This window comes from Lissotriton vulgaris, chromosome 2_1, assembly GCF_964263255.1.
Source record: "Lissotriton vulgaris chromosome 2_1, aLisVul1.2, whole genome shotgun sequence".
NCBI classification, from domain to species: Eukaryota; Metazoa; Chordata; class Amphibia; order Caudata; family Salamandridae; genus Lissotriton; species Lissotriton vulgaris.
In genome coordinates, this window is record NC_141687.1 from 815,517,332 (window position 1) to 816,606,855 (window position 1,089,524).

A 1,089,524-nucleotide genomic window follows, 5' to 3' on the forward strand; every position below is an offset into this window, starting at 1 on the left:
TGTGTCTGTGGTGGCAGCATCCATTTTGTGGAGCTGAGGCTTCAGTTAACTTTAACCGGGGTTCACAGTTACGTACATGTCGTGCCCCTCTAGAAGGTTGGAATGCTAACCTCATCGCCAGAATTGGTGAGAGGGCAGCACCCCGATTCGTATGACACCTTACTCGACATGCCTTGATAACGCGACACCGGAGTTACCGTTATGGTACGCGTTATCATGGAACAGCTATTGGGTCTTGATTCCGCAAGCTGCAACCGGGCTCGGCTCGGGCCTGAACCTAGCTCACACGAGCCCACGCACTCTGCCTTCAGGATCGTTAAGGCCTGCCATAGGAGTGACTGATAGGAACTCGGGTGTCCATTGTATGGTTAGATATAGAGCTACTATACCTAAAGCGAAGGGTGGTTACACGTCTTCGCCCCAGCTGTCGTGCAGCCAGTTGTGTCAAATTTAGGAGGCCAGCCAGGGGTGGCATAATACATGCTTCAGCCCCTGGCGGCCCTGGGTACACCTATGCCCTGCGTTACGGGGTCTGATAAGATGGCCCAGTACCAATTGGTAAATGCACCTAGGGTACATATCGTAATTTAGAAAGAGAACAGCCAGGCTGTGGGTCTGATTAGCAGGCCCACAGCCAGAGAAAGTCGTAAACCAGTGAAACAAAAGCAAAAAATCTGGGTGATCATAGGATTGCAGACCCTACTCTCCTACATGACCCCCCCCCCCCAAACGTCGGAACAATAAGCTAACCTTGACCAGGTGAGTCTTCTTGTTCTAAGTGGAAATATCTGGAGAGCCCATCGGCATTGCCATGATCAGTACCAGGTCTATGTTCCACTGTAAAGTCCATCCCCTGTAGGGAAATGGACCACCTAAGCAGTTTGGGGTTTTCACCCTTCATCTGATTTAGCCACAAGAGGGGCTTATGGTCGGTCTGAATCTTGAAGTGAGTGCCAAACAAGTATGGCCTCAGCTTCTTCAGGGCCCAAACCACAGCAAAGGCCTCCCTCTCAATAGCTGACCAATTCTTTTCTCTAGGGGTCAGCCTTCTGCTTATAAAAGCAATGGGCTGGTCTTGACCATCAAAATTCAGTTGAGAAAGAACAGCTCCCACACCCAACTCAGAAGCATCTGTTTGGACAATGAATGGTTTGGAGTAGTCCGGACTCTTGAGGATAGGCGCCGTGCACATGGCCTGCTTTAGGTCATCGAATGCTTTTTGACAGCTCGCTGTCCACTGAACTTTTTTTGGCATTTTCTTACTTGTCAGTTCGTTTAATGGTGTCACAATTGAACCATAGTTCCTGACAAACTTCCTATAGTAACCAGTCAGGCCCAAGAAAGCTCGAACCTGAGTCTGGGTGGTTGGAGGAGCCCAGTCCCTGATTGACTGTATCTTGCTCTCCAGTGGCTGAACCTGACCTCCACCTACAAGGTGGCCCAGGTATACAACCTGTGTCTGCCCTATCTGGCACTTGGTGGCCTTGATAGTGAGACCTGCTGCTTGCAGTGCCTCTAACGTCTTCCGCAGGTGGACCAGGTGATCCTCCCAGGTGGAGCTAAAGACAGCAATATCGTCAAGATACGCCGCACAGAAGTCATCCAGCCCAGTAAGGACTTGATTCACCAACCGTTGGAAGGTGGCAGGTGCATTTTTCAGACCAAAGGGCATCACCACGAACTGATAATGCCCACCAGGGGTTGAAAATGCGGTTTTAGGCTTGGCGTCCTCAGCTAACCTGATTTGCCAATACCCAGCTGTCAGGTCAAACGTACTTAAGTAGTTGGCCGAAGCCAATCTATCGATAAGCTCGTCTGCCCTTGGTATTGGGTGGGCGTCAGTCTTAGTGACTGCATTGAGACCCCTGTAGTCTACGCAAAACCTCATCTCTCTCTTACCACCCTGGGTGTGAGGTTTCGGCACTAGAACTACGGGACTAGCCCAAGGGCTATCCGAGGGTTCAATGACTCCCAGCTCCAACATTTTCTGCACTTCACTCTTGATGCAGTCTCTAACGTGATCAGGCTGCCTGTAGATTTTACTCTTGACGGGCAAGCTGTCACCAGTGTCAACCTCATGGGTGCACCAATCGGTCTGACTGGGTGTTAGAGAAAACATATGTCTGAACGACTGAAGAACCTGTTTACAGTCGCTCTGTTGATGTTCGGAGAGGCTGCCACAAAAGACAACACCATCTACCGAGCCATCGTCAGGATTCTGAGTGAGCAGGTCGGGGAGAGGGTCACTCTCCTCTTCCTGTCCCTCATCTAGGGCCATGAGCAAACTCATGTCCTTCCTGTCGACATATGCTTTTAGCCTGTTGACATGAAGCACCCTGTGGGGGCTCCGGGGAGTTCCCAGGTCGACCAGGTAGGTGACCTCTCCCTTTTTCTCCAGGATGGTGTAGGGCCCGGACCATTTGTCCTTGAGTGCTGCTGGGGCCACTGGCTCCAACACCCACACCTTCTGTCCGGGCTGGTAAACAGTCAAGACAGCCTTTTGGTCATGCCAAGCTTTTTGGAGTTCTTGGCTGGCCTTAAGGTTTTCAGATGCCTTTTCCATGTATTCAGCCATCCGCGAACGGAGGCCAAGCACATAGTCCACTATGTTGGCTGCAGGCTTTTTGAGAGGTCTCTCCCATCCTTCCTTCACCAAACACAGGGGTCCCCTTACAGGCGTACAAAAGTTCAAAAGGGCTGTAGCCAACCCCCTTCTGCGGGACTTCTCTGTAGGCGAACAAGAGGCAGGGGATCAGGACGTCCCATCTACGCCGAAGCTTTTCCGGTAGTCCATGAATCATCCCTTTTAGGGTCCTGTTGAATCTCTCAACAAGCCCATTGCATTGTGGATGATAGGGTGTAGTGAACTTGTAGTTAACACCACATTCCTTCCACATAGCAGTTAAGTAGCTCGACATAAAGTTTGCACCTCTGTCGGAGACGACCTCCTTAGGGAAGCCCACTCTGGAGAACACTCCAACTAGGGCTCTTGCCACAACAGGTGCTGTAGTGGTCCTAAGGGGAATAGCTTCAGGATACCTGGTGGCATGATCCACTACCACCAGTATAAACTTGTGCCCTGATGCTGTAGGTGGTTCCATGGGACCGACGATGTCGATCCCCACCCGTTCAAAGGGCACCCCCACCACAGGCATTGGTATAAGGGGGGCCTTTGTCGTGCCACCTGACTTACCACTGGCTTGGCAAGTGACACAGGAGCGGCAAAACTCCTTGGTATCTTCGTTCATGTGAGGCCAGTGAAAGTGTGAGACAAGCCTGTCCCACGTTTTCGTCTGGCCTAAGTGACCTGCTAAGGGAATCTCGTGGGCCAAGGTAAGTAGGAAACCACGCTGAGACAAGGGTACAACCAGCCTCCTGGTCATGCCAGGCTTGGGGTCTCTTGACTCAGTGTACAGGAGTCCATCTTCCCAGTATACCTTGTGGGTACCTGTGGCGTTCCCAGCAGCCTCAGCAGCAGCCTGCTGTCTGAGGGGTTCAAGAGAAGGGCAGTCTAACTGGTCCTTCCCCAGGTCTTCCCTTGAGGGTCCCCCTGAACCCAAGAATTCAACTTGATCAAGTTCGAATTCCCTAGGCTCAGTTTCCCTCAATTCCTGTAGGTCAGCCTCCTCTGAGACTTGATCCTCGACCTGGGGCAAGGGGGAAGGCGCAGCCTTAACCCTACTGCTCTTTTTCTTGGGAGGTGTCTGGTCCGTTGTTCCAGGATCCAGCACCTGTTCAGTGGGGCATTTCCTGACCTGTGACCTAGTCACAGCGAACACATGTGCTGGCAAACCTAACATTTCCATGTGAGTCCGGTGCTCCACTTCTGACCATTGTGACGACTCCAAATCATTGCCCAACAAACAATCCACTGGGAGGTCTGGACTAACTACAACCTTCTTTTGGCCAGTTACCCCTCCCCAGGAGAAAGCTACAATTGCCATACTGTGATTGGTAGTGACATTGCTTGCATTGGTCACCAGGAATTCTGTACCTGGCATGATCTGTCCAGGGTCCACAAAGTTAGGCGTCACCATGGTGACGCTGGCACGTGTCCCTATAGGCCTGAGCCATCTTTCCATTTATGAAAGGCGTCTGTCGGTATTTGCCCAAAGTATTGGGGCTTACGTCAGGGGATACGTCCGCGTCCCCTGTACTGACATGGACAGCCTGAGTGAGTGTGCCAACTAAGTTGTCACGCCCCTCAGAACCCAGGGTTAACCCTACTAAACCCTTGGGAGGCGCACTACCACTGCTGACTGTACTAGGGGGCACAGGTGCCTTAGGGGCTGCAGTGGCAGGAGTCTGCCCTCCTCCTTTCTTGGTGCACTCACTAAACCAGTGAGATTTACTTTTACAGTACTGGCACCATCTTTTGGATTGGCCTTCTTTCTTCTTTTGGGGAGCCTGACCCCCACCCTCTTTGGGTTGTTGGGGACCTGTCGAAGACTTCTGGTCATTTTGTTCCCCTTTAGAATCTTTACCCTTCTGGTCTGCTTTCTTCTGACCACCTTGATTCTGGCCCTGGTTCTGTTTAACTCTTGTACGAACCCATCTGTCTGCCTTCTTTCCCAATTCTTGGGGAGAGGTCAGATCTGAGTCGACAAGATGCTGATGCAACAACTGGTTCTGACAATTGTTTAAAATTTGTTCTCTCATCATCAAATTATACAATCCTTGATAATCAGTAACCTTACTGCCCAGCAACCAGCCCTCAAAAGCCTTAGTGGCACAATCGACAAAATCAGACCAATCTTGAGACTGCGTTTTCTGGGTATCCCTGAACAGCACCCTGTACTGCTCAGTGGTTAGGCCGAACCCTTCAACGAGTGTATTTTTCAAGATTTGGTAATTGTTAGCATCCTCCACCCTTGTGGTGAGGAGCTTGTCTCTTCCTTTTCCTTCAAAGGAGAGCCACAAGATAGCTGCCCACTGACTCTGGGGAACACCCTGCACAGTGCAGGCCCTCTCCAAAGCAGTAATCCATTTGTGGATGTCGTCCCCTTGTTTAAAGGGGGGCACTATCTTACCAAGGTGTTTCGTATCGAAACTCTTTTCCCTATTACTAGGTACATTGCTGCCACCAGTGGGGACTGCCCCACTTAACTGTTGCTCTCTAGCAAAGGCAAGCCTTTCTTTGGCCAGGGCAAGTTCTTCCCTTTCGATCCTCAGATTAGCTGCCCTTTCCTTAGCTTCGTACACTCTCCTCTGAGGGGACGTCATCCCTCTTTGAGAAGAGTTGTGAGAGCCATTGGTTTGAAGGGATCTGCCAGAGTCTCTTGACAGAGATCGGGCTCGTCCATTCCCAATGTTAAGCTGACCTGATAGTGGCCCCAGGGGTCCCCCAGTACCGCTATCATGTTTGCTTAAGTTGGACCTGCTTAGTCTGACGACTTCTACCTGTCCCTTATCTGCCTCATCCCCAGAGAGATCCTCATCCTCATCCTCCTCCACATCTTCGTTCTCAGTTGCGAGGTGGATGAGGTCAGGATCGTCCCGGGTTCCCTCGAGGGGAGGCATGTCTCCTTCTGGATTAGAAGAGCTACGAAGTTTCTCAGCTCTTCTGGCATCATAAGTCTCCAAGAGACCAATCAGAAAGGACGTTGTGGGGTTAGACCCCTGCTGAATCTTCCTGGAGTGACACAGTCGTCTTAACTCCTTGAAGCTCAGCACAGTATATCCTGAAGGGATGACCTGTGGAGGGTCAACTGACACAAGGGGAGACCCAGAGTTTCCTCCTTTGTCCGACATACTGTTTCTAGTGTGGTGTAAGTGATGCACCTACCTACACTACGTGTTTACCTACTGTACCCTTGCTAAGAGTTGTAGCCAAGGTGTGCTAAGCCTTGAGGAGCTACAACAGCTGGTTCAGTAGAACTCAGAGTATTCTAAGCTTTTAGTTATATGTACTAACAGTACTTGTGCGATCTTTCAACAAGATATTCTTAGGATACGTGTGGTAAAACAACAGCAAGCTCAAATCCCAACCGCTGCTCACCAATGTGAGAAGTTGGCCCGATATGCAACGTTCGCTATTCTAGCGACCGCTATGTATCGTTCCAACGACCCTTATGGTGTTTGGTTGTAAGTCAACCTATAGACCAGCTATCCTAGTAGCGTGGATACGAGCAGTCTAAGGCTAAAGACTCGAGAGGGCGCGTTAAGCCAGCTGTTTACCACACATGTACCCCTTGAACACCCAGTGAAAGGACACCACACAAGTGTTATGAAAATAAACAGTATATTTATTAAGAATCACAACAGCCCTGTACTCTTTATGAGGACAGGGTACTAAGCACAAACCAAATCTCTTTAGCAAATACTTCAAGTGCACAGTTAAAACAAGTGTCCGAGGACACGGAAAGATTAAGGTCTCGGGCGGACCCGATAAGGCAAGTCGGAAGCGAGGGACTCAGGACCCTAGAGTAAGGAGGCTATGCAGGCACCGAAATGCCGAGTTACCTAGCCACGAGGGCTGCGGCTGCACAAGTCTTACAGGCGTCGGGGTCTTTGCTGACGAGCCAGGAGCCGGAAGAAAAGGAGTTGCTGGCCGGCGACCAGTGCTGAATAGTTCGTAGAGATCCAAGCCTGGATCGGAGATTGATGAAACCTGAAAGCAGAGGGGACCAAGTTCGTACTACTAGCCAGTAGTCAGAGGGTACCAGGAAGGCACCGGTTGGCCGTCACCTCGACCAGGTGAGTGGGCGACGCTAGGCTCTGCAGTCTCACGGACCAGGAGGCGTTGTCGGCGACCACGGTGGAGGTGCGAGCTGTCCCATGAAGGATGATGCTGTCGGCGTCGCTGGGCCCAGGATGGGGCAACAAGCCTTGGCAGATCTCAGGGCCACGTGGTGGGCCTAAGATGGCGTCTTGAGTGGACCAGGAGGGTCCGGGGTGCTTCTCGCAAAGATGGAAGCAAGGGCCAGTCTGGAGCAACCAGACCAGCAGTGATGATTCTCGGATGTCGTCACAGAAGGGCACAAGCCAGCGGCTAGTGACCAGACAACGTGCTGAGCAGCGAGCAGAAGGGCCCCACGCAGATCGTGGAGATGCTGGGAGACTGCACTTCGGTGCTGGAGCGGCTCAGGGTCTGGGCTTCTCGGACCCCAGAGCACTCACCAGAGAGTTACCTCGATGGTCGTGCTGGTTTTAAGAGCGTGCAGGTTCTGATGATGGCCGGTCCCTCGAGGTCTCGTCGCACCCACAGATCACAGCTGAGCTGATGACGTGGGTAGAGGTCAGAGGTGCCAGGGAAGCCGGTTCTCGTCGAGCTGGGCCGTCGGATTCCTTGAGGAAGGACTTACAGCAAACCGCAGAGTTCTTAGATGGTGCCCGCTGATGCAGGGTGACTACTCCTTAGCCACAAGGGAGAAATCTTGAGAAGAGTCTCGAAGTCCTTTCGTAGAAAGTATTCTTGATTCAAAGATGATCTAATTTGGAAGGGTCCCCGCTCCGGTCTTTATCCTAAAGAAAGGGGTGGGTACATGACTAGGTCCTGCCCTAAGGGTGGGACCAGGAAGGGGGGTAGTTACGCCCCTCTCCCCTGCCGGACTTTCCCCAGGCCAGGGCTGTCGCCCCTGGAACTGGTTCTAACCGGCAGATGCGTAGTGAGCACCGGGGTGCCACTCCGCAGTCACCTTCTCGCCAAAGCCCTACCTACCCAGAATACACAAACCCCGTCTGGGACGGTGCGAACACCGCCCTCGACAGGAAACCCTTTGTCCAAGTGCTCCTCGCTGGAAGGACTCCCAGCAGCAGGAGGTCAGACTTGTGTCTGTGGTGGCAGCATCCATTTTGTGGAGCTGAGGCTTCAGTTAACTTTAACCGGGGTTCACAGTTACGTACATGTCGTGCCCCTCTAGAAGGTTGGAATGCTAACCTCATCGCCAGAATTGGTGAGAGGGCAGCACCCCGATTCGTATGACACCTTACTCGACATGCCTTGATAACGCGACACCGGAGTTACCGTTATGGTACGCGTTATCATGGAACAGCTATTGGGTCTTGATTCCGCAAGCTGCAACCGGGCTCGGCTCGGGCCTGAACCTAGCTCACACGAGCCCACGCACTCTGCCTTCAGGATCGTTAAGGCCTGCCATAGGAGTGACTGATAGGAACTCGGGTGTCCATTGTATGGTTAGATATAGAGCTACTATACCTAAAGCGAAGGGTGGTTACACGTCTTCGCCCCAGCTGTCGTGCAGCCAGTTGTGTCAAATTTAGGAGGCCAGCCAGGGGTGGCATAATACATGCTTCAGCCCCTGGCGGCCCTGGGTACACCTATGCCCTGCGTTACGGGGTCTGATAAGATGGCCCAGTACCAATTGGTAAATGCACCTAGGGTACATATCGTAATTTAGAAAGAGAACAGCCAGGCTGTGGGTCTGATTAGCAGGCCCACAGCCAGAGAAAGTCGTAAACCAGTGAAACAAAAGCAAAAAATCTGGGTGATCATAGGATTGCAGACCCTACTCTCCTACACAGACTAAGAGCAGAATACTTCTGGATTAAAAAACGTAATTCCCTACAACCGATTGGGATGAACGATCGGATCTAACATGTTTGTTTTCTATAAATTTATGTACATTTCTGACATTGGCTGAATATATATCCTTGCTCCCTTTTTCCATGTTATTCCAATTGAGTTTTCATGTAATTTCATGGAGACATCAGTGAAAGATTGCTCTTTTACTTTTCATAAGCAATTTATGTATTTGTTTCTTAGGATGCTGTTTATACTTTTTCCTAACTCTATGCGTTCCATTAACACAGCGTCTTTCTATTGTGTCTTTCATGCGTTCACATTCCGTCTTCGCTTTTCACCTTTCCACACTTTACCCGTTCACTTACTTCCTTGAAGTTAAGATACTCACATCACGTGACTAGGGCCTCACGTACTAACGTTAAATCCCATTCGCCAACGCTTGTTGGACTTCCGTATCCCAGATCACTATTACGGATACCCAGACGTGAACTGCCCGGTCTCACTGTAAGTTTACCGTAACTAATTCTTGCATGTTGTCACGATTTTCCACACCCTCGTTTGTCTTTCCTGCACAGTCCAAACTTTAGTTTGAGAGCCTTTTCGTTTGAGATCACTGAATTTGAGTGTTCGGCACTATAACACGCTACGTTTATCGCAACACATTTGATACTTCGGGAACATTTGGGAACTTTTCTCTTTTCATTCTGGCCATTTTTGTGTTTACGGATCACTACACTCAATCACCAGCCTTGTGCACTAATCCACTTCATATTTCCGTTCATTTTGCACGTGCACTTGTTTTATTGATTAGAATGTGGAGTTTCTAATTTGGTCCTGTATTACTTACCTTACAGACCCCTGACGAAGGGTCTCTTGTGATAGACCCGAAATGCATTGGGTGTTTTGAAAGACCGTTAAAAAATGAAGATATGAGTCATAAGAATATCATTATGAACCATTGAACTTTTGCTGAATAAATGAATGGAAGTCATCTTTGAAAGATCGTTTTATTGACGTCATTTGAGTCTGTTGAAGATTGTGAAGAAATCATTGTGTTTCAATGAAAATTGAGCGCGCATCTTAGTGGGTAGGGGACCCTTTCCCACAATACGTTGCTGCATTTAAAGACACAGCCAGACTCCGTGCGTCAGATGTGGCGCCAACCACATTTCGCACTGGCCTAACGAAAAGTGAGGGGGGCCTCCCTGCACGGTACTTAGGGGGGCACACTTTGGGCTCAATTAGGAGCTCTTCTGGCCAGAGTTCAGTGCTGAGGGGGCCCCTTGGAGCTAGGGCCCCCCGCACCGCATGGGCTGCGGAGGCCTGTGTTACGCCCCTGACATTTCGTTTAAATATTTTCAACTCAACTTGTTTATTCAGAGTGCACAGGGATAACACAGCCTCAAAAAGATAGACCTACCATATTTAGACATGGCAGTCTAACCTCAGACAGTGCCTTCATCCTTCGTAGTATTAAGAAACTTAAAATGAGTTACAGTTACTTCCATGGTTATTACAGAACTTTTGTTTCACAGGCTTCTTTACATGAACTGTATTCTCACATTGCAGCAAGGGCGTTTTACCTTTTATCTAACAGAATGCCCGGCTTTACACTGAGGTAGGAGGAGGCCGCCACATGCTGTCACACCCCAGACTGCCCCATTGACATTCTGTATGTGGAAATCATCAGCCGCAGACAGAATGACAATGGGCGGGGAGGGGGTGTTCCAGGAGGAGTGCCAAGCGCCCCATCAAGGGAGGGGGGGGAGGGGGGAGGCTTCTCACAGGGGAGCAGTGCTGCTCCCTGGGATGGCCAAAATTACGGGCAAAAGGCGTCCATAAAAGGGATCCTCACGGACAACGGACGCGAGGTCCCAATTACGGTTGGTCACCCTAGGTTCGCTGTTTAAATCACATGTCCATAATATACACACAAATGTATTTGGTCTCGTCTAGGTGCGAGCCCCACAAAACAGCAGCAGTATAGTTCGCCCGGTCCATTGTATATTAGCGCTATAAAATAGACATTGCGGCATGGATTATGAATGTAAAGTAAGAACGTGTATTTTTGTACAGCTGCTTTCAGAGCATCGACCAATCTCCGGGCGCTGTGCCAGAGTATACCGGGCCATTCCGGACACAGACACCCACAACAACATAGCAAATTCAACTGCATCGAGGAAGACGCTGCCAAAGTGCTCAGAATTAACAAAGTTTGCCTTTCGCGTTGTTCTGACGTTTTCCCTTGAAGAAGAGGTCAAGGATGTGACTATTGAGGATGCTTCGAGTAGGTGCTCCATGTACAGAAAAGAGAAACCATCTTCTTCCTTCAAGCATTAGGTTTTGTTGAAAAGTAGCCTATTGTACCGAGGGAAGCACACACTTTATTTCGTCAACCTCATAAGAGTAACATAATTTACAAGATGTGGCCTTTCAGCGCCTCATCAACATGACATAACAGGAAGTGATACCCGTCACCTTTGACCTGTGTAGCATTGAAATCTACAGTGAAATCATATGTCCTTCATCCTTAGTGAGTCAAAGGGAGTGCGTAAAAATCCTAAACAACAATACAGCTAGAGGTAACTCTGAAACGTAAGTAAGTTAAAGGCAGGCATGGGACTTTCAATAGAAAGTATAGGGTTTACTATTCAAACCACAGGTAAACCATAAGGCATCCATTTGTTTTTTTCCTCTACCACGCAGTGCATGGCCATGGCGCCAGTCCCTTGCTTTCTCAAGCTCAAGAATGATTACATAAAACACTCACTTCTGTGCTTCCATGGGTGCTAGAGGCTAGGGATATTGCTGATCTAAGAGATCACGTTCTCAGGAGGAGAATACTTTCAGGGGGCTCAATGAGGTTGCATTGACCACCTCCAGAAGACCCTGAGAGACATTTGTGAAGTGAAGCTAGAATGAAAATGCTGTTTGGGGCCCACTTATAATGGCTCAAATTAATGAATGCAAAGAACAATTGATGGACAGAATGCAGAACAATGTCATACATTCACCCCAGTACAGAGATCTGGGCCTAAATCCATTGTTTTTTTGCTTGCCTTGTAATTCCAGTTTGGACCCAGCCATATGCAAATCAGTCTTGACCCTTCTCCCAATGGGAACAGTCCAGCCGAACTGCCAGGCCAGGTCCTCCCTGGACTGGAAACAAGCATCCTAGGACCTGTTTCAGGTGTTCACCCCTCTTCAGCAAGAATAGCATGACTCCAGTGGCATGGAGAGCATGGGACCCACATCTCGGCATACCCGTCCCACTCGGGGTGACAAATGCAAAAAAAAGAACACTTGATAGACAGAATGCAGAACAATGCCATACATACACCCCAATAAAGAGACCTGGGCCTGTATCCATTGTTTTTTTGCTCACAATGCAATTCCAGTTTGGACCCAGCCATATAGCAAATCAGTCCTGACCCTGCGCCCAATGAAAACAATCCAGCCGAACTGCCAGGCCAGGTCGTTCCTGGACTGGAAACAAGCCTGACTGATGAAGGGTGAGGCCCTGAAACTGGTCCCAGGATGCTTGTTGCTGGTCCTGGGAGGACCTGTCCTGGCAGTTCGGGCTGGACTGTTCCCACGAGGAACAGGGTCAAGACTGATTTGCATATGGCTGGGTCCAAACGGGAGTGGTGTGGTGAGCAAAAGTATGATGGATTAAACCCAGATCTTTGTGACTGAGTGTGAATCTTTGCATTGTCAGAATTCCGTCCATCAATTGTTTCTTTTGCATATGTCACCCTAAGTGGGAAGGTTATGCCCAGACATGGGTCCCGTGCTCAGTACACCACTAGATTCAAGCTAGCCTGGCTGATGAAGGGTGGAGCCCTGAAACCGTACCAAGGATGCTTGTTTCTGGTCCAAAGAAGACCTGGCTTGGCAGTTCGGGCTGGACTGTTCCCACGAGGAACAGGGTCAAGACTAATTTGCATATGGCTGGGTCCAAACTGGAGTGGTGTGGTGAGCAAAATAATGATGGATTAAACCCAGATCCTTATGACGGGGGGTGGGGGGAATGCTTGCATTGTTCAGCATTTCTTCCATCAATTGTTTCTTTTGCATATGTCAACCTAAGTGGGAAGGGTATGCCCCGACGTTGATCCCGTGCTCACTACACCACTGGATTCAAGCTAGCCTGGCTGATGAAAGGTGATGCCCTGAAACCGGTCCCAGGATGCTTGCTTCTGGTCCAGGGAGGACCTGGCTTGGCAGTTCGGGCTGGACTGTTCCCACAACGGACCAGGGTCAAGACTGTTTTTCATATGGCTGAGTCCAAACTGGAGTGGTGTGGTGTGCAAAAGAATGATGATGTATTAAACCCAGATCCTTGTGACTGGGGGTGAATGTTTGCATTGTCCAGCATTCTGTCCATAAATTGTTTCTTTTGCTCAAATCAATAAATGTCAGAAAGGCCTTGAAATATTGCAGACATACCACTCTCTCCTCTAGCTGTCAATAAAGTTACATGAGAACCTTTGAAGATGTGAGGCAGCCAAATCTGCCACATCACCCAGAACATGCACAAAATACAGAGATACATAAATAATCTACTATGGAGAATTGAGACAATAATCACCCCAACCTGACAGGTTCAATTGAGAATTGGTATTAGCACTGTTGGTATGTTTGGTGGTCACTTCTTATCAATCTCACTCTCCTTTCCCCTCACATTTACCCCAAACCCACTCCATCTGCCTCCCACATCCGAGCTACACTGTACCTCACAAGCTCTGCAAATCTTCAATAAAGTGAACCACTCAATCTTTTTATCACTCTTTCATCGCTTCTGATTGCTGGCATTATCCTTGATTAGTTTTATTGTTTCTTCCAAACATTTCCATCACTGCCTAATAGTATTTGGCAATTACCTTTCGCATTCCTCTTGCAGTGTGCTTCCTCAAGACTCAGTAGTGGTTCCTGTACCCTTCTCATTCTATACTTCTTGATTCTTTAGCAACATTATTTATTTGGATATTGCAGTGCAAGAAATCAGGTTGTTGGTTGACTGAGGTTTAAGTCCTGGTCAAGCAGAACCACAACCCTTGTCAGAATAAGGCACACACAAACCCCAAATTAACCTGTGCTCACCCCCTTGGTAGCTTGGCACAGAGCAGTCACGTTTAACTCAAAGGCAACGTGTAAAGTATTTGTTCAACACTCCAAACAGTAAACAGTGAAAACACACCACAAAAGGAGCCCACAACAGTTAGAAATATAGAGTTCATTTTAATATTGAATTTTAAAGGTTTTAGTGAAAATAGCACCAAAAAGCATGAAGCACCAACTGGGGATATCTAGTCTCATTGGACTGGGACAAAGTCACAAGTTAGGGCCTAGTTAAGGCCACTAAACAGTTAGGGCCTAGTTAGGGCCACTGAAAAGAGTACCATAAATCCTGATTGCGGAGGGCAACATTGATCCGTGTTGAAGATGTGCTGTGCAGCTTAAGTGATGCGCCAGTTCTGAGATTCAGCAAAGCTGTAAAACGAGGTCCTCTTACGTCATCATCGAGGATCCCATCAATGGGGCTTGTGATGCGAAGTCTGGTGTCGGGGATGTGGTGCACAGCTGGCGATGCAATGGTTTTGAGGAGCTTCAATTTTGCCATGCGGAGTTCGGCATCCTTGTCGATGCTGCCAACGGCGAGAGATATGAGGACCTGGGCTGTGGATGCACCATGCCATTGAGACGATTGCTTCGGTTCCACTGAATCCACAGAGGATGATAAGCACCTTAAGTCCACTTCCAAGGGTCCAGAACTGGGGTTGCACGACTTGACATGGTAGACACACAGATGGTAGAGTCCCGGTGTAGGTGCAAGATGGTTGGAACTCTGTTATGTCCCTGAGGCTTCAGATCAGGAGGCCAGCCAACTAGCCCTGGAGTCACTTTGGGTTCAAGACTTGCAGGTCCAGTTACTCTCATCCAGGCAAGATTGCAGCAGGCCAGCACAGCAGAGTAGGAGTCTGTTATGTTTCATATAGGTACTCTAATATAGCCCTGGGTAACATCATACCCCTTCACCTACATTTCCTCCTCTACACTACACTGTAAGGAGCAATATAAGGATTGAACCTTTTACCTGGTTCTAGTCCTGGGTGCAGAAGGAGGGTTTTACCTAAACAGTGTCATATAAACTCCTTCAGTAGACTCACACTGTATGAATGAATATTCATAAGAGTTCCTAAAAAATAGGCTGGGCTACACCACCTTCCTCCCCATATCTACGTAGACGGTTCATCCCATACGTTATCCTCAAATCCAACAATGGCTAATACAGGCAACAGGAGACAAATGAGCCCTAGATACTTTCTGTATAAATATAACACCTCTTGCTAATGTTAGAGAAAACCAAGACTTCCAGGCCGACACACTGACCAGATACGTTGAGGCACCTGCATGCAGACACTCCAGCTGACAGTGGTCGGAACATTCCTCCCGGGGTGTCCAACTCAAGACCAAAAAGGGCTCCTACATTCTCACACTTCAGGTAATGGGGTTCGATTAAACCTAGAGGGATTCCTGGCTTCACACCTACTCACATTCTAGGTACCCTTAGGTACATCTAGATAGGCATCGTAGGAGTACGAGCACTTTTATCATGCATTTTATACTCATGTATTTATTCATGCTAATTGCAAGATGGTAGAACTGTACTATCCTTTTAAATTCACTGTACTGCTAATCACATATCTCTGCTACTGTCTAATGGTTGTTGCAGCTCATATATTTTACACGAGAATAATAACTGTTCAATAAACGCTTATTGAAATGCCCAGACTATTTATTCTGTGTATCTCTGAGATAAACTAAATGAGCACGAGTGACTGAGCGAAAAGTAGTACATTGTTTCCACGATCATGAGGGATCAGGGTTGTCATGTTCTAAGGTTGCCAGAAACAAATCTCTCCCCGATAAGAGGAGACACTAGTGGCACTGTGAGCTAGCTGAAATGCAAATAGGCTAACATTTCTCGGTGGGGGTGTACAGAACCAATCTGCCACTATTCCTACAGTTTATGTTATCCAGACACAGAGGTCCTGCATGGGTACTATAGGAACTACACAGCAAGTCCAGCAGGGTGCAGTCCAGCAGAGTGGCATTTCGTCAGCAGCACAACAGTCTTCCTTCCTGGCAGAGTATCCACAGATCCAGAAGTGTTCTAAAGTGGTGGTTTCTGAGGATCAGTATTTGTTAGACCGGGCACCTTGGCGTGAGTTTCCCTTCCACTTTTTGCTGATGTGCCTCCGATGTTTTGCTGGTTTTCCGATACTCAGGGCACTGCGCCACGGCTGACCCGTGCCGCAGTGCAAGTGCTCCCTACTGTAAATTGTACATGCGATTGGTATCCATGATTGGTTCATTGGATTTACTGTTAGTCCCTAGTAAAGTGCACTAGGAGTGCCGGAGCTTGTAGATGCCAATACTGCTGGTGGGCCTGCAGCGCTGGTTGCGCCACCCACCGAAGCAGCCGTAAAGATGTGTCTGGGAACTGCGACCGCAGAACCCGCGTGCGGTCTCGTACTGTCACGCTAGCTGGGCAAGTGCACCCACTTGCCAGCCCCCGAACCTTCCCTTGACTACATATTAGTCACCCCTATGGTAGGCCTGCAGGCAGGGTGCGTTGTAGATGTAAGGTAGGACAAGCCCTGATGTGTGTGGCATGTCCTAGTAGTGACTTACAACCAAAACCGTATTTCACTATTGAAGGCTACCTGCTCCATTAGGCCAGACTGAGCTGCTGGAATTATTACACCCTATAATCCCAGCAGGCTCAAGGAGCATGGCAGCGCGTCGTGTTTAGTATGCCTGAACTCAGGATGATAAAATATTTCTTGTAGTCAAGTTTATTTTAGTATCCTGTGTTTGCAAACGCTACTTTTAGAAAGTTAGCGTTTGCTTGCCTAACCATTTCAGCCCGCCTCTGCTGGTATGTGTATCTGACTGTCTGGGATGTGTGAGTGACAGGGCTGGGGGATGACAGGTGGTGAATGCGCAGATTACACCTTAGTGGGAGGTAGGAGTGGCTCTTGACTCTGGGTCTTGCTGTGCTCTGCCACCACAATGCTGGCTCCACCCCCCTGGGGAGCGACTGATGACTCAGCCGACACCTGGCCCAGGAAGGGCGAAGCCCCATCAACAAGGTACTCTGGCGGCCCCTGTCCGCACAATGCTGGCTCCACCTCCTGTGGGGCGTCTGATGCGCCTGCCCCTCACACTGAAAGCAGAAGCCGGAGTACACCCACCAGGGTACTCAAGGACTGAAAGTGGCTATGCAAAGGCCCCCCTGGCCTGGGAGAACGAAAGAAATACCGTATAAAAGGAGGAGCCCTGCTCCTTGAAAATTAGATCCTGTTTGGGCTACAGAAGGAACTCTGCCCGACGAGAAGGACCGTGAAGGACAAGGAAGAGTGCTGTCTCTTGCCTGTGTCTGGTGCCTTGCTGCCGAAGGAGAGGAAAAAGGAAAGACTGCGAGAAGACTTTTACTTGACAAGACTTTGTGCCAAACTCTGCTGAAACGATCTCCAAGGGCTTGCTGTGAACTTGCCCCCTGACCAGCGCCCCAGGACCAGTGGGCGCTACATCCTGAAGAAAGCGACTGTGTGTGCTGCTTATCGCTGCAGTACCGACGGAGGAATCTCCTCCAAGGCAACGACATCCACCTGACCACCGTGACCGGGGCCCCAAGCAACAGCGAAAGCAAAGTGAGGTCCAGCCGCCGCTGGTCCGAACACCGTGACCGCAACTGCATCGGGAGCCCGAGAGCAAAGCGAAGGAGGACCCGTCCGGTCCGAGCTCTCGAGTTGACTGCGCCACGAGCAGCCAATCCACTTGCAAAGACGGACAGTTGTCCTGCGAGAATCCACTGGGTCAGTATTTGGCCCGACAGCTCAGCTGTGAGCGCACAGCTGCACCGGCACTTGGCTGGGTACGTCCTGCACTTGGGGACCGTACTGCCACTTGCCGCCACCACACAGCCGCCGCCTCCAGGGTCGGAGCGGACGACGAGGAAAGGACCCTGCCGCCACAGAGCACCGCTGCCCCGGATGACCCGTGAACTGCTCGGCTGAGAGCCGCAACGAACAGCGACCCCGGGAAGGCAACGCGACGTGGGACAGCTCCCCTGGAAGCCGCCCGCTCTACAAGAACTTTGTCGAACTGGCCGGAAGGCCCTAAAGAACTCGTATTGCTAGAAAGAACTGTGGCAACCTGAACTAAGTAACTTGGAACCGCTATTTGAAAGTTCGCTAACTGTATTCACAAGCCTGCTTAAAATCTATATAAAGATATATATTTTTACAGAATACAGTCTGGTCTCATTGTGTGGTGGGTTGGTTGTGACGGTGTAATATTGCAAGTGTTTAACCCTATGTGCCCCCAAAGATTAGCCTACGACTGCTTAAGCCACACTAACTAGAGGGTAAGCAGAGGTTGTCTGGAAGGTAACCCTCAGCCCTGACGAGGAAGAGAGAGCCCCTGCTTGTCGCTAGTGTTGCACTGCGCCAACTAGAGCCTCCCCCTTCCTACAGTATTTATATCCTGGTGCCCTGGCTCTGGAATGTGGGAGAAACTTCTAGACATGGGCTTTGAAGTGCAAGGAAGTCCCTACCTTCCCTTTTCTTGCTCCAAGCTGGCTGAATTGACAATACAGGGTATTTAGGACCTTTGTATGTGAACAGAAAACAGCCTATTCAGGTATAATTGTAGCTGTGTCCATCTCCTACCTCACATTGTGCCCGGGTTAGCCCATCAAATCACACCTAAGCACCCATTGTGTGTTACTGTCTAGAAGGAATACACAGAGATCAACTGCAAACTACACCCAGTCATTTGACCAGAGACAAGCTGAAGGCACCAAATGGTTAATGCAAGGAAATACTAAGCATAGCATGAAAGGGGGACTTATTCAAAGGTGGTGTTATGCCACTTTTAGTGGCTTAACCCTGCCGTGCGAATAAGGCTAACACCCTATCCCCATTCGCAACCACAGCGTCAGAAAAAGTGATGTGGTGGCAATAGGGGTTTGCAAATATGCTCCCAAGTATCTTAAATCATGGTTGCAGAGCGTTGCATAGATCAGCATCAAAGATGCTCCGTGCAGCCGAAGTGATATATCAGTTCTGAGATGAGCGAGGCTGCGCGGCGAGGTCCTGTTACGTTGTTGTCAAGGATCCCATTGATGGGGCTTGCGATGCAAAGTCAGGCAACAGGGAATTGGCGCACAGCTGGTGCTGCACCAGTTCCGAGGAGCCGCAAAGCAATGATACGGAGTCCAGTGCCATTGTCGAAGCTGCCATCAGCAAGAGATGTGTGGACCTGGGCTGCGGATACACAGTGCCATAGGGGCAATGTGTTGGTAGAGAGAACTGCGTTGGGCGATGCAGGTCTTTGTGAGAGGTACAATCCGCGTAGCAGCAGCGATACATAGGTTCTGCTAGGAGATGCATCGCTTAACAGAGAAGATGGATCGGTTCTGCTGGCAAGCAGCCTAGGCCCACTTACAAGGGTCCAGGAATAGGGTGGCACCACTTGACAGGGTAGACTCACATATGGCAGAGTCCGGGTACAGGTGCATGATGGTTGAAAGCCTGTTATGTCCTTGAGGCTTTAGATAGGGAGATCAGCCAACTAGCCCTTGGAGGCACTTTGGGTTCTGTGTTCAAGAGATGCAGGCGCAGTCCTTCTCACCCAGACAATAGGTCAGCAGGTTTGCATAGCGGAGCAGGAGTCCAACAGGGCACAGTCTACCAGTGTAGCAGTCCTTCAGCACAGCACAGCAGTCTTTCTTCCTGGCAGAGTATCTAGAGGTCCAACAGTGTACTGAAGCAATGGTGTCTAAGATCCAGTATTTATATAGTGGTACTCTGGTTCTGAAAGGTGGGAAACACATCTAGACAGCAGCTTTGAAGTGCAAGGAAATCCCTGCCTCCCATTCCATGGCTCCAAGCTGGCTGGAGTGACCATACAGGGTTGTTAGTCCCTTTATATGTGGACAGAACAATCATTTTCTGGTGTAAGTGAGGCTGTGTCCAGCTCCTTCCTCCCATCCTGCCCGGGATGATCCTTCAAGTCACACTTGAGTGCCCATTGTGTGTGGCTGTCTTGGAGGAATACACAAAGCCCAACTGCTAACTACATAGACTCATGTGACAAAATTCAGGCCACAGTTACCAAATGGCTAAGGCAAGGAAATGCAAACTTTCTAAAAGTTTTCACAAAGAGACAAGAGCAACCCCTATGTCCTTGCAAACTGGGTGTTGCTAATAAGCAAAGAACAATGTTCAAAAGGAACTCATTAATTGAATTATTATAATTTCTGCAAGAAATAGTATACCTTGCATGAATGAAGCAGAGATAGAAAAACATATTGGATGGAACCTTAATTCAATTAGGTCTATCATTATACTAGCAATTTTTATAGAAGCCCACAAGACAATTATTGCAACTGTACTCACTTCAGCCGAAGTGAGTGTAATTTATTTTGCATTACAATATTCAAAAGTACAGAAAATGTATAAAAAGAATACTCAGTTTTGTATTTACACTATATACATTTCATATACAGTCAAGGCTTTGACTGAGAGCCCCATGCAGTCAGAACTATAGAACCACTGACAGCGAGCAGTGATGTAAATAAATTACTCACTCACCACTTTTCTATCTGAGGAATTGATGAAGGGCTGATCTTTATTGATCCACTCACCACTACCACTTGGACCTATGGTAACCGATTGACTGCAGTGAACAACACCAGCAGCCTACTTGGGTAAGCTTGATAGGGACCTACCCTACCTGGACACCACCTGAAGTAGCCCTGATTTACTTAGGAAGATTCCTGCATTTCAGGCACTATTATGTGCTAATTGTCCCCAGAATTCCCGTCCTGAAGAGACCCCCGTATCACGAGAGGGTCGAAACGTCGTCGACTACTAGAAAGAGAGAGCATAAGAAAACTAAAAATGTCTTGCTATAAATTTATTGTACTAAATTTCCCGAAAGCTCCTCTTCTAAAATACCAATAACCACTGCTGAGTCGTCCTCTTTATTAGCACTACATATATCTCACTTTTTTGCTTATGGTCACACCACTGGGGGTCACTAAACCACTGTGAAATGTGAAACTGTTTAAAGTGTAAATACACAGCTGAGTATTCTTTTTATACTTTTTCTATACTTTTGAATGTTGTAACGCAAAAAAAATTATACTCACTTCGACTCAAGTGAGTACAGTTGCAATAATAGTCTTGTGGGCTTCTATAAAAATTGTTATAATAATAAATGACCTAATTGAATTAAGGTTTCATCCTATATGTTTTTCTGTCTCTGGTTCATTCACACAAGGTATACTATTTTTTGCAGAAATTGTAATAATTGAATTATTGAGTTCTTTGGGAACTCTATAAACGTGGCATTTTCAGAATTACAATTTAAAATTAGATTTCACAGAAAGTTAGGATTTTAAATTGTGATTCCAGAGACACCAAACTTGAAGGAGTTATCTCTTCCCATTCGGAAAGTACACTTATCAATTGTAATAAGCCAACTACAATGTTATTCTTTGGAAGAGATTGGTCTTGCAGTAGTGAAAAACAAATGTAAGAGTTTTTCACTATCAGAAGAAGTAATACTTAAAAGTACTAGTCCTACTTTTACAATACATTGCACCAGTCCCCTGGGGGTCCAGGGCCAACCCTAGGGGTGACTAATATATATTATAATGGAAGTTTGGGCCTTGCAAAAGGTTAATTCCCCCAGGTTAAAACTTCAGTTTAAAACTGCACACACAGGCTAGTGGGCCTTAAGCACTGATTGTGCCACCCACTTAAGTAGCCCTTAAGCATATCTATGCTTAAGGGCTATTTAAGTGGGTGGCACAATCAGTGCTTAAGGCCCACTAGTAGTATTTAATTTAAAGGCCCTGGGCACATGTAGTGCACTTTACTAGTGACTTATAAGTAAATACATATGCCAATTGGAGAAAAGCCACTATTAATACACTGAGAAGAGAGAGCACAGCACTGTTGCACTGGCTAGCACTTGTAAATACCAGCAAAAACAAGGACAGATAAAATGAAGGAGGAAGGCAAAACATTGGGAGAATGCCCACCCCAAGGCCGAAAGGTCTAGCATTCATCAACTTTGAACTGATGATTTTCAAATATTTTTCTTTTTCTTCTCTTTCTGACTTCAGCTCTAAACACAAATCTCTAACTATTTGACATTGATTGTGTTGGGATGGGAATGCCCCCCTGCATGGCATACTGTCAATTCCTCTGCCCTGAATACCCAGCTGTGAATATCTGGTTTTCTGGTGTTTGACCCAAGCCTCACACTAATCTAATATGTATGTGAACGTCTATGCCTTTCCTTTAATGTGAGTACAGTCCTGGACACCAAGCATGTTCTTCATAGTGACAGAGGTCTAAAGACTCTGTCACTGGTTTAAGCGTGCAGTGCAGTGGTGGTAGCGTGCAGTTTTTTTAGTGATCATAGTGTGAGCAGACCTTTTTAGAGGGCTGACGACAGCCACATGCCTGCCTCTACCTTCAGATACAGCTGTGCGGCCTGCATCTTGAAGATTGAAGCTGTCCACTAGGGCTTGGAAAGATTGAAAGCTTCAATATCTCTGAATTACCAATGCAATTAAAAAACGTGCCATTGGCTGATTAAGTTTCAATTCGCATTAATAATCATGTAGAAAGCGTTGGATCACATAATGTACATATTCTATTTATTAAATACATGCACAGTTATTAAAAACCATTGCATACAAAGAAGCTTTAAAAATAGTGCAATAGCTGGAGGAGCTTCGCGGGCAACCAAGATGGCCGCGTAAGCTCGGAGCTCCGCGGACCTCCCGATCCTCCGCAGATATCCTGTCTGAAATCCTGATCCACGAGGGTGGATTCTTGTTGCTGATGGTCTACTGAGGCGAGAACCGTTTTCAGATCACGAATCGGTGCTTCCTACCCTGAGCTACGTCGAGTGGGACTCCGTGCCAGCTCCGTGCCATTGTCTCTCCGGACTCCGTCGCTACGCACGACCGTCCTGCGGAGTGCCTGCTTGTCGTCTCCACCGGTGGGATACTGGTGGCCACAGTGCGTTCCTGAGACGGCCTCTTACTGTCCGGCCCGGACAAGCCCTCCTGCTCACTAGGCTCGGGTTAGCCTGGCATAACCCTTTGTTCTCTTCAGACCTAACATGGCGGGCAGAGGGGACCCCGACAAGACATCGAGCAAAGGTGTCCGCGGCAAAGCACAGTCGCAACAGAACAGGATTGAGCGCTATACCCAGCCGAAGACACCACCTGTTACCGGACCCTCTGCCAAGAACCTCCCGTCCTCGGGCTCGCCGGACGGCTCTGAGCCTACCCTGGGCGACATCATGGGAGCCATTACTAGTTTCCGGGCGGACATGCAGCAACAACACGAGGTCCTTACACATAAAGTGGACACTATGGCCGTTGACCTGACTCTCATTAGAGCCGACTTGGGCAAGACTAACGATCGAGTCAAAAATCTGGACATTAAGACCTCCAGTCTTACGGCCGATGTCTCGGACCTACAAACAGAGGTCCGGAACCTGCAGAGGACCGCGGAACAATTCTCAAGGCGGCTGGAGGACTTTGAGAGTCGTGCCAGGCGGCAGAACGTCCGCATTGTCGGTGTCCCGGAGGGTTCGGAGGAGGCGGCGACGGACCTCCTCGTTGAAGAACTGATAAAGACCCACCTGGCACCGCCTGGCCGTAGAAACTTTTTCTCGGTGGAGCGAGCTCACCGAGTACCGGGTGGCCCACCGAAGTTGGGCGTTGCGCCTAGACCCATCGTGGCTCGTTTGCTCAATTTCCGAGACAGGGACGCGGTCCTGCAGGCTTCCAGACGACATGGACCGCTTAAATTTCAGAACGCCAACATCCATTTCTATCCGGACTTTACCAGGACAGTACAGCGACAGCGCCAGAGCTACGCCGGGGTGAAACTGAGACTACGGGACTTGGGATACAAATACTCCATGATGTTCCCTGCCAAGCTCCGGATCGAACACGAGGGCCGTGCCCTCTTCTTTGACTTTGCCGAGAACGTAAGTGACTGGCTGAACACTTTGTCGCCGCGTCGAGACGCTCAGGATGAACATGATGGCGGTGCGGCCGGTGGCCCGGACCTATGAGACTTGGCTCTATAGTGGGAGAACCATCGCTTGGTATTTCTGCCTCATGTGACTTTCGGGTATTGTTTTAATTGACTCTGTTGACTTTCCTGTCAGTACATGGAGGGTGGCGGGGGGTGTTTGTGGAGATTCCTTACTCCTCTGGGTCTCTTCTTGTAGAGTAGTTATGGGGCGACAGGCACACTGCTGGTTGGGGGGGCTTTTTAGTCATATGCAGGGGTGCAGGGTGGGGGGTGCAACTATGCAAGTTTATTTGTTTGTTCGTTCTTTTTCTTCCTTTTTCTTGAGGCAATGGATTGTGTGTATTACTGTTTACTTGATGACTGAGTTGGCTGGGGTCGGGAGGGGCGGGTTACTGGACGATGGGGGGTAGGAATTTAAAAGTGATCAGTTGGAATGTTAATGGGTTGGGTGACCGAGTTAAGAGAGGGGTGGTGATCCAACTGATAAAGCGACATATGCCCGATATTGTGCTTCTGCAAGAGTCGCATTTGGTAGGGAACTCCTGCAAGGCCCTCAACCGTAAAGGCTACAAAATGGTTGCCCACTCTGGGTTCTCCTCAGGTTCCCGGGGGGCGGGCATCCTGGTACGTGCGTCCCTTCCCCTTGAAATAGACGTCACAGTGCTTGATGAAAGGGGACGCTACGCCGCAGTGGCGGGAAGATGGGAGGGGCGTTCCTTAGCGCTACTTTCGGTTTATGTTCCCCCGGGCCTCCAATCCAGCACCTTTCAGGACCTTGGTGGCGCCATCTTGTCCCTGCCTTCAGGTCTACTGATTCTGGGGGGTGATCTCAATTCAGTCTGCTCCGGCTCCCTGGACCGCCAACCGCCGAGGGACCTTCGTAGTTACCAAATGTGGCTGCCGGCCTTCCTCGACTCCATGGGGTTGGTGGACAGCTGGCGATTACTACATCCCGCGCTCCGCCGATTTTCCTTCCTCTCGAGTGCCCACGGGAGTCTGTCCCGTATAGATTACGTTCTTACCCTGGCGGCACATTCACCTGCCGTATCTGAGGCCCGTTTTCTGGCAAGGGGTATTTCTGACCACTCCCCGCTGTGGGTCTCGTTTGACTTTGGCATCGTCCTGTCTAGCCGACCGGTGGCGGTGAACCCTTGGTATTTTCGCAATCACAAGACGCGCGCACTCCTAGCCAAGGCCATCGACCTGTATTTTTCCGAAAATGTTGGCTCGGTTGGCTCGGCGGTCACACTGTGGGAGGCGTTCAAGACCGTGCTGCGGGGTGAGGCCCTAGCTCTCATTGCGGAGGCTAGGCGAGTTCGTGATGCCGACCTTGCGCATATTGAAGAAGAGGTCCTGGACCTCGAGTCCCGTTTGGGGCCTGAGCCCGATCCTTCTCTTTTACACGACCTCTCCCTTAAACAGTCGGAGTACCATGATCTCGCCACGAATGCTGCCCTACTGCTGGCTAAGGAACAGCAGGGCCGCATTTATGACGTTGGGGACAAGGCCGGGAAGTTGCTGGCCTGGTTGGACAGGCGTGAGATGGCTAGTCGGGTGGTGCCGGAAATCTTGGGGGAGGACGGAGTGACGGTCACGGATCCAAGTGCCATTGCCGAGTCTTTCGCTGACTACTTCCGGGGTGTCTATACTTCTAGCTCAGACCGCTCCGAGGCTGACTCGGCCGAGTTCCTCTCGACGATTGACCTCCCATGTCTTTCTGACGAGGAACGTGCCGACATGGATCGAGATATTACCGCGGACGAGATTGCCTTGGCGATCCGTGCCTTGCGGTCGGGTAAAGCGAACGGCCCCAATGGTTTACCGATCGAGTTATACAAGATTCGACCGGACGTGGTCTCTCCTCATCTGAGAACTATGTTCCTGCGAGCTCGGGAGGAGGGTATCCTAACCTTGGATCAACGACTGGCCACTATTGTGGTTATTCACAAGGAAGGAAAACCGAGAGACGTTTGTAGATCCTACCGTCCTATCTCACTCCTCAACGCGGAGCCCAAGATCCTAGCTAAATTGCTTGCAAATCGGTTGGTCGGAGTCATTAGTGACTTGGTGCACCCGGATCAATCGGGCTTTATTCCCCGCCGCAACACTGCCCTTAACCTGCGACGGCTGCATGGCGTCATGGCCAGGGCTCATACCCTGGAGGAACCGGCGGTGCTTGCTTCTCTTGATGCCACGATGGCCTTTGACTCCCTGGAGTGGAGTTACCTTTGGGCGGTGTTGGCAAAACTTGGGTTTGGACCGGGCTTCCTGAGCTGGGTGCAACTTCTTTATTCGTGCCCATTGGCTGCTGTCGCAGTCAACGGCCGCATGTCAGCGTCCTTCGCACTTCACCGAGGTACTAGACAGGGCTGCCCCCTGTCACCTCTCCTGTTTGCATTGGCCCTGGAGCCACTTTCGGCCATGCTACGCTCGCACCCTGACCTGCATGGTATCACCTGGGCCCCGGGCTTTGAAGACAGGGTCTCCTTGTACGCGGACGACATCCTGCTTTATCTTACCTCTCCCTGTAAGTCACTTATTGTAGCATGTGACGTGCTCCGGCTGTTTGGGCGCTACTCGGGCCTGGTCATTAACTGGGCCAAGTCCTCCCTTTACATCCTGAAGGGGGACACGCCGCGCCTCCCTAGGGGTTGCAATATACAACTGGCCGGGCAAGGTTTTACGTACCTGGGAATCTACATCTCGGGCAGCCCGAAGGCGAGATATGACCACAACCTCCTTCCACCTCTCCAGCGACTGCGGAGAGATGTGGATAGCTGGCGCAAGCTTCCGCTTTCTCTTCTGGGCCGGGCGGCATTGTTTAAAATGATGTCTCTGCCTAGGTTCCTGTATGCCTTACAAAACACCCAGGACTTGGTCCCGGCTCGCTACTTTAGAGAGGTTGAGAGCCTGCAACGTGCCCTGCTATGGGAGGGTCGTCCTCGTGTCGCCATCCAGAAGCTCACATTGCCATGGTACGACGGGGGTATCGCTTTGCCGGACGTGCGGCGGTATTACTGGTCCTCTCAACTCGCTGCCATCAACCATGGCCTTTACGGCCCCGCGGATAGTCCGGGCTACGCTATGGATAGATGGCTTCTACGTGGAGGCAATTATTACCGCGCCCTGTACTCCAGGTCCTTTGATCGGCGCCTCACGGGCCCGACCAAGGCAGCGGTTCACACGTGGCGGACGATTACTAAGATACAGGGCTGGCAGGGCAGACTGACGAGATTCACACCTTTGTATGATTCTGATATCCTGGGCAAGCTCTGGCACACCAAGGGTTTTGATAAATGGGACCTTATAGGCATCTCCAGGGTGGAAGACATGGTTGCTAAAGGAGAGGTCAAGACCTTCTCCCAACTACAGGCCGAGTATCACTTGGGCGGATCGGAGTTCTTCCGATATGCCCAACTGAGACACGCGTTAAATGCCGCTAGGCAGGAGGAGGGCGAAATCCCTGAAAGCTCCCCCTTGGAGGACAGGATTTTGGACGGCCATATGCCTGATAGTGCCATTTCTTTGTCCTACAGGAAATTGATCAATGTTAGAATTGACCTCCTCCTGCGTTTGCGAGAACAATGGGTAGCTGACGGCCTGGAACTGGACGACGAGGACTGGCAGAGTGCAGTGTCTTCCCCTAAGGAGGTCGCCATTTCCTCGCGTCTACGTCTAGTGCAATTCAAGATCCTACACCGGGTGTATGTCACCGGCCCCCGGCTTGTGCACATGGGCTTCTCGCCTGACGGCTTTTGTCGTCGTGGCTGTGGAGCCCTTGCTACCTTTATGCATATTCTGTGGGAGTGCCCTGTCATTGCCCCTTACTGGGAGAGAATACATCGTGTAATGAGGGAAGTGACTGGAGTTGAGTTGGCGGCAGAGGCGAGGAGGTGCCTCCTCAACATTTGGGAGCCGAATGATTATAACACGGCGCAGACTCGTTGGGCTACACTAGGCAACATGGTTGCTAAGCGAGATATTGCGCAGAAATGGGGTTCTACCACGGCCCCCCTGGTGGTGCAATGGAAAGCCAATATGGACTGGTGTATGCTACGGGAAAAGACGGTGTACACTGCCAGGGGGAGGCCTCAAATGTGGAACAAGGTGTGGGGGGCCTGGAATGCTTACAGGGGCGGATTGTGTTTACCACCGGAGCCTATTCCCCGCGACGAACACCTGTCACCATGACCGTTGACACCAGCTGCTTCATACTTATTGTAATTCTCCTGTTTTCCTCCCCCCCCCCCTACATCCTACTATCCGTTCTTTCTGTACTTCTACCTGACCTCCGATGCCCTCGACTGACTCATACACGTCTCTTTACTCCATTGCCTTTCTAATGCGCCCTTTGGCGTTTCTTTCCTGGTTTGGTTATCTTTATAAAATAATAAAAACAACCTGCAATGTCCTGCTGTAATTTGTTTCGCACTTTCGTCCTCCTGATACTATGCTGCCTTGCCTCCGGGATGTTAGGCTGAATAGCTGTGTGCTTTTATATAATAAAGGTTTTAAAAATTAAAAAAAAAAAAAAAAAAAATAGTGCAATAATTCATATCAATGCAGCTCATGGGGCTGCATAATTTACCAGAGAGATTTGTAAAACCAAGTCACTGTGCATTAAAACCTTTTGATAAAAAATACAAACAATGGAATACAACTGAATACTCTATTTATAGGGCCATTGCATACAAAGACGTAGAGAATATATTGATGGTACACGTGAGTGCTATACCTATAGAGCTACTTATGTTGCTACCAATTCATGAAATCAAGTTGCTAGGGAAAAAGTGCAGCAGTAGGATGCTAAAAGGCACATTATTGGTCAGAGAGCCAATGGTCAGATTGGTGTGATGGCCATCTTGTACTCAAAGTTTTCAGAAGAACACTGGCAGCCATTTCACTGTTGAAGAGAGACCGGTTGGGTCAGATTGGTGAGATGGCCATCTTGTGCTCAAAGTTTTCAGAAGAACACTGGCAGCCATTTCACTGTTGAAGAGAGGCCGGTTGCCAGATAGGGTTGGAGGTGCAGGGCCTTGCAGCTGTTTATGACCAGGTAAGCATATAATCACCTTGCCAGCATGTTCAGTAATGAAAGAGAGATACTGCGTGGCTTTGATGACTATGGGTTTGAAGGCTCGCCCTCGCCTCCGTCCCACGAATCTGCAAATCCACCGTCGGAGGAAGATCCTTCTCCTACCTGGCAGCCAAGACATGGAACTCCCTCCCCACCCACCTACGGCTGACCCTGGACCATCTCTCCTTCAGGAAACAACTCAAGACCTGGCTGTTCGAGCAGTAGCGACCCTCACCCCTCAGCGCCTTGAGACCATAACGGGTGAGTAGCGCGCTATATAAATTCTATTGATTGATTGATTGATTGATTGATTGAAGGCCGAGAAGGTAATTGGCTGGTTCCATAAAGCACCTTTTTGAGGATTTATGATTGCCTGACCAAGGTATTCAGTTAACCTAGAACCTGTGCAGGTGACTCCAGACTACCTTGTAAACGGTGGAATCCCTGGAACGACCACACCTTCCATCAATATGTCCATGTGTGTGGAAATCAAGCACACTGAACCCCCAGCCTTCCAAGACCCCTGATGAGGTGTTACCACGGTTCTACGGCTCTAAGCATCGTCTGTCCCCCTTAATCTATGGAGGGAACTTTTCTGGTGGTGTCAGTGCCTCAGTTAGCATTGCCACCCATGCCCTCATATCCTCAGTACCTCTTTCATCCCTTCGGGTTGACTTCATGTGGCAACACTCTGTATTAATCCACTCAGCAATGTCTTTCATCCAATCCTCTATCTTCAGACGTCTTGGGGCATCTTCATGTAGTTTTATGTTGCCCTGGCAACACGCAAGGTGGCGCAAGGGTAAAGCAAAATCTAAGTAGGATTTATCAAGCCACACAAGGCCGCCTTGCTTGGCCCTGAGTGGCTTGATAAATCCGGAGTAAAGCAACACAGAGCAAATTGCTGCACCGTGTTACTCTACACCAGGGAGGCATTCCATGGGTGAAGCGAGGGTGTTCCGATATACCCACCCATTGATTTTGGCGCAGTCCCACATTTACCATCAGTGGTAAACCTGGGAATGCTTCAAATTGCTATGCCTCCCCAGGGTGAGGCATAACGAGGAGAAATATCCTCATTTCTCCTTGTTATTTCTCCTTGTTACTTCCTTCTTTCTATGTGTAGAGCACCCATAGAAAGAGTACAATGCCTCTTAGGGTAGTTTTTGCACAGGAAGATGTCTCTTCCTGCACAAAAACAATCCTGCTTACAACGCAGGCACACCTGCACCATGGTGCAAGGTGCCTGCATTGGTGCTAGGCAGCACATTGTGCACCAACTCTGGGAAATGACAGGAGTGCACTGTATTATGTTAAACACTGTACATTCCTGCCCTTTCCCTAACACACAGTGCAGCAAGGTGACTTGCTGTGCTTTGTGAAAAAATCATAAATATGCCCCCTTGTTCATAAATGCCATGCCCATCTGGTCAAAAGCCTTTTCAGCATTCAGCCGAGGCTCTTTTTTTCATCTTTCAAACAGGTGACAGACCCATCAGAGAAGCCATATATTTGTCTGTCTCATATGTATCACAAATGATTCTGTTGCTCCAATTGTGCAGTGATAGACCCTAATGGATGCATAGCTGGAGTATGGCACTAGAGTCACTCACAAATCACCTTGTGAGCATATGTACAACCCTATGGGAGAAAAAAAGTTGAAGCTCAGGAACTGTGCAACTGAGTCCAAAGTCGGTCATTATGGATGCTAACAGTTGGAATAGTATCCCACTGTACGTTTCAGTTCCTAAATATCTAATCAGCCTTTCATGGCACACAATGATTATGAAAAACTCACTAGCTAGTACAAAATCGCCTATGCGAATTTTGCCAGCGTCTTCAGATCGGTGGATGAGCTGTGTACATAGCCGGTATTGTGATTTCCACTCCTCTTCACCATGTAGGTTGCCAATATGCACTGAACCTCTTTATCCCAAGGAGTTCTTTTAATGGAAATGTGAGAAGCTGGCCTGATATATGATGCTCACTAGTTCTAGTGATCACCTTGTATCAGTCCAAACAAGCCTTATGGTGATTGGTTGTAAGTCAACCTTATAGAACAGCTATCCTAACGGAAGCATGGACAGAGCAGTCTTAGGCTAAACTCTTTTGGCATGTGAAGCCAGCTGTTTTACCACATATAACCCCTCGAATACCAGATGAAAGGACACCACACAGGTTGTTATGAAAATAAACAATATATTTATTACTAACAAACACCTCTGAACTCTTTATGAGATCAGAGGGCTAAGCACATAACAATACTCTTCAGAAAAATACCGTAAGTCGCACAATTACAATGGGGCCCTAGGGGCACGACAAACCATATACTAAGTAAATGGGTTAAATAGAACGATAGAAGAAATGAGTATGCCCAGAGGCTGTAGAATCGCTGAGGCTACATTACCCTAGCCTTAGGTAAGGAGCAGGAGGCCCACGGGACGCGTGTGCAGTGGTAGGACACACACGCGGGTTTCAATGCAAAGTCAAGGAGCACGAATAATTTACAAAATAGGTAAGTAAGGACAGTTCCGACTGGTTGAGACCAAAACTACAGGATACCTGGACACTAGGAGAGTCAATCTACCTATGAGCACCAAAATGCTCTCGTTACCTCACCCAGGGGCTGCGGGTGCATAGGTGTCAAAGTGTGTCTGGTTTCCTCGTTGAAGTCAATGGAGCCTTGGAGAAAAGATGCTGCAGGCGACCAGGAGGAAGATGTCCAGAGTGATCCAAGGGTGGATCGAAGAAGATGGAGACCTGAAAGCAGAGGGGACAGTGTTCAAAGTCACTAGCCAGTGACCGGAGTGGAACCAGGAAGGAACCAGATGATGTTGTCGCGATCAGGTGAAGAGGTGACGCTTGACTCTGCAGCCACATGAACCAGGAGGCGTCGTTGATGACCAGGATGGAGGCACGAGCTGTCCCACGCAGGTTCTCGTTGTCGGCGGATTCGGTTCCAGGATCGGAGTCAACAGGCCTTGGCAAATGCACCCCACGCTGCAAGTAAAGATGGCGTCTGGTGCGGACCAGAAGGGTCCGGGGTACTTCTCCTTTGCAGGGAAGCAAGGGCCAGTCTGGAGCAACCAGACCAGTGGCGTAGTTTCAAGATTTCATCGTCTAAGAGGCCACTAGGCAGCCGGCAAGTGACCAGACAATGCGTTGAGTAGCAAACAAGCAGAAGGGCCCCACGCAGATCTTGTGGATGCTGGAGGGCTGGTCTTCGATGCAGGAGCTGCTCTGGGCTGGGGCTTCTCAATCCCCAAAGCACTTACTCAAGGGTGCCTCAGAGGTTGTGCTGGAAGCGAAGTGCAGTTTCTTCAAGATGGCCGGTCCCACGTGTCTCGTCGCACCCACGGATCTCAGCTGTGCTGCAGATGTGAGTTGAGGTCAGAGAGGTCTGGAAGTCCAGGTCTCGTCGGGTTCTGAAGTCTGGTTCCGCCAGGAAGGACGACAAAGTGAACCGCTAGGATGCTTGATGGTACCTGCGGATGCAGGGTGGTCACTCCTTGGCCACAAGGGAGATTTCTTCAGTCTTCTGTGGTGCAGAACGTCAAAGTCCAGAGTTTCTTCTTTGTAGAGCTGTTCAGGATAATCTAATTTGGAATGGGACCAGCTCCTACCTTTATCCTGCTAAAGGGGGCTGTACTAGCGACTAGGTCCCTCCCATGGGTGGTACCCAGAAGGGGGGTGGTTACACCCCCTATCCTTTGCCAGGTTTCGTGCCAGAGCTGGGGCTGGAGTGCCTCAGCAACTGGTTTGAACCGGGGTATGCACAGGGACATCTTGTGTGCCCCAGGCATGTCTCATTCCTTTCAGCCCTGCCTATCTGGATACACAAAGTCCTGTCTGGGGTGGTGCTGGCACCTCCCCAGGCAGCTTGTCCAGGCCTCCCTTGCTGGAAGGACTCCCAGCAGCAGGAGGCCAGACTTGTGTCTGTGGCAGCAGCATCCATTTTGTGATGCTGAAGCTCTGGTTAACTTTCACCGGGGTTCTAGTTCTGTACATGTCGTGTCCCTCTAAAAGGGTGGAATGCTACCCCCGTTGCCAGAACTGGCGAGTGGGTAGTATTCCAAATCGTATGACACCTTACTCGTCATGTTTTGATAATGCCAAACCAAAGTTAGCAATAACCGCGAGGTTCATAATGCATTTAAGAGTATATGGTATGACGCTATCAGGAAACAGCTGAAGGACATGGTTCCGAAAGCTGCAGACAGGCTCAGCTCATGCTAGACCTATTTTGTCCACCATAAGCGTGGAAGGGTATGCTCAGATGTGAGTCCCTTGCTCATTGCACCAGCAGGATTCAAGCAAGCCGGGCCGAAGACGGCTGAAATGCCAGAAACCGGTCCCCGGAAGCTTGTTTCCTTCCCATTATAAGAATTGGCTTGGTAGTTTGGTCTGCCCTGTTCCCATGATGCACTGGGCCAGGGTCAGACTAATTTGCATATAGCCAAGTTCTGAGCTGGGATGGTGCAGTGAGCTAAAAAACGGTGATGGATCAAGCCCTGATCTTTGGACTGGGTAAGAGTGGTCTGCTTAATTCAGACACTACACTCTGTTCATCACCACCCCCTTTTCTGAATCATTTTTGTCCACCATAAGCGTGGAAGGGTATGCTCAGATGTGAGTCCCTTGCTCATTGCACCATCAGGATTCAAGCAAGCCGGGCCGAAGAAGGCTGAAATGCCAGAAACCGGTCCCCGGAAGCTTGTTTCCTTCCCAGTATAAGAATTGGTTTGGTAGTTTGGTCTGCCCTGTTCCCATGATGCACTGGGCCAGGGTCAGACTAATTTGCATATAGCCAAGTTCTGAGCTGGGATGGTGCAGTGAGCTAAAAAACGGTGATGGATCAAGCCCTGATCTTTGGACTGGGTAAGAGTGGTCTGCTTAATTCAGACACTCTGTTCATCACCACCCCCTTTTCTGAATCATTTTTGTCCACCATAAGCGTGGAAGGGTATGCTCAGATGTGAGTCCCTTGCTCATTGCACCATCAGGATTCAAGCAAGCCGGGCCAAAGACGGCTGAAATGCCAGAAACCGGTCCCCGGAAGCTTGTTTCCTTCCCAGTATAAGAATTGGCTTGGTAGTTTGGTCTGCCCTGTTCCCATGATGCACTGGGCCAGGGTCAGACTAATTTGCATATAGCCAAGTTCTGAGCTGGGATGGTGCAGTGAGCTAAAAAACGGTGATGGATCAAGCCCTGATCTTTGGACTGGGTAAGAGTGGTCTGCTTAATTCAGACACTCTGTTCATCACCACCCCCTTTTCTGAATCATTTTTGTCCACCATAAGCGTGGAAGGGTATGCTCAGATGTGAGTCCCTTGCTCATTGCACCATCAGGATTCAAGCAAGCCGGGACGAAGACGGCTGAAATGCCAGAAACCGGTCCCCGGAAGCTTGTTTCCTTCCCAGTATAAGAATTGGCTTGGTAGTTTGGTCTGCCCTGTTCCCATGATGCACTGGGCCAGGGTCAGACTAATTTGCATATAGCCAAGTTCTGAGCTGGGATGGTGCAGTGAGCTAAAAAACGGTGATGGATCAAGCCCTGATCTTTGGACTGGGTAAGAGTGGTCTGCTTAATTCAGACACTCTGTTCATCACCATCCCCTTTTCTGAATCAGCTCATGCTAGAGCACCATCTCACACATAACCAAGCACTCTGCCTCCAGGATTGATAAGGCCTGCCATAGGAGTGACTTATAGGTTACTGTGTGTCCTTGTATGTGTTATATATAGAGATACTATATCTAAAGTAAAGGGTGATTACACCACCTTTCCCCAGCTGAGTGATCAGCCAGTTGTGTCAAATAGTAAGGCCAGGCCAGGGGTGCCACAATACGTGCTGCAGTCCTTGGTAGGCCTTGGATGCACCTATGCCCTGGGTATCTAGTGTACACTGTACAGGGGGTCACAAGGTGATCCATGTTCCAATTGGTATGTACCTAGAGTACGTGGAGTCCATTTTAACAGAGAGAGCAGAGGGCCTGGGGTCCTAGAGAGCAGAGGGCCTGGGGTCCTGAGTAGCAGGGTCCCAGGTCAACTAAGTCGAAAACCAGCTTAACACTAGGCAAAAAGTTGGGGGTAATCATAGTCAGATGTCCACCTTCCTACAGGAAACATATTGAAACTCCATTACGTCATGGGTGTGTAAATGTGCCCATAATTATGTGGATACACTTTTACTTTAGTTATCCCTGTATTAGCTCCCAACAGCCTTGTTTCCTGTAGATAGGATATCTGTATGGCATTGCCACACCTCTGTATACTTGGATTTTCGAGGACTTCTACTCCTCTGTGGTAAGTGATAGGATATTCATAATAATGCAAACATAACACACCGAACATCTTTGTGAATCTTCTGCTAGGTCCTTGCAAATGTGAAAGACCATACATTTTATATAGCATAATTCGGAGATCACTGTCATTACATGTACATTCCTGTCATATGTTACCACTCTCTCTGAATAGTTCCATCACCTAACCTTGCTTCAGCAACAATAAAAGTGATGCAGCTGAACATTTCAACAATTACTGTCGGAGACCAATGGCCTATTAAATCTATGACCACAGATCACTGGGCTCCAAAGGAGCACGTTGTCAACAGTACCACAGGTGGGGGTGATTCCTCAGTCCTCAATTCTTTACTTTTCACCGCATTATCTCCACCCCCTCAGCAGTATCTACATAAATGGGCTAATAGCAATATTTAAAGGAGAAAAGGCATATATGTACTCAGGAGTTGGTCCCTCCACCATCTACCCTTGAGTTAGAAGCCTAATATCCAATATTATGTCTAAGAAGAGTCCTCTTTGCCTGGGTACTTCTCTAGGCAGACCGCTTTGATCTATTTTATTTCCAGTCAGAGTGCTGTGCCCACAGTGCATGTGTAACTCTGCTCCATCATCAGTCACAGTGCTCAGAATTCCTGCCCTGCTGTTAAGTGTGCCTCAGAATACCTGCCTTTTAGGTATTGTGCGAAGACAGTGAACTTGAAATATGGGCCCTACTTCCACAGGTCTTACACTCTCACACTAAGATGCCTTTGGCCATATAATGCAGAAAGAACATTTGATGGACAGAATGCAGAACATAAGAAGCATTAAATTCCTGTCCAGAATACACCAATCTCTTAAAGGGCCAGAGAATGCTTGTCTTCCCTGTTTACTTCTCTTTCGCCCTCACTCTCTCTTTCTCAGTCTACTTGTTATGACTTCCAACTTCTCTCTCCTTTTGTCGATCACTTCAATATTCGTTTCCTTCCATCTACAGCTCCCAATGCATATTTATCTTCCCCCCACTCAAGCTCTGCTTCTCTCGTTCTCTCATTCTCTGTTTCTATCTTACTTATGCTCACTCTAATTTTACCTTAGTATCTTACTAGAACCCTTATACACATGCTAATCCAGCCACTATATGTCAGTCACTAACATGTTCACCCATGTTATTGTTCTAAATTGTTCTCACAAAATCTTTCTTTCTCTCTTGAAAAATGACTCTCTTGCTGAGAAACAGTCTATTATCTCCGCTCACACACCTTTGCTCTTTCTTCCTCTCTTTCTCTGTCACTTTCTATGAACGAAACAATGTAAACTTGGCAATAAATGATAGGTGTTAACCGCACATGAAGGAATGTGACATTCCTTTTTAAGTTTGCACAGTACTGAATGCAAAGATTTAACTTGTTTAACATCAAATGCCTTAGCTTGTCCTCCAGACGCCAAGTCAAAGTGAAATATAATTTGCAGATAAAAATACTTTGTAGGATGTTGGTTGGAAGCTGGTGGCAAGATTCTGTACCTGATCAGAGCTTCCACAGGAGCTGAATTACTGAAGTCCAACTTAGATGAAAATTTCCCAACTCCCCTACGCCTCTAAACCAGAACTCTCTGATCTCAGAAACGAAGGGAAACGGGGAATGGGAAAACAAGAGAGGCTGCCACACAGGTGTCTTCACAGGCCTTAATCAGGAGGACAACTGCACCTGAAACAACAAGCAAAGGATTACTAACGTTCTATACTTCAAATGAACCCAAGAAGTACCTTTACCTTTCTTTTTATGTAGTACATGACTAGTTTGTGGAATTTGCCTCTCTCTATAAGGTAGCTTGTTGTTGATAACTTTTATTTCGGTCAAAAGACCATAAATAGTGCATATAAAAATACATCAGCACAGACAATAAAACAATAAATAATCATAAAATGTTAAAAGGAGAATTAAACTAAGAGTTATCATGATACAAGACATTTAAGCAGAATTGTGTATACAACAATCAATTAAAAAAGGTAAATCTCCTGCGCCACATGTTATATAAATAACGGGAGACTACAAACACAATGGGTGGATGTGTATCATATGTCAGTATCCTACATGCCTGTGTAAAGTGCAAAAGTCCCAAGTTCTTGCAAATGGGTGTTAGCCAACGTTTTCTAATTGCAGAATAGGCAGGGCAGAAAAACAGTACATGGGTTACATTCTCAGTTTTGTAGCTGCAAGCTGGGCATGCTTCATTGTTAGGATTTGACCATTTAGATGTAAAAGACCTAACTGGAAGGGTGCCATGCCTTAACTGTAGATACAGCTTTCGGGCAACTGGGGGTTCGATTAAGTCCACAAATTCCTTGACTTTAGGTTCTGGTTTAACTAGGAGGAATTCAGATGTCAGCTTACCCAGTGATGTAGAGCTCATTAATGTTTGATAATTTGACGTACGTATCTGAGAAAGAAGTTAATTCTTGGATATCCCGAGGCAAAAAATCTCAGGACTTTCCCACAGTTCAGGAAGACCTAAACGGGTACTAACAGCGCTAATATGCTGGAGCCAAGGGATCTTTTTGTTCTTACGAAGAGGCAAAATCTCAGAAAATTCCGTTCTGTACGCATCCAGTTCAGGGACTGATCACATCCTCTTCCAGTACATTACTGGTCTAGCACTAGTGATCTCCTCTATTGGCAGCATGTCAAGGTCAAATCTGAGAGGGATCAATGGCGTGCTAGGTGGTAACTCAACTAAGAAAGACTGCTCTACCCTTTTAAGATTCGTAATCTGCTTGTGCCTCCAAAGTTCAGCCCCATAGGTCGCTGCCGGCCTAGCCTGCCGGCAGTATATCTCTAGGGCTGGGGACGCCGGCCTAAAAGTATATGCCCCGGAAACCTTACTTATGCCCCCCGCTAGCTGGGATAACTTGAGTGTGGATTTAGAGATCTGCATATTCCAACCAAAGTTCTCAGTTAACGTGACACCCAAATAAACAAATGTTTTAACCCTTTCAAGGGGAGTACCATGTAAAACAGGATTTGGGCGTACGCGCTTAGGAGGGTTAAAAATCATGAATTTAGTTTTACTTGAATTGATTTCCAGCCCCCAAAGGTCGCAGAACTCCACACTCCTTCTCTGAATGCCTGATGATGTTCTAGACAACAACAAGGTGTCGTCTGCGAAAATCAGAGCGGGCACTCTACCTGTGGCTAATTTAGGGTCATCATTGTTTTCCACACCATTCAAGTGTTCCACAAGGCCATTTATATAGAGGCTGAAGAGCGTTGGGGCCAATTCGCACCCTTGGCGAGCTCCTTTTTGAACAGGAAATTGATCTGTGAGTTCGCCGTGCGTGCCACACCTCACCTGGGCAAAATTATTATCATGAAGCCTAGAAAGAATGGCTAACAAGTAGGGCAGGAGGCCCAAGTCTGCTAGTACTCCCCACAGTCTTTTTCCGTGGAACTAGATCAAAAGCCACCCGCAGGTCGACAAACACAAGGTAGAGGCTGCTACCCTCCACCTTGGCAGTCTTCCAGTATAGGACCTGCAGGCGAAATATTTGGTCTAGAGTGGAGGTACCAGACCTAAAGCCTGCCTGGAGTATGGACAATATCCCATTATCCTCAATCCACCCTAAAATCCTATCAAGGATGACCCTCCCCATCAACTTTTGAGATGTATCAATTAGGCTGATCGGCCTATAATTAGAAGGGGTTAATGGACAACCCTTTTTTAAAATAGGCACTATTTCAGCCCCTAACCAGGTAGGTGGCAGGTCATCTCCTTGTAGGATACCATTAAACAAAACAACCAAATAAGGGGCCCAGATTTTCGGTTGCGTCCTAAACAAATCCCCTGGCAATTTGACCAAACCCGGAGCTTTATTAGGAATCAGTTTGCCTAAAGCTGTCTCTACCTCAGCCAGGGTGAAAGATTCATCTGGAGCGAGGCATAAAGGAACTGTGGTTAACCGTCCCCTCTCAGCCCCACTAATGCTTACAGGCTGCTGAGGTTCGAGGACAGTAACAAGCTTTTCATCAGGCTCAGGGATGCCATAAAGATCACAGAAATGGCTTTCCCAAATTGAGGGGGCAATATTCGGGGTAAGTGCAGGGGTATGCCCACTAAGTCTTGTTGCAACTATGGACCAGAATGATTTAAAATCGTTAGCATTAAGGGTGAATCCCAATTCCCCCCACATAGAGGCCTCCCATGCCTTCTTGGCATCACAGATTGCCTTTTTGTACACGATGCGATGGACCCTAATTTCCTCCCTGTTGTTGGTTTTTATTGCTATAAGAAGAGCCTTTTTGGCCTTCCTACAGGAGGCGTTATACCATCTAGATATTATTGTTCAAGGGTGTTTTGGCTTTCCCACCGGATACAGCATGTCTTTGAGTGCGGCTACCAGTTGAATGTGTATTTCAGATGCCCTACCTAGGTGGCCGGATTTCCCCATGTCTTCAATGAATGGAATAACAGACTCATATAATTCGGCAAGTTTACTAGTGGACATCTGAAAATCTGGCCATTTAACCCTGCGCCTACAGTTTGTTATTATTAAAGGCACAATGGTGAAATCTTCAGCCGGAGTTTGACATTTCAACCGAAAGCTCCCCGGTTTAAGTGACAGGACCAAAGCATTATGATCACTGTCAGATCTTTCAACAACCCTAAACTCGTGCAGCCTGTCCCAATGCCTGGCCTCGATGAAAATGTAATCGATTACTGAGGTACTAGTTTTTAATCGATTAAACGTGTTTTTCCCTGGTCTGTCAGGCTCCACCCTCCCATTACAGGCTCGCAGTGATGTCGCTAATGAGAATGACTGCAATTGTAAAACCAGAGGGGTCCATGCTTTCACCCGAGTAATCAGTGGGTCAGGAATAGCCCACAGCAATTAGTTATTGTGTTTGCTTCAGTTCAAAAAGGATAGAAAAAATATATATTGTCCAACAAATAATATGCAGTTTTTTAATGTTATTAACACCAAACTACATAGAAAGGAAACTGCGGGGACCTCGATCCTTCATGCAAGCAGTACCCACCCCAGGCTCCTTGTCAAGAGTATACCCTATGGGGAATTCTTGCGCATTAAGAGAATATGCAGCAATACAGAGGATTTGACCATTTGTCTTGATGAGGCGGTGCAGAGATTTCTATCTAGGGGATATAAAATGGCAGACTTGAAGACGGCCCTATCCAAATTAGACAGCTCTAGCAATACAGAAATTACAAATGACAACCATGCACATAGTTTGAAAGCACAGGGGGAGGTGACTGAGATTGATAAGGCACCTATCAGACTTATAACAACATATAATTGTCAACATAACAAGGTCAGACAAATTATTACTAAAAACTGGGCCATTTTAAAGTCTGACATAACAATAGCGCCGGAAATAGAGGACACCCCCAGTATTACTTTCAGGCGAGCGCCCTCTATGAGGGATGCTGTAGATAGATCATGCCCTGAAGTCCAAAAGAAAGCTGATTGGTTGTCAAATAGAACTGTTTTTTTCAAGTGTAGCTTCTGTAGAGCATGCAAATTTGGTGTAAATAAAAGGGAAACACAGGATGCATTCTCCCTAGAGCCATACAAACTTAAAGGCTTCTTTACGTGCAAAAAAGAGTTTGCCGTTTATATTCTGGAATGTACTTGCCAGTTAAAATATATAGGCAGTACGAAGTTACCAGTTTTTAATCGCATTTTACAACATTTACATGCAAATGTCAATTCTGACTCCAGCTACCCCGTGGCGCGACATTTTAAATTAGTTCATCAGAATAATCTTAATGATTTAACTTATTTTGTGGTTGATGCAGTGCCCAAGTCTATCAGAGGGGGAAATAGAGAAAAAAGACTACGTCAGCTGTAAAGTCAATCTATTGTACAGTTTGACACAAAAATGCCTAATGGTCTTAATACAGGAGATGACTTGTATAATTTTTTATGAGTAAGATTTCTTGATGCATAAGAACTTTTTTATGAATCTTTACCAATTGAATTTTGTATAGATTTCTCTGTGCTGCTATGTGTATTGTAACTTAACAATGAATTATTTTGTTGCTCTAAATGTAAAGGATGAATTTTTACTTGTTTGGAGAGTTTTATGCAGGTTTTTTTTACTTTATTTATACTAGATTTTAACTGGTTTTACTAGTTCTCTGGTTTTACTAGTTTTAATTTGGTGTCCATGAGTGGAAGAGCTGCATTTTGCTGTTTGCACAAGTTTATCAAATCTGGATATGTTTATGCTATATATTAATTTGTACCGACTAGAGTGGTGTTAATTGTTTACATGTTGCCTTGCACTTTATTGCACACATCACTTTCTGAGCATCTGGCACTTTAATGAATATATACAATAATGATCAAAATTATGGTCAGATAAACCCATTTACGATATAGTTGATGTATATCAATTCATTTGATGAGTGCGGGATGAGTTATATAATAAAAAGATGAACATTATGTCACTTTTTTTATACAGTCAACTTATTTGCACATTGGGTATAGCACTTTAACATTTTGAGTACATTTTATCTGTGATAACTTGCCGTTAAAAATGAATTGGGAGACAACAGTTGTATAATGAGTTCCAGCAATGAGTAGGCCAGTGATATAAGATGCAAGATTCATGATTAAGGGCACTTGCCCAGTATATCTAATCTGTACAGGTTAAAGGAAGGTGTTTATGCATAAACAGCATGGTTTCACTGGGACTCAATATGGATGTTTTTAGCTCGTTATCAGTCTGTTTTCCATATCTATGTTTAAATGGGAGGAGCATGTTACAAGATTAAATGTATTAAATCACATGAGGGGTCACGACATGTCATGTGATCAAGCCCGGGTTCCCCGGTCGAAACGCGTCATGTCTGCTAAAGGAGGAATAAAGCACTAAGATTTTCACTTGCCGTGTGTGGTCCGTTTCCTGATTGGTACCTGGCGGAGAGAGAGAGGTGCTGCGCGGTCAGGGATCGTGTTTTCATTTATATCTACAAATGTATTCACCAAAAAACAATTGATGCTGAAGCGTAAGTCACACAAAAATTCAACCTGCGCAAAGTAATGATTACTGACAGTGCGGAGGTAAGTCTTTGTTCTGTCTGGAGTAGTAGAATGAGATAGCAACTAGATAAAGCAGTAATGTCTCTTTCTTATGCTTACACTAGCGCTAATTTAGAATACAATCACCCAGTGGAGAAATTCTGTCAAGAAGCTAAACGAGAAAACCATAGTCCAGAACCTTTACACAGCGTCTCCCAGGAAATGGGTGAATGCATTGAAATCCTCGAGTATACTGGTACTACCTCAAGGAAACGGCTGCTGAGCGGTTCCGAAGACCGCTACTCTGGAAAACTTGATACGGAGTCTGAAGCAGAAGGTAAGCGAGAACACAAGTCCCCGCTGACCACAAAAACAAAGTTTCAACTGCAGAGCAACAGGAGACACATCTCCTCAGGGGAAGTTCACAGTTGAAGTGCGCAGCACCACAGGTGCGCGTGCACGATGTCACTGAACTGCCAATGAAGACAACTAGAATGCTGACCTACTGCGGATGTCCTTCCCGTGGAGTGTCATCAAAGAAAATGATGTCGGTGGTAGCTGAGCGATGGACAAATCTCTTAGCTACCAACTGACTCCAACCAATTGGGGAGTCTAAAAAGGAATAACCCTTCTTGATCTTAAAAATAGGGCCAGAAATATCGGCACAAGGGACAGTTTGCATAAACCTGACAGTACCCCCCCACTAAAGCCCCCTCTCTAGGCTTTTGTGGATGCGTCTTGTGGAATTCCTTCACCAATCTTGGGGCATGAACTTCTGACTGGATTTCCATGATCTCTCCTCAGGACCAAATCCCTTCCAATCAATCAAATAATACAGTCTACCTCTACTACACTTGGAATCAATAATTCTTTTAACTTCAAATTCCTCCTCAGATTGAGCCTGAATGGGAGCTGGAGGTAGAGCCTGCTTAAATTTGGAGGTTTTCACTTGATCAGGGAGACGTGGAAAGTTTGATGCATTTTTAGCTTACTAAGAAGCCTGACTCTAACACTTACTGGGTTAACCATTTTTACCACTGGATAAGGACCTACATATCTTAGTTGGAATTTCCTGTTTCCCTTCAACCGCATATGGCGAGTGGAAATCCAAACCTGATCTCCCGGCTCAAAGTTAGGATTCTCCTTTCGCATTTTATCCGCCTGTTTCTTGAAAGAAGCTTGTGCCTTAATCAGATTTGCTGAAGCCTTTTGGTATGCCCCTTGCAATTTCTGTAATACCCCCTCAGCTGCCGACACATCTACCTCTACTTTACCAAAAAGCATGTAAGGGTGTCTGCCTGAATTCAAATAGAAAGGTTAGTAACCTGTAGATGAATGGACTTGTAAGCAAACTCCGCTGTACTCAGCAAAGCGGGCCAATCTCTTTCTGATCCATTAAATACAGGCGCAAGTACTGCTCAAGGTCCTAATTCACTCGCTCTGCCTGTCCATTAGTTTTAGGATTGAAATTGGTGGACAAATGAGAATCTACTCCTAAACCTTTCAGGAAAGATCTCCAAATCCGAGACACAAACTACGGGTCTCTATCAGAAATCACAATCTTTGGAATTCCATGAAGTTTCACAATGTGTTGAATGAACAAGGTGGCTAATTGGAAAGCATTTGGTAGGACTTTTAGAGGAATAAAATGGCTCATTTTAGAGAAATGGTCCACTACCACCCAAATTACAGAAGAACCTTGACTAGAAGGTAACTCAACGATAAAATCTATGGAAACTGTATGCCATGGTATGGAGCTACTGGTAAAAGCATAAGAAGACCTCGGGGAGCCTGTCGTACAGCCTTTCCCTTAACACACTGCTCACACGAAGCTACATACTGTCTCACCTGAGTTTCCATTTTGGGCCAACAAAATGATTGTTTCAAAAGTTCCAATGTTTTCATAACACCCTTGTGACCTGCCAATGGATTATCATGAAACAATTGAATGATCTCCTTCCTCAAGTCCTTCTTAGGCACAAAGGGTTTTCCCTTTAAAATGGTTTTCCATCTTTGATCTCACGTTCTCGTCCTGCCGTCTTCCAAACTGCCAAATCCACTTTGGAGAGATTTTTTTTATCTTGTCTTCCAATTCCACATATACTGTGGAACCCACGATCTTTTCTTCAGGAATTATATGGCATTCTCGAGCCACATCTTTACTGTCACCAGTGTTCAAACGAGATAGAGCATCTGCCTTCCCATTCGCAGAGCCTGGCTTGTAAGTTAAGACAAAATTGTAATCCGCAAAAAAGAGTGACCATCTGAGCTGCTGAGGAGTGAGTGTTCTGGCGGACTTACAAAACTGCAAGTTAGGATGATCAGTAAAGACTGTTATTTCATGCTTGGCACCCAATAAATAATACCTTCATCTTGGAACGCATCTTTTACCGCTAATAACTCCTTGTCAGCAATGGAATAATTGACTTCCATGGAAGACAATTTTCGGGATCGGTAGGCAACCGGATGAAGCTGGCCAGTGTTCTTATGCCTCTGGGACAGAACTCCGCCATTTGCCAAATTTGAGGCATCCGCTTCAACATAAAAAGGTTCTTTCAAATTGGGATGCTGCAAAACCGGTGCGGTGATGAAGGTCTCTTTTAATAACTGAAAGGCCTCTTCAGTATGTTTAGTCCAGACACATTTTTCTTTCTTTCGGAGCAGATGTGTGATGGGGCTAACCTTCTCAGAAAAATTGTGAATAAATCGTCTGTAAAAATTGGCAAAACCGAGGAAACTTTGCATTTCTTTGACCGTTCGTGGAGCTGGCCTATCCTTGATAGCTCGCACCTTTGAATCATCCATGGACACACCTTCGGAAGATAGAATAAAGCCCAAAAATCCAACTCGCGAGGCATGGAACACACACTTCTCCAACTTGACATACAATTGGTTTTCCAGTAGTCGTTCCGAAATTGCACGTACGTGCCGAACATGTTCTTCCATATTTTCGGCGAAAATGAGAATGTGGTCAATATAAACGACGGCGAAGCGATCCAGAAATTATCGTAGAATATCGTTCACAAAATACTGGAAGGCTGCTGGGGCATTACACAAGCCAAATGACATGACTTGGTATTCAAACAGGCCAAAATGGGTTTGAAAAGCTGTCTTCTACTTCTCTCTTTCAGCCACTCAAACTAAATGGTGGGCCCCTCTCAAATCCAGTTTAGTGTAAACTTGGCGTCCTTGACTTGGTCCAGAAGTTCTGAAATTAAGGGTAAGGTAAATCGGTTCTACTTGGTTGAGTGCACGGTAATCCACATGTTCTCAAACTAACGTCCTTCTTGGGAATAAATAAAAGAGGAGAGGAAACTGGAGATTGTGAAGGTCGAATGAACCCACTGGCGAGATATTGATCTAGATATTCTTTCAAATGTTGGTTCTCAGATTCTGATAGCACATAAATGCGACTACACAGTAGGTATGCTCCCGGTTCAAGTACAATCTTGCAGTTGTACGCCCGATGAGGGGGTAACTTCAAGGCCTCTTTCTTATTAAAAATTAAATCCAGATCGTGGTATTCTTTGGGAATGCTTTTAACTTCCACGGTACAGATCATCCGTGTCTGTTTGGCCAAACAAGATGACGGAGATGTCCGAGATTCAATCATTACACAATGAAAACAGTGTTCCAAGCAATACTCGGAGTGTAATTCGATGGCTCTTTTCGCCCAATCAATTTTCGGATTGTGCTCCGTAAGCCAAGGTAATCCTAGCATCAACTGGAATTGAGGGGCATCAATGAGATTAAATCTCAAAACACTTTGATGTCTACCAGGAACAATCAAGGTAATCTCTTCGGTATCATAGGGAATGGAACCAGAGGAAAGATTTTGTGCCATCTACTGCTCGAACTGGTTCCGGCTTTTCCTTCTTGATAAAACGAATACCCAGAGATTTAGTGAATTTCAGATCGCAATAATTTCCAGTGCCCCCGAGTCTTTCATCACTGAAATTTCTTTAACCTATTCTTCCCAAAACATTATCGTACTGGAAATTATTAGGTGCGGGCGGATGCTTGCAGAATGTTCACTAGTAGCTGAGCTTTTGGAGTTGTCTCATCAGCATCTCCCACCAGGGTAACTCCTTCTACTGGTGGAGCCTATCTTTTACCAACGTGTTGTTCTTGGGTTTCTTTGGGCAATCTTTGACGAAGTGGCCTGAACCACCACAATACATACACAAATCGCTTAACTGCCTTTTCTCCCTTTCTTCCTTGGTGAGAGGACCTCACACGGTCCCAATTTGCATGGGTTTCTTGCTCATCCCAACCTCATTATTCCTTGTCACTTCGGTTCTGCTCCTATCAAATCATGGTGGAATCTGACGGGTTTCTTTCCGACGCTCACTTTTTCTTTCAGATTGACGTTGATGAATTTACAGAACCAAATCGATGAACTCATACACTTCTGTATGTCTCTTCGGAATTTGAGCCAATCCATCCTTCAAGTCGTCTCTTAAGCCTCTGTAGAAATTGCTGCTCTCTTCGTCTCGGGCCAATTTATTTCCACAATCAATTTAGCAAATATGCCACCAATTCTAGATTTCCCTGCCTCAGGTCTAATAGTTCATTGTCTGTTGTCTGCGAGATGGTTCTGCGGTCAAAAATTCGTAGGTAACCAGACTTAAACTCATCAAAATTATATAGAAATGAATAGTTGGTAGTCACAAGAGGCATAGACCAAGCCGCCGCATCTCCTCTCAGGTAAGACGGTATGAAAGCCACCTTTGACTGATCCTCCTTAAACATAATAGGGTAACAAAGGAAGTGTAAGGAACACTGTGTGAGAAAGATCTGGGCCTTATGGGGGTTTTCCTGAAATCTCTCAGGTGGAGCTAAAGGAATAGTTGGGGACATGGCATCGATTACTTGTGTGGTCAATTCTTAAGATGAAGAAGATGGAAGAATGCTTGAGTCTTTTGCTCCCTAAAGCTGGGGTTTGGGCTAGTAGTTAATTAATCTATTCTTTGACGCAGATAACTAGCTTCTTGATTGGATTTTCTCACCTCCTCCCTAGTCTCGCTTAATTGCATCTGAAACCCTTCTAGAATTGACGCCAACGCCTTGAGGTCAAAACCTTCAGCCATTCCGCTCAGGTAGAAGTCTTGATAGAGGGCACTTCAATCTATCAAGATTCTGTACCTGATCAGAGCTTCCACAGGAGCTGAATGACTGAAGTCCAACTTAGATGAAAATTTCTCAACTCCCCTACACCTCTAAACCAGAACTCTCTGATCTCAGAAACGAGGGGGAAAGGGGAATGAGAAAACAAAAGAGACTGCCAGACAGGTGTCTTCACAGGCCTCAATCAGGAGGACAACTGCACCTGAAACAACAAGCAAAGGATTACTAACGTTCTATACTTCAAATGAACCCAAGAATTACCTTTACCTTTCTTTTTATGTAGTACATGACTAGTTTGTGGAATTAGCCTCTCTCTATAAGGTAACAATTAGTTATTGTATTTGCTTCAGTTCAAAAAGGATAGAAAAAATATATATTGTTCAAAAAATAGTATGCAGCTTTTTCTTTTGTCTTTCAGAAGTTCCTGCTGGATTCCGACGATGAAGAACTACTGTTGGTAAGTACAAATATATATATATATATATATATATATATACGCTCCAAGATACGCCAAGACAGCGAGTCACTGCTACAGACGAGTGCTGCGTTCGCGGTGGCGTAAACCGCGATATTAAATGCCTGCTCCAACGTCTTCTCCTCCTTTCTCGAGAAAACAAACAGCACTCACAGGAATGTGTATTGAAAAGCAGGTTTATTTAACGTCAAGACAGACGCGTTTCGGGAGATACTCCCTTCCTCTGTGTCAAACTTTACTCATTGTGCGGCGCCATTTTTAAAACAACCAACAAATCGCTAAAAACAGATGAGGGACTTCGCGCTCACTGATGATTCATGCGCGCCATCTTATAAGTACAATCGATACATCATAAGCATACATAAAACCGCATTATTCAGCCAAAAAAGCGGATTTTTATTGCAATTTTACCATTGTGAAACATGCAGTTTCAGATTACATGATCTCGCCGTGGATCTGCATGGCAACCTACCTAGGTTGCCTCGTTCCTCATCCTACATTCATAGTTCCAATATAAGAACCCTATGATCTACGTCAATTTGCAGTTATCATAAATAATCTCTTTGTAAAACACAACTCACAATAGTTAATTTCATGTCTAGAGACAAAAATAGTGAATAACAAATCCCTGCTATCCTATCACCCAGTTCAAATTTCATATACATTTTGCTTTTTACAATTCAAAAAGTCCTTATGTTCTTCCATCACAACACCACAATTCATTATTTGGCATTTATCCATATTTGCTGTTTCTACAACTTTCTAGTTTCGTTTTCATTTTCACAAGTGTACAGCAAGGTCCTCCCCACTATTGAGTCCCCCCGGTGCTTTGGATTGCATGTCTACTATATATCGAGACTCTAGTCTTCTAAGCTTCTGTAACCTGTCCCCCCCTCTTTGAGTATCTGGTACATGGTCTAAGCAGAAATACTGTAGGAGATTTCTGTCGCTGTTGTGTTTTATTGCAAAGTGTCTGGCAAGTTAAGGTTCTCCTGGTGGCAAAAAAGGAGAACACTGCGGCATCCACTAAGGAAAAACACAAAATTAAGAACTGAAACAACCACAATGCCTAGAGTGCTTACGCCCACCAGGGCGGGAATACAAGATCCACCACGAAGGGCGATGGGAATCCTTGCTACCGGCTCTCCAAACATGCCAGAACCAGTGACAAAGGGCGAGAGGATGCCCCAAACGCGTTTGGGACTATTTGGCACACTTGAAGTTGGAATCCCTCATTGCTGTAAACCCGGCTGGTCCTACAATTAAAAGAATATAACATGACCGTGTGCGGCGCCTTTACTGTTGGGTGCTTTTCATATGGATATATTAGCGGCCTGCCCAGGTCGGGAGGGCGACCCGCTATGAACCATGCGGCTCCAGCGCCTTGATATATGCGGCGCATGAGGAACGGCGTGTTCATTTTGCAGGACTCTGATAATGCTGAGTTACGACATTGAGGCTACACAGCTACCCCCTGTGGGAATTAATACTGAAAAAAGGAGAACACTGCGGCATCCACTGAGGAACAACACAAAATTAAGAACTGAAACAACCACAATGCCTAGAGTGCTTACGCCCACCAGGGCGGGAATACAAGATCCACCACGAAGGGCGATGGGAATCCTTGCTACCGGCTCTCCAAACATGCCAGAACCAGTGACAAAGGGCGAGAGGATGCCCGAAACGCGTTTGGGACTATTTGGCACACTTTGAAGTTGGAATCCCTCATCGCTGTAAACCGGCTGGTCCTGCAATTAAAAGAATATAACATGACCGTGTGCTGCGCCTTCACTGTTGGGTGCTTTTCATATGGATACATTAGCGACCCGCTACGAACCATGCGGCTCCATCGCCTTGATATTTGCGGCGCATCAGGAACGGCGTGTTCATTTTGCAGGACTCTGATAATGCTGAGTTACGACATTGAGGCTGCACAGCTACCCACTGTGAAAATTAATACTGAAAAAAAGGAGAACACTGCGGCATCCAATAAGGAACAACACAAAATTATTAACTGAAACAACCACAATGCCTAGAGTGCTTACGCCCACCAGGGCGGGAATACAAGAACCACCGCGAAGGGCGATGGGAATCCTTGCTACCGGCTCTCCTAACATGCCAGAACCAGTGACAAAGGGCAAGAGGATGCCCGAAACACGTTTGGGACTATTTGGCACACTTTGAAGTTGGAATCCCTCATTGCTGTAAACCGGCTGGTCCTGCAATTAAAAGAATATAACATGACCGTGTGCTGCGCCTTCACTGTTGGGTGCTTTTATATGCGATACTGGGAGCGCATGACACCATTTCACCAAGAACTGGGTCACTGGCAATAAGCGCCCAATTGCGTTTCTCAATAGATCTAATAGTAAGATGTTGACTACTATAAGTGAAGATGAGCCGGGTTTCACTGTCATTTACATTGGCAAGGTTTTTCATTCTTGGTGATTTAATGGCCAAAAGCTGTTGTCTGTTCTGAGAGTTGGCTCTTCTCATCGCTCTATCTATGACTTCATTTTTATAGCCCCTTCTCAAGAACCTGGCCTTACATGCTTCCTGTGCCTCTCTGTAATCAGTCTCTGTGCTACATATTCTTCTGATACGGAGAATCTCTCCATAAGGAATGCTACGTATGAGATGAACCGGATGATGACTGGTAGCATGCAATACAGTATTTCCCGATGTAGGCTTACGAAAGAGTTTAGTCTCAAGCTTACCACTGTGGATGTAAATTTCAACATCCAAGAAACAGATAGAGGTAGCACTAATGTGACTAGTGAATGAAAGATTCAAGCTATTAGAATTCATATCTTCTATAAACTTTTCTGCCTCGTTTTGCGAACCGTCCCAAATTACAAAAAGGTCATCAATGTACCTCATCCATTTTTTCACTTTCGTGCTCATGATGTACGAAAAGTTGGGTGATGTCACTGACCATGTCATGAATGATGTAATATGTGACATCATCAGCAGTGAATTGCGGGTGCACGAAATATAGTTAGTACAACTAACTATATAGGAGCAATTTCAATGGTTTTTTAAATGCTAATTCCTAACTATATAAGGCATTAAACCTATGGCTGAACGTTGCTCTGAGTGCCTTGGTGAGGACCCGTTTGGATATATATATATATATATATATATATATATATATATATATATATATATATATATATATATATATATATATATATATATATATATATATATATATATATATATATTTTGTGTCACAAAGGGAGCGGCACACCAAATTTCTTTTGAGGCCTTTTAATCAGCGCTTCACCCCACCAACGCGTTTCAGCCTCACAGGGCTTTGCTCACGGTTAGTAAGTCCTTCTACTATTTTCGTTTTTATACTAGCCCATATTAGCCTTAGGTGGCATTATGGGAGTTGTAGTTTGAAAACAGTATATTTACATTTCAAAATTAAAAAACAGAAAGACTGGTGTGTCAGTAGTATCATACACTCGTCTTAACATGTTAAATCACATGAGCTAATTGAATTATTTGTAATTGGAATAGTTCCAGTAATTACAGTTAGTTCGTAGTTGGGTTTAGTACCCAATCAAATCAAGAGTCTCTTGAGCTGGTACTATCAAGGTCACTCCAAATGTATATGAAGGTCTTCCCACGTACAGTAAAGAAAGCGGTATTATCGCCAACAAAATGAAAAAGTACTGGTATCTCATATCGGGAGACCCGGACATTGGAGAACTTGTGGGTAAACAACCAGCAATTACCTACAAAAAAAATATCTCACTTCAGGATCTCCTGGTGAAAAGCTATTTTGAAAAAAAAACGAAAAAAAATTGGCTGCAAACTGAACGGAATGGCTTTAAACCATGTTCATCATGCAAGGCATGTAAAATAGGAACCAGTAAAAAAAGCTACGAGGAACCTGACGGAAAAATCATGCACATTGATCAACAAATAACATGCATGCCTAAAAATGTGGTTTATATCATCGAGTGCAAATGTGGCAGCAAATATGTGGGCAGTACCACATGCATGTTGAAAAAGAGGATGTTGGAACACATCAGGGCGGTCAAAAACAAGAACATGCTTTATGCAACCGCCAAGCACATCAATGCCTGTCAAGAAGGAGACTGGAGAACTATGAGATTCTATGGGGTGAAAATGCTCACTAAAATGGAAAGAGGAGGCGACACCATTCGAAAATTGCGACAAATGGAATCTCGCCTAATCATTCGATTACGGACAAAAACACCGAGAGGCATGAACTTTGGGGAAGACCTTCATATACATCTGGAGTGACCTTGATAGTACCAGCTCAAGAGACTCTTGATTTGATTGTGACACAAACTCTAAACTGGGTCTGGATCCGACCCCTGAGCCGAGCACACGTTGTTGAGCGCATCGACTGTCTGCTGGATCACTTTGTGGCAAAAAAAAAAAAAATATATATATATATATATATATATATATATATATATATATATACACTTAAAAAACCATAGGTTTTAGGCCTTATATAGTCTTATAGCCTTATAAATTTTTAAATGCTAGTTCCTAACTATATATGGCCTGAAACCTATGTTTTTTTCAGTAAATTTGCATGGTTTTTTAAGTGCTAATTCCTAACTATATCTGGCGTGAAACCTATTTTTTTTCAATAAACTTCAAATGTTTTGTAAATGCAAATTCTATTAACGAATAACGTTTTTATATGTTAGTATCCTTCTGGTACCACCTGAGCAGCCATCTCATTTCTCAGTAGAGCTGAGGCACAAGAGAGCACAAAACAAGAGTGGAAAACGCAAAAAGGGGGCAGGGTAGAAACCCCCTGACCCCCTAGCCCCAAGGGCAATTAAAAAAAAAAATGAAATCACGGGGTACGCGCACGGTACACGCACGGTACGCGTACGTACGCGGACCTGTACGCGTACCGTGCGCGCACACCGTGATTTTTTTTTTTTTGCCCTTGGGGGTCCTTCTGGGATCCCCTGAGAAGGGCTAGGGGGTTGGGGGGACTCTACCCTGCCCCCTTTTCGTGTTTTCCACTCTTGTTTTGGGCTCTCTTGTGCCTCAGTTCTCCTGAGAAACAAGATGGTGGCTATCTCTTCCTGGTTTGGACACTTTGGAATGTTGACAGTCGACTGCCAGCCAATCAGGATCGTAAAGGGTCTGCACACGTACACGTACGGTACGCGGACCCGTAAGCTCATATAGATATATATGTGTTTTTTAACCTAATTTTCATAAAAACCACTGGAGCAATTTTCACCAAACATAGCATAGGCACATCTGCGTACCAGTCCCAACAATTTTGCCAAGTTTGGCGTAATTCCGTACAGCGGTTCGGGCTGTAGACTTGTCAGACCGTCCTACGGAAATTAACATGGGGAAAACACGTTTTGAGACAACCACTTTTTTCTCAGCACCCACTTCACGAACCCCCCCAAAACTTTCAGGGAAGGAGCGGAGCGCAGCGAGACTATTTTAAGGAAAATTACTGGCAGATCCCTCAATTGGCGCCAAAGTTATTCCCAATAGAATGGTCGGAATTTCCTATGGTAGCCAATCCTATCTATATATACCTACTGGCTATCGCCAGTAGGATATATATATATATATATATATATATATATATATATATATATATATATATATATATATATATATATATCGCAACCTTGGTATTCGCCCCAATTACGCATACTTAAGCTTGCTTGTAAAAAATTGGAGCGGGTGTGGCGGGCGGCTTACTGCCCACAAGCCAAGGTGGCATACGGCACGGCACAGCGGGAGTATTATGCCAGTATTAAACTGGCTGAATCTGAATACTTTGTTAATAGAATTGAGAAGGCCAACAATAACAGTCGTGAATTTTTTTCTATTGTCAAGAGTTTTCTCTCCCCCTGTGCAGAACAAGTGTCGGTGAAGCCTTCTACTGAGCGGTGTGAGATTCTTTCTTTTTTTTTCTTAAAGAAAATTGCCATAATACAACAGAGTCTCAGATCTGTTAATGGTGGGAGTAGGATTTTTGATAATGTTCGATCTATAGTGCCTCCCACCCATACGATGGAGACATTTACCCCCCCTCAGTGGAAGACACTTTGCTAGCGATTAAGTCTTTGAGATCCTGCGCCCCCGGTGATACTTGCCCGGCCCGGGTGTTGGCTGTAGTGGCAGAATCAGTGGCAAGAGAGGTTTCGCAAATAATGGGCCTGTCCTTTAAGACATCTAAGGTTCCCGAGGAATGGAAACAGGCAAAGCTTCTTCCCTTGCTGAAAAAAACGGGAGCTGATCCTGCTATGCCGGGCAATAATCGACCAATTTCCTTGCTTCCAGCCATGGCGAAAATTGGAGAGAAACTTGCTTTTCGTCAGTTGAATGCCTTTGTTGAATCCTCTCCACCCTGCTCAGTCCGGTTTTCGTGTAGCACATAGCACGGAGTCAGCTCTGGTGGAGATCACAGAGGCTATTAGGGAGTGTTTGGACAGTGGCGGCAGAGCGGTTCTAATTTTCTTGGACCTCTCTGCCGCGTTTGACACTGTTCCGCACTCTCTCCTTCTGACTCGACTGGCTGAGATAGGTGTGGTGGGTTCAGCATTGGAATGGGTGAGATCTTTTTTGTCCGACAGGTCCCAGCAGGTTTAGCTCCCGACATTTTCCTCCTCGGCCAAGCCTCTTACTACCGGGGTACCCCAGGGGTCTACATTGAGCCCCCTGCTTTTTAATGTTTATCTTACCCCGCTTATAGTGATGGCTGAACAAATGGGAGCCAAAATTATAGTGTACGCCGATGATATGCAATTATTATTTACATGGCCTGGCACAGCATTAGGCACTGAGGTTATTCGTTCCTGTCTTTCTTCGGTTTTCAGCTGGTTAGCAGCGGTACAGCTGAAATGTAACGAAGATAAAACAGAAATTTTGTTGTTTGGCCAATTTTCGCCTAATTTTAGAGAACTCCTGTGGCCTCCGGATTTTCCCCAGCCAAGTTCAGTTACCATCCCTGCAAAGAACTTGGGAGTATGGTTTGGGGAGGAACTGAGGTTCGAGGCACACATAAAGAAACTTACAGGGTGTGCTTCGGGTCTCTTAAGGCTATGAGAAAGTTCTTTCCATATCTCCCTTCTTCGGCAAGAGAGTCTGTTGCGAGGGCTTTAATACTATCACGGCTCGACTATGCCAACTCTCTTCCTAGCGGAACCCCAGCCTTTCTAGTCGCCAGATTACAGATCATTCAAAACACTACGGCGAGACTCCTCTACAATGTGCCCAGTAGAGAGAGTGTACGAATCCATCTGAAAGAACTACATTGGCTGCCAGTATCACGAAGGATTCCTTTTAAAATCCTGACACTAGCATTTAAAGCAGTCAATGACCTTGGGCCTTCATATCTGAAGAAAAGATTTAGCCGCTATGCCCCCACTCGATCTCTACATTCAGCTGATCATAATTGTTTTTATTTTTTTTATTTTTTAAAACCTTTATTTTAGCCTTACATCCCGGAGGCTAGGCAGCAACTCAAAGAATACTGGATCATGGTGCAAGAGGCAAGGTACCAGAACGTGTCAAGGTTAAAATTGTTCATTTTTTACGTTTTTTATGAAAGAGAAAAAGGCACAGAAAGAGGCGCCAAAACTAGCGCTAAAAGAAAAAGGCAATTAAACTGTTATGCAGTGGGGCCCAATCTAGGAGCCGGTTAGGCACAGTGATCACAGTTAGGTTCAAAACAGTATGTAGGCATAGAACCACGGGGGGAGGGAAACTCAGGATAGTATCGATACGAAAACATCAATTGGAGTTATAGGCTATGGGGTCAAGTGTTCTTCCAGTGGGGCGGTTTCTGGTGGTATACAGATGTCACCCCTGTACTCATTCCAGGCCCCCCACAACTTCTGCCATTTTTTGGGTTTACCCCTGGATACATACACAGTCTTTTCCCGGAACATACACCAATCCATGTTGGCCTTCCACTGTACCACCTTAGGGGCTGTAGTCGCTCCCCACATCTGTGCAATGTCCCGTTTTGCGACCATATTCCCGAGGGTAACCCACTGGGTTTGTGCAGTGTTATAGTCCGTTGGACCCCAGATATTCAAGAGGCATCTCCGGGCCTCCGCGTGAACTTCCACCTCACTCATTTTTTTTTTTAACATCATTTTTATTGCATCACCAATATAAATGTACAGACAAGATATTCAGCAAAAATAAAATAGCATGACATGAACCGATTCGATTGAAGACATTCGATCTTCATCCGGAGGGATCACCCCGCTCTTGACGCGGGTGGCTTCATTTCCGTTCTGGTCCCGTACTTCTTACATTGTCTGACCGCTTTATTTTGCACATAACCCTGGAATGCTTTTGTGATTTACGCCCCTCCCCCTCCCCCAATTTCGGTACCCCAACATCCCTCCAAACCAGCTTCCCACCCGCCCTCCCCCGTGGTCGCGCTGCGCTTGAGTAACCATGTATTAGTGCCCGGTGTGTTGTAGGAGGAAGCAAACAATCGCTAAGGTGTGTTCTCCTGTATAGTGTTGGGGTCTGCTCCAGCTAGTTCGCTCTCGCCTTCCTGCCCCTCATCGTCCACTTCCCTGAGCGCCTGCACCATCACCTCCCATGCAGTCGCCCTTTCCAGTGCTTTCTCGTCATTCGACCTCCAAGCCATCTGGTACCGTAGGGTACTATCACACGCTGCCCATCTCAGACACTCCCCATACCATCTTTTATACGTGGGCCCTACTCTGGACTTCCAATTTCGTGTGATCTCCCGCTTGGCCAAGATAAGCCCTAAATCTATAAATTTACTTGACATCGTATTTCTAGGTGTATGTGGGAACCAGTGAAGGATGCCAACTGCTTTAGTATACTGGATATCCCTGTCCGTCGCGCCGTTAAGGGCCCGCCCAACTTCCTGCCAATAGTCGCCTAAAGAGGGGCAATCCCACAGCATATGACATAGATCCGTCCCCGCTGTATTACATCTGGGGCAAGCAGCGTCGGTCGCCCCAAAGTACTGTTGGATTTTCCCGGGCGTGAGGTATGCCCTGTGGATAACATAAAAGTGGATCAATTGGAACCTGGCATTCCTCGAGCTCTTCCGCGCCCTCCTCAGCAGTTGGCCCCAGGTCGTGTCTGGTATCTCCAACTGGAGGTCCAGCTCCCACTTGGTCTTCAGGGCTGCCAAAGGTTGCAAGGCCTCCCGCTGCATCCTCGAGTACATGCACGTGACGGCCTTAAAGGTTCCCGCCGCCATCATGGCGTACTGGCAAGCCATCGAGGTGCCTGGTTCCTGCAGCCCTTCCCCCCAGTGGGCTCGCATGGCGCCCGTGACTGCCGCGTGCAGCAGGTAGTCACCCCTCGGTAGGTCAAATCTCTCCTGCAGGTCCCGAAACGGCAGCAACACCCCATCTTCGTAGAGGTCACCCAGCACGTGCACTCCCGCCTCCTCCCACCCTAGCAAGCGTGACCAATCACCTCCATGTGGGAGGGCAGTGATCATTCCCAGCGGTATTTCGGGGGCATACATAAGGCGGACACCCGCCCGCTTACGGGCCCGGTCCCAACATAGCCGGAAAGTCTGTTCCTCGACCGTCAGGTCTCCCACTCGGAGTTTCTGGTGCAGCGTAATATAAGCCAGAACGTGTCGCGGGGTGCCTTCGGCTCTCGCGTCCTCGGGACCTCTATAAACTCTCGCCACCTCCTGAGTAAAAGTCTGCAGCTGCGCGGCGAGGTAATATCCTTCGAAGTCCGGCACTGCCATACCTCCCTCATCTTTGGGGCGTAACAGCGTGTCGAGCGCTATGCGTCTCCTACCCGTGCCCCACAGGAACGCTATAATCAGTGACCTCAGGCGTTTGAAAACCGAACTCGGGATCCATACCGGCAGTGTCCTAAAATAATACAAAAGCCTGGGCAGGGCTATCATTTTAAGCAGGGAAATTCTACCAGCCAGGGAGAGCGGTAGAGTCGCCCAGAAGTCCATAGATCCACGCAGGGCGTTAATACAGCGAATTATGTTGCCATCCAGCAGGTCGGACGGGGCGTGGTAAACATAAACCCCTAGATAATGTAGGCAGCGCGGCTCCCACCGGAGTTCCTGAGCGGTGAGTGGGCACGGCTCTCCCGGCCTCAGGGGAAACAGACAGGATTTAGGCCAGTTGACCCTCAGGCCCGATAACCTACCGAACTGCTCCAGTAGCCTCCGCGCCCCCTGAAGTTCGGCGCCGGCATCGGCCAAAAACATCAACAAGTCATCCGCATATAGGGAGATGAGGTGTGGCCTCCCCCTAAAAGGCAAGCCTGCGTAGTGGCGGCCCAGTCTGGCTACCGCAGCGAAGGGTTCCATTGCCAACGCAAACAGTAGCGGAGATAGGGAACAACCCTGTCTAGTGCCACGCCTAATCGGGTATTGTCTTGAGATCAGTGCGCCCACCCGGACCCTTGCTACCGCCTCAGTATAGAGGACCTTGGTCCACTGTATATATCCGTCTCCCAACCCGAAGCGACGCATCACCTCATACAGGTATCCCCATTCGAGGCTATCAAATGCCTTCTCAATGTCGATGGACAGGACAAATGGGGAGACGGTGTCTGGCCAGTCCGCACCCATCAGTCTCGTAAGTCTACGGATGTTATGAGTGGTATTGCGCGTCGGTATGAAACCGCACTGGTCACCATGAACCAGGCCCGTCATGTGCACTAGTAATCTGTTGGCCAGAATTTTACTGAGGATCTTGTAGTCCGTCGTCAACATAGACAACGGGCGATACGAGAACAGCGCCGCACCCTCCCTGCCCGGCTTCAAAAGTGGGATCATAAGGGCCTCGCACATAGAGCCCGGGAGTCGGCCCTTCTCCTGCGCCTCATTGTATACCTCGCGCAGCCGCGGAGCAAGATGTTCTAGGTATTTGCCATAAAATTCGATCGGTAGACCGTCAAGGCCCGGGGTCTTGTTTCTAGCCATCTGTTTTATAGCACAACCTATTTCTCCTAGGGAGATGGGCCGCCCTAACTCTTCTGCCTCCGAGTCCTCCACTCGCGGCAACTCTAGCCCGTCCAAGAACTCCTCAAGCTCCTCCGTCCCTCCCGTATCACCACTCAGATAGAGCCCTTCATAATAAGCTCGAAACTTGTTCAGGATCCCGGGTTGGGAGTGGCAAGGCTCCTCCCCTGGCTCCTGGATCCTCATGATCGGCCCTCCCCCCCGGATAGGGTTAGCAAGCCAAGCCAACATCGCCCCCGCCTTATCACCTTCCGCATGCGCCCTCGTCACGTACGCCTTGTGGTCGAAGCTACGCAGCCGCTCCAGCTCCACCGCCAGCCCCTCCCGCGCCCCGCTAAGCCCCTCCTGCAGTTCAGGGTGATTCGGGCGCCTCTTCTCAAGATCCCTCAGCCGTGTCTCAGCCTTGTCCAAGTCATCCAACAGTGTCTTCCGCGCCCCTGCCGTGTGCCCAATACAGTGTCCCCGCACCACCACCTTGAAAGCATCCCATTCAACCGCCCTCGTGGAAGCCGAGCCACTGTTCTCCTCAAAATACCTCTCAATACGTTCACTCAGGGCCTCCCTGAACAACAAGTCGTCCAGGGTGTCAGGTTGCAGGCGCCATGTTGGCACGCAGTTAACAGTCACCATCCATTCCAGAGACATCAACAAGGGGTTGTGGTCCGATATCGTCCTGGCCAAGTATTCCGCCCCTCCCACCGCGGGGAGCACACATTCCGAACAAAGAAACGCATCCAGCCTCACATGTAAATCATGCAGGTGCGAGTGAAAGGAGTAGTCCCTAGTGGTGGGGTGCAACGCCCTCCATGCATCCGTGAGGGCCCAGCTCTCCTGCCATTCTGATCTACGCTTGGCGATCCTATGTGCTGGGGACGCGCGCAGCGGGGGATGGGACCTATCTAGTAGCACATCCTCAACTGAGTTGAAGTCCCCTCCCAAGAGGACCGGCCCTGCCAAATAACCCGCCAATTTGCCCGAGATGTTAGACAAGAAAGCGGGCAGATCTACATTAGGAGCATACACATTACAGAGAGAAATCATCCTGCCTCTCAGCCTTCCTTCCACCGCCACATATCTGCCCTCTGGGTCTATCGTTGACTTCGAGACCTGGAAGGGGACCCCCGCCCGTATCCAAATCAATGTCCCCCTCGCAAATGCTGAAAATGTCGTATAGAATAATTGCCCCCTCCAGCGCCTTTGTAGAGCCGCCCCTTCCTGCTTATTGAGGTGCGTCTCCTGCAAAAACGCTATGTGAACCCCCCTACGCTTAAGGTACGCCTGAACCTTATGTCTGCGCGTCATGGATTGCATACCCCGCACGTTCCAGGTCACACATTTCAACGCTCCAGTACTAGCCATTCCCCCCTACACAACCGGACCCCACAGCAAAGAACAGTGTTCGTATAAGTCCCGCGACCACGGGCCCCCCCCCCACCCTCTCCAAACAGGAAGCCAAACCCCTCCAACGACTACAACCCCCTGAGCAACCCCAACTGCTCGCAACTCCCACCCCCCCAGGACAGGCCCCCCCGCAACTGGAAGTACCCCCATCCAAACCAACACTCCCGACCACCCCTCAAGGAAAGGTGGTAATATTCGCAGTCCCCACTGCGATGACCTTAGGGGCCAGGAAGGCGCGGCTCAATGCTATAAGACCTCCAACAAATCAGCCCCGCGCGCTCCACCCCACAATCCCCACATTACAGCTCCCCAAAACCTCAATCAATATCTTTCCACTGCTGCGGGTCCATCGCCCCGGTGTCCAACCAGCGAGTCCATTCCGCCAGACCAGTTCAACACGCCTCCAGTATCTCTCCCGAGGTCTGCGGCGTCACAATAGGGCCCCGGGCTCCACCAAATTCCGATTGTCCTGTCTCTGAGCCCGTGCCCGGGGCCTCCGAATCCGTACCCTTCCCAGACTGAGTCCTGGCGGCTCTAGATAAGTCCACCACCGCCTGTAGGGCCGCCTGCCTCTCCGCCTCCGTCTGCGACATCGAAGGTTTCCCGGTCCTCTTGCGGTTCCTTCTGATCCGTTGGGACTGCCTGATCGGCTTTTCCACCTTAGCTTCTTCCTCCCTGGCCTTAGCACCGTCCGTTCCTGCCTTATAAGTGTCCCACCAGTCCCATGCGTCCGCGGAAGTCGTGAAAAATAAAGACTTCTCATCCACCACCACTCTTAGCTTGGCAGGAAACAACAGGGAGTACTTGATGCCTTCCTGGCGGAGCTCCCGTTTGAGGGACAGGAAGTTTGCCCGGAGTCGCTGAGTCTCAAACGTGTAGTCCGGGAACATGGTGACTCTGTTGTTTTCCACTTGAAAGGGCCCTGCCTCTCTCGCCCTCTGCAAAAGCCAGTCTCTGTCCCGGTAATGGAGCAACTTGAACACCACCGGGGGAGGAGGAAGGCCCAAGGCTGGCGGACGCGCCGGAACTCTATGTGCCCGCTCCAGGGAGAAGAAGGGGGACAGACCTTCTGGTGCTACCTCCGTCCGCAGCCAGTTATCCAAATAGCCCACCATGTCGTCGCCTTCAATTTTCTCCGGCAGGCCCACTAGGCGTACGTTGTTGCGCCTGTTCCTGTTTTCTGCATCCTCGGCCCTCCTTTCCAGCACCTTCAGACGGTCCATCACGTCGGCCATCTGGGCCTTCACCGTTGCCTGGGCCGGGGCTAAGTCCTTAACCGTGGACTCCACGGATTTCACCCTGTCCTTGAGTTTGTCGTGGTCGGCCTTCAGGAGGCCCAAGCCCGTCGCCACCTGAGCTATATCTTGCTGCAGGGCATCCTTTGTGGTGGCGATGGCTTCCAGGATACGATCCTGCATCCGCTGTAACGCCGCTTGGTCTCTCTCCGCTCCTTCCGCCGCCTCAGTGTCGGTCGCGCCATCTCCCTTCCCCTTCGGCTTCCCCATCTGGGCCGGAGTGGGCGGTGGTCCTCAAGTGTGTACTTGGTCGCCCTCCGAGCGTCGCCGGGCACCGTCCTCCGGCCGGGTTCTCAGGCCCAGAAATGTCACCAAGAAGCAGGAAGCACCGAGCGGTCGTAGCCCGGCCAGCGCCAGTTGCGCCAGAGGTCTGGGGTCCTCGTCTCCGGGTCCCTGTCGCACCGTTGTTGCCCCAATCAGGAGACGGTCCTCAACCACCGCCCAAGGGCGCGCCAAAAGTCCATCCGGCACCTGGGGAGAGGCGCGACTCGGCCGCCAACACCTCTAGCGTGTCCGGGAGTGGTCTTCAGTGGGTCTCCGGGCAGATGTCTCCGTCACAAGCTATCCCATGCTCTCGCCGCCATTTTGGGGTCCGCGACTTCTCGGCCGAGTTCAGCTTTCAAAGTTGAGTTACTGCTGTGGGAAGGCTCGGTGTCGTCCTCCGCGGGTCCCGGACCCTCCGCAGTACCGTCCAGTACCGGATAGTGTCCTTTATCTCGGGGTTCAAATGAGTTTTCAGGATATTTTCCGGGATCGGGCACGGAGCTCCGAGCTCACGCTGCCTACCTCCTCGGCATCCAAGCCACGCCCCCAACTTCCACCTCACTCATGATCATGTGCACCCGCCTCCAGTAGAAGGCTATCGCCCTGCACTCCCAAATGATATGCATGAAGGTGGCCAGGGCGCCACACCCACGCCGACAGAGGCCATCAAACGAATGTCCCATGTGCATCAGTCTGGGGCCAGTAACATAAACTCTGTGCAAAATCTTCAATTGCACCAGTCGAAGCCGGGCGGGGATAGCGACTTCCTTGGGGGAGGACACCGCATATTGCCAGTCCTCATCGTCGATTTCTATCCCGTCCCGTACCCATTGGTCTCTCACTCCCAGAAGAAGGTCGGTGCGAACATTGATCAATTTTTTGTACGTCAGGGAAATTGTGCTGTCCGGCATGTGGCCGTCCAGTACCCGATCCTCCAGGGGAGAACATTCGGGGATCGCCTCGCCCTCCGGCATGGCTGACAGGAGGGCATGTCGCAGCTGGGCGTACCAAAAATATTCCGTTCCGCCCAGCTGGAATTCCGTCTGCAATAGGGCAAAAGATTTCACCTCCCCTCGTGCCATCATATCCTCCACCCTAGAGATGCCGATCATGTCCCACTTGTCAAACCCCTTAGTGTGCCACAATTTACCTAGAATCCCGGAGTCGTAAAGTGGGGTTGCCATTGTGAGCTTGTCTTTCCACCCCTGTGCCTTTGTGATCGTTCTCCAGATGTGCACAGCTGTTTTCGTTGGCCCAGACATCCGCCTGTCGAGAGATCTTGTGTACAGCGCCCAATGGTATTTCCCGCCATCCAGGAGCCACCGATCCATGGCGTAACCCGGATTGTCGGCCGGGCCGTAAAGACGGTGGTTAAGGGCTGCCAGCTGGGAGGCCCAATAGTACCTCCGCACGTCAGGCAGCGCTATACCTCCATCATACCATGGGAGCGTGAGCTTCGTGATAGCAATACGTGGCCGGCCATCCCAAAGCAGGGTGCGTTGCAAGTTCTCGATTTCACCAAAGTATCTGGCAGGGACTGGGTCTTGAGAATTTTGCAAGGCATACAGGAACCTGGGCAGAGACATAATTTTGAATAATGCCGCGCACCCAAGAAGGGAGAGAGGAAGTTTACGCCAACCCTCCACGTCACGTCGGAGACGAAGAAGAGGGGGAAGCAAATTGTTCTCGTAGCGTGCCTTGGGGTCAGTTGAAATATAGATTCCCAGGTATTTAAATCCCTGTCTCGCAACCTGTATGCCACAGTCCCTCAGGAGACGAGGTGTCCCCCCTCTCAGAACATATAAGTGTGACTTCGACCAGTTAATGACTAGGCCAGAGTGCCGGCCAAAGAGTCGAAGCACGTTGCATGCTATGATGAGAGATTTGCAGGGGGAGGTAAGTTACAGAAGGATGTCATCTGCATATAACGACACTCGGTCCTCAAATCCAGGGGACCAACGAATGCCATGCATGTCAGGGTGGTGCCGTATCCACGCCGCCAACGGTTCAAGCGCCAGGGTGAACAGGAGGGGCGACAGGGGACAGCCCTGCCTAGTGCCCCTATGAAGAGCGAAGGACGCGGATACTCGACCATTGACAGTCATGTTAGCCAGCGGGCTGGTATATAGAAGTTTAACCCAACCCACAAATTCCGGACCAAAGCCGAGCTTCGCCAACACTGCCCACAGGTAGTTCCATTCAAGGGAGTCAAACGCCATTGTGGCATCCAACGATGCCAAAACAGCTGGCTCCTTGAGCGTGTGAGCCCTAGCCAGGGCTCCATGGAGTCTCCGGAGGTTAAGGGCCGTGTTGTGGTGTGGAATAAAGCCCGACTGGTCCGGGTGCACTAAGTCGCCAATTGCGTCAATCAAACGGTTGGCTAGCAGTTTGGCAAGAATCTTAGGCTCGGCATTCAACAGAGAGATGGGACGATACGATCGGCACAAATCTCTGGGTTTCCCTTCCTTATGGATAACCACAATGGTGGCCAGCCTCTGGTCTTGGGGAAGCATGCCCGTCTCTCGCGCCTCCAAGAACATGTCCCGTAGGGGTGGAGATACGACATCGGGTTTGATTTTATACAGTTCCACCGGAATCCCATTGGGGCCGGGAGCCTTACCAGGTCTGAGGTAGCGAATTGCGAGGGCTATCTCGTCCGCAGTGATGTCCCTGTCCAGGTCTTCACGATCCGTCTCCGACAGACACAGGAGATCTATTTCCGCCAGAAGCGCACCAGAGTCGGTCTCAGACCGGTCCGAGACCGAAGTGTAAATAGTCTCAAAGTAGTCCGCGAACGACTCCACTATTGCCCTCGGATCGGTGACAAGCAGGCCGTCGTCCCCCAACACCTCCGGAACCACGCGACTGGCTCTCTCCTTCTTATCAAGCCAAGCTAAGAGCTTCCCCGACGTCATAAATTCTGCCCTGCTGTTCCCTACCCATGACTTTGGCAGCATCGGAAACAATATCACGATATTCTGATTGTTTAAGCGAGAGAGCATGGAGTAGATCAAGCGTCGGGCCCGCTTCCAATTGAGAGTCCAGCTCCATAATCTCTGCTTCGATGCGCACCATGTCAGCATCTCTGCGTCTCCGGACGTCCGCAATAAGGGAGAGAGCCTCACCTCTCAGAACTGTCTTGAACGCCTCCCATAGAGTAGCGGCTGATGCAACCTACCAGGCATTCTCAGTGAAATAGAGCTCGATAGCTCTAGCCAGGAGTCCGCGCGTCTTCGGGTTGCGAAAATACCACGGGTTAACTACTACAGGCCGCTCAGTGACCACAATGTCAAAGTCGAAAGACACCCAGACCGGGGAATGGTCCGAGATGCCCCTCGCCAGCATGGGCCGCCAGGGGCAAGACATAGTCTATTCTAGAGAGGCTACCGTGCGCCCCGGAGTGGAACGAATATTGACTTTGAGCGGGATGCATAAGTCTCCAGCAATCAATCAGTCCCATGGTGTCGAGGAAATCGGGCAACCAGGATTGTGAACTACGGAGATCTCTGGGCGGATGTCTGTCCAAGGTCCCCGAGCAGACCGCATTGAAATCGCCACCCACAATAAACAACCCCTCGGGTAGGCCCAAGATGGCACCTCTGAGGTCCTGAAAGGTGTTGTTTTGTAGCCCCCGAGGAACATAAACTGAAACCAGAGCCAGGGACTGCCCCACCCATCTCCCCGCAACGGCAACGTACCGCCCCCTCTCATCCACAACACTGGAATCGATCTCAAATGGGAGAGACGTGCGCATCATAATCCCTGCCCCCCGGGACCCCGAGGAAAACCCTGAATGTGCCACCATCTTGAAACCCTTCCTGTTAAGCGCTCGACATGTGTTTCCCACCAAGTGCGTCTCCTGCAGCAGAATAACATCGGGCATACATCTCTTAAACAGTTGCAAAACCACCCCTCTCTTGATACGATTACCCAAGCCCTTAACATTCCAACTGATCATAATTTGTTGAGCGTACCTCGCTTTCGGCGAGTGCGCTTGGAGGCCAGTCAATTGCTGTCCTTGCAACTTCTGCCTGGAACACTCTGCCATTGTTTTTAAGATCAATCCAGAATTTTGTACCTTTCAAGAAGGCACTGAAAACTCATCTTTTTAGATTTGCTTATTAGACTAATTTAAACTTTTTGTTTTTTCTGGCCACCTGCTTGTTTTCTCCTTTCGCGCCAGGATACTCTGGTAGTAACAGAGCGCGTTATAAAACAGCTAAATAAAATAAAACAGGTAAATAAAAAAAATATATATATATATATATATGTATTATATATATATATATATATATATATATATATATATATATATATATATATATATATATATATATATATATATATATATATATATATATATATATATATATATATATAACCTACTGGCGGGCGCCAGTAGGTATATATAGTTAGGACCTAGTTTCCATAAGAAATCCGCAACATTCTATTGGGAAGAACTTTGGCGCCGGTTGAGGAATTTGCGTGTAATTTTCCAAAATTTAGGCCAGCTCCGCTCCGCTCCTTCCCTGGAAGTTTCGGGGGGATTCGTCATGCGGGGGCCGAGAAAAAAGGGGGGTCCCAAAACGTGTTTTCCCCATGTTAAGTTCTATAGGACGTTCAGACACGGCTACAGCCCGAACCGCTGAACGGAATTACACCAAACTTCGCAAAATTGTAGGGACTGGTACGCAGAAGTGCCTTTTCTATATTTGGTGAAAATTGCTCCAGTGGTTTTTACGAAAATGAACTTAAAACAAATGATATATCTATATGCGTGCTTCGAGCGCTCAGGGTATGCGTACCGGTAAGTGCACCTGGCGCGCCATGGAAGTGCGCGAGTGGGAAAGCTGATTGGCTCTCGGGTGTCTGTCAACATTCCAAACAGTCCGGAGAGTCCGCCATCTTGTGTCTCGGTAGAATCGAGACACAAGAGGTGAAAAAAAGGGGGAAATGATTAAAAGGGGGCAGGGTAGGTTTTCTGAGGGGGGCCTAGAAGGACCCTGAAGAGCAAAAAAACTTTTTTTTTTTTTTTAAATTTTCGCGGGGTAAGCGTTGGGTGCGTTCCCATGTACGCTTCCGGGTACGCGTACCCTGAGCGTACCACAGGGAAAAACAGTGAAAGAAAATAATGTAAAATAAGAATTTTGAGTGCTATTGTCACGTGGATGATGTCATCAGTGATGTCATCATTGATGTCATTTGAGATGTCATTAGTGATGTCACTGACCATGTCATGAATGATGTAATATGTGACATCATCAGCAGTGGATTGTGGGTGCGCGAAATATAGTTAGTACAGCTAACTATATAGGAGCAATTTCAATGGTTTTGTATGAGTGAAATGGCCAGCTAACTATAACACCCCTAAAACGTATAGTTTTTTGAGTGAATTTTCAAAAGTTTTTTAAAAGCTAATTCCTAACTATATAAGGCCTGAAACCTATGGTTTTTTAAGTGAATTTGCAAGGTTTTTTAAATGCTAATTCCTAACTATATAAGGCCTGAAACCTATGGTTTTTCCAGTGTATATATATATATATATATATATATATATATATATATATATATATATATATATATATTCCAGGAACTTCGTTATCGCATCCGCTATAACCAGGACAAAGAACGAACCGGACCCATTCAGGTGAATTTGCAAATTTTAATCGTGCACTTCTCTCTCCGCCATATATTTATATATATATGAATGCTCCTTTGCCATACCCAAAATGAGTTGCACTCAAACGCTGGGCTTAAGGTGGCAAGCCTTTAAAGCAGTACAGGCAAGAAGATGCTGGTAGGTATAATTTGACAGCTGCAATCGCGATAAGCCTGATGCGTTTCGAAGGCAAAATCCTTCTTCTTCAGAGGCGGTCGCGGTCATAAATGCGTGCTTGGTTCTGCATCCATTAATGCTTACAGTACGCCCCCAGATGGGCGGGTCCAATGTCCCAAAGCATTATGGATATTGTAGTTCCAAAATTTAAACCGCTGATGGTGCACTCATTTCTGTCCTTTTCGAGCCCGCAAATGGGCCCCCACCAACAACGTGCCTTAATTCGCAGTCAGCATTCCACATGGGTGGCTTGGCATATATCCAGCCGCGTGGCTCCCTGGTTCACGGGGTGGTGCAACTCGACGGCGGGCTACCGCCAAAAATGAATGCTCCTTTGCCATACCCAAAATGAGTTGCACTCAAACGCTGGACTTAAGGTGGCAAGCCTTTAATAAGTACTACAGGCAAGAAGATGCTGGTAGGTATAATTTGACAGCTGCAATCGCGATAAGCCTGTCGCGTTTCGAAGGCAAAATCCTTCTTCTTCAGAGGCGGTCGCGGTCATAAATGCGTGCTTGGTTCTGCATCCATTAATGCTTACAGTACGCCCCCAGATGGGCGGGTCCAATGTCCCAAAGCATTATGAATATTGTAGTCTCAAAATTTAAACCGCTGATGGTGCACTAATTTCTGTCCTTTTCAAGCCCGCAAATGGGCCCCCACCAACAACGTGCCTTAATCCGCAGTCAGCATTCCACATGGGTGGCTTGGCATATATCCAGCCGCGTGGCTCCCTGGTTCACGGGGTGGTGCAACTCGACGGTGGGCTGCCGCCAAAAATGAATGCTCCTTTGCCATACCCAAAATGAGTTGCACTCAAACGCTGGACTTAAGGTGGCAAGGCTCGAAAAGGACAGAAATTAGTGCACCATCAGCGGTTTAAATTTTGGGACTACAATATCCATAATGCTTTGGGACATTGGACCCGCCCATCTGAGGGCGTACTGTAAGCATTAATGGATGCAGAACCAAGCACGCATTTATGACCGCGACCGCCTCTGAAGAAGAAGGATTTTGCCTTCGAAACGCGTCAGGCTTATCGCGATTGCAGCTGTCAAATTATACCTACCAGCATCTTCTTGCCTGTACTGCTTATTAAAGGCTTGCCACCTTAAGTCCAGCGTTTGAGTGCAACTCATTTTGGGTATGGCAAAGGAGCATTTATATATATATATATATATATATATATATATATATATATATATATATATATATATATATATATATATATATATATATATTCACCAAAAAACAATTGATGCTGAAGCGTAAGTCCCACAAAAACTCGACCTGCGCAAAGTAATGATTATTGACAGTGCAGAGGTAAGTCTTTGTTCTGTCTGGAGCAGTAGAATGAGATAGCAACTAGATTAAGCAGTAATGTCTCTTTCTGACGCTCACACTTAGTGCTAATTCAGAATCCAATCACCCAGTTGAGAAATTCTGGCAAGAAGCGAAACAAGAAGACCATAGTCCAGAACCTTTACACAGCGTCTCCCATGAAATGGGTGAACGCATTGAAATCCTCGAGAACACCTGAATTGTAGCGCTGAAACAGGAAACTGGTACTACCTCAAGGTAACGGCTGCTGAGCAGCTCCGAAGACCGCTACTCTGGAAAACTTTATACGGAATCTGAAGCAGAAGGTAAGCGAGAACACAAATCCCCGCTGACCACAAAAACAAAGTTTCAACTGCAGAGCAACAGGAGACACGTCTCCTCAGGGGAAGTCGACAGTCGAAGTGCGCCACTCCACAGGTGTGTACGCACGATTTCACTGAACTGCCAATGAAGACAACTAGAACGCCGACCTATGCAGAAGTCCTTTCCGTTGAGTGTCATCAAAGAAAATGGTGTCGGTGGTAGCCAAGCGTTGGACAAATCGCTTAGCTGCCAACTGAATCCAACCAATTGGAAGTCTAAAAAGGATCCCTTGTCGTAATGAACACGAAGTTTTACATTGAAAGGGTTAATGATCATCTTTCCGATGAAAATATTTATTTAGCTTTGGAATCTGATCCGACAAACGAATATCAATTGATCCTTCAAAAAATTGTAGATCACGCACTAGAAATGAATTGGATCAACTCAAAGACTCACAAATTTTTCACTATGAAATTTCCAAGAAGACCGCAACTATATATGTTGCCTAAAATGCACAAAGATCCCATCAATCCTCCTTTTAGACCCATAGTTTCGGCCTGCGGGTCCATCTCTGAACCCATAGGGAAGTTTGTTGATACGTTCCTACAACCGATTGTGCAGAAGAACAAAACATATAAAAGACACAACAACCTTTTTAAATTGACTGAACTCAGTGAATCTTGAAGATGATGTGACATACTGGTTATGTACGATTGACGTTACTGCGTTGTATACGTCGATTTCCCATAATGAGGGCATTGAAGACCTGGAATGGAGTCTTGCGAACAGTGATTTGGAAGAATCGCAGTGAATATTCATCATGGAATTTATGCAATTTGCATTATATTACTGTTATTTTGAGTGGCAGGGAAGAATTTTTTAATCAGTGCAATGGAACTCGGATGGGCTTTGGGGGGGGCGCCCTCTTATGCCAATACATATATGTGCACATTTTAAACAGATCACATTTTGGAGAACCCTATGTGGACTGAAGGCCTCATAGTCTTCAAAAGGTTTATTGATGACATTTTCCTTATCTGGAAAGGTTCACGACAAAAATTGGAAAAAAACATCATGACATTGAATACTGTGAATGAGCGCATAAAATTCACCAATAACATCGACAAAGAAACCATAGCATTTTTGGATATGCAAATATTGATGCAGAACAATAAGATCAGTACCAAAGTTCACATCAAGAAGACTGATAGGAACTCAAGTTTGCTATTTCGGAGTTTCCATCCAGAGCCGTGGAAAAAGCATTTACCCACTTCACAATATATAAGATTGAAAAAGTTCACAACAAACAAGGCAGACTTAGAAGATTCCTTGAGAGAACAAACGGAAAAATACCGTCAACGGGGTTATCCACAAGATATCCTTGAATCATCTTTGGTAAAAGTTTCCACATAATCCAGAGAAATGTTGTTGTAAGAAAAAATAAAAAGTCAAGATCAAAAAACTGTGTGTGTGTTGAAATATTCCACTGAATCAAGTAGGATAAAACGAATCATTAATAACCACTGGCCATTGATTCAATCAGAACCTGACCTTATCGGTTTGTATAATGACAAAGTCACATTTGCGTTTCAAAGATCACGAAACTTAAAAGAACTCCTTAATGCACCCAAATAAGAGGATGTGAAATGGCGAGGTATGTTGAGATGTCAAAACCGCACTCATTGCAGCAATGTTATAACTGGTAACAAGATAACACACCCAAATAAAGGTCACCAAATTGAACTATACCACACAAGCACTTGTGACACCACCAATTGCATCTACATGATCAAATGCCCCTGTGGCAAAACATATGTGGGTCAAACAGAATGCAAATTGAAAGTCCGTATCACGGAACATAAGAGCAATATAAGACTAGCCAATAAAAAATCCACAATAGCCAACTATTGGAATGAAGCAAGACATCAAATTTCTCTATTACGCTTCATGGTTTTGGAGACAGTACCGCAGTACCGTGACAGGGATCCTGTCAAACAAAGACTAAGAGTCGAATATTTTTGGATCAAAAAACTGAATTCTACCCTTCCCATGGGGTTAAATGATCGGATAGAATATTCGTGTTTTCTTTAATACAAGGTCATTTGAACCTCACATTGACTGTAGACTGATTCTGTGTTCCTCATTATCACACCATCAATATTTATGTCATGTTAACTGATCTCGAGCTGTTTTGATCGCATTATGTTTCTTGATGTATTTGGACTCACTTTTACTTTTATTGATGTCATTTGATTTATTATGATGAATACCGTGGTCATTGTGCTTCAACATAACTTTATTTGCGCACTATTGTTTACTTCCGCATGAATCCAACACACCCTTGTCACATGACTAGTGCATCCCGCGTTTTTCGCGTTCTCATTGGTAGTCTCTCCGATCAGGTGATCGCTAGCAGTCTGTCCTTTCATTTTTTAAACTTGCACGTAAACTAACTTCCTGAACGCCCCCATTGACAAGAAGAATAGAGACACAGCTTGTTCCAGTGCGATGTGAGTTATTGCAGCTAGTTTAAATGAATCGTCACACACGCTGTGTGTTTCAGCACATCGTAGTTATTATTTATATCTGACGTTCGCCTGTAATTTTGATAATCCCGCATGTCTCGTAGTTGATCATATCAGTTTGTGCATGATAGCCACCGCACTACGCCTCTTTTGAGCACATTAATTGTATTTTGCTAAGCGATTCGTTAAACCTACAGAGTAATTTACTGCCAGATTAGTTTGCACCCTTCCGTTCACTCGATTAGTTCCGACCAGGTTTTCACATTATGCACATTTGGTATGAATTGAGTATATATTGTCACTTACTGTTGAGTGGAGTACGTTATCAGGTCCTGTTTCATTTCTTTACAGACCCCTGACGAAGGGTCCTGCTTTGTCGACCCGAAATGCATTGGGTACTTATGAAAAACTGTGAACAGCATTAACTATTGCAACATAAGTTGATGATTATGCCTGCATATGACGCTTAATTTGAACGTGGAACTGAATCAAGTTCTTTGATTGGATTACAAATATTGAACTGAATAAAGTTGAACTTTGTGAAGAAACCTGAGCATTTCATGACATATCGTGCGCACATTCTGGTGGGCAGGTAACCCTCCCCACATTACGTTTTGATATTTAAAGCCACGGGCAGACGACGTGCGACAAATGAAGCACCAAATCTCAAAGACTTAACAATTTGAATAACTGAAGAAAAAACGAGTGCACGGGGATAACACTTATTGCCTTTGTTAGATAGATCATCACAATCTAAATATCGCCCACTTTTGTCTCAAACCCTCATAATTGTTATTCACTACTTGATTATCTATTAGTTTGCTGACAATTCATTCAGTAAATTTCGACTTCATTAATGCATAATATAGATATCCCTGACCATGCACTTATTTTAGCTGTTTTTCAAATCACCTCTAGTCTTTCTACTCAATCCAGATGGTGTATGAATACTCATACTGTTCTCAAGGAAATTAATAAACCAAAACATTTAACTGCACTTCAAGATTATTTTACGTTTACCCCTAAAGGTTCTGTGTCCTTGGTAACTCAATAGGATGCATTTTATGCATATATTAGAGGTGTAAGTAACCATTTCTATTATGGCTCATGAAAACAAATCTTTTAATGCTAAAATTAAAGATTTGGACAAATTGCAAAGTTAGAGAAACTATCTCATCTAATGATCTTAAATATAAACTGCAATTACAAAAACCTTGTTATGAATTCAACTCCATATTAAGTAGCCATGCTTTTATACAACTTTCCAATAATAAGGCCACATTTTCTTTTAATCCTAATAGATCAGGTAGATTCTTGGCAAATTACTTGTGTATTGAAAAAGATAAGACTTGTTTTACTGTGATCCATGGTGTCATATTGCCTTATCCCATAAATATGTTAATTCATTTTTACCTTTTGACAAAACCTTATATAATAAACCTCCCTCTGTGAATTCTTCTTTGATTGACAATTTTCTGCGCAATTGTGGTTTACAGAAAATATCATAACCAGCCAAAAATTATTTAGATTCACCGATTACTGTAAAAGAGATTGATTTAACTATTAAATTCTTTAAACGTAATAAATCTCCTGCACCTGATGGAATCCCAGCTGAGTTTTATTAGGTTTTTGCCCCTCATCCCCTACCTTACTTGCTTGCTTCAGGCTTTTTCCTCTTTAAGCTCATTAGGAACAACTTCTGGTTCATTTTCTGAAGCATTATTTGTTGTTCTTCCAAACCCTAACAAATACCCCACTATTGTTTCAACTCTTCAGCTGGTTTCCCTAATCAATCAAGATGGTTTCCCTTACAATCAAGATTGTAAACTTTATGCCAAAATATTTGCACCTAGATTGACTTTGTGCTTGATTCTATTGTACATCCTGATCAATCTGGTTTTGTGAACCTTAGATATTCTGCAAATAATGCAAGTGTTGCTTCATTCTATTGAGTAAGGACTTAAATTATCAGTACCTTCTAGAGTGTTGGCATTAGATGCTGAAAAAGCTTTTGATAAAGTTCATTGGCAATTTATATTTCATTCAGTAGCTGCGCTTAATTTTGATGATTCATTTATTCGCATGATATCTGCTCTTTATTCTAGGCCTTCTGCTCGACTTATTATAAATGGTCATATTTCTAATAAATGTTTTCTTTTTAGGGGTACATGACAAGGCTGTCCTTTGTCTCCTTTACTGTTTTCATCTAGTTATAGAATCTTTACTTACTGCTATTAGAAACTGTACAGAAATTATCAGTATTAATATTAATGATGTAATTATAAAAACATTAGCAGATGATATTCTTTTGTTTATTAGTAATCCTGATTCATCTATAGTGGAGTGGTCTGGCTCACTGGTTAGAGGCGGCAGACCCGGAAGCAGAAAACAGCCCGGGACCAGAGTTCAATTCCCGACGCGGCAGGGTCGTGGACCAGGGTCAGCGGACTCGATAATTCTCGCCTCGGTGCCTACTCTAACCAGGGGTCACACTCTGCAACTCTGGGAATTAGCTTGCCTCATCTCTACAACGGCCCCCCACATTTGCCAGGGATGCCTGGTTTCACCTTGGAGATACCCAGTAGGGACCATCTCACAGGGATAGCCAGGACGGGTTCCCCAGCGGTCTACAGCGCCACGATGCCTCAGGGCAGCAGTGCGCTTTACAAGAACACATACATATTCCTCCCTTATTTAATGTAACCTTGTTATATTCTCAAATTTCTGAATATAAGTTAAAGGCAAATAAAAACAGATTTTATTTCCATTAAATGTATATTGCACTCCTGATATGGTGCCCATTCAAGATATAATTTGGCAAAGGGAGAAACTATTTCTTGGTGTCTTTTTCCCCCATAATATTAAAAAATTAATCACATTAAATGTGGTGACATCATAAATTATATCAAACAAACATTGTTTAAATAGTCCTCTTTGCATCTCTCATGGTGGGGGAAAATAGATTCAATTAAAATGGTAATTGCTCCCAAATATTTTATTTTCTTGCTATGGTGCCGACTCAATTCTCTAGGTCATTTTTATAAAACTATTGATAAACTATTTTTAAAATTCATTTGGAACAATAAAACTCCTCGCATCAGTTATATTAAATTGAAAATTCCAAAATGTAATGGGGTTTAGAGTTACCTGATTTTTAAAATTGTCACAAAGCTTTTACATTAAAACAAAGTTCTCTTTGGTTTACTCATTCTCATCTTATAAGTCCTTCTATATGGCTTCTTATAGAGAAAGGGTTAATAGAACCATTTCTTTTGCCTGCTTTAATAACATGGTCTAATACAACAATATTATTTAATAAATCTGTTATTTTAAAACCCACTAATCTGATACTACACGATTTAGATTCGTTATTTCAATCTCCTGTCTCCCATACCTTGCAAATATCGTTATGTTATAATCTAAGTTACAACTTTCCAGAACCGTATAATTTTGGAAGGTTTGGACAATAAATTGTAATTTCTTTCTTAAAGACATATATCAAAATAATGCCTTTATCTCATTTGAGGAATTAGAACAAACATTTGGTTTACCTTCTTCTAATTACTCCAAATAGGAGCTCTTATGTAATTCTATTTTATGTTCCTTTTCTATTAATATTCCCTCAAATAATACTTCTGATTTAGAAGTTTATATTCAATCAGTGACTACCTCACCTCATGCTGTATCCTTAGTTTATAAGAAGATGTATAATTTTCAAGGACATAACATTGAAATGATTTATAACTTCTGGAAAGAATTATCAATATCATATATGTGGTAGAAACTCTGGTTAAATGGTGGGTGTTTCAGGATGGCTTCATGTGTCCTTATTTCAAACCAATTCTTATATTATTTTTAGCTGTTTATGGACTTTAAAGTTATTTAAAGCTAAGCTTTTCCTTTCTCCTATTTGTTGGCATTGTAAATTACATATGGGCTTCATTAAAACATATGCTTTATTAGTGTAATATTGTTTCATAATTGTAAGCGTGGGGTGGGAGCGGACCGGAATAACAAGCTTGGAGGCCGTATGTAGTGGGCTATCTCGTAGCCGGTGTTTATTACAGTACAGTTTTCCAAGTGTAGGGTACAAGGGAAAAGAGGGTTCTAAAGGATTGCAGGTTCCGGTTCCGAGGTGATGAGTCTTCCTGCGGTGAAAGTCCAGGGACAGATGTCGGTCTTGACTGGAGTCGTGACTGGTCCTTGAGGCAGCAGTCGGCTCAGCTCCCGGACGGTGGTTCCTCGGAGGGGGGGGAAAGGAGAGAGAGAATAGGGGCCGTTAGTTCTGTCGGTCAAACCGAGGGTAGGAGACTGTTTCCTTCACCGGAGTGTTGGGGCTAGAACGAAGGTGAGGAAAGGGAGGGGAAGGTAAGAGAGGAGAAGAGACAGCACGGTCAGGGCGGAGGGTGATTTTGTGCCAGGACGTGGGGTAGGTTTTATCTACAGTCGTGATTGTGCCACTCTCACACGAATATACACTCTATTCACAGTGCGCGGTGAAACGTGAGGGGGGGACTCTATTTTACAAGGGTTGTATTTACAGCCTACTATTTACAGACACTCTTACAGCCTACTATCTACACACACGCGGAACTGGTACTCACTTGGCCCGCCGCAACTCCGTCCTTGAGTTGCGGCCGCTCTCCAGCGTCCTCCTCTGGACTCCACCAGTCCTCCGTCCAGACCTCGTCTCCTGGTTCGGGTTCGCCTCTCTTCTCCGGGGGTTCTCCGCACGCCGTCTCCTGCCACGAGTCTTCCTGCTTGAACGCGGTGTTGTCGGTTCTTCCTGCTTTTCTGTGGTCTGCCTCCGGAAATGGGGAGGGACTTCCAGGGTCGCGGGGATGCACTTCCGGTGTGTTCCGTGTTGGGACTGGTTCCTGCAGGGAAAGAGAAAGGGGTGGAGTCCTGGTTGTGATGGTTGTCCGGGTAACAGGGAATGGTTGTTGTGACCGGGATGGGCGACGTGGTATCAGCGCTGACGGCGTCGTGGTCCCATCACAATAATTTTGGAAGGAGCTTTGGGATGTTTTCTGAACTAATTTCTAATACTACTTTGATTTGTAAATCTGTTGTTCTTTCTACGAATATGTCTGTTCCAGAATGTAAACTTTATGATTTTCTAATATTAGCATCCGTAAAGCACAAACTACTACTTGTGGAACAATATATCTGTAAGAGACATTAGTTAGTGATAGATTCCTTACCTTAGAATATCCCCAGGCGTCGGACTGGATCCGGAAAGTTTTTGCAAGCAGTACCTCTGCGCGTCAGTAGGTGGCGACTTGCAGCTCCGCGTCCGTCGCTGGCTTTGTAAGCGCCGAAATGACGTCACCGAGACTACTTAGGCGCCACCCATGCACGCACGCACAAACTGCTACTTGTGGAACAATATATCTGTAAGAGACATTAGTTAGTGATAGATTCCTTACCTTAGAATATCCCCAGGCGTCGGACTGGATCCGGAAAGTTATTGCAAGCAGTACCTCTGCGCGTCAGTAGGTGGCGACTTGCAGCTCCGCGTCCGTCGCTGGCTTTGTAAGCGCCGAGATGACGTCACCGAGACTACTTAGGCGCCACCCATGCGCGCTGACGTCAGCTCTGCACATGACTTTCCGCGCCAGGAATGCAGAGCCATGCAAGAAACTGACCACTGGTGCCAAGAAACTAGGGCCCTGAAAGGGATGTCCTTAACCCTAGAAATCAGTTCACAGAACGGGGAGGATGGGTGGGGCGGTAAGGAATCTATCACTAACTAATGTCTCTTACAGATATATCATTACACAAGTAGTAACTTGTGCATCTGAAAGAGACACGTTAGTGATAGATTCTTTACCTTAGAATAGATACCCCAGCAATACCAACCCCAGTGGTGGGTTTGCGAACAACATTGCACCAGAAAGTCACGGAGAACAGAACGGCCAAAGAAGCCTTTCCTCCGAACTTGAGTGTCAAGGCAGTAATGCTTGGTAAACGTGTGCAGCGAGGCCCACTTAGGTGCCTGAAAAATGTCTTGCAAGAGAATGCCGCGTCCCAAGGCAGTAGTGGTTACCGTTGCCCTGGTGGAGGCTCCTTAATAGCTAACGAGTAACAGGTCTTGATGCAGAGAACGACCCACCAAGAGATGGTCCGTTTGTGCACAGGCTGACCTTTTTTGGCACCCACGTAGCCGACAAAGAGCTGGTCATCCATCCGGAACTGTTCTGTGCGCTTCAGATAGAACAAAGCAAAATCAAAGGGGATGATGGACGGAGTGTTGAACATTGCAAGCACTCACCCCCAGTCAACTGATCTGGGTTTAATCCATCGTCATTCTTTAGCTCATTCCACCACCCCAGTTCAGACATGGCCATATGCAAATCAGTCTGACCCTGTGCCTCATGGGAAGAGTCCAGCCCGAACTGCCAAGCCATGTTTTCCCTGGACCGGAAACAAGCATCCTGGGACTGGTTTCTGGCTAATCTGCCATCATCAGCCAGGCTAGCTTGAATCCAGTGGCAAAGTAAGCAAGGGACCCACGTCTGGGCATGCCCTGCCAACTTAGGGCAAACAAAGCAAAACCAAAGGGGATGATGGACAGAGTGTTGAACATTGCAAGCACTCACCCCCAGTCAACTGGTCCAGGTTCACTCCATCATCATTCTTTAGCTCACTCCACCACCCCAGTTCAGACATGGTCAAACGCAAATCAGTGTGACCCTGTGCCTCATGGGAAGAGTCCAGCCCGAACTGCCAAGCCTTGTTTTCCCTGTACCAGAAATAGGCATCCTGGGACTGGTTTCTGCCTAATCAGCCTTCATCAGCCAGGCTAGCTTGAATCCAGTGGCAAAGTGAGCAAGGGACCCACGTCTGGGCATACCCTGCCAACTTAGGGTGAAGAAAGCAAAACCAAACGGGATGATTGACGGAGTGTTGAGCATTGCAAGCAGTCACCCCCAGTCAACTGATCTCGGTTTAATCCATCATCATTCTTTAGCTCAATCCGCCACCCCAGTTCAGACATGGCCATGTGCAAATCAGTCTGACCCTGTGCCTCATAGGAAGAATCCAGCTCAAATTGCCAATCCATGTCTTACCAAGACCGGAAACAAGCATCCTGGGACCGGTTTCTGGTTAATCAGCTGTCATCAGCCAGGCTAGCTTGAATCCTGTGACAAAGTGCGAAAGGGACCCATGTCTGGGCAAACCCTGCCAACTTAGGGCAAACAAAGCAAAACCAAAGGGGATGATGGACAGAGTGTTGAACTTTGTAAGCACTCACCCCCAGTCAACTGATCTTAGTTTAATCCATCATCATTCTTTAGCTCACTCTGCCACCCCAGTTCAGACATGGCCATATGCAAATCAGTCTGAACCTGTGCCTCATGGGAAGAGTCCAACCCGAACTGCCAATCCACGTCTTCCCTGGACCGGAAACAAGCATCCTGTGACCGGTTTCTGGCTAATCAGCGATCATCAGCCAGGCTAGCTTAAATCCAATGTTTGATTTGCTCAACTGCTCTGTCCATCATCCCCTGTTCAACCTGCAGGCGTACACCGTTTTAGTGGAGAGACACCTGGCTGCCAGAATGACATCACAGACTTCGGGAGGAAGATCAAAAGCTGTCAACTGTCATCGCTTAATGTCCACGCATTGAGATGGAGGCTGGACAGGTTCGGGTGGAGGACCGTCCCCTGCTGCTGTGAAAGAAGATCCTCCCGCAGAGGCAGTCGGATCGGGGTATCGATCGCCATGTTGAGTAGCACGGGATACCAGTATCTTCATGCCCAATCCGGAGCCACAAGAATGACTTGGGCCCGGTCGTGCCGAATCTTCTTCAGCACTCTGGGCAGAAAAGGTATAGGCGGAAAAGGCGTACAATCAACCGCAACTCCACTCGCCATGAAAAGCGTCGCCGAGCGAGTGCCGCCTTAGAAATTCCAAAGCGCAGAACTGATGACATTGCGCATTCTCTTCAGTTGTGAATAGATCTAACTAAGGCTCTCCCCACTGCTGAAAGAGACCTTGCACCACGTCTGAGTTCAGACGCCATTCACGATCCATCAAGCTCCGGCGGCTGAGTTCGTCTGCCCTGGCGTTCAGAGAACCTGCCAAAAGTTGAACCACCAAGGTAATGCCTTGATGTTCCAGCCATGTCCAGGACCCCACCCCGCCCTGTTTGGTGCAATACCACATGGCGGTGGTGTTGTCCGTGATCACCTGCATTACACTTCCCCAGAAAAGAGGGAAGGAATGCTTCCGTGTAAGTTGGATCGCCCAAGCTCCAAATGGTTGATATTGAGCCGGGACTCTGCCGGAGACCAAAGGCCTCTGATCTCCGCCTCTCCCAAGCGGCCTCCCCAACCTAGGAGGGACGCATCCGTCACCACTGTGTGCTCTGGTTGGGGAAGGGAGAGGGATCTGCCATTGACCTAATCGCAAGTGAGCCACCACTGCAATTGCCATGCAGTGCCCTCCGAGATCTGGACATGATCAGACAGGTTGCCCTGATGCTGTGCCCACTGGATCTTCAGGTCCCACTGCAGAGCCCGCATATGCCATCTTGCATGTTGCACTAGCAGGATGCAGGAGGCCATCAGGACCAGGAGCACGAGGGTCATACTGACTGAAACCCAGGATAGAGGCTAAAAGATCGGAATCATAGCCTGAATATCCCGGACTCGCTGCTCGAGAGGATAAACCTGAAACCGCGTCGAATTCAGAACCACTCCGATGAAGGGGAGCTTCTGAGAGGGACTCAGGTGTGACTTTGGCACGTTGATGGAGAACCCCAGCAAATGCAAGAGGTCGGCCATAGTCTGAAGGTGGGTGATAACTGCTTGGGGCGAGCCTGCCTTCAACAATCAGTCATCAAGGTAGGGGAAGACTGACACCCTGACCTGCGCAAGTGAGCTGCGACCACCGCCATCACTTTCGTGAACGCCCAAGGGGCGCTGGTAAGGCCAAAGGGGAGCACGGCAAACTGAAAATGCTGCTGGTCTACTGTGAACCGCAGGTAACGCCGGTGGGCCGACAGCACGGGGATGTGAAAGTATGTGTCCTGCAAGTCCAACACTACCATCCAGTCTCCAGGGTCGAGGGCAGACAGGACCTAAGCCAGACTCAACATCTTGAACTTCTCCTTCCGGGGGAAGCGATTGACATTCCTGAGGTCCAAGATGGGGCGCAAGCCCTCTTTGTCCTTCTTGGGGACAAGAAAGTAGTGGAAATAACAACCACATCCTACTTCTGGCCCAGGAACGCGCTCGATGGCCCCCTTGGCCACAAGGGCCATAACTGTCTGCTGGAGAAGCGTGAAATGATCCCCCGACATGCGGTGGAACTGAGGCAGCATGGCTGGGGGTAGACTCGAAGGGGAGGGAGTAGCCCCTCTGGACGAGTTGCAGCACCCACTTGTAAGAAGTGACAGAACACCAATGAGGAAGGTGATGCCGAATCCTGCCACCCACAGGCGTGCAATGCATCCCGAAGCTCAGACTAGGAAGGCTTCAAGGCGGCTGTGCGGGGGCGGGGGTGGACTGGCCCTCATGTCATCTCCCAGAGCCGTCACGGCAGCCTCCTCGCCCACAGCCACACTGAGTTTGGTTCTGCTCCGGCTTTTGACTGAACGAGCAGTCAAGGGCGCCCCTTCCATGGCCACGAAAGGAATGAAAAGTAGATATGGTTGGGCACGTGGCGGAAAGGCCTAAGGACTTGGCTTTAGCTCGAGACTCGTTAAAACGCTCCAGCGCTCTGTCTGCCTTACCACCAAACAGGCGAGTGCCATCAAAGAGCATGAGATCTCTTAACCAGGTGTGGTGAGGAAGCAGTCCGCAGTGTCTAAGCCACAACGAATGGCGAAATTAGCCGCGTCCTTACCCTCAGCCACAGCCTAAGCCAGCACTGCCTGGTCCTCTTCAGGGCACTGAGGTAACACCTGAGCAATGGTATCCCACAGCGCATGGGAATAGCGGCCCAACAGACATTCGGTATTCACCGACCGCAGCCCCAAGCTGGCCGAGGAGATCAACCGCTTGCCGAACTGCTCTCGCCTCTTAGAGTCTTTATCCAGCGGAGCAGTGGAAAAGGCACTCTGGGACGTCAAAGCATGAGTGACCAGACTCTCGGGCATAGGATGAGGGGTCAAAAAGGCAGGGTCACCCGGCGCTGGGCGATGGCGCCTGTCGGCATTATTATCCACAGGAGCCTCTGTGGCCGGCCGCGACCAAGTGCTCAGCAAGACGTCAGTGAGGGCATCATTAAAATGCAGCAGTGGCTCCGATGAAGTAGACACCGACTGGAGCACCTCTGTGAGGAGATTATCAAGGTTAAGGACCTCAGCCGCCTGACGGAACACCACCGTGTACGAGGCACCTTCCTCCATAGTGGGCGGGGAGAGACAAACCCTGGGTCAGACAAGGCGTCAAGGCCGCCGGTCTCCTCCAAGTCGTCCACACAATCCTGCTCAGAGTCACACTGACGAGCAAGAGGGTCCTCGGACCCCTCCCAGTCGTCCTCTACCTCCGCCGTATGTGGCGCAGACCACGGTGGCGGGGCAGGGACCAGGAAAGGACCAAACAGCCCCGGGAACGGCACCGGCTGGGGCTTAACCGGCGCTGTGTCCCAATTTGGATCCCAGGTGGGGACAAAACTGTCCAGGAATCGGGGCAGAGGCGTAACCAACGGCATCCAATGAGGCACCACAGGCAGAGCCGAGGGTGGCGCTGCGGCCGGAGCCGGTAGCATAGGACCTCTTGGTGCTGTGGCCGGAGCCAATGGCACAGGATCCTACGATGCCAGGGCAGGAGCTGCTGGCGGCGCGGGGGCCTGAGCCGCTGGTGGAGTAGATGGACCCGCAGGATCTTGACACGGGACCGCGGATCCCAAATGCGCACTGGCGGGAGCCCGAGCCCTAAACAGGCGGTCCATGGCAGCAAGAAACTCTTGCACCTGTGCGGGAGTCGCCGATGGACCCGGGTAAGGCAGGTAGGCTGTGGAACTCCCAGGCTCTGAACCACTGTCCCCCTCGTCCGCATCCGAGGACCGACGGGGGGATGTCTGAGAGCGACAACGCTTCTTCGACTTCTTATTGTGTCGTCTCTTACCCGAATCCGAGGGTAAAGCCTTGGAGCCCGAGGAGCGGTGATGGTGGCCCCTCGAGCGTTCCAGAGAATTGCCACTGGACCGCGAACGGCACTGGGACGACTGCCAAACTTCAAGTAACTTCCGGCGCCGCTACCTCAAGGCCTTCGGGCCATGGCCCAACAGTCCCGACAGGACCGGGAGTCGTGGTCATGCTGCAGGCAGTAGAGACAGACGTCGTGGGAGTCCGCCACCAACATATTGCGATGGAAGGCCCCACAGGACATAAAAACTGGCATCCCTACATGCACCGGAAGAGACCAACAAGAGACAAAAGTCCCAAAAATGATTGTCAAAAAGTGACTAAGGTATGTGCTCTAACCGGATCAGCGCTTACTGACGTGGAAAAAGAAAGAACTGACGTCAGTGCGCATGTGTGGCACCTAAGTAGTCTCTGTGACATCATCTCGGCGCTTACGACTCCAGCGACAAACGCGGAGCCGCAAGACACCACCTACTGACGTACAGAGGTACTACAAGCGAAAACTTCCTGGATTCAGTCTGACGCCTGGGGATATTCTAAGGTAAGAAATTGATCACTAACGTGTCTTTTTCAGATATCTATTATGGCTAGTTGGAAAGATTTTTCTTCATTATCAGTATACACATGGTGGTCATGGATAGTTTTTACTAGAAGAGATGCTAACCTATCTTTATCTGTTGATATTCATAATACTTCTGTTTCTCATATATTTTGGAAACCAATTGATCATTATATAGATATTGATTTTTAACTAATTCCTTTTTGCTGCTTTATTTATTCCTATTTATTCCTATATTTATAAGATTTTTTATGGTTATTAATAGCAGCTCTGTTCTCAGTTATTACATTGGTGATAATCTATTTTTCTCCCCTTTCCTTTTTTAATTACAATTTGATTCTTTTCTATATATTGTAGACATTTTTTCCTCTTTGTATGTAGGTACTGTTATTCCATTATAACTATTATTATTGATCTTGTAGAAGTGCCAGGTTCGGTGCTATTTCTTGTGTTGTCGCGCTCTATAACATTCAATAAAATATTTTGAACACAAAAAAGGAAAGTATGTATTGTGAATGAGGCTTCCATGATGTACCCAAAGTATAATTTTCAAAGACTTCCACTGTAAGTTTTGAAAAAGATGTGCGAGTTCTAGAAATGTTTAATTTGTGTTATGCATCTCTGGAGTGCAGTTGCTGAGGAAGCAATGGAAGATTTCTTTTCCCTTAGGAAATGGATTAGTGTTTTTTAATTGCGTAGTTTTAATTATTACGTTATTGTTATAAGAATATGTGTCTTTTCAATAAAACCTTATGACTTCTTGTATTTGAGTAGCTGATCATTATTTTGGCTGATATGCTTTCTGTGAGATTCAGTCTCTTTTTGCCATAAAAGGGGATACATTGCCATTTTAAGGTGTTCTATTGAGCTGTCAGTACTCTTCATGAGATAGTCATTTGGGGCCTGATTGGGAAGTGATCTTAGGTATAAACTCTGACTGCGGTATTACGAAGATGACAGTCAGAGTTTAAACTGGCTGGTTAATCCATCTCAGTTCTGACAGGATCAAGGAGTCCGTAAACCAGTTGGAAGGGCCTCATAATCCTGAACGAATGGCGTTTCTGATGTAGGGATTAATATGTCAGTTTTCGATAGCAGTTCCATGTCTGCCTTTTCGACATGGAACTGCTGTTGGAATCTGTCTTTGGGGACCCTAGTAGAGCCCCCTTTCCCTGGTCCTCCGATTGTGGCCCTCAAGGGCCTTCACATGCCTGCACCATAATGTCCTTTATTTTTCTGTAATAAAAGTTTCTTTCCCCTATTTTTCATCCAGACCTTTTTGTGTCTAATACTTTATTTAAAATCTATCTTTATGCTTCTGGCCTCAAGACTCATTTATAGGTTTTGAGGGGCTATTAAAACTGCATTAGATATGAGAAATTTGAGTGAGAAAAAATGAAAAGGCTGCAAAGAGAAACCATATTCGTATTCCACAAATATTCACCGAAGTTTTTTTCATCAATACAACCTTTGAGCGCCTTCCATGTTCTCGAAACCCATCAAGAATGTTGATTTCAACATGCATTCCTAGATTTGCACTATTGACAACAATAGATTTTCCATAACCAGCTAACCCCTGGTGATGTGGTTGACAAGGTAAGGGTTAGAATTAGATTATGGCATAGTCCTCCAAGCAGTCCCACAAATAACCAGATTAATGGCCCAAAAAGTCTCAAAATATTCACTTCTACTTGATTATGCAAAGGAAAGATAAGACCCAAACTCAGGGTTCAGCACACAGATCCACATGCTTCACATTCATACTTAAATTATGCAAAAAAGAAAATCACATGCCTAACTTACAAGTGCTTGGTCTGCACTCCTAGAGCAAATGCAAATCATGCATGTGCACTCTTTAACCAGGGATATGACACCACCTTCTTGATTCTTCTCAACCACTAACTGTAGAGGTTTGGATGAGGATCAATGCTGTTTCTGTCTTGTAGTCCCTTAAATATTGGAATCACTGCCAGTCCACGCCAAAATGCTTTGCTTGCTACCAGTGGAGTACCGCAAAATGACGGGGAACCTTGCAGAATGTGATGAGGGGCCCCTAAGTCTCCCATTTTGCACTGATTCATTTGCCTTGTGCTGAATGGGGCCCGCTGATGGGTTGGAGACCCCCAGAAGGACTTGGTGCTCCCCTGTACTAAATGGGCCGCACGAGCCTGTGTTATGGCAATCCTTGCTACTTTCTTTTGAGGATTACCAAACTCCTCCTACCCACTCACATGTCCGAACCAGTGATGGCCAGCATAGGTAAGAGTGGTGAGGCAGAGAGGGGGTGGGGCGAGGTTGGGAGAAGTCGACGGGGCAGACTAAATTTAATTTAACAAATAAATAAAACCATTTACCTTGCACTCACTGCATCGCCGACTCCTGACGTCTGTCGAACCCTCCCCCCCCCCCACCCTGCACCACCGCTCTTATCTCTGCTGGCCACCACCAGTCCAAACACAAACCCCTCACTGATTAATTGCACAATTTCTGATAGCCACGTCCTGACGGGTTACACCTAGAGATGACTGAGCCTGTGCTATCTGATTTATACTTTTCTTAAATATAATAAATGAAATCAATGCACATTGTATTAATTATACATTGAGAAAGGCGGATAATTCCTTGGAATGAGCAGGTGGATGGGTTACCTAGAAATTGTTGCTTTTTTTAACATGTTTTCTTAGTTATGATCTAAGGCACAGGTACTCATAGTACGGCCCTTCCGTGGCGGCCCGCGGACCATGAGACATCATCGTACCCGTGTTTTAAAATCACATTTTCAGATTGTCTGAAAACACTGCCGGTTGCAGAGACACTCGGAGAGACTCTGCTGCTCTGTGGGGGCCAGGCGATTCATTCCAGCGAGGCCAGAGTGGAGCTGCAGGGGCGCTAAGAGAAGGAGAAATACAGCAAAGCCCCATTAACATGCAAATGGTCTTTTTAAAGACCTGTGAAATACTCGGGTGGGGCTGTGTGTCTGTGCGCGCTGCGGAAGCTGTCTCAGCCCGGGTGACACACTGGCAGGGTGAGATGACAGAGGGAGGTAGAGGGACAGAGACAGAGGGAGGGAGGGAAAGGGAGGGAGACAAAGACAGAGGGAGAGGGAGGGAAAGGGAGACCGAGACATGGAGACAGAGAAAGGGAGACAGACAGAGGGAGGAGGGCGACAGAGGGAGGGGGACGCAGTGAGGGAAGGGAGTGAGGGAAGGGGAGTGAGGGAAGAGGAGTGGACGAAGGGGAGGGAGTGAGGGAAGGGGAGGGAGGGAAGGGGAGTGAGGGAGGGAGGGAGTGAGGGAAGGGGAGTGAGGGAGGGAGGGGAGGGAGGGAGTGAGGGAAGGGGAGTGAGGAAAGGGGAGTGAGGGAAGTGGAGTGAGGGCGGGAGAGGGGGAAGAGGGGGAAGGGGAGTGAGGGTGAGGGAGGGAAGGAGAGAGGGAGAGGGAGTGAGACAGTCAGAGTGAGTGAGACAGAGGGAGACAGGGTGGGAGAGAGGGAGATGGAGGGAGGGAGGCAGAGATATATATATATATATATATTATATATATATATATATGCCGAGTCTGGTAGCTCAGTGGACGAAGGGGTCCGCTGCAGGGACCTGTGTTCAACCTCATTGTCACAGTTTTTTTTGTTGCTCTAGCCCCAACCCCTCCTCCACTGACCCCGCCCCCACCGGTGCGGCCCTCGGACACAAACCACACTGTAAATTTGGCCCCTGAGAGAAAGTTTGTGAGTACCCAAGGCTATGAATAAACAAAGATTGCCGACATTTTGTTTTAAATGCCTGGTGTTTGCAACGTTTATTCCAATAGCTTTACATTTCTCCATATACAGAACAGTCAACAACATCAGCATAAACAAAGAGTGTTCATATATAATATACATATATATTTGAATAGCATGGGAATGCTTAGCAGTGTATGTGAGGGAGGAAGAAGCAGACAGATGCTTAAAAGAATGAGTATTAAAATATTAGCTCATTACTTTGTGATACTATTAAACCAAACGAAGAAAACAGGTAAAGACGTAGATCCATGCCATTTTAAAGAACAACGGAAGGAAATATAGAATGCATGTTTAAAAGGAAAATGAAGAGCTAGAGAAGGCTAGATGAAAGAAAGCTAAGGGTAAGCAGAGAGGAGAATGTTTCCTCAAACTAAGAAGTATTGCCTGGAGGGCCTTCCAAACTTCAGTGTGTGAGGCGATAGACTGACTACCCCAATATGACAATTTTCACTACAGTGAGGTATAAATAACAATGAGGAGAAAATAAGGAGCGTTCATGACTGTTCAAATATAAGGAGATTTAAATGCCCCATGATGGACCTCGCCCTTTTTGCAGGGTTATCCTCAAAAGTTTTGTCTTACTCCGCCAATTTTTCTGACCTTCTTTTTGTTAACTTTAGGACTCAGTGCACTTTACCACTGCTAATGTCTGCTAAAGTGTGTGTGCCCTCTCCTCTAAACCTGGTATGATTGGTTTACACCTGTTTGGTCTATTTAATTTACTTGTAAGTCCCTTGTAAATTGGTATATCATATACCCAGGGCCTGTAAATGAAATAGAACTAGTGGGCCTGAAGCACTGCTTGTGCCACCCACTGATATAGCCTTTCAAACGTGTCTTAGGCCTGCCACTGCAGAGACTATGTGCACAGTTTACTGCCACTTTGACTTGGCATTTAAAATGACATGCCAAGCCTTGACACTGCCGGACGTTAAGGTTGCGCGACTGCTACATGCGCTAACTCTTTTTAATCTCACAGGCGGCCTATTATAAATTGTATGTAAATTGTGCGCAGTTCTTTGCTGCTCAGAACAATTTAATACTGCTCACGCACTTACCTTCTGGTAATTGTTTTCTCCCCGTTCCACCGCAGCTTGTGCTATTTGAGTGTAGGGAGCTTGAACACGTCCTGGTACTCCTCACTTCCAGCGGCACATTTAATGTTGGCCATCTTAGCTAAGTGTAACTCTAGTCTTCCCCTGATTGGTTGCCAACTAACTACAAGGCAAGTCAGTCTGCGCCTGACCGGGACCAGGGCCCTGACCACTGGTCCAAACAGGGCACACAGACTCTGCTAGTCCACTAACCAACTAATGGCTTGCCATAATCCTCAGCTCCCCAATTGTACCTTATTACATCTCGAGGACGGGGGCAAGAACTGTTTATGCTGCGACTTCTCTTTTAACGTAACCCCAGGCTATAAATCTACTCCAATGGCCATTAAACAAAAAATTCTTCTCCGAAACTATGTCGCACTAGATAACAAAGAATTCTCTTTCCTTACCACTAACTGCTTCTCTCTTCCCAAGCATAAAGCAGATAGTTTCGATCTTTTGGTCAATGAACAACCAGATGCCATATTTTTTATGGAGACAAGGCTGCACAAGAGGTCTGGCCCAGACATTGGGGCTGCTCTGTCACCTAACTACGCCATAGTTAGGAAAGATAGGAGCTCCAAAATAGGTGGGGGCATTGCTATCATTTTTAAAAAAGATTACCAGTGCAGATTTGAAGATTTACCTTTTAGGAATCGTGAGGCAGCATTATTCTAGCTGACCCTGACCCTAAATTTACCTTCTCTGGGATACTTGTGTACCGCCCTCCTGGGCTGTCTGCTCCTTGGGCTTCATCACTCCCTGGTCTGATAACCCCTTTGCTTATGAATACTGCAAATGTCTCTATTTTGGCTGATCTTAACTTGCACTTGGAGGATCCTACGTGTAATATCAGTGCTATGTGCATCTCTGATTTGGCAGCTATGAACATTGAACTACATAATTTTGGCCCCACACGCCACTTATTAGATTCTATCTTTTCCAGTTTATCTAACACTAGCAGCCCGTCCCGACGTTGTCCGGGTATGAAATGTTATGTGTGTAATGTTTGTAATAGTAAATCTTAATTTATTGTATGATTTCATGGTTTACAACATTTTCGCAAATTGTGAGGTATGCAGCATTACGTATGACAAAATGCAAGACGAATGTTATGCGTATTTTAACCTTGATCTTCCACGTGGTGTTTTACATCTTCTTATAGGCTAAGGTCAGTTTGTAATGTTTTTGGAACATCTTTGTCCGGTTGTGCATGCACTGTTAGTAACAGCGTTCTTCATATGTGCCTCCTTAGCTGTCCCGTATTTGCATGTCCTTCGTTATGTGTGCACAGTGGCGGTTTCTCTATTAGGGCGTCGGGGCTCCTCCCCAGGTGTTTTTTACATTCAGCAAGGGATTAAGATAAACATTAATTTTATTACATAAGCATGTAAAAAGAACACTGGGCACTACCTGAGTCAGCAGAAATCAATCTACCGCACTCACCATTACCACCGCAGGTCTGCTGTGCGCTGTCACGTCACGTGACTAATTGCTCCTTTGCTCCCTGGCAGCCAGGCCCAAAAAAGCATGCTATGTGTTTGCCGGGCCGACAACATCACAGTCCTGAAGGTTGTGACGTCATCGGCTTGTCAAAGACATCGCTGGAAGGCCCAGTCTCCATCCCCTGATGGTGTGGAGGTTAAGTTAGCCCCGGGCATTTAAAATGCAAGCCTGGGATCACTAACCCTCCACGTCCATCAGAGAGTGGAGGAGAGCTCGTCACAGTGTCACCACACCTTTCCCACTCATCACAGGGCATGGTGGGAGAGGGAGGGACCCGCATGGTGGGAGAGGGAGGGACCCACCCTGTGACGAGGAGGAAAGGGTGTGTCAGCCATGGGCAGTCGAGTTGTGACCGTCTGCGCAGGCTCGATCTTAGTAGTACTGCTTACCGCGTGCGTGTGTCAGCGTTTTTGTTGTGGCAGTGGCAGCCATTTTACACTCAAGGCAGGGTCCAGGCAGACTGCATCGGTGAGCCGAGGAGGCAGGTGACTGACTGTCCCAAAGAAGCATGGGACCTGGCGTCATGTCATGATTACGAGCAGTGCCAGGTAGTCTATGTGGTTGCTGGCTAGAGTAGGGCAGTAGAAGGACTGGACTCATTGTGAAGTGTGAACTCGGTCAGTTCACTAGGTAAGGCCCAGGCGGGAACTTTAACATTAACAGTAACTTCGTTTATAGGCCCGATCATGATGAGAGTTGGCTATGGCTTTGGGATTTACTGTGCAAAATGTCATGAAAAAAGGCAAGCTCTCTGTTAGTGTCTGTTCCCCCGGGCCCCAGCCAAAGAATACAGTGTGCAGCTGCTCTAGGATCGGATGTGATAGCTAAGCTAAGGGGCACTGGGCTCAGGTCTAAGCATGATTGATGCGATTGTTTCCCTGTGTGAAAAAAAAACTTGGGCCCATCGGACAATTGTGTGCTGCGCTGGATGCCGCACGTGGCCACCTCTGCGCCCCTTCTGGCATTTCCACCGGGGCCTGACCTTGTCTCCAGCTCTAACATATTACTGTATCAGACATCTCAGATATCCGTTTGTAAACCATTAAAACCTGTAATAGTTGCAGGTTTTCAGGCAACTACTGAAAATCTTTTGTGAATTATGATAGTGAATTATTATTATTATTCCTCATGTACAGAAGCATTCGTGCATGCACAATTATACACAGAAGAGTGCTTTAGCATTAATTTTTTCCTACTTTCCTCAACAAGGATTATTTTTCTTTTGGAGGTGGAAATCATTTTACTAAACACAGTTCTCAAAGCTGTTTAAGTTTGTAAGACACTTATTTGCAAGGGGAAAATCGCTTTTAGAAAAACATATGATCTGTTCTAATGGTAATGGCGGCACTTGTGTATATTACATGGTATCGTCATTGAAGATCATTCTCTATGATGGTTTCATTTTCTGTCTTTTGGTTTAGTACTTAAGAATACCCCTTTTAAATATTTACCTGAGGATTGTTCCGTATCTATGTTTCGGAAATGCATACTACAAATGTATGTACTTGGCAGTAGAAAATATTAAACCCTGTTATCAAGCAGATAATATGTTCCTTCATTTTTTTGATGTTCTTTGTCCATTTAGCTGGGTTTGAGTAGAGTGGGTTGGGTTTGAAAGTTTGATATAGCGCAAATACATGACCGCTGAGGGTGCCATGTAAGAATTAACTGACAAGAAAAACAAGACACATCAATCCTTGGGCAAATATAAGGAAGTCTGGTATTCCTACTATCAAGATATTCACTGGAAGTCCTTCTGCCTCAATTAACTGTTTCTCTCTGTGAGTGAGAAAGAAAAGCAAAATCAAAATTCATCTATTTGTTCCAAATCCCATTAGTATATTATTACAAAACACTACTCACACAATCTTTCATGCAGAATTTACGCCTCTGCCTCTTCTATTTTTTCCCATGTTTAGATCTCTGCACCAAAGGGGAGTATTGCCACATGTATGTATAAGTGTCAATAGCATATGTGGGTGGGGCAGAGGGCAGTGGCTAGAAAATCGTAAATACTTTCTAATAAACTAGAGCGGAATAGGGAGTAGTAAGGAGGGGTTAAGAGAAGATAAGCGGGGAGTTTAGGGACAGATGTCTACCAAGCCACAAAAGAATAAGCCCATTTGTATTCACAATTGCTCTTGCTCCTCCCATGGGGATCGGAAAGGTTTCGAAGCAACTGAAGGTGGCTGGCACAGAGGCGAGCAGACCCAACACACCTGAAGGTACAGTTGCGTGGGGGGGGGGGTAATCTCCTGGTATCGTCGAGAGTCCCCCGCTCTGCAGCAGGTTTTGCAGGCAGCCACCTCTTCCCTTTCATGGGGTTAGGTGGTCCTCTCCCTCTCCCACACTGAGAGAAGGCCCCGGCATGCACATTGCCATTACTGCCTCCTCCCCGTGCATCTCTTGCAGGAGTGCTGTGCTACTACACAGTACTAAAAGTCACACCTTTCATCTCTTTCCCTCCGCCTGCCCATGACTGCTGCCTGTCACGCACAACTTCCCGAAAAGAGTTAACTTTTCTACCCTTTTATAAAACACGAGGTGGGTAGCATCATCGGTGAAGTGAGCATGTTTGTATACCCTTTCTCCCTCCCTTTCAAATTCTCCAGCTTGCCGAGGGCTAGCGGTCAGGAGAGGAAGCCTCCTGTGTCTTTTAGTGCATTTCTGCTGTAAAGGTTATGTGTCAATTGATTATATTTCCCGCGCTGGCTGAATTATGTTTGTCAGGCCGGACCACTGCTGTGTTTGTGGGGCTCTAGCGTTTCCTCTAACCTATTCAGAGGCCTTGGGATTGCAGAGGTGTTGATAGTAGAGCAATAGCTGGCTCTGCCTGTCTGCCATCGCAGCACATTCATTCAACACAATGCCATCAGGCTATAGATGGCTACCCCACTGTATTCAAACCATTACTAGCAGGGCACAAGCGGGGGTAGTGTTTTGAAAAGCCATTATCTATGTAACCCCCGGAGTAGCCCTATCTTCTATTTGCTCAGAGTCAATTCCAATGTTGTTCCGGCCACTGGGTGGGTGCATACTGCATAGCTTGAGAAGACACACCTGTGACCTGTTTGTTTCAAGTTGCGAGATGTTGTGACTCTTGAGCTGTTAGCTTCGTCCGTCCCACAGATGTGGAAACTAAATTGGGTCTATGCTGGTAATGGAAGAACTGTAAGGCACAGACCAGTACAATGACATTTGTAGCCAGTCAAAACCTAGTTAGCTGGAGCCTATATACTTATAAAAATGATTTAGACAGCATGGCAACCAAGACAGACATGGAGGAAAATGACATTATATAGAGTTTGGCAGAGTACTCTGCCACAAATGTGAACGTGTCCGCCAAAATCTAAGAAAGCCCAATAATAATATGTTTGGCAGATGTTGCATCAGGCAAGGAAATGTGCAAACCTTGATGGGATTGGTAGTCAAAGTTGATCCATTTTTTGTTGTATCTTCCAACAGCACTCCAGCTGTCACACCATTTCCCTTTGTGTGCAAATCTGAGAGTGGCAGTGAGCCCCCTATTTCCACGAAGTAACCAGTCAAGCTCGTGGCTCCTTGAGTGGTGTTTGCGACTGGAGGAGGCAAGTGTCTCACAAAGGTTTGCAGGGAGGTTGTAAGTGATACAGATTGTCTTGAAGATGACATGTGCCTTAGGTCGGAGCCACAGAACATTCTTCGATTTCAGGGAGATGTGGTTGAGACTTGAGAGATGTGAAAGGCAGGAGTTGATTGCACTAGTGACAAGACTGTTAGCTTCCTTAACCCTTTCGATGCTGATGACGAGCTCAGCTCGTCATCACCCACGGGTGTCGTGTGCTGATGACGAGCTTAGCTCGTCATGGTGCCACTAAAATGGCATTTTCCAGCACAAGGGGGGGGGGGGAAATGGCCAGCAGCCATGTGGTTAAAAACATGTTTGCCTCACTGCAAAATATGTTGCACTGGCTCTTGTTGTGGAGCAGCATGTTTTACTGATGCAGTGTCTGTTAGTGTGTTACTTTTATTTATTCTCTGATGTGGTGGATAACCCTGTGTGCTTCAAAGGCATAATTCACCTTGCAGTAAAATATTATTATTAGGGTCAATCAGCTTGTGAGGTTTGATGTGACACTCCAGAGCAAAGGTTAGAAGTTATTGTTCTGACAAATAAAGCATAATTTATTCATAGGATGCAAACGTTCTAAATTTGTTTTATATTGCTTCTGTTCTACTGCCTTCTTTTGAAAGATTCCATCACATTTGACTGTGTAGAACATGTGCACCTTTATTTATTTATTTATCTAGTTGTATCTTTTGTATAGTGCTACACGTTGCCTTATGAATACTTGGGAGCTGAGTTGCATTTAAAAGTTTATTTTCAAATCAAAATCTTGAAGAACTTGACAAACCAGTCCACGTTAAAGATGTAGAGACGTTGGCATGTAATAACATAGAAATGTGTTTTAAAATAGACTATCTTTTGAAATTAAGTGATGTTCCCTCCTACGCATGTTGAACTCCAGCGTGGGTTGGTTGGGTCCTCTGCTAAATGGCTGGCGGAAAAAATATTCTCTTATCTTCCTGCGCACACTGTGAGCGACACGTCAATCATAAATATAGAAGTGCTCACATTTGATTTGCAAACAAGAATAAGGGAATAGAGAAAAGGAATTTGATTTGGCCGTGCAATACAAGAGGGTGGTTAATAGTTACCCCATTCTCTGAGTGAAGTTTTATTTCAGGCACACCCTTCCTTTTGTCTGCAAAAACTCTTCCAATACCTCCACTTGTCAGTGGCATACCTCCTCCATCCAGTGCTTACTTCAAGTGTAATTCACACTTTGGAGCAGCTAAAAGGACAACAAGGAGTGGGGCAATGATCACTTCCCTTCATCTTTGGAAGTTATCTTGTATGGTGGAATGTTTGCCTTTTTACACATGGGACCTGTTGGCCTAATTATTTTTTTTTACTACCCAGTCATGCATGCAAAAATGTAATTAGGTAGGATCTACATTCTGGCCCAGACCTTTCCTTTAGCAGTGTAGTAGTAAAGCTCATAGCACTTAACAAAGTACCCGTCACCAAATATAAAACTCAACTTTAAATAATGGAAATAAACATTTATTTAAAAGCAAACAATCAGTCATATCTTGAGCTATCTAGTCTAGGGGATGAGTTACTTAAAACCTAATGTAACCTAAACAACACAAATGCACAAGCAACTCTAGCCTATTCTTCAGGGGCATGTAACACTAAAGCACAATTATAATGACATGGTTTTATTTATTTGGGACTATAAAACTAAACCATTGTTTACTTCATGCAATGGAGTTGGTGATGATGGCTCACACACTCGTACATGGTTTTAATTCTGCTTTGAGATTGTAGCTTATTAAATCATATCATGGAAAACCTGATTACAAAAAACAGCACTACGATTTTCCGAATTCAACATGGGATAACATCCTATTCTTCTATTAGGCGTATTTTAATAAATATTTATCGGATGTCCTACGCATGCTGTCTACATCTCACTCAGAGCACATTCGTTTTGGCTGTTCCATCAACCGTTTGGTATAGGTATAGGTATTTGAATTTATTTGTTAGAAACTTGGGAAAAACCCAAACTGTCACATTATATGCTGAGACAATTACAAATTAATCTACCTATTTTTAAAAGCAATTTCACTGCCCCATCTATGAAATGGAATTCACAGTACCTAGTACTTTTCTTGACTTCTCTTGAAGTTGTTTATTTTAAAAATTAGCAATGAGGTAGTGAGCAGATATTGATCCAGAGTTAAAGATGCATTTCTGCATAAGAAAGGGTTTTTATTAGTGGCATGTTTCTGTTAAGCACAGTGGCTGCCGAAAGTCTTGAAAATCCACCATTTGCCTACTAATTTTTCAAACATTTTTCGGGGGCCAACCCCCCCAAACCCTCCCTAGGTGGTTCGGGCTCGCACGGTGTGCTCCACCAATAATTTTACGCCTCAGCACTTTCAAATGTCACCAGCCGCCACTGTGTATGCGTCCTCAGATTTAAGTTTTGCAGCTTTTGTGTGTTGTGGAGTGTGTTGGTTATATAATTCCCAAGCGGGTTGTCTTTGACATTAATTTGTGTACGCTGACAGTGCCCGGTGGGATCCCGTGCTTGCAAGGGCTGGTTTGAGGCCCCTCCTGAGCCTCGGACTACATTTTAATTGTGAAGTGGCTTTGATCGTGTGGTACGCTGCCTGCCTTCAGTGTCCGCTGAAGCCGTTGGAGCGTGAATGGCGCGGATAGTGAATGGCGCGCTTGTGCGCCCCTTATTTTTTCTTCCGGCAGCCACTTCTGACAAATCTTACGTGCATAAAGGAGTAAAGTTTTGTTTTGTTAGTGAAATTTTGTAGGCAGTATGGCAAGGTCCGTCAATGCGGTGCCCGTTGGTGTTTTGAGACAGCCGTGTGAGAAGTAATCAGAACGCCAAGGCGGAGCAAGAATGGGCGCGCACATTGGTGGCGAAAGCCGCGCCCCTTTTTTTGCAGATTTTAGTGCAGCCCCCTCTGACAACGCTGACGCCCACAAAGTTTGCACCGCACTATATATCATTAATGTCGCGTCATCAGAACGCCAAGGTGGAGCGTGAATGTGTACGCACATTGCTGGCGAAAGGTGCGCCCCTTTTTATTTTCATTTTGGTGCAGCCCCCTCTGACAACGCTGACGCCCACAAAGGGTGCGCTGCACTATATATGATTAATGGCGCCTGAATGGCAATGGGCGTGAATGCGGCACAGCTTGGTGTTTGTAGACGGACGTGTGAGACGCGAAGGTGGAGCGTGAATGGGAGCGCACATTGGTTCTGAAAGGTGCGCTACTGAAGTACGCAGCCATTTTTTGTTTTATTTGTGGCACGCCCCTCTGACAACGCTGTTGTGCCACGCCCCTCTGACAACGCTGCACGCCCACAAAGGAATAATGTAGTGTAGTTTGACATGCCCACGCCAACGCCCAAGTGTACTTTGACACGCCCACACAAACGCCCACAAGGGACTACTTTACCCCTAAGGTTGTTTGACCTTTGTAATGTACATGGTTGCCAGCTGTATAGCCTATGTCCATCTGCTGCATCTCCCCTTTACAATGCTGTATTGGGTATTGTGATTGGTGCTGTACTTCTTGACTTTACCCGCCTCAAAGGTTTCAGCTCTCTCTTTATAATAGTAGTATAGATTCATTGCTCTTCAGCTCTTCCTTTATGCTGGTCAGATCACTTTGTTACAGGATTTCGTTTTGAATCTTCAGCAAGCTCTTTTCCGCTAATCCTACTTGTGTGAAACCGACAAGAAACTGGAAAAAATTGGATATGGCAACTTTAAATAAGATTTTGTACTCAAATACTCCCATCTCTAAACAAATGTTGGGTACTTTCTCGGGTACCATCCAAAAGTGGCTTTTTAATGCAATTGACACCTGTCTTCCTCTTTCCCTAAAAGGGTTACAATCATTGTCCTCCAGCGCCCAGGTTCACTGAAAAACTAAAAATAGAGAAGGCCAAATGTAAGGTGCTGGAAAGATGTTGGAGGAGGAATTATGCATTGAACTCCAAAATTGCTTATAACAGGGCAAAAAAAGAATACCATAATCTGTGCAAGTCCGCTTGTGCAGAATATGTATCAGCAACCATTTTTGGTGCTCTGAACTGCTCCAAAACATTATTTAGCATGATCAAGGAGCTTTCTAGCTCTGAATCCCAATCTAGGCCCCTTTGCTAAATAATCAGCAATGTAAAGATCTGGCTAATTTCTTTCTCCAGAAAGTAGAGAAAATATACTCTGAAATAGTGAGTTTGCAGTGTAACAGCTCCCCTCGATTGCAAATTGCGAATTCCCCCAATCAGCAGCCACACTGCTCTCAGTCGGCAGCTAGACCAGGATAGGGTGCCTTGTGCACCTATAAACAAACTGGCTAAATTGCCCCTATTAAACATGGACTCTTTTAAATGTCTTCTAGACAGTCTCAAATCAGGTTCACCCAGGGACCCTCTTCCTATTTCTGTGCTCAAGCAGCTTGAGCCGCCATCATTGCTGGTACTTATGGACCTCATGAATGCCTCCTTATAGGAAGCCATAGTTCCACCAGAGTGGAAGCATGCTATAGTGCTCCCACTTCTGAAAAAGGCCAATGTGGATTCCGATTTGCCCTCCAATTACCGGCCAATTTCTCTGTTACCGGCCTTCTTCAAGATTTTAAAGAAGCATATTTACTCACAGCTGTCTAATTTTGTAGAGTCACAAAAATCCCTTGATCCATCCCAATCGGGCTTTAGAGACGGGTTTTCAACTGAAACAACTCTTTTTGGGGTCACAGAAAGACTGCATTGCCACCTGGATTCTGGTGATTTGGTGACTCTTATACTGCTTGATTTAAGCGCAGCATTCGACACGGTGTCTCACATCGTGTTAGTGGAAACCTTAAGATCTTTGGGCATTTGTGGCTCAGCTCTCAATTGGCTTATTTCATTTCTTGCCAATCGGACCTTCCAAGTCTTTTCTCCAACAACCAGTTCGAATACCCATTTTTCACCCTATGGGGTACCTCAGGGCTCCGTTCTTCGCCCTCTACTATTCAATCTGTATGTCGGACCTTTGGCTGATATTGCTAAATAAGCTGGGTTGTCCTAGGTCTCTTACGTAGACGACACCCAGATTATCTTCTCTTTTTCAGTGGTGAGTACGGCTGACATTTCCCCCCTCCAGTTGGGCTTGGGTAAAATTGCCTCATGGATGCAGGCTAATTACCTTAAGCTCAACGGAGAGAAGACTGAGGTCTTGGTTTTGGAGATAAACAAGGATCTCTGGGGCCCCCAACACTAGCCTAGGGAGATGGGTGTTCTTCCTCAGCCCTACCGCCAAGTTTGTAACTTGGGTGTCATCATCGATGACTCACTAACTATGCAACATCAAGCTGTTAAAGTAGCGACCACATATTTTACCATCTTGAAATGGCTAAAAATGATTATTTGGATGCTGCCAGAGCTTACTTATAGAACAGTAGTCCAGGCGCTTGTGACCTCTAGACTGGACTACGGCAGCATTCTTTATCTGGTGACCAATAAGGAGGTGACTCGTAGGCTGCAGGTGGTTAAGAACTCTGCTGCAAGATTACTTTGCCGGGTTCCTAGAGCTATCTCTGTTTCCGGTCACCTGCGGTACCTGCCCTTGCTCATGGTGGAGAACCGAATTAAGTTCAAAGCCCTGAGCTATATGTTCAAAATCAAAATAGGTGTGGGCCCTCAGTATCTGCAGTCATTGGTCTGTCCCTATATGCCTCCTCATTGTCTTCCCTCATCTACCCAAGGGAAATTTTCTCTGCCTAGAGTCAAACTATCCTGGATGGGTGGTCGATCGTTTGCATATCTTGGTCCCTCCATACATCGATTCAGAATGAAACGGTGTATGTCCAATTCCGCAAATCCTTAAAAACCTGGCTAATCAAGCAATAATCATTAAGCTGTTATCTATTCCTTGGCCTGGTCGGCGCAGGGAAATACTTTTTGGGTAGCTGTTGAGCCTTATAAATGTAATTAATAATAATAACCTACCCTTTTACTACATATAGGTCATCCTTAGGTAGGCCCTACATAGCCCAATGGGCAGGGTGCTGTGTAAATAAAAGGTAGGACATGTGCCTTTATTGTGTGGCATGTCCTGATAGCGACAAACAGCCTATATGTTTCCTCACTACTGTGAGGCCTACTCCTCTACTAGACTAGCATTGGGAATTCCCTTAGGTGTGTTGCAGTGGTAATTCCTTTTTTTTTGTTAACTCTTTATTTGCGACTGCGTAAAATATCACATTATACAACAAACTTTCCAACAGTATACAATCTTTTATCTTTCCACCCACAACAGATTAACCAGATTTAGTTGATAACTGCTTCACAATACTACTTCTGTAATGTACCGGAGATCACTTAAATATTACCATCACATAGAAGATGCGAGAAACATTTATGAGGTGATCAGTCCATTGTACCACAGCTGGGTACGTCCAAGTTGTGTAGCATTGAGCTCAGAAAACCTAAATCTTAACATTTTCCCATCCCTCCCCACTCCCCCCATCCCGCTTTGTACTTCTCCTGGTTCCTCTGTTTAAAGGGCAACATTTCTTGGCGCGGAAAAAATCTCACCTGGGATATTATGCTCATATTTTACTGACTAACCTGTGTGTTCCTCGGGGTCTATTCTCTATCTGATACCCTCACAACCCTCCTCCACATGATCCGTATCTACAAGTTGTTTGCCTGTGATGTCAGCAGCTCCATTTCCTCCAGCGCAAGCAGCATCCATTCCCAGTCCTGCACAATTGGGTATTTTCGCAGTCCCTTCGTTTCCTCTCTATGCAAAACAGTACCCTCCGCTCTGCCCCACCTCAACAGATCTGACCGCCATACTTCCAGGTCCGGAGGCCTAGCGGACTTCCACCTCATGGTTAAATTTCTGGTTGCCAGCAGCAGTGATAGATCAAGGAACTTCAACTGGGCCTTATGGTGTTTGGGGCGTTTCCGCTGGCCTATCAAGCAATATAGAGCCTCTTCTGGCACCTGCCGGGCTGTGACTGTACGTAATATATGACAAACATCCCCCAATATCTACGTAATCGTGGGCATGCCCATAGCATGTGAAGGAGGCCGGCTTTGTCTGCCTTGCAGCGGGGACAGCAGTGGGGAGAGTCCGGGAACATTCTATGTAGCCTTTGAGGGGTGAGGTACGCCCTATGTAGTACCATAGCCTGTATAAATTTAAACTTAACATTCCTGGACACCTTCCTGGGATGTTCAAGGATAATCTTCCAGGCACTGTCTGCTATAGCCTCCTCCGTGTCCAGTCTCCAGGTGTCTCTGAGTGCATTAAGAGATATGGCTGCGTGCTCCCTGATCCCAGTGTAGAGCCATCTCACTAAGTGGCCTCCAGTCCCCATGTAATAGAGTAGGTGTACCAATTCGTGTTGCGTAGGTTTAATCTGCTGTGGGGCCCACATACATTGTATGTAGTGTGATACTGTGGCATGTATAATGTATAACCTCGGGGGAGCCCCAGTGAGTTGCAAAAAGGATTCGTGGTCTAACAGCGTATCATCTCCAAAAAGGCCACCCACCGTGTCTACCCCCACCTCCATCCAGGGTTGCAGTCTACGTTGTGTCAGTCGTCCTTGTGGTGTTGGGATACCCAAGAGAGGGACGTTGTCTGCGTAAGGCTTGGTCTCAGACGTGCACGCTAGTGCTTTCCGCCAGCACATCAGGGCTGTGTGCAGTAGAGGATGGCAATCCCGAGGGATCTTGGTCTTAGGTAAAAGTAGGGAATGTAGCTCACCACATGCCAGAAGGTCTGTTGTGAAGTCGATCTCGTGGAGATTCCTGCCTGCCACCCATCGCGCCAGCCACTGGAGCTGACTGGCGTAGTAGTAACCACGCAGGTCCGGCACTCCAAGGCCTCCCAATCTAGTGCCCAGTTGCAATTTTCAGAGACTGATTCTCCTCCGTCCAGAGCCCCAAATAAGGGTAATCAGTAACGTGTTTAGTGTATTAAAAATCTGTTGTGAGAGGAGGACCGGCAGGTTTACAAAATAGTATAACATGCGAGGGAGCAGGACCATCTTAGAGACGGCAATTCTACCCATGACAGTCAGGGGCAAGGACGTCCAAAAGCCCACACTGCTACAGAGACTATTAATGGCCCTGCGGACATTGCCCTCGATCTGGTCCTTGGGTAGTCTATAAACATTAGTGCCTAGATATTTGAATGTGGTCTGTGCTATTGGAATCTGGTACCCGCCAAATGGAATATGAGGAGGGTGTTGTAGTTCCCTAAAATAAAGGCCTATTGATTTTGCAGGGTTAACGGCTAGGCCAGACACAGCTTCAAAGCGATCAAAAATATTGACTGTGGTCGAGTGGTCTCCATCCAGGTCCCGCAAATATAATAAGATGTCGTCAGCATATATCGATATCAGGTTATGAGTCCCCCCGATGGAGATACCCACCCTATCCACCCGAGCTCGGAGGGCTATAGCCAGAGGTTCTAACGCAGGACAAATAAGAGGGGGGACAGCGGGCAGCCCTGTCGGGTGCCTCTGTTGACCGAGTAACTGTCCGAGATGTACCTACCAGTACGTGCCCTGGCCGTAGGGTCCGTATACAATAGCCGTATCCATTTTAGTAGTGCCTCTGGGAAGCCAAAACGGCATAACACCTCAAACATGAACGTCCACGAGAGGGAATCAAACGCCTGCCGGAGGTCCAGCCCGATACAGCCAGCCCGGGGGAGGTCTTGCGGTGTGGAAGACATGAGGGCATGGAGTCTCCGCGTGTTTTGGGAGGTACTCCTACCCGGGAGGAATCCGCACTGATCCAAGTGTATCAGCTGGGTCTGTGTCTGTATTCTCAGAGCAGTAGCCTTGCTGAGTATCTTGTACTCCGTGGATAGCATCGAGAGGGGTCTATAATTAGTCAGCTCAAGAGTATCCCTGCCAGGCTTGGGTATAGACGTGACTAGGGCCTGCATCGTTGAAACAGGTAAATGACCCGACTCATACGATGTCTTGTAGATTTTCTCCAAGATAGGCACCAGGGTTGCAGAGTAAGTCTGGTAAAACTCCACTGGTAGCCCGTCCATACCCGGTGTCTTACTGCGGTTGAGGGATTGGATAGCCATCCTGATTTCCAGTTGCGTGATAGGCCTGTCCATCCCTGCCTGCTCGTCACGAGTCAGAGTCGGGAAAGGTAAGTCCTGTAAGAAGTCCGGGATCTCGCTCGTATCATGCGTGGGGAAAGGAGCGAATAGTGCTCTCAGGTGATCACGGAATGCACTGTTAATTTCAGACTGCGTATGTACGACCCTCCCGGACCCATCTCTGATCTGTGTAATTACCGGGGGTTCAGGGCTATCCCGTACCAGCCGGGCCAGCAGGGCACCCGACCTGTCCTCCTCAGCTTGTTGACGGCGCAAATATTCTTTATGGTCTATCATTCGCAGCGTTTCCAACAGCTCCGTGTGTTCTATATTGCCAGTCTGCAGCTCCCCCTTCCGCCCGGGGTCCGCGCTCACTTCCCTCTCGAAGATTTTCAGATGGTCTTCGACCTCGCAAAGCTTCATGTGAATTTCCTGCCGTGCACCCACTAACTGTCCTATGGCAGCCCCCCGTATCACAGCCTTCATGGCGTCCCACACCATCAAATTGGACGTTGCTGTGTCCCAGTTCTCTCTGAAGTAGTTGTCTAGGGTATCCGACAGCGATGTGCGGAAGGGACCGTCGTCTAACAACAGTGGGTTAAGTCTCCAGGTGGACACCGGAGACAGCACTCTAACCCAATGCAGGTCGAGTGTCAGCGGTCGGTGGTCGGAGAAGGTTTTAGCTAAGTATTCCGATAGATTGCATCTGGACAATAGAGAACTAGAGCACAAGAACCTGTCAAGTCATGTGTGTAGGTTGTGCATTGGGGAGTAGTAAGAGTATTCTTTATGGGTCGGGTGTAACGCACGCCACACATCTACCATCCCCCATCCCGTAAGCCAAGTCCGGAATGATTCTGTCAGTCTATGCACCCCGGTCACCTGAAGGGGAGGGTGTGATCTATCCAGGTCGACATCTAAAACCATGTTCCAGTCCCCACCTAGGATCCAGGGAATATCTGCCCAGTCAGCCAAGGCCCGGCCTACCTTGGCCATAAATGCCTCCTGCTCAAAATTCGGGGCATAAATGCTGCCAAGAACAAGCAGTGTACCATCTAGAGTGCCCTTCACCAGGACATATCTCCCCTGGTCGTCGACCTTCTTCTCTAGTTCTACAAAGGGAGTGCCATGCCGCACCCAAATGGTAGCACCTCTGGAGAAGGCGGAGTAAGAAGTAGAGAATATGGTTCCCCTCCATCTTTTCCGCAAAGTGTGGGTTTCGGACACTGTTAAGTGAGATTCCTGTATGAACGTTATTTGGGCGTGATTGCGTAGGAGGAATGCGTGGATCCTGTGTCTTTTCTGTATGGCCCAAGCCCGCACACATTCTAGGTAGCCAGTCTATACTTTCCTATGGTGTCAGCCATAATCAGTCCCAAAGGAAGCGTAAAATAATGCCATGCCCTTCACGGCATTTAGTGTCATTAACAGCCAGAAGACGTACTTCTTCCCACCCAAAAACAGAACTATTTTGGCGCAGCTGAGAAACCTCACTGAGCCGAGCAAGAAAACCATAAATATAACAAACCAAGCATTGGTGCATGCGCCATTGGGGGGTGGCCTAGCACTGTTCTAAACATCTTAACCGTTCGTTCCTGCACTGCTGGCTCAACGGTGCCACCAGGGGTGTCAATATCAGGAGGTTAATTCTATTTAGCTTCTGGGGGGGCCCAACCAAGAGATGTCAGATCTTATATCCATAGTGGGTCTACCCTCTGAGGATACTTTTTATGAAAGTACATGTATTCCGGTCTTGGGGGCATCACATCAATACTATATAAAGATAGTCTCCCAACCAACTTATTGCCCTCCCACGCTGTATAGGTATTAGCATCAAACAAGTGACAGAAAAAGGATATCAGTGATCTTGTAGAATATGTAGGTCACACCTCCTCGGGAGGTCACTCCTGTCCATTGTCCAACTGTTCATCAGCTGCTCTGGGTGTTACAGTCGGGAATAAAACCATGCTGTGTTCCGAGTCCGAGTGGACCGTGCTGTCACCCGTGTCTGTATTAATCGTTTCCTGATCCTCTCTGAAGGTGCCCACCAAGGCGACGGCTCCTAGTTGGTCGTCCTTCTGTTGTTCTCGGGAAGGTCTAAGCCATCACGGTCCAGTCGCCGGGGCAAGAGATGCGCCATCGGTATGTTCAGGGCCTTTCCTGGAACCGCTGGCCGACTCACCCTGGGTAGTCTCTTGGCTACCGTCAATGCCCATCACCTCCATCCACTCCTCCACGTCCGTAGGGCTTTCAAAGAAGTGTGTTTTTTTGTCATACACTATCTTGAGGCAGGCCGGGAATAGTAAAGCATAGCGTAGCTTGGCCTTTTGGAGTTTCTTCTTGTCCTCAAAATAAGAGGATCATTGTTTTTGTACCACAGTCCGGGTACAGAGAGATGCGCCAGTTTTCATATTCTATGAGGGATTTTTCCCGGGCCTTCTGTATTAGGAAATCTTTATCCCGGTAGTTAAGTATCCGGACAATCAATGGGCTCGGCGGTTGGCCAGGTCTAGGTCGTCTAGTGGGGATGCGGTGTGCTCTTTCCACACAGAAGAGTGGTGACAGGCCTTCCGCGGTCACGTGGTCTCGGAACCAGTGTTCCATAAAGTCCGTCGCGTGGGTCCCCTCACTGCGTTCCGGAAGGCCAATGACGCGGATGTTATTGCGCCGGTTGTGGCCTTCCGCATCTTCCATGCGGTCCATCAGAGATGCCACCTGTTGTTGTAATTGTTGAACAGAGGTAGTATGATCCGCCACCGTTGGGGTCAAGTCCGCTAAAGTGATGCCTTGGTCCTTAACCTTGTCGGCTAGTTTATTATGGTCTGCTTTTAGTAAGGAGAGGTTGGTGGTGACTCCATTGCTGATCTGGAGTCCCTAATTTCTTGTAGAATCAGGTCCAATTTGTCCACATGTTGGTCCCCAAGAGGATTCAGTTCGGCCAACCCCGGCAGGGTCTCCCCTGGCGCAATCTCTCGAGTGGGCACCGCAACAGTCGGGCCGTCTCGCCGCTCCAGGGTTTTGGCCCCTTTCCGGACCATGGCTTGCACAATCCGGGTGTCCAGCACGTTGCAGGGAGGCACTGTTCAGAATATGTCCTATGGCCCTGGGTGGCCTGTGTAGACTGTATCCCCTACGTCGCGGAGCCAATCGTTTCAGGTTAGACCCCACCGAACTGTGTAGGGGTCGTCTGATTCGTCCCCGCAGCGTGGTAATGCAGTCTATGGCCTCATATCCTCGTCTTCTGGTATCCACAGGTCCCTGCCCGCGGGCCAGAGAAGATTATCCCGCCAGGCGCAGGCTAGCTGGGTGTGCCTCCCTAGGGTGTGGCGCACGGGAATGCCAGGTGTCTCCGATGTGGTTTGGGGAATCAGCGGTGGCACCTTATTGCCTCGGGCCCCGCTCCCGCTATGCAGAGGGCCAATAGTAGTGTTGGTGGCTGGTATCGCTGCTCCCCACCGGGTATGGCCGTCCAAGCAGGGGGGGAAGGAAGGGGGGGGCGAGGGAGAAGGCTTCCGAATAACTCCCAGGTGTCACCAGCCTTGCCCCCCTACCTTTTGATCTGCGTTCCTTGGTCCGCGCTCCGGTCCATGGGGTCACCAGATCACGCCATCCCCCAGGGCCTGCTGGCCGCGTCTCTCGCCGGTGTGAGGGTCCGTGTTTCCTGGGCTCCTTCTGCTTGTGGGCCAGTCAACTTGCAGGGCACAGTCACGTTCTTGACAGCCCTAGAAGGCGATCCGGTATCTGGGCCCCCAGTGCCCCTCGGCAACCAGGCTCCAGCACTTCCGGTGTCAGACGCTCCGGGCCTCACGGCCGCACTGTCAACTTTAATCCCTGGTTGCTGCCGAGGGGGAAGGCCTCACCGGCATCGGGTCCGTCCGCCGTCATCCGCGGCATACCAGGACTTCAAACTCGGTCAGAAGCTGCCGGGGAACCCAGCGACCCAGGATCCGGTCTTTGTGCGTGATGCAGGGCCCGACAGAAGCACTCGGCAGGGTTTTGAACCCCTGGTGGCTCCGGAGCTCTAGCAGTCTCCGTACGCCATCGTGGCTCGCTAGCCACGCCCCCTTGCAGTGGTAATTCCTGATCTGAAAGTTGTAACATTGCCATGTTTGGTATGTTTGGAATAGTAGTGATAAACCCTGCTTAATGGTCTGTTTGGATTTTACATTACTATTTTAGAAATGCCCCTTTTAGATAGGACTTGATGTAGAAAGTCTCTACACCAGTCTGCCCCAACAAAAAACACTAGATTCACTGGAAAATATCCTTTTCAGTGAAACCTAGGACCATAAGACACCAAGACATTTCATATTAGAATGCTGTAGGCTTACCCTCACCGAAAAAAAATTCGAGTACGAAGGCACCCTGTTGGGACAATGTCATGGCACTTTTATGGGCAACACATTTGCCCCAAGTGTAGCAGGTCTATATGTCAGTGTATTCGAACAAGAACACATACAGACCATCACCCATCCTTACTTTGAAGGAATTAAACTCTGGCGACGTTACATAGACGACGTGATAATGATCTGGAATGACACCCAAAAAAAGCTCCAAGAGTTTGTAACATGGATTAACACCTGAGACGAATGTCTTAAGTTTACCTACACAGCGGACAGTAAACAACTGGACTTTCTTGACATCACAATCTTCACAGCAGAAGGAACGCTACAATCAAAAACTTACAACAAACAGACAGCCCAAAAAAGCATACTCTCATACAATAGTTTTCATCCCCGGCCACTTAGGGAGAACCTACCATACAGCCAGTTTCTCCGTCTTAAACTCAATTGCAGCTACCTGGAGGACTATAAGACACAGGCGAAAGACTTGGAGAATAAACTCGTCAAGAGAAATTACCCAATCAGGACAATAAAAAGATGTCAGAAAAGAGCTTGCAATCAACCTAGAGAGAACCTATTACAAACAATGACACGTGAAGAACCGGAAGACCTACTAACCTGTGTCACTACATACAACACAGCGTCTAATGATGTCAAAAAGATCATCAATAAGAACTGGAAGATCCTCACCTCTATCTCAAATGTCCAAAACCCAGATTCGCCAACAAGAGAACCAGGAACATAAAAGACATCTTAGTACACACAAAACAGAGCATAGTCCCAAAAAAGAATACTATAATGTCTGCATGGAACATGGATCCAGTGACAGGACCCTACCCCTGAGGCTCCTGCTCTGTATGTAGCCTAACAAAAGCGACAAAGACACTCCAACTACTACCATCTTTCAAATGGGAATTATGTAACCAAACAAACTGTAATACTACACACGTGGTATACATGATAGTCTGTCCCTGTGAATTGAAGTACATAGGGATGACTTGCCCCAAAACCAAACAATGCATCATTGAACATAGGAGCAACATCACATGCAAAAGAGCCACGACAAAGATGAGCAGACACTTCATTGAGCACAACCACTGCCCTGAAGACATCAACTGGGTAATACTAGAGACCCTCCCTGTCAAAGGCCATAACGCAGAACGCATCCTATATGAAAAAGAATAACGCTGGGTCCACAGCTTCAGAACTGATAAAGAAGGACTAAATAACAATATACCCTGGCATTCTCTAGCCTAAAGGTGGAACCTGTGACGCTATTCATCATCAATCCTTAAACAGAGAAAAACATCAAATGTGACAAGACAGTAGGAATACAAATCAGCACTAATGTCGCCTCCATAGAAATTAAACCTATATGACTACAAGTGTAACATCCGCAACTAACTTTAACAAAACATCATAGCCATATGTCTAAAAACTGTAGTATGTACTCTACATCACTGAATATGGAGACAGCGCTTTGCAATTAAATATCTCACGCTGTCCCTACTGCGTCTTAATACCCCACAGCAGAATTTGCTAAATATCTTTGTATGAACCTTAGACATCCAACCTACAAATCCTCATTATTAATAAGTTTGCCTAATTATGGGGACGGAGTTTGATAGGTAACATACCACCATGAATATTTCCTCTTGACATACACTACTGCCAACCATTGATGCCAACCAGAGAACAGACCGTAGTCTTTTGTCCTTTTCAATTGCCGGTACCAAGGTAAAAGACGGCAAGCAACGTGAGCACGTCACCCGGGAACCACCAGAGTCAGAACAAGCCATTACGATAAACTGCCGGTAAACAAGGAACACATCTCTTCAAGAGCTGGTAAACCGTGAATAATATAGAGTCTAACCACCTCTCCATTTCCCCACATTAGCAACAGGCTATCCCGACTGAGTGGCAACCCGATGTTACCTTCTACTAAAAACCCGAAGGCATTTGTGTTTTGTGTTTTACATTTAAAGCAGCCGTAACTGAATCGAGTAACTCGCGATGCACGCATATACGCTCCCTGGTATTGTTGGCCTAATATAACGGCGATATCCAACTAGAGCCTTAAGGAGCACCTGAACTAGTCGGACTAGAGTCCTTGCATACTAACATCACAGCGCTTGCAATTTTTACATAAACAAAGCTAGTCTAGTAGCAATGGCGGCACCAACAACTAATCATTTCAAGCTCTTTTTAATCCCTCACGCTCTAAAGCCTTGCTATACTTAGTCAAGCGACTATCCCTAGAACTGCTGAAAGTAAACAACCAGAAATCTCTCACGACAATGCGCCATGTCCTTGCGGCATATAATTATATTGTAGCCGTTTGGAGCATGATTACTGGGATCTGGCGGGCATACACGAGGCAGCACCCATTAAGAATAACTACCACTAGACATCACAATTCCAACAAACAAAGAACGCCCACAAGAACCAAATAGAGAAGCACATTGGAATGAAAAACTAATCCCTGCCCACTTCTCTTTGCTATTCCTGCTGTGCAACAAGGTGTATAAACAACACCCTTTTCATCTATATATACCCCATTGCAATTTGGAAATTGAGGGAAAATACGTATATATAGTATCCCTACTACAGCTACCTTGAGAACTAAGACAACATGTGACAAAGCCAGTACATAATATGTGTCCATATGTGTTCTCTCCACTACTGTCTTTTCTCTCTTTATTCACAGGTTCAGATACTATAAATGCAATACCACCCTGGATTCTTACTATAAAAGCTACAACTAGGCTTTTAGTTCACTGGTCCTGAAGAAAGCCTCTAGAGATACCAAAAGACTGAAACAGGTTAACCTTTTTGACCATGATAAGCAGTGCGACAGACCGATAAACGATTCTAAACACGCACACCACTGTTTTTAGCTTCCTAGTTCATATGTCTCAAGAATAAAACACAGGAGTCTTGAATTAAGGCATTTTAATGTCACACTTTTTTTAATAAGAGCATGCACGTTCTTTTGATCTCTGACCACTACTGCAAAACCAGTCGGTCTTCCTCCAGGCGGAGGTCAGCATAACGCACGAAGAAAAGATCCGATGATAATGCTGTTATGGTACACAAAGGTAGAGAATCAACATATACCGTCCAACGCCTGTGTCCGTATACGAGGTTTTTTTTACAACAATGGTCTGCCACGTTAGTTGAGACCCTGGTGACACAGGACAAGTGGTCCACTCTCCCCCTACTTGATTTTTGCACTTTTAGATAGTAGGCATTTCTCTCTGCTAATAAATCTGTGTTTTTTTGTTTTCCTCCAATCCATGTCTGGGCCTTGTTTTTTTTTTTTACAAAATCATTTTTATTCGCATTTTCTTTGATAAGTACATCACATCAGTATCGGTGACATTAATACAAAAGAAAAAGATGTATTACATTAATTTTACACCTGAACATGAAGTTGGATAGCATTATGTCGTATGGCCCCCTGCACAGTCCCAACAATTGGTGATGTTGCTGTGGGACGAGTGGTGAGGCGATATCGGCATTCATGCAAAGTAGTCTGTGTTTTCTATTGAAATGTGATGGGGACTCTCATTTTTAGCCATATGTGTCAGGGGCTGTTATGCGTCAGTAATGAGAGAAACTGGAATGAACGGGGGAAGTAGAACTGGGATAAACTGTGTTGTAATTTGCTCTGCAGGGTGTTGGCCGCCTGGGTTTTGCATTATGGCACGGTGTCTAGCTAGGGATGCGCAGGTTGGGGGAGTTTGGAGGGGCGAGCCTTAAGTATAGTATCTATGGCCCACTCACGTTTGTCAGTCTTGACCCAACAAGCTCCTAACTCCATCTCTGGGCCTTGTTGACTGCTACACTTTGTGCAAACTTTCTAGACAGCTATCACACAGGAAGGGTTGGGTGTGACAGGGTTACATCTGCATTTGTCTGCATACTGACGGCCTTCCTGGGCTGGGAGAAAGAGAGAGAGAGAGGGGCGTTCTCACTTTACATTTGTATATGCTGTGTCCTGCCCTCACAGAAAGAGCTGATTAATGTCTGGTGCCACAGGTGGGGTTGAAAGAGAATGTTGTGCACTTCTAAGTTTTCCTTTGACGTCCCTCTTGAACAAAGACAATTTTGAATAAACGTACAGAGGTTCTGGCTACATGTTTTCAGAGCACTTTTAGGACTGGAACAAAACCTGTCAGAGGACTGCTCTTCTACTGTTGCCCTGCTGCCTGCTACTTGCTGGGTGGCCTAAAGGACTCACTGGGTTGCTTTTCTGTTATTTGTCTTGCTGCCAGATGCTCCCTGACTTTGTTTTGCCAAGAGGACTGTTGGACTGGAGGATTGTGGGACTGCTAGGAGGTACTGCCATTTGGGCTGTCTGCCTTATGTGCTGGCCTGCTTCCTGCCTCCCTGCTCTTGTGACACAAGTGCTCTCCAGGGACTGGGTGGTTTGCCCCCTCCCTGCTCTTTTGGGACATTTGAGGATTCCAAAGGTGTCTTAAACAGTGCGTGCTTAGCGCTTCATTCCCCCCATGAACATCAAGACGTGTTCCAGTGCATTGTGGTGCTTTGTTCTTTTTACCAGCGCATGGAATGAATTTATGATTCATGTTGTTTTGGTTTATGTTTTATGTACAATATACAATATATATTTTCATATAATCCTGTGTGGTGTCTCTTTTGTGGTGTATTCATTGTGTTACTGGTGTGTGTGTTACTTTAAAGCTTTACACATTGCCTCTGATGATAAGCCTACCTGCTCTGCGCCAAGTTACCAGAGGGTGAGCACAGGTTATCTTTCTTGTGTAACTTACTTGCCCTGACTAGAGTCGTGGGTTCTGCCTGGCTTTGGTGCATACCCTAGCCAACTAGAAACCCCATTTCTAACACCCCAGGAGGGGATGAAATCGCTTAGAAAGAAAGTACAAATGGTGGAATTTTGGGATTAAGAAATAAATACAATCATTACAAACCCTGAACAAGCTACAGTGTTTTAGCAACAGTTTAGAGGCGCACCAAAATCTTCACCTTCTCTAGTACATTATTTTTAAAAATCATCAATGTATTATCATCTATAAATCCCTTATGCATCGGCCAGGGCTCTCTGGGATCAATATCCTTTAAACATGGCTTCTGTAGGAGCATTCCCTTGCAACTGTAATTAACAGGTTCGCTTAGGGAGGGAGATGACTGAGATTCTGCCTCATTCACTCATTGAACGAAATATCATTACAAAGTGTAATCCCTATTTTTTGGTGAATTAATTTTGTAGCAGGGTATCCATTTCAAGTAGCAAGCGCACAGTGACCCTAAATCAAATTTATGAAAATAATACAAAAAATACAACTCCCACCACACTTCTGAGCATTGTCCGATCTTTAACCAATAATCTATACTCCTAACTATTCTCATCATTATACTTTAGCACACACCAGCTTCACCCCATAAGAACTGATGCGCCCTCATGCCCACTCACCAGTCTCGCCGCACTCAATGGTGCTTGTATTCGCTCTGTAAGTGTACATCTCCCTAAAATCTTTCCATTCTCCGTAATGCCTAGCACGTACCACAACTGTGCCCATCACTTACCTACCCACACACCTTTATTCAGTAATGCAGTTGCCTCCTTCCTAGATATGTGCATGGGCAAATTGCTTGCCTGTAGGTTTTTGTTAATGTCTTTACGTATATTATTGAGGCCCGGCCTGCATAATGTTGCTATACAAAACAGTGATGGGTGGAATGCTTGAATTAACCTCAGCCACCGGAAATCACTCAAGGCTGCATCCCATCCCAACCCATCGATATTTTACATACTTTGCCACCTCAGTTTGGACCCAACTATATGCAAAAATATATTGACCCTGCTCCAATGGGAACAGTCCAGTCCGAAATACCAAGCCAGGTCCTCCCTGAACCAGTGACACAGTGTGCACGGGACGCACGTCTGGGCATACCCGTTCCACTTAGGAGGATCAAGACTGATTTGTCTTTGTGACATAGTGTTCAAAATACCAATGAATTGGGATCCAACCCAAGTGTTTACCGATGGCTTAGATTAATTCAAGCATTCCAACCATCACTGTTTTGTGTACTTCTTGTGTCACCCTAAGTGGAATGGGCATGCCCGGATGTGGGTCCCGTGTACACTGCATCACTAGTTCCAAGTTGTACCCAGCTGCTAATCCCATATCTATGTCAAAACTGGTCCTGGGTTGCTTGTGTTCCAGTAAAGGGAGGTCCTGGCTTTTCAGTTTAGACAGGGCTGTTTCTATTGGAGCAGGGCCACAACTGATTTTTATATGACTAGGTCCAAACTGAGGTGGCATGGTGTGTACAATAATGATGGATTGGGATGCAGCCCCAAGTGATTACTAGTGGCTGAATTATTCAAGCATTCCAACCATTAATGTTTCGTTTACTTCTTGGCCTGTATAATTGGCCTCATAGTTGTCCTTGTACATTGTCCTTATTTGGTCAACCCCACAACCATGAATTATCTTTTCTTGTAAAACTTAACTGTAATCTGTGAACCCTTTCTTATGTTATGATTCATGTTTTAAATATATACCTGTAGTATGAACATTGCACCTGTACTACAATTTTCTGTCACCTCGTTTTCATGAGTCCTCCAATTAAAAGAATTTAGTTTTTTAGTTCACACAATTTATGTAAAATAAACAAGAACATATAACTCATGCCCTTCAAACCAAGCATCCATAAGGTCCTACTTAACTCAAACAAATAACTCAACCAGTGGTGTACGATGTAGTTTGTGGAGAGTTGTATCTATGCCAGATTTTTAGAATATCCTTGAATATATTTACATAGAATTAATCTAAATACAATGTATTTACATAATCAGCTGTTACCATGAAACATCTGCTATAGAATCGGACCTCCTGGGCCCTTGTTGGATAACCATTGACTAAGTTGAAACACATAGAACCATGGCACTGACGCGTGGGGGAATCCGATGAGTTAAAGAGCCTTCAACAAGATCCCTCCTCTGCAGCAATAGCAATTGAGGGAAAAACATGTCTTCATTGGTGGACAGAGCATGGGAAACCGATTTGGAATCCCATACTTACTTCTGTATTAATAATTCAAATACATTTTACACAACCATTACCTTTAAACAATTATAAAATATTTTTGTCAGTATCATTATTATATTCATAATTTCAATTTAGCAATGAGAGGACAATATCAAAGGCAACCTAAAGTAATGAGAAAATAAGAACATTTTTCTTTCTGTGGAATCCATGTGGGTGTATACATACTTTTCAGGGATGGAGCCTGCAAAAGTTCGCATTTGAAAACTGTAAAGCAGCGCAGCCCTGTCACTGAACACTGTGCATCTACCCACTGGGGCTGAACATTTGCATTTTTAATATGGTGAGTGAGCGTCGCTTCCACTTGGATTAAAACTACGAACACCATGAGGCATTGTGAATGCCACGCCTACACAAGCAGGTGTTCTTAATTGATAAAGCAACGTGAGGCTCACTTTACCTTTTGTGCCACTGATGAAAGGAATGTATTTCCAGAAACGCGTCTGGCAGAGCACTTTATTGAAGAAGCCGGTTGTACTGTGACTGGACTGCTGGCAAGAGTTCGAATGCACAATAAATGGACTTTTTATTAAGCTTCCTGTGGCCTTTCTCAATTGTGCTTTCTGACTGTGTTTGATATATATATATAGATGTCTAGAAATACATACATATATATACATATATATATATATATATATGGAAGAATATCACACGTTCTAACAACATTTTGGTGTTTGGTGTAAAGACATGCGTTGTAAAGCCCTGCTCAGTATTACAATGTGATGTAAAGGTCAGCACGTTGTAACGCCTGGGCTTGTGTTGTAAAGACTGATGTGGTTGATGGGCTACATTCTTAACTGAGGAGCCATGATTTCCAGGTCCTAATATTGGGTTGCTCCTTTGTGAACTTGTGTGGTCTTGAGAAACCACCAGTGCCCCAAACTGTTATCTGCAGACAGTGGCAGTTTTTACAAACAGGAAAACCCTTAACACTCACAGCCATATAAAAACAAAACTGGGAATTTAGCAGTTTGGAGGGTTAAAAACAGAGCAATTCACTGCCAGAGGAATTTAACTATGGGTTCCAGTAGGCTATTCCAAATATATCGAAAAACATGAACTTGCTTTGAAGAAGATCACAATGTGTTATCCTCGTCAGGTGTTGTACCTCCTAATGGAAATCAAAATATCGACCTACAGATACATCATGACCAGAGCATCAGTTCCCAAATACCTTCATGGTGTAGAAGTATGGCCACACTTACCTAGATGAAATCTTCTTGGTCGATATGGTCAAAATATATCTGCCGGTCTATACTTCGTCCATGATGTTATGAGAGACAACCATCATTGAACTGTAGATGAATGGCAAGAATCTAGTATGCAAGTGACGGCCAATTGTTGACAGTGCAGCAAAAAAATAATATTTGATTAGTGAAGTGTGATGGAAACCGACATAAGGCATAAGCTATATAGATGGTGCAGCGAAGGACACTGGCACTTAGACTGAACTTGTTCGTTTTGGCCCTTTCCAATTCCTTGTACCAACCGCACTTTAAAAGCCCACCTGCACACTGAAGTATTGAAGGCACAAAGAGTGAAGCGTTAGATGCAAAGGTGCTAGAAATGTGAACGCAGAACGGCAACAACAAAAGGTAATCAGGCTACTAAATACAATGCATAGAAGAGGAAATGCCTTCATGTTGTTGCTCCGGCAGGGTTGCTAGGTCCATTGCTGTCAGTCCCACCACCACTGTCTGACGAGCAGGTGTATCAGTAATACACTGATGACCAGGATAAGGAGGCTTATCCAGTCCACTTTCTTGATGGGTGGCCTGTTAACTGAGACCCTGAGGACTGCACCGGAAGTGACAGAACCATTCACATTGGTGGCACGAGCGATATAGAAGCCACCGTCTTCCACACGCGCCTTCTCAATGAAGATCGAGTGCTTGGTCTCTTTTTTTAAGACCTTTACATTTTCATCCGTAGGCAGTTTGTGGCCCTTCTTGTACCTGAAGCAAAGAGTCAAGGTTACAGTCAGGTTTGCATCATAATACATTGGTACAGATTATTTTGGGTTACAGGCAGTTTCTGAAAACCATGTTATAGTTGATAATGTGTTCATTTGTGTGTGTGTATTTGTATGAAGCAAAATGTTTATACCTTAAATAGGGTAATACCCTCATTATTGTTCAAACTTTCAGGGAATAACATTTGCATTCAACATGGCTCTTCTACTGAGGTATCAACTGGCAAGTGATTTGAAGTGACGTGCTTGCCCTAGGCATGCTACTGTAATGCTACACTAAGGGCCATATGTATCAACACATTTCCCCATAGACACAGAATGGACAAAACCCTTTGATACATCTGGCTCTAAGGCCCATATTTACTGCAAGTTCATGCGACGTAAAGCAATTTAGCACTAAGTCCATGGGACTTTTTTTATTTTTTATAAAAACATATTTTATTGCATTATCAGTTGGCATATGGTATAACATACACATATCAGACCGGTATTGCATTATACATTGGTACATTTATGCTCACAACATTGTATAAGATGCACACCATGTGTGTTGCAATATCATGGATATCATACCAGAAGAGGGTAGCAACAAATTAGACGTTCGACAATCACCAAACTCCCCAGCCCCTAAGAACAGTGGGTGGTCAGGTTGTAGGTAGTTATAATCAGTAGGATGTATGCAGAGTCTGGTGTGTCCTCGCAAGTATTTGATTAGATATGACCTACTCACCCTGTGAACACTTATAGAGGGGTGCTTGTAACCAGGGAAGAAAGAATAACCCTGCGAGGGCATTTGGAGTCCTTGGGCCTTTAAAATGGACAGACATTTTTTATTTCATTTTACTTCCTGTTGCGTCAGTTGATCATTTGCTCAAACCTTTACTAAGTAGGGGATTTTGTAACCTCTATGCTAATTGGAAGTTAAATTTGCTCAAAGACTGAAACACTGCTTGGAAGTGTTCGTATAAATCATACATCACACATGGTATGTACCAATGTCTGTGCAGGCGACATTGTAAGCTAAAAGCCTTTGCTAGCTTGTACATCCAAAGCTCCCCACAGCAAGGCATTGCATAGGTATCTGATGATTCTAGGATGTGTGCCTGGCACAAATTGCTAATAAAAAGATTGTCATTAGGTAAGAAAGACACAAAAGAAAATAGACGCCGGCAAAGCCCACAGCCTTCACTTGAGAAATGTTCTATGCATATGCATTGCATGTCCACTTCATAATCCCATACGCCCTCATTACCACTGGCTCATATAATTCAAGCGATGCTGCAGCTCCTGTTAGGGCACATATCAAAATTATGAGTCATGCATCATTTTTAACACTAGGTAAATAACAGGTGCCATAAAATCAGCATCTCCTGGATATATTTTGGCAGGTCAAACATGCCAATATTTACATTGAGGAAAATACCTGGATAATACTGTGACATGCAGATTCTGGTGCAGTAAGCACGACAATCTGCCCATAATGCCCATTTTGTGGATTGACCCCCAAACCAGGTCACACAGTGTATTTATATGCCTGCATTACCTGTTTTGTAATTGCTCTTTCACACCCATATTGTCAGTTTTCATAAATTCCTTGCATGCCTTAACCCCTTAAGTGCGGGGAACGTTCAGCGGTCGTCGCGTGCACTACCTCGCTAGTGCTGCGCACGTCCGCTGAACGTTCCATTCCCGTTAGCGCAATCGAACGTCCGCACTGGGGCGGAATTTTCGGCGCGCTAAACAGGTTAATTACAAATTTCTATAATGTCCCAAATAGTCAACGTCATCCCTTTGTATAATGCCTTGGTAAGCGCAAGTAGATTTTACAGCGCTCCCATCTGCTAACATTCTGTAGTGTCTTAATATGCCCACAAAATGCCACAGTATACTCAGTTTTGGATCTATAATTGTTCAACTTGCCTCCATTATTACTTTCCATACAGTTCCAATATCACCACACATCTGGTACCCAAAATGCCCATGTCTGTATATAAAACCACATTGTAGAATTCCACTTTGACCTCTCATTACCAGTCAACACAATGTTCCAATATGTCCATACCGTTTCTGCATTATATGCTGTGATTAATGTGTAATTCCCTTGTGCCTGGTAGTGACAGTCACATACGGTGTATCACTAACAACTGACAAGGAACGACTGGACAACAACGCACACAACTGCAAGGAACACTTCATCATCGTTAAAGAGCTCTCCAACCCCAACGCCGGAAACAACGACATCACCCCTTCGCAAGACCTCTGCAACTCCCTCGCCTCCTACTTCCACAACAAGATCGCGGACATACACAACAGCTTCAGCACTCAACCGATGCACGCCACGACTGAACCACCGCCCCCCACCACCACCCTCCGCGCCTGGACCCCGATCAGCACCGAAGACACCATCCGCACGATGAACTCCATCCACTCCGGATCTCCGACCGACCCCTGCCCTCACCACGTCTTCAACAAGGCCGACGCTGTCATCGCACCCCACCTGCGGGACATCATCAACACCTCCTTCGACACCGCTACCTTCCCGGAGAGCTGGAAGCACGCCAAACTCAGCGCTCTACTAAAGAAGCCATCAGCCGACCCCACCGACCTCAAGAATTACCGCCCCATCTCGCTGCTCCCGTTTCCTGCAAAAGTCATCGAGAAGACAGTCAACAAGCAGCTGGCCGCCTTCCTCGAGACGAACAGATCCCTCGACCTCTCGCAGACTGGCTTTCGGGCCAACCACAGCACCGAGACCGCCCTGATCGCAGCCACCGATGACATCCGAGCCCTGCTCGACAACGGAGAAACAGCGGCCCTCATCCTCCTAGACCTCTCCGCGGCCTTCGACACTGTCTGCCACCGTACCCTAGTGCGGCGCCTCAGCAACGTCGGAATCCAGGAGAAGGCACTGGAATGGATCATCTCGTTCCTCGCCGGAAGGACACAGAGAGTCCGCCTCCCCCCGTTCAGATCAGAAGCCACCGAAGTCATCTGCGGCGTTCCTCAAGGCTCCTCGCTCAGCCCAACCCTCTTCAACGTCTACATGAGCCCCCTCGCAGCCATCGCACGCCAACACAACCTCAACATCATCTCCTACGCCGATGACACCCAGCTGATCCTCTCCCTCACCAACGACCCCGCCACCGCCAGAGCCAACCTACATGAAGGGATGGCAGACGTAGCCAAGTGGATGATGAACAGCCGCCTGAAACTGAACTCGGACAAGACGGAAGTCCTCATCCTGGGATCTTCACCCTCCGCCTGGGACGACTCCTGGTGGCCCCCCGCCCTGGGCAGCGCACCCAAACCAACAGACCACGCACGCAACCTGGACTCCTCCCTCTCCATGACCAGACAAGTCAACGCCGTCTCCTTGTCGTGCTTCAACATCCTGCGCATGCTACGTAAGATCTTCCGGTGGATCCCCACCGAGACCAGGAAGACGGTCACCCAGGCCCTCGTCACCAGCCGTCTGGACTACGGCAACTCCCTCTACGCCGGAACCACAGCCAAACTCCAGAAGAGACTCCAGCGGATTCAGAACGCCTCAGCACGACTCATCCTGGACATCCCCCGTCGCAGCCACATCTCCGGACACCTGAGAGATCTGCACTGGCTCCCGGTCAACAAGAGAATCATCTTCGGTCTCCTCACCCACGCACACAAAGCCCTACACAACCAAGGCCCAGGATACCTCAACAGCTGCCTCAACTTCTACTCCCCCACACGCCAGCTTCGATCGACCGGCCACGCCCTCGCCACCGTCCCCCGCATCCGAAGAGCCACCACAGGAGGAAGGTCCTTCTCCTACCTGGCCGCCAAGTCTTGGAACTCCCTCCCGACCCACCTCCGCCTGACCCAGGACCACCTTGCCTTCAGGAAGCAGCTCAAGACTCGGCTGTTCGAGCAGTAGCGGACCCCCCCTCCCCTAGCGCCTTGAGACCCTCCGGGTGAGTAGTGCGCTATATAAATGCTTTGATTGATTGATTGATTGACCCCCTTTTGCTAACTTTCTTTCTCATGCACACACATCCTCATACCTACATTCAGACATGTCCTACTTCATCTCACTTGCTAATGAGTGAGTGTATGACCAATTAAGTTTTATTCTTTGGGTGACATTGTTTATGAATCACTTCACTTAGCTCACCTCACTGACTTTTCCACCCAGTCCACCTCATATCCATTCATCCCTCCTTTCTGCACCTTAGATTCTCACAGTCTGAGGGCCTGATTTATAATTAGGCAGATGGTCCAGTCACCAAATTATAAATGAGATGAAAATGTCGCCTACCAAAATAATGAAATGTCCTCTTGGCCAGCAAACAATTCAAGCATTGACAGGAAACGCAGCTGAAACTTTACCGGATGGCCTTGTCAAACATTACATGACAGAGCCGAACAACAAAGTTACATGTTGTTTTATTTTCAAAAAGAAAATCTGAAAATGGGATTTCCTTAAAAAAAAAAGATGTCCCCCTCGTCATGGTACTTTCCTTCCATAGCCAAGGTGGTAATTGAGCACTTTTCAGTACCCCTAACTTCTAGGTTTTTACTGGTGGTGACAGGCATTTAAAAACAGCTGTATATGTCTGTCCATCTAAATTAGGCAGGCGAGCATATAGGCAAACCTCACCATGTTTTTTAAAAAAGTAATTAAAGAAAAAAGAAGGTCATGAGGTTCCGTTTGGCCAGCAAATAAGAAAATAAAAGTGTAGCTACCATTATGCATGCTGTGCTGGATGAATGAAAACATAAGCATTTAGGGAGAGTATGTATTGCCAGCAACAGTAGGCAGGACAAAGCTATTTAGGAAAATAGTGCTCGGAAGCTGTAATTAAAGACTACTGATTAACAACACATGTAATAGGGACTGTCCTTATGAGAGTCTACAAAAAGAGAAAAGGTGGTACTAAGGAGGGACTACTAAGTCTATTGATCAATAAAAAACACTATTTGCAGAGGACAGCGACAGGAGGCAATTAAAACGATGGGTGGAAAGTTGGCAGGACTTCATGCCCTTATCCTGAATACTGTTAAAAAGAACAATGGTCATGGGTGGCCTAATAAGGTCCTAGTTGAAAAAATTATTTCTAGATGGCCTAAGAAGGTCCAGGTAAGAGAAATTATTTCTGGTAGATAAGTTAAACTTGGGAGACAGTTTTGTAAGGTTACAAACAAAGGACTTTATTAATGCTTACACAGTTATGTTTTCTCGGTTTTTTCAGGTGCTCACACATGTGACAAAATGCTTATAGTGACTGAGTGAAATATTAAAAAACTATATACAAGGTGTCACAAGCAAGGGTATTCCCCGAAAAAATATATACAGTAGGGAAGGGGAGTTTTCCTTGCAAGGGTCGACGGCGTTTCGATCTAACATGACTTTAGATCATCATCAGGACGTGAGCTTTCTTTGCACGTTGTGATAAATGTATTATCTGACTCAGCGGTCAAGTTGTTGGTACTTTGAGGTATACGGTCCAATTAGGTTTTATTTTGCCAAGAAATACTACCTCCGCTTCAATGCTACGGCGTATGAGAACGCCGTAGCATTGAAGCGGAGGTAGTAACGCCACGGACCGCGGCGATCAATTCCCGCCGGAACGTGGGACACCAAATGATACCGGATAAATAAACCCGCTCCCATTGAATATCCCTACCTCTGCAATACGAGTAATTGGACCATTATTGACTCTGAAGAAACCTTTTTGAGCTAGAACTATCCTAGAAATATGAATAATTAATATTTCTTGGCAAAATAAAACCTAATTGGACCGTATACCTCAAAGTACCAACAACTTGACCGCTGAGTCAGATAATACATTTATCACAACGTGCAAAGAAAGCTCACGTCCTGATGATGATCTAAAGTCATGTTAGATCGAAACGCCGTCGACCCTTGCAAGGAAAACTCCCCTTCCCTACTGTATATATTTTTTCGGGGAATACCCTTGCTTGTGACACCTTGTATATAGTTTTTTAATATTTCACTCAGTCACTATAAGCATTTTGTCACATGTGTGAGCACCTGAAAAAACCGAGAAAACATAACTGTGTAAGCATTAATAAAGTCCTTTGTTTGTAACCTTACAAAACTGTCTCCCTAGTTTAACTTATCTACCAGAAATAATTTCTCTTACCTGGACCTTCTTAGGCCATCTAGAAATAATTTTTTCAACTAGGACCTTATTAGGCCACCCATGACCATTGTTCTTTTTAACAATACTTTGACCCCAGGTTTTGACTAAAGGGGTACCCTTGTTTCCCATAACTTATCCTGAATACAGCATGTCTCGAAGAGACAGCGCAAGCGCTGCCTATGCGAGACCTAAAAAGCATTATGGATTGGGCGTTGTCTGTTTGCAGTGAAACTGCATTGCCATCTATACTGAGCTTTGTCAAGGAGCTATCTGTAATGCGCTAGACACATTCTATAAAGATTCAAATCATTATTTACTCTTAAGCGATAGGTGAGACTCTAACAGAAGTGAATTGATGCATGTATGGCCACAAACATTTCCAGCTGCTACATCACTTGTCCTATTCCCAATAGCAGGGTGCAGGTAATCCAAACACGATAGGCTTAGTAGGTTTTTTGTAAGAGTACTACAAGTTTGAAAGAGATCATGGAACACGTTGAAACCAACAGTTGAAATCTGCATTGCACACAAAACATGTTGTAAAAACTAAGTTTGATATTTTGTTGATGTGCTCATTATATACGGGCAGTGGTTGCTACATATAGTAAACGTAAATCGCAAATCTGAAAACGAAGTGTGTTCTAAACCACTTAACCTAGTTTATTAGATGTACACTAACTATAACACCAACAAAGCACCACCATTGCTCACGTAATTCTTATGAAGACTATTTCTTACCAGTTTGTTTTGCTTAAAGAGAGGAATCTACAAAATGTTCGGGCCCCACTCTCCCCATATCATCTGAAATATAAGGAACTGCCTTGTGATTTTAAAATCTTTAATAATAATAATAATAATAATAATAAAGCATTTATTGAGCGCCTGGCTGCACAGAACTGTGTGTCCCCGCGCTAACTGCAAAATGCAAACCCATCGAGAGGAACTTGATCCATGAGATGACAGAAGTTAGTGTTTAGGGAAGAGGTGGGTTTTTAATTTGGCTCTGAATCTCATTTCGGAGGGCTCCATCCGCAAGTGGATTGGCAGAGCATTCCAATACTTGGTGGCCAGATAGCGGAAGGACTTACCTCCCATTTTAGCTTTTGTGATGCGAGGGACTTTAAATAGCATCATGCCCGACGATCTCAGATCTCTCATCGGACGGTGAATGGTGATGAGACCTTTCAGATAGCTGGGACCTTTATTTTGGGCAATGCGATGAGCATAGCAGAGAGTCTTGAATATAATTCTCTCTTTAATAGGGAGCCAGTGGAGTTTAGCAAGCGCGTTTTTAGTAGATGTTTTCCGAGGGAGACCGAGAACCAGTCGTGCTGCTGAGTTCTGTATACATTGTAATTGGTGCAGTCCCTTCTGATTCAGGCCTAACAAGAGAACATTACCGTAGTCCAAGTGAGGGGATATTAAAGCATTAACTATGGTTTTTCTCGCTTCGGTCGGCAAGAGGTCAATTACTTTGCGAAGTATTTTTAAAGTGCCAAAGCATTTACTTGTCACCTTATTCACATGGGCTTTGCCTGAGAGGTCGGCGTCCAGCATGACGCCTAGATTTTTCACCTTCTCCACGGGCGTGGGTAATTCCCCTAGTTCGCTGGGCCACCATGCATGAGACCAAGCAGAGACAGCTTTTCCTACTATCAGTACCTCTGTCTTGTCTCCGTTTAGACGGAGGCAGTTAGTATCCAAGGCCATCGGCATTAAACATAAAGCTAGGGACCTAATTGCATCATTCTTGGCGGATCGTAGCCAAGCGGTCAAGTTGGGTACTTTTACCTCACCCACTTTCAGCCTTCCCTGTGGAGTCCCTCAGGGTTCCTCGCTAAGTCCGACCCTTTTTAATATCTATGTTTCGGACTTAGCGAGGGTAATAAAGGAGCATAACATCAATTTGACAACATACGCTGATGATACTCAGCTGGTGCTGTCTATTCACAAAGATGGACCCACGGTCGCAGCAAATTTCAAGAACGGTATGAGGGCCATTAGCAGTTGGATGGCTTCCAACTGTTTAAAACTCAACTCAGCTAAGACAGAAGTTATGCTCTTTGGAAACATTCAACCTGAGTGGTCCCCTTCGTGGTGGCCTGAGGAACTAGGAACCCCACCACAACCTGTCAGTAAAGTTAGAAATCTGGGAGTGATATTCGACAACAAGCTCCTTTTCCATCATCATGCGAATTCGGTAGTGTCATCTTCCTTTAACATCTTAAGGAAGATAAAGAAACTACTACCGTATCTTCCCATAGCTATGGGAAAAACACTCATATCCACACTGGTGTTTTCTCGCATCGATTACTGCAACTCCCTTTTCCTCAATGCTCAAAAAAAGGTTATCTCCAAATTGCAACTAATACAAAATGCCTCTGCCAGAATCCTACTGGGCATTCCCAAATACAGTTCTGTCTCTGGACATCTCGACCAACTGCACTGGCTCCCAGTCAGAAGTCGTACGAAGTTCAAGACCCTCTGTATTGTCTACAAGGCAATAAATAACGCGGGACCCAGATTTCTGAGAAGTTCCTTTAAACCTCTGGCAACCCCTAGAACGTTGCGCTCCAACACGGCTCACATGCTTCAGATTCCCAGAACAAGAAAAGTGACCTGGGGAGACAGACGTTTCACCATAGCAGCGGCGAAATTGTGGAACTCTCTTCCCCTTAATATAAAGATCAGTCCATCTTCGATTGTCTTCAGAAAGCAGCTAAAGACTTGGCTGTTTTCTCAATGACATCCCTGTAGATCACTTTATTCACTGTTTCACTGTTTATTATCTGGTTAGTTATCCTTTAGCTGCTAGCGCCGAGACACCTACGGGTATTTGTAGCGCTTTAAAAATTGCCTAAAATAAATAAATAAATAAATCCATCCAAGTCGCTATCGCTGACATACAGTTAGAGAAGTTGGTAGCTAAATCTCTGCTGTCTGGAGTTAGTTTGAACACCAACTGAGTGTCGTCAGCATAGCTGACAATGTCCACCCCAAATTCCTCCGCAATGTGTGCCAGGGGTTCCATATAGATGTTAAATAAGGTTGGGCTCAAACTAGAGCCCTGTGGAACCCCATGGCTAACACTGCGAGGCGATGATTTAAAGGGTGGGCAATGAAGTTGGAACGTTCTGTCAGTGAGGTAGGACTGGAACCAGGTGAGAGCTAGGCCTTTTACTCCCATGTCTGAGAGTCGAGACAGCAGCGTTGAGTGCAGCACGGTATCAAACGCTGCACTTAGGTCCAGTAGGACCAACGCTGCTGTCTCTCCCTCATCCACCAGCTTCCGGATCTGTTCGGTTGAATACAAAACTGCTCATTCGGTTGAATGGTCTGATCTAAACCCTGACTGAGAGGGGTGGAGGAGAGATTCTTTCTCCAGAAACTCCATGAGTTGTAGATTAGCCACCTTTTCTGTGATTTTGGCACAGAAAGGGAGAAGCGAGATCGGCCTTAAATTTTGGAGCTGAGAAATTGGGATATTTGGTTTCTTTTTTAAGGGTATTACTTGGGCAGATTTCCAATTTTTCAGGACGTGGCCTTCCTGGAACGATAAAGTGATCATGTTACTAATTTGATCTAGTAATATGTTTTCCATGACCGCTTTACATTGTTCCGGGGGGCAGGCATCCATAGGGGAGCCTGAGCAAATTCCATTGATAATTTTCATTAGGTCCTGTTTGTTAGGGGTCCTGAAATTGGTAAGGAGGGATTTATCAGAGAAGGAGCTTGGATTATCTACATTGTTTTTAACTATATTAGTGCTACTTGAGAAAGTAGCATGGATTTTTTCTACCTTCTCCACGAAGAAATCCGCTATCTGGTCGCATATCTCCGTGGAGTAGGTGTCTTTGGTATCCAGGCGTGAAGGGATGGTGATTTCTCTGTAGATGCAAAATAGTTCCTTCATAGGGTTCTTAGATTCCACAATTCTGCTTTTGTAATAATAGCTTTTTTCTAATCTTACCAATTTCTGATATTTTTTCAGTTCGCTTCTATAGTTTTCTTTGAGTTCCGGGGTATAGTTTTTCCTCCACTTACGTTCTATGGATTTACATAGGGCTTTAGCCTTTTTGAGTTTCTCTGAGAACCAGGGGGCGTTTTTGGATTGTCTGGCTGGTGGTTTGGTGGTCCATGGAGCAATTTTATCTAAAGCTTTGGTTAGCCAAGATTCAAAGTTGTCCCATACCTCTTGTAAGGAGTTCCCCGTTAAAGGGGGTTGCTCAGTTAGTTTATGTAAAAAAAGTTCAGGAGTATATTTTTTAAAATTCCGGCGTCTGTAAGGTGGCAATTTGGCATGGGTATTATTGATGTATTTTCTAGCTATCTCGAACGGCACCATACTGTGGTCAGACCAAATTAGTGGGATGGGTGGGGAGGTGTTAATGCCTTCCCAGTTAGCAAAGATAGGGTCTAATAAATGCCCTTGTTGATGGGTGGGCAGAGTGGAGAGAAGTTTGAGATCAACCGAGTTAAGAGCATTCAATAAGAGTTAAGCTTCCTTGGAGTAGCTATCCTCTAGATGTATGTTGAGGTCGCCAAGGATGATGACATTTTTATGTCTGATGGCGAGCTGAGTGGCCAATTCAATGAGTTGGCTGCAAAAGGACACCGCTGCTCCAGGGGGTCTATATATAAGTAAACCAGTGATAGTGGTGGTAGCATCTAGTTTAATGGTAAATCTACCACACTCACTATCAGTAATTTTTAATTCGGTTAATGTGCACTCTAATTCTTCTTTGCAGATCATTGCCAGTCCCCCCCCCGTTGTCTTTGACGATCGATTCTTAGGAGACTGTAGTTGTTGGGAATGGCCTCTAAGATATCCGGGGAGGAAGCTTCGTCTAGCCATGTTTCTGTAAGAAACATGGCATCAAGGTCTTTGTTAATCAAGAGGTCGTACATTTCTGTTTTATGTTTAGGCATAGATCTGCAATTGAGTAATAACAATTTGAGATTCATCGTTGTATTAGAAGTCAAGGTTAACTTCGGGAGCGGTTGATGGCATATATTGCAATGCACGGGTAGAGACTCCGGGTCTATAGAGTGCATACAGTTACGAGACATTGGCTTACCAAGTTTCAAGAGGTCAGATTTAGAATAGTGGCGGCGATGGCTCTTATTATTGAGTGTCTCTGTAGGTAATGAGGAGCAGGGTCTGTGGAGTCCCACCCCGCGCCCCGTTCGTTTGCGGACGGGCGCAGACGGGCTGGACTCTGGCTTGACTCCGGCACGCGATCGGCGCGCCCGCAATGCGCGTCCGCTGCGCAGAGCCATATACGTATGTTTTTATACCGTCGTCCGAGCGACGTTCCCAGCGAGCCCTCACTAAGATGGCCGCTATCCTAAATCAGCCAGTCCCCGCAGATGACGGCCCTTAGATCGGCCACACCCACAGAGAAGGTCTGAGCAAGTAGTCTGCTCGTTGTCTGGGGAACGGAAGGAATCGCTAAGGTACACACACCTTTCCTCCTAAATAGCTATGGGCATAGTTCAATGGCAGAGTCTAAGATATATAATGCCAGAGTGACGATATCGCGTTTTGCAGCTTCAGCGCGAAGGGAGGGGGGTAAGGGCACACGGGGAGAATTCAAACAATTTTAAAATCAGCAAGGATTAAAAGCATAACCTTCCGGCTCAAGCCTCAGGAGAGAAAGCAAGCAGTCTGAAAGATTGTGTCTTGGCCTGTTTTTATACCGTCGTCCGAGCGACCTTCCCAGCGAGCCCTCACTAAGATGGCCGCTATCCTAAACCACCCAGTCCCCGCAGATGACGGCCCTTAGATCGGCCACACCCACAGAGAAGGTCTGAGCAAGTAGTCTGCTCGTTGTCTGGGGAACGGAAGGAATCGCTAAGGTACACACACCTTTCCTCCTAAATAGCTATGGGCATAGTTCAATGGCAGAGTCTAAGATATATAATGCCAGAGTGACGATATCGCGTTTTGCAGCTTCAGCGCGAAGGGAGGGGGTAAGGACACACGGGGAGAATTCAAACAATTTTAAAATCAGCAAGGATTAAAAGCATAACCTCCCGGCTCAAGCCTCAGGAGAGAAAGCAAGCAGTCTTTTACATAAATACGTTGAACATCTGAAAAACTAAGTTGTTTCCATTGCACTGATGATATTGAGCTGCCAAAAACAGAGCAGAAAGGCCAGTGTATTCTTCAACAGTCACAAAGTGTTGGACAGGTTCAGTTAAAAGAAACTCAGGCAAAATGGAACGGACCTTCCAAATCTCCACTGTGGATAACCACACATTGGATATTTTAGAAGGAAAGAGCAGAAGCAAGGTTTATGACCTTAGATTGTAATTGTTGAGGAGGTATTGTGCAGTAAATGTTTGTTGGTGCTATTAAGTACGATGGCCCTTATAAACACTTTACAAATAAACCTCAAAGTAATTTTATGCTTTGGGATGTTATGCCCTGGTATGCTAATCTATGTGACATATTATGCCTTTGTTTGTTATGTAATATTTAAGAGTTGGTACCACCTCCTGCGGACAACAAAGTACCAAAGGCGAGGGGTATAAAAGGCAATTAGCTCCCTCCTTCATTTACCCAGTCAGCTAAAAAAAGTAGAAAGCCCTCCATAACGCTAGACCAGCATACCTGAACCACTGCCTCTCATTCCATATACCCACCAGACATCTCCGCTCCGCCCAACTGTCCCTTACCATCGTACCTCGGATCACAAGACCAGTATCATAGGAAGATTCTTCTCCTACCTCACCGCCAAAACCTGGAACACATTGCCTCTCCACCTCAGCTATCCCCATCGCTGACCCAATTCAGGAAGGATCTCACAACTTGGCTCTTTGACTGAACCTCAGTGCCCATTTGGACCTGCAGCACCCTCGCGCCTTGAATTCCTCAAGAGTGAGTAGTCGCGCTTAACAAGTACTGATTGATTGATTGAAACAAATAGTTTTTTTCACTTTTATTTGGCTGATTGGGCTTTCTTCCCAGCAAAAGCATAGGAAAGAGCTGGGACATCAGGTCGCAACTAGCTGCTGCAGAACAGACTAAAGGAGCACCATTGGATAATAGAACGGTTTTCTTCACCCTATCTTTCAGGTGAAAAACAACTCCTTTTCCCTCAGTGCTCTCTGCATTCACCAATGTTTGCCATTAGTGGTAGGACGGGGGCGAGACCCACAGCCAACCAGAGGATATGCGGATGGCAGCACAGAATTTTGCATTTGCGGGCCTTTAATACTAGCTATAGCCCCCAAAGGGTGCATTCCAATTGGTTGGCTAGCTCCCAACATTCTATTCAAATTTAAAACAAATGTATTATATAATTTTCCACTGCATAATGCCCGGTGCCGTAGTATAGAAAACAGTCTTTCTGAATCTTAAAATCGATCAACATTACATTTTCTTGCTCTTACAGATGTTGGTATGTGCGGCAGAACCTCTTTAAACTGTTATGCTTTGTATAAATGGAAATAAACATGAAGTGTGCTGCTCTATAAGAAAATGAAAATTTGGAGTTTACACAAGGAGTAAATGATCCCCTACAAATCTATTGGCGTCTGGCTGGATTTAAAGGACTCGGAAGAAACACACAACATAACACAAGTTTCAACTCAAAGCTACACTCTTTTTTCAAAATGAGTGTAAATGATTTTCACATTTTACAGTAACACACAAATACAGTAAAACAGAAACCGCAAAACGGTTAGTGGCTCTTTAACTAATTACAATGTTCTATGGACTAGAGGTAGTGGAAACTTCAGTAGAGGAGGCGTGAGTGGGTCCTGCGATGCTCAATAATTAAGGTGTGCTTAAAGAAAGTTAACTCACATTTCCCATGTAGAAAGAATACATTCTTGCACTAAAAAGATTGCTGCAGAGGGATAAAAAAAAGAAGCGGGACTCCTTATTTTGTTAATGCGGATGTTTTTCATGTGGAATGTTGTGTTAGAACATATAACCAAGTAATGGGAAAGGTGTTAAATCATAACTTATAATGGGTTATGTTAAAATATAGAATCTACACACTGAAATGAATTTTTTCAGCATGAAGTGATGCAGAATGGCAACAAAAGCAGAAAAGAAGGTTGTATAAATGAGTTAGTGCACAAACGTATAGACTGGTATCAGTTTATTTGTTGACCCTCATTGTAAGCTACCCACCATGTTAGTGTAGGCTCTGGAAATCCTGTTACTTCTACTTCCAGGGTGACTGGAGAGCCTTCCTTAACAGTAGCATTGGACAAGAGCTTGGAGAAGGTGGGTGACTGCCCAGAAAGGCTAGTCATGCTGGTCTTTTCTGATGCCCTTCTGATCTCCTCCTGGGTGACCATCAGCCTCGGAGAGCTTCTCTGAAGGTCTGATTGAAACACGAGATCTGAGAATGCATTAGGAGAGGTATGCTGTCGGTCAGTGCTGTTAGTACAGGGATTAGAGGCATGCAGCGGGCTCTGTGTTTCTCGCATGCTTTTCTGAATAGTATGATGTTGCAGATGGGTCTCATGCACTTCACTCTTCATGCTGTATGCAGAGTTTGCTTGTGGTGTCCCTGGGATAGCATGGGAAGCAGTGGTGGGCTCAGAAGCAGCAGGCGGGTGCAGAAGACAAGGAGATTCAATTCTAAACTTAGGTTGGAATCCAAGAGATGGGGAATAAAAACTCTCAAAATAACTTGAGTTTTTTTCCCTTTTGTTATCTGAAGTGTCAGCGAAAGCAACAGGTGTTAAGAGTTCAGACTGCTCCACCATTCGTTTACTGCGACTGTTTATCTGTATCTGCATGCTGTAGGAGCTGACATGCAGGCTCTGGGAGCTGCAGCATGGCTGCTCCTCTTGCTCGGTTTCTGATTGCAGCAGGTTGGATTCAGGAGTTTCAGAAAGCGGAGGCAAAGACATGTCGTCTGGTGACATGCACTCATATTCATCACCAGATGGTGTTTCCTCTGCTGATAGCTCAATTGGCAAATCCCCACCTTCAGTGATAACGTTCTCCTCTTTCAAGCAGGATGCAATGGATTGATCAATATCTTCTTTAACGGGATATGACACTCCTTGCAAGTTCTTTGGATCCTTAGAAGTAAAACATAACACATTGAATGGTGATAACATCCAGCCTAGCCAGATAGACATTCTTATTTCACAAGGTGCACTGAGAGTATATAACTATTTAAGCATTTCTTTATTTATTTAATCAACAGATTTATATTGCTTTCTGCATCATAATGCGACGGTGCACGTCACAGTACACTAAAAAGTACAGGATCCATAGATAACAATATTATTGAATGAATTAAAACATTTACTATGCAGAGTGTACTGAGCATTGGCATGGGAAACATGTTAACTCGGACATAAGTGGAAGAGGAATTTTTTTTGGGGCAATTTACTGAATGACAGAAATATGGATTCACCTCTTAGAACTACTGGATGGTAGTTCTAAAGGGTTGTCTCAGCAACTCAGATAATATTGTCCTATGCGTAGGAGTTCTTGAAGTTAGGCAATTCCTGGTATAAAAGAAAATTTCCTTGAGTGTCCTCTTTGAATGCCTTAAATGTTGAGTAGGTTTACGAGTTTATGGAGAGGCGGTCTAGGCGAATAACTTTACAAGTGATGGAAGTTAGTGAATTTAATGCTAGCTTTTATGGGAAGCCAATTAATTTCCTTCAGAATGGTGAGAAATGGTTGAATGTTCTGGTGGACGACATAAGTATGGCAGATTAATTTAGAACTACCTTAATAGTGACAAGTGAAGACCACATGAATGAAGCTGTCTACCTTAAGCAGCAGCTATTACTAGAAGGAACATTTTCACTCTAATCAAAATATAATTTGCCCTGTACATGGGAATGATTCAGATGTATTCCTCAGAAATTTGGAAAGGCTGTATTAATGAGCACACTAGCTGATCTATTTGCATACGTAATTGAAATAAAGCTAGAGTACTGACCATTTGCCTTTGATCACCAACATCTTCCATTGTTGCTTCCTCATGTGCATTATCCAAACTGTGATTGTGCTTCTCATTTTCCACATTGTCCATTTCTTGGTTAAAACAACCACCTTGTGGTGTGCAAGAGCTGTCTCTCTGTAAATTAGATGTAAGCCGGAACTTAGTAGCTAAACATAGGAGTCTATACATTTCTACTGTATTTGTTGCTTCCTTGAGAAAATCCAGGAGAAGGTCTATGTGTAAAGTGAAGACAAGTGGGTGATTCATGCAGAATTTACAAGATGCTTGTTGAAAGTTGAGGCATGCTAGAGAAAAGCAATGATTTTTGCGGAAAAAAGTAGTATGAATACACAAATCTTTTGAATAGTGTGCATGTATATTATGTGATACTTTGGGCTTCGGAAAATTGATGCAAGTAATCAATGTTCGTTAATATCATACTTTTAAGCACAGAATGTACACAATTGGCACAAATGTACATAGAAGTATGTGAACTACAAAGTTCCAATTGAAATTTAATTAAGGGGCTGATTACGATTTTGGCAGTTTTACAGCCAGCCTGCCATGGCGGCAATTCAGAAAACACCACCAAGCCGACTGCATTCCGCTCACCGTATTATGACTTTACCGTGGGGCAGGTGGTGTGTGAGCAGCAGAGTCATGGCAGTGGTGTGCTTCTGATCTGGTAATGAGCCTGAAGCCACTGCCAGCCATGCTACACTGCCTCCAGCCAGTCGGGTGCACTGCTTCCTTGCCTTATGTTGTGCAAGAGAAACAGTGTGCGCACCCAACCTGAACGCATTGGATGTAAAAACATGAGTACCAGTTACATTTCACAAGGTCACATTCACCTTGCAAGAAGTTTTTCCCCTCACTACCTACCCTGTGGCTGACTTCCCCATGGCAGTGTCCCCATTAGGAAAAGGTGGGCGGAAAGGCAGGTCAAAATTCGCACGGCGGGAAAAATGCCTGCACCGCCTCTATGGGTCACCTCTGCTAAACCCAGATAATAAAAATGGCTGTGGTAAAATCTCATTTTAAGTTCAAACGTATACTTAACTAACAATTTAGCTATCCTTGGTTTTGTTTTATGGGTGTTGGAATGTATTCTTATATAATGGCTCTCTCTGAGGTTTTGGTAATGGACTTGATCTCAGCCTTGATAGAAATACATAATCAACATTTATTTGAATTGATCAAGTTCTGAAGTTTGTGTATGTATGAGCAGGCAGCTTGCAGTAAATATTGATTTTGTGTACTTATTGTCTTCAACAAATTCTAAGTTTTGACTAAGTTAACCAAGGATATAGTTGCTACATTTATGGATAAGGCACTGCAGAATTTTAGGACTATTCCTCAAATTTAATAAAGGTCTGTATCTTAAAGAAGGCAACTTTATAAAAGGAAGATTTAATATAGGTGCTTGAAAACATTCTGACTCTTGCTTAAATTGCAAACGTAAAAAATAGATGGAGGAACCCATGTTTCTGATTCCAGTTTTAGAAGAAAGTGTAGGTCACAATTTCTCCTACACAGGGAATCTAGCACACCACAAAAATGTCTGCCCCAGTGAGTAGAAGGAGTGGTTGCTACATGCTTCTAAATATTTTTTTTAAGCTGGTCATATTTGTTAAAGAACATTCAGACTCAACTGTTATACACTTTACGCAAAAAAGACTATTTTATTTCTTTTTAAATAAATGTGTTTGCTTACTAACATTTTTTTAAACTAGACATCCTGGAAAATCCAGTGCTGTGTGGCTTGTGTGGATCCCCCAATGATCTCTTACCCAGAATCTCCTGTAAACCTCACATTTAGCTAAAAAGTAAAATTTTCCTCTCATTTCTGTGAGGGAAAGTTGTGAGATGACCACACTGGCAAAAATGTCCCACCCCCCAGCGTTTTCATCAGTCTCTAGATGAAAATGATACTTAACTCGTGAGGGTGCCCAAATCAGTGTCAACCTGAAAACGTATGAAAAAACTGCTCCTATGACCCAGTTTGGTTCCCCCTCAGTTTTTCATTTTATACGTTTTTAGGTTCTCTGCTTTGGGCACCCACACAAGTCAGGTATCATTTTGTTCAGGAGACCGAGGGAAACGCTGGGTGGTGGGAAATGTATGCTGGCGCAGTGATCCAACAAATTTCCCACACCGAAATGTGAGGAAAATGTGAATTGTTAGCTAAATGTGAGGTTTGCAGGGGATTCTGGGTTATAAAACGCTGGAGGATCCACGCAAGCCACACTGCCAGCCAAGCACCATCCATGCATGCCACCACCCAAGTGCCATCCATGCATGCAACCAGCCAAGCACCATCCATACATACCACCAGCCAAACACTATCCAAGCACACCGTCAGTCAAGCACCATCCAAGCAGATTGCCAACCGAGCGACAGTCCATGCACACCACCAGACATGTGAGATTCACACAGACCGCTAGCCAAGCAACAGTCCATGCGCAGTGCCTGCCAATCGCTACTCCACACACACTGCCAGCTAAAGGCAGGTTCACACACAGCCAGGCAAATGCCAGTAAACCGAGACCGTCAACCGAACTCCATTTCTCACACACAAACTTGGTGGTTTTCTGTCCCCTTTGGGAGCAGGTGCGCCTAAAAATATTGCTGATCTGTTCCTGGGAGGAGGCAGATACAGCCAACATGTGTTCACAAAAAAGAGTTCAGCGAGCCTTGCCTAAGGGCCGACTTCCTGACATGCCCAGAAACATATCTCTAGTGTTTCGTGGGCTTTCTGCCTCCGGAAGGGGGGGGGGGGGGAGGCAAATTGGGGCTATTGCACCCATTTGCCCCCCAGGGGGCAGACAGTCTGGGCTAATTTTTGGGAGGCGTGGGGCATTATAATGTCCATTTCTTGCAGACCCCACCCCTACATTGGGATGCCCATTGTGGTTGGGCAGCCACAACCCCTCTTCTATATAAAAAAAAAAGAAATCCCTTGTTCCTAGTTCGCTTTCTCCCCGAGGCAGTTTGGGGGCTTTTGCCCCTATCTGCCTCCGGGGGGGGAAGAGTAGGACTGGAATTTTGTGAGTGGGTTGGGAGGGCATTGGCATGCAAATCTCAGGCAGCCCCCACCCCAAAATGTGCACACAAAAAAGTCCCTGGTGCCTAGTGCGCTATCTACCCCCAAGCTCCCTCCCCGCCACTCCCCCCCACCCCCCCTTTGTCTAGAGGGTTGATCCCTGCTTGGGGATCACCCTCCGGGGAGATTCTCCCCTTTCCAATGATTGCTCGCCCATGTGCTTTGGTGCTCAGGGGGGCTGAGATAGCCCCACGAGCACCAAAGCACTGAAACGGAAATGAGCCGATTGGTTTTACACTTTTAAAGACAGGAAATATTGGTATCTTGCAAGGTATTGGAGACTGTATGCATGCGTGTTTACTGCAGGCAATGCTTGTGGTAATATCAGGGAAATTGGGAAATTGGCTGTAAAAACAGGCCCACCTGGCTATAAAACCAGCTCACACACTGATCTGTCAGACTATCCAAACGGGCACTGCCTGATTGCCCTAGAGGCCAAGCTGACAGAGGTGACTGATCTCCATGAAACTTTAAAGTAGTGATTATGGAAACCATTTCTTTCAAGCAGTCGAGGAGGGCAGTCCAGGATTCCTTAAGTTAAAGGCAATGAAATTTAGAGTCTTCTTGGGGAAGAAGATTCAGTTTATAGTGGAGAGCTTGCAAAGGGTCGTCAACAGAAACAGGCAGATGGGTGTGTTTATCATGACAGCAGAATTTTGCAAAAGGTCAGGTGTTCTCTGGTGGAGGTGAAGATTGAGGGTAGCATCTCAGTGAGAGGGGCGGCAGTAATAACAGACTTGTTTACAAAATCGAGTTTACGTTTCTGCGTCATATGTTGAAATCGGTGAATTATTTGAACAAATCTGCTACTATAAGCTTAACGTTTGTCATAAATCTCGATAGCACGAAATAATCAAATTTTTCAATATTATTTATGTAAACTTTTACCTCCAGTTTGTCCTCGAGCTCTTTTAGGTAACTACAAAGTTCATTGACAGAATCCAGCGCTTCTTTGTGTTTTAAAACTGTTTTCTCAACGTACTTTGCTCCTTCTTCAACACCTGCAGATAGGTAATAAAACAATTAATGTACTGTCAATGCAAGTCAAGGTAAAAGGTTAACAACGCATGCAACCATCACGTTAAATGTGTTTTAGTTACTGTTTTATGTGCAGGGAATACATCGTACCCTAAGTACAGCAGAGTAGTTGTTAAATGGAAATATTCATTTTGTATCTTTGCCTTTGGAATGGGCCAAACCATTTTATATTCTTAAGAGGGTTAAGATCGTCACGAGGAAGAAAGGCTATTGCTGTGGGGGCTTCCAGGAAGCCCAGCCAGTCCAAAGAGTAGAGACAATACATTGGAACGATTTGAAAAGAGCATCATACACCTAAAATGTCCTTTTGGTACATAATAATGTCTTTTACATATGTAATGTTCCTATCACATTGTTTTTTTAAATGTAGCAACATCATTTGTAAATCTTTATGTTTCCGTTACGCAAACTGCACCAGGCAAAAGTCCAACCTTGCCTAGCACAATCGTGTTCCAAGAGGGGCATTGCCTCATTTACACTGTGTACTATGGCACAAGTGTATACTCTCATAATTCACACAACTGGCCAGACTTACCTGGCACAACTATATAATCATAAAAATATTGGTCAGATCTGAGACCCTCTCCGTCTTTGGCAGAGGGTCATGATGAACTCGAAGGCACACAGTCACTGATTGCACCTCTCAATGCAAACGAGGGTGGAATATTTTTAAGAGCTTCTACCTATCCCTCTACCCAGGGCCCCTTCACCAGGGTGGCGAGCAGGGGAAGGTAAATGCCATGTTATGCCAATTCTTTAGTTATCAAAACACTAAGAGCTTAACAACGAGTTTGGGGGTCCACCTGTAGCACCGCCACTGCTGCCCTTGCAGGAGGACCGCCAAGCTTGTGGTGCACCTGCCTGCTGGATTCAGAGTGGAATCCAGGGAGGGCAGTGCCACAGCGGTCGCATTGCGATGGCTGAGTTAGGCTCATAAACGAGCCTTAACAGCAGACCGCCGCATGACAGCACCTGTAGGACATTTCTGCATGCTGTTGCATACACCATGTTGTACATGCCACACCGTGCAGGAACTGGATGCAATTCCAGGGGGCACAGCATGCACCTCCCGGCCCGGAAGCTGCAGGGGGTCCTGTTAGGGCCCCCAAAGTTGCATCTCTGTCCCCCTTTTCATGGTAGGCTCACCGATGATGAGCTACACTATGAGAGCAGGGAGTAGATAACTTGCCTGTAGAGCTTATTGGTATTCAACACACTGCATTCCTGTTCACAGCAAAGAAGCAGTGGTTATCAGACTTTGGCCAGGCAAGAGTCTTCCCTTGAAAGTGTAAAAACATTTATGCTCAGCTCCTCTCATTTCAGTATTGGCTTGATAGTAGCTCTCAGCACAGGAATGGATGCTGTAGCAATATGGCAGCCTGGCAGGACCCTTTGCGATAACCTGGGCGAAGACCTCTCTGAATAAATTGCCACTTTACGGTGTTTTTTTAGGGTTAACAAGTGACAGTTCGAGACATAACCAGTATGAACCAGTATGACATAAGTACATCAAATCAGCCTACGTGCTTTTTTTGCACATTGACAGAATGACCTTGAAATGTAGATATCACGGATCTTGTAGCAGACGTATGTCACCTTAAGTGTTAATCAAAGTCATTGTTTGGATAGTTTGACACTTTCACGAGTTCGGCAAAATGTAAGGACATGCAGTATATGGGACAACGTGAGACATGCTAACTTAATAACCACAAAATGGAGCCTGACGTTAGGATCTTTATCACATAATGACCTGGAGAATTAGTGGTCTATGCATGAGATACTGGATGAATGGAAGGTAAAGTAAGTTGATGAAGATTGATGAGGAGGTATCATGTATGCTGGGGCTAGAAATCACTGAAAAGAAAAGCAGATGTAAATGGAATGGTACCTGGGCAATGTTGTGAGATCGAAGGCTTGGATTTATATTTCATCGGGAATATTTTGACATCTTTTTCTATCACACAGTTACTTAGTATATGGTAGTTTTAGGCATTGTAAACATTGCACCTTCAATAATGATCGATGTGCCCTAAACTAGGTAAAGCTTTGACAAGGTTTTTCATTTAGACTACTTCCACAATTGAGCTTGACAAGAAGAGACTCATTTGAAGTTTGGCTGCCATCGGCTGCAGGTCTTCGGAACTGAAGACAATGCTCTAGATGTATGGAATCTTTCTTTACATGGTGCACCCAGAAAATACTTCTCTCTCCCTACACCTCACAATCCAAGCGCACCATCTGCAGTGTCCCATAAGGTTAATTCCTCAGTCCTACCTCTTCAACATCCACATGAAGCCGCTAGCAAACTTAGGGGCCGATTATGATAGCGGTTATCCCGCTTCCTCCGGGCTGGCGGAAGCCACCGCCGGCCCGGAGGATGTGGGAAAACCGCTGCGAAACCTCGAAAGACCCACCGCCATATTAGGATGGCGGTGGGTCTTGAAATCCGTCCGCAGCCTTTCCGCTGCGGTCGCCTTCCGACCGCGGTGGAAAAGCTTTAACATGGCTGGCGGTGTCTATCAGACACCGCCAGCCATATTAGGATGGTGTGAAATGTATGCTTTTCCGCGGCGGCTTTTCCGCCGTGGAAAAGCATACGGACCTTCACTTCGGGGGCCCGTTGCGGGCTCCCTGGGTGAAGGGGGGTGGGGGGTGCACATGGGGGGTACCTATGGTACCCCCCTGCATTTGCGTGAACAAAGCAGCAGACCCCACGCGGTGCCTGCCGCTTTGTGCATGTAAATGCGGTGCATGCATTTTTAACATTGCGGCGGGTGCAGCTTGAAGCTGCACCCGCCGCAATCTTAAAGATAGAGGATGTGGCCGCCACCCTGGCCGTCACATCCTAATCTGCACGGAGGGAACGCCGCAGCCCATGCGGACGTTCCCTCCTACACTGGAGTCGCGGACGGACTCAAGTCTGTCCGCAATCCTAATGACCCCCTTAATTAGAACCCACAACATCAACATCTTTTCTTACAGAGACAACACCCAGCTCATCCTCTCACTCTCAGCGGACCCCATCACAACAAAGTTCAACTTCCACAACTGCATGAGAAACATTTCCACCTGAATGAAGGACAACTGCCTGAAGCTCAACATGGAAAAAACCGAACTGCTAATTTCGGCAGCCGTACCTCCCACTTGAATGATACCTGGTGGCCATTGGAACTCAGACCAAACCCCACACTGGAAGACCAATCCCGCAACCTCTGCATCATCCTGGACAGCGAACTTTCCATAAAACAACAGGTCAATACTGTCTCCTTAGCATGCTTCCACACTCTCTACATGCTCTGCAGTACCTTCAAGCTCCCCATCAGCGTCAGGAAAACAGTAACACAAGCCCTCATCCCCAGCCGCCTAGCTACGGCAAAGCACTCTATGCAGGCATCACCAGCGCACTCATGAGAAGACCCCAGATGGTTCAGGATGAAGCCGTCAGACTGAGCCTCAAGCTGCCCAAAAAGACCCATATCACCCAGCACCTGCGAGATCTCCACTGGCTCCCCATCCAGAACAGATTATAGTTCAGATTACTGTGCCACGCCTACAATGTCCTCCACGACCAAGGACCAGCACACATGAATCACTGCCTGAACTTCCACAAACCATCCAGAAACGTCCGCTGCGCCCACCTCTCCCTCGCTCAGACATCACGCATCTGTCGCTGCTGCACTGGAGGACGGTCCTTGTTTACATCGCTGCCAAGTCCTGGAAGGCCCTCCCCCTCCCCTTCCACCTCCGAACACCACCCTTACAGACAGACTTCAGAAAGTAACTCAAGACCTGGCTCTTTGACTTGAAACCCATGCCCAGCACCTGTATACCCTCACAGGTGATAAGCCAAGCTTTTCATTTACCAGTGATTGATTGATTGACCGCAGCACTTGTTCCAGTATCAGGAATAAAAGATAGTTGGTGCAATTGACAAAATCAAGGAACATTAACTAGGTGAAGCAGGTTGCTCTTATCAATCTTAGGATGTGCCCCTCATCAGTGCAAGATGGTTGTGCTACGAACCAGCTATATATATTTACTAATTTCTCATTTTCTATAGTTCTAGTGACTTTACTCAGATTAGACATATCAAAACAGTTCTTTAGGTGTTACACGGGTGGATAGTTTGAGGGAAATAATTCAGAACTGACATGAGGAAGATGGGCTAGTTATTCTTAATCTGCTCTATTTCCACTGAATGCTGCACCTGCAAAATATGCCAATATGGTTTAAACACACATAGGTAAACCGAATAAAACAAACATTTTCCAAATCTGTAAATTAATAAATGTAGGCAGTAAATGCTCTCCTGAAGGAATGAGGTATATGCTAGACCCTTCAAACACTGTAGACTTTAACCGATGGACTGTAATAGATGGCGTTCCTTAAACTCACTTTAAGGGGTAAGATAAAAGTTATTAAAATAAATGTTTACACCAAGGATCATTTATCATAATTCTAGTTGCTTACCACATTTAATTAAGAAAAAAGATTTAAAGCCAGCATACACGTTGTCTGGGAGTTCTTATAGGGCCAAAAAAAAGAATCCATTTTCATTGGTAATACTGTAAAGGAATCGGCAAACTGTTTGTTTTGGATTCCTGATTTATAGAACTAAAACTTTCTTTCACCTAGTGACAGTTACCTGAATGGCTCTTTTGCAGGGAAGACAACACTTGTAATTGGAAGGAACTAATATCTAGTAATCTTGCTAGTAATCTTGATGACGTTTTATATTCAGGCTGGGGGCACACCAAAGTCAAATCGACCAAATCTACTGTTGCCTGTATTAAACATTATGAACATGTAGTTAAAGCAGGAAGTATGTCTTCAAGAGCTATCTACAATCTAGAGGCACCAAACCTTTAAACATAGCACACTCTCATTTGGAACTGTGGGATTCATGCTGGAGTAACTAAGTACAATCAAGCCTGTACTAAAGCATCCCTGTTGTATTTTAATTATTTTAATTTGAAATTCAAGCAACAATTTCGGGAAGACAAAAGATATATTTTGAAATTAAAAATTTAAACTAAAAACAACAAGCAGTGTTTTGCTTTGTCCTTAATTTTCCATATACTAATATAGAAAACATTGTTGTACTTTGGCTATTCGCATACTTCTAAAGTTCCTGAAGAGTTTAAATCTTTGAAACCGTTATACAATACATGAGAATTTGATCTTGAGAAACAAATAAAAGACATGTTGTGGTTTACGATGATGAATACTAATTTTAACTCACCAGTTAATATAGGTCTGACCTTTACACAGTAGAAAAAACCTCCTTAGAAAATACTGTATGCCATTGAAACATTTCACATTGGGGCTGTCAGATAATGACAAGTGTTGGGCATGTAAGTGTCTATGAGATATGATCTATTCATGCAAAAGAGTAAACAATGTTTGGGGTCCTTGTAACAATCTATAACACATTGATTATCCCTGGTCATGATGATCAAAGGGATTCACACAAGAGCCATTGCTTGAAAATGTAAAGATAAAAAAAATCACAAGAGTAAGTGCAGCCAGAACGTAAGGTACTATTCTTTTGAAAAAAGAGTTCTGATTAATAATTACAGATTGACTAAAACTATTATTTATATCTAGCTGAGCTTTAATACATTGATGAAATATAGGACACCCATTGTAGAAAAGAAAACATTAGATTATTTCACAGATTTTCCTACATATTTCTTTCTTCAGCACTACGCTGTTTTACAGTATGTGCAAAATATATGAAACCTGATTTGTTCATTGAGGACAGGCATAACAATCTTGATAAATATGTAGCCATCCTGGCCTGTGATAGTAAACAGGTATTTATTTCTGTAGTAGTTTTAAATGGCATATACAAGACCTATAAGTGACAGTATGTTTTACAAAGGTATTGTTAACAAATAGATTACAGTTGTTATAATATTAGTGAATACCAGTGGAATTATTCCCCAAATAAAGTTATGAATAAGAGAGGCAATAAAGTAAGCAGTAGGTTCTCTCGATGTTCAAATAAAACAACTTTTATAAACACATGGGCCATTCCAGAGATCAGTTCCCCCTATTTAAGATTACATTGGATGGTCCTGCAGACCTGAAGGTGTCAGGATCACATTTTGAAGGACTTTTTTCTACCAACGTCAGGACCACTGCCATGGCAATATAAGGGGTTGCTGGAGTTGTTAGTTTCAGAGACATGCAAGTTATAGACGGAAATGGTGTTTGGATAACATGTTTTCTATTCCTCTTTTACTATTTCACAAGACACACATTTCATGATATCAGATGGGATCGAATTCCAGATTCTGGGACCACTTCCTGAAAAGGACTGTTTCGATGTTGTAGTCTTCTTTATATTACTATGTACACGTTAGGCCTGTGCAGCCTGCAGTACTCTGTAAGCTATCTTCCAAATGAGCAGACAATAGTCGATGGATACACTTTTTCAATAACTACCTGCTTCAACCCATCCAGTTAGGTGGCTCTTCAATCCTACATTGCAGTAGAAAACATCGAATGTTGATGTGTGGTATAAATACACTCACAATGGGCAAGGTGCTGGGAAATAAATAATACAATTTGATTCAATGCTTAATGTAAATTAAACAGTTTAATAAGGTACATACAGCCACCTGAGCTGGAATTCTCCCTTCCTGAGTTATGGAGAGTCTTATTGAGAAATTTGTGCTTGGATTAACGCAGAAGAAAAATAATAATGGTTCAAATTTTGGGCTTTTGTGGAACTAGCTTTGTTGTTATTCGATTACCTTGTTGTATATCAGAAAAGAAAGACGGAATGTGTTTTAAAGGTCATCAGAATTGGGGGAATATGCTATCGTTCAAAGTCGAATTGATCAAGCATGAGAATGAATTAGAGTAGAGTGGAGCAATATATAGGGTTACACAACCAGTTTGTACAAGACAGCACTTAGATCTTTTTCCCTCCAACTGCACATAGGTTGTATTGTAAATTGTCTTACCATACACATTGGCGGCTAGGTCAGTTATCTGCTGTATTCTTTCTTCTTGCTGCTCCAAAGTAGGGTGAACAAATTTTTGAAACTGTCGGGAAAGGACCTGCACTGCTTCCTTTGTCTTGCACTCTGCAGAATATTTGCCAACTCTAACAACTGTGGCATTTGCTTCCTCACACCAGAAGTTACACTAAACGTATAAGAAGAGAAATATTTTAGAACACTTAGCAAGTACATACTAAATTGGAAATAAAAGCTGAACAGATTCAACAAATCATCTAAAAAATATTAATAAATACCATGATCATCAGCGAAAAGAAAGCAGCAAGAGACCATATTGGTCTCATTACTCACGGGACAAGGATAATTTGCTAGCTCAAATGCTTGGAAAGGAGATGTTTACTAGCCAAAAGATAGCATTTAGTGATTTCCCCTAGACAGGAGCATGTCCATGAACTGTGTCCCTTTAATCCTATAAAATTGCAAATTGTAATTTTAACCCTGAGAGAGTTCAAACCATTGCTGTGGGACTATAAACATCCTTCTGAGCACTTTTACCTATGATATACACTCGTAACATCTACTTTTGTAGCTGTAGTCAAAATTAGAACATATGTTTCTTCTGGTACAAAGTGTCTTACTCTCTCTCTATAAACATATATGCTGACACTAAGATGTTTCGAATTGTTTTTCAATTCACAAGGATAAAAGTCATGCTTACTCAAACAAAAGTAGCTTCAATACATTGTGAGCATGGAAAACTGTGTCAGAGAAAGAGCTGAAGCATCCTAATAAAAAAGTGAAATGTAAACGCTGAGATGCTTACCCATCTAAAGCAGGTGTCTCGAACCTTTTCAGTAGTGAGAGGCAGTTCTGATTAGTGAAAATCATTGTGAGCAACTGAAGGTCAAGGCACTCACGTAGTGTTACCAGACACCCCCACCCCCAACTTCGTTGACTTCCTAATGTTCCAGATACTATGGTTTGAACAAAATACTTTGACAAGAGGCAATTAGACAGTGCTACCATGTGTGTCAGTACGAGCGTGTCTTTGGAGAAGTATGAAGATGTGTCCGTATCAATGGGAGATATCTGAATGGGTGAATGAGAGCCTGTGTCGTATGTACTTGAGGCACAGGATATACCTTTAACCATATGTGTCACAGTTACATGTATAAAGCAAACATATAACCATTTTCTTAGATGAGAGAAATTTTAAGTGCAGAAACATGTTCTGCAAAAATGTTCATAATATGGAAAACATTTTGGCACTTTAAATTTCTCTCACTTATAAAAAAATGGCTATATTTTTCTGTTATAAATATGGCACCGTGAACACCAGCTACTGACAGCAAGATACCTACTGCATGTAAAGGCAACATTTTGAAGTTGGAGAAAATTAAATTGAAGAGTTAACTTTATGGAGTGGAGAAGTGTGGCTCTCGGGTTAGAGGCGGCAGACCCGGAAGCTGAGATCGGTCCTGGACCAGGGTTCAATTCCCTGCCTCGGCGGGTCTTGGGCTAAAAAAAATAAAAAAATTCCACGGACTCGATAATTCTCGTTCCGGTGCCTACTCGACTCACGGGTTCACACTCTGTGACTCTAGGCAATAGCTTGCTTAATCTCCACTACGGCCCCTCGTGGTGGGATGCCTGGCTTTCACCTTGTGGATACAATGCTGGGGTTATCTCACAGGGGAATACCAGGACGGGCTCCCTAGGCAAGCGCCTTGATGCCTTCGGGTGATACGTGCGCTATATAAATCGCAATACATTTACATTTACATTTATGTTTCTATGGATTCCATAAAAATCCCCATGTACATTTTCTCCCATTTCAATGTTGTATATACAAATAGCAGGTACCTTGCACCCAGTGGCTTGTAGACAAGGCGCCATATTTATAACAGAAAGCTATAGCCATTTAATTAAAAGGGAAGAATTTAAAGTGAAGAGACATACTTCATACAATATTCATACGTAATTGGCTTACATGATAGTTGAGAAAAATATTTGGACTTAATGTTTCATAGAAATAGATTTCTTCATTTTAAATCCCTCCCAGTTACAAAATAATCAGTCATAAATATGGCACAGTGTCTAGAGGCCATTGGAAGCAAGAGGCCTGCTGTTTGTAAATATGGCAACTTAATTATTAAGTTAACTTTTCATTGTATTTTCTCCCAGTTAAAAGCATTCAGATGCATTATTTTGTTCTCACATTGCCAATATTGAGTTGACAATGACTTTTATTTGAGTTGAAACCCCAGTGCTTCAGTTCTTCAGCTCTGTGTCTGACACTGGATCATAAATCTGACTCCAGCACAGCTCATTGTCAGGCCCTGCTATCTACAGCCTAAAGATAATAATGTTCTATGAACACATCATTCCCTTAACATTAGAAGGAAAATGTAACCCTATGCTTATTTAAAAATGAACTCAAGGCTGCGAACTATTTTGAAGGTGTCTGTGAGCTACTGGTAGCTTGCAATCGACTGATTGGAGACACCAGATCTAAAGTCAAAAAACTATTATGCAAATAAACTGGAAAGAGTAGACACCATTCCAGTCAAATGTTTTACGCTCAGGTGTCAGAAATATTTTGACATATTTTGGAGATAGAGTAAAGATATATGAACTTTGCTTTTAAAACAAACGCAAAGGCCAATAATTTGAATATTGTTAAATTTATCAGTAAGTTAGGTTAAAATTAGGGAATAGAACAGAGATGCAGTGGTTTACTGTTTTGAGTCATGCACAGCATTACCACCCCATTCTTCTCCCTTGTCTCCATGTTTACACAATGAAGGTGAGCCATTTCCAGAAAACATGCAGGTGTAATGTACTTTTACATTTTCCAATAATCACTCTAGATCGTTGTCTGTGTTTATGATATCGGCACAACACTAGACTGGATGCTGCTCCATCTCTAGCTAGGTTACCTTTATTCAGTATTTACTTTTTGTTCATATCTTCTTTGGTAGGATGGATACTAGCAAGCAGCTTGACCCCCAAAAGCTACAGAGGGTTTGGGGTTACTCTGCCTGTGGCATAGTGATCTAGAGGTTGTTTACCAGTTCCTTCCATTCATTGCTGCCATTGCATCCAGAGTCTTGTAGAATGCAGTGAAATAGAGTGAAATAGAGTGGAAAAGCATTTAGCAGAGTGGAGTGGCGTAGGGTGGAGTAAAGGAACATGGGTGGCGTAGAGGGAGTTGCGAAGAGTGGAGATGAATGTCAGAGTGGAGCATTGCACAGAAGATTGTTGTAGAGTGGAGTGGTATAGAGAGCCATGCCACAGAGTGTAGTGGAGTGGCCTTGAGTGTAGTGCTGTGGTGTAGAGTAGAGCAGATTGTTGTAGAATAGAGTGGAGAAAAGTGGTATGGGGTGGCAGGGAGAAAGCTGCATAGTGCATTTGATGAGTGGAGTAGAGTGTCGTAGAGTAGCATAGAGTGGTCTAAAGTGTTCTAGAGTGGAGTAGTGTTGTTGCATGGAGTAGGGTTTAGTGGAGAAGAGTCTCATAGAGTGGAGTACCATGGAGTGTAATGCCGTAGAGTGTAGTAGATTAGAGTGGCCTAGAGTGAAGTGGCATAAGTACAGTGGTGCAGAATAGATTGGCACAGAGTGCTGTGGCATGGAGTGCATTGGTTTTGAGTAAAGTGGTGTAGCGTGCATAGGCGTAGAGTGCAGTGACATAGAGTGCAGTGACATACAGTAGAGTGCTGGACTGCAGTGGCAGAGAGTGCAGTGGCGCAGAGAGGAGAGAAGTAGCATAGAGTCCAGTGGTGTAGAGTAGAGAGGGTGCAGGGTAGAGTATAGTGGTGCAGGGGAGAGTACAGTGGTGTAGAGTCATGTGGGTAGAGTGGTGTGAAGTGCAGTGGCACAGAGTGCAGTGGTGCAGAGTAGGATTGAATGACAGAGTGGATTGGCACAGAGTGCAGTTGTGTAGAATGCATTGGTGTAGAGTGTGGTGCAATAGCATAGGGTTGAATGGTGCAGAGTAGAGTATAGTGGAACAGACTGCAGTGGTACAGAGTGGAGTGGCGTGGCAGAGAGTGCAGTGTTGCCCAGTAGAGTGCCTTGGAGTGCAGTAGTGTACAGTAGAGTGGCATAGAGTGCAGTGGTGCAGAGTAGATTAGAATGGCATAGGGTGGATGGTGTAGAGTGCAGTAGCATAGAGTGCATTGGAGTGGCACAAAGTAGAGTGGTACAAAGCAGAATGCAGTTGCATAGAGTTCAGTAGTACAGGGTAGAGTGGCATAGAGTGCAGTGGCAGAGAGTGCAGAGTAGCAGACTAGAGGGTTGTAGAGTACAGTGGTGTAGAGAGCATTGGCACAGATTGCAGTGGCATAGAGTAGAGCAGAGTAAAATAACGTAGAGAGAAATAGCACAATGTGCAGTGTTGCACAGTAGAATAGAGTAGCATAGAGTGCAGTGGTGTAAAGTAGAGTGTTGCAGAGTACAGTACAATGTCGTACAGTGCAGTGGTGCAGAGTAGTTTGGTGTAGAGTGCATTGGTTTTGAGTAAAGCGGCTTAGAGTGCATTGGCCTAGAGTGCAATGGTGCAGAGTAAAGTAGAGTGTCTTAGAGTAGAGTGTCCCAGGGAAAATTTGAGTGGTGTAGTGGCATAGAGTGGTGCAGGGTGCAGTGGCATAGAGTAGGTTGTTCCAGAGTAGAATGGTGTGGCGTAAAGCAGAGTGTTCCAGGGTAGAGTGGTGCAGGGTAGAGTGCAGCAACATAGAGTAGAGTGGTTTAGAGTGTAATGGCGTACAGCACATTGGTGTAGAATGCAGTAGAGTGGTGTAGAGGAGAGTGCAGCGGGGTAGAGTACAGTGGAATAGAGTGCAGTGTTGCAAATAGAGCATCGTAGTGTGCAGCGGCGTATAGTAGAGCGGTGCAGAGTAGAGTGGCATAGAGTAATGGTGTGGAGTATAGTGATGCAAAGTAGAATAGAGTGCATTGATGCTGAGTAGCATAGCCTTGCGTAGAGTGCAGTGGTGCAGAGTAGACTGCATAGAATGAAGTGGCCTAAAGAGCATTGGTTTTGAGTAAATTGGTGTAGAGTGGATTGGCATAGAGTGCAGTGGTGTAAAGTGCAGTGGTTAGAGTAGAGTGAGGTTAAGTGCAGTGGTTAGAGTAGAGTGGGGTTAAGTGCAGTGGTGGAGTGTAGAGTGGTGGAGAGTAGAGTGGAGCGGTGTAGAGAAAACTGAAGTGACATAGAGTGCAGTAGCATAGAGTGCAGTGGTGTAGTGTAGATTGTTTCAGAGTAGACTGGAGTGGAGTGGCGCAGAGTAGAGTGTAGTGGCATACAAAATGTGGTGTAGAGTGAAGTAGTGCATAGTGCAGTGGTGGAGAGTAAATTAGAGTGGCATAGAGTACACTGGCGTATAGTGGTACAGAATAGAGTGCAGTGGCAAGGAGTGCAGTGTTGCAGAGTGAAGTGGCATAGGATGGAGTGGTACTTAGTAGAGTGGAAGGGCCAAGACAGGAGTAGTATAGAGTGGAGTGGTGTAGAGTGCAGTGGAGGAGAGTAAAGTGCAATGGTGTAGAGTGAAGTAGCGTAGAATAGAGTGCAGTGGCGTGGAGTGTTGCAGAGTACAGTGGAGTGGCATAAAGTGGATTATGTATGGTGTGGTCCTGCACTGCCATTACAAACAACATATCGTCAATTGAAATGGCCATTAAATCTACACAGACATATAGTTTTACTGATAAAAGTATACAATGCACAAACAATGTGAGGAAATGTCATCACCCAATTTATTCATTTATTTATTTAAGAGAAGTGTGGCTCACTGGTTAGAGCAGGCAGACCCTGAAGCAGAGGTCAGACCCGGGACCAGGGTTCAATTCCCGGCGCGGCAGGGTCTTGAGCTCAAATGTCCACGGACTCGATCATTCTCGCTTCGGTGCCTGAACTAATCATGGGTTCACACTCTGCAACTCTGGGCATTAAGCTTGCTTAATCTCCACAATGGCCCCCCGCGGCGGGATGCCTGGCTTTCACCTTGGGGATGCCCTGTAGGGACTATCTCACAGGGAAAAGCCAGGACGGGTTCCCAAGGCAAGCGCTTAGAGACCCCTGGGTGATAAGCGCTATATAAATCCAATATACAATACAATACAATTTAAATCGTATTTAAATATTTTTTTCCACCACACTACAGAATTACCAAAACATGTGTTTCATTTGTTCTTTCATAATCCTGATATATTATTAAATATCTCCACGGTTCATTTACAGACAATTACATTTTGTTGTAAGCTAGAAAAAAATAACATACTAAACCTTCCTGCAGCACACCCCCAGTAGTCAGCATGATTGTCACATAAATCGTCTCACTTTTAAATCAGAAAAAAGGTAAACACCAAGTTCCCTCGAAGACAGAAGCTGACATTTGACCTTTATCTTTGAATGGACAGCAAATGTGACATGATAAGAAAAAGCTTTAAAGGTCTGTTCACAGAAATCGAACACTGGTGGAAGGATGCAGTAAAACAGAGTATGCTCTACAGAAGGGAAGAATTCAAGCTGAACAGTCTAAAACAAATAAAGCCAGCAATTAGAAACCAAAGAAATGTGAGTTACAAACCACAAAGCCAACGGTAAGCAATAGCGGTCAGAATTCCCAGGGAGGCTTTCCGAATGTCCCCAAGATGTCTTCAGCAAACCAGACAGCTGTGCTGCCTGGTAGGCTTCGACCTAAAAAGGCCTTTACCACCAGACCATGGCCAAGACAGGGTGTGGGGACAATGTTGAAAACATACCTTCTTTTGCCAAATCACTGTGATGTAACAAATATTGAACCCAGTCCAGGCAATTGATTGTGGAAGATTTCCTTGACCCTGCCCACTTCTGAATCCCCCCTGAATTGCTTACGTGTGGGGGTTTGTTTCTCTTTCTTCCTGGTGTTGCCTCAGAGCCAGAGAGGGTTAACTTGTGCCTCCACCTTGTCCAAAGGGTGGGACTATATTCATTTTTCACCTGGATTGCTCCCACCACCTTGCACATAGGTGAGGATCACATGGTCTATCTATTTTATCTCTTCTGGATGCAGGACATGTTATGATTATAACTTCAATGTCAAACAAAAAATACAATTGCCATATTTTCTTACTTCACCAACTCAATGACTGTGTACCATCTTCATCTCCCATGTACTATGCTACCCACCTTTGACACACAATGCTAGGGGCAGTAGTTAAGGTTACTGTACTACCATAACTGTTCTGTGGTCTTTCTTTTGAGGCTTTGTGGTGTAGGCACTAATCCCCTGCCATCAAACCTGGCTAGAAATAAGCTAAAGCTTTTTCCAGGAATGTTTAGTTAAGGTTAATTCTAGTTAAATAGTGTTTAAAACACAAAACTTTTAAAGATCAGAAATAGAATAGTTAAGTAGTATGTTAACCGTAACTCAAAGTTCTGCTATGTATCCGCAAACCCTTTTTCATATATAAATCAGTACCTTACATCAATTATAAGCACAGTAAATTGATATCAGCAAACATTATGAATTCATTGAATCACACCTACTTATAAATACTAATGAATAAAAAGTGAAACATTGGCATATAATCCCTAAACTACAATCTCACAGTGTTTTTATTTTATATATATTTTTATTGAAAGAAGAAAAACAAGAGGAAATATTACACGTATCAGGTGTCATACAGTAAAATACATTGCAACGGTGAGGAGGCGAATAGACCAATATGATAAAATCAATGCACAGGAGAGTGGGACGTCAACACGAACATGTATGTGAAAAAGGAGCAACAATACGATCCACAACCCCATTAAGCTGACGTCAGCAAAGTCCGTCCACGCCACGATTCAGGATAATTGAGACCAGAGCAGACACCCAGATTTTGTGAAAAAGATCGACTCAGGATAAGCAACCCACCTCTCGTGAAAAGGGGAAAAGAAAAAAAAAAGGCCATAGAACTAAAACAAGGACAAAATAAAAAACCCTCCCCCGTTCCCCCCACTCTGCACCCCTGCAATGGCTACGGCCTAACCCCACTAGCAGGGTGCCTGTTGCCCCACAACTAAAGCCTAAAAGAAGGTAAAGAATGGAGGAGGAGATGTCACACAGGCTCCCGGCCCCTCTCCCACCCCCCCAGAAGCAAACCACCCTGAAATATAGTCAAGACACTGTGAAGCAGCAATTACAAAACAACCGGGGGGGGGTTTGTGTGGACCGCCCGAGTCCCGCATCATTGTAGGCTACAAGTCCCGTATCAAATAAAGCAGTGTTATCCAACCCATACAATCAAACTCAACCCTGGCCACTCCGATTTTTCGTGCGAGCTCTCTCCGCTCTCTCCGCCATCCCGACAGGAGAACCAAATTGTTCAGGAAAGTCAAAGTCAGTGCGGTACGATCGGATCCAAAGTGTTAGCACTCGAAGTCCACAAGTCAAATGGAGATACCAGTCTACCAACAGTAGGGTACTAGAACGTAATTGAGCCAACTGGGAGGAAAATAATAATAAATCAATCCGGTAGTCACTGGGGAAATTATCTTGGAATATAAAATCGGCTGTGTCCATCTTGGGCGATATCAGCATTAAGTATGATGAGTTATTGATAGTTACCGGCTCGCTGGCTGTTGTTCGGGAGCCGACAGAAAACACCAGATCTGGTTTCCACTCGGCGTCCTCTGTCTCAGGCATGCCCTGCTTCGCGGGTAACACAACGTGTTTCAAATCTATTGAAGGGTCATAGTCCGATCCCAGATGCATATTCTCGGCTGTTACAACCATTTTGTGGATGATGGCGGTGACCTGCGAGCGAAGCGCCCCAATGGCGGCCATTACGGTCTGCAACGACGGTGTACATTCCACCTGCTCCATATCCTCTCGCCAAGCGACAGATCAGATCTTTGACCCTGGCGGTCGACTGTTCAGGGGTAACAGGCACAAGCGGGTCCGACGTTAACGGAGGGCACCTGTCTTTCTCGCGGTCTAGACACCGTCGCCACCAGCGAGGATCCACGACCCTCGACCCCGGGGGCTCAGCAGGGTCTTCGGGCAACGGACTCCCATCCACAGCAACCGGTGCCTCTTACCGCCTTCTCCTTAAATCAACCTGGCCACCGTACCACCATCCAAACCGGTCAGGATATTCTCCACTTCGGGAGACCGGACGCCGCCCAAGTCCCGCGGACAATGTTGTTCAACTCCAACCAGGATGGGTTAGAAATCGAGGCCCCGGCTTCCATGCTGAATTAGGCCGAGAATGAAAACACAGCGTAGATTCATCATTCGAGAAGATGGAAATCTCGGGAGTACACCTTTAAGCTCAGCAACACTTCAGCCACATGGGAGTCTGGTGCGAATTCAGGATCAATATATCAGGATTCATGAGCTACTGGCAGAGGTCGGCGGAGCCGAGAGCTTACGCGGCCATCTTGGTTGCTAGCGTAGCTCCTCCCTCCAATCTCACAGTGTTCTATAAAGAATAAGTCATAACGTAGGAGGACACATGAACAAACCAGGAAACCTAAGTGTCATTTCAGTTAAATTACATACAGGTTGATTAGTAACATATGTGCCTAAAACAAACCTAAGATTGTGCAATTATGGTGACAAATTGACTTTTGGGTGTTGGTTGACTGGGGTGTGAGCCCTGGTCAATCAACAGCCACAATTCCTTGTAGGGTGAACCTCAAAAAGTGACCAAATTAACCTGCTCCTAACCCTGGGTAGCTTGACTCAAAAGGCAATCAGACTTAACTTAGAGGCAATGTGTAAAGTATTAATGCAGAACACAAACAGTAATAAAGTGAAAACACAATACGAGATAAATCCCAAACCAATTCACAAAACTACAGTAAATTTCAATAAATTATTTGACACCAAAACAACATAAATCCAATCAGTAGAACCAGAGTTATGAATTTTTAAACTTTGTAGTAAAAACTGGCTCCTAAAAGATCCAAATGCCAACCGCGAACATCTAGTTGCACAAGACTGGGTCAAAGTAAAAATAATATGGCTGACCGCGATGGAGCGCAGTGCAGATGCAAGAAGTAGATTAGTCCCGCTTGGAGCTTACCTTTGGACTTAGTAAAATCCTTGAGTAAAATGTTCTGCGAAGGTAAGGTTCAGTGAGGCAAGGCTGCAGGAGGTGTCTAAGGAGGGAGCATTGTTGTTGGATAGCCTAGGGTCGAGGCCACGGTGAAGATTCCTACGTTAGGAATTAGTCTCTAAAAAGGAAGTAAAAGATCTCCATTGGGACGAGGGAGAGAGCTGTAGCCGAAAACAGTTCCACGAGGTCGGAAACCCCTTTGGGGAAGGACAGCTGAAATGTATTAGCTGCTGTGGAAAATATAGCAGGAGTAGCAGCGAAGTCAAATCGACTGGCGATGCACCTCAACCGGATTGGCAAGCAGGTTGGTCCTGGTCCCCTCCTGGTTCTTAGCGCAGGTTTAGCCAAACTTTGTATTTTGAATGTCTGGGAACGTTTAGCACCAATTTCAAGGGTTCAGGACTGGAAGGGCACCACTTGGAGGTTCAGAACTCACTCAGGCTGGGTCCAGGTGCACGTTCAAGATGGAGGAGGCCTTTTGTGTCCATGTGGCTCTGAAGTGGAGGACATCAAACAAGCCCTTGTGAGTCACTCTGGAGGTCCTGGGACAGTTGAAGACCCAGTCCTTGTCCCCAGGTAGAAGGTAGCAGAGCAGCATTACAATCAGGTCAGTAATCCTTTAGAGCAGCAGTCCAGCACAGTGGCAGCCATTTCAGCAGCACAGCAGGCCTTCTTCCTGGCAGAGTATCCACAGGATCAGAAGTGGACTGAACAGTTGGTGTCTGAGGTCCCCTTTTTATTCCCTGGTGCCCTTCCTCTGGAAGAGGAGAGAAGCTTCTAGAAAGGTTCTTTGAAGTGTATAGAATTTCCTGACTCCCATTCCCCAGCTCCAAGCTGTCTGCAGTGACAATGTGAAGTTGTTAAGTCATTTGCGTAAGGGTTCAGTTCAGTTCAGTTCGTTTATTTGTTTCGAAGGTTAAAAACCATCATGAAAATACACAATAACAACAATACATAATCTCAAATACAAAACTTTCTTTACGACATGATATTGTTTAAAAAAGGCATCAAATTTAAAAAGGGATTTTTGTGAGTAATAGGACCAAAGTGCAAATGTGAATCAAGACCCCATATAACCAATTAGATACCTCCCAGACCCACCAATTTCATCAGCCCCTTGTATTTCTTAATTTAAAAGCAATTTTAAGAAAACTTATAATGGCACATAGAGTTCGCATTTCAGTGGCTCTTTGCAAAAACAGTAAGGAAGATTTGGCATGGATTATATTTGAGTCTTTCAAGACACCTACTAAGAATCTTTGACGTTTGTGTAAGGGAAGAGAACTCACTATTCAGTTGCGAGTGGGATGTGCCAAGCTCTGCACCCTCATCCTGCCAACAGATGGCCCATTAAGGTACATCTAATCCCTCTATTGTTTGACTGTCTGGGAGGAATTCACAAAGTCTAACTGTTAGTTACACCAAGTCATGTAACCCAAGACAGGCTATAGGCACCAAAGGGCTATGGGCAGAAAAATGGCAACCATCTAAAAGTAAGAATTTCTAGAACCGATGGTCTAGACATGGTGTGCACTACAATGTCCCAAATCAGGGTTACAGCATAGTATAACAGCAATAAACACAATGAAACAGAATAGACAGAAAGATTATGAAAAAAAGGTGCTCAGCAAGCAATGTAAGACACATTTGACTGTGTATATCAAATTTCTTTAATCAAGTAGATTATTCCAAAGACGAGATTTTTGTGCATGGTTCATCCATATGGGAGCTGGTCTTTACTTTCTTATAAGACTAACAATCCAATCCAACATCGATAAACAAAAATAAGAATACAAGATTTTTTCTAACGGGTCAATATCAAGTCTCTCGCTAAATTCAAATAGCCTCATACCGTGGCAATTTCTAATGGTTTTCTCACTCCACCATTAGAGACTGAATTATTCAAAAAGCCTCATACGATGAGAAACACATTCACTCAGTCTCTCAAAGGCTTGAGATTTGTTGCGCGTAATGTAGGAGTTAAACTTAACATTCTACTTTAACAGAGATATTTACAGTCTTTGGATGTTTTTGTTATAGTAGGTGCTATTCACCTCACATCAACCTTAACTAAATACTAACAAAAGTTTTTTTTGCCCACACACAGATAGACACACAAATATATTACTTTGCAGAAATCTGACCATACTAGTAGTACATAGATTGTTATGCTTTTATTTGCTATAGTATAATGCATTTTAAGTTTACAGTGGTTTGATTTCCCTTCCTTTTGGATAGTGCAACTCCATTTAATGGCTCAGTGCAAAAACTTTGCGTTTGTTGGTGGTGTACATAGAATTCAGAAGCGCACAGCATGTTCTGTGAGAAGAGTGTGGTCTTAAGCCATGCTCCATGCCAAATGTAGCTGCATCCACAGCCCCTATCCATGACACAATTCTGTGCATGGCCCTCATTGACACTTGATCATAAAACCCTTACTATCAGAGCACACTGTGTTCAGGTAAAGACTATGGGCCCCATGTGCAAAGGGTTTTTGTGTTCGGTAAGTCAGACGTTTGTGAACCCTAAAACCCTTTTTTAAATGTACTAAAACTACAGACCAATTAGAAAAAGGTTTTCCAAATCATTAAACGGGTTACAAATCACATTATGTAAGGGGCATGTTAAGGGCGTTCCTTACAAATATTGATTCCTTATGATGTGTATTAAAGATTTGCGACCGAAATCCAGTCACAAAACATTATTATTTTACCTCCAACTTTCCCCTTGTGAATGTTGGCAGAATCGTTTTTGAAAAGTACACAATGGTCCATAGGGCGACTGTCTACTCCTAAATAAGGTTTGTTTAACTTTTTATTTTTTAAAGACATCCTGTTTTCAATTAAGGAAAAAGGGCTGCTTTAAAAAAAAAATGCTTTATTTAAAAGCAACCACAGACATGGTGGTCTTCTGACCCCAGAGACCACCATCCCTGTGACTGTAGCTAATTGTACTGGGTAGCAATTTGCGACCTACCTCATGAATATTGATGAGGTAAGTCAAACTTTAACCCACAATGATTCTGTATGCTGTTAACCAACCTTTTAGTACATATGTTGGTTCTCAAACTACCAATACTTTGGTAGATGTCTATATGAAAATTGCAACAACTTTTATCAAGTCCATTTTAGTACAACCCAAATAAGAAACCACCAACTGTGAATCATTATGAATTACAATTTACAATTTCGTTTTTGGAATCTTTATGCATGTGATCCTATGTGCAGTAGTTTCTAAGAACAGCAAGTGAGAAAATATATATCTGAGGTTGAGGTGTTTAGAGCTGAAGTCTCGCTAAAACTTTTGAAGACCCCTTCTTTCTCTTTATTATTGTTAAGGGAGTTAGTAGTGCTGGCATATGCGTCCTTCCCAGGACATCAAGTTCATAGATTCTTTCAGCAATAATACCTTCAATGAATCATTCATTTTTCCGTGAGTAATAGCTTTCGATGCAAGAGCCTTAGGAGTCATGCAGATTGATGCACATTCAGTTTAAGTGTCTTTGTTCTTTTTTGCTTGCTTGTTGACGAGTCTACATTTTATTTGCATAATTAAAGACATTCATCAACAAATTGTGATTTAAAACATTAAATAATTGTTCATGTTAATGATATAAATTGCAGTAGGTGGCTGCATTTAGTCATTATGAGCAGCACCCATGTTGACATATTAAATAGATGTTAGTCGCCTTTTTCCTACTGTCAATTTGAATGACCACGTTTTAGGCTAAGAGGCTTGTGCACATATTCTTTGTGGTTGTTTTGCACGTTATGTTTTTTTTCTTTCCCCTGCAGATGCTGTGCTTTTTCAGAGGTCTTTTAATAATTAGTGAATAGGCATTTTGGTCTGTACAAGAAGACTGATAGTGAGTTTCTCCCTGGAAGGAGGAGTAGATCCCTGGATGGAAGACTCGTGGGAAGAGCTGACTGCTCCCGACGTCTGTTCAGTGTCACCACTCAAGGGCGCAGCCATGTTTTGCTATTGATTTTTCACGAAAAAGAAGGGAGTTTACCTGCTTCGAGCATTTTGAGAAGACGGATTGGCTTCTGAGAGTGGAAATGAGCTGATATGTTGCAATTAGTGATTTTGTTGAATTATAATAGCGGGTTCCTTAGACAAGAGAGAGGCCAGAACAGACCCACTTACTTTCTCATGCACACTCTTGTGTGCTAGATGTTTGCTGACCTCAATAGAGAAGGCCATTCTCACCTTTGCTGATCTCCACTCCCTGAGTGCAAAGGTTTCATGCCTCAGCATTCTAATTCTCTCATCGGAAAACTTTATTTGGTTTCCTGAAGCTGACATCTTAGCTTTTTTGCATAGCCAATATCCGTTTTTTCAATGTATACTTTCTTCATTAGATTAGGGATTTTCTTTATGGAATACACTTGTTGCATATTGTGTATTCTTTTTGGAATTCTTGTTAATATTCTATTTGCCATTATTTTGAAATATTAGCTTCTAGGTCACTAAGGGCCAGATATACGATTATAGCAGTTTGCGAGTTGCAAAATTCTATGTACAACAGTGTCTGAGACACTGTTTCCGATTCCCAATAGAGTCACAAATTGCTTGCCTCATGAATATTAATGAGGCTGTTGCAATTTGCTGTCCCATTGGGAATGGCTAGCACTCCCAGGGATGGTGGCTTGATGGGGTCAGCAGACCACCATGTCTGGGACTGCTTTGTCATTAAAGCAGTTTTTTTTAATGCAGCCCGTTTTCCTTAAAGGAAAATGGGATGCATATAAAAAACTAAAAATGGGGGGCGTGGCCAGGCAAGATGGCTGAAAAGATGTAGACTGTTTCGGCTCCCCGTCCACGCGCTGCTCCTGGGGTGATTTCGTGCTGCTTTGGCGACTTTGGGACTCTGCAAACGGAGTGCAGCTTTCCGGAGGATGACCTGAACAGGAGGGAGTGTGTCCTGCAGCTTCACATTGCAGGGAACAGCCGGTAGGGTCCTGCGGCCCCCGCGGAGTGCGCTGATAGGCGGAGCTAAAATGGCGGCGTGAGTCCCGGCGTTGCGGGACTCCGTTTAGTATCGTTCCTACCTGTCTGGAAGTGTGTGCTGCCTACATCCTGAGAACCCCATCGGAAGGTGAGCCGCGATGGGGGAGCCGCTGGTCCCTTTGGCCGCATAGCCACTGCCAGACTGAGCTTTGCGCATGCCTGACCCTAAAATGGTGGCCGCGGCGTGCTAGAAGGAGACACTGGTACTCACTCGCGATCGAGCCTGCGAGTCCACTCTTCTCCCCACCTTCACGGCCGGAAATGTCACTGCGTTTTGGGATCAGTCTATGGGCCTCTCTGGAGTGAGGCAGCCCATTGCTTCATGACTTTATCACCTGTGCCGCTAACTGCCATTGGCCCCTAACACCATAGGGAACACATCCCCCAGGTGCAGCACCTATCTATCTGCCTGACTGGAGGCTTCCAGGCCTACATCTGCCAAGAGAGTCGTCGCATGGGACACAGCGCCTTACTACCCTTCACCTTTTCTGGAGTTACATCTCCCCGGCCTCCACTTAATTCCTGAAGAACGGAATTTCACGTCTATGCTTCCCCGCCTGACTCCTGAGCAGCGACAATGCTGGGTCCCAGTTGCCAACTCTTTGACTCGTTTTCTCCCAGGAGCAGGGCCGTCGTGGCCTGTGCATGGGGAGGACCAGCAGTCCAGTTCTTACCGCTGACATGTAGGCGACTCCGGAGGGCCCTATGAACTGGCGCCAAGGTTCTGCCACAGCACACAGCTTCCCTGGTTCCCTGTGACAGCGATGCAATTTTAAGGCCCCAGGGCTTAACGACCTACGCTACTAGAGGTGGGTCCCCAGCGGACTGTTTGAAGCGACTTCCTTGATCGTGTGTTTCCCGACTTTTGCCATTTCACCGCCTTCCGGGGGTGACACCATATGCCGCCAAAAAAAACGACGGCCAAGACTCCAGTTAAGGTCTCGGATTTCTTTTCGACCATTGATAAGCGAGCGTCACTAAGGGGTGACGCAGGACCTGCGACGATGGCCCTCACAAAGTCGGAACTGCTATCCATGTTCAAAGATTTCAAAACTGACCTCCGAAAAGGACATTGGCCAGGATATCAAGTCCTCCATTGATCAGCTGCGTTCTGATCTGACAGATCGTCTACCCTCCTTACAACCAGATGTGGACTCTGTGGGAACTAGAGTCCTCGACCTCGAAGCGCACCACCAGGAACATGAGCATTTTTCTACCGAACTACGGGAGGATGTTCGGTCGCTTAAAGAGCAACTTCTTCAGTCGCAACTTAAGGCAGAGGATCTTGACAATAGGTCTCGGAGGGAGAATTTACGTATCCGGGATCTGGAGGAGGGCGCCGCAGGGCCAGATCTGGAGGCCTTCATGATAGGTCTCTTCTCTGAGATTCTGTCCCCACAATCTCTCAAGATAAAACTGGACAGAGTCCACCGAGTGGGGTCATTGCAGCAGGGAGAGAAGAAACGGGCGCGAGATGTCCTGGCTAAATTCCATTCCTACAAGACCAAGGAAGCGGTCTTACAGGCAGCACGGGCCAGGGACTCCATCACGTTTCAAAATTACTCCTGTAGTATCTACCAGGATGTTGCGCCCTCAATGCTGGTCCGGACGCAGTCTCTCAGGCGCTTCACCACTAAACTCAGAGACGAAAAAATCAGGTACAGATGGACCTATCCTTTTGAGCTGAGCTTTGATTTCCAGAATAAACGGCGCCATGTCACCGGCCTTCAGGAGGGACTGGATCTGCTAGGCATCTCCTCATCCGAAGAGGCTCCGGTACCAGGCAAACATGGAGGAGCTATCGGGGGAGCTTCTTTATCCTCTGCTTGGTTGCGGAGGGCGAGACGATGATTGCTTCCAGCTAACTGTCCAGGTGGTTCTCCCACCTCAATGCTGACCCGTGATGTTGATCGTGGTATTTGGTTCCGCCTGATGTTCTGCGGTGGGGGCCTGCATCTACCGGGTGAGTCGGGTCCCCGAGCACCGCTGCGGCCCCTGCCTTTGCAAGTGTGAAAACTCCTTGTCGCGGGGAGAAGACTCATATCCCCAACGGACCTTATATGTAAGACTGAGGCTGCTTTCTTTTGATTATGACTTTGCAGGGCTGCCTCCTGAAAACCTACTTGCATGGGTCACGAAATATGATCTGTAATTTAGATAATGATTCTGTTCACTGTTGTGCTCCATTTCCAGCTGTTTCCTTGGAAGTGGTCCGGGCCTAGCCTTTGGACCCCCTTCGTTCATTGTGGTCTTAACCACCACCATACACTGCTACTAGTTCGACTGCCCGATGGAGCGGGTGTGGACCGGGTCCTCAGACCCAAAGTCCCTCATGGTCTCAGAGGGGCCTTTCCGACCCCATGAAGAGACCGAGAATTGTGTTTGCTTTTGTTATTTGTATTTCTTTGTTCTTGTCTTATATGGGGTTTTTGGGTGGATTAAGGGTGGGTGGTGGTGGCGGCTTCACAACAACTGCATATGCGGGATATGTGCTGATGGGGAGGACACTGTCATCGGACTAGGTCCAAACGTCATTATGATGGGGTGGCTTGGGGAGGGCTACAATGGGTCACATCAGGCTTGGAGGGGGGGTGTTTACTCATCAGTGATATGATGCCGATCACGATTGCTACATGGAATGTCAAAGGCCTTAACTCCCAGCAGAAACGTCTCAAAGTGTGGAAATACATTGTAGATCACCACTTAGATGTTGTAGCTTTACAGGAGACATATTTAGCTAGAGCCGACGATTCGTGGCTTAAGCATAAACAATTCCTGCTAATCTATAGGTCCTCAGCTCCTACGAAACACCGGGGGGGGTGGCTATAATGTTGCGCACTGCTATCCAATTTCAAACCCTGGGGGTCCAAACTGATAAGGACGGTCGATGGCTCATGATTAAGGGTCATTTGAGGGAGAAGATTTGCACTTTTGCTGCTCTGTATGCTCCCAATGCTGGACAAATGTCTTTCCTACACACACTTATGGGGAAATTGATGGACTTTGCAGAAGGTCCACTGATTCTTATGGGTGACTTTAATTTAATCTGGCAGAAGGACTTAGACAGTACACATTTACAATGAGCAGATACGGGCGCCTTTTCTGGAGAGACACAACAAAGCAGAGGGGACCTGGGCCTCTTAGACACCTGGCGCCCGCTTTATCCACAGGCACGTGATTACACGTTCTATTCATATGTCCATCGTACATACTCCCAGCTGGATTACATTTTTATTAGTCAGTCAATGCAGGGCGAGTTACAGGACGCTAAAATCTTCCCCCTTTCAGTCTCCGACCATAGTTTGTATTCTATTTGCATTGACTGGCGGGGTAAGGCCCAGGCTATGCCCAAATGGTACTTCCCACCCTCCCTCACTCGTGACAAAGATTCCTGTACTAAAATGAGACTGCTATCACTGGCTTCTTTAAGGTTAACCGTCCGGAAGACACCTCTGAGTACACTACCTGGGACATTTTGAAGGCTGTTCTTCGGGGGGAATGCATCGCTCTCAATACTGCCCTGAACAAACAATGCGCTCGTGAGCGAGATTTACTCACAGCCGTCAGAGGCAAACTAAGAGCAATCTACACCAACAGGGCAGAGTTCACCCTCCTTACGTTGCGACACCTGTCTTACACTCAGAGTAACAAAATTGGTAAACACTTAGCCTGACAACTGAAGGACAAGCGAGAGAGGGAGTACATAGGCGGTATTGTGGACTCTGAAGGGGAAGTAACACACAAGGACGAGGATAAAGCTGCACTCTTTGGGACTTTTTATAGGGACCTTCATGCCGGGGAATCCTTAGATGGAGAAGCCCAACAGAACTACCTCCAGTCACTACCTCTGCCCCAGGTATCTGTTGAGTGGAATGACCTTCTCACTGCCCCTATTACCATAGAGAATGTTACCCTAGCTATCAAAGCAGTGAAGCCTAACAAAGCCCCTGGGCCCAATGGCTTCACAGCTCTTTTCTACAAGACCTATGTTCCTGACCTCTCTCCCTATCTTGTAAATATATTTAATATGATGGCAGAAAACGGAACAACCTCTGGTGCTATGGCGGAAGCCATGATCTCAGTGATTCCCAAACCAGGGAAGGATCCCCAGCACTGTGCCTCCTATAGGCCAATAGCCCTTCTGAACCTGGATGCTAAGCTTTACTCCTCAATTATTGCCAAGAGCTTAAATGACCTCATGCCCGTCCTTATCCACCCCAACCAGTCTGGCTTCATTAAGGGTCGCCAAACTCACGATAACACTCGCAGAATCATACACCTCATAGAGAAGGCGAATAGGTGCCAAATTCCAGCAGTCCTAGTGCGTCTGGACGCCGAGAAGGCCTTTGACAGGGTCGACTGGGCCTTTCTATTTCGTACACTTACGGTGTTTGGCTTTGGGCCCACATTTCTTAACATAAGAGCAAACTACAGCCTCCCTAGCTCCAGGGTCGTGGTCAATGGGGTGCATTTACCTACCTTTCCCACCTCGAGGGGCACTCGGCAGGGGTGTCCCCTTTCCCCCTTGCTTTTTGCCCTCGGTATTGAACCCCTAGCTCTAGCGATCCGGAATAGCCCTGACATCCAAGGATTACCGTTTACCGGGGAATCCAATAAAATATTCCTATTTGCAGATGATGTTCTTCTATCCTTACCAGAACCTGAAACTTCCTTACCGAGCCTACAGTCGAAGCTCGAACGCTATGAACTAGTGTAAGGTTTTAAAATGTATTTAGGTAAATTATATATACTTAATCTTACCCTCTGGCCTGGGGCAGCCCAAAGATTCAGATCCCTCACACCGTTGGCTTGGGCTTCCTCAGCCATTCAGTATCTGGGGGTCCAACTTACTCCAAGAATCCATGGGCTCTACACAGTCAACTTTCCTCCCATACTCGCGCGCATCCAGGCAGAACTTACAAAGTGGAAACCACTCTTCCTATCTTGGTTGGGTCGCACACACGCCGTGAAGATGACTCTCCTGCCTAAGCTTCTTTATCTATTTCAAGCCCTGCATATTGAAATAGAGCGTGATTTTTTTCGGAAACTTAAAGTCATGATCCTGCGCTTTATCTGGCACGGTGGGGGGGGGGTTTCTTACTCTCTGCTTCGTCGCTCCCGCTCCGACGGGGGAGTTGGCCTACCAGACATCCACCTATACTATAAGGCGGCCCAGTTGAGAGTTTTGGTTGAATGGTCTCAGCAGGAATCTGAGAAACACTGGTTACATATGGACCTCTGGTCCGACACTGCTCATTTTAATCACTCCACGGACCTCAGGGAAGCCCATTTCAAGACCATGATGGACTGGTATTTACATCCTTCCAAACTGCGACAGATCTTCCCCTCTTCTTCGGATAGGTGCTGGAGAGGGTGTGGGCTCCTGGGTGACTTTCACCACATATGGTGTGATTGCACGATCGCCCATTTTGGGAGGAAATTCTGGCCCACATAAAAGAGATGCTGGGATATCCCATCCCCACCACCGTGGCGGGGGTCCTCTTGGGACTTCGTGATCCGTCGCTTGAGCACCAGACCTGAGCTGACAAGATGATCATGTGGCTTCGCATTGGGGCGGCTAAAGTAACTCTGGCGGCCACGTTGAAAAGGAGGGAGGCTATTTCCCTTTAGCACTCTCAGCTTGGAGGGTATGGTCGATATCTTTAGAGAAGATTACAAGAATTTTGAATTCAAATGGGGACCCCTGGTTACCATTCTCTCTCGTGGCCTCCCACCTGCAGTTTGCCCCGCTACCATCAGAGCCCTCCATCTCTTTCAATTCTGATCGTTGTGCCAGTGTCACCCAATATCCTGGTTATGTGTAGGTTGCCGCCACCACAGGGGTGTGGGGGGTGGCCAACGGGAGGGTGGTTTTTTGTTTCTTTCTTTGTCACAAAGACACATGTTCCATGTTGGGACTAATTTTGCTATTTTATGTCTATTCTTCCTGCAGTACCCCAGAGGCACCTATTGGTGAAGAAGATGTCACAGAAGTTTGCTGAGTCTCATAATGTCCTGTCTAACTGCTCAGCAGTGTTACATGCTTTTACTGTCTTACTATGTTAGATAAGAAGGAAACGCTCTGCGACGTTAAGCAGCTGTAGCCCCTATTTGGCCTACTTAATGTGAGAGGAGCTGATTTATTTATATTACTGTACTTAGTATATTTGTAAAATTCCTGCTGAGTTTTTTTTTGTACCCTGTGTGGGATCATGTGACAATACATTTTTTGCCCTTTAGGATGTGTACACTAACATTTCTAATAAATAGATCTTTGACAAAAAAAACTAAAAATGAAACTTTTCCGTTTTATTTTTTAAGGGCAGGCAGTGGTCCCTGGGACCACTGCCTGCCCTCAAAAAATATGTGCTCATGCATTCACAGAGGGGAAACGTTCCCTTTTGGACACCTTACCATTTGCGAGTGTTTCTTGACTGCAATTGCAGTCGCAAAACATTCATACATTGGTTTTGGAGTCGCTATTAGGAAGGGGCGCCCTTAGAAGGCCCCTTCCCCAAATTGTTTGCGACTCTCAAAATAGGGTTGGCACATGTCCCACACGTTTTTTGCAGTCGTAAACGGGCCTAAACCCTTTACAACTGCAAAAAACGGTCATACATCTGGCCCATAAATCTTTAATAATCATACTATAATTTGAATAATTAGTGAACTAATGATCTGAGCTGAATCAATATGTAATAAATCCCCTTTAATCTCACTTTAACTCTTTTTGTCATTTCCTGTGAAGCTCCATTGGTCTTCACTGTTTATGGAAATGAGTGTTCTGTTGCAGTGATGCACCTTTTTTAAATTTTTTATTTGAGGTCTCGGATTGAGACTACAGTACAGTAATTCTCTGATTTCTTTGCTAAACTGGATGTTGAATTTGGCCAGGCGTGGAAGATAAATCAGTTGGGGATTTAATAGTGGTATGTACTGGCTGCCCCATGGTAAGTGTTCTTTCAGTGGTACAGAAACAAATGACACCTGGTCTTGATGGGCAGGTTGCATTGCAGGAGTGGTTTAAGTTGCTATAAGAATTGCATTCACAAGTGAGCAATTTCACACTAGAGTTACCTGGTTCTAGATAAATACCATGTCACTTAATTTGTTCTAGCATGCTACTCCAGTTGCTGTTTCTTCCCTGTTGAAATGGTTCTTTTTACAGCTTATTGGAGAAACAGCCCATATTGTAGCACATTGATATTTCAAATTCCTGAGGCATTAACCAAGGTGTAGTTAGCTCTGTCTTCCATCCCCACTTCCTCTGACTACTTCAGATGAATGACAAATTGCAAACCCTTCTTCCCCTCTCTGTATGTTTGGAAGGTTCTAGATCCTTCCTGTGTTCCTTTCTTTAAAGGTCTGGTTACGGAGAATATTATTTTTCATCTGTTGTGGGTTTTATCTCGGGCACTGTTGTGCTCACCAATACTATTGTGAGTGAGCACGTGGGTTGTGTGCTGACATTATGGCACGCTTGGTGCTTGGAATTAGCATGTTTTCCTGGGTGCATACTGGCATATGACTATGTCGAACTGTACATATATGCATCTGTTTTAGCTGGCGGACCTTTAATGTCCATTTCCTGCATACAAATTTTCAATCTTCTCACTCTTGTCCAGTATCATGGTCCATTGCTGAGCAGTGTGAGAAACTCAGATTTTCAGACTTTCTGTGTACACATATTTAAGATGAACTGCCTCTATGTTTTCACCCAAAGGGTTGAAACCCTGGATTTCAAGTGAGTGTTACTCCTTGCAATGTCTGGGTACACACGTGCAGTGCTTATGGCTTGGTATGAAGGTGGAGTCTGGACAGTATACAAGCCCTGAGCGTCACTAAACCATCGCCTATAGCAACACGTAGACTGCTGTCAGGTATGTATTGCTGTCTGCTTCTCACCTTTCTTCTCTGTTGGCCCATGGCTCACAAGGTGCCTCCATTCTGAGGCAAGATATGGTCACCCCAGCTGACATTTTTCAATTCTGTCCTGAGACTTGCTTTATCACCTGCTGCCCTCTCTGTTTATCCCTCTGTCAACCAGATGATTTTCAACGAAATCCCAAATTCTGTGCTTTAGTACAAAATATTTAGATAACTCAGCGCTACTCATACCCCTGTGTCATTAGTATTATAGGTAGCGGCTCAACAATGCAGGTAACAGCAATGTAGTTGACTCACCGGGCTAAAAGATGTGGGTTCAAACTGCTGGTTACCAGTTTGAATCATGGCAGATCACCTGAGCTATTCATGCTTCCAAACAAGGTCAAACAAATACTCCCAAGTTGGACAATAGCAACATCTGAAATTTGCTATTCTATCAAACTAGGACAGTATTTGCATATAGTGAATAAAAATGATTCATTATAATAATTTAACATGTCATAAATATACACAAAATAGGTTTTAGACACTCGTTCCGCTCGCTATTCAGTTTATCTCCATAAGCTCTAATATCCTTAGGCTCCAAAACTAGAAGTGATTAAAAAAATGGTTGAACATACGGATAAAGCGCTATACATTATGGAAAATAGTGATTTATGTGGGTAAACCCCAGTCGGAGTATGGTTTTACAGTACCTTTTTTCAGTAGTTTAAAAACAAATCATGATAAGTCTACAGATATTATCTTTTATGCACCTCTGATTGTTTCCTGTTGCGTGGGGCTCTATTATCACCATGGCAACTTTTACATTTCACATTTGCAAATAAGAAAGCAGCACTTCTGGGCAAGAGTTCTAATCATGGCTTCCCGATTTCAACAAATTGTGTGAGCTTCCTCAAGGGCAAACAAATCCTTTTATGGACAGGATGCGCCAAAATTGTGGACAAGATCATTTCTTTTTCATTGCAGCCTTTCATAACTTTCCAAAGTTTGCAAATATTTTTTACTTTACCACTTCTGCATGAAAGAATGACTATACCTGAAAATATTGTTACCCAGTTAATTTAACAATAATAAAATGGGGGAGTGGTCTGGCACCAGTGAAGATGGTGGTTGCTTGATGTCGCTCCATTACGAGCTGCGAGGATTCTTGAAGTGACGGGCGGCGACAGCCCTCTTTCACCATCAACTTACAAACGACTTTGTATGTGAATATCCAGCAATCTCGGATATATAACTCTGCAGTTGCGGTAAGCCCAATAACTCTGCTTTTTTTACCAAAATGTGCGGCGCGTCTCTGTGACTGGATTCGCAGCCGCCATTTTGTTTTTACATAATTATCGGCAATGCTGCTTTTCTTTCACACAAAGGCATGCTGTGACACAGGGAGTGTTCCAGTTTAGTTCAATGGCGATTCTACATCCACCTAAGATTCCTGGCAACTCCTAACCCTTCAAACAGATGTTTCTCACACAAGACTGCGCTTACTTAAAATTCCTTTTTACTGTGCAAGGATAAATTCAGATTTATTCACTTAAAGAACATCCCTTTATGTAAGCCTATGCAAACACTGCTTTTTCCATAATTATTGATATTTTTGCCACTTCTGTATCAATGTTACCTTCGATAGATGCTCCAATTATATCATTCAATGCCTATTATTAATATTTCTCTTCTGTCTCAAGGCGGCCAAGTTGTGCTACTCTCTCACAACGTTGCTAATGGTGTACTTATATCAAAGTGAAAAGCCCTTCAGGAACTTATCAATATATTTATCCTTCATTTTTGGCTATTTAAGTGCTACTGTTTCATTGACCTCTTGCCTATTTCACCTTGCAGTACTCACCCTTTTACTACTGTGATATTCATGTCTATGGGGAGGATTAAGTCAGGTAGAGGTGCTACTTCAACAACCACTCCATCTCAACGTACTAAATCCACTGCAGTTCTTACTTCAAATCCTTTCTCTGTACTACAGGGTGACAAGTAGGAATTAGACCAAGCTACATCTTCCCACTTCACAGAGACAATGTCCACTCTGCCTACATTTGCTTCTCCTCTTCCACATTCCTCCATTCCGAATAGGAAAAATTCTCCTAAAGTACCTACTTCGTCTTCGATTTTATCATCTACCAAAAGGATTGAAAAAGACCCTCCTTCACAGACTATATCTCCACCACCAACATCTTTAGAACTTCTCCTGGAGGAGATCCGAGCACTTAAACCATATATGGAAGAGACAAACATACGCCTACAGGGCCTAGAAGCTAAGTGGTCTACTCTTGATAATAAGATCAACTCAAAGGAACGTCAGATGGAATCTTTCCAAATCTCCTCTCAACAAATTCTTTCCATGAAAGCAGAAATCCTACAGCTACAAAAGCAAGTGGAAAATCTTGAAAACCAAAGCAGACGCAACAACCTGTGCATCTATAATCTGGATGAAGGATTGGAAGGATCCAATCCCATTTCTTTTTTTCAATATTTTATAGCACAGATTCTTGAATTTCCCGAAAGTCCAACTTTAAACATACAGCGAGCACATAGACTTTGCCGTACTCCTCACAACCCATCTGTCCAACGTAATTCGAGAAGTGTCATTCTCTGTGTTTTGGAATACACAGATTTGTTAAAAGTCTTACACACAGCAAAAGTTAAACAACGTATATTTTGGCAAGGATCCAAGTTATTCTTTTCACAAAACTATGCGATGACCACAGCAGATAAGCAGAAAAGTTTCTTATCTATGCGCCCAGAACTAGTAAATTTGAATGCCAAATTTGGTCTGCTTCGTCCGTGCTTCTTTAAAGTGACTTATAAGAACAAAGCAACTACCTACGATGATCCGGCCTTGCTCCAACAATTTCTTGATAGCTGTAGAGAGGACTCCATGGAATTTACAAGATCATCTTCCACTTAATCATTTTCTCTCCATACTAATTGTTGATTGTAAGTTAGCAAATTTGCCTCTATTTCATCTTTTGAGTGTCTAATTTTCCTTATGTTTCTTTCCACTAGGTTTCGTCTCCCTGACCCATCCACTCTTGTGTAGTCCATTTGAACTGATGCCTCCTCGTGGTCTCTCCCGGAGTCTCATCACTGGTTGTTTGTCTTCTCTTTGTGGCCTCAACACCCTCCACACATGTTTGAGTTTTGGTATTCTGTCTATCTTTTTCCCTCTCTTTTTCCTCAGTTTCTCTCTTTCCTTTCTCTCTCTTCTTTCTTTTTTATATGCCAAAATCTTTAACTTCATATTCTAGCTCCTTTCTCTTAGAGTGCTTCTTCTTCGCTTCTTTAAATGTTGCAACCTATTTATTACATCCATGTTATGCGGTAATAATTTGCAAATTCTTATTCTGTATAGTTGATTAATGACATTACGTGTTGTTTCATGGAATGTTAAAGGTTTGGTTACTCCTATTGAAAGGCAAAGGGTACTTACTCATTTATCTGCTCTTAAATCAGATATTGTGTTTTTACAAGAATCCCTAATTTTGTCAGAAGTCCTTAAACTCAAGCGACAATGGGTACTAGCAAACGGAATGGGACCAAGATTCTTTCTCACAAGAGACTTAAAGTCTCCCTTCTTTCCCAAGACTCAGATGATGATGGTCGTTGGTGAATTGTTCACCTTAAAGTCAATTATATTCCTATCACTTTGTTTAATGTGTATGCTCCTACTAAACTTGATGGTAACTTTTGGCTACATATTTCTACTCTCTTGATGTCTTCTTCTACTCCACATGTTATTTTTGGTGGGAATTGTAACCTTATTGTTGACCCATATATTGATCATGTTTCTGAGGCTCCTTTTGTTCCCTCTCCAATGCATCGACACTTTACCACTCTCATTTCCCACAGATCTCTTGTTGACTCTTGGAGATTCTGTCATCCACAACTCCATGAGTACACTTTTTTCTTGCCCACTCATCTTTCACAATCACGTATACTATTTATTTGTATCCAAAGCATTAACACAATCCTTATTACAGGCAGATATTTATTCTATATTGATTTCTGACCATGCCCTGTATTACTAAACCTAGAACTGCTTCCAATTAATGTCACTGGTAGAAGATGGCATTTCAATTCATCTTTGTTAGCCAATCAATCTTTCACTTTATCTTTTGAGTACTTTATTACTGATTCCTTTAAACACAACATATCTTCTGTTTGAACTTTCTCTACTGTTTGGGATTCTTTTAAAGCTACAGCCAGAGACTTTAATATTTCTTACCTTGCCAAAAAGAAACGTCATAATTCCTAAAAAGCAAATGAGATTCTTAAAACTATTAAGTTGCTAGAGTCACTTTATACAAAATCTAATTCTAAAGCTGATCTTGATAATCTATGTAAAGAAACGTTTACATATAATAAGTTATCCACAGATAATGCTTCTGCTTATCTTCTTCTGGGTAGTGCTAGTTACTATGGCAGCCAAAACAAAGCAGGCAAACTTCTTGCCTCATATCTAACAAACAAAACAGATCGTGCCAATATTGATTATATTTTAAACTCTTCTTCCTCTCTAGCAACAAAAAAGTTGTAGATTTTAGAGGAATTAAAAAAATATTATTCTTCTCTCTATACTCCTGAACTTATACCAGAGTCTTTGAACATACAAAATTATCTTGCCTCAATACAAAAACAATTCCCTGCAGATAAATTCTCAAAACAGGGAAGGCCCCTGGTCCTGATGGATTCCCTGTAGAGTTTTTTTCTACTTTGCTAAATCCCTTCTTTACCTTCTTTCTTTCTTCTCGCAGTTTATTTCCTCCAAGTCTTCCAGTGGTACTTCTGAAGATGCTCTTATTTGCCTTATCTCTAAAGAAGGACGAGACCCCCATTTGTGCAAAAACTATAGACCAATATCACTAGTTAATTCCGACTACAAACTATATGCCAAAATGCTTGCTTTTCACCTGGAACCTTTTTTAACAATCCATTATTTGCAAAGAACAACCTGGCTTCAGTAAAGGACAGAATATTATTGACAATACCAGGATTTTCTTTAATATTCTACGCAAATCTAATAAATATTCCCATTCTTATTGCAGCCATCTCTTTAGATGCGGAAAAAGCTTTTGACCGTATAGATTGGTTGTTTATTTTTCATACACTATCATGGTTTTGCTTTGGACGCAAATTTATTTCTTATATTTCTTCATTATATACTTCTCCCAAAGCTTCTATCTTTACCAATGGTTCCATTTCTAAACCATTCGCATTGCAAAGAGGTGTTCGCCAAGGATGTCCTTTATCCCCCCTTCTTTTTATTCTTACATTAGAACCTTTTATTGCAAAAATCAAACAAAATCCTAACATATATGTCTTTCAGCATGGTAATCTTCATATTAAAAGGAGTGTCTATACAGATGATATTCTTTTGTACTTATCTAAACCAGAAAAATCTGTTCCAGCTTTCAATGCTGAGGTTAATACCTTCTCTTTAATTTGTGGTTATAAATTGAATCATGATAAATGTGAAGTTTTACCTCTTACTATTTTATGCTTTAAACAAGACTTTGCTTCTGCTCATTTTTCACGGAATTCGCAAAAAAAAAAATATTCAGGTCTCTGGTTTGCCCCCTCTATTCAACAAAATATCTCTAAATATGACTCATATTCTTTCTACATTATCTACTTTTATTTCTAAATGGCACCCTCTATATTTATCTTGGTGGGGCAGACTTGACACAATTAAAATTATGCTTGCTCCTGTAATTTGTATATGATCTCAACTACCGCTCTCAACTTTCCTGCATATTTTTTCCAAAAAATTAACTCTATTCTATCAGTTTTTTTACAGAATAAAAAGAAATCACGTATATCTCTACTTATGCTTAAACGCCCTAAATTAACAACGTTCTAAAGCCTTAATCCAAACTGACTCCAACCTCTTTCCGTTGTGGAAAGATCTTGAGCATTCTTTCTTATCGCCCTTCTCCTTCAAAGAATAACTTACCTTCACTCACAAGACACTTATTGTCCTCACCTATTCATAACACTTCCTAAGCTATTTAATTCATTCCTGATTTCTTAATTCCTCCATTTTGGCACAACCACCTTCTTAAAATGAAAAACAAACCCATCTTCTGCAAGGCCCGGCGAGATAGGGGTCTACTCTGGATCCATCAACTATACTCAAATGATTCTTTTCTTTCTTTGCCTGATGCACAATCACTCTGTAAATTACCAAAATCATTCTCTACCAAATATAAGTCCCTGATCCAAAATATAGCCTCCTCCATATCTTATATATCTTCTACACCATCTTCCTCAATGCCTCATAGTAATATTCTCCCCATTCTAAGTGCCCAGTCTAGTGCTTCATGTATTTACACATTCCTTACTACACCTCCTGAACATAGAGCTAAAACTAATATAGAACTTCAATGGGAACATGAATTCCACGTTTCATGGTCCACTACTTTTGGGGTAAGTTACGGCTAAAACTCCATAAAAGTTCACAACTAGCATAACACAAACACTTTTCTTTATATACAACAGACTTATGTTTACTCCAATGCCCCTATACAAATTCAATCCCACACTTTCCTCATATTGTTGGTCATGTAACACTTCACACGCTGATTTACACCACATGCTTTTTACTTGTCCCCCCACACATCAATTTTGGTTGAAAGTATGGCCCCAAATTAATGCCATCTTTCATGCTAATTTTTCTTTTTCCACTATTGTTATTTTTCTGGGTATACTATCTGATCACTGGCAAACTCTCTCTTCTATTACTGATGTTGTGGATTTATTAATTACAATTGCTTTTCAACAGATGACAAAAAATTGAAAACAATCCGAACAACTTTCTTTTCAAGCTTGGTGGTATAGCGTTTGTTACAACCATCGACTAGATCGTGCTTATGTCTCTCCCATGTCTTTGCTCTTGAAAAGAGAACACATATGGTCCCCTGTGACTATTTTCCTGGATGCCTCTGCACAAAAGTTTACCCAACATTATCCTTCTTTGGAAGAAGTCCCCAAAACACCACAATTGGTTTTTATTGATATATTATTTATTCATCTACTTGTGTACTTATTTATTTAACTCCTTTATTTTTTCTGTTATATTTACATCTATTTTACAGCTGTTATTCATTAAGTAATGATATCCTTTATGTTGCATTAAGCCCTCATATTGTATATTTAGTCATATTATAAAAGTATTATCTCCCTTTTTCTTCCGCCTTCCTTTTTCACAATTATTGTAAACCCCTTATTATATATCCAACTACGTTGCTTTTTCTTATTTTCTCTTTCTATAACTATGACATTAGTTCATTTATTGTTAATTGACTTTTGGATACTTTATTTGATTGTTTGTACTTTGTTGCATCTTTTCTGAAATAAACTTCTTTGTTTAAACTAAAAAAAACAATAATAAAATGACTTTGCCTAACATGATAGACTTCGTAGAAAAACGCATCCTGCTGTACACTGTTAGTGCTCATAGGAAAGGTGTGTGAAAGGTAAACATGCAGATAAAAATACTTTTCACCCTAACTTGGTTTAATTAGAATAAAAATATTTCACGGAGTAGTGAAAAGTGTCTTGCATGGCGTAAACAACGGATCTTAGTTGAGGATAACCAAATAAAAACTTTGCAAATCAAGGATGGATGAAAATTATGAACTTTGCAAACCCTTGCCCGCAGAAAGAAGAAATATTCGACATCCATATTATAAATCAGCGTTATGGTATATGTGAATGAAGACGTTTCCTTGAAACTTTCTCCTGAATCAAATGCTATTTTATGTTGGTGATTTATGCATCGATTTACACTACCAGAAGGCAAAAGCGAGGTCCATCCTCACAAAAATATACTTATGCAGAATGGCTGAATCGTGTTGCTACTTTACTAAAATGTTTAATAGTGGTAATCTAACCAAACTCATGCTAGGCTATCATACAGGAGGAGGATTTGGCAGATGGCTTGTGCTTACTTGGAAACATACTTTGAGATGGTTTGTCTTATGCTTACCTTTGGTTCCTCAGTGGATCTGTTCTACTTGATGTTTGGGGGCATATTTATCATACTTTCAGGCAGCACAGTGCAGCATGTCAACCTTGTTGCACTGAATGAAAGGTAAAGGGCAGGAATGTGCTGTATCTAATATCATATGGCATATTACTGTCCTTTCCATGCAGTAGTGCACATTCGTCTGTCTACCACCAACGCAGTCACCCTTGCACCATGGTCAAATGGGGTGCTTGCTTTGAATGTAGGATTGTTTTTGTGCAGAAAGGGACACCTCGGAGAGGCATGTCCCTCTTTCTAGGTATGCTGCAAAAGGCAGCACAGCTATAAAAAGTAAAAACAGAGGAGGAATTTCTCCTCGTTACGCCCCCCCCGGAAGGTGTGGTCTTTTGAGGCATTCCCAGGTCTACCACTAGTAGTAAATCTGGGAATGCGCCAAAATCCATGGGTGGATGTTTGGGAACACCAACTGTTCACCTATGGAATGCTTCCCTGGGGCAGAGTAAAACAAGGCAGTGATTTGCGCTGCCTTGCATTACTTCAGCTTTATCAAGCAATTCAGGGCTAAGCAAGGTGGCCTTGCGTGGCTTGATTGATTCGACACAAGGATGACACAACACAATTATCAATATGGGCCTTCATTTTCAATCATTGTTCTGTTGAATCGTGAGTATACAATAAGATTATTTGCTGACATGGCTTGAACGTTATTTACCAGGTTTTATATGTTCGTGATTCACTGTGAGTCAGTGACCTCTCTGTGGTTGCTGATTTTGTCCCAGGCGTCTGAATAGGATTAAACTCCTGGATTCTCCTGGCAGAACTTATGTTCATCATGACCACTGGATATGTGAAAGGTCCCTCTGGTCACATGGGATGGGTAGTGTGAGGCACAATGTTCCTTTTCAAATCATGTGTGCCATCGGCATGTATGTGGAATTGCTAGTGTCATAGGCCATTGTTACCTATTTTACAACAAAATGTTCTTATAGGTGGAGTATGTTATTAGCCCACTGTGTGGGCTTTCTGTCACAAATGCAGGAGCGGCCCGTGCAGGTAAGAGCAGGGTGGGGTGGATTTGACAGACGATGCAGAGGGAAAATTAATTATTTATTAAAATTTTCTCTCTTCATTGTCTGTTGAATCCCCCCACCCTGCCCCACAGCTCTTACCTATAATGGCCGCACCTGCTCAAACGTAAGTGTGCATGACATTGCTGGTCGTCTAGCAGATGTTTTTTTTTTCTTTTATAAAGGTGTTTTGGAACGTATGTCCCAAACAGATCATTCCTGCAGATCATATCAGTCATTGTACAGTGAAAACTAGCCACTTGTTATTTCTTCAAAATACTACAACTGTGCTGAGGAAAAGGGGTTCGGTTGCAATGTTCTGATTGGTTACAGATCATAGTCATTAAACTAATTTCTTCTTGTTGGGAAGAAAAAGTCCCTCACAAAGAGATGGACAAGCACTCCTGCCCTGACTGATGTATGGGCCCCTAATGCTGATTTTTTGTTGTAATAGGGAACAACATAGCTCTGTAAACCATGAACAATGGTCTCCAGTGCTTCAGCTTAAAGAAAGAAATAGTGCTCACAAGCTCTAAGTAACAACACATGTAACCGGGACAGTGCTTGAAAATGGGAGGAGTTTTTAAAGCCCATATCCTAAATACAGCATGTCTCGTGGAGACAGCACAATACCTAAAAATGTTAATCTTCAGCACCAGAAAGCAGAGTACACATCACTGCTCTGCCCGGGTCGTCTCCTCAGCTACTAACAATTGCTGCTAATGCAACATTATGCCTGATGCCCCCAGTGCAGGTGGATGGCACTAGCCCTTGAGTTGCATCAGTTCCACATATACCGGTAAGGACTGCAGAAGTGCCTACATGCCCCTACCGGAAAAGCTTGAGCATCTCCTGGCTGCTGCCTACTAGATCTATGCCCAAATCCATGCCTCTTCCCACAGACCACAGGCAACACAGCTACCTCACTAGGGGGCATATTACCAAGCAATAGCGATAATTATCGCTATTGCTTGGTTAGCGGGAAAAAAATATCGCCGCACACCGAGGATTTTTACCGCTGAGATACCTTGATATTATCAAGGTTTATCTCAAAAGCGGTAAAAATCCTGCGAAATGCATGAATATCGCTGAAAAATCAGCGATATTCATGCATTATCGTGACAATGCTCTTAGCCATGTTATCCACCTTCCATTGGATAACATGGCTAAGAACTGCTTTTAGCAGGCGTTAGGTTTTGGAGATATTCGCGCTTAGCGTGAATATTTCCAAAAGTTGCTAATAGGAGTTAGAGATGTTAGCGACTGTTTTCAGTCGCTAACATCTTGGCACGCCCACTTTGCATGTCATTAGCGATAATTATCGCTGACATGCAAAGTGGGCCCCTAAATGCCCGCTATCGCCTACAAGCTGTCGCTAACTGGTGTTAGCGACAGCTTGGTAATAGGGCGATAAAATTATCGCCGCATTAGCGGGAAAAAGTCCTGCTAATGCGGCGATAATGCCCTTGGTAATATGCCCCTAGGTTATTTACTACAGCCAGCACAGAGAGTGCGGGTTGGAAAGGGCAGACACAATTTCCATTGAGCTCCAGGAATTATTCAGTGTTAGATACCACAAAGAAGTGTGTGTTTCTGCTTACTAACATGTTCTGAACATATGACAAACCAGTATCCCAAACAGCCTTCACAAGGAAAACACCCAAAGCCCCAGACTACTTTATCTAGAAAGTGTATAAAATATAAATGTTCATATGTACCTCTTCTGTTAGCCGCTGTAGATTCTCTGTCATATCCAAATTCTTCTTATATTCTTCCACACCTCTTACAAATTCATGGAGTTGAGTCTGTAAATCGGTCACTGACTGTTGAACAATGACATCCTTATCACTGGCCTCCTTTTGCTTGCTTGCAGATACGTTCGTTTTTATATTGTCCATCTTCTTTGTCAAACTCTAAATTAAAGAAAAAAACAAGTTTAACTTTCCATGCATTTTTGTCCTCGAACTGAGTGAGGATAATAGAAGATACCAGCAAAAATCGAACTTTGTTTATTCTTGTCATGTATAGTTATGAACGTAGGAACCACTGGTCAAAAACAGGTGAACAATAGGTTGGCCCTGCTGTCGAAAGTTCCAACTTCTGGTTCAAAGAATGATAAATTGGAGGCCTTTCCAACTGCACAGTGCACATAATTTGGAGAGAATCGGGAAGCATAGCAGATATTTTGAAGTTGCAACAGTAGACTTTGGGGTAAAGGACATGGGTATTGGTTGAGGGTCACCATTGGGAAGGTGGTTGATACCCACATTGTCATTCATAGCTCTTTCTGTAGTTACCAACATTCTCAAAAGTTAGTCACACCTAATTTACCTACCAATAATTAGTGACTGAAGCAAATGCAGAAACGGTTTCATTTAACTATGCGTCCCTCAGAATTAGGAACAAACTGATTTTAGTTCTCTGTATTCACAACGTATTTTCATCATAATTAGGAATAGCAAACGTATACGTTTATAAAGCTCAGACAACTGAATTACTTCTCCTTAAATCGTCCTCCATTTCCTAAGAAAGCCTCTCAATTATAAGTGTATCTTCTACATTCTGACTCTCTTCCAAGAATTCAGTTCAAAAGATTTTTTGTTTGAAATCATGGAAGCTGGACTGATTCTACTGAATGTTATGTGTACATTTATCAAGAAAGGACATTATCATAGGATCATTCAAAAACAGAACGAAAAACAGCTCAACTTGGAGGATTGTAGATTCTGCTACTTTTTCCAGTAATTCTGGTAACCACCACATAACATTTCTACTTAAATGTATGTATATGTATTATCCAGTATTAAGAATCGAAGGGAATAAAACTGTAAAATAAATTGGGATATTGACTAGAGAAGAGTGCATCGGTTGAGCTTACACAAAGTGATATAATACAGTGCCCAATAAGTAAAAAGCAGGGTTCAGTGAAGAATCCTAAGCCTCCCTATGGTACCTATGACTCAATGAGACAGGCTTCCCTTGGAGAAATTGTATGTGCAATAAGTTACTAGCCACATCACAACATCAAATTAAAGAAAATTAACAGACAATTCCAAAAACAACTTAGTAAAAATTGATACATAGGATCAGTAGCTAAGAATTATGGAGGGAAAAAACTAATAATCCAGAGAAAGCAATGGGGAAGACTAAAGTCAATGTCAGACTATGAGGCATTGGTGACTGGGTCCTAAGCAGCTAATCAAGCAGACATTTAAGGAAGGTGAGTCGGGTAGAGTTAAGCAGATTGTTCACAGAAGGCAAGGAAACATTTTGTGGCTTCTAAGGACCCCAGAAGGTTGGGAAATCAAATCTGGGGTCTCACAGAAGCTTTAAATGTTGTTGCCAAAAGCAATGGCAAGGACAAACAAAAAACTGCAGCAACCCAAGTCATCTCGCTGCTGGGGTTTACTTTGCTGTCTGTTTCCTCTCTTGTGCTATGTGGACAGACTTAGTCACTTTACAGGTGCCAAAATGTTTCAGCAAGGCACGGCCGAGAGGCATGGCATGGCAGGGCTCCAGATGTTTGGGTACCATGGTCCAACTGGAACGTTTCTTTTTGCTACGATAAGTGGCGAGTCAGACAAACCAAGAAATCTTGCCCAACAAGGTTGAACCTTTGTGGGGAAGACTTGGCACATAGCTCTGGGCAAAATGTTTCAAGTCCCAACACTGGAGGTCCAAGAAGTACTAAGCCCAACTTTTCTAAAAGTTGAATAAGTTCTTTATGAGTGCTTCTATTGTTCCCAAACTTTCAAGAGATTTTCTGTGGGAACCAAGGCACATATTCAATGTTTAAGTAGTACTCTTTACCCCTTCTTCAGGCCTATATTAAAAGTAATTTGCATCCAGGCCTGCTGATTCATTTGTCCAATGTGTCCGCCTCAATTCGTTTTTGTTGGCCTTGGGACTCTGTGCACCACTTTATCACTGCTAACCAGTGCTAAAGTGCTTCTGCTTTCTTCTCTAAGCATGGTAACACTGCTTATACCCCATTGTAATATTTAATTTACTTATAAATCCCTAGGAAAGTAGCACTACATATGCCCATGGCATGTACATTAAATTCTACTATAGGTCTGCAGCACTGATTGCCCCACCTACTAAAGTAGCCCTTAAAACATATTTCAGGCCTGCCATTGCGCCCTTTGTGTGTGCAGATTTAAACAGCCATTTTGGTCTGGCAAAATAAACCTCACACAAAAAAACTGTATAAATTTATTGAAAACCCAAAATTCGAGTGCTTGATTTAATAGTTTATGCATAAAATAAACCTGTCAGACCCAAACCTTCCTTTTTAATACATATATGTCACCCCTATGGTAAGCCCTGGACAGCCTAGCGGGCGGAGGGCATTGCATTTAAAAAGAAGTGTGTGTCCTGTTGTGAACACAATAGGGAAGTTAGGTGCGACTGGATGGGCCATCACTAGCAGGATGGGATGACGGAGCTGAGAACAGCCCCTTACATTTGAGTAGGCTGTGTCCTGCCTCCACACAAAGAGCGGCAATCCCCCTGTAGTTAGTCTGGAGCCATGACAGAGATGGCAGGAAGCCTTGGGGAGTTAGGGGGAAACTTCTAGAAGCTTTTTCCCACCCTTCAAATGCACATCTGGGTATAAATACTGGACTTAAGTACACTCCTGGACTTATGGATACTCTGCCAGGAAGAAGGATTGCTGTGCTGCTACAATGATGGCCACTCTGATGGATTGCTGCTCAAAATGAATTGCTGGCCTGCTCTGCTGGCCTGCTGCCTGTTGCCCTGTTCCCTGGGGAAGGAGAACTGGACCAGCAACTTCATCTTAAACCCAGGACCCCAAAGTGACTCCAAGGGTTAGTATTCTAGCCTCCTAATCTGAGCCTTAAGGACATAAAACGCTCCTCAACATCCTTAACCAGCCCCTGGACCCAGCTGCAGTGAATTCCTAACCCCCAACTGGTGTCTCTCAGGTGTTGGACCCTAAGTATGGCTCACAGGCACATTCGCACCGAAACCTCATTGCTCACACTGCAAAACATGGCAAAGCTTCATCAGCATGATTCATTGCATTGAAGCAAAGACTGATTGCAGAAACCGCCACCGCGAAGACCCTGCAATGTCCGGCTTCGATGCCAGCCGGTTCCATGTGCTTTGCCAACAGTATCCTGCGATGCTCTCCCTGCTGCTTGAGGCCCTCTGCACATGAACGGAAGGAACTCTTCGCACGAACTTGAGAAGGTAAACCTTCAGCAAGACTAACCTGGGACTGTATTCAACTTGTGCTCCATCGCAGTCAGTCTGAGCTTCTGACTTTGACCCAGTCCAGATACCCCAAGTTAGCACTTTGTGTTTTTTGTCACTACAGTCACTTTATTCTTTAAAGATTCATATCCCCAGTTCTACTGATTGATTTTTGTTGTTTTGATCTTGTTTAATCTATCAAATTCTGCTCTGTTTTTCTAAATTGGTGTGGGATCATTTTGTGTGGTGTTTTCACAGTTTTACTGTTTGAAATAATGCACACATATTTTACACATTGCCTTTAAGTTAAGCCTGACTGCTCTGTAGCAAGGTTAATTTGAGATTTGCTGGTGCCTCACCCTGACAAGGATTGTGGTTGCTGTTTGACCAGGGCCCACACCCCAGTCAACAGAAAACCCAATTTCTCACAACCCCCAATGGCAGGTACCTCAAAACTGGTCCTGTTTGCTTATTACCACAGCGTAAAAGTGACAGTGTCACTAATGGAAGGTCAGCTTTAAAGGCAGACTCACATCATGTCTTTGCTTTATTTTATTTTATTTTGAAAGTTTTATATAGCGCGAACAGGATCTTTGCAGATATCAGAGCGCTTTACACGGCTGGGAATGCCAGCAAGAGAGTGGGGTTACACATAAGTAGTACAGCACATCAATAATACAAATATAACAGTTAAATGTGTGCATAGATAGTCAGTAGCATCAATAATCCAGGTGGGATACATAGTCATAGAGTTCGAACAGCGAGTTAAATGTGTGCGTAGATAGTTAGTAGCGACAATAATTCAGGTGAAATACATAGTCCTAGAGTTCGAACAGAGTAATACAGGCCGGAGTAGGGTCTTTCCAAATCCACGCTAATAGGTCAAGTGTATTTGGCCATAAAAATAGCTTTTACTTCCTTCTTAAAAAGTGTGAAGGAGGAGATGAGTCTGGTTTCAGGAGGGAGTGAGTTCCAGATCCTGGGTGCCATTCCTGAGAAAGAGCGTTTATATGTTTTTGCCTTCCGGAATCTTCGAGGTTTTAGCAGAAGATTGTCTGTGCCTCTAGTGATTCTAGAGCCGCCAGAGATTGACAGCTTCTGAGTGAGATATCCGGGAGAGCTCAGATGTAGAGCCTTGTGTGTCATGCAGGCGATTTTCAAATGTATTCTAGCTTCAAAAGGCAGCCAGTCCAGTGTTTTCAAATCAGGGGTGATGTGCGAGTGTTTTTTTGATCCAGTGTTGAGTCTGGCTGCAGCGTTTAGAGAGGCTCTTAGTGGTGCAGTGCTGGTTAACGGGAGACCGCAGAGGGCGGTGCTGCCGTATTCAATTCGTGGGATTACTAGAGCTTGTACTGCAGTTTGGAAGTCTTTGGCTGGTAGGAAGGGTTTAAGTTTCCTCAGTGTATTGATTTGGAAGTTCGCTCCCTTAGTAGCCTTGCTGATATGATGCTGCATGTTAAGTTTGGAGTCGAGGGTTATGCCTAAAGATTTCGCTGAGTCCACTATGATGGGTTGGACATTGAGTGCCGTTAACTGTTTAAGCCAGGTTTGCGTGATGGGGATCTTCGCGGGAGGTGTGATCAGCAGGAATTCTGTTTTCAGAGCATTGAGTTTGAGGTGATTATCAGCAAGCCAGGATTGTGTGCTTCTAATCGTAGAGTTCAGTAGTAAAATGTCGTTGGGGGATTGTAATTTGAGATATAGTTGGGTGTCATCTGCGTACATGTGAAAAAGTACATTGGATGCTTGAAGCAAGGTGGTGAGAGGTTCCATAACTAGGTTGAACAGGGTTGGTGATAGGGAAGATCCTTGGGGGACGCCTAACGACACAGGTATTGGAGAGGACATCAGGTTGTTACTCTTGAATTTCTGCGACCTGTTGTGTAAAAAGGAGGTGAACCACTTGAGAACAGTCCCAGAAAGACCCATTCTTGTGCTCAGAAGATCGAGTAACTTCTCATGTTTGACGGTGTCGAATGCCGAAGAGAGATCAAGCAGGATGAGGAGGCAGGTATCACCTTGATCTAGGATTTGAAGGGCGTCGTCAATTATGTGAGTCATAGCAGTTTCAGTGCTGTGTCCTGCTCGGAAGCCTGATTGATGCGGGTTGAGGAGATCAAACAGTTCGATATGTTTAGTCAGTTGTAGTTGAACGCATTTTTCCAATAATTTGGCGAGAGTGGGAATATTGGTAATGGGACGGTAGTTGTTTAGGTCGGATGGGTCGGCAGTAGGTTTCTTTAGCAAAGGTGTGACTTGTCCAACTTTGAGGGAGTCAGGGATGGTTCCTTCTTGGAGCGAGCTGTTGATGATTTTAGTCCAGAGAGGAAGGAGCAGTGGCATGAAATCTTTGACAGCGTTAGCAGGGAGGGGATCCGTGAGGTGATTGGAAGGTTTCAAGGTGTTGAGCAGTTTGCCTATTTCTTCTTCGGAGTAGGTTTCAAAGGTTGACCATGTTGCATTGTTTTTAGGTTCGGTGGGTGTTATGCAGTTGAGTGTGTTGTGGAGTATTGCATCAGCGCGGAGATCATTCTTTATGTTGTCAGTTTTTTGGGTAAAGAAGGTGGCGAAGTCTTCACAGGAGGGTGCTTCGTGCAAGGTACTGAGAGGTTGGGGCTGTTCCTTGGCTTGTGTTCTGATTAACTCAAAGAGTTTTCTAGGGCGATTTTTTGCTTGGTCGAGCTGGAGGCTGAAGAAGTTTGCTTTTGAGCGCTTTATTTTCCTGAAGTAGGCGTTTCTCTTTTTCTTCAGGGTTTTCAGGTGTAGTGCAGAGGGAGCTGACCTCCAGGTGCGCTCTGCCAATCTCATGGCTCGTCTATCTTCATTGAGACTCCCGTCGTACCATGGGTTGGAGATTTTAGCGGAGACTCTTTTTAGCAGCATGGGAGCAGCCTCATTAATTATTGAGGTCACGGCGCTCAGATAGTGGTCAGTCAGGGATTGGACATCTGTAACGCCAGCAGGGGGGAGTAGGAGGCCGCGACTGTTCGGGGGTAAGGATAATGGGTTGAGTTTTTTCAGGTCTCTTTTCCAGACTTTAGGTCTGGTGGGTTGAACCGAGTTGAGTTTGACTTTTTCATTGATGTGAAATGTAACAATATGATGGTCTGACCAGTCACAGGGTTGAATAGTCTCAAGTTGAGTAGCGCCCTCTTTGGCGATGATAAGGTCGAGGATAGAGCCTTTCTCGTGGGTCGGGCTGTTGCATAATTGTGTGAGGTCCAGTGCGCTGAGGAAGCTTTTAAGACTATTTACCACCGCATCGTTAAGGTCGTTCCAATGGAGGTTGAAGTCACCCAGGTATATTTGGGTGAGCTGTCGTCCTGCGTTGGTTGAAATCAGGTCCATCATTTGTTGGGCGAAGATGAGGTGGTCTCTGGGAGGGTGGTAAATGCCATGGAGAGAGCATATCGGTTTGCCATCACTGATGATATCGAGGCAGATGTATTCGTAGGAAGTTGGGGAGGGTAGGGACGGCACGGAAACTGTCAGTACAGAAAGGCAGTTCCTGTATATGCATGCGATTCCGCCACCTATCTTGCCAGACCTGTCAAGCCTAATGATGTGGTAGTTAGGGGGGACCAGAATGTCCATTATAGGTGTAGAGGATTCGGTTAACCAGGTTTCAGTCAGGATGATTAGGTCAAGGTCCAATCTTAGGATGAGATCAGCGATGGCGGAGGAGTGTTTAGAAGCCGATCTGCAGTTTAGGAGAGTGCATTTGAGACGGGGTGTGTCTGGAGAGGAAGAGGGTACTAGAGAGAGGGGGACTTTTCTAAGGTTATTTGGGACGGATATTCTGTTGTTAAGAGTGGAGGATCTACGGGGATTTGAGTGTATTGTGGGGATGGGGAGCTGCGAGGCGGTTGTGATGTTTAGGGGAGCTTGGTCGTAGGAGCGGAGGAGGGAGAGGGTGTCGAGGTCCGAGAGAGGGTTGCATGTACGAAGGGGGCGGTTGTTGCGATTGTGGGCGGGGATCGCGGTCCAGTGAGTACGGCGGTTGTGCTTGTTGCGATTGTGGGCATGGATCGCGGTCCGGTGTGAGGGACGTGGCTTAGGAGCGTCGTCGGGACGGGAGGGTAGCAGGTTGAGAGGGGGGGTGGTGGTGAGTGAGGCGAGTCTAGGGGGTGTGGTGAGCAGCTCTTTGATGGTGTGCATGTCTTCCTTGATGGTGTGAATTTCTTCTTTGAGTTGTAGGAGGAAGGACATAATCTTGTCTAGCGTGGGGTGAGTATTAGTGTTGGGGGTGGACGTCATGGTTGGGTGGATGACCTGGGACTTAGCGTGCGGGTGGGAGGGAGGGTTAGTGTTCATGCAGGGCTCCGTGTTGTCGTCGTGCGGGTTGGTGTTAGGGAGAGAGGGTAAGGGGCGATGGGAGTGGATGAAGTATGGAGGAGGTTGGAGGCGTGGAGACGGGGATTCATGGCAGGGGGAGAGGGCGGGGTGGAAGTGGAGTGTATGATGGTGGTGAAAGGGGAGCCTGAAGGGAAGTGAGGGCTGAGAGTGGGGGGGGAGTTGAGGTTGGAGGTGGTCCTGTCGTGGGACTGGGGAGTTAAGATAGTAGATGTGGTGTGCTCTGCATGCTTAGTTAGCGTGTGGAAGTGGGGGCTGAGAGAGGGGGGGGACAGGGTGTGGGATTTGTCGCTATGTGTGTCGATCTGGTGCTGAACTAGGTTAGAGGGGTTGTGGGCGGGGTCTATGGTGTCAGGGGGGAGAGGATGGGTGGGGGTATTATGAGAGGGGGTCACCGGGGTGGGAGTGTGGGGTCGGTTGGTGTGTGATGGGAGGTTATTTATGTCTGTGATTGCGGAGTGTGGGGTGGTTGCAGCAGGTGGGTGAGTGACTGGTGTGTTGGGGGAGGAGGTGAGGTGCATGTCGTTCTGGTGCTGAGCCAGGTAAGAAGAGTTGTCGGTGGGGGCTGTGAGGTCTGGGGTGATAATACTGGAGGGGATGTGAGTGGAGGTCTGATGGTTGGAGAGGTTCTCTTTGAAAGTGGGGAACAGGTTGTCTAGTAGTTCCAGGTTCCTGTCTGTGGATTGAATTAGGACAATCCCGTTATTGTAGATAGTAATGGTGGTTCTGCCTAGGAAGAGTTGGGAAGGTGTGATGGAGAGAGTTAAGCAGTGAGCGGATTTCCTGGTGGTGGTGACAGTGAGTAGGGTGAGGAACGTTTCTCTCCATTGAGCTCTGCGAGAGGTGTGGAAGATGATATCGATGTTAAGGGATCCATTGACTGGTGAGAAGTAGGTGTCGACAAATGGGATTTCAGGGTGAGACCTCAGGAAGTTGTGTTTAAAGCGTTTAGCGGCTTTTTTGGTGAGTGCGGATGGGTAGTTGATTTTATATGTGTGCTTGCCGATGGGCTCCATGCTGGGATGGCGGTATATGTGTAGGTGAGTGTGGCGGTAAAGGTGTGGGAGGGTAGATGATAGTGTGACACGTGCGCAAAGAACAATGCAGACAGTAGGTTACATGGTACACAAGTGACCTTAGTGAGTAACAAAAATAGCCAACATATAGGGGTAGCAATCTGAGAAAAGCACTATGCCGACAGTAAATTACGTGGTACACGAATGCCACTAGTGAGTAACAAAATAGTCAAAATACTCAAGATAAGGAGGTAGCAATCTGTGCCAACCAAAAATAAACAGTGTGAATGGGTGTAGCTTACACAGTGTACACTAATGAAAGAAGAAATATGAGGTAGCAGTCGGTACAGCTTACACAATGTAACGAAATATACAAAAATATAAAAATATAAATGGCGTCAAACGGTGCATATCGAGCAATATCAATACAAGTTATTCGCCAGAACAATTTGAGGTAGCGCTCGGTACATTGACAGTGAAGAAAAGTGAGAAATGTGCAAGTTTACAAAAAACGAAAATATACACAATACATATAGAGGTATAATGTTGCACTACAATGCGGGCACTTGGTCACATGAGTGTTTAAATACACAAACTAATTGTAGGTAGCAAGGTACAAGATACAAGTAGAGGTAGAAGACTGCAAAAATAGGCAGGCACTTATGAGTTAGCAGTCCGTAAATTACATGAGAGAAAAGTGATAAGTGGGTGCAGGTTGCAGCATTGTGCAAAGTGGTGCAGAGTATACTTGGAGGAGAAGTTTTGACCTAAACATGAGATACATTGTTAGAGGTTCCTTCAACTTCCCTCTCCTCCCTTCACATTACTCAGATAGGTAGTGAACTTAGGTTTCCTGGGTGTGTGAGATTCTGGAATTATCTCGCACTTGTTCTGCTAACAGAATTCTCCTAAAAGGGCAGTAGCTTCAGAGGCCCCCTATGTTCTCTAGGCAGACATTGATGACAGTCATTCACGGTTTTCCAGGAAAACTCTTGGGTGTGGGACGTCTAATTATAGTAACTACCAGAGGAGGTAACATTGCAAAGCCAGGGTAGAGGGCTGTAGTGGTTAAGCAACGGCAAACATATTTCCTCATTGTAACATTTGCCCTACATATAAAAAAAATTAAAAACCTGGCTCTTTCCCTAAACTTCTTCCAGCACTGACCCCTTTTGGAATAAACTAGGTCCTCTTAGCGCTGGGATGCCCAAGGGTAGCTATGCGCTCTACAAATCCACTTCCAAATTCCAAATTCCAAATTCCAAAAATAGTCCACAAATTAATTATAATGTTATTTTCAAGCAAATTGCAGCAACACTTCTAGCTGATTCCTACAGCAAGAAAGGGTATTATGAATTGTATACATAATGCAGGCCTTTGCAGCTGGTTCTTTTGCCCTGTGCCATGAAATTGTGCTTCTGCACAGATATGGCCAGCATATACTTTATGTGCCACTTCCAAGCATTATACAGGTAGGCATTGTGAGCACCAAGCACAATTTACAGGTGATATATTTTATGATAGATGTAGTCTTAAATACTTGGAAAGGTTTCTTGTGATACATGATTGTACAACTTGGCCCAAAGCAATACTGAACTACTGGAGCAGCACACATGCCAAATTTTGTGTCCTTTCATGTAGGTGGTGTAAAACTAAACTGTGATCTACATGCCACCATGAACCTGTATGCCACCTGCACAGTTTTTGCCTATATTTACCATGATTTTACCTAAAGTAAATATATCACTCATGGTTAGCCAATTATTTTCCATGTTTTAGGCACAGGCACCTGCTGTGATGTTTAGCAGCCTCCTAGAAAACATGGAAATACCATGACGATACAAACCTAAAAGATTGCAGATTCTCAAGGAGCCGAATTCCTCACATGTAAATTACTTTAGGATCATGTAAAACGTTTTGGGTAATTTGGTTCATGTTTTGTGAGCTCCTACCCAAGTTTATACATGTAAGTGAAGGTACTTTTGTGTGTAGGTTCAACTTAAGTGCATAAATAATTGTGTTAATTTGGCTTACAATGCGTTATTTAGTGTTTGTCTTATTGCTAAATCATACTTAAATTTTTGAGCTATTTGACTTGATGATCCAAACAATTCGTGCATACTGTTTAACTTTCTTGTTAGTAAATCATTACTATTTCTTAGAATTAATGCAGGATGTAGTTTTTCCATTTCATTTAATTTTCTTTCATTTTTGTTTTAATTATTTAAGTTTTGTAAATTGAGGTTCAGATATTGAGTACATGTTAAATTGTGATTTTATTATTTTATAGATTGCAAACAGTATGATTCAATTTGATGTTATCTACATGGCATGGGACACTTAGAACAGTGTTCATGTGTAATTGGTCTAGGAAGTATATTGCTGTACACATATATTGAAAGTTTCACTGATCCATTCCCAAATAAACATTATGACCCTCCTGTACCAAGTCGAGCAATGACAATAATAAACTGAATATATAGTGAAATTTTAGGATTGCAATTATTTTAGAACGTTCATAAGAACAATATTTTCTGTATACTTAGTTAACAATTAATAAAATAATATAGAATTGAACATATAGGTAAATGCTCACAAGTAGAGGAAAAGGATAAAACATGGCAATGCTTAACACAGCAGGTTTATACACATATAAATTAAAAGAAAATATAAAAATAAAGTTAAACAAACACCTTAAATATTCTCTTGAACAAATAGAAATTACCTATAGATTGAAGGATCACAGAAAAACTACCTTTATAACATGTTACTTCTCAGACACTAACCATATTTACTCTGGAGATTTTTTTTATCTACACCTCATTCCTTATGTGCACTGACTATGCCGTTATAGTGGTAACCCTAAGGATACTAGCTCCCGAAATCCTCTTGACACTCTTTTGCATTATTTACCTGAATTTTTTCAGCATACATTTCAACTTGTTGAATATGATTTTTAAGAACTTTAGAATTTCTGGCTTTTTCAGTTTTCTTCATGTAGTTAAATTTCAAATTATTAAACTTTTTTTTCAGATCCTTAAATGATTCTTTGAGCTGCAAGAAATACAGACATACATTCATTAACAAAAACATACAGTTTCCCAATACACACATTTGTATAAACAATGCACATATAAAGTCATCTCACAAAATACACCAAAACTTATCAGAAGAGCAACATCTAAAATATTAAGAGTTATTGTCTTCATTTTAGCACAACAGGAACTAAATCAAGAAACTATGTGAAAAATTAGCATTGCTTCATACAGTTGAAATGTTCATAACAAAATATTAAAACCTATCTCTTTACACATTACCAAAGCTCCTACTTATTTACTTTTTGTAATATATCTTTACTGTTCTGCTAAAAGGGGGGCACCTTCCTACGGCTGTTCTTTGAACTACTCTGCATACAATGTACTTAGCCTTAACAAGCTGATTTAACGCCGCCTAGTCAAAAATGTCTGGAAAACCAGTATGCTGGAAAAAGTTAACTGCATCTGTTTAGTCTTTCAAAAAACTGCATGAAAAAAATGCATCCAAGCCTCCCAACTCTGGGCCATCATCGAGGCTGGTGGCCTCAGGGTTCCCCATCTTGCCGCTTACAGTCTGGCATTCATCTCTCTCAGGTCGCGGCCAAATTGCATTTTGATAGAGAGACTCTGTTTTCGGTGCCCCTGGAACGCAACCTCCTTTCACTGTAGACAGCACTCCTACCCCCATATATTTCATTCAGAGACCCAAGAGTGGCTTCCTACTTGATCTTAGCAGCAACTGTGTGGGCCTGGCAGGAAGCACACCGGCTCATGGGAGTATCTACTTACTTTCATTGAAAGGATCCTCTCTGGCATAACTTCGCCCCCTGTACTTCTGGGTGCCCGCTCTATTGGACAACCTGGATAAACTGTTATATCCATTGTCTTGATAACATCCTTGTGGCTGGCAAACTCAAATCCTTTCCCCAAACACAAACGGAATTTGGGCTTCAGCCAGAGGGCTTCTGGTGTTACCGCCAACTGTCTCACTGCTAGTGTGCAAAGCTCAGGCCCCACCCACTGGAACCCCCTCCATCTCTTGTACTCCCATATTTCCGGGCCTTTGGTCACTACAAATGTTTAGTGTCCGGCCTCTATGCAGTCCTTGTTAAATGACAACATTCCCTTCCTTCTCTTTCGGCTACTAGGTTTTGCTAGCCGCGTCTTCTCGGCAAGGTTGCATCCTTGGAAGACTAGGCGGTGCTCCTTTCAGATCACGCTGGGCTGTAAGAAAATCCTGGCTGAAATGTCTCTGTTTTAAAATCCTACAAGACTAGTACTTTACCCCCTGAAAACTCTCCAGGGCACACTTCCTGCTGCACAATAATTGCTTATAGTGCGATCCAGGCAACTGTGATCTATACCACATTTATTTTGACATGCCTGGCTATGGCCCCCTACTGGGCGCTTGTGTGGTATCGCCTACGAGGTCACAGAACCTTATGAATTTCTCCCTCACCTCATTTGGGCCTCCTTGGGATCTACCCGCCACACCTTCCTACAACCACAGATGACTCGTCATCTCACTGGCCACAGCTAAGCTCTGCATATTCGGCTAGCACATCCACCCACTCTTCCGTCCCGTCGAAATGGCTCCTTGAATTATATCAAATGCAGGTTACGAGAAACTCACCTATAAAATGAATGACTAATCCAACATATATGAAGCAATCAGGTACTCCTTTATGGCAGGAATGGTGAGACTATTAACCTAAGCTCCCTACCGGACGTGAGGTATACCATCTTAGACCTAGGACCCACCCCTAACGTTTTGCAGACCCTAGTGATGCTCCATTAAATGTTGTTAGCACTTGTCATTATTGTTGTTCCGGTTTGTCTATTTTCTACCTATATGCTTCAACTGCTCCCCTTCATAGACCACCCCTCTTCTCCCTCTACACATCCTCTGCTACCCCGCCCCTTCCAGTTCTGCCATCCTCGTTAATCAGGGTGGTAAATCTTATGGAGTAAATTCCCCATGTACAGAATGTCTGAGCATATTAGATCACGGTGATGTGATTACTGACCTATGGACACTGATATCAAGCGGGCAATGTCCATTGAACTTAAAGGGCTTCAGCCCCCTAAATCCCCCCCTCGTGAGTGGGCAGCCCGGGATGAGACTACTTCACGGGCACACACACAGCCGCACCTGAATACTTCACAGGTCTTTGAAAGACATTTTGCTTGTTAATGAGGTTGTTGTTTCAACCCTTCTAAGAGCGCCTTCAGCTCCACTCTGCCTATTGCTTAGAGATTCAGCCCCCCCCCTGAAATTTTTTCTTAGCCCTCCCGAAATGTGGCTCTAGTTGCGCCTCTGGCTGATATGCTATGTAGCCCTGATTCTTCCCCATTCCACCTGGATTTCTTGGACTCTGTTTACTCCTGTACCTATTTGTACCCTCTGTGTTGCAAGCCGGCAGTGGTGCAACTGTATAAAAGAGGCACTTTATTATTAAAGCTTCGATAAATAATTGCTGCAAAAAAAGAACATGTGGGCATATTACACTATATATCTCTTTTCTATGTTTAGTTAATACCACAATTTTTTCACTATGCTTTAAAAAAAATCTAAAACTTTTTTTCATTTTTCTCTACTTTGAAAAAATCTGAAAATGCCGCTTTCAGCAATGCCAATTTTTTGTTGATGTTTTTACTGACAAAACCCCCCACAGTTTCTGGGTATTTTAGTATTTCAGTGGAAAGAAAGCAAAATAAGTCCATACATTTTCGGTACTATTTTGATCTCCATCTTACAGTGAAAACAATTCAAAAATGTGCCCAGAGATAACAGAAGCGTTGATGAATGCAACATGTTAACAGAGGGGTGCAGTTCTAGGTATCAAAGTTTGACAAGCATTATATTTTAGAAACAGTCTTAGCATTCTGCAGAGGGCCAGATGGAAAGCAGAGACGTGCTAGTGGGGCCCGGTAAGAGTGCCTGTGAGACCAGCTCAATGAGCTGGGTGGGACGCTCGATCTCAAATCTGGGGAACCGGGTTCGAGTCTCAGCAATGACACCAAACATCCTTTGATTGTAGACAAATAACTTAATCCCCATGCCTAACAATAATGAATGTGTGCTTGTGTAACGTAACTGGTGCTTATGTAATGCGCTCTGATACTTGATACCTTCGAGTCAAGTTCACGCTATCTAAAACTCAGGGGGGGGGGGAATCTAATTAAGAACTAATGGGTGCAAACTATTTTCTTACCGTTTTTGTGCGTTTATTATTGTCGCTGGAGTCGCCGGAGTACAAAACCCAAACGAGTCTATTAGCACTAATGTGGCAGAAGTTCCTCGCAGAAAAAAAGTATGAAAATATCATTTGTTCTCGTTTTTTTTTACCCCAAATGCCGACCTCAAAATGGAGCCCTAAAAATATTCTGTGCATTCCTTTGAGGTCAGAGGTCAATTTGTTAGTCTTGGAAAGATTAATTCTGATGAAAAATCATCTTTTGGTGGTTTGTCATATGCTTAATTTTTCCTCTGTATGTTAAGCAGGCCTTGGTAAAGCACTTGCAAAACGCACCAGAACCGCACTTTCTTTTTATTACTACACGTGTTACAAAACCTACCAGGACCTGACTCTTTTTATTACTACGCATGTTACAAAACCCACCAGAACCGGACTTTCTTTTTATTACTACACGTGTTACAAAGCCTACCAGGACCTGACTCTTTTTATTACTACGCATGTTACAAAACCCACCAGGACCGGACTTTCTTTTTATTACTGCACGTGTCTATTTCTGTATTCCTCCTGCCAGCCACCCACAATCTAAGGTTACAGGGTTTCGAAAGGAGCATTTCAACATTTTAAAAAACAAGGCACGCCTACCCTTACCTTCTTGTGTAACCTCCATTCAGACAACTTATTTAACAATTTGCAACAAAATAGTAGCAGATGTTTGTTTACAATCTCTTGTATGATAAATACAGACATACTAAGCATCATTTGATTTTGAACGAGCTGTTCTATTGGTGCCTTGCCCTTAAACCCAAAGTGTACTTGTTTGCTCCTTCTTGGGCACTAATGACAGATTCCTATCTAAGGTTATGCTAAGCAAGCAAACTCCCAGGCCTCACTGTGCAAAGGAGGACATATGTACAGATAGCACAGACATTGAAGGTCAGCTATGAAATGCCAATAGTTTTTATTTTGCTTCCACGGGCCAGACAAAGAACGAACAAGGGCTAATTTTGCATTGCAAGTTGTTATTTTAATCAAAGTTCAAAGTTTGTGGAAAACCATTTCTGACATAACATATTGGATCAAAATTTTTGACATACAATTTTCATTTGCCTAATATCACAGAACATATTAGTGGGAATCCAGAACTTTCGACTGACAAACTATGGGTGGGAGACAGCACCTTACTCTGAAAAGTGCAGAGCAAGAAAATAGAATTAACACTTCGTTAAAGTATAGAGACATAATGAGCAATGTTCACTAATATAATTTCTGCAATACAATCATTATAAAGATTTGTGATGTACAAGCACTTATTTAGTAGCCAGGGATGCAACGAAGTGAACGAATATAAGGAATTGAGGTTATAAAAATTCAAAAATGAACACAATTTTACAATTCATTTTAGAAAGTAACAAATACACTAATAAGCAATTAGTAATAGGGAAGACTTATTTTATCTTTGTACATTTTTACCTACGAAAACATTAACTCAGAAACAACGTGTAGGCTACTGTCCAAAAAGTCTTTAAATGCACAAGAAAATTCACCAAAATGTTTGTGTGGCTGCACAAGATATATCACACCTGTGTTGAGGCAGCTGACTTGATGGGGCAGTACCTCCCCCTAAGTGCATCGTACTGTCTCCCAGCAACACCCCCTCCAGCTTTGATTAAACACTAAGCAACTCAACAGCCTCTTATCAGCTGCTGAGAGACTAGGGTGTTTACTACAGAAAGGGAATTAAGATGATGACTTTCTGTTCCTCCACAATCTTACTTACCCTGAGGCTTGGAGAACAAGACCACGGGCCTCAAAGGCCACTGTCAGCTATCCCTAATTGACGTCCACAGCACTGTACGTCTAAAGCCTGAATTGCTCCCACTGCATGCATACTTTGAGAACAAGTCTTCCGGGATGTATTTTTAATGTAAATGGAGTAGATTAACTGGCTTTTGCTAATTAGGAAAAGCACCTGGCCTATTATTAACTGAATTGCAACAATACATATTGGGGCTGGTCGGACCACAACTGAAGGACATCCGCTGCTGCGATCCGACTGACGCATTACAATTGTTGGAGGCAGCAGGCAGAGGGACTGTCCAACGCTTTTCAACAGGCTCAAGGACCTGGTCAATGTGTCGGAAACCCTTCATCAGTGGTGGCTGGTGACATTTGAAAGGGATAGGGCGTAAACGTGAGGGATCCGTCTTTAGTAGCGAACAACCACTGCATTTTCTTTTATTTTCACTTTGTCATAATTTTGACAACTATGTACCCCCTTGATGGCGGCCCCATTACACCCATTTGCACAGAATCACTATTACAACTCAAATACATGACCACTAACCCTAAGCACTCTGCAGAGAGGCCAATGATTGGATGGCCATGTATTCTAAACACCATTTTGAGACACTGGCAGACCCTGTGAGAAACCGGCAGTGCCTTCAACCACAGCTCCGGAGCTCTTAATCGTGCAAACAAGTGGTGTCCCTCAGTTCAAACTATGCACTGTACAATAGTGATGACAAGAAAAAGTACAGAATCTACATCCCGGATGTAGCTAGCAGTATTTTACATGATCTTGCATATTGAATTGACAAGTGTGCAAGACTGATAGCCTACCTGAATTGCAAAAATATCTAGAGACTGCTGAAGTCTAGCTGTGGTCCAAAGTCACCCCCAGATGCTCACACTGCGACCTGGAAGAAGATCGACACGGCCAAGTGAACACAGATAAATGCACCTGTCTGCCTTTCACTTCAAAATTGTTGTGCAGCATCTGTGATATGGGCTCTGCAATACAGAAGGTCGCAGAGCAGGGCATGCAGTAGGAGCATCCAGAGAGGAGGAGAGGACAGGTGTCCTGGGGGAACAGCAGTAGGAAGTGGCCTAGAAATGCCTCCAGTCCCATGAACGGAGGAGGCATTCAGCTGTGCCAGGAAAGCAGTGAATTCAAACCAGGCCCCACTTCTGCAAGAATAAATAGGGTTGAAGGCTCTGAAAATACAGGACGTACAGCCTACTCACATTGGCAGGCTACTGGCCGTCTCGTCCTGCTCCTTTATGTACAATGGCTGCGCTGACCCACCCACCTTCACATTAGGATCTTTACCTGGACTGGCGAATCTAGCATTTCTTTCATGGTGTGACCCCCACAGGTCATTGCCCTTAGGGAAACCCCCTCTGCCTCAATCATTTCACTCTTCCGATGAAGCTCTGCTCACCTATTGAGTAGTTTCGGTTTTACAAGCTCAGACATTGTGGGTTGTTGGTTCAAGAGGACGGGGGAAATTGGAACTGGCAGGCACATTAAAATGTCTTCATCCTCTAAACGTGGACATTTTTGAAGCACTTATACTCTGTGCTAGGGCCAGCAAATACGAGATGTCTTGGACGGCAGTGGCAGCAGCGGCCTTCACGTAGTCCTGTGTCTGTAATCAGTAAGGGAACGTGTTTACAATAACATTTTGTCAGATGCTGGGCTCCATTTTTTTCTAGCAGTTTCATACGGCACGTACTGGTGGACCTGAATTGTATGATTGCTTTACATAAGCACCAATTACATTACAAAAGGTCATATTCGTTTTTTTTACTAGCATAGAGAAGTTAAATGATTTGCAGAGAATTAAAGGATGCGGTACGGGTCCGCGCCACCTTTGCTACCCTTGGCGCCTTCACGTCACTGGACTGGCAGACACTTGGGGCACAGGTTATTCTACGCCCTCAGCACGCCCATTAGGAGCCCTAAGGGCTCCTAATGGGCATGCGCAAAAAAGCGCAAACACAAATGCGCATGAGTGGGCACGGGTAAAAAATTCTCGCTCCGTCCCCACTCATGCGCACTTGTGTTGCTGCCTCCCTGTTGCCCTGGTGTCTGGTGACAATCATGTCAATCAACATGACGCCAGACCGCCCTGGTCTGACGTCATGCTGACTGGCATGATTGTCCGTTCTCCCTCCTTGGCTCGCGTCTTTGAACTTAAGGAAACTCAGTTTACTTAAATTCAGATTAACGCTGAGGGAGCTGCGGGCGGGGGGACCACGCCTGTCCTTCATAATCCCTTAATGACGAGGACTCCGCTGTCGGGATTATGATGACAGTTTCTGATAGCCATTCCATGTCAGCCTTTCAGACATGGAAAGGCTGTTGTAAAGTGACATTTGGGGCCCCTAGCGGGCCCCCTTCCCTCCTGTCCCTCTGCTCTGGGGCGGCACCTATGGTGCCCCCTAAACATGCCTGCACCTGGTGTCAGGCACTACGAGGTACCTGCCACACGGTGATGGGATGTTTGAAAACATCAGTTTTTCAATGGAAGCTTGTGCTGCGGGCATTTTCTGCCCGCTGCACAAGCTTCCATTGAAAAACTGATGTTTCCGACTGCCCTAATGGTGGTTGAATCCAAATACTGCTGTCGGAACCGCCGACCAAAGGTCGGGTGGTTCTCAATTCGCAACGTTGTCGACATCGTAATAAGCCTCACTATGTTAATGTCATAGGATTCTATCTTCAAAATATTCTTTTGAATTTGGAGTTTTATGTTTTAGAGTTTCTGGTTTTATTTCAACAAGTTGCGTTCCATACAAAAAAAAAGTTCCTTTTTGCACTAAAGCAGTCTCACTTTGCAGTTGAGGACTAAAAGCAGCAGAAAACATTGTACATATACGACATAAATGTTTGTATTGACTGATCTGACTATGTACCATCAACAACATATTTTCTCATGCACCATTTGGGGCCCATCGGGAGACGGGGAGGGGAAAGACCGACCGGAGACAGATATAAGGTGTGATAAAGGCCGCTTTATTGGGAAACAGGTGCATCCTGAAAATATACCACATCCTTGGCCTTTGCCGTACAAAACTAGGCTTAACTAAATATACATATACCTGACCAAAACCCCCACCCCTAAAAAGTTCCCCGCCAACAACATAAACATAAGTACCAATTACCCAAACGCCTGCCTCAACTGTTTAAACACCTGCCATATGTACACTCCCTCCCCCTCTGCCAGGAAAACTAATTCCTCCTATCCTACCCCCCTTTTAACAAGGAAAAAGCGCCACCCTAATAACAACTTTCCAGCACCTGCTCCCAGCGACAACACATCCAGCCAACCCTAACCAAGAAAGCACCTGCTCCCAACAAAACCCTTTCAACCAACCCAGAAACCCTCAGGACCCATGACAGAAACCCCTAGGTACCCCCAGCCAAAAACATGTCTTAAAGGGAGGGAGGGCGGGCGGGACAACGATTAATCTGCCCCCCGGCTGCTGGGTAACTGTCCCACGAAATGGTGCACAGTGACCCAAAATGGCCGCTCTTAAAGTCCCTAGCCCAAAAGGAGCCCAAAGCAGCCCAATTCCCCCTGACCAGCCCAACCAGCCCAATCTCGCTTCCTGTCCCCTGGACTAATCCTTCCCCCCACCCTTCCTCCCGGGGCCCCAAAATCCCCGGGGGGGCGAGCCTCCCTCCGGTCGGCCACCCCCCGCAAAGCCCCATAGAAGACACTGTTAGAAGGGCTATCTATTCCAGTGGACACAAATACAAATTGATGACCATTGATCTAAGCTTTTCTCATTCACAGTTTACGCTCACATTACCAAATACATTATATCAGCTGACCCTTTTGCCGTTCTAGAAATATGCTGGGAAATTCGCAAAATAATTTTGCCTCATCTAACTCTGATCTGGTGGGGAAGTGGGTGGATTGGTGGGAGTGGAACATATTTTGCCCAGACACAGATTTAGAAAACACATTTGCGCATGTGAAAAATATGCGACATATGTGCAGTAACTCATCCATCTAACCCAGTTCAAAATCAGCACTAATGAGAGGGGCCAAAAGTGTGGATGGATACAAAACTCAGCGCATACTGAGGCCTGGGATAATGTAGGAGAAATTAGACATTAGGGGCCCGATGTAGGTAAATCTCATTTACCGACTCTAGAATACCGAATTTTACCGATTCGGTATTCTAGATTCGGTAAATGAGATGTAGGAAAAAAATCGGTAATTTTTACCGAATCGGTATGATTTGGTAATTACTGAATCGGTATTTACCGATTCGGTAATTGCCATTGATTCCTATTGGCCTTGAGGCCCATAGGAATCAATGTCAGACACCGAATCGGTAAAATTACCGAATTGTTAAGGGGGACAGGGTGTCACTTTGACACCCTGTGGCACCCCTGATTCTGGCTTGTGTGCCATGTGGCACACATACATGCCCTAAAGGCATGTATGTGTGTCACATGGCACAGGTGTACATGCACAGATGTGCATGTACACTGGAATTCGTTATTTACCACGAAATATTATTTCGTGGTAAATAACGAATTCTTAAGGCCCTTTGGCACTGTTTTCAGTGCCACCTACATCTAGATTTACAGAATCAGTAAATTTACCGATTCGGTATTTTACCGAATCGGTAAATTTACCGAATCGGTAAATTTACTGATTCTGTAAAATTTAAACCCCCTACATCTAAAACTTAAAATTCCGGTCGGTAATGGCCGAAATCGGCCGTTACCGACCGGTATTTGGCCACCTACATCTGGCCCTAGATCCTAATCTTCAGAAGACGAGTAAAAGAAGTTCTGCCACGGACAATATTCAAAGTGCCACATGGGTTCTGGGTCATTTATGAGGCAAATGTATAGTCTTTTTTTCATATATATTCTCTGGTTTGAACAGTCTCTGCCTGATAGTTATTCTATGTAATTTCTAAAGTTAGGTTGTAAGATTTTAATAACCTAAGGCTTTTGGTTGACGAGTAGATAAATGTAAATTATTATTATTATTGTATGTAAATGTTTAGAGTGAAACCTATAACTCGTTCAAATCTCTTAGTAAAATCAAGGAAACAACATACACAAACGGAGTGGCTGATTCAAAACGAATGGAAATGAGTAAGTCACTATGGCTAGAATATTCTATAGAATTATATATTTGAAAAATAATTGATCAAAGATAAAGAGTAAAATGCTCAAACTGTCCATTTGTAAATATACTAAACAACCAGGTCTTGAGCTTTTCACGAAATTTCAGATTAACTATTCATTTCATGGGTTATGTATGGCATGGTTCCATTGTCCTGTGAATTAATATCATACTCTACGACACCACATCTTTGTGTTCAGTGGTGTAACAAAAGTTTAAGGTCCCCCTGCAATGTACATGGAGGGGCCCCCGCTCCGGGTTTAATACAGAGCACTCAGGCCTAAGTACTGTGCTGAGCTCGCCCCGCCTCCCCCTCCGCACCGCGGGGGCCTGTGTTACACCCGTTTGTATTACAGACACAATATGGTTGTTTGTGGGTCAGGAGGATGTATTATAAACCTTACTGCTCCACTTTAATATAAATTATTGTACCATCTAAATTTGCTTTTTGTAGAGGCGAAAATATTAAGAAAGTTACTATCATCATGAATTTCCTGATTCATGTTGGACTGTTTAAATAAGTACATTTGATAGAAATGTACAAAACTCACCACATTTTAAATGTGGAACTCCATTGCCAGAGGAGGGTTTGTTTGCTCAGGGTACAACCTCAATATGTGCATTCGGGTGCTGGGAGTTTTTGAATAGTGTATTTATAGGTATAGTTTAGTATGCTAAAGTTGGGCCACAGAATCGTATTCTTTATTCAAGCAAATCAGTATGCAGACATTAATCTTGGTTTGCCGATGTGAAAAGATAATTTATTTTCTGTGGCATCTAGGATGTCAAGCCCACGTGGATGACAAAGAACTGGCAGCCCCTAGAAGCATACATGGAAAACTAGAATTTTAGTTTCTTTTTTTAATACATTATTCAACTATCAGCTCTCAAAACAACCCCTTTTGTAAAGACAAGAAACCGGGCTATTAAACTGACAATCCTACCCCCTGAGCTTGAATAACACCTTTATGTCACTCAAATATAACGGATTTATTTTCCTTTTTTTTTTACACACTGAGAGGGAAGAGGTAGGTCAGGAAACTCAGAGAATACTTTTCAACGCGTTCCAAAGACTTAGGTATGCACTGTTGAAGTAAATCTGTTTGTGCCTGTAAAGAAATAGGCCTTTTGCAGGTTCACCTCCAATGTTTGCCCAACTTTTTGACTATTAGGTACAGGTGTAATGACTCTCAGAATACACTAAAAACCTGTTAACCAGACCTCAGTGCCAGTACGCTTTCCCTTAAAAGTGTGATTGGCTATACCCAATTCGCATAACTTAACTTACTTATAAGTTACTAGTATGTAGTACTTGGGGGTACCCTTGGCCTGTAAATTAAGTTATCCGTCATGGCTGCAGCCATTATTGTGCCAGCCTGAGTGTGGCAATGTAAAACTTCTCTCCCAACCTGCCATTGCAGACCGATAGAGCAGGTTTAAACTGCCAACCAAATTTGTCATTTAAACTAATGGTAAACTGAAACCTCCACTTTTATATATACACGGGTAACCCTTACAGCAGAATGTAGAAATGTAATATTTGGTAAAGTGGGAGATTTATCACATTGTCATTTGCTTTCTGGAAGATATTAAAAGTGTTATATGACTTATAACTGCAAATAAAATTATTTAAACAAAAAAAAGTAAGTAACCCCTACAGCAGGCCTTTCGAGTCCTAAGGCAGGGAGCTAATGTGCATTAAGAAGAAGGACATATACTTGTATGTCTTTGACGTAAAAACACCACGTTGCCATTTTTACAGTGGAAGGGCTAGTAGCCCCATTGGTGAGTACAGGGTTACACGCAGACAACTCAGCTGTGCTAACCCCTGAATGGGACTACTAAAGTTGGTACTTCAAAGTAACAAAATAATAATTACATTAAACTCTACTTAATGCCCAAGTCGTATTTAATGTAACTTTTAAGTATAAGGCAACTTAAAAAACTTCCCACTCTGCTGCCCACATATTCCAGTGGCTATTCGCAGGTGCTAACAAGAAAGCCTTCTGCCCTGACTGCTGGACTGCACCTACTCCTCCTTCGGCTAGCATAGAGGACTGTGCCTGTGGTGCCTGGCTTGTCAAAAAGTCATCCCTGAGCCACAGGCAGAAGAGGTAATCTTCAAGAGTCAGTTTGCTGACTTCCTGTTACAGCTACAGGGCCAAAAAACCTGAAGTAGCTCACCCTAGCAAGTCAGTAGCCACAATCGCTTGACCTCCATGGACTGCTGATGTGCAGCTGTGGACACTGAGCCCTGACACTCAAAAATTGCACTGCAGCCTGCTGGACCCAGTACAGTTGTCAGAGTGCAGTTTGATGGCCCAAGAAGGGAACCTTTCGTTTTTGTTGTGACTGGAAACCAGTAGACCAGTGGCAACTGGACTTTTACTGGACCCACCAAGACCTCCAGGGACATCGACCCTTTAGCCAAAGTTGCCCCACCAAGACCATGGACCAAGGCGTCGCCCCAGGAAACTCCCTGTCGGCTTCAGCATCCTGTATCCCTTGCATTAGTACTGAGGTGAATTTGGAATTTCTCCTGCCTGGAGTTTCCCTGCTAAAAGTCAACAGCTTTGCCCAACTGTGGAACCCATCTCTGCCACAGCCTGCTGCCTTACCCTGTTGAAGATTTTCGACTTCCATTTTAGAGACAAAGTCAGAGGTTAAACTTTCCACCAGACTGAGCCTGGTCCCTGTATCCGAACCATGCTCCGTCGCAGTCAGCCTTAACTTTTGACACAGTCTAACAAACCAGATAAGAAAACAAGTTACTTACCTGTAACTTCAGTTATCCAGTATTGGTATCTTTCATAGATTCACATGCCTGAATCATTCCCCGTCGTCGAGGCGGGAGTCCCACGGTAAATAAAAAAGCAGTGCCAAAAGCACTTTGTAGTAGTAGGCCCTAGAAAAGGCCTGAGGCCTATATTATAGTAGCCTATCTACATCATTATGCTAAAAAGACCAAAGTCTTTGCTCCAACCAATCAGCTTACAGCACCCTCTAGAACCTTCCCTGCAGAGCCAGCTCTCCTCAGATTTTCGTAGCACAAGTGGGAACAAGTATCCCGAACTTAGAGAACTGACTCTCCGGGGAGGAGGGTGGGTGCATGTGAATCTATGAAAGATACCAATACTGGATAACTGAAGTTACAGGTAAGTAACTTGTTTTCTTATCCAGTATTGGGGTATCTTTCATAGATTCACATGCCTGAATCAGAATAGCAAGCAGTATACAGTCGGTTGCGGATGGTGGGAGACGTGTGCTGATAAACTCCCAGTTGCATCCATTATTTGTTACCAGAGGCTTGATAATGCAAACCTTCAAAGTTAAAACATGAGTTATAAGAACTAAAGAGACATGCATAATAAAGTCCAAACATGGATATGTAAATCTCATACACATCCAATATATCTACTAAAGCACAAATAAATATAACATGTTAAAATTGCATAACCTCATGCATATCATGAATAAAGGCAAGCATAGATAATATTTAAAAAGCCAAAGGGTAACAGAAACTGGTATTAACGAAAAAAGGTAGCGTAGGACCACCTGTCCAAGTGCCGAACCCTCTTGACATGTAGACTAAAGGCAGTAATGTCTCGTGAACGTGTGGACATTTTTCCATGTCACAGATCCACATATCTTCTGGAATTACTCCAGCCTACAAAGCTGTGAATGTTGATACTGTTCTAGTCAGAAAGAGCTTTGACTTTCCTCTGCAAAGGTTTGTTAGTCTTGTCATGGCAGAAAAGATGCTAATCATCTGGCTATTCTTGCCTTTGTTACAGCCGTTCTAAGAGTAGCTTGACCATAAGCCACGAACAGCTGGCTGGATCATCTGATATCTTTAGTTTTCTGTAGTTAGAATCTTAAACAGCGTTAAACCTCCAGCGAGTGTATTACTCTTTCAGCTGGAAGAGACGGATCCGGAAAGAATGTCTTTAATCTTACCGGTTCGTTAGAGTGAAATTGTGTTGGTACCCTAGGAATGGACCTGGGATTTGTCCAAAGGGTCACATAGTTCCGAGGAAAATGTAAAATTGAGGTGTTCCTTTATAGTGAAAGCTTGGATCTCACGAACCCTTTTTTCCAGAGGTAAGAGCCAGTAAAAGGGTAATTTTCCAGGTGAGGAATTTGAGATCTGGTTAATGGATCAGCTCCAATGTACACTGCATTAACTGCGCTAGCAATGCCGAGTTCCCACTCTGGGAGGGTGCTCGCACTGGAGAGAAGGCTCGGAAAAGCCCTTTCATAAACTGTTTGGCAAGTGCCGAAGAGCAGAAAAAGAAAACTTTAAACATTTCCTAAATCTGGAAGACGCATTTTGTTCGATGAAAAAACTAAGCCCACACTTGGCTCGAAGAGCAGATAATGGAGAACTTGTTCTGCAGTAACTAATTGAGTGAATGGCATTCACCTCACACCAACCGCAAAATCGCTTCCATTTGAGGCGATAAGCCCTGATTGTGCCTTGGGTACAAGATTTGGCCAAAGTTTCACAACAGTTCTTTAAAACGTTGATGCCCTTGAACTCTAACAAATGATAAGCTGTGCGTGAAAGTGTAGTGACTGTGTGTCCGGACGAACCACTTGGCCTCCGTCCCCTGACAACATCGTAGGCTCAGGCCGTAGCCGAATGGGCTTGCCTGTAAAAAATAGCAGAAGTTCCGAGAACCAATATTGGCCAACGGGGCGCAATCGGAATCAGATGGTAACCTTTCAGCTTCATCTTGCAGAACACCTTCGGAACCAATGGCATTGGGGAAAAAGGGTATGCACAAACTTCAGACCATTGCATGGACAGGGCATTCCTTCTTGATCCCTGTTAAGGGAACCTGCTGGCATAATATCGGCCTTCCTTGTTTTCTCTGAACGCAAATAGATCCCGTGCCGGCTTAACCCAAACTTGGAACACTGGGTTCACCTGTCCTTTCCCCAGCTTCCACTCGTGACAGTCCGACTGAGACATGCTCAGAGCATTGTGGAGAGCCCTGACGTGTTCAGCTCTCGAAATCTTGTGGAATGCGACACCTTCCCACAATTCCTGAACTTTTTGCGAGAGTGTAGCCGATTCAGTTCCTCCTTGTTTATTGATATAATACATGCTGATGATATTGTCGGTTTGGACTAGCACAGAGGAAACCTCAATCCTCAGGAGGAATGCTTGGGGGAACAGAACAGCGTTGTGGAGACCAAGCCTGTTGATCTGCTGTTGTCTTTGTCTTTGAGACCATTTTCCTTGAATTCTGCAAATCCTGCCGATGACCTCCCCATCCTTTCATGGAGGCATCAGTCGTTAAAACTAACCCTGGAATGGTTTGCAGGAACGTGCGACCCTGGGTTATATTCTCTGTCTGCGACCAGCAATATACCTAATTTATCATGCACAACGTAACCTTGATGGTATCGTCAAACGAACCCATTGTTTGTCTTCCTGAAAAGGTCTCATTTTGAGCCATGCTAAGGGTATGAGATGTATCGTTGAAGAGCACATCTTCAGGAACGAAGCAAACATTTGAACTGAGACTGCAATTTGCTGTCGTTGAGAATCCGCCCCAGAGACAAGACGAGATGGGTACATCTACTGTGGCAATCTTGGTTTCGTGTTCTGAAGGACCTCTGAGCAGTCATTCGTCTAGATAGGGGAATACTTGCATTCCTCAAGATCTCAATGCTGCTGCCACTGGTACCAAATACTTCGTGAAAGGCTCTTGGTGACGATCTCAGCCCAAACGGGAGCACTCCGCACCTATAATGGGCGCCAGCCACGTGAAAGCGAAAATATTCGTGCTGTTTGGGGTGGACAGGTATGTAGAAATTTGCATCCTCTCCATCCAGAGAGGCCATAAAATATTCGTTTAAATAACTTATTTGTTGTGAAAACGATGGGGACCCCTGGGCGGAGTAGTATATGGTTGTTTGATAAATTCTAGGGAGTGGCCATTGGTTACTAGGTATAGAACCCATTGGTCTGACATAGTTCCCTGTCACTTGTAAACAAAAACCTGAAATCTTCGGGCCCATGCGAGTAAAGGGTAAAATGATTGGAGCCCTGTGGGGATCATGGCTTCCTGTTAGCGTCTAAGCCTTGATACTTAAATCTCCTTCGACCACCCTGACGGGAGAAACTAGACAGACTATCTACAGCAAGATGCCTGGCTGCAAGGCTGTACCGAGATTGATACTGCTTCTCCTCTTGATGAAAACCTCTTCATCTCGCTCCTTAGAAAGATCCGCGCCCATATTGAAGGGTGCTTAATGATCGTGCAGTATCAGAGCCAGGTTTTATAACTAAAAGGGCTTCTTTAAAATGTTTACCCAACCAAAAACTCTTCATCATAGGCCATGCCAAGAATCTTTGCTCAGGGCTTAAGGTAGCGACTGTAAGCCATCCCTGGCGTCTAAGCCCTGCCTCCCCTGCTAAGTGACGGAGGTTGGTGTTGTCGATGTTCAAGGCGCAATCTAAAGTTTTGATGCGGCATGTTCACCTTCCAACAGAATCTTTCCTGCATCCCGCCTTCGGTCCTCAGTAATGAGGTCATTGAAACTCGTTATGTCCATCCATATTCGACGGTCATAACAACCGATCATGGATAAAGGATTGCCAGCTCTACTAGAGGCCGCTGCCAAAGTAGAGAATTTTTTCCCCATAAGGTCCAGACGACATCCTTCTTTGTCAGGCGGTGTGGTAATAGGCATTGCAGGATTTTAGATTGCTGTTGAGCGGGCTGTGAAATTACTGAATTTGGTCGAACAGTTGCCTATCAGACCGGATGGGCTGCTAGTAGGTACTCATCATTTCTGTTCTATGTGCAGAAACACTGGAATAGACTTAGTCTTATTATAGGTACTACTCTCGTAAACTTCCTGCATACCTTCTCAAAACCATGAAGGAGATATTCTGTTTGCTCGCCTGTAACTGGCAGTCAAAATCTAGCTGCTAACCACTACATTAAAAATATATATATAATGCTGTTACTGCTGAAGCCATCGCAGCCAATCGCATCATAGACTTTGTCGTAGACATGGTTATGTAGGCCAGGTTAATGCAGACTAGAACGACGTCATAGATAACCGTCATGAGCAACCATCCTAGACGAGGCTGTCATAAACGACAGCCATATACAATGCCATCGAGGATGAGGCAATCATAAGTGAGGGCATCCGTAGATGAGGGTAACACAAATGTGAGACCATTGGTAGAACAGGCCAACGGTAGATGAGGCCATTGGTAGACGAGGCCATTGAAAGACAAGGCCATTGATATACAATGCCATTGTTAGAGTAGGCCATTGATAGACAAAGCCATTGGTAGACTAGGCCATTGATAGACGAAGCCATTGGTAGACTAGGCCATTGGTAGACTAGGCCATTGGTAGACTAGGCCATTGGTAAACGAGGCCATTGGTAAACGAGGCCATTGGTAGACTAGGCCATTGGTAGACTAGGCCATTGGTAGACTAGGCCATTGGTAGACTAGGCCATTGGTAGACTAGGCCATTGTTAGAGTAGGCCATTGCTAGAGAGTGATGCTGTCATTGAAGACAGTCATAGCAATACCATCATAGATGAGGTTAACATAAGTGATATCATCCGTAGATGAGGCACTCATAGATGAGGTAATAGAATGATGGCTAGCCATAGATGATACTATTCATAGATGGTGCCATGTGTAGTATAGGCCATTCACAAATGAGGCCATATGTATATGAGGCTACCTTGATAAGGCAGTCATAGACGACCGTCGTAGCTAGGCATTGCCATTGTAGATGACACTATCAAAGATCAGGCATAGACGATCACCTTAGATGAGGCCCTCGTCAACGACCGTCCGTCGTAGACGAATTTTGTCATCGTCGACGACCGTCGTAGACGAGGCCCGTCGTCGACGACCGTCGTAGACGAGGCCCGTCGTCGACGACCCTCGTAGACGAGGCCCGTCGTCGACGACCGTCGTAGACGAGGCCCGTCGTAGACGAGGCCCGTCGTCGACGACCGTCATAGACGAGGCCCGTCATCGACGACCATCGTAGACGAGGCCGTCGTCGACGACCGTCGTAGACGAGGCCGCCGTCGACAACCACCGTAGATGAGGCGGTCGTCGACGACCATCGTAGATGAGGCCATCTCGTAGAAGAGGTCATCGTAGACGACCATCGAAGATAAGGCCGTCGTCGACGATCATAATAGATGAGGATTATAAAGGTAAGGCAGTAATAGTAGACATGGAGTTACGTTATATACTCCTAATGTCAGGTCAAGTGGACTTCCCTGATGCAGTGTCAGGGAAGAAAAGGGAGTTGAATCCTCTGCGAGAAGTGCCTATAAAGACTCAAGGCGAATCTTATGGCTTTTATGCGCGTCCTCAGTAGGCTCCTGGCGCGGCTTCTCCCTTTGACCTCTCATCATCCTCATCAGAAGTGGCAGGTTGAAGTCTCTGACCCATAATAGCCTCATCTCTCAGAACGTGAGTTATTGAGGAAAAGGTTAGACATAAAATATAGTCTATCACCTTGTTTACTGCCATTCTGCCATATTACTGCCTTAACAGGGTCAGAGAAATGAAGTATGATCTTGAACTCCAAAAAGAAGTAAAACTGAAGAAAAAACTGAGCAGAGCTCAGGGAGACTCCCTTCACCCACGACGTGCGGTGAAAATCTGAGGAGAGCTGGCTCTGCAGGGAAGGTTCTAGAGGGTGCTGTAAGCTGATTGGTTGGAGCAAAGACTTTGGTCTTTTTAGCATAATGATGTAGATAGGCTACTATAATATAGGCCTCAGGCCTTTTCTAGGGCCTACTACTACAAAGTGCTTTTGGCACTGCTTTTTTATTTACCGTGGGACTCCCGCCTCGACGACGGGGAATGATTCAGGCATGTGAATCTATGAAAGATACCCCAATACTGGATAACAGTGTGTGGTATCATCCAATAAATGAAGTCCAGGCAAGTAGAGATGAGAAAGAGGAAGTTTATTGTAGGATATAAACTAGGGACCTCATCCTCCAAAGACCAGCAGGCAACTGACCAGAGAAGGTGGAACACCTTGAATAAGGCACATTCCAAGATGGAACAGAGGTAGAATACATAAGGTAGAGGCAAGGACATGCAAGGGAAGTGGAGGATACCACACAGTGTTGTACACTTTTATGGCTATAAACATCCAAAAGTTATATCTACAGTTCGGTACATCAGATTGCTGTTGTTTCGGTGTCTATTTGAAGATGAAAATGCACACTATTTCTACACGTTGGAGTGGGATTTTTAAGGCATTGGGATTTCTACTTTTAAACCGTTTAGTACTTATAAATGCTTTACACATTCCTTCTTATGACTGTCTGCTCCAGGGTTAAGCTGAGGTTAAAATTATTGAGACCTAACTAGAATACTGCCATTATAAATGGAAGAGGACAACCATCCACCTCAACTAATAATCCACATTCTCACAGCTACCCCACTGTTTATTGTTTTCAGAGCATGACATGTCTTGGTATTTTCTCATTCAAGAATGAAGTTCACTTTCTTATCCCCTTTTAAACCATCAAAAGCAATAAAGTACCACACTTTAAGACTATCTTCAAGTTGAATGTACTCCTTCATATGTATCTCACATATTGTATTGCCAACTTTTTGAAAGCTTCAGGGAATTATGAACCATGGGATTACCTTGCCAATTCATGGACTCCCTACGACATCATTACCCACCACACACCCAACCATCTTAAACAATCTCACCCGAAAGAATAATTGCAATTCAAACTCATGACTTACAGCAACTGAGACAGCTTCACCCTGCTTCCCATACATGCGCTCAATAACGCACACAAAGGTGTGGGGGTCAGATGAAAAGGCACAACCTCGTTCAGTCTCTCCAATATGGGAAGCTGCATCGATGACAAGCTACAAGAGCTGCTTTCCACACACATATACACAGCCATGGCCACAGACCTGCGAACAACCGCCCATACTTACACAGTTGGTTAGATGGTAACAAGAGTGAAACCCCATAAGGGCCCCATCATATGGAAACCAACTACTAAAAAGCATGACCTTTTGTCTACAAAAACATGAGTGCAGAAGCAGTTCACAACACTCTCACCACAGGGAAACATACACCTGCAGATCACATGAGTCACCACCTCAAAACACACAGAAGCTGGAGAAGACCACATGACAAACTGCTCTCATGACAGGAACACATAACTATAAGGTTCATGATGCATAGTACCTGTGTACAAGGATGTTAATGAACGTCCCAAGATTCCCGCAACCCGCCACAACTGCGCTCTAACAACTACAACAATCTAAAAAAAAAGACAGCTGTCAGTGCTAAGAGACAGTTCATATGGTAGAGTGGCACTTAATGTGACATAACATTTTGTCAGAGTTTGTGGCACTTTGCGATGCTACTTGTGGTGGTATTTGGAACTTTAAGGCATGCTGTACTAGTTTTTGGTACTCGAAAGACACTTTACAATCCAAGTACAGTGTTAGTTATTGTGGTCACTAAAGCTGCTTAAAACAGATTTAAAGGCGTTGTGTTGATGGATGCAGTTTCTGGCAGAGAAACCCATGGGTTTAGAATAAATAAAGTTGTCCTGCCTGGCGAATATTATCCTGAAGACTGAACTGTCAGTCAGTCAGTCAAAAAATAACTTTATTTGGTTTTCAGGTGTTCAGGGTGAAGGGGCAGAAAGGTGCACACGAAACGAGCTTAAGGTGAATGCAATGGACCCCTGTGAGTGGGGAGACAGTTTTTCTGGGTTTAACAGTGTTATGCAAAGCATGGCATGAGGTTTGCATGGCAAGTCGGTTCTTAGAGGATTATCTAGATGTAACACGGTGGAGAAGCATGGGTTGAATATGTAAGGTATTCAGGAGTTCATTCTGAGTTTTGGGGACATCCTGGTTCATGGGGAACAACACTAACTAGCTAACTCCGGACTGAGATGTATGTTAAATCCATGAGAAGTTTTACTGCTCCCGCGGGGTTTCCAAAGAAATATTTTCAAATGTGTTCTCAGAAAAGGGCCCAGAATGTGGCGATTACAATCACTGTGGAGACTGGCCCCTCTATGAGATAACATTACCAGAGGTAACAGGAACAGCTGTGTTTATCATAATCGCTAAGATTGAGGAACGAGGTGTCTCATTTCTTTTGGACAATGTACCAGTTCTATAATCAATGCAATGAAATCCTAGTTGATCTATTTCAACGTTTATGACGGTGCTTCGCACTTTCGGGAACGCTCTCCTCGACATTATAGGCCTCTGACGTACCAGCATCTCGTCTCGCAAGAGAGGTCTCGTGTGTCAATAGACTGCAGCTGCACTACTTCCCAGCTCAAAATCTCTACAGAGAACAGAGAGGAAAAGGGTGCTAGAAAGGATGAGCTCGGGTCAGGCTCACATGGGCACATTGTGAAATTATATGTCAGAACAACCAAGGCTGTGGGAACTGATAAAATACATCTCTCTGTGCCTCAGTGACACTTTGTCTCTTGGGAGTTGGTCACAGGAAGGCACTAGAAGTTCCAAACACTCAGCTGTTTCTATCTTTAGGCAGTTTGTCACACATAGGGAATGGTGGGGCATTCCACACCAGCTGCTCAACTTTATTCCCTAAGCATCAGAAGCAATGTATATGCAAACGTTTTTTACTCCTATATATTTTGTGTACATTAAATAATTTCCCCTCTCTCCTGTATATTTTGTATACATAAAAGCACTATCGACTTCATGCAGAGCTCAGCGATACTGTAGTAAATGTGTTTATATTTTATAAAAATAATGTTTAATGCAGGAAATAACTACAATTAGCATGTTGTACTCTCAGATTGGTTGGCCTGTTTTTGCTGGCTGTAGAACATTGTGCACTTTACCTCTGCTACTGAGTAGTAAAATGCCTTTATTTTCCCTTTTATCATGGCTGAATTGGTACACTCCTAATTGGCATATTTACCTTGCTGAAAAACCTCCATTATATTGCACCCAGGGCCTGGAAGTTAAATGCCATTAGTGGAGTGCAGCCCTTATTGTTCCATCTACTAATGTGGCAGTGAAAACATGGCTTCAGTCCTACCATTGTAGCCTGTCTTCAGCAGCATAAAAACTGCAATTCAACCTATAAGAATAAACACTATTGACAGGTCTAAACCATCCTTTTACATATGAATAAGTCACCCCTAAGTAGGCCTTACAGCCCACAATGCAGGGTGCATGGTATTTAAAAGTATTACATGTAGAAATGTAATGTTAACTTATTCTTAAAATGACTAGCACCCAAAAGCTATTTTCACAGTAGGAAGGCTGGCTGTTCCATAGAGAAACACTGTGAGGAATTATCAAATATGAATTCTGCTATCTCAGGGTGGAGTCCAGTTAGAAGCATGATTCGACAACTCTTTTAATATTTATCAAAAGGCCACTTTAATGGTGAAGGTGGATTTTTTAGAGATATTAAGGGAACTACATTTTTAGAAAGTTACCTTTTTCAAAACTGAAACTCATAAAGCCTAATTCAGATGAGCCTTCTAACTGTCACCCATACAGTGAATGACCTGGAAAAAGGTGTAAACAATTCTCACAGAGTAGAGACTACCTCCTGGATGAGGGAATGTATTTTTGTTTCTCTGGCAGGATGACCATCTGGGTTGTTCCCAAGAACTTAAATAACTTAAAAGAGACCTCCCTTTAACACATAACTGACAGATGATACCTGGACATGCTCCATCTTTTGTACCCCTAGGGAGGAAGGCACCAATTCCAGTCGGAGAGAAGGTGCCACAGGACTGGTTTGGAGTGATTAGAGAGGAGGGGTGGTTATTACCAAGGCAATCCCTCTGGGTGGGCAGACAGGTTCTGGACAAGGGGAAAAGGGTTTCCCACTTTTGGATTTTAGGAGTGAAGGGCACTGTGGGATAGTTTGCAGTAGCGGAGACAGAAACTGCTGAAAAGTGGGTAGGGCTTTGGGAACTTTTATCCCATTGGTTGTGGAGGGGCCAGGAGTCACCCTCACCCACAAGCTAGTGCTAGGCATAAATATGACATCCGTGGCAACTCCCTGAGGCACTGTCTGGACCTGAGAAAGATCAGAAGAGGGCTGAACCTGGTTTCTGAGCCCTGCGAGGCGCCTGGAAGGATTGGACCTGCTCTCTTTCGTACACAGGACAAAGAAGTGGGCTCCAAGTGTCATAAGACTAGTCTCCTGCTCAAGCTAAAAGGACACACCAAACTACAAGAGGCCTTTTCTGCAAGTGCCAAGATAACCAGTTCCAACTGGACCCCGCTGCTTGCCTCTGCTGGAGTGAGTCCTGGTCCACGAGTGCTGGTCCTAAGCGATACCAAAGGGGATGATGGACGGAGTGCTTGAACAAATCAAACACTCATCCTCAGTCAACTGATCTGAGTTTAATCCATCATCATTCTTCAGCTCACTCCACCACCCCAGTTCAGACATGGCCATATGCAAATTAGTCTGACCCTGTGCCTCATGGGAACAGTTCAGCCCGAACTGCCAAGCCATGTCTTCCCTGGACCAGAAACAAGCATCCTGGGACCGGTTTCAGATTCATACTCCTCATCAGCCAGGCTATCTTTAATCCAGTGGTAGAGTGAGCAAGGGACTCACGTCTGGGCATACCCTGCCAACTCAGGGCGAGCAAAGCGATACCAAAGGGGATGATGGATGATGGACGGAGTGCTTGAGCAAATCAAACACTCACCCCCAGTCAACTGATCTGGGTTTAATCCATCATCATTCTTTAGCTCACTCCACCACCCCAGTTCAGACATGGCTATATGCAAATCAGTCTGACCCAGTGCCTCATGGGAACAGTACAGCCCGAACTGTCAAGCCGTTTCTTCCCTGGACCGGAAACAAGCATCCTGGTACCGATTTCGGATTCATAATCCTCATCAGCCGGGCTATCTTGAATCCAGTGGTAGAGTGAGCAAGGGACCCACGTCTGGGCATACTCTGCCAACTCAGGGCGAACAAAGTGCTACCAAAGGGGATGATGGACGGAGTGCTTGAGCAAATCAACACTCACCCCAGTCAACTGATCTGAGTTTAATCCATCATCATTATTTAGCTCACTCCACCACCCCAGTTCAGACATGGCCATATGCAAATCAGTCTGACCCTGTGCCTCATGGGAACAGTTCAGCCCGAACTTCCAAGCCAGGTCATCCCTGGACCAGAAACAAGCATTCTGGGACCGGTTTCGGATTCATACTCCTCATCAGCCAGGCTATCTTGAATCCAGTGGTAGAGTGAGCAAGGGACCCACGTCTGGGCATACCCTGCCAACTCAGGGCGAACAAAGCGATACCAAAGGGGATGATGGACGGAGTGCTTGAGCAAATCAAACACTCACCCCCAGTCAACTGATCTGGGTTTAATCCATCATCATTCTTTCGCTCACTCCACCAGCCCAGTTCAGACATGGCCATTAGCAAATCAGTCTGACCCTGTGCCTCATGGGAACAGTTCAGCCCGAACTGCCAAGCCATGTCTTCCCTGGACCGGAAACAAGAATCCTGGGACCGGTTTCGGATTCATAATCCTCATCAACCAGGCTATCTTCAATCCAGTGGTAGAGTGAGCAAGGGAATCCTTGGCTCTGTCTGGCTGGTCTTCCCCCACCAACACTCAAAATCTGAGAATTGGAAACTTTTGAAATCCAAAAACCTCTGAAAGATGGAGAAAAACCTGCTGAGATGATTTGTCCAAGGTATGTTGCCACTAAACTGAAGATTCACGTTTCTCCCACTCAAGGATTTTCTGCAGAGGCAAATGTGATGCAGATGGACATCACTGAGAAGATATTCAGCCTTGTTGAGCCCTCTTCAACTACAGCCTGCAGACTTGCTTTTCTGATGGATTCTGAGCTTTGAAACAATGACTAGGTCCAAATGCAGAAATCTTGACATGGCGAAGGCACTAAAACATCTGGCTGACGAGAGGACTACCCTGGACATGAAACTCAAATTTTTCCCGCTCAGAACTTTCCCACCAAAAATGAATGCCTGCACTGGGACGAAGTCCAATGGGTATCTGAATTTGTGGACCCCACTGTGGCTTAGGGCAAAGCCTGCAGCTTTGCCCGGCTGAAGATTTTCGACATTTTTTAGACTAAGTCCCAATGTAAGACCTCTGACTGGTTCAAACTTGGATTCTGTATCCAACCAAAACTCCCACGGTCAACCAGAAATCACACCTAGGTCCCGGGCTCCCTCGATCAGATGAATAAAGTTTGCGCGTGAATTCTTTTTGGTACTTTTTCTATTTAAAACTTTAAAAATTCCTATCTCCGGTTCTCCTGGTTTCATTTTTGAAAAAGGTGGTGTTGTTTTAGTTATTAAAATGTACATAATTTTTCTGATTCAGTTTGAGATTTTTATAGTGTTGTGTTTTGACATTACTACTGTTTTAGCAATGTATCAATACTTTCCACATTGTCCTAAGTTAAGCCTCTCTGCTCTGTGCCATAGCTACTTTGGGTTTAAGCGCAGGTTAAATTAGTGACTTTAAACATTCACTTTGATCAGAATTACTGTTATTACTCAAGGTTGTTCGCCATCCCACCTTTCAATAAGAACCCAAATTCTTACAGTAAATAGCACTCCAACTCAGGGCTAGATGGCAGAAAATAACAGAAAAATGATGAGAAATTGTAATTGGACTTGAGGGAATTTGAGTGCAACTGGGCGCATATTAAATCAAGTAGGTTTTGATGTTACTAATGCCTACTGCACGTACAGCAGCCACAGCATTTGTTTGTGGGTTTGACACATTGTCTTATCAACAGAATCTACCTGTTCAAACATTGTAGTTTTATATTCAAGTAAATATCCCTCTGGCTAATAATGCCTGTTACTAGCTGGGGGTAACATGGAGTTCATATGAGACACAATTTTGCACACTTTTACCATGGATGATGCTCCTTTTCGCCTCCCTTTGGTGCTGCAATGTATTTATCTGACATTGTTGGAATTTCCATTTCAGTCTCACTATGTTGTTCAAACACTTGTTATTGCATTTGCACTGGAGTCAAAAGATGAAGTCAACATGTTCAGATCTCTGTTTGATTGTGGACAGAATACATCACTGGGTATAATCACCACCAATCACATTCACCAATTTAAGCAGAACACTAACCTTTGACCCATTCCATATATATTTGGAGGAACAAACAAAACACTAAAGGTGCTGACCAGTCATGTATTTGCCCAGAGCTTGGCCATGTAAAAAGAATATTTCAACAATCAGGAGTCAAGAAGGTGAACTCGGGCGTAGCCATCATTGGTGTAGTTGGTGGTGGAATGGTACCAAAACAGCTGCATATTCATTCTTATCACTATGATCTAACAAATGACCCAATGGGTGTGTTTGTTACTACCAAACTAAAGGAAGGAATACTGACTTTCCGACCTTGTTTTAGGGTTCCAGGTAAGATTTCTACATCACTGCAGTTGAATAGACAGGGGACCCACATCATACATCCAGATACACGGGGCATTAGTTTCTCATTGATACATGGGCGAAGTAGTAAAGTGGTATGAACTGTTGAGTCCTTGTAACGCAGTGAGCACATCTGGGCTGTGTAATAACATAACGTGTATTTGCAAAGTGCACATTCACCGCAAAGGGTATCTTGCAGCTGAAAAACAGATGTTTATTGTTACCCAACTCAATGTTACTCATATATCGCCCTCAGAAAGATAAAAGCTCAGTGGACCCACTGGTATTTGAACCTATGACCATGAGGTCAAACACAGGCCTCTACAGTGGACGCATTAGTCAAGTGAGCCATCAGACCCAGCTGTGCTGCGTGGGCGCAATGGGCATGTGTGCCGGCTTTGTGCATTACAGGGGCATAATGATATTACAGAAGGGGGCCACAGACGCTTGTACATCCCCTTCTGTAATACTGATAGAAATAGCACACTTGTAGCACCAGTGCTTTCATGAGAGGGTGTGTCCTGATTTGCATGGGGGCATGCCCCCATACAAATAAGGAAAACATTTTGCCTCTGTGCCTGCCCCGGACGCAGAGGCAATCATGCCCTCAGGAGGTGCACGGAAAGTGCAGCACAAAAAGGTGACGCACCTTCAGTGCGTCTCCTGAAGGCAGCACTCTGGATGGGAGAAGAGGGTCTCATGGACCCCCCAGACATCCTCATATAGGCGGGCGTAGTCACTCACTGCACCCACTTGCAAAGGGATCCCTCTCCCCTCTTGAAAGTGCAAGAGGCATGCTGCCTGCACTATGAAACACGGAGCAGCCTTAAAGCAGCTGCTCCATATTTCACTGAATGCACTGCACTGCGGGCAGCACAAGTTTGCGCATGTCCTGAGGGCAGCGCATTCTATATAATATGGCACACTGTCCCTGTGTGTGTCCGGTGCACCATTTAAAAGATGCTCCATGGAGCAGACAAGGAAAGTGTGCTATATATGTATAATACTGCCCTAGTCGGCCATTCTTTAAACTAGTACAGCAGTGTGCCTTTGTCTCTGTGAGCACTAGTCCGGGGTGCAAGGAACAAAGGTGGACTCTGAGGCCAGCAAGTTCATGCAGACAGAAGCCAAACTATGTCTGTAAAGTAATTCCTGATCATGAAAGGCTTCATGAACACATTGACAGATTGTCATGACAGTTTCTTTCTGACGTTACTGTAAGTAAGATTGCTCAGTGGGTTAATGTGTCAGCACCCTAGATCTGTGTGCATAACACACAAATTAGAGGCTGTAATGGTTGACTCAGCCTCTGATCCTTGTGAAGCTCAGAAGAGAGGCACACTAGACTTCACACACAGCAGCATTTGATACCTTAAAGACCTTTTTTTGTTTTTTAAAGCTATAAATTATTGCTACTGTGGACATTGCAATGGTTCCTAATACTCAAGTCGAGTACATCTTGCAATCCACTGTAGAACGTGTTGAATAAATAAACACTAGTCATTAGCAGCATGTGCTCAGCAATAACTTGGACTGAAGCATTTATTCCATAGGCTAGAACGTGATCTACGTAAAGCGGTGATGGTTGCACGATTATGTCAGCCTTTGATGCCAGTATAAACGGTAGATGGGATTTAGTGCCCTAACCATATGTTAAATGTCAGCCTTAATGTCTCTGTATAGCATTGAAACCATTGTTTTAGGAAGTCTGTTGCAGAAGGAAGGGGACCAACCATTGCAAAGCAACAAACCAGAACCTCACTCTCAGTGCTAAATTTGTAAAAGATTCAAGGACCTATTCACACCCTGCATTTTGTTCAACATTTAGCAGTACCGCAATAGTACTACAAAGTGCTATTCACAAACTTCAGTGATAAGGTCTCAACCCGACTGCGGAGTCACCGCACACGTTTCATGGAAGTAAAAATGGGAAATCTTGTATGACTAAAGGGGAGGGGATTAGTGAGGCGTAAGAAGGGCTTTAGGGAGGGAGATAAGCTCATCTACAAAAGAGAAAGCCCATTACTATTCAAAAACTGCACTTCCAAAGTAATCCAGTTAAATAGGGACACAAAATGGTAGTAAATTACACCACCTAAGAGCTGAAGCGAGTTCAGCACCACACATGGAAAACCACTGGTACTACAACATACTCCCACAGAACATAAAGGATGACTGTAAAATATACTTCCACAGGGCATAATATTAAACAAATGTAATTATTTAAAAGTTTAAAATATCGATAAATATCCAGGAGTTTAGACTAAGTAAAGTAAAAATATTTGTATGTTACATATTATTATAAGTTTACAAATGTATTTTAAACGTAGAACAGAAGAAGAAAATGCTACAGCTACCGTTACCTTAATTTTGAGTTCAATATTTAATTTAAATATATTAAATTAAATTCAAATTATTTTCTGAAGTTTAAATTAAAATATTAACCTATGTTATTATGCATTCAGAATTATTAAAAGTGACATATGGAATTAGCTGAAAGTAATTAAATTATTTTGAATAAAAAGAAAATTACATTAAATGTACATTAATCTTTACATTCTAAAAAGGTTGTTAATTATTATATTATAAATAAAACACATGTTTTATTTATTTTTACATTAAGTTATATTTGTTTAAGTTTTTAAATATTTTAAATAAGTTAATTTATTTTAATAATATTACCTAAGTGGTTAATTCTCCCATTTGCACTATTTTCTATGGGGGGATTTTGCAGTATCAGGGTTTTGCAGTATCAGTAATTGGCCATGTATGGAGCTGGACATACTACTGTTTATTGTAGGCAGTAGTAACTTGCACTAGAAATGTTGCCCCTTTTCAGGGGGTGGAGACGTGCAAGTCTACTCTTTTGAGTAACTTTACTCTCAGGTTTTGTGAATAGCCACAAGTAGTAAAGTTACTCTGAAGTGTAAGAGTAAAGCTATATGTGTAACTTACTCCCAATTATACGTTACCTTTGTGAAAAGCCCCATAAGTCTAGGGGCCCAAAGTTTTGTTCAGAAGCCTTTGGCTGATGCTATCAAACGTCGGGGTGCCGAATAACAAGGCTAACTAGTTTTGATTCCACTTTATGCCTCTTTACTCCCCCACCAGACACTCCTTGCTTCTTTCTCTAACCCTTGCTTGTCCTTTTTATCCCTGATTTCTCCCATTGTTACTGTTTTCATGTCTTTCTCTTCCTCCTTCGTTCCTCTTTTTGTGTTTTTTCCTCTATTACTCTCAGTTAAAGTCTGTTGAGAAAAGTAAGTACAGGTCCCCAAAAATGAGTGTGAGTAGGCCCCACCCGCAACCACTAGCTCCAATTAATTACTGCTTACTCTCTTGAAACCAGCTATCCTTCGGCTACCTCAGCTGGACCGTCTAACTCTACAGTCAATAATGCAGCTGGTGCCATCCGACTGTCCGGGGATCCAGGCACCCTATGTCTTGTAATGCACCTTTGACTTCAATGTTTCCCACCAGCTCCAACTAGAACACAGCTGAAATACATGCTCACCGCCCACAACTAGTTTACAGAAAAAAAAATTCACTCTATAAATGTAATTGATTTCAGAATATATATAACAGCAAAAAAGGAGTCTTGGGGGGAGGCCACTATGGTGGTATTCCTGAAAAAGAATAAACCTCCAACTGATAGGCCTATAAGCCTGATGAACAGCGACACGAAGATTTATTCTAAAATCTTAGCCAATAGATTAAGCTCAGTCATAGGTAAAATTATATCCCCCAGACAACATGGGTTCATTCCGGGCAGGGGAACTGCAGACCACATCAGAAGAGTGTGCACGCTATTTGATGGGATGGCAGCCTCACGAGACCCTATGGCTCTAATATTGCTAGATGCTGAAAAAGCATTTGATAGGGTCTCGTGGGGTTTCCTCTGGGCGGCATTAGGAAAGGCAAATATCGGCGATGTCTGCATCAAGGCTATAAGTGCCTTATATAAGAACCCGACGATAAGACTCAGGATAATGGGAGAACAGAGCGGGACCATGAACATTGGACGCGGAACTAGGCAAGGGTGCCCCTGCTCCCCGCTGCTCTTCGCCTTTTACATAGATGACTTTATTAGAAAGATAGAGCTAAATGAGAACATTGTACCAATTGTGCTGAATGGATTCGAAACAAAAATCTTAGGCTATGCCGACGATCTAGCTGTAACATCTGCTGATCCGGCTGTTGCACTATCGGAAATAGAAAGAGAAGCAAACCTATACGGGGCGCTCTCGGGCTATAAATTAAACCAAAGCAAAACTCAAATTGTAATTAATAAAAAGATAACGATGGTAGATCAAAGAATAACAGATTCTGCAGTCTATCTAGGAATTACGATAACCTCAGATCTATCTAAGGTAGTTGAAATGAACTTGGGACCGATGATCAAAAAAGCCAAAAGAGACCTAGACAGATTAAACAATTTGCATTTAACAATAATTGGTCGTTGCAACTTAATAAAAGTGACATTTCTGCCTAAAATACTATATTTGTTTCGAACCATTCCGCTAAAATTTAATAATAATTGGTTTAGCGAAATAGAGGGAGTCATAAATCGCTTTATTTAGGCCAAGGGCAGAACACGGCGAGCATTAAAATTCCTGTCACTACCAAGGGAACGAGGAGGCCTTGCGGTTCCCGACTTCAAGGCCTATTATTGGGCGACTGTCCTGCAGTGTATCAGAGGGTTAGTGGGCGGGAGTATGGAGGACCAATGGAGAGGAGGGGAAAGTGTCCCTGACACATATGAGTTATTAATTAAGGGTTCTAACAAGTGGCTTCTCACATTTAACGAAGCTAGCTACTATAAAAAAGTTAAGTTCAAGACCCTCGGACCAGCAATATCAATTTGGTCCACCCTCAGGAAGAAAATAAAAATGGGGAGAATGAATTATTATACGCCTTTATTTAAGAATCAACTCCTACCGGCGATATTTCACGACCAAGTAATGAAGAGATGGGATACACTGGGAGTAAAAACCATTGGGGGCCTCATAGATACGACCGGCCTTATGACATTCGACCATCTACAGCAGCTATATAACTTAGATCGTAGAGACTTCTTTAAGTATCTACAAATAAGATCAGCATTGGTAAAAAAACAGGGAGCGGACATCAACTATAAGAGAGAGGAAATCATGGAATTTTTAAGAGATAAGAAAGGTTGCTCGATATCTGAGATCTACGGGGAATTGAGTCAGCTTAAGGAGGATGATTGTGGAAGGGCCGCACTAAAATGGAATACCAAGTTAAACTTATCTGGTAATGAGGTCGAAAAATCGTTCCAGCTGTTAAATTCAGTGTTAAGAGTAACCAATCTACAAGCTCAGCAATACAAGACCCTGTTCGAGCTTTATTATACACCACACAGAATCGCTCAATGGGGCGGAACAACGGGGGTTGTCTGCCCTAGATGCCAAGCAACGCAGGCAGACACTATACATATGTTTGCGGCATGTCCAGCCCTGGACTCATTTAAAAATTCAATAGAGAAATTTCTTGATAGAGAATTAGGGATTAAAATTAGTATAACAAATGAAGTTATGGTTCTAGGGGTAACCAGGGACGATGTAGAAATACCTCAATATGAATTTATATACTTAGCAATGACTCTAAGCCGGTTATGTATCGCAGCAATGTGGAAAGATCGAAATCCGCCAACATTCCAATAATGGCTATCACGGTTGCTAGCGATATATGTATTAGAAAAAGCGATGTATGATAAAAAGGGTCGGAAGATAAAGCAATTTGGGAAAAGGATATGGGCCCCTATAACTGATTGGAAACAAAGGCTCGAAAATGGTTAGAAGACTATATTCGTTCCTTGCTCTTCCTCTCTCTTATCTCCCTTTTACTCTCTTCTCTCTCTCTTCTTTTCTGTAGCCTAATTGCAAATGGATAATTTGCTTAGTTATTAAAGTATGTTGCTTTATCATGTAGAGATATATTGTATAATTTCCTCATATGTATTTTCTCTATTTATACAAGATTGTGATCTATAAATTGGCGGAAATAATTGAATAATGAAATGTCTTATGTTTAATGATGATGAATAAAAAAAAAATAAAAAAAATAACAGCAAAAAAGGAGCGATAACATGTTATGTTGATTTGTAGAAAAGGTGTAGGTGTGTGGTCCCACAGTAATTATTCTAAGAACCAGGTCTTCAACTTCTTGTGAAACTCGAGTATCGAGGAGGCGGCTCTGATGTGTTGTGGGAGGTCGTTCCATATTTTGGGTCCCATGTAAAAAAATGAGCGACCTCCTGCTCTGCCACATGTGAATGCGAGGTTGTGTGCGAGTGAGTGTGAGGCTAAATGTAGATGTCTCGATGGGTTGTGAAAGTTTGATGTCTGAGGTAAGCGTGTCCCTTGTTGTGTGGAGCAATGTAGGTGTGCATGAGGAGTTGGAATTGAATGTGTTTGTGGATGGGGCGCCGCTGGATCTCCCAGAGGTGTGGTGAGCTGTGGGTGGGCTGAGGGAGGCTGAGTATGAGTCTTGCTGCGGCGTTCTGGGAAGACTGAGGTCTGTTCAGGAGTTGCTTGGAAACCTGGGTGTACAGTGTGTTTCTGTAATCAAGTCAGGTTGTAATGAGTGCTTGCATGATAGTGTGCCTGGTGTTCTACGGGAGTCACTTGAAGAATTTTCTTAGCATTTGAAGGATATTGAACACAGCAGAACTTACTACGTTGACCTGTGATGTCATGTTGAGCTTGTCGTCCAGGATGAACTGCAGAGTTTTCGCATGGTTGGAGGGTGTCGGAGTGGGTTGCTGTACAGCTGGCCACCAGGTGGCATCTCAAAGGGAGTTCTTGTTTCCAAAGAACAGTACTTCAGTCTTAACAGAGTTCACTTTCAAGCTGTTTGCCCTCATACTTTCCACCATGAGGGTCATGCAGTTGGTGAAGTTGGTTATGGTGAGGGGCGTCTTGTCAGTCGAGGAGAGGGTGAGTTGGGTGTCCTCTGCATAGCAGATGATGGTGATGTCTTGGGATCTGATTATGTTGGCGAGTGGAGCCAGGTAGATGTTGAATAGGGTAGTACTTAGAGAAGAACCCTCGGGATGCTACATACCAGCTCCTTGGATTCGGTTGTAAAAGGTGCCAGTCTGACCCTTTGGGTTTTTGTTGTGAGGAAGGAGCAGATCAGTCGAGGGCTGGTCTTTGGATACTCTACTTGCGGAGTCCTCTGATGAGTGTGCTGTGGCACACTGTGCCTGTGGGGCAATCTGTCCCATTTTCCTTCCACTCCTTCCCGTCTTTCCACCACTAATCCCCACTGCAATAACTTCTTACAGGTGCTTACATGGTCATACACTCATACACACAATGCATCAGTGCTTTAATAAAAAAGATACATATCTGTAGACTTTAGACAGACATACCACACAGGTGAAATCAAGCCAGATGGAAACTGAATCGAATATAGGACTAGCATGTTTGTCTGCTGTCCTGGCTGTCATGGTGCTATATTAGGTAAATGAATGCACAGGATGTACTAGGGCTGTATTACATAAAGCACACAGGGGTCGCTACAGACCTGTGCTTCAGCTTTCCACACCTCAGGGCACTTTAATACACAAAAGGGACCTTTAACACTTGTGTGGCTGCCCCTCCTGTAAGACCCCATGCAAATGAGTGAATATTTACCTCTGCACTGTATTAGAGATATGAGCATATTGGCAAAGCAGCTGTTGAGAATAAGCCTGTTTGCCAAATTGAGGTGGTGCACAGTCAATGTGCCCTTGAGGGCAACCCTTGAAAGGGGATCCCATGGACCCCCCCAGACACCCCTCTGCCGGGTGCAATCACTCACTGCCCACCTGCCTGGAGATCTCTGACTCCATTTCAAAAGCAGGCTTGGTTCCCAAATATACAGCCAAAGGCTGACCGCTGCTCCAAGGAGGTGGCCTGCTTTTCTACAATGCGCTACCATCAGGTCAGGAGCAAGGATGCACTGTCCCAGTGTGTGCCCAGTTCTCCAATTTAAAGGTTTGGTACAGCACAAATGGACAGTTCGCTGTATATACAATGAGGGCCTTGGTCTGCATTGAGGCATATGTGCACAGCAGGCTCTCATTTATCAAAACATTTACTCATATCTGCACTGTGGACAGTGTCATAGTGAAAGACTGGATAACAGTTCAAACCACTGTGTCATCTTTCAGTGCAGTAGGACTGATCCAATTTTAAAGAAAAAGCCTGCATTTGCCCACACGTTTGTCAGTATGTGATTGTGGCCTCCTATGGGGTAGGGATTCTAGGGTGGGGTCGTGGAAACTTTCACAGATTCTTTTCAAAATGATTTGTCATTGGGCACATTCACTGTATACCACTGCCTAGGAACTACACAGTTGGTGTGCCTCTTGGCAGTCTATTTCTGCACCTGAAATGTATATGTGGTGCAAGCCCATTCCATCTTTCACATACGACCACCCCTGCATACAATTTAGGGAGCACCAATTTGATATTGCACAGGTACTACAAGGAACTAGCAAACATCTGCACATCTTTCTGTAATACGGAAGTATGCTGGGGCATAAAAAATGGATGTAAATGTCTATTGCTTCCATGGGACGTTTCCATAATCCAAACCCTGGGGTTCATATTCAGCCACACCCCATATATACAAGTCGCAATTCTCAAGGTTCAAAGAACTGGATATGTTGAAACTTGTAAAGGATTACTCTGATAGAGGAATACTCTTGATAGGTTTTAGTAAAACCAAACCCAGGGTAATACATTTTTGGACAGACAACCCCTTTTCCTCATGTGTATCTTGAGCACTGTACAGACAGTCACAGTGCAACTTCACCCTTGACTTTACGAGTTGGTCACACGCCTGCCTCCACATACAGTCTTACCACATTTGTGAATGTCGCCATAGGGGTGTTGAGAGTTAAGGAAATAAGAGGGTCAGTTAGAGATTGGTGGAATGGTACTTCCAACATAAAAAGTACATACACTTCTGTGCCAAACTTGTGCTTCCCCTATCCAGTTCAGATATGGAGAAATTGCTGGGTTTTCATCTTCAGCTGGCTGCACCATAATAAACTCTTGACCCAGCTTCCAACCACCAATGGAAGTCAGGTCATAGTAGTTTTCTCCCCACCCTATTTAGGAAGAGAAACCGTCACTTGTTTCCCGAGCTGGGGCCTGCCATCCGGGACACCACGGATTTAGTAGGTAAATTGCATTACGGCACCCATGCATAGAGAGAAAAATCCCTGCACATTGGGGTCATTGTTATTTTGTTCAGCATACACATACATGATCATGCTTCGGGGATTTACTCTTGAGCTTCAAATGTGGTGCCCACTCAGCAATGTATTAGTCCCTACAATGGAGTCCCTGGGATAGCAGCATCATTGAAGGCAATGTGATCTCTGCCAGGTAGGTGAATATGTTTGATGAACAGTCTTCTGCCAGGGTGGTGGAGACCTTATCCTCTGCTCACCTGGCTGGCATCCCACTGGACTTTAAATGAGACCCCAAGGGTCTCATTTATAGTTTGGTGAACAAGGTTAGCAAATTAAGAATGTGGTAGATGTCCCAATCAAGTGCATTATTGCCAATGGCAATATAAATAAGGTCTATGAGACAACTGCCATGTTTTAAATGAGTACCCTTTGTCACAGACGGGCAACTGGGCGAAAGGAAAGAGGAAGGGGCAAAGTCCAATAGAGGCACTACTTCGCACACGTCAGGCTGTGCACTGCACGTCACTAAGAATCAACCTATTCCCATTGATAATGACTTATGTAGGAGCTGCCTATACAAGCATCCTTCACAAGCTATTCCACAATGCACAGACAGGTACTGTGGCATTGCACCCCCAACAGGTGAGAACAGCATACTTTAACATGCGGCAGGCAACCGAGGGCTACGACTAAAGGGAAGAGCAACCCTGACAAAATTCACTTCAGTTTTCCCCTACTGTATATTTCCCCCACTGGGCCACTGTTTGAAAAGTCTCCCCCCAAATTATCTCAGGTAATAATTAGTGCTCTCTCTATCTTATGTACATTATATTTTTTCAGTATGCTTAGTGTTAGACTTGGCCCCATTGGCGTGGGTCTCCCTTCCATTTTTTCTGCTGTTGCCTCCTGTGTTTTTGCTGGTCAAGATACGTTGGGCACTTTGCCACTGCTGTTCAGTGCCAAAGTGCAAGTGCTCCCTTTGTAAAATGTTTTTATGGATTAGTGGTTCCATTATTGGCAATTTGATTTACTAGTCAGACCCCAGTACAGTGCACCAAGTGTGCCCAGGGCCTGTAAATCAAATGCTGCTGGTTGGCTTGAAGCACTGATTGCGCCACCCACAGAAGCAGCTTGTAAAATATGTATCGGGCCTGCCATTGCAGAGCCTTTGTGCAGTCTGGGACTGCCATGTCGACTTGGCAAGTACACACACTTGCCAGTGCCTACACCTTCCCTTTTCTACATATTATCCACCCTTAAGGTACGGTGCATTGTATGTGAAAGGTAGGACATGCCCTGATGTGTGTGGCATGTCCTGATAGTGAAATACTGCCAATTTTGTTTTTCACAATTGCAAGGCTGTCTGTTCCCATTGGCCAGAATGATGAGTTAGTTTATAACATTGTATAAACCTAACTGACCCTAGGAACAAGATAGGAAAATAAAGTTTAGTATGTCTGAACTCAGAATGTTAAGATGCATCTTTTAGTGAAGGTGATTTTTACATTCTGTGTTTGAAAATACCACTTTTAGAAAGTAGTTTTTTTTTTGCCAAACCATCCAGTGTGCCTCTGCTAGGTTTGTGTATTGCATGTCTGGCTTTTGGGTGACAGGGGGGCTGGAGAGAGCTGTGGCTCCAGAAGTCTGATGAGTCAGAGCTGGGCTGAATAGACCTGGGTTGCATTTGGAGTAGGGGGAGGAGATTTCCTTTTCACCAGAATGGGCCTGGTCTGTCTTCAACAATGCTGTCTCCCCCTCCTGCCAGGAAGCTGCACCAGTGAGGACAGAACTGGTTTTGGCTGGGTACAGACACTCTCTGCCTTCAGAGAACAAAGGATTTTGTGGTATAAATATTGGGGCCCAGAACTTTATATCACCTCTGGGAAATCAGGAGGAAACCGTTGCCAAGGAGTAGAGCCAGATAAGCTGAGAAGGAATAATGCCACTGTGCCTGTTTGCTGCCTGGGTTTGGCCTGCAGTGGCTGCTTGCTGCCAAGGAAAGGAGAAGAAGGACTTTGCTGTTTTGCATTGTCACCTGCTTGAAGAAAAGATCTCCAAGGGCTTGAAATTGAGCTTGCCTCCTGTTCTGAAGTGTCAGGAACCCAAAGACTTCACCCCTTCTGTCTGCCTGCATCTAGAAATGTTGTTTTTTCTACTACAGAAGGAAATTGCAACACCAACGCCGGCGAGCAACGCCATAATCTGCATCAAAGCTGTGAGTGCTGTTCTGACTTGCGAAGTAGACCCAACGATGGCCGCCATGCCACATAGATGCCAGCGAACGATGCCATAACCTGCCCGAAGCTGTAAGCGATGCTCCGACTTGCGACGTTGGCCTGACGCCTACTGCTGTGCCGCATGGACTTAGAAGCCGACTTCATCATCGCGGAGCCAATCCTCGACATGGGTGACTCCGAATCCATCGACATCGCAACATCGTAAGGAACAGTGGTTTTGGCGCCATCATGACGTCACCTCGTCGACGCAGTAAGAAATCGTCGCCTCACATCCCCTGCGTGCGCTGCAGTAAGGAACAGAGTCTACACCTTCCCTGGGGTCATAAGGAACCAAAGCTGTGCATTGCCAATGAAGCCGCACCTCCCTAATGCCGTGAGCCGTCTTTGTTTTTCATCGCTTTTCCAAGGTACTGTTCTTTGTGGGTCTGTTGACTCCGGGCCCGATGCCGCGCACCCCCAGTCGGCGCCGTACTTTGGGATTTCTTCTGACACGGCGTCGTAATAACTCCAAGTGGAGTTATTTGTTGCTATAGACTGTATTTGAGTGAATAACCGATTTTTAAGGATATTTTTGATACTATATTGTGGAGTTTTGTTGTTTGGTCTTATTTTACGATTAGATAAAGATTACTTATTTTTCTAAACTGGTGTAGTGTCCATTTGTAGTGTTTTCACTGTGTTACTGTTTGTGTTCACAAATGCTTTACACACTGCCTCTGAGATAAGCCTATCTGCTCATGCAAAGCTACCAAGGGGAGAGCAGGGGTTATTTTAGTAGTGTACCCCCCTTACCCTGACTAGAAGCAGGGGTCCCTATTTGGACAAATGTACCTAACTCTGCCAAATAGAGATCCCCGTTTCTAACACTGAGCATTAAAGCACTTCTTGTTTTTGTAACCTTAAGTACTGGTTGGACAGCAGTTTATTGGGTATTTGATGTTTATTCAGTGCAGCGTCTCTAACCCCACACCAACTCCCTAAGTATTCCTTGGGCTGCCTGCTTTTTCTACCCTGTGAGTCCAATGCTAAAAGGGTGCACTTGGTTAATAGTTTGGAATCCAATAGCATTGTTAAGCTGCTGGATAACAGTGTAAACTGCTCTGGATGACACAGTCTCAGCCCTGTGACCACTGATTGCCCGGGAAGAAACTGACACCTCACCTTATTATTGACTTCCATTCTTTTTTTGGCAAAAAGTCCTTTTTGAAGCCTAAGCTGTCAGCATTGATATATTTAGGGTTCCAAAAAAGTGATACAACATCAAAAATCCTAGTCATGACATTTTAATTCTTTCTCTTCACTTGCATTCCATTCACTTCCAGAGCCTTAGAAACGGATAGTGCTGCATGTGCAGTGGCATCAGGGGTATTTTGCACCCCAATTATCCCTGTTTTGTTGAACCAAACCAGGAGATGATGGCCCCTTTCTCTTTCTTGCATTTGGGACCATGGCGCCCGTGAACTGACCACGAGTAGCTAAAGCGGACTTCGAAAGCACACTATATGCACATTTGAGAACCAACGAAACCTCCGCCATCGGATCCCAGGCACTTCCAGGCCTATTCCAATGAGCTAACAGCTGTATGTAAACAAACCTCCGTTGTCAGCTCTGTCAGGGCTTCTAGATGACGAGCAGGGAGCAGCTGAACAAATCACACGTTACCAAACATTATCCAACCACACTGAAAATCTACCTAAAATATTCGCCAGGTGGATTGTAGGTTGTGGAAACTACAAAGTGGAAAGTTTAAGACAACTATAAGGTACATAGTTCTATAGTAAATAGAAAATAGAACGTAAATATTTCTATCTGACTATCACACACTGTGGGTAACCTCCTCTCTGCTTGATCGCCTTGAGAGACTGGCCGGTCTTTAGGATAGCATATTATGTTCACACAGGAGATGTTTAAATGATAGGGGCTGCCAGTCCATGAAATAAAATAGGTTGGGTGCAATATTACTGTAACGTTTGTAACAATTGTAAGGTAACTGGTGCTCATGTAAAGCGCTCTGATGCCTCTGGGTCTAGTTAGCGCTATATAAAACTCTGCACAAAAAAACAGTATGTATAGTTGAGGAGGGCTTAGTAAAAAATGGACAACATGGCCTCATTGGGAAAACAGCAAAACTCCCTCAGTAGAGCAGCTCCTCGAACATGTAATCTGCTATCATGTGAAAATGGAGGATTCTTGGATGTACTCACATATTTTAGACCATTTGCACCTTGAGTACCCTGGATGTGTGAAGTCAATTACAGATTGTCACTATGAGAAGGTGACTTTGTACGTGGTCAGAGATAGTTGCATTGACAGAAGCTTTCTTGGAGGCTTCTAATCTTATGAGTGTGTTACTAATGCAGGCAAAGAACACATCAGCTTTACCTGATGCCTACTTGAGGCTGCTCTATATGGCATTATGGCTCTACCAAAGGAAAGACCTCCGGCTCCCCCTCTCTCACCCATTGTTTGAGTTAGATTACATTTTCATTGTTCAGTGCTATAGCTGAAGGAAGGCGAGAGACCACTTCCTGTATACACTGCTGTACGAATATGCACATGCAATGTTACTGAACAGAGGTTATATTGTTACGCCCATGTACACATCACTGCTGCAAAACTAAACGCTTTGTCACATGCCATTGAATGAAGTTGCCTTTGGTTGTATTCAAGATGACAGGGAAGTAACCTGTCACAACCCTTCGCAGGTGCTGCCCACCCACTGACACACTTATTTTTCTGTCAGCAATTTTTTTGTAACACTTTATAACTTCTCAGTCTATGCTACAGGAAAAACAAATGATAAATAGCCATACATGTTGCATCTTTAAGCATATCTTGGCTCCTAATGACACATGAATCATATTTCGTTCTGAATCAAAAAGCTTTGTCTTCGTTACAAAATTGCATCCGGAGGATATCAGGAATACACATCATTGACCCTTTGCTTCCAAAGTGTTATCAGATGAAGAGAACTGTCAGCAAATGTCTTAATCAAATAACCTCTACTATGCACCTCCAGTACCTCCCTGCACATTCACACATGGAGCCATCACACAAACTGGCAACCTCTATATTCTTTGTTTATGGTCTTTGTTAGATCTGTCAGCCCTAGGGTGATCTCCCCCCAAACATTTTGCCTTATTCCTTCATTTTTGCTGATCTGGTTTTTGTTGCCCTTAGGAATCTGTGCACTTCCCGTTAACCAGTGCTAAAGTGCGTGTGCTTCCTCCTTAAAAACATGGTAATACATTGGCTTCTCCCCAATTTCCATATTTAATTTACCTATAAGTTTCTAAGTGTTACTGCATATACCATAGCCTTGTAAATTAAATGCTACTAGTGGGCCTGTAGCACTTCTTGTGCACCCACTTAAGTAGCCTTGCAAACCCGTCCTAGGCCTGCCATTGTAACCTGTGTGAGAAGTTTTAAACTGCCATTTCGACCTCCCGAAATAATCGTTTAGTCAGCCCCAAACCTTCCTTCAGTGGCGGCTCCTCCGCTATGGCGGAGGAGCGTTGCCCCACTACTTTTAAGCAGCACAAAGTAGAAACATAAAATGATAATAATTATTTTGTGCTTGTGTTGCACTGCGGGTGGCTGGGGCTGCTTTGCTCTTGAAGCAGGGCATGGGGGGAATTGTTTGCCCACTACTAAGTGCACATGACTGTTTGACTAGCACTCTCGGGCCGCCCAAAACAGTCATGCAGGCTGCATTACTGCCTGCATGTAGAACATACCCAGGCCCCCATTCCCTGCCTGAGCATCGAACCAGTACATTCAGACCAATCACAACACTGCATTGCAGAGTTGCGATTGGTATGGGGAGCCTGGGTGCATACCAATCACAATGCTGCATTGCAGCGTTGTGTTTGATCAGTGGGGCCTGCATGTGCTTCCTATTCCTCGAGTTCGACGAGGAGAACTGGAGCAGAGACGCAGGACTCGGCGGCAAGTTAAGTTTATATATTTATTTTGTATTGAATTTTTTATATTGCGCACTTTCTCGCGATCCCCCTATGAGCGTACCGCACCCACCATGCCAGCTGCCACTACCTTCCTTTTTAATACATAAAGTCACCACTAGGGTAGGCCCTAAGCAGCCCAAAGGGCATGGTGCAATGCCCTGAAAAAGTTAGACATGTAATTTTAATTTTGACATGTCCTGATAATGAAAAACTCAAATTCGTCCTTCACTATTGAAAGACCTACCTCTCTTATAGGATATCATTGGAGTTACCTTATTACATTTATTAAGTGGTAACTTCCAAATGGGAACAGGTAAACAGTTCATGTTTGGCGACATTGTAACTGTAATGAAAACCCTCTTTCATGGTGAGGATTTTTGGTTACAATTTTTAAATTGTCACATTTAGAAAGTTGGCATTTTCTTTCCTTAGCTGTTTAGTGCCTGCAGTCTGTTTATGAATCACATGACTGGATGCAACTGGCATTTGGTCTTTGTGCATTCCTCCTAGACAGCTATACACATAGAGAGCTTAGCTGTGCCTAGATGCGCCATCATTGGCAGGATGGAAGGGCATAGTTAAGCACAGCCCCTATTACACCTTAGTAGGCTGTGTCCTGCCTTCACATAAATGATTGCATACCCCCTATATTTAGTCTGGAGCTGAGGCAGGGGAGGTAGGAAACCTTTAAATTTCAAAGGGAACTCCCTTGAAGCGTTTCCCACTTCAAAGGAGGCACCAGGCATACATATGAGACACTAACTCTTTAGTACACTTCTAGATCTGTGGAAATGCTCTGCCACCAAGGACTGTTGTGCTGCTGAAAGGACTGCCACTCTGCTGGACTTCTGCCTTAAAGGATGGCTGCATGTTGTGCTGATCTTCTGTCTGCTGACCTTTTGTCTGGGTGTGAAGGATTGTACCTGAAACCTGTACCCAGGACCACCACACTCTCAACTAATAGCCGCTGCGAGGATTCTTCCAGCAGAAGGACTCCACATTGACCTTGCAGGCGGCATCAGAACTTCTGTTGCTGGAATCATCCCTGATGCCCTGGCAACACCCACGTCTTGTTGACGGCAGCCTTGACGATGATGGTCGACCTTGCATCGCAAGCCCCTGAGTCTCTTTGGAAACAGCCTGTTCACGACTCATCCTCAAAGCAGGACTTTGCATCGTAGGCTTCCTTTTTCGACGGCCTCCTCGAAGACGACATGTGTCCTCTCATCACACCCTCGCAGCTCACCGTAACCAATGCATCAACTCAGCTGTGTGACTCAACATCGACACAGGACCTCGCAACGCACTGCAACAAGGATTTATAGTACTCTGCTCAGGGGGGCTAACTGTGTTCCTGTAGCCGGCCCGGGTTCCACCACGGTCGGCCTGAACTTGTGACTTTGACCTCGTCCGGCACAACCAGATATCAACAGTTGGTGCTTTGTGCTTTTTGATGCTATTTTCACTTAAATCTTTAAAATGGCATATCTCTGGTACAACTGATTGAATTTTAGCAACTTTGGTTGTGTTATATTTTTAATAGAAATTACTCTATTTTTCTAATCTGGTGTGCGAACCCTTTTGTGGTGTGTTTTCACTGTGTTACTGTTTGAAGTGTTGCACAAACACTTTCCACATTGCCTTTGAGTTAAGCCTGACTGCTTTGTGCCAAGCTACCACAGGTTTGAGTCTGAGTTGCCTGTAACGTCACCCAGAGAAGAAATGAGGCTACTGCTTGAGTAGGGTTTCACCCCCTCAACCAGTAACCCAATTTCTTACTATCTTCTTTTGTGGTCGTTTTTTAATTTGAATTTCCAAGACATTCGGGTGGCCAACTCACGCTTACCTATTCCTGACACTGATCAGTCAAATGCAGAGCAATGCTGAACTATGACAAGAAATATTCAGTGTGCAAAATGTTTGGTGTTGCTAGAAGCTCGGCATTTTTTTCACTGGCTGCTACCAGGTGTTTCTCAAGCATGAAAACCTCCATTTACCACAATGAAAATATGTAGGCGCGGCTAGCACGGGTAAGAGCGTTGAGGCGGGATGGGGAGGGAAGTCGACAGACGACGGGATAGGTAAAATTTAATTAAAAAATTAATAAAACCACTTACCAAGCGCTTGCCGCTTCACTGAGGTGGTGATGCGCGAGCGAAAGGTAAGCGTTTTTATTTATTTTTTACAGTGAATTTTACCTATGCCATTGTCTGTTGACTTTATCCTCCCCCTCACCCTCCCACGCTACCCTGCCCCAGCCCTGCCTCACCACTCTAACCTGTGATGGCCGGGCCAGAAAATATGCTCTGCCTTTTGAAGCCTTTGTAACTTTCCTAATGCAGGAATATTCAGCAATGTAAAACTTGCACAAATTGGGAAAATTCGGGAGGTCCCTTCCATGATCAAACACTGGTTAAATCAGCATCCCTAAGGGGATATTCCCACATTTGCTCCTCAGTTTTTGGCTTGTTCAGCAAAGTTGTATGCCATTTTAAACCAGGACATGTATTTCTTGTCTGCAGGCGCATTTTTCACTGGGTTCAGTACAGTTTGCAAGGATTGCACGTTCTCAGATCTGTAAATTTGCACAGCGCGTGGCACAATTTCGACCACTGCATATTTTTAAATAAAATCATCACTAATAACTCATTCAAAGGTCAGGCGGCAGCGCACACAGTCTATTGATAAAAAAAACCGCTGGTAAGTACTAAAACAATAGATATTTTTTGCAGGTGAGATCATTTTACCCTCAAAGCTATCGGTGGAATCCCGGGCTGTCGCACTTAAGGCGCCTTGTATCAAGCTGCCCAGCAGCCTCCGACCTCGCAGCTGTTCTGCTGCCAAACTCAAAGCCGCCTGAAACCAGATCAATGTCAACAACCAGCAAGACTTGGATATCCGCGCGCACTCAGGCCAGCGAGACGCATGCCAGCGACATTTAACACCAGGACACAATGCCTACAGTGGCCTAAAGTGTCGCGCGACATGTAAAAGAAACATTTACCATTCAAATGAGCAGTATGTACTAGGGACTACAACTGTTGAGCCTTAGAAACATCCAAGGCATACCTCGTTTACTTCTTCCTTCACTGTGCAGAAGCGGAGGTTTCTCGACAGCTCCTCCTCGCACGTGGCTGCCTGGGACGTCCACTTATTGCAGTCGTGTTCCAGCACGTCCAGCTGCTGATGTAAGTCCTTCAAAGGCACACTGAAGTTTTTCTAGAAGACAAAAAGACATTTCGAGCAAACGCATCAGAGTTTAATACGCCAAAGTCAAATTTGAAACGCCTGAGCACAAAACTTTATTAAAAGATCTGCATTTGATGTAAGGCGTACAATGTGGTATGTTGTGTTTTACATAAATAGATACCTTACGCAGCATCCACGATAGAATACTTGCCGAGCATTAAACATAATATAGATAGTGCAACTCAGAAGGCTAGACAGGCTCTGGTGACACCCATGACCTTTGCGGAAACTATTCTGAGGTCATCAATTTTGGGAGAGGTCTGCATGCTGAGCCTGCTCGCAGCTGACGACTACCCTCGCCCCATTTTCATCCCTGACTCACACTTCACCCCAATCCCTTTACCACCTGCTATTCTATCCTCGTGTTTGCCTCCCCCCACGCCCTTACCCCTCCCACTCCCGAATCTGTTCTCTTAATCGGTCCTCTTCTCTAAGTGTTAAATTCCCTCACCTCTGTTCGTTGTACATGCCTTGCTTACTACAACTCATTGTTTGGTAAAACCTGATTTCTTGCTCTTTCTGTCCTCTCATGTTCTGTTCATCTGGTCTTTTCGGTTCTAACTGTGTGTCTACACAACTCCATTTCTCAACTTCCCTCCTGTCTCTGTCTTTCTGTTTCCCGTCTCATTTATCTGTGAATGTGTTCTAGTTCTCTAATTCTTCCCTTTGGAGTTTTTCCTATCCTTCTACCTCCATGTCAGCTTCACACGCTCTCTTAAAAGCTCTGCCTTTCTTTACATCTAACAATACCACCCTGATTAAATTGTTCCTTACATAAACAACCCTCTGGTTGTCTCATTCTCCATAAACTGGCAGTAGCAACCAAAAGATACAGGCCTATGCAGGATGCCACCAGCATAGCCACTCATTCTCACACACCAGCCTGGGATCTGGAGGCAGAAGGTCACTAGTGTATCTGCCACTCACCAGCACTTGCCTGGGTGGTATGGAAGAGCCGTGAGGCGGTAGAGGCTCCATTGGGGTGGTAATGCAATTATGGACTATTGTGTGGTACTGTGACGTGGAAGTGTCGTGGTACAAGATATAGCTTTGTTGCTGGGTGGTATCTCAGTGCAGGGGTGAATGTGTAGTGATGTGAGAGAGAAGAAAAGTCCTGGGGCAGGGTAAAGAAGTGCTTGGGTTTGATAGTGCTCTGTAGGGTTGTTGTGGAAGCTGGTAGTGCAGAAGAAGATGTCTGCAACTGTGAGGTAGCAGTGCTGTAATCGGATACTTAGGGAGTGATACATTGGTGGGGGGATATTGTAGAAGTGTGGGAAAGTAATCCAATGCTGGTGAATGGTAGCTTTGTGCTGTGAAGTTCTAGAACAACATGCCCATAAGCGCATTAGGGCGCCTTCGACCTAATTTTTTCGTCACTTTGAGGGTGTTTGGTGTTGACTCTGCTATATAGACAGGAAAAGAACACAAAGATAGAAAAAGATGGGACAGCGCTCCATGTTTGGCCAATCCCACATGCATAATTTGTATGGGTGGGAGCACTGATGAACAGTGCTTTGTTGAAGTGGTGCGGGCTAAAACCGCGGCTACTGTTCTTCAGTAGAGCGCTGTACGTCAGCACTCAAAAGCCAGTACCATGCCCTGCGTTACACCGACTGTGTGATAGACAGCAGATTGTTCAATCAGGCAAATCGCTTGCAACTGTGCTGCTAGCATCATGGAGGACCTTCTATATTGAGTTCTATTCCTCTGGTGTATCAGTGTCACCGGCTGGGTTGAATAAGGAAGTGTAGCAGACATTAAACTACAGATTTTAGTGCATAAGCAACTGTGTAACGCTCTTGCATGAAGGAGGATACAGTTGCCTATGAGGTCGTATGTAGGTAATTAATAGAATTTCTCAAACAAATATATACAGTCATACCCACTGATCCTCCTTATGCAATGCGACAAAACCATACGGAATCTTTGTCTACCCAGGTTAAAGATGCAATGCCATTGGTTCAAATACTGGCTGGAATGAAGAGGACTTGAAATGAGAGACATAAGTTGAGAAATATGTATCCTACAGCACTGCGAGAGAGAGTTGAATCCTGCTGCGGTGGTTGTATGCGTGTATGCATGTGTGTGCAAGTATGTACCCATTGGTTTATGAAGGAGAGCATGGTTAAATTTTGTATGATTTGATATTGCTAATCCAGATATAATGGTGGCGATTCTTGTGTGTAGAAGTGTGTGTATGCGAGTGCATGATTTTACTATGTATAATTGTATAATGTTAACGCACGTATAATGGTAGCAATTCTCGGCATATCAGAGGCGACCATGTCATGATGGTGCCCAACCTTGGGCAAAGACTGACACTGGCATAATGGTGGTAACTCTGTATATTATGGGCGTCCATGGCATAACAGCTTCTATCTATTGCTCTGCTGACCCTAGTACCATGGTGGTAATTCTTGGCATAAACAAACAAATTGATCTTTTGTGGACAACATTATTGCATTTCCAAATAGATATCCAAAGCAGATATTTGCATGATAACCACCTCTGCTTTCTGAAACTCTTGCCTGTTAGTAAGATTGAAATACTACATCTGCTGCCAAAACTTGTATGGTCTCTGTAACCTGAAGCAATAACACTACTGCATGAGCCTGTAAAAGATATATAGGTCTTCTATGCACCCCCTGAGACAACAAAAGTGTTATTTTTTTCTTTTTAATTTTCCATGCTACACCTTCCCAGGAGATTTTCGGTTATAACATACAATTGAGAAACGACTTGGAAGGGGCAGGAAAGAAAACGGAAAAGTAGAGACATGTAGGAGAGTTGATGATAAATACTATGAATAATGCTTGGCCACGTGAAATTGCATTTTTTAACTGCCTGTGTCACCTCGCCCTTAGGACCTCTTTAGGGAAATTGTACTGAAAAGTGCCCAATTTTGCCACCATTTTTCACACTCGTTTTGGGATGAGTGAGCCTTTAACGCCACTGGGGAGGGGATAGGCTTACTCGGCACACTGTGAAGTCCTGGAATGTGTCATTGGTGTCCTCTCAAAAACAATGACCTTTTTGCATATTTATTTGTAAATACGTCCTTAAAAATGTGACATTGGGACACAATATTAAACATGTTTGTGTGGAAGAGTCTCTGAGGCACCCTGGAAGAAACTGATCTACTTCCTCTCTGCATTTTGGAAACAGAATTTGTTTTACTGCTTTTAAAGTTCAGCACCGGCCACTGGTGAAGTGGCAGCACATTTGTGGTGCGGTGGGTGGAATTAGTGTGGTGATAGGTGTGGCTTGATGCTGATGGTTTTGCGGTACTATGGGATGGTAAACCTGTACTTGGGAACAAGTGATGCAAGGACTGAAAATGCAATGTTGCTGTGGTAACGTGATGATAGAGTGTTGGTGTAGTAGTGTGTTGTTGAGTTTCTCTACGCAATACAAAGATCTACTATATGGTGAGGATGGGAGTGTCGTGCCTAGGTAGCCGTGTGTGGGGTGGAAGTGGGTTAAGGAAGTGATACAATGGTGCAGTAAGGCGCTAGTGTAATGGTATGGGGTGGTAGTGCTAATGTGGTGGTTGGGGTGGTAATGCAGTTATGTTGGTTGATCATTCACTGCTGAGAGGTGACATTACTGTGAAATAGTGGTGATATTTCTGTGGTAGGGTGTTAATGTAGGGGTAGAGGTGGTGGTGTTTTTTACTTTGGTGTTGTGTGCTGGTAAGCATGGGATAGAGGTTTTTGAGTGGCCAGTCTGAGGTTGTTTGAGGTAGTGTTTGTGGCAGTGTGGGTTTTTAGGGAGTTTGTTTTGTAATGCAGAAGTAGTGCAGTGTAGTGGTGTAGGTAGGTAGTGCAGATGTATGGGATAATACAATCTCGCGGGAGTATGTGGTGATGTGGGTTTTAGAACAGCTCTGATTTGATAGTGTGATAGCTTGTGGCATGGTAGGGAGGGAGTACAGAACTCAGGACTGTACAATTAAGTGGAATAGCATGGGTGATGTTGCAGTGGGGACTCTGTGCTAACCTTTTGAAAAGTACTTTTCAGAAACCTACCTTGACAAACCCAAATTAACAACCTATCAAATTGACACCGAGCATTGACAAAGTCAACAGGTGTGGTCTTGGCATTCTGTGTGATTGTTTATTTTTTATTGCAAGCCTATACCCCTGAAAGGAAAAAATAAATAAAATAAAACTGCAACTTGAGGTGAAAGCGAGGTAAGCCTGTGACCTCCACGCAGAGGGCTATATTTTTTGTAATTCCAAGAGTTTTCGAGTTTTACGTGTTCATGGGTAACAGCTATCTATCATACGCTTCTCCAACACTAGCTAAGCAATGCCACACACTCTCACAATCGAAACACAGCCCCTAGAAACAACATATTGATGTTGCACTACAATTTTGCACCTACCAAAGATGCCATATATCTATGGTGGGAGGAATCTAAAGGTTGCTATAGAATAAAATCCGTGTGCCTTAATTTGCTCCGATTAAGGGAATCACCAAACTGTATTCTGTATTTTCAGCAATGAAGGACTCGGAGCATACAAATCCCAGTGTACAAGCAGTGCTTTATTTGTAAAAGATTAAGTGGTGGGATTCATATGTTTCTCAGAAGCCTGCCAGCACTGCTGTCAAATGTCGGGGCTGCCGAAACCCAAGGTTTTGTGGTCTTGATTTCACCTCATGCTTCTTTCACCCTCCAATATAGTATCACTACCCATGTCTCACTCTTATAGATTGCTTCTCATTCCTGCTTTCTCCCATTGACGCTGTTTTCCTGTTGCTCTCTTTCTTTCCTCCTTGCTGCCTTTATCTCTCTCCAGCTCTAGGTTAAAGGGTGCTGATTAAAAATAAGTTCCAAGCCCAAAAAATGAGTGCAGCGGATCACATCTGCAACAACTGGCTAAATTAAGGAGTGAGGGAGTTCTTAAGATATAATATTTTCATAAATAGTACAAGGATCCAGTTTATATTAAAAATACATACCTCAGGTATGATTAATACATGAATAAACAAATTACTGGATGGTCAGGGATACCATGGCCCCATTATGGGGAACAGCCATCACTACGCGGATTTTACTCCGCGTACCATTACGCAGAGTAAAATCCACGTAATTACCATCGCCAGCGTTACAACGCAGGCGATGTAACTATGCATAGCCATTCCTACGCGCACCATTACATCGCTTGCGCTTTTACAACGCATGCGATGTAATGGCTATCCACATCATTGTGAGGAAACTGAGGTTGTTTCCTCACAACGACGTGCACCGCCCCTGGAAGCAGGAAGCAGGAGCCGGGAGCAGAGACGACGACGCTGGAACCACGAGGAAAGAGGTAAGGCTGATTGTGGGTGGGGTAGTGGTTTATGGTAGTGTTGTAGTATTTTAGGGTAAGGGGTAGTGTTGTAGTGTCTTAGGTTTTAGGGTAGTGTAGGGGTGGGAGTAGTGGTTTAGGGTTAGGGGTAGTGTAGGGGTGGGAGTAGTGTGGGTAGGGGTTTAGGATAGGGTAGTGTTGTAGTGTTTTAGGATTAGGCGTAGTTAAGGGGTGGGAGTAGTGTGGGTAGTTTTGTAGGGTTTAGGGTAGTGTAGGGTTGGGAGTAATGTGGGTAGTGGTTTAGGGTAGGGTAGTGTTGTAGTGTTTTAGGGTTAGGGGTAGTGTAGGGGTGTGGGAGGTGTTGTAGTGTCTTAGGTTTTAGGGTAGTGTAGAGGTGGGAGTAGTGTGGACAGTGGTTTAGGGTAGGGTAGTGTTGTAGTGTTTTAGGGTTAGGGGTAGTGTAGGGGTGGGGGTAGTGTTGTAGTGTTGTACGGTTTAGGATAGTGTAGGGGGGGAGTAGTGTGGGTAGTGGTTTAGGGTAGGATAGTGTCATAGTGTTTTTGGGGTGGGGTAGTTTAGGGGTGGGAGTACTGTGGGTAGTGTTGTAGTGTCTTAGGTTTTAGGGTAGTGTAGGGGTGGGGGTAGTGTGGGTAGTGGTTTAGGGTAGGGTAGTGTTGTAGTGTTTTAGGAGTAGGGGTAGCATAGGGGTGGGAGTAGTGTGGTTAGTGTTGTAGTGTTGTAGGGTTTAGGGTGGTCTAGGGGTGGGAGTAGTGTGGGTAGTGTTGTAGTGTTTTAGGGTTTAGGGTAGAATATGGGTGGGAGTAGTGTGGGTAGTGGTTTAGGATAGGGTAGTGTCGTAGTGTTTTAGGGTGTAGGGTAGTGTAGGGGTGGGAGTAATGTTGCAGTGTTTGTGTTGCGTAGTGTTTTAGGGTTTAAGGTTTAGGGTAGTGTTGTAGTGTTTGTGTAGTGTAGTATTTTAGGGTAGTGTTGTAGTGTTTGTGTGGTGTAGTGTTTTAGGCTTTAGGGTAGTGTAGTAGTGTAGTGTTTTAGGGTTTAAGGTAGTGTTGCAGTGTTTGTGTAGTGTAGTGTTTTAGGCTTTAGGGTAGTGTAGTAGTGTAGTGTTTTGGGTTTAGGGTAGTGTTGTAGTGTTTGTGTAGTGTAGTGTTTTAGGGTAGTTTTGTACTGTTTGTATAGTGAAGGGGGTTAGGCTTTAGGTTAGTGTAGTAGTGTAGTGTAGTAGGGTTCAGGGTAGTGTTGTAGTGTTTGTGTAGTGTAGTGTTTAAGGGTTTAGGTTAGTGTTGTAGTGTTTGTGTAGTGTTTTAGGGTTTAGGGTAGTGTTGCAGTGTATGTGAGGTGTAGCATTTTAGGGTAGTGTAGTAGGGGAGTGTTTTAGGGTTTAGGGAAGTGTTGTAGTGTTTGTGTAGTGTAGTGTTTTAGGATTTAGGTTAGTGTTGTAGTGTTTGTGTAGTGTTCTAGGCTTTAGGGTAGTGTAGTTGTGTAGTGTTTTAGGGTTTAGGGTGGTGTTGTAGTGTTGTGTTTGAGGGTTTAGGGTACTGTTGTAGTGTTTGAGTAGTGTTTTAGGTTAGTGTTGTAGTGTTTGTGTAGTGTAGTGTTTTAGGGTAGTGTTGTAGTGTAGTGTTTTAGGGTAGTGTTGAGGGGTCGTGCAGGGTAGTGTAGTGCTGTTGTAGGGAGAGGACTGGGGGTCGGGGGAGGGTTGGGTGAGGGTAGGGTTGTCACTTACCTTGCAAAATTTAACCACGAGTATAGCTTTACCACGCATGCCTTTGCGTTGTAATGGTATGCGTGGTAAAGGCATACTCGTGGTAAAATTTTGCGATGTAATGGCATGTCGCTGTCATTGACATTGCGTAGTAATACCCGCGTTGTAATGGCATGCGTGGTATTAGTATGCAATGTAATGACATACAATCCCCCATTATCCTCTGAAAGTTCTGAAATGGGTCTGCTTGCTCTAAGAGCAAGACAACCAGTAGCGTAACACAGGCCCCCACAGCCCCCATGGTGTAGTATCCCCCAAGTTTCAGGGGGCCCCTTCAGCACAGTACTCTGTCCCGAGAGCTCCTGATTAAATTTGGAGCAGGGCCCCTTCATGTACCTTGCAGGGGTCCCCCTCGAGTTTCGTTCCACCACTGCAGACAACTGATCAGGGACATTTCTTAGGGCAAAAGGTATGTTTTGTGAGTGCATGTTAGTATATATATTAATATAGTGCAAAGACAGGAATTTCCTACCTCTCCTTATTTGAATTTCAAGACCGTATTTAGGGCTACTCATTACACCATGGCGTGGCAGGGGTGAGCCACATTATGTGGGTGAGACCACCTCATCCAAACTCTTTTTGTTACCCAGAAGGGGTCCAAAACATGGGGAAAAGGAGTTAGAAATTGGAATGACCTTCTTTGTCCATAGATTCACTGCACTCCTTGAGATTGATGATGTGTCTCAAGAGGAAGTGTGGTGTCTAAATCCTCCCTTTCTCTCAATGTAATATGATGATTAGTTTGAGTAATACCCATAAAGCTTTGCAAACTTGTTATATAGATCCTGGTTGTACTCGAGAGCCTCCAACTCACATTTTGGATGACACTGCTGTAGTCAGACCAGCAGGGAGGAAGAGTTGATTCACTTTCAGAAAGCACTTAAAGTCAGAGGTAAGCTAACCAGACCATAACACCATGCAAGTTGCAGATATAGCATGGTTATCTTGCTTTTTGACAATAAAGTACAACTTACCTAGGAGAGTACTTGATTTACTTTGAAGTAGGTGACTCCCCTCCCTTAAGGAAGGGTCAAGCTTGGCTATAGGCTGTCCGAGGAAGGTATGATTTTTTGATAATCAGTATACTGTACATGCGTGAGGGTGTGCAAGGACACCTGTGCCTAATCAGAGGTACACATGGGTTGTGAGGATCAGGGATATGTGCCATTTGTCCTCCTTGCCTAACACTCTTGCATGTGATGCTGTGCCTGCCACAACTTGAGCTATGCGCAGTAAACTAAAGTAATGCATGGTTAATTTTAGAATGGGAGAGAGTTAATTATTAGATGTAAATGTGTTTTTCTGGGAGCATTCTTTCATTGCACTAGAAGATACGTTAGGTTAAGGACATTTCTGACCTCTCTCAGGACATGACAACAACTCATGACATGGCCTTTCACACATCTCTGACTGCTCTCTGAAGGGCTTGCTGGTGTAACTGTAGGTTCTTTCCTCCAGCTGTCCTCTGAAGAGTTATGGAGTTCCTTTGACATTTACAGGTGGGCTTACAGTCCAGGGAAAGGTCTGGAGATAGAAGAGAGGCCTCTACCATTTTGTTTAGACAGTATACGACCAAAGATTTTCTTGATCATTTATCAAGCAATAATAGTTATTCATGCAATCATATTAGTCTAAAACGTAAAAATAGTTTAGAGTAAAAGCTAGTGTCAGAGATGATAGGCTTTATAGCCTGTCCATGCTGCTGTTCATCCAGTATTGGAGATATCCTGAGACTGCTGTGCCATTAGTGAGGTGGATTCAGGAGAACCATTATTTTTAAGCCCAGTAGTGCATCTCTGCTTTGTCACTGCAACCCTTGCCTTTCCTGATCATAGGACCTCTAATCTGGTGGGCCATATTGCCCCACCAAGCGCCTTCCCCTCACTAGCTAGAATATTATTAAAAAAAACGAAAAAGAAAGTTCTAAAAAAAAGAGCCAGGAGGCACACTAAGCAATGGCTTGTGGAGACCCATATCTGATCCAGGTAATGCCCAGGCACATGGATATTTGAATTTGACTCCAAAACAATGCCAGCTGACCAGCTTTGGGCCTTAACACTCACTTAGGCTGCTTTTAACAAAGTAATCAATTCAGCGGCCAAGAAGCTTTCTTTCCTCACGGATAAAACCACATTGACTATAGATCAGATGCCAGGATAACAATTGGCACATATGGGCTCCTGAAGCCACAAACATGCTTAGGAGAACTGTTTGGGTAGAGCTCAAGTTGTTATCGAGTGGCTAGTTTCAATAGTTTATGTACCACCTCTCCCTGCCCGGTTAAAGCAAACCACTGTGACCTCATGCCAGTTGTGCCATCCCACAAAGGAAGACCCCAGGCGCATTGTTTGCACATGCCCTGCATTGATGACAGAGGGAAAAGGGCTTTTAAAATCCCACTTTCTAAGGAAAGGGATCTGAACGTGCCTACAGACAGCAATAATCTGCCTTCAAGGAGAGGAACTAGTGCTCTGTGGGACATTTTTTAAATATATGTCGCTGGAAGAAAGAAAACTAGATAAGCAAAATATGCAGCGACAGGATACAATTTTTGCGGACTATGATCTGATTGCACTTAACCTAGCATCTTGTAACCTGCTATTGCACTTAGCGCTTTTACTTAGCGAGCCTCTAAAACTAGGGACACCATTCTCATCGACTACGCTCTCTGCTTGCACTTCGTCCACTTTAACCCAGTACTGTAACATGCTAATGAACTAAGCACTTATGCTTAGGGAGCCTTTAAGTTCATGGACGCAATTTGCATTGGCTATTCTCTTTGAGTGCACCGTGCTCACTTTAGCCTAGTACTGTAACTTGCTAATGCACCAAGTGAGCCCTTAATATCATGGACACAACTGTATTCGACAAAGCACTTTTATTGCACCTTGTACACTCTAGGCTGGGCCTGTAATACTCCTGCTAATTCAGTAAGCACTTATAATTAGTGAGCCTTTAAGATCACGGTTACAACTGTCATCAACTATGCTTCTGAACTGCACCATGTCCACTCCAACTTTTCAAACCGTAAACCTGCTAATGCACTAAGCACTTTAAGATCACGGTTACAACTGTCATCAACTATGCTTCTGAACTGCACCATGTCCACTCCAACTTTTCAAACCGTAAACCTGCTAATGCACTAAGCACTTTAAGATCACGGTTACAACTGTCATCAACTATGCTTCTGAACTGCACCATGTCCACTCCAACTTTTCAAACTGTAAACCTGCTAATACACTAAGCACTTTAAGATCATGGTTACAACTGTCACAAAACGAAATAACTCATAGGAACTGCTGTATATGGAGACAGTCACTGGGTTTGATGAGTTAAAACATAGGGACAGTTGGACTTGTATTGTAGTCTTAACTAACAAAGTGTTTTACTTTACCTATTTTTAATTGTAAGTTTTAAACAACTGAACAATACAATTATTTATTCATTCATTACTTTGTTTTAGAACCTTCCCGCTTGTGCTTTATCTGGTATGCTAACAATCATTATCAGATACTGTTCTGGTAAATCAGCTTGCCTGTACAGCATGTTTCCAGAACAAACCTCTGTCCAGGAAATGGATCATGTCACATTAAACCATAAGAGCTAGCAGACATCAACACAATTATTTTGCAGGGTACTTGGTTCCCACGGGTATTTAGGTGCTATCTGAGCAACAGCATAGGAAATCTAGGTTTAGACTGCAAAAAATTAGGTGATTGGTTGTTTCTGATAAGTCACATCACAATGCTGGGACTAGAATGAAAAAAGAAAAAAAAATGACATCACAGTAAAAAAAAAAAAGGTTGACATCATTCTGGATTGGACAACTCAGACAGCAAACCCTTGGAATGCAACCATGTTGAATAGGAATGGATTTAGGGCTAGCCAAGCCTTCTTCTGCAGGAGAATTGGAATTTCCTCGAGCTGGTGGGCATAAGAATAAGAACCACAATATTGTCCTGCAATAGTTCGATCTTTGCAATGGTGCGAGAGGTCGGATAGTTCGAGTAGTCCAATATAATAAATGACATTCCAGTTTTAACATTTAAAAAAAAAAAAAAAAAAAAAAAAGAATAAGAACCACATGTTTAACATCTCTTTTCTCTATGCTTTCATGCAGTACCAGTTGATTCCTCAGTATTGTGCTCCACACCTCACGCAGAAGAGCATGTTGCAATTAAGAAGATCCCTAGGCTATCACAGCTGCTGATGAAGCAATGCTGATTAGGTGTAGCAGGAGCAGAATCCTCCCCACATACTGAGCGCAAGGGCCAAAGATGCACTGCCTTCAACTCTACAGCAGTGGGTACGTCTAGTTTTCTGGTACCAGACTTTTGCTTCTGACCCACTTGACCAAGGCTATGGAGAGTAGAATGCCTGGCAACGATATCCTACCTTATGCCAGCAAATTCCATTATCATTGCCCAACTAAATGCAACCAATGTTACCAGGAATTGACAGAAAGGAGATTGAGAGTCAAGTGTTGTTTCTTATTTTGTGATTGTACTGACAAGAACGGAAATCACAGATTTGCGGGAACTTGTGGCACTGACTGAAGCATACTCTGTTGTGTGCTATGTTGGGCCAAGGCCGCTTTGCCTAAGAAAGAAGTGCCAATTCGGCAGTCCATAAAACTCATTACAATCCAATCCCAATCTGTTATTTGTAAAATGCGAACTACTCACCCCTAAGGGTCTCAGGAAGCTGGGGGCCATCCGGGAGATTAAGTGAGCTATTGCCCAGAGTCATATAGTGCTGAGCTGAGCTGGCGCCCGGGATCGAATTGTGAGACCTGCACTCTGGAATCAGCTGCTCTGGCCGCTGCGCCACACCTCTCCCACAAATGTAAATATTCCCATGCAGGGCACAAGTCCTAAAAAAAAAAATGGGGGACGCTGTCACCTGAAGTGACGTCACGACAGGAAGTGACGTTACAAAAGGTGGCTTGCACCATCGGGCTCATTGCCTCCCGTTACCCACACATCAGCATCAAACATGCCTTTTATTTACTGAACATGGAATATGCTTGTTGTATTCCCTCTACATCGAAAAAGCCTTGTGCGCTTCCTGCGCATAAGTTTCTAGGCAATTACCTGGATTCTGAGATCTCGGAGGATCCTTTTTGCCACCTCGGCGTAATTACATGCTCGCTGCGGTCTTGGGCGCACCCTTGTCTGGTGTTTATTCAGGCATGTACCAGGCGCCTCTCCTTACGGGATTTATGTTGTCCCAGATAGGCCAAACAGTGAAGTCCAAACAGTGAAGTCCAGCTGTTTGGCAGGGGGGACGGCGCCCACCCGGTAAAATAAGTGGGGGGGACGCCGTCCACCCACATGGTACCCCAACTCGAGCACTGTTCCCATGCCATACAGTGATGTAGTATTATTTATTTATTTATTTATGAATTTTGTAGAGCGCACGGCTACCCCCAACGGAGGTGTCCCGGTGCTGAGGACAGCAGCGGTAGAGATCATGGGCGCTAATAGCTGGAGAACAGCCATGTCTTCAATTTTCCCCTGAATTGAGATTCTGATTCGATCAGTCTGAGGTTTAATGAAAGGGCATTCCATAGCTTGGCAGAGATCACCACAAAAGCTCTGCCACCTTTTCTAGAACGATGGAAGCAGGGAAGGAGCAGTAGGCAGAGGTGGTTGGATCTGAGTGCTCGTGATGAGTGAACTAGTTTGAGCCTGTGTCTAAGATAGCCAGGTCCCTTCCCATTCAGGGCCTTGAAGGTCAAGACCAGGGCTTTGAACTAAGTGTGGTAGACTATCGGGAGCCAGTGCGAGTTCTTTAAGTGCAGCGAGATAGAGTGGCGATAGGGGGTGTTGCAAATCAATCTAGCCGTCGCGTACTGAACAATCTGTAACCGATGTAGAAGATACGCTGGGGCACCCACATATAGGCTATTGGCATAGTCCAGATGGGAGGTGATGAGTGCGTGCACGATAGTTCTCATAGCATCCATGGGCAAGTAGGGAGAGATCTTTTTTATCATGCGCAATTTGCCAAAGCATGCAGCGGTGACTTTTTGGATATGGGTCATTGTCTATTTGAAAACCCAGATTCCGGGCGGATGTAGTCGGGGTCAAAAGAAAGGCAGTCCAACTGATGGCAAGTCCTTGGTAGTCTTTGTGTGAGAATGCAGGCAGTAAGGAGAGGGAGTGCTTATCAGTGTGATGCCTGATTGATAGCGTTCCTCGGCATGACCCACTGCATGTAAACTGCCATTTGAGTGCCCTGGGGAAATTGGGCTCATTTTAGTGTGCCCTTCATCTGACTTGCATGCCCAATATTCAGGATTCAACACTGCTTTGTTCGACCAACAAATTAAAACTTTGAAATTAAAACTTTCTATCCCCAAACAGTACGGTGCAATTCCTGCCATAAGAGTTCAAATAACTGATTTTTAACAAAGATTGATAATAGAAAGGACAAAATAGCCAGGTCCCTGTGACGATCCTGCCCCGAAAATAAGTGGCACAACCAATTATGCTATATGTTTACTTATAATGCATAATGAGTGCCAGAGCTTCTTGGCTCCTTTGGAGTAGCTTTTTCTGGATGGCAGGAGATGTAGCCAGTCTTGGACCCATCCTTCCAGGTTGCATTTTGGCACAGAAGTTGAAGTGGAAATGAACTGCTCCACACTGTGCAAACGGCGAGAGATTCATCTTTCTATGTAGCTTGACTCTTGCATCTACTTACCGAATGCTGAACTGTGGAAGAGATGTCTGTTCCGAGGCGAAGAGCCAGTTTATATAAATGCCTGATATGAGTATGTCGCTCTCGAATATGACTGAGGAGAATTTTTGCTTGATGTGTCTCCTCTGCTACTTCCGGTGGCTCACCATTTTCCAAACCGTCTGATTTGACAAGGTTTTCTACCTGCGAAATGTTAGAGAGAATTTAGTTTCAAAATATATTGATTACGAGCTATAAGATCACAAAACAAATCTTCAGCCGGCTTCAAGTGGCCAAAACTAAAGCTCTTACATTCTCTGCTCCCCTCCCAAAAAGTTCATAGGTGAGAGAAAACAGGAACATGTACTTCACGCAATGTATCTTTGACACTTACCTCTTGTCTAACCTGGTGGAATGTAGACATTTTGCTCAGAATATCTTCATGTTCCTTGATTTTGTCTTTTACCCGCTGATGAAGCTGAACAAGTTCAGCAATTTTCTTACAACGTTCCCTCTCAAGAGTTCCTTTCAGGCTGAGAAGTTCCGACAGCTTAATAGCGTACTCCACTTCGGCATTAAGTTGCTGTTAGAAAGATAATGCTGTAAGTTCCTTGGATATGCTACAAAATGTCCATAGCGCGGCATATATAATACACATGTTGCACAATGATACAAGTAGTCGAAGACAGATGTTCTAATGGTTCAGATACTAGAAATTCCATTACTCTAATGGACGTCGGCAGTTGCATAGCCAAACTAAAGACTTCCATTATGCATACATGCCAACATTTGAGAACAGGTAAATGAAAGATTTTGAAAAAGTTTTCGGGAAAAAGGATTTTCCCCATTGTTTGGTATTGAAGCAGAGGCAATTTCAGGTGGGAGACAGCTAAAATAAATCCATTTTGGGTGTCAAAAATTGTGAGCCTTCCACCCGAATCGGGTCTATTAACATGTATGTTTATGGGTTAAGCCTACTGTAATAGGCCTGCTCTGGAGGAATTCTGTGGCTTGCAATTCCAGTCCCTCCAGTGCCACACCATTCTGCTTTCCTATGTTGTAGCCCCTGAGCACGACCCCATTGATTATCTCCTCCCCCCAGCCACCTTTTGCTTTTTCTATGCAGAAGAGACACATCCATCTCACAATGGCTCCACCTAGTCATTGCTGAGAAGAAACATAAGCTAACATCAACAGAACTTTTGAAAAAAGTAAACAAACCATTTAATTCATTTTTCGGTAGAGCCACGCATCAGCTGGACTGCCACTCCTCCACGGTGACAAGGGGGTGGAGTCGGGACACCATGTTTGTGGAACAATAGCACCTATCCAGTTTTGAGTAGGCATGAGAAACCGCGAGAGCTGCATTTTGCTTTTCAGAAGCTCTTTAAGTATGGAATGGAGTCCGGTGTGAGGTGGTATGTACTAATAGCTGGTTGCAAGTCAGAAAATCGTAGCACAGATGTCGTCTTATATAAATATGGTGGCCTAAAAATCATTTACCAAAATATCACTCTTATCTTGCCCAATTTCACTGGAACAAACTCCCTTTGCATATTCGTTCCTGTTCAGAGCCTCCCCAAATTAAAAAAAATATTAAAAACCTGGCTGTTTTAATTGCTCTTTCGTGCTGTAAAAGAGAAGATAACATAACCTTCGGTGTTGTTTTTCTATTATTAACTCAAATAGGGTCAGGGTGATACTTCGGTATGCAGTATTTGAACACAATTCTTTTGTCAAACAATATATGATGTTTTGCACCCTACCTCAATATCCTAATAGCCTTGTATAGTCCTTATGATATAGTCCTTATTGGCCTTACCAGCAGGGGTGTGCTTGCATAATATCACTTTCAGAACATTTTCTGACATAAGAAGTGTCCTAAATATCGTCTATAAAAATATTACCCCATCAGAGTTAATAATAAAAAGTCTATTGTTGTTTGACATTTCTGTGACAATGGTTTGCTTTAGCAACCTTTTTTGGGGGGTGGGGGGGGGGGGCAATGGGGGCTTTTAATGACTCTCGCCCACTTCTAAGTAATAAGCATGTATGTTTGGCTGGCCGAGACACACACGCCCACTTAGCTCTTCCAACCTGGCTGTCTTGGACATCCGGGCTGGAGAAACAGCACAGACTCCCTGTACTGAGCAGAGAGTGTTTTTAGCCAACTCAGGCCAATCCTCGCACTGTTCTCAAAGCATGAGAGCAGCGCGGGGATTGCAGAGGGAGTCTGATGCTGCCCTAGTGCCTGCTGGGAACAAGGCGTGACGCAGAGTTGGCCGTCAGCTCCAGATAAGTGTTTTGAAAAAAAAGGTTTGAACACCCCTGTGCTCCCACTCCCACGCTCTCCAGGCCCCTCCACCTGCCTCACCAACTCTTCATTGTGTCGGCTACAACTGTGAACATTGCCTTCATGTTTCACACTCTGTTGTTGATGACTTATGCACTGTCTAACTAGTTCACCACAGAGCTCCAAAGCCTTAAAAAGCATGGTCTGCTAAAAAAAATAGCGTACAAAATACATAAATGACAACACCCTTCACATAAGTTTGCATCAGTACACAGCACAAATTGACGCAGAAATAGTTTATTTTTGAGAAGGTCATGTGAGAAGTGTTTCAAAGCGGGCATTGGCATTTATTTGGAGGGGGAGATAGCACTTATTTCCCCGCATCAGATTTTTAGGAGGGCGATAGAAGGGAAACCACACAGATCGGAAAGACGGAGGAAAGCATAGAAAGCAAAACAGTCACAAATGGAGAAAGCAAGGACCTGCAAGAGCGAGAAAAAGTGGGAGGGAGTGTCTGCTAGTGGATTAAATACTACCAGCCTCTGTATTCGATGCACTGATGTTTAATTGCAGCGGCTGCGGACTAGGTGTGGGCGGAAAATCCGTTCCGCTCGCGGATTTTGCGGATTTTCGGGAAATCCGCAATCCGCGAGATTTGCGAATTTCCCGCAAAATCCGCAAATCCGCGAGCAGCGGATTTTGCTCGCACTGCTCGCACTGTTCGCGTGAGTTCGCGCCCCGCGAATAAGTGCAAAATTGCAGAAATACGATTTTAGCAAAACTGAAAGTAACTACTTACCAGGTTCAAAAGTTCAGGCACATCATTAGTAGCCATTTCCTGTAGTGCTTCCTGAGGGGCCCCTCCAGAGTTCAGTTGCCAGTTGAAACTATTATGTGACCCTGCTCTGAACCTCAGAATAGTTACACATATGCCACAAAGGTCCTGAATTACAGCTAAGGGAGACAAGCAGGAGCCAGGCTGGAAGTTAAAATCCATTAATCAGCCCCTAATTCATTATTGTCAGTTGGGGCAGGGCAGGTGTTGTAACTAATTTTGCAACAATGAAAGCACTTAGCAAGTGCAAAAGATCACTAATCAGGGCGCACTAAGGAAGCAGGTGCCAGCTAAAAAAATATTCTGTGACACATTAATCAGCCCCAAATTAATTCAGGTCACTTGAGGCAGGGAAGGTGTGCTTTGCTTTGCCGAAAATAATGTACACTGGACAACCAGAGGGTGTGATGATGAAACAGAGGGTGGCATGGGTGGGCCAGAGGGTGGCATGAGTAGTCAGAGAGTGGCAGTGGTGACAGAGAGTGGCAGTGATGAAGAAGAGTGTCCCAAACAGGCTGGACACGTAGAAACAACAAGTTCGCAAAACTTGCGACCCGACAGGTAAGTTCGCAAATTGCGAAATTGTAAAAACCCTCGCGAACTGGCAGAAACACGGGCGAACACAAAAAAAAAAATAATCCGCAAATTCGCGGGAATTCGCGGATTTTGCGGATTGCGAATCCGCAAATCCGCAAAATTCGCGAACGCGAGATCCGCAAAATTCGCTCATGCTTACTGCGGACTTCTTCTGAGTAGAGAATAGGGAACGGCCCTCTTTCTTTCACAAATTAAGACACTGGCAAGGATACGGTGTCTACTACCTTTCTTGTTTTGGCTGAACAGTGCTTTATGCCACTTTGCATCATTTTGAAACACCAGCCACCCCATATAGTCCATGGGTAAGGGCATCTGACCTTGAGATTCTAAGCTAGACATTTTATCGGCTGGACTTGCATCCACTTCATACTAGTGACTGTCTCACTTTTGAATCAATGGTGAACCTGGATTTGATCTGCTTATGTGCTCTGGTTTGGGGCGTGAGCTTCTTGTCATAATCTCTGCAATAAACTAGTCTGTATTTCTGTACAATGTTCCCGTTTATCTCCCAGGGCCCATGACCTCTGGACAAGCTCCTGTTCTAGAGCCTCTTTACAAGATGCCTGGAATTCACGGGGTAGTATTGGGATTATAATTAAGAATGCCAGCTGGTATCTCCACTCCCTAATTGGGGTATCACAAATTAACCCCTCCCCTGCTGATGACGGAACCGCTCCGTCATAAGCACAGCGCAACCGACACTGGTGGCGTAGCGGTTCCGTCACCAGCATGCGCCCGCCGCATTTCCGCCCCGTCCCCTTAGCACTGCGGCGGAATAGCCACTGCAGTGAAGGGGTTAAAGCCCCTGGAAGGAAAAATAAATAACACTCAGTACCCAAAATACTCAGAATTATGGGGTCATATACAGCATGCAGTTTGTGATTCTGTGACATTTACAATTAATATTTACTAGCTCCCCAGAGTCACCAAAAATGTCAGCAGGTCTGTATGAGTTTTCAAAAGGAGCATTTTTACTGTCACTAAACTCAGTCATGCTTCCTTTTGGCGTGGCCTGTAGCTTCAGGGTCATTTGTATGGGAGAGTGAGAGAGGCAGAAGCTGACACCAGACTGCAAAATGGTCCCTTCAACCAAGATGGCATCACTGCAGTGCCATCTGTGGGAGGTCAGAAGAGTGGAGCTGCCTTTGTTATGCAAGAGTAGCAACATAGAGGGTGCAAAGTGCCAATTTCGGCAACTCACCCAACGCGTAAAACATAGCAATCTCATAATAAAGAAACACACAAGATACAGTAATTGTTGGAGGAAAAATAGCTGCAGGTTTATTTCATACAAGAAATATGCCAACATGGTGGGTCAACTTACGGCGATTCAAGGGCAGGCTGCAGTGACTCTCCTTAGTTGCCCTGCCCACCTGATGAGCCAACTGCACCGTGACCAAACCAATCAGTGCTAACCATTTTGGGGAATCTTCCCCTAACATACTGTGGACCACCAGTCCACCCTTTTACTCATGCCCTTTTAGGGGTGGAGCGTGTCAAGGCAAGCCCCCAGTTGCTCAGGTTTAAAACCTCACAAAGGACAAACGGGGCAACGTCGTTCCTCCAGGGTCTTGCCTTAAAGACTTCGGTGGTTGTTTGGCATTTACATCCTTCTTGTGCTCCTGAAGAGGGTACCCCTATGTTCCATTCAGCCTCTGGATCACCCTGTAACTAAGCCTGCAACACAAAATAACAAGTCAACAATCTTCCTACCCTAGCTATCTATCCTAGCTGACACGCTGTGTATGTGGTAGGGAGGACAATGGTGTGGAGAAATCAGTGCAAAAGGAATGCCGGATGGGCGGGGGTAGTATATATACCTTGCCCCCCACCCACTTGGTGAGCTGGAAGTGATGCTAGAAACACGGCAGACCTCGGTGACCCCGGAGGTCTGACCTCTAGACCGGCTTGGCTGTGCCAAATGTGGCACTAAGGTGGCTGCCTTCGGAGATGGGCCCCCTGCGTGGGACGTGGGCAGCCTCATAGTGCCAATATCAGCAACTCTCCCAACCCGCAAAACATAGCAATCTCATGATAAAGAAACACACAGGACACAGTAATTGTTGGAGAAAACATTGCTGCAGGCTTATTTCCTACAAGAAATATGCCAACATGGTGTGTTAATTTATGGGCGATCCAAGGTCAGGCAGCAGTGACTCCCCTAAGCTGCCCTGCCCACCTGATGAGCCAAATGCACTGTGGCCAAATCAATCGGTGCTAACCATTTTGGGGAATCTCCCCCTTACATACTGTGCCCCCTTTTATCCTACCCTTTTAGGGGTGGAGAATGTCCAGGCAAGGACCCGGTTGCTCAGGTTTACAACCGCCCAAAGGACTAACGGTGCGCCGTCATTCCTCCAGGGTCCTGCCGTAAAGACTCCTGGGGTTGTTTGGCATTTGAATTCTTCTTCTGCGCTGGAAGAGGGTACCCCTATGTACCATTCAGCCTCTGGATAGCCCAGTAACTCTGCCATAGCTCTGGATGTGGCACCCGTCATACCCAGGGACCCCCCAACAAGGCAGGCAGCTTTCTTACTAACAACCTGCTGATTCTACAGCCTCGCCCAGGTCCAACAGGTACAGGTCTATGCCCACTTTAGGCAGGTGGACCCCATCCTCATCAAAACACCCAATGGTCTCGGCATGAAAGAGTCCATGTCTGATAAAGCCAAAACCCCTCTGATCCATGAATTTGCACATGGTGCTGTTTACTCTCCTACGAGACATTTCAACGGCCTCTCCTGATCTGGCCCCGTGCCAGACCATTCATGGAGAGATCTCGGAACACCAAAACTCCCATGGGCCCCTCAGACTACTTATCTCACTTATTATGGCTTTCATAGCTTGTAGAAGGGCCATTCTACCAATGAAAGACAGCTCATTGCCTCCCAGGTGGAAGGCCAAATTGTTGGGAGGGGGTCCTGCTAGTCTGTGCCGCAACTTCTTCAGCAAGCTGTGCCATTGCATGCCTGGGAACCCCAACCACACTATCTCAGTGAGGGAAAACCGATGCTTCACGCCTGTTTTCCGCCCATTGCGCCACCCTAGCATTGCCTGAATGGCCGATCACCCACAACTTTGATCCTGGCAAAATACAAACTGTTTGGGATGGCAAAATCACACTACCCCTTTCTAAAAATCCACTCTATTTGTGTGTTCCTGGCACTGTACCCTTCTGCCTGTGAATGGCCAAAATGATTCCTATACCATCGCCCCTGCCCCCCGTATTCTGCTTCATTACATGACCATATTGCATGCCAGTCCCTCACCTTCAGACAGTGCTATTTAGCTGCTGTGGCGCCAGGCTGATGTCCCCTCCCAGCACAAATAGGCACTTCCCAACGTCTGCTGATGCGTACCATGGGGCAGACAAGTAGGTGGGGATGTGGGGGGGGACAGTAAGTACAGATACCTGCCTTTTCTTGAATAATGGGCATGCCAAATGTTCATAATACAGTGTAGCCTTTTGTGCTTAACACCTTGTGTCTCCCAACATTTTGGACAGCAGCACACTTGTTAGATGACAGTTTCCACAGCCAGCCTAGCTACTAAGGCTATAGGGGGGAATTTTTTGCTTAACTGAAGTAAAATGTAACGTGCCCTCGGTTCCAGAGTGCACATACCTTGCTGAATTTGACAAGACAATTGCACAGAACTTTCTGATTGAAAAAGCATGGCGAACACATAATGGTGTCAAATCAAGTTTGAGGGGATGTTTGTATTGTGCCCACTATTGCAGTCACAGCACCCTTTTTGTAGTGACAACTTGTGCAGCCCACCCGGCTTGATTAACTCAAGTCCGATCACAGATCCACACTACCTGCTAACCACCTGTGACACTTGGCCCCCAGTTCACTTTGTTATCCCCGGGAATGATTGCCCTCCACAGCATCAGATCCAAGGTCGGCTTACCTTCTAGTCACCATGTAATCAGAATCTTGCGTAATTATAATCCAATGATAATGTCAGAATCTAGGATTCTCAGTTTCATGTTTTGCCGCAGCCCACCTATTATGGGTCCGCTCGGACCCCTCTGCCTTGCTGCAAGTAACCCCGTTACTTAGTACAGCTCCCTTAATGCACTTGCCTGTTACTAGAAGACACCTGGAAACAAAATGATGCACTGCTGCTTAGAGAAGAGGGATTTTTGAGCCAAACATATCACGTTCTCAGCATTTATCCTTTATAGCGACTCCAGTTTGTATGAAGTGTGTGTCCATGTCCTGGCTAGGCATACCCTATAGCCTGTTCACGTTGGTGATTAGCCTACTATGATGTGAAAAAGCCTCAACTATCTGACGCTTAAAAGATTTGACATTAAGCAAGGGGGTCCTCATGTACTTGCCATGTATCCCTCTTTTCTTACAGGAATTTTGCCTGCCTATCTACAATTCCTGTTGAAATGACTAACATTTGCACAAACAGTTTTCCGGATAAAACTATGATGCACAAATTCATAATGTATCGAAACCGGTTACAGTGAATGTATGTCATATGTGCATATGCAAGTACAATCGGCTTAGCAGTAGTGCAATACTTTTGCCCAAACAACTCCGGACAAGATGTTCCATTGCAGATAGAAGCGAGGGTTATATCCAGCCCACCTTAGTTCCTCTCTTCCCGTTATCTGTGCAGAGTGCTTGTCGGTGCATAACATAATTGTGTAATTGTGAAGTGCACGTGCTCCAGTAGGCATGTCGGCACTGGATGACAGATGCATGATACCCCTATCACTGAAAATTATGTACAGATTAGTTGCCCTTTCCTAATATGTCGGAATGCCTAATTATTCTAATAACTGTGGCCTTACTACTCTAACCTGGTGTTTCCCCAAAACTTTGGAACCACATCACACTTTTAGGATGACAAATTCAAGCAAACCACCTAGTTGCAAAAGCAGTAGGGCGGGCAATGTGTCAATCCGGTCTCAGTGAATGTTCCTCCTTTGTGCATCCGCCTAAAAGTACCTTGATTTGTTTGACTGTGTTTAAATTGTTGCTAGTGATTGAAAGGCCTAGAGCCTTATTATAGACTTCCTGCGGAGCTGCTTGTTCGATGAGGTACATCTTGTGCAATGTAAAACCATAATTCTGGGGTTAGTCATGGCTTCCCTGCTTAACCAAATTGTGTGATCCTAGGTTTCCCATACCATGCTACTGCAGGTCTTTCAATCACTGGGGGTGACCGATAGAGCACTCAAATGGCTTGCTGACTTCTTGACGAACCGCACGTTTCAGTTTTTTTCGCCAATAGCGTGCTCCGAGATTCACAATTCACTGTATGGGGTTCCTCAACTCTCTATTCTCAGCCCTCTACTATTTAACATCTATGTTAGGGCTATGGAGCTGATTGCAGAAGAAGCTGGGTTGTCTCGTTTTTCATACGTTGATGACACCCAGATTGCCTTCTCCCTTTCTGCTGATTGGGCATTTAAACCGATTCAAGCCGGTTTAAGGAAAATTGCAGGCTGGATGCATACCAACCTGTTAAAACTCAACGGCAAGAAAACAGAAGTGTTGGTTGTTGGCAATAATAAAGATTAGTGGGGTCCCCAACATTGGCCAACTGAAATGGGCTCAGTGCCTCAATCTAAACATCAAGTCCAAAATGTGGGTGTCTTAATTTACGACCAATTGTCTATGAAGCAGCAAGCAGTGAGAGTAGCCTCTACCTGCTTCACAATCCTTAGATGGCAAAAAAAAATCTCATGGATGTTATCTCCTTCTGCCCAATGTACAGTGGTCCAGGCGCTCATCACCTGTAGGCTTGACTACAGTAACATTTTGTATTTGGGTGCCTCTAAGCAAGTGTTATGCAAGCTGCAGTTAGTACAAAATGCTGCGGAGAAGCTGCTTTGCAAGATCCCCAAAACAGCTTCTATATCGGGATCGATAAGAGATCTCCAATGGCTCAGGATTTGGTGCCACATTGAGTTTAAGGCTTTGAGTCTTATGTTTAAGATAAAATCTGGAAAGGCACCTCCTGATTTGATGACCCTTGTTCACCCTTATGTACCTTCCTGTGCACTCTGATCAGCTACTCAGGCTAAGTTTATTATTCCTAGGACAAGATTAGTGCGTACGGGCGATCGCTCTTTTTCCCACCTGGGACCTTCTTTAAGGAACTCCCTTCCGGCAGGTCTCTGTAGTGAACCTTCTTATGAAATTTTCTGGAGGGGCATAACAACTTGCTATTTCATTTGTAGATTCCATTCTTATTTTCTTTGGCTCTTTTCAGGTGGTGCCGGGAAACCCTAGGGTAGCTGTGCGCCTTGCAAAATTAAAATAACAATAACAATAAGAATGGTCTGAATTTTACTTATACCTTAATTTGATATAAGGGCACCTTGGCATGACTGTGGTCAGATACCACTGCGTAAAACTCTTGTGTTTGTATTGTAAACATAATGTGGTCAACCATAAGTGACCCCAATTGAACTCAGGCAGAAGCTTAGTGTGGATGAGTTCAACAAATGTTGCCTGGATGTGGTGGAAATTACCCCCACAGTAGCAGGGATTGCTCCAGTGGTGCGGGCCTTGCAGCCAAATGACTTATGACCCTGAAACATGCGGCCTTATGGCTTTCGACTCTAGGACTTCTGAGGTAACTTTTACTTGCCCGTCGGTCACAATATGCAGAAACTTAAGGGCGTGTCAATGATGAGTGCATTGCTCGAATGGCACTGACTGAACCTCTAAAAAAGAATAGATTTGGCACATCCGAAACACCTTTACAGCCCTCGGGTGATCAGAATGAGAGGTTTACAGAGCTGAAAATGAAGAGGGGAATACCGAGCCCTGCTGAGGTTGTAAGAACAGGAAGGTGCATTCTGCAGGTGCTTAAAAGCGTGTAAGTGATGAGTGCATCGTCTTGAATAGCACTGTCCGGACATCTACAAAGATTAGATTTACACATACGAAATACCTTCACAGCCCTCAGCTGTGAAGGTATTGGAAGGCTGAAAGAAAAGACAATTAAGAGGGGAATGGTAAGCACTGCTGAGGCTGTATGAACAGAAACGTGTACCTCCCATAATGAGGACGAAATTAGTTTGTGTTAGATGATGTTAGCTTGAAAGCCCAGTGTGATCGGGCCGCCCATACTTGAGTATCACTGCCCTAGGTTTAAAATTGCTCCTATCAGAGCACTGCGTTTCCACTGACTATTGAAGCTACAAACTGCGGGGCAACATAAGATCGTTGACTCATGTGACTAAATCCAGTATACCTACTCCATATCATAGATATAGATATAGACATAGATATAGATATGAGAAAATGAATACTGGTGCTGGGGTTGAATACTAGTGGTGGAGTGCTGCTGACCCATTGCACAAATGAATTTGCCCATGCTCCATCTGGCTTTCCTAACCTAAAGATTCACACCCTAGTGATGTATCTGTACTTTAACCGAAGTGCCACCAATGCCAGCTGCACAGGCACCACTCAGATTCAGCAAGTGGCTCAAGCTGGGCTCCACGAACCCAGTGCCCAGACGTCAGCCCTGGAGATGCCTGCTATGAAAGCCCCAACAACTACTACTTATAGAAACAGAGTTTAGCAGCAGGAAATGAAAAATTCCCCGATCAGCCCAGACGGCATCCACCTAACTATCCGCCTACCCCCATGCTGCGAGAGGGGCTGTGGTAGTATACTCCCTGGCCTGCATGCAGCAACATCGAGGTACAGCCCTTTGATTGTCTTAGATGCTGAACACGCCAGGGGAGCCTTAATTAGCTGGCTCAACGCACCGGGGACTGGTCCATGGGCCAGAACTGGCACACCAGCAATAACGTAGTAAACATTCCAACCCCAATCCCGTATTGACCATAGACCCTCATTCACACATGCTTCCTGACCCACTTCCTGACCCACTTCCTGACCCCTAATGTGAAGCGCTCTGACGCCTTCGGGTAAAGTCCGCGCTATATAAAAATGCATAAATAAACTTCAGACGCAACGGTAATCACGTGGTCCAACAGTCTGAACATGCTTTAGAAACTGAGGTAGCGATGGGGTCCCCCCGCTTGTGCATGGGGTAGAAGTTAGAAAAGGCCCTTGAAAGTGGATAGCCGAACCCGACCCACATCTGAGGGTGGCCCTCCACCTCTCCAGGTGAGTGCCCAATTATGCGCGCCCATGTATTGGATACCAAGCCGCAGCTGGTGTGTGGACCCAGTTTTCCGCTCAACACAGCCAGCAGCCCAAGACCCCAGGTCAAGACATAGCGGCCAGCACGCACACATGCACCCCGCATACATTCTGGCAGGCAGGGCACCCTAGCAGTGTTTGCCCAACACACCAGACGAGCAAACAACGCAAAGCCATACCAAGGTTGCAAGCCCACCTGCCTAAGAGGTGGGCAAATCACAAAAAAAAGGGCTTCAAGCAACCACCAAAAGCACCAAAACACAAACCACACCCAGGGCCGCTAGCAGGCACAGCATAAAAGGGGGGTGGCAGATGAACACGTCTGGAAAATCAAGTGACGCCCCACCCTTGAGGTGCAACAGCTGGGCACCTTGCTCAAAGGGGAATGGACACAACACATTCTACCCCGGTCGGCCAGCTCGCCCCCGACAAAGAAACGCCCTGGTTCTGCCCCGAGAATGAGAACTCCACCTGTTACGCCCCATCGCTCTTCATCTGAGCTCATCATGGAGCACCCGCACTAGTGCGCACCACCTCAGAGCCACAGCCCTTTCCCAAGCCTCAGTCCAGTTAGATCGCAATGTGTCCTGCCGTAAAGAAGGCAAATAAACTGCTCCAGGGGGAACCTCGAAACATACTGCCTGGCTCTGTCGTACCAGGGAGGGCCCAAGGACTCTCGTGTCAACCTCCCCGCACCTGAGGGCTAGCTGACCGTGGCCCACAGCATTGCATACCCCGCACTTCATGATGCTGCCCCAGCGTGCTAAAGCTGGGGCGGAAGCTGCCTGGATCCCGTCGCGATGGGGCGGGCCCGGGTGCTCCCGTGGGCCCCGCCCCGTGCCACTCGCTGTCACTGTGCGCAGTGGCGGCACCCCCCCTCCTGGCAGCATGAAAGCGTAAGGGAGGTTCAGACACCGTGCAGACCAGCTGTCGACCTACCGGGGCATCCCGCTCCGCCTGGAGGCCCAACCGCATCTAGCACTCCAGGAGCCCACCTAAGCCTACTGGGCCCCCTGGATGGCAGGGACCAACTACCCCTAAAATACCCTCGGGAAGAGGTTTGGCAGCGGTGGGATCCGAACCCACACCGTAGAAATGACTGGAGCTTAACTCCAGGGCCTTAGACCACTCAGCCGGCCGGGGAAAACGCCAAACATCGGACCGGGGGAGTTATGCCAAATACCGGACTGGGGAGCTGCACACCCCAGTGGACATCAGGCACTGGCCAGGCAGCGGCTTTGCTCAATGTTGCAGGGGAGAGGGGGGGCTTTGGAACATACTCACTGTGAAACCCGGACAGCTCCTGGACCCGACCAACAACACTTCTTGACGGTGGGGAGAAACTGGCGCAAAAGGAACGCCGGATGGGCAGGGGAAGTATAAATACCTTGCCCCCCCCGCCCACTCAGTGCGCCGGAAGTGAAGTGAGCAACGCGCTGGTCCTCGGTGACTCCGGAGGTCTGACTTCTTGACCGGCTTGTCTGTGCCATGTGTGGCTCTAAGGTGGCCGCCCTCTGAGGGGGGCCCCCTGCGTAGGTCACGGGCAGCCTAAGAGAGGTCTGCAGCATGGAGCCAACTGTACCAGAATGATCAGCCATTGGAAACTGCTGCTCAAAAACTGGACAAAGTTTGCATTTACAACCTGTTCTATTGCTTTAAAGACTGCAATTGAAAGTGAAGAACACAAGGGTAGACCCATATAGCTGAATCCATGAATTCCCATTTAAACAGAGCTTAAATAGCATTGATTTGTTTTCACAATTATCAAAGGCAGCACTAAAAGATATGGTTCTGGGCTGTGGAAGTACTGATTTAAGACAGGTCTCTACCACAGCTTTGGGTTGACTTGCTTCTTAAATAGTAGAAAAGCTGGATCAGAATTATTTTACCACCTTAGACAGTGACAATGGTTGCATATGAAAGGAACTTTAAAGGAATGTACTGTATTTGAATGGAAATGCAGACGCATTTGAAGATATCACTAAAGTAAATAACAGAGTAACATACAAACTGGGAGACAGCAGGCGGTTGCCTTACCCCCTTTTCAGTCAGACTTTACCAGCAATAAACATGGGGTTCCCCAAGGCTCCCCAATCAGTCTGATTCTATTTAATGTTTATATGCGGCAGCTCTTGGATGTCATCAAAGCCCACAACATTAGTGTGGTTAACTATGCCGATGACACCCAACTGACTCCCAAGAAACCTTTCACAATTGTATGCGGGAAATGGTGCTGTGGCTAAGAAATAACACTTTACAATTCAATAATGACAAAACAGAGATCCTACATAGTGGGGTGGGCAGAGTACCGACAGTTTTATCTCCTGACTTCTGGCCTATCCCCACAGAATCCCTATTGGTACCTGTGGGCACAGTACGTAATCTGGGGGTCTGCTTCAATGACAAGTTAAACCTGGAATTGCACGTCAACAATATAGTCAAGAACTGTTTTATGCTCATTAAGGGACTTCAGAAGGCACTGCCACTATTACCTGTCCAGGTTAGAGGCACAGTGGTCAGGAGTGAGAAGTGATAAGTGTGTTCTCCACATAAGATTGCATCAATTTTCGAGATTAATATCCATTTTTTCAAATCATGATATGAAGGACAGAGACGTTTTTGTTTGCAGTGAGGTTTCTTTTATTTTTTCTTAGCACAAAGGACAGCCGACACGTGTTTCGCCCCCTCTTGGCGAATTGCGCCAGGGCTTTCTCAAGGCTAGATTGATTAGGTCGTGTAGACAATCTTTGTATCCAAATATTTAAAAGGTCCCAAATACAAAAATATAGTTCTTCAAAGATAAAACATTTTTTGTTGGACTGATGTCCCCGATCCTAGGATTATACCGACATGATGGTCTTTTGGGTTGAATCCCCGCGCGGGGATTCATATCATGATTTGAAAAAATGGATATTAATCTCGAAAATTGATGCAATCTTATGTGGAGAACACACTTATCACTTCTCAAATCTGTTTTGTATTTGAAGCCCAAGAGGCCCAGAGCTTCGAGTGTGTCTCCACCCACCTATTGAGATCACTTATTCAAGTGTTGTCTAAAGCCTTAATTTCCCTGGACCTTTGCTACTTCATCCGCAGTGGTCAGGAGTGTTGTCCTTAATCGCCTGGATTACTGCAATGCTTTGTTATTGGAGTCTCCGAAGTATCTTATTTAGCTGCTCCAAAGTATCCAGGCGGCAGCGGCAAAGCTTGTCCTAATGAGAACCCGAAGGTAATCGGCTTCCCTGGCTCTAGCCGAGCTGCATTGGCTCCTGGTGAGCCAAAGGGTACTATTCAAGTATCTGTGTCAGTCTGGCAACTATCCCGAGGTTCAAGAGAATCACACTAGGGGGCAGAGCGTTTGGAGTGGCAGCCGTTCGTTTATGGAACAGTCTCCCCCTGGATTGAGGCAAATACAGGATCTTTTGTCATTTCAGAAGAAAGTTAAGACCTTGCTTTTCCCCAGAGTGTAGCCGGTGGTTCGGCTCCCCGCAGCTCACTCTCCTACTCTTTCCTGTGTCTCAGCGCCAGGATGCCCGAAGGGTTACAGTGCGCTCTATAAATGGGAAATACATACATACATACATACATACATACATACAAAGCAACATAACAAAACAATTAAAACATAATGGGCACAACACAGGAATACAGTCAATAATGAATGCAACACAATAAAACACAAAAATATCACAGTGAAATAATGAAGTTCAAAAAACACCCCAACATATCACCATTGCATCAAAATATAACAAACAATATGCATAAATCTTCTTGTCACACATTACCATGGCCAGAAATGTGCTTTCATAATACAGTGGTAAATGGTGTTTGCAAGTACCGCATTAACATCAGGGCATGAACTAGTGGCAGTCAGAATTGTTTTATGTTCTGTCCCCAGATGCACACTTGTTAAAGAAAATAACATCATTGTTGCATGAAAATATTCTTATTATGGAGTGTAAATAAATACCATAATTGCACTAGCACACATGGCTTAAATACGAACAGTTATTCATAATCGTAAAGTCTTAAAATTAATTGCGATGATGCATACAATCAATAAATATAATAGATTTACATACATTCTGTGTTTCTCACCTGAAACTGTGGTTTCATTTTGTTGCATCTGTCTTCTAAATCAGAAAGAGACTGGGTATGGTTTCCAATGCTGTCAGCTGGCGCTGGAAAAAGAATCTCCTCAAGATTTTTTAGGCTTTGTGTAGTCTAAATGAAGGAAAAAAACATTCTCCTGTTATGCAGCATTGGCTGGCATCAAAATACCAATAGGCTATGGGTGGAGCTATTATCGCACATGAATACAGACATATGTGGACTTATCATTTGATCCCTAGTGCAGTTTCATGTGCTAAACTTGCACTCGATGGGAAATACAGGTTCTTGAGGTAGCGTATAAAACATTTATCAGGAAGAACAGTATGTGGAAAAGTGTGAGCATACCTACAGGAGTGCTCTAGACACTTTGATAGCCAACGTAGTTACTCTTCAAGCCAAGTGGAATATTGGCACCTCAAGTTTTTTCTAACAGTAGGATCATGACGCTCCTCCCTTCCTTCAAAAAAGGTAATAAATGCTTGATACGCTCACCATCCACCCCATATCTTATCATGTTTTGTGGGCAGTCTCTTGCCTACAAACACCAGTCAACTACCCTTCTCCAGACTGAAACGGAGGGGGGCTCTGGCTATTTCCAACTTCGGGTGATGTCCTTTTAACAGGGAGACCACCCCTATGAAGATCCTTTTTGCTCTTGTCCCCAACTTAATCTAGAAGACCCAGCAGGGCCACCCAGGGATTCAAATCTATGCTGCGACCAAGCACCTCAGAGATCTTGCACCCCACTCTGCCGCAGAAAGATCCTAAGGCCGGGCAGGGACAGGCCACATGAAAAAGTTTGCGACAGGAAAAAACATTTCATGCATGTAGCCACAGTGACGCGGTCCATCCGCTGTAACCGCTGGGGGGGGGGTTCAGATATGTTGCATGGAGATAATTAAGTTTGATCAACTGAAGTCTTGAGGAAATCGCCAGTTCTCTTGGGGTCAAGCATGCCTCCCTCCAGTCGTCCTCATCGAACTCACCCATCCAGCCCCCCCACCTCTGACAGAGAAGGAGGATCAGTCTCAGAGGGTGCATTTCGGCAGTCAGACATATTTGGCTACCAACACACCATGGCAGGTTTCTTCAGCTTTTATGACCCTGTGGCTTTAACAGGGAGCAAATCAGCTGACTCTTGGAGTCAACTTCTCCCCCTGGGGCTAAATAGACCAAGGTGCAGCAGATGCAGTTCAGTCTTTTTTGTAGCCTTTCTTTGCTGGGTCCAGGTGACGGCAGGGTAGTCCTTCTTCTGTACTCTCTACAGTGCAGATGTGATCTAATCTCTGGGTGTCTGTGGTGTCATTTATATGCCCAGTACAAGCCAGAGGGATGGGGCGGCTAACTAGCTGTTCGTGCTACCAAGTCCCTCCCTTTTGGTAACAACTGCCTGTCAAGTGTGGCATCCAGCTATCACAGGGTGCACTATTCTGCCCACTTTGCATGACAGAACCCTTCTCATGGTGTGTGGAGCTCCCTAGCCTATCCCAGAGGTGTGATACCTGGAGGTGGCACACCCACAAAAAAAACATTTTGGCAATTGTCCAAGATGTTTGCTAAAACAAAAGAGGAAAACAAAAACAAAAAAGCAGCCCCTCTCATGTGAAAACAATAACAGAGGTTCTAAATATTCATGAGCTAGACGGCTATGAAGAAAACCAACAGGCAATGGAAAGAACACATACGCCCGCCAAGGAAAAAGAAGATACAAAAAAGACAGCAGGTGCACCCGAAACTCAAACTGAAAACGAGGACTTTGAATGCAAAAAACTGTCTGCTGCATCACTAACTGAACACAATCTTGTGACACTCCACCTCAGCGAACAAAGCAAACTGGACGTGAGTGATAATCTGGATAATCTTTCAGACCTTGACAAGGAAGAATGGGAGGCACTCCTTGAAATCTACTCTCATGACAACAGTTGGAACAACACCATAGCAGACACAAAGGTAGAGGAGCAAGTGGGGCACATGTCCCAGAGTAGAGAAGAGGAGCCGCAAGCAAAAACAAACGTTCCTGGATGTCTAAAGAGTGTGCCCGAGAAACAATCCGAAAACACGCATCAGTCAGATAATGGGAATGTCTGGAAAAGTTTGCTAAAAACAGTGTAACTCCTGGTAGAGGCCCTTCAATATCAGTCCGACAAAATGGACACCCAACTAACTTTAATGAACACCTTGGAAGTGTTTGTGGTTGAAATTGACAGCAAGCTAGGTACACTGAACACCTCTCTGCAGAACATTCAGGTTTATGCTTTAGCCAACCCGATTGTAGACAAACTAGCCGCTCTCCCAACAAACTATTTGATGCGGACTTCATAAACTATATCAGGGCTTTCGATATTGTGGCTCTACAAGAGACTTGGCTGAGCGAACCCCCACATATGCAAGGATTTCTGTGCTTCTACACAGGTGCACTAGCTGAGGCAAAATACGGTCATCTTCAGGGGGGTATGGCCATATATGTTGCTTGTGAATCAATCTTACTGTCCGTGAACTAGGTCCCCCTTCATCAGCAGCTCTTGCTGTAAACATACTTTCTTCGGACTCAACACAAGCAACGGATCTCAACATTATAATAATTAACGTTTATATTCAACCAAAACTTAAAAGCAAATTAATAAAAGAAATGTGCAACTTGGCGGAAAAATATATTACAGAAGGACCAACAACGGATCTTATTGTTACGGGTGATCTAAACTTAAATTTAATGGGATCCTCCATGGAAGACGAAATGCCCATACAAAATACAATCTGGAATATCCCAATGCAAGGGAAGCCTCTTTCAAGTAAGCAATCAAAGGTGGGACAGTCGGCCCTGGAGGAATTGGAACATCTAAACTTAAGAGCACTAAATGGCAGATCAAGAGGAGATACTCCCCCATAGCAACACACTGCTCATCCAGAACAAACACTATACTAGATTACAATTTTGTCTCCCTTGAGTTGTTCCACCAAATTACCCTATTTCATTTAGGTGACAAAGGAGACAGTGATCACCGGCCAAAAGAAATCGAGCTCAGAACAACTGTTTACATGTTCAAGCAGTGCCGGACCCCTTATGGAGCAGACTATACTATTAACCTTAAGAGAATCAAATTTGGGACTGCCACACATTACAGAATGCTGGGAATTGCTAAAGAACACTTTGACCTGAGAGCCGGACCAGACGAGGTCAAGAAGTGGGAATGTTTCAAGGATAAGAAAAAAGTGTTCAACCAACGCACTCCCTTATGTGTACTCTAGGATACCATGGCAGTCTATGCAACCAATATCAAGCCAAAACCCCAACAGAGACTCGGTGGTGTGAAATCGATATCGCAATCTGCTCTGAAAGCAACCACCATACCAGGAGAGCTATCTATCGCTCATTGAGACAGCTACGGCTTAACCCTCAAGATACAACACAACTAAATTCATTCCAAAAGAAAAAGGCTATGGTGAAAAAACAAAAAAGGGATGCTAACAGGGACATAGAGAACGTTCTGTGGGCAAAACTACATGCTGATAATAAACAGAATAACAGCGCAAGTTTTTAGAGAAACATAAATCAATTTGTTCATACTAACAACAATTGAATAACCTCAAATATTCCGGAGGTAGTCTGGACGAAATATCTTTGGTCTCACTTCCATGAAGACACAGAGTTTAGCACAAAGGGGGAAAACTCCTTGGGCGCATCTGATGGTCTTAACATCAGCGCGGCGTATGCAGGAAACAATCAGATCACACCACGCAAAGCCAAAGATGACATCTTAATTGACGACTCACCAATAAATCATACCAAGATCGTTAAAAGGCAAATAGTCAAGGGAAGGAGGGAAGGGGCACCCGGCCCAAACGGAATACCACCGGTGCTCTACAAGCAAGAGTCAACGCTTTGGGCTGAAGCACTGGAACCACTGTTCAGGAAAATAAGGATGACAATCATCCTGCCAGAGTCCTGGAGAGGATCTATCATTGCACCAATTCACAAGACAGGGGGATAGGTCAAAGCCTCAGAACTATCGACTAGTAGCACTAACGGACAATGAGGCAAAATTATTTGCTGGTATGCTACTGGAAGAGCTCCAGGCTTGGGCAGAAGAAAATTCCATCATCCCCATAAACCAAACTGGTATTGCGAAAAATGTAGGGACAACCACAAATATAATAACAATGGCAATGCTCTTTGATAAGGCTGAAACAACAAGGAGCTCCCTCCATTTGTGCTTTATTGATTATAAAGCAGCCTTTGATCACGTAAATCGAAGCAGACTGTGGTCTAAACTGCATAGCTGGGGGCTCCCCCAATCCCTTCTAAACCTGCTGATAAACCTGCATACAACATCTGGGTCCAGATTAACTCCATGGCTGCTATGCGTTTTCCCCCTCTGTGCTGAAAATTCTTTTTTTACATTGTTTTTTGACGAGCTGGGCTCGCATCAGTGTTTGAGGAGGCTACACCATGACGAGCCCAGCTCGTCATGAGTGTGGAAGGGGTTAAGCTGGGTGACGGAACACACCTGTCGAGACACATTCCAACGGACAAAGGGTTTAAACAAGGTTGCGTTTTGGCACCTACACTCTTCAACCTGTTCATAGCTGATCTTGTACCGATATTAAACGCCTGTAACTCACATGCTCCAAAACTGGGAGACATCTTATTGCCATGTCTCCTATACGCAGACGACATAGTCCTGATTAGTCAAACGAGAGTAGGCCTTCAACATCTTATAAATGCTACACAGGACTATTCAAAAGCAAATGGTCTAATGATAAATCTTGACAAAACAAAAACCATTACAGTCAGTAAAAAAAGGGAAAATCCTAAAGCATGGTTCTGGGGTAACAGCCGAATAGAGAGCATCATGGAATATAAATGCCTGGGCATAAAGGTAGACAAAGGCGGTCAATTCCTTGCGCAGAGAAATAGCATTAGGCATAAAGGCATTGCCCTGGCAATCTCCCTAAAAACTCTGAATTCCAAACTAACCGGTCCGTCAATTCTGCCCATAGTTGAGGTGACCCGTGCAAAGTTACTACCAACAATCACTTACGGAAGTGAAGCCCAGAAAGAAAGAGGCGCCAAAATACTGCATTCCACAGTAACTGCTACGTTTAGGATTATATTTGGGCTGCCTAAATACACCTCCCCCTCGCAAATTAGGCTTGAATTCGGCATACAGAAGCAATCCATTGCGAGACATGGGGAATACATTATAGCGTGGGACAAAATACGAAAAGCCGCTTCAGGGTCACTAAATGCACAGTTATGGAAAGAGATACACCGATACACTACCTCACCCACAGCGAGATATCTCAAAGATGGATTACACAAATTGGGACTGAACCAGCTGTGGGAAACACCCACTAGTACCGGTGTACTTAAGAAACTAGTTTGGAAAACAGTTAAACACCTTTCGTGGCTGGAGGACAAAGACTCACTCGCAGAAAAGTCACACGGATGGATGACTTTGAATACCTACTGTGAGCAAGCAGCTCAGAAGTACTGTAACATGGGTTATGCCAAGTATACAAAAATTAGTTTTTATGAAGTTTAGACTTGGCCTGTTACCCTGTACTCAGCATTTCCCACCCTGGCTAAAGGAGAAGGTGGACCCTAGGTGCTGCTTATGCGGGTTAGCATTTGAAGATCTGCTGCACCTATTATGCTCCTGCAAACAACTCTCACAAGAACGGAAACAATTGCTGAAAGTTAAATTCAATCAGCGTGGAATTCGAAGCAGGAGGAAGGCTGCCCTGGCTTGCTTTGCACCAAGTGATCCTCAACTAAACTGTGCCTTGGTAAAAATGTTCATGGCATGTAAAAAGAAAATGCCGGAAATCGAACTATTGGCAGATAACTAACTCATTAAATTCATTTTTGCATGTATAACCAATTAACATACCAAGGAACTATTGTGGTCAAAACAAATGTCATATGCACTGCTGGTCATAACGCGCCTAAAAACTGGACTTGCAACATTTGAATAATTATAGTACAGTCTTTTTAACAGAATTTTAACGTTTTTAGAACTAAGGAGTTTGTATGTGTAAAAATTGTTCTGCAATGAAATATTTTGTATTGCAACGGTTTTAACGAACTATGCAAATAAAATAAACTTGAAACTTGAATGTGAAAACCACTTGCCCTTCAAAGGTGACTTCCCCTTTGAAGCTCGCCATTTGAGCTAGCTCCCTGTTTGACCTTCCTGCCAGGCATAAGTCACACCTCCTGCCTTGACAGATCCTTTGTGTTCCTTCTTCAGAGTCATCAGGAGCGCAGAAGGCTTATATTTGTCCAACCATCAATGTGGCCTAACTCCTCATTCACAAAGCCTATAGCACAGTGTAAGAATCATTGGTTGATCTAAGTATTCTCAATAATATTAAATATAATCAGTGATGTCATCAACAAAATCATTTAACATGTCATAAGTGATATACATTTGAGGTCATAAGCAACGCTTAAAAGGGGCACAAGTTAAAGTAATCACTCAAGATTAACTGTTGTATTTCTGTGGTTTTGGGGGCTTTATAACATTAGCTCGTAATTCATTCAAACACCTAACTATAACCTCACTTTAACCTTTGTTTTGTCATAAGCCTATATGAATATATACACCTACCATGGCAGTGAAAGGAAATATAGATGGGTATTTTCACATTTATTACTACAGTGCAGAGGTCAAATTCGAGTTTATTAGAACAGTACAGCAAAAGTGACATGAGAAAAATATGTTTCAATATTTCAATGATATAATGTTGTATGGCCTAACTATCCCGAAATCGACTTAATTAGGGGGTTTCACTTTTTGGTTATTTTATAAACGCTGCCTTTTTATTTATTTGTATCTAAAAACAATTATGTTTGTGTACTTTATCTTTTGTGCAGCACTCAACTCTCTGATGGGGTGGGCACTTGTGAAATATTGAACAGTAAATGGAAAACTGCAAAGTAAATAGCCAGTTCTCAAATGCAATGTCAGCATTATTGACCATGGTGGTGCATTCCTTATTATTATTGAAAATAATACTGTTTGATTTTTTTTTAGGAGATCAGTCAGTGAAAACGTCTCTCATTTGGCACGACAAGAAGGTATCAGTAAAATGGCAACATATTTTTTTTCACTTTAGTTTGCTACATAAAATTTCACTTTGCTACAAAAAATGAGGAAAAATAGAGGACATTATTTTAATTATTGAGATTTTATTATAAAAAAGAAATTTAATTAAAAGAAAAGATTATTAACCCTTTAAGAGCTTACATTTCATGCGTACAGAGGATGACCGAGAGACACAGTATGAGATAATATGGGTTAAATGCTTACTTGGTGACTGATTTAGAGTTTGGAGGATGGGTTGCTGTGTCACAAACGTGACAAATGGCCCATCCGCCTTTTTACAAGTGCATTATATCCTATCACACTCATAAGTGCAGATGGCCAATCTGTTACTTTTCTGAGTACTCTCTGCCACACACTATATCAATCCCTTAGTCTATTTGATAGAATGGGACGGATGTTGGCTAAAATGGCATATTAGCTCAAGTTAACCACAATTCTGAGCATCAATTGCACACAATCTGTAATAGTGATACTGTATATTAACTTGTGTTTTACCCCATTCCAAGATTCAGAAACTAAAGACCTGATTCACATAGATTAATGTTCACTTTTGTGAAGGTGTACTATTTTTTAGGTGTTCACAAAATACAGACCTAGTTTTACCTCTCTGCACTTCCTCTACATATGTGTGCACAGTTCTCCGTACCTGGATACTCCACAGTCGGGGCAGAGAACTCTACAAACAAAAGTATACAGAGTGTGAAATCCTAAACCTCAGGACAGTTTGTGAATTCCATTTTGTGGTACATTTTCTCGCGCTAGAAAGTGCAGTTTGTGAATCAGGCCCTCTTGTTTAATGCAATTTGCCCACAGGATTTGTGCCAATCGTGCTGTCAGACATTGGTGGGGTGCCTGATTTGCTCTACAGAATGCTGCGACAGGCGCTAACGGGAGTTTGCACCCCAATGTAGAATTATTGTCCAAGTGTCCTGAAAAGAGTTACAGCAGCAGCCTTAATTCTTCGTAAGTCTTAGCTACCAACAGGCTGTCAAGCCTTATAGCAAAATAACTTCTGCTTACTTTGGCCTCTGTCAAAACTCCTCATTTTAAAGCATTTGGTGCTACCTGGAGGAATCCTGCGATTAAATGAGCAATCGTAATACCATATCACATGAAGGTCACAAGAAAGGTGTAGGAAATCCTTTAATTTCACTACTTGTCAAAATACTGCATCAAAAGCAATGTCAGTTGGTTTAAGATTAACTAAATACGACCGATTTTCCAATCAAGTTTTTAAAACAATTTTAGCTGAACGCACTAAAGAGAAAGCGACACCCACAGATGTGTTCTATATGGCTTTTGATGCTTTTGTTGATATGAGCTTGGTGAATCCCCACTCCAACACATAACCTTGGGGAATCCCCCAGCTCAACTACTTCAGAAGGTAAGGTCAGACACATTTTTCAGGGTGTATTTAGGGAAAGGGGAATGGAGGACAAGCGATTGTCAGAATCTATAAGCACAAGTAGAGGTGTGATGAAGGGGATATTTTGGCTCCATTCCACAGGGACACCACTTTTCCGTTCCTTGTCCGTGCTTTTACATGCGTCTTGAATCCTCTTAATTGAACCAGTTGGCTCAACAAAGATAATGACAATGATATGTAAAATCAAAGTCCAGCAGTGGACAAGTGGTGTCTCAGTGACATGGACCTATCTTGTCAGCCTAGGTGTGAAAGAAGGATGTTATCTCTCACCACTTATTTTTAATATTCATATAATGCATGGAGACATGCACTCCCTGTGTACAAGCCCACCCCCCCAGATGCAGAGCCCAAAACATAATCAGAAGTACCAGTGTGCCGATCTCTAGACTACACAAAAAATAAACCAGCGGTGTTTCCCTATACAAGACCCCAAGACAAACATAGAATTCTCACAATGGCCCAGATGCATCAAGCTAAAATCCGCTCACAAAGGGGCAGATTCTCAGAATCTGCCCCTTTGCAACCTGTATTTTTGCGTTTGGGATGCATCATCCCAAATGCAAAAATCGCAATTTAAGAAATTGCAAAATTGAGATTACTTAAATTGCTATTGCATTGAAGGAATCTCAAATTGAGATTCCTTAAATGCAATGCATTAAAGTTAACAAATTAGCGATTTCGCTAATAGGGGGCGTAAAGTACCATGAAGTTGAACTTCATGGTAATTTGCAAAAACTTTGAAAAATGCACTAAAGTGCATTTTTCAAAGTTCCATTTTACACACAGACATGCCCTTAGGACATGTGTGTGTGCAAAATGTACCCATATGCAGATTTCAGGGGTGCAACAGGGTGTCCTTTTGACACCCTGGCACCCTTGAAATTGCAATCTCAATTTGTGATTCACTAATTGAGAATCGCAAATTGAGATTGTCTTCCCATTCATTCCTATGGGCCTTTAGGCCCATAGGAATGAATGGGGAGGTATTCCTTAATTGCAACTCGCAATTTGCGAGTTGCAATTAAGGAATTTTAAGAAATCGCTATTTTTTTAAGCGACTTCTTCATGCATAGCATTTTGCTATTCCTTATTAGCGAATTCTTATTTTTCGCTAATAAGGAATGGCAAAATGGATGCTTGATGCATCTGGGCGAATGTGCCTACCATTAGGAATGGTTCCCACAGTTGATGAATGAGCCACCTGGGGCACAGTTGTTGCTGCAATATATACCATAAAACATGGTACACCATCTATCTTCTTTTACCTGGTGTGCCAAAACAGAAAAATAAAAATCAGCTCTGGATTTGGTGATGAAATGAATTGGCAATGATTCCCTAGTTGCCTCAATTATTTTAAGTAACACAAAAGGAGAGACAGCAGCACTGGCGGTACGCCAATGTCTAGTGCATGTTCACTTAGCGAACTAGGAGTGCGAACTACCCAAAATTATTGTAGAAACCTATACATCTATAGGTTGAGTTAATTTGGGAGCCAGACCAAATAAACCACAGCTTGAGAATAATTCTGAAAAGGATAGTATCAAACAGGCACCTGAGTCTTTAAAAAAATGCTGCGATAAACCAAAAAATAAAGAAAAGACTAATATACGGAGTTGATCTCTACAACTGGAGTCCACTAAAGAACAAGTTACTTACATTCGGTAACAATATATTGTAAGAAACATAGGTTAGTTATAGATTCCTTACCTTAGAATTACCCCCAGGCATCAAACAGTATCCGGAAAGTTTTTTCATCAGCAGTACCCCTGCACGTCAGAAGGTGGCATCGGTCATCTCTGCGTTGGCCTTTGGTGCCGTGGTGGCCGGGATGACGTCGCGGTAGCTACTTAGATGCCGATCTCGCGTGCTGACGTCAGTTTTGTACACAACTTTCCACGCCAGAGCGCACAGCCATGCAAGACACTGACCACTGGTGCACAACACTAGGGCCCTGAAAGGAAATCCTTAACACTAGAAGTCAGTTCGCAAAATAGGGAGGATGGGTGGGGCGGTAAGAAATCTATAAATAACCTATGTTTCCTACAGATATATTGTTACCTAAGGTAAGTAACTTGTTCATCTGAAAAAAACAGTTAGTTATAGATTCCTTACCTTAGAATAGATACCCCAGCAATACCAACCCCGGAGATGGGTCTGGGAACTAAGTTCACCCCAGAAAGTACTGGAGAACAGAATGGACAAAGAAGCCATCTCTCCGGACTTGGCTGTCCAGGAAGTAGTGCTTGGTGAACGTGTGCAGCGATGCCCACGTAGCTGCCTGACAGATGTCATTTAGGGGGACTCCTCATCCCAAAGCTGTAGTAGCTGCCGTCGCCCTGGTGGAATGGGCGTGTAGCCCCACTGGAGGCTCCTTCTTTACTAAGGAACAGCAGACTTTGATGCACAGACGGATCCGCCTGGAGATGGTCCGTTTGTGCACGGCCTGACCTTTCTTAGGGCCCATGTAACCAACAAAGAGCTGGTCGTCCACCCGGAATTGTTTGGTGCGATCCAAGTAGAAGGAAAGCGCACGTTTTGGATCCAGATGTTGGAGCCTCTCTTCCACTTTCAAAGGATGCAGAGGCGGAAAGAATTTGGGCAAAGTGATAGTTTGGCCAATGTGGAAAGAAGTAACCACCTTGGGAAGAAAGGAAGGTCTAGTTCTAAGGACGACCTTGTACGGATGGACAAACAGAAAGGAAGAAAGAGCTTGTAGCTCATTCACCCTGCGTGTTGAGGTGATGGCCACCAGAAAGGCAGTTTTCGAAGTGAGAAGTCGGAGAGGACAGTTATGCAACGGCTCAAAGGGAGCGCACATAAGATATGTAAGAACCAAGTTCAAGTCCCACTGGGGAATTATGAAAGGAACAGGAGGATAAAGATGAGTAATGCCATTAAGGAATCTATTTACAACAGGCGACTTGAAAAGAGAAGGCTGATCAGGAAGCCTAAGGAAGGCTGAAATGGCCAAGAGGTAGCCCTTTAGAGTGCCCAGAACAGAGCCCTGCTGTGCCAAAGAAAGGAGGAACAAGAGAACCTCAGAAAGAGGGGTGGAAAGGGGATCCACAAACTTTGCTGTGCAGCATGCCACAGATGTGTTCCATCTGCAGGCATATACCTTCTTAGTGGAGGGATGCCTGGCTGCCAAGATAGCATCACAGACTTCAGGAGGCAGGTCAAAGGACATCAACTGCCGCCGCTCAATCTCCACACAATTAGGTGGAGGCTGGACAGGTTCGGGTGGAGGACCGTCCCCTGCTGCTGCGACAGAAGATCCTCTCGAAGAGACAGTTGGATCAGAGGATCAATGGCCATGTTTAGCAGCTCGGGATACCAGACCCTTCATGCCCAATCCGCATCCACAAGAATGACTTGGGCCCCATCTTGCTTGATCTTCTTCAGCACTCTGGGCAGAAGTGGTTTAGGCGGAAAGGCGTATAGAAGACCGCAACTCCACTCGCAATGAAAAGAGTCGCCTTGCGACATTGCGCGTTCTCTTTGGTGGCGAATAGATCATGCACATGCGGCTGAGCTCGTCTGCCCTGGTGTTCAGTGAACCTGACAGGTGTTGAACCACCAGGGATATGCCCTGATGATACAGCCATGCACAGAGGCGGAGGGCCTCTTTACATAGGGTCCACGACCCCACACCGCCCTGTTTGTTGTAGTACCACATGGCGATGGTGTTGTTCGAGAACACGTGCACCACTCTTCGCCAGACAGAGGGAAGGAACACTTTGAGTGCAAGACAAATCACCCGAAGCTCAATGTGGAGCCCGGACTCAACGGGAGACCAGAGGCCCCTGATCTCCGACTCTCCCATGTGGCCCCCCCATCCCAGAAGTGACGCATTGTTCACCACTGTGAACTCTGGTTGAGAAAGGGAGAGGGATCTGACGTCGACCCAATCTTGGTTCGTTAACAACCACTGCAATTGGTGTGCAGTGCCCTCCGAGATCTGGACGCAATCAGACAGGTTCTACTGATGTTAGGCCCACTGGAACTTCAGGTTCCACTGCAGAGCCCTCACATGCCATCTGGCATGGTTCACCAGCAGGATGCAGGAGGCCATCAGACCCAGTAGCCTGAGGGTCATCCTGACCATAACTCGGGATAGAGGCTGAAAGATCGGAATCATTGCCCAAATATCACGGACTTGTTGTTTGGAAGGATAGACCCGAAACTGCGTTGTGTCCAGACTACTCCGATGAAGAGGAGCTTCTGAGAGGGAATCAGGTGTGACTTCGGCATGTTGATGGAAAACCCCAGCAAATGCAGGAGGTCGGCCGTAGTCTGGAGGTGGGAGGTGGGAAACAACAGCCTGGGGCGAGCCCACCTTCAACTGACAGTCATCGAGATAGGGGAAGACCAAAACCCCTGATCTGTGCAGATAAGCTGTGACCACCGCCATCGCTTTCATGAACACCCAAGGGGCGCTGGTAAGGCCAAAGGGGAGCAGGGTAAACTGAAAGTGCTTATGGCCTACTGTGAACCGCAGGTAGCACCGGTGGGCCGGCAGGATGTGGATGTGAAAGTAAGCATCCTGCAAGTTCACTGCTATCATCTAGTCTCCAGGATCGAGGGCAGACAGGACCTGAGCGAGCGCCAACTTTTTGAACTTCTCCTTCCGGAGGAAGCGGTTGACGTTTCTGAGATCCAAGATAGGACACAGGCCTTTGTCCTTCTTATGCACCAGAAAGTAGTGGGAATAGCAACCACAACCTACTTCTGGGACAGGAACGTACTTGATGGCTCCCTTGGCCAAGAGTGCCAAAACTTCCTGTTGATGAAGGGCAGTCTCGAAGGGGAGGGAGTAGCACCTTCGGACTATCTGCAAAACCCACCTGTCTGACGTGATGGTGCGCCAGTGGGGGAGGTGATGGCGAATCCTGCCACCCACTGGTGTTTGGTGGCCCTGAAAGATCGAACTAGGAGGGTTTGGAGGTTACTGCAGAGGGGGCTGTGGTGGATTGGCCTGCAGGTCCCCAGAACCCTGGCATTGGTTCCCACATCCCTGGCCGCGCTGGGGCTGAACAGCTTGCGCCGGCCTGTGGCCCTGGGTGGGACGTGGTGAAACACCACTACCATAGCCACAAAAGGGGCAAAAAGCAGACTGTGCAAGGTAGGTGGTGGAGAGGCCCAAGGACCTGGCCGTAGCCCGAGAGTCCTTAAAGCGCTCCAGCGTGGTGTCTGCCTTGTCGCCGAATAGGGGACGGCCATAAAAGGGCATATCCATAATAGTGGATGGGCATTCCCTGAAAAACCAGTCGAACTCAACCAGGCAGAGCGGCGAAGGGCTACCGACGTGGAAATTGTCCAGCCTAGTGAGTCGGCTGTATCCAGTGGATGAAAAACTTTGCTGCCTCTCTCCCTTCGGCAACTGCTTGAGAGAGTACAGACTGGGCCTCCTCTGGACACTGAGGCAGCACTTGTGCAACCGTATCCCACGTGGAGTGGGAGTAAAGGCCCAATAGACATGCAGTGTTTACCAACCGCAGTCCCAAGCTGGAGGAAGAAAACATCTTCTTCCCAAGATGGTCCAGCTTTTTGGATTCTCTATCAGGTGGAGCAGAAGGGAATGCATCCTTGGAGGCGGAGGCTTGGACAACCAAGCTCTCAGGGGTGGAGTGTTGGGAGAGGAAAGTGGGGTCTCCTTTGCCAGGCAGTGACGTCCGAAATCATCCTGTCCACAGGAGCACCTGTGTTGGGCCTGGACCAGGTGCCCAAAAGGATGTCCGTGAGGGCTTCATCAAACAACAGCAGGGGCTCCAAAGAGCTTGCTGATGGTTGAAGCACCTCTGTCATCAGGCTAGTCCAGACAGCCACCCTAAGGTAGCTCGAGGTGGAGGGTCTCGGCCGCCGCAGGCAACACCACTGCGCATGACGCTCCCTCCTCCTTAGCCACGGTAGGAGGAGACAACATGCCAAGGTCTGGTGAGGTATCTAGACCACTGGCTTCCCCCCAGTTCCTCTCCCCAGTCCGGTTCATAACCTAGCTGGTCGGTTAAAGAGTCCCCAGACCCCTCCCAGTCCTCCTCACCCTCCTCTGGCTGCCAATCTGGTCTCAAAGAGCCAGGGTAGAGCGTGGGCACCAAAGTACCCGTCAGCTCCGGATCCAGCATCAGTTGACGCCGGTCCAGCTACGTGTCTACCTCCAGGTGGAGGTCGGGTCGACGTCGGCTGGAGACACAGTCGATGCCGGTTGCAGATGTGGTGCCCGTGGATTGGCACTGGTGGAGGTGTTACGAGGTCGACCGGCGTCGATCCATATCCAGGCCTGGATCCAAGGAGACCCTGTGGTGCCGAGGCCGGAGCCACCAGCGTCGAAGGCCCAGGGCCCCGTGGTGCCCAAAGGCGCGCTGGCGGAGTCGGGCTGCCCAAAGAGGGCATGCATCGCTTCATCGAAAGCTCAAAGCTGAGCAGGGGTCACTCCGGGTCCCGGGAAGGGAGGGAAGCTTGGAGCCGACCCTACGGGCTCCGCACGCGGAGCCGCAGGAGGGCACCACTGGCATCCCTCCTCGCGTCAGCCGATGGACAAGGAGAAGTCGGAGAGCGACAGAGCTTCTTCTACTTCTTCTTGTGCTTCGACTTCCTTGACCCCGAGTGCGAAGACTTAGAGGAAGAATGGTGGTGGCTCTGTGACCGGTCCCTCAACCTCTTACGCAGCCGGGACCTCGAGCCACGCGGAGCAGACTGCCGGGACTCAAGTAGCGTTCGGGAGTTCTCCCACAAAGACTTCGGGCCATGGTCCAGCAGTTGGGGCATGACTTGGAGTCGTGGTCGTGCTCCAGGCAGTAGAGGCACACGCGGTGCGGATCTGTCATTGACATCAGACAGTAACAGGAACCGCAAGCCTTGAAGCAGGGCATCCCTCGTGCACCAGGAGTCGATGGACTCAAAAATCGAAGTTGACAAAAGTCGAGAAAAAGACAGTCAAAAAGTGACTGGAGGTACCGCTCTCTCCGCATCTGCACTTGCTGGTGTGGAAAAAGAAAGAACTGACATCAGTGCTTGAGGGCAGCGTCTAAGTAGCTACCGTGACGTTATCACAGTGACCATGACGCCGACCACGAACACGGAGTCGCCCAACGCCACCTTCCAGCGTGCAGGGGTACTGCTGATGAAAAAACTTTCTGGATCCAGTCTGACACCTGGGGCTAATTCTAAGGTATGGAATCTATAACTAACTGTTTCTTTCAGATAAGCGTTATAACTTGTGTTACCATGAATCAACTAAACAGCCTGATCAGTATGAGTATAATGTTACATGTCCTTCTTGTTCCTCTTAGGACTCACCCGAAAAACGCTTGGATAGAGGAGGACATTTCATAGCGCAGAAAAGAAGAGTATGTGAAACAGAGAAAGGCCACAGAACGCTTGTCTGACAACTTCATGAAAGAAATAGAGAAACTTCCACAACAAAAATCTCAATTCTAAAAGAAGAAAGTGGCAGATATTTCCATTAAATATGCCACACATATTGAGGAAATAAGGAGTGGGCACTGACATTGCTAGACAACACAGCAGAGGACACAATAGTTTGCCAGAATCTTCAAACAGTTTCTGGTTGTGAGAGCATCTAATAATTTTATTCAAGTTGAAACATCAGACCATCAGGTTAGCTCTCTTGACAGACTGTATGATTTGGACATCCAAATTGAGGGTGATATACCTTGTATCATAAAGTAATTTTTTGAAAACATTTAAAACTACCTATGACATTCTCTTGAGTGAAGTGAATTGGCCACCTGAGTTTGTTCGGAAAGTCCCCCAAGGGATAAATATAATAATACAGTCTTTCTCCTTCCTTGTTCCTGATGTTGTAAAATAAGCATATGCCATGGATTGGGCCCTTCCCAAGCCCCAGCATAATATCGCAACCATGTAGCCTGGGATAAAGACTCACATTATCATGTTATACCTATAAGGTCCAGCCCGTAAGTACAACCATAATGACCAACTAAGTATGAAGTTAAAGACCCAGTTAGAGAAATTCTAACAAAAGTAGAATATCAAGGTAAAATTGAGCTTTGTTCCTCTCCAATGAACAATCCTTTGTTTCTGGTAGCAAAACCAGATCATTCATACCATCTAGTCCTAGACTACAGACATTTAAACAGTCACACATGCACATTTGCAGTACAGAATTCATACAGTGCAGCACAAATGAACAACATAGTGCGCAATTAAAACAAAAATGCTTTGCACACTTCAAATGGCTTATTCTGCTAATACATAGTGCCTGAAAGCAGGAATCTAACCGCATTCACTGCTGTAGGGAGCCAAAAACAATCCTAAGGGGTATACGAACAACCCTGGTCTGTTCTCTACCCGAGTAAGATCAATTCTACATTAAATTGAATAAGAAGCATTGTCCTATGTCGATGACATTTACCTAACGGATGATGACCTAAATACACATCTAGCCAGAGTAGATCACATCGTTTTGGGATTTGCTGAACATGGGTAGAAATTCAGTTTCCCAAAAACAAAAATTGCCTATCTCAGTGTCCCATTTTTGGGATACAGGTTGTCATATGAATGCAAAAGCATAGCACCACATTTCCTAGACAAATGTGCACTTCTGAAACCACCAAACACAACAAAAAAGCTACAATCACTTTTAGGTTTTCTCAATTTTGATACATAATACATATCAGATTATGCACAATGGGTCAAACCGTTTTATGAATAAATAAATCCAGACTTTTAAAACACACATTGGACCCCAGAACATTTACAGATTCTGACAACACTGCAAAAGGAAATGCTTGAATCTAGACACTTACATGTGTCTACACAACAAACTTGGTGATCCGCAAAATTTCTGGAACCACTGGCTACACATGTTATTTTCAACTAAAGTGATACTGTACCGATTGCATTCAAAATTACCTTTATATTCAAATGCTGAAATGCGTTTTGCACCTACAGAAAACATACCAGTACCATTTCAGACAGCGGCTATAAAAGAAATATTGTTAGTTCAGGGGAAACGCATAATTGTGGTTACTCCCATTCCAGACTTAGAGACTGTCAGAAAGGCCAGTGTTCCTAACATGAAAGCCTGTTATCTTAGACGAATACAGTGGGCCAACTCCTTAACAGCTATTGACATTGAGTGTCTATGGCCCGACTTTGCTAACAGATGAATTCCACAAATATGAACAAGAATACCCTTTTGCACCTTGACTAACACGACTACATTGTAAAAACTGATGGTTCAACCCAGCTCGCTGTTGGAGCTAAACAGCAATTCTCCGCCGCTTGCGCAGCAGTATGCAGAGTCATCAGGAATGGAGAATTCCACCCTAAAAAAAATTCACTCAATCTCTAGGAGATTGTACTGCCCAGCTGGCTGAACTCAAAGCTCTAATTTTGGCACTAGCAAATACAGATCTTGAACTCCCCACACTCATAGTGTGTGATTCGTATTATTGTGTAGAGCAGCAGTCTTCAATCTGTGGGGCGCGACCCCCAGGGGGGTCGTGGAGTCCTGGGAAGGGGGTCGCAGAGTGCAGTTCCTGGCTGATCGAGGGTGCTCACGGCGGAGGCCTGATTCACACCGAGGTGTGAAAAACATCAACGCCTCATTAACAAGAGCTGGGGGGGGGGCTGGGGGAGTGGCTGTAGTGTAGCCCTTTGAGTTCAATGGATGTTGCGCACCTGGAGCTGTGGGTCCCGTGACACGTCCCCCGCCCCCAGCAGGGAGGCACAGAGATGCCCTCCCATGAGCGGGAAAAAAAGAATGAAGACGACGCAGAGAGATACTGATTTCTCCCCGCCCCCCCCCCCCATGAGAGAGGCACAGAAAAGGTGGGTGGATGAATGATGGGTGAATGGATGGATGAAAGGCTGAAGGATGGATGTGTGAATGATGGATGTATGGATGGAAGGATGAAAGGGTGGATGGATGAAGGATAGATGTATGTAGGGATGGGAGTATGAAAGGGTGGATGGATGAAGGATGGATGTATGTATGTATGGGAGGATGAAAGGGTGGATGGATGTATAGATGGATAAAAGGCTGCATGGATGAATGATGCATGGATGGATGTGTGAAAAGGTGGGGGGATGAATGATGGGTGGATGGATGAAAGGGTGGGTGGATAAATGATGGATGGATGGATGGGAGGATGAAAGGGTGGATGGATGAAGGATGGATGGATGGGAGGATGAAAGGGTGGATGGATGAAGGATGGATGTCTGTATGTATGGGAGGATGAAAGGATGGATGGATGTATGGATGGATAAAAGGCTGCATGGATGAATGATGCATGGATGGATGTGTGAAAAGGTGGGGGGATGAATGATGGGTGGATGGATGAAAGGGTGGGTGGATGAATGTTAATGTTAATCAGTATTTATTGAGCGCTCGTACGCCCGGGGGCTTCATGGCGCTATAGGAAGGAACAAGGCGCGACAGTCAATTAGTAGAGGTGAAGCAGCTCAGTGATGTGCCTGAGAGAAGAGCCAGGTCTTCAGGGAATGTCTAAAGCTGAGGATATTGTCGCTCAGTTTTAGGTGAAGGGGAAGAGAGTTCCAGAAGGTAGCTGCAAGGTGGTCAAAGCAGCTGCCTCCGAGACGCTTCCTCTTGTACGGAGGAACAGTCAGGAGGAATTTATGGGTGGACCGGAGGTTGCGGGAAGGGCTGTATCTTTTAAATAAGTCTCTAATGAATAGGGGGCCAATGTCATGTAAAGACTTGAATAGTATGCAGCCGGCTTTGAAGGCCACGCGTTGCTCAACCGGCAGCCAGTGTAGCTGTTTCAGGCTAAGTCTGACTGATTGCCTCCTAGGGATGTTCAAAAGAAGTCTGGCTGCTTGGTTCTGAACCAGCTGGAGGCGTTTAAGCTCTCCAGTTTGGAGCCCAAGGTAGAGACTGTTGGAAAAGTCCAATCTGGACAGGACCAGGGAGATGACGATCTGTTTGAGGGCAGCTGAGGAGAAGAAACAGGCAATTTTTAAAATTTTCTTCAACTGGAAAAAGCTGGAAGACACAACTGCTCCAACCTGTTTTTTTAGGGAGAGATCCTCGCTGATAAAGATACCTAGGCTCTTGACCGAGGATGACTTAGATGGGGGCCACCCATGCAGGAGGGCCAGAAGCTGGTATTCCAACTAAGTATACTCTGTCCAGGCAAGACCAGTTCGGTCTTGCCTGGGTTAAGTTTCAAATGATTGCAGCTCATCCAACTCAGAATGTGGGACATGGTGTTTTGAAATTCTACCACAGAGTCCTTGGTGTTCAAAGGAAAGATGAGCTGCAAATCATCAGCATAGTTGAAGATGGTTACCTTTGCATTCCTGAGGGAGTATAAAAGGGGGCGTAGGTACAAATTAAAAAGCAGGGGAGATAACGAGGAGCCTTGAGGTACTCCGCAGATGGTGGATATAGTAGGAGCCGTGAAGGAGCCCAGTCTGACCGATTGAGTTCGGTCAGTGATGAATGAACGGATCCAGCTCAGCGCAGAGCCCCTGAGGCCTGCCTGCTCGACACGGTTGACCAAGATGGTATAGTCGACCATGTCGAATGCAGCAGAGAGGTCCAGTAGCACCAGAGCCTGATGGATCCCTTCGTCCGCGTTCCGCCTCAAAGTATTCTGCACTGAAAGAATGACCGCTTCAGTAGAATGGCAAGGACGGAAGCCAGCCTGATTAGGTGCAAGATACTCTGATTTTTCCAGAAATGTGGAGATGCTGTCACAGATGTCATGGATGTATGGATGAAAGGGTGGATAGATGTATGGATGGGAGGATGAAAGGGGGGATGAAGGATGGATGGATTAATAGGGGGGCTGGATGAAGGATGGATGTATGGATGGGAGGATGAAAGGGTGGATGGATGTATGAATGGATAAAAGGTTGCATGGATGGATGAACGATGGATGGATGTGTGAAAAGGTGGGTGAATGAATGATGGGTGGATGGAAGGAAGGGTGGATGGGTAAAGGATGGGTGAATGGATGGATGATGGATGTATGGACGGATGTGTGAAAAGTTGGGTGGATGAATGATGAGTGGATGGATGAATGAAAGGGTGGATGGATGAATGATAGATGTATGGATGGAAGGATGAAAGGGTGGATGGATGAAGGATAGATTGGTGAAGGATAGATGTATGGATGGAAGAATGAAAGGGTGGACAGATAAGGATGGATGGATGAACGGGTGGATGGATGAATGATGGATGGATGGATGTGTGAAAAGGTGGGGGGATGAATGATGGGTAGATGGATGGATGAAAGGCTGGATGTATGGATGAAAGGGTGGATAGGTGAAGGATGGATGGATGGATGGGTGGATGGGAGGATGAAAGGGTGGGTGGATGAAGGATGGGAAGATGAAAGGGTGGATGGATGTATGAATGGATAAAATGTTGCATGGATGAATGATAGATGGATGTGTGAAAAGGTGGGTGGATGAATGATGGGTGGATGGAAGGAAGGGTGGATGGGTGAAGGATGGGTGAATGGATGGATGATGGATGTATGGATGGATATGTGAAAAGGTGGGTGGATGAATGATGAGTGGATGGATGAATGAAAGGGTGGATGGATGAATGATAGATGTATGGATGGAAGGATGAAAGGGTGGATAGATGAAGGATAGATTGGTGAAGGATAGATGTATGGATGGAAGAATGAAAGGGTGGACAGATAAGGATGGATGGATGAAAGGGTGGATGGATGAATGATGGATGGATGGATGTGTGAAAAGGTGGGTGGATGGATGGATGAAAGGGTGGATAGGTGAAGGATGGGAAGATGAAAGGGTGGGTGGATGGATGTATGAATGGATAAAAGGTTGCATGGATGAATGATGGATGGATGTGTGAAAAGGTGGGTGGATGGAAGGAAGGGTGGATGGGTAAAGGATGGATGTATGGAAGGATGAAAGGGTAGATGGATGAAGGATGGATGTATGGATGGAAGGATGAAAGGGTGGATGGATGGATGTGTGAAAGTGTGGGTGGATGAATGATGGAGGGATGTGATGAGGTCTAACAGGCGCATTTATGGTTGTCAAAAGTTGATGATGAGGAGTACCAGTTTCTAGAACTTTTGTCGGAAGGGGGTCTTTACGCCTAAAAAGGTTTTACAAGGGGGTCTCGGCATCAAAAAGTTTGAAGACCTCTGGTGTAGAGTATCTCAATGAGGATTTACATTATTGCCACTTGAATGGACTCAAAGACTCAAAAGGGTATGCTATCAAGCATAAATTGCTTTAGGGATAGGTTAAGAATGTTTGCCACAGTCTCATGTAATTCATGCATCGGGAGACCAATGTGCTGAAAATCACGTTGCAAGGTATTCACTGGCTGATGAAGCCGGAAAAGCAGCAGTTCAGACTGCTGTGGTACCTGCAATTACTAATTCCAACGCGAGAGTGGATAGTGACATCGTGTTAGTTGCCAATGCTTCACACACTGGTACATCATTACCCAAATTAATTCCAGTAAAATACTCCTACCGACTGAGAGCTCAAAACGTACCTTTTGGTCGTATTCCCAGAGTGGGGAATCGAGTGATAATAAACCAAGACCGCAGGCTAGAATTAATCATAGCTGCTCATGAGGGATTAGCTTCTGCCCAAGCTGGTGTGGCTGTTACAGTTTCCTTACACCAGAAATGCTATTGGTGGAATGGTTGCTACAAACAGACGAAACTATATCTCCTTAGCTGTGACAGTTGTCAGTAAATTAAAGCTTCCACCGCTGCTCACAGACACTTCTCTTAGGAGCTTATTACGAGCTTGGTGGTCCAACAGTGGAGAGCTCAGTGGTCAGACCGCCATATTACGAGTTGTTCTATTGGACATCCCTGACCTTCTCTTCTCTATCTTGTTTCTGAAGAAGTTTATTTTTATATTTAACTTAAGAAATCTCCCCTTTAAACGTACTGATGACAACTGGTGCCTAAATCTCTACAACCAGTACATACGATTTTGATATATGCAAAGCTCTAAATATAAATAAAGATAAATAAATAAATATGAAGTAGGCCTCTGTGATGTGTCCATGTTGCGTTTTGGCTCCTTTCCTGTCACGGGCACTAGGCCTACCCACTTAAGATATGCTCTCAGTTATTCTACTGTGAACGCTGCCCCTAGCATATCTTGTTCTGCTTGACATAGTCTTTCCAAAGAGTCAGCATATCATGCTATTTTTATAAATTGGAGAGGGATTTGTAATGTGCAGTTTTTTCTATTTTTAAACTGTTTTGGTACTGATAAATTCTTTACACATTTCTCCTAAGTTAAGCTTTTCTACTTTGGGCTACAGCTACCAAGGGTTGAGCCTAGGTTTAATTAGTGGGACCAAACTAGACCTAGAAAGGAATAGTGCCATTATTACTTAAAGAGGACTACCCTCAACTTCAATTAATAATCAACTTTCCCACAACACCCTAATGAATTTTGAGAGTTGTTGACCTGGTACACTGCAACTGATTCATGTTGACTATCACTCATGAACACAATGGTTTGCAAAAGAAAAAATACAGGACTGGAGTATTGCGCCATTGGTGATATGTAGCCATTTGGTGACTTATTAACATATAATGTGATTGAGGATCACTGGCCAGAGGCAAACCATGACTGAAATAAAAAAGAAGAGTTTGTGGCATTAAACTTAAGGTCCAGAAGTCATATAAACTCATGCTGTTACAACCACAACTTGAATTGTACTTACGAATTTCAAATTGAAGAGTGACAGAAACATAAACTAAATTCCTTCATCACTCCCAGATCACTTACTTGTTTCAGATGATCTTTGAGTTTCCGCCATTGGTGTTTTACAGACTTCATTTGATTGATATGACGTTGCCATGATGTCCAAAGGTTTGTCAGCTCGACTTTCTCTTTTTGAACCTTGTCAGTGGTCTGCTTAATTAAATGCATCTGCGCCTCCGTCAAGACTGGTTTGTTGTTGACCTGGTTAAAAAAAAAATTGCACAAAAAGTCGTATGAGTATATTTCAAGGTGTTAAATAAAAATTGCAAAAATGATTACGGTGAACAAAACTGTGTGCACATGAAACATAAAAAAACTGTTGTTTAAATTAGATGCAAGTGGACCATGTGTCATCATCTACACCAGACTTTCTCATTACATTCTGGTGCATGTGGTGCTACATTTATAAAAGAAAAAGCAGGACTATAAGTATCAACCGATAGAAAAACCCTGAAATGGATGAGCTGCTCAACCATTGCCATCGGTAATCTCAAAGTAAATTGGCTCTTACCATATATATATATATATATGGTCCTTCATACTTGCCTGCAATAGCAAGTTCCTTTTCCACAATGGATTGCAAGAGATTTGCACACAAAGGACATATCCATTACATGTGATCCACTGTGACATAGTAATCTAAGGAAGATGAGAAGAGGCTTGCTTTCTTTTTTACCTGACTTCTTGCTACCTGGCTAGAGAATCCTAGGAGTTTCTATGAGTCCCTCCTTGTCGCTCTGTCACGATAAAACTAGTGCTCTTGGGATTCAATGTAGTAGCCAGTTTTCATCAGTTGAAGTCTATACACCTCCCAACTGAGGCTCTCATTATGGGTTTTGCAGAACTTGGTGCGGAGATACCAGGGGGCCGGACTCTCTGTATCTGACTGGAATCCCTGCACTAAATTCCAGTCATTCTAAGTTTTGTTTCCACAAATAATGGGTCCTGTCCGTGTCTTTTTACTCTGTTCTGGAGATGAATCCGCTGAGATTTTCTGCCTACCCAGAAGGCAAAAAATGTCAGTGGGATGGCCGGTGGGGACCAGCGGGTGGGGTGCCAGAGTTCTGCAGGGGTCAGTGCAAGATAAGGGTATGCCAGGTGAGCGTTGTTGGCTCTCCCCTGGCAAGCTCTGAGGGTGCTCAGTGACCAAGTACTACTCTCGAGGACCAGGGCTGTTTTGAATCCATGGAGAGGAGAGGGCCATGGGGCAGGGGCAATGTTCCACACACTATCACCTATGAGTATTGGTGTACATAATTTCAATGATACCCTTTTTAGGTCCCAGCTAAAGAGAACTTTAGAAGTTGGTTGGCCTGATCTATTGTTTTCAATATACATATACTGTGCTTAGGGTCTACCCCCTGCTCATGAATGAATGGCTTTATTAAGTATCTCACTTCCTTGCTCCCGATCCAAAGGCTATCCTTCCTATTTTTGTGTTTGCGCCACACAAGAGCATTTCGGTCATGCCTTCTTCTGACTTGACTTCTTGCTTAATATTGTAGTGCTTGTGTTTCAATTCTCTCTTCTCTTGTTTACCATCCCATCCTCCCTATGGACTCACTCTATTTTGCTTACTAACTGTTCCCTCTCCCTGATGCTGGTGTAGTCTTGATCCCCCTCTCACACTTTCAGTTTTTTACCTGTGGACCAGCAACTGGAAAACGGTGCTGGTCCACTGCCTCCTATTTCCTCTCTTTGTGTGACTTGTAATTTTTTTAATTTTAATTTACATGTCTAATATATCTCGTCAACATGTTATATTGGTAAATTAAAAACATCTCTCGACATTATGACACATGAGCATGCATGCTTGATAACATACACAGGCTCACCTGTGTCATGACTTGTGTGCGCATCAATGTCCATCTTGGAATGAGTTTTCTTTAACAGTTTCCAAGACTTTCAGCTTACGTGCACATGCGCCTTGACGCATGTGCACGCATGCAAGTGGAAAGCATGCATTGGCAAAGCCAGTAGCTTGTAAAGACCTATTGGATTTGCTAATGCTTGTTACAGTGATGCTTTAGCATGCTAGCATAATATTATTGGGCTGGGTTTCCATTGGTTGAATAAGGATTCACATTAATTTTTTATTGTGCTTGCATATTAAATAATAAGTGCATGTTTGCAGTGCATAACAGTGCACTTATGGTGCACCAAATTTTATCATGACTGTTTTTGACCTGCTATGATTGTCAGAAGTAAGTGCCCAATAGGAAAGCAAGATGAAAGAATGGAAGTGCTACCTGTGTGGGATGCCATGTGACTAGTTACAGTTACAGGAATGGCTTAAACATCGGCAGAACTTGCAGTATTGTTTATAAGCTGTTGTGAAAGGGTGGTGGCAGAAGAGCATAAAAGAGGAGATGAGTGGCAAAAGTAGGGAGGAGGCAACACTGGAGGGCCATTCATTGAGCAGTGAGAGAAGATGAGATGTCTTTGATCATCCAAGATCATTCTTTCACGCCTATATCACCTTGCCCCTGGTCATATGGTTGGGACTGAAGTTGTCGCTATGCACCCTTTCCTTAGTTACACCTTCCCTACTGCTCAACCAGGATGAGTGCTGGAGTGCTGGGTGATGAAGCGGAGTGCTGGAGTGCTTGGTGATGTAATGGAATGCTTGGGTGGCTGGTGAGGTGTAAAGTGTCAGTTGGACTGTGTAGGCTGAGCAGCAAGGTTGCATGCTCCTGGTGTGGCTATCTTCTTTGGACTTATAATCTACTTACCTGAACTCACCATTTTAATGACCTGTAACTGAGCATTAATAAACATTATTCATATAACGTAGAGGACCGGACTTCTTTGGGTTACAACACTGATCTGTTGATCTGCACCACTATCTGCCTGGCAGACAGTAGAAATTCAGCGGCATAGTTCTAAGCCTGGGCGAGTTCACGGAGTTCCGCTATGCGAGACTCAGTAAAAAACTCTGCCAAGCTACACGGAGTTCCACTAGCAGCGGAGTGGGTTACCTAGCATCGTTTGCACTCATTGTTAGTGCTGGGTGTTTGCCCTACACTGTAAAATCAGCGAGACTGGCATTTCGCACAGTGCAACAGGGTGCTGCTTCTTTCTGCTGCTCAAGCAGAAGTTCTACTTGAGCGGCAGCTTCCTCAACGCAAACAGAAGGTTTCTCAACGTGAGTGGTAGCGACCATCCGCGACCGCCTGAGTTGAGAAATCACCCTGGGAAGTGGGCTCCTGCTCACCAACTTACCGTTGGCACGGGCGAGTAAGGGAATAACTTCCCCTTGTGGAGCTGAGTTTATTAGAAGTCCGCAAGCTCCATGAAGTGCAAAAAACTCTGCAAACTCCGGGAATGAAGTGGAGTTCACTGCCCAGGATTACATAGTTCCTACTGAGATCCTGTATATCATTTTATCAAGAATAAGGCTCCCATATTTACATTTTTACTGATTTTAAAGATAAATACAGACCAAAAAACATTTATGTTCTTGTCTGTATTTATTTTTAAATATGGATAAAAACTGAAATGAGGTTGACTTTGAGTGATTTTAGGTGTTGTCAGTCACAGGCCAAAGGCAGTGCATATTAATTGAGAAACTGTTTACTAAATAGTCTTGAACAGCTGTAGATGTGCATAAGACTAATACTAACATATGCAAATCAAGATAAGAGTGTACTGATTCATCAGCTATGTTCATTCATATCATTGAAACTTGTGAGGCATTCAAGTATGAGTGTACATTTATTGGTTAAATAAAAGTGGAAATGCACTATTTTCAACTTACCTTTTTTACAGAACTCAATCTAAAAGAGGATAAACACAGTAACATTTAGCAAAAAATAAATATGGATAAATACAGACAGAAATGGGAACAAAATAAATACCATAAAACCGGCTCGTAGCCGCGGACCTGCAGCCTGGATTACCGCGCCTAAGGGGAAGGACTACACAGCCCAGGAGCCCCTCTGCTGCCCACACTTGTGCCTGCCTGCTCCGCCCCCACACGCTATATAGCGGCTCGCGGCCCCCGCTTCTTAGGAGCCGCTCGTAACCACTGACTTGCTGCCTGGATTACCGTGCCTAAGGGGAAGGACTCCACAGCCCAGAAGCCCCTCTGCTGCCCACACCTTTGCCTGCCTGCTCCGCCCCCACTCGCTATATTGCAGCTCGCGGCCCCCGCTTCGCAGGAGCCGTTCGTAGCCGCGGACTTGCTGCCTGGAATACCGCACCTAAGGGGAAGGACTACACAGCCCAGGAGCCCCTCTGCTGCCCAAGCCTTTGCCTGCCTGCTCCCCCCCCACGTGCTATATAGCCGCTCGCGGCTCCCGCTTCGCGGGACGCGTGCAGGCACGTGCCGGGTGAAGCGCGGGCCAAGGCCAGGCCCGTCTGTGCCCGTCCGAGCACGGTCGAGGATGGGACGGGCCACCCTCTTTAATCTTCCCTATAAGTGGCCCTTTAAGGTCAGAACACTCTTGCTAGATATTTAGGATTGCCTTCTATCCGCCAAGCCTTGTTTGGGTCACAAGTTAGTGGAGCGATTGCTAAAAAAACAGTTTAAGAAAATGGCTGCAGCCAGTGTGGGAAAGGGGAGAAAGTCGCTTTCTGGAGGAAATATTATGGGGACATTAGACCAGTTTATAACAAGGGCATCATCAGTGCTGCGACGGGAAATTGAAATAACTGAAAAGAGGCTATCTATGGAGCCGATCTTTGACAAGTGGTCATCACTGGGTAGACTGGCCCAGGTATCATCACCTGTGTCTCAACTAACGACCGATACTATGCCCGTTGGCTCCAATGGCGAGGGTAACTTGCCACCTGACATAGCTGGTAGGCTGCCTAGCCCTTTAACGACCGTGGCTACAGTACTAACAGACCTATGTACTCTCCCGCAAATCTTAGTTGCAACCAGATCGGGTCTGCCAACCCGGTCGGCTACTAGCACTAAATCAGGGACTGTTTATCAGGTGCCAGATGCCCCAACTAAAAGAAAGCGGGAAGGAGCTGCTTTAAAGAATAGAAAAGCAAAAATTCAGAAATGTGTCAACTTAGAGAGCAATTCAGCCATAATTGATTCGGACCTACAACAAGAAAATCTAAATGGGTCCCCGGCTACCCAGGGTATTGACAATATGATTCCTCCTGAGAATAGGGGAGACTTCTGGGTCAAACTAGAACAAATATTTACAGAGACTTGCCTCCCTATCTATGATAGACTGAATTCTATAGAACACAGACTTTCCCACCTTGAATTGTTGTGTACTACATTACAGACGGGAGGGCATGCAGGCTGTGGATTGTGTTAGAAATGATCAGAGGTTATCTAGGTCAACGAACGTAGACTGTGAGCCGATAACTTCGTCAGAAACTAACGCCCTATTTGGCTTATCAGCCTCTACCGTTCCATTGGATGCACATCCTACCACACATATTGATCCTGTGGCACCTAATGTCCCCGTGATAGACAGGAACGTGGAGGGTGGGGGGCTTGGATCAACCAGTAAATATGGCAAATTTGGCAAAGACCTTTGATGTACGAAATACTGTGCTACCTCGCTTGGACCTACCTCCTGAATCTATACCCTACGTGGTGGTCTTAGTAGGGGTCCCCAGTTTGAGCCAGGGAAAAACGGAGGCCTATAGTGAGCTGAAAAACGAATACATTCACTGGGTAAACTATAATAGGCCTCTCCCTAACCATGGAGCTAGTGAAATCCTATTTGCCAGACGTGTAGACTGGGTGGGATCACGGGCAAAATGTATTCAGGGTGATTGCATTGTAATTAATTTTAGGAACAGCTGGGCGGTTAAGCATATCTGCGACTGGGAGGCAGATAGCCGAGAAACGCAGATAAAATCCCTTCCCCTAACCTACTTTTACCCGGTCGCGTCCAGTAATTTCCACTCTGATCCTAATTGGAGAAGGCAGATGGGCGGGAACAAGGTAAATTGGGGTGGTAACTTCTTCCCAGGTAATGCCAATTGGAAGGGCCCCCAAAATTGTCCCCCGGCACTTGCCATGTTTCATCACAACAACAGATTCAGTGCCCTGGAGTCGGTAGATTGAAGGTCGAGGAGTAGATCAGTCGCATCCACCAAAGTTGACAACAAGAGCCTTTTAGAGGCTAGGGCTGGGTTTCTGGAGATGAAGCGCAATATTATCCTACATAACACCGGGAGCCCGAATCAAGAATGTACTGTTATTTGCCTCACTGCCCCAATTTATTGAGGCATACTCCAGCCTCTATGAATAATTATCGATAAGAATGAAACATGTCATGCTACTGTAAGAGTTAGACTCAAGGAGGATAGAGTCTGACAGCTGCAGACAAAGGACAGGGCAGGAAGCAGCTGTCAAAGTGTGTAGAATCTACTCTACTGGGAACGATGTTCTCAAGCTTTTTTGACTTGCCCTTAAAAAACCTCCACCCTAAAGAGTTAGTTCCAAGCATGAGTTGTCTGAGGCAGAAAAGAAAATTGGGGTCTCCTGTACTGTGAGGCAGAGAGGAAGAACAGATGTCGTAAAACGAAATAAGCTTTCTCACCAAGGTGCCTGATTCCTGAAAGAAATGGAAAAGCGTGCAATAGGTAATCAACAAATGTAAAGGTTGATTGAGGACATAATGGCTTTAAGTGTGGTGCAGGGGGGAAGCCTACCGGTGACCCCCAAGCAGTAATAAAAAAGTGACTTTGAAACTGTCCCTTATTAGGACTTATGGTCATGCGATTAACATTACAGTCAAAAGCACAGAAATATTCCCGGTGGAGAAAAAAAGAAGCTAAAACATACCTCTGTATCTTTCCACCATGTGTAGTTTAATAAAGACATACAGGTTTGTGGTGGGTTTTTAGATCTGGTTTGACAGCACAGCTGTCTGCGTAGCCTATTGTTTCCATCCGTTAACATATACCTAGGGAGGAGTTTGGCACCGCTATACAATTGTTAACCCTTTGAATCCAAGCTCAGGACTGTTTGGTGTATCAGTCCTCCTCTTACAGAGTGCCAGCATTGCAATGAATGAGGAAAGGATTTTCATTGCAGAAGTACATGGAATCATCACATATTAAATAATTTTTCTCATAGACGTATCTTATCCAGGAAACAATCAGTTTTGTTTTTGTTCTTTTCACTGCGGCAGACTTTTTTTTCTAAATATTTTTTTCAGAACTCAAAATGCAAGTCAGAAGTAGTTGATTTACCAAAGTGTGTTGGTTTTAATAGCAATGTAAAGCCACCGTGGCCATTTAATCGAAAACAATCTACAACTAAAGAAATAAATTAAAAATAGCTCATTGGATTTCATGGCATGTTAACCTCATAGGAGCGTCGAACGTTCAGCGCCCAGTGCTGAACGTTCGAAGAACGAATGCTGGCCCGTCGGCCAACGGTCGTGCGCAGCACTGGCAAGGTAGCGCTCGCGACGACCGTTGGCCGACGGCAGCACTTAAGGGGTTAAAAAACATTCCAAGGCATGACCCGTACTCATTTTGGTATTTGCTTCTCACGGCAAATTTTAAAGAATATACTAGTCTCACCATTGTCACACAATTCAGACAGTCGTGGCCTTTGTCTTGAAGAGTGATAATGTTCTTCAGCACTGTCTGCCACTGCGAATCCGCTGTCTCCAACATCGTCTTCACAGCTGTGTCATTGTCTTCTTCCACAGGTTCTGAGCTGTACAACTGTTTCAGATTCTGGATTTGTTCATCAAGCTAAACAAAAACATAAATAGCAGAACAAACTTAAACTAGAAGCCTCTATGTCATATGGATGGTAGAGTACTCAAGTTAATGCTTGTGTCTATGTGAAGCTGTTTTTCTATCTTTGGAAAAAACATGAACTTTTCTCATACACATCAAGCAGAGGAAACAACTTGCATGCTGAAAGAATCATAGGCCCAAATAGGCTTTTTTTCATGCCATGCAGCAGTACTTCTTCTTTAACTTCCACATTTCCAAGTGTGTCCTGATGCGTTACTCTGGAGGTCCAATATTTATAGCTGGTGACAGCCTTTGTGTGTGGAAACTGTCCTACCCCCACAACAGGTTCTGGAAAGTTCTTTCCTTTTCCCTGTCATGGCTCCAAACTGGGGGTGACAAAAGGCAAGACACAGGGCCGGACTGGCCATAGCGGGCACCTGGCAATCCCCCGGTGTGCTGCACGGGAGGGGGCTGGTTTTGGGCTCCTGGGGGCCGCTTTTGTTATAGAGCCGTTTTTGCAGCATAGCTGCAAAATCGGCCCTGTACCAAAATCGGCCCGGCAAAGAGCTCGGCTGCACCTCCAACGCCCCCGAGTGGGGAGGGGGGCCGGCCGAGCACTTTGCCAGGGCCGGTTGTGATTTCCAGTCCAGCCCTGGCAGGACAGGCCTGGTTTTATGTTCCTTTGTGTGGCAGGAGGCAAATCCCTTTTAAGTATAAGTGGGGCTGGGTATAGACCCTCACCTGTCATCCTGCCAGAATGGCCCATCCTGTCCACACGTAAGCCTTCTTTGTGTCACTGCCTGGAACTAATATGCAAACCTCAACAGCAGGACCATTCACAGTCATGTGACCCAGAACACTGGCAGAAGGTACAGATGGTTTGGACTCTCTAAAAGTATACAACACAAATGAGGTGTATTCTGAATAATATCATCACAAGGGTCTGGGGAATCCAATACAATATCAAACACAACAGAAATGCCCTTTGTACATTGAATACATCTTTTAATGATTTAAACCCTTACTTAACATCTTATGTACAAAATTAAGAAAGGAGAGTAAAAAACAAAATGTTTCAATTATTCATTACTTTATATTGAATATGCCCAAAAAATGCAAATAACATACAAATACCCTTTATGTATCCCCTTAAGGGGGAGTGATCCTTCCAAAAAACATAACCTCACAGCATGTAGACAACATTAAAAACAAAGGAAGCAAACCCAAGGGCCAAAGGATAGATTGTGAAGGAAGTAAAGCCCGCTTGATGTTCCAAAATGAGGTTCCCATGTCTTCATTCATCCCAGTCCAGTTCAGTAGTTATTAGCTTAGATGCGAAAAGTTCCCTATACCTATTGGACCTCCATCTAATCTGGAGGATGGCCTCAAAAAACGGTCTGAAAGAAGACAGAAACATTGACAGTCCATGAGCTCTAAAGGGCAGCACTGAACTGGGCCTCACTTCTATCCCTCAAGTTGGAAAGGAGTGCCCTACATGTTCCTAAGGGTTCTCTGATCTCGGTTACCACTCATATAGGGGGTACCGCCCTGGGTGATAGGCACCCTACTTTTACTCTCCTGCCCACCGGTCCAGTTTTGGCATCCTGAGACATTACCGGCTGCCACTGCCTCCTGGTCATAAGTGGCCTCACTAGGATAAGTTTTCGAGTGCTCTTCCATCAGAGCTGGCAACCCCTGATCCACTGCCCCTCCCACTGGGGATTGTCTCCACCTCCTGCCTTTCCAACTGGGCCTGCGTACTCTACCCTTCAGAGTATTACCCTTAGAAACCTGAGCTTTCGGGGCTCCCCTCAATGGCTGCTGCCCCCAGCTTTTCTAACACCGGTGGTAACTCTTTTCCCAGAATGCAGTCAATGGGTCTCTGATTAGTGACAATGAGCTTCTTCTGGGTCACTCTCCAATCCGTTCCACTTACCCCAATGTTTGCAGACTTGAAGTTAGAATAGTAAATATGCCCCCAATAATATGCACTTTGTCCAATATTTATACAGCTAAGGTTAGAATAGTAAATATGCACTCATTCCAATATAAGAACTTTGCCCAGCGTTAACGGGACTTGAGTAATAATAGGAAAATGTATATGCACTTAAGCCATTGTCTCTGAGATTGGAGTTAGAAAATACCCCTCCCCCTGCCAGTTATATGCGCTTACTCCAACATGTACGGAAATGGAGTTACAATGTTAAATATGCCCTCCATCAATATGAATGAATGAATGAGAGAATTACTATAGCACACAGCTGCTCCGAGGAGTGTCCTGGCACTAGCGGAATGAGCGCTTGGTACGTGCCCAAAAAAACAAGACCTTACCTGGGAATGCACCAAAATGCTACCCCTTCCCAGGTGAGATGTAACGAGGATAAATATCTTTATTTTACTTTTTTCCTCTTTCTACTTGTGCTGCATTCTGCAGCATAAATAGGAGAAAAATGCCTCTCAGGATTGTTTTTGTGCAGGAAAGTGTTCCGTGCTGCACAAAAACATTCCTGCGTACAATGCAGCCCCCTTGCAACTTAACACAAGGATACCTGCATTGGCGCGAGGCAGCCAAAAGTGCGCCAACAGTACGAAAGGACAGGACTGTTCTGTATAATGTTATATGCACTGCATTTTTGCCCTTTCTCTTTCGCGCAGCACAGCAAGGTGGCTTTCTGTGTTGTGCTGCAGGAAAGATTGATAAATATGCCCCAGGGCTCTTGGCTGGTGGGGTGGAGCACCACTCAGGCAACAACCGCAATCCTTGTCTGGGTGAACCACATGTCAATAAATTAACCTGTGCTTAATACATTTCAAGAAATTAAATGATACAAAAAGAAATCCATACAGTAGAATTGGAGAGATTCAGTTTTAAAGTTTTAAGTTAACCTAGCGCCTAAAACACCACGGAGTTAGACCGGAGCAAAGGCACAAGTTCAGGCCAACCACGATGGAGCATTGGTCAGATACACAACCATGTTAGTCTCACTGAAAAGTTACCTTCTAAATCTGGCAGAAAAATTCTGTTCGTAGTGGAGGAGGCTGCCAGGAGGAAGTTGAACATCAGGGACAGTTGTCGCATAGTCGTTGCTGTAGTGTGAAGAGTAGGTCAGGCATCTCGGACAGTTGACGCTGTAGCACAAAGAGCCGGTCAAGCATCTTGGATAGCCATTGTTGGGGCTCCATGTTGGTGGTTGATGCAGGCTCTCGTTGCTGTAGCTGAAAGTGCGAGTTTCAAGTGTTTGGTCACCAGTAATAGTCATTTTTGGCATGAAGAGAAGGTTTCACTGGAGTTTTGCATTCCTTGTACTCGCGGGCAGCGCAGAGTCTTGCCGCAAACAACCCTGTTCACGGTCACGAGAAGTCCAAATTCAGAAATTTCACCTTTTTTATGAATACATCTTGCTGATGCCAGTCAAGGGTCTAGGCCCTGGAGGCACCTCTTGTGGATCAGTACTCACTCTAGAATAGGCCAGCAGCAGCACTCATGCAGGTCCAGATGCAGGTCCAGGAAGGTTCAGTTGAAGCTGGTTAACCGGACCTGTTGCCTGGAGGCCTCTGACATTTGTTGCGTCCTTGTAGCTCACACATGAGGTCAGTCAACTGTCCCTTGGAGTCCCTCTGGATAGCCTGGGATGAAGGCAAGCAGGTCAAGTCTTCCTTCTCAGACAGCAGAGCAGTCCCTCAAGCAGCAGGGCCGTCCTTCTTCGCGTGGAGGGTGAGCCCCGGATCTTTGGCGGAGCCGTGCGATCTGATTGCGGCTACTTCTGGACAGCGTGGCGGCGCCCTCGGCGACCACTGCTGGGTCGGAGGGTCCTCCTCGTCCCTGTGTGTACCGTGCCGCCTGGTGTGGACCCGTGCCCTGCACCGCCTGCGACTCGGAGTTGTTGGCCTTGCGCGGAGCACCCAGGCCTGGACATTGGTTGGATTCAGAGGCCTGCCCTGCCCTGCGGACTAATTGCCCGGCCCACATTGCCCGGTGATAGTGGACTAAGTTGTGCTCTGGCGGTATCGAGTGGCTGCGTTCGTGGCCCGGCTGTGTGAGACGGGGACTTCGGGCTTGCCGCCGTCATTCTGGATCTCTGGCGGGAAGCTCCCACGCCGCCATCTTAATCGGGCGGCTGCTGCCCGTGACGCAGGTACTTCTGAGCGGCCCACATCCCCAGTGGCCTTGATTCCACGGCTCCGCCGCAATGTCGAACTTGCCGCGCAAGGGGAGGACGTTGAAGGACGGGGCTTCTAAATCATCGCAGCCGCCATCTTCCCCCGGAGCTAGTGGTTCGACTAGGCAATCGGACGAGGAGGCGCCCGCCACCAAAGCGTTCATGACGGAGCTCTTTGCCTCTATCAAGGAGGATATCTCCGAGCTTCGAGCTCAGCTGGCGTCGGACCTACGGGAGGTCCGGAGAGATGTGGACGGAATTGGTGAGCGGGTGGCCACCTTGGAAGATCACGACTTAAGTATGGCGAATGACGTTCACCAATTGCAACAAGATGTTCTTCGCTTTACTGACCAGAACCTGAACCTGCAAGCATACGCCGAGGACCTGGAAAACCGCTCCAGAAGAAACAACGTTCGTATCAGAGCGGTCCCTTGGGAGGGGGAGGCTGGAGACTTGAGAGAATATGTGCAGGCCCTATTCCTACAAGTGTTGGATGAGGAAGACGTTCAGGAGATCAAGTTGGATAGGGTGCACAGAGTTGGCCTGCCTAGGCGAGGAGGTGGCCCCCCCCGGACATCCTCGCGTGTGTACATGACTTCCAAACAAAGGAACGCATCCTCCGGAAGGCTAGGGCCATTACCACCTTGCAATTTCGTGGCCATCGGCCGCAGCTGTTCCAGGACCTGGCGGCGTCCACGCTTCAAAAAAGGAGAGAATTCCGGCCAGTGACTGCTTTTCTGAGGGAGCGTGGCATCTCCTACTCCTGGGGACACCCCTTCCGTATTATATTTCGGTGGCAGAACAGACTGGCACAGATTCGCTCCCTGAAGGCCGCGAGGGAGCTGCTGGGGCTGGAGGACGACCCTCCTTCTCAAACGGCACAGTCCTCACCATCGCGACGACGGCGTCGCTCTTCATCATGGCACCGGGTTGGCTCTTCCCCGGACCGGTTGCGTCCGGACCACTCTGTTAGCTTGCAGGAGAGAGGATCAGCGGTGGCGTCGGTGGCCTCGGCCACGCTTGCAGATACTCAGTAGAGCTCCGGAGCGGCATGATCCCTGACTTCCTCGATGGTCGGGCGCCGGAGGGTCTCTGTCCCTACGGCCCTGGGGTACTATGGTACTTTTGGAGAAGACACCCCGGGCCTTGGCCCTGGGGACCCCCGAACTGGTGCCCCCACCCCGATTCCAGTCTGATGTGGACCTTGTGACCTGTGGCCCATTGGAACTGCTGAATGCTTGGTTCAGGTTGCGGGCCTTGTGCTCTGTTTTTTTGGTTCTCAGGTTGTTGCAGGGGGGTGGGACAGTTGGTGCTCTGAGTGTGGGTACGGTGACAGGGTGGTTGGGGTTGGGGGAAGGGGGTGGTGTGGTGTGGTGGTGTGGTGGCGACCGTGTGTGATGGATGCGTGATGTTGGTGACTTCAGTGCTATTTACCTTTGCGTTTTTTCCTTGGCTCTATGATGGTGCTCCTTCAGCTCTTGGGCTCTATAGAGGAGAGTCCTTTCTGGGATGCTGGGGGGGATTGCGTGTGGTCCCTCCTGTGCGGTTGTGGCTAGGGACTTTTCCTTGGTTCCCTATGAGTAGTTGCCCTCGTTGTGATTGGGATCCGGTGTGTGACGGGGATCTAGGAGTGGGGTGTGGATGTCTGGGCGCCTACATAGCGTGGAGTTTTAGATCCCCATTATGCCTGTTAGTATAGGCACCTGGAACGTGAAGGGCCTCAATTCACCGCAGAAGCGGCAGAAACTTTGGAAGTACATTTCGGACCATCACCTGGAAGTGGTTGCTCCTCAGGAAACCCACCTGGCTAGGAGGGACGAAATGAGACTTCGCCATAGGCAGTTCCCCCTTATCTACAGGGCGTCCGCGCCCACGAAGCATAGAGGGGTGGCCCTCCTCTTCCGGGCTTCCCGCCACTTTCAGCTCCTGGGGGTGGGCGTTGATAAGGAGGGTCGTTGGCTAATGGTGAAGGGGACGCTGTATGGTCGCTTGTGTACCTTTGTCGTGGTGTATGCTCCGAATGCAGGTCAAAATGGCTTTTTGCAATGTTTGTTAGATAAGATGGGGGACTTTGTGGATGGGCACTTAATCATGCTGGGAGACTTCAACATGGTGTGGGACAGGGACCTGGATAGTTCTGGGGCACGCAGGGCAGATACTGGCGTCTTCTCGGAGGAGACACAGCGTCAAGTGGGTGAAATGGGACTGGTAGACAGCTGGCGCTTTGTCCACACACAGGCCAGGGACTATACTTTCTTCTCTCACGTTCATCGCTCGTATTCCCGCATAGACTATATTTTGGTTAGCCAGACTCTCAGGGGGGATATACGAATGACTGATCTCTTTCCGCTCTCGCTGTCGGATCATAGCTTGGTGGTCCTGGGGCTGCATTGGGCCGCGGGGGGAGATGGCTGGCGAAAGTGGTACTTCCCGGCGGCTCTGGTGAGGGATGAGGTGTCCTGTAAGGCACTGAGGAAGGCTATTGGTGATTTTTTTGTCCTCAATCCGCCTTCTGACACGTCGGTGTATAACACGTGGGACGCGTGCAAGGCCTCCTTGCGGGGCACGTGCCTCGCCCTCAACGCGAACCTTAACAAACTTCGGCAGGAAGAGAGGGAAGCTCTGGAGACGGAGCTCTCCACTTTGGAACAGGCGCACAAGGCAAACCCCTCCAGGGTGACCCTGCGCCCCCTGACGGCAGTGCGAGGGAAACTAAAGGCCCATTATAACAACAGGGCGGAATTCACCCTTCTGCGCCTTCGTCGTGCCTCCTACTCCCAGGGCAATAAGGTTGGGCGCCACCTTGCTCGACAGCTTCGTGACAAATGCGAAAGGGATTATATTGGGGGCGTGCGTGACCACGCTGGCTCTGTTCAGCATAAAGAGGCGGACAAGGCGGACATATTTGGTCACTTCTATGAAGCGCTCTATTCGAGCGAAGCTCTCAATCCGGAGGCTCAATCCGAGTTCTTGGGAGGTCTGCCTCTACCAAGAGTTTCCAGAGAATGGAATGACTTGTTGTCCTCCCCCATTTCTAGGGAGGAGGTTTTAGATGCCATCAAGGCCTTGAAACTGCATAAGGCCCCTGGGCCTGACTGCTATACGGCCCTGTTCTACAAGACCTTTGCGCCCGACATCTGCGACTACTTAGTCTCCCTCTTCAATGCGATGGCCACTGACGGTAGAACCACGGACTCCATGGCCGAGGCCTTGATTACTATTATCCCCAAACCAGGTAAGGACCCTACCTCCTGTGCATCTTATCGTCCGATAGCGCTCCTTAACCTGGACGCTAAATTGTACTCCTCCATCCTGGCGGGCAGGCTGCAAGACCTGATGCCTGCTCTGATCCACCCTGATCAGTCTGGCTTCATTAAAGGTAGGCAAACTCATGACAATCTGCGGCGCGTCGTCCATTTAATCGAAAAAGCGGAACGGTTCCGCATACCAGCAGTGTTGGTAGGGCTGGACGCGGAGAAGGCCTTTGACCGCGTTGATTGGGGGTTCCTGCACCGAACGCTGGTGGCCTTCGGGTTCTCGCCCCACTTTATTAGAATGATTGAGGCCAATTACAATAACCATACCTTCCGAGTGTTGGTTAACGGCCATAGGTCCGGGAGTTTTCGTCATTCCCGAAGAACGCGCCAGGGCTGTCCACTCTCGCCCCTTCTCTTCGCCCTTAGCATAGAACCATTGGCGCTGGCGATACGGGAAAATGAGCGGATCCTAGGGCTCCCCTTTGCGGGCGAGCAGCATAAGATCTCGCTCTTCGCCGATGATGTCCTGTTGTCCCTTCGAGACCCGGCGCTGTCACTACCCCATGTCCATTCGGTGCTCTCTGAGTATGAAACGGTGGCGGGGTTTAAGGTTAACTTTGACAAGTCCTACATCTTCAATTTGACCTTACCGCCGGGGGAGGTGCAACAGATCCGGCTGCTTACTCCGCTCTCGTGGACGTCATCCTCTTTGCTCTACCTGGGCGTGCGGCTGACCTCTACCATAGGCGCCTTGTTCCAGGCTAACTTCCCCCCGATGCTGGCGTCGATTCGTACGGAACTGGACCGGTGGAAGCCCAAATTTATCTCGTGGCTGGGTAGGATTCATGCACTCAAAATGGTTCTCCTACCCAAGCTCCTTTATCTTTTTCAGGCCTTGCCTATCCCGATAGGGCTGGACTACTTTCGTCGGCTTAAGACCGTGATGCTGAAGTATGTCTGGCAAGGCGGTCGGGCGCGGCTTCCGTTCGCGGTTCTCCGACGCCCGCGGTTGGAGGGAGGAGTGGGCTTTCCAGACATGCATTTTTACTACAAGGCTGCCCAATTTAGAGTCCTCGTGGAGTGGTCCCAACAGCTTTCGGAGAAGCACTGGCTCCACATGGATCGGAGCGTTGCGGGTCGTTCCATCTGGGACCTGGCCTGGAAGCCTAAGGTGGACCGGCCCAGAAACGCGTACATTAGCACTCCTACCAGCACGGTATTAAAGGTCTGGGACACGGTGAGTAGCGATGACCGATGGACCACATTCCCGTCCCCGTTCACCCCGATCCATTTCAATCCGGCCTTTCCCCCGGCGTTGACGGAGGGTCCCTTTGAGACTTGGAGGGAGGGTGGCTGTAGAGCCCTCACCCACCTGTTCCATGGTGCCGAACCCCTCACTTACCATAACTGTATGAGGGATTATGGTGTTTTGCTGACGGAGCGCTTTAGACACCTTCAGCTCCTGCACTGGGCGACGTCGCCTGGAGTGGTGGATGCCGCTACCAGACCCTTGACGAAATTCGAAACTTTCCTCCTCCGCACATCCACCATGAAGGGGGCGATCTCTTTTCTATATGGGCTGCTGTTAGACACTGCTATGTCCCCACGGCCTCGATATCAGGATCACTGGGAGAACACACTGGGGAGGGACATTTCCGACAGCGAGTGGAGGAGCTTGTGGCGGGACGTGACAGCACATAACCACTCTACCGACCTCAGGGAGGCCCATATGAAGCTCATATTCGACTGGTACTTGTACCCATCTAAATTACACCGCATATTCCCAACGGCCTCAGATAGGTGTTGGCGGGGCTGTGGGATGTTGGGGGACTTCAGCCATATATGGTGGGACTGTCCCACCATCCGGCCGTTCTGGGCCGAGGTTCTCTCCCACATTAAAGATGTACTGGGTTACCCACTCCCAAATTCCATGGACTTTGTTTTGCTGGGCCTTAGGGACCCACTGCTTGAACACCAGACTAGGGCTGATAAGCGCATTATGTGGTTATGCTTGGGAGCGGCCAAGTTGACTCTGGCAGCTGCTTGGAAAAGCCCGTCTGCCCCTGCCGTCTCTTTGTGGCATGCCCGGCTATGGCGCTTTTTGAGTTTGGAGCGGCTCTCAGACATCTTTCTGGGGAATTTTAAAAACTTTATGCTTAACTGGGGCCCCTTGGTGAGGTTTTTGTCCCGAGGCCTGCCTTCGGCAGTTTGCCCGTCAGCGCTGCGGGCACTTCATCTCTTCCAAATTTGATTGCAGATGTGACTGTTGCGGATTGTGTGAATGTTGGTCGCCGCCACTGGGTGGGAGGTGGGTGGTGGGGAGGGAAGGAGGGTAGGGGGTGGTAGTTGGGGAAGTTGTTTTTTCTCTTGTTGCGACTTGCTGTGCTCCCGAGAATGGACACTATGACTGGAATGGGGCTTGGGTTGCTCTTCCCGAGCTGGGGACATTGCATCAACTGTTGGAATTTCCAGGCACAATTTGGACACTGTGGTGGACAGGCCTTCTTGTCCGCCCTTCTGCTGCTTTACCTGGCTACCGCCCTTTTTGATGCAGGCTTTGATGCCCTATTGCCCCTCCCTTTGCGATCATGTTTTTGGCACCCCCTGTGTGGGGTTATGTGGCGGACTGTCGCCTGTTTCTTCTCTCCTATTTCTTTCTTGATCCCCTTGCTCTGTTCCCCTCCCCTTTCTATTTTTCACCTTGCATACTATAAATAAAAATTTTACAAAAAAAAACAAATGTCAACATCAGAGCCTGTTTTATGCGTGTACAGGGAATTAACTCCAATCCTTTAACCCAATAATTCTCTGGGTTAGTGCTTTATTTTCAGGCAGCACAGCACAGAAAAAGAAAGAGGCAAACCTTTTTCACTGTTTCCGAATTGTACTATTTGAAAGTAAAGCACTAACTTAGTTAATTATCAGGTAATATGAATTCACTGTTTGCTCTGCAGGTGCACATAACAGGAGCTCGGCTCCGTGCTTCACCTGCAAAGACACCCATTATACAGCCCTTGAAACCAAAAAGCATTACACTCATACATTTCGGACCTTTGGAATGCATAGTCTGCGCTTCTGAAACATTTCATTGAGTTCCAATTTAAGAGAAATGTTTGTTGTCCTCTAATGTATACACAATCCTGCAATGTGATGCATTAGTGAGAAACACCTACCTCCTTCGCCGATTTTAAAAATCCCACATATATGCTTAGAAACTCCAGATTTGCAGCAATTCTTTGGTTGCGTATGCCCAACTCTTTGTGCAGAAGGTTTGCTTTTCTGGCAAATTCAGGAAACTCTGAAGGTTCATGTTCTGCTTCTTCAATGATCCTCACAGCTGCTTCCAGTTCACGGGAGGCTTCCTAAAAGATATAATAAGCAGGAAAGAAAATGAATTAGATTTTGATTTCACATCATATCAGAATATATATTGACATTTGTATTATCATAAGCATAAATATATTGCATTCATGAACTTTATATGTTGTCTAGCTTATTATTGTGCTTTTTACAATGTTGCATATAAAAGACCAGCTTGTGGAGAGGTTGTGCAGAGCTGTTAACTAGGACAGAGATGGGGATTTAAGTCTCCCATCTATATCTGCCTTTAGGGACCCATGACCTTTGGCATGAGCTTCCTTTAAATTATACGAACTCTGAAATGTAAAGACCAGATCAAGACTGTCTCCCCCTCTGAAGATGCTTCATGAAACTGTTTTCTGTAAAAAAAAAAAAACACTTCTGGCTACCTTCCCTCCTCAATGACAGAGTAACAGAAGCTGGTGTGTGAATCAGAAGGAAATCACTGGGCACTTGGTTTTAGTGGGAAGAGAGTGGGAAGCATTTTAAAATAACTGTTGCATAAAATAATGTATTATTTTAAATATTCCTTATCTGTTTAATTATTGACTTCATTTCTAATCAACTTGTTTTTGACTGGGGGATTCATCTTAGGGGATAGAATGGGTAGTATTTCCAAAAAGGATAAAATATGTATTATTTGGTATGTTTTTTCTGTTTTAATTAATTGAGCTAATAATTATTCATTATTTTGTCAAGCTATTGTATTAATTTCTCATTAACATATCAATAATTCTTTTCAAGGGTTTGTTTATTTATGGACTGAGCCTGGTAGTATGTTAAAATAATTGAGATATATATTATTAAATCATTACATTTAATAAATTATTTCATTTAAATATATGTGCTTATATTAATTTAACATAAATTGTAATCATTTTAAATATGTAAATGTAAATTGTAAATTGATACTTGTATAGCGCACTACTCACCCGCAAGGGTCTCAAGGCGCTTGTACGAATACCGCTGTGGAACCCATCCTGGCTTTCCCTGTGAGGCGTCCACTCCTGGGCACCCCCAAGGTGGAGCCAGGCATCCTTAGCGTTGTGGAATTGATATAAAAACTTTATATCAATTCCACGGAGACTCATGTCCTTCAGTATGTGCTTGACCCAATGAAGTACTTGGTCTTTTGCATATCTTATACTTTATTACTTGTGGTACTTTTTTGAATGATACTAAGTACACCGATCACTAAAATGTTTGAATAAATGGTTTTGTACTGCACAGAAGGAATCTTAAATAATTCATTAATGCAAAGGTTTCTATGATATATTCTTTGTTATAATCAATAGACCCTGACCACTGCATACGTATCTATCTTAACTGACCCAGGTCAGAGAGTTCTTAGGGTATACCCCGTTGTAAACTCACTATTAAAAAAATAGAATACATTTTAATGTATAAATGACACCAAACCAACAAAAACCAAGTAAATAGAACCCGAGACATGAAGCACAAAGAGCCAAAATCGCAGTTATCTAGTTGCCAAGAGCCAGGTCAAACTAAAAAGTTCAGGCTGAAGGCAATGGAATGTGGGTCAGATACACAGAAGAAGCACCCGTCAACTAGGTTGTCGGCAGTCAGACTGGATCCGGAGGGGGGCTACGCAATGGCAGGTTGCTGAAGTACCAGGCCTCATTCTGAACCACAAGTTGACGGTGCGGTTGTTGTGAAGAGCTGGTCGATGAATGAGACTTTGTATTAGTAGGGAACGCCGGGCAGTTGAAAAATAATTCCCAGCAGTGAAGTCTGGTATCTGTATCCAGGAAGGTCTTGTGGGCAGTCAGATGCAGGGCCCACGCTGGCCTTGGTGAAGTCTGCTCGTATGCGCGAGGAGACCGGGGACAGTTCTTTTTAATGCGACAAACCCAGAACCTCATGTTTTTCAGCTGGAGTCCAGGTCTTGCAGTTTTAGGATTGGAGGAGTACACTCTAACATCAGCAAATGGTCCAGGACCTACAGAGGCACCTCTTAGGGATTAGTGCTCACTCCAGCAGAGGCCAGAAGCAAGGTTTAAGCAGGTCCAGTTGGTACTGGTCAGCTGACCAGTTGCAGAGAAGGGCCTCTGGAAACTTGCTGTGTCCCTGTAGCTCAAACGGGAGGTCAGCCAACTCACCTGGAGTGACATCTGGGGTCCTGGGTTCAAAATAAGCAAGTCTATTCATTCAAGCTTCAGACAGCAAAGCAGTACTTCATCTGAGTACCCACAGATCCAGGAGTATTTTGACATGAGGTTCTATGGGTGCCACTTTTAAGCCCCGTACCAGCCTGTATGGGGGTGGGGGGGCACCCCCTTCGTACAATCCTAAACTGGTTTTGGTCAGTTCTTCCATTTTCACTGGGTCTGACTCCAATCTGCCTAGGGTGTCAAAGGGCATACAGGACCAAGTGTCAGCTGCCTTTGCTAATGACAGGGCAGGAATTTTCGAAAGTTAGGAAAGGAGTGGGTACAGCCCTCAAAATACACATTGGAGCTCGAAAATGGCTGAGTACAAACCCACATGTCATCCTGCTCAGGAGAGGAACACCATTTCCACACACCCAAGGCCCTTTTGTCCCTTGTCTGAGAGGAATATACATCACATGAGAACCTTTAACAACAACCTTGTGATCCTAGACTCTGGCAGAAGGGCACATTTAGTTTAGGCAGAAAAATGGCAACTTTCTAAAAGTACAAATGAGTAAACGCAGCTGATGTGCACTCAAGAAACTAATTCAAATATCTAACTTCAAAATTACTAATCTAATATTCAATTTTCATAAACAAAGTCACGTGTGCACCAGGTGAGGGGTTCTGCAAGCCGCCTGATTCAAAATGAAATGAAAATACCTAGATGGATGTTTAGGTTAATCCAGTGCACTACGAAATGTGTCACCTGTCAGTGTACAACCATTCTTTTCAAAGAATCTAAGATAAACATGTATTATCGTGCTATTCAAACAACAGTAATAAAAAAAAATCTACATCAATGCATCAAGAAATTCAAAGAAATCATCATAGGCTTCCAACATTCAAAATCTGCGTAGCTTTATTCCGAAGTTCTGGAAGAACATTGGAATAAAACTACACAGATTGGGTAGGGTAGGGGAGATCTGTCAAGTAATGGCAGTTCTAATGTCCACCTGATACAGAGTGTATACGTGTCTAAAAACCGGCAATGTCCTGTCCCCCTCATGTACAAAGGCATACAATCTACATTGGACAGGACATCCCTCAGTTTTTGGTGAATATCGCAGATCTGCCAAACCCTGAATAACCTCAAAAACATCACAGTACGTAATCAGTCAGGTAAGAGCACGGGTTCCTTATGGTTCTGCAAGTCAAAATCAGTACTGGAATTTGCGGACACGTTAGAATGGCCCACACAAAATTGGAAGTCTGTCTCAGTATCACCCTGGCAGTCTAAAAGTGCAGCAGCAGGAGATTATTGTGACCTCTGCTCTTTTCATTGAAGTTGCTCGCAAAAGACAGAGTTTTATATCCAGAATTCCAACTGGCCTCTGCTTGAGAAATGCTAGTAATTATAGAATGTGCCAAGGAAAAACAAAGGCACAAAGGTAAGGTAAGCGACGAAGGATGGAAAGAAATGGAGATAGGTTGAAAGGATGCACGAAACAGCAATCCAATAACCATTGTAGCAATGACACCATTGCTTACAGAGAAAGTATGCTTTGCAGAACAGATGTTTCTGAGTATTCTAAAATAGTGTGCAGGGGCAGCTCCGCCATTTGGGGGGAGAAGTATCGTCCCACTGCTTTCTCGCAGCACAAGAAACAGAAACATAAAATTGTATTTTAAATGCCATTTAATATTTCTGATTCTCGCGCTGCAAGAAAGCAGAATGGTATGCCTGGTTGGGCGCGGGTGGGTGGGCGGGTCGGGGAGGAGTGGCATTCCCAATGCTGTGAGCCCTGACTGGTCGGCCCAAACCAGTCATGCGCACTCTGCATTTTCTCTATGTAGGCTGCCCACCCGCATCCGTGAGTCATGCGACTGCCGACGTAGAGTGTATGTGGTGATAATCATGACCTCACATCTCAGGGTTCCAGTGCGCCACTGCTACCCTTATAACTTGTATTTGAACAGGTTGCTTTTCAGTGGAACATGTGGATCTTGGGATTGTATTGTTATATGGACTTTGAGGAACCAGGCACTGAGCAGAGAGCAGACTCACATTTGAATCTACAGACTTTTAAATACTGCATTTGTCAGTTTACTGGACACGGGCACTAACAAGCAGTTTATACTGCACTAAAACACTTATTTTAAAATGCTAAGAGAAAGGTGGTTGATCTAGTGCAGAGAATTTAGACTAACCAGGTGGTGAGCAAAGAGAGGAGTGACAATTGAATCTACACACTTTTAAATATTTCAGTTGCCACTTTAGTGGGATTTAGCACACAAAAGAAAGAACTTTATACTGCATTCATTAAACACATTTGCAAATGAATACATTTAATTGTTGGTATTGCTAAAAGAATGGAGCATATCCTCTTCTGAATGAGGGAAGTGTTATTATTGTGTTAACTTTAGGCATTATTCTTTATTCCAATGACAGTGCTAAATACACTGATACTTTTGTTATGCTTGCCCATTACTTTGAGGACGATAACTATTTCAGAGGTTTTGATCCTCATTTAACTGGGCACAAATAGTTTTACAAACAATTAAAATGGCAGTGAGAGCCACAATATGTTACTGCAGCAGAAAACAATCCCTGCAATTGAAATACATGATTCATACAATCTATAGATGACGGAGTTCTGAGTGCCATCTTTGGAATTGCTGTTCTGCACATGAAAAATATTGAATTGAATTCCTACTATTTTATGATTTTAGTGATATCACATGGCATATAAGAAGTTTCTGTTCTGTGCCCCCTTGGACTATCATACCTGGATTTTGCCAGTTACAATGCCACTATTGCTCATGATCCCTATTAACTCTAGGCAAATCAGTACAAAGGTTGTTCTGCCTGCACCTTAGTATTCTATTGTAATTCGGGCTATCAAAGATATGGAAAAATAGACCACCTACATCAAAATTTTCTCCTGGTGATCTAGTATGCCTATGTGTGATGAATAGTTGTTTCTTTAACACTTAAACTACATTTTGATGGTTTAAAGCCAATGTAGAGTAAGGTGAATCCTGTAGGCTATTTTGGTTCATCATTTGAAGATTTGTCCTATTTTATAAGCCTTGTAAATAGAGAGAGTTCATCGTTCTACGAAGTAACATTTAAAAAACTTATGCTAACATCAATCAAACTGCAGCGTGAAAAATAATTGGACGTATTTGAGTATTCTTATTCGCATACAGTAGTGGACATCTGTTTTATGTAGACTGGGAAGTTCATGAGCAAAAGGTTTATCCTTGGGAAGCTGCCATTATTATTCTTTTTTTACATGAATGGAGTGTATAACCTAACAAGAATGTCAGTTGGGGAAGAATAGAAAACATAACCTATTTTGGGCATGGTGAATATTGGGGAATTCTCTAAGTCACTTTCACCATAGTCAAATGTCCTCTTGCCACCTGATATTAAAACAGCCACCCAATTTTATCAGACCGTTATGTCACTCCTGCACTAATGTCCACTTTTGTGCCATTATCATGTCAATGTTTGTGCTTCATTAATGTCTATTTTTGGTTTCAAGTGTTGCTACCTAGTTCATTTGAGGTTTAATATGTATTGTTAGTGGATTTCAAGTTCCTCTACCTAAGATGTTCAGTTTCATTGTGTCACAGTCTCATTAAGTGTAGTTGCCAGGTTCATGTGAATCAAGGTGAACCCTACTGTAAGCTTACAGCTTGTTGTGTATTACGTCTTCAGGGCAATTAGGGGATACTTGCTGTTTTGTTTTTAGTGCAGTAATTTATTTCCTTATTACCGTTAAGATCATTCTGGCCTCCACACTTTTTTGTCATCCACACTTATGGCACACATTTCATAGCCTTGATTGTGGCACTTTTCCGATGATAATCATGAAAGTACTACCCATTTCTGGGAGTCTGATTATTGAGAACATGTCCACTACTTCAAATGGACTAAGAGGTAAAGGTGTCAAGGCAAGAGTAATGATTCCAAGTAAGAACACTCTTTATTATACATAAGATCGATGGAAGTAAAGGCCCTAGGTAGATGATGAAAATGCCCCGGTTACTTACCGGTAATCTTCATTACTCCGAGTATAGTCTTCCTCGCCACATGACTTACATAGTGAGCTTCAGCTCCACGACAGAACCCTCCAAAGTAAAAAAAGCCTCCCACCCCCTCCCAACATGGCCGACCAGTCACCCCTGACCTCTATAAGAGGCGGGCCGGCCCAACCAACAGCCTGAACCACCAAGCAAACAATGAAGCCGATAGCCAGACAGGGAGGGGGGGGGGGGGGACTCATGTGGCGAGGAAGACTATACTCGGAGTAATGAAGATTACCGGTAAGTAACCGGGGCATTACCTCCTCGTTAGTCTTCCTCGCCACATGACTTACATAGTGAGCAAATACCCAAGCCAAAAGGCTTCATTGACCACAAGAAAAACAACACCACACGGTGATGCAGAAAAACCAACACAAGGTTTATTCAGTACAATGAAAAGAAAACAGGAATTCCAGCAAACCTGAATCAAGACACAAAGACAAAGGCCATCAAGGAGCCAAAGCTCCCGCACTCAGAACGGCCCCAGTGAAGTCCCCAGGGACAGAACCACCCAAGACAACGCAATAGTGTTCCATGAACATGTGGGGGGACGACCACGTCGCCGCCCGACAAATCTCCTCAGCGGAGACACCCTTGAAGGAGGCCCAGGACACAGATACACTCCTAGTGGAACGACCCTGGACCCCCGCCGGTACCACCGAACCCAGTGAAGCATAGGAAAGTATGATAGCCTGTTTAAGCCAGCGACTCAAGGTGGAAAGAGAGGGCATGTGGCCAGAATGAACGGGACCGAAAGCCACGAACAGGCCAACACACCGGGAAAGGGAAGACATGCGCTCAAGATAAACCAAAACAGCACGCCGGACCTCCAGCAAGGACAAGGAAGGATCCGTGTCGGGAGGGAAAGAAGGTAACGACACCTCCCAAGACCGGTCCACTAAGGAAGGACCATGGGAAGAAAACGGGGGACATGACGGAGAATCAACCTGACAGGCAAAACCCGCAAGAAGGGAGGGGAGCGTAGGAACGAAACCAGCTCGCCCATCCGCCTGGCAGACCCAACGGCCACCAGGAAAACCACCTTAAAAGCGAGAAACCGCAGAGCCACCGAGGTGTTCAAAGGGGGGACCCCGAACGGCTCGCAGAACGAGAGGGAGAACCCATGGGGGAGACAGGCAAAGTGTCCGAGGGCAACAGAGAAAAAAACTCCGGAGCAAACGAGCCACCAGGGAATCCAGCCCGCCGAAATCCGGACTGCGGAAGGCCCGCAAGGGATCCACGGAGGCGGGGTCAGCACCTAGCAAACCGCACCAACGCGAGACAGAAGCCCAGTGCCGGGCACAGGAGGACAAGGGGGAAGACCTGCGGGAGCCCCGCAGCCAACCCACCACACCTGAAAAACAACCCCGGGCAAGCAACGTCACCCGTTCAAGAGCCCGGCCAGCAGATGGAGCCGGTGCAACACCGACCCCGGGAGCGGGGGGCCCTACCAAGGAAAAGGAAGAACCGGGATCGGCCAGCCGGCCTGAACTGCCAGCACGCCAAGGAGAGGGCACCAGGGGCGGCGAACCCATCAATATGGAACGCCACCCAAAATTACGTGACATCCCCGCGCAAGGGCCATGCCAAACCTCCCCGCACCGTCCCAACATCAGCATACAAGCCGCTGAAGCGAGCACCACCGGAGACCGGAGGGCCCAGGGAATGATAGGGCAACCACACGCCACACCCACTGGGGGGAGAGAGCCAAACCCGGGCAGGAGGGTCGACGCCCCGTCCGCGAACAGACCCACCAGAGGTAGACCAAAGCGAGACACCAGGTGGCGAAACTCCACCGGAGTCAGGGTGAGACAGGACCACGACGGAAAAATCCGACCCAGACGAACCGCCTCCAAACTGTCGGACCCCGGGAGATAGACAGCCCGAAGAGGCAGTACCGACGACACCAGCCCAAGACGACACCACCTGAGTCAGGAACCAAAGGGAGCGAACCCGCACCCCCCAGAAGGTGGACATACCTCCACACAACCTGGCTGCCCTTCCATGTCAAGACATGGCGACCCCGTAGAGCTGGAGCAAATTGAAGGCAGGCCCGGAGGACCGCCATCAACACCCGAAAGAACGAGGAGCAGCGTGACGGTAGGAGATCTCCACGACTCCGAACCGACCCAGAGCCCGAGGACGCCCCCCAGCCGAGGAGACTGGCAACGGTCGTGACCACCCGGGACGGGGACACAAAGAAGGGAATACCCTCGGAGAGGTGAGATTCCACCAACCAGCCAACCCAACTCCGAACGAAGCAGAGGGGAGACCGGGGCCAGGCACTCGATCCCCGAAGGAGGCCGAGACCGAGACGGGAACAGAAGGGACCACTGCTCAATGAGCAGGAAGCCGATGGAGGGGAGACCTCGCAGACCCGTCTGACGGGAAGCCTCACCCATAAAGAAGAGGCAGAGATGAACCACACGTTCAGGCAAGGAAAACCATGACCCCCTCCCGGCGAAGAGGACCCACCAGGCGGGCCAGGAGTACAGCCAACACCCTCGGGTCAGAAGACAAGCCCAACGGATGCACCCGTAACTGACCACCGCAGAACTGGATAGTCCAACCGGCCACTCAGGCCAACCTCCGGGACACGGAAGGTAGGAGACCAGAAATGCAGAAATTCCTGTTGAGAGACAACTTGAATACAAAACGTGGAATGGAGGGATACCACCACACCAAAACCAAAACTGGCCGAAAAAAAAACCAGAAACCTTCCAGGGCAGACAAAGGAAGGAGTAGAAGCCCGAACCCCCCGAGAAGGCGGGACCTGGCGGAAAGAAGCAAGACCGAACTCCGGCCAGCAAGGCCCGACACCCGACGAGGGAGGAACGTAGCGTGGGAAACAACCAGAGGAGGGGGCGAGAAGGTGATGGAAAATCCCACCTACACAATCCGAAGAGCCCAAGAACAGCGACAGACTCGTCCCAGGCCGGGACGAAACGGCAGAGACAGCCCCCCACAGGGAACACCCCGGAGGGAGACGGCCGAAAAGCCAGGATCTAGGGGCGGAAGAGGGAGCGGCAGCACCAGGACGAGACCGGGAAGAGCCGAACGGGACGCCCCGGCCGCGACCCATCCCTCGAAAGGGCGAGACGCCCACACCTTTGGGCGGACGAGGAGAAAAAACAGGCCGGGACCAGGGAAGCGGGCCCCAGACGATATGAAGGGAGACAGCCACTAGCGGCCTCCAGCAGACAACACCGAATCCACCAGAGCAAAGCACCCCTGGCCGCCTCCGACTACCAAGCCGCAGCCAGACCCGACGCCGAGCCAGCATCGCAGCACCCTCAGCGGCCGCAGCCGCACCCAGAGTGGTAAAGGAGACGCCCGACAGAAGGCGCATCCGCCGGGCCATCAAGGCAAGGAACGGGACAACAACAGCCCTCCGATCCAGGTGCCCCCCCAGGGACCGGAAGTCCAGCACCACAGAAAGCATAGTGGAAGAAAAATAGGCACAGGCCCTGAATGGTGAAATGAGCCGTAGCCCAAGAACGCATAGCAGCCGCCTCCACGCGCTTGACCCCAGGGCCAGAGGGGAAGGCGCCCACCGAAATGAACGCCCCCCGGGAAGACAGTCCCATCAACAGTGTAACGTCAAGACAGAAAGCGTGGGAAGGACCGACAATCCAGCGCCAACCACATCCCCTCAATGTTCACTACGGACGCAAGCAGAGGAAGGAAGTCTGGAGCCTTGCGCAGAACTCGCACCAAGAGATCCCCGGGAATAACCTCCGCCGCCGGAGGGGGGACTAGTGAATGAACACACGATCCACCCCCCCCCCACCTCCTCAGACGGAGCGGGGTCCACGTGAGGGTGTCGAGGAGAGGAGGGGTCAGGGCAACCCGCTGTGCAGGGACAGCGCAGAAAAGGGAGACAATGCAGACCAGGAGTCCTCAGAGAGACGAGGTGAACCGCCCAGAATCACCGGACGAGTGAGCGCAACCGCCGAGACTCAAACCCAGCACCTACCGGCCCGAGGTCGAACGCCCAGGCGACAGGCCACCCCCCCTGTCCGGAGGAAACCACGGGCCCCCAGGACGCCGGACAGGCATTAGCCTAATATGGAACGCTACACGAAGTCGCGTACCCAGCCAGGACATAGGAAGGCGAAGGCAAACCTACCAGCAGTATCTGGCGCGAAAACACCCCGCCCACAAGAGGCGGGATGCGCCCGGGGCCAATCCCAGCGCGACATCGCGGGAGGAAGGACAGAAAACCCTGGATCAGACGGCAGCGTCCAGCGCCGTGTACCGAACCTCAGGACCGGCAGACGGCCATTGGAAAATCTAATGCAAGGTAACAACATGTACGCCATACACGTGAAAGGTCCCCGGTACGAGACCGGATAGAAACCGCAGCCGCCGTCTATTCACAGTGTACGCCTTTACTCTCCTCTCAAAATAGAAAAGCCGAGACTGCATAACAACGGCCCCCGCCTGGGAGCACGTATGACCGAGGTCTGCACACAGAATGCGCACTTAACAGAATGGCCACAAAAAAAAACAAACGCGGCCGGCAGGGACTCGCGTTTGTATAATTAAGGCATCCAGGATCGGAACTCGTAAAGACGGGTAATCAAGGAGGCCGGTCCCGCGCTGATAGAGACACAGCGGCCGCCCCACTGGAGCCCTGTAACAACAGGGGCACCTGTGCAGGACACCAGAGCCCGAAAAAGGGCGAGGGCCCACAAGAAAAAAACGACCGGGAAAACCAAGGGAACACACCCCTCATCCCCGGCCGCCCCATCCCCCCCTCCCCCTCCCTGTACACCCATGGTGTGCTAAAGCAGCACCTAACCGGCCCCACAGGACCGGGGGAAGGAAGAGGGGGGAGGAATTGGAGTCCCAGGCCCCAGGGTCCGCTAAGGCAGGACCTCCAACCCAAGACCCACGGACCAGCTAGAGCAGGTCCGACTCACCTGCACAGCGCCTCTGGAGAGAATCGCGCAGAACAAAAAAAACAGGCTGTTGGTTGGGCCGGCCCGCCTCTTATAGAGGTCAGGGGTGACTGGTCGGCCATGTTGGGAGGGGGTGGGAGGCTTTTTTTACTTTGGAGGGTTCTGTCGTGGAGCTGAAGCTCACTATGTAAGTCATGTGGCGAGGAAGACTAACGAGGAGGTAATGCATTTTATTAAGTTCTAAACAGACAGGCACATCTGCTCAATCAACCCGGTTCAACCATGGAGCTGGTCCTTATAAAATGTTTGTCCCTGTTTCAGGAACGCCCAAGACTGTGGGCAAAACATTATCATATTAATTTCAGTAGAATGTGTGAAGTCTAACCCTTGAATATTTAAGCTTAATTTAAAAGTGCAGAACCGAGATATTACGGTTGGGTATTCTTTCATATCTCTTTGAATAGCATATACCCACAAATGTATCCCCATAACCTCTACTGTAGATTCCAACACTAAAACAGACTGAAGGTGACACAGTGCACTTTATATTCTCATTTAAGTAAATTACATAAATGGACTTAGAAAGGTTGGCAAGGGGCATATTAAGGAAGTTGTTCTTTACAAGTGATGACAAGATCAGTGAGGAGGGGCACATAAGGATTGACTTGGATAAAGTGTTCAGATTGCTATCACAATCTCATAATGATAAGAACTGTTAGACAGATATCATCAATAAGTTAAATAGAAATGCCATCGTAATCACTGTTAATAAAACTTACGTTTTTTCTAATACATTAAAATTACTTGAATGTTATGGTTTGACAAACCATCACTTAGGCCAACATTCCAATACAGTTTTAAACCCTTTGGAAAATGGATGCAACAACATCTGCTTCCTATCAGCATTGCCTTAAATACACTTACACGCCTTTTGTTGAGGAGAACTACTTTCTTTAAAAACACGATGTAGCCATTTTTTAGACAAAGACATTAAAAGAAAGAGTGAAAACGGAAAGAGAATGATAGGTTGGGTTGAAAGGAGATCACAAGCAGGACAATTTGTTTTCTAACTCATGGACAATTTTTTTAAAACATTCCTAATCACCAGTTTTAATACAAAATAGGGTTAGTGATTTAGCTAAGAATATGACATATGTTATGTGAGAACACAAAACTGAAAAAGATTTACTTGTGAAACACTAATGGAATTTAATGAAACAAAAACATATGAATTGGATGAACAATAACTTGAGACACATTCATTTTCAACCCCACCAATTTAAATAAGAACAAAGCATAACCTCGTTTAATACAGTCTCCAAGGTGGATGAGGGAACACAAACTTTACAGGGATTAATTTCTAGCATATCAATTTATGCAGCTTCACGATTCATCTGTTTCCTAGAGAATATTGCCATTGTGAGATATATATTTATATTTTGGAAAATAATGTATTCAAAAACAACAAAGAGCCACTTTGCACACAGAATATTAAGTTTTGTAAGAGGTAAAACAAACTTCAAAACTTCATAAAGGCCACCATTTATTTTAGGAAGATGATAGCCTGATCAATGGTTCGATGACCTGAATGTCAATTCTAAGATTCCCTAACTTTTCCTCACATTTGTGATGTTAGTTCTGGGCATAGCGAGGCAAGTGGAAAATGTCCTTGTTCCTACACTGGCGATGAATGATATGTACTGACTTTTAGTTGTCACTGCTTCAGGTCTCGAACATCTACAAGGACTATTAGTCAGATTACACAGTATTTATACATTAAATAGATAGTTTTACCATAGCTTGCCTGGCCAACTCCATGTACTTGTGCAGTAGCTTCTCTGTGTCTTTCAGACTGGATCCTGTATCTGTCTGATCCTCCACATTATGGGCAAGTTCTGAACTGATTTTCTCCACCGATATTGATACCTTTGAGAAATTATTCGTAACAAAAGAAATACATTATATGGATTCAATAAATATTAGGAAAGTAAATTTAGCAAACATGTTAAATTAAGGGAAACTATAGACACTCATGATTCCCAAATGTTTTGTACACCCAAGCAAACCTTACAAACACAAAAGCCAGATATAAGAGAACATAGCATATTCTAATTTGTAAATCCAGGATCTGTGACATTTATGCCAGAAGAATTGAAGAGTCGAATTTAGAAACATGTAAAATCTTACAATAGGGATAATTTTCTCCAAGTACTAAGTTTAGAGGTGAGGTGGGAATTATATTCATTTTCAAGATGTTTTATTGTGGCAGGGAAATGGTTTTTTGAAGCTTGTTGTGTCTATATAACCGTCCAGGAAGTCAGCCAACTCTTGGAGTCCACTTCTTGTACTGGTGTATAAGTGGGTGCTGATCTAGCACTTCAGCTCTCCTCGTAGGTCTTGGGGTGCCACTTTTATGGTTGGCACAAGCTAGTGTGTGGGGGTGACTCCTAACTCCTCCCTAACATTGGGGCACAAGTTCCTAGGTGCAACTCTGCCCACCTTTGCAGCAGTTCTCGTATGGCACACTGTTAACAATCCCACAGTGCACCTTACTCCCAAAATCCAAAGTGGGGAACCATTTCTCCCTTGTGCAGAGCCTGTGGTCCACCCTAAGATATGGCCAGGTGAATGAGCAGTCTCTTCCTCTGTGGTCACTCAATACTGGTTCAGGGGGTAACTCTGTACTCACTGCGTTCAGTGCCAACCTGACTGAGGGTTCAAAGGATGGTTTTCTCCAAGTTTCAAATAACATTTACTTGTGTAAGGGTAGGCCTCTTTACAGGTTAATGAAGTTGCTGGGTCCATCCACCGTAACTGGTCTTACTGCAAGGGGAGGAAAAACACCTCCCAACAACCAGGTCATTGTTCCTCTTTGGGAGCAGTTGTCACACTTAATTAAGGTCAAGCACTTGCTGAGCAGCTACTAGAGAGCCCCAGGAGCTTTGGGATGAAAAAACCTTTCTATAAGTAACTTTTCCAACACAAAAATCCAACTTCAACAGTGAATTGGGCATTTAATAAATATTAAAAGTAGTAATGATTTTTGTTTTTCTACCTGGTCCCAAACCGGAGATAGCAGAATTGATATTTTACTCTGCACTCTAGTTTTCCTTATAAGACAATCCGAGCATTCAACAGTGAAAATAGCTTTGAGGGCTTTGTTATTGTACGGACATCATAAGATTACATTTTCCATGTAAGATTTAATTACCATGCATTCTACCTTGAGGGCCACAAGGCCTACATAGAGGTTACTAATTTCAGGTTTAAACTGCAGCAGTCAGGCTACACTGGTAGACATGAAGCCATCTTTTCTCTGTCACACTACTGGATGGCACACAAAGTGCTGAGATAAACAGATGGTATTTCACTTTCCCCATCTCATGGGTGTATTTCTGCAGCACATACGAAGGCCTTGCAGGAAAGTTAAATATGTGAATTAGGAGTTAGCTCATTTTACCTCATTGTAGGGAAGAGAGCACGTGCAATGAAGCCTGGTTAGCAGAGTCCCACTTCACAGAGTAAACAAAAAAACAGGGACATCAGTCCAAAAAAAAAAAAAGGTTATCATGCCAAAAAGTCCACTTTCTCACAAATATTAACACTATAGCAAAAAACCATGATGTATACTAATCTATATCTATGGATTTCAACTAAAAAGTATCATTAGTTTCAACACTTTCGTTATAGGCTGCTTCTCAGCATAGACAGCACGAGCAACTGATTGTACCATTTAGTGCAAAAGTACATTAAAAGCAGCAAGTGTTTATGACTTTTCTCAAACAAACTCACTCCCCCCAAAATACCAGCCCTTCATTGTGTCAAGTCTTGAATATAGTAACAGCATTTACTAGGGTGAACTAAGATACAAGTAGCATAAGCTACAATGCCTCCAGAATACTGCTACCTGAACACTTCTTCCTAATTGTAAGGACCGAGGGCCGGAGGTGAAAAGCTGTTTTGTGGTCACAATCCTTGTGAATCTCAAAATCACAGAGGGGAACACTTGAATAGCAATTGAAACTAGTGGCATAACTCAGGGCCCCACAGCACCCTCGGTGTGGTGCGGTGAGCTGCAGGGGGCCCCTCAGCACAGTACTCAGGCCCCAGTCCTCTGGATTAAATCCGGTGAAGGGACCCCTCCGTGTACCCTGCTGGGGAGCCCCCTCAACTTTCATTATGCCACTGATTGAAACCTTTCAACCATCTCTCAAATATTAACCTAATTGTGGAGCACCACATGGGTCACACCCATTTGAGCTCTCTAAACTATTCTTCCCATGGAAGTATCAAGTGCCCGTGCACACATTCTGAAGTGAGACTTGCATCAGGGAACCTTGGAGAATCACTCAGCTTTGCTACAGAGTGAACACTTGAGTCTAATGCATCGACAGAGGATTATAGCCACCACTTTTTGCATCATGGAGCGCGTCGCAAGGATCTTACTGCAAAATCATTCTGCGATGGCGAAGAAAAGAATTACACAGTCATGTCATTTTGCACAACCTTCCTCACCATTGCAGTATATGCAAAACAACACGTAACATTGACAAATGCAGGAGGACTCCTGCAGAGCAAGACAGAACAATGTTTGGGGAAAGCAGACACATTTGCAATTGTGTGCTTGCATGTACCATCTTCAGGTGCTCCTCCAGGGATTCAATAAGCTGCTGCTTCTTTAAAGATTGTTCCTTGTGTGCAGGGCACTGGTTGGTTAGCTGGTCCACTCTTTTCTGAATGTATCCAATCATTTCCTGGACTCCAGTCACTTGAAAGCTAAATATAAACAAACCAGCTGTTAGCAAGTCTTCAAGTGTGGACAGGCGCCAAGAGGACAAACAGATAATAATAGCTCTACTCTTTCATCTACACAGCTTATGTTCATCATTAGCATCAGCTAGCAAGTCCATGATCTGTGAAACCCAAGCTTTTCAGCAGCAGAAATAAAGGCAATCACTGCAGTGCAAGTAAATAAGATTAATTCATAACTACATATAATCCTATAAAGTGGTCTCAGAATTATTGTTTGAGTTCAAGTGGATGTGTTAATCTGTAAATTTGCATGTTGGCTATAGTAGCTTCAAGTTGCTGTCTGATAACTCTTTTCAATTAAAAGAAAAGCGAAGATAATTTAGTGTTTGCATTCAGGAGTCCAGTTTCTTAGACATTGCCAAACCATGGAGAAAGGTCTGTTACTTGTTAATTTGGTACTCGGTGCATGTGATAAAATAATATGGTTCAATTGTGACCTTGATGAAGTATTTAATAGGGAGTGGGGATGCAAGAGACAATTTACAGACCTTTAATTCAGACATGAACAGACCGCACATTCACCAGATCACAGGGCTTATTTAAATGTGGATAAAAGCATGGCCGAACCCTGTGCTTCTTCACCATCATATTCTGAAGCTTCTACTACACAGACCATTAAATAGCTCTGTATGTACCAAAAACGTTCAACAAAATATTTTAATTCAGATCTTGAAGGCATGTATACAATATATATAGAAATAGAATAAAGATAACGATGAGCGGTGCTGAATCACGTTTTACCTCTAACATTTTTACTTTATACATTCGGCCAATCAAATCAATCTCTCACCGCCACTTTTGGATTTTAGGAGTTTTAAATGTAATGTTGTTTGGAGGGGATCAGCAAGATGAAAGAATGACTGCACAAAGCTGACGCTTTCCAAGTTTAAGAAGGAATCCTGCACGATTCAATGCAAAACCTCTCCATGAATCCCAGATTCCTACTTACTGGTGCCTCTGTAAGGGCCTTGAGCCCTCCAATGTGGGGCCGAGGTCAGAGAAAGGGGAAAGACTCTTTGCCCTACGTCTAGCATTCAGCCGGGGCCTGCAGCACTTAAGGGATGGAGTGATGTGCGGAGTGGAGGAGGAACCCCAAGACTGCCAAATTGAAGTATTGGTCAAGGTGTAGAGGCCAGAAGTGAGGGAGAAGCTAATTGAATGACAGAGGGTGCTGAGGGGTGGGGTTGGCAGAAGGTGGGCACACCTCTCTTCCTCCCTTGGTTTTCTCACTGATTCTCCCACCCAAAGTGGGAGTTGGGTTGGTGGGAGCCAGTTGCTGGGGGCAGCACAAAGCAAGGCCAGCTCACAAAGACCTTTGAAGCTTCTCCTTCGTAGGCCCAGGCCATCCTGGGGAAGGAAGCATGACACCTCTGCCCAGGATGGGCTTTGTTTCTGGATCCAGAGAGTGTAAGCCCTCTACTCAGAGGTTTAGAAACCTGTCTGGTGGTAGCAAATGGCAATCAGCTATTCAGGCATCGCACCAGTGCTGATTGTTTTCCAGGGGGCATATCCAAGATGAAATCTGAGCGCGGTTTACATTAAAAGTGACACTGGCATCAGCATAGGTTGAATGTGCTGAGAAGTTTGCTACCAAACTTCCCAGGTTTCAGTAAAGCCATTAAAGAGCTGTGGAGGAAATAGTGGCCATCTCATAGACCATATACTCTTTATGGCTTTACTGCACTTACAATGTCTAAGAATAAACTTGGACACTGTAGTGGTACTGTGCTCATATAACTATACCCTCCCCTCTGGGGATGTGCACCCTGCTGGAGGGTTGACTTACCTTGGCCAAAGGCAGTGTGTTGCAGGCATGGCACATGTGTGCCATGTCGTTTCTTCACTTTTCTCTGTACCAAAACACATGAGCCTCCAATGGCATGGTCCAGGTGTTAAGGTGCAGGACCCCTTAGGGTCGCTAAATAGGTGCTGCAGCTCTTAGAGGCCTTCCCTGGGCAAAGTGCCCTTGGAACCCATGGTATCTTTTACAAGGGGCTTACTTTGCAGTGGATGGTGTCACTTTGCACCATAACAAAGTATTGATAAATCTGCCCCAAATAGTTTGAAAGAACTGTGAAGCAATACTTACTAGCTTTGGTGACCCTTAGCCACTGGGGTTAGCTATTTTAGATTGATTGATTTTGTGAATTTTTACAGCAAAGAGAAGAGGAAGTGCTGTAAAAGGAGGTGGCATAGGGCATGTACGTTGTGTGTAGGGCACTTCCAACCATTAGCTAGTGCTCCGCATAAGATGAGAAACCACACCATGACCTCCTCAGAACACTCCTGAGGAGAGAAGTACTGAAGGACTCATGATCCTTGCTGGCATGCAGGGACTGTGGCTGACCTTTTGTTTGGGTGCTCCAGGGACACAAAAATCAGAGGGACCCTTGACTCCAAGAAAGACCAGCTGAACCGACTGACCTTACAGAAGTGGAACAACAACTGATCACTTTGCGTTATGTATTGGTTAAGAGAGCAATTATGATGAAGTGGGCGGGTAGCAGGGCGAGCTTTAAGAAATGCTTGGATGGCTGAGCTGGATAAGCGCATGATTGGTGAAAAAGAAGTGTTTAAATTCAGGGTGTGCCCCAAAAAATGGGACAGAAAGTGGAGTGGATGGAATGCGTATCCTGGAAACCTATATGTATCTCCGACTGTAGAAATGGAAATGACTAAAGAAAATTACTTCACCATTGACATGATTGATTAAATATGTATCAGTACTCAGTATCTGATGTTATAAGACCACACTGTCTGCGATTTATATCTGTGATGATTGGAATTGGTTTCTAATAAAATATTAATAATAAAAAAAAAAGCAGATCCTTTGAGTAGCCCCCCCTGGAGAGGCAACTGGTGGCTCGCAACGTGGGAGTGCAACGTATTTGACTTTGAGGGACCCTTTCTAGATTAAACCATGCCCGACTGGAAGAGTTTGACTTCCAAAAAGATGATTATGCAAGAAGGTGAAGCTTTGCCTGGCACAACTCCCTTGGTGTATTTGACCACCTCTCCATTGCGGTTGGCTTGTAATTGTACCTAGGTCCCAGTCAACCAAAAATGAATCTTAATTGTAGGCAATTTACTTTTTCTAAGTGCCTTTGCCTTAAAAGTTTTTAAAAATCATCATTCTAGTAACCCTTCTTTTATTGTGTTGTTTGTTTGACTTTAAAATTGCTTGTACTGCTTGAACTTAATGTGCCATTTCTCTGGTGTTGCCTGCTGCTTGTGCCATGTCTACCGCACTTAGAGCACTGATTGTCTAAGAACTGTGTTTTGGCCTAACTGTATTGTAGCAATTAAGTTAGTACAAGAGGGGAGACAGTGTCATTCATGAGTGTGGTCAACGTGGCAGCCCTTAAGAAGTAGAGAAACATGGTCAGCAGCAATGTTCTGTCTACAATCGATATGAATGGAATAGAATAGAATATTCTGATATAGTGTGTGAATGCCTGAGGGCATCTTGGCGCTGGCATCGGCTAAATACAGTCCTAAAACAAACGAGTATATAACAGATCAAATCAGAAGGGAAGAGAAAACAACCAGGTTTTGAGATGTTTCCTAAAACAGTAGAGGTTTGACTGACATTTAAGATGTTCTGGCAGATTGCTCCAGAGTTGGCAGGTGGAATAAACAAAACGTCTGCCTCCCCATATAATTTTCTTGGTTTTTGAAACACTGATTGCTCTGGAGGCTGCTGAGTGCAAGCTAGGGTAGGGCTTAATGGCTAGGGCGGCCATCTTTGAAGCTGGGAAAGCAGGTTGGCGTCTTGTCAGGGTGGCTCAATCATCCTGTGATTCTGACCAATTCACTTCATTTCCCCCCGAACCTAAAAAAAAAGGAATGTGTTCGTCAGTAATGCAACTGGTGCTCATGTGAAGCGCTCTGATATCTTCGGGTCGAGTTTGCGCTAAATAAAACTACAACAAAAAAAAGGTTCTTCTTGGGGTGAGGCTATGTGATATGAGGCTGTCTCACAGAGAGACCATGGCCATTGCTTTACCTCGGGTAGATTCGTAAATAGTTCACTTCAAGGACAAGATGGAACCCATTAAACTGCTGAGGATAAGTATTTTGAAAAGCCAAAAGAGACCTGCTTTTTTATATGGACCTCATTTATGATGCTGCCAAACAAACTCTTGAAGATAGAACGTGATTACTAGAAGGACCTGAGGATAACTGTTGGAATTGGCAAGGCTGGGAAGTAGGTGCCTTCTCTAGCCATTGCCACAGAAATGGCGACAAAGGACTTTGGCCTGTGCAAAGACTGTAGAGGAGTTTATTTAAAAAGTTTAAGCTGTAAGAGGTTGTCCTCTGTAGGAGTTGGGTTGTTTCTATGGCAGTGAGAATGGGGTCGGGGAATTCTCTGAATATGTGAAAAGCTCTGTTTGGATGCATAGCTACTTGTTTAAAACATTGTTAAAAGTGGTGCAATGTTTGGATAGCTATTTAGAGGTCTTGATACAGCCATGTCTGAGAATATTGAGTATGTTCAGAATATTTTCTAACGCATGCTTTGGACACTCAACCTTCTAGCAGTTTGAAGTGGTTGTTGATATAGGCCAAAGGCAAAGGGTGACCGGTGGTAAGGGCACTCAGAATTAATTCACATCTCCATATATGTTTTACTTTGCAATGGTTTCCAGGTGCAAAGAAAGGATACAATAATTTCGGGTACTTTTCCCAATTTACATTTGATTTCCAAGGATCTTGAAGAACTTGACATGACACAGAATGCAGAAGAAAGTAGTCAGACCCTGTCTCGCCTTAAAGAACCCCTCTCAAACCGCTCTGATGTTCATAGAAGTGCAATAGCACATGCTGGCAAATACAATAATGTTGAAACTTCTTTCCACCATTTTAATGCAAAGTTGCAATTGGGACTAAAATAGTTGCCCCGTCCCCTTCCCCCCGCACACTTTCGTTTTGTGGCTGCCACAATTGCCTGTCGGATTACCAGGGCTCGAGTCAGGGTACCACGCGGGTGGACGGCGTCCCCTCAATTATCTTACCGGGAGCTCGATAACTATAGACTGCAACTGAGTGCAAGCCACCTTTCGTGACGTCACTTCCTGTTGTGACGTCAGCGTCCCACCACTTCTTTTTTTAGGAATTGTGCCCTGCGGATTACCCTAATACTGACACTAATAGGGAGACTAATTTCAGGCCATACAAAGAGAACCAGTCACACAAATCCCAAATAATCCCACTTCTTGAAGCATCAGCGGGGCAGCAAACTCTCCCATGATACTCGAGAGCAGACCCCAGTCACGTGAGCAGTTTCTCCTTTCGTTGGCCAACCACTGAAGCTTTGGGTCCACCTTCTCTTCCTCACATCCATCCCTGCCACAGTCAGGCACGGCCTGAGTTTAGCAGGACCTGTGGCTGTCAGGTCTGACTGCGGACCATGAAAGTCTGCTGAAAATGTTTACCATGAAAGGGAATCACTCTGTGCGCATGCAAAGATGGCTGCGTTTTATTTTTATTTTCACTCCTTTGCATACGTGTAAATGTATTGCGCCTTATATAGCGCACGTATCATCCGAAGGCATCAAGGCGCTTGCCTTGGGAATCCGTCCTGGCTTTTTCCCTGTGAGATAACCCCTACTGGGCATCCCCAAGGTGAAAGCCAGGCATCCAGCAGCGGGTAGGCCGCCGTAGTGGAGAGTAAGCAAGCTATTGCCTAGAGTTGCAGCGTGGGACCCCATGATTAGAGTAGGCACCGAGGCGAGAATGATCGAGTCCGTGGACATTTTTGAGCTCAGGACCCTGCCACGTCGGGGATTGAACCCTGGTCCCGGGCCAGACCTCTGCATCAGGGTCTGCCCTCTAATCAGTGAGCCACACTCCTCTACTATGTGATTACACAACATAATACAAGTTATATGTGCATATAACTTGTGCACCAGCGAGGCATGAAGCACAGCTATAACAGGCGTCGTTACTGTTGGTGCAGAGGGCGAAGTGCAATAAGATTTCTTTCTTCAGAAAAATTTAAATTGTAGGGGATGAAAAACAATTGCGTAGCCGTGTTTCTCTTGCAAATGCCAGGTGTCCTGTTCATTGGTTACGCAATGTACACACGGACAGCAGGTTCAGGTACAGAAATGAAGAACAGCGGTAGTGGCGGTGCTCGACTAATGTCCCACAGAATAGTAACAGTTCCCATATGAAGTTCATTTAAGAACCTGAACAACTTCGTGATAAGCAGAAGGTGACATGCTTTTGAAGAGCGTCCTATTCAATATTAAATCAGCAGGGGCTTACATCGAATATGAGAATTGTTTTGTTCATACAGCACGTTTTATCAACGAGAAGTAGTGGAAACAGTCAGCAGTGCCAGCATTGGCAACTGAGCTGGCAGCAAAAGCCAACATGCCAGCAGCCTAGGGGACAGCAGTCTGAAAAACTGAGACAGGTGCAAATTTACATCTGAAACAAGTGATGCCAGATTACATGTTCGGATGAACTTAACTTTGATGTCAGTCCAGCTGTTTCAGCCTGGTTTAGAGGTGCTGTGACACGCACCCAGGGATACATCACAGTGCAGTGCAACAGTCTCTGATTGCGCTGAAAGGCCAATATTCAGACACTTAACAAGCAGCAACAGTTCACACTCCACACTTGAGCCTGAGTTTGAGTTTGAGTTTAAAACATTTATAAAGCGCACGTTCACCTGGCGGTTTCATGGCTCTGTGGTGTACTGAACCTCAGAGGACAGGAACATCGGGAGAGAATAGGGTGGTTATAGTGGGAAGGCTTGTAGAAAAAGAAAGGTTTTTAGCGCCTTTCGGAAGTGAGAGAAATGAGTGGAGGATCTGAGGTAGGCCGGAAGAGAGTTCCAGAAGGTAGGGGTGAGTGTGGAGAATTTCGAGCCACCCCACTTTTTGCGCCTAAAGCAGGGAACTGTCAACAGATGTTGGGAGGATGAACGTAGTTCCCTGGCGGGGGCGTAGGCTTTAATTTCCGAGGAGATGAAGGCAGGGGCTGATCCGACCCGAGCCTGAAAAGTGATACATCCCATCTTGAACTGGGATCGTTCTCGAATGGGGAGCCAGTGCAAGGACTTGAGGAGCGGGGTGACGTGATGAAATTTGGCCAGGTTATAGACAAGGCGAGCGGCCTGGTGTTATGTGCTGGGTGGGCTGGTGGTTCACGTGGAATACTTATACCTTCTCCATTTACTTCCTTTACTTTTCCTGACCGGTGGTCGGCTTTGCGAGGACCAGAATACATTTTAGGGTGACCTGTGGGTGGACCAGCCAGTGTCTTCTTAAGGATTTTTGGGACCACTGGAAGGAAATGTTTTGAGGCTCCCTGTTCCAAACAACTTTACATTGTATTACTATTTTCTAATTATTCAAGCCTCCATAATGCCAAATAATACTCAATTGTATTTCAACTTTCACACAGAACAGCTGAAATGTGTGTTGCCTGAGGCCTGCAAGTGCTTAAAACGACACGGAATAGAAAGAGATGGACAGAATCACAGGAAGAGAGAGGGAGAGAGGTTCTGATTGAAAAATCTATGAAGTCAGAGAAAGTGAGTAATGTCTATTTACCAAGGGCCCCTTGAAAGTTGGGGACCCTGGGCATTTGCACACTTCGCAAATGCCTTAAAAATGTCTCTGGGATCAGATATCTGCAAAACTGTTCAAGAAGCTACACGTTGTTGTCCCATGCTGCTGTACAGCAGTTACTCTCAGTGTGAGGATTTCCAATGCTGATGTACCATGTACTGTATTCTGTGCCTTTTGGCTGATACCTTGGTCCAAAATGTGATCTCTGCACATTGGACCATGTCTTTGTTACCCAAACAATTGGCATAGAGCAGACAGTGAGCCATACCAGACTCTTGCTTACATGTCCATTTTCAGTTAGGTCCGAGTTTTTCCATAAGTGAGTGAATTTACTTTACTGGGGTGTGGCTAGCCTCAGAGCGCCTTGAATCCTGAGGCACGCAGCTGACACCAGAGTGTTTTACGCCAGCTACACTGACAAGTTCCGAGGGGTTCTTTTCCCACTCTACAAACAATTCCCAATGCAGGTCACGAAAACTCACTGTGACGACCTGGGTAGATTTATTGTGGTTGAAGGGGAAATAGAGGGCGCACAATGGGCGATCGCCTGAGTCTACGCTCCCCCACACTTGTAGCGGGCACACCATGGACTCACACATAGGTATTGCTGCATCCCTTCTCCAGGACAAACACTGGTGGGAGGCGATTTTCAGCTCATCCATGGACCACGGAATCGACACAAGCAACCCACATATAGGTAAATCTATCTGTATGAGGTCATGGGCCACTTTTTTGGCCTTATCGGATGCTCGGTGACTTTTGTACCCACAAGCCAAGGAGTACATTTTCTACACCTACTCTTTTTGTTTCTTCTAAAGAATAGATTGCTTTTTCTTAAACTCAGCAGACATGGCTGGGTTGATGGACTCTCTGATCTTTTCTCATTCTCTAACGGATCAGGCCCCAATAACCCCCACACTAAGGCTTCCCAGACAATGGCAGGTCGGGCATTGATGACTGAGTGCCTGGTGACCTCTAGACTCTTACTTTGATGAGTTGCTCTACAGCAACTCACTGACTACCTAGATACAACCAAAGATACAGTTGACTCCCCTCCCATACTTCTGGAGGCCCTGGCCAAAAGGCAATTCTGAGGGGACTATATTGTCCTACCAGACTGCGGCCAGGAAACAAAACCCCACAGAAATAATCGCTCTAGAATATGGCATACGTAGGGCAGGGGGGAACTGTCGGGAACACCAGACGACCACAATAGGTACAGTATTGAGATGAAGAGACTGGTACTGCAACAGAGGCTGCTGGACTCTGCATCTCTAGAATACATGGTGCTGCAATATATACTGTATGAGTTCAGATAGCTATTACACTTGCTAGCAAACAGAGCAGGAACTTAGACTGATCCTCAGCCTTGTCACTAGCAGAGGCCAGACTATTCCAGCCCCTTGCCTCATTGCCCGAGAATCTGTGACCTACTGTGCCCAAATCTATGCAGAGCAATTCATACCAATGACCGAACAGGGAAACCTGATCTTTTGAAGACTTGATTGTGCACAAGCTTGTAAAAGCAGATAGATAGGACTTAGAGGAACCACTCACTGCTAAACAAGTTCTGGAGTCTATCCAAATGCTCTAGACTGGGAAAACTCTGGCCCAAACTGCTTCCCACTCAAAATGCATAAGAAACACACATTGGGGTTGGTTCCACCACTGCTTGTCATGTACAATGAAGTCCTGAGGTCAGGGGAGCTCCCACATGATTTCTGAGGGGCCACAATTGCAGTTATATTGAAACCGAAGAAAGGGACAGACATACAAGCCTAGCTTCATGCTCAACATGGAGACCAAAATCCTCGCAAAGGTGCAAGCGAATAGGCTGGTGAAGACGGTTAGGGCTATGACTGGATCCAGGCCAGAATGGATTCAGGACGGGGCACAAGACCCGACAGTGCCTTATGCACATAAGTAATGTATTAGCACTAACAGGTAGGGCAACAGAGTGTAGGGTCTTAGTTTCTGTTGGCTTTGAGAAGGCCTCCAACTCAGTACAAAGGTGGTTCCCATTTTGCCTGTTGGAACACATTAATTTTGGTACCCTCTTCCACAGATATACCTCGGTGCTCGACTCTACGCCATGCGCTCGGGTCATAGTTAATGAGGAAATTTTCCTAGTCCTTGATATTAAATGGGGAACCAGACAAGGCTGTGGCCTGTCCCCTCTCATATTTGCCCTGGTCATTAAGCCTCTGGTGCAATGGATCAGTTGTGATGTGCAGCCCAGTGAATTCCGGTGGCCTGGAGAATCAGATGATAGAGTGTCTATATACACTGATAAACTTCTGGTTTACATTAGTAATCCAGAGCTTTCCCTGGACAGACTAATATGCTCCAGACAAATGCAGACACGTCAGACCGAACTGTGAACGGGTCCAAATCGACTTACATCCCCTTGACAGATGCACAATATGATAAAAGGGCAGACAACCCAATGCAAAGGGGATCCAACCATTTAAATAGCTAGGGATGTATGTAGTGCTTACTAGGAAACAGGCATGGTATCTAAATATCGCAACCCTAGTGGCCTGGGCACGGAGAGACATGGATCTATGGGACAATCTTCCACTCAACATAGTGGATGTGAGGGGGAGGGGGCATTATTCAAGATGATATTCCTTCCACGACTCCTGTACACATTGCAGAATTTCCCATATTACCATACATGCCAATATTTTAGACTGGGGAAGTGAGAGATTTTGAGAAAATAATTTGGGGAATGTATTTTCCCCATTGGCAGAGGCAATTTCAGGCTGGAGACCGATAAAATAAAGCAATTTTGTCTTTAAAAAAATTGGGGTTCTCCTGCCCAAATCGGGTGTATTGTTGTATATATTACACACCACCTACCTTCTGCCACACCTTTCAATCAACAATAGTAAAATTCCCCTGGGTGGGTGGCCAGTGGCGCCTCTCTTACCGAGAATGCGTACTTGCTTTCTACGATGGGACATAGGGATGGCGGATATATGATTGTACTATTGGACTAGCCAGATTAAACTAATTAATTATTAGTTTTTTGTGGAGTGGGATGATCGCACCATAGCGGAGGAGTTTCAGGCTCTTGAACGGCACGGTACACTTGACCTACTCTACAGAACACAAACCCTCACAATCTTCCCACCTGTAACTCAAGCATCCCTACCGTGCGGGCACCAAGCAATGACATGAATTAATTGGCATGGAGTGCTGACGGCCGAAACACCACTTTGGGCCAGGAATTAGCTTTGACATACAGTTAAACTGGGGGTTTGTGCGCTTGGGACAACATTGGCATCTCCAAGCTAGGGAAGGTTTGGGAAGGCAGCTCTATGTGCACATTCCAACACCTCACAGACACGCGATGCACAGCACACAATTTTACCACTATCAGCAATTCTGCCATGCACTGGAAGCATCCCTTATCCCCAAAGTCCTTCCACAGTACAACCCGCTTGAGGCATGCATTACGGAGTCCCAAATAGGCACAAGAGGAAATTTCACTATATACCGCACCTTGGTGAGTAACACACTGGATCCCATATTGGTGCAGAAAGAATGGTGGGAGCGCAGCATGGGTACCCTAGAAGAGGGAGATTGCGTGGAGGCCAAAATGGCCCTCAGGACATTGGCGGTTTCACTAGATTGCGACTAATCCAACTTAGTTATCTACACATGATATACTTTAGTCCTATGAGACTAAGCAAAATGAAAAAAGGTCTGGGCCCACAGTGCTTGAGATATAAACTAGCCTCATGCACCTTCGTCACACGATATTGGAGCGCCGAGTCATACAAGAACACTGTGCCAACATCTGCAGCACACTAACAAGGATGGGGTGGGCAGAACGCTAGTACCCAAACCGAAACTGCTCTTGCTGGAGAAACAGGGGAGAGACAACACACAAGACTCCTGGTGGTAATGGGTTTTCTCATTGCTAAAAGGGATGTAGCACGGCACTGGATGTCTGAACAGGTTCTACCGATATCTGAATGGACACGAGGAGTGGACTACAGCGTCACAGCAGAACAATTTGTATATAAATCCAGTGGTCGCCTGGAAAACACAGTAAGGTCTGGGGTGACTGGATGACTTATTCAGACAACTTCAATTTACAGGACTGATGTATTGAGTGTAACAATATGTAAAGATTTTAATTGTGTCCTGGACTCGAATCTGGACTGACATCTGCCTAGAGGGGGTACTAAGCCACGTATAACTAAGCAATTACAAGTGAAACAGGATCTAGGTTTGAGGGATGTTTGACACATTCAACACCTGACACAGAAAGTCTACACGTGCTTCACACCTATGCAGAACATGCACATTCGGCTAGACAGGGTCTTAACATCAGAATACCCTGCCTTCGTAGCAGCAGAAATAACTCATTTAGCACGGTTCTTGTCAGACCATGCTCCAGTGTGATGTACAGTATGATGGAATGTCCGGGAACAGGGGCCCCAATCTTGGAGGCTGCCTTCGGTTCTCCTTGAAGACCAGGTGGGTAGACAGTCACTCTCGAAAGCACTGACTGATTACATGTCCCTTAGTTGGAGCAGCACAGATAATAGAGCTAAAAAATAGGGCGCTATTAAAGCGGTGATTCTGGGGTGGGGGGGGGGGGGCAGGAATGAGGTTAACGTATGTATACGGAGGCAATTGCATTGTGAACTGCATGATGGGGAGGATGCTTTAGCAGAACTCCAGGTGGGTGTGCAGGACCAGGGTGATACACAGCAGCGGGAACGTTGGCTGGGACAGCAGGTCGCAGACAATAGGATAACCTGGACAAATACACACTAACTAACGGCAAAGGTTTAATGAAGAAGGAGACATGCCTGGTCATCTGCTAGCATGGATTTTGCGGAGGGAGCAAACGCCCCATTGATTATTTGTATACGTAAGCAAGGGGGAGAATTGGTGTACTCCACAACTGGTATACTGGAGCAATTTAAACAGCACCTGCAGATATTGTACACTGCCAACCCGATGGTCAGGCAGGAATCATATACTCCATTCTTGGAGAGCCTCCAATTGAGGAGATGGTCCAAGGAAGCTCAGTTGGAATTGAATGCACAGTGCTCAGTAGAAGAGATACTGGAGCCAATAGCAGATATACCCAAAGCCCCGGGGGGAAATGGATTTCCGATTGAATATTATCAGGCTTACTCAGCAAAATTGGCCCAACTACTGCTACAGACATTCAATGAATCCTTTTAGAAAGGCATATTGCCCCCAACAATGCACGAGGGAGAAATCTGTATTCTCCCTAAACCGAGGGTAGACAGTCAGGACTCTGCGGCGTCCTGCCCGCTTACGATGATAAACACCGCCGTAAAAATATTATGTAAGGTGCTAGCTAAACGGTTCGACTGCAGATGTGTCATCTGGTTCATGAGGACCAGTGTGCCCTTATCCCTGGTCGCAAAACGTCTATAAATATTCAGTACTTAACATACATAATGCATGAGACACAGGCAAGTGATGATGAGATTGCGCTGGTCGCTATCGATCTCGAAAAAGCTTTCGATATGGTATTCTGGGGATACCTACAGGAGGTGCTGAGAGCTTTGGGGTTTGGGCCACAATTCTGTAAATAGGTTAAAATACTGTACATGGAACCAGGTGTCAGAGTTCGACTGGGACAGACTAGATCTGCAAAATGGTTACTGGAGCAAGACACATGGCAGGAATGTCCCCTATTCCCGTTGTTATTTGCGCTAGCCATAGAGCCCATGGCGGTGGTTGCCAGATGGGACCTCGACCAATGGGAAATACGAATTGGTAATGGTACTCACCTTGTCTCGCTCTATGCGGATGAGGCTTTGTTTTATGTTGTATTCCCCGCACTCTGATTCCCAAGCACTTACAGCTTTTAGACCAATTTGCAGTGTATTCAAGTTTGTGCATTAACAGGCAAAGGTCCTTGGCGTTCCCGTTGGCAGGGCTGAGGAGTCATAACGTTGGGATAGTGCCCAGTCTGGGGCTGAGATGGGAGACAGGCCATTTCTGGTTCCTGGGGTTACAGGTAGCACACAGGGATGCACATGTTCTCCAACTGAATATGACCAAGGTACTTGAGTCCCTGAGGTGCTCAGTGGCCTTTTGGAAAACGCTGCTGCTGTCCCTGGTGGGCAGAATAGCAGTGGCAAAAATGGTGGTCTTGCCCCGATATCTTTATGTCCCACAAAATTCAATGTGCAATATACCCATGTTGGTTTTCAAACACCTGAAATCAATATTGATATCCATTTTCTGGGCAGGGAAACGTAGCAGGGTAACGCTACAGGTCCTATCAAAGCGTTACAAGGACGGGGGGCTTGAAGCATCCAGATTGGACCTATACTATTATGCAGCACAACTTCAGCCAGCGGCTCGTGGTTGGATGAGGGAAATAACTGGGAGAAGCGATTACTTAGCGTGCGAGTGCAGTCGGAGAATCTACCAGACATATTGATGGAAGGAGCAGGGGTGAGCACGGAGCTACCATATGTCGTCAAACAAACAGCGTGTATATGGCAAAAGGTCATGGAGCGTGTACTTAGGCGAGTACCTTTCCACCGGGAGTTAAATATTTGGCTTCTAGCCCCAGTGCGCATAATGGCTGAGAATATGTCCTTCTAGGCTTGGTGGGAGGGTGGATGCCTGGTCCTTGCGGATCTGTACATGGATGAAACCTTCATTACATTCGAACAGGCATGTGAGGGGTTTGACTTGGGGCAAGGGCAGTACCTGCTGTATGCAGGACTAATGGAACTAGCTAGGATTACATGGCCCACTTACCCACTCATACCTCAGATGACGGAGACGCTGGAAATGTTGCTTACATGTGCCAGTGAGCGTGGATTGGTATCACTATTATATAAAGATATGAGGGTAGATTCGGGATCTCTAGCCCTCAAAGCATGGCATGCATGGAATGAGGGTCTACAGCCTCTATTGTCTGAAAAAAGCTGGGCGAGGGCATGTGCACTAATACGCAAAGTATCCTGTAATGCACGTCTAAAATTGACCCATTATAATTTTCTGACACAGGTGTACATTACCCCTATGACACTACATCGTATAGATCTGATGCGTCCAAACGAATGCCCTAGATGTGGCAGGACTCAGGGGCGGTTTCGACATTTAGTGTGGAAATGCCCACAGGTGCAGCAGTATTGGGCTAGTGTGGTAGCGAAAGTGCATGGGTGGGTCGGTATCCAGGTGGAGGACAGTCCAGCTTACTGAGAATTGGCGCAGTTCCCAAAGTCTAGGAAACGTAAAATGGCTTACAGGTTGCTACAATAAGCCATGGTACTGGCTAAAAGGAGGGTGGCTATATGCTGGATGAGCACACGTGCACTGACATTGGAGAGTTGGATAAGGGATGTAAGTGAGTGGTCACTTGCAGAGAAACTGCACATGAAAAATTGTAGAAAAGACGAAAAGTTATCTTAAGATCTTGCAACCTGGAGAAAATTATGCAGGGAGTTTCTTAACACAATGGGGCACGGAAATGGTCACAACGATTCCTCTGATAGTGATACTAAAACGAGGTTCCTATTATATGGCAGGCATGTATGGTGTAGGGTACCCTCTGCGTTCACAAGAATGATAAGTGCTTATGTGTATATAATGTTTTCCTTTTAAACACAGGACGGATGTGTCAATGGAACTGCTAATGTTTGTATCTTGACCGGATGGAGATTTGTAAAAGCCTTTGTAAATCCACGTTGCTGTTGAAAAAGTTAACAACATGAAACTAAATAACGTTTTTTTTTTAAATGTGTAAATATTATTCTTCGATCTAGGTGATCAATGGGTATTCTGCAGCACTGTTCTACTGTTTATCTGAAAAATATTATAAAACGTGAATCAATTTACAGCTGTGGTTTATGTTGCCCAATAGAAGGCACAGCACCTTTCTCAATAACTACTAATGCACACAATCAAAGAGGATTACCCGCAAGTGTGGTCTGATAGAAATAAACCAAACATCTTGTGCCACTGAACTAACAATGAGCTTGGCCATCATGACAAGCAAAGAAGACGCCCCTTTCGACAATGGAGAGGACACCGAGGTATAAAAGGAAGAAAGAAATATGACCTCTTTACTGTCTTCCTCCTCAACACATACACCAAGCCTGCCTCGACAGACGCGCCCGCTAATCATAATGGCCTAAAGAACGAAACAAACACTGGATGTACCCACTGTTGCCTAAAACGGTTCTAGAAATTAGTGACGGAGTGGGAGGCACGAAGATGTGGCCACTTTTCGTACACCTCAATTTAGACTGCAAGCACCACTCAAAACACCTCAACAGAATAGACTACAAGCAGAGACCCCCGTATGCATGAGCGGAGGCACCACCACACCAGGGCGTTTCACTCCATGAAACACAACAAATACACACATGAATGTCCCATGTGAGGCAACCTGCAGCCAAAGCAGGCCAGGTGAAGAAAGTAGCAAGGAAAACCACGAACGCAGTCCACAAACCACGAGACTGGCAGCTGCCTATTGTGTTGAGAGGCGGATTACCAAACCAAGGGGACGCACAGAAGGCCTTTTAATCTATAAACCTATTATCTGAAACAAGATCCCAGTACCCATAAGGATGCCCCAATGCCCCAAGTTAGGAAATAGTTGATGATACACTTTCTAAAGAACACCATATCACAATGCAGGCAACAACACTCCAATAACCAGCTACCTATACTACCCCTCATTGACTACACGCTTGCCTTTTACCCTGGACAGTACTCCTCTGCCCTCATGGCTAGGTTGCCGCTCGAGATTGATTCAGGACATTGACATTGGAGTTATTCTACACAGCCTGTGGAGTGTTTGGAGGTCCCTGTTCCTTTGGGACCCAGTTGCTGCTGTGTGAGGCTGTGCTGCGTGGCTGCAGAGGAGAGAGGAGCGGAGACCGGGACTGCGGGGACCAGCATTCCGTTGAAGACCCACAGCTGGTTCCTCTTCCCGGCCGTGCCGCTCCCCCTCTCAGTGCCACGCCCCCTATCACGTATAAGTTTGACTGGCTATCGCGCATCGCGAGACGCGCGCGGAACTCAGCCCGGGGCTAAGCCTGAGCAAAGGGAGGGCCGTTGTGTGGCCGTTAGGTGACTGTAGGAGGCTGGGCTGGGGCCCTTCCCTTTCATTCCTCCTTACTTCAATCTGCTGTATGTTCTACTGTGGTTACATCGCTTCCCACCCTAAGTACATTTTTATCTGCTTTCTTTACTGATTGTATATTGCTGCCCCCGCTGCTGGACTTTTACTTGCATGTGGCATATTGTTTGGTTCACATTACTTCTTCTAATACTTACATTTTACTGCCCTGTGATGTGGCGCTGCTAACTCAGGATCTATTCTGTATTTAGTTCTATTTTCCCTTTGTTAGGGTTAATGTGAAATTAATTTTAGTCTTCCAGATATCTTCCAAGGCTCTTCTGGTTTGGGCTTAGGAGGCTTTGTCTAATAGCCACTACCATGGACTCACCTTCGTTGAGCAGCGCGGGGGGAAACAATAGCAAGGGTACCCTAGACAAATACTTTAAAAAATCCACCTCTGAGATAGATAGGGAAAATGCACTGGCCGAACGAAGGGTGGAGCGTTGTCGCTCCATTGAAGGTATCAAAGCCAGACTTTCCTCATCATTGGTACCCCAGATTCTAACTCCTGGTATAGGTGTGTCCCTAGTTAGCGAGGATCCTCTTGCCACCCAGGGTATTCCGGTACTTCTACGGGATACCTCTCCCTCATCTCCCTTAATAGTGGCTTCAAATAGTACTCCTATCAACATCATATCACCACCATGCAACAGCGGTGTAGGGCCAGAAGTATCATCAGCTACCTCGCGTGCAGCTAAAATAACTGCGAGAAACAAATCAAGGAAATTGGAAGCTTCAAAAGTATATGGTCCGCCCCCAAACAAAAGACGGAGATGGGGGGGTGCTCCCCAAAAAGGTAGAATTAGCCACTCCGATTTTGGCAAGGGCAAAGGGGCAAATTTAGCCTCTGCTCCCAAACCAAAGGATGCTCTAACATCTGAAGAAATCCAAATAGCCCCCCAAGAATTACTACCACCTCCCATGTCGTCTGCTCCAACACTGGCTCAGAATCTTGGAGTGACAGACTTACGGACTCCCAGTCTTCTGTCCCCTCTCTTGACATTCTTGAGCACCTATTTAGGACTCATACTCTTCCAATCTTAGAAAGATTATCGGGGATAGAGCACCGATTGGGGCAATTGGAAATGGCAATTTCCAATAAAGTGAACCAACAAAAAGATCTTGTTAACCCAACTCCAACCCCTGCCGTTGTAGTTACATCTCTTGTTACTACATCTGACAAGGGTAAAGAGTCAAATGCACCCAGAAAAATAGTGAGCCGAAATCCACAAGGGGCCAAATCCTCAAACACTGCTCCCCGACTAGCCACGCATACTTCAGGCGCTATCCCGAAGGGGATAATTAGTCCGGCTGCAATAAGTACGCTGGCGGTAAGAGGGAGGGCATCCCCAAATAGGGTTGAACATCGTAGGGGTCGCCAGGTTGAACTTCCTCCTGAAGCAGTTCCCTATGTGGTGGTGCTCACGGGTGTTCCTACACTTGAGGCTGACAAGAGAGAAGGACCCCTGCAGCTCAAAAATAAAACCATGCATTGGCTGACCCGGAATAGACCGCTCCCTGGAAACATCAACGGGGAGATTGTGCATGTACGCCGACTCCCATGGCTGGGGAGCCGAGAAAAAGACATCAAGGGTGATCTCATTGTGGTTAATTTTAGAGACCCTGAAGCGGTCAGGCACATCCTCAGCTGGATGCCTGGGAATTTAGGTAAAACAATCATGCCCTGTGACCTAACATACTTTTATCCAAGAGCCCTAGTGGCTCCCATGTCTTGTCCCTGGCCACCCACAGCTGGATGCCTGGGAATTTAGGTAAAACAATCATGCCCTGTGACCTAACATACTTTTATCCAAGAGCCCTAGTGGCTCCCATGTCTTGTCCCTGGCCACCCCCTGCCCCATTGAGTAATCTAGGTACCAAATTTAACAATCCATACCTGTCTTCGATGCCCTCGATGCCCAGTTCTATGGCCCCAAAGAATGTATTTGGGTGGGAAACTGTTCCCCATAGGGGTTACAGTAGTAATCCCGGGAGGCCGGTTCACATGCTTGAAACAAGGGGGATGGAACATCAGCTCCCCTTTACTCCTCTGGAAGTTAAAAATAGTTTTGAAGCCTTTTCAGGCCTCGAAGAGTGCGACTGACGGTTGGGTATTTTCACCAACCCACCGCTATCTCCGAGGAGTATTAGTAACAATATGAAGCTAAGTCGTTGCAAACAGACCTGTCCAACTATTAGTGTGCATGAAGGCCAGGGGAACGCGGGAGGTAACGTTGCCAATACCACCGGGGAAAATGACACGTTGCAGCTAGATAACCCAACTCCCTGTAGTGTGCGGGCCCAAGATAATATCCTACCTGATAGTGCACATGTCCATGCACAAATTTCCCATGACCAGCCTGACACGACTTCAATATCCCTTGTCCCACTTATCCAGGATTCAACATTCTCATTTGGGTCCCATGCTTTGCAAGTGGTTATTGATCACCCCAAAACCGGGACATCGGGTTCCAAATCTATTTCTCCACCCGGAATTTTGAAAGTTTTGTCATGGAATGTTGCAGGTATCGCCAACAAAATACATACTGATGAATGGGACTCCATAGTAACTAATAGTGATGTTTGTCTCTTTCAAGAGACTTGGGCTAGGGAATCCCTGTCCAGAAAGGGATATGCAATCTTTGAAATCAAGGCCAGCTGGAGTGGTAAGGGGAGGCCCTCAGGTGGCTTGGCGGTGTGGGTAGCTAGCCACATTGGATGCACTGCGGAGAACATAGTTACGTCCTCCCAGGACATACAGTGTGTTATACTGAAGTGGCCCAATGCCCCTAAGATAGCAATCATAAATGTGTATTCCCGTTCTGTTGGTTTAACTATGGAGTCACCCACACTTGAAGACCTTTCGTCTTTTTTGGGCCAGCTACCTGAAGACTGTAAGATAGTGATGGGGGGAGATTTTAATTGTCACTTTGAACCACTAGAGGGGTTGAGGGAAGGGGCACTTACTGCTGAAGATGATTTTTGGGGCGTCCCGGTGTGCCAATCTCCTCACCCCAAATCTTGGTCCCCACTTGCAGTACAAATCATGTCCTTGACGCTCAATTTTGCGCTAAGGGCATGCAATGGACGAACAATCTCAGATACTCCCTCACAATGTACCTTCAACAGGAAGGACCATGAGTCGCGGCTGGACTACATCTTTGTAGATATTAGTCTGTGGCCCAGGGTCGAGGACTTTAAAGTAGTCCCACGTACGGATAGCGACCATAATGCACTTTTACTACACTTGGTGCATTCTGCAATAGTACCTGGCCCGCAGCCCGCTGAGATTAGGGAGGACCCATGTAATCTGGTACTCACCTCTAACAGGCATAGGGTTAAATGGGAGAAACTGGCAAACTCGAAAGAAGGCACCAGGAAATTGTATGAGCTAGTACTCCCCAAGTTTGAGGATCTGGACAATTTAATTAATTAATCCAGACCTGAAGACTTTAACAAGAGTTTAGCTCTAATTCATGAAGAGTTAGTGGGTGCCCTGGGTGAGGTTCTCTACCCGGAGGTAGCGCGGTGTAAGCAAAAGACCAGAACCTCTTCTTGGTACAACCTAGCCTGTAAAAAGGATAAGACTGAATTAATAACAGCAGTAAAAGCAGGTACTGATAGGACTAGGGTGGCCAAGCTTAGGCGTGAATATAAGGGTGTAATGGCCCGGGCAAGGTCAGATTGGGACTGGGACAGATGGCAGGATCTCTCTTCTGCCCTTGAAACGAGGGACTCCAGGAGATATTGGTCACTAGTAAATATCGGCTCAGGTGAACCAAAAGCTGCAGTAGAGTCCAATATTGCAGCTTCTGTGTGGGAAGCCCACTTTGGTTAACGCTATGAAGATAGTTTTGATGGTACCAATGATGTGGCTGCTGCTTTCCTATCCCAATCTGGCGATAGATTGGAATTCAGTCTCGGGGAGGTGGCCAGTGCAATAGATAGACTGGCGCTGGGTAAAGCTCCGGGACTTGACAAACTGCCCGGTGACCTTTTCAGGTCCCACCCTGAGATTTGGGCCCCGTACCTCCATATTCTTTTCAATTCAATTGCAGGAGGCATGGAGATCCCCTGTACTTGGCTGGGGGCAGAGATAGTTCCCATCTTCAAGAAGGGCTGTCCTCTCCTCCCAGCCAACTACAGGCCGATCAGCCTTATAGATGTGCCCCAAAAACTTTTTTCCCGCCTCATACTGGACCATCTCCTGGACTGGATGGAGGATAGAGATATTCTAAGCCCCCTTCAGGCTGGCTTCAGGAAAAACACGTCCACCATGGACCAGATCTTCCGCCTCGTACTCCTCTACTGGAAATCTGTGAGGATCGAGGGGGGGAGGCTGTATATGGTGTTCGTGGACCTGAGGTCAGCATTTGACCTGGTCCCCCGAAAAAAACTTTGGGAGGTTTTAAATGAGATGGGAGTTCCAACTCATCTCTTACAGGCCATAATTAGACTTCATGAAGGTAATTTTGCTCAGGTTCGATGTGGGAGGGGTGGAGTTTTGTCAAAAAGGTTCCCGGTCCTTAGGGGGGTAAGGCAGGGTTGTGTGTTGGCGCCAACCCTGTTTTGCCTTTACGTTAATAACGTCTTATCCCACCTTAGTAATGTCAGGGACAATGATGCCCCATTTTTGGCGGGCAGGAGGGTGCCGGCCATCATGTTTGCTGACGACACCCTCCTGCTCTCCAAATCTCCGAAGGGAATACAGCGGACCCTGGATGGATTTGGTCTCTTCTGTAGACAGTATGGTCTAGAGATCAATACAGGGAAGACCAAAATTCATGCTATTTAACCCCCCCGCCCCCCCCCCCCAAGACCAGACCAAACCCTTCACTGAGCTCCGTAAGTCTGGAGAGGGTAAAAACATTCCAGTATCTGGGGGTAACACTGCATGAGAATTTAGCCTGGGAACCTTAGATAGCAAGATCACGGATAAGGCTGTCTCAACTGTCTGGGGCAATCTTGAAGGTTACGAATACCTCTACTTTTAAACCTATTGCCCCGGCAGTTGAAATGTACAAAACACAAGCCAAAGCGGCTGCATTATATGGCAACGAGTTGTGGGGCCATAGAGCTGGAAAAGCGCTCACGAGTGTAGAAAACAATTTTCTGAGACGCCTTTTGGCCCTTCCCCGTGGTACACCCCATCTTCCTCTAAGATTAGACATGGGCCTCTCTCCCATAGGGCAGGATCTTGAATCAAAGCCGTTAAGGTTTTGGCACAGGCTTTGGACTACCAATGAGCTTAAACACTACAGGCAAGATCTTATCCATGTAATGAACCTAAACCAATGCGATAAAATTCCGTGGTTAACCTTTGTAAAGAAATAACTGTATCGGTTGAGTCTCCATGAGCTTTGGGAGGCCCCTGAGTTAGGTTGTCAAAAAGTTTCCCGGAAAAGACTTGTAGAAGTTCATAAGGAAAGAAGTCTTGCTTCCCTTGTGCTTGCACCCCACAATGGGATTTTAACTGAACGTTTCCTGGACTCCAAAAATTCTTACTACTTTGAAAGTTTTATGGACATTATCTTCCCGATACTGGCAAGAAAGCTATTCATTCAATGGAGGCTTGGCACCTTACCCATTAAATCCTTCACATGTAAATGGGCTAAGGGGAAAGACAAAATATGCCGCGGCTGCAGCCACTGTGATGAGGAGGAAATTCATGTCCTGTTCTTCTGCCCAGCCTACGACAGACCTAGGAAACATTGGCTAGTACCTCTGTGTAGGAACTTGGGCATAAGGAGTCATGTGATTTCGTACAGAATATTGAAAACCAACACTTCCCCTCATATAGTATTTGCAGTCGCAAAATTTTTAACGCCCATGTGGCACATCAGGAGGAAATTACTAAAAGTCTGATTTCCTAGGATGGTATTGCTAAATTAATAGTATTGCCAATGTATCTTTTGACTACTTTTTGGGAATGGTTGTCTTTTCAGTCATCCTTTCAAAGTATCTTTTAATTTAATGTTTTATCTAATATGTATTTTTGTATGTATGTTTTTATATGTATCTTTTATGGCCTAAATGGCCGAAATAAAGAATTTTGGATTGGATTGGATTGGATATACGTACAAAGAACACAGATGTGGAATCCTAGTGCACAGATAATATATTGGAATACAAAGTAATTAGGAATCAAAATGCAGGGAAGCTCCTGAAATGTATGGTTTTGCAAAAGGCAGCAGTATGGGGAATATTATTTTAATCAACCTACATATTCCTATACGGTTAATGAAGAACATTCACACAATGATTTTGTTCGCCAAACCTGGTAAAGCCCAGAGTTCGTTTACAAAAGAGACCTTTATCAATGTCCCTGTAGATGCATATTTCAACTATAATCAGATATTTGTACGGCTGAAGACAATGAACCATGCACAGTTCACAGAAGAGCCAATTGGAGCCAGCAATACACCCACTTCCTGTTTAAGATACTTCTTATTGGTTGCAAGTCATAGAAAACACGAATTATTCAGGCCTGTATAGCAAAATGAAGTGTTGTACAATTGAATCTATGTATCCAACTGATAACATATCTGAACTTTTTCCCCTTCTCAGTGGGATTAGAAAAGACAGAACTACCAGTCTATGAAATAATAAAGCAAAAGTAGTCCGAGGAGGGATTCATTGCTAACGATAGAGACTTATAGATGGCATAATACATGCAAAACCTTAGCAACATGTTTCTACAGAGGATAGAGAGAGTTCCATATTTATTCCTAGAACTACTAGTCTTTCAGAGGCCCTGACTTGTACTGACTGATGCCCTACCAGCCTTCCAGAACTAGAGCACAGTCTCTGACTGACTGGATAATGACCATTTCATGCTACCACAGGCAGAGCCAGTTAATTGTGCCCTCTATCTCTGGAACAGCTTTGCAGGGATGCAAGGCTGGAGTGGGATCTGAATTTGTTTCTGCTCAATGACAATCAGAGATCAAAATCTTGACATGTGACTACCTGTGGCCCAACCATACCAGCACTCCTGAAGAATTGGGATATTGTTGACTGACCTCTGAACCATCCTTCCAAAGACAGATAGTGGTCATTTGACCATTTGCAAGCAGCTCCTCACCTTCCTAAGGCACAAGTCCATATTGAGACTGACTGTTTCCCAGCCTACGAACTCCCACCAGAATTAGCCAAACATGTGACTGATTGCTGAACCCCACTGATCTTCATGAATCACATGGAACTGTCTCCTCGCATGACACAGGACCCTACGGTGCATAACGTGTTACACAACACCTATTGCACCACAACTGTCCCAGCCACCTGCAGGCATCATGCTGTAAGGTCTTAAAACTATTTTACTGTGAGCCTTCCTAAACAAATGTTTTTGAAGTCGGCCCCCTCCAAAACTTTGTGGCATTATGTGGGGAAGCAGAAGGGGCATGTCTGAGTGCTGGGTGTAGGGCTTATGAGATCATTTCAGAGGTACTATTTCTGTTACTCATAAACAACACATAATGTGGACTTATAAAAGAGCAAATACATCAAACAAAATGAGAAGATGACCAAAAAAAAGACTAAAGTCCCCAAAATCTGGGCATTGTGAGGCCCTCACAGTCCTTCGGCCTATTGCAACTGCATGTGCTGCACTAACGATAGGTGCGGCCCTGAGTAGCAAACAATGTGTCTTCCGCTTTTTTACCCCTACCATGCCTAGCTTTCAGAAAAAATGAGCTCCCTCGTGTTGCCCGCCTCTTCGCATCAAGGTTGCCCTCAGCCCTAAAGTTGGCAAACAAATGAGCCTCCATACCTCTTTTGTAAAGTAATATGAACATAATTGTGAGGAACTGGGCCCCACTACCACTGCACCTGCTTCACTAATAAGAATGACTATCTTGTGAAGTGGGCAGTCTCCTCTGCCTCTTGTTGAAAACATGGGCCTCCATCGTGCCCCATCCCCAGTTCTGCCATCTCTCCAAGGCCCAAGTTGAGGTATGTCCTCTGCTTCAATTTTCTGGTCCATAAGTCTGAGGCCTGAAGCAGCACTGTCACAGCAATTGCGTATGAGGCCCTAAATTAAACCAGTAAGGATAGTAAAACAATAGTAATTGGGGTTTAGTTGGCCCCTCACACATCTGGGTCCCCTTGCACAAATTATACCTACTCCTCTGCCAGTTCGAGTGGGCCATCACTGCTAGGCCTGAGGATGAAAAATGAAAAGCAGGCTGTCTGTCACTTTGTGTAAAAAAAAAAAAGGGAAAAAGTGGGAATGTAATGGTGTTGAGTTTTGGAAAGCATCCTTATTATAAACTATGTTCTAGGTTGACTGGGGTATGAGCCCTAGTCAAGCAACAACCACAAGCCTAGTCAGTGTGAGAAGCTGGTAAACCCTAAATTAAACTATGCTCACCGCCTGGTAGCTTGGCACAGAGCAGTCAGGCTTAACTTAGAGGCAATGTGTGAAGTATTTGCGAAACACTTCGAACAGTAAAACAGTGAAAACACCACACAAAAAGATTCCATACCAGAATAGACAAATAGCTCTTCATTTCATAAGTAAAACAAGACGAAAACAACTGAGATCAAATAAGTAAAACTTGAGATAAGCATTTTTAAAGAGTAAACTGTAAAGTAGCGCTTCGAAACAATAAGCCCTTAAATGGCATATCTGGTCGCACCAGACCAGGACAAAGTCAAAAGTTCAGGCACCTATAATGGAGTGCGGGACTGATAAAAGGACTCAGTGAGGCCCGCTGAACAAAAGCACTTTAATCCTTGGTTTGCGTCGATGAAGATGCAGGGTGCTTTGTTCTTCTCAACGCAGTTGGAGTGATGCGTCGATTTGCTCCACGCAAAGCTGACAATGCAATGGTTTTGAAGGTTCCAAGATGCGGCGGTCCTGAAGGCGATGCGCCAGGTGAGTCAATCTTCTTCATGCAGTGGTGATGATTCGTTGGTCCGAAGCAGCAGTTCAGAAGGTGATGCTCTAGTTCAAAATACGATATGTCGATCTTGTTCCTGCAAGACTGGCGATGCTTGGAATCTGCTTTCACAGCAAAGGATGCATTGGTTCTGCTGGAGCAAACACCTAGAACCACTTCCAAGGGCACAGGTCCGGGGTGGCACCATTTGGCAGGACAGACTCACATACTGTAGAGTCAAAGGTTGGAGCAGGCTGGTTGGAAGTCTTTTATGTCCCTGAGACTTCAGTTCAGGAAGCCAGTCAGCTAGCCCTTGGAGTCCAGTATGGGTTCAAGGGAGGCAGGTTCAGTACGTGTCACCCACCCAGATCAGAGAGAGCAGCAGGCAGCAGGGCAGCACAGCAAGGCAGAAGTTCAGCAAACAGCAGTCCAGCAGAGTGACAGTCCTTTAGCAGCACAGCAGTTCTTCTGCCTGGCAGAGTGGTCACAGATCCAGAAGTGTACTGAAGTCATGGTGTCAGAGGTCCCTCCCTCATCCCTTCACTTCCCAAACACCGGCATTTAACATCTCGGCCACCCTACTTAATACCAGGTCAGCGGTCAATCATCAGTACGAGCTATTTGACTATATTGACACGCATGCGCCCGATCTCCTGTTTTTAACCGAGACCTGGTTCAAGGCTGACTCCCTGCCCAATATTCTAGCTATACTGCCCCCCTCATACTCTGCCATCCGAGCGGATCGGCCGGAGGGCAAGAGGGGTGGAGGAGTGGCCTTGATAGCTCGCACTGATCTTCACTTTCAGATCCTTCCCTCCCCCCTTATACCGGAAGTGGACTACCTGGTAGCACGCTCGACCTCATACCAGACACCTTTGACTTGTGTTCTTATTTACCGTCCCCCCCAACTCACCCCTTCCTTCAATTCCAGCTTTCAAGATCTCCTGGCCACACTGGCGATAAATAACTCATCAGTCCTAGTCCTAGGGGACCTCAATTTCTGGCCCAATGACCCATTGAAAACTCCCACTCCAAGGACTTTACTGACCTCATGACCAGTCTGAATTTCATACCCCACATTCACAGTCCCACCCATACTCATGGTCATATGTTGGACCAGATCTGGGCTTTAAATGTCCCCACATCACTCCCCATCGTTTCCCCCTGCCCATGGTCTGATCATTCAGTTATCTCATTCTCCCTTGCCCTAGCCCCTGAGGCTAAGCCTCCACTCCGCAAAAATATCTGGATCAGGAAATGGGGCAAAGCTGATATGCCGTCCTTCTGCTCGTCCTTGGCTGAGACGTGCCCCGACCTCTCAGGCCTCACAGCCCCAGTTCAGCTGGCAACCATTAACAACTGGCTGACCCAATCGGGCGACGAATTCGCCCCCCTGAGACGGATTACGGTTAAAAGGGCCCACACAGCTAATAGATGGTTCAACTCAGACCTCAAGGCGAAAAAGCTAGCTGCACGGAGAGCTGAGCGAGCTTGGAGGAGAGCTTATTGCCCTGTACTGAAAACTGTATACCTTTCTGCCCTCCAGGCCTATAAAAAAGGCATTCTCGAGGCCAAGACTGATTTTTATTCCAACAGGATATTAGCGGCAGAGTCCCAGTCCAAAGAAATTTTCGCCACTGTTCACGAATTAGCTTCATCCGATAGAGCCACGGCAACGATCCCCCCTTCCCAGCATTTATGCAACTCGCTCAATGAATTCTTCATTGAGAAGGTTGCAAAGATCAAAATCAATATACCCCTCCCTTCACCAACATTCGTTAACCCCTCTCCCCCACCCACCGCTTCTAAACTGACTAGTATTCCTCTGCTGACCATGGATTCACTCCCTCCGTTGCTTCAACGGGTAAAATCGGGCTCTCCTCTGGACTTCGGCCCCGCCCACGTCCTCAGAGAAATTTTCCTGGCTTGCCCTGCCCCTCCCCTCACACTCCTTAACGACTCGCTTAGCAATGGTGTTGTCCCCAACTTTCACAAAGCAGCGGTTGTAATTCCAATCCTGAAAAAACCTGGCGCCAATCCCTCATCCCCTTCCAATTACCGTCCCATTTCCCTGCTGCCCTACTTGGGAAAGGTTTTGGAAACCCATGTCACTAACACCCTGAGCACCCATTTGGAGGCAAATCACTGCCTCTCTCCCCGCCAGGCGGGCTTTCGACCTCTACACTCCACGGAGAAGGTAGTGATTTCAGTAATGGATGGACTTCGCGAGGGCATTGACACCAATCTCCCGCAGGCCCTTATCCTCCTGGACCTGTCCGCCGCCTTTGACACGGTGGACCACTCCATCCTCCTCACCGGTGTCAGGGCGGCGGGCATAGAGGGCTTAGCCCTCTCATGGCTTGAGTCCTTTCTGTGCGACAGGGCTCAAGCGGTCCACCTTGCTGGCTTCACTGCCGCCTCCCGTAAGGTGGAGTGTGGCGTCCCCCAGGGTTCATCACTTTCCCCCCTTCTGTTTAATTTATACATCTACCCCCTCATTTTTATGTTACAGCAGCTGGAGGTCACGCTGTTCAATTACGCCAATGACCTCCAACTAATCTTCAATCTTTCTCATTCCCCCTCGTCCGCTCAGAATGTTCAAACTGTTATGTTATTCATTCAGGACTGGAAGAACTGCAACCACCTCAAGCTTAATCCAGACAAGACTGAGCTGGTCTTGACTGGAGGTGGTTGCAGTCCATGGTCTCCATCTTTCTGGCCCTCATCACTCGGTGCCCCCCCACTCCCGGTCCCTAAAGTTAAAACCCTTGGGATTCTGCTTAACTCTCAACTTTCTGTGCACTCCCAAGTCAGTTCGGTGGTATCTTCCTGCTTCTTCTCCCTCAGGATAATCAGGAAAATATCCCGCTTTTTCTCCCTTCCGGCGCTAAAGGTTATTGTAATGGCTATGGTGCTCTTGCGCCTTGATTATGGAAACATAATCTACAACGGCGCGCCGGCCTACGCCATACACCGCTTGCAGCTAGTGCAGAATTAGGCTGCCCGCCTGATTCATGGACTGCCCAAATTTCATCGAGCCACCCCATTGCTGAAGGCACTGCACTGGCTGCCCGTGAGAGAACGGTCCTTATTCAAACTAGGCTGCCTCACCTTCCAGGCCAGGATGGGCACTGCTCCTGAGTTCATTTGCTCAGCTGTCAGTCCCTACTTACCGGGCAGAGAACTCCGCTCTACTCACATGGCACTCCTGGCCATACCCTGCTTTAAGAAAAAGAAAGCTGGCGGGGCGAAATTTGCGGCCCTTGCACCGGTGTTCTGGAACTCCCTCCCCTTGGCGCTCCGAACTTCACCCTCTTATCTAGAGTCCCAGAAAAATTTGAAAACTTTCTTTTTTCTAGTGCTTTTGCCACCTAGTATGTCCTCTCCTGCTGCTGTTTGCTGGTCGTAATCTCCAAAGCGCCATGAAACCGCTTGGTATAAGAGCGCTCAATAAATGTTTTTAAATTCAAATTCAAATTATACCCAGTTGAGTTGGTTGAAGTGTGGGAGACTTCAAAGAAGGCTTTGAAGTGCACAGAGGTCCTCCCTTCGTGCCCTGGCCCCAGACTCACTACAGGGGGTATGCAGCCCTTTGTGTGCGGACAGGACGCAGCCTATTCAGGTGTAAGTATGAGGCTCTGCCAGACTCCTCTCTCTCATCTCCGAGGGTGGCTCATCAAGTCATACCTCAGCTATCAAGTCCTATCCTCATTGCTGATCACCAATGTTAGAAATTGGGTTATAGATCGACTGGGAAATGAGCCTTAGTCAAGCAGAATCCACATTCCTAGATGGGGGAAGCAGGCAGACCTTAATTTAACCTGCGATTACCCTGTGGCATCTTGGTACAAAGGAGCTAGGCAATGCGTGAAGTATTTGTGCAACACTTCAAACAGTAAAACTGTGAAAATACCACACTAAAAGGCTCCACGCCCTATTAGACAAATAGCTCTGAATGTAATAAATAAAAAAAGACCACAACAACAAAAATCCAGTGAGTAGAACTTGAGATATGAATGTTTAATGAATAAACTGTAAAATAGCACTTAGAAGCAATAAGCACTTATATGGGATATCTGGTTGTACCGGAACAAAGTCAAAGGTTAAGGCCGACCGCAATGGAGTGCGGGCCAGATACAGGGACTCAGTGAGGCCTGCTGAACAAAAGTACTTTAATCCTTGGTCTTCAGCCGAGCAATGTGTAGGTGTTCCCCACTCAGTTGGATCATGCGTACATTTTCTCCGAGCAACGGCATCAATGTGATGGTTTTGAAGGCGATGCAGCAGTTCTGAGATGTGGCTGTTTCAAAAGCGACATGCTGGGTTTCTTTGTGAAGTAGAGATAATGCGTCTATCTTTTCCATGCAGTGGCGGTGATGCAATGGTTCTGAAGCAGTGTTTCCAGAGGTGATGCGCTGGTTTTGGGTGTGATGCGCTAATCCAGCTCCTGCATCAGCGGTGATACATTGATTCTGCTCTCACAGCAGAGGATGCGCTGGTTCTGCTGGAGCAAACACTTTGGACCACTTCCAAGGGTCCAGGATTGCGGCAGCCTGCTCCAACACTTGCACTCTACAGAGGTCCTGCCTTCCTGCCCTGGCTCCACACTCACTACAAGGGGTATTCTACCCTTTGTTTGTAGACAGGCTATGCCTGGTTCCTTCCTCCCATCTCCAAGGGTGGCCCATTAAGTCACTCATAAGCCCTTTCTGTGTGGCTGTCTAAAGGGAATACAAAGGGGGTCGTGGCCAAGATAGCGGCGTGAGCAGACGGAAAGCTCTGAAGCTCAGCCGACGGCCTATAATAGCACCGGCTTTCGAGCCAATTAAGCACAAATCGGCCGAAGCATCCGTGGCGCCTTTGTCAGGGAGCCTCGTGAGCAACTTTTGGAGTCGGCGGGGGTCGTGGCTGGGACGTCCTGTGTCCGCGACTTGGAATAGTCCAGCCCCGCGGGCTCGCTATAAGGGAGAAACACTGACGGAAAGGCTTGCAGCGAGAACCCGGGGGAGTGCGGCGACGGCCCGATAGACCGGGACGTGACAGCGTGGACGCGGGGTCCCTGGTGTTGGTTGCAGTGGCCCGGAAGGCTGCAGATTGTTAGACTCCTGCGGCCGGGGCCTTGAGTGACGAGGGGAGGCCACGCCCGGGCCGCCATCTTGTGGGCAGCATAGACTCTGTGCCCGCAGAGCCGAGTGGGCGGACCGGCTGGGACATTCCCTCTAGCGAGAAGGACACAGGCGGTGAGGAGCCCCGCGATATCAGCGGAACGCGAGGCAGCGGAATGTGAGCTGCTTGGCTGGGGCTCCCTGCTTGGCCTGTGTGGCCTCAGCGACGGCTGTGGTGGCGCTGGTGTCCTGCCGTCTGCCAGTGAGGAGGGCGGTAGCTCTTTGGAGGCCCTGGGAGTGTGAAGGCCGCTGGAGGAAAGAGCAGGGAGCATTGTGGTGCAGGCCGGGGAGGCCCTCTTGAACTGTTGGGTTGAGGAGAGCCCTGTTGCTGGCGAAGGCTGCGGCACAGCTCTGGTAGGAGACAGGGGACAACTTGCTGCAGAGCTTTCTGTTGGGCCCAGGCTTGGGGGGCTATGAAGCACGCCCCCCGAGTGATAAGGCGGACGGAGCGACTCCTGAGGAGCGAGACTGTGGGCCCAGGGAGTCAGAGGGTGGCGAAGTGGGCACTGGAGAGCGGTTGACGATGGCAGCGGGCCGGAGGGCTGGGGCCTGGCGAGTTCTTACGGCAATGGTCTGCGGTGGGGTCAGGGTGCGGCCTGGGCCGCATTCTGGTGTGTAGGGTGCGCACCTGGAGTTGAGAGCAGGGATAATCGAACAACAGGACAGAAAGGGTCAGACAGTCACTCTTGTACCCCTTAGATAAACTTTATCAAACAACAGAAGAGTGACAAAACCAGGTGCAATACAAACCGGGTAAGAGTAAATTACCTTATAACCCACGTCAAGTGTCCTATACCAGACTGTCCTATATAGTCATCGTGACCACGATGACTATATAGGACACTCTGGTTCAAATTCACTCAACCATTAGTTGTCTGTTTACACTTTGTTTTTATTGAAGGTCAGCTATCCCTTTATTAAAATAAGTATAGGGAATAGCTGCTTCTTCTTTTAACTCACTGATTCACACGTGGGCACTAATTCACAAACCCTAAAAAATGAACCCAATGATGAAGCTAGTCACCAACTTTGTTGGTGCCTGAGGGTTCTTTTTTGATTCACAGCAGCTCTCACGAAAGTCCAAGCAGAACACTTAGAACACACCATTCGACTGGAGGAAGTCATTGCAGCTATCTCCCGCCTAAAACTGGCGAAAACACCAGGGCCAGATGGCTTTCGCGTGAGCTTCTATAAGACGTTCTGTACACAGGTGGCTCCCCTCCTTACGAGCTTTTTTATCTCCTTTTCAGAGCCAGGTGCGATCTCCAGGGACCTCCTGGAAGCTAATATCGTGGTCATTCCTAAACCAGGGAAGGATTGCTTGCTATGTGGGGCATACCGCCCTATATCTCTCTTTAATGTTGATCCTAAATTATACACCGGAATCCTGGCGGCCCGTCTTGCACCTCACATGGGTGGCCTAATCGACCAAGATCAAGCGGGCTTTATCCCGGAACGCCAAACCTCCGGCAATACCAAGAGGGCCTTACATCTTGTGGAGAAAGCTACACGTACTCCAGGGGAATTCATGATGCTAGCAATCGATGCCGAGAAGGCGTTCGATCGGGTTCATTAGCCCTACCCGGAAAGAGTTTAGAGAAGGTGGGGATGGGGGAGAAGTTTCATACCTACATCATGAAATGCTACAAATTTCCGACTGCGACAGTCGAGTTAATGGCTGTATTTCCCCCCGGTTTGCCATTGAACGAGGCACGACGCAGGTGTGCCCATTGTCGCCCCTACTCTTCGCCCTCTACATGGAGCCATTGGCACAGAGGTTGAGACTTAACCCGAGAGTACAGGAAATCAAGTTCGGAGGCAATGTTCCCACCATTAGTCTTTACGCAGACGATGTCCTGCTCTCATTGTCTCACCCAAGAGAGTCACTGCCTGCATGCTTTGAAGACCTGGAGTCTTTTGCGCAAGCGACCAGCTTTAAGGTCAACATGAGCAAGTCAATGGCACTGGATCTGTCCTTAGAGGGATCCACTCTGGAATTTTTGCAGGGATCATTTCCCTTCCACTGGGCGGCAGATGCGATCCCGTACTTGGGGATCCAACTGGCTCCCACGCTCCCGGCCACAGTTAGCATTAATTATACTCGACTGCGTCAGAAAATTAGGCAGGAACTGGGAGGTGGAAACATTATCCTTTGTCCTGGTTGGGTAAAGTAGCGGCTGTAAAGATGACAATCCTTCCCCAGATCCTATATCTGTTCCGTACCATTCCCCTGTGGCCACCTGTGGGCTGGATCCAACAGACACAGTCAGAGCTGGCTCCATTTATTTGGACCTGTAGAAAACCGCGTCTAAAGTTGTGACTGGCAACACTTCCCCCTGAGAGAGGGGGACTTGGCTTCCCAGATTTGTTCCTCTATTTTCAAGCAGCCCAACTGCGCCTTCTTGCGGAGTGGTGCAGATGGGAGTCTGAAAAGCACTGGCTTTTTCAGGATCAGGCGGTGGCGGGCCGCCCGCTCCAGGAGATTCCCTTCCTTCGTAGGCAGCACAGACCCCCCCAATCTGTATGCCTCGCATATCACTAGGGTTCCAATGGAAGTTTGGGACCGCACCATTGTCAAACACGAGCTCACCACCTTCCCGTCCCCACTCACACCCTTAATGGATAACCCTGACTACGCGAGATGGAGGCCAGCTGGGTGTATGTTCCTCTTTCACCTGTACGCGGAGGAGGGTGTCATGTCCTTTCCTGTTTTCTGACAGGAGTATGGATTTCCAGAGTCGGAGAGACTTCGATACCTACAGGCGTGACACTGGGTACTTAGTGAAAATGTACGTCCTACGGCTGACAGGCAGCTGCTGCCATACAAACACTGGTTGATCACACGCAAATCGGACAAAAAACTAATTTCGGACTTATACAATATGTTACAAGCTAAGTACACTCATATTTATAGCGCGGGGAAGGCGCGCTGGGAGAGGGAACTGGGGAGGGTACTCAGCCATAAGGAATGGGAGGGCATATTTTATAGAGCTCGACACTCTGCATGTCACATGGGGCTTACGGACATGCTCGGTAAGGTTGCAACCTATTGGTACTATACTCCTGAGCGGCTGCACACGATGGATCAATCTAGAGAGGCGACGTGCTGGCGGGGTTGTGGTCAGACAGGTACACTGGTACATTTGCTTTGGGATTGCGTCCATCTTCAGGGGTATAGTTGTACTATGATCTTTCAATAAAAAGATGTAATACTAAAGGGAATACACATAACCCAACTTTCACCCATACCAGACTGAATAGAGATGTGTGGCAGGCACCAAATGGCTAAAGTAAGAAAATGCCAGCTTTCTAAAAGTGCCATTTTCAGAATTGCAATTTCACATCTGACTTCACCATATTTTGTGATTTTAAATAATGATTCGAGAGACATCAGATTAGCAGGTCTTTGCACTTCCCAATGAGGAAATACACTTGTAACATGTAATCCGTATATCTCCAATCTTATCCTAAGAGAGATATAGGCCTTGTAGAAGTGAAAAACAAATTTAGGACTTTTTCACTAACAGGACTTGTAAAATGAAAAAGTACATGTCCTACATTTTAAATATCCTGCACCCTGCCCCTGGGCTGTCCAGGGCCTACCTTAGGGGTGACTTACATGTATTAAAAAGGAAGGTTTATACCTGTTAGGAGGTTTATGTAAATTACTTTACTAGGGACTTGTAAGTAAATCAAATAGGTTGCTTGGGTGTGAGCCAATGTTACTATGTTTAGAGGAGAAAGCATATTTCAATTTGAACCCCATTCTGTGTGCAACAGACGACACAGTTGAGTTTGCAGAAAAGATCACGTCTCAGCAAGTTTGCGTGGCTAGAAACACTAATAAAAAACTGATGTTGCTCTCTGATGTCTCCTATTTTTACTAAACAGGGGCAGTAATTTAGTTTGTAAACTGTTGATTTGTAATACCTACTAATTGGAAGTCTTTTACCGCAAAGGGTAGGTTAGGGACCTCAACTGTTTTAACTGTTACATGCGTGGCCCCTGTGTCTATGAGGAAAGATTTGAGATGTCCGTTGACATTTCCGTACACATATGGTCCACTCAGATCTACTTTCAGACTGCACCAACTACGCACTCCTCCTTCCCGCTCAACATCGTCATTGGTAATGGTTGAAATTTATGGAAGTCTTTAATCAATCAACTTGGATTAGTAAAGCACAGCTAATCACCTGTGAGGGTATCCAGGCGCTAGGTTCTTTCTGGGATGAGTCGAAGAGCCAGGTCTTGAGTTCTTTTCTGATTTCCGGGAGTGAGGATGCTGTTCGGAAGTGGAGTGGGAGGTTGTTCCAGGACTTGTCAGCGAGGTAGGAGAAGGATTGTCATCCACTGTGGCTCCAACAAATGTGGAGAGTGTGTGTGAGGGGAAGGGAGGTGGAGCACAGGTGTCTGGAGGGTCTTTGAAAGTTCAGGCGGTGTTTCATGTATGCTGGTCCTTGGTCTTGGAGGGCCTTGTGGGCGTTGTGTCAGCATCTTCAATTGCCATTGCTTCTGGATGGGGAGCCAGTGAAGGTTCCTGAGGTGGGGGTAATGGTGATGTGGATCTGTCTAGGGAGGTCAAGGATGAGTCTGGTTGCTGAGTTCTGTATCGACTGGAGTCTCTTCAGGAATTGGGTTGTGATCCCAGAATAGAGTGTGTTGCCGTAGTCCAGTCGGCTGGTGACTAGGGCGTGAGTGACGGTTTTCCTGGTGTTGGCAGGGAGCCATCTGAACACCTTGTGAGGAATTTAAAGTGAGTGGAAGCAGGCGGGTGAGACTGCGTTGATCTGGCACTTCATGGTCATTTTGCTGTCCAGGATGATCCCAAGGTTGTGGGTGTTGTCTGTTGAGTGAGTCTGAGTTCAGGGGGCCTTGAACATCATAGGGACTAGACCTCTTTGTGACATCATCAGATTTTGGGCTACCATGTGACTTGTTGGAGATCAAGGATACCTCCTTGCATCTGCATTGGGTTGAAGGAATTTGGCAATAACCCAGTTTTAGGGATTTTTGTGGCAGCCGTAGGAGGTGTAGGTGTTGGGGGAATCTCTCTCGGGCCTGCTAGATTCACCCCTTGAACGTCTATCACAATTTGGTCTGGACTGTAATGGCATTACATCTTCCAATGCCCCACCTTGTTGCAAACATGGCATCGGGTAACTTTCTTTAGGGCACTCATACTGGTCCGTGCCACTTTCCCTCAACCTTGCCCTATTCATGGGACATTCCAACAGTTGTTTAGAGAGACTCCTTGAATTGCCTTTCCAAAACTGGGGTCTAATTTAGGTCCTTGAAACAAAACTTTAATTCCCTCAGCCCCTCCATTCTGTGCCAACTGAGTTTGAGCTGTCATGAACTTCTCCCTTAGCCCTTTTTGTTTCACTTCCATCATGTCACTACAATATTTCACATATTGTAAGTTCTCGTCAACAGGTTTGCTTTGCTAACAAAGGACACCTTGGGTTATTTGATTGTTAATCTCCTGCCTTAGTCTAAATAGAAAGGATACAAGAAACCCTCCAATGTTATCTCCTAGGGGGTCATTCATCCTGCTGTGCTCCCTATACACCTGCATCAATCTATCAAAGTAAGTGCACACCAACTCTTTTGACTCTTGGGAGGTTCTGAAAAACTTGGGCTAAATCATCACCTTTTTGAATCCTTCGTCCTTAGGTGTTTTTTGACCTCATCATATTTGGTTTTAACGATAGGCGAAGGGGCATTCGTCCCTGCCTCCCAGGGCGGTTCCTTTGTTGGCCAATCAATTGCTCTTATGCACTCTGCCCACAAGTTCTTTGGGACCGCCATTCCAAAAAATACATCCAAGTCTTCCCCCAAACTTTTAGAGATGATCACAATCTGTTCCATCTAGGTGTACCACTTTCAAGGATTTTCTCCACGTTTTGGAAAGGTGTTCGTGGAATGAAAGAGGTGTTCTTGCGACCATGAGAACATAGGCTCCTCCCTGCACCTCTCACAAGGGATACTCCTTTGCCACTCTTCCTATAGCTCCTTCCTTGTCTTTCCTTAATCCCTCTCTCTTCTGCTCCACCTTGACCTTCTCTTTCTTGGACCACAATTCCCATTCCCATCCTAGCATTACTTTGCAACTTCTTTCACTGGGTTATATTGATTCCATATTCATCCACTACCTTTTTCATCCATGCATGCACCTCTCTTGTCACTCTTGCTGCTTCCTTGCTTTTGCAAAGCAACTCATTCACTCCATAGTGAGCTAGATATTTCACCCCACATTTCCCTAAATAATTTCCTAAAATTCTGTTTTCAGCTGGATAAAATGAGCAGCTGCTGTGATATATGGGGTTGGTCTAATGGTAAGGAGCTCATCTATGAAGGCATCTTACTCTTACTCTCTGTTTCTGTCTCTCTCTTTGGTTTCTCTGTTTCCTTCTCTTCACTTTGTATCAGGGGATAGGCTCCAACAGCCTCAATGACTTCCTCTCTACTCTTTCTCTACCTCCCCAAGTCCAGCGCGCTTCTCCATGAATAACACCAACTGCAGATGTTCTATTAAAATATCTTTCTTTTCTTTTCACTTGCAATTTGTCCCCTGAGGCTTAAGGCTTCGAACTATGTGGGCCTAGGTTGTGTTTTTAAATCGTACATTCTTCTCCTCAAATTCTCTATTCAAGGGATATGGAAACCCCCAATTAGTTCTCCATCTTTGGACGTAGATCCTTAAACATTCTCATAAGAATGACAGACAAGGTTTGTAATTTCAAAGCTTTATATAAAGAATTAAGAGGCAAATTACGTAGAACAAGCCAAAAGTAAATTTAATAGCAAAGCATACATATCATAGGTACAGAGCACTCCTTACAGTTCTAAGGAATATCCGGCATAGATTTCCCTACTAATGGCAGGGAAATAAGGTCTCTTGAACATAAAAATCTACATTCTTTTTATCGGACATTAGACAAAGACATTCATACATCTTTACACGAGTACATGGTTCTCAGGATATGCACCATTAGGGTGTGAGAAAGAAGACTCATTTTACTACAGAATACACTTTCTATCATGATAGTATTCAATATGGGTTTGCAGACATTCTGACAGTTTATTTGAGCACGTAAATTGATACATTGTATACCGATGGCCTGGAACAGTTGAAATGTCTCTGGGAACACACTTTTTTTTATTAGAATGAGTCTCGCAATTCTCCATTTAGAACAAGAAGAACAGCAATAATCATCACATGGTATATTGTGGCTTCTGCATAAGTTGGAGAACAGCGTAAACACCATCTAGATTCGAGTAAACACAATTTCTGATACGTATAATATGCTTGAAAAAAAACAACTCCTACACCTTTCTGTTACTTATTGCTGTATTTGGGTGTTAAACCGGTACTAACTAGGGGATACCTTTGCCCAGAGTTAGCATGTGTAAAGCTGACAAAATAATGAAGTAATACTATCACAAAAAGAACTTCATTGAGCTGCTTATTTTACCTTATTTTGGTGTTCAATCTAGACTTTCCCGCATAATTTGGGGAAAACAACTACATATTTATAGCACCTTTTGTTCTTTTTAGCCGTATCTTCACCCCACGACCAGAACGCTCAGAATCACAGCTGACACACTGTATACACTTTGACCGGTACATGTAAACAGAGATATTATGGAAACGTGTGCCTCCAGACTATCTTCATTTACATATTATAGGGCATTTGTGCCACCCCCCTGGCAACATAGCAACGGACCCCCGGCGGGGCGCACCCCACAGTGTGATGACCTGTGCAGTGTAGACTGATTCTGCCCTACTTATACATGCATTTAGGAGGTGATATAACATGTAACCGACCGGGCCTCTATTCTGGTGGCCTGTCAGATTCCAACCTGTCATTTGATCTGCTCTCACCCAACAGTAACAGGCAGCCTTTCAGAGATGCCAGCAAGACGTAGGTCTATCTCTGCCCTCTCCAGGTCAAATAACTTCTTTTTCAGAGGCAATAAACCAAATGCTGCCCAACTGATGAAGAAAAGGAGCGCCCTCTACTGGCCGTCCGTCTGTTCTCATCACATATTTGCTTTTTCATTACGGTAAATCGCTGTTATCTTTCTCTTTTATATATGGCACAGTGGCCATCAGTTTCTTCTTACAAACATGTTCCTTTCTTTGAAACATCTGTACCCGTCCGTATCGCGATTCTAGCTCTTTAAAAAGTCCGTTAATTTCCTCTTTTGTGATTATTACTCTTTAGACTCCATGAAATAATTATTTTTACAATGCAATAGCATAACGTCATGTTCTATATATATATGCTTGTTTAAGCCAAAACGTCCTGTTATAGTCTGTTTAATGCCTCTTCTTTATTATTCATATTTTCTTTCCAAGTTATTTCGTATTTCACAGTGAATTGTATGGTAAAATCTCCCTTTGAAACTCACATTCATTCATTTTTGCCAGAGGCCAATTGTTGATAGTTTTACAAGTTTCTTCACTTCTCCTCCCTCTGAGGGGAGCGTGCATGTCCACTTGACACATCAAGTCAGTTTTCTTAACCGAGTCTGCCATTTTGTTTATACCACTTCCTGCTTCAGTCCTTGGTTGTACTGTCTACCAGCAGACTCCATGCCCTTCGTACATAACATTGGCGCTTAGATATAAGCACACCTTGTAGCTCACTCTTCCCCAGATCCACCAGCATTTCTTGAGAGGAACCCAAATGTACTTCAGCTTTCGTCTCTTTCTGTCCATTTCTTTTGTGTTTTGCAACAATTCTTCAATCAATCAATCAATTGCTTGTAAAGGGCTACTACTCACACGTAAGGGTGTCAACGCACTGTGGGAGGGGACTGGGTGTTCCAGGCCTTTGCTGTTAGGTAGGAGAAGAGTCTTCCTCTGGCTGTGGTCTTGCGGATACGTGGAACGGTAGCCAGAAGTATTTGGGTGGAGCAGAGGTCTCTGGTGGGTGCGTGGAATGCAAGGAGGTGGTTGAGGTATGCAGGTCCTGCATTGTGTAGGGCCATGTAGGCGTGTGTGAGGAACTTGAAGGGGATTATTTTGTTGACTGGGAGATGTGGATATCTCTGAGGTGTCTGGTGATGTAGCTCTGGCAGGGGATGTTGAGGATGAGTCTGGCGGAGGCGTTCTGGATGTTCTGCAGTTTCTTGAGGAGTTTCTGGGTGATGCTGGCGTAGTGAGTGTTACCCTAGTCGATTATGCTTCTGACGAGTGCGTAGGTGATCATCTTTCTGGACTCAGTGGGGATCTATTTAAAGATCTTTCAGAGCAGGCAGACTGTGTGGTATCAGGACGGTGAGACGGTGTTGATCTGGTGGTTCATGGTGATGCTAGGGAGGTTTCCCAGTGCTGAGGGCCACCAGGAGTTGTCCCAGGTGGACGGGGTGGAGCCCATGATGAGGTATTCGGTCTTTTCTGAGTTGAGCTTGAGGCAGCTGCTTTTCATCCAGGCGGCGATAGCCTACATCCCGTCGTGAAAGTTGTTCTTGGTGACTTAGCTATGTTTTGGTGGTGCGCAGAGTCCAGTGTACATTACAATAAACAGCAGAAGTAAAGTACACTTTGTAGCACAGGCACAGTACAGAAATAACATTTGCTGAACCTGTAGATCTGAAAACAAACCCAGTAACATCGTACAGGGCACTCCAACCGAGGAAAGACGGGCCAAGGCTGCCTCCTGCCTGCGAGCCAAAGGCGGGTAGCTTGCAGCTTAGCGGACCGGTGTCCAATGAGGGGTCAGCGATCCCCGCTGGTGCGAGGGGTAATAACTACAGATCCATCAACAAGGGTCCCACAGAGCATGAGCCACCCCCAGCGCTCTCAGTTTCAATGGACAAGCGAGGTTTCTGTCGCCGATCCCTGCGTATCCCGCGGGTGCAAAACCTTTTGAACCCCACCTGAACATATAGGTCCATTTAATTTTCTGTCCACTTCTGAGCATGCTGCAGTGTGAGGTGTGCATTTTGTACTACAGAACACGTAGATGTCAGAATGCTTGTATAGTTTCTTTCAAACACCAGATACCTCTGCAGAAATCGAAGGCTCGCTTATGCTATATATGTACGTATTGGTATTTATATAGTACAAAACGAGCAGGGGAGCGCCGCATTTCATGGAGGTGCTCGGAGACGATACTAGATCGTGTGTATTGAGTGGGAATTACAGCTTTCAATTGCACAATGGCATAAGGCCGAGGGGTTTCCTCATCTGTTAGTCCCAGCTGGAGTCACACACTTTAGGTGATCTAAAGCGATTGAAGTATAAATACAAGTGAGACACCCCCCCGTGTTTTCTCGTGCAGGTTTGACTGACTCGAAGAATCATTTCCACTCACGCTTTAATCAGGTAGGGCAGAGTGGGAGACACCGGTCAGCTCTCCCTTTGCCCAGAAAGGCTGCAATTCTATTTTGCGCATAGTTAATATACTAGGTGTCCCCCCAATACATTAAGGGGTAACACGACAATGCGGCCTCACTCTCTCTGCAATGGGCTAAGGCGATCTGATCTCTTAGGCACCTCCTATGATACCAGAGCCCCAATTTTCAAACTTTTATATTCTGGAAACTAGTGTCTTCTCGTTCTCTGGCCTGAATGGCTTGTTCATTATATGCCTGGTGGCCAAAGACCCCATAGCCGAACATACTGATCACAGTGCTGAAAAACGAACACTTCTGTATGCCATTTCCTTGAGTTTAAAACATTCTTTTGTTATTCAAACCATGCAAATGAGATGTACATACCACAGACTCTACTGGGCACAGCATTAATTCCATTTCACTTACACCCTTCCATGGGGGACTCTGTAAGGACTCCACCGTCTGCTTTACCATTCATATCTGACATTCACATGTAATATCACATTTGGCTACCTCATGGAACAAATATTATTCAGTGAGCACAGTTGCCTCATTATGCTTCAATATGAATGTCATATTTATTTCCTATGACTCTGATGGATCTGTGGGTGCATGTACAGACTGCTGTTGTTCCATTCATCCCTGCTCTGATGTCAAGCACACTCGCCCTGCACCAATCTGCCACCCACACCTGGCAGTTCACTGTTTATACTCCAGGCAGACAAGGGAGTAACCCCGTTATCTCAATGCTAACTAATGTTTGGAGTTCAGGCAGGTCACCTGTAATATTTGTCAGAGGCCCTACCTCTCATCTGCAGGGCTCCTAATGAGGTAGGGGGGTACTTAAATGAAATATCTCATGTTTTAATAACCTGGGCGTAGTGGGTTGTTTATGAACATTTCATCTAGTGCCTCCATGCAAGGACAACACCTAGGCACCCAGGAGAGGATGGATAGTGCCTAGAAGAAGCACATGATGCGAGTTTCCCAGAACATATTTTGCGTAACTTCCAAGCAATAAGCGAAAGGGTTAACAATATATGAAGAAGCTATTTGTGCATAATTCCTTAGTGAAGCAAGACTGAGGCGCATGGAGCTTCTTGGCACTATGAACTTTCATAACTTAGATAAGAAGTACCGTGAGCGCGGCAGAAGCTGGAAAGTGTCCTGGTTTCATAAACATAGAAGTCTCATGCTCACTTACACAGATGCTTCATAGTTCATGCCACATGGCTACACGTCTAGGCAGTGATCACACTATTTAGGCATGAGACATGCTTGGCAACCAGTCCCTCCAACCTTCGAAAGGGAGCACCAAGGTATGCACTATGCAATGGGCAAAATAATCTTGCAAAGATATGTGCCATATGGAATAATACAGTGAGGAACAGAAGGTTCTCAAGCTATAGGGTGGCCAGCGTTTTACCTATATGAGACTGTGCAGCTTGCCTTTGGCTGGAGATTATCGGCTCTTCCCTGGTGCGACTTGCCTTGGATCTGGATTGAAGAGCGAATTTCCTTGTACAAACGCAACTCAAAGCAATGCAACAAAGGAACACATTCGATGGGTATTATATCCCTTTGTTGTAGATGTCTCTCTACTCCTCAAGGAATATGTTATTGATTGTCTTTATTTTCACCTTCAATCTTTCTATTATAACATGGGCGCACTACAAAAACCTCTACATCAGGGTTCTGTGTGGTCTCTTGCGTTGAGGAAGAGTTGCATGATTGCACCTTTGTCCTTAGAACTCGGTTCTCGGGCTTGAAGATGCTTACTGTTATTGCTGGGTTGGATTTGTTTCTTAGTAAGAAATGTATCTCGGATAGGAATTTATATCTAAGGTCTTAGGACAAATCATGGGATACCTTGAGAGAGACCCTGATTCTGAATCTAGACTCTTCTGCAGACTCTGACAGACATCTTTCATTTCTGCAATAAGGACTGCTCAGACTAACTAAAACTAGACTAAAAAGATTCCGTAATTTTCCCAGAATCGCCAGACAAATGCAGAGGCCTGGATTAAATCACCTCACCTCAGCCGCGTAGACACCATACCATATCTCCCCACCCAAGCACAGACATACTCGACTATCTATTGCACTTCCCTGTGCCATTAGGTGATTGTGGGTGTAATAGGAACGCCCAGCAGCACGGTGCAACATTAATGCCTGCATGCCTGGTAAGAATGTCTCGTTATATACGCCCAAAAATGACAGAGAGGCACAGATAAGACTTGCCACTGCTATCAAAAAGCAGGACCAGATGTTAGTACCAAAATTGGGACATTGCACAAATCAAGTTGTTTTTTTACAAAAGACATAGGCACCTTAGAAAGTGACGCCAGTACTTCAGAGAAGACACAAGTACCAGGGAGGGTGAAATCCGCTCATGTTTGTGGCATGTACAGAATGTAGACATGGTCCCAGAGCACGTTACTCTGCAGCCGTCAGCCTATTTTGAGACTCGGCTGAAACATGCTCTGCTGACGTCCAAATGCCTTCACCTCTTTGCTTTTAATGATCCTCATCATGACGGCCCAGACTGCAAACTGAAATCTTCGCTCCCTGGCTGTCACTGTCTTCTTAAAATGCAAATGTGGCTTATGTAGGGGAAATGTTTTCCCATGTTTAAAATGATATTTCCCCGGGAAAATATTAATTTCCCCCAATCAGAAAGTTTCGTTCATTCCATCGGGTAAAAGTTCTATCAAGCAGGCACTTAGGTATCCTACTGTAATGCTTACTGTCGCCCACAGCTTACACTAGCAAGCCTTAGCACATCCAACGGGTCTCAGCTCTAAATGTCAGGGATATTGCCTTTGCCAATTTTCTTTTCATTGCCATGTGCAAAGGAACATATGCATCATGACACATGCTCATGCATGGCGTGTAATCTTGTGAAGGGTTTTCTAATAAAGAAAACCCATTCCAAGGTGTGAAATATGGACCATGACACATGCATTGTGACACAGAGTGGCCATTTTTGATTTGCCGTTTTAACATGCCAGCCAGCCACGGCAGAACAGTAAATTAAAATAAATAAATAAAGCGAAACATAAGTACGCATCAGTATTAAAAAGTACCACTTTGCAGCTGCTTGATTGTCATGAATAAAATAAACTAAAAAACATGTGCAAAAAAGGGAGTGGAGGATGGGGAAGGAAAAAGAAAGTGCAGAGAAACAAGTAGGGAAGAGAGTAAACATATGCACTCTGATAGAGTGTTGGCCAGAAAAGAAAAAAAACAGTACCCTCAGATCAGGATTGGAAGGATGCATCTCATCCAATCAGAACACTTTGAGACCAAAATGTTCCTCCATGGGATATACACAAGAATATGGGAGCAAGCCACATAATTTAGAGCCTATAACTGTGATAGGCAACAAAGCCTGCCAATCATGAGCAAAATGGTCACATAAAGATCTATCTTAGTATATGTTATGTATTGGAAACAATAGGTTTGCCAAAGCAGTCTCTGTAGCCGAGAGTTAAAAAACCTTCAGCTGTCTGTATCTGAGACCTAAAGTGAGATGGAATTGGACATTCCTTACTGCAAGGAATTGCTTCTGCAAGAACTGTTGAACTCCTAAAACTTTGTGACATCGGAGTTCCAGTTTTGGGACATGCGGAGTCTGTTAAACCTGCCCTGCAGAACACAGCGAACGCTTAGTTACCAGTCAGTTGTCTCACGAGAACTATTGAGCAAATCTACACATGCTTTTTAGCAATACCAAAGCTTGCTTTGTGCAAAATGTAGGCTTTAGGATTTCAACCCGTTGACCAAGGCGCAAATTCCTCTACGGTGCAGGCATTCTAATAAGTGGGCGGGGTTCAGACAGCCCCCGGCCATCCTCCGTACACGCCCACCATCACCTGGGAGAGCGGGGGCCGTCCGCAGCACCGAAGGGGTTAATACCCCAATTAGAACTGTACAAAATTGACATTGCAAGTTCTAATTGTCTTAGTTACTTGCAGCTGGCCTTGCACAACACAATGAAAATAAAGATGCATCACCCTTTCCCTGTTATTGAAAGCAAATATATCAGTGGTTCGAGACAGTTTCAAAGCACTGAGACAGACCCTCCAGTATTTCGCGGTTTGTCGCGAAATCGGCACTTTTGTAAAAATGCAGCGATTTTTATAAAAGTGCCCTTGAAATCGGCACTTTTGTAAAAATGCCGCAATTTTTACAAAAGTGCCTGCAAAATCAACCTCCCATTAAACTCTTCTCCCCTTTTCTTCTTTTCTAAATCATAATTATTATGATTTCGAAAAGAAGAATCACGGTTTGAAAATGCCAGGGTGTTTTTGGCTGCTAAAACAGGTTCCATTGATTTAGGGCTGAAAAGGAATGATTACGGGTAAAAAAAGTGCCGCAATAATGCCGCTAAATTTAAATTTTTGTGCTGCTAAATGTACATTTTTGTGCCGCTAAATTTGCACTTTTCTGCCGCTATATCCTGCTGAGAGCTTAAAGACTGCAGCCAGCAGTAGGTAACCATCTGCACAGTGAAAGGATTCAATGAGGCAGCCTGCGATGTGTGAATGACAGTTTAACAGTAGTGCAGCTTTTCACCTATAAGCCAATGCTATCAGGTATCCTAGTTTAATTTGTTCAATTGAAGTAAACCAAGAATATAGCAACCACAATGCATCAGTACAAAGAGGAATCACAGGACACAAAAAGTGTGATCTAGTAATTTGAATTTTAGTCCAATAAGTTACGGTCAGGCAATGTCCTCAAGGATGCCACTTTTTTGGATGACTTCGCACCGTGACTAGGAGCTTATCACACTTCCTACAACTTATGGACCTTCTGCATCCTGTCCTTTGGAAACTATGCCCCCGTCTTCTCCCCTTTCCTATGACCTATAAGATTTAATTGTACATTGGCTCATTAAATCAGGACATTGAATTCACACCTACAGACCTCACGGACTGGCCCAGAGTCCTTCAAATTTGGAAGTGTTAAACTAAAAATCTTTTTGTGAACCAACTGCTTAGTTTTTGGGCTCCCAGCTGACCTAGCAGACAGTGTCTTACTTGGAGAAGTAATCAGGGACTCGTCATCCATTGACATACGATAATTTTAAAATCATTTTGACACTTACTATGATAAAAGCCTTGAAGAAGACAAGTGACGAAACGTGTTGGCTGTACCTTCTGATGTCACTTTGTCACATGAAGACCTTTAACAATAAACAGAACCAGGATTGAACACTTCCTGACCTTAACTTATTGGAATAAAATTCTAATGACCTGCTAACAATTTTTTGAGTGCTTTGATATCTCTTTGTACACATGTTATAAGCACTAGCCTTTTGGTTCCATCACTCTCTCTTGACACCATTGGTAGTACGGTGTCTGAAATCAACTAGCACCATGTTGCGTACCTGTCACTGATTGCATCTCTCAATTACCCACGTATATACTTGTTGTATAGTAGGATGTGCGATCTTTTTAACAACTTCCACTGCTTTATATACATAAACACAATGCATTCGGCTGGCACATGAACACTCAGGAATGGCTATAGTATCCGCGATGACTAGAATCAAGGTGGCCACCCTGCTTAATATACATGTATCGATATACGATTTATGTCATGTTCTTTAGTATGTGTACAGGCTGGAAGCAAAAGTATCACATCAGGCACAAGGAGTTGAGTGACATATCACCTAATTTAATTGTATCTGTGAGCATGTACCCTGTAGTTTTCCTCTGGAAAGTGTTTGGAATGCAGAAGCTCTGAGAAAGTAAGCAACGATTTCTCGTTTTCACGATTGTAATAAATGTGTGACAATTGAGGTATTGGTGTAATTGTTTTCAAAAACATATTGTTGTGGTATTGTTTACAAAGCACTACATGCCCGAACTGTGAACAGAGTTACTAGCTTTATTGCACCTTATCGACCAAATGGAACTCACAGGTCAGCGGTCACCTCATCCTTCAGATAGAAAAGATATGGTGGCCGCTCCTTTCTTTACCAGGGATCCTCTCTCTAGAAAGTACAACCCATCTTCCTGAGACTTGAAAAAGGACTACCTCAAATTCAGAAAATCCTTGTAGGGTGCACCTTTTCACCGTGGCACTGAGATAATCTTGTTATCCCAGGGGCAGCACTTCAGAGCGTTATCCTAGCTCTACCGGTCAGATGCGTCTGGCTGGCCCACCCTGAACGACAGGGCTTTGGACTTCTGCATGCTTAATGCTTTGACATAAGTGTGAAATCTTCAGTGATACAGCGACACCACGAGTTAATAGGTGGCCTGGGTGGGACTCATTCCTGCCGCTTGCACATTTGTCCCCACACCAGTGCTCCGAGGCAAAGAATTGGGGGGTTAGTGACACTTAACAAAAACCCTAAACTATTTACTTTCACTCACATGGCAGTAATGTTATTATGCTTAAAAGGTATGATACTGTACCAGCAAAACATTGCTTAAATACCTGTTTTAAAAAAAGTTTGTTTCTACTTTTCAAACAACATAGAAACTGGTGAGACCAAATTCTAAAATGAACAGGGCATATTATAAGTACTTGAAGTCATATATATTCGACTTCACCTTTCTATATACTTTCATTTTCGGAGGTACTCCTTCAATCTATGTCAGGTAAATATTTAGCTGACTATTTAAAGAAATGACATTGTAAGTTCTGAAAGGTGTAGCCTTCATTTACTAAAGCGTAAGTGAACAATCACACTGCACGAGAGTGCAAGATGGTGAAACAGCATGCACTGCCACTCACCTGGGGGCACCCTTGGCGACCAGGGCCTCCCCCCTCTGCAGGGCGCCTGTGGTGCAGTCCTTGATCTCATTCTGCAGCTCCTCGTGCCTCGAAGCCAGGACAGGCAGGCTCAGGCCCTCTGCGTTGAGGAGTTTGAGGTAAGCTTCGATGCCTCCCAGTTTATCAAAGGCCTGCGAAGGAAGAGCGCAAGCATCGCTATCACAGTAAACGTCACTAGCCAGCAACATGACATACTATTTCATAAATCAAAGTGTACCACCCACAGGTCATTTTTTGGACTCAATATTGAATCTCTGCTGCTTTCATTCACCTCTTGGTGAGTGCGGTGTAATTGTTCTGTCTAAATAACACTCCACTTAAAATAAATACATTCCTATTTGTAAAGCGGGAAACGAATCACCCTTTAAGGTTTCAAGGCACTGGGGGCCGTCAGGGAGATCCCCCGAGCTATTGCCCAGAGTCACATGATGATGAGCTGAAGCCTGTGATCGAACCGTGACCCCCGTGCTCCAGGGTCAGCCGCTCTGGACTCTGCGCCACACCGCTCCCCTTCCTTTCCCTTCATATTTCGAGACTTCTGATTTAATTTTGCTCATTGACCTTCCTCCAGGGATCACAGGTCACCATTTCTAGTTTCATAAAAATTATGTGCCCCAATCACAAACATATTGATAACTCTTGCAGCGCCCCTGGCTTACTCCTGAATCAAAGAGTAAACCAGGAGTACTCCCAGATCAATCCTGGAATTTAGTGCTACAAGAGTAATTCACATCAATATGCTTGTGATTCGCGCCCTATATTTGCAGGTGTTTACACTTCTCTTTAAAGCAGCGCCTATTCGTACATTTGAGACCATCATAGCTCTAAAAATAAACAATCCACAGAATTCCGGTTGTGTCACGTGCATGTGATTAATAAACATAGATACAAATGCACCTTTTTCACCAACATCATTAACTATTTGTCCCTAGAGTAAATGTTACAGAATTGAATTTTGCCAAGCAAGAGTTCTTGGCAAATGCTGACTCAGTGTCCGATCAGGGGCGCTTCTATGGGAACTGCTGGTTTTCTGAAACCTACAGAGCTCCCTGTCCACGCGAAGGCGTGAATTATGAATTATGTATTAGTGATAATAGTGTTGACAAGTGCTACTGAACTCAGTGTCCGGTCGCTATATTGCCAGAACCCCCGTGTGACTGTCTGTTGCTTGACCCTAAATTTACAGTTCTTTCGGACCAGTCACATATACGAATAGTCCTTGACACTGAACTTTCTCTGTGGCTAATCTCTTAAAGAATATTCAATCTTTATTCAGTCTTTAAAAGGGTCAGGAAAACTAGTATTAGCCTAAACTTCCACTGTCACTTGGAACTGCAATCTCCATTTGTGTTATTATTGTCTGTACTTCCATGTCTTTAATCAGTATGGGCAAGGGTTGGGCATTGCCTTGAATCTTGCACCACGGTACAGCAGTTTACTCTCTTTAAGTATGGAAGTTCTGCGCTCCATACACTGGGGTCTAAGAAAAGCAGTGGCACATACAATTCTATTTACCTTGTGTAATTGTTCAAATTCCTGGGCCCTTATTTATGAGGCCTTGCGTCAGTTTTGCGCCGCCGTTGCATCACTTTTTGTGACGCACCAGCGGCGTAAAATATGCGCCTTGTTGCGCCATATTTAAAAAGTGACGCATCTAGGTAGATGCGTCACTTTTTAAACCCCTGCGCCACATTATACCTGCGTCAGGTATAATGTATGCAGAGGGGGCGTTCCCCCGCAAAAAGCCTCGTAATAGTGACGCAGTGAAATCTATGAGATTTCACTGCGTCACTTTTAGGATGCTGTTGCGTCAAAATCTTGCGCCTGCCTCACAGCAGGCGTAAGACTGACGCAAGCCCTTTCACATGGGGCTTTCCCCATGTGAAAGGACGCATTGCTGGAGTTGCGTCACTTTTGTGACACACTCCAGCAATGCGTCACTTTTGCGCTTACAGATACGTCAGAAATACTGACGTATCTGTAAGTCCTTGCGACATGATGTGTCATACATTAAATATGACGCATCATTGGTGTCTCAAGGAGTGCGCAGTGAAAAGTGACGCATCGCTGTTTTCACGCAGCGATGCGTCACTTTTCATAAATGAGGCCCCTGGATTTTCCAGTGGATAGTTTGTTATCTGTTCTGCTGATCTCAGACACACTGAGTTTAGATTGTCTGTAAACTGAACAGCTTTGGTGCCATTCAGAATGAGAGTTTTTAGAAAGAGATCTGTACAAAGTTGGACAACTTCGCTTCTGTTTCTGTACTTTTTTGAGCGATTAAAATTGTTTCTTGAAAATTAAACAAAAAGTGTGACCAAAATAGCACCACTTTATGCAATCGCACCTAGAGCTTAATTCACTCCACAAAGACCATAACCGCATAAACATTTAGGGCCTGATCACGTGCTTAGCAGATGGGACACTCCATCACAAACGTAACCTTTATCCCATCCATGATATTACAAGTTCCAATGGATATAATGAAATTATAATTTGGTGGATGGGATATATGTCATGTTTGTGACGGAGTAACCCCGTCTGCCAAACTCGTAATCATGCCCTTAGATTGAGCATTCTCAGACAAGTCCAGCCCTACTACCTAAAGATCGGCAGTGCCGATAAGCATCCGGAGGGCGAAAGGGGCAGCAGAGTGATAAAAGATTAGTGACACAAAGAGCTAGAATTCTCTGACATCCCCACTCCCAGAGAAGTAACCCCTCAAGCTCCATGATCAATGGACATTAGGACTACTGGACCCAGAGGGACCGTGAGAGCCGCCACCCCATTCCCAACATCTGCCCAGCATCAAACATCATCAAGGACCAGCCTGTCAAGAAAGACTTTCCAGATTCCACGTAGGTGAACACATATATTTTCCGCTCCAGGTCTACTCTAATGTCTCATCTGGCATGCCAGAGATGGAGTAATGCCCCTCGGTGCTAAGGCCTGATCGATGTCTATCAGAGCCTATTCCCGACCAGTGTATTCAGGTTCATGGCCACAAAAACAGCAGCCTATTCTCTTCCCATTTCACACAGCTTCTTTGCACAGTCGCCCACAACACCTGATCCCTTCATTCCAATGAGCCAAACACAGGCATCACCATGACTCTAGACCCTTCCGTGGGGCTCCTTAGTTTATAAGGGAGCAGAAAGGCTTTAACTTCTGTGGCTGTTCCAACCTCTAGTAGCAGCCTCAGAATGTCTGTCATCACTTCTCCCAACCTCTTCCTTGTAAATGTAAATGTAAATGTGAAACAGCTTTTGTAAAGCGCATTCTATCGCTCCAAGGAGCATCTTGGCGCTGTAGTCCGTAGCCTAGATGGTGGGCCGGAAAAACTACTCACATCATATTACCTGAGTGTCATTTAGAGCCTAGACTAGCAGTTTGCTAGTCTAGGCTCTAAATCCAGGTCTTCAGGGCTTTCCTGAATTCGCTCTCAGTGGGAATTTGCCGCAGGCTTTGTGGGAGTTTATTCCAGGCCTTGGTACCTAGAACGGCCAGGGACTTTCCTCCTTTAGTGGCCAATCTGAATCTGGGGACTGTCAGGAGACACATATCTGATGACCTCAGGTTCCGAGCTGGTATGTACGGCTTGAACCGTGAGAGCAGATATTTAGGCCCTTTTTTGTGTACGCTCTAAAGGTGATTACCACTATCTTAAAAAGCACTCGCTTATGTATGGGGAGCCAGTGTAGCTGTTTTAGGGCAGCAGAGGCAGAAGACCTCCTAGGAAGATTTAACACCAGGCGTGCAGCAGCATTTTGGACAACCTGCAGCCTATGCAGGGTAGCTCTATTCACTCCTGCATATATGCTATTGCAGTAGTCCAAGCATGATGAAATTAATGCCACTGCAACTGTCTTCCTTGCTTCCAAAGGGAGAAAGTTAAAGAACTTTCGAAGTCCACGAATGATGTTGAAGCAAGATCCTGCCACAGCAACCACTTGCTGTTTAAAAGAGAGTTTTTCATCGAATCTGACTCCCAGATTACGTGCAGAGAATACTGTTTTGGGCGGAATTTCCTCATTTGGGGGCCACCACATCTGAGGGGAAAACAGATTTTGGGAACCCACAGGGAGAATTTCAGTCTTGCCCGTGTTGCATTTTAGATGGTTAGCCTTCATCCAATTGAAGGTTGCAGTAAGACAATTTCCAAGATTTTCCTCTGCTCTTTTGGACTTGCTGCCTAATACTAGGATGAGCTGAGTATCATCCGCGTATGATACTGTATTGATGTTAAATGATGTTATTAGCTCGACTAAAGGTGTCATATATAGATTAAACAGCACCGGATTTAGCCTTGATCCCTGGGGCACACCTGTGGGATTTGATTTTTTGGCTGATAGATACTGTCCGAGAACAGTAATCTGTTTCCTATCCACAAGGAGATTTTCCAGCCATGCCAAGGCAGTGCCCCCTACACCCACCGTAGCTAAACGGTTGATCAGCATCTCATGCGAGACCGTGTCGAAGGCCGCTGACAGATCCAGGAGAACTAGGACAGCCCTGTCTCCCTGATCTATGGCGGCCCTCAGTGTCTCTGTTGTATAAAGGAGAGCTGATTCCGTGGAGTGGGAGGCTCTAAAACCCGATTGGTTATGATGTAAAAGGTCCTCATCTTCCAGAAATTTGGTCAGTTGTTTATTTACAACTGCCTCTGTGAGCTTAAAGAGGAACGGTAGTAATGAGATTGGCCGTAAGTTTGATAGAATGGAGGGATCAGCCAGCGCTTTCTTCTGCAGAGGATTAACCGCCGCTAACCTCCATTCCTGAGGGACTGTAGCTGATGCAAGGGAGGAATTTATTATGTCATTAATAATCGGGTTCACTAAATCAATCAAAGAGTGTAATACCTTGGGGGGGCACAGATCAAAAGGAGATCCGGATCTTCCGGTCAAGATTGCCTGTCGGCTGTCTTCCAAACTAATTGGAAGAAACTCATTCAACTCAGCCCTTCTGATATCTGGATCTAATGTTCCCTTTTCATATCCCTTCAATGGTGTAGGGAAAGCTTTTGTGAGCTCCTGGACCTTTGCCTCAAAATAGTTTGCAATTTAGTCACATAGGGTCTGAGAGGGGGGGATGTCTTGCTTTGTAATCTTTGGATTTAGGAAGTCATCCACTATTTTAAAGATCTCCTTCTGCTTATTTTGTGCCGACGAAATTGCCTCAAAGTAAAATACTTTTTTGGCATCTTTAATCTGCGCATGGTATTGATTTCTTGCTTCTTTATAGACTCGTCGTTCTTCTATTGTGTATGAGCGCCTCCACTTCCTCTCCAATAGTCTAACCTCCGCACGCTTCTCTCTAAGAGATTGTGAGAACCAGAGTGCTATTTTTTTCTCATTCTTAGACATGCTCTTTAATCCCTTAGTACTAATTAATTCTAGACTTGTCGTGATCCAATTATTAAAGATCTCATTATCTACCTCTGTGTCTCCCGTCAGGGTAGGTTTTCCCTCTTACACAAGATCCTGAAAGTCCGGGTCCTGACTAATTTTATTCCAATTGTATTTGTTTTGGGAAGGTATTATCTGCTGCCTTTTGTTCGCTGGTTCATTTGCTATGGTTAGTTCCAAAGGAATTAAGCATATGATCGGTCCATATCTGAGGGCATGGTTTATTTGCCTTAACCTCATGGGCGCTATTGTAACTACGGCCGTATGCTGAGATTTTAAAAAACCCATGTTACATGACGAGCTGGGCTCGTCATCAGTATGCGAGGAGGCTACACCATGACGAGCCCAGCTCGTCATGAGCTTGGAAGGGGTTAAGGGTCATTAGATTCGTACAAACACAGTCTAGAGTATGGCCAGCTTCATGAGTAGGGTCTCTGTTTAATAACGATAGCCCCCACATATTAAGAAGTTCTAGAAAATCCCTGGTATTAGGGTCAGTATTCGTGTCCAAATGGAAATTTATATCTCCCAAAATAGTACAGTTAGCGTATTTAGGGATGATGTTACTGAGTGCTTCAGTAAAACTCTCCAGAAACTCCTTATGAGAACCGGGAGGGCGATATATCAGAGCTCCAGAAAAGATATTTGATTCATGTGAATGAAGGCAGAAGCCTAGACACTCTGCTCCTTTTACGTCAGGGAGGTCAAAGGTGGTACATTTTATGGAATCTCGGTGCACAATAGCAATTCCTCCTCCTTGTTTGATTTTCCTATCAGAGCGTTGGATATGATACCCCTGTGGCTCCTTAGCAGCTCAAAAGGGGGAATCAGCAGGAATGCTAAGAAAATTGATTCTCCTAACTTTATCCAGTCTTTCCATCCTGTCTTCTAGAATGATTATGGCAGCTATGGCTCTTTGTTTAAATGTTTTAAGGTCGCTCACATCTTCTGCCACCTCTACCTTTTGTCCCTCCATGTGCCTGTGTTGTCTACTCCACCTCTTAACCCTGCCTCAGAGGGCCTCCATATTGGTCTCCATGTTATGATAGCAGATTCAAACGCATCTGTTTGCCCAGGGTACAAGTCCTAAAAAAAGAAGTGGGGGGATGCTGACGTCACGACAGGAAGTTACATCACGAAAGGTGGCTTGCACTCAGTTGCAGTTTATAGTTATCGAGCTCCCGGTAAAATAAGTGGGGGGATGCCGTCCACCCGTGTGGTACCCCGACTCGAGCCCTGGTTGTGTCACATATCAACAAGGAGAGTATTGATAGACTGGAAAAGCATTTTCTCGCCATGCTACAACTATAAGCCATCAGGTGTGAGGAGGGGTCCCACTGAATGGTCTTCTGCTTAGTCCTGTATGGCATAAAAAAGTACTATTTACCATCCTCCTCTTCCAAATGATGGTCTGCCCCAGTTTTGAATGCTTGAGAACAGCAGGCCCCTCTCAATGCTTGGGTTTCCCACCAGACTAGAAGGATGAGGCCTCTGAGGATCCTTCATGCATGCCTCCGCTGGACCACACTCTAGGCCAAATCTCTTGATGAGGTTTCTTCAGCAGCTCATTTCCCACTGTTGAAAAGCGGGAAGCGCCCGTCAACTGAAGTCATCACTTGCACGCCTATGGATCATTTACCTTGCCTTGCTCCTCCCCCCGGACCATCAGTCGAGCAGTGGAGTGATACACCATAGTACTGCAAGCATTTCACACCCTAGCACTTAATAGATGTCAGTTCTGCCCGAGCCACCCTGATTTACTGCTCACCTCTTGAGGATGGCTGGGCAGGGGTCGCCTCCACCCAGGGTCTAACTAGGAAAAAATTAGGCGCAGGCACCAAAATAAAAGTGTCCCCTATAAGTGAACCAGAGAGCAAAAACAGTGGACACTGTTTGCAAACTGGAGCAGTTTTGAACTTGCAAAGACACTGTATAGGTGTTCTCCAAGGTATAGAAGAGTTTGAGTTTGCTGCAGTCAATGTTCATTTTAATATCAGGGAAATAATAAAAACCGGCCCAGCAGATTATAAAACAGGCCGACAAACAGCCAAAAAAAGAGCCCTCACACTGACCTGTCAGACCAGCCCACCGGGCACTACCTAGTTGCTCTGTAGAGCAGTCCGACCCTGCCTCCAGCACTTCAGCGGGCCTGTGTAGTAACGTGCTAGCAGCTAGGCCATAGGAGATGCGAGGGCCGCATATGCAATGTCTGCCAAATTACATGCCTCACCCCTGCATTTCAGAGGGCCCTCCATGCCACCCTCATGATCATAGCTGCACAGATCAAAGTTTCAGATAGCTATATGTGACATTTTCATGATTTCAGTGTACTTATGAGTGAAATTTCAAGGACCATGGGTGACACTATCTCGCGAGCAAAAAAAAGCAATGAGTAAGAGGGAAACATAAAAATATCAGAATTTACACGCATTAGAGCAACGAGAATTTCCCTTAAAACTGCTGCAAAGCATTGCCAGTAATTGAAGGGCACTAATCTAGTGCCCTTGTAACCTGATCGTACTGTTAAGCTGGGCGATATCGCCCCCCTGATAGAGAGATCGTTGTTTTATTCATGCATGGTGCCACCCATGGTGCTATATTCAGGCAAATGGCATGCAGCGCTAGTCAACTAGCACTGCATCGACCCCCTCCCTCACCCCGACTCTGTTACACTACACAGTATTGTGCACTAACACATCACTGCTGAAGCAGAGAGAGACTGCATGACTGCACAGTTCCTAGAGTACAGGGGCACGGAAGGTAGCTCAGAATTAAGCCAATTTTATTAAAGCCAAGTACAACTAGATACCAGGCAGGGACGGGACGTTAGAAAGCCGTCTGTGCTGAAATAATTATAAAAGCTTGCAGCGGGTAAAAACCAAGGGATTTAAAGTGCTTGTGATGCAACTTCTGCTCATGTTCGTTTCAGCAGCGCTCAGTGTGACAGTCTAGCCATTGCTGGGCGATAACCCAAGTGGCCCTGAGTGATTGTGGAGCGACCAGATGCAGGGCCCAGGGAGCAAATAGACTGCAGAGAGGGGCTCTCCCTAAACAAGTTCCTTCTGGCACCCCCTCAGGTACCTTTAAGATTGCCACCTGTTGGGACCTGGTAATGGCCCCCAGGGCCCCAAAACCGGCCCCCACCTGTGCGGCACAACGGGGGATTGCTCGGTGCCCGCTGAGGCCAGTCTGGGCCTGCCTGCAACTCCTACAAAGAGAGGCTTGTAAATAGGGCTCCCAGTTTGATGGTATTTATATTTTGGCCATTTCCGTCTGTATTTATCCATATTTATTTTTTTACCATTGTACCTGTATTTATCTATATTTATTTCGTGTTTTGCATGTAAATGAAGTTATAAAACGGTACATTTCCATATCTATTTAACTGATAGACGCGCACTCATACTTTGATGTCTGTTGTGTTTTAGCTATTTAAGCTGCCAAATATTACATGACAATACATGCACTGGTAAATACTAGCATTATGCCATAAGTGTATATTGACATATGCCGTTATTTAGAGAAATTTCATCCAGTTTTTTAATTTCCCATGCTGTCCATCTACTCAGCTGCTGGCCTATAATTCATGAAAGACAGGATGGAAAGTAACTTAAAAAGAGGCACTTTTTTGTATTTATCCACTTTTAAAACTAAATGCAGACAGAAAACACATTGTTTTCTGTCTGTATTAATCTGTAAAAAATCCGTAAAAACGGAAAACAGGGAGCCTTACTTGTAAATAATCGGACTCGCGTGGACATCCATGTCTAGGATTGTTTCGTCAAGGCGACGTGGGGGATAATTTTGAACAACGTCTTGCTGGAGTTGACACTTTAAACTTTAAGAAACCCTTTCTTTCCTGTCCCAGCGATGTGAACCCTGCCCGTCCCCGGAGTGAATAATCACTACGTGCGGGCCGGGCAATGATTCTAAAGGTACTCAGTGGCTGTGCAGTCAGTTAGTGGTGTGCTCTCCTGCTCTGGGCTCTATCGCGCCTGCCGCGGTCCTGGGAGTTTAGGGTCCAGTCATTGCAGGATCACAATGTTGATTTATTTGCCATTTGCAGCACAAGTCTGCCGCCTGACCCCACTGCGCCACAGGTGCCAACAGGATGTGACGTTCCACGGCTATTGAAAGCCGGCTGCTGACAGTCTCGGCAATCCTTTGGGTGCCAAATATTACATTGTAGCACTAGTGAGAGAGCGCAATTTGAATAAAAATCATGTCTGCATCATATTCACAAGCCTGTAGCGTAAAGTTAGCCTATGTAACTTGAGAAGAGAGAATATGTATCTGTATTTACTCTAGAGTGTTATTAGAATTAGAAAGGCTCGTATACATGGTGGGCTAATGTAGAAATGTGTGAAATGCTTAGGAACATTTGAACGTGCTAAACGGAATCTATGTATGCAGTTACTAAATGAAGAAAGAGATGAAATGTAAATTGAAGAAACGTGCAGACCACATAGCACTGTGTAAGAATGAAGGGGTACCATTGTATCTTTCATGTAACATGGATTCGATATTATTACTGATTTGCTTATTTTATATATGTATGTGTTCAAATCTATATCATATAGAAGAGTTTTGTATAAGTATAGAGTGGTGTGTTCATATGTTATTTTAAGCTAAAGAAGTAAGAGTTCACAAAGTGTAGTCCACTGCATATAATTTAGTGGGCTTGGAGAGATAGGGAATAGCTTTGATCTGCACGTGCGAGCCAGGAGTCAAAAGTCTCGTTAAATTAAATTGCCAATGCTGGTCGAAGTTTTATGGCCTAGTGAGATAAGGGATGCTTGGAATTTGGGGCCCTGTTTCGAAGTGTCTGTTTCCAGGTGCGAGGGGGGTACCAATCACAACGTAATGAATAGAGCTTTGTTTGAGGAGATAGGCTCTGGTCTGGAGGAGTCGACCGGAATGTCATGGGGGTACCAGCACGATGGAGACGGCGCCTGGGAAGCAAGGTCAACTTAACAGACGATTCGAAGAAACGAAACTGTGGAAAAAACCAGAAGCAGGACCACGTGAAATGTGTACGTGGTTGGCGTCTCAAAGGGGCGTTTCACCCATACTGTGATTTTGTATTAGGGACAGCACCCCGGGGAGAAGGAGAGCAGATGACCTGAGGACTCTTAGAGAGCGGATGGGTAGGCAGAGAGGGTACTGCTACGCGACATAGGTTTCCATCAGAGACTAAGAGAGTTTGAGCTTCTTCGGAAGTCAAACGGCTGACACCTTTTTAGGTAAAGATTTGCTAAGTAGGGATGTCATCTAGCATAGTGTAGGGACAGTTTAACCAGTTTCATTTTTTTCTGTAAATGACGCTTCAGATCCACTTAGTGTCAATGATATTCAACCTGTTGATTTTTGAATTAGTTTTGATAGTTTTCTTCTGTAGATTGAGATTTCTGAGGGAATTCATGTTCCTCCTTGTACCTGTATACCTGCTGAACCTTATCTTGAGGTGCTTGTACTTGCAACTGATTTTGGTTTTATAATAAACCTTTAAACTTTTACCGTCGTAAGTGGTTCTTTAGAGTTGCGTCAGTCTGTGGGGTTGATTTAACCTATGTGGGTTTGCCTTTTACTCAATGACAGTCAATAACCGATCCGAAAAGGGATTAAATGAGATAGGTATCTAGGTGATCAGATAAGAGATCAAAATCTCATTTCCCGCAGTTGGTAGCAGAGAAAGATGGTTGGCTTCTTGAGGAAGGCGACCTAGGTTAGGTCTAGATTACCCCAAGGCCCCTAGTCATCGACGACCAGAAGAAGAGCTACCTGCCGAAGAAGGTGCTGACGGTGCGAGAGTGAAAAGCAGCAGAGTCGGTCGAGAGTGAGTATAAGGGTCATGCGTTGCCAGATTGCGGTGTTTTGTGTTGTACCTGTGTTGTAATGTCAAGCGGAGTTGAATGTCTGTAGTGTGAGTGTGAGACGGTTGTGAGCGCGCGCAACCGGTGAAAATCTTAAGTCCAGAGAAGGGCTTGAGTGGTTCGGGTGTATCGGACATCCAGAGTAATTGTCTACCGTTGTGAAGGGGGTCATGAGGTACCATTGATCGCCCGTAGGACCGTGATAGGGGGAACGCCAGAGTGAGTGTATGAGTAACGGACGCTGGTCGGACGTTTACTGTGTGTAAGTAACCTATCAATTGAGGCGAGCGTCTGAACGTTAGTGAAAGACGTCTCGCCAGTTGAGGTGACAATTACAGTTAGACTGTGGACGTACAGTCAAGGAAAGTGATCGCTTGGTCGGAAGTAGTCATTTTTCGGTGTATGAATGGGACGCATGCAAGACCGGGAGACGAGCTGAGAAAGGAGGGGAACTGCTGCAAAGGGGACGAGTGACGTCAGAGTGAGCCGCGCTGGGATTGGCTGGTTGGTGTAGAGCCGCGCTGGGATAGGTTGATCAGCAAGAGCCGCGCAGGGATTGGTGGTTCGCCATCGGGAAGTAAATAAGGAAGAGAATTAAGGAAAATCGTAGATTCTTGAAAATGAAGTGTTTTAAATGTCTAAGGGCGATCTTTAAGAGAGACAGAGGGAACTCGTATGCGGGGGAAGAGGCCCCACCGGAGGGCACACCAGCTTATTACATGGCTGTGAATGTTGGGCTACACCCGATACTGTGGATCTCCGAGTGGAGCAAGTTAACAGAGGGAAATGAGGAACTGACGTTCCCGAGATATGGGACGTTTAGGTTAGAAGCATTGAATCAGCTGAAAGCGGTAATGCTCGCAACGAGACCTCTACCCAGGCCAACACAATTTGAAGCCCTCAATGCATGGTTCAGGGCGGCGTACGACAGGAGCCTGAACAGGCGCCAAGAAAGAGTGAGACGATCGGTAAGAGCAGTACAGGATGCTAAGTGGGATGATGAGGCTAAAAAGTGGAGAGTACAGAGAATAGACGCAGACAAGCTGTACCCAGTGCTAGAGGTTACGGGAGAAAGGAAACCTCCAGAAGAGGATGAGGAGAGCGAGACGGATGATAGTCTGATAGATAGGCTATTATCAGACAGACCACCTCCGTACAACAGAGAAGCCGAACGTCCCGAACTCCAGCAGGGGGACGGGGCTGGGAAGGGGGAATATAGACCGCTCCCCATATCAGATTGGGAACCCAAGAAAGGTGAGGAAATACCTCAACCTAGTCCAGTACAGAGGGTAGTAGGAAGGTTTGTGGTACAGAAGGTGCCGGAAACGGAGTGTGCAAGGTCGTATCAACTGCCAGATGCTCTACAAGTACCTGTTACCATAGGTCCTGTAGTGTCAATCTACAACCCAGAGAGAGCTCAGGAGGAGGAACAGGCACGGTGGGACAGGGAAAGGGCAGAGATGGAAAGTAGGAACAATACGATCAATTCCCAAAGGCAGTTGCTAGGACCAAGGAGTCGGAGTACCCCATTGGATTCAGCAATGGATCCCTTAATAGAACAGGGGGGTCAGAGAGGACAGATGGATCTGAGGGGACCGCGACCGAAATCTTTTAAGGAGTTAAGGGAGTACTTGAAAGAATGGGATGCTGCCGTAGAGACTCAGAATAAAAGAATAGAAACAGAAGCCGAATGGAGAGATCAAGATAACAGGATCCTCTCTCACTGCGGAGCTGGCGAAAGCAGTCCGGAGTGGGAGAGAGGGAGTCAAGGAAGCAAAGGAGATACTTGCCATACCATCGGTGGCAATAGACAAATGTGTGAAGACAAGAGTACAGGATGTGGGGGGGTGCCTCGCCCCATCCTTAGTGAGGGAGAACGAAGAACACAGGAGTACCGAGATAGTTATAGGTGCACTCACCATACACCGGGCGAAAATGTGCAACATTGGAGTCACGGGAGTATGGGGAGTCGCGAGAGGTCTCACCATGTATCCGGTGATCACGGACGGGATCACGGAAACATGGAGGGCTGTGAGGGACCTTATCGTTTACTGAGTGACACCAGACAGCAAGGGAATTGCGGTGACTTAGAACATAACGGGGGATCCTATCTTGCATCTAGAGAGACAGAGCCGAAAAGACAGAATGGAGTGGTGGGAGATAGGACACTGTTTCACCATACACCTAGGGAAGATGGAAAAGCATGGGATTTAGAAAGGTGGGAACAAAGAGAATCAAGGAGGACCCCTCATAGCTCACCTGTGCCTAGACGTAGGACTCGGAGTTGGGACGATAGGGAGATTAACGGACCACCTAGGAACGAGGTACTGAGAGCTGAGATAAAAGCAAAACGGCTCGATGTAACCAGTTTAAAATCAGATTTGGATGAAATAATAGACGGCACATTGCCAATGGAAAGGATCGATCTGTATGAACAAGATGAAATACTGTTTATGGCTAAGGATGTTACTCGGAAAGCGAGGTCAGTTCATGAAAAACTATCTGAGTTGGCAACCAGGTATATGATAGACTTATCAAGAACAAAAGCCTTACAGGGTAACCATAGGCTGAGTTGCACGGATCAGGATCTAGATGAACGTAGGACGATTGGGCTGAAAATACACATAAAGGAACTGATCCTGGGTATAAGAACGTGGAGGGATTTGGATAAATGGGAGGAAAGATGGTCCAAGAGGGGGACCGTCAGAAGGAGTACAATTGGAATGTCCCCAGAGGGAGGGCCACAGCGGATGGAAGCTTTCCCTTTGCGAGAAATCGCGAATGGAAACTACGTGCATGTGCCCTGGAGCAGGGGGGATCTAGCGGCATTTACCAATTCCTTCCCCAAGCTAAGGGAAAATCCCGTAGAGTGGTACAAACAGGTAGAGAGGTTCGTGAAGATCTCTAAAGTGCTGTGGGTCGATTTGAACACCCTATTTGACATTGTAGTACCAGGGGATTTGTGGACGGCATGTAAGCTCAGTGTTGAATGGCCCATCTGTGAACCGGATAGGGATGCCCTGACGAATGGACCGTCAGAGAAAGTTATGGAGAAGTATGAGAGGGTAATGGCATGGTTGAAAGAGAAGGTGCCGTTGCAGGACATAGACTGGGTTAAGATAGATCGAACCACTCAGGAACCTAAAGAGACTGTCCACGAGTGTTATGAGAGATTGCTGAAAGCGTTCAAACAGTACAGTGGGTTGGACGTAATGGATCCTAAAGACATAGGACAGTTTGTGTCAAAGTTCGTTCTAGGGTTGAGACCTGACATAAGCTTAATGATCCAACAGCATTTGATTTGTTGGCAAAACAAACCCTTATATGAAATCCTGAGGTATGCAAGGTATTGCAGCGATGAAATAGACTCGAAAGCAAAGAAACTTAAGGAGAAGCTGATGTTGGTACAGATGCAGTCAGCTGGAAAGGGTGGACAGCGACAACAGGGAACCGGAACTCTAGGGAAAAAGCAGAATAATCAAAGTAAAGACGATGAGGAAAGACAGAGACCTAGGGTAGATATCGCGACACTGAAAAAGACGACGAGGTGCCATCAGTGTAACGAGGTGGGACATTGGAAACGCGAGTGTCCCTATAATGTCGAGACGGGGGAATTAGAACCGGAGGAGGACGATGTTCAGAACAGTCTGGTGAAGGGAACAGCGATACCGAAGGGAAAGTTTATCAAAGGGGGGACTCAGACTCCTCGAGCTCAGTTCCCTCAACCGCCTCGTATTGCAAATGGAGGGAAAACCTATAGACAACTGCCACTGTTCGTGGGAGGAGAGGAATGTTATTACGTTGATCCCCTTACGGGACAACGAGTGAACAGAGAAGAAGACTGTACCCTAGGGGCAGCCCTAGAGGTAGACCAGAGAGGACCATATGTGGAGGCTGAGGTGGCTGGATGTCCTACGACCTTTTTGGTGGATACGGGGGCCACTCGATCCACTCTAAGATCGGCAGTGGTCCCAGGTCTGCCAATGTCGGGAGAGACGATCCAGGTGGTAGGAGTCGCAAATAGGAGAATGACGAATCCTCTGACAGAACCAGTGTCAGTGAAAATAGGGAAATACAGCGATGAGCATCAGTTTGTGATTTGTGATTCCAGTCCAGTGTGTCTGTTGGGAAGAGATCTGCTTTGTAAACTGAATTGTACAATATATTGCACACCTCAAGGAGTAGAAGTGCAGACTAACGATGATGATGCCGATTTTAAGGTTGCAAACTCACAGGTGTGCGTGGAACTATACCCTACCTTGACGGTGGAGGAGCTTCCATGTGACTTGAGAGATGCGGTGTGGGATTTTACTGGAGAAGAAATAGGACTAATCAAAGGGGTAGAGCCGGTAAAGATCATGGTAAAACCAAATGCCGAGTATCCAAGAACACCCCAATACAAGCTGACCCCGGAGACGATTGCAGGAATAAAGCCAGTGATCGAATCAATGATTAAACAGGGAATACTGAAGGAGATCGTGGGAAGTCCATGTAACTCCCCGATTATGGGTTTGCAGAAGCCTAGTGGGAAGTACAGAATAGTGCAAGATCTTCGAAAGATTAATAATATAGTTGTTTCATGTTGTCCAGTGGTACCGAATCCATCAGTGATACTGTTCCAGATACCATTCCAAGCTGAATGGTTCACGGTGATAGACCTGTGCCAGGCCTTCTTTTCAATCCCCCTAGATGAGGAAAGTCAATATCTTTTCGCTTTTAAGCTGGAAAATCGCGTTTTAACATGGTGTCGTATTCCCCAGGGGTATACAGAAAGCCCATCGATTTTTAACCAGCTACTGAAGAAAAATCTTGAAAGTCTAGTACTGCCTATGAACTCGGTTCTGGTCCAGTACATAGACGACCTACTTGTGGCGTCAGAAACGGAGGAAGCTTGCAAAATAGACACCATCACCTTACTAAATCATTTGGCCGAGAATGGACACAAGGTGTCCCCAAGTAAATTGCAGTATTGTCTGACAGAAGTGCAATACTTGGGCCATAGGATTGAAAAGGGAAAACGGAAGGTGTCTCCAGACAGAATAGAGGCGATCATGAAAATGAGTGCGCCCACAACACAAAGAGAAGTCAGGATGTTTCTAGGAATGGTCGGTTATTGCCGACAGTGGATAGCCAACTTTTCACTGAAGGCAAAACCTTTACAAAAACTGACGCACAAGGGGGTGAGCGATCCGGTACCATGGGACAAAGATTGTTTGATGGCGTTTTTGCAGCTGAGGGAGGACTTGTGTCGTGCCCCGGCTTTAGGAATGCCTGACTACGAGAAACCATTCTTGCTTTATTGCTGTGAAAGGGAAGGTTGTGCTTTGTCAGTTTTGTCCCAGATACACGGAAATGCCCGTAGACCAGTCGCATACTTCTCGGCTACCTTAGATCCAGTAGCCGCAGCGTTGCCCGGATGTCTCAAATCCGTTGCTGCAACGGGTGTCAGCATTGAAAGGTGTGAAAACGTAGTTATGGGACATCAGTTAGTGGTGTATGTACCGCATTCTGTAGAATTGTTAATGACTAGGACCAAGACACAGCATCTGACGAATAGCAGGCTCACTCGCTATGAGCAAGTCATATTGGCTGCTGAGAATGTGACCCTAAAAAGATGCTCTGTTTTGAATCCTGCTACTTTGATGCCACTTCCAAATGATATTGATGATGAAGTTTGTACAGATCATGACTGCCTTGATGTGACTGAACTATGCACCAAACCGAGACCAGATATCGTAGATGAGCCATTAACTGACCCCGATGAAATATTCTTTGTTGATGGTTCATGCGTAAGAGACGATATCGGTCAGCTGAGAGCAGCTTATGCCGTTTGTACAATTACCGGAGTTGTGGAAGCTGCCTGCCTGGAAGGAGTACACTCCACTCAGGTAGCTGAAATCATTGCTTTGACCCGTGCCTGTTTGGCAGGCAATAAAATTCGAGTCACCATATACACCGATAGCCAGTATGGTTTCGGGGTAGTTCATGACTATGGGCAGTTATGGTCTCAAAGAGGTTACATGACCTCCTCAGGCTCTCCTATTAGGAATGGAGAGTTTGTGAGATTATTGCTAGAAGCATTGCAAGGTCCAACAGCTATTGCAGTTGTTAAATGTACTGCGCACACAAAAAACACAGATTTTGTGTCGCAAGGTAACCGGTATGCTGATGAAGTCGCACGTTACTGTGCGGAACAGGGGTATTCTCTCACCAAGGTAGAAGTGGGGGGAATACAGGAAAGGACTGAATTGACTATGTTGTTGGAAACTGTAGACACGTGGGATGAATTGAAGTGTATCCAAGAGAATGCACCTGATTATGAGAAAAAGGCATGGGAGACAGCTGGTTGTACCAAGAGTGAGATGGATTTTTGGATCTCTGCAGATGGGAGAGCAGTTTTACCAAATGAACTCGTTAGTCCAATGGCAAGGAGATTGCATGGACCAGCACACATAGGTAGAGATGCCATGGTAAGGGTATTCAGACAGACGTGGTACAACCCGAAGTTTAGAGTAGCGGCAGAAGCTGTGTGTCAGCGTTGTGTAATATGTCAACAGCTGAATGTAGGAAAGAGAACACCAGTCACATTGAGCCACATAGGGAGGTCTGGGGGGGCCTTTCAATAGAATGCAATTGGATTTTATTGAAATGCCCAAGTGCAATCGACTCAGATACGTCCTAGTGATTGTCTGTATATTTTCCAGATGGGTTGAGGCTTACCCCACACGTAGGTGCGACACACTTACAGTAGCAAAATTGTTGCTTAGAGAACTTATCCCGAGGTTTGGGGTGCCGGCCTCTTTGGAATCAGATAGAGGAACACATTTCAACAGCGAAATAGTGAAGATGCTATGTTCAGCCCTAAGTATAGACCAGAAGCTCCACTGTAGTTACCGACCAGAAGCTTCGGGGATTGTAGAGCAAATCAACAGCACCATAAAATCCAGACTCGCCAAAGTTTGTTCATCGACATCCTTGAGCTGGCCTGATGCACTTCCACTTGTCCTCATGAGCATACGTAGCACACCAGATAGGAGGACAGGTCTCTCCCCACATGAGGTGCTAATGGGGAGGGCTATGAGACTGCCATCGGTTCCAACTGCAGCACTGTTGAACATCACAGATGATTTGATCCTGGACTATTGCAAGGGACTATCTGACGCCATTCATTCTGTGTCCCTTCAGGTGCAGGCTGCAGAGGTTCCATCAGCTCAGGACCTGTGCCATGACCTGTGTCAGGGGGACTGGGTCCTGGTGAAGAAACACGTCAGGAAGAACTGTCTAGACGTGCGCTGGCGTGGACCATTCCAAGTCATATTGGTCACGAACACGGCAGTAAAGTGTGGAGGCTTGCCCAACTGGATCCACGCCTCACACACCCGAAGAGTTCCAGCACCTCTGGAAGAAACAGCTCCTCTCTCGGATGAAAATCCAGCTGAAAGCGGAGAAGCCACAGAGGGGGAAAGTCAAGCTGTAGAGGTGATTGAAGAGGCTGAGGCCGTGTATGACCAGGCTGAGGACGGTCAATATACCAGTGAGACTGAAGCTGCCTCAGAAGGAGAAAGTAGCTGGGAGTTCGAGTCAGACACTGACCAAGCTGTAAGTGGTCAAGAGACGAGTGCAAGAACAAGGAGCAGGAGGACAAGGAGTGGAGAAGCTAGCTGGCCGGAAAGAAGGAGAAGGTCAAGCTTGAGAGCAAATCCAGAGAGAACCCTTGTCCCGATTTCTGAAGATTCAGATCTAGACGAAGGTGCAACGGACTCAGGTTTTGAGAGTCCGAGAAGATCAAGGAGGGTACGTGTGCCCTGCAGAAGATACGCCACCCCTGAGTGGACCTACCTAGCAGCAGATGTCTTGGGGACAGAGATCCGGGAGGGTGAGGGAAGTGCAGGTGACCAATCTCGATCCAATTGTAACGGTGGAAGTACGGCTGTTGACACCTGGAATCGAAACTGAAGGGTTACTGACATTCACACTCCCCGTTCCCCTTTACCTAAGTCGGATCAAGGACCTGGTGCTGAACAGATTAGAGTTTCCAACCTTGGGTCATCCAGTACCAGCACATGAAGAAACCATCCTTCGTTTAGAACTGTTGGAATATGCCATTAGAGCTGCTGGCACTAGAATCATTGTAGATACATAAAGACTTTTGTAATCAAGCCATAAAGAAAGAAGATAACCTAGCGCCGAGTGGAAAGAAGAAGAAATTTAGGGATTTCATTTAGAGGACGGAGAAGGGCTAGGGCTGTCTGTTGCTGAAAATAAAAGACTTTGTTGTAAAAGGGACTTTTGTTGGTTAACAGTGCTTCACAGACTGAGAAAACAAATAATCCGAATGAAGATCTAAAATTGAAATTTTCCTCGAAAAGGGAAGAGCTACGCTGTCTGATAACATGGAGACTGGCAGTCCAAAATGAAAGGCTAAATGCATATCGTGATTCGTGAGATATGGTTTTGGTGGTTTAATGTTGCCGGACTTTTTGATTCTTGAAAAAACTGTAAAACAAAAAAGTTTATAATTGAAAAGCAAAAAATAAATATATTTTTGATACTATTTACTGTTTGCTGTTGCTGAAACCCTTTGGTTACCCTCTTCAATTTAGTGATCATTGTTATGACACTGTTGAATGTAAAATTTATATTGTGAATGATTCCTACTTGGACACTTAGCTTATATGATAAATGCATAATCGGCACACTGATAGCAGTAGTAATTTCTCTCATAGTCACAGTAGTTACAGTATCATACATAGTAGGACATGCAAGTGTAAAAGAGACAACAGATGTAAAGCCTGTAACGACTTTGAAACCTGCTCTTGTTGGAGAGAAAGAGGAGAGCAATGTGATACGTGAAAAGGCGTTACTGGCAGATGAAGCCCGTAGGTTACACATAGATGAGTCGCAGGGAAATTTCAGGACAAACGCATATGCCAAGTTATTGTACGAGTATATTGATGCCATGGAGGCCAAAGATTGTTATGTCTGCATGCAATTGCCGGCTTCCATAGATGAAGGCATCAGATATCATCACCTTCCACTGACATATGGGATAACATGTAGTTTATTGCTCAGTATATTTTATGGTCGAGAAGGGTTTGAGTACTACTTTTCAAATTATGATTCGGTACTGCCTAAAGTCCCGAATTATAAGCAAATGAATAAGTGGGACTACTATAAAAAGGAAGATAGACTAGCAAAATTCTTTCTTCCTTGGGATACATTAGATACTTCATATGCACGCCGAAATAATCTGACTTGCAAAGTGTCAGAGATCGAGAAAAAGTTCATTGGACAAGTTGATGACCGTTACAGGAGGCAGAAGATTCTGAAAATGTCAGGACAATGGAAAACAGATTGGACCGAAGAGGAAAAGGCACACAAAAAGAAGGGTAGTAATGGTCCAATAGCTTTAGATAGAACACAGAAAGGAAAGTTATGTTTGACTCGAAGCAAGACATACTATGAGAGTGTATTTGTAGGTGAAGTTAGTTGTGAACACGCTTTCCGGTTAGAATATTACACGAAAGATTTCATGAAAGGGATGCAAGTGATTCCTAATGTATATTCTGTATGTGGAAGAAATGCCTATGTTAAATTACCGGACAATTGGTATGGTTCATGTTATTTGGCAATTGTCTTCCCCAAAATATACCACGCAAAGGATTTAGAGATTACAGAGGGAAAGGCTTCTGCAAGAGGGAAAAGGGATGTAGGAGATGCTGAGGTAGTTGGAGACGTATTTGGAGCCATGTTTCCTCTTTTAGGGTTGATACTTAATGATGTCAAGATCAGGAGATTAGCTACAGTTGTAGATAGATTGTCTGCCAGTACTGCAAGGTCATTGATGCTAGTGGAAGGAGAAATGCAATCGATTAGGGCAATGGTTCTTCAGAACCGTCTTGCTTTAGATGTTCTATTAGCAAAAGAGGGCGGAGTCTGCAAGGATCTGAAGGTCCAGGAATGTTGCACATACATTCCAGACAATTCAAAACCACTTGAGAAGGTTATACAAAATATTACTAAGATACATCGAGAAATTGAAGATTTGACAAAAGATAAATGTTTGGGAAAAAGTAGGTCATGGAATGGGTAAAGTTGGAGGTTGGTTTGCCAATCTCGGTAAAAGCGTTGTTTGGTATATCTTGAAACCCATCTTCATAATATTGATTTGCATAATCGTATTGTGGGGTTTAGTGAGACTGTACAAATGGTATAGATCAAACCGGTTGCAAAGGTCCATGAGAGAGCAAGAAAGGAGATTAGCTGCTTTGCAAGATCATCAATATAGAAGTCTGAGAGCTCTTGAAACGATAAAAAGGGGGAGCCTTGCAACCAGTTCTGTGTAAATTATTCAAATTGAGGTGTTAGTGATGACCCCTAGAGGTCATCAAAGGGGGGAACTGAGAGAGCGCAATTTGAATAAAAATCATGTCTGCATCATATTCACAAGCCTGTAGCGTAAAGTTAGCCTATGTAACTTGAGAAGAGAGAATATGTATCTGTATTTACTCTAGAGTGTTATTAGAATTAGAAAGGCTCGTATACATGGTGGGCTAATGTAGAAATGTGTGAAATGCTTAGGAACATTTGAACGTGCTAAACGGAATCTATGTATGCAGTTACTAAATGAAGAAAGAGATGAAATGTAAATTGAAGAAACGTGCAGACCACATAGCACTGTGTAAGAATGAAGGGGTACCATTGTATCTTTCATGTAACATGGATTCGATATTATTACTGATTTGCTTATTTTATATATGTATGTGTTCAAATCTATATCATATAGAAGAGTTTTGTATAAGTATAGAGTGGTGTGTTCATATGTTATTTTAGGCTAAAGAAGTAAGAGTTCACAAAGTGTAGTCCACTGCATATAATTTAGTGGGCTTGGAGAGATAGGGAATAGCTTTGATCTGCACGTGCGAGCCAGGAGTCAAAAGTCTCGTTAAATTAAATTGCCAATGCTGGTCGAAGTTTTATGGCCTAGTGAGATAAGGGATGCTTGGAATTTGGGGCCCTGTTTCGAAGTGTCTGTTTCCAGGTGCGAGGGGGGTACCAATCACAACGTAATGAATAGAGCTTTGTTTGAGGAGATAGGCTCTGGTCTGGAGGAGTCGACCGGAATGTCATGGGGGTACCAGCACGATGGAGACGGCGCCTAGGAAGCAAGGTCAACTTAACAGACGATTCGAAGAAACGAAACTGTGGAAAAAACCAGAAGCAGGACCACGTGAAATGTGTACGTGGTGGGCGTCTCAAAGGGGCGTTTCACCCATACTGTGATTTTGTATTAGGGACAGCACTCCGGGGAGAAGGAGAGCAGATGACCTGAGGACTCTTAGAGAGCGGATGGGTAGGCAGAGAGGGTACTGCTACGCGACATAGGTTTCCATCAGAGACTAAGAGAGTTTGAGCTTCTTCGGAAGTCAAACGGCTGACACCTTTTTAGGTAAAGATTTGCTAAGTAGGGATGTCATCTAGCATAGTGTAGGAACAGTTTAACCAGTTTCATTTTTTTCTGTAAATGGCGCTTCAGATCCACTTAGTGTCAATGATATTCAACCTGTTGATTTTTGAATTAGTTTTGATTGTTTTCTTCTGTAGATTGAGATTTCTGAGGGAATTCATGTTCCTCCTTGTACCTGTATACCTGCTGAACCTTATCTTGAGGTGCTTGTACTTGCAACTGATTTTGGTTTTATAATAAACCTTTAAACTTTTACCGTCGTAAGTGGTTCTTTAGAGTTGCGTCAGTCTGTGGGGTTGATTTAACCTATGTGGGTTTGCCTTTTACTCAATGACAGTCAATAACCGATCCGAAAAGGGATTAAATGAGGTATCTAGGTGATCAGATAAGAGATCAAAATCTCATTTCCTGCACTAGCATGGCTCAGACAGCCAGCCCCAACCTGCCAGAGTGGCACCCTGCTACTCTCCAGCTTTAAGTTTCAGACTCAGCATTGGAATTAACAACTCTATAGCTTGACAGCCTGGGGGCAGGCGCTAATGCCTATAATGCATGATTTTGCTTTTCAGTACAGTAATGCGGACCTCCACACTGTAACGCGTTAGTCTAACGCGTGATGCATGGCACTTGGCAGGGATGCATGATTCCTTGCCTATGTTGGTCCCACGAGCCTTCTAGGCAGGCAAATGATTAATTGAAGGGGGGCTTGGCCCGGAGCCCACACAGACTGCATTACTTGGTACTCAACCAGCCACGCACCAACCTGTTTGTATAAAAAACTAAAATCTTAATCAACTTCGTGAAATGTTGTCAAATAGAAAATTCCTGGCAACATTTTTTTTAGCCAGAGCACTCTGCTTTAATAGAAAGTTTAACTAGGAATGTTTTTGGGGAGGGAAACATCTCCTACCAGCATAGATGAGCAAAAGTCTCAAATTTCACAACTTTATAAAGTTGCTAATTTCTGAATTTGGCATAACTCCTGTGTCGATAAAAAGCCTGGAACCGTAATGACATAAAGGTCTGCCTGACTCCAAGTGAAGCACAGTTTACATTTCACGGTTCTGCAGTTTACGTTCTACAGTTTCAATCCCCATTTATATAGCAGCTTTCAAATATGCGTGTTGCTATTTAAAGACAATTGATATTCAGATCAGGAATCCTTGCTATTAAACTACCCGCAGTATCAATTAAAATTGATCATAACTATTGAATGCTTCGATTGCTTGCAGCAAAATTATTTTTTAATCGAAGTATTTTCATTTTTAATATGCATCAATACCCCTACCAAATTTAAAATCGAGTTTCACTTAAGGGAAACCTTTCAGTTCTTCGGAGAATAAGATTATTTCAAAAGTAGAAACCGTTTTAATAGCTTGGAGCTTAAAAATAAAAAATAAATAAACTTTGATTTTTATGTCATACGCTAATACAGCTCACAAGCTGAAGAGCTCTCTGGGTCACGCAGCACTGGAGCGATTAGCATATTACTTATGCTTATGATGTCAATCTGGGGATACATAGAGCCTGTCCCTATTCAAAGGGCAGTAAACAGGTTTTTAAGATCACTGCTTTCTGTTCCCCAGTCTACCCCTACTTTTTCCACTCACTCAGAACTGGGAGTTGGGTATGTTTCTGATGTGATAAAATCTGCCCCGGTTACTACTTGGCTCAAAACCTGGTTAAATGAAGAGATCTCTTTAAATCATAAAATTCTAGAAGATTGTTTAAGTTTGGATGGAGTTCTCAAGATCCCCTGGATGTTGTATGTTAAAAATATGTTAGCAAAGGTGGGACGCATAGACCTTTTTTACTCACCTATGAGTATAACCAAAGAGGATGTTAAAACAATTAAGGATTCACTGATGAACCTTTTTATTTTAGAGCGAGAGGAAACTGAACTTATGAAATTTACTGTGAGAAGGAATTTCACATTGAAAACCGTCCCAGGCCCAGAAACCTACCTGGTACTTGTAAACAACTCTTTCCACCGCTTTCTTTTAATTAGATTTCGTTTGAATTTAATTCACTTTTTATTGGGCTCATACTATAGATGGGAGACCCCGGAAAACAACAAACCTTGTGATTGTGATAACTTCTCACCCCAGGACACCTTACATTTTATTATGTTCTGTGATCACTATGATAAAATCAGAAGGAAATATCTTGTCCCCATCCTTAGAGAGGCCCGCTTCTTACACGTGAGGCCAGCCCTCTTATTCCTGCAACTTCTGCACAATGCACACGTCACTTTTCATGTTGCAAGTTTTTTAGTAGCAGGAGTACGCATCAATAAAAAGCGCAGAAAATGTAATAATGGATTGATTATAAACGAAATTTTTTAAAGGCAACTGTTTTTTTTAAAGAATTTAACTCACACAAGAAAATAGATTTAGCGATGTTTTATATATTTTAAATGTACCTTTTAATCCTTTTCTATTGTGTATAGGAATTGCTTGCGCTCATGTCACTTTACATTCAGCTGCTATGAATTATGAATCACTATGTATATATTATGTAAATATTTTCCCTGTGTTATTTAACTTTTCTGTACGTGTAACCTTTGAAATGTATCCTGTGTCTTTTTATGATTTTTTAAAAATCGAATAAAAGTGATTGACTGACTGACTGACTACTTATGCTGTCTGGGAAAGTGAAAGGACCATAACGCTTTGCGAGCACCACCCAGTGTTCACTCAAGAAAATTTGAACGCAGAATTCGACCGACAAGTTAGTTGGTGACTACCATAAGGCATTTATATTTCGGGCAGAGGTCAGTTGCAAGTTAATAAACTATATACCCGTTGAAAAGAGTTTATATTTTTGCTGGGGCTTTCTTAACGTTCAACCATTAATACTCACGTTGACATTTGTAACACTTGAACTGAGTGCATTTTGAAAGTCAAAATTTGAAAACTATTTTAAATGCATAACATCTGAGGTACAAAAATAAACAACAACAAAAAAGAATTACTAGTTTACATTGCTAGTCTTCATAAGCTTCTGCGAGTATCTGAGACAAGTGTCTGGCGCTCTGCTTTGGGTCTCACAATTATTAAAATCTTATCAACTATTTGTAGGGCAATGGTGCGGTGAGATGGCTAGCTAGCTGCATGTTGTTACTAGTGCTGCCTTACAGGGAAAGGATTATGAAATCACTTTCAGTGGAAGAACGGGGGAATGAAACACATATAGAAATACAGCTAGCCCTTTCAAGTTGATCAGATATTTGACTTCAATCTTATTACAAATTACCAATATCAAGCATATATTTTAATATCGTTCCACAGAATACTTTTTATGTAACCATTCTGTTTAATAAACAATCCATATCTCATACACGGCTATGTGCCTACAACCCTTGGGCCGGCAGCGATGTTCAATGGTAGTCGTAAATACAGCTGTATGCCTACCACCCTGGGGCCGGCAGAGATGTTCAATGGTAGTCGTAAACACAGCTGTATGCCTACAACCCTGGGGCGGCATAGATGTTCAAATGGTAGTCGTAAACACAGCTGTATGCCTATAACCCAGGGACCGGCAGCGATGTTCAATGGTAGTCGTAAACACAGCTGTATGCCTACAACCCAGTGGCCAGCAGCGATGTTCAATGGTAGTCGTAAACACCGCTGTATGCCTAAAACCAAGGGGCCGGCAGCAAAGTTCAATGGTAGTCGTAAACACAGCTGTATGCCTACAACCCTGTGGCCGGCAGCAATGTTCAATGGTAGTCGTAAACACAGCTGTATGCCTACAACCCAGGGGCCGGCAGCGCTAACGGATCTCTTAACGGAGAACAAAAGAAAAATAACAAACCAACATCAAGAACAACTCAAAAGCCCTTTTCCTCCCCACTTCCTCCCCTCCCTCATCTCCTCCGCACCAGCCTCACAATGATCCAGTCATGTTACTCGGACAGGATTTCCTATCAGGGTAGAGGGGCTGAGTACGAGTGTGTAGCACGGGTAAAATTCAGTACAATTCCCCTCAGGAAGGAAGGTGTCACAGGAGTCGTAGGTATTGTGGGCAGGTGGTTGATAGGATCTGGATGAACGGAGACCATAGATCCGCATAGTTCTCCTCTCTATGATCTGCCACCATGGACATTCGTTCCATGGCTAGAGTTAGCCAGAGCTTCTGCAGCCATGACAAATGATCTGGAACAGTTGGTGTGCCCCACCTAGCTAGGATTACTTGTTTCACGGCTAATAGTGCAAGGGCCATCTGTCTGTCCCTTAGGGAGTGCAAGGGGAATGACATTGGGTTCAGCAGACCTAGGAGAGTGTACGATGGGAAGCGCGGGATTGAGGTCCCAATTGTTTTATCTATTTTGTCCATGACCGCCTCCCAGAAGCACTCTAGTTTGGGGCAGTTCCATAATAAGTGAACCAGGGAACCTGTCTGACCGCACCCTCGCCAGCATTTTTCAGATCGGCTCTTATCCCAGTCATGACTACTTGCCGGAATAAGGTACCAGTAGATAGCACTTTATACGCTGACTCTGAACTCGCCGTGTTACGTGATGTGTGGTGCGCTCTATGGTGGATGTCCTCTCACTCTTTGTCAGACAGAGCGCGTCCCAGCACTTCCTCCCAGCGCTTCTGCCCTTTGCTCTTGCCACCCTTCTCACCCCCTGTCAGCAGCACATAGAGTTCAGATATAAGGGGTTTGTCCTCCTGTTTTCGTACCAGCCATTTCTCAAACCCCTTTAAGTTCCTCGAAACCATCTCCTGGTATGTTGGTCCCGTGACCCAGCGGTGTAGTTGCAAATACTGAAACGCGTCTGTCCGCTGGAGGTGGTAGTCCTGTTTTAATTAACCAAATGGGATCAAATCGTCTGGATCATATAAAGACCCTATACTGTTACAACCTTGTTCCCGCCACCTGTCAAATATTGTCGAGTTGAAATCAGGGTTCGGGGAGGTAAATTACATCCAGTTCTTGGTGCATGCCACTCTATCCCACGCTCTCCTTGTAGGTATTGTTACTGGAGAGGAGTATAATTCCCATGCCCTGTGTTTACGGGGGAGCAAGATCTCTCTCCAAATGTTGACTCCCGTAACAGTCTGATCCATGTAGGACAAGTGTTTTTCTGATAGTGGCTGCTTCCATTCCTGAAAATAACGTAAATGCGCCGCCTGTAGGTATCTATGAATTAAAGGCAGGCCCACCCCCCCTTCCCGTGTCGACTGTGCCATTTGTGCAAGGGCCACACGTGTTTTCTTGCCACCCCAGATGAATCTATTTATGGCCAGTTGTAAAGAGCGCATTGCTTTCGGGGGTGGATTTAGAGGGAAGGTCAGGAAGCTAAATAGAATGTGCGGTAAGACCATCATTTTACCAGCCGCTATTCTTCCCAACGACGCCAGCCCCGGATGGCCCCAGCAGCTCAAGGCTTGTGTGGTCTTGTTCACAAGGGCTGCGCAGTTTAGGGCTACAGTGTTGGATATAGTAAGAGCCAATGCAATGCCCAAATAGGGTATGGCCTGCTTACCCCACGTCAGTGGAAATGTTCTTCTCAACAGGTTTCTTTGGGCAGGAGCTACTGAAAGGTTCAAGATCTGCAATTTACTTAGATTTACCTTAAATCCCGACACCCCTCAACATTTTTCTAATGCTGCCAAAAGGGCCAGGAGAGATGTCTGCAGCTGTGCAAGAGAAATAATCGCGTCATCTGCGTATAGACTAATGGTATGAGTCTTCGTTCCAAACAGATGCCTTTGATCTGTGGGTCATCCTGAATGCTTTGTGCAAATGGCACAAGATATAGTGCAAAGAGAAGTGGTGATAAGGAGCATCATTGGCGGGTACCTCTGGCTATGGGAAATCTGTTTGAGGACACTCCATTGACTAGAACAAAGGCTTGTAAAGCGTTATATATGCAACTAACCCACTTGATGAAGCCCTCTCTGATGGGTTAGGGATGACAGATATCGAGGCTTCCAGCATAGAATCTGTTAGTGAGCCTGTCTCTAGGAAGGAATTAAATAAGCCTGTGAACAGGGGTGTCAATTCTGGGCAGAACATTTTATAAACTTGTGCCGTGAACCCATAGGGGCCTGGTGATTTATGAAGCTGGACACGTGCAATTGCTTTTATTACCTCTTCTACATGGATTTTCTGATCTAGCTGTTCTGCAAGCACCTCTGGGAGTTTGGTCACTGGTATATCTCGTAGATATATAACAGGTGGGGGTTGGGCCGCATCCAGTTCAGAATTCATTGTTTGATAGAAAGTTTGGAGCATCTTTTGTTTATTGAACACATGACACAGGAAAAAGATCCTACAAATTGAAGCAATGTAACCCCATCAAAAAGGCCTAATAAGAATATCATCTCTCAATTTGGATGTCAGCACATTTCGAGTAAACCAGAAATGAAGGAGTCCATACATTATCACTGAACCCTGTGCTGCAGAAGATAGAAGGAAAACTAAAACAAAAAGCGAAACAATATGCCACAGCCCCTTCTAAGGTAACAGGCCTCTCTCTTAATTCAGGAAAGATTAAAGGAAAACATCTGACATCGCTAAAATCTTATGAAACCTTGTCCTTGCCAACACAATTCGGTGATTTATGTAAAGCCACATACAGCATACCCTGCTCACCTGTTTCATATGCTAGGCGAACCAATAATCCAAACTGAGAGATATCAGGGGCACATCACTCACACTGAACAAAAGGAAAGAAGGAAGAATAAGGAGAAGAAGAAGAAGAGAAAGAAAGGAGGGTCAAACCACACAACCAAGTGAGGGAACAGGGGAAGTTCCATTAAAAATAACCTGCTGTTGGAGGGGGGGGTGGTTCAAGGTCCTGACATAAAGGAAGAAGTGAGGCCTCTCCTACAGGGGTGGTGGTTCAGAGGGATCCTGCAGATGACCCCTCACATAAGGTTCAAGAGAATCATCAAACAGTTGCAAAGCTCGTAGTCTAGGCGGGACTAATCGAGTGTGCTCCATCTTAGAGAAATGACTTATTAGTGGCTGCCAGACGCGGGTGAATTTGGCGTCCGTGTGGTTGATACGTGCAGTAAGCAATTCAAGGGCTAGAACATGCCACAAACGGAGGAAACATGTGGCCACCGGAGGGGGGTAGGTTTTCTTCCAGAATAAAGCTATGGATTGCCTGGCTGCTCCCAGCATCTGTAGTATCAAACGCCAGTCTGAAAACGTCATAGCGGTCAATGTCGGGGGCCTAATGCCTAATAGGGTAATCATCAGGGAGGAGGGGATAGGGAAACCCACTACATCCTTTATGTGACTGAGAATCTCCTGTAAAACATTTCAAGGCTCGGGCAAGACCATCAAATATGTAGAAAGTCCCCTCTGTCAGCCTGACACCTCCAGAAATTCTGTACCATCTGATGTAGGCGGACCAGGGTAAAGTACCAACGTGAGATAAGTTTGTACGCTGTTTCGCGTTGTGGTATACTATGATATATTTTCGGAATATCCTGTCATAACTGGGCCCAACTCTCTGGAGATATATTCAGGGAAAAAGGACGGACCAGAGATCCTGGTGTTAGATGTAGATTCCTCCGAGTCTTAGGGGGAACGTAGCTCAAGGCTCTGGACCTTTCAGTCTCGTATTGACAAGTAGGAGTATGGCTGTAAGCATGTGTTCCTCCCTTCAGTCGGTCTGTTTGTTCATTAGGTTAATTCCTTTTTTTGTAACACAACACAGCAGTCCAGGAGGAGTTGAGTGAAGGTAGATATATTATTTCCATTTATTACTTTTCAAAACCATTCCACTGTTTTATGGCAGGTAGTTAGGAAAAAAGGGGACAGCCGACACGTGTTTTGCCCTATGTGGCAGATTGAGCCAGGGCTTTCTCAAGGCTAGTTGCGATGTTCAGAAATGATACAATCTAGTAGAAGTATATTACATTCCAGATTTCTTCATAGTGGTATGTAAGATTATTCACAACTCGAGATTTCAAGGTTAAGTCCCAGGATAAATCCATCTGACTGAGTGTTTCCGTAATCTTATTACATGTTGGAGGACCATAATTGGCGGCGAAACCTTCGGGAGCCCATGCGATGGGTTTCGTGCTGCAAGAGGTGGGTTTCCTTTAGGAGGCAGATGTCCCCCCCCATGGAATTTTCTAATAGGGACAGGATCACGGAGCGCTTTACTGGATGGTTAAGGCCTCTAACATTGAGGCTTACAATCTTCAGGGTCCTACCCATAGATTTTGTTTAAGGGGGTGCAAGTGCTTGTATCCACCTGAGCTCTGCATGGCGCTCACTCAAAATGAGCCATCATAGCCCTTACAGTAACCTCTATACCATACCATCAGACATTGGTGCGGAAGAGAATGTGAACACAAATAAAAACCCATATCAAACAAACCCCAATGAGTCCTTTTCCAACAAAAGCTAACAAACATTTGTAACACAGCAAGCGACAATAGTTCGTCAAAGGTAAAGAAATTTTCTGGGGGAGTGCGACGGCTTCCTACCATCATCCTCATGAGGAAGTGTTATCTTGAGTCGCCTAGTTGACTAGGAAAAAGAAAGAAACTGACTTGCCTGGGGGGGTCCTCCAGCGACAACCTGTCCATGAGCTCCTGGGGCCCCAGAGGAACCAGTCAGGGGAAAACTGGATGTTCTGGTCATTTGGCCAGACCTTCAATCATCACTGCTTTTCTCTTGCTTGCTATCATCTCAAAATCTGGTTTGTGGCAAGCGGGGGCACCCCCAAACCTGATTCCTTCATGGTGCCCCTCCTCATGCGCCTGCTGCGATCTTCCTGGGAGGCCTCTGTACCAAGGCCCAGCACCTCGCGGGCATCTTTTAGGGATTTGATCTGACACAACTTTTCTTTGTGTCTGAATATGATGCGAAAAGGGCCCCCATGATTACGGGATCCCTTTTTCTCTAAGATGCATGGTGACAGGTCAGAATTCTTTGCGCTTGAACAGTGTAGTCAAGGAGAGATCCTGGAAGAAGAGCAGCGTATGGCCTCTGAACTGTACTGGGTGAGCGTTTCTCGCTTGTCGGATGATAGTTTCTTTGATCTGATAATTGTGTGCGCACACCATGATATCTGGCGGGGGCTTTGTTGCTTTTGGGCAGTCCACCTCGATGCACCCTGTCGATCTGTATATCTGAGGGGCTCTCGTCTCCCAACACATGTCTGAAGAGAGTAAGGACGTACGCTCGAATGTCTTCCCCTTTGGTTTGTGATGGGACTCCCCAGATGTGCATATTGTTTCTACTTGAGCGATTTTCTAGATCCTCAGCGGCCACCTTTAAGTTGATATGTTTCTCCCTTAGTCGCAGGATCTCTTGCTCCATCATCTCCAGCTATTCATCTCTGCTGGATTCCTGTTCTTCCAAGGTCGCAATCCGGTCTCCTACTCCGTCTAGGTCTTTTCGCCCATCTTTTAGGTCAGCTGATTGCTGGGATTGCATCGCCAGGAGATCTTTATGAAGTGAAGTGAAGAGCAAGGTCATAAAGGCTTTGGTTGCTAGGGAATCGGGAGCTTCTACCCCTTCTTTATGGTCTTCGTTCCCCACTGAGCCGCTCGCGGGGGTACCTGTCAGTGACTGTTTCACTAACATGTCCTTCACCAAACGATCTTTTTTGACCCTGGCCCTCGCCATGGGTATCACGTGTGTTGTAATGTTTGCTACTATGAGTTCGTAGACAGCGGGCGTTGTTCTTAGGCCTCAGTTTCTTCCCTTTCCACCCATCTGCGTTCTGTGTTGTTTTCCTCTTCATGCCAGCCCCACATAGGGATCAGAAGAGGGGTGCTCCCAGTGGGGTTGGATCTATTGTGTAATCTTTGCTCTCTATATCTCCCTGTCAGACTTCGCAGGGTTCGGGGTAACTTCCTCTACTATACCCCCCATTTCACCTGTGGATATTGTTCAAGCGTATATGCGCTCCATGGGCCATCTCAGCTAGCCCTCTTCTTACCATGGTCCGTAGGTCGCAGTACAGCGCAGCTGCAGTTCATGGGGAACACTGCAGTCTCCTGCCCCTTAACTCTGTTTGGCATTTTTTTTCGTGGCCAGAGTGTTCTAAAGACTACGGCCTACACTGGCACCATGTTCGACTGTGAAGACCCCAAGAGAAAGGCCCTACCTCCACACCAAGTCGAGAAGGCCCTCAGAGTTACATAGAACTCTCGTGTTGATGGTCTGTAACTTTCAGTGTAGCCAGCAGAGGCCTTGACGTGTTCCTCCCCATTTCCGCCTGGCGCCCAGCTTACACACTCACCAACGCGCTGCTTAGTAAACGTGTGGGCAGCACACTGGAAGGCTATCCTCCGTCATGCATGGGTGTGCTCTTCCCCAAACTCATTGCTCTCAGCAGGGGATTGGTGGGATCCATCTATTTCTGTATTGTCAGGGCTCCTCCGCATGCAAGGTCCAGCAGATATTCACTTACTTTGGAAGACACAAAGTTGATATTAGCTTCCGCCAGGAGCTCCATCTCACCGAGCACTCTCGCACTAGGAATTGGTATGGCTGGATTGGAGAAGCGCATATTGCAATGTACTCAGTGGCAGCTGTCATAAACAAACGGTGTTAGGGCGGGTGGAGGAAACACAAGAGGGGTTGCGGGAGGGGTTGCGAGGGGTAGAAATACTTTTTTTTTTTTTAAAACATACCTTTAGCCGCCGGCCGTCTTCCAGCGTCGCACCACCTCTCTACTTCCTGCTTGGTCCGAGCAGCACCTGGGACAGACTCTCATCCAATCGCTATGCTGCAGAGCTGTGCGAGGATTGGCTTGAGCCAGATAGAAAGACGCTCCTCTCAGGCCAGGGAGTTTGTGGGGTTTCTTCATCCCGGCTGCTCAATGCAGCTGGGCTGGAGAAAACCTAAGTGTGCATGTGTGATTTGGTCGGCCTGAGACGGCCGGCCAAACACACATGAGCACTGAAGAAGTGGAGCGCACATAGCACTCCACCTCCTCCTCCCATGCCTCAGCCCGCCCCTCCCAACAGTGCTTTATTTGGACAGCCCACTAATTAGTTGTGGCACACTGAGTTACATTGACTTAATGAAACCATATATATGTGAGCTCAATCTTTGAAGCAATTTATTTTTTATTTTTCCTTTATATTGCATTCAAGAGTGTATTAATTGAACACAAATTATAATACATTAAAAAACATAACAGCTATGTATAAACAAACTCTCATATAATCACAAAAAAACATAAATCTTGTGGTCATTCTTGGAACAAAATCCAAGGCCTGGGCTGTTCTACAATCATCTGAGGGGGCTTTAATGTTGTGCTAAACCCTGTATTGGACAAATCTCAGACTGGGCGCCGACCATCTCCTCATTTAGCTGCACAACTTCAGGCTACTATGATTGACCAGGCACTTTGTGATGTCTGGTGTGAGAGATATGGTGAAAAGATTGTTGACATGTGTATCACGATCTCTCAAGACGCCTAGTCGCGCATCGACTACTGGCTGGTTTTGGAGGATGTGGCCGCACGGGTCAAGGAGATGGACCATATGCAAATAAACTGTTATTTAGTTCAATTATAGCTATTATATTTTCCATGTTTTGAATTTTATAAAGAGTGACCCATGTCATGACTCAATGTATATAATATAAAGGCCTGACGACCCAAAATCGGGCATGCCAATTCACAGAGAGGCACACACGGGCCCTCTAGTTACTCTTCATCTGCTTTTATCTAAAACTGACAATACAAGTTCTAGCCAATTTACATTTCAATAAAATAAGTATACCTACCTTGTTAGCACTCTGGAAAAAGTCATTCGTTTCTTGCAAAAAGTTTGCCCTTTCATGCATTAGTTGCCAAAATGTGGTCTGCAGGGAACTGAGTCTTTCGGTAGAACATTTCAGATTGACTTTATCTATGTAATCCTCTGACAGCAGAATCTTGCGGGCCTCCTCTTTTAAGTTATCAAGGAAAGAACTCCATTCCTAAAAGAAAGATTTTAATTTGATTAGAACAATTTGATCAACGCATACTAACTGCTAACTAGAACTTTTCATCCACATCAATGAATGCCAAAGCACTGGAGTATTCAACTGTATCTCTATCTAATTCCTTAACTCCACTGCGATCGAGCAATGAATAACTTATTCACTTACAATATATATGTACAGGACACAAACCATTACTTTCTGTTTGAAATATGTCCAGCGGCAGGTTCTCTGCAATGGCGGAGGAGCGTTGTCTCTCTGGCTCAGCCAGAAGCTGAAAATAGAATATCATTTTATTTTTCGGCTGCTGGCTAAGCCGGTGTGTGAGGGGTTGGGTGGGGCTAGGCCAGGCCAAGGGACGGGGGTGGAGTGATGATGTGCACTACTAACTGTGTATGTCTGTTTGTCCGGCTGTCTTAGGCTGTTCAGACATGCTCGGTTAGGTTTCTCCAAACTGGTTGTAATGTACAGCCGGGTTGGAGAAACAGCACAGACTCCTGAGGTTCCGTGACAATTGTAAGTGGTGTTTTCGACTCACACGAATATGATCGAGTCTGGTATCTACGAACCGCAAATGACGAGTTTAGTAAGTGTGCGCAGTTTCGCTGTGCTAACTTAAACCGTTCGTTTGTTAAGTGGATTATTCATCTGTACCCACGGGTTCCATCTTAGATACGGCATCCATTTTGTCTCTTGCCCTCAAGTAGCCAGCGAACGGACGTTGTCCGTTTCGCGACCCTGGGATTCCCAAGACATCCGCGGAAGACACATGTTCTTTCAAAGTGTCTTTATGACGAGGGGGATGATACTGCAAGGCAGATGGCTCCGCTCGAGGCTCATCTTGCCGTGCCGGTCTATTGTCTCAGCCGTGCATCTCATTAGGCACGTCCCTTTGATGCCTGTAGCTCATGTTTCCTGATACCTCCCCTTTTTCACCCTTTGCGATCTCCCCACTGTTTCCATCTTCCTCTGCACCTGTTCTTGTTCCTTCTTCGATCTGTTTTACTGCCGATTGGAATGTACTAATGGTGGGAAGATGGGTTTTTACAGTTGGGAACCGCCAAATGTTTCCGCACTTATGCCCCGGACCTTGGATGTATCAAAGTGACCAAAGTGACCTCTCTTGGGGATAATTATGGGAACCGAGTTGTAAACCTTTGTGTACCATGCAACCCTATGGGAGAAATTTGTATAAAAGGAGCGATCCTCAGTAGCAATTTGAAGCAGTCTCCTCGAACTTACACTCGTTGTACTTCCTGTGACTTCTGTGTTCCCTGCAGTAAATAAACCTTGAATCTTTGACGCCGAAGGAAGTGTCCCGTGTCTCTGTCACTCGTACGCCGGAGCAGGTTACCCACGAAGGTTTCAGGTGTTGTCCCCTGGCACCGCTGGTTCTTAAATAACCCAGTCCTTCAGTTGGCGCCCAACGGGGGCTGCATCAGTGGTACCGGTCCAAGCCCGACGATCGTGAGGAACTTCGTGTGAAATCTCAGAGGGAAGGTGCACTCCACTTCATCGATCCTGTTGTCGAAACAAGTGGCCCGAAGACTTTTCCCGCGAAGATTCCCGCCTCCTGACGGCTGCGACGGACTGCTGCCCTGACTGTAGACCTGTTTTGGCGCCTGGCGTAGACCTTGGTATAGCGAGACGACTGACGGGCCTTCCTGGTGACGCCATCGATCTTTGAGTTAAGTATTTGTGGGTCGCTCCCAGAGTTCTTGGTTGTGGTTGCTTAGTTGTTGCATGGTTCCATTGCATTTGTGGTTCTTGGTACTTTGTTGTGATATTTGACGACTGCAGCCGCCAAAGACCGAGGGTTGTTGCTCTTTGCAGGGACTTGATAAATCCCGTAACCCTTGACGTTTGTGAAACTCGGCTAGTGTGCAAGATGCCTGGTCGCAGTACTTTGTTTAGTTGTTTCAGACGTTGTGATACGGATTCCCGACTGGAGGACTCGTGTCCGATACCTCCGGTTGGAACTCCCACTTATGAGCTCTACAGCAAACACGGGCTAGGCCCGATTACTTTTAATGATTACTGGATCCGTTATACCAAAAAAGATGGTGCCCTTAGTTGGCCACCTCATGGTAGTTTTGAGACAACGATTTTAGATAATCTTGAGACTAAATTGTTTGAGAGAAAGTCAAGGCCGGCCATGTTTGATGCCTTTCGGTTGTGGCGTAAAGAAGCCCGACAGAAAGAGATCAGACAGACTAAACGTAATCAGAGAGATGGTGTTGCTACCATTGTAAAGAAAGCAGAGCAGTTTCAGCGTGATAAGGAGGATAAGGAAAAGGAAGTGTTTGATAGGCTACAGCGTATGTCCATAGATAAATGCTATCCTGTTTTGCCTACGGAGTCGGATAAGAAGGAAGAGTCAGTTGAGGGTCCCCTAATGTCTTATCTTATGAAGTCGCCGCCTCCGTATGTACAGGGTACCGCGCTTCCTGTGGCTCCCCCTGTACCTGTTCCTCAACCTGTTCCTCAACCTGCACCCGCTCTTCCGACTGTTCCCGCTCCTTTGCCTATTTCTATTCCTACTGCTCCTCCGCTTCCACATACTCCTGCTCCCGCTACTGCTCCTGTTTTACTTACTCCTGTTGCTTCTTCTGTTTCTACCCCTTCTCTTGTTAGTCCTTTATGCTATACTTCTCCGTCTACTCGAAGTCGTACTCCTCCGGTTGTGGCTAGTTTTTTCCATTCTCTTGGTCCTGTTCTTGGGTCCGCTGGTTCGGACGGTCCTCAAAGACGTAGTCAGCTTCCCGGTAACAGGGAACGTGCTGCACTATATAATATGGCGATGGGTTGGATGACGCACCCTCTTAGAAATCCTCCACGTGCTGTACTTGATACGTTCTGCCAATTCAATGTACCGACACAAAGATACGTGTTCGAAGAAATGTGCAAGGTACTGCGTGATCAGATATCGGCCGATGCACCTGATGATGTGTTGACCGCTTTGTCTGATCTACAGCTTCAGTTCTCGAACGGACTGATAGTGGATACTAACGTTCGACGTGCTGTTGAACGGTTGCTATCTTTTCGTCCCACTCCTATACCTCAAGCCTTGTTCGTTGAGGATGTTGAGAGTCAGTTAGATGCGTCCGGTCAGTTTCCTATGCGTGAAGTTCCACCAGTGTGGATGCCAGGTAATGCTGCTCAAAATCCACCGATCTTGCCACATTTCCAGAGAGTATGGATACATCTCCCATGGAAACGATCAGAAGTTTTACAGGTGAAGCAATCTTTGCCTGACCCTCGCAAAAATCCTGCAGGGTATTATAAAGAATTGTCGCAGCTTGTAGACGCTACAATAATGAATCTTGACGATATCGACATGCTGTTCGGCAATGTCGTACCGCAACCGGTATGGGCTAAGATTCGGCACGAAGATCACGCAAACGAATTAGGTGGCGATTGGGCTACTCTTACTGCGGCCGATACGCGACAAGTTGGCGGGGCTAAGCCTGAACAGCTCATTACTGCTCTCCCTCAAAGAATAATTACCTTAATGAAGACACTTATGCCAGCTATGAGGGTGAACTTGGACAAATTGTCAGCCTGTAAACAGAAGAAAGACGAGAGTGTTTCCGATTTCTTTACGAGATTTGAGGAGGCATTCATCGACCATAGTGGTCAGGATATGAGCACTGAGGGTGGTCAGCGGTTGTTCATGGACAAATTTGTCTCTAACTTATTGCCCGACTTGAGCAATAAATTATAAAACTCTGAGAGTGCGTGGGCCGTCTCTACCTCGGCTCAAATATTGGCTACGGCACAGTATTATGAGAACAGAGAAAAAGAGGAGAACGACCGCGCTGTTAAAAAGACGAAAGAACTTAAAACAAAAGTGTTGTTGCAGCAGGCCTATCCTCCGCGTTCAAATCAGAATGCTCCTCAGCAAAATAGATCGCAGTCGCAATCGAATAGGTCACAACCTCGAAATGACTCCTCTTCCCAAAGATCTTCGTTAGGGTACAATCAGTGTGCCTATTGTAGACAGGAGGGTCATTTAAAATTCAACTGTCCTGTTCAAAATGATCGTAACAGTGGTAACTCATCTAGAGGAGGTCGTGGTGGTTCTCAGCAGACATCACGTGGTAGGGGTCGTGGTGTTCAAAATGATCGTTCAGATAACTCATCAAATTCCAATAACTGTTTTGATCAACGTGGATCATCGCAAGGACGATCTGCACAGTACAATGTAGATGATTATTACGTCGATCAGGAAAATGACGACAGTAATTACTAGGACAGCCATAGACAAGGAGAGGGAGTGGTATCAGTTCCGGTTGATCAGAGAGGGCCTTACGTCGCAGTTGCTACATCGGGCGTCGTTGAGCCTTTTCTGTTGGACACTGGTGCAGCGAAAAGTTCCATAATGCATTCGAAACTTCCTGGCGCACCTTTGTCTGGCTTAACTAATGTTTCTGTTGGATTCTCTGGCGCCCCTGTTAGCAATCCAGTTTCACGCCCTTTGCCCCTTACAATTGGGCCTCGTGAGCTGAAAGCTCCGTTGATTTTAACTACTGGTTGTGGTGAAAATCTTTTGGGCCTGGATTTGCTAAAACGTTTGTATGCAACTTTGTATTGTTCTCCTGCGGGTGTAAAGCTTACGTTAGGAGAGAGGGTTGTCTCTCCTATGTACTTGTCTCTCGATGAGCTTCCACCGGAATTGAGTTCTCTTCCTGCATCTTTGTGGGCAACAGGTCCCAATGACGTGGGCCTGCTTGACGTCTCCCCTTATGTTGTTCAGCTGAAATCTAATGTACGGTTGCCACGTATTCCCCAGTATCGTATCTCCCTTGATGGTGAACGAGCACTGTTAGCGATCATCTATGATTTGATCGAGAAAGATGTTATTGAGGAGACTAGGGGAAACGTGTGCAACAGCCCTGTACTGCCTATTCTGAAACGTACTGATCCTTCAAAACCACCTGTTTATCGTTTTGTTATCGATTTACGGGAGGTAAATAAAATTGTGATTCCTCAGTTCCCTGTTGTGCCTGACATCACGGCGCTACTGACTCTGATTCCAGCTTCTGCGTCATGGTTTTCGGTGATCGATTTGAAGAATGCTTTCTTTAGCATTCCGATTGCCGAAGAGAGCAGAGACCTTTTCGGTTTCTCTCTTGGTGGTCGCAGCTTCCGGTTCAAACGCGCTCCTCAGGGCTACTGTGAGAGTCCATCGATTTACAGTCAAGCCTTGAAGGGTCAACAGGATGCGTTTTCGTTGCCGGCTGGTGCGGCCTTAATCCAATATGTCGATGACTTATTGGTGGCTGCAGATACTCAGGACATTTGCAAAATTGCTACGGTGTCGTTGCTGCAACATCTCTGTGACTTACATCACAAGGTGTCACCTTCTAAACTCCAATATTGTTGTCAAGAAGTAACCTATCTAGGTCCCTTATTGTCAAAGGAGGGGAGACGGTTGACCCCAGAGAGAATTGCAGCAATTGCGCGAATGACTGTGCCAACAACCCAAAGAGATGTGCGTGCCTTTTTAGGTATCACGTCGTATTGCAGGCAATGGATTCCAAATTTTTCATTGCTAGCGAAACCATTGGTGGCTCTTACGTGCAAGGATGTTTCAACTCCTTTACCATGGACGGAAGAATGTCAGAAGAGTTTTTCTGAATTGCGTGACTCATTGTGTTCGGCTCCTGTGTTAGGTACCCCTGACTACAGTAAGCCGTTTACATTATATGTTCACGAGAGGGAAGGTTGTGCTTTGAGTGTCTTAACGCAACCTTTTGGTGGTAAGCAACGTCCATGTGCATATTTTTCCTCGACCTTGGACCCAGTAGCTAGAGCATTGCCGAGTTGCTTAAGAGCAACAGCGGCAGCTGCGGTGTCCATCCGACAATCAGCAGGATTGGTCATGGATAATATGCTTACGGTGATGGTTCCGCATGCGGTCAATACTCTTTTGAATCGTACGAAAACTCAGCACTTGACGAGTGCGAGGTTGTCTGGGTACGAGTTGACGCTGTTGGCAAGTCATATTCAGATAAAACGTTGTAATGTTCTGAATCCGGCAACTTTGTTACCCATTAGCACAGAGTCAGATGAAATAGCAGCCCATGACTGCTATCTGAGGACTGAAGAGGAAACAAAAGGTCGAGTGGACCTTAAAAACACTCCTTTGGAAAATCCAGACGGAACTTTGTATGTGGATGGTTCATGTTTTAAATTGCCGAATGGTGATGTGACTACTGCGTATGCTGTTGTGACTTTGAATACTGTAGTGGAAACTGCGAGATTGAATCAGAACTCTGCTCAGGCTGCAGAGCTGATCGCTCTAACTAGAGCGTGTGTGTTGGCGAAAGGGAAACGTGTGAATGTGTTTACCGACAGCCAATATGCGTTTGGCGTCGCTCATAACTTTGGACGGTTGTGGAGAGAGAGAGGTTTTATGACATCGCATGGTACGAAGATTCAGCATGGACAACTTGTGAATGATCTTTTGGATGCACTTACGTTGCCTAAGCAGGTAGCGATTGTTAAATGTAGTGCACATCGCAAGGTGACGGATGATGTTGGTCGTGGTAATGCATTTGCGGATGAGATTGCTAAGGAGACTGCCCGGAACCTTAGCACTAGAATGTATGTGACGAGTTCGGTTAGGTGGTCTGCAGAGACTAGTATGTGTGAGGACACTATCGAGAGTGTGAAAGCGATTCAAGATGAGGCCACCGAGACTGAAAAGACGAAGTGGAAAGAGAGTACGGGAAAGTTGGATGCGAATGGTTGTTGGATTGATTTGTCGGAACATAAGAGATGGATGTTACCGGATGCGTATGTGCTAGCTGTTGTGACAATGGCGCATGGGTTAGCACATATTAGTGTGAAAGGTATTTGTAAGTTGCTGTCCCATGTGTGGAAAATGATGGTATCACGAAATGTGCTGAACGATTGGTTAAGAATTGTATGGTATGTATGTTGTACAATCCTGGTAAGGGAACCCCAACTCCTCCTGGACACTTTGCTCCCCCTTCATGCCCTTTTGAGGTGATCCAATTAGACTTCATCCATATGGAGAGATGCAACAACCTGAAATACGTTTTAGTTGTGGTTTGCGCGTTCTCCCGATGGATTGAAGCCTATCCTCTTAAAGACAATACTGCCCTGTCGACTGCGAAGATCCTACTGAAGGAATATTTTCCTCGGTATGGAATGCCTCGGATTGTATGGTCGGATAACGGAAGTGAGTTTGTGGGGAGTGTGATGAAGAGTGTGTGTAAGGGCCTTGGAATTAATCAAAAATTCCATAGCGCCAATCATCCCCAGTCAGCTGGTTTGGTTGAAGGGTATAATGGCACCCTTAAACTGAAGCTAGCGAAGATTCAGGCTACGACTGGTCTTTCGTGGCCTGATGCTTTACCCTTAGCTTTATTGTCAACTAGGGCAACCGTACACTCCCGAGTAGGGCTTAGTCCCTATGAAATAGTGTTCGGTCGTCCTGCGAATGTGTGGGGGGTCCCTAGACTGGGTGTGTTCTCCAGTCTTGAATACCCAATGTTGATTGACTATCTTCATGATCTGACTGCTAAACTGAGGTTAATTCACCAACAGGTTTACGAAGCATTGCCGACGCAGACGGAGGGTCCAGGCCACCAGCTCCAGCCCGGAGACTGGGTGGTAACCAGAAATTTTTCCCGCAAGAAGAACTTGGAACCCCGGTTTACTGGACCCTACCAGGTCCTCCTTGCCACGAGAACTGCCGTTCGTTTAGAGGGCCGGAAAAATTGGGTGCATGCCACCCATACGAAGAAAGTTCCTATTCCTTTACCGGCAGACTAGTGGGTGAGGAGGGGCATTGCTTCAGCTGAATCCAAAGGATTGCCGGCGTTTGTACCTTTTAGCGACGCACAACCTGTCGGAGAATCCTCAGTGCAGCAGAAAGACACTGTTGAACATTTGTCACCAAAAGACTCGAGACCAGAACATTCGACTGATCAACAGGATTCTGTTCCTTCATCGGATCCTTTGTTTGATGAACATACACGTCCTGGGAAAACTCGATACTTTTTGCGTTCCAGCACTAAGGACAAATAAAAGATTCTGTTCTGTCCCTTGACAATTGCATTATCCCGTTTTCCATGATCAATCTGAACACCTGTATTATTGTAATTATTTTGTATATATTGAGTTTCGTTCCAAATGTATTTTTGCTTCCACAGCTGAGAGACATTTTTACATATACATTGTGAATAAAGGCCGTAGGGCCGCGCGTGTACTTCCTTCTGGTTAGTAGGTCTTGACGCTAGGTTAAAGACCGTCGGTTCCTGGGAACTCCTAGGGATTGACTACTGCTACACAGAACGAAGTGCGTCAAGAAACGTTGCGGACGGTCATAGGGGATGGCGTTTTCAAAGCTGATGGACTTGGAAGAAGCTCAGGCGCAAAGGTTCAAGCTACAACAACTCACTCGTACCAAATGTTTTATGTTCCAAATGTTTGTATTGCTTTTGATTGTTTCTGCACTATTGGCGGGTGGGGTGTATTACATGATGTCGTACTTCTTACCTTCTGCCATACCTACTCCTACTTCTGACCCTAAACTTACCTCCACTGCATCCCCTCATTCTTTTCATATCCTACCTGAACACGAGCAGGCTAGACGTGCAGAATTTCGAAATAATTCCTTTATTCAGCTCCTTCATCAGCACCAGTTAGTGGTTAATACTACTAATTGTTGGGTGTGTGGACTAATGCCACATACCACGGATAAGAGAATTCCATATTTGGTCTTACCGTATAGTTCCCAGGGTTCAGCTCGAGCATTCCAAACAATGTTTCGAAGCGCACTAGATTCTTACCCCAGTCGAGAGCCACGTTCTCCCTACTTTGGCCTTGGCTCGTATCATAAGCCTTTGTCCATAGCGATAGAAGATTTAGATAGAGATATCTATGAGCCATCGCTCATCCCAGAGGAGGAGGTACAACCCTATACTGTCCTGAGTAAGGTCGAGTATAGTGCGCTCACGAGTGAAAAACAGCTTAAAAGCTCGCCTCCGATATGGGTCGTACCCCACATTGGTAATTTTTGTCTAATGGGTCGTGGCCGAAGATCGAAAGCCCGACTTGGAGAGAGTGCTTGCACCGAGAATTACATTCTGGCGATGGTCTCGTCCCCTGTGTTTCTGGCTGCCAAGGGTACATACTTTGTCTGCCATGATCGTGCGTATGCATGGTTGCCCTCCGACTTTGTGGGCTCATGTTTTATCGCAAATCTGTTGCCTCCGACGTTCACTGTAGACGCAGACTATCACAAAACTAGAGTTGTGAGAGGCGTAATTAGCGAAGAGGGCACTGCCGGTCAAGAGGCAGGAGATTTTTTTAAGGGTTTCCTCCCGTTTTGGGGGCCTATGGTTAATAGTAGGAACCTGAGACAGTTGACTCGAGTAGTAGAATCAACAGCTAATATTACTGCCAGTGCCCTTGGTAATATCACCACAGAACTTCAGGCGGATAGACTTATGACGTTACAAAACCGTATGGTTTTAGACGTGATCTTAGCAGATCGAGGTGGGGTATGTAAGGTGATCCATTCGAGCTGCTGTATTTTCATCCCAGATAACGCTCCGACCGTCTATCAAGCCATCTCAAAGTTGCATAAGATCTCTGAATCCATACACGTGGATGTAGGGGATTGGACGCTACTTGGGTGGTTTTGGGGCCTGATGTCGACTTGGGGTTGGAAGATTCTGATGATCATTGGAGTCGTTGTGGCATTCCTGTTCACGTGTTGCCTTTGCGTGCAGTGTGGTCCTGCCTTATGTGGCCTCTGTGCTACAACGTGTATAAGACAGCCACCTGTTACCAAGGGGACTCGGTTGGACAGAGCTATGTTACAGCAACATCTAGATGGTCTGATGAATATCGAGTATGATTCCGACTAGTGCTTGCCTACATGAGGGCAAAAGGAGCGTCTGAGGTTCCGTGACAATTGTAAGTGGTGTTTTCGACTCACACGAATATGATCGAGTCTGGTATCTACGAACCGCAAATGACGAGTTTAGTAAGTGTGCGCAGTTTCGCTGTGCTAACTTAAACCGTTCGTTTGTTAAGTGGGTTATTCATCTGTACCCACGGGTTCCATCTTAGATACGGCATCCATTTTGTCTCTTGCCCTCAAGTAGCCAGCGAACGGACGTTGTCCGTTTCGCGACCCTGGGATTCCCAAGACATCCGCGGAAGACACATGTTCTTTCAAAGTGTCTTTATGACGAGGGGGATTATACTGCAAGGCAGATGGCTCCGCTCGAGGCTCATCTTGCCGTGCCGGTCTATTGTCTCAGCCGTGCATCTCATTAGGCACATCCCTTTGATGCCTGTAGCTCGTGTTTCCTGATACCTCCCCTTTTTCACCCTTTTCGATCTCCCCACTGTTTCCATCTTCCTCTGCACCTGTTCTTGTTCCTTCTTCGATCTGTTTTACTGCCGATTGGAATGTACTAATGGTGGGAAGATGGGTTTTTACAGTTGGGAACCGCCAAATGTTTCCGCACTTATGCCCCGGACCTTGGATGTATCAAAGTGACCAAAGTGACCCCTCTCGGGGATAATTATGGGAACCGAGTTGTAAACCTTTGTGTACCATGCAACCCTATGGGAGAAATTTGTATAAAAGGAGCGATCCTCAGTAGCAATTTGAAGCAGTCTCCTCGAACTTACACTCGTTGTACTTCCTGTGACTTCTGTGTTCCCTGCAGTAAATAAACCTTGAATCTTTGACGCCGAAGGAAGTGTCCCGTGTCTCTGTCACTCGTACGCCGGAGCAGTTTACCCACGAAGGTTTCAGGTGTTGTCCCCTGGCACCGCTGGGTCTTAAATAACCCAGTCCTTCACTCCTTGTCCTGAGCGGAGCATCAAACCAGCCTACTCTGGCCAATCCGAACGCTGCTCTCATAACATGAGTGCAGCGCAGGGATTGCACAGGGAGTCTGCTGCTGTCCCAGTGTCTGCTAGAACAAGGAAGCAGAGGAGCTCCGAGGCACGAGCCTGCAGAAGCAGAATGGGGTAAGTTAAAAAAAAAAATGTATTCTCCCACCCCACGCCCCCACCTCCACCCATTTCACAACTGTTAATAAGAGTCATCCGCCACTGAATATGTCCAAAATCTGTTCAAGACATCAGGAAAGTGCCTGCAAATTGTTTCTTCACAATATGATACATATCATTATCAGTGAATACCAAAGGGGCTTGGGAGAATCCACAAAGTAAGGGCCTGATTTACAAAGGTAAATTAACACTTTTGGGTAAGCTAACAATATTTTGAAATTCACAAAGCAATTTTAAGAGTAGTATCTTTGCGACTGCCTATTTTTTTATGTGCGGAGTCTCGTCACAAGTGTGGAGACTCAACAGCCGTAAAGATACTATTTGTAGAATTCCTTTGTGAAATGCCAAAAATAGTAGACTTACACAAAAGTTAAGTTACCTTTGTGAATCAGGCCCTGCACATTAGCTGTGGATGTGCTTCCCCAATACTCAAACAGAAGACTCTACAAAGTTTCATCATGGATACCTTGGCTTACCCAAAGTACAAAACAGTTAGCAAAAAAATAACTATAAAGGTAAAGTACAAGATTATGTAAAAAGAGAAGCCTAAAGGACAATGTGAAAGTGCATTCTGACATCCAATAAGGGAGCGAGGAGCCTCACAGAGCTATTATTTTTGGAGAGAGTGCTCTCTTCAAGAGGCATCTCGCGCTAAAGACAATGGATGGATAGTATGAGAAGATAACAGGCGAGCATAATTATAGAGTCCGACAAAAACAGATGAAGACAAAGAGGGAAGGTGGTTTTCAAAATAATGAGGTTTTAAGGCTTTCCTAAAATGAGAGTATAATACGGCTCTGAGGTGGGGAGGAAGATTATTCTAGAGCAGAGGACCCAGATGCTGGGAGAGCACTCTGAGTCAGGAGCTCTTACATCTGGCCATGGCAAAGTGTAACTTGGTTTTAACCATCAAATAACGCAGAGCCCATGCTCTTTTATAAAAAAAGACCACATAAACGTGATTTTGGTTAAGACACTTGATTACAATTTGTTGACCTATATAGCATGTTATCTAATAGAATGTTATAGCCATGTCCAATAACAACTGGAGAGTTGCACCCCAATGACTTTTGCCTCACCGACATGGCCACCCCTTTGTACTTTGTGCCTGCGACTGTAACAGCCAATCTTGCTTACTAAAAAGTGCTGTAAATTCCGATTTTAAGAAATGGGTTTCCTGTAAAATAATTTTCGATGCACAATGATTTTATGGGGCAGGAAAATGAAACGGTTTTACATCCTCAAATCGTTTGCATTGAATGTTAGAACTGACAATATTTGGTCTGGCCTTTTTTCTACCTCAACCAAAAAAGGATTTCCTTTCTGTGTATTCAGATTCTAAGTAAACAGTGACATTTGTTGTAAATAATTACATCAACAGACCCCCCAAGGCACATTGCATTTAAGTCAAAACATAACATTAGATGTATCTAAATGTATTTTATTGATAAGTTTAAAAACAATTACTTTCATATACTCAGTATACACAATTTAGTTAAAAACACAATCATATAGGTTATTCTCAAAAGAACATTTTACATAAATCCAATCAATTTATCATCACATAATACATAATCAAAATCAATACAGTTTAAAAAGTATGTCGACGTGTTTCGGTGCTTCTTTATTTTGGAACACCTTCCTCAGGACTATTTAAAACATCTTCATTCTAAAAGTAGATACATAACATTAGTTAGTTTTGCAATGTATTGTGAGGTTTTTACTATTTAACTGTTGGTTTTGATTGATTTTGATTAAGAATCAATCAAGAACCATTTTTTTTTCTATTGTCTCCTTTATGCTCCTCAGCCAGTGCATCCCCTCCCCTCTACTCTTTTTAACATTATCCTAATGCATTTAATTCAAGCTTGTCTGAGGATTGTTTATTTTTGCAAATAAAAAACCTCCATTTCCCCATATTTGTCTTAAATGCTAAATGAACTCATCCACTTTTTTTGGTTCCCTAAAATTATACATCACATTGTTGTGCTTGACACTGAGTAATGATGAGAATTTCATTTGAGCCGTTGCCATTAAACTCTTTGAACTCATCTTTTTGTTTCGCTAACTCACTTTGCCTATCCTGCATTGATTTGGAAATGACTGATCATATGTATAAAGTGACCTCTTTCGCTTGTAGGATTTTTAACTAGAGAACGTCCCCTAAAACCTGCTCTTTCACCACATATGCTAAAAGATAGGTTTTCTTCTGCTTTAATGATTACCTTATCTACTGTGTTCTCTAATTCCTCGTTAAACCCTGTTAAACTATCTAGTTTTTTCCCAAATGCAGCACTGATAGCATGTATCGCTCTTTGATTTTCTACTGAGAGGTTCAAAAATATTTTTGAATGTTAATCTCATTGTTGTCTCTTATAGTCTTCTCCTTTGTTGTCCCGCCCCTTACCTGAAAGGATAGCTTTTCAGTCTGCTTTGGCATGTCACTGGGAATTATATATTAATATTTACTTCATACATTTGTTTCTCCATCTCCCCTAACGTATAATGTTATGTTATGTTATGTTATTATGAGCTTGTAGAGCGCATTATCACCCAGGGATATCTAAGCGCTATCAGCGGACACACAACATCAGTAGGACACCAGACCACTCAATCACAGGGCCCCCATGCCTCCAGGAAAAGCACGGTCTTCAGATTCTTCCTAAAGAGTAGGAGATTGGTTTCTTTCCTAAGTTCAGCTGGGGGAAGGTTCCATGCCAGGGGGACAGTGCAAGAAAAGGCTCTGCCACCCTTGGATGCAAGGTTGAACCGAGGACAAACCAAGTTACATGCCTCAGCAGACCGATGGGTCCTACTTGGCGTGTAATTAATGAGCCGGTCCTTGATGTAGGTGGTGGCTGAGCCATAGACGGCCTTGTGTGCAATACAAAGGCTCTTGAATTTTGCTCTTTGAGCAATTGGCAGCCAATGTAGGTCCCGTAGTAGGGGCGAGGCCCGGGTTCGCATAGGTTTATTGAAAACTAGCAGCCCGCCCCGACGTTGTCCGGGGCAGAAGGGGGCTGGGGGCAGCAGCGCTGCAGGAGACGTGAAGCAGAGCGGCCATCAGCGGGAGCAGCAGAGCGTACATACCAGCTCCCGCGTCGCCGCTCCTCCCCGCATGTCGGGTGTCTGTCCCTTGCTCCTTCCTGCGCTCCCACGAGCATCGCCGTTCCTCCCCACGCTGGGCACTCCAATGTTGTGTGTCGGTCCCGCGCCGCCGCTCCTCCCCGCATGTCGTGTTTTGTTCCCTTGCTCCTTCCTGCGCTCCGGTCCGGACAGCGAATGTCGCGTTGACGTGACTTCATGCCCACACGCCATTACGCCTCTCGCAAGCGTTGTGACGCCGCCGAACGCCGCACGCAATCACTGTATCCATACGCCTATATGGACTACTTTTCCCATAACGTCCCCCCCTAATGTATATAGTGTGGTTTTCTTTAGCCTATGTCCATCTCCTGGACCTCTCCTTTCCAACGCTGTATTGGGTGTTGTGATTGGTGGTGTACTTTTCGAGTTTACCTGGCTCAAAGGACACAGTTCTCTCTTTATAATAGTAGTATAGATGTATCATTCTAATTGGCCTTATATGCATGCCTAAAAAATGCGCACTCTTCTGCAGGGTGCAATTTACCATTTTTGGTTTGTAAGGATCGGCATTTCTTTGACCTTGGGTGTCTTTTTTTCTGTTTAGTTTGTTTGGTTTCATTGGCCTAGGACCCCCACAATCAGTTGCAAAAGTTGTACTGTCCAATTGTCCTCTTATTTGCATCTGCCTTTAAGGGCTCCAAGCCCTGGTACCCTTCATTTTTGCGTACTTCCTACGTTTGGGTGAGACCCTACGCTATTTCCTGGACCCATACACACACGTGCTTCCTCCACCCTATCTTTCTCTCTCCCTTTCTCCCTCCCTCCACCCTCTCTAGCTCTCTCTCTAGCTCTCTCTCTACCTCTCTCTCTCTCTCACTCTCTCTCCAACCTCTCTAGCTCTCTCCCCATCTCTCTCTGTCTCTCTCTCTCTACCTCCCGCTCTCTCCCTCCCTCTCTACCTCTCTCTATACCTCTCTCTATACCTCCTCTATCTCTATACCTCTCTCTCTATACCTCTCTCTCTATACCTCTACACACCTCTCTCCTCTCTACACTCCTCTACAACTCTCTCCACTCTTCTCTACACCTCTCTCCTCCCTACACACCTCTCTACACCCTACACACCTCTCTACACCCCTCTCTCTACACCCCTCTCTCTACACCCCTCTCTCTACACCCCTCTCTCTACCCGCCTCTCTCTACCTGCCTCTCTCTCTCTCTCTCTCTCTACCCGCCTCCCTCTCTACCCACCTCTCTCTCTACCCACCTCTATCTCTCTCCCTACACACACATCTCTCTCTACACACACATCTCTCTCTACACACACATCTCTCTCTCTCTCTCTCCACACACACCTCTCTCTCTACACACATCTCTCTCTCTCTCTCTCTAGACACCTCTCTCTACACACACCTCTCTCTCTCTCTAGACACACCTGTCTCTCTCGTTCTCTACACGTCTGTTGGACACCGAAGACTCTTCAATGCAATACAACTTTAGCCAACTTCTTAATAACATTGACAGGTCGTATAGCGAACAACAAAAATTGAACTTCTGACTGGTAATTGCATAGTGTGCGTTACTCAGAACATACCTCTGTTGCATCCATTTCATAATGGCTGTGTGGGTCCCTGCAAAACTGTGACTGGCATGGTGCACAAAGCTCTTTGCGGCTGTTGTGATACTTCATCAACTTCTCCATTCCTCACCCTGCATGCCTTAGAAAAATGGTGCCACTGTGTGTTTTTTCCCTAAACCATAATAATCCAAACATTCTGGCCAAAATGCATGTAAATGAGACCCAGGCGAAATGTTTACCCTGGCGTAATCTCGTGTCATTGCTGGCATGTTGCGTTATGCTTGTTAGGCAAAATGCCTGAGATTCCTCAACATTGCACAACTGAAATGTACGGGTAAAAATATCAATGCAGGAGTGTGGCCCAACACAAATTAACAGAACACGAGTTGATGCACGATTGTGCAGCATTATTCTTGCGCAAAATGCAACCTCATGCCCAAATGGATGCAAAAACTAATTTCACACCTATCATAGGGACACATTCCCACTAAAAAATATTGCAAAATGCCGACTGGCATTCCATGTAATTTTGTGTAACTCGTTGGTCCTTTTGTGTAATTTCCGCAAAGCAAAATACGCAACTCTCACCCAGGCCTATTGTGAATCTAGGTAACCGCAATGAGAATATGGGATATTTAAGGTGAGGAGAGAGGGATTGGATAAAAGGTGTGCTCAGCTGTATTCTGCCCGCCCAGACATTAACAACCCATAAAGGCCTTTTAGTAGCCCTCCTGCCCTGCCATCCTCAAACACCCCATCCTCGGATCAGAGGAGCCGTTCATTGTTGGGTTACTGACGCACCCCCGCCCCCTTCCTGCCCCCTCCCCCACCCAGCAGACGGGACCGTGAGCCCCCCGGTGGGGCTGAGTGGGGATTATCTGGGCAGGGGGTGGGGGTGTCCAGTTACCACGTGCAAGCACCACCTGGCAGAGGTGACCCCAGCAGGGAGGAGGGCAGTGTGTGGGGGGGGGGGGAGCAGTGCGAATACCTTAGAACCTCTTTGAGGGCGACTCCCCCTTTCAGACACCTGAGGCGCTACCCTCGGGCACCTATTTCATCTTGTCTGACGTGGGCTCTCAGCTCAGGCTTTTGGCACCGGGAGGGCAATTTGGCGGGTCGGGGCACTGTAGGGGAACAGTGTGAATACTTTGGAACCTCTGCAAGGGCACCTCCCCCCCCCCACACACCCAAGGCGCTACCTGTGGCACGCCTTTCATCTTGTCTGACGTGGGCTCTTTTGGCACGGGGAGGCAGCAGCGCCGCAAAGAAGCCAATAAATAAATAAACATCCATCAGGTGTGTCAAAAATCCCAAAACTCCAAAAGCAAACACTTGAGTGCACGCCTTCAGCAAGCACGGGACCCGTCGTGCCAGCTGTGCTCAGGCTACCGTCACCAACCCCAACAGCGCGCATGTTATCGATCGCAGAATGATGAAAGGCTGAGCGGGCATAACCTTTATCAGCAAAGAGACAGACCCCAGCAGCGCGCATCTTATCGACCGCACAATGATGAAAGTCTGAGCGTGCATAGCATTCAGCAGGCAGGAAACAGACCTCAGCAGCAGGCACTAAACCCCTTGAGCTGAGATGAGCGCAGTCTCGTAATGGCAGAGGAGACTCCAAAGCTGCACTTACCACGTGTGTCTCTCGAGGTCCCGAGGCTCCGCATTTCACGTGTGTCTCTCGAGGACCCGGGCTCCGCATTTATTGTGTCTCATGAGGCCGCACATTCCACTTTTCACAAAACCAAGCCTTTAAGAATGTTGCTGGCCTCGGGGTACACACTTCCTTGCCTCCTGTCACGATTAACAGTTGAGCTAAACAAACCCAAGCACTTTAAAAACGTGAGTAAACACTTGGAATGACCCTGTCGTGGCCTCAAGGCACTGTACTGAGCCACTAAGGCCACGAATTAATGAGCGGGCTCAGGAGACGGCGCCCCTCTCACACCACTCTCACCTCTCTCCTCTCACACCACTCTCTCCCCTCTCACACCACTGTTCCCTTGCTCCTTCCTGCGCTCAGGTCCGACAGCGAACGTCGCGTTGACGTGACTTCACGCCCACACGCCATTACGCCTTTCCCAAGCGTTGTGACGACGCCGAACGTCGCGCGCAATCACTGTATCCATACGCCTATATGGACTACTTTTCCCCTAACGTTCCCCCCCCCCTGATGTATATAGTGTGGTTTTCTATAGCCTATGTCCATCTCCTGGATCTCCCCTTTCCAACGCTGTATTAGGTGTTGTGATTGGTGGTGTACTTTTCGAGTTTACCTGGCTCAAAGGACACAATTCTCTCTTTATAATAGTAGTATAGATAGATGAGCCTGGCCGCATCATTCATCACCACCTGAAGTCTGGCCAAAAGGTTTTTTGGGAGGCCATAATATAAGGAATTGCCGTAATCCAGCCATGCCAGGATCAGGGCAGAGACCGCCAGCCTGAGGGTGGAGAGAGACAGTAGTGAAGATAGTTTCTGCAGCTGACGCAGCAGACTAACACAGGTGCCCACCAGTTCGGCCGGCCAGAAAAGATCGCTCCACGGATTGGTAGCTGTAGTGACTGCCAGGATTTCTGTTTTATCCGGGTTTATTTTTAGAGAGTTGTCCGACATCCAGTTGATCGTAAACTTGAGAATGTCTTGCATTCTCAAGTGGGCCGTAGACGAGTGGTCAATCTGGATCAGAATTTGCGTATCGTCGGCATAGTTATAAACCCTGCAATCCATCCTGTTCAGTGCTGCAATCAGAGGCTGTAGATATAAATTAAAGAGCAGGGGTGAAAGGGCTGATCCCTGGGGAACACCACAAGTCAACTTGGCTGGATTTGACACAAGGTCTGCTAGTTGAACTCGTTGCGAGCGATCTTTGAGAAAGGAAGTCAGCCAGTCCAGGACCGTGCCCTGTATCCCTTTATCCCTAATCCGCGATAGAAGTCGGCAATGATTAACGGTATCAAACACCGCGGATAAGTCCAAAAGGAACAGGGCACAAGGTTTTTTTTGTCAGCCTTGAGTCTCAGGTCATCCAGCATGGAAAGCATCACAAATTCCGTGCTGTGATGGGCTCTGAAACCCGCCTGATTGGGCTCGAGAAGATGATTGTCTTCGAGGAAGTGGGTGAGAGAGTGCAACACATGTTACTCCAGAATTTTGGCGAGAAAAGGTAGCTGGGAGATTGGCCTAAATTTTTTTACGTTTTTTGGATTGGCACCTGGTTTCTTTAGAAGGGGAACCACCCGTGCTTCTTTGAAATTGGAGGGAACAAGTCACATCTCCAAGCAGTGGTTCAGCAGGGCAAGGACTTTGTCCTCCATCCCAGACCATCCCTGACTTCACCCGGTTCATTATAAGAAATAGAGACTCCTTGGTGAGGGCAGGCAACCCCGTCAGACAGTTTGGTGTTGGCCTCGAAGAAATAGAGGGAGGCTCAAAGCACAGAAGATTAGGGGTCAGTCTGATTTCTACCATCAGGTCCTTTATTTTATTCATGAAGAAGTCTTGAAAGTCTTGACAGTCCGTTAAATTTAAAGTCGGATTTGGCCCCTTAACTGTCAGTAAATCGTTTAAGACTTTAAATACTTCTTTCTGCGGATTGGTAGCCTCCTGGATTGCTGCTTCATAAAATTCGGCCTTCCTCAAACGGATAGCTTTTTTATATGATGCGAACTGCATAGTGTAAGTCTCCAGCGCACTGGGCATGCAAGACTTACTCCAAGCTCTCTCACATTGGCAGAGGACTTGTTTTTGTTCCCTAAGAGCTTTGTTGAACCATAATGCTCCTTTGCCCTTGTCTCTCAATCTAATTTTATGGGCCGGAGCAACTACCTTGATAGCCTCCTTAAGTGTAGACACCAGAGCAGCACTTTCGGTTTCCAAATCTTCCACCAAAGGCGGGGGGTAGTCAGATTGTGATAAGATAGCTGTCAAGTCAGAAACTTTGACCTGATTCCAACTGCGCAGCAGTTTCCAATCTGGTTTAACTTCCCGCTGTCTTGTGAGGAGTGGGAATTGGCCTTCAATCAAATAATGGTCAGACCAGGAGCATGGGGAGATCACAAGCGGGGCAAAAAATGGGCAGGATGACCAAATCAGATCCAACGTATGGCCCCTCTCATGTGTAGGCTCCCCCACCAGCTGAGTAAGTCCCAGAGAAGCTAGAACCTGTTCAAGTTGTTTAGCCTGACCATCCTTCTGGGTTATTTCCCAGTGGAAATTGAAGTCACCAAGCACCACCAGTCCTTCATAGCGGGTGCGGAGGTCGTGAACCACTTTCAGGAAAGGTTTCATGAACCTAATTGTTGTGTTAGGTGGACGATATACTAAAAGGAATAATGACATTTCATATATTCAAAGTTCAGCATAGTGCCATCTGTACGGACCTGTTTAAAAATATCAGGATGGCATCGACAAAGACCAACTTCCACAACTATTTGAAGAACATCTTGATCTGAATGAAGGACAACTGCCTAAAGCTCAACACGTACAAAACTGAAGTTCTGATCTTCGGCAGACACGCCGCTTTCTGGAACTACTTCTTGTGGCCGGCGAAGCTTCGACTCACCCCCTGCCGAAAGACCATGCCTGCAACTTTGGCATCATCCTGGACAGCGAACTCTCCATAAAACGTCAGGTCAACGCCATTTCCTCAACCTGATACCAAACTTTAAGCAATTTTATTTATTTTATTTATTTATTTTTTGCACTTATAATGCGCACAGATACCCACAAAGGGTTTCCCGGTGCCAGGACTGAGAGGCCGAAAACACAGAAAGCAACCCGGTCAAAGACTACAATTATTTATTAAAGAGCCAAGTTTTAACGTTTTTCTTAAAACTGGCGAGGTTTTCCTCCTTACGTAAGGCTAAGGGAAGGGAGTTCCAAAGGACTGGTCCCAAATGGGAAAAAGACTTTCCTCCCACTCGGGCCAGTTTAAATCTAGGAACCACAAAGTTTGCTCCATTTAAAGAACGGAGGTTGCGTGCAGGAACGTAGGGTCTAACCAGTTTTTGCAGGTACTTTGGTGCGGTCCCTGCCTTGATCTTAAACATGTAGGTCAACGCTTTGAACCGGACCCGGAGCAAAGTCTCCAGGTGGCTCCCCATCAGCACCAGGAAAACTGTGGCGCAGGCCACCATCACCAGCTGACCAGACTACAGAAATGTACTCTATGTAGGCACCACCATCAAACTCATTCAAAGACTCCAGACGATCCAGAACACAGCTGCTAGACTGGCCCTCAAACTAACCAGAAGGACACACATCACCCACAAACTGAAGGACCTTCAGTGGCTCCCCGTCCAGAACAGATGCCATTTCAAGCTTCTGATCCACACCTACAAAGCCCTCCATGACCAAGGATCCGTCTACATGAACCACTGGTTGAATTTCCACTGACCCACCAGGAAACTCCGCTCAGCCCAACTTGCCCTTGCACAGATACAACGTACTGCCTCTTCTGCTCGGGGGATGCTTGTTCTCCCCGCTCGCCATCAAAGCCTGGAACACCCTCCCCCTTCACTTCTGCACCACACCCTCGCTCACCCACTTCAAGAAGGGACTCAAGACCTGGGTTTTTGACTGATACCTGCAGCACAGCGCCTGGATACCCTCTTAGGGGATAAGCCATGCTATACAAGTACTACTTGGTTGATTGCTTGGTTGAAAGACTGTGGCCCTGATGTTTGAAAGACCAATTATATCATAAAGTAGATGAATCAAGAACCATTCTGGCTTGTTTATCACCTTCATAGAGATCTAATTTCTTCTGTGGGCTGAAATAATTGCACTTCTGCAGCTAGGAGCCAAACAAGTTCTTGTTTGCATTGAGCACAACAATCATTCTTAAAGGTTTGAGTGGACCAAGTCAAATTCGATCTAATAACTAGACTACTTTCTATCACCCGAAATGCATTCAGACCAATGATATGTTAAAATGTGTTTTTTTTCTACACAAGAAAATATGGAGCCCATTGTTTTCAATCTCAGTTTTAATCTTCAGCATTTGCCAAGAAAATGTTGCTTATTCCCAGTGCGCAATGCAGACATTCCAAGCACTATGGGACACATGCATCAAGTGATTTTGGAGTTGCAAACGGTGCGAATCGCAAAATTCGGCTGTTTGCGATTCCAAAATCACTTTTTGGGATGCATTAAACAATTTATTCGAAATTTTTTGCGATTTCATTTAAGGAATCAAATTTTTGCGATTCCTTAAATGCAATGCATGAATGTTTAAAAAAATGCGAATTCGCAAATAGGGGGAGCAAATTAACACGAGGGGTGAACCTCGTGTTAATTTGCGAAATCTTTCAAATATACTCAAGAAAGCATTTTTGAAAGTGTCATGTTACACACACACATGTCCTTTGGACATGTGTGTGTGAGACATGTACTTAAAATAACATTTCAAGGGTGCAGGGGGGTGTCCTTTGGACCCCCCTCAGCACCCTTGAAATGCATTAACAAATTGCGATTCGCAAAATGAAAATCGCAAAATGTTAATGCCTTCCCATTGATTCCTATGGGCCTTTTGGCCCATAGGAATCAATGGGAAGGTTTTCCTTAATTGTGATTCGCAAAATGTGAATCGCAATTAAGGAAAATGAAGAATTCGCAAAAATATTTGCGATTTTTTGATGCATAGGAATTTGCGATTCCTAAATTGCGATTCCTTAATTTTCGCACTTTAGGAATCGCAAATTCCTACAATGATGCATGTGGCCCTATGTAAACAGAGTGAAGGCCTTTCTTTGAGAACACATTTAGGGCCACATGCATCATTGTAGGAATTTGCGATTCCTAAATTGTGAAAATTAAGGAATCGCAATTTAGGAATCGGAAATTCCTATGCATCAAAAAATCGCAAATATTTTTGTGAATTCTTAATTTTCCTTAATTGCGATTCACATTTTGCGAATCGCAATTAAGGAAAACCTTCCCATTGATTCCTATGGGCCAAAAGGCCCATAGGAATCAATGGGAAGGCATTAACATTTTGCGATTTTCATTTTGCGAGTCGTAATTTGTTAATGCATTTCAAGGGTGCTGAGGGGGGTTCAAAGGACCCCCCCCTGCACTCTTGAAATGTTATTTTAAGTACAAGTCTCACACACAAATGTCCAAAGGACGTGTGTGTGTAACATGACACTTTCAAAAATGCTTTTTTGAGCATATTTGAAAGATTTCACAAATTAACACGAGGTTCACCCTCGTGTTAATTTGCTCCCCCTATTTGCGAATTCGCATTTTTTAAAACTTTCATGCATTGCATTTAAGGAATTGCAAAAATGCGATTCCTTAAATGCAATCTCATTTTTAGAAATCGCAAAAAATTGGGATTTCTAATAAATTGTTTAATGCATCCCAAAAAGTGATTTTGGAATCGCAAACGGCCGAATTTTGCGATTCGCACCGTTTGTGACTCCAAAATCACTTGATGCATGTGCCCCATAGTATACAATTAAATTTATATATGAATTTAGACAGAATAAATATGTTATGAATTTCGGCATGCCACATGTTGAGAACTTAAGATTTGCCCGACTAACACAATTCTACTCGAGCCACATAATGTTTGAGGGTAAATAAGGCAATCTTAGAAAAATCCAGAAAATATTTACTCCTAAATATTTAATCTCATTAAGAGCATACCTAATCCTAGGAAAGTTACAACTTGGAAACTGGTTCAGAGTTTTTGTTAGATAATTTCAAACTGAAGCCCACAACCACTGCTTACTGAACAAGAAATTACAGAACTAGTAAAACTGAGTTCTCCTCTCTAAACTAACTACTAAATATCTTTATCATACATCAGCACTTTCCATAGAATACCTTATTTCCTTCTCTGTTGAAGGGTATGTCTCTTCCTAAATGATGAAAGGGTTGCAGCCCCAAATCAAAAATAACCGGGTGTTAAAGAACAAACTTGATATGTTCCTCTACAAGAAAGAATAATTTTAAAAGCAGTCTATCACTGAAGACCTAGGGGCTGTGTAAGAAATTGGGTTGTTGGTTAACCAAGGTATGAGCCCGGGTCAAGCTGCCACCACAATCCTTGTCAGGGTGAGGCACAAGCCAACCCTAAATTAACCTGTGGTTAATCCTCTGGTAACTTGGCACAGAGCAGTCAAGATTAATTTACAGGCAATGTGTAAATTGTTTGTGCAACACTTCAAGCAGTAATAAAGTGAAATAAACCACACAAAAAGGGTGCCACCCCAGAATAGAGAAATAGACATATATCAGACCAAATAAAAAAATCCATTCAGTAGAACTGTAAATAAGCAGGTTTAAAGATTTCAGAGAAAATAGAGCCAAAAAGGGCCCACTGTGGTATCTGGTCGGGTCAGACCAGGACAAAATCACAAGTTCAGGCTGACCGCAATGGAATGCAGGCCAGCTGCAGGAACCCTTTTAGGCCTGCTGAACAGAGTATCTTAAATCCTGGTTTGCGGAGCGATGCGAGGATCCGCAAAGAAGATGCGTTGCGCAGCCGAAGCCATGCGTCGGCTCTGAGATGCTGCAATGTGAGGTCCTGCTTCATTATCGAAGATCCTGTCAATGTGGGCTTGCGATGTGAAGTTCGGCATCGAGGATGAGTTGCACAGTCGGTTAGATGCGTCAGTTGCGAGGATCTGTGATGCTGCGAAGCGGAGTCCGGCTGGATATGCGAGATCCTGTGCAGAGAATGCGTCATGCAACTGCGGTTCCGAAGGAGATTGTAGCAGCGCCAGCGAAGCAAATCTTTATGACGTGTCCAATTCACGCAACAGAGGTGATTCGTCAGTCCTGCTCGGGGTTGCGCCACGCAGCATAGGAGATGCGTCAGTTCTGCAGGATCCACAGCGGCTGGCAAAGCACCTTAAGCCACTACCAAGGGTCCCGGACTGAGATGGCACCACTTGTTAGACTAATCTCACAGAGTCTTGGTGCAGCCTCTTGTTTCCCTGAGGCTTCAAATCAGTGAAACAGCCAACTAGCCTTTGGAGTCACTCTGGGGTTCTGCATTCCAGAGATGAAGGTCCAGTCCTTCTCACCCGGGCAAAGGGTCAGCAGGTCAGCACACCAGGGAGGCAGTCCTTTAGAGCAACAGTCTAGCAGAGTGGCAATTCTTTTAGCAGCGCATCAGTCTTTTTTCCTGGCAGAGTTTCCACAGGTACAAAATGTACATTAAGAGTTGGTGTCAGAGGTCCAGCATTTATACCCAGTTGTGCCTTTGAAGTGGGGAGTAGGTTTCAGAGGCAGGCCTTTGAAGTGCACTGGTGCCCGGCTTTCCTGGCCCTGACTCCAGACTTACTACAGGGGGTATTGAGCCCTTTGTGTAGAGGTAGAACACATACCATTCATATGTAAGTGGGGCTGGGCCTAGCTCCTCTCTCCCATCCTAGCAGGGATGGTCCACCCAGGCTCACCTAAGCCCCCCATTATGTGGGGCTGTCTAGGAGGAATGCACAAAGCCCAACTGTCAACTACACCAAGTCATGTGACCCAGAGACAGGCTGCAGGCACCAAATGGCTAAGGCATGAAAATACCAACTTTCTAAAAGTGGCATTTTCAAAACTGTAATTTAAAATTTGACTTCATCATAAGTTAGAATTTTTCATTACAATTTCAAAGACACGAAACACATGAACTGAGTCCCCCCCTCATTGGGAAGTGACAGCTTATTAAATGTAATAAGGTAACTCCATTGTTATCCTATGGGAGAGGAAGACCTTGCAGTAGTGAAAAACGAATTTAAGAGTTTTTTTTACTACCAGTACATGTGAAAATATAAGTGCATGTCCTATGTTTTAAATACATTGCATCATACGCTCTGGGCTGCCCAGGGTGTACCCTAGGGGTCACTTATATGTGTGACAAAGGAAGGTTGGGGCGTGGCAAAAGGTTTATTTTCTAAATAAACAAACAAGAGGTACCTGGTCAGGTTGCTAAGCTAAGAGTTGTGTCGTGCCAAGGTGACCACTACACCAAACTGACCTCCCAATGGCAATACTAGGTTAGAAAAAGTCCCATCAGCCCACCCTTATTGGTGGAGTGTCGTCATGTGGGATATGGACCATGAACCTAGATTTTCTCCTGATGCATCTAGTAATGATGCAGAGATAGGTTCTGGAAGGTGGTCTTCTTAACCCAAGTATTGCAGAGGTAGGACCAATGGGGTGCAGTGCTAGTGAAAACAAAAGATAAGGGTGATTTTAAAATTGGCTCCTGTGACAAAAAATATGTTTATTCAGCATTGTCCAGGGTCAAGGGTAAAAACAACGCCTATAGTTTTAAAAAAAATGACTATATCACGGCGTAGTGCGTAGTGGTCAACATGTTTCAGCTCGTTGGACAACTGGTCCGAGCTTTCTTCAGGACCTAGAGATGTTTATGCATCTGCACTATTAGAAACACGTGGTGTGATTAACATATTGGATTAGTCCTACCGGATCTTTGAGCCCAAAGTTTTCCTTGGTAGTCATCCAATTAGTCCGGATTTTCCTAAATGAAAAGTGAGAGGCAATTGGTGATGAAGTGGCACTACAAAAAGACACAACACAACTAAAAACAAGCAATGGCTGCAGAAGACTTTTCTCAGCCCTTCAGAAACCAAATATGTCTTCTGATTTATAAACAAATTAGCTACACATAGCTCGTAAATTTATGTTCTACTCACCCAGCAATCTCTGGGAAAGTACCTCACCTCACCCGGCACCCACTCGGGAAAGAAGGAGGCCCCGCTCTGTTAGGGATGGAAAAGTATAATGACCTCTAATGAACTGATCTATTGAGGTACAGAGTATATGTGCTCAACTCGTCCATATATATGTATTTAAACACTAACTAAAAACTAGTTGACTAAAAAGAGACTCAACCCAGACATAGACACATGGTAGGTGACTTGGCTAGGGAATAGAACTTAATATAAAACATGGGTTCTGTGGATGGGCTACAGATGTAAGCTGGACCCTCATGCAGAAGAATAGGAGGGAGCAAAAAAAGGGGGCTAATTTGCTGGCAGTGAGACTAACAGACTAGCATGCAGTAAACTGCACAGTTTCAAGATAATTTAGATAATGACATAGCTTAATACTACAAGTTGCAGAGTATCATGGTCAGCTAGATTCATACCTGTCCGTCGGTACCCCTATGGCCAGCGTCCAAGCAGGAGTGGAGGTGATATCAACTGTTAAATGCTGGGTTAAATACACCCTCTAATTGGTTAATGTCGTCAAAAACGCGCGAAAAAACGGCGTTTTTTAATGTAAATGACCGCCCCATTGGTCTACACTATCCGGCCAGTGCTAAGGGTGGAAGCTAGGGTAAGCCGCGCATGCGCTAAGGTTTAGCGCAATTGCGAGATATTGGAATGTAAGCGCGCATGCGCTAAAGATTAGTGTTCTCGAGAGATGTTACTGCGCATGCGCTAAGAGTGTAGCGCTGTGTCAGGACATGTAACGGCGCATGCGCGTGTGCAGAGAGAGTTTGGAATCTGCACGCGCAGGCGCCGTGTATCGATTCGGACCTTCTGCGCATGCGCAGATAGCTAACACCGATAATGTGTGTCGCAGCAGCGCCAAAATCGAATAAAACAATGTGCCTGCAGACATCGCGCTAGCATTATGATGCGCATTTAAGATGAAAGAGTGCGTGTCTGGCACTGTATTCTCTGTAATACAACAGAGGTTAGATATAAAGAGGAAAAATATACCTGGGGATATTGTTCCTCATGAGATGCATACATAGATGGGGTTATACAAACAAAGCTTCACCTAATATTATTATCATTACATGGCCAGATAGTGACACCACTGGGCACCCTGGACAAAGACCAGATGTAATTGTGCAGACAAAAGAGGGTGCTATGTAAGGCAATCCTAAATAAGGAAAGTACCAGTAAAGAGAGGTGGAGAAGGTCCTTACACATATTGGCTCAGCGGTAGGTCATATGTTGTGAACATAACCATGGTTTGCTATAGAGATGACCACGGGATGTCGTCGTTGAGCCCCTTAGAATCGCTTTTTAGCTGAAATACCCATTTCTGCTCCTTTTTGAAAAGGAATTTGGAGATGTCATTTATGTGAGTGGGAATGTATGGGTGTTCTAAGACCACCCATCTCATGTCTTCTGCTGTGTGTTTGGTACTTAAAAAGTGGTTGGTCAGTTTGGTTGCCTGCTTGTGTCGCCTGATAGTACTCTTATGCTCACCAATCCTGATTTTGATTTTCCGGGTAGTGTAGCCAATATACCTGAGGGAACAAGGGCAGGTGATCATATAGATCACATTCTCTGTGTTGCAGTTAGTGTGTTTTTTGAGTACCCAAGTCCTCCCCGAACCCAAATCGATGGTGTTGGTTTTGCTAGTCTGGGGACAGACACTACAAGAGCCACATGGGTGATGCCCCGTGACAGGTGGGAGGTTCCATAAGGTGGGTGGTACTGCAGTGGTTTGTAACCTTGGTCTTGTATGGACCAATGTGTCACGTAAGCTTTGGGCTCTTTTAAATGAAAAGAGTGGTAAGGGGATGTTGGCATTGGTGGTATTGAGAATCCCCCAGTGTTTCCGCACTGCTTTCTGAAGTCTGTTGGATTGTGTGTTGAAGGTACTCACAAATGTGAGTCTCTCAAGAGGTGGTTTAGGAGGTCGTCTATCCAACAGTGCCTCTCGGTTGTTGTTAGAGGCCCTTTTCCAAGCCCTTTTAACCAGGTGTTTAGGATATTCTCGTTCCTTTAGTTGTTTTGAAAGGGTCTCTGCATGTTGGTTAAATAGTACTAGGGATGAACAATTTCTTCTCACTCTGAGAAATTGACCCACGGGAAGGTTTTCTTTCAACGAGCGTGGATGGTGGCTGTTGAAAAGAAGCAGAGAATTTCTCGCCATTGGCTTGGTATATAGTTCACTTTGTAGGCTCCCAGCCTCAGGAAAAATAGACAGGTCTAGGAATGCGAGTCTGACACGGCTATGTTCTAATGTGAATTTTAGGAACTGGTTCCGTTCGTTCAGCCATTGGTGAAAGGACTCGATCTCGTTCTCAGTCCCTCGCCATACCATCAATATATCGTCTATATATCTCCTCCATAGCACCACTTGGTGGAAGAAAGGGTTGCTATGGTGGAGGACAAGATCTTGCTCAAATTGATGGACGTAGAGGTTGGCGAGGCTGGGGGCGAAAACGCTCCCCATTGAGGTCCCTGAGATCTGAAGGAATAGTTGGTCCTCAAATTTAAAGAAGTTTTCCTTCATAGCTAGTTCTGCGCATGCAAGAATGAAATTAACAGGAGTGATGCTATCTAGTTCTTCTAGTGGTAGAAGATGTCTGATGGTGTCAAGGGTTTCCTGTTGAGGTATGCAGGTATAAAGAGACTCGACATCCAAGCTGGCTAATATGTCGGTCTCCACATTAAACTCGATGTTGGGTAGTAGGCGTAGTACATCGGCAGTGTCTTCCAAATATGTGGGCATTTTCTTGACCAAAGGTCTAAGAAAAACGTCCACAAAAGTGGACAAAGGTTCCAATAGGGAGCCGATCCCGGAGATAATGGGACGTCCCGGGGGTGGTCTGGTGGCCTTGTGGATCTTGGGTAAACAGTAGAACCCAGGAGTTACAGGGTTCTCTGTTACCAAAAATCTTGCCTCCTGCGATGTAATCCAACCTTCATTCAATCCTTCATCTACCAGATTTTTGATCGTTAACAGGAGGCGGGGAGTGGGGTCTTCAGTAAGGCGGCGATAGAATTGCTGATTGTCCAGTTGTCTAAGACATTCTTGTCGGTATTCGACCATATCTAACACTACCGTCGCACCCCCTTTATCCGCCGGTTTTATAATGATAGTAGGATCTTTAGTAAGACTAGTGACGGCTTGTCTTTCTGCTTTGGAGAAATTGTTGAAGGTTGTGGACTCCATGTCTTGTATTAGTGCCACCTCATGTCTGACTGCTTGTTCGAATGTGGTTACAAGTGATGGTACTTGATGACTCAGGGGGGTGAAGGTGGATTTTGGTCGCAACCCGGTGTTCCTGGGTTCATCACTGCTGCTGTCTGGAGATTCAGTTCTGTCTTCAAAGAAGAAGTGTAGACGCACCTTACGAAAGAATTTCTCCAGTTCAGTCCTCATCAAAAAAGGATCCCCTCTATTTGTAGGGACAAAGCCAAGGCCATGAGATGGGTGGTCTTAGAACACCCATACATTCCCACTCACATAAATGACATCTCCAAATTCCTTTTCAAAAAGGAGCAGAAATGGGTATTTCAGCTAAAAAGCGATTCTAAGGGGCTCAACGACGACATCCCGTGGTCATCTCTATAGCAAACCATGGTTATGTTCACAACATATGACCTACTGCTGAGCCAATATGTGTAAGGACCTTCTCCACCTCTCTTTACTGGTACTTTCCTTATTTAGGATTGCCTTACATAGCACCCTCTTTTGTCTGCACAATTACATCTGGTCTTTGTCCAGGGTGCCCAGTGGTGTCACTATCTGGCCATGTAATGATAATAATATTAGGTGAAGCTTTGTTTGTATAACCCCATCTGTGTATGCATCTCATGAGGAACAATATCCCCAGGTATATTTTTCCTCTTTATATCTAACCTCTGTTGTATTACAGAGAATACAGTGCCAGACACGCACTCTTTCATCTTAAATGCGCATCATAATGCTAGCGCGATGTCTGCAGGCACATTGTTTTATTCGATTTTGGCGCTGCTGCGACACACATTATCGGTGTTAGCTATCTGCGCATGCGCAGAAGGTCCGAATCGATACACGGCGCCTGCGCGTGCAGATTCCAAACTCTCTCTGCACACGCGCATGCGCCGTTACATGTCCTGACACAGCGCTACACTCTTAGCGCATGCGCAGTAACATCTCTCGAGAACACTAATCTTTAGCGCATGCGCGCTTACATTCCAATATCTCGCAATTGCGCTAAACCTTAGCGCATGCGCGGCTTACCCTAGCTTCCACCCTTAGCACTGGCCGGATAGTGTAGACCAATGGGGCGGTCATTTACATAAAAAAACGCCGTTTTTTCGCGCGTTTTTGACGACATTAACCAATTAGAGGGTGTATTTAACCCAGCATTTAACAGTTGATATCACCTCCACTCCTGCTTGGACGCTGGCCATAGGGGTACCGACGGACAGGTATGAATCTAGCTGACCATGATACTCTGCAACTTGTAGTATTAAGCTATGTCATTATCTAAATTATCTTGAAACTGTGCAGTTTACTGCATGCTAGTCTGTTAGTCTCACTGCCAGCAAATTAGCCCCCTTTTTTTGCTCCCTCCTATTCTTCTGCATGAGGGTCCAGCTTACATCTGTAGCCCATCCACAGAACCCATGTTTTATATTAAGTTCTATTCCCTAGCCAAGTCACCTACCATGTGTCTATGTCTGGGTTGAGTCTCTTTTTAGTCAACTAGTTTTTAGTTAGTGTTTAAATACATATATATGGACGAGTTGAGCACATATACTCTGTACCTCAATAGATCAGTTCATTAGAGGTCATTATACTTTTCCATCCCTAACAGAGCGGGGCCTCCTTCTTTCCCGAGTGGGTGCCGGGTGAGGTGAGGTACTTTCCCAGAGATTGCTGGGTGAGTAGAACATAAATTTACGAGCTATGTGTAGCTAATTTGTTTATAAATCAGAAGACATATTTGGTTTCTGAAGGGCTGAGAAAAGTCTTCTGCAGCCATTGCTTGTTTTTAGTTGTGTTGTGTCTTTTTGTAGTGCCACTTCATCACCAATTGCCTCTCACTTTTCATTTAGGAAAATCCGGACTAATTGGATGACTACCAAGGAAAACTTTGGGCTCAAAGATCCGGTAGGACTAATCCAATATGTTAATCACACCACGTGTTTCTAATAGTGCAGATGCATAAACATCTCTAGGTCCTGAAGAAAGCTCGGACCAGTTGTCCAACGAGCTGAAACATGTTGACCACTACGCACTACGCCGTGATATAGTCATTTTTTTAAAACTATAGGCGTTGTTTTTACCCTTGACCCTGGACAATGCTGAATAAACATATTTTTTGTCACAGGAGCCAATTTTAAAATCACCCTTATCTTTTGTTTTCACTAGCACTGCACCCCATTGGTCCTACCTCTGCAATACTTGGGTTAAGAAGACCACCTTCCAGAACCTATCTCTGCATCATTACTAGATGCATCAGGAGAAAATCTAGGTTCATGGTCCATATCCCACATGACGACACTCCACCAATAAGGGTGGGCTGATGGGACTTTTTCTAACCTAGTATTGCCATTGGGAGGTCAGTTTGGTGTAGTGGTCACCTTGGCACGACACAACTCTTAGCTTAGCAACCTGACCAGGTACCTCTTGTTTGTTTATTTAGTTGATGAAAGGGGTTTGAGTTACCGTGGTCATTAAACTTTCCCCATCGGACCCCCCCACCCTCTTTGTTCCAGTATTTAGTGCAACCTAGTCGTTGCGGGTCATGTATTGAAATTCTCTGGTTTGAATACAGGGTTCCTTTCCCTGTTTACGCTCAACTAGTTGATATATTGTAAGAGACTCCCCTTTCTGAACCATGGCTGACTTTGCAGGGTTAGCATTCGATGACGAGATGCTACAGTCTGTTTTAGATGAGAACCCTTGTCTTCTCGATTCACTGCCCGAGACCACCATTATTACCAAAGACGATTGGCCTACCCTTCTGAATTTGAAAAAGACACATTCCCGTACTCTAATACACGGCACCATCATGGCACAATACCTTAGGGGCAAATGTGCACCCACAGGCCTGATTGTGACAAATGCACCTAGGTTATTTTTGACCGATAAGGAATTTAAGCGCGACTGGTCCCTTATAGCATGGCGTTGCACGCGAGACTGGCTCATATTAATCATCAACACGGCCAAAAGGGTGGCAGATGCCATCCTTGTAGAGATCCAGACTCTGGAGGGACAGATTAAAGCCACTTGCACCACTCTATTCAAAAAACGTATGGATGAAACCAACAAAGCCAACAAGGAATATAAGGACAACATACTTACAAGCAAGATGGAAAAATTTAAGAAGGATCTTGAACGCTTTTCCTTAACCAAAGTTTACCCATATACCAATGATAACTACGAAGCCCCAGGGTTTAATAACAAAGGCAAACGATATGGGTCAAACTACTCCACCTCTGGATCCGAGTCTAGTGATTCGGAAATGTCCAATCAAGCGAGTACATCTGCCGGCCCAGATGGGCAACAACAACGACCCTTTAGAAGAGGCGGTAGACAGAGAGGAGGGAATTATAACCAATACCCAGGCAACTATCAGCACTCGGGCCCTTGGTGGCATCCAGGGCCGTGGGGTTTTCAACCCCCACCTTTTCCACAACAAATGAATCCATTTGGACAACCCCCACAGTTTTTTCCTAACCAGTCTTTTTTAGGACGTAGCCGAGGACAGAACCGGGGCAAAAGAAGAGGACAACAAACGGTCCAATGGGACCCCGACATTTCAGTTCCCAACACACGGAGCAGGAAGGCAGCTCAACAGAGCAGCAGTGCAGACACGACAGGGATCTAATAGTGAATTTAAGCTCCCGCAGTTTGACATTGGCAGAACAAACAGTCTTGGGAAAAGGCCTTGGCTTTGTCCCTACAAATAGAGGGGATCCTTTTTTGATGAGGACTGAACTGGAGAAATTCTTTCGTAAGGTGCGTCTACACTTCTTCTTTGAAGACAGAACTGAATCTCCAGACAGCAGCAGTGATGAACCCAGGAACACCGGGTTGCGACCAAAATCCACCTTCACCCCCCTGAGTCATCAAGTACCATCACTTGTAACCACATTCGAACAAGCAGTCAGACATGAGGTGGCACTAATACAAGACATGGAGTCCACAACCTTCAACAATTTCTCCAAAGCAGAAAGACAAGCCGTCACTAGTCTTACTAAAGATCCTACTATCATTATAAAACCGGCGGATAAAGGGGGTGCGACGGTAGTGTTAGATATGGTCCAATACCGACAAGAATGTCTTAGACAACTGGACAATCAGCAATTCTATCGCCGCCTTACTGAAGACCCCACTCCCCGCCTCCTGTTAACGATCAAAAATCTGGTAGATGAAGGATTGAATGAAGGTTGGATTACATCGCAGGAGGCAAGATTTTTGGTAACAGAGAACCCTGTAACTCCTGGGTTCTACTGTTTACCCAAGATCCACAAGGCCACCAGACCACCCCCGGGACGTCCCATTATCTCCGGGATCGGCTCCCTATTGGAACCTTTGTCCACTTTTGTGGACGTTTTTCTTAGACCTTTGGTCAAGAAAATGCCCACATATTTGGAAGACACTGCCGATGTACTACGCCTACTACCCAACATCGAGTTTAATGTGGAGACCGACATATTAGCCAGCTTGGATGTCGAGTCTCTTTATACCTGCATACCTCAACAGGAAACCCTTGACACCATCAGACATCTTCTATCACTAGAAGAACTAGATAGCATCACTCCTGTTAATTTCATTCTTGCATGCGCAGAACTAGCTATGAAGGAAAACTTCTTTAAATTTGAGGACCAACTATTCCTTCAGATCTCAGGGACCTCAATGGGGAGCGTTTTCGCCCCCAGCCTCGCCAACCTCTACGTCCATCAATTTGAGCAAGATCTTGTCCTCCACCATAGCAACCCTTTCTTCCACCAAGTGGTGCTATGGAGGAGATATATAGACGATATATTGATGGTATGGCGAGGGACTGAGAACGAGATCGAGTCCTTTCACCAATGGCTGAACGAACGGAACCAGTTCCTAAAATTCACATTAGAACATAGCCGTGTCAGACTCGCATTCCTAGACCTGTCTATTTTTCCTGAGGCTGGGAGCCTACAAAGTGAACTATATACCAAGCCAATGGCGAGAAATTCTCTGCTTCTTTTCAACAGCCACCATCCACGCTCGTTGAAAGAAAACCTTCCCGTGGGTCAATTTCTCAGAGTGAGAAGAAATTGTTCATCCCTAGTACTATTTAACCAACATGCAGAGACCCTTTCAAAACAACTAAAGGAACGAGAATATCCTAAACACCTGGTTAAAAGGGCTTGGAAAAGGGCCTCTAACAACAACCGAGAGGCACTGTTGGATAGACGACCTCCTAAACCACCTCTTGAGAGACTCACATTTGTGAGTACCTTCAACACACAATCCAACAGACTTCAGAAAGCAGTGCGGAAACACTGGGGGATTCTCAATACCACCAATGCCAACATCCCCTTACCACTCTTTTCATTTAAAAGAGCCCAAAGCTTACGTGACACATTGGTCCATACAAGACCAAGGTTACAAACCACTGCAGTACCACCCACCTTATGGAACCTCCCACCTGTCACGGGGCATCACCCATGTGGCTCTTGTAGTGTCTGTCCCCAGACTAGCAAAACCAACACCATCGATTTGGGTTCGGGGAGGACTTGGGTACTCAAAAAACACACTAACTGCAACACAGAGAATGTGATCTATATGATCACCTGCCCTTGTTCCCTCAGGTATATTGGCTACACTACCCGGAAAATCAAAATCAGGATTGGTGAGCATAAGAGTACTATCAGGCGACACAAGCAGGCAACCAAACTGACCAACCACTTTTTAAGTACCAAACACACAGCAGAAGACATGAGATGGGTGGTCTTAGAACACCCATACATTCCCACTCACATAAATGACATCTCCAAATTCCTTTTCAAAAAGGAGCAGAAATGGGTATTTCAGCTAAAAAGCGATTCTAAGGGGCTCAACGACGACATCCCGTGGTCATCTCTATAGCAAACCATGGTTATGTTCACAACATATGACCTACCGCTGAGCCAATATGTGTAAGGACCTTCTCCACCTCTCTTTACTGGTACTTTCCTTATTTAGGATTGCCTTACATAGCACCCTCTTTTGTCTGCACAATTACATCTGGTCTTTGTCCAGGGTGCCCAGTGGTGTCACTATCTGGCCATGTAATGATAATAATATTAGGTGAAGCTTTGTTCGTATAACCCCATCTGTGTATGCATCTCATGAGGAACAATATCCCCAGGTATATTTTTCCTCTTTATATCTAACCTCTGTTGTATTACAGAGAATACAGTGCCAGACACGCACTCTTTCATCTTAAATGCGCATCATAATGCTAGCGCGATGTCTGCAGGCACATTGTTTTATTCGATTTTGGCGCTGCTGCGACACACATTATCGGTGTTAGCTATCTGCGCATGCGCAGAAGGTCCGAATCTATACACGGCGCCTGCGCGTGCAGATTCCAAACTCTCTCTGCACACGCGCATGCGCCGTTACATGTCCTGACACAGCGCTACACTCTTAGCGCATGCGCAGTAACATCTCTCGAGAACACTAATCTTTAGCGCATGCGCGCTTACATTCCAATATCTCGCAATTGCGCTAAACCTTAGCGCATGCGCGGCTTACCCTAGCTTCCACCCTTAGCACTGGCCGGATAGTGTAGACCAATGGGGCGGTCATTTACATTAAAAAACGCAGTTTTTTCGCGCGTTTTTGACGACATTAACCAATTAGAGGGTGTATTTAACCCAGCATTTAACAGTTGATATCACCTCCACTCCTGCTTGGACGCTGGCCATAGGGGTACCGACGGACAGGTATGAATCTAGCTGACCATGATACTCTGCAACTTGTAGTATTAAGCTATGTCATTATCTAAATTATCTTGAAACTGTGCAGTTTACTGCATGCTAGTCTGTTAGTCTCACTGCCAGCAAATTAGCCCCCTTTTTTTGCTCCCTCCTATTCTTCTGCATGAGGGTCCAGCTTACATCTGTAGCCCATCCACAGAACCCATGTTTTATATTAAGTTCTATTCCCTAGCCAAGTCACCTACCATGTGTCTATGTCTGGGTTGAGTCTCTTTTTAGTCAACTAGTTTTTAGTTAGTGTTTAAATACATATATATGGACGAGTTGAGCACATATACTCTGTACCTCAATAGATCAGTTCATTAGAGGTCATTATACTTTTCCATCCCTAACAGAGCGGGGCCTCCTTCTTTACCGAGTGGGTGCCGGGTGAGGTGAGGTACTTTCCCAGAGATTGCTGGGTGAGTAGAACATAAATTTACGAGCTATGTGTAGCTAATTTGTTTATAAATCAGAAGACATATTTGGTTTCTGAAGGGCTGAGAAAAGTCTTCTGCAGCCATTGCTTGTTTTTAGTTGTGTTGTGTCTTTTTGTAGTGCCACTTCATCACCAATTGCCTCTCACTTTTCATTTAGGAAAATCCGGACTAATTGGATGACTACCAAGGAAAACTTTGGGCTCAAAGATCCGGTAGGACTAATCCAATATGTTAATCACACCACGTGTTTCTAATAGTGCAGATGCATAAACATCTCTAGGTCCTGAAGAAAGCTCGGACCAGTTGTCCAACGAGCTGAAACATGTTGACCACTACGCACTACGCCGTGATATAGTCATTTTTTTAAAACTATAGGCGTTGTTTTTACCCTTGACCCTGGACAATGCTGAATAAACATATTTTTTGTCACAGGAGCCAATTTTAAAATCACCCTTATCTTTTGTTTTCACTAGCACTGCACCCCATTGGTCCTACCTCTGCAATACTTGGGTTAAGAAGACCACCTTCCAGAACCTATCTCTGCATCATTACTAGATGCATCAGGAGAAAATCTAGGTTCATGGTCCATATCCCACATGACGACACTCCACCAATAAGGGTGGGCTGATGGGACTTTTTCTAACCTAGTATTGCCATTGGGAGGTCAGTTTGGTGTAGTGGTCACCTTGGCACGACACAACTCTTAGCTTAGCAACCTGACCAGGTACCTCTTGTTTGTTTATTTAGTTGATGAAAGGGGTTTGAGTTACCGTGGTCATTAAACTTTCCCCATCGGACCCCCCCACCCTCTTTGTTCCAACAAAAAGGTTTATTTTGCCAAGTCAACATAGCAGTTTAAAACTGCACACGCAGGCTGCAATGGAAGACCTGAGACATGTTTAAAGTGCTAATTAAGTGGGTGGCACAATCATTGCTGCAGGCTCACTGGTAGCATTTAATATACAGGCACTGGGTACATGTAGTAGCACTTTACTACAGACTTATAAGTAAATTAAATATGCCAATTGGGTATAAGCCAATGTACCCATGTTTAAAGTAGTGAGCATATGCACATTAGAGATGGTTAGCAGTGGTGCTGGAGCCTGGCGAAAGTACACAGACTCCTATGGCCAGTAAAAACAAGATCAGCAAACAATTGGAAGAGGAAGGCAAAAAAGTTTGGGGGAAGACCAACCTAAGGCTCACTGGTCTAACAGATGCTTAATCCTGACGTAGGTTGCAGCACCTATGTGCTGTGATCTGAGGAAGAGTGATAAAACACAGGCAGGTTAACCGATTGTGAATGATTGGGCATCTCATAGCAGTCACTGGATAAAGGGCCTTGTAACAAAAGGTCTTAATCTTCTGTGGAGTGACAGGTGAACTCCCTGGAGCATGCACTCCATATAGGTTATAGGTATGTAGGGTATTTAGTAACCTCCGTGTATTAACTGATTGATGTGAATGATTGAGCAAGCCCCTATAAACGGCACGCAAGAGCGACAAATGGTCTACTCGCAGCATACACTGAATACAGGCAGGGCAAGGACTGTAAACAAGCCCTGAAGAGACAGCTTGTGACCTGAAGGCATGCAATGTATAGAGAAGCCATGGTCAGTGATATTGGAGTAACCCATAGGCATGCACAGGAGAAATGGAGCCCTAATAAATGTTCTATGGGGTCCACCTAGGAGCCTCAGGACAGGCACTTGCCCTGGTTCTATGCAGTCACCATGAAAGCCCTATAGTGTCAAATCAGAATGGGCAGGGGAACAGCATGTATGGCATTCGTTGGGTGCAGAGATGTGAAACATTATGGCATCAGATGACTGTAGTACATGCCTCAGGTGCAGTGCCAGCACAGCTTCACAACAACCATTTGCACATATCCATAAAAGGCTTTCTTGACCGTACAACACATTTCAAATTGATCTCTGCTCGATCCTGGAAACAAGTTCATTTTGCACAAATTCTAATGTAACTTTCTAGTCAGACCTTCCAGCATAGCCTATGGCCTCCTGCATGGAGGGCAAACCCTGGTCCATCTAAGGAATGGAGCGACACATCAGCTGTATGACCTACAATGGAAAAGGGACGCTATGCAGCCACAATATCAAACAGGGAATGGTTCAGTGACAGCAGCAGGTCAAAAGAGAAAAATGTCCAGCAGCAGGCATGTGGGGGTCCAACACAGCTTAAGGTTATGGGGCCACAGACCCTTATCCGCCAAGAGACACATCTCATCCCAGCTATGTTTGAGTTACTCAACAAGTTTCCAGCACAACTCTCACGCAAGCAAGCTCAAGCCTCTCGGGCTGGCAGGGGCCTTGAAGGGTCTAAGTCTGACAGCTTGAGGGAAAGGGTAGAACAATTCTTGGTGCTGTAATAATGCAGGAAGCTGCTCTTGGATTTTGTTGGAAAATGAGGCAGTATCTGTGACGCCTGCACAAATAACATGACCACATTTGTCCTTCACTGGGAACCAAACACCCAAGTACAGCCTGACTCTCAGAGGGAAGTGTTACAGAGCAGTCTGAGGGTTACTCAAGGGAGGTAGTGTGGGCTAGTAATCGCCATTACAGGTGTGCAGCAATAACACTCAATAATTGATTGTCCAGTCTGTACTTTGCTTTATAAAAGTAAAAGTTCATTTATTAAACACACACACTACTCAATACTATGCACCAATTTACAAATATACATAAGCTGTTGGAATTACTTTGGAACATTTCATAACATCTCCACCCCTCCCGCAAGGGGGTGGGGTCTAGTACCACCACTCCCATGTATGCACATCATCTTGCCCTCAAATGCAATTAGTTGAACCTAAGCTGGAGCGAGGGTCCTGCGCACTGGCATCATCCCAGCGACGACCCACCCTATTACCTCAACCTGCTTTTAAAATAGGTACACCTGCCCTGGTGACACACACCCTAACCAAGCAATTCCTACTGACCATGAAGTATACACCGCTACGTCTTAAGGGCTAACAGTCTGAGTTCTTCACCTAAGCACAGCAGCAAGAACACATGTTTAAGCATCACTTTAGAATGAAGCAACATAACCCCATTTGGCTTAAGACATCACCTTACACAGGTACTTCACATTATGCATGTGACCTTCAGTCCCTCTGGAAGGTATAACATTAGTAAAGGCACTACAGGTGCTATACTCCTCTTCACCTCCAGGGGATACCCTTCTCCAAACATCCTCAATACAGCATTTCGCTCCTTGAGGCAGTCCCTAGAGCACCCTCAGCTGTAGAACAAAAGTTTCAGCCATGGGGATGCAGATGACTCCTTGCTGAACCCTTGAGGGGTTATTCTTCTCAGTCCCCATGAGACTTAGGGAGGGACTTCTTCACGTTGTGCTGGGGGGGAAGTGCGCTTCTCCAGCAGCTCCCCCTGCACCTTGGCACACACACAGCGGTGGCCCCATCTTCCTGGGGCCGCCACACGCCAAAATCACCAGGTTTCCTTGCCGGCTTCTGTAAGCCGAGCTAGGCTTCTGCCCTTGAGGTGCACATTATAGCAGCGGCTCTCCGGCTGCTCCGGGGAGAACTGTGCTGCCCCCGGAGGCCTCCTGCCATGTCTCCTGGCTTCAGTGGGGGGCCTGGTCCCACCCGGACCCCCTGGTGAGTGAGCCAGCTCGGGGAGCCCACTGGCGGCCGGCTACTCTGGCTGTTTCCGGACACCCCGAATTTCCAGCATCTGGGGAGGTAAGGGCAGCCTGAAGAGCGCACTTCCAGCTGCTCCGGCTGGCTCCAGGCCCGCACCCTTGGGTGCAACCACGGGAGCCAGCGCTGCTCTTCTGGTCTGCTGCTGCTTGCAGCTGGACCGGCAGGTCTTTTTAGGGGAATACAACAGCAGTCCCCCCGCCTTCCTCCTGCCGTGGGGGAGTAGGGTTGCACTCCCCCTCCTCCTCCTCTCTCACTTCGAGCCCGAAGATGGTTGTCCCAGGACCCTCCTCCTCTTCATGGGGAGCGAGCCAACGCTCCCCATCTTTGCTATTTTGGCTGGGGCCAGGGTGGGCTCCTGGCACCATGCAAGGGGGACATCTTCATATGGAGCGCGGTGGCGCTCCCCGGCTTTACTTTGGGCCGGGGTTTGGGGTCCCGGGCCCCTAGAGACCTCTTTGCGGGGAGGCAAAGGTACTCCCCGCTTCCTCCTCGAACTCAGCCATTTTCACGGGGAGCATAACGGCGCTCCCCGGCTTTGGCGGGGCCCGGAGTTGGGATCCCGGGCCCCTCTACCCATTACCAGGGAGGCACGATGACACTCCCCTGCTTCCAGTTTCGGCGGTGGCCAGAGTTGGCTCCTGGCATCCCGCAAGGGCATTTTTCACGGGGAGCGTGACAGCGCTCCCTGATTTTTCTTCTTGTGGTGGCAGCCCCCGGGACCTGACCCACCCTGGGGGCATTCTCTGGACCGGCAGCAGAGCCCCATGTGCTTTGTTATCGGATGGCAGAGGTCAAATGTCTCCTCTCTTCTGGATGGCATATCTCAGCCGCCAGGGATCCGATCTTGGTGATCTCGGCCTCTTCCTGCTCCTGGTGGCACACCCCAGCCACTGGGAGCACTTTCTTTCACCCTCCTGGTCACAGGGAGGATGGAGTAGGCAGGGAGATGTCTTCACTGGTTCCCTGAGCCAGCCTTTCGCCAAGCTCCAGCACCCTCTGCCTCGGCAGACCACACCCCAGAGAGAGCTTCTCTTCCTGTGTAAACACTTTTTAAAGTTTGAGGAGGGGGCTGGCAGCCTCGTACTCGTGGGCTTACGCATGTACACATGTGTCTGCATGTAACCAGCCCATCTGGCAAAGCACACCTCCTGTTCCTTGCATTACAGAACCACCAAACCAGGAGTAGCACAAATGTAATGCACAGACATTGGCCAAAAGTTCTTGCACTGATACCCCTCCTGTGTACATGAAACATTTTTAAAAAAGCTTCTTTGAAGGCATCTGAATCTCCTACCTTGGGCCTAAACTGGAAAGATGGCATCTAGACTTTGCTGTGCATAAAGTTACTGCAACCGATTGCTGAGAACATACAGAAAGAGCTAGTGTTTGGTAGCATAATAAGCACCTTTGCCATACGACCTCCAAGTGTTGATTTTATAGTTGCCTCCAGTATGTGTGTTCCCTAGAAAAGAAGCTGTGAACAATTGCTCAGACTTAATGGATGCACTGTCTTCCACCTCTTTTAGTGAAGAGCTAGAGAAGGTGACAGCAGCTGGGAAAGGTGAAGTGCTTGTCTAGGTGAGCATCATAGGATCTTTCAGGTTTCCTGCTTGTGCACCCACAAAGGCCCATCTCTTAGGCTTCCAATTCACTAAGGAGTTATTGAATGACTGTGACATTTCTGTGGTGTGCTCCATATCCTGCTCTATCTATGAGAGGTCCAGTTCCTCCTATGAGTGGGCCACTGCCACGACTGAGTAGGTAGAGGGCAAGGTCTGTTATTTGGAAGATAAGTGATTTGCTTGCAAAAGCTGTATCACTGATTACATCTCTGGCCTTACAGCCTCCTCTACAGTGCCAGCAGGTTCTGGAGTTTCACTGGCTCCTTACAAGTCAAAGGGGCACAGAAGCTTCCTGACTTTCCTTAGCATTGGGCAGGACACCACAGAGGCCCTTAATGCCTACCTTAAAAAAAAAACAGAATGTTGCCTCACAAAGCATTTATGTGGTATTCAATTTTCTTTAGTTTCACAGCAGTCTTAGGTGAAGTGGCTTAACTCCCAAGAAAATGTATACCACAAATAAGCCACCAACAATTTAAAGAAATCCTACTGAAGCCACATGTGATGATTTCAGGACACCAGGGCCTTCTATCAAATGGCAAAGTACCTTAGTGTCCAGCGAATGGAGATACCAGAGATCTTGTGGGCTGTGTCTAAGAAATGAGGTGTAGTTGACATATAGGCTAGTTTATTATTATTATTAATGAGTTTTATATCGCGCGTGGTTACCCTTGGGCATCCCAGCGCTCATCCAGAGAGACACACCATAGCAAGAAACAAAAGCGATTAGGCAGGGAACAGATGCGTCTTTAAAAGTTTGCGAAAACGTAAGGTGCCCGTTTCGGAGCGCAGGTCCAGCGGGAGGGAGTTTCACAATGTTGCCACATTTATGGAAAATCTTCTACCACCGGTCCTGGCCTTCCTTACTCTCGCGACTTGCAACAGATGTTGGTGATCTGAGCGAAGGGAACGGGGGGCCTTGTAGGATTGCACCATACCCCGTAGGATAGGTGGTCCTTTCCCCTGCAGAATTTTGTGGGCCATGCAAAGTGCTTTGAACTTCACCCTCTCTCTAATAGGGAGCCAATGAAGCGCCTTCAACGCGGGGCGAGCTGATTGCCGCCTGGGAAGGTCCGTCAAGAGCCTGGCAGCAGCATTTTGTACTTGCTGCAGTTTGTTTAAAGTTGATTCTGGAGCCCCCAGAAACAGCGCATTGCTGTAATCCAGCAGTGAGATGATGAGCCCCTGAATTAGTAACCTCCTGGAGGCTATTGGGAGGAGGGGTAGCATCTTCCGGGCTGACCGGAGCAGGCCGAAACACACGCCTGCGGTCTTTTTAGCGTGTGACTTAAAAGACAGGTCCTGCTCCAGCCACACCCCCAAGCTCTTAATCTCCTGTTTGGGGGTGGGTGGCGCTCCCAGACAACTAGGCCAGCTACTGGGGGACAAAGAGGGAGGGGAGTTCCCCAGCATCATCAGTTCAGTTTTTGAACCGTTAAGTTTAAGTGCTGAGTTGCACATCCAAGTAAAGATCTTAGCTAAACATGTGCGCAGCCGATCGGGTTGGTTCGCTGACTGGGGAAGCCCTACCACCAACTGGGTATCATCAGCATAGCTGATAATCTTGATACCCAGTGGCAGCTCCACACTCTCCAGTGGGGCCATATAAATGTTGAACAATGTGGGGCTCAACGATGAGCCCTGTGGCACACCACACTGGAGAGGGACCGATGTTGACTTCTCGTGGCCTTCCCAAACCTCAAACGTCCGGTCTTCCAAAAAGGACGCGAGCCATTTCAGGGCCATCCCGGAGACCCCCACCCCTGACAGCCGTTGGAGTAACACCTGGTGGTCTACGGTGTCAAATGCCGCACTGAGGTCCAGGAGGATCACTGTCACCGATCCCCCTGAATCCAAAATGCTCCTGGCATTCTCCACGACTGCCAGCAGGGCAGTGTCCGTCCCCTGGCCGGGGCGAAAGCCCGTTTGGGAGTCCCCCAAAAGGGAGTTGGATTCCAAAAAACCCGATAGGCGGCTATTCACAAGTTTCTCCGCCACCTTGCTTAGGCCGGGGAGCAGGGAAATAAGCCTAAAGTTAGCAAGGTCGGCGGGGTCCAGGCTAGGCTTCTTCAGGAGAGCCTTAACTACCGCTCCCTTCCAACTGGGGGGCACCACTCCTTGAGTGACGGATAGATTTATAAGGTCCGTCACTGGGCCGCCGATGGTAGAGGCTACCTGCTTCAGATATTTCATCGGTACAGGGTCTCTCGGAGACCCACTCTTCACGGTCGCCAGGACCCTGAGAGCTTCTTCCACAGTGACTGGACCGAAGGAGTCCAGCTCCGCTGTCCGCACCCCGGGCTGAGACCCTGGGTTACCAACAGAGAGTGTCTCCTGGGTTGGCCAAGGTAGGGATGCCAAGATGTTTTCTATTTTGGTTTTGAAGAAAGAGGCAAGTTCTGAGCATTTCTCACGTGGATTGTCGTGAATGACCGGAGGTTCAGGAGTTTTCAAGAGTTCTCTGATGACCTTAAACGATTCTTTCGAGGAGTTGGAAGAGAGACCTATTCTCTCCTTGAAAAACTCAGATTTCGCTACCCGGATGGCGGATTTATAGGTGCTAAGAGCCGCCCGAAATTCACTCCGGCTCACTTCGCCCCAGTCCTTCCTCCAGGTCCGCTCCAACATCTTGCAGCTCTTCCTCAGTGTTCTCAGCTCTGGCGTGTACCAGGGAGCTGATCCCACTCTCCTACCCCTAGTAAGAAGTCTTTTCTTAGGGAGGATGGCATTGAGCGAGTTGGTCAGCCAGGTGATTAAATTCTCGTCAGCTACTAACGGGTCAGGCCCGGAAGAGGGCCGGGACGCTTCCAAGTGTACCGCCCAGGTGTCCACTGGGAGCCTAGACCAGGCTCTTTCCACTGTGTATACCCTAGGTGTTGATGCCACTGGGACGTCAAACTGCCACCGGGCCGGAACCATAAAATGGTCTGTCCAGGGCAAAGCCAGCGAGGGCAGTACATTGAGACGATCCGAATTTGTAAAAATAGGATCGAGCAGGTGTCCCTTCCCGTGCGTTGCACCCGAATTGACCAGGTTTATCTCAAATGCTTTAAGGTCACACTGCAGATCTACTCCCTGGGAATTCAAGGGGTCATCGAAATTGATGTTAAAGTCCCCCAATGCCACAAAGTTCTCAGTGGAGGAGGCAAGAAGCGCAACCGTTTCTAGAAAGGAATTAAGGAAATTACCCATGGTCCCAGGTGGGCGGTAAATAAGGAGGCCAGCCAAGGACGCGGTGGGCGACAAGCGTAGGGAGAATTGACAGCTCTCGCAGTCGCTCATCCCTCCATCCTGAGCCTTACAGATTAACGTATCCCTGTAAAGGATGGCAATTCCTCCTCCCCGCCCCACTGGTCTGTCTAGATGAAATATAAGGAAACCGGGTGGGAGTGCTCTAACCATATCCGGGCCGGAGCAGGAAGAGATCCAGATCTCTGTTAAAAACAACACATCCAGCTTATGGTCAAGAATAAGAGAGTTGATTTCTGTCGCGTGACTGGGTAGGGACCGGCAATTCAACAGGGCTATTGATAACACGGGATTGTCTGAGGCCGTGTCTTGACCTGTATTACAGGCCCCAAAGGGTAGGAATGGTTGTCCTCCCTCATGAGCAAACCTACATGTGGTGGGTTTCAAAGACCGCCAAGCCATGAGTTCCTCCCTCATATACCTGATGCGAATTGGAGATGGCTCCCGTGAATCGGGCAGGGGGACCAGCCCTGAGCCCGTCTGGGCCCGGACGGGCACAGACGGGCTGAACTCTGGCGTAACTCCGGTGTCAATCCGGCGTCCCCGCTGCGCGTGGCCGCTGCGCGTCATGATTGGCTGCCTATATGCTCGCCTAACGAGTAGAAAGAGGACTTGAGGACGCGATGAGACCCACTCACCCAATATGGCCGCCACGAGTCAGGGGCAGAGGACCCGAAAAGAGCGGTGAAATACCACAATTATGGTGCGAGTGTGATGGCTGAGGTGGGAGTATGCGAGGCCAGGCTTCTAAAAACCGGGGAAAAGTGTCCAAAACAAGAATTAAAGTAAAGACAAAAATGGGTATTTAAAAACAAGGAGCTGCCAAAAACAAGCGCTGCAGGTATGGCGCTGACGCTGGAATAGGGCGCGCTGCAGGATTTGCCTGCCTATATGCTCGCCTAGCGATTAGAAAGAGGACTTGAGGACGCGATGAGACCCGCTCACCCAATATTTTATGGTCAAACTAACACCCAACGTTAGCGCAACAAAACTACTGGTGTTCAGATTGAGCTAGCAGTCAAATTATGCCCAAAGGGGTACCAAATATTTTAGGGCTAACATTTATAAACATGCCAGTCACAATATATATTTAAAGTTGATGGGAGCACTTGTGTGACAAGGGGCATACACTGGTCCCACAGGATTCCAAGAAGGATGACCACCTTCCACCAGGTCATTACAGATATTATTTCCAGGCCCTGAACTTTTATGTGATACCTAATGGTACTTCCCGGTGAAGTAGTTTTGTTTTGCTTTTATTGAACTAGTTCGACTAAAACACCTGAAACCAATGATTTGTAGGTGAGCATTTCTGGACAGGAGACAGAGACCAAAATGGCCTAGAGCGAGGTGGTAAACCTGATTCCCAGTTGGGGATGGGAAACTGGGATCCAGGAATTTAGTTAAACCACATGCCCGGAGCCATATGAGCTGGCCATCACCAGACTTCCCTTTACCCCGTCATAAATAATTCACTATTCTAACCGCAGTCATGGCCATGTTATCTTCTAGTGCTGGTCCATGTAACAGCAAGTTAAGTAGGTGGCTATGCCAAAATCTCCATAGTCAAATTAATGACTGTGAAGAAAATGGGGGTTCTGCGTGGCCAATGAGCCAACATGGCGGACGCAGCCTAAGAGAGCTCCGTCCGCCGATCCTTCCTCCGCCGAATTATTCCGGTCCCCCTTCACCTCCTTGTGCCCCGGAGGTGTAGAGCGAGTGCGGAGGCCAGCGGCAGACCCTGGGAACAATCCCGGCTGACGGATGTACACGGGGCCAGAGAACACGATCCGGTGCTGTTGGGCCTAGGCCACGAGGGGCAGCCGGGGACCCTGAATTTCGTGGACCCCCGGAGGTGGCTGCATGCTGGTGCGGGCGGCGAGGTACGAGTGACGCTGGCCCGGACTGGGCGCCCTTGATCTCCGGGCTGCTTGGACCGGCCTTGGGCCCCACTGGATATCCGGAAGTGGCGCGAATAGGAGGCTGAGGAGCTGGCCTTGGGAGCAGATGTGGTGGTGCGGCCTAGTCCGCCCGGTGAAGCCGGGGCCTCGATTTTGGTGCTTCCCACGGGGGGCTGACCCGGGCACCGGTGTATGTGGGACTTCTCCTGGCAGCAGGGCCGCAAGTAAGAGGGTGTCTTTTCATCCTTCCCCCCCCTATGCTTGGGGGGCAGACAGCAGCAGCTCAGGCGGTCGGCTCGAGCCGCAGTGGCGGCGAGGGGCAGGCGGGGGGGCCCCCTCCTATTGGTGTGCAGTTGGTCCCGCGACCTGACATTTGGTGGCAGCTGTGGAGAGCCCTAGTCCTCTCTGGATAGTGTGGACTGTGGGGGGCCCATTTGCACTGACTCCAGGGCTTCCCACAAGGCTGTTATTGAGGGGGCTGGCCTCTGACCTGTGCTGGACTTGGGAGCGACTGGTCGAAGAGGGGCTGCATGGAGCGGGCGTAAATTGGCCGCATCGGGATCCTATAGGAGGCGAGGAGGCAGAACGGGGCGCCCTGTGGAGGACGAATATAGCAACGGGTGGCACGCCCTGGAGCGGGGGAACCGGTGACTTCGGTGGAAGGCCAGCAAGGGGCTTGGAGGGGCCGAAGCGCGCAATGGAGGCCTCAACGTGGTGGAGCATAGTGCTTGGTCTCATCGTTGGTATCCGACGAATTGCTGGGGGACGCCTGAATACTCTTTGAACTGTTGGGGTGCCGGAGACAGGGCGCTGGTAAAGGATACAGCGGCGCCCACAGCAGGGGACTTTGCCAATAGCCTACGATGACGAGAGGTGGGAGTGGTGGCGCAGTCACGAAACATGGACCCATAGACAAATACACGGGACAGGGTAGAGGTGCCGGGGCGGCCGGTGGCCCCCCAATCCAGGGCCTGATGATGTGGCGTTGATGGCAGCCATAACGTAATCTAGGGGCATATTAGATGCGAAGATCGGGGGTGCGGATGTTACCCTCCTGCGTCAAGACTTGCACAATCCAGGGGCCCATATTACAGAGGTGGAGACAAGGATTTCTGGCGTGGAAGACGATGTAGTGACCTTGACACGCAAAGTTGCAACCATGGAAAATATCCAGAAAAACCTGGTGCTCCGGGCAGAGGATGCAGAAGGGCGGGCCCGGCGGAACAATCTACGCTTCGTTGGACTCCTGCTAAGCTAAGCTGCTGAACTATCGGGATGTTATCACACAAAACAGATAAGGGCTTGGACTTCCTGGTCATGAAAGGGCTTTACGCCTTTCACGGCTAAAGAAGGATAAGAGCAGTGAAACTGCCACCATCTAATTCCAGCTAAATGTTCTTGGGTGTCCCCTGGAAGCTCCTCTCTTTTTACACAGAAAACACATTTCAATAAAACCATTTAATTACCCAAAAAACATGAGAGAGAAAAATCTGTAACATATATTTTAATGGTAGCAGGAAGCACAGCCAAGGGATGAGAGTTAGCGCAGGAATATGGTCCCTTTTAGAGCAAAGGTAAAGGTTAACGTCAAAGTTTGGAAAAGGTAAGGTTTAGATACTGATCAACATAAGTGTAATGTATAAAGTTTGTGGAAGGGTTAGGAGAAATGCAGTGTAATGGCAAAAGTTAGTCCTTAGAGAACCTATAAGGGAGGTATAGTTAAGATTAGGGTGGGGTCTTTATAAGAATTTGGATCCAGACTGCAGACGGGATCATGTTCAAATCAAGATTAGGGGTTGGGGGATGGATGTACATCAGGCTAATGGTTAGGAAGGTGGTTTGGATTAGGTTAGGGTGAAATTAGGATGACACTGAGCATTAACAGTTGGGGTCAGGGTACTTCTAGGTTAACATCCAGAAAATCTACATTATATTATAGCAAAATAGGGTTTCATTGTTATTTTATTTTAAAAAATCAATACTTTTTAGAGAAAGAGCTAAAATATGAGCTGTCTTCCATTTCATTGGAAGTAGTTTTCTTTGGGATGGCTGAGGACATAACCTCTGCCATCCAGATGCCGACTCTGCATCCCAGTGGTACTCAATCTGTCAAATTTAGAGATGACCTCTAACACAGTGGTCATCTTTTTACCTTGATAGGAACCTTAATCAATGCCATTTCATTCTAGGTACAAATCGTTTGGTGGAAGGCTGCGAGAAGGGTAACATGGAGAAATTCTTGGCCCAATGGCTAGAGAGCTGGCTCCCCCCGGATTCCCTCTGAAGATGCTTTGTGATAGAGCGGGCGCACATGGCTCTGATCCAGAAGCCTCCCGTGGGGGTCCCGTCCTCGGCCGGTGATAGCTAAGCTGCTGAACTATCGGGATGTTATCCTGCAGAATGCGCGGGCAAAGGAGCCTCTAATGTTTGAAAATTTGCGGATTCTTATCTTTCCTGACTATACTAGGCTTGTGCAACACCAACGGCAGTCCTTTATGGCGGCGAAGGCACGACTCAGGGATCTCAAGCTCCCTTATGCATTGCTCTATCCGGCCCGCCTGAGGGTAGTCTTTCAATCTCGTTCTAATTTCTTTGATACCCCGGAGGAAGTATTTCAATGGACTGATGAGACAGTGAAGGTTAGGGCGCATACCCCGCCGGGCCGTGACTCCGACTCTTCACAAAATGAGACCCGCTCCCACACGGCCGAAAGGGGGCAGGCATTGGCGGTCCAGATCTAGGAAATGCTCCAGCTCAAGGGGGACCTGATCTCCAGATGGTGAAACCCCGAGCTTTGGACACATAGCCGAAGAAACACTAGCCATTGCAGCGATCTGCTGTGCTTGACCGGCCTGAGGCGCCGGTATGGCGCAGCTCCTGTGGCGTTCAGAGACATAAGTGACTTCTGGCTATAGTGCTTAACACTTTCAATGTATATGGGGCGGTGGGGTGGGGGGGGACCTATGGGGGCAGGACCATTTTTCCCCATTTGCTTAAGGGTTGTTAGGGGGGAGTTAGGTACATGGGTAGGTTGATGGGGATCCATTGGTGTGGCTGTTCTCTGGGCTCCCGTTTGGGGCCGAGGGGTGTCTATACCGCGACAGGTACTTCAGTGTTTTTGAGGTATGGGGGGGCTGGGGGAGGGGGGTGGCAGTTTAATGGGTTGCAGGGGGGATTTGTGGGAGTTTGATCCCATGGCAGTAAGAGACTTTCCAGTGTTCCTGTGTGCTTCCTTTCGTGGCCCGCCTTGGGGCAATTTCCCTTCCTGGGTTCTGAATGGCGACTGCTGGGTTGAAGGCCTTAGTTCCTAGGGCATCCCTCCGGGTCCTGAGCTGGAATGTGAGGGGTATGTTAGACAAGATCAAGAGGGGCGCAGTCTTGTGGCAGGCGAAAAGAGAACGTGCTGATGTACTGTTTCTGCAGGAAACTCACCTGTTGGGTAACAAAATCCTCTGCCTACAGCGCTTTGGCTATCAGCAGGTATATCATGCAGGCTTTGTTAGGGGATCCCGGGGGGTAGCTATTCTAGTCCACTGTAGGCTCTCATATGTTCACTCCACCCAATGGGTTGATACACAGGGCAGGTACATATTCATTAGGGGCATGGTGGGGGAAGAGTCCCTGGTTCTGGGTAGTGTGTATGCCCTGCCCCCGCTGCAGTGGTCATTAGTGGAGCAGTTGTTCACGATCTGGGCTGATATCCCCGAGTCGCCGGCGAAAGTTGGGGGGGACTGGAATGATGTCATGGCAACTTTGTTGGATAGATGCAGGCCCGGGGGAGGCCAGCTGACTGGTGGGGCCACTAAATTGGGGGATTTAGTACGAGGTCTGGACTGGGTGGACACATGACGATACTTGCATGCGCGCAGGCGGGATTACACATACCTTACGGCTGTCCACAAATACTTCTCTAGGCTGGATTGTATATTTGTCCCCCGCTCGGTTTTTGGCAGGGTGGAGTCGGCGGCAGTGTTGTCCAGGAGTCTCCCAGATCATTCCCCTGTGGCTATAGAATTTGCCCTGGATAGGTGGCGGCAACCGTTTTGATGGCGCCTCTCTACATGGCATCTCCAGAACGAGGACTATGAGAGTCATATGAGGGAAGCCATAGCTCATTATTTGGTGGAGAATGCAGGATCTGTTTTGGAGTCCAGTACTATGTGGGAGGCTTTGAAGCCCACGCTCCGAGGAGTGGATATTGCGTGGTGTGCAGCGGCACGCCGGCGGCGGAAGGCAGAGTTGATCCGGCGGCGGCAGAGGTGGAGGCCCTGGAGAGCCGATGCATGGGCGGTGATGGCCAAGCGGTGGGGCAGCTCCTCTTGGCGCAGAAATCCTATGCGGCGATATTATTGGACGAGGTGCGGCAGGTGTGGCTGGCGACACGTAGTAGAGTTTATCAGTGGGAAGAAAAGTCCGCGATGATGTTGCACCGCCTCTGCCAGAATACGTTTCAGGCGCAGGCCTTACTGGGACTCCTAGATGAGGTGGGAGATCCGATAACGGACCCGCGGGAACTAGCAGAGAGCTTCGCTGCGTACTACGCGGACCAATATGCCCCGAATGAGTGCCTATTGGCGGACATGGTAGACAATTTTATAGCGGACTTGCCAATGCGGGCGGTGACGGATGATGTACGTGACCGTCTGGAGCTCCCTCTCACTGCGGAGGAGCTGGGTCAAGCGCTGGGGGAGCTTAACACCGGGAAAGCCCCTGGGCCCAATGGGTTCCCTAGCGAATTTTTAAAGAAATATCACTTACAATTGGGTGCCCCCTACAGAGCTACTCTGGAGGGAGAGAGGTACCCTTCCGGCAGATTGGCGACATGCAGAGGTGGTGGTCTTCCATACACCGGGCAGGCCTACGGAACAGCACACATCGTTCCACCCCATCTCTCTCCTAAATATTAAGGCTAAGATTCTGGCTAAAGCGCTTGCTAACCGGCTCATGCCTTATATTATGGGGCTTGTCCAACCGGATCAGGCCGGGTTTATGCCTGGTAGGGCAACTAGGCATAATATACGAAGGGCACACGTCGCAGTTGCGGCTATTCAAGGCACTGGGGTCCAAGCGGCACTCCTTCTGGCGGACATTGACAGAGCCTTTGACTCCCTGAGCTGGACTTATTTATTTGCGCTTCTGCCTCGGCTTAACCTGGGGCCTTACTTTTTGTCCTATTTGAGACTCTTGTATACGGATCTGACGGCGTCGGTCAGGGTGGCAGGGGCCGTATCATCCAAATTTTCCACTGCGCGGGGTACGCGTCAGGGGTGCCCCCTTTCCCCGTACCTGTTTGCCTTGGCGATGGAGCCGCTGGCGGCTTGGGTGCGGCTGGATGCGCCGCTTCATGGTTTCGTGTGGGAGCGAGGCCTGGCCGACAAGATTGCCCTCTATGCCCATGACGTCTTGTTTTTGATCACGCAGCTTGATAGGTCGGAACCGCGCTTATTAGAAATTATGCAGATATTCGGCGAGACCTCGGGTCTCTACTTAAATCCTCGTAAATCGGTAATATGGGTGCTGGGGGACGGCCCAGGTGTCGGGGAGTGGGCTTCCACGCTGCAAACGGCGGTGGGAGGTATTAAGTATTTAGGGGTGTTCATCTCCGCGAGTCCAGCGCTCTCCTGGGAGCGCAACCTGATGCCGGTTTGGGATAGAGTCCGCTTGGAGATGAAGACGTGGTCCCGAATGCCCCTTACTATATTTGGCAGACCAGCCATCTTCAAGATGGTGGCTCTCCCCCGATTACTCTATCAACTGCAAAATCACCCATACCCGATCTCGCCCCAGTGGTTCCGACAAGTAAATTAAGTGTTGGGACAGTATTTGTGGGCTGGGGGAATGGTGCGGGTAGCGCTGCGCACCTGTTTCCTGTCCACCTATGATGAGGGTCCGGCAACCTCCGATATATTGTCGTACTATCAGGCTTCTCAACTTTTAGTTCTAAATGAATGGTGGTATGGAGATAGGGGGGATCCGGCATATGCTCTGGAGAGACCTCTCATGGGCTACAATACGTTACATACGGTCCTCTATGCGCCGCGGTTGCGAAGGGGATTGCCCCCGGCCACCCAGGTAGTTTTTCAAGTTTGGAGACAGGCTCTACGTCGAATGGGATGGTGGGATAGGCTGACGCAAGAGACCCAGCTGTGGCGCAACGGCCGACTGCCTGCTCTGGCGTCCCTCCAAGGCTTTGGGGGCTGGGATGCCATCGGCATCTCGTCCTTGGGAGATGTGATGTCAGGGACGACGCTCAAATCCTTCCAAGATTTGCGAGGGGAGTATGATATGCCCCAGTTCCAATTTTTTAGGTACCTACAGTTCCGCCATGCCATCAGGCCGAGTCTTGAGGGTCTGGATTCCCTACCGGAGTTTAGCCCACTGGAGGCCAAAGTTTTTATGGGGATCTGGTGGACAAAAAGATCTCCCTTATTTATCGCACGCTGGTAATACATTGTTCAACAACACTTCAGAAACTTCGGGAGTCATGGGAGCGTGATGTAGGGGCACTTGAAGAGGAGGACTGGAGGGAAGCGCTGGAGGCCCCAAGAGGCACGGCGATAGCGATAAGGCTGCGACTGATCTAATTTAAATACTTACATAGAGTGTACTTTACAAGAGAAAGGTTGTGGCGGGCGGGCCTCATTGCTTCCCAAAACTGTCTCAGGTGTGGTAAGGAGCTGGGGACACTGATCCATACGGTTTGGAGCTGTGGTGCACTGGTTGGATTCTGGACTGGGGTATGGAACTGTATGGCCGAGGTATTGGGGTGGGAACTTCCCCGCACACCACATTTAGGATTACTGCACGTCTTGGAAGGGTGTACAGGAATTTATATAGCACAAATCACCGAGCGGTTTCTAAGCGCTTGCTTAGGGGACCCGTCCTGGTATTCCCCTGTGAGATAACCCCGGCAGGGTATCCGCAAGGTGAAAGCCAGGCATACCACCGCGAGGGGCCGTTGTGGAGATTAAGCAAGCTATTGCCCAGAGTCGCAGAGTGTGAACCCGTGAATCGAGTAGGCACCGGAGCGAGAATTGTCGAGTCCATGGACATTTTTAGGACTCAAGACCCCGCCGAGGCAGGAATTGAACCCTGGTCCCGGGCTGACCTCTGCTTCCAGGTCTGCCTCCTCTAACCAGTGAGCCACACTTCTCCACTAACATATATAAGAGGCATCTACTGCTGTTGGGTCTTACCCTTGCCAAAAGGGATATAGCCAAGGCGTGGAAAGACCCCCGCCCTCCCTCAGTTTCGGTGTGGAAGAAGGGACTTGATTTCTGTATGGAGCTGGAGCAGCCAATCTTTGTGGCCCATGGGTGCCCGCGAAAGCATTATAAGATATGGAAGCAGTGGGCAGAGTATCGGGGCCTTTGGCTGGAGCCCCCAATAGACCGGGAGATGAATCAGGAGATGGAATAGGCGGGTCATGAGGAAGGGGTACACATGCTATTGGATGGTGGTTTATATTAGAGAAACTGGGAAGTGCTCTCGTGCGAACGGGATGGGTAAAATCTGGGTGGGGGGCGTTGGGGTAGTTAGGGGGAGGGGGGATGTTTGGTCAGTTTGATGAAACATTGGATTCTAAAATGCTGCATAAATTGCCAATTTCGTGATGCTTTATATTTGATGTGCAGTTAACTTCGGTGTGCGAGGTGCTGCTTTTACTGTGCAATCTATCAATAAAATATGTTAAAAAGAAAATGGGGGTTCAGTCAAATCTTATTTAATTTGCAGTCCTTTCTACTAAAGAAACATTAGATAATGTGTATTTCCATATTTCTTCACATTAAAGGCGTATTTTTTCACAAAAAGTTCAACTGGTATTCATACAATGCATAGCACATCAGTCAATCTTGAGAGAGTCTCAGTGACAAAATACATCTGTAACATGCTACACAAATACACAAAACACAGGTACATACATTGTGGGGTTAAGCACCCGAGCTATGGGAGAGTACACAGAGTTTAGGTGATGGATCAGAAGGCTGTCTTTGCAGAAAGGGAACACACATAATGCCAGTGTTTCTGAATTAGCATCAGCTGCCATCGACCTCCCCATAGCTCATTATGAAAGGGCAGTAGATACTAATCAAATGTGGGTGGTGCACTACTTGTGCATCATTGGGCCAGCAGAATTGTGTGTGCTGCAGGTGAAGGTAGTTAAAATATGAAGGAGATATAGGGACCTTGTGGATTGTCAAGTCCATGACGAGAAGCTTGCAGGGCACACCACACAAAACAGATAAGGGCTTGGACTTCCTGGTCATGAAAGGGCTTTACGCCTTTCACGGCTAAAGAAGGATAAGAGCAGTGAAACTGCCACCATCTAATTCCAGCTAAATGTTCTTGGGTGTCCCCTGGAAGCTCCTCTCTTTTTACACAGAAAACACATTTCAATAAAACCATTTAATTACCCAAAAAACATGAGAGAGAAAAATCTGTAACATATATTTTAATGGTAGCAGGAAGCACAGCCAAGGGATGAGAGTTAGCGCAGGAATATGGTCACTTTTAGAGCAAAGGTAAAGGTTAACGTCAAAGTTTGGAAAAGGTAAGGTTTAGATACTGATCAACATAAGTGTAATGTATAAAGTTTGTGGAAGGGTTAGGAGAAATGCAGTGTAATGGCAAAAGTTAGTCCTTAGAGAACCTATAAGAGAGGTATAGTTAAGATTAGGGTGGGGTCTTGATAAGAATTCGGGTCCAGACTGAGGACGGGATCATGTTCAAATCAAGATTAGGGGTTGGGGATGGATGTACGTCAGGCTAATGGTTAGGAAGGTGGTTTGGATTAGGTTAGGGTGAAATTAGGATGACACTGAGCATCAACAGTTGGGGTCAGGGTACTTCAAAGATAACATCCAGAAAATATACAACATTATATTATAGCAAATAGGGTTTCATTGGTATTGTATTTAAAAAATCAATTGTTTATAGAGGAAGAGCTAAAATATGAGCTGTCTTCCATTTCATTGGAAGTAGTTTTCTTTGGGATGGCTGAGGACATAACCTCTGCCATCCAGATGCCGACTCTGCATCCCAGTGGTACTCAATCTGTCAAATTTAGAGATGACCTCCAACACAGTGATCATCTCTTTACCTTGATAGGAACCTCCATCAATGCCATTTCATTCTAGGTACAAAACGTTTGGTGGATATCACCATCGGTTTTGATGGCATCCATGCAAACAGTTTTTTTTCATCAAAAAGAAATTTCCAAAGCAGAAGTTTGTTTTCGAAAAACAAAAACCTAATGACACTCACCACAAGGCTTTGCATGATCCGAGAATCTGAATGGAATAAAAATACCTATTGGATCTTTACTGGGCTTTGGTTAAATAATTTAAAACTGAAGAACTTCTAGTGTCAATGACTTTAGAAAATAATAGTATATGATTCTTTCAATTAACTTTGGTTGTACTGCCCCCGTTAATTTACCAAAATTTAATTTGTGCTTTAACCAGAAGTTTCGACTAACAAACTGATCCCTATTTCTCGTATGGTCAGTGTAAAAAGGCATTGTCCCAGAAACTTGTTTTGAAATTATCTTAAAGTACCTCTCCAAGAAAGGCTCCCCATCCAGGTCAGCAATTTACAGGTTTAACTCCTTATTAGATTTAGTTGCTAACATTTTCATAAGATTAAATGATTGGTTCTTGCAGCTTCGGATTTTGCCAACTCTCATTACTCGACTCTACTTTCAGCTCCATTCACAACTGGATGTTAGCTCACCAACTCATTCTAAATCCAGCCAAAACTGAATTCCTCCTCCTTTCGACCTCTCTCTCACCTTCTCCTGTTCAATCGCAGATGGATCAGCTGAACTTACTCAACAACAAACCCATCATTGTCGACAGTGCTAAATCCCTAGGTGTCATTCTTGACAAAAGACTCAACTTAATGCACAAGTTACTTACCTTCGGTAAAGATATATCTTTAACCACATGCGCGCTGCTCTGATTCTGCTAGAATGCTGACTTTTTAAAAAACGCACTTTACATGACGAGCTGGGCTCGTCATCAGTGTGCGAGGAGGCTACACCATGACGAGCCCAGCTCGTCATCAGCCTCGAAGGGGTTAAGAAACAGTAATTAGTGTAAGATACCTTACCTTAGAATATCCCCAGGCGTCAGACTGGATCCGGAAAGTTTTGCGTAGCAGTACCCCTGCATGTCGGTAGGCGTCGTCTGCGGCTCCGCGTCCGTCGTCGGCGTCGTGATCGCTGGGATGACGTCGCAGTACTTAGACACTGCCCTCGTGCGCTGACGTCAGTTCTTGTACATAGATTTCCGCGCCAGGAACGCAGAGCCATGCCAGAGACCGACACTGGTGCCAAGAAACTAGGGCCCTCAAAGGGAGATACCTTAACCCTAGATATCGGTTCGCAGAACGGGGAGGATGGGTGGGACGGTAAGGAATCTAACACTAACTACTGTTTCTTGCAGATATAACGTTACCAAAGGTAAGTAACTTGTGCATCTGAAAGAAACAGGTTAGTGTTAGATTCCTTACCTTTAAATAGATACCCCAGCAATACCAACCCCGGTGGTGGGTCTGCGAACCAAGATCACACCAGGAAGTCCTGGAGAAAGGAACGCCTTAAAAGCCATCTCTCCAGACTTGTCTGTCCAGGCAGTAGTGTCTAGCAAACGTGTGCAGCGAGGCCCATGTAGCTGCCTGACAGATGTCCTGCAAGGGGACTCCCCGACCCAGGGCAGTAGTAACAGCCATGGCCCGAGTGGGATGGGCCCTCAGCCCAACAGGGGGCTTCTTTCTAGCCAAGGAGTAACAGACCTTGATGCACAACACAACCCACCGAGAGATGGTTAGTTTGTGCAACGCCCGTCCCTTTTTAGTGCCCATGTAACCAACAAAGAGCTGGTCGTCCACCAGGAACTGGCGTGTGCGATCTAGGTAGATGGAAAGCGCACGTTTTGGGTCCAGACAGTGGAGCCTTTCTTCCTCCTACGAAGGATGCAGAGGCGGAAAGAAGGTGGGCAAGGTGATGGACTGCCCAATGTGAAAGGCCGTAACCACCTTGGGCAGGAAAGAAGGAAGAGTTTTTAAAACAACTTTGTCCGGATGGAGAGAAAGGAAAGGAGGCTTAGAAGAAAGAGCCTGGAGATCACGCACTCTCCTGGCAGAGGTGATGGCAACCAGGAATGCAGTCTTAAGAGTCAGAAGACGAAGAGGGCAATTGTGAAGTGGCTCGAAAGGAGAGCACATCAGATAGGTCAGAACAATGTTCATATCCCACTGAGGCATCACGAAAGGAACAGGAGGAAACATGTGCGTGATGCCTTACATGAATCTATTTACCACAGGGGACTTGAAAAGAGAAGGCTGATCAGAAAGCCTCAAGAAGACTGACATGGCGGAGAGATAGCCCTTGATAGTGCTCAGAGCAGAGCCCTACTGGGCAAGAGAAAGGAGGAAGAGGAGAACCTCAGAAAGTGGGCAGAGAGTGGATCCACAGCCTTTGCTGTGCCCCATGCCACAAACTTGTTCCGCCTGCAGGCGTATACCGATCTCATGGAGGGACGCCTGGCTGCCAGAATCACATCACAGACTTCAGAAGGCAAGTAAAATGGCCTCAACTGCCGCCGCTCAATCTCCATGCATGGAGGTGGAGGCTGGACAGGTTCGGGTGGAGGACCGTCCCCTGCTGATGTGACAGAAGGTCCTCCTGAAGAGGCAGACGAATCGGGGGATCGACTGACATGCTGAGTAGCTCGGGATACCAATATCTCCGTGCCCAGACCTGAGCCACAAGGATGACTTGGTCCCGGTCGCGCCTGATCTTCTTCAGCACTCTGGGCAGAAGTGGTATAGCCGGAAAGGTATACAACAGACCGCAACTCCAGTCGCGACAAAAAGCATCTCCGAGCGAGTGCTGCCTTGGAAATTCCAACGTGCAGAACTGATGACATTGTATGTTTTCTTCGATGGCGAATAGATCTAACCAAGGCTCTCCCCACTGCTGAAACAGGCCTTGCGCCATGTTCGAGTTCAGACGCCATTCGTGATCCATCATGCACCGGCAGCTGAGTTTGTCCGCCCTGGCGTTCAGGGAACCTGCCAGGTGTTGAACCACTAGGGTTATGCCCTGGTGTTCCAGCCATTGCCACAGGTGCAGAGCCTCCTGACAAAGGGTCCACAATCCCACCCGGCCCTGTTTGTTGTAGTACCACATGGTGGTGGTGTTGTCCGTGAACACCTGCACTGCACTTCCCTGGGCAGAGGGAAGGAATGCCTTCAGTGCAAGCTGGATCGCCCGCAGCTCCAGAAGGTTGATGTGGAGCCGGGACTCCGCCGGAGACCAGAGGCCTCTGATCTCCCTCTTTCCCATGTGGCCCCCCAATCCCAGGAGGGACGCATCTGTCACCACTACGTGCTCCAGTTGGGATAGGGAGAGAGATCTGCTGCTGACCCAATCGCGGATCGTGAACCACCACTGCAACTGCCTTGCAGTGCCCTCCGAGATCAGGACGTGGTCGGACAGGTTGCCCTGATGCTGGGCCCACTGAAACTTCAGGTCCCACTGCAGAGCCTGCATCCGCCACCGGGCGTGATGCACCAGAAGGATGCAGAAGGCCATCATCCCCAGGAGCCGCAGCGTCAACCTGACCAAGACACGGGATAAAGACTCAAAGATCGGAATCAGAGCCTGAATATCCCGAAACCGCTGTTCGGGGGGATGAACCCAAAATTGCTCCGATGAAAAGGAGCTTCTGAGAGGTGCACAGGTGCGACTTCGGCACGTTGATGGAGAACCCCAGCGAGTGCAGGAGGACGGCCATAGTCTGGAGGTGGGAGAGGACTGTCTGGGGCGAGCCCGCCTTCAACAACCAATCATCGAGATATGGGAAGACTGAGACCCCTAATCTGCGCAGATGAGCTGCGACCACCGCCATCACTTTTGTGAACACCGGTAGGGCGCTGGTAAGGCTGAAGGGGAGCACGGTAAACTGAAGTGCTCGTGGCCTACCGTGAACCGCAGGTAACTCCGGTGGGTAAGCAGGACGGGGATGTGGAAATACGCGTCCTGCAAGCCCAACGCTACCATCCAGTCTTCTGGGTCCAGGGCAGCTAGGACCTGAGCCAAAGTCAGCACCTTGATCGTCTCCTTCCGGAGGAAGCCGTTGATGCTCCGTAGGTCCAAGAGAGGGCATAGGCCTTCTTTGCCCTTCTTGGGTACCAGAAAGTAGTGGGAATAGCAACTACGTCCTACTTCTGGCTCAGGAACGCGCTCAATGGCCCCCTTGGCCAAGAGGGCCATAACTTCCTCCTGCAGAAGTCGCAAGTGATCCCCCCACATGCGGTGGTACTGCGGTGGCATGGCTGGAGGGGTCACCTCAAAGGGGAGGGAGTAGCCCTTTCGGACAATTTGCAGAACCCACCTGTCCGATGTGATGAGCACCAGTGGAGGAGGTGATGGCGAACCCTGCCCCCCACTGGCGTCGAATGGGGCTGAAAAGTCGGACTAGGAGGATTTAGAGGCAGATGCTGCGGGGGGAGGGGGTGTACTGGCCTTGCCGGTGTCCGCCGGCACTGCCACGGCGGTTGCCGCCACCGCGTTGAGGTTGGTTCTGCAGCCTGTGGCTAGCTGGATGTGTGGGGCTGCCTCTTCATTGGCCACGAAAGGGACAAAAGGCGGAAGTTTGCTGACATTGGCAAAGGCCCAAGGACTTTGCCGTAGCCCTGGAGTCCTTGAAACGATACAGCGCATTGTCCGCCTTGTAGCCAAAGAGGCGACGGCCATCAAAGGACATGTCCATAAGGGTGGCTTGGACATCTCTCGAAAAGTTAGCAGACCGTAGCCAGGCATGGCGGCAAACCGCCACCGTTGTTGCAATTGCCACACCGAATGGAATAGCGTGCTGCATCCCGTCCCTCTGCTAGGGCCTGGGTAAGCTTTGCCTGGACCTCCACCGGGCATTGCGGCAGCACTTCCGCAACCGTATCCCACAGAGAGTGGGTGTAACAGCCCAAAAGACAGGCGGTGTTGACAGACAGCAACCCCAAACTCAGTGAGGAGAACAGTTTCTTCCCAAACTGATTGTACCTTTGGGGGTCCCGATCCGGAGGAGCAGTCGGAAATGCGGTCTGGGAGGTAGAGGCCTGGATCACCAGGCTCCCGGGGGTGGGGTGAACGGATAGGAAGCTGGGGTCGCCCGGAGCGGGCGGTGGCGTCGGGCCAAGTTCCAATCTACAGGGAGGCCTGTAGAGGGCTTGGACCAGGTGCCCACCAGAACATCAGTGAGGGCTTCGTTAAACGGCAGAAGAGGGTCCGAGGAGCTTGCCTGCGGTTTGAGCACCTCAGTGAGGAGGTTAGTCCTCACGGCCGTGACTGGGAGCTCAAGAGCCAAGGCCTTTGCTGCCCTAGTCAACACCACACTGTAAGCAGCACCCTCCTCAGTAGCCAGGGTAGGAGGGGAGACAAATCCAGTGTCGGGCGAAGTGTCCAGACCACTGGCCTCCCCCAGCTCGTCTGCCCAGTCCTGGCTCAACTGGCACTGCAGTGCCAGAGGGTCCTCAGACCCCCTCATCATCCATCACCTGATAGTCAGGAATAAATGATGGAGCCAGGTCGTCGGTGAAGGGCTCAATGATCGGCGTCGAAGGCGGCGCCGTGCAGCGCCGGACCGACACCGGATCCGGACCGAAGCTGGGACTGGGGACGACGGCGTACAGGGATAGCATCGGTGGCGACACCCTTGGGGACGGCGCCAGTGGAGGAGTTGTAAGGTCGACTGGCGTCGTCACGGATCCAGGCCTGGATCCTGAGGAGCCCTGCGGCGTCGGGGCCGGAGTCGTCAATGGCGCCGGGCCCGGAGCCGCCGGCCCGCTTGGGCTCCCAGACGGACCCGCGGAGCCGAAGGCACCTCGACGGGTTCCGACAGAGGGAAGCGCAACCTCATGGCCGTGAGGAAGTTGCTAATCTCCTTCGGCGTCGCATGCAGCCCAGGGACCGGCGGGTGTGGAGCTGGACGCGGTGCTTGCAGCTCCTGCCGAGCCGCGTGGGCGGTGTCGCCCGAACCCCCGGCCGCGTCACGCGAGCATCGGGGGAGTCGGAAGAGCGATGTTGCTTCTTTGATTTCTTGTGCCTCGACTTACGTGAGGACTTGGAGCCCGACGAGTGGTGTTGACTCGTCGAGCGGCGATGACTGTGGCCCCTCGACCTCCTCCTTGACCGGGACCTCGAGCGGCGCGGGGCCGACTGCTGGAGCTCGAGACACTTACGGGACCGCTCCCGCCTAGCCTTCGCAGTCAAGGCCCGGCAGTCGGGGAATGACTTGTCATCGTGGTCCGCCCGAGACAGTAAAGGCACCGACGGTGGGGGTCAGTCACCGTCATCAAGCAGTGACAATCGTCGCAGGGTTTGAACCCGGGCATTGCTACTAGCACCTCGAGTCGAGGAATCGACTGGAGAAGGATCCAAAAAAGATCAAAAGGTTTAGTCAAAAATTGACTAGGAGTACTGCTCTTCCCGCTGGGACAGAAAAAAGAAGAACTGACGTCAGCACGTGAGGGGGGCGTCTAAGTACTCCGACAACGTAATCCCGGCGATCTCGACTCCAACGACGGATGCGGAGACGCAGACGGCGCCTACCGACGTGCAGGGGTACTGCTACGCAAAACTCTCCGGATACAGTCTGATGCCTGGGGATATTCTAAGGTAAGGAATCTAACACTAACTTGTTTCTTTCAGATCTCCCACATCAACTCTATTGCCAAGAACGCACGGTACCAGTTGCGCCTTCTGTGGGGGATCCGTTGGTTCTTCCCGGAGAAAGACTTAAAAACCTTGGTAAAATAGCTGGTTCTCTCAAGACTGGATTATTGCAATTCTCTTCTGACGGGTCTACCCAAATCCCACCTCACCTCTCTCAAATCCATCCTCCATTCAGCAACTCGCTTCATTTCAGGGTCTAAACAAAGCAATCACATCACTCCTATCCTGTCCTCTCTTTGATGGCTTCCGATCGAAGCAAGATATATTTACAAAACTGCCTGCATCACACACAAAGCCTTGTACACGATGTCCCCTTGTTACCGGGAAAATAAATTGAAATTGTCCGGAGGCTCTCGACCTTCTCGCATTGCGGAAGAGCTTCTGCTTGAGCCTCCCATCTTCAAAAGGGAAAGATCGATGGCACAATCCTTCTCAGGCAATGCAGTGAGAATCTGGAACTCACTTCCCCCATTGCTCTGTGCCACCTCATCCACCCGGATCTTCAAAGCTGATTTCAAATCTCTTCTCTTCCAAAGATACTTTCATAACTAATACTTTCATACCCCCGCCCCTCTAGGACGTTCGCTCTTCCGTGTAAATTTGTGTTTTTTCCTGTGCATTCCTCACCCCTGCGTGCTGTGTTGGATTTTGTGTGTGTGCACCCTTCATTTTCAGGCCCCTCTTGGAAGATCGCATTTCATTGTAAAGTTGTATTTTTTCCTGTACATTCCTCACCCCTGCATGCTGCGTTGGATTATGTGTTTGTGTACCCTTCATTTTTAGTCTTTGTAAGGTACTATTTTGTACCACTTTTCTCTTGTAACGTAACTTGCTCTATTTCACAGTGATCTGACACCTTCAGGTAATGTCAGCGCTTTATCAAAATGCACTAAATAAATAATTAAAATAAATAAATCCAAGCAAGTGGGGTTTTGGTAGGTTAGACAGTAGGTTAACATGCTTTATCATGTAGATAGCTGCCAGGAGATCAACAGACCAGCCGGCAGCTTTATTGATGCTTTGGGGACGTTTGGGTGGCCCTTGAGTCAATGTATAGGGAGATACTGATACTGTGGGTACAGAGGGTTCTTGCCAACTATAAAGCTACTTCCTGTGGGAATCAGGCCCTGGTATTGTACAATAAGCAAGATGTATATACTGCATAGTGCCTTATGTGTAGAGCTGAATCACTTACCTACATGGGTAGCCCACTACACCGTGTAAGGTGTGCAGTCTTTTGTGTTGATCTTGTGTGGGAAGTATTTGCATGTCATGCGTGATGATGGCCGATGTGCTGTTATCCTTTTAAAGATGCAGCTCTTGGCAGCGTGATTGATGAACAAGTGTGGAAGAGTGGTGAGTAGTTTATGGATTTCAGGAAGCTGTCGGCTTTGAGCAGCTCTACAGGTCCCTTCATGATATTGCTTATGTCCATAGTCCACTGACATAAATGTTTCTAGTAATTGTAGGCTTATGGGGAAAATAGCCTTTTTTGCAAGTTACTAGCTGATTTCCTTGCATTATACTACACATCAAATACATTTTCACCGAAAGCTGGAGATAGAAATATAGGGTTCTTACTATATGTAATGATCTAACAATGATGGACTTCACTGCTTTGAAAATCCAGAGAAAAATGGATGACCTACAATCTTTTTGCCATGATAACACATAATTAGTGTTAGAATAACAAAATGTCTGTTTTTGATTTAAAAAAAGGGTTTGATCCTTTTGGTTGCTTTTTTGGGGAGGGGCTAAAACCCAGGGATTATCTTAAATACTTTGGTATGTTGTTTATGAGATCACTTTAATGGCCATTCACGCCATTGATGTTCTGGGTAGCCAAATTATGTTTAACATTTGTAACATATGTATTGTTTAAATTACATAAGGTGGGTGTTCTTAATTCAGAAATTCATGCGATGAGTGCACCTCTTCAACCAGTTTTTCTGCACATGATGGAAAGCTCTAAAAGACAGTAGTTTGTTCTCTCAGCTTTACAATGATTAAAGTAATTAAGCTTGAGTTTATTTTATATATCAAGTGACTTGTTAACTAAAACAAGGGCTATAAACTTTCTGAAGGGGGTATTGGAAGCCGGTACTGAAAAGCTGTCTTCATAATGTCTGACATCAACTATATGGTGCCAAAAATAACTTCAATGGGCTTCTTGAAGATCAACAAACAGGGATAGTGAATACTGGTTCCTTAGTACTTCACTCCATTGTTAAGGTAAAAAAGCATTACTACAAAGGAAATTGCTCTATTAACCAAGGTCAAGACTTGCCTATCTAGAGTACAAATGTCAGCTTTGTTAACTAAATATAATTTAGAAGATCCTGACATTCTTAAATATTTGGCGAAATTCCCTCAGATTGTGCTTTTTTAAAGAAGGATAGGGTTAAATGCCAGGTAGAGGACTGGTGAATTTATAGAAATGATTAAGGTTTAGGAGTGGTCTTGTCTGTGTGCAATGGGATGATAATTATTTATGCTACATTTGCAACCTGGTTCCTGTCTGTTATCTGCAAGATGACTTTACTGCTTTACTTGTGTCCTGTGTTCCATGCATTTTTCTTCTCATAGTATTTCTCTTCTCAGTAAATGTTTTTTATGTTGCAATTGGAATGGGGAAATACCTTCTATCACTTAAACTAATAATTGCTCTAATTGTAGAATTACAGGTTGCATTTTAATGTATGTGTTAAAAATTGTTTTTTTTGTAGTGGTGGGCGGAACTCGTGGAGTTGCACTCTGCTGAATTCTCATGGAGTTACATAAAAACTCATTGAGATTTAGTAGAGTTCCGCCAATGGGTGGAAAATATATATGTTAAGCTGAATATGCAAAAATTTAGCACCAGTAGCTCTAGCGCTGAAAAATTGGCACAAATGACACCATGCAGTGCACAGGAGCATGCAGCCATTCGAGTTGATTTTGCTGCACCTTGATTAGAAAATCTACTCAAGCAGCAACAAATCCACACGAAAAGTAATCCTGTGACCGCAACCGTTCCCGACTGCCTCTGTTAGAAAATGCCGCAAGGGGATGCCAAATCTCATTCGTATTTGTGGAGTCTCATGGGAGAAAATTCCACCATATGGCAATTTGTCAAATTTGGCCAGAACTCTGCGTTACATGGGCCATCCAGATTCGCCACATTTTGCCAATTCATTACGGCCACCCCTAGGTTTTGGTTGAGGGAGGTGTTGACCTTACTTAAGCAACAACCACCATTCCTGTGAGGGTTAACCACAAAAGTCACTAAATTAACCTGTGCTTGACCCTCCAGGAGTTTAGCACAAAATCAGTAAGGCTCAACTTACAGGCAATTTGTAAAGTACTAATTCAGCATTTAAACAGTAATAAAGTGAAAACACAACACTAGAAAAAATTCCACACTGATTTAGAAAAATAGAGCAAATTGGAATAAATTATCTGACACCAAAATATGAATAAATTCAATCAGTAGAACAGGAGTTATACATTTTTAAAGTTGTATTCAAAAACTTCAGCCTAAGACCAAAGCTCCTACCTTGAACATCTATTTGTGGAAACTGGTGCAAAGACGAAAGTTATGGCCAAACCTGGTGGAGAATGGACCAGATACACGAGGTGGATTGGGTTCAGTCTTGGCTTACCTTTGGACTTAGAAGAAATTTGAAAGAAAAATGTCTGAGGAGGCAAAATTCAGCAGGGCAAGGCAGCCAGCGGTGTCCAAGGTGGAGGCGTTGTCATTGTGGAGTAGCTACGTGAAGTCATGGTGAAGATTCTATTTTAAGACTTTGTTACTTTTTGTTAGTTGAAAATCTCCAGTGGGACTAAGCAGCAGGCTGTTGCTGACTAGGGCACCACGAGGTTGGATACCCCTTCTGCGAGGTGCGCTGAACAGGATTTGCTGCTGCAGAGAAGAACATCGCAGGAGGTACCGCAAAGCAGGTGGGCCAAAGAAACACCTTGGAGGCTCGGCGAGCAGGTAAGTCTTGGTCTTATGTTGGTTCTCACATCACTTTTTGGCTGAAAAATGTCCAAGTCCCAAGTTTTAGTTTTAAGTTGTTGAGCACCTTTGGCACCAATTGCAAGAGTCCAGGACTGGATAGGCACCACTTGAAGGAGAGGACTCACTTCAGGCTGGGCCCAGGGGCAGCCTTAACATTGCTGGAACTTTGTGTGTCCTTGTATCTCAGAATAAGAGGCCAGCCTACTAGCCTTTGAAGCCTCTTTGGTAGTCCTGGGGTTCAGCATCAAGGTATTCCTCAAGCAGCATTGTAGTCCTCCGAGGGTTCAAGACAGGCTTCAAGCAGTAGGGTAGTTCTCTGTGAGCAGCAGGACAGTGCTCTGAAGTATAAAGCAGACCTCAAGCAACAGGGCAGTCATCTGAAGAAAAAGGCAGTCCTTCTGAGAATCCTCTGCAGGTCCATGAATGAACTGAAGCACTGGTCTGAATGTCCTGTATTTATACCTGGTGCCAGCTTTAAAGTGGAAGAAACTTCTGAAGCTTTTCCACCATCCAAGATTCTGGCATTTTCTTCCTCCATGCCCAGTTTCCAAGAGGTATAGGGTGACAAAAGACTGGTGTGTAGTTCTTTGTGAGTGTGGTGAGGCAGCTTCTTTGAAATGTAAGTGGGACGGGGAAATGCCCCACCCCTCCCATCATGGCAGAATGGCCCATCCTGCAAACATCTAGTATCCCTTTATCTCACTGTCTGAGAGGAATACGCAAAGGCCAACTGGCAATTATTCACAGTCCTGTGATCCAGGACCCACATGGTTAGAACAATAACTTTCTTAAAGTGGCATTTTCAGAATTTTGACTTAAAATCCGAATTCACTATTAAAGAGGATTAAAAATTACAAATCTTTAGAGACCAAACATGATATTCTACCTGTTCCCAAACAAAAGGTATCACTATTAAATGTAATAATGTAACCCAATGTTATACTATGGAAGAGGTAGGCCTCACAATAGAGAAAAACGAATGTAGGAGTTTTTCACTGCCAGGACATACAAAAATTAAATGTCCAGCTTTTTAGATACAATGTACCCTACTCTATGGCCTGTTTATGGCCTACCCTAGGGGTGACACCTGCATTAAAAAAGAAGGTTTGGCCTGGCAAAAGGTTTATTTTGAGCAGCCTTTCATGCTTGTGTTTACACTTGTTAGGATTGTGGTTTTGAACCTTCAGTTTACATCCAGGCAGTCAGTGTTTCTTCAGGATTTTATATAAGGAGCTCGTAGTTAGCTGCCTTAACACGCAGAGCATCAACATTTCTTACCACACGAAGTCACGAAATGCATTGGGCCGAGGGTCACCAATCGCCACTTATTATTCCAGCAATGTAACAATGTTTTGATTGTGAAACTATGTTGTTTGTACAAATTGTCAACATGCAATGATTTTTGTACTCAATTTAATGATATATTATGATAACTATTGCTTTATGAAAGCTAATGAAAATTCATGGTGAAACCAATTTGAGTATTCTTTTTTGCGTTTCATTGTGTATTAAAGTTGGAAACACATTGAGCAGAATTGTGGTGCAGTAACTGTAATATTAACCAGCTGTGCACACGGCCCATTCCAGGCTATCGTGCTTGAATAACCCTACACATTCATGTTCACATGAGAGACAGGCGGCCCTATTACACCGTGTAGCACGCCCCAGTTAGAGTCATTTGTTCACATTAACATTCCAATCCACTAGACCAGTTGTTTGTACTTTTTAGTGTGTAAGTTCCAACCGTTTTTTGCATTCAAAAGGTTTAATTTACCAGGCCAGATTGGCAGTTTAAAACTGCACACAGGCAGCAGTGGCAGTCCTGAGACATGTTTGAAAAGGCTATTTCAACACACAAAGGGGGTCCCAGGGAATATTTAACGACGTACCAGTGCTACAACCCTGACAATAACTTATATACCAACCTAAGAGTAGCAAGGGGTCACAGAAATTAAAGTGTGTGTGCCTTATCCGCTAAAGAAAGGTGTTGTAATGAAATCAACTCGCAAAATCTGTCAAAGGGTCTCTCCAAATGTTCAAAGAGTTCCCATCAGACTTCCACCCTGTACCGCCCTACATCATTTGGGAACCTTCAAAGTGCATCTGGGAGATTGAGCAGTGCTCATTAAAGTAAACCAAAAAATGTGTAAGGTGTAGTGGCTAAAATTGAGTAAGAGGAGGAAAATATGTTTAATGGATACCTCCCTTTTCTCAATATTAAAAACAGTGCAAACGGTAGTTTCAACAAATAACCACACAGATGAAAAAGTGGTCGACAAGTTTCTGCAGACTTTCACTGGGCCCATGGGTCACCTCGCTGCTTCATCAGGAACTAATTATGCTACTGCTAAGTGTGATGATGTGAATTAAATCATACGTAAAAGTGATAATCAGAGTAAATATCACCTGAAAATTCTCCTGTTTTCAAGTTGCGGGAGTACTCCCGCAACTTGAAAACAGGAGAATTTTCAGGTGATATTTACTGTGTAGTTATTTGTTGAAACTACCGTTTGCACTGTTTTTAGGTTTCGTAACCTGGCGAGGGGCGAAGCCCCTCCCAGATCGAAATCTGTTGTTTTTAATAGTGGGGTTAGAACCGCCTCTGCCTGTCATTGGCTAGCTCCATAAATGGAGGCTAGCCATTGGGAGGCAGAGGCTGTCAATCGCGTTTTCTCTCGAAAACGCGATTCGGGGGCGTTTCTGGTGCTTTTTTTAAGCCCCGCCCCTTTGTCCCGGGCCGCGCTGCCATTGGCTGCCGGCCCGGGACACCCCGTGACGTCATTCCAGGGCCGCGCTGTGATTGGCTGCCGGCCCGGGACACCCCCGTGACGTCAGCCAATCACAGCGCGGCCCGGGACCTGACTTGTTTAACTATGTACTTATTTATATGATCTGTGCATCGCTCAAGGTAGTTTCATACACTGCATGTTTCTCCGATTTTAAAATTGATCGTTTTTTAGGATGATTTATAACTGACGTGTATGTTATTGGCTTATTTTGTTTATATGTTTTTTTTATTTCAAAAACTGAGTAAAGTTTACATTGATTGCTTGATTTGAGTCGCCTGTATAGTGATTTGCTTGAGATTGTAGTAGTTAAAGGAACGTGAGACGCACACAGCACGGGCTGGCCACAGGGGAGCGTCTGGGAGTCACGTGCACTCGGCGGAACTCGCCACAGTTGTGGGAAACTTCTATCTCTCGAGCAGAGGACTGCGGGAAGGGCTGGTACAGGGAGAAGGAGGAGGGCGGGCGGCTCTCGGGTTACAGTTTGTACAGCAGCCACACACAGCACGTTTCACAACACACTGCGCACTGGCACTTCCCACACACCGGGGCCGGCGGGGACAGACTGTCTGGCTAGTGTGCCGCTGCAGGCAGCAGCGAGGAAGGGAAGTAAACACAGCCCTGCGCCTCACCTGGGAGCCCGGGAGTCCCCCCGGCAGCAGCAGGGTGGCGGCGCACCCCCACATGTGCCTCGCCTGCTGGTGTGCCCTCGCTAGATCTTGAACTGCACACAGAGAGGGCATTTCGCAGAGGCCCGTGCACGGCTGCCGGACAGGGGGAGTGCACTCCTATTAGACTGCTTCTTCGAGTGTTCTTTTTCTGCGTGCGCGTTTCTTAGAAGGCGGTGGAGTCGCGCGGAGCCGGTGCGCGGCGCAAGGCTCCTGCAACAGGTTGCACCTGAGTGAGACACCAGCGGCTGGAGGTGTTGGGGAGACGTTTGTGATGATTGCAGCAGCTGGGGGCGGCCGGGACCCTGCAGGCGTTTGACTCCACCGGGCACCCCTGCGGGCATGCAGCCCAGCACACCCCTCCTTTAGGACCCAAGACAGCGCCTCGGGCAACAAGAGGGACCGACCCAGCGCCAACATGAGCGACAGCAGCGAGGGCATCACCTTCTCCGTGCCCACCTCCCTGCTGCTCGGCATCCCGTGGTGGAGGCGGCGGGCACGGGCCGGCGGTCGGGTGCCCGGCCCCGCTCCGGTCCAAGCCCGGGTGCAGGAGCACCTCCGTGGTGTACGTGATGAAGGAGGCCAGCCCCGGGGTGCAGGCCTGCGAGGGCGCCGCGCTGGAGAGCCTGCGGGAGGCGTGCGAGGGCGCCGGCGTCCGCCTGGAGATGCTGCCCTTCGGCAAGCTGGACTTCGGGGAGACCGGCGTGCTGGACCGCTTCTACAATGCAGGTGAGAGGCCCACGAGCAAGCCGCCGCCACCGATAATACCATGCACCTTATCTGCCATGCAAGCCTCTTAGGTTCTGTACTAACAATATATCGTGCATAGGTATCGATGGTGCAGCAAGTGCAGTGGAACCGAAACTCTGTGCCCTAGCGCCCACGGAACCATGATTGTTATTGTATTTTATTACCCAGCCAGCTATCAGGTGTTCTATTTCATTACCTGCACGGGGCCGTTGGCACCTTATACAGCCTTTTAGCCACAATTACTGCCAACCTTCCCTGCAGCCTCTGCCTACCTGCAGCCACACTGCCCCTCAGTATGCCTCCAACAAAGCCGCCCAGGCACCTGTCCTGCATCCTGTTCCCTAACTAGAGCCTGTTATCCCCCGTGTCCTGACCCCCGCCTCCTGGGTGTGCCACGCCAATGGCCTGCCATGCAACGTGCACCCTGCCCGAGTACCCTACCCAGCCTAAATGTCAGTTGTACCTGCACCCTACCTACCCTTCAGCAGCTCCGCAGGCGCAGCTTGTGCCATGCCACTTCCTTCCCTGAACTCTCTCTTGCTGCACGTGCCCCATCCCGTCACTGCTCTAGTCTAATTAGCTACCCTAACTAGCATGCTCTTTGACCCGACCTGCTTGCTGCCTACAGTTTGTTTAGCCTGCTCTCTGCCATGGCCTGCTTGTTTAGTCCGTGTTTCTCTTCTTCTGGCTGTTTGTACCCCGTGGCGGGGAGAGTGAGAAGGGGGATCTGAGAGGCAGGACGTGCCCATACTTTTTTTACTTTTAGAAAATCAGTAATACTACATTTTGTATAAAGACAAGGTTAATTGCAACGGTTGGAATGCTTCAGCTGAAGTGTGGGGCAGGGAGTCTTCTGTGCTGCGAAACCGAGGGGAGTGCATACAGCTAGACAAGCCTTTTTTTGCCAGGGTGCCTGCTTCCCCAAAAGCAATGTAAATGTACTCAACTGGTCAATCTGCAAATGTACATGGTGCTTGGAAGCTGGTATTGGCTTTAATTGACGGAATTACTCGAAGCTTTCTGATGAGACAGTTGTTATTTTTGAGAGTTATTGTAAGTGAGCTACCAGCTAAGTTGGGAAGTGTGTGCTTTTAAAAGACAGTTATATAAAAAAAAGTGTACTATGTACATTTTGGGCATTACTAAAATATGTATTTTGGAACACGTTTTGTATTTTAAACCTTTTCATGCATTTTGTAGCAGCCTGTCGTTTACTGTGTGTAATGTAAGGTCAAAATAATAACTTACACGCCCAAAGCGCTTTCTGTCACTGGACTGGGACTTTGTATTTTATAGCCCTAAACATACACAAGTCACTATTTTCCACTGGACCAACCAGAATTCAATTCTGTGGCTATCAGGTGCAGTGCATTTACTAATAGATGTTTCATACTGTACAATGGTGCATTTCCCTACTGATTAACATAACTTGCATTTACATTAAGCTGTGTTTTATTTTATATGTAGTTATCTGAAGGTGAAATACCAAAAAATGTTACAGAATATTTTCTTTTTTTAGCCACGCTGTTGACCATGTCCCCACGCTCACTGAACTGGCCCAAATTGTGCACAGCATCACAATTCCCATACTTTTTTTTAGGTTTCGTAACCTGGCGAGGGGCGAAGCCCCTCCCAGATCGAAATCTGTTGTTAGGTTTCGAACCTGGCGAGGGGCACGAAGTGCCCCTCCCAGTTTGAAAACTATTGTCTTCAGTATGGATGTCGGCCCCGCCTCTGCCTCTCATTGGCTAGCTCCATAAATGGAGGATAGCCATTGGGAGGCAGAGGCTGTCAATCGCGCTTTCTCTCGAAAACGCGATTCGGGGGCGTTTCTGGTGCTTTTTTTAAGCCCCGCCCCTTTGTCCCGGGCCGCGCTGCGATTGGCTGCCGGCCCGGGACACCCCCGTGACGTCATTCCCGGGCCGCGCTGTGATTGGCTGCCGGCCGGGACACCCCCGTGACGTCAGCCAATCACAGCGCGGCCCGGGACCTGTCCTACATTCTTAGCAACAACTCAGTGTTTATACATGTCCTTGCTTTTTGCGCCTTACATTGTGGTACTCTTTCAGTATCTCGGTGCCATACGTGCTCGACAAAATCCCATGGGTGAATGGGCTGCCTGTCCTGAAGCCTCCGTCCCTCCATTGGTGAATGGACTGCCTGAAGCATCTGTCTCTCCATGATGAATGGGCTGTCTGAAGCCTCCGTCCCTCCATGGGTGAATGGGCTGCCTGAAGCCTGCGTCCCTCCATGGGTGAATGGGCTACCTGAAGCCTCCGTCCCTCCATGGATGAATGGTCTGCCTTTAGTTCCTTGCCCTCCGTGGATCAATGGGGTCTCTCTGGCGTCACTCCCTTAATGAATGAATGGACTCTCTGTCGCCTTTCGCCCCATTGATGACTGGGCGAGATATGGGATTGGTGTATCCCGTAGCCAGCCTGCGGGTGAACCAGCAGCTACATTCCTCGGGTTAGGGTTTCATTCGTCCTGTCTCAGAGGTGTCTGGAAAGGAATGTGCAGCGTCATCAGAAGACACCTGCAGCCTCAGACACACCGGCCGGCCACGCTTAAAGCAGCGCACCTGAGGCAGGTGCAGCCGAGGGATCTGTAAGGAGTATTCACTCACCCTCCTCTCAAGCAGGACCTCGCCGACCACGGATGGCCGAGAGACCCAGAGTAGAACCACAGCCGCCAGCAGCCTGCCACTGGGAACATGGTAGGAAGGGAGCCTGGGAGATGCGGGGGCAGAGGGAGATAGCGCTAAAAGTCTGAGGTTTCTGCTCAGGCACTTACCGGGGAGCCTGTCACTCTGTCTGTGGGGAGTAGTATTATGTGAAGAGTGAGAGTCGGGAGCCATTGTTCACCTCGGAGAGGTCATTGTAGAGAGGGGCTGTGTGAGTAGGGAGAGTCAGGGGACGCTTTGTGCACAGGGGTTGATTTGGGGAGTCCAGAGAGCTGCGAATGACTGGAGGGAAGGGACTTAAAGTGACATCGACAGAATCACCTGCGCCCCGCCCTCGGGCAGATTCCAGCATAGAACCGTACCCTGTACCCACCTTTCAAGTCAACTTTGTTTTAATTTGCATTTTACTGTCTGCGCTGTTCCTTGGTTGGGCGCGCGGTTCCCTTAAACCTGCAGTGCGCCGGGCGTAATGAGGCGTAATGGCGCGCGTGCGTCTCCAGAGGCGCTCTCGCGCTGACTCGGCTGGTGTGTGGAGTGCTCGGCATACCTCAGGCGTGATCCCACAGAGAGTTCTCACCAGACACAGGTGTGATCTGAAGAGGTACTATCGAGTCGCACAGGTGTGGTTTAGACTTTAGAAGGGCGCTCCTCATTGACTGCTTGGAAAATAGTTTGCTACAGAAACGTCGCATGACGGCTGGGATAAAATGCAGTATCCCGAGTGATCTAGCCCGGGTGTCCGGGATACAGTAACCCCCGTATCCTGGTTCTCGTTTTAGTCATTTTTCACCATGCTGCGCAGGTTACGGATCTCTTGCTCTGTGTAAAGTTAAAGTTACCGTCAGTGCTTTACATGGGCAGGTCCTGTCGGGTACTGAACTCCCACACTTCGTTCATTCGACAGGGGGAGTGCCAGCACTTCTCAGTAGCAAGGCGCTGCTCGGCGATAGTGGGTAAACAGGTGGCTGAGTTGAGGAGACTACCACGACTGATTGAAAAGCAGTGAGACACACTTCCCCGAAAAGTCCTTCAGCTTTTGAAATCACTGAAGGCACGAGTGCACAAGAACACTAAATAAACCGAAGAGCTTTTTTCTTTAATTTTTTTACATGTGTTGTGTGATGTTTTATTAAGTACCTACCTGCACGTATATAATTTGAAAGGGAGAGTGCCAACTTTCGAAGTAGGGATTCGGTACTTTTACTGTGGAAGCATCCACATGTTTGAGTAGATAATAGGTACTCTGAGCATCTGTGCATTAACACTTCTTAATTTTAAGCACCGACTGTGACTTCCGCACGTGCTATTTTAAAATGTTTATTATTCTGTTTTACTATATACAATGTCATGTGTTCAGGGCTTTACGTGGTATGAAAAAACTGGGGGTGGGGGGGGGGGGAGTCTTTCAAAGGGGCGTGGCCATTGTACTTAAGGGCGTGGCTTACAAACACCTACGCTAAAAATCTGTGCTTAAAATGGTGTGCCGCCAGACTTGTATTACTGTTTCTGTCATTGCACCCAGATATATGATACAACAAATACCATCATACCTACAACAAGTCTGGGCTATTAGCTTTGTCATTAGTTGCATAAGATAAATTATCTAAATTATCAGCAACTATGGTTTGTATATAATAATAAAAAAGCTTCCAAGCCCGACATCACAACAATGCTGCTGCTCCTGAGTTTTAAAAGGATATTGGAAATCAAGAGAGAAAATGACTCTCTTTAAATGATTTGCCTTCCCCTACAACGCTCACCCGGCATGACGTCATGCCGTATCTTCTCCAGTAGTGAGAACTAAGCAGTGTGATTGGAGTCACTGCAGTCCGGGAAAAAACGGGCCACCTGTGCAAGGGCACAAAACAGAGACCGATTGAGACCCGTTTCGAGGCCCCCTTTAAAAAACTGACATGGTGTGCTCGTTTTTAGGTTTCGAACCTGGCGAGGGGCACAGCCCCTCCCAGTTTGAAAACTTTTGTTTTCAGTAGGGACGTCGGCCCCGCCTCTGCCTCTCATTGGTTAGCTCCATAAATGGAGGCTAGCCATTGGGAGACAGAGGCTGTCAATCGCGCTTTCTCTTGAAAACGCGATTCGGGGGCGTTTCTGGTGCTTTTTTAAGCCCCGCCCCTTTGTCCCGGGCCGCGCTGCGATTGGCTGCCGGCCCGGGACACCCCCGTGACGTCATTCCCGGGCCAAGCTGTGATTGGCTGCCGGCCGGGACACCCCCGTGACGTCAGCCAATCACAGCGCGGCCCGGGACCTGACTTGTTAGGATTTTGTCTTGTAGGAAACCACAGTGGAAAGGACTTGCTAAAAAAAATTCTCTGCACCAGGAAACCCCTTCGCAAGACGAGTTTTAAAGATAACAAAGAAGGAAACTATTTATGAAGGTATTTTTGGGGATAGCTGTACCTGCTTTTCGGGGGAACCCATAGTTTTCAGCGGTTTTCCATTGAAGAATGAAGGTGAGAAGCGGCAGTCCTGGGGTCTCCCGAGGTTCAGCGTGAGCCCAGCAGTCCCTAAGCATGTGGCGTTTCAGCTCGCGCACTGCGCAGGAACTGTGTCAACAGAGGTATGCGTGAGGAGAGTCCCCTCGGGCTACAGCAGCCTCCTGCAAGCACCGGCCAGATAGGGAGAAGACAGGGCGGGAGAAGCGGCGAAGAATAAAAGCAAAAGACTGCTAAAAATACAACGTGAGATCACGCTCCTCTCTAAGACAGACCCTCCCCTTGCTTCCCAAGATCATTTGGTGCAGGGGCCCCGCACCTTCATTTTATAAACTGTGTAGCTGCCGCAACGCCTGGTCTGAACAGCAGAATTCCCTTCATACCTGCTATAAGAAATATTGTGCTGTAACGTTTAGTGGTACTAGCTCGCCTACCAGTGAATGAACGTGACCATGCATGGGGATATTTCACAACTCAATGGTTTTAGTTAATGTTTGATCCCTTGTCAAGAGTGAATAAATCAGCTACCTCTGTTTTTTTGTGGCCAAATGCTCTTGGCATTCTGGGAATTGTAGTTTCGTGCACAGTGTGACTGGTGTATTTTTGATCCATGTTCAGCTTATTAGTACACAAACAGAACACATGTAATCAGTGCCATTTTGCATGTGGTGAGTTTTGTACCTATGACAGCTACATTTCACCACGTTCTAAACAACTGTAGGCTTTTCAAATTCCATGACACCACTGTTTATTTGGAAGAGGCTCGGTAAGGTAGAGAGTAGCAGAGACTCAGTAAGATAGAGAGTAACAGAGGGTCACTAAGGTCGAGATTAGCAGAGGCTTGCTAAATTAGAGAGTAGCAGAGGCTCAGTAAGGTAGGGAGCAGCAGAGGCTCAGAAAGGTGGAGAGTAGCAGAGGCTTGGTATGGTATAGAGTAGCAGAGGATCAGTAAGGTAGAGAGTAGCAGAGACTCGCTAATGTAGACAGTAGCCGAATTTCGGTACGGCAGAGAGCAGCAGTGGCTCAGTAAGGAAGAGAGTAGAAGAAGCTCAGTAAGGTAGAGAGGCTAAACAAAACTCTTGCTTCGACTTCCTTTTGGATCTCATTGTGACACTTAATGCTACTCCTCGCAGCTTACCTGAGCTGATCGAAAATATCAGGTTCATGAACTGATATCTAATAATAATGATTTCGTTTTTTTTACTCCTTTAACCTCCGCTAAGTCAGCAATTAATCTTAAATCCATGTCTTTATATGCCCGTCTTGCTATCCTTCCTTAGTAAATTAGCAATTTGCATTACTGGTCCAGCTGGTTGGTTAGTACACCATCTTGTTACACAAACACGTTTAAATTTGGTTTGTAACAGAGGTATGTATGTGTGTTAAGATCCAGCTTGTAGCGGTCTGTTGTCAGGACATATTGTGGACAATACCAAAATTTAGATTGGGCTTTAGGTCCGCTCATTGATTAGCATTCAGTGGCGTTCTTGTCTATTTCATTTGCTTGCTTCTTATCCATCAAACTTTAATGCTGCGAAACCTATTGCATTGTAAATGCTTGTTAATATTGAGAAAAGGGAGGTATATATTAAACATATTTTCCTCCTCTTACTCAATTTTAGCCACTACACCTTACACATTTTTTGGTTTACTTTAATGAGCACTGCTTTTCAACTACCTCCTGATACCTACTATTGAACACAACCTGTTTGGGACTGATGTGAGTGATTTGGTTGAGTCCTGCCAAATCTTGCACTGGGTGCTCAATCTCCCAGATGCACTTTGAAGGTTCCCAAATGATGTAGGGCGGTACAGGGTGGAAGTCTGATGGGAACTCATTTGGAGAGACCCTTTGACAGATTTTGAGAGTTGATTTCATTACAACACACACTTTAATAAATGTTTGAAAAGGCTTCTTAACTGGGTAGCACAATAAGCAGTAGCATTTAATTTACATGACATGGATACAGATTGTACCACTTTAATAGGGACTTATAAGGGCAATTGGTTAAAACCTGTTTAAAGCAGTCAGCACAAGCACTGGTAAAGCTCACAGAGTCCTAAAAGCCAATACAAACAGATCAGAAAACAGTAGGGGTGAAGGTAAAAAGTTTGGTATTGATCCTGCAGAGAGGGCCATGTCCAACACCATGTTACATGTTTTTATACAGTGATTTGAAAGTGTTAAAGGATGCCGCCAAAAGAAACTAAAAAGAAATAATAGAAAAGACAAAAGAAGAAGCAGAATCCATAACTGGTACACAGAAAATACAAGACTTTATCAGACAGAAAATATCTTGTCATTCTAGGATTCAAAGTTGTGCCTAACATACACCAAGATGTTAAGTAACCTCCGAGGAGAGACATCGCAGCAGGAGTATCTCTGTACATCAAAATTTTGCCAGTATGCATGAGAATGCGCGCAGCGGACGTGCTTGAGGTGAGACAGACATCTTTACTGCTTGAAATAGGAGCGCCTGGCAAAGGGCATCTACCACGCTATTCTTTTAAAAATGCTCGTTTAAAAAAAAAAATCACAAATAACTTGAATACTGTTATTTTTAACCTCCACCTTGTACAAACTGCACTCACCCCTTAAATCTGCACATTTCCCGGGTCCACCGCCGATCCTTCGGTTTGAGTGGAGGGAACCCTATGTGCAACAGGAAGTGACTAATACTTCCGGTTAGATCCACCAAGTCAGCTGACCAGCAGCTGATCTTCCCCTTCCTTAAAACAGATGCCACTTGCTTCGCGCAGCGGACGAGCGTCGAAGGCACACCAAAGGCAAGCCCGTCTGCGCCCCTCTGGGCCTGGACAGGGCCTAGGGTCCTACCCCCTGGCCCGTTTAAACCAACCCTGCAACCTAACATACAAACCTATACCAGCAGCCAACTAAAAAACATAGCAGGCATATTCAAGGACTCACAAACCTGTCCCTCCTTCAAAGCAGAAACCTTACCCACCCTATTCACCGTCCAATGTTTGAAATGCCCTGTCACATCCATTCTCAGTGAAAATCCTTTCCCCACTAGGGTCCACCTTCCATCCACCAAACACAGAACAACCCACGTGGCCCTCATAAATGCGTGCTCCCTCCCCAAACATAAGTATGAAATATTTACTTTCCTAGAAAATAATAAACTTAATCTCCTATTTATAACAGAGACCTGGGGTGATCCTTCCTTCGGACCTGATTTTGCCACTGTAACTCCCGACTAATTCTGCGTCAGGAGACAGAACCAATAAAAAAGGTGGCGGATTGGCACTTATTTACTGAAACAACTACACAGTTAGGGTAGACATAATCCCCACCAAGAGCTGCAAAGCCTTTATTTTTACAATTTTACTCACTCATTCACACTCTTTTAAAGGCATCCAACTGTACTGCCCTCCTGGACCACAAGCAGAATTTCTTTCATCATTAGATATCCTTGCAGAGCCATTGGCAGGAGAAGCTAACGTTACCATCTTAGGTGACTTCAATTTCCACCTTGAAGCCCACATCGACCATGACACTTCAGCCCTACTATCACAACTCAAATCAATAGGACTTTCCCAACTAGTAACCATTCCCACCCATTCGGTGGACCCACACTCGATGGGCTGTTCACAAACAATAGACAAATCTCTCTAATAAACATCCTCCCCTTATCCTGGACCGACCACTCTGCGGTCCTCTTAAACACTGACACCGAAATCACGCCAGTGCTTTTCTCCCCAATCAGTGTAAAGCCAATCACGCCAATCCCCTTCTCCCCAATCAGTGTAAGGCCTGGGGCAGCATCTCCCCCGAAGTCCTAAAATCACACCTGCTGTCCACCCATCAAGACCTACCAGATGACCCTGAACTGGCAGCCATGCACTAATCACAATGGCTCCATACTGCGTTTGACACCTTAGTACCACTAAAAAACACATCTAAAAACAGAAAGATCTCATCCGTCCCTGGTTCTCGGAGGCACTAAGACTAGAAAAGCAAAAATGTAGAAACTCAGAACGACACTGGCGCCAAGATTATGACATCACTATGAAAACACAGTACACGGAAGTAAGGGCCAAATACAAACATCTTTTAATCACAGAAAAAAGTAACTATTACCTCAACCAAATTGAAACAGCACAAGACTCTGTGAAACAGCTGTTCTAGGTCGTTACTAAGCTCTCCGGACCAGAGATCAGTCTGCGCATAACCCCCACGCAAATCTTCTGTGATTCTCTTGCCACTTTCTTTCAGGAAAAGTTCACCCACATCTACTCTAATTTTTTAACCCAGTCCTCAACCAATAATCAAATCACTACATCCAACGTACAAACATACTCCACTAACTGCCCAGAATTACATCTCACCAACAATAAACCCCCCACTCTTTCTGAATTTAGCCAGGTCACCACAGAGTATATTATCGACCTCATATCCACCACTAAATCTGGTTCCCCAACAATCCATGCCCCCCCTAGCACACTAAAACATATACCGGATATCATAGGTTCTGAACTGGCCAATATTTACAATGCAATGTTTGTGACAGGAACATACCCTTCCATCTGGAAAAAAACATCATCAAGCCACTGCTTAAGAAACATAACCTTAACCCCACAGAGACCAAGAACTATAGACCAATTGCTTGCCTCCCTTTCCCCGCAAATATCTTCGAAAAAGCGATGAACACTCTGATAGCTTTAGGAAAGGCCACGGCACAGAAACTGACCTCATCACGACATCTAACAAGATCAGGATGACTCTTGATCAGGGAGGTGCCGCGGTCCTGGTGCTGCTGGACCTTTCAGCAGCATTTGACACGGTTGATTACTCAACCTTGATAAACTGTGTCTCAGCCATAGGTATCAAAGACAAAGCCAAGGCCCTCCTGACATCCTTCCTGCAAAACCGTACCCAACTTGTAAAGCTCGGCAATTTTAATTTTTAAACTTTTTTCACTGCCATGCGGGGTCCCACAGGGATCCTCGCTAAGTGCAAACCTGTGAAAATATATACGTGTCGGACCTGGCCAGGATTATCAAGTCCCACAACCTGGGACTAACTTCTTACGCCGACGATACTCAGATTGTGTTAGAGATCCACAACAGTGGCGGGACAGTCTCGGCTAACTTCCAAGAGGGAATGCTTGCTATTAGCACCTGGATGGCAAACAATTGTCTCAAACTAAACTCCGAGAAGACGGAGGTGATGACCTTCTGTAATCTCTCCCCTAGCTGGTCTCCTTCCTGGTAGCCAGCAGAGTTAGGCCCAACTCTATCCCCTGTCACAAAAGTCAGGAATTTAGGAGTCATGTTTGACGACAAACTATCTTTTATTCATCACGCCAATTCGGTAATTTCATCATCCTTTTTCACCATTAGGCTGATAAAAAAACTTCTACCATACCTTTTGTCCTAATGCGGGCAGAACTCTCATTAACACACTCGTTATGTCTAAGTTAAACTACTGCAATGGTCTACGTCTTAATGCCCAGGAAAGATTGCTACATAAACTGCAGATGGTGCTAAATGCAGCGGCAAGAATTCTCTCAAGCACCCTCAAGTTCAAACCTATTTCCAAGGTACTTCGACCGCTACACTGGCTGCCCACCAGGAGCAGAACAAGGTTCAAGGTCCTCTGTATTGCCCACAAGGCAATCCACAACTCAGGACCCGAATTCCTCAAAAAAAGTCTACGCTCCTACACTCCTCAGCTGCACATTTGCTGACTGTTCCCAGAACTAAAAAGGCCTCCTGGAGCGACAGAAGATTCACTGTGTTTAGCATACACCTTATTTCTTGATGACATTAAAAAATCTATGAACTGTAACAGCAAACTCATTTCTATTAAAAACGTTGGGACATTTACGTCCCCCACATTGAAGAAATGGATAATATGGAAATATTTGTAAACAATCATTTTCTATCTGACAAGAAATATGATTCATTAGTTTCTTGAACAGCCGTTAGCAATGGCTTACGCTTAGATTTCAATCTATATATTTGAATTAACACATTGAATAGCGTAAATTGTCACACCAACTTACGATGTGGCATGAGATACACCAAACTGGAATGTGGACCGAAACTATGGGTGAGCGGCAAACATCCATAAAGAAGCCAGTAAAGTGTATTGCCATGATCGCTATGACAATGGGAGCTCCCAGAGTTAGTTTTTTAGATGAATGTATCTTTACGCCCAGGAAGCCCTTGTTGAGAAACCCTAAATCCTAAACCTTTCTGGTATTTTTGGGGCTTAGACATGCCACACTTTTCTGAAATTTAGATTCAGAGTTTATTTAACATGTTAAAAGTATAATTAAATGCACTATATAATAGGGCAGGCCACATCAAGGCTGCTCAGAGGATAAACCTTCCAGTATGTTTGCTGTGCAACACAATGTGGGAGGCTGGCGGTGCTGACAAGTGTGGAGCAGGAATGCAGGGGAGCAAGGAACCTGTGCACAATTCTGTGGGGGCTGCCCTCACATGCCAGCAATTTATTTAACAACATATAAAATAAGATATACTTTTGAGGGATCCCCACACATTCTGCTACAAAATTGATAAGTGAATATTCGCAGGTCAATTTTTTAAATGTTAACCTTTTTCCTACATACTACGTATGATGAATGGAAACCAATCTTCTCATATCTATGACTGTAAACTATTAAAATAATTGCCATTCGAGCACAAACACCTGAACTATCTACCTCAGTCTTTCTCCAGATCATGCATAGACCAAAAGCAAGCTCGAAGACGGAAGACATAGACTTTGCACATATCCTTTAAGGCCAACAGTTAAAAACTTTCAGGGACTGTGATCACAATAATCCTTGGGTAGAGGGGAGGGAGGGATCTTTGCTGTCGCAAGCCCATAGGACAAAACGCAGGGGGCGGGACGGGGGGGGAGCTCGCCAGGTACAGTTCTTTTTCTTTCTTACTCTTCTTATCCTTCTCCTTCCTACCACCTCCTCGTGGTTTCCCCATTACTTCCAGGCAGGAGTATATGTTCACTAGATCAGCCACAGCGTCCAGGCCTACATGTTAGCGGGTCGTTAACAAGCAAGGCACTATGAATGCAAGCAGATAGGCTAGATAAGACTGTAGACACCAGGATGACAAGCGACACTCAAGATAAGGGATGACACCGCCAACACACAAACAGATACTCTCGGACATTAAGGTGATCTCACTTAATGTTAAGGGACTCAACCACCCAGTTAAAAGAAGGAAAGTGATAGACTATCTAACAAAACTCAAGTGTGATGTTTGCGTACTCCAGGAGACAAACTATCAGAAGAGGATGCTCATAGACTGAGGGCGAACTGGATAGGAGAATCAGCGTCCTCACCAGCCATACATAAAAAGAGGGGGGTCATCACACTGATAAACAGAAAAGCCAGACTTACACTACACAAGAGTTATGCGGACGAAGAAGGGAGACTACTAATAACCAGCCTCAGCAGGGGGAGGAGATGATCTATAAAGCCAACATATATGGGCCTAACACAGAAGACAAGGCATTCTGGAAAGAGGTGGATACCAGACTAAGCAGTCTACCCTAGGAAGACCTCCTGATGGTGCCGGGCAACCTCAACCTGGTGCTGGATCAGGCACTAGACAGACACCCGCCTAGAACGAGCCACGGATCCCAGGAGCTACACACCCTGTGGAACCTGTGTGCCAAGCTCCAGCTTAGAGACCCATGGAGATTACAACACCCGGACGCCAGGGACTATACATTCTACTCCCACCCACACAACTCATACAGTAGGATCAACTACATCGTCATGTCTGCCTCACACACACACCTGATAAACCAAACAGAAATCGCACCTATAACAATATCCGACCACTCGCACATTAGCCTAACACTTAGCGGAAGGCATAATGAGAACCCCAGCCGTAGATGGAGACTGAATAGCGACATCCTCAAATGCCCAGCTAATATAGCTGAAATCGAGGGGGCCATCAAAGAATACCTTTAATTCAACGATAACGCAGATACAGACAAAGGCACCCTGTGGGACGCCCTGAAGGCCACCATAAGAGGAAAAATCCTAAGCATCAAAGCCAGAATGAACAGGGAAAGAAATAAAAAGATAACAGAGCTAGAGAACCAGATCAGGGAATTGGAAAGGGGCCACTGTGCCAACCTAACGGATGGTAACACCCTCACCGAATTAACAACAAAAAAATACGAACTGAACAAAATCTTGAGCGAGAGAGCAGGGATGTGGATAAACAAATACAAAGCGATAAACTTATGTACGGCGAATAAAGCAGGGAAAGCGTTAGCCTCCTACCTAAAAAGCAAGCAGAGACAGCACGCTATTGCCGCTATAACGGATAGCAATAACAAATCCCAAACAGCTAACAAAGAGATCCTCAAGTTCTTCAAGGACTTCTATGAGGGGCTCTACAGGGTGGACAAGGACCTCAAAGCGGATGGGGGAGCAAGCCTCCTAGACAAGCTAAACCTACCCAGGCTCTCAGAGGATCAGAGAGCGTCACTAGAGAATGACATAACGGGGGAAGAAATTGAGAAAGTGGTAGCAACGCTCAAAGATAACAAAGCGCCCGGCCCAGATGGGCACACAGCTAGCTTCTACAAGCACTTCCTCCACCTACTGAAACCTACGATGGTAGAGGTCTTTACGCACTGCGTCGAAAAGGGTAGTATGACACACTCCATGGCGGAAGCTAACATAATAGTCATCCCCAAAATTACCGGCCAATCTCCCCTAATTAACGTCGATTGCAAGATCTATGCAAAAGTCCTAGCGACAAGGCTAAACGCGCAACCCCCTAAACTAATCCACAACTCGCAGGTGGGATTCCTCAAAAATAGCCTGTCCCAGGACAACAAGCGTCTCCTATGCCATTTAATTAACCACTCCTCCGCCATCAAGGACCCAGCGGTCATGATCGCCCTGGATGCCGAGAAGGCTTTTGAAAGAGTCTCATGGCCCTTTCTTGACCGATGTATGATAAAGTTCGGCCTGGGAGAAAAATATAGGAAGATGGTGATGGCGCTCTACAAAGAACCGAGGGCACGTGTGGTGCTCAATGGGGGCATGTCGGAGCCGCTGACCCTAGGAAGAGGTACGAGACAGGGATGCCCTCTCTCCCCAGCTCTCTTTCTACTGGCGCTTGAACCACTACTGTCCATGATCAGTGATATCCCAGAAATAAAAGGTATACCAGTAAGAGGGACCACGGTCAAATTAGCTGCATACGCAGACGACATACTAATTACAACTGAGAACCCCGGCCCATCGATAGCGGCACTAATGTCCACGATTGAGGAGTATGCGCAGGCCTCAGGGTACAAACTAAACAGAGATAAGTCAGAATGCAAACCGCTGAATGTCCACACGTCCAGAGCAGTTCTAGGGAACTCAGGACTAACCTGGCAAAAGAATTTCCTGAAATACCTGGGCTTGTATTTTGGCAGGGACTTTAAGTCCACTCTGGACCATAATGAAGGAACTATAAATGTTTTAAATTGGAAATTGGAATGAAGGAACGTTGCTGAAGAAATTGAAAGAGAGACTTGACTCATGGTCACCAAAGTTCATCAGCTGGTGGGGGAGAGTAGAAACAATTAAAATGATGCTAACGCCCATGGTTAACTACATGCTCAGCATGCTCCCGCTTATAGCAACGGATGACTTCCATAAACAGCTGAATAACATGACCAACAAATTCATCTGGAGAGACAAAAAGCCCAGAATAAGCCTGCAGAAATTAAGGCTAAACAAAAACTTAGGAGGACTTAATCTCACTAACTTTAAAACTTTCCAAACCGCATGTCTGGCCAAACAGGGGATATACTGGTTAATGCCGTAGCAAGACTACATACCGGTTTGGCTGTCACTCGAGAGAGCCGCCCTAGAACGGCTCAATCCCATAGCCATGCTCACAGCGAACAAACATCCGGAGTCCAACAACATTATTCTTAAGAACACTAGGTCGGCCCTCCTCAAGGTCGATAAAAGAATGGAAAAAGCATTAGGAACATGGGTTGGGAATCCATCTGGTTCAATACTAGAATAAAATACAAAGACAGAGCACTAGACATGAAGGCCTGGTATGAACGGGGTATCTCCCCCCCCCCCCAACAACTGGGAAAGCTAGGTACGCCACTCACATTCGAAACTATTAAACACTTACACAACCTGCCAGATATTGAATTCTACGCTTTCCTAAAGATTAGGGCAGCGATCACAAGAGCAAACCTTGGTACAGAGACTCCATTCATCCTGAAATACATGATGAATCTAAAGAAGACCGTCCACCAGACATCCCACCTCTATAAACTACTCAGCCCAGAAAAGTCAAGACTAAATGACAAAACCCTAGAGTCCTGGGAGACCCTACACAACGGAGGGTTCAACGAGAAAGAAAAAATCTCCCTGTGGAACTCAGCAGTCAAGAACAAAGTCACCCCACAACTCGCACAAACCAAATACTGGCTACTCCACTAAGCGTTCTGGACCCCTGCCTGCCTAGCGGCGGCAGGGATCCAAGATGGCGACTTGTGCTGGAACTGCCACAAAGAGAAAGGCGATTTAGCACACATTATCCTTTACTGCCCCAAGGTCAAGATATTCTGGACCAAAGTCAGGGACTTCATAAACAACATAGTGGCACACACCATACAAACTGACTTCATAGGGTTAGTCACCTCTTCCATGGCCCCGGAGCTCCAAGCCAAAGAGGACAGAGACCTAGTCGACCTCCTGCTTACAGCGGAGGTGAAAACAGTTCTAACGAAATGGAAGGACACCGGGAAGGCTTCTTTCAAAAAGTGGTTTAACTGGGTTACCTTCCTCAGGGAGGCGGATAACATAACAGCAAGCTACTCACCCAACCACACAGCAAGGGGAGAGATGTGGTCCGCCCTAGACAAATACCTGGGAGCAACCAAAACCCCCATAGGCAGTCCGAGACCATGCATCACAATGCCTGGATGCTGGACGAGCACCGAACACACCACCTACCCTGTTCCCCTTTCTCTCTCCGAGGGCAATACAAGAGTTCTTCACAGCCAGCCACGCCAAGATGCCGATCATGACCGCCTGCACAGCCCACCATCCATGTCTGAATGTTACGCCTACTGTAACCCCAACGGCGTTGGTAGTCCACCTGTATTGCCCTCTCTGTATCGGTACTGTACTGTATATACAATATTCTTCTAATAAAATTCTTTGAAATAAAAAAAATAAAAGAAAGCATTTGGTCCTATAAAAATCAGCATCACAGTCACGAAGAACATGATATATCACCTACTTGCAGGAAAAAAAATCATCTAAAAGATGTTGCAATGTATGATAATATTTGTGTAAAATATAATTTATTTAACTTTCGTACATTCGTTGCACATTTTGGTTGCCATGTTCGGTGGTTTCAACTACTGGAGACGGCTAGGAACATTGCCAACCATGTTTTAAATATCTGTGAAAAATGGATGCCACTTTGTAAACCCATGCACATTTTTTAATGTCATTTTTGTTCATAAACATCTAAGGCCAAAAAGCGATTTAGTATATAGTTAAATGTATTGGAGAAATGGGCATGCTCTGTGAATGTTAATTTCTGCAACCAATTTCTGCAACAAATGAGAAGAATATTTCTTCTGGATGATGGCGCTCAGCATTCCAATAGTATAGTAATATTTACCAGAATTTCAGATTTGTTAAAAAGTTTTTCTCAAGTAAATGTCAAAGGAAGATCATAACAGAGACTTGCACTAAACTCTTAATAAAGAGAAATTAGCAGGTAAAGGAGTCTTTTCACGATCAGTGCCCAGAAAAGGAAAAACCAGATTATTAGTTGATTTGGTTGAGGCGATGGAGCCACTTCAGAGCGATTCTAACTTTATGAGAAAGAGGGAGAGATTGGCCAAAGTGATGGATTTTGTATTGCAGAAATGTTTAAATCTGAAAACATTGACCTTAGTGATTTCTATTATTATCTTTTTCAAAATGAGAAATTGATTAAATGATTGACAATATCGGAGGGACACAGTTTTTCGATATGGATTGAATATGAGTTGCTTTAGCTTCACTGCTCTATAAAACTGAGATCCACTTTGAATGCAGTTTTGAGGCAATTCAAATAACGGGTTAAATTGTGAGTTCGAAAAGGTCATGTAGTGTTGAATAAAGAGGCTTCTAGGGAGAGCTGAGTTACAGAAATTGTAAATTGTTGTAACACCACAATACTGGATGAAGGTGTATAGAGCTCTAGAAAGAGTAGTTGGACATGATGTTCCCCTTGACCCCAAAACCACCTTATTGGGAACAATAAAGGTGGGCAGAATGATCAATCATTGGCAGGGGAAGGCTTTCTGGTTGCAAGACTTTCAATACTGTGGGGGAGTCCTGACCACACCGTGAAGGGGTGCAGGGAGAAATGGACTGATGCGCGATGGCAGAAGAAACAGTGTACAAGTCAAGTCAAGTCATAAAATTTGTATAGGCCACTACATACCCAGAGGGTTTCAAGGTGCTTAGGAAGGGGAGGAGGATTATTTGTCAAATATCCACGTTTTAAGCTGCTTTCTGAACGCTAGGTGATTCTGGGTGAGGCGAAGGTAAGCGGGGAGTGAGTTCCATGTTTTGGCAGCCAGGTATGAAAAGGATCTGCCTGCCATGGTGGTCTTGTTGATGCGAGGTACAGTGGCGATGGCTTGGCTGGAAGAGCGAAGTTGGCGGGAGGGGGTGTAGAAGGACAGTCGAGAGTTGAGGCAATCTGGTCCGATGTCGTAGAGTGATTTGTGTGCGTGGGTAAGCAGTTGGAAAGTGATCCTCTTATTGACGGGTAGCCAGTGGAGGTCTTTAAGGTGACCAGAGATGTGTTCGTTGCGTGGGATGTCTAATATGAGCCTGGCTGAGGCGTTTTGGATTCGTTGTAGTTTCTTCTGGAGTTTAGCGGTGGTACCTGCGTAGAGGGTGTTTCCGTAGTCCAGTCGGCTCGTGACTAGAGCGTGGGTGACTGTTTTCCTTGTTTCGGAGGGGATCCAGCGAAATGTTTTTCTGAGCATGCGAAGAATGTTAAAGCAGGAAGAGGATACGGCGCTGACTTGTCTGTTCATGGAGAGTGAAGAATCCAGGATGACGCCAAGGTTCCGTGCGTGGTCTGTCGGGATGGGTGCTTTTCCGAGGGCTTCCGGCCACCAGGATTCGTCCCATGCAGAGGGGGATGTACCTAAGATGAGGACTTCTGTTTTGTCTGAATTCAGTTTCAGACGGCTTTGTTTCATCCATTCGGCGACTTCTTTCATTCCTTCGTGTAGGTTAGTTTTGGCGGTGCTGGGGTCCTTGGTGAGAGAAAGGATCAGTTGAGTGTCGTCCGCGTACGAGATGATGTTGAGGTTGTGTTGGCGGGCGATGGCCGCGAGGGGGCTCATGTATACGTTGAAGAGGGTGGGACTGAGTGAGGATCCTTGAGGTACGCCGCAGATGATTTCAGAGGCCTCGGACTTGAATGGTGGGAGGCGGACTCTCTGGGTTCTTCCGGTGAGGAACGAGGTGATCCATTCCAGTGCTTTTCCTTGGATTCCGATGTTTCTGAGGCGTTGTAAAAGGGTGCTGTGGCAGACTGTGTCGAAGGCTGCAGAGAGGTCGAGGAGGATGAGGGCGACTGTGTCTCCATTGTCCAGTAGAGTTCGAATGTCGTCTGTTGCTGCGATGAGGGCGGTCTCAGTGCTGTGTTTGGCTCGGAAGCCAGATTGTGAGGGGTCGAGTGATTTGTTGGCTTCGAGGAAGGCGGCGAGCTGGTTGTTGACGGCTTTCTCGATGATTTTGGCCGGGAATGGAAGAAGCGAGATGGGGCGGTAGTTTTTGAGTTCGGTGGGGTCTGCTGTTGGTTTTTTCAGAAGGGCGGTGAGTTCAGCGTGTTTCCAGTCTTCTGGGAAGGTAGCGGAGTTGAAGGAGCAGTTGATGACGTCTCGGAGGTGCGGAGCTATGACGGAGTCTGCTTTGTTGAAGATGTGGTGAGGGCATGGGTCTGTGGGGGATCCAGAGTGGATGGAATTCATCAGGCGGATGGTGTCCTCAGTGGAGATTGGGTTCCAGGCGTTAAGGGTGTTTACAGGGGGAAGATGGTCAGCAAATGGTAGGGTGGGTTGGCTTCCGGGTTGGTTGTCAAAGCTGTTGTGGATGTCAGCAATCTTGTTGTGGAAAAAAGAGGCTAGGGAGTCGCAGAGGGTTTGAGAGGGGGTGATGTCGTTGGAGTTGGCCGAGGGGTTGGAAAATTCCTTGACGATGTTGAAAAGTTCCTTGCTGTTGTGGGCGTTGTTGTCAAGTCGATCCTTGAATGCTGTTTTCTTGGCTTTTCGGATCAGTTGGTGGTGAGTATGGGTGGCGCTTTTGAAGGCGTCCTTGTTGCTGGTGGATGGGTCTTTTTTCCAGGCCTTTTCAAGGGAGCGGCACAGTTTCTTGGACTTCTTGAGATCATCGTTGAACCATGAGGCCTTCTTGTTGCCAAGTTTGTGTTGACGTTTTTTCAGTGGTGCTAAGGTGTCGGCGGTGTTGGATAACCAAAGGTTGAGGTTGGAGGCGGCTTCGTTGGCGTTAGAAGAGAGGGCTGGGGAGGTTCGAAGGAGCGATGTGGAGATCTGATCCGTGGTGATTTTGTTCCAGTTTCTTTGTAGAGTTGGTTGGAGGTGGATGATGGGTTTCGGCTTGTTGTAGGTGAAGTGAACGCAGCTGTGGTCAGTCCAGAGGAGATCCGTAGTGTGGCTGAAGGAGACATGGTTGCTGGAGGTGAAGATGGGGTCGAGTGTGTGACCTGCGATGTGGGTGGGGGAAGTGACCAGTTGTTTAAGTCCGAGGTTGGCGAGGTTGTCTAAGAGGGTGGTGGTGTTGCGGTCGTTGATCTTTTCAAGGTGGAAGTTGAGGTCTCCCAGAAGGATGTAGTCTTTGGAGGGGAGCGCGTGTGGGGTGATGAAGTCCGTGATGTCTTCACTGAATTTTGCGCGGGGAGGAGGGTGCTTCTGAGAGTTGTCTTGGGGTCGATGTGGATCTGGAAGTGAAGGTGTTCGGAGTTAGCGAGGTTGGCGTCGGAGCTGGTAGAGATGCGGAGGGATTTCTTATGGACGATAGCGATTCCTCCTCCTGTATGGTCGGTGCGGTCCTTGCGTGTGATCTTATAGTCATCAGGGATAGCGATGGCGATGTCAGGGGCGGAGGAAGCGTTCATCCATGTTTCCGTTAGGAAGGCTACGTCAGGAGAGATGGTGTCTAGTAGGTTCCAAAGGTCAATGGCGTGCCTGTGGACCGAGCGGGTGTTGAGAAGGATGCATTGTAGGTGGTTGGGGTCGGGAATCTGTGGTGTGGTCGTAGCGGAGATGTTGTCGGTGCCGCTAAATTTGCAGGAGAAGCAGGAGAACGGTCCATGGGTGCGTCCAGGAGCGGCTTGGACGCAGTTGGGGGCGCGACCGGGGTTAAGGGCTAGGAGGGTGGCGGCATCGTAGGTAGTGCGGGGGGGCTGGGCAGCGCGAGGGGCAGGGGGTCTGGCGCTGGGCGCGGTCCAGGCGCGGACGGGCGTAGACGGGCTTACCTTTGGCGCACCTTCGGCGCGGCTGGGGCGTGGTCGCTGCGCGTGAACGCTGCGCGCAAAAGCTTCTGTCATAAGAGGATATTGGGAGGGGAGGGGCGAGGCAGGCTCAGCTGGGAGGCGGGAGCGTGATTGGAGGGCCGGGCTTGGACGTCACAGCCAGCAAATGGCTGCAACAATAACAACAACTGTAAGCAGGGAGAGGTTGGGGCGAGCACTGGAGCGCTATTACAGAAATAATAAATCTACAAATGAAATGGCTGAGTGGTGGACGCTGTGAGGGGTCACAGAGCAGCGCAATGAACACAGCACTTGAGAGTACAAGTCGGCGCTATGAAATTAAGCACAGTGCAATCAGTAAACAAAGCAGCAAAGCAGCGCTAATGTCAGAGCCAGGATAAGAGACAATGCGGCGCAGTGATGAAATATTAGGAACAAAGCACAGAGCACAGGCAGCTTAGGAGTAGCGCTACGATACCCAGGAGGACAGAGGGGAGCAACCGGATCTGCACGAGTCAGCTAAAATATCAGAAGAGCTGCTTCAATGAAGACAACAGGGAGAGAGTGCCTGAGTTCTATTCAGGGGCTACTTCATGCACGAGATCACTGGGGCAGGAACGAGGCAGAGAAACGGAAATTATTGGATTGGACAGGAATGTTCTGAGCTAAAGTGCAATTGCAACACTAATGGGTACTCTATCTGTTGATGCCTTTTGTTTGAAAAGATATATAAAAAAACACTCTCTGGAGGAATATCTGGGCAGAGCGATGACGTCCATTCGCTCCCAGATGTCTTTCTGGGGGACTCTACCGCTGTCAGTCATGGGTCGGGTGGACCTAGTTAAAATGGTGGTCCTATACTAGTTTACTAATTTGCTCCTTAATATACCACCCCCCTATTTTCGTACCCTTGAAGGAACTATCAGAGACTTTCTCAGGGGTGGCTCCCGTTGCCGAGTAGCCATCAAATACCTCTGTCGACAGATAACAGGGGATTGGCAGTCCCTAACATGGAATAGTACTATCTAGCCGCGCAGGTTCAGTGGTTGGCCAGATGGATGGCTGGGCTTCAGTTAACCAACACAACTGCCATCTCGCCACCCTGGTCACTCCCTCCCCGTTTTCCCTATTTTATCCTTGTATAAAAGAGAAATCACTGGAGCTTCTATTACTTAATACTGCAGACCGCTGTTATCATAGGTGTTATACATCACATGACATATGACACCGTAGTCGCCAGCACTGCCCCTGCTGGGTACGCCAGGAACTGAGCGGTCACCATGTTGTCATAGCTGTGCCAATGGCGGGACATGGGCGATTTAAACCTGGATGGCAAATTAGCATTGTATGCCACGTTGGTTGAAGAGGACGGGCTCAGCCCAGGTCAGTTTTTTGTTACATTGTTCACTCCTAGCAGTCCTGAGTAGCCAATGGGAAGACAATGCAAATGAACCTCAAACATACTTAATGATTCAATACTTACACGTCATAGGGCTGGGTAGACATCTCCTAAAGTAGTTTGCTAACTCCCTCAGAAACCAAGCTGCAGCGATGTTGTCACTCTTGAGACAGCATTGAGAAGAGGACTTACACCACCCATTTACAGATAAAAAGTGGGTCCCAGTGTTTGAAAGTCCAGTTTGTTTTTCTAGAAATATGCAATTCCGCCTAATACTGTACTATATCACACAGAGAGCGTATCTCACCACTGCTAGAATTAATAAATACTTTAACCGCACAGATGCCACCTGCCCACACAGTAGCCTCGCAGATGTGAACCTGTTACATATTTTGTTGAATGGCCCGATACTTTGTGAGTACTGGAGGTCAGTTACAGACGCCTTGTCCCGATGCACGGAGCACTCAGTTACCCTTACGTGGGAGGCAAGCATTTTGCATCTCTATAGCAGATGTACAAACCAGAGGGTGAACACCCGTTTTATTGACCTGGGAGTGATTGTAGAAAAACGACTGATTACTAAGAGGTGGAAATCCCCTGAACCCCCCAGGAACGGGACCTGGAGGCACTCCCTGCAAATATGGTCCAAACTGAGAATGTTGTACTCCACAGGAAAGATATATTGGACCTTGTAAAATCCCAATTTCAGCAAGATGGGACACAATACTGTGCGACCTACAGAGTGAATGCAGCACTATTGTAATCGCACCCACTCACAATGATGCCACAAGGCCAGGGCTAGAAATGGCGACACTGCCCTGATATAGCCACAGGTATTACTGACTGCAAAGCTGCATATGTGCTCTTCACCACAGCTCTGGCAATACATGAGCAGACGATTGCAGGCACAAGATGCACAAACAATGGTCATATTTGGGATGTAGAATAACTCCAGATAGGCATACCCTTCCCTGTGTTGTTACTTTGTCCCACTCATTTCTATCCCAAGGCTGGAAAAATCACACAAAATGTTTCTAGACCTGCAGGTCTAGTGACTTAAATAATCTACTCGACCTAATTATAATGCTTTATACTAATAAACTGGCTTCAAATTATGTGATCCTGGGCAAGTATTTAATTCACTGAGACACAATTTTCTTCTTTATCACATATGAGAACACTTCAAATACACAAGTTCAGCATGTCTGCTGTACAGAAAACACTTTTGTTTGATTTAGTAGACTAAACATTAGCTCCGTATAGAATGCAAATCTAGCCACATATAAGATACACTTGCCTGCTGAATTGCCTCTTAGTTCATTAAATGCATTGGCATCAGGGCTTGGCCAGGAATTTCTCTCATGTCATGTTTAAAAACTGTCACTTTAATAAATATTTACATAACTAAAGCATAAAATAGCAGCCCACTGTTATTTGCAATCAGCAGATCTTCATTGAAATGGCCACAGAATTTGTCACTGACATGTGGTTTTAAAACTTTATAGTGTACAATGTTTGGAAATAAAGTTTCTGCAAATATTTGTCATTTGCACATCACCAAGTAAAGTGTTCTGATTTGTTTTCCTCCAATTTAAATCTTTGTTTGCATGACACTTCTGAATTACAAAAAAAGTTCTTTCATAATTTCTGATTTACTTGTACTATTCATTTACAAGCTGTTTAAATGTTGTTTTAGATTTTAAAAAACTGCATTTTGTTTTACAATTATTGTCAAATAGCTCACTTGACAAAAAGCATTGACTGTAAAAAGAGAAAGAAAAGTAAATACAATTTTCCAGGAACACATGAGCAACAATTAGTAAAAAGACAAACTGACATTTGACCTCTGTCCTTGAGCAGTTGCAAATGTGTCAAGATAAAGCAAGATTTAAAGGTCTTTTAATTGCTCATTCACTTCTGAACTAACAGAACACCTGTTTCGAGAAAGTGCTAAAAATTGCTCGAACTGCAAAAATTTCACTCGCAATTGTGAGTGGGTGAGTGGATTTTTCGTGCCCAGTATCCACCTCCCACAGCTAGTAGACTAGTAGTCACAGCCAATGCTGCATTTGGCATGAAGATGGCCGGGGAGTGAGCAAAGATTCGCTAAAAGAGTAGCTAATATATGAATTGATGCAAAAGTATTTGGGTCGACTCTGTGAAGTTGCAACTGTGAAATGCACAAACAGGTTGTCCTAAGGAGTTTGCAAATGAAAATTTGATTGTCTATGCTGTTAACACAAAAAAGAAAACCTTCTTTAAACAAAAAAGAAATATAAAAAACACTTTTGTTAATAAAAAGTTTACATTGTTCGGTTTCTCTATTTTTTAACAAACCAATATTTTTTAGTTACAAAAGCAGTCAGAATCAAATCCTATATTTCTAAATATTTCTTAAATTGTGCTTGGAAGCTGCCTTTTCTTGAGAGGTTCAGACAGCTGATTTGTCTTACCTTGGCTTTGCGAACATGTTCTTTGTACTCGCGGAGTAACTCCTCATTTTCAGTCAAGGAAGAACCTAAGAGTCCATTTTGCAAATAATCTTCAATGTCTTTTTTAAACCAACAGGTCACCTGTAGAAAAAAAATGTATTTGAGGTAAAAAAATATCATCAATATTATGATATCACTACTGTCACTAAAGTAAAGTAGGTAATGGCAAAAATATACAAATACATTGTATCACAGATTAGTTAGTTGTAGTCATCTATTGAGATACTTTAATCAAAAGCGTTAGTAAAAACTACTTTAAAAACTAAATACTGTAATTTCCTTTTTCCCAAAATTCCATTGCATTCCTATTGGAAATCTAAGTTTTAAACTTGTAGAAATCCTATTGCTTCAATTACAAATGAAACTGAAAATAACAGACTCTGGTAATGATCATTTTAAGAAATATATGTATATACTGTAATGTCTACAGAATGGCCCATCCGCTGTCAATCATTGTGGCTTTATTATCTTCACTCCCTGCACATTGTTGGACTGTTAGCCCAAGATGCCTACTGAGGAATTAAAAGATTAAGAAAGAGCAAGATTATAATTCAATGTTACTGAAGAACGAATATGCCATCTCCTACCCTCTGATTGGTTAATGCTTCTCCTGATGTATAAATGGAAAAGGTGTAGTTAAGTGGACCCCTGTCTTCTGCAAAATAAATCAGTACCAGAAAGTATGTGTATTTAGATTACTGGAAAGGAAGAAGGGGAGGTGTGATATTGAAGTATAATTGAGTTTGCCATGACACTCACAAAATGTTTTTTAAAAATTGAAAACAACCTACAATGCAGGCTTTACTATGCATGACAGTTACCACACGTACTTTACCATGTAGGCAAGTACCACGCAGGCAAGTATTTTTAAACTTTCCCATGCCATTAATTTTCTTTTCTTTGAACTAACATAATTTTCATGTAATTAAAAAAAAACAAAGGGGTAAAGGGAATAGGGGTTATCTTGGTGTTCCAGGCGGGTAGAGGTAAAGGGAGGTTAAGGTAATGATAGGGTTCAGGGGAGGTGAACGGTAAATGGAGGTTAGGGATAAAAAAAATTGAGGTTGCCCCAAAAAGAAAGAAGTGCCCCAAACAGATAGTCAACAAAGAATAAAAATATATTTCTACAACAACATTTCCGCTTCCACCTTGCTCGGACAGTACACGATTCATTTAATTGTGGCTGCACAGCTGACACTACTGGATTCTGAAAAAACAACATGAATAAAGATTCCATTTAGAATGTGAATCAATGCAGCCCTGAGCTTTCTTAAGATATTTAGTGATCAAGTGGTATTGTCAGTGATGCTCAGTGCATCTGGATGCAATGATTTTAAACAGTACATCCAAACGTTTTCTCTGAAGTCCACGTTCCACAGGAAAATCTTCAAATCTGTTAGAAAACGGTCCACATGGTTAAAATGATTTGCTACAGGCTGGTCCAGTTTCTTATTAAATATTGCTGATTTAAGATTCCTGACTCACATACAGAGCTCATTCACTGTTTAGCTCACATATTGTGTTTAACTACTTTGGCGTTGGCACTGAATCACATAAATGATGTATGTTGATCAACATTTATGATGCTGTCTTATAGGTTCTTCTTCTAACAGAACTTGTTACTGATGACCTTTTTAAAAAGTGTTGACCTATGATGCACCTATTAGAAGCTAAGGAATAAACCCCAGCATTTGTTACAGCTTTTTCAAGTTCATCCCTCACAGTAAGAGGTCGTAAAGTGGGAGCTCTGTGATAAGCAATGACGGGCAGTTCTGGAAAAATCTTTTTGTAATTTTTCACAGGTAGATAATAAGGGAACTGCTTTCGCAGGATATTTTTGCAGTTAGGAGCTCATGGATGATAGTCAACCACAATGTGATTTTGTCACTTTTGTGTTTGCTGTTGGAATTCCAAATAAGTGTTTCCCTGGTAAAATTGAAAAAAATACAGGCTTTGGCAGTTAACGGTGTGACTCAGTATCATTATTAGCATTATACTGCCCTGTAGTGGATCCTGAATCAGGAGCGTTGATATATTGGACAAGAACCTTTATTGGGACATTTTTTTTGCCTCTTCACATATGAGAATGATGATTACTATCGGGTTAGAGGAAGTGGGTGCACTTTTATTACTCTTTGTCCATTTAATTGTTGTTGATTTGAGACATGTTATATGTAATGAAAGGAGAAATTGGACAGCTCAATCAGGGTCAGCTTATTTGAAGTTACATTTGGGCCTTTTCAGGTGCTTTTCTCATATTATTATCCGTCCTTGGCATTGTGAATTGGGTCTTTGAACACTTTCTGGACTTATAAAATGTATTTTCTTAATGTGAGACTTGACATTTTATTTCTCCTGTTTAGATGAATACAACATATGTCCAAACATATATAGGTGAAAATGTTCATTTGATGAATGTGAAAACTTATATTAAAGATGGTTTTGGTGAATAATGCGGTTTCTACAATATAACTTGCGACTGTAAATATTAGAAACGTATATGTGGGTTGATGTAGAGTCAGAGGATTGTTGCTGTTTTATTTTTGTATCTATTGTGAGATGTAAAGCTTAAGATGTAATTGTTGTTCCTGCAATCCTGAAGTAGCAGCAAGACATCCATGAAACACTTGTTGGACTTTGCCAAAGGATCAGGCAGTTACAGAAGCATTGCCTTAGGATGAATATGTGACGTTTTTCCGCATACAAATACCCCGCATACCATCACTCCGCAAAAATTAATCTGCAAATACTATCACTCCTCAAATTAAGAGAACGCAAACTTTTACAACGAATATGCCTTTACCACGCATGCCTTTACAACGCAAAGGCATGCATGTTAAAGGTATACTCATTGTAAAAGTTTTAAAGGTAAGTGAGTACCCTGCAAAAAACACTAACAAACACTACCCTACACTACACCAACACCAAAACACTACCCACTACCCTACACAACCTTACACTACACTAACACTTCCCTAAACCCTAAAACACTACCTACACTACACAAAAACGACCCTCCCCTACCCTACACCAACAATACCCTAAACCCTAAAACACTACCCTACATTACACATACACCACCCTATACTACACAAACACTATCATAAACCCTAAAAAACGACCCTATACTACAAAGACTACCCTACACCCACACCACAACCCTAAACCCTAAAACACTACCCTACACTACACATACACTACCCTACACTACACAAACACGACCCGCAAACCTAAAACACTACCCCCTGCATGACCCTACACTACACAAACACTACAACTCTACCCTAAACCCCAAAACACTACCCCCGCATGACCCTACAATACACAAACACTACAACATTACCGTAAACCCTAAAACACTACCCCCAGCATGACACTACACTACACTACACAAACACTACAACACTACCCTAAACCCTAAAACACTACCCCCAGCATGACCCTACACTACACAAACACTACAACACTTCCCTAAACCCTAAAACACTACCCCAGCATGACACTACACTACACAAACACTACAACACTACCCTAAACCCTAAAACACTTCCCCCCGCATGACCTTACACTACACAAACACTACACCACTACCCTAAACCCTAAAATACTACCCCCGGCATGACACTACAGTGCACAAACACTACAACACTATCCTAAACCCTAAAACAATACCCCCTGCATGAACCTACACTACACAAACACTACAACACTACCCTAAACCCTAAAACACTAAACCCAGCATGACCCTACACTACACAAACACTACAACACTACCCTAAACCCTATAACACTACCCCCAGCATGACCCTACACTAACACTACAACACTACCCTAAACCCTAAAACACTACCCCCAGCATGACCCTACACTACACAACCACCACAACTCTAAACTACACTAACACTACACTACACTACACTACCCAATCACTACCCCAGCACTACCCCCCACCCTTACAAAATTAACCCAAACCCCCTTACCTCTCTCGTCATCGTGGTTCCACACTCCTCCTGGTTCCATCTTCTTAAAGTCTATTATTTTTTCACAACGCATGTGCATTTACCATACATATCTTTACAACGTAATTCGTTGTAAAGGCCTTTGTGGTAAATGCACATGCGTTGTGAAAAAATGCTGAGTGATGGTATGCGAGGTCAATGACCTTGCGGAGTAATGGTATGCAGACTGAAAGTCCGCGGAAAAAAGATGCGGCGTAACCGTGCCCTACCCTTAGGATAGGAGACTGGAAACCTTATGCCAATTACGTACACTCTGGACTTTGATAAAATGATGGAAAAAAGATGTTTGTGATTAAATACATGTGGATTATGAAATTAATGTGGAGCAAGTAGAATTTGGGTATAATATGATTGTAATTTAGCAAATGTTAACACTGTAAGGATTTAAAAATGAGTACATTAGATATGTATAAGTTTTTATTGAATTCATTCTTTGTGTTTATGTTGTTATTGATGAACTCCCCACATACAAGTAGTTTATACTTACAAATCTTTATGCCAAAGGGATTACTGGCATAATGGATACAGTGCACAGGGTCTGAGAGTATTGTTATCCCTAAATATAGTTGTTTTGATGGGCCACCTGGACCTTTGGTTTTATTTCAGTGGATTTCTATGTTTTTAATGGTTGTGTGCAGCAGTGGGGGTGGGCCGAAGGACTTGGCCTGAAGACTGGCCATGTGTTCAGCCCCCCATCTGCATGGGCTGCCAGCCTTCAGAAATGCGCTGCATGGTTGGCACAGGGCCAGGCCAGCAGCTAAGCTCTGCACCCAACCTCCTGCAAGCAACCACCCACCCGCCATGCACAGCCTTCAACCGTACCCAGCGTGCGGTTGGCCCAATTTAAGCCCAACCACCATATGGCAGCCAACCCTTCTCTGTGCATGACCTTCATTCCTGGAAAGAGTGGGGTATGCTACAGGACTCGGAAAGTCCCCATGACCAGGCAATTGCCTATTGACCCCCTCCCACATTCCTCCTTTTTAGGTCTCGCCCTGGAACAGGGACAGAGACTCTATAGCTGGCGGATGCCGGGGAATGAGGGACAAGAAACTGGCACGATTTTTAGCATTCGGATTTGGCTGCGCGAACGCGCACGTTCCGTCCTGCGCCGCCCTCCCAGCCTACTGCGCATGCGCCGCCCTCCCAGCCTACCGCGCATGCATGCACACAGACACAGACACACACAGACACACACACACACACACACACTACGCAGACAGACACTCGCTCACACACACACCCCCTCCCCCACAGTCACACACACGCACTCCAAGACACATACACACACGCACGCACACACATACACACACATACACAGGCCCCCCCCCCCGCGCCTACATGCTCCTCTCCCTCCGCCCGCACGCCGCTCAGCAACGCACTCACCGGCTTCCTCTCCTCAGCTGCAAGGCCCGGCAGCAGGACTCTTCTTCCCTCCTTCGGCACCGGGGCGCAGGGTAGGCTCCTGCCTGCTCCGGTGCTCCCTGCTCCCAACACGGCTCCAATCGCGGCTCTTCCGTGGGAGGCGGGGTAGGCTCCCGCCCTCCTACTTCCTGTTTCCGGGTGTCGCGCCGGCCTGCCTGACTTCCTGGTCGCAGGCCGGCAGAGTAACGAGGATGTTTTGCGGTATGTATTTATTTATTTAATTATGCATTTTTATATAGCGCAGACTTTACCCGAAGGCGGTATTTATTTATTTATGTATTTATGCATTTTTATATAGCGCGGACTTTACCCGAAGGCGGTATTTCTTTATTCATGTATTTATGCATTTTTATATAGCGCGGACTTTACCCGAAGGCGGTAATGCTTGCCTTAGCGTAATGGTGTTCCTTCTTAATTTATTGGTGGTGTCCCTGTTAGAATTATTCCCACTTTTAGTCTAGCAATGCTTGGCATGATGTTGGCATCTTTGGCATTATTGAGCCCATCCCTGGTATAATGGGACCACAACGTATTGTGGGCATTCTTGACACAATTGTGCTTCTCTTCACCAGCGGTGATGGTCATCCCTGGCATGCGATGGGTGTTCATGGAATTGGATGTTAATATGTAGACATGTAAAGCCAGACTCTGTCCATGGGGCAGTAATATTCATGAGTACTTGATGACATGGAGATCAAAGATACAACTAAAACTGAAAAGCCATTATTTTGAGAGACTGTCATATTTGTTTTTGGGAATCAGAAATATTTATTAAAATGAAATGCTTGTAATAACAAGCCAATGCATGATTACCAGCTGTGATCGTGTTTTCAAAATGTTTGTAAAGTTGATATTAAAGTGATAATTCATGCTAATTTCTGTAGTCTTATTTACATCTTGTTTACAATTATACTATACTACTAATGTATGTTTACTAGCCATAACTGTACTGTTATATGTTACATTTTAATTACAGTGTTTGCCTTTTACAATCATTTTCTTACAAACTACCTCATAAAACAAAAATATTTATGGCTAAAATATTTTGCACTGTTTGCACAATATATTTGTGATGTTTACACTTACCTATTTGAAATTAAAATGTACAAATGGACATTTAGTCAATTACCATTAAAAAGTTTAACTTTTTTGCTAAGATATTCTTGTAATCTTTTATGCAAACAAATTTAAATACAGCATAAATAATTTTAACAACAAATACTTTATATGTAGCTTTTTATGTACATAAGAAAACTATAGCATAAAGCAAAAAACATTGCCATTTACAATAATAATAGCTCAAACTTAAATAATGCGAGACCTATTGCATTGCAAATGCTTGTTTTAAATGTTTTTCTTCTGTCCTGCAGGACTCTTGTGGGAGCACAGGGCTCTGCACTGTCTCCAGTGGGATTCCTGCAGGATTTCAGAGACCCCAATATATATATATTTATTTTATTTGACTCTTTGGGAGGTCCCTCTTGGGCATCCATCCACGGCTAGGGGTTCAGGGTAACCCAACCCAAGTTTTTTAAATTTCTTTTTAGGACTATAAAATCGAGACTCTGAGCCCTGTAATGGCGGATGCAACAATGCTCTACTGAGCTCTTGGACCTGTGGGCCTGATCTCAGTCTGGCAGATCCAGCCAATCAGAATGCTTTTTTTTCAATTTTTTCCCATGTCACTAGACAGCACAAATTATTGACCCTTAGGGACTTATTACGAAGGCGGTCAGACGAGCATCCAAACACAATCACAGCAAGAGTGGGACCACCTGATAAGAAGTCGAATGTACCACCCGCCAGATTAGGATGACAATAACTTGTAGGCGGTTGGAAACATCCCTTTTTCCATTGCAGGTTGCGCTGCCACCTGGAAAAGGGCCTCAGCACAAGCCACAATAGAAAAAGGGATGTTTATAAACATCAATCCTCCATGTGCCAGGCATCATGTGGAGCCTGGCACATGGTGCATGGATGTTTGGGGGGCACTACATGTGCCCCTTGACACATATCAGAGGCCCACGGGTGATGGGGTCCCTGCTAGAGTCCCCCAAATTCACTTTCTGACAGCTTTCCCATTGAGGTGAGACCAGCATGAAAAGGCTGTGAGTAACTGACATCCTAATCCCTATGGTGGTGCCTATGTGGGCACCGTCTTTATTGTAGGGATTAGTGTCCGACCCCTGCCCCGACGGGCTCCTTGAGCCTACCAGAGGTGGCACTCTCTCCCCCTGCCTGATGCGCTACAGCCTCTGCTCTCATTATCTGGTGGTTTATTACAAAATGCACGGTTTCTGATAATGATCCATTTTTCTACTAAATGTGGTGTAATTCTGCTCAGCCATTTGTCCAGTAACATTGACTAATTTTCTCTATTCAAATAGCGTGGGGAAAAAGTATTTTGGGACCCCCTTATTGTTCCCAGCTCTTGTGTAATGGATCACTCCGAAAACTTCCAGAAAGGAGATGAGCTGGATGTACTTTTCATTTGGAAAGTTTTGTTTTGTGAAGAGTCTGAAAGCAGCATAAAAGTTATTAGCAAAACAAAAAACGCTCTGCCTATGGAATCCCTGACTTACAAATAACTACACAGTCGCAATCACCATTGTGCAAAATAGATATACTGGTACTGGACATCAACAGGACTCTCCAGATGGAAGCACGCATCCATACCCTGATGAATCACCTTCCATAAAAGCCAAATGATCTGCACCTTGATGCAGCTAGGAACTCAGCAACAGAAAATATTCCATTTGATGTTAGAAAAAGAAGCGGAAATCCACACAGCTGCAAGACTACAAGACCATCCCTGAGACAACTCCAAACCACACACAGGTAGTTCATCACAGCGCAGTACATGCAGGCAATTCATCTTCATGAGGCCTCAAATAGACTCAGGGTGCTCTTCAAAGCCACTAACCATGTTTTGGAAAGTAAGAACTTGTCATTTGTTTGTCGACTCTAAATAGGTCAGGGGGACAAAATACAAAACCTCTGAACACTCTTTACTCCGTTGGGCCATCAGAGGTGTATATCAGCCGCAGAGGCGGAGTAGTCTCCGCCGCTGACATACCCAAGGCCTGCCCAACTCTAAATAATGGAGATTCGCCCCTTAAGTACAGAGGAAAGGGGACTAAGTGGCCACTATGACAGAGTGCCCTTTAAATCAGACCTTAGTTATTAACAATGGCGTCTGGACTGGGCTGTGTAACTGAAAAGGGGAAGATATGCAACTACTGTTTTGAACACAGGCAGAGCAAAGAACAACCAAATAGATGTTATATTTATAAGAAATTCTCCAACATAATGGAAAACATTTAGGCCTACATCAAAGGTCTTCTGTTATTCCTAATTGGGCAAGAAACACTGTGTTCAAGCCAATCAGGAATTAAATGGAAAGGGAATATCGTGCACCAAACAATCCTTACCTATGTCACAAACTGAAAAACTGTGACGTTACAAGGTGTCAATAGAATGAAAAATAGGTTCATTACTACGGGCACATGGTGTGGAATTCTCGATTCCTGTAGTAATTTCCTGGTTCTCAGGCAACCCTTGGGGAGAAAACTTTGAATCCCATGCTATTCACAAATTATTAATTTACCCATTCCTGAAGTATGGGTAATAAGAGGTGCAGAAATACTAATACGGTATTCCCGAGAAACTTGTAAATAGGCCAAACAGGTAGCAACTGCTGCAACTAGAATTGTTCAATAAAATTCACTATGTGCAGTGCATTAGTGAAAGGTTGGCAGATCTTTTAAGCAGCAGGTCTACCTTTTCGCAGTACCTGGCCTGTACTTTCAAGAACGATAAAGATCCCCCTGCAGGCAGGTGCAGTGAGTGACACAACCCTCCTGCATGGGGGATATCTGGGAGGATCCATGGGATCCCGTTTTGCCTCCTTCTGACTGGCCCCCTCGAGGGGGCATGGACTGTTCACATCTTTGTGGCGCACAGTCAGTGCACCTTCTGACAGTCTCTTTGTCTGGGTCCCCTGCACCCACAATAAGAAGCTGGCACAGAGGCAAAGTGTCTACTTCATGGGGTCACGGCCCCACAGAAATGAGGGACTATCCCTTTAGCTTAGTGCTGGTGTTACATGTGCGCTGATGCTCTCTGTATTACAGAAGAGACCGCAAATGATCCTGTGAACCCTTTTTTAATACCAAAGTGTCCTGGAAGTGCAGAAGTGGGCGCACACACTTGTTGTGTACCCCCAGGGCATTTTTTTTAATAAAGCCCCTGGTTATTTTTTTCTGGCATTAAACACACAGACTTAGCCCCTTTGAGATCAAAGTCACATATTGTTGCTCCAAAGCCATTAGTTCAGTGCTCAAAGGGCTGTGATGTCTTTTTTGCTATCCTTTTAGTTTTAGCCGCTATTTCCTTTGTAATATATGTACAGTGAGGGGCCCATATGTACAGTGAGGGGTCCAATTTAATACATCATCATTCACTTTCATAAACGAGTTCTCTAGACCCCGGCCAGTGATGATAAAGTAAATCAACTAGTACTAAGGTTGGAGGCTACAGACCTGCCGGTCAAATAGAATGTTTATGGATTTTATGTGTGCTTTGAATGTCATGATGCACACAATAAAAACTTTGCTAGTTTGTTTGGATCGTAACATCCCTTATACTGGATCTGTTCTGTGTCAAGGAGGAAGAGCTCAGCTCAACAGGCTCTTATTCTACATAAATACTCCAAAAGAGGTTTCCTACACAAAATATGTTTTCCGAACCCACTCAATGTCCTGAAGTTTATTTAAGCAACCCACAGCCAAAATATCACTCAAACTAAAATATGTATTCAATATTTGTTTTAGCAAAGAATGTTTATTTCTGAAGCAAAAATACAGAAATGGAATACCTGGCAGAAATGATAGATTAGTGGCTGTAATTCCATGCCCGTCTCTTCACATTGTTCACTCTGAATAACACCCTTCAGGAAAACAACTGAAAAACACGTTGTTTATTGTCTCAAAAAAGGATGGACTGTATCAGAGAAAGTGTTGATTCTGTTTCGAGAAAAATAGACTACCGGAATAAACAGGGTTACATTACTTTAATCGTTTGGGAAAACTATTTTAATTCCCTTCTTCTCCTGGGGTCAATTTAGCGTCTCATAATTTGCAGATGAAATACCCAATATGGAAAACGTGTTTACCACATGGTCTATCACAATGCTGCAATGCAGCATTGTGATTGGTCTGAGCGCCGTGGATCGGTGCTCAGCCAGGGAATGGGGAGTTGGGCATGTTCTCCGTGCAGGCTGTAATGCAGCCTGCATGGATAACATGCGAAGTGCACATGAATGTTTTGGACGGCCCCAGAGGGCTGGCCAAACAGCCATTGCACACATGGAGTAGGCAAACCACTCCTCCCCTGCTCTGGGAGGAGGCAGCCCCGCCCACTCCACAAAGCTGCGCAGCAGGAACAAATACAAAGATAATACCTCGAATTATTATCATTGTAGAGGAGCTGCCACTGGCTAATATGCCCACTCTCCATCACTTGCTTGGGGCCTACTGCGATAGGTGTGTGAAATTTATGGAATTTCCTCTTACATTATTACATGAAATGTCAGAAAAATACACTGAATTACAGAAAATGGATATCTGTAATTTAGTGGTATATTTTAGTGAGAATGTGCCCTTATTTTAATTTTTTAACATACGGCCGTATTACATAAAGAGTCTCGGGGGCACAACGGGCATTTGCACCCGCACTGCGAGCCCCCGGGGCACTTTGGTATTACAGAAGGGGCTGCAGACGCTTGTGTGGCTGCTTCTGTAATACCAATAACACTGGCGCACATTAAGCGCCAGCTCTCTCCACAGGGGGCATTCCCTCATTTACATGGGGGCATGCACATGCAAATGAGGGAATCTGTATGCCTGTGCACCCGCGCCATTTTACAGACAAGGGCGCAGAGGCAAAGTAGCCCTCAGGAGGTGCACTGTGACTGCGCCTCCTGATGGCAGCCCTCTGGTGGGGGTAGTGGTCCCTTAAAACTCCCCGACATACCCTTGCAGGGGGTGCAGTCAATGACAGCACCCGCCTGCAAGGGTATCGCTAATCCCCTTCAAAAGTGCAGGTGGGTGCCTCCTACGGAGTGAAAACACAGCTGTAAAAAGCAGCTGCTCCGGTTTTCACCTGAAGTCTCCACCTCAGGGCGGCACGAGTTTGCGGCTGCCTTGGAGGCAGTGCATTCATAGTAATGGAGCGCATTTTCACTGTTTGTGCCCAGCGCAAACAATGAAAATGCGCCTTTACCATAATACAGCCCCAAGTGCTAATTTTGCGCAAAAAATACAAGTGTGGCAAAAACAGCTGCTAGCATTATGGCCATTCTCGTTGTTACAGTGCTCCTGGAGTTTTTTTTTATAGAACAGTCTTTAATTAAGCAAACAGGCATAGTGTTGGGCTTTCAAGAATTTCACATAACAAGTCTAAGGTGATATGCCAGAAATTATGTGAGAATACACATGCGTACCCTTAAATATCACCTTGGTTAATTCATTTCTGCATAGTTATACACATTCATGATGAAGAATTCCTCAGTGGTGCAGAAGTAAAACCATTTACACCAGTCAGGACTCATTCTGAAAATTCCTGAATTGACAAGAGGAGTCAATTTCAGTAGTAAATGTACATTTACAGCCTACAGTAGCTTTGTGAATGAGACCCATGGTTTCTTTACTTGACACTGTTGATAAATCTAAATGCTACTTACTGTAAATCAATGTTTAATTTTAGCTGCTGGATTCCGGTCCTCGGGAACGGCACTTGTCAACACCGGCGCTTATGGCAGTCTGCCACATGGTGGCGCTATTAGCCTACCATAGGCACCAGCACAAGAACAGTTGATTACTATATGGGTCTTAGATTGAACACCTCTAAAACGTTTATCATGAAATGTGGAAAAGATAATACAAAATGTGGAGATATATTTATTGATAAAAATAAAGTCGAATTTACTAAATGTTTTTCATATCTAGGCATTTTTTTTTACCAGAAGGGAACATGGTCCCAGGCTGTTTCAGTAGGAAAACTATTATTTATGAAAGCTACTGCTGCACTAGCCAATTTTGGAAGAAAACAGGGAAGACGACCGGTCGTTGAATTATTACATATTTAAAAAGCAAAATGTGTTCCTACGGATATGTACGCTACAGGCATTTGGGGCTATATAGTTCCTCACCCTCTGCAGTTAGTTGAGGATGCCTTTTCTGATATTTGTTGGCAGTCCCATGTAGTACATCTACTAATATATGTCATTCTGAACTAGGGATGCGGCATATATCCCACCTTATAAAAATACAGCCCAAGATACGGCCCACCTCCAAAACTAGTTTTAACTGGGATATTCTAAATGATAGCTTAAAATGACAACAGGCCTCTAATATCCCATGGTTAAAATATGTTAAAAAATGTATGAAAGTCCTTGGGCATCCTGAATATTTTGATGACCCTGGCACCATAACTACAGTTTTGAGAAACAATTTAAAAGGAAATTGTTTGACACTCCTTCTCAACTGAAATACTAAAGCCCACGGTACAGGAGAATCAAATAATATTAACCACTTACAGCATTCAGCTGTATCTTAAAACTATTTTAGGTGATTAAGATAGGATGGTGTTGACCCGTTTACGACTGGGGATCTTTCACAGGCTAACCAGTTTTCCCTTTATGAATGACTGGTCTAGCACCATGAGTATGTGCCCATGTGATAAGTCTCTGCAAACACCAATGCATGTTCTAATATTTCGCAAATGTTATTCCGTACCAAGAAAGAGGTGGATTTTACCAATCTTAAGGCTACTTGGTCTCAGACGAAGTCATCCTGCATTATTAGCATTGCCATTTTTATAGAATGAAGGTTTTACTAGGTCTATAGCTTTATATTTGAAAAGGGTAATCAAATACAGGAAAACTATTGGTATATGAATTTCTCAAAAATATGCTATTTATAGCAGGGCTATTAATTCATGTTATTTTCAGCATTTTTAATGATTTTCTTTTAATGTTAATTTTTTTATACTATGTGGGATAATGTGCTTTTATGATTTTACTTAAAAATATATAAAGCATCTTTGAATTGAATTGATTTCTAATTCAATATACCTTAACATTGCTATTACCTGCCTTTCAACCCATTCAAAGAGCTTTGGAGCCCAGGAATAGTCTGAATTATCACACTTGTAAGGTTTGTCATCGGCAAATCTGACAGGAGCAATGGAGTGGTGCGAGCTGCAGTACCTCCTCACAAGGGCCCGACACTTAAAGTTTCACAAATTAACCACTGCTGTAAGCACTGCAGGCACTGGCTCATGTAGTTGGGAATGACTCTACAGTGACTAATACAGTCTAATTTCGAATTCTTGACAGTACTAACAAAATGCAGGCTATCTTCTTTTGCAATTTGGCATCCCATTTAAATTGAATTAAATTGAGTACTTCAGAACGGATTACAGTCTAAGGTTTATGAGTGATAAAACAGAGAATACTACTAAGAACAGCAAAGTACTTCAGGAATAAAATTATTTTTTTATGTGACAACTTAGCTTTAGACAGAAAGTAAGGAACAGTAACGAAACTGTCCATCTGTAACAAAACTAGTGCTCATGTAAAGCGCTCTGATACCCAATGTCTCTGGTCTAGTTTGCGCTATATAAAACTCTATAATAGAAAAGATATATGTAAAGCCGGATGAATAACACAGGATAAATATATCAAAACAAACATCCACGAAATCGGAATATTTGGAACTACAGAAATGGACATCCTCTGTACCTACCTACAGAACAAACCAGTTTGAAGAACATATTCAATGTAGTTGTTTATTAGGAAGTTAAAGCTTACGTATTTTTCCACACATTGACATAAACAGGAGAGCCACAAACCATGTGGTTCAAAGAATTCCACCCAAATCACACCTACAACCAGTCATTGAACAACTGGATCCAAAACAAGTATCCTACATTTCAGTATACAAATACAGCAGCGTATATTTGTATTGCTGAGCAATCCTTTCACTAAGCTCTGAGCCAGCCGCAGTACTACCTATAGCCATAAAACCTTCATGGTCTAAGGGCCTGATTTAGATCTCGGTGGACAATATTATCCTATGGGAGAGGTAGACCTTACAGTAGTAAAAAACAAATGTAAGAGCTTTTCACTACTGGCACATGCAAAACTCAAAGGTACATGTCCACCTTTATTTAATACATCGCACCCTTCACTTGAACAGGCTGTGTCCTGCCTCCATGCAAAGGGCTGCATACCACCTGTGGTTAGTCTTGACCCAGGGCAGGAAAGGCAGGAAGCCTGTGCACTCTAAAGATAATTTCTAGAATCTTCTCCCACCTTCCAGAGGAAGGGCACCAAGTACAAAGATTTTGACCTCAGACATCACCTCTTCAGTACACTTCTGCACCTGTAGATAGTCTGCCAGGAAGAATTACTGTGCTACTGAAAGGACTGCCACTTGGCTGTACTGCTATGCTGACCAGCTGCATGGTACTCTTTTGCCAGGGTGAGAAGGACTGGACCTGCACCTGTTAAACTCAGGACCCCAGAGTGACTCCAATGGCTAGTTGGCTAGCCTCCTGACTTGAGCCTCAGGGACAGCATGCTTTAGAAACTGGCTCTACTGATTGGAGTTTTGTCGCTTGGATCTTCTGTGGAGAAGTGTGGCTCACTGGTTAGAGGAGGCAGACCTGGAAGCAGAGGTCAGCACGGGACTAGGGTTCAATTCCCGGCTCGGCGGGGTCTTGAGTCCTAAAATGTCCATGGACTCGACAATTCTCGCTCCGGTGCCTACTCGATTCACGGGTTCACACTCTGCGACTCAGGGCAATAGCTTGATTAATCTCCACAACGGCCCCTCGCGGCGGGATTCCTGACTTTCACCTTGCGGATACCCTGCCGGGGTTATCTCACAGGGGAATACCAGGACGGGTTCCCTAAGCAAGCGCTTAGAAACCGCTCGGTGATTTGCGCTATATAAATTCCTGTACATTTACATTTTATTTATTAAAAATTACTCTCTTTTTCTAATCCAGTGTGGGATCCTTTTCTGGTGCGTTTTGCTGTGTTACTGTTTGAAGTGTTGCACAAACCCTTTTACACGTTGCCTCTAAGCTAACCCTGACTGCTCTTTGCCATGCTACCAGAGGGTTGAGCACAGGTTAATTTAGGGTTGGCTTGTGCCTCACCGTGACAAGGATTGTGATTGCAGCTTGACCCGAACTTACACCCCAGTACACCAATAACCCAGTTTCTTACAAATTCCAGAATGTTGCTGTTCAGTTAAGAATACGGTATCCTTCCATGTTATAAAAGGAGCTAGAGGGATAACATTTGAATAAAGTACACCATTCATTGTGTGCCTCGTTGGTTTGACGGATCCCAATGTGCAGATTACTGACTGTAGACAACTTTCCCACGTGTAGTCAGACAGAAATGTGGGATCCATCTAATGCATCTCTCTTCCTTTTTAATGTCTAAAACTTATAGAAACTGGTAAGTGCATGGGTAAGGTTGGGTCACATATTCTAAACTTTTCAATGTTTGGTTAGCAATTGTCCAGAATTTCGCACAAAAATGCACTTTAATATGGGGTTTCCATGTGGTATGCATAAGGGTCAATTTCTTAAAAAATATTCACATCCACTTTTACCAAACTTACGTAGAAATTATGCATATATCAGAAATATTGTAGATCTAAGGTTACCAAATGCGGAACATGCTTGAGCATGTTATATGGTGTCAGGGTAGATCTCATAAAATGAATTGGTAAATGATAGGCAGAATTGATGGCTATCAAGAGGTAAACTGTTCTTGATGCTAGCTGAAGGGAAACACTAGAGCCCAAGAAACTAGAGGTCCTGAAAGTAACTGATTGATTAGGCAAGCACTGCTATAAACAGAATGTAGCATAGCAACACAACAAGGTAGAGAAGGTAGCGAAGGAGGCACAATCTTTGGCCTGGTTGGTCAGCATGTTAAACGGTAGCTGGACTAAAGCTAGAAGAACTCAGAAAATCGCTGTAGAGTACTCAAAGAAAGATATAAGTTTGGGGCTCAAGCAAAATTATACACAATTCTACACCCAACCATCAAGATCAGACATTACCGTTGTAGGGGGCCTGTTAAGTGAGTAAGACTTTTCCACAAGTCAGTCAAAGATGAGGAAGGTGGACCATTTATAATACAGGAGGTTAAATGAGTAATAATGTATGAAAATGACGGTAAACCCCGAGGGAAACATTCCTTGCCCACTGAATTTTGCAAACTCACTCTGACTCTAGTTTGCTTGCTGTTTACCATAAGCCACTAGACTTTTGGTTGGTGCCCTCACCCAAAAGAGAAGCTTTGGTAGTAGTGCTCTCCAAACTTGGGAAGGACTTGTCAGATTGCCAGTTCTGTCGTCCACTGTTCATGTTAAATGTGGTCAATACAATACTGGGTAAAATACTGGTGGGACAACTGGCTATGTTTATATACTTACATGGATACATATGGATCAGTCAGATTTCATACCGAGGTGCAAGACAACAATTAAGATTAGGAGGTCAATCCTTCAGCTGGAGGAAATACAACAAACAAATGTCCTATATGGAATATAAAGTATAGTTGCAGATAAAGCATTTGACATGGTGGCCTGGCAGCGTATGCTTGAAAATTTACTCCATAAAGGTTTAGGTCAGAAATGCATGTATCTTGTTGTACTTCTATACCCACGGTCAACTAAGCACATCAGGATCAATGGCATGATGTCAGCCAAATGGGACATGCAAAAGGGCATGAGGAAATGGAACACAGTGTTGCTCCAGATCTATATGCTTGCACTGGAAACACTGGTGCAATTGTTGTGGTGACAATGCATTGTTGGAGGAATTTCTATTGGCAGGATGCTTGCAACAGTAACCTATAACATTATTTGTGGTAGTCTTTACACATGTGTGTGTGTACATATATTAGCCATAACCAAAACAGATTTTATGACTTCAAAGTGCTGTTGCCATCAGCTGATTGGATTGGAGAATTCACTAGCATACTGGCTCTCTTTTCTGATCTTGTCTTAACTATGTTGTGCTGTGACCAGTGGAGGCTGAGCCATAGTAAACACTAACACTAATCACTTGCTTGAGTCACAAAAGTTGCTATCAAAGATATTATTGAAGGAAACGCAAGGGCGTGCAACAGCCCCCAAATGAGTGCATTCATGGTTTGGTAGTTGGGACTGGGGGCCCTGAGACAGGTCTGCTATGTCTGGTGCGGTTGTTTTTCTCGTTGTGTGCAAAGAATAAAAGACAGAACAGTGAAATGTAATGTAAAACAGGAGATGGAGTCAGAGATATACATCTGGTGGCTGCTTCAAATTTGTTAAACCAGATAATGTGGCGTCAATATCGGCTTCCCTGCTTGCTCAAATTGTGTGACCCTAAGCAAACATTTATTTCAGAGACCCTCCTTTTTCCTTATTATCACATGTGAGAACACTTTTTAATACTTACGTTCAGGATGTGCGTTGTACATGCACCTCTTATGTTTGATTTAACAGACTTTAATGTGCCTCTATCTATAATAAGAATCTAGCCCAGAGGTCTTCAAACTTGTTTAGGCCAAGCCCCCCTCCCCCTCCCCCAGCAATATCCTTTAGGATTGGGGCCCCCCCATCACTAAAATATCTGAAAGTTGGGATTTAGTATGTTTGACAACCAGTTTAACCCTGTGGCAACAGCAAAACATTAGCAGGTTTTGTAAAGTGAAGATTTGTGAGCTGTAAATCTCGCCCAAAACCACTGAACTCAGGCAACTCATGATGGGAAACTTTCTTTTTGGAAAAAAACGCCAAAAGGTCAGTGCATGAATAGATGCCATGGGCCCTGGTGGAGGCTACAAAAATGTCCGCCTTGACTAGAGCTGGGACAGGAGTACTTAGCAACTATCAGGGTTTAATGGTCCGAATCTACATTAAGGCTGTGCAGGCAGCTTTTTGACAGCCCTGTTACTAATGAACAGGAAGGGGTGCAAAACTGCTACAAATGGCCTGAAAATGGCTTGTTATTATGGAAAATACCATGACAAATGTAAATTTGCCACGGGCTCTGAAAATGCCTGAATCATAGCAGATTTGCAGAGTCCAAACTGCTGTTAGCTAAAACACCATGATTCCAGAGATAAGACTCTCAACTGAAACCTCTTGACAACAAAGTGCAGGAACACTAGGGGCCAGATGTAGGTAGCCCTTTACCGATCGTAATCGGCCGAAAATACCGATTTTCGGCCGTTTCCGATCGGTAAAGGGCTATGGAGATGTAGGTGCACATATTCGGTAATTTTACCGAATCGGTATTATTACCGAATCGGTAAATTTACCGAATCGGTAATATTTACCGATTCGGTAAAATTACCGAAAATGCTAGATTGATATGTGGGTAGCCAATTTTCCATTGGCACATGGCTTTCAGAATCGGTATTTTACCATGGAATACAAATCCATGGTAAAATACTGATTCCTGTGTACATGCACATCTGTACATGTACACATGTGCCATGTGACAGACAGACGTGCCCTTAGGGCATGTCTGTGTGCCACATTGCACACATGCCCGTTTTGGGGGTGCTAGAGGGTGTCAAAGTGACACCCCCTGCACCCTTGACAAAATCGGTATACCGAATCGGTATTTGCAATGAATCCTATGGGCTTCAAGGCCCATAGGAATCCATAGCAAATACTGATTCGGTATTTACCGAATCGGTAAATACCGAGTTTTAAGGTATCGGTAAAAATTCCAGATGTTGGTACCTACATCCCATTTACCGATTTTGAAATACCGAATCGGTAAAATTCGGTAATATTCAGTATTTCAAAATCGGTAAATGTGATTTACCTACATCTGGCCCTAGGTCTTTGCACTGTGCAGTTATGCCCTGTGTAAGACAACATAGCACTCTATTTTTTCAGCTTATTTTTAATTAAGGGTTCCTTTTGTCTGGTTATCAGGATGTTATTCTGCCTTTTAGAAAGATTCTCAGTAAAGAAAGCATCACCCTGACCTTGTGAAGGTCGACAGAGGTGACCTCAGAAGTTTACCTTTTTATGCAACCCATAATTTGAAGAATCGAAGTGACTCAGTGGCTGCAATCTGAAAGGACCAGCGCAGGGTTACGTTTCTGGACATTTCTTTGAGTCACTAATATTCCTTTCCCTTCTGGTGGTGTTTAAAACCACCCAAGTTTTGTGAACCGTTCCCTGTTTCAAATGTGTGAACAGTCAGGGGAACTGGCGCATGTTCTACGTGTGTTTGTTTATGTGTAAAAGAATGTCTGCTTGTCTGACACTGTGAACGCCTGTTGAGTAAGAATGTTTGTACGAGTGTTCTGCTGTGAGCAAAACTCAATTTATGTTTGGCAGTGGTAAATAAACAGAAGTAGAGCGAGGATGGGGGAATACTGAAATGATCCTGCAAAAAAAAGTTTCAACATCCTACAAGTAGCTTCAAATGTCTAGACAGCAGTGTGATGAACCGATGCAAAAGGCACCAGCAAGGAGGCCAATAAAGGCTGGAAATGGCAGCAAATTGCACTTCCATACAAACTTAAACTTAAAAACACATACTGCTTTGCAGGGGGAGCGGTGCTTTTTCCCTGCCCTTCGCCAGCAAGAAAGGCGAAGGACAGGGAAAAAGCACCATTCCCCCTGCGAAGCAGTATGTGTTTTTAAGTTTAATTTTGTATAGAAGTGCAATTCGCTGCCATTTCCTGCCTTTATGCTGCTGTGTCTCGGATTAGAGGAAAGGCAGAGTTGACACTTCCACTTAATTAATATTTACTCTGACTGCTGCCTCTAATCAAAATACAGTCCTGTTTTTATGCCCTCAATTTTCGAAAATACACTGCAGTAAATGTGTTTCAGACATCGGAATGAGTGATGTAAAGGGAAATCTTTTGATGAAGCTCGCTCCCCCCTAGAGGTGTTTCTGCCCCCCCCCCCCTTGGGGGGTACGCCCCACAGTTTGAAGACCTCTGATCTAGACCATGTGTAGGGTTAACATGACTACTAACATGCCTCTGAGATCACTAAGCATTGTAGTTGGGGCGGGGGTGAGCCATTAATGTTCCTAAGTTCATGTTTAAAAACAATCACTTTTAATAAGTGAAATGATCTGATGTACTAAGGTGAAACACTTCTGCATGTTAAAGAAATACAATCATTTTGAAGAGACTGTATCATATCAGTCAAAATACGCTTTATTAGATTTTTGTTAAAATCATAAAAGGCAGTACATGCAGCACAAATAAAAATCACATTGCAATTTACATACAGAATTCAATTCATAGTCGTCCTGGCCTAATTTTCAGTTAAAAAACATTAATTATAATTTAGATTAAAATTGATCTGATGTACTAAGGTGAAACACTTCTGCATGTTAAAGAAATACAATCATTTTGAAGAGACTGTATCATATGTTTACATTATGTTTGTTGCAAGATAAACATGTCCAATGTTTTCATGGTTTGGCTGATGCATGGATTTTTAGTGCCAAGCCAGGCCCTTGGCTCGGCCTGGCTCGGTTCACTGTATTCATTTGGCGCTGCACCCACCTCAATGTGTGACTCAGGCTTGGTACAGGGGACTGTCAGTTACTTGATAAAATGATTTGTAAAATGCGAGGAATGAAAATTTGGAGTCCTGTCTACATGCACCAGTTTGAAAATTCTTCCGATAAGGCTCCCTGTAGCAGCAATGAGGAAAAGTGTGTGCGTGAAAATACTTAGAAGTGATGCCGGGGCAGGGACTCGAGGTTGTTGTTGCACACATGACCGCAGTTATGAGTTTCCAAGGACAACTACCAAATCTGATGGTATGGGCGGGGAGAAGCTTCGGGGGGGCGGGTGTGGGGGGGGGGGGACAGTGTGTTTATGACACCTTCCAAATGCGCATTCTTGGCTTAGTAGTTGAGCCTGATTCAGGTCTGCGGTGTCTATATCTGTTTTTCATGTTCTCATTTCACTAAGAGCTTTTAGCTTAACTTGTTACTTTTTGGGATCAGAAAAATAAATAGATAAAGTTACTAGTTTTCCATCAAAGTAGTAAATCTCCATCCGTAGCAGCACTCCTTGATTGAGAGCAACTTTACCACTTTTTTAGAATCCACAAACATTGGTGGTAATATAAGCTTGGAAATCTGTGCTAGTCTCAGATTTCCATGCATACTACTGGCAATCAAACACCCAAATGTTGATGGGATGAAAGCTTGCAAATAGTCTAACCAGTGGCAATCGTTCAGGGTGGCATTTCAACCCATCATTTTTTACCCACTGTGCCACTCTAGACATAGGCCCACATAATGCAAACTCTTCCTGACACTGTTCCTTATAGAAACAGTCCATCCTGAACCTTGATCATCTCACTGCTACATCCAGCAGCCCACTGCTTTTTTAGTTAGGAAATTGGAGATTCATACCCATTGAAACTCATTGACTAAGCTAGGCTTCTGTGCAGGGATTCTGAAGGACTAGGTGAGGCTAAATGGGACTGTGCCAGAGCATTCCCAACATATGTGCCATCCAGTGCTTAATTTCTGGTCCCCAGCACCGGCACTTTATTGTCAACACCAGGACGTGTGACAGTCTGCTACAAGGTGGCGCTGTCTTGATCATTTAGATTAATATTCATTAAAAATGGCTATTACCTGCCGCTCAACTTGTTCTTATCGCTTTCGTAGCCTGAAATAGTTCAAATTGTCACACTTGTAGGAGTGTGAGTGTTAGTAGTTGTGTTGGGACTGTCATTGACAGCGCTACCAGAAGCAATGTGCGGTGCAAGCTGCAGAGACCTTACTGACGAGAGCTGGCAGTTATTTATTTACAAAATGAAGCACTGGTGCCATCTACTGCTGTGATTTTAGAAAGCCTCGGTTTGAAACATGTGGAAGGGGTGCTGGCAAGGGTCTATCTGTTCTTTCAGACATGTCTGAAGATGGAAGGCTCATTGGAGTGATGGGATAGATGAGGAGAGGGATGTAATTTTTTTTTAACCCCTCCACTGCAGCGGCTATTCCGCCGCAGTGCTAAGGGGGCGGGGTGACCGCATGCTGGTGACGGAACCGCTCCGTCACCAGCCGCGGTTGGGCTGTGCTTGTGACAGAGCGGTTCCGTCATGGCCCTGCCAGCTCAATAGAACGCTCAGCGCAGGCGCGGAATTCGCACCGCGCAGGAGCGGCAAGCGGGCCATGACGGAACCGCTCCGTCATCAGCACAGCACACCCGCAGCTGATGACGGAGCGGTTCCGTCATCAGCATGCAACGGGTTAATAAGTAGGTGTAGCAGCCAAGTTCCACAGGGACTGGATTGGATGGGATTCCCAAAGGAATCTGAGAATCATACTGCTGAAGTGCCACTGTGCCATTTAGGAGAGGGTGCAACACAACCACATGTTGAAAATCTGCTCAGCTGTCTTCCAGAGGAAAGCTTTACATTGAAGACAAGCATATCTATATTTTGGAGAGCTGTACTTCAAAACAAATGTATAGCACACTATTTGTCAGCAGCAACATATGCAGAACATAAGATCATGCGTGAATTCAATCTAATAAATTCATCTACAATTTGTCTTTGCTCATTTAAACGATGATTCCGTGATAGATGCTCGGTTTGGGTTATTATGTATTTGTTTCCTGCCTAAAAATGAATGTTCAGATTTGGTATAACACTTCATTTACAAATTTCCGGCCCGTTTTCTTACTGCTATTTAGGTTATAAACTGGGATGTCTAGGAACTCAAGCAAATTTGATCTAGCTGTATTTGGAGAGCTTGCAACGCCCTGACAACGTTTAAAAGACCTTCCACTTAAACAGGAAAGAATCAATTAGCGACTAAAATAAAAATGTAGCAGTCCCTAATAAATTATGGTAAATTCCTATCTCTGTTAGAAATGTATCCCTGAAGTGAGCAGGACTCCTTTTGTCACTTGTCCGATATTTACGTTAGGTATACAATCGCGCCCTCTGACGGTCAATTTTTTGTATTCTGAACATTTTGTAACTCGCTCATCTTGTTCGAAATTCCACAAGAGACAAAAAACTTGGACAGCAATGTAATTATGTGCAAGCAAAAAGAAGGAAAATAGAGTGCGTCTGGCGCGTCATACCCCTCTTCACAAATACAAGACTCTCATTTGACGTCACATTCTCTTCACAAGCCTTACCCGCTCTTCTTCCTGGTGCCAGTGGCAGATCTGCAGCACCTGCTCCAGCTCGCGGCGTTGTTGCTTCAGGTGCTTGTCCAGTTGGCGCCGTCTGTCCTGCAGCAGCTCGAGGAGGCTGTCAATCTTCACGCAGCTGCTGCGGGCTCCCTGGGATATTTCGGGGGTTAGGACCGGCCAGCCAGATTTAAACTCTTCGATAAACTCAGTCAGTTCTCGGCTTTTGTTCAGCAGGGCTAAGGATCTTTCGAGCAGACCTGCAAAAAAACAATGGGACATTTCCACTTTTTAATCAAAAATGAATTCTGAAGCTCACGACAAAAGTAACGGGTTACAGCTCGAGCATCTCTGTGATAGCTTTGAGTTGTTTTATCATACTGACAATTCAATGAAAAAAGTGCGAATGCACACACAGAAATCTCTCACAGAATTGATGATACACCATTGTCCTGCTGGTTAGACTTGCCATGACATTTCCACCAAACAACCGACCGCTCCAGAAACGACATCAGCATTGACCTCCCTGATACTCAAGCGACATTTGCAACGGCCTGTACAAATGTTAGCCCGTTAGTGCAAATGTGGGTACAAAAGAGCAAAGCAGAGCACAAGTACATGTTGTTAGACGTGGGGTGCCTAGGTATACACCCCACCACGGCAGAACCCACCACTCTAGGCAGGCTAAGCTAGATGCACACAGGGAGCAGGGTCAAGACTGATTTCCATGTGGCTGGTACAAACAGGAATGGCTTGGCGAGCAAAAAACAATAGATTTAACCCAGATCTGTGACTAGGGGTGAATGTTTGATTTGTTCAGGATTCTGTCCATCATCTGTTCTTTTTGCATTTACCACCCTAATTGGGAAGAGTGTGCTCAGATATGAGTCCTGTGCTCGCTATGTAACCAGGCCCGGACTGGCCATAGCGGGCACCGGGCAATCCCCCGGTGCGCCACAAGGGTGGGGGCCGGTTTTGAGCCCCTGGGGGTCGATTTTGTTACAGGGCCGTTTTTGCAGCATAGCCTGAATATGGTTACATACAGGGCCGGACTGGGAACCAAAACCGGCCCTAGCAAAGCGCTCGGCGGCACCTCCAACCCCACCTCCCCCCCCCCCCCCCCCCCCCCCGAGTGGGGAGGAGGGGCCGGCCGAGCACTTTGCCAGGGCCGGTTCTGGTTCCCAGTCCGGCCCTGTATGTAACCATATTCAGGCTAGCCTGGTTGATGAGGGGTGATAGCCCGAAACCGGTCCCAGGATGCATGCTTCCGGTCCAGCGAGAATTTGGTCCAGGGAGGACCTGGACTGGCAGCAATTCGGGCTGAAACAGAAAATCCAGAAATTTGATAAACAGTTGCAGGTTCCCAGAAAGTACTTTAGGAATTACCAAAAAGTCTGAGGTTTTACCAAAAAGTAGACTCGAACCTATGTAATTTAATTTCAGATTTTTTTTGTGAATTGGGGCATAAGAATCAAGCCTGAATTACCAGGCTTCCAAATTCTTTCAAACATAAAACCTATACTGTGTTTCATGTATTGAACATATGAGACATTTTTTGATCTTGCCCAATTGCTTTAAGTTTATTTTACCTGTTTTCAGAGATTATATCCAGTATTTGTTGTATTTAACCCGTTTGTTGCTTCGAACGTTCTGCGCCAGTGCTGAACGTTCAAAGAAACGGGTGCGGCCGCGTCGGCCAACGGACATGTGCAGTAGTGGCAAGGTAGTGCTTGCGATGACCGTTGGCCGACGGCAGCACTAAAGGGGTTAATTAATGGAAATATATTTGTTGTTCTTTTATTAGTACACATTTATTTACTACTCCTCACAGCACTATTAACAGGTCCTAAGTTAACTAAAAGGAATGATTTCTCTGTAACACCTTCGTTCGCAACTGCTAAAAAAACAGAAACTAGAGGTCAGATGTACTAAGCATTTCTACAGTCGCAAACACCCTGATTTGGCGTTTGGGACCGTAAAAATTAGTTTTTTCAGGTGTACTTATTGCACAGGACTACTGCCAAATCTCAAACATGCAAACAAAAATTATTTTTATAAGCAGCTCCATTTCCTTTAAGGAAAATGGTTTGTATAGAAAAATGTGTTTTATTTAACCCCTTCCGCGCTGATGACGAGCTGGGCTCGTCATGGCGTAGCCTCCTCGCACGCTGATGACGAGCCCAGCTCGTCACGTAACATGCGGTTTTAAAAATCTCAGCGTGCGAGCGGAATTCCGCTAGCGCGCATGAGGTTAAAAGCAATCAAGGAGCTGGTGGTCTGCTGACTCCAGCAAGCCACCATCCCTGTGATGGCCTCCAATCATGGTGAGTCGCAGTTTGCAACCAACCTTATTAATATTAATGAGGCTGGTCAGATTCTCACCCATTATGATTCTGAATTTTACCAATTGACCTAGTAGTACATAGGTTGGTTCATAAAATTCTTTACTGGCCCCAAAATGTTTTTGTTCCTAGGTCCCTTACTTGATGTTTTAAGATGAAAGTCAAAGAGAGCTGTTAATTTTTTTTTAAGGACAATAGATTATTAAAAATGACCTAGATCAGTGTTCTGGACCCCACTCAGTCAATATTGCAAGCCTATCTATTAGGCTCGTCTTTGTGGACACAGTTAATACCTAGGTACCATGATCTAAACGTCACACAGATAGAGCACATTGCGGTTCTGAGACCAGTACTCTACTGGATCCGATTATGGACTACACAGTAACTTGTACATCACAGGGAAGACCTAAGAAAATTGCTTAAATTAGATAGAACTTTAACTTTCCCTTGATTCCGATATGTTGAGACGTGGCTTATCAAGCTCAGCCTAGCATCTTTTTGGAGTCACCCACAATCATTAACACCAACTTCTATGAAACACCTGAAGCAAGTATATTGGGACCATGTTTTGACCTCTGTTCATTCCAATCCAAGCTTAGATACGTTGACTTTGCAATTTCTAGCCGTAAATATAATCGAGCCCCAGCTTTGAATAGTTCCTAGATAATGTTCAACCGTGTCTAGCTAAAATAGTGTACCTGAAGTTCCGTAATGGAACTCTCCCAGTCAAAGCCTTCACTGTAAAGTGGAAACCACACTATAAAACCGACGAAGAGACCATCTGCACTTTATGCACCCAAGGTAGCATTGAAAATATTGCACATATTTTGCTCTTTTGCACGGTCTATGACAAGATCAGGAAGAAATGGATCCGCCCGCTATGCAACATAATGGGGTTCAGGAGACACCAAGAAAACCTAAGAGTCCTGAAACATGACACTTCCCCTTTTATAATATTTAGTTTGAGTAGATATCTACACGCAGTTGGATTTGTGTGTGATAAGATGAGCATTCCCTGGGCCCGAGTGTGGTTCTGTAGCTGGGCTGACAAGATACCCAGCACATATGAATGGCATGTTATTGATTATTCCCATAGGGCTGAATTTGATTTCCGTTGTCAGTGTGCTATTGCCATGAAGCTAGCTTGGCGTTTAGTTTGAGACTATAGCTTTCGAAGTCAAAAGCCTCCTTTTCAGGTTTTTTGAGAAATACTGAAACTGGTCAATTTTGTTGAAAGCACAGGAAAGGCATCTGCATTATATACTGTCTGCAGTGAGTAAAAAGAGTGATGTAAAAATGCTCAAGCATTGTTGATATTGAATGACTTGCACTGGGCGCCTGTTGATGGATTCAGTTTATCAATGAACACATTAAATATTTACATTCCTTGGATAAGCACATTATGGTTCAACAAAGGCGCATATTAGTTCCCTCTTGCCGAGGTTATTAATGCAAATTCTAAAAAAAATCCTGGTAGTTTTTTTTCAACAAATCATTGTGCATATATACGTTTACCAGGTGCAATAGTTTCTTTAAAGTGATATAAAGGAAGAATGTATTTTTAGAAGTGCCTATTGCTTGAACAAATGGCCCAGCCTTACAGAAGAGAGGCAGCTGAAACTCGAACAGCTGTTGGGGACGGTGAGACTAGACTATGCTTTGAAGGTTTTCAGAGCTGCTTTCGACTTGACATCCTACCGTGGGAGCAACCAGTATGCCGCCTCGACGTATAGAAACATTCTACCACTGTCAAAACATAAATGTCCAGCTTAAACAAGGAAGGAAGACAACTAAGTGCCTTTCACTTGTACTGTGAATGCACAACCACAGGGCAGACATCAATATAAGTCCATATTAGCAAAAAAACTGCACGCACATTCCGAAACCCAAGGAAGGAATTAGAACTTGCATTTTAATAAAAATGAACTTTTTAACATTTATTAAAGATAATGGGATAGTACAAATAATCAGATCTGCAAGCAACACGTTTAACAGCTTTGGATCTTGAAAGGAAAACGTATTCTAAAAGGCACGGAGACGCCCCTTCTCCTATACTCCTGCCATTTGCCTTGTATTGCATAGTAGCCTTTTTATAGTGCTTTCATACCCCTGACGAGACCCCCAAGGCGCTACGGCCAGAACAGGTGAGTAAAAACGATTTCCTTCATGTGGATGTTTTTGCAACCCCTACAGGCACCAAAGTAAGAATAGGGCCAGTGTGTTTTGTTTTGTAACCGCTATTTATACAGAGCGTTCCTACCCCTCGCCAGGCGCCAAGCTTTTGAACATGAATAGACGACTCAAAAACTACAGAATACAAGAAACCGGTTTTAGCAGTTTGGCTTAGTTTATACTTGAAAAACAGTCAACTCTAACATATTGACTTGTCAAACAGTGGTGCTGGAACAATTTCAGAGCGGGGGCGTTGCAATAAATGTTCGTTCCCCCATGTCACATGGACTGTGAAAAACCCAAGCAACAAAACAAAAACAAGTGCAGCAAATGAACCACTCACAGTCAGCAGGAAAGTGGTAAGGAAGAGGTGGTGCATTTTGAAGCGCACTGAGGCAAATATATTACTAAAGCATGGTGTGGTAGTGCAGTGCCAGTTTCAAAACAGCACACTGTTCCTTGAAATGGCCACTAAATGTGCACAGACATTCAGTTTTACTGATAAAAAAAATTATATATATATATATATATATATACTATTTGCAGAAGGAAATAAAATAATGCACTACAACTTAGGACCACGCTCGTGATTTCGCGGTGAAGCGAGGCTGGTCTGCGAGGTATTGTGGATATAAATATATATACCTCTCACAAACAACGTGTGAAAATCAATGAATAATTGTCATTTGTACATCACTGAGTAAAATGCTCTACTCCTGTTAAAATGCTTGCCTCACACTTTAGAATTACAAAACAACTGCTTCATGTGTGCTTTCTTAATGACTGGCAGATTGTGAAATATTTGCCCAGTCCATTCACAGGTATTTACATTTTGTTGTCTTAGAAACAATAACACCCTACAGCCTTTACTTTCCCACTGAGCAAGATTGTTGCATTGATCACTTTACAAATGAATGAAAAGAAAACACCGGTCTCCATGTTAAAGGAATAAGCAGAAATTTATCTCAAGACACAGCCTGACATTTCACCTCTGTCTCTGAACACAAAAAACATGACAAGATAAAGACAATATGTACCCAGGCATCTTTATTGCTCATTTACCTTCTGAATTCTAGCATGCTTGTTTCTGGGGGTGCTGCGACACTCCGCGAACCACAACTTCCAGTGCCTATGTTGTCAATATAATTTTAACAGCACATGGAACCCTCATATATGCTCTCGCTGGGTAAATACATATAGATCTACATGTAGCAAGACTATTCAGCACTGACGCCAGTGTAGAACACCCTGCAGTCCTTCCTCTTTTCCAGCTGCTCTTTGGAAGCTAGAAGATTTTATAACCTTGGAGCAGCGTTTACCCCACTTTTCATATCATACTGAAGTAAGAACAAGAGGACATATCATTCGCCTCCCAACCTTTAATCACATTTTGACCTTCCCCCAAAAATTAAGGAATATCAGCGTTTGCAAAGTATTTTATAATCTGCAGTTGCTGCATTGCAACTCTTTGCAAATCATATAAAATAGTCATCGCTTATGTCATGATTGCTATTCTCAGTAAAAGGTAGCACTGATTTGCAACACCTCAGATTGTCAAAAGGCTTTGAATAATTAGCACATGTTGGGCAGACCATTGCCTGATGGTTGAGGGATAGCTCCAAGGGGGGGGGGGGGGGGGGGGGGGAAGGGGTTGTAAAACGTTGCAGCACCTGCCATTGTTGCATTCAGTTGAAGTTCAGCAAAAGCCGGATGCCTATAGCAATGCACGTCAACTTTCCTCAATAAACAAGTATATAAACAAAATCTGAAGAAATAAAAACAATCTACTTTTTGGACTTAAATATTTAATGGGTACAAAAGTAATTGATGTAATAATTCTGGGAGCACCTCCAACTCTTTCAATAAAAACATACATCCAGACACTCATTTAACGTTGAAGACCAGTGGTAGTGGACTCCACCTCTGAACCCTTGCATCGGGCTATCTACATTTTTGTATAAGCATGTTGTGAACATTGCGCAGCTGATAAAAAAAAACAAAATTTTCAAAATGAAAGTCAATAATTTGTCTTGAAGTACAAAGAGCCTGTTCTATATGCAGGTCTCTGGAGTATAACATCTGGCAAAAAAATATCAGATGTCCCTTCTGCACATGTTTGCATTTCACTGCCCCATTTTTAGGGTAATCACTGTCTGCACCATCTGGATTACCATGACCGACTTCAGAAACAAATGGAGTTTTTGGTACCTTGATTGTCAAGTGCACTTCTTCACGTGCCACAAAACTACGAGGACTGTTCTTAAAATTGTAAGTTAGGCCTTTATAAAATCTCAGCAAACATTTTGCTCCACATTAAATAAAGAAAAAGAATTGTCAAAGAAAAAGAGCCTAGGAGAAAGACATGGAGAGACATCCCGTAACTGAAATTGCCACTGTCTTTTCCAATGCATCTGTGAAAGCACATGTTAAATTCTGAGGCCAAAAATTGCTGTACTCAGTGATTTAACAGGTAATCACCTTCCAAGTTGATAAAACATATTTATAAGAAGTAATTCATTGATAAAACGGTTTGAGCAACATAGCTATACCGATAAGTTTTGTGGTTGTGGCACTGAAACAGATGTATGAAATTGTCTCTCTTTTTTTTTTTTTTGAGTTTTATATAGCGCGAACTAGACCCGAGACATTGGGTATCAGCGCGCTTTACAAGAGTGCACGTTTCTTTTCAGATGAACACATTCATTTTTTGTTAGGCTCGGGAGATTAAGTGATTTGCCAAAAATCACAGGACGTTGAGCGTTGTTGCCGAGACTCGAACCCAGTTCCCCAGGTCGGAGGTCGACCGCTCTAGCCCTAAGGATACATTCTTTCCTTAGTCAAAAGATTAGAAAAGGGTGAAGAACTAAAAAAAAAAGTGGAAATAGAGTCCAAATTATGGTACTAACCACAATCTTTTACAAATCAAATAACTATGATACTTTTCCCCACAGAAACACAGAAAAAGCTGAGGATGTATGAAGTTTTTATTAGCAGATCAAAGTGCATTGTAGTTCCTGATTTTTGGCTTTAGTGTTGTTTATTGAGCTTACTGCTTTTATAGCACTGTGAAAGTAAGAGGTTGTCATGCAAAAGCTCAGGTAACATAGAACTTTGCGACCTTCAAAGACCTTGGAAGAAATACAGAGTAGTCCTTAGGAAAAACAACTTTTTACATTCCTAGATGATACATCGTCTATAAGACCTAGAAGCAGACCGTGAGAAACTTTTACATCAACATATTCAGATGGATGTGTCTGAATGCAAATTTTGAAAATCCAGTAAATGAGGATTGAAAATGGAAGGAGTGAATGGATAATCTTCGTTGGAGATAGAGGACATGGGAAATTGGGAAACTAAAGATTCCTGTCTCTGTCCAGGTATAGACCTTGTAAGCAGTAAATGTGGAGGGCCCAGCATGGGGCTAAAAATGATGAGCATTCAATCCAAGCTGCAAATGAATTTGTGAAAGTACTCAGCATTTTTATATAGCTATTTAAGCATCAATGACTCAATCCAATGTTATAATCTGATATTATATATTGAACAGAAAATGTATTGTATAGTTGATATGTAATAAAACATAATCTTAAATTTCATTCATCGATCCTAACTAGTCGAATATCCTAAGTTTTATTGTGTGTTACAAAACAATTGATGAAATTATATAAAAATGTGCTATTCTGCAGAGGGTGGTTAGGGATATTGTAGCAAATGGCTTGCACTCATTTAATCCCCCTGAATGTATTGCTTTCTGACTACCGGGTTTCTGACTTTTACTGTGTGTGCATCTCACTATCAAAGTCTCATTCACAATAAATTCTTAGGAAATAGACTGAGAGAGCTAACCACCAGTGTCTGCCTTTTAAGATAAGGCTGCTGGTGGGGTCAAAGGCTCAGAGTTGGTTACACACGAACATGTAAGCACATGTGTGTAGGTTGTGTGGGTGAGACTACCATCTTACACAGCCCAGTAGCTGGTCACAGGTAGCTTGCTGCAAAAGAGGCCCGCCAATGAACGGAACTGACCTGGGGAACGTCGTATGAAGTGGGCTTTCATAGTGTGGGTCTGTAGTACTACTGAAAGGCTGTAGTCCTTAACTGAATTACACATTATAGGCAAAATCAGCACCAAAAGTAGGATTTCAACCCTACTTAGTCCTACAGGTTCCAGTGAGGTATCAATCTTAAACAATGAAACAAGAGTTTGCAAAGCGCGACTGCTCACCCATGGGGGTCTCATGGTGCTGGGGGAGTGGTTGAGGGGACGGTTGCTGATCCGTTTGCGGATCGAGGTTCTGTCAAAGAGCCAAGTCCTAAGATCTTAGGCACAACATACACAGTTAGGGCCGGATTATGACTTTGGCAGTGAGGTCGCTAGATCCGTCCACCGTCGCACCGCCAAATAAATAGTCAGACCGCCCACCAGATCAGACGTTCCCTCCTGTCTGGTGGGCTTTTTTTTCTACATTCCCAAGGCAGTGCAGTGAAAATGAGCACCGCAATGGGAACGCAAAAAACAGTTCCTGCATGGCATGGATTGTAAAGTCTTCTATGACACTGCCGGCGCAGAGGAAACTTGCAATATGCTTGACGGGACTGCGGTGGTCCCACCAAGCATATTGTGGACTCCTGACTGTCACAACATCACTAGAAAAGGGCGGTTCCATGGCGGCTGCAGAAGGGCTGTTGCGGTCCGACCACCCGAATCACCACTGCCGTGCCCCTATGAGTCTGGCGGTCCGTGGACTACCAGACTCGTAATCGGGCCCATTGTGAGTTCAATGTCACATTTGTGACACCTGCACTCTAAAAATTGCCATATTTCCCTGGCTCAGCCATATTGAGATTACAGGCCTTCTCTCCCTCCCCATACTGGCAAAATTAATTACACTGCTGGCCAGCAGGACGATCAAAGATCCATTTCATGACAAAGGAAAGGGTACCGAGGAAGTCTGCTTCTGCTAATATATAGGCATGGGAGTCATTTTAATTATGCAGGACTAATTGGAGTAATTTTAGTAATTTTTATAAGGAATTACTAATAACGCCAGCTCACCGAATTAAGAGTAATTTAGGGGAATAGATACTACCATGGAAGCTCATTCATTTAGCAAGTGTGAGCATCTGCTTTTGCTGCTGTTTATGTGCTGTTGCATTTAGTGGCATTTTCTTACCCCAAAATGCATCTTTGTGTTTATTTTGGATGCAAGGATGGCATTTCGTACTAAGGATAGAGCACTAAATGCAGAATAACTTTTCTTGCGTGATTCTCTGCAATATCTCAGATTTTTTAGATAATTCCAAATAAACTATACAGAATTAGTCGAGCTACTCCAAACCCCATAAATTAACTCCTCACACTGCTGCTGGGCTGGGAAAACCCAAGATCAGAGAAACAAAGAGGTAAGTCCAGAACTCTGTAAACAAACACAGGGGGCTCCCCTTCAAAGTTTGGGTGGGAAGGGATCACGCCACTGTATCAGATGAGGGCAGAGTTGAAGCTCCCAGAGGAGGTCGTTCCATGGAACACTTGAAGTCACCATATGTAAAAGTACCAGAATGCTGTACAGGACGGTTGGGACAGGGGTAGAGTGATGATGTGGCACCCTAAGAGTGGCATGCCTTCTAAAACGTTTGACCCCCACCCACTTAAAAACCCCTGTAAAAGGGAGAAACATTTGAGAAGACACTGGATGTGGGATCGACAACAGCAAAAGAATCCTCAGCTGAAAGTAGAAGCCACCTGATGCCGCTGCATAGACGGATTGAAGGACTTTAACTTACACTGGCCCTCAGGATTAGGACGAGTTTCTCCAGGCCTGTACACTGGCCCCTTCATGATTTCATGAGGAAGAGTTGAGGGGGGAAGGAATCTATTGGGGGGCCGTGGATTGTCCCCCTGGGATGTCCATGGACTGGCCCTCAACTCTATTGCGGCACATGTACCCTTCAAGTTGTCAAAAGACTGAGGGTCCTGGGAAGTGTGGCAGAGAGGATGTTCAGCTTTCTATCTTTGGAAGACACACGCAGAAGAGAGCACCAGGAGTCCAGAGTTCTGGCAAGGTAGCAACAAAACAAGGCTTCCAAAAGAAAAATCACTTTAGAGGCAAGGAGGCCTGAAGAAAATGCTACTGGGGCTAGGGCTACAAATTCCAGTAACTAGTCTAAGGAGAGCCAAGTCCCCAAGGGTTGACACAACCTCTTTTTATTTGATTATCGAGTGGAGAGGGTGTGCGGGGGGCCTCCTATTCAAGAGGAATTCTGGCCCTCAGGACTCCATCCAAGGGGGCATGTCGAAATGCAAGATAATCTGGGTACTTTAGTCCCTGGGTGTTAGGTATGTTAAAAAACTCATGCCTGTGTCTGGGGAAAACGGAGTAGGTCAGCACACTGCCTTCTGCACACGGCTAGCGTGGGCAGGAAAAGATAAGCTTGCTTCTGAATCTGGGTGGAAGGCAAAGACCAGCAGTTTGCTCCCACCTCAGGTGAGAGCAGAGAAGAACATTGCCGGCTCCCCTGCATGATGCAGAAGGTTTTGGAGAGCCAGAAGGGGATGCAAGGACATTGGGGCTCTGGCCACAGCCCCTAATGGAAAAAAATGCATGAAGGCACTTTGGGTGAGATGAATCAGAAGGAAATGTGACGTGGGGTTGCTACTTTAGTACTAAATCCTCTGAGCAAAGGAACACTCCAGAAGGTCCTGCAAAAGAAAAGAAGTGCAGATTTGGCTTTCTGTGGTGCCTCATGAGGGTCAGGGGCACCACAAATGATCTTTGCATTTGTCTGGGGGGCTGCAAAAAATACAGCAGACCTATCCCTCCCAGGAATGTTTCTTTACAGTAACTCTAAGTCTCCAAGCGGATTGCATGGATGACCCTGGGATAGGTCTTTCTCTTTTTAAAAACTCTTGGAGCTGGAGCACTTGCTAATAACCTGTGGAGTGTGAGGACGTTGTTGGTTTATTCTAAAGCAGCAGCAGCATAGCAAATATATAAATAGGTCTCTGGGACACAAGTTATTCCATTTAATGATTTATTGAAAATCCTAATGATTGACAATGCAAAGTTTTCCATTTACAATGAACATTAATTAAGGTTGTTACTATCTTCTTTGATTTAAATTGTATTACATTGGGGACTTATAACGTGTGACTGCTTTTACTAATGTGTTGACACCTTGACAAAGCCAATAGACCTGGGGAAGATCCATATTTGTTCTCTGGGCCAACTGTAGCCAGCTTGGGACCAGTCAGTTGGGAGTAGGAGCTGGTCCTATAGTCAGCTTTGGGGTTGAGGAGGACGGACTGCTCAGTTCCCTAAAAGCACCCCTGACTTGGACACCAGAAACTTTCAAGGGCAGAAGGGTGCACCCATGTTGGATTTTACTCAGAATAATGCACTGTGAGATAGTTTGCAATAAGGCAAACATGATATGCTGGGAAGGTTTATCCTTAGGAACTGCATTCTCACTGGTTAGGGAGTGGTCCAGGAGTCACCCCAGCCCTTAGATAGTGAATCCTACAAAAGTGGCACCTTACCCCCAGGTCACCGAACAAATCTGGATCTGCAAAAGAACGGAAAAGGACTGGGTTTGCTGTCTGTGACCTGTGGGAATACTTGAAGGGCTGGAGCTGCCCCCACTTGTACCCAAGACTGAGAAGTAGACTTCAAGTCAGTTGGCTGCCGTCCTGTGTGACTGCAAGCAAAATACAACCTGCAAGAGGTCTTGTTCCTGGAGTGACCAGCTGACCATTAACAACTGAACCTGTGCTCAAATCTGTTGGTGGCCTCTGCTGTAGTGAGTCGTGGCCCCCTATTTCTGGCCCTGGGAGCCCTAGAGGCAAACAGGAGTGTCTGCTACAGAAAGTCAGAAAAGTTTGGATTTTAGGACTTTGAAGACCTGCAGTGCTTCAGTGTGACTTTGTAGAAAAGGAGTCCAATTTAGCGAGAACTTTGTCTGATACAGATTCAGGCTTGCCTGCTGGAGGACTTTGAGCTGCAAAAAAACCCCAGGAGACTTAGGGGCTGATTATGACGGAAGACAGACCACCACCGACATATTGTCAGTGGCGGTCCACCTGCCGACAGCCCCTTGGGCTGACTGCCAGACAATACTGGCGAACGGACCCACAGCATCTGGGGGGGAAGGCCGCCCCTCTGCCAGGATCAGTCATCCCGATGGGGCAGCAGTCAGATTCATAGTCCCGAATGGTGGTGGTGCTGAGGCAGGCACTGCTATCTGGATTACGATATCCCTTTCCTGCAGGTTTTTCATGGCGGGAAGAAGCCATGAAAAGGCTGTTGCAAATGGATTTTGGGGACTCAAAACAGGGCCCCATCAATCGTGGGGTATTGTAAAGTGGTCCTGGGGCACATCTAGTGCAGCTATGCACCTCCATGCATGGTGAGCCATGCACCACATGGTGCATGGAATATGGTCCATGGACATACAGGAAGTGCTCCATTTCACGACGGCTTGTGCTGCGGCTTATTCCTGGTCTGGGCTGCAGCACAAGCTGAAGTGAAAAAGAGCACTTTGTGACTGCCAGCCCAGCGGCTGCATGGTAATGCGGTGGTCTGACCGCCATCTGCTAGTCAGGGAGTCCCCTGGCCGCCAAAAGTATTTACCCAACGAAAGGATTACAGCGGCTATGAAATTTGTCTTTATTCCATTCTTAGCATTTATCGCCAATCGCTTCAGCGGGAACTCATCCCACAGCAATCTGACTTTGACAGATACAGCCTTGAACATTGCTCCGCTCGAGGACTTTGACTTCCATTTCAGAGACTAAGTGAGAAGGTAAAAACTTTGACCTGGCCAACCCGCTCTGTGTATCTGACCTCCACTCCATCACAGCCTGAAATATCACCTAAGACCCAGTCAACCATGAACAGTGACTTCCAGTTGGAACTTTACGTATTCCTGGCTCCTTTTGTCATAAAACTTTAAATATTCATATTTCCGGTTCCCCTTGTTCGATTTGAGTTGTGTTAGTATAATTTTTCTTAAAATGTTTTCTTTCTTTTTTTCAGAAATTGGCAGTGGATTTTTCATCATGGATTGTTTCATCTTTTTATTTGTTCTGGTAGTGCTAAATACTTTACACACTCTTCGTTAAGTTAAGCCTGTTTGCTCTGTGCCACAATCACCAGGGGTTGAGCACAGGCTTATTTATTGAACTTGTGTGTTGGGCCAGCCAACACTTTGGGCTTATAACTTGAGACAGTCTCCTCAAATAATAACCCATTTTGTATACCAATCAATTATTATCTGTCGTTCTGCCATGAACTTCAAGTGGTGCAGTCATGATGTTCTAAGTACATGTTACATGTTATCAGATATTGTCATCATGGTTATCATTAGACATCTGCTTCATCTTTCCATGCAAAGTCTCTTATACCTACATACAGCCACCAATGCCATATTGCAGCATCAGAAGCCAATGCTTATTCTTCATATGCACTTGCACAGACATACTTCCGGGTGCAGGCTCATTTGTTTATTGAATACCCAATAAGTACATTTATTACAGCCTAGAATGTAGAGGATCAAGGGTTCATTTGCAATGATTAGACCATGCATGCAAAGTTGTGTTTAAACCCAGATGGTTGTAATTAAACCCACTTTCAAAAAGAATTACCTTTTTATTGGGGGTCAGAACTGGATGCTGCTCTGGACTGGCTCTAGGCCATTTTCTCTCACAATATGACCTACAAGAACCTGTAGTGGAATTGCATTGTGGGTGTCCTTCCTTTGGAGGGTCAAACATTAAGTGTCAGTCTTGGCACAGGTCGGTGTACCATCTCTCCCTCCCGCTCTAAGCCTAGTGGTTATTCCTGGTTTTCCATCAGTGTTTCATTTTCAATCTACTGTTGTTCTGTGCATCAGCATTATCACATTGTTGCATTTGTGAGTTTCCAGCTTCAGCCCTCCGTTTTCATGAAATTTCTGTGCCTTGTTGTTGTGAACCTGTGCCTATAATCAGTTGTAATTGTGTTTTCCCCATTCTCAGCTGTCCTTTTCTGCCATATTTTGTGTTTGTTGTTTTAACCTGGTATTTTCTTTTTTGTACACTTTTGCAGCATGACGCCTCAACACTAACTTCCCGCCAGTCCCGCATTCTGCCTCCTGCTACCCTCCTCCCAGCCACCCCACCCTCTCCCAAAGACTACTTAATGGAGGTCACAGCATGGTCACATAGGGGATGTGCGCAGCGGGTGTGCTGCTGGCGTGCCAAAGGCAAGCTCATCTGCGCCCATCTGTCCCTTCTCAAGCAATCACAACTGAGCAACTCCACTACCTCCTGCTCAATGCCCGATCTCTCTGCAAACACGGCACTGATATCTGGGACACCATCACCTCCCTCACCCCGACGTTGTCTTTCTTTCCCAGAGCTTGTTCAACCCAGCATCCACAACCATCATCACCACAGCCACGACCAACGGCTACAAGATAGCACACCGGGACTGCATCAACAAATATGGAGGTGGAATCACCATCATCCACAAAGAAAACATCAACTACACCACAGCCACAGATGACGCCACTTCGATCATGGTGCACCTCATCTTCCAACTCAAGACAGAGGCAACCTCGCCTACAGATCCCCAGGACCACGCCCTGGCTTCTATGGCACCATCCCTGAATTCATTTATTCCCAAGCCATGAACACTGAACTCTAGATAGTTCTCTGAGACCTCAATATTCACCTTGACGGCCCCAACGATGACAGCACAGCCAACCTCCTCGAAAGCATGAACAACATTGGCCTCACACAACTAGTCACCAACCCCACACACAATGAAGGACACACATCCACCCCGGTTTTCTCAGCCAGCAACAGAGTCAAGTACAGCCATGCCACTTAGCTCACCTGGACAGACCCCTTAATCATCTACTTCACCATCACAGCAGCTCTAGCACTGCCACAAAGCCACCCAGCACCCTGCACCACAGGTGGGACAAAGTATGGACCGATACTCTCAATGTTTCCCACCGGAAATCACAACCAACCTGGGACAAGCGGTTAGGAACTTCACCACATGGATTACCAACTGTGCCGACAGAGTTGCCCCCACCAATTCTACCAAACTCAAGAGATCCACCAAATGTACCAGTTGGTAAACCTCGGAACTGAGAACCACGAAACGTAACTGCAAGCAATTAGAAAGGAAATGGTGCACCAGCAAGGAACCCACAGACCGATCCACCTTCAAGACAACTCAAACACTACCACTTACTCCTGAAAGAGATGAAAAGGAAATGCCCTAACTGACAACATCAAAGCCCGCTCCAACCACAGTAAAGAACTCTTCAGCATCGTCAGGGAGTTCTCTAACCCCTCAGTAACCGGAAATGTCATCACCTCCTCTGCCGACCTCTGCGACACCCTGGCAGACATTTTCCATGATCATCTACAAACACTTCAAACCACAACCTGCGGCCTCCGACATCCTCAGTCTTTTCTCTCCCTTGGATGCAACCCCTGACCACCGGATCACCATCTGGGACATCTTACCGCAGCCAACTTGCAGTCCATTCACTCAGGAGCACCCAACAGACCCCCACCATATCTTCAATCTCAGAAACAGGACCATCGGCAACAAGCTCACAGCCATCTTCAATGCATCCATCACCTCAGCCACCTTCCCAGAAGAATGGAAACACGCTGAAGTCAAACCCCTCCTCAAGAAACCATTGACTGACCCAAACAACCTCAAGAACTACCGGCACATCTCCATGTTCCCCTTTCCCTCCAAAGGCCATCAACCACCAACTCACAGAAAACCTCAAAAATAATGATTTACTGTATTCATCCGAATCCAGAATCCATACAAACCACAGCACAGAAACCGCCCTGATCGCAGCCACTGATGACATCAGGACCCTCATAGACCAGGGAGAAGCCACCTCCTTGATCCTCATTGACCTCTCAGCAGCCTTTGCCACTATGTCCCACCACACCCTGATCAAGAGGTTTCAGCAGATCGGAGAGCGCACCCTCGATTGGATCGCTTCCTTCCTCAATGGAAGAACACAGAGGGTTCGCCCTCTACCCTTCTACCCTTCACCTCAGAACCCAAGAACATCATCTGAGGCATCTCTCAAGTTTCATCGGTCAGCCCTACACTGTTCAACGCATACACTGTTATAGCTCTCCTGGGTGATTTGTCAATGGGAGATGGCACACAATAGACTTGTGTAACGGTATTTGAATACCCTATAGTCTGGTGCGGTGCTACGAGTTAGGGGAACACCCCCCTCCCCAATACGTGACCTCGGTCAACAGATAAATACTTTTTACCCCTGGCACATGCTAGTATCAACATTTAGTAATTACCAGTAATGTTTCAAGATTCCAAAGATTCTTTTATTGATGTGTTCTTTGTTTTTTCTTAAGTCCTTAGCTTTCCTTAGCTAACACGTGTTTCGTCGCCTCTGGAAATCAATACTGCAACATCATCAGGGCTGTTGACTTTCGCTAGGTATCGCTTGTCTTCCTGCCGGTTATACATCTGTCACAGCCTATTTTACGACGTCTCAGATGCACTCTATCAAGAAGGACGTAATTCAGACCAGGCACAGTTAAGCTCAGAAGTGAATGGTTCTGGTACAAAAGGGTTTTTTCATCTGGCCTCATGTTTGAGACAGGTGAAAAAAATCGTATCACTTCAAGGAACCATCTGAGGCAACAAGACTAGTGAGCATTGATTGCTGTCCAAAGGAACTCCTGATAGCGGAATTCAGACAGTTTTGTCAATGGGAAATAAAGGTTTGAAGGACATCGGGCTACAGCTTAGAGGATGGAGAGAGGCAAGAAGACAAGCATCATAGTAAAAGGATGGTAGTTTTAATAGACCACATGTAACAGTCTGCTCATCTCTTTTAGGAGGGCACACTGATATTTTGAATAACTGGTTTCCTCTCTTGAATTGTTAATGTTATATTGATCTTATTAGTAGATTTTTCTTAGATGCTGGACTTGGTGTTTCAGTGATGCTTATCCCATGGGACGCGCGTGTGGATGTGCTTGCTTGTGATCAGTTTACTGCACTTTAGGAATCTATGTTCTCTGTGCCAATTATTGCTGCTAAAACTCGACACTTTTCCTGTTGCTGCTAATAATTTTATCTTGGGAAATTTTATTTTATTTTTAAACTCACCTTTAGCTGTGTGGCTTCACTTTCATTTGCCATCTTAAAACTTGCCGGTTGCACTCCTCGTTCCACCGCGGGCTCTCTGGTCCCGATTGATGTGGAGGGAGTCAACTTCCGGTTTTGCCGGGGTTGAGGTTGGCGTTCTAGTTGCCGCCTCTACCCTTTAAAAGCAGATGGGCTATCGAGCGCGCAGCGGATGCGCGCAGCGGGCACACCGGCGGGCGCCAAAGGCAACCCAGTCTGTGCTCGTCCGCGCACCGGCCGGGCCCAGGGCCAGTTATAGTGCCGGATCTGCTCTTATAGCCACAACATGCCCGCTGGCCTATACTCGTGCTGAGCTGCTATCTTTGGACCCAGTGCCAGTGCAGGACTGAAACGCTGCGATGCCATTCTAGATCTAGCCGGGGGGTGCCATCAATGCAGCTTCCACCTAACCACTGACTCTCCTAGCGAAGGTCGCTTTGTGGGGCAGGAGCAGGGTGTATTGGCTGCTCTCATTAACGCCCGGTCAATGGTGAAACATGCTGAAAACATCTTTGACATAATCGTTGACTATAAGCTGGATGCTCTGTTCATCACCGAAACATGGCTCTGTGAGTCATGTGAGCCGGTGGTCGAACTGGCTGTCCCCAGGGGGTTTCACTTAGCCCGCGTAGATCACACAACAGGGTGCGGGGGTGGGACCGCGATGGTGTTCAGAGATCACTGGGCCTTCACCTGTGAGGCCTCCAACAAGGTCTCCGAGGGTGAGGCCTTGGACTTTTCATTCACCTTATCTCCTCATTTTACGCTGGGCGGTACTCTGATTTACTGCCAACCCGGCCAGATTGGGGCCTTCTTAAAAACTCTGGGAGAGGCTATCGCCGGTCGGGCTCTGTGTTTCCCCAAATTCCTTCTTTTGGGAGACTTTAATATTCATTTGGATAACCCGGATTCACCCGATGTCGTGGCCCAATTGGACCTCCTGACCCTAACACAGCTGACTCAGTGGGTCGCTAAGCCCACCCATTCAAGAGGCCATTTGATTGACCTAGTCTGCTCAAACTTCGCACTATGGATGGACGATCCACTGCCTGTTTCTTGGTCGGATCATTCTTTGATCACCTTCTCCTGGAGCACTGGGAAATCTTCCGGTAGGCGTCCTGCTCCATCTGGCCCCGTCGCCCGTAAGGTTGATACCTTGCAACTAATGGAGGCTCTTAGACACTCTCAGGTCGACCCTGCCTCCGACTTGGAGGAAGCGGTGGACCGGTTTAACATATGGGTCAGCCCTGGGGTTGAATCCTCTGGTAAACCTCTTCTCTCCATGGCTCACCGGCTCTCTCCCTCCCAGCCCTGGTACTCCCCAGTTTTAAAGGAGATGAAACAGGGCTGCAAGAAGCTAGAACGTCAGTGGAGGGCGGCCTACTGTCCTGCGGCTAAATCCAAGCTGCGTGCAGCTCAGAGACTTTACTATGCAGCGGTCAGGGAAGCAAAGAGGGTTTACTATACTGACAGAATATTGAAGGCCAATAATAATGGGAAAGAGATTTTCTCTATAGTTAAAAGCTTCATGTCACCTTGTGCAGAGGCTAAGGCCACTCCAGCCTCTGCGGAATGGTGCGAGGTGCTATCTGAATTCTTCATTCAGAAAATACAAATAATCCAAGAAGGCCTGGATCTATTGGTGCCTTTGCGGAATGTCGCTCTAGTCCTCTCCCGTTCCATCCCCCTTACCGCATCATTCTCACAGTTCATTCCGGCTGTGGAGTCTGATGTTCTATCTGTTTTGAAATCCCTTAAGTCTGGATCACCCTCTGACCCTTGTCCAGCCAGAGTTCTAGCAGGAGTGGCAGAGGTTGTTTACACTGAGGTAACGACCATTGTCAACTGGTCACTCCAGGCGGCGACTGTACCGACACAGTGGAAAAAAGCCAAGCTCCTACCTTTACCTAAGAAGCCAACGGCGGACCCCGCTGTCCCTGCCAACTATCGCCCTATTTCTTTGCTACCTGCACTATCGAAGGTCTGCGAGAAGGTGGTTTTTCGTCAACTAGACGCCTTTGTGGAATCCTCAGGAGTGTTACATCCGGCCCAGTCAGGCTTTCGAACATTGTATAGCACTGAGACAGCTCTGGTGGAAATGGCAGAGGCTATCAGGGAGTGCTTGGATGGAGACGGGAGAGCGGCTCTGATTATGTTAGACCTCTCTGCCGCCTTCAATACCGTTCCCCACCAGCTTCTCATATCCCGCCTTTCTGCCATTGGCATCTCGGGTGCTGTGCATGCCTGGCTGGAGTCCTTTTTGGACACCCGGTCCCAGCAGGTCTGAATACCTCTGTTTGCATCCTCGGCCAGGGAGGTCTCAACGGGAGTCTCTCAGGGCTCGACCTTGAGCCCTTTGCTTTTCAACATCTATCTGACTCCTCTGATCTCACTGGCTGAAGAGCTGGGGTCCAAAATTATGGCCTATTCTGACGGCACCCAGCTCTTATTTACCTGGAACAGCCCCACTCTGGGCACAGATGTCGCACAGAACTGCCTCTCCGCCGTGCTCACATGGCTTGCGCAGCACAAGCTTAAATGTAATGAGGGAAAATCTGAAGTCCTCCCCTATGGTCAATTCCCGCCTAACTTTGTGGAGGCCCTGTGGCCCACAGATTTTCCCCGGCCACTGTCGGAGGGTGGCCCGGCAAAAAACCTGGGGGTCTGGTTCGGGGAGGATCTCCGATTCTCTGAGCACATCATGCGACTTACTGGTGTCTGGTTTGGCACACTTAAGTCACTCAGTCGTTTTTTCCCTCTACTCCCTCAGCCAGCTAAGGAAATAGTGGCCCGAGCTCTTTAAAAAAGGCACTGCAATGGGAGCATCAAAGCCAGATCCTCCAGTCATGTGCCCCCCCTGCATGCACCCCATGGCGCAAAAGAAACAGGGGGCCCTGAAGGGCCCCATTTGTTTCCTCACCACCACACTTTTGATGGTCACTACAATGAAAAGAGTGACAGTGAGGAAACACCTAATATGAATTGGGTACCGCAGAGGCACCACCAGCATACTAGGGGCCTCAGACCGCTGAGCCACCGCCAGGGATCAAGGATCACAGTCAGCAGCAGCGGTCCTGTGGTGGTCCAACCGCAACAGTCCTAATGCAGCAGGTGGACCACCAGCATGGGTTCAGCGGACCATTGGACCGCCAAATTCGTAATATGGGCTTAAGACTATGTCTCTCATCAGTAATTGACAGCGACAATATTAGTTTTATGAACTATTTTTGCAACAGTTTTCCTTCAGTAGAGAAAAATTGAAAGATCGTATAATAAAGTAAATGTATAAAGTGACTGGGGAAACACATTATTTGGTCAATCAACAATTAACAACAATGCTGATAGATAACCAGCTACCAGCAAGTTCTGTTCTCTCTCAAATGAGCGCGGAATGTGACTAGCTAATAGGAACAACCTTACATCAGACACTTCATAGGGAACTTAAAACAATCATCAAAATAGAAAATAAAATCAAGTATCTACAACCTTCTTAAATCAAGACAAGACAATTTTACTTGGACTCTACAGTAAAGTCCTTTTTAAGGTTCAGACTCCTTTATATTTCTCTTCTCGGTTAGAATAATCCTGAAATCACTCTGGCAAGAAGCAAACACTCTGTCTGTCAACTTAAAACAGAAACAATCGAACTTTTACTTCCTTGTGCCCTAAATTACTTGACCTGTGAAAGAAATATTTAAGACTGATTTTTGTCGTAGCAGCAGCATTAGAACAATAAAAGAAGCCAACGAGATGTGCTTTGGGGTCGGACTCAAACATTGGTTGCACCATGAAATTTAGAGCTTTAGCAACTAACGTTTTATCAACGAATCTTTACATTGTTTAAATAATGCTTTAACAAATGTCTTAAGATGTTAGTGGTATACTGATTTGTTAACAAGCAATTACTCCATCTTTGTGTTTTGTTGCAATTTTTTGGGAACTAATAGAATAAATAATTTCCAATCCTAACATTATTCACTCCTTCCAGTGCCGCTCACATTATCTGGCATGATGTCCTGCAAATAAGGAGCCTGCATTGGGCTGCAGATTATCTGGGTAGGATATATATGGGTACAATATTCACGGAGTCTGGTTATCTGGTACCCGGATACTATGAATGTAGAATGCTTTGCACATAATATGAGTATAATAACAAGCACACCACCCTGGTACAACACTCTGAACGTTACCTGGGTTCAATAACCAGTGGCTTGTTTGAGTAGCAAGAACGCTGCTCTGCGCGCTATCAAGGTGCCATAGCTGGCACATTGTTGCAGTATGGCAGTATAAAACTTAACGGTGTACCCTGCACCGCACATTATCTTGCTAAAATACTTTGCATATTATCGGAGTACAATATGCTGAGCATAATCGGGAGCATATACTACTCTTTTTGGACACTTAACATCATAAAATAAGTGTAGGATCACTTACAAACGCCAACCTGGACGCTGCTAATGCCATACCCAAAAACATTACACAATTACAAATTTATACAAGATACCAGTTGGGGTTGTGCTAAACTGGGCACCTTTGATAACCATGGGACTAGACTCTGCTGTCTGTATTGGCTACTAGGAGCCAATGCCCATCCAAGCTGACATGTTTGCTGTTTAAATGCATAAATACAAATGCCAAATCTCTCTGCAGGAGAAATTGTCATAGCATTGACCAGCATTGATCTAAGCATAGGTGCTTAGATCAAAAAGGCACGCGTTTCTGAGAACCACTAGAACCAAACTTCAGTGGATGACGGAATACAGCTTTGCCTTCTTGGGTACAAATACTGAATTGGCTTCCGGTGGACATTGAACATAAGCTCACTCTGTAAGGTGGTCAAAGCCCCTGAGGCTCCACTTCACCAGGGTACATCTGCACCGACGCACTGATGTTTGTAAAAATGATGACTTTTAGCAGAGGTAGGCACCCACAGACAAACAAATAATGAAATCAATCATCAGCATTCTGCACATTGTCTGGACAGGTAATCCTCCATGTGTTATCAGGGTAGTAGGTCTTGACAGCCCCATATTACACAAGTGTTATATCCTGCACAGGGGTGTAATGTAAAATGATGGGGTATCCTGCGCAATGTGATGAAGAGCCTCTGAGTCTCCAATCTCACAAATATTCACTGACCTTGGCGTGGATGGGTGCCAATGAGTGCCCTCCTCGCCCACCCCCACCAGCTCCCCCCCCCCCACCTGCTCCCCAGGTGCCGTAATACGCCCCTGAACCTGCACATTATTCGGCTGCTGATTTTCTCGGTGTGAAACCGTGCACAATATTTTTGGCAGTATATCATGCACAACAGTGCATATGACCAGGGTACAATAACGTGCAAACCCTCAGGGTATGATACAGAAAGGATGAGTGCTCTGATCCTCTTGCAGCTCTGACGTTCTGCGGCTGTTTACCTTTTCCCCTTCAGGTTTCCTGTTTGTCCCTTTTTTCCACAAGAGACCACACAGGTACCTTGTCTCAGCAGGTACCACAAGTTGCAGGGTCTCTCATTGTCCTCCTAAGCTGGATCCACCGTGGCCAGGTAAACAAATAAGAAAGGGACCCCCTGCGACTAGTAACAAGTTCCTAGGTCAGGGCACAATATTCATCAAAATAGTAATACCTAGGCAACTTAGGGGTCCTGCTAGGTTATCAGGTACATATACACATTGATAATAGAAACACAAATTTGTTGGGCAGTGTGCAGGACAAAAGAAATGATAAAACAATTGTCGTAATTTGACAATGGCCGGGTTAGCGCTTAGCTTTGCTACACGTTATTTCCCTTAACTTGACCTTACTCGAAAACGCCATTTTTGTATGTTACGGCGGCCATTTTGGGGAATGAGCGGCCTCGTGGTCAGCATGCCCTTTAGTCCTTTGTCCGTGCTGCTGACCACTCGAGTTTTGCCCAGCAACAGACTATTTTTAGTAACGGTCAAGCCTGTACATGCGCAGTTCCAACTGACCAGTCACCCCTCAGGAATGTTCCGCCAAAACTGACCAGTGGAGGTGTAACCCCTCCTATGAGATGGCTGTGCTCCAAAAATGACCATATATGTACCTAAACTCTGTAACCTTGTACCGCCTATCTTTTATTGCCTGTAAATTGTATAAAAGAAGGACTCACACCAACGTTCGGTGTGATACTTCTTGCATTGCCGAAGGGTGCTGTAGGAATGTACCACCACCCCATGGGGTCTTAATAAACTTGTCTTTTGTACTTTTCAGTTTCCGTGCCAACAGTTCTTTTGGTGTAAGTGGGTATTTCTGCGGAGCATGTAGGCCTTGGGAACCCAATACCACAAATTGGCGACCACGAAGGGACTCATCGGTGACTCGGATGCCCGAAGGAGAGGTCGTGACGAAGGATTGGAAACTCGCCATGGACGCGTACGCTGCCACTGAGTGACCCGAGTCTTGGCACCCACGGTGTTTTCTTCCCTTCCTTCTGATCTGACCTTCCAGGTGGCGCCGGTCTCCGACTGAGATCCTGATCGTCTGCGTTGCTGTACAGTGCCCGTTTGGCTGATTCGATTAAAGACCTTGGCAGTTGGAATCTGGATATTTGAGATTGGGTAAGATTTGTGATCGGTAAGGTAGTCTACGGACGCTTACTGAAGTTCTATGATTGAGACTACGATTTGAGTTAGCTAACATTTTGACTTTGTGAACTTTGAATATATATGTGTAGTGCACTCCACATAGGCAGGCATGTAGAGATGTTTCTCTAATTTTGTTTGTACTCTGAGCGGCACATTTGTGTGAAGTACTGTAAGTGCCATTTTTACGGTATCACGCTTTCGTGGTACTTTTTGAACATGCCTGTTTTAAGCACACTCCGAGGGATGTGCTGTCTTGGAAATGGTACCACAATTAGGTTAGCGGAATCTCAGCCGGCTCCTCCAGAGGGAAATCCCAACCGTGAAATGTATGTTAAATTCGGCCTTCCCCCTATACTGTACAGTAAATTATGGCATAAATACACTAGAACTGATCCCGAGTTGCAATGGCCACTACATGGGTCGTTTGATTTGCGAAAGGTTCAGTTTGTGGAGCAATGTTTGTTTCAGCGCAGGTCTAGACAGGATATGTTTGATTGTGTGCGAATGTGGGAGAAAGCGGTGCGTGAACGTATGAAGCGTGAAGTTGCCTTGGCGGACAAAGAGCAGCGCAAGGCTGCTCGAGATAAAGCTTTACAGCTTGAGGAAAAGGAGGCGCAGGAAAAGAAAGAGAGGGAGGCACGGGAACGTAATTTGCAAACGACCGGTCAATTTCCTATTCGACGACCGCTTTATCCTGTCCTTAATAATGAAATTGATGATTTTTCGTTATTAGATCGATCTCCGCCTCTGTACGTTCCTCCTAAGGCTCCGACTGAAGATTCTGGTGATGAAGAACAGGATAAGTCGGATAAGGCGGATAAGTCAAGTGTCAGGTTATCTGCGGAGAGATCCGCGGAGTTGCGTAGTTATGCTAGAAAATTAAATTTGAATCATATCACTGTGTCAGACGTTGTAGCCGAAAGGAGTAAATGGACAGAACGAGAATTGATGTGTTTTTGAATACTTTTGCAGATGAAGTTGTCACTCGATTTCGTTAAACATTCAGAGACTTTAGAACCTAAGGCTGTGTCGGTTCATCGTGAGAATTTGGATAAAGGTTTATTTGTTCTTGCAGATGTCGATGCTCTTTTTAAACAACTGCTTCAGCTACGGGATGAGGCGTCCAGGTTGCGGGAAGAAGGAAAAAAAGATAAGGAGTCCGTGCCGGGGTCAACGGAGCAGTCCAAGGAGTGTTCTCTCCGGGGTTCAGATAAGAATTCTAAAGTGCATGTTATGCCTATGCGTGAAGCTGCACCTTGTATGTTCCTCCAAAAGGGGCCGGTACGGATGAGGATAAAACATCGGTAAACACAAAGGGGTATTTTATATATAATTGGGTGTATACGCCTTGGAATAGAGCAGATGTTATGGCATTAAAAAACGCTTTACCCAATCTTCGTAAAAATCCCGCCGCATTCTATGAAGGGGTGGAAGGGGCCATTTCCTCTTGTGTTATGACTCTTGTTGATATAGATCTCTTTTTTGGGTTAATTCTTCCGCCTGATATGTGGAGGTCGATTCGTAAAACTAATGATCAAGCGATGTTTGGGGCAACTTGGAAGGAGATAAGCCAGGCTGACTTAGACAGGGAGCCTGCATGCAAACCATGTGATTTAATTTTAGACCTTCCGGCGGCTATTTTGAACAAACTAAAAACGCTTGTTCCTTTTAAAAAGATCGATTGGACTATGTTAGCTTCGTGCAAACAAAAGCTAGATGAATCGGTATCAGATTTCTTTACACGTTTCGAAGAAGCGTTTCATGATTACAGTGGTCAATCGTTAACAGATGATACGGGTAGGCATCTGTTTGTTGATAAGTACGTGGCTAATCTCCTACCGGAGATTGCAAAGCGGTTAAAAGCGAGTGAAAGTTCCTGGACCACGGCGACCCCTGCGTCTTTGTTAACTATGGCTCAGTATTATGAACGGCAGGAATTAGAGGCTAAAGAAAGTGCAGATAAAAAAACGAAGGAATTGAAAACAAAGGTGATGTTGGCGCAGGTTCGCGGGGCGCAATCTAGAGGGAATGATAGAGGTAGGCGAGGAGGGAGTAATGCGTCGTACGGTCGTACTGACATTGCGGAGGACCAATGTGCATATTGTAAAGAGTTTGGGCATTAAGCTGAAGATTGTCCGGTACTTCGTGAGCAGCGTAGTCAGCGTGGTCGAGGAGTTGGAAGGTCGAGGAATAATTATTCAGGAGCAAGAGGTGGTGGAAGTGATCGTGGTAGGTTTGAAACGAGGGGCCGTGGTCAGGATGAACGAAATACTTTTGATAGATGAAATCAATATCAGATCTCGGAGGGTGAGAATGTGGAGCACCAGGACTATGTGCATGCATAGGACTGCGTAGGATGGGGTACGGAATCAGTTGAAGTGCCAGTAGATCAAAGAGGTCCATATGTATCAGCGGGCATTTTGGGTTCTACTGATTTTTAGTTGACACAGGAGCTACTCGTAGTGCTTTGTCCAAAAACCTGGTTCCAAGGGCTCCCCTGTCTGGCGAAACGATAACATGTATAGGGTTTGATGGCACACCCTCTCCTAGCCCATTATCACAACCTCTTGCACTTTGCATTGACAAATTTTTCAGCTTTTGTCCATTTTCGTTGTCACCTCACACTCCAGATAACATCATGGGCATTGATTTGCTCAAATACTTTCGAGCAACGATACGTTGCGCTCCTGAACGGGTGCGGGTTATTTTGAACGACAATTACCCAGATTCAGACAGATTCTGTACAATGAAGGAAATTGAAGCATTAGCCTCTCTCCCGCACACGTTGTGGGCGACCTCAGATACGGATGTGGGACAGATGCTTATTCCACCTATTCGAATTACTGTCAAGGAGGGAGTACTTTTGCCACGTGTGCCACAGTATAAGATCTCTAGGGAAGGTGAAATTGCCCTGACGCACATTGTTCAGGATTTGATCGTTGCAGGAGTAGTGGAGGAAGTTCCTTACAATGTCTGTAATAGCCCTATTCTCCCGATCCTTAAGAAAGATACTGACGACAAAGTCTATCGATTTATTATCGATTTGAGAGAAATTAACAAAATTGTCATCCCCCAATACCCGGTGGTGTCTGATATTACAACATTGCTTACATTGGTTCCTCCAACAGCGACAACCTTTTCTGTTATTGATCTTAAAAATGCATTCTTTTCTATTCCCATCCATCCCGACAGCAGATACTTATTTGGTTTTACGTTAAATAATAAATCGTATAGATTTTGTCGTGTTCCCCAAGGTTATACTGAAAGTCCTAGCATTTATAGCCAGGCTTTGAAAAGACAGCTTGATTCTTTTGAACTGCAATCCGGAGTAGCCCTTATACAGTATGTTGACGACCTTCTGTTGGCTGCAGACACTTACGCACAATGTGAGGAGAGTACACTTGCTTTGCTTTCCTTTTTGGCTCAGAACAACCATAAAGTCTCTAAGAAAAAGTTACAATACTGTAGACCCAAGGTGACCTACCTCGGTCATCTTTTGTCTAAGGAGGGGCGTACATTAACATCAGATCAAATTCAAGCGATTTTAGATACACCAGTCCCCCGTACTCAGAGAGATGTACGCGCTTTCATAGGACTAACATCCTTTTGTAGACAGTGGATCATGGGGTTTTCACACATTATAAAACCTTTGTTAGCGTTACTGTCCAAAACTACACCAATGCCCCTTGAATGGACAGATGAATGTCAGAATGCTTTTGAACAATTGAGACAGGCCCTTTGCTCTGCACCCTTGTTAGGTACACCAGATTATACAAAGATTTTCACATTGTACGTGCACGAGAAAGATGGGTGCGCGTTATCAGTGTTAGTGCAAGCACACGGGGACAAGCAGAGGCCATGCGCGTACTTCTCAGCCATTCTTGATCCTGTAGCACGAGGGTTACCTGGGTGCTTCCGAGCAGTGGCAGCAACAGCAGTAGCTATACGGCAGAGTGAGGGAATTGTTTTGTTGTCCCCCTCTGAGGCGGAAGCCGGAGGTTTGTCTTGCTCCCTTGCACCTTTGCCACAGATAACGCGGAAAAAAACGATTGACACTAGAATTGTTTTTAAACTCCTGTAAAATATTTTAATTGGTCAGTTTTTATATTGCTAGCAGCCCCTAAGGCGAGATTACTTCGCCGAGGCTCAAACTCCCTTCCCACAGCGCCGCTGTATTCAGGCGCAGGGAAGCTTTCCACATTACTTTGGCCGCCATCTTGAATCGGGAAGGCTGGCCGATAGCTCTGCGCCCTCCCGCCCTCCCAGGGTATTTAACAGGCGTAACTCCTTACTGCTAGTAATTGTTTTGTTGTCCCCCTCTGAGGCGGAAGCCGGAGGTTTGTCTTGCTCCCTTGCACCTTTGCCACAGATAACGCGGAAAAAAACGATTGACACTAGAATTGTTTTTAAACTCCTGTAAAATATTTTAATTGTTCCGTTTTTATATTGCTAGCAGCCCCTAAGGCGAGATTACTTCGCCGAGGCTCAAACTCCCTTCCCACAGCGCCGCTGTATTCAGGCGCAGGGAAGCTTTCCACATTACTTTGGCCGCCATCTTGAATCGGGAAGGCTGGCCGATAGCTCTGCGCCCTCCCGCCCTCCCAGGGTATTTAACAGGCGTAACTCCTTACTGCTAGTAATTGTTTTGTTGTCCCCCTCTGAGGCGGAAGCCGGAGGTTTGTCTTGCTCCCTTGCACCTTTGCCACAGATAACGCGGAAAAAAACGATTGACACTAGAATTGTTTTTAAACTCCTGTAAAATATTTTAATTGGTCCGTTTTTATATTGCTAGCAGCCCCTAAGGCGAGATTACTTCGCCGAGGCTCAAACTCCCTTCCCACAGCGCCGCTGTATTCAGGCGCAGGGAAGCTTTCCACATTACTTTGGCCGCCATCTTGAATCGGGAAGGCTGGCCGATAGCTCTGCGCCCCTCCCACCCTCCTCCCGTCCCGCCCAAATCATGTACTTTAACAACAGCATCGCCCGTCCGCGCAGCGGGCGGGCGCAGCGGGCGCGCCGGTGGCGCGCCGAAGGCGCGCCAAAGGCGAGCCCGTCTGCGCCCATCCGCGCCGGGACCGGGCCCAGGGCCACAACCCCTGCCCCTCTTCACCCATATAATCGCGGTACGCTTCTGGAGCTCTGTCCTTCTCACGCTCCGCTCTGCACCAAATACGATCTATCGTGCCTCTGGAGAAATATACACCATGCCCACATTGTAACTTCGCGCCCGAGTTTGTTAACTCCACTATCGCTGTCAATCCCACAGCTGCTGAGATTGACACGCATGTTTTCATGGCACTTATTAATGCGCGCTCCCTGAGCAAACATTGCCAGGAAATAGCCGATCTTATCGGCGACCTCAACTTAGATGTTCTCTACATCACAGAGACATGGACCGATGAGGCTTCTGCCCCTGACTATGTAACGGCAGTTCCCCCAGGCTACAGTGCCTATCGGCAGGACAGGCCCAAAGGTAAAGGAGGTGGGATAGCCATCATAGCACGAGACCAATTTGAGGTCCGTTTCTCACAGATTCCCACCATCTCATGCGAAGCCATGCATTTTAATATAAAATTGTCTTCCACCTATAACTTCAAAGGAATACTTCTTTATAGACCCCCTGGGACCAGATCTGCGTTCCTTAATGATTTAAGCAACATCACTGAGTCTATAGTCACAGAAGACTCCATTACTATTATGGGTGACTTCAACTTCCATCTGGAGCAACTCAGTGATAGGGATACTACTACCCTCATATCAGATCTAGAAATAATGGGCCTCAGACAAGTGGTCACGACCCCTACCCATCAGGCAGGCCATACGCTGGATGGAATCTTTACAAATGTGGAAGAACTTTGTATAACCTCGGTTCTCCCCATGACATGGACAGATCACTCAGTCATTCTTAGCAGCCTCACTACTAAAGGTCCTCTGAGAAAAAAGGCTGTTTTATCGAAAACCGGCACTTTCAAAGCATGGAAGGACATTAACCCCAATGACCTATCATTGCTTCTTAATAACACCAGCCCAGAACTATCCACCGATCCTAATATCGCGACCAACCAATTCCAGAAATGGCTGGGCGAAGCCACGACTCAGCTGGCACCTACCAAATCCATCTCAAGAACCAGAAATTTGCCTAAAGCTCAGTGGTATACAAAAGAATTAAAAATCCCAAAACAACTAACTAGGAACAGGGAAAGGCACTGGCGAAGAACCTACGACAGCGAAAATAAGGAAAAATACAAAAAAGCTCTTGCTACCTACAAAATAATGATAATAGCGGCAAAAAAACATTTTTTCACACTCCATATAGAGACTGCAAAAAACTCCAGTAAACAGTTATATAACCTCGCCAAAACTCTCTCTGGAAATACCCCGGATCTTAATCCACCCCCATCACAAGCACTATGTAATAACTTATCGAAGTTCTTTTTCGCAAAGGTCAATGACATTTACCAAACCTTCAACTCAGATCCGGCCAGCAGTAGTGTTACTATCCCCATGACCACTCCAAAAATCACCATGTCCAGTTTTACACCCCTCACCACTGACCAAATCAAGAGCATAGTAACCTCGATCAAAGCTGGTTCTGCTCTGGATCCATACCCAACCTCTGTGATCGCCATGGTGCCAGACACAGTTATCCCCATTATTACCTGTGTCTGTAACACGATACTGACATCTGGAACTTATCCCGATGCATTAAAAAACACACTGATCAAACCCCTGCTCAAAAAGCCCGGTCTAGATAAAGGTGAATTAAAAAACTACCGCCCCATAGCGAGCCTTCCTTTTTTAGCCAAAGTTACAGAAAAGGCTATGAACCAGCAGCTATCGGCCTACATTGAAAGTCACAACCTGCTGGATGACACCCAGGTCGGTTTCCGTAAACATCACGGTACGGAAACCGCTCTCATTAAAGCAGCTGATGATATAAGAGCCATCCGCGATCAAGGAGGAACAGCTTTGCTTGTTCTCCTTGATCTATCGGCAGCCTTCGACACGGTTGACCACAAGATCCTGGTCGACTGTGTCAAAAGGATGGGTATTCAGCTTACTGCCAGGGCCCTACTTGCTTCCTTCCTGGCCAACAGAACCCAGGCGGTTACAGTGGGCCCCTTCCAGTCAGCTGACTGTCGTTACCGTGTGGGGTTCCCCAAGGCTCATCCCTAAGTCCGACACTATTTAATATATACGTGTCGGACCTTGCCAGTGTCATCAAGGCACATGGGATGAGCCTGACCTCATACGCCGACGACACTCAACTGGTGTTGGCCATAAAGGGTGATGGACAGGAGGTGGCAGAGAGATTCCAAGGAGGGATGATTGCCATCGGTGAGTGGATGGCAAAAAATTGCCTTAAGCTCAACTCCAATAAAACGGAGGTGGTCATCTTTGGCAATCTTTTACCAGTCTGGTCTGCAGCCTGGTGGCCATCGGCCCTAGGTACTCCTCCTTGTCCCACGGTCAAAGTCCGAAACCTAGGAGTAACATTTGATGACCAGCTCAATCTCATGGCCCACGCAAACAAGGTAGCAGCCAATGCCCATTTTAAGCTCAGAATGGTAAGAAAAATTCTTCCCTATCTACCAGACTCAGCAGCCAAAACCTCCCTGGTTTTGACCTCTTTGGATTACTGTAACGGTCTCTTGCTTAACGCACAAAATAGAGTTACAAAAAAATTGCAGACCGTGCAGAACGCAGCAGCACGTGCACTGGCTAAAAAACCTAAATTTGCACCTATCTCGGACACTCTGAAAAACTACCACTGGTTAACCATCCACAACAGGGTAAAATTTAAAGCACTGTGCATAGTGTATAAAACACTACAGGACCAAGGACCCCGATTCCTCAAAGAGCAACTGATTCCCTATCACCCGCCCAGAACACTTCGATCTACCTCACTCAATCAACTAGTGGTTCATCGCTGCAGAACAGTCTCTTGGGGTGATCGCCGCTTCTCAATTGCGGCCCCTAAACTTTGGAACACCCTACCAAACCATATAAAAACAAGCCCCTCATTGCTTCAGTTTAGAAAAAAACTGAAGACCTGGTTATTCAATCAGTAAAACATGCTTTTGGACAATCGGATCAGGGAGTGACAACATTGCAGTTTAGCGCCGAGACGCCCACGGGTAAGTGTCATTAATAAATAAATAAAATAAATAAATAGTTTTATCGCACAAACTGTTGGTGCTAGTTCCCCATGCAGTAGATGCCCTGTTAAATCAAACGAAAACACAGTATCTCACGAGCGCACGTTTAACAGGATATGAACTCACACTTCTGGCGCCACATATCACACTGAAAAGATGTGCTACCCTGAACCCTGCCACTTTATTGCCTTATCCGGTCGAAGAGGGTCAGGAGGAAAAACATCATGATTGTGTTTTCCTGACTGAGGAACAAACAAAGGGTCGTGTCGACTTACAGGATATGCCACTTCCAGATGTGGATGGGGAACTGTGGGTTGATGGATCGTGTTTGAGGCTGCAAGATGGCACGACTTCTGCAGCATATGCGATCACGACACTTAAGACAGTGGTAGAAACAGCACGAATACCTCAGAAATCGGCTCAAGCAGCGGAGCTGATAGCCTTGACAAGAGCCTGCGAACTGAGTGCTGGTCTATGTGTGAACATCTACACAGACAGCCGGTACGCCTTCGGAGTAGCGCATGATTTTGGCTTACTCTGGAGAGAACGTGGGTTTTTGACCTCTCATGGAGTACACATTATGCACGGAGAACTAGTGCGTGATCTCCTAAACGCGTTGCTTTGCCCAAAGAAAGTAGCGATAATTAAATGCAGTGCACATAAAAAGGTCACTGACAAAGTGGGACAAGGCAATGCTTTTGCAGACAGTATAGCAAGACAAACAGCTATGTCTCGAAATGACTTCCCCATGTATGTAGCGAAGTCGCAGGCCGAGCGATGGCATGATGCTAGAGCAGAGATACTAGACATCCAAAAATCAGCGACTGAAGCAGAACTTGTAACATGGGCAGCAGAAGGGGTACTGGATGACGAGGGTTGTTGGAGGAGTAAGGACATGGAGAGATGGAAATTGCCTGCAGCTTACTTGCAGGCGATGGTCCAGATGACACATGGGTTAGCACATGTGGGAGCTCTTGCAATTACTCGATTGTTAACACGAGTTTGGGAGCATCCTGAGATTGCCAATACTGCTAAGAGAGTAGTGCAGACCTGTTTGATATGTTTACAACACAATCCTGCATAAGGGACGCATACTCCGAAAGGAGGGTTCGTTCCACCTTCTGCACCATTTGAGGTACTTCAAATGGATTACATCCAGCTTGAGCGTTGCAATAACCTTAAGTATGTCTTAGTGGTGGTGTGTGCTTTTAGCAAATGGGTCGAGGCCTTCCCCACGAAAGATAATACAGCTTTGACAACAGCTAAGGTTTTGCTTAAAGAGTACTTCCCTCGATTTGGAGTTTGCAAATTTTTGTGGAGCGATAATGGTCCTCATTTTGTTGGGAAAATTGTGGAGTATGTGTTAAAGGGACTAGGGATCCAGCAGAAGTTTCATGCTGTGTTCCACCCTCAGTCAGCAGGTCTTGTCGAGCGGTACAATGCCACGTTGAAATTGAAACTGGCTAAGATTGTGGCGTCCACGTCATTAAAGTGGCCGGATGCCTTGCCGCTAGCATTACTCTCTCTTAGATCAGTGCCCCACTCTCGAACTGGCCTCACACCGTATGAAGTGGTGTTTGGAAGGCCTATGAACATATAGGGAGTTCCTAAGCCGCGATTGTTACATGATGTGCCTTGTATAATGATGAACGATTATTTGGCACGATTAACAAATGATTTGCTTTCTATTCATCAACAGGTTCGAGAAGCGCTCCCTGACAATTCCATTGGAGAGGCCCATAATCTCTGTCCTGGAGACTATGTCATGGTGAAGTCGTTTGAGAGAGCGAACAGCTTGGAACCGAGGTGGCGTGGCCCCGAGCAAGTCCTCTTGGCGACTCGAACGGCTGTGCGAGTGACCAACAGAAAGCGGTGGGTGCATTCAACTCACTGCCGTCGTGTCTCTCCGGACCTGGTGAATCCTACTGTGTTGTCCGACTACAAAGAGATCTTGGACAAAGAAAAGAGCCCAGCTGTGACGTCGGCCGAATCTGAGGGAGCCTTCCCGGACCACACCGTTTCTGGACGATAGCGGCCAAGATAGGAAGAAGATTTTTTTTTGTGCGAGACTGGTTGGTTACCGCTCTGGGGTTTGTGAAACCGAAGCCGGGAATCTCAAGGGGGGGGATCAGTTCTGCCAAGAGTAGCGACACCCGTCTTGACCCCGGAGAAGAAAACAACGGCTACCTCGGAGCTCAGCACCAGCGTTTTTATTTTTTTTGTAGTTGTGTATCCGAGACATTGTGAACTTTTGAACTATGGCGTCTTCTGCATCACGAGACAAGAGAATTCTGGGTGCCATTTTGTTTGTATTGACAATTGTGGTGATAGCAGTAATAGCCTGGGTAGTAGAACTTGTGGTGCCTGTACGAGAACATTTGCTGCCGACTACCCCGGCTCCATCTGAACATTTTCACTTCAACTTACCCTACTTTGAAGAACGGCACCGACAGACTTACTTGAACAATAGCTTCATTCAAATTTTGCATCATACTCACAATATGACGAACACTTCTAACTGTTGGGTGTGTGGGATGTTGCCTGGGCATCAGAAGAAAGGGGGCACCCCGCTCATCCCACTCCCGTTTTCCCATAATGGTTCCTGCAATGCCTGGTTTACTCTTCTATTCACTCTACGATGGCCAACGAAAGGGGGGGTGCTTTTCCCGTTTAAATAAGATATGCTATCATGATCGGGACGGCTATCCACAAGCTGAGGGTACTCGATTTGAATGGGAAGAGTACCGCCCCGACAATGTGTCTGCACCCCGAATTTACAGCAATCAAAGGAACATTAACATGTCCAGCTCGCATGTCATTAATGTTATCGATACTAAGGCTGATCTCTGTATACGTAATAAAGGTACACTCCCGGTTGGAAAAAGTGAATGTAACACCACACTTACATTTGACAGTCCGAATGGCATATCATTTGTGGCATCCCGAAATACATACTTCATTTGTGGTAATAAAGGCTATCATCAGCTCCCTTTAGGATGGCTAGGTACATGCTATATCTCTTTTGTATTGCCCCCTGTATTCATTGCCCCACCAATGTACCACAATGATTACGTGTTATATCATGATTTTGTGTTAAATAGAGTTAGACGTGCTGTGGTTTTGGATGATATCGACCAGACTGATACTGCTTTACAGCAATATGTGGATTTTAATTTGGGATTGTTTTCCTTTGTGGGGGCTGCTTTAAACAGCCGGAAAATACGACGACTGACCCGGGTTGTTGAGGCTGTAGCTAATGACACTGCTTTGCATTAGGAAATATAATGGAAGAACTTCAAATATCCAGAATTGTTACGCTTCAGAACCGAATGGTTCTTGATGTGGTTCTAGCTGATCGAGGAGGGGCATGTAGAATTATCGGAAGTAGCTGTTGCGTTTACGTGCCTGATAACTCGCCATCTGTATATGATGCGATTTCCAAACTCCACAAAATCGCTGCTGAAATACACCCGGACAATGGTACATGGACCCTTTCGGGGTGGTTCTGGTCAATGCTTAGTACTTGGGGCTGGAAGCTACTGACGATTTTATGTATTATAGTTGGGATACTATTCTTTGTGTGTTTATGTATACAATGTGGGCCTGCCTTATGTTCTATGTGTTTATCAGTTTGTATTCCATCTAGACGAGCTCTGGCCCAAAAAGAATTGATGCTTCATAAAGAAGTAGCTCAAATAATGTCAATTGATATTGAAGATGAGTATCCCGACTACGTCCACTATGAGTTAGCTTCAGCTAAACGCTAAAAGGGTCGTCTGTCGTAATTTGAAAATGGCCGGGTTAGCGCTTAGCTTTGCTACACGTTATTTCCCTTAACTTGGCCTTACTCGAAAACGCCATTTTTGTATGTTACGGCGGCCATTTTGGGGAATGAGCGGCCTCGTGGTCAGCATGCCCTTTAGTCCTTTGTCTGTGCTGCTGACCACTCGAGTTTTGCCCAGCAACAGACTATTTTTAGTAACGGTCAAGCCTGTACATGCACAGTTCCAACTGACCAGTCACCCCTCAGGAATGTTCCGCCAAAACTGACCAGTGGAGGTGTAACCCCTCCCATGAGTTGGCTGTGCTCCAAAAATGACCATATATGTACCTAAACTCTGTAACCTTGTACCGCCTATCTTTTTATTGCCTGTAAATTGTATAAAAGAAGGACTCACACCAACGTTCGGTGTGATACTTCTTGCATTGCCGAAGGGTGCTGCAGGAATGTACCACCACCCCATGGGGTCTTAATAAACTTGTCTTTTGTACTTTTCAGTTTCCGTGCCAACAGTTCTTTTGGTGTAAGTGGGTATTTCTGCGGAGCATGTAGGCCTTGGGAACCCAATACCACACAATGTCATATATATCTAATTTATTTAACCGATATCATCGAGGGGTTTATATCGATTTAAAAAAAGTTTTACAAAAAGCATATACATAATCAATCAATGCAAGAGCTAATACATGGGATATCAGCATATATATCACAATTAAAAACAATTTACACAAATAAAATAATGCATTTATAAAAAACAACAACACCCAAGTGGATAAATGAGGAAACTCTACGCGCGTTTCGGCGTTACACACGCCTTCTTCGGGAGACCACTTGTGATTTCTAGGAATGCATAAAGAATTATGCAAGGTCATAGGTCGCTGGTATCACGTCAATTGAAGATGGCTTGTTCCAGCCTATTTATAGACTAACTGTGTTGCAGTCATATACCACAAACTGTCTTTAGATTCTGGGGCTCTAAGGCTGACTGGCAGAGGAAAATTACTTTAATACTTTTTGGAGCTTGACGGACAGACTGCCTTCTGTGCGCTCCGATGTGGAATTAATCAAGATATCGTTAAAATATCAACAAGATTGGTTGATAAAATACTTATCCCGCAAGGTTGGCTTCGCCTGCAGGTAAGTTGTTTAAGACTGAAATTATGACGAAACAGGTTCCTTTGAATGAATTACCAATGGGCATGGATGGCCCTTTAGGAACAATTGGCTGTATTTGCCGTATCTGTTGTCCGCGACGCCTGATGGCCTGAAGCCAACCTTGCCGGATAAGTATTTTATCAACCAATCTTGTTGATATTTTAACGATATCTTGATTAATTCCACATCGGAGCGCACAGAAGGCAGTCTGTCCATCAAGCTCCAAAAAGTATTAAAGTAATTTTCCTCTGCCATTCAGCCTTAGCGCCCCAGAATCTAAAGACAGTTTGTGGTATATGACTGCAACACAGTTAGTTTATAAATAGGCTGGAACAAGCCATCTTCAATTGACGTGATACCAGTGACCTATGACCTTGCATAATTCTTTATGCATTCCTAGAAATCACAAGTGGTCTCCCGAAGAAGGCGTGTGTAACGCCGAAACGCGCGTAGAGTTTCCTCATTTATCCACTTGGGTATTGTTGTTTTTTATAAATGCATTATTTTATTTGTGTAAATTGTTTTTTAATTGTGATATATATGCTGATATCCCATGTATTAGCTCTTGCATTGATTGATTATGTATATGCTTTTTGTAAAACTTTTTCAAAATCAATATAAACCCCTCGATGATATCGGTTAAATAAATTAGATATATATGACATTGTTTTATCATTTCTTTTGTCCTGCACACTGCCCCACTGCCCAACAAATTTGTGTTTCTATTATCAATGTGTATATGTACCTGATAACCTAGCAGGACCCCTAAGTTGCCTAGGTATCCACCGTGGCCAGGGCCCTTGGCTGGTAGCAAATACTGAACAGGAGTTAGGTGCCCCCTGGAGCTCGGGGCCCTCCAGCACCGTGGGGGCTGCGGGGGCCTTTGTTACGCCCCTGACACTTCCATGAAGCTCAAAGAAGCAGGGTTCTACCTCACGTTTTGGTGGCTTTGCATTGGGTGGGAAGTCTTCATCATTTCAGTGGGCATACATGAATACATAATGATTTTTTTAAATCTTTTCTGGATTCTTCTAAGTTAGGATATGTTGTTGGGGAATTGCCTTCTTTCAAGTATCGTAAGAGAATGACACCTACTAGAGGGAAGCTCAGAAATATCATTGCAAATAGGGTTGAGTTGAAACTTTTACACACAAAAAGACATTCTTTCAAATTTAGTAATAAGGTGGGGCACATATGGTTCATAAGCTGAGGTAAAAGCCAAGGTAACTAACTTGGGGAAAGTTTGACAATATCACAAGATTGTATAATCGCTGACCTCCATGGATTTATGTTCCACAATTGAAGAGAGAATAAATTACAGAGGTGAATCTCTCTGAGCTATCTCGAATATAGGTCAACATTTAGGAAGCACCTGTAACTGATGAAGAAATGTTACAAGCCTTATGCACACTTACTCCTCATAGGGCCTCAGGGCCTCAGGGCTGCGTTGACAGTTTCTTCAAGAATTTTGCATCTTGCTTGTTCCCTAAAATGGTAATGCCAGGCAATCATATTGCTGAAACAAGAAGGGTAACAACCCTACTGTTCTCAGATCTAGGTGGAATACCCCAGTTTGGTTTTGTTAGGACGAATAGCTCTCATCAATATTGATGTAAAGATCTTTACAAAAATATTGGCCATTACTTTTGAACACTTGGTAGCTAAACTGGTCCACCTACACCATTCGAGCTTTGTGCGGGTGGCTCAAACTCACAGCTATGAGGTCATATGAGTGATAGCTACCATACCTCAACTAAATTACACTACATTTCCCAATACTAATTCCAAGTGTTAGTGAGGAGGCAGCGAGAGAGGTGATTCATTACATATTTTGTATAGCTGTCACAGACTTACCCCCTTTTGGAAAGAGTTTAGGGAAAAGCTGGCATACCATTTTACCACTGATCCTGGGGTAGTGATAATGGAATTGAAACCACCTGGCTACGTGGGCATCACAAAAACAAGAGATGATCTAGCAATGCCGGGGAGCGGTGAAATGTTCTAGTCCTACTGAGTGGAAGATAAAAAGATCCGCCATCTTTTACTAAGGGATTTATGCGAGTGTGCAATATTTCAGCCAGGCTACCAACTATAAAAGTGGAACCTTTTAAGCATGATGCGTTCTGAAAACCACTAGTGAATTACATTCCAGTTCATCAGCTGACCTCAGCGATGAAACCTAGTTTGCAGGATCTGTTTTAAAATATTTTCTGTTACAGATTGGACCCGATATTGGGAACTAGTGATAGCCAGCAATTTATCGGAGGGTCCTCTTCTTGACTACCTGATTACATGAGGTTGGGTGAGGAAGGTTTGTAGGGTTTGTGGGTCAAAACAACATGGCATTATCTATAGGGTGGGTGATGGGGGAGAGGGTTATGTTTGTCAAGAGTTTGTCTTAAAATGCAACTGTAACAATGTTATGATCTTGTTGATGGAATGGAGTACCTCGACTGTATCAGAACATGAGTTGCTAATCAACAATATACATAATTATTCCACGTTACGTTTGGCTCAGAATCCACAAGTAAGGAGTGGAATGAATGACTAAATGAGTAACTAAAACTATTTTTTTTTATTTGTCCTGCACAGTATCTACAATCCTAATTTTATGTCCTCTGACGTCATGTTGTAAAGACAATTGATCTACCACGCAATATTGTACAGGAGTACAATGAGTATTTCCAGGTGAATGGCACCGTTTATGATTTTTAACAAAGGCAGCAACCTGATAAATACAGTTTGCGCATGCAGAAAGTTATTGTTTATTCAATTTTAAACAATTGCAAATAAAACAACAACAACAAATCGAGATTTTTTTTTTTAAATAAAAACAGATTCACCCTTCCTGACCCTCAGTACAGAACAAAAAAAGAATCTATTTCGGAAAATCGTGCACCACTAAATGTAATAAAACAATTATAATTTATGAAGACTGCATAATCCAGATATCTAAGAAGACTGGCACAAGATGTGGGGTTTTTCCTTTCAAAGTATGATGGTCTGCTTCTTGACAAGTTCTAATCTCCAGATGAAGAAAAATAGAACGCAGCCATTTACTTCATTCCTGTAGCATAGCGCGGCAGGTACAGAGGATGTGGCCTAGTGATTCATTCTTGGAGTCACAAAACCGGCAGCCATTTCCAAAGCGTGTTTTCTAATTTCTGAGGGCTGTGCAGTAGACACAATATGTGAAAAAATACTAACTATGGGCGGGGTGGTCCTCTGTGTTGGATTGATGAACACTGTGGCCTTATTCTGATGTCGGTGGGCCTGCGACCGACTTGCCGTAAGTGGCAGGCCCACCGACATCTACAGAAGAGGTCCGACTGGCAGATACTGATCCAGCGGTTGAAGGCATTGGGCGGAGGGACCAACCGCTGCTTTTCTGACACGCTCAAGATGGCCATCGAGACAGCGGTGGGACCGTAATCCCTATGACAGGTGTCTCCAACCATTTCTGTAGTGAGAGCTACTTCTGCTCAAGGAAAGCCTTCCTGAGCTACTAGCAAACTTTATAACTGTAAAACAGTGACTACGCTATAACCACCTTAAGCAGGATTAACAGTAGTTACCACCCAAGTATTCTTGGTGCGGTTACCATCAGAAATGCCAGGAAAACATTCATCAATATAAAATGTCTCCACCTGACTTATGAAGTAATCTTCAAATCTAGACATGCCCTATGGCACCTCACTTACTTCTGGGCACTTTGAACTGTACTCCGCCAAATTCCGCCGCACAGCGGATCTTAGCGCTGCCGCGGGTTGAGATCGCCACTGACGCCATTTCGCGCCAAGACCTTGGCCACGCCCACTCGTGCGAGGCCACGCCCACTCCGCCCTGCCTATATAAGCCGCGCTGAAAACTAGCACGCCATAGGACACTGATCACTCCTGAGGCACAGCCGGGAGGAAACACTCGATACTTGCTTTTAAAAACCACTGTATTTTGTGTAAAATTTTACTTGTAATCTCACTTACTTCTGGGCACTTTGAACTGTACTCTGCCAAATTCCCCCGCGCAGCGGATCTTAGCGCTGCCGCGCGTTGAGATCGCCGCTGATGCCATTTTGCGCCAAGACCTTGGCCACGCCCACTCTTGCGAGGCCACGCCCACTCCGCCCTGCCTATATAAGCCGCGCTGAAAACTAGCACGCCATAGGACACTGATCACTCCTGACTAGAAAAACAACACACCTGCCTATGCTGAGCAGCTATTTTCTAATCAACAATTGTTGAAATGTGCATGAAAAATAAGCATGAACACTTGCTTTAGGAATTGCAACATTTGTTTTAATTCTTTAAAGACTATTTTGCTTTTTAGTCTTTCTTTGTTTTTTAGGGCATGAGAATACAAAAATTGTGAAAAGAAGTGTTAAACATTAATATACAAACAAAACAAAACAAACTTTAGTATGTACATAATTCAACCAAACTCGCACTCAACACATTCTTGGCCATCCAGTCATACAAAAACACATTCATACTGGTCCCATTGTCATAACACAGTTGTGAAAAGATGCAAAGACAAAATTAATTTGCTGATTTAAAACGTCAATCAAACTTTTTCACAGTTCTTTGGAAAAAATGATCTTTCAATTGAATGACATATCCACATAGAAAAGAATGACACGGGACCGGGTCAGGTCGACGTGTTTCGAACCCTATCGTTCCAAGGGTTCTCTTCAGGACCACAGTTTTACTATAAAGGAAGAGGAGAGCAATAGTCACTAAACCGAAACCTGAGAGATCAACGTCTCAACCAATGCACCGCTAAACTCAGCCTACCTCAACAAGTGGGTCAAGGCTCCACAAGAAGAAAGGGGAGACAGATGTATTCCCAGCGAAGGGGGAGCGAAGAGGTGCTGTAAGAGAGAGAACAGGTATACTCAATCATACAGGGTCTCTTATGTCTAACTGTGCCAGAGCTGGTGAAATCACAATGGAGGTCTGCGCGCTTACCTTAAAAGCCGCGCGTGTCTGCTCAAAAGATGCTTCCCAAACGGGTTGCGCTCGGTCCGCGGGTATTTGGATCCGGCGTCCCTGTGGTTGGGAAAGGATAGAAAACGTGAGAATCCGATATGCGAGGGAAGGCGCATAGTCCGTGGCTGGTGATCGGCGCTTACTTGCGCCTGAGTAAACGTACCGTAATGAGGTTTTTCAGAAGTCCAAAAAGTTATTCAAAGTTCTCGCTCCTCACCCTGCAATCACTGGCAGGTTACTGAGGCCTCCCTGCCGTTTAGCTCAAGAGTATGGTCGCGCCCCAAGGGGTATAGGGAGTTGTAGTATCATTGGAGGTGTACCAAGGAGGATTCTGGGAGATGAAGTCCTCAAGCCGATGTCAAGGATAGGTTTTGTAAATTTCAGAAATTTCATTCAGTCCATTGACCGCTGTGTCATATTTCATGATCAGTAAGGCTTCCCTTTGATTCAATTTTGTTTCCAAGTCCCCTCCTCTTGGGTCTTTTTCAATTTTGGACAAAACGGTCCATTTGAAGTTGTTTTTGTCATGTTTCTTCGTCACCCAATGGTGCACCAGGGGCGCATTCTCAACTTCTCTGCGCAGTCTGGATTTATGCTGCGTGATGCGTTGCCTGACCTCTTGGGTGGTTTTCCCAATGTATAGCTTTGGGCAGGGGCATAAAATCGCATAAACCACATTCCTTGTTTTGCAGTTTGTGAAAGCTTCATGCTTCCAATGAATGTTGTTAAAGGAGAACAATGTTTCCTCCATGGTATCATGACAACAGATGCACGTGCCACATTTATGATGTCCTTTTGTCTGGGGAAAGCCGAATAAGCTTCTTAGAGTCGGTAGTTGTTTGGTAGGTAATGCTGCCCTCACAATGTGGTTAGCCACGCTCTTTTCCTTCTTAAAAGCAAATAAAGGTGGATTCCTGAAGTCCTCATGCAAGTTTTTTACTAAATGCCAATTGAGATTTATCAGCTTCTTGAGTTGATTTGCAGCAGGGCAAAAGGTTGACACACATACCATTCGATTTTGCTCCACCTTAGCTTTTTTGTGCATTAGTGTTTCGCGTGGCGTCCACCATGCTCTCTTAAGGGATAGTTTTAAAAGTTTCCTCGGATATCCTCTTTGGAGAAGCCTCTCCATGAGTGAATTTGCATGGTCGAAATATTCCTCTTTACTTGAACAATTCCTTCGGATCCTAAGGAATTGTCCAAAAGGTAAATTCTGTCTCAGACTTCGCGGGTGGTTGCTGGTAAATAACAGAGCTTTGTTCCTGTCTGTAGATTTTCTGAATAAAGTTGTTTCAAGGCTTCCATTATGGGGAACAACTTTAACGCCCAAGAATGTGATGGATTGATTGGACGATGTACAATTAAATTTTATATCACTTGTGCGTCCATTGAGCCATTCAACAAACCCGTTGAGAGTTTCTGGAGTCCCAGTCCAGATGAAGAAAACGTCATCTATGTAACGCATGTAATGCGAAATCTGATGACTGAAGGGATTATCATTGTAAATAAATTTGTTCTCGTAGAGACCCATGAACATGATCGCTAGCTCCGGGGCAAATGGACACCCCATAGCTACTCCCTTAACCTGAAGGAAGTAATCGGAGTCAAAAGTAAAAAAATTATTTTTCAGTGCGAAGGATGCCAGCTGTAAAATGAATTCTGAAGGGACCTGACAAGGTCTGGCACGTGTGTCCAAGAAACATGAGAGTGTCTCAATAGCCTGATCTTGAGGAATCTGGGTGTACAACGACACGACGTCCAACGTTACTAGAAGCTGGGAACTTTGTTCAAAAGATATTGTGCTGATTCTTTGGAGGAAGGCCGTGGTATCTTGAAGGTATCTTGAAGGTGTGCTGGGATCTCTTCAATGAAGGGTTTAAGGAAAAATTCAATATACTTCGCCACTGGTTCTAATAAGGACTCACACCCAGACACTATGGGGCGTCCTGGCGGATTGACTTCATCCTTATGAATCTTAGGTAGTAAATAAAAAACGGGAGTACGTGGGTTCTTATTCTGTAGAAATGTCAGTTCTTTGGGTCCAACAAACCCTAGATCAAATCCTTTCTGGATCGCTACAAATAGTTCGCTTTGAATTTCAAGTGTAGGGTTTTTTGTGATGCGTCTGTAGCATGAGTTGTCATTCAGTTGGCGAAGTGCTTCCATTTTATATTTGTTCACATCCCAGATAACCACTGCTCCCCCCTTGTATGATTGAGTATACCTGTTCTCTCTCTTACAGCACCTCTTCGCTCCCCCTTCGCTGGGAATACATCTGTCTCCCCTTTCTTCTTGTGGAGCCTTGACCCACTTGTTGAGGTAGGCTGAGTTTAGCGGTGCATTGGTTGAGACGTTGATCTCTCAGGTTTCGGTTTAGTGACTATTGCTCTCCTCTTCCTTTATAGTAAAACTGTGGTCCTGAAGAGAACCCTTGGAACGATAGGGTTCGAAACGCGTCGACCTGACCCGGTCCCGTGTCATTCTTTTCTATGTGGATATGTCATTCAATTGAAAGATCATTTTTTCCAAAGAACTGTGAAAAAGTTTGATTGACGTTTTAAATCAGCAAATTAATTTTGTCTTTGCATCTTTTCACAACTGTGTTATGACAATGGGACCAGTATGAATGTGTTTTTGTATGACTGGATGGCCAAGAATGTGTTGAGTGCGAGTTTGGTTGAATTATGTACATACTAAAGTTTGTTTTGTTTTGTTTGTATATTAATGTTTAACACTTCTTTTCACAATTTTTGTATTCTCATGCCCTAAAAAACAAAGAAAGACTAAAAAGCAAAATAGTCTTTAAAGAATTAAAACAAATGTTGCAATTCCTAAAGCAAGTGTTCATGCTTATTTTTCATGCACATTTCAACAATTGTTGATTAGAAAATAGCTGCTCAGCATAGGCAGGTGTGTTGTTTTTCTAGTTATTGTTGGCTCAGCCTTGCTGAGTTTTGAGTCAAGACCCGGTGTTGTTATTTAGACTGATCACTCCTGAGGCACAGCCGGGAGGAAACGCTCGATACTTGCTTTTAAAAAGCACTGTATTTTGTGTAAAATTTTACTTGTAATCTCACTTACTTCTAGGCACTTTGAACTGTACTCTGCCAAATTCCCCCGCGCAGCGGATCTTAGCGCTGCCGCGGGTTGAGATCGCCACTGACGCCATTTCGCGCCAAGACCTTGGCCACGCCCACTCTTGCGAGGCCACGCCCACTACACCCTATATCAATGTGCATTCCCCGGACACGCAGCGGGCGAGCGCAGCGCGCCCGTCCACGCCAGACCGGGCCCAGGGACCAGCCAATCCGGCTATTCTATCTCTTACTCGGCTGACTCCCTGAGGGATCTACAACTCCCCAACCTCACACCCTCCCCCTCCACCATCAGACGCATCTCCAGGACCGGTATCACTTCGTCCGATTGGCGCTCCACCAGTCTGGTCACGCCCCCTACCCAATCTACCAAGAGCAATACTACCATTAGGGTTCTTTATCTGAACACCCGCTCCCTGGTAAAACATCACACCGACATCTTCATGCTTCTATCCAACGAGAAACAGGACGTTCTCCTGCTCACCGAAACATGGTTGACTGCAGACTCTATCCCTGACATTCTGGCGGCCCTCCCCCCAGACTATTACATCCTCCGTGCCGATCGGCCAGGAAATCGCCCTGGGGGTGGGGTAGCGGCAATAATCTCCAAACGCCTCAACTTCATCTCCACTCCGTCCATCTCCCTCTTGGGAGTAGATAATCTCATCTTTAGCCTAAAAACGGACAGCGGGGCCTTAACACTCCTTCTCCTCTATCGCCCCCCCCCAACCGATGCATTTCTTCGCGGCCACCCTGACCGATCAGCTGATCAACCTTCTCACCTCTAACCCCAGATTCGCCCTTTTCGGTGACCTCAATTATTGGTTTAATGACATCAACGCTGGGCCCCACGCCTTGGAGGTCTTCGAGGCTCTCACCAGACTCAACCTGACTCAACAAATCACCTCGCCTACCCATATTAAGGGCCACATTCTGGACCAAATATGGACCCAAAACCTAACTCTTTCTCCCCCATCCATCTCACCCTGCACCTGGTCAGACCACCACCTAATAGATACCACCCTCACGATCAGTGGCAGAACTTCCCCCCCTCTGATGGCCGGCGGCCTATCTTGCAAATGGAGTTCCTATGACTCCGAAGGATTCCTTGCGACTCTCTCAGACACCCGGCCTGCCCTCGATTCGCGAACCAATATTGATAAATTAGAAAGCAACATATGCACCTGGCTGCAGTCAGCCAGCGACCAATTTGCCCCCTTACCCAAATTCCTCCCGACCAGACACCACAACTCTCACAGATGGTTCTCGGACGACCTCAAAAAACTCAATCTGAAGGTACGTCAGCTAGAAAGGACATGGAGGCGCAACTACTCCGAATCAGACAGATTGCAATACACCTCAGCCCGCAGAGACTACAAAATCGCAATCGCCTCAGCTAAATCAACCCACTTCTCTGACCGAATCTCCTCCTCGGACAACAAATCTAAAGAAATTTTTTAAATTATGAACGAACTTACATCTGATGACAGAACCCTTTCAGGCCAAACCCCCACCCAAGAAACTTGTGACGCTCTCAATCTCTTTTTCATTGAAAAAATTAATTAAATCAAAGCATCGATCTCCACCGCCCCTCAGACCACCACTCCTGACATTCCCCTCAACAACTCCTCCGTCTTCACCGAATTCCCCCCCATCAACCCTGCCTCCCTAGCACAGCTTGCGTTCTGGATAAAATTAGAGTCCCCGAATGATGGCTGCCCACCCTCAGTCCTACGAAGCGTCTGTCATTCCCTACCCGAATGCATCTTACCTCTTCTGAATGGTTCGCTCAGCACAGGTATTGTCCCCAGCTCCTTCAAAGAGGCCATCCTAGTCCCGCTACTTAAGAAACCTGGCGCGGACTCAGCTGAACTGTCCAACTACCGCCCCATATCGCTTCTGCCCTATCTCTCCAAACTACTTGAAGCGCATGCCACTAGATGCCTCTCCAACTTTATTGAGACCTCTGGCTACCTGGAGCCTAATCAGGCCCACTTCAGGCCTTCCTTTTCTACTGAAGCCGTCATCCTAGCTGTTCTGGACACGCTGAGGAGAAATGCCGACTCAGGGACCCCCCCAGGCCCTCGTTCTCCTGGGCCTATCGGCCGCGTTCGACACGGTTGACCATAACATCTTGCTTCACTGTGTCGAACAGGCTGGCATCCAGGACCCCGCCCTCAGCTGGATTCGGTCTTTCTTGTCTGGTAGAACTCCAGCCGTCCGTCTGGGCCCCTACACAGCACCCAAGACCCCCACGTAGTGCGGAGTTCCCCAGGGCTCCTCCCTGTCACCTTTACTGTTCAACCTTTACCTCCGGCCCCTACTCCACTCACTCCGTAACTGGGACATCACAGTTTATAACTATGCCGATGATCTACAGATCATCTTTCCACTCAACTCCCCCAACGCGGTAGACAACTTCCACTCCGTTATGCTTCACATCCAAGACTGGATGAACTCCAATCAACTGAAGCTGAACCCCGGGAAAACCGAGCTTCTTCTCCCGGGCTCCAGTCCCTCTTTTTGGGGGACCCAGTTCTGGCCCACTGAACTGGGCCTTCCTCCGACCCCCACGATCTCTGTAAAGAGCCTCGGCGTGACGATCAACGCCGAACTTCCTGCTCCTTCCAACTCAGAAAGATTCGGAAGGTTAGCCACTTGCTTCCCCCACCTGCTCTGATCCATGTAATCATTTCTCTTGTGCTCTCCCGCCTGGACTTTTTCAACTGCATCTATCACGGACTTCCAACACTTCTCCACCGCCTTCAGGTAATCCAGAACCAGGCAGCTCGCATCATCTTCAAATCCCCAAGATGGCAATCGGCCAAACCCCTGATGCATAAATTGCACTGGCTGCCTATAGAACAGAGGGTGGCCTTCAAGCTCGGCTGCCTCACGTTCAAAGCTCTCCACTGCACCAGTCCCGCCTTCCTGACCTCCCTCATCACTCCCTACCACCCAAATCGCAATCTACGCTCTGCTCATCTTCAGTCGCTTGTCGTACCCAAAACCAAGACCAACAAATTCGGCGGATGAAGGTTTGCCCTCTTGGCCCCGAAGTTTTGGAATTCTCTCCCCCTGACCATCAAATCAAGCAACTCCCTCCTCCACTTTAGGAAGCTGCTCAAAACCTTCCTCTTACCCCCACCCTGCTAACCCTGCATAAACCCCAGTCTGTGTATCACCTCTGTCCTATAGCGCCAGGAAACCCATGGTGTCAGTGCGCTCTACAAATTTCATATAATAATAATAATAATAATAATAATAATAATAATAATAATGGCACAAAGTATATAAATACAGCAGTAGGTCTCCCCAGCTCAGCTTGAATTATTATTCATCAGTTTCTGAAAGTGCACTTCTTTCTATCAAATACCACTTTCCACTGTGGGCAAACAAACTCAATTTAACAGAAGAAAATCCATTTTTGAAAACAAAAACGGTCTTTAAAATATCAGTTTTCAGATTTTAGGAAATGCAAGGTCCCAAAACATCAGCTTTTCATTTTCATCAAGTACTCCCATGTACAAATGCCTCATATGGACAGACTACTTTGAATACACAGGTATTACAGTCTTGTGCTACAGATGCTTACACAAATAAAGGATGGATGGAATGCTGAATGAATCATACATTTACCCCCAGTCAAGAGATCTAGGTTAAATCCATTGTTCCTTTGCTCACCATGCCACCCCAGTTTAGACCCAGCCATATGCAAATCAGTCTTGACTATGTGCCTCATGGGAACAGTTCAGACCGAACTGCCAAGCCAGGTCCTCCCTGGACCAGAAACACAGATGTCTGTATTATGCCAATAATGCCCACCATTATACTAGGGCCACAGTTGGGCCAAGGCTTGAAACCATAAGGGCCAAGGCAGAGACCATATATCAGTCATGACCATTATTATGCCAGGAATACATAAATGTAGGCCAGTCATTCTTCCAGTATGTAAATCATGGCTGCCAGTAGACCACAACTAGACCAAAAATACCACAAATAGTCAAGGATGACCATTACTATGCCATTGGCACTATTATGCCAGGAATGGGCACAATTATGTCAGAGATAACACCCTTATGATGAGGGCTAACATAGACATTTGGTGGTCCTTGACACCAGGCGTAGCTTTCAAGCAGCAATAGTGTTTATTGGGGACGCACATAAATGCTGATGAGTCTCTTCATTTTCTCTGGTCTGAATCATGCCCTGTCCTCCTCAGGTCTTGAGCTGCTTATACACCCAACTAACACATTTTCACTATGACTCCTGCAGTCCCACACTTTGGTGGGTCAGCTCTCCTTACTGCTCAGGCTACTACTGTTGTACTTCTTTTATGGTCCACTGGTCACACACATGTTGTGACTGATAAAGCAGGGATACAAGATGGTCAATCTCCTTGTGGCTTAGTTATATCGAGATTAGATACAGATTGTCAAGTGGCAGGCCCTATAGCCGATACTTTGTGTGTTTGAGTGTTTAATATAAGTTACTGCCATAGGTTTGGCTGGCTGTCACTCTTAGGATCTTGAGATCAGCAGTGCTGCCTTCTTTAATAGGCGCCTACTCTACGAATTTGATACTGGGCTTGGCTTCATCTCTGAGAGCTACTTTGAAGGTACTGACGAGCTACCAGTAGCTCCCGAGCTACTCGTTGCAGACCCCTGCCCTATGGATTACAATGCCCATTTCCCTCTGCCTATTCATGATCGTCCAACCGCCATAAAATGACAGATGGAAAGGGACTTTGGGGGCCCCTAGCAGGGCCCCGTATCCCCTGGGCCTCTGCTATGAGGCGTGGGAGCAAATGTGATGCCCCACCAAATATCCATGCACTGTGTGTGGTGCATGGTTCTTTAAAAATATGGCTTTTCCGGGCTGTAGCACAAGATGCAATTGAAAATGGCATATTTTCGACCGCTGTTTTGCCAGTTGCCTTGGGATACAGGGCGTGGAACCGCCAACTACTAGTCTGACGGTTCCACTCCCACTGCGATGTCGGTCAGAGGCTCGTCTGGCCAGCATCGTAATGAGCCCCTATAGTTTCGCACTGCAGTTAAATACATTTGAAATGTTTAAGTGCTCTTTGATGTTAACTTTTTTTTAGCATGGGCACATTTTCATACTGTTTTGGAAGTTAGTTGAAATGTATTGCCTGGCACACTTTGATTAATTGATTGCGTTGGACTATGCACAAACAGACACATACTGGTGTAAAATTCAAAAGCCACTAAACTGGTGAAGAATTATTCGAAAACAAAAAGTATGACTCTTGGAAGTAAATTTAGAAATAAACCCACAAGTTGCAACCTTTGTGAATCATAGTAGAACAAATCAAGACATATAGCTACTTAAGTAGGGCACTGGCAGAAAAATAAAATGCTATATACCTCTAAATTCCAGACAATGCAAATCTAGAAATGCTGTAAATGTCTTACTTTGATTTAAAAAGTTAGATGCCTGTAGTTCACTGAATTATAATGAATGCTTGTGATACCAAAGTGTCTCTCCTATGTTGCTTTCCTAGGGTGCTGTCCTACGTGCAAAAGAAAGCTACTGAATAGGGAAAAGGCAGAAGTCATTTTGAAACAATTAAAAGGTACTGCTCTGAGATACCTGTAAGGTAAGTATTTACTAATACTATCTAATGTACTAGGTAGGAATCAAAAGAAAAGAAGTTATGTTAGTCCCTTAAATGATTTTAATTGAGATGGTAATTTGCCCCAATTGCAAGGTGCCTACGGTGTTTTTTAAATATCTTTTTATTTTTCCAAATTGTGCACATTGTACATTTAAGCATTTCATGTCATTTCATACGCTACAAAATATCATTAAATATATACAGTACAGTTTTTTCTCCGAGATGTCTCTTAAATTCAAGAGATAACCAAACTCAAAGCCAGCAGAAAACAAAAAAATAAAGGAGAGAGAAAGAGGAGAAAAAAAAAACCCCAGGAAAACAAAAGAAGAATGGTAAGAGGCAGACAAAAAAAACAATGGATCTATACATTATTATGAACAGCCTTAATGTGGGCCCACAGTGTCTTTCCACCTAGCTATAGGCTCCCAGATTCTTAGTCCTCGCATCTTACCCCTCATACCTTTCCGAGCATATATAGGTTTCTCCAAGTTATAAGCCGCTAATAAATTAGCCAGCCAATTTTGCATTACCGGTGGGTTTCTATCAAGCCATGCCCTGGCTATAGTTAATCTATATACTGCGGCAGCCGTAAAATATAATTTCTCTCTGTGAGTTTCCCCCATCTGGGCCTACCCCCAGCAGTAACCAGGAGGGGGTTAGGGTTATTTGAATATCTAATGACCTATCTAAAAAGCCTTCTATATTTCTAATCAAGGTATGCAACTGAGGGCAAGTAGCAAACACATGTACAATATCTGCCTCAAAAGAGTTGCAGCGCGGGCAAGTGATACCTGTGGTGCCTCCCCATTTTGCTATTCTCGCTGGGGTGAAATATAATGAATACAAGGTTTTATAATGCTGGGATTGAAGGGGAGCTGAGCACAAAACAGTACGACCCAATTCAAGTGACTCCTGAAATCTTTCTGGTGCAGTGCCCAGCTTCTCTACCCATTTATTACAATACCTATCCATATCATCCGTTCTCTCCTTTCTCAAGCATGCATAAAGAGCTCTAATTGTGCAGTCCGCACATACCTGTATTTTTTCCATAATTTCATTACTATCATACCCTGCAGGCCCTCCTTGTTTGTTACTCAGGAAGCTCCTAACCTGCAGGTATTTAAAAAAAAAAATCCCTTTTATCAATACCATATTTCACTATAAGATCTGTAAACTGTGCTATCTCTTCTGAATCCCTCAAATCACCGATCTTTACTATCCCCTTTTCGACCCATCTAGCCATTGTTCCGTCAGCAAAAACTGCCGCAGGGAACGATCTGTTCTTATACAGCCTGGTATATCTATTGTACCTTCCCAGTCCTGCTTTTTAGGTCGAGCAGTGTCTGCTCGAGACCTATAGTTGCCCGTATTTGGGAATGTGGACACGAGAGTGGCACAAGCGCAGATTTGACCTCGTGGGCGCGCATGGCGCCGTGCCCCTCTCGGGCCTCACATTCCCGTGCGCACACAGCCAGCCTCCACACCCCTGCACACAGACCACACAGGCACACGTACACATGCTGCCGCCAACATCGCAGGGAGCGGCGGTTGCAGGCCCCCAGCGTAGGAAGCAGGCCCCCGCGGTGCACACACTGGGAAGAGGAAAAGGGGACGAGACCCACGGCGCGCGACACGGCACAGGGAGGCGGTGCGCGCCAGGCCTCCGTCGCTGCCTGGAACATGTGCGCGCGCTCCCCAGCTGTAGTTGGAAGGCTCTCTGAAAGGATTGTCCTGATATGTTCCGCCCACTGTAACTTCTGTAGCACGATCAGCCGCCGCGAGCCACGCGGGTAGTTTCACGTCACGAGCGCTCCACCTTCTACGTCACCAGCGTGTCGCCGCCTGCCATCCCCCTCTGTTTCTCTACAGGCTGTTGAGTCCCGGGCCTCGTGGCTTCCCCTATTAGCGCTGTCGTAAAGCCCTCCTCTTGCGCGTACGAGTGAAACTCTGGCAGGATACACTTGTTCTGGCTTCGGGGGTAGTGATGCCGCTAGCAGTGGGCTCAGACATGCATGATAAATGTTTGGCTGGTGTTCTTTCGCAACGAGTACTACTTGGTATAGGGGCAGGGGGTGAGGAAGAGGGGCATAGCTTTCATTGGTGCAGCAGCTACAGTGGCACCAGGGCGAGGCCAGAGTGGTCTACTCAACCCAGTTTACTGCTGTATTTCACACTTCTAGCAGTGTCTATCGGGTCCATTTGCATCGCTGTACTAAGCCCCATGGCACACAGGTTTCGCCGCTGCCGAAGACTCGTGGCGTGGGAATCAGACTAAAGCCTTTCAAACCCACGCACTTGTGCACTTGATGGGCTTTTTTTTGCTGATAAGGGCTGGGGGGAGGCTCCCGGGTACTAAGTGACTAGACTGAGGCCTAATCTCCACTTCCCGGTGCTGCGGATTTGAGTAAGGTGGACCTGATCTCTGGCCCTTCCGTGCAGCCCAGCTCCAGCACAGAGTAGTGGCCCCCTCTTTTCGCAGCCAATGATCCAGCAGGCCGTGGCCTGGACTGCCTGGACTGCCTGGCCTGCGCCACCGTGACTCGGGCCTGTCTACTGCACCTGGTTACTCTGGTACATACAACAGGATTTCATTCACAGAAGACACCAGTACTTGCAGTGAGATATTCTTTTATCATATGTATCATAGGACTATCATCATTTGTGAGGCCTGACATGCATGCTGAACACAGACATTTTATTTGATCACTTTGATTAGTGCACTGAAGATTACCGAGATCACTTTTAAAAGTGTACACACCACATGTTAAATTCAACAGGCACTGATATTGCACCACGGCATTAAAATCTTCGGAAACAAGCCCAGTACCCCAGCCCTTTCGGTCAGGACTGTCACGGTACTATAAGGTGGCATCCTCTTCTTATAGGACCTGGAGTGCAGTGGCTGGGCCAGCCATGCTTACCACTATGGGGCTCGCTGCCTGCTGAAGCCAGCCCTTACTCTGCTATCTGCCATGGGATTCCGTTCCCCCGGAGGACACCAGTACTAGTTGTCAGATTTTCTTATATTGTATGTAAACAGTATGAATGGACCTCAACTATCAATGTGTGAATAGCACCGCTGAGCACGACTGACTGATCATTTTAATTAGTGTACTCTGCAGTGCTGGCACCGATCTCCATTGCACGCCACTTTGATCATGATTTGTAAAGCAACAAGCTACATACTGTGACCATTATAACTGTGCGCACTTATGGCACGTTCTCTGAACTGCACTGGACACTGCTTGGCGCGGGTATTTCTGGTGCACATGAATGCATGATGACGCTACCAGGGCCGGCTTTTAATATGGGTGAGTTATGCCCAGGCTACAAATCTTCAGAGGGGTGAAAATAACGGTCTGCATAAAGGTCCTGCAAACTGCAACGCTCCTATACCTTGGCTCTAGTTATTTTGTTTTAAGGGCTCCTAATCGTATTTAAACGTGCTGCAGTCACTGTTTTTAGCACCTTATGGTCTCCCTAATTTTCCCTCCCATCTGCCTCTCACCAACTGCGGCCATACATCAATACCCTCCCCCCTCCCGAACAAACACCTTGGAACTAGACAAGTGGAGCAAAGTTGTGGGTGATTCAGGTGAGCTGGAATAGTTGCAGAGATGTGTGTTCAGAGGCAAGTAGCTGCCTTGATGTAGTCAGCCAAGGACTCACCTGTGAAAAGGGGCTGCTGCCTCACTTTATTTACAGCTGCAAGAGGCACATTTCATGACAGCCAGGCCATCACTGGTGCAAGGGCTGGCTCTGCAATAACCACACATGTACAGTGCACACAGACATGGATGATAATAATGGCAAGGTTTGTCTTATGAAGCGCCTAATGCCGCAGGGTTGGCACTTCAAAGCTGCCCAACTCCATCCTAGAAAAAGAGGGCATCTCACAGGTACATCATGATGGGGTTGTGGAGAAATCCTGGGTACCTTCCATCCTATGCACCCTTGCCCTCTCAAGCCCAAAAGTTCTTTACATCTTTGTCCCTCACTGCTCAGTAAACTGTCATATCACATGACCTAAGCACATGTGGCATCACTCTACCATCTAGCCCGCCAGAGGCAAATGTCTGCGTCACAGCCAGCTCACAAGAGGCTAACTTGCTGATGTTGGATAGAGGAGAAGAGAGGTGAATAAACAGCTAGCTATACCAATGCACTTCAAATCTTCACCTGGCTCCTACTCTTCCATGCAGGGATTAACAGACAGAGCCCAACCAATGCACCTCGCTTCTGACCTGCACTGCACTCTGCAGTGAGCACCATATGAAGATTTGCATTGCGTATGTTCCCGCTGACTGCAATGAACACAGGATAGAGGGCAAAACAGTGCAGAAGTAGAAACAATTAAAGGCAGTTTGGTCTATGGAAAGAAAAGGTAGCTCTGGGGCCAACTAAAATGTTATTCAATCAAATCAAGTTTACAGTAGTAATCCCACAGATTATAATTAAAACAGCATTTCTTGACCATTTGATCAGACCATGCAGAGTAGACCTGAAAATAATCCTTATGTGTTGACAGAGAGGATTCAGATACTAGGTCCATATGTTTGTACTTCTTTTGTTAAGCAAAGTCATTCTCTCTCGGATTACTAAATAAGGTCCTTTGAAAGGTGCTTTTACAAGACACTCTGTTTAACTTAGAAAGGGTCTCTAAGTCAAGCAAATTATATACTTGTAAAACCTTGTTTAATGATATGACTTATCTCCATATCCTAATATGAGTTTCAAGTAAATTGCGGATTGGACGGTTGTTAAATCTGCCCTATCACAACCACATAGGTAATTCAGAGTAGCCCTGTTATAGAGGGATATTAAAAGATTTTCCATTCAACTCCAGCCTTTTGACACAACGAGTGGTGGCTGTGCAAAGATGTAAAAGCTTTGTACACTCTGCATGTAAATTGTGTCAAGATGAAGTATGGCATGGACGTTTAAAACGGTGAAGCATAAAGTAGAAAAGGAATACATTTCATTCTAATTACTTTTAACGATGAGTTAATTGCTCTTCCTTCAAATAGTTTGCAAAATCTCATTATGGATTTGGTGTCTGCAGTAGATTTAACCTTCCAAGTTACAAATGATTTGCCCATGATAGCCTGAGGATATTCGTGACTCTGAGATACTCATGCACGTTATTTGATGTTACCCGCTGCGTGAGTGGGATTGTCTATATTGGTATCAGAAATGTGCTTGATTCGTCAGCAGTACACCATATAAATCAATGGGGTGATCTCCGAGAAGTCTTCAAGGCAAGACATCAGAGATAACCGCAAGCAGGCTTTTGTGGTGTTCTACTGGATTACCTGTAAGCAGTTTAGAATTGCATTCCATGGATTAAACTATGGGCAGTCTTCAAAACTTAATTCAATCTTACTCTAGACTTCTCAGGGAGAAGCCTTCTTTCTACACAGGCTACCATGACGGCAAATGAGATCTTCAAGCCAGAATTCAGCATTTTTTAAAATAAGCAGACTGAGCACTTGCAAGCAGTACTCTCATTGACTGAAGTCAGTGTAAGTGCATTGACTCATAAATCCAAGTTTAATTATCAGTTTATTTTGTTGTGGTTTGCCCTGCACAAGTACTAATAGTTATCACTCTACACTACCTCATAATTTGTTTTTAACTGTAGCACATATTTACCTTTGCCAGCATTCTAGAAACGAATCTCAGCTAGACAAAAGTGGTTAAAGGTGAATGCTTCCTTTGTAAAATCACTTCCTATAATTTCAGCGCCCGTGACATCACTTCTTCAGTGTCAGAGGTCATGTGAGGTCACTGCTGCTATTATCCGGCTCAGAGATCACAATGTCACTTTCTGTGAAGACAGAAATTATGCTAACTAGCAGTCACCCCTAAGAAGTTTCAAAATGTGAGCGCAGTATCAGCTGCAACAAGTCATTTCAGAGATAATCACAGGCATAACAGTAGCCTGCTCACAACAAGCATGTCCATCTGTTCTCCTCTTGCAGTAAGCCACTAACCACGGAGTGAAACAACACTGTCCCCTTTAGTAGGGTGACCAGAATTTTAAAGCCAAAAACCGGGACATTTCACAAAAATAGAAGAAGGACTACAATTTTACTTCAAGCGATGAGAGCGCTCCTCAGCAGAGAATTACAGAACAGGCAGTAAGAACATACATAAAATGACATTTCTAAACCCAGTAGCTTGCCTGTTAATTAAATTGCTTTCTTGAAACAACTGCTAACTATCCCTGCTTTGTAAAACATAAAAAACCTCCCACCATTTTCAGTCGACCCTCTCTAAAAACAGGGACATGAGCTGCATTTCTAGAAATTTGCTGGGACCGCTGGTTAAAAACTGGGACCGTCCTGGCAAAACAGGGACGCTTGGTCACCCTACCCTTTAGTGAAATTAAGGTAAAATTACCAACTGCTGCTCTATCGAGTCTCAGGATCTACACCTGATGTTAGGAGTTTGGAAAATTCATAGTTTTGATGGAGCAGTAAAGACAGTCCATACAATGTGAAACAGACATAAGGAACTGAAAGATTTTGGTTTTTAAACCACTAACTGCATGGCGATTTATTTCACATATTTACGTTTCCCATCGCAGTAAGGCATTTTGCATGAAACTGGGCTTGGTTTTCTCTTTTGACAGTATTAGAGGTACAAGTTGTTTCGTGCTTAAGCACTCATGGTGTGCATTTCCACCCATAACTCTTCCTAAAGCTACCTACATTTCTTTCATGTTCTGCGCCGCTCAAGGATTCAACTGTTTACCTGTATTCGTTTGGCAAAATGCTATAAAAATCTTACTGCCGCCTTCCTGTCCCCTCATAGTATTCATTATTGGATTCAGAGGAAATATCCCATTGGCTCTAATGCACCTGCTGCAGTTCTTTATACAACTTTAAATGTTCTTATGCTACAATGACCTGTTCTGCTGTTGAACGTCCCATGATCTCAACAAGCATTTGCAATGCAATAGGTCTCGCATTAGGAAAGTTTGAGCTATTGGTATTGTAAATGACACATTTTTTATTTATGTGTTGGTTTTGAAAATAGCGAACTTAATAGCTTTGTCATTTCCAATGCCAATACTTATAACTTGAGCAAATGTGACACCTATAGCATTTGTAATGCAATATGTGTTGTATTTACCTGACTTAGATGTATTGATATTACAAATAACAATGGCTTTACATTTTTTTAAATAATTAATACTTAAATAAAAGTTATTGTAAGTTATAATGGCAATAGCTTAAACTTTTGTAAATAACTTTTGTGAAGATAATGTTCAGTGTATTTTATTGTGACGAAAATCCAAGAACAAAAGTGAAATATTAACATCTTTTTGTGACATTTGAGTGGCGTGTAACTATGTGGCACTGAGTGGTATTTGGAGTGTATGTTGCATTGAGTGCAGTGTAATTATGTGGTGTAATTATGTGGTGTGTAATTATGTGGCACTGAGTGGTATTTGGAGTGTATGTTGCATTGAGTGCAGTGTAATTATGTGGTGTGTAATTATGTGGCACTGAGTGGTATTTAGAGTGTATGCTGCATTGAGTGCAGTGTAATTATGTGGTGTGTAATTATGTGGCACTGAGTGGTATTTGGAGTGTATGCTGCGTTGAGCGCAGTGTAATTCTGTAGCATATAATTACGTGGCACTGAGTGGTATTGTTTGGAGTGTATGTTGCATTGTAATTATGTAGCATATAAATATGTGGCACTGAGTGGTATTGTGTGGTGTGTGTGTTGCATTCAATAGATTGTAATTATGTGGCGTGTAATTATGTGGCACTGAGTGGTATTTGGAGTGTATGTTGCGTTGAGCGCAGTGTAAATATGTAGCATATAATTATGTGGCACTGAGTGGTATTTGGGGTGTATGTTGTGTTGAGTGCAGTGTAATTTTGTAGCATATAATTGTGGAGTGGAGTGGTATTGTGTGGAGTGTGTGTTGCATTCAGTAGAGCGTAATTGTGTGGCGTGTAATTATGTGGCACTGAGTGGTATTTGGAGTGTATGTTGCGTTGAGTACAGTGTAATTTTGTAGCATATAATTATGTGGCACCGAATGGTATTGTGTGGAGTGTGTGTTGCATTCAGTGGTGTAATTGTGTGGCGTGTAATTATGTGGCACTGAGTGGTATTTGGAGTGTATGTTGCGTTGAGCGCAGTGTAATTAGGTAGCATATAATTAGGTGGAACTGAGTGGTATTGTGTGGAGTGTGTGTTGCATTCAGTAGTGTAATTGTGTGGCGTGTAATTATGTGGCACTGAGTGGTATTTGGAGTGTATGTATGTCAACATCCGGTGATTGTAGGCAAATCACTTAATCTCCCGGTGCCTCCCAAACAATAAATGTATCCTTGTGTAAAGTAACTAATGCTCATGTAAAGCGCTCCCTAACTTGGGGTCGAGTTCAATATATATATAAAACTGCAACAACAACAAGGACTATACGTTCAAAGTGCGTGTTTATGCACCGATTGCAGGTTTTAAAAACAAATGAATAAAAGGCACTGTCATTTACAAAGCCAATAGCTCAAATTTTAATAATGCGAGACCTATTGCATTGTAAACGCTTGTTTCAAAAAGGCTTTCCAAATCCTGATTGCTGCGTTAAGCGTTTTAAATCTGGTCCTCTTATAGTATCCATACTCCGGGCAGTTTAAGAAGCAATTTTCTGCTTCCTCTCCTAGAACAGCTGCATACACTTCTGTAGACATAGTTGTCACTTTTTGCTCATTACCACCCCCTCCTATCAAACCCTGCATATACTGCATAGCAGCGGCAAAATAATACAGTCTAAAATCCGGTACCCCCCACCCCTCTCTCTCTCTCGATAAAGACATAAATCTATAGGCCCTCCGGGTCTTACCCTGAGCCCATATAAATCTATTCAAAATGATCTCTAGTGAATTAAACCATTTAATTTCAAAGAAAAGTGGGATAGATCTAAAGAGATAGAGAAACTTGGGCAGGTGTCAGCTTTTCTCCTGGAATAATAATTTTCACCACATTATTTCCTGAATAATAATATTGCGACGAAAGAAACTACATAATAAGAACTGGCAACATTAAGTAAGGCTGATCATAGCCATGGCTTTCGAATGTAGTTAAGATTTCATGTAGCCCTCCTTGAAATCCCAAAAGTGAAAAAGTAAAAAAAACTGAAATAAATCTGCGCATGCCTAGCTCCAAGATTCAGAAAATATTTTTCAGAAAAAATCAGGCTTAATTCCAACCGGTTATCTATCCAGAAAGTTCTTAAGATTCAGTTACTCAGAATTTACCGAATTGAATATGGAGGTAATTTAGAGGTAGAGAGTAAAAGGACATATGTCACAAATTGGCAGGTGTACTGATTACCTATTTGTGTGTTCCCTTGCATCTGTATTTTGAAGCGTCAGGGAGGAGGGTGGGACAGAGATGCTTTCTGTTCTATCATCAAGATCCTCCTTTGGGCCAGCAAACTGCTAACAAGACATTCGAAGGGCTCAAAGTTAAAGGAGACCCTACTGATGTCATTCCATCCAGCAGCTTTTCTGTCCTGCACCACAACTGACTATCTGTGGCACAACCAGATATTAAATGTGATGGGAGTTCCACCATGCAACAAAGGCATGGGGGAAATTCTGCCATGTTTTCATTTTCCAAAGCAGTTTCTGCAGGAATCTTAAAGGAGACAACTTGCATAATAGATTTTTAAACATTTGATATGTTAGATTTTGTTGGATTTTTGAGTGTATGAGAATGCTGTTTGTTACAGTCTGTTTTTTAAAGAGGAGAAGCGTGCCCTTTGAAAACGGCCGAGCTCGTTGCAGGGGGATGAACTCATAGAATATTTTAAGGATGCGGGGAAAGACTCCCTGAATACAGTCCAATCCCCACATTAGATTGTAGCTGAATGATTTGACATACTTAGTTGGCATTGGTTGTACTGTAGCTTCCATACTAATAATGACAAGGCCCATAGGTACACAGTTAACACATGCCCTATACACTAAACAAATGATTCACTAGACTCCAAAATTATCGGTCCGACCATTTTAGGTTGGAAAAACGGAAAGTTATTTTTAAGGTGGCAGAACGTGTGTGAGGTGCTGTCTATAGTTCTCATTGTTTATTATAATTGTTCCTTTTTCTCTGTCTAGCTAGGATGAAACCCAGTTCACATGGTAATGTATTGAGTTATCCTGTATGTTGCGCGACCAACACTTTGGCAACTATACAGACATGAGAATCCATGTCATTAAACAATCCAATTATAGATCACAGTATACAAACATTTGGTCTCAATAATGAAGGCTTACACACTTTAACTGTAATTACTGATGCTAATGTTTCAAATAACTAATTAACAAAAAAAAGTCTTCGATACAAATACAAATTATGACTTGACGCAAAAGGAGTGTTCCATGATTGCCTGTATCCCTCTCTTAGAGTCAGAGATAATAATGTGTTTGGTTCACAAGAACAAGTCGGTCAAAGAAAATATTAGAAAAAATGTGTGCAAAAGAGTCAGTGTATACAAAAAAAGGCATAGATGAAAGCATAAATATGTGAACTAACATAGAGGATGCAACCTCTATCTAAAGGTAGAAGCTACCTCATCGTTCTACCTTCTCAAGGTTTCTAAATCTATCAAACCGGGACGTTATACAATGATGAATACACTCTGATCTGAAACATACTCAGGAAGTAAATACTGAGGGAAAACATTTCTGCTCAAAAATGACCTTGTCCTGGCTCCACATAAGAACCACTGTACCAAAGGCAGGAAAATATAAAAGAACAATTTCAGAAACTGGAAACCACCCCATAATTTAAAAGGAAAAAATATCACTAAGAAGCAGCCCCTTCTATTCATTTGTCTATTGTTACCGTCACACACTGAACAGCACTTCAGAAGGTCCACACCATTAACATAACAAATAAAATTGATATCTGCCACGAAGAAAAGGAAATTGTGAGGAAATTTACATAATGGACATAAATAGTAGATAATGGGCCATATTTTTAAGTTAAATTTGGCAAACGATTTTGGCCACATGAATCGATATAATGTGGTTGATGCTGAGCCAGACATATATCAAAGGAATCCAACGAGCTTCAAAGCTGAAATGTTTTACTGTCCATTTAAGGGTGTCTTGAAATAGATAAACTAATTCAAAGACAGGGGTGAAATCAGAGATAACAAATCGAGTTTAAACGTATTCATCTGGATTTTCAATAAAAGATTGTGTTTACATAATTTCATTATAATCAATATAAGATACATGTACACTTCGAAATGAAAATGAAAGTGCATTTTCTTAAGTAGAGTTCACTGGTGTTGTACCAATTAAAGAAATCCTATCAAAATTGGAGGATTAGTCCTTATGCAAGGAGACAGTTTAAGGCTTACCTTTCATGTGAAGATGGTTCTGCTGAAGGAGTTCTTTCAAAGAGTCTGCATTTTCAAAGTCTTGAGCAGTATGAAGGAAATCATCTGCTTGGTCAATTGTTACAGCAAACTAAATAGGAAGTAAAGACAAGCAGCTATTGTAATTAGACCCATTAGGTTACAGTGTCAAAAATATCATATTTTGTGTTGGCAACAGTTCTCCACCTTTTTCAATAGATGTCAATATATCCAACGGTGCATGTTTGGGTCTGCAAAGGCATAAAATACTTCTTAATAAAGCAATAAATAATCTCTTAAAACCACATCCTCTTCCCATAAACGTGTATTTGTGAACAAAGAGGGAACTTATTAAAAAAAAATATTATGAAAACTTTAATAGACGATTTAAAACATTTCTCATGAACATGAAACATTTTAAATACATAACATTGTCCAATGACAAAAACGCTTCCTCAAGAGAAACCCCACACTCTCAAAATCTATGCCCATGGAGCTATAGGTGTACAAATTTGCGCTCATATGTGTCAAAGATTACAAAGGCCAAACGTTACTCTGTACAATGATCTGGTCAAACTCTTCTGCTTATGTGTCTCAGCAGGATTAATTGGAATTGTTGAATTACAATAATATTAACCAATTGCCATTCATTGCCCATATAACAGGGATTTTGCTAGATGTGTAGCTCAACGTTGCTGAGCTCTCATCTATCACCAGAAGCATCACCAAGTTCATTAAGAGCAGATGGTTGGAAAAAGAGAATTTGGAAATATTCAAAACCATATAGTGCAGGTATTTAGGGCTGCGTTTGAATGAGAATCTAGGAAAGAGGGCTATGTTATATGACATACCTCTGTGGTAGCACCTGGCACACCAAATCCCTCTGGTCTGCTAAGACTAAATAGGACACAGCTAACTCTAAAATATGATTTGCTCTGATATAGCTGTTAAGGATGGAGTCCACTTTTAGGTCTCGCCTACGCAGCGCATATGTGCTGTATAGGCAAAATTACCTATTATTATCGCTTCAGCTTTTCCGCCAAACACGTTTCATTGCCTTCAATGGCAACGCATGCACGGCTGGAGATACATTTGCGGGAGCGAGCGGCTCCATATCGTAGCAATTATCGCTCCCGCAAGTGAATTGCGCAGCCTCTCCCCCCCTGCTGCTGCGCGAGGTGCGCGCCTCCCCCTTCTGCGAGCGCCTCCCCCTTCTGCCGCGCAAGCGTGCACGCTATTTTTAAGTTTATTATTTTACTGCACGCATACAGTAACCAGGTATTGAGATAGTGCCATGTTTTCTTTTCACTTTTGTGGCCTATACTTGCTATAAAATATGTTTAAAAACAAACAAATAAAACATCTTGCAAAAGCCAGACCCTAAAGGCTTTACCGAAGAGTGTTCATTGTGTACTAAATGTTCTTTATTAACAGGCCTAGTCACTGTGTTGAGGTACACATATCGTCTCACATCGCAGCCATGTCAAAATATGCACAGTTTCCACCTATATGCAAACCAGTAGATGGAGCCATAAGTAGAAACCGTATTTGAGCCCCGGGTGCCTGTGATGGGACAGGACATCTCACTTTGATGTCAGACATCCCATATTAAAATGGGTCGGGAACAGGCACTCATTTAGGTCAGGAGGAGGAGCCTTGCTATTAAAAATTAAGTGCCCACTCAGACCATTAAATCGGCTAATAGTGACACGTGCACTTCACAGGGCTTAGAAGCAGCTGAAGGGAGATTAGAAGCGCTATCTGAAATCAAGTTATAATTAAAACCATCTCATCCTTAGCAAAGCGCCATACCGCGAGCGCTGTTTCTCGTATATGCACAAGGTGTACCTCGTGTTCCAGTACCACATGCTCTCTCCCCTCCGGTACATTAACCGAGGGGCTGGAGTACCGTGATCAAAAAGGCTTCTGGCGTACTAATGAGTGAAAATCATTTTTATGCATCCACACACTCCCATACCCATAGCTCCTTGCCACCCAACCCCCTTGTAACCTAGACCGGCCTGGCCAAGAAAATATTGCTTGTTTCCCGGAAAAATGAAAAGTTCAAAATGGAAACAAATCCAAATATTTATGTTCACTGTACACCAAATGTCAAAGTTTAGGCCTATGGCTGTGTGCATTCAATGCTGAGGTGAATGATTTCTGAATAACTTTAAAGTAGGCAGGAAGGGAAAATTTAGGCACAGAGACAAAACATCAGGATCACACCAGCGGTACAAAGGCCGAGCCGGTAAGAGATGGCTTTTAAAGCATTATTGAATGCACTGAAGCGCGGCGTTCTGCTCAAAATACCTCTTTTGGGGCGCAGGTGTACATGGCCCACCTGTAGTGAGGCATCGGTAGAGCTGATACTCAGATTGTTTTAGAAACGAAAATAAATACCCTTATGAGCCAGAAATGCGTTTTTATTTTCCATTTCCAAAGTGATAACGTCCATCCGGTGTTTAGAAGCTTTTCTGTACATTACTAGACCGTGCTCGCTGCATTTACAGTACGGTAACATTTCCAAGTATCCTCCATGAATGACAAAAAAGCTTCTGTATTAACCTCTTCATCTCAGTTTTGTTTGGCAATATCAGACACTAAGTGCAGTTAGAATATTATGATTAAATAACCCATCAAAAGTATATATATATATGCCTCACTACAGGTGGGCTGCACACAATTGCCCCTCTACCCCTCCTCTACCACTCTTCTACCCCTCTTCTACCCCTTCTACCCTTCTTCTACCCCCTACCCCTCTTCTACCCTTCTACTCCTCTTCTACTCCTCTTCAACCCCTCTGATACCCCTCTTCTACCGACTGTAACTAGCTAAGACACTGTGTCACGGCAGCATCACTCTGCACCCCCACAGCATCACTCCGGGCCACAACAATATGACTCAACGCCCCCACAGCATCACTTAGCACCACCACAGCATAACTCAGCAGCACCACAGCATAACTCAGCAGCACCACAGCATCACTCAAGGCCACCACAGCATCACTCAGCACCACCACAGCATCAGTCAGCACCACCATAGCATCAGTCAGCACCACCACAGCATCACTCAGCACCACCACAGTATCACTCAAGGCCACCACAGCATCAGTTAGCATCACCACAGCATCAGTCAGCGCCACCACAGCATCACTCAGTGCCACCACAGCTTCACTCAGCCCCACCACAGCATCACTCAGCGCTACCACAGCATCACTCAGCGCCACTACAGCATCACTCAGCGCCACCACAGCATCACTCAGTGCCACCACAGCATCACTTAGCACCACCACAGCATCTCTCAATGCCAGCACAGCATCAGTCAGCACCAGCACATCATCACTCAGCACCAGCGCAGCATCACTCTGGGCCAACACAGCATCACTCTGGGCCAGCACAGCACCACCACCGCATCACTCAGCACTACCACGGCATGACTAAGCACCACCACCGCATCACTCGGCACCACCACCGCATCAGTCAGCACCACCACAGCATCGCTCAGCATCACTCAGGGCCACCACAGCATCAATCAGCACCACCACAGCATCAGTCAGCATCCCTCAGGGCGATCACAGCATCACTCAGCACCACCACAGTATCACTCAAGGCCAACCCAGTATCACTCAAGGCCACAACAGTATCATTCAAGGCCACCACAGCATCATTCAAGGCCACCACTGATTCACTCAGCACCACCACTGCATCACTCAGCACCACCAACGCATCACTCAGCACCACCACAGCATCACTCAATGCCACCACAGCATCACTCAAGGCCACCACAGCATCACTCAGGGCCACCACAGCATCACTCTGGGCCAGCACAGCATCACTCTGGGCCAGCACAGCACCACCACAGCATCACTCAGCACCACCACCGCATCACTCAGCACCACCACAGCATCACTCAGCATCACTCAGGGCCACCACAGCATCAGTCAACACCACTACAGCATCACTCAGCACCACCACAGCATCACTCAGCACCACCACCGCATCACTCAGCACCACCACTGCATCAGTCAGCACCACCACAGCATTAGTCAGCACTACCACAGCATCACTCAGCATCACCCAAAAAATACCCCTTTACCCAAAAACTGAAAACTGACCCTGAACCCTTAAAATACCCCTTTACCCAAAAACTGAAAACTGACCCTGAACCCTAAAAATACCCCTTTACCCAGCACAGCATCACTCTGGGCCAGCACAGCACCACCACAGCATCACTCACCACCACCACCGCATCACTCAGCGCCACCATCGCATCACTCAGCGCCAGCACTGCATCACTCAGGGCCAGCAGAGCACCACTCAGGGCCAGCACAGCATCACTCAGGGCAAGCACAGCATCACTCAGGGCAAGCACAGCATCACTCTGGGCCAGCACAGCATCACTCTATGCCAGCACAGCATCACTCTGGGCCAGCACAGCATCACTCTGCGCCAGCACAGCACCACCACAGCATCACTCAGCACCACCACAGCATCACTCAGCATCACCACAGCATCACTCAGCACCACCACCGCATCACTCAGCACCACCACCGCATCACTCAGCACCACCACTGCATCACTCAGCACCACCACTGCATCAGTCAGCACCACCACAGCATTAGTCAGCACCACCACAGCATCACTCAGCATCACTCAGGGTCACCACAGCATCAGTCAGCACTACCACAGCATCACTCAGCACCCTGAACCCTAAAAATACCCCTTTACCCAAAAACTGAAAACTGACCCTGAACCCTAAAAATACCCCTTTACCCAAAAAAACAAAACTGACCCTGAACCCTAAAAATACCCCTTTACCCAAAAACCCAAAACTGACCCTGAACCCTAAAAATACTCCTTTACCCAAAATTAATTATTACAATGAAATTACTTCCCACCCTATTCCCCTATAAACCCACAACCCGCTCCAGTAGTAAAACATATAATTTAGTTAAAAATATACATAAAGTATCAATTAATTATTCAATTATTCAATTACAATAAATCATTGCCAATTAATATTTAATTGCAAAATAAATTAATCATTAAAAATAATTATTTAATTACAAATAAATTACTTCCCACCCTATTCCCCTATAAACCCACAACCCGCTCCAGTAGTAAAACATATAATTTACTTAAAAATATACATAAATTATCAATTAATTAATCAATTAATCAATTAAAATAATTCATTGCCAATTAATATTTAATTGAAAAATAAATTAATCATTAAAAAATAATTATTTAATTACAAATAAATTACTTCCCACCCTATTCCCCTAAAAACCCACAACCCGCTCTGGTAGTAAAACATATAATTTACTTTTATATATTTTTTATTTATAAAAACATATTAAACACATATTATAACAATTAATTTAAATACTTAACTAAAATTTCTAACACATTAGTAAATCGAAATTACTTACATCGATATATATGCTATCGATATAAGTAATTTCGATATTACTTACCTTAGGGTCGATATTCTTGCCATCGATATTCTGGACATCGATATTCTGTCCCTTCGATATTAGCAACTCGATATAAGTGTAAGTCGAAATTAAAGATTCGATATTTTGACTGTGTACCCATTTAGGGCCAGCACAGCTTCACTCAAGTGGCACTTTTTTAATTAAAACTTTTTAGCATGCTGAACAGCAGCCACACATCTCTACAGCGCAGCTTAAACACACTGGCAAAGTCAATAGCTCTGCCTATACACTTATAAGGCCCCAAAGGCGAGACCTATTGGCTATGCAATGCTTGTTATTCTTTTGCTGCTTGTATAAAGGATTTAGATTATGTTGGCTGAACGGTGCATAGTGCAAGTGATAATTTTTTTTTAAATAGCAAACAAATACAAATAGTTATACGTCTTATTTTTGTTTTGCAATCTTTGTCTGGAGCTGCCACTGCCAAGTCTGTTGTGCACTCCCCCCCAGATGGGGCTGGAATGCCAGAAACCGGTCCTCGGAAGCTTGTTTCCGGTCCAGGGAAGACATGGCTTGGCAGTTCGGGCTGGACTGTTCCCATGAGGCACAGGGTCAGACTGATTTGCAAATGGCCATGTCTAAACTGGGGTGGCAGAGTGGGCTAAAGAACGGTGATGGATTAAACCCAGATCTTTTGACTGGGTGTGAGTGTTTGATTGATTCAGATGCTCTGTCCATCACCACCCCCTTTTGTACCGCTTTTGGCCGCCATAAGTGTGGCAGGGTATGCTCAGACGTGAGTCCCTTGCTCACTTTGCCACTGGATTCAAGCAAGCCGGGCTGAAGACGGCTGGAATGCCAGAAACCGGTCCTTGGAAGCTTGTTTCCGGTCAAGGGAAGACATGGCTTGGCAGTTCGGGCTGGACTGTTCCCATGAGGCACAGGGTCAGACTGATTTGCATATAGCCATGTCTGAACTGGGGTGGCAGAGTGGGCTAAAGAACGGTGATGGATTAAACCTAGATCTTTTGACTGGGTGTGAGTGTTTGATTGATTCAGATGCTCCGTCCATCACCACCCCCTTTTGTACCACTTTTGGACGCCATAAGTGTGGCAGGGTATGCTCAGACGTGAGTCCCTTGCTCACTTTGCCACTGGATTCAAGCAAGCCGGGCTGAAGACGGCTGGAATGCCAGAAACCGGTCCTCGGAAGCTTGTTTCCGGTCCAGGGAAGACATGGCTTGGCAGTTCGGGTTGGACTGTTCCCATGAGGCACAGGGTCAGAATGATTTGCATATAGCCAAGTCTGAACTGGGGTGGCTGAGTGGGCTAAATAACGGTGATGGATTAAACCCAGATCTTTTGACTGGGTGTGAGTGTTTGATTGATTGATTCAGATGCTCCGTCCATCACCACCCCCTTTTGTACCGCTTTTGGCCGCCATAAGTGTGGCAGGGTATGCTCAGACGTGAGTCCCTTGCTCACGTTGCCAAAGGATTCAAGCAAGCCGGGCTGAAGACGGCTGGAATGCCAGAAACCAGTCCTCGGAAGCTTGTTTCCGGTCCAGGGAAGACATGGCTTGGCAGTTCGGGCTGGACTGTTCCCATGAGGCACAGGGTCAGACTGATTTGCATATAGCCATGTCTGAACTGGGGTGGCAGAGTGGGCTAAAGAACGGTGATGGATTAAACCCAGATCTTTTGACTGGGTGTGAGTGTTTGATTGATTCAGATGTTCTGTCCATCACCACCCCCTTTTGTACCGCTTTTGGCCGCCATAAGTGTGGCAGGGTATGCTCAGACGTGAGTCCCTTACTCACTTTGCCACTGGATTCAAGCAAGCCGGGCTGAAGACGGCTGGAATGCCAGAAACCGGACGTAAACCACGGTTGCGTACATCCCGCTTTGCTTCTCAGGGAGAAATGCAAAAACCACAGTTGATACGCAGAATGCAGGACAATGTCATATATTCACCCCAGTACAGAGATCTGGGCCTAAATTCATTGTTTTTCTGCACTGCACACCACCCCAATTCAGACATGGCCATATGCAAATCAGTCTGACCCTGTGCCTCATGGGAACAGTATAGCCCGAACTGCCAAGCCATGCCTTCCCTGGACCGGAAACAAGCTTCCGAGGACTGGTTTCTGGCATTCCAGCCGTCTTCAGCCCGGCTTGCTTGAATCCAGTGGTGTGGAGACGTCTGAGCATACCCATCCCAGTCGGGGTGACAAATGCAAAAACCATAGTTGATGGACAGAATGCAGAACAATGTCATACATTCACCCCAGTACAGAGATCTGGGCCGAAATCCATCGTTTTTTTGCACTCCACACCACCCCAGTTCAGACATGGCCATATGCAAATCAGTCTGACCCTCTGCCTCATGGGAACAGTCTAGCCCGAACTGCCAAGTGTGGCAGGGTATGCTCAGACGTGAGTCCCTTGCTCACTTTGCCACTGGATTCAAGCAAGCCGGGCTGAAGACGGCTGGAATGCCAGAAACCGGTCCTCGGAAGCGTGTTTCCGGTCCAGGGAAGACATGGCTTGGCAGTTCGGGCTGGACTGTTCCCATGAGGCACAAGGTCAGACTGATTTGCATATAGCCATGTCTGAACTGGGGTAGCAGAGTGGGCTAAATAACGGTGATGGATTAAACCCAGATATTTTTACTGGGTGTGAGTGTTTGATTGATTGATTCAGATGCTCCATCCATCACCACCCCCTTTTGTACCGCTTTTGGCCGCCATAAGTGTGGCAGGGTATGCTCAGACGTGAGTCCCTTGCTCATGTTGCCACTGGATTCAAGCAAGCCGGGCTGAAGACGGCTGGAATGCCAGAAACCAGTCCTCGGAAGCTAGTTTCTGGTCCAGGGAAGACATGGCTTGGCAGTTCGGGCTGGACTGTTCCCATGAGGCACAGGGTCAGACTGATTTGCATATAGCCATGTCTGAACTGGGGTGGCCGAGTGGGCTAAAGAACGGTGATGGATTAAACCCAGATCTTTTGACTGGGTGTGAGTGTTTGATTGATTCAGATGCTCCATCCATCATCACCCCCTTTTGTACCGCTTTTGGCCGCCATAAGTGTGGCAGGGTATGCTCAGACGTGAGTCCCTTGCTCACTTTGCCACTGGATTCAAGCAAGCCGGGCTGAAGACGGCTGGAATGCCAGAAACCGGTCCTCAGAAGCTTGTTTCCGGTCCAGGGAAGACATGGCTTGGCAGTTCAGGCTGGACTGTTCCCATGAAGCACAGGGTCAAACTGATTTGCATATAGCCGTGTCTGAACTGGGGTGGCAGAGTGGGCTAAAGAACGGTGATGGATTAAACCCAGATCTTTTGACTGGGTGTGAGTGTTTGATTGATTCAGATGCTCCATCCATCACCACCCCCTTTTGTATTGCTTCTCAGGGAGGGCAGATAGACTCACAAGTCTCTTTCCATCAACAAAAGCAGCAACAAAAATGCTGCAACGCAGCTGCCCTGTACCAAGAAGCTTGATCCCCCCTATTACTTCTCCGAGTTTGCGTGCCCTCCTGACTCCGCAGCTGCCTTCCTATTCTGGGTTTGCTGCATGATGGATGCCCGCGCTGACTCTCCCTGACGATGACGACCAGTCAATTATTTTGTCGACCACCAGCCTTCCTCCCGCCAGATCTGGTGGCTACCTTCCTCATCCAGCCCTACTACTGTGGTTTTGTTTCTTTTTTTACTTTATTATTAGATTTCTGCTGCCCTGCAACCCCACCATTTTGTTTTGAAATTATTGAGGCCAAAGACTTGGATTCTCCAGCTTGCGGCTACAACAGAATCTCATGATCGATTCATGTCTCTGGTCTCCGCCTTTCCTGCCAGTTTGACCTTTGCCTTAGTTTGACCCCCTCTTATGACTACCAAACCCCTCACTTCTTGTTTTGATTACAGTAAGGCACCCTTGTGTCTCGGTTTGGACCCATGCCTTTTCTTTTTTGACCCAACGCAATGATGGTATCGGGTACTAGATGTTGCCCTATCACTAAACCCTTACCGGTTTATAGACTCGCATACTCTGACTTTTGATGTCTCGTGAAGTACTTTCCTCCACTGCAGGTCTGCCAGACCAGATCTGCTTTCTAATCCCCTTTACTTTTCCCCCACCTCCCTCCATGTTCCATAGAACTTGTTCTCTATTGGTATTTAATGTACTAGTAACTGATGTCAATTTGATATCACAGTTTTTCTCTTTACTATGTTTATGCTCCTGTAACTTATGTAACCCTGTAACCCACTGTACGCCTTCCTCATGCTAAGTGCTCTGAAACCCCCTGGGTCTAGCCAGCGCTATATAAACCTTCTCAAATATACTCACCTCGGTGCCCGAGCAACGTTGGGAGATGCCCTGGAGAGCTGTCCTATGCAGCTATTGAGGAGTTTGGCTCTGGTTCACTCCTCTGCCGTCACCTAACCAGCCGGACATCGGACATTGTTTTCCATGTCTCCCCGTTGTATTTCCCACCTGCACTCCCTACCCCTGTTGTACCCAAGCAACCTTGACTGATGCCCGGTGGAGCTGTCCTATGCAGCTACAGAGGAGTTGGGCTCTGATTCACTCCTCGGCCATCACCTATCCAGCCGGACATCGGACATTGTTTTCCTCGTCTCCCCATATTTTTCCTACCTGCATCCCTTATCTCTGTTTACCTTTCCCCCTCTATCTGTCACTCCCCAACTGATGTTGGTCTTTTGTTATGCTACGCGCTATTACCTTACATTTCTGTGTAATCTCATGTTTTCCTCCTATATCTATACTTGGCTCCTGTAACTGATGTAACTTTGCTACCTGTAACTCGCTGATCCTCATGTAAAGCGCTCTGATACCTCCTGGTCTAGCCAGCGCTATATAAAACTTTTCAAATAAATAAATAAACCTCTACCATTGCAGCAGTAAACAATATTGTGACATGCTCCTAAATTCCAAACTGGACATGGACATAGACCTTTTGAATAATATTACTTGTTTCAAAACATAGTACGCTGCAGCACAATTACAATGGCCGATGCGCTGGCTGGTAGATGGCTCCTGTGCAGGGAGAGAACTTATGTAGCGCATATTCTTAACTGCAAATCTATTCGGATATGGATAATGACCCCTCCAGAAGACTACCTAAGGAGACTGATATGATGTTGAAAGGGAGAAAATGCTGGCATAAATAAAGCCACACACGTGGATTGCCTCCCCTGTATGATACACAGTGAGTGTTGTGGGCAATACCCAAGCTAAAAGGTGTCATGCTGGTGCATGGAGTGAAACTCTGGGGGGGAGGGGATGCCAGATTGATGCAAGATGGCGACTTATACACAGAGGCCAGACGGTGTACATTCCAAGATATGTGCAACACAAATGGTATAGGTTCTAGACACTTTATAGTATACAGTGCAATATACCACGCAGTACGCACCTGGTGGAGACAGTGTCAATTGGAGCTGACGACATAGGCCCCCCTACAGAGGCTACTATAACACAGCACTGGTAGGAAAGCTGTCACAGGACTCTATGATCAACTTAACAAACGGAGCAACTCTGCTCACCCAATAGGCAAAGACAAATGGGAAACGGACCTAAGACAAGAAATCTCCAATGGGAAGTGGAAGACAACCAAGGGGCAGGTTCAAGAGGCCATCTCAGTACCCAAGATTTTACTAGACACAATTCAACTACTTACACCAGACCTACATAACCCCAAATCAAATAAACCACATGTTTGAGGGACCATCCTCAGAATAGCCAAGATGCTGACAACCTGAAGCTGGCTTCTATCATATGGTCTGAGCACGTCCGAGGTTACACCAGACATGGGAGACAGTGATGCGGCTGGCTTATATGACTATGCCCAAAACACCGGAAAGGTGCTTGCTGAGCCTGAAACAAGACTAAAAGGGGAGGGTTCCTCATGGGAAGGGGGCACCGGGGAGGAGAGAGGTGGGAGGGAGGGGCACTTAGGGTGGGGAGCAGTAGATAAAAAAGAAAAAAATGAACCTCATCTCACTTTAGATTTAAGGAAATTCCGTCATGCGGTATAACAGATCTACAAGTCAATGGCAAGAAACCAAAACAAAAAGGATAGTAAGACCATCTTTGTCTCCTGGAATGTTAATGGGTTAAGGTGTCCTCTCAGGCAAAGTCTGATTTTAAAATATTTGGAGCTCTCCCCAGCCCAAGTTTGTATTTTGCAGGAGACACATTTGAGTTTTACGGAAAGTTGTTCCATTTTCTCAAGAGTGACCTGGATAAAATGCTACTGTACATCGCAACAGACGATCCACATTAGAGGCGGTGCAATCTTAATTAAACATGGTGCCCTTTTTTCTATCAAAAATTATCAGATGGACCAGACTGGGAGGTAGTTGGTAGCACAATTGGCCCTGGAGAATTCAGATTTAGTCTGTGCCTCGTTTTATGGCCCAAATGTTAATGACTCGACATATATTTGTATATTGCAATCAATATTGACTATGGAAACCCCCCTCTGATTATTGGTGGCGATTTTAATGTTCTTTTGGACCCATCAAAAGATTGGCCCAATTTGAGTCACTATGCTGGGGCCAGCAGAGTACGTCGTGCTTTGCTAAATACGCTACATGATTTGGATTTGGTAGATGTGTGGAGGGCGAAGAAGGGAGACTTACAGGGCTTTACGTTTTACAGCAAAAAACACTGTCACTTTTCCGGGAACGATTAGATTCACCTTGGCAGGCCTGGAAGGGAGCTCCGTCTTACCAAGTCACCTCTCAGACCACACCCCAATTCAATTTTCTTATCAAAGTAAAATGCTCTTGTTGCAAACAAGATGGACGCTTAATAGGGCCATGCTTTTGGATCTTGAAATTATCCAGGCTATTAAGCAATCCTCTTAGAATTTTTTTCTTTGAACATGGGCTCCACAACCATGGATTTTATTTGGGATGACTATGAGGCAAATTTGAGGGGGAGGCTCCATATCCTTATATGGCCCAAGGATAGGGCTGAGGCTAGGCCCTAAATCCAATCGAGGAGAAAATATTCGAGCTAGAGAATGAAAGGAACTGACTAAATCAAGGGACTCAGGGCAGCTGTCACAAGTTTTGAGTGATCTAGACGGCACAAGACAGGAGTACAGGGGGAAATTAGAATAAGTGTAGGGCACAATGGCATACCAAGAATATGCAAAACTTTGAACACGGGGAGAAAGTTGGTGCCCTATTGACCTGGAAAGCAAGAGCTGATCGCTCCAAGAACAATATCAACGAATTGATAATAAACAGCTATGGGGAGAAGTCGAGCAGCATCGAAGATATGCAAACCTGTCTGCTTTCCCTTTTTTCAGACCTTTATAAAGAAGATCTTGTTCCCCCCCGAGTTCCATACAATCATGGTTGAGGAGTAAATCCTTGCCTTCGCTGTCAGAGGAGAGTTGTAACAACTTAGATGCTCCCATCACCTTAGAGGAGATAACTGATCAAATTAAAAAATGTAAGAATAAAACGGCTGCAGATATGGATTCACTGCCGAATGAAGTTTATAAACTTCTAGCAGAGGAAATGGGTCCTGTACTGGGCACCACCTTTAACGCAGTATACTGCATCACTGGTAAAGTTCCAGAGTTCTTTTAATTCTAAAGCCAGGCAAGGACTTGTTAAAAGCCGATTCATACCGTCCAATCTCTCTGCCTAATGCCGATTACAAGATCTTAATGGGTATTCTCACAGGGAGGTTGGCTAAATTGCTTTCTAACCTTGTCCATATTGACCGGAAGGGCTTTGTTGCAGGAAGGTACATCCAGGAACAGACACAATTGCTTATAAGCAATATTGACCTGGCCATTGAAAGATCTGATCCATTGGCCATAGTGGCCCTGGACACTGCTAAGGCCTTTGATAGGGTCTGCTGGGTGCACCTTTGGGAAGTACTGGAGGTAATGAGTTTCGACCCCACTTATATCCAAACCCTGAGGAATTGCAATTGGGGAGCTCTGCTTGGATTCTTCTGAATGGTTTGCTGACTTCTAGTTTTAATATCGAGAGTGGAACCCGACAGCGTTGCCCGATTTTCCCTCTCTTGTTTAATATCTATATAGAGCCACTGGCACAGGCCATCAGATTAGACGACTCAATTTATCCCTTTAAGTCCCAACATTATAGCTATAAGTTAGCTTTGTACGCTGAGGATTTGATATTATACACCAATGATCCTGAGGTAGTTATCCCCCGTGTGGAAGCGCTACTGGAGGGGTTTGGCTCCCTGTCAGGTTATTTAGCAAATACATCAAAGACTGAGGTGATGTGCTGGAACCTAGACCAATGGGAGGGAACAACCAGCAACGAGTTAAGATACTTAGGTATATATATTGTCAAAGACCTGGAAAAAATTCCCCACATTAACCTACATAGAACTATCAAAGAAATAGACCGCCTCTTTAGCAGCTGGAGGAACCTCCCCTTAACAATCTATGGGAAAGTAAATTTAGTAAAGATGGTCATTCTTCCCAAGCTGTCTTAACTGTTTAGTATAATACCCCTGGCCTTTCCACACAAGAGCATTAGCAAGGTGCAGGGTAAGATTGGGAGCTTTATCTGGGGAGACAAGGGTGCAAGGCTAACCTGGAAGAAACTGAGACGCAGACTCAATAAAGGGGGGGTGGCTCTTCCTGATATTAGCTGGTTAGCGGTAGCATTTCAGTTTAAAGGAGTTCGAATGCTACTTACGAAACCAGAAGCGTCGGCTTGGGGAAGGCTGTTGGGAGAAATGGCAATAACGGAAGGAGGAGGAGGTGGTGAGGCTTTCCTATATAAGTTTGGGCCCCAAAATACTTCAAGCGAGTATGTTTGAAAGTTCTCAGGGCAGCCTTGGAAACATGGTACAAAGTCAGAATTAGATGGGGGATAGGATACTACTCAGACCTAGCGTCTATTTGGGATTCCCCTGGAACACCTTTATGTCTTAGGGACAGTTTGGTGGTACCCATCAAGAGAGCAGGCATAAATATGTGGTCCGACTTGTTAGATACGGAGGGGATCCACCCTTGGGAATTACTGAGGGCTAGGATCGGCACAGGGTTTTCCAGATTTAAGTATCTACAACTGGTATCCTGGTTCGATGCAGAAAAGGGGGATGAAAGAGGGAATTGGGACATTGAGCGTTTGTTACAATCTGTACACCAAATAAAGAAAGAGATATCAGTGTGGTATAACAATCTATTAGAAGCTGAAGATCTGGAAATCCCATCCCTATCTTTGGTCTGGAATCAAACCCCCCTTGAACCCTCTAGAGACGCCCTGTTCGAGCCTTCATTGAAATTACTATATAAATACATCAAACCTGCAAGTTTAAAAAAGAATCACTTTTTTGTCATCAATAGACTTTATTATACCCCAGACAAGATAGCCAAGTTTTCCCCATCACCATGAGGGTTTATTGAGCTTAAAGGAGGCGAAGGCGGTCTTGGTCTTTGTGTGACCGCACACGACTGGGCTGCCGCACGCTGATCCGTGCGTTCCCAACCATCTGGATTAACTCCACATTGACGGGTTCATCATCCAACCGCCAGGGTCCCTCTAAGACCGCCTCCCCCTCCGCGTTGGATCTCCAGCACTACCACCGCACACCATTCCGGGTGCAGTTTGCGGCGCCCAGCCACCCTCATTGAACACACCGCCCAATCACCTACAGGTCTCAATCACCAACGCTGCAGGACCGTTCTACCTCCCCAAGGACTCCCACTCCCTGTGGAGCCTCAACGCCTGACATCGTCCCACATATACAACGTTCGTGCCTGACCTGTGGACACAGGGCTGTGTTCATCACCTCTCAGCCCCCGTATACAGCAGACGATGCCCGCTGTGCCCAGATTGGTCACGACCCCCTTTCTTCACATCCAGTCTAACCCACAGCACTGTCCCTCCAGCTACCCAGTCCTGAAGATAATCCTGACTGAATAGGATCGAAATGTCGTCAACTCCTCAGCGCAACTAATGGTGCCTAACTCCTTGTGGTGCAATGAATTCGCTCAGCTATTACATACCCTAATATTGTAAATCATTCATTTTTGAAACACAAAGTGTTCACTGTACATAAGTCACTTACTTTTGTCACCTTGGGCCTCTTCGCTGATCTCACATTGTCCCTTGCGTCGCCACATATTTGTGTCATGATCACAATTGTGCAACAAGTCCAATTCGCGCTGCCTACGCATTCTGTGCCTACAGCGCTGCTACAACTTGTATTTTATTTGCAAACTTCAAATATATGATGCCATGAATACTTTAATGAAACTTTTTCGGAGTCTCCCTTCTTCTTGTCCTTGTAATGTAATGTACATACTTGCTTAACTGACTCCCTTATTGATACCACTTGAGATGTTGTTTATTTTCACATACTTACCCAGACCTCAACTTGGTCTATGGGTTATACTCCTGGGACCCTTACAACATATTAAATGTGACCACGTGGCAGCTACGTGCACATAGGTCCCTTGAGCCATCTTCCGGAATTGTATCCATAATTCTCCTACACCACTTGGCTTTGCCTATTATTCTCACATACACAGTGGTCCTAGGTGCAGCCCTCGTATGGGATGCCGGTGGGGTGTAAAAGAGCCCCTCTCTTGATGATCACAATTATCTGAGGGGACACACATTTGTCACATCACTGGCCCTGTCTGACACCCGTACATGGCCTATTTGGTTTGCTAATATCACTGCGGCTTGGCATTCTGGGTCAGAGAATCTGCACATTGCATGAGCCTGAGCTTAAGGGAGCTTGGAAATGATTTCTGGCCAGATCTGAATGTGGAGACTCCTCTCACACAGACCTGGCATGGATGCTTTCCTCACTTGCAGCTAAGCAAGGGACCCTCACATAGAATTGAGGGTAGGGCACAGTGAGCAGATTTGCAAGCGAACGTCACATAAAGCCCGCTTAGATACTGAACAGCCCTATTGCAAGTATGACACATTAAAACAGGCCTGGCTTGTATTAACCCACCATCACTTTGTTTTGTGGGACGTGTCGTTTTGTTTTTAATGTAAGTATGCGCTCAAAACCAAGAATGAGCAGCTAAAAAACCAGGGCATGCTGAAGAACTCATTCGTTACAGGGACCACTAAATAGCCGTCAACAGAAACATATTTAGCTGCAGTTTTATTAGATTTCCTTAAGCTGAAAATGTTATCCATGATCACAGCACGTCATGAAGAAGTGATATGCTGTTTTGGGACACTTGGTGGCCTTCATGTACAGTGGCCAGAGGTGTAGTGCTGACCGGATGCTGTCTGACATCTTCTGCTGAAGTAGGCATTAGAGACCAACTTCCCTTATAATGTTGACACAGTCAAAGCACCATGGGGGCTGCTCAACAGATCCTGCATAGTTTAGGGGCCAAGATCCTGACCTGCTGTTGGGAAACTGGTGTGAGGCTGAGGACCAGTGCTAGGGAGTCATTTCCTACTTACTGCCACCATAGTCTATGTGCCAATAACCCAGAGTGCTGCTCGGCAGATGGAGCACAGCCAACATTGGGGGACACAGTGTTCTTGATGCTAGTATCAGAGTCCATCACCTTTGGTTCAGCTAGGACTTGTGTACATGTTTGCAGCTTTCTGGTTAATGCGTATGGAACCCACGGGGTTGCGCCCATGTTTGACAGCTGGTGCAAATACAAAGGCCTGTGATGTTTACTGATGCAGATATTGACCTTATAGCACTCTACTGGGACCTTGGAAAGCAAATGCAGGGTTCACTTATGGGTCCTGCATGTATGCAATAGATGTGCAGGTTGCTGCTAGTTCTGCTTAGACCTGTGAGCAGTGTTGCAGCCTGACAACAGTTATCCAGGTTTCTGTGGATGATGGAGACTGGAGCTCTTTCCTTCTGTGGTTCACGACCATGAGTGACTGCTCATTGGCACTGCGCCCTAGAACCAGTCCACACTCTTTTTGCATGTAGTGTCTGTGCACACCACTCTCCAAAAGACTAATAAAATAATTAAATTTTTTTTTTTTAAAAAGTAAAACAGTTAAAAAAAAGTATTGTATGACCTGGACACTGACATGAAACCCAGGAGGAAAGAGCATCACTACTCAAGAGGCTAAAGTAAAACCATTACACTTCTCTCTCAAATACTTCACACATGAAGCCTGGGAATCTGGCAGTCTCTTACACACAATCCTTGAAGGATCCCTTACAAAGGCGGTCTAGGAAATGATTCACTCATACTAACCAAGGAAATCTTGCCCCTAAAGTATGTAGTCTGACAATATCGAATGTGTGTGGATTTGCCAAGCAAATGTATTGTGAACAATCAATTATACATGCTAGCCAGATTACACAATTGTGGCTGAATCACTGTTTATGGTGCGCTGTTCATTTGATGACATATTCGGGAGTATATGGAAAGTAGAAAAGCTAGATATTTTCCAATTCTACATGGCTCAATGAATCTAATGGTGTAAGCCAGACCTCCCTTCCCTCACTGGCTAGCTGGTTTAACACTCTGCACAAGACGGTGTTAAATTGTTAGTAATTTTGGTCCCAAAATATGGTAATTCTCTCCAGTCTCCACCACACAGGAACATATCCCTGCCTAGGAGCGACCCCTAGCTTTGTTCCACTGGGCTTCTGAAGTTTAACGGTACAAGACAAGACAGGACAATGAACTGGGTGCATTGCATTTAGAAAATTAGTAAAGTGCAAGTGGAATGCCTCTTTAGGCAACCTGTCTTTTTCTCACAGGTATCGCCCTGGAGCTGTAGGGAAATATACTATGACTATATATTTACACATCTACATTTAATCCTAATGTTTCTATCACTGGCTACCATTCCTCCCTCACCCTGACTGACGAGATGGGAGATCACACTGAAATTAAAGTCTCCCTCACACAGGAATATGTCCATGCCAATGCTTGACACCTAAATGTATGCCTCTGGGCCTCTCTCCCGAGCATGGGTGTCTAGTGCATTTGGGAAATTGGTAAAGTAACTGAAATCGAAATTCAGGTTTATGCTACCTGTCTTTTGACAACAGGTATCACATCTGAACTGTACAGAAACCTACTATAACCATACATTTTCAACAGCTACACATCACAAGGATTCTCTCCTTTGATGCCAGAAGCATTCGCCTGACTGGCTGGCCAGGCAAACATGCTGAACCAGATGTGTGTCCAATTTTCAGCTTTTACCACCAAATGTCGTTTATTTCAGTCTTCATTAGACAGAAACATATCCCTGCCTAGGCTTCACCCAGATGTGTGTTTCCCTAGGTCATATGATCTTGGGTTTCATACTTGTGTAGGCAGTCAAGTTTAAGTTTATTTATTTATTTATTTTTTTGTGTGTAGGCAGTCCATAAATTTAAGGAGCAATTCACACACTAGACATAAGGGAATGATTTTTGATTAGATGAGATTCCATGTGGGATGTGGAGGCTGGAATGTCCACTGTACGGTAATGGGCGTGTTATCTTGTCCTGAGTGCGAGAGTGTGCACTTTGTATCCAGCCGTTTAATATTGGCTCTGGTATCATGTAAATATAAGAATGCACATGTAGACCTAGGCCTGTCCCTGCCTATGAAAGGTCCTTGGCTTGTCTTGTAACCTGAAGGGACTCAACAAGTGTGCTTAGATTTGTGGCAGAGGGCTACTGTCCCTGTGTAGCCTGTGTGATACATGCATTGTAAATGTGAGAGAGTCAGAGTAATGGAGGCCAGTGGGTCATTTTAGATGCCTCAGGGCTGGCTTTGCACAAGATGGAGAGTGAGCACTGTTCTCAGATATTGAAGTATGTTGCTTGCATTATTGCAGCTGACGAGAAGAGACGTGGACACCGAAGTGAGGCGAGTGGATACAAGGCTCGATTTAGATCTTTTAAGATGCAATTTGGTTAGCAAACAGTTGCTAATTCGTTTTCTTGAATACTGCCATTTAATGAATGGTAGGTGTGAAGGGTAGAACACCAGACTCTGTTGTGAAAGGCGAGGAACCCTTTTGATGAGACCTGCCCTTTTTTCTTCCCCTGATTACTCCTTCAGGTGGGCTGACAGACAGGTGTAGAATTCCCACCCCTCTTGGTGCCTCTGTAGTGGGTATTCCAGGATGAAAGCAAACCTGCTGTGAGAAGCATTACTCTACACAAAAGCTGTGCCAGAAGAATAGCCCGAACAAGTTTAAGAGTTTGAGGCAGTGGATCCACAACACCTATCTGCCGTTACGTATAAAACTTTGTTCTTGTTGTCTATGACCAAGGCAAAGAGTGTTCCAAAGAGTACTTATAGGAGTACTGTGCAACCTGGGCTGATGTCTGCCTGACAGCCAACATCCCAGGGATGGGAAGACATTACATCAAACCAAACTAAATTTATAAAGCACAAAGCCGGCAGATTAGGTGTCCCAGTGCCACAATTTTGCTACGGTCACATACATTTCATGAAGTTAGTGGTTGAAGATCCATGTTTTAAGTAAATGCTTAAACCGGCTTTCCTTTGTAAGTTGTTGCAGGGGAGTGGAAGGTCATTCCAGGCTTAGGAGGCTAGATGAGTAAAGCAACAGCACCCATAGGTCATACGCCTGAATGTGTAATCTTCAGCAGCAAGATATCTGAAAATCTTAGAGCTCTTGCTAGTTGATAAAGGCAAAAACTGATGCTCAAGTATTTTGGCGAGTTGTTGTAAAACACTTCATGGGCCAAAACCAAAGATTTGAAAAGGATGTATTTTTACTAGCAGCCAGTGTAATTCTTTAAGGTGTGGCCTAACAGATTGTCGACGAGGGAACTGTAAGGCCAGCCTTGCCGCAGTATTTTTTAGTATCAGCAGTAGATGTAATAGGTAGTTGGACAAACCTAAATACAAGACATTGGTATAACCAAGTCTTGAAGTAATCGCATGCACAATGTTTTTTTCTGGTTTCAGTCGGCACATATTCCAACGTTTTCTTCAGTGTCCTTATCAGTGAGAAACAAGTGTCTGCAACTGACAGTATCTGTGGGGTAAAGAAATAGTGTATTGTCAAATTCCACCTCTAAGTTTTTTGCTACTGTGGTATACTCATGAGGGGGCCTAGCTTTTCTGGCCACCAATGCTCAGACTAGTCCTCAGATGACAGGCCAAATAGTTACTACCTCCGTTTGATTGGAGTTGCATTTTACATAGTTTTTCCTCATCCATTCCATAACATTAACCAAGTCTTTCTTAAATGCAAGTTGAGTGACTTCAGCTTTTCTTCCTATTATTCATCTATGGAGTCTATGGACTTTGGACCGAGGTGTTTATTGGCATTTGCTTTAGCATAGCTCATTTCCTAATATCTTCAAAGATGTTCTCCAATGCCTTTCAAAATTACCTGCAAGTCCAATCCACCTGGGAAGAGGCAATGCTTAAAAAATATATCAGTAACAAACATGTTAAACACTTCATGGTATAAAACATTCTTTCAAACTATCTATTTTCTTTTAATCACATATCTATTAGGCTTCCAATCTATATTCGCTTTAATGTTTATTCAGCCTTACAAATTAATCTTCCTTGATCAACAGGGCCATCAATGAAACCCACAAACTTACATTTTGACCACTATGGAATATTTGTATCGGAGCTCAAAGGTGTATGTGTCTGCGATGCAATTAATAAATCAAATCAAGTGTTCATTGTCGGTTCCATATTTTGAAATTCTGCTATTTATCCCCATTTGAACAGGTAAAAAATAATTCCTGTTCTCCCAATCCCATTTAATGAACTGTAATAGAAAATAAAGGTTCAGCAATATTGCTGCATTTTATGAGAGGGTTGGTAGGTGATGAGAGCTATTTAACTCTATTACCAGTCAGATATATCTGTGTAGAATACCAAGCCTTGCATTATTTTAATATGAACAGATATGCCAATTATATGAGGATGTTGTGTCATCAGTTAGTATTTCCCAGGATCTGGTATCTATCTAACCATCACAGTCATATAGTTAACATTAGAATCTGAAAAAAAAATTCTTTCCGACTTCGATAAACTATTGATAGATTGTGCATTATACAAGTACTAATTAAAAATAACACCTAGAAAAATGGTCATAGTGTGATTGAATAGCAATTTATATGCCTGTTTAATAATTTGATGAGTCAAGTTTAATAATATCACATGCTGATTTTAAAGCAAGTGTTCTTTTGCCCCAAGTGAATAATCTCGCACATTTATATGAAATTAGCATGATCTGTGGTATACTTGTATTTATTTCAACAACCTTAATATTGATACATTTACTCAGGTTAATGTAATATATTTTCCATTTTGTAAACAAGGAGATTATTGGTGAATAATAACACAAACTATTACCACTATTCATTCTATATCTATAGGAAATCATTGCTGGAGACCTCTTTCTAAAACAAACATTGCCTAAATTTGATTAAGTATCCTTATCTATCCGTTTCTAGTAATAATAGCAAAATTATGTTCTTTGATCTATAAAAGATTCACTTCATTAAAATGCTACTGTTTTCCCCACCCCATCCCCCCCAAGCTACTCTTTGGTTCCTGTAAATTCTGTCCTTGCCAAAATCCCCTTAAAAACGTGCATACACAGAACAATTATGGTTAATGACATTACATTTATCCACCAAGGTATGGATCACATGTAATTTAATCTTCATGTCAGATCTATTTCTTACTCTCCCAACATTCAAAGCTTGCAGCAAAAACATTCTTCAGGAACTTCCTGAAGCTGAAGCACTCTGTAACTGACAATACTTTATAATTGAATATTCACCCAACAAAGCTGACTTCAACCTCTGAAAATTTAAAAAGAGCATCAACACTGCACGTCAAGTGCAATCCCACCTTCTTGCCTCAACATTAGTACACTACCACATGCTGATGGAGTCATAGTTAAACTATGATAAAGCCCACATATAATATATATATATATTTTTTAAACAGCTCATCTTGCACATAACATCCTAAAAGACCTACAACTAATGCAACTAGTCGCAAGTTTACTAAATCGCTTACAAACCCTGGTTCAACATCCCCTATCCCCCTGGGATTGGAAATAACCAGGGAAATGTGTAAGAACTCGCAGCCATTTCCTTACTGCACTGCTATCCTCCTTTTGCCAGTAAAAACCATAAAACAGCAACACACGTTTCCTTACAACATGGTTCCAAACACATCTATTAACAATAATCTTGGAACCAAGATTTCCTCAAGTCAAACCAGCACAAAGATATCACTACCAAAACAAAGTCCCTATCTCCCAGAGAGGTTATTATCAGCTATCACACATTTTAATCACAGTGGAAGGTACTTTGAAACTAAATACCCTAGTGCAGGGGTCTCCAAACCGGTCCTGGAAGGCCAGATCCATGCCAGACTTTTTGGATATCCCCATTGAGATACATGTAGTAATTTAAAAAATCTGGCATGGATCCGGCCCTCCAAGACCGGTTTGGAGACCCCTGCCCTAGTGTGACCCATGCCATATAGAAATAGTGGAACAATCTGCAATCAATGTTTCACGTTTTGGGAGGATGTAGACTTATGGTTAGAGCGGTCGACCTCGAAGCTGGGGAACCAGGTCCGAGTCTCGGTAACGACGCTCAACATCCTGTGATTCTGGGCAAATAACGTAATCTCCCCGTGCCTAACAAAAATGAATGTGTCCATCTGTAACAAAACTGATTCTCATGTAAAGCGCTCTGATACCCTGTGTCTCGGGTCTAGTTTGCGCTATATAAAACTCAAAAAAATTAAAAATTAAAAAGTCATCTCATTGAATTCATTATACCTTTCTTTTCCTATCTCAGTTACTACACACATGAAAAATCTGAAGGCAGCAGAGCCCAAAACCTTAATGACATAAATAATTACAATTTATGAATAAATGTACAACCTAGCTTTTCTATTAAGTAGACCTTGTAACAGTTTGAGCTCTACACTATTGGTTGGATAGGATTCTTTTCCCATTTTAGATGTTTGAAGTTACAATTAACAAGCATTGCAAAGCTTCCTTAGTGGCATATGTATCTTGTTCATGTAAAACGGAAACAATAATGTGTTTAGTGAGACAATTGTCCATAAAATTATATAAAACAATACATTTCGGCAAAGCACAATCAAGATGATCCACATTTCTCACAGATATTTAAAAAAATCCCAATCCCACTATCACATCGATGCATCACATTTTTTCCCCAAAAATAAAATTGCGATAAGACACCATACTTTCAAAATAAAGTTTTAAAACATTTCTGACTCATTTTAAATTAGAGATCCATCAATTAATACATGAACAATGGTAGATTTTCTTTTTAAGGTGCATACACAATAGCCTTTATTTTCCCTGATGTTTACATCCAAACTGTGGACTACCAATAAGGAATTACATCCTATGTTATATTTTAAACTTTCTTGATGAAGAAAAGGGTCTGACAAATAAACCCAATATGGAAACATGTCACAATTTCCCAGAGATAAACATGTCATATTTATCAAAGATTTGTGGGCTAAGTACCACATATCCTGTTGATTAGACAAGAATACATGCACCTTTTTGGAGATGTTTTTTGGGAGGGAATGGATCCCAGCTATCATAAGCCCCTGCAGACATTATATACTCTTTGGTATTTGTGCATATTTTCTAAATGCCCAAGCCCATTTTAGCTCACTACATTGTGCTACGGTCTAACAGATCTAGAATATTCTAGTCAGGCTGTCTGCCTGAATAAGTCTGAATAACAATTTAAAAAAAATGTATTTCAGCCATATATGACCAGGAAATCGAATTCAATTCACAAAGGATGCTCTGGATCGTGGACCCTTTTTGAAAGATTAAAAGTTCTTTTTATGCACACACACTTTCTACTGGAACTAAAATATCTCCTTTCTTCATACAGAATATTGCAGAACCACAACGTGCTATTGGAGGGATTTTGTGCAAAAATGCTTTCAAAAGTGGAGGATAAGGCAATTACATATCATTAAAAATCACAGGTGGCCATGCCTGTAATAATTTCATTTTAAATTAGCATTAAAATATAACCTTAATTATATGCATGTTTTGACTGCTTCAACTTTCAATTTATCTATAAACCAGCTGAGGATAGACACTCTTTTACCAAAGACTAGCATTTTTCAGTCCTATCTAAGTTCATCCTAAAGTTGTTTGGCGCACAATATACTGTTAGTGCATCAAGTTTCTTTCTGAAGGCCTCTCAGAGTATAATCTAAAATAAGAATATCATCTGCATACATTGAACAAGGAATGTAGGTCACTCCAATATTTGGGGAAAAGGAATTTGAATTATTTACAATAGTGGAAAGATATGCCACTAAAAAGAATTGGGGCTATCGCACATCCTTTATGTAGGCCATTGCTTAAATGTGAAGTTCTTTAAGTACTGTCTCTGAACAGAATAAAGGACAGATATGTATCTAGTCAGATGGCCTTTTTGTCAGCCACGGAGATGGTGTAAATTACTTTGTCGCTCCTGCCGAGATACCACCTGCTGAATTTGTCACCTGCTGAAGCTATGGTATTTTCTAAAGCATTAATTAGGGACCGCCGTCCTGGCGGTTCCTGACAATGCTCATCACAGATTGGCGCAGGGCTCCATCAACATAAAGAAGCCTTGCACCAAACTGGTTTCCATGCAAGTGCTTTGTTGCCAATATTGCCATTGTATAAATGCAAAATAATTATGTTACTCTTAACTTGACTATATTAGCATATAGCATAAAAAACTGTGTAGTAAATAAATATATTACATACCTCCAGTGCATTGTCAAAGAATTCTGAAGCTAAACTAAGAAGTTCCTTTCGCTTTTCAAGCATGTGGACAAGAGCGGTCCAGGCTTCTCCCAGAGTTTCTGCCATTGCTTCATACACCTGGCTTTGTTCAATATTATTGTCTGCTACCTTGTCCGCTTCACACAGAAGATCCCATACATTATCTTCCAGAGACTGCAAAGAGAGGTTAACAGTAATTTTAATAAACTAAGCCATATAACTACACAACAAAAACATCAGAGAAGATTAGTGATAGATTTGGAAAGTTATTACAGTTTAGTGAGGCTGATCACAGGAAAGTTTCTGATACACAAATCCCAAAGGGAAATATACATGTGGAGATCTCTCCACTTAGTTGCAATTCAGTAACTCCATGTATAAATTTACACCTACTAGCTCAAGTTGGTGTCCCTAGCCCTTCAAACGAGGGGTTGGTGACACATATAACTCAAAATGCACCTTTAAAGTTACAGCTGGTAACTTCACAGGCATATGTTAATCAAACACCCAGCAAACAGTTCTGCATATCAAAGGCAGAGATCACTGCCTACATAATGTAAAACTACTAATCAAAAAGAATAAGAACACATTTTTCATCAGAGGAAAATGACACTCACCAGACAAATATTCAATTTGGAAGCAGTCTGGGCTCTGCTATTTACCCCTTGTTCTTTGAGACAATATGGAACTATGGATGTGAGTCGTGTGTGTGTGTTTGTGTTATGATGCATCAGCGAGCGCATATAAAGTAGTGTTAGATGTGAAGTTTTTTTAAATAACTCATTAATTAGTATGTGTACAATTTTAAATATAAGTAAATGTATTCCTATATTTGCATGTTTTAATCTGATTACTACACATGTCTGCCATGCCTGAAGTTACATTACTTTTTATAGTAATTGTAATATTTAATATGTTATGACATATATAAATCTTTATTCAGTATAAAATCACCATAAAAGAATACAAATCAAAGACAATAATATCAGTTCAAACAGTATAGTTACTCATAAAACTGTGAGCATTAAAATAGTTAACAGTTAACAGTTAATCGGGTCTGGTTTGATATTTGTGCTGTGATGTAAATGGGTATATATAATATCTAAAGAAACAATGATTTTTAATTTTTCTTAAAAAGAATTTGAATACAAATATGAGTAAGGGATTATGCAATATCTAAAGCTATATGTTTCTTTTTTTTTTCATTGTGTAGTGTAGTTCCTAAATCCCTGATAGGCTCTGCGCATTGGAATAATATACACTATAGTTTTGGCATAGGACTGAGGTCAGTCTGTATCTATTGAGTACATTAAACTTAATTAATTGTGTGTGCCAGCTAACTAAGAGGTCACTAGAAACTTCTCGAATAAACAAGAAGGGATTAGTTTCTGACAACCCCATAAACATTACAACTTTGTGTCCCTTAGAATTGGAACAATCTCAGAATTGTGGAAACAATAGATAACAGTTTCACTCAGTCAATCGTGCATGCTTCGTTTCTACAGAGTTACACATAAATAGAAAGATGGGCATTTCAATAAAAAAGGTTTATTGAACAGTATTATTTCTCGGGCAAGAGATATGAACTGGTACAATCGTAAGACAGAAGGCGAAGTATAATTCGTACAGCGTTATCAGTAAGATAAAATAATACTGCAATAGCATGGTGTGTAGCTATGACAGATAAAAATACATACATAAATAATACAGGCTAAACTGTGAATACTCAACTGTTGCTTCTAGCTAGTTCTACCCCAGTATACCTAACCTAAGTCTAGTACGAGGTAAGAAGTAGGTGCTGTTTGTCTATAGTCTAGTTGGGCTATAGTTTAGATTGGTGTTGCCAAGATTTGTCAAAAGTCCCTCTAGGTTCTGGGCCACTCCATACCTTAGAATGAGTGAGGTTGGAATCTCTTTCAGAGTCTCAATCTCTAACACCCCGCAAGGGGAGTCAGAAACACTGGAGCTGGATTCTCTGTGAGGAGGATGACGGCGTCTGGTCAGTGTGTCAATCGGGGACTTGACTTCCTTCCGAACTTGCCGTGGCGAGCTGCGTCGTGCAAGTAGGCAGCCAAACCGTGGTTTGCCATGGTAAGTCAAGGTATATTGCATAATAAATGAGTTCTTGGAGAAATCAATATCCAAGTGAGGGGAAGTCCTAAAGGCTTAACTCATTGTGACGTAGATGGACGGATGTAGGTGGCCAAGCCTGTATTTGGTTAGCATGGATAATGCCTAAATAAGGGTAGGATTTCAATGCCTAAATATGGGCAATGCAAATTGTGCCTATATAAGCTCATAAATCGGGTAACCTATATACGGTATCTAAATCGACACACAACAATTGGTCATAGAGTAACCAATGAATAGCAATTCATACAGGTTAACATTATCATAGAAAAGAACAGTGCAAATAGTCACAATTTATCATTAACATATTCATACATCGATTCACCGAAATTACCAAATTAATTAAAAGTCTGACCAAGATTAGATTATATTACATGACATTACAGGGATATAAACATATATAAGACCATTTCACCTTCCAATCAATCATTATCGACATAAGAAAGATCCCATCTGATATTTTGCCAGCTCTTATCAAATTTTTGGAGCGAGGAAAAATCCCTTGCTTTAGCCAAAGCTAGCTCCAATTCATATATTTGATAAATAAGGGTTCGCAACTTAAAGTAATTAGGATCACTCTCGGAGATCCATGCCGTTGCAATACAGGGTCGGACAGATGCTAGCATGATTTAATAAATTTCTGAGAGCCCCCCACAAATTCATGCATAATACCCATCATTTTCTACTTGACTGATACATTTATGGGCAAGCTCAAGATTAATGACATATTCTGCATCAACCCTTCCCAGAATTTTTGTAAACAGGAGCAGAGTGCAAACATATGTCGGACATCAGCTGCAAAGAGATTGCACTTTAGGCATCTTGTACTATTTGTTCCACCTGTCGGAGCAGTTACCCCCCATTTTACAAAGACATCTGGGGTATAGTATAAAAGACAAAACATGCGCCAATTTGTTATACAGTTAATAGAGTGTACCAAACGATCTAGCAGATCTCTAGCCCTCTGAATTTCTTCAGCCGATAAGTCAGATGATAAAAGTCTGCTCCATTTTGATGCTAATAATGGAGTGTCTTCCACAACAAATTGTAGAAATGCTTGATAAATCAATCTTGTGGTAAGTTAAATATCAGGCTTAAAATAGTATGAAGAGAGATCAGACCTATCAATGTCCTGTGCTTGACCCGACTTACATAGTCTAGATGGCAGTTTGTAGTGTTGTAAGTTTGAGTTTTGATTACATGTTTATTGGGAAAATAGGTCTTATTGGTACCCGCACGTGACTTCTTATCACACATTGTTAATCTACATTATTTTATCTATAATGTTGTTCTAGTCTGAACGACAGGTTATTTTTATGTGATGGAATAGCATGTATATCAGGTATTTTGGTACTGGCCCAGACAAGCAATGTCCTGATTATGCTGTGCATGGCCTTGCATCAGACACACAGACTATTATGTGGCAATACATGCGTGCAATAGCATACTGAGACTTCTACGTATGTAACCAACATAATCTATGTATCTGTAAGCAGGAATGATGTGCTAATATTATCTTAAAAGTTGATGCCAGTTATGATAAAATCAGAAAAAACCAATGAAGATATTTAAACAAAATCAATGTCCTGTGCTTGCTTGACACTTGTCCGCATGTAATCCCTCAATTGAAGATATTTTAAAAAAGAATGGTGGCGTAACCCAAAAGCATCTTGCAAATCAGAAAAGGCACCACCTGGATCCTTTAACTGGTCCTTCCCAAGAGATGGGAGATTGCAGCGTCAAAATGTATTCTATACATTTACATCAATCAAACTCTTGTGACTGGCTATATAGTGGAGAAGTGTGGCTCAACGGTTAGAGGCGGCAGACCCGGAGGCAGAGGTCGGCCCGGGACCAGGGTTCAATTCCCGACGCGGCCGGGTGCAGGACCAATGTCAGCGGGCCCGATAAATCTCGCCTCGGTGCCACTCTAACCGTGGGGTCCCACGCTGCAACTCTGGGCAATAGCTTGCTTAATCTCCACTCCGGCCCCATCACCGCCGGGGATGCCTGGATGCACCTTGGGGATGCCCAGTAAAGGGACCATCTCACAGGGAAAGCCAGGACGGGTTCCCCAGTGGTACAGCGCTGGGACGCTTCCGGGTAACCACGCGCTCTATAAATCCAACATTCATTCATTCATTCATAGCTTTCCATAAAATAGAGAAAATTGTTCTAGAATGGGTGTGGTATTTGAATAGAACTTCCCATCTAGTCCCTTGATGGCCTGAATTTTACCCTTATTTTGTTTTTCTGTAACTTGATATGCTAATACTCTACCGACCCTTTCCCCATATTCATACTGAAGACTCTTATATTTAACAAATCTAGCAGCTATCTGTTCCCTCATTCACTGTCCAGCACAAGCCCCCATCTCTAGAATTTGAGTAAATACTTGGCATGCATCAATAGCACCCTGTGTAATCGTAAGTGCATGAAGCAATTCAAGGTGGCGGACCATTTGATATAAAAAGTTAACTTCATTGGAAGTGGCTCTAATTTGTTTGACTACATATTGAAGCGTGATACCATGGACATATGCCTTCATTGTGTCCCCTATTATTGATGGTGAAGCCGTAAGAAACTCCCTAAGAGAGTCCGAAATAAGATTAATCTACTCACTATTAGTCAACAAAAATGGTGAGGGAAAGTGAACCTAGGAGGATTTGACCAATCACAATTGATTGGACTATGATCTGATATTATACTTGGGCATACTGACATTTCCATTGTTTCAAGCCACATACGCTTAATGAAGACCATGTCTATTCTTGAATATTGCTTGTGAGGATGGGAATAATATGTGTAACCAGGATCTGTTGGATAAAGAGTCCGTCAGGCATCACAAATACCATATAATTTAATTAGGTCAGTCAGGGAAGTCCATTACATAGTTGAAGTCCCCCATTAAAATCAATTCCCACGCCCAGCTCAATAATTCCAGGGAAAGTGTATCAAATATTTGGAGGTCATCAGTATTTGGTCCATAAACAACACATAATCCAAATTTAACAGAACATAAAAACAACTGTAGAAAAACTCATCAGCCGTGGACTCATCAGCCTTGGCCCTGAAACTTTTTAGAGGAGAGCACCACCAACCCTTGAATTGCTGTAGTCTGTTTTGTACAGGCAACAGTATTGTACCCCAGATCCTTAAGTAGGGCCCTGTCTTTGTATGCCAAGTGAGTGTCTGTCAAGGCCACCACATGGGGTTTATAATGTTACATTTCTTCTCGTACTAATTGCTGTTTGGACGGTGCATTAATCCCTGACACATTCCAACACATACATTTATTCTTAGCCATTTTTGCCATCTAAACAAAATGAAAAAAAATCTGAATTCCCATGTTTGGATATTCCAATGTAAATTTAACATATCCATTAAAAAGCAAAATATAAATCCTGTTTGAATTCAACCTATTATGACCTATTTCTCCCACCCCCCCACCCTGTGCATGTGGGCCGATAAACCTGAGTAGCCTGAATGAGACCATCCATAACATAAATTTTAAGGTGAGTGCCCACTGGAACCACCACCTCACACACACAAGAACCCACCCCCGTGCCCTAGGGAAGGAATCACCCCGTTCTGGAGCCGTTGATGGAGAACAGCCCAAGAGAGCCCCCAGCCCGTCCAGCCCGGAAACCCCACCCACCCATAATAAGAATATCGAAATTTGAAAGTAACAAAGCGTCAGAAACCAAGATTTAAAAAAAAGATGAAGGAAAGAGGAGAGATGAAAAGGGAGAAAAAAAGGAAAAGCAAAGCTATAGTGCCATTATAACATATATCATTTCATAAGTTATTTGCCAGTAAGGTATGATTGTTCGCCCCTCTCACCTAAGCCAAGGCCTTCTTCCGAAAAGCACATCTTAGAGCGACCACCCTTCATAATTACGAGGCGCGCAGGTTCCTGCAAGAAAGCTTGAGCACCTGTGCTTTAAATGGATCGTTAAACTGCCAAAGCTTCCATCTCTGGTCCCTTGTGGATCTGCATAAATCTGAGCTTGCAACAATCGACAATTTGTCAATTAAGACTGGTGATGTCGGTCGAGCTGTAAGAGAAATACCTTGTCTCAGGAGGAAGTTCCCAATATATATATCAAAATAGGTCGGGTTGTGTTGCTTCAATACCGGAGACATTACGACTGAAAGGAAGCAGATGAGCATGTTGTATTTGTCAGTCCCAATCGCTTAAATCAGGGAAAGCCTTCATGCACAATTGAACCATATATTGCCAGGGGTCAGAGCCTTCTTTGCCTTCCGTTATCCCAAAAATCCTCAAATTGTTCCGCCTGTGCCGATTTTCAATGTCCTCAATCTTAGCTTAGAGATGATTTTAGTAGGTCCTCTTAGACTTAGCTGTAGTTGTTGCTTGTTCCTCATTATGGGCAACCCTCTCCTGCAGATCTGCCACATCGGTTGCAAGGTTACTGATCTGCCTGGAGACTTTTTCAAGTGATTATTGCATGTGTAAATGATCTGCTCTTGCCTGGATATAACAGACTTGTGCCTCAGCCCTTTGAATTTGTAGGACCAACATAACTGATCTTAAAGACGGTTGTTGTAGACCCTCCTCCATATGCCACCCTTCTTAGTCATAAGTAGAAGAGATTGTTCAGATAGAGTCTCTGAAGAGATATCTGAGGGATAGCCAGGATTCAGAGTGGAGCATATATGCAGAGAGTGTGGAACCAGTTGTGCTTGTTGCTGAGGGAACGTTTTTTCACTTCTGGCCTTGTGAGCAAAGCAGACAGCCGAGATATAATCAAATTAACTTCTCCCGTGGAAGTGATCAATTTCCTCAAAGGGCTACTCTTGACGACCTGATTGCCTGGCTTGCCATAATGACCGCAGAGCATATATGAGCAAGTGAGTGGTCTCTTGCAGCCACAACCTTTAAGATCACCCCTGGCTTAGAATTGCCACTCAGCATTCCAAATTAAATTCGCCTGATGAATCCTCGTCTAACACCTCTCTAGGAGCATAGCATGGCAAATCGGCATCACTGCTACTCTTCCAAGACAGAAGTTACATATCAAGGGCAGTACTTACATTTGGGATGTCCTGCATGCCCTCTGATAAAACACCTTGAATAGTAGGTGCAGTGCTTCCCCCAGATAAATAATCAGCCTGGGTCGAGGTTGGAATCAGTAGAGCCAGATCACAGAGTGGTATGGCCTCCAGCGTCCGCTCAGTAGTGCAGGGAGCTTGATCGGTGCCCTGACACTGATCCTGCAACTGGGGCGTTGAGGGAGGAGATGCAGTTAGCACTGTAGTTGTAGCTGCCGCCGCCATCAAAGCTTCTGTCAACTGGGATTCTTCTCCTAGTACCAATTCCTTACATGACAATTTTTCGTTTTCTTTTTGGTGTTTGTGGTTTGTACTTGTAGTGAGTTCCCTGCCTTCATTGCTTTTTTTTACAATTCCCTTGCAGCACCTCCGGGTTACCATGTGAGGAGTGTGACTCACTCCAAGGCTTGGCTGGACTAGAGTTGAGCCTGTTTGGGCTGTAGTGCTACTGGAGTGAGTAGATGTGGATGTAAATTTGTGAAATTACAACTGACCTACTCTGACTGGCGGAGCAAGGGGGGGGCGATCCAAATTTTGGGGGCCACGCCAACCCCCCCACTCTCACATGGGGCTGCCGGGCAGTAAACTTAAGGACCGCCAAGGACGGCAGAACAGCTAGCTACGCCACTGCCTACCCTCATGTTAGTGGGTTTTATATTGCATGTCCCTCCTGTGCTCCTCCTTAATTTTCAGCTTACATTTCCCACTTGGTAGTAGCTATTACCATCTTCCATGGTGAGACTTCATCTTTCACACCACTTACATATACTTACGTACGCAGAAATCTCTGTACTCCTAGCACAGAGCCCTGTCTCCAAGAGCTATGACCAAAGTAGACAGAGAACTCTCACAATATCTTAGTTGACTGCTTTTATGATGACGTGAAGTCATACTATGTTATGTACTCATTGATGAAGAACCCCCATCTTTGTGTAAGGCCCCCAAAATGACGGAATGCACATATACTACAGGATTCATCAAGCGAATGTGTTCTGTATCAAACATATTTTTCACTTAAATGACAGACTTCGGCACGAAACAGAATATTCCTGTTTTCTTTTTTTCTAGGGTTGTATTGATACAGCCAATAACACTTAAATACAGGCAACTCATTAGCTCCAGAAATGTTATCAGAAGTTATCACCAGAATTCACAGAGATTTTACTGTGACTTACTTTTGTAGTTCTCTCGTACTTACACCTGCACTATATGAGTCAGGAGTAAGATAGAAGGCTACAAAAGTAAGTCACACCTACACATAGCTAAATCTTTGTGAACTGGCCCAATCGAATTTGAAAGAGAAGTGCAAGGGCTCTAAAATGTCTTAAAAAGAGAAAGCAAACCTTACAATTTAGAACTCTTGACTAGGTTTTCAAGTAGCAATAGATGATCTTATGCTATATATTGCATTGTACATGCTTTACATTGCTGGTCAACTGAGAAGAATTTTGATAAATTAGGTGAGTAATCAATACAGGTCCCTTGTTGGAGCATATTCTATGGCATATTGAGATCTTATTTGATATACATATTAACCTTCACCAATCACCTTCTTTCTCTTTCTATGGTACTATTTTGGTATTAGCCTTTGGCTCTTTGCACTGAACATAAGGTCTGTCCTTTCACAATCTTATTTTTGATGGTGGTTTTATCACTCACGTTTGATTTCGGTGTGGTAAATGGATTTTTTCTCTACTTATATATCTGGACATCTTGTGAGAAGAGGCAGCGCTTCATAATAAATGACGTTTCCCTCGTGTTAACACCTTGATTCTTTTAGCACTTTGCCTGGTTGCTTTTTATCACGAAACTACAGTGAATCTTGTAGTTGTAATCATGTTTGTATTATTTATAAAATGTATGTTTTTTGAGAATTGTAATATCACTTTGATGTATTGTGATTCCTAGCCCTGAGGAAGTCTTTGGCTCATGCCTAACAAGACAAAACACGTGTTGGCGGCTAGATCTTTGCAATGAAGAAGTGTTGAAAAATAAAAAAGAAGACTGAGAAGATCATCCTGTGTCTGAGGACTCTAGTTTTGAATGATTAGCTAAGGATATACATATTTGTTGTATTTATATTGGTATGGGTCGCTATACCATTTGGTGAATGGTGGATGGCCATCACCTTATCCTTTGAGCTTTTAATACTTGGTTTGCCTTTACTGTTTCACAACTGTGCGCAAGTGTCACTCAGCCATCTTCCTTTGTTATAATATAAGTAGCAATAGATAATCAACCCAATTCTTCATTAGTTCTATCTCAAAATTAATGTATATATAAACATTGCGGCTAGGGAGGTACCAAATTCTAATAACCATCTTATTCTAGCCACATGTGTTGTTTAATCAGGACCATAAGAATCAGCCTAGTCCAGATTTCGTCTTAATTTCGAATTTGGGAATGTTTTTGGTAAATCAGGGTATTGGAATGGTCCTGATTTTAAGTTTTGCAGAATTCTGGTAATAACAACATTCAGTAATTACCCTTGCCCCAGGGTGGGGTATTTAATATGTGAGGGAATTTCCTCCTACTCCATGTTCCTACTCTGGCATTGCTTTGAATGGGCTGATGTTCACAGGTCCTGTGTACCAGCACCTCTTATTTTCTTCTGCCTGAACTCCTCTGCAGGCCTAGGAGAGTACCAATACCGATTGGAGCAGCTTATCATACTGTGTCTTTTTAACAGTGGCAAGTGCCCCTGAGGACAAGTCTCTGAGAGTGGAGTTGTCTATGCACCACTCCATCAACTCTGCTTGCAATTGATGTGATTTCATTAACTTTGCTGTTTCACATTGGTTATTGGCTTGACATGTAGTGAAGAATGAATGCCTTTGTTTAAATACTGTGCCAAGGCTTGATCAAGATAGGGTATAAGAGACATAGCTCAGCCCCCCCCCCTTCCACCGGATGTCAAGAGCAGACTAACCATTAGTTGAGTAGTGCAAATGCTACTCAGGTCTGCCTCCACTCAACTCAATGGGACTGCTCCCCTGCTGATGTAGAGCATCATAGCTGCAGGTCTTCAGATTCCTCCTAAACAGCATCTCTGAAAGAAAAATCAGCAGTCTGGATAACACCTTCTATGCTGAAGTGTCTCCCTCCCAGCGACCGTGTCTAGAAGTGCAGATCCCTCACAGGCAAACCTGCAGACTAAGCATGGGCGGAAAATCCGTTTCGCTCGCGGATTTTCGGTAAATTCGCAATCCGCGAGATTCGCGAATCTCCCGCAAAATCCGCAAATCCGCGAGCAGCGGATTTTGCTCGCACTGTTCGCGTGAGTTCGCGGCTTCCCAGTACAACTTCGCGCCCCGCGAATAAGCGCTAAATTGCAGAAATACGATCTTAGCAAAACTGAAACTACTTACCAGGTTCAAAAGTTCAGGCTCATCATTAGTAGCCATTTCCTGTAGTGCTTCCTGAGGGGCCCTCCAGAGTTCAGTTGCCTACTTGCAACTATTATGTGACCCAGCTCTGAACCTCAGAATAGTTACACATATGCCACAAAGGTCCTGAATTACAGCTAAGGGAGACAAGCAGGAGCCAGGCTGGAAGTTCAAATCCATTAATCAGCCCCTAATTCATTATTGTCAGTTGGGGCAGGGCAGGTGTTGTAACTAATTTTGCAACAATGAAAGCACTTAGCAAGTGCAAAAGATCACTAATCAGGAAGCACTAAGGAAGCAGGTGCCAGCTAAAAAAATATTCTGTGACACATTAATCAGCCCCAAATTAATTCAGGTCACTTGAGGCAGGGAAGGTGTGCTTTGCTTTGCCACAATAATGTACACTGACTGGACAACCAGAGGGTGCTGTGATTAAACAGAGGGTGGCATGGGTGGGCCAGAGGGTGGCATGAGTAGTCAGAGAGTGGCAGTGGTGACAGAGAGTGGCAGTGATGAAGAAGAGTGTCCCAAACAGGCTGGACACGTAGAAACAACAAGTTCGCAAAACTTGCGACCCGACAGGTAAGTTCGCGTTTTGCGAAATTGTACAAAACCCTCGCGAACTGGCAGAAACACGAGCGAACACAAAAAAAACCCCCGCAAATTCGCGAGAATTCGCGGATTTTGCGAATTGCAAGTTCGCAAATCTGCAAAATTCGCGAACGCGAGATTCGCAAAATTCGCCCATGCTTACTGCAGACCTCACAGCCATAGAGAGCAGCTCCAGTCGATGGGTAACTACCCTTCACCACCCAAGACATCTCACTCTTCCCTGCCAGATGTGTATAAATCCAGTGCCCAGCGGTGGGCTTTGATATCACAACATTTCTAATTATGAAAAGCTTCTTTTATAATGAGGATAAACACATTTACAGCTGGAATACCAGATTATTACACTGTGTATGCTTCATTGCATGTCCCAGAAAATGAGGATGAGCCCTTCAAGAAAGGATCACTTTAAAATTGCAGCTGAATGGGTGAGGGTACCCAGGCCTGTAGGATATTGATTTGTGCTGAATGGCTAGAAAGAATTGCTAGAAAGAGAAAATTGAGAATGCAGGGGTGTGCAAGTTTGATCGATGAAGTTGCAATGGACGGAGGCATTGACCCTCTCCATTCTACTTCCATGGTAGATAAGACAGATGAGTTGCTTGGTCCCTCACATTAAAAGCACCATTTGGGAGCAGCTAATAGTGACTTTGCAGTTGGAATTCATAGATAGTTTTATTTGTCTATTCATTTTCATCAAAGTGGACGAAACTATGAGAAAAGCCATAATTTAAGTTAAGGAACTTGTGGGGCTTATTTACAAGCCCCTTGCGTCGTCAGTGCGTCACTTTAAATATGGGAAAATGGCATACCTGTGGAGCAAGTGGCGTGTAAATAAGCCCCTGTGAGTCTCTGGTCTAAATGATGAGTTTCGGAATGTATGCAAGTCCCAACAGAAACCAGCCATATGCAAATCGGACTTGGTCCTAATCCAACTGCAATACGCGAGTCTTAACTGCCAGGCCAGGTCCCCATTAGATACCACGCAATCAACCCAAGACAAGTTTCTGTCTTTTTGGGCCTCATCAATGAAGTGCATCTTGAGTCCTATGGCACATTCAGCATGGTTCCCATATCTGAGAACGCCCATTGCTCCTAGTGCATTTCACTTAAAAAGCACAAAAAGTGATGAGTGGAATGCTGTAGGTAATTACTCAGGGCCACATTCTGGTTGTAGTAAATAAGCTTCATGCTTTGTAGACTTAAGTAGATGGTTTATTCAGGAGCACAGCAAGATAAGACCCAACGTCTGCTGACCAGTCTGCAAACTGCCCCAAGCAGAACATAGAGTCACAGTGTCAACATACAAATTCTAGAATGGGGGAAGAGTAAAGAGAACTGAAATCATAGAGAAAAGCATACAGAAAGGAACAATGAATATTTACAACACTGGTTCATTGTTTTTGGCCCACTTTGTCACTCCAAATAGAAACCAGCCAAACACACATGTGACTTTAACATGCTTCGATAGGAACAGTCCACCCTGACTGCCAGGCTAGATTCTCATCTAGGTAGGAATGCAAGAAACCCAAATCAGTTTATACCTTGTTGGATCTCATCAGTGTGATGCATCTTGAGTTCAACGTGCAATTAGGCACTAAGCACTGGGTCAAGATTAGGAATTGCTGGGCATAGATAAAATCCACAGCCTTGGCACAAGTTACCAAGACAAATTGAATAGTGTTGGGACAGACTCAGACCATTATCTGTCCTAGTCCACGTAACATAACTCAAGTTAACATAGAACTGAACGAAGATCCCAGTGTGTGGGGCTAAAATTGCATGGAACTGACTCTACATCATACAGCCCTAGACCAGGAACAAAGATTTATATTCAATATTCCTAGATTCTGACCTGTACAATTTGTACTGAAGATCACGAAAAATCATGAGAATTAGAAATGTTGTTCCACTTTGACTTGTACATTTAAATGCAATCAACTGTGCATACACCAGATTGGCTTAGTGCTACACTTAACTGACAAGGTTGTGAGCGCTAGGTCACAAAATGCTGGGTCAAAGTCGAGCAGGGTTGAAGATAGATCATATGGTGGTGGGCAAATTCCCAGCCACGGCCATGCAGCACAGGGACATAAAGGTTTTCGGTGAACCCAGTGCTGATATAACATCACACATGGCTGCCCATAATGCGGAACTCTAAACCTAGTACATTTGTGCTGAAGACCATTTTCATAGGAATGATGGTCCACGGGTATCTTTAAATTCATTGGTCTGCATAAATATTTTCAGAAACTTGAAACAGACTACTAAATGTATCTTTTTGTTCTTGCAAATGCAAAAGAATACTTTACAGAAGGATACAATGTCTCTATACCATTATGCCCCACCACCAGCATCTAGTACCCCCTTAGTCCCACTACTAGCTGCCGGCACAATTTGGTGAGTACCTGTACCTTTTTACCACTTAAACCAGCGGATGTTTTTTGAACCAATTATTAGTTCTCACAGCATTTTACTCAACTGGGTTTCATTGCGTTTTTCCCTCTGGAAGTATGCCAAGAGAAAATTGTGCCATTGGGTTATTAACACACAACTCGGAATTCAGATCCCTTAGCAATCCGCATCGACTGAAACTTCAAATACAACTCGGATTTAGGGCCTATGTAGAAGCACAAATGGGAGGTGGATGCACATTGACGGGGGTGGATGTATATTGAGGGTATTCTAATATTTCTATTGATGGAACATCTTCCCCTGTAGTGCAAGGAAAGTAGCAGTTGCAACATCTCGTGTCCCCTGACCACAGTTGTAAGCTGGTGTAATAGATGTGCTTTGGCACTTTTACCATTGTTAAAAATATATGCTAACAGAAAACAAAAGCATTAGCTCACATGAAAACTTCTCTATGTTTACCATCACTGAAAGTTGACAGGCTGAGTCAACCTTGCTGTTGAGATGATGAGCATGGGTAAAACAATTGGATGAGTAAAATCGTCCCTTTACCTCCAAAACCAATGGAGGACTTTCGAGCAATCAAAGATTTAAATAATGGTGCTTAATTGTCATAGATTAAGAGTACTTTACGAAGAATCACCTATTCACAGTGTCACATTGAGACATTTCATTTTTATATTTAGAATTCTATATTTATGGGGATCTAATAGAGTTGCTAAAATGTGTTATTTGTTTGAAGTGTTCCCTTTCTGAGTCTAACACTTTCCCTACTGTTGCACCAATTGGAGTGGTAATAGTACATTTTACACCTACTGAGTCCTATGCTTTCCCTACTGTTGCACACATTGGAGTAGGAATATTACATTTTTTCCTTTCAGTGTCAAACGATTTCCTTACTGTTGCACTGACTGGAGTGCGAATAGTAAATGTAACCCCTCCTGCGTCCACTGTTTTTCGACACTGTAAAATTATTTTTTTGGGGATACTTCTGTACTTACCATTATAGGTATATAAAAACAGTATTTTTGTGATTCGTTTTTTTGACACAATATTTCTCTATCACAAAATGTTTGGTTTCAATATTGTGTCAGTGATCCCAACTCGTGTCTCAAGCCACAATAGTAGGCATGTGAAAAGTTGGGAAGTTGAGTGGCTTGCATTAACGCATTTTATAAAATGTTTTGTGAGTATTTTATTGTGCCTTCGTAGCACTGTGGAATTGTTCCCGCTGCCACGTGGAATGCATACCACAGCAGGTGACCTCAGGCAATCTCCATACCTTATTACTTACATTCTTGCCGTGCCATCATACATCTCTGAGAAGGTCACCCCATCACAGTGCTGAAGATCGCCCCCTCCCCTTTGCTCTCCTCCCAAGGCACTCCAGTTCCCACCACATTACTGCCCTGTCCACCGCCGTACACCGAGTGAACTTCGGGGATGACCTTTTCCTAATGGGTTGGACACTCAGTGGCTGGGAAAAGCTCAGCTACTGTAGGTATGTGGGCTGGAAATCTTTACGTCAGCAAACTTAGGTGAAGTGAGACAACCTTGTCAGCTTTCGCCCCCCCCAAGATTCGAAATGCAAACCTAATTCAAAGACAGGGCACTGGCGTAACACAGGCTCCTGCAGTGCAGGGGAGGGGGGGCACAGCATTTCAAGGAGGACCCATTCCGTCAGAGTTGCCCGCATTCAGCCCAAATCACATTCTTCAGGGGCCCAAATCACATTCTACATGGGCGCCCAATCATTTTGCATTACGCCACTGAGATGAGACAGGGCACACTACCACTTGAAGGTTTTACTTTGGCCATCACTAATTGCCAGACCTCTGCTGCACAGTAATGCTATGCCAACTGTTCACCTATGCAGGACAGCTGCCACCCCTGCCATAAAGATGCAAGAGGCCTGAGGGTACCACTGGTACCTTCCACTGTCTAGATATCCGTTGGTTCCACCACAAAGCAAGCTGGCGCCGCAGTGGCCAATCGGCTTTCAGGTTAAAGAATAGCACTTGACATTAGGTATCTCCATCCTATCACAGAGCCCCTTTTAATGAGGAATCGAGCCTCTATTGACATACAGGGTAGTGGTGCATGTAGTGACGGTGTCAGAGCCGCAGCCAGCATGCTGAGCCTCGTTGGAACACATAGACTTATTTGGTTTCCACTGCTGTTAAAATGACTTCCGCAGATGGTCAGAATAATTGCTCCCGAGCAGATTTTTGTTTCATTTGACTTGGCAACAAAGGAGGTCAAGTGCAACCATTGTTTTGGTCGCCTTCACAATACTCTCCTACAGCTCACTCGGAACAATGATTAGGCAAATACATTGTCCAACTGACAGTCTTCAGTGAACGAAAGGCACAGACAAAAGAAAGGCAAACGAAAGACAAGAATACTCGAGGAAAAGCTATATTTCATCTTCCCACCCACACCCACCTGATACGTCACGCCCATTTCTGAAGCAAACAAATGGAACTGCAGCAACAATAAGTACAGTAGAAGGCGATAAAAGAAGATTTGCGCATTTTTCCGTACATTCTACTTTGAAATACTTAACAGCTTTGATGCTTTTTGGCGTTCCCAACCGACCATTCATCTGCGTATAGAGACTGTTAACTATGAGATGCTTACCTGCCCTATGATGAAAATCAAAGGGAAGAATACACAACCTGTGTACGTATTCATAATGGTATTTATTTTTATTTAATGTATTACTTGTTTGCACAAAATGAAACAGACATGGCTGGTGGAGTCCGGCACTAGAGTGCTCCCACTAGCACAAGAACAGAACCATTTTTGAAAATGTCGATCGCTCTAGTATTTGTATACAGAACATATTTTACAAAACTCCACAAACACACAGCAGGTGTGCAGGACAAGCAGCAGCACAATACGTTATCCTAACACAAAGAACTAACAGAGAAGTTGCGTCAGCAGCAGTGCAATCTTCCCCGAGACAAAGGGCAAATGGGGAAGCCATGAAAGATTGCCTGGCATACACCGAACAGTCAAAAGACTTGGAGCAGCGGGGAACACACTCCAGACACGTGGGTCCCCAGTCCGAGGTTGGGGCCAACTATAATCCCGGATCAAATTCCTGTTAGTTCGGGGATCAGAATGCCTACTCCTGTTGAGTTTCTGCATGGGCTCTTTACTGGCTGTGATAACAATTGCAACCTCTTGTAGGACTTGGCCTTTTTTGTCAAAAGTTCCCTAAACTTTTTGCTTTTCCCCTAGGCCGTTTTCCTAACATAGAGTTGCCAATTTAGATGCTTTGGGTACTTTGCCACTGCTGATCAGTGTCAAAGTGCAAGTGTTCCCTATGTAAAGTGTAATGGTAATTGGTTGGCCATGATTGGTATGCTTGCCTTACTAGTAAATTCCCAAGTGATGTGCATTGTGTGTACTAGGTTTAATAATGCAAAAGTGACCGGAGAAGGGAACTCAGGCCTGCAGTGTAGGGCCTGCCGCAGTTTGCTACGTTAGCATGTTGTCCTGACAAGTGCAGCCACTTGTCAGGCCTTACTTTCCCTTTTGCATACACATTGGACACACCTGTGGTAGGTCCCGGGTAATCCCTGGGCAGGGTGCAGTGTAGGTAAAAGGTAGGACATATACTAAGGAGTGTGTTACGTCCTGACAGTGAAAAACACTCCATTTAGTTTTTTTACTGCTAAAAGGCCATCCTGCCCATAGGACAGAATGGGGGAGGCTGGGTGTTGTGTTTGTTAGCCTAGTTCCCTATAAGTTTATAATGGAGAGGTGAAGTTTAGTATTTATGAACTCACATTGTCATAACACATTTTTCTACGAAAGTGGTTATGTCACAGTAAATGTAAAAATGTAAATTGATACTTGTATAGCGCACTACTCACCCGCAAGGGTCTCAAGGCGCTTGTACGAATACCGCTGTGGAACCCATCCTGGCTCACCCCCAAGGTGGAGGCCAGGCATCCTTAGCGTTGTGGGGGCCGTTGTGGAGATTAAGCAAGCTATTGCCCAGAGCTGCAGAGTCGGACTCCATGATTGGAATAGGCACCGAGGCGAGAATTATCAGGTCCGTGGAATTTTTGAGCCCAAGACCCGCCGAGGCGGGGAATTGAACCCTGGTTGAACCCGGGCTAGACCTCTGCATCAGGGTCTGCCGCTCTAACCATTGAGCCACACTTCCACAGTGTGTTCAGAAACCACTCTTTGAAAAAATGGCTGAGTTTTGTGCTTTAAGAATTTCTGTGTGACTCTGTTGAATGTGGTTTGACTGTCTGGATCTGAAAGGAGAGAAGAGCTGGTCGAGGTCTTGACCCAGGGAGGGGTTGAAGTGGCACCAGGCTGCCCTGCATCTGGACAGTAAAGGGAGGAGAAGCCCAGGAGGTGAAAATGCCTGGGCGGGTGCTATAAACCAATTGACCCATCTCCTGCTGAGTGATTAAGGATCCAGACCCCCAGTATCAAGGGGAGAAAGGTGACACTGGGTTGGAGACACCCATAACTGATTTAGGGAGGGGTCAGGGACCCCTGAGCACAAACGAACTTCAAAGACATTAAGGGGTATAACTATGAGAGCTGAACCTCTGAATGTGGGAATGAAACAGAAATGGATTGAGACTGAAAAGGCTTGGACCCATTCTGTGGTCAAGAGGAACCTCTGCTAAAGAAGGATCAACTGAAGAGACTGATCTGGAAAGACCAACTCTTGCTTTGTGATTGAGGCTGGTCTGCAGTTGGCTGTTCTAACCAAGGGAAAGGCTGTTGGGACTGTGCTTGGAGGCACTGGGTCCCCCTGCTTGAAGAAGACTGTGCTTTGTGCTGTGACTTGTTACCCCAAGGGCCCGAGGTGAGTTGGTTCCCTGTTTGGAAACACAGGAACATAAAAGTTTCTGGAGAAGTCCCAGGCAACGTGGTGTGCACGTGCTTTTGCAGCTTGAGACCCTCAGAAGTTGTGCCTTGTGATCGTGGGCACGCAGGAGTAAGCTGAGCCTCGGACACGCAGGGTGCTTGTCGTGGTGCAGGCCAAGGTGTTGGTGAGGAGCGCCTGGTCATTGTGTGCACGGGAGACGAGGTGAGACTTGGATGCACAGAGTGTGTGTCGTGGTGCAGGGCGGGGCGTTGGTGAGGAGCACAAGGTTGTTGTGTGCACCAAACGAAGAAGTGAGTCTTGGACCCGCAAGGTGAGTGTTGTGATGCAGCCAGGGCATTGGTGAAGAGCGCCTGGTCATCGTGTGCACCAGGAGAAAAGGTGAGACTCCGACGCCCAGACTGCATGACGTGGTGCAGCCAAGGTGTTGGTGAAGAGCGCCTGGTCGTGGTGTGCACCGAGCAAGGAAGTGAGTCTCGGACACGCAGGGTGCGTGTTGTGGTGCAAGCCAGGGTGTTCGTGAAGAGCACCTGGTCATCGTGTGCACCGGGAGAAGAGGTGAGACTCAGACACGCAGGGTGTATGCCAAGGTGCAAGCAGAGGCGTCGGTGAAGAGCGCCTGGTCATCGTGAGCACCAGAGAAGAGGCGAGTCTCAGACGCGCAGAGTGCGTGTCAAGGTGCAACCCGAGGTGCTGGTGAGGAGTGCCTGGATAGGGTGTGCACCAAATTCGAAGTAAGTCTTCACAGTGCTGAGCGCGACTCTCAGTGTTCACTGGGAGGGCCAGGTCATTTGGCCCTCAGAGTGAAACAGCAGGGGCCCGGACTGGCTCGACGTACCCATTGATGGAGTTCTGGATCAAGGCCCAAGTCACTGAAGGAGGAGTGGAAAGTGGGGTCGCGCACCCCCCCAGGTAATGTGAATCACCCCCTGGGGTGGGGTGCGAGGCCCGGAGGGACACTCTCTCGGCCTCTCGCTTCTGTCAGCTGCTCAAGCCTGTTGCTTCAGCTCGGTTCTAGACCCGTGCTGGCCCAAGGAGGAGCAGTACTAGGGCCAGAGTGTGAAGCAGTACTTTTGTTTCATCATTGATCCATATTTGGGGCACTGTTAATGGAGCACATAAAGTGTTGTATTACTTTTTGCATTATTGCTGCCAACGAACTATCGAACTGCCGTATGACGCCTGACCTCATTTGTGCCTGACGAACTACATGCTGGGTGCGCTACATACTGCGTTATTTTTCCCTTGCCGGGGACATGATGGTAACATGGCGCATTGCATTATTTCTTCATCACACAGTATCTGATTGTAACGTGGCGCAGTGCATTATTTCTTCATTGCACAGTACATGATTGTAGCGTGAAGCATTGCTTTCTTTCTTCCTGGTACAGAGCATGCTGGTAGTGATACGCATTGCATTATTCCTTCTATTGCAAAGTACAGGACTGTGGCGCTACATATGGCATTGTTTCTCTGTTGCACAGTACAAGAGAATATTGTTACGCAATGCAGTATTTTTTTTCTTTCGCAACATGTGTGATTCTAGCAATACAACTTGCCTAACCTTTTGGAAACATTTAGAAGTAAGCATAACTGCTGGTTAGAAGTGGTGGTTGGGATTAGAACCTACCTACCCACCGGAAGGAATACTACCCATTCTTATATGTGGGTTTTGTATCATGTGGTCATATTGTATAACTTCTTATATAAAGATTATGCTCATTTCATTAAAACTCGCGTGGAGTCTATTTGTGGTGACATCATTGGGTTGCTGTGAGTGTAATTGCACATACTGTACACTTGTGCCTTGGAGATAAGCCTGGCTGCTTGTGCCAATCTACTAAGGGGGTGAGCAGGGCTATCTCAGACGGTGTCCTTACTTAGCCTAACGTTGAAACGAGGGGTCAAGGACTCCTGCCTCCAGCATTTGGTGGCGGCGGTGAAGGATAAGGACCCTCACTTCCAACACCTCTGAATTCTCTACAGGTTAAATTCCGCTTGGGAAATCTGCTGAAATTTACTGGGTTTTAATGTCCCAGGCAAAGCGGTGTGCACGTGCTTTTGCAGCTTGAGACCCTCAGAAGTTGTGCCTTGTGATCGTGGGCACGCAGGAGTAAGCTGAGCCTCGGACACGCAGGGTGCTTGTCGTGGTGCAGGCCAAGGTGTTGGTGAGGAGCGCCTGGTCATTGTGTGCACGGGAGACGAGGTGAGACTTGGATGCACAGAGTGTGTGTCGTGGTGCAGGGCGGGGCGTTGGTGAGGAGCACAAGGTTGTTGTGTGCACCGAACGAAGAAGTGAGTCTTGGACCTGCAAGGTGAGTGTTGTGATGCAGCCAGGGCATTGGTGAAGAGCGCCTGGTCATCGTGTGCACCAGGAGAAAAGGTGAGACTCCGACGCCCAGACTGCATGACGTGGTGCAGCCAAGGTGTTGGTGAAGAGCGCCTGGTCGTGGTGTGCACCGAGCAAGGAAGTGAGTCTCGGACACGCAGGGTGCGTATTGTGGTGCAAGCCAGGGTGTTCGTGAAGAGCACCTGGTCATCGTGTGCACCGGGAGAAGAGGTGAGACTCAGACACGCAGGGTGTGTGCCAAGGTGCAAGCAGAGGCGTCGGTGAAGAGCGCCTGGTCATCGTGAGCACCAGAGAAGAGGCGAGTCTCAGACGCGCAGAGTGCGTGTCAAGGTGAAACCCGAGGCGCTGGTGAGGAGTGCCTGGATAGGGTGTGCACCAAATTCGAAGTAAGTCTTCACAGTGCTGAGCGCGACTCCCAGTGTTCACTGGGAGGGCCAGGTCATTTGGCCCTCAGAGTGAAACAGCAGGGGCCCGGACTGGCTCGACGTACCCATTGATGGAGTTCTGGATCAAGGCCCAAGTCACTGAAGGAGGAGTGGAAAGTGGGGTCGCGCACCCCCCCAGGTAATGTGAATCACCCCCTGGGGTGGGGTGCGAGGCCCGGAGGGACACTCTCTCGGGCTCTCGCTTCTGTCAGCTGCTAAAGCCTGTTGCTTCAGCTCGGTTCTAGACCCGTGCTGGCCCAAGGAGGAGCAGTACTAGGGCCAGAGTGTGAAGCAGTACTTTTGTTTCATCATTGATCCATATTTGGGGCACTGTTAATGGAGCACCTAAAGTGTCGTATTACTTTTTGCATTATTGCTGCCAACGAACTATCGAACTGCCGTATGACGCCTGACCTCATTTGTGCCTGACGCAGTACATGCTGGGTGTGCTACACACTGCGTTATTTTTCCCTTGCCGGGGACATGATGGTAACATGGCGCATTGTATTATTTCTTCATCACACAGTATCTGATTTTAACGTGGCGCAGTGCATTATTTCTTCATTGCACAGTACATGATTGTAGCGTGAAGCATTGCTTTCTTTCTTCCTGGTACAGAGCATGCTGGTAGTGATACGCATTGCATTATTCCTTCTATTGCAAAGTACAGGACTGTGGCGCTACATATGGCATTGTTTCTCTGTTGCACAGTACAAGAGAATATTGTTACGCAATGCAGTATTTTTTTTCTTTCGCAACATGTGTGATTCTAGCAATACAACTTGCCTAACCTTTTGGAAACATTTAGAAGTAAGCATAACTGCTGGTTAGAAGTGGTGGTTGGGATTAGAACCTACCTACCCACCGGAAGGAATACTACCCATTCTTATATGTGGGTTTTGTATCATGTGGTCATATTGTATAACTTCTTATATAAAGATTATGCTCATTTCATTAAAACTCGCGTGGAGTCTATTTGTGGTGACATCATTGGGTTGCTGTGAGTGTAATTGCACATACTGTACACTTGTGCTTTGGAGATAAGCCTGGCTGCTTGTGCCAATCTACTAAGGGGGTGAGCAGGGCTATCTCAGAAGGTGTCCTTACTTAGCCTAACGTTGAAACGAGGGGTCAAGGACTCCTGCCTCCAGCATTTGGTGGCGGCGGTGAAGGATAAGGACCCTCACTTCTAACACCTCTGAATTCTCTACAGGTTAAATTCCGCCTGGGAAATCTGCTGAAATTTACTGGGTTTTAATGCCTCGTAAGTACACACAAATACGGAATTCAGTGTAATAGTCCACAAATTCCAAATTCTGTGCCCCATTTTCACGTTAAAAGGTATTTACTGAATCTGATAAATACCTCATCTCACAGAGTTAGTTTATAGGATTCCAGAAAACCTCTCAGCCCCCGCTGTGAATCTCATAATTGGGGTTATAGAATAGTTCCAAAAAGTGCAATGGTAGCAATAGATTTGCTCATAACAAAATGTGACATCACTAAGCACTAGATTGCTGCTGACTCACCAATGGTTGATAAATGGGCCTGTGGCATGGACGTTTGTGCCACGGCCGAAATAACTGTGGATAAAGCAAGTGGCTGTCCAGCAAGTCCAGCTCAGCAACAGAATGCATGAAGATGCTCCATTGGCTCTCTCTGCGTCAAAGGACCAAATTTAAAAACTGCTAAGCCATGTGCACACAGTCTTACACCATCTTGGCCCCAAAATTCTTCAAGATAGAGTTGAATTTTATGTATCCACAGGGGACTTGAGGTCGCGCCACCAGGGTCAGGCAAAAACTAAACCCATCAAGAAGACCATTGCGGGGGGTCGTTCTTTTTCACACCTAGCAGCGACCCACTGTAATGAACTTCCATTAGAACTTCAGTTTACGAAAGACTACCTGGCTTTCAGGAAAAAATGTAAAACGCATCGGTTTTCCAAGATCTGACTAGTAACCTAGAGACCCTCCTCCAGAACCCCTCTATCACTTAGTATGTGCTCTCCTTAGAGCCGTGATATCCTTACGGATGAATGTTGCACTGGATAAATAAATTAAATTAAAATAAATACAGCAAGGGGCTGTCCACACAAATATCACAGAATGTGGGCTGTCTGGTGAAATCATTGTTGTTAAGGTGTACTATGAAGTGAGGGAGTCTTGATTATCCAAGTGCTGATGATATTATGATATTATTGTGCATATATATCTCTAGACCTATTTATGCTGTCCTTGTTTCTTTTTTGTTATATTAAAAAATGCAATACAAAGACTGAACAAAGTAGTGCAGCTACATTGATTGAGCTACTTCTATGTCTAATACAAAATATGGAAACATGCTGAGATTGAACAAGTGGTATGCAAGGCGTGAGGGGGCAGGTTTGGGACAGCGAGGGTGGAGCTTTGAAATATGAGAAGAAAGGAATTGGGAAAGTGGGGAGTGGTCATTTGGAGTGTGTGAGGCGGCAGTTGGCAGAGTACGGACACAGAGTTGTGGAAATGAAGGGATTGAGGTGGCATGGATTTGAGGAATGAGTGAGCTGGCATGCGGGTGGGGAGCAAGAGGATGAGGTGGAAAGGGACTCGTCCCATTGAATTGCAGAAGACCAGCTGCTCTCACCAACATGAACCAGGGCATATATGATAGACAGACAAACTCTTGTTACAGGGCTCCTACGGTGTAGCATAGGTGGGAGGGCGTGGGCGTGTCTGTCTGTTTGCTGGAGCTCGCTGTGTTCCTGAATGGATATACCTCCAATGATAATGGCGGTGGACCACAAAGTCTAATTCATGGTCTGAATTAAGTCGGAAACATTTTCATATTCAAACATTCAAATTAATTACATTTATTAAAGAACAGACAAAGTAATTTAATTAATCCTTATAGAGGTGCAGTTGAACAGAATCCATTGCAATGGGGGCAGGGTGAGAGTCAAAAGTCCAATTCAAAGCAGGGTGTTCAAACGGGATAGCCTGGGCACGACAGTGTATTTAAAGCTAGAATGTGGACTATTCCAACGCAGAGTGCGTGGGAGCCAGGGCATTGCCGCACTGAGGTTTTACATTGCATGGAGTGTGCGTCCCTCGTTCTGTAACACTCGAGGGGCTCAGAGCAGATTCGCAGCTGTTCAAATCTATTATGCCAAGGGCACATCCCAATGCAGAACTCATCTGTAACCTTCAAGAAAGTTAATGTTTATTTTAGAAACAAGGGCAATATTTTTTTCTGAAAAAGGCATACAGTAACTGAGCAAAGTAAGCTCTATGTAACTTTACTTTTCCACACCAACCAACCATAAGGCAAACTGGTAGCCTCTGGAATCAGATTTCATGCAATAAATAACGGGTATTTATTAGCCGACACATTTTTTCCACATTACATGCCCTGTATAATCGTTCATTGCTGGACTCTTGTTACAGATAATTCAATTATATGGGATTAAAATGTATTTGTTTTACAAGCTTGCAACAGATAGCATTAGTTGTCTCTTGGCTAGACCTATTTTTTTGCAACATACAAAGAGGGGTCTTTGGGTCAACCCCTTGCTCATGATTGGAGGGCTTTGTTGTCTATCTCCCTTCCAGGCTCGATTCTAGAGCTTGCCACCCTATTGTTGTCCTTGTCCCACCCAGAAGCATTTCAGTCTCACATTGTTCTGAGTGATTGACTTTTAACCTTTTACTGTTGATGTTGATTGCATTCAGAGAACGATTTTTTAATTTTATTTTCAACACTCCATGAGCGTGAACGCGTTCATGATCTGTGTGCTGCTTCCCACCTCATATCCCTATGTCCCCAAAAGGTAATACATTGCTTAACGCATATATATCTAAATAAATACAGCTCTTCTGGTGTTACCCCTGCCCCTCACCACTCTGTGGCGTTTTCTTCTCCCCACCTGCTCTACTACTATTCTTCCCTCCTCCACCTCAGGTTTCAAATCTATCTAATTTATTTGTGGACCATACATGGCAATTGGTTGAAGGGGTACTCCATTCTCAAAATGTTATTTAGTGCATATTTCGTTTTTTTCTTCAGTTGTGTATCTACCATCTTGGAACTGTATTTTTTTTTCTTCAAATGGTGGCTGTATCATAGCACATGCTAGCAATCTTCCTTGTGAGAGCTTGGGAGAGGGAGGCAAATACTCGACTGCTGGGTGTGTGGGAGAGTTTGTATGGGGTGTGGTATACTTGCCTGTTATTTAATTAAAATATGTTAGAGGGATTTGCTTTTGTGTATACAGAAAGGGGGAAACTGAAACAGAAGTTGAGGGAAGTAAGTACAGGAGACTAGGAATGGGATCTGCTTTACTGTATCTACTTGCTGGTGTACTTTGAGGATATTAGGTTGTCTGAGAAGTGAACATCAGGAGTGCGGTACAGAATGTTTCTTGCTGAATGGAGGAGATCAAAGTGAGCTTCAAAATTCAAAAGACAAAGAAGGACATGTCTGGGCGATGAACTTCTGTGAGTCTAGCAGCAAACACTAGGTGAGGCTTTGTCGATTAAATACTTTTCGGTCATTACTTCTGGTGCATAAACAAGATTAGGGCGCCCCGTTGTTACACAGGAATCACACAACTGCCACAGACTATCCGTTGCACAAGATCACGAAGGAGAAGCTGGGAAAAGATGGTTTAGTTCTGACATTCTACAACACAAATGTGTTTAACATGAGAGGCAGGTACATGGCAGTGGGCATCGGCCTCTTTCAAGACATCATCATGAAGATGGGATGCTGAAAACTCTCGTTGCTGGAAAACATATGTAAAAGCCCTGCTATGTTACAGCAGGGTACCTCGTATCTCTGCCACACTGTTATGTTATCAGGGGTAAGTTTTACTGGTCGTCATTAGTGGGCACCAGAGGAGTTACTCTCTTTCCTTTTTACCAAAATGGGATTTTGGTGGAGGGTTTTTTGCGCTTGGAGGTAATGCAGCAGGACCAGAGATCATATAAACTTGCATTTCCCTTCGTAGAACGAGATTAGTAAAGAATAGTTCAATAAGTCATGAACAGTGATGGGGCCTGGGTAGCTGAGTTACTTGGGAGGCCCTATCGGACCACAATTGCGTAACCCTTTAACAGTAAGCTTCATGGCGGTGGCAGTGCGGGTAGTCAGTGGCATCAACGTCAACCACAGCTCTCCCTCACCAAGATGTCTTGGAACCCCACTGGGGTGCTGTTCTGACCGGGTTTTCTGCCCCTTTTTGAGTGAAGGTGACTTTAGCCTGCTATCATTCTAATAGGAGGATTAGAACCTCAGACCTGGCCTATTTGCCAGGTGTTTGACGTAATTCCCTACCCTTTTCTCCATCTTAGGGTCTATAAACTTATGTTAATGAATAGATTCCTTAGTATTAGTATTAATCCGTCCTTTTGTAAGGTTGCTAGCATATTTCTAATGGAGTTATGCTTATTTCGGGCCTTGTAGGCCTCGAAAGGGAGAGACTCCATCTTTCTTTCTGCCTCTGCTGCTTGAGATGCTTTTAGGTCAAATGTAATGTTTTAGGTATAAGGTGTTGTTCGCTTGGAGAGAACCGGCTCAGGATGGCCCTTATCGAAGGATTGTATTTTTCTTCGTGTCGAAGACATAACATCAGGCCGGCCGGCTGAGAACGTGTCCTTGGCACGGGGTTACAAGAATTTGGTGGGCGGCAGGTTACTGGCCGTAAATTTCCATGCATGAACACGGTTCCATATTAGCGAAAGCACGGAGAGTTCAGGAGTCAGTTAGTAGAAGGCAGCTAGTCGTTAGCATTATTGCAGTTAATCAACTTAAGGCAGACAGTCGCCATTTTGAAGTCCGAGAAAGACCGAGGGCTGATACTCTCTCAGAAAGATTGAAGTTATTTTAGTTGGAGCAGCTGGAGAGCTTTGATACTAAGGTCAGGGCATACAGAGTGAAGAAGTTAGCGGAGCGAACGAATACCAGAACGGCAGAAACGGATTTATAAGATCAACATTGGAAGGTGAAGATAGTCCGTGGTCGAGAGGAGAGAGGAGTAGTGCAGAGGAGCGAGAGTGCAGCAGATGACCACAGAGAATAAGAGGAAGGTTCCAGTGACTTGGAGGGAAGTAGACGAGACGGAGCATAGCGGTGCAGACGTGTATCCGTGACTGCAGGGGTGATCCTAAGATGAGCCAAGGCACAGACGAGAAGGGAACCCAGATGACAACTGAATCCAGACTTTGTACTCATAAGGTGACGTCGACCCTTTCTTATTAGTGTGCACACACATTCTAATCCTTTCCTTTTGCTTTTCAGGCTATATGTTATATTGCAGTATTATATTGTTGTTATATTTTATTATTGTCGAATAAAGGTACCCTAGTTCTTAGTGAACTATTGTGTAATTGTTGTTATCTTATGATAAAGTTAACCTTTCTTCTAGTCAGATGCTGTTATGTGAACGGATGCATCTCCAATCCAGGTAAATGGTAACTGAGCAAGGGAGTAGAGGAGTACTTAAGTTAGGGAACAACCTTTGCACATTGTGATTTGGCCATTCTTGTGTGAGAGGATCGACCTGTCTATCATCACCTAACCTATAATATTATATTCCCAGTAGATAGAGAAACTTCCCAACATAGAGAAAGAAAGAGAGAGAGAGAGAGAGAGCTGAAGGTATTCATAGGAAAGTGATCGTCGTTGTGTAGTGGCGTTAATGAGAGCATTGACCGTGGTCAATGTGTATACCCACAAGATTGTGGGTTGCGAGAGCACCGGAGGAACCCGGTGTGTAATGAGATCGGCGTTAGGAAAAGTGGCGTTAATGAGAGCATTGATTGTGGTCAATGTGTATACCCACCGGATTGTGGCTTGTGTATGTATCAAATAGTGAGAGCACTTGGGGGATACAGTGCCTATACCCACCGGATTGTGGCTTGCGTGAGCACTGATTGTGATCAGTGTGTAATGGTAAGTAATCGGAACTGCCTCAGGGTAGTCTAGTCTGGGCTATGCTGCCGCGAGACTATAAGGTATGAGTGTGGTATTTTAGAAGATCTACGCTTGTATATTGCTAATTCCCCATCCTCAGGTAGGTACCCAGGTGCCTCTGGTAAATAGGTTCTGAGGAGGGAGGTGGTTACGTTTCGGCTGGATTGGTGGTGTCCTAGTGAGCTGATTCTATCTGGTCCGAAAATCCGGTCGTTACAAGTGCATGGTACAAAGGAAACACCTTGAGCGTCCCCAGAGCTTCCTTTGGTCCAGTGTCAGCAATGGGGATATCAAGCAGATTTAAAAAGACGCAACTTCACAATTTCACTTGATTCAGTATATACATAAAGATATCTAGCAATGCCAGTCATCTGGTAACACAAACTTTGTCTTTGGCAGGGGAAGACAGTCTTGACTGCACACCCATGTGCATGCAACACAGCGCCTGCGCCGAGAGACGAGGTGTCACCCCCTCCCCGGCGGTTAGAATGTGCCAGATGGAGTTATGCTTACATCTCCTTACTTTCCGTCTCTGAGCACGAGCACCAGCTCCACGCCCTACACAGCCAAAGCCTTGAGTTGTGTGGGTGCCAGGGTTGCAGAGTCTGGGCAGGCGACTACCATGCCTTGCCTCCATCCTCTCACAAATATTGAAAGTTACTACATTATGCCTGCAGAAAGTGTGCTTCGGCTTAGTGATGAAAATAGCTCAGTGTCAACCATATCAAGTTCTAAAAAGAACAAACGCAGCTGATAAAACAAAAGTTAAACATTTGTATTGGTGCGTTAACTTGGCTAGCACCAGCATATGCCATTACATAAGGTGCAACGAAGCAGGGAATTGAACAATCTATGTATGCTTGTATGTGAAGCAAAACATACACACCCTTCCCTATGCTTCAGAAAGTTCGGAACAAAAAAGGGCAGTACGAGAATAAGTGGACATACAAGTAATAGGTGAACTACTCCATCTTCACAGTTGAGTAAACAGAGAAGTTTAGACAGATGCATGACCCTGTCATGAGGTCATTTGGTTACTCAAGTGCGAGAACTGTGTCAAAAAGATAATGTGCCCTTCGGTGAGTTTTTGAGACTCAGGCGAAATTGTTCCAACCTGGAAGACTTCTATAGACACTCAGAAAATACAACAAGAAAACTCAAGGAGAGAGGTTACCCCCATAAATTGATCAAACACTCTCTCAAGCGAGCAAGGTTTTATGACTGAGACAGTTTACTAGATCAAAATAAAATCCGCAATAAGAATGATTTAGACCGAATAGTATTTGTGACACAGTTCTCGCACTTGAGTAACCAAATCAAAAACATAGTGAACAGAAATTGGCGTATACTTAACTTCAACAATGAAAACCAACTCCACAAACCTCTGTTCTCCTTTCGGAGAAATAAAACGCTCCGCAATTGTCTGGTACATACCTACAAGCCACCTATGGAGACCCAATTAACTCTGACTGGCATTAGGGCATCAGGTAACCACAAATGTGGAACCTGCTCAGTCTGCCCTCATTGCATCATAGGCACCAGCCTTGAATTCAACGGAAAAACTTTGACCCCTAAAACATTCAATAACTGCAGGAGTCAGAATGTAGTTTACCTGCTGATCTGTCCCTGCAATTTAGGATATGTAAGGGAGACGAGTAGGGAACTAAGAGCCAGAGTTTTGGAGCATAAATCGGCCATACGCACAAACAAATGCAATGCGCCCGTGACAGAGCACTTCAGACAGCATAACCACTCTTGTGATGACTTACGGTGGTTCATTCTGGAGAAGATCAGAACCACCAGACGAGAAGGTGACATCGATAAACTTAGAAAAACCAGGGAACAATGGTACTTTTGTTTCCTAAACACCATCCTCAAAGGTCTAAATACCAGGGAGGACTGGACTAAATGAATCTAGACCCCTTTAAATTATTCCAAAAAGGTCCTCCACCTTGGGGATGATGCTATGACCACTATCCCTAATGCATTATACCCTGTCAAAAGAGTAGACATAGATTTCCATACTCGCCACTCTTCATTCCACCCTATTAGTTTCCTTGCAATAATCTTTTCCCCCTATGGTAGGCTCCTTTCGTCTTGATACCCTTTCAAGCCTCCACGAATAGCTTTTTCTCTTTTCACAAATACTGAGATTAGTGTCGACACACCAAATCCGCGCACTAATGACAATCAGATAGCCGGTGGTCTTTACAAATACTGAGATTAGTGCTAACACACCAGATTCGCGCACTAAAGACAAACAGACAGCCGGCGGTTTCATTTCAGATATGGGATTTTTTATTAACTGCATTTCTTCAGTCATACAATCTTTACCTAGACCGCAAGTTCTCCTTCCCGGCAGAAACCCCTCAGGTAACATTCCTAATATAGGTTCGGTGCCCTGGCCAATACAATGACGACACTACAAGACGGTATAAACCCCTTAAGCAACTCTTCAAACATAGGCTCGACAGCTCGGCCAATAGAATTTCGGCACTATAAGCCGATGCATGCAAATATTTTAGCTTCCAACCTTTCCTTCTGATTGACCCTTCTGCGGACCTATCGCGTGTTAGTCACAGTATTTAAACACGGTGCCTCGCCTCTCTGGGATACCCCTCGTAACCAGAGAAGCAGGCAGTCCCTGACGATATAGCAGGTAAGCGGACATACGATCACGGGGAATATCGGAAACAAGGCAGTAACTAGAAAAACCTACTTCTAATAGCCGCTTCCGTATTTACTATCTCTCCCTTTAGTGAAATACGCTCCCACGTTACAGGGACATGACGTAAGCGCCTCTGGTATCTTTTAATCAAATCCTCCAGAACCAGAGAAGTAAGCAGTCCCTCTGCGCCATACTGGTAAGCGAACTTGAAAATATCGGGAATGTTTAAAGCTGGCTCCAATAGTATGATCACCTTAGCTCTGAGTGTTACAAATATATTCATGACTCTATCTTTAGTGAAACACGAATTTACGACGCAAGGACACGACATAAGCGCCTCTGGTCTTTTAATAAGTAAAAGAAAACGTACCACACAGCTTAAACACCAGACAACAACCACAGTCAACGCCTTCATGCTCTAATATCAGGTATGCTGGGTTTTCTCTAGACAAAGCAGTAAGTTCACCTATAATATTTGGATCGATCACTGCCACATGTAAAGGATGATTCTTTATTTACCCTCATCCATTATCATTTTGACTTATAGGAGTCTCTTGCTTACGACTTTTTTAAAAAAAGAGGAACACATAAAACTTAAATCCTTACTTAATCGCACTTCAATGTGGATTAACAACGGAAATCGGACTGCATCCAAAAGAGGATTTTAAGGTAATTAAACATCAACTAATAAGCCTGTTATAAGGTCAATCTAAGAGGTACCTAAAATTATTGGATTTAGTGGGTATTCCCCAGCTTACCATCATGAAACTCAAATGTGAAAAGAAAAAGACAGGAACAAGTAGTATTACGCTCGGCTCCTTAATCTGGTACATTAGGGCACAGTCAACTTTATTCAGACTCCCCCCCTTCTGCAATTCCCGAATTAGAACATGAGAGATCGGGAACATAATAGAATTGCTCCTCCAATTTACATATACAGTTAAACTAATTTTTACCTCACTACCAATTTGAATACCCAGACCTGAGTGTATCCTTAGAAATTATGGGAAATGTAAGACTCATCCAGCTCCTATAAACACAGGAATATATGTATGTTGTAGGACATTGGAAAAATATGTATATCTGTGGTATAGGAACCTTGTATTTAAGTTTAAAATCAATTCCTGTTTTCTGATTGCCATCCTTTTGAACACATAAATGTATGAAAAATCGACATGCACAAGGAACCTTGTATTTAATTTTAAAATCAATTCCTGTTTTCTGATTGCCATCCTTTTGAACACATACATGTATGACAAAAACGATATGTATAAGGAAGGCCCTTATCCGAGTCACTCTTTCGGGTACTGCTACCTCTCAACTAAAGGAGACTAAGACATTAAATGTGTTTCTCGCTGAAAATAGTTGAACTATGATGTATTCAAACTAACCTATTGTGTCTCCATTCTTTAGGGAGATTATATTGACCCATGTACCACAACAGATATCAAATGTTGTCTTGATAAAGGTAGATAAAATCGTGGAAAACCACTGAAACGCGTCGACGCACCATTTTAGTATAATTCATGACTCAGATACCCTTGTTGATATACTATTTTGTGATGTGCATAACATAGGTGTCAGAAACAGAGTTTGAATATACATCCAGTACTGTACAAGTCTTATGTCTTATTGTTTTCTGTCTCCATGTATCAATCTTGCTGGTCAATATTGAATGTCAAACAGTTTTATTGTTTTGTTTTTTAATCATTGTCATAGTGGTTCTTTTATTGTCCACTTTTTTAACATTTGTATTATCAATAAATTGTTAAGAATTATTTTTACATTATTGAATCTCGTTATTGTTTTTGACCTTCAAGCTTTGCTTATTTAGTTTTGTTCAAGGGATTCACATTTTTATACACTGTTTATATTTTTAGACAGGGACTGGTTTGAGAAAGTTGGTTCTGGGGGCGATCAGCTTGCAGACTAAACAGTTGTTATATCCGGGGCCAGGTTTACTGTTGCTTACAAAGGCATATTGCATGTGTTTTATGGGTGTGACAGTAATAGGTGAAATGTAATATTCAGAGGCTCACAGTCAGGGCAGGGTATTAACGTGTTAATTAAGGGATTGTTTAAGAACTTTTAGTTGTTCTCTTTTTCAAGAAAAGTGCATGTGATGCTTTGTGCAGGAGGCTTGCTGTGCCGTTTTTATCGATGTTGGAGAGAGGTAGGGTGAGGTCAGAAGGCTCGGGTTAGAAACTGATCTGTTGTTGGATGCCAGAATGTACAGTGTTGGGCATATTGGTAGAAGCCATGTAAGGTGCATTGTTCTAGGGACTTGCTGGGGAGCTGAGCAAGTCAGTTTTACCACATTCTACAACGGGGCACCACAGCTTTCACCTTTCCGAGGTTTATTGGGATGTAGGGTTTAATAATGCGGAACACACTAGTCAAAGATTCACAGTTCAAGCATGGCATCAAAGAGAAAAAATAAACATCCAGTAGAACCTATTCACGAAAGTGGATATAAGTTTGTATATTAACTCACATACATATTTAATACTACGCCCAGGTGCAACTGATATGTTTGGGGTTATTTATGTGGAACTCTACACTTTTCTGCTGCTCACCATAGTGGGTGTAAAGTTACACCGAGGTGTAGGCTTACATGTCTCCAGCCTCTCAAATCAGGAGATGGAGTCTCCTACAACAGGATTGACTAGTGTTAAGTTATCACTAGTAACGTTGCACACTTAGGTGGACGTCTCCACCACCATGGTAGAAATCTATGGAAAAATAAGGGGTAAATTATTAAAATGCATTATTCTTTAAAAAATATACATACTAGTGTAAAATGTAAATGTAAATTGATTTTACATGTTAAATATTTACATTTTCCCTAGACAAATGTTACAGAACACGAACATATCAAAAATAAACGTGTAATAAATAATGAAGTTACATATATTAATTTAATGTTTGAATATTGTTTTGTAAGAAACTCCAACCCTCACTAACATTTTAATGTTATTAACATGTAGTAAAATTGTTAAAAATGGGAGAGTGGCCATGTGTGGTGGTTTGATTATTCAAAGGCTGGGCAAGGGTACATTTACACCTGTTTTGACACAGGGCTTTAGCATTTTCAGGAGTGTAAACCCGTCCCTAAAACCCACCCATTTATTAGCATTTCTCATGTTTCATCCTCTTCCACTTGTCCCTCAATATTTACTACTGAAACACATACCTACCTATATGTCTTAAGATATCTGCCACTGCGGTGAAGTTCTCCGGAGTGGGAGATGAGATTCTAATGTATGTGCTGGGAGAATACATTTCTAAGAAACAATGAACACTAATAAAGAATGATCTGATGAAATCTGATAGGATTCTCTCTAAAATTATTGCAGATTGTTTTTGATCACTGTCTATTCCTTATCACTATTACATTCATTTCATGTTATATCTAGTAGAGATACTGGTCTACTGAGGGTATATTACTTTAGCCCTGACTTAAATATTTTGACTGTAAGGTGTGCTGTAATTAGAATCTCATCTCCCTTTCTCATTTTGGTTTCACAGCAGTGTGACCCTACAGCACCTCGAGGTAGTAGGTGCTTTGAGGTTCTTTAGCACCCCAACTTAATTTGATATTGTATGCAATTGAATCACGCATTTGAATATTTCTTGCAGTGCTTACATATGTTTTATTGAATAGTGCGGACGTTTCCTTTGAGAACATTACTACCTAACTTTTTGTACCATTAGGTTTGTGATTAACTTTCTGTAAGTCGCCAGCACTATTCTAGTACTATTCTACATTTTACAAAATGTAGATTATGAACAGGTCCTTGACACTTAGATAGTAATTTGGTGTTTTAACTTTTAGCCACATGAAAAAAGCATATGCTGACATCAGGCAGTTGTTTGTCAGCAGTGCTTAATTTGTGCAGGTGATTCTTAGGGCCGGGTCTATTGAATTTTTCTTCCATGCAAAGCCAGCACTGTGCACAGGCCATTAAAAAGCCCCAGCCTCGAGCGAGGCTTGTGCAGCTGTACGTTCAGATTTGGTGAATGCTGCTAGTGTGCTTGCTTTGGCGCGCACCAGTGCCTTGTCTTCAGGGTGGGGAAAGGGCAGGTTTGTTGTGTCATGCGTAGTATAAACTGCACGAACGATGAACTGGGAGCATAATTTCAGCTCGCTAGCCAGCAGTCTGCGCTTTCCATTGTAGCCAAAACTGCAAGGTTTGGTGAGTTACCCTACAGGTGACAGAATAGTGCTTGGCTGTGGGACACCCATCGATAAATTCCTGCACAGTGGCACCCGCAGGAAACTGCCCAGTAGCTGCCTGCGTCAGGAGCCCAGACAAGGCCTTGCAGCATAATAACAAAATATGAGAAGCAGCTGAGGGTGGTCCGAAAGTGAAAACATCTCTTCCTGCCAGTCAGTGTATTAGTACCACGCTCCTACCTGTCCCAGTACCATCTTGTCTCTATCCCACCTGTCCTCTCCCTTCTGCGATGGGCACCGTTGCAGTCACAAGCACCTTGAAGAACACCTTCAATCCCTGCCACTGTGACTGTGCCCCACCGACAGTGCCCCTCTCTCCACAGTGGCCTTCTCCCACTATCCCAGTGCCCCTCTCTCCACAGTGCCTTTCTCACCTGTATCTCAGTGCCCCTCTGCTTACAGTCCCCTTCCCCTTTGTATCACAATGCCCCTCCCTGCAACAACACTCACTCACTACTGTTACAGTACCCCTTGGCTCCCACCCTCACTCTCAGAGCACCCCTCCCCACCATCTTTTCGTAATAAAGCATGCACTGGGCCCTGAGTATCCATACTTTGAGTTTGCATGTGAGACTGCAAAGCCCTTCTCAGTCTTGACCACTCGGAACCAGGAGGATTCCCAATTACCCCCTAACCAGAGAGAGGATACAGAGGGAATTTCTCAGCTTTGACCTGGTCAAAATAGCATTGATTCAAAACGTGCTATCAGAGGGACTAGGCTGTGTTGGGCACTCTGTACCTCCCCCCTACCCCACAAGCCTGCTGAGATCTATCCCCTCACACCTTCTCTTCACCTCCAAAGACCCAGGTCCCGTAAACCCTGCTGCATACTTACAGCCTTATGTCCCTGTTGGAGAGAGATCAGAGTTTTGTCTAGTTAAAGTTTTGACTGTAGCACAGAGGGGTAATGTAGAACATGTTCCATGCAGATGATAGAACTATATTTATGTGGATAGCTCAGTGGGTTTCTGTTTTTTGTCACAGACATCCTTTTGTTACTCACTGATCATAAATTACAATCCTAATATAGCACAGGCAGCAGTCTCAGTTGAATTTTGTGCTTTATTAGTTAAAAAAGTATGTGTGGAAGCCTGTCTGAATGGAGTTGAATGTCTGACTTCATTTGAAAATAGGTGGCAGTGGGATTTGCGACTAATAGTGTGATCATGTAATAGAACTATTTGTTTGAAGCATGAGAGTGTGATTCTCCATCAAGGCGTAATCCCAATGGTATAACTGACACTTTATTATGTTTTATCTGGAATTACTATTGTGACATAACAAAACATCTTTTTATGGCATAAAACTTCACACTGCTGTACATTGATGAGATAGGACAAGAATGATACACTCCTGTCACCTCTCAACTTTACATAATTAATGACTGTATATTTAATAAAGCAGAGGTGTACTCTTTGCTTGCTCTATCTCATTATCTGCTTTTCTTCCTCCCCTTCACACCTTACTCCTTCACTTCCCGCCAATCTTACTTCACTTTCTGCCCTACATCTGTGTTTTCTCTTAATCGTCACCTCCCCTCATTAAATGCTATTCATTGTTCACCTTTCCATCTTTCCCTTCCACTCTACTCTCACACGCTCCCCACTGTCCGCTTTTCTTCCCTTGCCTTTCTCCTTTCGCCTCTTTTAACTTTTCCTTCTCATCACGTTCCACTCCAATCTTGCAGTCCCAATCTCTGTTTTCCACATTTATCTTCTCATTGTCTACTGCATCTATCTTTGCCTTTAGACCTCTCCTCCTCACTCGCTCTCCCTTTTAATTATTTCCTTCTTGCACATATGTGTATATCTACTACAGGAATCTGTGTTCTATCTCAGGGTCATAAATTGAAATCTTGGTGTGGCCACTCAGTCTTTCATCTTTAGATAAAATTAGTGCAATTGAGCTGGATAACAACATTTTTAATTTGGTGTCAAGGACTCCTCTAGTGAATATGTGCTTTTCAAACATACATGGTGCATTTCTCCCTCTATCCCTTCATTTCTTCCTTTCACATTCTTTTCTTATTTCCTCCTTCCTTCATCCATTACTTATTTATTTCCATACTCCAGTGCTCCTCTTCCTGCCTGCATTTGTTGCTGCCTTCTTTAATGTATTCCTTCCTTCATTCTTTTCTTTCTTTTAAACAGCGCAGTGCAAGCATGTTTTCTTTTGGTTGCAAAGCGGCCTCAAGTCCTCAAATGACCTTTCTCTAATTTGGGTTCACTTTTAAGTTTTTGTCATAGGCTTCCAATATGTTATATTATGTTATATTGATTTGTACAGCACACTAATCACCCAGGAGGGTATCCAAGGATTTGGACAGGTGTATATGTGTGAGGTGCCTGAGTTGCTTTTGTGAAGAGCCAGCCCTTCATCTTCTTGGGGAACTCAATAACAGAGGAGGTGACTCCGATGTGTTGAGGGATGTGGGTGGGGCCAATAAAGGGAAGTGGGTGGGGCCACTGGAGGAGTGGTCGGAGCTTGGGAAGTGGGTGTGGCCTTGTTAAAGACTGTGAGCACCTGCACTTCATATTTTACAAATTAAGCACTGTTTGTCACACCCACTTTCGATGCTTTCATATTCACACACTTGTTTGCTTATTCTCTGATTGCCCTGCTTGCTCCCTCGTCATCAGAGCTCTTACTCACTCACTTTGGCGCTTGTTTTAGGTGTCACTCACTTGCCCGGTCCTTTACTCACTTACTCATAGCTAATTGAGTCACTCACGTGTTCACTCTTTTGCACGTTCATTCCTTTCCCGCAGGCCTATATTACAAACAGGCAGTGCTCAGTGGGTGGTCTGATAGATCATTGTGTAAGATTTTTTTTAGCAGTTCGCGAGCCTGTTTTACAGCAGGTGGGATCTAATGTTGATTTCCCCCATAGCGCCACAAACTTTACCTGCAGCAAACTCAAATGCTTCTAATCTCACATGCTTTGCAAAATACCCACACAGCATCTCTACAAGCTCAAAACTGCTCTGATTTACGTGTGTGGGCCACTGTTTATGTTTTTTAGCATTCTTGTTCGCTAATTGAGGACATTTTAATTCTGGTTACCGGGCCTATTTTTTTGTCCCAGTCCGACCCTACTACCAGGTATTTTCGGTATTACGCACTGACTTCCCAAACTCACTCACCGAGTCACTGAATGCAGTAACTTCATAAGTATCTTGGCTATTGCGCAATCTGAGGCGGCATGGTTTCTATTCGAATGTATGAATACAGAAATGTGACCATGTTTAAAAGGAATGTCTGTCTATTTCATGCGAGGGGTTCTTGGCAGACTAATGTCGGAGTGCCTTTTCAGGCACGACCTGTGGGATTACACAGTGGGAGGTCTGGATTACTTGGCGATTAGTCTGTGGAGTGGCCTCTCTGGAAAGACCCGGGGTGAATCCACTGTAGCATGTATGGAATAGCATGGTCTGCGGCTGACTTGCCTGGAATGGCGCGGATGGGTTAGGATTGGCCGGAGAGATTCCTGTGGTGGTCCGTTTAATATGGCCTGTTAGGTGTATGACAAGGAGCCAAGCGAAGGTTTTCAGCTCACATTATGATGCTTTCTAAGACCTTTAGTCGTGTGTTACATTTAGGAAAGTAAAACTACATGACCTATATTCAGTGGTTGAAATGGAATAACAGAAGCGTAGGAACTCTCTGGCTAAAAGTGCCTGTGTGCTATTGAGAACTGCAAGTACACAACCACTAAAAGTAGGGGACGCATTGGAGAAGTATTGACACTAATTACCTGTGAGCAGTGGCGGAACCACAGGGGCAATTGCCCCAGGAGCAAACAATTTGTGGTGGAAGGGACTCAGAAAGTGCTTATGGTTCACGGGTTGGGGGGGGAGTGGCGGGGGGGGGAGGGGATGCAATAACCGCCTTGCCCCAGGGTGCTGGCAACTCACGCAACATCGCTGCCTGTGAGTACCAGCCCATTTAAAGCGGTGCTGGAAAGCAAGTACTGATGCAAATGAACATCTCACATTTGAGACTGGACAATGCAATATGATTGCACACTGACACAGAGTGAAATCAGAGATGGATGGATCTCAACCCACTGCTGCTTCCCAGGAATACCTACCCACAGTGCTTGCAGGTTGAAAGGTCACTGGCACCCGCAGTGTGACTATCTGTACTTGTGGCTAAACCATTCAGAGCGAAAGGGTCAATAATGATGCATTACTCAGTGGCATGAGTACTCTCCCACCCCAATGCGTTATCCACAGATCTGAATCCAGAGATATACATCTTTGCCTTTCATCATCTCGAAGTTAGTAAAGTGAAAGCAAGAGGTTCTGATAATATCAGCACCTAATATTTAGGCATCTCAAGAGAATTCTTTTGGATTTACACCCGAATTACACCTGTTGTTTGTGTATTATATACAGAATATTTACGACTTGAACATTTCAGAGTTCAATCAGAAAACCAAATCTGGTCATATGGGTCAAAGTGTTGATGATCTGAATCAAAATCAAAATTTCAGGGGGTACCACAGGTGATCCAATTCAAGATGCAACAGGTGGGTACATCTGTTAAGATAGATTTTGTTTTCTTTGAAATGTAAAAGAAACATCCAATGGTTGAATAACACAGAAATGCACGTGCAAAAGCCGCACCTGAGATACCTGAAAACAAACTCAATGTGAGGGGATTTTTCATTTTGGAAACACCACAATATGTACTAGTGTCAACGTCAGCGACTGACATTCGATAAACAAGAGAATAAACTGACAATCTGCAAGGACTGTGTTAGACACATCTCAGACAATATTAAAATGACTAATGAGGAAGGCAGACGTCAAACATGAATAAAACACTATCGTTCTGCAAGTAAGCACACATAGCCGCCTACCACCCTCATTGCATGGCAACAACTTTCCAAGCACCTCTTTAATCACTCAAAAGAACCACACCACCAGACATGAGGCACATTAAATGCAGTGGGGTCTCCCATGCCATCTGTGACCGGAACCTCTGTTAGAGGAACCATATTCTAAAATCAGCAAAGAGGCACTACCTAGAAGAATGAAGAAATAAAACTGAATCAGAGGTGGCGAGTAAGCGGGTGTGCCGGGATTTGGCAGGAAAATGTATTTGATTGCATCCATTATAAAACGCGTTATTCCCTGATGAGGAAGCAGAGTTCAGATTTTCATCATGTTCCTGGGCGCCGTCTGAGAGTGTTATTATACAACTGAAAGAGATACAAACGCACCTACTGAGAGCATTTTTGAGGAATGCATTTCAAATAAGCCACAGAGAGCTACATTGGACTATACAAGTCAGCCACGGAGTGTGCGCTAGGGAAGCAACCGAAGCAACCAAAGGAACCAATCAGAACCAATCAGTTACAATCTGCCCGTGATGATTAAACCAGCAGCATACACCAAGAAAGTCCAGAGGAGCTCCACTGCAGGCACTGCTGCCTTTCTATGGCCACACATTTACTAATGTATGGTACACAATCTGAGCTAGCACTAAAATACCACCATGAGCACCCTTAGATCTTCTTGAAGCACATGCAAATCCATGAGCCTAATCAGAGTATTTCAGGTCCTGGTCAACATTGAAGCATTTATCTTGATATCTCTTTCATAAGATGATTTGTGCGGAGGGCCCTTAGGCACACACCCTTAGACCCACTGCTACAGAAACAAGTAGCCAACTCAAAGAAACTGTTCAGTTACTGGGCCTTTATCGACTTCCACACCTCCTCATAAGCTTACAAGAGAGGGGCAAAAAGCTCCAAATTGTTACTGTAGCTGAATCTCTGTTTTCAGTGGCTGATACGGCTTCACATCGACTAGAGGCTCTGAGACTGCTTTGATCACCATTAGACAATTTGCACCAGAATGTGTCCAAATTCATAGTCATAGTCAAAATACTTTATTCGGTTTTACAAATAGCAAACCATAAAAGCAATGTTTCAGCAATAAAAGGGACAATTATATAATTAAAATATGTACATTAGACTTGTACAAGTAATAAAATGATTAATTCAAATGTTAATACAAAACATGTTAAAAAGCTTTCATCCTTCTGCGATGTACAAACTTAAGACTAAAATTTGATTGATACCATGACTACAGTACGAGGGTCCATTAGTTCGGAAGGCTTTTTCTCAGTCTCAGTGCGTATTTTAAAAAACCAACCACAAATAAAGTGCTTTCTGGGCTCAACGTTTGCAGAAAGCAAAGAGCCGGACGAACCTGGGTAAAGTTAATCTTTTTTAATAGAGGTTTTAAAAAGAATCTACGGGGAGCATCATAATAGTGGCAAAAGAACATAAAGTGCATTAGGTCCTGTGGAGATAAGACATCGCAGCCACAGGGCGGCAATACCTGCCCTTTATGGCTTTCCTTTGGGACAGCAAGTAGAAGGTGAAAATAGTTAAACCTAAATCTAGTTAACAAGAACCGCTCATGGGAAGAGATGGACCACGTAAGATATGGTTCCAGCGAGGGGACAGTTTTAAGTAACATAAAATTACGAACGCTGGGTTTAACCAATTCTGCCCCTTCTCTGTTAAATTTTTGCCTAATAGAAAAGTTTTTTTTAACATAGGCCACGTCCCCGGTGGTGATCCTTTCAGGGCTTAAAAAAAGATCCAGTCGTCCCAGGTCATTAAAGCAGGATTTTAGATATTTTAGCCAGGGGATTTTAAGCATGTTATCCAGAGTCAGGGCCTCTTTAAGTAGCTGGTGATTAAGGGTAAGATCTTTGTTTAACCAGCATTTCAGCCAAAAAAGCAGAGGGCGCATGGCTAACGTGTCGCCGATGAATGGGAGCCCAGTTTCTTCATGAATGATTAGATTTGAAGTTCCCTTTGGTACTCCCAATAATTGTTTAAAAAAATTATTCTCTGCCACCTGGATGCCCTTCACTGATGCATATCCCCATAGCTCACTGACGTAGCTACGAATTGCAACGCTTTTTGCCTGGTATAACTTCAGCATTGCAGCAATTGGGCGTTTGCCGATTTTGCTAGCGAAGCTGAAGTTGGTGGCATTCGCCCGTGTGATCGCCCCTCTTTTCCTCTCGACTAAAGCAGACCAATTTAAATGGTCGTCAAACAAAACTCCCAAGTAAGAAAAAGTTGTGGTTATGGGCACTTTTCAGTTATTTATCATAAAGGGATAGCTGTATTTCGGGTGGGTCCCGACCTGCAGTATGAAGGATTTGGAGTTATTTATGGCTAAATCACGTTCAGCCATGAAGCTGCGGAAAGCATTCAGTAGAGATTGCAAGCCTCTGGCTGTTCTAGCCAGAAGGACTGCATCGTCCGCATAAAGGAGGACGGGAAGGCCCCTTCGCCCTACATAAGGGAAATCCACCCCAGTTTCAATCAGAGACTTCTCTAGCTCGTTAATATATAAGTTAAAAAGAAAGGGCGCTAAAATGCACCCTTGCCTTACTCCTCGAGTAACTGTAAAATCCCTCGATACCCCAAGGTCTTGTGAAAATCTAATGTTTGTCCTGGTGTCCCTGTGTAGATCCCTTAGGAGTTAAGTAGAGTGACATCCACCCCCATGCGTCCATGGACTGCCACCATTTCCCCTGATTGACACAGTCAAAAGCGGAGGAAAGGTCCATGAATGCCATGTAGATGGCACCCTAGCGGGTAACAGTATACTTCCCAAGGATCATATACAGGTTAAGACATTGTGCCAAGGTAGAATGCCCAGGGCGGAACCCGTACTGAATATCAGAGATGACTCTATTTTCTTCAGCCCAAGTGGACAGTCTGTTCAGGACTACCCCTCCCACTACCTTGACAACAGAATCAATGAGGGAGATCGGTTTGTAGCAAACAGTGCAATTGCGGTCTCCCTTCTTGAAAACAGGGACGATCGTGGAGGTACCCCACGACTCTGGGCAGCCTTCCAACACTGCTGCATTGAGCACAGCCGTGTGGACTGGAGTCCAGAGAGGCTGATTTGATTTAAAGAGGTCTGGGGGAAGGCCATCCGGACCTGGAGCCTTATTACAGGTCAGGCCGGAGATGCCTTTCTCAATCTCACACAGCGTAAACGGGCACAATGTTTCATTACTACCTCCCAATTTCAGGTATGACTTTGACGTGGTGCAGGTAAATATGGACCCAAAATGATGTCCCCAGTCATCTTCTGTGATATTTGTGCTAATAGTGTCCGCCTCTTCTCTTTCAAATAGATTTTTTAAAATTATTCCCCAGAATTTCGAGCTATTACTTAACGTGTCCGGTTCAAGGAGCTCCTTCCACGTATTATCCTTAATTACGGATTTCCGAGATGCCAGAACCCGTTTATAATTAAGGCGGAGAAACCTAATTCGAGATTGATCTCCTGGAATGGACTTCAAACCCGCCTTTAACTCTCTCGCCACTCTCGAGCAAGAACTGTCAAACCACTTAGGGTCTCTAGGTAATGATTTTTTGGAGCGGATAGACAGCAGGGTTCCCGCCTTATTAACAATAGCCTCAAAGGTGTTAAGTACAACCTCTGGAGAAGAGTCAAGTGACATGCATGCTGCTAAATCAGGGGCACAAGACTCCTGGATAGTATCATAAAATGCTACAGGGTCCACCTGGGACCACTTAAGTCGGTGCCTACCGTCCGTAAGTTTCAACACACCAGGCGCTGCTTTCTTTCCTTGTTGAATCAGTAAATCACCACGAAGACGCACACACACACATGGTTATGATCGCTAAAAATGCTACATTTAATTTTAAACTCCGTACAGGAAGATTGTAGACCGATAGATATAAGAATATGGTCAATAAAAGAACCCCCATTATGACCCTCAAAAGAAGGAACAGGCTGTTTACTGGAGTCATCTACCAAGGACATGGCTGAAATCAGATCTAGTTTATTGAGTAGGTTATTAAGCACGTCTCCCTGCATTGAGTGCTCAAAATGAAGACCCCCCCATCTTTTCACAACCCAGTTCTCCCATGCGAGTCAATGCCCGGTCTCCGCATGGTCGGAAGTTAAAATCACCTAATACCATAAGGCAATAAAGAAAAGAACCACAATGTTGTTTAACGAATTCGCCCAGTAGGGTGACCTTGCAGTATCCCACAGCATGCACTGCATTATAAAAGTTAATCAAACAGAGATTTGCATTCCCTTGCTTTAAAACAATAGCTTGGAGATCTGGGTGGGGGGGAGCAGATTTCCTTTATTTTACATCTCTGGGCTAAAGCTGTATAAATAACCAAACCGCCCTTAGCTCTACCCCTCATCGAGGGGGATGCAAGGACGAAAAAAGCTTTTTAACCCTCTAGGAATAAATTACATTCCACCATCCAAGTCTTCTGTAGACAAATCACTGGGAATTGCTTAATAAACTGGACCCACTTTGGGTCAAGGAACTTCCCTGCCAATCCTGCAATATTCCAGGAGATGATGTTATGTGCTGCTGTCTCTAGGGAATCATCCAGGGGGGAAAGCAATTGATCCTCTGATGACGCAGGGATACACCCTTGGGGATGGATGCCTATGGTGTAAAGATGGTGTAAGTAGCTGTCGATCCAGAGGTGCAGCAGACAGATCAGACCCAGGACTCAGTCAGTCATACCCTTCTTGTCCTGAAAGGGCAGCAAATCTGTTTGACCCCTGGGGAATTGCCGAGGAGGGGTACCCCTCCAGGGTAGGATCTTTTGGGATATGTGGAATTACATGTGGTCTCTCATTATTCTCATTCTGGAAATGTCAATAATTGTGGCCATAGCGGTTATCATTAGAAAGTGAACATAGAGGCACTTTTATAGTCCCCTGTCATTTTTATCTACCTACAGAGCGGGGCCTCTTCACCTGAGCAGTCGCCAGGAGAGGTGAGGTCCACTCCCAAGAATAAGTGGGTAAGTGAACAACAAAAAAAGGTTTTTTCAGCATTATTGTATTAGAATCCCTTTTGGGATCAAATTCAAAAGCATTTTTTGCATACAGTCAACACGTAGTGGTCTTCAGTTGAGTTGCATTGTGTACTGTGTTATCTCTCTTTCAGGAAAGAATCCTCTATTGGAGTACTCAATCTACACATTGAAAACTTATGGTAGGCTGTATTGTATTACCAATCTTTATTTTGATCTTTATTTAGATTCACCAATGCAGTAGTGTTAAAAATATTTCTGGTCCTGAAGAAAGCCTGTAGTTGAGTTTTGACTACGACCGGCTGAAACATGTCGACCTTCCTCTGTCACCTATAGGTAGTTATATTGTCAAACTACCCACACGCTGTTTTTAGTTTTGACGCTATGATATCCCTCTATTAAACTCACTTTTTGCTATCATACAAGTCAATTTTAACTTCACTGTTCTACACTTATATTACACTGCATATAGTTTTTTTCAGCACCACTGAGTAATCATCTCAAGGCCAATTCCATCAATGGAGGTGTTCATTAGGACGTTTCATGACACACTGGGTGAGACGCCTATCATACACCAGTACTACACAATCCCAGATGATGAGGTTCTGCCTTACGGTGGGCTGATGGGATTCATTTCCATATCTACACAGGTTAACCTTCGACCCTCACTATGTTGTTTGAACTGTAGGATTTTTTACTAAACAGACCAGTAATAGTCACTGCAGGCAAACATCCATGGCCAACCCCTGCAGGCAGTCAAACTCCCCCATTCTCCTCACCCAACACCCATCCAATATATAAGGCAGATCTATCATATTTCTACAAAAATTACCAACAATTTTAATCAATTGTATATTTCAATTATGACTTAAAAATATTTAGTAGTTTTATTGACCTACATGTCTGTGACTCTTTTTCTTTGAAGTTGCCTTGTTAATACTTTGTTACAAAATTAAGAAAAAAATGAAAAACAAATATGTCTCTGTTTTACTTTTTAACATTTTACACTCCAACAAAATACAATGGTAAGAATAATCACATACAGTTCTTATATTTTATGTGATACATCTTTAACATCTTTAACAAATAACACATAATAACCAACCGCCCCTAGGTGGCACTGCTATTCCAGTTGCAGAGCAAAAGCTCCAGCCTTGGAAATGCTTTAGAAAAATATGGTAAGTTCTCCTGGTGTCAAGGATTCAATGACTCAGGAGACTTACATTTGTTTCTAGTGTTGCTGGGGGAGTTGCAGATCTCCCTACAGCCCCATCACAACATAAAACAAATTGGTGATGCCCTTGCAGCTTCTAGGTATATCACTTGTAAGAGCAGTGACTAATAAACCAGTGAATGTGGCTGCTCATTTATTATTCAACGTTTGCTTTTTTTTGTTTTCCTTCTGGGTGTCCCAGTCCCACCAGGGACACCCACAGTTGTTTCCCCTGCAAGTGGCCACATTTCTACAAGCATGAACCTGCATATATTTTTCTTTTTATCTATGGTGTGCCTCGGTGCCCACCTGGGGCACTCCACACCATTATTATTTTTGGGTGTCGTGGTGGGAATACCAGGGGCCCGCGGCCTTGCCAGTATTTTTTTCTTCATATATATGATTAAGGGGCATGCCACGGTGTAGTCCCAGAGCATCTCACAACTAGTCCCGTTATTTATATTTTTTTCACCTGGGGATGCCCCAGTACCCAACTGGGCACCACAGCTAGTCCCTCAATGGGGGCTGCGGGAGAGGCCCAGGGTCCACGGAGCCCAACCCATTCCCTTGCTTGCACCCATTGTGAGTGCAATGGGAGCAGGCATTGCTCCATCCCCGTGGGAGTAGTTTTCCTTTACTCCCATGGGGTAGGAGCAATTCAAAGCATTTCCTTGCTCATGAAGATGGGCAGGGAAATGTTTCATTCGCTCACTGGGCAGGAGCACCTCTGTGCTCCTGTCCAGTGGGAGACCATTTGTACTTATCTATACTATATATGGTGCCTTTGGGTTGGGAACCCTGAGACACAGTCACTGAGACAGCTCCAGGGAATGGAGCCCCAGGGGCCATTGTATGGCTCAGGTAGGGTGGGTCTCCCCTTTATTTAAAAGACAGCCCCTGGAAAATGGGGTCCCTGGGGCCTCTCATGGCTCCCGTCTAGTTAAATTACTGAGCCAGGAGGATGGGGCCTCTTGAACTCTTGGAAAGGAGGGCCACATGCCCCTCTCCCCCTTAAATAAACATGGTGCCTTCCCTCCTTCCAGGCCCAGGCCCACCCAGGAGGATATGTTTTGTTAATGGTGCCTCCACTAATTGTTGCCAAAACTCTTTGTAAAATTGTTTTAGGCCCCAACCCCTGTTTGCGCACAGGTCGAAATTATGAGTTGAATGTTATCTAGCGCATCCGTTAATCGGATGCGGTAAATATGTTCATCTTTAGGGAAAATCATTTGGTAATTACTGATAACGCAGATTTTAGTGCATTAAAAGCACAAATCTGCATGTTATTCCCCAGAAACTTGTAATAAGTGCTATTAATCGCACCTAATAAATAACTAACCCAGTGGTTTTGTTATGTACATGGTGTGATAAATAGCATGTATACTTGTATTCAGGCCATTAGTACCCCTTGGAGAAAGGTGAGAAAATGTCCTGGTTTTAGGCAGTTCCCAAAACCTAGTGAGGTTTTGGGAACTTCTCAAGCACTGATCCAACTACACTGTCTCCCTATTGATAAACGCATTTAGTTTAAGGCACTTTATATTGCCTTCAGGGCTCAACAATCTGTCGGCCCTGACTATTTGATTCAGCGTTTTCAACGCTACATTCCTTCTCGCCCTCGAAGCTCAGCCACAAACTGTAATCTTGTAAGCCCCAGATTTAAAAAAAGCCAACTGGAGTGGGAGAGGCTACATTGTATGCACCTGGAGTCTGTGGAACTCTCTTCCAACAAAATTTAAACTTAAGACAAATCTGTTAGGTTTCAAAAACACCTAAAAACCTGGCTCTTCCGCAAATAACTCAGTCATCTTCTGGATCCTCCTAGCTGTATTGTCCACCTAGATACCCACAGGTAATTGTCGCGCTTTATACATTTTTATTTTCATTTCGTGAGTTAATTGGTATTTCAAAAAACAGTCTTAAGAATTTGCCAATGCATAGCAAACTTTGGCTCACTTTAATGAGTCTTCCTTTGAGCACTCAAGTCCCTTAGTCAGCTAGCTCACTACAGACCCCTCAAGAATGAATATTTCTTCCAGGTCAGGACTTGCTGACCTGCAGCTTTAATTCCTTTAAGTGTTTGGCCTCCATTACTGGCATAAGGTGCTTAACTATATACTAGTTTCTGTACATATGTGTAATAATCCCTGCTAAAGAATTTCTGTTATGTAGTTACATTTTACAAAGTTGTGCCCAATGACATTTGTCTAGAAATGCACTTTAGGACAATAACATTGGGTATTTGCCATTTGCCCATGTCCAACGTCACTGGGTTTACCCAGTGAAGAAAACCTACTGCATTTTTTAGACACAGTTTGCTCATTTCCGCCGTGATGGGTTGCCCCTTGACTGAAACAAAATTTGCGACCATTGTGCTTGGTTAGTAGCCGATCAGACTTTCATCCAGAGGCACACTCATAAATGTATCTGTTTGCAAACTGAAGAGGAAGTGATTTTAAAATCAGGTATGTGTTATTTGCAAAACAAAGCAGTAAGTCGAAATAAAGGCAAAGATACTGCATGTTCTCCCCATCCCAAACTTCAAACTCATAGTCTCAGCTATGAAAGAGTCCCCTGCAAGTCCTATCAACTTTGCATCAGAGGCTCCATCTTTGGCAAGATATCTTCTGCTTTCAGCAGTATCAAGACAGACTGCTCTAAGCTCAGAAGTGACTTCTATCAGCAGTAGTACATTGATATCAACCGCATGCTTGCCTTTACCAAGGCACAATTACAGGAGAAGGAGGTACAGAAAGCAAATACCTAAGTAGAACCAGCCCTGGCAGATTGCTGTTTGACTGGCCCGGGTGCTGGGGGGCAATAGGGGGAGAGGAGGGGCGGGAGGTGGCTAGTGGGAAGCACCACCCCTGCTTTAGTTACAGTGGGCCAACATTTCAAAACTGACCCCCAGTAACAAAACCGGTCTGACTGGTACAAAACCAGCCACAACCCCTCCGGTCTACCGGGGAAACGGCTGGTGCCCGCTACGGCCAGTTCTGGCCTGTTTAGCTGTGCCACAACCAAATGTGGTCAAGTGTACTATGCCCATTGCACAATCGTAGTACAGGAATCTGGACCATCAATAACCATACTTTTATAAATATGTGTAACATAAAATACTTTGGGCGCTATTTACAAAAGTAAACTTACACATGAATAAATCTACACATGTATTTTTATTCTTAAACATTGTAGTATGTGTACTACTTTTGGCTATTCACCATTTATAAATGGAACTTTACCACAGCTAAGTTTTCATGTCTCCACCCCCTGAAACAGGAGGTGGAGCCTGGTTTAAGAGTTGGGGTGGGTGTAAATTTGATTAGCGTAACTGAGTAAAATTACAGAAAATTATGTGAAATTATATGTAACTACGCAAAATTATGTATAATTACACAAAAAGCATCTTGTGCTGAAAATATTACCTGAACTGACTGCACTGGTAAAAATTCAGCTCAAAATGTTCATGTTCAAAACACTGTCACTCACGTCTGAATTTGTAGTTTTGCGCTTAAAAACTACTCTAACGGTCGTTCAGGTAAAATATCTACCTGAAATGTTTGCTGCCCATGTTAAAGGAACGCCACTTGTGTTCAAAGCACTGCTGAATGCGTTCAGATTTGTAGTTTTGCACTAAAATGTTACCTGAACAGTCCATTTGGGTACAAATTCTACGTGAAATGCCACATTTGTCAAAAATTACCTTGAATGATACATCTTGTGTTTAAATTTATCCCCAAAATTACGTGATTGGGAGTAATTGCAAAATCTCCGTTATTCCGCATAATTTTGTTACGCACAATTTCCAAAATGTTGCCAGCTACTACAGCGTAATAAACATTTTGCTCAGGTCTGTTTAAGAGTGTAAAGTTACAACTTGTCACTTTTCACACAAGACACAGGCAAAGATTTCTGCCATCGGGGCAGAGATAATCCGATGGTAGAGTATAGGGAAAAGCAAAAAAGTTTATTAAAGTTTTAAGAGCTTGGTACAAAATATTGTTAAGATAAATATTGATGCAACATATTTAATTTCAATGTGGAGAAATATTTTACAAATGCTACAGCTCTATTAACTTAATTTTCAATTAAGTTTTTAAATTATTTAAATATATTCAATCCTATTAAAATTATTTTGAAAGATTTATAAAAAAAGATCTAAAAGTAATGTTTATATTTATTAATTATGTATACAAATATTAGAAGGTATGTATAGAATTAATGTAAATGAGTTTAGTTACTTTTTTAACAAAATTAAAGTTACATTTATTTTTCAATTAAAATAATTGAAAAATAGTAATTAATTTTTAATTCATATTTTTTTTTTAACATTTAGGGCCAGAGTATGATGTCGGGTGGATCACCACCGTCAGGCCATTGGTGACCGTCCTTTTAACATCTGAGGCTGCAGTCCAACCGCTGCATAATGATGATAGGTCGGACCACCGCAGGTGGAGGGACCAGACTAGGCCATCCAACAGGCAGAAGGAGCCTGTCAGATCATCGGCTGGAGCCTAAATGGGGGCGGTGTCTGCAGAGGCACTGCCGTAGGGATTAGGATGACCCTTTTCCCTCTGCCTTTACATGGCAGTCCGACTGCCGTGCAAAGCAGAGGGAACGGGATTTTGAGGGCCCCTGGCAGGGCCCCTGTCTCCCCTGAGCCTCCTCTCCTGGCCCAGGGCGGCACATGAGGTGCTTCCCAAAACATCAATGCACCATGCGCCAGGCACCACATGGTGCCTGGCACACAGTGTATGGATGTTTGAAAACCTGCCTTTTCAGTTGTGGCTTGTGCTTTAGCCCTTTTCTGGGCCGCAACACAAGGCAAAATTGAAAAAGGCATGTTTACGTCTGCCTTCACAGCAGTTGTATCGTAATAAGGCAGGTGGAGCCACCAAATACATGTCAGACGGTCTCCATCCAGATACGATGGCAGTCATCCATCATAATGAGGCCCTTAATCACATTTATATATATTTTTAAGAAGTCTAAATAAATTACCCAATTTTAATATCATTTCCTATGTGGTCCCTACCTCCATTATTTTCAATGGGAGGTTGTTGCATAACTAGTGGTGGGCCATGTGTGGTGCTGCGTTTACTCTAGGTCTGAGCTGGAGTAAAGTTACTATTTCTTTTGGTCCTTCTTGGTTGTAGTAACTTTAGAAGTGCAGTTTCTGAATAGCAATGAGCTTACTCTTTGGTGAGTCGGCGCATGTTTCTCCTTAAACTCATCCCTAGCCCTCATGTAACCCCTTCTTACTCCTCCCAAAACCTCTCCCGTTTAGCAGGAAGAATTCTACATTTTCCAGTGCCTCTCACACTTACTACTAAAACATAGGCAAATGTGTGTGGAGATTTCTGCACAGAAAGGATATGAGCAACAGAGACCTTCCCATGTAGGTATGTGAATAACATTTTGTAGTATGTGAGGAGCACTATTGCAGTACTACTAAACATAATACAAAATGCAGTTTGTGAATAGGCCCCATCTTATTTGCCTCTGTAGTTCAATCTTACCAGAACACCACTCACTAATGTATTGTTTAGTTTTTTGTCCTAGAGTCTGTAATCTTGGCCTGAGAAACAATAACTATTCAAAATGCTTGTGACTACTAAGTTAAAGAAGTATAAAGCCAATGCTTTTAGCGAACGTATGCAATAGGCTTTAAATGTTTAAATGTAATAAAAAGCAAAAATGCTGTGGATGCAACGGAAGGGAGTTTTACACATTTTTACCACCTGGACCCAATTTAATACCTAACAGTCCCTTCAAGCTGCACGAGTTTAAACATGTTACCAATTCCTATTGTCTATTTGATCCTCTTTCCTATCCGATAAATCCTTTATAGTTGATAGGAATTGGCAAAGGATTGACAAAATTCCAAAAATGAGAACCTAAATAAAAAATAATCATTCACTTGAACCAAGTGACATTAATAAAGACAGACTCGGATTACTTATCAATATGCTTTATCTAAATTAACGTGAATGCTCACCAAGTACAATACAGCTTGAATCATAGATCATCACACAAGAGAGCAACAATATAGTAATTCATAATAACACATCTCAAAGATCTGTGTCGTGAGAGAGTGGATAGGCGAAGAGATAAAAGAGTAAGAACATTTGCAAAATAAGATTAATGCTAATTCAGAATATCATACGAACCTATTGCACAAAATGCTCACAATTCACCCCATTGTTTCAATGTATTAATCAACTCTTTAATTTGCAATCGCTTATTAGAAGCATTTAAACTCTCCACATTTTTATCACTAAAATCCAATGTATATGTCTTCTGTAAAGCTTTTGATTTCTCTATGTCAACTCCATAAATTTGTGCAACTGCAGCAAATCTTTCATGAATACTTTTTGCTCTCTGTGTAATATTCTCACAAAAAACAATAATTCTTCTTCCTGATATTTGCTCAATCTTTCAGGACTAATCGTAATTAGAATCATTTCCTCCAAATCCCCTTTTAATCTACTTACATCTGTGCTCGTACAAACGTTATTAGACACCATCACTCTAATCCATTCATCCTAATCTTCTGGCGATGGCCCTATTGAACCTCCTGATGTAGGTGTCACTTCTCTCACATTCTGCACTAATCTTCTGGGTTCTATCTGCACATTACGCTTTTGGGTTTCTACTGATCTTTCCAAAGAATTAATGTTCCTGTCTCACTTACTCCAGCACCACTACTAATCCTATTATCCTATTATCATTAACAGGTACTGTCAATGCATGCACTCGTGAAATACTCCTACCCTCACTATACAATGGAACTATGGGACAGTCACAGGAACTGATAAAGCTTTTGCAGTCAGATTTAATTGAGTAATATCTTGTGTCAAATCATCTTTCACCTGACTCACTATATCTATATTTCTCACTTGGGAAGGCTGAGGAACTTCTACTTGAATCAATGGAGCATTCGGGGTAATTATTTATTGTTCTTCCTGATATGGTGAAGGTCTATTTAGTAATAATTCATTAAACAACTCATCATCAATCTCCTTTTAATCTGGATCTGAACATTCAAAATTGTTCTTTTCCTCTCTACACTTTCCCCCTTCCTGATCTTTTACTGTAACAACTGAATATACACCCTCACCATCTGCAATCATATCTCTTCTCCAGCTCTTCATTTGGGGATCCCATTTTGCCTCTGAGTATCTACTCACAGTATTTCGGTATTTATTCTCAGACCTGTCTCTATCTCTCTTATATGCCTGATGTTTCCATTCCTCAAGTGCCTCGTACTGCATAGGTCTAGGATTTGGTCTCAATTGATTCATTTAATATCTCAAATTCTCTAAAATCCTTACATTAAAAGTACCATACTCTGGAAATGCTGAATTCCCATCTCCTTCTGTGCATTTCACCCAATTCTCCAGCCATGTACACGTGTGGTATCCTCGTTATAAAGACAAAATAAGCAGGCTACCGTCAGGCGGTATAGGAATTCCCTCTCTAATAGGTATCAGCTCATCTTTCCTAAACAAAGACTGCATCATTTTCAATCACTTCATATTTTTTTGTTTGTTACACTAAAACCAAACAAACAAAGGGAAAACTCTTCCGTATTTTAACAAACACTATTCATTCACACTGACCAATATCAGCGCAACTCACACCAACCAACGAATAACAGCACAGCACTCTTTCGTGACGATTCACACGAGCTGACCAATGCCAGCGCGGCTCTCTGTGACGTCAATTTAACTCCTACAACTGACCCCCCTTTACAAAAATAATGGGCAGTAAATTACACATTTTTCTCCAAGGAAAGTAAGATTAGAAACAACATATAAACAAACCTGCTTGTCTGCTCCACTAAAAGAAAGAGATAGATTCGATCACCCAAAGAATTCTTTTGCTACAAGCAGAATATCGACCAGTGTTACTCCACCTCCAATCAAGTGTAAATTCTCGGGGCTTCTTCAGCTGCGCTTTCTAAAGGTACCCAAATGAATCTCCACTATACTAACTTCAAAGTTTTCCTGTGCGATATTAACAATCCAACCACTGTTTACCACCACATCAGCAGACTGAGCAAATACCACTTAGTGTATGACACACTAAAACCTGCCCTTTAGGCTAATATCATCCCCGGATCTTAGGCCACTTTGGACCCGGCGCTCTTAAGGTCAAACGACAGACCACAACATGTAACAATGAAATGAAATATTAATAACCAAAATTATTAATTCCCTCTGAATCAATTGCCGATGTAATCAATAAAACCATCAAGTCAGCTACCAAAAACTGATGCAGCGGAAGGGGGTTTTGCAAATTTTTGCCATCTGGACCCAATTTAATACCTAACAGTCACTTTCACGCTGCATGAGTTTAACATTTTTTTTTAGCAATTTCTATTGTCTATTTGATCCTATTTCCTCTCCAATTAATCTTTTCTAGTTGACAGGGATTGGCAAAGGATCGACAGAATTCGAAAAATGAGAACCTAAATAAAAAAATAATCATTCAATATAACCAATTGACATTAATAAAGGCAGACTCTGATTACTTATCAATATGCTTTATCTAAATTAATGTGGATGCTCATCAAGCACAATACAGCTTGAATCATAGATCACACAAGAGAGCAACAATATAGTAATTCATAATAACAAATCTCAAATATCCATGTCATGAGAGAGTGGCGAGGCGAAGAGACAAAAGTGTAAGAACTTTTGCAAAAAAAAGATTAATGCAAATTCAGAATATCATACAAACCTATTGCACAAAATGCTAGAAGTCTGAAAAGCTACCCTGCGGCAGCGAGAATAAGCTGGGGCATCCTCAAGGGTATGAGGAGCAAAGTCAAAGAGTCAGGATCAGCAGAACAACAGCCAGCCAGTTAAGTTAGGAAACAGCAACACAGCTTTCTCCTCTCGCAAAAGTAAATCTCGCAGACCTTCTTCCCTCTCTCTCTTAACTAAATATTCTAGTACCAATAGTTTTACCCTGATTCACTGAAAATCCAACCCCCATATTTCATCAGACGGAAAACCCTCAAACCCCATTGGACAAACCTAGTGGGTGTCTGGTCACTCCACTTTCAATGTGCCTAACTTTTCAACAGTTTCTCTGTCTTTAGAAAACTTTCGCCATCAACCTTCAGAAAAAGAAACTCAGATAATCTCTTCTGCTGCTTGCACATTTTCCATCTCGATAATGTATCAAACTCGTAGTGCAAGTGTCCACATACTCTGCTCGGCACGGAAATTCTATTCATAATGTTCATTACTTCCTCCACACAGTCTTGGCCTTCATCAGGAACTCACGAAGGACAGAATAAATATTCTTTGCAGCCTACATTTTAATAAGCAAATTAAACCTAAAAAGACTCTTTAGGCCTTCTCTGCAGAACAGTAAAATGTGCTCTAGGAAAAACGTATACACATGTGATTATCGTTGTCTCTTCACAAAACGACACTATTAATTTTTCTTTGCATTACGCTACAAGCATTTTTCAAACAGTTGGTGGAAAGGAAATTATCATGCCTCTTTTAAACTTATGACTTCTATTAATATTATTTTCTTTGGCTGTTACTTCTGCACTATTCATTTACATTTGCGGCCTACTACAAAAGCACTAGAAAACACTAATTTCTTTCCAGCATGCACTTGTGCAGTCTTCATCTTTCCCTTTTTAGTTTTGCAGTGTTTATTTTCACACCATTTTGCAAATAACCCACACAATGAGGAGTTCAATCTAGCAGGTTTTATTTTGCAGAACCCTGCTCCATCACTGTAGTCTAAAGGTGGCGTATATTTGAAATAATAAAATCATTATTTAAAAATTCCCCATTGCAAAAGTAAATAAAAAAAAATGAAATGAAAGCGTAAATGAAACAAAGATTATCCACTATTCTAGACATTCAAGTGGAGGAGTTTTATTCAAATGCATACATGTGCACAAGCAAAATGCCATCACTTAGACAGAAGCAAGCCATTGGCTGAACTGGGCCAACCTGCTGCCCTACAGTGGAACCAAAATATTAATAACACTTGTAAAGACCATTGTGTGAATGAGGAGACCGAAAGCCTCACTATGTATATATGTGTGTGTTTTAATTATGATTTTTTGGAAAATATGAGGATGGTGAGCCAGCTAAGTATATCTCTTGCCCAGGCCTAAATTTACAGTTTGATAATATACTGCATGTGCAACAAAATATGTGCAATGAAGTTGAGTTAACTGAAAGTTATGAAACAACAGTGAAAAATATATAATTTGTCTGAACAACTATAAATCAAAATTGATGATCACATTTGAACTACATCATTACAACAAATAGCATGGCCTGGAGAGCCTTCCCATAGAAAGCCTTCATGCACACAATATAACCAAGCCCTGGAAAAACTGCAAAATCTAGGTTTCTCTATTATTATTGGGCTTTTACAGGAATATAAAATAAAGTGCTAAATTATGACACTCTTATTCTGATTTAGTTTTGGTATGTACTATTCGCCGAGACTTAGTCAGGGCAGGACTGAAGATTTTATTAGTAGTGTTGAAACTTCAATGTCTGTTTTATATGAATTGTCACAAAAACATGAAGCTATGATTTGCAAACCCAATAAATAGCTCTAACACTGGCTGCTGACCTTTTGGCGATTCTTGTTTTGTCATGGTTTTTCTAAAAGCTTTTGTAGAGGCAGCTGCCAGGACCTCGCCAATATACTTAAAAAAACATAGACCAAAAGCAAAAATATTTTTGGGCCACAAAAAGCTAGTAGTGGCCGGTATTGTTTGTGGCAGGCGGGGGCAGGAGCAAGGGGTCGCAGGATTTGTGGGGGGTGTCACAGGGGAGATTGTGGGGGGAATAAACAAAATGTAACTTACCTTTCTGCCAGATCCTGCGTCTTCTCTGCTCCTGCTTTCCTGCCTCCGACAGGAACAGGAAGCAGGAAGCCAGGCTAGCTCCCCTAAGCCAATCACAACGCTGCAGGCAGCGTTGTGATTGGTCGGAATGGCGCCCAGCCAGGGGCTAGTGGGGTGGCATATTCTCCATGTAGGCTGCATGGAGAAGGGGAGAGTGTGAATGACTGGTCTGTAGCCACCCCTGCAGAAAGCATACTTTGCCATAGTACTCCTTGGCACTGAAGGATTTATTTGTGTGGATGTTCTCCTTGAGAAAGAGAACAATTACACAACTCAATAAGTTAGCCAATGGCTGAAGTAGGCTGACCCATTGTCCCATACTGTAGTGGATGGGGAAAAAACTAGAATGGCACCAATCAAAGACCATAGAGTGAAGACTGCTGGCTGAATGCCCTTATACATGAGTATGTTATGTGTATAATTTTAGTATAATCTGCAGAATCAAGCACTAAGAAGAATTGAATGTGTAAGTCTAAAAATGCCTGTCTAGAATTCTGACTGCCTCCAAAAACCATGCCTTAAAACCAATCATATTAAAAGTTAGCAGTTACAAAATACCAAACAATATGGAAATATTCAGTAGTTCAACGTAGTGGATGTGATGCTAGGACGGACCTCAGCTCCTGAACAGAGGGTGGAATTATCAAAATGCTACTATGGTTTTAGATTAACTCCGAAGGAGCTTTTGTTGAACTGGAGCCGTGACCAATGTTGTGATTGGTTGTGGATGGTGGATAGATGAGGGATCCACACAATTCAGGTGAAAAGGTCTTAAACAGCACCCACTCACAGAAAGAGGGTGTCAAGAAAAGATGACAGGAGGGGGTACAAGATCTTTAATGCATATAGAGTATGCAACACAACACCAGCAGTGTAACGAAAGTGTCTCCTACTTCTACCAGGCCTCTCCATCAGAAAAGGACTAACAGGCTAGAATCAAACCACCCAATCAACCATCAGCAGGCATTTTGTTGCATACTAGGCCATAATCTCTCATCTAATGTAAACTAAAAGATGAAACACCTTCAGGTAATTACTCTAATTATTAGGCAGACAATGAAAGAGTTTGGCAGGCAGATGCAGAAACGTCCTCCCGAACAACTATCACATTGAAGGGCACCATGGCCACTGAAGATATGAGCAGTGTCTCTTTGCCTTACTCCCCTCCTATTCCTGACCTCAAGCTAGATGCAGGAGTAAAAATGGTGTGATTAAAATCCCAACTAGTCAAGCAAGCATACTTCATCGCTCTATCCTCATACAATTATCTCTTTATTAATATCTCTGATGATAAGCGCATCGCCAGCAAGCTTCACATATTCTACCACCCCCGGGTGATAACCTGACTTTCTTCGACGAGCTAATGGAGGTAATTTCATCCAACGTCAACTCACAAGTACCGCAAATTTTCTTGGGTGACTTTTAATCTCCACTGGAACAACGCAAACGATCATGGTTTTGGCTGTCTTAAAGTGTTTCTGTCAGACCAGGAGCTATCTCAATTCTGTAATAGTCCAACTCATAACAAGGGAGAGACACTGGACCTCGTCATAGCAAAATGGACATTGTCTCATTAGAATCCATCACCCCATGTGACTGGACTGACCATCACTGCATCCTATTCGCCATCAATATCGAGGTAATTCCAAAAAGGGGCCAACCCTCAAAAACAAAGCAATGAAAAAGGAACCTACAAAATATCAACCCCATCACCTTAGTAAACCAATGCAACTCCGGCCTGGCCCCCACAGCAGACATAACTGATGTACATGACTTCACAGCCTTCTACAATTCCACCATGCTTGAAATCCTGGACTCTACAGCACACCTCCAAGAAAAAAAGTCTCCTCCAAAATTTCCAAACCTTGATTCAATGAGACCCTGAATTCGGAGCGCCGCAAGCTAAGAGCTGCAGAGTGACTATGGAAATCAGCACCCACCACTGATCATCTAGATCACCTTAGAAGGTTAAGGAACTCATACAATAGGAATATTCTTAAGGCCAAGGCAGAGTTTTTCAAAACCCAGCTGAACCAAGCAATAAACCGCCCCCAAAAACTTTTTGAAATCTTCAAGCAACAATCATGCTTCATGACTAAACCTATGAAACTAAACGTCCAGGCTAGACCCACCTGTGATGAACTTGCCAATTTCTTCAGCAAAAAGACTAAGACCATCGAGCTCGACATCCAATTTAAGAAGGCTTTCCCACAACCTGTGGCCCAGGATACTAAATGTTGCACACAACTAAAGGGCCATTTTAATACTCCTGGGGAAGTCACAAAAAACAATGCCTCATGGCACACCTTCTCGCCAATCTCTCAACAAAAACTCTATAACACTGTTCAAGCAATCAGCCCCTCCAATCACTTCTCTGACCCCCTTCCTCTTGCTCTATTCAAAATGATAAAAACAACTATCCTACCACTATGGGCAGAAATTGTAAACGCCTCTCTGAAACAGGGTGCCATACCGGACTGTCTTAAAATAAGGCAGGTCACACCTATACTAAAGAAATCCGATGCCCCCCCCTTATATCCAACATCCCCACTTTGGCGAAACTGCTGGAGGAATGTGTACAAATTCAATTATGCAACCATATTGAGAATTGCATCTTCCTAGACAGTCACCAATCTGGCTTTCGTCAAGGTCACAGCACACGCGGACGACACCCAACTGTATTTGAAAATCTCTACTCCAGAACACTTTATTTCCCTCAACGCTATTCTACAGAACACGCAAAGCTGGCTCACTAACAACCACCTCATGCTGAATACCCGAAAAGCTGAATTCATTCTCATCTCTCCACCGAATCACACACCTAAGATAGACCTATGGTTGAAACACCTAACCTCCTTTAACTGTAGTTCCCTCATCATTGACTCTGCAAGATCCCTAGCAATCACCATAGACAAACACCTGAATACGCTGACACACATCACTAATGCCACTAAGGGAGCTAATCACAAGTTGAGTATACTAAGGAAACTCAAACCCTTCCTCCCGCAGGCCGACCTAAAAATGGCAGTGTAAGCCCTAGTGCTAACAAGATTAGACTATGGAAGCACCACTCTTTGCGGTCTCCCCAAATACAAGTTGGCTCCGCTGAGGGCATCACTTAATGCTGCGGCAAGACTGGTATCAGGAACGAAGAGAAATAGCCACATCTCTCGGACCCTGAAAGCTTTGAACTGGCTGCCATATGAGGCAAGAATACACCTAAAGGTTGCCTGCATGACCCATAAAGCACGACATAACAATACACCCAGTTACTTAGCCCTTAAGCTAGAAACGTCAGGATGATGCAGACAACTACGAAGTGCAAGTACTTTACTGCTGAAACCACAATCCTTCCATAAGAAAAGAACTGGTTGCATGGCTTTCTCAGGGATTGCAGCAAAGATTTGGAACTCCCTATCTCCAGGGGTACGTGGAATCTCTTCTTCTACCGCATTCAGAAAAGAAGTTAAAACACTACAAATGAACAAATTCACATCCTAAGACGTAATTATATGATGACATTTAATCACCTTACGCTCCTCTTATCGCTGCCTACCTCCGGTGGAATGAAGGAGAATATTATTTGTACGTTTATTATCATATCCACGTAATGCTCAACAACTGTATATAGTGTAATGCTCTATTGGCCGTGGGTCTCCTATATTATCCATATACCACATTCCGACGGTAGACTGAAGGAGAAAATATATGTATGTTTATTATCACAACCTCCTAATGCTCAATAACTGTATATGGTGCAATGTTCTGTTGGCTACAGGCCAGCTATGTTAACCATTTACTACGTACCTCTTTTGTACGTAATGACGAATACCAAATGCTTATATGCTACCTCATCTTTTTATGTTTTATACTGTATACTGTAAAGCGCTCTGATAACCTTGTGGGTCACATTCGTGCTATGCAAAACATTATAAATAAATAAATAACCAGCATAACAGGAACAAGTTTAGAGACGGTACCTAATGTCTCTATCGCATAAGGACTAAGAGAAGGCAGATCTATTGCACACAATGAGAGGGCAGGACTGCCTGTTTTGCAATGGGGAGAATGGAGTCAGATGGGAATTCTAGTATGGTGCAAAGCCACCGTTTTCATATAAGTGCCATTCATAAGAAATCAGAAGGAAAATCATTGCTCTTGTTAGTAGTTTCTAACACTTTTGGAGTCATGAGGGCTCCTGAGGGTCTGGAACAGGTCAGACCAGAGGACACTCAAGAAGGGAATTCAAATGAAAGGCCACCAAGTAACATAGAAACCGGCTCTGCTCCAGAAACCTCAAAGGCAGCAGAAAAAGCTTCTGAAGCTTCCATAGAACTTTTCTCTTTGTAGCAAGAAAGTGTAGCAATAGGAGACAAAGTGTAATAAATCTGAGCAGGGCCAGAGAGAGATGCAATGAACAAAAGGGCAATAGTGAAAACCTTAGTAGCCCATCCCTCATCAAGTTGGAACCCTGTACTGAGTATCTAGCAATGGTGCTTTAACACTACAACACACCTGTTACGATGTGTAAATCTGGACTCCAGAAAAAACTTCTTCTGGGCCAGATGTTCAACTAAAAATACTCAACTAAAAATACAAAATAGCAGAGTACCCCTCACATGTAAATAGCTAATATAATAATCATGCAAATCAGTTGTGCGTGTCCATTAGTATATCATAGTGTTCATTTCATTTATATTGCTTGAGTAGTATGGAATTATTGTTATATGAATCAACTTCAGTCATTGAGGGTGAGCATAAAGATCCATGTAGATAAAATCCAACTGGGAGCATATTGAGAAATATCATACTTACATTTTTAACACTCTGTGGAGAAAGGCCCTTTCAACTTCCCTTGCAGCAGAATACTACTGTAAGAAATTGGGTTGCTGGTTGAGCACAAGCAGAAACCCCACCCTTGTCAGGTCAAAAGACACAAGCAACCCCAAATGAACTTGTGCCCTGGTAGCTCGACAAAGAGCAGTCAGGCTTAACTAAGGTGCAATGTGTGAAGCATTTGTGCAACACCTCAAACAGTAATACAGGGAAAATACATCACAAAAGGATTGCATACAAGATTAGAAAAATAGAGTACATATCAAGAAATAAAACAAGACAAAAAAAACAAAAACATAAGTAGAACTGTATATATACAGATTTTAAGGTTTGAGTCAAAATAGCGCAAAGTGCCAAATGTGACTATCTGGCCACGCCGAACAAGACAAATTCACACTTTTAGGCTGACCATGATGGAGCAATGGCCAGTTACTGGGACCCTTTTAGATCAGCTGAACACAGTACCTTAGATCCTGGTTGTGGAGCAGAGTCTTCCACAGTTCCAGAAGGACAACTCAAGTAGGTAGCTCAATAAATGTTGCAGGCCCATAGTAATCAACAGGCTCTAGGTACATGTAGTACCACTTTATTAGGGACACTTAAGTAAATTAAATGTGCCAACTGGGGATACACCAATGGTATCATGTTTTGAGGAGTGAGCACATGCACTTTAGCACTGGTCAGCAGTGGTGAACTCTGCAGAGTCCTAGGGCTAGCCAAAAACGAGATCAGGAAAAATGAAGGAGAAAGGCAAAAAGTTTGGGGGAAGATCAGTCTGAGGCTGACAGATCTAACGTATTCCCCCAGCATAAAGTGGGGAGAACTAACCAACCTCTTGAAAGTTCTCATCACTAATGCTGAACAGCCTGGATAGACCATCAGCATTGGCGAGGTCTGACCGAGGACGGAGTTCCACTGTAAAGTGCATTCCCTGTAAGGGAGATGGACCACCTCAACAGTTTGTGACTTTCACCCATGATTGTCATGAGTGACCCAAAGTGTCTATGGTGAGTCCCAAACAGGCATGGTCTCAAGTTCTTCAGTGCTCAGACCACAGCAAAGGCCTCCCTTTCAATTGCACTCCACTTCTGTTCCCAGGGAAGTAACGTTCTTCTAATGAAAGTTACTGGTTGTGCTAGGCCCTCCTCATTTAACTGTGCTAAGACAGCACCTATGCCATTCTCTGAAGCATCTCTCTGCACAATAAGCTCCATAGAGAAGTCAGAAGCCTTGAGTACACAAGCTGCACACTTGGCCTCCTTGAGGGTGTCAAAGGCTTTCTGTCAGGCTTCTGTTCAAATCACCTTTCTGGGATGCTTCTTAGTAGTCAGCTCTGTAAAGCGGGTAACAATGGTGTCATATCCCCTAACAAACCTCATCTAGTATCATGTAAGGCACAGGAAGACTCTCACCTCAGTCTGTGTTTTTAGGGGGTTGCCAGGCCAGGATATCTTAAATCTGGGCTTGGAGGGGCTGCACCTTGCCCCCACCCACCTTGTGGCCCAGTTATACTATGGAACCCTGCCCCATTTGCCTCTCACTGGCACCTCCTTAAGTACCTCCTGAAGGTAGTACAAGTGCTCCTCCCATCTGGAGTTAAAGAAAGCTATGTCGTCCAGGTAGGTGGCACAGAATGTCTCCTAGGCCTACTAGGACCCTCTTGACCAACCTCTGAATGGTAGCAGGGGCATTATTTAGGCCAAAGGGCATCACCCTATACTGGAAGTGGCCCACTGGGGTCAAGAATGCAGACCTCTCCTGTGCCACAGAGTAATGGGTTACTAGTTTAGTGGGGTGAAACCCTACCCCAGCCCAAACCACAATCCTTGTCAGGGTGATGTCACAAGCAAACCCTAAATTAATCTGTGTTCAACCCTCGAATTGCTTGGTACAGATTAGTCAGGCTTAACTCAGAGACAATGAGTATAGGGTTTGTGCAACATTTCAAACAGCAACACAGTGACAATACACCACAAAAAGGCTTCCACACCAGGTTATAGAAATAGAGTAACTTTGAATAAATAAAACAAGACCAAAACGACAAAATTCCCATCAATAAAACCCGAAATAAGCAGGTTTAAAGATTTAAGGGAAAATGGCACCAGAAAGCACTAAGTGCCAACTGTGGACATCTGGTCACGCCAGACTGGGACAAAGTCATAAGTTCAGGCAGACCACGATGGAGCATGACTCTGTTACAGGGATTCAGTTAGGCCCATGGAATAAGAGTACCTTAGTCCTCATTGCAGAGTGTTGCAAGGTCTCTCGTTGAGGATGCATTGCCCAGCTGAAGCGATGCATCGGTTCCGAGGAGCTGCGAGGATGCAATGAGAGAACCTGCATCATAGTCAAGGCTGCTGTCGACAAGAGATTTGTGATATGATAACATACGTCGGGAAGGCATTGCGCAGCAGTGGTTCCAATGTGGGTTGCAAAATCGATGCAGAGTTCTTGCGCTGGGTGAACAATTACAGCAGAGTCGATGTGTCAGCTCTGTCCGGGTTTGCGATGCGCAGCAAAGGAGATGCATCTGTTTTGCTGGATCAACAGATTTGCTGGCAGACATTTTTCAGGCCCACTTCCCAGGTTCCTGTACTGGGGTACCACCACTTGGCAGGATAGGACTAACAGATGGCAGAGTCCAATTGAAGTTAAAAGAGACTAGCCCTTGGAATCACTCTGGTGGTCCTGGGTACAGGTTGCAAGACCAGTTCTTCTCACTCAGGCAAGAGGGCAGCAGGTAGCACGTCAGCAGAGCAGGCAGCAGTATTTCAGAGTGGCAGTCCTTTCAACAAAATAGCAATCCTTCTTCCTGGAAAAGTCTTTCACAGGTCCAGAAGGGTACTGAAAAGTTTGCCTGAGGACCAATACTTACACCTGGGACTTCCATTGAACTGTGAGAAGCTTCTAGAGGTTGCCCCTTGAAATCCACAGGCTTTCTGCCTTCCCTGCACTGGTTCCAGGCTAGCTACAGGGGGTATGCAGCCCTTTGTGTGGAGGCTGGGAACATCCTATTCAAGTGTAAGTGTGGCTGTTCCAAGATCTGCCATCCCATAATGCCAGTCATGGCCCATCCAGGCACACCTAGGTTCTCTATTGTGTGTGGCTGTCTAGGAGGAATACACCAAGCCCCACTGTATACTACACCCAGTCATGTGACCCACAGATAGACTGCAGCCATTAAATGGCTAGGGCAGGAAAATGTAAACTTTTTAAAAGTAGCACTTTCAGAATTGTAAATTAAAATCCGACTGTACCATAAGAGAAGATTTTTCATTACAATTCCAAAGACACCAAACATAAACTGGTTGCTTGTTCCAAGGAAGTTTCAGCTTATTAAATGCAGTAAAGTAACACCAATCTTATCTAAAGGGAGAGGTAGGCCTTGCAATACTGAAAAGTGAATGTAAGAGTTTTTCACTATCAGGACTTGTAAAACTTAAAAGTCCATGTCCTGCTTTTTAAATACATTGCACCCTACTCTCTGGGCTGTACATGGCCAGGCCTAGAATGTGACAAATGTGACATATGTATTAACCCCTTCACTGCGGCGGGCGCATGCTGGTGACAGAACTGCTCCGTCACCAGCGTCGGTTGTGCTGTGCTTGTGACGGAGCGGTTCCGTCATGGCCCCGCCCGCTCAATAGAACGCTCAGCGCAGGCGCGGAATTCGTGCCGCGCATGAGCGGCGGGCGGGCCATGACGGAACCGCTCCGTCATCAGCACAGCGCCACCGCAGCTAATGATGGAGCGGTTCCGTCATCAGCAGCGGAGGGGTTAAAAAGAAAGGCTTGGGCCTGGCACAAGTTTATTTTACCAGGTCGAAACAGTAGTTGAACAGTGCCCAGGCAGCGAAAATGGAGGAGGAAGGCAAAACGTTTGGGGAAAGACCACGGCTGACAGGTCTAGCACATTGCATGAAATTTTTTTTTTTTTAAAAAGAAGAAAAGGGTGTTGCTGTTGCAAGTCTGCACAGCTAAGTAATGCACCAAGGTGATACGTCGAGGGTCTTGTTTTATGGGACTCCAGCACCATGTGGCCTATTTTGCAATATTGTGCCTTCTTTGGCTCGATGTAAGTCATTTTACCAGAGCGGCAGAGAGGCAATGTATGTATAATGACAATGAAGGGCATGTTGCAGCAGGAGTGCCCAAAACGAAAGCCACAATAGTCCATTAGACCTGCAGCATCATAAAGAGGAGAGAAACTGCACTTTGGTGGAGTTTGTGGGGGAGCAGGGCAAACTCTTGTAGATGTCAGAGGGGCCTTTGCATCCTCAGAAACTCCCTACTTGTCTTTAACCCCTTGCATGCTTATGACGAGCCCAGCTCGTCATAAGGCACAGTGGAGCTGTGCTCATAACGGCCGCCCACTCCCCTGCGCGGCGAATTCCACGCCCATGCGGGCGTTCTATTGGAGTGGGCAGAGTCATGACGAGTCCAGCTCGTCATGAGCCCAGCTCCACTGGGCTGTACTAAAAAACAGCGTTCACAAGGAACTCACTCAGAACTGAGTTCTGAGTGAGTTCCTTGTGAACGCTGTTTTTTAGTACAACTGTACTTACCCAGTTTGCAAGGACATGTGGGTTGCTCTTGTTTTTGGTAAATACAGCTCCACTGGGCAGCATAACGAGCTTGACTTGTCATAAGCACCGTGGCGCCGCGCGCGGCCCCTCCCCCCCCGCACCACGGTGGAATTACCCCTGCTGCGAAGGGGTTAAATGAGTATTACAGACTGGTAAATGCAGATAAAATTGCATTAGAAAGGAAATGGTAGACTCTACGGAGTTAATTCACAAAAGTTTTTATGAGAATGGGAGGTAGTAATACAGAACTACTCCAATACGTACAAACTCAGCCCGCCCAACTCCCTACTGGGAACAGTGAAAAGAGGACACAGTCCTTTCTACTTGCATTAATGGCATATAAGTATTCCGTGAATATTCCCCCTTTAGACGTTTTAGAGCCAACCCACTACGGCATGTAAAAGAGTACAAAAGTCGTCCTTTGCATTCTTTAAAATGTCTCTGTGAGTAGGCCGATCATCCCCAGTACAGTTGAAACTCACCCTTCAACTGGGTCAACTTTGTTTTAAGCTTTATTTCTGCTTTGACGAAACTTCGGAGTGTTGTATACTTTACAAGACAACCGTGTCTGGTTTTTAAAAGCTTCTTTTATAGTTTCCTTTTTTTTTATATATATTTTTATTGGTATTTTGCTCATCACAAAAATATAAAACGTTGTGACCAGCGACGGCTCGTGGAGGGAGTTACGGTGGGGCAGGAGGGCGGGGAGGGGGAGGGGCAGGGTGGAGGTTGCTAAAAACCGGCATATGGATAATTGCAGGTAAGTAAACAATTTAATTAATAAAACGAATTCCGTAGCTCGCACTGCATTGCATTTTGCGATGCAAGGCGCACTACGAAATTCGTTTTATTAATTAAATTGTTTACTTACCTGCAATTATCCATATGCCGGTTTTTAGCAACCTCCACCCTGCCCCTCCCCCTCCCCCCTGCCCCACCGTAACTCCCTCCACGAGCCGTCGCTGGTTGTGACATATAACGAATGTGAATTGGTGAGTCACCTCATTTGGTCACCTCGGTTTCCTTTTTTTCATTGCACTTGCCGGTGACGCATTTTCAATTGAACTCTTTTGAACTCAAGACTCGGTGCCCTACATTGTCTGTTAAATATGTAGCCTTAATACTGCGCTTATTTGCTAACAATCTATGTAGGTCACCAAATACCGGTCGGTAACGTCCGATTTTGGCCGTTACCGACTGGTATTTGGTGATTGAGATGTGGGTGCCTAACTTTTACAGAATCGGTAAATTTACTGATTCGGTAAATTTACCGATTCTGTAAAATACCGAATCGGTAAATTTACCGATTCGGTAAATCTATATGTAGGTGGCACTACAAACAGTGCCACAGGCCCCATAGAATTCGTTATTTACCATGTAATACTATTGCATGGTAAATAACGAATTCCTGTGTACATGCACATCTGTGCATGTACACCTGTGCCATGTGGCACACAGACATGCCCTAAGGGCATGTTTGTGTGTCACATGACACACAAGCCAGAAACAGGGGTACAACAGGGTGTCAAAGTGACACCCTGTCCCCCTTGGCAATTCGGTATTTTTACAGATTCGGTAATTACCGAATCTGTATTTGCCATTGATTCCTATGGCCTTCAAGGCCCATGGGAATCAATGGCAAATACCGATTCGGTAATTACCGAATCAGTAAATACCGAATCCTACCGATTCGGTATTTGTTAGCGAATAATTACCTACATCAGATTTACCGATTCATGAATACCGAATCGGTAAAATTCGGTATTTATGAATCGGTAAATCTGATTTACCTACATCTAGCCCTTAACTTGTAATTACCAGTTATACTTGCCCCAAGTAAAACGGATTTTTTTTGGTGCGAAAAGCTTCATTTTAAATCTTCTGCTTAGATGTAATGAACTGTAATTCCCATCATTAATTCCTGGACAAAATTTATTTCAGCATTCAGCTGAATTTAATCCTCCTCACTCTCCTGCCTTTGAACTAATGCACATATTCATTAACTACATTAAGGATAGAAAGCAGCACATCTTACAGTCAAAAATTGAACACATCTTCCAATACGGTGGCAGAATTACTACTGCGTGCCGTGAAATAATATGAAGGAAAACTGAGTTAAACAGAACCATATAGGGTTAAGAATTATTCGAAAGGATAATGCAGCAAAATGGCGCTTAGATGCAGAGTCAGCTCTTATAGGCGAATAAAGCAGAACTCAATGTCAGGGATCAGTCAACACAAATATTGCATACAGTAAGCAACAAACTTAAGAAGCATGACTTGTCAGCCAAGCAGCTTGTCAATAGTCCAGAACATCGCGTGCTCCGGGGGCTCCGTCATGCTTTTACAGGCATTATGAAAAAGCACTCCCTAGAGATTTCGTTTTCAGTATTTTATAGACAACCGCGCATAAAACAAAACTCTTGGGGAATGAGGTCTGTGCTGTTTTTCAGTCACAGTTTCACTAAATGTGCTGAGCCTGACACTTTTTTAAATATACCGTGTGGAGAGATGCCACTCTGCCATATGCTCAAATATGAAGGTTATTTGTGCAACTAACAGGAACAAATTGCGGAAATCTTGTAATAAAATGACAGAGACAACCGTGTCTTTTTTTTAAAAAGCTTCTTTTATAGTTGTCTTTTATAATATGAATTGGTGAGTCACCTCACAACGACGCACAACGCACTTTGGGCCAGATGTAGGTAATTCCCATTTACCGATTCTAAAATACTGAATTTTACCGATTCAGTATTTCAGAATCTGTAAATGGGATGTAGATAAAGATTCGGTACATTTTACCTAATCGGTAATATTCGGTATTACCGATTTGGTAAATACCAACTCGGTAAATACTGATTTGGTATTTACCGAATCGGTAATAGGGGGACCATTTACAAGGGTGGCAGGGTGTCAAATTGACACCCTGTTGCACCCCTGAATAGTGTATGGGTGCACATGTGGCACACATACATGCCCTAAGGGCATGTATGTCTGCCACATGGCACTTTAAAAAAGCAAATAATTGCTTTTTTAAAGGTATTCGGTATTTACCACCAACTTGTAGTTGGTGGTAAATAACGAAACCTTAAATGACAAATGCACTCACTTGAGTGCTCCCTTCATTAAGGATTCGATATTTTAAGAATTCGGTAATTTACCGATTCCTTAAATTACCGATTCGGTAAATTACTGAATCCTTAAATATGGGCCCTACATCTCAGATGCCTAATACCGGTCGGTAACGGCCAAAATTCGGTAATTTCGGCCGTTACCGACCGGTATTGGGCTACCTACATCTGGCCCTTTATGGCATATCTCAAATAAGGTGCGAGAGATTTTGTAATATACACTTAAACTGAATTGTAAGGGGGATCCCGCCACTCATGGTCCTTCTGCTGATGTCAAGACCTTTGTACCTCGTTGAGGCGGCAGCCTATGTGACACTTCAAGGGTTGTAATATCCTCCGGCCCTGTAGTGTTTCAGTCTACCCACGCCCGGATGTGACGAAGGAGCGCTGGCGCCATGCGCAAATATAAAATAAAGAGGCATAGCCCGGCTTCGGCAGTCGGGACCACGCTGGGAAAGTAATTACATCATTGAGTCTTTATTGCGGCCCCGCGGTGCTCGGTAATACTGTGCCGCGGGTATCTTCACACTGGCGACGAGGCGGTGATGGGCTCACGCCGAGGTCTGTGTACAGCTGCTGATTTTGAGTGGCTGGTGCATATGTGAAGGCCCTGCAGCCACATTGTGTGCCAGTCTGTGGCCTACCAAAGAATCCCTGCAGTCATGTGAAAAGCCAGCTACATGGTGCATGCCTGCTGTCACTGTTTGCAGGTCTACATCCGCAGAAAAGTCCAGCCTGCTGCCACCTATGTCAGCCCTGCGGCCATTAGAAATACCTGCCATTAGAAATACCTGTGTGGAGCAAGTGACCCACCTTCAGCCCCCCATCAGCCTGAGCCCACGCATGTGGATGCCCCCAGCGCCCTGGAGGAGAGCGGAGTGTAAGTCAAGCTAAGTACCCGTATTGCGCAGGACATAAACCCCAACTGCGCCACTGTCAATCTCGGCCAGGTGACTGCCACCCCATCCAGTAGAGGGGCAGTGCACGTGCCACCCCACCGCATGCAAGACTGCTCAGCGAGAGGAAAGAGGTGCACAGCCTTCGGGTGGATGAACAATTTTGCGGCAGTTTGCAGGTCGTCGAATCCCATGAAAGAGAAGGCATAGACCGTAGCCGAAATGCAAGACAGCGAAGATATGGATGACGACACGGGGAACTACCCTATCCATTATGCATTCGCAGTGGATTAGCCACGACGGAAGAGACGGCAACTTCCAAAGTGCAGACTTAAGATTCACCACCAAGAAGTAAAGCCCACCATAGACACAGGAACCTCGATTGAATTAATGGCAGCAAACGTGTTCAACCCGTTGAGTCCACGCCCACCTTTGCGCAAAGCGAAGATTCGGGTATTTGCCTATGGACAGAAGTCAACCATCCACTCCTGGGATGTTTTAAAACTGAACTTAGGCACCAAGACCTCAAGGCCCCCACCATGGTGTACGTGACCAAAGAAGGAAGTGTAATGCTGGTAAGCGGTCAGACAGCAGAATACCTGAGACTGATCTCATTCGCTCTGGCAGTGCAAGAAGAAGAACTAGCAGCCATCATGGAAGAATTTGATGACTTCTTCAAGGGCATTGGATGCCTGAAAGGGAAAGAGGTACCTCTCCATATCGACCCGTCAGTCCAACCAGTAGCACTGAGGCACAGGCGCATTTCATTCCACCTGCGACAAAAGGTTGAGGAAGAGCTGGAAGCACTGGAGAAGCAAGGGATTATAGAGAAGTTGAGTGGGCCTACTCTGTGGGTGTCCCTGATCATAGTGGCAAGAAAGCCAAAACAGCCAGGGCAGTTCCACATCTGTGTCAACATGCGGCTCCCAAACGCAGCAGTGAAAAGGGAGTGCCACTTAACACCAACCATCGATGACATCCTGGGGGAACTGAACGGTGCAGTGTGGTTCTCAAAAATGGACCTACGTTCAGGATACCACCAACTGCCCCTACATCTGGACTCTCGGTACATCACAACATTCTCTACGCACTTCGGCCTCAGGAGATATAGGCATCTCAACTTCTGGATTTCGAGTGCCAATGAGGTATTTCAGAACACCATCAGAGAAGTTCTCAGCGGACTCCATGGAGTCTTGAACGTAAGTGACGACCTATTGGTGTACACCTCCTCAATGGAAGACCACCACCGAAGGCTTTGCAGTGTTCTCCAATGGATAAAAGAGTTCAGACTCACTCTGCACAAAGAAAAGTGCCAATTCTTGAAGAACAAAATTAGCTTCTTCGGCTACACGTTCTCAGACAAAGGAGTAGCCCCAGACCCTGACAAAGTGCGAGATGTTCAGGAAGCCCCCGCACCCTCCAACATCTCGGAAGTACAGAGTTTCCTAGGGATGGTAAATTTCTGTGGGCTTTTCATCCCAGTCTTATCCAATATCACGAAGCCCCTCAGGGAGCTAATGAAGTCCACCACCACGTGGCAGTGGGGCCCGACTAAGAACAAGCTTTCAAAGACACTAAAGCAACCCTTCGGCAGAAACCAAGCTATCGTCTTTTGACCCTACCCGGCCCACCAATGTGGCCGTTGATGCCAGCCCCTACGGACTAGGTGCAGTGCTCATGCAGCTACAACGCAATGATGAATGGGCCCAATTGCATACGAGAGCCGCTCTTTGACGGACATGGAGCAGTCCTACTCTCAGATTGAGAGAGAGGCAATCACATTCTGCTATGCCTGCCGACATTTCCACCCATTCACGGTCTACACCGACCACAAGCCCCTCATCCCACTATTTCAAAGATCTGCAGCAAAGCCCCCACCCCCCCCAAGGATAGAGGAATGGATCCTTTAACTGCAAGGGTATGATTATCATGTGGAGTACAAGCCAGGCTCATCCAATCCGGCTGACCAAAGCGGAAGAAGAAGATGCCGAGGACATGGAGGAATACGTCCAGTTCGTAGCAGAGAGGTCTCGACCAGTTCCGATAAGCCGTGGAGATATAATAGGGAACACCCGGTACGACGAGTGTCTGCAACTAGTCATCACCACAGTTCGGGCGAACGACTGGTGCCCCATTCAGACCACAATGACCCGTCCGACCCCCCAAGCGAAGGACACATTCGAATCGATCATGGGGATCAAGGACAAACTCTCAGTCAACGGCAATGGCTACTTGCTCAGAGGCTGTGCTACTGGTAATCCCATCAAGCCTTGCTCAACAAGCAGTGGACCTCGCACACAAAGGGCACTGGGGTGTGGTGAAGACAAAGGGTTGTCTAAGAGGAAAGGTATGGTTCCCGGGGATGGACCCGATGGTCGAGCAGACGGTTAGAACATGACAATGGTGCCAGGTGTCAGGACAACCGGATCGTCCTCATTCCGTCATCACTGAAGACAACCCCCGACGACCGTGGGAGTGCTTCAGTATCGATTTTGGGCATCTGCCGGATGTGCGCTACGCTCTTGTGGTCATCGATGATTATACAAAGTACCCTGAGATAGAAATCGTTGGAGGTCAAACAGCCATGGAGGTAATTACAAAAGTAGAAAAGATCATTGCAACTCACAGGATCTTTGAGGTGGTGAAGACGGATAATGGCCCGCCCTTTCAGGGGCAAGAGTTTGCTGATTATCTCAAGTCCTGGGGCATTCAATATTGGAAGGTGACACCGCGCTGGCCCTAAGCGAACGGGGAAGTAGAGAGATTCATGTGCACTCTCAATAAGGTCGTTCGCATTGCGCATGCTGAAGAAGCACCCCTTGAAAGAGCCATCTATAGCTTCCTGAGAGAATACAGATTGACGCCTCATCTCATGACTGATAGAGCACTGGGACAAGCAAGCATGGGTCGAGTGGTGCGTGACAATATCCCCCATCAACCAAACTGGGCCCCTCCTCAGACCGACACAGCGAAGACCCTAGCCAAACGGGCCAGTACCAACACTCGAGCTAGCATCAACCGAAGAGCGAGAGCGTCGACCATTCAAGAAAAGGGCATAGTCTATGTCAGAGACAGACACCCTGGGAGCAAGTTTCGTCTCCCATTTGAACAGCGTCCTTCGACAGTGATCCGCCGAACCAGCACGATGGTAACAGCCGGAGAGGAACCGAAGAACTCACTCGGAATATATCATTCTTTAAAAAGGTCCATGCTGGAACTCCCAACTCTTCAAGACCGGATCATATGGAAGCTGGTCCAAGTCACCGAAGAGTGGCTGAAGAGATGGAGGATGGCCAAGGGACTATCCCCCTAGATGATCCGGAGAGATCTGACCGAGAAACACCATCACACCTCAGATCTCCAGGCAGAGGACTGTCCGACTCCCTGGTGAGATCCCCGGAGGGTGGAGTCTCACAGGAAGCGCCCCCCTATCATCATCACGGGGAGAACATTCCAGATACTGCCTTAGGAGCAATCCGGCTCTATTTTACCGTTTGGCACGATTCATGGTGTTATGGACCAAGGTTTCGCAGCGGACTGTGTCCTGTGTCTGGGTAGGAACTGAGGACCGATTTTTTTGTTTGAATATATTTTATTAGCATTTCTTAATCAATGGCAGTTGTATTCAGTACATATAATGACAATAATCAGTTGAAGTCTGTAAAAGTACATTGTACAGCATTTATAATCTCTAGTCTTCACATCATTATTGTTGTAGGAACTGAGGACCGATGGCACACCCTAAACTGGTTAACATGTTGATGGTTTGTTTATTTTTTAATAAAGGTTAGAAGGAATGTAACATCCTCCGGTGGGGTACTGTTTTCGTCTACCCACGCCCGGAGGTGACGATGGAGCGCTGGCGCATGACGCCATGCACAAATATAAAATAAAGAGGAGTTGCCCAGCTCCGGCAGTCAGGACCACGCTGGGAAATTAATTACAGCGTTGAGTCTTTATTACGGCCCCTGCGGTGCTCAATAATTACCGCGCCGCGGGCATCTTCACAAGGGTGTTACGCCCATCTTTACTGGAGGCCCGATTATTGTGCTTCATGCTACTACAGTGCAGACATAATTGTATATAAGTGCTTGGCAGAATTCAGGGCGCTTGGGATGGTGTTGAATTGATGAAAGCAGTGCGAGTTGGAGTGCCCACCACAACCTCAATTCAGACATGTGCAGGCCTCCTGATTGGTCTTGGCGTCTTACACGCCTTGCCTCTAATGTCAAACTCTATATAATCAAAGGAGAGGCTGGACTTCCTCTACGAGTAGTGAAACATCACATGGAACAAGGCGGAGCATCATGGCTTAGCAGAGAGAGAAGTAGCCCAGGAAACACGGGTTGACCTCTAAAATAAAATAAAACACACGTTTGTCAATTTCAGATTTTGCCTTTCTTAAAATAATTGGGACAGATCAAACTGCCCGATTTGCTGGAGTCACATTTGTCCCTCACTGTCATTCATTTATTTAAAATGTAAAACAATATTCTTGGTAGGAGGACATTTTTTCACAATTCTCTAACACGGAATTTAAAACTACATATAAAACTTAGAAGACATAAGGAAATAATAAAAAGATGGAAGAAAATATGCAAGGCCCGGGCTGAGACGGTATGGGATAGCAATTTGAATGTGAACAACAATTGAGGGGCGAGAGAGAAACAGATAACATCGAAGGCAGAAAATGGTAGTCACATTCCACTTCAACATTTTTGTGATTACTACCGAGAGTTCCTTTGATTGCAGCTATATAGGTAAAAGGTAGTAGAAACTCCCTATGTCTAATTGCTGCTCACTGATTTTCGTTTTTATTGAATAAGTATTAATTGAGAGAGATGTAGCCCGACTTCACCTATTTATAGTACAATTATTTCCTAAAATTGAAGATCTCTTTAAAAATCAATTTCCTAACATTGTGAAGGGAGATAGTGAGACTTCATGGATTGTGGTCTAAACAAATACCTAAAGTTGTGGAAGTTCCCTTGACTGACTATAGTTTCACCGATCTTGACAACATCTCAAACTTCATTTGATGCTTTTAGAATGACCCTATAATTAGCTGGTGACAATATAGCACCCTCAGCCCCATTCTCTGTAACACTGAAAATGTTGCTTAAGCTTAGGAACTACCCTCATGCTGTTGAACATCAAAATATCAAATACGGAAACATAGTCTGACACAAATGTATTCTAAATGTTGCTGACAAAAATATAGTCACATTGGGTGTAGATTTTATATTGTTAACTTAAATGGCCCCATATATTTTATAAAAGATATTTAGGGCACAATATTTATGCCAAAGAATAGTCTGGCAAAAATACTTTTGTGCCATACACCTCCCCCCGCCCCAATCTCCCCTCCCCCGCGCTCTAGGATGACTATATTGTGCATGTTAGGAAATTGTATTCATATATCATGGCACGTCTGAAATATTTTTTCAAAATGTTAGTTGATGATCAGTGCATTACATAGAATTTCGTAAAGCTCCATATTTTTCAGTAAATGGTAAAGAGTACTTAGGCTCAGATAACGAGAAAATAAGTAAACTAGATAAAAACATCCAAAGAATAGGCATGGTAGTAGTGTAAAGTAATTAAAGACACTACCACTTTCTGTAAAGTGAGCATCACGTGGTTTCCCTAAATACCGCTAGAAAAGATAAGTTAACTACAGGTATTCGATTTTTCTGTGTGACTCTAATTCAAAACCTTTTCTAAACCTGCTGATACTAGCTGATACCAGCAAACACGTGAGAAGTAGTATCAGTCTAAGCAAAGGAATTACTGCGCCTTTATGTGTCTCCTGATAGGAAGGGTGATACTGTCTGAAAGGAATTAAACAAAGCATAAATAATACAAAAAAATTAGCAGAAGAGTCTTATTATATTATTAGAGTCCATTAGGTAAAATGAAACAGATTTAACTAGTGAGCTGAATGTCCAATGAAAATTGTAAAGATTAATGTTGAAGTGACAAGCATTTGAAATGTGCTGATTAGCAATAGGCAGGCATAGTTACCTTTGTAGGCCATAGAAAAGCTATGAGGCAAGTTTTCTTTAACAAAAAAGCAAACCTAATATTGCTGAAATGTGCACAACTTAAATCAGATGCTTGACTTTAAATTGACATGCTTAGAAATTATTGTCATAACTGCAGAGTATTCCGGTTTTAACAACTGTATTACTTTATAATCAACATATTTTCTTGAATGTCATTAACTTCCTATTTTCATATGTTTCATATAATGTTTGAATAAAATAACTTTAGCATTTTGAACAATAATGCATGATTCGTAATGAAATAAATTCATTACCTAACAGTGGTTTGTCCTTTTAGTTAGTAGTTCATTGTTCTTGCTGGGAAACAAATTAAGATGTAGAAGGTTGATCTGTGTTTAAGGCTTATGGGAACCAAGTCTAATGTTTCTGGAATCCAACTAGACAAGGTTGTTTGCAGCTAACCTTTTTGATAAATAGTACAAGCGCCGTGCATTTTCGTGGGCACAAAGAATCTGAACCTGCTGACCGAAGAATACTACCACCCTGGTGGTCCATAGAGGAAAAAGCCTAATACAATGTTTTCAACATGTGTTCTTGACTTTTATATTAGTGTGTGTTCCTAGGTTGACCTTTGACAGTTATGGCTAATGCTGCTGTTGTCTGTTTTTGAGTCCCTTTGCTATTTGACTTAACACATTGCTACTGCAATTGTATGCTGATTTACTTGCATTTATTGAGTCTTATCAACTACTCTTTATGAGAAGTTCTGCTGCTCTAATTTGGCTTTGAAGCTTTATGCTCACTCTTTTCTTTGAATTAAAATTCTAAATGGGTTCTTGAAATCTAAAACTTTCCTCTGACATTTAGACTTGGGCATTTATTCCTTTATGGAACACGTTTAATCCAATTTATAGTTTGAGGCTTCATTCTAACCATTTTCTTTAATACGTTTTCTTTAGACTAAATTGATTTCTGGACTAACTGAAATAAAGACAAAATAAAAAAATAACTTTACTAATCTATTAATGGGAAGCAAAGGTTTTTAAAAACTTCATTACAGGTCTCATGATTATCTGAACTTACAACTGTTAATGTAATTTAGTTTGAGATGTCTGAATTGATCCTTGACTCCTAATACACATTCCAAGATCCATCACGGGAAAGAAGAGGGATTTAGAGCTGAAAACGGACTTAACCATGCAGGTGATGGTAAATTGGTGATATTGCTACATTTTAGGGCTAAGTACGCGCTATCAAAATCAAATGAGACAATTATGCTTTTATTACAATACTTGTACAATACTTGTAAAGTAGTAATGACATATATTCACAAAATTACCTAATAGTTTTTCATATGCAGGGTCTGGCTTTCATATAGCAGTACTGGTTCATTGTCTAGTGTGAATGAACTCTGACTACTGCTAATTCCTATGTACTACTCAATTTGACCAGAACTTTTAGAAGGGTGGCACTTTAAAGAAATAAACAGAGCTTGCTTTGAGCTTAATTGATTAGTGGGTGAATTTACTGCTCACTTTGGGGAAAATATTGTAGTACGTTTAGTAGTTCTACAGTGGTGCCCCACAAATACTACAAAAGGAAATTCTCCTTGCACGTAGTTATATGTTTTGGTAATAAATGTGGGAGGGGGACTGGAAGATCATCACTACTTTCTCTTAAACGGGAGGGGGTTAAGGAGAGATAAGGAGGGATGTAGGAAGGGATGGCCAAATATGAACATGAGACAACAGAGTAAGCACATTGCTATTCACAAATTACAGAGTTACGACAGTCATAGAGGTCCCCTTCTCACGAATACATGTACTCCACTTCAGTCTTGGAGTATGATTAGCATCAAACGTGACCACTCACAGGTGTTTCAACTCACTGCCATAGAAAATAATGGAGGCAGGGGCTTGATATCACACTCATAAGATATAATGTTAAATATATAAAATAATTTTATCTTTCAAAGTAAATATGTATATAACACAGCTGCGGTCCATGGAGGGAGTTCCGGTGGGGCAGGAAGGTGAGGCGGGGGAGGGGCAGTGTGGGGGGTGATGGGGGCGATGCAGGGCACAGAACGAAATTCGTTTTATTAATTTAATAGGTTACTTACCTGCAATCATCCATATTCCGGTGTTTATCACCCCCCAAACTGCCCCTCCCCCGCCCCGCCTGCCTGCCCCACCGGAACTCCCTCTACAGACCGCTGGCTGATATAACAGTTTTCAGTGTTAAAAGTTAGATTACATTAAAAATGTAATATTTTAAATAACCTCCTAAAGAAGGCAATTAAGCATATAAACCTTAGAATAAGTTATTTTAAATTAAATAAAACATGTAACTATTAAATACATTTTGCAAGTATTAAGTAAAAATGAGAGTTTAAAAAAAAATGATTAAAACATTAATCAAATTAATATATTTATTTAATAAACATGTTATGTGATTAGTTAATTTGCTGTATCCTTTTATTATATTACTTTTATGTTAAAAAATATTTTAAAGTAAAATAATGAATATGCTTATTTTAAGTTAAAATATGAATTTTGTTTAAAGAATTGATAAAATGTATTCATTTTTTCTATAGTTTTCCACATGGTTATCGCAGCCCCAGTGGCAGAGATCTTTAACTGTGTATGACAAATTATTAGTAGTGACCTTCCACTGATAAATTCTGTCTTTGGTGTCCCCACCTAAGAATTGAGGGAGTGGAGACATATGAGTGGTAAAGTAAATTTACACATGAGTAAATACAAATGTGAAAATTTACCTTTGTGCATAGGGCTCCCCTTGTGTCAGTGACAGTGGTAAATGCATGAAAGACCCTCACAAGTGTTGCACGAGCAGAATTACATTTAAGCAGGACAAGTAAACATGGCTAACAATGAGTGCCTGATCTGGTTGCATGCGACCTTACCAACTGAAGATTAATAGAAACTGGTGCATCATGGTTAAATGAATACAAGAGACAAAATCTACCCTACTCTCTAAGGTGAACAATCTAAGAATACAGGCTGCCACACGAGCAGACACCCTAGTCCTACCAGACCATTCTGCAACATTAAGAACTGATCACCACCTAACACTCCTAACCAGAATGAAAAATGTGGACATCCAAGGCAAAGCCTTGAATTGGATTCCCTTATTCATATTCATTTGGCATCTCCATACCGCCTTGCTACCTGAGCCCTCTGCCTGGACTCATTGAATTATTTGCTCTGTATTGTTTCAACTAAGTAGGTGACACACAAATTAACCTCAAATTAAACAACCACAATGAAACCATGACATTCATTTTGGCATCACACTGTGAAAGATTGGTTAACAGTCAAACGTATTAATTCAGACCTGGAAAAAATAGAAATTCTCAGATGTAGAAACTGACGACAAGAAAAAGAGAGCTCAGTCTAGTATGCAGATGAAGGGCAAACAAAAACTCAACAAACACTCGAAAAAGCTTACAAATCTTTGTAGATGCTGATCTTAATCTGCAAAGTCAAATAGACACTGTAGAGAAATCCTCAACCAATATGCTCAGAATCCTGAGATTGATGGCCTCGGCCTAGGCTTCCCCACAGAGTTCAAGCCCTAGTTGCACTTGCACTTTTTCGTCTGGATTGCACAAACGGATTCTACACCTAAGGCTAAAGATATTCCTCCTTAAAATCTATCAAGGATGCAAAAACCAATGGCCACACTATTCTTATAATTGAAAATCTTGGGATTACATAACCCCAGCTCTTGTAGCAATATACTGGCTTTCAGTATCTCACCAAAATGTGTTGAATACACTATGCAGTACATAATGACTACTGTCCCGAGTGCAGGTCACCAAATAATGGAACTCTATTCCCATCCAGAGACGGCCTCTAAAAAACATCTTGCTTCACAAAAGACTGTAAAAACAACTCTTCAAATCAGTCCCTTAATATCATACCACAACTTAACTGCTGAACCCCAATAAAAAGGACAGGATATTGCACCCTCTGATACTCACCAAGTCATGTGCAACTTTGACTAATGCTGCATAAAGTGAAATCTCATAAACCACAACAGGAACAGACATGTCAGGACGGTGCACAGACATAATATCGACTCCAAAATATCGTTTGGACATAATATCGAGTACTAAATATAGACTGGACAAAATATCGACAGGACAGACTATAGATAACCAAAATATCGTTTTTAAGGTAAGTGATTTAATATCGACTGTTAAAAATATAGAAAGTTAAAATATCGAAGTATATAATATAGATAGTTAAAAATATCGATTTTTACAAATATAGGGGAGAACCGTGTGAACCATTGCCGGAAGGCGGGGATTCGGAGTCCGAGGAGGATGAGGACTAGATGGAGTGGGTCTACATATTGAGTGCTGGTGTGTGCCGGGAGGGTGCAGGGTTGCAATGTTACCTTGGGAATAGTACTGCGCATGTGGAATGGCCAACTGCTGACTGTGTAAGGACATAACCCATTGCCAAATGATGACCTTAGTTGGGTTTTATTGTTTTTACTTTATCTAAAAGTTGGAATGTTAGGAGCGGGTAAACATACCAAGAGTGAGCTACTCATGGACTAACGTGTGGAAATATTGTGAAGGTATGACACAGACGGTATATACCAGTTATTCATGACTGCTCCATGCCCAAATCAGGGTGGCAAACGTTATATGTTGGAACAAAACATGTTTTCTCCATTTCTCCTGATTGCAAATACAGCTGGCATGCAAATGCGATCTACATATGTTAATGTGAATATGTCTTTTGCCATCCTGACAATAAAGATTTTTCACAAAAAAAATATCGATTTTTTAATAATATCTAATTTTTATAGTGTATTTTTATGTTATAATATGTGTGAAAAGTGTGTATTTATGTTATAATTAATTTTAATTAATGAATTTTGATTTTCATAATTATTGCGTAATTTAATTCTGTAGCGGGTTGTGGGTTTATAGTAACCCTGGGCGTAGTGGGGCTTTGCGGAGCTACGTGAAGTGGGCGAGAAACTACGCCCACCTCCGCACTCCGCGTAGCCCCACTACGCACTGCAGGCCTCCCTCCCGCCCTCCCTAAATACTTTAAATTAAGAGTGTAAAATAATTAAAAGGCACTTACCTTGCCCGCCGCTGCCCGCCGCGTCCCCGGGGCTCGCTATCTTCATTGCTGCCGTCTTGTTTACTAATTTTTTCATGAGAAATGCGCATGCGCGGCCGCCCGCGCATGCACATTAGTACACAAGACGGCAGAATGAAGATAGCGAGCCCCGGGGACGCGGCGGGCAGCGGTGGGCAAGGTAAGTGCCTTTTAATTATTTTACCCTCTTAATTTAAAGTATTTAGGGAGGGCGGGAGGGAGGCGGGTGGCGGCCAGCTACGCTCCGTCTGCGGAGTGTGCGTAGTGCCGCCTGGCTACGCCCGCTACGCAAAATGCGGAGTAGACGGCACTATGCACACTCCGTGCACAGAGCGTAGCTGGCCGCCCACCCCTAGTTTATAGGGGAATAGGGTGGGAAGTAATTTAATTATAATTAATTAAATATGTAAATTTATTTATTGATAGTAATTTTTAATTATTTGCTAATTAATTTATATTTGTTAATTAATTAAATTTTAATTGGTAATTAATTTTAATTAATTGATTAATTGGTAATTATGTACATTTTACTAATTTATTTTCTGTAGCGGGTTGTAGGTTTATAGGGGAATAGGGTGGGAATTAAATAATACAATTTATTTAATTGGAAATAATTGTTAAATAATTTTTAATTATTAAATAATTAATTGTTAATTTTTAATTAATTGGTATTAATAGGTGATCAATTGAAATAATTATTGTTAATTAGTAATTGTAATATATTAATTATTATAATATATAAATGTTGTATTTATTTTTAATTAATTATTAATAGATATTCATTTTAAAAATAATAAATAATATATGAAGTATTTACTTTCCCTAATGTTGTATTCTCTGGAGTGGGAATAGTAATTTTAACCCTTACGCTATCCAATGTTTTCCCTACTGTTGCACCCACTGGAGTGGGAATAGTAATTTTAACCCCTACGCTATCCAACGCTTTCCCTACTGTTGCACTATTTGGTGTGGGAATAGTAATTTTAACCTCTACGCTATCCAACGCTTTCCCTACTGTTGCACTCTTTGGAGTGGGAATAGTAATTTTAACCCCTAAGCTATCCAACGCTTTCCCTACTGTTGCACCCACTGGAGTGGGAATAGTAATTTTTACCCCTACGCTATCCAACGCTTTCCCTACTGTTGCACTCTTTGGAGTGGGAATACTAATTTTAACCCCTACACTATCCAACGCTTTCCCTACTGTTGCACTCTTTGGAGTGGGAATAGTAATTTTAACCCCTACGCTATCCAACACTTTCCCTACTGTTGCACCCACTGGAGTGGGAATAGTAATTTTAACCCCTACGCTATCCAACGCTTTCCCTACTGTTACACCCACTGGAGTGGGAATAGTAATTTTTACCCCTACGCTATCCAATGCTTTCCCTACTGTTGCACTCTTTGGAGTGGGAATAGTAATTTTGACCCTTACGCTATCAAACGCTTTCCCTACTGTTGCACTCTGAAGTGGGAATAGTCATTTTTACCCTTACGCTATCCAACGCTTTCCCTACTGTTGCACCCACTGGAGTGGGAATAGTAATTTTTACCCCTACGCTATCCAACGCTTTCCCTACTGTTGCACCCACAGGAGTGGGAATAGTAAATTTTACCTCTACGCTATCCAACGTTTTCCCTACTGTTGCACCCACTGGAGTGGGAATAGTAATTTTAACCCCTACGCTATCCAGCGCTTTCCCTACGCTTGCACTCTTTGTAGTGGGAATAGTAATTTTTACACTTTTGTTATTGTACGTTAATAATGTTGGCTATTATTTAATTATATTTTGTTACTTTATATATATGTTTTAACAAATATGAAATACAATTATTTTTTTTACTTTCATTAATTATTTAATTATAAGTTAATTTAAGTATTTTTAAGTATATTTTAGTAATTAATTTTTAATATTAATTTAACATTGTTTTTAGTAAAGTCGATATTTTTTAAAACTATATTTTAGTAAACGATATTTTTAACTCGATATTTTTGTACTTACCTGTTTGTAGATAGAAACTCGATATTTTGGCTGTCGATATTTTTTCAACGATATTCTTGATGGTCGATATTCTGTCCCTCGATATTATTTCAGTGATCCGTCAGGACCTCACCCAGCTCTTCCATATAGGTCATACTACAACCGCACACCTCTCCAACCAAACGTTATAGGTTAATCATATTGGTCTGTATTTCTATGGAGTGTCCACCTTCAAGACAATCTGCAGAAGTAAGCATGGTGGGAAAGTCTGAATTGTTCATAAGATTCTCTGTCAGAAAACATGTTGTCATTGAGAAGCCCCTTACCCCACGCCCCAGTCACTTTTTAGAATAAACCAATTTCATTCCTGCCCTGGAAATGTAACCTTTTACAAAAGTACATTTGCAGGATGGAAAACAAACAGAAAAATACTTGAAACTACTGCAGAAAGCTGACAATGGAACTTGGAGGAAGAAGGATGAAATAAAGTCATCAAGGGAGGATGTACTGAGTGAATGGAGGACGCATCCCTGGGAAACACCCATCAAAGAGAAAGATAAAGGAAAGTGATCACTTAAGCAGGGACTGAACGCCTATGATTTAAAATGTAAAACCGGATTCAGGAAAGAACAAATACAAAAAGAGTCAATGGTGTCATGGAGAAGAGTGTTGGAAGCTCCTCAAAGACTGCTATGAAAACGTCCTCACATTTATCTATTGCATTGAGACTGTGTGGTGAGAAGTTAAATTGGTAAAAAGAAGGTTTTGGCTAAAGTGATAGATTACACACATTTGTAAAGCCCAAATAGGAACATACCAGGATAGAAACTAGCATTCAGCAAAGAGATCCGAAATAGAATAAAAGGCAAAGTTAAGAGTAGGAGACCTCAAGCATGAGACGTCAGAAAACGTGGTGGAGTCAAACATTGGCATAGAAACAGATGCAAGAAAAGATTTATGGTTAATAGTTTGAATAAAAGAGCTTTCATATTTTGCAAACACAAAACGTTAAGATAGATTACATAACAAATGGACCAGAATTTATTGAATATAATGGTAGCCACTAGCGGTCTCTGTCACTGATTATTTGCAATTGTGGCAACTATTGTTAGCTTTTTCAACATAGAACCCTGACCCCTTGAGCAACATATTTTTGCAAACTTGCTACGTATGTCTTTTTCAGCTTGATCAATTGGGTTTTATTTCCACGTGTATTCAGACATACTAGAAGTTAACAGCTTCACCTGATTACGCGTGATAGTGTGAGTCCCCTTTCTAATCTGTTCTCACTTAAATGTATTTAGAAACACTTGTAGTTTTTAGCTTTCTTTCATCTCGGATCTTCCTGCCTTTACTTAGCATGCTGATGAAATGTCTCGTTCGGATCTAAGGGATGTTCAGCATGCCATGTGGTCAGTCGACAAGAATAGGATGTGTGCCCAGAATACATCCCGAGCTGTGACTGGGTGTGAAAGTCTTGGAATCAGTAGATAAGGCTGTCATCCAGAAGGAAAGAGAACTACGGATCTTATTACATTTCTAGGATTAGATCAAGCCCCAACATTTGAGGCAAAGGCAACATTACAGGAAAAAAGGCAACATTGGAATAATAGACGCCCCCTTCTGCACCTCTAGCTTTTCTGGTACTCAATTTTGATTTCTGTGAGCTTCTTATAGTTTTAGCTGCGGGACCCACCTATACCAATCAAGTCGTGTCGTCCAAAGCCACAGACTCTAGGAGCTATAAGCATAACTCCCGTTGAAGGAATTGACATTTAGGAATTTCTTAATTTTCAGCTATAGTAAAGCGATTGTCAAAACTTTTTTTCTCTTAGTTTCTAAATTAACACTGATGGAGGAGCACAGAACAGTCACTTTGATTCTTCATAACTGTATATAAATGACTAATAATTTTACATGCCGTACCTTACTTGAATACCTATCTTCATTGATATATTTTATGTACCCAGCCTCATAAGTCACAGAGAGCTTTAGAAATTCAAGGTGAAATATGTATTTTACAACTTCATGGACAAACGTTTACAAGAGAGATGAGTGTACAGGTTACATAAACGGAAAAAGAACAAGAGGGTGGGGATCAAAGCATAGACAAAGTTATTTTGCCGAGTTGAGCTCCTGAGATGTACGAATATGTGATGTTACCACACGATCAAAATGATCGCGGTATGTAACATCGCAAGTTGTTACAACGACTTGCGCTGGAGGGCGCTGGACTTAGGAATAGTAAGATTTACTATTCCAACACCAGTCTACTTACAGTAGGGAAGGTGTTGGAATAGTAAATCTGCCTATTCCGTAGGTTATAGCTCCATCCAGCACAAGATGATTTAACGACTTGCGTTGTAATGGCTGCGATCTAAATACATCGCGGTGTAATCACCCTGAGGTAAAGGATGTTTCCCGAGATGTACAAGCGAGGTAATGAATCACACTGTTTGACTAAAGTTGGTAAGTAAAAAGCAATGTAAATAACTCTTCTCTCTGCTGCTTATTAAACTCCCAAACACTTCACATTAATATTGAGGAATATATCTAGTGCTATAGGTTAATATTACAATTCACTTACTTCCCCCCCCCACACACACACATCACACTGGCTCCAGATGCTTAAGTACTACTCACTATTGATATTAGGCAACAGGGTAAATTCAACATGGATGAGAGCAGAGGTACTGCTCCCGGCTTCGAGGAATGCACACTTTTTCGTGGACCCCAATAGGTCCTAATGTTTTTAATCAACTGTATTTCAATCAATAAAGATTCATATACATTTGTTTATTATGCCATTTCTTTCTTTACTTCTTAATGATTTTTTCTCATTAAATTATTTTCGAATATTGGCAATTTTCATTTTTAAAGCATTTCACATTTAACCCAATGCATTTCGGGTATAAATTCACCCTTCGTCGGGGGTCTGTAAAGGAAAGAATAAAGAGCAATTTTGAGCCCAGAGCTATGTTTACATTCACATACCACATTAACATTGTGTCATCAAACGCAAGAAACAAACGTCTTTGTATATATTTCAAACATTGTTCCATTCAGTAAGAACCTGATTAGCCGAGAGTGTTAACTGAATTACAAGCACAAAATTCTTAATGCCCCCATAACCTTTGCGCAACTCTTAAAATAAGATTAATGTTCCACATTATTAATCGTTACTCGGAACGGCAAGCGTTCCGTGTCAGTTACTCACAGAAATGCAATCTGACAACGTCATACGTCCTCTCCTCCAATGGCTGTCGGGTTACTATCGCTTACTGCGCTATGGTCCCTATAACTGATCTCATTGGTTTGAAAAATGGTCACGTGGTCGCTGCTTCACTAAAGAAAATTATAATCGGCGTGCCATCAATAATAGTGATAACCAGTTAATTACAAAATATATAGTATTTGCGTTGGTCCTAATGTATAGACATTAATATACTGTGCCGAATTTTCATTTTGGTGATTAAGTGATACATTCACTGAAATGCCGTGTAAATTATATTAGAGTGCTATATATACAACAACTCAACCAGAACTCATATTGTGTGAACAAACTATGTGAGGGCACACATCAATATACCTAATTACTCGAGACCCGTCAGTAATGCGTCGGCCAAATTTAAGATGTATATAAGGTGGAATGCGCTCAAAGTGTTTAGCGCCTATTCATGGGATCATAACTGCGTGGATACATTGTACTAGTCGATCTACAATAACAGTTACAAGGTGAACAAGGTTATATGCTAAACATTAAGTGTAATCCCAAAATGAATATTTTAAACTGGAGTTATGACAGAGCATCACAAATTCATTTCTCATCAATTATAAAAAGCATGTCAGTTCCAATCTGTCATTGAGCCCATCCGGCTGAAGGCTCCCCATCTTTCTTATCCAAAAGTATTCAGACCTTAATCTCTTTTTGTGTGTGTCCAAGCCTGGACGTGTTTTCACCACTTCCAATATAGTGAACCTTAATTGGGAGATGTTATGTCCTGTTTCTGTCCAATGTGCTGCCACTGTAGATTTCATATTTTTTTGCCTTATATTACTTTTGTGTTCTGTTATTCTTACCTTAACTTTACGTTCCGTTTGTCCTACATATAACTTACCACAAGGGCATTTAATGCCATAAATGACTCCTTTGGCATCACAAGTGCTTGAATGCTTTAGTTGAATTGTTTGTCCAGTTCTAGGGTGTGTAAAGGATGGACCTGTTATTACATTGTTACAATGTGTACAGTTCTCACATTTTCGCATTCCTTTATGTATTGTCTTGTTGGATTCATTTTCTTCTTGCTTTAACAATTCTTTTAGATTCTTGGGTCTGTTGTAGGCAAATGTTATCCGTTCCGCAAACAAAGGTTTTAAATCAGGTTCTTGAGTTATAATAGCCCAATGTTTCCTCATGATATTGGTTATTTGTGAAGCCTGCATTGAATATTTTAGGACACACACTGTGAGTTTCTGATCAGTTTTATCTTTTTTGGTTAGTAAAGACTCTCGTGTCATGGCCATGACTTTCGTTTTAGATTCCTGTAGGAGTTTCTTTGGGTATCCTCTTGACTCATATTTTTTGATCTGTTTGTCGATGATGTCAGAAACATCCATGGGATCTGATGTAATCCTTTTGTAGCAAATAAATTGAGATATTGGTAAGTGTTGTTTCAAAGCCTGATGGTGGAGGCTTAAGTAATGTAACCCACTATTTCGATCCGTTTCTTTCACATGCACATTGGTGCAAATTTGACCCTGTTTAATCGATACTTTCACATCCAAAAAGGATAATTGATGTTGGTCAATTTCATGTGTGAATTTAATTCTCTCGTGTATCAAATTCAACCTCCTGATGTTTCCTTCCAGTTCTTCTCTGTTGCCTTTCCACATGATAAATATGTCATCTATAAAACGTTTATAGACTAACAATCCTTTCTTCCAGTCTGGGTTATCTAAGATGTGATCATTCTCAAATTTGGACATAAAAATGTTCGCATACGACGGTGCTCCAGCAAAGCCCATGCTGGTCCCACTGCATTGCGCATAGTACTCTTTTTCCCATTCCAGGTAACTGTCAAACAGTGCAAAATGTAAAATTTCCATCAAAAAAATCTTTTCTGATCCTTCAATCTCATTCCGTAATAAGCACCATTCCATTGCTTTAAGTCCCTCATCATGAGGGATTGAAGTATATAGTGCGGTGACATCAATTGAACTTAATGTGGTATGTGAATGTAAACATAGCTCTGGGCTCAAAATTGCTCCTTATTCTTTCCTTTACAGACCCCCGACGAAGGGTCCATTTGTACCCGAAATGCATTGGGTTAAATGTGAAATGCTTTAAAAATAAAAATTGCCAATATTCGAAAATAATTTAATGAGAAAAAATCATTAAGAAGTAAAGAAAGAAATGGCATAATAAACAAATGTATAGGAATCTTTATTGATTGAAATACAGTTTATTAAAAACATTAGGACCTATTGGGGTCCACGAAAAAGAGTGCATTCCTCGAAGCCGGGAGCAGTACCTCTGCTCTCATCCATGTTGAATTTTTGAACAGTGTTCCTAGACACTTTAAACGAAGGAGTTGCACAAAAATGAGAAATCAGCTGAAATTGGATACAAGAGTGTGCAACTGGTGACAACTTAAGATTGCAACAGGGTAAATAACAGCATGGTAGAGAGTCAGAAGAGAAGACAACATTTTTATACAGACCTACGTGGGGAAACACATTTGGAGAAGTCAAGAAGAAAAGAGGAATAGTCCAGCCCAAAAAAGGCAAGAGCACCAGTGAGAAGATTTGCAGATCAGAAAAGCAAGAAGTGACAGATTATTCAGATGCTATAAAGCTGACATTTGTAAGTGCATACAAAAGAAGAGCTGTGGTTACAGAAAGAAAAAGATAAATCAATTAGACATGTTCAATCAATCAATCAGGCATTTACAAAGTTGGCAAATCACCTGTGAGGGCCTCGAGGTGATGGAGCTGTATGCTGATGCGTGGGGGATTAGTTATTCAAACATCAAGGTCTTACGAACTCCTCTGAATTGTTGGAGCGACAAATACATTTATTACAATATTATTTGAGGTTGGTGGCAAGAGGGGCGGTGCTCCTCTGCCCTAATGGAGGAGCCGCCGGTGGTGGTGTGCCAAGCTCCACAGGCCACCATAAGTCATTATTTGTATTTGTATTTGTATGTCGATTTGTAGAGCGCGATTGCTGCCCGGGGGCGTCCAAGCGCTAAGAAACCAACAGAACAAGAGGAGGTAGCCAGGGCGTTATTGGGCAGTATTGAAGAGGAATGTTTTTAGCTGTTTCCTGAATGAGGTAAGATTAGGATTTTTCCTTAGGTGGAGGGGTAGGGTGTTCCATAGTGGTGAGGTGAGGTTTTGTTCCCAAAGAGGAGGGCTTCCATTTTTTCCCGAGTTGAGTTTGGGACAGTTCTCCTTCATCTAGTCTGCGTCGTTATCATGCATTTGTGGGAGTTAGCATTTGTGGTGGTGGGATCTTACGGACTGTGAGACCATGAGCTTAGTGTTGTTTGCATAGGAAATTATGTTGAGTCCCTGTGATCTGAAAGTGTCAGTCAGGGGGGTAATGTAGGTGTTGGGCTGAGAGACAATCCTTGTGAGACTCTGCAGATATTCTTCTTGGGCTCTGAAGTGAACAGAGGGAGACTGATCCTTTGGATTCTGCTGGTGAGGTATGAGGCGTTCAAATTGATGGAGTTTCCTTGAATCCCAATATGGTGGAGTCTGTTGATCAGCATGTGGTGGAAGATGGTGTTAAATGTGGCAGGCAGGTTCATGAGGCTGAGGGTTGTTGTTTTCCTGTGGTCCATTAGGGCTCTGATGTCATCGGTGGTTGCGATCAGGGCTGTCTCTGTGCTGTGGCTGGCTCGAAATTTGGTTTGGGAGGGGTCCAGGAGGTTGTAGTCTTCTAGGTGTTGGGCGAGATGCTGGTTGATTGCTTTCTTGATAATGTTTACTGGGTTTGGGGGTAGTGAGAAGAGCCCGTAGTTCTGCAGTTTGGCTGGTCGGGAGAGCATTTTTGTAGGAGGGGCCTCACTTCTGTGTGTTTCACGTTCTCAGGAAAGGAGGCAGCTGTGATGAAGGTGTTTAGGACCATCGTGAGCTTGTCGCCAATTGTCTTGCTTCTGAGGTTAAAGACGTGGTGGGGGCATGGATCCATGGGTGCTCTCAATTGCACTGAGTTCATGATGGAGATAGTGTCTTGCCTGGAGAGGAGTTCCCAGTGGATGGGAAGGTGTTTGGGGTTTGAGCTTGTGGATGTGAGCTGATTGATGCTGTCTGCGGTGGAGGATTGGAGTTCGAAGTTTTCGCAGATGGCCGAGATCTTCTCTTGGAAAACGTTTGTGAGGTTGGAACACAATTCCTTGGAGGGAGTGATGTAGTTATCTGTGGCTGCGAGGTTGGTGAATTCCTTCATGATGGCAAAGAGTTCTTTGCTGTGGTTTGCACAGCAGTCAGCTAGAGATTTCTTCTTGGTTTCTTTCAGGAGGCAGTGGTACTGGGTGAGAGCGGTCCCGAAGGCAGTGTGGTCTTCAGTTGTCTGGTGCATGCACCATTTCCTTTCAAGTTGTTGGCTGTTGCTTTTGGTGGAGTGCATATCCTCGGCAAATCAGCTCACTCTTTTGCTTTGTTCTTTGTCTTTGGATGTCTTGATGGTAGGAATGGCATCAGTGCATTTTGTGATCCACTGTGCGAAGTACTTTGCTGCTTGTTCAGGGTCTTTTATAGAGTCCGGGAGGTGGGACCAGAGCGTGTAGTTCCATTGGTCTTCTGATACCTTTTATCAGTTTATTCATGTGAATCTGAGGGGGCCAGCGCCGGGGTAGTTGGGTCCTGAGATAGTGACCAGTGTGCTGTGGGTCGGACCAGGTGAGTGGCGTGGTGTGGGTGTACCTGAGTCTGTCACTGGAGGTGAAGATGGGGTCAAGCATGTGCCCTGCAATGTGTGTGGGGTCAGAGATGACCTGCTTGAGTCCGATGATGTTCATGCTTTCTAGGAGGCCAGTGGATTGTGCAGAGGGGCTCCCCTTATATAACTCTGCACTTACACTTTCAAACCCCTGCACATGGTTGAAACTCTTCCAGGAAGAGGAACTATAGAAGAAGGAGGGCAGAATAGCTTGTGGATGAATCCCTACCTGGAGAGTGAGCTCCAGGCTTGCACTTATAAGAATTCTGTGGAATCTGTCTGCAGAACCACCACATTGCCTCTTGAGGACTATAAGAGTGCAGGGGCATAGCTATCAGTGGGATATCCAGTGCAGTGGCACCGGGCAAGAATTGGGGGGTGGGTGGGTGGAACAAAACCTGCAACCGCAGCATCACTATCTTTCTGATGGAAAACATTAATTTAGTGTCTGCCAGGGGCCTCTCTGTCTCTCTTTCTCTCTCTCTGCGTTGACGTGCTTGGGGGTAACAGAGAGATCTGTATGTGCAAGAAGAAACCCAATAGGCAGATATGAGGGAGGCAGCAGAGAGGAACACTGATTACCTTTATGTACATTTTCGAAAGTCTGTATGTCGGGGTAGGGTGGGCTGCTGCTGCTTCTCAAGAGTTAAGAACAGTGGCATCTCTAGAGGGAACCCGATGGGGTCTCCACCCCAGCTCTATTTGTCCTGCAACCAAGCCTTCCATTTTGGTTCTGTATCCCAAGCCTCCCTTTTAGACCCGTCACCACAGCTGCTAAATGTGCCAGGAGGCGACACAGAAAACAACAGACACAGCACTTTGCCACACATTCATTTGTCCAACCATGTTTCATTGCAAAGCAGTGGTTTGCTTCAAAAGTTTAAATCTGACTTTGCATGTGTGCATAGATGATTATCTAAATATACATATCTAGATATATATGAACACAGGCATACAGTCTGATTTAAATATTTTAGGCAAAAAAAAAGATAACATAAGTGACAGGGTCAGCGCAATTAAAGAAGAGATGGAAAGGGGAAAAAAGTGATTTAGGCATTTAAGGAAGACAAACGGAAAAGTATTTGAGGTCATGGAAGAAATGAGTTATGAGAGAGGAAGCAAGAATAGGTAGTGTGTTAGAGACAGAGAGAAGAGGAAAATGGTGAAATGAGAGAGAAGGAGGAGGAAATGAGAGGGGAATGATGAAACAGAATGAGAGTTAGGGAGGTCGGAAGGGAAGAGTTCATGTGTGAGAGAGAAAGAGGAATGTAGAGACAAGTGTTTCATGGAGAAAAATGAAAATGAGAGATTTATAGATGAAAGATTGTAAAAGACTGACTTAAGAGGATGAAGTGAATGTGAAATGAAAAGAGATGACATCGGTTGTGATCATAAGTTCACAAAATTGACTCTCATCAAAGTTAACTCTGCCTTCCACCACTCTGAGATCCATAGTGAGTATCATTATACTTGGTTCCACTTTAGAAATGGCAGAAGCGCAATATGAAGCGCTATGTAAAAAGCAGGTCATTATTAATGCCATATATGAAGGAGGGGTAGAAGAGCCTGCATAAAGTGCTGGATTTAGAGCATTGGTTTTGGAAGCCCTCTATTTCAGCGTAAGCGTCTCACACTGCTTAACATTGACATCGGCTCTCACTAGCCATACTAACAGTGGCCCCTTACCGTATCACCCATCATGGCTGCCTTCTCACACTGACCATATGAAGGCATTCCTAATGACAGTTCATCTTTCCTTCCCTAAGGTGCTTGGGCCACATCTGTAGAGAGTATATTCTGAAATGTAAGTAAAATGCTACGCTGTGTCAGGGATTAATCCACTTTCTATCAACACTCGTATCTCTTATTACATTGCATAAAGCATCGATTTATTTGTAATAAGGCCTCCCATTTAACTTCACACTAAACAACAAGAATACACTCTAAGTGGTTGTGGCTTTTTTCTACAATGTTACCAGTCATCTCTAATACCCTCTGTGCACCCAACTTGTGCAGTTCTGTTTTTTAGAAGTACCTTCATCAGAAGTGGAACAGGTCTCATCCGGTGAATCACTGGAACAGTGGTTTTTATGTAATCTTGTGCATCACACCCTTTCATAGGCCCAATCTCTCTGAGAATACTTCTTTGAACTCTTGACAAATGTCTGACCCCACAACTGACCTGTCGATAAGAAGGATCTGTGCTTCATTGCTGGGGTCCAGTTTTGTTCCCAAATCTTTCCAGCATTTCCACCATAATAAATTAGACGCTTGTTTGGTTACATACATCTTGCCGACTGTGTGTTCCTCTTTAAAGATACAGGCTTTTTAACCATGCCTTCTAAGGGAATGGGATCCTTATTGTACACCCAGGGTTTGATGTCTGGTGCCTCTAGCATATAATATTTATTTGAAAAAGCCTTGGGGCCATGGAACTACTATATCAATGCTTCACGTTCCTCCATTATCCAGTATCATGACAAATGGTTTTACCTCCTTGATCCTTTCAGGTTGGTAGAATTTGTCAAATTTACTGTGACTGTTGTTTGTTTTATTTTACCAAAATCCATTGCCCCCTTTCCCGATTTCTTTTGTTTCACACACCATTTTTCGTCATAGCATAGTTTGTACTTACTTTGGTGTGTAATGACCTTTCTGCCTATATTGTTTTAATCCCTTGCTACCGATCTATTCCCAAATAACTAACTGGGATCTCATTTAGAAACTGGTTTCCTCCCTTTGGGTCTTACAAATGGAAACAAACTGGTTACACCACTCGCAGTGGTGTGGAAAGACCAACGCATCTGATTCACAGTGTTCACAACAGGAAGCCATGGCTAACTGAATGGATTCCTTTAGCTTCCTGTTAGTTCTCTCCACTAAACCATTGGCTTTCGGACCGTATAATGGAGGTTTTACATGTTGAATGGATATTTCTGTGATAAAATTTCTAATTTCATCTGAGCAAACTTGAACCTCATTGTCACTGATAAGAGTGTTAGGAATACCTTTATGGCAAAAATATCAAAAAGAAAAGCAATCAGGTTCTTGGTGTTTATTTTGCCAACACATCTTATGAAAACCCAATGGGAGAAAATCAATTAGACATATGAAGTACTTATTCTGGACTCACATGGCATTGAGGGGAATTACAATGTCTAGATCTAATTTGTCCCATGGACTAACAGGAATCTTGATCGGTATGACGGGAGATTTGTGTATTTGTTTGGATTTGTCACTCACACTTCAGGCATAACAATCCTTCACTTTTGTCTCTATAAGGGAATCCATGAAAGGGAACCAATACTCAGACCTGACTCTGTTTTTTGTGAGGCGTTTTCCTAGGTGGCACTCCTGATCCAAATCGGCTAGGTGTTCTCTCTGTTCAGTAGGTGGTACTAATATTCCCGATCTGAAAATTAAATCCCCCTCAATAGATTGCTAACATTCTAATATGGTAGCAATTCAGCAGGCAGGACAGTGATTTTTTCTGGCCATCCATTTACTAGTTTTTCTTTTACTGAGACTAACACACTGTCTTTGAACATCCCATCATTCCATTCAGTTTTTGTTAAGGCTGGGACTGATATGGTTAAAATGGAACTGTCTGGGTCATTGGGATTCATGGTTTCATGTTGTAAAGGCATTCTTGATAAGAGGCCGGCTGTCTGATTCTTTTCACCTCAGACATATTCCATTTTGAATTGAAAACCTTGCAAACACAAGACCTATTTGGCAATTCTGGGTGTGGTTTTCTCTATGTCTTTTGTAGAAAAAACTGTTTATAATCTGTTTTCAAATAAAAGGGTAGACCCCACAAATAGAACTTAAAATGGTTGACTGCCCAATAACAGCTTTTTTTCTATGGTGGAATAATTCAATTCACTAACTCGGAGGATTCTTGAGGCAAATGCAATAATTCTCTCAGACACTTCTCTGAATTGGGAAAAGGTGACCCCTAGACGCTTATTACTAGCATCTATGGCTAGAATTGTTTACATTTGTTGCTTTAAAATTCATTATGGTGGGGCATTGACTGTAGCCTTTTTTGTTCTTTCAAATTAGTCAACATGCTCATCATTCCATTTGAAATATGAACCTTTCTTATATAAGTCTCTAATAGGGATGATAGTGTACAATTCAACATTTTTTATACAAGGAACACATCTATAGTCACTTGATGCGAGCGTGACAGGTATTGGTGTTGTGTTTGACAAAACTGTTGCATTTGCCTCGTGCACCTTGACAGATACAGAGCGTAATTTTCCTGTTATTGAAAGGAAGACACTAGCGGCAGCATGGGGCCTAGAGAACTTTAGTACCTAACCTATGTCTGGGGTGGCCAGGGCCGTTTCTAGGTTTTTTGCCACCCTAAGCCAGAATTGAACAATGCTGCCCCCTCCCGTTTACTACCATCACTCTCTCCCCCTGTCATCCGGGCTAGAAGAATTAATTGACAGTTGATGCTCGTGGGTGCCAAGGGACTATGCATGCTGATAAGCAGGTGGCGCTTCCCATATATAGAGTTCAAATTCACCCACAATAACTGGAGTGCACTTTATTTAATTGAATGGCCAATCATTGAACTGCAAATATAGGGCCCTATGACGTGGGTGAGAGTTCGTGCAGGGCACAGATGTGTGTTTGTTTTTAGGTGAATTTATTGTGACTTTTCAGCTGGGTACCAGGCTGGAGTCTGGTGGGGCGCTCAATCATCCTGTGATTCTGGGCAAATCACTTAATCTCCCCGTGTCTAGAAAAGAACAAAAATGAGTGTGTCCGTCTGTAATTCTGTAATGCAACTGGTGCTCCTGTAAAGATACCTTCCGGTTGAGTTTGCGGTATATAAACTGCAAAAATCAAAAGTACAAACACTTAACTCGGAATTTCTCGGAGGATGTGCACAAGCAGCATAACTAGAATGACACGCAGTCACCCCCCACTGTTATCAAGTGGTGCTCTCTGCAGCATATGTTCTAACCCTAAAAACAAACCGAGTTTACTGTATGCGCTTTAGAAAGTGCCTCGCATAAACAGGAAGACCTCAGTGCCCTGCGGGAACGCACGCCTTCATGACACCACCCCATGTATTATCTATGGGTTTGGTATTCCTTGTTGTCATCTCACATAGTTCTGTTTATATTTCACTTAAACCTGTTTCCCACACATAAATCTCTCCTGCGCAGTCAGCATGCACAATGCCATAGTTTACTGGGCCTCGCCAAAGACTGTAATAAACAGAAAAAAGTACCTATTTTTTTCTAATGTGTAATGCATTACATCTCCAGTGTGCACTAACAACTCGTAATCTTCCACTTCTGCATGTTTGTTATTCTGAAAGCGTTTCCCGTTGTAGCATCAGGCAAAGGAGCCTGTTGGTTAATGTAAAACTTGTCTTTGCTCCCGAATTTGAAGGAAACACTTTCATCGGTGTGACCTAGTCTGAAATTTAGTCCACCTGTAAGCGCTGTACAAAATATTCTTAAATCAGACAAAACTTGCCATTGTACACAACAAAACAGCAATAAGTATATACACATAACCATACTACTCGGAAAATCAGTAAGTACATCTAAATTGGACTTTCAACAGTTATCAAACCTCGCGTCTTTTCTCGCTCATGAGCACATAACTTTTAGTACAGTTCTTATTTTCTGCCCATATAAAAGAGAAAACTTCATTTTTTGCCTATAGCTAAATAAGTTTTGTCCTTTAGATATATTCGTTTTCAGCGGTTCCAAAGTCATCTCGGTTTTTTTATATACAAAAACACCTTATTGACAGTCCTTGTACGAAAAAACACAACTCTATCAAATAAAAGGCACACGAACGACCAAGCAACGTTTTGGGGCCTGCACCCAGTGTCGCTCTACGTTATGTTTTTCAGAAGCGCTTTCTCTACCGAGCACAGGCTACATGCGTGGTTGGTTACAAATGAACCAGCCTTGTGAAATGTTGGATAGGGTCAGCACAAACGTATGTTTTTTGCCGCCCTCCTCCTTTTGCTGCCCCCCCCCCTCTTTTGCAGCCTTAGGCGGCCGCCTAGTTTTACCTAATGGTAGATACGGCCCTGGGGGTGGCCATGTTGCTCTGTGTACTAATCACAAACCACTGCTGAAAATGTTGCTTCGAGGCGGTATAGGGAAAGGGTCAGCTAGACTGATGAGGCCAGCCTCACGTTGACAAGATTATGATGATGGTGTTGAGTCGCCTTTCGTATACCTGGTGTCGTGTGTTTCAAGGTGGAGAAAGGGGTCTTTCACAACTAATTCCATCCTTGAATGGACTTAAACAGGGTTGCCTTTTGGCCCCACTATTGTTCTCCCTGTACATTGCTGATCTCCCAGCTTCCCTGTCTGCTTGTGCGGGCATTGCCCCGGTTGTGGGGGGTTCTCCTATTTCCTGTTTGCTGTATGCAGATGATATCCTCATCCTAGACCTAACACCTAAGGGCTTGGCTAATCGTCTGCAGGCTCTACATTTATTCGCTGAGTCCCATTTTATGAGGATAAACGCTTCCAAAAGCAAAATTATGTGCATTTCAGGAAAGAAGAAATCCAGGTCAGAAAATTTTGGATGGTCTATTGGTGGCCAGAAATTAGAGGTAGTTAGATCTTATACTTTTTTAGGTAAAATAATTTCAGCCAATTTGAGTGAGAAGCCCCATATTGATCATAACTCGCGTAAAGCCCTTGCACATGGCAAAGGTTTGTGTTCCCTTTACTTTGCTACAGGGAAAAGACATTTTGCTTGTTTACTGGAGGTGTTTAGGGCAAATATTCCTGCAAAGCTTCTATATGGAATAGAACTTGTAGAGCTGAAGCACTGGGGTTTCTGTCACACAGTTGAAGGAAAATTATTAAGATCTTTATCTACTCTTAACACAGCTTGTTCGCTGGCCGCATGCAGGCTTGAATTTGGCCTTAGGAGTAGCTGGGTTCAGGGATTGTGTGCTTTGGTTAGATGGGTGGCCAGTTTGGCCAGAGGAGAACCGGGATCATTGAGAGCTCTTCTTAAAGGAGAATTGTTGGGCAGCTTTAAAGAGTTTTCTCAAATAGTTAGGAATTTTAGAAAAGCTGTGACACTTTTAGAGTTGGATGAAAGTATTCTTTTTACAAATTCTCCGACTCAGCTAAAATCCCTGCTGAAACAGGCTTCGTGGGAACTCTGTTTCAAATTGGATAAGAATGCTCTACAAGAAAAGAGGGGATGTGATCTCCTTTTTAATACTTATTCAATAAAGCTTGCCCAACCGTATGTCACCTGGAATATTCCACATGGAGTTCGAAGACTATGGTTTCTCCTAAGACATGATTTATTACCTTTAAATCTCCTTTTATCAAAATGGCATGGATCTTCTTCGATATGTAACCTATGCAATATGGCTGTACAGGATCGAACTCATGTGTTGTTTTTATGTCCTGCATTGTGCTCTTTGCGGTTGAAATGGTTAAAGCTGATTTGTCTTCAACTAGGCATTTTTAATGCGAACATCTTTTTACAGGCTTTGTATTTCCCCCAAATGAAATGTTTGCTTCTATATTTTTAATTTTTTTAAAGGTTTCTTAGCTATTTATTAATGAAATATGGAGGTGTTTGCTGCTGATTATCTTGTCTGATGTTAATTGTTGTAAACTGTCTTTTGGTTTTCTATGTATCCTATCCTATTTCCATTTGTGTATTTGTATTATGTATTTTATGTGGCCCTCTTTTGAGAGCCAAAACATAATAAATAAATTGAGTCGCCTTTCGTGATTATCACTAGACTGGAAACAAGTGGATGGAAAGGCAGTGATTTGTAGAAAGCGACAAGAAGCTGTCACATGTGTGGAGGATGTTGTCAGTTGGTGTAATGGTGTGGGGTGTGAACTTGAGTGGGCTAATGCATTGAAGAACGATGCTGTACTAGTGGAAGTGATGCATATGAAAAGGAACAGAGGGAGGAGGGAGAGTACACTGACTTTGGCCTTGCAACCTTACAGCAAAGTTCTTGATGAGCTTTCCGAGTTGGGGGGTAATGGTGATGCGACGAGACATGACTGCACCCCCTACGAATTTACATAACAGAGGGTTTGACATAGCATATGAGAGGAAATTGGGGCAGACTGCCACTAAGAAAGATCTTAGGAAGGATTTTTGGTGGCCATCCATAGATAGTGAAATATTGGAATGGTTGGAAAGGTGCACCGATTGCTGGGAGAGTGAAAAGAGGTTGAAGCTGGGTGCCAATTTTGAATGTGGCAGTATCAGTGATCCGGGTAGTTCATGCCATTGTGTGTGTTTGGACTTTATTGGCCCCATGTCTAGCCTGGTAGGAGCAAAAGATTTGCTATGGTCATTGTAGTCGTCCTTTCCAGGTGGCTTGTAGTCAAATTCTTACTTGAAATTACTATGCGTTCTACCATTGGAGCTTCATGTGAGGTGTTCGGAGAGGAAGGTTTTCTGGTGGTACTCATCACCGACAATGGTACTCAGCTGTCTTCTGGTGAGATAAAAGACTTTTTGCTGTCATGTGGGGTGAGGCATTCATGCACAGCTTTGTACAATCCCTGTGCAAACAGAATTGTGGAAACAGCGACCCACATGATAAAGGGGGCTTTCCAGATGGCAGAGGCTAATCGATTGGATGTGGAGATTATGATCTCTAATTTAGTTTGGGCTTATCGAACCACAGAAAATTCTGACACTGGTGAACTTTCCTTTTGCATGATGAGGGGGAGGAAACCCGAATCCAAACTGTGCCCTTCCTGGATGTGAGATTTGATTGAAGGAAAGAGTGCAGTATCTAGTGGAGTCCTTCAGGATAGCGTTGCACGTCTGAGGATTGTTTCTGGTGATTGGGTAAAAATAAAATCTGGTAGAGGGAAAAGGGGGTTTAGTAGTTTTCGTGGTCCTTTTGAGATGAAGGAGGTTCACAGGTGGTATGCGGTGCAGTCAAATGGTGAGTATTGGAACTTGCGAAGAGTGGCCAAGTATAGTGGTCAAGAGTGTGTTTGTTAGAGAGAGTGATGACGGCAAAGGTTGCAGTGAGTGGCGTTATGCTCATGAAGGATGAAGCTGTGGTGAATGTGGTGGTAATAGTGTGGAGCGTGGCTGTTGCTCTGAGAGTGTTGATGGTGCACGACTGTGTGTTAAGTCTGGCGTTGGCGAAAGTGTTGGTGTGGGGTCAGTAGAATTCCTAGGCCAAGAATACACCTGACTGCCTGCTAGAATTTGTTCAGTGACGGCTGTGTGTGGCCCGAGCTAGGCCGGTGTAGTTTTATTTTCACTCTCAACAGTGAGCTTTCTTCCTCTTTCTACTGTACAAGCTTTTTATTCTTAGCAGCGTACAGTTTACTTTTGTCATGAAATGTAATTTCAATGTATGTTTATTTGTAGTGCACTGTTTACCACATGTTACATGACTTGCTGTTCTTATTTTGGTTGCAGTGGGCTACATGATCGCTTCTGTAAATGCAATGGAAGGGGGTGTATTGCACTGTATTTGCGGGGTTCGAGGGGCATCAACCTCACGGGTGTTTTGAGGGTTCCCGTTCTATTTACGGCTGAATCATTGTAACGTTTTGTTCGCCGGCAGTTGCTTGCTGTCTGGCAGAGGCAGCACCATGTCGAGAGTTGTTATCTTGTCAATAAAAACCTGGAAAGCGTATCCGGTGTGCGGTCTTATTACAACAGTTTCCTGTATAATTTCTTGTAAAACATGCAACACCATGTGGTAGGACACGAGGCATTTTTGTAGTGTATATTTTTCACCTCTTTAAAGTGCTTCGGAAGAAACGAACTATATAATATATTAATGCTATTTCCTGCCTCTAAACTTTTGATACATTGTTGATTTTAGTCCGGCAGAAATGACATCCTTCGACAAATTGTTCTACTGACATGTTTCCTTATCCCCATTGATGTTTCTTGTTATTATCTTTTAGTCAACACATGACTGTCTGCAGGAGTAGAAATAACATTGGCAAGTTGCAGAACATATATGGTAAAACTACTCGGAAAAGTAGTAACAGTAGCACTAATAGGTATTGTAAAGGTAATAGCAGAACTAAAAGCAGAACTAGTAATAATAGTGAGTAAAAGAGAGTATTGTTCTAAGGCGTTCTTCCTAGTAGATGGAATACTATATAACAAATAGGATGCTCGCAGTAACAGGGTAATTATAGAATTATTGCAGAGTAGAGGCAATAACTGGTATTTTTCCACTCACTAATTGGCTCATGTGACATTTAATAAAACATGAAAGAGAAGCTTGACCCAGGATGCATTTACAACTCGTCGGTGAACATCGCCCAGTTATTGGCAGGTGCCCAGCTATAATTGTATGTCATGTGTGGCCACTCCCTCATCTTCTTTCCCTGTCCATCTGATCCTATGGATCCAATGCCCTGGGGAAGCGGAGTCATGAACAAGCCATGCACTGCATGGCTTCATCTCCTCCAGCCGCACACCCACCCCGATCGGTACTTTAAAAACTCAATGTTCCATGTGGTATGTCACCCACACCCAGCACCATCGTTAGTGTCCTCTTTCAAATATACCTGGCGTTCTTCTACAACACCCTTGAAAACACTCTGCCTGTCCCCGCCCCAATGCTTTAAAAAATGGTATCTATATTCTTGCCAATCTTCTACACCATCACTAGTGTCTCTTTTCCTCTTACATATTATTTAAAAAATGCAGTGCCAGTGTCCTTCCACCGTCAGTACCACACAGAGGCTTTGTGAGAGACGCTCAGTGGCTCAAGTTGACATCCCCCGTCAGGTGGGTTCTGGCTGGCCCCCGCTGAGAGAAGAGGCAGCAATTGACACTCCACTCCTCTTTTGGGCTTATTGTGATCTGAGAGAAGCAACTGAGCAGCAGAATTTGAATACCCAATTAGCCGGGTTTGGGTCAGTGGAGACCTGAGAAAGGCTTCAGATCAGCAACCACCTAAGCACCAGCATCGCAGTCTGGACTTCTGCTCGAACGTCAGAATGAATAACCAGGTTTTGGAACTAAAGCCTGGAAAGGAACTCATAGCATGGATTTTTTTAGATGAATTGAACTGGTATCCTGGACAAACACGCCAGCGTTTTCTCATAGTTCCATTTTGGATTGAGTTCATGTTGAGCTCTTTGTAGTCAACGTGTTTTGGAGATTTTTATGCCGACAACCCCAGTATTTCTGCTAAACCCTATCCAGGTGTGGAATCCAACCACAGACGTTATCAACGTGTGTCACATCCCAAGTGTATCTTGATTCAAGAGAGATGTCAAGATATGCCACTCATCCAGGAATCCATATTAGATTGGAACAAAGCCACGGATACTTATTTATGTGCAGGGAGCACCGCTGTGCCTTCTTTATGCCAGTAGTCAATGTTGATTGAACTTTAGCAAGATTACTATTTGGACCGTATGGTGTGGAGAGGGCAAGCGAGTCCAAAGGTATCTTAGTTCACTTTAAGGAATTTGGAACATGTTAACAGCTGTCTGTAACCGGGAAATACGTTTTATTTTAAAAAAAAGAATCTGTGTGAAGATTAAATGCTTCTGACAGAGGTATTTTAAGTGGAGTGTTTTTTTTACAGAGCCAACTCTCTAATTGCGAACTTCAGCCAAAAGCTTCTCATTAAAAGGGTCCTTAACTGCACAGAGAAACATGACCCATCCCTGTTTGAACGAGAACAGCCGTGTGCTGAAATCTTTAAAGATGAAACAATTTTGCTTTAGGATTCATGAATCTGATTGTAATGATTCTAACTTTGATTAGATGTCTGATTAGCTGCACATATGACTGTGAAAATAAACATGTAGTTCATCATTCAAATTGACTATACATTGGACGTTCATAAACATGTACGGAGCAGCCAGTCAAATAAAGGTACACCACAGAAGTGTAAAATTAATAAATCTTTCAAAATACATTTTTAATTAATTTTGCACTAGGCACCAGGGTAGTCTGCCAATCTTCAGTTCTGTTAGTATTGCAGCTCCTAGCATATGCTTTGCTTGTTGTTCTTCAGAGGATTATAGCAGTTAAGTACACTGATAGGTAGGCACTTTACTCTTTTCAAAATGCAAGCCAAGCATAGGGCAGTGCTTCTTCTTAGACAAGGGTGTTTTGTGTGTTATGATTCTATTGTTCCGCCTTTGGGGGGGGGGGCTCTGTACATGGACCAACTGCAGCCCATGAATCACACTAGAACTCATGCAATGTCCCTGTAAGATGTCTTCCTGCATTCCATTTCAATCTTGGACACAATGGAAAACCTAAGTTTGCTTCTATGGAAGACAGATTCCATATCACACATTTACCCAGCATCCACTATTGAATGCTTTAAATGGGACTAGTCCTGCTACTCCTCAGCAGTGGATTCTCCCTACCAGGGCTTGTGAGAGATGAGAATTGCACACATCCGTGACAAGTCTTGTGCCGCCTAATCATGTGACTTGACCCAGGCTTTGCTGCCTGCATTTGCTTATAAGCTACCATAGCCTGTAGCTCTTTGTTAGTGCATTGATGTTTGAACCTTTGTGTACCAAAACTCAAGTTTCTTGACCAGTTCCTGCATTGCGTTTGCTAGAGTCTGTGTCCTGTTCCATTGCAGCTTTCCGCAGATTTTCTCCTGGCTCTTCCAAGCATTATGCCTCTGGGCTGCTTCTTTTCTAATTTGTTCCTGGTTTGGTCCTTCTGCTTCAGCTAACATTTCCCTTTGCTTATTAATTTAGTTTCTATTGTAGCTCTTGTATTAGCGCTGGTGTCATATGTTTAATTGATTCTTCAAGTGCTCCTCTTTGTGTTTCTCCTTGCAGTCTCGAGTTTCCTTGACGTTCCAACCACTTGCTTTCTTCACCTCATGGAATCCTTGTGGTTGTCCTGCCCTGTTTATACTCCAGTTTTACCTTGCTCTAGTATTGCCCTCTTGTTTAGTTAGTCATATGCTCACATTCCTGTTTTTTTTATCTGTGCTTGTTCACGCACAGCAGTTTTTTCTTTGCTGCTCGCTTTGTGCTCCTTTTGAGCTTGAAGTGTCTAATAAGTCTACTATGTTGTCCCCAGCTGTGTATATCTGTATTCTTTTGTACAGGGGTTGGTTACTCAATTCTAGAATGTAATACCCACTCTAGCCTTTATCTTATAACATGTGTTGTCTTAACTGCTTTAATTGTGACAGAGTGATACCGTTATTTTCTTAAGTATCTCCACTGTGTGTCCAGCTGGACCCATAAGGGCTTGTCTCATGTATGTAAGTACAATCCTTGGTTGTGCCCCTGGGTACGGATACAGAATCACTTTGGCTGCTTCCTTTCTATGGCATTTCCAGGGTAACTATCTGTAAGAGTAGTTTGCAGAGGAATGTTGACTTTCCCTATTGTTGTGGAAAGTTCGCAATCAAACCTGTGTACAACCCTTTGGTAGCCAAATCTGTTTGTCCATTATTGGTTCCTTTCCCTGTGGTGCACATTAGGGGGCGCATGCTTTTTCCTGGTGTATATCAGACTGATATGGTGCAGTGGGAAGGGTGCTATGGCTATCATTTCATGACACATGTTGAGGATATCCATCATCTATACTTTTTATGACATTGTCAGTGCTGCTTGGAAAACTGCTGTCACGTGTGTGCGGCGTGTGTGCTGTCCGAATCTCTATACTCTCTAACCTGGGAGGTGGCTCTGCAGTCTAAGGCCTGATTTAGATCTTGGTGGATCTGGTCCCTCCATCCCCTTTTTAATGGTTTCAATGCCCACCGACTTGGTGGTCTGCCTGCTCAATTTTGATGTTGGCATTGCCGCAGACTCTGCAAGGATTTCCATCCCACGTCGATGGCACCATAGGCAAAAGCAGCTGTCGGAGGGAGTCTAACCAGGATTACCGCCGGCCTAATCACAATGTGCCTTTCTTTCGGGACAACTGTGACGGGGATACCTCCATACTTGAGTTGGCAGATCCGAGGAACTTAGGTAAAAAGTACCTTTTTTCTGTTTCCCACTTTTATTTCCGTCTTGAACCCATTGTCCAGGTCCATCCTTTGCTGCTAGAACTTGACCACAACGCTAATAAACTCCATTGTCGCTGTGCCATATGAAAAACTAAACGAGGAGATGAATGTCCGTAACCAGGAGACGGGTGTGCTATGTTCAATTTAGAACTTGATTGAGGCACCGCGACGCGAGTATAAGGCAACCCTGCCGAACTCAACAAACAACAGAGCCCATTGAAGTTCGATGCACTCAGAGTACCACGCCGGAAAATTTGAAACACTGTATTGCAGCGCATGAATTGCGGAAGAGCGACCAATCTAACTACTAACTGCACTAACCTGAGCACGAGAGTTTCCCTGTATGCCCGTGAAGTAGACACAGCAGTGTTACTGTTTTCTTCTTGAGTGTTCATGCTGCACTGCTATGCGCATGCCCGAAAAATGCCAACATTAATCTGCGTGTGCCCCCACCTTGCTTCCGAGCTAGGCCTTTGCAGTCCCCGAGTCTGGACTTTCAGCAGACTCACTTGCATCATTGGATCAACAGACTCAAGTTTCCTCTGCTGGACCAGATTATCACTGGGCTTGACCACAACTATTTCAGCAATTACCATTACCACTGTCTGAGACTCTAAGTACTAAGATAGGTGTAACTCATCTGCTTTCCAAACACTTAAGGTCTCCGTAACCAGAGCAACTGCACTTCTTTATGAACCTTTAAAACAGTGTAGTTGAGCTGTGCTACCTGTGAGGATGTAATTGTTTTAGTTTTCACCCTTCCCCTACAAAGGATAATCAGTCACCTTAACACATGATTGAGAATATTCTTGACCGAGCAGGTTGGAAAGCCGAAAGAAGTGAAATGTAGTGTAGATGGATGCTGTGGTAAATGATAAGTAATAAGCCATGTTATATTTTCTGAAATGCTTTTGTCAACTACAGTATTTTAGACATTTTAAGGAAAGTGTGGCGAAACTGGAATATTTAGCTACATTTTCCCAAAAAGATCTTTTGGCAAGCAAACTCAGACTTAGTTCACACACTATTAAGGCACTTGAACATTTAATGTGTGCCCATTGAGGGTCTATGGCTTTCAACCAAATCTATGTTGAAAACATCCTTTAAAAAGTACTATTTGACATATTTATTTCCAAAATTATCAGCGGGGCACCCCAGAACCATAGTAGAGTTAAGTCGGAAGAGTAAAGATCGACCTACGAATACAACCATCAAGTTTAGAATGTAACTCTAAGAGAGTCAAATACACTATGCAGTGCAGATGAAGAGCAGTCTCATGAGGAAGTTACAGAAGTTTATAATAGTTCATTCCAGCATCAATTTTCCACTTTTAGAATCAAAACCATTATAAGATTGCAGATCTACTGAAGCAAGTGAAACACTGCTGTCAAGGGTAACCCTACATTCTTTGCCTGCTAACAATACCCTGAATGTTGTTAGCCATGCATTTCTGAGTGACCCTTGACCTTCCCTGGTAGGTCGCTCCCCCACCGCTGCAGCTCCGCCTGCACCCCCGCTGTCTCTACTGCCGCCGGTGAAATCGAGGCCCTCCACCACCCGCAGGCATCCACCTGCGCCTCATCGCTGGTGGCCAGTGGTGGCCTTAGGTTTGTTGCCGCTTGCTGCGTGTGCCTGTAACTGTCTGCCCGCTCCTTTTCTGGGCCCCCTGCCCCCCGTTCGCCGCTTTGCTTCTGTGCCCCATTTTGATTTCTGTACCCCTCGCCAACCTCTGTGCCCCCTTTTACTTTGTACCAACTGACTTCTGTGCCCCCTTGATGTTGTACCCCTTGTACTGACTTCTGTGCCCCCTTCCTGAGTCTGTGCCCCGCGCCTGTCTCCTTTCCCCCATCCCCGCCGTTGCTTCCCCTGCGGCCCGCCCCCTCCACGCCCATTCGCTCCACCCGACCCTTGCCTCCCGCCTCCCAGCTGCTCCTCCCTCCCCACCTCCCCATCTAGGGCAGCCCCTGTGTGGCCGCACAGCAGGCGCGCCTAAGGCAAGCCCGTCTGCGCCCGTCCGCGCTGGACCGCGCCCAGCGCCAGAACCCCTGCCCCCCGCAGCAGCCACGAGGACCGCCGCCGCTACGACGCCAACACCCTCGTCGCTCTCAACCCAGGAAGGATCCACACCTGCTGCAAGGCCGCCCCGAAGCGCACACCCACGGTCCCTTCACCTGCCTGAACTGCAGCTTCTCCTGCCTCGTAAGCGCCGAGACGCCCGCCACGATGAAACACAACCAGCTTAGATGCATCGTGATCAACACCCGCTCCGCGCACAAACACGTCGTAGAACTCTGGGACCTACTCGACACCGCACCACCGGAGGTCGCCTTCTTGACGGAGACCTGGATGAACAAAGCCTCCTCGCCAGACATCGCCATAGCCATCCCAGGTGGGTACAAGATCACCCGCAGAGACCGCACCAACAGGGCCGGAGGAGGAATCGCCATTGTCCACAAAAACACCATCAGGGTCTCAACAAACACCAACGACACCCTCAGCACCGCCCAACACATGCACTTCCAGATCCACACAGACGCCAAGACCACCCTAAGAGGCACCCTTGTCTTGAGACCGCCTGGACCCCGGCCTCAATTCTGCGACTCCATCGCCGACCTCATCAGCACGCATGCGCTGACCTCCACCGACTACATCCTCCTAGGAGACCTGAACTATCATCTGGAGAACAACAACGACAACAACTCCTCCCCCCTGATCGACAACCTCGCCAACCTCGGACTGAAACAGCTCGTCACGACGCCAACCCACATCACCGGTCACACGCTAGATGCCATCTTCTCCTCAAGCCCGCACGTCACCTTCAGCCACGCCTCCGAACTCACCTGGACAGACCACCACTGCATCCACTTCTCCTCCTGAAAACCCCTCACACAGCACTGCACCCTACAGAGCCCCCGCAGCTGCTGGGGCAAAGTCACTGAAGAACAACTACAGACAAGCCTCGCACTCAACCCTCTGACCAACCCCGATGATGGTGCACTCACCCTCGAACGCTGGATGAACGACTGCGCCAACACCGTAGCCCCGCTGAAAAAACCCACCAACAGAGACACCAGCAAAAGAGTCAGCTGGTTCACCCCAGAACTCCTCGACTCAAAGCGCACATGCCAGAAATTGGAGAACATATGGCACAGCGACAAGACGCCGGACAGCCGCGCTGCCCACAAACACGCCATCCGCAACCACCACCACCTCATCAGGACCGCCAAAAGGACCTCCTTCATAGACTACCTTGACAACAATGCACACAACAGCAAGGAGCTCTTCACCATCGTGAAGGAACTCTCCAACCCCAGCTCCAGCACCAACGACATCCCACCATCGCAAGCCCTGTGCGACTCCCTCGCCACCTTCTTTCACCGGAAAATCACCGACATCCAGGACAGTTTCAAACCCCGGACGACCCCTGCAGACCTCGCCGCACCGGACGCACCGCACCGCACCCCACCGCCCACAAAACTGTGACAACCTAGGCCAACGTTAGCATCGAGGACACAAGCAAGACCATGGGCACAATCCACTCCGGATCCCCGTCCGACCCTCTCCCACACCACATCTTCAACAAAGCCAGCAATTCCATCACACCCCTCCTGCACAAAATCATCAACCTCTCCTTCGAGACCGCCACCTTTCCTGAGAACTGGAAGCACGCAGAGATCAACGCCATACTGAAGAAGCCCAAGGCGGATCCGGGCAACCTCAAGAACTTCCGACCCATCTCCCTGCTTCCGTTCCCAGCAAAGGTCATCGAGAAGATAGTTAACACCCAGCTCAACCGTCACCTCGAAGACAACAACATCATGGACCCCTCCCAATCCAGATTCCGCAGCAACCACAGCACCGAGACCGCCCTCATCGCCGCCACAGATGACATCAGGATCCTTCTAGACAACAGAGAGACGGCGTCCCTCATCCTCCTGGATCTTTCCGCCACCTTCGACACCATATGCCACCGCACACTACGCACACGACTCCAAGACGCAGGCATCCGGGAGAAGGCCTTGGACTGGACGACCTCCTTCCTCTCCGGCAGAACTCAGAGAGTCCGCCTCCCCCCATTCCGGTCCGAGGCCTCCGAGATTATCTGCGGCGTCCCACAAGGATCTTCCCTCAGCCAGACGCTGTTCAACGTCTACATGGCACCACTAGCACGCATCGCCCGACAGCACGACCTCAACATAATCTCCTGCGTCGACGACACGTAGCTGATCCTCTCCCTCACGAAGGACCCTCTCACCGCCAAATCCAACCTCCACCAGGGAATGAAGGCAGTCGCCGACTGGATGAATGAAAGCCGACTTTAGCTGAACTCAGACAAGACGGACATCCTCATCCTCGGGTCCAACCCCTCAGCATGGGACGACTCATGGTGGTCCGCATCACTGGGGACCCCCAGGCCCCACCGACCACGCACACAACCTGGGAGTCATCCTAGACTCAAAACTCAACCATGACCAAACAAGTCAACGCAGTGTCCTCCACCTGCTTCAACACCCTCTGCATGCTCCGCAAGATCTACAGATGGATCCCGACAAACACGAGGAAAACAGTCACCCAGCCCTAGTCAGCAGCAGACTCAACTACGGTAACGCCCTCTACGCCGGAGCCTCGTCCAAGCTCATCAACAGACTGCAGAGAATCCAGAACGTCTCTGCACGCCTGATCCTCGACGTCCCGCGCTGTGACCCCATCACCCCCCACCTGAGGAACCTGGTCTGGCTCCCCGTCGACAGGAGAATCTCCTTCAAACTCCTGATCCACACACACAAGGCACTCGACAAGACCAGACCAGCCTATCTCAACAGTCGACTCTCCTTCTACGTACCCAACAGGAAACTCCGTTCTGCTGACCACGCCCTGGCCAAGGTCCTGCGCAACCGCAGAACCACTTCCGGAGGCAGGTCCTTCTACCACCACGCCGCCAAGACCTGGAACACCCTCCCCCTCTACCTACGACAAACCGAAGACCCCCCCACCCCCAACCCCCCAGCGCCTTGAAACCCTTACGGGTAAGTAGTGCACTTTACAAATTAAATGATTGATTGATTGATTAAGAACTTACTACTTCATGTATAGCCCAATACTTAAAGATGGTTACATACCCAAGTACAACTTTAGTAGGTACAGCAAAACATTTGTGAGAGTAAAGTGTTTTTATTGATTCACATAATGTGGAATGACAGACTTTAAGACTCACAAATTGGATTTGCCAGTAGGGAAGTGATGGAACATGTGCAAATCTAGGATTTGAGCCGCTTTTTGGATGTTTCTTGGGTGTCATGCTGTAAAAATAAGATAACGCCCAGAAACGAATTTGCCTCTGGGCATTCATCAATGATTTGCAAATACTTTCCCATCTTGGAAATACACACAAATGTGTAACTCTAGATGGAAGACGCTGGTGCTTTTTTATGGTGAAAATGGAGTGGAAACACTCCCATTTTGCATAGTGTTTTACAGAAAGAGGTTTATTCAGAGAGAAAAAAACATTTCCCCTTACAGAAACAGAAAAAAGCTATTTTTTTTTAATTTATGGCTCCAGATTTCTACTCTTTTTACAGTTCTTCCTATGAAAATACTTGCACATGTCAGCACTCCTGATGATTTATGACTGCTATTGATTTTCAAAACTACTCATGGAATTCCTTGTGAACTGCAAGAATTTTGGTACAAATTTTGGAGTCATCCAGCTAGTGTGAATTTCCAGCATTCACACTAGCCCCTACGTGAATTGTGCCTTGAGATAACTGTCAAAGTTACAGAAGTTTAAGTGGGTGCTGTATTTGCCAGATGCTTACATTACTCCCCTCTCCATGCTCCACTTTACCTTAATTTTCACCAGAAGAAGTTCATGATCTTGAAGCAGTTTCTTGGTCTCATCTTGACTGCTGCCTATTTCCAGTACATTTGGTACCGATTCAGCGAGCTGAAGTTGCACCGATTTACCACTCTGAAAAAAAAATATAAAACCTTTCGTTAGGGCAAGCAATGTTTTACTTACAAACACGTATCAGTGACTAAGAATTGGAATTATATACTTTTTCTAATTGATCAAAGGAAGCGGGGAAAGTCCACCCCTCTGAGTTTAGATTTGATGTTCATGGTAGCTGTTGAGAAGCATAGGTGTGGCTGTATAATTCTAAACAATACCGATAAACTACTGTATTACTACTAAGGTGCCGTATCGCCCAAAAACATATGTTTATCCACCTTCTATTTTGACAAAGCTTTAGGTTGTCTGATTAGCAGTTTCTTCAGCTTAAAATACAGCATTATATTTATTTAAAGTTTTTTATAGTGCAAACAAGACCCTTGGGTATCAGAGCGCTTAACATGTCAATAATATATGAAATTACAGTAGAGAAGTTCGATAGGTGTGCTTCCTCTCATGCTAGATGAAAGGAAGATAACAAAGATGTAAAATAGGTAAAGTACAATACAAGATCAAAAACGAATATACAAAGTTCTGAGGTAGGATAGGTAATTAATTATATTCTCCTGTATACGAATGTTTTAATGACTTTTTCATAGATCTTTGTGTTTTTCAGACCCAGAGTTAGTATTGTGTCGACCGCTCGTATCGACATAGAGTTGGCGATTTCCTATTTACTTAGCATATGGTTGTAGAGTAGTCCTCTCTATGTCAGGCTTAGATGATGACCTGTTTGTCTATGGAAGGAACTTGCTCATGAAAAAGATCTTAGCTTCCCTCTTAAATGTTGCAGTGTTCGGAATTTTTCTGCTTATTAAATCACCTAGAATATTCTATTTTATACATACAACGTGCCAGTGTTTGTCAGGAATATGGTATGGGACATCTTTGGGCGGGCGTAACACTGACCACTCAAATTTTCTTAGGACTAGGGAGTTCATGGATTCTTAACTGAGAGTTATAGTTTAGTAGGTGAGCTGCAGCATGACTCCCAAATACAAACAGGAAGAATACCCCACAGGTAGGTATGCTATGTAATGTTCTAGACTCAATTACATGTCAAAACATTTTCTAATGGGGTTGGGGAGGGGTCGGGGTGCCTCTTGGTGTCAATGATGAAAAGGGTTTAAAAACGTGTGTGTGAGATGGCTGGACACAATGCCCCCTATTCCCCATGGGGTCCTTCTGTAGGGTGAAACCCTTTGGAAGGCTGGCTATGAAACTTGGAGTGGGTTTCTGGAAGAATGTATGTGGTGGTATTTTGTTAGCACTAACCTAAGGGATAAGCAACGGGGGCCTCAAGAAGAAGGATGCATAGATAGGGGCACTAGTTTTCAAATTACAAATTTACAATTGAGGAATTTAGATAGTGGTTCCATGTATTTATGGGCAATTTTGCCAGCATGATAGGATACCTAAGGTGGCCCGACTCCCGAGTCTTAAGTAGCAAACTCCTGAAGTAATAATTACATTGGGATTATATTGAATGGGACAGATTTACGTGAGGGGGCAAGATCTGCTTCTGTCTTACACCAGACGATGACAAGCTGTATGCTTAGAGATAGTGTAAAAGATCACTACAATGATCTAATAGCCAGTTTCTTGTAGAACAGTGGGCCCGAGTTGCCTTAAGACTAAGGATCTGATTTCAATAAAAAGACGCACGTTCCAGTACTTAATTTGTGTTGTTGCTCTCAGATGGTGTGCACTGGAAATTATTTTTGAGGACACAAGCATAGTTTTCCTCATCAGCGTTTGACCCAGAGCAAAAGGTACAAATGCTGACAAAAGAGAAAGACTGAGGAAGTGAAAGTCAAGAAGACAGTGACAAAGGGAGAAAGAAAGGATAACATGCATTAGTAATGCATCGGTTTTGCCTATGTAATTAATAAAGAGCTGTTTTCATCAATCATCGTATGGGAAAAGGAAAGAGCTCACTCACAAATAACATGGGAGTGGAGAGTGATGGAGCAAGGTAAAGAACAAAATGTTGTTCAATCTTGCGAAGTTAATCTCTCCTAACAAAAGTAAACAGTTTAATAAGCGTGTGGTGAAATTATTAATCAACTTAGTTTAAAAGATACACACATGAAACACACGTGGGACTAATGTGGTTTTTGTTGCAAACGCAAAGAAAAATTAATAAACTAACCTTGTCTATTGTCTTTGTCAATATTACATGCAGCAGTTTAATTTAATGGCATGTGCTTATTCTATGTGCTTATGTCATGTCTTTTGTGATAAAAGCTCTTGGAGTTCCTGACATTCGAAAAGGACTGGTAAATATGATGCTGCTTTGTGTGCTAAGCCAGGTAACATAATTAACAGGGTTAATTAGCAAAGAGGGAGGGCAACAGAAAGGGTCTAAATTCTTTAATTAATTGATGTCTTGTGTTTGTTTAATAATAGTTTCCGGAGTAAGGCCTAAGAATTGGTGCAGAAATATGGCTGACAGAGCTCCTGGCACGAAAGCTTGTCCAGAGTGATTTCTTGCACATGCGCAGCTGTGAAGAATTTTGCTGCGAAGACGTTATGAAATAAAGAGCGATTCTCTTATTGTGATGAGCGTGTTCACGAAGGCCAGCCAAGGACAACAATTTGATATGGCTGCCAAGGTTAGAAAGTGATCGTCCTAGGCTCGAATAAAAGTATCATTCTTGCGGAAATCGAGGATGTGGAAATGAAAGCCTGGATTTTGGACAAAAGTCGAATGACTTAATCATGGACTGACACTGGACAGCCAATGAAAGCTTGGATTCCTATGAAAGAATGTAAAATGTAGAAAGTTTAGCTAGAGAGAAAGGTATAAATTATGACACCATGAGCAGAGAAAAAACGTTTGCTTCCTGATTCCTGAATGGTGTAAGATGCTGATGGACCTTTGGTGCATGTATGGACAGCAGACTTTAATAATTTATTCTTTTCTAGGTAAAGAGAGATTTAGACAGGGAAATAGGTTCAGGGAAACGATTTCTATTCTATTATTTACTAATTCTTCATATTTCTGAGCTTACTTTGAAATGTCAGTTCTAATTTACATTTCCTTACTAAAATGCTACTTTCTTAATTGCTTATGCAATAAAGATTTTCTAAACGTAAAAATGCTCTTTCTTTATGAAAATAAAGTAAATAAAATTAGATTTGAAGTGACAAGCTGGTCTTGTTTATTCATTGTCTAGTTTCCATTAGTTGATCCATCCACCTTTAGTGGTTTGATTTTTGCTAATAATTGAGTTTTTAAATCATGATAATAAAGAATAAACTGCAGTTGTACATAATAGTGTAAATATTATGTGAATAGAATAAAAAATCAAATCACCTGATTCAGTTGCTCAAAATTGTCTCATAGGTGTTATGGGCCTGTTATAAGTGTTTAATAGTGTATGGTGAGTATTGAGGTGATAAATAGTGTTTATGAGACAGTTTTCCAATCGGAGCGCTGGATCAAGAGCATGTGGCACAGAGGCCAGAGCAGCGGACTCGAGAGCTCGGCATACCCGTTCTTGTCTTGGCAGCGTCACACAACATCCTGTGATTATATGCAAATCACTTAATCTCTCTGTGTGATAAACTGTAGCATAAATATGCTGCAAGAGCAAAAGGCAAATCTTTATGAAAATATAGTTAGAGCAAAGCGGATGTTAACAGTATTTCGGAGGTGGAAAACTGATATGAGAAGCAGGCAACGAATAAGCATTGGTAAATGCAGGAAACGATGCTACAGCCAATAGAAATAAAAAAAGGTAAGTGGCAAGCACAGAAACCAATGAGAAGTCAGAAAAGAGAAGAGGCGGGGTGCAAATCCCTTTTAAGTTTATGTTAAAAACAATAGATTTCTCAAGCACAGCACAAGTGGTGTGCAGGCGAAACCTACAAAAGAACTTGCAGGAATTAAATAAAACGTCAAGAAGTGGTAGATGAAAGAGGCATGAGGACGATTCAAGACCAGACAGTCCTTTAATTTGGGGGCCATATCAATGGGCACCTAGGAAAAACTTTGGGACCTGCACTTTTCTTTTTTTTCTTTACAAATTAGGACTGACATGAACCATATTAAATTATATATATCACACTCAATTGACTCAGCGACCCCCTCTGGGTAGTTCCATGTGCATCCATTCAGCTTCCTTCATTTGTCCTCAAAGTGGCCAGTTGTGAGGATCTTGGGTAAATTAAGTGATGCACAAGAGCATAATCAGCATGTTGTACTGTTTCCTGGTGCTTCTCCTTTGGCAGCATGAAAGTGTTAAAGAAGACTTGTAAAATCTTGATTCTACTTCTTCTGCTTCTATAAAGAAGGATTGTGGAGTTTTATAAAATGGCTGAAGGCCTCATATATGCACAGTGATGAAGAGACGAATTCATAGATTTTAGGCGAACTAGTGGCAATGAGAACATGACGAATGAAGCTTTGCCTGTCTAGGCCTGGAATTTGATATGAAATAATATCAGATTAAGATATGAATGAACATCACAGTCAAGAACCAATTGGTTTAACTGGAGGACTATTCATTTGTGTTTGAACTTTTACCTATTCTTATTGGGATTTGTTGGTTGTGCACAGGGGGACATCTCCTAACCAGGAGATGCTACCTGGCTACTTATACCTTCAACACTTTTGGGACTAGAAAGTGAATCCCCAGTAGCACACTACACCTCATACTACATTTGAAGCACCAGGTAGTGTGTGTCCTACTTCCATTTGTTGTGAAATAAATATACCAAAGTGTATTGATGAATCAGTGGGTGTATGAGTGCCTGTATGGATGATTCAGTATGTGTGTTACTGACTGTATAAGTGAGTGATAAGGTGTCTCAGAGAATGTATGGAACACTGACTAGGTTGTCTGAATGTCTGTATCAGTCTGTCAGATGGTGTCTATGTGGCTGTACGAGTTGGTGAGTGGGTACATGAGTGGTGTATGGGTGATTGATTGGTGGTCTGATTACCTGTATGGCTGTATGTGTGTCTGTGTGGGTGGGTGAGAGGGTGTGTGACTGCCTGCATGGATGAGTAAATGCATGAGTCAGTGGGTGTATGGGTTAGTGAGTGTAAGAGAATGGTTGTATAAGTGACTGAGTATATTTATGGCTGTGTCCTTGAGTGAATGGATGGATGGATGTGTCAATGGTATATGGGTGAGTAAGTGGATATGTGAAAGGTAGTATAGTTGAGTGTTGGAGTATATTAGTGACTGTATGTGTGAGTGAGGGATTGTGATAGTGATTGTATGGGTTTGTGAGTACATGTGTGAGGATCTGTATGGGTGAGTGGTTACATGTTAGTATCTGTATGAATAAGCGTGTGGGTGTGTGTGTATAACTTTATAGGTGAGTAAATGGCTGTCTGAGTGAGTAGGTGTGTGAGTAGCTTTATGAGTGACTAACAGTGTGGGAGTGGCTGTATGAGTGGATATATCAGAGGCTGTATTAGTGAGTGAGGTGGTGTATGAGTGGCTATATGGATGACTGAGTGGATGTGTGTGTAGACCTATGAATCAGTGAGTGGGTATGTCAGTACTGTTATGGGTGTGTCAATGGGTTCGAGAATGGGTGTGAAAGGTTACATGGGATGTGAGTGGCTGCGTCAGAGATTTTCACATCCCTTTGGGCAACAGCCACCCTCTTGGACTCTAGGAGTCTATCACCTTTTAGACAGCCCACTAATAGATTAACAAGGCAGATATCCATCCCAGGTACAACTCACACCCAATTCCACATTGAGAAAACAGTCAGTCACCCCGGGCACATCACCTCCCAATATACACACCAGGATCAACTCGCTCTACCTATACCCACAAGATGGAAGACAGTTGCCCTAGCCTTTCTCATGTTACGCCTGGTCTTAATCTGACATGGTCTGTGTCATCATATGACACCATATACAAATTCACACCTGATCTCTCATCATCAAAGGGACATGCATATAACATATGAATGGGGCTGTGGAATTTAGTTAGCAACTGGAAGGAACACATATGGGCTATACCAACCCATCTAACAAACCACTTAAAACTAACCAAACAGGTTAGTGAAAACTGTGCCACACATTGCTAGCCTATGGAGGGCTCTATTATAGTCCGACCTCCAGGTCCCATATAGTTACACATCCTGAACACCAACAGTCAGCTGAATGCACTAGAAACCATTCTTAACAGGTTAACATGGAGGCAAACCCTAATGTACATATTTCTGCGACACAGACTCACTTTCAGGTGCAGCGGCATCATCTTTAAGTGAGAAGAGATTAAGTAGTGGCTGCATCGAAAGGAATGACAGCGTTTAAATGATAAGCCCAAACAGAATTCATTATCAGTGGAAAGAAAAAATGTAAACATGTTATTTAGTTGAAAAAATCTACTGTGCTGAATATATGTGATACATGTCATGATTTTTGTAAGTAGTCAGAATGTTTATTATTATAAACCTCCTTTCCAATTCTTGAGAACTGGCCATGGGAAACAGCAGCTATTATATGGAAAACAAGTGTCACTTTAAGTAATTTAATTTAGAATGTATTTCATTCCATGACACTCATTGAGAGATGGCCAGAAACAATGTAAGGAGAATTACAAATCCTGGCCTGTGTCTTCCCACCAGTTTTCAGCCATCACCAGTTGTAGGTTCTGGAATGAGGAATAACCCCCGGGCATAAAATTACTGAGTCAGACGAGGCAGATTTGTCTTAATTCTAGGGCTTCCCATGCCATTTTGGCCCTGCGTTGAGCAGGTGGAAATGGTCTGTAGAAACCTCCATGATTTGACCTTGTAGTTTTCTGCACATGGTACAACTAGGATAGTGTTTTCACACCTTCTAATTCTGGGTGCAGGAACACTGGACACCTTAGAAACTCCAGAAACAATATCACCCTGCATACCACTCCCACCAACTTCTAATGAGGCTACTTAAGGGGGGAGAATGTATGCTTGCGGGATTCACTTTTCATTCTGTCTACATTCAATTCATATTCTGCTCTGCGTGCATGGTTATGAAATTAGTTGTCATCGAACTGGTAAAGACACTTATATGACGGAATTTGGCAACAAAGAGTGTGATGCATCCTTGGGGTTTCTGCTTGTATTTTTTACCTTTCATTGCCAATATTTAGAATTAGCTAGCCATTCTGTGCAGCTTGGTCATAGACAGACATTCTTTCGATGAACTACTAGTGACTGCATATGCCAAAAAACTTTGTGATATGTCTCCGGGTTATGATGTCATAAATTAACCAAACTTTTTTTCTCATATTTATTAGCTATTTGCTTTGATTTGACTTGAATGTAGCCTTCATAAAGCTCACTTTCGTACTGTGGCTCTTCATTTGCATTAGCTGCCAATTTGAGTAATCGTGGCTGTAATAGCAGACCATATCTTTGCTTAATTCACTGCCTATTGATGTTACCCTGCTCTGATATTAATAGTCAGTCAAGCACGTACATGCTGATGAATCATGAACAGCTTCTGGTGTCAGAGCTCCCTGACTGAGCCACAGCGCTAATAAAAACCAGAGTCCACGGGAGCAGCCATGTGTTAGGTCAAATATGATGCTGTGGTCGTGAATGGATTTAAAAAGTGTTAGCAGTAACGCATTCACCTATGCTGTCGTCATCATTTCTGACCTGAAAATACCTGCAGGCGTAAATTGTAAACGGATTACATAACTGCGTGAGAAAATGTGCTATTGCGCCCAAACACATAGTGCACATTAGAGCACAGAAGCGTAAACAACTTATTTCTAAAGTTTGAATACATGTTTTCTGATTGCAGCGACTCACCCGGATGCAACTGCCAGATAGCAACATATAATATTTTACTAAGCTGAATAAATCAACTGCAGAGAGAGATATACAATAAAACTCAGTCCCAAACCATATTTTACAATTATCTACAGAACATCTTTAGGTAATCAGCAAAGAGATGCTGTTGGCCACTAGCATCACAGCGATCCAGTCAGTTCTTCGAAACAACAAATCCCAACCCACACCACCACAGTCTAGTGAGCCCTCAACACTTCAAGCAACCACCACTAATTCCAGTGCAATGCCAAGTCGCATGCAAAGCCCACATTAGAAAATGCCTGCAGATCTCTCCCCTACATACCACAGTGCCCGGAAATCTAATTTTACCCCGAGGCACGCTCATTGGCATACATAAATTAGCTCAACATCCCAACCACATTACCAAGGGTGTTTTCCAACCTCTTGCTATCTCTTTGGAGTCATAGTGCCAGGATGAGTCTGTTGCAAGCTATTCCAAAGCATGTGTGTTTTTGTGCATTTTTCTCAGCTGGCTATTTAACCCCTTCCAGGCTCATGACGAGCTGGGCTCGTCATGGCGTAGCCTCCTCGCACGCTGATGCCGAGCCCAGCTCGTCATGAATAATGGGATTTTGAAAATCTGAGCATGCGAGCAGAATTCTCTGAGCGCGGATGTGGTTAAGTGAGCTCCTCTCTTCATATTTATTTTCTATGTAGGAAATGCATTTTAACACCATATTCTACTAATGCTGTTCCCTGAACCTGTGAAGAGAAGCAGAATCACCTAATAAACAGCTCAGATCTTCTGGGATTATGGTGGTACTGGGCAGCAATGATGAAACCCAGCTCCGACTAGTCTGATCCCAATATTTACCACTGTATCTCCAATATCCCTACCTTAGCCAAACTCTTAGAAAAATGTGTACACTTACAGCTACGTGATCACATTGAGCATTTCCAACTTCTCAACCAATGTCAATTTGTCTTGCAACTGGGTCATAGCACCAAAACTGCCATGGCCCACATTGTCAATGATGCCCTTCACTCACCCGACCAAAATGAATCTTGCTTACTTATCCTGCTGGACTTGTCAGCAGCATTCGACACTGTCAACCATGATACCCTTCTGAACCTACAAGAACACAGGATGGGTCTCTCCAGCACCATACTAAAATGGTTCTCCTCTTTTCTCCACAACAGATCTCAGTGCATCCAAATCAACCAGGCTCTCTCCGATCAGTTGTCTGCGTAGTTGGGCGTATCCCAAGGCTCTACTCTCTCCACAACACTGTTTAACTTATATATGGTACTCCTAACAGAAATCCTCAAACTCACCCACATTTTCTACCACATGTATGTGGACGATATCCAACTTTATCTAAAAAGTGACTCTAATGAGGACATCGCTATCCTCAGCAACACCCTGACACAAATACAAGTTTGGCTGACCCGTAACCACCTCAAACTCAATGCACTCATGAAGGCCCACAAGGGTAGCACTACTGTAATCTAATCTCGATAGAGCAAGAGCTTGAACCGCTGCTTTGAGTTCTTCCAAGGGGAGGAAAGCTTTAGGTTTACCTAGGATGTGTAATTGATAGTTAGCTCCTCTGGGGATAGCATAATGTGCTTTTGCATGGCTAGGGCTTTGTCCAAGGTTTTACCTAGGGATTTAGCAGAATTAATGATTTTTGGGGTACAATCCAAGGCAGTAAAATGAGGGAGCCAGTCTTTGATATTGGGGGTGATTATGGGTGGTGAGATCAGTAGGAATTCTGTTTTGAGAAAATCACACTTGCTACACAAAGGCTACACTAAATGCAGCTACTATGCTCATCACTTGTTCTAAAGAATTTGATCACCTCACTCCCAACCTGCAATCCCTGAAAAGGCTACCCTTTGTGGCCAGGATCCACCTTTAAATTGCATGTATGGCCCAAGTGCTGCACTGCAATACTCCCTCCTACCTGACCCAGATATTGACCTTATCAGGTGCAAACAGACCTTCTTGAAGCACCAGCTCCTTACCACCCGAACCAAAAAAATTCAAGAAAAAAAATCCTACAACCGATCCTTCTCTGGTATGTCCCCCACAATTTGGAACTCTCTACCCCGAGATCAGATGCAACCCGTCCTCCTTCATCTTCAGAAAAAAAGGAAAAACTCTACTTTCCAACAAATTCCTCTTATAATGAGATTCTTACCTCCATAGCCTCATGAGCAACTATTCACTGCTACTCTTATCATTTATATTTGTAAACATTGTTTTATTGTTCTTTGTGATAAATACCATGTCTGTACATTAGCAACGTTTGTGTCATATCGTCCCTTTGATCCTACTACTAAAGCGCTCTGTGTTTGTGCTATATAACATCAAATAAAAAAATCAAATAAATAGCAGAGAAGTCCTGGCCTCTGCAGTAAAGAGGTGATACTCTGAAGAACCCATGATGGTCCCACTCCATATTCAGACAGCTCGTTTTTAACCCCTCCCATGCTGGTGACGGAACCGCTCCGTCACCAGCCTCGGTCGCGCTGTGCTGGTAACGGAGTGGTTCCATCACGGCCCGCTCAGCGCGCCTGAGCGGTGCGGATTCCGCGCCTGCGCTGGGCATTCTATTGAGCGGGTGGGGCCGCGACGGAACTGCTCCGTCACAAGCACAGCGCAGCCGAGGCTCATGACGGAGCGGTTCCGTCACGAGTATGGGAGCGCCGCGCGGCCCCCCTCTCCTTCCTAGCACTGCGGTGGAATTGCCGCAGCAGTGAAGGGGTTAATACTCCCTGGACTTAAGCGGATCGGAGAGGAGAGGGCAAGCTCACAGATCCCGCAATGGGATTGTCACTGCCATGTTTGCATTCAATCAAATTATGCAGTAGGCAGATAGCGGGCCCTTTCCTAACTGTGAATTATTTCCAAGGAAAAAGTGGGAAAAACTGTTTTCCAACACAAAAGACGGTTTCTATAGAAGGTAATATGGGGCAGTTGGCTAGGGTGCCATCAGCAAAAGGAGTGCAAGTCTGTACCCACAAACAGCAAAACCCTTAAATATTGCTCTTGTTCCAGGGACTGGAGTAGTTGTATCGTGAGAGGTATTTAAATGTCACGTTGCGAGTTTGAGCTATTGGCATTGTAAATGACAATGCCTTTTATTTATGTATGGTTTTTAAAACATAAATAAAAGTCATTGTCAATTACATTGTTAGTAGCTCAAACTCTCGCAAATGTGCGGCCTATTGCATTGCAAATGCTTGTTTTAAAACCCAGCCCAAATCATTCCGGAAATCTAGCCACTTCATATATATGTGAACGACAACAGGACAAACGCTTGCAGGCTTGTCTTGCTTTTTGATACATACGGCTTTCTAGGCCCTCTGGTAACTTATCAGGTACCATTACCCCAGTCCCTGGATGTCATATAAAAAACAAATACACTGTGGGGATTAAAGCAATGGTTTATTTAGTCTGAAACATTAGGACTAAAGTTAAAGACTATAGAAAATTTACAGCAGTCAGACCCAAGACTGGGACGTGATGCTGCAGGGACACAGGTTGTTTGGTCACCCCACTCGGAAGACTCAGAGCTCAGGTTGTTTTATACCAAAGTGAAGTAGCTTGTCGCAGGTTGGTATTGCTTGTTGCGTTGTGGTATTTATGGGGTCTCTTGTGCGAGTGGTCCCTTTACAAATTATAACTGCAGACTACAGATAGCAAATAAAATTAGAAAAGACACAAGTATATACATTACTCCCCTCCAGCAAAGACCAACTTCAAATAGTTGGTCTCCTCTCCATACTAAATAACATTGTGCCTCGGGTCCTGGGCTAGCGAGCTTGGATTTCATAAATCCCTACATTCTTGGGTTGTAGCGTTGGTTCACTACAATTGGTACGAGATATCCATGAACAATAAACTGCAAAATCAAAGTTTGGGACTGGAAACTTGCTGTCCTAGGATCACTGGAGTTATTCTTCATACCTCCACATTGCTACGGTTCCTACCGACCTCCCCCCCCCCCCCCCCCTAAGCTACCACCAACCTTGTCCCGAGTCCTGGGCTTTCATCTGACAGCCTAGTGCATGCTGGGGTTTGAAGTCTTGGTTTTGCTCACATAGAACCAACTGTACTAAATACTATCAGGGGGTCCACCTCGCTACTTGTAAAGATCAAAATGTTCTCCTGTGCTTAGCCTACAAATCACTCTTGCTGGTCTGGTTCAATGGAACCAAATCAAGTCTCAAATGACCATAATACACTAGATTGTCACATGAAAGCCAAGGACTGAAAAGTATGCTCATGGAAACACCCCTCCTCACGTGATGACACTAATTGTAGTAGAATTCACTAAGAGTAAGGGTCACTCGATGTGTAAGGGGCATATAAAAAAGTAGCGGATGTACTGGAGATGTACGGTTGGTTTGCATCTCCTGCTAACTGTTCTCATTCCCTGAGGCGTTAGCCGGGAGTTCGTATAGCGCATTTTGCTCATCTCTTGTTCATGTTAAGTTCTTTGTAAAATGTTAATCGTCTTTTTAAACTATTGCCGTGTGAAAGTATATTTTATTACTTACCTGTTTGCTGCTCATCTGTGTATTGTGGGGAAGGGTACCGTGGTGATTGGAGGCGGATTGGTGGGGGGCAAAGGCTGCAGTACGCTCCGGGACTGCAGGAGCGAGACCACCATCTTGGGGGTAACGTAGGTCAGCGGGATAGTTGTTACACCCGCTGACACTACTAATGGAGGCACTGACGCGACCGTGCAGCGGGCCCGCCGCTGGCACGCCAAAGGCAAGCCTGTCTGCGCCAGTCCGCGCCGGACTGTCACCAGAACCCCTGCCCATTTCCTGGCTGATCCACTTAGGTACTCGCGTGCCGAGCTCTTAATGTTGGAGACCAATTGCCCCTCCTCAGCCTGAGTCCCCCTGGACTGCCATTTTAAATGTAAGTTCAGCTCGTTTCAACTCCTACTGGAGGAGTCTGTCCTATGCCCGCCTGACCATATGGACTTTACGTTTTTAAGCCTGAACTGCTGGTCGTTAGTGAAACACCACGCCAAGGTTTTTGATCTTTTGGTTGAAGAGTCTCCAGATGTACTATTCTTAACGGAGACATGGCTCACACAAGACTCCGTTGTGGAGCCCTGGTTGGCTCTTCCACAAGGTTTTGTGATGAAGAGTGTAAATAGAGTGGGTAATAGAGGGGGCGGAATTGTAGTCATTTTCAAGGATGCATACTCCTGAAGTTTTATCAAGGAGAATATAGCGGACTGCGAAAGTGCCCTGTATAAAATCATGCTGAACCATAACCTCACTGTTACCGGCCTCCACATTTATCACCCCCAGGACCATCTAGTGTGTTTAGGGAAGATCTATTGAATAAGGTCATGTTACATGCAAGTAGAGCAGCAAATGTTACTATGTTAGGTGACCTGAATCTTCCTCTTGAGAAAAGTGGGAAAGCAGAGAGTGCCAGTTTTTTGGCTGATCTAAAGGCTTATCAGCTGGCTCAGTGTGTCCATGAGTGTATGCACACTGCAGGGCACTTACTGGACCCCATATTCTCTAACCTAATTCCGCTAAAGGTTCGGCCACCTGTTCCGCATGTCTGGACAGATCACTTATTGGTTTCTTTCTTGTTGCGGTGGAAGGGAAAACCGGTCTCGAACCATCCCGCCCCAGTTTTAAAACATCCGTGGCACAAGCTGGACATTAGTCATTTTTCAGCTTTTTTGTCCAGCCATAGGCCTCAGCTGCCACCGGATATGGATGTTGCAAATTCTTTCCATGACTGGTTGACGCAAGGCTTGGATAGCTGCATCCCCGCTAAACTGGGGGGGAATAATCAAGGGCAGTCTAACCCTTGGTGCAATGACTCGCTGACCAAAGCAAAAAAATATTGTAAACAGCTTGAGCGTGCTTGGAGACTCCCTTATGATGTGGTAGCAAAAAGTAAATACCGAGCGGTTATTAGGCACGATCATAAACTAATTCGGAGAGCACGAGCGGAGTTTATTGCCGGAAAAAATCCGGTCAGTACCAAACCCTCTAAGACAATCTTCTCTCTGCTCAAGGGCATGAAGAGTGCAGGAGCAACAGGGGACTCCCCAATTTCATCAAATTATCAGTGTAACGATCTGGCCAGGTATCTTGTGAACAAGGTAGAGAAGATATATCAAAGACTTCCTTCCACGGCCTTTCCCGACTTGGTGGTTGGGTCTGGGTATAATGGACCCGTAGTGGGCAACAGTTTGTCATCCTTTCCCCTTCTGGCCTCCACAGATTTTGAGTCCCTCTGTCTGAAAATCAAATTGGGCTCACCAGCTGACCATTTGACACCCGCCCACTTCCGTCAGTTTCAGGCTATGATTTCACCAGTGAACATAGATCTGGTCAACCTCTCACTGTCTTCAGCCTCTGTACCTGTGGCGTGGAAACACGCTAAAGTCATTCCTCTTCTAAAGAAACTGTCTCTGGATGCCTCTGAGCCGGGCAATCATCGCCCTATTTCCCAGCTACCTTTTTTGGCTAAGTTGGTCGAATCTCATGTGAACACTACTCTCACAGAGTTTTTTTTAGCATAATCCCTTCGCAGAACGGTTTCCGAGTACGCCACAGTACAGAGTCTGTTCTGCTGGCTGTGACGGAAGAAATCCGGGGGAGTCTTGAGGTTGGTGATTCCGCGGTCTTAGTTCTTCTGGACCTAAGTGCCACGTTCGACACTGTCTCTCACACAATACGTTTAAAGAGCTTACAGGAAATTGGAATCAGGGGTTTGGCTTTGGACTGGTTTCAGTCCTTCTTGGAGGGGAGATCTTTCCAGGTTTTGGTGCCACCTTTTCATTCGCAGGAGTATGCCTTGCAACAGGGGGTGCTCCAGGGCTCAATACTGAGCCCCCTACGGTTGAACATTTATGTTCGACCCCTGGCGTTGGTGGCTAAAAGTAGAGGGCTGTCACTGGTGTTGTATGCTGACGACACCCAATTGGTGATCGCCTTCTCTAGGAAATGTAGTGCTAACCTGGAAAAGTTTAAGGAGGACCTGCTAGAGGTGGTGGACCGGCTGGCTTCTAACTGCTTGCAGTTGAATGCCAGTAAGTCAGAGGTTTTGCTGTTCGGGAAGGACCGGGACATGTGGTCCGAGCAGTGTTGGCCAGATCGTCTTAAACCTGCTCCCTTGCCCAAAGATGCAGTAAAGAACCTTGGGGTGTGGATCAACAGTGATCTTACTTTTGAGATTCAATCGAAAGCGATGGCAGGGGTTTGTTTTGGGCTTCTGCGAGGTTTGAAACCTCCCAAACTGCGTCAAACCATCGTCCAGGAGACAATTTTATCTGGACTGTACTGAACTATGGTAATTCTCTTTATCTCTGTGCTAATAAGTCCAGTATTAGGCGCCTGCAGAGAATACAGAATGCAGCGGCACGTATTCTGGTGGCACTTTCGAAAATCTTGCTCAGTTTCCCACGTTCTTCCTAAACTACATTGGTTACCTGTTGAAAAGCGAATCCAGTTTAAAACACTGTGTGTGTGTCCCACAGGATTCTGACTCATCAGTCACCTATGAGGCTGGCCAATTTGTTAGAGTTCTATGTGCCGTGGCGCACCTTAAGGTCTGCTGACCAAGCTTTGATCAGTACTCCTCGAGTCTTGAGAGCTAGACCCGGAGGCCGCTCTTTTCGAAGTCTTGCTGCAAAACTCTGGAATTCGCTTCCTGTTTTTATCAGAGGATCCAGAACCATTCCCTCCATGCTCACTCTCATTGTCTTTGGTGGCGCTGGGACGCCCAGTCGCTGGGGCAGCCATGCGCAATACAAATCAGACTATAATAATAATAACGCTAACAAAGAGCCCAGATGTACCCAAAATGAAAGGCCCACGCACTCACCCAGGTTAACTAAGCTCATGACCATGTCGGATTCGGTGAGGAAGTTGCCGTCCTGCAGGCTGGTGGCGGTGGGCCCTGGGTAGTGAAGATGGGCTTGTAGGGGTAGGACTAGCCGCCATCCTCCTCCTCCTCCTCCTCCTCCTCCATGGCATTGTAGTGGTCGAGCATGAACATGGGCACCGAGTTCTGCTTGCCGTGCAGGTGGGGCCGTGGTCGATGAGGCAGACCCAGGATGGACAGGATCTCTTGCTGCATCTCCCACCGCTCTTGGCTGCGCAGCCGCCGGTGGATGAACAACAAGTGCACTTCATCGTCCAGGGAGGTGTCAGCCAGGACCCAACCCGGCAAAAGAGTGCCCCACATGGAGAGCAGGGCCGCCAGGCTCCCCCACCAAAGCACACCCAATGCAAATGAGAGGCCGCCCACCAAAAGCTGGACATCAGAAACACCCACTATTACAACTCAAGCAGGCAATAAATCTACTAAGAAATAATAAATAATGCACCATTAAATTAAAAAAATACAAGGGTTAACTTTTGCTCATTTGGCCGAGGGTCATGCTGAGTGGGCCATGCCCTCGGGACTCTGATTGCCTCCGGGTCGGCAGGGTTACGCCTGCCTCCGGCTCTCCTTGGCACAGGTTCCTTCTTCTCCTTGCCTCCCCTGGGAGCAGAGTTTAGCGTGTCCTGTGGTCAGTGATCTTTCCCTGTCCCTGGGGTGCTGACCTCTCCTCTTCAGAGCACTGGCCCCCCCTTATTCTAGGGGCAGACACCTCCCCTCCCAGGCAGCAGAGACTTGCCTGCCTGTCTTACGGGGTGAGAAGCTCTCCTTGCTCTCTAGGAAATAGGGCTTTGCGCTAGTCCCTGGGGTGTCGATCTTGGTGCTGCTCTCCACATACTACAGCCTGAGCAGTGTGTGCACGCAGCGGCAGCAGGCTTGTATCTAGTAAGAGGAGCAGCATGCAAGCACAGCTCCCTCCGCACGGAAGGAACAGGAAAAAATACACAAGAGTTCTTGCTCATCCCCTGGTGCTCCCGGGGTGGTTTGGGAGGCAACCCCTCAGTCCAAACCCCAAAATATTTCAAATCCAATAGGGCTCGCATTTAAATGCAAGACCGATGGCATTGGATTCAAAGTGGCCTCCAGTGTCCCAGCTGCTTTAAAAGTGAAAGCGCGCATGGTGCGCTGAATGTAAGCAAAGCACCTCGTTGTGCCTGCAGTAGGAGAAACTCATTAAAGAAAATAGTACACTACTGTGTAACAACCAAGTAAAGGGGCCAGTAACCATGAGAGGTTACAAATAACGACAAAGCGGTGCTAAGGAGGGAATAACAAGCTTAATTACAAAATCAGAAGCCAGCATTTACAAAGGACAAGGACACAAGCCAATTAAAAATATGGGCGGGCTTCTCTCCCGTTCTGAACTACAACAGATCATCCCCAGAGAAGTGCTTGCGCCCTGGCTCAGGCTCGACCGAAAAAAGAAATATTTAAAGAAAAAATTAAGAGAGCATACTGAAAACGCAATAGAAAATGTATGTACAAAGTATTTTCTAGATGTAGCTGGGAATTGTGAGCTGTGGCCTGGACCCAGACCCTACTAGGCTGTTTACTGAACTTATTACATGACAGAGCAGAGGTGGCAGTAGCAGTTGTTTCTTATCTCAAAAAGAATGATCACAATACTACTTGCTATCAGAAGCTGCCATTATCTGGGCAAAGTGGCGGGGTGGGGGGAGAGGGGAACCGCAGACGGACAACAAAAGATTATTTTTTTAATTACTACCTGCATCCATGCTCCGATCTGGTCCTGACCTGGCTCCGTGCACTGCAGGCACAGTCTCCCAGAATCCCCTGCGGCCAATCCTGACGCTATATGAAAGCAGCATCAGGATTGGCCTGAGCACCGTGGATTTGCACTCCCAGGAGCACTGGGAGCCTGTGCCTGCTCTCTCCAACCCAGCAACGCAGCTGGGGTTGGAGAGAGCTTCAGTGCGCATGACGGTTTGGTCATCCTGAGACGGCTGGCCAAACGATCATGCCCACTGATTACAGTACAAAACACTCCTCCACAAGCCTGTCATCTCTGGTCCCGCCCCCAAGCCTCGGCTCTGAGAGGCAAAATCAAATGATAATACACAAGTGTTCATTATTGTTTTCTTTTTCATTTTTCTGGCTGCTGGTAGGGGATGCGACGATCCTCTGTCATAGTGGAGGAGCCGCTGCTGCTTGCTATGTTCACAAAAGCCAATAAAAAACATTAAAAAACAAAATAGTACAGTGTAGACCGTTGAAGGCCAGCTGCTGGCCATCCAAACCAGAATGTCGTGTGGACAAAGGACACAGTTATGAGCGATATAAATATAACTAGTATTTGTGCTGATCGCTTGATTGACACACCTGCTGCACTTGCAGCCCTGCTCTTCTATTTACAACACTATCTTAGACTACTGCACAACGCTTATGGGCGCTCTCCGACCCCAGAGGCAGTCCCTTGTTGATCTTTTATTTTACAAATAATGCCCAGTAGTAACCTAACATCAGGAGATGGTCGCTCCCTTTCTTTGTTCGGATGTTAAGATAAACATGAGTTCTTGGTATAATTGCACAGGGCAGATTTGCATAATGTAATCAACAACCACTAAACTTGTGGATTCATAGAGTTAAATAAATAAATAAATTCCACATTTGTAAAGCGCAAACTTAACAACCTTAAAGGTATCCAGGCGCTGGAGGCCGTCAGAGAGATTAAGGGCCAGATGTAGGTGGCCCAATACCGGTCGGTAACGGCCGAAATTACCGAATTTCGGCCGTTACCGATCAGTATTGGGCATTTTGGATGAAGCGGCCACATGCATCAAAGTTAGCATTTGCGATTTCTTAATTGCGAAAATTAAGGAATCGCAATTAAGAAATCGCAAATTGCTATGAATCAAAAAATCGCATTTTTATTTGCGATTCTAAAAATTCCTTAATTGCGATTCCCAATTTGCGAATCGCAATTAAGGAATCCCTTATAGGAATGAATGGGAAGGCATTCACAAATTGCGATTAGCATTTTGCGAATCGCAATTTGTGAATGCATTTTCAAGGGTGCAGAGGAGGTCCAAAGGACCCCCCTGCACCCCTGAAATGTAACTTTAAGTGCAAGTTTCACACACACATGTCCCAAGGACATGTGTGTGTGTAACATGAAACTTTCAAAAATGCATTTTTGTGCATTTTTGAAAGTTTTCGCAAATTAGCATGAAGGTCAACTTCATGCTAATTTACCCCTTCCTGTTTGCGAATTCGCAAATTAAAAATGTTCATGCATTGCATTTAAGAAATCCCATATTGAGATTTCTTAAATGCAAACGTAATTGTAGAAATCGCAACATGGTTGCGATTCCTAAAATTGCGAAAAGCATGATGCATCCCAAATTTGAGAATTGCATTCGCAAACAGCCGTAAATTGCGATTCGCACCGTTTGCGAATGCAATTCTCAATGATGCATGTGGGCATAGGTGGCTACATTTCAGAATTGGTAATTTACCAAATCGGTAATTTAAGGAATCGGTAAATTTCCGATTCCTTAAAATACTGAATCGGTAAATTACCGAATCTGAAATGTTGGGAGCACTCAAATGAATGCATTGCACAGTTAAGGAGTCGGTATTTACCACTAAATAAAGGTTGGTGGTAAATATCGAAAACCTTAAAAAAATCAATTTTGTGCTTTTTTTACTGTGCCATGTGGCAGACATACATGCCCTTAGGGCATGTATGTGTGCCACATGTGCACCCATACACTATTCAGGGGTGCAACAGGGTTTCAATGTGACACCCTGCCACTCTTGAACATGGTCCCTCTATTACCGATTCGGTATTTACCGAATCGGTATTTACTGATTCAGTAAATACCGAATTGGTAATTCCCAATCATTCCTATGGGCCTCCAGGCCCATAGGAATGAATGGGAATTACTGATTCGGTAAATACATAATCGGTATTTACTGATTCGGTAAATACTGAATCGGTAATACTGAATCCTACCGTTTCGGTAAAATTTACCGAATAATTAGCTACATCCCATTTACCGATTCTAAAATACCGAATTGGTAAAATTCGGTATTTTAGAATCGGTAAAATAGGATTACCTACATCTGGCCCTAAGTGAGCTATTGCCCAGAGACACATGATAAAGAGCTGAGCTGCCACCGGTGCCGGGAATCGAACCGTACAAAGTTAACATCTCCTGATCACAATCCCTAGTAGCCAAATTAAAAGGGATATTGATATAAAATAAAACATTTCACTTATGTGCCCTCACACTCCTTACTTCAGCATCCAGTTTTCCTCAGGATAGTAGTAACTCTAAGTATCAGAAACATGCTTCTAGTCTCACAATCTAGGCACTCAAGAATGCAGGCTTCTGCCATGAATCCACATGATTCTCTCACTTACCCCACAATCATTCAGTCTTAGCCGCTGGCTCATCTGCCAGAGTCCTGGACATTAAACCCCCCATTAATGTAGCTCACAGAGGAATCCTGGCTCTTCACTTGTAACCCAACTGAAAAAAGGGTCCACTTCTTTCCTCAACATTGCCACGTTAAAATAAGGGTTTGGTTTGACTAAATTCGAGTAAAGAATGAAGAAATCTGGGACCTCTCCCATGATCTAACATGCAAGGGATCGTGCTAGGTGTATAAAGCGAAAATGCTACCCTTCCCACATTAAAGCAGCCCCACAGACCTGGTGTGCAGCTCCTTCCAGTCTGCAGGCCAGTCCCAACATTCTCTTGACAGCTACATGACACACAGCTTTCAGGTAGCTCCAGCCTCAATATCCCACCATGTTCACAGACACTATGGAGCTTGACAGATAGACACACTCAAGTCTAGATTCCCACAACATACAAATTAAGAATCTTCTCGGAAGACATACTCAACCTAAAGCAAAATTAAGGCACAGGCCAGCTGTAATCCAATGCCACTCCTGCCAAGTAGCCCCTTGGCCCAGATAACCTGTTTATACATCTCCTATGCCCTACACACTTTCACACCGAACACATAACTTACCACACCGGCACGTGATACGTGCCCCCATTTCATTAATAATGAACATGGCCATGTATATGCATTTTGAAAACTGTGGCAGATAAGCACATGTGATATGTTGCCTTAAACAGGGCCAGACAGTCATACGGGGCAGTGATGCAGAGCTGAGTGTGACACACGCAAAGGCTTAATTTATCCAAGGTTGTAGCAGTGAATGAGCATCTTCTCGTTCTTGAGCATGGGCCATGTACTGACTGTCTCCAGAAAACTACAGTCCCTGGTCCATAAAAAACAGCAAGTCTCTGAAGTGGTAAAAGTGAGCTTTACAAAAGTTGATAACATAACACAATTAACCGGAAAGCAGAACATTCAGTGAGGCAGACAAGATGTAACTGGAAGGCGATCTCCCCACAACTATTGCTATGGGATAAATCTTCTTTAAAATGATATGCCATTCCACTTCTATTGACCTTCTAAAAGAAATGAATCTGCTTTTATCACCTAATCAATCATTGCACAGCTGCTTTGCTGCCTCGGCCGTAGACAGAGAGAGTCTAACTTAATATCTGGGAGCATCTCCATGTATGTTTATCACAAGAGATAACATTGTGACCAATAGAAGCAATGTAGAGCGCAAGAACCGCAAAACTAATATTGTCAGAAAAAAGCTCTTCAATGCATGAATTCACTGCATTTCCCATCCATCCACCTTCTGATCGATTTTTATTTTTTCCTAGCTACGCCCTTTCTCTTAGCAGAAACAGTGTATTTTCTTCTGACCATCTGGAGATAAGAGTAGACCCTTCATGAAGCAGCAACCCGAGTTTTTACTCATAATGGATCATTGTGCTTTGTGAGATATGGCTTGGAGGATAAAAGTTAAGTAGTTGTCAGGCCTTAACTCATTGGATAATGATGATCCTTTTTCCTCTTTATTGATTTTTCCACTATCTGGGTGTAAACATAGAGACCCGAGGAGTGAACTTTTATCCTACCTGTCCACCTCAGAAGGTTCAAACGATACATTTAGGGTTGTAACGAAATCGTTGGCATGTTCATGGATTGTGCCTTCTGCACATATTTGGGTGAGTTGCACAGGGGCAGCTCCTCCATACTGGCGCCAAGGAGTGTCTCCCCAGAGCCAGCAGATGCTAAATAAAATAATACCAAAATGCTATTATCATTTTACCTATTGCGGTCTGAGCAGAAACGTAATCCAAGTAGTTAGTATGGGTGGGTCGGCATGGCAGGGAGGAGGAGTAGTGCACACTTATAAGTGTGCATGTCAGTTTGGCCACCCAAACAGACATGCAAACTTCTGTTTCTCCAACCTAGCTGTGTTGCACAGCCAGATTGGAGAAAAGCCATAGGCGCTGTCTGAGTGGCAAACAGAACCGCTCAGACCAATCCTGGCGCTGCCCGCATAGCATGAGAGCAGCGTCTGGATATGGTGGGAAGCCTGCACTTTGACGGCCCATTCACTTTCAGCTGAACCAGAGGAGTAACGAAACAGCGGGAGCGGAGTGGCAGGTAAGTTTTACATTTCTTTCTTTTATTCCCCAACTCCCCCCCCCAATGGCCTTTCCACTGGTGCCTCACCACCTTAGATAGGTGGCAGCCGCCACTTGATTTGGAAGGCACTTTGGTCCAACCTCCCTCATCAGAAGAGATAGTTCGCAGTTTTGAATCCATGGCAGAGTGCTTGAATTGTAAAAGAATGAGTTCTGGTGCCCAAAGCTCTGCTGAGAAGCATGCAGTCAGCGCATCATATGCACAGCATTTTATCCACCTCATGCCTCTTTAATCCACTACCAGACACCCTCTTGCTCCTTTATCTCACTCTTGAAGCTCCAAACTTACTCCCTTTGTGATGGAATTTCCATATTTTTCTTTCTCCGTCTTTCCACTTAGTGTGTTGTCTCTCACTTGCTCTCTGTCAATGTCTGGTGAGGAAATATAAGTGCCGGTCACCAAGAAAGGCTGCCTGTGGGCCCCAGCAGCAGCCACTGACAGCAAAGATGCAACTGGCAGATTTATAACAGGCCTTGTAGAAGCTATCTACAGATGACCGTTATAGTTTTCAAATATGAAAACTGAACTGAAACATAACATATTCATTAGTCAACTAGTCCTTTTACATTTGCAACTGTACCTTACTAAAAGAATGCATGCTATCCCATCATATAGTATTAGGAGCACATTACATAAAGGCATCTATTTCCAAAATGTTGAAATATGCACTAGTCATGCACAATGTAAGTGTTAGAAATGGGGTACAAGGGGGATTATGTACATGGCAGGGCCAATCCGGCTGCTGCCAGAACCATGACGAAGGGCAAAGGAAAAGGAAGAAAAAGGTAAGTCAATTAGTTCCAAGGCTATAATAAAAACATAAGGCATTATCATTTGATATAGAACATCAGGCAGGAACACCTGCCATAAAACCTCTTAGCAGGGCATACACCCAAGGCATAAAAGCATTCTCATCCAACATGGACCTGTGGGCATCAACCTTAGCCTAAACACTTTTAACATGGGGCATGAAACCTCTGAAGCCTTCGGCCTAAGAACAGCAGGGTAGGCCTGGTAGCACCTAGAACATCTGCGATGTACATAACAGGATCTTAGGCATGGAATCAGCCCCCACACATCTCAGCAGCGTCCACTTTAGGGAAGAAAAAACATTAGGCCTACAAATAAAGCTCCATCACCTTAAGCAAGCTCATTAGTATTGGCATCAGGAATTATCATGCGTAACATCAGCAACCTCTGCAGCTGGAGAACTCTAGGTCTAAAACTTTCATTAGCCTGACCGCATTCAACATGGGGGCATCCTGCGTTAGCTTAAATCACATTGGAAGGGGGGCATACGCTATTAGCAAAGACATCCTCGCAGTCAGCTAGCCTCAAAACTTACAGTCCTTGCCCCCTACACGGCAGATGAATTTCTGACGCACTACACAGTCGCAAAGGGGTCTCTAACCTCACGAAGGCCCCCAAGTTGCAGAGTAACCTCTGGCGCCACTGCGGCTGGGAAATTGGAGTCCCTCTTCTGGACTCTGCAATTAAGAGTGCCCCACAATGTTGAAGCCGCCCGCTTTCAACCAAGCAGGCACGGGGGAATCCCACACGCCGGGATCCTCTCGTAGCGCTTTAGAATCCCGGCGCTGAAGACGTCTGCTCCTCTTCTCCTGGGCACAGTTGGCAACAAGCAGAGCACATTCAATACGAATAAGGCACTCTGGCAGCACCACAATGCAGCACACATGCAGGGGAATTGAATTATAGCGCTTTGACAGCACAGCGCAGCAGGCCTCAGCTCCTCTTCCCCTGGCACCCTGAATATAGCGCTTACGATGTGCTCAATCCCACCAGGGACTTCAGGGACGACAGGTAGCGCTCCTCACCAGCAATGCAAATATAGCGCTCACGAGGCACTAGGTAGCTGACCCAGATTAAGGGTTCCACCTAAGGACATAGGAACCACGCTCCTCTCCGGCCATCTGCATATAGCGCTTGGCCAGAGTGGGTTCATGGATTTGTGTAGGAACATATGCTTGAATATCAGCATTCGAGGCACCTCGCCTTGCCGCTGTGATGTGGGCTACAAATTAGTCCCAGTGATTAATCGCAAACTAGGTCATGCTGGAGTATTTGCAACCACTCCCTCGTTTTACCAGGCATAGTACCTGCAGTCGTAAAAGTGCAGTGATAGCATTAGTTCATGGTTTAGAGAAAGAAAGAGCCACAAATATGAAACCTTACTTTCATTTCATGTTAGCTGATGTGATGGCCAGTACTAATGCACGTTCAATCCAGTGTGACAAGAGAAGGGAAAGCGGATGTTGAGCAAAACAAAGATATTCGATTCAAGAGCAGATTTTACACTTTGAAAGCATTACTGGGAAATGTCCCAGGGGATGTTATTCTTAAAGGGAGGACAGCAGGGGAATATTTAATGGAACTGAATCAAAGGGTTGTTAAACGAAAGCCGGAACTGTATTCCAAATAAATAAAATTTAAATCCAGTAACCAAACGATGTATTAAAGCTGTTAGGAACAGCAAGGAATGGACTTATTGAGGTAAAGGGGGCAAGGATTTAATGGGGGAAGAAAAAGTCTAAAGGGCTTTTGTATCCAATTAATTCAGAGGTAAACTGTTAAAAGCAGAGTTTGAGCCAACTGAATTCATCCACGAAAATATTCATGTAATGCTTAAAAGGGAAATCACTGAAAACGGAGCCCATATGTAATCAATAAATATCGAGCTACGAAATAGATTCCCAGGAAGTGTTAGGGAGTGAGAAACACAGTTACAAGCCGATAAGATATTCTGCAGTCATGTGTGCAATCGGCCGGTCGCAGGTTCGCATCCCCATGATTGGATTCATCTTTTCTTCTCTCCAAAGTTGATATGGGTACCACTTATGTTGATCAACAGAAGATTAGTTGCAAACTTTGTAGGGAGCAGAGACATTTTGGGGGAGGGTTGCACAATTAAATGTAAAACTTTTATTTGATGCATAATTTGGCTCCCTGAGTAAACCATGCCCTTAAGGTGTTTTGGAAAACCATATAACCGATTAGCAAAACTATCATCAGACATTTCTAAAATCTCCCTGGAGACAATTGTCAAGCCAGTAGAACAAGAATCATGAGGTAAAATATCTGAAGATGCAAACTGCCGTCTTGCCAGCTTGATTTCCATACTAGTTAAATCACTACGACAAGTTATTAAAGATAAAATATAGCAGTAAGCTAGTAGCTACCTAAAGCATAAGTCATGGCAAACAAATCTGATTTTTTTTTTTTTATTAAAACTGCAGGTCTGTGGGAGGAGGTGCACTCTGCTTGATCTGGATTCTGGTAGGGTAGCATTTAAGGTGTGTGTTGTACAGAGTTTAGTTATGGGGTATGGGACTTAGCTTGTTCATGTCGTGCCTGCATTGTAGTGGAATAATGCAGTTGCAGGATCCATATTATGTTTTCAGAGCAAACATTTTCTGAGGGCAGTTGAACACTGGCCAGCAGGGGAGAGTCCACTCTGAGCTGTTGTCAACAATAAAGCCACTTACCTCCTTCATGGCTGTGAATGCCCATGTTCCTTCACAACAATTTTGGTGACGATTACCTGACCATTGCAGTGAAGGGTTGAAAGTGGATTGAGAAGGATGGGTCTGTGTTCACACAACAACGGCAGAGCAGAGGAGAACCTATGACCACGGCAAAAACCTGAAGCGAACCTACATACCGGTGCAGGAATATAGCATGTACAGGATTACAGCTGGGAGAGTACTGCCTCATACGTAAGTGGGCGGTAGCGGGATGTATCAGAGGACCCATCTGATTGAGTGCTATGGGGTGTGATCTGATGTATGACGCTAACTATATACACAGTGGCCCTCTTTGAGATCTGCTACAATAACTGAGGGTGCAGACCAGTGCTTTTGGAGTGTGTCACTACACAAAGTTTGACGAAGGATGCCAGATACGCATGTGGCAGCCATCTTGAAGTCCCAAACCAAGAGAATGTAGTGCAGCCCAGTGGCACGGTGACTCAAGATGTCGAAATAACATGTTAATGAAGAAGGTAAGGAGGGGCACAGCAGTTTTGGAATCATAAACTTAGGTTGAAGGAAGGTATAGCAGGTTCGTGTGCACTCGAGGGTCGTGGTTCCGTCAAACCACGATAATTACATGAAGAATAGTGTATGCATCGTAATGCAAATACATCCCCAGTGGAGGCACAACGGTAAAGTTCAAAACAATGATTCAAAAAAGGTTTGTATCCAATTGAAGGTATTTAATCACGTTTCGTAAAGCTTAATCCATTGATATTTTTGTCATATCAATAATCTTGACATTGAAAAGATCAAATGACGGTAATGCAAGGGGAACGCCTCCGATGCATTTCGGGCGGGTGGCCCTTTGTCAAGGAGCGCTGAAAAGGAGACAAGCTACCGTAAGAATGAGGAATGTGAGGGAAAGGCGGTCAGTAAAAGTTAAAGTGCCGATCAATGGTGGGGACTGAATGATGCCGGAGGTAGTGAGGAAAGTGGTTGGGGCGGGGTAGCGTCAGCGCGTGACGAGGGTGGGAAGGAGTGAAGGAATCGGGTCAGGGTGCCGCCTGCACAAGCGGTGGCGGCGGAGACTTACTTCGTTACGCATGTAGTGAGGCTCACTACTTCGGGTTGGAAAGAGCTGGACGCCTAAACTGTGCGCGGGCACGGGACCGTTAAGAGTGACTGGGTGGGCATAGAAGTCGATGACGGACTAAGGAAGGAAAGAAGGAAAGATGAGAGGAACTGTGGGGGCCATCTTGGAAAGGTGTATAGGGAGGGTGAGCAAATCAGAACAATGCATTTCAGGAAAAAATAATAATGCTATACATGGTATGACGTAAAAAGAAATGTTTTAAAGATAACAACTAAACTCAATACGATCATTAAGACCGTGAGGTTTAAGAGTTTGAAGACGATAAATCCATTCCAGTTCTCTCTGGAGAAGGAATTTACTTATGTTGATGCCTTCTTTCTTGGAAACTGTCTCTAGGACGATGTATTGGAGTTGAGCAATGGAATGTCTGGCTTCAGCAAAGTGCACGGCAACGTTGAATTTATCGTGTTTCAAGCGTATGTTCGACTTATGCTCGTTCAAACGCGTTTTGATTTTACGCTCGGTTTTGCTGACGTATAGCTTGCCGCAAGGACATTTTAATGCATAGATCAGATTAGAGGTGTCACATGAAGCGTTGACTTGAAGCTTGATGGGATTGCCTTTCATTGGGTGTCTGATGATATATCCTTTGATGATGCTATTGCAGTGGCTGCAGTTTAGACATGGTTGGGTGCCTTTATATTGAGGAGGTTGAATGGTGGGTTTCGAAAGAATTTCCTGGATGTTCTTACTCCTAGAATAGGCAAATAAAGGCGGTTGTTGAAAAATGTCCCGAAAGTCTGGGTCCATTTGGAGGATCGGCCAATGTTTAAGGATGATTTTCTTATACATTGTACTAGATGTGGAAAATTTAGAAACGAGGACCATGCGTTGATCCTCTTTTTTGGACTTCTTAGTAAGGCTTTCATGTCTGGAAATTTTAGCCACTCGGGTTTGTGCCTCAGTGAGAGTGGTTTCTGGATATCCTCGTTTTAGGAAGCGTGTATGCATTTCTTTAATGCGAATGTCAGCGGTATCCTCATCGGAAACAATGCGTTTAACGCGTAGCATTTGTGAAAACGGCATGTGTTTTTTAAGAGATCCCTGGTGGAAGCTGGAAAAGTGGAGGGTGTTGTTGCGATCGGTGGATGACGCTTTGTTGGAACTTAACACGAAGGATGAACGTATCCAATTATCTTGGCAAATCAGCGATACACAAATTTCATTTCTCGATGTGAATGTGACAATCACCTCCAAAGGCTTCAGCACTGATCTCTACAGAAAACCCACTGATCGCAACAACACCCTCCACTTTTCCAGCTTTCACCAGGGATCTCTTAAAAAACACATGCCGTTTTCACAAATGCTACACGTTAAACGCATTGTTTCCGATGAGGATACCGCTGACATTCGCATTAAAGAAATGCATACACGCTTCCTAAAACGAGGATATCCAGAAACCACTCTCACTGAGGCACAAACCCGAGTGGCTAAAATTTCCAGACATGAAAGCCTTACTAAGAAGTCCAAAAAAGAGGATCAACGCATGGTCCTCATTTCTAAATTTTCCACATCTAGTACAATGTATAAGAAAATCATCCTTAAACATTGGCCGATCCTCCAAATGGACCCAGACTTTCGGGACATTTTTCAACAACCGCCTTTATTTGCCTATTCTAGGAGTAAGAACATCCAGGAAATTCTTTCGAAACCCACCATTCAACCTCCTCAATATAAAGGCACCCAACCATGTCTAAACTGCAGCCACTGCAATAGCATCATCAAAGGAAATATCATCAGACACCCAATGAAAGGCAATCCCATCAAGCTTCAAGTCAACGCTTCATGTGACACCTCTAATCTAATCTATGCATTAAAATGTCCTTGCGGCAAGCTATACGTCGGCAAAACCGAGCGTAAAATCAAAACGCGTTTGAACGAGCATAAGTCGAACATACGCTTGAAACACGATAAATCCAACGTTGCCGTGCACTTTGCTGAAGCCAGACATTCCATTGCTCAACTCCAATACATCGTCCTAGAGACAGTTTCCAAGAAAGAAGGCATCAACATAAGTAAATTCCTTCTCCAGAGAGAACTGGAATGGATTTATCGTCTTCAAACTCTTAAACCTCACGGTCTTAATGATCGTATTGAGTTTAGTTGTTATCTTTAAAACATTTCTTTTTACGTCATACCTTGTATAGCATTATTATTTTTTCCTGAAATGCATTGTTCTGATTTTCTCACCCATCCCTATACACCTTTCCAAGATGGCCCCCACAGTTCCTCTCATCTTTCCTTCTTTCCTTCCTTAGTCCGTCATCGACTTCTATGCCCACCCAGTCACTCTTAACGGTCCCGTGTCCGCGCACAGTTTAGGCGTCCAGCTCTTTCCAACCCGAAGTAGTGAGCCTCACTACATGCGTAACAAAGTAAGTCTCCGCCGGCACCGTTTGTGCGGGCGGCACCCTGACCCGATTCCTTCACTCCTTCCCACCCTCGTCACGCGCTGACGCTACCCCGCCCCAACCACTTTCCTCACTACCTCCGGCATCATTCAGTCCCCACCATTGATCGGCACTTTAACTTTTACTGACCGCCTTTCCCTCACATTCCTCATTCTTACGGTAGCTTGTCTCCTTTTCAGCGCTCCTTGACAAGGGCCACCCTCCCGAAATGCATCGGAGGCGTTCCCCTCGCATTACCGTCATTTGATCTTTTCAATGTCAAGATTATTGATATGACAAAAATATCAATGGATTAAGCTTTACGAAACGTGATTAAATACCTTCAATTGGATACAAACCTTTTTTGAATCATTGTTTTGAACTTTACCGTTGTGCCTCCACTGGGGATGTATTTGCATTACGATGCATACACTATTCTTCATGTAATTATCGTGGTTTGACGAACCACGACCCTCGAGTGCACACGAACCTGCTATACCTTCCTTCAACCTAAGTTTATGATTCCAAAACTGCTGTGCCCCTCCTTACCTTCTTCATTGTGATTTCTTTCCGCCACACGGCGGGTGCACGCTTCAAAATGCAATTTGATGAAATAAGCAAGAGTACTCAAGCCAGAGCACATACTCTGGCATATGACGACGAAGAACGCAATCAAATCTACTCGCTGATAGAGGAAGACATCAGCCCCACTTCAACTGCACGCAACAAAGAACAATGCATCAAACAATTATTGTACTTATCCAAAAGACACATCAATCAGAAGCTCCACGCGAGCACATTGCTCAAATACCACCGAGCTCTCAGAATCCCACGTGGCCTACGGATTTCTTTAAGACCATCTTTATGCAAAAATTCCAAATCGTTTAAAGATAAATGGGACGGGATCCTCAACAAATGTAGTCTCGACCTGATTCTACTAATAGTAGAAGAACTTTCCGGAATATTGAAAGAATTAGAACACGAAATCAAAGAAGTTGATGATGAATTGAAAAACATGCTCACCCCTGAAGAACTCACCAAAACTCTGGAAGATACTGAAAACATTCTTGACAAACACCGAAAGGAAATTAATGAACGGTGTTAGAACCGGCTGTCTCTAGTTGGCAGAGGTATACACTTCTGACAAATAGGGACACACCTTTTCTAGTCAGGGCAAGGGGATCACACACTTAGATAACCCCTGCTCACTCCCTTGGTAGCTTGGCAAAGCAGACAGGCTTATCTCAGAGGCAGTGCGTTAAGCATTTATGACCACATACAGTAATAAAGTGAATACACTACAAATGGACACGACACAGAGTATTATAAAAATAAGGATTTTTATATAAGGCTTAGCACAAGACCAAATAACGACAAAAATATACCACAGTCTTAATAAATACTCTTGGAAGGAAAAATAATAGTTCAAATGTAGTTTCTTCTCAGCACAAAGTCTTTAGTATCAAAAAGCAACTCTTCTTCTGTAAAACAAAGTTCTTGGCAACAATGTAACCCACACGGGAGTCACACGACGTCGAGGCAAAGTTAATCCAAAGGGTTCGGCGTCGACCGCGAGGAGCGCGACGTCGAGCCTGGAGTCACACGGACCCCCACAACACAGTACCTTGGAAAAGCGGAGCACACGATGATCAGCGGCGTCGAGATGTCCGGCGTCGCGTCTCGGCGTCGATCCGGCCTCGGAGTCTGGGCGACCTGCAGCGGCGTCGATCGATGTCGGGCAGGAGCAGCGCTCACGAGGTGAAGCAGGATACGGCGTCGTCGTCGATGAAGTTGCAAGAGTGAGCAGCGCTCACGGCGTCTAGAGGGCTCGAAGTCGATGCGATCAGCAGCGGTGCAGACACGGGGTCACTTGGAGCCGGAGCTGAACTCGCTACTCACTGGCGTTGCTGCTGGCGTCGATCAGGCCCGGCGGCCGGCGTCGAGGAAGCGGGACACTGGAGCCGTACTCACGATGTCGAGCTGGATTCGGCGACGTCCGTCGGCGTCGAGATTGCTGGTTTCTCTCAGAGGTGCTGGATTCACAAGTTCCAGCAACAAGCACTTTTAGCAAATGATGAAGTCCTTTAGCCCTGTGACTTCAGCAGGAGACTGGCACTCTTCCAGTCCTTGGAGATTTTCTTAGCAAAGTTTGAGAGTACACACACAGTTCCTCTTTCCTGGTTCCTTGGCAAAAATAAAGAAGCACTGCAGGATTCCCCCAACAACAGCACACTGGCAGAAGGGGTAGGCAGTCCTTTAGATCAGCAGGCCTCTTGTCCTTGGTTACAGGGTTCCTTGTCAGAAGTGATCTAAAGTCTTGGTTCAGGGGTCCTTCTCTTATACCCCTTTTTGGCTTTGATCCCTTTGTCCATGCAGGGGAATTTCCCAACATCCTGGGTTTGTTGTGGGTGTAGCCAGGCAGAGGCACCTGGCCTATTCGCTGTGCAGGGCAGAGTCCTCAGCCGCCCAGCAGGAGGTGGAGCCAGTATTGTCACTGGCAGGAGCAAAGCTATCGGCCTCCCGGCAGGAGGTGGGGCCAGGATCATCCCTGGCAGGCACAGAGCCATCAGTCGCCTGGCAGGAGGTGGAGCCAGCATTGTATCAGGCAGGGCAGGCTATCAGAAGCTACTCTCCCCCTACTCTCAATGCAAATGTCCCACTCATCCCACACTGACTCAGCAGATCTCTGGAGCCACCCAGCTCCTGTCACACACACACCAAACCAGCAGAAACCAGAAATAGTTAGACAAGAAAATAGCCACTTTCTAAAAGTGCTATTTTCAAACCCAGAGTCCAAAAACCATCCACACAAATGGATGCGTGATTAAACCCCGAGTTCAGGGATACCAAACTCGACATTGCACCATGCTCCCCGAGCCATCTAGGATTATAGCATTAATAACCCAGGCAGCCCATTCTAACTAATGGAGAGCAGGTTACCTTACAATAGTGAAAAACGAATATGGCTGTAATTCACTATTAGGACATGCCAACCTTGTCAGGCTTGTCCTACCTTATGCTTACAATGCACCCTGCCCTCAGGCCTACCATAGGGGTGACTAATATGAAGTTAAGGGAAGGTTTGGGGACTGGCAAGTAGGTGTACTTCCGCAGTCAGCGTGACAGTACCAGACTGCACGTAGGTCTAGCAATGGCAGACCTGTAGACATACTTTTCCTAGGCCGCTTTTGTGGGTGGCACAACATGTGCTGCAGGCCCACAAGCAGCATTTGTATTTACAAGCCCTGGCACTCCTGGTGCACTAGACTAGGGACTGACAGTAAACCAAATAAGCCAAACATGGAATTCAATCAATACAGCAATTTAACATAGGGAGCACTTGCACTGTGGCACTGATCAGCAGTGGCACAGTGCCCAAAGCAGTATACCAGCAAAAACATCGTAAACAGTGGAGGCAAACAGAAAAAAATGGAGGAGAGACTCAAGCCAATGTTGTCAGGTCTAACAAACGGAAATTAAGAAAATTCCGAAGAGATACACTCGATTACAAACTTGACGAGGTATACTCATGGGCTGGCATCTACGCCCAACGGCGGCGCAACAGACCTCCCAACACCCAGACCGATACTTCATCCTCAGAAAGTGACTCTTCAGCTTGCCCCACACGCAAACCAACGACTACACCACCTAACGATGAACAAGCCAACACTTCCACCGCCACACCAACTGCGGTTCCTTTTTTAGAATCAGGCCCAACACCAACCGAAGACTCAGGAGGAGCCAGAGCAAAAGAAAAAGAAAAGGACATCAACCCTCCCAACACACGGAGCACAGTAGTCAAGAAGGATCTCAAAGGCAAAAAGAACGTCTCGTAATTAACATTTCTAAAGTTACTATTCCTCAACACCAGATTGACCTGCTTGAGAAGGGCACGTCATTTATCCCCGTGACACCCACTAACCTATTGGAACTAGAGGTTAGCACGTTTAAGTTTACCAGGAAACTTAAACTCCGCCACTTCTTTGATAATGTCATGCCACCGGTTACCACATCTAAAACAGATGAATTACATGGTCTACGGCCAACCAGCACTTTTCAAGCACCCTGCAGCCACAAAAGCATTGATCTATTTGAGAACCTTGTTCGCAACGATCTATCTAAACTGAACTTCACAAAAAAAGTCAAACACCAGAATCTCACCATCAAAGATCGGGATACCCTCAAATCCCTTGCAAACAACACACAAATCAAATGTATCAAAGCTGACAAGGGCGGCGCTCTAGTCATCCTTGACACTTCCATGTACACACAACGACTCCAAGAACACATACAAGATGGCTCCATCTATATGCAATTTGACAATAACCCTACTCGGGAATTTTTCAACATTCTGCAAGAAATAGTTGTTAGAGCACATCGTAACGGAATCATTGAAGACCGCACCAAGAACTTTCTCTTACTCGAGTTTCCCAGGAGTCCGACCATTCATATGAGTCCCAAAATACATAAAGACCTCCACAACCCACCCTTTAGACCGATCGTATCGACTAGAGGATCAATTCACGAGCCCAGCGGCAAATTCATTGATAAGTACCTCCAGCCACTCGTCACCAACTCCAACAGCTACATCAAAGACACCACGGATTTCTTACTCAAACTTTCAACTATTCAAATTCAAGACCACGAGTCATGTATCCTATGTACTGCAGATGTCAACTCACTGTATACATCAATACCCCACCAGGGGGGTATCGAGGCCATTGAAGCAGCCCTTTTGAACAGCAACATCGATCCGCAAATGCAATCATTCATTATGGAACTCATGGTATACACCCTATACCATAGCTACTTTCAGAATGACCACAAATGGTACTTACAGTTATCCGGGATGGCAATGGGAAACTGCGCTGCTCCCACATATGCTAATGTTTACATGGACAATTTCGAACAATCATACATTTATGCTAACCGGACCTTTCAAGATAACATCAGAATGTATGTTCGATACATTGATGACCTCTTTTTCGTATGGACCAACACCAAACAATCACTGAATGACGCTTTGTTGGAACTTAACACGAAGGATGAACGTATCCAATTATCTTGGCAAATCAGCGATACACAAATTTCATTTCTCGATGTGAATGTGACAATCACCTCCAAAGGCTTCAGCACTGATCTCTACAGAAAACCCACCGATCGCAACAACACCCTCCACTTTTCCAGCTTCCACCAGGGATCTCTTAAAAAACAAATGCCGTTTTCACAAATGCTACGCGTTAAACGCATTGTTTCCGATGAGGATACCGCTGACATTCGCATTAAAGAAATGCATACACGCTTCCTAAAACGAGGATATCCAGAAACCACTCTCACTGAGGCACAAACCCAAGTGGCTAAAATTTTCAGACATGAAAGCCTTACTAAGAAGTCCAAAAAAGATGATCAACGCATGGTCCTCGTTTCTAAATTTTCCACATCTAGTACAATGTATAAGAAAATCATCCTTAAACATTGGCCGATCCTCCAAATGGACCCAGACTTTCGGGACAATTTTCAACAACCGCCTTTATTTGCCTATTCTAGGAGTAAGAACATCCAGGAAATTCTTTCGAAACCCACCATTCAACCTCCTCAATATAAAGGCACCCAACCATGTCTAAACTGCAGCCACTGCAATAGCATCATCAAAGGAAATATCATCAGACACCCAATGAAAGGCAATCCCATCAAGCTTCAAGTCAACGCTTCATGTGACACCTCTAATCTGATCTATGCATTAAAATGTCCTTGCGGCAAGCTATACGTCGGCAAAACCGAGCGTAAAATCAAAACGCGTTTGAACGAGCATAAGTCGAACATACGCTTGAAACACGATAAATCCAACGTTGCCGTGCACTTTGCTGAAGCCAGACACTCCATTGCTCAACTCCAATACATCGTCCTAGAGACAGTTTCCAAGAAAGAAGGCATCAACATAAGTAAATTCCTTCTCCAGAGAGAACTGGAATGGATTTATCGTCTTCAAACTCTTAAACCTCACGGTCTTAATGATCGTATTGAGTTTAGTTGTTATCTTTAAAACATTTCTTTTTACGTCATACCATGTATAGCATTATTATTTTTTCCTGAAATGCATTGTTCTGATTTGCTCACCCATCCCTATACACCTTTCCAAGATGGCCCCCACAGTTCCTCTCATCTTTCCTTCTTTCCTTCCTTAGTCCGTCATCGACTTCTATGCCCACCCAGTCACTCTTAACGGTCCCGTGTCCGCGCACAGTTTAGGCGTCCAGCTCTTTCCAACCCGAAGTAGTGAGCCTCACTACATGCGTAACGAAGTAAGTCTCCGCCGCCACCGCTTGTGCAGGCGGCACCCTGACCCGATTCCTTCACTCCTTCCCACCCTCGTCACGCGCTGACGCTACCCCGCCCCAACCACTTTCCTCACTACCTCCGGCATCATTCAGTCCCCACCATTGATCGGCACTTTAACTTTTACTGACCGCCTTTCCCTCACATTCCTCATTCTTACGGTAGCTTGTCTCCTTTTCAGCGCTCCTTGACAAAGGGCCACCCGCCCGAAATGCATCGGAGGCGTTCCCCTCGCATTACCGTCATTTGATCTTTTCAATGTCAAGATTATTGATATGACAAAAATATCAATGGATTAAGCTTTACGAAACGTGATTAAATACCTTCAATTGGATACAAACCTTTTTTGAATCATTGTTTTGAACTTTACCGTTGTGCCTCCACTGGGGATGTATTTGAAATAACATGTTAACCATCTTGAGTGAGCGAAGGAATCCTGCTTGTGGTGAGTAGATGGAAACAGTGATGTGCACACTTTATTAGTGCACTTCGTTTCCTACGGAGCACACATCGGTGATGCGCAGACCTTATGACTTGATCTACGGCGAAATGATTAGAGCACTAAGTGCCTGGTGATGCTAGGTACATTTTAAAGTGTATTTATTACAGTGCATTTCACAGAGATTTCTGGAGGTTTCTTTTCTCCATGAAGTACATGAGAGTTAATTGCAGTGCGTTTCTCAGTGATAAGCATACTTTGTTCTGGAAATTTCAGGACTGCTGTATTTTGTTTTTAACAGGTAAATGTGTTTTAAGACACCCATTGTTCCTTTTTATAGTTCTCTTTGGGGGAAGTTAGGTTAGTGCTTTCTTGGGTAAGTTATGGAAGCCTCCGAGAGCAATCACAGTGAGGTATCTTCTGTAGATTCGCCTTCTCACATTTCTGTAATTCCACCACCATGTTTCTTGTTGCAGCCGGGTTCCCCACCCATGCCTTAGGAAGATTGGGGCTTAATGTTTGACAACTACCAGGAAGCCTTAGATGGCGAGGGGTTTCGTCCATCGAGGAAAGAGGCCCTGCTGTTGAGTGCACTAGGCAAGGAGGGTCAACCGGTGTTTAGATATTTACCTCCAGCAGTTGAGGCAAATGGGTAACCCCTTAAAAATCGGTTTAGAGAAGCCAGATGCAGGCTGGAAATTTGTTAGGCGAAAGAAGATAACCTTATTATGACAAGATATAAGTTCTATACTCCACATCAAAAGGCGGAGGAGACTATAGATGAGTTTGTAGTTAGGTTCCATGAGTTGTCTACCAAGTGTCATTTTGGTGTTATGATAGATGAGCTCATTAGGGACCAACTTCTCTTACAAAAAGATTCAAGAGAGGTATGGGCAGCTAAGAACCCCACATTAAGTGATGCCATAGGTATTGGCAAACTGCTAGAGCAACCAGATTTATGCACGAGAGAACTGGAGAAGAAGAATCAGGGAAGTGAAGTTTGTGAAATACGAATTGAAGGTAGATCAGGTGGTGAGCATCTTACTACAGACAAGCTCAGCAATACAAGGGAATCAATTAAGCACCATCCAAACAAGCTAATAAGGGTTTTAATCGGTGTGGGAGAGCAAGTCATGCCTCTGACTCAATGTTTTGTTTTGTTAATAAGAGAAAGTACAGAAGATGTGGCCTTCTGGGGCACTTTGCAAGAGTGTGTAGAGAGGTAGGTCGTGGTACGATAACCGGTGTCTCTGATATATCCACTGAACCAGCTGAGATGCCTGAAAGTGTAGAGGGTGAAACTGAAGGGTTAGATGAGAACCATAGGAGGAATAGACCCAAAATAATGTTCAAAATAAATGGGCTTACTGTGCAACTTATGGTGGTGTTGGAACTGTCCCTTCTTGCAGGGTCATCCCCAAACTTTTTGCTTCTTCCTCCCTTATTTTTTCTGACCCGTGGCTGTTGGCAATAGGACTCTGGGCGCTTTACTACTGCTGATCAATGCTAAAGTGCATATGCTCTCTGTGTAAATTGTTATTATGATTGGATATACATGATTGGCATATTTGTATCACCAAGAAGTCCCTAGTTAAGTGCGCTGGGTGTGCCAGGGCTGGTGATGACAAATGCTACTAGTGGGCATGTAGCACTGATTGTGCCACCCACATGAGTAGCCCTGAAATGGTGTTTCAGGCCTACCCACCGCAGTGCCTGTGTGCAGTCTGTGAACTGCCATGTCCTCCTGGTCAGTGTCGCCACTGACCAGGCCTAACCCTTCACTTTCTGTGCACATTTGTCACCCCTATGGAAGGCCCAAGGTACCCCCTGGGCAGGGTGCAGTGTATGTGAAAGGTAGAGCATGTACTTGTGCAGGTGACATGCTATGGTAGTGAATTACAGCCATTTTCGTTTTTCACTGCTGCAAGGCTATCTTGCTCCATAGGCTATCATGGGGGATGCTGGCTACAGTGGCTACCAGCATATCTCCCCATAAGAGCAAGATAGGACATAAAAGCCTGGTATTCTTGAACTCAGAATTTAATAACACATATTTTAGGAAAGGTGGTTTTTAACTCCTGTGTTTTGAGATTATCACTTATAGAAAGTTGCTGTTCTCTTGTCTGACCTTTCTGTGTGCCTTTGCCTGTTTGTGAATTGACTGTCTGGTTTGAGAGTGACAGGGGCTGGGGATTCCCCAGGAGGCTGGCTGAATCAGCCCTAGGCTGAATGACTACATTTGCAACTTGAGGGGTGGGAGGAGATAGCACCCCTGGGCCTAATTAGGGCTGTGCCTGCCTTCCACAATGCTGGCTTCAACTCCTGCTGGGCGGCTGACGACCCTGCCCCTCACTCTGAAAGGAAAGGAGAAGCCAGGAAAATAAAGTGCTCAAGGAACACCCAGAACTGGTTCAGACCGGGCTCAGAGCCCTCCTGCACAAAGGGAACAAAGACGTTTAGGGGTAAAAGTACAGGACCCCTGACTATAGAAAATTAGATCATCCTGGAATCAAGAAGGAACCTCTGCCAAGGAGAAAGCTGAAACTGAAGAAGGAAGACTGTCCTGCTGTTGCTCTGCTGGACTGACCTGCAGTTGCTTTGCTGCCAAGGAGAGGGGAAGGACTTTTCTTTGTGCTGTGTCCCTTTGCTTGAAGGAATCTCCAAGGGCCTGAGAAGAGCTGGCTCCCTGTTATGAAGTCCCAGGAACAAAAGGTCTTCACCCCCCCGCTTCCCTGAACTCTACTGAGAGAGTTCTGTCCTTCCTGGAGTGCGTGGCTCATGTGTGGTGCCTCTAGAAGTTGTAACTGTGTTGGGGAGCTGGGAAACAAGCTTTTAAAGACTTTGCTACAGAAAATGTATCGCAATCCCGGCCGAGCGAGAAAATTCCCACCGCTACGAAGACCGAGATCGTCGCAGGGCCTGTCGCCGCTGCCTGAAGACGTCGCACCTTTCATTAGCGGGACTATTTCTGCCGCTGCGAACATCGTCGTAGAGACTGTCATCGCTGGGTGAAATCATCGCATCACGGTGCTGCGAGAATCGTCGTAGAGCCATCGCATCGAGGAGCTGCGAGAGAAAGATCGCTGCTGGACCGCGCATCGTCACCCCGGAGATCATCGCAACACCCGAGGAAGATCGCATCGTGCCTTTGCGGGAGAAAACTTCCTACAGAACCTACGCAAAGGAATCCATACAAGTGGCCTTCCTCCCCATACAGAACGGATTCGTTGCAACACGCCCGCTGCTGCAACGGGGCTGTCGCTAACGCCTCCCCAGGATCTCAGGAGCAACGCATTGCTTGTTTTTCACCGCTACAGCTTCTGTGCTTGGAACTTTTTATCGCTAACAAAGGTACTGTGGCTAAAATGTGACGCAACTGTGGATAATTTTATTGCTAACCTTAAGAAACTTAAGAACTCTTTTGCAACCATATTCTTGAACTGTGTATGTTGGATTTTTTGTCGTTTTGGTCTTGTGTAGTTTAGATTAAATACCTTTATTTTTCTAAACAGTTATGGAGTCAGTTTGTGGTGTTTTCACTGTGTTACTGTGAGTGTTGGTACAAATACTTTACACATTGCTTTTGGATAAGCCTGACTGCTTGTGCCAAGCTACCAAGGGGGTGAGCAGAGGTTATCTAAAGAGTGTTTCCTCCTTACTCTGACTAGAAGCAAGGGTCCCTATTTGGACAGTGGTACCTACCTCTGCCAACTAGAGACTCCAGTTCTAACAGGTGGACATAAGTTCAATATACACCATTGTCCTACGGCCATATTTGAGCAACTGTGGGGAGGTACAACATTACAACCCAAAGATATTTTGCCAGCGGTATATCAAGGAGAGGTTATTGATATTGTGGCCTGTATGAATGCTGACATAGAATTTGGAGGTAGAATGCAAGGAAAAGTGTACATGGCAGAGCAAGGTCCCCTAATTTTGCAGTGGGTACATCAATAAGCTTGCACACCTTTGTCAACCCCACGGCCTCTTCACAGGTGATGGTGGTTGAAGAAGAATCGATTCCTGACATCCTGGACTCAATGAAAAAAATTTTTGACAACAAACTGGGCATGTTGAAGGGATACGTACACAAGATCGTACTCAAAAAGGGGGCTGTCCTGGTTCAGCACAAGCTGACAAGAGTCCCCGTTATTGTCAGAGAAGGGGTAAAAGAGTTGATAAAGAAGATGTTGCAAGAGGGAACCTCTGGAAGCTTCTAATTGGGTGTCCCATCGATCATTACATGCAAAGTTGATGATCATTTGAGGTTCTGCATGGATTTAAGATATTTGAATCAGGGCATTGTATCCAATACTTACCCTCTACTCAATATTAACAAATGATCCTTATGCTGAGGGGGTATTTTTCTAAATTGGATTTTAAATAAACGCATACCATCAGATTAAGCTCCCGGAGGATTCAAAACCACTCATTGTGTTTATAACAATGGAAGGAATTTTTCAGTGCACAAATATGCCTTTTGGGTTGTCATCAGTGGCAAGTGTTTTTCAATGCATGATTTCAGAAGTGCTTCAGGGGATGGACAACATTATCTATTTTTACGATGACATACGGATTTTTGGTAAGACCATTAAGGAGCACAACACAGTATATTGTGGATGTAGGTCTTACTTTGCGTAAAAACAAATGTTGTTTCTTGGAGGAACAAGCAGAATACTTGAGGTACACAATGTCAGCTTACGGAGTTAAGCCAAAGAAAAATCTTTTGAAGATTATTAAACATGCCCCATGACCCAGGGGGAAAGAACAATTGTGGTCCTTTATGGGCCTCACAGAATACTACGCAGTTTGTGCAGAGTTCTGCTTGCACTTCCCATCTCTGCTGCTAATCATGGCTGGACTTGGGAATGCAAACCAGCCCTGGCAATTAACTTGAACCCGCCACCAGAGGGGCAGGGGTGCTGATGGAAATACTGCTGCTGCTACACTGCTGCTGTTTTTCTTACATGGGGCCGATATTGCAGCGCTGCTGCAAAACTGTCCCCCAGTAACAAAAACGGTTCCCTCTGGTCTAAAACTGGCCCCCATCCTTCCGGCCCACCGGGAAAATGCCCGGTGCCCTATACTGCCAGTCCAGCCCTGCTGCTAATTACAGCAATCATAAATAAGGCTCAGTTTTTACTGTTTCTTACAGATAAATAAAGAAAGGAAAAAAAAATTCGGTCTGTATTTATTTTTAAAAGTGAACCAATACAGAAAATGATGCCTCTTGTGGGTCACTCTCCATGCTGTCTTTCGTGCTTTACAGGACATCAGCTGAGCAGATTGACAGCATGGGAAGTTAAAAAACAGGTTCAGATTTCCCTAAATAGAGGCACAGGTTAAATATATGCGTATTATAATGCTGTTATGTACCTTTGGGTGTAATGTTTTGTTATATTTGGCTGCTTAATGTGCTAAAATGCTACAGATAGCAAAGTAATACAGAGTGCGGCTAATTTAAGAACTAATAAATCTTGCCCTACTAAAATGAAAGTAGGTACTACAAACAACATTTTAAATGTCCTTAGTTGGAATGTAGTGGGTTTAAAAAACAAGATGATGCAAGATGGGCCAATTGCTTAAGGGAGTATGATGTGGCAGGTCTGCAGGAAACCTGGGAGACCAATAACACCATTTGTGTGGACGGCTACTCAACCTATTTTGAACCTGCACAGCCTTTCCCTGGGGGTAGAGCTAAGGGAGGCTTACTGACCTTAATTTCCTTAAATAATTTAGGTACACATTGTAAGCTAGACGCTGAATCCTGTAACTGTCCAATGGTTCAAATAACACCTGAAATGTTTTTTAGAATCATATAGAGAGAAGCAAAATACTTTTTATTTGGTGAACATTTTTGAGGATTTTAATATACATTTGTGCCTAAAGGATTGTAATGTCGCTGATATCCTTGGCCCCGAGAATTGCTCAAATTTGCATTTTGAGCATACGCAGCAAGGAGAGTTTCTAGAGGATATTTCGGCTGATTTTGGCTTTATACAGCCGAGTACCAATGAGGCTGAGGAAAATATTCCCTTCTTTAAGGCAAAAGGTGTGAATTCTACAATTGATTATATTTTTATTACCACATGCTTGTTACCTCAGGTTGTATCTTGTGGAGCCAAATGGTCCTCTTTCAGTGATCACAACCCTAAACACCTAACTCTGTGTTGGGGTATGAGGAAATTACACCGTCTGGGCTGAGCATCATATGAGACAATGTAAAGTTAAAAGTTCAGGATCGTTGGCTCAAGTGGAGCATGGTAATCCCAGAACAGTTCCTCAATGATTTATTAGAAACTTCCAGTGATGACATTAATTCTTGCCTAGATAGTACCAACAAGGAGGAAGTAGTCCTGAAAGCTTATGACTGAATCAGCCAACAGAAGTCTAGTGCTATGACAAAGCCCACGAGGAAAGATAAGGAGGAGGGTGAGAGGTGGTTTGATCATATTTGTACAGATGCACACCAAAAGTTGTTTCTTGCATTGAAGCAAGCTCCCCAAGATAAGGCCCAAATAGCTATACTCAGGAAAAAGTACCGTATTTTCCGGCGTATAAGACGACCCGGCGTATAAGACGACCCCCTACTTTGCTTAATAAAATGTAGGTTTCGTGCTATACTCGCCGTATAAGACTACCCCCACTCCCCCACTTCCAGTGCAGTCCAACGCAGTCCTGCATAGCCATTTTGAGAATGTATTTTATTTTATTTTGGCTCGTACTTTGTATGCTTTGTATGCTTTGTATGCTTTGTATGCTTTTGTAACCTGCACACTTATCACTTTTTCTCCAGGAATGTACCGATTGCTACCTCATGTATTTTGGTTGCTCGCTATTGTCACTTTTGATCCATGTAACTTAATGTTTGCTTTTGTAATTTGTCCATTGTTATTGTTGCTCACATCAGCCCATTTTTATATAATGCAGAAGCAGTCTGACACCTTCGGGTGTAGTCCGCGCTATGTAAAAACGCATGAAAACATTCCTTCAAATTTAGCATCCGGCGTATAAGACGACCCCCGACTTTCCAGAACATTTTAAGGGGTTAAAAAGTCGTCTTATACGCCGGAAAATACGGTATAAGCAAACATTAAAAAGCCGTAAAACAGAAATTAAAAACGAAGCCTGGAACGATTTGCAGTCTATAGATGTTATCAAAAATAATGCCAGGTTTTGGGAGATTGTTAATATGCCATTCTTTACAGGAGATAGCAACTGCCCACTGGATTGTACCATACTCGAAGATCAGTGGTTCACCCATTTTAAATAGATCTATAGTGACCACGTAGTTGTGGGTACCTCACCCCTTTGCTTTCGTTAGAGGGAAAATATGCCTTCGTGTTTTTGACGAAGAAGAAGTAAGGCCATAATACAAATGACAAGTAATAAAGCCCCCGAACCGGACGGTGTCCCGGCCTATCTTTACAAGTTAAATGTGACAATATGCTCTAAAATATTGGCACGTTTTTAATGTGGCCTATTTGCAAGGCCTGTTGCGGTCTTGGTCACAGTCTACCATTATACCTGTTCTTAAGAAGGGTCAGAGAGAGGACCCATGATGTTACAGGCCCATATCGCTGTTTGATTAGGCAGTAAAAGTAATGGGGAGAGTGATCCTTGGATGAAAAAACATTTCATGTGTGTGATGCAAGCAGAGAGAGAGAGAGAGAGAGAGAGAGAGAGAGAGAGAGAGAGAGAGAGAGAGAGAGAGAGAGAGAGAGAGAGAGAGAGAGAGAGAGAGAGAGAGAGGCTAGAGAGCTCCTGAAACCCACAGTACGAGCCCATATACTATTGAAAATATCTCCAGCAATAGGACCATACCTACATGAAATAACAAAGCCTTACCACTGCTTCATTTTAATAAGATTTAGATGTAACCTTTTGCACTCTGTTTTGGCAAATCCCATGGATGGTGCAAGGTGAAAGACTTGGACCCTTGCGATAATTTTTCTATTCAAGACACTCTGCACTTTATAATGTTCTGCGACCATTTTTATCTTATCCGCAAACGTTTTTTAACACCTATACTGAAAAATAAAAGCGTTATGCAGGTTAGGCCTGCACTAATATACTTACAGATGCTGAATAACCCATGGGAATGTTTTAATATTGCCAGTTTTTTAGTTGCAGCGGTTAGGGAAAGGAAAAAAAAGTTTTTGTTATGTGGTTTCAATTTGGTTTTTATATAGAAATGATGCTAAATGGTTTTATCTTGGAGCTCTGGCACATAAGATTGTTTTAAAAGAATTATGCATACACTAAACCCCTTGTAATGACTGTAAATGATTTTTATTTTGATGTCTTTGGTATACAAGATCATGTTCCTAAAGAAATATGTGTATGTTGTAAATGGTTCTTTCAGATTTTATGTAGTATACTTTTATGGTTTTAAATTAACCGAATAAAGTGATTTTGACTTACTGTGTATTATAATGCTGATATTTACCTTTGGGTGTAATGTTTTGCTATATTTGGCTACTTAATTTGATAAAATGCAACAGATAGCAAAGTATGACTGCATGTTTATTAGTAAAATAAATGCAAAAATATACAATTGTACGACTCCATTTATTCTCAAAACACAAAATAAATATGGATAAATACCAAGATTGCCAAAAAAAATGTGGATAAATACAGACAGAAATTAAAAAAAATTAATATAATAAAATCGGGAGCCCTTAATCATATAGAACTGGGACTGTGATACCTTGGAGATTGATCCGCGTCCGGCCTGCCCTGCTCTGGTTATCAATTTAGAAAAACCCTGAGTCTGCCCTAACATGAGAAACAATACTGGATTGCCACTCCCTGGATAACGGTTTGCAAATCCCCTGGATTAGTTATGTTAAATCCGTTTATAGTCGTATAGGAATGGAATCCTTTTTATGGGATCCCTTGACCTGTGTTTCACTAAGTAAAAGGAGAGTGACAGAGGCTTTTATCCAGCTCAAGGAGTCCCAGCGGCTCAGGAATCTCCACAAATGTCCAATTGTCATAAGATATTTGGACTTATATGACCCTGATAGCATCACTAATTATCTATTGACTGCTCGAGGCAAGTAGGAACATTCACTCTTATTTTGTTTTAGATCAGGCACCGTTAACTACCTGTTATGCTTTTCCCCTGGCTATACACAGCATATTGATTCAATATATTGCCCTTGTGATGATGCTTCTAAACAGACTTTGCATTTTTTATCTTTTTCTGTACATTTTATGCGCAATATTCCAAGTTGTTCTTAACCCTATTTTTAAAAAGTGCTGTTATGGCCTTAATCATTGCAGACCTGTGTAATGTTGTGGGCCTAGGCCCACATGCTACTAAAAGTAGTGACACAGACACTGGGTGATAGTTATAGCTAACTGGCCATAAGCATGTGCACTCTGGCCCTATTATTTGCAGGCTCACGTCACTTGTGATGCCTGTAGTGGATGGGTGAGGGGTGCAAGTGTGTCCAGCCGTCGAGGGAATGGCTTTCAAACTAAGTGTCTGCTGAGACACTAGAAAGCGTCCAGCACAACACTACAACCTACTCTTAGATTCTTATGACTTTTACATAATGATTAAGTGTTTTTTAATGTAGGCACATTTTAAAAGGCTGCCTCACACACATGAACTTTGATGCACTGATGAGATATGCTGCTGCAATTTGGTACTGTATGAGATATTTTATCTTTCTAGCTGAGGTATTTTATGTATCGGTTAAATTCCAATTTAAATTGTTAGGATGTAAAATGTTCTTAGCATTTTCTTTTCATGAATAACTTTTATGGTTGCCACAATGCTGCTGAATAAAGTTTTGAATTCAACTGGATTGAATATACCTATACAGGTATTGCATAGCATTATTTTGAAATCTGAAGAGGACATACAATTCCGCACTCGATGCTTAATCTGAAATACAATCTCAAAATGGGTGGTAGTTGACGGCTTGTACAAAGCACCTCTGACAAGGATTGGGCACTGGTAGGTGATAAATGGCAAGACATGGACAGCTAATGTGGCCAAACACTGAGTCCCACAACACGAAGACCTCCCCTCAGAGGTTCACGACATAAAAACACTACCCACAGAGGCCCAAAGCAAATATAACACCCTTCCAACCACACACAGTGTAACTTGCAATCCATGTGTGCAAGTACTTTAGCACCCCACATTGGTGTAGTAAGTGCAATACAAAAGCTGCAATACAATCCCAAAGAAATATCAGCAAGCACAAGACTAGATTGTGTCTACAACTGTATACCATAGCATAGTGCACTATTTACAACAGACATGCGCAGTGGTAGGAGGATGGGTGGGGGTGCTTAAGTGTTTGCTAGGCGGGGAGTTAATTATAGTTTTTATTTCCCAATTCAGAATCTTATTGTCTGCTATCCCGTTGGGAACGTTCAGTGGAAATTTTGCATAAAACTTTAATTAAACATTTATACCTAAACACCATAGCGAGTGGAGGTGTAAAAGTAAGAATTTGCGTGCAGGTTGCATCAATAAAGCCCCCTTTAGCCTGCTCAGCTCCATTTTGATCGATCACTGGAACACAAAAAGACCTGACCAACATGAATAACTACAGAGTAAGAAAACGAAACAATGAATTGGCCAGAGCGTGTGGTGGGTGGAGACAAAATTTGCTGACCACAGAAATCAAGAAGGGGCAGAGTAGGTCTTTTGCCCTATTTCTTTAAGCTCATCCGTAATAATGAACAATAATTGGTCCCCGAGCAGCGGAATACAATAATAGAAAAAAAAAATTCCAAAGTTTTAGTCCAAAGAAGTCCTCCAGATAATGCCTTTACACAAAATGTTCTTTATTTTCTTTATGCAGATCAGTCAAATCACAAGTTCTAGGGGATGATCCTCTCTGCTTGGTATCATCCAGTGTAGCCGACACGTGTTTCGTCCTGGGGGAAAAACACCCAGTGACTTCCTCAGGGCAGAAGTATTATAAAGATCTCATCATCATATCATGCATAGGTCTAAACAAAATTCTCATGGATTAGTATTCTAGTTACAGGATAAATTCTGTTGTCTTTATTATATTCCAGAAGTACGTCTAATTCAAGTCGCACGATATTTCTTAAAAAGGACTCAAAGTACAAGTCCACAGAGGTTTCTCGCAAGCAAAATTCAATAAATCTTTCGAGAGCTGGTGAGTCAAGTCCAGCAATTGGGTAGTGTCGCTACTCCCAAATCAGGTCCCGGAGAGTACTCCCTCCATAATGCCAAAACGCTGCTTGCGAGAAACCGCTTGATTAGACGTACTTCTGGAATATAATAAAGACAACGGAATTTATCCTGTAACTAAAATACTAATCCATGAGAAACCCCTGGAACTTGTGAATTGACTGATCTGCATAAAGAAAATAAAGAACATTTTGTGTAAAGGCATTATCTGGAGGACTTCTTTGGACTAAAACTTTGAAAACAAATTTCTTTCTATTATTCTATTCCGCTGCTCGGGGACCAATTATTGTTCATAATTTACTGTTTTCTGTGTTGCACAGGAGATTGTTTTGGGCACGTTGTTGGCCGCTGCCTTTGAGTTCCCTAGAGCAACTGTTACTAGCAATACATCTTTCTCTACTTACTCATTGGTTCTGCGCAAGACACTACCCAGCCTCGCCTCTTTACCTTATCTCATCCGTAATAATACAGTGAGAAATTGTTTAGAACGTAAAAAGTAAACCCCTGCTTTACATTAGAAAAAGCTTCCAAACACTAGAGCTATCTGCTCGGAAGCTGCATGTGTGGGATGCGGGAAACTCGGCACTAAAGGCCTTCAACATAGCCTTTGAAACGCAAAATCATGCAGCTGTTGGCACTGAAACTTCGTGGGTCTCAACCGGAAGTAGGGATGAACACTCAGGGCGGCCTTCCCACTCCACATTCTTTTGAGTCTATCAGTCCGACCTTGGATGGCCAGGATGAATGCACGCTATTTAAACTAAGCTGCTTTGCATCTCATACTGCCCTGGGCTGGATTCCTGGCAGGAACTCTGAAGCACTCATCTGTGACGCACCACTGAATGAATGCACTGAAGAAGCACTGCACACAGTGCCCGTGTGAGCTGAGGACCAGTGACCTAGGGTACGATGATACGGCCCCTCCCCCTCGAGCCTTACCAGCAGAATGTAATGAGGGGCCCTTGAAACTCCCCCATTTCACACATATTCAGAGGCCTTATGGCCTAGGCTGAATTGGTGCCCCCTTGAAGGATGGGGGGACACCCCCGCTGCAAGGGCTGGTGGTACGCCCCCAGCAAGGACAGCTCCACTATATTTGCCATGGATAGTCCCGTTGGCTTCAAAAACATGAGTACAACCTGAGCTTTAGGTATGTAGCCTAAATAAGAAAAAAGATATCAAAAGATTACTTGAAATAACATCTTCAAATATACGCCAATCAAGAAGAGTCCCTTGTTGCTAGGGAGCACTCCTAATGAGTATGAATCTTAAAAATATTGTTACCTTTATGACCAAAACATGCGACACTCGTTCGGTGCTGGGTGGACAACATCTAATTTATATATAGTTAAAGGTTTTCATGGCATTGTTTGCCAGTCAGTCAATGGGTATACAACTGTAAAGCGCTCTGATGTAGACAATGGAATGACCTGCGGGATGTAAAACTTCCAAAATCCAAGTATTGTATTCACTCAGAGTGATCTAGGAACTATGCATTCAAGGCCTCACCATCTGCCGCAGGCACCCGTTGCGGATGTTTTGAAGAGCCAAAAGCTGATCCAAATTTGTTATTTAGGATTTGTGACTTGTATTTTTAACGCGCTTTTTTTTGTGTGTGGAATTTGTGCCTTCATAATATGACTTTTTTGAGCCTGGTGTTGTGCCATGTAATCATTACATGGTCATTGTGCGTGGGTTTGTGTCCATTGACTGTAGCACATTTGTGGGTTTTTACTATGTTTAATAACATACTTATTTTCCCTTGGCTAGTTCAATGTAAGCATAACATGTTTAATGTGTGTAGAGTTGTGACTTGTGGCAATATGCGTATTGTTTCATGCCTTGTAATGACAATCTGATTGTTCAGCGTGGCTTTGTGATAACATGTTCACTGTGCATGCCATCTGCGTGTATTCCACGTATGCTGAAGTTCAGTGCATCAGGTCTGCACATTATGATAGGCCGGGTGGCAAATGTCATTCCACTCGCAGAATTGGTGGAATTTGGGCAACTACTCAATACTCTTGTAATACAGAGATTCGGCCAAATTCGGTCAATCGCAGTGTGGCGAAATTTGTTTCTCTTCAAGGCGCCAAAAATGCGGAATGGTGAGCACGTGCATGATTTGGCATCTCCTAGTGGAATTTTCTAACGCTGATGACCAAGAGAGGTGGCCAATGGGCGGCTTTTCAAGTAGATTTTCTATGCAAGAGGCAGCAAAAATCAACACGAATGGCTGCACGCGCTTGTGCACCTCTGGCGCTATTTGCACTGATTTCTTTATTTGCACTGATTTCTTTAAGTCACAGCCCGCACAGCGTGATGTGCATATCTCCAGCCATTGGCGGAACTCTGTAGAATCTCGTGGAGTTTTTAGGTAATGTCGCGGAATTCCACGGATGAAATTCCACGAGTTCCACCCGCCCCTAATTATTTACACATTGCCAGTCATTTGCAGGTTGCCACAGAAGGTACAATGACTGAATATTTTATTATCAGTGCAGGGCGCTACATTAGAAACTGTTCTCTTGTGGAATTCATTTTAAATGGGGACGCTGGTTCGTAGCTGTTCGTTTCAGTTGTCTGTATCCCAGGCATCACTGTTTTTAGTGGTCAGAGAAGATGTGGCTGGAAAATAAAGTGAACGCATCCACTAAACACAGGAAAACAAAACTGTGTATGGAGATAAAATAAAGTCTTAGACACTTATATATCAGAAATGCATGAATGTATCGTAATTAACCGGTGCTCCTAAAGACCAATATCATGTTAACCTACTGAGTTATCTTAATACTATACGAGCTAAAGCGGTAGACGGGAGGCATGATACAGCTTCAAAGTTATTTACAGTAGGCAGACGGAGTGATATCACAAATGGCTATGGTACAGTGGCTGCCAGACCCGGGGGTCACTGACTGCATTCTACGGACAACTGAACGTGTCCTATTACATGATGCAAGCTCAATGAATGGAACACACACACCTAACAGATCGTGAAGTCCTACTCATGAACACTCACGCAAACTCCGCCACACATGCAGCAAACATACATATGAAAATACATGGCACACATATACAGCATTGCAGAAACACACAGACATATCAGACATAGACATATATCTATCTATCTATATATATCTATATATCTATATATATCTATCTATCTATCTATCTATCTATCTATCTATCTATCTATATATATATATATATATATATATATATATATATATATATATATATATATATATATATATATATATATATATATATATATATACACACACACACACACCCAAACATGCACGCACACACGCCAGTACACTCGCGCTACGCAGACACTGCACCGGAATACACAAGTACACACACACACCCACACGCACGCATAAGTGTTATAAAAAATGTGCAGACAAGTTGCAAACTACTAGCAGCAGATGTTTTTCATATATCTTCAGCTTTCAGCGAGGGCATTAGCAAGCACATGGTCCCTGCTGGACGAGCCAAGGTTACCTTCACTACATAGTGCACGCACTTTTCAAAATATACCGGCTCACCATTTTAAGAAGTAACTCCACAGACTTATTTGAGCAGCTGGAATTTCTTTAATTTTTCTCTTAAAGTGGAAAAAAGTAAACCAAATGGTGTACCCCTTCTTCCTGAATGTTAACACAGACATATTTCCTTTTGAAAAATGAGCCTACCACATTATAATTTGAAATCTGGCCTGCAGGCCATCGTGCTTAAGTGTCATAAGAGTCGCAAATGCCGAAAAAACACCTTTCGACAGGAAAATGCTACATTTCTTTGACATGTGAGAGAAGGCCAAGAACGGAAGTAAGGTGTCAGGAACGTACCTTCAGCACGGCCACCACCAGCCTACAGTCCCCTGCCTGGACGGCCACCGAGCTGACGGCTGTGGTGGTGGGGGCTGCCTGACCGCCGGGTTCATCCTCGCCGGACATGGCGCCTGTGCACGGGGTGTCCTCAGGAAGGCAGCGCCTGGAGACCTCTCTGCCTCCGGTGACCGCGTCAGGAGGCAGCAGCCGGGGACCCGCTCTCATTCAGGGGAAGGCTCAGCTCACACTGATTACTCTGCCAAAAGGAAAGAACAGCAGGTTAAAAATAGACAGGCTCATTGAGTTTATCATTCTTCAGGGGGAGAGAGCTGACACACCCCTGGTTTGGTCGCGCGAGGCTGCCAGTTCTCTCCTGCCATTATCTGAAGTGCACATTGCTGTCTTTAGCTCCCCGGACAGCACCTGACATTTTGATAAGAAAATGGAAAAAGTTGCCCTTCAAAAAAAAGTATTTGAGTCCCCACTCACTGCCGAGATTGCAGACATGCGAGACCCAATATTATTGCTTTTCTCAACATAACTTGTCCCTGAAGGCGGATGTAAGAGTGAAGTCTCTTTATAGGTATCAAAAACCCAATTCAGTGACTATTTAGAACTCTACTTGCACGTGGTAAAATCATGGCCATGAAAAGTGTGCGCCAAGAAAAGGCTACGTATGTGGCATAATGCGGCACAATCCGTATCAGCATCATTATTTTTTAATTGTAGCAACAGTTCACACTTTTTGTGCAAGAGTGCACCTCATAATGTTAGTTTAACACCTAAATATGAGAAGCAGCAATTGAAACATGATGTGCTAACTTTTGTATACGATTTGCCACTGTACGCAGCTATTGTGGCGCTTTTTGTTTAGTAACTTACCTGTGTTTGAGCTAAAACACATTTTTGGGTAAAATTTGAAAGTCGTATAACAGATGCAAGGTTATGTGTCAAAAGTGGCAAATTCATGATTATGTAGAAAATGCCACCACAGCAGGATTCCAAAATTCAACTGGCCCTCGGTAAAATACATAATTAGAAATAAACTGAACTGAATGAAGTGTGCTTGGTTTAACCGGTAACTGCGCTCTTTTTTGCTGGCACGTCACAACCGTATTGAAAAACATATATACACTACAACATGCATATAATATGTTAAGTATGCTCGTAGTTTATTAGTGTTTAACGTATTTACGTACGTATTCTCCAATGCATGCGCAAACTTTGCATGTTTAACAGTGCATTTGATAATATATGTGGTATGCACTAACATGCCGATTTATGCTTAATTCCAATATCTTGTTTGAATGCAATTTACATGTTGCATACAATACAAATACAGTCAGAAAAAGTGTAGCGAGCTGCTTTTTTTATTTCTGTAATGTTACCTTTAACGGAGCACCACTTTATAGGAAAGGATTCTGCTTTCTAGGCACACTCTGTAACAATGGACAACCTGGTGCATTTTTTCCACACTTGTTTTTATTGCCTGCACAATGATCATTCGGATATAAGTTAGATGAACAGAATGGAAACTTAATTGCACATTATTTTCGAAAATTCCCATAGTTATCACAGTGTCTTCCATACCCTTCTTTCATTTATTCAACCAGTAATCTGACAATCCTCTGGAAATGCCCATTGGTCCACTACAACTCCAAAAGAAAGCGTGCTCAGTGGATGCATGAGAGCCAATTTACTACATTCACACAGTGATCTCATTTACGGACGTGTTCGCCATGTTTTACGCTCTGTGTACCAGAATACGCTACAGCACTGTACTATAGCAGCATGTATATAGTGCTTGATAATACCCCGAATGAGGCGCCACGCGCACTTGCTGACAGGTGACACGTGACGTTACTGAGTACGAGCGCCTGGGCGGAAGAGTTCATGACATGTCTGTCATGTGACCTGTGATTACCATTTTCAAGTCCAGAGTGAAGACGACAGTTGACTCGTGCATTTTGTCGCTGTACCTTGGCGTGAAGTGAAAAGTAGTAAGCTATGTACGCGTGCGCACTTCAGGTGTAGAAACTGGTCAAGTGTCTCCTAACACTTTTGACAGCTGTTTCCCGAAAACGGAATTCCTCACCGCTCACTGCATTGCTCTTGGAGACCACAACAGAATGTAGCCCACTCATCTCCCACACGCATTTCTTCTGTCACAACTTTCGGATTGCAACCCCTTTGCAAGCAACAGTGGCATTAATATGCGCGTAGGGCGTGTCTAAGGTCACGCATGAAGTGTAGTACACTGGGTTTGCTTCAGTTTTTGAACATGGGTGGCGCAGGACGGGCAGTGCGCGCGCCGAGGCACAGACTTTCCGGCATTCCACGCATTACTTGCAGCCCTGCGCAGCAGCTGTTTGATGGGCTGCCACAGAACAGCTGAAGAAGTGTCACAGGAGTGAGTGTAGGGCACATGCCTCGAAAACAACTTGACATCCGGGCCACCCCCAGGCCAAGTGGCCAACGGGCATCTCCTCTCAGCATTTGTTTTGAAATATTTACCAAGGTAGAGACAATTCTGCCCTCAAAACGAAAGCAAGTCATATGTGTTCTATGAGTGCTCACAACCAACCATAAACAAAACGCATAAATAAAGTTTTAAGGAACTTGGGAGACCCTCGATGTTATAAACATTATAAAAACACGAAATTATGCGATACAGTGTCAACAGCGAATTTCCCCCTTTAGATCTGGGCACGGCATCGCATCTGGCATATGATATTTGCAGACAAAGATATTTTGAAACTACCAGAGAAGCGCTTAGACTCTGCCCACTCGCCCTTTACTATAGCAATTGAAATAATCTTTGGTAGGCCATATTATGAAAGCTAGTATTTTACTCTGTGAACCATACTTTTGCCTATATTTGAATTATAGGACTATGCCCTTTGGTTGCCTTCTGGGAAAGGTTCAATCAATCAATCAGTCATTTGTTAAGCGCACCACATACCCGTGAGGGTCTCAAGGCGCTGGGAGAGGGGGGGGGGGGGGGGGAGGTGTGGGCCACTACTGATCACACAGCCATGTTTTTAGTGAACTCCTGAAGGTCAGCAGGTCTTGGGTCTGTCGTAGGCTCAGCGGGAGGGTGTTCCATGACTTGGCGGCGAGGTGGGAGAAGGATCTCCCGCTGGTGGTTGTTCTTCGGATGCGCGGGACGGTGGCGAGTGAGAGGTCGGCGAAAAGTAGCTGGCGGTTGGGGGTGTAGAAGGAGAGACGTCTTTTGAGGTAGGCTGGGCCGGTCTTGTGGAGTGCCTTGTGTGCATGGATGAGGAGCTTGAAGGATATCCTCTTGTTGACGGGGAGCCAGTGCAGGTTTCTCAGGTGGGGGGTGATGTGGCCGTGTCGTGGTACATCGAGGATCAGTCGTGCCGAGGCGTTTCGGAAGCGTTGTAGTTGATTGATGAGCTTGGTCGGGGCTCCCGCGTAGAGGGCGTTTCCGTAGTCAAGTCTGCTGCTGACGAGGGCCTGGGTGACTGTCTTTCTTGTATCTGTCGGGATCCATCTGTAGATCTTGCGTGTTAGGCTCCTGCCCAACCCACACACTGCAGGAACGAGGTAAGTCCCAATCCACTTCCCGACTCACCGGCCACTCACTAGATACAACTCATGAGTAAGCCAATGACCCAGAAAAGGGGGTGGAATATATAGGCACCAAACCTTCCACCCCTGTAGAGCGTAATCCAAATAACACCCTCCTCCTCGCTTCCACACCTGCAGTAACAGGGAAACAAAAATACACCTCACAGTAACATTTCAGTCCCCGATCCTTCCCTGTTCATAATGACCATATCCAGCCAATAACCACACATGCACTTACCAGAGACGAATGCAGGGTTTGCTTCGAGGGGGGTTTAGTCCAAGGAACAACCACTCCAAGATAACTTCTCTTGGGTTGGAATTAAAACAGGACTAAGGTGTCGGGTGTTTGGTTTGGGCACTGATTTATGTACAGGGTAAAAAACATGCCTAAGTAACAGGCATGAACAAAAAACCCCTGTGTCTTCAGGTATTCAACAGGGTAGAAAGGAATCTGTACAATGCGGTCAACTCCGTTCCCAGGAGAATCAAATGGTAATACCCGGCTGTGTTTACGCTCGCGGAATGACCTCAAACGTCATTTCCGCCCATAACGAGAAGGAGCGGTTACAGAAGGACGTGTGTACAGAGCGAACACAGCTCTTCAAACAGTCCGACCTCACCGCGTCTCGAAAGGCAAAAGAGAATCGCACCAATACAGTGAATGGCAAACAGGAGCCCCTGGATGCCGGTCGCAATTCTCAAAAAGGATTAGGGACAAAAAATGGAATCGAACCAAAGGGACAATACTAGCACTAACTAACTCACAGCCTAAAAGGAGAGGACACAAAGGAAAGGGATGGAACAGGCATAAAAGAATATTGGGAATCCGGGACTCGGGAAGAGGTACAAAAAAGGGAAACACCAACGATTCTCACGAGCCCGTGAGAACCAGCAACAGCCAACAGGATACACAGGAACCAGGATACCAGGAACCCACAGGTTAGCAATAACAAGCACCAACACTATGGTAGGACTACTTTTTATGTGTAGCTGGCAAGTCATGTGACGGCAAAACATGGTCATCAAAAGAGGACCGGGGACCGAATCCTAACAGTACCCCCCCCCCCCCCCTCCAATGACCCTCCCCACCTGCCGGGGCTTCCGGGGATGCTGTCTATGGAATAACCTAACCAAACGAGCGCATGCACCCCCCCAGCTGGTTCCCATGTCCTATCATCCGGGGCATAACCCTTCCAATCCACCAGGTAAAACAACCATCCTCTCCTGCGCCTGGAATCAAGAATAGCCTGTACTTCAAACTCCTCCTCGCCATCCACCATCACTGAGGCGGGAGGGGGCAAAACCTGATCTGAGGGAACAAAGGGCTTCAATAAAGATGTGTGGAAAACAGGGTGGATCTTGTACTCTGATGGCAATAAGAGCTTCAGAGCCACAGGATTGATCACCTGTCCCACAGGAAAAGGACCTACATACCGAGGCTGTAACTTTCGAGACCCCTGCAATCTCAGATTACGTGAAACCAGCCATACTTGATCGCCCAACTTGTAGCCAGGGGCCGAGACCCTATGACGATCCGCCTGCAACTTCATAGCAGTCTTGGCTTCTTGTAGCCTAACCCTTGCCTTTTCCCAGATGTCACTCAATCGCCTACACACTTCATCAATGGCTGGCATGTGCCCAGTGGGTTGGATAGCTAATGCTCTAGGATGGTATCCCATAGAACAATAGAACAGTGTCATCCCCAGGGCAGTGTGTACACTATTGTTGTAGGCGAATTCTGCTATGGGTAAAGCCGTCACCCAATCACACGACAGAGACGTAATCAAGCACCCCAAGCATTGTTCCATTGTCTGGTTGGTGCGCTCCGTCTACCCATCTGACTGAGGATGATACGCAGATGACAATCGTATATCCATCTTGAGCACCAGACAGAGTTCCGTCCAGAAATGGGACACGAATTGCGCCTCCCTATCTGATATTACAGCGGATGGTAACCCATGCAACCGTACAACCGAGGTCATAAACTCCAAAGCCATCTCCTTTGCGGTCGGGATCTTCTTGAGTGGCATGAAATGCGCCATCTTAGTGAACAAATCCACCACCACAAAAATGGGGGTGAATCCGGACACCGAGGGAAGGTCAGTGACGAAGTCCAAACTAACAGTATGCCAAGGGGAGGGAGGGACCTCCAACGGCTCAAAAGACCAGTGGGCTTACTATGTGAGGGCTTGTTGATGGCACAAACAGGACAAGCCGTCACATACCTCTGAATATCCTGTGCCATGGTCTCCCACCAAAACCATCTCAAGCATAACTCCTTCGTCTTACCCATCCCAGGATGTGCGACCAAAGAGGAGGAGTGACGCCACTCCACCACTTTCCCTCTCAAATCAGGTGGAACAAATAACCTATCTGAAAAACAGAAGTGGGGAGGGTCAGAGGGGATATAATTTAATGACCTGTCATCTTATGCCCCAAATATACATCTAACACAGAAAAAAGAAGACCAGGTCAAAGTTTGGTGTGCTGTCCTAGATGGTGTGTAGGAATCACACGGATAACCATGTGGATGGAAGTGCTGGGTTTCACTGGGCTGAAAAAGTCCCATCAGACCACCCTCTAGGCGGTATATCATCATTTGGGGATAACTGCCATCCCCACACTTTGACCTGGTCTTCTTTTTTCTGTGTTAGACAAATAACCTATCCCCATGATATAACAACCCATCTCGGGACACCACCTGAGACATTTGTAACCATGGAGCCAAATCCATCCTGCGCAAATGGTCTTTCACAGTAGAGGAAAACTCCTCCACCGAAGCCGGTCCAACTATCTTCCCACTGTCAATCATAGGTCTACTCTCTTTCACTGGTCTTACATCAGCCGGATCGATATGGATCCGAGACAGTGCGTCGGATTTTATCTGCTGAGCAGCTGGTCTGTATGTTATGATGAAATCATATTCGTTAAAAAACAGAACCCATCGCATCTGTCTTGGTGTCAACGCCCAAGCTGATCTAAAGAACTCCAGATTCTTATGGTCCGTATAGATCGTGATTGTATGTCTGGCCCCCCACAAATAGTGACACCATTCTTCAAAGGACAGTTTCACGGCCAACAACTCACGTTCCGCCACAGTGTAATTGCGTTCGGCTGGCAACAACGTTTTGGAAAAATAGGCAATAGGATGCATATGGCCCGTACCCTCCTCTCGCTGCGAAAGCACACCACCCACCGCACCAGCTGACGCATCGGTCTCTACATAGAACGGCAAGGCAGGATCAGGATGGGCCAACACAGGAGCAGACGTAAAGGTCTTCAATAACAACCGGAAGGCACTCTGAGTCTCAAGGGTCCACTCAAAAGGGACCCCCTTTCGCAACAATCGTGTCATGGGCACCACGATATCAGAAAAATTAGCTATAAAACGCCGATAGAAATTGGCGAACCCTAAAAGCACCTGTATGCAGTGGCGTCACTAGGGGGGTGCGGACCGCACCGGGTGTCACCCCATCTGGGGGGTGACACCAATCTACACTGACAAGTCTACCTGCGTCCTGCTTTAGTGCAAGAAGCGCGCCACCACCGCACCCCACCCGGCCTGCCGTAGCTACGGGCACGATCCGCCATCTGCATTCTGCACGTGCACGGAATGGATGGGTCACAGAAGTCAAGTAGTCAAGGGTTTGGGTTTGCATTGTTGTTCTGTGATGAAAGTCGAAACGAAACCGAAGCCAAACCAAACCCAGTTATGCATATACCAGGCAGGCAGGCAATGGCATCGTTGACTTGCAGTTTGGTTTCACTGACACTTGCTCAGCAGTTTGGGTCCCAGGGCCGTCAATCTTTTCCCTACTACCAATGACGTGACGGCCCTGGGACAGCCCCCGCGCTCTGTGCGCAGTGCGCAACTGCACATGCTGCTTTTAGCCTCTGACGCGTCACGGCGGTCAGGCGCCCGCCAGCGCCAGGGAGAGTGCGTACTGTGCGTCGTGAGAATAAACTTAAAAAGAACGACGACATTAGTCCGAGCCTTGGCGAGTCCGACTCCGGCACTATCTTCTCTCCCCTTCAAATTTGGAACGGTGAGAGACTGCTGACTGTCACTAGTAGTAGAGACAGTAGAGAATAGTATAATTTTAATGTATAATATACTGTATATAATTATCATAAATACTGACTGCATGACGTGAGACTGTCGTAGTAGTAAAGCAGTGCAGTGGCACACAAATGAAAACACGGCCCTGAGGGCCCTCTTCGGCGGGTGCAAGCTGGTTTTCTAAATTCTTCCTATGCCCCACACATGCCCTTTTCGTCGAGGTAGCCTGCCCCTGCCCAGCCCATCCCCCACCCTCCAGTGCTTCCAGGGCCTTTATTGCATTGCCAAATATGCCAAACATTGCAAAATTGCGGCATTATATCAGAAAGCGTGCGGCCGGTTTCGAGGATTTCTAACCCTCAAAGGCAGCAGGGAATCGATGGGTTTTTAATGAGCTGCTGCGTGCCTATTAAGCTCTTGGCCGGGGAAAGGTTGCTTTGTTCATTGAAGCCAGCGGACTGTATGCAGGTGTGTTAATAAAGATAGAGATTCAATCTTTGAATATTATGTGACAGGCACTGTTGCAATCATGTGGGGCAACTAGGTCTTAATTTCGGGGGGGGGGGGCTAACATGGCAGATGAAGGGGCATGGCTAATGTAAATCAATGGGGCGGAGCTAAAATGGCAGATAATCAGGATCGGTTAATGCTCAGGTCAAGCTGAGAAAAAAATGTGGTGAATTCTGCATTTGAAACTGGACAACAATTAAAGCACACATTTTTGTTAGTTTGATGCATTGCCCCCCAAAACCCATACTCACCCTGAATCTTAAAATTACCCCTGGCACACCAAAACACATACCCACGCTGAACCCTAAAATTAACCCCCTCACACCCTAAAACCCATACCCGCCCTGAAATCTATAATTACCCCTGGCACCCCAAAACCCATACCCATCCTATCCCTAAAATTATCCCTCCCCGGCACCCCAAAACCCATACCCACCCCACACCCTAAAATTACCCCCTGGCACCCCAAAACCATCCTGAACCCTAAAATCACCCCCTGGAGCCCCAAAACCCATACCCGCCCTGAACCTTAAATTACCCCTGGCACCCCAGAAACCATACCCATGCTGAACCATAAATTCCCCCTTGCCCCCCAAAATCCAAACCCGCCCTGAACCTTAAAATTACCCCAGGCACCCCAAAACCCATACCCATGCTGAACCATAAATTCCCATCTGGCACCCCATAACCCATACCCACCATGAACCCTAAAATAGCCCCCTGACATCCCAAACCCACACCTGCCCTAAACCCTAAAATTACCCCTGGCACTATAAAACACATACCCACGCTGAACCCTAAAATTAATCCCATGGCACCTCAAAACCCACACCCACCCTGAACCTTAAAATTACCCCTGGCACCCCAAACCCCATACCCATGCTGAACCTTAAATGCCCCCCGGCAACCCATAACCCACACCCTCCCTGAACCATAAATTCCCCACTGGCACCCCATAACCCATACCCACCCTGAACCCTAAAATTGCCCCCTGACACCCCAAAACCCACACCTGCCCTGAACCCTAAAATTACCCCTGGCACACCAAAACACATACCCACGCTGAACCCTAAAATGTCCCCTGGCACCCCATAACCCATACCCACCCTGAACCCTAAAGTAGCCCCCTGACATCCCAAAACCCACACCTGCTCTAAACCCTAAAATTACCCCTAGCACTATAAAACACATACCCACGCTGAACCCTAAAATTAATCCCATGGCACCCCAAAACCCACACCCACCCTGTACCTTAAAATTACCCCTGGCACCCCAAACCGCATACCCATGCTGAACCATAAATTCCCCCCCGGCACCCCATAACCCATACCCACCCTGAACCATAAATTCCCCGCTGGCACCCCATAACCCATACCCACCCTGAACCCTAAAATTGCACCCTGACACCCCAAAACCCACACCTGCCCTGAACCCTAAAATTACCCCTGGCACACCAAAACACATACCCACGCTGAACCCTAAAATGTCCCCTGGCACCCCATACAGGGACACTCTTTCATGCTCAGTGTTAGAGCTACAGGATCTTAAAGAAGCTGAAGGAATGGGTTTTTGCATAAAAATTAACGACACCTTCACTTTTGCTGGTGCAGTAATTTATAGACCACCAGGACCTTGTAAAGGTTTCTTGGAAACAATAGGAGGAGCACTCAGCCCTTTGGTACTAAAGTACTCTAACTTCACGGTCATGGGGGATGTAAATATTCACTTAGAAAATAGATCAGACAATGCGGCTGTATCATTTAGGGAGACCATGGAAGTTCTTGGCTTAGTGATCAATGGTAACCAGTCCACTCACGATGCAGGACACATGCTCAACTGTATCGCGACTAACATAAGCACTTTAAGATGTGAACATCCAAAACCTCAGGTATGGACAGATCATGCGCTCATACCGTTCACTCTCACGCTTGAACATAACAAGAAATGTAAAAATCGCGATCAGCAATTTCAGTCCACCCATGAAGAATGGAAGGAACTAATAGCCCACCCAGACCTTGCCAGATTGGCAATGGAATGTAGACCTAATAAGATAGGATCCCTGAATACGGACCCTAATACGTTCAAGGAATGGATGAATGTACTAAAAAGAATGGGGGGGCAGGGAAACATGAGGAAGACCAAAGGCAAAAAAAAGAAGCAGTCAGCCCCATGGTTTAACCAAGATCTTAAAACAAGACAAGGAGAACTACGCAGAGCAGAGCGCAGATGGCGTAAGAACTACTGCATGTTAGAACGCACCAAATATAACGCTACCAAGAAAAAATACCATGAACATATTAAGTTGGCAAAAAAAACCTATTACTGCAAGGCAGTTGAGGCTGCAAATAACAAACAGAAAGCCATCTTCAACATCGTTAGGGGTTTTAATAAACCTGACTTCCTAACACAAGAAATCCCGCCTTCAGAGACTCTGTGCGAGGCCATCGCCGAGTACTTTGAAGCTAAAGTACAGGGCCTGACTAGGGATTTCGTAATCCCTAGCCTGACCAGTGATGAAGCTAATGGAAAGGAGAGACTGGTAGAGAAACAATTGACGAGCTTCCAACCTGTCAGCTTAGAGGAATCTCGACAGACTATTCTCCGCACCAAATCTGGTTCTCCATTTGACCCCTGCCCTATTAAACTTCTGCACCTTATTGTGGAGGTTGCCAACCCTGTCATTAACGACATTGTAAACAGTTCCCTGGCCACAGCCAATGTCCCCTCAGAGTGGAAAATAGCAGCAGTGAGACCCCTTCAAAAGAAACAGCTCCCTGACCCTACCACATTATCTAATTTGCGTCCCATTTCTTTACTTCCTGCTCTATGCAAAATCACAGAATCTATGGTCAATCAACAACTGACCAGGTTCTTAGAAGAGAGTGAAGCATGGCATCCTAACCAGGCAGGTTTTAGAGCACAGCACTCAACGGAGTCCGCCCTCTTGCATACTGCAGATACCATCCGTACAGCCCTAGACCAAGGGAAGAAGGCCGTCCTGATTCTATTAGACCTATCGGCGGCCTTCGATACGGTCTCACATATCATTCTGATAGACCGCCTGAAATCCTTTGGCATCACTGGCGTGGTACTTGAATGGCTCAAGAACTTCCTGAGTGGAAGGAGACAAGTAGTGACGCTAGGAGAATTTCAATCTGGGGAGAGAAGACTCACGACAGGAGTACCTCAGGGCTCTAGTCTTAGCCCGACATTGTTTAATGTCTACACCGCACCCCTAATTAGCTTGATTGCTTCGTTTGGCATAGAAGCTATAGCCTATGCCGACGACACGCAACTGATCCTGACCATGGACAAAGACAACCAGGACTGGGAAGAGAAACTCAAAGGCTGCCTTACGGCGACCTTTGACTGGATGCGAACTAATCATTTGAAATGTAACACCGGGAAGACGGAGATAATACCGATGGGCCCAAACAATGAATTCATACCCAGACTGTGGTGGCCTGAGAAAGCAGAAATTCCACCCAATACTGCCATCACGGCCCGCAACCTGGGAGTGACCTTTGATAGAAATCTGTCCTTTAAACAGCAGGCACTGAAAGTGGCAGGTACGTGCTTTGGTGTTATAAAGAGTCTGAGAAAGTTCTTCGATCTCCTTCCTTTGGAAGCCAGGAAAACAGTGGTGGTCGCACTGGTTACATCTCATCTTGATTACTGTAATGGATTATATGCAGGCACCAATAAGGAGGTCACCCATAGGCTCCAAATGGTGCAGAATTCGGCGGCCAAACTCATATTAAAGTGGCCCAGAAGATCATCAGCGACAGAAGCCCTTAAAACTTTACATTGGCTACCTATCATTAAAAGAATTCTATTTAAAATATTGCTCATCACCTTCAGAGCATTTCACAAACGTGGACCACTGTATCTGCGGAAAAAATTCACCAGATATCATCCAACCCGAACTCTTCGCTCGACCAACGCCAATCTTCTGGCAGTTCAACCATTCAGGCTTAAGACTCGTGGAGGCAAGTCCATTGCGGTATTAGGTGCAAAAGCATGGAACACCCTCCCACCCCACATAAGAGCGCTGGACAGAGAAACTGAATTCAGGAAACAACTAAAAACCTGGATCTTTACCCTTCCGGACACTACTGCCAGATCCCTAGTGTAAGATTTCTATCTGATCAGCTACACAAGTGGGCGCCAAGATGCTCCTTGGAGCGATAGTTGCGCGGTATAAATAAATCCTTACATTACATTACATTACATTACATACCCACCCTGAACCCTAAAATAGCCCCCTGACATCCCAAAACCCACACCTGCCCTAAACCCTAAAATTACCCCTGGCACCCCAAAACCCATACCCATGCTGAACCATAAATTCCCCCCGGCACCCCATAACCCATACCCACCCTGAACCATAAATTCCCCCCTGGCACCCCATAACCCATACCCACCCTGAACCCTAAAATTGCCCCCTGACACCCCAAAACCCACACCTGCCCTGAACCCTAAAGTTGCCCCCTGGAACCCCAAAACCCATACCCGCTCAGAACCCTAAAATTACCCCCTGGCACCCCAATCCGTAACCCACCCGTAACCCACCCTGAACCATAAAATTACTCACTGGCACCCTAAAACCCACACCCACCCTGAACTTTAAAATTACCCACTAGCACCCCAAAAAAAATGAACACTACAAACTTACACTACATTTGCATATTTGAAGGGGACTGTCCTCTTTGACGTTTCTATGTATGTAAGTCAAGAACAACATTCACAGTAACCTAGATATGCAGGCAGTAGGTAATGCTGTGCTGAAAAATGCATTAAAGTTACTGGGACTTACACAAAAAACTGCTGCCTGCTCTTCTGATACTATACTGTGGAGTATGGCTGATCAGCAGCACTGTGTCCTGGCATCCAGCCCCTCCCGAAGGTCTCACTGTTTAGATCAATGTGGGTCAAATGCACAGACAGCAGGGGGAAATGGATGGCCAGTGCAGGTGAAGCTTTTCCTTTGTAAATTAATTCCTGCTGGCGTCATAGGGTTTGCTGTCTGTGCACTTGTATGGAATATACATCTATACAAGTGCACAGACAGCACACCCTGGGCTAAGATGCCAGCAGAAATTCCTTTACAAAGGAAAAGCATCACCTTAACTGGCCATGCCTTCCCCCTGCTGTGCACATCTTCACACCCCTTGCTCACAACCCATCAAGTGCTTAGGTGAAATCCCTGCCTTCAGGCAAGGATTTCACCTCTGCGCCACTCTAAAGGAAAACAAGAGGTGGGGGCAGGGGGGTTCACTCGCTGAAACTGTTCAGAGGCTGGCTGTCTGGCTCGGGCTCCTGGGCCTCTCAGAAAGCATTTAAAAAATCACATTCTCGGATCGGATGCGCAGCCTTCTTGCACCATATCAGTGCGTGTAATCTTAGCCCGGGCAGAGGAGGCGACGGGGGGGGGGGCTGAAGCCCGGTGAGCCCAATGGGTGTTGCGCGCCTGACGCGAGTAGGGCCCTAACATTTCATGTCTTTTTTGGATATACCAACTTAAGCCAAGAGCTCTGCCTGTTCCTCATGCTGTTCACACTCGCCAGCGTCTCGCAGGAGATCTGCAATGCTTGACTGCAATTTTATTTGCTCACAAGGCAACTCTATAGCAGCCTAGCTCATCTGAGGGTGCATGGTTTCCTATTTTTCAGTATCTTGCACAGTCTTCAGTTTTCCAGTGAACCAGTTCCAAATTTCAGCTTGCTCTTCACTACAGTGCCACCTGTTGCTTGACTCTTGTTTATACAAATCCAGGGAAGACAGATGGAGTAAGAGTGAGAGGGAGACAGAGGGAGCTAGAGGGAGTAATACAGAGAGAGAGGGAGCTAAAGGGAGTAAGACAGGGAGAGAGGGAGCTAGACGGAGCAAGACAGAGAGAGAGGGAGCAAGACAGAGAGGGAGCTAGAGGGAGTAAGACAGAGAGAGAGGGAGCTAGAGGGAGTAAGACAGCGAGAGAGGGAGCTAGGTAGACAGAGAGAGGGAGCTAGAGGGAGTAAGATAGAGAGAGGGAGCTAGAGGGAGCTAGAGCGATCAAGACAGAGAGAGGGAGCTAGAGGGAGTAAGAGAGAGAGAGGGAGACAGAGGGAGCTAGAGGGAGTAATACAGAGAGAGAGGGAGCTAAAGGGAGTAAGACAGGGAGAGAGGGAGGTAGCTAGACAGAGAGAGGGAGCTAGAGGGAGTAAGATAGAGAGAGGGAGCTAGAGGGAGATAGAGCGATCAAGACAGAGAGAGGGAGCTAGAGGGAGTAAGAGAGAGAGGGAGACAGAGGGAGCTAGAGGGAGTAATACAGAGAGAGAGGGAGCTAAAGGGAGTAAGACAGGGAGAGAGGGAGCTAGACGGAGCAAGACAGAGAGAGAGGGAGCAAGATAGAGAGGGAGCTAGAGGGAGTAAGACAGATAGAGAGGGAGCTAGAGGGAGTAAGACAGCGAGGGAGGGAGCTAGCTAGATAGAGAGAGGGAGCTAGAGGGAGTAAGATAGAGAGAGGGAGCTAGAGGGAGCTAGAGCGATCAAGACAGAGAGAGGGAGCTAGAGGGAGTAAGAGAGAGAGGGAGACAGAGGTAGCTAGAGGGAGCCAGACAGAGAGAGGGAGCTAGAGGGAGTAAGACAGAGAGAGTGAGCTAGAGGGCACTAGATAGAGAGAGGGAGTAAGAGGGAGCTAGAGGGAGCAAGCCAGAGAGAGAGGGGGCTAGAAGGAGTAAGAGAGAGAGAGGAAGCTAGAGGGAGTAAGAGAGAGGAAGCTAGAGGGAGTAAGACAGAGAGAGAGGAAGCTAGAGGGAGTAAGACAGAGAGAGAGGGAGCTAGAGGGAGCAAGAGAGGGAGCTAGAGGGAGTAAAACAGAGAGAGAGGGAGCTAGAGGGAGCAAGAGAGAGAGAGAGGGAGTTAGAGGGAGTAAGAGAGCGAGAGGGAGCTATAGGGAGTAAGAGAGAACTGGAGCTAGAAGGAGTAAGAGAGAGAGAGAGCGGGAGTTAGAGGGAGTAAGACAGAGAGGGAGCTAGAAGGAGTAAGACCGAGAGAGAGGGAGCTAGAGGGAGTAATACAGAGAGAGAGGGAGCTAGAAGGAGTAAGAGAGGGAGAGGGGGAGCTAGAGGGAGCAAGACAGAGAGAGGGAGCTATAGGAAGTAAGACAGAGGGAAAGGAAGCTAGAGGGAGTAAGACAGAGAGAGAGAGGGAGCTAGAGGGAGTAAGACAGAGAGAGAGGGAGACAGAGGGAGCTAGAGGGAGTAAGACAGAGAGAGGGACCTAGAGGGAGCTAGACAGAGAGAGGGAGCTAGAGGGAGTAAAACACTACCTAGCGTCGTACATTTCCGACAGAGGTGGTCCATGCAGTAAGTCGTGAGGGGGTGACACCATGAGTTACCCGCACCGGGTGACACCAACCCCAGTGACGCCACTGCCTGTATGTGCTTAACAGTGGATGGCACAGGCCAGGTCACAATCGCCTGTATCTTTTTTGGGTCCATACGTATCCCTTCCGCTGAAATCAAGAACCCCAAAAACTCCACCTCTACAGCATCAAACTGACACTTTTCGAGCTTGGCATATAGCCGATGTTCCCTCAGTTTCTGCAGCACTTGTATCACATGCTTGTGATGGTCTACTCCTGTCTCGGAATAGATAAGGATGTCATCCAAGTACACAATGACCGTCCTATCCAGATACTCGCTCAAAACCTTATTTATAAAGTACTGGAACGCCGCTGGCGCATTGCAGAGGCCAAACGGCATCACACAGTACTCAAACAAGCCATGTTTAGTTTTAAAAGCCGTCTTCCACTCATCCCCAGGCCGAACACGGATCAGATGATAAGCTCCACGCAGGTCTAACTTAGTGAACACCGTGGCCTTGCGGAGCTGATCCAGCAACACGGGGATGAGCGGAAGAGGGTGCCTGTTCTTCACCGTTGCCTTATTTAAGGTCCGGTAATCCACACAAGCCCTCAACGTCCCTTCCTTCTTCGGTATGAAAAAGATCGCTGAAGACACAGGCGAAGAAGAAGGACGGATAAACCCCAGTCCTAGCATCTCATCCAGATATTCCTTGGGGTGTCTTTCCTCAGGTTCGGATAATGAGTAAATACAACTACATGGCAAGGGAACCCCTGCCACTAGGTCGATCCTACAGTCAAAAGACCGATGTGGTGGTAAGCTCTGGGCACAGCCCTTGTCAAAGACGTCTTTATAAGCAGAATACTGCACTGGGACCCCACCTCCTTCCATTGCTGCGCAAGATAAGGAAGGGACCTTCTCACTGGCCTCGCTATAACAATGTCCCAAACAATAAAGAGAATCCAATGTCACCAATCGCTGCACCCAATCGATCCTGGGATTGTGTTCCTGAAGCCAAGGAACCCCTAACACCAGACCGAATGAAGGCGCATCTATCAAATCAAACACCACCCGCTCCGAGTGTCCATTTTCACACAACAACCGCAAAGGCATTGTCTGTCGGGTGATGCAACCAGATGACAATTCAGTCCCGTCAATTGCTCTTACTGGCTCTGGTTGGTTCTTGTATCGACAGGGAACACCCAACTTCTCAGCTAATGATATTTCAATAAAATTACCAGTGGCACCGGAATCTAATAGCACCGATACTGGTACTCGTCTTTGTGCGGCCAACAAGAGATGGGCAGAAATGACAAAATGTCTGGGTGCCAAATCTACTGCCCCCAACACCTCATACTGACCCCTTGAGTGCTCCGGGAGTTGGGGACTTCCTACCTGTACATATGTCACCTTTTTTCCATACCCTGCGCCTGATGGTTTAACAGGACACTCCCTTGCAAAATGACCTCCCTGTCCACAATACATAGATTCTTGTTTCTTCTTCGTTTCTTTTCCTCTGGGGTCAGCGGCCCCCTTACTCCCCCTATCTCCATTGGTTCCGGTGATGACTACTGCTCCCCAAGGGGCTGTTTAACCTCTGACTTCATAAGGCTTCCCCGGGAAACCTAAAAAAGGTGCACAATCCCCACGTCGCTCTGAAAGCCTATGGTTCAGTTTTACCACCAGGTCTATGAACGCGGCGCACTCCTCTGGAGGATCCACCACCTGCGACACCACGTCCTTCAGTTCTTCACAAAGACCCTGGTAGAACAATGAGGTCCGCTTTTCCGCTGGCCAGTGAGTTTCAGATACCAACCGGTTGAAGGTCGCTATATAGGTTAGCAGATCCTGTCTGCCCTGCCGTAACTTCAACAATTCGGAATCACTGGCTTGCATGAATGCATGTTTAGCAAACAACCCTCGCATCAACTCCTTAAAGGCCTCATAATCGCGCAACACCTGATCCCTGCCTTCCACCAAGGGTATAGCCCACTGGGCAGCAGTACCAGCCAAATAAGAAAGAGTAAAGGCTACTTTCGCCGCATCATCAGGAAAGGCACCAGGCCTACACATAAAGTGTAACTGACACTGATTCATAAACATCCCAAACTTCTCACTGTCCCCATGAAACCGTTCAGGCGGAGCCAGGGGAACAGGAACAGGGGATGTCACGATGATAGCGACAGGTGTTCCGCCTCCAGGATTACTCTGTCCCACCCCTCCATACTGGAATGTAGCTGGCTGTATTATGGGAGCCTGACCCCTGGGTTGTATTAGTTCTCGCGCCCTTACAGCGCCCAGCTCCTGTCTCAATCCAACATTCTCCTGTCGTAAGTCCTGTACCTGGGCCTGCAGGGCTGCCAGGGCACCCATTACATCAAGCATGGTAGGGGCCTCAGCCCCTGCCATGGCTCCTGTATCAACATCCATCCTAGTTCGGGCAGTGTAATTAAACGTGGGCTTGTTATTCTGTTAGGCTCCTGCCCAACCCACACACTGCAGGAACGAGGTAAGTCCCAATCCACTTCCCCGGCTCACCGGCCACTCACTAGATACAACTCATGAGTAAGCCAATGACCCAGAAAAGGGGGTGGAATATATAGGCACCAAACCTTCCACCCCTGTAGAGCGTAATCCAAATAACACCCTCCTCCTCGCTTCCGCACCTGCAGTAACAGGGAAACAAAAATACACCTCACAGTAACATTTCAGTCCCCGATTCTTCCCTGTTCATAATGACCATATCCAGCCAATAACCACACATGCACTTACCAGAGAATAATGCAGGGTTTGCTTCGAGGGGGATTTAGTCCAAGGAACAACCACTCCAAGATAACTTCTCTTGGGTTGGAATTAAAACAGGACTAAGGTGTCGGGTGTTTGGTTTGGGCACTGATTTATGTACAGGGTAAAAAACATGCCTAAGTAACAGGCATGAATAAAAAACCCCTGTGTCTTCAGGTATTCAACAGGGTAGAAAGGAATCCGTACAATGCGGTCAACTCCGTTCCCAGGAGAATCAAATGGTAATACCCGGCTGGGTTTACGCTCGCGGAATGACCTCAAATGTCATTTCCGCCCATAACGAGAAGGAGAGGTTACAGAAGGACGTGTGTACAGCGCGAACACAGCGCTTCAAACAGTCCGACCTCACCGCGTCTCGAAAGGCAAAAGAGAATCGCACAGTGAATGGCAAACAGGAGCCCCTGGATGCCGGTCGCAATTCTCAAAAAGGATTAGGGACAAAAAATTGAATCGACCCAAAGGGACAAAACTAGCACTAACTAACTCACAGCCTAAAAGGAGAGGACACGAAGGAAAGGGATGGAACAGGCATAAAAGAATATCGGGAATCCGGGACTCGGGAAGAGGGACAAAAAAGGGAAACACCAACGATTCTCAAGAGCCCGTGAGAACCAGCAACAGCCAACAGGATACACAGGAACCAGGATACCCGGAACCCACAGGTTAGCAATAACAAGCACCAACACTATGGTAGGACTACTTTTTATCTGTAGCTGGCAAGTCATGTGACGGCAAAAACATGGTCATCAAAAGAGGACCGGGGACCGAATCCTAACATTGCGGAGCATACGGATGGTGTTGAAGCAGGAGGAGGAGACAGCGTTGATTTGCTTGGTCATTGAGAGCGTTGAGTCGAGGATGAATTCCAGGTTGCGTGCATGGTCGGTGGGGGTCGGGGCTGCCCCCAGTGCTGTTGGCCCCCAGGAGTCGTCCCAGGCTGACGGGTTGGAGCAGAGGATGAGGACCTCCGTCTTGTTCGAATTCAGCCTTAGACGGCTGATCTTCATCCAGTCGGCGATGGCCTTCATTCCTTCATGGAGGTTGGCTTTGGCAGTGATGGGGTCCTTGGTGAGGGAGAGGATCAGTTGAGTGTCGTCGGCGTAGGAGATTATGTTGAGGTCGTGCTGTAGGGAAACGTGTGCAAGCGGGGCCATGTAAATGTTGAACAGTGTCGGGCTGAGGGAGGATCCTTGGGGTATGCTGCAGATGATCTCGGAGGCTTCGGAACGGAATGGGGGCAGGCGGACGCTCTGGGTTCTGCTGGAGAGAAAGGAGGTGGTCCATTCCAGAGCCTTGTCGAGGATCCCTGCATCATGGAGGCGTGCGCGTAGTGTGCGGTGGCAGACGGCGTCGAAGGCGGCAGAGAGGTCTAGGAGGATGAGTGCTGCAGTCTCCTCGTTGTCTATCAGGGTCCTGATGTCGTTGGTGGCGGCGATGAGAGCGGTCTCGGTGCTGTGGTTGCTGCAGAACCGTGACTGGAAAGGGTCCAGGATTCTGTTCTCTTCGAGGTATCGGGTTAGCTGTCTGTTAACGATTTTCAGGATGACCTTGGCCGGGAAGGGGAGCTGAGAGATGGGTCGGAAGTTCTTGAGGTCTCTTAAGTCTGCCTTGGGTTTTTTGAGTAGGGGGTTGATCTCGGAGTGTTTCCAGCTCTCTGGGAAGGTCGTGGTCTCAAGGGAGAGATTGATGACGTTGCATAGGTGGCGTGCGATGGAGGTGCTTGCTTTGTTGAAGACGTGGTGCGGGAATGGGTCTGACGGAGAGCCGGAGTGGATTGTGCTCATGATCTTGATGGTGTCATCGACGCTCATGCTGGTCCAGGCTAGTAAGGGGACATGGTCGATGATGTGGGGAGGGTCTGTTGTGTTGCTGTCTGTTGGGGGGGGCTGTCTGGGTGTTGAAGCTGTCGTGGATGTCTGCTATTTTGTGGTGGAAGAAGGTGGCGAGGGAGTCGTACAGGGCTTGTGACGGCGGGATGTCGTCGGTGTTGGAGCCTGGGTTAGAGAGTTCCTTCACGATGTTGAAGAGCTCCTTGCTGTCGTGTGCGTTGTTGTCGAGGCGGTCTATGAAGGAGGTCTTCTTGGCAGCCCTGATGAGGTGGTGGTGGCGGTGGACGGCATCCTTGTGTGCTGCGTGGCTGTCCGGAGTTTGTTCACTGTGCCATTTCTTCTCTAGTTTCCGGCAGGCTTGCTTGGAATCTAGGAGTTCTGTGGTGAACCAGCTGGCCCTCTTGCTGGTGTCTCTGTGGGGGGAGTTTCTTCAGCGGGGCGAGAGTGTTGGCACAGTCCTCAATCCAGCGTTTGAGGTTGTGGGCAGCGACGTGGGTGGGGCTGAGGGCGAGGTTTGCATATAGTTGGTCTTCGGTGATTTTGCTCCAGCGGAGGCGGGGGATCTGTTGGGTGCGGTGGGTTTCTGGAAGGTGAATTGGATGCAACGGTGGTCGGTTCAGAGGAGTTCGGTGGTGTGGCTGACGGAGACGTGCGGGCTTGAGGAGAAGACGGGGTTGAGCGTATGGCCAGTGGAGTGGATGGGCGTTGTGACGAGTTGTCTCAGTCCGAGGTTGGCGAGGTTATCGATCAGGGTTGTGGAGTTGTTGTCGTTGTTGTTCTCAAGGTGAAAGTTCAGGTCTCGGAGGAGGATGTAGTCGATGGAGGTCAAGGCGTGCGTGCTGATGAAGTCGGCGATGGAGTGGCTGAACTGGGGGTGGGGTCCGGGGGGTCGGTAGACGAGGGTGCCTCTGAGGGGTTTGTGTGGATCTGGAAATGCATGTGTTCGGCGGTGCTGAGCGCATCGTCGGTGCTAGTCAAAACCTTGATTCTGTTCGTGTGGACGATGGCGATTCCTCCTCCGACTCCGTTGGCGTGGTCTCTGCGGGTGATCTTGTAGCTGTCTGGGATGGCTATGGCAATGTCGGGTGCGGAGGAGTTGTTCAACTAGGTCTCTGTTAGGAAGGTGCTATCCGGGGAGGTTGTGTTGATCAGGTCCCAGAGGTCAACGCCTTGTTTGCATGCGGAGCGGGTGTACAGTAGTATGCATCGGAGGTGGTTGAGGTCTTTCTTGGCGGGTGGTTCGTCGGCTCTGTGGCTGGTGTAGTTGGAGTTCCGGCAGGTGAATGGACCATGTGTGCATTTAGGGGCGGCCTTCAAGCAGTTGTGGGTCCGTCCGGGGTTGAGAGCGGGCAGAGTGCTGGCGTCATAGTGGCGGCGGTCGTAATGGCGGGTGCGGGGACCAGGGGTGCTAGCACTGGGCACAGTCCAGGTGCGGACAAGCGCAGACGGGCTTGCCGCGCGCCAGCGGCACAACCGCGCAGCGGCTGGCATGTATGGGGAGGTGGGAGTGAGGAGCAGCTGGGAGGCAGGGGCAGTGAATGAGCAGTCAGGGGGGTGAACAGCAGGGGACACACCGGCGGGGGCGTTGAGGGGCGATGAAGGAAACAGAAGGCAAAGGGCACAACAATTGAGGTGTAAACGAGTGGCACAGAGGGCAGAAAGGTCACAAAAGGGCAAAAGGTCACAGAAAACGGGGGAAACGAGTTGCACAGAAGGAAAAAGATCACAAGAAAAAGGGCAGAAAGTTCACAAAAAACAGGGGAAAATGAGTGGCACAGAAGGCAGAAAGGTCACAGAAATGCAGGGGCAGCTAAGCAACAGAAGACAAAAACGGGCAGAGAGACACGGGGCCGCCAGGGGAGCAGAAGGAAAACAGGCACAGACCACGTACAGGCAGTGGGGGAGACAGACAACAGCAGTCACAGACACAACAATGAAAATGCATTGAGTACAACGGGAGCAATGAAGAAAATACAGGCAACACAATGGAGGATGAGCAAACCTACGGCCTACCAGGGATGAGGCGCAGGTGGTAGCCTGCGGGTGGAGGAGGGCCTCGAACTTCCTCAGCAGGGGCAGCTGGGGCAGGGACACACAGGCGGTGCTGTGCGGAGGGGGAGCAACCTACCTGGAAGGGTCAAGGTTCGCTCTCCTCACCGCACAGCGGCCGGGCTATATGGGGAAGTGGGAGGGAGGAGCAGCTGGGAGGCGGGAGGTGAGGGCAGCGAATGGGCAGTCAGGGGGGGCGGTCCACAGGGGATGCAGCGGCGATGGGCAACGAAGGAAATAGAAGGCAAAAGGGCACAATAATTGAGGGGGAAACAAGTGGCACAGAAGGCAGAAAGGTCACAAAAAGGGCAAAAGGTCACAAATATAAAGGGGGAAACGAGTGCCACAGAGGCACAAAGGTCCCAAGAAAGGGCAGAAAGGTAACAAAGAATGGGGGGAAACGAGTGGCACAGAGGCACAAAGGTCCCAAGAAAAGGCAGAAAGGTCACAAAAAACGAGGGGAAAAGAGTGTCACGGAGGCACAAAGGTCCCAAGAAAGGGCAGAAAGGTCAGAAAAAACAGGGGGAAACGACTGGCACAGAGGCACAAAAGTCACAAGAAATGGCAGAAAGGTCACAAAAAACAGGGGGAAACGAGTGGCACAGAGGCTGAAAGGTCCCAAAAAAGTGCAGAAAGGTCACAGAAAACTGGGGAAAAGAGTGGCACAGAGGGCAGAAAGGTCCCAAGAAAGGGCATAAAGGTCACAAAAAACGGGGGGAAACGTGTGGCACAGAGGCACGAAGGTCCCAAGAAAGGGCAGAAAGGTCACAAAAAAACGGGAGGAAACGAGTGGCACAGAGGGCACAAAGGTCCCAAGAAAGGGCAGAAAGGTCACAAAAATGGGGGGAAACGAGTGGCACAGAGGCACAAAGGTCACAGGAAAGGGCAGAAAGGTCAGAAAAACCGGGGTAAACGGGCGGCACAGAGGGCAGAAAGGTCCAGGGAAAAGGCAGGAAAGGTCAGAAAAACGGGGGCAAACGAGTGGCACAGAGGCACAAAGGTTACAATAAAGGGCAGAAAGGTCACAAAAAACAGGGGGAAACGAGTGGCACAGAGGCACAAAGGTCCCAAGAAAGGTCACAAAAAACGGGGGGAAACGAGTGGACAGAGGGCACAAAGGTCCCAAGAAAGGGCAGAAAGGTCACAAAAATAGGGGGAAACGAGTGGCACAGAGGCACAAAGGTCACAGGGAGGGGCAGAAAGGGCAGAAAAACCGGGGGGAAACGAGTGGCACAGAGGCACAAAGGTCACAAGAAAGGGCAGAAAAGGTCACTAAAAATGGGGGAAATGAGTGGCACAGAGGGCAGAAAGGTCACAAGAAAGGGCAGAAAAGGACACAAAAAACGGGGGAAACGAATGGAACAGATGCAGAAAGGTCACAAGAAAGGGCAGAAAAGGTCACAAAAAACAGGGGGGGGGGAACGAGTGGCACAGAGGCACAAAGGTCCCAAGAAAGGGTAGAAAAGGTCACAAAAAATGGGGGAAACAAGTGGCACAGAGGCACAAAGGTCCCAAAAAAGGGCAGAAAAGGTCACAAAAATGGGGGTAAATGAGTGGCACAGGGGCACAAAGGTCACAGGAAAGGGCAGAAAGGTCGGAAAAACCAGGGGGAAATGGGTGGCACAGAGGGCAGAAAAATCCCAAGAAAAGGCAGAAAGGTCAGAAACAATGGTGGGAAACAAGTGGCACAGAGGCACAAAGGTCCCAAGAAAGGGCAAAAAGGTCACAAAAAAAGTGGGGAAATGAGTGGCACAGAGGGCAGAAAGGTCCCAAGAAAGGGCAGAAAGGTCACAAAAAAACGGGCATAATCGAGTGGTACAGAGGCACCAAGGTCACAGGAAAGGGCAGAAAGTTCAGAAAAACTGGGGGAAAAGAGTGGCACAGAGGCAAGAAAGGTCACAAGAAAGGGCAAAAAGGTAACCAAAAACAGGGAGAAATGAGTGGCACAGAGGCACAAAGGTCACAGGAAAGGGCAAAAGGGTTAGAAAAAATGGGGGGAAACGAGTGACACAGATGGCAGAAAGGTCGTAAGAAGAGCAGAAAGATCACAAAAAACAGGGGGAAACGAGTGGCACAAAGGTCAGAAAAACCGGGGGGAAACGGGTGGCACAGAGGGCAGAAAGGTCCCAAGAAAAGGCAGATAGGTCAGAAAAAATGGGGGGAAATGAGTGGCACAGAGGCACAAAGGTCCCAAGAAATGGCAGAAAGGTCAGAAACAACGGGGGGAAACGAGTGGCACAGAGGCACAAAGGTCCCAAGAAAGGGCAAAAAGGTCACAAAAAGGGGGGAAACGAGTGGCACAGAGGGCAGAAAGGTCCCAAGAAAGGGCAGAAAGGTTACAAAAAAACGGGCATAATCGAGTGGCACAGAGGCACAAAGGTCACAGGAAAGGGCAGAAAGGTCAGAAAAACGGGGGAAAAGAGTGGCACAGAGGGCAGAAAGGTCCCAATAAAGGACAGAAAGGTCACCTAAAACAGGGGGGAACGAGTGGCACAGAGGCACAAAGGTCCCAAGATAAGCAGAAAGGTCACAAAAAACGGGGGGAAACGAGTGGAACAGAGGCAGAAGGGTCCCAAAAAAGGGCAGAAAGGTCAGAAAAGACGGGGGGAAACGAGTGGCACAGAGGCACAAAGGTCACAGGAAAGGGCAGAAAGGTCAGAAACAACGGGGGGATACGAGTGGCACAGAGGCACAAAGGTCCCAAGAAAAAGCAGATAGGTCAGAAAAAACTTGGGGAAATGAGTGGCACAGAGGCACAAAAGGTCCCAAGAAATGGCAGAAAGATCAGAAACAACGGGGGGAAACGAGTGGCACAGAGGCACAAAGGTCCCAAGAAAGGGCAAAAAAGTCACAAAAAAGGGGGAAACGAGTGGCACAGAGGGGAGAAAGGTCACAAGAAAGGGCAAAAAAGGTCACAAAAAACGGGGGGAAACGAGTGGCAGAGAGGCACAAAGGTCACAAGAAAGGGCAGAAAAGGTCACAAAAAACGGTGGAAAGGAGTGGAACAGAGGCACAAAGGTCCCAAGAAAGGGCGGAAAAGGTCACAAAAAACGGGGGAAACGAGTGGCACAGAGGCACTAAGGTCCCAAGAAAGGGCAGAAAAGGTCACAAAAAACGGGGGGAAAGAGTGGCACAGAGGCACAAAGGTCCCAAGAAAGGGCAGAAAGGTCACAAAAAATGGGGGGAAACAAGTGGCCCAGAGGGTAGAAAGGTCCCAAGAAAGTGCAGAAAGGTCACAAAAGACAAGGGGAAATCAGTGGCACAGAGGCACAAAGGTCCCAAGAAAGGGCAGAAAGGTCACAGAAAACGGGAAGAAATGAGTGGCACAGAGGCAGAAAGGTCCCAAGGAAGGGCAGAAAAGGTTACAAAAAATGGGGGGAAACGAGTGGCATAGAGGCACAAAGGTTCCAAGAAAGGGCAGAAAGGTCACAAAAAAACGGGGGAAACGAGTGGCACAAAGGGCAGAAAGGTCCCAAGAAAGGGCAGAAAGATCACAAAAAACAGGGGGAAACGAGTGGCACAGAGGCACAAAGGTCCCAAGAAAGGGCGAAAGGTCGCAAAAAACAGGGCGAAACGAGTTGCACAGAGGGCACAAAGGTCCCAAGAAAGGGCAGATAGGTATCAAAAAACGGGGGGAAACGATTGGCACAGAGGCTCAAAGGAAAGGGCAGAAAGGTTAGAAAAAACGGGGGTACACAAGTGGCACAGAGGGCAGAAAGGTCGCAAGAAGGAGCAGAAAGGTCACAAAAAACGGGGGAAAACGAGTGGCACAGAGGCACAAAGGTCACAGGAAAGGGCAGAAAGGTCAGAAAAACCGGGGGAAACGGGTGGCGCAGAGGACAGAAAGGTCCCAAGAAAGGGAAGCTAAGTCAGAAAAAACAGGAGGAAATGAGTGGCACCGAGGCACAAATGTCCCAAGAAATGGCATAAAGGTCAAAAAAACAGGGGGAAACGAGTGGCACGGAGGCACAAAGGTCCCAAGAAAGGGAAAAAATGTCATAAAAAAGGGGGAAATGAGTGGCACAGAGGGCAGAAAGGTCCCAAGAAAGGGCAGAAAGGTCACAAAAAACGGGCATAAAGGAGTGGCACAGAGGCACAAAGGTCCCAAGAAAGGGCGAAAAAGGTCACAAAAAACGGGGGAAACGAGTGGTACAGAGGCACTAAGGTCCCAAGAAAGGGCAGAAAAGGTCACAAAAAACGGGGGGAAAGAGTGGCACAGAGGCACAAAGGTCCCAAGAAAGGGCAGAAAGGTCACAAAAAATGGGGGGAAACAAGTGGCCCAGAGGGTAGAAAGGTCCCAAGAAAGTGCAGAAAGGTCACAAAAGACAAGGGGAAATCAGTGGCACAGAGGCACAAAGGTCCCAAGAAAGGGCAGAAAGGTCACAGAAAACGGGAAGAAATGAGTGGCACAGAGGCAGAAAGGTCCCAAGGAAGGGCAGAAAAGGTTACAAAAAATGGGGGGAAACGAGTGGCATAGAGGCACAAAGGTTCCAAGAAAGGGCAGAAAGGTCACAAAAAAACGGGGGAAACGAGTGGCACAAAGGGCAGAAAGGTCCCAAGAAAGGGCAGAAAGATCACAAAAAACAGGGGGAAACGAGTGGCACAGAGGCACAAAGGTCCCAAGAAAGGGCGAAAGGTCGCAAAAAACAGGGCGAAACGAGTTGCACAGAGGGCACAAAGGTCCCAAGAAAGGGCAGATAGGTATCAAAAAACGGGGGGAAACGATTGGCACAGAGGCTCAAAGGAAAGGGCAGAAAGGTTAGAAAAAACGGGGGTACACAAGTGGCACAGAGGGCAGAAAGGTCGCAAGAAGGAGCAGAAAGGTCACAAAAAACGGGGGAAAACGAGTGGCACAGAGGCACAAAGGTCACAGGAAAGGGCAGAAAGGTCAGAAAAACCGGGGGAAACGGGTGGCGCAGAGGACAGAAAGGTCCCAAGAAAGGGAAGCTAAGTCAGAAAAAACAGGAGGAAATGAGTGGCACCGAGGCACAAATGTCCCAAGAAATGGCATAAAGGTCAAAAAAACAGGGGGAAACGAGTGGCACGGAGGCACAAAGGTCCCAAGAAAGGGAAAAAATGTCATAAAAAAGGGGGAAATGAGTGGCACAGAGGGCAGAAAGGTCCCAAGAAAGGGCAGAAAGGTCACAAAAAACGGGCATAAAGGAGTGGCACAGAGGCACAAAGGTCCCAAGAAAGGGCGAAAAAGGTCACAAAAAACGGGGGAAACGAGTGGTACAGAGGCACTAAGGTCCCAAGAAAGGACTGAAAAGGTAACAAAAAACAGCGGGAAACGAGTGGAACAGAGGCACAAAGGTCCCAAGAAAGGGCAAAAAGGTCACAAAAAGCACAGAGGGTAGAAAGGTCCCAAGAAAGTGCAGAAAGGTCACAAAAGACAAGGGGAAATCAGTGGCACAGAGGCACAAAGGTCCCAAGAAAGGGCAAAAGGGTTAGAAAAAATGGGGGGAAACGAGTGACACAGATGGCAGAAAGGTCGCAAGAAGAGCAGAAAGATCACAAAAAACAGGGAGAAACAAGTGGCACAGAGGCACAAAGGTCACAGGAAAGGGCACAAAGGTCAGAAAAACCGGGGGGAACGGGTGGCAAAGAGGCACAAAGGTCACAAGAAAGGGCAGAAAAGGTCACAAAAAACGGGGGAAACGAGTGGCACAGAGGCACAAAGGTCACAGGGAGGGGCAGAAAGGTCAGAAAAACCGGGGGGAAACGAGTGGCACAGAGGCACAAAGGTCACAAGAAAGGGCAGAAAAGGTCACTAAATATGGGGGAAATGAGTGGCACAGAGGGCAGAAAGGTCACAAGAAAGGGCAGAAAAGGACACAAAAAACGGGGGAAACTAATGGAACAGATGCAGAAAGGTCACAAGAAAGGGCAGAAAAGGTCACAAAAAACGGGGGGGGGGGGAACGAGTGGCACAGAGGCACAAAGGTCCCAAGAAAGGGCAGAAAAGGTCACAAAAAATGGGGGAAACAAGTGGCACAGAGGCACAAAGGTCCCAAAAAAGGGCAGAAAAGGTCACAAAAATGGGGGTAAATGAGTGGCACAGGGGCACAAAGGTCACAGGAAAGGGCAGAAAGGTCGGAAAAACCAGGGGGAAACGTGTGGCACAGAGGGCAGAAAAATCCCAAGAAAAGGCAGAAAGGTCAGAAACAATGGTGGGAAACAAGTGGCACAGAGGCACAAAGGTCCCAAGAAAGGGCAAAAAGGTCACAAAAAAGTGGGGAAATGAGTGGCACAGAGGGCAGAAAGGTCCCAAGAAAGGGCAGAAAGGTCACAAAAAACTGGCATAATCGAGTGGTACAGAGGCACCAAGGTCACAGGAAAGGGCAGAAAGTTCAGAAAAACTGGGGGAAAAGAGTGGCACAGAGGGCAGAAAGGTCACAAGAAAGGGCAGAAAGGTAACCAAAAACAGGGAGAAATGAGTGGCACAGAGGCACAAAGGTCACAGGAAAGGGCAAAAGGGTTAGAAAAAATGGGGGGAAACGAGTGACACAGATGGCAGAAAGGTCGCAAGAAGAGCAGAAAGATCACAAAAAACAGGGGGAAACGAGTGGCACAGAGGGCAGAAAGGTCCCAAGAAAAGGCAGATAGGTCAGAAAAAATGGGGGGAAATGAGTGGCACAGAGGCACAAAGGTCCCAAGAAATGGCAGAAAGGTCACCTAAAACAGGGGGGAACGAGTGGCACAGAGGCACAAAGGTCCCAAGATAGGCAGAAAGGTCACAAAAAACGGGGGGAAACGAGTGGAACAGAGGCAGAAGGGTCCCAAAAAAGGTCAGAAAAGATGGGGGGAAACGAGTGGCACAGAGGCACAAAGGTCACAGGAAAGGGCAGAAAGGTCAGAAACAACGGGGGGAAACGAGTGGCACAGAGGCACAAAGGTCCCAAGAAAAAGCAGATAGGTCAGACAAAACTTGGGGAAATGAGTGGCACAGAGGCACAAAAGGTCCCAAGAAATGGCAGAAAGATCAGAAACAACGGGGGGAAACGAGTGGCACAGAGGCACAAAGGTCCCAAGAAAGGGCAAAAAAGTCACAAAAAAGGGGGAAACGAGTGGCACAGAGGGCAGAAAGGTCACAAGAAAGGGCAAAAAAGGTCAAAAAAAACGAGGGGAAACGAGTGGCACAGAGGCACAAAGGTCACAAGAAAGGGCAGAAAAGGTCACAAAAAACGGGGGAAACGAGTGGCACAGAGGCACAAAGGTCCCAAGAAAGGGCAAAAAGGTCACAAAAAGCACAGAGGGTAGAAAGGTCCCAAGAAAGTGCAGAAAGGTCACAAAAGACAAGGGGAAATCAGTGGCACAGAGGCACAAAGGTCCCAAGAAAGGGCAAAAGTGTTAGAAAAAATGGGGGGAAACGAGTGACACAGATGGCAGAAAGGTCGCAAGAAGAGCAGAAAGATCACAAAAAACAGGGGGAAACAAGTGGCACAGAGGCACAAAGGTCACAGGAAAGGGCACAAAGGTCAGAAAAACCGGGGGGAAACGGGTGGCACAGAGGGCAGAAAGGTCCCAAGAAAAGGCAGATAGGTCAGAAAAAACGGGGGGAAATGAGTGGCACAGAGGCACAAATGTCCCAAGAAATGGCAGAAAGGTCAGAAACAACGGGGGGAAACGAGTGGCACAGAGGCACAAAGGCCCCAAGAAAGGGCAAAAAGGTCACAAAAAAGGGGGGAAACGAGTGGCACAGAGGGCAGAAAGGTCCCAAGAAAGGGCAGAAAGGTTACAAAAAAACGGGCATAATCGAGTGGCACAGAGGCACAAAGGTCACAGGAAAGGGCAGAAAGGTCAGAAAAACGGGGTAAAAGAGTGGCACAGAGGGCAGAAAGGTCCCAATAAAGGACAGAAAGGTCACCTAAAACAGGGGGGAACGAGTGGCACAGAGGCACAGAGGTCCCAAGATAGGCAGAAAGGTCACAAAAAACGGGGGGAAACGAGTGGAACAGAGGCAGAAGGGTCCCAAAAAAGGGCAGAAATGTCAGAAAAGATGGGGGGAAACGAGTGGCACAGAGGCACAAAGGTCACAGGAAAGGGCAGAAAGGTCAGAAACAACGGGGGAAACGAGTGGCACAGAGGCACAAAGGTCCCAAGAAAAAGCAGATAGGTCAGAAAAAACTTGGGGAAATGAGTGGCACAGAGGCACAAAAGGTCCCAAGAAATGGCAGAAAGATCAGAAACAACGGGGGGAAACGAGTGGCACAGAGGCACAAAGGTCCCAAGAAAGGGCAAAAAAGTCACAAAAAAGGGGGAAACGAGTGGCACAGAGGGCAGAAAGGTCACAAGAAAGGGCAAAAAAGGTCACAAAAAACGAGGGGAAACGAGCGGCACAGAGGCACAAAGGTCACAAGAAAAGGCAGATAGGTCAGAAAAAACGGGGGGAAATGAGTGGCACAGAGGCACAAATGTCCCAAGAAATGGCAGAAAGGTCAGAAACAACGGGGGGAAACGAGTGGCACAGAGGCACAAAGGCCCCAAGAAAGGGCAAAAAGGTCACAAAAAAGGGGGAAACGAGTGGCACAGAGGGCAGAAAGGTCCCAAGAAAGGGCAGAAAGGTTACAAAAAAACGGGCATAATCGAGTGGCACAGAGGCACAAAGGTCACAGGAAAGGGCAGAAAGGTCAGAAAAACGGGGGAAAAGAGTGGCACAGAGGGCAGAAAGGTCCCAATAAAGGACAGAAAGGTCACCTAAAACAGGGGGGAACGAGTGGCACAGAGGCACAGAGGTCCCAAGATAGGCAGAAAGGTCACAAAAAACGGGGGGAAACGAGTGGAACAGAGGCAGAAGGGTCCCAAAAAAGGGCAGAAAGGTCAGAAAAGATGGGGGGAAACGAGTGGCACAGAGGCATAAAGGTCACAGGAACGGGCAGAAAGGTCAGAAACAACGGGGGGAAACGAGTGGCACAGAGGCACAAAGGTCCCAAGAAAAAGCAGATAGGTCAGAAAAAACTTGGGGAAATGAGTGGCACAGAGGCACAAAAGGTCCCAAGAAATGGCAGAAAGATCAGAAACAACGGGGGGAAACGAGTGGCACAGAGGCACAAAGGTCCCAAGAAAGGGCAAAAAAGTCACAAAAAAGGGGGAAACGAGTGGCACAGAGGGCAGAAAGGTCACAAGAAAGGGCAAAAAAGGTCACAAAAAACGAGGGGAAACGAGCGGCACAGAGGCACAAAGGTCACAAGAAAGGGCAGAAAAGGTCACAAAAAACGGGGGAAACGAGTGGCACAGAGGCACAAAGGTCCCAAGAAAGGGCAAAAAGGTCACAAAAAGCACAGAGGGTAGAAAGGTCCCAAGAAAGTGCAGGAAGGTCACAAAAGACAAGGGGAAATCAGTGGCACAGAGGCACAAAGGTCCCAAGAAAGGGCGGAAAAGGTCACAAAAAACGGGGGAAACGAGTGGCACAGAGGCACTAAGGTCCCAAGAAAGGGCAGAAAAGGTCACAAAAAACGGGGGGAAAGAGTGGCACAGAGGCACAAAGGTCCCAAGAAAGGGCAGAAAGGTCACAAAAAATGGGGGGAAACAAGTGGCCCAGAGGGTAGAAAGGTCCCAAGAAAGTGCAGAAAGGTCACAAAAGACAAGGGGAAATCAGTGGCACAGAGGCACAAAGGTTCCAAGAAAGGGCAGAAAGGTCACAGAAAACGGGAAGAAATGAGTGGCACAGAGGCAGAAAGGTCCCAAGAAAGGGCAGAAAAGGTTACAAAAAATGGTGGGAAACGAGTGGCATAGAGGCACAAAGGTTCCAAGAAAGGGCAGAAAGGTCACAAAAAACGGGGGAAACGAGTGGCACAAAGGGCAGAAAGGTCCCAAGAAAGGGCAGAAAGATCACGAAAAACAGGGGGAAACGAGTGGCACAGAGGCACAAAGGTCCCAAGAAAGGGCAGAAAGGTCACAAAAAAAGGTGGGAAACGAGTGGCAAAGAGGCACAAAGGTTCCAAGAAAGGGCAGAAAGGTCACAAAAAAAGGGGGGAATTGTGTGGCACAGAGGGCACAAAGGTCCCAAGAAAGGGCAGAAAGGTCAAAAAAAGGGGTGAAACGAGTGGCACAGAGGCACAAAGGTCACAGGAAAGGGCTAAAGGTCAGAAAAACCAGGGGGAAACGGGTGGCACAGAGGGCAGAAATGTCCAAAGAAAGGGCAGGAAAGGTCAGAAAAAAGGGGGGATAATGAGTGGCACAGAGGCACAAAGGTCCCAAGAAAGAGAGAAAGGTCACAAAAAAAGGGGGGAAACGAGTGGCACAGAGGAAGAAAGGTCAGAAAAGGTCACTAAAAATGGGGGAAACGAGTGGCACAGAGGGCAGAAAGGTCACAAGAAAGGGCAGAAAAGGTCACAAAAAACGGGGGAAACGAATGGCACAGAGGCACAAAGGTCACAAGAAAGGGCAGAGAAGGTCACAAAAAACGGGGGAAACGAGTGGCACAGAGGCACAAAGGTCACAGGAAAGGGCAGAAAGGTCAGAAACAACGGGGGGAAACGAGTGGCACAGAGGCACAAAGGTCCCAAGAAAAAGCAGATAGGTCAGAAAAAACTTGGGGAAATGAGTGGCACAGAGGCACAAAAGGTCCCAAGAAATTGCAGAAAGATCAGAAACAACGGGGGGAAACGAGTGGCACAGAGGCACAAAGGTCACAAGAAAGGGCAAAAAAGGTCACAAAAAACGAGGGGAAACGAGTGGCACAGAGGCACAAAGGTCACAAGAAAGGGCAGAAAAGGTCACAAAAAACGGTGGAAAGGAGTGGAACAGAGGCACAAAGGTCCCAAGAAAGGGCAGAAAAGGTCACAAAAAACGAGGGGAAACGAGTGGCACAGAGGCACTAAGGTCCCAAGAAAGGGCAGAAAGGTAAAAAAAAGGGGTGAAACGAGTGGCACAGAGGCACAAAGGTCACAGGAAAGGGCTAAAGGTCAGAAAAACCAGGGGGAAACGGGTGGCACAGAGGGCAGAAATGTCCAAAGAAAGGGCAGGAAAGGTCAGAAAAAAGGGGGGATAATGAGTGGCACAGAGGCACAAAGGTCCCAAGAAAGAGAGAAAGGTCACAAAAAAAGGGGGGAAACGAGTGGCACAGAGGAAGAAAGGTCAGAAAAGGTCACTAAAAATGGGGGAAACGAGTGGCACAGAGGGCAGAAAGGTCACAAGAAAGGGCAGAAAAGGTCACAAAAAACGGGGGAAACGAATGGCACAGAGGCACAAAGGTCACAAGAAAGGGCAGAGAAGGTCACAAAAAACGGGGGAAACGAGTGGCACAGAGGCACAAAGGTCACAGGAAAGGGCAGAAAGCTCAGAAACAACGGGGGGAAACGAGTGGCACAGAGGCACAAAGGTCCCAAGAAAAAGCAGATAGGTCAGAAAAAACTTGGGGAAATGAGTGGCACAGAGGCACAAAAGGTCCCAAGAAATGGCAGAAAGATCAGAAACAACGGGGGGAAACGAGTGGCACAGAGGCACAAAGGTCACAAGAAAGGGCAAAAAAGGTCACAAAAAACGAGGGGAAACGAGTGGCACAGAGGCACAAAGGTCACAAGAAAGGGCAGAAAAGGTCACAAAAAACGGTGGAAAGGAGTGGAACAGAGGCACAAAGGTCCCAAGAAAGGGCAGAAAAGGTCACAAAAAACGAGGGGAAACGAGTGGCACAGAGGCACAAAGGTCACAAGAAAGGGCAAAAAAGGTCACAAAAAACGAGGGGAAACGAGTGGCACAGAGGCACTAAGGTCCCAAGAAAGGGCAGAAAAGGTCACAAAAAACGGGGGGAAAGAGTGGCACAGAGGCACAAAGGTCCCAAGAAAGGGCAGAAAGGTCACAAAAAATGGGGGGAAACAAGTGGCCCAGAGGGTAGAAAGGTCCCAAGAAAGTGCAGAAAGGTCACAAAAGACAAGGGGAAATCAGTGGCACAGAGGCACAAAGGTCCCAAGAAAGGGCAGAAAGGTCACAGAAAACGGGAAGAAATGAGTGGCACAGAGGCAGAAAGGTCCCAAGAAAGGGCAGAAAAGGTTACAAAAAATGGGGGGAAACGAGTGGCATAGAGGCACAAAGGTTCCAAGAAAGGGCAGAAAGGTCACAAAAAAAGGTGGGAAACGAGTGGCAAAGAGGCACAAAGGTTCCAAGAAAGGGCAGAAAGGTCACAAAAAAAGGGGGGAATTGTGTGGCACAGAGGGCACAAAGGTCCCAAGAAAGGGCAGAAAGGTCAAAAAAAGGGGGGAAACGAGTGGCACAGAGGCACAAAGGTCACAGGAAAGGGCTAAAGGTCAAAAAAACCAGGGGGAAACGGGTGGCACAGAGGGCAGAAATGTCCAAAGAAAGGGCAGGAAAGATCAGAAAAAAGGGGGGATAATGAGTGGCACAGAGGCACAAAGGTCCCAAGAAAGGGTAGAAAGGTCACAAAAAAAGGGGGGAAACGAGTGGCACAGAGCAAGAAAGGTCAGAAAAGGTCACTAAAAATGGGGGAAAGGAGTGGCACAGAGGGCAGAAAGGTCACAAGAAAGGGCAGAAAAGGTCACAAAAAACGGGGAAACGAGTGGCACAGAGGCACAAAGGTCCCAAGAAAGGGCAGAAAAAGTCACAAAAAATAGGGGGAAATGAGTGGCACAGGGGCACAACGGTCCCAAGAAAGTGCAGAAAAGGTCACGAAAAAACGGGGGGAAACCAATGGCACAGAGGGCAGAAAGGTCCCAAGAAAGGACAGAAAGGTCACAAAAAACAGGGGGAAACGAGTGGCACAGAGGCACAAAGGTCCCAAGAAAGGGCGAAAGGTCGCAAAAAACAGGGCGAAACGAGTTGCACAGAGGGCACAAAGGTCCCAAGAAAGGGCAGATAGGTATCAAAAAACGGGGGGAAACGATTGGCACAGAGGCTCAAAGGAAAGGGCAGAAAGGTCAGAAAAATTGGGGGTACACAAGTGGCACAGAGGGCAGAAAGGTCGCAAGAAAGAGCAGAAAGGTCACAAAAAACGGGGGGAAACGAGTGGCAAACAGGCACAAAGGTCACAGGAAAGGGGAGAAAGGTCAGAAAAACCGGGGGAAACGGGTGGCGCAGAGGACAGAAAGGTCCCAAGAAAGGGCAGCTAAGTCAGAAAAAACAGGAGGAAATGAGTGGCACCGAGGCACAAATGTCCCAAGAAATGGCAGAAAGGTCAGAAAAAACGGGGGGAAACGAGTGGCACGGAGGCACAAAGGTCCCAAGAAAGGGAAAAAATGTCATAAAAAAGGGGGAAATGAGTGGCACAGAGGGCAGAAAGGTCCCAAGAAAGGGCAGAAAGGTCACAAAAAACGGGCATAAAGGAGTGGCACAGAGGCACAAAGGTCAATAGAAAGGGCAGAAAAGGTTACAAAAAACGGGGGAATCGAGTGGCACAGAGGCACAAAGGTCACAAGAAAGGGCAGAAAAGGTCACAAAAAACGATGGAAAGGAGTGGCACAGAGGCACAAAGGTCCCAAGAAAGGGCGAAAAAGGTCACAAAAAACGGGGGAAACGAGTGGTACAGAGGCACTAAGGTCCCAAGAAAGGACTGAAAAGGTAACAAAAAACAGGGGGAAACGAGTGGCACAGAGGCACAAAGGTCCCAAGAAAGGGCAAAAAGGTTACAAAAAGCACAGAGGGTAGAAAGGTCCCAAGAAAGTGCAGAAAGGTCACAAAAGACAAGGGGAAATCAGTGGCACAGAGGCACAAAGGTCCCAAGAAAGGGCAAAAGGGTTAGAAAAATGGGGGGAAACGAGTGACACAGATGGCAGAAAGGTCGCAAGAAGAGCAGAAAGATCACAAAAAACAGGGGGAAACGAGTGGCACAGAGGCACAAAGGTAACAGGAAAGGGCACAAAGGTCAGAAAAACCGGGAGGGACGGGTGGCACAGAGGGCAGAAAGGTCCCAAGAAAAGGCAGATAGGTCAGAAAAAACGGGGGGAAATGAGTGGCACACAGGCACAAATGTCCCAAGAAATGGCAGAAAGGTCAGAAACAACGGGGGGAAACGAGTGGCACAGAGGCACAAAGGTCCCAAGAAAGGGCAAAAAGGTCACAAAAAAGGGGGGAAACGAGTGGCACAGAGGGCAGAAAGGTCCCAAGAAAGGGCAGAAAGGTTAAAAAAAAACTGGCATAATCGAGTGGCACAGAGGCACAAAGGTCACAGGAAAGGGCAGAAAGGTCAGAAAAACGGGGGAAAAGAGTGGCACAGAGGGCAGAAAGGTCCCAATAAAGGACAGAAAGGTCACCTAAAACAGGGGGAACGAGTGGAACAGAGGCACAAAGGTCCCAAGATAGGCAGAAAGGTCACAAAAAACGGGGGGAAACGAGTGGAACAGAGGCAGAAGGGTCCCAAAAAAGGGCAGAAAGGTCAGAAAAGACGGGGGGAAACGAGTGGCACAGAGGCACAAAGGTCACAGGAAAGGGCAGAAAGGTCAGAAACAACGGGGGGAAACGAGTGGCACAGAGGCACAAAGGTCCCAAGAAAAAGCAGCTAGGTCAGAAAAAACTTGGGGAAATGAGTGGCACAGAGGCACAAAAGGTCCCAAGAAATGGCAGAAAGATCAGAAACAACGGGGGGAAACGAGTGGCACAGAGGCACAAAAATCCCAAGAAAGGGCAAAAAAGTCACAAAAAAGGGGGAAACGAGTGGCACAGAGGGCAGAAAGGTCACAAGAGAGGGCAAAAAAGGTCACAAAAAACGGGGGGAAACGAGTGGCACAGAGGCACAAAGGTCACAAGAAAGGGCAGAAAAGGTCACAAAAAACGGTGGAAAGGAGTGGAACAGAGGCACTAAGGTCCCAAGAAAGGGCAGAAAAGGTCACAAAAAACAGGGGGGAAGAGTGGCACAGAGGCACAAAGGTCCCAAGAAAGGGCAGAAAGGTCACAAAAAATGGGGGGAAACAAGTGGCCCAGAGGGTAGAAAGGTCCCAAGAAAGTGCAGAAAGGTCACAAAAGACAAGGGGAAATCAGTGGCACAGAGGCACAAAGGTCCCAAGAAAGGGCAGAAAGGTCACAGAAAACGGGAAGAAATGAGTGGCACAGAGGCAGAAAGGTCCCAAGAAAGGGCAGAAAAAGTTACAAAAAATGGGGGGAAACGAGTGGCATAGAGGCACAAAGGTTCCAAGAAAGGGCAGAAAGGTCACAAAAAACGGGGTAAACGAGTGGCACAAAGGGCAGAAAGGTCCCAAGAAAGGGCAGAAAGATCACGAAAAACAGGGGGAAACGAGTGGCAAAGAGGCACAAAGGTTCCAAGAAAGGGCAGAAAGGTCACAAAAAATGGGGGGAATTGAGTGGCACAGAGGGCACAAAGGTCCAAAGAAAGGGCAGAAAGGTCAAAAAAAGTGGGGAAACGAGTGGCACAGAGGCACAAAGGTCACAGGAAAGGGCTAAAGGTCAGAAAAACCAGGGGGAAACGGGTGGCACAGAGGGCAGAAATGTCCAAAGAAAGGGCAGGAAAGGTCAGAAAAAAGGGGGGATAATGAGTGGCACAGAGGCACAAAGGTCCCAAGAAAGGGTAGAAAGGTCACAAAAAAAGGGGGGAAACGAGTGGCACAGAGGAAGAAAGGTCAGAAAAGGTCACTAAAAATGGGGCAAACGAGTGGCACAGAGGGCAGAAAGGTCACAAGAAAGGGCAGAAAAGGTCACAAAAAACGGGGGAAACGAATGGCACAGAGGCACAAAGGTCACAAGAAAGGGCAGAGAAGGTCACAAAAAACGGGGGAAACGAGTGGCACAGAGGCACAAAGGTCCCAAGAAAGGGCAGAAAAAGTCACAAAAAATAGGGGGAAATGAGTGGCACAGGGGCACAACGGTCCCAAGAAAGGGCAGAAAAGGTCACGAAAAAACGGGGGGAAACCAGTGGCACAGAGGGCAGAAAGGTCCCAAGAAAGGACAGAAAGGTCACAAAAAACAGGGGGAAATGAGTGGCACAGAGGCACAAAGGTCCCAAGAAAGGGCGAAAGGGCGCAGAAAACAGGGCGAAACGAGTTGCACAGAGGGCACAAAGGTCCCAAGAAAGGGCAGATAGGTATCAAAAAACGGGGGGGAAACGATTGGCACAGAGGCTCAAAGGAAAGGGCAGAAAGGTCAGAAAAAACGGGGGTACACAAGTGGCACAGAGGGCAGAAAGGTCGCAAGAAAGAGCAGAAAGGTCACAAAAAACGGGGGGAAACGAGTGGCACAGAGGCACAAAGGTCACAGGAAAGGGCAGAAAGGTCAGAAAAACCGGGGGAAACGGGTGGCGCAGAGGACAGAAAGGTCCCAAGAAAGGGAAGCTAAGTCAGAAAAAACAGGAGGAAATGAGTGGCACCGAGGCACAAATGTCCCAAGAAATGGCAGAAAGGTCAGAAAAAACGGGGGGAAACGAGTGGCACGGAGGCACAAAGGTCCCAAGAAAGGGAAACAATGTCATAAAAAAGGGGGAAATGAGTGGCACAGAGGGCAGAAAGGTCCCAAGAAAGGGCAGAAAGGTCACAAAAAACGGGCATAAAGGAGTGGGACAGAGGCACAAAGGTCAAAAGAAAGGGCAGAAAAGGTTACAAAAAACGGGGGAATCGAGTGGCACAGAGGCACAAAGGTCACAAGAAAGGGCAGAAAAGGTCACAAAAAACGGTGGAAAGGAGTGGCACAGAGGCACAAAGGTCCCGAGAAAGGGCGAAAAAGGTCACAAAAAACGGGGGAAACGAGTGGTACAGAGGCACTAAGGTCCCAAGAAAGGACTGAAAAGGTAACAAAAAACAGGGGGAAACGAGTGGCACAGAGGCACAAAGGTCCCAAGAAAGGGCAAAAAGGTTACAAAAAGCACAGAGGGTAGGAAGGTCCCAAGAAAGTGCAGAAAGGTCACAAAAGAGAAGGGGAAATCAGTGGCACAGAGGCACAAAGGTCCCAAGAAAGGGCAAAAGGGTTAGAAAAATGGGGGGAAACGAGTGACACAGATGGCAGAAAGGTCGCAAGAAGAGCAGAAAGATCACAAAAAACAGGGGGAAACGAGTGGCACAGAGGCACAAAGGTCACAGGAAAGGGCACAAAGGTCAGAAAAACCGGGGGGAACGGGTGGCACGGAGGGCAGAAAGGTCCCAAGAAAAGGCAGATAGGTCAGAAAAAACGGGGGAAAATGAGTGGCACACAGGCACAAAAGTCCCAAGAAATGGCAGAAAGATCAGAAACAACGGGGGGAAACGAGTGGCACAGAGGCACAAAGGTCCCAAGAAAGGGCAAAAAGGTCACAAAAAAGGGGGGAAACGAGTGGCACAGAGGGCAGAAAGGTCCCAAGAAAGGGCAGAAAGGTTAAAAAAAAACGGGCATAATCGAGTGGCACAGAGGCACAAAGGACACAGGAAAGGGCAGAAATGTCAGAAAAACGGGGGAAAAGAGTGGCACAGAGGGCAGAAAGGTCCCAATAAAGGACAGAAAGGTCACCTAAAACAGGGGGGAACGAGTGGCACAGAGGCACAAAGGTCCCAAGATAGGCAGAAAGGTCACAAAAAACGGGGGGAAACGAGTGGAACAGAGGCAGAAGGGTCCCAAAAAAGGGCAGAAAGGTCAGAAAAGACGGGGGGAAACGAGTGGCACAGAGGCACAAAGGTCACAGGAAAGGGCAGAAAGGTCAGAAACAACGGGGGGAAACGAGTGGCACAGAGGCACAAAGGTCCCAAGAAAAAGCAGCTAGGTCAGAATAAACTTGGGGAAATGAGTGGCACAGAGGCACAAAAGGTCCCAAGAAATGGCAGAAAGATCAGAAACAACGGGGGGAAACGAGTGGCACAGAGGCACAAAGGTCCCAAGAAAGGGCAAAAAAGTCACAAAAAAGGGGGAAAGAGTGGCACAGAGGGCAGAAAGGTCACAAGAAAAGGCAAAAAAGGTCACAAAAAATGGGGGGAAACGAGTGGCACAGAGGCACAAAGGTCACAAGAAAGGGCAGAAAAGGTCACAAAAAACGGTGGAAAGGAGTGGAACAGAGGCACAAATGTCCCAAGAAAGGGCGGAAAAGGTCACAAAAAACAGGGGAAACGAGTGGCACAGAGGCACTAAGGTCCCAAGAAAGGGCAGAAAAGGTCACAAAAAACGGGGGGAAAGAGTGGCACAGAGGCACAAAGGTCCCAAGAAAGGGCAGAAAGGTCACAAAAAATGGGGGGAAACAAGTGGCCCAGAGGGTAGAAAGGTCCCAAGAAAGTGCAGAAAGGTCACAAAAGACAAGGGGAAATCAGTGGCACAGAGGCACAAAGGTCCCAAGAAAGGGCAGAAAGGTCACAGAAAACGGGAAGAAATGAGTGGCACAGAGGCAGAAAGGTCCCAAGAGAGGGCAGAAAAAGTTACAAAAAATGGGGGGAAACGAGTGGCATAGAGGCACAAAGGTTCCAAGAAAGGGCAGAAAGGTCACAAAAAACGGGGTAAACGAGTGGCACAAAGGGCAGAAAGGTCCCAAGAAAGGGCAGAAAGATCACGAAAAACAGGGGGAAACGAGTGGCACAGAGGCACAAAGGTCCCAAGAAAGGGCAGAAAGGTCACAAAAAAAGGTGGGAAACTAGTGGCAAAGAGGCACAAAGGTTCCAAGAAAGGGCAGAAAGGTCACAAAAAATGGGGGGAATTGAGTGGCACAGAGGGCACAAAGGTCCAAAGAAAGGGCAGAAAGGTCAAAAAAAGGGGAGAAACGAGTGGCACAGAGGCACAAAGGTCACAGGAAAGGGCTAAAGGTCAGAAAAACCAGGGGGAAACGGGTGGCACAGAGGGCAGAAATGTCCAAAGAAAGGGCAGGAAAGGTCAGAAAAAAGGGGGGATAATGAGTGGCACAGAGGCACAAAGGTCCCAAGAAAGGGTAGAAAGGTCACAAAAAAAGGGGGGAAACAAGTGGCACAGAGGAAGAAAGGTCAGAAAAGGTCACTAAAAATGGGGGAAACGAGTGGCACAGAGGGCAGAAAGGTCACAAGAAAGGGGAGAAAAGGTCACAAAAAACGGGGGAAACGAATGGCACAGAGGCACAAAGGTCACAAGAAAGGGCAGAGAAGGTCACAAAAAACGGGGGAAACGAGTGGCACAGAGGCACAAAGGTCCCAAGAAAGGGCAGAAAAAGTCACGAAAAAACGGGGGGAAACCAGTGGCACAGAGGGCAGAAAGGTCCCAAGAAAGGACAGAAAGGTCACAAAAAACAGGGGGAAACGAGTGGCACAGAGGCAAAAAGGTCCCAAGAAATGGCGAAAGGTCGCAAAAAACAGGGCGAAACGAGTTGCACAGAGGGCACAAAGGTCCCAAGAAAGGGCAGATAGGTATCAAAAAACGGGGGGGAAACGATTGGCACAGAGGCTCAAAGGAAAGGGCAGAAAGGTCAGAAAAAACGGGGGTACACAAGTGGCACAGAGGGCAGAAAGGTCGCAAGAAAGAGCAGAAAGGTCAAAAAAAACAGGGGGAAACGAGTGGCACAGAGGCACAAAGGTCACAGGAAAGGGCAGAAAGGTCAGAAAAACAGGGGGAAACGGGTGGCGCAGAGGACAGAAAGGTCCCAAGAAAGGGAAGCTAAGTCAGAAAAAACAGGAGGAAAAGAGTGGCACCGAGGCACAAATGTCCCAAGAAATGGCAGAAAGGTCAGAAAAAACGGGGGAAACGAGTGGCACGGAGGCACAAAGGTCCCAAGAAAGGGAAAAAATGTCATAAAAAAGGGGGAAATGAGTGGCACAGAGGGCAGAAAGGTCCCAAGAAAGGGCAGAAAGGTCACAAAAAACGGGCATAAAGAAGTGGCACAGAGGCACAAAGGTCAAAAGAAAGGGCAGAAAAGGTTACAAAAAACGGGGGAATCGAGTGGCACAGAGGCACAAAGGTCACAAGAAACGGCAGAAAAGGTCACAAAAAACGGTGGAAAGGAGTGGCACAGAGGCACAAAGGTCCCAAGAAAGGGCGAAAAAGGTCACAAAAAACGGGGGAAACGAGTGGTACAGAGGCACTAAGGTCCCAAGAAAGGACTGAAAAGGTAACAAAAAACAGGGGGAAACGAGTGGCACAGAGGCACAAAGGTCCCAAGAAAGGGCAAAAAGGTCACAAAAAGCACAGAGGGTAGAAAGGTCCCAAGAAAGTGCAGAAAGGTCACAAAAGACAAGGGGAAATCAGTGGCACAGAGGCATAAAGGTCCCAAGAAAGGGCAAAAGGGTTAGAAAAAATGGGGGGAAACGAGTGACACAGATGGCAGAAAGGTCGCAAGAAGAGCAGAAAGATCACAAAAAACAGGGGGAAACGAGTGGCACAGAGGCACAAAGGTCACAGGAAAGGGCACAAAGGTCAGAAAAACCGGGGGGAAACGGGTGGCACAGAGGGCAGAAAGGTCCCAAGAAAAGGCAGATAGGTCAGAAAAAACGGGGGGAAATGAGTGGCACACAGGCACAAATGTCCCAAGAAATGGCAGAAAGGTCAGAAACAACGGGGGGAAACGAGTGGCACAGAGGCACAAAGGTCCCAAGAAAGGGCAAAAAGGTCACAAAAAAGGGGGGAAATGAGTGGCACAGAGGGCAGAAAGGTCCCAAGAAAGGGCAGAAAGGTTAAAAAAAAAACGGGCATAATCGAGTGGCACAGAGGCACAAAGGTCACAGAAAAGGGCAGAAAGGTCAGAAAAACGGGGGAAAAGAGTGGCACAGAGGGCAGAAAGGTCCCAATAAAGGACAGAAAGGTCACCTAAAACAGGGGGGAACGAGTGGCACAGAGGCACAAAGGTCCCAAGATAGGCAGAAAGGTCACAAAAAACGGGGGGAAACGAGTGGAACAGAGGCAGAAGGGTCCCAAAAAAGGACAGAAAGGTCAGAAAAGACGGGGGGAAACGAGTGGCACAGAGGCACAAAGGTCACAGGAAAGGGCAGAAAGGTCAGAAACAACGGGGGGAAACGAGTGGCACAGAGGCACAAAGGTCCCAAGAAAAAGCAGCTAGGTCAGAAAAAACTTGGGGAAATGAGTGGCACAGAGGCACAAAAGGTCCCAAGAAATGGCAGAAAGATCAGAAACAACGGGGGGAAACGAGTGGCACAGAGGCACAAAGGTCCCAAGAAAGGGCAAAAAAGTCACAAAAAAGGGGGAAACGAGTGGCTCAGAGGGCAGAAAGGTCACAAGAAATGGCAAAAAAGGTCACAAAAAACGGGGGGAAACGAGTGGCACAGAGGCACAAAGGGCACAAGAAAGGGCAGAAAAGGTCACAAAAAACGGTGGAAAGGAGTGGAACAGAGGCACAAAGGTCCCAAGAAAGGGCGGAAAAGGTCACAAAAAACGGGGGAAACGAGTGGCACAGAGGCACTAAGGTCCCAAGAAAGGGCAGAAAAGGTCACAAAAAATGGGGGGAAAGAGTGGCACAGAGGCACAAAGGTCCCAAGAAAGGGCAGAAAGGTCACAAAAAATGGGGGGAGACAAGTGGCCCAGAGGGTAGAGAGGTCCCAAGAAAGTGCAGAAAGGTCACAAAAGACAAGGGGAATTCAGTGGCACAGAGGCACAAAGGTCCCAAGAAAGGGCAGAAAGGTCACAGAAAACGGGAAGAAATGAGTGGCACAGAGGCAGAAAGGTCCCAAGAAAGGGCAGAAAAGGTTACAAAAAATGGGGGGAAACGAGTGGCATAGAGGCACAAAGGTTCCAAGAAAGGGCAGAAAGGTCACAAAAAACGGGGGAAACGAGTGGCACAAAGGGCAGAAAGGTCCCAAGAAAGGGCAGAAAGATCACGAAAAACAGGGGGAAACGAGTGGCACAGAGGCACAAAGGTCCCAAGAAAGGGCAGAAAGGTCACAAAAAAAGGTGGGAAACGAGTGGCAAAGAGGCACAAAGGTTCCAAGAAAGGGCAGAAAGGTCACAAAAAATGGGGGGAATTGAGTGGCACAGAGGGCACAAAGGTCCCAAGAAAGGGCAGAAAGGTCAGAAAAAGGGGGGAAACGAGTGGCACAGAGGCACAAAGGTCACAGGAAAGGGCTAAAGGTCAGAAAAACCAGGGGGAAACGGGTGGCACAGAGGGCAGAAATGTCCAAAGAAAGGGCAGGAAAGGTCAGAAAAAAGGGGGGATAATGAGTGGCACAGAGGCACAAAGGTCCCAAGAAAGGGTAGAAAGGTCACAAAAAAAGGGGGGAAACGAGTGGCACAGAGGGCAGAAAGGTCCCAAGAAAGGACAGAAAGGTCACAAAAAACAGGGGGAAACGAGTGGCACAGAGGCACAAAGGTCCCAAGAAAGGGAAAAAATGTCATAAAAAAGGGGAAATGAGTGGCACAGAGGGCAGAAAGGTCCCAAGAAAGGGCAGAAAGGTCACAAAAAACGGGCATAAAGGAGTGGCACAGTGGCACAAAGGTCAAAAGAAAGGGCAGAAAAGGTTACAAAAAACGGGGGAATCGAGTGGCACAGAGGCACAAAGGTCACAAGAAAGGGCAGAAAAGGTCACAAAAGACGGTGGAAAGGAGTGGCACAGAGGCACAAAGGTCCCAAGAAAGGGCGAAAAAGGTCACAAAAAACGGGGGAAACGAGTGGCACAGAGGCACTAAGGTCCCAAGAAAGGACTGAAAAGGTAACAAAAAACAGGGGGAAACGAGTGGCACAGAGGGCACAAAGGTCCCAAGAAAGGGCAGAAAGGTCAAAAAAAGGGGGGAAACGAGTGGCACAGAGGCACAAAGGTCACAGGAAAGGGCTAAAGGTCAGAAAAACCAGGGGGAAACGGGTGGCACAGAGGGCAGAAATGTCCAAAGAAAGGGCAGGAAAGGTCAGAAAAAAGGGGGGATAATGAGTGGCACAGAGGCACAAAGGTCCCAAGAAAGGGTAGAAAGGTCACAAAAAAAGGGGGGAAATGAGTGGCACAGAGGGCAGAAAGGTCCCAAGAAAGGACAGAAAGGTCACAAAAAACAGGGGGAAACGAGTGGCACAGAGCACAAAGGTCCCAAGAAAGGGAAAAAATGTCATAAAAAAGGGGGAAATGAGTGGCACAGAGGGCAGAAAGGTCCCAAGAAAGGGCAGAAAGGTCACAAAAAACGGGCATAAAGGAGTGGCACGGGGGGGCGTGGCTTGGATGCCGAGGAGGTAGGCAGCGTGAGCCCGGAGCTCCGTGCCCGATCCCGGAAAATATCCTGAATATCTGATCGGACCCCGGTGTAACCAGTATCATCCGGTACTGGAAGGCACTGCGGAGGGCCCGGGGCCCACGGAAGACGACACCGAGCCATTCCGCAGCGATATTTCGGCTTTGAAAGTTGGACCCGGGCGAGAAGTCGCGGACCCCAAAATGGCGGCGAGGGCATGAGACTCTGAAGCGACGGAGACATCTGCCTGGAGACCTGCAGAGGACTGCTCCCTGGCGACTCAGGGGTGTGGACGGCTGCATCGCGCCTCTCCCCCCAGGTGCCGAGTGGACCTTGGGCGCGCCCTCGGGCGGAGACTGGGGACCCCCCCTGGTAGGGGCGACGACAGTGCGATAGTGACCCAGCAACAAGAACCCTGGGCCCCTGGCACGACTGGCGCCGGCCGGGCTGCGGTCATTCAGTGTTTCCTGCTTTTTTGTGATAACTTCGGGCCCGGGAGCCCTGCCGGAGGGCGATACCCAACGGCACACGGAGGACGGCCAGGAAAGTACCCGGAGGCCACCGAACGAGACGGCCCAGATGGGGAAGACGAAAGGGAAGGGAGATGGCGCGACCGATACTGAGGCCGCGGAGGGAGCGGAGCGAGACCAAGCGGCATTGCAGCGGATGCAGGATCGTATCCTGGAGGCCATCGCCACCACAAAGGACGCCCTGCAGCAGGATATAGCTCAGGTGGCGACGGGTTTGGGCCTCCTGAAGGCCGACCATGACAAGCTTAAGGACAAGGTGAAGTCCGTGGAGACCACGGTTAAAGAATTAGCCCCGGGCCAAGCCACAATGAAGGCCCAGATGGCGGACGTGATGGACCGTCTGAAGGTGTTAAAAAGGAGGGCCGAAGATGCGGAAAACCGAAACAGGCGCAACAACGTTCGCCTAGTGGGCCTGCCGGAAAAAATCGAAGGCGACGACATGGTGGGCTACCTTGATAATTGGTTGCGGACGGAGGTGGCACCGGAAGGATTGTCCCCCTTCTTCTCCCTGGAGCGGGCACATAGAGTTCCAGCGCGCCCACCAGCCTTGGGCCTTCCTCCTCGCCCAGTGGTGTTTAAGTTGCTCCACTACCGGGACAGAGACTGGCTCCTACAGAGGGCGAGAGAAGCGGGGCCATTTCAAGTGGATAACAATAGAGTCACCATGTTCCCGGACTATACATTTGAGACGCAGCGACTCCGGGCAAACTTTCTGTCCCTCAAACGGGAGCTCCGCCAGGAAGGCATCAAGTACTCCCTGTTGTTCCCTGCCAAGCTAAGAGTGGTGGTGGATGAGAAAACATTATTCTTCACGACCTCCGCAGACGCTTGGGACTGGTGGGACACTTATAAAGCGGGCACGGATGGTGCTAAGGCCAGGGAGGAGGAGGCTAAGGTGGCGCAACCGGTCAGGCAATCCCAACGGATCAGGAGGAACCGCAAGAGGACTGGAAAACCATCGGTGTCGCAGACGGAGGCGGAGAGGCAGGCGGCACTGCAGGCGGTAGTGGACTTATCTAGGACCGCCAGGAGTCGGTCCGGGAAGGGCACGGAATCGGAAGACCCGGGCACGGGCTCAGAGACGGGACAGTCGGAATTTGGTGGAGCCCGGGGCCCTATCGTGACGCCGCAGACTTCGGGGGAGATACTGGAGGCGTGTTGAGCTGAACTGGTGGAGTGAACTCGTTGTTTGGACACCGGGGCACTGGGCCCGCAGCAATGGACCGTTATTGATTGAGGTTTTGGGGGGGCTGTAAGGCGGGGATTGTGGGATGGAGTGCACGGGGCTGACTTGTTTTGGGGTTTACATTGCATTGAGCCACGCCTTACTGGCCCCTAAGGTCACCGCAGTGGGGACTGCGATTGTTACCGCCTTTCCTTGAGGGGTGGTCGGGAGTGGTGGTTTGGATGGGGGTACTTCCAGTTGTGGGGGGTCCTGTCCTGGGGGGGTGGGAGAAGCGAGCAGTTGGGGTTGCTCGGGGGGTAGTTGTTGTTGGAGGGGTTCGGCTTCCTGTTTGGAGTGGGTGGGTGGGCGGACCCGTGGTCGCGGGACTTTTGCGGACAATGTTCTTTGCTCTTTGGTCCGGTTGTGTAGGGGGGGATGGCTAGTACCGGGGCGCTGAAATGTGTGACCTGGAATGTGCGGGGTATGCAGTCCATGACGCGCAGACATAAGGTCCAGGCGTACCTCAAGCGTAGGGGGGTTCATATAGCATTCCTGCAGGAGACGCATCTTAACAAGCAGGAGGGGGCTGCTCTGCAGAGGCGCTGGAGGGGGCAGTTATTCTACACGACATTTTCAGCTTTTGCAAGGGGGGCACTGATTTGGATACGGGCGGGGGTCCCCTTCCAGGTCTCGAAGTCAGTGGTGGACCCGGAGGGCAGATATGTGGCGGTGGAGGGGAGGCTGAGAGGCAGGGTGATATCTCTCTGTAATGTGTATGCTCCTAATGTAGACCTTCCCGCCTTCTTGTCTACTATCTCGGGCAAATTGGCGGGTTATTTGGCAGGGCCGGTCCTCTTGGGGGGGGACTTCAACTCGGTTGAGGATGTGTTACTAGATAGGTCCCATCCCCCGCTGCGCGCGTCCCCAGTGCATAGGGTCGCTAAGCGTAGGTTGGAATGGCAGGAAAGCTGGGCCCTCACGGATGCATGGAGGGCGTTGCACCCCACCACTAGGGACTATTCCTTTCACTCGCACCTACATGACCTGCATGTGAGGTTAGATGCGTTTCTTTGCTCGGCGTGTGTGCTCCCCGCGGTGGGAGGGGCGGAATACTTGGCCAGGACGCTATCGGACCACAACCCTTTGTTGATGTCTCTGGAATGGATGGTGACTGTTAACTGCGTGCCAACATGGCGCCTGCAACCTGACACCCTGGATGACTTGTTGTTCAGGGAGGCCCTGGGTGAGCGCATTGAGAGATATTTTGAGGAGAACAGTGGCTCGGCCTCCACTAGGGCGGTCGAATGGGATGCGTTTAAGGTGGTAGTGCGGGGACACTGCATTGGCCACACGGCAGGGGCTCGGAAAACACTGCTGGATGACTTAGATAAGGCTGAGACGAGGCTGAGGGACTTGGAGAAGAGGCGCCCGAATCACCCTGAGCTGCAGGAGGGGCTTAGCGGGGCACGGGAGGGGCTGGCGGTAGAACTGGAGCGGCTGCGCAGCTTTGATCATAAGGAGTACATGGCGAGGGCGCATGCGGAAGGTGATAAGGCGGGGTCGATGCTGGCTTGGCTTGCTAACCCCATCCGGAGGGGTGTGCCGATCATGGGGATCCAGGAGCCAGGGGAGGAGCCCTGCCACACTCAACCCGGGATCCTGAATAAGTTTCGTGCTTATTATGAGGGGCTCTATGAGAGTGGTGGAACGGGAGGGGCGGACGAGCTTGAAGAGTTCCTGGACGGGTTACAGTTGCCGCGAGTGGAGGACTCGGAGGCGGAAGAGCTAGGTCGGCCCATCTCTCTTGGGGAAATAGGTTGTGCTGTAAAGCAGATGGCTAGAAATAAGACCCCGGGACTCGACGGACTGCCTATTGAATTTTATGGTAAATACCTAGAGCACCTTGCCCCACGGCTGCGCGAGGTGTACAACGAGGCACAGGCGAAGGGCCGACTCCCGGGCTCCATGTGTGAGGCCCTCATGATCCCGCTCCTGAAACCGGGCAGAGAGAGTGCGGCTCTGTCCTCGTATCGTCCGTTGTCTATGTTGACGACGGACTACAAGATCCTCAGTAAAATTCTGGCCAACAGACTGCTGGTACACATGACAAGCCTGGTTCACGGTGACCAGTGTGGTTTCATACCGACACGCAACACCACTCATAACATTCGTAGGCTCACGAGACTGATGGGAGCGGACTGGCCTGACGCCGTCTCCCCATTTGTCCTCTCCATTGATATTGAGAAGGCATTTGACAGCCTTGAATGGGGATACTTGTTTGAGGTGATGCGTCGCTTCGGCCTGGGGCACGGATATATAAAATGGACCAAGGTCCTGTACACCGAGGCGGTAGCGAGGGTTCGGGTGGGCACACTGATCTCGGGACAATACCCGATTAAACGTGGCACTAGACAGGGTTGTTCCCTATCCCCGCTCCTATTCGCGTTGGCGATGGAACCCTTCGCGGCGGAAGCCAGACTGGGCCGCCACTACGCAGGCTTATCTTTTAGGGGGAGACCGCAATTCATATCACTGTACGCGGATGACCTGCTGATGTTTTTGGCCGATGCGGGCCCCGAACTTCAGGGAGCGCGGCAGCTACTGGGGCAGTTCGGCCGGTTGTCGGGCCTGAGGGTCAACTGGCCTAAGTCCTGTCTGTTCCCCCTGAGGCCGGGTGAACCGTGCCCACTCACTGCTCAGGAACTCCGGTGGGAACCGCGCTGCCTGCATTATTTGGGGGTCTATGTATATCACACCCCGTCCGACCTACTGGATGGCAATATTACTCGCTGCATCAACGCTCTGCGGGGGTCCATGGACTTCTGGGCAACTCTGCCGTTGTCCCTGGCGGGTAGAATCTCCCTGCTTAAGATGATAGCCCTGCCCAGGCTTTTGTACTATTTTAGGACGCTCCCGGTATGGGTCCCGGGCTCTGTTTTCAGACGCCTGAGGTCATTGGTCATAGCCTTTTTGTGGGGCACGGGAAGGAGGCGCATAGCGCTCGACACCCTGTTGCGCCCCAAAGATGATGGAGGGATGGCGGTGCCGGATTTTGAAGGATACTACATAGCCGCGCAACTGCAAACCTTTACTCAGGAGGTGGCGAGGGTATATAGAGGCCCCGAAGACGCGAGAGTGGAAGGTACCCCGCGACATGTTCTGGCGTATATTACGCTGCACCAGAGGCTCCGGGTGGGAGACCTGACGGTCGAGGAGCAGACGTTCCGTCTTTGCTGGGACCGGGCCCGTAAGCGGGCGGGGGTCCGCTTTATGTATGCCCCCGAAATTCCGCTGGGGATGGTCACCGCCCTTCCACATGGAGGCGACTGGTCGCGCTTAATAGGATGGGAGGAGGCGGGAATACAAATGCTGGGTGACCTTTACGAAGATGGGGTGTTGCTGCCGTTCCAGGGCCTGCAGGAGCGATTTGACCTTCCGAGGGGCGACTACTTGCTGCACGCAGCAGTCACAGGCGCCATGCAAGCTCACTGGGGGGAAGGGCTGCAGGAACCGGGCACCTCGATGGCCTGCCAGTACACCATGATGGCGGCGGGAACCTTTAAGGCGGTCACGTGCCTGTACGCTAGGATGCAGCGGGAGGCCTTGCAGCCTCTGGCGGCCCTGAAGGCCAAGTGGGAGACGGACCTTCAGGTGGAGATTCCAGACACGACCTGGGGCCAGTTGCTAAGGCGGGCACGGAAGAGCTCGAGAAACGCCAGGTTCCAATTGATTCATTTCTATATCGTCCACAGGGCATACCTCACCCCCAGGAAAATACAACAGTATTTTGGGGCGACCGACGCTGCTTGCCCCAGATGTAATGCAATTGGGGCGGATTTGTGCCATATGCTGTGGGATTGCCCCTCTCTGGGAGACTATTGGCAGGAAGTTGGGCGGGCCCTTAACGTCGCAACGGATAGGGATATCCAGTTTACCAAAGCGGTTGGTGTTCTTCATTGGTTCCCGCACACGCCTAGGAACAAGATGACTAGTACATTTATAGACTTGGGGCTCATTCTGGCCAAGCGGGAGATCACAAGGAACTGGAAGTCCAAAGTGGGGCCCACGTATAAAAGATGGTATGGGGAATGCCTGAGATGGGCCGCGTGTGAAAGTACCTTACGGTACCAGATGGCCTGGAGGTTGAATGACGAGAAAGCTCTGGAAAGGGCGACTGCATGGGAAGTGATGGTGCAGGCGCTCCGGGATGTGGACGATGAAGGGCAGGATGGCGAGAGCGAACTGGGCGGGGCGGACCCCGTCACTACGCAGGAGAACACACCTTAGTGAAAGATTACTTCCTCCTGCATCACACCGGACACTTTTACACTGTTAGTCCAGCGCAGAGCGACCACGGGGGAGGGTGGGTAGGAAGCTGTTTTGGAGGGATGTTGGGGTACCGAAATTTGGGGAGGGGGAGGGGTGAAAACCACAAAAGCAACCCAGGGTTATTTGCCTAAGAAAGCGATCAGACACTGTAAGGAGCTGCGAGAAATGAGCAGGGATGAGGTCACCCGCAACACGGCTGAGGTGACCCCCCAGTTGGAGATCGATTGGGTCGTACTGAGTCTGTACATGCTGTATGATAACTGATAATGGTACTGTCTGTACATTTATATTGGTGATGCAATAAAAATGATGTTAAAAAAAAAAAATAAAGGAGTGGCACAGTGGCACAAAGGTCAAAAGAAAGGGCAGAAAAGGTTACAAAAAACGGGGGAATCGAGTGGCACAGAGGCACAAAGGTCACAAGAAAGGGCAGAAAAGGTCCCAAAAGACGGTGGAAAGGAGTGGCACAGAGGCACAAAGGTCCCAAGAAAGGGCGAAAAAGGTCACAAAAAACGGGGGAAACGAGTGGCACAGAGGCACTAAGGTCCCAAGAAAGGACTGAAAAGGTAACAAAAAACAGGGGGAAACGAGTGGCACAGAGGCACAAAGGTCCCAAGAAAGGGCAAAAAGGTCACAAAAAGCACAGAGGGTAGAAAGGTCCCAAGAAAGTGCAGAAAGGTCACAAAAGACAAGGGGAAATCAGTGGCACAGAGGCACAAAGGTCCCAAGAAAGGGCAGAAAGGTAACAAAAAACGGGGGAAACGAGTGGCTCAGAGGCAGAAAGGTCACAGGAAAGGGAAGAAAGGTCAGTAAAAAACGGGGGAAACGAGTGGCACAGAGGGCAGAAAGGTCCTAGAAAAAGGCAGAACGCTCACAAAAAACGGGGGGAAACGAGTGGCACAGAGGCACAAAGGTCACAGGAAAGGGCAGAAAGGTCAGAAAAAACAGGGGGAAACGAGTGGCACAGAGGGCAGAAAGATCCCAAGAAAGGGCAGAAAGGTCACAAAAAATGGGGGGAAACGAGTGGCACAGAGGCACAAAGGTCACAAGAAAGGGCAGAAAGGTTAGAAAAAAACGGGGGCGGGGGAACGAGTGGCACAGAGGGCAGAAAGGACCCAAAAAAGGGCAGAAAAGGTCACAAAATATGGGGGGAAATGAGTAGCATAGAGGCACAAAGGTTCCAAGAAAGGGCAGAAAGGTCACAAAAAACAGGGGGAAACGAGTGGCACAGAGGCACAAAGGTCACAAGAAAGAGTAGAAAGGTCAGAAAAAACGGGGGAAACTAGTGGCACAGAGGGCAGAAAGGTCCCAAGAAAGGGCAGAAAGGTCATAAAAAATGGGGGAAACAAGTGGCACAGAGGCACAAAGGTCACAGGAAAGAGTAGAAAGGTCACAAAAAAAGGGGGGAAACGAGTGGCACAGAGGGCAGAAAGGTCACAAGAAAGGGCAGAAAAGGTCACAAAAATCGGGGGAAACAAGTGACACAGAGGCACAAAGGTCCTAAGAAAGGGCAGAAAACGTCACAAAAAACGGGGGGGAAATGAGTGGCACAGGGGCACAAAAGTCCCAAGAAAGGGCAGAAAAGGTCACGAAAAAACGGGGGGAAACGAGTGGCACAGAGGGCAGAAAGGTCCCAAGAAAGGACAGAAAGGTCACAAAAAACAGGGGGAAACGAGTGGCACAGAGGCACAAAGGTCTCAAGAAAGGGCGAAAGGTCACAAAAAACAGGGGGAAACGAGTGGCACAGAGGGCACAAAGGTCCCAAGAAAGGGCAGAAAGGTAACAAAAAACGGGGGGAAACAATTGGCACAGAGGCACAAAGGTCACAGGAAAGGGAAGAAAGGCCAGAAAAAACGGGGGGAAACGAGTGGCACAGAGGCACAAAGGTTCCAATAAAGGGCAGAAAGGTCACAAAAAACGGGGGGAAACGAGTGGCACAGAGGCACAAAGGTCCCAAGAAAGGTCACAAAAAACGGGGGGAAACGAGTGGACAGAGGGCACAAAGGTCCCAAGAAAGGGCAGAAAGGTCACAAAAATAGGGGGAAACGAGTGGCACAGAGGCACAAAGGTCACAGGGAGGGGCAGAAAGGGCAGAAAAACCGGGGGGAAACGAGTGGCACAGAGGCACAAAGGTCACAAGAAAGGGCAGAAAAGGTCACTAAAAATGGGGGAAATGAGTGGCACAGAGGGCAGAAAGGTCACAAGAAAGGGCAGAAAAGGACACAAAAAACGGGGGAAACGAATGGAACAGATGCAGAAAGGTCACAAGAAAGGGCAGAAAAGGTCACAAAAAACGGGGGGGGGGAACGAGTGGCACAGAGGCACAAAGGTCCCAAGAAAGGGTAGAAAAGGTCACAAAAAATGGGGGAAACAAGTGGCACAGAGGCACAAAGGTCCCAAAAAAGGGCAGAAAAGGTCACAAAAATGGGGGTAAATGAGTGGCACAGGGGCACAAAGGTCACAGGAAAGGGCAGAAAGGTCGGAAAAACCAGGGGGAAACGGGTGGCACAGAGGGCAGAAAAATCCCAAGAAAAGGCAGAAAGGTCAGAAACAATGGTGGGAAACAAGTGGCACAGAGGCACAAAGGTCCCAAGAAAGGGCAAAAAGGTCACAAAAAAGTGGGGAAATGAGTGGCACAGAGGGCAGAAAGGTCCCAAGAAAGGGCAGAAAGGTCACAAAAAAACGGGCATAATCGAGTGGTACAGAGGCACCAAGGTCACAGGAAAGGGCAGAAAGTTCAGAAAAACTGGGGGAAAAGAGTGGCACAGAGGCAAGAAAGGTCACATGAAAGGGCAAAAAGGTAACCAAAAACAGGGAGAAATGAGTGGCACAGAGGCACAAAGGTCACAGGAAAGGGCAAAAGGGTTAGAAAAAATGGGGGGAAACGAGTGACACAGATGGCAGAAAGGTCGTAAGAAGAGCAGAAAGATCACAAAAAACAGGGGGAAACGAGTGGCACAAAGGTCAGAAAAACCGGGGGGAAACGGGTGGCACAGAGGGCAGAAAGGTCCCAAGAAAAGGCAGATAGGTCAGAAAAAATGGGGGGAAATGAGTGGCACAGAGGCACAAAGGTCCCAAGAAATGGCAGAAAGGTCAGAAACAACGGGGGGAAACGAGTGGCACAGAGGCACAAAGGTCCCAAGAAAGGGCAAAAAGGTCACAAAAAAGGGGGGAAACGAGTGGCACAGAGGGCAGAAAGGTCCCAAGAAAGGGCAGAAAGGTTACAAAAAAACGGGCATAATCGAGTGGCACAGAGGCACAAAGGTCACAGGAAAGGGCAGAAAGGTCAGAAAAACGGGGGAAAAGAGTGGCACAGAGGGCAGAAAGGTCCCAATAAAGGACAGAAAGGTCACCTAAAACAGGGGGGAACGAGTGGCACAGAGGCACAAAGGTCCCAAGATAAGCAGAAAGGTCACAAAAAACGGGGGGAAACGAGTGGAACAGAGGCAGAAGGGTCCCAAAAAAGGGCAGAAAGGTCAGAAAAGACGGGGGGAAACGAGTGGCACAGAGGCACAAAGGTCACAGGAAAGGGCAGAAAGGTCAGAAACAACGGGGGGAAACGAGTGGCACAGAGGCACAAAGGTCCCAAGAAAAAGCAGATAGGTCAGAAAAAACTTGGGGAAATGAGTGGCACAGAGGCACAAAAGGTCCCAAGAAATGGCAGAAAGATCAGAAACAACGGGGGGAAACGAGTGGCACAGAGGCACAAAGGTCCCAAGAAAGGGCAAAAAAGTCACAAAAAAGGGGGAAACGAGTGGCACAGAGGGGAGAAAGGTCACAAGAAAGGGCAAAAAAGGTCACAAAAAACGGGGGGAAACGAGTGGCAGAGAGGCACAAAGGTCACAAGAAAGGGCAGAAAAGGTCACAAAAAACGGTGGAAAGGAGTGGAACAGAGGCACAAAGGTCCCAAGAAAGGGCGGAAAAGGTCACAAAAAACGGGGGAAACGAGTGGCACAGAGGCACTAAGGTCCCAAGAAAGGGCAGAAAAGGTCACAAAAAACGGGGGGAAAGAGTGGCACAGAGGCACAAAGGTCCCAAGAAAGGGCAGAAAGGTCACAAAAAATGGGGGGAAACAAGTGGCCCAGAGGGTAGAAAGGTCCCAAGAAAGTGCAGAAAGGTCACAAAAGACAAGGGGAAATCAGTGGCACAGAGGCACAAAGGTCCCAAGAAAGGGCAGAAAGGTCACAGAAAACGGGAAGAAATGAGTGGCACAGAGGCAGAAAGGTCCCAAGGAAGGGCAGAAAAGGTTACAAAAAATGGGGGGAAACGAGTGGCATAGAGGCACAAAGGTTCCAAGAAAGGGCAGAAAGGTCACAAAAAAACGGGGGAAACGAGTGGCACAAAGGGCAGAAAGGTCCCAAGAAAGGGCAGAAAGATCACAAAAAACAGGGGGAAACGAGTGGCACAGAGGCACAAAGGTCCCAAGAAAGGGCGAAAGGTCGCAAAAAACAGGGCGAAACGAGTTGCACAGAGGGCACAAAGGTCCCAAGAAAGGGCAGATAGGTATCAAAAAACGGGGGGAAACGATTGGCACAGAGGCTCAAAGGAAAGGGCAGAAAGGTTAGAAAAAACGGGGGTACACAAGTGGCACAGAGGGCAGAAAGGTCGCAAGAAGGAGCAGAAAGGTCACAAAAAACGGGGGAAAACGAGTGGCACAGAGGCACAAAGGTCACAGGAAAGGGCAGAAAGGTCAGAAAAACCGGGGGAAACGGGTGGCGCAGAGGACAGAAAGGTCCCAAGAAAGGGAAGCTAAGTCAGAAAAAACAGGAGGAAATGAGTGGCACCGAGGCACAAATGTCCCAAGAAATGGCATAAAGGTCAAAAAAACAGGGGGAAACGAGTGGCACGGAGGCACAAAGGTCCCAAGAAAGGGAAAAAATGTCATAAAAAAGGGGGAAATGAGTGGCACAGAGGGCAGAAAGGTCCCAAGAAAGGGCAGAAAGGTCACAAAAAACGGGCATAAAGGAGTGGCACAGAGGCACAAAGGTCCCAAGAAAGGGCGAAAAAGGTCACAAAAAACGGGGGAAACGAGTGGTACAGAGGCACTAAGGTCCCAAGAAAGGACTGAAAAGGTAACAAAAAACAGCGGGAAACGAGTGGAACAGAGGCACAAAGGTCCCAAGAAAGGGCAAAAAGGTCACAAAAAGCACAGAGGGTAGAAAGGTCCCAAGAAAGTGCAGAAAGGTCACAAAAGACAAGGGGAAATCAGTGGCACAGAGGCACAAAGGTCCCAAGAAAGGGCAAAAGGGTTAGAAAAAATGGGGGGAAACGAGTGACACAGATGGCAGAAAGGTCGCAAGAAGAGCAGAAAGATCACAAAAAACAGGGAGAAACAAGTGGCACAGAGGCACAAAGGTCACAGGAAAGGGCACAAAGATCAGAAAAACCGGGGGGAACGGGTGGCAAAGAGGCACAAAGGTCACAAGAAAGGGCAGAAAAGGTCACAAAAAACGGGGGAAACGAGTGGCACAGAGGCACAAAGGTCACAGGGAGGGGCAGAAAGGTCAGAAAAACCGGGGGGAAACGAGTGGCACAGAGGCACAAAGGTCACAAGAAAGGGCAGAAAAGGTCACTAAATATGGGGGAAATGAGTGGCACAGAGGGCAGAAAGGTCACAAGAAAGGGCAGAAAAGGACACAAAAAACGGGGGAAACTAATGGAACAGATGCAGAAAGGTCACAAGAAAGGGCAGAAAAGGTCACAAAAAACGGGGGGGGGGGGAACGAGTGGCACAGAGGCACAAAGGTCCCAAGAAAGGGCAGAAAAGGTCACAAAAAATGGGGGAAACAAGTGGCACAGAGGCACAAAGGTCCCAAAAAAGGGCAGAAAAGGTCACAAAAATGGGGGTAAATGAGTGGCACAGGGGCACAAAGGTCACAGGAAAGGGCAGAAAGGTCGGAAAAACCAGGGGGGAAACGTGTGGCACAGAGGGCAGAAAAATCCCAAGAAAAGGCAGAAAGGTCAGAAACAATGGTGGGAAACAAGTGGCAGAGAGGCACAAAGGTCCCAAGAAAGGGCAAAAAGGTCACAAAAAAGTGGGGAAATGAGTGGCACAGAGGGCAGAAAGGTCCCAAGAAAGGGCAGAAAGGTCACAAAAAACGGGCATAATCGAGTGGTACAGAGGCACCAAGGTCACAGGAAAGGGCAGAAAGTTCAGAAAAACTGGGGGAAAAGAGTGGCACAGAGGGCAGAAAGGTCACAAGAAAGGGCAGAAAGGTAACCAAAAACAGGGAGAAATGAGTGGCACAGAGGCACAAAGGTCACAGGAAAGGGCAAAAGGGTTAGAAAAAATGGGGGGAAACGAGTGACACAGATGGCAGAAAGGTCGCAAGAAGAGCAGAAAGATCACAAAAAACAGGGGGAAACGAGTGGCACAGAGGGCAGAAAGGTCCCAAGAAAAGGCAGATAGGTCAGAAAAAATGGGGGGAAATGAGTGGCACAGAGGCACAAAGGTCCCAAGAAATGGCAGAAAGGTCAGAAACAACGGGGGGAAACGAGTGGCACAGAGGCACAAAGGTCCCAAGAAAGGGCAAAAAGGTCACAAAAAAGGGGGGAAACGAGTGGCACAGAGGGCAGAAAGGTCCCAAGAAAGGGCAGAAAGGTTACAAAAAAACAGGCATAATCGAGTGGCACAGAGGCACAAAGGTCACAGGAAAGGGCAGAAAGGTCAGAAAAACGGGGGAAAAGAGTGGCACAGAGGGCAGAAAGGTCCCAATAAAGGACAGAAAGGTCACCTAAAACAGGGGGGAACGAGTGGCACAGAGGCACAAAGGTCCCAAGATAAGCAGAAAGGTCACAAAAAACGGGGGGAAACGAGTGGCACAGAGGCAGGAGGGTCCCAAAAAAGGGCAGAAAGGTCAGAAAAGATGGGGGAAACGAGTGGCACAGAGGCACAAAGGTCACAGGAAAGGGCAGAAAGGTCAGAAACAACGGGGGGAAACGAGTGGCACAGAGGCACAAAGGTCCCAAGAAAAAGCAGATAGGTCAGAAAAAACTTGGGGAAATGAGTGGCACAGAGGCACAAAAGGTCCCAAGAAATGGCAGAAAGATCAGAAACAACGGGGGGAAACGAGTGGCACAGAGGCACAAAGGTCCCAAGAAAGGGCAAAAAAGTCACAAAAAAGGGGGAAACGAGTGGCACAGAGGGGAGAAAGGTCACAAGAAAAGGCAAAAAAGGTCACAAAAAACGGGGGGAAACGAGTGGCACAGAGGCACAAAGGTCACAAGAAAGGGCAGAAAAGGTCACAAAAAACGGTGGAAAGGAGTGGAACAGAGGCACAAAGGTCCCAAGAAAGGGCGGAAAAGGTCACAAAAAACGGGGGAAACGAGTGGCACAGAGGCACTAAGGTCCCAAGAAAGGGCAGAAAAGGTCACAAAAAACGGGGGGAAAGAGTGGCACAGAGGCACATAGGTCCCAAGAAAGGGCAGAAAGGTCACAAAAAATGGGGGGAAACAAGTGGCCCAGAGGGTAGAAAGGTCCCAAGAAAGTGCAGAAAGGTCACAAAAGACAAGGGGAAATCAGTGGCACAGAGGCACAAAGGTCCCAAGAAAGGGCAGAACGGTCACAGAAAACGGGAAGAAATGAGTGGCACAGAGGCAGAAAGGTCACAAGAAAGGGCAGAAAAGGTTACAAAAAATGGGGGGAAACGAGTGGCATAGAGGCACAAAGGTTCCAAGAAAGGGCAGAAAGGTCACAAAAAAACGGGGGAAACGAGTGGCACAAAGGGCAGAAAGGTCCCAAGAAAGGGCAGAAAGATCACAAAAAACAGGGGGAAACGAGTGGCACAGAGGCACAAAGGTCCCAAGAAAGGGCAGAAAGGTCACAAAAAAAGGTGGGAAACGAGTGGCAAAGAGGCACAAAGGTTCCAAGAAAGGGCAGAAAGGTCACAAAAAATGGGGGGAATTGAGTGGCACAGAGGGCACAAAGGTCCAAAGAAAGAGCAGAAAGGTCAAAAAAAGGGGGGAAACGAGTGGCACAGAGGCACAAAGGTCACAGGAAAGGGCTAAAGGTCAGAAAAACCAGGGGGAAACGGGTGGCACAGAGGGCAGAAATGTCCAAAGAAAGGGCAGGAAAGGTCAGAAAAAAGGGGGGATAATGAGTGGCACAGAGGCACAAAGGTCCCAAGAAAGGGTAGAAAGGTCACAAAAAAAGGGGGGAAACGAGTGGCACAGAGGAAGAAATGTCAGAAAAGGTCACTAAAAATGGGGGAAACGAGTGGCACAGAGGGCAGAAAGGTCACAAGAAAGGGCAGAAAAGGTCACAAAAAACGGGGGAAACGAATGGCACAGAGGCAAAAAGGTCACAAGAAAGGGCAGAAAAGGTCACAAAAAACGGGGGAAACGAGTGGCACAGAGGCACAAAGGTCCCAAGAAAGGGCAGAAAAAGTCACAAAAAATAGGGGGAAATGAGTGGCACAGGGGCATAAAGGTCCCAAGAAAGGGCAGAAAAGGTCACGAAAAAACGGGGGGAAACCAGGGGCACAGAGGGCAGAAAGGTCCCAAGAAAGGACAGAAAGGTCACAAAAAACAGGGGGAAACGAGTGGCACAGAGGCACAAAGGTCCCAAGAAAGGGCGAAAGGTCGCAAAAAACAGGGCGAAACGAGTTGCACAGAGGGCACAAAGGTCCCAAGAAAGGGCAGATAGGTATCAAAAAACGGGGGGAAACGATTGGCACAGAGGCTCAAAGGAAAGGGCAGAAAGGTTAGAAAAAACGGGGGTACACAAGTGGCACAGAGGGCAGAAAGGTCGCAAGAAGGAGCAGAAAGGTCACAAAAAACGGGGGAAAACGAGTGGCACAGAGGCACAAAGGTCACAGGAAAGGGCAGAAAGGTCAGAAAAACCGGGGGAAACGGGTGGCGCAGAGGACAGAAAGGTCCCAAGAAAGGGAAGCTAAGTCAGAAAAAACAGGAGGAAATGAGTGGCACCGAGGCACAAATGTCCCAAGAAATGGCAGAAAGGTCAGAAAAAACAGGGGGAAACGAGTGGCACGGAGGCACAAAGGTCCCAAGAAAGGGAAAAAATGTCATAAAAAAGGGGGAAATGAGTGGCACAGAGGGCAGAAAGGTCCCAAGAAAGGGCAGAAAGGTCACAAAAAACGGGCATAAAGGAGTGGCACAGAGGCACAAAGGTCCCAAGAAAGGGCGAAAAAGGTCACAAAAAACGGGGGAAACGAGTGGTACAGAGGCACTAAGGTCCCAAGAAAGGACTGAAAAGGTAACAAAAAACAGCGGGAAACGAGTGGAACAGAGGCACAAAGGTCCCAAGAAAGGGCAAAAAGGTCACAAAAAGCACAGAGGGTAGAAAGGTCCCAAGAAAGTGCAGAAAGGTCACAAAAGACAAGGGGAAATCAGTGGCACAGAGGCACAAAGGTCCCAAGAAAGGGCAAAAGGGTTAGAAAAAATGGGGGGAAACGAGTGACACAGATGGCAGAAAGGTCGCAAGAAGAGCAGAAAGATCACAAAAAACAGGGGGAAACAAGTGGCACAGAGGCACAAAGGTCACAGGAAAGGGCACAAAGGTCAGAAAAACCGGGGGGAAACGGGTGGCACAGAGGGCAGAAAGGTCCCAAGAAAAGGCAGATAGGTCAGAAAAAACGGGGGGAAATGAGTGGCACAGAGGCACAAATGTCCCAAGAAATGGCAGAAAGGTCAGAAACAACGGGGGGAAACGAGTGGCACAGAGGCACAAAGGTCCCAAGAAAGGGCAAAAAGGTCACAAAAAAGGGGGGAAACGAGTGGCACAGAGGGCAGAAAGGTCCCAAGAAAGGGCAGAAAGGTTACAAAAAAACGGGCATAATCGAGTGGCACAGAGGCACAAAGGTCACAGGAAAGGGCAGAAATTTCAGAAAAACGGGGGAAAAGAGTGGCACAGAGGGCAGAAAGGTCCCAATAAAGGACAGAAAGGTCACCTAAAACAGGGGGGAGCGAGTGGCACAGAGGCACAAAGGTCCCAAGATAGGCAGAAAGGTCACAAAAAACGGGGGGAAACGAGTGGAACAGAGGCAGAAGGGTCCCAAAAAAGGTCAGAAAAGATGGGGGGAAACGAGTGGCACAGAGGCACAAAGGTCACAGGAAAGGGCAGAAAGGTCAGAAACAACGGGGGGAAACGAGTGGCACAGAGGCACAAAGGTCCCAAGAAAAAGCAGATAGGTCAGACAAAACTTGGGGAAATGAGTGGCACAGAGGCACAAAAGGTCCCAAGAAATGGCAGAAAGATCAGAAACAACGGGGGGAAACGAGTGGCACAGAGGCACAAAGGTCCCAAGAAAGGGCAAAAAAGTCACAAAAAAGGGGGAAACGAGTGGCACAGAGGGCAGAAAGGTCACAAGAAAGGGCAAAAAAGGTTAAAAAAAACGAGGGGAAACGAGTGGCACAGAGGCACAAAGGTCACAAGAAAGGGCAGAAAAGGTCACAAAAAACGGGGGAAACGAGTGGCACAGAGGCACAAAGGTCCCAAGAAAGGGCAAAAAGGTCACAAAAAGCACAGAGGGTAGAAAGGTCCCAAGAAAGTGCAGAAAGGTCACAAAAGACAAGGGGAAATCAGTGGCACAGAGGCACAAAGGTCCCAAGAAAGGGCAAAAGTGTTAGAAAAAATGGGGGGAAACGAGTGACACAGATGGCAGAAAGGTCGCAAGAAGAGCAGAAAGATCACAAAAAACAGGGGGAAACAAGTGGCACAAAGGCACAAAGGTCACAGGAAAGGGCACAAAGGTCAGAAAAACCGGGGGGAAACGGGTGGCACAGAGGGCAGAAAGGTCCCAAGAAAAGGCAGATAGGTCAGAAAAAACGGGGAGAAATGAGTGGCACAGAGGCACAAATGTCCCAAGAAATGGCAGAAAGGTCAGAAACAACGGGGGGAAACGAGTGGCACAGAGGCACAAAGGCCCCAAGAAAGGGCAAAAAGGTCACAAAAAAGGGGGGAAACGAGTGGCACAGAGGGCAGAAAGGTCCCAAGAAAGGGCAGAAAGGTTACAAAAAAACGGGCATAATCGAGTGGCACAGAGACACAAAGGTCACAGGAAAGGGCAGAAAGGTCAGAAAAATGGGGTAAAAGAGTGGCACAGAGGGCAGAAAGGTCCCAATAAAGGACAGAAAGGTCACCTAAAACAGGGGGGAACGAGTGGCACAGAGGCACAGAGGTCCCAAGATAGGCAGAAAGGTCACAAAAAACGGGGGGAAACGAGTGGAACAGAGGCAGAAGGGTCCCAAAAAAGGGCAGAAATGTCAGAAAAGATGGGGGGAAACGAGTGGCACAGAGGCACAAAGGTCACAGGAAAGGGCAGAAAGGTCAGAAACAACGGGGGAAACGAGTGGCACAGAGGCACAAAGGTCCCAAGAAAAAGCAGATAGGTCAGAAAAAACTTGGGGAAATGAGTGGCACAGAGGCACAAAAGGTCCCAAGAAATGGCAGAAAGATCAGAAACAACGGGGGGAAACGAGTGGCACAGAGGCACAAAGGTCCCAAGAAAGGGCAAAAAAGTCACAAAAAAGGGGGAAACGAGTGGCACAGAGGGCAGAAAGGTCACAAGAAAGGGCAAAAAAGGTCACAAAAAACGAGGGGAAACGAGCGGCACAGAGGCACAAAGGTCACAAGAAAAGGCAGATAGGTCAGAAAAAACGGGGGGAAATGAGTGGCACAGAGGCACAAATGTCCCAAGAAATGGCAGAAAGGTCAGAAACAACGGGGGGAAACGAGTGGCACAGAGGCACAAAGGCCCCAAGAAAGGGCAAAAAGGTCACAAAAAAGGGGGGAAACGAGTGGCACAGAGGGCAGAAAGGTCCCAAGAAAGGGCAGAAAGGTTACAAAAAAACGGGCATAATCGAGTGGCACAGAGGCACAAAGGTCACAGGAAAGGGCAGAAAGGTCAGAAAAACGGGGTAAAAGAGTGGCACAGAGGGCAGAAAGGTCCCAATAAAGGACAGAAAGGTCACCTAAAACAGGGGGGAACGAGTGGCACAGAGGCACAGAGGTCCCAAGATAGGCAGAAAGGTCACAAAAAACGGGGGGAAACGAGTGGAACAGAGGCAGAAGGGTCCCAAAAAAGGGCAGAAAGGTCAGAAAAGATGGGGGGAAACGAGTGGCACAGAGGCACAAAGGTCACAGGAACGGGCAGAAAGGTCAGAAACAACGGGGGGAAACGAGTGGCACAGAGGCACAAAGGTCCCAAGAAAAAGCAGATAGGTCAGAAAAAACTTGGGGAAATGAGTGGCACAGAGGCACAAAAGGTCCCAAGAAATGGCAGAAAGATCAGAAACAACGGGGGGAAACGAGTGGCACAGAGGCACAAAGGTCCCAAGAAAGGGCAAAAAAGTCACAAAAAAGGGGGAAACGAGTGGCACAGAGGGCAGAAAGGTCACAAGAAAGGGCAAAAAAGGTCACAAAAAACGAGGGGAAACGAGCGGCACAGAGGCACAAAGGTCACAAGAAAGGGCAGAAAAGGTCACAAAAAACGGGGGAAACGAGTGGCACAGAGGCACAAAGGTCCCAAGAAAGGGCAAAAAGGTCACAAAAAGCACAGAGGGTAGAAAGGTCCCAAGAAAGTGCAGGAAGGTCACAAAAGACAAGGGGAAATCAGTGGCACAGAGGCACAAAGGTCCCAAGAAAGGGCGGAAAAGGTCACAAAAAACGGGGGAAACGAGTGGCACAGAGGCACTAAGGTCCCAAGAAAGGGCAGAAAAGGTCACAAAAAACGGGGGGAAAGAGTGGCACAGAGGCACAAAGGTCCCAAGAAAGGGCAGAAAGGTCACAAAAAATGGGGGGAAACAAGTGGCCCAGAGGGTAGAAAGGTCCCAAGAAAGTGCAGAAAGGTCACAAAAGACAAGGGGAAATCAGTGGCACAGAGGCACAAAGGTTCCAAGAAAGGGCAGAAAGGTCACAGAAAACGGGAAGAAATGAGTGGCACAGAGGCAGAAAGGTCCCAAGAAAGGGCAGAAAAGGTTACAAAAAATGGTGGGAAACGAGTGGCATAGAGGCACAAAGGTTCCAAGAAAGGGCAGAAGGGTCACAAAAAACGGGGGAAACGAGTGGCACAAAGGGCAGAAAGGTCCCAAGAAAGGGCAGAAAGATCACGAAAAACAGGGGGAAACGAGTGGCACAGAGGCACAAAGGTCCCAAGAAAGGGCAGAAAGGTCACAAAAAAAGGTGGGAAACGAGTGGCAAAGAGGCACAAAGGTTCCAAGAAAGGGCAGAAAGGTCACAAAAAAAGGGGGGAATTGTGTGGCACAGAGGCACAAAGGTCACAGGAAAGGGCTAAAGGTCAGAAAAACCAGGGGGAAACGGGTGGCACAGAGGGCAGAAATGTCCAAAGAAAGGGCAGGAAAGGTCAGAAAAAAGGGGGGATAATGAGTGGCACAGAGGCACAAAGGTCCCAAGAAAGAGAGAAAGGTCACAAAAAAAGGGGGGAAACGAGTGGCACAGAGGAAGAAAGGTCAGAAAAGGTCACTAAAAATGGGGGAAACGAGTGGCACAGAGGGCAGAAAGGTCACAAGAAAGGGCAGAAAAGGTCACAAAAAACGGGGGAAACAAATGGCACAGAGGCACAAAGGTCACAAGAAAGGGCAGAGAAGGTCACAAAAAACGGGGGAAACGAGTGGCACAGAGGCACAAAGGTCACAGGAAAGGGCAGAAAGGTCAGAAACAACGGGGGGAAACGAGTGGCACAGAGGCACAAAGGTCCCAAGAAAAAGCAGATAGGTCAGAAAAAACTTGGGGAAATGAGTGGCACAGAGGCACAAAAGGTCCCAAGAAATGGCAGAAAGATCAGAAACAACGGGGGGAAACGAGTGGCACAGAGGCACAAAGGTCACAAGAAAGGGCAAAAAAGGTCACAAAAAACGAGGGGAAACGAGTGGCACAGAGGCACAAAGGTCACAAGAAAGGGCAGAAAAGGTCACAAAAAACGGTGGAAAGGAGTGGAACAGAGGCACAAAGGTCCCAAGAAAGGGCAGAAAAGGTCACAAAAAACGAGGGGAAACGAGTGGCACAGAGGCACTAAGGTCCCAAGAAAGGGCAGAAAGGTAAAAAAAAGGGGTGAAACGAGTGGCACAGAGGCACAAAGGTCACAGGAAAGGGCTAAAGGTCAGAAAAACCAGGGGGAAACGGGTGGCACAGAGGGCAGAAATGTCCAAAGAAAGGGCAGGAAAGGTCAGAAAAAAGGGGGGATAATGAGTGGCACAGAGGCACAAAGGTCCCAAGAAAGAGAGAAAGGTCACAAAAAAAGGGGGGAAACGAGTGGCACAGAGGAAGAAAGGTCAGAAAAGGTCACTAAAAATGGGGGAAACGAGTGGCACAGAGGGCAGAAAGGTCACAAGAAAGGGCAGAAAAGGTCACAAAAAACGGGGGAAACGAATGGCACAGAGGCACAAAGGTCACAAGAAAGGGCAGAGAAGGTCACAAAAAACGGGGGAAACGAGTGGCACAGAGGCACAAAGGTCACAGGAAAGGGCAGAAAGGTCAGAAACAACGGGGGGAAACGAGTGGCACAGAGGCACAAAGGTCCCAAGAAAAAGCAGATAGGTCAGAAAAAACTTGGGGAAATGAGTGGCACAGAGGCACAAAAGGTCCCAAGAAATGGCAGAAAGATCAGAAACAACGGGGGGAAACGAGTGGCACAGAGGCACAAAGGTCACAAGAAAGGGCAAAAAAGGTCACAAAAAACGAGGGGAAACGAGTGGCACAGAGGCACAAAGGTCACAAGAAAGGGCAGAAAAGGTCACAAAAAACGGTGGAAAGGAGTGGAACAGAGGCACAAAGGTCCCAAGAAAGGGCAGAAAAGGTCACAAAAAACGAGGGGAAACGAGTGGCACAGAGGCACAAATGTCACAAGAAAGGGCAAAAAAGGTCACAAAAAACGAGGGGAAACGAGTGGCACAGAGGCACTAAGGTCCCAAGAAAGGGCAGAAAAGGTCACAAAAAACGGGGGGAAAGAGTGGCACAGAGGCACAAAGGTCCCAAGAAAGGGCAGAAAGGTCACAAAAAATGGGGGGAAACAAGTGGCCCAGAGGGTAGAAAGGTCCCAAGAAAGTGCAGAAAGGTCACAAAAGACAAGGGGAAATCAGTGGCACAGAGGCACAAAGGTCCCAAGAAAGGGCAGAAAGGTCACAGAAAACGGGAAGAAATGAGTGGCACAGAGGCAGAAAGGTCCCAAGAAAGGGCAGAAAAGGTTACAAAAAATGGGGGGAAACGAGTGGCATAGAGGCACAAAGGTTCCAAGAAAGGGCAGAAAGGTCACAAAAAAAGGTGGGAAACGAGTGGCAAAGAGGCACAAAGGTTCCAAGAAAGGGCAGAAAGGTCACAAAAAAAGGGGGGAATTGTGTGGCACAGAGGGCACAAAGGTCCCAAGAAAGGGCAGAAAGGTCAAAAAAAGGGGGGAAACGAGTGGCACAGAGGCACAAAGGTCACAGGAAAGGGCTAAAGGTCAAAAAAACCAGGGGGAAACGGGTGGCACAGAGGGCAGAAATGTCCAAAGAAAGGGCAGGAAAGATCAGAAAAAAGGGGGGATAATGAGTGGCACAGAGGCACAAAGGTCCCAAGAAAGGGTAGAAAGGTCACAAAAAAAGGGGGGAAACGAGTGGCACAGAGGAAGAAAGGTCAGAAAAGGTCACTAAAATGGGGGAAAGGAGTGGCACAGAGGGCAGAAAGGTCACAAGAAAGGGCAGAAAAGGTCACAAAAAACGGGGAAACGAGTGGCACAGAGGCACAAAGGTCCCAAGAAAGGGCAGAAAAAGTCACAAAAAATAGGGGGAAATGAGTGGCACAGGGGCACAACGGTCCCAAGAAAGTGCAGAAAAGGTCACGAAAAAACGGGGGGAAACCAATGGCACAGAGGGCAGAAAGGTCCCAAGAAAGGACAGAAAGGTCACAAAAAACAGGGGGAAACGAGTGGCACAGAGGCACAAAGGTCCCAAGAAAGGGCGAAAGGTCGCAAAAAACAGGGCGAAACGAGTTGCACAGAGGGCACAAAGGTCCCAAGAAAGGGCAGATAGGTATCAAAAAACGGGGGGAAACGATTGGCACAGAGGCTCAAAGGAAAGGGCAGAAAGGTCAGAAAAATTGGGGGTACACAAGTGGCACAGAGGGCAGAAAGGTCGCAAGAAAGAGCAGAAAGGTCACAAAAAACGGGGGGAAACGAGTGGCAAACAGGCACAAAGGTCACAGGAAAGGGGAGAAAGGTCAGAAAAACCGGGGGAAACGGGTGGCGCAGAGGACAGAAAGGTCCCAAGAAAGGGCAGCTAAGTCAGAAAAAACAGGAGGAAATGAGTGGCACCGAGGCACAAATGTCCCAAGAAATGGCAGAAAGGTCAGAAAAAACGGGGGGAAACGAGTGGCACGGAGGCACAAAGGTCCCAAGAAAGGGAAAAAATGTCATAAAAAAGGGGGAAATGAGTGGCACAGAGGGCAGAAAGGTCCCAAGAAAGGGCAGAAAGGTCACAAAAAACGGGCATAAAGGAGTGGCACAGAGGCACAAAGGTCAAAAGAAAGGGCAGAAAAGGTTACAAAAAACGGGGGAATCGAGTGGCACAGAGGCACAAAGGTCACAAGAAAGGGCAGAAAAGGTCACAAAAACGATGGAAAGGAGTGGCACAGAGGCACAAAGGTCCCAAGAAAGGGCGAAAAAGGTCACAAAAAACGGGGGAAACGAGTGGTACAGAGGCACTAAGGTCCCAAGAAAGGACTGAAAAGGTAACAAAAAACAGGGGGAAACGAGTGGCACAGAGGCACAAAGGTCCCAAGAAAGGGCAAAAAGGTTACAAAAAGCACAGAGGGTAGAAAGGTCCCAAGAAAGTGCAGAAAGGTCACAAAAGACAAGGGGAAATCAGTGGCACAGAGGCACAAAGGTCCCAAGAAAGGGCAAAAGGGTTAGAAAAATGGGGGGAAACGAGTGACACAGATGGCAGAAAGGTCGCAAGAAGAGCAGAAAGATCACAAAAAACAGGGGGAAACGAGTGGCACAGAGGCACAAAGGTAACAGGAAAGGGCACAAAGGTCAGAAAAACCGGGGGGGACGGGTGGCACAGAGGGCAGAAAGGTCCCAAGAAAAGGCAGAAAGGTCACAAAAAACGGGGGAAACGAGTGGCACAAAGGGCAGAAAGGTCCCAAGAAAGGGCAGAAAGATCACGAAAAACAGGGGGAAACGAGTGGCACAGAGGCACAAAGGTCCCAAGAAAGGGCAGAAAGGTCACAAAAAAAGGTGGGAAACGAGTGGCAAAGAGGCACAAAGGTTCCAAGAAAGGGCAGAAAGGTCACAAAAAAAGGGGGGAATTGTGTGGCACAGAGGGCACAAAGGTCCCAAGAAAGGGCAGAAAGGTCAAAAAAAGGGGTGAAACGAGTGGCACAGAGGCACAAAGGTCACAGGAAAGGGCTAAAGGTCAGAAAAACCAGGGGGAAACGGGTGGCACAGAGGGCAGAAATGTCCAAAGAAAGGGCAGGAAAGGTCAGAAAAAAGGGGGGATAATGAGTGGCACAGAGGTACAAAGGTCCCAAGAAAGAGAGAAAGGTCACAAAAAAAGGGGGGAAACGAGTGGCACAGAGGAAGAAAGGTCTGAAAAGGTCACTAAAAATGGGGGAAACGAGTGGCACAGAGGGCAGAAAGGTCACAAGAAAGGGCAGAAAAGGTCACAAAAAACGGGGGAAACGAATGGCACAGAGGCACAAAGGTCACAAGAAAGGGCAGAGAAGGTCACAAAAAACGGGGGAAACGAGTGGCACAGAGGCACAAAGGTCACAGGAAAGGGCAGAAAGGTCAGAAACAACGGGGGGAAACGAGTGGCACAGAGGCACAAAGGTCCCAAGAAAAAGCAGATAGGTCAGAAAAAACTTGGGGAAATGAGTGGCACAGAGGCACAAAAGGTCCCAAGAAATGGCAGAAAGATCAGAAACAACGGGGGGAAACGAGTGGCACAGAGGCACAAAGGTCACAAGAAAGGGCAAAAAAGGTCACAAAAAACGAGGGGAAACGAGTGGCACAGAGGCACAAAGGTCACAAGAAAGGGCAGAAAAGGTCACAAAAAACGGTGGAAAGGAGTGGAACAGAGGCACAAAGGTCCCAAGAAAGGGCAGAAAAGGTCACAAAAAACGAGGGGAAACGAGTGGCACAGAGGCACTAAGGTCCCAAGAAAGGGCAGAAAGGTAAAAAAAAGGGGTGAAACGAGTGGCACAGAGGCACAAAGGTCACAGGAAAGGGCTAAAGGTCAGAAAAACCAGGGGGAAACGGGTGGCACAGAGGGCAGAAATGTCCAAAGAAAGGGCAGGAAAGGTCAGAAAAAAGGGGGGATAATGAGTGGCACAGAGGCACAAAGGTCCCAAGAAAGAGAGAAAGGTCACAAAAAAAGGGGGGAAACGAGTGGCACAGAGGAAGAAAGGTCAGAAAAGGTCACTAAAAATGGGGGAAACGAGTGGCACAGAGGGCAGAAAGGTCACAAGAAAGGGCAGAAAAGGTCACAAAAAACGGGGGAAACGAATGGCACAGAGGCACAAAGGTCACAAGAAAGGGCAGAGAAGGTCACAAAAAACGGGGGAAACGAGTGGCACAGAGGCACAAAGGTCACAGGAAAGGGCAGAAAGGTCAGAAACAACGGGGGGAAACGAGTGGCACAGAGGCACAAAGGTCCCAAGAAAAAGCAGATAGGTCAGAAAAAACTTGGGGAAATGAGTGGCACAGAGGCACAAAAGGTCCCAAGAAATGGCAGAAAGATCAGAAACAACGGGGGGAAACGAGTGGCACAGAGGCACAAAGGTCACAAGAAAGGGCAAAAAAGGTCACAAAAAACGAGGGGAAACGAGTGGCACAGAGGCACAAAGGTCACAAGAAAGGGCAGAAAAGGTCACAAAAAACGGTGGAAAGGAGTGGAACAGAGGCACAAAGGTCCCAAGAAAGGGCAGAAAAGGTCACAAAAAACGAGGGGAAACGAGTGGCACAGAGGCACAAATGTCACAAGAAAGGGCAAAAAAGGTCACAAAAAACGAGGGGAAACGAGTGGCACAGAGGCACTAAGGTCCCAAGAAAGGGCAGAAAAGGTCACAAAAAACGGGGGGAAAGAGTGGCACAGAGGCACAAAGGTCCCAAGAAAGGGCAGAAAGGTCACAAAAAATGGGGGGAAACAAGTGGCCCAGAGGGTAGAAAGGTCCCAAGAAAGTGCAGAAAGGTCACAAAAGACAAGGGGAAATCAGTGGCACAGAGGCACAAAGGTCCCAAGAAAGGGCAGAAAGGTCACAGAAAACGGGAAGAAATGAGTGGCACAGAGGCAGAAAGGTCCCAAGAAAGGGCAGAAAAGGTTACAAAAAATGGGGGGAAACGAGTGGCATAGAGGCACAAAGGTTCCAAGAAAGGGCAGAAAGGTCACAAAAAAAGGTGGGAAACGAGTGGCAAAGAGGCACAAAGGTTCCAAGAAAGGGCAGAAAGGTCACAAAAAAAGGGGGGAATTGTGTGGCACAGAGGGCACAAAGGTCCCAAGAAAGGGCAGAAAGGTCAAAAAAAGGGGGGAAACGAGTGGCACAGAGGCACAAAGGTCACAGGAAAGGGCTAAAGGTCAAAAAAACCAGGGGGAAACGGGTGGCACAGAGGGCAGAAATGTCCAAAGAAAGGGCAGGAAAGATCAGAAAAAAGGGGGGATAATGAGTGGCACAGAGGCACAAAGGTCCCAAGAAAGGGTAGAAAGGTCACAAAAAAAGGGGGGAAACGAGTGGCACAGAGGAAGAAAGGTCAGAAAAGGTCACTAAAAATGGGGGAAAGGAGTGGCACAGAGGGCAGAAAGGTCACAAGCAAGGGCAGAAAAGGTCACAAAAAACGGGGAAACGAGTGGCACAGAGGCACAAAGGTCCCAAGAAAGGGCAGAAAAAGTCACAAAAAATAGGGGGAAATGAGTGGCACAGGGGCACAACGGTCCCAAGAAAGTGCAGAAAAGGTCACGAAAAAACGGGGGGAAACCAATGGCACAGAGGGCAGAAAGGTCCCAAGAAAGGACAGAAAGGTCACAAAAAACAGGGGGAAACGAGTGGCACAGAGGCACAAATGTCCCAAGAAAGGGCGAAAGGTCGCAAAAAACAGGGCGAAACGAGTTGCACAGAGGGCACAAAGGTCCCAAGAAAGGGCAGATAGGTATCAAAAAACGGGGGGAAACGATTGGCACAGAGGCTCAAAGGAAAGGGCAGAAAGGTCAGAAAAATTGGGGGTACACAAGTGGCACAGAGGGCAGAAAGGTCGCAAGAAAGAGCAGAAAGGTCACAAAAAACGGGGGGAAACGAGTGGCAAACAGGCACAAAGGTCACAGGAAAGGGGAGAAAGGTCAGAAAAACCGGGGGAAACGGGTGGCGCAGAGGACAGAAAGGTCCCAAGAAAGGGCAGCTAAGTCAGAAAAAACAGGAGGAAATGAGTGGCACCGAGGCACAAATGTCCCAAGAAATGGCAGAAAGGTCAGAAAAAACGGGGGGAAACGAGTGGCACGGAGGCACAAAGGTCCCAAGAAAGGGAAAAAATGTCATAAAAAAGGGGGAAATGAGTGGCACAGAGGGCAGAAAGGTCCCAAGAAAGGGCAGAAAGGTCACAAAAAACGGGCATAAAGGAGTGGCACAGAGGCACAAAGGTCAAAAGAAAGGGCAGAAAAGGTTACAAAAAACGGGGGAATCGAGTGGCACAGAGGCACAAAGGTCACAAGAAAGGGCAGAAAAGGTCACAAAAAACGATGGAAAGGAGTGGCACAGAGGCACAAAGGTCCCAAGAAAGGGCGAAAAAGGTCACAAAAAACGGGGGAAACGAGTGGTACAGAGGCACTAAGGTCCCAAGAAAGGACTGAAAAGGTAACAAAAAACAGGGGGAAACGAGTGGCACAGAGGCACAAAGGTCCCAAGAAAGGGCAAAAAGGTTACAAAAAGCACAGAGGGTAGAAAGGTCCCAAGAAAGTGCAGAAAGGTCACAAAAGACAAGGGGAAATCTGTGGCACAGAGGCACAAAGGTCCCAAGAAAGGGCAAAAGGGTTAGAAAAATGGGGGGAAACGAGTGACACAGATGGCAGAAAGGTCGCAAGAAGAGCAGAAAGATCACAAAAAACAGGGGGAAACGAGTGGCACAGAGGCACAAAGGTAACAGGAAAGGGCACAAAGGTCAGAAAAACCGGGGGGGACGGGTGGCACAGAGGGCAGAAAGGTCCCAAGAAAAGGCAGATAGGTCAGAAAAAACGGGGGGAAATGAGTGGCACACAGGCACAAATGTCCCAAGAAATGGCAGAAAGGTCAGAAACAACGGGGGAAACGAGTGGCACAGAGGCACAAAGGTCCCAAGAAAGGGCAAAAAGGTCACAAAAAAGGGGGGAAACGAGTGGCACAGAGGGCAGAAAGGTCCCAAGAAAGGGCAGAAAGGTTAAAAAAAAACTGGCATAATCGAGTGGCACAGAGGCACAAAGGTCACAGGAAAGGGCAGAAAGGTCAGAAAAACGGGGGAAAAGAGTGGCACAGAGGGCAGAAAGGTCCCAATAAAGGACAGAAAGGTCACCTAAAACAGGGGGAACGAGTGGAACAGAGGCACAAAGGTCCCAAGATAGGCAGAAAGGTCACAAAAAACGGGGGGAAACGAGTGGAACAGAGGCAGAAGGGTCCCAAAAAAGGGCAGAAAGGTCAGAAAAGACGGGGGGAAACGAGTGGCACAGAGGCACAAAGGTCACAGGAAAGGGCAGAAAGGTCAGAAACAACGGGGGGAAACGAGTGGCACAGAGGCACAAAGGTCCCAAGAAAAAGCAGCTAGGTCAGAAAAAACTTGGGGAAATGAGTGGCACAGAGGCACAAAAGGTCCCAAGAAATGGCAGAAAGATCAGAAACAACGGGGGGAAACGAGTGGCACAGAGGCACAAAAATCCCAAGAAAGGGCAAAAAAGTCACAAAAAAGGGGGAAACGAGTGGCACAGAGGGCAGAAAGGTCACAAGAGAGGGCAAAAAAGGTCACAAAAAACGGGGGGAAACGAGTGGCACAGAGGCACAAAGGTCACAAGAAAGGGCAGAAAAGGTCACAAAAAACGGTGGAAAGGAGTGGAACAGAGGCACTAAGGTCCCAAGAAAGGGCAGAAAAGGTCACAAAAAACAGGGGGGAAGAGTGGCACAGAGGCACAAAGGTCCCAAGAAAGGGCAGAAAGGTCACAAAAAATGGGGGGAAACAAGTGGCCCAGAGGGTAGAAAGGTCCCAAGAAAGTGCAGAAAGGTCACAAAAGACAAGGGGAAATCAGTGGCACAGAGGCACAAAGGTCCCAAGAAAGGGCAGAAAGGTCACAGAAAACGGGAAGAAATGAGTGGCACAGAGGCAGAAAGGTCCCAAGAAAGGGCAGAAAAAGTTACAAAAAATGGGGGGAAACGAGTGGCATAGAGGCACAAAGGTTCCAAGAAAGGGCAGAAAGGTCACAAAAAACGGGGTAAACGAGTGGCACAAAGGGCAGAAAGGTCCCAAGAAAGGGCAGAAAGATCACGAAAAACAGGGGGAAACGAGTGGCAAAGAGGCACAAAGGTTCCAAGAAAGGGCAGAAAGGTCACAAAAAATGGGGGGAATTGAGTGGCACAGAGGGCACAAAGGTCCAAAGAAAGGGCAGAAAGGTCAAAAAAAGTGGGGAAACGAGTGGCACAGAGGCACAAAGGTCACAGGAAAGGGCTAAAGGTCAGAAAAACCAGGGGGAAACGGGTGGCACAGAGGGCAGAAATGTCCAAAGAAAGGGCAGGAAAGGTCAGAAAAAAGGGGGGATAATGAGTGGCACAGAGGCACAAAGGTCCCAAGAAAGGGTAGAAAGGTTACAAAAAAAGGGGGGAAACGAGTGGCACAGAGGAAGAAAGGTCAGAAAAGGTCACTAAAAATGGGGGAAACGAGTGGCACAGAGGGCAGAAAGGTCACAAGAAAGGGCAGAAAAGGTCACAAAAAACGGGGGAAACGAATGGCACAGAGGCACAAAGGTCACAAGAAAGGGCAGAGAAGGTCACAAAAAACGGGGGAAACGAGTGGCACAGAGGCACAAAGGTCCCAAGAAAGGGCAGAAAAAGTCACAAAAAATAGGGGGAAATGAGTGGCACAGGGGCACAACGGTCCCAAGAAAGGGCAGAAAAGGTCACGAAAAAACGGGGGGAAACCAGTGGCACAGAGGGCAGAAAGGTCCCAAGAAAGGACAGAAAGGTCACAAAAAACAGGGGGAAATGAGTGGCACAGAGGCACAAAGGTCCCAAGAAAGGGCGAAAGGGCGCAGAAAACAGGGCGAAACGAGTTGCACAGAGGGCACAAAGGTCCCAAGAAAGGGCAGATAGGTATCAAAAAACGGGGGGGAAACGATTGGCACAGAGGCTCAAAGGAAAGGGCAGAAAGGTCAGAAAAAACGGGGGTACACAAGTGGCACAGAGGGCAGAAAGGTCGCAAGAAAGAGCAGAAAGGTCACAAAAAACGGGGGGAAACGAGTGGCACAGAGGCACAAAGGTCACAGGAAAGGGTAGAAAGGTCAGAAAAACCGGGGGAAACGGGTGGCGCAGAGGACAGAAAGGTCCCAAGAAAGGGAAGCTAAGTCAGAAAAAACAGGAGGAAATGAGTGGCACCGAGGCACAAATGTCCCAAGAAATGGCAGAAAGGTCAGAAAAAACGGGGGGAAACGAGTGGCACGGAGGCACAAAGGTCCCAAGAAAGGGAAACAATGTCATAAAAAAGGGGGAAATGAGTGGCACAGAGGGCAGAAAGGTCCCAAGAAAGGGCAGAAAGGTCACAAAAAACGAGCATAAAGGAGTGGGACAGAGGCACAAAGGTCAAAAGAAAGGGCAGAAAAGGTTACAAAAAACGGGGGAATCGAGTGGCACAGAGGCACAAAGGTCACAAGAAAGGGCAGAAAAGGTCACAAAAAACGGTGGAAAGGAGTGGCACAGAGGCACAAAGGTCCCGAGAAAGGGCGAAAAAGGTCACAAAAAACGGGGGAAACGAGTGGTACAGAGGCACTAAGGTCCCAAGAAAGGACTGAAAAGGTAACAAAAAACAGGGGGAAACGAGTGGCACAGAGGCACAAAGGTCCCAAGAAAGGGCAAAAAGGTTACAAAAAGCACAGAGGGTAGGAAGGTCCCAAGAAAGTGCAGAAAGGTCACAAAAGAGAAGGGGAAATCAGTGGCACAGAGGCACAAAGGTCCCAAGAAAGGGCAAAAGGGTTAGAAAAATGGGGGGAAACGAGTGACACAGATGGCAGAAAGGTCGCAAGAAGAGCAGAAAGATCACAAAAAACAGGGGGAAACGAGTGGCACAGAGGCACAAAGGTCACAGGAAAGGGCACAAAGGTCAGAAAAACCGGGGGGAACGGGTGGCACGGAGGGCAGAAAGGTCCCAAGAAAAGGCAGATAGGTCAGAAAAAACGGGGGGAAATGAGTGGCACACAGGCACAAATGTCCCAAGAAATGGCAGAAAGATCAGAAACAACGGGGGGAAACGAGTGGCACAGAGGCACAAAGGTCCCAAGAAAGGGCAAAAAGGTCACAAAAAAGGGGGGAAACGAGTGGCACAGAGGGCAGAAAGGTCCCAAGAAAGGGCAGAAAGGTTAAAAAAAAACGGGCATAATCGAGTGGCACAGAGGCACAAAGGACACAGGAAAGGGCAGAAATGTCAGAAAAACGGGGGAAAAGAGTGGCACAGAGGGCAGAAAGGTCCCAATAAAGGACAGAAAGGTCACCTAAAACAGGGGGGAACGAGTGGCACAGAGGCACAAAGGTCCCAAGATAGGCAGAAAGGTCACAAAAAACGGGGGGAAACGAGTGGAACAGAGGCAGAAGGGTCCCAAAAAAGGGCAGAAAGGTCAGAAAAGACGGGGGGAAACGAGTGGCACAGAGGCACAAAGGTCACAGGAAAGGGCAGAAAGGTCAGAAACAACGGGGGGAAACGAGTGGCACAGAGGCACAAAGGTCCCAAGAAAAAGCAGCTAGGTCAGAATAAACTTGGGGAAATGAGTGGCACAGAGGCACAAAAGGTCCCAAGAAATGGCAGAAAGATCAGAAACAACGGGGGGAAACGAGTGGCACAGAGGCACAAAGGTCCCAAGAAAGGGCAAAAAAGTCACAAAAAAGGGGGAAAGAGTGGCACAGAGGGCAGAAAGGTCACAAGAAAAGGCAAAAAAGGTCACAAAAAATGGGGGGAAACGAGTGGCACAGAGGCACAAAGGTCACAAGAAAGGGCAGAAAAGGTCACAAAAAACGGTGGAAAGGAGTGGAACAGAGGCACAAATGTCCCAAGAAAGGGCGGAAAAGGTCACAAAAAACAGGGGAAACGAGTGGCACAGAGGCACTAAGGTCCCAAGAAAGGGCAGAAAAGGTCACAAAAAACGGGGGGAAAGAGTGGCACAGAGGCACAAAGGTCCCAAGAAAGGGCAGAAAGGTCACAAAAAATGGGGGGAAACAAGTGGCCCAGAGGGTAGAAAGGTCCCAAGAAAGTGCAGAAAGGTCACAAAAGACAAGGGGAAATCAGTGGCACAGAGGCACAAAGGTCCCAAGAAAGGGCAGAAAGGTCACAGAAAACGGGAAGAAATGAGTGGCACAGAGGCAGAAAGGTCCCAAGAGAGGGCAGAAAAAGTTACAAAAAATGGGGGGAAACGAGTGGCATAGAGGCACAAAGGTTCCAAGAAAGGGCAGAAAGGTCACAAAAAACGGGGTAAACGAGTGGCACAAAGGGCAGAAAGGTCCCAAGAAAGGGCAGAAAGATCACGAAAAACAGGGGGAAACGAGTGGCACAGAGGCACAAAGGTCCCAAGAAAGGGCAGAAAGGTCACAAAAAAAGGTGGGAAACTAGTGGCAAAGAGGCACAAAGGTTCCAAGAAAGGGCAGGAAAGGTCAGAAAAAAGGGGGGATAATGAGTGGCACAGAGGCACAAAGGTCCCAAGAAAGGGTAGAAAGGTCACAAAAAAAGGGGGGAAACGAGTGGCACAGAGGAAGAAAGGTCAGAAAAGGTCACTAAAAATGGGGGAAACGAGTGGCACAGAGGGCAGAAAGGTCACAAGAAAGGGCAGAAAAGGTCACAAAAAACGGGGGAAACGAATGGCACAGAGGCACAAAGGTCACAAGAAAGGGCAGAGAAGGTCACAAAAAACGGGGGAAACGAGTGGCACAGAGGCACAAAGGTCCCAAGAAAGGGCAGAAAAAGTCACGAAAAAACGGGGGGAAACCAGTGGCACAGAGGGCAGAAAGGTCCCAAGAAAGGACAGAAAGGTCACAAAAAACAGGGGGAAACGAGTGGCACAGAGGCAAAAAGGTCCCAAGAAATGGCGAAAGGTCGCAAAAAACAGGGCGAAACGAGTTGCACAGAGGGCACAAAGGTCCCAAGAAAGGGCAGATAGGTATCAAAAAACGGGGGGGAAACGATTGGCACAGAGGCTCAAAGGAAAGGGCAGAAAGGTCAGAAAAAACGGGGGTACACAAGTGGCACAGAGGGCAGAAAGGTCGCAAGAAAGAGCAGAAAGGTCAAAAAAACGGGGGGAAACGAGTGGCACAGAGGCACAAAGGTCACAGGAAAGGGCAGAAAGGTCAGAAAAACAGGGGGAAACGGGTGGCGCAGAGGACAGAAAGGTCCCAAGAAAGGGAAGCTAAGTCAGAAAAAACAGGAGGAAAAGAGTGGCACCGAGGCACAAATGTCCCAAGAAATGGCAGAAAGGTCAGAAAAAACGGGGGGAAACGAGTGGCACGGAGGCACAAAGGTCCCAAGAAAGGGAAAAAATGTCATAAAAAAGGGGGAAATGAGTGGCACAGAGGGCAGAAAGGTCCCAAGAAAGGGCAGAAAGGTCACAAAAAACGGGCATAAAGAAGTGGCACAGAGGCACAAAGGTCAAAAGAAAGGGCAGAAAAGGTTACAAAAAACGGGGGAATCGAGTGGCACAGAGGCACAAAGGTCACAAGAAACGGCAGAAAAGGTCACAAAAAACGGTGGAAAGGAGTGGCACAGAGGCACAAAGGTCCCAAGAAAGGGCGAAAAAGGTCACAAAAAACGGGGGAAACGAGTGGTACAGAGGCACTAAGGTCCCAAGAAAGGACTGAAAAGGTAACAAAAAACAGGGGGAAACGAGTGGCACAGAGGCACAAAGGTCCCAAGAAAGGGCAAAAAGGTCACAAAAAGCACAGAGGGTAGAAAGGTCCCAAGAAAGTGCAGAAAGGTCACAAAAGACAAGGGGAAATCAGTGGCACAGAGGCATAAAGGTCCCAAGAAAGGGCAAAAGGGTTAGAAAAAATGGGGGGAAACGAGTGACACAGATGGCAGAAAGGTCACAAGAAAGGGCAGAGAAGGTCACAAAAAACGGGGGAAACGAGTGGCACAGAGGCACAAAGGTCCCAAGAAAGGGCAGAAAAAGTCACAAAATTGGGGGAAATGAGTGGCACAGGGGCACAACGGTCCCAAGAAAGGGCAGAAAAGGTCACGAAAAAACGGGGGGAAACCAGTGGCACAGAGGGCAGAAAGGTCCCAAGAAAGGACAGAAAGGTCACAAAAAACAGGGGGAAATGAGTGGCACAGAGGCACAAAGGTCCCAAGAAAGGGCGAAAGGGCGCAGAAAACAGGGCGAAACGAGTTGCACAGAGGGCACAAAGGTCCCAAGAAAGGGCAGATAGGTATCAAAAAACGGGGGGGAAACGATTGGCACAGAGGCTCAAAGGAAAGGGCAGAAAGGTCAGAAAAAACGGGGGTACACAAGTGGCACAGAGGGCAGAAAGGTCGCAAGAAAGAGCAGAAAGGTCACAAAAAACGGGGGGAAACGAGTGGCACAGAGGCACAAAGGTCACAGGAAAGGGCAGAAAGGTCAGAAAAACCGGGGGAAACGGGTGGCGCAGAGGACAGAAAGGTCCCAAGAAAGGGAAGCTAAGTCAGAAAAAACAGGAGGAAATGAGTGGCACCGAGGCACAAATGTCCCAAGAAATGGCAGAAAGGTCAGAAAAAACGGGGGGAAACGAGTGGCACGGAGGCACAAAGGTCCCAAGAAAGGGAAAAAATGTCATAAAAAAGGGGGAAATGAGTGGCACAGAGGGCAGAAAGGTCCCAAGAAAGGGCAGAAAGGTCACAAAAAACGGGCATAAAGGAGTGGGACAGAGGCACAAAGGTCAAAAGAAAGGGCAGAAAAGGTTACAAAAAACGGGGGAATCGAGTGGCACAGAGGCACAAAGGTCACAAGAAAGGGCAGAAAAGGTCACAAAAAACGGTGGAAAGGAGTGGCACAGAGGCACAAAGGTCCTGAGAAAGGGCGAAAAAGGTCACAAAAAACGGGGGAAACGAGTGGTACAGAGGCACTAAGGTCCCAAGAAAGGACTGAAAAGGTAACAAAAAACAGGGGGAAACGAGTGGCACAGAGGCACAAAGGTCCCAAGAAAGGGCAAAAAGGTTACAAAAAGCACAGAGGGTAGGAAGGTCCCAAGAAAGTGCAGAAAGGTCACAAAAGAGAAGGGGAAATCAGTGGCACAGAGGCACAAAGGTCCCAAGAAAGGGCAAAAGGGTTAGAAAAATGGGGGGAAACGAGTGACACAGATGGCAGAAAGGTCGCAAGAAGAGCAGAAAGATCACAAAAAACAGGGGGAATCGAGTGGCACAGAGGCACAAAGGACACAGGAAAGGGCAGAAATGTCAGAAAAACGGGGGAAAAGAGTGGCACAGAGGGCAGAAAGGTCCCAATAAAGGACAGAAAGGTCACCTAAAACAGGGGGGAACGAGTGGCACAGAGGCAGAAGGGTCCCAAAAAAGGGCAGAAAGGTCAGAAAAGACGGGGGGAAACGAGTGGCACAGAGGCACAAAGGTCACAGGAAAGGGCAGAAAGGTCAGAAACAACGGGGGGAAACGAGTGGCACAGAGGCACAAAGGTCCCAAGAAAAAGCAGCTAGGTCAGAATAAACTTGGGGAAATGAGTGGCACAGAGGCACAAAAGGTCCCAAGAAATGGCAGAAAGATCAGAAACAACGGGGGGAAACGAGTGGCACAGAGGCACAAAGGTCCCAAGAAAGGGCAAAAAAGTCACAAAAAAGGGGGAAAGAGTGGCACAGAGGGCAGAAAGGTCACAAGAAAAGGCAAAAAAGGTCACAAAAAATGGGGGGAAACGAGTGGCACAGAGGCACAAAGGTCACAAGAAAGGGCAGAAAAGGTCACAAAAAACGGTGGAAAGGAGTGGAACAGAGGCACAAATGTCCCAAGAAAGGGCGGAAAAGGTCACAAAAAACGGGGGGAAAGAGTGGCACAGAGGCACAAAGGTCCCAAGAAAGGGCAGAAAGGTCACAAAAAATGGGGGGAAACAAGTGGCCCAGAGGGTAGAAAGGTCCCAAGAAAGTGCAGAAAGGTCACAAAAGACAAGGGGAAATCAGTGGCACAGAGGCACAAAGGTCCCAAGAAAGGGCAGAAAGGTCACAGAAAACGGGAAGAAATGAGTGGCACAGAGGCAGAAAGGTCCCAAGAGAGGGCAGAAAAAGTTACAAAAAATGGGGGGAAACGAGTGGCATAGAGGCACAAAGGTTCCAAGAAAGGGCAGAAAGGTCACAAAAAACGGGGGGAAAGAGTGGCACAGAGGCACAAAGGTCCCAAGAAAGGGCAGAAAGGTCACAAAAAATGGGGGGAAACAAGTGGCCCAGAGGGTAGAAAGGTCCCAAGAAAGTGCAGAAAGGTCACAAAAGACAAGGGGAAATCAGTGGCACAGAGGCACAAAGGTCCCAAGAAAGGGCAGAAAGGTCACAGAAAACGGGAAGAAATGAGTGGCACAGAGGCAGAAAGGTCCCAAGAGAGGGCAGAAAAAGTTACAAAAAATGGGGGGAAACGAGTGGCATAGAGGCACAAAGGTTCCAAGAAAGGGCAGAAAGGTCACAAAAAACGGGGTAAACGAGTGGCACAAAGGGCAGAAAGGTCCCAAGAAAGGGCAGAAAGATCACGAAAAACAGGGGGAAACGAGTGGCACAGAGGCACAAAGGTCCCAAGAAAGGGCAGAAAGGTCACAAAAAAAGGTGGGAAACTAGTGGCAAAGAGGCACAAAGGTTCCAAGAAAGGGCAGAAAGGTCACAAAAAATGGGGGGAATTGAGTGGCACAGAGGGCACAAAGGTCCAAAGAAAGGGCAGAAAGGTCAAAAAAAGGGGAGAAACGAGTGGCACAGAGGCACAAAGGTCACAGGAAAGGGCTAAAGGTCAGAAAAACCAGGGGGAAACGGGTGGCACAGAGGGCAGAAATGTCCAAAGAAAGGGCAGGAAAGGTCAGAAAAAAGGGGGGATAATGAGTGGCACAGAGGCACAAAGGTCCCAAGAAAGGGTAGAAAGGTCACAAAAAAAGGGGGGAAACGAGTGGCACAGAGGAAGAAAGGTCAGAAAAGGTCACTAAAAATGGGGGAAACGAGTGGCACAGAGGGCAGAAAGGTCACAAGAAAGGGCAGAAAAGGTCACAAAAAACGGGGGAAACGAATGGCACAGAGGCACAAAGGTCACAAGAAAGGGCAGAGAAGGTCACAAAAAACGGGGGAAACGAGTGGCACAGAGGCACAAAGGTCCCAAGAAAGGGCAGAAAAAGTCACGAAAAAACGGGGGGAAACCAGTGGCACAGAGGGCAGAAAGGTCCCAAGAAAGGACAGAAAGGTCACAAAAAACAGGGGGAAACGAGTGGCACAGAGGCAAAAAGGTCCCAAGAAATGGCGAAAGGTCGCAAAAAACAGGGCGAAACGAGTTGCACAGAGGGCACAAAGGTCCCAAGAAAGGGCAGATAGGTATCAAAAAACGGGGGGGAAACGATTGGCACAGAGGCTCAAAGGAAAGGGCAGAAAGGTCAGAAAAAACGGGGGTACACAAGTGGCACAGAGGGCAGAAAGGTCGCAAGAAAGAGCAGAAAGGTCAAAAAAACGGGGGGAAACGAGTGGCACAGAGGCACAAAGGTCACAGGAAAGGGCAGAAAGGTCAGAAAAACAGGGGGAAACGGGTGGCGCAGAGGACAGAAAGGTCCCAAGAAAGGGAAGCTAAGTCAGAAAAAACAGGAGGAAAAGAGTGGCACCGAGGCACAAATGTCCCAAGAAATGGCAGAAAGGTCAGAAAAAACGGGGGGAAACGAGTGGCACGGAGGCACAAAGGTCCCAAGAAAGGGAAAAAATGTCATAAAAAAGGGGGAAATGAGTGGCACAGAGGGCAGAAAGGTCCCAAGAAAGGGCAGAAAGGTCACAAAAAACGGGCATAAAGAAGTGGCACAGAGGCACAAAGGTCAAAAGAAAGGGCAGAAAAGGTTACAAAAAACGGGGGAATCGAGTGGCACAGAGGCACAAAGGTCACAAGAAACGGCAGAAAAGGTCACAAAAAACGGTGGAAAGGAGTGGCACAGAGGCACAAAGGTCCCAAGAAAGGGCGAAAAAGGTCACAAAAAACGGGGGAAACGAGTGGTACAGAGGCACTAAGGTCCCAAGAAAGGACTGAAAAGGTAACAAAAAACAGGGGGAAACGAGTGGCACAGAGGCACAAAGGTCCCAAGAAAGGGCAAAAAGGTCACAAAAAGCACAGAGTGTAGAAAGGTCCCAAGAAAGTGCAGAAAGGTCACAAAAGACAAGGGGAAATCAGTGGCACAAAGGCATAAAGGTCCCAAGAAAGGGCAAAAGGGTTAGAAAAAATGGGGGGAAACGAGTGACACAGATGGCAGAAAGGTCGCAAGAAGAGCAGAAAGATCACAAAAAACAGGGGGAAACGAGTGGCACAGAGGCACAAAGGTCACAGGAAAGGGCACAAAGGTCAGAAAAACCGGGGGGAAACGGGTGGCACAGAGGGCAGAAAGGTCCCAAGAAAAGGCAGATAGGTCAGAAAAAACGGGGGGAAATGAGTGGCACACAGGCACAAATGTCCCAAGAAATGGCAGAAAGGTCAGAAACAACGGGGGGAAACGAGTGGCACAGAGGCACAAAGGTCCCAAGAAAGGGCAAAAAGGTCACAAAAAAGGGGGGAAACGAGTGGCACAGAGGGCAGAAAGGTCCCAAGAAAGGGCAGAAAGGTTAAAAAAAAAACGGGCATAATCGAGTGGCACAGAGGCACAAAGGTCACAGAAAAGGGCAGAAAGGTCAGAAAAACGGGGGAAAAGAGTGGCACAGAGGGCAGAAAGGTCCCAATAAAGGACAGAAAGGTCACCTAAAACAGGGGGGAACGAGTGGCACAGAGGCACAAAGGTCCCAAGATAGGCAGAAAGGTCACAAAAAACGGGGGGAAACGAGTGGAACAGAGGCAGAAGGGTCCCAAAAAAGGACAGAAAGGTCAGAAAAGACGGGGGGAAACGAGTGGCACAGAGGCACAAAGGTCACAGGAAAGGGCAGAAAGGTCAGAAACAACGGGGGGAAACGAGTGGCACAGAGGCACAAAGGTCCCAAGAAAAAGCAGCTAGGTCAGAAAAAACTTGGGGAAATGAGTGGCACAGAGGCACAAAAGGTCCCAAGAAATGGCAGAAAGATCAGAAACAACGGGGGGAAACGAGTGGCACAGAGGCACAAAGGTCCCAAGAAAGGGCAAAAAAGTCACAAAAAAGGGGGAAACGAGTGGCTCAGAGGGCAGAAAGGTCACAAGAAAGGGCAAAAAAGGTCACAAAAAACGGGGGGAAACGAGTGGCACAGAGGCACAAAGGTCCCAAGAAAGGGCAGAAAAAGTCACAAAAAATAGGGGGAAATGAGTGGCACAGGGGCACAACGGTCCCAAGAAAGTGCAGAAAAGGTCACGAAAAAACGGGGGGAAACCAATGGCACAGAGGGCAGAAAGGTCCCAAGAAAGGACAGAAAGGTCACAAAAAACAGGGGGAAACGAGTGGCACAGAGGCACAAATGTCCCAAGAAAGGGCGAAAGGTCGCAAAAAACAGGGCGAAACGAGTTGCACAGAGGGCACAAAGGTCCCAAGAAAGGGCAGATAGGTATCAAAAAACGGGGGGAAACGATTGGCACAGAGGCTCAAAGGAAAGGGCAGAAAGGTCAGAAAAATTGGGGGTACACAAGTGGCACAGAGGGCAGAAAGGTCGCAAGAAAGAGCAGAAAGGTCACAAAAAACGGGGGGAAACGAGTGGCAAACAGGCACAAAGGTCACAGGAAAGGGGAGAAAGGTCAGAAAAACCGGGGGAAACGGGTGGCGCAGAGGACAGAAAGGTCCCAAGAAAGGGCAGCTAAGTCAGAAAAAACAGGAGGAAATGAGTGGCACCGAGGCACAAATGTCCCAAGAAATGGCAGAAAGGTCAGAAAAAACGGGGGGAAACGAGTGGCACGGAGGCACAAAGGTCCCAAGAAAGGGAAAAAATGTCATAAAAAAGGGGGAAATGAGTGGCACAGAGGGCAGAAAGGTCCCAAGAAAGGGCAGAAAGGTCACAAAAAACGGGCATAAAGGAGTGGCACAGAGGCACAAAGGTCAAAAGAAAGGGCAGAAAAGGTTACAAAAAACGGGGGAATCGAGTGGCACAGAGGCACAAAGGTCACAAGAAAGGGCAGAAAAGGTCACAAAAAACGATGGAAAGGAGTGGCACAGAGGCACAAAGGTCCCAAGAAAGGGCGAAAAAGGTCACAAAAAACGGGGGAAACGAGTGGTACAGAGGCACTAAGGTCCCAAGAAAGGACTGAAAAGGTAACAAAAAACAGGGGGAAACGAGTGGCACAGAGGCACAAAGGTCCCAAGAAAGGGCAAAAAGGTTACAAAAAGCACAGAGGGTAGAAAGGTCCCAAGAAAGTGCAGAAAGGTCACAAAAGACAAGGGGAAATCTGTGGCACAGAGGCACAAAGGTCCCAAGAAAGGGCAAAAGGGTTAGAAAAATGGGGGGAAACGAGTGACACAGATGGCAGAAAGGTCGCAAGAAGAGCAGAAAGATCACAAAAAACAGGGGGAAACGAGTGGCACAGAGGCACAAAGGTAACAGGAAAGGGCACAAAGGTCAGAAAAACCGGGGGGGACGGGTGGCACAGAGGGCAGAAAGGTCCCAAGAAAAGGCAGATAGGTCAGAAAAAACGGGGGGAAATGAGTGGCACACAGGCACAAATGTCCCAAGAAATGGCAGAAAGGTCAGAAACAACGGGGGAAACGAGTGGCACAGAGGCACAAAGGTCCCAAGAAAGGGCAAAAAGGTCACAAAAAAGGGGGGAAACGAGTGGCACAGAGGGCAGAAAGGTCCCAAGAAAGGGCAGAAAGGTTAAAAAAAAACTGGCATAATCGAGTGGCACAGAGGCACAAAGGTCACAGGAAAGGGCAGAAAGGTCAGAAAAACGGGGGAAAAGAGTGGCACAGAGGGCAGAAAGGTCCCAATAAAGGACAGAAAGGTCACCTAAAACAGGGGGAACGAGTGGAACAGAGGCACAAAGGTCCCAAGATAGGCAGAAAGGTCACAAAAAACGGGGGGAAACGAGTGGAACAGAGGCAGAAGGGTCCCAAAAAAGGGCAGAAAGGTCAGAAAAGACGGGGGGAAACGAGTGGCACAGAGGCACAAAGGTCACAGGAAAGGGCAGAAAGGTCAGAAACAACGGGGGGAAACGAGTGGCACAGAGGCACAAAGGTCCCAAGAAAAAGCAGCTAGGTCAGAAAAAACTTGGGGAAATGAGTGGCACAGAGGCACAAAAGGTCCCAAGAAATGGCAGAAAGATCAGAAACAACGGGGGGAAACGAGTGGCACAGAGGCACAAAAATCCCAAGAAAGGGCAAAAAAGTCACAAAAAAGGGGGAAACGAGTGGCACAGAGGGCAGAAAGGTCACAAGAGAGGGCAAAAAAGGTCACAAAAAACGGGGGGAAACGAGTGGCACAGAGGCACAAAGGTCACAAGAAAGGGCAGAAAAGGTCACAAAAAACGGTGGAAAGGAGTGGAACAGAGGCACTAAGGTCCCAAGAAAGGGCAGAAAAGGTCACAAAAAACAGGGGGGAAGAGTGGCACAGAGGCACAAAGGTCCCAAGAAAGGGCAGAAAGGTCACAAAAAATGGGGGGAAACAAGTGGCCCAGAGGGTAGAAAGGTCCCAAGAAAGTGCAGAAAGGTCACAAAAGACAAGGGGAAATCAGTGGCACAGAGGCACAAAGGTCCCAAGAAAGGGCAGAAAGGTCACAGAAAACGGGAAGAAATGAGTGGCACAGAGGCAGAAAGGTCCCAAGAAAGGGCAGAAAAAGTTACAAAAAATGGGGGGAAACGAGTGGCATAGAGGCACAAAGGTTCCAAGAAAGGGCAGAAAGGTCACAAAAAACGGGGTAAACGAGTGGCACAAAGGGCAGAAAGGTCCCAAGAAAGGGCAGAAAGATCACGAAAAACAGGGGGAAACGAGTGGCAAAGAGGCACAAAGGTTCCAAGAAAGGGCAGAAAGGTCACAAAAAATGGGGGGAATTGAGTGGCACAGAGGGCACAAAGGTCCAAAGAAAGGGCAGAAAGGTCAAAAAAAGTGGGGAAACGAGTGGCACAGAGGCACAAAGGTCACAGGAAAGGGCTAAAGGTCAGAAAAACCAGGGGGAAACGGGTGGCACAGAGGGCAGAAATGTCCAAAGAAAGGGCAGGAAAGGTCAGAAAAAAGGGGGGATAATGAGTGGCACAGAGGCACAAAGGTCCCAAGAAAGGGTAGAAAGGTTACAAAAAAAGGGGGGAAACGAGTGGCACAGAGGAAGAAAGGTCAGAAAAGGTCACTAAAAATGGGGGAAACGAGTGGCACAGAGGGCAGAAAGGTCACAAGAAAGGGCAGAAAAGGTCACAAAAAACAGGGGAAACGAATGGCACAGAGGCACAAAGGTCACAAGAAAGGGCAGAGAAGGTCACAAAAAACGGGGGAAACGAGTGGCACAGAGGCACAAAGGTCCCAAGAAAGGGCAGAAAAAGTCACAAAAAATAGGGGGAAATGAGTGGCACAGGGGCACAACGGTCCCAAGAAAGGGCAGAAAAGGTCACGAAAAAACGGGGGGAAACCAGTGGCACAGAGGGCAGAAAGGTCCCAAGAAAGGACAGAAAGGTCACAAAAAACAGGGGGAAATGAGTGGCACAGAGGCACAAAGGTCCCAAGAAAGGGCGAAAGGGCGCAGAAAACAGGGCGAAACGAGTTGCACAGAGGGCACAAAGGTCCCAAGAAAGGGCAGATAGGTATCAAAAAACGGGGGGGAAACGATTGGCACAGAGGCTCAAAGGAAAGGGCAGAAAGGTCAGAAAAAACGGGGGTACACAAGTGGCACAGAGGGCAGAAAGGTCGCAAGAAAGAGCAGAAAGGTCACAAAAAACGGGGGGAAACGAGTGGCACAGAGGCACAAAGGTCACAGGAAAGGGTAGAAAGGTCAGAAAAACCGGGGGAAACGGGTGGCGCAGAGGACAGAAAGGTCCCAAGAAAGGGAAGCTAAGTCAGAAAAAACAGGAGGAAATGAGTGGCACCGAGGCACAAATGTCCCAAGAAATGGCAGAAAGGTCAGAAAAAACGGGGGGAAACGAGTGGCACGGAGGCACAAAGGTCCCAAGAAAGGGAAACAATGTCATAAAAAAGGGGGAAATGAGTGGCACAGAGGGCAGAAAGGTCCCAAGAAAGGGCAGAAAGGTCACAAAAAACGAGCATAAAGGAGTGGGACAGAGGCACAAAGGTCAAAAGAAAGGGCAGAAAAGGTTACAAAAAACGGGGGAATCGAGTGGCACAGAGGCACAAAGGTCACAAGAAAGGGCAGAAAAGGTCACAAAAAACGGTGGAAAGGAGTGGCACAGAGGCACAAAGGTCCCGAGAAAGGGCGAAAAAGGTCACAAAAAACGGGGGAAACGAGTGGTACAGAGGCACTAAGGTCCCAAGAAAGGACTGAAAAGGTAACAAAAAACAGGGGGAAACGAGTGGCACAGAGGCACAAAGGTCCCAAGAAAGGGCAAAAAGGTTACAAAAAGCACAGAGGGTAGGAAGGTCCCAAGAAAGTGCAGAAAGGTCACAAAAGAGAAGGGGAAATCAGTGGCACAGAGGCACAAAGGTCCCAAGAAAGGGCAAAAGGGTTAGAAAAATGGGGGGAAACGAGTGACACAGATGGCAGAAAGGTCGCAAGAAGAGCAGAAAGATCACAAAAAACAGGGGGAAACGAGTGGCACAGAGGCACAAAGGTCACAGGAAAGGGCACAAAGGTCAGAAAAACCGGGGGGAACGGGTGGCACGGAGGGCAGAAAGGTCCCAAGAAAAGGCAGATAGGTCAGAAAAAACGGGGGGAAATGAGTGGCACACAGGCACAAATGTCCCAAGAAATGGCAGAAAGATCAGAAACAACGGGGGGAAACGAGTGGCACAGAGGCACAAAGGTCCCAAGAAAGGGCAAAAAGGTCACAAAAAAGGGGGGAAACGAGTGGCACAGAGGGCAGAAAGGTCCCAAGAAAGGGCAGAAAGGTTAAAAAAAAACGGGCATAATCGAGTGGCACAGAGGCACAAAGGACACAGGAAAGGGCAGAAATGTCAGAAAAACGGGGGAAAAGAGTGGCACAGAGGGCAGAAAGGTCCCAATAAAGGACAGAAAGGTCACCTAAAACAGGGGGGAACGAGTGGCACAGAGGCACAAAGGTCCCAAGATAGGCAGAAAGGTCACAAAAAACGGGGGGAAACGAGTGGAACAGAGGCAGAAGGGTCCCAAAAAAGGGCAGAAAGGTCAGAAAAGACGGGGGGAAACGAGTGGCACAGAGGCACAAAGGTCACAGGAAAGGGCAGAAAGGTCAGAAACAACGGGGGGAAACGAGTGGCACAGAGGCACAAAGGTCCCAAGAAAAAGCAGCTAGGTCAGAATAAACTTGGGGAAATGAGTGGCACAGAGGCACAAAAGGTCCCAAGAAATGGCAGAAAGATCAGAAACAACGGGGGGAAACGAGTGGCACAGAGGCACAAAGGTCCCAAGAAAGGGCAAAAAAGTCACAAAAAAGGGGGAAAGAGTGGCACAGAGGGCAGAAAGGTCACAAGAAAAGGCAAAAAAGGTCACAAAAAATGGGGGGAAACGAGTGGCACAGAGGCACAAAGGTCACAAGAAAGGGCAGAAAAGGTCACAAAAAACGGTGGAAAGGAGTGGAACAGAGGCACAAATGTCCCAAGAAAGGGCGGAAAAGGTCACAAAAAACAGGGGAAACGAGTGGCACAGAGGCACTAAGGTCCCAAGAAAGGGCAGAAAAGGTCACAAAAAACGGGGGGAAAGAGTGGCACAGAGGCACAAAGGTCCCAAGAAAGGGCAGAAAGGTCACAAAAAATGGGGGGAAACAAGTGGCCCAGAGGGTAGAAAGGTCCCAAGAAAGTGCAGAAAGGTCACAAAAGACAAGGGGAAATCAGTGGCACAGAGGCACAAAGGTCCCAAGAAAGGGCAGAAAGGTCACAGAAAACGGGAAGAAATGAGTGGCACAGAGGCAGAAAGGTCCCAAGAGAGGGCAGAAAAAGTTACAAAAAATGGGGGGAAACGAGTGGCATAGAGGCACAAAGGTTCCAAGAAAGGGCAGAAAGGTCACAAAAAACGGGGTAAACGAGTGGCACAAAGGGCAGAAAGGTCCCAAGAAAGGGCAGAAAGATCACGAAAAACAGGGGGAAACGAGTGGCACAGAGGCACAAAGGTCCCAAGAAAGGGCAGAAAGGTCACAAAAAAAGGTGGGAAACTAGTGGCAAAGAGGCACAAAGGTTCCAAGAAAGGGCAGGAAAGGTCAGAAAAAAGGGGGGATAATGAGTGGCACAGAGGCACAAAGGTCCCAAGAAAGGGTAGAAAGGTCACAAAAAAAGGGGGGAAACGAGTGGCACAGAGGAAGAAAGGTCAGAAAAGGTCACTAAAAATGGGGGAAACGAGTGGCACAGAGGGCAGAAAGGTCACAAGAAAGGGCAGAAAAGGTCACAAAAAACGGGGGAAACGAATGGCACAGAGGCACAAAGGTCACAAGAAAGGGCAGAGAAGGTCACAAAAAACGGGGGAAACGAGTGGCACAGAGGCACAAAGGTCCCAAGAAAGGGCAGAAAAAGTCACGAAAAAACGGGGGGAAACCAGTGGCACAGAGGGCAGAAAGGTCCCAAGAAAGGACAGAAAGGTCACAAAAAACAGGGGGAAACGAGTGGCACAGAGGCAAAAAGGTCCCAAGAAATGGCGAAAGGTCGCAAAAAACAGGGCGAAACGAGTTGCACAGAGGGCACAAAGGTCCCAAGAAAGGGCAGATAGGTATCAAAAAACGGGGGGGAAACGATTGGCACAGAGGCTCAAAGGAAAGGGCAGAAAGGTCAGAAAAAACGGGGGTACACAAGTGGCACAGAGGGCAGAAAGGTCGCAAGAAAGAGCAGAAAGGTCAAAAAAACGGGGGGAAACGAGTGGCACAGAGGCACAAAGGTCACAGGAAAGGGCAGAAAGGTCAGAAAAACAGGGGGAAACGGGTGGCGCAGAGGACAGAAAGGTCCCAAGAAAGGGAAGCTAAGTCAGAAAAAACAGGAGGAAAAGAGTGGCACCGAGGCACAAATGTCCCAAGAAATGGCAGAAAGGTCAGAAAAAACGGGGGGAAACGAGTGGCACGGAGGCACAAAGGTCCCAAGAAAGGGAAAAAATGTCATAAAAAAGGGGGAAATGAGTGGCACAGAGGGCAGAAAGGTCCCAAGAAAGGGCAGAAAGGTCACAAAAAACGGGCATAAAGAAGTGGCACAGAGGCACAAAGGTCAAAAGAAAGGGCAGAAAAGGTTACAAAAAACGGGGGAATCGAGTGGCACAGAGGCACAAAGGTCACAAGAAACGGCAGAAAAGGTCACAAAAAACGGTGGAAAGGAGTGGCACAGAGGCACAAAGGTCCCAAGAAAGGGCGAAAAAGGTCACAAAAAACGGGGGAAACGAGTGGTACAGAGGCACTAAGGTCCCAAGAAAGGACTGAAAAGGTAACAAAAAACAGGGGGAAACGAGTGGCACAGAGGCACAAAGGTCCCAAGAAAGGGCAAAAAGGTCACAAAAAGCACAGAGGGTAGAAAGGTCCCAAGAAAGTGCAGAAAGGTCACAAAAGACAAGGGGAAATCAGTGGCACAGAGGCATAAAGGTCCCAAGAAAGGGCAAAAGGGTTAGAAAAAATGGGGGGAAACGAGTGACACAGATGGCAGAAAGGTCACAAGAAAGGGCAGAGAAGGTCACAAAAAACGGGGGAAACGAGTGGCACAGAGGCACAAAGGTCCCAAGAAAGGGCAGAAAAAGTCACAAAATTGGGGGAAATGAGTGGCACAGGGGCACAACGGTCCCAAGAAAGGGCAGAAAAGGTCACGAAAAAACGGGGGGAAACCAGTGGCACAGAGGGCAGAAAGGTCCCAAGAAAGGACAGAAAGGTCACAAAAAACAGGGGGAAATGAGTGGCACAGAGGCACAAAGGTCCCAAGAAAGGGCGAAAGGGCGCAGAAAACAGGGCGAAACGAGGTTGCACAGAGGGCACAAAGGTCCCAAGAAAGGGCAGATAGGTATCAAAAAACGGGGGGGAAACGATTGGCACAGAGGCTCAAAGGAAAGGGCAGAAAGGTCAGAAAAAACGGGGGTACACAAGTGGCACAGAGGGCAGAAAGGTCGCAAGAAAGAGCAGAAAGGTCACAAAAAACGGGGGGAAACGAGTGGCACAGAGGCACAAAGGTCACAGGAAAGGGCAGAAAGGTCAGAAAAACCGGGGGAAACGGGTGGCGCAGAGGACAGAAAGGTCCCAAGAAAGGGAAGCTAAGTCAGAAAAAACAGGAGGAAATGAGTGGCACCGAGGCACAAATGTCCCAAGAAATGGCAGAAAGGTCAGAAAAAACGGGGGGAAACGAGTGGCACGGAGGCACAAAGGTCCCAAGAAAGGGAAAAAATGTCATAAAAAAGGGGGAAATGAGTGGCACAGAGGGCAGAAAGGTCCCAAGAAAGGGCAGAAAGGTCACAAAAAACGGGCATAAAGGAGTGGGACAGAGGCACAAAGGTCAAAAGAAAGGGCAGAAAAGGTTACAAAAAACGGGGGAATCGAGTGGCACAGAGGCACAAAGGTCACAAGAAAGGGCAGAAAAGGTCACAAAAAACGGTGGAAAGGAGTGGCACAGAGGCACAAAGGTCCTGAGAAAGGGCGAAAAAGGTCACAAAAAACGGGGGAAACGAGTGGTACAGAGGCACTAAGGTCCCAAGAAAGGACTGAAAAGGTAACAAAAAACAGGGGGAAACGAGTGGCACAGAGGCACAAAGGTCCCAAGAAAGGGCAAAAAGGTTACAAAAAGCACAGAGGGTAGGAAGGTCCCAAGAAAGTGCAGAAAGGTCACAAAAGAGAAGGGGAAATCAGTGGCACAGAGGCACAAAGGTCCCAAGAAAGGGCAAAAGGGTTAGAAAAATGGGGGGAAACGAGTGACACAGATGGCAGAAAGGTCGCAAGAAGAGCAGAAAGATCACAAAAAACAGGGGGAATCGAGTGGCACAGAGGCACAAAGGACACAGGAAAGGGCAGAAATGTCAGAAAAACGGGGGAAAAGAGTGGCACAGAGGGCAGAAAGGTCCCAATAAAGGACAGAAAGGTCACCTAAAACAGGGGGGAACGAGTGGCACAGAGGCAGAAGGGTCCCAAAAAAGGGCAGAAAGGTCAGAAAAGACGGGGGGAAACGAGTGGCACAGAGGCACAAAGGTCACAGGAAAGGGCAGAAAGGTCAGAAACAACGGGGGGAAACGAGTGGCACAGAGGCACAAAGGTCCCAAGAAAAAGCAGCTAGGTCAGAATAAACTTGGGGAAATGAGTGGCACAGAGGCACAAAAGGTCCCAAGAAATGGCAGAAAGATCAGAAACAACGGGGGGAAACGAGTGGCACAGAGGCACAAAGGTCCCAAGAAAGGGCAAAAAAGTCACAAAAAAGGGGGAAAGAGTGGCACAGAGGGCAGAAAGGTCACAAGAAAAGGCAAAAAAGGTCACAAAAAATGGGGGGAAACGAGTGGCACAGAGGCACAAAGGTCACAAGAAAGGGCAGAAAAGGTCACAAAAAACGGTGGAAAGGAGTGGAACAGAGGCACAAATGTCCCAAGAAAGGGCGGAAAAGGTCACAAAAAACGGGGGGAAAGAGTGGCACAGAGGCACAAAGGTCCCAAGAAAGGGCAGAAAGGTCACAAAAAATGGGGGGAAACAAGTGGCCCAGAGGGTAGAAAGGTCCCAAGAAAGTGCAGAAAGGTCACAAAAGACAAGGGGAAATCAGTGGCACAGAGGCACAAAGGTCCCAAGAAAGGGCAGAAAGGTCACAGAAAACGGGAAGAAATGAGTGGCACAGAGGCAGAAAGGTCCCAAGAGAGGGCAGAAAAAGTTACAAAAAATGGGGGGAAACGAGTGGCATAGAGGCACAAAGGTTCCAAGAAAGGGCAGAAAGGTCACAAAAAACGGGGGGAAAGAGTGGCACAGAGGCACAAAGGTCCCAAGAAAGGGCAGAAAGGTCACAAAAAATGGGGGGAAACAAGTGGCCCAGAGGGTAGAAAGGTCCCAAGAAAGTGCAGAAAGGTCACAAAAGACAAGGGGAAATCAGTGGCACAGAGGCACAAAGGTCCCAAGAAAGGGCAGAAAGGTCACAGAAAACGGGAAGAAATGAGTGGCACAGAGGCAGAAAGGTCCCAAGAGAGGGCAGAAAAAGTTACAAAAAATGGGGGGAAACGAGTGGCATAGAGGCACAAAGGTTCCAAGAAAGGGCAGAAAGGTCACAAAAAACGGGGTAAACGAGTGGCACAAAGGGCAGAAAGGTCCCAAGAAAGGGCAGAAAGATCACGAAAAACAGGGGGAAACGAGTGGCACAGAGGCACAAAGGTCCCAAGAAAGGGCAGAAAGGTCACAAAAAAAGGTGGGAAACTAGTGGCAAAGAGGCACAAAGGTTCCAAGAAAGGGCAGAAAGGTCACAAAAAATGGGGGGAATTGAGTGGCACAGAGGGCACAAAGGTCCAAAGAAAGGGCAGAAAGGTCAAAAAAAGGGGAGAAACGAGTGGCACAGAGGCACAAAGGTCACAGGAAAGGGCTAAAGGTCAGAAAAACCAGGGGGAAACGGGTGGCACAGAGGGCAGAAATGTCCAAAGAAAGGGCAGGAAAGGTCAGAAAAAAGGGGGGATAATGAGTGGCACAGAGGCACAAAGGTCCCAAGAAAGGGTAGAAAGGTCACAAAAAAAGGGGGGAAACGAGTGGCACAGAGGAAGAAAGGTCAGAAAAGGTCACTAAAAATGGGGGAAACGAGTGGCACAGAGGGCAGAAAGGTCACAAGAAAGGGCAGAAAAGGTCACAAAAAACGGGGGAAACGAATGGCACAGAGGCACAAAGGTCACAAGAAAGGGCAGAGAAGGTCACAAAAAACGGGGGAAACGAGTGGCACAGAGGCACAAAGGTCCCAAGAAAGGGCAGAAAAAGTCACGAAAAAACGGGGGGAAACCAGTGGCACAGAGGGCAGAAAGGTCCCAAGAAAGGACAGAAAGGTCACAAAAAACAGGGGGAAACGAGTGGCACAGAGGCAAAAAGGTCCCAAGAAATGGCGAAAGGTCGCAAAAAACAGGGCGAAACGAGTTGCACAGAGGGCACAAAGGTCCCAAGAAAGGGCAGATAGGTATCAAAAAACGGGGGGGAAACGATTGGCACAGAGGCTCAAAGGAAAGGGCAGAAAGGTCAGAAAAAACGGGGGTACACAAGTGGCACAGAGGGCAGAAAGGTCGCAAGAAAGAGCAGAAAGGTCAAAAAAACGGGGGGAAACGAGTGGCACAGAGGCACAAAGGTCACAGGAAAGGGCAGAAAGGTCAGAAAAACAGGGGGAAACGGGTGGCGCAGAGGACAGAAAGGTCCCAAGAAAGGGAAGCTAAGTCAGAAAAAACAGGAGGAAAAGAGTGGCACCGAGGCACAAATGTCCCAAGAAATGGCAGAAAGGTCAGAAAAAACGGGGGGAAACGAGTGGCACGGAGGCACAAAGGTCCCAAGAAAGGGAAAAAATGTCATAAAAAAGGGGGAAATGAGTGGCACAGAGGGCAGAAAGGTCCCAAGAAAGGGCAGAAAGGTCACAAAAAACGGGCATAAAGAAGTGGCACAGAGGCACAAAGGTCAAAAGAAAGGGCAGAAAAGGTTACAAAAAACGGGGGAATCGAGTGGCACAGAGGCACAAAGGTCACAAGAAACGGCAGAAAAGGTCACAAAAAACGGTGGAAAGGAGTGGCACAGAGGCACAAAGGTCCCAAGAAAGGGCGAAAAAGGTCACAAAAAACGGGGGAAACGAGTGGTACAGAGGCACTAAGGTCCCAAGAAAGGACTGAAAAGGTAACAAAAAACAGGGGGAAACGAGTGGCACAGAGGCACAAAGGTCCCAAGAAAGGGCAAAAAGGTCACAAAAAGCACAGAGTGTAGAAAGGTCCCAAGAAAGTGCAGAAAGGTCACAAAAGACAAGGGGAAATCAGTGGCACAAAGGCATAAAGGTCCCAAGAAAGGGCAAAAGGGTTAGAAAAAATGGGGGGAAACGAGTGACACAGATGGCAGAAAGGTCGCAAGAAGAGCAGAAAGATCACAAAAAACAGGGGGAAACGAGTGGCACAGAGGCACAAAGGTCACAGGAAAGGGCACAAAGGTCAGAAAAACCGGGGGGAAACGGGTGGCACAGAGGGCAGAAAGGTCCCAAGAAAAGGCAGATAGGTCAGAAAAAACGGGGGGAAATGAGTGGCACACAGGCACAAATGTCCCAAGAAATGGCAGAAAGGTCAGAAACAACGGGGGGAAACGAGTGGCACAGAGGCACAAAGGTCCCAAGAAAGGGCAAAAAGGTCACAAAAAAGGGGGGAAACGAGTGGCACAGAGGGCAGAAAGGTCCCAAGAAAGGGCAGAAAGGTTAAAAAAAAAACGGGCATAATCGAGTGGCACAGAGGCACAAAGGTCACAGAAAAGGGCAGAAAGGTCAGAAAAACGGGGGAAAAGAGTGGCACAGAGGGCAGAAAGGTCCCAATAAAGGACAGAAAGGTCACCTAAAACAGGGGGGAACGAGTGGCACAGAGGCACAAAGGTCCCAAGATAGGCAGAAAGGTCACAAAAAACGGGGGGAAACGAGTGGAACAGAGGCAGAAGGGTCCCAAAAAAGGACAGAAAGGTCAGAAAAGACGGGGGGAAACGAGTGGCACAGAGGCACAAAGGTCACAGGAAAGGGCAGAAAGGTCAGAAACAACGGGGGGAAACGAGTGGCACAGAGGCACAAAGGTCCCAAGAAAAAGCAGCTAGGTCAGAAAAAACTTGGGGAAATGAGTGGCACAGAGGCACAAAAGGTCCCAAGAAATGGCAGAAAGATCAGAAACAACGGGGGGAAACGAGTGGCACAGAGGCACAAAGGTCCCAAGAAAGGGCAAAAAAGTCACAAAAAAGGGGGAAACGAGTGGCTCAGAGGGCAGAAAGGTCACAAGAAAGGGCAAAAAAGGTCACAAAAAACGGGGGGAAACGAGTGGCACAGAGGCACAAAGGGCACAAGAAAGGGCAGAAAAGGTCACAAAAAACGGTGGAAAGGAGTGGAACAGAGGCACAAAGGTCCCAAGAAAGGGCGGAAAAGGTCACAAAAAACGGGGGAAACGAGTGGCACAGAGGCACTAAGGTCCCAAGAAAGGGCAGAAAAGGTCACAAAAAATGGGGGGAAAGAGTGGCACAGAGGCACAAAGGTCCCAAGAAAGGGCAGAAAGGTCACAAAAAATGGGGGGAGACAAGTGGCCCAGAGGGTAGAGAGGTCCCAAGAAAGTGCAGAAAGGTCACAAAAGACAAGGGGAATTCAGTGGCACAGAGGCACAAAGGTCCCAAGAAAGGGCAGAAAGGTCACAGAAAACGGGAAGAAATGAGTGGCACAGAGGCAGAAAGGTCCCAAGAAAGGGCAGAAAAGGTTACAAAAAATGGGGGGAAACGAGTGGCATAGAGGCACAAAGGTTCCAAGAAAGGGCAGAAAGGTCACAAAAAACGGGGGAAACGAGTGGCACAAAGGGCAGAAAGGTCCCAAGAAAGGGCAGAAAGATCACGAAAAACAGGGGGAAACGAGTGGCACAGAGGCACAAAGGTCCCAAGAAAGGGCAGAAAGGTCACAAAAAAAGGTGGGAAACGAGTGGCAAAGAGGCACAAAGGTTCCAAGAAAGGGCAGAAAGGTCACAAAAAATGGGGGGAATTGAGTGGCACAGAGGGCACAAAGGTCCCAAGAAAGGGCAGAAAGGTCAGAAAAAGGGGGGAAACGAGTGGCACAGAGGCACAAAGGTCACAGGAAAGGGCTAAAGGTCAGAAAAACCAGGGGGAAACGGGTGGCACAGAGGGCAGAAATGTCCAAAGAAAGGGCAGGAAAGGTCAGAAAAAAGGGGGGATAATGAGTGGCACAGAGGCACAAAGGTCCCAAGAAAGGGTAGAAAGGTCACAAAAAAAGGGGGGAAACGAGTGGCACAGAGGGCAGAAAGGTCCCAAGAAAGGGCAGAAAGGTCACAAAAAACAGGGGGAAACGAGTGGCACAGAGGCACAAAGGTCCCAAGAAAGGGAAAAAATGTCATAAAAAAGGGGGAAATGAGTGGCACAGAGGGCAGAAAGGTCCCAAGAAAGGGCAGAAAGGTCACAAAAAACGGGCATAAAGGAGTGGCACAGTGGCACAAAGGTCAAAAGAAAGGGCAGAAAAGGTTACAAAAAACGGGGGAATCGAGTGGCACAGAGGCACAAAGGTCACAAGAAAGGGCAGAAAAGGTCACAAAAGACGGTGGAAAGGAGTGGCACAGAGGCACAAAGGTCCCAAGAAAGGGCGAAAAAGGTCACAAAAAACGGGGGAAACGAGTGGCACAGAGGCACTAAGGTCCCAAGAAAGGACTGAAAAGGTAACAAAAAACAGGGGGAAACGAGTGGCACAGAGGGCACAAAGGTCCCAAGAAAGGGCAGAAAGGTCAAAAAAAGGGGGGAAACGAGTGGCACAGAGGCACAAAGGTCACAGGAAAGGGCTAAAGGTCAGAAAAACCAGGGGGAAACGGGTGGCACAGAGGGCAGAAATGTCCAAAGAAAGGGCAGGAAAGGTCAGAAAAAAGGGGGGATAATGAGTGGCACAGAGGCACAAAGGTCCCAAGAAAGGGTAGAAAGGTCACAAAAAAAGGGGGGAAACGAGTGGCACAGAGGGCAGAAAGGTCCCAAGAAAGGACAGAAAGGTCATAAAAAACAGGGGGAAACGAGTGGCACAGAGGCACAAAGGTCCCAAGAAAGGGAAAAAATGTCATAAAAAAGGGGGAAATGAGTGGCACAGAGGGCAGAAAGGTCCCAAGAAAGGGCAGAAAGGTCACAAAAAACGGGCATAAAGGAGTGGCACGGGGGGGCGTGGCTTGGATGCCGAGGAGGTAGGCAGCGTGAGCCCGGAGCTCCGTGCCCGATCCCGGAAAATATCCTGAATATCTGATCGGACCCCGGTGTAACCAGTATCATCCGGTACTGGAAGGCACTGCGGAGGGCCCGGGGCCCACGGAAGACGACACCGAGCCATTCCGCAGCGATATTTCGGCTTTGAAAGTTGGACCCGGGCGAGAAGTCGCGGACCCCAAAATGGCGGCGAGGGCATGAGACTCTGAAGCGACGGAGACATCTGCCTGGAGACCTGCAGAGGACTGCTCCCTGGCGACTCAGGGGTGTGGACGGCTGCATCGCGCCTCTCCCCCCAGGTGCCGAGTGGACCTTGGGCGCGCCCTCGGGCGGAGACTGGGGACCCCCCCTGGTAGGGGCGACGACAGTGCGATAGTGACCCAGCAACAAGAACCCTGGGCCCCTGGCACGACTGGCGCCGGCCGGGCTGCGGTCATTCAGTGTTTCCTGCTTTTTTGTGATAACTTCGGGCCCGGGAGCCCTGCCGGAGGGCGATACCCAACGGCACACGGAGGACGGCCAGGAAAGTACCCGGAGGCCACCGAACGAGACGGCCCAGATGGGGAAGACGAAAGGGAAGGGAGATGGCGCGACCGATACTGAGGCCGCGGAGGGAGCGGAGCGAGACCAAGCGGCATTGCAGCGGATGCAGGATCGTATCCTGGAGGCCATCGCCACCACAAAGGACGCCCTGCAGCAGGATATAGCTCAGGTGGCGACGGGTTTGGGCCTCCTGAAGGCCGACCATGACAAGCTTAAGGACAAGGTGAAGTCCGTGGAGACCACGGTTAAAGAATTAGCCCCGGGCCAAGCCACAATGAAGGCCCAGATGGCGGACGTGATGGACCGTCTGAAGGTGTTAAAAAGGAGGGCCGAAGATGCGGAAAACCGAAACAGGCGCAACAACGTTCGCCTAGTGGGCCTGCCGGAAAAAATCGAAGGCGACGACATGGTGGGCTACCTTGATAATTGGTTGCGGACGGAGGTGGCACCGGAAGGATTGTCCCCCTTCTTCTCCCTGGAGCGGGCACATAGAGTTCCAGCGCGCCCACCAGCCTTGGGCCTTCCTCCTCGCCCAGTGGTGTTTAAGTTGCTCCACTACCGGGACAGAGACTGGCTCCTACAGAGGGCGAGAGAAGCGGGGCCATTTCAAGTGGATAACAATAGAGTCACCATGTTCCCGGACTATACATTTGAGACGCAGCGACTCCGGGCAAACTTTCTGTCCCTCAAACGGGAGCTCCGCCAGGAAGGCATCAAGTACTCCCTGTTGTTCCCTGCCAAGCTAAGAGTGGTGGTGGATGAGAAAACATTATTCTTCGCGACCTCCGCAGACGCTTGGGACTGGTGGGACACTTATAAAGCGGGCACGGATGGTGCTAAGGCCAGGGAGGAGGAGGCTAAGGTGGCGCAACCGGTCAGGCAATCCCAACGGATCAGGAGGAACCGCAAGAGGACTGGAAAACCATCGGTGTTGCAGACGGAGGCGGAGAGGCAGGCGGCACTGCAGGCGGTAGTGGACTTATCTAGGACCGCCAGGAGTCGGTCCGGGAAGGGCACGGAATCGGAAGACCCGGGCACGGGCTCAGAGACGGGACAGTCGGAATTTGGTGGAGCCCGGGGCCCTATCGTGACGCCGCAGACTTCGGGGGAGATACTGGAGGCGTGTTGAGCTGAACTGGTGGAGTGAACTCGTTGTTTGGACACCGGGGCACTGGGCCCGCAGCAATGGACCGTTATTGATTGAGGTTTTGGGGGGGCTGTAAGGCGGGGATTGTGGGATGGAGTGCACGGGGCTGACTTGTTTTGGGGTTTACATTGCATTGAGCCACGCCTTACTGGCCCCTAAGGTCACCGCAGTGGGGACTGCGATTGTTACCGCCTTTCCTTGAGGGGTGGTCGGGAGTGGTGGTTTGGATGGGGGTACTTCCAGTTGTGGGGGGTCCTGTCCTGGGGGGGTGGGAGAAGCGAGCAGTTGGGGTTGCTCGGGGGGTAGTTGTTGTTGGAGGGGTTCGGCTTCCTGTTTGGAGTGGGTGGGTGGGCGGACCCGTGGTCGCGGGACTTTTGCGGACAATGTTCTTTGCTCTTTGGTCCGGTTGTGTAGGGGGGGATGGCTAGTACCGGGGCGCTGAAATGTGTGACCTGGAATGTGCGGGGTATGCAGTCCATGACGCGCAGACATAAGGTCCAGGCGTACCTCAAGCGTAGGGGGGTTCATATAGCATTCCTGCAGGAGACGCATCTTAACAAGCAGGAGGGGGCTGCTCTGCAGAGGCGCTGGAGGGGGCAGTTATTCTACACGACATTTTCAGCTTTTGCAAGGGGGGCACTGATTTGGATACGGGCGGGGGTCCCCTTCCAGGTCTCGAAGTCAGTGGTGGACCTGGAGGGCAGATATGTGGCGGTGGAGGGGAGGCTGAGAGGCAGGGTGATATCTCTCTGTAATGTGTATGCTCCTAATGTAGACCTCCCCGCCTTCTTGTCTACTATCTCGGGCAAATTGGCGGGTTATTTGGCAGGGCCGGTCCTCTTGGGGGGGGGACTTCAACTCGGTTGAGGATGTGTTACTAGATAGGTCCCATCCCCCGCTGCGCGCGTCCCCAGTGCATAGGGTCGCTAAGCGTAGGTTGGAATGGCAGGAAAGCTGGGCCCTCACGGATGCATGGAGGGCGTTGCACCCCACCACTAGGGACTATTCCTTTCACTCGCACCTACATGACCTGCATGTGAGGTTAGATGCGTTTCTTTGCTCGGCGTGTGTGCTCCCCGCGGTGGGAGGGGCGGAATACTTGGCCAGGACGCTATCGGACCACAACCCTTTGTTGATGTCTCTGGAATGGATGGTGACTGTTAACTGCGTGCCAACATGGCGCCTGCAACCTGACACCCTGGATGACTTGTTGTTCAGGGAGGCCCTGGGTGAGCGCATTGAGAGATATTTTGAGGAGAACAGTGGCTCGGCCTCCACTAGGGCGGTCGAATGGGATGCGTTTAAGGTGGTAGTGCGGGGACACTGCATTGGCCACACGGCAGGGGCTCGGAAAACACTGCTGGATGACTTAGATAAGGCTGAGACGAGGCTGAGGGACTTGGAGAAGAGGCGCCCGAATCCCCCTGAGCTGCAGGAGGGGCTTAGCGGGGCACGGGAGGGGCTGGCGGTAGAACTGGAGCGGCTGCGCAGCTTTGATCATAAGGAGTACATGGCGAGGGCGCATGCGGAAGGTGATAAGGCGGGGTCGATGCTGGCTTGGCTTGCTAACCCCATCCGGAGGGGTGTGCCGATCATGGGGATCCAGGAGCCAGGGGAGGAGCCCTGCCACACTCAACCCGGGATCCTGAATAAGTTTCGTGCTTATTATGAGGGGCTCTATGAGAGTGGTGGAACGGGAGGGGCGGACGAGCTTGAAGAGTTCCTGGACGGGTTACAGTTGCCGCGAGTGGAGGACTCGGAGGCGGAAGAGCTAGGTCGGCCCATCTCTCTTGGGGAAATAGGTTGTGCTGTAAAGCAGATGGCTAGAAATAAGACCCCGGGACTCGACGGACTGCCTATTGAATTTTATGGTAAATACCTAGAGCACCTTGCCCCACGGCTGCGCGAGGTGTACAACGAGGCACAGGCGAAGGGCCGACTCCCGGGCTCCATGTGCGAGGCCCTCATGATCCCGCTCCTGAAACCGGGCAGAGAGAGTGCGGCTCTGTCCTCGTATCGTCCGTTGTCTATGTTGACGACGGACTACAAGATCCTCAGTAAAATTCTGGCCAACAGACTGCTGGTACACATGACAAGCCTGGTTCACGGTGACCAGTGTGGTTTCATACCGACACGCAACACCACTCATAACATTCGTAGGCTCACGAGACTGATGGGAGCGGACTGGCCTGACGCCGTCTCCCCATTTGTCCTCTCCATTGATATTGAGAAGGCATTTGACAGCCTTGAATGGGGATACTTGTTTGAGGTGATGCGTCGCTTCGGCCTGGGGCACGGATATATAAAATGGACCAAGGTCCTGTACACCGAGGCGGTAGCGAGGGTTCGGGTGGGCACACTGATCTCGGGACAATACCCGATTAAACGTGGCACTAGACAGGGTTGTTCCCTATCCCCGCTCCTATTCGCGTTGGCAATGGAACCCTTCGCGGCGGAAGCCAGACTGGGCCGCCACTACGCAGGCTTATCTTTTAGGGGGAGACCGCAATTCATATCACTGTACGCGGATGACCTGCTGATGTTTTTGGCCGATGCGGGCCCCGAACTTCAGGGAGCGCGGCAGCTACTGGGGCAGTTCGGCCGGTTGTCGGGCCTGAGGGTCAACTGGCCTAAGTCCTGTCTGTTCCCCCTGAGGCCGGGTGAACCGTGCCCACTCACTGCTCAGGAACTCCGGTGGGAACCGCGCTGCCTGCATTATTTGGGGGTCTATGTATATCACACCCCGTCCGACCTACTGGATGGCAATATTACTCGCTGCATCAACGCTCTGCGGGGGTCCATGGACTTCTGGGCAACTCTGCCGTTGTCCCTGGCGGGTAGAATCTCCCTGCTTAAGATGATAGCCCTGCCCAGGCTTTTGTACTATTTTAGGACGCTCCCGGTATGGGTCCCGGGCTCTGTTTTCAGACGCCTGAGGTCATTGGTCATAGCCTTTTTGTGGGGCACGGGAAGGAGGCGCATAGCGCTCGACACCCTGTTGCGCCCCAAAGATGATGGAGGGATGGCGGTGCCGGATTTTGAAGGATACTACATAGCCGCGCAACTGCAAACCTTTACTCAGGAGGTGGCGAGGGTATATAGAGGCCCCGAAGACGCGAGAGTGGAAGGTACCCCGCGACATGTTCTGGCGTATATTACGCTGCACCAGAGGCTCCGGGTGGGAGACCTGACGGTCGAGGAGCAGACGTTCCGTCTTTGCTGGGACCGGGCCCGTAAGCGGGCGGGGGTCCGCTTTATGTATGCCCCCGAAATTCCGCTGGGGATGGTCACCGCCCTTCCACATGGAGGCGACTGGTCGCGCTTAATAGGATGGGAGGAGGCGGGAATACAAATGCTGGGTGACCTTTACGAAGATGGGGTGTTGCTGCCGTTCCAGGGCCTGCAGGAGCGATTTGACCTTCCGAGGGGCGACTACTTGCTGCACGCAGCAGTCACAGGCGCCATGCAAGCTCACTGGGGGGAAGGGCTGCAGGAACCGGGCACCTCGATGGCCTGCCAGTACACCATGATGGCGGCGGGAACCTTTAAGGCGGTCACGTGCCTGTACGCTAGGATGCAGCGGGAGGCCTTGCAGCCTCTGGCGGCCCTGAAGGCCAAGTGGGAGACGGACCTTCAGGTGGAGATTCCAGACACGACCTGGGGCCAGTTGCTAAGGCGGGCACGGAAGAGCTCGAGAAACGCCAGGTTCCAATTGATTCATTTCTATATCGTCCACAGGGCATACCTCACCCCCGGGAAAATACAACAGTATTTTGGGGCGACCGACGCTGCTTGCCCCAGATGTAATGCAATTGGGGCGGATTTGTGCCATATGCTGTGGGATTGCCCCTCTCTGGGAGACTATTGGCAGGAAGTTGGGCGGGCCCTTAACGTCGCGACGGATAGGGATATCCAGTTTACCAAAGCGGTTGGTGTTCTTCATTGGTTCCCGCACACGCCTAGGAACAAGATGACTAGTACATTTATAGACTTGGGGCTCATTCTGGCCAAGCGGGAGATCACAAGGAACTGGAAGTCCAAAGTGGGGCCCACGTATAAAAGATGGTATGGGGAATGCCTGAGATGGGCCGCGTGTGAAAGTACCTTACGGTACCAGATGGCCTGGAGGTTGAATGACGAGAAAGCTCTGGAAAGGGCGACTGCATGGGAAGTGATGGTGCAGGCGCTCCGGGATGTGGACGATGAAGGGCAGGATGGCGAGAGCGAACTGGGCGGGGCGGACCCCGTCACTACGCAGGAGAACACACCTTAGTGAAAGATTACTTCCTCCTGCATCACACCGGACACTTTTACACTGTTAGTCCAGCGCAGAGCGACCACGGGGGAGGGTGGGTAGGAAGCTGTTTTGGAGGGATGTTGGGGTACCGAAATTTGGGGAGGGGGAGGGGTGAAAACCACAAAAGCAACCCAGGGTTATTTGCCTAAGAAAGCGATCAGACACTGTAAGGAGCTGCGAGAAATGAGCAGGGATGAGGTCACCCGCAACACGGCTGAGGTGACCCCCCAGTTGGAGATCGATTGGGTCGTACTGAGTCTGTACATGCTGTATGATAACTGATAATGGTACTGTCTGTACATTTATATTGGTGATGCAATAAAAATGATGTTAAAAAAAATAAATAAAGGAGTGGCACAGTGGCACAAAGGTCAAAAGAAAGGGCAGAAAAGGTTACAAAAAACGGGGGAATCGAGTGGCACAGAGGCACAAAGGTCACAAGAAAGGGCAGAAAAGGTCCCAAAAGACGGTGGAAAGGAGTGGCACAGAGGCACAAAGGTCCCAAGAAAGGGCGAAAAAGGTCACAAAAAACGGGGGAAACGAGTGGCACAGAGGCACTAAGGTCCCAAGAAAGGACTGAAAAGGTAACAAAAAACAGGGGGAAACGAGTGGCACAGAGGCACAAAGGTCCCAAGAAAGGGCAAAAAGGTCACAAAAAGCACAGAGGGTAGAAAGGTCCCAAGAAAGTGCAGAAAGGTCACAAAAGACAAGGGGAAATCAGTGGCACAGAGGCACAAAGGTCCCAAGAAAGGGCAGAAAGGTAACAAAAAACGGGGGAAATGAGTGGCTCAGAGGCAGAAAGGTCACAGGAAAGGGAAGAAAGGTCAGTAAAAAACGGGGGAAACGAGTGGCACAGAGGGCAGAAAGGTCCTAGAAAAAGGCAGAACGCTCACAAAAAACGGGGGGAAACGAGTGGCACAGAGGCACAAAGGTCACAGGAAAGGGCAGAAAGGTCAGAAAAAACAGGGGGAAACGAGTGGCACAGAGGGCAGAAAGATCCCAAGAAAGGGCAGAAAGGTCACAAAAAATGGGGGGAAACGAGTGGCACAGAGGCACAAAGGTCACAAGAAAGGGCACAAAGGTCAGAAAAAAACGGGGGCGGGGGAACGAGTGGCACAGAGGGCAGAAAGGACCCAAAAAAGGGCAGAAAAGGTCACAAAATATGGGGGGAAATGAGTAGCATAGAGGCACAAAGGTTCCAAGAAAGGGCAGAAAGGTCACAAAAAACAGGGGGAAACGAGTGGCACAGAGGCACAAAGGTCACAAGAAAGAGTAGAAAGGTCAGAAAAAACGGGGGAAACTAGTGGCACAGAGGGCAGAAAGGTCCCAAGAAAGGGCAGAAAGGTCATAAAAAATGGGGGAAACAAGTGGCACAGAGGCACAAAGGTCACAGGAAAGAGTAGAAAGGTCACAAAAAAAGGGGGGAAACGAGTGGCACAGAGGGCAGAAAGGTCACAAGAAAGGGCAGAAAAGGTCACAAAAATCGGGGGAAACAAGTGACACAGAGGCACAAAGGTCCTAAGAAAGGGCAGAAAACGTCACAAAAAACGGGGGGGAAATGAGTGGCACAGGGGCACAAAAGTCCCAAGAAAGGGCAGAAAAGGTCACGAAAAAACGGGGGGAAACGAGTGGCACAGAGGGCAGAAAGGTCCCAAGAAAGGACAGAAAGGTCACAAAAAACAGGGGGAAACGAGTAGCACAGAGGCACAAAGGTCCCAAGAAAGGGCGAAAGGTCACAAAAAACAGGGGGAAACGAGTGGCACAGAGGGCACAAAGGTCCCAAGAAAGGGCAGAAAGGTAACAAAAAACGGGGGGAAACAATTGGCACAGAGGCACAAAGGTCACAGGAAAGGGAAGAAAGGCCAGAAAAAACGGGGGGAAACGAGTGGCACAGAAAGCAGAAAGGTCGCAAGAAAGGTAACAAAAAACGGCGGGAAACGATTGGCACAGAGGCACAAAGGTCACAGGAAAGGGTAGAAAGGTCACAAAAAAAAGGGGGGAAACGAGTGGCACAGAGGAAGAAAGGTCAGAAAAGGTCACTAAAAATGGGGGAAACGAGTGCCACAGAGGGCAGAAAGGTCACAAGAAAGGGCAGAAAAGGTCACAAAAAACGGGGGAAACGAATGGCACAGAGGCACAAAGGTCACAAGAAAGGGCTGAAAAGTCACAAAAACGGGGGAAATGAGTGGCACAGGGGCACAAAAGTCCCAAGAAAGGGCTTAAAAGGTCACGAAAAAACGGGGGGAAACGAGTGGCACAGAGGGCAGAAAAGGTCCCAAGAAAGGACAGAAAGGTCACAAAAAACAGGGGGAAACGAGTGGCACAGAGGCACAAAGGTCCCAAGCGAGGGCGAAAGGTCACAAAAAAAAGGGGGAAACGAGTGGCCAGAGGGCAGAAAGGTCCCAAGAAAGGGCAGCTAGGTCACAAAAAACAGGAGGAAATGATTGGCACCGTAGCACAAAGGTCCCAAGAAATGGCAGAAAGGTCAGAAAAAACGGGGGGAAACGAGTGGCACGGAGGCACAAAGGTCCCAAGAAAGGGCAAAAAGGTCACAAAAAAGGGGGGAAACGAGGGGCACAGAGGGCAGAAAGGTCCCAAGAAAGGGCAGAAAGGTCACAAAAAAATCAAGCATAAAGGAGTGGCACAGAGGCACAAAGGTCACAAGAAAGGGCAGAAAAGGTTACAAAAAAACGGGGGAATCGAGTGTCGCAGAGGGCAGAAAGGTCACAAGAAAGGGTAGAAAAAGTCACAAAAAACAGGGGGAAACGAGTCGCAGAGAGGAACAAAGGTCCCAAGAAAGGGCATAAAGGTAACAAAAAACGTGGGGAAACGAGTGGCACAGAGGCACAAACGTCCCAAGAAAGGGCAGAAAGGTCACAAAAAACGGGGGGAAACTAGTGTCACAGAGGTACAAAGGTCCCAAGAAAGGGCAGAAAGGGCAGAAAAAATGGGGGGGGCGAAACGAGTGGCACAGAGGCACAAAGGTCACAAGAAATGGCAGAAAGACCACAAAAAACGGGGGGAAACAAGTGTCACAGAGGCTGAAAGGTCCCAAGAAAGGGCAGAAAGGTCACAGAAAACGGGGGGAAATGAGTGGCACAGAGGCAGAAAGGACCCAAAAAAGGGCAGAAAAGGTCACAAAAAATGGGGGGAAACGAGTAGCACAGAGGCACAAAGGTTCCAAGAAAGGGCAGAAAGAGTCACAAAAAACAGGGGGAAACGAGTGGCACAAGGCACAAAGGTGACAGGAAAGGGTAGAAAGGTCAGAAAAAACAGGGTGAAACGAGTAGCACAGAGGGCAGAAAGGTCCCAAGAAAGGGCAGAAAAGGTCACAAAAATCGGGGGAAACGAGTGACACAGAGGCACAAAGGTCCCAAGAAAGGGCAGAAAACGTCACAAAAAACGGGGGGAAATGAGTGGCACAGGGGCACAAAAGTCCCAAGAAAGGGCAGAAAAGGTCACGAAAAAACGGGGGGGAACGAGTGGCACAGAGGGCAGAAAGGTCCCAAGAAAGGACAGAAAGGTCACAAAAAACAGGGGGAAACGAGTGGCACAGAGGCACAAAGGTCCCAAGAAAGGGCGAAAGGTCACAAAAAACAGGGGGAAACGAGTGGCACAGAGGGCACAAAGGTCCCAAGAAAGGGCAGAAAGGTAACAAAAAACGGGGGGAAACGATTGGCACAGAGGCACAAAGGTCACAGGAAAGGGCAGAAAGGCCAGAAAAAACGGGGGGAAACGAGTGGCACAGAAAGCAGAAAGGTCGCAAGAAAGGTTACAAAAACGGGGGGAAACGAGTGGCACAGAGGCACAAAGGTCACAGGAAAGGGCAGAAAGGTCAGAAAACCGGGGGGAAACGGGTAGCGCAGAGGGCAGAAAGGTCCCAAGAAAGGGCAGCTAGGTCAGAAAAAACAGGAGGAAATGAGTGGCACCGAGGCACAAAGGTCCCAAGAATTGGCAGAAAGGTCAGAAAAAACGGGGGAAACGAGTGGCACGGAGGCACAAAGGTCCCAAGAAAGGGCAAAAAGGTCACAAAAAAGGGGGGAAACGAGTGGCACAGAGGGTAGAAAGGTCCTAAGAAAGGGCAGAAAGGTCACAAAAAATCAAGCATAAAGGAGTGGCACAGAGGCACAAAGGTCAAAAGAAAGGGCAGAAAAGGTCACAAAAAATGTGGGAATCGAGTGGCAGAGAGGCACAAAGGTCACAAGAAAGGGCAGAAAAGGTCACAAAAAATGGTGGAAAGGAGTGGCACAGAGGCACAAAGGTCCCAAGAAAGGGCGAAAAAGGTCACAAAAAAAGGGGGAAACGAGTGGCACAGAGGCACTGAGGTCCCAAGAAAGGACTGAAAAGGTAACAAAAAACACAAAGGTCCCAAGAAAGGGCGAAAAAGGTCACAAAAAACGGGGGAAACGAGTGGCACAGAGGCACTAAGGTCCCAAGAAAGGACTGAAAAGGTAACAAAAAACAGGGGGAAACGAGTGGCACAGAGGGCACAAAGGTCCCAAGAAAGGGCAGAAAGGTCAAAAAAAGGGGGGAAACGAGTGGCACAGAGGCACAAAGGTCACAGGAAAGGGCTAAAGGTCAGAAAAACCAGGGGGAAACGGGTGGCACAGAGGGCAGAAATGTCCAAAGAAAGGGCAGGAAAGGTCAGAAAAAAGGGGGGATAATGAGTGGCACAGAGGCACAAAGGTCCCAAGAAAGGGTAGAAAGGTCACAAAAAAAGGGGGGAAACGAGTGGCACAGAGGGCAGAAAGGTCACAAGAAAGGGAAAAAATGTCATAAAAAAGGGGGAAATGAGTGGCACAGAGGGCAGAAAGGTCCCAAGAAAGGGCAGAAAGGTCACAAAAAACGGGCATAAAGGAGTGGCACAGTGGCACAAAGGTCAAAAGAAAGGGCAGAAAAGGTTACAAAAAACGGGGGAATCGAGTGGCACAGAGGCACAAAGGTCACAAGAAAGGGCAGAAAAGGTCACAAAAGACGGTGGAAAGGAGTGGCACAGAGGCACAAAGGTCCCAAGAAAGGGCGAAAAAGGTCACAAAAAACGGGGGAAACGAGTGGCACAGAGGCACTAAGGTCCCAAGAAAGGACTGAAAAGGTAACAAAAAACAGGGGGAAACGAGTGGCACAGAGGCACAAAGGTCCCAAGAAAGGGCAAAAAGGTCACAAAAAGCACAGAGGGTAGAAAGGTCCCAAGAAAGTGCAGAAAGGTCACAAAAGACAAGGGGAAATCAGTGGCACAGAGGCACAAAGGTCCCAAGAAAGGGCAGAAAGGTAACAAAAAACGGGGGAAACGAGTGGCTCAGAGGCAGAAAGGTCACAGGAAAGGGAAGAAAGGTCAGTAAAAAACGGGGGGAAACGAGTGGCACAGAGGGCAGAAAGGTCCTAGAAAAAGGCAGAAAGCTCACAAAAAACGGGGGGAAATGAGTGGCACAGAGGCACAAAGGTCACAGGAAAGGGCAGAAAGGTCAGAAAAAACAGGGGGAAACGAGTGGCACAGAGGGCAGAAAGATCCCAAGAAAGGGCAGAAAGGTCACAAAAAATGGGGGGAAACGAGTGGCACAGAGGCACAAAGGTCACAAGAAAGGGCAGAAAGGTCAGAAAAAAACGGGGGCGGGGGAACGAGTGGCACAGAGGGCAGAAAGGACCCAAAAAAGGGCAGAAAAGGTCACAAAATATGGGGGGAAATGAGTAGCATAGAGGCACAAAGGTTCCAAGAAAGGGCAGAAAGGTCACAAAAAACAGGGGGAAACGAGTGGCACAGAGGCACAAAGGTCACAAGAAAGAGTAGAAAGGTCAGAAAAAACGGGGGAAACTAGTGGCACAGAGGGCAGAAAGGTCCCAAGAAAGGGCAGAAAGGTCATAAAAAATCGGGGAAACAAGTGGCACAGAGGCACAAAGGTCACAGGAAAGAGTAGAAAGGTCACAAAAAAAGGGGGGAAACGAGTGGCACAGAGGGCAGAAAGGTCACAAGAAAGGGCAGAAAAGGTCACAAAAATCGGGGGAAACAAGTGACACAGAGGCACAACGGTCCCAAGAAAGGGCAGAAAACGTCACAAAAAACGGGGGGAAATGAGTGGCACAGGGGCACAAAAGTCCCAAGAAAGGGCAGAAAAGGTCACGAAAAAACGGGGGGAAACGAGTGGCACAGAGGGCAGAAAGGTCCCAAGAAAGGACAGAAAGGTCACAAAAAACAGGGGGAAACGAGTGGCACAGAGGCACAAAGGTCCCAAGAAAGGGCGAAAGGTCACAAAAAACAGGGGGAAACGAGTGGCACAGAGGGCACAAAGGTCCCAAGAAAGGGCAGAAAGGTAACAAAAAACGGGGGGAAACAATTGGCACAGAGGCACAAAGGTCACAGGAAAGGGAAGAAAGGTCACAAAAAAAGGGGGGAAACGAGAGGCACAGAGGAAGAAAGGTCAGAAAAGGTCACTAAAAATGGGGTAAACGAGTGCCACAGAGGGCAGAAAGGTCACAAGAAAGGGCAGAAAAGGTCACAAAAAACAGGGGAAACGAATGGCACAGAGGCACAAAGGTCACAAGAAAGGGCAGAAAAGTCACAAAAACGGGGGAAATGAGTGGCACAGGGGCACAAAAGTCCCAAGAAAGGGCTTAAAAGGTCACGAAAAAACGGGGGGAAACGAGTGGCACAGAGGGCAGAAAAGATCCCAAGAAAGGACAGAAAGGTCACAAAAAACAGGGGGAAACGAGTGGCACAGAGGCACAAAGGTCCCAAGAGAGGGCGAAAGGTCACAAAAAACAGGGGGAAACGAGTGGCACAGAGGGCAGAAAGGTCCCAAGAAAGCGCAGCTAGGTCACAAAAAACAGGAGGAAATGATTGGCACCGTAGCACAAAGGTCCCAAGAAATGGCAGAAAGGTCAGAAAAAACGGGGGGAAACGAGTGGCACGGAGGCACAAAGGTCCCAAGAAAGGGCAAAAAGGTCACAAAAAAGGGGGGAAACGAGTGGCACAGAGGGCAGAAAGGTCCCAAGAAAGGGCAGAAAGGTCACAAAAAAATCAAGCATAAAGGAGTGGCACAGAGGCACAAAGGTCACAAGAAAGGGCAGAAAAGGTTACAAAAAAACGGGGGAATCGAGTGTCGCAGAGGGCAGAAAGGTCACAAGAAAGGGTAGAAAAAGTCACAAAAAACAGGGGGAAACGAGTGGCAGAGAGGAACAAAGGTCCCAAGAAAGGGCATAAAGGTAACAAAAAACGTGGGGAAACGAGTGGCACAGAGGCACAAACGTCCCAAGAAAGGGCAGAAAGGTCACAAAAAACGGGGGGAAACTAGTGTCACAGAGGTACAAAGGTCCCAAGAAAGGGCAGAAAGGTCAGAAAAAATGGGGGGGGGCGAAACGAGTGGCACAGAGGCACAAAGGTCACAAGAAATGGCAGAAAGACCACAAAAAACGGGGGGAAACAAGTGTCACAGAGGCTGAAAGGTCCCAAGAAAGGGCAGAAAGGTCACAGAAAACGGGGGGAAATGAGTGGCACAGAGGCAGAAAGGACCCAAAAAAGGGCAGAAAAGGTCACAAAAAATGGGGGGAAACGAGTAGCACAGAGGCACAAAGGTTCCAAGAAAGGGCAGAAAAGGTCACAAAAAACAGGGGGAAACGAGTGGCACAAGGCACAAAGGTGACAGGAAAGGGTAGAAAGGTCAGAAAAAACAGGGTGAAACGAGTAGCACAGAGGGCAGAAAGGTCCCAAGAAAGGGCAGAAAAGGTCACAAAAATCGGGGGAAACGAGTGACACAGAGGCACAAAGGTCCCAAGAAAGGGCAGAAAACGTCACAAAAAACGGGGGGAAATGAGTGGCACAGGGGCACAAAAGTCCCAAGAAAGGGCAGAAAAGGTCACGAAAAAACGGGGGGAAACGAGTGGCACAGAGGGCAGAAAGGTCCCAAGAAAGGACAGAAAGGTCACAAAAAACAGGGGGAAACGAGTGGCACAGAGGCACAAAGGTCCCAAGAAAGGGCGAAAGGTCACAAAAAACAGGGGGAAACGAGTGGCACAGAGGACACAAAGGTCCCAAGAAAGGGCAGAAAGGTAACAAAAAACGGGGGGAAACGATTGGCACAGAGGCACAAAGGTCACAGGAAAGGGCAGAAAGGCCAGAAAAAACAGGGGGAAACGAGTGGCACAGAAAGCAGAAAGGTCGCAAGAAAGGTTACAAAAACGGGGGGAAACAAGTGGCACAGAGGCACAAAGGTCACAGGAAAGGGCAGCTAGGTCAGAAAAAACAGGAGGAAATGAGTGGCACCGAGGCACAAAGGTCCCAAGAAATGGCAGAAAGGTCAGAGAAAACGGGGGAAACGAGTGGCACGGAGGCACAAAGGTCCCAAGAAAGGGCAAAAAGGTCACAAAAAAGGGGGAAACGATTGGCACAGAGGGTAGAAAGGTCCTAAGAAAGGGCAGAAAGGTCACAAAAAATCAAGCATAAAGGAGTGGCACAGAGGCACAAAGGTCAAAAGAAAGGGCAGAAAAGGTCACAAAAAACGTGGGAATCGAGTGGCAGAGAGGCACAAAGGTCACAAGAAAGGGCAGAAAAGGTCACAAAAAATTGTGGAAAGGAGTGGCACAGAGGCACAAAGGTCCCAAGAAAGGGCGAAAAAGGTCACAAAAAACGGGGGAAACGAGTGGCACAGAGACACTGAGGTCCCAAGAAAGGACTGAAAAGGTAACAAAAAACAGGGGGAAACGAGTGGCACAGAGGCAGAAAGGTCTCAAGAAAGGGCAGAAAGGTCACAAAAAGCACAGGGGGTAGAAAGGTCCCAAGAAAGGGCAGAAAGGTCACAAAAAGCACAGAGGGTAGAAAGGTCCCAAGAAAGGGCAGAAAGGTAACAAAAAACGGGGGAAACAAGTGGCACAGAGACAGAAAGGTCACAGGAAAGGGAAGAAAGGTCAGTAAAAAAACGGGGGGAAACGAGTGGCATAGAGGGCAGAAAGGTCCCAAAAAAAGGCAGAAAGCTCACAAAAAACGGGGGGAAACGAGTGGCACAGAGGCACAAAGGTCACAGGAAAGGGCAGAAAGGTCAGAAAAAACGGGGGGAAACGAGTGGCACAGAGGGCAGAAAGATCCCAAGAAAGGGCATAAAGGTCACAAAAATGGGGGGAAACGAGTGGCACAGAGGCACAAAGGTCACAAGAAACGGCAGGAAGGTCAGAAAAAAACGGGGGCGGGGAACGAGTGGCACAGAGGGCAGAAAGGACCCAAAAAAGGGCAGAAAAGGTCACAAAAATGGGGGGAAACGAGTAGCATAGAGGCAAAAGGTTCCAAGAAAGGGCAGAAAGGTCACAAAAAGCAGGGCGAAACGAGTGGCACAGACGCACAAAGGTCACAAGAAAGGGTAGATAGGTCAGAAAAAACGGGGGGAAACGAGTGCACAGAGGGCAGAAAGGTCCCAAGAAAGGCAGAAAGGTCATAAAAAATGGGGGAAACAAGTGGCACAGAGGCACAAGGGTCCCAGGAAAGGGTAGAAAGGTCACAAAAAAAGGGGGGAAACGAGTGGCACAGAGGAAGAAAGGTCAGAAAAGGTCACTAAAAATGGGGGAAATGAGTGCCACAAAGGGCAGAAAGGTCACAAGAAAGGGCAGAAAAGGTCACAAAAAACGGGGGAAACGAATGGCACAGAGGCACAAAGGTCACAAGAAAGGGCAGAAAAGTCACAAAAACGGGGCAAATGAGTGGCACAGGGGCACAAAAGTCCCAAGAAAGGGCAGAAAAGGTCACAAAAAACGGGGGGAAACGAGTGGCACAGAGGGCAGAGAAGGTCCCAAGAAAGGACAGAAAGGTCACAAAAAACAGGGGGAAACGAGTGGCACAGAGGCACAAAGGTCCCAAGAGAGGGCAAAAGGTCACAAAAAACAGGGGGAAACGAGAGGCACAGAGGAAGAAAGGTCAGAAAAGGTCACTAAAAATGGGGTAAACGAGTGCCACAGAGGGCAGAAAGGTCACAAGAAAGGGCAGAAAAGGTCACAAAAAACAGGGGAAACGAATGGCACAGAGGCACAAAGGTCACAAGAAAGGGCAGAAAAGTCACAAAAACGGGGGAAATGAGTGGCACAGGGGCACAAAAGTCCCAAGAAAGGGCTTAAAAGGTCACGAAAAAACGGGGGGAAACGAGTGGCACAGAGGGCAGAAAAGGTCCCAAGAAAGGACAGAAAGGTCACAAAAAACAGGGGGAAACGAGTGGCACAGAGGCACAAAGGTCCCAAGAGAGGGCGAAAGGTCACAAAAAACAGGGGGAAACGAGTGGCACAGAGGGCAGAAAGGTCCCAAGAAAGCGCAGCTAGGTCACAAAAAACAGGAGGAAATGATTGGCACCGTAGCACAAAGGTCCCAAGAAATGGCAGAAAGGTCAGAAAAAACGGGGGGAAACGAGTGGCACGGAGGCACAAAGGTCCCAAGAAAGGGCAAAAAGGTCACAAAAAAGGGGGGAAACGAGTGGCACAGAGGGCAGAAAGGTCCCAAGAAAGGGCAGAAAGGTCACAAAAAAATCAAGCATAAAGGAGTGGCACAGAGGCACAAAGGTCACAAGAAAGGGCAGAAAAGGTTACAAAAAAACGGGGGAATCGAGTGTCGCAGAGGGCAGAAAGGTCACAAGAAAGGGTAGAAAAAGTCACAAAAAACAGGGGGAAACGAGTGGCAGAGAGGAACAAAGGTCCCAAGAAAGGGCATAAAGGTAACAAAAAACGTGGGGAAACGAGTGGCACAGAGGCACAAACGTCCCAAGAAAGGGCAGAAAGGTCACAAAAAACGGGGGGAAACTAGTGTCACAGAGGTACAAAGGTCCCAAGAAAGGGCAGAAAGGTCAGAAAAAATGGGGGGGGGCGAAACGAGTGGCACAGAGGCACAAAGGTCACAAGAAATGGCAGAAAGACCACAAAAAACGGGGGGAAACAAGTGTCACAGAGGCTGAAAGGTCCCAAGAAAGGGCAGAAAGGTCACAGAAAACGGGGGGAAATGAGTGGCACAGAGGCAGAAAGGACCCAAAAAAGGGCAGAAAAGGTCACAAAAAATGGGGGGAAACGAGTAGCACAGAGGCACAAAGGTTCCAAGAAAGGGCAGAAAAGGTCACAAAAAACAGGGGGAAACGAGTGGCACAAGGCACAAAGGTGACAGGAAAGGGTAGAAAGGTCGAAAAAACAGGGTGAAACGAGTAGCACAGAGGGCAGAAAGGTCCCAAGAAAGGGCAGAAAAGGTCACAAAAATCGGGGGAAACGAGTGACACAGAGGCACAAAGGTCCCAAGAAAGGGCAGAAAACGTCACAAAAAACGGGGGGAAATGAGTGGCACAGGGGCACAAAAGTCCCAAGAAAGGGCAGAAAAGGTCACGAAAAAACGGGGGGAAACGAGTGGCACAGAGGGCAGAAAGGTCCCAAGAAAGGACAGAAAGGTCACAAAAAACAGGGGGAAACGAGTGGCACAGAGGCACAAAGGTCCCAAGAAAGGGCGAAAGGTCACAAAAAACAGGGGGAAACGAGTGGCACAGAGGACACAAAGGTCCCAAGAAAGGGCAGAAAGGTAACAAAAAACGGGGGGAAACGATTGGCACAGAGGCACAAAGGTCACAGGAAAGGGCAGAAAGGCCAGAAAAAACAGGGGGAAACGAGTGGCACAGAAAGCAGAAAGGTCGCAAGAAAGGTTACAAAAACGGGGGGAAACAAGTGGCACAGAGGCACAAAGGTCACAGGAAAGGGCAGCTAGGTCAGAAAAAACAGGAGGAAATGAGTGGCACCGAGGCATAAAGGTCCCAAGAAATGGCAGAAAGGTCAGAGAAAACGGGGGAAACGAGTGGCACGGAGGCACAAAGGTCCCAAGAAAGGGCAAAAAGGTCACAAAAAAGGGGGAAACGAGTGGCACAGAGGGTAGAAAGGTCCTAAGAAAGGGCAGAAAGGTCACAAAAAATCAAGCATAAAGGAGTGGCACAGAGGCACAAAGGTCAAAAGAAAGGGCAGAAAAGGTCACAAAAAACGTGGGAATCGAGTGGCAGAGAGGCACAAAGGTCACAAGAAAGGGCAGAAAAGGTCACAAAAAATTGTGGAAAGGAGTGGCACAGAGGCACAAAGGTCCCAAGAAAGGGCGAAAAAGGTCACAAAAAACGGGGGAAACGAGTGGCACAGAGACACTGAGGTCCCAAGAAAGGACTGAAAAGGTAACAAAAAACAGGGGGAAACGAGTGGCACAGAGGCAGAAAGGTCTCAAGAAAGGGCAGAAAGGTCACAAAAAGCACAGGGGGTAGAAAGGTCCCAAGAAAGGGCAGAAAGGTCACAAAAAGCACAGAGGGTAGAAAGGTCCCAAGAAAGGGCAGAAAGGTAACAAAAAACGGGGGAAACAAGTGGCACAGAGACAGAAAGGTCACAGGAAAGGGAAGAAAGGTCAGTAAAAAAACGGGGGGAAACGAGTGGCATAGAGGGCAGAAAGGTCCCAAAAAAAGGCAGAAAGCTCACAAAAAACGGGGGGAAACGAGTGGCACAGAGGCACAAAGGTCACAGGAAAGGGCAGAAAGGTCAGAAAAAACGGGGGGAAACGAGTGGCACAGAGGGCAGAAAGATCCCAAGAAAGGGCATAAAGGTCACAAAAATGGGGGGAAACGAGTGGCACAGAGGCACAAAGGTCACAAGAAACGGCAGGAAGGTCAGAAAAAAACGGGGGCGGGGAACGAGTGGCACAGAGGGCAGAAAGGACCCAAAAAAGGGCAGAAAAGGTCACAAAAATGGGGGGAAACGAGTAGCATAGAGGCAAAAGGTTCCAAGAAAGGGCAGAAAGGTCACAAAAAGCAGGGCGAAACGAGTGGCACAGACGCACAAAGGTCACAAGAAAGGGTAGATAGGTCAGAAAAAACGGGGGGAAACGAGTGCACAGAGGGCAGAAAGGTCCCAAGAAAGGCAGAAAGGTCATAAAAAATGGGGGAAACAAGTGGCACAGAGGCACAAGGGTCCCAGGAAAGGGTAGAAAGGTCACAAAAAAAGGGGGGAAACGAGTGGCACAGAGGAAGAAAGGTCAGAAAAGGTCACTAAAAATGGGGGAAATGAGTGCCACAAAGGGCAGAAAGGTCACAAGAAAGGGCAGAAAAGGTCACAAAAAACGGGGGAAACGAATGGCACAGAGGCACAAAGGTCACAAGAAAGGGCAGAAAAGTCACAAAAACGGGGGAAATGAGTGGCACAGGGGCACAAAAGTCCCAAGAAAGGGCAGAAAAGGTCACGAAAAAACGGGGGGAAACGAGTGGCACAGAGGGCAGAGAAGGTCCCAAGAAAGGACAGAAAGGTCACAAAAAACAGGGGGAAACGAGTGGCACAGAGGCACAAAGGTCCCAAGAGAGGGCAAAAGGTCACAAAAAACAGGGGGAAACGAGTGGCACAGAGGGCAGAAAGGTCCCAAGAAAGGGCAGCTAGGTCAGAAAAAACAGGAGGAAATGATTGGCACCGTGGCACAAAGGTCCCAAGAAATGGCATTAAGGTCAGAAAAAACGGGAGGAAACGAGTGGCACGGAGGCACAAAGGTCCCAAGAAAGGGCAAAAAGGTCACAAAAAAGGGGGGAAACGAGTGGCACAGAGGGCAGAAAGGTCCCAAGAAAGGGCAGAAAGGTCACAAAAAAATCAAGCATAAAGGAGTGGCACAGAGGCACAAAGGTCACAAGAAAGGGCAGAAAAGGTTACAAAAAAACGGGGGAATCGAGTGTCGCAGCAGGCAGAAAGGTCACAAGAAAGGGTAGAAAAAGTCACAAAAAACAGGGGGAAACTAGTGTCACAGAGGTACAAAGGTCCCAAGAAAGGGCATAAAGGTAACAAAAAACGTGGGGAAACGAGTGGCACAGAGGCAAAAACGTCCCAAGAAAGGGCAGAAAGGTCACAAAAAACAGGGGGAAACTAGTGTCACAGAGGTACAAAGGTCCCAAGAAAGGACAGAAAGGTCAGAAAAAATGGGGGGGGGGAACGAGTGGCACAGAGGCACAAAGGTCACAAGAAATGGCAGAAAGGTCACAAAAAACGGGGGGAAACAAGTGTCACAGAGGCTGAAAGGTCCCAAGAAAGGGCAGAAAGGTCACAGAAAATGGGGGGAAATGAGTGGCACAGAGGCAGAAAGAACCCAAAAAAGGGCAGAAAAGGTCACAAAAAATGGGGGGAAACGAGTAGCACAGAGGCACAAAGGTTCCAAGAAAGGGCAGAAAAGGTCACAAAAAACAGGGGGAAACGAGTGGCACAAGGCACAAAGGTGACAGGAAAGGGTAGAAAGGTCAGAAAAAACAGGGGGAAACGAGTAGCACAGAGGGCAGAAAGGTCCCAAGAAAGGGCAGAAAGGTCACAAAAAATGGGGGAAACAAGTGGCACAGAGGCACAAAGGTCACAGGAAAGGGTAGAAAGGTCACAAAAAAAGGGGGGAAACGAGTGGCATAGAGGAAGAAAGGTCAGAAAAGGTCACTAAAAATGGGGGAAACGAGTGGCATAGAGGGCAGGAAGGTCACAAGAAAGGGCGGAAAAGGTCACAAAAAACGGGGGAAACATATGGTACAGAGGGCACAAAGGTCACAAGAAAGGGCAGAAAAGGTCACAAAAAACAGGGGAAACGAGTGGCACAGAGGCACAAAGGTCCCAAGAAAGGGCAGAAAAAGTCACAAAAAACGGGGGAAATGAGTGGCACAGGGGTTCAAAGGTCCCAAGAAAGGTCAGAAAAGGTCACGAAAAAACGGGGGGAAACGAGTGGCACAGAGGGAGGAAAGGTCCCAAGAAAGGACAGAAAGGTCACAAAAAACAGGGGGAAACGAGTGTCACAGAGGCACAAAGGTCCCAAGAAAGGGCGAAAGGTCACAAAAAACAGGGGGAAACGAGTGGCACAGAGGGCACAAAGGTCCCAAGAAAGGGCAGAAAGGTAACAAAAAATGGGAGGAAACGATTGGCACAGAGGCACAAAGGTCACAGGAAAGGGCAGAAAGGTCAGAAAAAACGGGGGGGAAACGAGTGACACAGAGGGCAGAAAGGTCGCGAGAAAGAGCAGAAAGGTCACAAAAACGGGGGAAACGAGTGGCACAGAGGCACAAAGGTCACAGGAAAGGGCAGAAAGGTCAGAAAAACCTGAGGGGGGAAACGGGTGGCGCAGAGGGCAGAAAGGTCCCAAGAAAGGGCAGCTAGGTCAGACAAAACAGGAGGAAATGAGTGGCACAGAGGCACAAAGGTCCCAAGAAATGGCAGAAAGGTCAGAAAAACGGGGAGAAACGAGTGGCACGGAGGCACAAAGGTCCCAAGAAAGGGCAAAAAGGTCACAAAAAAGGGGGGAAACGAGTGGAACAGAGGGCAGAAAGGTCCCAAGAAAGGGCAGAAAGGTCACAAAAAAACGGGCATAAAGGAGTGGCACAGAGGCACAAAGGTCACAAGAAAGGGCAGAAAAGGTTACAAAAAACGGGGGAATTGAGTGGCTCAGAGGGCAGAAAGGTCACAAGAAAGGGTAGAAAAGGTCAAAAAAACAGGGGGAAACGAGTGGCACAGAGGCACAAAGGTCACAAGAATGGGCAGAAAAGGTCATAAAAAACGGGGGAAAGGAGTGGCACAGAGGCTCAAAGGACCCAAGAAAGGGCAGAAAGGTCACAAAAAGCACAGAGGGTAAAAAGGTCCCAAGAAAGTGCAGAAAGGTCAAAAAAGACAAGGGGAAATAACTGGCACAGAGGCACAAAGGTCCCAAGAAAGGGCAAAAAGGTAACAAAAAATGGGGGAAACGAGTGGCACAGAGGCAGAAAGGTCACAGGAAAGGGAAGAAAGGTCAGTAAAAAAGGGGGGGAACGAGTGGCACAGAGGGCAGAAAGGTCCCAAGAAAAGGCAGAAAGGTCACAAAAAATGGGGGAAATGAGTGGCACAGAGTCACAAAGGTCACAGGAAAGTGCAGAAAGGTCAAAAAAGACAAGGGGAAATCAGTGGCACAGAGGCACAAAGGTCCCAAGAAAGGGCAAAAAGGTAACAAAAAACGGAGGAAATGAGTGGCACAGAGGCAGAAAGGTCACAGGAAAGGGAAGAAAGGTCAGTGAAAAACGGGGGGAAACGAGTGGCACAGAGGGCAGAAAGGTCCCAAGAAAAGGCAGAAAGGTCACAAAAAATGGGAGAAACGAGTGGCATAGAGTCACAAAGGTCACAGGAAAGGGCAGAAAGGTCAGAAAAAACAGGGGGAAACGAGTGGCACACAGGGCAGAAAGGTCACAAGAAAGGGCAGAAAGGTCACAAAAAATGGGAGAAACGAGTGGCACAGAGGCACAAAGGTCACAAGAAAGGGCAGACAGGTCAGAAAAAAATCGGGGGAGGGGGAACTAGTGGCACAGAGGGCAGAAAGGACCCAAGAAAGGGCAGAAAGGTCAGAAAAATAGGGGGAATGAGTGGCACAGAAGGCAAATGGTCACAAGAAAAGGGCAGAAAGGTCACACAAAACGGGTAGAAACGAGTGACACAGAAGGCAGAAAGCGGTACAAAAGGGGGTGGTGATGGAAGGAGCATCTGAATCAATCAAACACTCACACCCAGTCAAAAGATCTGGGTTTAATCCATCACCGTTCTTTAGCCCATTCTGCCACCCCAGTTCAGACATGGCTATATGCAAATCAGTCTGACCCTGTGTCTCATGGGAACAGTCCAGCCCGAACTGCCAAGCCACGTCTTCCCTGGACCGGAAACAAGCTTCCGAGGACCTGTTTCTGGCATTCCAGCCGTCTTCAGCCCGGCTTGCTTGAGTCCAGTGGCAAAGTGAGCAAGGGACTCACGTCTGAGCATACCCTGCCACCCCCTTTTGTACCACAGAAGGCAGAAAGGTCACAGAAAAGCAGGGGCAGCTAAGCAACAGAAAGCAAAAACGGGCAGAGAGACACTGGGGCCATGAGGGGAGCAGAAGGAAAAACCGGGCAGAGAAACACAGGGGCAGCGAGGGGCGCAAAAGGGAAACCGGGTACAGAGACAGGTCAGTAAAAAAGGGGGGGAACGAGTGGCACAGAGGGCAGAAAGGTCCCAAGAAAAGGCAGAAAGGTCACAAAAAATGGGGGAAATGAGTGGCACAGAGTCACAAAGGTCACAGGAAAGTGCAGAAAGGTCAAAAAAGACAAGGGGAAATCAGTGGCACAGAGGCACAAAGGTCCCAAGAAAGGGCAAAAAGGTAACAAAAAACGGAGGAAATGAGTGGCACAGAGGCAGAAAGGTCACAGGAAAGGGAAGAAAGGTCAGTGAAAAACGGGGGGAAACGAGTGGCACAGAGGGCAGAAAGGTCCCAAGAAAAGGCAGAAAGGTCACAAAAAATGGGAGAAACGAGTGGCATAGAGTCACAAAGGTCACAGGAAAGGGCAGAAAGGTCAGAAAAAACAGGGGGAAACGAGTGGCACACAGGGCAGAAAGGTCACAAGAAAGGGCAGAAAGGTCACAAAAAATGGGAGAAACGAGTGGCACAGAGGCACAAAGGTCACAAGAAAGGGCAGACAGGTCAGAAAAAAATCGGGGGAGGGGGAACTAGTGGCACAGAGGGCAGAAAGGACCCAAGAAAGGGCAGAAAGGTCAGAAAAATAGGGGGAATGAGTGGCACAGAAGGCAAATGGTCACAAGAAAAGGGCAGAAAGGTCACACAAAACGGGTAGAAACGAGTGACACAGAAGGCAGAAAGCGGTACAAAAGGGGGTGGTGATGGAAGGAGCATCTGAATCAATCAAACACTCACACCCAGTCAAAAGATCTGGGTTTAATCCATCACCGTTCTTTAGCCCACTCTGCCACCCCAGTTCAGACATGGCTATATGCAAATCAGTCTGACCCTGTGTCTCATGGGAACAGTCCAGCCCGAACTGCCAAGCCACGTCTTCCCTGGACCGGAAACAAGCTTCCGAGGACCTGTTTCTGGCATTCCAGCCGTCTTCAGCCCGGCTTGCTTGAGTCCAGTGGCAAAGTGAGCAAGGGACTCACGTCTGAGCATACCCTGCCACCCCCTTTTGTACCACAGAAGGCAGAAAGGTCACAGAAAAGCAGGGGCAGCTAAGCAACAGAAAGCAAAAACGGGCAGAGAGACACTGGGGCCATGAGGGGAGCAGAAGGAAAAACCGGGCAGAGAAACACAGGGGCAGCGAGGGGCGCAAAAGGGAAACCGGGTACAGAGACCCTGGGGCAGCGAGGGGAACAGTGGGAGAGAACGGGCATAGACCACGTACAGGCAGCGGGGGAGACAGACAACAGCAGTCACAGACACAACAATGAAAATGCAGTCACTACAACAGGAGCAACGAAAAAAATACAGGCAATACAATGGAGGGATGAGCAAACCTACGGCCTACTACTGGCCACCAGGAATGAGGCGCAGGTGGTAGCCTGTGGGTGGAGGAGGGCCTTGAACTCTCCCGAGCCGAGTGGACGCTCACCAGCGTCTTGATGACACCTGGTATCGTGTATAGCGCCTCTCTGCCTTCTCCTGCATTCTGCCTCAGTCAGCGCTTTGTAACTGTTATTTATTGCATTGCCGCTTTTTAATTTGCATTGTTTTCACTTTGACTGTGCTCGCGCGTATCGACCAGCGCTCCGCTGCCATTTTGTGGTTTGTTGTGGTCAAAGGACACCCGCCCCGCCTCCCAGCTGAGCAGCCCTCCCACAGTGTATTTCAGCGCTCTGCTCCCCCACCTTCCTGTGACTCACTCTACTCTCCCGAGCCGAGTGGTCGCTCACCAGCGTCTTGACGACACCTGGTATCGTGTATAGCGCCTCTCTGCCTTCTCCTGCATTCTGCCTCAGTCAGCGCTTTGTAACTGTTATTTATTGCATTGCCGCTTTTTAATTTGCATTGTTTTCACTTTGACTGTGCTCGCGCATATCGACCAGCGCTCCGCTGCCATTTTGTGGTTTGTTGTGGTCAAAGGACACCCGCCCCGCCTCCCAGCTGAGCAGCCCTCCCACAGTGTATTTCAGCGCTCCGCTCCCCCACCTCCCTGTGACTCACTCTACTCTCCCGAGCCGAGTGGTCGCTCACCAGCGTCTTGACGACACCTGGTATCGTGTATAGCGCCTCTCTGCCTTCTCCTGCATTCTGCCTCAGTCAGCGCTTTGTAACTGTTATTTATTGCATTGCCGCTTTTTAATTTGCATTGTTTTCACTTTGACTGTGCTCGCGCGTATCGACCAGCGCTCCGCTGCCATTTTGTGGTTTGTTGTGGTCAAAGGACACCCGCCCCGCCTCCCAGCTGAGCAGCCCTCCCACAGTGTATTTCAGCGCTCCGCTCCCCCACCTCCCTGTGACTCACTCTACTCTCCCGAGCCGAGTGGTCGCTCACCAGCGTCTTGACGACACCTGGTATCGTGTATAGCGCCTCTCTGCCTTCTCCTGCATTCTGCCTCAGTCAGCGCTTTGTAACTGTTATTTATTGCATTGCCGCTTTTTAATTTGCATTGTTTTCACTTTGACTGTGCTCGCGCGTATCGACCAGCGCTCCGCTGCCATTTTGTGGTTTGTTGTGGTCAAAGGACACCCGCCCCGCCTCCCAGCTGAGCAGCCCTCGCCCCTCCCCCCCCTACCCATATATGACAGTACTTCCCGCGCGCAGCGTTCACGCGCAGCGACCGCGCCCAACCCGCGCCGAAGGTGCGCCAAAGGTAAGCCCGTCTACGCCCGTCCGCGCCTGGACCGCGCCCAGTGCCAGACCCCCTGCCCCTCGCACCCCCCACCCCTCCCGCATAACCTACGATGCCGCCACCCTCCTAGCCCTCAACCCCGGTCGCGCCCCCAACTGCGTCCAAGCCATTCCTGGACACACCCATGGACCTTTCTCCTGCTACTCCTGCAAATTCAGCGGCACCGTCAACATCTCCGCTACGACCACACCACAGATTCCCGACCCCAACCACCTACAATGCATCCTTCTCAACACCCGATCAGTCCACAGACACGCCATCGACCTATGGAATCTACTAGACACCATCTCTCCAGACGTCGCCTTCCTAACAGAAACATGGATGAACGCTTCCTCCGCACCAGACATCACCATTGCCATCCCTGAAGACTATAAGATCACTCGCCAAGACCGTACCAGCCACACCGGAGGAGGGATCGCTATCGTCCATAAGAAATCAATCCGCATCTCAACCAGCTCTGACGCCAACCTCGCCAACTCCGAACACCTCCACTTCCAAATACACATCGACCCCAAGACCACACTCAGAGGCACCCTCCTCTACAGACCACCAGGACCCCGAGCTAAATTCAGTGAAGACATCACGGACTTCATCACCCCACACGCGCTCCCCTCCAAAGACTACATCCTTCTGGGAGACCTCAACTTTCACCTTGAAAAGAGCAACGACCGCAACACCACCACCCTCTTGGACAACCTCGCCAACCTCGGACTTAAACAACTGGTCACTTCCCCCACCCACATCGCAGGTCACACACTCGACCCAATCTTCACCTCCAGCAACCATGTCTCCTTCAGCCACACCACGGACCTCCTCTGGACTGACCACAGCTGCGTTCACTTCACCTACAACAAACCAAAACCCAACATACTCCTCCAACCTACCCTGCAAAGAAACTGGAACAAAATCACCACGGACCAAATCTCCGCATCGCTCCTTCGAAACCCCCCAGCCCTATCTTCTGACACCAACGAAGCCGCCGCCAACCTCACCCTATGGTTATCCAACACCGCCGACACCTTAGCACCACTGAAAAAACGTCAAAGCAAACCTGGCAGCAAGAAGGCCTCATGGTTCAACGATGATCTCAAGAAGTCCAAGAAACTCTGCCGTTCCCTTGAAAAGGCTTGGAAAAAAGACCCAACCACCAGCACCAAGGACGCCTTCAAAAGCGCCACCCGCACTCACCACCAACTGATCCGAAAAGCCAAGAAAACAGCATTCAAAGATCGACTTGACAACAACGCCCACAACAGCAAGGAACTTTTCAACATCGTCAAGGAATTTTCCAATCCCTCGGCCAACTCCAACGACATCACCCCATCTCAAGCCCTCTGCGACTCCCTAGCCTTATTTTTCCACAACAAGATTGCAGACATCCACAACAGCTTTGACAACCAACCCGGAAACCAACCCACCCTACCATTTGCTAATCATCCTTCCCCCGTGAACACCCTTAACAACTGGAACCCAATCTCCACGGAAGACACCATCCGGCTGATGAATTCCATCCACTCAGGATCCCCCACAGACCCATGTCCTCACCACATATTCAACAAAGCAGACTCCATCATAGCACCTCACCTCCGAGACGTCATCAACTGCTCCCTCAACTCCGCCACCTTCCCGGAAGACTGGAAACACGCTGAACTCACCGCCCTCCTGAAAAAACCAACAGCAGACCCCACCGAACTCAAAAATTACCGCCCCATCTCGCTTCTTCCATTCCCGGCCAAAGTCATCGAAAAGGCTGTCAACAACCAGCTCGCCGCCTTCCTCGAAGCCAACAAATCCCTCGACCCCTCACAATCTGGCTTCCGAGCAAAACACAGCACTGAGACCGCCCTCATCGCAGCAACAGACGACATTCGAACTCTACTGGACAATGGAGACACAGTCGCCCTCATCCTCCTTGACCTCTCTGCAGCATTCGACACAGTCTGCCACAGCACCCTTTTACAACGCCTCAATAACATCGGAATCCAAGGAAAAGCACTTGAATGGATCACCTCGTTCCTCACCGGAAGAACCCAGAGAGTCCGCCTTCCTCCATTCAAGTCCGAGGCCTCTGAAGTCATCTGCGGTGTACCACAAGGATCCTCACTCAGTCCCACCCTCTTCAACGTATACATGAGCCCCCTCGCGGCCATCGCACGCCAACACAACCTCAACATCATCTCTTACGCGGACGACACTCAACTGATCCTCTCCCTCACCAATGACCCCAGCACCGCCAAAGCTAACCTACACGAAGGAATGAAAGAAGTTGCCGAATGGATGAAACAAAGCCGTCTGAAACTGAACTCGGACAAAACAGAAGTCCTCATCTTAGGTACATCCCCCTCTGCTTGGGACGACTCCTGGTGGCCAGAAGCCCTCGGAAAAGCACCCATCCCAACAGACCACGCACGAAACCTAGGCGTCATCCTGGATTCTTCACTCTCAATGAACAGACAAGTCAGCGCCGTATCCTCTTCTTGCTTCAACATTATTCGCATGCTCAGGAAAACATTTCGCTGGATCCCCTCCGAAACGAGGAAAACAGTCACCCACGCTCTGGTCACGAGCCGACTGGACTACGGAAACACCCTCTACGCAGGTACTACCGCAAAACTCCAGAAGAAGCTCCAACGAATCCAAAACGCCTCAGCCAGGCTCATATTAGATATCCCACGCAACGAACACATCTCCGGTCACCTTAAAGACCTCCACTGGCTACCCGTCAACAAGAGGATCACTTTCCGTCTGCTTACCACGCACACAAATCACTCTACGACATCGGACCAGATTGCCTCAACTCACGACTGTCCTTCTACACCCCCTCCCGCCAACTACGCTCTTCCAGCCTAGCCCTCGCCACTGTACCTCGCATCAACAAGACCACCATGGAGGCAGATCCTTTTCATACCTGGCTGCCAAAACATGGAACTCACTCCCCGCGTACCTTCGCCTTACCCAGAACCACCTAGCATTCAGAAAGCAACTTAAAACATGGATATTTGACAAGTAACCCCCCTCCCCTTCCTAAGTGCCTTGAAACCCTCTGGGTATGTAGTGCGCTATACAAATTTCATGACTTGACTTGACTTGACTTGAACTTGCTCAGCAGAATGGGAAAATGGGAGGGAGGAGCAGCTGGGAGGCGGGAGGTGGGGGCAGCAAATGGGCAGGCAGGGGGGCGGGCTGCAGGGGATGCAGCGGCGAGGGGCGACGAAGGAAATAGAAGGCAAAAGGGCACAACAATTGAGGGGGAAATGAATGGCACAGAAGGCAGAAAGGTCACAAAAAGGGCAAAAGGTCACCAATATACAGGGGAAAATAAGTGGCAGAGAGGAACAAAGGTCCCAAGAAAGGGCATAAAGGTAACAAAAAACATGGGGAAACGAGTGGCACAGAGGCACAAAGGTCCCAAGAAAGGGCAGAAAGGTCACAAAAAACGTGGGGAAACGAGTGTCACAGAGGTACAAAGGTCAGAAGAAAGGGCAGAAAGGTCACAAAAACGGGGGGAAACAAGTGGCACAGAGGCACAAAGGTCACAAGAAAAGGCAGAAAGGTCACACAAAAAACGGGGGGAAACGAGTGTCACAGAGGCTGAAAGGTCCCAAGAAAGGGCAGAAAGTGTCACAGAAAACAGCGGAAATGAGTGGCACAGAGGGCAGAGAGGTCACAAGAAAGGGCAGAAAAGGTCACAAAAAACGGGGGGAAACGAGTGGCACAGAGGCACAAAGGTCACAAGAAAGGGCAGAAAAAGTCACAAAAATCGGGGGAAAGGAGTTTCACAGAGGCACAAAGGTCACAGGAAAGGGTAAAAAGGTCACAAAAAACGGGGTAAAGGAGTGGCACAGAGGCACAAAGGTCCCAAGAAAGGGCAGAAAGGTCACAGAAAACGGGGGGAAATGACTGGCACAGAGGCAGAAAGGTCCCAAGAAAGGGCAGAAAAGGTCACAAAAAATGGGGGGAAATGAGTGGCACAGAGGCACAAAGGTCCCAAGAAAGGGCAGAAAGGTCACAAAAAATGGGGGGAAACGAGTGGCACAGAGGGTAGAAAGGTCCCAAGAAAGTGCAGAAAGGTCATAAAAAACAAGGGGAAATGAGTGGCACAGAGGCACAAAGGTCCCAAGAAAGGGCAGAAAGGGCACAAAAATGGGGGGAAACGAGTGGCACAGAGGCACAAAGGTCACAGGAAAGGGAAGACAGGTCAGTAAAAATCAGGGGAAACGAGTGGCACAGAGGCACAAAGGTCACAGGAAAGAGCAGAAAGGTCAGAAAAAACAGGGGGAAACGAGTAGCACAGAGGGCAGAAAGGTCCCAAGAAAGGGCAAAAAGGTCGCAAGAAATGGGGGAAACGAGTGGCACAGAGGCACAAAGGTCACAAGAAAGGGCAGAAAGGTCAGAAAAAAACGGGGGGGGGGAACGAGTGGCACAGAGGGCAGAAAGGTCCCAAGAAGGGGCAGAAAGGTCAGAAAAAACAGGGGAAATGAGTGGCACAGAAGGCAAAAGTCACAAGAAAAGGGCAGAAAGGTCACAAAAAAAGGGGAGAAATGAGTGGCACAGAAGGCAGAAATGTCACAGAAATGCAGGGGCAGCTAAGCAACAGAAGACAAAAACGGGCAGAGAGACCCAGGGGCCGCGAGGGGAGCAGAAGGAAAAACCAGACCGAGAGACAAGGGGGCAGCGAGGGGAGCAGAAGGGAAACCGGGCACAGAGACCCTGGGGCAGCGAGGGGAACAGTGGCAGAGAATGGACACAGACCACGTACAGGCAGCGGGGGAGACGGACAACAGCAGTCACAGACACAACAATGAAAATGCAGTCACTACAACGGGAGCAATGAAGAAAATACAGCCCAGCCAATACAATGGAGGATGAGCAAACCTACGGCAGCGCAGGAGGTAGCCTGCGGGTGGAGGAGGGCCTCGAACTTCCTCAGCAGTGGCAGCTGGGGCAGGGACACACAGGCGGTGCTATGCGGAGGGGGAGCGACCTACCTGAAAGGGTCAAGGGTCGCTCTCCTCACCGCACCGCGGCCGGCCTATATGGAGAAGTGGGAGGGAGGAGCATCTGGGAGGCGGGAGGTGGGGGCAGCGAATGGGCAGTGTAATAAGTCCAATGAGCCACAGGTATCCTTAAAAGATGAGTGCTTTATTGTTACTATCTTAGATAGATGTAAGTAACAAGCATAAGAATCATAGGTAAGTAAGCCCAAAGGGAGAGCCCCACCAGGAACAGCTTCCTTGCCGCTCAGGCCATCCACTCCAACTGCCTCTCCACACACAGGCATACCAGCATTCCATACACACATCACACATACCAACATTCCAAGCTCACTCACACTGGCTGAGCAGCAAGGGAGATAACTAGGAAAGGTACAATATACTAAATGCTAGCATACTTATGATAGTTACGTTTTTCAATGCAAGCTTAATTGTAGAATGACCATTCTAGTTTTTACACTGTTCATTTGTTTGTTCCTTCTAAGGGGGAAGGTGGTGTAGTATCCTGGTTTGGATGCCATGTGCCTTTCCCATTAACCTGTCTTGCTACTCAGCTTATCTGGGTGAATGGTGGAATGTTGAGTGTGTGAGGTAATATGGAATGTGTGGTGTGCCTGGTGGATGGATGACAGTTGGAAGAGAGGGCTGAGTAGCAAGAGAGCTGCTCCTGGTGGGGCTTAGGAGAGACTTGATTGTTACTTAAATGATTACATGATTTAACCTTAAAATCCATCAATAAAACATCATCAATCAATACTACTCGGCTACAGATCATCTTATTACAGGCAGTCAGGGGATGCAGCGGCGAGGGGCGACGAAGGAAATAGAAGGCAAAAGGGCACAACAATTGAGGGGGAAACGAGTGGCACAGAAGGCAGAAAGGTCACAAAATGGGCAAAAAGTCAAAGATATACAGGGGAAACGAGTGGCACAGAGGCACAAAGGTCCCAAGAAAGGGCAGAAAGGTCACAAAAAATGGGGGGAAACGAGTGGCACAGTGGAACAAAGGTCTCAAGAAATGGCAGAAAGGTCACAGAAAACGGGGGGAAATGAGTGGCACAGAGGCAGAAAGGTCCCAAGAAAGGGCAGAAGAGGTCACAAAAAACGGGGGGAAACGAGTGGCACAGAGGCACAAAGGTTCCAAGAAAGGGCAGAAAGCTCACAAAAAACAGGGGGAAACGAGTGGCACAAAGGACAGAAAGGTCCCAAGAAAGGTCATAAAAAACGGGGGGGAAACGAGTGGCACAGAGGCACAAAGGTCCCAAGAAAGGGCAGAACGATCACAAGAAACAGGGAGAAACGAGTGGCACAGAGGGCACAAAGGTCCCAAGATAGGGCAGAAAGGTCACAAAAAAACTGGGGGAAATTAATGGCACAGAGGCACAAAGGTCCCAAGAAAGGGCAGAAGAGGTCACAAAAAACGGGGGGAAACGAGTGGCACAGAGGCACAAAGGTCCCAAGAAAGGGCAGAAGAGGTCACAAAAAACGGGGGGAAACGAGTGGCACAGGGCACAAAGGTTCCAAGAAAGGGCAGAAAGCTCACAAAAAACAGGGGGAAACGAGTGGCACAAAGGGCAGAAAGGTCCCAAGAAAGGTCATAAAAAACGGGGGGAAACGAGTGGCACAGAGGCACAAAGGTCCCAAGAAAGGGCAGAAAGATCACAAGAAACAGGGAGAAACGAGTGGCACAGAGGGCACAAAGGTCCCAAGATAGGGCAGAAAGGTCACAAAAAAACTGGGGGAAATGAGTGGCACAGAGGCACAAAGGTCACAGAAAAGGGCAGAAAGGTCACAAAAACCTGGGGGAAACGGGTGGCACAGAGGCACAAAGGTCCCAAGAAAGGGCAGAAACATCACAAAAAAACGGGGGGAAACGAGTGGCACAGAGGCACAAAGGTCAAAAGAAAGGGCAGAAAAGGTCACTACAAATGGGGGAAACGACTGGCACAGAGGGCAGAAAGGTCACAAGAAAGGGCAGAAAAGGTAACAAAAAATGGGGGGAAACGAGTGGCACAGAGGCACAAAGGTCACAAGAAAGGGCAGAAAGGTCTGAAAAAAATGGGGGGTGGGGGAACGAGTGGCACAGAGAGCAGAAAGGGTTTCTGAAAAATACAACAAGAATAGCTATACCAATTGCGCAGAATTTAAAAGTGCTCTTTAAACAAAAACATAATGCCAGCAAAATCAATTAAATCTTCCTAACATCCCGCCCCCTTGATAAAGTGCTGCCAAAATAATGTTCTCACCCCGACTATAACCAGCGTACTCGAACCCCCCCCCCACACACACACACAACTGTTGCCAACTTCACCCTGAGTGAAATAATCACTACTAAAATCTGTGCTTACTTCACGCTTTGTGCTCACACGCCCGTACTCTTGATTCGGCCGGTAACCTCCTCACCAACTCTCCCAAACTGCTCTCACAATCCCACTCACACGCAAACCGTTATAAAACACATGCTCACACCCACTGTAAAAGATGAAAAATTAAGTTGGCCCCTTGCTGAAAGAAAATATTAAAATTGAACCGTAGTTTATATTAATTTCTGTCTTTTAACCTGCTTGCAAACAAAATGAGCCCAATAGTCATAATGAAATGTTGCTCCATGGTGCACAGCTGGTGCACAGAGGGTTAAATTAAGTTGTCTGAAATTCAGCTGAAACCAGAAAAGAATGACAAGTGAACATGAACGTGCCCATTCTGTTCTTGCTCCAAGTTGTTTAATGATTCACTAGCCTTTCACCTTTGTACAGAGCTAGTTCAGTCAGTTCAGCGAGCTCTTTCTAGGAATCGTTCGCTGACCTAGGACGTGACAAGTTTGGCCTGCCCTTGCCCCGTTAAGTGAAGAGGCGAATTGTTTGCTCAGCACAGATAGCATAGATAGCAAGTGCGTCATTTGTGTTGGAAAGCAGAAAACACGGGCCTCTGCTGATAGTAGATCAACATTGCATATTGACATTTCAAGATAACCGGCCAAGGCAAGGCTGAAAGTCAGGAGATGGTAGTTTAAAGATTAACCTGTAGCTGCATGGTCAGATGTGTCGCAAATAATGTAAATTGTGAACGTAGACATATTTCTGAAATGCACCTTGATACTGTAATGTACACGTGGACCTAATTCTAGCATGGTCACACCATGATGTAATAGTTAATTAATAACAAGCCAAGAGTCTGTGAAGGTATATAAAGACTGATTTCTTTCTGTAACACCAGATCACTTTGCACTCCTGCAAATTGTCTCAGCTGCAGCTTTATTGGCAATAAAGCCACTTTCTTTGAAACCTTGTATGTGCCCTTCTTCTTGTCCCTATTAATAATTTTTTTTTGCTTTAACAGATTGTGCCGTGACTCGACAGGAACTGATGGTCTCTGCAGGGGATAAAGTACTGCTGTCTTTGGATTCTTCAGGAGCCTTCATGTCTCGGTGTATTCTGCGCAGCTACTGAGAGGACTTGTTTCCTGACACGCCCAGATGACAAGGCTCCCGTTGATAAGCCTTTGACAAAAGACACCACCAGCTTCCTTTGAGCCATCAGGTGATTTTGCCACAGCTAAGAAGGGTGCATACAACGTCAGGTAGGCAGTGCTTAATTGCACTGAACTCAATTTTATCAATTGAATAGTGTTTTTCTAAAATACATCAGAAAGTACAAACTGAGATTCATTAGGGGTCTCTAGGGGAGGTCTGAGGGCGCCTTTTAAGATAGGTGCCTGAGGAGGACTGTCCAACCTGTGAAAGATCTTAAGGATCCCAAGGACAGGAGAAGGACCTAGGGTGGTCGCTTTTAGGAGAGGGACCGTGGGTGGTCGCCTTTAGACAGAGCATGCTTCTGAAAGACGTCTAAAAAATATAAGTACATATGCATATTGTTGAAATGGGTCATACAACTGTATCTTGCAAAAGTGTTGAAATATAGCATAAAAAAGTGTGTAAAGTAGTGTAAAATAGTGTATTTTAAGTGCACTTTAAAATAAAAGGAAATAAAAAGTGATAGAAGAGGAAAAATAATAAAATTAGTAACTAAATAAAATTCAAAATGCTTAGCAAACTATTTTTGAGCACAGCTAAAGGCCGCAGGGCAGCCTCAGATGTCACTCAACCAACACCTCCTCGTGGCACACCAGCATGGTACGTGTCACGGAAAAAAGGGTACCATACAGCTATTCACCTAGATCAATGGACTCATTATACCAGGAAAAATCCTGATCTACAGTGGCCAGAATATGGGACATTTGACAGAGCTAAAATGCTTTATTTAGAAGATTGTTTAAGGGAACGTGAAAAGAAAGGGAAGAAAGTACGTTTATTACAATAGGATGCATTTCATGCATGGCGGTCATACGCCGCTAACAGATGGCCAGCTGAACCTAGGACAACGAAAGGAAAAGCTTTGGCACATGATAGGGAGAAGGCAAAAGAAAGATGTGTAACAAGTTGTAGGGAAAAAGAAATGGAAATGGACAAATGCCTTACAGTTCACAAGCCTATACCAGATGTGTACCCCACTCTACCTAATGCTCCCTTAGAACAGGAGGATACAGAGGATCCTGTAATAGAAGCGCTATTGACAACACCACCACCATACAGCCCACAAACAATGCAAACTTCATGAGCACCACAGACACACACACCACGAGTTACATCACCAACTAGTAAGACAGTACCTATACCATTACAAGAAACGCCTCTTTCTACCTCTGGTAGACAAGGGTTACGGCCAAAAATAACAGAAAAAGAACAGAAAATGATACACGAATGGGTGATGGAGGTTATGAAAAATGGTACTTCTACATGGCGTAGTGCAAAAAGCCGCTTCCGGCCTGAATTCACGCCTGCGCTTCAACGCAGTGCTTTGGATAAATTGGACAAGAAAAGTTACAGCTGGTTTAAAGACTGGGAAAAATATTGGCCTGAGGAAGACAGCTACCCCCAACCTGACAGATTGTCCCGTGCTCATAGCAACACAATATCAGCAGCAATAGATGATGTAGGGGCATCAAGTACAGAGATATTAGAGGCTGTCCAGATATTAGCTGAATGGATAGATACTCTTCTGATACTAGAACAAAAATGTACTAAACATAAAAAAAGCAAAGAGGAGGAAGCTAGTACTCTTTCTCCTACTCACAACTTCCCATTAAGAGAAGTACCAGGAAGTCAAGAAGGGAAGCCCACTATTAAAGTTCACACACCATGGTCAAATGTTGAATTACATAGATTTGCACTTCAGTTTCCAGACATTAGACAAGACAGAGAAGAATGGTACAGACAGACAGAAATAATACTAAGAGTTGGCACTCTCACACTGGATGACATAGAACAAATGTTTTCTATAATATTGCCACCAGACATTTGGGGAAAAATAAGGAGAGAGGATGATGAAGTCTTAAAAATACAATGGGAAAATATTACTAAAGCAAAAAGGGAACAAGGAGAGGACATATCAGATGATATTAGAGACTTACCAGCAAAAATAATGGCTAAAGTAAATACACTGGTACCCAGAAAACAAATAGACTGGTCAAAATTAAATGCATGCATTCAAGACACTGAAGAAACAGTATCTGGGTTTTTCGCTAGAATACAGAAAGTCTTCACAGCTTCAAGTGGTTTAGATACTGAAAAGGAAGCAACACAAAGTGCACTTGTCTCTTGTTTTGTAAATAATTTAAAACCATCAATTAAAAAAGGGATTCTAGAGTACAACCCTACTTGGTCATGCAAACCGCTAACAGAAGTTTTACAATTGGCACAGTATTACGAAATGCTAGGTAAAAAGGAGTTGGAAAGTAAAAATAACAAATTAAAAGAGTTAAAAACTAAAGTTTTGATTCAGCAGGCAAACCAGTATACCGGCAAAGGACAAAGAAGTAGGGGTAGAGGAAGAGGCCGTGGGGGCCCACAAAGGTCATTTTCTACTCCCCCTACACAGCATACCACCACAAATGAACAAGCACACACACAAGGATGCTTTAATTGTGGGGGTCAGGATCACTGGAGAGCTCAATGCCCACACCCCGTCAAGCAGTCACAAAGAGGGGGTGGGATGGGCAGATCAAGAGGCCGGGGAAGAAGCATGGGAAGAGGTGGATATCAACAGCAAGGACGTGACTCACAACATGGCCCTACAGAGTATCCCCCCAACACAAATTTCTTTGATAATGAACAAATACCAAAAATGCAGGTGCATCACCCTTATGATGGAATATATCAGGAAGGGCCCCAAGGGGAATGGGACTATTATGCACAATAGGGGGGCCCGAGAGAGTTAATACAGAGGATGGTAATCCCTGTAGATCCCACTGGACCATATGTGAGGGGTAAGATTGAAGGTACACCTGTGGAATTACTAATAGATACAGGGGCCACCAATTCCTCCTTGACCAAGAAAAAGTTTCCAGATGTTCCTCTCTCTGGAAAAATAAATAAGTCAGTGGGATTCACCAACATACTTGTAACAAGCCCAATTTCAGCACCCTTGAAATACAGTATAGGCCCAATTCAGGACACGCATTCATTCCTTATATCAGACAAATGTGCATTTAATTTGTTGGGATTGGACTTGCTAAAAAAGATGAATGCCACTATTAAGTGCACTGCAGACGGAGTTTTCTTGGAAGTAGATGGACCAATGACAGAGGAAATGGGCAACTGTTTCCTATCAATAGGAATACAAAATATTGCCGCACAAATAATGGATCAGATAGATTCAAGGATATGGGCAAAACACAAAAATGACACAGGGAAAATGAACATCACACCTGTAACAATTACAGTCAAACAGAATGTAAAATTACCAAGAATACCACAGTACAAAATAGCTCCAGAGGGTCTAAAGGGATTGCAGGATATAATAGCTGACTTACTAAAAGAAGGGATTGTTAAAGAAATATCAGGCAGTCCTTGTAACAGCCCTATTCTTCCGGTCTTAAAAAAGAGCGATGGAAATACTAATGAAAAAAGTTACAGATTCATAGTTGATCTAAGAGAAATTGATAAAATAGTGGTGCCACAGTTCCCAGTTGTCCCAAATGTAGTATCAATATTGTCAACACTGTCACCAGAAATGGCATATTTTTCTGTAGTGGATTTGAAGAATGCCTTCTTCTCAATTCCAGTAGATGAAGGTAGCATGTACCTCTTTTCATTCTCTATAGGCGGGAGAACTTATTGCTTCTGTAGGGCCCCTCAAGGGTTCACAGAAAGCCCGAGCATTTACAACCAGGCCTTAAAGAGAGAACTAGACACATTCAATTTATCACCTAACTCTGTGCTAATACAATATATTGATGACCTGTTGCTTGGTAGCATCTCTGAGGCACAATGTACAACTGACACCATTAATTTGTTAAATTTCTTAGCTAAACGTGGTCACAAAGTTTCACCAGAAAAGATTCAATTTGTTCAACAGGAAGTATCCTACCTAGGACACATCCTGTCGAAAGGGCAGAGAAGATTGGATGATAAGCGCATTAAATTGATTCTACAGACACCAGTGCCACGCACCCAAAAACAGGTGCGAGCCTTTTTAGGCATGGCCAGTTATTGTCGACATTGGATTGCTAACTTCTCCTTGATTTCAAAACCCTTATTGGCCCTGACCCACAAGGACACGCCCGAACCCCTTCAGTGGTTGCCAGAACATGAACAAAGCTTCCTTGCCATTCGGCAAGCTCTCTGCTCTGCTCCTGCTTTAGGCCTACCAGACTATTCTAAGTCTTTCCAACTCTATGTTCATGAGTCTGACGGGAGTGCTCTTGGTGTTCTATGCCAGCAGTTTGGTGACCACAAAAGACCATGCGCATATTTCTCTGCCACCTTGGATACTGTAGCCAAGGCTTTACCTTCCTGTATACGTTCTGTTGCAGCAACCGCCTTAGCACTACAACGTGCAGAAAGCATAATAATGGGACATGAAGTTGATGTCTATGTTCCACATGCCGTAGAGCTGATACTAAATAAGACACGTACGCAGCACCTCACAAATGCCAGGCTCACGCAGTATGAGATCTGTTTATTTGCAGCACATGTGACACTTCACAAATGCAATGTGCTTAACCCTGCCACTCTGTTACCTATTCCCACTGATGATCTAGTGGACTCAGACCATGATTGTATTTTGTTAACTGAAGAGCAAACAAAAGGGAGAATAGACATGACGGACATAGCCTATGCAGATGCAGAGGGAGAATTGTGGGTGGATGGTTCCTGCCTTAGAACAGAGGATGGAAATACATCAGCAGCCTATGCAGTTGTAACAAATAAAACTGTAGTTGAGTCCTGTAAGATACCTGAGTTGTCTGCACAAGCAGCAGAACTTGTGGCACTCACACGAGCTTGTGAATTATCTGAAGGAAGGTGTGTTAACATATATACAGACAGCCAATATGCCTTTAATGTGGCACATTCCTTTGGAAGACTCTGGAAGGAAAGAGGTTTCATTACCTCACAAGGCACAAAGATACAGCACGGAGTGCTTATCACCAAATTACTTAACTCCCTGGCACTGCCAAAGAAATTGGCCATAGTTAAATGCAGCGCTCACAAAAAAGTTACCGACAAGGTAGGCCAGGGAAATGCATTTGCTGACATAACAGCAAAACAGACAGCAAGAAATAATTCAGCACTAGTACTAACTGTCCAAGAATTACCAGATGAAGTGAAGTCACTAGATCTAACAAGTGAAGGTATAAGACTAATGCAACAAGGAGCAACCGCAGAAGAACAGATGAGTTGGTCAAAGAACGGGTCATTTGTTCAAGGATGTTGGATGAATGGCGCCAAGGATAAATATATGTTACCAGACAGGATGGTCTACTCTATGTGTTTGGCCATGCATGGCCCAGCACATATATGCAGGGATGCAATTATAAATTGCATGGACAAATTCTGGGTGAACAAGAACATAAGAAAAATAGCACAGGAGATATGTCAAACATGTATGGTATGTGCACAGTACAATGTGGGTAAGACTGCTCCAGTACCCAAAGGCCACTTTCAGAAACCAACAATGCCATTTGAAGCCCTGCAAATAGACTATGTGGAGATGCCCCCTACAAATAAGTATAGGTATATCCTGGTGGTGGTGTGCATGTATTCAAAGTGGATAGAGGCATATCCGGTAAAACACAATGATGCCATCTCAACAGCCAAGTGCTTGATAAAGGAACTGATCCCACGTTTTGGGGTCCCAAAAACAATATTTTCAGACAATGGCAGTCACTTCTGTAATGAACTAATAAAGGTTACATGCAAAGCCTTGGGAATACAGCAGAAGCTACACTGCGCCTACCATCCAGAGGCCGCTGGCGCAGTGGAAAGAAAAAATGGCGTGCTCAAAGCCAAAATAGCAAAAAGATGTGCTGACACAAAATTGACCTGGATGGATGCCTTACCTATTGCCCTAATGAGCATGAGGAGCCACCAGATGCCAAGACCAAACTCAGTGCACATGAAATTGTCACTGGGTTGCAATGGTAGCTTGGGGAGTTCCAGACAAAAATGCTCTGCCTATGATGACGAATGAACTGTTGAATGATTACTGCATGTCACTTACACGTACTCTTGCTTCTATCAACCAGCACGTGAAGGGAGCCCTTCCAGAGCCGCTGCAGGTCGAGGGGCACAAGTTCAAGCCCGGTGACTGGGTGCTCATCAAAGCATTCCAGAGGTCCAACTGTCTCCAAGCTCGCTGGAAGGGACCACAACAGGTACTACTCGCCACAAAGACAGCAGTGAAGTGCACCAACAACAAATCTTGGATTCATGCCAGCCACGTCAAGAGGGCACCTCCTGAGACTGCATCCAGCCAAGACCCAGGTCAGCAGCACATGCCAACACCAGAACTGATCAAAGAAGAAAAAAGGTACAATTTGAGATCTACAAAGAAGAAGGAGATGAAATGTCAGTAATTCTGGTACCTGATCTTCTGCAGGAAATAGATGAAGTACTACTATTAGATATTATCCTAACAGATATTTTGACGACGATTTTTGACTTTGAGAATAGCAGTGAAGAAGACAACGAAGACGCACTCAGTTACCTTGAGGAAGTATTTAGTCAGCTAGAATACCAACTAATGCAATATTTAAATAGTCTAGCATTACAAGAAGCCTTGAATAGAGTACTTGCTGACTGAGAAAAAAAAAACTAGGGTATATTGCACACTACCACCAGGAATAACAGCCTGTCTGCATAACAGAAAGAGACTATAACAATTCATCAGGGAAGTCCTTAGTAAAAAGTGGGCCAGTACAACGTTGAGTAGATGAACTGATCCAGGAGGTATTTGCGAGTCCTCCTGTAACTGCATAGTGCCCGTGCCACTGCAGCAATTAGTAGATGAACTGATCCAGAAGGTATTTGCGGGTCCTTCTGTCACTGCGAGCACCCGTGCTGCTGCAGCAACCAGCAAAGGACTTGAACGGATCCAGAAGGAATTTGCGGGTCCTTCTGTCACTGCGAGCACCCGTGCTGCTGCAGCATCCAGCAAAGGACTTTTTCTAGATCATCAGGACAGCCAGTTTCAGAAAGATACATTTGGGGTGAGGTATAGTGGACACTCCTGTAAATGTAAATGTGGCTGCACTAACAATTGATATTCATGATCAAAGGGTCGTGCCTTATAGGAATTAAATGCATATCTTTGGGAGGAGAGAAGTACCAAAAAATACTCAGAGACCATCTGAAATATTAACGAATAGCTGTTCGCAATATATTTTATACTACAGCCTCACCTTATATGTGTTTATGCTTTTTGTGTGTTTAGCTTATATTATAGTAAAGATTCATAGTGATAATTCACAACATAGTGTCATCAATAGCACTACATCCAAATAAAGAAAGTATAAGAATAGAAAGATATGGATAGGGAAAATACAGTTCTAAAAATGAAGAAAAAATGGTACAAGTCTAAAATGTGCATATCTGGAGTGATATTCTGTCTGTTATTATTAGCATTAATTACTGTATATCTATTAGATGTGTTCTATCCCATGGAAAAGTTGATCCCAACACCAACAACACCTGCTACAATACCTGCATACACTTTGTCACCTGAAGAAATAGCCCACAGAGAAGATATGCACCACAATTCCTTTGTGACTTTGATGCACCATACCAAATGATATTAACAAGGGGAGATTGCTGGATATGTTTGCAATTCCCAGCTTCTGTAGACCAAAGTTTGCCCCTGGTTCAAGTCCCACTACCGTTTGCAGCATCCTGTTATGCCATTTACATAACAATAGTAAAAATAGAACTGATAGCTGTTTTGCAGAACTTAAAGAAAAGTACTGCTGGTGCAGGGACAACTATGGCCCCACCTGCAGGGACATTATATAACAAATATATGGCAGATATTCTGACACTAGGGAACTGCACGGAAGTAACAGAACCAAATGCAACATTTCCCCTGTCTGACATCTTTACCCCGCTCTTTCCAAATAAGAATACAAGCATTAGGATAGCAGGCCCATCAAAAGAAGCAAATAAGAATATACCATTTTTAAAGTTAAAATTAAGAAAACACAACGCAATAGGAAGTATATGTATTAAGAGTAATGGGACCTATCAGGTGGGAAATAGCACAAATTGTAACATGACATTTGAAATGACGGCCGGAAATATTAGCATTCCACTTTACGTAGGTGACTCAATTTATTTCATTTGTGGAGAGAAGGCTTATACATGGCTTCCAACAAATTGGGGTGGTTGTTGTCACCTAGGTTTTGTATTACCTGCTATAGCAATAAAAGACACAAAAGAAGTTCGAAGGGACATGCAAAGACATGCACCACGGCGAGGCAGGAGAAGTGTGGATGTGGATCAAAGAGATACAGCATCACAGATAGGGGGTGACATATTTAAAGGAGTGATACCATGGATTGGTCCAGCTATCAACTCCAGAGATATACGTAGATTATCCAGGCTACTAGAAGCAACAATAAATGAAACAACAAGTATACTTGAAAATATTACAGTAGAGCTTCAAGCTGTGAGATTAGTTTTGTTACAAAATAGAATGATTCTCGACATGATGCTAGCAGAAAGGGGAGGAGTCTGTGCAATTATAGGGGCGTCCTGTTGCACCTATGTCCCGGACTCCTCTGTTACTGTCAGGGAAGCAATAAAAAGATTGCATCATATAGGTGTAGAAGCACATCAGGATTCTGGTACATGGGATATAGGAGGTTCACTTTGGAGTTGGTTGAGCGCATGGGGTTGGAAGATCGGAATGGTGTTCATAACAATTTTCCTACTAATAATAGGCTGTTGTCTATTAGTTAATTGCCTGCCAATGTGCTGTCAACTATTGGGACAGCTGACAAAATGCCAAGTGAGGAAATTAAAGGAAAAAGAAAGAATGCTGATGCAAACAGTCACTACTGAGTTAATGAACATAGACATTTCTGACGATGATAAGAATGAACAATATAATTATTAAATTGTGATATGCTGCGTGATGAAATTATTTTAAACTGAGGTTCAAAGGGTCGATTTGTAAAAGATGAAAAATTAAGTTGGCCCCTTGCTGAAAGAAAATATTAAAATGGAACCGTAGTGTATATTAATTTCTGTCTTTTAACCTGTTGCAAACAAAATGAGCCCAATAGTCATAATGAAATGTTGCTCCATGGTGCACAGCTGGTGCACAGAGGGTTAAATTAAGTTGTCTGAAATTCAGCTGAAACCAGAAAAGAATGACAAGTGAACATGAACGTGCCCATTCTGTTCTTGCTCCAAGTTGTTTAATGATTCACTAGCCTTTCACCTTTGTACAGAGCCAGTTCAGTCAGTTCAGCGAGCTCTTTCTAGGAATCGTTCGCTGACCTAGGACGTGACAAGTTTGGCCTGCCCTTGCCCCGTTAAGTGAAGAGGCGAATTGTTTGCTCAGCACAGATAGCATAGATAGCAAGTGCGTCATTTGTGTTGGAAAGCAGAAAACACGGGCCTCTGCTGATAGTAGATCAACATTGCATATTGACATTTCAAGATAACCGGCCAAGGCAAGGCTGAAAGTCAGGAAATGGTAGTTTAAAGATTAACCTGTAGCTGCATGGTCAGATGTGTCGCAAATAATGTAAATTGTGAACGTAGACATATTTCTGAAATGCACCTTGATACTGTAATGTACACGTGGACCTAATTCTAGCATGGTCACACCATGATGTAATAGTTAATTAATAACAAGCCAAGAGTCTGTGAAGGTATATAAAGACTGATTTCTTTCTGTAACACCAGATCACTTTGCACTCCTGCAAATTGTCTCAGCTGCAGCTTTATTGGCAATAAAGCCACTTTCTTTGAAACCTTGTATGTGCCCTTCTTCTTGTCCCTATTAATAATTTTGTTTTGCTTTAACCCACGTGTCCTCAATCAACGTCCACCCACCTGATACAATCACAACCCATTCCAAATACTATAATCCTCATAATGCACCTTGCATGTACCAAAAAAGAATCCTACCAACACATCAATCCCACCTCACCCAATCTCACTCAAGCTGCAATCAAAAACGTCTATCCTAACGAAACACCCACATACAAAACATCCTCTGCCCTTTTATCTAACATCCCATCTTACACCCAAAAGAACCCCCCCAAAAATCCACATTCGTCACAAGAACCCATCCCCACATCACTCAGCTCCTGCCTCCCCATCGTGTAATTTCAACATTATTTTATCCTACTTTCCAACAGAAAACCAAATAACAACTAAAGCTTAAAATCAGAAAGAAAATGTGTCAAAATGATGTAAAGTCCATAATCCAGCGCTTAAAATACAGCAGTCCATGATGTATAGAGTATGACGTCCCTACGTAATCAAGGATCTCATTGATGGAAAAAGTCTTGAAATAGTCTTCCGTTGTCTCCGATATCGAAATCTCCATCTCCATGGGACGAAGTATTGTGGGCGACAAAAGTATCTAAATTGGGGTGCACTCCTTCCCTTTTGTATAATCCACGTTTTGATGCATATTTTAGCTTGCGTGCTCAACATTCCTCGTGACCCATCTCTGGGAATGGAATTTCACTGTCTCTGTGGTATTGACATGGAAAAGATGGATTTAAATATACGAAGGGTGCACCCCAAAGTCATATGGTGAGTCAAGTTCAGATTTTGATATCGGAGACAACGGAAGACTATTTCAAGACTTTTTCCATCAATGAGATCCTTGATTACGTAGGGAGGTCATACTCTGTACATCATGGACTGCTTATTAAAAATTACTCTATTTTTCTAAATATGTTTTGAGGTCCTTCTGTGGTGTGTTTTTCACTGGTTTACTGTTAACTAGGTATGTGTCTTTCTTGGGAAACCTTGATTTGTGTGTTATTTTCTCAAAGTCATATGTGATGGTAGTGGGCCCCAAGTCAACTAAGAGCAAGACCTTTAAGGTCGCAAATCTTACTTTGGAAAAAGTTAAGGCATTCCATTACTTGGGGGTTGTATTTGATGCTAACATTTGTTAGAAACCTCTGGTGGAGGCAAAAAGAGAAGAGTTTCTCAGATCTACGGGGGCAGTTTTTAATTTTGCACAGAGGGTTGCCTCTAGGGTGGCGTGGGACCTGTTAAATAATTTATCAGGCTAAGTGTAGCTCCCATCTGCGATATGGTAGTGAGGTATGGGGTATGCCAAGCTGGACCATATCCAATCTGCTGAAAATATTTTCCTTCGCAGATTGGTACAGGTTCCACACTCTACTCCAGCTTTCTCTGTACAGGCGGAGCTTGGGATTGTCCACATGTAAGATTTGATATCCCTTAGTCCGCTCCTGTGTTGGATTACGATTTGGAGCAGGGCGGGATTGTTGTTATATCAAAGGATTTTAGCGGACTGTTTGGCTCTTGGTCGGTCACACAGAATATCTTGGATAGCCCATGTTAAAGCAGCTTTTTATCATATTGCTAGGTCAGATATTTTTGATGATCCCTCCTCTCTCTCGGTGTGGGTGCGTCAAAAGGCTGTTCTTGGAACATTCACACCTAGAGAGAGAGCACCTAGAGGTCTATAAAACCTCAGTACAGGGTCACAAGCTGCTAAAATCTACGCAAGAGTTGGAGTCGTTTCTTGTCAAGGTCCACTCACAGCATGATAGGTTTTTACTGGCCAAGATTCAGGTTCAAACAATTGCACCATTTTTTGGCTTCTGCTCCGGGGTGGACACGGCCTGAGGCAAGAGTACCCTGCAGCTGCGACAATTTGTCTCCATAGGATATGCTGCATTTTAGTTTTGGTTTTGTTCTTACTATAGCTGGCAGAGGAAGCAATTTTTGGTCCCTTTGCTGAAATCCCTGAATTTTAATCAAGTTAGGCCAGCCTTGATGTATCTGCAGATGCTTCAAACAGATCATGTTATCTTTACAGTCCTGTCCTTTTTACGAGCAGTTTGGGTGTCTAGAAGATCGAGATTGGATTAATTGCCCCATTACTCACTATCTATTATGTAATTTTAGTTGTGCTTTTGTTGTCATTTGAATTTTGATAGTGAAGTTTCTGCTTGCACTCTTTCCCTCTATGGTGATTGCATCACTTGAATCAATACTTTTTTTTAATTGAGTTATAACTAACATAGAGCAACTTTAACAATACATATAGTTAATACTAGCAGCCCGTCCAGACGTTGTCCGGGTATGAATTGCTGCCGGCCAATAGTATATTGTTTTGTAGGATTTCGTTTTGATAGCATTTCTTATCTGTGACAAGCCTGTGAAACGCTCCGATTCACAGTGTACTGCGATGCACTTAAGAGTGCGCGTTCAGTAGTGTGTGAACTCGAGTTTCCCTACTTTATTTTTCCTTGCAATAATATATAGCGCAAACTCGACAACATGGCATGAGCACAATTTACATTACAGAAGAACACATTCATTTGTGGTAGGCACGGGGAGACAAAGCGATTTGCCTGGAATCACAGGATGTTCAGCTGATGCAGAGATTCGAAAGTAGCTCCCCAGCTCTAAAGTTCGCAATTCTAAAACTTGTGGTGGGAGGTGTGTCTAAAAGTGTATGTCGGTGCTGGCCATCAATGAGAGAGACCTGTGTATTTTTAAAATCGGTGGTGAAAAAATATGTGTATGTTGCTCGAGATGTGGGCTGCCGTGCCACCAATGTACTTACCGGGGGAGGGTAAACACCCATTATGCCACAACTTTCTTTCCGCATACCATCACTTCGCATACTTTCATTACGAAAGTACCATGACTCCGCAATGCCATTGTAACGCAAGGCATTACATTTCATATGCTTTTACCACGCATACATTTACAACGAAATTTGTTGTAAATGCATGAATGGTAAAAGCATGTTTTTTTTAATGTTTGGATATGATAAGTATGGGTATAGGGTATATGTTTTGGGGTACTGAGGTATATGTTTTGGGGTGTTTGGGTATTTTAAGGGTTCAAATATAGTTTTGGGTTATGCGGTACAGGGGTAGTTTTAGGGTTTAGGGATATGCATGGGTTTTGGGGTACAGGGGTATTTTTAGGGTTCAGGGCTAGGTTTGGGTTTTGGGGTATAGGGGTATTTTTAGGGTTCAGGGGTAGGTTTGGGTTTTAGGGTACAGGGGTATTTTAAGGGTTCAGGGCTAGGTTTGGGTTTTGGGATACAGGGGTATTTTTAGGGTTCAGGGCTAGGTTTGGGTTTTGGGGTACAGGGGTATTTTAGGGTTATGGGGTATGTTTGGGTTTTGGGGTACAGGGTTATTTTTATGGTTCAGGGCTAGGTTTGGGTTTTGGGGTACAGGGGTATTTTTAGGGTTCAGGGGTAGGTTTGGGTTTTGGGGTACACAGGTATTTTTAGGGTTCAGGGCTAGGTTTGGGTTTTGGGGTACAGGGGTATTTTTAGTGTTCAGGGGTAGGTTTGGGTTTTGAGGTACAGGGGTATTTATAGGGTTCAGGGCTAGGAATGGATTTTGGGATACAGGGGTATTTTTAGGGTTTAGGGATAGGTTTTGGGGTACAGGGTATATTTATAGGGTTAAGATGGGTTAGTGTTTAAGGGTTTTGGGGTATTTTAAGGAGTACGGGTGGGTTATGATTATGGGGTGCAGGGGTATTTAAAGGAGCAGGGAGGACACCTGGAGCTGGAATGTACAGAACCTGGGAAGAAAATCAATGAAATATTGGGCACAATGCTTGCTTTCTTCCCGTAATCCCGTGCCCCGCACACGCCCCCAGCACACGCCCACAGCACACGATATGAGACAAGGTATGAAGGGCGGAACGTACCACACGCCCCCAGCATTTGTCATGCCCCCAGCACACGCCCACAGCAGTACGCAGACACGCCCACAAGGGACTACTTTGCTGGCACAGTTCTTTTACCTTTTAAATGTATATGGTGGACGTCTGCATAGCCTATGTCCTTCCGCTGCAACTGCCCTTTCCAACGCTGTATTAGGTGTTGTGATTGGTGCTGTGGTTCCTGAGATTACCGGCCTCAAAGGTTTGGGCTCTCTCTTTATTATATTAGTATACAGATATAGATTGCCTTATACAATTATTAATGAAATCGATTTCCCTCAATCCTCATCACATACAGGCGCGAGTCCTGCGCCAATCAGAAGTGCAAGGGGCAGATAATAAAGTGCAGTGCAGAACAATTTTAAAATAATAAAGTTATTAGATTCAGGCATACTAAAGGGACTAGGTACCAAAATTAAACTGTGGTGCATGGCAGGTTTTACATAATTAAAACTAATGAATCCATTCATTTCATCATTGCATATATCAGCCATTAGATTTCCTCCTTTCCCGAGGTGATACATCCCATAAGCAAGAAATCAGAGTTAGTCATCACAACTCTGTCTAAGATGCTATAATACTATGAAAATGACCCACCCCAACTCAATCTAAGATACTAAACATTTTTGCTTTCTGTTTTATCCATAATTTTCCAAACTGCTAAGAATTTCTTAATAGCCCCTACCCTTTTTGCATACACTTCCTCAAAGGTTTTAGTGCATTGTATTTTTTATGCCAATTTTGATAGGTTGAAACTTTCACTGTCCTCCAATTCTGAAGAAACAAGGAGCTAGCCACTAAAGCAGAAATTGCTATAAATGCTTTCCCACCTTTGGAGATTGGATTATTCAAACTTTGCCTTATGAACCCAAACAATGCAATCTCTGGTCGAGGTTTTAATTTTCTCTGTAAACCTTCATTAAAGGTGGAGAACACTTCCTCCCAGAACTGGGTTAAAAGCAGGTAAAAGAAAGGCTCTCACTAGACTACGGGAGGACAAAAGTATTGTGATAAGGGAAGCGGACAAAGGTGGGAATGTTGTTGTAATGAACACATCTGACTATATGGGTGAAATTGACCGACAACTTGCCAACACTAAATGTATTGTGAGGGATGGTACTAACCCCATGGCTGACCTAACAAGGATCATCAATCACAAATTGTCTGAATGAAGAGGCACTGGCCTGCTGAGTGACACTGAGTTTGGGTACCTAACGGTGGAGAACCTTTGCATCTATATACTTTCAAAAGTACACAAGAAATGGGATTTCCCACAGGGAAGGCCCATCATATCCTGTATCGGTTCCCTGACAGAGAGACTATCAGAATTAGTGGACCTGAAATTGCAGACACATGTATGAAACCTTCCCTCCTAAATAAGGGATAATGACTTGCTCTTTGTCACCCTAGACCAGGGGGCTTCAAACTTTTTGATGTCGAGACTCCCTTGTAAAACCTTTTTAGGCGTAAGGACCCCCTTCCGACAAAAGATTCTAGAAACTGGTAAGCCTCATCATAAACAACTATAGACAACCATAAATGCGCCTGTTAGACCTCATCACATCCATCCATCCATCATTCATCCACCCACACTTCCACACATCAATCCATCCTTCATCCATCCACCCTTTCATCCTTCCATCCATACATCCATCCTTTACCTATCCACCCGTCCATCCACACACCCACCTTTTCACACATCCATCCATCCATCATCCATCATTCATCCATGCAACCTTTTATCCATCCATACATCCATCATCCATCCACCCTTTCATCCTTCCATCCATACATCCATCCTTTACCTATCCACCCGTCCATCCATCCATCATTCTTCCACCCACCTTTTCACACATCCATCCATCATTCATCCATGCAACCTTTTATCCATCCACCCATACATCCATCCTTCATCCATCCACCCTTTCATCCTTCCATCCATACATCCATCCTCCCTTTCATTATTCCATCCATATATCCATCCACCCTTTCATCCATCCTTCATCCACCCACCCTTTCATCCATCCATCCACCCACCCATCCATCATTCATCCCCCACCTTTTCACACATCCATCCATCCATCATTCATCCATGCAACCTTTTATCCATCCATACATCCATCATCCATCCACCCTTTCATCCTTCCATCCATACATCCATCCTTTACCTATCCACCCGTCCATCCATCCACCCATCATTCTTCCACCCACCTTTTCACACATCCATCCATCATTCATCCATGCAACCTTTTATCCATCCATCCATCCATATATCCATCCTTCATCCATCCACCCTTTCATCCATACATCCATCCTTCATCCATCCACCCTTTCATTATTCCATCCATATATCCATCCACCCTTTCATCCATACATCCATCCTTCATCCACCCACCCTTTCATACATCCATCCACCCATCCATCATTCATCCCCCACATTTTCACACATCCATCCATCCATCCATCATTCATCCATGCAACCTTTTATCCATCCATACATCCTTCATCCATCCACCTTTTCATCCTTCCATCCATACATCCATCCTTTACCTATCCACCCGTCCATCCATCCACCCATCATTCTTCCACCCACCTTTTCACACATCCATCCATCATTCATCCATGCAACCTTTTATCCATCCATCCATCCATATATCCATCCTTCATCCATCCACCCTTTCATCCATACATCCATCCTTCATCCATCCACCCTTTCATTATTCCATCCATATATCCATCCACCCTTTCATCCATACATCCATCCTTCATCCACCCACCCTTTCATCCATCCATCCACCCATCCATCATTCATCCCCCACATTTTCACACATCCATCCATCCATCCATCATTCATCCATGCAACCTTTTATCCATCCATACATCCTTCATCCATCCACCTTTTCATCCTTCCATCCATACATCCATCCTTTACCTATCCACCCGTCCATCCATCCACCCATCATTCTTCCACCCACCTTTTCACACATCCATCCATCATTCATCCATGCAACCTTTTATCCATCCATCCATCCATCCATCCATCCATCCATCCATCCTTCATCCATCCACCCTTTCATCCTTCCATCCATACATCCATCCTTCATCCATCCAACCTTTCATTAATACATCCACCCTTTCATTATTCCATCCATATATCCATCCACCCTTTCATCTATACATCCATCCTTCATCCACCCACCCTTTCATCCATCCATCCACCCACCCATCCATCATTCATCCCCCACCTTTTCACACATCCATCCATGCATCCATCATTCATCCATCCATGCAACCTTTTATCCATCCATACATCCATCCTTCATCCATCCATCCACTTTCATCCTTCCATCCATCCTTCATCCATCCACCCTTACATCCATCCATTCACCCATCACTCATCCACCCACCTTTTCACAAATCCATCCATCATTCATCCATGCAACCTTTTATCCATCCATACATCCATCCCTCATCCATCTACCCTTTCATCCTTCCATCCACCCTTTCATCCATCCATCCTCCATCCACCCACCTTTTCACACATCCATCCATCCATCCATCCTTTCATCTTTACATCCATCCACTCATCATTCATCCACCCACCTTTTCACACATCCGTCCACCCTTTCATCCTTCCATCCGTCCATCCATACAGCCATCCACCCTTTCATCAATCCATCCATACATCCTTCATCCGTCCACCCTTTCATCCATCCATCCACCCATCATTCATTCACCCACCTTGTCTGTGCCTCTCTCATGGGGGGTCAGTATCTCTCTGCTTGTCTGTGCCTCTCTCATGGGAGGGCATCTCTGTGCCTCCCTGCTTGGGGGGGGGGGGGGGGGGGGGGGGGTGGCAGCCGGCTGTGAACACATCTCACCATGAAGAACAGACTCTCAGCCACATTTCTCCTGCACAGGCGCCAGGTATGAGGGCTCATGGGACTTGAACCAATGATATGATTGTAATGTCCTTCTGCTGTCCTTCTGCTGTTTACTGTGTATTTGTAAAGCGCTCTGATACCTACGGGTTAAACTAGCGCTATATAAAACGTTAAAAGTAAAAATAAACCCACAGCTAAGTCCATTGAACTCAAAGGGCTACAGCCTCCTCCCCCCCCCCCCCCCAGCCCCCTCCCCCCCCAGCTCCTGTATGTCAGCCTGGCTGAAACAGCTTGGACACACACAAAGGCACACCAGAGTACTAACACAGGTCTTTAAAAGACCTTTACTTGTTAACGAGGCTTTGATGTTTTTCACACCTCGGTGTGAATTAGGCGGCCTCCGCCTTGAGCACCTTCGATCAGCCCGACGCCAGGAACTGCACTCTGGCAGAATCTGCGACCCCCTTCCCAAGACTCCATGACCCCCCTGGGGGTCGCGCCCCACAGATTGAAGACCTCTGCCCTAGACATAATCAGACTTCTCACATGTATTGACTATAATTATGGAATTGCGAATGTCAGATCCTTCCTGGACAGGGAGGATTCAGACATATTTGAACAGAATGAATGGTGATGGAAATGATAGAACTGATCCTCACTAGGAACTACTTCCTTCACAATGGTACCTTGTACCACCAGAGACAGGGCACCGTGTTGGGTTGAAGGTTTGCTCCCTCGTATGCATGCCTCTTCATGGGGTGGTATAAGAGGGAGCATGTCAGGGGCAAATAGACTTACCCTTGGACAGACTATATAGTCTTTTGGGGGAGGTACATTGATGATATTATTTGTCTGTGGTCAGGGACAGAGGACTCACTTAGGGACTACTTCACCCACCTCAACAACAATCCAAACAATGTGAGATTAACCATGGAACACCATCACAAAAGAATGAACTATCTGGATGTACAATTCTACATACAAGATGGTATAGTACACAGCACCCTTTACCGAAAAGAAACAGCCTGCAACAGTGTGCAGTATGCTAGTAGATCACATGCGAGCTCCGTTATCCAGAACATTCCCTATGGGTAGATGGTCCAGATCAGGCGCATTTGCAGTGAGGATGGGACTTTCAACATGAATATTATTGAGGTCAAAAAGAGATTCGGCACAAGAGGATATGATGGGAAGGTTTTGGACACTGCAGAGAGAAGGGTACACACACTCAAAAGGGAGGACACGCTAATAGAACAGAACACTAAAAAGAAGACAAGGGGATCTGCCAACAATGTCAGATTAATTGCTCAATTCACTACCTACAGTGGTGAGAGCTTTAGGTTGCTCAAACGGAACTGGTACCTTCTGAAAGAGATCCCAAGTATCAGAATCAGAAATAACCCTTCCATCACCTATAGGAGAGGCAACACCCTTAAAAATACTCCATGCCCAAGCTACATAACAGAAACAGATAATAGGCAAACATGGCTGCCATCTAAGCCTAAGGGGTTCTACGTGTGTAGCTCCTGCAATGTAAGTAAGTTTCGGGTTAACAAGATCAAGGAGTTTCATTACAGTGGGACATCAAAATATACGATCAGGCAGTTATTTAACTTCAATACCACCTGTGTGGTGTATGTGATTGTTTGCTCGTGTAATATGATCTATGTTGAGAGTACCAAGAGAAGTCTCAAACACCGCATTCAAGAACACAGAAGGGCAATTTTGACTCAGATATCCAATGGCCGAGCACTACACAAAGATCCACTTTGAGAACCAAACCTTTTGGTTCAATGGTATTGACCAGGTAGAAGCAGGACATAGGGGAGGTAACACGGACCTGCGCCTCAGACAATATGAAGCAGAATGGATATGCAAACTGCGCGCATTAAGTGAGGGCCATAATACTGATAATGAGATGCACTACTTTCTTCATGATTAACTAACTATTTTTTGCTCACGCCTCCCCTGCAAACTCTTGCCTTTCCTTTGCCATTACTGCTCAGTTTGACTATGTTCTCTCTAATCGCTATGAGCGTTATGTTACCCTTTTAACTGCACAACTTTACCCTGTTGTATCACTTAATTGAATGTATATACTTTGCCCTTTTAGATTTCGTATGCTCTCCTACCATTTTTAACATGTTCCTTCTACCTTTCCTCTCCCTTCACCTTTCAACTACTCTGCTTTCTTTATGAATCTCCGTCTACCTTATCGCCACTGTTTCCTTATTTATACTTTTCCTTTTGCTGACAGGTACTATTCTGAACTTGATCCTTACCGGACTTTTGCCTGTCTAGTGGTTCTGATTATCTGGTGATTAATCTTTGTGTAGGACAGTCTCCTTATATTTTAATTCCTTTTCTTACTTTATCGCTTGGGGATTGCCCCTCACATCGGGTACAATTTCCCCTTAAAGGGTGCTTGGTCCACCCTTTGCTCCAGATGGCATCAGACTACTTTCCTTTACTTTTCTTTTGTCTTTTCACTTTATCCTTCTCCTTTCCATTTCAAACCTTCTACCTTTAATCTTTGTTTCAATATAGTTGTTTGATTTCTATATTCTGGGCTACACGTTTCACCTGGGAGCCCACTCTTTCCATATCCCTGTGGAAGCTATTCCAATATGGCGCTTCCACTTGCACCACATAGACTTCCGTTTTCTCCATGGAGGGTGACTCAATGCGCAGGGGCGTGGCTTACGGAGGAGACGTGCCCTCAGCATCGCCGCTTTGCCTTCCGGGTTTTCCCTCTGCAGATTTCTGGATTGGCTAAGCCACTCCCGGGGGAGGTGTTTGCTCGGCTCAAATGGCTGGGGATGTGAACATTTCCTGTTCATCTGGCATTACCTTTCTGGACCCTTGATGCGGGTAAGGAGGACGAGGGGGGACATGATCCGTTGCATCTAGGGGTGGAGTTTGCCTAATACTGCCTCCGGGTTTCAGGTTTGGGCTCTAGTTCTTGCATAACCTAGCACTTATAGGGGCTTCCTTACTGAATCTTGCTATCACACTTAGCCCTTTGCCCAACCATCGCGTCACATAAGGCTGTCATGCTGCTGGGGTTATACTGCTGGGCAGGACCCTGAATTACTACTCTTTCCTTCTTGTTTCCTATCTCAAGTTTGATAATTTTCTACTGCTCACCTACAGACTCTTTTTGGACCTTGCATGCTTGATTTAACATAAATTAACTGTGGGTATCTCTATTGCTCCTCTTCCTTTATTTAATATGACGGTAAGGCATGCAACACTCACCTAGCAGGGTTTTTATATTTATGGTTCTGTTTCTTGTGTGTGGCCAATTGCCTCACCTTGTATATATTTTCTAAGGTTATATGGGTCAGTACAACCTCTTTTGTGTGCCCCATGTGCTCCGTGGCTGCCAGCTACTGCCTATCATACTCTCAGTTGATTTGCTTTAGAAACCACCACCTTATATGGACCACCCTTCCGATTCCTGTATTAGATTCTACTTTCTGGGCATCAACTGGCCCTGGGAATTTCCCTTTGTCTCAAGCGCAATACACGGAAGCAATTACTTTCAGACGTACTTTATTGAGGACTTGCTTTCGCTTCATCATGGGTAAGGCAATGGTCCATATGCGCTTTCGTTTTACAGACGGACCACTGGAGATAGAAGAATTGTGTGTGTGTGTCTTTTTTTTTTTAAAGTATTTTTATTTGATTCTGGTCCAGGAAAGACATGGCTTGGCAGTTCGGGCAAAAAAACGATGTATTTGGGCCCAGACCTCTGTACTGGGGTGAATGTATGACATTGTTCTGCATTCTGTCCATCAATTGTTGTTTTTGCATTTGTCACCCAGAGTGGGATGGGTATGCTCAGACGTGAGTCCCATGCTCTCCACACCACTGGAGTCAAGCTATCCTGGATGAAGACGGCTGATAGCCAGAAACCGGTCCTAGGATGCTTGATTCTGGTCCAGGAAAGACATGGCTTGGCAGTTCGGGCGGGACTGTTCCCATGAGGCACAGGGTCAAGGCTGATTTGCATATGGCCATGTCTGAACTGGGGTGGTGTGGAGTGCAAAAAAACGATGGATTTAGGCCCAGATCTCTGTACTGGGGTGAATGTATGACATTGTTCTGCATTCTGTCCATCAATTGTTGTTTTTGCATTTGTCACCCCGAGTGGGATGGGTATGCTCAGACATGAGTCTCATGCTCTCCAGACCACTGGAGTCAAGCTATCCTGGATGAAGACGGCTGATAGCCAGAAACCGGTCCTAGGATGCTTGATTCTGGTCCAGGAAAGACATGGCTTGGCAGTTCGGGCGGGACTGTTCCCATGAGGCACAGGGTCAAGGCTGATTTGCGTATGGCCATGTCTGAACTGGGGTGGTGTGGAGTGCAAAAAAACAATGTATTTGGGCCCAGACCTCTGTACTGGGGTGAATGTATGACATTGTTCTGCATTCTGTCCATCAATTGTTGTTTTTGCATTTGTCACCCCGAGTGGGATGGGTATGCTCAGACATAAGTCCCATGCTCTACACACCACTGGAGTCAAGCTATCCTTACTGAAGACGGCTGATAGCCAGAAACCGGTCCTAGGATGCTTGGTTCCGGTCCAGGAAAGACATGGCTGGCAGTTTGGGCTGGACAGTTCCCATGAGGCACAGGGTCAAGGCTGATTTGCATATGGCCATGTCTGAACTGGGGTGTTTGAAGTGCAAAAAAACTATGGATTTAGGCCCAGATCTCTCTACTGGGGTGAATGTATGACATTGTTCTGCAATCTGTCCATCAATTGTTGTTTTTGCATTTGTCACCCCGAGTGGGATGGGTATGCTCAGACGTGAGTGCCATGCTCTCCACACCACTGGAGTCAAGCTATCCTGGCTGAAGACGGCTGATAGCCAGAAACCGGTCCTAGGATGCTTGATTCCGGTCCAGGAAAGACATGGCTTTGCAGTTCGGGCTGGACTGTTCCCATGAGGCACAGGGTCAAGGCTGATTTGCATATGGCCATGTCTGAACTTGGGTGGTGTTGAGTGCAAAAAACGGTGTATTTAGACCCAGATCTCTGTACTGGGTTGAATGTATGACATTGTTGTGCATTCTGTCCATCAATTGTTGTTTTTGCATTTGTCACCCCGAGTGAGATGGGTATGCTCAGACGTGAGTCCCATGCTATCCACACTACTGGAGACAAGCTATCTGTTGTAAATAGGATGGTGATAGATGACAGGATACTTCTAGTTGATTACATGTAGATTTATTGTAGGACACAGCTGAGTACACAACCTCGCCAGCTGACCAGACCATCAACTGACAATCACAGAACACCCTGGTACAAGTTAGAACACTCACAGGTATTCTGGGAGACTAAGGAGGTAAGAACACTAAGGAAGGGCTAAAGAATACTGTCAGCCATATTACAAGAAGAATCAATATACAACACATCTTCCTCATTTACAGAAAAGAAATGAAACAAACATAAAAATAAAGCCTGATGCATGGGAGACAACAACAATAATAATAGTAACAGAAAGGAGGCCTAAGACGACTTGAACTAATTTTAGTTCATGAAGGCAAAAGAGCATTTTGGGGCAAAGAGTGTAAAAGTGAAGTGTGAGGTGAGACACAACACTTAAAACAACTAATAGGCATCACAACTATTTCACGTATATATAAAGCTTCATTTGAAACATTGCAGGCAGTAGAGGAGGAATTCTATGGACCAAATTCTTAAAGTTACCGGTTTCTTTTAATTCATAAGAAGGGTTTCAACGCATTAACGGTTATTTTTTTTCTTCTTCTTACTTTAAGCTGCAACAGGTAAAAATATAGCTTTGTTTCGCTTTTGCTGCAACTTGAAACTGGTTACTTATCAATTTAATGCACTTCAAATACTTGTAGCTGTTTTCTACATTCACAGCGCTTTAAGGATTACTGGTTACTTGACAGCTTAGTTTCTCTACGCCTTACTTGGTATTGTTTCCTTTGACTTTTCCCTCATTCATCTGGTTTCAATCTTCCTTTGATTATGTTATTGGCAGCAAATAGATGTTGTGGGTTCTTTTGCGAGGTGTAGCTCAGGCTGTGTTTGATGGTTCTTCTCTGGTCTGGTCTGGTCTGGTCAGCAGAAAACGTCGCCAAAATGTTGTAAATAGGATGGTGATAGATGACAGGATACTTCTAGTGCATTACATGTAGATTTATTGTAGGACACAGCTGAGTACACAACCTCGCCAGTTGACCAGACATCAACTGACAATCATAGAACACCCTGGTACAAGTTAGAACACTCACAGGTATTCTGGGAGATTAAAGAGGTAAGAACACTAAGGAAGGGCTAAAGACTACTGTCAGCCATATTACAAGAAGAATCAATATACAACACTATCCTGGCTGAAGACGGCTGATAGCCAGACACCGGTCCTAGGATGCTTGATTCCGGTCCAGAAAAGACATGGCTTGGCAGTTCGGGCTGGACTGTTCCCATGAGGCACAGGGTCAAGGCTGATTTTCATATGACTTGGGATCCTTCACCCGAAGGAAGTGGAAACAATTCCACTATGGATTAGGTGGATTGTGTCCTAATCGTTTTTGAAGGAAACAGTGATGTGTAAATGAAAACTATGTATTGGTATCAGGGGGTAAAGAAATATAACTAGCAGTGCAGAGGATGCTATGTGTAGCATGTGATTAAGTGAATTAATATTGGGTTGTAGGAGTGGAAAAAGAATTTTAATAAGATCCTACCCACACCCAAGGTTAAAAAACAGTGCAAAGTAGTGAGATTAATAGGCTCACAAGATACCTGTCTGCTTCATCAGGACCTTCACAATGAAATGCTGCTGCTAAAGAAAGTGTTTTAAGTGATCAAAATCATATCACCTGAAATCGCCAGTCTAAATGATCCAGATGGTCACCAAGAGATGGACGAACAAAACATACACACAAAGAAATGCACACAGTTAATAGCGATAGCTTTAAGCACAAGGAAAATCTCTCGTGATGATGTGTGTTTTGCCAACCAATGTTGGTCACTGATTGCTTACTAGTCAACCTGAAAGCAATTAACCTTGTAGAGAAAAGATAAAAGGAAATCTTTATATTCACTCACCCACGATCTGGGGAATGAACTCATCACCTCACCCGGCTACAGCTCAGGTACAAATGGAGCACCGCTCTATTAAATGTAAAAGGAGAAAAAACCAATGAAGGAGGAAGAGCTCTTTGGAGCTCAATATGGCAGACACACCCCTTTCCCCAACTTATGCACTTAGCAGCAGTCTTACGTTACAGCACAGTGTAGGGAAGGTCAAAGATGTTGTGATTTGAATTGTATACATCTTAGTAATGCAGCTAATTTTTAGAGCTTAGATGAAGATATAAGCGCTCGATTGAATTCTAGTACAAAAAGAATCGAGCGGAGCACCCGTGTGTGTTTATCGGGTGTCTGGGCTAAAAGCGGAAAGCGACAAGGCACTAAGCTATGCATGGATCTCTTTCTTAAGCATGCAACCCATCTGCGAAGAAAAGGTCGCTAGAGTCCACTTCGTAGGTCCCTCGTTCCCCACCAGCTTACCTGTCCGTCGGTACTCCTCGCCTTCGTCTAGGCTGTCAATGGGAGGTACCTGGACGGACAGGAAGCAGTAATTTAAACTTTTTTTCGTGGAACGAGGGAAGGATCACGTGACGGACTCTGTCGCGTGCGCCGGAACTACACAGTTGATGGGAAATGTAGTTCTCATACTAGAATCATGACGCACACGAATGCATGCGATAGATCTATTAGGCAATGTAGTGCGCCGGCGGTTTTTAGCCTCAAAAATAGATGTAAAAAGACACTCATGATCAAAATAGCTCCTAGTCGATGAATTTTAGATGGTACTTGAAAAGCCATGGTATATAGTGAATCATTAGCACTTTGCAGATGAACGTGTCATTTTCTACGCAGTGTATTATGCTAGCCTGCAGGATAGATTCAGATATTTAGGAACAGTGAACCTTTATCTTGGAGCACGCAAACAAACTTATGTATATGTTTATTTGTATTGTTTGTAAACCACCACTAACATTAGAATTCATAGGTCCACAACAGAAATCACAGCGGTTGACAACAGGTGCATACTGATAGTATACAGCATGTGTATCGCAAAGGTCCCGGATGCGCATCGCCTTATGTAGTGAACAATTCACCAGGAACCTACAGCGACATCCATGGGATGTCCTCATTCAGACCTGTTCTATCGGTTTGTAGTTTATACACCCATCTTTGTTCTCTTTTGTGTAAGAAGGTGCTTACGTCTGTGATATGTTTGGGGATTAGTGGTTGTTCTAGCACTGTCCAGTGCAAATCGGTCGGAGCATGTTGGGCCTCTAAGAAATGTTTGGTCATTCGTGTCGTTTGCTTATTACAGCGTTAAGAGCTCTTATGCTCTGAGATCCTAGTCTTTATTTTTCTCGTGGTCATCCCCACATATTTTTTCTCACAGGGACAACTGATTAAATATATGAGGTTAGAACTGTTACAGTTCGTGAACCTACGTTGTTCCCATGGATGTTCTGTACCAATGTTGATCATGGTCGATTTACAGGTCTGGGGGCATGCTGCACACTGTCCACAAGGATGGTGTCCGATCACAGCAGGCATCTCCCACAGGTTACCTCTCATTTTTGGGATTTCAGTCCTTGGCCTTGTGTGGACCAATTTATCCTTTAGGTTTTGTCCCCTTTTAAAGGCAAACAGGGGGACGGGCAGTTTGTATTTTCCCGTATTTAGAATGCCCCAGTGTTTTTTAATGATGGTAGTGATTTGGTTTGATAGTGTACCAAAAGTCGTAACACAGGTCATTCTTTCTGTCTTTTCTTTAGGAGGCATTACTTCTAATAGGCTAGCTCTGTTGTTGTTTGCTGCTCGTTTTTTGGATCGGTACACCAGTTGTTTTGGATAGTCTTTATCCAGGAGATCTCGTGTTAAGTTCCTAGCATGTGTCTCAAAGGAAGCTTTATCTCTACAGTTCCTCTGTATACATAAAAATTGCCCATAGGGCAGGTTATCCCGAAGGGACTTTGGGTGGCAACTATGGTAATTCAGCAACGAGTTCCGGGCCATAGGTTTCTGATAGAGCTCTGACCTGAGTCCATCGGTTGTACCAATGATCATTAGATCCAAGAACGCCAATCTGCTTGCGTTGTACTCCATGGTGAATTTAAGATAACAGTTCTTCTGATTTAGCCACTCATGGAATTCTTTGAGTTGGGTTTCATTCCCACGCCACACCACAAAGATGTCATCGATGTAGCGTCTCCACGCTCGCAGACACATGAGATGGGGGTTGATGTCTGCGAGCACGTGCTGCTGTTCAAATTGGTGCACGTACAGATTAGCGAGACTAGGGGCAAAAATGCTGCCCATACTAGTCCCGCTAATCTGCAAATAAAGGGAGTCTTCATAGGCAAAAAAATTCTCTGTCATGGCCAGTGTTGCCAAGGTCATAATGAGTCTAACAGGAGTTATGGAGTTCAAGTCTCGTAATAGTAATAGCTCTTCTATCACCTGTAGAGTCTCCGTTTGGGGTATGGATGTATATAGGCTCTCGACATCGAACGACGCCAGCAGATCTGTGTTACTGTCGTATTCAATGTCGGGTAGCAATCTTAACACATCTTTGGTGTCCTTCAAGTAAGAGGGCATCTCTTGCACCATTGGTTGGAGAAACACATCAACAAAGGTCGACAAAGGTTCCAAGAGTGAACCTATCCCAGATATTATTGGGCGGCCCGGAGGTGGGCGTTGGACCTTGTGTATTTTTGGCAATTGGTAAAAATACGGGGTGACAGGGTTGGATACTTGTAGATATTGACCCTCTTTGGGAGTGAGCCAGCCTTCCGCTAGTGCTTCTTCAACGATATGAGCGTAGATCTTAGTTAGTCTAGCTGTCGGATCTTCTTTGAGTTTTCTGTACGACCGACCATCGTTGAGTTGACGTAAGCACTCATTACGATATGTTTCCACATCCGCTCGATTCTTTTTGTACTAGAATTCAATCGAGCGCTTATATCTTCATCTAAGCTCTAAAAATTAGCTGCATTACTAAGATGTATACAATTCAAATCACAACATCTTTGACCTTCCCTACACTGTGCTGTAACGTAAGACTGCTGCTAAGTGCATAAGTTGGGGAACGGGGTGTGTCTGCCATATTGAGCTCCAAAGAGCTCTTCCTCCTTCATTGTTTTTTTCTCATTTTACATTTAATAGAGCGGTGCTCCATTTGTACCTGAGCTGGAGCCGGGTGAGGTGGAGAGTTCATTCCCCAGATCGTGGGTGAGTGAATACAAAGATTTCCTTTTATCTTTTCTCTACAAGGTTAATTTTGGCCTTGCTTTCAGGTTGACTAGTAAGCAATCAGTGACCAACATTGGTTGGCAAAACACACAACATCACGAGAGATTTTCCTTGTGCTTGAAGCTATCGCTAATAACTGTGTGCATTTCTTTGTGTGTATGTTTTGTTCGTCCATCTCTTGGTGACCATCTGGATCATTTCGACTGGCGATTTCAGGTGATATGATTTTGATCACTTAAAACACTTTCTTTAGCAGCAGCATTTCATTGTGAAGGTCCTGATGAAGCAGACAGGTATCTTGTGAGCCTATTAATCTGCAGAAACATGTCGACCTGGATTACACCTAAGTAGTTATTTGTTAACACTACTTTGCACTGTTTTTTAACCTTGGGTGTGGGTAGGATCCTATTAAAATTCTTTTTTCCACTCCTACAACCCAATATTAATTCACTTAATCACATGCTACACATAGCATCCTCTGCACTGCTAGTTATATTTCTTTACCCCCTGATACCAATACATAGTTTTCATTTACACATCACTGTTTCCTTCAAAAACAATTAGGACACAATCCACCTAATCCATAGTGGAATTGTTTCCACTTCCTTCGGGTGAAGGATCCCAAGTGATGTAGGGCGGTACAGGACGGGTATCTGATGGGAACTCATTTTCACCATGAATACCTTGGATTCAGGGATTGCATCCTATCAACAGCATACAGTTGTCTAGATAGCTTTACTTTGGTTTTTGACCCGTTGTTATACATGGTTCTTTCATTATACGTGGGGATTATAACAATGCAAGGTCAATAAATATTTCCCTCACATGCCCTCTTTATTGTATTAATGTTTGAGTGTAGTCAGATGACTGCGGGCGTTTTATTTATTTTTCTGACTCAAGTGTGTTTTTGGAGAGAAATCTTGTCTGAGTAGAGGAGCTTGAGGAACACAGTTTTAGACACACATAGGAAGAATCATGGCCACAAACCTAGGCCTAGCCTTTGATGAAGATGAAATTCAGACACTTCTTGCGGATAATCCTAGCATGCTTGAAATGTTTACTCCATTACCAGCCATTTCTACTGGCTCTGAAGATGGTTGGGCTAAAATACTCATTCTAAAAAAGAATCATGCGAGAGTGAGCGTACATGGCATTGTCATGGCCGACTATTTGAGAAATAACTGTGCACCGAGCGGCCTCATAGTGGGGAATGTCCCTCGTCTTTTCTTAGACGACAAGGTCTTCCCACATGACTGGTCGCTTATAGCGTGGAAGTGCACACGCGATTGGTTATGTCTGATCATAAAAACAGCCAAAAGGACAGCAGACAAGATAATGGTAGAGATTCAGGTCTTAGAAGGCCAGATAAAGACAACGATCTCATCTAGCAAAATATTCACCAAACATCAAGAAGATGGCAACAAGTCTAGTAAGGAGTTCAGAGATTCGTTACTCTTTACCAAATTGGAAAAGTTTAAAAAAGATCTCGCCAAATTTGCAATGGAAAAGGTGTATCCATACACCAGCGATACTTTTTGTCCCACCAACCAAAAAGCTGGATACAAAGGCGGATCCAACTATGGGAGCTCTAGCTCCGATGGAGTCTCTAGTGATTCCGAGGGATCAAATACCAGCCAATCATCCTCTAAACAGCGGGGTAGAGGTGGCAACAGGAGAGGGTGGAGAGGATTTAATCAAGCCTTCCAACAACCACAATTTCCACCTTGGTGGCAACCCTCACCGTGGGGACAACCCCCCTTTCCGCCCATGATGAACCCATACGGTCCGCCCCCATTCTATGGAGACTACAACCAACAGTCTTTTTTAGGGGGGGCAGGAGAAGCCGGGGCCGTCAAAGAACTCCCAGACAAGGACAGGTCCGCTGGAACATACCACCTCAGACCATGGATCTGAGGAGTGGAAAGAAGATTCCACAGGATCAACCATCAACCGCAGCGGGACTAGTTTAGTCATCAACTTGAGCTCGCAACAATTGACAGAGACCCAAGAGCAAGTATTGAACAAAGGCCTTGGTTTTGTCTCAACAAATCGCACGGATGCATTCCAGGCCCAAATTGAACTAAGCAAACTCTACCGCAAGATCAGGCTTCATTTTCTGTTTGCGAATAAAACCATTGAAAAATCGCAAGGCAGCGTCCAAGACAACACTGGATTGAAGAAACCATCCGCTTTTAACCCAACCACACTAGGCCAACCTCCAAAGGTATTGACCTTTGAAGAAGCGGTCAACCATGACATACGAGAACTCTTCACTGTCAGGCAGAGGACGTTCTCTAATTTGACCAGAGATGAACAAAATGCCATTAAGGATCTAACTGAGAATCCCCTCATTGTGATAAAACCAGCAGACAAGGGGGGAGGGGTGGTCATCTTGGATGTGGAAACATATCGTAATGAGTGCTTACGTCAACTCAACGATGGTCGGTCATACAGAAAACTCAAAGAAGATCCAACAGCTAGACTAACTAAGATCATAGCTCATATCGTTGAAGAAGCACTAGCGGAAGGCTGGCTCACTCCCAAAGAGGGTCAATATCTACAAGTATCCAACCCTGTCACCCTGTATTTTTACCAATTGCCAAAAATACACAAGGTCCAACGCCCACCTCCGGGCCGCCCAATAATATCTGGGATAGGTTCACTCTTGGAACCTTTGTCGACCTTTGTTGATGTGTTTCTCCAACCAATGGTGCAAGAGATGCCCTCTTACTTGAAGGACACCAAAGATGTGTTAAGATTGCTACCCGACATTGAATACGACAGTAACACAGATCTGCTGGTGTCGTTCGATGTCGAGAGCCTATATACATCCATACCCCAAACGGAGACTCTACAGGTGATAGAAGAGCTATTACTATTACGAGGCTTGAACTCCATAACTCCTGTTAGACTCATTATGACCTTGGCAACACTGGCCATGGCAGAGAAATTTTTTGCCTATGAAGACTCCCTTTATTTGCAGATTAGCGGGACTAGTATGGGCAGCGTTTTTGCCCCTAGTCTCGCTAATCTGTACGTGCACCAATTTGAACAGCAGCACGTGCTCGCAGACACCAACCCCCATCTCATGTGTCTGCGAGCGTGGAGACGCTACATCGATGACATTTTTGTGGTGTGGCGTGGGAATGAAACCCAACTCAAAGAATTCCATGAGTGGTTAAATCAGAAGAACTGTTATCTTAAATTCACCATGGAGTACAACGCAAGCAGATTGGTGTTCTTGGATCTAATGATCATTGGTACAACCGATGGACTCAGGTCAGAGCTCTATCAGAAACCTATGGCCCGGAACTCGTTGCTGAATTACCATAGTTGCCACCCAAAGTCCCTTCGGGATAACCTGCCCTATGGGCAATTTTTACGTATACAGAGGAACTGTACAGATAAATCTTCCTTTGAGACACATGCTAGGAACTTAACACGAGATCTCCTGGATAAAGACTATCCTAAACAACTGGTGTACCGATCCAAAAAACGAGCAGCAAACAACAACAGAGATAGCCTATTAGAAGTAATGCCTCCTAAAGAAAAGACAGAAAGAATGACCTGTGTTACGACTTTTGGTACACTATCAAACCAAATCACTACCATCATTAAAAAACACTGGGGCATTCTAAATACGGGAAAAGACAAACTGCCCGTCCCCCTGTTTGCCTTTAAAAGGGGACAAAACCTAAAGGATAAATTGGTCCACACAAGGCCAAGGACTGAAATCCCAAAAATGAGAGGTACCCTGTGGGAGATGCCTGCTGTGATCGGACACCATCCTTGTGGACAGTGTGCAGCATGCCCCCAGACCTGTAAATCGACCATGATCAACATTGGTACAGAACATCCATGGGAACAACGTAGGTTCACGAACTGTAACAGTTCTAACCTCATATATTTAATCAGTTGTCCCTGTGAGAAAAAATATGTGGGGATGACCACGAGAAAAATAAAGACTAGGATCTCAGAGCATAAGAGCTCTTAACGCTGTAATAAGCAAACGACACGAATGACCAAACATTTCTTAGAGGCCCAACATGCTCCGACCGATTTGCACTGGACAGTGCTAGAACAACCACTAATCCCCAAACATATCACAGACGTAAGCACCTTCTTACACAAAAGAGAACAAAGATGGGTGTATAAACTACAAACCGATAGAACAGGTCTGAATGAGGACATCCCATGGATGTCGCTGTAGGTTCCTGGTGAATTGTTCACTACATAAGGCGATGCGCATCCGGGACCTTTGCGATACACATGCTGTATACTATCAGTATGCACCTGTTGTCAACCGCTGTGATTTCTGTTGTGGACTTATGAATTCTAATGTTAGTGGTGGTTTACAAACAATACAAATAAACATATACATAAGTTTGTTTGCGTGCTCCAAGATAAAGGTTCACTGTTCCTAAATATCTGAATCTATCCTGCAGGCTAGCATAATACACTGCGTAGAAAATGACACGTTCATCTGCAAAGTGCTAATGATTCACTATATACCATGGCTTTTCAAGTACCATCTAAAATTCATCGACTAGGAGCTATTTTGATCATGAGTGTCTTTTTACATCTATTTTTGAGGCTAAAAACCGCCGGCGCACTACATTGCCTAATAGATCTATCGCATGCATTCGTGTGCGTCATGATTCTAGTATGAGAACTACATTTCCCATCAACTGTGCAGTTCCAGCGCACGCGACAGAGTCAGTCACGTGATCCTTCCCTCGTTCCACGAAAAAAAGTTTAAATTACTGCTTCCTGTCCGTCCAGGTACCTCCCATTGACAGCCTAGACGAAGGCGAGGAGTACCGACGGACAGGTAAGCGGGTGGGGAACGAGGGACCTACGAAGTGGACTCTAGCGACCTTTTCTTCGCAGATGGGTTGCACGCTTAAGAAAGAGATCCATGCGTAGCTTAGTGCCTTGTCACTTTCCGCTTTTAGCCCAGACACCCGATAAACACACACGGGTGCTCCGCTCGATTCTTTTTGTACTAGAATTCAATCGAGCGCTTATATCTTCATCTAAGCTCTAAAAATTAGCTGCATTACTAAGATGTATACAATTCAAATCACAACATCTTTGACCTTCCCTACACTGTGCTGTAACGTAAGACTGCTGCTAAGTGCATAAGTTGGGGAAAGGGGTGTGTCTGCCATATTGAGCTCCAAAGAGCTCTTCCTCCTTCATTGGTTTTTTCTCCTTTTACATTTAATAGAGCGGTGCTCCATTTGTACCTGAGCTGTAGCCGGGTGAGGTGGAGAGTTCATTCCCCAGATCGTGGGTGAGTGAATACAAAGATTTCCTTTTATCTTTTCTCTACAAGGTTAATTTTGGCCTTGCTTTCAGGTTGACTAGTAAGCAATCAGTGACCAACATTGGTTGGCAAAACACTCAACATCACAAGAGATTTTCCTTGTGCTTGAAGCTATCGCTATTAACTGTGTGCATTTCTTTGTGTGTATGTTTTGTTCGTCCATCTCTTGGTGACCATCTGGATCATTTCGACTGGCGATTTCAGGTGATATGATTTTGATCACTTAAAACACTTTCTTTAGCAGCAGCATTTCATTGTGAAGGTCCTGATGAAGCAGACAGGTATCTTGTGAGCCTATTAATCTGCAGAAACATGCCGACCTGGATTACACCTAAGTAGTTATTTGTTAACACTACTTTGCACTGTTTTTTAACCTTGGGTGTGGGTAGGATCCTATTAAAATTCTTTTTTCCACTCCTACAACCCAATATTAATTCACTTAATCACATGCTACACATTGCATCCTCTGCACTGCTAGTTATATTTCTTTACCCCCTGATACCAATACATAGTTTTCATTTACACATCACTGTTTCCTTCAAAAACGATTAGGACACAATCCACCTAATCCATAGTGGAATTGTTTCCACTTCCTTCGGGTGAAGGATCCCAAGTGATGTAGGGCGGTACAGGACGGGTATCTGATGGGAACTCATTTTCACCATGAATACCTTGGATTCAGGGATTGCATCCTATCAACAGCATACAGTTGTCTAGATAGCTTTACTTTGTTTTTTGACCCGTTGTTATACATGGTTCTTTCATTATACGTGGGGATTATAACAATGCAAGGTCAATAAATATTTCCCTCACACGCCCTCTTTATTGAATTAATGATTTTCATATGGCCATGCCTGAACTGGGGTGGTGTGGAGTGCAAAAAAAAGATGGATTTAGGACCAGATCTCTGTACTGGGGTGAATGTATGACATTGTTCTGCATTCTGTCCATCAATTGTTGTTTTTGCATTTGCCCCAATTGATAGCATATCCAGAATACTTCCCAAAATTTGTAAAAATATTGAGGACCATATGGATGGACCTGTATGGGTTCGCAAGGTATAACAATATATCATCTGCATAAAGGGATATTCTATCTTCGCAATCGTGGGACCACTGCAAACCCCTTGTCATTACATCACGCCGTATCCAGGCCACCAAGGGCTCCAGCATAAGCGAGAACAGCAGCGGCGACAGAGGGCAACCCTGTCTGGTGCCTCTTCATAGAGGAAACTGCCTGGATGTGTAGTTATTTACTTTGACCTGCCCTAAAATGTCTGTATAGAGTAGCCGTACCCAGAGTATCAATTTTCGGCCCAACCCTGCTCTTTCCAAAACTTCAAAGATGTAGGGCCATTCAATTGAATCAAACGCCATAGAGGTGTCAAGGGACAGTATGACTGCATCCTCCTCTAGATATCGCTGATGCGCTAACACATTATGGAGCCGACGGATATTAAGAGCCGTATTCCTCCCTGGCATAAAACCAGATTGGCCCGGTGCACAGGGGAGGATATCACTGTTCCCAGCCGCGTGGCGAGCACCTTCGCCAAGACCTTCGCCTCTACATTGATCAATGAAATCGGCCTATAGGAACTACAATCATCCACCGGTTTGCCATCTTTGTGAATTACCACAATGCTTGCCAGCCACTGATCCGGTGGTAGGGTTCCCCTCTCCCAGCTCTCCTGATACATTCCTCGCAAGTGCGGGACCATTTGGGAAGCCACTATCTTAAGAAAATCCACTGGGGTACCATTAGGCCCTGTAGGAAGGGGGAGGCTCTAGTTGGCGCAGTGTAGTACTAGCGACAAGCAGGGACTCTCTCTTCCTCGTCAGGGCTGAGGGTTACCTTCCAGACAACCTCTGCTTACCCTCTAGGTAGTGTGGCTTAAGCAGTCCTAGGCTAATCTTTGGGGCACATAGGGTTAAACATTTGCAATATTACACCATCACAACCAACCCACCACACAATGACACCAAACTGTATTTGTAAAAATATTTATCTTTATATAGATTTCAAGCAGGCTTGTAAATACAGTTGTCAAACTTTCAATAGCGGTTCCAGGTTACTTAAGTTCAGTTTGCCACAGTTCTCTTTTAGCAATAAGCAATCTTTCGGGCCTTCTGCCCAGGTTCAACAAGGTACAGTGTCTCGTAGTGCCTCAATGCGCTCTCTGCGGGGGCCTCGAGGGCCAGGAGCCGTGCGAGCCTCGGTTTCAGAGGCGGCTCGCGTTGGGAGCAGATAGCGCGGTGCGAGCTCGGGTTGCAGGACGCTCGCACCGTGAGGATACAACACAGTACCTTTCAAATTCTTGTGGAGCGGGCGGATTCCAGGGGAGCTGTCCCACGTCGCGTTGCTTTTCCGGGGTCGCTGTTCGCTGCGGCTCTCAGCCGGGCAGGTCACGGGTCATCCGGGGCGGCGGTGCTCTGTGGCGGCAGGGTCCTTTCCTCGTCGTTCGCTCCGACCCTGGAGGCGGCGGCGGTGTGGTGGCGGCAAGTGGCAGTACAGTCCCCAAGTGCAGGACGTACCCAGCCAAAGTACCGGTTGCAGCTGTGCGCTCACAGCTGGGCTGTCGGGCAGGCTACCGACCAGAGGGGGTTATCACAGGGCGGCTGTCCGTCTTCGCAGGTGGATTGACGGCTCGAAGCGCAGTCAACTCGGGAGCTTGGACCGGACGGGTCCTCCTTCACTTTGCTCTCGGGCTCCCGGTGCAGTTGCGGTCACGGTGCTCGGGCCAGCGGCGGCTGGACCTCACGTTGCTCTCGCTGTTGCTTTGGGCCCGGGTCACGGTGCTCGGGGCGTTGTCGATGCCTTGGTTACGGGGAGCGTGGCAGGCTTGCCCAGCGCTCCCAGACCCCTCTGTCAGTACTGCAGCGATAAGCAGCACACACAGTCGCTTTCTTCAGGATGTAGCGCCCACTGGTCCTGGGGCGCTGGTCAGGGGGCAAGTTCAACAGCAAGCCCTTGGAGATCTTTTAGCAGAGTTTGGCACAAAGTTTCACCAAGCAAAAGTCTTCTTGTAGTCTTTCCTTTTCCTCTCCTTCTGCAGCAAGGCACCAGACACAGGCAAGAGACAGCACTCTTCCTTGTCCTTCCCGGTCCTTCTCGTCGGGTAGAGTTCCTTCTGTAGCCCAAACAGGATCTAATTTACAAGGAGCAGGGCTCCTACTTTTATACTGCATTTCTTTTGTTCTCGCAGGCCAGGGGGGCCTTCGCATAGCCACTTTCAGTCCTTGAGCACTCTGGAGGGTGTACTCCGGCTTCTGCTTTCAGTGTGAGGGGCAGGCGCATCAGACGCCCCACAGGAGGTGGAGCCAGCATTGTGCGGACAGGGGCAGCCAGAGTACCTTGTTGATGGGGCTTCGCCTTTCCTGGGCCAGGTGTCGGCTGAGTCATCAGTCGCTCCCCAGGAGGGTGGAGCCAGCATTGTGGTGGCAGAGCACCGCAAGATTCAGAGTCAAGAGCCACTCCTACCTCCCACTAAGGTGTAATCTGCGCATTCACCACCTGTCATCCCCCAGCCCTGTCACTCACACATCCCAGACAGTCAGATACACATACCAGCAGAGGCGGGCTGAAATGGTTAGGCAAGCAAATGCTAACTTTCTAAAAGTAGCATTTGCAAACACAGGATATTAAAATAAACTTTACTAAAAGAAATATTTTATCATCCTGAGTTCAGGCATACTAAACACGACTCTCTACCATGCTCCCTGAGCCTGCTGGGATTATAGGGTGTAATAATTCCAGCCGCTCATTCTGGCCTAAAAGGAGCAGGTCGCCTCCAATAGTGAAATACAAATTTAGTTGTAAGTCACTACTAGGACATGCCACACACATCAGGGCTTGTCCTACCTTGCACTTACAATGCACCCTGCCCTCAGGCCTACCAGAGGGGTGACTAATATGAAGTCAAGGGAAGGTTTCGGGGCTGGCAAGTGGTTGCACTTGCCCAGCCAGCATGGCAGTACGAGACTGCACGCGGGTTCTGCGGTGGCAGTCCCCAGACACATCTTACGGCTGCTTCTGTGGGTGGCGCAACCAGCGCTGCAGGCCCACTAGCAGTATTGGCATTCACAAGCCCTGGCACTCCTAGTGCACTTTACTAGGGACTAACAGTAAATCCAATGAACCAATCATGGATACCAATCACATGTACAATTTACAGTAGGGAGCACTTGCACTGCGGTACGGGTCGGCCGTGGCGCAGTGCCCTGAGTATCGGAAAACCAGCAAAACATCGGAGGCACACCAGCAAAAAGTGGAAGGGAAACTCACGCCAAGGTGCCAGGTCTAACATGTGTCCCCTCCAGCTGAAATGTGGGGGGAACTACCCTTCCCCAGGGAGTTCCACATCACTAAGGCGGAAAAATTTGGACAGACCATCAGCGTTGGCGTGATCTGTGCCAGGGCAGTGTTCCACCGTAAAGTCCATACTCTGTAGAGAAATGGACCACCTCAACAGTTTCGGGTTCTCACCCCTCATTTGCATCAACCATCTGAGGGGCCTGTGGTCCGTCTGAACTCGGAAGTGAGACCCAAACAAGTAGGGTCTTAGCTTCTTCAGCGCCCAGACCACAGCAAATGCTTCACGCTCTATTGCACTCCACCTACTTTCCCGTGGAAGTAACCTCCTACTGATGAAGGCTACGGGTTGGTCAAAGCCCTCCTCAGTCATCTGTGAAAGAACAGCCCCTACACCATGCTCTGAAGCGTCTGTTTGCACTATGAATTCCTTGGAGAAATCAGGAGCCAGGAGCACGGGCGCCGTGCACATGGCAGTCTTCAGGGTGTCAAAAGCCTTCTGACAGGTGTCAGTCCAAATCACATTCCTGGGCTGCTTCTTCGAAGTCAGCTCTGTCAAGGGGGTCACAATCGTGCCATAGCCCTTGACAAACCTCCTGTAATACCCAGTGAGCCCCAGAAAGGCTCTCACTGCAGTCTGGGTCTTGGGGGGTTCCCAAGCCAGGATGGTCTCGATTTTGGGTTGCAAGGGTGCCACCTTGCCACTCCCCACTTGGTGTCCCAAGTACACCACGGAACCCTGCCCAATCTGGCACTTGCTTGCCTTGATTGTGAGGCCTGCTCTGCGCAGGGCCATCAACACTTCCCAGAGGTGTCGCAGGTGTTCTGGCCAGGTGCCACTGAACACCGCGATGTCATCCAGGTAGGCGGCACTGAACTCATCCAGCCCAGCCAACACCTGGTTGACCAATCTCTGAAAGGTGGCAGGGGCATTCTTCATTCCAAATGGCATAACCCGGAACTGGAAATGCCCATCTGGTGTAGAGAATGCTGACCTCTCCTTTGCCCCATCGGTCAAGGCGATCTGCCAGTACCCAGACGTTAAATCAAACGTGCTGAGGAACCGGGCAGCCCCTAGCCGATCAATGAGCTCATCAGCTCTGGGGATGGGGTGCGCGTCAGTCTTGGTGACTGAATTGAGTCCTCTGTAGTCCACACAGAACCGGAGTTCGGGTGTGGCTCCCGGCGCAGCAGCCTTTGGGACCAAGACCACGGGGCTGGACCAAGGACTGCTGGAAGACTCAACCACCCCAAGGGCAAGCATCTTGGAGACCTCCTCCTTGATGCAGGCCCGGACCCTGTCAGTCACTCTGTAAGCCTTATGCTTCACAGGTAAGCTGTCTCCAGTGTCCACATCATGGACGCACCAATCTGTAACACTCGGAACCAGGGAGAACAGATCTGGAAACTGCCCCAGCAACTGGCGGCAGTCTTCCTGTTGTTCGGGGGTCAGGGTGGGTGAGAGGTTAACTCCATCCACTGACCCGTCTTTCTCACAGGCCACTAAGAGGTCAGGAAGAGGCTCCGACTCCTCCTCCATTCCATCATCAGTTGCCAACAACATGCCCACTTCGGACCTTCTTAAGTGGGGCTTGAGGCGGTTGACATGTAGGACCCTCAAAGGGTTCCTGGGCGTCTTCATGTCCACCAAGTATGTCACTGGGCTCTTGCGCTCCACAACCTCAAATGGACCTGTCCACTTATCCTGAAGGGCACAGGGTTCCACTGGGGGCCAGGACATACACCTCTTGTCCAGGCTGAAGCTCGACCAGAGTGGCATTCTGGTCGTACCACCGCTTCATCTCCTCCTGGCTTGCTTCCAGATTTGCCTCGGCAAGTTGTCTGAAGCGCCTGGTTTGGTTTCTGAAGACCAGCATGTAGCTATATACATTCTGGGGAGATTTCCTGGGAGATTGCTCCCAGCCTTCCTTTACCAAACTCAGTGGTCCTCTCACGGGGTGACCGTACAGCAGTTCAAAGGGGCTGAACCCTAGGGACTTCTGTGGTACCTCGCGATATGCAAAGAGCAGGCATGGTAAGAGGACGTCCCACTTACGCCTCATTGGACCTTCCTGGCCCATGATCATGCCTTTCAGGGTTCGGTTGAATCTTTCAACCAACCCGTTTCCTTGGGGATGGTAAGGCGTGGTGAACTTGTACGTTACACCACACTCTTGCCAAAGGGACTTCATATACTTGGATATGAAGTTGGTCCCCCTGTCGCTCACCACCTCTAGAGGGAATCCTACTCGTGAGAAAATTCCCATCAGTGCACGTCCCACCACGGGGGCCGTCACTGTCCTCAGAGGGATGGCTTCAGGGTACCGGGTGGCATGGTCCACCAAGACCAGGATGAACCTGTTGCCCATGGCTGTCTTGGGGTCCAGAGGCCCAACAATGTCAATACCCACTCGCTGGAATGGCGTACCGACCACAGGGAAGGGTTGGAGGGGAGCCTTGTTCTTCCCTCCGCTCTTCCCACTTGCCTGGCTAGTCGGACAGGTTCTACAATGAGCGTCTGAGCTCTTGTGCATTTGGGGCCAGTAAAAGTGGGTGACAAGCCTGTCATAGGTCTTGTCCATCCCCAAATGTCCTGCTAAAGGCACATCGTGAGCCAGCCCCAGTAGGAAGGCTCTGAACTTCTGGGGTACCACCAGCACACGGGCTGACCCAGGTTCAGCAGCCTTAGGCTCTGAATACAGGAGGTCGTTCTCCCAGTACACATAATGTGTTTTGGCCTGAACACCATTGGCCTGGTCTGCAGCCTGCTGCCGCATACCCACGAGAGAAGGGCATTCTTTCTGCTCCTTGCAGAATTCCTCCCTGGAGGGTCCTCCTTCTTGCTGCCAATGGGTCAGCTCAGGCAGGTCCCCCAGTTCGGCAATCTGTTCCCCTGTAGGCTCCAGGGCATCCCCCTCAAGGTCTGCTTCCTCCTGGACCGTGGGAACTTCAGGGGCCGGTTTCCCGCGCCCCCTGCGCCTTCTCCCTAAGGCCGGTTCCTGGACCTCTCCTTCAGGCCCCAGGACCTCTTGATCACCCCTACTGGCTGCCATTGACCGGGTGGTCACGCACGCCCAGTCAGGCAGACCCACCATCCGCAGGTGAGTCGTCTTCTCCACCTTTTCCCAAGGGGAGTGCTCCAAGTCATTCCCTAGCAAACAGTCAACAGGCATGGTTTTCCTTACACAGACCTGCAGAGTACCAGAGACCCCCCCCCCACTCGAAGGGAACTTGAGCCATCGGACACTGACTCTCTGAATTATCAGCATTGATAACCCTACAGTAGGCATGGGGTACAACCTGCTCTTGAGACACCAGGTGCTGCCTCACTGCAGTCACACTGGCTCCTGTATCTCTAAGAGCCTCAGCTTCCTTACCATTGATGATCACCACCTGCCCATATTTCTTAGTGTTAGAGGGCAGGTAGTTTGTAGGGATCATCTCACTGTCTCCTAGCGAGACTAGGGTCATGTGAACGGGATCTCCACCCCCCGGGACCATCACTTCTTCTCCTAAGTGAACACTAGTCACTTGACGGGGCGGAGCACCAGTGGGTGCGGGTTTTCCAAACAGGCGACACTTGGGGTCACTGGATATGTGCCCCGGCTCACCACATTTGAAACAATTGAAGGGCCCCTTTGGAACAGGTTTACCTGTCGGGCCCCATTCTGCTTTGGGGGTGGGGGAGGCTGAGAACCTTTCTGCTGGTCCCCTTGGGGATTACTTTGGGGGCCTTTTTGGAACCCTTTCTGTTTTCCCTTGTCCCCCCCACTCTTCTGCTGGGGACCCTGCCCACTCTTGGCGGAGTCTCCCACTGGACCCTTGTGGACCCTGGTGCTGAGCCAGCGGTCCGCCTCCTCAGCAAGCTTCCTCGGGTTGGACAGCTTGCTATCGATCAGGTGTTGGCGTAACTCAGGAAAACAGTGATCAGACAAGTGCTCCCATGCAATTAAATCAAAGAGACCTTGAAAATCATTCACTTTGCTACCCTTCACCCAACCATCCAGTGCTCTGCAAAAGTAAGTCACATACTCCACATACGTATTCCCAGGCCGCTTAGTACATCCCCTAAACTTCTGTCTATACATTTCAGGGGTAAGCCCATACCTGTTCATTAAAGCTTCTTTCATGTGGGAATAGGACCTCTGGTTTTCAACGGGCAAATCTAGCAGGGTATCTCGCCCTTCGCTAAGGAACCTTCCCCACAACCCCGCTCCCCAATCCTTGTCAGGGACCCGGTGGGAGGACATGGCTACCTCGTATGCCCTAAACCACTGTCCTATGCCATCCCCCTTAAAGAACTCTTTAACTACATCTTTAGGGATGTGCACTCTTGACTATACCTGCACCAGCGTTGTGCTGCCACCAGAGGGAGGATGATCCAAGTTTCTCTCCTTTAGACTCATCTCCCTCATTTTCAATTCGTAATCCATTTGGTGCTTTCGCTCTTCCAGCGTCATTCTTTTGGTTTCAAGCTCCAGTTGGATTTTTAATTCTGCTAGCTTTCTTTCATGATCCCTCGTTTCCTTCCTGTCTGCCAGCTCCTCTGGCGACAGGCCTTTACCAAAGCTGTGCACGCTGTCTTGCCTTTCGAGATCCACCAGATCCACAGGTGCATTCTGCTCCTCAGTTGCATCTTGCTCCGCGCGGGCATCTTGTTCCTCCGGGGCCTTTCTGGACTCTATCCAGGCTTTCAGGGCCTTGTAGAGCTCTAGCTTGTTCTTGCAACCGGCGTGCGGAACCTTGAGTTTCTTGCAAAAAAACTTCAGTTCATTCTTTGAGTATTTGTCCAGCTTTGCGGCGTCCCACTCCACCTCCAACATCTCAGAGGTCGTGGACTCCGCTCCATCCAGGCTCTTCGTGCCCGGCATGGTTTCTCCGCTAGGGATCTTCTCTCGGCAAAATTACAACAAAACCTGTGGCCAAGTAACTGGACTGAAATCACTGTGCAATGGTCGGAAGTTAAGGTATAGACACTGCAAATGTAAATTCGAAAATCCTCACCGCTGCGTCCAATGTAGGAAGGGGGAGGCTCTAGTTGGCGCAGTGTAGTACTAGCGACAAGCAGGGACTCTCTTCCTCGTCAGGGCTGAGGGTTACCTTCCAGACAACCTCTGCTTACCCTCTAGGTAGTGTGGCTTAAGCAGTCTTAGGCTAATCTTTGGGGCACATAGGGTTAAACATTTGCAATATTACACCATCACAACCAACCCACCACACAATGACACCAAACTGTATTTGTAAAAATATATATCTTTATATAGATTTCAAGCAGGCTTGTAAATACAGTTGTCAAACTTTCAATAGCGGTTCCAGGTTACTTAAGTTCAGTTTGCCACAGTTCTCTTTTAGCAATAAGCAATCTTTCGGGCCTTCTGCCCAGGTTCAACAAGGTTCAGTGTCTCGTAGCGCCTCAATGCGCTCTCTGCGTGGGCCTCGAGGGCCAGGAGCCGTGCGAGCCTTGGTTTCAGAGGCGGCTCGCGTTGGGAGCAGATAGCGCGGTGCGAGCTCGGGTTGCAGGACGCTCGCACCGTGAGGATACAACACAGTACCTTTCAAATTCTTGTGGAGCGGGCGGCTTCCAGGGGAGCTGTCCCACGTCGCGTTGCTTTTCCGGGGTCGCTGTTCGCTGCGGCTCTCAGCCGGGCAGGTCACGGGTCATCCGGGGCGGCGGTGCTCTGTGGCCGCAGGGTCCATTCCTCGTCGTTCGCTCCGACCCTGGAGGCGGCGGCGGTGTGGTGGCGGCAAGTGGCAGTACGGTCCCCAAGTGCAGGACGTACCCAGCCAAAGTACCGGTTGCAGCTGTGCGCTCACAGCTGGGCTGTCGGGCAGGCTACCGACCAGAGGGGGTTATCACAGGGCGGCTGTCCGTCTTCGCAGGTGGATTGACGGCTCGAAGCGCAGTCAACTCGGGAGCTTGGACCGGACGGGTCCTCCTTCACTTTGCTCTTGGGCTCCCGGTGCAGTTGCGGTCACGGTGCTCGGGCCAGCGGCGGCTGGACCTCACGTTGCTCTCGCTGTTGCTTTGGGCCCCGGTCACGGTGCTCGGGGGGGTGTCGATGCCTTGGTTACGGGGAGCGTGGCAGGCTTGCCCAGTACTCCCAGACCCCTCTGTCAGTACTGCAGCGATAAGCAGCACACACAGTCCATTTCTTCAGGATGTAGCGCCCACTGGTCCTGGGGCGCTGGTCAGGGGGCAAGTTCAACAGCAAGCCCTTGGAGATCTTTTAGCAGAGTTTGGCACAAAGTTTCACCAAGCAAAAGTCTTCTTGTAGTCTTTCCTTTTCCTCTCCTTCTGCAGCAAGGCACCAGACACAGGCAAGAGACAGCACTCTTCCTTGTCCTTCCCGGTCCTTCTCGTCGGGTAGAGTTCCTTCTGTAGCCCAAACAGGATCTAATTTACAAGGAGCAGGGCTCCTACTTTTATACTGCATTTCTTTTGTTCTCGCAGGCCAGGGGGGCCTTCGCATAGCCACTTTCAGTCCTTGAGCACTCTGGAGGGTGTACTCCGGCTTCTGCTTTCAGTGTGAGGGGCAGGCGCATCAGACGCCCCACAGGAGGTGGAGCCAGCATTGTGCGGACAGGGGCAGCCAGAGTACCTTGTTGATGGGGCTTCGCCTTTCCTGGGCCAGGTGTCGGCTGAGTCATCAGTCGCTCCCCAGGAGGGTGGAGCCAGCATTGTGGTGGCAGAGCACCGCAAGATTCAGAGTCAAGAGCCACTCCTACCTCCCACTAAGGTATATTCTGCGCATTCACCACCTGTCATCCCCCAGCCCTGTCACTCACACATCCCAGACAGTCAGATACACATACCAGCAGAGGCGGGCTGAAATGGTTAGGCAAGCAAATGCTAACTTTCTAAAAGTAGCATTTGCAAACACAGGATATTAAAATAAACTTTACTAAAAGAAATATTTTATCATCCTGAGTTCAGGCATAATAAACACGACTCTCTACCATGCTCCCTGAGCCTGCTGGGATTATAGGGTGTAATAATTCCAGCCGCTCATTCTGGCCTAAAAGGAGCAGGTAGCCTCCAATAGTGAAATACGAATTTAGTTGTAAGTCACTACTAGGACATGCCACACACATCAGGGCTTGTCCTACCTTGCACTTACAATGCACCCTGCCCTCAGGCCTACCAGAGGGGTGACTAATATTAAGTCAAGGGAAGGTTTCGGGGCTGGCAAGTGGTTGCACTTGCCCAGCCAGCATGACAGTACGAGACTGCACGCGGGTTTTGCGGTGGCAGTCCCCCGACACATCTTACGGCTGCTTCTGTGGGTGGCGCAACCAGCGCTGCAGGCCCACTAGCAGTATTGGCATTCACAAGCCCTGGCACTCCTAGTACACTTTACTAGGGACTAACAGTAAATCCAATGAACCAATCATGGATACCAATCACATGTACAATTTACAGTAGGGAGCACTTGCACTGCGGCACGGGTCGGCCGTGGCGCAGTGCCCTGAGTATCGGAAAACCAGCAAAACATCGGAGGCACACCAGCAAAAAGTGGAAGGGAAACTCACGCCAAGGTGCCAGGTCTAACAGGCCCCATCGCCTTCCCAGATTTAATTTGGTCGATGGCCTTCCGATTCTCCTCATCCGATAGGTCTGCATCAAGTAGCTCTCTATCTACGTCTGAAAGAGTCGGTACGTCGCATTCTGACAGCAGTTGACGTGAATTCTCTGCGGTATATGACGCCGAGGGCGAGTACTCTGTTGTTAGAAGTTAAACATAACACTGCACTGTGATAATGACAGTTCGTAATGATTGACATCTAAAGGTAGGAAGGCTCGTAGTTGGGTAAAATTTGAAAGTTTGGAATACAGGGGAGAACAATCGGGTAACTGGGCATTTAAACAGTATAGCGGGAAAACGTCAAATTAAAGAGCAGGGTTATGTTATCAAACCATTTGTTGAAATATGAAATGTAGTGGGACGCATAATTTAATGGCCGTGCTTTCTTTACATTTTTTAGTGAATCCCTGAAGAAGGGCTATAAATTAAGCCCCAAATGCATTGGAGAATAATCACTAAGGATATGAACGTTGTATAAAGCATGCGACAGAAAGAGGCTTGAAGCACATCTGCCGTTGTAGAAGCTAACTATACAATTTGTTTACCACGTAGCTTGATGAACCTAGACGAACAATTTGGATTACCTGGAATAAATGGATTAAACAATCGAGCAACTTGGTGTATTTATAACACATTGTTGGTCAGCAATAGTGCGCCCATTGCTGGAGTGCGCAACCGCTTCACTTTCTTTATTACTTTCAACGATAGGGCATATCCTTTCAGAACCACGTTATAAGCCTCCCAAATCGCCTGTGCCGACGCTACCGAGTCTACATTTTCCTCCAGAAAGTATCCAGTCTGCACCCCGAGCTCCTCCCTGATATCCGGGATTTTAAGCAACCATGGGTTAATAACAATAGTGCGACTCTGCTGCTTTTCTCCATGAGTAAAGTCTATCCCTGTGTGTGCCTTTTGTTATTGTTTTACTAACTGACTAGGCGCCCTGTGTTTACTTACTAAATCTTTGGCTTTGGGCACCTTACCGGATGGTTGTGCACAGAGCAAAATACTGGAGTACTTACTTCAGGAACCCCATTTATTTGCCTAAAGACCATTCAAGGGGAGATCTTGGTCTTGGGGTACTCCTACGACCCATGGCTCTTTCTAGAGTAACAAGCATGGAAGTTATACCCTTTCTTGCCTTTGCACTTGCCTATGAACCCTTGATATTAGAATTCTTGATATTTTCTCGTTTTCCAAAGAGCACTTACTAGCACGAGGGGGCTGTTATCACCTTTACTATGATAAATTGTTTGTGTTACAATTTATTTGGGTATTTAAATACTTAAACATTACCTCTAAGTTAAGACTGACTGTTCTTTACCAAGCTACCAAGGGAGTGAGCACAGGTTAATTTGGGGTGTGCTTGTGCCTTACCCTGACAAGGATTGTGGTTACTGCTTGACCAGGGCTTATACCCTTGTGAACCAACAATCACATTTCTTACAAAAGCAAGTAAGCTTGAAATACTTATGGTGAAAAGCCTGTGTTAAAGATAATATGCTTTTAAAATGGGACGTATTTTATTTCCTCAAATCTCACAGATTACTGTAGTAGGTAAGGGTTTTGGTGCTGATGCCACACTCGAACAAAACATGGTGATGGAATATTTGCACAATGATAACTCTTAATAGTCCCTCTTATAAGGGATTTTTATATTGTTTTGCTAACTGGAATTTTGTTATTATTTATAAGTTTGTTATGGTGTACTTGATGATCTCCTTGTGGGAACGCATTTGTTCCGTAAAGTAAGAATGAATTGATTATGGAGACAAGCAGGTAAAATAGGTTTTATCATTTTGTTTTCGTGTTTTGTGTTGATGCCATAGGCTTGATATGTCTATTATGAAAAGCTACAATAAAGGCACTAGGCCTTATTTATTATGAAATCCATATGCTAAATCTAATAGGCTTTAAGGATAGGTTATTATTACACTGTGTTAAAGCCAGCAGACATAAGCAATGCTTTTGGTGTTGATTACACCGTTTGACAAATTGTAGGGGAAGAAACATTTTTCTTGTAGAATCACTTTGAAATGCCTGACAGGTTTAGAGGTTTACCAGGATCCTGTATAAGTGTCATGTACAGTCCACTTCTCTCATGACCGCATGTAGTAAGAAGCAGTAGGTTTCCACACTTCAGCGATTTGCTCTTTTGTCCTGTGAGTGACGGAATTTGTCTGATTACATGCACACATCTGCCTGAAAATAAGTGTGCTTCAGTGCCAGGACGGGTTTGCTAGTCCTTCAGAATTATATTTTCCCCTCGGAAAGGTTCCAGTACATTTTTCCTCTTTTTATATTTTCATTTTTAAAGCAAACTACAGCCCCCAGTCAGTGCTAATGGGCAATTTGAAGTAACAGGTGGATGAATGGATTCATGGGTTTAAGGGTGAGGGATTGCATGCCTGTGTGCCGACATAATGATTGTTGAAACGCATCAATGACTTAAGAGGCACTTTAAACTATAAGAAAAGAAAATTATCATTACCAATGACTGTTTATCCATCGAAGCAAACACAAGGAGATTATGGACAGAGTGCTGACACTTTTCAGACACTCACCCCCAGTCACAGATCTGGATTGAATCCATCATCATTCTTTAGCTCACTTCACCAGCCCAGTTCAGTCCCAGCCATATGTAAATCAGTCCTGACCCTATTCCTCAAGGGAACAGTCCAGCCCAAACTGCCAAGCCAGGACTTCCCTGGACCGGGAACAAGCATCCTGGGACTGGTTTCCAGGTAACACTCCTCATCAGCCAGGCTAGCTTTCATCCAGTGGCAAAGTGAGCATAGGACCCATGTCTGGACATACTCTGCCAACTTAGGACATCATCAAGGAGATGATGGATGGAGTACTGAAACTTTTCAGACTCACACCCCCAGCCACAAGTCTGGGTTGAATCCATCATCATTCTTTTGCTCACTTCGCCACCCTAGTTCAGACCCAGCTGTATGCAAATTAGTCTTGACACTGTTCCTTATGGGAACAATTTAGCCCGAACTGCCGAACCAGGTCTTCCCTGGCCTGGAAACAAGCATCCTGGGACCGGTTTTGGGTTAACACCCTTCAGCAACCAGGCTAGCTCGAATCCAGAGTTTTAGGGAGAAAACAATGGTTTTTGGTGGCCTAAAAAGGTCCTTGTGTTTATGAAATATAGTTTATGTTATTTGAATCAACCCTGGGAGACAGGCTTTTTTTTGTAGGATAGCATATAAAAGGATACTTTATTCTATTTGCAAACCTATATTTCAAGTGCTCACATTGGTGACAAAGTGCATAGGGTGACTGAGTGATAAAATACAATAAAAACTATATACAAATGTCACACAAACAAGGATATATTCCACAAAAATATATACAATGGGGAAAAGGAATTTCCTTGGTAGGGTCGACGGCGTTTCGATCTATATGATTTTAGATCATCATCAGGACATGGTGAGCTTGTCTGAAACAGTATTGGAAATTGGAATAGTTTTAGTACTAGATCCTACATGAATAAATTCTAAGCAAAGTGATTTTGTGCTCCCAGTGGCATATCAACCTTAACATATAATTGGGACGTGCATGTTGTTTGAAGTTAGAAAAAATTAATTAACCGTGACGTCTCGCGCTTTCGTGCCTATTCAATAAAGGAAGAAGCATGCGTGGAGGCGCGCTTGTTCTGAGAAAATTAGGGCTTACTTAGAGGAGTGGTAGAACACATTTCCATCCAGTTAAACAAATTGGTAATTTGATTGCTGAGTCGGAGGATCTGGGAATGTCAGAACAAGAGGAATGGTTATTAGGGGAATTATTTACATTTAGGATGTAAATTGCTCTGTTCCACGTTGGGTAGGCACTTACTAATATCAAGTGTCTTCAGAAAATTATATCAATTGTTTTCTTAGGTCTAAGTTTTGAATGACGCCACAATCTGTGCGTGAAGAGCAAAAAGATTATTATTTTCTTTAAAAATTAGGACATTTAGAAGCAAAATAATTAATTAATTAATACAACTGAATTACCCATAATAATATGGTGTTGTATCATTTATCATGCAAGGCAGACGGTGAAGGTCTTTGTTACCTTTTTTCTAGAACTAAATCAGGGGGAAAGGTTAGTTGCTAGGCGATTTTACATAATTGGATTAAGTGAAAAGCAGGCATATTTACCAGTTAGTTGTACATCGTCCCGGCGGGAGCTGGGGACAAAGAAATGATAAAATATTAAAATCCTCGATTATTAGAAGATAGCGCGAGCGCTACGAAATTAATGCAGTTAATTACAGGTCCAGAGTCCTAGCACAGGGGGAGGTGGGGGGTGGGTTTTCACTTACTTATACAACGTTAATGGTGCTGCAGGAAATTAAAATATAATACATTATACTCGTGTGTACATTTGAACTCAGTAAATATAACGTAATCACATTTTACAGCAGCAGGCTGTACAAGTCTGTGGTAATTTATGCACGATTTCCATTAACGTTCACACAAGGAATTGGTTTAGGGTCTTAGTATTAAGAGTCTTGGTATATAGAGTCTAGATATTTGGAGTCTTGGTATCAAGCCGGCCACAACTGTTCCACTCATCGAGAGTATTCAACCCTCTTTGTAGGTAAAAATCCATTTGCATTCAAGACGGCTTAAGATGGTTTGTTGGTTACCGCCTCTTGCATTGGGCCGCAGGTGGTCAATGACCGCCATTTTATATCATTTTCAGAATGTCCAAGTTCCAGATAGTGGTTCACCAGTGGTGCAGTTGTAACCTTGCAGCGAATTCTGCTTCGATGCTGGGAAACCCTGGTCTTTATTTGTTGAGTTGTTTGCCCAATATACAATTTTTTGCAAGGACATTCGATGCAATATATCACATTTTTTTAATTGCAATTGGTAAAAGATTTAAGCATATGTTTACAGTCAAGGGACCAGTCCAGCCCCAATTGCCTAGCCAGGTCTTCCCTGAACCGTAAACAAGCCTTCTGGGTCTGGTTTTGGGGTAACACCCCTCATCAGCCAGGCCAGCTTGAATCCAGTGGCAAACTAAGCAAGGGACCCACATCTGGGCATACCCTGCCAAGTTAGGGCAAACAAAGAAAACACAAGGAGATGATGGACAGAGCGCTTGAAACTTTTCAGCCACTCATCCCCAGTCATAGATCTTGGTTGAAACCATCATCATTCTTTAGCTCACTTTGCCGTCATTTCATGCATTGTATTACATTCCTATGTGTAAACTATTAAGCAAACTAGATAAACTTGCTTATAAAAGAAGAACATATGCCATTAAAAAGATTGGCTCATTGAATTGATGCATTGTTAAAAAATAATAACTCAAAAGTATTGACATGGTTTTGATTTGGTTCAATTGGCCAGCAATCTGCGTTTTGATTTTGAGATGCAAAAGGACATATGTAAAACCCATCAGTCACACGATCTGAAGATCAGCTCTATTACAAGTCCTTAAATGTTACTGCTTTCCTTTGAATCAATAAAGCAGAACGTCATCTCAAAGATGGTGCAGTACTCGAACTAACTTGAGCAATTAGCAAAAGATGGTCAAAGTGCAATCCAAGCTGAAATACCATATCCCGGTCAGTATTGGGGCAGTAAAATAATATATGGAGATCTGACATTTTTAAGATTTGTGTAATGATTTGTATTCTACTTTTTCAATTAGCATACATTTTAACATTAATAAAACCCACAAATGAGACTGTAATGTCCCTTAGCGCTTAACAATATCTTTATTGCTTACTGGTATTTGTTTTTTATCGATTTATTTTATTGTAAGACACCAATATTCCGCCAAGACCACGTCACTGTACATGTAGGGATGGAAGCACATAGTCAATCATTAGCAGTAGCATATTTAGTGTACAAAACAGCATGTTGGCCCTGAGGAGTGTGCTGTCTAAGAAGAGTATCTAAGAACCCCCTGCAAGAGGCATTGTCTGTTTAGCTAAAGAGTACACCTAATATATATGAAATAGAATGTTTTGTTTGACAAATTAATAAATAAAGCCTTAATGGGCAAATAATAAGTAGGCAAAATATAATTATTTAAACATTTATGTGCCACCATTAACCTGGGTCATAAGCAAGAAAACACTTTACAATGTAAATTTGAAAGTAAGTAATTACTAGAGTGCTTGCTATGGCAACCCAGGCAAAAGTCAAGCATTTAGAGGGGATAGTTAGGCTAATCAACTAAAAATAAATAGTATCTTAGGCCCGGGACATCAATAATAAATAGCAGTATCTACCATGGTGATATTGCTCTGTCACAAATTGGACATCCACTGACGTTGCATTACAGTTTCGGCATGTGCTAGGCAGACAGGCATAGCTTTTTTTCTTCAACCGGTGAAGGACAGAAATAGGAGCACTAGCGGTATCTGGGTCCAAGGTCTTTTTCCAGGTCTCACTTAAAGATAGCTTAAACTGTCGTTGTCGAAAACCTATTGTTTCTAATACATTCAAATATATACAAGTTGCAGGTTTTGGCTCAGCCCCTTGCTGGATGGCTTTCTGGTCTTTCTTATTCATTACTTCATATTCAATCTCTATTCTTAGTTTGTCCAGCCTCTGAATCATTTATTTTTTATTTTGTTGTGATAGGATGGCTTGTCTCCTACCCCTCCTTGCATTGAGGAAAACTATATAAGCACTCCATGGAAGGGAACATTTTCTTGCTCTCTCCCTCATGTGCTGCTTTCCTCCTATAACCCCACCCCTTCCCCAATGTGTTATGTTATGCAGATTTGTACAGCACACTATCTCCTGGCACAGAGCAGGTGTGAGTCTAGCCTCACCCATGACCTAGGGAGACTACTCAGAAAATCAGGTCTTCAGCTTCTTGCTGAATTCAAGAAGTGAGAAGGAGGCTCTTTTGTGTAGTGGCAGGTCTTTCAATGCTTTATGAGTGATGTAGGAGAAAACTCGACCATGGGATTTGTGCAAGTAGGAGTCTGGATGGGTGAAGGTGCCTGAAAGGTTTGTGAAAGTAGATGCAACTTTTGAGGTTTGCCTAGGCCAGTGTAATGTAGTACCTTGAAAAGGTGGGTCAGGAGCTTGAATTGTGGTACGTTGGTACGTTGTGAAGTGGAGGGGGCAGTGGAGCTCCGTCATGTATGGTGTTATGTGAGTACGGTGTGGGATGTTGAGAGTTATTCTGGCTGCTGAGTTCTGAATGATCTGCAGCCTTCTCTTCTGTTCATCCCAGCATTGAGGCATAGAGGGTGTTCCTGTAGTCCTGCTTGCTTGTGAACAGGGCGGGCATGACAGTTATCTGGGTGCTGATTGGGGGCCATTTGAAAATCTTCCCCAGCATCTTCACGGTATGGAAGCAAAAGGTGGTAACAGCATTGACTTGGGCAGTCATGTCAAGTATGATGATCCTGAAGTTTTTGGTGTGGGTAGGTGTCGTTCCTAGCTCTGGTGATCACCAAGTGGAGTCCCACAGTAATGTGTTCTTCCCACAAAACATGATTTCGGTCTTGTCGGTGTGCAGCTTCAGACAGCTGGTCTTCATCAAGTGGGTGATTTTAGTCATGCAGGCATTGAACTTGATCCAGGTATTGGGCGTCTTGTCCTTGAATAAAACAATGAGGTGCATTTCATTAATGTTGTGAGAGCGAATAACGCTGGCCAGAGATGTCATGTATGCGTTGAAGAGGGCTGGGCTCAGAGAGGGTCCTTGCTGAACTCCGTAGATGAGGTCACAGCATTTGAGGTGTACAGTGCCAGGCTGGCTGGGTCCTTCCAATCATGAGTGAGCAGATCCATTGGAGTGTGTGCCTTGGATACCATTGTTGTGTAGATGCTGGAATGAGCATAGGGATGTCAAATGCTGCATAGGGGTCCAGGAGGATGAGGACCACAGTGTCTTCTCTATCCAGAATCATGAGGATGCAATCCGTGGCAGCAATGAGGGCAGTTTCCGTGCTTTGGTTGGGTCTGAACCAGAGTTGATGGTCGTTAAGGTATTTAGTGAGGTGTCAATTAATTATTTTCTCAAAGACCTTGGCTAGGAATGAAAGCACGGAGATAGGTCTGTAGTTAGCGAGCATTGAAAGGTCAACAGAGGGTTTCTTCAGCAATGGGAAGACAGTTGCTCCCCTTCTCCTTCCACAGCTTTTCTATTGCCTCCCCTGCTGACTCCTTTTTCAGTTTGAAACTCACCCTGCTTCTCTGTTGTATCCCCACTCCCACTCCCTGCTGCTCCCACCGTTCTGTGGCACTGACACGTAATGTTCTTTTAAAAAATAATTTATTTATAATATTTTATGGATGGTATCTGCAAATTGCTAACATGCCTTGCTGTTTGTTTTCTCAAGTGTATTTTTTAAGCACATTTTTTTAATGTGCAACTTCAAGACTGGCATCTTTTGTTATGGAACAGGTAAATTAAAAACAAAATGGATCAGCATCTCGGCATATACATGCATATAGATGATAATGCATATGTGCATATACATCATATGTGGCCACTGTGCTTTCATGATGCATATGTGAAAATGAAACAAACAAAGGTGGAGGGGGTCTGAGGGGGGTATGAGATTAAAGACCTAACAACACCCTACCCCTATTGAACTAGTGAAAACACATAAGGGGTGCTAAGGTCAGTAGTAGCCTCAAATGTCTAACGTGTACTCAAAAGATAAAGGTATAGACTGTGAAGGTATATACTGTAAGGGTGAGAGAGCAAAGCAGAAGTGAACCCATCAGCCCAACCATTGGCGGAACTTCATCATCTGGGTTTAGGAAGCACCAGCCTGGTATCCACTAGGTGTCTCACCTTGAGAGGAATGTGAGTACAACAGCTAGTGTATATTACACCAGTGATAGAAATCTGGGTAGTAGTGTATGAAGGGCTGTGGGAGGTGAAGGAAGTTGCAGTGTACAAAGCATATGTGCTATTGAAAAAGTAGTGAGATAAAATTGACTAACATGGTGCCTAATAAACCTTTATTCAGACGGTCACCATGGTGCCAAAATTAAAAGCAGAGTGTGAATGGATGTAAGCATATATTACCATTCATAGGTGAATCAATCGGTCAACATGTTTCAGCCTAAGAAGGCTTTCTTCAGGACCTAATAAGACACTACTGCAACTGTGATAGTAAAGATAAAAGTACATACCATGCCAGAGACAATGACCTACCAGTCTTATGTGAGTAAATTGGTAGGAGATGAAGTCATGGTATTTTGAAACCAACTGCTCCCGCAATTTTGCTAGGAGATGGCCTCACCTCGTCTGGCGCTCGCTCAGGACAATGAGGCCCGCTCTGTCCGTCGGTACCTCTGATCCCTTATGAGTCCGCATGGCCACCCTCTGCGTTTTTACAAGTTCGGGAATGCGAACTTACTTGTGTGGTCGCAACGGTCGCGACCATGTTGTTTCTACGTGTCCAGCCTGTTTGCGACCCTGTGGTTCATCACGGCCCCCCTCCGGGTCATCACTGCCACCCTCTGGTTCACCAATGCCACCCTCTGGTTCATCACTATCACCCTCTGGTTCACCACTGCCACTCTCTGGTTCACCACTGTCACCCTCTGGTTCACCACTACCACCCTCTGGTTCACCGCTGCCACCCTCTGGTTCATTACAGCACCCCCTGGTTCACCACTGTCACCCTCTGGTTCACCCCTGTCACTCTCTGGTTCATCACAGCACCCTCTGGTTCACCACTGCCACCCTCTGGTTCACCACTGCCACCCTCTGGTTCACCCCTGCCACCCTCTGGATCATCACTGTCACCCTCTGGTTCGCCACTGCCACCCTCTGGTTCGCCACTGCCACCCTCTGGATCATCACTACCCCCCTCTGGTTCATCACTGCCACCCTCTGGTTTGCCACTGCCACCCTCTGGTTCATCACTGCCACCCTCTGGTTTGCCACTTCCACCCTCTGCTTCATTACTGCCACCCTCTGGTTCGCCACTGCCACCCTCTGGATCATCACTGCCACCCTATTGTTCATCACTGCCACCCTCTGGTTAATTACTGCTACCCTCTGGTTCACCACTGCCAACCTCTGGTTCATCACAGCTATCCTCTGGTTTATCACCTTGTGGTTCACCACTGCCACCCTCTGGTTCATCACTGCCACCCTCTGATTCATCACTGCCACCCTCTGGTTGATCACTGCCACCCTCTAGTTCAAGGCTGCCACCCTCTGGTTGATCACTGCCATCCTCTGGTTCATCCCTGCCACCCTCTGGCTCATCACTGCCACCCTTTGGTTCATCACTGCCACCCTCTGGTTCCGCACGGCCACCCTCTGCGTTACCAGTGCCACCCTCTAGTTCATCACTGTCACCCTCTGGTTGATCACTGCCACCCTCTGGTTCAAGACTGCCACCCTCTGGTTGATCACTGCCACCCTCTGATTCATTACTGCCACCCCTTGGTTCGCCACTGGCACCCTCTGGATCATCACTGCCACCCTCTGGTTTGCCACTGCCACCCTCTGGTTTGCCACTGCCACCCTCTGGTTCGCCACTGCCACCCTCTGGTTCATCACTGCCACCCTCTGGTTCATCACTGCCACCCTCTGGTTCACCACTGCCACCCTCTGGTTCATCACTGCCACCCTCTGGTTCAAGGCTGCCACCCTCTGGTTGATCACTGCCATCCTCTGGTTCATCCCTGCAACCCTCTGGTTCATCACTGCCACCCTCTGGTTCCGCACTGCCACCGTCTGGGTTACCAGTGCCACCCTCTTGGTTACCAGTGCAACCCTCTGGTTGATCACTGCCACCCTCTGGATCGCCACTGCCACTCTCTGGTTCACCACTGCCACCTTCTGATTCAACACTGCCACCCTCTGGTTCATCACTGCCATCCTCTGGTTGATCACTGCCACCCTCTGGTTCAAGGCTGCCACCCTCTGGTTGATCACTGCCATCCTCTGGTTCATCCCTGCCACCCTCTGGTTCATCACTGCCACCCTCTGGTTCTGCACTGCCACCCTCTGGGTTACCAGTGCCACCCTCTGGTTGATCACTGCCACCCTCTGGTTCATTACTGCCACCCTCTGGTTCACCACTGCCACCCTCTGGATCATCACTGCCACCCTCTGGTTCATCACTGCCACCCTCTGGTTTTCCACTGCCAGCCTCTGGATCATCACTGCCACCCTCTGGTTCACCACTGCCACCCTCCTGTTCATCACTGCTATCCTCTGGTTCATCACCTTGTGGTTCGCCACTGCCACCCTCTGGATCATCACTGCCGCCTTCGGGTTGATCACTGCCACCCTCTGGTTGATCACTGCCACCCTCTGGTTGTTCACTGCCACCCTCTGGTTCATTACTGCCACTCTCTGGTTCGCCACTGCCACCCTCTGGTTCGCCACTGCCACCCTCTGGATCATCACTGCCACCCTCTGGTTCACCACTGCCACCCTCTGGTTCACCACTGCCACCCTCTGGTTGATCACTGCCACCCTCTGGTTCAAGGCTACCACCCTCTGGTTGATCACTGGCATCCTCTGGTTCATCCCTGCCACCCTCTGGTTCACCACTGCCACCCTCTGGTTCACCACTGCCACACTCTGGTTGATCACTGCCACCCTCTGGTTCAAGGCTACCACCCTCTGGTTGATCACTGGCATCCTCTGGTTCATCCCTGCCACACTCTGGTTCATCACTGCCACCCTCTGGTTCATCACTGCCACCCTCTGGTTCATCACTGCCACCCTCTGGTTTGCCACTGCCACCCTCTGTATCATCACTGTCCCCCTCTGGTTTATCAAAGCACCCTCTGGTTCACCACTACCACCCTCTTGTTCACCACTGTAGATTATGGGGGGAAAGCAAAGCACACCTCCCCAGCCTCAACTGAGAGGAATTCATTTGGGGCTGGTTAATGTGTCACTGAATTTGAGCTGTAAGTCTGGCACCTGCTTCCTTAGCTGTAAGTGCCTCCTGTTGCAGTTTAATTTTTTTTACAGGAGCATTGTGCCATACTTGTAACTATTCTCTGACCCTGCTTTGAGGGTCAGAGCAGGGTCAGAGAATAGGTGCAAGTAGGCAACTGAACTCTGGAAGGGCCCCTCGGGAATCACTACATGAAATGGTTACAAATTAGCTTGAACTTTTGCACCTGCTAAGTGCTTTCAGTTTTACAAAATTCGTTTTTCTGCAATTTCGCGAGATTCGCGGTGCGCGAATTCGCTCGAAATAGAACTTGCAATCCGCAAATTTGTGCAAATTTACAGATTTCTTTTTTTTGCGTGTTCGCCCGTTTTTTTGCTTATTCGCGGACCGCTTGCAGCGCACGGACCGCGAGGTTGCCCATGCGGTCATACATGGGCGCGGCCATCTTGTGCGCATTGCGTATTTCCGTTTCTGGGCGCTATTGACAATTTCGCGTTGTGTGCGGCGCGCTATTACCAGTTTGCACGTGTTTTTGCGTACTCGCACGGGAAAAATCGCACAAACTTACCCACGCGGTCCTCCATGGGCGCGGCAATCTTGTTTTTCATTCATTGCTATGGTTCTGTGCATGCTTTCTAATCCTCCTTTCATCCGTGCAATCCTTTGTTTCTTTGGACTTTTTTTAAATCTTTTCTACTCTGTATCTATCCCTCTTTTTTTCAAGATCTATATTTTTTGTTTTTTTCAACTTTTCGTTACTTTTAAAGCTACTTTTTTAAACTTTTTTTTAAATTTATTTATTTATTTATTTTTGAGATTTTTATTGCGCAAACAATTACCCTGAGGTGTCTCGGCGCATGTGTGGGCTAGCAGGACCGCGACAATAGAGTTCACTGATTAAACAGCCATGTCTTTAGGAGCCTCCGGAAGCTCAGGAGGTTAGGGGCATTTTTAATGCTTAGTGGTAGAAGGTTCCAAAGCTTTGGTGTGGCAACCAAAAAGCGTCTATCTCCCCAGGTTGCCGTTCTTGTGCGAGGCCCTGGTAGGAGGCAGGTATTAGCAGATCTCAGCAGCCTTTTGGGAGTGTACAGCCGAAATGCCTCAGTCAGAAACTTGGGTCCGACGCCATGCACTGCCTTATAGGCAATGCAGAGAGCCTTGAATTTAATTCGGCTCTCTACTCTGAGCCAATGAAGCTGGCGAATTGCGGGAGTAGTAGGCTTGCGGAGAGGAATGCCTAAGAGAGTTCTAGCAGCCGCATTCTGTATAGACTGTAGCTTAGACAGCACAAGTTTCTGGGTGTTGAGAAAGAGGGCATTTCCGTAATCGATTTTGGAAAATACCAAAATTGGTGACTAAGGTCTTCCCAGCTGAGGTAGGGAGGTAAGGCAGCAGTTTCTTAATTTTCTTTAGAATAAAGAAAGCAGAGGAGACAACCTTGTTGACATGAAGGTTAAATGTCAACTTGCTGTCAAAGATGACTCCTAAATTCCTCGCCTTTTCCACTGGGACTTTACTTTTTCCCTATTCTTTCCTTTTTTTTTCTTTCTGCTGTACAGGACCATGGCAAAGGGAGCCGGGAAGGGGAAGGGTCCTGCACCCCGTACCCGGCTCCCATGCGGGCGATTGCAGGGGGAGCTAGTCACAGCCCGGGAGATCTTCAGTGCGGAGGAGGTGCCCGCACTGGTTTACTATGTGCAGCGCCGCCTCCCCAAGACCATCGCGGCAGGCGGCAGGATCGCTAGCGGATACAGGCTCCGGGAGCGTCGGAAGCGGTGGGAGAAGGTGTGCCGGGCCATGTATCAACACTCTCGGGTCCGGCGCACCTACAACCAGGCCATGCACCGGTGGTCCGACCTCCTGGACTGAGAACGCGACCTGCTCGACCTGCTAGGCGTCGAGATCCCCGGGCTTGGTGAGTAGTAGTAGCTATTTAATCACTACTCTGATTTCTCCTGCTCTATGTGTTATCATATTGCAAATGTTTTGTTTTTTCCGAAGAGCAATAATGCTGCCGATTAGATTGTAGGTAAATTATGTTTCAAAATGTTCTGTGATTGCATTTCAGGTGCACTGCTCTCCTGCTCAGTGGCGGTGCTACTATGCTTATTTGTTTTTGATTTTTTTTGCTCATTTCATTAGCCTGAGTAATTATGTATGAGTGTACTTTACAGAACTGCGTAATGCTAGAGACTAAGGGGCAGATTTACAATTACTGGCACATCCCTGCATATTAGCAGGGATGCGCCAGTAATTGTGCGCCACGCCTCCACCACCAATGGTGCGCTGCATTTACAATGCGCAAACATAACAGGTGATGGACCGAATGTGGATCAATGTCACACACTCACCCCAGTCCAAAGATCTGGGCCCAAATCCATCGTGCTTTTGCACTCCACACCACCCTGGGTTAGACAATGGCGATATGCAAATCAGCTCTGACCCTGTGCCCCATGGGAACAGTCCAGTCCGAACTACAAAAGCCATGTCCTTCCCAGAACGGAATCAAGCATCCGAGGACCGGACCGGTTTCGAGGTAACACCTCTCATCAGCCCGGCTAGCTTGACTCCAGTGGTGTGGAGTGCCTGGGACCCACGTCTGGGCATCCCCAGCGCACTTAGGGCGGAATATGCAAACACAACAGGTGATGGACCGAATGTGGATCCATGTCACACACTCACCCGAGTCCAAAGATCTGGGCCCAAATCCATCGTGCTTTTGCACTCCACACCACCCTGGGTTAGACAATGGCGATATGCAAATCAGCTCTGACCCTGTGCCCCATGGGAACAGTCCAGTCCGAACTACAAAAGCCATGTCCTTCCCAGAACGGAATCAAGCATCCGAGGACCGGACCGGTTTCGAGGTAACACCTCTCATCAGCCCGGCTAGCTTGACTCCAGTGGTGTGGAGTGCCTGGGACCCACGTCTGGGCATCCCCAGCGCACTTAGGGCGGAATATGCAAACACAACAGGTGATGGACCGAATGTGGATCAATGTCACACACTCACCCGAGTCCAAAGATCTGGGCCCAAATCCATCATTTTTTTGCACTCCACACCACCCTGGGTTAGACAATGGCGATATGCAAATCAGCTCTGACCCTGTGCCCCATGGGAACAGTCCAGTCCGAACTACAAAAGCCATGTCTTTTTATTGTCTAACCCAGGGTGGTGTGGAGTGCAAAGAAAACGATGGATTTGGGCCCAGATCTTTTGACTGGGGTGAATGTGTGACATTGATCCACATTCGGTCCATCACCTGTTTTGTTTGCAATACCGCCATAAGTGCGCTGGGGATGCTCAGACGTGGGTCCCAGGCACTCCACACCACTGGAGTCAAGCTAGCCGGGCTGATGAGGTGTTACCTCGAAACCGGTCCGGTCCTCGGATGCTTGATTCCGTTCTGGGAAGGACATGGCTTTTGTAGTTCGGACTGGACTGTTCCCATGGGGCACAGGGTCAGAGATGATTTGCATATCGCCATTGTCTAACCCAGGGTGGTGTGGAGTGCAAAGAAACGATGGATTTGGGCCCAGATCTTTTGACTGGGGTGAATGTGTGACATTGATCCACATTCGGTCCATCACCTGTTTTGTTTGCATTTACAATGCGGCGCACTATGGGGCAAAAATGACACAGAAGAGTCACACATCTGTGCCCTAAAGGCAGCGCATTGCTGGAGTTGCGTCGCAACCACGACGCAGCTCCAGCAATGCTCTGGGGTGCCCTATCTCCCCAATGCTGCGTCAAGCCGTACTTCTGCTTCAAGCAGGCGCAGGGTTTTGACTGAGTGACGCTGCTTTGAGCTAAAAGTGACTGAGTGAAATCTTGTAGATTTCACTCAGCCACTTTTAGGATGCGTTCCTGTGCAAGACCGCACTCCCTTGCGCCGGAACGCCCCCTGATGGCGCAGGGCTTTACGACGTGATGCATCTCCCAGATGCGTCACGTTGTTAATATACCCCGCACCATGGCGCCTCTTAAGCGCTGCCGCTGCGTTACAAAAGTCACGCAACGATGGAGCAAAAGAGCCGCAAGGGACTTGTGAATCTGCCCCTAGAGACTCAAGTCCAGTTCTTCCTTTGTACACCTGCCACTAAGATTAGATAGTGGTGGTGGATTGATAGTTTGAGTATTCTAATGACTGGTTATGTAGTAGGAAACTTACTTTTTAGTGTTCTCACTGGTCTGCAATCACGATGGACTTTGTCTGTCACTTCGCGTGCTGCGTAGTGCTGCCTGCCAGTCCTAGTCGAACCCTTTTGTAGTTTGTTTAGTGAGTTACATAACTTTCCAAGTCGACGGTCCGCAAATCCAGCAATACTAATATCCTAGTAGACCACATCAGATAGGTCAATAAATGTAGTGCAATTGTTGTCTATTTGCTATTTCCCCGAAATAGTTTGTTATTTTTCTTTTGAAATGTTTGATTTGGTTGACAACAATCATCCATGTTTGGGTCTTTCTTTCATGTTGTACATCAGCTCCCCCCAGGGGCAAGAGGACAGCGGAGGAGGTAGCGGCGCCGGCGGACGAGGACCAGGAAGGCCAGGATCGGTCAGGCGAGGGCTTCTCTGCTGGCCCCAGTAAGTTTTTATGTTAATATGAATATTTATACTTCCCTATCTTTTAGAGTACCTATTTTTTTTACTAACGTTCCACGTTCGATTTTTCCTACATCGTCTTTGATCTTATTGTAGACTGTTTCTAAATTGTTATCCTGCCTCTACTATGACTCCCTGTGGTACTACTAGATTATTATTATTAGTCTGTCTGTGTAGCTAACTAAGCTTGCACTGTTGGCAAAAGTTGTTAAATGAAACTCCCATTCTATTCAGCAATAGCTCTATGCACTGAGTGCAGTCCTCTGGGTTGTCCATAATGTCTTTTGAAGTCTTCTAAATGTTTATGCTTTGACAATTCCCAACAATAAACTGTCAATGACCACCAAGAAAGAATAAGATACTAGTTTACTTTTTGATTGGATAGGAGGACAATCCATACTACTATTGTTGCAGGGACAATTCTGCACAAACAGAACTATGGACACTAAATAGTGCATTGTTTATCAATTATAATAGGCGCAGTTAGACTTTCCACATACCTCAGTCATAACAGAATTTGAACCCTTACTGACTAGCTAGTGTGACAGTCATTTAGCTCCCTAATTCATCGTTGATTGATCCCCAATGATGATTATCCAAACCAGGACATAAGACTACGGAGTCAGAGTCCTGAACTGTCAGAGCCACAGACTCATGCTTGCAAATTGCAAACCCTTGCGCTCAATCACTCATGACTAAAAACCACAGAGTCTATGTAAGTTTTAAAGCTTTATTAAAAGAAAAACATTTATTAAAATCAAGTTCATCATACAACATAAACGGTGGATTGAAAATGGAAAAGTGCTTAGTGATCTAACACATTAATTGTGGGCGAGCCCTCACCTGGTTGGAACTTCAAATCTTCTTTGTGGTGCTGAATCGTTGCTGACTCCGTCCTACTGATGATGATCTGATGTTGCTCTTGTTCTTAGAAGGGAAGCTTCTGTCTGTTATGAGAAAAACTGTGCATGCTAAAAAGCAAGGATTCATCAGTTGTGCAAAAAAGTGTAGCAAGCCAACACCCTTCCCTGAAAAAAAGTGCAATTTTTAGTTTTGACTAGACAGTCAAAAATTATTACATTTGTTTGTGTAGTTGAAGTGACATTTTTTCATTGCTAGACAAAATACTAGGGAGTGGTGTATATGGCATCTAAGAATCTGAAATGTATTTTCTAGGCGGAACATCGGCACAACCATCCACCAGTGCCGGGGCCAGCGCGGAGGTGGGCACTCCTGGGGCGGAGGCGGTGCAACAGCCAGCGGAAGCTGCTGTGGGGGATGCCAGGGTAGTGGGGGACAGTGGTAAGCTATTCTATTCCTTACTTATTGAGATAGCAGACTGCAGAGTGTGCTCTCTGCACAGGTGAATATGTTGTACAGTACACGTATACTGTATTGTTAAGAAGACTTGCAAATTTAGAACTAAGTTTTTATTAACCAGGTAGTAGCCTCCTCTAAATTGACTTCAACTCAGCTGTGAAAGTTTTTTCGAGAATCCAAGTCAGATCAGAGATGAACTTAATGGGTGGTATGAACGAAAAGGGAAAGAAGGGTGTAAGTAAGTGTGGGAGGACGAGCGAGTTAAAAGTAATGATGACTGGCAAAGAATGATTCGTGTTTTTGAATGCTGCCCGAGGTGGCTGGGCATATGATGCATGTCCGGTTGAAGGATGAAGCAAGGATGTGTAAAAGGTAAGGCCGATTTCAACAGATAACCTTTAAGTATCGCCCGGCGTTAGCCCCCTCTCATACCATTCGAAATTATCAAACAAAAAGGCAGGCGCTGGAGACTGGAAGGCAGGAAACAGAAGTTTATTCCGACGGAGCAGAACACATCAAATCAGACAACAAGGTATCTTCTCGAGGTGCTCTAACCGCATCTCTGAGGCCTGGCCTCTTATACACAGGTTTATGGCTTTATTACATGAAAAAAGAATGAAAAGGAGACACGCTCTACCTCCTTATAGCTGCACAACCTATCTATATGAATTTAATTAATTACATTCGTACACCATAGTTTCAATTTCTCCAAATTTTCACCATTTATTTCATCATTGCTTGACTCTGTTTTCACTTCAATCCATTATACCCATATTCTCAATCCTTAAACTTATGCAAGAAGCACAGGAGAATCCTTGTTGCCTTGTACCACGTTTTATTTTCAGTCACCCAATGCATTTCGGGGAAAAAATCCCTTCTTCGGGGGTTTCTAAAGTATAAAAAATACATTCCAATCAGTTGAAAGGCACTCATGTTGTGTGCAAACACACACTTTAAACACAGGCATTTTGTAAGTTAGAACAAAACAATATCAAATAGCATCTACTTCTTTAAGTACACTGTGAAGTTGCAGTAGTTATTTATAAACCTTAGAAGTGCTTCTAGTGCTCCCCATGCTAACCGCTTTTCCACCCGATCTTTTAAACATAATTATTTTAACTAAAAGTCAACAGGTTTCTGAAACAATGTGTACTCCCCTGCCACCATCGGTTCTACAGAACACATTTATATTTAGACAAGCGCTTACCGTGGCACTGGTTTTCTCAGTCACATAACTACATCTAGGCTGTGAATTGATTAAACCGCTCTACTATCTTCAGCTCCCTATGTGAGCTTTGCTCTATGTTGCCGTCTGCTCACCTAAATCTCCTTTTCAGAGTCAGCTGCGTAACCACGTGACCTCTTGATTAGCCTTCAGCTTTTTACCAAACTGCTGTGACCTTCCTATCTCTCGTGCTCATGCTACTCTGCAATACAACACATCCAGAAACCTCTCTGTGCACCGATCCCGAAGCACCATAGTCAAAAGTTCTTCCTCCAAATCTGCATGCCACTCTGTGGAACCCTGATGCTTTTGAGAAATGCCATTACTACAATTAAAACACTTCAACACACTGTTGCATATTAGCTCCGACTATAATGTTTATATAAGAGTTTAAAATGGATGTTTTCAAAAACACTCTCAAACGTGGCTAGGAAACACATCTCCTGAATTTCCAAATTGACAGCATTAGTTCCTTGTTTCTTTTACTCCTCATAGTTCTTCATTTTTTTCGGGTGCAACCTCTCCGTTAGGGCGTGAAGTTCATTCAGTGAAAATAGTGTGGAAAGATGCACACCTGCTTCTCTTATGTTTGTTCAATCATTTCTGTTTATTTGCTTTTACTCATTTTCGGGGTGCCAGCTGTTTGTGCTTCGCCCATCCACACTGCAAATGAATAAAGAACGAAAAGGAGACACGCTTCTGCCTCCTTATAGCTGCACAACCTATCTATATGAATTTAATGAATTAATTCGTACACCATAGTTTCAATTTCTCCAAATTTTCACCATTTATTTCATCATTGCTTGACTCTGTTTTCACTTCAATCCATTATACCCATATTCTCAATCCTTAAACTTATGCAAGAAGCACAGGAGAATCCTTGTTGCCTTGTACCACGTTTTATTTTCAGTCACCCAATGCATTTCGGGAAAAAAATCCCTTCTTCGGGGGTTTCTAAAGTATAAAAAATACATTCCAATCAGTTGAAAGGCACTCATGTTGTGCGCAAACACACTTTAAACACAGGCATTTTGTAAGTTAGAACAAAACAATATCAAATAGCATCTACTTCTTTAAGTACACTGTGAAGTTGCAGTAGTTATTTATAAACCTTAGAAGTGCTTCTAGTGCTCCCCATGCTAACCGCTTTTCCACCCGATCTTTTAAACATAATTATTTTAACTAAAAGTCGCCAGGTTTCTGAAACAATGTGTACTCTCCTGCCACCATTAGTACTACAGAGCACATTTATATTTAGACAAGCGCTTACCGTGGCACTGGTTTTCTCAGTCACATAACTACATCTAGGCTGTGAATTGATTCCACCGCTCAACTATCTTCAGCTCCCTATGTGAGCTTTGCTCTATGTTGCCGTCTGCTCACCTAAATTTCCTTTTCAGAGTCAGCTGCGTAACCACGTGACCTCTTGATTAGCCTTCAGCTTTTTACCAAACTGCTGTGACCTTCCTATCTCTCGTGTCTCCTTTTCGTTCTTTATTCATTTGCAGTGCGGATGGGCGAAGCACTAACAGCTGGCACGCCGAAAATGAGTAAAAGCAAATAAACAGAAATGATTGGACAAACATAAGAGAAGCAGGTGTGCATCTTTCCACACTATTTTCACATTTTCATTTATTACATGAAACACATCTTTGTTAACACTTTGATGTACGGAAAGACATCCTCGGAATCCCCACTCCAAGCCCGTTCCCACACACATTTATAGTAGAAGTCCCCACCCTGATCTCAGTAGGTGATGACTGTCACGCAGCTGGGCATTCCGCTGGTTCCCAGAATGTGTGTGGCTGATCGGATCTCATGGGGTGGGGGCTTTGATCAGTCGCAGATCCTTTGAAGAGGGCAGCTTCCTACTGTAGGGGGCTATAAACTGCACCCGCAGGACCAGGTGGTGGCCTGGGATCGAGCCGGACAATCGGGGACAGAGGAAGGGGGTTCAACAAAGGATGTGTGGTTATGAAAGAGATGGAGGGAGGTGTTAGCCGGGTACGGGATGTGGCTCCGAGTCAGGGTCGTGCTGAAGGGGAGGTTTATGGCCCAAGCATGTGAGAGCGGGGGCTGTCAGTGCACGGGGGGATGCTTGCGAGGTCGGAGAGAGAGACGCGCTGGCTATCGGCAGTGGGCAGAGAGGCCATGGCATTCAAAATGGCTGCTACTTACGCGCACATATGAGTCTGAAAAGGGGGCAAGATGGCGCCGATAATGTTGATGTCGTAAACTAGATTTTAACAGTCCTCCCTTTTCAACATATCTAGCCAGTTTGTCAATCTATGTCTATCCCCATTATATTTCGGATTTCTACTTCATACAAAGCTTTCATGCGTTCAGCTTCAAAGTCCAGAGTCTTAGGGCAGATACAGTTAGCAAAAAGTGAGCACAGGGGTGGCAAGCATTGAACACCCAGGCAGAATCCACATATTACGACAATCGGTATTAATACGATCATAAACAACCTCCACCCCCAGTCCTTCACAGCACTCCAGAACCAACTCCCAAGCGACCATTCTTCTTGTTCCTGATGAACTTCTGAGGAAAGTCTGTGGAGGTGTTCAATGGCTTTGTAAACCGAGGGTGAATTGTCCGGTATGTAGGTACAACAGCTGGACCCAATGATACGGCATGCTCCTCCACGATCTGCTAGAACCACATCTAGAAAAATGTGGTTCTGAAGAGTCACCAGGCGGACCGCCTGAAGCTCGGCTGTATTGTTTGTGAGGATGCCAGCTGTAATGTTCATTGTCGTTTCAACTGCCTGGGTCAAATGTCGGATGGCACGGCTGTCTGCCATTGGGCCCCAGAGTGGAACAAGTCCCTTCATTGCGTCCAGGAACTGTGCTCCGGTGGAGTCGGCTTGCTCAATGTCTTTTGCTCGCTTCTGCCGGTGATGGTTTGCTGGAGCCACATAGGTCGGAGGAAGGATGAAGGCAATGTAACAGGTACCCCCCCCCCCCAGCCTTTGGGGAGCCAGGTGTAGGCTTTCGTACCACAAACAAAGTACATGTTCGGAGAAGTGACAAAGGAGGGTGGATCAGTTGAGTCCAAAGTTCTGGTGATGCAACAAGCGCTGTGGCCTTCCAGCTGTGTCCCAAGGCCTTCAGTGCATACACGGCCCGAGACATTGACGACAGATAGGGCCACAGTCAGGGTGGCAGCTGTTCGCTTCCGGAGGTAGGAAAAAGTGGGTCTGGCTGGGTTGTTGAACACCTGCATTTCAATCCGTTCTTTGGCAGGGATGTCCATATGAATAGAGGCGTTGGATGTCAAAGGGCAAAAGGGAGCAGCAGTTCTTCCTGTTTTGTTCTGCCAGACCCCATGATAAAAGTGTGCCATAGTTCTGCTGGAAGTGGCATTGTCCCTGTAACTCTCTTGCAGGAGGATCAGCCAAGCAAGGCAGGAACCATGAACGGAGAAAGGTGAAGGGATGAAGGGGATGAAATGTCCAGTGGCATGTGGTAACAACCCACAGATCCAGCAATTTGTGGCATTGGCAGCAAGGTTGTGTTGGTGCAGCAACTGCACGAAGGAGTTGTTCCAGAACTCTTTACGTCTTTCTCGGAGTTGAGGTGAAAGAGAGACCAGGTAGTGCTCTATGGCGGTGGCAGGTTGCGCAGTAGTTAGAAATGTCTTATGAGATGGTGCGCTCTCTTCCACAATCCAGAGGGTGGTCATGAGGAGGAGGCAGAAGAGAAGGGCGATAAAAAGAGCAATAGTCTTTGAGCTGTGTATTTTGTCAGTCTTTGAGTTTCTGTAGTGGGTCTTCGGATGTCCTGTTGCTTCCATCATCTTCGTATCGGGCGCTTCCATCATCTTCAAGGGGCTCGGTAGCAGGCAGAACCACAAACTTCGTTTGGCTTCTCTCCTGGCAGCCTTAGTAGTGTTAGGCCACCGCTCTGAGAATTGTAATTTAGTCAGTGGTCTGCTTAGCCAAAGCTCCCTCCTTTCGTCAGAGGTTATACCCTTCTCTGGATGGCACAGTGGGATCGGGGAATTCTGCCAGTTCAAGTCTCTCTGTATCAGGGTAACAGCTCAGGGAAGGTTGATCTTTGTTCAGGAGCTCTTCTTGGGTGGCCACGTCTTCGGTCGTCGTCAGGGTGGAGGAGATCTTCTTGCAGTGGTGTGCATGCAGCCAATTTTTCTTCCCTTCCACTCGAAGAGCTGTTCGGGTGGTGATCAAGACTTGCCAGGGGCCCGTCCACCGGGGTTCCAGACTCTTTGCACGCTGGAAGTTCCGGGTCAGCATGTAGTCCCCGGGTTGGATGTCGTGTCTGGGACCCCTGGAAGCATCAGGGATGGCCTGCAGCACCTGTTTATGGATAACAGACAGTGTCTTAGTCAGATTGTACAAATAGTCAGACATTAGGATGTCGGGGATGTCGTGAATGGTGTCGGTTTTGGTGCGGACCAAATGCTCATAGGTCAGCCGAAAACGACCTCGTAAGGGGTCAAATGGTGTTTGGTGGGGGTGGAACGCATTGATAGCAATGCCAGTGGGAGAGCGTCTGGCCATTTCAGTCCTGTGGTAGCCACTATCTTAGCTAGTTTGAGCTTCAGCGTGGCATTATGTCGCTCAACTAGTCCGGCAGATTGGGGGTGGAAGACTGCGTGGAATTTCTGTTTTACAACCAACCCCTTCAAGATGAGTTGGATAACCTCGGCTACGAAGTGGGGGCCATTGTCGCTCCACAAAATTCGACAAAGGCCGTAGCGAGGGAAGAATTCTTTCAGTAATACCTTTGCAGTGGCAATGGCAGTGTTGTCGCGGGTTGGATATGAATGGGGACCCAAAACCCTCCCCGGGGTACTACAGTTCCTTTCCCAGGGTTGTGTTGCAGGCATATCAGACATTGTTGGACCAGACGTTTAGAGTCTGTAATCTTGTCATGGTGCCAAACTTTGGAGACAAGTTCGGCCATAGGGGCAGATCCTATGTGTGCAGGGGAGTGTGCCATGGTCAGTATGGGGATCAGGTATGAATTGGGTAGCAACCATTTGTTTGTGTCTTTTGTCCGCCAGCGGCCTTCATCGTCTTTCAATCCCACCCGTGCCCATTCAGTCAATTCGTGTGGTGAGCTGGCCATCTGGATGTCCCTAATAGTTTCCCTAGCGTCTGTCCATTTTTCTGCTTGTGACCTGGTCACATACATACGTGTCGTTGTCCTATTCTCAGCCGTGGTCCGGGCAGTGATGTCGGCCAGTGCATTCCCCTGCCCAATGATGTCCGTCACCTTTTTGTGTGCCTGGCATTTGATTACAGCAAGTTGTTTGGGAAGGAGGACTGCTTCAGTCAGGGCGGAGACTAGGTCTCCGTGTAGGATGGGTGTGCCGTGTGAGGTCAGGAATCCCCTCTCCTTCCACAAGAGCCCGAAATGATGAACCACCCCAAAGGCATACTGGCTGTCGGTGTAAATATTTGCTGTTGTTCCTGCCGCTAGGATACACGCTCGTGTAAGGGCAATCAGTTCTGCTGCCTGTGCAGATCGTTGTGTGATGCGGGCTGTCTCTACTACAGTTCGGGCCGTGGTAACTGCATAAGCAGCTGAGGTGGTGCCGTCGGGATGCTTGATGCAAGAGCCGTCCACCCACAGCTCTCCGTCAGGGTCTGGGAAGACAGTGTCTCGGAGGTCGACCCTACACCTAGTCTGTTCGTCCGTGAGGGTCACGCAGTCATGTATAGGGGACACATTGGGGTCGTTCTCAGGTAGGGGCAACAGAGTGGCCGGATTCAGCGTGGTGCATCTTTTCAGTGTGATGTGGGGTGCAAGCAGAGTCAGTTCATACCCAGTCAGTTGTGCACTAGTCAGATGTTGCGTCTTAGTTTGGTTCAGGAGAGTGTCGACCGCATGGGGTAATAACACCGTGAGGGGGTTCGAGAGCACGATCCCCTCACTTTGTCGGATAGAGACAGCAGCGGCAGCTACGGCTCGAAGGCAGGCAGGCAAAGCTCTGGCTACGGGGTCAAGAGTGGCAGAGAAGTAAGCACACCGGCGTTGCTTGGGGCCAATGGACTGGGTCAAGACGGACAAAGCGCACCCCTCCCTTTCGTGAGTGTAGAGGGAGAAGGGCCTTGTGTAATCGGGGGTTCCTAGGACGGGGGCTGAACAGAGGGCATCTCGTAGTTCTTTGAAGGAGGATTGGCATTCAGGGGTCCAGGGGAGCGGGAAGGGGACATCTTTAGCCAGCAGGGAAAGTAGTGGTTTCACAATGAGGCTGAAATTGGGCAACCACTGTTGACAGAAGGAGGTGAGGCCTACCAGGGAGCAGACTTGTTTCTGGGTCTTAGGGACAGGGGTTTCTAGAATGGCCTGAATTCGATCGGGTGTAAGCTTTTTCCCGTCTTTGGACAAGAGGTGGCCTAGATAAGTGACTTGGGGTTGGCAGAATTGCAACTTCTTCTTGGAGACCTTGTGGCAATTTTCCGCGAGGAAGTGTAGGATAAGCATGGGCGAATTTTGCGAATCTGGCGTTCGCGAATTTTGCAAATTTGCGAATTTGCGAACTCGTAATCCGCAAAATCCACGAATTCTCGCGAATTTTGCGGATTTTTTTTTTCTGTTCGCAAGGGTTTCTGCCAGTTCGCGAGGGTTTGGTACTAGTTCGCAATTGCGAACTTACTTGTCGGCTTGCAACGGTCGTGACTATGTTGTTTCTACGTCTGGTTCATCATCACAGCCTCCCAGCACCCTCTGTTTCACCACTGCCACCCTCTCTTTCACCCATGCCACCCTCTGTTACATCAATGCCACCCTCTGGTTCATCATCACTGTAGATTATGGGGGGGGGGGAAGCAAGCACACCTGCCCTGCTTCAACTGACATGAATTAATTTGGGGTTAGTTTATTAATGTGTCACTGTTTTAAAATTCCAGGTCTGGTACCTGCTTCCTTATCAGTAATTTGCTTTCTGTTGCAGTGCAAATTCTTTTTCCAGGACCTTTGTGGCCTACTTCTAGCTATTCTATGAGCCTGCTGTGAGGGTCAGAGCAGGGTCATACAATTGTTGCAACTAGCAACTGAACTCTGGAGGGGCCCCAGTCAGGAAGCACTACAGGGAATGGTTACTAATGATGAGTTTGAACTCTTGCACCTGCCGAGTGCTTTCAGTTTTGCAAAACTCGTTTTTCTGCAATTTCGCGGGATTCGCCGGGCACGAAAACGCGCGAGATCGGATTCGGAAGCCGCGAATTCGTACGAATATGCGATTTCTGTTTTTTGCAGCGTGTTAGTTCGCAAGGTTTTGTGCGTTTTCGCGAGCCGCTTGTAGCGCAAGGCGCGAAGTTACCCTCGCGGTGGTTCAAGGGCGCGTCCATCTTGTTTGCATGACGTATTTCCGTTTCCGGGAACGAAGTGTAATCTCGCAAAGTGTGCGGCTCGCAAGTACAATTTCGCGAGTGTTCGCGAGGAACATCTTGCGCGAACTTACCCTCGCGGTCGTGAACGGGCGCGGCCATCTTGTTTCTCATTCATTGCTATGGTTCTGGGCATGCTTCTTGTATCCTCTCTAAATCTGTGCCATCCTTTGCTTGTTTGAAGTTTTTTTTAATCTATTTTACTTATGATCTATCCCTCTATTTTTCTAGCCCTATATTTTTGTGTTTACTGCTACTTTTTGTTAATTTTAAACTACTTTTTAAAACTCTTTTCTTTTCTTCTCTTCCCTATTCTATTTTCTTTATTCCTTTCCGCCCAGACCATGGTGAAGGGAGCCGGGAAGCATCCCGAGAAGGGGAAGGGTCCCGCACCCCGTGCCCGGCTCCCGTGCGGGCGTTTGAGACAGTCGCACCCCGGGAGATTTTCAGCCCGGAGGAGGTGGGCGCACTAGTGTTCTATGTACAGCGCCACCTCCCCAGGACCATAATGGCAGGCGGCAAGATCGGAGGCGGGTACGGGATGCGGGATCACCGGAAGCAATGGGATAAGGTGTGCCGGGCCATGTACCACCACTCTCGGGTCCGGCGCACCTACAACCAGGCCACCCACTGCTGGACGGATGTCCTGACCCGTGAACGAGATCTGCTCGACCTGCTTGGCCTCGAGAACCCCGGGCTTGGTGAGTAGTAGTAGTAGCTATTTCTTTACTACTCTGTTTTCTCCTGCTGTGTTATTATATTGCATTTTTTTTTTACCAAGAGCAATAATGCTGCTCATTACATTGTAGGTATATTATATTTCAAAATCTTCTGTGCATTTCAGGTGCACTGCTCTCCTTCTCAGTAGTGTTGCTGCTATGCTTATTTGTTTTCGATTTTGTGTTCATTTCATTGGCCTGTGAAATTATGTATGAGTGTAGTTTAAAGAACTGTGTAATGCTACACACTAAGGTTCAGATGTTTAATTACCGGCGCATCCCTGCAAAGTAGCAGGGATGCGCCAGTAATTGTGCGCCACGCCACTATCACCCATGGTGCGCCGTATTTACAATGCGGCGCACCATGGGCCCAAAACGTCACCAAAGCGTTACGCATCTGTGCCGTAAGGGCGGCGCATTGCTGGAGTTGCGTCGCAACGATGGCGCAGCTCCATCAATGCTCTGGGGTGCCCTATCTCCCCAATGCTGCGTCAAGCCGTACGTCTGCTTCAAGCAGGCGCAGGGTTTGAGTCACGCATCATTGTCGTTAAAGTGAGTGATTGAAATCTTGTAGATTTCCCTCAGCCACTTCCTGCGCAGGAACGCCCTCCCTTGCGCCGGAACGCCCCCTGATGGCGCAGGGCTTTACAACGTGATGCATCTCCCATATGCGTCACGTTGTTAATATACGCCGCACCATTGCCCCTCTTTTGTGCTGCCGCTGCATCACAAAAGTCACGCAACAATGGAGCAAAAGAGCCGCAAGGGGCTTCTAAATCAGCCCCTACAGACTCAAGTCCAGTCCTTCCTTTGTACACATGGCGATAAGAAGAAATAGTGGTGGTGGATTGATAGTTTGAGTATTTTAATGACTGGTTAATGTAGTAGGAAACTTTAGTGTTGTCGCTGATCTGCAATCAAGATGGACTTTGGCTGTCACTTCGCGTGCTGCGGACTGCTGCCTGCCAATCCTAGGCAAACCTTTTTAGTACTTTGTGTAGTGAGTTACATAAGAAGTTTCCAATTCGACGGTCCGCAAATCAAGCAATACTAATAACGTAGTAGACCACATGAGATTGGCCAATAATATATCCCGTTGAATAGTTGTCTATTTGCTATTTCGCCAAAATATTTTGTTAGTTCTTTTGAGAAATGTTTGATTTAGTTGACAAATATCATCCATGTTTTCTGTTTTTCTTTCTCTCATGTTGTACATCAGCTTCCCCCAGGGGCAAGAGGAGGACACAGGAGGAGGAGGAGGAGGAGGGTGCTGTTGAGGATGCAGGCCAGGATCGGGCAGGCGAGGGCTCCTTTGCTGGCCCCAGTAAGTTTTAATTTTAATATAGAGTACTTATTTTTTCCCAGCGTTCCTCATTCGGTTTTTTCTAAATCGTCTTTGATATTCTTGTAGACTGGATCTAAATTCTTATCCTGCCTCGACTATGACTCTGTGTGGTATTACTAGATTATTCTTATTAGTCTGTCTGTGTAGCTAACTAAGATTGCACATTTGGCAATTCCATTGGACTCCCATTCTAGTCAGCAATAGCTCTATGCACAGAGTGCAGTCCTCTGGGATTGTCCATAATGTCTTTTCAAGTCTTCTAAATGTTTATGCTTTGAAAATTGCCAACAATAAAAAGGTGAATGACCACCAAGAAAGAATAAGATACTACTTTACTTTTGGTTTGGATAGGAGGACAATCCATTCTACTACTGACAAATCTGCACAAACAGAACTATGGACACTAAATAATGCATTGCTTAGCTTATCAATTATAATAGGTGCTGTTAGACTTTCCACATACCTCAGTGATAATAGACTTTGTAGTTGAACCCCCAATCTCCTTACTGACTAGATAGTGTGGCAGAGTCATTTAGCTCCCAAAGTCACTGATGATTATGATTATTCCCCAATGATGTCAGAGGCACGGACTCATGCTTGCAAAAATTGCAAAACCTTTAGCTCATCCACTCTAGTCTGGAGGACCAAAAACCACAGAGTCTATTTAAGTTTAAAAGCTTTATTAAAAGTAAACACATTTATTAAAATCAAGTTTGTCATAAAAGTAAACGTTTAACTGAAAATGGAAAAGTGCTTAGTGCTGACGATTAATTGGACACATTTCTTGTGGTCGAGCCGAGCTCTCACCTGGTTTGAACTTGATCCTGCTCGTGTTCTTAGAAGTCAAGCTTCTGTCTGTTAGGAGAAAAAGTGGTGCGTGTTAAAAATAAAAAGCAAGCATTCATCAGTTGTGCCAAAAAGTGCAGCAAGACAATAGCCTTCCCTGGAAAAAGGGACATTTTTACTTTAGAGTAGACTATTATTACATTGTATACTGTTTTTTTCCCATTTCTTTCTTCCTCCTAGACCAAATATTATATAGTAGTGAGTGGTGTATTCTAACATTATTAAATGTACTTTGTAGGTGGAACATCTGGAGGCGGGGCCAGCGCGGAGGTGGTGGCGGCATTGGACGAGGAGGACAACTCTGGGGAGGAGGTGGTGCAAGTGCCGGACAAGGACATGCCTGTGAAGGATAACACGGTGGTGGCGGGCAGAGGTAAGCTATATATTCCTTACTCATTGAGATTGAAGACTGCAGAGTGTGCTTTCTGCACGGGTGTGTTATAAATAAACCAGGTAGTAGCCTCCTCTAAATGTACTTCGACTTAGCTGTGAAGTTTTGGCGAGAAGAATCCCAATCAGATCCGAGGTGAACTTGATGGATGGGATGAACGAAAAGCGGAAGAAGGGTGTAAGTAAGTGTGGAAGGACGAGAAATGTAATGATGACTGGCAAAGAAGAATGATATGTGTTTGCTTGGTCCCCGAGGTGGCTGGCAAGGAAAGAATATGGTATGGTGCATGGCTGGGTGAATGATGAAGCAATTATGGGTGGAAGGAGAACAGCCTGGGTGGGTGAAACAGAAACTGTATCTGTGCATATACTTTGAATGCATGGATGCCTGGATCATTCATGGTACTATCTGACTCTTGGATAGCATATGTGTATGTAGAGAGAGTAGACGGTCACTGGATGAACTAAGTGTTACTTTGAAGAGCATGTAACACCGCACCCGCACGTCCGTTCCAGTGTAGGAAAGGCAAGGAAAAGAAGTTGTAATTTTGTCCAAATACTACCATGAATAGTAGCAGTAGTTTGTATTGCAACTGCAAGCACAGCATATATCCGGTTATTACGGTGGACACTCCCTACCTCTCTTAATAACTTTAGTTTAGTAGTAGTGCGTCATTCATGTGTGGGTGTATCACTGTTCACTCAATAATAAGCAAAGCACCTAAAGTCATCCCATATGTCATCAAATACATCCCATGTGAAGTGATAGATAATCAGATTATGTAGCTTCTTCATTTTCCTTTTCTAATACTCATTTGCACTGTAGGGTGAAAGCTAAATTAATTAAGCAGTAGCCCTTTTAACAGAGTATTCTCAGTGCCACCCGTAATAGAAAAGTAAGAGCTTCACCACCACCTGCATGTACTGGACCGGTACAGTAATGCAAGTCTGTCTCACTCACCATGGTGTGCGTCTGTTTTTCTCGGGTGCAAGTTCACTGCGCTGGCATTATGCCGGCTTGCGTAAGATAACGTTCCAATTTTCCTAAACAAGAGAGAAGAAGAAGAATAAGACTGGTGTACTGTCATAGTCGACTGTAATGGAAGTCCATAGTGCTCGTAGAATTTGTTCCTTAAACTCCCACTAATGTTAGAGCAAGGATGAAGAAGTCGGAGGTTACATAGATACTGTCCTCAATAGTTATGTACTGTGCTTTCAATTTGCTACTTGTACTGTGACAACTTTCTGCTCAATCATTTTGTGTTAATCTTAAGGAGCATTGGTTACAGACTATGTCTTTCTTTCTTCATGTAGTTGCTCCTTCCAAATCCAAGAGACCATCAAGGAGGAAGGAGCTGGCTCGAATGGCCCGGCAACGGAGGCTGGATGCCACTGTCGCTGAATAACGGCGGCTGGTGGCCCTGGAGGAGGAGGAGACGCAGTCTGGTACTACAACAACGTCCACGGGGACAGCTGCATCCTCCTCCGTGCGGGCTGCCAGCCAGCGCAGTGCTCCAGCGTTACGGAGCCGGGCTACCAAAGCCAAACGCCACCGCCGAGCAGCAAAGACAGCAGCTGCCCCCCACAGGATTTGCAAGGCACGCCGGCGCCGCTTATCCCTCAGACTGTCCTACCTGGAGCAGGAGGTCCTGAACTATAAGAACTTGGTGGAGGGCCTCCGCTTTCGAACATGCCACCCTCCGCAAGGAGCATGATGCCCTGGCTGCTAAAGTCAACAGCACCCTGCCATAGTGTCCCTTGCCCCTTTTTTAGAGACTTTTGGGGGGTGGGAATTGGGAGTTGGGTTTTTTGGGGACTTTTGAAGGACAATCGTTGGGGTTAGGGAGGGTCTTGCGGGAGATTATTTTGTTAGGGCTATAAAAATATACTTTTTGAAACTTTATCTGACCATACCTGTTTTTTACTGCTTTTGAGTCTGGTGGGTGGGGGTTTAACAGTAAGTTTGTTTTCCTGAATAGTCCTAGGACTTTAGTAGTACTACCGTCAATCTCTCGTCTCTCCTAATACTCCATTATACTACCTCCAACCAAACGCTTATCTTACCTGTAATTTCTGTTTGAAAGTAGGGCTAGGCCCAGGGCTGGCTCCACAGGAAATGGCGATTAAGGTTGCAATCCAGGGCGGCTGAAATTTCCTCCTCATTGCGGTGGTACTAGTGGTGTGACACAGTGGCAGTTGCATGGCTATGGAAAAAAAAAAATGAAACCTGCTTTGTCCTTACTGTAGCATTACAACGGTACGATAGAGAATATAGCAGGTGACAGTACACTAGACTACAACAGTGCCACAATGTAGCCTAACAAATGGTAAAGTATTTATAGTATAACTTGTACTTGTGTAGGATTTCTTTGACATTGGCTAATACTACATGAAATAGTACTGAAGCTGAGTAAGTCTAGAATATATCCTCGGATTCCTTCACCAGCCTGTTGCTATGACCTTATCCTCCCCAGCAAGTGTGTGGAATTATTGATGTCATTTAGTCACACATCAAGCAAAACCACACAACCCGGGGGAAGAGGGTTAGGGTTTATAAAATGGATAGGAATGGGGGTTTCTTTTTGGGTAGGTTTTGTTGAGAGAAAAAAAAAAGAAAAGCACAGCATGGACAAACAATAATTGAACATAAAGACATTTTTGGGTACAAAGCTAACCATAAATCTTTTATGTGACATAAAGGAAGTGCATGCACTACTGAATGCATTGTTACAGAAAAGTAAGTAGTACTTTCGACAACCGTGAATGAAAGAATGCGACAGTACAGGGCTACATTAAATTAGGTTTAAAAAATAGCCGAAGTAAAACCTATAGAATGGCTGTAGGGATCAATTTAGAAGCAGAGAGAGATCCAAGAAATGCAGTCACACACACTCATTGAATAAAAGAATGGATACTGTATCTGTATTGTTGTAGTTGTCCTGTTGAATTTGGTAAGTAAGTTGCATGCAGCAAACAATTCCTCTTATTAGCGGCACTCCTCCATTCCAGCTGACGCTTCGTCCATCAATGTTGGTGACCAGAAGACACCCTGTCCACTGCCTGCCTGGCGGATGCTGAATTGCTGCTCTCTAATGTGAAGCCTGACTCCATCCTTTTTTCCCCATTGCAGACTGAAACCCGGCCTGTAATTATTGAATGAAAAACAGCACTGATAAATAAATATAAGGTATGTACGCTGTGTAGTGCAAAAAGTCACACTTTGATTTTCCTAATAGACAGTACAACATTTTTGAAAGTGCGTACTCTGTCTGAGTCACCTTTTCAAGGATAAATAAGTATGGGCAAATTAATTTAGCGGATCTTTCCCCTCAAGCTAGGTGTACTGTAAACTGTGTTTTAGAACAAAATTAGACCTTCCCAGCAGTGCTTCCACCCAGACCCTTACTAAAGCCAGTTGCAAAAATGTAGAAGACCCCCAATCAGATCTCAAAAAACGAGGCCTAGCAGAAAACTGGTGACAAAACGTACTTCGAAAGTAAAAGTAGACCCAAATACCCCCTTACCCACCGTGGATTGGATTCAAACCACTTGCAAGCAAGCAAAAGTATCCATAGCCAGCATCGCTCCAAGACTCGAAAACCCCCCCACCCAAACACATGCAATAGAAATACTGCTAACCCTAACGAGCCCTAAGTTAAGAATAGTGGCAGAGGCTTTCTTTAACTATGCCAAATCCCCCTTTCCTACCATCGATTTTCTTCAAATGACTTGCAACCAAAATTACACATTCTCACGAGTGCTCTAAGACCCCAGAACTCAATTGCAAAAACTAGAACACCCAAAACACATGCAATCCTGCTGCTAGGGCTAACCCTAACGAACCCTAAGTTACAAAAAGTGCCAAAAGGCTTTTCCTTATGGATTTTGTCCCAACCACTTCTATCCGGTATTAGACCTTCCCAGGAATGCCCCAAGACCCGCCAACCCACCCGCCAAAAAGCACAACACCCCCAAACAGCCCAAAAGCAAAATCTCATACTTACAATATTTCTCGGCCTTCGGTCCAAACGCGCTGTGTAGCTAGGCCATAACTCCGGTTTACCACCACGGATTTCCTGAAAAGCAAATGCAATCAAGATTAGAGTGTCCCAGCAGTGCTCCCAGACCCCGAAACTCACTCATAAACAGCCTGAACCCCCCCCAAAGAGCTCCTCAAAGGCAAGCAAGTCAGCAAAAACACAATAAAAATTCTGCCTCCGATTTGGTCCAAACCACTTTTATCCGGTATTGGAGCTTCCCAGCAATGGCCCCAGAGCCGTCAACTCACCCGCAAAAAAAGTAGAACACCCCCACAAGTGCTGAGTCTTTCTTCATTGGGCGTAATCCAGCCCTCTGCTTTGATGGAAATAGGAGTCTGGAGGAGGAGGATAGAGGAGCATGTTCTTCTGAACTTGTGAACCTGAGGAATGCAGACTGCGGCACCTTCAAATCAATAAACAACAAGTGAAGACAGTTCTGCTGATGGGCTTGTTTTTGTGATTAGGTGATTAAAGTTTGAATTATATTAACTGTGCACAACAAAGAAAGACAGACACACAGGAATGAAAGTGAATAAGGACGAAAAAGAAAGTTATTGATTCATTGTCTCATTTTCAGGCCTCGGTGTTAAGGTCCAGGAATAAGAATAAGGCTTCGTCATCATACTCTGCAAATTCAGGCAGGGTGAGCTCAGTGTCACCTGACAGAGTAGAAATTCCCTCATCTACGTTGCTGTCCACCTCTTCTTCATCCGGCGTGCTTTCACGTACTCTGTAATCTGGTGGTATGAGGTGCTGATTCATCTTGATCATTGTTAACCTCTCCACATTTTTGGGCGAGAGGCGGCTCCGTTTGGGAGTTACAATGGCACCAGCAGCACTGAAAACACGTTCAGAAGACACGCTTGCGAGTGGGCAAGACAAGTAGTTTAAAGCCAGGTTGGAGAGCTGTGGCCACAATTCTTTTTTCCCATGCCAATACGCCAATGGGTCAGCATTAACATAGACCTCTGTTGAGTCATTCAGATAGTCCTTCACCATCGACTAAAGGTCCTCCTCCAAGGTTCCTCCACTTTGCTTAGCTGTTGCTGTGACCTTTTGAGAACCAAACCCAAGCCGAGCTAGCCAATCCTCTTTAGCCTCCAATGTTTCTGTTGTGTCTGGTGCAGATGATCCGGTTTCCGGTGTCTTTAACGGCTGAGAGGTCACTTGTGCCACAGCCACAGGTGCAGAAGTGGATTGTTTTGACTGGGGATGGCCTGCTGATGCGGATGTACTGCCTTTTCCTTCAATTTTCTGCCGTTCTCTTTCAAACCTCTTGGCTGACAAGGCTAGCCAACGTTTGTACTTTGGAACATGTTCATCATCAAAAGGAAAGAATGATCGGCCTGCCAGCGCCTTTTTGTAGCGTGGATCCAGAATAGTAGCACAAATGTAATGCTGGTTTGAGTGGATCATTTTAATACGATCATCACCTTGTAGGCGCTCTAATAATTTCTCCGCCAAAACAAAAGGGTCTTTGTTTTTTTCATCTTTTTGAAACACAGAACACACCTCCTTCAGTTGGTGCTCCAGCATGTACAACAATGGGATAGCTTTTCCCAAATTACAGTCCTCCTTGCTGACTGCACGCGTGAAGACCTCAAAAGGACGAAGCATGCGTGTCAGGCTTTTAACTATGTCCCATTGCGCCGCACCCATCCTCAGGTCCTTCTGAGCTGTACCCTGTGTTAAGAAATAGTGATCGAGTACCGTATACTGCTCATACAGACGCTCAAGCATGTAGAAGGTTGAGTTCCAACGTGTTGCCACCTCCTGGATGAGTGCTTTCACTGGCATTCGACGTTGATGTAGCAGGCTCCTCAGATGCTTCCGGGCCTTAAAAGAATGGCTGAAATAGTTGCATATTTTTCGGCAGGTCTCCACTACCTCGTACGCTGGACTGTCTTTATCACAAGAATTTTTTGACAACCAGGTTTATACAGTGCGCCAAACACGGCACTCTGAAATACTGACCCAGCTCCATGGCCTTAACTACATTGGCGCCATTATCCGTGGAAACATAACCAATCTGGCGTTTTTTGGGGGACAGCCAGTCAAGGACCTTTGTGTTAAACTCATCCAAAATGTTTTGTGCTGTGTGACGTTTCTCCAAACCAAACATGGCTAGTGTTGCATGTTTCCGAGCAGCTTTAAAAACTTGGTCCGGGTCAACACCTGCGTTTAGCTTTGCTTTAACACCTGAAAAAGAGACCCAGTGTGCAGTGATGCACGTGTAATCAGCGCCTGCGCCACTGGTCCACATGTCTGTTGTCAGATGTATAGTGTGAACAGCACTCTTCTGCAAAGCTGCCCCAATCACCTCCAGCACATCTTCATGTAGTGCTGGAACCGCAACTCTGGCAAAATAGAACCGGCTAGGAACCTTCCATTTAGGGCAGAGCGCTGCCACTAATTCTAGAAAACCAACCTCTTCTACAAAAGAAAAAGGGAGAAGGTCCAGAGCTAGCATTTTAGCCAGCTTAGTGTTATACAGACGCGTCAGTGGGTGGTTGCGTTCATATTGCGCTTCTGTAAACAACATCTTTTTAATGTTGCCCTGGACCAAGCATTTACGGGATGATGATGATATCTTCGACCCAGTTACGCTCGCTGATGAACTTTTTCGCATTGGTGTTTCACTCTCTCCCACACTCTTAGTGTGGCTCACATGGGGTGTGCTGCTGACAGGGGCACTGGGTGTAAGTGAAGTGTTTGACACGTCTTCTTCCTCCTCGTCATCATCAGATGAAACAGCATTACGTGCAATTCGGGCTTCCTTGATCGCCTGTAGGTGCGCAAACCATTTGACAGCGTGCTTTCTTTCAAGATGACCTCTCTGGCCTCCGGTACCATAGTTTGAACCAAACTTACTGCCTACTTACAAATGCCACAAATGGCAAAGTTTTCCTTTTTTGGGCAAACACTAAAGAAGTCCCAAACTGCAGACTTGAAATGTCTTTGGGGGCCGGAGGAGGCGGCGATACTGGTGGTGGTGGTCCTGCTGCTAATGCCAGATGAAGTGGAGGATGTGGATTGACGAACTTCAGTACGTTTTGCACTTTCACCACCACTAATTGAAGTCAAGGTGGATGGAGGTCCCTTCTGGCGACTAAGAAATATGGAAGCGGTAGGTGTTAGTGTACTAGTTAACCAATGATTGTGGTGTTTCTTCCATTGCCTCCTCGTCGACAACATCATCACGCTCAGCAGCTTCTCGGGCTAGGGTCAAAATGTCTTTTTGCTGCATGCCCGCTGGGGCTGCAGTGACCTTTATGATGACTGCATTGTCGTCGTGAGAGTCTTCATCAGCAGGAGTATCCGCCACTTCTTGTTGAGCCTCATCACACTCCATAACTATGAGTTTTTCGATGACCTTCCTTTTACGCTTAAGTACCTTTGTCAGATCATGGTGTGCCTCACTCTCAGACGGCAGTGGTGCTGGTTCCCAATTGGGATCCGTATCATCAGAAGGAGGTGGGCTTGAAGAAGATGTAGACACCAACCTTGATCCTTTCCTTGCTAGGGATGTGGAAGACAATGAATGATCATCAGGAGGAGTGGCTTCCAATGATACCTCGGCTTGATTGTCAATTTCCTAATGTGCCCCTACTTCGGGAGGAACAACTATTGTGGGCACTTGTGACCCTCCATGCACCTCTGCTTGCGCATCTCCTTGCGCTGCCTCTCCTTCCATATGTACTTGGGCTTGTACTTGCACATGTGGTTATTGTTGCGGCTGTGGTTGTTCAACACTTGTCAGATGAGTTACAACAACCTGTGTTGATTCAGGGACATTGCTGCTACTTTCTTGCGATGAGCCAACATCACTGGTCGATGGTGATTGAAGAAGTACACTGACTGCCTCTGCAGCACTCAAGGGTTTGGACTTAAGTTGGCGTGGTGGTGGTGGTGGAGGCACTGAGCCCAATGGAGCGGGGGTGCTGCTCCCAGCTTGGTCCCCAGCAGATCCCGCTGCTGCTGCAGGCGTACTTTTTTTTTTACTCCCAAAAAACGCGGCGGCCGGCACACCAGCCTCCTTAGTAACTTGCTTCTTCTGCTCCTTACTGGCAACTTTCTTGCTAGAGGAGCTACGGAGAACTTTTTTTTGGGGCCATCTTCTTCAGAGCAGGTCAGAACAGCAGGTCGCAGTTGCACGAGTTGCAGAGTTGTCTGTGGCCAGACGTGACGTTATGCTGCACACACACACCGCTGCAGGACTTCTTCCTGGCACTGGTGGTTCTCTTGAGTCTTGAGCACCTAAAAGCAATGGAAGACAGAGGAACATCAGTTCAGTTATACACCCCAAAAAAATCGAAAAAAAACAGAAAAATCAGCACAATCCCATGCCCTCCATGATGTTTAAATTCAAGACAACCCACAGAAAGACTAGGCCCATGCAATACTCACTACCCCTGGGCATAAAGGTTGAAAAGTAGGCAAAATGGTTGCAGGCCTAACAACACTGCCTGTATTCAAAATGGCCCCCTCCCTCCCAGCACATGGCCAGGGCCTGTAGCAGCACTCAAAATGGCCCCCACCCACATGGCCTGTCCCCATGAACACCCCAAAAAAACGAAAATCACAGAAAAATCAGCACAATCCCAAGCCATCCAGCCCCTCCATGATGTTTAAATTCAAGACAGCCCACAGAAAGACTAGGCCCATGCAACACTCACTACCCCTGGTGAAAAGGCCACAACAACAGGCCCATAAACGAAAATCACAGAAAAATCAGCACAATCCCAAACCATCCAGGCCCTCCATGATGTTTAAATTCAAAACACCCCACAGAAAGACTCAGTGCACCCACCACTGAGTACCCCTGGGCAAAAGCCCCCAAAACAGCCCAAAAATCGAAAATTCCAAAATTGTAGTTGCAGCAACTGTAATGCCCCAAACAAACTTACTTGTGAAATTTCTAATCCAAAAGTGATCCAAAGAAAGTCAAAAAGGCCTCAAATCCAAATATCCAGCAGCATCCACAAAAAGTAATCCTTCCAGCTCCAGATCCAAATGAAAAGTGACCAGGAGATGGACAAAGCACCGGGAGGAGCCTGCTGGACAGGAACAGGAAGTTGAAGACTGTGGGGCACTTCCTTCCTCCCACCCCCCTCCCCCCCAAAATTGACTCCTCGCAAAAAAAGTGCAGGCAAATGTCAACCTGAGGAGTTATTCAGATAAAAATCATAATTTCCAGAAGGTTTATGCTGCTTGCTGGTGGATTTCTTGTGCAGAATTGCAAATTTTGTATTTTCGCGAGTGCGAGATTGTTGCTGCTCGCCGCATCTACAAGCTCTCAATTGCGAAGTCCCGCGATACGTGATCATGGCGTACTCGCGTTGACAAACTCTCGCTGTGCAAGTTGGCAAGCCGCGATGACGAAATCGCGCTCGCCAAATTCCCACGGGATCCCGCAGCAAGATCCAAAATGGCGCAGCACTCGCAAAATATCGAGAAAAACAACTCGGCAAAAACGCTGAATGACGGTAAGTAAACGCCGCGCGCCGCAAAATTGTATCACCAAGAACAAAAAATCCGCTGCGTGCGAATTTGCGGATTTTCGGTAAATTCGCGAGCGTTCGCGGATTGCGAATTTACTGAAAATCCGCAAAATCCGCAAGCGGAACGGATTTTCCGCCCATACTTAGTGCAGGAGTTGGATGGTGGCTGTGACTGCAAGTGGAGTGGTGTCGGCCGCCAAAAGGATATAATCGACGTACTGTATCAACACCACTCCATCGGGTAACTGGACTGCGTCCAGTTGTCTCTTGAGGGCCTCGCTATAGATGCTGGGACTTTCAGTGTAGCCTTGGGGTGCTCTACAGAATCTATATGAGCGGGCTTTTAAGGTGAAGCCGAAGAGATATCGGCTGTCTGGGTGGATGGGGATAGAGAAGAATGCGTTCTTGAGATCGATTACAGTGAAGGTGGTGGCAGTGGAAGGAATCAGAGTCAGAATGGTGGTGATGTCTGAGACTACGGGGTACTGAGGTACAACCACTTTGTTGACCTCTCGTAGGTCGATGATGAAGCGGTACGCTTTCTCATCTCCCTCACCCTGCTTCTTTACAATGGGTAGGATAGGGCTGGTGCAAACATTGCTAACTACTTCCTTTACCACTCCTTCATCTATCAGGGACTGGATAATCTTTACCAATGCCTTCTCGCCCTCGGCGATATCCGATATTGTGGAAGTTTTGGGAGTATTGCGCCCTGTCGAACAGTTATGTGCACTGGGTCGATCATCATGCGCCCTACGTCCGAGTCAGTCTTGGCCCACAGATATAGAGGTAGAGTGTCAAGCAGGGACAGGTCGGCATCAGTGATGGAAAACATGCGTCGGGTGGGACAAAGTCTGAGCAGGGTCGGGTTGTCGTACAAAAAGACTCTAACTCCGTCTTGCGAACACCTAATAGTAGCTCGGAAATGCTTCAATAAGTCAAGTCCCATAATGGCATCGGGGGTGTTGGATGAGAGCAAAAACGTTGTGTCAGTGGTGTTATTCTCCAAGTCAAAGGAGATCGGTGTGGACAAGGGATTAGTGGAGGGCGTTCCATCAAAACCTATTGATGTTACGTGTGAGCCAGACAAGGGTGCCCTTGGAATCAGTTGTTTAGATAACGCACTACGTGTTGCGCCAGTGTCTACCAAAAATGGAGACTTCGTACCCAGGACCTTAGCGGTGACGTAAGGACCTTGCTGGTCAACATAGAGCTCGACTGGATCCCTCCCTTGCCCTTGGCAGTCCTATGCGAAGTCGTGGGTGTCGTCGCAGTCAGACTGTTGGTACTGGTTCTGTCGGGGACGGTCAAATGTGTTCGGTCTGCCTGGCCTGTCGTTGTTGGCGTAGTTCGTATACCCTCGTCCCTGTCCTCTATTTCTTGGCCCACCCGCTACATCTCTTGTGTCCCTATTTTTGTTCATTTCTAACAGGACCGGACACTGGGACTTTCAATGACCAAATCCTTTGCAAAATGCACACTGATTCTCGTTGATGTCCTTACGTCCAGCGTAGGGTGCGGGTGTACGGTCTTTAGGGGGTGGATTTCTAGGAGCATTCGACTGGTTATTTCCTTTGTACTGCTCCCTTCCTATAGTCACTCCCTGCAACTGTGCGATCACCCTTTCCTTCAGATCCTTTTTCTTTTTCTCTGTCGCCCTATCATTCTCGTTCTTCTGATGCTCATAATACTGGGCCATCTGAAGGATAGCCGCAGGTTTGGAGGCCGCCCAACTACTCTCGCTAATCTGTAGTTTCTGTGAGACTTCCTGTGACAGACCTTTGACATAATTCTGGACAAACAGATGATGTCCGGTTGCAGTGGTCATGTCCTGGCCACTGTAATCAGAAAACACTGTTTCAAACCGGGAGAAGTATTCCGATACATCTTCCTGGGGTTTCTGGAGGCAGGCCATTACTACCGATCAGTCCACCTTCTTTTCTGGGATCAGGGTCTTCAATTTCTGGACAATCTTGTCTGGGAGTTCTAAAATGGATTTCAAAGGTTTCTGTCCAGGCTCTCATTGTCTGTCTATGCCATCGAGTTGTGACCAGGTATGTCCAAACAGCTCAAGGTGGTCGACTTTCTGGATTTGCTTCCACACATCAGCTGGCAGACATAACCCGAAAAACAAATCAATGTCAGCTAGGGTCATAATCGTTGAACCTAAGGCTGTACCTAATTCAGTGTAAAAGTCAGTGGGGTTCTTCCGTAAATCGGGCAGGGATTTTCGGAACGTCAGGATATCTTGTCGATCCCATGGTTGGTAGACCCAGTTATAAACTACCCTCCCTCTCGCATCTTGATGGTTAATGTCATTGTGCGTTGCCGGGCCTCGTGGGGGAACCCAGTAGGGAGCGGCCTCCTTTATAGGCATCATTGTGTCAGTTTTTTCTGTTCGGGGTTCGGTCGCTACAGGAGTCGTAGTTTTAGCTTCTAACCTCTGTTCAGTGAGGTGGCAGAAAACTTCAAGCGTACGCGTGAAGAGGTCCGTCACGTCACACTCGCCTTCATCCCCAATGTCAACTTTCCTATACAGAGTCGTTAGGCTCTCAGGACCTTTGTCTTGGTATCGGTCCTCATAGGCATTGAGGGTGTGATAACAAAATCGCACAACAAAGTGTCGTCTGTGGCTATCGGCATATGAATTGTACATATCCGTCACGTATTCCTCGCTCTCCTTCCGTTCCACCAGTGTCCTTACTATCTTATCGATCCCTGCTCGTTCATCCTTGCTCAACCTGTTCATCCTAGTGGAATCTTTCTTTCGGGTCTCAGGGTTGTCTAATGTTGCTGCTTGCGCTGCGTTGAGTACGAGGGGTTCGGCCGGCGCGGAGGCCGTGAGGACCGAGGCCCTGGCACTATTCTCACCTGTGCTTGGGGGCTGCGGGTGCTGTACTAAGGGTTGGGAAGGGGCGTATGGAGGGGGCATGTAGATGATTGGAGGACCCAGTAATAAATCATCATTCGCTTGTTGTTTCGAGGGTAACTCAGGGTAGAGCGTAGAGGGTGTTCTAACGGGACACTGGCCCGATGTTTCGGACTCTTGCTTCTGCTTGGCTTCCTCTCTCTCCTTTATCTCTTCTTCTAACTTTTTGGCAGCTAGGTGAGCTGCTTTTCGTAGCTCTTTCTCTAATCTGACTTCGTTTCTCTTTTTCCATTGTTCTGCTTCTTTGCGCCACATGCCGAGACTATCAAGCATAGTGGGCGTTGTCTTATTGTTACGAAGGGCTGTTTCCAGCCAGTTTATTTTATCGTCATCGAAGGATCCTATCAGTGGCCACTGACTTTCCTGATCCTTTCTTGTATATTTGTGCCATAGCTTGCTATAGGCTACAGCGACTAGTCCATACTTGGTGAACATTTCCTTATTAGGGGTGCCTTCCAGTGGAGCTGGATGGTTCATCTCTAATAAGCGGTCCGGGCTGAACCAACTACCAATCAGTCGGGAGAAGATAGGCATGACAGATTACAAAGGGGGACAAAGGTCCGCACTACCTATCCTTCACTACTTGCAAAGACTAGACAGAATATTTCTATTCTACGTTATTTGCAAACAGAGAATATCTCAAAAGAACCAACTTCGAACAATCAATGTTCGGACAATCAATCAATCAGTGGGGAGAAAAATAGGCACAACAGATTACAACGGGGGACAAAAGTCTGCGTTACCTACCCTTCACTATCTGCAAAGGAAGAGAGAATATTCCTATTCTTCCCCGTTTACAGGCAGAGAATATCTCAAAAGAAAAACAATCAAAGAGCAATACTAGTATTTTCCAAACAATCAAACAATTGTTTCGCAATTTGTCGTGTTACACGACCTTACCCGGACCGCATGGACAGTTTCTCGTCTTCCGCTTCCAGCGCCCGATCGTCCTCTATTCCCCGTAATTGTCGCGGCACTCCTGATGGTTCCCAGTCAGGACCGTAGATCACTCGAGAGAGGTCTGCTCGGAACCGGTGAAGTTCGGATGATCGGCTGCCAGACGACGGTCTATCAGGTAGGTGCACTCCCGATCGTTGCAGTCGTTCACTCTGTCGTCAGGATCTCTCCCACTGGATCCACGTGTCGCTGATGGGCCCCACGTTTGGGACGCCAATTTGTAAAAGGTAAGGCCGATTTCAACCGATAACCTTTAAGTATTGCCCGGCGTTAGCCGCCTCTCATACCATTCGAAATTATCAAACAAAGAGGCAGGCACTGGAGACTGGAAGGCAGGAAAAAGAAGTTTATTCCGACGGAGCAGAACACATCAAATCAGACAACAGGGTATCTTCTCGAGGTGCTCTAAACGCATCTCTGAGGCCTGGCCTCTTATACACAGGTTTATGGCTTTATTACATGAAACACATCTTTGTCAACACTTTGATGTACGGAAAGACATCCTCTGAATCCCCGCTCCAAGCCCGTTCCCACACACATTTACAGTAGAAGTCCCCACCCTGTTCTCAGTAGGTGATGACTCTCGTGCAGCTGGACATTCCGCTGGTTCCCGGAATGTGTGTGGCTGATCGGATCTCATGGGGTGGGGGCTTTGATCAGTCGCAGATCCTTTGAAGAGGGCAGCTTCCTACTGTAGGGGGCAATAAACTGCATCCGCAGGGCCAGGTGGTGGCCTGGGATCGAGCCGGACAATCGGGCACAGAGGAAGGGGGTTCATCAAAGGATGTGTGGTTATGAAAGAGATGGAGGGAGGTGTTAGCCGGGCACTGGATGTGGCTCCGAGGCAGGGTCGTGCTGAAGGGGAGGTTTATGGCCCAAACATGTGAGAGCGGGGGCTGTCAGTGCGCGGGGGATGCTTGCGAGGTCAGAGGGAGAGAGAGACGCGCTGGCTATCGGCAGTGGGCAGAGAGGCCATGGCATTCAAAATGGCTGCTACTTACGTGCACATATGAGTCTGAAAAGGGGGCAATATGGCGCCGATAATGTTGATGTCGTAAACTAGATTTTAACAGATGGGTGGAAGGAGAAAGGAAAGAGGACTGCCTGGGAGGGTGAAACAGAAACTGTATGTGTGCGTGTTGGACTTGGCCCTTATGGCAGGTTCACCCCTAATCTTTTTGCTTTTAATATGTGATCTGTGTTGATGATTTTTGGGTCTCTGCGCACTTTTTCCCTGTGTCCCAGAGTAAAGTGCGTGCGTGTGGCAAGGCTGGCCTGCCCTCCCATAGGAATGCATGGGGAATGTCTGTGTCCCTGCTAGTTCCTGATGCGTGGGGAGTGCAGGCTCGAGTTTGGTATGTGCGAACTCGTGAGAGTGAATGCTTCGCAATGATGTATGTGGCATGATTGTGTTTTGTGTGGAAATGCCACTTCTAGGAGTTTGCATATTAGTGTAAAATATGCTTGGAGTGTGATTGGCTGGGGCTGGCTGGCAAGCCTGGCTCCAGGAAGTCTGGATGGGTCTGCCCAGTGGTGAGTGTGGAGATTAGCATGCTGATGGCTTGGGAGGGCTGCACCTGGTTTCTGAATAGGGCTGGGCTTTCCCCACACAATGCTGGCTCTGCCCCCTGTGATGCGACTGATGACCCTAGCCCTGCCAGTGAATAGAGTGAGGGGCTGAGCACATCAAGGGTGCTCCAAAACCAGCTGCGACTGGTTTCTCCCCTCACCCTGTGACAAAGACTTTGTGCTAAGAAGAAACTACACTTGAACTATTATTTTTTTCCTTCCAAGCGTATTTATTAAGATTGTGGTATAGTTTTGTCGTTATTTGGTCTTGTGCTAAGCCTTATATAAACATCCTTATTCTTATAATACTACTGTGTCATGTCCATTTGTAGTGTATTCACTTTATTACTGTATATGGTCATAAATGCTTAACGCACTGCCTCTGAGATAAGCCTGTCTGCTTTGCCAAGCTACCAAGGGGGTGAGCAGGGGTTATCTGAGTGTGTGATCCCCTTGCCCTGGCTAGAGGAGGTGGATCCCTATTTGTCAGAAGTGTATACCTCTGCCAACTAGAGACAGCCAATTCTAACATTGGTGGGTCAGCCGTGGGGATTTGAACTTTGCATTTATGACCCATGTGCAGTGATTAGTGTGCGCTACATAGTGAAAGCAGACCATAGCGCAGCCACAATCTATTTTTGGTAGGATATTCTATTTTTGTTCTCCGCTTTCCTGGAGCTTGATTTTTTAACACTGCCAGTTTTGACCATGAGTGATGCCGGAGTCACTACCCCTGTTGTTGTAGAGGAGTTTGATAGGAGTAAGATAAAGAAATACAACCGAAGGCAGCTGGAACACTTCTGCAAGCAGTTTAAAGTACCTACAACAGGCCTCAAAAATAAGGAAAACTTTTGCAAAGCATTGGAAGCCTGGTTGGAGGCCAGAGATCCCTCTTATCCGGTGGTGGTACCGCCAGGGGAAGGGGAAGAGGAGGTGCCAGTGAATGGGCCCGAGTCCTCACCCTGCAGCAGTGTTTCCTCTAAAGGTCATTCCCCTGAAGAAAGAAAAGAAAGGGCGAAGGAGCAAGCATACAACATAGAAATGGCAACTGCAGAAAGTAGGTTTTATTTTCCCAAAGATGTTATCAAAGATTTTCAAAAGAATGAAGATATTGGCCTATGGTTTTAAGCGTATGAGTTAGCATGGTTGGCCCACCGGGTCCCTGAGAAGGATTGGGGAGCGGGGTTGTGGGGTCGCTTTGTGAATGAGGGGAGAGATACCCTGTTGGACATGCCTGTTGAGGATAGGATTTCTTATACTCATATGAAAGATGCTTTAATGTTAAGGTATGGCCTAACCCCAGAAAAGTACAGACAAGCCTTTAGAGAATGTAAGAAATTGCAGAGCCATGGATGGTTGGGTAAAGGGCAGCAAAGTGGAAAGTTATGATGCTCTTTATGATTTGTTTGCTTGGGAGCACTTGTCTAATAACTGTTTTCCAGAGCTGCGCCAGTACCTTATTGGTAGCAAGATATCTAGCCCTAGAAAACTTGCTGAGGAGGCGGACCGCTGGGTCAGTACCAGGGTCCACAAGGGTCCAGTGGGAGACTCAGCCAAAGGTGGGCAGGGTCCCCAGCAAAAAGATTAGGGGTGAACGTGCCATAAGGGCCAAGTCCAACACAACCCCCTTCCAGCCAAAACGCAGGGCAGACCAATCACCACTCTGATGGGCTTCCCTGCTTGGGGCGATAAAACACAGACGCGGGCCCGCAACTGCAGGGACACCCTCCTGTTCTACGCCACCGTGAACCCCTGGGGTTTCTTCTAAAACTACTGTAGGGACTAACTGGGCTACCCCACTGGTACTCTCCAGCTGCCCTCAGCCAGGACCAGGCCCTAGGCCACCCAGGTGCCACTGGTTCCTGCCTACTCACAAAGTGGGGGGTAGTAACCCCTGGCACATAGTAGCCATTCTCCACTCTTCCTGTCTGAAAGACAGGGCTAGACTGCCACTGGTTCTCCAGCCTACGGTCTATAACCTTAGGCGGATCAGGAGTCTCAGGGGAGGCTCTCCTCCCCCTACCTCTTCTCCTAGGCTTCCTCCTCCTCCTGCAAGGGGTACCCTCAAAACACCATTCTCCCAACCTAGGGTTTAACCCCTCAGGTTGCACCGAGGTCGGAGGTGGGCTCTCCCACCCTCTGCACCCCCTTCCAGAGTCCTGCTTCCTCCCAACCGGGGCGGTACCTCTGGAGGAAGAACTGGTCAGGACACTGATTACAGTAGTCCCACCCTTCAGGTCAGGCGAATCCTGAACCTGGCCTCCCAACCTCCCATCTAAAACCTTTGGTGGAACCAATGCCTGGCACTCCAGGACTTCTGGGGACTCACATACTATTCCCCAATCACTCCTTGCGCTGGACTCCTGTACCCTCCCTACTGGAGGGGTACTGCCAGACTCTAGAACCATAGAAGCTTCGCTTACAGATGCTCCAGGTCCTCTACACACTAGGAGATCTCCCTCAAGTGAACTAACAGGTAAGCTTATGTTCCCATCCTGGTGTTCCCTAAAGAAACCATCCAGGCTCTGAGGGAGGGCTTTGGGCGTCTGGGGACTCTCTGTCTCACACTCACTCCCGCTCCACTGAGACAGGCAGTAAGCCCCTACACCCTCCTCACTATACTGGGACCTAGCTGGGCTATTCTCACCCTCCTCCACCACGCTGGGCGGGAGGACACCTGACCCACTATTGTTGGAATCACTCACTAATGACTCCAGAGAACCTCTTGCACTATCCCACCGCTGCCACCAATGTTAGAAATGGGATCCCTGGCTGGCCAAGGCTTGCGCCAAAGTCAGTCAGAGATCACCATTCCCAAGTCAGGGCAAGGGAGTTACACACCAAGATAACCCCTGCTCACCCTCTAGGTAACGTGACGCGAGCAGCAAGGCTAATCTCAGAGGCGATGTGTAAAGCGGTTGCGCGCGCAACCAGCAACAATGCCCAAGGCCCACCACAAAGGAAACTCCACACAAGGTTATATAAAAAATAGCCTTTGTATTATAGCAAAACACATTAGATAAAACACACACACTTTACAATGTGCAAACAGGCATGGGCAGAATTTATAGGGGATTATGTACAGGACAGGGCCACATGGACCACTGTCAGGGGTAGGCACTTTTAGAATAAGTACTAAGCATGGGCGAATTTTGCGAATTCGCGATCCGCGAATTTGCGGATTTGCGAATTCGTGATCCACAAAATTCACGAATTTGTGCGAATTTGCGGATTTTTTTATTTTTGCGTGTTCGCGGGGCGCTTTGCGTGTTCGTGGGGTTTTTTTGTGCGAGACCGCGATGCGCCCTCTGGTTCATCACTGCCGCCCTCTCATGCCGTCTGCCCCACTCGTTTTTGTGCCATTCTGCCCTTTGCCCCACTCGTTGTTGTGCCCTTGTGCCCCTTGCCCCACTTGTTTTTGTGCCATTCTGCCATCTGCCCCACTCGTTGTTGTGCCCTTGTGCCCCTTGCCCCACTCGTTTTTGTGCCATTCCGCCCTCTGTCCCACTCGTTGTTGTGCGCTTGTGCCACTTGCTCCACTTGTTTTTGTGCCATTCTGCCCTCTGCCCCACTCATTATTGCGCCCTTGTGCCCCTTGCCCCACTCATTTTTGTGCCATTCTGCCCTCTGCCCCACTCGTTGTTGCGCCCTTGTGCCCCTTGCCCCACTCGTTTTGTGCCATTCTGCCCTCTGCCCCACTCGTTGTTGTGCCCTTGTGCCCCTTGCCCCACTCGTTGTGCCATTCTGCCCTCAGCCCCACTCGTTGTTGCGCCCTTGTGCCCCTTGCCCCACTCGTTTTTGTGCCATTCTGCCCTCTGCCCCACTCGTTGTTGTGCCCTTGTGCCCCTTGCCCCACTCGTTGTGCCCTTCTGCCCTCTGCCCCACTCGATGCTGTGCCCTTCTGCCCTCTGCCCCACTCTGTGACCTTCTGCCCTCTGCCCCACTCCTGTTTTATTTTAGAATGGCGCCGGCAAGCTGCCAGCGCCATTCTAAAATAGTTACTAAGTTAGCTTCATCAGGAAGCACTAATAGATAAAATAAAGCAGGTGCTCGAGCACCTGCATTTTATCTGTTAGAGCTTCCTGTTGAAGCTAACTTAGTAACTATTTTAGAATGGTGCTGGCAGCTTGCCGGCGCCGTTCTAAAATAGTTTTTTTTCTTTTTTTTCTTTTTGAACTCAATACGTCAAACAATACCCCTAACGACTTTCGGGGGGAAGTGAGGTACAGCAAAATGTCATCCGCATACAACGATATACGATCCTCAAAGTCAGGGGACCACCTAATACCCTTGAGCGACGGTTCCCATCTAAGCCATGCGGCAAGAAGTTCAAGGGCGAGCGCGAAGAGCAATGGAGACAAAGGGCATCCCTGTTGCGTGCCTCTTCCGAGAACAAAAGATTCCGAGACCCTGCCGTTAACCACCACCTGGGCCAGCAGTTGCTCATACAGGAGTCTAACCCACCCGATGAAACCGGGGCCAAAACCAAATTTTGCAAGGGCCGCCCACAAATACGGCCATTCCACCGTGTCAAAGGCCATCGAGGCATCCAAAGAAACCAAGATGGCCGGCTCACGCAGCGACCCCGCCCTTGCCAATACGCCATGAAGACGGCGCAGGTTGAGCACGATATTTCGATGGGAAATGAACCCAGACTGATCTGGGTGTATCAAGTCGCTGATCACCTTTATAAGCCGATTTGCCAAAAGTTTTGCCAAGATCTTTGGCTCGGCGTTTAGAAGCGATATCGGCCTATACGATATACATTGGTCACGGGGCTTCCCGTCTTTGTGAATGATAACAATGGACGCCAGTCTCTGATCCCGGGGAAGGGATCCGACATCTCGCGATTCTAGAAACATTTGACTAAGATGCGGCGCCATTTTGTCGGGACACAACTTATACAGCTCGATCGGGAGGCCATTCGGGCCCGATGCTTTTCCCGAGCGAATGGAGCGGATGGCGAGCGCTATTTCATCGTTGGAAAATTCCGCCTCCATAAGCTCTTTGTCCGACTCCGACAGGCTAGGCAGTGCGATATCTCTAAGTAGCAAATGTGAGTCTTCCTCCGGTCTGTCTGAAACCGGCGCGTAAACCTTCTGAAAATGTTGGGCAAAGACTCCAACTATCTCAACCGGGTCCACAACCCGCACCCCATCTACTATTTCAACAACAGGCACCACACGATTCAATCTATCTCTTTTATCCAACCAAGCAATCAATTTCCCTGCTTTGTCACCGACATCATACAGACGCCCCTGTTGCTCACGACTCATTGCCTTGGCCGCATCAGTCACCAGAGCCCTATAGACAAACTGTTTAAGGGCTAGAACATGCAACCCCTCCTGTGTAACCCCAGATTGTAATTCTTCTTCCAAAGCAGTAATTTCATTCTCCAGACGTACCACCTCCTCATTCTTGCTTTTCTTCGCACTGGCGATCAAGGACAAGGTTTGACCATGGATCACAGTCTTATAGGCCTCCCATAGTGAGATGGAGGAGGACACCGACCCCAAGTTCTCAGCAAAGTAGTAGTCCATGCATTTAACCACCTCAGCTCTAGTTTTAGGATTACGAAGGTGCCAGGGGTTAATCGGAGCCACCCGACCCTCAGCTCCCAACTGTATATCAATAGTAAGCCAGAGTGGGGAGTGGTCTGAGATTCCCCTGGCCAGGTGTCGAATTTCCCTCACAGAGACCATCTGCACCGCCGGTACTAGGATATAGTCAAGCCTCGAGAGACTCCCATGTGCTCCCGAATAGAAGGTATATAGTGCCTGTCTGGGGTGCAGTTGCCTCCAACAATCCACCAGACCCAGTGCGTCCAGGAAGTTGCCCAGCCAAGATTGCGATTTTGGGAGATCCCTGGAGGGCTACGATCCTCCCTACCTCAGACAACCGAGTTAAAATCACCACCCACAATCAGCATACCTTCGGGGAGACCCAAAACCACCCTTCCCAAATCAGAGAATGTCGAATTTCGTGGGACCGTTGGTCCGTGATGCCTGAAGAATAGCGTCTCTGTCCCGAAAATTGAAAATCCTGGCTATGATAGGCCGCGGAGCGGCACCCGGTTTAGGCTTCCCACCGGGGACTCTGTGAGCACGCTCCACTGCGAAAAAGTTGCTGAGGCCCTTGGGTGTCAAGTGATTCAATACGAGGTCCTCCACAAGGAGATCTGTAGATAGTTCAGTGGGCTTCTCCGGAACACTGATGATACGCACATTGTTGCGCCTAGCCCGGCTTTCGAAATCACCCAGCCTCGTGGGCTCCAACGTTGGCATCATTATTGCTTACAACTGCCCAGCACTTTGTGGGCAGTTGCCACGTTTTGGTTTATTATTTGCTGCCTGCGCAGCCTGCCCTGACATTTTGGACTAAGGGCATTTCAGCCCTTGTGAGGCCAGTTGGCCTGGGGGACAGTTCTAGTGTTGTGCCATGTGCACCTTGCGCAATTTATGATTTACTTGCCAATGTGATTCCTGCGCAATTGTATTTACCTTTGCTAAATATGACCTGCTTCGATGATTGTTTTATGTTTCTTTACCTTTGCTAAATGTGACCTGCTTAGGTGATTGTTTTATGTTTCTTTACCTTTGCTAAATGTGACCTGCTTAGGTGATTGTTTTATGTTTCTTTACCTTTGCTAAATGTGACCTGCTTAGGTGATTGTTTTATGTTTCCTGTAGGTCCTGATAATAAGGTCCTAGTTCCCTGCGTGATTTTCCTAAGGTGGTTAGGGTTGCGTAGGAGGTATTTACCCTTTACCAGTGATTACTGGTTGGGTGCTACATTTACTATTTTGGTGCTACAGTCATTATATGTCTATGTGCTAAGTGTTATACCTAGAAAGTGCTAATTACAACAAGTAATAATTGTAAAAGTGTCTACCCCTGACAGTGGTCCATGTGGCCCTGTCCTGTACATAATCCCCTGTAAATTCTGCCCGTGCCTATTGGCACATTGTAAAGTGTGTGTGTTTTATCTAATGTGTTTTGCTATAATACAAAGGCTATTTTTTATATAACCTTGTGTGGAGTTTCCTTTGTGGTGGGCCTTGGGTGTTGTTGCTGGGTGCGCGCGCAAATGCTTTACACATTGCCTCCGAGATTAGCCTTGCTGCTCGCGTCACGTTACCTAGAGGGTGAGCAGGGGTTATCTTGGTGTCTAACTCCCTTGCCCTGACTTGGGAATGGTGATCTCTGACTGACTTTGGCGCGAGCCTTGGCCAGCCAGGGATCACGTTTCTAACAGTGCGCAATATATCCTTTGGTTGAAATTTAAAAGCAAGTCAAGCACGGATGCATGGCTTGCGTTTTTCAAAATAAAATGAAAATGTTCTTTTCCCGTGAGAAAAAGTAAGGTTTGTCCACTTGAGACATTAAGATGAATGATTGACATTTACTTTGAATGGATGGATGCCCGGATCATGGTACTCTCTGACTCATAGATAGCATAGGTGTATGTAGAGAGAGTAAACGGTCACTGGATGAACTAAGTGTTACTTTGAAGAGCATGTAACACCGCACCCGCACGTCCGTTCCAGTGTAGGAAAGGCAAGGAAAAGAAGTTGTAATTTTTCCGAATACTACCATGAATAGTAGTAGTACTTTGTATTGCAAGCACAGCATATATCCGGCGATTACGGGGGCCACTCACTACCTCTGTAAATAATTTTAGTACAACTCTGTCATTCCTGTGTGGCCTATCAGTGTTCACGCAATAAAAAACAAAGCACCTAAAGTAATCCCATATGTAATCAAATAAATATCCTGTGAAGGGATAGATAATCATATTATTTATCTTCTTCATTTTCCTTTTCTAGTAGTCATTGGCACTGTAGGGTGAAAGTTAAATTAATTAATCAGTATCCCTTGGAACAGAGTATTCTCAGTGCCACCCAAAATAGAAAAGTAAGAGCTTCACCACCTGCATGTACTGGACTGGTACAGTAACGCAAGCCTGTGTCATCATGTCGTGCAAGTGGACTGCGCTGGCATTATGCCGGCTTCCAGAAGTTTACGTACCAATTTCGCTAAACAAGAGAGAAGAAGAAGAATAAGACTGGTGTACTGTCATAGTCGACTCTAATGTACTGAGTCCATAGTGCTCATAGAATTGATTCCTGAAACTCCCACTAATGATAGAGCAAGGCTGAAGAAGTGGGAGGTTAGATGGATACAGGCCACAAATGCTATGTACTGTGCTTGCAAGTTGCTAGTTCTACTGTAACACAACTTTTTGCTGAATTATTTAGTGTTAATCTTTCTTCATATAGATGCTCCTTCCAAACTGTCAAGGAAAGAGATGGCTAGACGGGCCCAGCAACGGAAACTAGAGGCGACTGTCGCCGAATATCGGCGGCTGGTGACTCAGGAGGAGGAGGACACGCAGTCGCAGACCACCACAACACCCACAGGGACAGCCGCATCCTCCTCCGCGCTTCCTGGGTCAGCCAGTCAGCGCAGGCCTCCAGCGGTACGGAGCCGTGGTACCGCAGCCACCCGCCACCGCCAAGCAGCCAGAAAATCAGCTGCCCCCCACAGCAGGTGCAAGGCACGTGTGCACCGCCTAACCCTCAGGGTGTTCTACCTTGAGCTGGAGCAGAAGAAACTGAGAATCCTGCTCAAGAACCTCTGCAAGGAGCATGACCACCTGGCCCAAAAAGTACGCCGCCGCCGGCATTAGAGAAGGAGAGACTGTCGCTTGCCCCTTTTTTAAAGACTTTTGGGGGGGTGGGAATTGGGAGTTGGGTTTTCTGGACTTTGGGGACTTTTTATTTCATAGACATTCGTTGGGGTTAGGTAGGGGGGTGGGTTGGGTCTTTCGGGATAGTTTATTTTTGTTAGGGATATAAATAATTATTACTTTCAACTTAAACATAGCATACGTGTTTTTACTGCAGTTGAGGCCGGAGGGGGGAGGTTAACTGTAAGTTTGTTTTCCTGAAGTGGCTTCTTGATTCAAATTGTGTAAATAATTGCTCCCCAAATGTTTACAAAAGTAAGTGCCTCTCACAGTCAGTGAAATATATTGTCCTAGGACTTTACTAGTACTACCGCCAGTCTCTCGCGCCTGATACTACTCCATTATTCTTCCTCCCCCAAAACGCTTATCTTACCTGTAATTCATGTTTGAAAATAGGGCTAGGCACAGGTCTGGCTGCATGGCAAATGGCGATTAAGGATGGCAATCCTGGGCGGTTGAAATGGCATCATTACTGTGGTACTAGTGGTGGTACACAGTGGCAGTTGCAACATATGAAAAAAAGAAATTGAAACCTTGATTGGCCTGAGCGGAGCATTAGAACGGTACAATAGACTCTATAGCACGTGACAGTACACTAGAACAGTGCCAAAATGTAGCCTTACAAATGCTAAAGTATTGAAAGTATAACTACTACTAACGTGAAATTTGACATTGGCTATTTGACATTGGCTACTTCTACAAGAAATAGTACTGAAGGTGAAGGGCACAGCAGCGTAATCATTTGCCACGTGTAGGAGGAGGATGTTCTTCATGATCAATCCAGTTGATGGCGCCCATGAAAATCGGCTTTGATTTGCCAATAGTCATGGGTCTGTGTCAAGCGGAGTAAGAATATATCCTTTGATTCCTTCACCAGCCTTGAAATGTACTTAATTTTCAGTTGCTATGACCTTATCCTCCCCAGCAAGTGTGTGGAATTATTGCTGTCATTTACTCACACATCAATGAAAACCACACAGCCTGGAGGAAGAGGGTTAGGGTTTGGAAATTGGATTGGAATGGAGTTTTTGGGGAAAGTTTTGTTGAGAGAGGAAAACACAGCATGGAGAAACAACAAATGAATATAAACAAATCTTTGGATACGAAGATATCCTTAAATATTTTAAGGGACATAAAGGAAGTGAATGCACTTCTGCAGGCATGAAGTTGATTGCTCAATGGATGGTTAGGTTACTTAAACTAAGTATACTTTCTAATGAATGCAAGAATGCAACAGTACAGACCTGCAGTAATTATGCGTTTTTGCCTATCTCAGCACTCAGAGAAACACTTTGTTTGTTAAATTAGTTTGAAAAATAGCAAAGAAAAACTATACAATGGCTGGAGGGATGAATTTAGAAGTAGAGAGCAAAGAAATGCAGAGTCACACTCATAGAAGTTCACAGCAATAACATTACTTAAAAGATAAGTAGAAATGAATGGATACTGTTACTGTATGTTGTTGTACTTGTCCTGTTGAATTTGGGAAGTTGCATGCATCAAGCCATTCCTCCTATTTGCGGTACTCCTCCATTCCATCTGACGCTCCGTCAATCAATGTTGGTGACCAGAAGACACCCTGTCCACTGCCTGCCTGGCAGATGCTGAATTGCGGGTCGCTAATGTGAAGCCTGACTTCAACCTTTTTTCCATTGCACAGGGTGAAAGCCGCTCTGTAAATGTTAATGCAAAAACCAGGAAGTGATATTAAAACACCACTGAGAAAAAAATGTATGGTACTTATGCTGTGTAGTGCAAAAAGTCACACTTTCAGTTTCAGAATCGACAGTACAATAGTTTCGAAAGGGCGTACTCTTAGTCTCCTTTTGAAGGATAAATAAGTATGGGCGAATTTTGAGGATCTTTCCCCTCAAGCTAGGTGTAGTGTAAACTACGATTTTAGAACAAAATTAGACCTTCCCAGCAGTGCTCCCAGACCCTTAAACACAGACGCCAAAATGTAGAATACCCCCAATCAGACCACAAAAAACGTGCGATACTGCTCCCTGATGCCTAGTGGAAAATGGTGACAAAACGTACTTTGAAAGTAAAGTAGGCCCAAATCCCCCCTTTCCCACCATGGATTTTCTTCAAACCACTTGCAACCAAAATTAGACATTTCTCGACAAGTGCTCAAAGAGTAGACCCCAGAACCCAGTTGCCAAAATCTGGAACACCCCCAAACACATGCAATACTGCTAACCCTAACGAGCCCTAAGTTAAAAATAGTGTTAAAGGCTTTCTTCAACTATGCCCTAACTCCCCTTTGCCACCATGGATTTCCGTCAAACCTCTTGCAATCAAAAGTATCCGTACCCAGCGTTGCTCCAAGACCCCAAAACCCACCCACAAACACCAGGAACCCCCCAAACAGCCCCCCGAAAACACTAAAGTGAGCGAAATTCCTGTAAATGGAAACACTTTTTCACCTCCGATTTTCTCCAAACCACTTTTATCCGGTATTAGACCTTCACAGCAATGCCCCCAGACTCGTCAACCAAGGCGGAAACAAGTTTAACACCCCCAAACAGGTAAAAAGCAAAAATACAAAAAAACGAGGACTTAAAAATATTTAGCCCTAGTTCCAAAATCACTCCGTGCGCGCTCTGCAGCTAGGCCCTAACTCCCCTTTGCCACCATGGATTTCCATAAAACCTCTTGCAATCAAAAGTATCCATACCCAGCATTGCTCCAAGACCCCCAAACCCACCCACAAACACCAGGAACCCCCCCAAACAGACTCCCGAAAACGCTAAAGTGAGCGAAATGCCTGAAAATGGAAAAACCTTCGATTTTCTCCAAACCACTTTTATCCGGTATTAGACCTTCACAGCAATTCCCCCAGACCCGTCAACCCAGGCGGAAACAAGTTTAACACCCCCAAACAGGCAAAAAGCAAAACCGCAAAAAGTGAGACAGCAAATTTCGGGCCTACCTGGAATTCAGTCCAAATGCGCTGTGCAGCTAGGCCCTAACTCCCCTTTTCCACCATGGATTTCCTGAAACCACAAATGCAATCAACATTAGACTGTGCCAGCAGTGCTCCCAGACCCCAAAACCCACCCACAAAAACCTGGAAGCCCCCCAAACAGCACCCCAAAGACAGGCAAGTGAGCAAAAACGCAAAAACTTTTTCACCATGGATTTGGTCAAAAACACTTTATTCCGATATTAGACCTTCCGAGCTATGCCCCCAGACCCCTGAAGCCACCCGCAAAAAAGCAGAACATCCCCAAACAGGCAAAAATGGGCCTACCTTCAATTCAGTCCAAATACGCTGTGCAGCTAGGCCCTAACTCCCCTTTTTCACCATGGATTTTCTGAAAAACAAATGCAATCAACATTAGACTGTGCCAGCAGTGCTCCCAGACCCCAAAACCCACCCACAAAATCCTGGAAGCCCCCCCAAACAGCACCCCAAAGACAGGCAAGTGAGCAAAAATGCAAATACTTTTTCACCATGGAGTTGGTCCAAAACACTTGATTCCGATATTAGACCTTCCGAGCTATGCCCCCAGACCCCTGAAGCCACCCGCAAAAAAGCAGAACATCCCCAAACAGGCAAAAATGGGCCTACCTTCAATTCAGTCCAAATACGCTGTGCAGCTAGGCCCTAACTCCCCTTTTTCACCATGGATTTTCTGAAAAACAAATGCAATCAACATTAGACTGTGCCAGCAGTGCTCCCAGACCCCAAAACCCACCCACAAAATCCTGGAAGCCCCCCCAAACAGCACCCCAAAGACAGGCAAGTGAGCAAAAATGCAAATACTTTTTCACCATGGAGTTGGTCCAAAACACTTGATTCCGATATTAGACCTTCCGAGCTATTCTCCCAGACCCCTGCAGCCACCCGAAAAAAGCAGAACACCCCCAAACAGGCAAAAAGCAAAAATAGGTCTACCTTCAATTCAGTCCAAATACGCTGTGCAGCTAGGCCCTAACTCCCCTTTTCCACAATGGATTTCCTGAAAAACAAATGCAATCAACATTAGACTGTGCCAGCAGTGCTCCCAGACCCCAAAACCCACCCACAAAAACCTGGAAGCCCCCCAAACAGCACACAAAAGACAAGCAAGTGAGCAAAAACGCAAATACTTTTTCACCATGGATTTGGTCCAAAACACTTGATTCCGATATTAGACCTTCCGAGCTATGCCCCCAGACCCCTGCAGCCACCCTCAAAAAAGCAGAACACCCCTAAACAGGCAAAAAGCAAAAATGCAAAAACTTTTTCACCATGGAGTTGGTCCAAAACACTTGATTCCGATATTAGACCTTCCGAGCTATGCTCCCAGACCCCTGCAGCCACCCGAAAAAAGCAGAACACCCCCAAACAGGCAAAAAGCAAAAATAGGCCTACCTTCAATTCAGTCCAAATACGCTGTGCAGCTAGGCCCTAACTCCCCTTTTCCACAATGGATTTCCTGAAAAACAAATGCAATCAACATTAGACTGTGCCCAGACCCCAAAACCCACCCACAAAAACCTGGAAGCCCCCCAAACAGCACACAAAAGACAAGCAAGTGAGCAAAAACGCAAATACTTTTTCACCATGGATTTGGTCCAAAACACTTGATTCCGATATTAGACCTTCCGAGCTATGCCCCCAGACCCCTGCAGCCACCCGCAAAAAAGCAGAACACCCCTAAACAGGTAAAAAGCAAAAATGCAATAGCTCATACTTAGAAAGTTTTCAGCCAACCAGTCAACATCGGTCCAAACGCGCTCTGCAGCTAGGCCCTAACTCCTCTTTCCCACCATGGATTTTCTTCAGATCACTTCCAATAAAAATTATGCTATCCCAGCAGTGCTCCCAGACCCCCAGTCCCCCACCCCCCTCCACAAATCTATAACACCCCTAAACAGCCCCCCAAAATCATGCAATACTGGTATATTCAAAACATGGCAAATTGCGCTGTTCACAAAACATTGCTGTTTTCAGCACTTCCACTACTTTGATCCTCTTGAAACTCACCTGGACAGTCACTTGTTCCAGCGATTCACAAGAATCTCAGCAAGGCAGAACAAAATCGAACCACTGCGCTCTTTGAAGAAGAAGAAGAAGAAGAAAAAGGTCTAATACTAGTTATCACTTAGTTTTTCATCCAAACACACGCGCCCGCAAAACACCCGAAAAGGCCAAAATTCTGGCAATTCTGGACCAAAGAACTCCAAACCCCCCTAAAACATTGCCAACATCATTATGAACGAGCCAGCATCGGGCCCGAGCCCTAGAATCAGCCTGAACCATACCAACTTAAACCCAAAAAGCCTAGTAAAACGCACTGAACCCTAAACCGTAGATATGCTTTGTCTCTATGTGTCTAAGAGCCTAGGTATGCTACATCAGGAGAATGCTTCACTCAGTGGTGCCTGCCTTGACCGTCTGCATGGCCCTGCCGCAAACATGGGCCAAAAATCCGTTCCGCTCAAGAATTTGCGATTTTTCAGTACTTTCGTGAGATTTGCGAAATACCGGAAAACAGCAAATTTTGCAAACATAACGGATGTTTGGCCCAAGCTTGAGGCAGTGCCATGCAGAGGGTCAAGGCAGGCACCACTGAGTGAAGCAACCAGATGTAGCATAACTGGGCTCTTTGTCAGACAGACAAAGCATATCTAATTGTATGCAGCAAGCCACATAGCCCCAATTTTACATGAACTGCTGTCTGGAGTGGACTCTGCCTGGCATAACAACAACAGTACACTGCCTCGCCCTCGACCAATACATACTATGAATAGACAGACATGTAGTCCTGCTGTAGTAGTTGTTGTAGACTGGTTTACCTGTTTGCCACTCACAAATTGGCCATAGTTCTTCCATAAATCGACGCTGATGATCCATCCATCCCAGTGAGTGACTGTAAAGTAAAAAGATATATTATTTAACCAATCATCATGGTATATTGGCAAGTGAGTCCGCTCCAAGGACATTTTGCATATTTTGTGAAATGCAATATAGTGGCCCCTGAATTTGAAGTACAATTTTAATTAAACAAGGTAAAAAAAAAAGTTGTTGACATGAGTTACAATTACTGTGTGAAAGATTAGATAATAACTAAGACAAGACATATGAATCATCATTTCATGCACAAAAAACAAACAGCAATTGGTTTCATCAGAGCCAGACAGCCATTGCTGTCCAGTGCATGCCATTTTCTCATTATTCATTACCTGTTCTACTTTTTGTCTGCATCTTCTTCGGAAAGTGAAGGCCCACAGGGCAGCCTCTCCTGTCAATATCAAAAGTAACTCGGTCAGCAATCAGCAAGCATGTAGTCAGTCAGTAATTTCAGTCCCACTTGAGGGGACTCGTCGTAATCCATCCATCTGCCTTGAGGGAAATGGATAGGGGGAGTCTGGAGGAGGAGTATAAAGGAGCATGATTGAGTTGTGAACTTGTGAACCTCAGGAATGCAGACTAGGGCACCTTCAAATCAATAAGGAATATGAGATGAAGACAGTGCTATGTTATGTTATTGGGGATTTCTATAGCGCTCAGCTACTCCAAGGAGTGTCCTGGCGCTTGTGCTGCTGATGGACTTGTTGTGATTATGTGATTAGAGTTTTGTTGTGGTAAAAGTTGCAAAACAAAGAAAGACACACAGGAATAAAAGTGAATAAGGACGAAAAAAAATAAAAAGTCATTTTCAGGGCTCGGTGTCAGGGAATCAGAGCTCGTCCTCCAACTCCATGAATTGAAACGGGAGTAGGTCAGGTAACAGAGAAGAACTTTCGTCACGTAAGTCGGTGTTCTCTTCTTCCTGCGTGCATTCACGTACTTTGTAATCTGGTGGTATCAAGTGCTGATTCATCTTGATCAGTGTTAACCTCTCCACATTTTTGGCCGAGAGGCGGGCCCTTTTTGAAGTTACAATGGCACCAGCAGCACTGAAAACACGTTCAGAAGACATGCTTGCGAGTGGACAAATAATTTAGACCCAGGTTGGCGATCAGTGGCCATAGAGACATTTTCCTGTACTAATACAGCAATGGATTCGTATGAACAAAGACCTGTGTTGGCTCATCCAGATAGGCCTGCACCATCAACTCAAGGTTATCCATGGTTGCTCCACTTTGCATACCATCTGTGGCCTTCTCAGCACTGGGACGAACAAACCCTTGATGAGTTAGCCAATCCGCTTCCGACAATATTATGGCTGGGCCTGGTGCAGGTGAGGATGATGATAGGGTTGCTGCTGGTGTCGTTCATGGCTGTGAGGGAAAGTTACTCCCTTCGCCCACAGATTCAGAAGTGGAACTTGACGCTGGATCGCCTGCTGATTCAGTTGGACTTCTGACGGCTCCTTGAATTTTCAGCCAATCTTTTTCGAACCGACTGGCTGACACAGCTATCCAATGTTTGTACTTTGCAACATCTGCCTCATCAAAAGGAACGAATGCTTTGCTGGCCACTGCCTTTTTGTACCGTGGATCCAGAATAGTGGCACAAATGTAATGTTGTTCTGTATGTATCTTTTGAATCCTTTCATTGGCAACTAGGCGGCTTAATAAGTTCTCCGCCAACAGATATGCAGCTTTCTTTCCACCATCATCTCTCAACGTTGAAGACACTGCCTTCAGTTGGTGCTCTAGCATGCGCAACAATGGGATAGCTTTGTTCAAAGAACAGTCCTCCCTGCTGACTTCACGCGTGAAGACCTCAAAAGGACGAAGCATGTCTGTCAGGCTTTTAACTACCTGCCATTCCTCCAACTCTAGCCTCATGTCATTACCTACTGTAAAGATATAGTCATTGATTACCATGCACTGCTCATACAGACGCTCAAGCATGTAAAAGGTTGAGCTCCAACGCGTTGCCACCTCCTGGATGAGTCCTTTGACTTGCACTTTACGTTCATGTTGAATGCTCCTCAGCTGCTTCCGGGCCTTAAAAGAATGGCTGAAATGTGTGCAGATTCTTCGGCAGGTAGACAGTAACTTCTTGACTTGCTTTTCAGTTTTCAAGAAATCTTGAACAACCAGGTTTATACAGTGCGCCAAACACGGCACTCTGAAATATTCACCGTCCTGCATGGCCTTAACTATATTACTGCCATTATCCGTGGAAACATAACCAACTATTCGATTTCTTGGTTGCAGCCATTCAGAGACCTTACTGTTCAACTCATCCAAAATGTTTTTTGCAGTATGAGTTTTCTCCATGCAAACATGGCTAATGTTGCATGTTTCCGAGTAGCTTGAAAAATTGTGTCCAGGTCAACAACTGCACTTGACTTGTCTCTAACCCCTGCAAAAGACCCTGCAAAAGAGACCCAGTGTGCAGTGATGCACATGTAATCAAGGGCTTGGCAACTGGTCCACATGTCTGTTGTCAAGTGAATAGTGTGAACAGCACTCTTCTGCAAAGCTGCCCCAATCACCTCCAGCACATCTTGATGTAGTGCTGGAACCGCGACTCTTGCAAAATAGGACCGGCTAGGAACCTTCCATTTAGGGCAGACTGTTGCCACTAATTCTAGAAACCCCACCCCTTCCACGAAAGAAAAAGGGAGAAGGTCCAGCGCTAGCATTTTAGCCAGCTTTGCGTTATACAGACGTACCGTTGGGTGGTTGCGTTCAAATGGCGCCTCCGACCAGAACAATCCGCGAATGGTGGGCTGGATTATTTTATGTGATGATGATGATGATGACGTCTTCAAACCAGTTAGACCCATTGATGTAGTTTTTCGCATTGGTGTCTCTACAACACTCTTAGTGTGCCTTATAGATGTTGCAGGGGTAGAGGGCGATACCACTGCAGTGCTGCTGCCAGCAGAACTGGGTGTACCAGAAAAAATGTCTGTCACTTCTTCACTTCCCCCCTGCACTATCAGATTCTAGTCATCATCAGATGCAATATCAAGGGATACATTTGGATTTGTTTTTCTTTTGCCTACCTCGATCTTCCTCATGTGTGCTTCCCAAATGATAGTGTGGTGTTGCTTGAGATGACCTCTCTGGCCTCCGGTACCATAGTTGGTACCAAGCTTACCCCGACTAATGGATACTTTACAAATCGAACAAACAACCATGTTTTCCGCCTTTGCGCTAACAGTAAATAAGTCCCAAACTGCGGACTGGTGATGTCTGCTGAAGGTGGAGGTGCTACTTTGACTTTCAATGCAATATGAAGTGGAGGATGGGCGTGGCTGAACTTGTTTCTGTTGTTTACTTACAGCACCACTACTTGAGGTCGAGCTGGATGGAGGTCCATGCCGGCCCTTCTGACTAAAAAAGATGGGAGCTGTAGGTCGTGTTGGTGTTGTAGTTAACGGTGGTGGTACCAGTGCCATGCCGCCCATATCCCGCTCAGCAGCCGTTCGGGCTAGGGTGAAAATGTCTGTCTGCTGCATGCCTGCTGGGGCTGGAGTGACAACTGTGATGACTGGGTCATCGTCAGACTGTTCATCATCAGCAGAAGACACCACTTCTTGTTCGTCGTCATCAGCAGTGGCGGCTGGTGACATTTCGAAGTGGTGAGGCGTAAAAGTTTGTGATGTATAGAGAAGCATGCAACCCGACAAATAAGGGCTGGGGGTAGGGTGCGGGGGGTCCTAGAGGATACTATCAGACTGAAAAGTAAGAAGTTTAAAAAGCAAAAAACAAGACAGCACAGCAGGCATTTTCCATCTCTGCACCCAGTATTTGGAACAATATCCTCATATCCATTAACAACACCCCAACAATGCTGCAATGTAGAAAAGATTTGAACACACACTTCTTTACAGAATAGTATATCACAATGCAGTAAAAATATTACCACCAGCTACAACTCCTATTACTCCTTGACCGTGATAGTATAACATAGCCCATTGTAAGTGGCTGTGCTTAATATTGTGGACATCTGGCAAGGTTGTCATAACCCTTTCCTTCCCTTTATCAAAACACTACATGTAGCATGCCCTGCACATCTTCACGTTTTTTCACTAACTGCAGCCCTTGGTTTCAAGCAGTCACAGAAAATCCATAACAGATAACATTTTAATCCTAAACAGTTTCAGAGGCTGTCCATGAAAATTATCATAACCAAATTCAAGGTCATTAAGAGGCTTTACATTTCCACAAGAAAGCAGAGCAGAATATACTTTTCTCAAGTTGAAATCTGCCACGCTGGTAACAACAAATTTCACAGCACTGCCAACAGTACACAGATAGCAAAACGTTTGAGTGTTCAAAACGAAACTGCAAACAAAGTCCCATTTTTTTTTTAGATTTATAGCGAAGGTCGTGGAGTTTATTACGAGATGGTAGATTAGCCGCCCAAGCCCCACACCTGATAACGAATGACAAATGTTCCATATTATTTCAGACAAAACCAAGGCTCTTGTAAAACAGGTGTTACAGCTGGAAAAGGATATTTTAACACAGTTACGCCAAGGAGTAGGCAATCAGACAGCCACCTGCTCAGCAAGGGAGTCTTAGATTTAAATGACCAAGCACAGAAAACAGCGGGAAAAGCAGCCGAGCAGCAGGAAACACAAGCTCGTGAAATAATGGCGCTGAAAAGGAGTTATGTGCCCTTCTCGAAGTCAGGAAGCCAAAGTTAAATATTGTATCGCGTATTGCCAATTAATTCAACAGTCGCCAGTTAGGCAAACCATTTGTTTTATTTGGCCTTTCGTTGCCGTCAGCGGATCAGCCATAAAAAACATTGGGAGGCACACGCACAGAAGCACGCACACAATCGCACTGCTAAAGAAAAACAAAACAAAATGCACTTTTGTACATATAGGCCACTGTGGCCGTGGTTAATGTCACCTTGGGGTTCCACACTAAAAAAAATGTAGACCTTAATTTAAGGAAAACAGAATGAAGCAGAAGCACCAGAGGGTAACTATGGGACTCTCCATTTGGCATACCATTCTTTTTGGTTTTAACCCTCGTTCTCCTATGTTGCCACAGTAAAGGCTCCTTTAAAACCTAAAGGTTGCCCTGGTTCTGCTCGGTATGTGCCACAAACAAGTTTTTTTTCTGTCCGTTAAGCACATTGCTAAGGCCTAATGTTCTCTGTTTTAGACTTGCTGCAAGATAAGAAACTGATCAAAGCCTTCTTTGATGTTCTCGTTCATCCTCAAAATTATTTCAAGTACACCGAGAAAGAATCACAAAGAGATGCTCCCATGATCTTTCATCAAACTGCAGCCTGCTGAAATCCGAAGTTTCAAGCTTTCTGGGGCCATACAAATAGCCAAGAGGCATATAGCAGAGGCACAGACAACAGCTACAGCCAAGGAACCCCGTTCTCATCCTTTTGAATTCTTATCTCCCTATGCAGACTTTTCATCTTCCGCTCTAGTGGAACTAGTTGCTTCGCGCGGGGAATTAGTAGAATAAAGAAAACTTACCTGACCGCCGGTGAGATCCGAATCTTCTGGGAAGTTGGCGCCTTCTCACTGGAGCGGAAACCGTTACCCCGCCCTCCGTCCTCAGCCAATCCTGGCGCTGGAGCAGCGCCTGGATTTTTTTTTTTTTTTTTTTTTTTCCATTTGTATGGCGCACAGCTACCCAAAAAGGGTTTCCCGGCGCCGACAACAGGTTTGCTGACCACAAAATTTTGCTTAAGGGTTACAGAGAGTTATTTGTTAAAGAGCCAGGTCTTAATGCTCTTTCTGAAACTAGCATAATTGGCCTCAGTCCTGATGTTAACTGGGAGGGAGTTCCAAAGAGTGGGTCCCAGGACAGAGAAAGATCTACCACCAATTCTTGACAATTTGTATCTGGGGATCACAAAGAATGCTCCTGAATGTGAGCGCAGCATCCGTCCAGGAATATAAGGAGTAACCAAAGATTGCAGGTATTGGGGGGCTGTTGAATTTTTAATTCTGAACATGTAGGTGAGGGCTTTAAATTTGATGCGTTGATCGATCCTGAGCCAGTGTAAGTCCCTCAGATGTTTCGATACACTGGAGAAATTGGGGATGTTACAGAGTAGTCTTGCTGCTGAGTTCTGGGCGAGCTGCAACCTTTTGATCACAGCCTGGTTTGATCCTAAGTACAGGATTGACACAGGGCATGGTTGCTTTCTGCCCGCCTGCCCATTAGGAGAGCGAGGTTTCGCTCTTCTAATGGGCATGCGAGCAGGCACAAGTGCGCATGCGTGGGGAAGGCTGAAAATGTGCCCTCCGTCCCCACTCATGCGCACCTGTGCTGCTGCCTGCCCCTGACAATGCCTGTCAGTCACCATGACACAGGACTGCCCACCCCCTTCACTCTGAAGGGGGTGGGCGGTCCTGCATGCTGACTGACAGGCATTGTCCCTCTGCGTCTTTGAACTGAAGTAAACTGAGAGTTTACTTCAGTTCAGACTAGAGCAGTACGCCGAGGGAGCTGCGGATGCCGGTGCGGGTGGGGGGCCACGCCCCAACGCCCCCAATGGATGCACCGTCACTGGTCATCAGCCATAAGTCGAAGCTTTGCTGGAGCCTTCCTTTCAGGCTTAGCTACCTTTGTCGACTCATCATGGAGTGCCTCACTCTCAGACTGCATTTGTGGGTTCCAATCAGGATCAAGGTCATCAGAAGGAAGGGGGCTTGAAGAAGAACTTGTAGTAGTAGTAGCCCTCCTTGACCTTTTTCTTGCTGGGGATCTGGAAGACAATGAATCATCATCAGGAGGAGTGGCTTCCTCGGGTGATACCTCCTCTTGAATAGCAATTTCCTGATGTGCCCCTAATTCTGGAGGAACAAGCGTTGTAGGCAGTTGTGCCGCTCCATTAACCTCTAGTCGCACCTCTCCATGCACCTGTCCATGCACCTCTCCTTGCAGCTCTCCTTGCGGCTGTACTTGCGCCTCTACTTGCGCCTCTCCTTGCGGCGGAACTTGCGCCTCTCCTTGCGGCTGTACTTGCGCCTCTCCTTGCGGCTGTACTTGCGCCTCTCCTTGCCCATGTACTTGCGCTTGTACTACTTGCACCTGTGTTTGTGGCTGTGGTTGTTGAACACTTGTCAGCTGAGTTACACCCAGCGTTGATTGGATGGTACTTTCTTGTGATGAGCCAAGATCACTGGTCGATGGGGATTCAACAACCAAAGTGGCTGCCACAGCAGCACTCATGATGGTCTTGGACCTAACTTGGCCTGGTGGCACTGAGCCCAATGAAGCGGAGGTGCTGCTTCCAGCTTGTTCCCCGGCGGACACCGCTGCTGCTGCAGGCGTAGTTTTTTTCCGCCAAAAAAGGTTTCGGTGGGCACACCAGTCTCCTTGGTAGGTGGTGCCACTTGCTTCTTATGCTCCTTCTTACTGGCAGTCGCACTGTCAACTTTTTTTGCTGAGGCGCTACGGGCAACTTTCTTTGGGGCCATCTTCTTGAGATGTCAGAACAGCAGGCCACAGTTGCACGAGTGGCAGAGTTGTCTTGTCTGTGTAAATGTAAATGTAAATGTAAATGTCACGTCACGTCACATCACGTTGTGCTGCACACACCACTACAGGACTTCTTCCTGGCACTGGTGGTTCTCTTGTGCACCTAAAAGCAATGGAAGCCTGAGGAACATCAGTTATACACCCCAAAAAGTGGAAAAACACTCAAAAATCACTACAATCCCATGCCATCCATGCCCTCAATGATGTTTAAATTCAAGACACCCCAGAGAAAGACTAGGCCCATGCACCACTAAGTACCCCTGGGCATAATGGTTGAAAGCAAGGCAAAGTGGATGCAGGCCTGAGCACACTGCCTGGCTTAAAAATGGCCCCTTGACCCCCACCACATGGCCAGGCCTTGCCTGTACCAGGCCTCAAAAGGGCCCCCACCCACATGGTCAGGCCCCAACACCACCCCAAAAAGTCGAAAAACACTCAAAAATCACCACAATCCCATGCCATCCATGCCCTCAATGATGTTTAAATTCAAGACACCCCAGAGAAAGACTAGGCCCATGCACCACTGAGTACCCCTGGGCATAATGGTTGAAAGCAAGGCAAAGTGGGTGCAGGCCTGAGCACACTTCCTGGCTTAAAAATGGCCCCTTGACCCCCACCACATGGCCAGGCCCTGCCTGTACCAGGCCTCAAGATTGCCCCCACCCACATGGCCAGGCCCCAACACCAACCCAAAAAGTCGAAAAACACTCAGAAATCAACACAATCCCATGCCATCCATGCCCTCAATGGTGTTTAAATTCAAGACACGCCACAGAAAGACTAGGCCCATGCACCACTCACTACACCTGGGCCTACTGGCTAGTGAGGCTTTCCGGTCTAGGAAAGACATGGCTTGGTAGTTCGGGCTGGACTGTTCCCATGAGGCACAGGGTCAAGGCTGATTTGCATATAGCCATTGTCTGACCTAGGGTGGTGTGGAGTGCAAAAAAAATTGATTTAGGCCCAGATCTTTGTACTGGGGTGAATGTAAGACATTGCTCTGCATTCTGTCCATCAACTGTGTATTTTGCAATTTTCACCCCGAGTGGGCTGGGTATGCTCAGACGTGAGTCCCAGGCTCTCCACATCACTGGAGTCAAGCTATCCAGGCTGAAGAAGGCTGATAGCCAGAAACCGGTCCTTGGATGCTTGATTCCGGTCTAGGAAAGACACGGCTTGGTAGTTCGGGCTGGACTGTTCCCATGAGGCACAGGGTCAAGGCTGATTTGCATATAGCCATTGTCTGACCTAGGGTGGTGTGGAGTGCAAAAAAACGATGGATGTAGGCCCAGATCTTTGTACTGGGGTGAATGTAAGACATTGTTCTGCATTCTGTCCATCAACTGTGTTTTTTGCAATTTTCACCCGAGTGGGCTGGATATGCTCAGACGTGAGTCCCAGGCACTCCACATCACTGGAGTCAAGCTATCCAGGCTGAAGAAGGCTGATATCCAGAAACCGGTTCTTGGATTCTTGATTCCAGTCTAGGAAAGACATGGCTTGGTAGTTCGGGCTGGACTGTTCCCATGAGGCACAGGGTCAAGGCTGATTTGCATATACCTACGACGTTTACACCTACAGCCGCGATGACACCCAAGGAAGTCCTGACGTTCGAACAGGGCGTGCTAAAAGAAGTTACAGCACTGGAGCGGAGGCGCCCATACAACAACTTGTCTAAAGAAGACAGAGCAACATTGAAAACCCTGACTGAGGATGCCACCATCATCCTGAAGCCCGCGGATAAAGGCGGAGCAAGTGTCATCCAAGACTTAACAGTCTATGATGCGGAGTGCATACGACAATTGTCAAACAGGAAGTACTACCAACCAATCTCCGTGGACTCGACCGCACGGCTGACTAACCAAATCAAAGGTATCGTTCATGAAGCAACCATGGAGGGATGGATCTCCAAGCAAGAGGCCGCTTTTCTGACCAACACAGACCCACGTGTGCCGTACTTTTACACACTACCAAAGATCCATAAAGGTGTGAATCCTCCACCTGGACGGCCGATCGTTTCGGGTATAGACTCTATCCTGGAGCCTCTAAGTAAATTTTGTGATTTCTATCTAGGACCAATAGTGAGTAATACTCCTACGTACCTTAGAGATACCACTGAGGTACTTAACCTCATTGAAGACTTTCCACACCCTGATGCCATCGATCTCTTGATCACTATGGACGTAGAAGCGCTATATACTAACATTCCGCAAGATGCAACACTCGAGGTCCTACAGGCTACTTTGTCCAACATCAGACCATGGCCATACCAGGCACCGGTGTCTTTCATATGTGAATGCGCATCCATCGCACTGAAAGAAAACTTTTTTCTATTCAAGACCCAACTATACCATCAAACACAGGGTACTAGTATGGGAAGCACATTTGCGCCGAGCCTGGCCTGCCTGTACATGGCGGATTTTGAAGCCAAATACATTCTGGATGATACAAATCCATTCAAAGAAAACGTGTTGATGTGGCGCCGTTTCATCGACAACGTCATCATCTTTTGGAAAGGAGAAGAAAATCTGTGCGACAGGTTCTGCGTTTGGGTCAATACCCTGGATCCCTTCCTGAGGATCACTAGCACCAGATCGAATAAAGAAATTCCATTTCTGGACCTCCTCATCTCTAAGGACAGTGGGCACCTACATACTACGAACTACAGAAAACCCACAGATCGAAATAGTCTATTAGTCTACGAGAGCCACCATCCTAAAGCCTTAAGGGACAATTTACCGGTAGGTCAATTCCTGCGCCTCCGTAGAAACTGTGATACGCTGAGCGAATTTGAGAATCAGGCAGGGATTTTGAGTAAACATTTGAAGAACAGGCATTACCCTACCAAAATCGTACGCCAAGCGCATAAAAGAGCAAGGAATAACCAACGCCAAGCCTTACTAGAGGCTACAACTAAGAATCCAACAGATACCATTACGTGTGTCACGACATTCACCCCCAGTTCCAATGCCATAACAAAAATAATTAGGAAACACTGGGACATCCTCAGCACGGGTACTTTTACAGCAGGACCACCACCACTGTTTGCGTTCAGACGAACACAGAACCTGAAGGACCAATTGGTCCACACACGCCCCAGGCCAACCACGCAGAATCCATCCAATCTGAAACAATCCACACTATGGACTCTACCTCCAGTGATCGGACACCACCCCTGCGGCACGTGCACATCTTGCCCTGAGACACAAGCAACGAAAGAACTCGACCTAGGAATGTCTACACCATGGCGACAAACAAAACATACTAATTGTAACACCACTAATTGTATATACATGATCGTATGCCCATGTGGTATGAAATATATTGGAATGACGACACGCCAGGTCAAGGTGCGAATAGGGGAACACAAAAGTCGAATCCGCAAAGGCAAGACCAACACAAAGATGCTGCTCCACTTTGCGGAACAGAAACATGCTGCCACCAGTATGAAATGGACAGTGTTGGATTCCAATCCCCTATGGTCCACTAGAATGTTATTCCGGTACGAACAGAGATGGGTACATCGGTTGAAATGTGACAAGGAGGGTCTCAACGAAGAAATACCCTGGGTTGAACTACTCTAACCAACTGACTTATACAAGCCCCATTAACATCGAGGTTAGATTAGGATCTTAGATACCACTACCAGTGTAATGCACACTACCACTGCCATTAATAAACATTAATAACCTAACAGTTACACTGGCAATGTAGTGTTGTGTAGTGTTGAACACACAGGCACCCATCAGAAGCATTAATCACATGCACGGGGAGCGTCTGTTTATTTTTCACCCACTCCCCTACTCTTTAAGAAGTATCAGCATTAACTGACCCAAGGAGGCATATTATATTAATACTAGTCAGGATTATTAATTAATATGTAATTACTGGCTAAATGGTTACCCTCTCTGGACTTTAAAGTGTCAGTTTGGGCAGGAAGCACTATTCGTTACATACAACGAAGTACAACCAGGGTTATCAGGAACCACTCTAAGATGGCCGCCACGCTAACAGGAGTGATTCGAGTGCCGAGACTTCCGGCATTTCGAAACCTTAGGGCACCCGTAGTGTATCCGGCAGCGCGAGAACAAGAGGCAGGGAGACAGTCATCCCGGCTCCTTTCCGCGCAGCGTCTGGCAGAGGGTAGGAGCGACGGCCGAGTAGAAAGGGAGAAAACTGTAAGTACCGGAGCCGGGATTCCTTCCCGTGCACCGGAGGATACCCTCCCCCGGTCCGCTCCTCATTGTTAGAGTGCTTCGCTATTGTGCAGTACAAGCTATTGGCAATCATTCTAAGCTCAGGACAACACTTCCCCCAGTTGTCCGCTCCTCACTCCTTGTGAGGCTCCGCCAGTGAGTGGTACCTACTACTGTTAACTATTTAGAACTCCGGGCTCTACCCATAATGGGCCGCTACTCGTTTTGCCTAAGTGGTATTAATAAGAAGTACATGCCATTGATAATATAGAATGTCTTGGGCCATACTAATCAGCCGCATGTGTCCGCTTTTTCAATGTTTCTGATATAGTGCTTCCTGGTACATTTCGCCATGACGCTGCCGATGGGGCCCTAACCTAGGATCTTTGGGGTGGGTCATTTTGGAGCAAGATATCCTACTCATGTCCCAGGCTTTTGAAAGTGCAAATTAATGGCATGATTGTAGCGTATTTATTACCAACTGAATGCACTTTGTATACTTGCCGGTTGATGGGTGACAACTAGCCACACCACCCGTCAACGCATACCAATACCCACGCTTTCAGCCTAATACCGCCTGATGACCCACATCATTATCCTCATTGCCAGCGTCAACACACATTATGACAATATGTCTGGAAGTAGGTCATCGCGACAGCCACGGCCCATTCACTAATGACACTAATTATGGATTGTCCTTCCTTTGGAAACCAACATATCACAGTTGAAAGATTTAGTTGGTTTCATGCAACATGTACCATTCACAGCACCGATGCTAAAGCCTGTTGGGTCCATGTCCCGCACGTGACCAGTTTTTAACATGCACTCTAGAACTCCGATACCCAGCGGTTCTAGAAGCATCACTTAACATTTGCATGCCGTATCCACGAAGATATGGGAGAGGGCAGCTTGTAAATGGTAGAATAGCACACATGTTGCCTGATGTACTCTTTGTCATAGAAGGAACCCGGGAACAGTACCGTGTTCACTATTTTAACTATGGAAGTTCAACTTTTTTGCTCTGTTTTAATAGACCCCTTTTTCTCTACAGGTTGGGTTGAGGTACGAACAAGGATCGTACCACATAGCGATAAGACGCTCCGAAACCTTAAAGAAGAAAGGTAGAGTAGGTTCACGGGCAATAGGCCTGGGACCTGCCTTTGTAAACCCAATTTTTGGTTCGAATTGATATTGTTTGGTCCTGAAGAAGCGCGACTGGATCCCTTAGGGACCTTCTGCTGAGCGAAACATGTCGACCCGATAACTGTTTTCCAATTTGCACTTTATTTCACTTACCCCGAGAGGAGCGTCTAGTTTCACAGGCGCCACCCTATTTAACATGTCTCCTTCAGCCACACCACAGCTCTCCTTTGGACTGACCACAGCTGCGTTCACTTTACCTACAACAAGCCCACATCCAACAACCACCCCCAACCCACTCCGCAAAGAAACTGGAACAAAATCACCATCGACCAGATCTCCTCATCGCTTCTTCTAAACCCCCCAGCCCACTCCTCAAACCCCGACCAAGCAGCCACCAACCTCACCCAATGGTTATCCATCAGCGCCGACATCCTAGCACCACTGAAAAAACGACAATTCAAACTAGGCAGCAAAAAGGCCTCCTGGTTCAACGATGATCTTAAGAAATCCAAGAAACTCTGTCGCTCCCTTGAGAAGGCCTGGAAAAAAGACCCAACCACCAGCACCAAGGACGCCTTCAAAAACGCCACCCGCATACACCACCAACTGATCCGGAATGCCAAGAAAGCCGCTTTCAAGGACCGACTAGATAACAACGCCCACAACAGCAAGGAATTATTCAACATCGTCAAGGAATTTACCAACCCCTCAGCCAACTCCAACGACATCACCCCCTCTCAAGCCCTCTGCGACTCCCTAGCCTCATTCTTCCACAACAAAATTGCAGACATCCACAACAGCTTCGACAACCGACCCGAAGACCAACCCACCCAACCCCCTGCAGGACCCCCACCCCCCTTGAACATCCTCAATGACTGGAAGCCAATCTCCACTGAGGACACCATCCGTCTGATGAACTCTATCCACTCAGGATCCCCCACAGACCCATGCCCTCACCACATCTTTAACAAAGCAGACTCCACTATAGCACCGCACCTCCGAGATGTCATCAACTGCTCCCTCAACTCCGCAACCTTCCCGGAAAGCTGGAAACATGCCGAACTCAGCGCCCTCCTGAAGAAACCCACAGCTGACCCCACCGAACTCAAAAACTACCGCCCTATCTCACTCCTTCCATTCCCGGCCAAAGTCATCGAGAAAGCGGTCAACAACCAGCTCGCCGCATTCCTCGAAACCAACAAATCCCTCGACTCCTCACAATCCGGCTTCCGAGCCAAGCACAGCACTGAAACCGCCCTCATTGCAGCAACATACGACATTCGAACTCTACTGGACAATGGAGACACAGTCGCCCTCATCCTCCTCGACCTCTCCGCAGCCTTCGACACGGTCTGTCATAGCACCCTTTTACAACGCCTCAGAAACGTCGGAATCCAAGGAAAAGCACTGGAATGGATCACCTCGTTCCTCACCGGAAGAACCCAGAGAGTCCGCCTTCCACCATTCAAGTCAGAGGCCACTGAAGTCATCTGCGGCGTACCACAAGGATCTTCACTCAGCCCCACCCTCTTCAACGTATACATGAGCCCCCTCGCAGTCAACGGACGCCAACACAACCTCAGCATCATCTCCTACGCCGATGACACTCAACTGATCCTATCTCTCACCAGAGACCCTAACACTGCCAAAACCAACCTGCATGAAGGAATGAAAGAAGTAGCCGACTGGATGAAGCACAGCCGTCTGAAACTGAACTCAGACAAAACAGAAGTCCTCATCCTAGGCACCTCCCCCTCCGCCTGGGATGACTCTTGGTGGCCAGAGGCCCTTGGAAAAGCACCCATCCCGACGGACCACGCACGGAACCTGGGCGTCATCCTGGATTCCTCACTCTCGATGAACAGACAAGTCAACGCCGTTTCTTCATCTTGCTTCAACATTCTTCGCATGCTCAAAAAAACATTTCGTTGGATCCCCACCGAAACTAGAAAAACGGTCACCCACGCTCTGGTCACGAGCCGACTGGACTACGGAAACACCCTCTACGCCGGTACCACCGCAAAACTCCAGAAAAAACCCCAACGCATCCAGAACGCCTCAGCCAGGCTCATATTAGACATCCCGCGTAAAGAACACATCTCTGGTCACCTGAAAAACCTCCACTGGCTCCCCGTCAATAAGAGGATTACTTTCCGGCTCCTGACCCACTCACACAAAGCACTCTACGAAATCGGACCCGAATGCCTCAACACACGACTGTCCTTCTACACCCCCTCCCGCCAGCTACGATCCTCCAACCAAGCCCTTGCCACTGTACCTCGCATCAACAAAACCACCATGGGAGGTAGATCCTTCTCCTACCTGGCAGCTAAAACCTGGAACTCACTTCCCACTCACCTTCGCCTTACTCAGAACCACCTAGCATTCAGAAAGCAACTTAAAACGTGGATATTTGACAAGTAATTCCCCACCCTTCTTCAAGCGCCTTGAGACCCTCTGGGTATGTAGCGCGCTATATAAATTTATTGACTTGACTTGACATTTGGTTCAATAGAGGTATACTCCAGGGTCCACCCCCCTTTTTTAATTGACCATCCAGATCCCCGAATAAATTGATTTATGGGTCTAGTTTGGTCTTTTTAATTAGCACTCACTCACTATAATCACACCATTTTTTTACCAGGCCCTCAGACCCGCATGCACAACTGCGGCATCTCCATCAAAAGAACTCCGCAAAAGAGTCCCCTTGTGGCGCCCGTGAGGGACTGCAGCGCCACCCACACGAGGAGCAACGCCCAATGATGACTTAGGGCGCTCGGACGGTTTTCTGAGGGCACTAGGTTACCGAGGAGAGTCCATCCACCTCATACATTATACATTTTTTCATTCCATACCTGTTAGGATAATCACAGAGCAAACTTTTACCTTCCATTACCCCTTTTAGTATCTTCTTCTTCCTCCACATAACAGAGCGAACCAGATTCTGGTTGACTCCCCTTGAGGAACTGATGCCCCCACCTTGTGTTTTGTATTTGTTTTTTTTTTTTGTATTGTTAGTCTTGGGAGCAAGGGCACTGGACCTCATTTCTTTTCTTAATAGAGCTCCCCGTCCCCCTTCTTTTTGTGTGTTTACATGATTTGCATATAGCCATTGTCTGACCTAGGGTGGTGTGGAGTGCAAAAAAACAATGGATTTAGGCCCAGATCTTTGTACTGGGGTGAATGTAAGACATTGTTCTGCATTCTGTCCATCAACTGTGTTTTTTGTAGTGAGGCTTTACAGGCACCCCAATTTTTTTTTTAAAAATCAACATATAACAGTGAGCTAAAATTCCATAACATAAATGAGAATTAAGTTAAAAAATCAAATCACAGAAACAGTTGTATCATGCACCCATGACTAACCCTGGGCCTACTGGATACTGTGGCTACCCACCACAATACATATTTTGTTAAAGTTGTGAAAAAAGTTTTAGAACTGTAGTTGCCTCAACTGCAATGCCCCAAACAAACAACACCAACTTCTTGGAAAATCTCAAGTCCAAAAGTGATCCAAAATCGAAAGTCCAAAAAGTCCTCAAAAACAAATCCAGCAGTAGTCACAGAAAGTAATCCTTCCAGCTCAACAGCCAAATGAAAAGTGACCAGTACATGCACAAAGCACTGGGAGGAGCCTGCTGGACAGGAACAGAAAGTTGGAGACTCTGAGGCACTTCCTTCCTCCCACCCCACCACACCCCAAAAATGGACTCCTGCACCAAAAAGTGCAGTCAAATGTCAATCTGAGGAGTTATTCTGATCAAAATCATCATTTTCAGAAGGTTTATGCTTCCTGCTTTGGATTTCTTGTGCAGGATTGCAATTTTCGCAATTTTGGGAACGCAAGCTGTTCAAATCTCCCGCCGGAAGTCAGCTGCGCGCCGTCGCAGGCTTTTATGACGTACTCGCGCTCTCAAACTCTCGCGGTGCAAGATGGCAAGCAGCGATAACGTAATTGCGTTCGAAAAACTCTTGCGCGATCACGCAGCAAGATCAAAAATGGCGCAGCACACGCAAAACCTGAAGAAAAACAACTCGGAGGACTCAGAATCACGGTAAGACAACTCCGCGCACGCGATATTGTATTTTTCAAGCGCGACCAAGCAAAATAATTTGTAGCTTGCGAATTTGCGGATTACTAGGTAAATATGCGCGATTCGCGGATCGCGAAATCGTCGAAATTCCGCACATTCGCACGCGAATCGGATTTTATGCCCACGCTTAGTGTGGACCCGGCAAACAAATCTTGTTAAGAGTCAAAGGGGGAAGAAAAAAAATCACCTTCAGGCAAAAAGGATCACCCATTAGGCCACCAACATTGTAAATCATCACAAACACAATCAAGCTTATACATTATAATTAAACACCCACCCTCACCGTCTGCCACCACCTGAATCATCTCAACACTCACAATCACTCATATATCACTCATTGGTGCATTACCTACCTGTTCCAATTCAAGCACAGTGGTACATTGCTGATCCTCTGATTCACGCAACACATATTGGTCAGCCTTGTAAATCAAATATTCTGGGGTAGTCCTGCTCGGGGGTGAAAGAAAGGATCGGCAGGGGGTGCAGTCAGGCATTGTCTCTCCAATGTCAGCTTCTTCACTGTACACTGGTCCAACCGAAATCTGGCCATACATGTGTCTAAAACGGCGGGGCTGCATTAGTCAGTCAGGCTCAAACAAACAAAATATTATAATGTTCCCCTAGCTGTATCCTTTTTTTATCAAAGCATTTTGGCAGTTGAAAGTTCTATGGTGGCTCAGGCTTTCTCAGTAGCCAGGGAAGTAGAGTTTGTCCTTAAACTCAGGTGATTCGCAGAGAAGTTGGTAAGCTAACACACTACCATGACCTGAGTCTGACCTATCATCCTCCTCCTGTCGTATTTCAGGTATGGGGCAATTCAGTGGTAGAAAGTGCAGATTTCTTTTGATCATGGTTAATCTCTCCATGTTTTAAGGGGGTGACAGACTGCTTCTTCTCATAGTCCTGGTCGTGTTTATGTGAATATGCCACAGTTTGAGTCATCTCCCAGTTCTACAAAACCTGCTGAGCTGCCACAAATATAAACGGACAGTGTATGGCTACAACGTGCATTTTGACAACTTCTCATTGGATTGAAGTCAAACTGGGCAGCCACCACCGCCTCTACCTTTCAGGTTACAAATGTTTACTCTCTATTTTTGAACAGCAAATCACACAAGATGATGGACGGAATGTTGCACAATGGCAAAACATTCACCCCCAGTCACAGATCTGGGTTTAATCCATTGTTATTTTGCTCACCAAGCCACCCCAGTTCAGACATGGCCACATGCAAATCAGTCTTGACCCTGTGCCTCATGGGAACAGTCCAGCCCGAACTGCCAATCCATGTCTTCCCTGGACCGGAATCAAGCATCCTAGGACCGGTTTCTGGCTATCAGCCGGCTGTGGGAGCGCCACGCCCAACTGGGCAGGTGTTTTGGATTTAAACTGTGCGTCTGTAGCTCGAATGTTCACTGTGTTGTCCTGCCACTGAAGAAAGGACTTTGGTTCCTGAAACGCGTCTGGCATTGGCATTTGCATTTGATTTGGATGCCTGTACATGGGCAAAGTGAATGCTAGCAAGGTGTTTGTCAATAAAGAAAACAAACTATACAAGCTTACAGAGGCTTACCTCTTTTTGGTGCTACCTGAAGATTGGATTTACACAGCTTTGCTCAGCCGCTGAGGGCCTGGCTGGGCGCAAGTGCGAAACAAGAGACACTTCATCTCATCGTTCGTGCCTGTGCGGTAACCGCGCCACACCCCACGCCTGTGTCATTCCAGCCGCACCATAATGGAGGCAGCTGCTAACTCACGAGCAGTCCGGAAAAGCCTTATTTGGCCATCAAACTATCCCGGTTGGAAGCAATTAACATCAATTAACAACCATTGGTGAGGATATTTAAAGCGGAGGCTCGGGACTCTCCTCACATTCTTCGGAGCGGCGTGTGGGGCAGTCGAGCACAGGAAATCCCTTGTAGCAGTGAGTAAAAACTTGGTAACAGTGTTGTTGATCGTCATCATGAGAAGTAAGTGAATACCAGTATGAACTAAGTATTATACCTTATTTTTACAGGGTACTAATTAGCACTACAACCCCACCGTTTGGAGGCTCATGGTGCCAACAACTCTTTGGCAGCAAGTATGCTCAATAGTGGCTTGTTTTTCCCTTTGTTCTAACAAGAATAGACCCCTGTCCCATACTTCACAGGTCAAGCAACTAGAGCGTGTGTTTTATGTTAAGTGTCGTGTATGTTTTGTCTTCGTTCTTCTTTTTCAGGGCGCACCATCACCAATAGGATGGCAAATTATGTCTAGCAGTTGCTGCCCTCACATTTTTTTAGGTCACTGAACCTGCATCATTGGATATTGCATTTACAAATACCAATACGTTATTTCTCTCTTTGTGTTCCTTTTGTCTTCTTTTTTCAGGTTCTCAAATGCAGAAACCTTTGCGCAGAAAAGTAGGCACATACTAGCCTTTTTAACTTTAATATCACTTTTCTGTAAATACCAGTATTTTCCATAAGACGTGAGTAAGGTGGGGATCTGTGCACCCCGTCCTGAAGAAGATGTCTAGCTTCGAAACATGTCGATGCACACACAAGGTAATGTACATTAAAATACAAAATACCTCACATTCACCCTTTTACCAGTACCAGCACGGGGGTCCATTAAAGTTTTTTGTAAACCCCATGTGCCAGGTCCTTTTTAACATCACTTTGTCACTTTGGACCCCACCCCTCACTTACACACACAAAACCTCACATGCACCACACATAGCCAAATTAAAAAGTGCTCCTGCTTAGTCACTGGTTAGCATCCCGTAGAGGGGTTAGAAGACCCCAATGATGAAGCATGACACCAAGAGTCCTTTTGGTGTGTGAGGGGTATTTAAAGAACACTGTGCGTTCCTCACCATTGTAGGGACCACCGAACACATTTTTTTTAATGTGGATTCTCTGTGTTTATTTAAATATATAAAGGGAGAACAAATCCACTCTTTCTCTCCTTCCCTTTTTGTTATATTAGTTATTCAGACAGCGCACAGCTGTGGGATTATATTGTATGAACACAACATACAAGCATACTTTTTCACATAACACACGCCTAGATAAACTACACCTTAACCACTAAGCCTACACGATCCAGTTTGACAATGGAAGATGAAAACGGCCTCACGTTCGGAGAAGACAAGATTGACAGGATCTTGGCAGCAGTAAATATCTTTGAGGGCTTGAGCAACACCGAACCAGGCCCCAGCGTAGCTGACTGGGACGAGCTGACCAATCTCAGAAAAACACAAATAAAAGCAGCACTCCATAGCTTGCTGATGACGGAATATCTTAGGGGAAAAATAGCGCAACAGGGCCTCATTGTTAAAAATTAGCCTTTCATTTTTCAAAATGATATGCAGTTCAAAAAAGATTTGTCACTCATATTGTGGGACTGGTTAGACCTTATTATAAAAAACTGCCACCAGGATTGCCCAAGAACTTAAAATTGATATCCAGAAACTAGAGGTGCAGCTAAAGTCATATCAATCACACAGTGTTCTCAAAAAACGCCTAGAGGAACTAAACAAATAGATGACAGATTTTGAACTCACTCTAAAACAGAGTAAATTCAATAAATAAAAAAAAACAAAGATAGTTTTTCACATGAGAGGGCATACCCCTACATAAAAGAGGGTTACCCCTCAAAAGACACAATGAGTGACCAGGATAGTGATGGATCAGGTTGCAGCTCAAACGGGTCTAACTCTGGTGGGCACCAACAGTGCAGATACCAAAGAGGGGGCCAGAGACAACAGAAACGTTTCTACCCTAGACAAAGTTGATGGAGAGGCAACCAAGGCCCCCCTCTATATCAGCCATACCAAGGTCCACCTGCATTCCAACAATATCAGTATGGTCCTCCACCAACAGGACCCCACTATAAACAATGGGCCCCTGAATTTGACAGAGGTTTCTACGGGCCTCAACCTTTTTTAGGGTCGCGCCCGGGACCCAGACGGGGCAGGAACAAGAGGGGGAACAATGTTATGTGGCAAGAAGGGGAACAAGAGGATCCATGCGTAGCAACCAGGAGCATGACAAGTGCACTCCAGAATCAACCATCCACCAGCAAGAGGGGGACCTAGTGGTCAACATAACACCCTGGGCACTCTCAGACATACAGCAAGCAGTCCTTAATAAGGGCTTAGGTTTTGTACCGCCAAACAAACTGGACACTTTCAAACTGCATACAGAAATGCAGGATTTTGTAAGAAAAATAAAACTTCAAACCTTCTTTCGCAACAAAGAAGACACCTCTGCACCCACTGGCACAGGGTTGAAACCAAAATCAACCTTCACTCCGCTAGACGCAGTTTTGCCAGTAGAGGTACTCGCCTTTGAGAAGGCAGTTATGACCGATCTGAAGAAATTAAACGCAACGAGTATGAATGTCTTCCATAACACCAGCAGTCTGGGACAGGAAGCCATCAAACAACTTGCAGGAAACAAAGACATCATCATAAAACCTGCTGACAAGGGGGGAGCAATTGTGGTGCAGACAGCGACTGCCTACGACCAGGAATGTCTGACTCTTGTCAGATAGGAGGAATTACACTGTCCTACAGGAAGACCCCACAGAGATACAACGTACCAGCATATTAGGAATGGTGGAGGAGGCCCTGGCCCACGACTGGCTGTCGAAAAAAGAGGCTGACGTACTTATTCAGAAGGCACCCAAGATCCCCTACTTTTCCACCATTCCTAAGATACACAAAAACCTAGACACACCTCCGGGGAGACCGATCGTCTCCGGCGTCTGTTTTATCTTGGAACCTTTGTCCAAATTCGCAGACGCTTTCTTGCGCCCCCTGGTACAAGCTACCAATACATACCTGAAGGACACAAAAGCGGTTCTCCAGCTACTGCAGGACTTACCTTTTGACCCCACAACCTAGTTATTATTGAGTTTGGATGCGGAGATCCTGTACACAAGCTTACCCCATGATGAAACACTCTACATCATTGAGGAAGTTTTGTTCTCCACTCCTTGGAAATATCAAACACCTAGGGGTGTTGTTCTTGAGTGTAACTCTATTGCCCTAACTATGCCCTAACTAAAAACTTTTTCGAGTATAACAAAACACTATACTTACAGAGCCACGGAACCAGTATGGGGAGCACCTTTGCTCCAAGTTTGGCCGGCCTTTACGTCCACCACCTGGAGACACACAAAATCCTTCACACAGGCAACCCCTTCAGGAGCAACATACTCACATGGAGGCGCTACATAGACAATATTTTTGTCATTGGGGAAGGCGATTTGCAATCTGTGACCCAGTTCATGATGTGGCTTAACACACAAAAAGCATTTCTAAAATTCACTAGCTCTGTCTCAAAAGAAACGCTGGTATTTTTGGACTTGAATATCTACCCAGAGGGCGGTTTGCTCAAAACAACCACCCACTTCCAGCCTACCACCATAAACTGCCTCCTACGATATGATAGCTTCCATCACAACACCTCAGTGAGAACCATCTGTTTGGCGTATTCCTCCACCTCAGGAGAAATTGCTCTGATGTAGGGGAATACAAAACACAAGCAGCAGACCTCAAAAGGAAACTCCAGCAGAGGCAATACCCTGCCCTGTAATCAACAAAGCTATGAAGAGAGCCCGTAATAACAACAGAGAGGCTCTCCTGGAGGAGAAACTACCTAAAGAGGCTAACCAGAAAAGACACCTCTGTGTGACGACTTACAATACTCACTCCAATGAAGTCTCCAAAATCATTAACAAGCATTGGCGTACTTTGGTATGTGGTGATCTGGACTTTGAAAAACCCCTGTTTGCACATAGGCGAGGCAGAAATCTCAAAGACATTCTAGTCCACACTCGCCCTCAAGAAAAGCAATCAGAACAACCTACACTGCATGGGATACAGGGGCACCACCCCTGTGGTAACTGCAGTAGTTGTCATTTAACAAAGAAAAGCAGGGATCTGACTTTCAGGAATGGGACAACATGGGATCAAAGAAAATTCACGAACTGTAACAGTAAGCACGTCATATATATGATCACATGCCCATGCGGCCTTGAATACATTGGGATGACTACGAGGCCAGTCAAAACCAGGATCAATCAATCAATCAATCAATCAAGGCATTTATATAGCGCACTACTCACCCAGAGGGTCTCAAGGCGCTAGGGGAGGGGGGGGGTCCGCTACTGCTCGAACAGCCAGGTCTTGAGTTGTTTCCTGAAGGCGAGGTGGTCCTGGGTCAGGCGGAGGTGGGTCGGGAGGGAGTTCCATGTCTTGGCGGCGAGGTAGGAGAAGGACCGTCCCCCTGTGGTGGCTCTTCGGATGCAGGGGACGGTGGCGAGGGCGTGGCCGGTCGATCGAAGCTGGCGTTTGGGAGCGTAGAAGTTGAGGCGGTTGTTGAGGTATCCTGGGCCTTGGTTGTGTAGGGCTTTGTGTGCGTGGGTGAGGAGACGGAAGGTGATTCTCTTGTTGACCGGGAGCCAGTGCAGGTCACTCAGGTGTCCGGAGATGTGGCTGCGACGGGGGATGTCCAGGATGAGTCGTGCTGAGGCGTTCTGGATCCGCTGGAGTCTCTTCTGGAGTTTGGCGGTGGTTCCGGCGTAGAGGGAGTTGCCGTAGTCCAGACGGCTGGTGACGAGGGCCTGAGTGACCGTCTTCCTGGTCTCTGTGGGGATCCACCGGAAGATCTTACGTAGCATGCGCAGGATGTTGAAGCACGACGAGGAGACGGCGTTGACTTGTCTGGTCATGGAGAGGGAGGAGTCCAGGATGAAGCCCAGGTTGCGTGCGTGGTCTGTTGGTTGGGGTGCGCTGCTTAGGGCGGGGGGCCACCAGGAGTCGTCCCAGGCGGAGGGTGAGGATCCCAGGATGAGGACTTCCGTCTTGTCCGAGTTCAGTTTCAGGCGACTGTTCTTCATCCATTCGGCTACCTCTTTCATCCCTTCGTGAAGGTTGGCTCTGGCGGTGGCGGGATCGTTGGTGAGGGAGAGGATCAGCTGGGTGTCGTCGGCGTAGGAGATGATGTTGAGGTTGTGCTGGCGTGTGATGTCTGCGAGGGGGCTCATGTAGACGTTGAAGAGGGTTGGACTGAGCGAGGACCCTTGAGGAACGCCTCAGATGACTTCGGTGGCTTCAGATCTGAACGGGGGAGGCAGACTCTCTGTGTCCTTCCGGCGAGGAAGGAGATGATTCATTCCAGTGCCTTCTCCTGGATTCCGACGTTGCTGAGTCGCTGCACTAGTGTACGGTGGCAGGCAGTGTCGAAGGCCGCGGAGAGGTCTAGGAGGATGAGGGCCGCTGTTTCTCCGTTGTCAAGCAGTGCTAGGATGTCATCGGTGGCTGCGATCAGGGCGGTCTCGGTGCTGTGGTTGGCTCAGAAGCCAGACTGCGAGAGGTCGAGGGATTCGTTCGTCTCGAGGAAGGCGGCCAGCTGCTTGTTGACGGTCTTCTCGATGACATTTGCAGGGAACGGGAGCAGCGAGATGGGGCGGTAGTTCTTGAGGTCGGTGGGGTCGGCTGATGGCTTCTTTAGTAGAGCGCTAAGTTCGTCGTGCTTCCAGCTCTCCGGGAAGGTCGCGGAGTCGAAGGAGGTGTTGATGATGTCCCGCAGATGGGGTGCGATGACAGCGTCGGCCTTGTTGAAGACGTGGTGAGGGCAGGGGTCGGTCGGAGATTCGGAGTGGATGGAGTTCATCGTGCGGACGGTATCTTCGGTGCTGATCGGGGTCCAGGCGCGGAGGGTGGTGGTGGGGGGCGGTGGTTCGGTCGTGGCGTGCGTCGGTTGAGGGCTGAAGCTGTTGTGTATGTCCGTGATCTTGTTGTGGAAGTAGAAGGCGAGGGAGTTGCAGAGGTCTTGCGAAGGGGTGATGTCGTTGTTTCCGGCGTGGGGGTTGGAGAGCTCTTTGACCATGTTGAAGAGTTCCTTGCTGTTGTGTGCGTTGTTGTCCAGTCGTTCCTTGAATGCAGTTTTCTTGGTTGCGTGGATGAGTTGGTGGTGTTTTCGGGTGGCGAGCTTGAGGGCAGTCATGTTGTCAGGTGTTGGGTCTCTGCGCCAGGTTCTCTCGAGGGCTCTGCAGTTCTTCTTGGAGCTCTTGAGTTCGTCGGTGAACCATGGGGCTTTCTTGCTGCCGGGTCTGCTAGGCAGGGTCCTCAGGGGGGGCGAGGTTGTCTGCGCAGTTGCTGATCCATTTCGTGAGGTTGGTGGCCGCTTGGCTGGGGTTCATTGCGCTGGTGGGTGGGTTCTTGCTCAGGGAGGTCGCGAGCAGGTCGGCTGTGATCTTGTTCCAGCTTCTGCGTGCAACCTGTTGCTGTTGGTGGTGGATCGTGGTCCTTTTGAAGCTGAAGTGGACGCAGCTGTGGTCCGTCCAGTGGAGTCCGGTGGCGTGGCTGAAGGTGATGTCCTTGCTGGATGAGAAGACTGGGTCGAGTCTGTGTCCGGCGTAGTGGGTGGGGGTGGTCACCAGCTGCTTGAGTCCGAGGTTTGCGAGGTTGTCCAGCAGGGTGGTGGTGTTGGGGTCATTGTTGTTCTCCAGGTGGAAGTTGAGGTCCCCGAGGAGGATGTAGTCAGCGGAGGGGAGGAGAGGGCGTGCAGGCTGATGAAGTCGGCGATGTCTTCGCTGAATTGTGTGCGTGGTCCCGGGGGTTTGTAGATGAGGGTGCCTCTGAGGGTGGTCTTGCGGTTGATGTGGACCTGGAAGTGCAGGTGCTCGGTGGGTGCGAGGGTGTCGTCGGTGTTGGTCGTGATGCGGATGGTGTTCCTGTGGATGATGGCGATGCCTCCTCCGGTCTGGTTGATGCGGTCCCTTCGGATGATCTTATAGCCGTCTGGGATGGCGATGGCGGGCGCTGAAGAGGCGTTCATCCAGGTTTCCGTGAGGAAGGCGACGTCTGGTGAAGTAGTGTCGAGCAGGTTCCAGAGCTCGATGGCATGTCTGTGGACGGAGCGGGTGTTGAGCAGGATGCACTTTAGGTGGCTGCTGCTGTTGCTCGTCTTGGTCTTGGTCGGTGCAGGAGTAGTGCAGGTCCGGATGCAGGTGAACTTGCAGGAGTGGCAGCAGAAAGGTCCGTGGGTCCAGTGAGTACAAGAGCAATGCAAGGTGCAAGAAGAGCACAACTAAAATGGCAACACATTTTCTGAATGAAATGCATTGTGTGAATGACCTGAACTGGACTGTAATTGAACAGCTGCCCTCTGACAAGGGCCTTATTGAAAAAGAGCAACGCTGGGTGTTCCAGCTGGGCACCCACGTGATTGGACTCAACAACGATATTCCGTGGAGCCAACTGAATTAACAATGTCCCGATGACTGAGTCAACACGTCACCTGCACCCCCACCCATGGTGCCTTGAGAGGTGTTCAGACCACGCTATAGTATCCTATAGGTTGTGTTTCTCTACCCTCTTATAAACCTCCCTTTTCTACCAATGTACACACTAAAACATCATACACATAGAGAAGGGTCTTTTGTTAATAAATAGCTCCTATTGACTTTCTCATGAAATGTGCCTGCAGCACCATATATGAGCATTATCTGAATGTTCAAGGAACTATCTGTACTATACCTAGGGCCTAATGGTCTTTCTGCAAATTAACTTCATCAAGAATCTGTTCTGTATAGGAACGTCACTTAAATCAGTTTTACTAATATAGACATTAATACCACCATGCACATGAGGACTGGTCTTTATGTAACTATTAACTCCTGTTGACCATACCTGCAGCACTATATATATTAGTAATTAAATGTATGGACCTATGATGGCCTTTTTTGGACTTTTACTTTATTAACAAACCAGTGTCTATACAAGAATCACACTCAAATGGTGGTTCACTATTGAAACTGTAGCCACTGCTACTAGGCGCATGTGCAGCAATTGAGACACTCTGTCTCGCACATGCGCGCACGGTTGACTTTCATACCCGGCCGACAATCCCGCAGTCACTGTCAGCGGTGGCTGGACGCATGTGCGAAACAAGAGACACTTCGTCTCATCGTTCACGCGTGTGCGGTAACCGCGCCACACCCTGCGCCTGTGTCATTCCAGCCGCACCATAATGGAAGCAGCTGCTAACTCACGAGCAGTCCGGACAAGCCTTATTTGGCCATCAAACTTTCCCGGTTGGAAGCAAATAACAACCATTGGTGAGGATATTTAAAGAGGAGGCTCGGGGCTCTCCTCACATTCTTCGGACCCGCGTGTGGGGCAGTCAGGCGCAGGAAATCCCTCGTAGCAGTTAGTAAAAACTTGGTAGCAGTGTTGTTGATCGTCATCATGGGAAGTTAGTGAATACCAGTATGAACTAAGTATTATACCTTACTTTTACAGGGTGCTAATTAGCACTACAACCCAACCGTTTGGAGGCTCATGGTGCCAACAACTCTTTGGCAGCAAATATGCACAATAGTGGCTTGTTTTTCCCTTTGTTCTAACAAGAATAGACCCCTGTCCTATACTTCACAGGTTAAGCAACTAGAGCGTGTGTTTCATGTTAAGTGTTGTGTATGTTATGTCTTCGTTCTTCTCTTTCAGGGCGCACCATCACCAATAGGATGACAAATTATGTCTAGCAGTTGTTGCCCTCACATTTTTTTAGGTCACTGAACCTGCATCATTGGATATTGCATTTACAAATACCAATACGTTATTTCTCTCTGTGTGTTCCTTTTGTCCTCTTTTTTCAGGGTCTCAAATGCAGAAACCTTTGTGCAGATAAGTAGGCACATACTAGCCTTTTTGACTTTAATATCACTTTTCTGTAAATACCAGTATTTTCTATAAGACGTGAGTAAGGTGGGGATCTGTGCACCCTGTCCTGAAGAAGAGGCCTAGCTTCGAAACATGTCGACACACACACGAGGTAATGTACTTTAAAATACAAAATACCTCATATTTACCCTTTTAACAGTACCAGCACGGGGGTTCATTAAAGGTTTTTGTAAACCCCACCCGCCAGGTCCTTTGTAACATCACTTTGGACCCCACACTCACTTACACACACAAAACCTCACATGCACCACACATAGCCAAAATAAAAAGTGCTCCCGCGTAGTCGCTGGTTAGCAGCACGCCGCATCCCGTAGAGGGATGCGAAGACCCCAATGATGAAACATGACACCAAGGGTCCTTTTGGTATGTGAGGGGTATTTAAAGAACACTGTGTGCTCCCCACCATTGTACGGACCACCCGAACAATTTTTTTTTTATGTGGATTCTCTTTGTGTATTTATATTTGTATAGATCTATACATATAATATATGCATTTATATGTTTATGCATATATAATGTACATATATTTATGCATATATAGATAAATGTGCATATATGTGTTTAATTATATATGCATATATATGTGTAGATATATATATATATATATATGCATATATACATGTATATATGTGTGTATAACTATATATATATATATATATATATATATATATATATATATATAGTTATAGATAATATATATATGACCATTATATATGTATGTGTGTGTGTATATATATTTTTTTTTCGGGCGAAACGCGTCTGTTGTGGGGGTAGGGGTTTGAATCAACTTTTTTGATATCGAAGGCATGGTGTGCGGGTCATCTGTCTAGCCGCAATTGGAGTGGACTGTTCGGGAATATATATATATATGTTATATATATATATATTACCTACTGGCGGTCGCCAGTAGGTAGGTATAGTTAGGACCAAGTTTCCATAGGAAGAGCATTTTTTGTTTTGCTTATAACTTTGGCGTCGTTTGATGAATCTTCATGAAAGTTTCTTAACTAATTCTTTGTTCATATAAGCTCCTATGTTGAAAGTTTGGGGGTGATTCGTCAAGGGGGGGCAGAGAAAAAAGGGGGGTCCAAAATAGTGTTTTCTCTGTGCAATTTCCATAGGAATCTTTAGACAAAGCTACAGGTCGAACGGGTGAACAGAATTACCCCAAATTTGGCAAGGAGAAGGGTCTTGGTCCTGAAAGCACGCTTTTATTCGCTGTAAATCTCATCAGTAGTTTTGGAGAAATATCGAAATTTACAGCTATCGATATTTGGGAATTCTGCCGTCTGATTAGCTGAGGCGTTACGAGCACAAGCTTGCTGCTTATTGGCTATGAACGGTTGCAACTAGGAAGTGTTAGCCGCCATTTTCTGATTCCGTTGAAGTGAGTAAGGGAAAAAAAGTAGGAAAGAGGAGGGTAGGAGCACTGTGAGCTCTGTGGGGTGGTTAGGGTGTACTATACAGGGAGTGTGAAGCGAAGTATGTACCCCTACCGGTGTGAAAGTGATGTTTTGCCCACTGTGAAATGGTGCTGAGGTGAGGTGTCGGTACACATCGGGGATGAAAACGTGCGCCTAAACCGTGAGCTGAGTACTGTAAACTGATGTGCTCTGGGCGCTGTACCACACTGCCCGCTGTAGCTTAGCTGTGCAGGTGGTGTTAGTTAGTGAGAGAAAGTTATAGCTAGAAATTAAATAAATTTGTTCCTAACTAAATACCCTAAATTGTCTAAGATATAGACATGTGTAGGACAGGCACTCTAACATGACATGATAGACAGAAAATGTTGATAATAGTCAAATTGTTTATTTATTTATTCATTTTATCTTTTTTTCTTCTGAATTTTTTATATATAATTGATATTAAGGTGAATCAAACAGTAAATTAATTGTGTTCGAGAAGATTAAAAAATTGTGACACATAAGTCAATTCATATACAACCATAAATATATACAAATCTTCTATGATAGACGAGAAACGTTGACTCAGGCAGTGCAGCAGATGTCTACAACGCGCGTTTCGGCAAACATGCCTTCATCAGGTAGCCGTCCTCTACTCTACAAAACATATAATATCAATATCAATTAAACTGTATAGGTGCCTGTCAATTGTAATCTGCAATGATACATACGGGTATTTTCAAATAAAACAGCCATATTCTAAACATACACTAGCAACATACGTAACCTGATACATTACAGTATGGAGTCGTCTATTAGGTAAATATTTCATATGATAATATATAGCTTCACACATAAATAGGTACATGGGGATGAGAGGAAGAAACAGATTTCATTCTAAAATAAATATATACATCTATATACATATGTAGTAGAAAAATACAAAAAAATATATATATATATATATAATTATGCCAATCTTCTCGTACAGAAAGTACAACGCACTCCACACAGATAAATTCGGACACAATGCTGTCTGCTAGTCAAATCCTGGGTTTATTTCATAACCACAAGCCACAAACAATGGGTTTGTTTTTGGCTTGTGGTTATGAAATAAACCCAGGATTTGACTAGCAGACAGCATTGTGTCCGAATTTATCTGTGTGGAGTGCGTTGTACTTTCTGTACGAGAAGATTGGCATAATTTCGGGATCCTCCAAACCCGACCGCACCGCCAGCGAAGAGTCCCGGTTTGCATGGAGGAAGTGAAAGTGAAATATATATAATTATGTACACATATTTACAGCACATTCAAAATTTTAAAAAGTCCTGATGTAATAGACTAATTCGCGTCCCTATCTTTATGTAGTACTTAGAGGGTATTAGCATGACCACTTCAATCTCTAAATACAGACCAGACCTAACAGTTTGATTCTGTTATAGTAGAAACCTTGCTAAATCCAAAAGCACTCTTACCAAAAACGAGATGAGGGTTGGCCATATACTGTGGTTTCTGCTCAGTCACGGTATCATAATAAGTATGACGTATTCAATTAAAAAACCAGAAGGTATTATCTGTAAAGAAGAGAACCTTGTTTAAAGGTAGAACAACAAAAGAATACTGCCTATAGAGACGATAGCACATACACGAACGCTGGATTGGTGGGTACCTATTAATATTTAAGACGGTAAATGAAAAAGAGAGGGGATGAGAGGATACAAATCACAAGATATTGTGCTGGACTGTGATAATAATAACTCAAAAAGGGCCATTTAAATGACCGAAAACGAGCTACTTATTATATTAAACAAAATTAGAACAAACATTTGATACAACGCCATAGATAAATATAGACAGCCTGGCTTCTCTCGTAGGGCGATAGTTATCATGAAAACTATGTACTAAATGCCCTAAAACATGATTCAGAAAGACATTACTCTATGGCTTTCAAGATAGGATGTTCGCTTAACTGGTATTAATAGGTAGAACTTGTTCGAAAGAAGTTGCTGATACTAGAGCGGCATATAGTAATTAATTCGATAAATATAAACAACCAATTCACTTACTAAAGAATTGTAATGTCACAGCTGATGACCTAGGATTCCTAGTAGGGTCACAAAACCGTGTGTGTTGGAGTATTTATACACGGTGGTAAACAATATCCTTCCTATATAGGGCACAATAAACAAGGGAGGAAAAATATTATTAACAAAACCCGAGTAATGGTTTATTTTAAAAAGGAGAATGATTCTATCACGCCCTGACAGCTAATGGAACTTACATGAGGCGGTCCCGGATTGACCGTGGAGCCAGCTAGACGGTAGCGGTGACAAGTAGATTTCAACCAGTCACGTGATATTATCTATAAACAAATGGTTGTAAGTGTTTGTTTGATATAAAAATTAATAATATTAGATTCTCAAACGTGCTACTTGAGATTTAAGGGGATTTCAAGTTTATTACCTGATTTTTAGATGTGTAAGAGAAGGTTATGAACTGTCTCCATGTCTTGTAAAATAACTCGATCATATCTCATTATAGGTTCGATGACATTTTCCTGTAAGAGACCAAACGGTCACGGAGTAACAAAGTTTATCTTAGGATGTTTTAAATAAAGCATAGAGACGGCTGGATGGTTGTATATGAATTGACACATAAGTCAATTCATATACAACCATAAATATATACAAATCTTCTATGATAGACGAGAAACGTTGACTCAGGCAGTGCGGCAGATGTCTACAACGCGCGTTTCGGCAAACATGCCTTCATCAGGTAGCCGTCCACTACTCTACAAAACATATAATATCAATATCAATTAAACTGTATAGGTGCCTGTCAATTGTAATCTGCAATGATACATACGGGTATTTTCAAATACAACAGCCATATTCTAAACATACACTAGCAACATACGTAACCTGATACATTACAGTATGGAGTCGTCTATTAGGTAAATATTTCATATGATAATATATAGCTTCACACATAAATAGGTACATGGGGATGAGAGGAAGAAACAGATTTCATTCTAAAAAAATATATACATCTATATACATATGTAGTAGAAAAATACAAAAATATATATATATATATATATATAATTATGTACACATATTTACAGCACATTCAAAATTTTAAAAAGTCCTGATGTAATAGACTAATTCGCGTCCCTATCTTTATGTAGTACTTAGAGGGTATTAGCATGACCACTTCAATCTCTAAATACAGACCAGACCTAACAGTTTGATTCTGTTATAGTAGAAACCTTGCTAAATCCAAAAGCACTCTTACCAAAAACGAGATGAGGGTTGGCCATATACTGTGGTTTCTGCTCAGTCACGGTATCATAATAAGTATGACGTATTCAATTAAAAAACCAGAAGGTATTATCTGTAAAGAAGAGAACCTTGTTTAAAGGTAGAACAACAAAAGAATACTGCCTATAGAGACGATAGCACATACACGAACGCTGGATTGGTGGGTACCTATTAATATTTAAGACGGTAAATGAAAAAGAGAGGGGATGAGAGGATACAAATCACAAGATATTGTGCTGGACTGTGATAATAATAACTCAAAAAGGGCCATTTAAATGACCGAAAACGAGCTACTTATTATATTAAACAAAATTAGAACAAACATTTGATACAACGCCATAGATAAATATAGACAGCCTGGCTTCTCTCGTAGGGCGATAGTTATCATGAAAACTATGTACTAAATGCCCTAAAACATGATTCAGAAAGACATTACTCTATGGCTTTCAAGATAGGATGTTCGCTTAACTGGTATTAATAGGTAGAACTTGTTCGAAAGAAGTTGCTGATACTAGAGCGGCATATAGTAATTAATTCGATAAATATAAACAACCAATTCACTTACTAAAGAATTTTAATGTCACAGCTGATGACCTAGGATTCCTAGTAGGGTCACAAAACCGTGTGTGTTGGAGTATTTATACACGGTGGTAAACAATATCCTTCCTATATAGGGCACAATAAACAAGGGAGGAAAAATATTATTAACAAAACCCGAGTAATGGTTTATTTTAAAAAGGAGAATGATTCTATCACGCCCTGACAGCTAATGGAACTTACATGAGGCGGTCCCGGATTGACCGTGGAGCCAGCTAGACGGTAGCGGTGACAAGTAGATTTCAACCAGTCACGTGATATTATCTATAAACAAATGGTTGTAAGTGTTTGTTTGATATAAAAATTAATATTATTAGATTCTCAAACGTGCTACTTGAGATTTAAGGGGATTTCAAGTTTATTACCTGATTTTTAGATGTGTAAGAGAAGGTTATGAACTGTCTCCACGTCTTGTAAAATAACTCGATCATATCTCATTATAGGTTCGATGACATTTTCCTGTAAGAGACCAAACGGTCACGGAGTAACAAAGTTTATCTTAGGATGTTTTAAATAAAGCATAGAGACGGCTGTGCTAAAAACGATCGCGGGTTCACACGATTTACCTTGAATAGAATGATCGATGATGGATGTGATGTTTCTAATCGGTGTTGCTGGATCCAACGGGGGTCAGTGGAAAAAGATAAGAACTGAGCTAACCTGCAAGGAACTCTTTATAGGCGTGCCGGAAATACTTGTTAACCAATGAAGTGTGAGCAACCGAATTCAAAAGTTAGTAAAAAAGGTTTCTACACATGTGAGCCTAATAGGCTAGTGGAGACTGCTCGTTAATTGTATCATCGGGCTAAAAAATGACTTCTGCAGCGCATAAGAACGCGTTTGTATTTCGGTTGAAAAAGAACTAAAAAAACGGCAAACTGTGTGTTTACCGCAAGTTGCACCGATGTTCGCTCCGCCGGTTAAATCGGCCACATCATACCAACCTGGTAAAATTGAAAACGGGGCTGTTGCATAAGTTGCCATATCGACTCCAGACGGTCAGGGTTAGCTTGAAACATAAACAAGATGAGGCATTGAACAACAAGCCGTGCAGTATGAAAACTCGAAAGCTGATTGACTCAGACTTCTGATAGTTAATAGCCTCTTATGTAAAGGCAAAAGGCCAATCTGCTCTTTTTCGTTGTATCTCCCTACAAAAGAAGAAGGAGGATAATACCACCAATTTCTAAATGAATAGAAGAAATCCGAGACATAAAGAGCTAAAGGCCACAGCATATCTAATACATAGAATACATATATGTGCCCGTATTGAAAGCATGTCATAATACAACCACTAAACAATCCATAGGTGGTGTTAGTTTGCATTTAGAATATAGCGGGAGTGGGAAAGCAAAGTACTCACTGCTACCGGTCTAAAGATTCGGGGGTGAAACCGTGAGCCTAAGCCGTGAGCTGTTTGCTGTAAAGTGATGTGCTATGGGGGCTGTAGGATACTGGCCGCTGTGGCATACGTGTGTTAGTAAGTGTTTATAGTATACAGGGAGTGGGAAGAGGACTACTCACCCCTACCGGTCTGTAGACTCGAATGCAGTGTTTTAGAAAGCAGGAATAAAGAAATAATTGTGAAGAATATAATGCAGAATGTTGCAATGCCACAGAAGAGAAATGGTGAAATCAGGTGCGTCTAAGAAAGTGGATGTGTAATAATGCAATGGAGTCTCAAAGCTATATAAAAAATGTCTTTATTTAAGGGCAATAAATGGACCCACTGGTATAAGAGCTAAGGCATCCAGCTGAGGCAAACTCCAACCGCTTCTGCTGTATTCAAACATAAGCTCCTGCATCAGTAAATTCCACATTACGTTATAGTTCCATGTGACATAAACAATACCTATTAGACTTGAATGACTCTAAATTCTACAATGAAAATAAAAGTAGGATACGATTACCACATGTATTCTTTAAGAAAACAAATAAAATGATTGCAAAATGTAAGCATCAAACTTCTTAGGTACCCTGGTACTCCTTTTTTGTAACACAAAATTATCAACAGCAGGACAGTCAGCAATCTCTTCCACAGTAGATTCAATTTGGTGTGTGTCAGAATTGGTAAGAGATCTACCCACATCGAAACTTTGAGGAGGAACACAAACATTGAGCTTCTCAGAAGCACATTCGGTACTCTTCTCATCAAACCATACATTATTGTCTTCAGCTGTTTCAAAAACTTGTGCAAAGAGCTAAGGTATCGAGCTGAGGCAAACTCGAAACGCTTCTGTTGTATTCAAACTGAAGCTTCTGTATCAGTGAATTCCACATTACATGTTACAGTTCCATGTGACATAAACAATAGCTATTAGACATGAATGACTACATTCTATAATGCTATAACACCACAGAGAAAATGGGGTCCGAGGGATATTTTCAGACCTGCCCTGGTTCATATCCCCAAACATTAAATCATAAAACCTATAGAGAACCGGGGGCGTGCTATTAGATACGTGGGGATGACAACGCGCAAAGTTCGCTTGAGGAGGCTGGAACATAAGAGTGCGTTCAGGTGCAGAAAGACAATAACGAGACTCATGTGGCATTTTGTTGAACAAAAACATACAGAAGAAGACTTCACCTGGACAGTGTTAGAAAAACCATTTATACCATCACACATAGGGGATGTATCGAATTACCTATTCAAGAAAGAGCAACGATGGATCTTCCAACTGTCCACGGATGCTCTTGGGTTGAACGACGATATTCTGTGGACAAGCCTTTAAAAACTATGATATAACTTTGAAAATTATGATATTCACCCGATTTTCTGTACTGGCTCCCCAGATTTGGAACAATCTCCCTCTCTCCATTCGCTCTATTCCCATTTTTTCCCACTTTCGTAAAGCCCTCAAAACTTTTCTTTTTCTTCAGGCATTTCCCGGCTAACCTCTCTTGGGACCCTCTGTAGATTCTGATGTGCTCCTCAGCGCCAGGAAGCCGCTTGGCCGCAGTGCGCTTTAGAAGTTTCTTTTTCATTTCATTTCATTCAATGAACAGGTCTTTGAGAGTACTTTCTTGAGGTGGACAGTGGTAGACATGACTTATGGCTCTTTCATTCACGAGGCAATACTTGATCAGGAATCATAGGTTTACCTGAAAACTAGCCACTGAGATGGTCTTATAAATATATAAATATTTCCATAACCACAGAAGAGTATTACTTAACAATAACCATTTTGCATTTTTTGAAGGGCCAGACCAACTTGCTCCATGTGCCATGATGCAGAAATACTAAGTTTTCTTACACTCAATTGGAGCTCTGGAGTGTATTGGCTCTGGTAATGTCAATACGGTGGAAACGATACTAGACCAATATCAGTAACCGTGCTGTTTTCATGGAGCACTAGACAAGAGGATTAACCCCCCCCCCTTTTCTTGATTGCAGATACCGGCGGTGATCTTGCGATCTGCACATCTGCCCTATATTTCAACACACTATATGCATCGCGGTTTGGGCGAACTACGGATTGAGTCAGCATGACGTCATCCTGTAGTTCTCCCAATTCCCGCGGGATTATTGAGACAGCTTGGGATACCGGCTATACCAGAAGTATTTCGGAAAAGTGAGTCTAACGATAGGAACAATTCTATTCTTTAGATTAAGCAAACTATCGGGGCTATATTTAGCCAGTCACATTGGGGCAGAGCTAGTAGTGGTTTTTTAGTTGTTTTTTTTGTTTTTTTATTTGTGGTTATTACAGGTGGTTGGAGGCTGCTTCGGCCTGCTACGAGCAGCCCGGAAGGTCCTCCCCCTCCTTCCGTTTCAATCCAGAAAACTGCTAATCCAGGGTCTGATCCTGTCTAAACTGGATTATGGCAATTCCCTTTTCCTCGCAGCCCCCCGTGCCACTATTAATACTCTTCAGTGAGCCCAGAACGCCGCAGCCAGGCTGCTGATGGGGGCGCCGAGACGGGCCTCAGCCAAACCATTGCTGAAAGCCCTGCACTGGCTCCCCATCCAAGAGCGGATCACTTTTAAGTCACTCTGCATCGCCCATAAAACTCTGCAGGGCAAAGGCCCTCCGGCCTTGAAAGGACTGATCCGACCTTACAAGTCGGCCAGGGCCCTTCGCTCAGACAGAGAAAATCTGGCCATTGTTCCTAGAGTAAGGAAGGCACGAACTGGAGGCCGCCGGTTCTCACTGAATGTGTCAAACAAATGGAATGCCCTTCCTAGAGAACTCCGAATGGAACCGGGTCACCTGAAATTTAGAAGAGCACTCAAAACCTTTCTCTTCCCTACCATCCCCTAACTCTGCCTCTCGCTTGAGTTCATCAGGTTCAGATTAGGATCAGCGCTGGGACGCTCCAGGGCAGCCATGCGCTCTATAAGTCCAAATCAAATCAAATCAAATCAAATCATATTTGCACAACCGAAGTGCCGGCAAGAAATAAGACTGCGCCCCCAAACTTAGATACTGCTTTAAGTATCGTGACAATGAGGCAGCAGATGCCTCCCCCCTGACTGGGTCTTGCACAGGGGCAACGACGGACAGGTTTAGTCATTCACAGACCATTTACACTTACTTTGAGGGACTTCCTCTCCCTTTATGTTTAGGAAAGGATGTCCAAGTGAGAACTGTGAATTTAATAACAGCTGTGTATGGTGTTTTTACTTGTAAAGATTAGGCTGCCTCTTTGGCATCATGGAATTCAGTCCCAGGTAGCCTATAAGCAGTTTTATTTTGGTATAGTTAACAGAGGTACCACTTGTTGTTTCTTGTGACTTTTGATTTTTTTAGTGAGCCTAGACTCTAATGGATTAGATGAGTGCATAGGAGAGAGGGTTCATTAAGGGTGCTGTTTTGTTTGAGAAGATAGAGGGCATATACAGAGCTACTTCTTCACTCAATGCACCCTACACCTTTCTATCATAGAGCAGGGCATTCATCTTCCTGAGCTGGGTCCAGGAGAGGTGAGGTCTAGTCCCCGGTCGATCTGGGTGAGTGTATGCTTAGAATTATGATCATAACAATATCTTCTGAACATATACGGTGAATGTACAATTTGAATTATTGTGTTTGTTTTTTTAGATGTGAGACACACCAGTTAGATACGGAGGCAATTGAATATGGACTAATATGTCCATTGATATCCTTCTTCATTATTTATTAATGCACGATTTTTCCTTGAGCGCACACCAGCGGTAGCAATTTATTAGACCAGAGGCCCTGAAGAAAGCCAAGGAATCTCTTCTCCCTATTGGCTGAAACATGTTGGCCCCTTTGTGACAGTTAAATATTTGTTTGAGACTGTCTTATTGCACAGTTCTTGATTTTAATTAGAGGGAAAGACAGCATTTTGAATAAAATGTTTTTTCTTGTCTCTCCACTCTATTTTATCTCACCACTTTTTCATTTTTGCACTGCACAGTTAACCATATGACTTTATCTTCCTCATGGTCAGCACAGTGTTTGTGAGTTTGGACTCAATGAATATTCTATAGATTGGGTGTGGAAAAAGGTCTCAATGATCTAGAGACAGACCGCCCCAAGACTCTGGATGACCACATGAGAAAATAGATATGACATTTGAATGGAATCCATTACTCACTTAGATGTTTTCTGAGTCTCAACAGCAACCACTTTTATTATGGTTCACTGTTGTGTTCTTCATATAAAGGCTTTTTAGGAATTTAGTATCCTCGACTGATTTGTTAACAGTTGCGCCTGCTTTATAGTTTAGTACATTTGGCTTTTTTAATAAGACCCCCGGTTCTCTATAGGTGTTATGATACATTCTATAATAAAAATAAAGGTAGGATACATTTACCACTCTGTGCCAACCAGTTCCTAAACAATGTCGTGTTTTTTTTATCTTGATCGCCAGCCTGTGAGCAGAGGCTGAGGATGAGCACATTTGTGTGAAAGGGCTTTGTGGATAACAGGCAGGCAGAGAGATGAGTGCACAAAGAATAGACATGGTTTGAAAATGGATGCCGGGTTTAGGCTAATTTAGCAAGTAAATAGCGTTTTTGCATAGGCCATACATCACCCACCCCTGGTTAGGCTGGAGACGTAAGGGGCAATAATGAAAACAAGAGTTCAAATGCCGGAGCATACTTAGAAAGTTATTATAGGAAAGTAGTTCAATTTAAGCGTATTACAAAAATTTGAAGGAAAAAGTAAAAAAAGATGGAAAAAATCAATCCAAGAATAACAGGAGTTTCTTACAAGTCTTGGAGATTGCAGTCCGGAAGTTCTTCAGCAACTTGAGAGGCGGAATGTTCCAAGAGGTTATTGTTGCCATCGTGTGAGAAAAGCGAAGCGATCCAATTCATATCCTCGAAGGGACAGTAATGTTTCTCGAATGTTGGAGCGGAAATTTGAATTGGCAGGCAATCTGCGATGTTGTGAAAGGTCGCAAGTTGCAGGAGATCTTTCGCGGCTGCGCAGAAATCCCATTCCGCCAGGATACCTTTTTGCGTTGCATCCGCCATTTCTCCACTGCCCGCACCATCAAGTTCATGGTTTTCAAGATGCTCCATTACCTGCTGGATATCGGGAGCGATTGTTTGGATGTTGGCAAGGCATACATCCATTCACCAGTCGAATGGGCAAGTTTTGCAATAAAAATATGGATGCACGCAGATAGCATATGTGTAAATGAATGTCATGTTGTAGCTGGCTTCGATAATAGATAGAGGCAGGCAGCCGAAAAGTTGATGTAGCTTCGCATCGAGGCGTATTCTTCGGGCATTGGTTGTTACTACAGGGAGCGCAGCCATTTTTTACAAGCAAAAAAAGTAGTAGGATAGCCGCAAAGAGAGAGAATTATGGACACTGTTCCTGTTATTCCAGAGATGATCGAATGAATGAAGTCTGGTATTATACCAAAAACTGTTTGAAAGCCTGTGACAAGGCCGAAGGAGACAGTGTTAAAAAATTGTGCCAGACCTTGAGGGCGAGATGTGTTGAAAATTGTGTAACAATTCACAAAGTGTAATGGGAGATTCGTATTTAAAAGGGACTGTATTTTACTTGAAGTTCGTGCTATCTGCAGTTGATACATTTCTTTTGCAGAAGTGAGGGACACTTCTGTTCTTAACAAAAGCACTTTCAGTTTGATCAGTTTAATAAAATCTGTTTTCAAAGTAGGGATTGAAGGCCAAGTTGAAGTTTGGGAGTTACTTTGTGTGGGAGGGAATAGACATTGACATAGGAAGTTACTCGGTTTAAAACAGTAAGGACATACGGTATGCCAGCTCACATTCCATAGGAGTGCATGTTATTGAGAAGCAGATAACTGCTGTTAGAAAGCTGTGTGAATGATGGTCTGATTGTGGGAGTTGGCCTGCTTTTAAGAAAGCAGGAAAGATTGGGGTCTGTAAGCTTAGAAGTGTCGTGCAGTTGGACATTCTTGCATAGTAATGAATGACTGCCATTGTGGTCACACTTTTCAACTGTGAGAAAAAGTTCTGTATAGTCTTTAAGACAGCGACATGTAAATGGGAGAAACCACTGTTCGTGAATAAACGTGCTACCTTATATAATCACATACAGCATGAAACAACATGTACACGTAGCAGACACAACGACACTACGTACTGTGGGAACCCTGGCTAGCCATGTACACAAACCAAACATGCATGGTACCTCTGCCTCACAATGCTGAATGCGGGGAGAGATGGGAGCAAAGTATGTGCGAAGGGGGCAAGTAATTCTCGATTATAAAAGTATACAATGCAAAGTGTTGAGGGGATGTGCCGGAGAGGCTTGAGTATGCAGAGCACAGACATCTACATGTCAACATACACTGATGGTCTATTGAGTGAAGTAGACAGTGGACGCAACTATGATAGTACAGTCAGTAGGGAAGATTACGTAAACATAGCACGTTCGTGCCTCCTCCACCCCTCCAAATCTTTAACGTAGTGGGCTGGCTCAGAGTATGCCAGGCTAGCGTAGGGGTATGAATAAAAGGCATGTTTCTCTGGGCGTGGTTTTGTTCCGGAAAGGAGAACGTGTCTGCCAGGTTTGCGCAGCTTACACCGCCACAAGGTTTACCCCGTGAGCAGAGGTGGCTGCGTGATTGATGCTCTCAGCGTGCTGGTACTCACAGTTCACCTTTTGACACGCCATATGTGAAAGAGGGCCTACCACGTGCCAGCGGAAGCTCCTGCGCAGAGGTCTGCAACGTCGGAAGGCTCCTGAGATCAACGCTGGCTACCGCGACACAGGCACACAGCGCCCAGCCTGAGGCCCAGCAGCGTGGAGTGCTCTGTATACTACTAACACAGTAGTCGAACAGGTACCAACAGTGGAACGGTGTCTTGATCCCACAATGGATGATGTTAGAACTGCATCTGAGAGTGGAGATGAAGGTACCCCCTTCGACCAGGTGCAACCAACTCTAGGTCCCAACAGTGAACGGTGTCTTGATCCCACAATGAACGATGTCCGATATTACCTGCTGCTTGGTCTTCACACAACTCCCTCCGTTGAGGTGCATCAGACTCTGTGCTTCTGCAGCTAACTGCTGCACATGATTATTGGGCTTGATTGACTGTAGTCGCTGGACTACACCGCTGTACAGCAGGTCCGAACAGTGAAACAGGGTCTTGATTCTATGATTGAGGATGTCAGAAGTTAAAGTCTGTGATGATTTCTGTGTACCCCTTCCAACCAGGTGCAACCAACTCTAGGTCCCAACAGTGGAATGGGGTCTTCATCCCACAAGGGACGATGTTAGAACTCCATCTGAGAGTGGAGATGAAGGTACTCCCTTTGACCAGGTGCAACCAACTCTAGGTCCCAAGAGTTGAACAGTGTCTTGATCCCACAATGGAGTCCGATATAACCTGCTGCTTGGTTTTCATAGAACTCCCTTCATTGAGGTGCATCAGACTCTGTGCTTCTGTAGCTAACTGCTGCACATGATTATTGGGCTTGATTGACTGTAGTCGCTGGACTACACCGCTGTACAGCAGGTCCGAACAGTGAAACAGGGTCTTGATTCTATGATTGAGGATGTCAGAAGTTAAAGTCTGTGATTATTTCTGTGTAACCCCTCCGATTAGGTGCAACCCACTCCGTGCTTTCGAATCCAACGGTCCGTGGCTGTGAGCCGTTAATGACCACCGACTCTGGCCTACACTGCGGTCAGGAGGGCTCACAATTCAGATCTAGTGGTGATTGTTTAATTACAGAATCCAGTTGTCAAGTAACTACGTCTATTGAACTGTACACAATATCCTTTTACTATACTTGCTTGAAGAACTTTTTTTTAGACGAGTTAAAGGTTTAGTACAACGACCAAATTCTTCTTAGTAGTGGAAAAGAACACTGAATAACAATCTACACTGTGGACAGCAGAGATCGCAATTCGAATTGTTTTGATTTATTTATTGCAGAGATTTCTGTAATTTATGTTGTATTTTGTGAAGAGGAAGTGAGAAAAAGTATTCATGGATGTCTGTGTGACTACTGCGTTCAATTTGCACTGCAGACAGCAGTGTTCAAATTTCAGAGCGAGTCGCTATTGTAGATGACGCAGTCATGTAGGAAAAGACATTGCTCCAGTGTGCTCTGTCCGCACCATGCATATGAATCATTGCAGGCTCCGCGCACGCTTATTGTTGCTTCGTGTTTGACAAACTGGGCAGCTCAAGTCCACGTTACGTAGCTGTGGGCCTTTGCTGACCGCTCTCTCTGGCCTACACTACAGACAGCAGTGTTCACAATTCAGATCGAGTAGCTATTGCAGATGATGCAGCGTTGATGGCAACAGACATTGCTCCTAGAACAGCCCGCACGCATCATCGATGGCTGTGCACACGCTGAATGCTTTTGAAGTGGCTCAGTGCACTAGAACTGATGAACCCTTATTGATACAATCTTTTTGTGTATTATTTCAGATCTATTGCTTGTGTCTCAGTATACCACAAGTTGTGGTTCTCGAACAATATAATTTTTTTCTGTATTATGTCACATCTACTGTCCCTACCGTACTGCAGCACAAACTATTGACTTATTATTGAAACTTTGTGTGTGATCCAATGATTACTGTTGTAGTTGATGCTAGCAGCATCCATTCCCTGAGGGCTGGTTTACACTCACCCCACACGCATATAGCACAGACGTCACTGGATATGTGACCCTGGTAATAAAAAGGTGTCAAGCGCACTTGCCCGTACTCACTTTCACTATCTATCTGTGTCCGTCTGTACATTATCCATGCATGATACTGACTCTGCGCCGTACCACATTACATTGTGCTGTTGACAGCGTATGCAATCATGTTACCTCTGGTATTGGGGAAAACTTTGGTTATGTAACTTTTAGGTGTATGGCTATCACAGGTGGAAGGCTGCTTTGCAGACCATGAATATTTATGAAGATGATAGTTGCATGTTGTGTGTAGTGTAAGATATGTGTACGTAGCAAAACGTTTAAAGAAAAGTCCTGTAAGCAGAAGAGGTGTTTCTCAACAAATGCTGTAGAGAGAATGACTAAAATTGGTGGTGTTTTCCAACTGCTACAATGGGAAATGTTATGTACTAATCAAATGCTTTTTTTTAAGGTCACATGGCAATCGCGCACTCAGCGCGCAAGGAGACCCCACCCGACGCGATTTTAAGGAAATATATTTACTATAGTATAAGTTTGTTACAGTTAGAAATATATAAATGTTTAACATATTTTAGATTATCACGTGCTCTCATATACACTTTAAAGTTATTTAGATATAGTTTTGAAACATAAAAAAAAAAAGGGAACGGCATACGCGGCGCGACACCTTACGTCTATGATGTAAGACAGGGCCTGGCAGTATGCAGTCGTGGCCTAGGCAACGCGCAGCGGGCGCGACCATATACGTACATGACATAATGCGCAGCTTGGTACTGCGTACCCGTCGCAGCTGGCATGACCACATACGTATATGTTGTTACACTGGACGCCACGAACCCGTCGGATACAAAATGCGCATCATTTCAATATGGTAGATAGGATTTGCGTGCTGATGGAGCTTGGTAGAATACCGGTACAGGACTCGTTTTCTCCCCCCAAAAAAATAAAAATGATATAATATTTTTTTGAAGATATAAAACATTACATAATTTTTAAAGTTACAAAAAAGAATAATAGTTTCAAAATATTAGAAAAAAATTAGAAAAAATATAGGTTTTATAAATATTAAAATATGAAATTAACATTTAAAAAACCTTCGAAATTCACTACAAAAACCATAGGTTTTACAGACGTTATAATTAGGAATTAGCTTTTAAAGCACCTTAGAAATTCACTGAAAAAACCACAGGTTTCAGGAACGTTACAATTAGTTGGACATCGCACTCCTACAAAACGATAGAAATGCCCCAGTTATAGTTTGTTGAGCTAACTATAACTCACGCCCCCGCAATGAACTGCTGATGACTTCACATATTACATCATTCATGACATGGTCAGTGACATCACTGATGACATCTCAAATTACATCACTGATGACATTACTGATGACATCATCCACGTGACAATGTGATTCACCTCATCAGAGCCTAATATAACACTTGATACACCCACTCTAAAATATAGACTTTAATTTTCGAAACCATGAACACACCAATAGCAGTTAGTACATATCCACTGACTAATTTCTAGGTCTACACACACATCAATTCATTCACCCACACAGTCACTCATACATACAGTCAGCCATCAATACAGAATTATCATATCCAGTCACATATCTATACAGACACTCAGACACCGCCTCTCATTCATAGAGTTATTCACAAACCTAGTCAGTAACGGAAATAATGAATGACTTATTTACTCACCTGCACAGTTATACACATACAACCTCACTTATTTAAACAAATACTAACACATACTTTCACTCTAATACAATAACTAATACAAGCACACACTGATTCATACAGGCACTCTCACAATCACACACTCTCACATATAGTCATGTATGCAGTTCAACACTCACATAGACTGTGTTTCACATATGTAGTTACTCACACATGTACCTCTGAGGCATCCATTCACTCACCAAGACACCCATACACAAACTCACCTAGATATACAGTCCTTCACAGATAAAGACTTGATCACATATACACAGTGAATTATCCACTCACACATTTATGCAGAGTCACACCCCCCCAGCCACCCACACAGACACTCAGGCACGCATACAGATATTCATACAATCAGTTAATAGCCTATATAGATCCTCATGTAGCTGCAAACCAAACCATGCAACCGCTTACACACCATCTGACAACCTAAACTGTGTGAATGTCTGTATCAGTCGCTAACACATGCATTAAGTAAGCACTCGCTTATACAGTCAGGCACCTACTTAATCATGTATCCTGACTCTTATACACCCATTCATTCTTTAATGCACCTTGGCATATGTATATATAAAAAATATTTACATTTTATAGAAACTCAGTCACTGGATGATGTCATCAGTGATGTAATTTGAGATGTCATCAGTGATGTCACTGACCATGTCATGAATGATGTAATACATGACGTCATCAGCAGTGCATTGCGGGGGCACGAGTTATAGTTAGCTCAACTAACTATAACAGGGGAATTTCTATCATTTTGAATAAGTGAAATGTCCAACTAACTATAACATTCCTGAAACCTATGGTTTTTTCAGTGAAAATAAAGAAAAATATATATAAATGAACATATACATAAGTGTATATATGCCTATAATTCTATATGTGTATACATTTATAAATATATATAATATATGTATATGTACTTGTATACATGGCTATCAATATGTGTATATATATATATATAAATATATATATATATATATATATTTATGCATATACATATATATTTAGGCCTATGTATGTGTATATATTTATCTGCATACATATACGTATTTATGCATAGGTATCTTTGTATACATATACATGCATATCTAGGTATATATATAATTACAAATATATATGCATATATATGCATTGATATAATTACATACATATATGTATATATATGCATACATATATGTATGCATTAATATAGGCTTATATATAAGCATGCATATATATATATATATATATATATATATATATATATATATACATACAGATATATATAGACATATATATGCATATAGTATATATAATGCATATATATGCATTTATATACATATATGCATTGATATGAATATACAGCTATGTATACTTATATGCATATATGTATATATATATATATATGCATTTATATACATATGCATGCATATACATGTATAAGCCAAAATGTTTAATATACTTGTATGCATATGTTTGTGTATATATATATATATATATATATATATATATATATATATATATATATATATATATATATATATATATATATATTGATTATGTATATGTTTTATATCTATGCCTATTATATATACATATATATATGCATTTCCGCTCAGTCCCCTGCATGTTACAAACATTGATGGAAAGTGCCATGTTTTTAATAGCGTTCTCGTGTGATTATGTGGTAAAAACAAACAAGGGACTAGATTACACGCCATATTGGATGTTGTTCACAGTGCACATCAGGTATTGTTTCAGTACATTAAAGAAACTGTGGTAACTTTTCTTTTTGATTTCGCCACTATTCAGGCTCAATCAGTCACATGCACAATACAATCGAACTTATTTTGCGCAAAGATTAAAAATATCGATTGCGCGCACATTACCACAATAACGTGCGCACGATCGATATTTTTAATCTTTGCGCAAAATAAGTTCGATTGTATTGTGCATGTGACTGATTGAGCCTGAATAGTGGCGAAATCAAAAAGAAAAGTTACCACCGTTTCTTTAATGTACTGAAACAATACGAGAACGCTATTAAAAACATGGCGCTTTCCATCAATGTTTGTAACATTGAGGAAGGCGGAGCGCCGAAACGCGTCTGTTGCGAATTCTGAAATAAACAACATCGGAGAACTACCCCCGGAGTGTGCGGTTTCTTGGGCAAATCTGGTGGAAACCTTGAGCTGCATATTTTTGCGGGTCCTGTAGCCGCATCCCGCACCCGTCTGTGAGTGCTCTTAAAACCTGCAGGGGACTGAGCGAAATTGAAATTTGAGAGCACCGCCACGCTGACAGAAGGATAAAGACACCGACTCTGCCGCAGCTTGTTGGACCGGAGCAGGACTTCGTTGGGAGGACTGTCAACGGACCATATAGCGGTGAGGAGACGGCGGATTTCTTCCCTTTTATACTACAGCATACTAGGCAAGACAAAGGGGTAAAACGTTCTCAATGTATGAAAACTGAGCGCATTTAAACAAAATGGATGGCGCTATGTGCAATGAAGCGTTACGATATGAAGCCTATAAAGGAATGTTCAAGAAACACATAGAAGGAATACCACCCTCCAAAGCAAGCCCGCCAAATAAACTAACTGATCTGTTAATCGTCTTAGAAAGACTATATGAAAGAGAGGTTAGAAAGTGGTGGGAGGCGACTAGCCTGCAACATTACTTGGATGAACAGATGGTACCAAGGGGGCTCAGAGTATATACGGTTCCATCATATAAGAACCCCGACCGCAATTACTAACGGACTGGGAGGAGCTAACATCTCACTATTGCAAAGGCACCCTGGGTCTCCGGATAAAGTACGCCTGGAGTGATCGCGAAAAGGCGTTACTTGAGATAAAAACCATTGAAGAAGAATTGGCTAAAATGGAGGAGAACAAAGAAACCATAGAGAATATGAGGATACAGATGAAAACAAGGCTTGGCAAGTACGAGCAAAAAATTTAAACGCACAAACAAGAAAAATTTGACCGCGATGAAAAAGACTACTCGCAAGGTCGGATTCTCACGTTTGCTTGAAAATTCGATGCCCCAAGGAAGGAGTTGAGTAAGAAAAGCGGGCAAGCACCAGCAGGGAGAGAAGAAACTTCAGAATCCAGTGCAACGGAGAATGAATCCGCAGACGACACAACGATAAGGGATGCAGGCCAAGCAAGCACATCTAAGATGACACCTTTTCAGGACGAATTTCAGGTGATCCAACAGGCATGGCTACGGGGAGGGAAGAACAAACCCCCAGAACGAGAAGAAGAAAAACGAGAAGAGGAGGTGGGGGCAACAGGCGGAAGAGGACGCGGAAGACCCAAGAGATCGAATTGGGTGTACCGGAAGAAATAACTATACCTCAGGATACAGCAGAGGACATCACTGTAATAAATCTAACATCGAGAGTCCTCAATGAAACTGAGAACAGAGTTCTAAGCCTGGGACTCAGCTTCTGCCCAACAAGCCATTTAGAATACACGCAAACGCGTATAGACCTGTTCAATTTCGTTCGAAAACTAAAACTACACAAATACTTTAAAACAAGACCATCTTTGAAGAGCCCCATTGGGACTCATATGAGGGCCACTGCCACTGATGCGTTAAAAGGAAATGATTTACCTGCGGTTGAGACCCTGCAAGGTCTAGCACTCGACGAATACATGAGCCAGCTCCCGTCATCTACCGAAGAAGCAGCAACAAGAGCAGCAACTTTGGGAATAGAACAAGAAAGAGAGGAGAGCGGCTATAAACTTAGATCGCATTTTAACCCACAATTAACACTGGATGCGATCGATGTATTCTCGGAGGCAATGACCAATGACTTATTGAAATACAGAGCGAAAAATGGAAAAGATGTAAAGAACAGAGGGAATAATATAAATCCAGATGAAAGAAAAGCAATCCTGGATTTAATGCAGGACAAGAATGTGATCATCAAGCCTTCAGACAAAGGCGGGAATGTTGTTTTACAAACCAGAGAAAATTACTGCAAAGAAGCGATGAAACAACTACAAAATGCAGAAAATTATGAGCTGTCATCCAAGGAAAATTATGCTGCCAGCATACAACAATATGATGAACTGATATACAGCTGGTATCGCAAAGACATGCTGGGCAAGGAGGAATATCTATTCCTAAGAAGCAACAATCCGACAACACCAACCTTTTATCACATTCCAAAAATTCACAAGAGCAACACTGACCCTCCAGGCAGACCCATTATTTCATCACAAAATAGCCTAACGGAACATCTTTCCACCTTTATCGATCACTTTCTCAACCCATTGGCACAGGGATTGGATTCCTATATAAAAGACACGAAGGACTTTTTGTCCAAAATTGAAAAAATCAAATGGGATCCAAGCTACAGAATGCTAGTATTAGACATAACAAGTCTATATACATGCATCAGTCACGATAAAGGCATCCAAGCGGTGGAATACTACCTCAAAAAGAGACAACCAAGATTTTTGGAACATAATCAGATGCTGGCAATCTTTGTGGAGTTATGTTTGAAACATAATATTTTTTTATTTGAGGACGCTTATTACAGACAAATATCTGGAACTACGATGGGTACCTGCTTTGCCCCCAGCTACGCGAACCTCTTCGTAGGCTGGTGGGAGGAGCAGGTACCCAGGTCGCTGGAAGTGGATGGTGAGAGGGGCTGTGTGATCAAGTGATGTCGTTATATAGACGACTTGCTCATAATCTGGCAGGGATCGGAACATACTGCCAAGGCCTACATTGACGTCCTCAATAGAAACGATAAGAATTTGATTTTCAGTGGCTCCATCAGCAATACCTGTGTGGAATATTTGGACTTGAAAGTGTTCATAATAGACAACAAAATGGAAACATCTCTTTTCCGCAAGAGCACAGCGGGAAATTCAGTATTGTATGCCACAAGCAACCATCCAACTGCATTAATACAGAGCATTCCCTATGGAGAGCTATTCAGGCTCAAACGCAATAGCTCGAGGGACTCAGATTTTAAAATTGCAGCATCATTATGTATTGGTAGATTTCAAAAGAGAGGCTATGCAATGGACACCCTACAAAGTGCATATCATAAAGTCAATGCATTGCAGAGACAAAATCTACTGATAGAAAAGAATCGTACTTCCATTGATGAGAAAACCGAAATGGGTAAATTCCGGCTGGTAACTCCATATTCGGCGGAAACGAATTTTTTGAAACATATGCTCAGAAAGAATTGGCATATATTAAAGACTGACAGTTGCATTAAAGATGACATTCCTGATTATCCTTTGGTAACCTTCAAGAAATCCAGGTCTCTAAAAGACATGTTGGTCCAAAGTCATTTAAAGAAAATTGAAAGGAAATCCAACACACTCGCTGATTTGAAGGGTTTTTATCCTTGTCACCACTGCAAAGCCTGTGCACACAGCAAAAGAGTGAAAAACAATGAGATACCAAATACAGGAGTAACAAAAACAATCAATAAATACCTTACCTGCAACACTTCCTATGCAGTATACTGTCTCAAATGTCCGTGCGGACTACTGTACATCGGGAATACGATTAAACCCTTAAAATTAAGGATTTTAGAATATTTAAGGGCAATAGACAAAAATGACCAATCGTATCCTGTCGCCCGACATTTCCAGGATAAACATTCCAGCAACAGACATCAACTTCAATATTATGGACTGGATCATATACCAGAGAACCCCAGGGGGGGAGACAGATTACATAGGCTACGAAGACTTGAGTCCCGATACATCATAGACTTAATGACCAAACATCCCAATGGTTTGAATGCAGGGGAAGAATTGGCATCTCATATTGGATTTTAAGTAAGAAACAGAAGTATAATGAACTGATGCAGGCTTGTATCTCATGAGAAAAATAATGACTTCAACTAACATATGAATTTCTGAATTGCATGTTTCTAAAAAAATCTCTTGCGAAGCAACTTATAGAGACATTGGACAAGGTTGCCGAGAACAGAAATATTTGTGTAGTTTTCTTAATTCCTCTAATATCTTGAAATATATGATTAATTGAAGTATGACATTAAGGTATTCCTTCCACAGTGAAAGTTCTTGAACCGATGATATATGTTTATGATGATTGATAATTGAGACTGTGGTAAAACATTTGTAAGTCAAGGGAGATTTGCCGATCCACGGCTTGATTATTTTGAAACATCATTGGAACTGTTAAAGTACAATGGTTACGCCAGCACATGGCTAAACGGCTTATTCTAAAATTGGGTTGCAGTTCTAAGATGGCGCAAAAATTGTCATTAGAAAAGATATTGGTAGCTTTGGTCCGTAAATTTCGGAGTAGCCGCGTTGAAATATATGTTTAATTGTATAAACCATAATTATGCTGAAATAATTTAGCCGATACACGGCGTAGAAATGTTATTGTGGTAATGTGCGCGCGATCGATATTTTTAATCTTTGCGCAAAATAAGTTCGATTGTATTGTGCATGTGACTGATTGAGCCTGAATAGTGGCGAAATCAAAAAGAAAAGTTACCACAGTTTCTTTAATGTACTGAAACAATACCTGATGTGCACTGTGAACAACATCCAATATGGCGTGTAATCTAGTCCCTTGTTTGTTTTTACCACGTAATCACACAAGAACGTTATTAAAAACATGGCGCTTTCCATCAATGTTTGTAACATTGAGGAAGGCGGAGCGCCGAAACGAGTCTGTTGCGAATTCTGAAATAAACAACATCGGAGAACTACCCCTGGAGTGCGTGGTTTCTTGGGCAAATCTGGTGGAAACCTTGAGCTGCATATATATATGCATATGAACATACACAAATATATGTGCTTATATATGCAAATATATATGTTGATAAATGTTTATATATAGGCTTATATATGTGTAGATATATATGCATACATATATATACGCATACATATATACATGCATATATATATTTACAAATATATATGCATATATATATGTATGTGTATATATATTTGTGTATATATTCATGCATATTTATACGTATATATGTATATCTGCATATATATGGCCATATATATGCAGATCTATGCATATGCATGTATGTATATATATATATATATATATATATATATATATATATATATATATACACAGATACATGCATATATTTTGATTACACATGCAGTAATTGATCGGGAAGAGGTTTTAAAATAAATAGCTAGGCTGAATATTGAAATAGACAAGTTTGAGGAGACAGAGGCTTCTAAGAAATTGAAAGAGATGATGGCGGAAATATTGAAAAAACATGAAGATAAGATCAAGATCAGAAAAGTGCACAAATTTGCACGTGATCAGGCCGATTATGATAATGGCCAAATCTTCCCTTTTGCACGCAAATACAGTGCAGCCAAACGCCAACAATATAGCATAAAGGGTACTAAACAAGCAAACCCACAAGTAACAACTAGATCGGCAAATAACATCAATGAAGAAGTCTTAAGTCAATATTCGATATCCCTCACCAGTGAATCTAGCAGAGACTCAGACTCTACTACATATCCGGCAACCATCTTGAATTTGGAAGAAGAGTTGGATTTTTTAGTGGAGCAAAGACTCCAGACATTGAGACCACAAAAAAAAAATCCAACAAAACCCATAGAAATAAAAAAATACGAGAAAGAAGACGAAAGTGCAATAAAAAAGCAACAGCAAAAAAAGAAGCCGAAAGCAATGTGGCAGAGGAAACAGAAATAATGGATACATCCGTTATCAACCTTTCCGAGATAATTTTGACCAAGGCTTAACAACAATTGCTATCGCTAGGTCTGAATATTTGCCCTAAACAATCATTCAACTATGCGGCCATCCACAGTCGTCTTTTGTTTCATAAGGAAGCTTAAACTCAAGAAGTTCTTCTCCATACAAAAATTTAAAAAAGGTACTGAGTCTGATATTGGGTCTTCTGCAACCACCAGGGTGGGCGAGACAGCAGTCACGTCGGGGGATGTAGCCACTCTCCTAACTCTTCATGATCTACATGACGCGACAGATTCACAGCCTTGTGGTCCAGATGCAAGTCTGAGTACTCAAGCCAGACTGAGTAAAATTAACAAATTACAGAAAGGAGCGGGGTTATCCCCATTTAAAAGTAAATCAAGCTTTGTCCCTCTACTGACAAAAGATGCGATAGATACGTTCCACGACTGTGTGTCTAATGAGATTAAACAACTGTACAGGACTACCACAGTTAAGACTAAGTACCATCGACAGCAAGCAGATTATACCACCCTTATGAAAAAATTGAGCAATAACACAGAAATAGTGATTAACCCTTTCGCTGCGGTGGCTATTCCGCCGCAGCGCTACCGGTCGCGGGCGGGCGCGCGGCTCACCTGCGCTGGTGACAGAACCGTTCTGTCACGGCTCGCGGGTGAGCTGTGCTTGTGACGGAACGGTTCCATCACGGCCCCGCCCGCTTAATGAAACCCGCCGCGCAGGCGCGGCGGCCGGGCCGTGACGGAACCGTTCCGTCATGAGCACAGCCCAACCGAGGGGCGTGACGGAACAGTTCCGTCAGTAGCGTTGAAGGAGTTAAAACATCAGATAAGGGTGGTAATGTTGTTATTTGGCCTAAAAAGGACTATACCAAAGAAGCTTATAGACAGCTACAGGTTGTGAATTGCTATGTAAAACCCACTCACAAAGAGTATGTCAATGCTAAAGAGACTCTTCTCAAGTTACTACACAAGTGGCGCAGAGAGGGCCTGATTTCCACGGAGGAATTCAAATTTATGAACAATGAATTCCCTGTCCTCCCTGTGTTTTACCTAATCCCCAAGGTTCACAAGTGTATTAGTCAAACGCCGGGAAGACCAATCATCTCGGCCATCAGAAGTGTCAGCGAACAAGTAGGATAGTACATTGATTTTTTCTTGCATTACATGGTAAAAGCTTTGCCTAGCTTTGTGAAAGACACAAGTGTTTCCTGCAAAACATTGGGGATTTGGAATGGAACAATGATATGTTATTGATTACTTTGGATGTAGAGTCTCTCTATACGAGTATAGCACATACATGTGGTTTAAAAGCGATTGAACACTTCCTAGGTAAATGCGCTGTCGAATTTTATGAGCATAAGGTGATCATCAGCCTCATTGATTGGCGCTTACATAATAACTTCTTTTTGTTTGTTAAAGATGTGTGGAAACAACTAAGGGGCGTAGCGATGGGATCCTGTTTCTCCCCCAGCTATGCGTGTTTAAACGTAGGCTGGTGGCAGGAACAGGTCCTCAACGTTAAACATCGAGCATGGGTCAATGAGAAGGTTGTGAAGTATTTACGTTATATTGATGACGTGTTCATTCTTTGGCAGGGAGATGAGGAGGAAGCAGTAGCGTTTATAAAAGAGATTAATAACAATTCCCTCAATCTCAATTTCACTTCTAACATGAGTAAGCTAGAAATCGAGTTTCTAGATGTGAAAATGTATGTCAAGAATGATAGGTTAGAAACAACTTTTTTCAGGAAACCCACGGCTGGCAACACAACATTGCACGCTACTAGCCTGCATCCCAAACACACTATAAGTAGCATTCCGTATGGTGAGATCTTACGACTTAAACAAATTTGCAGTTCCTCTGGTGATTTCGATAAGTGTGTACTAGAAATGAATGCTAGACTTAAGGCACGGGGCTATTCTGATTCTATGTTGCATCAAGCGTTAATGAAAGCTAACACGCGCCCAAGAGAAAGTCTTTTTCAATTAAACCCTTCGAGCAGTACTGAAACAGACATCAGTGTGGTGCCAGTTATTGAGACTAATGACTGCCCCAGATTGATTACAGCATTTAGCAATGAGGAGATTAAAATCAGGACCATTGTTAAAAAGAACTGGCCTATATTGTTAACTGATTCAATATTAGGGTCACAACTACCAGATAAGCCGTTGGTCACTTTTCGAAGGGCCAAGAATATGGGGTCAGTACCCAGAAATAAGATAGAAAAGAATGTGGCTGCAACCAGCTTTAGGGTTTCGAAAATGTTCTTCTTGTAGGGCGTGCAAATTCGGAATTAATAAAACCCACTACCAAACTCCTTTTGTTTTGGAGGATATTCCGATTGCAGGCAGCTTTAATTGCAAAACCGAGTTTGCTGTGTATGTCCTGACGTGCACCTGTGGCCTGAATAATATAGGCAGTACGAAACTACAGGTGCACGTCAGGATATTGCAGCATCTCAGAGCCATCCTGCACAGGGACCCTGCCTACCCAGTAGCACAGCATTTTCAGAACAAACACAATAATGACGTAGCTTGCCTGTCTTATTATGTGGTAGGGTCCATTCCAAAATCACGCAGGGGAGGCAATAGAGAACAGGAATTAAGGCAATTGGAGACAACCATGATTTTAGAATTCGACAGCAAATGGCCAAACGATCTTAATAACTCGGAGGATATGTACAACTTCCTCTAAGGCTGTCTTGATGGTTGTCTAAGCACTATAGTTTGGTGGCCTGTTACACACATTTTTTCTTTGCTTCCTCGGCCCCGTGCACAATTCGCTTCCAGTTCCAGTCAGGTTCCCTGTTACCTAGTACATATGGAAAGGTCTTGTTATGACAGGGTGCACATTTACATCTACAAACATTAGTATCTCAGTAGGTAGTCAGGTTCCCTGTTGTCTTATCAAATGCTTCATTTTCTTATCATCCTCCTGTAAATATTATGTAATCTTGTCCTCTCTATTTAATTCTTATAGTGGGTGCGCATGACTTGTTAATATGATGATTTTAGGGTTTTTCAGTAAATGTGATATTTATGTGTTTTTAACAATGAAATAAGGCAATGTCCGATTTTTTATTGTTATTTATATGTATACATATTTAGCTACTATTTAATCATCATACACATAGCACTTTATGATATATAGTTTGTACTTTAATGTTGCACAGCTTTTTTGCACATTAGGTAGAGGTGTTCTTGAAAAATTCACAAAAAAATTGTTTGTTGTAAAAAAATATTTATGCACTTTAAGATCCCCCCTGATATTTGGTCTGTGCTAGCTGATGGAGTCAGCAAAGATGCCAATTTTGTATATTATGATGATATAAACGGGAAGCAGGATTCATCCTGACATGTAGTGTTTTCATCCCGTAGTGATTTACTAGACTGCTCTGATATATGAAGTGGAAATACAAATAATTTACAGGCATTGACGCCGTAATATATTTTTTCAAATGCAAGAGTAATTTCTTGACATATGGGTACATTCTTATGTTGGATGTGTAGCAATAATAGCGTCCTGTTTTTTGTAAATTTGCAAACTGTGATACATGCATTCATGCATTTCACATGTAAAAACCAGCTTCATTTGCACAACCCTTGTAACGGACAGTATTTTCACCATATCTATGGTCATGTGACCTGGGAGGAGTGAGGTATCAGGTGGGCGTGTATTTGGTTCACTGCATAAAAACCTGTAAAAAATGTAACTACTCTACATGTGATCAAGGGCCCACGAGCCCGAAACGCGTCATTGCTGTTGTTGTTAACCTGCGCCAGTAAAATACATCTGCGGCCAGATCCTGTGGTCCGTCTCCTGTGTGGCTTCGTCGGTCAGCGTGATTGGAGGTGGCTTTGGGAGTGTTCTCTTTCATATTTTTATATATATGCACATATGCATACATATAAGTTTGCATATATATATATATTCACTGAAAAAAACATAGGTTATAGACCATATATAGTTAGGAATTCGCATTTACAAAACCTTATTTTACTCACACAAAACCATTGAAATTCCATATATAGTTAGTTGCACTAACTATATATCGCGCACCCGCAATCCACTGCTGATGATGTCACATATTACATCATTCATGACATGGTCAGTGACATCACTGATGACATCACTGATGACATCTCAAATGACATCACTGATGACATCTCAAATGACATCACTGATGACATCACTGATGACATCTCATTTGACATTACTGATCACATCACTGATGATATCATTCATGTGATAATACGATGAACCTCTTCAGACTCCAATATAACCTTAGATACAATCAGTGTAAACAGACACTCACAGACTGTCACTCATCCATGGAGTTACTCACACACCTAGTCAGTCATGCAAAGAATCAATCACACCTCCATTTCCTCAACTATACAGTTATACAAACTTTACTTATTCAAACATATACTAACACATATTTACTCTCTTATACAATCCCTGATACAAGTTCACAATGATCCATACAGCCACTCACACATTCACTGGCTCTTATGCACAGTTATTTATATATGTCAACTCTCACATGTACTGTGTTTTACATATGTGCTTACTTTGACATGTAGCACTGAGATATCCATTCACTCACCAATACACTCATGCACACAGTCAACCGCCCATACAGCTGTTTCCACATGCACTTTTGAAACCATACATCTAGTGAATCAACTGCTCACACATCTATGCACAGAGTCATACACCTCCCAGCCACCCACACACACACTCAGTCTCCCATACAAATACTTGGGCAACCAATCAATAACCCATATAGTTACTCATATAGCTACTTATCAACACATGCAACAGTTTACAGAACAACAGACATAATGATGCACAAATTAAGACAGTTTAGTCACTAACCCATGCACTCAGTGAGACACATTTAATCACTCACTCACACAGTCAGTCATGCACCTACTAAATCCTTCATCCAGACACTTATACATCCACTCATTCTTCAATATGTAAGACATATTTTAACTTTACAGAAACATACAGTCACTGGATGTTGTCATCAGTGATGTCATCAGTGATGTCATTTGAGATGTCATCAGTGATGTCACTGACCATGTCATGAATGATGTAATATGTGACATCATCAGCAGTGGATTGCGGGTGCGCGATATATAGTTAGTGCAACTAACTATATATGGAATTTCAATGGTTTTGTGTGAGTAAAATAAGGTTTTGTAAATGCGAATTCCTAACTATATATGGTCTATAACCTATGGTTTTTTCAGTGAATTTTCAAGGTTTTGTAAATGCTAATTCCTAACTATATATGGTCTATAACCTATGGTTTTTTCAGTGAATTTTCAAGGTTTTGTAAATGCTAATTCCTAACTATATATGGTCTATAGCCTATGGTTTTTTCAGTGAATATATATATATATATACATACATATATAAACATATATCATCTGTATATCTATATAAATACAAACATAAATGCATGCATACATATACTTATATGCATACAGATGCATGTTATTTACATGAAAGTTGAAAAAACACTAATAAAAGCAAAGCTAAAAAGCCACCTCATTACAAACAGAATGGCTTTAACTTAAACGAGGGCGGGATCTATTGCATTTTCAATGCTTGTTTACTTTGGTTCCATCAAGAAGGCATTCAGATGTGTCACACATTTGCCATAAATTCTGAATGTTAGCACTCTAGTTGCACATTAGATCACTGTAGTAAAGCTACTGCTCACCAGGGACGTCTGCTGCTGGTATTCAAAGTGCATGTTTCAGTCTGCATGTCAGAATTTTTTTAATGAAATAGAAGAGGATTTGAGAAGTCACTCAAAATGATCCCTAATTTTTCTTTCTGAAGCACTAATCATACTTTCTATGGCAAAATTAACCCCCTCATGTTGTTCCTTTTTAAATTGAGTGTTTTCAGACTTACCACTTCATTCCAATCAAGATGGCTTCTGGTGTGCCATACTTTTGTCATAAGTAAGACTGTTAGCGCTCTAGTTGTTCTTTAGAACACTCTGGGACATTCTGTCATTGGGCTATACTTGGGGTACATCTGGGTGATATTTGGGCTACATTTAGGCTCTTTTGTCTCTGGTGGCCATCTTGGGAGACTGTATGTCAGAATTTTTTAATGAAATTGAAGAGGGTTTGAGAAGTCACTCAAAATGTGCCCTAATTTTTCTTTCTGCAGCACTAATCATAATTCATATGGCAAAATATACCCCCTCATTTTGTTCCTTTTTAAATTAAATGTTTTAAGAGTTACCACTTTATTCCAATCAAGATGGCTTCAGGTGTGCCATACCTTTGTAATAAGTAGGACTGTTAGCGCTCTAGTTGTTCTTTAGAACACTCTGGGACATTCTGTCATTGGGCTATACTTGGGCTACATCTGGGCGATATTTGGGCTACATTTGGGCTCTTTTGTCTCTGGTGGCCATTTTGGGAGACTGCATGTCAGAATTTTTTAATGAAATAGAAGAGGATTTGAAAAGTCACTCAAAATGTGCCCTAATTTTTCTTTCTGCAGCACTAATAATACCTTCTATTGCATAATATACCCCCTCATTTTGTTCCTTTTTAAATTAAATGTTTTAAGAGTTACCACTTTATTCCCATCACGATGGCTCCAGGTGTGCTATACCTTTGTAATAAGTAGGATTGTTAGCACTCTAGTTGTTCTTTAGAACACTCTGGGACATTCTGTCATTGGGCTATACTTGGGCTACATCTGGGTGATATTTGGGCTACATTTGGGCTCTTTTGTCTCTGGTGGCCATTTTGGGAGACTGCATGTCAGAATGTTTTAATGAAATAGAAAAGGATTTGAGAAGTCACTCAAAATGTGCCCTAATTTTTCATTCTGCAGCACTAATCATACTTTCTATGGCAAAATATACCCCCTCATGTTTTTTCTTTTTAAATTAAATGTTTTAAGAGTTACCACTTTATTCCAATCAAGATGGCTTCAGGTGTGCCATACCTTTGTAATAAGTAGGACTGTTAGCGCTCTAGTTGTTCTTTAGAACACTCTGGGACATTCTGTCATTGGGCTATACTTGGGCTACATCTGGGTGATATTTGGGCTACATTTGGGCTCTTTTGTCTCTGGTGGCCATTTTGGGAGACTGCATGTCAGAATGTTTTAATGAAATAGAAAAGGATTTGAGAAGTCACTCAAAATGTGCCCTAATTTTTCATTCTGCAGCACTAATCATACTTTCTATGGCAAAATATACCCCCTCATGTTGTTTCTTTTTAAATTAAATGTTTTAAGAGTTACCACTTTATTCCAATCAAGATGGCTTCAGGTGTGCCATACCTTTGTAATAAGTAGGACTGTTAGCGCTCTAGTTGTTCTTTAGAACACTCTAGGAGGCTGCAGTAGAACACAAAGGAATCAACTGACAGTCTCTGTCCTTGTTGGATGTACATGTTTTACTGAGAATGTCAGACTTCATTTTCACATGACTGAGAAAGATAATGTGAATTTACAGAAAATATGCTTTCAGTTTAGCTTATAGATCCCCTTCCAAACCACTGTGGGAAAATCATGAGATATTAGTTTTCTTTCAAACAATATTCATGATATCACAGCAGAAGGTTTTTTCACATGGTAAAATCACCTTAGAACCCACCACAATTCCTAAAACGAGTATGGTACCATCAACAAATGATTTATAATGTAACTAAAGTCCTAAAACCCTCTATTAACTACAATGCTTTTTAATGAGGTGCTATCATGTATATTGGTCCCAAGATGGCTGCCAACACTTCTTGGATGAAGTGCTGACAGCCAATCAGATCAGATGTGTGGTTAGGCTCCGCCCAGATATATATCTTTTTTTGAACCTAAATTACTCAAAATCCACTGGAGCACATATATTGAGACCTAGCAAAGGCACATCGGGCTAACAGTCCCTACAATTTTGCCAAGTTTCGTGCAAATCCATTCAGCCGTTCGAGCTAAAAGAGAGGCCAACCGCCCTATGGAAATTAACATGGGAAAACGCGTTTTGGGACCCCCCTTTTTTCTCGGCCCCCCCTTGATGAAACCCCCCCCCCCAAATTGTCAGGGGCTGCTCAGAAACAAAATGTTCCATTTTCCTGAAAATTTCAGCCGATTCCGTCCACAAACGCCAAAGTTATTAGACATAGAATTTTCAAAAATCCCATAGAGAAAAAATCCTAACTATATATACCTACTGGCGACCGTCAGTAGGTAATATAAAATATATTTAGTTATATATGCATATATATGTATCGATTTATATAGATGCATATATATGTATTTGGGTAGATATGCTTGTGTGTATATGCATGTAAACATATATACACATCTGCATATATTTGTTTACATATAAATGTATATGCACACACATATATATAGATAAATGCCTAAATATATGCATTTATATATAGTTGCATTATTTGTGCATATATAAAAATATATTTATTTTTATAATTTATTTACATATATATGTACATACAATTATATAAACGTATGCATATCTCTCTCTCTCTATATATATATATATATATATATATACATATATTTGTATTATTTATTTCAATGCATATATATGTATACATATGCAAATCAATATGTATTCAGTTATATATGCATGTATATATTTAGGCATATACATATATTCATATATATATGTGTGTATATGTATGGATATATGCATATATACGCATATGTATATATATATATATTCACAGAAAAAACCATAGGTTATAGTCCATATATAGTTAGGAATTTGCATTTACAAAACCTTATATTACTCGCATAAAACCATTGAAATTCCATATATAGTTAGATGCGCTAACTATATATCGCGCACCCGCAATCCACTGCTGATGATGTCACATATTACATCATTCATGACATGGTCAGTGACATCACTGATGACATCACTGATGACAACTCAAATGACATCACTGATGACAACATCCAGTGACTGTATGTTTCTGTAAAGTTAAAATATGTCTTACATATTGAAGAATGAGTGGATGTATAAGTGTCTGGATGAAGGATTTAGTAGGTGCATGACTGATTGTATGAGGGAGTGATTAAATGTGTCTCACTGAGTGCATGGGTTAGTGATTAAACTGTATTAATTTGTGCATCATTATATCTGTTGTTCTGTAAACTGCTGCATGTGTTGATCAGTAACTATATGAGTAACTATATGGATTATTGATTGGTTGCCCAAGTATTTGTATGGGAGACTGAGTATGTGTGTGAGTGGCTGGGAGGTGTGTGACTCTGTGCATAGATGTGTGAACAGCTGATTCACTAGATGTATGGGTTCAAAACTGCATGTGGAAACAGCTGTATGGGTGGTTGACTGTGTGCATGAGTGTATTGGTGAGTGATTGGATATCTCAATGCTACATGTCAAAGTAAGTACATATGTAAAACACAGTACATGCGAGAGTTGACATATATAAATTACTGTGTTTAAGAGCCAGTGAATGTGTGAGTGGCTGCATGGATCATTGAAAACTTGTATCAGTGATTGTATAAGAGAGTAAATATGTGTTAGAATATGTTTCAATAAGTAAGGTGTGTATTACTGTATAGTTGAGGAATTGGAGGTGTGATTGATTCTTTGCATGACTGTCTAGGTGTATGAGTAACTCCATGGATGAGTGACAATCTGTGAGTGTCTGTTTTCACTGAGTGTATCTAAGGTTATATCAGAGTCTGTAGAGGTTCATCGTATTAACACATGAATGATGTCATCTGTGATGTTGTCAGTGATGTCATTTGAGTTGTCATCAGTGATGTCATCAGTGATGTCACTGACCATGTCATGAATGATGTAATATGTGACATCATCAGCAGTGGATTGCGGGTGCGCGATATATAGTTAGCGCATCTAACTATATATGGAATTTCAATGGTTTTATGCGAGTAAAATAAGGTTTTGTAAATGCAAATTCCTAACTATATATGTTCTATAACCAATGGTTTTTTCATTGAATTTTCAAGGTTTTGTAAATGCAAATTCCTAACTATATATGGACTATAACCTATGTTTTTTTCTGTGAATTTCAATGGTTTTTTAATAGCAAATATCAAAAGCTGTCAAATGTCAAGTACGTGATAGGTAAAAACGTTTTCGTGTTTATGCACGCTGATGTGCTTTGAACGCTGCCCCCCCCCTCCCCTCTTTTCTCTTAGTAGTACTCTCTCTTTGCAGATAGTGAACGGTAGTTAACGCAGACCTTTACCCCCGTTGTAATCCGTCGTACCTGCTTGTCTCTCCATTTGATTGATTGTTATCCAAGCATTTACTGTTTTAGAATTGGTTCTCTTTGGATCATTCTCTATTTACAAACAAGCACAAAGTCGCAATACTCTGTTTAGTCTTTGCAGATAGTGAAAAATCGTGTAAAAAAATAAAAGTAATCGAGCAAAATCAGTAGACCACTAATTCGATCTCTTTTTGACCTCGGTAAAATACAAACATTAGGAACAACCTTCATGAGAAATACGAAAATAGTGAAATGAACTGAGCTCCACACCATGAGGGCTGCAAGACAGCTCGACTCTGCCACCCACCCCGCCCAAAATAACGACAAACCCTATGCAAATATTATAAATATAGACAACACACCAGCAAAGAAACAGGGTAAAACATTTTATTAAATAACTATTTACATAACTATTTTATACTTTTTGTTGCCCGATCCGGCTAGCTCAATCGATCGAGCATGAAACTCATGCACTGATAGCAAGCGTTGAGAGTTTGTAGAACGATGGCTTCAGATTTTCTACATACGGTGTAGTGGCGCGAACTGGGAGGGGGCGTTTGGATCCTGCCCCTTCCCCAAATAAGATTTTCATACGTGAGTGTTCGTTCATGCTTTTGGTCCCTGAGTGCCATACTTCAGAGTTCTAAGCAGCGCTTGTAACACTGTTTAAACCTTATTTGCACCTGCTGCAGCTTCACTATTCAAAGTAAGTGGGGTCCGTTTGTGGACCTGACTGCATTGGAAAACAATGTGATACGGTGCCTCCCTAAACCGCTTGACGGAGGCCCCCGAGGGGCGGTGAGATGGCGCGGACTGAGAGGGGGCGCTTGGCTCCTGCCCCCTCCCCAAGTCGTGTTGCCCTGGTGTGGCCTGAGATCGCCCCCGACATAGGCGGCCGGCTCCCGGGGTCCGGTGGAATTTTTTGCCTTTTGATGACTCTTCCATTCTGGACCTTGTCCCACAATCCGTTTGACCTGAAGACACGCTGTAGTGGGGCGCCCCTTTACCGTTTTAGTTGCCATTCCGCCCGCTTTTGGTACTCTGTGCCTCTTCCGCCATTCAGCTGTTTACCGCCCGTTCTTGCGACTACAGCGTCTCGCTCACCATGTAGTTGAGTTGCTCCCGCTCTTAAGATTTAACCGAACTTTTTGGACTGCTGAAAGCGGTTGTATTCCGACCGCTGGTTGGTGGAGAAATTTTGACTATATTCTGGACCTGCGTTGTCGCGTAATGCGTCATATGACGCGCCGCGTTAGCGCACCCGGAAGTGCTCCGGTGCGCAAGGCGCAGCTTCCCGGAAACGATCCAGAGCGCGCCGCGCAGCGCGTAACGTAAGCATAACAGGTCATGTGACTTGTTAATAAAACTTTTCATTGGTTCATTTTACTTTTGTTTTCCTAATGATGTAAGACTAGGTCATGTGACCTAAAAATAACACTTTTCATTGGATTAAAACATTTTTTTTCCCAAACGATGAAAGCCCCACCTTGTTTCTGGATGTTTCAGACTGAAGCTGGCGTCACCATGAGAGCACCACCATCTCGTAGCTCCGTCGTGGCCATTCCGCAAGCAATCATGGCAGCCGCTCCCCACCGGAAGCCTGCGGGAGTCAAGGTCCCCCAAGACTTTTGTAGAATCTTCAAGGCTGAGGGGACGCTTTCGAGAATGGGACCCAAGCCCTGGCAGACAAGCGTCCGAGTTCCAAAGTGTCCCAGGGCCATTTTACTGGACCAGGCCCAAATCCGAAGAGCCGGCCGCCATTTTAAGAGTCCTGTGGCAGCCTCCTATCGCTGCACCGCAAGAGTGGGAGCAACTCAACTACATGGTGAGCGAGACGCTGTAGCCGTAAGAGCGGGCGGTAAACAGCTGAATGGCGGAAAAGGCACAGTGTAGCAAAAGCGGGCGGAATGGCAACTGAAACGATAAAGGGGCGCCCCACTACAGCAGACGAGCCTCCGCCATGTGCTTCACAACTGCATACGTATCTCGTGATATCAAGGTTGGGCAACCAGTACACAACAAGCAGTTACGAGTCCCATTTACACCGGAGCCATTTTGGGCGCGGCCGGGCAGGTCCAGGATCTAGTCAAACATAACAAATGAGGCTGACGTCTCTGAAGCAGTTGACGCACAGCAGGACATAGCAAATAAACATGAAGTCTCTAAAGCTGTTAACTCACTGCAGGACAAAACAAGTGAACCTGAAACCTCTGGAATAATTGTCGCTCAAAAGAACAACACACAAAACTCTGTAGAGCCTGAAGAAAGAAAAACAGAACGGCACTGTAGTTTCAGACACACTTAACACTAATGACTAAACAAAGATATTGCCTGTTTATGAAGCAGTTTTCATATAAACAGAATTGACAAAGAAGTGTGCAGACACCAATGCTATTAAGAAACACAAGGAAATCCCTAACGCATCAGCATTCTCGGAAGAGGTTGACACAGATAACATCTTAAGGAACAAAGAAAGACAAAATAAGGATGAGGAAGTTATCACTTTAGTTTTTTCATCAGCTAGCGACAGCAAGAAACACATTGTAATGGAGATTAGAGAGGCTATGAATGGATAAATAAATTATCAAAAGAAATAGCTACTCCCCCCTTTAGCAGATTAGCTAAATCTTTGCGTAATTTGGACATTAAAGTTATATTATTGTTGTTGTTGTTGTTATGGTTATAGTTCTGGTTAATTTCAGCAAGAAACACATTGTAATGGAGAATAGAGAGGCTACGGATGGGTGAATAAATTATCAAAAGAAATGGCGACTCCCCCCTTTAGCAGATTAGCTAAATGTTTGCGTAATTTAAGCATAAAAGTTATATTATTGTTGTTGTTGTTGTTATCGTTATAGTTCTGGTTACTTTCCATTCAGAGTGTCCTACACAGCACCACTCTAGGTAAACACTACTTTATGTAAATCCTGCACTTAGTTGGTCACCATGGGGTTTAAAGAAGGGATGGTTCTTCACCTGGGTGCCGTCCACAACTCAGCACGTTGTGCTGCCTTGGGACTATTCGCACAAAAGACAGCTTCGGACCATTGTTGTTTTTTTTTTGTCAAAAAATGTTTAAATATATTTACAGTTTTTGTTACGTTCGTTATATTTAAAAGTTAATAAAGTTTTATAATCCCACTTTTTTGGAGTACTATATATTATTAAAAAATCGGGTGAATGGGGCCTTGAATCGGGTTATTGTCATGTGTGGGCTTTGCAAGTGTACTGCTACAGGATCGGACATTTCAAACTCAAATGCACGTTCTTTTTCTTACCTTTCCGAAGCATGGAGCGCAATACAAGGGTGATGCAAGTGTTGAACACTGCCTGGCCTGGCAAGTTGCAGGCAGTGCCCCCCCCCCCCCCCCCCGCCCGCTCCTGAAAGAGGGCACACACACACCGCCGCCCCGAGTACTTCACAGATCTTTAAAAGACCATGCGCTTGTTCATGAGGCTTAAATGGTTTATCACCCCTTCTAGAACCCCTGAATCGACCCTCTGACGTTTCCTGGAAGAATTAGCACGTAACACAATACCAAGCCCTGTCAGCTGAAACCCCCGAGGAATCGTGGGGCATATTATCAAGGGGGTTTAATTCCGCTTTTTTGGCTTTAAAAGCCAAGAAAGCGGAGATAAAATTATCTCCCTATTACCAAGCTGTCGCTAACACCAGTTAGTGACAGCTAAAAGGAGATAGCGACCATCTTGGGCCCCGCTTTGCATGTCAGTGATATCTATCACTAATGACATGCAAAGTGGGCGTGCCAAGATGTTAGCGACTGGAAACAGTCCCTTACATCGCTATCTACTATTACCAAATTTTGGAGATATTCGCGCTAAGCGCGAATATCTCCACAAGCTAACACCTGCCCTGAGCAGTTCTTAGCCATGTTATCCAATTGGAGGTGGATAACATGGCTAAGAGCATTTGCTGGATAATGCATGAATATCGCTGACTTTTCAGCGATATTCATGCATTGCGGCCGTTTTTTATCGCATTTGCGAGCAGTTCTTAGCCATGTTATCCAATGGGAGGTAGATAACATAGCTAAGAGCATTTGCTGGATAATGCATAAATATCGCTGACTTTTCAGCGATATTCATGCATTGCGGCCGTTTTTTATCGCATTTGCGAGCAGTTCTTAGCCATTTTATCCAATTGGAGGTGGATAACATGGCTAAGAGCATTTGCTGGATAATGCATGAATATCGCTGACTTTTCAGCGATATTCATGCATTGCGGCCGTTTTTTATCGCATTTGCGAGCAGTTCTTAGCCATGTTATCCAATTGGAGGTGGATAACATGGCTAAGAGCATTTGCTGGATAATGCATGAATATCGCTGACTTTTCAGCGATATTCATGCATTGCGGCCGTTTTTTATCGCATTTGCGAGCAGTTCTTAGCCATGCTATCCAAGTGGAGGTGGATAACATGGCTAAGAGCATTTGCTGGATAATGCATGAATATCGCTGACTTTTCAGCGATATTCATGCATTGCGGCCGTTTTTTATCGCATTTGCGAGCAGTTCTTAGCCATGTTATCCAATGGGAGGTAGATAACATAGCTAAGAGCATTTGCTGGATAATGCATGAATATCGCTGACTTTTCAGCGATATTCATGCATTGCGGCCGTTTTTTATCGCATTTGCGAGCAGTTCTTAGCCATGTTATCCAATTGGAGGTGGATAACATGGCTAAGAGCATTTGCTGGATAATGCATGAATATCGCTGACTTTTCAGCGATATTCATGCATTGCGGCCGTTTTTTATCGCATTTGCGATAAACCTTGCTAATAGCAAGGTTTATCTGCGTTAAAAATCGCCGATGTGCGGCGATAATTTTTGTCTCTAAACAAGTTAGAGACATAAATTATCGCTAGTTGTTGGTAATATGCCCCCGGGTTTTTGCTTGCAGGAATCGGGAGGCGGTAGACTAGCACTGAAATCAGTAGTCTCACGCCTGAATCGGGAGGGTTGGCATGTCTGGATTCTCTACAGCTAGGGCCATAAACTACATCCGCAGGGCTAGGTGATAGCCTGGGACCGGCCTGGCATCTAAAATGGCTGCCGTGCACGACAAAATTGTGGCATTGGAAAAAAGGCAAGATGGCGCAGACAATGTTTATCAATAAGGATTCATTTATAACAAAATATTTTATCGCACTGACAAATTGGTGGTCAACACTTCCTGATTTCCTTCGAATCGAACGTTAACAGACGTCACGCAGCAAAAAAAAAAAAAAAGCTCACGCACAACCGCTGGAAGACATGTATCAACATATATGAGCCTCCTCAGCCACCCTCAGAAAACATAAGGGATTAGGATACGTCTCCCGCACCCCCTTATACCTAGTAATTTAATTAAAACGAAGCACAAAATGGTCTCCCGCACCCCCTTATACCTACTAATTTAATTAAAACGAAGCACAAAATGGCGAATTCCCGTTTCGCTACCAGTTTGCGGCCCAGTTCGCGGCCCGGGAAGCGCTTCTACCGTGAAAAATATATATTTTTTTATTTTCCCCACGGGACCCTTTAAAAACCCCAACAACATTCCTAGGGGGTCAAGAGGGGTATACCTTGCCCCCTTTCATTAAATTCCCCCTTCGTTTTTCACCTCTTCTTCTCTCTCGATCCTACCGAGAGATAAGATGGCGGCCGCTCCGGACTGTTTAGAATGTTGACAGACACGGGGGAGCTAATCAGCTTCGCATCGCAAAGTTCCGTTTCGCGAAAAGTAAGCGGACCGGAGCGCAGCCCGGAGCGCTGTTACAGATATATATCTTGTTTTGAACGTTAATTTCTCAAAATCCACTGGAGCACATATATTGAGACCTAGCAAAGGCACATCGGGCTAACAGTCCCTACAATTTTGCCAAGTTTCGTGCAAATCCATTCAGCCGTTCCAGCTAAAAGTGAGGCCAAAGGCCCTATGGAAATTAACATGGGAAAAATGCGTTTTGGGACCCCCCTTTTTTCTCGGCCCCCCCTTGACGAAACCCCCCCAAATTTTCAGGGGCTGCTCAGAAACAAAATGTGCCATTTTCCTGAATATTTCAGCCGATTCCGTCCACAAACGCCAAAGTTATTAGACATAGAATTTTCAAAAGTTCCATAGACAAATAATCCTAATCGCCAGTAGGTAATATATATATATATATATATATATATATATATATATATATATATATATATGTATATACAAAAGTAACTCTCCACAAAAACAAGGCTCCTGCCTTAGTAGAAATGACGAAAAGCAGACCTGAATTCTGTGCTTCACTCAGAGTGCTTTATTTCTCAGCCAGCCAGCCGCCATAACGCATTTCACTTCCAACGAAGCTTGATCACATGGCAAGTTGCGTTAGGCGGTGCCCAGTATTTAAAGTGCTAGTGCCAGGATTAGGCAGAGCCAAACAATGAACAACATAGAAGACATACTTCCTTGTAGCTATGAAGACTTGCAAATTAGTGCAACATCTGATCTGGTTAATATAAAATGAATAAATATCATAAAATCATTTGTAATTCATAATATCAGTACAATTTAAAAAAATCACATTTTCGATTGTAAAAAACACGTGTATCTGCAGATTCATGTAAATTGCAAGTGCAAAATTCAAACTCATACTGCAGCCCATTTAATTACGAATATTTTCTTTCAACAAATAGCTACTTCATATGGAAAATTAAATGATCATGTTGCACAAATTGTTAATATTGCCGATGTGGGCTATAAACCAATAAATCTACAGTGTGGCTCTGACCCCAAGTCACATTGATATCCTACTGGTCACTAAGAGACGTTTGTGTGCAAATAAATGTGTAAAGTGCATGTGCAAGTGCTAAAAGATATAATCCAAAGATTAATATTGGCAAAACCCCCCACCTTTAAAATAACGTACATTAGACGCAAGACACATCATAATCGTCTGATCTAAAAAAAAACGCAAATCATTGACATTCAGTACATAAACTATGAAAAATACAAACGAAAGCCCAGTTGTATAAGGGAGCCCTGCAATGAAAAAAGCCCCACTCTATAGGTATGCCTCCCAGCAAACAAGGCCCTATTGTTATAGACAAGTATACATATCCTCAGTGGCATTTAATCCATTCGGATTCTTACTGTCTAATTCCAGAATGTATCTTGTTTCGAGAAGTCGAAGCCTCTCTTCCCTGTCACCACCCCGTTTAAGAGGCCACACTGTGTCGATGACATCGTACTGGAGATCAGTGGGATTTGCCTCATGCACTTCCTCAAAGTGTCTGGCCACGGGATAGGCTTGATCTTTACCCAATATAGCCCTTATGTGCTGGAGTATTCGTTTATGGGCCGGTAGTCTGGTACTTCCCACGTACCTCAGCCCACATGAACACTCCAGCACATAAACCGCAAAATCTGTTTTGCATGCAAGTCTTTTAGTGATTTCCAGCGGATGTTGTTTAAATGGGCTAGTATAACTACTCTTGTTACATCCATACCGGCAGGCCTAACATTGAGTACATTTTTTGAAGCCTTTGCTGGGGGCCAACCATGTACCGGACATCTGTGGTTCTAGAGTATTCTTGACTAGTGATTTAGCCATAGATGTACATCTCCTGAAAGTAAGCAATGGTTTTTCCGGAACCCTCTGACCTATAAATGGATCCCCTTTGACGAGGTTCCAATTACGATACATAATCTTTCTTAATGTCAGAGTGCTGCCTACTGAATGACCGAATCATGCGTGACTGTATCCTGCCATCTTGATTGGCAATGGATGTTTTCTGAGGCTTTGGAGTTAAGGCCTCATTTCAGGACATCTGTTGAGTCCTTGTGATAGCCGACTCAACAATATTTTTGGAATATACCCTTGAAAAAATCTCAATTTACTGGCTTCTTATATATATATATATATATATATATATATATATTACTTCTTGGCGGTCGCCAGTAGGTAGTTATAGTTAGGATTATTTTCAATACAAAATCTCAACATTCTATTGTGAATAACTTTGGCGCCGGTGGAGGAATCTACCTGAAAATTTCCTCAAATTTGCCTCGCGGTGCCCCGGTCCTTTCCAGAAAGTTTGGGGGGGATTTGTCAAGCGGGGAACGAGATAAAAGGGGGGTCCCAAAACGTGTTTTCCCCATGTTAATTTTCATAGGTCGACCTCACTTTTAGCCCGAACGGCTGAAAGAATTTCCACCAAACTTGGCAAAATTGTAGGGACTGGTAGCCCGATGTGCCTTTGCTATGTCTCAAGATATGTGCTCCAGTGAATTTTGAGTAATTTAGGTTAAACAAAATATATATATCTATAAGCGCGCCCCGGTACGCGCACCGGGGCGCTAACCAGCGCGCTACGCGAGTTTGCGCACGGAAAGCTGATTGGCTCTCGGGTGTCTGTAAACATTCCAAACAGTCCGGAGTGGTCGCCATCTTGTGTCTCGGTAGGATCGAGACACAAGAGGTGCCAAAAACAAAGGGGGAAAAGACCATAAGGGGGCAGAGTAGATCCCCCCTGGCCCCCTAGGTTTGATGTGGGGGCCATAAAAGAGCCCCGCGGGGCAAAAAAAATGTTTTTGTTTTTTTTCGATTTGCGCGGTTGAGCGCCCGGTTCGCGCACCGAGGAGCGTACCCTGGAGAAAAAAAGAAAGACAGTTTTTTAAAAATGTAGCATTTTTATATAAATGGGAGATAGTTCTGAAAAGAACTGTTTTTTTTATTCTTTTTGTTGTTTTATATTTTTTTTATTGTTTTTTTAAACATTTTTTATTTTTGTGGCTTTTCTGAACAATTTTATATTTTTTTGTAGTTTTTTTGGGGTCAAACAAAACACAGGGAATTGCAAACAGCTCAACTGGAGCAAAAAAAATTGAAAAAAATTAAAGTTGCTTGCTGCAGTGATGGTTGTCTGCAGCTCAATTGAGTAAAGTAATGCTTTGCTCACCTTATGAAATGGTTTTGTTGCAATATATGCAAACAAATGTAAATTTTGCAAACCTGGTTTGTACATTAGGGACCATCTCCCTAGCCTCTGAACCCGATGGAATGGGTTGATTGGAGGTGCTTGAAGAAGAAGGATGGGGAGGGTTCTTGGTCAGTTCCCTGACCTCTGCTGCCGAATAATTGTTCGGGTGCTTCCTCTGCATATGTCTAATCATAGTGTGGTTCCCAAAAGAGTATTTTTAGGTCTCGCAGAGAGACCTATAGCTGTCCATCCACAAAGCTGACTTTTTATGATGAGGATTCTCAACAGTTCACGTGAAATCACGTGACCTAACAAGCACATGCTTGCCCGAGTCTTCCCCCTGTCAGCAGCATTTCTCCTGCACTCGGCCCACCCCCTCCCTCTCCATATGGTGCGCTCTGCCTCAGGCCAGCATCTCTCCTCCCCTAATTATTCATCGGCCGGCACATCAAAGGCTGCTGCTCCCCATGCATCTCGTTTCACTTTCGCGGCAAACAGCTTGTTTGATTTCGCAGCCACTGCTTATTTCCCATAGCAACATATATAGTCCGTTACCCAAACCCTGTTTACGCAATGCATGTTAAAGGAACCATTTAGTACTGGTCGTCATCAGAGTGAACACACGGCAATGCGTACAAGCGCCTTATGCACAGTTTTCTTATCACCACACGCCGTATATTATTTCTAACATCGAATTCCACAGAGGCGCTACTGTTGCACGTTGTGTCTGCAGGCGCCGCGCTTGCTGTTGGAATTCAAGCAGGACCCCGTAGGTGAGGGCTCCAGCCGTCCTGCTGCAGGTGGGGGAGAATAATAATGATACATTTTGTATAGCGCTTGTTACTGCAGTGTGCTACGTCTAAGCACTTTAAATAGCAAATAGAATGAGCTGGCTTTGCTTGGATGAAGAATCGTGATCTCGGCGGCTAGCGCCTACATGCAGTGGTGGTGCCCGCTGAGGCACGAATCAGATCATCAATGTCACTGCCCAGGGACAGTGCGTCTCACTTGGACACTCACCCCTTGCACCCTGAGTCTTCGTTTCCACAAAAGCTCCTATATATTTCACCAAGTGGAACCTGACTCCAGGAGGAGAGCGGGGCTGGGAGGGAAAATGCTGCAGTTTCCAGTTCACTATTGAGCACGTGTCGTGCGTGCTTCATCTGAGTGCGGTTGAAAGGTTTGCCGAGGTTGTTCGGACCCCACTAGCGCGGCTTACATGCCTGAGCCCGGAGCCACAGCCGACGAGAGGACGGTACCGAAGCCACGAGCAGAGACTATCTTAGAAACGGGGTAACTTTTCACCTTGAAAAATGTCCTATATTTTTTCATGACGTGGATGCGCTTAGATGCCGGAAACTGGAGCGCCTTTCCCCTGGCATAGGAGCTAGAAGTGTCCTTCCCCATGACCGCCCTCAAAGACGGTGCACTCATACAACCAAACGCGTTGTCATAGTGAACATATATTTTTCGTTTTACTTTTTAAAATGTAGCCAATTCAGAATTGAAATAGCTTTAGAGATAAGAATTTACTCAACTTACCTTTCTTTTAAAATAACAAAGTAAATAAAATGCAGCAAATGTACCTGCAGACGTTCGGAGAATCCAATAGCTTCGACACCCCATCTTGCATATTTCAAAGTTCTTTTTCCCAAACTCTATGTGAAGGTTCTCTGAGCACTGGGCTGTTTGCGTTTTCTGACTGGAAATCTTGCTACAAACCCACGATGTTTTGTATTCCCTTGAAGTCTTTTGAAGGCAGATGCGCAACATACTGTTTTTTCAAGTTTTCTGATTGAAAACCTCTGTTATTTAGCTGTTTGGTCTGCCTGCATGCCATCACGTTTTGCCAAGTGCTCCTGTTACAGAGGTACACCTAACAGACACCCATGGGCTCTTGGTTTTCTTTGCTTACTTGTTTATTTTACAAAACACCTGTAGTTTCTGATAAAAGTGCACTTGTTTTGCAAGCTTTTGAGGAATGTGCTTCCTTGAGATAAGTGTTATGGGGCTCTCCTTGCTCGAGCAGAAGAATTCCTTGGTATGCTTTTGAAGTGGAGTGGGGGGCGGGTGTTTTATGACCCCCTCCGTCCGTTTGCTTATTTTTTGTATTGCAGACGTGAGCTGCATCTGGTATCGCGTTAGAAGTGTTGAGCCAACATATTTACTGTTTGTGAGCAACAAAGGCTAGTTTTACTTACAGCTGACAACCCCACGCTGCGCTGTACTATCTGGAGCAAAAACAACAAGTGATGGACCGAATGTGGATCAATGTCACACATTCCCCCAGTCAAAAGATCTGGGCCCAAATCCATCGTTTTTTTGCACTCCACACCACCCTGGGTTAGACAATGGCGATATGCAAATCAGCTCTGACCCTGTTGCCCCATGGGAACAGTCCAGTCCGAACTACAAAAGCCATGTCCTTCCCAGAACGGAATCAAGCATCCGAGGACCGGACCGGTTTCGAGGTAACACCTCTCATCAGCCCGGCTAGCTTGACTCCAAGTGGTGTGGAGTGCCTGGGACCCACGTCTGGGCATCCCCAGCGCACTTAGGGCGGCAATTGCAAAAACAACAAGTGATGGACCGAATGTGGATCAATGTCACACATTCCCCCAGTCAAAAGATCTGGGCCCAAATCCATCGTTTTTTTGCACTCCACACCACCCTGGGTTAGACAATGGCGATATGCAAATCAGCTCTGACCCTGTTGCCCCATGGGAACAGTCCAGTCTGAACTACAAAAGCCATGTCCTTCCCAGAACGGAATCAATCATCCGAGGACCGGACCGGTTTCGAGGTAACACCTCTCATCAGCCCGGCTAGCTTGACTCCAAGTGGTGTGGAGTGCCTGGGACCCACGTCTGGGCATCCCCAGCGCACTTAGGGCGGCAATTGCAAAAACAACAAGTGATGGACCGAATGTGGATCAATGTCACACATTCCCCCAGTCAAAAGATCTGGGCCCAAATCCATCGTTTTTTTGCACTCCAATCCTCGGTTGCTTGATTCCGTTCTGGGAAGGACATGGCTTTTGTAGTTCGGACTGGACTGTTCCCATGGGGCACAGGGTCAGAGCTGATTTGCATATCGCCATTGTCTAACCCAGGGTGGTGTGGAGTGCAAAAAAACGATGGATTAGGACCCAGATCTTTTGACTGGGTTGAATGTGTGACATTGATCCTCATTCGGTCCATCACCTGTTGTTTTTGCAATTCCGCTATAAGTGTACTAGGGATGCCCAGACGTGGGTCCCAGGCACTCCACACCACTGGAGTCAAGCTAGCCGGGCTGATGAGAGGTGTTACCTCGAAACCGGTCCGGTCCTCGGATGCTTGATTCCGTTCTGGGAAGGACATGGCTTTTGTAGTTCGGACTGGACTGTTCCCATGGGGCACAGGGTCAGAGCTGATTTGCATATCGCCATTGTCTAACCCAGGGTGGTGTGGAGTGCAAAAAAACAATGGATTAGGACCCAGATCTTTTGACTGGGTTGAATGTGTGACATTGATCCTCATTCGGTCCATCACCTGTTGTTTTTGCAATTGTACTATCTGGAGCAGCAGCTTTAAAATAGGATTTTCTGATGTGCTCCCCCACACCCCCAAGCAGTGCCCACGTAGCGCATGCCACTTTCCTGCCTTCCCCACCAGAAGCCGGGACAGAGTTTCAGCATTGATGCGGAACCCGAGCATTCATTGCCTCCTGCCTTCATATCAAGTTGCAGTCAAACTGAAAGCAAATTATTCCTGTCACCATTTCTGTTCCTCTGCGTTTTTACAGTTTTTAAAGAAAATGTGTGAAACGCATGTGTCAGCGAGAGTTGGGCTTCCTTATCGCTGGAATGTCTGATTACAGAATACCACTTTCCTGCGACAAGCCAACAGCGCGCTCAGGCCATCCAGGGCAAAGCATCTCTCACCCACACATCTAACCACCCTCTTACCCACTCATATCACCATCCTCTCATCCATTTATCCATCCTTTCGCCCACTTATTCAATCATCCTCTCACTAATTCATTATTCTATCCACCCAACTATCCATCTTTCACCCATCCACAAATGCATCCTTCTAGCCACCCATGCATCTTTCACCCACTCAGCGTTCATCCTTTCACCCATCCATCTTTTCACCCACTCATACACCCATCCTCACAAATGTATCCATGATTTCATGCACCCACTCATCCATATATACTTTTATCAACCCATTCTTTCACCAGCTCATCCATCCATCCTTTTTAGGGCTCACCCCTATTCCATTCCGTAAGGAATAGCCCACAGCAATGCCGAGGGCTTGTTGTTTATAGTCTCCATTTACCACATGTTTATTGTGGCTTTAGTTCAGGGATTACCATAGTAACACGTGTACCCCACTGGGATTTACAGGGTCTGTTGGCCACTCGCTCATTATGGCTCAGTCTGAGATGGATTCCCAGTCATGGTGTGCTAGACTGTAGCTTGAGGGCACCGTGAGCCTTGTGTTTAATTTTGCTTCATCTTAGATTTCCGTAGATATATGTATGCTGCGCTTTGGGTTTGCCTAGCTCTATCTTTAGCTCTTGCGGACTTTGTAGTGTGTTCATGAGGTTGTGCAGTAGAGCATGTAGTGTGTGTCTATGTCTTACAGACTGCTTTGTAGTCCAGCAGAAGGAACATTTGCTCTCCATGCAATGTGCTCATTGTCTATCTATGACAAATTGTGTGCAGATCTGATCGGCGCGATGTTCACAGCTCTGCCGCTGCAGTGTGTTCAGAGAGAGCACATCCCGTCTTCAGGTCTGTAACTAGTGACTAATTCCAGCCTTGGTCGGAGTAGAGAGTATACAAATGTCAAGATCGACTTGCTAGCTACAATGATGTCTGCCCTGCTACCATTTACTTCGGACCCTCACCCCCACACCCTCTCACCCTCACACACCCTCACACACCGTCACTCACCCTCACCCACCCCCTCACCCTCACAACCCTCTCACCCTCACTACTCTCACACCCTTACAACACTCTCACCCTAGCTCACCCTCACCCCCTCACCCTCACACACCCCCTCACCCTCACACACCCCCTCACCCTCGTTCACCCTCTCACACACCCTCACACCCCCTCACACCCTCAGAACGCACACCCCCTCACCCTCACCCCCCCTCACCCTCTCCCTCACACCGCCACACCCCCTCAGAACCCACACACCCTCACAGGACCCCTCACTCTCACACCCCCTCACTCTCACCCCCCCTCACCCTCACACATCCTCACACACCCTCACCCACCCTCACTCTCACACACCATCTCACCCTCACACACCATCTCACCCTCACACACCATCTCACCCTCACACGCCATCTCACCCTCACACACCCTCTCACACTCTCACATCCTCTCACCCTCACACCCCCTCACCCTCACACCCCCTCAGAACCCCTCACCCTCACGCCCCCTCACCTTCACACCCCCTCACTTACCCTCATACATCCTCTCACCCTCACACACCATCACACACCCTCTCACCCTCACAACCCATCACCTCACGCCTCACACTGCTGCATGCCGCACACTCCTGCATGCCGCACACTGCTGCACGCCGCACACTGCTGCACGCCGCACACTGCTGCACGCCGCACACTGCTGCACGCCGCACACTGCTGCACGCCGCACACTGCTGCACGCCGCACACTGCTGCACGCCGCACACTGCTGCACGCCACACACTGCTGCACGCCACACACTGCTGCACACCTCACACTGCTGCACAGCTCACACTGCTGCACGCCTCATACTGCTGCATACCGCACACTGCTGCATTGCTCACACTGCTGCATGCTGCACACTGCTGCATTACTCACACTGCTGCATGCTGCACATTACTGCACGACTCACACTACTGCACGCCGCACACTGCTGCACACCTCGCACTGCTGCACGCCTCGCACTGCTGCATGCCGCACACTGCTGCATGCCGCACACTGCTGCATGCTGCTGCATTACTCACATTGCTGCATGCTGCACACTACTGCACGACTCACACTACTGCATGCCGCACACTGCTGCATGCTGCACACTGCTGTATTACTCACACTGCTGCATGCTGCACACTGCTGCATGCCTCACACTGCTGCATGCCTCACACTGCTGCACGCCTCACACTGCTGCACGCCTCACAACACCACCTTATCACTCTAGGACACTACCATATCACTCTGGGACACCACCACATCACTCTGGGACACCACCACATCACTCTGGGACACCACCACATCACTCTGGGACACCACCACATCACTCTGGGACACCACCACATCACTCTGGGACACCACCACATCACTCTGGGACACCACCACATCACTCTGAGACACCACCACATCACTCTGGGACACCACCACATCACTCTGGGACACCACCACATCACTCTGGGACACCACCACATCACTCTGGGACACCACCACATCACTCTGGGACACCACCACATCACTCTGGGACACCACCACATCACTCTGAGACACCACCACATCACTCTGGGACACCACCACATCACTCTGGGACACCACCACATCACTCTGGGACACCACCACATCACTCTGGGACAGCACCACATCACTCTGGGACAGCACCACATCACTCTGGGACAGCACCACCTCACTCTGGGACAGCACCACCTCACTCTGGGACAGCACCACCTCACTCTGGGACAACACCACCTCACTCTGGGACAACACCACCTCACTCTGGGACAGCAGCACATCACTCTGGGACAGCAGCACATCACTCTGGGACAGCAGCACATCACTCTGGGACAGCAGCACATCACTCTGGGACAGCAGTACATCACTCTGGGACAGCAGCACATCACTCTGGGACAGCAGCACATCACTCTGGGACAGCAGCACATCACTCTGGGACAGCACCACATCACTCTGGGACAGCACCACATCACTCTGGGACAGCACCACATCACTCTGGGACAGCACCACCACATTACTCAGGGGCATCACTCAGGGGCACCACCACATCACTCAGGGACACCACCATACCACCACATCACCACTCACAGACATCACCACATCACTAACAGACATCACCACATCACTAAC

General features: G+C 45.7%; 1 protein-coding gene and 1 long non-coding RNA gene across 2 annotated transcripts; one reads left to right on the plus strand and one right to left on the minus strand.

Moving 5' to 3' along the window:
• Window positions 1-115,350: 115,350 nt before the first annotated feature.
• On the minus strand, window positions 115,351-773,928 carry CCDC141 (coiled-coil domain containing 141). Its single transcript, XM_086956207.1, has 24 exons — window positions 773,713-773,928; window positions 722,505-722,627; window positions 611,042-611,233; window positions 585,835-585,943; window positions 523,327-523,580; window positions 499,612-499,731; window positions 403,641-403,835; window positions 369,136-369,305; window positions 321,080-321,221; window positions 318,240-318,371; window positions 305,149-305,337; window positions 294,394-294,570; window positions 286,909-287,085; window positions 263,602-263,727; window positions 248,023-248,211; window positions 247,653-247,832; window positions 233,688-233,837; window positions 188,477-188,617; window positions 176,693-176,887; window positions 142,927-143,110; window positions 135,803-135,915; window positions 131,809-131,946; window positions 130,026-130,930; window positions 115,351-115,719 (listed from the first exon to the last, which is right to left on the minus strand). The coding sequence occupies exons 1-24, from the start codon at window positions 773,917-773,919 to the stop codon at window positions 115,443-115,445; spliced, it is 4,785 nt and encodes a 1,594-aa protein (XP_086812333.1). The 5' UTR covers window positions 773,920-773,928; the 3' UTR covers window positions 115,351-115,442.
• Window positions 773,929-926,530: 152,602 nt separating this feature from the next.
• On the plus strand, window positions 926,531-957,057 carry LOC147731207 (uncharacterized). The gene is made up of 4 exons (XR_015308622.1): window positions 926,531-926,691; window positions 951,765-953,440; window positions 953,842-954,169; window positions 954,789-957,057. It is a non-coding gene; the product is annotated as an uncharacterized LOC147731207 (long non-coding RNA).
• The last annotated feature ends 132,467 nt before the right edge of the window (window positions 957,058-1,089,524 follow it).

What these genes read in the sequence shown, in the direction of transcription:
- CCDC141 (XM_086956207.1), bottom strand. Translation starts at nt 773,919, where the DNA reads ATGAGAGCGGGTCCCCGGCTGCTGCCTCCTGACGCGGTCACCGGAGGC. An exon ending in GAACCATCTTCACATGAAAG is followed by an intron (nt 523,581 to 585,834) that starts GTAAGCCTTAAA and finishes GTTTTTTTGCAG; the next exon opens with GTCTGCTCGAAAGATCCTTA. An exon ending in TTTTCCAGAGTGCTAACAAG is followed by an intron (nt 369,306 to 403,640) that starts GTAGGTATACTT and finishes CTTCCTTCGCAG; the next exon opens with GCCTTTGATAAACTGGGAGG.